General features: G+C 43.7%; 3 protein-coding genes, 3 long non-coding RNA genes, 2 other non-coding genes and 1 pseudogene across 15 annotated transcripts; 3 read left to right on the top strand and 6 right to left on the bottom strand.

Annotated features, from left to right (window-relative positions):
* Nucleotides 1–17,187: 17,187 nt before the first annotated feature.
* On the top strand, nt 17,188–17,260 carry TRNAG-CCC (transfer RNA glycine (anticodon CCC)). Its single transcript has one exon. It is a non-coding gene; the product is annotated as a tRNA-Gly (tRNA).
* Nucleotides 17,261–55,789: 38,529 nt separating this feature from the next.
* Nucleotides 55,790–119,767, bottom strand: GPD1L (glycerol-3-phosphate dehydrogenase 1 like). The gene is made up of 8 exons (XM_061395739.1): nt 119,539–119,767; nt 103,041–103,218; nt 86,115–86,255; nt 84,503–84,641; nt 75,654–75,766; nt 66,311–66,544; nt 65,824–65,930; nt 55,790–58,724 (listed from the first exon to the last, which is right to left on the bottom strand). Exons 1-8 carry the CDS (start codon nt 119,583–119,585, stop codon nt 58,628–58,630), a joined length of 1,056 nt encoding a protein of 351 aa, XP_061251723.1. The 5' UTR covers nt 119,586–119,767; the 3' UTR covers nt 55,790–58,627.
* A 95,743-nt stretch (nt 119,768–215,510) lies between these two features.
* Nucleotides 215,511–577,647, top strand: OSBPL10 (oxysterol binding protein like 10). Of its 7 annotated transcripts, XR_009732395.1 has the most exons (13): nt 216,267–217,012; nt 318,364–318,539; nt 324,670–324,749; nt 377,061–377,252; nt 472,968–473,178; nt 486,567–486,733; nt 521,219–521,368; nt 534,278–534,755; nt 549,417–549,603; nt 551,579–551,761; nt 555,050–555,203; nt 557,417–571,000; nt 576,206–577,647. XR_009732395.1 is itself a non-coding variant. In XM_061395738.1 (12 exons), exons 2-12 carry the CDS (start codon nt 318,494–318,496, stop codon nt 557,459–557,461), a joined length of 1,893 nt encoding a protein of 630 aa, XP_061251722.1. In that variant the 5' UTR covers nt 215,511–216,254; nt 318,364–318,493; the 3' UTR covers nt 557,462–577,647. The 7 variants fall into 7 exon arrangements, 6 of the variants coding, with proteins under 6 accessions (XP_061251722.1, XP_061251717.1, XP_061251721.1 ...); XM_061395738.1 differs by lacking the exon at nt 216,267–217,012 and adding an exon at nt 215,511–216,254 and having other exon boundaries at nt 557,417–577,647; XM_061395733.1 differs by having other exon boundaries at nt 557,417–577,647.
* LOC133235006 (uncharacterized) lies at nt 493,343–499,459 on the bottom strand. 2 transcript variants are annotated; one of them, XR_009732397.1, is made up of 4 exons: nt 498,489–499,459; nt 497,965–498,093; nt 497,275–497,487; nt 493,343–496,410 (listed from the first exon to the last, which is right to left on the bottom strand). It is a non-coding gene; the product is annotated as an uncharacterized LOC133235006 (long non-coding RNA). The 2 variants fall into 2 exon arrangements; XR_009732396.1 differs by lacking the exon at nt 497,965–498,093 and having other exon boundaries at nt 498,489–499,442.
* STT3B (STT3 oligosaccharyltransferase complex catalytic subunit B) lies at nt 577,273–680,475 on the bottom strand. Its single transcript, XM_061395730.1, has 16 exons — nt 679,693–680,475; nt 623,923–624,031; nt 620,115–620,402; nt 609,141–609,206; nt 607,419–607,518; nt 599,692–599,790; nt 598,558–598,704; nt 597,414–597,462; nt 593,222–593,376; nt 589,666–589,877; nt 587,880–588,067; nt 587,100–587,271; nt 586,054–586,227; nt 583,433–583,546; nt 581,168–581,380; nt 577,273–578,927 (listed from the first exon to the last, which is right to left on the bottom strand). The coding sequence occupies exons 1-16, from the start codon at nt 679,992–679,994 to the stop codon at nt 578,847–578,849; spliced, it is 2,469 nt and encodes an 822-aa protein (XP_061251714.1). The 5' UTR covers nt 679,995–680,475; the 3' UTR covers nt 577,273–578,846.
* A 26,790-nt stretch (nt 680,476–707,265) lies between these two features.
* On the bottom strand, nt 707,266–710,266 carry LOC133235002 (uncharacterized). Its single transcript, XR_009732394.1, has 2 exons — nt 709,444–710,266; nt 707,266–707,420 (listed from the first exon to the last, which is right to left on the bottom strand). It is a non-coding gene; the product is annotated as an uncharacterized LOC133235002 (long non-coding RNA).
* A 125,401-nt stretch (nt 710,267–835,667) lies between these two features.
* LOC133235001 (uncharacterized) lies at nt 835,668–851,332 on the bottom strand. The gene is made up of 2 exons (XR_009732393.1): nt 851,120–851,332; nt 835,668–836,962 (listed from the first exon to the last, which is right to left on the bottom strand). It is a non-coding gene; the product is annotated as an uncharacterized LOC133235001 (long non-coding RNA).
* Nucleotides 851,333–922,591: 71,259 nt separating this feature from the next.
* On the bottom strand, nt 922,592–922,697 carry LOC133235811 (U6 spliceosomal RNA). The gene has a single exon (XR_009732673.1). It is a non-coding gene; the product is annotated as a U6 spliceosomal RNA (small nuclear RNA).
* Nucleotides 922,698–939,906: 17,209 nt separating this feature from the next.
* On the top strand, nt 939,907–944,196 carry LOC133235000 (annexin A2-like; annotated as a pseudogene).
* Nucleotides 944,197–1,011,827: the final 67,631 nt, after the last annotated feature.

Raw genomic sequence — 1,011,827 nt, 5'->3', positions numbered from 1 at the left:
AACTAAAAGTATCCCCCGCTTTCTGCAACTGGAGAAAGCCGAGTGCAGCGACGAAGACCCACCACAGTCAAAAAATTAAATAAATCGGTTTGTTTTTTTTTTTTAAATAGGCAAAAGCTGCTAATAGATATTTCACTTCTAGGAAGATACACGGATGGCAAATAAGTGGCTCCCTAGCTTCCCTGTGGTCGAGGTGGTGACAAGGGTGTGTGAACATGTTTGTTTGTTTGTTAAAAAAAAAAAAAGGCATTGCAAAGATGATGATATTTAGAGCAATTCCATCTCTGAGCATTTGCTCAGCATCTCTGGCTGGTGGGTAAATATAACAAAAAAATATAGCCCTTTCCCCTTGAGCAGTGGTTCTCAAAGTGTGGTGCCTAGACCAACAGCATCAGTATCACCCAGGAGCTCTCAGAAAGGGAAGTTCTCAAGCCCTACCCTAGATTCACTGAATCAGAAACTCTGAGGGCAAGGACCAGGAGGCTGTGTTTGAACTAGCCTTCCAGCAGACTCTGATATGCACTGAAGTTTGAGAGCTAGTGGATTAGAGAAACCGATCTTGCAGCTGCAGAAATAAAAGATACACATGGAATGGCTTGAGAAGTAGTTTGTGGCATCATGCAGGACATTATCAAAGGCAGGAAGGGAGGAAGGAAGTCAAGACAGCTCTATTTTTGTATTACAAAGGACAAGCCCATCTCAGAAAACCTCTGAGCCCAAATGGACTTCAAAACTCAGACCTTTAATTTAGGAAGGTAAAAGGTACATATGCCATACACTATATAACACCTTTGGTGTGGTGGAATGGCCCTTGAATCAAGTATACTCCTTTGGGGCAACGAAAACACATCAATGAAATAAGCGTGTGTTTGGCTTTTCTACTGCCATGTGATAAATGCTTCCAAACATTAGTGGCTTAAAATAACAACCATCTTGCTCATGAATCTATGGGTCAGGAATTTGGGTGGGACTTGGCGGCAGATTCTTTGGCTCCTCATGCTTACTGGAGTCATTCACTCAGCTGATTTCAATTGGGGCAGGGCAGGCCTGGAAAGTCTGAAAAGCCTTCATTCACATTCTCTTCACTTCCTTTCTGAAGCACTTCAGTGCTCCACTACCTGGCCCCTCTCTCTCTCCCTCCATGAAGCTTGGGCTTCCTCACAGTATGGTGGGTTCAGAGTAGATGGACTTCTACACAGAAGTTGGCATCCAGAGGGGAAAAAATGAGCAGAAGTTGCAGATCTCTTAAGGTCCAGCCTTGAAAATCACAGAGCCTCATTTCTGCCTCATTCTGTTGGTCAAAGCCAGTAACCAGGGCAGCCTGATTCAGACAGCAGGGAAACAGACACCACCTCCGGATGAGAGGAGCAGAAAACGATTGTGGCCATGTTTTCGTCCATGAAGTGAAACAAATAAAGACAATGACTAACTTCCTCCCAGGTTAAATTGGATGTTTCTCCAGATACATTTTCTGCCAGCTTGAGAGGAAACTTTTGGGTTTCAGCGTCTTAGATTTCAGAATTACAAAAAAATTACATTGGTTGTTGACAAATGTCCTCTTCTTCCCAACTGCTGCCTAAACCCATGTGCTCATCTTCTGCCTGCAAGCCTCCCAGTGGGATGCCTATTCCTCCAATGATGTATTTTTTCAATCCACCCTTCATTTTGCTGCAAGAAGTATTGTCCCGAAACGCCAGGCTCGGAGCGGGGCTAACGTCTCTGTGCACAGTGTAAAAGCCACCAGGAGGGGGTACACCCCACACTTCCAGCCCCTTCCCAACTGCTCTAGGACGCTTCCCATTCCAACCTCAAATATATTTCCACATGTCTCTGTAGGTATGACCGCTTTATACCCATAACCAGCTCTTCTCCACCTAGAAAGCCGCCTACTTCATCCACAGCTCCAATCTGCACCCTTCAGGCCCATTTCAAAAGTCACCTTTCTGTGATTTCCTCCAGAGTTTCATAAAGCTTGCTCTTGTTTTCTTTCCTTTACAATTCATTAATTTTATGCACCCCTCCTTACCTCTTCTTGAGGGACTTGAATTACCCTTTTTTATCTCCCTCCCTGCCAGAGGAAGTGTTCAATGAATGCAGAAACCCAAACTTTATTCTTTCTTTGGCTCTGTCGGGTCTTTGTTGCAGCATGTAAGGTCTTTCATTGTGGCACACGGACTCTAGTTGGGGAGTACAGACTCAATAGTTGGGGTGCCCAGCTTTACTTGCTCTGAGTCATGTGGGATCTTAGTTTTCTGACCAGGGATCGAACCCGTGTCCCCTGAATTGCAAGGTGGGTTCATAACCACTAGACCACCAAGGACCTCCCCTAAACTGTACTCTTAAACCCAGAAAAGTATCACAGCAAGAAAAGGTAGGCCCTGCCCTCCTGTGAAAGACTTCATGCAGAACAGAGCTTTGAGCTGAGACTTGTGGGAGGTATATAATTTTTTAAACTGAAGAGAAGGTGGACAGGTAAGTATGACATCACCCCAGCCTATAGGAGCAGGCCAGGTGACACCACAAGTCCCCCATGAGTAGGCCAGGTACAGATACAGAGAATCTAAGGAGATCTGTTTGTGTGGAAGAAAGGACTTGTGTGGGGTGTGTTGAGGGTTTATACAGAGTCAAATTATGGTTTCCACTAGGTCATAATACCCAACAAGCAAGCTATGAGACATAGCACTGCCAAGAGTCTGCGGAGCCCAGGCCACTCCACAGAGATGCAGGGCTCATTAATAATCCAGTGAAAAGGTGGGCACCTTGTGATTTCCACCTGCTATGTAAAAGAGGATCAAGGGACATTTTCATTTATAGAGAATTTTTTAGAGATACGCTTAACGCATGTGTCTCTTCATTATTATTCTAGTTTAAAACTAATTATGGCTGTTTCAGGCAATCATCATCAATGGATATTAGAATTAGTGGATGAAAGTATGATGAGAATGAAAAGAATATTTGCATCATCTCAGAGTATGTCCCCAGAAGATACAGTTTTCCCTTTGAATACTTATGAATTTATAAGTAACTTTACAGGGGAGGAGACCTGTGAGACACCACCAGACGTCAAAGTCACTGTCACCGACAGCATTGTAACTCCCGATGTGAGGCATCGAGAAAGAGATAATGTCACTTCCATGGGCTTCTTATCAGAATGAATAACCCAGCTTCAATCACGAGGAAGAAACAGATAGACCAAACTCAAGGGACATTTTACTAAGTATCAAGGTCAGGAAAGAGAAACACTGAGAAATTGTTCCACACTTGAGAGCCAAGTGCAAAGTGAAATTGCTAGAGGACTCTGAAAAAAACCTCAGTATGATGGCGGGGGAAATCTGAATAAAATTCTGTACATTAGATAGATAACTGCATTGTATCCATGTAAATTCCACAATTCACATCTTATGTAAAATGTTAACATTTGTGGGGTCTGGATGGTACTTCACAGGAAATCTTTTTTTTTTTTTTGCAACTTTTTGGTTAGCTTGAAATTACTTCCCAAAGTTAAGAAAATCAAAATAGTGATTTATGGTTGATCACAAATAGAGTTCTCCAATTCCAACTGTAGTTCAGATCCTTCCAGCACAATTGACTAGGTGATTTATCCACCCCAGAACTTCCTGTTTCCCATCCGCTTATTATTAAGGTCTTGTAGGGAAACCAGGAGCTTGGCTGAGAAGTGAGGATGTTCTTTCCACTCAGCCCTGAAAGCTATCAGTCAGTCTGGTCTATTCCTCAATTTGAGAACAGGCAGACACTGGGCCCAGATCCATTCACCAGTGTCTGGGTGTAGATAGGGTCTGTTTGAGTTGCAAGATACTCTATCGATTTGACCAGAGGCCTTAAATCCTCTGGGGTTTAGGCGGATACGGTCAAACAAGTAGATGCATCAGTCGGGTTTGTTTCAGAATGGCTTCTTGAATTATGGTCTTCTAACCAGATACCCTGGGGCTTAAATATTAACTTTGTAGACAGTTCTTCCCTCACACAAAGGAGTCAGTTCACTCCCTTTTCTCTTGAAGTACATGCTATCCTGGGTCACACTGTATTTTGGTGCTTTAAACACAGGGACCAGAAATGTTTCATTTTGTTCTTAACATAAAGCCACATTTGGGAATCTGAGAATGTAATGAAATCAGCCCAACACACAAACTCAGTTGTGGGGGATGTAACAGAGTGGTGGGGACTGTGGTGAACAGGAGCAGGCATGCTTTAGGGGAGCCAGCTGGGTTTCGGCTCCACCTGACTGCTACCTTGCAAAACTTTGGGCCTACTATGGCTAGAAATCCCAGTATTTTATTTTACTTTTTTCACACCATGCAGCTTTCAGGAGCTCAGTCCCAAAACTTGGGGCCTAGTGTTGCTAGAAATCCCAGTTTTTATTTATTTGGATTTACTGTTGGGCTGCACCTCTTGGCTTGTGGGAACTCAGTTCCCTGACCAGGGATTGAACCGTGGGTCATGGCAGTGAAAGCCTGTAATCCTAAGCACTGGGACACCAGGGAGCTCCTGATTTTAAAAGTACCCCAATTTTTAAATACTGGTAACTAACATTCATCATTTTAAAAAGACTGTATGTGTCACCTGTGCAGGCTGAACAGTGTATCCGAGACTCCATCAGTTGGCTTCAGCTAATTGAGACAAAGGGAGCAGGCCCTTCTTCTCCCCCTCCCTCCCTCTGGGAGGCCCTCTAGAAACCTGAGGTGGGAGTGTTCACTCTGAGCCAGGAGGGGACATGAAGGACCTACTGAGGAGAGAGCTGCGTGCCTACTAGGATTTTCTGGGCCCAAGGAAGGTTAAGATTGGGAAAAATATAGGGGGGTTAAGAATCAGCTGATTGGGTGATATGATTTGAGAGAACAGCATTGAAACATGTATGTTACCATATATGAAATAGATCACCAGTCCAAGTTCAATGCATAAAACAGGGCACTCAAAGCCAGTGCACTGGGACCACCCTGAGGGATGGGATGGGGAGGGAGGCAGGATGGGGGACACATGTACACCTGTGGCTGAGTCATGTCAGTGTATGGCAAAAACCACCACAATATTGTAAAGCAATTAGCCTTCAATTAAAATTAAAAAAAAAAAAAGAATCAGCTGATTTAGGGAATTCCCTGGCGGAAGCTTCGATTCTGAGCTTCCACCCAGGGGGCATCAGTTTTATTCCTGGCCAGGGGAACTAAGATCCCACACATGGTGTGGTTAAAAAAAAAAAAATCAGCTGATTTAGAAGTAGGTATTAATATTTGGAAGGTGTAAAAATAATAATAAGTAGTAACTAATTTATTATCGGTCTCTTTTGGGTCAAGCACTGCCTTAACTTGAATTCTACTAGATTTTTTAAAAACCTTCTTGGGAATTCCCAGGTGGTCCAATGGTTAAGACTCAGTGCTTTCACTGTAGAGGGCCTGGGTTAGATCCCTGGTCAGGGAACTAAGATTCCACAAGCTGCGCTGTACTAAAATGAAACTAAAATAACATTAAAAATAAAAATTAGAGATCTTCTTATGGGTCTTGATCTCAATGAAAGAGATGGATCTCCCAGAGTTCTTGGCTGCAGCCACTGATTTAAGAAACACTGATCTAATATCCACAAGGTCCATGCACGATTGGGCTACACAGCTCGGTACGACTGTCCCTTCCTTTATTGACTATGATATCAGGAGCGGGGAGAGAGCAGTGAGTGAGTGATGGGGGGATCTCTGCCAGGCCCGGGGAGGGCCCACGTCAGCCTGCACGGGGAAAGGTGGCATGGTCAGCCTGGGGACCAGGGTTCTTTTCTTCCAGAAGCAGACATTTAAGTGTTTTCAAGGGCCGTTATTCAAAGTTAGCTAAGCAAAGAATCAGGGACTAGAAGAGGAAATTCCAGAGGAAGGACACAATTCCCCTTCAGGAAGCACTGGATCTGTTTGTGTGCTGAGAGATGTGCCGAGAGGGGGTTTCAGCCCTCCTGACTGTCCAGGGTGAAAAACAACCCGCCCTCCCCGCCCGCCTCCATCTGCTCCATAAACAGTGATCACACTGTGCTTGGCAGAGGGGGAGATAGGGAGAAATTCCATCAGTGACACTGATAAAGCTCATGATCGTGCCGGACCCTGAGAGGTACAGGGGTGTGCCTGGGTGTATAATGCGTAGATCATCTTCTTAGAGAACTGAACAAAGTCAAGGTCAGGTATTTGAGACTTTCTTGGTCTGTAGGTTTTTTACTTTCTCTGCAATTACTTTACAAGCCGGTAGAAAATTAAATGGGCGATACATGTAACATCCCTACCAAACCAAAGATCAAGAAAAGGACTGGGAGGTGGGGGGTGTGTACCAGGTCACTCCCCCCAGAAGGGCGGGTTAGTTGACCACCCACCACCGCCGCCGCCCGCCCCCCCCCCCGAGACCCCCGCCCCACACACCAGGTCTGAGAGTGGAAAATGACTGAGGTTTCTAGAAGGAAGGGCAAATTGTCCTGCAATATCTTGCAGGGACCCATTTATCACATTCAAACAAAACAGACAACATTGCTCACAAATGAATGGAAACCCTTGAATGTGTCTGAGAATGACACCCACGTGGCTGGGTGCTGGATTTAGAGAGGAGATCCGCTGAGTTTGGAGGAGCCACCCTACAAAGTTCCAAAAGTGATGGAAAATCAGAACAAGTGGCAGCTAGAATACCCTGTGCTTGTGAACAGTGCCTCGTGGAGGCTCTGTGGGCTAAATCTATAGGCTTTTGTAGGACTGAAAAAAAAAGTTATAGGCTCTTACAACAATTTGAAACAGAGGTGAATCAGGTTCCTGTTGCCAACACCTTTCAATGAATAAAAGGTAATTAATGCTAATGAATAGTGTTAATTAGGCGCCCACATACAAATTCCTCTGCCCCAGTTACTGGATGAGCAAAGACCTGTCCCCACATAGCTGACTACACCTAAGAAGCTCCAGGAATCTTCCCAAATGAGATCAGAAGCACACCCCAAAACTGGACAGCAGAGATGAAAAAGCAGGATAATTATATCCATCATGGTTCTCTCCAGAAGGCTCTCTGAGAGGAGCGTATTAAGCAAGCGATTTAGGGAGTGGGTGTTTGCTTACCAAGTACATTTGCTTCAGAAAGAATTAATTGGCGGGTTTGTTTCTAGATGGTTAACTATTTGACTAAAGAGAGAGGATGGAGCTGAGAAATTTAAGGGTGGCTAGGATCTTTAGCCAAAGAGTCCAAGAAGCACTAATGAAACACCCCATTTGAGTGCTCTTGGCTAGAGAATCCCAGGGATAGAGGAGCCTGGTGGGCTACAGTCCACAGGGCCACAAAGAGTTGGACACGAGTGAAGCAACTTAGCAGGCAGGCAGGCATGCAAAATGAAAAGCATGCATTTGTACAAAAAGATACACTGAAATGCATTCTTAAAGAGTTGCTGGCAAATAAAAGGTAGAAGGCATTATGCGGCTCTAGAAATTCTACTGACTGTAAATAATAGGGTTTCCCGGTGGCTCAGATGGTAAAGAATCTCCCTGCAATGTGGGAGACCCGGGTTTGATCCCTGAGTCAGGAAGATCCCCTGGAGAAGGAACTGGCAACCCACTCCAGTATTCTTGCCTGGAGAATTCCATGGACAGAGGAACCTAGCAGGCTGCAGTTCATGGGGTCGCAAAGAGTCAGACATTACTGAAGCGACTTAGCACGCAGCCCGTTAATAATGCCAAGAATCACCTCTGTTTATTTGTCTTGGAATTCCCACATTCACATCCCCTGTGTTCACAGGTAAGGTACTGTTCCTTTTAGCACACGCCTTGGACGGTAGGAGAGAGGCTCTGAGCCTGGGTCACACGGCCTGGGCATGAGGTTTATTAAGGCATGGATGACAAACTGCACTTGGGCTTCTCCCCTCCCTTGGCCTGGTGAATCTGCAACCAGAAAAGCCAGTTAGGTGTCCTGCACAGTCAGGGGTGGGGGCTAATGGAGAAGAAGCAGGTAGACTGGCTTTGTGGGGTGCTGTTCAGAGTGGGGGATCCTCTGAGAGCTTCAGGTGTTAGTCCCTCAGTTGTGTCTGACTCTTTGTGACCGCCCCCCCATGGACTGTAGCCCACCAGGGTCCTCTGTCCATGGGATTCTCCAGGCAAGAATACTGGAGTGGGTAGCCATTCTCTTCTCCAGGGGATCTTCCTGACCCAGGGATTGAACCCCGGTCTCTAGCATTGCAGGCAGATTCTTTACCATCTGAGTCATCAGGGAAGGACCCCCTCACCGTCGCCTGAGAGCTTCAAAATGTACTGTAATTTTGAGAATGAAATTCATCACAGACTCCCACCCTGGTGCCTGCAAGGTGATAAGCACACAGGATCTGGGGAGGGAACCGGGTGAACAGAAATACTTTTCATAAAACCAGAGGATTGTGGGATCTCTAAACAGGCTGTCACAGACAATTGAGACAGTGCTCAACACAGAGGCTCACGTGTTATTCTTATTTTGATTATTGTCCCATGTCTAGGAATGGATCACGTCAACCCCATCACACAAAGAGCAGTTGACATAGGTATTTTAGGCCCAGATTGGAGATTGCAATCACTCGCCACCAACAGTACTTTCATAAAAGTTATTTTAGCAACTCTTACATGAGAGACCCTAATTGTCTTCCGATGTCCTCTGTCCCCTCCTTCCTTTAATAATAGAACCCTTGAGTTTTAGCTGGACACACAGTCGTCTAATTAAGGACATTTCCCAACCTCCTTCAAAGTGAGGTGTGGCCGTGTTGCTAAACAAACAACAACAACAATAATAGTATATCTTACAGTCTAGTATATGTTAGGTAACTATTCTAAGTGCTTTACATGTACTAACCTATTTAAATTTCATAATAACCCCATAAGGATTAGGAAACAGAGGTGCAAAGACATTGCAAGTCTGACTTGGCCATGACTACAGATGGTAAGTGGGAGAACTGGGGATTTTTTTAACCCAAAAAGTGGGGCCTCAGAGATTGCCTTCTAGCTCACATTCAGCCCAACGGAATGTGAGTAGACTTTCTACGTCATGCCCTCAAAGGGGAGAGGTTCGCTCCCCATCTCTCCATCTCTCCTTCCTGCCAGCGGGAAATCACCATCTTAAACTACAAGCTGGAAGCCGCCTGGGCTTCCCTGGTGGTTCCGTGGTAAAGAATCCACTTGCCAGTGGAGGAGACATGGGTTCAATCCCCGGTCTGGGAAGAATCCACATGTCGCGGAGCAACTAAAGGCCGCGCGCCGTAAGTACTGAGCCAGAGCGCTAGATCCTGGGAGCAACTGCTGAAGACCGCATGCCCTGGAGTCAGCGCTCGGCAGCAAGAGAAACCCACTGCAGTGAGAAGCCTGCATACCGCAAACAGAAAGTAGCCCTTACTCTCAGCAGCTGGAGACAGCCTGCGCAGCAACGAAGACCTGGTGCCGCCAAAAATAAATCCATCTTGAAAAAAAAAAAAAAAAGGAAGCTGCTCGTTGAAGATGGTGGGATAATAAGATGAAAGGCTGGGTACCCAACACCATATAACCTATTTGCCTAGATGCCTTTATGAATCTTCCCTGGTGGCTCAGACGGTAAAGCATCTGCCTACAATATGGGAGACCCTGGTTCAATCCCTGGGTCGGGAAGATCTCCTGGAGAAGGAAATGGCAACCCACTCCAGTATTCTTGCCTGGAAAATCCCATGGACGGTGGAACCTGGTAGGCTACAGTCCATGGGGTCTCAAAGAGTCGGACACGACTGAACGACTTCACTTTCTTTACGATCAGCTTGTTATAGGAGAGAGAGAGAAATCTTCATCCAGTTTTAACCATTGCTGTTTGGGGAGAGAAAAGTAGTCTTCCTTATAGTAAAACTGTAAGAACATAACCTAATGAATCCACCTTAGGTCAAGAGTGAGGTTGTGGAAGGAAGTTCATGTCTTTGAGCATCTACTGTATACCCAGTGTCTTCACACATCATCTTATTTACTCCCCACAGAAGTTCTGCAAATAGTCATGGTTATCCTGTATCTGGAATGAGGAATCTGAGGCTCAGAGTAGTTAAGTAATTTGCCTAAGATCACACAATTTGTAGGTGGATGGGCTGAGATTTCAACAGCCCTTTTTCAAAGGCCTCTTTCCCACTATTCCCAGTGATGCTCTGGGGAAAGGTGACTCATTTACGAGAAGCATTTCTACACCATCTGTATCGTGATCCATAACCCTATTATGAGTTGCTCCAAAAAGCCATCTGATCAGATTGGTACTCTTAATTCCATGTTGTAGATGAGAAAACAGACAAGACAAGCAATTACACCCCCAACATCCACAGAAGGTCTAGATTTAGAAGTCGCAGCTGCAGAAATTCAAGGCTGATGATTGTTCTATAAAGAGAACCAATTTGAGAACCGCAAAGTCCTTATTGTTGAAACTTATGAAGTGTCTTCTCATTTTTTGAGAATTTTAATGGTGGGGGATAGAAGCGGAGATCAGTTGCTGATGATATGGAAGTGTTGTGTTTAATTTGAGTTTTAGAGATTTTTCCTATTTGACTATTCAAGTTTTGTCGGTCACATCAGAACTTCTGAGTCACAGGGGACAGTTACATAAAGACCCCCAACCTGGAAGCTGGCCCTCCTATAGAGACAGAGGTGGTGGTCACTGACAAAAAATAACCAGGGGAGTAGTACCAAAGATGCCACATCTATTAGGGTGGTGAATTCCAAGAAAGCAATTATCTTATTTGTGCTGTTTGCTTTAGGCTTAAGGATGGTAAACAGTTCCAGGAAAAAATACAGTCCTAAAGATTCGACTTGAACTTTTACAAGAATTGGTTTGGCCTGTCTGATTCTCCACCCCTTCCCTCTCCAGAGCCGCACCCCTAGGTGTCAGCCTGGAGTTCTTGCCAAGCCACTGCTTGAGGACAGGGGCTGCTGCTGCTGCCATCCCGTTGCTAAGTCATGTCTGACCCTGTGACCCCATGTACTGTAGCCTGCCAGGCTCCTCTGTCCATGGGATTTCCTAGACAAGAATACTGGAGTGGGTTGTCATTTCCTCCTCCAGGGGATCTTCTCCATCCAGTGATTGAACCTGTGGCTCCTGCTTGGCAGGCAGATTCTTTACCACTGAGCCACCTGGGAAGGGAGAATAAATATTAGGCTTCCAGACACTCACCTCTGTGTCCACAGCACCGGACTTCATTGTTGTTTTTTAAATTGATTTGACGTCTCAACTCAGGGAAATTTTCCATTTTGCTTTGAACCTTAGGCTTCTGGGCAACTCGGTTTATGCTTTGCCCCTTCTCTGAGCAGTTAAACTGAAAAGTACTCCAGAGTCCATCAACCAGGGCAGATAGCATCAGAGGGAAATAATCGAAAACCATGGCAGAACAACTGTCCTTTTATACAAGGTGACCTTCACTGGGGGAGGGGACTTCTTTGATTTATTATTCTCTAAGTTAACCTCATAGGAAAGGGTCTGTGCTCTTCCCTGAATGCCCATCACCCCAGTCCTGGGCTTTTCTGTGTCACTTTTCAATTTCACCAGCTCCTTCCTTTTTCTTTTCTTGGGAAAGAATCATGTTTCCTAAAATGGGTTGAAGCAGATGCTGAAACTCAAAACCAGAGACCTTAAATCTGTAGGAACTCAGCAGCCTTAGTGAATGATGAAACACCCACAGAGTAGAGAAAAACTGGATGAACTGAGAGGTGGGTCATCTTACCATAACTGGCTCCAAGAAGCAGCCCTCTGGAAGTGTGAAAACAAGACACTGTTCCTTAGATTTTCCTGAACCAGGTCTTGAAGTCAAAGGGTAATCTCCTGTGTGACAGGGTGGGTTTGGTGGACTTTCAGGTTGCCTGTCCCAACAGTCGATCATACCCCTCCATCACTGCAGAGTGAGGATGATGGGAGAATAAGTTTGATCTGTTCCTTAGCCCCATGGCTGGTCCCTGATTGGTTCAAAGCAGTAGGGGTAATCCTATTTCTGCATCCTGATTGGTTGGATCAAACCTCGGTCTCCTGCATTGCAGGCAGATTCTTTATCATCTGAGCAACTAGGGAAGCCCCGATTGGTTGGAAGAGAAGCCTATTTGGTGAAGGGGAACAGGACTGAGGACAAAACCTAATCAGGGAGGAAGACTGAGCAGAAAAGCAGAGGTGCAGCCCTCAACGTGGCCTGGAGGAGTCAGCGCATACACAGCCCAGCACGTCCTCAGCCCTGGGCCAGAGAAATCTGTGTGTGTGTTCCATCCCACTTCTGAGAGCTTCTCAAGGGACCAAGCTTAGGTGCCCAGAGCCTGTAACTAACTTAACAATGCCCCCTTTATTGGCCGTCTTCCCTTCCCTTTATCTCTTCCCAGCTCTTTTCTCCTGCTCTCTTCAGATTCCAAAATAAACTACGTATGCTAAAATCCTCCTCTCACGTCTGTTTCTGGGGGAAATCTAAGCTACGGCAGTTTTGTTCAAGTCGAACTTTTAGAGCAAATGGGTAGCTTTCTCTTCATGGATGCTGTTGCGCTTTTTCGGTCCTCTGCTTGGATTGCCCGTTGTCCCTGGTCTCTACTAGACAAACTCCTACTTATCCTTCAAGATCCAATTTCAGCCTGTCCTTCTGTGTTAGTTCTTCCTAGAAGTCTTAGTCATGGCCTCCCTCAGGCCATCACTGGACTGTGAACAACAGTCCACTGTTGGAATGACCTTATTAGAGACGGACATTTACCTGGCAGCTTTTCTTCTGGACTGAGTACCTTGAGTTCAGGCACCTTTTCCCCAGACACGTGTACAGAACATGGCACACAGCTGTCACTCAAGTATGTATTGAGTCAGTGTATGAATCCACGTCCTGATAGCAAGGTGGTTGTCTTACGTCATGTTGTGGATGGTTTGCTACATAGCAGCAGCCAACCAGAACAGCCACCAATAACTTCTCACCTTGTGCAAGCTACTTGGGTCTCCCTGGTGACTCAGATGGTAAAGAATTGACTTGCAATGCAGGAAACCCAAGTTCGATCCCTGGGTCAGGAAGATCCCCTGAAGAAGGGAACGGCAACCCACTCCAGTAGTCTTGCTTGGAGAATCCCATGGACAGAGAAGCCTGGCGGGATACAGTCCATGGGGTCGCAATGAGTCACACACGACGTAGCAACTAACACTTTCACTTTCATACTACTTAAACTTTCAGATCCTCATCAGAAAAATGGGGATAAGATATTACCTGCTGTCTAACTGGGCTTTTGTGAATCTAAGTTAAGAGATTCGTGCCTAACATGAAGTAAATGCCCAAGGAATACCTTCCTTGGGGCTCTCATTCGCAGGGCCAGGCGCTGAACTCATGATCCTGCTGCTGCTACTGCTAAGTCGCTTCAGTCGTGTCCGACTTTGTGCGATCCCATAGACAGCAGCCCACCAGGCTCCTCTGTCCCTGAGATTCTCCAGGCAAGAACACTGGAGTGGGTTGCCATTTCCTTCTCCAATGCATGAAAGCGAAAAGTGAAAGTGAAGTCGCTCAGTCATGTCCGACTCTTTGCGACCCCATGGACTGCAGCCTACCAGGCTCCTCCATCCATGGGATTTTCCAGGCAAGAGTACTGGAGTGGGGTGCCATCGCCTTCTCCGCAGAGATGTTTAATGACCAACACAGCTGGCTTTCCAATGTCATCCTTTTCAGCAGCTTCAGTTCTGAGACTAATTCCTCTCCCCAAAGTTTAGGTGTTCACCTGTCACAGGTGGTGTTTATTGGGCTGTAGGAGGCAGGGGCTTGTGGCAGATGGACATTTCTCCAGTTTCCCTGGCCCCACCCAAGGCCCAGAGGGCTCACTTGAACTGCTGGTAGAGGAAACAGACTTCCAAATCTCCTTAATCTCTGATTTTCACAACACCCTGCTGCCACTGTACGGAAGCTGAAGCAGCCAGCCTGTGACAGCCTGGCAAAGGCCTCATCTCCCCTCTCTCCAATCACCTGCTGAGGCTGCCAAGTGGTTCAAGAGGGCAGACTCCAGGGCAGTCTGGTACCAAACAGGATGGGAAAGGGTAGAAGAAGAAGAGAAGTCGCTCAGTCGTGTCCGACTCTGCGACCCCATGGACTGTAGGCCACCAGGCTCCTTGGTCCATGGGATTTTCCAGGCATGAATACTGGAGTGGGTTGCCATTTCCTTCTCCAGGGGATCTTCCTGACCCAGGGATAGAACCCGGGTCTCCCGCATTGTAGGCAGACGCTTTACCGTCCAAGCTACCAAGGAAGCCCAGGGAAAGAGTAGAGGGGAGAGCAAAGCGGGGCAGAGCAGAAGTCCTCCAGCCCAGCGTCAGTGTCCTGATTGAATTTTCAGGGGGAAAATCGGAAAGGCTCAAAAAAGATGAAAGCACTCACCCAAGGATATAAGGAAATAGATAATGCTCCCCGGAGGGATGGCCCAGTCATTCTCCTTACAAATAGGTCTTTGAAAGCAAGTTCCTGGATGTTATCAGAGCAAGATTTTTTAAACCCTTTTGGTGGTAGTGGAGGAAATGGGACACAAGCTAAATACATTTGAATTTTCTTTTAAGTTATATTTATGTCAAGTGGTCTCTCCCTCTCTCTCTCTTTTTTGGTTGCAACTCAAGGCTCGTGGGATGTTAGTTTCCCAACCAAGGACTGAAACCCCCCAACTCCCGCCTACCAGTCCCAGCAGTGAAAGTGCAGAACCCTAAACACTGGACTACCAGGTGATTCTCCAATGTCAAGTAATCCTGTTGGGAAAATGTTTCTCTCACCAGCTGGGCCTGGGGCTGGGCTGAAAGTAGGGAGACACTGATTAGGGTCACCCCCCCAGAAACAGAGCAGACCCTGTGGTCCTTGCCCCCTCCCACACCATGTCCTTTGCCTGCCTTTTGTCTGTGGAAAACTTTAGTCAAATAATAAGTTTAATCAGAGAAGTGAGAAATGCAGAAACAAAGGAAAACAGTCAAAGGAGACCAAATAATAATGCAGTGATTAAGCTAAGTCAAGGACCTTTACTTCTTTCTCCAGGGCTATAGATAATACTCTGAGCCATATCCTGTGAGCTGTCTTATAGATACCAAAACACCAGGTGGAGAAGTTAACTATATGATGACCAGACTGTACCCAGGACATGAGCTGCCACAATTCTGAGAATTGGCCTCAAAGAAATGGGAACAAATGGCCCTGGAACTGAAGATTAACTGTACCTAAAACAAGATGACGCTGGTCAGACCATCGATGACCATTTTCAAGATGACTGTCAGAGATGACTGTGCTGTTTCTGCATGGAGCCACCACCCCTGCACTCTGGGTATAAAAACCCTTGCCCCACAGGTTGCCTGGGGATCGAGGGATGAAGGAGAGAGTCGGCCTTTGGACAGATGTCCACCCTCCCTGCTTCCCCAGTTGCCAGCATCTGAAATAAAGCAAACTTTGTGGCTCAGCTGATAAAGAATCTGCCTGCAATGCGGGAGACCTGGGTTCAATCCCTGGATAGGGAAGATCTCCTGGAGAAGGGAAAGGCTACCCACTTTAGTATTCTTGGGCTTCCCCAGTGGCTCAGCTGGTAAAGAATCCGCCTGCAATGTGGGAGACCAGGGTTTCAATCCCTGGATAGGGAAGATCCCCTGGAGAAGGGAAAGGCTACCCACTCCAGTATCCTGGCCTGGAGAATTCCATGGACTGTATAGTCTATGGGGTCGCAAAGAGTCGGACACGACTGAGCAACTTTCACTTCTTTTCTTTCCTTTCCACCAACCTGGTCTGTTCATTGGCTTTTGAGCAGCAAGCAGCTGGACCCCGCACACCTTTCAGTGACACCTTTGAACCCTGAAAGTCACTGGTTTTGAAAGGAAAGACATTCAACCTTTTTGCCATTTTTTCAAGTAGGTTGACAGAATGATTTCAACTCAATTCTTCCTTTCTTTATATGTTTCAACTAAGTCTGGGTTTTAATAGAGACTAAACAGACATGTTTGTTCCTGTTGCTAGTGAGTAGTCAATATTTGCAGTATCTGAGGACTGCATACTGCAAGCAAATGCCAGAGGTTTGGACCTACTTCGGACATGAATAAAAGCCGGCCCATTTTAACTATTGCTGGCCCCTTGATCTCCCGGAGCCTTATCTGAGAGGCAGGAGTGCCTCTATGTCAGAAGCACAGATTCTGAAGCCAGAACACCTGGCTTTGCATCCCAGATCTGCCATTTCTAGCTGTGTGACTTTTGGCAACTAACTTAAACTCTCTGTGCCCTGGATTCCTTGTACACACACACACACACACACACACACACACGTATGTATAACTAAGGGCTTCCCAGGTAACGCCAGTGGTAAAGAACCCACCTGCCGATGCAGGGAGACGTAAGACACGCAGGTTCGATCCCTGGGTCGGGAAGATCCCAGAAGAAAGGCACACCAACCCACTCCAGTGTTCTTGCCTGGAGAATCCCATGGATAGAGGAGCCTGGCAGACTATAGTCCATGGGGTCACAAAGAGTTGGACGTGACTGAAGCGATTTAGCATGCATGCTTGTATAATTGAATCACTTTACTGTTACTTTGAAATACTGTAAATTGACTATAATAAAGAAAAAAGAAATCCCTGACCTCTGGAGCTGACATTCTAATGCTCTTGGCTGTAGACTCAGACTTACCATGAAGGTCACGGCCACAAGCTCCTCTATTGCACTGCTGCTGCTGCTGCTGCTGCTGCTAAGTCGCTTCAGTCATGTCCGACTCTGTGCAACCCCATAGACGGCAGCCCACTGGGCTCCCCCGTCCCTGGGATTCTCCAGGCAAGAACACTGGAGTGGGTTGCCATTTCCTTCTCCAATGCATGAAAGTGAAAAGCGAAAGTGAAGTCGCTCAGTTGTGTCCGACTCTTAGCGACCCCATGGACTGCAGCCTACCAGGCTCCTCCGTCCATGGGATTTTCCAGGCAAGAGTACTGGAGTAGGGTGCCATTGCCTTCTCCAATGCATGAAAGTGAAGTTGCTCGGTCATGTCCAGCTCTTCTCGACCCCATGGACTGCAGCCCAGTAGGCTCCTCTGTCCATGGGATTTTCCAGGCAAGAGTACTGGAGTGGGGTGCCATTGCCTTCTCCCCTCTATTGCACAGGCCCTTCCAGAAGCTCAGTGAGGGTCCCTACCAATGCCTTTACATTTCTTGCCTAATTTTGTATTCATAATTGTATGTTTTCTTTCTTCAAGAGGACCCTCAAAACTGCAAAAGCCTGGGACTTCCCTGGTGGTCCAATGGTTAAGATTCTGTGCTCCCAATGCAGGGGGCCCAGGTTCAATCCCTGGTCAGGGAACTAAATCTCCCACACAGCCCAACTTAGAGTTCTCAAGCCACAAGGAAAGATCCCGCACTCCCCAGCAAAGGTTGAATATCCTGCAGGCCGCAACTGAGACCCTGTGCAGCCAAAAATAAATAAACATGAACAAAGATTAGGACCTGAACCTAATATTCTTCTCTACAGTGGCCTGGATCCAGCGTCCAAGCCAGAGCCAACCCATATTTGTCAAAATATCATGTAACAAGTGTTCAGATTTTTTTTTCCTCTCACAATGTACCTACTACTCAGGTATCTGCAATACACATGCAAATATAATTTCTAACCTGCCCCCATGGAGTGGCCTGTTTGGACGGCAAACAAGACTTTGCTCTGTCTAAATGCCTCTGTACACAGAGCATGCGCAGCCCACCTCACCCCCACCCCCCACAGCTGATTTGGGAAAACACGAATTTGTCAATAGGCACAGCCATTAAAGACCCACGCAGAAAATTTACTTTATAGGTTCTAAGTCCCTCTCGAAAAATGTTTGCTTTTTCAACTGGGAATATATAAGCAAGTAGATTTTATTTTAAATGTGGACCATTTTTTTTTTTTTGAAAGAAGAATAAAGTTTATTAGATCGGGGTGGGGGTGGGGAATGACTGAGAGTACAGCAAGCTGGCTTCCTGATAATGGGGTAGAGGAACTCTGGATGGCGGTCTTTGGTCTGCTTTAATAGCTGGGGGACAAAGCAATGGGACAGGGTCTTGCGAGTCATTTGCTGATTGGATGAGGCACATAAACATTCTGTATATGAGTCAGGAGAAGAGTAGGACAAATACCTTTCCTCTCGTAGGATAGGAGGGGGACAGGCCTCCATAGTACCACAATGGTTACAGCAGGCAGAAAGGTCCCTAAGAGTCTTGTTTTTTTCTGTTGCTGAATTTCCAGACCCTTCATGTTTATCTTGTTCTTTTCTCTTCAAGGCACCACAAGAGCCACTGTAATCAGGACTGCCCCCAGGATGTGGGCCGTTTTTAAAGTCTTCATTGATTTTGCAATATTGCTTCTGTTTTATATTTTGGCTTTTTGGCCCTGAGGCATGTAGGATCTTAGCTCCCCAACCGGGGATCCAACCCGCAGTTCCTGCAGTAGAAGGCGAAGTCTTAACCACTGGACCACCAGGGAAGTCACCTAAGCAGGTAGATTTTAAATAGTTGGTTTCATATCAGTTATCTTGTGCTATTTATTGCCATTATGAAAAAAAAAGTATAAAACAGAATTCTCTGTCATATAGATTTCTGGGGGGAATTACATGCAAAATTAATTTACTCTTTAAGCCAGACAGCATATATAATTACCTGCTGTTGTTAGGACTGCAGTTTTAAAAACTTCTGGGAATAGCAATGCGTGAAAAAGGAAAGATTTCAAATAATGACTCCATTGGCTTTGGTTTATTAACTCTGATATTAAACTACTCTATAGATAGCATACTTGTTCCAGGAATTAATTATATTTAACCTTCTCCATGTATCCAAATGCCCACAAAACTTTCAAAAATTGTGCTGGGCAATCTTGCTTTTAAACATGCCTTTCAAGTGTTGGGGGTAAGGAGAGATTGCAAGCTTGGGACTGACATGCACACATTGCTATATTTAAAATAGATAACCAACGAGGATCTATTCTATGACACAGGGATTCTTCTTAATACTCTGTAATAACCTAAATGGGAAAAGAATAGATGCATGTATATGTTTAACTCAATCATTCTGCTATACACCTGAAACTAACAAAGCATTGTTAATCGACCTGGTCACCCTAACTCTACCGCAGGTCACGCTGGGTCTAGCTGTCTCCCTGTAGAGACAGGTGTTTACTGAAGGATTAACTACCAGTCACCAACGGACCAATATTTCCTATTGAGTTAGATTGACTAAGCCCATTGCCAAGGATTTCATTCTATTCACTGAATCATGCTGGAGCTCATTAGCTAATCAGCAACTGGCCATTAGTGTGCTGGGGAAGAAATAAATGAGAGTTATAACCATATCCCAAGCAGAGGAAAACAAAGGACATGAACGTGCCCAAAAGCCAGGGAGTGTTTCAAGCACAGGCGTGATCCCACATTTTTAACGTTGGCTGCACTGGCTCATCATTGCCCCCTTGGGCTTCTCTAGTTGCAGCACCCAGGCTTAGTGGTCCTGACTGGGGATCAAACCCGTGTCCCCTGTGTTGGAAGGTGGACTCTTAACCACTGGACCACGAGGCAAGTCCTTGTTTTTTTTCTTAATTGAAGTATAGTTGATTTACAATGTGGTGTTAGTTTCTGGTGTATAGCAAAGTGATTTAGATATACATGGAATTCCCTGGTGGCCCAGATGGGAAAGCGTCTGCCTGCAATGCGGGAGACCAGGGTTCAATCCCCAGGTCGGGAAGATACCCTGGAGAAGGAAATGGCAGCCCACTCCAGTACTCTTGCCTATAAAATTCCATGGATGGAGGAGCCTGGTGGGCTACAGTCCATGGGGTCGCTAAGAGTCGGACATGACTGAGCAAATTCAGTTTCAGATATACATACATATTTGTACATCTGTACATATAAAAGGAATGTATGTATAAGATACATATATATTCTTTTCCATCACAGTTTATTACAGAATACTGAATATAGTTCCCTGTGCTATACAGTGCTACCTTGTCATCTCAGAATCTCTTTATTTAACATCTGCTACTGGGACTTCTCTGGCAGTCCAGTGGTTAACACTCTGCGATTCTACTTCAGGGGGTGTGGGTTTGATCACTGACTGGGGAACTAAGGTCCCACATGCCAAGTGGTGCTGCCAAATAAATAAATAAGTTAAGTATACCTGGTGGCTCAGACAGTAAAGAATCTGCCTGCGATGTAGGAGACCTGGGTTCGATCCCTGGGTTAGGAAGACTCCCTGGAGAAGGGAATAGCTACCCACTCTAGTATTCTTGCTTGGAGAATTCCATGGACAGAGGAGCCTGGTGAATTACAATTCATGGGGTCGAAAACACTTGGACACAACTGACTGACTAACACACTCACACACAAGCATATCTGGATGTTAAAAAAATCCAACAACCAAAGTTTGGAAGAAATGCAATCTACCCTACAGTCAAAAATTATTAAGCTCTTTCAATATTTTCAGTAATATCACAGCTGGAAACATAAAATTATTTATAGTGTATGAGAGCTGTGACTGTAGAATGATATATTTTGATCTTGAAAAAATAAAAATGATGCTTTATGAAATTTTAATAACTATTTAATCCTTTATGAAAAAATGTAGACTGCTTGGGGAAAAGCATGTGAAGATTCAGTTTTAATTCAGTAGTTTGCTTTTATTTATCAGAGTAGTAGAAATAGTTTTGATGTATAAATTTATTCCCATGCTGAAGTTATTCCCAAAACATAAATTTGAGGGCCACTAAAAATGGACTAAGGTTTCCCTCTGATAATGAGGAATACTCAGGAACATTTTCACTGGGTAATTTGAGTCTTAGAGCTGTTCAAGAAAAGTCTGTTTCCTTCCCCAAATTATTACAGCAATAAAAATTTATTATATAATATTCTATCAATTAAAGAAATGACAGAAATGAAAATTAGTTCTTCCTTATTCTGCTCTCCAGAAGTAACTATCATTTTCACTTTCAAGTTAAGTGGGATTTTTTTAAAGTGAGATTTTTAAAAAACAAATCTTTAAAGCTTAAAGCATTATGCTTTGTGCACAAAAATGAAAAAAATTAGTAACAGCAATGCAGAGATACTTCTTCCAAGGGGCAATTTCTCTTTTTCTTCTTGATGGCATAAAAATCAATTTCCAATCAGAAAGTTAAGATATAGTGATCCAAAAAAAATCACTTCTTTTTTTAAATTTTTATTTTGAAATGATTATAGTCTTGTTATGGACTAAATATTTGCCTCACCAAAATTCATATATCGAAGCCATAATACCCAATGTGATAGCTTTAGAAGGTAAGTTAGGTCATGAGACTGGAACCTTCATAGAGGGGATTAGTGGCCTAAGAGGCCAGACAGCTAGTTGGCTTGCGGCCTATCTGCTCCATAAGGATACAACCCAAGGGAGGCCTCTCACAGACCCAGATCATGCCAGCCCTCTGATTTCAGAGTTCCAGCCTCCCGAGCTGTAAGAAATAAATTTCTGCTAAACACAAGCCACCTGAACTAAGAAAAGTCTCAAAAGAAGTTGCAAAAATAGGAGCGAGAGGAACTCCCTTGGTGGTCCAGTGGTTAAGAATCTGCCTGCCAGCATGGACACGAGTTCAATCCCTGGTTTGGAAAGATCCCACATGCCTCAGAGCGATTAAACCGGTAAGCCTGTGCTCTAGAGCCCGAGCTCCACAAGAGAAGCCGCTGCAGTGAGAAGTCCACGCACCGCAAGTAGAGAGCAGCCCCCGTTCACTGCAGCTAGAGACAGCCTGCACGGCAGTGAAGACCCAGCACAGCCAAAAGTAAATAAATAATTTAAAAAGCAGTACAGAAGTACCAGGTACCCTTCACCAAGCTGCCCCTCAAAGGTATATCTGACATAACTATCGTGTACTATCCAAACCAGGAAATTGACTAGATCATTTCTTTTTGAAACACCACGTATTTTGGGGGAAATCCTGCCATAAATATGATGAGGCCTATTGGATTTTTTATATTCAAATAACATTATTCTACAAGGTATCTATACAGTAGAAGGACCTAGTAGCCACCATCACTATTATATGTAACCCGACATCAAGTCACTGTCCTAGATAGATGTCAACACAGAATATTTCAAGGGCTTTGATGGACAATGTATTGGTTTAAATATCATGTTTAAATAAGCTGAGGACTTCCCCTGCAGTCCAGTGGTTAAGACTCCGCTTTCCAATGCAGCGGGTGAGGATTCAATCCCTGGTCAGGGAACTAAGGTCCTATATGCTTCAAGGTGTGGCCAAAAATTAAAAAAAAATAAGTCGAATTTAAAGTAACAAAGGATACTGATGGAACAAATACATTTTATCCTTAGTGGTTATGAGACTGGAAATGTATTTTTCTTTAAAGTACTATTTAAATGCATCAAGTACACTTTGGAACGGCTTCAAATGGAAGTAAACGGCATACACAATCACAGAACTTACTGCACCAACATTTTAGCTATTAACAGAAAAGCCTGCCTCCCAGGCCACATTGGGCATTAGTTCCTCAAAAGCACCGTTTAAATTTACTTTGGAAACACCTACATTTGGTGCATCTTTTCCTTCATTCTTGAGGGTGCCTTTAGGAAAATCCAAGAACACAAATAATAAGGTAAGGTGGGTATTCCCAAGTACAGTTTTATAGTTAGTAAGCAGATGGTTTGGGGCTTGGAAAACATAATGACAGTATATTTTTATATGCCAGAACTACTGAATGGGAGAACACAGCAGGTCAAAGGAGATTTTAAGATTAAAAAAAATCAATTTATTTGTTCAAGAAATACTGATGATCATCTGGTAGGCAGGAACAGGCCTGGGCACTGGATACACGATGCTGGATCAATCTTTTTTTTTTTCAATCCACAAACTTTTCCATTGACTCTTCTGGTAGAATCTGAGAAAAGTGAAAGTATTAGTTGCTTAGTTGTGTCTGACTCTTTGTGACCACACCAACTGTAGCCCACCAGGCTCCTCTGTCTATGGAATTCGCCAGGCAAGAATACTTCTCCAGGGGTTCTTCCCAACCCAGGGATCTAGAAAGCACCAAAATCAAAACTTGCAAAATGGGTGTGAGGTCACTGGAAAAAAATATTCTAGATATAAAAGTGGAGTGCTTTCTAAAGAGATCCTGAATATATGATATTCTTCATGTCTTAGAGAGTAATATGTGGAAAAACATTCACACAAAGATTGTAGATGGACTGAAGAGTGGTTCAGAAGAATAAGACTGCTGCTGCTGCTGCTAAGTTGCATCAGTCGTGTCCGACTCTGTGCGACCCCATAGATGGCAACCCACCAGGCTCCCCCGTCCCTGGGATTCTCCAGGCAAGAACACTGGAGTGGGTTGCCATTTCCTTCTCCAATGCATGAAAGTGAAAAGTGAAAGTGAAGTCGTTCAGTCCTGTCCGACTCTTAGAGACCCCATGGACTGCAGCCTACCAGGCTCCTCCGTCCATGGGATTTTCCAGGCAAGAGTACTGGAGTGGGGTGCCATTGCCTTCTCTGGAGAATAAGACTACAAATGTAAATTTTATTACTCATATATATGTTTTATCTACATACATGGTATGTATATATGTGTAATATGTATCATATAGGCACGTGATATATATGCATGAATCAATAAATATATTTTCCTACATAAATGCAAGAGGGATATATGATAAAATCTATGTCTAAATAAGTTTATTAAAAAGGCCAAAGAAATCCAGAAAGAAAAGAACATCTTTTTCAACAAATGGTGTTGAAACAATGGATATCTATAAGAAAACAAAAATGAATCCCATCCCCTACTTCATACCACATACAAAAACTAATTGTATGGTTGAAAATTTTCAAAATAAATGATGGAAATAAAATATGTCTAAAACAGCTCTTGGAAGAAAAGTTATGACCAACCTAGACAGCATATTAAAAAGCAGAGACATTCCTTTGCCAACAAAGGTCCGTCTAGTCAAGGCTATGGTTTTTCCAGTAGTCATGTATGGGTGTGAGAGCTGGACTATAAAGAAAGCTGAGCACTGAAAAATTGATGCTTTTGAACTGTGGTGTTGGAGAAGACTCTTGAGAGTCCCTTGGACTGCAAGGAGATCCAACCAGTCAATCCTAAAGGAAATCAATCCTGAATATTCATTGGAAGGACTGATGCTGAAGCTGAAGCTCCAATCCTTTGGCCACCTGATGTGAAAAACTGAGGCATTTAAAAAGACCCTGATGCTGGGAAAGATTGAAGGCAAGAGGAGAAGGGGACGACAGAGGATGAGATGGTTGGATGGCATCACCGACTCAATGGACATGAGTTTGAGTAAACTCCGGGAGTTGGTGATGGACAGGGAGGCCTGGCATGCCGCAGTCCATGAGGTCTCAAAGAGTTGGACATGAGAGAGCAACTGAACTGAACTGAACTGAAAACAGCTCTATCAATCAATACAAAATAAAAAATACCAAGTGGTAAGGAGTCAGTGTCTCCTAGTTTCATTGACAGGACTTTTATTTTCTTTCTCAATTGTATATACGATAATAATGTATCTTACATTTCACAGAATTTCAGATTTGAAGAAATATAGTCATTTCTAGGGTGGAGGAAAATATACTCCTCTCTCCCTTGTGGGACGTGAATCTTAGAGTGTATGGTGTTAAGTGCTATAATGGTGGTGGGTTGTAGGAGTATACCCCTAAAGTAAGCCTGAGCTTTTCAAGCCTTACAGTCTGTATTGGGCATTCATATTATAGTTGCAATGAATTATAATTCATTGTAATTTCTTAACCGTCTTGCATGTAGGTCACACGATTAGCCCAATGTATATTAATGAATGAATGAAAAAATGAATGAACACAGAAAGTAGCTAGGGCCCACATCATTAAAAAGTCTACAAACAAGAAATGCTGGAGAGGGTGCGGAGAAAAGGGAGCCCTCCCTATACTGTTGGTTAGAATGTAAGTTGGAGCAGCCACTATGGAGAACAGTATGAAGGTTCCTCAAAAAACTACAACTATAACTACCATTTTATTCAGCAATACCACTCCTGGGCATATATTCAGACAAGACTATAATTCAAAGAGATACATGCACCCCTGTGTTCTTAGCAGTACTATTTACAATAGCCAAGACACAGAAGCAACCTAAGTGTCCATCGACAGACGAATAGATAGAGGTGTGGTACATATAGACAGTAGAATATTACTCGGCCATAAATAAAATAATGCCATTTGCAGCAACACGGATGAACCTAAAGATGATCATTTTAAGGGAAGTAAGTCAGATAAAGACAAATATTATATAATGTCACTTATATGTGGAATCTAAAATATAATACAAAATGACATACCTACAAAACAAAAACAGACACACAGATATAGAGAACAGACGTGGTTGCCAAGGTGGACGGGGGTAGGGCAGGGCAGGCTTGAGAGTCTGAGCTTAGCAGAGGCAAACTCTTGTATACAGGATAGATAATCAACAAGGTCCTACTGTACAGCAGGAACTACACTCAATACCCCGTGACAAGCCATAACGAAAAAGAATATGAAAAGATATATTTTCTGTACAGTCACTCTGCTGCACAGAAAAAAACTAAACACAACATTACAAATCAACTATACTTTGACAACATTTTAAAAAAAAGAAACCAGGACCCAGAAAAATTAAGTATCTTAACCTAAGATCATCCAGCGAGCAAAGGGCTCTAAGACTTGGTTCTTCTGACACCTCTTCCTCCTAAACCATTTATCTTTGACTGACTTCCCTAAAAGCAGAGCCGGAGCTGAGGATGTCCTGTGCATGTGATTTATTGAGGTTGTTATCTCAGGAAAAACCTGTAAGAGATGAAGGGAGGCAGGATAGGGCCAGGGACTGAAGGCCCATGAAGATGAGAGTTCAGCCAAAGTCCAGCCTCAGCCTGCTCACAGGAACCCTGGAGCAGCAGCATCCACCTGGGGCAGGGGAGCTGGGCTTGTTTATTTAAACTATATCAGCCTGTTCATGGCTTGTGGGGGTCACCCACCTTCTCATGCAGGGGGCAGGCATCTCTGAGCCAAAACTCAACTGCAGCTAGAGAACGGGGGTGCCAGCCAGGAAAGGGAATTTGGATAGGGCTACACAGCCTCCACCTACAGGTGGAAGGAACGTTCTCTTTAAGATTCAAAAGAACATACTGTGGTACAATGGAATACTGTGTGTGTGTTAGTTGCTCAGTCATGTCCGACTCTTTGCGACCCCATGGACTGCAGCCTGCCAGGCTCCTCTGTCCATGGAATTCTCCAGGCAAGAATACTGGAGTGGGTTACCATGCCCTTCGCCAACAATGGAATACTGCTGCTGCTGCTGCTAAGTCGCTTCAGTCGTGTCCGACTCTGTGCGACCCCATAGACGGTAGCCCGCCAGGCTCCCCCGTCCCTGGGATTCTCCAGGCAAGAACACTGGAGTGGGTTGCCATTTCCTTCTCCAATGCATGAAAGTGAAAAGTGAAAGTGAAGTCGCTCAGTCGTGTTCGACTCTAGCGACCCCATGGACTGCAGCCTACCAGGCTCCTCCGTCCATGGGATTTTCTAGGCAAAAGTACTGGAGTGGGGTGCCATTGCCTTCTCCAATGGAATACTACTCAGCCATAAAAAAGAACAAGATTTTGCCATTTGCAGCAACATGGATGAAACTAGAGATGATCGTACTAAGTGAAGTAAGTCAGATGCAGAAAGACAAATACTGTGTGATATCACTTACATGTGGAATCTAAAAAATACAACAACCTAGTGGATGTAACAAAAAAGAAGCAGAGTCACAGATACAGAGAACAAACATGGTTAGCAACGGCGGGAGGGGTAATAAAGGAGTTGGGGAGCAGGACATACAAACCTTGGGTTTAAGTTAGGCTCAAGGATGTATTGTACAACACGAGGAATGTAGCCAATATTTGTAATAACTGTAAATGGAGCGTGACCTTTAAACATGGAAGAAAAAAAAGACTCAAGGAGAGGAGGCCTGATTTAGCCCGCATGGGTTACCCTTGGCTTTGTACTTTGGTCATGAAGAGTTAAGACATGAGTTTGAGGGACTTTCTTGATGGTCCAGTGGTTAAGACTCTACACTTCCACTGCAGGGGTAAAGGTTCAACCTCTGGTCAGGGACCTATGATCCTGAGTGCCATGAGATGTGGCCAAAACGTTAAAAAAAAAAAGATAAAAAGTCTGAGCCTGGCCAGTTCTGCTTCTTCCTTTTAAGAATGACAGCTACACAGGACATCAGCACTCCCTAGACTGCCTGCTCCCGTCCTCCCACTTCGTTCTCCCCTCCTCCTCTTCCTCCTCCTCCCCTCCTCCCTACTTCCGTCTCCCCTCCCCCTCCTCTTCTTCTTCCTCTTCTCTGCCTTGTCTTTCTTATTTTTAAATTACCAAGTGACTAAGAGCCAAGCACAACAACTAAATGAGGTGCTAAGTACGAATATTATCCCCTAGTTGGTGCTGTCTCCCTTTTATAGCCCCTGGATTTCCTGACCACTTCCCGGCACACAAGCTCCCTAGGCTAATTCCCTTGGTGGCCTGTCCTCTGCCTGGGAGTGTACAAACCTTCCCCAGGAGCCCTTAATCCCTGAGGCCCTGACGCCACAGGACCAGGTCCGGGGACCTACTACCCCTGTGGGTTTCTTCCGGAAACACTTACGAATACATAACTTTCACATGAATCCTACTCTTTGGGTCTATTTATGAGAAATCCAACCTAAAACATTCCTACTTTACAGTCAGGGAAACTAAGAAGTTGTCCGAGCTATTAATTAAAAAAAAAAAAAGTGATAACACTGAGATTGAAACCTGGCCCTCTTCTGGTTCTCAAATCCACATACCAACCATTATATCCAGTGTGGCTTCGTGAATCCAGGTCCTCATTGACATCTAGATCTCTGCGGAGAAGGCCAGTTCTGGACAAAACGCTGCTAGGAAGGGGTCAGCCATGCCCAGCCAGTCACCTCTTTATCCACCATCCCAGGGTATGTTAAACTTAGTTCTTTAAAGTTAGTTTGTTAAAGTTAGTTGAATAGACCGTGCTATCTGTCCTCAACTCTGCTCCCTTTTGCCTGCAAAACCCAGAAAATTTTCCAATATCCAGCTACCAATGTCCAAATCCTGGCAATGATAAACTTTTCACTGTACCATAATGAAAGGAGAAAAAAAACGTCAGTGTGGCAGAAACCAACACAACATTGTAAAGCAATTATCCTTCATTTATAAATCAATACATCTAAAAAACAAAAAAAAAGTCAATGTGGTGAATTTTGCTTGATACCAATTATATTCATTTAAAAAAAGCTTTTTTTCTCAATTTTTGGCCATACCTTGAAGCATGTGGGATCTTAGTTCCCTGACCAGGGATGAAACCCCTGCCCCTTGCAGTGGAAGCGCAGTGTCTTAACCACTGAAGCACCAGGGAAGTCCCCAAATATATTCAATTTAAAAGACTCTACTCTGGGGTGATGTCTTTCCTTCATTCTGGGGTGTAGGAGGTGGGGAGGAGCCGCTGGACCTGTGAGATCTTAGTTCCCCAACCAGGGACTGAACCCAGGCCCTTGGCAGTGAGAGCACGGAATCCTAACCATTGGACTGCCAGGGAATTCTCTTCTGACATTTTTAATGTTCAAATATCTTCTTTTGTACAAGATAATAGTAAAAATAGATAGATGTTGATTTTTTAAAAAGTGGTCTAATGTAGCAAGATTAAAGTTTGCAACTATAACTATAGATTTTTTTTAAGGTGATGGTGAGTGGGTTAGGGGGCAGTTTTATTCATCTTGAAATCCAGTTGTCTAGAGGTTAGTTTCGTGGGGAATGTACCAGGACCCGCAGGTGTCAGGAAATTTTCTTATTTCAGCAGAACCCTTTCTTAATCATGACCACCAGTGTTAACCAGGATTCTGTTGATAGCAAGTGACAGAAACCCAATGATCTCAGATAAAAGGGGATTTTGCAAGGCTTCTCATTATTTCAAGAAGGTGCTGGTAGACTTCAGAGATGTTGGAACTAAGCACTCAAAAACCACTGTGACTAGGAGTTCGGGATTAACGGATACACATACTGTACTAAATACAAAACAGGTAAACAGCAAGGTCCTATTGTATAGCACAGGGAATGCTACTCAACATCTTGTAGGAACCTGTGACAGAAAATATACATACACACATACATCTGGATAACTGAATCCGTTTGCTGTGTACTTGAAACTAAACAGTACTGTACATTAACTATACTTCAATAAAAAGAAAAATCTGCTGTGACTCTCCATGTTCCCGAGTATAACAGCTGTTCAGTTCAGTTCAGTCGCTCAGTCGTGTCCGACTCTTTGCGACCCCATGAATCGCAGCACGCCAGGCCTCCCTGTCCATCACCAACTCCCGGAGTTAACTCAAACTCACATCCATTGAGTCGGTGATGCCATTCAGCCATCTCATCCTCTGTTGTCCCCTTCTCCTCCTGCCCCCAATCCCTCCCAGCATCAGAGTCTTTTCCAATAAATCAACTCTTCGCATGAGGTGGCCAAAGTACTGGAGTTTCAGCTTTAGCATCATTCCTTCCAAAGAAATCCCAGGGCTGATCTCCTTCAGAATGGACTGGTTGGATCTCCGTGCAGTCCAAGGGACTCTCAAGAGTCTTCTCCAGCTACACAGTTCAAAAGCATCAATTCTTCGGCGCTCAGCTTTCTTCACAGTCCAACTCTCACATCCATACATGACTACTGTGTACGATTACAAAGCAAACGACCTCAAAAATGAGTAGATTGAAACAATAACAGCAGGACTTCCTGGGTGGTCCAGTGGTTAAGACACTGCATCCCACTGCAGGGGGCAGGGGTTCTACCCTACGTTGGGGAACTAAGATCCCGAATGTCGTGGGGTGCTGTCAAAAAAACAGAAAAAAAAAAGATTAAAAATAAAACAACAACAGTCCCTTATTATACTCGTGAATCTGCATGAGATACAGTCTGGCAGAGAAAAGAAGGCTCCTTTCTGCTCCATGTGATGTCCAACTGGCGGCCTCAGCAAAGGGCTGGAACTCTGCTTCTAAGGCACGGCAACACGCTGCAAGCTGGTTCCATCAGCCGGGCCGAGGGCCCCAGGGACAGGTCTCTCCGTGTGGCTCCTCACAGCCTGAGAGCTGGATTCTGAGGGCAAGCCCAAGAGGGGGTGCTGGGGGGAGCTATGTTGTGTGTTGCCTCCTATGAGCTGGCCTCAGGGTCAGAGGGCACCCCTCCACCCTCCTCCATCAGGGAAGGCAGTGACAAAGGCTCACCCTGTTTCAAGGGTTGGAGATAGCTATAAACGTCTCCTTTTTTTTTCTTTTCTGGGGGCACCTTGAAGCTTGTGGGATCTCAGTTCCCTGACCAGGGATGGAATTCGTGTCCCCTGCATTGGCAGATGGATCCTGAACCACTGGACCGTGGGGAAGTCCATAAACTCCTCCTCTTGATGGGGCGTGGCCAGGCTCTGGAAAAGCGTGTCGCATGACCCATATGACCATGGCCACCTTCTGGAAACACGATTTGCCACACCCGGCACTGTCTTCACTGTGCAGTCAATTTCTCCCAGGCATGGAGGGTGTGGCCATCCGCGATGCTCAGGCTCTCATCTTCAGCTCCATCATCTGAGAGGGGTACACTCTTGCCTCTGGCCCAGTTTGGGGTGGATCTTGGTACCAATTATAGCAGGAAGAGATTGAATAATGTGATTGGCTTATTTGGGGTCAGTGACCTGCCAATGACTGTGGCCTACAGGATGAGATCTGAAACAACATGGACTTGCTTCCCTGGTAGCTCAGATGGTAAGAAATCTCCCTACAATGCAGGAGACCCAGGTTCAATCCCTGGGTTGGGAAGATCCCCTGGAGAAGGGAATAGTTACCCATTCCAGTGTTCTTACCTGGAGAATCCCATGGACAGAGGAGCCTGGCGGGCTGCAGTCCATGGGGTCACAAAGAGTCAGACACGACTAAGGGACTAACACTTTCACTTTTCAGGCATGGGACCAGAGGCAGGATGGGACAAGCCACAGAACCAGCAAAGGGGAGGAATGCTTTCCTGAGCAGACAGGTCCATAACTGTCCACTACAGGGCTTGCTCCTAAAGGCTCTCCCCCTCCCCCGTGGGATGACAAGGAATGCAACCAGGGCCCTAATGAACGGGCTATCTGGTTACAACCCCAAGAGAGGATTTGTATTACTTTATAGGTCCAATTCGGATAATACAACAGGTTTGGGTGGAAGTTGTGGAGATTGACACAAACCCAACAGGTTTGGCAATAAATGGGATTCATTTCCTTCTGGAAGTTTCTGCCCTGAAGAGGTGCAATGTTTCAAGCAATCTGATCCTGAGGGCTGAGAGCAACTCACAAGTGTTTCTCAAAACAGCTTCTTTGGTTGAACACCTCAGCTTTTGGATGCCAACTTTGCCCCTCAAAGTACAAAAAACCACTTGAGCTCATCTGAGTAAAATCGAGATGCAGGGATTATCAAGACCTTCCACCACCTGGCTCCAGCTGAAAATCACAAGCCTCCATTTCCACTTCCAACATAAACTAGAACAGGTAGAATTTAAAATAATCGTTTTGAGATTTCCCTGGTTGTCCAGTGGTTAGGACTCTACACTGGTGAGGGCCTGGGTTCCATCCCTGGCCGGGGAACTAAGATCCCATAAGAGGTGCAGTACGGCCAAAATAAAACAAAAACACCCCCATTTTTAAATGCTTTTCAAGGGACTTCCCCGGCTGTCCAGTGGTTAAGAATCTGCCCTTCCACCGCAGGGTGCACAGGTTTGGTCCCTGGCCAGGGAACTAAGATCCCACATGCCCCATGGTACAGCCAAAAAATAAATAAACAGAAATAAATTTAAGACTTCCCTGGTGGCGCAGTGGATAGGAATTGGCTTGCCAGTGCAGGGATCACAGGTTTGATCCCTGATCCGGGAAGATTCCACAGGCCTCAGGGTAACTAAGCCTGCACTCTGGAGCCTGAGAGCCACAACTGCTGAACCCATGAGCCAAGAGCCCATGCTCTGCAGCAAGAGAAGCCCGCACAGTGCAGCTGGAGAGTAGCCTCCGCTCGCTGCAACTAGAGACAGCCCATGCACAGCAATGAAGACCCACTGCAACCAAAATTAAATAAATTCATTCATTCATTCATTCAAAAATAACTATAAACACTTTCCAATAATTTTTCACCTGTGCCAGTTTCCTAGGTAGTGGATTAGGGACGTTTTTTGTTTTCTTCTTCATCTTTTTCCGTATTTGAGGAAACCTAAGAAACATCACTTTAGGGGAAACAAAATTCTTCCCTGGGTAGAGGAGTCCTCTCAAAGCTGCCAGGTGAGGCTGGAGCTGTGCCATGGGGGACTGCAGAGTCCCAGCAACCATAGCCAGCCAGCCATCCCTGTGAGAAGGTGATCACAGCAACCCGCAGCCTGCCTCTCCCCTGCCCGGGAGTGCAGGACCGGGCTCTGGAATAAGGTGCACAATCCTCCCTCACCTTCCCAGCACTGCCCTCTGGGTATCTGAAGATCCTTATCCAGGTCATCCCACACCTCAGCCTCAGCTCTGTCGCCAAGTTAAGCAGACTCAGAACAGTGGGTGGGAGTACCGCCCGCTGTCTGGTCAGGAATGCTGCCCGCCGTCAAGCCCTCTGCCACTGCGGCTCCCCCTGATGCTGCTATGCCCAATTCACCTTCATTCCCCCGTGCCAAAAAGAGCAACTTTAAAACATGTCTAATGTCAACCAAGGCATCTGCTAAACCATTTTGCTGGCCCCTTTGAAGGCCTGGGCGACTCAGGAAGAGTCTATTTTCGTGCTCATTGTTGAGGGGGGCAGGTATCAACAGGAAAGCGCGCCCTGTGGAGTGACATGACGTCATCGCAGACAATGGAGCGGGTGGCCACCACCGCAGAGCTTCTGGGTGAGCCTGAGAGCTAGGGTCTCCCCTCCCCCTACTGACGCGCTCCCCCGGCGCCTTAGAGGAGCCTCACAGAGCAGAGGTCAGAGGCACATCAAGGGGCCTGGGAACCCATCAGCCTCAGATTTGTGAGGGTAAAGGGTCAGTGAGGGGAGACAGGGAAAGAGAGGGTTTCTGCTTCTGCTGACCCAGGCCATGCCCTTGGTCTGGAGTGTGTGTGCTCTGTGTGTGTATGTGTACATGTCTGTCCGCGTGTATGTCTCTCTGTGTGTCTGGTGTATCTATGTGTATGTTTGTGTAACTCTGAGTGTGTGTCTGTGTACCTGTGTGTATGTCTGTGTATGCCTGTGTGTGTCTGTGTATACCTGTGTGTATGTCTGTGTATGCCTGTGTGTGTCTGTGTACGCTTGTGTGTGTGACTGCGTATCTGTGTGTGTGTCTGTGTATGTGTATGTTTATGTCCGTGTATCTGTTTGTGTGTGTATATATATATATTTATCTACAGATGATCATACTAAGTGAAATAAGTCAGACAGAGAAAGAGAAATATATGATATCACTTTTAGGTAGAATCTAAAAATTGATACACGTGAACTAATTTATAAAACAGAAGCAGACTTAGAAAACAAACTTACGGTTACCAAAGGGGGAAGGGGGTGGGGAGGGATAACTTAGAAGTTTGGGATTAGCAGATACAAACTATTAAATACGAATATATAAACAAAAAGGTCCTCCTGTACAGCATGTGTGCTAAGTTGCTCCAGTCGTGTCTGACTCTTTGCAACCCTATGGACTGTAGCCCGCCAGGCTCCTCTGTCCGTGGGATTCTGCAGGCAAGAATACCGGGGTGGGTTACCATGCCCTCCTCCATGAGGTCTTCCCACCCCAGGGATCAAAGCTGAATGTCTTATGTCTCCTGCATTGGCAGACGGGTTCTTTACCACTAGCGCCTACCTGAGAAGCCCCACTGTAAAGCACAGGTAACTATAATAAACATCCTATAGTAAACCATGATGGAAAAGGAACGAAACTGTATCATTTGCAGACACGTGGATGGACCTAGAGATTGTCATACAGAGTGAAGTAAGTCAGAAAGAGGGGCGTCCCTGGGGGTCCAGTGGCTAAGACTCCATGCTCCCACATGGAGCCTGGGTTTGATCCCAGGTCAGAGAACTAGATCCTGCATGCAGCAACTGAAGACCCTATGTGCCACAATTAAGACCTGGTGCAGCCAAATAAACACATATTTTAAAAAATAAAAATAAATAAAATTAAAATGAGCAAAGGATCTGAATACCAATTTCTCTAGGAGATATACAAATGGCCAATAAGCACATGAAAAAACGCTCAACATCATTAGTCATCAGGGAAATGCAAATCAAAACCACAATGAGATACTACCTCATGTCCACTAGGATGTCTGTAATCAAAAAGCAGAAAATAACAATTGCTGGCAAGGACGTGCGGGACTTGGAACCTTTGTATTCTACTGGTGGGCACTTAAAATGATACAGTTACTGTGAAAAACAGCATGGCAGTTCCTCAAAATGTTAAACATAAAAGTTCCATACGGCCCCGCAACTTCACTCCAAGGTGTATAGCCAAGAAGATTAAAAAACCTATGTCCACACAAGAAGCTGTACACGAGAGTTCATAGGAGCATTACTCAGAATAGACAAAGAGTGGAAACAATCCAAATGTCCATCAGCTGATGAATGTGGTATATCCATACAAGGGAATATTATCCAGCCACAGAAAGCAATAAAGCACTGATACCTGCTACACTATGAATAAACCTTAAAAACAATTATGCTAAATGAAATAAGCCAGATATAAAAGGCTACACATGGTACCACTCCACTTATATGGACTATTTTAGACTGGGCATATCCACAGACTTGGAGGGCTGCCCAGGTGGCATTAGCAGTAAAGAACCCAATGCAGGAGACATAAGAGATACAGGTTTGATCCCTGGGTGGGGAAGATCTGCTGGAGGAGGGCATGGTTACCCACTCCATTATTCCTGCCTAGAGAATCCCATGGACAGAGGAGCCTGGTGGGCTACAGTCCAGGGGGTTTCAAAGAGATGGACACAGCTGAAGCAGCTGATCATGCACACACAGACATGGAAGGTAGATACAAGTGGTTGCCAGAAGCTGGGAGCAGGGGGAAGGGGAGGAATTGCTAGTGGGTTTCCACAGAGGGTTTGTCTTCGACTGAGGGATTTCCATGGTAGGTCTCTCAGTGCTAAGCTTGGACGTTTCTAGACAAACCCTGAAATGGGGGTTTCCCTATTCCGTATCTATAAACGAATGTGTTAGGTTGTCACTAAGTTCCATTCTAGCTCACAAATTCTTTGAGATTTTATTTGTGAAACAAACAAGCAACAATACACATCAAAGCCTCAAACCAGAAAAGCCTGTTTTTCTTTCCCCCGTCTGGTAAATGATACGCCCTGGGGCCAGCTTGCTGTCCAGACCTGCTGGTCATTCCCAGGGTGTCATAGCTCCCCCTGAGTGTGGAAGAAGCAGCATGGGTACCCGGTTTTCTAAAAAAGACCCCTGCTTAGTCTCTAATCCCAAACGTGTGAAATCAGGACATCTGTGTGTGGGACCCAGGCTAAGAGGACTTTTGAAAGAGCTGAACAGGGGATTCAGGTGTGCAGCCAGGTGTGAAAGCCAGAGGCTGTGCCATCTGACACCTGCTCTGCTCCTCCCCCGCAGGCCCTCCCACGACTGGGCCAAGGGCTGCCGGGAAATAACAGATGAGTCGGTCAGGCTCTCTCAGGAAGCTGAACTAAGACACTTTGGGGGAAGCTTGAGCAAGGCAGGAGAGGCTGTAGTAGATCACAGGTGAGAGGGTGTGGGGCGGGGGTGGCTGGGATGACAGCAGAGGTCAAAGGAAATTGAGGAGGATCAAGAAAAACTAAGCACAGAGGGAGCCAAGTACGAGGTCACAGACTAGCGATTGCTGGTCCTGCTCGGCTTCCTTTCCAGGGTTTTCCTAACTCTGTTTTTTGTGTTGTTTTTTTTTTTCCAAATTTATTAAAAAATTTTTTTTTGGCCACATCACAAAGCATGAGGGATCTTAGTTCCCCGACCAGGGATCGAACCCTTGCCCCTTGCCCTGGATACTCAGTCTTAACAACTGGATCACCAAGGAAGTCCCTCTGCTAGCTTTTATAGTAAATCCTCTTCTCCTTAGTAGGAGGAGATATTGTATTTTCTAAAGATGGCTACAACAGTGTCTCCAGCCCACAATGCTCTCCTCAATGTGATCTCACCACTTCCCCATGGAAAGGCAGCAGGTAATTTCTGTCCCCTTGAATCTAGGGGTGACTTTACGTTCTAACCACCAAGACGCAACACAATATATGTGACTTCCAAGGCTAGGTCAGAAAAGCCACGGAGAGTCCATCCTCATCTCCAGGGACCTTCTCTCAGGGAGCCCTGAGCCACCAGCTAAGAAATCTGACTGCCCTAAGACCACCATCTGAACAGGTCATGCGTAGGCTCTCCAACCGACAGTCCCAGCTGAGCCCAGCCTTCCAGGCACCCCCACAGTAAGGCGCCATAGTGGATACCCCAGTCAAGTCCAGCCAGCGGCTAGCAGTACGGGGCAGTCTCAATCAACATCACAAGAATTGCTCAGTTTGAGCCCTGGCCACGTTCCTGACCCACAGCATCTATGTGATGCAGTAAAAAGGCTGTTCTTAAGCCACAAAATCTGGGGTAGTTTGTTACACAACAAAATTGAAACAGGTAGTCCAAGAAAATCTGTAATCCTTTTATCAGAACATGGTGGGCACACCAACCCCCTCCCGGGGTCTGTCACTGTTCCTAACTCATCTTTGGTTTAGTTTTTATCAGGCCTCCAAGCACCCACCTCCTACCACCCACAGGTGAAGCTTGCACGGTGCATAGGAATTGCTGATACTTTTCACAAATCAGAGTGGTTCCTAAAAGAACACAACACAATATAAAGTATTAAAAGAAAATCGTTGTTGTTGTTGCTGTTCCATTGCCAAGTTCAGCTCTTTGTGACCCCGTGGACTGCAGGACTCCAGGCTTCCCTGTCCTCCACTAGCTCCCGGAGTTGGCTCAAGTTCATATCCATTGAGTCACTGATGCTATCTAACCATCTCATCCTCTGCTGCCCTCTTCTCTGCTTGCCTTCAATCTTTCCCAACATCAGGATCTTTTCCAATGAGTTGGCAGTCGGCAAAAGAAAATGTAAGCAACATATTTTTTTAAAGTTGTAAAATATACTTGAAAGTCATGTCTGACTTGTTGCAACCCCATGGACTATACAGTCCATGGAATTCTCCAGGCCATAATACTGGAGTGGGTAGCCTTTCCCTTCTCCAGGGGATCTTCCCAACCCAGGGATCAAACCCAGGTCTCCCGGATTGCAGGCGGATTCTTTACCAGTTGAGCCACCAGGGAAGCCCTAAAATACACATAAAACCGTTTAAACCACTTCTAAGTGGCATTAAGTATATTCACATCGTTGTGCAATCACTACCACCATACATCTCCAGAACTTTTTAATCTTGCAAACCTGAACCCCACATCCACTAAATAACAACTTCCCATTTCCTTCTCCCCTCAGCCCTGGAAACCACCCTTCTACTTTCTGTCTATGAACTGGATTACTTGAGGTGTGCCTCATACCAGTGGAATTATACAGTATTTGTCCTTTCGCGTCTGGATTCTTTTACTTAGCATAATGTCTTCAAGTTTCATCCATGTTGTTGCAAATGGCAGAATTTCCTTCCTTTTTAGGTTCAGTAATATTCCACTGCATGTATATACAGAACTTCTTCTAGTCATTCATCCATTGATAGCCACTTGGGTTGCTCTCACCTTTTGGCTATTATAAATAATGTTGCTATGAATCTGGGTGTACACGTATCTGCTTTCAACTCCCTGAAGTGGAATTGCAGGATCATATGGTAATTCTTGTTTAGTTTTCAGAGGAACCCCTGCTATTATTTTCCATATCAACTGTACCACGTTTTCATTCCCAGCAGCAGAGCACAAAGTTTCCAATTTCTGCACATTCTCACCAATTCTTATTTTTCAGATATCCACGGGATAATGAATGGGAAGTTGTATCTCACTGGAATTTTGATTTGTATTTCTCTAATGACTAGTGACATTAAGCATCTATTCATGTTCTCTTCATGTGCTTATCTCCTTTGGAGAAATGTCTGTTCAAGCCCTTTGCCCACTTTTTAACTGTGATGTTTAGTCTTTCATCATTGAGATGTAGGAGTTTTAAAAAAATTCTGTATGTTTACCCCTTATCATTATTATTATTATTTTAATTTTATTTATTGATTTTTGGCCACACTGCTAGCTTTAATTTTCACTAGCTTGTAGGATCTTAATTCACCCACTAGGGATTGAACCCTGGCCTTGGCAATGAAAGCGCTGAGTCCTTACCATCGCACCACTGGGCAACTCCCTTGACCCCTTGTTATATAAATGATTTGTAAACATGTTTTCCCATTTCATAGATTGCCTGTAAGCAATATTAAAAGAGCTAGGATGAACACAACACTGTAAATCAACCATACTTCAATTAAAGGGGAAAAAAGAGGCTCTTCCCTTTGTGGTCCAGTGGTTAGGACTCTGTGCTTTCACTGCAGTGGACACAGGATTGATCTTTGGTTGGGGAACCAATAGCCCAAAGGCCACATGACCCAGCCAAAAAACAGACTGGAAAAAGAGAGAGCATGAGCGAGCTGGGAAACAGCTGGGTACTTCCTAAGCATGATACCAACGCAGAAATAATAAAGGAAACAGTCAGTGGACTTGTCTACATAAAACATATCTGTTGCCATGATTTAAAAACACCACAAACAAACATATCAAAAGTCAAGTGACGCAGAAAACAATTTTTGGCAATACGCCACAATGCGTTTTAAATATACAGCAAGTAAAATCCAGGAAGTGCAGTAAACAATAGCTAAACCCCAATAATATCAAACAGGGCAAAAGACACAACATACATTTACAAAAGAGAAATACACTATCCTTTCTACACATGAAAAGCCTTGTGGAAGCAAAGCCGACATCGTGCTTCCATGAAGCCTCAGGCTTAAGGAAAAACACACCTTCAGGCCTGTCAAATTCAGCCCCTTAAATCAATGGACTCCTGAGCGTTGCCTATAAGGTGCTGACTACTTAATGTGAACAACTCTATCCCTGACTTTTGCAGTGCTGCTGTCTGAAGTCTGGCCACAAGCTCCTAGAAATGATAACCCTGTAAATTGCTGGGTTTGGGTCCTGAACATCCCAACTATAAATTCAGTCACCTTGGTAATTTTGCAGTGCTTGGCTTTAATGACCTGTTGTGCTTTTTATTTGAATAGCAGGTCCTTTTGGGTGTCTCGTATTTCTTGCAGGTAAACTTCTTTTCTTACTGCTGCTTTCTGAGTCTTCAATTCGCCCAGAATCAATGAGATGCACAGTAAAATATCAAGGTACCATTTTCAGCTATTAATTGGGCAAAGTATTTTGCCGAGATATTGTTCAATGCCAGTTGGGTGGGCAGTAAGCTGGGCCCACCTACGTGACTGCTAACTTCTCAAATATACACTTTAAATCCTGTAATTCTAGTGCTTGCAATTCAACAATGGCTATCATTAAGCTGTACATCCTAAAATTAGAAAGAAACAAGCACTTAAAGATCATCAACTTACAGTCAAATACTTTTGCTAAGAATATATAATACTCTGGGGTAATGCTCTTGATTTAATGTAAAATGAAAAAAGTGGGATGAGGGTGAGATGAATTGGGTGATGGAGATTGACATATTAATATATATACTATTGATAATATGCATAAAATAGATAACTAATAATACTCTGGGGTAATGCTCTTGATTTAATGTAAAATGAAAAAAGTGGGATGAGGGTGGGATGAATTGGGTGATGGAGATTGACATATTAATATATATACTATTGATAATATGCATAAAATAGATAACTAATAATACTCTGGGGTAATGCTCTTGATTTAATGTAAAATGAAAAAAGTGGGATGAGGGTGAGATGAATTGGGTGATGGAGATTGACATATTAATATATATACTATTGATAATATGCATAAAATAGATAACTAATGAGAACCTAGTGCACAGCACAGGGAACTCTACTCAGTGCTCTGTGGTGACCTAAATGGAAAGGAAATCCAGAAAAGAGGGGATCTAAGTATAGCTGATTCACTCTGCTGTACAGCAGAAACTAACACAGCACTGGAAAGCAGCTATACCGCAAAAAAAATTCATTTAAAACAAAAGTGGAATCATACTGGATGATGGAAATTTGACACTAAAATATGATAAGAACGCATTTAAATTATCACCCTTTTCTTTAAGGAAAAAAAGAATTCATTTTAATCTGCTGCCATTTAATAACAGAACACACGAGAACTTCAATTAAGTTCTTAAGTTCAATTAAGGTGGAATTACATATAATGCTGTGTTTTAAGGTCAGTTAAGGTGGGTGGATGAGGGAAAGAATCAAGAAAAATGAGACCTGGCATGGTGTGGGGGGAGGGAAGAGACAGATCTAGAAACTTAGGCAGAACGATCCAATGAAATCAGTTCATGGACACTGCTTCATATCCTCTCTCTGTCTCTCTGTCTCTCTCACGCACACACACACTCCATGCTGTTGTTTCAGAAGGTTTTCTACCAGAAAGCAACGAAGAAAACAGCTATCTGAACCGCCAAGAACATAGGCCCTCCTGCAGGTAGGAGCAAGTGAAAAACGTTCACATCAAATCCCTGTCAGAAGAGCAGGGCCAGGACTTTGCAAAGGACCTCAGAGGTGGCTCAGAAGTTGTGGGGGGCTGTGCACACGCCCCCCTCCTCTGGGAGGCAGGGACTCAGGCTCAGCTTACTGAATTATTTATCAGAGCCCTAATTTACAACAAACCAGTTTAAACACATTAAAAGGGCTGGGTAGGGGAGTAAGCAAGCCCCGGCTGAAAGAAAAGAACAACTTGTTATTTACAAAGGACGCACACCCACAGGCACATACTTGTCATGTGATCAGAGAAGCAGTGTACCAGCAAATTAAGCAAACGTCTTCTGCAAAGATCAAAAACAGGAGTAATCGCCCACAGCCGGCCCCAGTGTGAGCCGCTGAGCAAGCGATCCTGGCTTCTGTTGAAACAGAACTGGCTCCGTTGAAAGAGCTTTGAAATGCTGGGTCAGGGACTTCCCTGGTGCTCCAGTGGTTAAAACTCCAAGTTTCCACTGCAGACGACATGAGTTCAATCCCTGGGCGGGGAACTAGATCCCACATGCCACACGATGCAGCCAAAAGGAAAAAAAAAAGAAAAGAAATCTGGGTCAGGCAAGGTCTGTCCTCTCTCAAAAGCAGACTCATATTTTGAATTGCCCAGGTTTGGGAACTCCTGACTGCATGAAGACCCTCCAAGGAGTCTGTTTTAAGTAATAGGGAGCATCTCAGAGCTGTAACTAGCAAAGTGTCACCAACACAAGAGATTTAGCACTGGCTGCCTGAAAAACAAAGCAGGGTTCCTTGGTGCAGTATGAGAGAAGCAGGTCAAGTTAGCAGCTTAGCAACTCAGTCACCCCTGGAGAGAACCCAAGAAGCAATCTGACACCCATGAGTGCCCTGCTGGGTGTATATTTCAGGGAGCTGGGGCCTTTGATTCTTGCATGGCCACGCCTTCCAATAAGTCAAAGCAGCCCAAGCTCTCAGGTGGCTGCAAATAATGTAACAGAAAGTTAAAAGGACCTCCCACAGGACTTGCCTGGAGGAACAGTGGTTAAGGCTCTGAGCTCCCAACACAGGGGACCTGGGTTTGATCCTTGGTCAGGGAACTAAGATCCCACATGTCACAGTGAGGATTCCTCAGGCCACAACTAAGACCTGGCACAGGCAAACAAATAAATATTTTCAAGGGGGAGGACCTTGCCCAAGTGGTGGTACATATATAAGTTGTGGTACCTACATTGAACTCAACCAAAAAAAGAACAAAATAATACCATTTGCAGCAACATGCATAAACACAAAGATGATACCACTAAGTGAAGCAAGTCAGAAAGAGAAAGACAAATTTCACATGATACCACTTACGTTGTTGTTGAGTCACTAAGTCGTGTTTGATCCATGAACTGTAATCCACCAGGCTCCGTCTGTCCATAGGATTTCCCAGACAAGAATACTGGCGTGGGACGCCATTTCCTTCTCCAAGGAATCTTCCCAACCCAGGGATTGAACCCGCATCTTCTGCATTGACAGACGGATTCTTTACCACTGAGCCCCCAGGGAAGCCCTCTTGATACATGGACATGTAGAATCTAAAATAGGACACTCATCTATGGAACAGAAACAGTCTCATGGACTGAGAACGGAATGGCGGTTGCCAAGAGGGAGGGGGTTGAGGGAGGGATGGAGTGGCGAGGTTGGCGTTAGCAGATGTAAGCTTTTCTATATAGAAAGGACAAGCAACAAGGCCCTACTGTATAGCACGGGGAACTATATTCAGTATACTGTGATAAACCATATGGGAAAGAATGTGTTGGTTTTTGTTTTCTGGCTGCACCCTGAACCATGCAGGATCTTAGTTCTCCAACCTGGGATCGAGCCCATGCCCCTGGAACTGGAAGGGCAAAGGCTTAGCCACTTGTCCACCAGGGAGTTCTCAGAAAAGAGCATTTTCAGAAAGAATGTGTATATATGACTTCCCTGCTGGTCCAGTGCTTAAGATGCCTCACTTCCAATGCAGGGGACTTGGTCAGGGAATTAAGATTCCCTACGCCACACGGTATAGCCAAAAAAAAAAAAAAAACACAGGAAAAAAAAAAAATGTGTGTGTGTGTGTAGGTGTGTGGTGGTGGTGGGCTTCCCTGGTGGCTCAGACAGTAAAAAATCCACCTGCAGTGTGGGAGACCTAGGTTTGATCCCTGGGTTTAGAAGATCCTCTGGAGGAGAGCATGGCAACCCACTCTAGTATTCTTGCCGGGAGAATCCCCATGGACAGAGGAGCCTGGGGGGCTACAGTCCCTGGGGCTTGCAAAGAGTTGGACACGACTGAGTGACTAAGCACACACACACACACACACACACACATTAATATAAAACTGAGTGACTTTGCCATACAGCAGAATTAACGCATTATAAATCAACTACTTCAATAAAAAAAATAAGAGGACCTCACACACACATCTGTGAGTTGGATAATGGCAGGATGCACAGGACAGAATTATCTTCCTTCCCCCTTCCCTCCTGTTTCCTTTAACTCAGAAAAGTGGCCCCAGCACCAGCACTGGGGTGCAGCTGTGACACTATCCGAGACAGATGTAGGGCAGGATTGCAAGTGACAAGGAGATGGAGACTACACCCTGGAAGGGGGTGAAACCTTTTACGGACATGTAAAGTAGAGCTGTACCGCCTGCCTGGATCCGTGAGCTACTCGGTCACCGTAGCCATGAGATCATAACAATATGACAGGGCACATAAGCAGGGCGCACAGGAAGCCTGGGCATGGAAGGAAATCACAGAGAGAAGAAGGCAGGGAAATAGATGTGACAGCTGGTTGCTGCCGGAGCTTCCTTAGCAAAGATCAGAATTGGATTTATTTTTAAAAGAGACAAATCCTGGTATCTACCCAAGATGTTTGTTCCTGTTGTCTTTAATCTGGTGGCAGGAGCAGGAAAGCAATCAGTCTGGGGGTAAATACTGCTTCAAGCAATAGCCGTTCCTTGTAGAGAGAGTTTGGACACTGGATGCTGAAAATGGACCAAGAAAAACCAGCACATCCTTGGCAGCACACCCAGCACAGGGGCTTCAGCTGTGTTTTCCCTCTCTCTCTCTCTCTCTTTTTTTTTTTTTTGGCTGCATCGTGCTGCAGGCAGGTACTTCGTTCTTCAAACGGGGATGGAAACTGCGCCCCATGCAGTGGAAGCGCGGATTCTTAACCACTGGACCGCCAGCGAAGTCCCGTCCGCTGTTTTCTTAGAAACACAGACCATCTTTGTCAGCAGAGCTTTGAAACCCACTAAGATGAGACCTCAGAGAGCAGGTGAAACTGGCCATCTCACTCCAATCCCTTAGAAAATGGACACGCAAGTCCCTCCCTGAGAGCTGTCCAGGTGGTCTTGGTAAACAGAACTGCAAACCCTTATGGTGTGTAGAACAGGGACTTCCGTGGTGCGTCAGCGGTTAAGAATCCGCCTGCCAATGCAGAGAACACGGGTTCCATCCCTGGTCCCAGAAGATCCCACAAGCCGAGGAGCAACTAAGCCCGTGTGCCATAACTCCTGAAGCACGTGTGCTCACGCTCTGCCAACAAGAGAAGCCACTGCAATAAGAAGCCTGCTCACCGCAAGCAGAGTAGCCCCTGCGCACCGCAAGCCGAAAAATCCGGGGCACAGCAAAGAAGATCCGGCACAGCCATAAACCTTAAAAAGAAAAAAGATAAGTAGAACAAATGTTCCTCAATTAAAGTAGTTTATAGAAAAAAGTTGAGATTGCTTTTAAAAGACATCTGTATCAGGGCTTCACAGGCTGGCAGTCACCAGAATCACCCCGGGAGTCTCGGACGTGCTGGAGACCAGTGACTCTGAATCTCTCAAAATCAATGTTTGACCCCTGGATCAGATATCCTCAATATGAGGATTAGGAGAATATGTTGCCTCACCAATGTAGGGACAATGCCCCTTGTCAGCTCCCAAGCAGTTATGGAACCAGAACGACGCCCCTTTTCCCTAGGCAACATAATTCTCCTAAAAGAAAAGGGGGGGGGGGATGAGAGAGTCATTTCCTAGGCAGGTTGATAAGGAGTCTAGGGGTCCCCAAGGAGAGAGGGGTCTGGAATTCTCAAGGAGGAAGAAAGGACAAACTTTTTTTTTCCTTCTCTACATTCCTTAGGATTATATAACAATAATGTATGCTGCCTGAGGACAGTCTCAAGATTAAACCTTCTGGCTAATTCTGTTATCTTAAAATGTAAATTATGGGAGTAGGTCTGGTGAGGTCTTTATAACCTCCAGACATTCTTTGGATTCATTGGAGAGTATATAACTTCATTGCTAACACTAGTAAGGGGGTACTCTTTCTGCCCCCTTCTGATGCCTATGTCAGAAGCTTTCTCTATCTCCTTTATACTTTAATAAAACTTTATTAAACACACACACACACACAAAATCAATGTTTGAAAAGCCTTCCAAGGTGGTTTTAGTATGGACGCAGGGAGAGAAACAGTGGTGTAGAGGGACTTACCTCCTGGTCCAGTGGCTAAGACTCCATGATTCTAATGCAGGGGGCCTGGGCTCAATCCCTGGCCTGGGAACTAGATGCCACATGCTACAAGGAAGATAGAAGATCCCAGGCACCAAAAGTAAAATCCGGCACAGCCAAATAAATAGTTATTAAAAAGAAAGAAAGAAATAGCGGAGAACCGTGATTTTCTAACTTCAGTGGGCATACACCTCACTGGGGATCTCCTGAGACCGGAGTTTCCTTCTGGCAGGTCTGGGAGGAATGAAAGCCTGCATGTCTAATGAGCTTCAGAGATGGGGACACTGTGAACCCCGGGCTACACATAGGATGCCAAGGGTCTCTAGAGCTACCTCGTCAATTATGGGCATTGAACTAAAACTTCTCATCAATAAAGTACAATTCAGAGCCAGGGATAAACCTTTGCAACATTCTGGGCAAAACCACTTTTCTTACCATGTGTGGGAGAAGACGGGTAAGCAATCAGATCAGACTGGGCAGAAATCAGAACAATTTTCCATATCAGTTGCATTTTTCAGTAAACATGACTTCAACTGATGAATCAGTAAACAAAATGTGGTATATCTTTACACTGGAATGTTATTTGGCTATAAAAAGGAACAAAATCTTGATACATACTACATGGATAACCCTTGAAAATATTATGCTGGGAATTCCCTGGTGGTCCAGTGGTTAGGACTTCATGCCTTCACAGCCCAGGGCACAGGTTCCATCCCTGGTCAGGAACTAGGATCCCAAAGCCACACAGTGCACCAAAAAAAAAAAAAAATGCTAGCAAAAGAAGTCAGTCACAAAAGGCCACATATTAAATATTCTATTTACATGAAATGCTCAAAATTGGCATATTTATAAAGACAGAAAACAAAATGAGTGGTGGCTTAGGGCTGGAGGATGGGGGAATGGAGAGCTAGTTGACGGGCATGGAGTTTCTTTATGAGGTCATGAAAATATTCTAAATATTTGTGAAATATTCTACAATTGACTACTAAAAAACCATTGATTTATACACTTTAAATGGGTGAGTTGTATGATGATATGTGAACTCTCTCTCTAAAGCTGTCAAGAAATTACTGAAAGATCTCTGCAGTGCATATAAGCAACCAAACATGCAAAAAGTATATTATTATATATGACATATTATTTTCTTCACATACAATCTTCATTATATAGATATATTCTATATAGAATATAAATACAAAGATGATATAAAGACTTACAGGAGCAAGTCTATTTTTTAAAAAAAAAGGCAAACAACAACAGGAAAACAGAGGATATGCACAGACAATTTACGTAACAGGGAACCAGAAGGTCAATATACACACGGAAGGAGGTTCAACTTTGGAAGTCAAGGAAATAAACACTAATATATCAACTAGATATCAATTCAGACCCACTGAGCTGGAAAAAGAACTGCAAAAATTAGTATGATGACACTCTTTGTGCATGCTAAGTCGCTTTAGGCATGTCCGACTCTGTGACCCTATAGACTGTAACCCATCAGGCTATATTCTTCCATTATTTTCCATATTAGTAAAAACCTTCAACAACTTATATGCCACCAATAGAGAAACAGATAACTTTATTGGGGTTTATTCATATCATGGAAAATTAGCACTTAAAAATAAATGAATTTGAGCTACCATATGTAATACAATATTTAAAATATGATTCACCACCGCAATGAGAAGCCCATGCACTGCATTAGAGAGTAGCCCCCACTCACCGCAACTAGAGAAAAGCCTGTGCAGCAACGAAGACCCAGCACTGCCAAAAATAAATGAATAAATAAAATTATTTTAAAAATAAATATGTTGATGTATGGCAGAAACCAACACAATACTGTGATTGTCCTTCAATTAAAAATAAATTAAGAAAAAAATAAAATAAAAAGTTCCTTCAAAAAAATAAAATATGATTCATGTTGTCTCCTAGAAATGTTTGAAAGAGAGCAAAGGTACAGGGGAAGGTTAAGCTGGCAATTCGTACGTGGCTTGGACCTGGCACTCCATCACTACTGCTGTTACCTTGGCCAAGCCCTGTCTGCAGGGGCTGGAAAATTGGCTCATGGCCAAGGAATCGCGGTCACAATGGAAAGAAAACAGAATGAAACATGGCGGACTCCCCTGGCGGTCCAGTGGTGAAGACTGTGTGCTTCCAATCTAGGGCACATGGCCTCAATCCCTGGTCAGGGAACTAAGATCCCACATGCCGCAGAGCCAAAACATTAAAAAAGAAAGAAAGAAACGTGGATTCTGTCCAGGTCTTATCCTGGGCATCTCAGTTTTATTTTGGGGTTATTTGTCCCTGAATCCCTTTTCTGCACACCTCACAGACCACCCTCGGGGGTACTCCAACCTCGTAAGGGCTCCCCCAGCACCTATCTTGTTTTCTTGTCTCCTGGACAACTCCAGGCAGAAGGCCCCAAGCAATTGAAACCAAGTATCGATTTCTCTTTTTCTCCCCAGGTTCTTTCCTTCTTGAAGTTCCCTAATGTGTTCAGGGAACTGTGAGAAGCAATTTATACATGTGATTTGATTTCTCAAGAAACTTGACACTATCTGCAGACAAAGAAATGGACGCCCGGAGAGATTAAGTAACTTGGCCAGAGACACGGAGAGCCAGAACTTAAATCTCTACCCAAACACGTTAAGTCTTGAAATGAGGTGTTGACTCCACTTAAGGGCCCAGAAGCTAATTTTTTTTAAGATTTTTTTTTTTTTGATGTGGTCCATTTTAAAAGTCTTTATTGAATCTGTTACAATATTACTTCTGTTTTGCTTTGGGTTTTTTTGGCCACCAGGCATGTGAGATCTAGCTACCTGACCAGGGATAGAACTTGTACCCCTGCATTGGAAAGAGAAGTCTTGACCACTGGACCATAAGGGAAGTCCCAGGGGCTAGCTTTTAGAACTTGGTGATTTCTGTTTAAGAAAAAGAATACAGGGGACTTCCCAGGTGGTGTAGTAGGTAAGGATCTGCCTGCAGTTCAGGGGACACGGGTTTGATCCCTGGTCCAGGACGATTCCACATGCCATGGAGCATCTAAGCCCATGCGCCACAACTACTGAGCCCTCAAGCCACAAGTACTGATGGCTGTGTGCCTAGAGGCTGTGCTCTGCACCAAGAGAAGCCATTAAAATGAGAACCCTTGAACCACAACGAAGAGGAGTCCCGGCTCACCAGCACTAGAGGAAGCCTGAGTAGCACTGAAGACCCAGTACAACCAAAAATAAATAATTTAAAAAAAAAAAAAAAGAATACATAGACTTCCCTGGTGGTCCAGTGGTTAGGGTGCTACACTTTTGCTGCCAAGGACCCAAGTTCGATCCCTGGTTGGGAAACTAAAATCCCACAAACCTTGCAGTGAGGCCAAAAAAAAAAAAAGAATACAAATTTAAGAAAACAAACTTAGGTAGAAGGCACTTGTACAAGTAAGGGTCTTGAAGCTTAAATTTTATTCACTTCTTGATAAAACAGCTTCTAAATGGAAATCACACAATCTCCAAAGATAATGAAGCAGCAAACCAAGGGGAAGATTAGAATGCAAAGAGATTTTTTTTTTCCCCTTCACTGTGTACCACCCTCCTTGTTAAAACTTCTCTAAAGCACGGAAGGTCCATCCTCCAGAAGTATTTCCGCAAAGATAGTCCTAGAGTTTTTCCTGAGAACAAAAACGCAGGTATTTCTGCTTTTGCTGGAATGTCAATGTCAGAATGAGATGGAGAAGAAATCAGACATTTAATGAAGACGGACTAAGTGGGAGCCCAATGTCAGGGAAGGGAAAGAAATCCAGAAGCAACAAAATCCAGTCAGGTGTTTAAGCGGATACTGAAGAGTCAAAAGTAAAACACACCAACTTACAGTCTGTTTTGAGTTACAACATCAGGATGAAACCTAGATACGGGACAATTGTGCAGCACAAACTCAGCTCAGCTCGTAAGAACAGCGTGACCTTCCCAACACTTGACCAAAGAGCCACTGGAACAATAATGCTATTTTTTTTTTTTAAAGGCTGCCAACTGCCTGGGGCAAACTCATTTCCAAAGAGTGACCTCTGGTGGACAGGAGGGTCATTGTTCACTGGAACCGGGAATTTCCTGACAAGCGTGGTAAACGCATTTCAACTTGCGTTTTACAAGAGTCTTCTGGGGTTTTGTTTAAACTTGTGATGTTTTAAATTTTTTTATTAATGTTTCTTGTTTCAATAATCCTCATAAACAGGTCACTCACAAGACATATTTTGTATGCTTATATAAACTTTCAGCACCACTATTACAACTGCTAGTAAACAGTTCTTTTAACAAAATTGTAGTTTGGAATAACAAAACTGGTAGGAGACACTTCTAAATTCTTTTTTTCTTTTTTGGCCACACCACGTGGCTTGTGGGATCTTAGTTCCCCCACCAGGGATTGAAATGGGGTCCCAGCAGTGGAAGCACAGAGTCCTAACCACCAGACTGCCAGAAATTCCCTAAATTCTTGATAAATACAACATTGTGCATTTCTCAGATTTATTGGTTCTATTTAATTCTCTATTATAAAAGAATCACAAATAGTGGTTATAAAAGTAATCAGGAAATGAAAATGAGGTCAGAACCATAAATTGCAGCCTTCCTTTTGAAGGCTAACTTGGCAGGGTCTATTAAAATACAAAAATCTAGGATGTTATTCTCTAGATTTACTTACATAAGTGAACAGAGATACATATGTGAGGACACTTACTGTGGCAATTATCATAATTAAAGAAAACAATCTAACTATTCATCTATAATAAATTATGGAATAGTCAGATAATTAAACATATGCAGATATTTAAAGGCTATGGGAAATCCATATTTTTTACTATTAAGACTTTTAAAGGAAACTTTAGAACAGTGTTATGTATTAAAATCCCATAAATGCATGAACAAGGGCTTCTTTCCCAGGTGGTGCTAGTGGTAAAGAACCTGCCTGCCAAAGCAGGAGATGCAGGAGACTCGGGTTCACTTCCTGGGTTGGGAAGATTCCCTGGAGTAGGAAGCGGCAAACCATTCTAGGTTTCTTGCCTGGAAGAGTCCATGGACAGAGGAGCCTGGCGGGCTACAGTTCACGGGGCCGCAAAGAGTCAGACACGACCAAGTGACTGAACACAGCACACACACATGCATGAACATAGTATATTTATGCACATTTGCAGAAATAATTATTGAGTGATTGCAGCTTTGCTCTTTCCAATCACTGATTTTGCTTCACTATGAACAGCCATTACTGAAAGGAGATGACATAACCTTAAAGTTAAGGACACAAACTCTGGGGATTTCTCTGCTGGTCCAGTGGGTTAAGACTCCACATTCTCAATGGAGGAGGCACAGGTTTGATCCCTGCTCAGGGAACTAAGATTACTTACCCCTTGAAGCAACAACAACAAAAAACACACACAGACTCTGAAGGCAACCTGCCTGAGTTCAAATCGTGGTTTTATCAACTACAGTCTATTAGTTAAGTTCTTTAGCCTCTTTGTGCCTTAGCTTTCCCATCTGTATATGGGCTGATAAATTCTGAGGATTAAATTAATTCATATATACAAAGCTCAGGCTTCCCAGGTGGCGCTAGAGGTAGAAAAATAAAATAAAATAAAATCCTTCTGCCAAAGCAGGAAACACAAGAGACCTGGGTTCAGTCCCTGGGTTGGGAAGATCCCCTGGGGTGGGAAATGGCAACCGACTCCAGTATTCTTGCCTGGAACATTCCATGGACAGAAGAGCCTGGTGGCTATAATCCATGGGGTTGCAAAGAGTCAGACACGACTGAGTGCACACACACAGTGCTCAAATACAAAGCACCAGAGTAGTAAAGCTAAAAGTACTCTACCACTAGCATTTTAACATACAATTTTTAAAATTAAGTGTTCATATATTCAGGGAAATTGGGTGGTCCTAAGAATTTTCTGTACTATCTTTGCAACTTCCTGTGAATCTATTGATACAATTATTTCAAAATAAAAGTTTTCAAAAAGTTGCTTAAAAAAAGCAACTGATGTAAAAGATGGTCAAGACATAATGTTAACTGAAAAAAAAAAAAAAAAAAAAAAACCAAGATGCATAGTAATCCCTATTTTGTGTAGAAAAATGGGAAGGGGAATAAGTATATATTTGCTTATGTAAAATGCAATTCTAGAATAGCACATTAGGGATAAATAGCAGTGGCTACTAAGGAAGTGGGCAAATGGACTTTAATTTGAAACGAAGTGACTGTTTCCCAAATATTATTTTAAAATAAGAGCAGTAACAATAAAGAATCACAAATAACACTTCCATCAAAGCATAAAAGCATTTCCATTTGTAACAAGTTGAATAACACCAACTTGACAAATTACAATGATGAAGTATTCTTCCAATGGGCTCATTTGCACTCAACATGTTAAAATTCAACGATTTTTTTTTCCTTAGTTTTTTGTTTGGTTTCAGGAGGTTTTTTTATTATTAATTTTTACTGGAGTGTAGTTGCTTTACAATGTTGTGTTAGTTTCTGCTGTACAGCAAAGTGAATCAGCTCTATGTTCGATCCCCTTTTTTGGATTGCCTTCCCATTTAGGTCACTACTGATGCATGAGTAGAGTTCCCTGAGCTATACAGTAGGTTCTCATTAGCTCTCTATTTTATACACAGTATCAATCATTCCTTACTTTTTGAAGGGAGTTGAAGTCACTCTTTCAGCTTCAGCTACACAAGGGTTTTGGAGTTGACAGCTGGCTTGTAGACTTAGTGAAAATCTTAATGACTGAGCAACTGAACTGAACTGAACTGAATGACACTTCTAATTGGAAGCTTTTGAATTGAAGAAGATAAGGAGACTCTAGCATAAGAAGCACATGTTAAAGACTTCCCTGGGTGGTCCAGTGGTTAGGACTTAGGCTTTCACTGCAAGGGGCCCAGGTTCAGTCCTTGGTCGGGGAACTAAGATCTTTCAAGCCACAGTTCAGTTCAGTTCAGCCACTCAGTCGTGTCCGACTCTTTGCGACCGCATGAACTGCAGTATGCCAGGCCTCCCTGTCCATCACCAACTCCCGGAGTCCACCCAAATGCATGTCCACTGAGTCAATGATGCCATCCAACCATCTCATCCTCTGTCGTCCCCTTCTTCTCCTGCCCTCAATCTTTCCCAGCATCCGGGTCTTTTCCAATGAGTCAGCTCTTCACATCGGGTGGCCAAAGGATTGGAGTTTAAGCTTCAACATCAGTCCTTCCAATGAACAGCCAGGACTGATCTCCTTTAGGATGGACTAGATGGATCTCCTTGCTGTCCAAGGGACTCTCAAGAGTCCTCTCCAACACCACAGTTCAAAAGCATCAATTCTTCAATGCTCAGCTTTCTTTATAGTCCAACTCTCACATCCGTACATGACCACTGGAAAAACCACCACCCATATTCCAACACAGCCTCTATATCCCAACAGGGGATGCCCAAATAGATAGCAGGATGCTGTAGGGACCAGTGAATAAATTCTCCAAAATTCTTGACATTGAATATCAATATCAATTCTTGATATTTCTCTAAGTTCCATCTCGTCTTAACTCCATAAATGTCTTTTTAGCAACTTAAGGAAAATTATGCTAGATGCTATGATAAATAACACTTACATCTCAGTGGCATAAAGATTTTTTTAACTATCACAGTTCAACGTGAACTGAAGGTTGGGGGAAACTTCTCCACATAGTCATGTAGGAATCCAAGCTCTTATTTTAAAACTTTTTATTTCTTTGGTTGCACAGGATCTTAATTGTGGCAAGCAGGATCTTCCATCTTTGTTGTGGCTTGCAGGATCTAGTTCCCCACCAGGAATTGAACTCAGGTCCCCTGCACTGGGAGTGCAATCTTTAACCACTGGACCACCAGGAAAGTCCCAGAATCCAGGCTTTAAGAGCCAACGTATGACTTCCAGGTCATTCTGGAAATTGACATCCAGTCAGCACACGGGAAACGAGTGGAGACTCAAACCGAATGTAACCCCGGCAAGGTTTTTTTTTTTTTTTTAGAAGTTGGGAGTTATGTTTATTTGGTGGAAATTTTAAGGGCTTTAAGCCAGGGAGACAGCATCTCAAGTCACCCTGAGAGAACTGCTCCAAAGAGGTGAGGGGAGGAGCCAGGTTATACAGAAGATTTTCGACAAAGGGCAGGTAGTCTTAACATTAAAAGGTAAGTAGGTTTAGTCACTCAGTCGTGTCTGACTTTTTGCAACCCCAAGGACTGTAGCCCACCAGGCTCCTCTGTCCATGGGATTTGCCAGGCAAGAATACTGGAGTGGGTTGCCATTTCCTCCTCCAAAGAGGTCTTTTTTTCTTCCCTATGTCACTGGCCAGAATTCAATCACCTAGCTGCAGGGGAGGCTGGGAAATGTAGTTTCACTGTACATCTCAGAAAAAATTTTTAAATAATTTAGTGAATATATATCATCGTCTCTGCATAAGCAGCTACTAGTATTATATTCTCCTCCTTTAAAGTTATCATTTCCTGTTTCTCACTGACCTTCACAGTAATCCTTGAGCTGCATGGATATTATTCCCAGTCAATGAGGAAAATGCACTTCAAAGAAGACTTGGCTGACCTAACTAGATGGATACTAAGGCAATGAAGCAGAATCCAAAACCCAAGTCTTCCCCACAGCGCTACACCTCCCATCCAAACCGAAGGAGACACAACTTGCTCCAGTACTCAGATCCGTCAGACCCTCAGTAAATTAGTAGCTTATGCTTATAGCTCTCCTACATAGTTTATTTCCAAAAAAGAAAAAAGTTCATCATCAACTTATTTTACCAGCAGTCGTAAAGTTATAAGGTCTACATGATAAAATTTTAATGGAGAAAAATTTGAATGGAAATATATTTGGGGGAATAACAAAATTGATTGTATACAATTAACTCTGGACACATTTCAGACATTATTTATTTCAAAAATCGCCTCTCCCTCTTCTCTCTTCTGGAACTCCAATCAGATATATATTGAATTTTATCCTATCCTCTATTTACCTCTTAAATTCTCAGGTATTTTCTTTGCTACTTTCGGTTACTATCTTCATATTTTCCACTTTGTTAATTCCATCTGCAGCTCTTGTCAAATCTACTCTTTAATCTGTCCAATGACATAATTTATGTTCATATCCAGATGTTCAAATAGGTTTGTTTACAAGACTCCTTTTTGATGGTTTAATCTTCCTTGTATGACCTTTTTTTTTTTTTTCTTTTGACATTTGAGTCATTTCCTGCTCATTTTGTGAAGAGGCCCCCGGCTGGTGAATGTGAGGTCTCTGTGCTCATTTGTCTTCACACCTGTCACTGAGTGAGCCTCCAGGAGAGTGGTGGAGCCCCTGGAAATTTGGGGACTCAATCCAGGAACCATTGCCCAGGCCAGTGGATCTACATGTACACTTCTTCCTAAAAGTACCTTTCAAAAGCATCTCTCATTTTGCTCAAATAAATATCTGGAACCTTGGGCATGTAATTCTTCTGTTTAAAAAAAAAATCTACTAACCTGCACTCATAATGAACTATTTTGTGATTATAATTTTAAAAGTACATACTCAATGGAGAATACTTATGGGAAGTGCATATTTACGGGAAGCCTTGCAGCCTGGATCGAGAGAGATTTCTGCAGATGTTGCTGATTTTTGTTTCTGTCAGTTACTGGCATTACTGGCCCAAGTTCCGATTTTTATGTTAACTTTTTGCTTGTGACTCCTGGAAGTAAAAATTCAAACCCAAAGCCTGTTTGTGGTGCTGGCATGATTACAAGTTTTCAGCAGAGACCTTTTCTCTACCTGGTGCTCAACTTTCTTGCTTGTGCCCACACATGTGCTTTCTTAGTCCATTTTTTTCCTGAACCATGTGGCCTTTGGAGGGCTGGAGCATAAGCTTTACAGCCTGGACCCCTAGGGATATGGTGAGCACTCCCACGCCCTCTCCCGCAATCACAGAGCCACCTCAAAGCCTAGCTGCTCTGGCCATCAGTGCCCCCATTTGTTTCAGGATTCTGGGCATTTCCCTTGAGAAAGTCAATAACTAGGCAGGTTGATAAGAAGTCCGGGAGTCCCCAAGGAGAGAGGGGTCTGGAATTTTTGAGGAGGAGGAAAGGACAAACGTTTTTTTTTTTTTTTCCGTCTACATTCCTTAGTATTATATAACAATAATGTATCCTGCTTGAGTACAGTTTTTGGAAAAAACCTTACAGCTAATGCTGTTATCTTGAAATTACGGGAGTGGGTCTAGTGAGGTCTTTACAACCTCCAGACATTCTTTTGATTCACTGTAATAAGTAATTAAAAAGTATATAACTCCATTGCTAACAGTAGCAAGGGGGCATTCTTTCTGCCCCTTCTGATGTCTGTGTCAGAAGCTTTCTCTAAACCCTATTACACAAAAGCTCTGAGCGATCAAGCCTCACTTCTGGCCCTGGATTGAATTCTTCTCCTCCAGAGGCCAAGAATCCCAGCATCTTCTATGGTTCAGCAACAACCTTTCACCCTCACATTTAATCCACCGAATGGGTGGAAGAAGAAGGCCTCCATCCTATGCTTGTAATTCCATAAAAATATCAGCAAGCAATGGAAAGGAACACCCATCGACAAATGGAAGCAGATGTGTTTTTGAGGAACGCATTAGAGATGAAGCCCTTCTTTTAAAATTTGCCTTTTTATTGTTGTCAAGGTAACACAATTTGGGGAGAGAAATAAAAGAGACTACCTAAACAAATAAAACCATCACATAAGCTGATTTAAAAAAAACAGGATCAGTAGCACAGGTGTGGGGGGATTCAATTTTTATTAAATCAAGCTTTTAAATCATATCCACCTACAGTCTGTAAACAAACGTAGTACATGTGTAGGTAAAAGGCTCTTAGATAAGAGCTAGTGGAAGAAACCGAAGATTCCTTGGTACAGAGGCATCTCACCACTCCCTGGGCCGATGCCATGGGGCCACATGATAGCTAAGACTTAAATAAAAACCAGAAGGAGTTTAGCTTAATTCCACCTGCTAGGATGGATATTGTTCCACATTATAGTAGGCTGAATTATCGCAAGGCAACAGTGTAGTTTTTACATTCACAGATTTGGCTGATACAGTATAAATTAAGCTTCTTTTCTAGATGTCTCCCTCCCAAATTACCATAATTAGTAGTAAGAAAGGTGAATTAAAATAAATGATGGACCACAGGTGGTTATAAAAATATATAACTCGTAGAGTAATAAATATCTACAGTTAGCAAAGCATAAACTTATATAAAATTTACCTTTTTCTATATGTGCAGAATATCATAAGTATGTTCAAAAGGTACAGTCAGAAGACTTGAGAAGGGTGAGAAGGCATTTTTAAAGAAAAAACACTCAAGTACAAAACCCAGAGTTGGAAGCTGAATGCAGATGAAGAACATACACAAGACAAAAATCCGAATCCTCACATCTGATGATGCTACTTGACGGACACCACGATTAGCTTACAGCCCTTTATGTATCTTAAAAAGTAACTTTGTTACTTATGTACAAACTTTTAAAAAGATTAATTATGAGACAAGCAAAAGTTGATTAACAGTGGCACTAAAATCGATGAAACATAGCATTTTGTGTGCTTTCGTATTCTTCTATGTATAGAAGTTTTTAAAATTCCCACCAAAAAAAAAAATCTAGTTTACAATCATCCCAGATATAGAAGGGGAAAAAAATCCCAAGCTGGAAAATAAAAAAGGTCAAGATCTCGAAGTGACTGAAAATCCATGAAAATGTAAAAGACATTCATACATTTCCTTAACACTCATTCACTACCATGTAAGGTAACCGCAGTGCTATCTTGAATCCAATCACATTTACAAAGATACAGTAATTTCCGTTCTAATTCTAGAATTAAAAGCACTTAGTCCACACAGTGTGCGTTTCAGCGAAGTTGACATCCACTTGGCTGTACCTGAAAGTGTCGCCTTAAAGCTTCAGCGAAGACTGTGGCAGACCTGAACTTTATATAAAGGTGCGAATGAACAATACCACAGGCAGTCATTCATTCTCATTTCTCGCAGACAGTGAATATACTTGCACTGTCCTGTGGTTGCCTCAGTCTGGAATAGTGTTCCTTGGAAACTTTGGTAAGTTTCCTTGCCAAAAAAAAAAAAAAAATCTGCGTAATCTGTCTGGGACTTGCCGGGTTAAATAAGCATGTTCTATGAACACAGTCTATCCCTTCAGGAGGGGTGTACAGACATGGCTTTTCCCAAACTCACTGGATCTTGCCAGGGAACACCAGGACCACTACTGGATCCTGGGACACTGGTTTCCTGTGGAACGTGGTTTGAGAAAGCCTAATCTAAATAATAAATTTTCTACAGTAGTGGTTCTCAGACAGTAGACAGCATTGAAACACACAGAAGGCATGTCAAGACAGAGATACTAGACCTCACTTCAGAGGCTGGGGTCGGGGAGGGACCTGGGAACCTATGTTTCCAAGAGACTCCAAGTGGAGCGAATGGAGTGAGGTCCACACGGAGTGAATCCTTCTAGACAAGGACCCATACAAGCCTCAACTGCAGAAAGCTGCCCACGCCCTCAAGAAAGCCTGGGGACAGCATCTGCTACGACCAATCAGCGGGAGTTCAAACCAGGCCAGTGACGGCTGAGCCTCTGGATCTGGCCCTTCTCGTCAGATGACCAGGCGCGGAGACTGTACCTTAGAAGAAGAGTAACAGCTGCCCCCTTTCAGGGGATCTGTGAGGCTTACAGGAAATGTGTGAACGAAAGTACAACCTGACAAGAAGCATCACACAACGGTAGCTAATCAGAACACAGCAGGAACATCCCAGGTGAGTTCTTGGCCTTCCGCCACTGCTGTGCCTTTACCCAAGTACATTCTGGTAGCTAACAAAGAGAAAAGAGGCTAAAAGTGCAGAAAACTGCAATGAGTGGAATATACAGATGAGTGGATTACCTAATCAAAATATGTAATTACTTTAAAAAAAAGATCAACCCACAATTGAAGTAGTTAATTATGCTGGCTCTGAGATAGTGTTTAAGTTACAGTATGTTGATCTTTGAACCCCCTTACTCATCTACTCTGCCATGTTAATAATGCTTGTTACATTTTAACCTTGAGAATGAGACAAAAAAATCCTTTGGTGAAACTCAAAACTTTTAGCTGCGATAGTTCCAATCTTGTATGCTACCTCGGTGGGAAAATTTCAAAAGTGATTTTTTAAAAAGGGCCTTTAATTTTGGTTCATAGAAACATCCATAGAATGAGAAAGGAACACACACTCACATGGTCACATATGTGCGTCTAGATGTTGCCCGGTAACATCTTAGCCAATGAACTTCATCTTGCAATTTAAAAGTGAACCTGGTAAAAATTCATACACATCCACGATGGGATGACAGTCAAGCATACATCTTTGTTGCCAAGTCCTGGTTTCCACCATTCTAAATGTCTGATACAAAAGGCAGGCCGTTTCCTGATAGGTTGCATGATTCACTCTATATATGCTCTGGATGGCTCTGGAGACAAGACAACATCTCTTGAACGGGCCGGCCTTCATAGCAGATCTGGTACACTGCAGTGAACAATGGAAACCTGATTGGAGGAAAGAGGATGGGAAGACAAGTTAAGCCATCTGGTCTACCTCACAGAACCAACCAGTCTTTCTGTCCTGCCTAACAGACTGCAGACTAGCATGCTACTATTGGAAAACAAAGCACCCTCCTTCACATCCCTTCCTTATGTGGTCTGCAGGGAGCCTCTACACTGTGGCTATAAGAACCTGGTACAACCTAAACCATCCTCTGGTTGCTTGGAGTGTGCTGTCTACAGACCCGTCCAGGGGTACTCTTTACAGGGTGATTTGTGGTCACCGACATCAAGAGTTGTGGCTCAGGCTCTTGACCAAATCTGGAATGGATTCAGGTTTATGTCACTAATTTTAAAAGGTTGGAGAATAAATTTTAAATTGTAGGGAGGTACTGCTCTCGCTTCTCTGAAACGAATCATCCAAGGATGAAGACGAAGCAGCCCACACAGCACCATAAACAATGGAGGCCTGGAACACTCCCACAAGAATCAACAAGGGGACTCACGATTAGCAAAATGCTGATCTCACGTGGGAAGCGGAATTTATCCTGCTGTTTCTTCTAAGATGCGAACACAGGTATAAATGACAGTTTGAAATGGATGAGGGAACGAAGGAGTGGGCTACTAATCCACTGTAAGAAAAGGTAACATTATCCCAGGGTACTGCTAGCTCACTCGGTAAGTATCTATTTTTTTAAATGCAGAAATCACTAAGGAAATAACTAAGTAATGTCAACAGGCTTTCAAACCCATACACACTGAATCACAAGAATCTTAAAAACCATTCTGAAAGTTATCTAGTTAAGCATTCTACAGTGATAACGTGATTTAAGAACAGGAAACAGTGCTGATAGGTTACATGTCTTTATGACAGTCTGTCACTGTGGGTTTTTTAAGGTGCAGAATGTTCTGGCATTTTTCAGTCAGCTAGACTTAATAAAATCTTTGATTTCACAGCCTATTAACTTTGGGCAAGTTTCACAACCCCTCTGTCCCTTTGCTCATCTGCAGAATGGGACTGGACACTCAGGATTGTTTTATTAAACAACACTTTACGTGTGAGGTGGAAAATACACCACCTGATACATGATGTGTGTAATAAACAGCAGCTTGTAAATGCAGCCACATCGCAACCAAGGGTTCTAGGCTATCCAAAAGGACAGGGCCTAAGCCTAGTTTTGCTCACCTCTGCATCAAAACGGCCTGGCCCAGTGCAGGCAAGAGGCAGGTGCTTAGTGAGTGTCTGTCGAATGAATTCTTGTGAATGGGAGTTAATGCCAGGAGATTTTAACTCCTTCCTTTGTCCTTCCATGACTTAACTTTCCTGTTCCTATGATGAGAACAACTTGCATGTTCCTCAAGCAGAGTGGCAGGTGATGAGTACCACCCAAAGCCATTCCCAACCCCTTCTCTCCTTACTGAGGTTGGGAATACCCTATCTCAGCCTTTCTTTCACACCAGAATTGGCCAAGGAAGAAAGTTCTAGCCAGCAAGACAGAATACATCTGGGAGGGTTTCTGGGGAAGATCTTTCTCTCCTTGAGAGGCACTGGACAAAAATATCTGCTAGACCACCCTTGCTCCACGCTGCTGAGTACAGTTGTGAGTATGTGATGCCTGGAGCTGCTGCAGCCACCTTGAGGCTTTAAGGAACGGCCAACAGGATCACTAAGATTCTAACCCAGAGACACTGAGACAACACCAATAACATCTACCTCTGGAATCTGTTATGTGAGAAAAATAACTGTATTGTTCAAGGTGTTTTAATTGGCTGTTGCTCGTGAAGCCAAAAGCACTCCCAATGTTCACAACTAGCATTTTCAAAATGTGTTCTGCAGATGAGATGATGACAAGTGATATGGAGCGGGGGGGCTACATTTCTATTGACAAGTAACTTGTTTAACCTCACAACCACACTATAAGGTAGATAATATTATCCCTATTCTATATATGAGGAAACTGAGGCACAGTTTCTGATTTTTCTAGCTAACACTAAACCACTAGGCTATAATGCCCATCTAAATGCTATTTTGTATCATTTAAAATGTTATGGGCTTTCCAGGTGGTCCAGTGGTTAGCAATCTACCTTGCAACGTAAGGGACACCAGTTCAATCCCTGGTCTGGAAGGATCCCACGTGCTGTGGAGCAACTAAGCCTGTGCACAACTACGGAGCCCTTGAGTGACGACTACTGAGCCCGAGTGGTACGACTGATGCCCGTGCACCTAAAGCCTGTGCTCTGCGACAAGAGACGCCGCCACGAGGACAAGCCCGAGGACCCCAACGAAGAGCAGCCCCTGTTTGCAACAACTAGGAAAAGCCTGCATGTAGCAGTGAAGCCCCGCTGCAGCTCAAAAGTAAAATCTTTTTTTTTAAAAAAGGACTTATTTCAGGACCACATGACATCCAAAAATAAAATAAAAGACTATAAAGCCAGTTAGATCAGTTTGAGGAACTCTCTAAAGAAGGTAAAAAGTGAAAGGAGGACATGGAAACCATTAACAGAACAAAGACAGCCTACCGGACAGGAGAACATATTTGCAAATGATACGACTAGCTCATACAACTCAACATCAGGAAACAACACGATTACAAAATGGGCCTAAGAACAGAATAGATATTCTTCCAAAGAGGAAATCCAGATGGCCAACAGGCACAGGAAAAGATGTTCAACATCACTAATCATCAGAGAAATGCAAGTCAAAAGGGACATAACCTCATGGTTGTCAGAATGGCCATCATGAAAAAGAACACAAATAACAAATGTTGGCACGAATGTGGAGAAAAGGGAACCTTACTACACCGTTAGTGGGGATTAAATCCTGTGTAGCCACTGTGGAAAACAGTAAGGAGGTTTCTCAAAACACTAAAAACACAATTGCCTTATGTCCCAGCAATCCCACTCCTGGGCATATATCTGAAAAAAACAAAAGCACTAATTTGAAAAGGTACGTGCACCCCAATATTCATAGCAGCATTATTTACAACTGCTAAAATATGGAAGCAAGCTAAACAGCCATCAACAGATGAATGGATAAAGAAGATTTGGTACACAGAAACAATGGAATACTACTCAGCCATTAAAAAGAATATTAATGAATATAACCAAAAAGATGCAGACTCACATATAGAGAAGAAATTAGTGGTTACCAGTGGGGAGAGGGAAGCAGGGAGGGGCAAGATAGAGGTAGAAGAATGGGGGGTGTACAAATTGTTAAGAATTCAATAAGTTACATGGATATATTTTGCAACATGAGAAATATAGCCAATATTTTATAATAACTGTAAATGGAGTATAAACTTTAAAAGTTGTTAATCACTATATTGTATACGGGATTGGGGGCAGAAGGAGAAGGGGATGACAGAGGATGAGATGGCTGGATAGCATCACTGACTCGATGGACGTGAGTCTGGGTGAACTCCGGGAGTTGGTGATGGACAGGGAGGCCTGGCGTGCTGCGATTCATGGGGTCGCAAAGAGTCAGACACGACTGAGCGACTGAACTGAACTGAACATACAATGTTGCACAGCAACTATACTTCCAAAAAATAAACTAGTTAAAAAAAAAAGTGAAGGTCTTCCCTAGTGGTCCAGTGGTTAAGACTCCACACTCCCAGTGGAGGGGGGCCTGGGTTCGAACCCTGGTCAGGTAACTAGATTCCACATGCTGCAACTAAAGATCCCTAAAGCTCCCACATGCTGCAACTGAGATCTGGCATAGCTAAACAAAAAAAAAAAAATTTTAAATAACAAAAAGGGAAAGGAAGACCAAAGACAATGTTTCATTAAAAAATGGACATAAACCTATCGATCAACTATCCCACTAATGGAGACTGAGGGCTTAGATGCTTCAGGCCTCAACAAGGCAGAGATGCACGTGTGTTAGTCGCTAGGCGTTTCTGACTCTTTGTGACCCCATGGACCGTCAGGCTCCTCTGACCACGGAATTCTCCAGGCAAAAATACTGGACCCGGTCGCCATTTACTTCTCCAGGGGATCTTCCAGACCCAGGGATCGAAGCTGGGTCTTCCACATTGCAGGCAGGTTCTTTACCATCTGAGACATCCTTGAGGCACAGAGATGTGTAGTATTATACATAAACGAGGCCCCAGCCCTTTACAGCACTGTTACCAGCTGACTGTACCCCAGCCCCCTCAATTCACCCAATGCCCCAGCACCTCAGAATGACTGTATTTAGAGATGGTGCACTTAAAGAGGAAATTAAGTGAACAGGGTTCATTAAGATGGGCCCTAAGCCAATATGGCTGGTACCCTTATAAGGAGACTGGGACAGACATCAGAAGACACGGGGGTAAGACGCCACCTACAGGTCGAAGAGAGACACTTCGGAGAGGTCAATCCTGCAGATAGATATCTGACTTCCGGCCTCCAGAACTGTGAGAAGACATTTCTGTTGTGTGAGCCACTCTGTCTGAGGCATTTTGCCTCTGGAGCCCGAGCAGACAAACGCCCGATACTCGCACGTGGCCGTAAAGACAGGCAGAAGGACACTGAAGAAAGCAAATTTCACGACAGCATTGAAACCCAGACAGCTTTAACATTTATCAAGGGGAGACTGGTTAATAAACAGAGGTTCTCCCACACTGTGGAATGTTCTGCAGACAGTAAATGAGACCTCTGGATGCAGATGTTGAACAATCTTTCAAGCATACCCTGAAGTGAAGAAAAGGGACAGAGCAGACTGTGGAGTCTGTCACGGTCACACAAATGCAAGCACCGTGTGGAAAGCTCAATGAACCCTGAGAAAGCGGCTTCTGTCTGTGGTGGGGATCAGGGCCCACTTTTCCTTGTGCGCCTTTTGGTATGATTGCAACGTTTTTTTCTCCCAGAAGCATGGTCCCCCTCCCAGACTTGAAAAATCAAAGTAAAATTGTAAGTTTAGCAGCAACACATTAGCAGCAATAGTGTCTACACCAGGGATGTGGCAGACCACGGCCAGAAGTACAAGTCTTGCCTGTGACCTGCTTTTGCCCCACCTGCAAGCTAAGAATTATTTTTACATTTTTAAAGGGCTATTAAAGGAAACAAAGACTATATAGGCAGAGGCCTGTGTGTGGTCTACAAAGGGGAAATTTTGTGATGTGATTCTCTGCACAAAAAGTTGGCTGACCGCTGCTCTAAAAAGTAATTTCAAAGTACGGGAAGTGATTTAAGTCCACAGGGTATGGAAAAGGTTCTCTAAGGATACACCCAGGCTGGCTCATGGGCCGTGATGGTTGAGATGCTCATGAAGGGGGTGTCCAGGTAGGTCAAACTGCCAGCAAAGACACACAGCAGTCTGAGAAAGAGGCGCTTGGGGCAAGAGAGCTCCACTTCCACTAAACAGGGCTCACAGGACGTGCTGTTAGAAGCCAAGTTGGTAACTGGACGGCAATGCCAATCTAAGGACTGTGAATCTCATTCTCAAAGAACAAGAGGTCTCTGAGTTAGAGGTAACCACGGCAGTCATCTGGTCTACCAGTTTGAGTTTGTAGATAAAAGGCACAGAACAGCTAAAAACATGACCTGCCCAAGACCACACAGCTGGCAAGCCATAAGGCGACTGGCCTCCCCCACAGCACTCTTTCTACAGCAGGGAAGGGAGTAGGAAATGAAGGAAGACCAGGGTGATGATGGCTGGAATGGCAGAGAAAGAAATCTGGGTAAGAGGTGGCGCCAAGTGATAATGGCAGGACTTAAGCTCCACCCGAACTACTGAGGGACTCGACATTCAGCCTGGGAGAAGGGCAGGGACCCCAACCCAACTGCGACCTCATTCAACACAGGCAGGACATGGTCCATTTCAGTTCAGTTCAGTCGCTCAGTCGTGTCTGACTCTTCATGACCCCATGAACCGCAGCACGCCAGGTCTCCCTGTCCATCACCAACTTCTAATCAGAAGGAAATGGGACATGACTACGGAGAAGCAGTTTCTCCTGCTTGGTTACATCTGCTTTTAAACAGGCAGGTACTGATCCCAGAACACCTGTTCCAGCCTGTATCGTCCTGCAGTTAGAGGGGCACACAGACTCACACCGGCCAACATGTCAATTCGGAATCCTATCAAAGGACTGGACCCTAGCCTGTCTGTGTGATGTCCTGGGATCCTAGGGTTCGATCTTGGCTGCACACAGATGGTACTTTTTCCTTTTAAAGCAGAGTATGGATGGGCACACCTGAAAGGCGAGGAGACTGCAAGGTTCCTCATCGCACCTTAACACAGGACGCCTCTGGTGCTAGAGTCCCAGGGGGGACTCGTCCTTCCTTTTTTTCTGAATTGCTTGACATTTCATTAACAAGAGTGATCTTTTTATTAAAAGGACAAAGTAACCTTTATTTAAAATTTTTAATTAAAAATATATGACACGTTTTAAGTCATGTTAAGTCATGCTTTAAGTCATGCCGACTCTTTTGAGACTCCATGGACTGTAGCTCGCCAGGCTTCTCTGTCCATTCTTTCCTGGCAAGAATAATGGAGCGGGTTGCCATTTCCTACTCCAGGGGATCTTTCCCACCCAGGGATCGAACCAGGTCTCCTGCTTGGCAGCCAGATTCTTTACCCCTGAATGACCTGGAAAACCCATGTGCTGCTGCTGCTGCTGCTGCTGCTGCTAAGTCGCTTCAGTTGTGTCTGACTCTGTGCGACCCATAGACGGCAGCCCACCAGGCTCCTCCGTCCATAGGATTTTCCAGGCAAGAGTACTGGAGTCGGATGCCATTACCTTCTCCGGGAAAACCCACGTAACTCTTACCAAATACCTGACAGGCAAGCCAGAATCTCAAACTCCTATTTTGTCTTGGGTTGGCCAAAATGTTAGCTTGGGATTTTCCGCTGATGGAAAAACCCGAGTGAACTTTTTGGCCAACCTGATACTGTGCCTAACAGCGCTCATTTCCCCTCCCTCATTTCGGACTTTGGGTAAATGCCTGTTTTCAGGGCAGGCAGACGTTTCCTGCCGTAGACCCTCACAACGCACAAAGGTCGGCACTGCTCTGCTAACTTCCTGTCCCTGCCTGGCAAATGCCTGAGTCAAGCACGGACTGTGCTCATCAGCGAGCAGAATGACAACTGATCCTCTGGCCTCACGGAAAACGGGGCACTTACTTGTCGAGCAGCCCCTTCTGTTTGAGGATGCGGTACACCTCGGCTGAAGTCTGAGGTCCTTGCAGCTTCTGTCCATTCAGCATCTCCTTCTCCAGTTCTTCGATGGTCTTAAAAACAATGAATGAACATAACCTCCTGTAACATCTAGAGCATCACTTAAAAAAAAATTTTTTTTGGCAGTGCCGCATGGCATGTGGGATCTTAGTTCCCCAACCCGTTCCTCCCCATGCCCGCTGCAGTGGAAGCTCCAGTCTTAACCACTGGAATGTCAGGGAAGTCCCTAAGGCATCACTTATTTTAAAAGCAGGGTAAGGGGAGGGGAGCAGCAGGCCAAGGAAAGGGAATAACACACAAGGTAGAGGGCGTAGCACTGAAGCACTTGTGAGTGAAGGCAGGTGGGGGTGGGCAGGACAAGCCCCGCACACACAGCCTCCGTGCCCTGGACAGCGGCTCTTCCCCAGCCCGGGATCCCCCAACCCCAGGTTACCTTGCCAGTCCTGGCGAAGGCCTCGGCCACCTTGCGGTTCCGGCCCCCGTAGCAGGTGGTGATGAGATCGGCCACGCCGCAGCTCTCCAGGAACGTGGCCGTGGACACCTGGCCTTTGCAGAAGATCCGGGCGAAGGCAATCATCTCCATGAGCCCCAGGCGGATGACGGCGGCTTTCGTGTTGTCGCCACAGAGGAGGCCGTCACAGAACCCGGCGCCTACGGCCACGATGTTCTGGGGAGGAGACAAGAAGCGGGGAGATGCTGTCATTCACACGCACACTGAGGGAGAGAGTGCGGGGGAGGTGGGGAGGAGCAGAGGCAGGGATGCCGGCCAGCTTCCCCGGGTTGCACAGGACCCAGGGTTCCACTCTTGTACTCTGAGAGAGAAGGAATGAGGGAGCCGCTCCCATTCACGGGGCAAACAGCCCAGCGCACTCTGGAGCCTGGACTCAGAAGGAAGCATCCGCCAGAGAAAGGGAATGGCGCAGAGGCATCTCCAGTTAAAGTACAGACTTTCTTTTTTTTTTTTTTTAAATAAATCAAAGGCTTTATCCAACTATAACACTGAAAGAAAAGTAGTCAAGTCATAAGCGCAGGGCTGGATGAAGTTTCACAAACGACACACTCATGTAACCAGCATCCTGATCAAGGAACAGAAGGTAACCGGTGCCCCAGAAAGCCCCCTTCAGCGCCCCCACCGAGTCACCCCAGCACCAAAGGTCACTGCTCTCCTGACTTCTAATGGCACACATTTACTTTCCCTGTCCTAACACTATGTGAGTAGAATCATACAGGATATAATCCTTTGTGTTTATCTTCTCTGTCTCAATCCCACATCACATTTGTGAGATTCAGGCGTATTTTAATGCGGGACACATTTATTTCCATTGTCGCACTGTATTCCACTGTGCAAAATCAATGCAATTCACCGCTTCAGGGGGTTGGCACTGGGGTAGTTTCCAGTTTGGAGCCACTGCAAATAGCCCTGCTATGACACTAGGTACGTGGCCTCTGGTGACCCCAGGCAGGCATTTTTGTTGTGAGCATCCTTGGGGTAGAAGTACTGGGTAACGACGGATGCCTATGTGTAGATCAAGTTTCCGCCTTTTGTTTCATTTGATAATCCCTAAATTAGCAATGGTGAAGCGCTGGCTTATTGTGTTGCTCTCTGCTGGACGCCAGGCAGCTTGGACACAGACCTGCCTCTTCAGAAGCTGATCGCCTAGTTCGAGGATCAGCCAATCAGGGCCAAATGACTGCTTTTGTAAGTCACACAGTACTGGAAACTCGGCACCCCTGTTCAGTAACGCATCGTCTGTGGTTGCCTTTGTGCTGTCAATGGATCTGAGTAGTCATGCAGAGACTCATACGGTCTGCAAGATCCACATTTTCTATGAGGCTCTTCTGGAAAAAGTTAACCACTCCCGACTTAACAGGGAAATAAAATGTGTGCACAAGTCACTGTGATGCTCAGCTGAAAGTGATGTTATTCCATAAGAGGCAATGAAGGCCAGGTGTCAGTTCAACTCACATGTACTGAGCAGGGGCTGTGGGAAGCCCCGCTGGGCCCTGGAGGGGCAGAGGCTGCCCTGGGGTGGGGGTAGGGTGGGGAAGCTGAAAAGACAGACGCAGAGCTTGCTCTCAAGGAGTTGACAGTATCATTGGGAAAAGACAGTAAAGCACATCAAGAGACAGAAGGATCAGAATATGTAGAGAAGCTTCATTACAAAGCAGGGAAGCCTGCACAGAGGAGGTAGCATCTGAGCTGGGTCTCAGATCCTATGTAAAACCAGACAGTCACATACGCCTGCGTGGTAGTGGGGGACACTCCTCTGGGACACCGGTCGAGCCCTCAGGTTTCTGGCCCTTTCTACATTACCAGCTTCCTCTTCAAAAACACTCAATGCAGGAAAAATGCAAGTATTCTGTCTCCATCTAATCACACAAGCATTTTTTTCCATAATGCCTGATGCCTGTATAGGGATTTGTGCCTTAAGAGATCTTAAAATATGAATCCAGTTAGTAACAAATGGGAAATAAGCTAAAAGAAAATAAGCCCATTTCTCCTCCGTTCACCTGTTTGGGCCCAGCCCTGGGTGTTCCGCAGCTTCTGGTCTCTGCCCAGTGTCCCCTCTAAAAGGTCCAGCTGTTCCATCTCAAGTCGGCGGCGCTGAGGAACATCTCCCAGTTTGCTATCAGCATCTCTGCCTCTCCTCTCACCTCTACACACAATGTTGCCAGATGCCAAGCACGCCCAGCCAGGGGTCAGCCTCCCCTCCCATGGCTGCACACGCAGCGGGTGCTTGGGGCTGAAAGTTGCCGCCAGGGAGCGGTTGTGACCCTCAGACTGCACTTCCTGTGCCACCCTTCCCGCCACGGCAGCCCAATGGAGGAAGCCACGGTGAGATGGGAGACGCACAGGCACGACTTCCAGAGGGCCTCCGGTCCTCAGTCTGCTTGGCTGCTGGGTGACCCTGGGATAATCACTCCACCTCTCTGAACCTTCTTGGCCTCGGTTGTTAAATTCGGGGCTTGGGTAAGATCTCTCAAGGCCCTTCTGGTGGTGGCATTCCTCCAGGGAAGCTGGCTCAACTGTGGCCCTGCCCTGGGACTGCTGACAGCAGGAAGGCCCTAGGGCAGCAGAGAAACCTAAGGACGTGCAGGGGGAATGACCACAGAGGCCACGAGGCCAGCTGTTGGAAGAGCCCACCAAATGGTTTTATGGAAGTTACCATGGCAATGTGCCCAGGCCTAGGTTCCAGGTGGTTAGACTGCTACAATGGCTCTCTGATGCTTCCTGGGCTGTGCCCCTGGTGTCCCCCCTTTCCTCATGACACAACCCATGGGAGTCACTGGACAAACCAGTTCCAGCCAACGTGTATGGACTGGAGGGGAGAGAGCAGGGACTTCCTTTCAGCAAAGGGTTCCTGTACTCAGAGGAGAGAAAGACTACTTACAAAGTGCCTACAGCAAGCCCACCAGGCCACCGCCCATGCAGTCTCATCTGAATTCTCACTGGAAACCCCAGCAAGTGTGTGTCTGTCCCCTTAGCTGGTTCAAATGGTAAAAGATCCATTTGCGATGCAGGAAAGATGAGTCTGACCCCTAGGTTGGGAAGATCCCCTGGAGAAGGGAATGGCAACCCACTCCAGTAGTCTTGCCTGGAGAACTCCAAGGACAGACGAGCCTGGTGGGCTGCAGTCCACAGGGTCGCAAAGAGTCAGACACAACTAAGAGACTAACACTACACTTTAGCTGGTTCCCAGGGTCAACGGCTTGCCAAGAACATCCCTCTGGTGACTGACATGGTCGGGACATGCCCCCAGGGCCTGGCTTCACAAGCCCACTGTTCCCCTGACTCTGCTCCTCCCACGGTGTGGCCACCGTGGCCTGGCCATTCCCACCAATCTTGGGGTCTGAGAGACCTTCCTGAGACACCCCTGCAACCAGATATCAAAGAGAACTGCCCCCTGGGAATTCTCTGATGGTCCAGTGGTTAGGACTTGGTGCTGTCACTGCTGGGGCCTGGGTTCAATTCCCGGTTGAAGAACCAAGATCTTGCATGCTGCGTGGCAGGATTGGAAAAAAAAAAGTATTAAAAAAAAAAAAAGGGCTGCCTCCCAGGCCTGCAGAGAGACTTGGGAGGTAAAAGGGGGAGGCCTGGGAGGACAAAAAATTTATGGGAAAGAATAGTAAAAACAACAGCTTCCCTTAATGAACTGTTTCTAAGTACTTCCTATATTATTAACTCATTTAATCTTCACAACACTTCTACAAGGCAGGTTCTGTTACTATGTATAATGTGAGGTGAGGACCCTTGGGCACCTGGGGTAAAGGAGCTCGCCCAAGGTCCCACAGTCAGGACCAGTCAGGAGCTGGGTTTCGAACCCTGACAGCCTGGCTCCGTCATCTCTCCTGGGAGCAGATCACACGAGGCTGCTCCAGCCAGCAAGTGGAACACACAGAGGGGCTAGGACAGCAAGATCTGAACTTTCTAATAGGAAGAGCTGACCCCAATCAACAGGAAATACTGAGGCGAAGGGGTGAGCTCTTGGTCACTGGAGGCATCCAAGGAGGAGCTGTATGGATGAGTCCTTAGCTGCCAAACAGTGCTTCTGACCTTCTGCTCAGAGAAAAGGCAGAGGAGAGTGTCCCCCCTCCGTGGTCTGGGGACACACAGGTAGGGACCACTTCCCAGTTTCCCCTGGACGTCTGACCTCCCCACCTCGGGGAGCAGAGGGCCACTGCAGAGTCAACCCCTCCCTCCTCAGGGGACCCAGGGCCAGTTTAATCACCTTAAGATGGATCTTGAAATCTTCCCTCTCTCCCCTACCACTTATCACTGTCAAAAGAAAAATAAACACACTGAGGCAGTCAGATTGTGTGTGAATAGCAGCCAAGCAGATGTACTCTGAGATCGCTCAGCTGTGAAATTTATCATTATCCGCTGTGCATTCAAATCTGCTTTAAAGTATTCTAGAGCTAAAAATACCGTGATTTTCAGAAGACAGACGTGCTGAAGCCCTTGCCCATTCCCCGGGGGGTGGCAACACTCAGAGGCACCCTTCCTGACCTGTTGTCTTTGCAATCCTGTATCACAGCAGGTCGACGGGGCTCACTGTCTTTTGTTTCCACCCAAACTGTAAAACTGGAGGAGCAGCCCACGCTACCTGCAGATTATGCAAACACTCCCACCACCTCAGAAGAACTGCCCCACTGAAACCCAAGTCAGAATTTTCTGAGTCCATCTGACTCTTCCCAAGGTCACCTCCAAGTGCATCTATCCTAGAGGAAACCTGCAGAGTGGAGGCTAACTAACTGCAGGCAAGGTATCACCTGTGGTTTGTAGGTCAAGCCCTGAGTAAGGTCACCCATCTGAGATGTCCAGGAGGTCCAAGGTCAAGTCCACACTCAGCCCCACAGGTTGGGCACCCTGACGAGAGGTACGTTTGATACCTGCTTGTCCAACAGAGTGGCCACTAGACCTTGAGACTCACGAGACTCATGTGACTACTGAGTCTGAAATGCTGCTACTGTGACTCTGAAACAGAATTTTGAATTTTTTAAAAAAGTTTTAATTTGCATGTAAATGAAAATAGCCACATATGCTACTAGGTGCTAGCTGGAGCCTTGGCTAGAGACTGGGAACCAGACTGACCCACAGCACATTCATCACAGCCAAAGGCCTGGAGGAAACCCACACACCCTACAGCTAGGGTGGTGAGCCTCAGTACAGACAGCCCTGCAGAGAACACTGCGCATCTGCGGCAGAGGTGATGGGTATCTCTCCCAAAATACTCTCCTCTTCTAGAGCTTGAGTCCCTGGTTTTCATGCAAGTGTATTTTTCCCAGGGGGGTGGAAAAATTCTCAACCTCCCTTGCAGCAGGGAGTACAATTAAGTACTGCTGCTGTTGCTACTGCTGCTGCTGCTAAGTCACTTCAGTCATGTCCGACTCTGTGCGACCCCATAGACGGCCGCCCACCAGGCTCCCCTGTCCCTGGGATTCTCCAGGCAAAAACACTGGAGTGGGTTGCCATTTCCTTCTCCAGTGCATGAAAGTGAAAAGTGAAAGGGAAATTGCTCAGTCGTGTCCGACTCTTAGCAACCCCATGGACTGCAGCCCACCAGGCTCCTCCATCCATGGGATTTTCCAGGCAAGAGTACTGGAGTGAGGTGCCATTGCCTTTTCCACAATTAAGTACTAACTGCCTATTAAGATGAAGCCAGGGACTTCCTTGGCAGTCAGTGGTTATTAAGACTCTGTCTTCCCTTGCAGGGGGTGTGGGTTCAATCCCTGGTTAGGGAGCTAAGATTCCACATGCCACAGGGTATGGCCAAAAAAATAAAAAATAAAGCCAAATGTTACACTGAAACTCCCCAGAATGCCTTAAAAGACAGATGTCCCGTGCCCTTTGTCTTTGTTTCTTTTTTCATCCTGTTGCCTAGAAGGCAGATGTGATGGTTGGAGCCCTGGTCACCATCTTAGAACATGAGGACAAGGGTCATCTCTCATGAGCTGGAGGGAGCCTGGGTCCCTGAGAATTTTGTGGAGTGGAATATTCATATGGAATTAGGATTTCTGCACAAGAAAGAAAGTTCTATCTTGTTCAGTCCCTATTATTTTGGGTCTCTGTTAATGAAACAATCTTGATAAACCATTTATTAAAAATAACAGGTTGAGCTAAATACTTATGATTTTTATACTTTTCTGTATGAAGAACATCTTAAAAGTTACATTAAAAAATACACCCCAACGGAAAGAAGCCAGACACAGAGGAGTACATACTGTATATGTGTATTATAAAAATTCTACAGTGAACAAAAGCAGATGGTGGCTGCTGGTTTGGGAGGGAGGAGTAAAGTATAAAGACACTTATGGAGTTGCCTGGGGTGATGGAAATGTATTTGAGTGATGAAGTTCAGGGTGTATATACCCAACTGTTAAAACCTATTGTATCATGTATTTAAATCAACACCGTTTAATGTACATGGATTTTGCTTAAATAAGTTCGGTTTAGTCACTCAGTCGTGTCTGAATCTTTCTGACCCCATGGACTGCAGCACGCCAGGCCTCCCTAAATAAAGGTGATATTTAAAAAAGAATACTCACTTACCAATAAAGAGATTAATGTAGCTAAGAGATGAAGGACGTTCTGAAGGGTGTAAGATGCACTGGTACAAAATGATTTTGTATAATTCCTTTGAATGTTCCTTTTCTTTCAACATTGTAGGGAGCTGTTATCTTTCTTTCTCTCCCCACCCCACCTCGCCCTTTTTTTCTTTTTTGGTACCTCAAACGCCCTCACGTTTTTGAGCATGAAAAAAGTGTACTTGAAAACTTTTTTAGAATAGACAACATGACTAAAGGTTGTTAATGTGAAAAAAGTAAAACATCCAAAAAAGAATGATTATATGTGTATAACTGACTCACTTTGCTGTTTAGCAGAAATAAACACAACACTGCAAACCAACTATAGTTCAAAAAACTTTTTTAAAAAGGTAAAACATAAACTACTTGAAAAGTAAGATGCACTTGTTTTAAAACAGGGGACATGGACATATTTGTGCTTACTAAAAAGACTGGAAGGGTAGATAACAATCATTAATAGCAATTATCTCAGGATGCAGAGATCATTAGTCATTTTCACTTTCTTCTCTACACCTCTCTGTAGTATGGAAGAATACTACAGAGAGGTATAATCAGGAAGAAAACAAAACTATTAATTATGTAATTAAGGAAAAATAGGCCCATGTGCCCTTGCTGGGCAGGCTCTAGCAAGAGAGGACTTCATTTCATTCAACCGCCTGGACACAAACGAGAAAAGTCAGGTCATCCAGAGTAACCACAGAACCCCGGACGGATTCTTCAAACCCACGTTCACGTTCTGACCGAGCTAGTATTTGCTACATTTGAGTCATTCACTCTTTGGCGCTCTGCCTCCTTATCGATCCGATGGGATGGTTAGCCTCAGTTACTGCCCAAGAACCTGCCTCTCAGTTTTTAAAGCTCCCAGCTCTGATGCAGGCTGGCAGGAATGATGGTAACCACTCCTGGTTGAAAGGAAAGCCAGGGGCAGGATGATAAATGGTTCTCAATCCCCATCTACCGCTGCCCCCAACGAACCACTCTGTCATGGTAGCAGGAGGCTTCTTGCCAACAGAACTGAAAAGCCGTGCAGTTCACAAGCAGGGCCAGCACATGGTTCCACCCGCAGAAGCTTCTCCAGGGCCCTCAATCTAGACTCTTTCTTCTCTCCCACCCTCTTCCTCTGCACCTTTGTTCTGGGTGGGTTTTCAGAGCTTCTCCATCCACCACCCAAAATAAAACCCAGTCACTTCATGACAGTTTTGGAGCACATGGGCCATGCTGAGCAGTGAGACCACCCATTAGTTTAATGAAGGTCTATTAAAAACGCATAAAAACCTCACCCAACAATAATAAAGAATGCAGCCAAAGCCAGCATCTTCAATGTATAACAGGCTGCGTGCAAAGTGAGAATTCCCTGACAGCATTTGGAAAGATGAACGCGGGCTGCCTGGGGGCCCAAGTCTTTCGTTGGCTTCAACTTTTAAAACTCTCATTGTATGGAGACGTGACTACACATACACACGCGACATTAAGTGGTTTTAAATTATTACTAGAAGAAAAGACGTACAATTTGCAGAGAGCCTGAGAAGGTGCCCTATGGACGGGTCTCCCTGCATTCTTTTGATCTTTGCAATTTTCACCTGACAAAGTAAGGCGAACGTCAGATTAATTTCCTTCCCTCGGTGCTCAAATTCTTGAAAAGTAGCTTCTGCTACAAAAGAAATGACTCAAAAGTGACTCAAAGGGGTTATTCATTCACAGGGAAGCTCTGTATTTTCCCTTGTTTTTGATATGGCAGCTCAGGCAGCTCCGCTTCCAAGGGGACAATGTACAGAAGTTACAGCCCTGTTGGCCACTGCCCACTGTCAGAACAGAGAGGAACCCCAATCATGACTTCCTTCTGAGATTTCTTTTTTCATGTGGACCATTTTTAACGTTTTTATTGCATCTGTTACAACATTGCTCCTGTGGTTTATTTTTGGTTTTTTGGCTGCAAAGCATGCGGGATCTTAGCTCTCCCACCAGGGAACGAACCTGTACCCTCTGCAGTAGAAGGAGAAGTCTTAACCACTGGACCACTAGGAAATGTGGTCCCACATTTTGGGGTCCATTGTGGTCAGGTCAAGTTCCCTGACCACAACTTTTAAAGGCAGAGGGTTACAAGTCAGGAGCCCAAGTCCAAACATGGAAATTTCCCTTGACTCTCTCAAGTCACTAGATGACACAGAAGCTGCCTCTTTAATCTGATCTTTTCCCTTTACAGGCAAAGATTAAGCTATTCTTAGAAAAACCTGCCTGCAGCAGATTGTTTTTTCTTCTTTAAAAACACCAACCAACCATACCATCAAACCAATAGATCATCCAGAGTGACCAAGTTCCTCTTCCTGCTCAAGATAACACATAGGAGAAATGTAGGAATTATAGAATACTTGGCTTCCAAGTAAGACTCTACAGTCAGAGTATGCCCCTGGCTTTCCAAATGTTCATGCCGTCTACTTCCCAGAGAACAAACTAGCACAGTGCTCCCAGATTTACAAACAGAAGCCTGCCATAACTGCGAGAGGAAATCTAACCACCCAGGAAAGGCTGGGGCCGAGCGGGAAGTGACAGACAAGGCTGCCAATTCACTATTCTCCCCAGAAGTACGAGCGCAGAACACAGAGCTCATTCTTAGCATGGGGTGCAATGACGCTGGCAGTGGCCCTGCGTGAGGACGCCTCCCGTAAGCAGAAACGACAGGGCTGCTTTACCTTCAGGGCACCACACAGCTCAACCGTGTCTGCATCATCCACCACCGTAATTCGAAAATTTGGGGTCTGTAGAAGTTCTTTGAAGAGAAGGCCGTTCTCCATTATCTTGCTGCCTATTGAAAGGTTAGAAAAAACAGGAAATTAATAATGGCCTCTCGTCTTAACTTTCGCATCTAACACAGTTTAAAATGAGTTTTGGACTTCCCTGGTGGTCCTGTGTTAAGACTCTGCGCACTCAATGCAGGGCGCACAGGTCCATTCCTGGTTGGGCAACTAAGATCCCCTCATGCCCTGGGGTGTGACCCAAAATTTAAAAAAAAAATTTTTTAAGCCAATAAAAAATCTTTTTAAAAATACCTTTTTCTCATTACAAAAGTGACATGTGTTCCTGATAGGAAATTTCATAGTCACAGGACTAGAAATAGAAAAATATTCCACAATCCCACCACAGATAAAATCAACAATTTGACATATATCTCTAACTTACCAAAATTGAAATATACATAGTTTTTCTCAATTGAGAACATAATGTGGATTTCACAATCAGCTTTCTCCTATTTACGGCAGGAATAATTTTCAGTGATATCCTATATTTTCTACATTATTTTATTAACAAATGGCTGCTTTGTATTTTATTGCATACATGCATAATATTTTATCTAAGTGTCTTTCTATTGTTTGAGATCTAAAATTGTTGCAACTGTTTCCTACCATAAACACTTAGAGGCTCCCTCCACAGGAAGTACCTCCCTTTCCACCAATGCTAGGACTAACCTCAGGATGTGCCTGGACTCAGTGGATGAGACAATTTCCCCACCCTTGGGGTCAGTCACATGACTGGCTTTGGTGAAAGTGAAAGTGTTAGTCGTGGACTTAGCCTGCCAGGCTCCTCTGTCCATGGGGTTCTCCAGGCAAGAATACTGGAGTGGGTAGCCATTCCCTTCTCCAGGGGATCTGCCTGACCCGGGGATCGAACCCGAGTCTTCTGCATTGTGGACGGATTCTTTACCACCTGAGCCAGTTACATGACTGGCTTTGGCTCATGGGACCAGACCTGACACAGCAGAATTTGAAGCCCATTTGTGCAGCATGGGCTTCACCATGCTGGTGAACCATGGGCTGGTTCCCATGTCCATCTGCCTTCACTGTGGGAACACACCCAGCTGGCCTGCTGGGCCCCACAAGAAGATAGGAAGGAGCACAGCACTGCCTCCCAGTGGACCCACAGATGTGTCAGCTCTGCTTATTCTGGATGCCACTAAGAATTCAGGATTATTTGTTACTTAGCATCACTATGGCAACAGAGAACTGATACAACATCAACAAACATGTTCAGTGACTCAATTGGTGGAGGATGGAAATGCATTCAAAGGCTCCTTATTTCTGCTCCCCATTGGGACCATGCCTGGAATGATGTGGAGGATCAGTACTTTTCACATGTTACTTTTCTATTTATAGAGACTCAGTTCAAAACAAAACTAAAACTTTACATATAGAGCCTGATGTGAGATCTGCTCTGGTTGGTGGGGTGAGGGATGGCGCTCAGCTCCGGAAATCAGGACGATAAAATTCGCCAGCTCGGTCCTGGCTCCCACGTCATGTTCTCCACGCAGAGCTGGCAGAAAGCTCCTCCAGGGACCACAGCACTTGGGCTCTTCCAGCCTTGAGTTTCCTGAGCTTGTCTCCCAAGCTTGTCTGCACATTACAATCACCGGGAGATCTTTAAAAACACCAAAGGCCAGCCACACCCCATCATCCATTAAATCACAAGCTCTGGGGTCAAGCAGGCATCACTAATTTCTGACACTCTCCTAGTGACTTCAATGGGCAGACAAGTTTGAAAACCTCTGATGTGATCTCTAACCTCATGAGTAAAACACTGTGGCACATTCAGCACTGTCATGAGGTTAAAGAAGAATGAGGTGTGCAAACTGCCTATTAGTTACAACAAGCACGCAAGGTCTATATAATCACAATGGGATAGTGATATTTACATGCCTATGATTGACTTGCCCCACTCACACACAGGAGGCCCCAAAGAGGTTTACTGAGTTGCCCTCGGTCACACAGCTAGTAAGAGGCAGAGCCCAAATTCTAACCCGGATGCTCTGGCTCCAGGACCTACATGACCTCTCTCTATGCTGTGCTCCACTCAGGGGCAGGAAGAGAGAAGCAACAAACACATTACAATTAGAGCCACAGTCTTCCACTGCAGGAAAAAAAAAAACCACAGGATATTCAACAAAATTACACTCAGAAGTAATATAGTATCAAAATGATCCAGGGGAGGCCTTCCCCAGTGGTCCAGTGGTTAAAATTTCACCTTTCCAATGGATGGGGTGTGGGTTTGATCCCTGGTCGGGGAACTAAGATCCTGCATGCCAAAAAATAAAATGAACAAACAAAGTTCAGAGAGGAGTAGAGAGAGAGAGGGTGGGAAACAGATGAATAAGGCCAGCCAGCAGTTAATCATTACTAAAGACGGGCAGTGTGGGGTCCTAATACAGTTCTCTCTACTTTTGTTTGGTTTAAGGACATTTTCCATCATAAAATGTTTAAGACAGCTACACCGGATACTCAGAAACATTTTCTATTCTACAGGCCACTGCTATGATGTCATTTAGCTGAATGCTCGTTCATCCAAATATTAGAAATATCCTCTGCTTGAGCAAACTGTCCTCTTCCTTTTATAAACAGCCCTCCAGACCAGCAGCGCTGTCTCATCACCTGGGTTGGGTAAAGCAGCCCCAGAGCCACACCATGATGCATTCATGGTCTTTCTTTTCTGTCCCTCACCACGGGCCACTGCCAGGTGCCTGCAACTCAAAGGGGGCTCACGAGCAGTACAGACAGGCCCCCACTCCCTCTAAGCTACTTGGATCGAGCCAGCAGCAGCTCCGAGTAACTGGACACACGGAGGGGAGCAGAGCATTCTCCATCTCCCACCGATACAAGGTGGCATCTGCTGGTGCCTCCATGCTGCAAATTATGCACGGGGTTCATTAGAGACGTGAGCTTGATTTACAGGAATCTCACATTCTCTCAAACGCGCTTTTTTTTTTATTTTATTCTCTTCCATTATGGTTTATTACAGGATACTGACTCTAGTTCCCCGTGCTATACAGTAGGACCTTATTGTTTACCAATTTTATGTAACAGTGTGTATATGCTGAACCCAACCTCCTAATTTATCCCTTCCCCACCCCTTTTCCCTTTGGTGACCATGGTTTTCTATGTCCGTGAGTCTGTTTCCATTTTATAAATAAGTTCACTTGTTTCATATGTTAGACTCTACCTGTAACTGATATCAAATGATATTTCTCTTTCTTGGTCCGACTTACTTCACTTAGTATGATCATCTCTCGGTCCAATCATGTTGCTGCAAATGGCATCACATGTTTACCCTTTAAATTTTTAAATCTTCTAAGTCATGGGAAAGCATTGACCGTATTATTATTACGATCAATGTCTTAGGCAGTGATGAGGCAAGAAGGGACCCAGGACATGTGATCCAGAACAGGGAATGCCCATCAGCCATGTGAGAGGGCTTGTCAAACTCAATATGAACCAAAAGACAGGAAAATCCCCCTTCTCTTCCACACAAAATTTTGGAGATAATCAACCTATTTAATAAGACTCCTTCACATCCCATCATGAGAAGCGCTGGACTGGAAGAAACACAAACTGGAATCAAGATTGCCGGGAGAAATATCAATAACCTCAGATAAGCAGATGACACCACCCTTATGGCAGAAAGTGAAGAGGAACTCAAAAGCCTCTTGATGAAAGTGAAAGTGGAGAGTGAAAAAGTTGGCTTAAAGCTCAATATTCAGAAAACGAAGATCATGGCATCCGGTCCCACCACTTCATGGGAAATAGACGGGGAAACAGTGGAAACAGTGTCAGACTTTATTTTTCTGGGCTCTAAAATCACTACAGATGGTGACTGCAGCCATGAAATTAAAAGACACTTACTCCTTGGAAGGAAAGTTATGACCAACCTAGAGAGCATATTCAAAAGCAGAGACATTACTTTGCCAACAAAGGTTCGTCTAGTCAAGGCTATGGTTTTTCCAGTGGTCATGTATGGGTGTGAGAGTTGAACTGTGAAGAAGGCTGAGCGCCGAAGAATTGATGCTTTTGAGCTGTGGTGTTGGAGAAGACTCTTGAGAGTCCCTTGGACTGCAAGGAGATCCAACCAGTCCATTCTGAAGGAGATCAGCCCTGGGATTTCTTTGGAAGGAATGATGCTAAAGCTGAAACTCCAGTACTTTGGCCACCTCATGGGAAGAGTTGACTCATTGGAAAAGACTCTGATGCTGGGAGGGATTGAGGGCAGGAGGAGAAGGGGATGACAGAGGATGAGATGGCTGGATGGCATCACTGACTCGATGGACGTGAGTCTGAGTGAACTCTGGGAGTTGGTGACGGACAGGGAGGCCTGGAGTACTGCAATTCATGGGGTCGCAAAGAGTTGGACACGACTGAGCGACTGATCTGATCTGATCACATCCCACATCTCAGTCCATAATTCTCTACTGTTTGTGTACTAAGAAGCTCCTTCCACAAAGAAGGGGCTTATGTATCCTTGACATTTAGCACCACAACTGATAGCTCAAACTCTGTGAAGTCATTCCCACAAAGGAGGCTCTCACCACCAGGGGGCACCATGGCTCACAGTGCCTGTTTGACCCACGTCCCCAGGTTGCTTTCACGGCAGCCGGGATCCAGCCCAGGATCCTGAACTGCACTTCGTGGCCAGGTCCCTCTAGACTTCTCCTTTAGACTTGCAATGTCTCCTACGACACTGACATTTTTCAAGAGTGTGGGCCAGTTGTGGGACTTCCCTGGTGGTCAGGTGGTTAAGACTCTGGGCTTCCAAATGCAGGGGGCGAGGGTTTGATCCTTGGCTGGGAAACTAAGATTTCATATGTGACAAGGTGCTGCCCCCCCAAAAAAACTGTGGGCCAGTTATTTTGTACCATGTCCCTTCCTTTGGCCTTGTTTAATATTTCCTGTTGATTAAATTCAGGTTATATAAGAAAATTTAGAAAATATCACTTTCCTGTTCTATCTCACTGAGTATTTTATCTAATTTAATTCAGATCACTCTTGCCAGTCATGGTCCAACCCACAGAAGGCAGCAGAAGCAATGTGTAAACAGAAGCCAGAGAAACAGATGTGACTTCCGTGCGTTTATCTGTCTTTACAAAGTAAATAAGTCTGATGCACCCACATGGGAGCTTTCCTATAACAAGGCTAAGAGGCAGGCAGAAATCCTAGCCAAAATCTATTAGTTTAAATTTGGAGATGAAGTCTGTCTCAACCCTACAGAATGACTGGGGTTAACTGGCCAATCCCAACCAAATAACTAGCAAATTGATTACTAGCAAATAGGACTAAGCTGGAAAAAGTAGCTAATAATTATTTTTGAAAAATTAAAGTCATTACATAACAGTTTCACAGGCTACATTAAAATCATAGATGAATAAAAGAACTAAAAGAATAAAGAAAAGAATAAAACCTAGCACAGCCTAGCATACATATGCATTTTTTTTTTATGGAAGGATACTTAGGAACTACCGACAATGATTTCCTTTGAGAAGAGGGAGTAGGTCTTAATTCTAATTTCATACCTTCTTGTACTGTTTGAATTTTCTTTAGTGCTTAGTTGCTTCAGTAGTGTCCAACTCTTTCATGACCCTGAAGACTGTAACCCACCAAGCACCTCTGTCCATGGGATTCTCCAGGCAAGAATACTGGAGTGGGTTGCCATTTCCTTCTCCACCTCTCCCACTCCAGTATTCTTGCCTGGAGAATCCCATAGACAGAGGAGCCTGGCAGGCTACAGTCCATGGGGTCGCAAGAGTCGGACACGACTTAGTGCACTGTCTCACCCCAGAGATTCTGCTACATATACCACAAAAACCAAACATCCCCCAATGACCTTGGCCCCACTGTTCCAATCACTTCCAGGTGGGAATTCAGGCACGTGTCCACAGAGGTCACAGACAACATACATACGGTTCTGTTATGTCCCATATATTACCCTTTCATGTCCCAAGGAAGATATTTTTTCTTAGAGATTTTCATTTAGTGTATCTTTAAAAAATCTTGTGTTAAACTTGCCTCCATCTTTTTCTTGGGTAAGGACAATCCAGAAATGGCCCTTTTGTGTCTGTGATGTTGCCATTCACAGCTTTCTTGATAGGCCTAGTACAATCTTGAGAACAGGGCTGCTGTATGCTGAGTGTCAGACGGTAGCTCTGAGCTCTGCCTGTCTTAGGGAGTTAGGCTGTGCATTTTTTATTGGTGTACCATGTATGATTTGTCCCTAATACCTTTGAAGTTTTTCTGAGAAATGAAATAATGCAACATGAACTTATTAAATTACATTTTAAGCCTTAAAAAAAAAAAAAAAGAATACTGGAGAGGGTTGCCATGCCCTCCTCCAGGGGACGTGCCTGGCCCAGGGCTGGAATCCATGTCTCCTGAGTCTCTGCGGGTAATTCACCACTAGTACCACCTGGGAAGCCCCTGAATTTTCTTAGCTGTGCTTATTGCTTTTATAAAGATCAACCTGGGTAGTGTTATTATGGGTCATTTTGTTTCCTTCCTTTTACCATTTGTGACACCTCTGCTCTCCAAAGTTATTATTTCTCTCACACACACACCCCCCTCCAAGTGCCCAGATATATGGGATTGTCAATGGAATGTTATGCAGCTATAAAGTTACATGCTGATCGAAGTAAATGGAGCAATTATCAAAAGAGTATATTAACAACTACAACCATAGTTCAGCACAAGTAGAAAAAAATAACGAAAATTAAATGAAACTTGAAATGGTTTTCCTAAATCAGAGAAAGACAAATATCATATGATTTCACTTATATGTGGAATCTAAAAAAAGAATACAAACAAACTTATTTACAAAACAGAAACAGAGTCACAGATATAGAAAACAAAGCAATGGTGTGGGGAGGCGGGGATAAGTTAGATGACTGAGTTGGGCCTAGACACACCGTTACACATATAATAGGTAACTGACAAGAACCTATCATATAGCATAAGGAACGCTATTAAATACTCTGTAATGACTTGTATGGGAAAAGAATCTAAAGAAGAGATGGAGATAAATAAGTGATTTACTCTGCTGAACAGCAGAAATTAACACAACATTGTAAATCAATTATACACAAATGAAAATTAATAATCAACATGCTGTGCTAAGTTAAGTTGCCTCAGTCGTGTCCGATTCTTTGTGACCCCCATGGACTGTAGCCTGCCAGGCTGCTCTGTCCATGGAATTCTCCAGGCAAGAATTCTGGAGTGGGTTGCCATGCCCTCCTCCAGGGGATCTTCCCAACCCAAGGATTGAACCCATTACACCGCCTGCATTGGCAGGTAGGTTCTTTACTAGTGTCACCTAGGAAACCCCTAAAATAATTAAGTTTTAAGAAACGGCTTTCTTTTGATTATCTCTATGTCCCATGGTAATCAGGTAATGTCTGTATAATTACAAATAAAAGAGAAAAAAAATTTTAAATGTCCTAACTTACATGCATGCATAAAAACATTTTCCCATCCATCTCATCTTACTCAAGAGAGCCTGATCTCTCCCAGAGTTTCCTTTCACGAAGCTGCCAAGGAGAAATAATTCCCATCACTGGTGCATTTGATAAGTGTGGAAGTAAGTCCTGGAGTGGTAGATAAACTTAAATACACCCTGCAAAGCATTCTATGAGCCCTATAACATGGTATGTGGGCACTTAGGAATTCTGAAGCCCTTTTTTAAAGAAATAGACACGTTCACAACACTGATGTGTAAGAACAGAAAGGGCTTTCTGTTTCAGGAAGCAGGAGACCCAAGTTCATGTCTGGGTTCTGTATTAGCTGTGTGATCTTGGGACAGGGAGCTTACTCTCTGAGCCTCGGCTTATTCCTTTGGAAAGCAGGGATCACTGCCATCAATTTCTAGATGTCTGAGGCATCCAGTGAGGCTCCAGATACTGGCATTTATGAGCAAAGAAAAGCTAGGTTTCTCTTGGACTGCACCAAACCAGTCAATCGTAAAGGAAATCAACCCTGAATATTCATTGGAAGGACTGATGCTGAAGCTCCAAAACTTTGGCCACCTGATCCAAAGAGCCGATTCACTGGAAAAGCTCCCGATGCTGGGAAAGACTGAAGGCAACAGGAGAAAGGGGCAGCACAGGAGGACATGGTTAGATAGCATCGCTGACTCAACGGACATGACTTTGAGCAGACGCTGGGAAATACTGCAGGATAGAGGAGCCTGGTGTGCTGCAGTCCAAGGAGTCGCAAAGTTGGACATGACTTGCTTTCCCTGACCCCCACACCCTTCATGCAAGGAGGCAGCTGTCTGCAAGCCAAGAAGAGAGCCCTCACCATAAAAGAAAAGTGTTGGCTCAACCCTGATCTTGGACTTTCTAGCCTTCAGAACTGTAAGAAATAAATTCCAGTTGTTTAAATAAAAAAAAAAAAAAAAGAAAAGCTGGGTTTCTCAGGCCTAGGGAGCTCCACCATGGACATAACCTTCTGCTTCCTGGGACAAGCAAGCACCCGTGCACGTCTGGGAATAACCTCGACGCTGCACTGCTGGGTCGTGGGGAGCCACGTGGTCTCCTTGGCTTTACTTTCAGTCCAGAGTCTGTAAAAACGCTTCACGCCCACAGAACAGCCTCCTAAGATAAAATTTCCACCCCACTGAATGTCCACCCCAGGAATGTTAAGGGAGCAGGGAAGAGTTCACTACAGAAAATTCCAGAAATGGAATATGTGCCTGTTAAGACACACAATGTCATGTCCCTTTCCCCAGTGGCCCTCACCGATGGTGGTCTCGCAGAACTTGCCGGCGGCCACCTCGTTGGCAATGTTAGCTCCCATCAGCACGCTGATGTCAATGCCCATCTTCTCTCGGATGATGTCAGAAATGAGCTTCAGCCCCTCAGGACCCTCGTCTATGCCCTGCAAGGACGTCAGTGGGTTAGAGGAAAAGAAACCCCCAAGGACAAGAGGCTGGAGACTGCTGCTTTATAAGTCATCTAGATTCAGACCGCCAATGGCATAGGCAGCTGAAAAATCTCGTTTCTAAGAGTAAACAGACATGGTGTGCATGTACCATTTAAAGAGTAACAATAAAGTGAGAATGAACAACGTCACCATCCAGGTAAAGAAAAAGAACACGAGGGACACCACCGCAGTCCCCTGGGTCTATTCCCAAGTTCGTGCTTCTCCTCACTAGTGTTTCCTGGCCCCCGCCAGGGTGACCCCTATCCTCAACGCCATCTATGCCCCGTTCCCTTGTTTTTCTTTTTCATTTTGTCACATGAAACCATCCCTAAACAGTATGTTATAGCATTATGCCTGTTTTTGAAAGGCTATAAATGAAACTGTGCCCCTCACCTGTGATGTGCTGCTTTGTGCTATATTATTATTTGGGAGATTCACCCATGTGGCCACATGAATATTCTAGTTCACTCCTGTGTAGTTTCCCATCATTCACTTGTCCATCCTATCGATGACTGACATTTGAAGTATACTTGCTTTCATAAACATTCACCTACAAACACAGTCTCTCAAGAGGGTTCTTAACCTTTTTTACAACACAGACCTGCCCCTGGCAGTCTGGTGAAGTTTATGGATTCATTCTCAGACTCCATATACATAAAGCAAAATACCAGATTACCCAGCAAGGCAATTATTTTGAAATACAGTTATGAAATGTTAAAAAAAAAACACCCTACATTTGTGACAAAGTAATATATGTATTTTCTTATTGCAATTATAAAAAGGTGCCATAGCAGGTCGAATTACTATAATTCCCAAGTAGTTGGGAATAAGTGGTATCTTGAGATATCTGAAGCCATTGTAAAGTAACATGAAAATACCTATAATTTGTATCTACCACAGGGTCAAGGTCCTGCTAACATATTGTCACTGAAACTCTGGCTTGTGGCCTACATTCATAAGTGAAGGAGATGCTCATTTCAGTTAGAGGTTAAAATAAATAAAAATGCAATTCCATCCCCATATTTAGGTCCAAACCTCTTGAATTCTGTATGTGGGCCTCTGGGGATGGTTTGTGGACTTCTGGTTAAAAAATGCCCTCTCCGGGGAATAAATCCAGGAGTGGGAAATTAAAGATGATTAACTTCCCAGCGAATGTAAACCACGTGAGATTTCCCAGGCAAGGGCGGAGCCCCGTGTGATAGACAGGAAGTTCTTTTCTTGCGGGAGCCCTCTCCAGATAGGAAGCAGCCCCTGGTAAACCTGAGTAAAGCAAGGCTCAGGAGGGGATGCATGGTTTTGATTCCCTTCCAGGCATCCTTAAAAAACAAACCCAAAGCAGCCATCCCCTCTGCTCAGCTCCTTTTCCCCAGCAGATGAAAGAGGTGCGGAAGTTCCCAGGAGCCCGCGTGCGGCGAGGGGCCGCCTCACCTTGATGAGGGTGATGCCCAGAGCATCCTTCGGCACCCTCCCCGTGATCTCGTCGCAGATCCGGTGGATGAACTGGTGGGGGATGACAAACACCAGCAGGTCTGCGTCCTGCACGGCCTCGCCGAGGTTCGCGACAGCAACCTGCCAGGGCAAGGGTGACACGGTTACTTGCGGCCTGAAACACACCTGTCCAAGCCACACACGCGCTGCCGGGCATCAGCTGCTGCCACCGCGCACAGGAACAGTCGGGTCAGTGCGGAGGTGTGCCACCTTCCCCACTCTGCAACCCAAGCTGGCAGTGCCCGCCCCTCTGTTCCAGCCCGGTTTCCCTTTCCTTAAAATGGGGCTGTAACCATCCTGCGCGGTGGTTCTCTATTGCTCCCCAACCCCCCACCCATTTCGGTCCTTCTCTGTTCCCGGGAGGCTGTGCTCTGGGCACTGTTTCCCGGGCACCCTCGCCCTCTGCCTTCCAGGTGGCCTCAGCCCAAGGCTGGCGCTGCCAGGAGCTCCAAGGTGAGAGGAGAGACAGGTCAGGGCGTGGACCTGCTCCTGGGGCCACCTGCCTGGCTCGCAGGGGTGCTGGCCTGGGCTCCCGTCCCGAGCCCCGCGTCCTGACCTGGTCTGCGTCAGCCCCCATTTCACACCTCTAAGCGCGGCTGGCGCACTGGGGCGGCACTGGTCTGTCCCCTTGCCCTTTCAGGGGTGGCCATGGCTTCCTCCCACTGCTAATCTCTGGCCACTTCCCCGAGCCTTCCCGGTTCCCTCAACTCTGCCTACACCTGTCAACACTAAGCGTTTCTACGTGAGTACTTTTGAGAGTACTGTTGTGAAGAATAAATGACACAGAACAGAGTCTGTCACTTGACAGGCACTGAATAAATGTCAGCTATTCTGATGATTATCCTTCAGAGAAGTACAAAGATGGGTTTTAAAATTTCACATGGGCAGGACTTCCCTGGCAGTCCAATGGTTAAGACTCTGTGCTCCCAATGCAGGGGACGAGGGCATGGGTTCGATCTCTGGTGGGGAAAATCCCATATGCAGTGTGGCAAAGCCCAGCTCACCCCCACTAGAAAAAGAAAATTAACATGGGCAGAGAAACACAGAGGCCGAGGTGAGGGCACCGATCGTGGACACAGGGGCATATGATCTCTAGCAGAGACTGCCCCTTGTTGCCCAATGTCCGTTTTCCCCTTCTTCCTCAGCAAGAGAACCCCAGTTTGGGGTAAGGCTCATACCTGCCAGGAAAGAAAGCTACACTTCAAGCTTCCCTTGCAGCTAGGTGCCTTGTGTGATAAAGCTCTGACCAATGGTGTAAATGTGCTTGTGGTTTCTGAGAGATATCTTTGAATTCCTCTTTTGGCCAGAAAAATGCTGAAGAGATGGCTGGAGTTTGGGCAGCCATCTTGGACTAAGGAGGAAACCAATGCTGAGATAGTGGAACAGAGCCCCTGTCACCTTGATGAATCGTTAATTATGATGAACGTCCTTTACATAAGAGAAAAAAAGTGCAAGTGTTTACTTTGCTTAGGTTACTGCTATCTTAAGTTTTCTGTCATATGCATTTGAACCTAACTGTAACTGACATAGTTTCGATTAAACATTCCTGGTTCCCCAGATGAAGGAAACTGGATGTGGGTTCTTCTCTGAGGAAGTGCTATCTGCCACAGGAACATCATTTAGAATGGATAAGCCTCCTAGGAAATCTAGTGTGGGAGTTGTGATGGAGGTGCCAACTCCTCGATAACATTTCTTCTCCCCTTTCTCCATAGCTACAGAGCTGCAAGCTGGTCACTGGTCACCGAGCATGCAGAACTGCATTTCCCAGCAGCCTTGCAGATACGCAAGGTCAAGGACCAAGTTTCCATCAGTGGAACGAGAGATGGAGCAGTGCGTACCACTCAAGATCCAGGGTCCTTCAAACAGGGGCTGCTCCCTCCACACTTTCCCTTCTCTGCTTTTGTGCTATTTGAAAACCCAAGTGGGACAAGAATAATGGTGTAAAGCAAAGCTGCTGGACGGCTGTTATGTGAGAGGGAAAGAATTCTTTGTTCTTTAAATTACATTATTGTGTTTTTTTACAGCTTAGTCTCTTAACTAATGCATGTGCAAGAGTTACTACCTCACTCAAAGAATTCCCCAAGAAAATCTACCTGGCATTATTTCACTCATCCCTCCCTTTGGCTGGTATGGAAGACCTGTAATTTACCACCTGGCCTCCATTCTCTTTCTGGCAAAAATGCCTCTAAATTTCATTTCAAAAGCTACTGCTTCACTGCTTTAACTATGCAGTTTGGGTGGAAATGCCCGCCCCACCCCCTCCATGAATGGTCTTTTAAGTTATTCAGGTCAATGGACAAATAAAACGATAGGAACCAATGTTTGCTGGGGTTTCTGAGAAACAGTTGCTTCTTTACTCTTCTGCACCAGCTTCTGTGTCTTTCCTTGATCAGTATGGAATGATGGTGCAAGGTCTGGAATAGTTGCAGCCATTTTACAAATGTGAGGGGCAGAACCTAGACCGCCAAGGGGTTCCAGTGTGAATAAAGGCAGAATAGAGAAACAGGAAAAAAAACAGGGCCTTGTTGATATTACTTAATCCACTGTTTTAGGCTGCACCTGAAACCGGCCCTACCTGAATTTTTAGTCACATGACCCAAAACATCAGCTTAAGCTGACTTGAATGGCAACGCAGAGAGTCGTCCCCACAGAATGACTAAGCTCATAACACGAAGCTTAGCATTTCTCTCTCTTTATTCACACACCCAAGGTGGAGGGAAACCTGCCTTCCTCTTCAGAGGGGCTTCTCCGGTTTGGTAGTCTAGGCTAGGTAGTAAGGATTTCCTTGGCATCTGGATATTTCGCCTCCTCCAAAAAAAGCAGTTTCTTATTCTAAGCCATCAGCCTTGATGCTGAACCACAACTGCTGTCTGCCTCTCGTTGACAAGGCTCATTATGCTCTTACACATTTGCCTGTGGTCCCAGTCTCCACCCCCTAGCCTTCATTAGAACTCGGACCCCCACCCCTCCCCCCCCCCAGGGTTACTGGCCTCACTTAAGCAGGGACTTCTGTTCTTGACCCCCTTCTCACACAGAGCCTAGCAGCCTGAATTTTAATGAAAACATTTCTTCTCTAGACCTATTGTTTCTCCACTTCCCCATCCACCTCCCTGCCCCACCAGCCCCCGGAAAACACACACCCTTTCTCTCTTCAGGGCATTTCCTGACCTAGTAAGATGTAAAAGACACCAAAACCAGAGAAAAGATGGAAAAGATGAACATTTGGGTCCCGTGTCAGCAACTGATCGGCTATGGGACCTGCACAGATGACTCCTGTTCACTAAGCACAGTCGCCCTGGCTACAGAACAGGATCACAATCACTATTCTGGGACTTTGCGGTGGTACAATGGTTAAGAATCCGCTTCCAGTGGGTCTGATCCCTGGTCAAGGAACTGAGATCCCACATGCTGTAGAGCAACTAAAGATCCTGCATGTCTAAACTAAGACCCAACACTGCCAAGTAAATACTTTGAAAAAAAAAAAAAATCACCTTTCCTGGGGTGAGACGGGGAGGGAGGTGGGAGGTAGGCACAAGAGGGATGGTTTATATGTACACCTATGGCTGATTCATGTTGCTGTATGGTAGAAACTGTAAAGCAATTATCTTCAATTAAAAATAAAGTTAATTATAAAAAAGAAACCATCACAATATTGTAATTATCCTCCAATTAAATATTTTTAAAAATCACCTTTCCTACCAGCTACTTCACAGAGCACTTTCAAAATAATACAGATAATAGCACTCTGCAGTGATGTGAAATAAGTGAGAGACATTACTCATCAGAAAAATCCACTGGCCTCCTACCAATTCTTAACCTTTAAGGCATCAGCCCACGCTATGTCCTCTGTGACAAAACACTCCCATGGAAGCTGCCAGCTGGCCCGGGATTTCTTCCCATCTTTTCCAATTCCTTTTTCAACAAATCAAAGAAGACTGCAGCTGGCTGGGTGTGTCGGGTCTCTGGGACAATATGCCTGGGGACTCCCTCAGCACATACAGACATCCTTCCATTGTCCTGTCCGAGCGCTAAGGGTTTAACCCACAGAAGCAACATGTGACCCGAGCTGCGTTTGTACGGTGCACACGGCCGTCATTCCTGCTACAGAGAATCAAAATAAGCTCTCCTCAACAAACACAATAAATTGAATATCCTCTTTCAGAATGACAGCTTTAGCTAAGCCTCTATCCTATCTTTTACTCTGAGCCAAATCAGGACACTGCTTTGGAAATGCTGACCTATTTCACGGGCCTCCTGCCAAAATCTTCCTGAGGCTGTCCACCACTAAAGGTTCCCGAAATGCTTTGAGAAAGACTATTCAGAGCAAACGGGCTTGTCTGGCATTGGCCAGGAGGACAGGAAACCCAATTAGAATGAAGGCATCACAGCTGGTCCATCTGATGCCCAGTCTTTCAGGAATCCAGGGCTCTTGGTTCACGTTAATAAAAATGTTTAAAAACTAATACTAAATAAAATAAAGTCATTTAAAACAGAGCCAATAACGGGTTCCCTAGTCTGGGGGTTAAGAATTTGCCTGCCAATGCAAGGGACGTGAGTTTGATTCTGGGTCCGGGAAGATCTACAGGTCACAGAGCAACTAAGCCTGTGCACCACAACTTCTGAGTCCACACTGTAGAGCCCCAGAGCCCCAATTACTGAAGCCCACATGCCTAGAGTCTAGAGCCTGTGCTCTGCAAGAGAAGCCCCTGCTCTCAGCAACTAGAGAAAGTCCGTGTGCAGCAACAAAGACCCAGCACGACCAAACATAAAAGTAAATATATAAACCTTTAAAACAGAGCCAATAAAGTCTATGGGCCAAGCCTGAAGGTTCTTCTTTTTCCCCCTGGGTTAGCTATCACTGTGCAGCCCGTGGGCTTCTTGACCCAGTTCCACCACCAGTTAAGTAACTGGGCACCTCAGGCAACCCACCTACATTGTTGAGGGGATGAGCATTTAAACACAACAGCATGACTATCGCAGACAGCAAAGTAGAGCTGCCACACAGCAGAGGCTCAAAAACACTGTGGTCTACTCCTGTTCTCCTAAGCTCAGCCTAGGCCAAGATGAAGCGAAGTTCACATCCTTGGCTCCCGAATGATGGCGCACCATCCTTGGCATCAGAAAAATGATCCTCAAGTACAGGCAACTTGAAATGAGGATTCTTTTTTGTTGTTGTTGTTGTTTGTTTAAAGATTTTTGATGTGGACCATTTTCCCACTATTGTTTTTGTTATAATATTGTTTCTGTTTTATAGTTTGGATTTTTGGCTGTGAGTCATGTGGGATCTTATCTCCCCAACCAGGGGTCAAACTTGGACCCTTTGCAATGGAAGGTGGAGTCTTATCCACTGGACCACCAGGGAAGCCCCTCTGCAGATTCTTATATAAACATACCACTTTAGTAAGTGAGGTTGCCTCCAGAAGAAAAAAATAAAAAGCTGCTTATTATGTAGATCAGCAGGGCCCAAGGTGTGGTTCCTGAAACCTCAGCATCCCCACCACCCAGCACCCGGAAACTTGTTAAAAATGCCAAATACCTGGACCTCCCCTGAGACCCAGTGACTCAGATACTATAGAGGTGGATCCAGTGATCCCTGGTAAACTCTCCAAGTAGTTCTAAGGAACACTTCAGTTTGAGAAACACCAATGAAGATGAATCCTCTAAGGAAAATAAAAAAGCTAAACCCAGGCAGCAAAGAGTTGATGCTGTTGCTCCTACTAAACTGATATTCTAATCTTCAGAAGCCTTAAAGCTAAAATTAATAGGCAAAATCACAACCGTATTACCCAAAAGTCAATGGTCATTTTTTAAAAAATTACCTTGGCTGAACCTTCTATGCCACGGGACACCACCTAAACCACTGAAACGAAACTCCCCAGTCTAGTTGGTTGTCCCAATCCACTTGCACTGTCCCTGGCACTCAATCAGACCACACATCATACCTGGCACTATTTCAGGAGCTGAAGACGTATCAGTGAATGCAGGCCTATGCGAGGAACAAACCCAGCAAGTTAGTAACAGAGAAAAGTATCTCAGTTGGATTTCAAAGCTTAAAATGTTTATGCTTCAAAGGATAGCATCAAGAAAGTGAAAACTCACAAGATGAGAATATACTTCTATACTATATACTTGAAAATGGATTTGTATCTAATAAATACTCCTTGCAACTCAATAATAAAAAGACAACTCAACTTTTCAAAATGGGACTTTTTAAAAAAAACACTTCCCCAAGGAAGATATAAAAACATCCAATAAGCACGTGAAAAGATGACTAATATCGTAAGCCATTAGGCAAATGAAAATCAAAACCACAATGAGATGCCACCTCAACCTAACCCTAACCCCAAAAGTTAGTTAGCTAAGGGGCTTCCCTGGTGGTCTAGTAACTAAGACTCTGCACTCTCAATGCAGGTGGCTCAGAGTTCAGTCCTTAGTCAGGAAACTAGATCCCACATGCCACAGCTAAAGATCCCACATGCTTCAGTTGAGACCCTGCAGAGCCAAATAAATAAAGTCTTAAAAAAATGTTAGATGATAACAAGAGTTGGTGAGGATGTGGAGAAATTGGAACCCTCATACAACGTACTGGTGCAACCACTTTGAAAAAGTCTGGCAAGAGTTCCTCAAAAAAGTTAAACAGTTTCTATATGACCCAGCAACTATACTCCTAGGTGTTAAGTTCAAAAGAACCAAAAACATGTTCACAAAAACAACAGCCAAAAAGTGGAGACAACCCAAATGTCCACCAACCAGCAAGTAAACAGGCAAAACACGGCACATCCCTCAGACGGAACGCTGGTCAGCCATAAACAGAGTGATTCGGGACACAACATGGATAACCCCGAAAACATTATGCTATGTGAAAGAAGGCAGGCACAGAAGGTGAGGTATTTATGGTGACATTTACATGAAAAGTCAGAACCGGCAAATGGCGAGACAGCAAGTAGGTTAGTGGTTGTTTAGGGCTGGGGAGAGGAGGAAGTAGGAGGTGACTGTTAAAGGATATGAGGTTTCTCTTTAAGGTGATGAAGTAGTCTAAAATCAATTGCAGTGCTGGTTGCCCGATTCTGTGAATATACATAGAAAGCACTGAATTGGAACATTCGTGTAGAGCGTTTTGTGTGAACATGTTTTCCCTTCTTCTGAGTATAAACCTAGAGGACAGTCACTGGGTCATATGATAGCTTTAACCTCTTAAATTGTACACTTTAAGGGGCAAACTGTGTGCCTGAGAATCACATTTCAGTAAAGCTGTTTTTGAAAAAGAACCGGCGAGGTTTAGAAGACAAAAGAGTAGAGCCGTGACAACTACAGCTCACAGAAGATGCAGCAATGACCAATCCCGGTGCTGCACTGAGGCTGGTGAAAGCTGAGCCGAGGCAGAAGAGCTCTATACACAGGCCCTGGAGAGAAGGCTGGAGCAAAGGACCAACGCTGCTCATCCTGCAGGACAGGAAGCAAGAAACGCTCCTCCATGCAACTCTCAGGAAATCACAAACCCAGTCGGCCCCAGCTTTTAGTGAGAAGTTGATGACCTGGTGAGGTCACTGCTACAGAAGGTTCCCCTGTGGAGGGGTCACGCGGTGAGCATGTGATGACCTGGAGAAGGGTCAGGTGGGCAGCAGTCTGGAGCCCCCAGCAAGGAAGATCCCCAGTCTCAATCAGCGCAAGTGTCAGACGTTATAAATAACACTGCCATCTGGATGATATGCAGCAAGTCTCTCCTGCTTGAATCCACAAGATAGAAGTGAGTAAAGCCGGCTTTTAGCTCTGGATGGACATTCATCGAGTCAATTAATCTTATGTCTGACTTTTTATCTGAAATAACAGTAACAACCATTGGTCTTGTCTAACACTAGTTTATGTTTTAAATGGCAGAATGAGGTATTTGAAAAACTCTGAAAAAAAAAACCGGTTTTAAAAAACCCAATAGAAACAAAGCCATAGTTTTGTAATAGATTCTCAACACTCAACAATTTATGTGGATCATCTCATTCACTCCTTACCAGGAGGAGCAGGGCTGCCCAGACTCATTCAGAGTCGGCCCTCAATTTCATCACTGCTCAACTTTTAAAATCACTTACAATGAGACATTTTGTGTGTGTGCATGCATGCTCTGTCGTGTCCAACTCTTTGGGACCCTACAGACTGTGTAGCCCACCAGGCTCCTCTGTCCATGGGATTCCCCAGGCAAGAATACTAGAGTGGGCTGCCATACCTTCCTCCAGGGAATCTTCCCCACCCGGGGATCGCGAACCCGAGTCTCCCACATCAATCACCTGCATTGGTAGGTGGATTCGTTACCACTGTGCCCCCTGGGAATCCCACATTATAAGAGATTTCATACATACAAACGCTAGAATCTAGAAAGCCTAAACAAGAGACAAAGAAGCAAATGCCAGTGTACCTTTGGCCAGCTTAAGAAATAAAACTTTTCAATACCCTGTGTCCTGCACCAAGGGCCAGCAAGGGTGTGGAAGGATGTGAGTTCTCAGACCCTGCTGGGGGCATGGAGATGGATACAGGGAGGAAGCAGGCAGGGCACAGCCTTAAAAGAAGGACAAAGCTATTAGGATACAACATAAACTGGTTAGGACTGACTAACACCGACCAGGTCCAAGATGACAGGAGATTCCACTTCTGGTAGACCTTAGCCTCATTATGCACTCATTATAACACATTAGCATATGCTAAATAACACGCCCACAGACACCCCATGGTCGTGATGACAGTCCTGACGTGCTCAGTTGTGCAGGCATGTCTGATCCTTAATGACCCCACAGACTGTGGCACGCTGCCAGACTTCTCTGTTCACAGGATTCTCCAGGCAAGAATACTGGAGTGGGTTTCCGTTTCCCCCGCCAGGGGGTCTTCCTGACGCACAGATGGAACCTGCATCTCCTGTAACTCCTGCATTGGCAGGGAGATTTTTTACCACCTGACAGTCCTGAGGCTGCCCATAAAAGGCCCCAAAGTGGGCAGTGCCCCAATTCCTGGGAATTCCAGCCCCATCTCTCCCAAAGTGCTAGAATAATCCTTCTACTCATTAGCCTATGAAATTACCCAGCCCATAAAAACTAACCACCCCCGTACTTCGGGGCCATTTGCCTTCTGAGAAGGTCCAGATGGCCCACACTCAGCATGTGGAGTGGGTGTCTCTCTAAATACATCCCCTTCTTACCTATCCCTTTATCTCTCACTGAGTTCTTTCTGTACCAAGACATAAAGAATCTGAACTTCAGTAAGTCCTGAGAGCAGGTATATGATCTTAATGAAAGGACAGAGGACTCAATCCCAATCTGGGTTTTGGCTGGGTTCAAGTCCTCATCTGAGTTGTATGGTTTCACACCCACGCTGGAAACCAAACTGGTGTGACCTGGAAGATTACAGGCTGCATTCCCTGAGACCTTGTGATACGCACCTCAGACGTGAATAAGGCCGTTCCCGGGAGCACTGTCTGCAACAGCAAAGCAAATGACCAGAGACCATACAAACATCCAGTCCGTGGACCAGATACACTCACTGTCATGAGGCTACAACCTTCTAGGACAGAGAGTTCCTCCCTTGTCCACACCTGGGCACACGGGCTAGGCTTTGGGGGATGTGGTTTTTGGCTCCCTCTCCACCTGCTGCCCCTCTGTTCTCCATGCAGACATGAACATCTAGCAGACTCATCTCCCTCTGTGTTTGCTGAGCACCTTGCTAGGAATCATGGGAAAGCGAAACCCCAGCAGGTCAGGTGCACACACCTGGGGCAGGTGGGGTACAGAGGGTGCAGAAGGAGCTGGCTCAGAGCGCAGTGGAAGAACCTGCTAAGGAAGCATGTGGTCTACAGAAGGGAAGAAGTGGTGGATCCCAACACGGATGAGAAGGGACACTTGGAGGACCAGTCTGCCCCAAGCAAGGTTAGACACGACCTCAGAGGTCTTCCAGGGCCGTGGGAACAGTGGCCCCTTTACTCTCACCATCAGATAGTTGGGCAACTTCACAGCTCAGCTCGGAACCCTTGCAAACTGCCCTCTCCCCACCCACAGCACCAGGAGTAACCCCAGGGAAATGCTCCTCGCGCAGTGACACAGAGAAATCATTAAGTCATCATTGTCTAGAAGCCATGACTCAGCAGGCGCAGGGCTGCCAGCCGACAGCCCTGTGACCTGTGGCAAGTTCATTAACCTCTCTGAGGTCCGGTTTCTTCCCCTGTAAAATCAGAAGCATCATCATAATAAGGAAACTAATAGCACCATCCTAAGAGGGTCACTGGGAATATTCAGTGAGACTATAAGGAGACAGCATAGGAGGTCCCCCTCAAAGGAAAACCAGGCATGGCTTTCTTGACAGAAGAGACTGGCCCAAGCCATTCTGGGACCTAAGCCTGGCTTGCCTTGAACAATAATAAAGGATCTTAAGGGAACAAAAAGACAAACTTACCAGAGGAGAGAATAACAATAGCAAAGATACCAAATCAGTTGCAATGACTCCCAGTTAGAATAGCCTAAAGCTCTATCTTGGGGACTTCCCTGGTGGCTCAGACGGTAAAGCGTCTGTCTACAATGCGGGATACCTGGGTTCAATCCCTGGGTTGGGAAGATCCCCTGGAGAAGGAAATGGCAATCCACTCCAGGACTACTGCCTGGAAAATCCCATGGACAGAGCAGCCTGGTAGGCTACAGTCCATGGGGTCGTAAAGAGACAGGACTGAGCGACTTCACTTTCACTTTCTTTCAAAACTCTATCTTAAGTGTTTTGAAGGATTTAAACCCATCTTGGGCACTCCACCTCCAGATCAACTAGACCCTAAGGAATGACCAAGTTGACCTTTTCTGACCTTCATGATTTCATTCCACTGAAGCTTGGACTCACTCTGTCTAACACCCAAGCCCCTGTGTGAATATGCATGTTCTCTTAGATTGTAACGTCCACAGTTTTGCTGTTGGGGAGGCTCTGCTTTGGGAAAGACCCCTGAGGTTCTCCTTACTTGATGCAAATAACAAATCCTTCCTTCTCCCTTGACACCTACCAAGAAGTGATCTCAGTTTTCAGGTAACCAATATGATAAATGTGAACTACTTCCCAGAGCACTTGATGCCAAGAACTCTATAGCCAAAGCCAATCAGCAATCTTCAGTGAGAAGGACTGCATCTCCAAACTTGCCGGCATTCATCAGCCTACAAATCTATTGGCATTCATCAGCCTACAAATCTATCTCCCCTGCCAGGAGTCAGCCAGCCATGTGGGCTGGTTTTCATTTTCTTTCTTTCTTTTTTGGGTCTGCAGCTTATGGCATCCAGGATCCTAGTTCCCCAACCAGGGATCGAACCCGTGCCCCCTGCAGCGCAAGTGCTGAGTCCTAACCACTGGATCACCAAGGAAGTCCCTGGGCTGGTTTTCTAATAGACTCTTCCAAAAAGCCACCCAGAGGTGAATCTGGAACAGAAGTTCATGAATTCTAGGCTCCTGGAGGTCCAGTAGTTAAGAATTCCCTTTGCAATGCAGGGGACACTGGCTCGATCCCTGGCCCAGGAAGATCCCACGTGCCACATGGCAGCTAAGCCCGTCCACCACAGCTACTGAAACCTGAGCACCTAGAGCCTGTGCTCCACAACAAGAAAAGCTACTGCAGCAAGAAGCCCACACACCGCAACGAAGACCCAGAGCAGCCAAAAAAAAAAAAAAAGTTCACGAACCCCACTCATACCAGTAGCCAGGTCACCATTTTCATTCTCATCTCATTTCTTCCTTCCTCCACAAGTCACTGGAATGAGGCCAGGCAATAACTCCTCCAATTCTCTTCAGTGATTTAGGTCTTAACCTTGATTTTAATTAAAGACCAGTCCATTAGCTGGCCTAGGGATGGACCAAAGTCCATCAACTCAGAAAGGGAATGTGAAATAAAACCCATGTTTTATGGCAAGATAAGAAAAATTTAAACAAAAAAAATATTTTTTTCTCTGTCCTTTGGTCTTTCTCCCCCCTCTACTGGGGACTTCCCAGGTGGCTCAGTGGTAAACAATCTGCCTGCCAATCTGGAGACATGGGTTTGATCCCTGGGTTGGAAAGATCTGCTAGAGAAGGAAATGGCAACCCACTCCAGCACCCTTGCCTGGGAAATCCCATGGACAGAGGAGCCTGGCGGGTTACAGCCATGCGGCTGCCAAGAGTCAGATTCGACTGAGTGACTAAACAGCTCCCCTCTATTGGGCACTGAGTATCTGCATTATACATGGACCATACCTTCCCCGAAGGTGGAAATACCTGCTCAACCATACAGTAACACTCTCCCAGCATCAAGGAAGCAATTCCTTAAAGATAACATTCTTTCTAGATCTTAGAGGGGATCACGGTGACCCACCACTGAAACCAAAGAGGACCCTGTGGGGCTTCTGGGCACCAAAATCTCTTTTTTGTCCCCTCTTTCTTGTAGGGAAAACTCCAGCCTCCATGATCTTCCCTGAGTTCCAAGGGCAGATTGCTCATCAAGGGAGAAGCAGCCAAGAAAACACCTGAGGCAAGATGAAAGGGACTAAAGCAGCTCAGCAAGATTAGGAGATGATCACCTGAGAAAATCTACGACAACCTAGACAGCATATTAAAAAGCAGAGACATTACTTTACTAATAAAGGTCCATCTAATCAAAGCTATGGCTTTTCCAATAGTCATGTATGGATGTGAGAGTTAGACCATAAAGAAGGCTGAGCACCGAAGAACTGATGCTTTTGAACTGTGGTATTGGAGAAGACTCTTGAGAGTCTCTTGGACTGCAAGGAGATCCAACCAGTCCATCCTGAAGGAGATCAGGCCTGGGTGTTCACTGGAAGGACTGATGCTGAAGCTGAAACTCCAATAATTTGGCCACCTGATGCGAAGAACTGACTCATTGAAAAAGACCCTGATGCTGGGAAAGATTGAGGGCAGGAGGAGAAAGGGATGACAGAGGATGAGACGGTTGGATGGCATCACCGAATTGATGGACACGACTCTAAGCAAGCTCCAGGAGCTGGTGATGGACAGGGAAGCCTGGTGTGCTGCAGTGGACAAGACTGAGTGACTGTACTGACCTGAGACCCAGCACACACCCTCATCTGGTCAGCAACCCCACTCTGGCAGTATGTTATGAAACTCCTCAGCAAGTTCACCCAGATTGGGAATCACAGTTTTCCAGGACAGGAACCCACTGTATCCCCCTTTGCCTGAGAAAGCAGTAAAGCTATTCTTTTCTACTTCACCCAAAACTCTGTCTCTGAGATTTGATTCAATACCGCTGTATAGAGAAGCCAAGCTTCCGGCATCACTGCTTTGTATCTACAGGTCTGGATTGGCACAACTGTCATTATCACATCATTTAATATACAGCTCCCTCAAAAACTTATATAACACTGCCTTGACTTCCAACACAAGAGTTCCTGGTGCTAAGATGCTGTTCCTGGCTTAAAATCCTTCATTTAGCTCAAATAAAATTTCCATTTCTTCCTTTTTGTTGTTGTTCAGTTGCTCAGTTCTGTCCGACTCCTGCGATCACATGGACTGCAGCACGTCAGGCTTCCCTGTCCTTCACTATCTCCTGGAGTTTGCACAAACTCAGTGTCCACTGAGTCGGTGATGCCATCCAACCATCTCACCCTCTGTCATCCCCTTCTCCTCCTGCCTTCAGTCTTTCCCAGCATCAGGGTCTTTTCCAATGAGTCAGCTCTTCCCATCAGGTGGCCACAGTAATGGAGCTTCAGCTTCAGCATCAGTCCTTCCAGTGAATACTCAGGGTTGATTTCCTTTAGGATGGACTAGTTTGATCTCCTTGCAATCCAAAGGACTCTCAAGAGTCTTCTCCAGCACCACAATTCAGAAGCATCAATTCTTCAGCACCTAGTCTTCTTTATGGTCCAACTCTCACATCCATACATGACTACTAGAAAAACCACAGCTTTGACTATATGGACCTTTGTTGGCAAAGTGATGTCTCTACTTTTTAAATGTGCTTTCTAAGTTTGTCATAGTTTTTCCTCCAAGGAGCAAGTGTCAGGTATCAACATGAAAAGCAAAATTCTTAGTTCCAGCTTTGATGTGATCAGCACCCTGAATGCCAAGAAGGTAGACTGAGATGGGCTGCAATGTGTCCATCCCGGCCCAAGATTCACATGTAGAAGTTCTAACTCTAGTCCCCCAGAATGTGACTGTATTTGGAGGCAGGGTCTTTATAAAGGGAATTACGTTAAAATGAGGTCACGGGGTGAGCCCAAACCCAATGTGACTGGTGTCTATACAGAGGTGATTAGGAGACATGGAGACACAGGAAGGAGAGGCCAGGAGAGGCCTCTGAAGAAGCCAACCCGGCCAACACCTTGCTCATGGGCTTTTTAGCAGAGAACATTTTGCCACCTTAAAACATGCCTCTTTGGCATGCTAGGGGAAACAAACTGAGTGAAACAACACACCCTGGCCAGGCACAGGCCATAATTTGTATGAGTTGTTTCCGACAGGAGGTCCTGGGAAGGAACAGGGACTAACAAGCCACCACCAACTGGAAGAGTTCAGGAAAGGTCAAAAGGAGACACCACGTGTCCAACCACCTCCCAGAATCCTTCTCGTTGGCATCTATCTTGGCTGATTAATGCGTGTGCCACCAGGAAGGACCCTTGAGTCAGAGTGACTGGCTAAAGACATCCCAGAAACTAATGCCATCACCATAAAACCTGAGACTGCAGAGCCACGTGGCAGAGCAATTCTCCTGGGTTCCTTTATCCTACTGTTCTCTGACAGGCATGCCTTCCCAGCAAAGTCTCTTGCTTTGCCAGTTTGTGTGTCTCCTGGGACAATTCATTTCTGAGTGTTAGACAAGAGCCCCCTTTCAGGCCCTGGAAGTTGTCCCCCTTCCTGCAGTGGGCATATTATTACTTATAAATTTACTTTATTTATGTATTTATTGGCTGCAGCCCACAGCTTGTGGGATCTTAGGTTTCCCAACCAAGGACCCTGCATCGGAAGTGTGGAGTTTTACCACTGGACTACCACGGAAGTTCACCGTATTAATTATTTTAAGGTGCGGGGAAAGGTCTAGGGAAGGAGGAAAAGGGGGTTGAGATGGCTGAACGGCATCACTGCCTCATTGAAAACCAAATAGGAGTTGCCCTTATGTAAAAACATTTACATTTATAAGGGAAATCTCCATTTGTAAGGGGGGGTCTCCCTCCAAGGGAAGAGGAAGGCCAGACCTCTAGAACTCTCAAAACTAGGAAGGTAAAGATTAAATCTGCATAACAACCTCTCCTTTGTTTCCTGTGCTTTCCTGCTCACCTCCCAAAACTGACTCTCCCCACCCTCCTTTTTCTCGCTTTTTGGCCATGCCCTGAGGCATGTGGGATGATCTTAGTTCACTGATGAGGGATCAAAGCCAAGTCCCCTGCATTGGAACCTCAGAGTCTTAACCACTGGACCACTGGGCAAGTTCCCCCCATCCCCTTTTTTTCTTTAGCTGAGGATTATCTAAGGTAAGGACTTCTATCTTTTGGGTTACAAAGTTTTCCTGGGTTTCCCCTATGCATTTTTTTTTTTAATTGCTCAGAGGTATCCAACTCTTTGCGACCCCATGGAGTGGAGCCTACCAGGCTCCTCTATCCAAGGAATTCTCCAGGCAAGAATCCAGGAGTGGACTGCCATTCCCTTCTCCAGGAGATCTTCCTGACCGTGGGATCAAACCCATTTCTCCTGCACTGGAGGTAGATTCTTTACTACATGTTATTCAGACTTGTGTCAACTTAATTGCTTAGGCCAGACAGTAGAACCTAGAAGGGGAGAGAAAAATTACTTCCTCCAGAAAACCTGAAGTCTCTTGAATTATGAGAAAATTCATTTCTATTGTTTAAGACACCCAGTCTATTTTACTTTGTCATGGCAGCCCTAGCAAGGACCAAAGCAAGGCCCACATTCACAATAAAGAAAGTGAAGTTGCTCAGTTGTGTCCGACTCTTTGCGACCCCATAGACTGTAGCTCGCCAGGCTCCTTCATCCATGGGATTTTCCAGGCAAGAGTGTTAGGGGAAGCACACTGATTGAAACTGCCCACCCTGGCCAGGCACCATAGTAACCATTTGCATGAGTTGTTTTATGACAGGAGATCCTGATAAGGAATACGGAACTAATAAGCCACCACCAACCGGAAGAGTTCGGGAAAGGTTAAAAGGAGACACCGCGTGTCCGTCCACTTCCCAGAATCCCTCTCACTAGCATCCATCTTGGCTGAGCCATGCGTGCGCCACCAGGAAAGACTCTGAATTAGAATTATTGGCCAAAGACCACCCGGAAACTAATCCCATCACCATAAAACCCGAGACTGCGAGCCACGCGGGAGAGCAGTTCTCCTGGGTTCCCTTACCCTACTGCTCTCCACCCGGTGCCCTTTCCCAATAAAATCTCTTGCTTTGTCAGCATGTGTGTCTCCTCAGACAATTCATTTCCGAGTGTTAGACAAGAGCCCAGTTTCAGACCTTAGAAGGGGTCCCTCTTCCTGCAACAAGAGTACTGGAATGGGTTGCTGTTTCCTTCTCCAGAGGATCTTCCCGACCCAGGGATCAAACCCAGGTCTCCCACATTATAGGCAGACACTTTACCATCTGAGCCACCAAGGAGGAAAACCAAAACAGATCAAGCAATGAACTTGGTGGTGGAAAGGAACATGAGACTGGGGAAGCAGTTTTCCCACCCCGCCAAGCCCTAGGTGCTAACTCAGTCAAGCCTAACTTTCAGAATGAACCAAATGAATTGGGTTGGCCAAAAGGTTCATTCTGGTTTTTCCATAAGATATAGTGGGAAAATCTGAGTGAATTTTTTTGTCAACTTTTTACTTTTTACCCAATACTTTTTACCCCCAAATCTTACCACATTTTCTGGCAGCTTGTGTCCAGGGAGATATTTCACATTTTCGTGGTCATTATTTATGATGTCTGTCAGTTTTCTCCCATTAACTGTTTCTTCAAAGACCCACATCTTGACCGTGGAGGCAAACTTCTGAAGTTTCTTGACATTATTACCAATTATTTTTGCAACAGCTGAACCCCTGCAAAAGAAACGATGGAAAAGAAAATGATTAAAAAATAATAAAATTTTTTTTAAAAGAAAGAGAATGATAAATTCCCTTGAGCAGAAGAGAAAAAGCACCAGATTATAATTCAGAAGACTTGAGTTCTTATTCAAGCACTGAGCTTAGAACTCAAGATATGATATTGCCTCAGCTGAAACTTGGTTGTTTTCACTTGGAAATACCACCCTGTGGTCAGGAAAGCCTCAGAATTTGGTACAAGGTCAAGAAGTACCTCCCTTTGAGACCAGAAGGCATCAATCTTTCTTGTAAGAGACTATCACAACTGGAAGAGAAATCCACCTGAAAGATGGCATAAAAATAACACTTCAGGGCTTCCCTGGTGGCTCAGTGATTAAGAATCCGGGTGGCAATGCAGGGGACCCAGGTTTAATCCCTGCTCCAGGAAGATCTCACATGCAGCGAGGCAACAAGGCCTGTGCAACTCACAGGCTCTAGAGCAACTACTGAAGCCCATGTGTCTTACAGCCTGGGCTTTGCAATAAGAAGCCAGACCACCGCAACTAGAGAGTAGCCCCCTGCTCACCTCAGCTAGGGAAAGCAACAGAGACCCAGTGTGGCCAAAAATAAAGAAATCTTGAAAACAAAAAAGCAAAAAACAAAAAAGCAAAAACAGTTCAAGGGTTCCCAAAGTCTCCAAGGCTATTAGGCTATATTTCAAATTCATCAGAAGAAGATTCATATGCAGTTGCTGTAGAATAAGCAGTGTTCTGGTGAACTCCACCAGGGCCCAAGTGGAGTCATAAAGGAAAGACAAGATCCAAGTGGATTCAAGAAAAAGAGCAGAGCAAGGGCTCCAGGTCTGGTCTCCCCAGCAGCCACCCAGTAGCCTCTAAAAGCTCCCTTTTTTCTGCATTGGAGAAGGCAATGGCACCCCACTCCAGTACTCTTGCCTGGAGAATCCCATGGACAGAGGAGCCTGGTAGGCTGCAGTCCACGGGGTCGTGAAGAGTCAGATATGACTTATCGACTTCACTTTCACTTTTTACTTTCATGCATTGGAGAAGGAAATGGCAACCCACTCCAGTGTTCTCGCCTGGAGAATCCGAGGGACGGGGAGCCTGGTGGGCTGCCGTCCATTGGGTCGCACAGAGTCGGACACGACTGAAATGACTTAGCAGCAGCATTCACTAAACATATCCTGGGAATGGATCAGTCACCCACAGCTTTCCCCCGAGGGAAGAGAAGATGCCAGTTCATGCTACTTGATGCCAGTCCTCTGCACAAGAACCATGGGTGTGCAGCTGGTCCCCACGGCAGAGATGTTGCTGGTCAGCTCGGTACCTGTGCCTATTTCAGGGATGTGCTGGGCACAGCAATTTGGGCCAGGGGTGGTACCTAATCCCAGCTAAGCCAATCCGTTTCCTTTTCAGGATTTTGAACGGAAAAACAGTTTGTTTCTTAGGCAACCTTCCTGGTGTGAGGAGTAAAGGAAAGACAGGCCCGGAGCACCTGGAGAATTCACATGTCAGGGCATTCATTATTTTTTCTAATGATTATTCTTAAGACAGTTTGGAAAATGAGTAAGGGGTAATGACAGAAAGGGGGCGGGACCAAACAGATACAGAAGAGATGGAGAGGGTTATCCTTGCGTTTATCTTTGGCTGCACAATAGACGATGTGCAACTGTGGCTCTCCCTGTGAAATCCTTCTTCTATGCCAGCAGGACAGTTTATTAGCTAAATATCCGTTAATCCAATTCTCCTCTGACACTTTATAGAAGAAAAGGCCAAGACTCTCCCCACCATCACGACCACCTTTATCCTAATGTTTATCCTGACAATTCACACAAGGTCAAAGAGACCAAGTGTGATTCTGATGAACTCAGCAAACCTAGAGGGGTGGGGATCTCTAAGACACTAGGAACCCAAGTCTAGTAGAGCCAGTGAGAAAATAAACTAGAGCCACAAGCGCCCTCCCCACGGTCCAGTCTCCCTGGAATACACCTGCTTCTCCCTTCACAGTCGCCTCCTGGAGAAGTTAAGCATTTGCAACCAGGGACAAACTGCTGTAGTATCTGCTGAAAAGTTAGTTAAGAAAACTTAAATCAATTGGAACTATTAGAAACTAAGCCCACAAGACAGACCCTGTTCTATGGTGCTCAAAGGGGCTTAGGACAGAAAACAATGAGAACTCCAGGTATACTGTTCACTCCTGTAAGCCTCGTTCTACCTGCTCCTTAGTTTCATCAATGCCTTCATTCAGTCTTTCATTCATGCACTGATCTCGGTTGCAAAAAAGGTCTTGAATACCTATTGTGTATAACACATTTGGCTGGAAGCTGGCATTACAAAGCAGTGCTCTCAGAAGCTTGCCAACCACTTTGGGACTTCACTGGGATCCAGTGGCTAAGACGCCACATTCCCAACACAGGGAGCCCAGGTTCAATCCCTAGTCAGGGAACTAGATTCCCACATACCACAACTAAGATTTGATATAGCCAAATTATATAAATGAGTATTTAAAGAAAAAAAAAAAGCACCCCACATGAGGCAGGAGGTAGAGGGCCTCCCAAAGTAAAGCAATTGGAGATTCAGTCCCTTTGGACCAAAACTCCAAGGTGAGAACAGCAGGACAATTAAAGGAGGAAGTTGGACCCTGCCCAGATGACATATTTCTCATTCTCGAAGTCAGGAGCTCTCTCTGACCACACATGTGCAGAGAGGCTCCTTGGAGGCTACAGGGGAGGGATGCCAAGGGATGTTCCCTACCCATGCGCCTTTTTGGTACAATCCATCTAGGCTTAAAGATGTACGCGCACACATCTGAGGATCCTGAGATATATCAAATATGGGCTGTGAATGCAAACCAAAATGATCAGCCAGAGGAAAACCATTAAGAAATGCCCCATAAAAGTAATTCAAACTGCCAGGAGAGTGTGACTCAGGACTCTCCCTCTGAGTCTGCCTGTGTGTATCCATACACACTGTACTCTTTTCCTCTTAATAAATACTTGCTTCACTACTTCCTGTCTTTGTGGAAGTTCTTTTCTGCAGAGCTGAAGGGCCAGGGCTCCTGTCACTGACCACTGCTCTAGTGGCTAGGATCTGGTTGACCTCGATCTGGACTCAGTCTCCAGCTGGGAACCCAGGCCCTGCCCCAAGCCCTTGCAGGTGGAGGCCACCCGAGATCGCACCCACTTAAGAGAGAACAAAGTAAAAGGAATTCATAGTCCTGTGTATGATAAGAGGTGAAGGGGAATGAGGGACACATGATTAGAAGGGTCAACTGCGAAGGACTTTCAACACAAAGGACTCAGATGCAACCCAGTTCATCCACGAAGTCTCGCACACCCAGCATTCAGCTGAGAGAAATGATGGACAGACCTGGCGGTGGGGGTGGGGGCCGTGGGGAGGGTGGTCCAGGGAAAAGACATGGGAACAGTCCCTACGTCTGCAGAGAAGTAAAGGGGCTTCACACCCTAGGGACGGGAAGAACAGGCAAAGCAGAGCTTCCAGCCAACAATGAGCCAGCCGCAGGCACGTGAGGAGTGGGGCCAAGCCAAGAACTAACCAGCTGATCCAGAGATGCATAAGCAACAACACGTGCATGTTATTTTCAGCACTGCGTTGGGGGAGAGTGGGCTATTTTGCAGCAGGAGCAAAGGGATGCATCAGATACGCAGCTAGAGGTAACTCCAGGTGATTCTGGGCCAAGCTGTTGGCTCTGTCATTCCTGGACGGGGTGGGAGATGCAAGTGGGGAAGAAATAAGAAATTCAATTCACTGAAGAATCTAGGGAGATGAACAAAAACAGTAATACATAAGGCCTAGTCTTGTTCTATCTAATAACAAGCTTTTTTTAGGTGGTTGGGGGGAGGGGTAAGCAGACGTTAGAAATGAAAACGCTTTATCTCTTTCAGTATAATCTCCATTTGAACCAAGTATTTTCTTTGCTGTCCACCATTTCTGCGTTGTTTATAAAACCTCAAAAGTATATAATTCACCTCAGCATAATAAAGGCGATAAATTCTGTATGACAAGAATATATATTTACCACCAAAACGGGGGGTAGGGGTCTGGAGGAAACTCTTGGAGGTGATGGATGTTTATCATCTTGATTGTAGTGACCATGTCACAGGTATATGTGTATCTCCAAACCCATCAAATATTTATGTCTCACCCAGTTTTCTGAGTCTCAAGTATACCTGAATAAAGCTGGGGCTTTTAAAGTATAATCCATACCCAAAAACTCTTCTGTGGCTCTGAAACGGTACTAAATATGTTTGGGAGTGGGGAGATGAATGGGGAAATTGGGATTGACGTACATACATTACTATATATAAAATAGATAACTAATGAGTACCTACTGTTAGCACAGAGAAGTCTACTCAGTGTTCTGTGGTGACTTGAAAAGGAAGAAAATCCAAAAAAAGAGAGGATATCTGTGTGTAGCTGATTCATGATGACGTAAAGCAGAAACTAACACAAGGTCGTAAAGCAACTATACGTACATGCTAAGTTGCTTCAGTTGTGTCTGACTGCTTGCAACCCTATGGACTGTAGCTCACCAGGCTCCTCTGTCCACGGGGTTCTCCAGGCAAGAATACTGGAGTGGGTGGCCACGCCCTCCTCCAGGAGATCTTCCTGACATAGGGATCAAACGTGAGTTGCATTGGCAGGTGGTTCTTTACCACTAGCGCCACATGGGAAGCCCTAAACTGTAATAAAAACTAATTTAAAATTTTTTATAAATTAAAAAGAGAAAATGTGTTTGTCACATTTGTGTAAGGAACGGGATCAAATAGCAAAGGGAGTGTTTTGCAGAAACCTGTGTTTTGAAAGGAACTGGGACCCACGTATAAGGGACAACCTTGTCCTAAAAATGTGTCTGGCCTACAGAGGACTAGTCCAAAAACATGCACGGATCCATCAGAACTGAGCTTAAAATTAAAATAGAAAAATACTGCCTACAGCCCAGTCCACGGAGGCGGGCGGTGCGTGGCGTGGCCGCAGTGGGAGTTGGGGTCCCACAGCCACGATGGTGGAGTCTGTGTGTTTCAGGTCTGCTCTGTCACTGCCCAAGCCCAGTCAGGTCACAAGCAGCCATCACTCCACACACCCACTCGCCTGCCTGCTGAGCGCCAGGTCTGTGATGGAGTGCGGTGCTTCGCAGCGTGAGGAATGGGGCCGGCGGTACTCCCATCAGCCGAGTGCCGCCCACACACACAGAGTGCCGGGCGGCACTGATGCACGCGTGTCCTTCTCCGCTCTCCTGGCGCCCCCGAGGAGCTGCAGCTGTCTCATGTGAGGGCCACCGCGTTTTCCACCTCCCCGGCGTCTGCGAATTTCCCTCCACAAAGGAGGAGGCTGCCTAGATGATCGTTTTGTTTCCATCCTACATGGGGCTGCTATCTTCTACTTGCAGCATTTGGAGTGCTGTTACAAAATTTTACTTTTCAGTCAACTTTTAAAGAGAGTGCAAGTGAATAAGCAGGGCAAAAGTGACTGGGCAGTTTAAAGGAGGTTTAAATTCCATCTCAACCTCCACGTGGCAGATTAAGACATGACCCAGGAGGCTCAGTCACTCTGACCTTGGGTCCCTGGACCAGGTAGTGGCAGCGGAATCATGAATCATCTTAAGTCTTGGGTTTCAAGATACAGACTAATTTCCAATCTCAGCAATGTTATGCTTACGAAACTGAAAAGGGGCTTGGGTGGGGGTACTTCCCCGGTGGTCCAGCGGTTAAGGCTTTGCCTTCCAATGCTGGGGATGATAGGGGTTTGACCCCCGGTCGGGGAGCTAAGATCGCACATGTCTGATGGCCCAAAACACAGAACATAAGCAGCAGAAGCAATACTGTAACAAATGCAATAAAGACTTTAAAAATTTCCAAAAAAAAAAGGCAACAATAAAGGGACACAGGTAGGAAAAGATGCTCCAGTGCCAGCTGGGTGCACATTGAGTATGTGACACAGAGCTCATCGCAGCCACATTATCCCCATTTTACAGATAAGGAAGTCGAAGCTCAGAGAGAGTAAGTTACCCGGTTGTGCTGTCCATCTGGAGCCAGCAGTTCTAAACCAGAACGGTTTCCAAAGCCCACACTTTCTACTGATTCCAGTTTGCTGAGGAGTAGAGTAGAATTGCGGAGAAGGCAATGGCAACCCACGCCAGCACTCTTGCCTGGAAAATCCCATGGACGGAGGAGCCTGGTAGGCTGCAGTCCATGGGGTCGCTAAGAGTTGGACACGACTGAGCGACTTCACTTTCCCTTTTCATTTTCATGCATTGGAGAAGGAAACGGCAACCCACTTCAGTGTTCTTGCCTGGAGAATCCCAGGGACAGGGGAGCCTGGTGGGCTGCCATCTATGGGGTCGCAGAGTCGGTCACAACGGAAGCGACTTAGCAGCAGCAGCAGACCTGTTTCAGGGTGGGGGGAGGTTAATGGGGGGGAAGGAGGTGGTACAGTAGGGGAGGGCAGGGGAGGTTGAGAAAGGAGCTGAGGAAAGGGGAAGAGGAGAGAGAGGCAGGTAGGGATGTGCTGACTACCAGGTGTCAGGCGCTGCTGTTTGCTTTGTTTTTTGATTGACACATAGTTGACAAATAACATTGCATAAACTCAAGGCATACACCATGTTGGTCTGATACATTTATATGCTGCAATCTGATTACCGCCAGAGCACTGTTTTCAATACCTCACCCACGTTATCTGTTTCAAGCCTCAGCAACCCTCTGAGGCAGGGACTATCATGATCCCCGTTTTTCAGTGAAGACACTGAACCCCAAGGATCAAACAGGCAGGTGGTCAGTGGAGGAGGAGAGATCTGCAACCTAGCCATGTCTTCACCGGGCTTCCCTAGTGGCTCAGCTGGTAAAGAATCTGCCTGCAATGAGGGAGACGTGAGTTCGATTCCTGGGTTGGGAAGATCCCCTGGAGAAGGGAAAGGCCACCCACGCCAGTATCCTTGGGTTTCCCTGGTGGCTCAGCTGGTAAAGAATCCGCCTGCAATGAGGGAGACCTGGGTTCAATTCCTGGGTTGAGAAGATCCCCTAGAGAAGGGAAAGGCCACCCACGCCAGTATTCTTGGGCTTCCCTGGTGGCTCAGCTGGTAAAGAATCTGTCTGCAATACAGGAGACCTGGGTTCAATCCCTGGGTTGGAAAAGATCCCCTGGAGAAGGCTATCCACTCCAGTATCCTGGCCTGGAGAATTCCATGGACTATATACCCCATGGGGTCACAAAGAGTGGCCACGACTGAGCAACTTTCACTTCACATGTCTTCACCACTCTGCTCTCTCTCCCTAGGTCCCAGATGGACAGACACTCACCTGCTGGAGGTCCTAACCTCCACTAGGCAACACCCCCAACCCCTTGGTGCTGGCTCCTCTCTTCCTCTCCAAAAGAAGTGATATTTTAATCAGCCAAGGGACAAGATATCTATCCAGGCAGGCTGACAATTCCCAGAACGGCACAGTGCAGAAGCTTTCTGGTCCAGAAAGGACCCCACAAGACCATCCCTCTTTAACCAAGGAGGAAACTCTCCAGGGAGAACAAATAAGGGTTCAGCTAGACTCTTCCCATCCTATGCCCAGAGCTAATCCAGCCTATGTATCCACCAGGCTCCTCTTTCCATGGGATTCTCCAGGCAAGAATACTGGAGTGGGTTGCCATTTCCTTTTCCACAATTTTGGTTTAAATAACATCTACTTTCTTATTCCTAAAAGCTATTCATGAAAGATGAAAAAAAACAATTATAAATAACTCACTACCAGAGAGAACCACTGTTAACATTGTGCGTAATTCTTTGCAGCTAAGGGCTTTCAGAGTACAATCAAATGCCAGAGTATTTAGATGCAAATGTGAAAAATAAAGTATTTTAAAAATAGATTCAATTTGGTGAATGCTTATTTGATCTCTGATAGGGAAGCTTCCTAAGTTTAAAATCAAAGCTAGCAACCACAGAGGTGTGAACAACTTCACACAGAAAAAGGAGAGGGAGAAGCAGATGAAAAAAAAGCCTGTCTATCAAAATCTAAACTGCAGGGGAAAAGCCTAAGATAGAATGCTACATTTAACAGAAAACAGGATGCAAAAGTGTACCTAACATATAATCATATGCAATTAACAAAATACATACTACCTCACACCTGTCAGGGTGGCTACTATATTAAAACAAAATGAAAAAACAAGTGTTAGTGAGAATGTGCAGACAATGGAACCCTTGTGCTCTGCTGGTGGGAATGTAAAATGGTAAAACTGCCATGAAAAACAATACAGAGGTTCCTCAAAAAACTAAAAATAGAATTACCAGCTGATCCAGCAATTCCCCTTCTGGGCAGACACCCAAAAGACTTGAAAGCAGAATCTTGAAGAGGTATCTGTACACCAATGTTCACAGCAGAATTATATACGAGAGCCAAAAGATAGAGGCAACCCAAGTGTCCACTGATGGACAAAGAGAAGGTGGTGTATATATTCAATCATACAGCCTTAAAAAGGAAGGAAATTTTGGTACATGCTACAAGGGAAACATGAGGACATTATACTAAATGAAATAAGCCAGTTATAAAAAAAAATCATTGTATAATTCCACGTATGTGAGGAATTCATATGAACTCTTTCTGGAAGTTGGAATCCAGTCACCATACAGAGGAGCCCAAGCTTCCTGCTGCAGACAGAGAAACATGTGGCTTGTCAGCTCCATCAGCCTGGCCAAAGCCCACCCGCTGTGAAAGGGGGTGTGGAGGACCGAAAGCCCCAGCCCACGCCCCACCCGACTGCTGCCTTACCAGTGAGCCCAGGAGAGACCAGCACAGACCCACCCAGCTTAGCCCAAACTGCCGAGCCCCAGAATCAGAAGCCAATCAGTGATGGCTGTTTGAAGTCAGGAAGTCTCAGGGGGAGATAGTTGGGCAGCAGCAGATAACTGATGAAGTCCTGGCACCCAACTGTGGAAGGCACTGAGCCCCAAAGTGCAGAAGGATGGCAAAGTGCCACCAGGAGAACCCCAGAGGAGCTGGAGGAACGTCAGGCTTAGTTCCTGATGTCATCAAGCCCTGGGAGTCAGGGATGAGGGGAAGAAGAAAGATCTGGAGGTGAGGTGCCTGACACAGCTTCCCACCAGTAACCACTGAGAAACCTGGAGACACTATACAGAGAAGAGCTGGTAGATACATGACTCTCTAAACAATGGGACATGTCTTCAAAAAGAGTGGGCTCACCTGGCCACTGCTCTGAGACGAATGGGTGGAAGTTGGCGGTGATGGATTTCCCTCTCAAATACAAGACTTTTCTAATGACTAATTTTCTAGATTAATTTTAAGATCAGGTACCTTATTAACGGGGCTTCCTTGGTGGCTCAGTGGTAAAGAATCCACCTGTGAGGCAGGAGATGCAGGAGATGTGGGCTGGATCCCTGGGTGGGGAAGATCCCCTGGAGGAGGGCATGGCAAGCCACTCCAGTATTCTTGCCTGGAGAATCCCATGGACAGAGGAGCCTGGCGTTGCAGCGTCAGACATGACTGAAGTGACTGAGCACACACATACCTTATGAACAATAAACTATGATCGTGTCATAACTGCAGGAGGAGGGATGCCTGCTGTGGAGGGAAGCTGAACAGGATCTTTTTTTTCCAAGACTTTTGCCACCAAGGAAGTCCCTTCAGGACGATTTTTAAGACCTCACTTCAATTTGATTTTTCTTAAATGGAATATTGTTTATACTAGACTTCTTTAGGGAGGGTACGATATTCAATTTTTGTGCAGATGGGATTTGTTCAGATAAAAGTATGCTTCTCAGTAAAAACGGTTAAGAATTAGGAACTTCTCTGGCAGTCCAGGGGTTAAGACTCCACATTTCCACGGCAGGGCACGTGGGTTCGATCCCTAGTCTGGGAACAAAGATCCCACATTCTGCTCGGTCATGGCCAAAAAATTAAATAAAAATGATAAGAATTTCTAGAAACACGCACACTGAAGTTAGAGGGATCTGCGTTTCAATTCTATTGTATTAACCACTGACCTTGAAAAGTTTCCCAATCTCAATCTCATCATCTAAAATAGGGATAATAATAGTACCACATAGGCTTATTATTAGATATACCTGCTGCTGCTGCTGCTGCTAAGTCGCTTCAGTTGTGTCTGACTCTGTTCGACCCCATAGACAGCAGCCCACCAGGCTCCTCTGTCCCTGGGATTCTCCAGGCAAAAATACTGGAGTAGGTTGTCATTTCCTTCTCCAATGCATGAAAGTGAAAAGTGAAAGTGAAGTCGCTCAGTCATGTCTGACTCTTAGCGACCCCATGAACTGGAGCCTACTAGGCTCCTCCGTCCATGGGATTTTCCAGGCAAGAGTACTGGAGTGGGCTGCCATTGCCTTCTCCGAGATATACCTGCCATAGCACATATCCCAGACACAGAAAATGCCCATAAGTGGTAACTGCTATAGTGATTATCCCCTTTAAAGATGAGGAGGAAATGAAGAATGATGAAAGAGGGCTCAGATAGGAAAACCGGACTCACCCCAAGAACAGCTGTGATGTTTTTACTGCACAGAAACAGAAATAGGTGTATCAGCCTGGAAGGTGTTTTCAGCCTGGCCGCTCGGGGAAATGGGTCTCCTCCCAGGTCACCCCTACCCATTGCCACCCACCCGCACTTCCAGAGCAGAGGCATGTCAGATAGGGAAAAGGCCATTTTTGGCCTCAGAGGAGCTCACACACCGATGCTCAAATCGGTTCAAGCTCTCCATGTCAGGATACAGCAAGAATCATCAGTGACACTGAGTAGCACAGACGAAAAAGGATGACAGGGGATGAGGAGCCATCCAGGCTATATTCAGACGCTTCCAGCAGGACAAAGAGTCACCCACATGTCCAGCTTCGGCCATCAGTGCAAAGTAGGCCAAAGGTCTCCCTGACCTTCAGTCCCAGGAGTCAGTCAAGCTGTGAGGTGACAGTGTAAACAAGAGCAAAAGATAACTTCTAGGAACACCTCCTGCTCTCTGATCTTTTCCCCTCCTCTGCCTCTGTTCCTTGGCATTTTGTGACTAGCACTGGCTCTCAGGTAGAAGTAAGCTTCTCACTGAAAATGATAAGAATTTATAGACATGGATATTGGAGTTAGAAGGATCTGCGTTCCCACTCCACCTTATTAAACACTGACCTTGAAAAGGTCCATTGCGTGACTTAATAACGGTGCTGGTCAAAGAGACCCAACTAACGAAAGTAACATTTTTTCATTAGCTGACATTTACTGAGTGCCAGTCTCTCTGCACTCTCCTGAAAAAGTGAAAGTCGCTCAGTCCTGTCCGACTCTTTGCGACCCCATGGACAATAAGTCAGTGGAATTCTCCAACCCAGAATACTGGAGTGGGGAGCCTTTCCCTTCTCCAGGGGATCTTCCCAACCCAGGGATTGAACCTAGGTCTCTCCTGGATCACCTCATTTCATCCTAACCATGATCCTAAACAGCAGGTACCAATGTCAGAACCTGACCCTTGGAGAGAAGCAGTTTGTTCAAGGACCTAGACTGCCAGGGTAAGAAACCAGGAGATCAGGGTGCTGCCTCCTGCCTCACTCGGCCTCCCAAGGAGGTCTGGGGCGTTTCTGGACTTAGCTCCCAGGCACAGAGGTGGGGCTGCAAATACAACTGAAACCGAGTGGGGCCCTGTGGGGCTCCCAGGCACAAAGGCCTTTCTGTGTACCGTTTCTGGTAGGCAAGACTCCAACCATTATACCTTTCCTGAGTTCCAAAGGGTGGGATTTGAACAGTTGGCTAAGCAACCAAGAAACCACCTAAGGCAAGATTAAAGGGACTAGAGCAGCTCATCAAGGTTAGAAGACCAACCACCTGAGATCCAGCATACTCCCTGATCTTGTCAGCAACCCCATCTTTGACCCACTGTTATAAAAACCCTCATCAAGTTCTCTGGAAGAGACACACAGCTTTTCCAGGCAGAAGCCTGATGTGTCCCCCTTTGCCTGGCCAGGTAATAAAGCTGTCCTTTTCTGCTTCACCCACAGCTCTGGTCTGCAGGGTTTGGTTCCGCATCAGTGCACAGAGAGGCTGAGCTCTCACTAACACAACCCTGAGGTTTTAGTTCTCAAACTGCATCTTAGCCCTGTATCTGGGTGGCCGTCCCAAGGAGAGATCTCCTGGAGATCTTTTTGCTGAAGGAACTTTGTTTCATCTTTGCAGGAACTTAGGAGGCTTTTGTTTTTTCCTTTCACTTGCTTTTATGAGTCATCGGGACCAGGCCCATGAAACATGGTGCCGGTTAGGAAGCACCTCCCTGCAACCCCGCAGTGGGCAGCCCAGTAGGGCTCAGTGAGGTGCCCCAGCCTCCACTCTCACCAGCTGTAAGTGCAGGAGGGCCGGACGGGGTCTGTCATTCTTCAGGTATCTGCATAGTTATAGATGATCACTTACATTGACGAACTTAATGTGAGCCACCTTATAGCTACAGATGTAACACCTTCATTTACCTAAGCATTCTGAGCAACTTCAAGTTCCCAAGTGTAAACACTGCTTAGGCAACTTCCTATTCCTGAGAATCTGGAAGAGTCTGTCTTTTGGTAATCTGTTTTAAAATTAGCGGAAGATTAGGTTCAGTGTTTGTGGAAAAGATTGTGGCTCAGTGTTTAAGACTCTGTGCTTCTAATGCAGGGGGTATGGGTTTGATCCCTGGACTGGGAACTGGAACTAAGATCCCACATGCCTTGTAGCAAGGCAAAAAAAAAAAAGTTAGCAGAAGGCTAAAGTCTTCCTTGGTGGCTCAGACGGTAAAGCGTCTGCCTACAATGTGGGAGACCTGGGTTCGATCCCTGGGTCGGGAGCCTGGTCGGAGGAGCCTGGTAGGCTACAGTCCATGGGGTCGCAAAGAGTCAGACACAGATTGAGCGACTTCACTTTCTTTCAAAGTCCCTGAAGGGAAAAAAATCTGCCCTGCCCTCAGGGAATGTGTTTCAGCAAGTTCAGATTCCTTGGTACTAATTCTGGTTTAAATAGTAAAGAATCTGCCTGCAATGCAGGAGATCTAGCTTCAATCCCTGGGTTGGGAAGACCCCCTGGAGAAGGAAATGGTAACCCACTCCAGTATTCTTGCTTGGAGAATTCTACGGATAGAGGAGCCTGGAGGGCTATAGTCCATGAGGTCACAAAGAGTCAGACATGACTGAGCAACCAACACACACACACACAATTCTGGTGCAAGTGGTCTTTGGACCATGTTTTAACAAACACTATTAAAAACACTGGATTCCACTTTGCTGTCAAAGGTCTGTATCGTCAAAGCCATGGTTTTCCCAATAGTCATGTATGGATTTGAGAGTTGGACCAAAAAGAAAGCTGAGCACCAATGAACTGATGTTTTCAAATTGTGGTGCTGAAGAAGACTCTTGAGAGTCCCTTGGACAGCAAGGAGATCAAACCAGTCAGTCCTAAAGGGAATCAACCCTGAATATTCATTGGAAGGGCTGATACTGAAGCTGAAGCTCCAATCCTTTGGCTACCTGATATGAAGAACCAACTCTTTGGAAAAGACTGTGATGCTGGGAAAGACTGAAGGCAGAAAGGGATGACAGAGGATGAGATGGTTGGATGGCATCACTGACTCAATGGATATGATTTGAACAAATTTTGAGACGGAGTGAAGGACAGGGAAGCCTGGCGTGCTGCAGTCCATGGGGCTGCAGAGTCAGACACGACTTAGCAACTGAACAATTAGCAACTGAACAATAACATTAAAAACACTATTTAAAACATCTAATCTTGGGACTTCCCAGGAAGTCCAGGGGTTAAGATTCCATGCTTCTACTGCAGGGGCATGGGTTTCATCCCTGGTCGGGGAAATAAGAACCCACAACCCACAGGAGGAAAATAAACCTAAAACGTCTAATCTGTGGCAGATATTTCATTCCACTTTGTATTTCTTTTGAACGTAATCTTCCAAGTCCTTATCTATCTGTGACCTGAAGGTGGAGACGGTGTCCATTGCATTCCTACCCCTGGAAAGGCTACTATATCTGCATGGAGCAGACAGGCAAATGTCTATGACCAGAGCTGAACACTCAGTGTGCCCCTGGGGAGCCTCTCTGCGTCATTTTCTGTTCCTAAGTTCCTGAATCTCTCTGCTGAGGTCGTGGAACCTCTCTCTAGGAGTGGCGTGGCTCTGTACCCGGGACAGAGTCTGGGAAGCCTATGACTGTTCCCATCTGATCCCTTCATTAATGGAGCCCGGCAGCCAGGCCAAACCATCGGCGCATTTCTCAATTGCTCTGCTCCAGTGTCACTAGCCAAGTTCCACTCCGTTTCCTTGATCCGGAGCAAGCCAAGAAAAACAGTCAAGTACATCAGAGTGAAGCTGCGGGAAGGCAGCCCGAGTCAGAGATGGGGGCAGGAGGGTCATTTCACGACTCTAGCTCCAGGCCCGAATGCCGCGTGGCCCAGCCAGCCTATTTCTCTTGCACCTTGCAAAAGAAGGAAAAGGTGCTGTTATCTGTGGTTCTGGGGCCTCTTTCGGAAGAGGAAACTAGTGTTAAAGAACAGGCGATGAATGGGCGTGTTTCCAGGCTCACAGTCCATGAGGCAGCCGACATTTCACTCAAGTGCCTGGGGATAAGAACTGGTAAACTCCAGCAGCAAGTCCAGATGAAGCTGTGCAGTGGATAGTTACCGACTCAATTAAATGTAGGACAGAACATTTTGTTGTGGTTGAAAACAGTTTACAGAAAAGTGCAAAATATCCTAGTATTTGCAGGGATGTGAGATAAAATACTACTTGTAAACATTCTCTTGCATCTGATGGAATTCTTCCGGAAAGAACAGAATAAACTGATAACACTGGTTTTCCTCCAGGAGGTACCTTAGGAGACAACTGTGGGTTGTCTTGAAACTTGGAAGATAATTTTTTTTTTTTTGGTGGGTTCTGGGGTACTTTTCAAACACTGTGAATTTTTGCCAAATCATATATAATTACATTTCTTCATTAAAAAATGAGTTTGGGGTGACTTCCCCAGTGGTCCAGTGGTCAAGTCTCCATGTTGCCAATAGACGGCAGGGGTTGGGGGGCAGGTCGCAGCGGCAGGGGGAGGGGAGGGTTGGATCCCTAACTGTGGAACTAAGATTCCACATGCAGCTCATTATGGCCCAAAGATTTTTTTTTTTAACTTAGTTTGTGTTTATTCATTTAGTATTTACCTAACTCTTGCTGTTCTTGCCTAGCTCTTGCTGTTCTCAAGAGCTGGAAGGGGAGGAGTGGAAACAGATAATCAAATAAGTCATCACCTGTGACAGATGTTTGCAACAGGGCACAGGGCTCCTGGCCTCGCTGGGATGGAAAAGTGGCGAATCAGAAAAGGTTTCCTCCAAAAAGTACTTTCTGGGCCAAGTCTTAAAGAGGAAGACCGAGTAACTAGTACCAATTTCTGTAAGACTGCTACAAGCATGAACTGTGATGAGTGTGCGGCCACAGGACTTAAAGGACACCACTCTTTTAACTATTCTTATACCAGTCCCTCGAATGTGGGAAAAATAGCGGGCAGCCATGGAAAAAGACTGAAAATACCAGATGCTATACCATATTCTGCCTCCTCGTCCCGAACTGTATTAAGTTTGAGAAAGGGAACTAAAAGGGCCAACGTTTAAAGTGCTTATGAGAACTCCTAGCACAGCGGAGACGCAAAGCTTCGCAAACACTCACCCCCTCCGCCCCGCCCCCCCAGGTAAGAATTCCCAAAGCCCTTGGGCTACTGGAGGAGCCCAGGCTGCAGGGAACTTGGATTTTCTTCCCGATATGTTACTAAGATACCAGACTTAGCAGAAGCCTGGAGCCGGACCTGCACTTGGAAGGGCAGAGCCGGCCCCGCCCTCGACCTGCATGGCAGGCACCCTTCATCCCCCTCTGCCTCGGTTTCCTTGACATGGAAACCCCAGGAAGAACGCTCGAGCCTCCTACAACTCCTCTACCCAGGCGATCTGCCCAGGAGAAAGGAGAACGTCCTGAGGATGTTGCGTAAACCCCCCGGGCGTGGCAAGCAGGTGGCCCCCGTGCGTCCGCTGACTGGTGCCGCGAGCGAAGACAGGTGCCCGCGGGCACGCCGTCCCCTCTCTCCGCGCCGCCTCCAGGAGCACGCGGGCTCTGGGCCTCCCCAGCTGCTACCTCGGCGCGGCCTCCCCGGGCGCGCGGTGCCCAGCCGGGCCGCGACGCTGCCCGCCCCGCCTCCCCACGCGCGGTGCCGGGTGTCCTCGCCGCGGCGGGGACGCGCGCCCTCGCTCGCCCTGGAGAGGGGCTTCCTGGAGGCGGAGTCCGCGCCGCCCGCCCGCTGCCGCTCACCAGTTCCCCGAGCCCACGATGCACACTTTCAGGGGCGCCGCTGCCATGGTTCAGGCCGAACGCTGCAGACCGGAGCGCGCCTCCCGGGTCGGCTGCCCGCCTCCACCCGCTCGGCATGAACCCGCTGCGGCGCACGGCGGCCCCGCCCCGCCGCCTCTCGGCCAATGGCCGCGACCACCCCCGCCCGGGCGCCCGGGGCCACAGCTGACAGCCCGGAGGGCCCGCCCCGCCACTCCCGAGAGTCAGTGCGCACGCCCGGCCTCGCGAGGCCCCGCCCAGCCCAGCGCGAGGCCTCTCGGGACTTGTAGTCCACCGCCCCAGACCGCCTCTCCCGCCGCGCCACGTGCAGCTCTAGCTGGTTGCGCCGTGACTCGCGCTCCGGGCGCAGGGGACGCACTGCCTTCCCTGCGGAGCGGGCGTACTCTGGTTCCTCCCGCTCCACCTGTCTCGGGAGGTGCTGCCAGGCTGCAATTTGAAACCAATAGAGGACTGTGGACTCAAAAGTCGACCCGGCTTGGGCAAGAGCCCCAAGAGGCCACTTTAGTTTCTTCAGACTCTGCCTCACCTGTGGAAACAAAAAACCGCCTGGCACCACCGAACTTCGCGGTGGCCGTGTATCTTCTGAGGCCTTTGAGAATTGACCGGAGAGTACCTGCCCTCCAGGGTGGGAACTTTCTAGAGTCAGGGCAGGTGGGGAGAGACCTGGGCACAGGGGCATCGCCCTCACCCACTGGCTTGGCAGGACTTGGCTCCTCAGTGGTCTTCGCTCCAGGGCACCGGAAGGGTTTGAGGTTCTGAGGCCTCGCTTCCCTCCTTCCTGATAAACTGAACGTTGTGTATCCATTCTGAGCATCTCTTTCCACCAGGCGCAGCGCAGGACCCTGGGGAGGAAATGAAGTGGTGTGAACCAGAGATTCTCAACTCCACTATAGCTCTGAGTCTCTGGAACTTCTCAAAACCTCCACGCAAAGGCATCACCTCAGACCGATTGCATCAGAATCTCCCGGAATGCGATACAGACATCCGAATTTTTTAATGTTCGGGGGGTGACTACAAAAGGACTCAAGATTGAGAACCAGAGAACTAAAATGTCAGAGACTGGCAGAGGAAACAAATACTCTAGTACCTGGAAAAATATTAGGCCTGTTAGTTTGATGCCCAGAGGATTAACTGTTTTACGTTAATGTAATTTTACGTTAATGTAATTAAATGTAATTACGTTATGTAATTACGTCTACATTATATAAAAATTTTACTTCTATTACTTATGGTACTAACTGAAGAAACTCCCTAGAGAGAGAGTGGGTGAGACAAAGCATGCTTTCCACTCCTCACTGGTGGCTTGCTCTCAATTCTTTGCCAGGAAAGATACCAAAGCAGGAATAACTCCAAAGGTGGACTATCTAAACTTTATTCATTTTTATCCCCTTGCATTTGGGTTTGCCTAACTCAATGATGAACTCGTACTTGAGGAGGCAGCATACATTGCCAAGATTTATGCCAAGTGATCAGTTCATGTTTAACTTTTGCCTAAAAGATTTATACCTCATGTGGACACTCGGTTTCCCTGATGTTGCAACTGCATCTGCTTGAAAATGAGTGATCTGGCTGTTCTGTGAACTCATCTTGCACAGCATCATCATAGAGGGTTTATCGGCCACCCAAGATACACATTGTGCCAGGATGGACATAGTGAGTAGCCATTTATTATATAGACCGGTTGCAAAGATCAAAACCAAAACCACAGAGGTGAAACCCATGGGTAGAACGTTGAGAGAATAAAGCAAACTGCAAGAGATTGCACACGGTAGAATTCTAGTTCTGTCAGTTCAGAAACAAGCAAAAGTACATGTATCACTGTAGATATACACATACATAGCATAACTGTAAAGGAAAAGAAGGGAAACAAACACAAAATGCAGGGTTGTGGTTATAGTGCAGAGGAGGGTTGGCTATTCTTTATATTAGTGTGTATATGTTAGAAACACTTTTGTATATCGACCTAACGAAGAGCATGGGGAAGAGGAGAAGGTTTAGCGCTGAGATCTCTGGTTCTCTGCCAGTCCCCTCCTGGTCTGCTAAGATGGCAGTGCTGCTAGTTGGCCTTCTGTGGGTCTGCTTCCCCAGGAGGATTGAACAACCCAGACGACAACACGCTAGCCAGTCTCATTGGACAGGCCGAGTCTTGAGGGACCTGGAGAAGTCCCAGGGTGTTTACGACTCAGTGCATGGTGCATGGAGACAGCGTGACTGGGTTATGCATGTATCTTGATGAAAACTCATCAGGCAGCTAGGAGAAGCCAGGAAGCCCTTTAGAAACAGCCCAGTGGTCTCCTTTACCAGGTCACTGAGTTCCTGAAGCACAGTTCTGACTTTCTACCTACAGGAGACAATGGCAACAGTATTGCCAAACTCTCCTCTGTAACTGGAGACTCCATTCCTTTCTTACGCCCCCACCTTCAGCCTTCTACCCTGTCTCTGACACGCTCCCTGGGGCTTTGGACACCTGCCTGCTGCCGGGTCCCAAAGCCAATGGTGCATGTCAGGCAGAAACACTCCACTTCCAGGGCTCAACAACCCCCTGGTTATTTCTTGTTGCTTAACAGAGCATCCCGAGGTTAGGTCTCCAGGCAACCACATTCATTTAGCTCTAGAATCAGAGGCAATGGCACCCCACTCCAGTACTCTTGCCTGGAAAATCCCATGGACGGAGGAGCCTGGAAGACTGCAGTCCATGGGGTGGCTGAGGGTCAGACACGACTTCACTTTCACTTTTCATTTTCATGCATTGGAGAAGGAAATGGCAACCCACTCCAGTGTTCTTGCCTGGAGAATCCCAGGGATGGGGGAGCCTGGTGGGCTGCCATCTATGGGGTCACACAGAGTCGGACACGACTGAAGTGACTTAGCAGCAGAATCAGAGGGGACAGCTCTCTCCATATGGGGTACATGATCAAAGAGAGTTGGAGGCTTCACTTCCAAGATGCTTCAATGGCTGCTAAGACCAGGTGTAGCCAAATAATTTTTTTTTTTTTTTTTTTAAGAAAAAAGGTGCAGTCAGCAAGGTGATGGGCTGGGAGGGGACCCAAAGGAGCTCTTCCAGGCAGGGGGACTAGCATTGGCTAAGATTCAGAGATTACAAACAGATGACATGTTCAGGAACTAAACGGAGCTCTGTAAGGATGGAAGGGAGAACAAATAAGGGGAAGAGTATTGAAAGAGTCAGTTCCTAGGCAGGTTGATAGGGAGTCTAGGGGTCCCCAAGGAGAGAGGGGTCTAGAATTCTCAAGGAGGAAGAAAGGACAAACTTTTTTCTTTCTCCACATTTCTTAGGATTATATAACAATAATGTATCCTGCCTAAGGACAGTCTTTGGATTCAACCTTCTGTTATCTTAAAATGTAAATTATGGGAGTAGACCTGGTCTTTACAATAATGTATATTGCCTAAGGACAGTCTTTGGATTAAACCTTCTGGCTAATTCTGTTATCTTAAAATGTAAATTATGGGAGGAGGTCTGATGAAGTCTTTACAACCTCCAGATATTCTTTGGATTCATTGGAGAGTATATAACCTCATTATTAACACTAGCAAGCAGGTACTCTTTCTGCCCCCTTCTGATGCCTATGTCAGAAGCTTTCTCTATCTCCTTTATACTTTAATAAAACTTTATTACACAAAAGCTCTGAGCAATCAAGCCTCGTCTCTGGCCCCGGATTGAATTCTCCTCCGGGGGCCAAGAATCCCGGTGTCTTGGAAAGGTTCAACAACAACCTTTCAGTATGAAGGGCAGGGGAAATGAAGAGAAATGAAAGTTGGGAGGTGGAGGAGGTGTCTGGTCATGATTGGCCTTGTAAACCATATCAGAGAATTAAAACTGAAATCCTAAGGGCAGAAGAAGCCATTGTAGACTTTCTGGAAGGAGCTTGACATCCTCAGGGCCAGGAGACAGAGGCCAGGTGGGAGCCTGTTTGTTTTTAATTAATGTTTATTGGAGTATAGTTGATTTACATTGTTGTGTTAGTTTCAGGTGTATAGCAAAGTGATTCAGTTGTACATGTGCATATTTTCATTCTTTTTTAGATTCCATTCCCATATAGATCATTACAGAGTACTGAGTAGAGTTCTCTGTACGATAATATTTTCATTCTTTTTTAGATCCCATTCCCATATAGATCATCACAGAGTATTGAGTAGAGTTCTTTGTACTATACAGTAGGTTCTTATTAGTTATTTTTTATTTTATTTATTTTATTTTTTTGCCATATCACGTGGCATGTGGCAACCTTAGTTTCCCAACTGGGGATTGAACCTGGGCCCTAGGCAGTGAAAGCACAGAATCTTGTGAAGTACAAACTGGCACTTGACATCTGCCTCTACAAGGATTAAATCTCTTGCTACTATAGCTGCTGACTTTCAACATCCACTGAAAGGAATTCAGGGTGGAAAGCAGAAATGCACTCTGTGCTTTGGGAAAAACTGGCAGAACAGGGCTTCAGATAGTTAAATATTTTCAGGAGCTGATTTTATGAGCCCAATTCTTGTATCTCCTCATTATCTAGAAAAGCACTAAAATCCTTCATGATGACCACTTCTCCTCGTGACTAGTAGAAACCTGCAAAAAACACATGCTTCACTTCATGTACCCCTCTTCATCAAAATCATGTATATACTGACCTTGTGTCCTACCTCTCTGAAGCAGGTTCTCAGAGCTGTCTCCCAGGCTACAGTGTATTTTATGCATCTGTGCTAAGTTGTGTCAGTCGTGTCCAACTCTTTGCGACCCTGTGGACTGTGCCCCACAGGCTCCTCTGTCCGTGGGATTCTCCAGGCAGGAATACTGGAGTGGGTTGCCAGGCCCTTCTCCAGGGGATTGTCCCAATCCAGGAATTGAACCTGCATCTCCGGTGTCTCCTGCATTGACAGGCGGGTTCTTTATCACTGGTGCCACCTGGGAAGCTCCCATAGTATTCCTCATTTTGCCCCAAATAAAACTTAACTCTCAACTTTCATGTTGTTCATTTTTCTTTTTAAGTTGGCAGTCCTCACCTCTGGACTGCCAGGGAAGACCCTAGTTATCTATTCTTTATATAGTAGTACGTATATATGTATATGTCAGTCCCAATCTTCCAGTTATCTTTCCCCCATCGTGTCCCTTGGTAACCATAAGTTTTTCTACATCTGTGATGCCATGTTTATTCTACATGGGAAGTGATGCTGGATACATAGGATGGAGGTCAGTGTGGTGGTGACAGCGATGGGGATATGTGGGTGAAACTGAGACATGCCTAGGAAGTAGAAAAATAAGACTTACTGCTTTTTAGGGGCAGAGAAATGAAAGAGTCTAGGATGTCTCCAGCTTTCAGGCTTGGGCAATTGAATGAGCATCATTTGCTAAAACAGGAAGAGTAATCGATATGAAGAGAGGGGTGATGAGCTCAGATCTGGAGAAGTTAAGTCTGAGGAGTCCATTTGGTTTCCACGTATAGATTTCAGGAAGGCAGTTAGGGAGACATGTTTGTAGATCATCAGTTTGAACTCAAGGGCTCAGTGCTTAGAACACTGCCAATCATAGAGTGGACACTCTGTAAGTGTTGAGTGAAAGGGATTGGGATCACTCACACAAATGAGTCAGGTAACAAAGGAAGACAAAGCAGGACAGGACTCTGAAATGGATTTAACATTTAAGAGCCCGGGAGAACGAGGAAGGAGCAGAAGGAATACAGAGTGTCGTGTTGTGGTCATCAAGGAAGACCACATTTCCAGCAGGAGGGATGGTCACGGGGGAATTTGAGGGTGGTCAGATAGGATGAGACCAGAGTACGCCTTTCAGGCTAGCAGAAGGCTGCTGGCAAAGTACGGTTGTGCAGGTAACACACTGCACAAGGCCAGTGGGCACCATGCCTATGTGTACATTGTAGATATGTGTCTTTGAGAGTACCTTTTTCTGACAGATGGAAGCAAGTGCCCTGACGGAGGGATACTTTTTTGGTACAGGTAGCCACCTCCCTGGTTGTTGGTGGGCCTGGTCAGAAGATTTCAGTTTTGGTTCTGGGCAGAGCTTGAAGTAGGTGGAGGCTTAAATGGAAAACAAAGAAATGGCACTTGAGAGAGTGTAGAAACTGTTTTCCAAAAGTTTGGCTGTCAGCAGAAGATGAGGGCTGGGGCCATGTGGGGAGGGACAACAAAACCCAGGGGAAAGGGAAGAATTTGAAGGGGTTTTTCCCCCTCTTTAAATCATGTGGAAAAGGCTAGAACATGCTGGTTTATTCCTAGGAAGGAACCAGTAGAGAGGGAGAGGGAGAAAACACAGGAGAATGAGAGGGAGAGGAGGAGAGGGAGAGAGAGGCTAGCCTTAAATTAGATGAGACAGAGAAGTACTCTGAGGAGAGACACCTCAGAGAATCAAAGGAGCCAACCCTCCAGGAAGGGGAAGTAGCCAGTGCAAAGGCCCTGTGGCAGAAAATAAATAGCCTCTGTGTTTAAGGAACAGAAAGAGCTATAGAATGGTGAACAAATGTGAGAGAGGGGAGAATTGTGGTCAGAGAGGCAGAATTTAGGCAGACTAAATTGTAGGGCCTTGTGCTCTATGGTTTAAAAGGAAAAAAGAAAAAAAGGATTTCCCAGTAGCCAAATCTGGGTCAACACAATTATTAAAGTAAATAATGATAAACAATGAGGATTTTACTCTATAGCACTGGGAACTACATTCAATATCTTATAATATCCTAAAAAGGGAAAAGAATCTGAAGAAGAATAAACATTTACGTGTGTAACTGGGCTTTCCAGTTGGCACAACTGGTAAAGAACCTGCCTGCCAGTGCAGGAGACACAAGAGATGAGGGTTCGATCCCTGGGTCGGGAAGATCCCCTGGAGAAGGAAATGGCAACCCACTGCCATATTCTTGCCTGGAGAATACCACGGGCAGAGGAGACTGACAGGCTACAGTCCATTGAGTTGCAAAGAGTTGAACATGGCTGAGCACGCAGACATGTGTAACTGAATCCGTTTGCTGTATAACTGAAACTAACAAAATGTTGTAAATCAGCATACTGTAACTAAAAAAAAGTAAGTAAATAATAAATAGCTTAAAAATAAAGTAAATAATGATAGTAACAGGCTTTGAATGAACTGAAAAGTCGTGGGTCCATGGTGATTTAGAGAAACAAGTAACCAAAGCAACAGAAGGGACAGTCTTGCTTACAATAGCATGCCAGCAAATAAACATTAAGTTCCACAGTCAACAGTGGTTGCCAAAATAGTGGGGGAAGTTTGATGAGGGACAGGATACTTGGCCTCAGAATCTCCACGTAAAAAAAAAAAAAAAAAGAATCTCCACGTAAAGTTCTTACAAGAGATAAAAGAGTAACCTCACAGTAGAGAAAACTGGCTGTCACCAACTTCCTGTTGGGCACCACAGACATTACCCGAGATGGGACACACGTGCCTTCTTTGGCTGGCGTGAGAAGGCATTTAGTTTATATAGGCTTGTCAGAAAAATATTTTGAAATAGTTCCTAGGTCTTGGGATTTTATAGATTAAACACATTTTTCTTGTCTGGTCATCTGATGTAGAATTAACTATTTTTTTTCCAAATAAGGACAGAAACCATTTGCCGTGTGTGCTCAGCTGCTCAGTCATGTCTGACTCTTTGCAACCCCGTGGACTGCAGCCTGCCAGGATCCTCTGTCCGTGGGATTCTCCAGGCAAGAATACTGGAGTGGGTCGCCATTTCCTTCTCCAGGGGATCTTCCCCACTCAGGGAACCAACCCTCATCTCCTGCACTGCAGGCAGATTCTTTACTGTTGAGTTATGGGGGAAGCCATGGAAAGGCTGTAGAATGAAATTCTCTCTCCCTCCCTTTTCTTTTTCTTTTTTTGATAGTTGACTATTTTTTCAGTCTTTATTGAATTTGTTAAACCATATTCCTTCTGTGTCATATTTTTGTTTTTTGGGGTCATGAGGCATGTAGGATCTTAGCTGCCCAACCACGGATGGAACCCGCACCCCTTGCATTGGAAGCCGGAGTCTTAACCACTGATCCACCAGGGAAGTTCCTCTCCCTCCTTTTTCCAGCCTCCATCTCCCTCTCTTGATGAAACCTTGTTACCAGTTTCTTGTGTGGACACCTTGTCCTGTTATTTGTGTCCCCACTTAATGTTATTTCATATCGCAAACATCAGTCATTCTCAAAAAAATGAATTCACATAATGAAAACTTAGAATGAAGAGTGAAAAGAATAAAGGACACTCCTTAGAAAACTTTCTCTCACAAAATCTTTCTTTTTCTCATTTCTCTGTGGCACTGAAAATATTTTCACAGGCTGATATTGGTTAAATTCATTCCTCTAATTCTAGGGAAGACATAAACTTGGGCCACGCTCAAGAAACATTTATCTACTCCGTCCCCCAGTACACGTGTCACCTCTCTGCTTCCTAATTACACGCCGTACAGCCCCCGGTGGTAACATTTATTCCTGGTACGACAAGCTTCAGATGAAATTGCCCATCTTCAATATTGCTACTGACAGTCTAATGAGAAAGTACAGATTTTTGGCTAAAGAAAACAATGCCTCATTCTGGAAACTTATATGGGCTTTTATCTCACTTCCTTGGGGAAAAGAAACAAGAGTAGATAAAAGGCAGATTTCACTGCTTGAAAGAACCAAATAGAGTTCCAGACACTTAACAGTAGCCACTGTCAATTGTAATCTGTTCATATTAAAGTTTATTAAATTATCAAGCAAGGTTTGTACATCAGGTTGTATCCACCAGCTGTACTTCAGCACCAGCCCCTTAGATTGGGGATCTGTTGGTTCTTCTAAAGATCACACTACTGAAAAAAAAAAAAAAATTAAAAAGTCACACTACTAAAACCTAGCTTTATTTAGAAACCAGCTCTTAGCCAAGCACTGGGTATTATTGTTGATTACATCTGGGTTGCAGCCACCTTGGATGACTTGGAGAACTTGGGAGTTTTAAAGATGAAATGATCAGATTCAGCATTGTACCCAACCTGAGAGAGGCAGAGAGATTTATTCAGTTTCTACTTGATTGAAAATCAAATGTTAACCTAGTCTTGGCTCTAGATGAGTCTTGTTCATCTCCTTATTCAACACTGGACTCCTGCCTTGTGCCAGTAACTGAGGATACAATGTTGAAAAATAGAGACAAAGTTTACAGTCTGGAAAGGAGGTCAAATAAAAACAAGTATCTTTCACAGAGGGGCTTCCCTGATGGCCCAGTGGGTAAAGAATCTACCTGCAATGCAGGACACCTGGGTTTGATCCCGAGGTCAGGAAGTTCCCCTGGAGGAGAAATTGGCAAAACACTCCAATATTAGCAACACATGTGAGTATTCTTGCCTGCAAAATCCAATGGACAGAGGAGCCTGGCGGGCCTGGCAGGTTACAGTCCATGGGATCGTAAGAGTCGCACCGTCTTCCATAGAGTCCAGCCTGATGTTGCTCTGATAGGAAACAGGTCAATCTGGGGACAGATGGGAGCAGTACCCAGGGGGCCAGGTAAGCCTTTCTGGTAGGAGGATGTCTGAACTGGAGGATGTCTGAACTGGAGGATGTGTAGGAATTAAATGGAAGAAGAGTGTTTGTGACAGAGAGAACAACCTGTCTGAAGGCTTGAAGGCAAAAGAGAAGTAGTCCTTGGTTCCTTTGAGATCTGGATCTCAAAGTTGAGCAAGTTGGAGGATTGATCAAGAGGTAAAGACGGATGAGGCAGACAGGTGGATGGGGACCAGACAACAGAGGGTTCTCTTGTAGCGGTTTGGTTTTATTTTGAAGGCAGAGGGGGAGTATTGAAGTATTTAGGCTGCTAAGTGATGTGCTCATATTTATCTTTTAGATAATCTCTCTGGCTGCATTTGAGGAGGGGAAAAGTTAAGGATGACTTGCAGATTTTTGACTTGGGCCACCAGTTGGGTGACTGGTGGATGGGAGAGTTGCTCCTAATAATTAATTGCCTTGGCTTTTTTGGCTCACGTGTTTTTTTTTTTTTTCCCTGCTGTTCCTTAAGGTTTTATCATTTGCTCTGTTGGATCAAGTGTATTCCTATCAGTAATTTTCCCCAAATGACCAAATGTGTTGACTCTTTTACTGATTCCATTTTTTTCCCTGGAGATTTGTTTCCCGCTGTCATTGGTCTCTTTCACCATCCTGACCTACTTGTTCTCCAAGCCTGCATCTTGGATCCCATGTCTTTCTTCTTGGACTACTCCTTAGTTAAGTACAGCACATCAATCAAGAAATTTGTTAACATTCTGTTTCTAGGTCTTTAATGGCTTTGTTCTGACCTCACCTTGATACTGGACTAATATGACATCCTAAGGTAAAGATCATTTTCTCTCAAATTATGGAGACATTATTCACTGGCCACTAGTATCCAGTGATGTGTGAAGTAATACAGTCCAGAGCTGATTCTTTTTGTCCTCCAGAATCCATTCTTCCTTTTTCTAGGAGATCACATTTGCTAGCCTTTCTTGTTGTGCACTCTGGACAGATGACTAAGCTCTGGCCAGAAGTTCCAGGTTGTAACCTGGAAGGAATCAGTGTCCAAAGTCCTTGCACTTTGCCCTTTTCCCTGAGGAGGGATGCAGACGTGATGGAGGGACCTAGGCTCATGCCCTAAACTAAGAACTAGCAGCTGGACTGTGAGGATTCCTGACATGGCCTTCCAGCTCTGGGCTCCTCCGCTGAGCTAAGGCAGGAGCTGGGAATAAATTTCTATTTTGATTACCATGCTCCATTTTCTGTATCTCTGTTTTAAAGCCGCCTAGTCTATTCGCTCGGAGAAGGCAATGGCACCCCCCTCCAGTGTTCTTGCCTGGAGAATCCCAGGGACGGTGGAGCCTGATGGGCTGCCGTCTATGGGGTTGCACAGAGTCGGACACGACTGAAGCGACTTAGCAGCAGCAGCAGCAGCAGCAGCAGTCTATTCCCTACTACACTGTTCCTTTCTATATGACCTGTTTTTCTTTCTTTGAAAGTTTTAGGATCCTCTTTTTATCCTCAGGGTCCGGAAATTTCATGATGATAGTCCTGTCCTGGGTCTGTCTAAATTCAGTGATGAACTTTCCATTGGTATTACTATGTTTTTCCATGCTGTGAAGATTTCTTGTCTCATTTCTTCAGGAACTAGCTCTTACCATTTTCTCTGGAGCTTCTGTCTGAAACTTTTATCATTTAGCACTTGTCGTCTTCTCCAAAGTCTTTTCTTTCCTCATTTCTGTTTGCCTGCGCCCATTCTACGCCCCACCCCCCAATTTTCTGGATCCTATATTTCAACTCTTTCTGTGCGTCTTTTATAAAAGGCTTTGTTAGTGGTTTCAGTTTCCAAGAGTTCTTTCTCATTAGTATTTTTTTTATCTCTTTGAATTTAATAAGTCTAGGTTTTCCCTGTTCGTTTTCTTTTGTTTTTGCATTATCCTGTGAGTGTTATCTGTCAGGGCAGAGGCTTTTTCAGATGTTTGGTCTTGTGAGCTGTTCATAGTTAAGAGTGAGGCACCACCAGGCACGTTGGGCAGGCTTGTCAACAGAGAGGGGCTGTGTGAGTAGCAGTAGGTCCCAAATGTCGTTATCCTAACCACTGTTCTCCAGAGCAGGTTAATTTCTCAAAGGGAGAGTTCTGTGGTTTCCTGGAGGGGTGAAGGCTGAATGCCTTACTGTCAAAGGTGAAGGGAGAAGAGATCACACGTATACTCCAAACTCACTTTCATATATAAAGGTATTATTGATTTTTTAAATTAATTTTTTTATTTGGCTGCATTGGGTCTTAGTTGCAGCACGCAGGCTCCACAATTCTTGGGCTCAGTAGTTGTGGGGGCCACGGAATCTTAGTTCCCTGACCAGGGATGTAATACACGTCCCCTGCATTGGAAGGTGGATTCTCAAACCGCGGGACTGCCGGGGAAGTTCCTGCTTTTTTTTTTGAATGATTTTTTTTTTTTTTTAATTGGGGGTGGGCTGGGCAGGGAACAGTTTTTTGTTTTTATTTTTGGGCTGTGTTGGGTCTTTACTGCTGTGTGTCTGTGTGAGGACTTCTCTTGTGGCACAGGCTCTAGAGGATGTGGGCTCAGTACTGAGGTGTGTGGGCCTCTCTAGTTGCCACATGTGGGATCTTTGTTCCCTGACCAGGGATCAAACCCACGTCCCCTGCATTGGAAGGCAGAACCCTAACCGGTGGACCACCAAAGAAGCCCCAAAGATATTATTGTTTCACTTTAGCGAGCCGGGGATGATTACACAGGCATGTTATAGCACGTGTGTTTATTCACTTAACAGATATTTGTAATGACTCCCTCCTCGGTGTGTGTGTTTATGGAACTGGGAAGGCAAAACTGAGAGAAACGCTGTCTCTGCTTTGGTTGGTAGCAGCTGTGATCAAAGTACATGTTCAGACAGTGACTGCTGTTTGAGGGTGGTGTATTTCGGCATATTTTTCACCTGTATTTTGTGGGGAAGCGTGGAGAGTGGGTGTAGGAGGGACTGTATTCCTTTCTGCGCATTTGATAGATATGGAGTTTCCCTTCCTGCTTGTCCTCTCTCCTGCCCCCTCCCCCACAAAAACCCGGGTCTACAAATTATGTCAGTCGCTCAGTCGTGTCCCTGCCGGGAAACCACAGAACTCTCCCTTTGAGAAATGAACCTGCTCTGGAAAACAGTCGTTAGGATAATGACATTTGGGAGTGCTTCATGTAAAGGAGAGCTGTGCCATCCAGTCCAAGTTCCCCTCTTGATGGATGTTGAGCCAAAAAACACAACTGAGCTAAAGATCCAGAGAAAGAAGGATTTACTATTTGTAGCAAGTAAGGAGAATACTCAGAGAAGGCCATGGCACCCCACTCCAGTACTCTTGCCTGGAAAATCCCATGGGCAGAGGAGCCTGGTAGGCTGCAGTCCATGGGGTTGTGAAGAGTCGGACATGACTGAAGTGACTTAGCAGCAGCAGCAGCAAGGAGAATTCTGGGAATCTTCCCCAAAGCTGTCTTCCGGAAAAGCAAAATGGGGAAGTTTTAAGCTAAGAGAACAGACATACTCATAAAGGGGCTTGAGCAGAGGAGTCGGCATAGAATGGGGGCAAAGGTTGACAGAGTCCGAGTTTCAGTTGATTGAAGCCACAGTGTCTGTCAGAAAAGGTCAACGTCATCATCCTTTTGGTTCCAGTTGACCAGTGGTTGAGTTCCCAGCGGAAGTTTAAATTCTGAGAAACAGTGCAAGAAATTTCTTCAGGCAAATCTTTACCCTGGGCTAGAACTGGGAGTTTATAACTAATTTGTTATCTTTGCTACTGTTACTTTTCTTTCTTTGACCATGCTGGGAGACAGGTGGGATTAGTTCCCCAACCAGGAATCAAACCTGCGCCCCCTGCACTGGAAGCACAGAGTCTTAACCCCTGAACCACCAAGGAAGTCCCTACTGTTACTTTTCTTGCCTGATGACAGTTGTTGGTTCTTTTGTTCCCTTAAGATACTGTTGAGACCCATTTAAGGGCAAGGATTGTGACCAGGCTTAGATAACAAAATTGTTGTTTTGTGGCTAAGTTGTTTCTGACTCTTTTGCAACCCCATGGACTTTAGCCCACCAGGCTCCTCTCTCCATGGGTTTTCCCAGGCAAGGATACTGAAGTGGGTTGCCATTTCCTTCTCCAGGGGATCTTCCTGACCTAGGGATCTAATCCAACAAGTCTCCTGCATTGGTAGGCAAATTCTTTACCACTGAGCCACCAGGGAAGCCCACTAGATGACAAATAGCTTAGGCCAAAAATGGCTTCTCTTCTCTCAAGAAAGACGTCAGAGGACCCCCTCACCTTATCTGGTTACAAGAGCAGAAATTGAAATGGCTAGATGGGACTTCCCTGGTGGTCCACTGGTTCCTTCCTCCATGCCTCCACTGCAGAAGGCACAGTTTCAATCCCAGGTCAGGGAACTAAGATCTCCCATGCTACGCTGCACCCCCCTCCCCACCCCCCACTCCCCCAAAAGAAAGAAAGAAAGGGCTGGATACAGAGCAAGAAGGGAAAAGGGAGCAAGTCAAAACCAGGCAGCCTTCAGAGCTCAGGTCTCACCGTTTGGCACAGGGAAGATTGTAAACTCTTCTTTGTAAACCGTCACTTTCCTTCCAAGTGTCCCATCAGTGAATCCGAGAAGCTTAAATTCAAACAGATTCAGGACAGAATTCAATAGACAGGATTGTCTGAAGATAATTGAAACTCAGCAAGGTGTTTTTGTGGTTTTGTTTTTTAAAAAAGAGACTAAGTGGTTCCATCACAGAGGGTGGAGTGAGCTTACAGGAAGCTTGGAGGCCTTCCAGGTGGGACACTCCTGGGGTAGCTTTAAGGGGTCTGAAAAGAAGAAGGAAGCCTTTGACAGTGTGGGAGGGATGTAGAGAGCATGCTTGTGTCTGTTTGGAAGGGGAACTTCTGCTTTAGCTGAGATCTTTGGGATTTCCCCCTTTCCTACTGCAAACCATCCCGGGTGGTCTTGGCTCCCCTCCATGCAGTACTGAGCAAGTTGAAAAGTTAATTACATCTAGCTGAATCGAAAGGAACTCCACCCAGTCCTCTGGGACGCGTTTATCCATTTAGAAACCCTCTTGCACTGTCCATGATCTCTTTATTTTGCCTTCTGTGACTTGAGTCTTTGTTCTCAGCTTTTCCTTTTTGATGTCTTTTCTCCCTACTTGCCCCTAGGTTTTAAAGGTTTTAATTCCCCCATGCTCCCGAGATCCACCTTTGTGGACATTTCCTGAGCTGTATACCTTCCTTTATTTCAACAGGATCCAGACCCTTCACCTCTCTTGCTGATTAAACTTCAGGAAATTGTATAAAATATGGAACAGATTAATGATATATAAAGAGCTCTTATAACTTACTAGAGAGAAAACTGAATATCCTAGTAGAAAAAATGAGCACAAGGCACGCAAAGAGAACGTGTAGCAGCAGAAACACAGATGACCAGTAAAAATATAAAAAGATTCAGGATCAGAGGTAATATTCAGATGATGAAGACAGCAGGTAACCTTTCTAAAATTTATCTATCTCTTCTAAATTGTCTATAACAGATATGCATTACCTCTATATGAAAGGACAACAATAAAATATTTTCAAAGCAACTGGGATTCAAGTCCTGCTTTGTTCGTCTTGGCTGAGAAGTTTGTAAAGGATAGAACAGGTTTTATGTATTCCCCATTCAAAAAACATTTACTGGGCTTCCCTGGTGGCTCAGCTGGTAAAGAACCCGTCTACAGTGCAGGAGACCTGGGTTCAATCCCTGGGTTGGGAAGCTCCATTAGGAGAAGGGAATGGCTACCTACTCCAGTATTCTGGCCTGGAGAATTCCATGGACTGTATAGTCCATAGGGTTGCAAAGAGTCCGACATGACTGAGCAGCTCTCACTTTCACTTCCTGATGGTCCAGTGGTTAGCACTCTGTGCTCTCACTGCTGAGGGTGTGGGCTCGATACCTGGTCAGAGATCGAAGATCCCACTTGCCATGTGACCCAAAAATAAATTTAAAAAAAATTTAAGGAATCTGCCTGCAATGCAGGAGACCCAGGTTCAGTCTCTGGGTGGGGAAGATCCCCTGGAGAAGGGAATGGTTACCCACTCCGGTATTCTTGCCTGGAGAATCCTATGGACAGAGGAGTCTGGTGAGCTACAGTCCATAAGGGTTGCAAAGAGTCAGACATGACTGAGTAACTAAACACTTTCACTTTTTATCTTTGAACAAAGTGCTGTGTCACTCAGTCGTGTCCGACTCCTTGAGACCCTGTGGACTGTAGCCCACCAGGCTCCTTGTCCATGGGGATTCTCCAGGCAAGAATACTGGAGTGGGTGGGTTGCCATGCCATCCTTCAGAGGATCTTCCCAACTCAGGAATTGAACCAGGGTCTCCTGCATTGCAGGCCCAGCTAAGCTACCAAGGAAGCCCCCTTCTCTGCATCCTGTACAGCTATTTCCATTCCCGGACAGACAAAACGGAGGGAATAATTATATTATCTTTTTTTCTGGTTTTGTCAGATACAGAATCTCTATTCCCAAATGGGAATGGTAGGAATTTCTGATCCTGCTTGAGAGAGGAGATAAGAGATTTTTGAGCAGGCTTCTAATATTTTAGATCCTGCTTTGAGGGGCAGCTGCCTTCAGAGGGAGCTGATAAGGACTCAGCACTGATGGTTTCCTTGTCAGTTGGTTCTTTGAAGAGAAGCCAGTCTTGGGGTGAATATGATTTGTGGGAGACATGGGGAGAGGACCAGGAAGAGACAGAGTAGGCCCCGTGGGAAGGGGGGCATCTTAGCACAGGGGTCTCAGATCAGAGCCCTGATGACTCTTCGGAGGAGAAGAAAATCTGCTAGCGGGGCCCATCCGTGGTGGACCAGGCGCCTTAAGGCTGCTTTTGTACTCTTGACTTTCTGTGACTCTATTTATCAATGCAACTGTGCCTAAAGACCCACTGAAAAGACCAAGTTGAGTTTATTGTGCCCACTTTTAAAAAAAAATGCACAATGTGAGAGTCTCAAGTTAAGCTTTATCAGGCACACATTGAGGATTGTAGCCCGGGAGACAGCACCTGAGATAGGTCTGCGAGACTGCTCCAAAGAGGCGGGGGAGGTGGGGGGAGATCAGTATAGATGTAATTTTGGTGAAGGGGGAGTACACGCAGTCAAGCACATACTTTTTTTTTTTTTTCCCCAAGTAAGAAAATAATTTTTTTTTAATCCCATTTGTAACAAAGCCAATACCATACAGTCTACATTATTGTGGCTACGTACAAGATCTTCATGTCAGGAAGGAATTCCTCCTACTTTATTCCTTTTTAAAATTGCTTTAGCTCTTCGAACTTTTTCCTTTCTTTTTCTTTTTTTAATTTTATTTAATTTTTAAACTTTACATAATTGTATTAGTTTTGCCAAATATCAAAATGAATCCACCACAGGTATACATGTGTTCCCCATCCTGAACCCTCCTCCCTCCCCATACCGTCCCTCTGGGTCGTCCCAGTGCACTAGCCCCAAGCGTCCAGTATCGTGCATCGAACCTGACTGGCATCTCGTTTCATACATGATATTTTACATGTTTCAATGCCATTCTCCCAAATCATCCCACCCTCTCCCTCTCCCACAGAGTCCATAAGACTGTTCTATACATCACTGTTTCTTTTGCTGTCTCATTCACAGGGTTATTGTTACCATCTTTCTAAATTCCATATATATGCGTTAGTATACTGTATTGGTGTTTTCCTTCTGGCTTACTTCACTCTGTATAATAGGCTCCAGTTTCATCCACCTCATTAGAACTGATTCAAATGTATTCTTTTTAATGGCTGAGTAATACTCCATTGTGTATATGTACCACAGCTTTCTTATCCATTCATCTGCTGATGGGCATCTAGGTTGCTTCCATGTCCTGGCTATTATAAACAGTGCTGCGATGAACATTGGGGTACACGTGTCTCTTTCCTTCTGGTTTCCTCAGTGTATGCCCAGCAGTGGGATTGCTGGGTCATAAGGCAGTTCTATTTCCAGTTTTTAAGGAATCTCCACACTGTTCTCCATAGTGGCTGTACTAGTTTGCATTCCCACCAACAGTGTAAGAGGGTTCCCTTTTCTCCACACCCTCTCCAGCATTTATTATTTGTAGACTTTTGATCAACCATTCTGACTGGTGTGAAATGGTACCTCATAGTGGTTTTGATTTGCATTTCTCTGATAATGAGTGATGTTGAGCATCTTTTCATGTGTTTGTTAGCCATCTGTATGTCTTCTTTGGAGAAATGTCTATTTAGTTCCTTGGCCCATTTTTGATTGGGTCATTTATTTTTCTGGAGTTGAGCTGTAGGAGTTGCTTGTATATTTTTGAGATTAGTTGTTTGTCAGTTGCTTCATTTGCTATTATTTTCTCCCATTCTGAAGGCTGTCTTTTCACCTTGCTAATAGTTTCCTTTGATGTGCAGAAGCTTTTAAGGTTAATTAGGTCCCATTTGTTTATTTTTGCTTTTATTTCCAATATTCTGGGAGGTCATAGAGATCCTGCTGTGATGTATGTCAGAGAGTGTTTTGCCTATGTTCTCCTCTAGGAGTTTTATAGTTTCTGGTCTTATGTTTAGATCTTTAATCCATTTTGAGTTTATTTTTGTGTATGGTGTTAGAAAGTGTTCTAGTTTCATTCTTTTACAAGTGGTTGACCAGATTTCCCAGCACCACTTGTTAAAGAGATTGTCTTTAATCCATTGTATATTCTTGCCTCCTTTGTCAAAGATAAGGTGTCCATATGTGCATGGATTTATCTCTGGGCTTTCTACTTTGTTCCATTGATCTATATTTCTGTCTTTGAAGCACATACTTTTTACAGAAGGTTTCTGCTAGTCACAAGGAGCGGTCGTCATCGTAAAGGATTTTAGTGCTTTTCTAGGTATGAGGACAGACAAGAATTGGGCTCATAAAGTTGGCTCCTGAAAGTATCTAACTACCCTAAGACCTGTTTTCCCCAGAGCACAGAGTGCCTCATTTCTTTCGGGGAGGGTGGGGGGGTTGGAAATCAGCAGCTGCAGCAGCACGTGATCTAGTCCTTGTCGAGGCAGATGCCGAGTGCCGATCTGTAGTTGACAGTCACTTGCTGCACACTGCCTGCATGGAGCCTGGGCAAGGCCCCAAGAAAGCAAGGTGGAAAGGGATTAGAATGGGGAGTTCAGTTTATGCCCTTCCTCAGAACTGGATAAGGATCAAGAGGCAACTATCCAGGACTAGCGAGGAATTTGAGGGATTTGAAGAATCTTAAGGGACAAAGTATCTGTTGATGGGTTCCACTGAAGGGCATGAATCTTTCAGGAAGTTCTTGTTCTGAACAATCTAGCCTTTTGCCTGGGCAGAATCTTTTGGAATGGCAAAGTCATGCTAATGAGGGCGGTGGAATTCTAAAGTGAAATCAACACAGCCTCTAAAGGAGATGTGGGGGTCAGGTGGCTTCAGTCCTCAGGGCCCCAGCTGGGTGTTGGGGGAAATGGTTTCTGTTCTCCTGTAATTCCCAGATGGTGCTAGTGGTAAAGAACCCACCTGCCAATGTAGGAGACATAGAGACGGTGGATTCGATCCCTGGGTCGGGGAGATCCCCTGGAGGAGGGCATGGCAACCTACTCCAGTATTCTTGCCTGGAGGATCCCATGGACAGAGGAGCCTGGCAGACCATAGTTCATGGAGTTGCAAAGAATCGGACATGACTGAAGTGACTTAGTACACACACACACACACATACACCCAATGTTGAATCTAACAGAAGAGTGTCCTTTTTGTACATTATTACTCACCTAGCTTTCCCAGGCTGGCTCCTTTACTGAGAAGAGGACACAGTAACTGTCAGTCAGTTCACTTGCATTTAGATTTCTTCTTCCGGGTGAGGCCTTGTACAAATCAGCCCCATTTTGTTCTGTGGCCCAAACTCTTTGTGTAAACCATTCAGTTCACGTGTCTTCTTTCAGTATTTACCATGAGGCAGGCTCTTTGTTAAGCATTTCACATTCATCCTTTGTGTATTTATTCATTCAACAGTTTTGCAGTGAGCACTTATTTGGAGTCAACCAGAGAACTAGGTGCCAAATACACAATTGTGACCAGCTTCTGTCTATCCTCTAGGAATCTCATCTCCAAAGCAGTTCTAAGGGAAACTGTGTTTATGTCCTTTATGGAGGAGGGTTTGGGGGTGCAGAGTGCTCACATGAGTTGTCCGTGTCTTCCGGGTAGCACATGGTGAGTGTGCTGGTTAATCTAACTCTGACCACCCCGCCCTTAACCTCTGGCATTGGTGTGCTTACCTGGGGCCTGGTCGCTGTGATGGTAAGGCCCAAAGATCCCAGGCTGTGGAGCTGTTAGGGAAACCCCACTGACTGGAACTGGCCAGGCACCACCGTAACCATTTTCATGAGTTACTTTAGGACAGGAGGTGCTGGTAAGGAACACAGAACTAACACGCCATCACCAACCGGAAGAGTTCAGGAAAGGTCAAAAGGAGATGCCACATGTCCTTCCACTTGCAAGAATCCTTCTTGCTGGCATCCATCTTGGCTGGGTGTCACCAGGAAGGACCCAGAGTCAGAATGGTTAGCCAAAGACAACCTGGAAACTAATCCCATCACCATAAAACCTGAGACTGTGAACCAAGTGGCAGAGCAGTTCTCCTGGTTCCCTTACTCTCCTGCTCTCCGCCAGGGCTCCCTTTTCCAATGAAGTCTCTTGCTTTGTCAGCTTGTGTGTCTCCTTGCATAATTCATTTCTGAGTGTTAGACAAGAGTCCCTTCTCGGGCCCTGGAAGGGGTCCCCCTTCCTGCAACAGAGCTGAGACCCTAAACTTCTCCTTGGGTCCTTGTCTTCACATGGCTCTAAACCCTTTGCTGCCTCAGCAGCCTCCAGCCCACTACAAGATTAAATGGGGAACTAACTGGTCACTCTGGTGCTAAAAATAGTCAGCAGCCACCTCATGAGAGATATTTCAGATCAATATCACGCCTCACTTCCTCCAGAGGGAATGCAGTCCTCTGCTGTTCTACCCTTGAAACCTACCCAAGTTGACTCAGCAACCAAGAAACAGAATTGAACTAGAAATGGGGACTTCCCTGGCAGTCCAGTGTGCTAGGCCCTTTCACTGCTGAGGGTCAGGCTCCCTCCCTGGTTGGGAAACTAAGATTCCCATAAGCCACATGACATGGCCAAAAAATAAGAAAAGAAAGAAACCTAGAAATGATTTAGGGCTACAGTCCAAGTTTATGACATCCCACTGCATGGTTTTTTGAAAGACTGCTATTGTGCCCATTAAGACTAGGGAATACATAAATATTTTTAGTACATTAACTGCTGTGAATCGAGGTTATCCAAGATCTGTGACTAACTTTAGGATCTGTGTTCTGGCAGGATATTCAAGGTAAGATATACTGGAAAAAGACAGACTTTATTTGAAATGCTGAAGAATCGATGCTTTTGAACTGTGGTGTTGGAGAAGACTCTTGAGAATCCCTTGGACTGCAAGATCAAACCAATCATTCCTAAAGGAAGTCAACCCTGAATATTCATTGGAAGGACTGATACTGAAGCTGAAGCTCCAATACTTTGGCCACCTGATACAAAGAGCCGACTCACTGGAAAAGACCCTGATGCTGGGAAAGATTGAGGGCAGGAGGAGAAGGGGAAGACAGAGGATGAGATGGTTGGATGGCATCACTGACTCAATTAACGTGAGTTTGAGCAAACTCCAGGCGATGGTGAAGAACAGGGAACCCTGGCATGCTGCCATCTATGGGGTCGCAAAGAGTCGGACGTGACTAAGTATGCAAGATGAAGCTCATCGTAGCAAGTCTTGGGACTTCCCTGGTGGTCCAGTGGTTAAGACTTCCACTGCAGGAGACATGGGTTCGATCCCTGGTCGGAGAACTAAGATCCCACATGCTATGTGGCAAACAACAAAATATAAGTAATAGCAAGTCTTTTGCTGTGTCAACTGGAAAAAACAAAAAAAACGCACAACCTAAAAGTTGAGAATTCTGTTTTATTTGGTGGATAAACCTGAGGACTAAGCTGAGGATACAGTTTCTCGGATGCTCTGAGGGACTGTTCTAAAGGGCCAAGGGAGCCAGGATATAGCGGGGTTTTCTTTTTTTCTTTGAAACAGAAACCAGGTAGGCAGAACATCAAAAGATTGCTGTTAACTAAAGAAAACCAGGCATCTCAAGTTAATAAATTTAGCAGTTTTCTCTGTGTGGAAAGATGCACAAATCTGAGATAACTGAAATCACCCCTTTGATATGCACCTTAGCTGTCTAGGACCAGGTTCCTGTTTTGGTCCGTCCTGAATCCCATCAGGGCCCACAGCAGGTGGTGACTTCAGTGGCAGCCCTCTGGTTCCACCGAGTTCCCTCAGGGTCCTTGGGGGAGGATGGAGGTGGCTGTCCGATATGGTGGCTGCAGCATCTTCTGTTTACTGATGCTGCGGGTGACATTGTTCATTCACAGCTGGGAGTTAAGTGCAGGTCCTTCAGGCAGCCCCTACCCCAGCCTTTCTCTCCCGTTTCCAGTCCTGCATCCTGGGACGAGTTTCCCTATCTGTACTCAAGAATGTTTGTCTGGGCCAACCTGAAAGAACTTTCTAGATCCTTCAGTCAGTTCAGTTCAGTCGCTCAGTCGTGTCCGACTCTTTGCAACCCCATGAATCACAGCACGCCAGGCCTCCCTGTCCATCACCATCTCCCGGAGTTCACTCAGACTCACGTCCATCGAGTCGGTGATGCCATCCAGCCATGTCATCCTCTGTCGTCCCCTTTTCCTCCTGCCCCCACTCCCTCCCAGCATCAGAGTCTTTTCCAATGAGTCAACTCTTCACATGAGGTGGCCAAAGTACTGGAGTTTCAGCTTTAGCATCATTCCTTCCAAAGAAAACCAGGGCTGATCTCCTTCAGAATGGACTGGTTGGATCTCCTTGAAGTCCAAGGGACTCTCAAGAGTCTTCTCCAACACCACAGTTCAAAAGCATCAATTCTTCGGCGCTCAGCCTTCTTCACAGTCCAACTCTCACATCCATACATGACCACAGGAAAAACCATAGCCTTGACTAGACGGACCTTTGTTGGCAAAGTAAGGTCTCTGCTTTTGAATATGCTGTCTAGGTTGGTCATAACTTTCCTTCCAAGGAGTAAGTGTCTTTTAATTTCATGGCTGCAGTCACCATCTGCAGTGATTTTGGAGCCCCAAAAATAAAGTCTGACACCGTTTCCACTGTTTCCCCATCTATTTCCCATGAAGTGATGGGACCGGATGCCATAATCTTTGTTTTCTGAATATTGAGCTTTAAGCCAACTTTTTCACTCTCCACTTTCACTTTCATCAAGAGGCTTTTGAGTTCCTCTTCACTTTCTGCCATAAGGGTGGTGTTGTTTGCATATCTGAGGTTATTGCTATTTCTCCCGGCAATCTTGATTCCAGCTTGTGTTTCTTCCAGTCCAGTGTTTCTCATGATGTACTCTGCATAGAAGTTAAATAAGCAGGGTGACAATATACAGCCTTGATGTACTCCTTTTCCTATTTGGGACCAGTCTGTTGTTCCATGTCCAGTTCTAACTGTTGCTTCCTGACCTGTATACAAATTTCTCAAGAGGCAGATCAGGTGGTCTGGTATTCCCATCTCTTTCAGAATTTTCCACAGTTTATTGTGATCCACACAGTCAAAGGCTTTGGCATAGTCAATAAAGCAGAAATAGATGTTTTTCTGGAACTCTCTTGCTTTTTCCATGATTCAGCGGATGTTGGGAATATGATCTCTGGTTCCTCTGCCTTTTCTAAAACCAGCTTGAACATCAGGAAGTTCACGGTTCACGTATTGCTGAAGCCTGGCTTGGAGAATTTTGAGCATTACTTTACTAGCGTGTGAGATGAGTGTAATTGTGCGGTAGTTAAAGACAATGTATATCCTACAAACATCAACTATTGTGATTGAAAACAGCTGAAGTCTTACAGAACAATTAGAACCAGATTAAAACATAGATTAGGTTAGAGAGCCTAGTAAGAAAATAAGTACTTAGCCAAAGTGAGCACTGTTACATGGATCTAGCCGAGATCCTTAAGGTTGTTGTCGTTCAGTTGCTCAGTCGTGTCCGACTCTGTGATCCCATGGACATTATTAGCACATCAGGCTTCCCTGGCCTTCACCATCTCCCAGAGTCTGCTCAAATTCATGTTCATTGAATCGGTGATGTCATCCAACCATCTCATCCTCTATCGTCCCCTTCTCTTCCTGCCTTCAATCTTTCCCAGCATCAGGGTCTTTTCCAATGAGTTGGCTCTTCACATCAGGTGACCGAAGTATTGGAGCTTCAGCTTCAGCATCAGTCCTTCCAGTGAATGTTCAGGGTTGATTTCCTTTAGTGTTGACTGGTTTGCTCTCCTTGCAGTCCAAGGGACTCTCCAGAGTCTTCTCTAACACCACAGTTCAAAAGCATCAATTCTTCGGCACTCAGCCTTCTTTACGGTCCAGCCCTCACATCCGTACATGATTATTGGAAAAATCATAGGTTTGACTATACAGATCTTTGTAGGTAAAGTAATTAATGTCTCTGCTTTTTTAACATACTGTTTAGGTTTATCATAGCTTTTCTTCCAAGGAGCAAGCATCTTTTGATTTCATGGCTGCAGTCATGGTCCACAGTGATTTTGGAGCACAAGAAAATAAAGTCTATTACTGTTTCCATTGTTTCCTCATCTATTTGCCATGAAGTGATGGGCCTGGATGCCATAATTTTAGTTTTTTGACTGTTGAGTTTTAAGCCAGCTTTTTCATTCTCCTTTCACCTTCATCAGGAGGCTCTTAAGTTCATTTTCACTCTCTGCCATAAGGGTGTTGTCATCTGCATATCTGAGGTTATTGATATTTCTCCCAGCAATCTTGATTCCAGCTTGTGCTTCATGCAGCCTGGCATTTCGCATGATGTACTCTGCATATAAGTTAAATAAGCGGGTGACAATATGCAGTCTTGATGTACTCCTTTCCCAATTTGGAACTAGTCCTTAAGGTGAAAAGGGTTTAATTTGTCCAAGTTCTTCTTTTGTTTTGTCTTTTGAGGAGAGTGTTGTCATTGAACATCGGCATTTACAAAAGTTCTGAACTATTAGTAAATGTTGTCTTTGTGAAACCATTCATTTGGTACGCAGGCAACCTGTGGCCCAGGGAGACTGGGTGGTCTGATGAAGGCTACACAGCAGGTTAGGGTCAAGCTGGTCAAAAATCAATGCCCCCAGCACAGCCAGTGATCCTTGTGTAGCTCCTTTGTCTGCATTGTCTCCCTCCTCATTTTTTAAAAAATATTTTGTTATAATTAATTAGTTTGTTTGCTGCATCCAGGTCTTAGTTTCCTCACATAGGTCTTGTGTTGAGGCACACAGACTCTCTAGCTGTGGCGTGAGGGCTCAGTATTGCAGCAGTCAGGCATAGTTGTTCCCTGACATGTGGGATCTTAGTTTCCTGACCAGGAATCGAACCCGAGCACCCTGTATTATAAGGCCGATTCTTAACACTGGATCACCAGGGAAGTCCCCCCTCCTTGCTTCTGGTTCGGGGTGTCAGGAGCACCCCAGATTTCTGCTCTGGTTTCCTTTGGTGATGCATTTCCTCCAGGGTCACTCCTGCTCACGCCCCCTGTTCCTTCCCAAGCTCTGTTCTCTGGCGCCCAGCCAGACTGAATCTCACTTATTGAATCTGAAGCCTCAGACCAGCTGCCTCCTTTCTCCCTAAGTAGGCTTAGTTGCTCTCCAGCTGTACAAGTCCAGCAACTCGTACAAGACCTGCCCCCTCTATTGGCCTGGGACGAGATCTGAGACTGGGTGAAGGGAGAATGGATTCCTGAAAGGGTTTTAGTCTGTGAGGACCTCAGGTTTTCCCCTCCCAAGTGACTTTGCCTCAGATAGTGATAGCTAAGTCCGTTTAATTTTTCTGCGGTTATTTAAAGAGCATTTCTTCAGTACTCATTTATGATTTCAGTTACCTAACAAATATTTACAGACTCCTACTCTGTGCCAGGCCTGGGGCTAAGTCCTGGAAATAGAGTGGTTCAGGAGCAGACACCATCGTTGTGCTCACAGTACGTATAGTTTGTCTGGAAAAGAGATACTAAACACACACTCGGGACTTCCCTGACGATTCAGTGGTTAGGACCCAGCACCCACTACTGTGGCTGCGTGCGTGCTCAGCTGTGTCTCGCTGTTTTCAACCCCGTGGACTGTAGCCCATGGGATTCTCCAGGCGAGAATACCGGAGTGGGTTGCCATGCCCTCCTCCAGGGGATCTTCCCGACCCAGGGATGGAACCAGCATCTCCTGCACTGGAGGCAGGTTCTTTACCACTAGTGCCGCCTCATGGGCCTTCTCCCACTATGCTCGCTTCTAGAACCTTAGATTAATTTTACCTGTTTTTAAAATTTGTGTAAATGGAATCATACAGCATATCATCTTTTGTGTTGCCTTATCTTTTTAAATGACTGTTTTATTCCATGTATCATGGAGTGGATGTATGTATCCATGTATTTGGATATATCATAATTTATTTAACCAGTTGCCTTCAAATGGTACTTCAGTCAGTTCAGTTCAGTTCAGTTGATCAGTCGTGTCCAACTCTTTGCGACCCCATGAATTGCAGCACGCCAGGCCTCCCTGTCCATCATCAACTCCCGGAGTTCACTCAGACTCACGTCCATCGAGTCAGTGATGCCATCCAGCCATCTCATCCTCTTTTGTCCCCTTTTCCTCCTTCCCCCAATACCTCCCAGCATCGGAGTCTTTTCCAATGAGTCAACTCTTGGCGTGAGGTGGCCAAAGTACTGGAGTTTCAGCTTTAGCATCATTCCTTCCAAAGAAAACCAGGGCTGATCTCCTTCAGAATGGACTGGTTGGATCTCCTTGAAGTCCAAGGGACTCTCAAGAGTCTTCTCCAACACCACAGTTCAAAAGCATCAATTCTTCGGCGCTCAGCTTTCTTCACAGTCCAACTCTCACATCCATACATGACCACTGGAAAAACCATAGCCTTGACTGGACGGACCTTTGTTGGCAAAGTAATGTCTCTGCTTTTGAATATGCTATCTAGGTTGGTCATAACTTTTCTTCCAAGGAGTAAGCATCTTTTAATTTCACGGCTACAGTCACCATCTGCGGTGATTTTGGAGCCCCCAAAAAGATAAAGTCTGAAACTGTTTCCACTGTTTCCCCATCTATTTCCCATGAAGTGGTGGGACCGGATGCCATGATCTTCATTTTCTGAATGTTGAGCTTTAAGCCAACTTTTTCACTCTCCTCTTTCACTCTCATCAAGAGGCTTTTTAGTTCCACTTCACTTTCTGCCGTAAGGGTGGTGTCGTCTGCATATCTGAGGTTATTGATATTTCTCCCAGCAATCTTGATTCCAGCTTGTGCTTCTTCCAGCCCAGCGTTTCTCATTATGTACTCTGCATATAAGTTAATAAGCAGGGTGACAATATACAGCCTTGACGTACTCCTTTTCCTATTTGGGACCAGTCTGTTGTTCCATGTCCAGTTCTAACTGTTGCTTCCCGACCTGCATATAGGTTTCTCAAGAGGCAGGTCAGGTGGTCTGGTATTCCCATCTCTTGAAGAATTTTCCACAGTTTATTGTGATCCACACAGTCAAAGGCTTTGGCATAGTCAATAAAGCAGAAATAGATGTTTTTCTGGAACTCTCTTGCTTTTTCCATGATCCAGCGGATGTTGGCAATTTGATCTCTGGTTCCTCTGCCTTTTCTAAAACCAGCTTGAACATCAGGAAGTTCACGGTTCACGTATTGCTAAAGCCTGGCTTGGAGAATTTTGAGCATTAGTACATACTTATCCAGTTAACCATCATCAATTTATTTGATTTTTAATGCATTTCAAAGTTGTAAACAGTGGGACAATTCCATGCATATCATTAATTAGAGTTCAAGGTTTGTTTACAGATTTTTTTGAGGTAAAATTTATGTGCAGTGAAATGCACAGATCTTGAGAGTACTATTAGATAACTTTTGAATGTCAGTGGTTTCCTGAAAACACCGTGGATTATCAATCCTTTGAATGATTCCTATCATCATACCCACACAAGTGAAAGTGAAAGTCGCTCAGTCGTATCCGACTCTTTGCAATCCCATGGACTATAGTCCTTGGAATTCTCTAGGCCAGAATACTGGAGTGGGTAGCCTTTCGTTTCTCCAGGGGGATTCTTCCCAAACCAGGGATCGACCCAAGGTCTCCAGCATTGCAGGTGGATTCTTTACCAGCTAAGCCACAAGGGAAGCCCAAAACCTGGAGTAATGGCATTTATTCTTAGACTTTATCTGCTCACTCCTAGTTGATACTCTTACAAGTCCTGTCTGAGATTTTGTTTCATGCTGCTGAGTCAGCCCCATGGGGGAGGGACAGAGGAGGATGCTGAATCACCGCCACCCCCACCCACCCCCCCAGTTTCACTGTGGGAAGACGGTGTGGGAAATCTGAGAGACTGATGGAGTTTTCAATGTGCAGAGCCAATACCACCTTAAAAATACTTGTCAGGACTTCCCTGGTGGTTCAGATGCTAAGACTGTGCTCCCCAAGCAGAGGGCCAGGGTTTGATCCCCAGTCAGCAAACTAGATCCCACATACAGCAATTAAGACCCAGCTCAGCAGGGGAAAAAAAAAAGCTTGTCTCCTCTGACTGCAAGCTAAATGCTGTCAGTTTTCGACATCTGCCCCACCCCGCCTCCTCTAGGTGGAAAGCCAAGCTGGCAGCCCTTCCCTTGTTGACCTTGCCTCCATTGCCAAAGGACTCTGCTGTGTACACAGAGCTTCACCTTCTGCACCCTCACTCAGGCTCTTTCACAGCTGTCTCTGCTGGCTCTTTGCAGATGGATCTGTTAGCATTAACTCAATTATCAGTTCACTCTTATCGCAGTCACCACAACAGCTCTTACTGAAATTTACTTTTATGATAGACATAAATGGAATCTGGCTCCTAAGTGACTCACAAGTGTTTCCCTGCCTCCTGGAAAAAGCCCAGCTGAGGCTGTGCGCAGGGGGAGTTGGAATGTTCACTGGCAGAAACCACACTCTGAAATGCCTTTAGGAAACCACTCAGGACTCCACCTAGACTTTCTTACTCACGTGAGCTCCAGGCTCCTACCCTGTGTCATCTCAAAAGGCAAGGCCTCTTTTATTTTGTAAACTTGTAACGATGATCAAAAAAAAAAGGCAGATTAAGGGAAATTAAATACTGTAGGTTATCTCAGACTGCAAATTAATTAATTAATTATTTTTTAGATTGGAGATTAATTGCTTTACAATGTTGTGTTGGTCTCGTACAACAATGTGAATCAGTCATAATTATATATATATCCCATCTCTCAAGAGCCTCTCTCCCCTCCCCTACCCCTCTAGGTCATCACAGAGCAACCGAGCTGAGCTCCCTCCTGCTATACAGCAGCTTCCCACTAGCTGTCTATTTTACACATGGTACTGCTTACATATGGGCTTCCCTGGTCATTCAGCTGGTAAACAATCTGCCTGCAAGGCAGGAGACCCCGGTTCAATTCCTGGATTGCTAAGATCTCCTGAAGAAGGGATAGGCTACCCACTCCAGTATTCTTGGACTTCCCTCGTGGCTCAGTCAGTAAAGAATCCGCCTACGGGGCAAGAGACCTGGGTTCGATCCCTGGGTTGGGAAGATCCCCTGGAGGAAGGCGTGGCAACCCACTTCACTGTGCTTGCCTGGAGAATCCCACGGACAGAGGAGCCTGGCAGGCTACAGCCCATGAAGTTGAAAAGAGTCAGACATGACTGAGTGACTAACAACGACAACCATGTTCCAGTTACGACTGCTGTACAATCAGCTGCCCTAAAAGTTAGTAGCCAAAAACGATCATTTTGCTACGCTCATGGACACTCTGTATCAGGAATTCAATAAGAGTGCAACGGATTCCCTAGGTAGAAACGCTTTAAGGCTGCCGGGGACCCCACTGCTGGGGCTGGAAGTATCTGGAAGCGTCTTCACTCCCATGTCCAGCGGTTGGTGTTGGCTACTGGATGTGACCTTTGTGGGGGTTGTCAGCAGGATACCTGATCTAGGCTTCTGTGTGCTGGGGTCTTCCTCACAGCATGGCGGCTGGACTCAGGATGTGAAGCTGATAGGTGTGTCTCCAGGACTCCAAAGAACTCTGGTGCTGTGATCCTTTATGTCTCAGAGCAGAAAGGAGTTCAGTGAGAGGCCCTGAGACAGATCAGAAGTGATTTACTAGAATAGGATGCTTGTGCCCTCAAGTGCTCAGTGGGTTACACTTTTATGCTCAAAGAAAGAAGGGGAGGGTAAGAGGATCTTTTTAGTCTTTCTTGAGTAGACATCACGTTTCCAGCATCAGTTCCTCTCCCAGGTTGGGCAGGGAGGTTTTCTTGTCCCTGTGTGGTCAGGCCAGGACTGCCGTAGCACTTTGTGAAAGTGTTTTCAGGTCTCAGTACAGTGAAGGTCTTTCATTTTGAAAAATCGCCTTTCCATAAATGATTGTTTTTTTGTGTGTGCACACAGCATGTTTTGGGGGTCATTAACTTGATGACACTGCTGGGCAGGTTGTAGGCCTTATTCTCTACTGTTGTTTTATCGTTTGGGGGCACTGTGCAAAGAACATGTCTTAAGGGCCAAAGAGCGTGATTTGAGAGTTATTAACTCACTGAGCTCACTGGGCAGGATGTAGGTCTTATGACACCATTATTTTATTGTTTGGGGGCATGTCTTGTAGTTCTGTTGCGTGGTTTTGTTGCTAAGCAGGCTAGCTTGATTTCATTGTTAAGCCAGCCAATTCGGCTTTGATGCTTAATGACTTGTTTTTGCTTTGTGAGTCAAGCAAGCCCACATTGTTTCAGAATTTTTCCATTACTTTCTTGAGGGATCATTAGTCTTATTGTGGTCTCCCAAAGCCCCCATGAAGTTTCTTGTCTATCTATAATTTCCTAATAGGGTTTCTAAGCTAATAATTTGATTATCCTGCTCTATCCCTGTCAGATGTTCCTAACTTGGTGGCTCAGGGCTTCAAAATAAGTGCTTCTGGAGAACCAGGCAGAAGCCGCATGGAGTTTTCCAACCTAGCTTTGAAAGTCACAGGGTATCGCTTCCATTTCATCCTGTGGGTTACAGAAGAGCCACGAAGGTGTAAAAGCCATAGACCCTCGCCCCTTTGTGGGAGGCATATGGCCGTTTAAATACTTGTTACCAGTGAGCTGAGGAAGTAGGAGGGCTTGTAGAATGATCTATGTGCTAGAGTTTCTGGTGTGGAGCAGAAACAGGCAGGAAATGGGGCTGTGGATGTGGACGGGGGCCCTGGTGTGAATACCCTTTACAGCCTCTGTGACAGGCACCGTCTCTGAAGCTGTGTATTGCAGGAGAAAGAGAACTTCGTTTTTCTGTGAGTCAGTCTGCTGCTTCTTTTGAGAAATTCCATCAGGGCGTGGAGACTTAATCTTGGTTCTGGAAGATCTCCGCTGCTCTGGATCACTGCAGCTCAGTCCCCCTCCTCCCTTCTCTGGGGCATATGCAGTGTGGAGGGAGCCGGGTCAGCGTGAACTTTGGTCCCACTTGGCATCTGCCCAGATGTGAATGCCCCACTTTGTCCAGGAAAGTGATTCACCGTGTTGTCCCTTCCTGCTGCTCTTCGGCTTTTGGATATTTATTTCTTTATTACTTTTGCCTGCACTGAGCCTTACTTGCTGCGTGTGGCTTTCCTCTAGTTGTGGCAAGTAGGGGCTACTCTCTAGTTTCAGTGCATGGACTTCTCATTGGGGTGGCTTCTCTTGTTGTAGAGCCTGGGCTCTAGAATGCACAGACTGAGTTACCCCTCAGCATGTGGAATCTTCTGGGACCAGGGCTCGAGTCTTCTGTATTGGCACGTGGATTCTTAACCACTGGACCACCAGAGAGGCCCTGCTGTGCTTCTTGAGATCGATTCTAGTTCACCTAGAACCGCTTGTTCACTGGACATGGGGGTGGGGGTGGTAGAAAGGGGATTTGGCTGCTCTCCTGCACCACCCTGGGGCTGCAGGGAACTCTGGAGGTGCTTTGCTATCTTCTTCTCTGTCTCTGACTGCCATTCACTCCTGTGCCAGGCCAGTTGCACAGAGACACAGAGGTGACAATCAGGCTCCTTCCTTGCTGTTGTTCAGTTGCTCAGTTGTGTCTGATTCTGCTACCTCATGAACTGTAGTGTGCCAGGCTTCCCTGTCCTTCACCGTCTCCCAGAGTTTGCTCAGACTCATGTCATTGAATCGGTGATGCCATCCAACCATCTCATCCTCTGTCATCCCTTTCTCCTCCTGCCCTCAATCTTTCCCAGCATCAGGGTCTTTTCCAATGAGTTGGCTCTTCACATCAGGTGACCGAAGTATTGGAGCTTCAGCTTCAGCATCAGTCTTTCCAGTGAATGTTCAGGATTGATTTCCTTTAGGATTGACTGGTTTGGTATCCTTGCTGTCCAAGGGACTCTCAAGAGTCTTCTCCAGCACCACAGTTCGAAAGCATCAATTCTTCAGCACTCAGCCTTCTTTATGGCCAGCTCTCACATCCTTACATGACTACTGGAAAAACCATAGCTTTGACTAGACGATCTTTGTTGGCAAAGTGATGTCTCTGCTTTTTAATATGCTGTCTAGGTTTGTCATAGCTTTTCTTCCAAGGAGCAGGCGTCTTTTAATTTCATGGCTGCAGTCACCATCCACAGTGATTTTGGAGCCCAAGAAAATAAAGTCTGTCACTGTTTCTATTGTTTCCCCCATCTATTTGCCATGAGGTGATGAAACCAGATGCCATGATCTTCATTTCTTGGATGTTGAGTTTTAAGCCAGCTATAGAAGCCAGACTTCCCCTCTAGACCCTCCAAATCTATCTGGCATCTCTCCCTCACTCCCTTGCCTCTCAAAAATCCAAGTTCCCTCCCCTGCCAGTTTCAAGTAGAAGCTGCATTGAATTGCTATTTCAAATAAAATTGAGAGAGATCATTCTTTGAGTAAATAATTTTACCATTTTCCCTTATCTTTTTTCCACCCCAAGCAAGGATTCCTTAAATTCTAACCCAACGTTAAACCCCTGAGGCTGGAAATTTGACCACATCCTTCCAAAATCTTTTCTATTTATGCCCAGAGGATCTCACTTTTCCAAACTCAAATGTAAAGATAGGACTCAGGTCCTGGAGTCACCCCGTCCCTGAGGCAGGGCAGAGGGAAGGACAGCTTCTCCTGAAAGAGAAGGTCCAGGGAGTGGGAGTGAAGAGAGAGAGCGGTGATCATCTCATAAAAAAACTCCCATGACTAACCTGGCGAGGAAGACACAGAGGCCCCACTCAGAGCCCTTCAAGGAAGGACTGGCCACCCAGCTCTGCAAAGTATATTTGTCTGGCAGCTTCCAGCTTCTACAGGATCTGCCTCAGCTTTTTTTTAAATTGTGGTAAAATATACATAACATAAAATTTACCATCAGTATATTTAGTACATTCACAATATTATGCAGCCATCACCCCTAACTGGGCCCAGAACATCTCTGCCCCCAAGGCAACCCCAAATGCATTGAGGCAATCAGTCTTTTGCTCCCTCCCCCAAGCTCCGGTCAACTTCTGATCTCCTCCTTTCTGTCTCTGTGGATTTGTCTTTTCTGGACATTTCATATACATGGAAGATAAGGCCTTTGTAGCTGGTTTCCTTCACCTAACACATTTATAGGGTTCCTCCATTGGCCATTGTGAGCAATACTGCTGTGAGTATTTGTGGGTAAGGTTTCATTTGAACACCTGTTTGAGTTATTTTGGGTATGTTAACTTAGGAATGGCACTTCAGGGTCATATGGTAGTTTTATGTTTAACTAACTGAGGAACCACCAAACTGTCTTCCACACTGGCTACACCGTTTTACATTTCTATCAGCAATATTTAAGGCTTCCAATATTTTCACATCCTCATCTAAACTTGTTCTGTTGTTTTGATCATAGCCATCTTAGTGGATGGGCAGTGGTATCTCATTGTGTGTGTTCTTAAAGAAAAAAAAAAGTATTTATTTGGCTGAGTCATGGCACACGGGACCTTTCGTTGTGGCACATGGATTCTCTCGTTGTGGTGCTCAGGCTCAGAAGTTCCGGTGCGAGGACTTCCTTACTCCATCGTGTATGGGATCCCAGTTCTCCTACCAGGGATCTAACCTACGTACCTTGCCTTGCAAGGTGGATTCTTAACCACTGGACCACTAGGGAAGTCCCGCATTGTGGTTTTGATTTGCATGTCTCCAATGATTAATAACAGTGAAGACCTTTTCATTTGTCCTTTAGCCATTTGTGTATCTTTGGGAAAATGTCTATTCAAATTCTTTGCCCTTTTTTTTTTTTTAGATTTTTTTGGGGGGATGGTGGTGAGAGGGGCCACACCTGGTGGCTGGTGGGATCTTAGTTCTTCCACCAGGGATTGAACCCTGGGCCCTGGCAGTGCAAGTGCTGAGTCCTAACCACTGGACCACCAGGAAATTCCCGTTGTTTTCTTTAAATTGAAGTATAGTTGATTTGCAGTGTTGTGTTAGTTTCAAGTGTACAGCAAAGTGATTAAGTTTTGTATATGTGTATATATATTCTTTTTCAGATTTTTTTCCTTTATAGGTTATTACAAAATAGTGAACGTCATTCACTCCCTGTCCTATACGCTAGGTCCTTGCTGGTTATTAAGAGACCTTGTTTCTTCTTAAAGCAATCTGGGTAATTTTTCTGGGAGGAGCCACACACCACAGCTTGAGAAATTTCCCCAACCAGGGATCTAACCCAATCCCCCTTCAGTGGAAGCTTGGAGTCTTAACCACTGGACCACCTGTAAAGTCCTGGGTAATTTATATTTTCTGCAAGTTCACCAATTTCACTTAAATTTTCAAATTCATTACTTATAAACATGCTCACAGATAATCGAATTTTATAATCAAAATTGTGTCGTATAGGAAATTTAGAAAAGAAAAGAGAAAATAAAAACCACTTATAATTAATTTAAAGAGAGAATATCACTCTTAACATTTAGGGGTATTTCCTCTGTTTTCTTTTAAGTTAAAAACAAATCCTACATCTTCATTTTTATACCTCTGTTAAAATACAATGTAACAGGGCCAAAATGGAATCAGTTATGCTACACCTCATAAATACCAAAGAGTCTTAATTACAATTTCATCCTCTCCCAGAAATGGAATCCACATTTTTTGTTTTTTTTAAGCTGCACTGTGTGGCTTGTGGGATCTTTGTTCTCTGACCAGGGATTGAACCCCAGTCCCTCCACAGTGCAAGGGCAGAGTCCTGACCATTGGACTACCAGGGAACTCCAGGAATCTTAAACCAGTCAATCTGAAAGGACCTGAAACACTGTCAGGCAATCTGCCTGATAGACCACTGTAGTCCCCTAAAGGAAAGAGACTTTACAATCACCAACCCACTTTTTTGCCTAGTACAGCTTCCTTATTCCTGCTTCCCTCTGGCTACAAAAATCTTTCATTTTATCGCTCTGCCGTAATAAAGAATGGAATCTTGCTATTTGAAACAACATGGATGGCATTGTGCAAAGTGAAATAAGTCAGATAAAGACAAATACTGTATGATTTCACTTATAGGTAGAATCTAAAAATCAAAGCAAATGAACAAAGATAATAAAACAGAAGAATATTCATAGATACAGAAAACAAACTGGTGATTGCCAAGGGAAGGCTTGAGGGATGCGTGAAGTAAGTGAGGGAGATTAAGAAATACAAGCTTCCAGTTATAAAATAAGCAAGTCACAGGTATGTAATGTATAGAATGGGGAATATTGTCAATAATATGGTAATTATATTGCAAATGTATGGGTAACAGATGGTAGCTGGACTTATCTTGGTGATCATTTTATAGGGTATAAAAATATTGAATGACTGTGTTATACATCTAAAACTAATATTGTAATTCAATTGTTCTTCATTAAAAAAAAAAGTCTTCCATTCTGTGTAGCACCTTAGAGCTCCTTTCCATCTGCTAGGTTAGATGCTGCCTGGTTTGAATACATTTTTGCTCAAGCTCAAAAATTTCAATAAGCCTCAGTTTATTTTTATACATCTCCTTTGGAATTTCTATTTTCTTTTTTAAAATAAATTTTTAATGAAAGCTCTTTTTATTAATTCTTTAATAGCTCCTAAAATTTTTATATTAATCTTATTCTTTTCTAGTTAGTTAATTAATAATCATTTTATTTTAATTTACCTTTGTAGTTTACTTGGAGTAGTCTTTCAGTTTATCTTCACTTCTAGATAAGACTTTTTGTCCATTTATTTTATTCTTCTGGTCTAGGGTGTGGTTTTGTTTTGTTTTGTTTTGTTTTTAACAGCTTTGTGTGTGTGTGTGTGAGTATGCATAGTTGCTCAGTTGTGGTTAACTCTTTGTGACTCCGTGGACTGTAGCGTGCCAGGCTCCTCTGTCCATGAGAGTTCCCAGGCAAGAATCCTGAAGTGGATTGTCATTTTTTAATTCCAGGGAATCTTCACAACCCGTATCTCCTGCATTGACAGGTGAATTCTTTACCACTGTGCCATCTGGGAATCTTGAACAGCTTTATTGAATTATGAATTTAAGTATCATAAAATTCATCCATGGTTAGGTGGACAATTCAGTGATTTTTAGTAAAGGTACTGAGTTGTGCAGCCATCACCACAATCTACTTTAACACATTTCTATCATGCCGTCTCATACCTCATGGCTGCTTTTTGTTTCTAATATTTATTTGGCTGCATGGGGTCTTAGTTGCGGCACATGGGATCTTCACCGCGTCATGTGGGATCTTTTCGTCAGGGTGCATGGGCTCTCTCATTGTGGCACGAGGACTCCAGGCTACCCAGGCTTAGTAGTTGTGGCATATGGGGTCTTCAGCCAGGGATCAAACTTGTGTTCCCTGCATTGGTGGGTGGATTCTCAACCACTGGAGCACCAGGGATGTCCCAGTAACTCATAGCTGTTTGCAGTCAGCCCTCCTCCCCACCTCCAGCCCCAGGCAACCCTCCATCTGCTCTCTGTGTCTGTAGCTTTGCTCTTTCTGGACACGTCATGGAATGGAATCATATAATATTCCGTCTTTCCCGCCTGGCTTCTTTCACTAACCATAATGTTTCTGAGGCCCACCCATGGATCAGTTGTGGCACTTGATCCCAGGTGGCACTTGAGGTAAGAACCTGCCTGCTAACACAGGAGACATAAGAGATGTGGGTTTGATCCCTGGGCCTGGAAGGTCATCCTCTGGAGAAGGAAATGGCAACCCACTCCAGTATTCTTGCCTAGAAAATCCCATGGACAGAGGAGCCTGGCAGTCTACAGTCCATGGGGTTTCAAAGAGTCAGACACGACTGAAGGGACTTAGCACATTACATGTATCAGTACTTCTGATATTTTAGGTTTGTTCACCTGCTCTTTTCTGGTGGTTTTCCCCTAGATTCAGGCAGAAATCAGCACTTTGCCAAGGTCTCCAGAGGACCTTTTGCAACTCCCTGACTCCTGGTTCATTACTCCAGAATTTTTTTGGAATAATTTTATTTATTCATTTATTTATGACCGTGCTGGGTCTTCATTGCTGTGTGGGCTTTTCTCTAGTTGCTGCAAGGAGGAACTATTCTCTAGTCTCGGTGAGCAGGCTTCTCACGGCAGTGGCTTCTCTTGTGGAGCACTGCTTCTCCACAACAAGAGCTGCAGTTCCCCGGCTCTCCCTCCACAGTAGTTGTGGTACATGGGCTTATTTGCTCTGCTGCTCCCCTCCATGTGGATCTTCCTGGGCCAGGGATTGAACCTTCGTCTCCTGCACTGGCAGGCGGCTTCCTAACCATGGAACCACCAGGGAAGCCCCAGATTCTTCAGCTATTTTATAAACTGTTTTGCTCTTAAATTTTGGCAACAGTGTGTTTTTTTCCCCCCAGAGTCCTCAGAACGATCCTCTTTTTCCTTTAAAAGCTGCAAAATCTCTTCTAGGATGTACAGATTCTGCCCTCTGTGAAGGAGGAGATGGTCAGCAGGCAGGTGACTGGACTCTCCTTACCCCCTTCACTGAGGCAGGTGTCAGATTTCTGATGGAGAACCGAACTGCACTGTCTTCCAAAACAGTTTCTGGGGCCTATGCAGCTTTCTTCTGGCAGAAGGAAAACTTTTCCGGCTGCTGAACCAGTCCAGGAAGCTGCCCACAGTGCAGGGAGAAGGCTGTCTGCCTCCTGCTTGCTGGGCCCAGCCCTCCTAGTGAGCCGGGAGGCACAGTCCCTGTTGGCTGGGGTGCGCGGGGAGCCCTTTCCTCCAGCACTTACTGTTGGGGGTGCTGCCTGAGACGATGCTCACTGCCCGAGATGCAGTGGGTGCATCAGTAATGGTAGTTGTTGTCATTGAATGGGGGCGGCCCCCAAAGTGAGGCCCAACTGTGGTTTAGACTAGCTTAGATCAAACTAGCTTGCCAAAACTAGTCAGACTTCCACACAACTTTGGTCAGAATGGGGATACAGTCGCTTACTTTTTGGCTCTCCACGGTGCCGAAAGCCGAGCAGATACTGCTACGGGTATGTTTTACAATCAAAGGCTGCATTTAGCAGAAAGGTCTCTTATTAGGCTTTGCTGTGTGACCTCTGTGTTTTTCTTGTCTCTCTGTGTCTTTCTGAGGAGCAGCATCTTAGCAAGTTGGGAAGCCGGTGGTTCACCCTCTGTTAGCCTTGAGGCAGTCTAAGGATTTTGTATTTGATTGTATGCGTACACTCACTCAGTCGTGTCCAACTCTTTGTGACCCCAGGAGACCCCATGGACTGCAACCCTCCAGGTTTCTTTATCCATGGAATTTTCCAGGCGAGAATACTGGAGTGGGTTGCCATTTCCTCCTACTAGGGATCTTCCTGGCCCAAGAATTGAACCTGTATCTCCTGCGTCCCCTGCATTGGCAGGCAGATTCTTTACTACTGAGCCACCTGCCCATTTGATTGTGTGGAAATTAATTTGAAAATCCTTGACAGTTTCAGAATGGAAACGGAGAGGTGAGTGGGTCCCAGGTCAGATTCATGACAGGGATGCAGACTAGTCATGGAGTTCCTGCTATTATCTACATAAGACAAGACTTTGGCCTGGCCAGGACAGGGCAATTGATATGGAAAGGAGGGGAAAGCTTCTTATATTTTCCTTAAAACTTTTGTTTTTATTGTGGTAAAATATGTGTAACATAATGAGGTACGTAGAGTAGTCGGATATGTAGACAGAAAGTAGAATGATGGTTAGTTAGCAGAGGTGTGGGGAGGGAGAATGAGAAAGTGTTTAATGGGCGCAGAGTTTCAGTTTTACAAGATGAGGAACCTCCCTGGCAGTCCAGTGCTAACACTCCAAGCTTCCGATACAGGGAGCCCCAGATCCATCCCTGGTCAGGAAACTAGATCCCACACACTGCAGCTAAAAGTTCACATGCCACCATGAAGATCGAAGACCCCCAAACTAATTATCCCAGCACAGCCAAAGAAATAAGTAATAAATTAAAAAATCTTTGCAACCTCAGGGACTGGAGCCACCAGGCTCCTCTGTCCATGGAATTCTTCAGGCAAAAATACTGGAGTGGGTAACTGTTCCCTTCTCCAGGGTAACTTCTCAACCCAGGGATTGAACCCAGGTCTCTTGCATTATGGGCAGATTCTTTACCATCTGAGCCACCAGGGGAGCCTAATAAATAAAATAAATATTAAATGAAAAAGTTACAAGGTGAAGAGTTCTGGAGATGGATGGTGGCGAGGGCTACACAGCACTGTGAACGTACTTGACGCCACTGGACTGTATGCTTAGAAAGGCTCGAGGTGGTACATTTTATAACACAGGCTTTCATCCTCTGTTTTCTGTCTATGGATTTGCCTCTTTTTTGTTGTTGTTGTTTTTGTTAAATCTGAGAACATAGCTTTAGTTCTTTTCCTGCTAGAAGGTTGAGGAATGAATGGATATTCTCTTACGGGCTCTTACAAGCATTCTTTCTCTCAATATTTTTATTCATTAAAAAAGAACATCAGTATCTGTTCCTTTTATATAGATGACGCATCTGTTGTGAGTTTTTGTTGTACCGTATTTTTTCCTTTTCTTAAATTGATCTATAATTAATTTACATGGGCTTCCCAGGTGGTGCCGTGGTAAAGAGTCCGCCTGCCAATGCAGGAGATGCAAGAGATACAGGTTTGATCCCTGGGTCAGGAAGATCCCCTGGAGGAGGGCATGAAAACCCACATCAGTGTTCTTGCCTAGAGAATCCCATGGACAGAGGAGCCTGGAGGGCTGTGGTCCATGGGGTTGCAAAGAGTCAGACACGACTGAGCCACTCAACACATATACATACAAACTTGATTTACGATACTGTGTTAATTTCAGGTATTCAGCTGAAAGTGATTCAGATACACACACACACACATATAAATATAACATCTTTTTCAGATTCTTTACCATTATAAGTTATTACAAGATACTGAATGGAGTTCCCTGTGCTGTATACTAGGTTCTTGTTGTTAATCTAGTTCATGTATAATGGTTTGTATCTGTTAGTCCCACATTCCTAATTTATCTCTCCCCTTCTCGCCCCTTTGGTAACCATATGTTTGTTTTCTATGACTGTGGGTCTATTCCTGTTTTGTTTATAGACTTATTTATATTATTTTTTATATCCCACATATAAGTGATATCATATAATACTTGTTTTTAACTTACTTCACTTAGTATGATACTTAACATATTTTTTCTATAAAATAGCCTCCATGGTATATCCTGCCTCCTCATTTTCCATCTCAAGGTTCTCTCTAGGTGGGGGGATGGGGTGGGGGGCCGTGATTGTGTACTTGGTGCAACTGAGTGTAGACACTGCTGTTTCTGTAAAACAACCTCAGTGATAGGAGGGGACCTGTCGGTCATGTATTAAAATACTTCACAGGACTTCCCTGATGGTCCAGTGGCCAAGACTCTGTGTTCCCAAAGCAGGGGCCCCAGGTTTGAGCCCCGGCCAGGGAGCTAGATATCACTCGCCACGACTAAGACCTGGTGCAGCCAAATAAATAAATATTAAAAAAAATACTTCATATTTACCAGCATCATCACTCTGTAAGTTTATATATATATGTATATGTCGGCTTCTTTTTCTTAGACTGTGGAATAGTTGTATGCACTATACTTATTTTGATGTGTTTTATGGATTTTTGTAGTTTGAAATTGACTTACCATGCATTGATGAATACTGATTCTCATAACACCTGTCTGATGTAGTATGAATAGATGTGAGCTCGAGGACACTGAAGCCATGGACTGAGCCTGGAATTGTTGCCTCTTGGCAAGCAGTGTCTTGACCAAGGTTGAATGCATGCAGCATAGTAGGTGTTGCCCTGAAGACCAATGCAAGTCTCCCACTCTGTGGACTAGGAGCAGTACAGGTATTTGTTTTCCCTGAAATAACTACAATAAGCTCCATAGTTGTGTTTTTTTTTTTTTTTTAATTATTTATTTGGCTGTGCCAGGTCTTAGTTGCGGCACTCAGGCTCTTCCATCTTCATTGCGGCATGTGGGATCTTTAGTTGAGGGATGTGAGATCTTTAGTTGAGGCATGTGGGATCTTTAGTTGAGGGATGTGAGATCTTTAGTTGAGGCATGTGGGATCTTTAGTTGAGGCATGTGGGATCTTTAGTTGAGGGATGTGAGATCTTTAGTTGAGGCATGTGGGATCTTTAGTTGAGGGATGTGAGATCTTTAGTTGAGGCATGTGGGATCTTTAGTTGAGGCATGTGGGATCTTTAGTTGAGGCATGTGGGATCTTTAGTTGAGGCATGTGGGATCTTTAGTTGAGGCATGTGAGATCTTTAGTTGAGGCATGTGGGATCTTTAGTTGAGGCATGTGGGATCTTTAGTTGAGGCATGTGGGATCTAGTTCCCTGACCAAGGATCGAACTTGGGACCCCTTGATTGGGAGTGCAGAGTCTTAGCCTCTGGACCACCAGGGAAGTCCCAAGCTTTGTTTTCTTTACTGAGGGGAATCTTGGTGTTGAATTTTCATCAGTCTCAGAGCTTGTGATTGACTGGACTCTTAACTTGATTAGTTTTCTTTGAGGAAGCCTCAGAGCTTTTGGAGAGGAGGACATTTGTGTTTGATATGAAGCCTTATTTCTCACCTTGCTGCTCCTCTTTCTTGGCGCTAGAGACAGAGTAAGAAAGTCTTATAATAACAAGGGCTCTTATTGCCTTCCCATCTTGAGGGCAGCTCATCTCACTCTGGTCTAAATGCCCTGTAACCCCCATCATAAAGGGTATGAGTAACTTTACTGGAATCTTGTCTGTTTTTGTTTTTTTTTTTGGCCTTCTGTGGAAGTTGATGTCACTTGTAGCTGACAATGAAATGTGAATCTGAAGATTCTTAGGTATTTTCTTCTACAGCATTCTTCTGCTGCAGTTCAGACCTTGTCACGCTTTGACCAGCAGGGAGGTATTCCTTGGCCTCATTCACTGCATCTACAGACATGCCTTGAGTGCCTTTCAGATGCTAGGCATTTTATAATCAGGCTTCCCTGCTGGCTCAGTGGTAAAGAACCCTCCTGCGAAGCAGGAGACGTGGGTTGGATCCCTGTGTTGGGAAGATCCCCTAGAGAAGGAAATGGCAACTCACTCCAGTATTCTTGCCTGGGAAATCCCATGGACTGAAGAACCTGGAGAGCCACAGACCATGGGATTGAAAAGAGTTGGATATGACTTAGCAACCAAGCACATTTTATCATTAAATTTCTAGCCTGAGGACAGGTGTTCATGGTTTGCCAGATTTTAAATTCTACTGGATAACTAGGTTTCAAGTTAATTAACTCTAGCTAAAAAATAAGAATTCCTATTAAGATGAAAATTAATCGTATAAGATTAATACAGATAATTGAAAGCCTTCCTATATCTGAAACAGCTCTTAAGATCCTCAAATTTTGACAAGTTGAGCCAAAATTATTCTACCAAAAGAAACAAACAAAACCCCAACCAACTCCTATGAGCTTTAATACACATTGCAAATTGTTTTATGGTATTGGAAATTACAGATGTGTTCACACAACTTGTAAAATCTAAGTGCACTTTTTAGGAAATCCATCAAATTGTAGTTTGACAAGCCCTTAAATATTACTACCGACTACAGGCATTAATAATTCAGAAGACTGATTTTTTTTTTCATGTTATCACTAGAAGTAAATGGGATATTCTTGAGTAAAGACATGAATTTTTATTCAATGAAACTCCACAAACAACAAATCTTATTTTTTGCAATTCTGTGCTAATGGTGAGTTCATTTGGGACTGTGCCAGAGGTTAACTTTTCCTATTGTTTTTCCTGGGCTTCCCTGATAGCTCAGTTGGTAAAGAATCCGCCTGCAATGCAGGAGACTCTGGTTCGATTCCTGGGTTGGGAAGATCCCCTGGAGAAGGGATAGGCTACCCACTCCAGTATTCTTGGGCTTCCTTGTGGCTCAGCTTGTAAAGAATCTGCCTGCAATGTGGGAGAACTGGGTTTGATCCCTGGGTTGGGAAGATTCCCTGGAGAAGGGAAAGGCTACCCACTGCAGTATTCTGGCCTGGAGAATTCCATGGATTGTTTCTCCTGTTCTAATTAACAGGAATCTGAAACATAGTTCCATTGGGTTGAAGGTTAGCATGCAATTCTATGTGGCACTGGATTCTGAAATACGCTAAGATTTCCAGCTCACTTTCCCATTGTATTCCTATTTCCTATTTTTCATTGTTTGCTTTTACATATATGCTTTTCCTATATCAGTTTTTTTCTCTCTTGAGTCCATCTCCAAATAGTCATTTAAGAGTCATTTAAATATCATTAAATCAGCTATACTTCAATTAAAAAATTTTTTTTAAATAATTAAATTAATAAACAATTTGTAAAAGCTACTAACATTAGAATTTTATGGATTCTTTCAGTGTATTCAAAGCTCTTCGGATTAAATAATGGAAGACAATCTAAAAAACTTGTTTATTTCAAGAAGTTAGCTTCTGGTCCAAATCACATCTTTTAAAAAAGTTATGTTCATAAGCCTATTCTATACATCAGTGTCTCTTTGCTGTCTCGTATACAGGGTTATCGTTACCATCTTTCTAAATTCCATATATATGCGTTAGTATACTGTATTGGTGTTTGTCCTTCTGGCTTATGGACTCTGTGGGAGAGGGAGTGGGTGGCAAGATTTGGGAGAATGGCATTGAAACATGTGAAATGTCATGTATGAAACGAAATGCCAGTCCAGGTTCAATGCACGATGCTGGATGCTTGGGACTGGTGCACTGCTGGATGCTTGGGACTGGTGCACTGGGACGACCCAGAGGGATGGTATGGGGAGGGAGGAGGGTGGAGGGTTCAGGATGGATTTTCTTTTAAAAATAATAAAAAAGAAAAATAAATAAATAAATAAATAAATGGTTTGCCTTGGAAACAAAAAAAAAATAAAAATAAAAAAGTTATGTTCATTATATGAAAAATTAAAAGTTCTAAATACCAATGACCTTGGCTTCATCTGTGAGCTTATGGTATATTCAGACAGGACAAACCTTGCTGCTCTCCCTGAAATTCTATAATTGTGAAGTGTTTGTTATTTTTTGGTAGGTGAAGTTCACTTTAGTTCTCCTTGATTATTTTCAATCTTTCCCTTGTTAAAATATTTCATATTATCTTATCACCCCCTTGAGATAAAGAAGTACTTTTGGACAAAATGTGATTCCAGCCAGAGAATATTTTATGTAACTTAAGGGTTAGTAAAATTTTATTACTTGCTTCCTCAAGAAAATCTAGATACTATCAATTTAGCCTCTAACCTTCTTTGACATAATCCTCACTCTCACTTTATGACAGTCTGTTCTGTTTTATTTAATGGTTTAATAGAATCATGTTTGGAACTGGCTGGAAAGCAATTGCAAGAAATGGTTTACAGGCTACTTTTAATGGGCAGTGCTAGAGGATTTATGGCTCTCAGCTCTAACGTCATTATTGTTATTAAAAATTATTTGTTGATTGCTGGTGGTTGTGCTTGGAGTCACATGAGACATAAAGAAGCTGTAATCATCGCCCTATGCTCCATTATCCAGCAAATAAAAGCGATGTGTCTCCATATGGTCTCTCTGACTCTATCTGAGCTATATCCCCGGTAGGGAATGGATATTGCTTAGTGTGAGATGATGTCTTTTCACCTTATTTTCACTGACCTTCTTCCCACAAGTATTAGATTCCATGGCAGTCCAGTTGAACTCCCTAAGAGAAAGCACTGCAGTGTCAAGGTGTACCAGTGACCTCTGCCTGCAGATCACGTTGCTTCCTGATGCCAAGATGAGCCTTATGCTGCCTTGCCCATGTCAGCGAGTGAGTGTTGGAGATAACCATAGAGGTCAGAGTCACTCAAAACTGACTGGAAGAGACATTTCCCCACAGGGATGAGATAAAGGGATTTCTTCCCTCACATTGGCAAGGACACTTGACAAACTCTGCTTGTGCCCAGGTTGATAAGAGTTGTCTCTCTTATTTTATTTTTTAAATTTTTTGGCCATGCCACACAGCGTGTGGGATCTTAGTTCCTGGACCAGGGACTGAACCTTCTCCTGTTACGCTGGAAGAGTGGAGTCTTGACCACGGCATCACCTGGGAGGTCCCACTGTCTCTCTTAGGCTTGTTTGTGCTTGCTGTACACTTTATTTTCTGCAGGCCCATTTACTGGACAGACAAGGGCAGGTGCCATGGAGGGGCTGCTCTTGGCACCAAGGGCCCTGCCCCTTCTGATTCCAGCTGAAAACGGAGTTTCTAAAGCACAGTTTTCCAGCTCGCTAAGGAAGAAAGGAAGAAGGAAAGGAGAAAGGGACAGAAGCATAGAAAGAAGGAAGGACCAGAGGAAGGAAGGAAGGCAGTTAGAATTAGGCAGTCACTCATGGAGAAGGCGATGGCACCCCACTCCAGTACTCTTGCCTGGAAAATCCCATGGACGGAGGAGCCTGCTAGGCTGCGGTCCATGGGGTCGCTGAGAGTTGGACACGACTGAGCGACTTCACTTTCACTTTTCACTTTCATGCATTGGAGAAAGAAATGGCAACCCACTCCAGTGTTCCTGCCTGGAGAATCCCAGGGACAGAGAACCTGGTGGGCTTCCGTCTGTGGGGTCGCACAGAGTCAGACACGACTGACACGACTTAGCAGCAGCAGTAGCAGCAAAAAGATTTATTGTTTATTTAGCAAAGGAGAAAAGGAAAGATATAAGCATCTGAATGCAAAGTTCCAAAGAATAGCAAGAAGAGATAAGAAAGCCTTCTTCAGCGATCAATGCAAAGAAATAGAGGAAAACAACAGAATGGGAAAGACTAGAGATCTCTTCAAGAAAATTAGAGATACCAAGGGAACATTTCATGCAAAGACAGGCTCGATAAAGGACAGAAATGGTATGGACCTAACAGAAGCAGAAGATATTATGAAGAGATGGCAAGAATACACAGAAGAACTGTACAAAAAAGATCTTCACGACCCAGATAATCATGATGGTGTGCTCACTGACCTAGAGCCAGACATCCTGGAATGTGAAGTCAAGTGGGCCTTAGAAAGCATCACTACGAACAAAGCTAGTGGAGGTGATGGAATTCCAGTTGAGTTCTTTCAAATCCTGAAAGATGATGCTGTGAAAGTGCTACACTCAATATGCCAGCAAATTTGGAAAACTCAGCAGTGGCCACAGGACTGGAAAAGGTCAGTTTTCATTCCAATCCCAAAGAAAGGCAATGCCAAAGAATGCTCAAACTACCGCACAATTGCACTCATCTCTCATGATAGTAAAGTAATGCTCAAAATTCTCCAAGCCAGGCTTCAGCAATATGTGAACTGTGAACTTGCTGATGTTCAAGCTGGTTTTAGAAAAGGCAGAGGAACCAGAGATCAAATTGCCAACATCCGCTGGATCATGGAAAAAGCAAGAGAGTTCCAGAAAAACATCTATTTCTGCTTTATTGACTATGCCAAAGCCTTTGACTGCATGGATCACAATAAACTGTGGAAAATTCTGAAAGAGATGGGAATACCAGACCACCTGATCTGCCTCTTGAGAAATTTGTATACAGGTCAGGAAGCAACAGTTAGAACTGGACATGGAACAACAGACTGGTTCCAAATAGGAAAAGGAGTTCGTCAAGGCTGTATATTGTCACCCTGTTTATTTAACTTCTATGCAGAGTACATCATGAGAAACACTGGACTGGAAGAAACACAAGCTGGAATCAAGATTGCCGGGAGAAATATCAATAACCTCGGATATGCAGATGACACCACCCTTATGGCAGAAAGTGAAGAGGAACTCAAAGCCTCTTGATGAAAGTGAAAGTGGAGAGTGAAAAAGTTGGCTTAAAGCTCAACTTAATTCAGAAAACGAAGATCATGGCATCCGGTCCCATCACTTCATGGGAAATAGATGGGGAAACAGTAGAAACAGTGTCAGATTTTATTTTTGGGGGCTCCAAAATCACTGCAGATGGTGACTGCAGCCATGAAATTAAAAGACGCCTACTCCTTGGTAGGAAAGTTATGACCAACCTAGATAGCATATTAAAAAGCAGAGACCTTACTTTGCCAACAAAGGTTCGTCCAGTCAAGGCTATGGTTTTTCCAGTGGTCATGTATGGATGTGAGAGTTGGACTGTGAAGAAAGCTGAGAGCCGAAGAATTGATGCTTTTGAACTGTGGTGTTGGAGAAGACCCTTGAGAGTCCCTTGGACTTCAAGGAGATCCAACCAGTCCATTCTGAAGGAGATCAGCCCTGGGATTTCTTTGGAAGGAATGATGCTAAAGCTGAAACTCCAGTACTTTGGCCACTTCATGTGAAGAGTTGACTCATTGGAAAAGACTCTGATGCTGGGAGGGATTGGGGGCAGGAGGAGAAGGGGACGACAGAGGATGAGATGTGGCTGGATGGCATCACCGACTCGATGAACATGAGTCTGAGTGAACTCTGGGAGTTGGTGATGGACAGGGAAGCCTGGCGTGCTGCGATTCATGGGGTCACAAAGAGTCGGACACTACTGAGCAACTGAACTGAACTGACTAATAGTTGATTTACAATGCTGTGTTAATTTCTACTGTATAGCAAATGATTCAGTTATACGTACATACATATACATTTTTAAATATTTTTTTCCATTATGATTTATCATAGGACATTGACTATATGGTTCCCTGTGCTATACAGTAGGACCTTGTTGGTTATCCATTCTGTATATAGGCGCTTACATCTGCTAACCCTAAATTCCCACTCCATCTCTCCCCCAACCTACTCCCCCTTGGCAACCACTAGTCAGTTCTCTATGTCCATGATTCTATTTCTGTTTCATAGACAGGTTTATTTTTCATTTTGTGTCATATTTTAGATTCCATATATAAGTGAAAGCATATGGTATTTGTCTTTCTCTTTCTGACTTACTTCACTTAATATGGTAATCTCTAATTGCATCCATGTTTCTGTCAGTGACTTTATTTCACTTTTTATGGCTGAGTAATATTCCGTTATCTGTATGTACCACATCTTCTTTATCCAGTCATCTGTCCATGGGCATTGAAGTTGCTTCCACGTCTTGGCTAATGTAAGTAGTGATGCCATGAACATAGGGGTGCGTGTATCTTTTTGACTTACAGTTTCATCAGGGTATATTGCAGGACCACATGGCAACTTTATTTTTAGTTTTCTAAGGAACTCCATATCTCCACAGCAGCTGCACCAACTTACATTTCCACCAAACGGTGTCGGAGAGTTCCCTAGGCTCTCTGGTGGCGAGGCAGGGTTGGGGGGAAAACAGGTAAAATATAGAAGGAACCTTCCCCAACCAGAGTATAGATAATTAGAGAGGATAAAACATGTGTTCCATACGCACAGCACAAGGTCAAAAGCGGGAAGTGGCACAGAGGGTCTAGGTGGAGTGCTGGGGAATCCAGAGGACGGAGGAGACTTCTAGCTGGTCTTCACACTATCAACAGGGACACAGCAGCCTACAGATGCATCGTTGCTGTTGTTTGGTCGCTAAGTCGTGTCCAATTCTTTGCCACCCTATGGACTGTAGCCTGCCAGACTCTTCTGTCCATGGAATTCTCCAGGCAAGAATACTGGAGTGGGTTGCCATTCCCTTCTCCAGGGGATCTTCCAGACCCAGGATTGAACCTGAGTCTCCTGCACTGGCGGGCGGATTCTTTGCCACTGAGCCACCAGGGAAGCCCACAAACACACGCTATTCTCCTCAGTCTCTCTTTGCTCCTACTTTCCATCAGTTCTTTCTTACAAAAAGAGCATATTTCTTAGCAGTGGAAAAGGAAAGGCAACAGATGAAGAGGATACCAAACATTTAGCAATACAAAAGAGGAGAGGAGGCATCTCGGAGCGCTGGATATTTGCTTCCAACCACCTTAAAGAGGATTAAAATATAAAAACTGCATCTTTGTAACAGTCCTTCCTTTTCAAGAGAAAGGAAGAAACACATTTTATATTGCAGTGCAGTGTGCATATTATGTGTGTGGACGTGCATGTCTGTGTCCAAAACACAAGTTTTACAAACCGGTACTTGCAGTGCAAATATTACGTATCATCTATTCTGTAGCCGGTGGCTGGCATGTAGAGGGTAAGAGAAGACAGCCCCCTGGTCTTTGGATGAAGCACTTGGATTGGATGCTGGTATCATTTACCAAGATGGAGACAGTCAGAGAGGGAGTTTTTCAGACATTTAGAGAGAAGAAAATGAATGAGAGGAAGATTTCTGACTTGGTCACATGATGTTTGCGTTGCTTAGGATAGCAGCACTCACACATTTTGGCTGTGACCCACAGTTAGACAGATATTTGAAGTCAAGACCAAGCTGACCCCCCACATCTACCTGTGTGAGCGTGTGTGCATGTGAGAGGCCGTCTGTATTTCCCCCTTCCTGAGCAGGACCATGTGAGCTCTAGGCTGAGAGGTGGGTTGAGAGATACTAGCTAAAGAGATGACTGGGTGAAGCAGTGGGGCCGTCATGAACAGGGAGGAAGATTCTTAAGTGTTTTCCCTCATCCCAGGCTGAGCCTGCATCCACATTCAGGACCCACTTCCAGAACCCAGTGACTAGGTATTTTCTGACGGCCAAGGTGGCTGAAGGATGGAAGATGGCTCTCCATTCTTCCCTTTGCTACACCGGGAGCAGAATAGGAAGGACGAAACTCTAGGTCTTGTCTTGCTGTGTTATTGCTGTTGTTCAGGCGCTCAGTTGTGTCTGACTCTTTGTGACCCCATGGACTGCAGCATTCCAGGCTTCCCTGTCCTTCACCATCTCCCAGAGCTTGCTCAAACGCATGTCTGTTGAGTCGGTGATGCCATCCAACCATCTCGTCCTCTGTTGTCCCCTTCTCCTCCTGCCTTCTATCTTTCCCAGCATCAGGTGGCCAAAGGATTGAGCTTCAGCTTCAGCATCAGTCCTTCCAGTGAATATTCAGGGTTGATTTCCATTTGGATTGACTGGTTTGACCTCCTTGCAGTCCAAGGGACTCTCAAGAGTCTTCTCCAGCACCACAGTTTGAAAGCATCAATTCTTCAGCGCTCAGCCTTCTTAATGGTTCAGCTCTTACATCCATACATGAGTACTGGAGTCTTGCTGTGAGAAGAAAATAAATTATGATGCCTGAAGGAGCGTTTCCATTTTTTGCAGGATTCTGCACAACATCCTCTTGGTTAAAATCTGAACACATTCCAAAAAGAGCTTAAAAAAAGGAGGGAGGGGTGGGAATCCCCTGGAGGTCCAGTGGTTAGGACTTCAGGGTTTCACTGCCTTGGGCCCAGGTTTGATCCCTGATGGTACAGCCAAAAAAAAAAAAAACAAAACCAAAAACCAAAAACCAAAATCTGAACACATTCAATTTTCTATTAGTTTTTTGAGCTAAGCGTATTGAAAAATGTAGAGAAAAATTTAGCAAATATTCCCATTTACAACACCAAGTTGTTGGTTGGTTGGTTGGTTGCTTTTTTGACCTTGAAGCCCGGCTTGCAGGATTTTAGTTCACTAATTCAGGCTCTCATCAGTGAGAGAGCTGAGTCCCAACCACTGGACCACCAGGGAAGTTCCCCAGCATCAGGAATTAATAACTTACCTGTTTTGTCTGATATGCATATCATCTTCTTATTAACAAATATGAAGCATTATAGATGAAGCTGGAGTCCCACCCCTATTCCTCTCCTCTGTTTGCCCTGACTTCAGTCAGCCCTGATGAGTTTCATCTGTGTTTTCCAATCCATATTTTATAATTTTCATACATAATAGCCAGTGTAGGGTATTAATTCACATACTGTTTTATTAATGAAGTATGGCTCCGCAAGCCATGGCTATTCTCACTCAAGTTTGTGTCCTAGAACTCCAGAGTTTGTCCTCTCTGGGCATGACAGTAGCCTGTCTGGGGTCTGAGGCAGATCTGTGGATGCAGTTGCAGTGTCTCTGGCCCAGGAGTGAGGGTGTCACTGAGGAAGTGAGGGGGACCTCTGGGGAATTTCAGTCCTGCCTGCTTCCTCCGCTTAGCACGCTTGGCTAAATATAGCAGAAGCTGAGCACCACCTGCGAAGTTCAGCTGTGAGGGCTCCTATTTGGAAAGGAGAGAACGTTAGCAGCATCGCTGGCCATTTTCCAAGAACAATCTTTTGTTCAAGATGCCAAACGTGCTGCAGATACCAGTTGATGCAGGGTTTTCTTTAATGACCAGTGCCGTGTGTGGTAGGAAGCCCCCGGGGGTAATAGTCATTAAGGGACCTTTGAGACACACACACTTCCTTCAGCTGTCCCTTTAGGCATTCCTATAATCACATTCTTCACTTAAAAAGAATGCAAAACGTGAGAGTTGTGAGTTAAGCTTTACTGGGGGCAAAATGAGGACTGCAGCCCGGGAGACAGCACCTCAGGTCGCTCTGAGAGGCTGCTCCAAAGAGGTGGGGGGTGAGAAGAAAGTCGATGTATGTATGATTTGGTGAAGGGGGAGTTCATGCAACAAATATTTATCTTTGCAAAAGTCTTCTGCTAGTCAGGAGGAGCTGATGTCATCATGCAGGGATTAACTGCTTTTCTAGATATGAGGAGATACAAGAACTGGGCTGATAAAATCAGCTCCTGAAAATATCTAACTGTCTAAAGACCTGTTCTCTCAGTTTTTCCCAGAGCACAAAGTGCCTCATTCCTTCTCTCCAGCCTCACCTACTATGGGGCGGGGGGAGGGAGGGGGCTGAAAATCAGCAACTGCTGCATTACCTGACTTAATCTTTGTAGAGGTACATGGTGAGTGCCCGTGACAAGTACCAATTTGTAGCTGACAACATCAATCTGGGTTCTACGTTGAAGTTATGTTAAGCAGAATAGAAACCCCTTACGGACTTCACTGGTGATCCAGTGGCTATGACTCCAGCCTATCAGTGCGGGAGGCATGGGTTCTATTCCTGGTCGGGAAACTAGATCTTGCATGCCGCAACAAAGACTTGGTGCATCCAAGTAAATAAATAAAAATAAATATTAAAAAAGAAAAAGAATTCCTTAAAGACTATTAAAGTTCTTACAGAATCTTAGTGAGGACCAACTCCTTGAGCTTAAAGGCCATGGAGCCAGGAACAATGCCCGACTCCCAGCATTTCTTCCAACACAAAGCTTGTTTCTGTGACTCTCAGCTTGTTTGTGACTATGTTTCCTTATGATACAAGCATTTTTATAAAATAAAAGTATGTGCATGTGCGTGTGTATAGGAATACTTACTTGTACATGGTACAAAATTCAAAAGGTATGAAAGGATAAACAGGAAAAAGAAGTCTCCTTTTTCTTGATGAAAGTGAAAAAGGAGAGTGAAAAAGTTGACTTAAAGCTCAACATTCAGAAAATGAAGATCATGGCATCCGGTCCCATCATTTCATGGCAAATAGATGGGGAAACAGTGGACACAGTGGCTGACTTTGTTTTTCTGGGCTCCAAAATCACTGCAGATGGTGACTGCAGCCATGAAATTAAAAGACACTTGCTCCTTGGAAGGAAAGTTATGACCAACCTAGACAGCGTATTAAAAAGCAGCAACATTATTTTGCCAACAAAGGTCTGTCTAGTCAAGGCTATGGTTTTTCCTGTGGTCATGTATGGATGTGAGAGTTGGACTGTGAAGAAGGCTGAGCAGTGAAGAATTGATGCTTTTGAAATGTGGTGTTGGAGAAGACTCTTGAGAGTCCCTTGAACTGCAAGGAGACCCAACCAGTCCATCCTGGAGGAGATCAGTCCTGGGTGTTCATTGGAGGGACTGATGTTGAAGCTGAAACTCCAATACTTTGGCCACCTGATGAGAAGAGCTGACTCATTTGAAAAGACCCTGATGCTGGGAAAGATTGAGGGCAGGAAGAGAAGGAGATGACAGAGGATGAGATGGCTGGATGGCATCACTGACTCGATGGACATGGGTTTGGGTGGACTTTGGGAGTTGGTGATGGACAGGGAGGCCTGGTGTGCTGTGGTTCATGGGATCGCAAAGAGTCGGACACGACTGATCGACTGAACTGAACTGAACTGAATGCCAGATATATACACTGAGAACAACAAAATATTGCTGAGGGAAATGAAAGAAGATTTAAATAAATACACATCAAAGTTCATGGGCTGGAAGACTTGTTATTGTTAAGATGGCAATTTCCCCAAAACTGACTTAATTCAATACAATTCTTATCAAAATCTCAACAGACTATTTTTTGTAGAAATTGATAAGCTGATCAGAAAATGTATATGGAAATACAAATAACCTTGCAGAACCAAACAGTTTTGAAAAGGAAAATCAAAATTGGAGGATTTATGTTGTTCAATCTCAAAACTTATTAAAGCTCCAATATGCAAAAGGTATTATTATGCCAGTTAGGATACCAGTATCCTGAGATGTGCTACAGAATTGATGAATCTTGACAACATTATGCTAGGTGAAAAAAGCCAAATGCAAGAAACTATACATAGCATGATTCCATTTATATAAAGTGTTGAGAAAAGGCAAACTTGGGACATATGGTACCTATGGCTGATTCATGTGGATGTATGTCAGAAACCAACATGATATTGTAAAGCAATTATCCTTTGATTAAAAATAAAAAAAAAAAAAAGTAGATCAGTGGCTGCCTGGGGCCAGATATGGATAATGGGATTGTCTGCAAAAGGGCTCTAGGGAATTGGCTGAAGGGGTGTTCTAAAAATCAAATGTTAAGACTCTACACTTTCAATGCAGGAAGTGTGGTTTGGGGAAATAAGGTTCCATATGCCACTCATAAGTAAATAAAGTGAGTAAGAAACACTCTTAAAAAAAAAAAAATTTGAATGTGATGATCATTCAACTTTGTAAGTCTACTGGAAATCATTGGGTGAATGAATTTACAATGGGTGAATTTTGTGATATATAAATTGTACATCAATAACGGAGAAGGCAATGGCAACCCACTCCAGCACTCTTGCCTGGAAAATCCCATGGACGGAGGAGCCTGGTAGGCTGAAGTCCATTGGGTCGCAAAGAGTCGGGAACGACTGAGTGACTTCACTTTCACTTTTCACTTTCATGCATTGGAGAAGGAAATGGCAACCCATTCCAGTGTTCTTGCCTGGAGAATCCCAGGGACAGGGGAGCCTGGTGGGTTGCTGTCTATGGGGTCACACAGAGTCGGACACGACGGAAGCGACTTAGCAGCAGCAGCAGCAGCATATATTTATCTGGGTGCTCCAGCTTTTTGTTCCAGCACATGGAGTCTCCCATCTTTGAATCTTTTATCTTCATTGCGGCATGTGGGATCTTTATTTTATTTTTACTGGAATATAATTGCTTTACAATGTTGCGGTAGTTTTTTCTGTACAACATCATGAATTAACCATATGTATGCATGTATCCCCTCCCTCTGCAGCCTCCTTCACACCCTCCTACTCCACCTGTCTAGGTTATCACAGAGCACCAAGCTGAGCTCCCTGTGCTATAGTTGTGGCATGTGGGATCTAGTTCCCTGACCAGGAATCGACCCCAGGCCCCCTGCCTTGATAGCGCAGAGTCTTAGCCACTGGACCACCAGAGAAGTCCCTGAATAATTTTGTATAACTCACTTCTATTCAGTTATTAACATATGGGGCTGATCCCCATTAAGTGGTCTGTAGATACTCAATGTACGAAAACATCAAGATAAGAAAATGCTTTCTATTCCTACTATATAATCAAAGCTTGCATGATCTTTGTCATCAGTGTTTCTTTGCAAGTGTTTTCCTTTCTTACAACTTTTCCTCCTACCACACATATCTGCTTATTTTGAATTTTCGCCTCTTCTTAAAGACCTAACTCAAATACTACTCCATAGCTTATTTCATCCTAGAGCTATGATTATTTGTGTAAATAGATGATCAAGCATGCTTGTGCACAAAGAAGGGTGCCTTACTGGTCCTGCCTCTGACGCTGCTGCTGCTGCTAAGTCGCTTCAGTCGTGTCCAACTCTGTGCGACCCCGTAGACGGCAGCCCACCAGGCTCCCCGGTCCCTGGGATTCTCCAGGCAAGAACACTGGAGTGGGTTGCCATTTCCTAGGGCACCTCTAAGTGCTTGTTGCATTGAATGGAATGTACCACCCCCTAGTGGCCAAATAGAAAAACAACCTCAACTTTTCAGAAGGATGGCCCATTTCTTCCAACTCCTGTGGACTTCAGAGGGCTCAAAATTTGTGGGAATCAATTCAAGAGTTTTGAGGGCGATGTTCTAAAATTGGAATGTGGTGATGTTTGCATGACCCCCTCAAATCAAGAGCGGCTTGGACTCTTTCTTGGTGGAAATGACCTTTTTTGCATTTCTCCCCCGCTCGCTACTCCTTCTGTCACTTTTCCCTTTTCTCCCTTATGGACGTTCCCCCACCCTTGTCACCAATTTTGATGTCTTGCACCCTTCACTTCTTGTTATCAACATTTCACTACTCAGTTATTTGAAATTGTGATTTCCTTTTGATTTCTGCCTATTTATTATATTCAGCTGTTCCCAATGTGAACACACAGGAAGCATTATTTTCTTTTCGTTTTGTTTAAAGGACTTCCCAGGTGGCGCTAGTGGTAAAGAAGTCGCCCGCCAATGCAGGAGACATAAGAGATATTGGTTTGATCCCTGGGTCGGGATGATCCCCTGGAGGAGGGCGTGGCAACCCACTCCAGTATTCTTGCCTGAAGAATCTCATGGACAGAGGAGCCTGGCGGGCTGTGGCCCACAGGGTCGTGCACTGAAGTGACTTAGCACGCAGAGGACACAGTGGGGACTTCCCTGGAGGTACAGTGGACGAGAATCCACCTGCTAGTGCAGGGCACACGAGCTTGATCCCTGGTCCTAGAGGATAATTGCTTTACAATATTGTGTTGGTTTCTGCCGTATATCAACGTGAATTGGTCATAGGTATGCATATGGCCCTCTCTCTTGAACTCCCCCGCTCGACCTCCCTCCCCATCCCACCGCTTCCAGGTTGTCACAGAGCACCAGATCTGAGCTCCCTGCATCATACAGAAACTCTCCACTGACTATTTAATTTTACATGTGTAATAAACGTATGTTTCCATGCTACTCAGGCTTTGTGATGATAGCTGTTCTGACTGGTGTGAGAATAGTCACACTGAGAACTGCCTTATTGTCATTCTGATCTGCATTTCTCTAATAATTAGCGATGTTGAGCATCTTTTCATATGCGCGTCGTCCATCTGTATGTTATCTATGGAGAAATGTCTGTTCAGGTCTTCTGCCCATTTTTTTTTGATTGGGTTTTTTTTTTCTTTAATATTGAGCCTCAGTCTGATCTTTGTTCCCACTGCCCATCTACCGGTGCACAAACCCATGTAAAAAGCTGATTTCCAAAGTGCCGGGATCAAACTTCTTTATCATAAAGTTTTAACAACTCTTTTAAGAGTCTGTAATCACTTATTTCTTTAAGTTTGGAGATACAGTTAATGTAATTGCTCAGAATTCCCCTGACATAATAGAATGTTAAAGACAAGAGCATTAGAGGTGGTCAGATGATTTAAAATCTTTATTAACAGGGACTTCGCTGGTGGTCCGGTCGATGAGAATAGTGGCACCTACAGGGGTCGGGGATGACAGTGAGGGATGGGATGAAGGGGCTGCTTTTTCTTGATCTGGTTGTGCATGAAAGTGAAAGTTGCTCAGTCGTGTCCGATTGTTTGTGACCCCATGGGCTATACAGTCCATGGAATTCTCCAGGCCAGAATACTGGAGTGGGTAGCCTTCCCCTTCTCCAGCGGATCTTCCCAACCCAGGGATCGAACCCAGGTGTCCCGCATCGCAGGCAGGTTCTTTACCGTCTGAGCCACCAGGGAAGTGCGATTTCATTCTTTTGCCTGTGGATTCCGTTTTCTCAACACCGTCTGTTGGAGAGACCGTCCTTTTCCCATTGTGTATTTGGTACCCTTATTCTTGGACTCTTTATTCAATAGGAATTGGTAAGAGACCAGAGGGGAGTTTAGGCAAGGCTTTATGGGACTCATGCTGTAGCAGGAGGGAGCAAAAACAAGTAAGTGGTGCCCTTGCTTGCTCCCCAAGGCGGGGTGAGCTGGTTCCTTACATGGGGTGAGGGTGGGAGCAGCTTGGTAGATCAAGCGGGAGGGGTGGCTGAGGAGGTCTGCCCACCCCCCTGGTGGTACTGCGTGTCAGGATCATGCACAAGACCCTGCTTTTCCTTCTGGCTCTTCAGAAGCGGCAGCTGGGTTTTTGGTCTTCTTGTATCTTGTTCATAATTTACCCTAAAGGTGCATGCACACAGTTATTTTTAATCCCTTATGGTTTCCCAGAGAAACCATATTCTGTTGCTCGAGGAGACATTTGTCCAGGTGTAAGCACTGCAGTGAAGCGTCCCAGGTCCCAGCCCATCTGGGCCTTCTATTCTGTCCCTTGGTCAATATGTTTGTTTTTCTGTCAGTACCATACTTTTAACTTCTGTAGATTTGTATTATATTTTGAAATCAGAAAATGTGATACCTCCAGCTTCGTTCTTCTTTCTTGCTATTGCTTTGGCTATTTGGGATCTTTTGTGGTTCCACATGAATTTTAGGATTATGTTTAATATTTCCCTTAAAAATGTCATTGGGGATAATATTGAATCTATAGATAGTTTTGGATAGTATGGACATTTTAACAGAATTAAAATTTTATTTTATTTATTTATTTTATTTTAATTGGAGGCTAATTACTTTACAATATTGTATTGGTTTTGCCACACATCAACATGAATCCACCACGGGTGTACATGTGTTCCCCATCCTGAACCCCCCTCCCACTACCCTCCCCATACCATCCCTCTGGGTCATCCCAGTGCACCAGCTCCAAGCATCCTGTATCCTGCATTGAACCTGGACTGGTGATTTGTTTCTTATATGATATTATACATGTTTCAATGCCATTCTCCCCAAATCATCCCACCCTCTCCCTCTCCCTCTCCCACAGAGTCCAAAAGACTGTTCTATACATCTGTGTCTCTCTTGCTGTCTCGCATATAGGGTTATCGTTACCATCTTTCTAAATTCCATATATATGCGTTAGTATACTGTATTGGTGTTTTTCTTTCTGGCTTACTTCACTCTGTATAATCAGCTCCAGTTTCATCCACCTCATTAGAACTGATTCAAATGTATTCTTTTTAATGGCTGAGTAATACTCCATTGTGTATATGTACCACAGCTTACAAGCCATGAGCATGGGCTGTCTTTCCATTTATTTGTGTCTTCTTTAATTTCTTTCATCAATGTTTTGTAGTTTTCAGTAGGCCAGTCTTTCATCTCCTTCATTAAATGTATCTCTAAGCATTATAATTGGGAGTGTTTTCTTAATTTCTCTTTTGGATACAGTAATGAAATGAAATGAAATGAAAACACAAGTAATTTTTGTATACTGATTTGGTGTTTTGTCACTTTATTAAATTCCTTTATTAGTTCTAAGAGTATTTGGTGGAATTTTGGGGATTTTCTATATATAAGATTATGTCATGTGTGACAGAGGTCATTTTACTTCTTCCTTTCTGATTTGAATGACTCACATTTCCTTTTCTTGCTTAATTGCTCTGATGAGCACTTCCAATACTATGTTGAATAGAAGTGATGAGACTGGGCATCTTTGCCTTGTTCTTGATGTTAGAGGACAAGCTTTCAGTCTTTCAGTGTTGAGTATGATGTTAGCTATGGGCTTTTTATATCTGGTCTTTGTTAGGTTAAGGTAAATGCTTTCTATAATTAGTTTTTGAGTTTTCAGTCATGAAAGATTTATGTGTGTGGCAGGGGGTGGGGAGAATGAGGGCTGGGACTCCGGTTCCATCATCTTACTGATGCCGCTCCTCTTCATCTTCTTATAAGAACACCAATCCTATTGCATTCAGGCCCCACCCTTTTGGCCTCATTTAACTTTAATTACCTCTTCACAGGCCATGTCACCAAATATAATCACTTCACGGGGGTCAGGACTTCAATGTATGAAAATTTGGGGAGAGGGGGACAATTCAGCTTATTTAAAAAATCCCAATTTTTATCCTTAAAGTAATAAGAGTGTTTTCTATAAATACTTGCAGAAACACTTTGACAAGCACAGTCATGAATTTTGTGTCCAAGTCTGCAAAATCATAGAATGTGAGTGCCAGAGGGGACCTTACAGATCATACTTTGGTGCCTTCAGTTTTTAGTTGATGAAACTTGGAGCCCGGGTGGGGATGAGTCTTGTGTGTAGGTCACACAGCTGGGACTCACTGGCGCCCATACTGGAACCCCGAATTCCCATGTGGAATTGGGCTCACTCGATTGCAGTGCACCAGGCTATTTCAAATCTGATTTTGTATGTGGTATTGTTCTTGCTGTTTAGTTTACCACGTTGAATTTCACCAACGCTTTCTTTATGCCTAGGCAGATAGCAACTTGCTCCTGCCAAGCATTTTACTTGGAAATATAGTGTCTCATTTAGTCTTCTCCGTAGATAGACCATAACATTTCCTCATTTTATAGATAAGGATGTCCGAAAGATTAAGTCCCTTGCTCAAGGTTCTCCAGCAAATAAAAGACATAGCCTGAGGTGGATGTGGAGTTCAAGGTTTATGTGCTGGTGAACTGAATAGCTTATGTGTTTGCCAGCTCTGAAAGCTGAGTCACCAGCTTCTTTCTCCGATCCTATTTGACTTATCTCTTCAGGTTCAACAACAGGCAGCGAAAGAGGGCAACTGCAGACCTTCACAGGGCACTGGAAAATGATTATTTTGTTTTGCTTCTCATGTAGAAAAGGATTGAGGGGGGAAAACAAATAATTTCTGCATGACAGGGCCAGGGCCCAATAAGCTGATGGGCTACAGAATACTTTGTAACCAAAACTACAGTGATGGTAAAAATAACCTGTCCATGATTTTTAAAAATCCAAACAATGTAGAAAAGTATAAAGGAAGAATGCATTTTCTCATCTTCCTGTTCCATCCTCAGCTGCATTCTCCGGAGGTGATTATTACTACTTTCATGCATGTAGTCAGAAATATATTTTAAGCACACATAAGCAGATATCTAATATATGTAAATTATAGTGTAGGAGAAGACTATAATTGTTCAGTAATATACTTTTTTAATCCTTAACAGTACATCTTTGACATCATTTCATATTAATATATGTAGTTTCATTTCATTCTTCTTAGTAATGGCAAAATATTTCACTGTAGGTATATACCATGATTTATTTAATTATTCCTGTAATAGACTGAGGGCTTTCCAGGTGGCGCAGTGGTAAAGAATCTGCCTGCTATTGCAGGAGATGGGGATTTGATCCCTGGCTCAGGAAGATCCCCTGGAGAAGGAAATGACAACCTACTCCAGTATTACTGCCTGGGAAATCCCATGGACAGAGGAGCCTGGTGGGCTACAGGCCATGGGGTCACAAAAGGGTCAGACACGACTGAGCAACTAAACAACAATAATAGACTGAACAGTGTCTCCCCTCAGTGTCCGTATCCTAATCCGTGGAACCTGTAAACATTACCTTATTTGGGAAAAAAAAAAAAAGTCTTTGCAGATGTGATTCAGTTAAGCATCTTGAGATGGGGAGATTATCCTGAAAGATATGGGTGTGCCCTACGTGAATCACAAGTGTCCTTTTAAAAGAGAGGCAAACAGGGACTCGCTGGTGGTCCAGGAGTTAAGACTCTGCACGTCCATGGCAGGGGTCGCAGGTTCGATCCCTAGTCAGGGAACTAAGATCCTGTATGCCACGTGGTGCAGCCAAAGGAAGGAGCAAAAGGCAGACAGAGATTTGACTCACAGAGAAGAGGGTGATGTGAAGACAGAGGCAGAAATTAGAGTGTTGCGGCCACAACCAAGGAATGCCAGCAGTGAGCCCACCAGTCCTGCCAAACCTAGAAAACAAAACACAACCCTTTCCCGCTCCCTTGCTGCTGGAGTTCTGGGTGTGGCAGCCGCACTTGAATAAAAGGTGGATGTGCCGACCATGGAGCATGCTTCCCAACGCTCTTACTGCCGCCTTCCTCATTGGAGCAGCGTTGTGGAGCCCAGCCACAGGCTGGGAGTGCTCTTTTTTTAATATTTATTTACTTGTGTCAGGTCTTGGTTTCCGCACTCGGGATGGTTGCCTCACGCTCTCTAGTTGAAGTGAGCAGGCTTAGTTGCTCGGCGGCATGTGGGATCTTACTGTAGTTCCCCAACCAGGGACTGAACCCCCATGCCCTTCATTGCAGACAGATTCTTAACCGCTGGACCATCAGGGAAGTCCCTGGCTGTGAGTGCTGAGAAACCACTTGGGAAGCATGAGGGCCTGGCGTTTGCATTTTTGGGTCCCATCACTAGCTCTGGGGTGTAAGAGGCAGTTCTGGTGACAGTGCGGCAGCCCCCTGCTCTGTGGGTCATGGCTCCGGGTGGGTGCTGCCAGCTGCTTCTCCGTGGCAGCTCTCAGTTCTTCCTCTGCAACTGAGACCGTGAAAACAGTGCCCCAGGTCTGCTCTGAGAGGCATCCCTGCAGACCCACCCTAGCGCCTGCTTCTCCATCCCTTTTATGATTTTGTTGTTGCTGTTCAGTCACCTCGTCAAGTCCGACTCTTTGAGACCCCATGGACTGTAGCACACCAGGCCTCCCTGTCCGTCACTGTCTCCCAGAGTTTGCCCAAGTTCATGTCCATTACATCAGTGAAACCATCCAGCCATCTTATCCTCTGTCGCCCTTTTCTCCTTCTGCCATCAATCTTTCCCAGCATCAGGGTCTTTTCCAATGAGTCAGCTGTTTATGACTTTATAAGCACCCAATTCCCTATATTTATTTAGTTATTTTATTTTTTAAATGTTTTAAAAAATGTATTTATTTATTTGGCTGCGCTGGGTCTTAGTTGCAGCATGTGGGATCTAGTTCCCCGATCCAGGGATTGAACCTGGGCCCCCTGCATTAGGGGCATGGAGTCTTAGCCACTGGACAACCAGGGAAGTCTTCCCAATTGCCTGTATTTAAATACTTCCTGCTTGTGTGACCTCGTTGTTGTTGTTGTTGTTGTTTAGTCACTAAGTCGTGTCTGACTCTTTGTGACCCCGTGGACTGCAGCCCGCCAGGCTCCTCTGTCCATGGGATTTCCCAGGCAAGAATACTGGAGCAGGCTGCCATTTCCTTCTCCAGGGGATCTTCCCGACCCAGGGACTGAACCCACGTCTCTTGCACTGGCAGGCAGATTCTTTAGCACTGGGCCACCAGGGAAGCCCTCTGTGACCTGTCGTAAGCAATTAAACCCTGACTAGTTTCAAGTCTACCTCACAACTACAGATACAAAAATTCTGAATTAAATATTAGTTAAACCTACTGGTAATTATACATAGATATGGATGTGTGTATTATACACACACTTACACAGACGTATACATACATAATGCAAGGACCTTAGAAAATCTCTATGCAACTGACCCTGCTAATAGATTAAAGGAGTAAAATCACAAAATTATCATAATATAGAAAAAGCATTTAATCAAATTAAACAATTCATGATAAAAACTCAGAAACTTAGGAATAGACTGTGGTCATTTTGTTTTCTTGATAAAGGCTATTACATTAGGGTACAGTGACCTGCTAAAACAAAAAGGTGTGAACAGTGGCTCAAACAAACACGTTATTTCTTTCTCACTTAACCCTCTCACTGTGAGCAGTCCTGGTCTAGGGGATGGATGGCCCTCTTCATGTCATCGTTCAAGATTCCAAGTTTCTCCTGTGTCGTAGTTCCAGCATCCCCTGGGCGTGTCATTGTCTCTAGTGAAAGATAGGTGGCTGCCATGACCAGGTTCCAGCTGTGAAAAGACATCACGAAGGAGGCATGCCCAGTGTCTTAAGTTCCAGACGCAGAATGACCCATATCATTTTACATTCCAATAATGACAGTTTAGACACATGGCCTCGTCAGGCTGCAGACACGTCTAGGAAGCATGCCAGGGTCTAGCTCTGCCGCCTTGTGTACACAGCTCTGGCTTTGCGTGGCTGTGCCTACCTTTAGTCGTTTGCGAGGGTGCCCCTGGTGGCAGCTCATGCCATTCCTGGGACCTTAGAGACCTAGAGGTCGGGGGAGAAGACCTGAGTGGGTCATCATGAGTCACCATCTGGTGTTTCTAGAATGCATACATGGTGGCAGCACTGCTTCCACGGTCCAGGGAGTCCCTCCCTGCAACACCCAGAATGGACCTGCGGAGGCTCTAATCATCTCGAAGCTATCAACGGGGATGAGGGATGAATCCAAACATGAAGGAGGTTAAAGCTGTGAGGGGCTGACATCCAGCCCTGGGAGACAGGGCAGGCAGGATCCAGCAGAAACCATTCTCCCTTTACCACCTCCTCAGACGGTTCTATGACTCAGTCATCTCACGCAGCCTCGCTGGAGCCATACTGCAAGGTCCTGGCATCACTGTGTGATGCTCTTGCCAGCCTGGGAACATACTCCCTGTTTGCTTCCCCCCGATTTCCTGCTTTACTTCCATGACTTTGCTTCCTTGGGTTTGCTCTTTTCCCCAGTAGAGTGTCATCACATAAACTTTTACCTTAGAGTCCATTTTCTAGGGAAGCTGGGCTGATACGTCAATGAGGAAAGGAAGGATGGATTACGGTAAACAGCCAGAGTCTTTACATCTAAGATCCATAGAAAACATCTTACTCTAAGGAAGAATTTTAGATGCATTCCATTAATATTAGAAATAAGGGAGAGATAGGACTTCCCTGGTGGTCCAGGGGTTAAGACTCCATGCTGCCAATGCAGGGGGCCTGGGTTTGATCCCTGGTTGGGGAACTAAACCAAGAAGGGAATGGCAAACCCCTTCAGTATTCTTGCCTTGAGAACCCCATGAACAGTATGAAAAGGCAAAAAGATGACACTGAAAGATGAACTCCCCAGGTCGGTAGGTGCCCAATATGCTACTGGAGATCAGTGGAGGAAAAACTCCAGAAAGAATGAAAAGATGGAGCCAAAACAAAAACAACACTCATTTGTGGATGTGACTGGTGATGGAAGCAAAGTCCGATGCTGTGAAGAGAAACATTGCATGGGAACCTAGAATGCTAGGTCCGTGAATCAAGGCAAATTGTAAGTGGTCAAACAGGAGATGGCAAGATTGAACGTCAACATTTTAGGAATCAATGAACTAAAATGGACTGGAATGGGTGGATTTAACTCAGATGACCATTGTATCTACTACTGTGGGCAAGAATCCCTCAGAAGGAATGGAGTAGCCATTATAGTCAACAAAAGAGTCCAAAATGCAGTGCTGCTGCTGCTGCTAAGTCGCTTCAGTCGTGTCCGACTCTGTGTGACCCCACGGACTGCAGCCCACCAGGCCTCTCCGTCCATGGGATTCTCCAGGCAAGAACACTGGAGTGCGTTGCCATTTCCTTCTCCAAAATGCAGTACTTGGATGCAATCTCAAAAATGACAGAATGATCTCTGTTCATATCCAAGGCAAACCAGTCAGTATCACAGTAATCCAAATCTATGCCCTGACCAGTAACGCTGAAGAAGGTGAAGTTCAATGGTTCTATGAAGACCTACAAGACCTTCTAAAACTAACACCAGCAAAAGATGTCCTTTTCATTATAGGGGACTGGAATGCAAAAGTAGGAATTCAAGAAACACCTGGAGTAACAGGCGAATTTGGCCTTGGAGTACAGAATGAAGCAGGACAGAGGCTAATTGAGTTTTGCCTAGAGAACAGACTGGTCATAGCAAACACCCTCTTCCAACAACACAAGAGAAGACTCTATACATGGACATCACCAGATGGTCGACACTGAAATCAGATTGATTATATTCTTTGTGGCCAAAGATGGAGAAGCTCTATATAGTCAGCAAAAACAAGACCGGGAGCTGACTGTGGCTCAGATCATGAATTTCTTATTGCCAAATTCAGACTTAAATTGAAGAAAGTGGAGAATACCACTAGACCATTCAGGTATGAGCTAAATCAAATCCCTTATGATTACACAGTAGAAGTGAGAAATAGATTTAAGTGACTAGATCTGATAGAAAGAGTTCATCCTGATGAACTATGGATGGAGGTTTGTGACATTGTACAGGAGACAGGGATCAAGACCATCCCCATGAAAAATAAATGCAAAAAGCAAAATGGCTGTCTGAGGAGGCCTTATAAATAGCTGTGAAAAGAAGAGACGCAAAAAGCAAAGGAAAAAAGGAAAGATATACCCATTTGAATGCAGAGTTCCAAAGAATAGCAAGGAGAGATAGGGAAGCCTTCCTCAGTGATCATTGTGAAGAAATAAAGGAAAACCATAGAATTGGAAAGACTAGAGATCTCTTCAAGAAAATTAGAGCTACCAAGGGAACATTTCATGCAAAGATGGTCTCAATAGAGGACAGAAATGGTATGGACCTAACAGAAGCAGAAGATATTAAGAAGATGTGGCAAGAATACACAGAAGAACTGTACAAAAGAGATCTTCATGACCCAGGTAATCATGATGGTGTGATCACTGACCTAGAGCCAGACATCCTGGAATGTGAAGTCAAGTGGGCCTTAGAAAGCATCACTACGAACAAAGCTAGTGGAGGTGATGGAATTCCAGTTGAGCTATTTCAAATCCTAAAAGATGATGCTGTGAAAGTGCTGCACTCAATATGCCAGCAAATTTGGAAAACTCAGCAGAGGCCACAGGACTGGAAAAGGTCAGTTTTCATTCCAATCCCAAAGAAAGGCAATGTCAAAGAATGCTCAAACTACCGCACAATTGCACTCATCTCACACGCTAGTAAAGTAACGTTTAAAATCCTCCAAGTGAGGCTTCAACAGTACATGAACTGTGAACTTCCAGATGTTCAAGCTGGATTTAGAAAAGGCAGAGGAACCAGAGATCAAATTGCCAACATCCGCTGGATCATCAAAAAAGCAAGAGAGTTCCAGAAAAACGTATATTTCTGCTTTATTGACTATGCCAAAGCCTAGTTTGTTTGTGGATCACAACAAACTGTGGAAAATTCTGAAAGAGATGGGAGTACCAGATCACCTGACCTGCCTCTTGAGAAATCTGTATGCAGGTCAAGAAGGAACAGTTAGAACTGGACATGGAACAACAGACTGGTTCCAAATAGGAAAAGGAGTTCGTCAAGGCTGTATATTGTCACCCTGCTTATTTAACTTCTATGCAGGGTACATCATGAGAAACACTGGGCTGGATGAAGCACAAGCTGGAATCAAGATTGCTGGGAGAAATATCAATAACCTCAGATATACAGATGACACCACCCTTATGGCAGAAAGTGAAGAGGAACTAAAGAGACCCTTGATGAAAGTAAAACAAGAGAGTGAAAAAGTTGGCTTAAAGCTCAACATTCAGAAAACTAAGATCATGGCATGGCAAATAGATGGGGAAACAGTGGAAACAATGTCAGACTTTATTTTTTGGGGCTCTAAAATCACTGCAAATGGTGACTACAGCCATGAAATTAAAAGACGCTTGCTCCTTGGAAGGCTTCCCTGGTGGCTCAGAGGATAAAGCATCTGCCTGCAGTGCAGAAGACCCGGGTTCAATCCCTGGGTTGGGAAGATCCCCTGGAGAAGGAAATGGCAACCCACTCCAGTATTCTTACCTGGAGAATCCCATGGCAGAGGAGCCTGGTGGGCTACAGTCCCTGGGGTTGCAAAGAGTTGGATATGACTGAGCAACTTCACATACATACATACATACATATACCTTGAAAGGAAAGCTATGATCAACCTAGACAGCATATTAAAAAGCAGAGACATTACTTTGGCAACAAAGGTCCATCTAGTCAAGGCTATGGTTTTTCCAGTAGTCGTGTATGGATGTGAGAGTTGGACTATAAAGAAAGCTGAGCACCAAAAAATTGGTGCTTTTTAACTGTGGTGTTGGAGAAGACTCTTGAAAGTCTTTTGGACTGCAAGGAGATCCAACCAGTCCATCCTAAAAGAGATCAGTTCTGAGTGTTCATTGGAAGGACTGATGTTGAGGCTGAAACTCCAATACTTTGGCCACCTGATGGGAAGAGCTGATTCATTGGAGAAGACCCTGATGCTGGAAAAGATTGAAAGTGGGAGGAGAAGGGGACGACAGAGGATGAGATGGTTGGATGGCATCACTGACTCAATGGATATGAGTTTGGGTAAACTCTGGGAGTTGGTGATGGACAGGGAGGCCTGGTGCGCTGCAGTCCATGGGGTCACAAAGAGTCGGACATGACTGAGCTACTGAGTTCACGTATTGAAATGAACTGAACTGGGGAACTAAGATCCAGCATGTCACATGGCTTCACCAAAATCAATCAATCAATCAATAAAAATTTTTTAAAAAGAAAAAAGAAATAAGGTAGAGATACTTGATATCACCTCTACTGTTCAACACAGTACTGCTAGCTCTAGTCAATGCAAAAAGACATAAAAAAGAACTAAAGGTAAAAAGATAACAAGGGAAGAGGTAAAATTGTCATTACTTGCTCAACTTTAGAAAACCTAACAATCAATAACAAAAACCATAAAAATATAAGGGTTTAACAAGGTCTCTGCAAAAGTGACTACCTTACAAGACTCAATTGCATTCATTTCTTATACCAGCAATAAACATGTATAAGATATAACAGAAAGCATATTTTTCATACGAAAAAAAAAAGAAAGTATCTAGGAAGTAAGATATCAAGAAGGTATTCAAAACCTCTTTGGAGAAAATTTGAAAAACTTAAAAAAAAAAGAAATAGAAAATGATCTGAATCAATGAAGAGACAGTCCACAAATAATGGACTAGATGATTTAATATTATAGAGATAAAATTCCCTTCTGATTAGTAGTCTATATATTCAATGCAGTCCACACAATATTTCAGTTGGATTGTTTTTTAAAAAGAAATCAGATCTTCCTTTAAAGTGTCTAAGGAAAGATACACGTCAATAAGTTGCTAAGTTTATTTTGAAATAGAAAAATCAAGAATGAAGAGGTATCTTCCCAGATATTAAGACACACTACAAAGCCACTGTAACAAAAACAGTATGGTAATTGTGGATGAACATGCTAGCCCAATAGAACAGAACCGAGAGCTCAGAAACAAACCTTTGAGTATAGGAGAACTTGAAAGATGATGAAGTTGGCACAAATCAATAGAGAAAGGAAATAGTGCCTTCTGCTGCTACGTCGCTTCAGTCGTGTCCGACTCTGTGCGACCCTATAGATGGCAGGCCACCAGGCTCCCCCGTCCCTGGGATTCTCCAGGCAAGAACACTGGGGTGGGTTGCCATTTCCTTCTCCAATGCGTGAAAGTGAAGTCGCTCAGTCGTGTTTGACCCTTAGCGACTCTGTGGACTGCAGCCTACCAGGCTCCTCCATCCATGGGAGTTTCCAGGCAAGAGTACCGGAGTGGGGTGCCATTGCCTTAGCACTGGAGAAAAATTAAATTGGGTCCTTACCTCACTTCATTTATAAAGTTGGACTACAGATGAACTAAGGTGCCCTGGAAAGATGAAAGTATAAAGTTACAGGAAAAAAATGTAGGAGACTGACTTTGTCATGTGAGTAGGGTTGAAGGATTTCATAAGCAAGACACAGAATGCAGACTCCAAAAGGTGAAAAAGTTAAAAGTGGGTAATAGAGGTGTTAACAGGTACATAACAATTACGAATTTATTTTAGGGACTTCCCTCGAGGTCCAGTGGCTAAGCCTCCATGCTCCCAATGCACGGGTCCTTGGTTCCATCCCTGGTCAGGGAACTAGATCCCATATGCCATAAGTACGACCCTGTACAGCCAAATAAATAAATAGAATTTATTTAAAATATGATACAAGTGACAAAGTTGACAGGTGGCTCACAGGGAGATTTTTACACCCTCAAAAAGTCACACACAAACACTATCTAGATTATAAAGCAAATCTAATGAAAAATGTTTACAGGGACTATCCAAATGGCCCGCAGTGCTCAACGTGGTTAGGTAACCGAGAAATGCAAAACAGGATGGGGTATCACTTTATAGCTTCTGGGGTAGCACACATTAGAGTCAGACAATTCCAAGTGTGGGCCTCTGGAGAGCAGTGTGCCCACACTTAAGGATGCCACGTATATGCCAGGATCTAGCCATCATGCTTGTGGCTAAGCATTCAAGAGAAAACTTGCTCATAGCCCACGAATGGGTGGGTTCATGGGTGTTCATCTCAGCATTCTTGAGGTATTGAGTAGGTGGAAGCAACCAGAATTTAACAAGAGGGTGATGGAGTAGGGCTATGGGATAGATCTGCCTATGGGGTGCTTTTCAGCAGTTAGGTGATATAAACTCGATATGCAAGTGCATCCTGGGCAGATCTTATTTATTTACTTATTTAAACCAAAGTGTGAAGCTGAAACGCCAATACTTTGGCCACCTCATGCAAAGAGTTGACTCATTGGAAAAGACTCTGATGCTGGGAGGGATTGTGGGCAGGAGGAGAAGGGGACGACAGAGGATGAGATGGCTGGATGGCATCACTGACTCGATAGACATGAGTTTGGGTGAACTCTGGGAGTTGATGATGGACAGGGAGGCCTGGCATGCTGCGATTCATGGGGTCGCAAAGAGTCGGACAGGACTGAGCGACTGAACTGAACTGATAGTTATTTACAATGTTATTTAGTTTTAGGTGTATGGCAGAGTGATTCACTTATATACACATATGTATGTATTTTTTTCCAGATTTTTTTCTCTTACAGGTTGTTAAAAAAATCGAGTAGAGTTCCCTGTGCTGTACAGTAGGTCCTTGTTGATTATCTATTTTATATATATTAGTGTGTATATATTAAGCCCAACCCTCTAATTCGTCTCTCCCCACTTTACCTTTCCCCTTTGGTAACCATAAGTTTGTTTTCTAAGTCTGTGAGTCCGTCTCTGTTTTGTGTATAAGTTCATTTGTATCACTTTAAAAAGATCACTTTTTAAAGTGATACAAATGAACTTATAACTTTTTCCACCTATAAGTGATATCATATGATATTTGTCTTTCTCTGTCTTACTTCACTTAGTATAATAATTTTTAGGTCTATCCATGTTGCTGAAAATAATATTATTTCATTCTTTTTTAAGGCTTAGTAGCATTTCTTTGTATATTGTTTAGTGGCTCAGTCATGTCCGACTCTTTGCAGCCCCATGGACTGCAGCACTTCAGGCTGCTTCCCTGTCCTCCCTTGTATATACATACCGTATTTTCTTTATCCGTGTGTCTGTTGATGGACATTTAGATTGCTTCCATGTCTCAGCTATCGTGCTGGGCAGATCTTAAAATCAGAGTGTTGACTGAAAGAACCAGATCCAGATATCTGGCATGATATGACTCCTGTATATTTTAACATATTTTAACCAACATATGCAAGAATACTTACCAAGTCCATTAAATCCCAGGAGGAGGGGAGGGAATAGGGGTGGGAACTGAAGGGAGAAAATAAAATAGGAGACTGATGTAGATGCTATGAGCTGAGGAGTATGATTAACTCAATTTCTGCATCTGTTTTAAAAAAACAATTAAAAATTGTAGCTCTCCTTTTTTTTTTTTTTTTTGATGTTGTTTTGTCTACAACATGCCCTGCATTGCTCTCAGGCCTTGGCACAGTTTGAAGCAGTGGTTCCTGCATATGTCGCTGCTCAAAGCTGGGAGGGTCTGGGGAGCTCCCGTGTCAGTCACCCTCTGCCATTCTCTGGGTAGCCGGCACAAGCTGGTGATAAATAGTTTTGTTGACTGAAAACTCAGAACACTCTGGAAACCAGCTTATAGATCCCTCAAAAGCTTAGAAACATAGTCAAACCAAAGAATGTGGCGCTTTGAACTAAGCTTTTCTAAATCTCCTCCCGCATATTTTCAAGACTCAGGGCTGAGAAGCAGGTCCTCGCCTCCATCCCTGTGTCTTGTCTCCCTGACTGGCTTCCCCCTGCTCCTCTGGGTCCCCACCTCTCTCCAGCCGTGCTCTCTCTCTCTAGGTGGGAAAGTCAGCTGATGGTGGCATTGTTGTCCGTCCTTCCTGGTGATGGAAGCTAGGAGGCAGAAGTTTGTCTATCTCGGCGATCATCCAGCCAAGGTGGGCCAGGGAACTGTGCTCTCCTGCTTCCCACCCCGACCCCTTCGTTGGCCTTCCAGGGACCCACTCTGTCCTGGGGGTAAAGTCTCTACCTGACATTCAAGTCCTTCCAGATCTGCTCAGCCATCCGGGCCTCAGCTTTTGCTACTTGAACTGGTATGATTTGCTTCTTTAACCAAGGGTGCAGCTGTGATCAGTCTTTTATTTATTTATTGGGCTGTGCTGGGTGTTTATTGCTGCTCTGGCTTTTCTCTAGCTGCGGTGAGCAGGCTTCTTACTGCCACGGCTTCTCTTGTTGTGGGCTCTAGAGCATTCAGGCTTCAGTAATTGCGGCAGGTGGGCTCCGTGGTTGCAGCCCCCAGACTCTAGGGTGAAGGCTCAGGAGCTGTGGCGCATGGGCTTAATTGCGATTGTGACTTGTGGGATCTTCCCTGATCGGTGGTGAGTCCATACCTCCTGCATTGGCAGGCATATTGTTTACCAGTGAGCCTCCAGGGAAGACCATGGTCACTCTTTTTTAGATTTTAAAATTCAATAATAAGTGACTTTAAATAAAACAGTTACAATTAAAACTAAATAAACTTTTCTTGGGCCTGGTGCTTGAGGAGGCAGTTGATTGCTCCACCGACCTTGGGTCTGCCCCTCTTTGCTCTGCAGTAAGTAACAACTCACTTATCTTACTTTCTCAAACTCAGCTGTTTGGCAGGGTCAGCAGGTTAGAAAAGCCCTTTCAGCATTAACCCCTGCACTAGGAGTTCCCACCACGTCTCTCCAGACCCATGATTCTCCCTTCTCCACCCTCTCTGGGCCCTGGGAGGCCCACCTCTGCAGACAGCCTCCACAGGCCCTTCACTTCCGCAGTGAAGAGACCAGCAGGAGGACTGGCCTGTTTCAGGGGGCAGTCTGTGCCCTCTAGGAATGATGCCACCCACAGCGAAACCCAGGACTCTCCTGCAGGCCGCCCTACTCCCTGTATCACTTCGTCTGCAGTCTCATTGTGCTCCCCTACAACTCAGCACTGGTTGAAGGCCAGCCCGGCTCCCCCGTTACTGAATCCAGGCTGGCTGTGCTTACCATGCCGATAATCGGGAGACGAGGTGTTGAGGCAAGGAATAGCGGCTTTATTCGGAAAGCCATATAGGGGACTAAAGTCCTTCAGTGCCATCTTGTTGGGTCTGGATGCCCGTTTCTTTAACAGATCAGAGATGGGGAGGAGGGGAGGAAGTAAAGTAAAATGGCTGTAAGTCTTGCAAAACATCTCCTGGTTTGGCCGGCCTCGGTTAGAGGATGTGGGGATGTGTTCATTTCTTCCTTCCCGTGGCCATTCACAGGTGGGCAGGGTCAGGAGGTCTCCCTGTGAGCTGAACAAAGACACTTTAGTTTAACCTTCAGGCAGAGGGGCAGGGTTCCCTGAGGCAGGCCACTGTGCACGCTTACAGCTACAGACAGCAACCTTTTAGAGAGTGTGGTAGCAAAAGCAACGGCGAGCAAAGGTCAGAGTGAAAGAAACAGACCCGACATGGAGTCAGGTTTTGCTCTTCCCTCTTATACCTTGAATGTTCTCAGGAAGTAGGATAGGATGCTTCAAGGCCAAGTCAACAAAAAGGCTTTACTTGCTCTGCAAGGATGAGCTGTGCCCCTAACCAGGGGCCTCAGGAAAGGGCAGCCTGAGGGGTCCCCTCAGCAGCCCCATGAGGGCCCCCTGCCCTTCACTTGTGCATTCATAGGAAGACCATGCGAAGAACTCCTCTCTGAACCAAGAACACACAACTCCAAGGTGACTGCGCCTTCCACCTCTCAAAGGCAAGAGTCGGGTGTAAATTTTAATGAACTGTGTTATATGCCGCCTGCCTCCTTCCTCCCCCCATACTAGGTGTACTCTGTGTGTGTGTGTTTGTGTGTGTGTGTGTGTGTTTTGGCTGCACCATGTGGCCTGTGGAACTTCCCCGACCAGGGATCAAACCCACATCACCCGCAGTGGAAGCATGAAGTCCTAACCCCTGGATCGCCAGGGAACTCCCTTGGTGTATCGTTGATTCACCTCCTCCAGCTGGCCACCCTCTCTCTCTTAGGCCTTTGGCCAAGTCCTGACCCTCTTTCCCACCTTTGTTTGGCCAACTCCGACTTTCCCCAGATGGAAGTCTACCTCCTGCAGGCATTCTTCCTTAACCTACGTATAAATGAAACCCCTTACTAGAGCACCTTTCTGCACTGTGCTGTGATGACCCAATTGTCTGTGGCCCTCAGCAAGACATGAGAAAGTAAAAGTTAGCACAGACTTTTAAAATCTGCCCGGCCACTCATCAGGCCAGGGTAAAAGACACAGATAAAACCCATTCCAGAGTTAACAAAAATTAATATTTCTCTCAAGGACACTGTAGCTATCAGTTTGCCATACATAAATGTATCAGAGCAACACACTGTGTACCTTAAACTTACACAATGTTACATATTAGTTATAAAGAAAGATGTTTAAAAAAGTGAAACATCCCACTGGGGTGTGTGTCTAAGTCATGACAGAGAGGAGAGTCTCAATACAAACCAGGTATACAGTTTACAACCCAGGTGCTGAGCTTCAGATAAGAGGTTTTTGGACATGACATTCCAAGGCTATCATAACTTTGTTTTTTTATTTTTTATTTAATTTATTTATTTGGCCACACCAGATCTTTGTGGCGGCATGGGGGTATTTGGTCATTATTGCTACATATCGGAGAGTGAAAAAGTTGGCTTAAAGCTCAACATTCAGAAAACGAAGATCACGGCATCTGGTCCCACCACTTCATGGGAAATAGATGGGGAAACAGTGGAAACAGTGTCAGACTTTATTTTTCTGGGCTCCAAAATCACTACAGATGGTGACTGCAGCCATGAAATTAAAAAACGCTTACTCCTTGGAAGGAAAGTTATGACCAACCTAGATAGCATATTCAAAAGCAGAGACATTACTTTGCCAACAAAGGTCCGTCTAGTCAAGGCTATGGTTTTTCCTGTGGTCATGTATGGATGTGAGAGTTGGACTGTGAAGAAGGCTGAGCGTCGAAGAATTGATGCTTTTGAACTGTGTTGTTGGAGAAGACTCTTGAGAGTCCCTTGGACTGCAAGGAGATCCAACCAGTCCATTCTAAAGGAGATCAGCCCTGGGATTTCTTTGGAAGGAATGATGCTAAAGCTGAAACTCCAGTACTTTGGCCACCTCATGGGAAGAGTTGACTCATTGGAAAAGACTCTGATGCTGGGAGGGATTGGGGGCAGGAGGAGAAGGGGACGACAGAGGATGAGATGGCTGGATGGCATCACCGACTCGATGGACGTGAGTTTGAGTGAACTCCTGGAGTTGGTGATGGACAGGGAGGCCTGGCATGCTGCAATTCATGGGGTCGCAAAGCGTCGGACACAACTGAGTGACTGATCTGATCTGATAGGATCTTTAGTTATGGCATGTAGGATCTAGTTCCCTGACCAAGGATTGCACCTGGGCCCCCTACATTGGGAGCATGGAGTCCTAGCCACTGGCCCACCAGCGAAGTTTTTATGTATTTTATGTATAGTAATGTATATATGTTGATCCCAACCTCCTAATTGGAAGGGATAATTCTCCTGGGACACATCCTGGCCGGATGGTTAGGCTTGCCCCTTATCTTGGGTGCTCCTTGGTTTCAAGCACAGAATCCCACGTGGAATGACCTGGGTAGCTCATGCCTGGAAGCATGAGAAGGAGAGCCAGGCTTCAGGAAGAACAGACACCTACTTGGATCTGAAGGTGTCTGTACTCAAGGGCCCCAGTGCTACAAGATGCCTTCTCCCTGCCCTTCAACTCTTCCTGTTTGTTGCCTTGATTCTCTGTTCCTGCCACTGGCCTTGTCCACACCGTCAGCACCATAGTTGCCAAGACTCCCCTCCCCAAGGCCACCCCCCAGGAAAGAAGGATGGTCTGTCCGCAATCTCAGTTCCAAGGATTTCCAGGGATGACTTTGAGTGGTCTGCTTTAGGAAGTTGTCCACCTCAGAGTATTCATGTGTGACCGTGTAAGAAAAGGGTCTTTGTCATGTAAACCCCTTGGCTGGAGTCGGGAAGGGAGCAGTTCTAGGAAGAAGGGAGAGATGCTGAGCAGAGAAGCAGAATGTTGGAAACTGAAGTGTAACCTACCTGGCAGTGATCAGACTGCATGACCCATTGAGTAGAGTTCCCTGAGCTATATAATTGGTTCTCATTAGTTATCTCTTTTATACATAGTATCAATAGTGCCAACAAAGGTCCATCTAGTCACAGCTATGGGTTTTCCAGTAGTCATGTTTGGATGTGAGAGTTGGACTATGAAGAAAGCTGAGCGCTGAAGAATTGATGCTTTAGAACTGTGGTGTTGGAGAAGACTCTTGAGAGTCCCTTGCACAGCAAGGAGATCCAACCAGTCCATTCTGAAGGAAATCAGTCCTGAATATTCACTGGAAGGACTGATGCTGAACCTGAAACTCCAATCCTTTGGCCACCTGGTGCAAAGAACTGACTCATTTGAAAAAACCTTGATGCTGGGAAAGATTGAAGGCAGGAGTAGGGGATGACTGAGGATGAGATGGTTGGATGGCATCACTGACTCAATGGACATGAGTTTGAATAAGCTCCAGGAGTTGGTGAAGGACAGGGAGGCCTGGCATGTTGCAGTCCATGAGGTCACAAAGGGTCGGACACGACTGAGTGACTGAACTGAACTGAACAGATCAGTAGTGTATATATGTCAATCCCAGTCTCTCAATGCATCCCAACCCCGCCTGCCCCCTTGTGGCCATATGTTTGTTCTTTACGTCTGCATCTCTCTTTCTGCTTTGCAAATAGGTTCATCTGTACCATTTTTCTAGATTCCACATAATGCATTAATATACAATATTTGTTTAACTTACTTCACTCTATATGACAGTGTCTAGGTCCATCCATGCCTCTGAAAATGGCACAATTTCATTCCTTTTTATGATGAGTAACATTCCGTTGTATATATGTACCACATTTTCTTTATCCGTTCTTCCGTTGATGGGCATTTAGGTTGCTTCCATGTCCTGGCTATCGTAAATAGTTCTGCAATGAGCATTGGGGTGCATATGTCTTTTCGAATTATGGTTTTCTCTGGTTATATGCTCAGGAATAGTACTGCTGGATCATATGGAGTTCTATTTAGTCTTTTAAGGAACCGCCATACTGTTCTCCATAGTGGCTGTATTAATTTACATTCCCACCAACAGTGTAAGAGGATTTTCTTTTCTCACACCCTCTCTAGCATTTATTGTGTGCAGATTTCTTCATGATGGCCATTCTGACCAGTGTGAGGTGATACCTCATTGTAGTTTTGATTTGCATTTCTCGAATAATTAGTGATGTTGAGCATCTTTTCTTGTGCTTCTAGGCCATCTGTATGTCTTCTTTGGAGAAATGTGTGTTTAGGTCTTCTGCCCATTTTTTGATGGGGTTGTTTGTTTTGATGATTTTAAGCCTCATGTGAAAGTGAAAGTGCTCAGTCGTGGCCTACTCTTTGTGACCCCATGGACTATACAGTCCATGGAATTCACCAGGCCAGAATACTGGAGTAGGTAGCCTTTCCCTTCTTCAGGGGATCTTCCCAACCCAAGAATTGAACCCAGGTCTCCCGCATTGCAGGTGGATTCTTTACCAGCTGAGCCACAAGGGAAGCCCAAGAATACTGGAGTGGGTAGTCTACCCCTTCTCCAGCAGATCTTCCTGACCCAAGAATTGAACTGGGGTCTTCTGCACTGCAGGCAGATTCTCTATCAACTGAGCTATCAGGGAAGCCCTGAGCCTTGTGAGCTATTTGCAAATTTGGGGGCTTAATCCCTTGTCGGTCACATCATTTGCAAATATTTCTCTCAATATGTGGGTTATCTTTTTGTTTTTGTTTATTGTTTTTCCTTTGTTATGCAAAAGCTTTTGAGTTTAAGTAGTCCTATTTGTTTATTTTTGTTATTTTCATTACTCCAGGAGATGGGTCAAAAAAGATCTTGGTGTGATTTATGTCAAGGAGTGTTCTGTGTTTTCCTCTGAGAATTTTATAGTGTCTGGCCTTACATTTATATTAAAGAATCCATTTTGAGTTTATTTTTGTGTATGCTGTTAGGATGTGTTCTGATTTCATTCTTTTACATGTAGTTTCCCATCACCACTTATTGAAGAGACTGTCTTTTCTCCATTGTGTATCCTTTCCTCCTTTGTCATAGATCAGGTGACTGCAGGCGCCCTGGGTTTTCTCTGGGTTTTCTATCCTGCTCTGTTGATCTATAGTTCTGTTTTTGTGCCATACTGTCTTGATGACTATAGCTTTGTAGTATAGCTTGAAGTCCATAGCCTGATTCTTCCAGCTGTTTTTCTTTCTCAAGATTGCTTTGGCTATTTGGGGTCTTTTGTGTTTCCACATAAATTATAAAATTTCTTGTTCTAATTCTGTGAAAAATGCCATTGGTAATTTGATAAGGATTGCATTGAATCTGTGGATCGCTTTGGGTAGTATAATTATTTTCACAATATTGATTCTTCTGATCCAAGAACATGGTATATCTCTGCATCTGTTTGTGTCATCTTTGATTTCTTTCATCAGTATCTTATAGTTTTCCGAGTACAGGTCTTTTGCCTCTTTAGGTACATTCATTCCTAGTTACTTTATTCTTTTTGTTGCGATGGTAAATGGGGTTGTTTCCTTAATTTCTCTTTCTAATCTTTCATTGTTAGTATATAGGAATGCAACAGATTTCTCTGTGTTACTTTTGTATCCTGCAACTTTGCCAAAATCATTGATTAGTTCTAGTAGTTTTCTCGGTCATCTTTAGGATTATCTATGTATTGTATCATGACCTTTGGTTTTGTAAGCACATTTTATAATGGAAGTTTGTAAATAACTCTGATCTTAATTTTCCTCCTGTATCTTGAGTGATAAGTCATCTGACCAGAACGACCATGGCACAGTGAAAAGGGAGAGGGTGGAGAGGGAGGCCGATGCTTGAATAAGACCCAGGAAAATGAACACCACTCACCAGGAACAGGAAGAAAGCCTCAAATAGAATAACGTGGTACAATTAGGGAAGGCAGAATGAAGGCTGAAATTTCTGATAGGGACATAATCTCTCCCACAAAGATAATCATTAGACCATGTGACTCAGACCTTGAGAAACAGCTGAGGCCACAGCTTATCTGTTTAAAGGGAAAGAGAATTAGTCTTGAAGAGGCCTCTCAAGAGTATTTCAGCACTGATCTCCAGTGAGGGAATCGAACGATCCCTTTGATGCCCTGTCTTTAGGGCCAGCCTTTGTGACAGCAGTAAAATTAAAGAGTCAAATTGGCGAGTTCCCTTATAAAATAGCCTGCTGTGTGGGTCTTATTTCCCTGGCAAGTGGGTGTGCCCTGGGAAGTGCAAAGCTGTCAGGGTAGTGAACCTATTCCTGACACTGGGACATAGTTGAGAAAGCCGGGTTTTCTGAAACCCACAGCAAGATAGATGAATGGCTTATGATTTTTAAAAAGGATTTTGTACCCTTTTTTGGGGGAAAAAAACCAAAAAACCGCTTAGAGCATACATAGATAATCACATTTATTGAAGAGAAAGAAAACAGTGGGGGTCACGTCATCACCATTGATGTGGAACGCAGTGGGGGGAGGCCAGCAAGGCAGAGAAAAGGAGACTTTTGCCAGGTGCCACACCCAGGTAGCTACTGAGGCCTAGACACAGAGTGTTGCTGGAGTTAAAATAATGTCATCCAGAGAATAGAGGAGAGAGAGGTGATCAAGGCTGTAAGACCCAGAGCAACACTGAGAGCAGAGCAGAGACTAAATGAAAAGTAAAAATTAGACCTTCTCCAGGAGATTATCATCCACATCTGACTGATTTGAATTTTGCAAATTATGCCCTATTTTCTCTTTCATGCACCTTCCTCGACCTTGCGTTTTCTTATAAATGCAAAGGAGCTACATAGACATTAAAAGTTCATTTATACTAAAGTGCGAATGACTATCCAAAGCTGATAGGTACCCTCATTTGGAAAAATAAATTTTATTTTTTTTTCCCCCCAAAGGGGGAAGAACTCTAAGAGCAGAAAAAATGAGAGAGTTGGGTCATTAAAGAACAATCAGAGAAAGGAGACTAGAGCCAGAGAGGGAACAGGCAGAGTTCCCAATATGGACTGAATTAATGGGTAGCCAATTAGAAATAACAGCTGTAAAACAGGAAATCCAAATAACCACATTTGTCATTTCTGTATCAAAATTCTTGGAAAATACCCAGTGAATCAGATAAGGTGACTGAAAATTGCCATGGGCTCTTTTAAAAAATACCTATTTATGTATTTGGCTGTGCAGGGTTTGTTGTGCACACGGGGTCTTGGATCTTTGTTGTGGCATGCGGGTCTTTTGTTGCAGCATGTGAGATCTAGTTCCCTGACCAGGATCAAACCCTGGCCCTGTGCATGGCGAGCACAGAGTCTTAGCCCCTGGGCCACCAGGGAAGTCCCAGACTCCTTATGGGTTCTGCTGGTGAGAATGAAGTATCTCAATGCATGCAATCCCAAATTCATATACTTGTGGAGTTCTCTTTCTGAGTTGTAAACAGACAACTCTGCTCCGGTTCTGACCATTAACCGTTCTCTCTTGGCAGCAAGTCATCAACTGCCTCAGCACTCATGTGGAATATTTTGTGAGTAGTTTTCATTCGCTGGGCTGAACCACCAGTGGAGAGGTGTGCTGTTGGGGGTGTCACTTGATTCCATCTTCCTTTTCATTGCGGGGGAGATGCTGAAAGGAAAACAAAAACCCAAACATGTCCTCTTATTTTTTTCAATACTCTACAGTTCACAAAGCATAACATAAAATACCTTATTTGAACCTTAAAACAGCATCCATATTTTTCCAATGAAAACACTGGGGCTCCGAGAGAGAGGGTTGGTTCCCTCTGTGGCAAGGAAGAGGCAAAGCTGCACGTACACGCAAGTCCTCTGGACCCCAGGTGCCAATAAGCCACAGCCCTTTGAGCTCCCATCCCAAGATGTTTGTCCAATGAATCTGTTATAAGCAGGCTATTTGATATGGGAAGCAAAATACAGAATTCTCCTTCTGTCTGACATCTGCCAATTCACTAACTCCTGTCTCTAAAAATGAGTGATGTTCATAAGTGATTATGAAGAGACTATTAGGACTTAAACACTGTCTATTGCCACTGTAATAGTCATACTTATGGGGCTGTGCTAGGCACATAAATCAGGCTTGCTTTTATAGCCAGAAATAATTTACTGCATAATGTCTGCCAGTAAATTCGAGCATATGATGATCCTAAATGTGTCTCATCAGGAAGTAAACCATTCAGCTGTAGAAAGGGCATGATATCTATAAATAACAGCACCTGCCTTTGCATCAAGATGACTCTCCATGATCACTTCTTTGCTTTGGGCTCCTGTCCCATTGTAAATGGTGAGTCTTGTGCAGAGAAGGGAAGAAGCCCTTGGTTTTGCTTCAGTTCTCCAAGATTCACAAGTTCACGGTTATCTGGAATGAAGTTTTCACAATGAGCTTTCTACCTGTCCAGAGATACTTGTCAAGTTTCTGTTTGTCGTTGTTTTAGCATGTTGAATGTAACTCCCTGTGCCGTACAGTCGGAATTTGCCATTTATCCATCCTGTATGTATTCGTTTACATCTGCTAATCGCCGACTCCCTCTGCCACCCCCACCCCAGAACCACAGTTCTGTTCTCTATTTCTGTGGGTCTGTTTCTGTTTTCCAGGTAGGTTCACTGGTGTCATATTTTAGATTCCACATGTAACTGGTATCTTACAGTGTTTGTCTTTCTCCTGATTGACTTAGCTTAGTGTGGTAATCTCTAGGTTCATGTTTGTTGGTTTTTATTTTCAGAGTTCTGCACCCTCTGGAGTGGCGTGCGGGGGTTTCTGTTTACTGCTTTTTGGTGTTCTGCTTCAGGCACATTTGTGTTCTTTCTTCGGTAGTTTTAACCTACTGAGATCCACTCGAATGTTAAGATTAATCCAAAAAGAAACGTCAGTACGTGGCAGTACTTCCTGTCTAGAATGCCTCTCTTTCCCATGACTGGGGAGTACAAAGATACATTACAGATTTCCTGGACAGTGGTCTTCTTTCTTTCTGAAACTTTGTGGAAACCAATCCTTAGATTTGTGGATAAAAGCTTTAATGTCCACCGACCCCCTTTATTCCTCAGAAATTTGTATCTTGAAAAAATTCTTCAGATCAGAACATAGGTTGGCTTATATTTAGAGGCAGAGAAGGGCTCAAGTTAGGAGGTTGAGAAACTCTCCAAGTATTAATAAAATAGCCCACAATCGTGTCATTGTTCTCTTACATGGGAGCGCAGAGAGAAACCACATCCTCCCGGACAGATTGTAGCAAAAAGAAAGTCACAATTTTCAGTTAGAAGGTTTCCTGGGATAGATGTTTTCTTTATACGAATGCTACATTGTTTGATCTTATTTTACATCTCTGGCATATTTTGCCTGTTTCAGTGATCTGCCAGTCTGGTTATAAAGGCTCAGCCACTGGGAAGTTGGATTTTGCATACCACTTATTAATAAAACTGAATTGAAATGACTCCAGTGAAGAACATTCAGCAGGAGACTGGGGCTCCGATTCTATCACCATCTCACAGTGTGAGCCTGGGAAAGTCTCCTCCTCTTTCTGGGTTTCATTTTCCTTTTCAAGAAAATGCTAAGATGGGCTTCATCCTCTGTTTCCAAGGCTCCATAGAGCATTTTGTCAGGTGGCAGGTTGAAGGGGATGTCGTGGATTGTCGTTAATGGTGGCTTTCTACTGCAGGTGCCTTCAGCATTCATCGCACCCCCTTCATATCACTGCATCTTTCTATGGATTTTTAAAAATTTTATTTTATTTTTAAACTTTACAATATTGTATTGGTTTTGCCAAATATCAAAATGAATCCGCCACAGGTATACATGTGTTCCCCATCCTGAACCATCCTCCCTCCTCCCTCCCCATACCATCCCTCTGGGTCGTCCCAGTGCACTAGCCCCAAGCATCCAGTATTGTACATCGAACCTGGACTGGCGACTCGTTCCATATATGATATTATACGTATTTCAATGCCATTCTCCCAAATCATCCCACCCTCTCCCTCTCCCACAGAGTCCAAAAGACTGTTCTATACATCAGTGTCTCTTTTGCTGTCTCGTATACAGGGTTATTGTTACCGTCTTTCTAAATTCGATATATATATGCGTTAGTATACTGTATTGGTGTTTTTCTTTCTGGCTTACTTCACTCTGTATAATCGGCTCCAGTTTCATCCACTTCATTAGAACTGATTCAAATGTATTCTTTTTAATGGCTGAGTAATACTCCATTGTGTATATGTACCACAGCTTTCTTATCCATTCATCTGCTGATGGACATCTAGGTTGCTTCCATGTCCTGGCTATTATAAACAGTGCTGCGATGAACATTGGGGTACATGTGTCTCTTTCAATTCTGGTTTCCTCAGTATGTATGCCCAGTAGTGGGATTGCTGGGTCATAAGGCAGTTCTATTTCCAGTTTTTTGAGGAATCTCCACACTGTTCTCCATAGTGGCTGTACTAGTTTGCATTCCCACCAACAGTGTAAGAGGGTTCCCTTTTCTGCACACCCTCTCCAGCATTTATTGCTTGTAGACTTTTGGATCGCAGCCATTCTGACGGGCATGAAATGGTACCTCATAGTGGTTTTGATTTGCATTTCTCTGATAATGAGTGATGTTGAGCATCTTTTCATGTGTTTGTTAGCCATCTGTATGTCTTCTTTGGAGAAATGTCTATTTAGTTCTTTGGCCCATTTTTTGATTGGGTCATTTATTTTTCTGGAATTGAGCTGTAGGAGTTGCTTGTATATTTTTGAGATTAGTTGTTTGTCAGTTGCTTCATTTGCTATTATTTTCTCCCATTCTGAAGGCTGTCTTTTCACCTTGCTTAGAGTTTCCTTTGTTGTGCAGAAGCTTTTAAGGTTAATTAGGTCCCATTTGTTTATTTTTGCTTTTATTTCCAATATTCTGGGAGGTGGGTCATAGAGGATCCTGCTGTGATGTATGTCAGAGAGTGTTTTGCCTATGTTCTCCTCTAGGAGTTTTATAGTTTCTGGTCTTACGTTTAGATCTTTAATCCATTTTGAGTTTATTTTTGTGTATGGTCTATGGATTTTTTAACCTGGGGTATTTGTTTCGTGGCCCTTCAGGAGCCTCAATATTGTTGCAGAAAAAATGAATATCTAGATTGTTTCTTTCTCTAGCAGTAACACAGCAGGCATTTGTATTGAAATTTCAATTTATAAAGGATTTTCACATTTGGTATCTCATTTATCCTCAGACACTCACTGTACTGTAAACTGAGGATAGTGTGTAGAAAAGACACTGGCCCTCCTTCCTAAAAGGCCTGGGAAACCTAACAATTTGAGCAGTGAATAAATATGCCCGTAGATAGACATCCATCCATCCATCCACCCATCCTTCCTTCCTTCATTTCATCCATCCATCATCTGTCCTTCCTTCCATCCATTTGTCCTTCTATTCTCTGACATAGGGAACATATTCCCCGACATGAGGGTGACCCTTGACCTCATATATCTTTTTTTCCTTCTTTTAAAAAATTTGCTTAAAACTTTTACATTGAATAAAATTCACTCTTTTTTGGTGGACAGTCTATGAGCTTTGACAAGTGCATAGAGTTCTTGTATCCACCACCAATCCTCATAAAGAGCAGTCCCATCACCCCACCTCCCTCAAGAAAATTTCTCTCCAGCTACCTCTTTGTAGCCAGGCCCTGGCTCCACCCCTACCTCTTGGCAACCACTGATCTGTTTCTTGTCCCTATAATTTAGACTTTTCCAGAATGTCCTACAAATGGGATCACAGTATGTGAGTCTGGTTTCTTTCTCTTAGCAGAATGCATTTGAGATTCACTTGTGCGGTTGCAGGGATCAATAATTGCTCTCCCTTATTGCTGAGTAGTTAGTTGTTCCTTGTATGAAAGAATCAGTTTTGTTTTGAGTTCATTCCCCAGTTGAGGGACAGTTGGGTTGTTTCCATGTTTTGATGTTTATGAATCAAGCAGCAGTAAACATTCATCTAGAGGTTTTATTGTGAACATAGAGTTTTGTTACACCGAAATAAATATCCGAAGTGGGATAACTAGGTTGTATGTTGTTTTTGTTGTTCTTTTACTTGCTTATTTATGTATGTGTTTATTTTTTAAATAACATCAATTTATAATATTATATGTTTCATGTGGGCAACGTTGTATTTCTACTTCTGAATGCCCCACAATGTGCTCCCCACCAAAAATTTGGTTTCCATCCTGTTTACCCATTTCACTCTCCCTTCCAGCCTCCGCTTCCCACCATGGTAGCCATCACTCTGTTCTCTGTATGCATTTGTTTGTTTTTGTTTGGTTTGATTTATTCATGTATTTTGTTTTGTTAGTTTTTTAAACCAATTCTTTTATTGAAGTGTAGTTGATTTAAAGAGTTGTGTTAATTTCTGCTGTATAGCAAAGTGATTCAGTTATACATAGATATGCATTCTTTTTAAAAAGATTCTTTTCTATTATGGTTTATCATAGGATATTGAATATAGTTTTCTGTGCTGTATAGTAGAACCCTGCTGTTTGTTAGGTTTTGTTTTTTTTTTTTAATATTACACATGTTGTTGACAGTAACCAATAAACAATCTGTAATAGGAATAGAAAAGAGTTTTATTTAGCCAAACTGAGGACTATAGCCCAGAAAACAGACTCTGAGGTAACTCTGAGAAACTTCTCTGGAGAAGCTGGGTTTTCAGCACAGTTTTATATCTTGTCAGAACGAAGAACATCAAACAAGTCAAGGATACATTCCTTCAAGGTTCCAGAACAACAGGTCAGCATGCGCACAGGGAGTCAGCATGGCCTTGGTGCCTGGGAAACGAGTCTTATCACCAAAGGAGAACCAGCATTTGCGTCCAAGCAAAGCGGGCATTTAATCTTTATTTTTAACATGGACATTCTTTACTTCTAGTCTATGTGCCCTTTCCTTTAGTAATTAAAGAAAATGTACAATGTATGTTTAGTATTCCAAAACAGGTTATTTCAGTCAGCATGACATTTAAGTGAACTCATGTTTTATTTTTATGTTCGCATGACATCCCTATAACTCAATATGTGAAAATTTCTTTTATTATACACACGAGTGAAACCATACAGTCTTTGTCTTTCTCTGTCTTATTTCACTTGATAAGTGTAACTTTAGAAAAAACTGCCAAAATATTTTCCAAAGTGGCGGTCCTATTCTTACCAGCAATGTACAAGCATTCCAATTACTCTAATTCTTCACTAGCACTTGGAATCATTAGTTTTTTTGTGGTGTGAGTGTGTATGCGTGTGTGTGCCATGCTAATAGGCATGTAGTATATCACTGTAGTTTTAATTTGCATTCCCTAATGACTAATGGGCTTCCCTGGTGGTTCAGACAGTAAAGAATCTGCCTGCAGTGGAGGAGACTGGGATTTGATCCTTGGGTCGGGAAGATCCTCTGGAGAAGGAAATGGCTACCCACTCCAGTATTCTTGCCTGAAGAATTCCATGGACAGGGAAGAGTTGGGCGTTACTGAGCAACTAATGATGACTAATGATGTTGAGCATCTCTTAATGTGCTTATTTGCTATCTGTGTGCCTTATTTGATGATTATTAAAATCTTTCACCATTTAAAAAATAAGGCTGTTTATTTTCTTAGTTCTATATTTTGAGAATTCTTTACATATTCTGGAGACAAGTCCTTTCGTGGATATGTGACTTGCAAATATTTTTCCCGGCCTGTGGCTTGTCCTTTGATTCTCTTAGTAGTGCCTTTTTAAAAATGTGTTTATTTATTTGGCTGTGCCAGGTCTTAGTTGCCGCATGGGGGATCTTTTAGTTGCAGCACGCAAACTCCTAGTTGCGGCATTTGGGATCTAGTTCCCTGACCAGGGATCGAACCTGTGTCCCCTGCATTGGGAGTGAGGAGTCTTAGCCACTGGGCCACCAGGGAAGTTCCCTTATCAGTGTCTTTGCAGAGCAGACTTTTTTCTGATAAAGTCAAGTTTTCAATTTTTAACTACAGATCGTGCTTTCAATGTGGTGTCTAAGAACTATTTTCCTAATCCAGGTTCACAAAGATTTCTCCTATATTTTCTTTCTAAAGTTTAAAAGTTTAACCTTCCACACTTTGGTTTATGATCCATGTTGAGTTAACTTTTGTATAAGATGTAGGTAAGTTTCATATATATTGTTTTGCATATGAATGTTCAGTTGTTCCAACAAATGTTTCAATCATTTGTTGAAAAGATCACCCAGGTAGGCTCAGTTTAATCACAAGGATGCTTCTAAGAGGGACGCAGGAGAGTCAGAATCAGAAGGAAGTGAGATGCTGGAGGCAGAGGTTGGTGTGAGGCCATTGCTGGAAGGGGCCACGAGCCAAGGAATACAGGGACCCCTAGAAGCTGGAGAAGGCAGGGAACTGATTCTCTCCTGGAGCCTTCATAAAAAAACATGCTCCTGTCTGCCAACACCTTAATTATAGCCAGTGAGACCCATTTTTTGATTTCTGATTGCCATAATAATTTTGTGTTGTTTTAAAGCCACTAAGTTTGTGGTGATATTTTATGGCAGAAACAGGAGACTAATACAGAAGGCACCACTGAATTGTGCTTGCACTTCTATCAAAAGTCAATTGGCTATTCTGTAGTATTATTTCTAGATTTTCTATTTGGTTGCATTTTTCTATGTGTCTATGCCTTTGCCACGGATATATCTTTTTATTTTCTTTTAGTCTGCCCTGAATTCTGTTATTTTCCCTGCTTCATAGCTTCAGAATATGGAAAATTTGGTCAACAGTAGCAAGAAGGAAACAGAGATAAACATCAGAAAATGACAAGTTTCAAGGTATCCATCTGTCTTAGTTATCTACTGCTGGGTAACAAATTATTCCAAATTTAGTGGCTTAAAGTAAAAAGTCTTATTGTCTTTCAGTGTCTGAAGGTCAGGAATCTGGAAGTGGCTTAGCTGGGTAGTTCTGGCTCAGGGTCTCTCATGAGGTTGCCGCCAAGCTGCCTGTCAGGGCTATACTCGTCCTGAGGCTTGGCCAGGGAGGACCTACTTCCAAGGTCACTCATGTGGCGGTCAGCTGGCCTCCAAAGACTTGCTTCCAAGATGACTCACATAGTGGCTGGCATGCTTTAATTCCTCTCTGTAGGCTTCCTGGGTGTCCTTATGACATGGCAGCTGGCTTCTCTAGTGTGAGTGATGAGAGAGACAGAGAGAACATTCACCTAAGACAAGAACCACTGCCTTTTTATAACATAACCTTGGGTTTGATGGCTCATCACTTCTGCCAATGTTTTCTGCACTAGAAGTGGGTCACTAAGTCCATTCCACACCCAAGGGGAGAGGAATTAAGCTCCACCTCTTGAGAGAATTAAAAAAAAAATGTTATTTAGCTGTGCTGGGTCTTAGTTGTGGCATGTGGGATCTAGTTCCATGACCAGGGATTGAACCTGGGCCCCATGTATTGGGAGTGGCAGAGTCTTAGCCACTGGACCACCAGGAAGTCCTATTGTTACAGAATTTGTAGACGTATCTTTGAAACCACTATAGTCTGGCCACAAGTTATTTATATTCCTCCCACATGCAGAATACACTCATCCACTCAAGGACCTCCAAGACTCTCCTCCCATTGCTGCACCGGCTTGAAGTCCAGAATCGTGTCCTCTGAGTTGGGTCTAGGAAAGGAGAGGGTGATTAGGGTAGCTCCCTAATAAGATGAGCTCCTTGAGTTCATTCCTGCAACCTGTGCACCTGGAGAAAGGTTGTCTGCCCTCTCCCTCCTCCACAGCGGTCAAAAGACACCAGACACAGGATAACTCCCCTGATACTCCTGTTCAAAAACGGCGAATGGGAGGCAGGAAGGAACCAGTGGTCCACGGCGATTCTAGAATCCAGTCAGCAAGTTGTAAGCCCATTTCAAGTTCCTTGATTGCTTCTCTAGACCTGGGAATAATCTTCTTTGGTCCCCGACTCCTCCTCCAAACCCTTGGTTCTGCCTCCCCATAGACCTTCACTCTTCATAAAAGGTAACGCGACTTTCTTTGTTCTGTTTTCCTAACCCCAGTTCATAAAGATTTCTTCTATACTTTTCCTTTTTAAAAATTCTATTTATTTGCTTTTGGCTGCACTGGGTCTTCATGGTGTTGCGTGGGCTTTCTCTAGTTGCCCCGAGCTACTCTTCATTGCGATGTGCTGGCTTCTCGCTGCAGTGGCTTCTCTTGGGGAGCACCAGCTTCTCTTGGGGAGCACCAGCTCTAGGTGCCTGGGCTTCCGCAGTTGTGGTGTGTGGGCTCAGTGGTTGCGCTGCATGTAGCTGCTCTCCAGCATGTGGAATCATCTCAGACGAGGGATTGAACCCAAGTCTCCTGCATTAACAGCTGGATTGTTACCCACTGGACTGCCAGGGAAGTCCATCCTATGATTTCTTTTAAAAGTTAACATTTTTATGTTTCACCTTTTAGTTTTTGATTACTTTTGAGGTCATTTTTGAATAAAGTGTGAAGTATGGGTTTCTTGATTTTTTTGGCATCAGATCAGATCAGTCGCTCAGTCGTGTCCGACTCTTTGCGACCCCATGAATCGCAGCACGCCAGGCATCCCTGTCCATCACCAACTCCCGGAGTTTCACTCAGACTCACGTCCATCGAGTCACTGATGCCATCCAGCCATCTCATCCTCTGTCATCCCCTTCTCCTCCTGCCCCCAATCCCTCCCAGCATCAGAGTCTTTTCCAATGAGTCAACTCTTCCCATGAGGTGGCCAAAGTACTGGAGTTTCAGCTTTAGCATCATTCCTTCCAAAGAACACCCAGGGCTGATCTCTTTTAGAATGGACTGGTTGGATCTCCTTGCAGTCCAAGGGACTCTCAAGAGTCTTCTCCAACAACACAGTTCAAAAGCATCAATTCTTCGACGCTCAGCCTTCTTCACAGTCCAACTCTCACATCCATACATGACCACAGGAAAAACCATAGCCTTGACTAGACGGACCTTTGTTGGCAAAGTAATGTCTCTGCTTTTGAATATGCTATCTAGGTTGGTCATAACTTTCCTTCCAAGGAGTAAGCGTCTTTTAATTTCATGGCTGCAGTCACCATCTGTAGTGATTTTGGAGCCCAGAAAAATAAAGTCTGACACTATTTCCACTGTTTCCCCATCTATTTCCCATGAAGTGGTGGGACCGGATGCCATGATCTTCGTTTTCTGAATGCTGAGCTTTAAGCCAACTTTTTCACTCTCCACTTTCACTTTCATCAAGAGGCTTGAGTTCCTCTTCACTTTCTGCCATAAGGGTGGTGTCATCTGTATATCTGAGATTATTGATATTTCTCCCAGCAATCTTGTTTCCAGCTTGTGTTTCTTCCAGTCCAGCGTTTCTCATGATACTCTGTATATAAGTTAAATAAGCAGGGTGACAATATACAGCCTTGATGTACTCTTTTTCCTATTTGGAACCAGTCTGTTGTTCCATGTCCAGTTCTGACTTTTTGGCATACAAATGTCCAATTGTTCAGCACTGTTTTTTGTTTTTAAAGAAACTGTTTATTTTCCATGGACCTTTTTTTATTTTCTAAGAGTCTGAGGAAGAACAGCTTTCTTTGGGTTCCTGTTACAAGGAATATGAAGATATCTTCCTCTTTTACTTGTAGGACCTGAAGGGATGTGGACAAGGTGGAAGTTTTCCTTTAAGTTACCATGGGAACCTGGAACATTGCCATGTGGACCCCTCCCTGGATGTCTCGGAAAGTCAGCTCCTTTGTGGAAATTCGACAGAAGTGACCCTGTGCCAGTCCCCAGACCAGGCTTCCAGAGGCTCTGCACGCTTCCTGTCTCTGGAACCCTCTCCGTACCCCGAGAACAAGCCCAGGTGAGGTTCCCAGGGAATGAAAGACCCTGGTGAAGACAGAGAAGCCAGCTGTCCCAGCCACGGCCAACCTAGACCATTCAGCCATTGCTCAAACACTCGAGGAGATCCAGACATGAGCAGCAGAATGAAAACTGATTCAGACTTTCTGGGAGAATTTTGTCATACATGAGCCATGTTTATAATAGGCAGTTTGACCCAGTCATTACAATTCCAGTATCTTACTCTAAGGAAATAATTTAACTAATGTACAAGGTTATTTTAGGAACTTTTTTTTTTATAATAGCAAAAGTTTGAAACACTACAGAGTGCCTCACTAATGGGATGATTAAATGAGGGTGCACATATACAGAATAATACTCTGAAACTTTTACAAATATACAGCTGATATGTAGATGATACATATAGATGATAGAGCTCTAACAGGACCTCTCTATATCATATACTTTAGTCAACGAAGCACGTTAGAAAGCATGTATTTTACAGCATGAGTCTTTATTTATTTATTTGGCCACACTGTGTGGCTTGCAAGATCTTAGTTCCCCAACCAGGGATTGAACCCAGTTCCCCTGCAGTGGAAGCTCAGAGTCCTAACCATCAGACCGCCGGGGAATTCCCAGTATGACCGTGTTTTTGAGTAAGACAGTCTGTAGCTATATTTCTGCATAGAAAAGTGTCTGGAAGAATATACATATAAATTATTAACAGTGGTTTCCTCTGGGAAGGTGTTACAGGTATATTTCACTTTCCACAATGTCTCTTTGTGTATATGAATCTTTACAAATGAACGTCCATTTTAATAAATCAATCATCAAAACGACATAATTTCCATTTGGGAAGAATGTCCATAAAATGACATGCTAAGCTGCATGTGACCCTTGTAGTGATCTGATTTTCCTGGATGTAACCCTCAGGGTGGTCCTCAGGGAGCTGCTGATTTACAGGGTGGCGGGCTGTCCCTGCTCTCACTGGGGTGTTTTCATCTTCCCACCAGATGGTAATGTTGTGTGGACACGCCAGAGCTGAAGCCCAGGCAGCAGGCTGTATTTGCAAGAACAGTGGACTTGGCGTCAGAAGACCTGGGTTCAGGGTTAGTACTGGCTCCTCCTTTTCTGTTTTGGTTGTGCCCTGCAGCTCGTGCCATCTTAGCTCCCCACAGGATCGAACCTGTGCCCCTGCAGCACGCCAGGCCTGTCTCCACCCCTGCACTGCCAGGCAAGTCCCTTGGCTCCTCCTTTTTGTTTCTTCCGCAGTAAAATCAGGCTGCATTCATCAAACAATATGCATTTATTGAGGATTACTGCATGCAGGCCTTGTGGCTAGGTGCTAGGGGCCCAAGCTCCTGCCCTGCTTTTCTTCCCAGTGGTGACAGGAGAGGCAATTCCTACATGAACAAAAGTACATAACAGGAAATGGAATTCCAGGCACTGAGCTGTGCTTTCAGTGGCTTCATTAAGCAGAAGAAGGGAGACTGGATCCATTATGAAGCAAGCGGAACAGTTCAGTGGTAAAGAACTCAGGCTCACTAGCCAAACAGTCTGGGCTCAAATTCTGGCTCCAGCAAAGTGGAGGGAAGCTTTTTATTTTTTTAAAGTGGTTTAATCCAGATATTGTAAACATATTTTAGTAACATTTTAAGTTTGTTCCTATGTATCTTTCTTATTTTTTAATAGCCTTATTTATTCATTTTTGGCCACACTGGGTCTTAGTTGCAGCAATCAGGACCTGCGTTGTGGTGAGAAGCCTTAGTTGTGGTGCAGGGCTTAGTTGCTCCTGGGCAAGTGGGAGCTTAGTTTCTGGGCCAGGGATTGAATCCATGTCCCCTACATTGGAAGGTGAATTCTTAACCACCGGACCACCAGGTAAGTCCCTAAGTTTTTTGTTAAAATTTTTAATTGAAATATATTAATAGTTGACTTACACTGTTGTGTTACTTTCAGGCGTACAGCAAAACGACCAAGTTTTACTATGTATGCATTATATATATTATTAGATTCTTTTCCATTATAGGGGGGTGTTGCTTAACATTTCTTTGATTCAGTTTTTCTCCACCTGTAACACAGGAGCAGTAACTGTATGCAACTCTTGTGGTTGTTGTAAAGATTAAACAAGTTACTGTGTATTACACATTTGGCACAGTGCCTGACACATACTAACTGCTCAATAAATAGTAGCTGTTACTGTTATTACTCGGTACAGAGAACACATTAGATCAGTTGCTGCTAACACAAATGTGAGCAAGTTGAAACAGAGGGTTATCTGGTTACAACAAATTTCTCTCCATTTGTGGCTTCATTTATGTCATCTGACCGACTACGTCAGTGACCACCTACTCTTTATTTTTTCAAATTTATTTTATTGAAGTATAGTTGATTTCCAGTGTTGTGTTAACTTCTAGTGACTACCTACTCTTGCTGGTCCATGAACATTCTCCCAAGACTTTATGTGCCACTGGCAAGAATGGTAGTCCCAGCTAGAGGAGGGGCTCTGAAAACAACTACTGGAAACTCCAGACCAGCTCGTTGGGTCCATGTGGAGAAGCTAGAGTAGTCGGTTCCCTCCTGGTGGTGACTGTTTCTGCTTGTTATTTGAAGAGGTGTGGTGTTTGTCTTTTTGTTCCCATCATGTATGGCTTTCATTCCCAAATTCTTCACATGGCCCAAGATGGCTGTTAGATTTCCAGATGTTCTATTTACATTTGTATTTTTCTTAATGATTTATGCAGTCTGGGTAAGTTAAGGAAATAAATTCCTTGTTTTGGGTATGTAAGCTTTACAGATATGTTTGCCAATTTATTGTCTTTTGTTCTCAAGCTGTTTTTCTCATGTGAAAAGAATTCTGCAGGTATCTTTTCTCAATTTGTTATACTATAGTGGGTCAAGAAAACTTTCTGGAAGAAGTGACTTTTTGTTTAAAACTCCAATGATCCAAGAATCCTACTCCTGGGCACATATCTGAAGAAAACTCTAATTTGAAAAGTTACATGTACTCGAATGTTAATAGCAGCACTATTCACAATAGCCAAGACATGGAAGCAACTTAAATGTCCATCAACAGGTGAATGGAGAAAAAGGCATGGTATATATATATACATACATACATACACACACATACACAATAGAATATTACTCAGCCATAAGTGTACTCTTGCCTGGAAAATCCCATGGATGGAGGAGCCTGGTGGGCTACAGTCCATGGGGTCGCAAAGAATCGGACACGACTGAGCGACTTCCCTTTCACTTTTCACTTTCATGCATTGGAGAAGGAAATGGAAACCCATGCCAGTGTTCTTGCCTGGAGAATCCCAGGGACGGGGTAGCCTGGTGGGCTGCCATCTATGGGGTCTCATGGAATCGGACACGACTGAAGCGACTTAGCAGCAGCAGCAGCAGCCATAAATGAAACAATGCCATTTGCAGCAACATCGATTGACCTAGAGGTGATCATACTCAGTGAAATAAGTCAGACAAAGACAAATATCATATGATATCACTTATATGTGGAATCTAAATATGATACAAATGAACCTATCTATGAAATAGAAACAGATTCAAAGACATAAAACATTTATGGTAACCAAAGGGAAAACGGGGTGGGAAAGGAATAAATTAGGAGTTCAGGGTTAGTGGATACAAACTACTATATATAAAATAGACAAACATCCTGTACAGAGGAAACTAACACAACATTATAAAGCAACCACATGCCAATAAAAATTAATACAATAATAAATTAAAAAATTTATTAATAAATAACAAAAATCAATAAAATAGATAAACAGCTAGGCCCTACTGTGTAGCACAGGGAACAATATTCAATATACTGTAATAAACCATAATGGAAAGGATGCAAAAAAGAATATGTATATATATGTAAAACTGAATCACCTGAAACTAACCCAGCGTTGTACATCGACTATGGTGGTTTAGTCGCTAAGTTGTGTCCGACTCTTGCGATCCCATGGACTGTAGCCCGCCAGGCCTCTCTGTCCATGGGGTTTTCCAGGCAAGAATACTGGAGTGGTTTGCCATTTCCTTCACCAATGGATCTTCCCAACCCAGGGATCGAACCCGGGTCTCCTGCACTGCAGGCAGATTCTTTACTGACTGAGCTACCAGGGAAGCCCTCCAAATAGACTATACTTCAGTTAAAAAAAAACAATAATAACAAAACCCCCAATTCCATGGGCGAGAAGCTCAAGCCTGGTGAAGAGGCAGAGAGGAGTGGGGACATGTGTGCTCCCATCTTGGTCACGGCCTTGCTTCTTCTTGCAGCACATCTGTTCCATTCACCTCTTGCCACTAACTTACCTCCTTGGCCATGTCTGATCCCACACAGCTGGCCTGCTCTCGGTGCATCCTGGTTGCTATGGTCTGATATCTGTGTCCCCTCAAATGCCTAGGCTGAAATCCCAATGCCCAATGTGATGATATGAGGAGGTGGGGCCTTTGGGGGGGTGGTGCTTAGTTCATGAGGGTGGGGTCAGCGCTCTTATAAAAGAGAGCACAGACCTCCCCAGCCCCGTCTGCCACTTGAGGACACAATGAGAAATCTGAAGCCTGCAAGAGGGTTCTCAGCAGAACCTGACTATGCTAGCTCTTTGATCTTGGACTTCCAGACTCCACAACTGTTAGAGATACATTTCCGTCGTTTCTAAGCTCCCAGTCTGTAGTATTCTGTTCTAGCAGCCTGCACAGACTAGGACACAGGCCTGGACTACTTCTTTCAGCAGTAGCTCCTCTCTCCTGCAACTGGGCTGTCTCAAGGGTCTTCATTTTTTAGTCTAAAGTGAAACTTGGCTGCAATGGCTCATCCAGTCACAGGTGGACTGGGTAGGATGAAGTGGTAGTGGCTGAGGTTCAGTGATATGAAATAAGATGATGGCACCTCCCTGCTGTAGCCTGCATGTGGCAGGCCCCCATGAGGGGTGCTGTTTAGGGGTGTAATGACTGACATGTGGCTCAGTATGTGCCCACTTCCCTGTCCTCATATCAATGAAGGGCTTCACACACACTCATACACAGACCAGCTGGCTCAGGCAATGTTATGCTGTGGTAACAAAATGGTTCCTGAAATCTCAGCAGCTGATAGCAAAGATTTTGTGCATGTGGCCAGCTCTGTCACACATTTCCTTAATCCAGGACCCAATTTGAAGGACAGCCTTGAACTGAGACACACTGCTCCCCTAGTAGGAGGGGGAGAAAGATGGTGGAACCACACGATGGCTCTTAGACTTATGTTTGGATGTAGCATCTATTACATCTGTTCCGTCCACTGGCCAAAAGAATTCCGTGGCCAAGCCTGAGGTTCATATGGAGGGAACATATTCCTCCCATGGGAAGAGATGATATTTTGAACCAAATAAACATTCTCATCCCAGCCACTAGTAACATTAGTTCCATTTTTGCAGGTGAGAAGACTAAGGCTTAAAGAGGTCACTTGATCAAGGTCATAGATTTGAATTCAGCCCAGTCTGGCTTCAAAGTTTGGTCCTTTCTACCATGCAGTCTCATGGCGGGTGGGGCGCGGCTATCTCTTTTTATACTGTGTGGACACTTGGGATTGTAATTTATTTGGGGGCACAACCATGTCTCACCAGTTCCAGAAGCTTCTCCATGAAAATTTCTAGAACTGAACCACCTTTGAAAGCTTCCTGGAAGGATATGGGGCTAGAAAAGGGTCAGGCTTGGAGAACTGGCCCCATGAGAGCTGACTCTATTCCATTTAGTAATTTTTTAACTGTTGAATTATTTACCTGTGTTATGAGTTCCTAGATAGGGACCACCTATCAATCTTTTTGTTTTCGTGTGTGTGTGTTTGTGTGTGTGTGTGTGTGTGTGTGTGTGTGTTGGGGGAGGGTAAGATCCTCAAAGCTCTTTTCTAGGTAATTTTTAGAAACTTCCAGATTGCACTGGATATTTATATGCACAAAAATGATGAGTGCAGTGGAGAGTGTAACCCATCTAATTTTGCAGAAGAGCATCAACTCAACTTTAGATTTAGAAACCCAGCTGCAGCTCCGTGTGCCTCCATTGCGGGTGGGGGCAGAAGTTACAGTCAATACACAGAATACTTTGCTCTGTTTGTAGGTATCTGTGATCTCTCCTGCTTTCCGTGCAGTCTTACCCATTTCGGAGCCTCTGATTCCCAAGTGCATCGTGCTGTCTTGATAACACCAGATATGGTTGGATTGGCTAGGTTGACGTGTGTCCATCAGTGTAGGGATTAGGGTGAGACCAGAGCTGCGTCCAGGACACTCAACTGAAGGAGGCGCTTGCAGGAATCCGAGTACTCTTGCCCCACTCAAATCCTGGCCCGGGTGTCCACTGTGCATTTGTCATAACTCCAATGGGTGAAAACGCCCCGGGCGAGTTTACCTGGCTTCTCCCCTCCCCTCCCAGACGCGCAGGAGAGCCCGGAGGACCTCCTAGCCCTGTTCCTCCTCTCGGCCAGCGAGGTCGATGTCCAGGTGACCGTGTACGTGTGTCCGGCCCAGGCTCGGTGCGGAAGACGGAGAGGAGTTGCGTGTGACCGGTGTTAGGCCGGGCGGGTCCATATCCGGGTGGACCCAGTGGGTGGGGCCGCTCCTCCCGCCAGGTCCCGAGGTGGGTGCGGGGGTGGGGAGTAACGCGCGGAGATTCCCTTTCGCACCTTCCCATCGAGAGGGGGCGGCAGGGTGTGGATTCCGGGCGTGCCCACCCTGCGGATCGGCTTCAAGAGCGCCCCGAGCCCCGGGCCTGAGCGGCCCCGGGGACTGGAAAGCAGAGAAGGAAGACCTGGAGGAGGGCTGGCCGAACCGGCCACCCGCTCCGAACTTGCCAGGCAAACTAGTGCGGAGGGAGGGGCCGGGGCCGCGACGGGGGAGGGGCGGCCGCAGCTGCATCCAGCCCCTTTGGCTTCCTTCCCAGCGCTCCTCGCCTCCTCCTCCTCTTCCTCCTGTATGAGTCAGGCGTTTCCCGGGGATTTGGAGCAGCCACGCGCGGCCCGGGCTCCCGGAGCTGTAGCCGCCGCCGCCGCGCCAGGAGCCCCAGCGCCGGGGCCGCCACCGCGGCGGGCCCCCGCGTCCCGGGCGCGCACGGACCATGGAGAGGGCAGCCCAGGGCGCGGAAAGCGGCGGGGGCAGCAACAGCAGCAGCCGCAGCAGCAGCCGCGCCACCTCGGCGGGCTCCTCACCCTCCTGCTCTCTGGCTGGCCGGGGGGTCTCCGGCAGGTCGGCGGCCGCCGGGCTCGGAGGCGGGGGCAGCCGCAGCAGCCCGGGCTCGGTAGCCGCTAGCCCGTGCGGGGGCAGCGGCCGGCGGAGGGAGCCGGCGCTCGAGGGCGTGCTCAGCAAATACACCAACCTCCTCCAGGGCTGGCAGAACAGGTAACGCGCCCGCCGTCCGCCCCTCCCTGCGCGCTGCTCTGTGTGAGTGTGCGCGCGCGATCGCGCCGCCGGCAAGCTGGGGCGGCCTCGGCACCCGGGCCCACCACGCGTCCCCGCTACCCTAGGTGCGCCGCGACCCCAGCCCGGGCCCACATCGCAGTAGTGGGGAAGGAAGGAGAGCCTTGGCACCTGCAGGGACTGGAGCGACAGGCGAGCGCGCTGGTCCCCGGGCCCTGCAGGCTAGCGGCTTCCGGCACCCTTGGAGAAGGACTGAGAGTAGGGGGCAGAGGGGCGTGCGCGATGCCTGTACGTAAGAGCTGGCCCCATCACAGCAATTCTGTCTACATCCTAGTTCATTTAAAACTTTATTGTTTAAAGACGCCACCACCCCCATAAATCAGCCAGTTATCCTCGGCAGTTTCCGGGGCGCGCGCTAGCCCCCCGCCCAGTTGGTGGCCGAGAGACACTGCGACGGAAGTTTAGTGTGGTTTTTTCTTTGACACTCTCTCCCCTTTCGAAATGGGCAGTTCGCTGTTTAAGTTATTTTCTCCCTTAAGGTGTTTCCTGAAGTTGCCTGCTCACTCTACTCTCCCAGTTGGGACACGTGGAAGGAGGGGTGCCAGGGCAAGGGGTCGCGGTGTGTGTGGACCGAGGTAGTAAGGAACACTTGAAAGGAGCAGACGGGGCACAGCATTTATGTGTAGGTGTGTGTGTGTGTGTGTGTGTGTGTGTATAGTTTTTTAAAAACAAGTCAAAAATACCAATATTCATGCAAGGAGAATGGGACTTTTTGGAGAGTTTGTTGATGAGATCTGTGTCAGGTCCTTAATAGCCCTTGAATATGAGGTCTTGTGGTTCTTAAGGATGCTTGCGAGATTTTCATCACATCCCGGGAGCTATTGCTTATCTCTGCTAGTTACTAGAGTACTTGGCGGTCTCTCCCTGTGTAAGTTTCAGATTGTTTCCAGCTGAAACTGCAGGCAGTTATTTACGTGAAGCTCTACTAGGAGAAAGTGTTAGTGGATCAGTTTTGTTTGGACTCTTTGCTACCCCACGGACTGTAGCCCGCCACGCTTCTCTTTCCATGAACTTCTTCAGACAAGAATACTGGAGTGGGTAGCCATTTCCTTCTCCAGAGGATCTTCCCGACCCAGGGGTTGCACCAGGGTCTCCTGCGTTGCAGGTGGAGAAGGGTGACTTCCTAAGTAAGGAAACTGAGTTGATATTTTAGGCAGAGAACTTTCCCCAGAGTTTCCTTGGGGATCTACTACTGTGTTAGTGGAAGCTGCACCTTAACTTTTGAATCCTTTTATTTCCCAAAATAGCCCCAGTGTCAATTCTTGAAAGCTGAAAAGGGAATAGGTAGAGTGCCAAAGAGGAGACAGATGAGAGGACTGAATCTGATTTCAGGTCCTGGTAATTGCCTTGTTAATGGTACCTGGCTGTGCCTTGCTTGTGTAGCATTTGGTTTGTGTGTTGGACAATCACCTTTAATTCCGTTTTTTTCCCCCCTGAAGTGATTTATGAGGCCAACAGAGCTTTTACCCTGGATTAGTTACTTCACTTGGGGATGGCATTTTACCTGCAATGTATATTAAAGGATTTGTTCTTTGGAGTGGATTTAGGGGAAATTGGAGTAACTCATGCTTTTGTGTAATTAAATCCTCTGGAGTATTTAGGTTGAAGGCCAGATTGCGAAGAGGCAAAATTTATAACAATAATAATACTAATAACAGCACCAACAACACATACTTGATTGCAGGCTACACAGGTGAAATGTACTGTGTATACTGCTGAAGTCTCATCTTTATCGAATTTGTTTACTGTGGGTTATAGCTGGCTGCCACTGTTTGTTCTTACCACAGTAGACGCATTGGTCTCAAAGCCTACCATTGCCTTCAAAAGCATCGTCTCTTCCTAGTGGTCAGGGTCTCAGCGTTGGGGTTTGTTTCCAGCTGTGGCTGAGGGTGCATCAGTGATCCGGAGAACGTCTGTGATGGCTGTGCCTGCATGCTTCTCCCTCCTCAAGGGGTCTTAGAAAGGAGGATCTGGACCAGTGAAAAGGAACAGGGAAGAGAACAAAGATGGAAACTTTGAAAAATATTCACTTATCAGTCATTTATTCAGGAACTATTTTATGGAGGCCCTACTATGTGCCAGGCATTGGGTCAGCTACTTTGGAGCTCCTGCTGTGTGCAAAACACATAGGCATCTTTTCATCACATAGTGGAGGGGGACACAGGATTCAAAAGTGGAAGGAAATCTTACCACCCACCCCCCAGGGGAAACGCCTTGGTGTGAGTAGTTGGGCTGAGTCAAGCTCCCTGCATTTGGGGGCCTCATGGCATGTTCCTTTGCGCTTTTTTTTTTCCAAATTGTCTGCAGCTAGTGATGGATCTCCAGCCATGAAGTCCTTGGTGAGGCTGCTGTCTGTTGATAACACACCAGCCACCCACCAACAGTTTTTACTCTGGTGTCTGCTTGCACATCCCCAAGTAAAGCTTATATTTTAACATTCAGTATCATATTCTGCCTTAATTTATTTGTAGTGCTCTTACCCTCATCTGCACGTCCCGAGGAAGGCATTGTGGCCAGAACACAAGACCGGTGACATAAAGAGGGATGGCAGGAGGGAAAGCTACATGTGTGGGACTCGCCTAGGAGCGCACGTCCAGGACACTTGGTGCTCTCATTGGCTGAGAGGGTGCCACGTAATCGGAGTGGGGTGGGGAATCCTCAGGAAGGAGTTTCTTTTTTTTAAATTTAAATTTATTTACTTTATTTATTTATTTTAATTAATTTATTTTAATTGGAGGCTAATTACTTTACAATATTGTATTGATTCTACCACACATCAACATGGATCCGCCACGGGCATACACGTGTTCCCCATTCTGAACCGCCCCCCACCTCCCTCCCCGGACCATCCTTCTGAGTCATCCCAGTGCACCAGCCCCAAGCATCCTGGCGATTCGTTTCTTATATGATGTTATACATGTTTCAATGCCATTCCTCCAAATCATCCCACCCTCTCCCTCTCCCACAGAGTCCAAAAGACTGTTCTATACATCTGTGTCTCTTTTGCTGTCTCACATACAGGGTTATCGTTACCGCCTTTCTAAATTCCATATATGTTAGTATACTGTATTGGTGTTTTTCTTTCTGGCTTACTTCACTCTGTATAATTGGCTCCAGTTTTGTCCACCTCATTAGAACTCATTCAAATGTATTCTTTTTAATGGCTGAGTAATACTCCATTGTGTATATGTACCACAGCTTTCTTATCCATTCATCTGCTGATGGACATCTAGGTTAGTTCCATGTCCTGGCTATTATAAACAGTGCTGCAATGAACATTGGGGTACACGTGTCTCTTTCCCTTCTGGTTTCCTCAGTGTGTATGCCCAGCAGTGGGATTGCTGGGTCATATGGCAGTTCTATTTCCAGTTCTTTTGAGGAATCTCCACACTGTTCTCCATAGTGGCTGTACTAGTTTGCATTCCCACCAACAGTATAAGAAGGTTCCCTTTTCTGCACACCCTCTTCAGCATTTATTGTTTGTAGGCTTTTTGATAGCAGCCATTCTGACTGGCATGAAATGGTACCTCTTTGTGGTTTTGATTTGCATTTCTCTGATAATGAGTGATGTTGAGCGTCTTTTCATGTGTTTGTTAGCCATCTGTATGTCTTCTTTGGAGAAATGTCTGTTTAGTATTGAAAGCATTTCCCCTAAAGTCAGGAACAAGACAAGGGTGCCCACTTTCACCACTACTATTCAACATAGTTTTGGAAGTTTTGGCCACAGCAATCAGAGCAGAAAAAGAAATAAAAGGAATCCGCATTGGAAAAGAAGAAGTAAAACTCTCACTGTTTGCAGATGACATGATCCTCTACATAGAAAACCCTAAAGACTCCACCAGAAAATTACTAGAGCTAATCAAGGAACGTAGTAAAGTTGAAGGATATAAAATCAACACACAGAAATCCCTTGCATTCCTATACACTAATAATGAAAAAATAGAGAAATTAAGGAAACAATTCCATTCACCATTGCAACGAGAAGAATAAAATACTTAGGAATATATCTAGCTAAAGAAACTAAAGACCTATATATAGAAAACTATAAAACACTGGTGAAAGAAATCAAAGAGGACATTAATAGATGGAGAAATATACCATGTTCATGGATTGGAAGAATAAATATAGTGAAAATTAGTATATTACCCAAAGCAATCTATAGATTCAATGCAATCCCTATCAAGCTACCAACAGTATTTTTCACAGAGCTAGAACAAATAATTTCACAATTTGTATGGAAATACACAAAACCTCGAATAGCCAAAGCAATCTTGAGAAAGAAGAATGGAACTGGAGGAATCAACCTGCCTGACTTTAGGCTCTACTACAAAGCCACAGTCATTAAGACAGTATGGTACTGGCACAAAGACAGAAATATAGATCAATGGAACAAAATAGAAAGCCCAGAGATAAATCCATGCACGTATGGACACCTTATCTTTGACAAAGGAGGAAAGAATATACAATGGAGAAAAGACAATCTCTTTAACAAGTGCTGCTTGGAAAACTGGTCAACCACTTGTAAAAGAATGAAACTAGAACACTTTCTAACACCATACACAAAAATAAACTCAAAATGGATTAAGGATCTAAACGTAAGACCAGAAACTGTAAAACTCTTAGAGGAGAACATAGGCAAAACACTCTCCAACATAAATCACAGCAGGATTCTCTACGACTCACCTCCCAGAATATTGGAAATAAAAACAAAAATAAACAAATGGGACCTAATTAAAATTAAAAGCTTTTGCACAACAAAGGAAACTCTAAGCAAGATGAAAAGACAGCCTTCAGAATGGGAGAAAATAATAACAAATGAAGCAACTGACAAAGAACTAACCTCAAAAATACACAAGCAACTCCTGCAGCTCAGTTCCAGAAAAATAAACGACCCAATCAAAAAATGGGCCAAAGGAAGGAGTTTCTATAATGCATTAGTATAGTTCTTTGAAGAAAATATTTCAGACATTATAGCATGGTAGAGATTTGTAGGATGGCATTAAAAAGTGCATGTATCCTAACTTGCTTCAGTCATGTCCGACTCTGTGCAACCCTATGGACTGTAGCCCCACTAGGCTCCTCTGTCCATGGGATTCTCCAGGCAAGAATACTGGAGTGGGTTGCCATGCCCTGCTCCAGGGGATCTTCCTGACTTAGAGATCAAATCCTTGTCTCACACTGCCTGCATCGCAGGTGGGTTCCTTACCATGAGCACCACCTGGGAAGCCCCATTAAAGTGTAAATACCTCTAACAAATGAACATAGTTTCAGAAGGAGGTAGGTGCTCATAGATTAAAAATATATTTAGGGAATTTGCCGGTGGTCCAGTGGTTTGGATTCCATGCTTCCACTGCTGTGGGCCTGGGTTCGATTCCGGTTTGGGAAATTAGGATCCCACGAGCAACAGGGCATGGCACATATACATTTATGAAAGTGTGAAAGTGTTCGTCATATCCAACTCTTTGTGATCCCACGCGCCCCTTTGCCTGCCAGGCTTCTCTGTCCATGGGATTTCCCAGGCAAGAATACTGCAGTGGGTTGCCATTTCCTTCTCACATATATATGATACATATATCATATATATATATACATATATATATATATAAAAAAGATGGTGAAATAAAGGCATGTATTTGTGGAAATTTGTGTGGCTCTAATGTCTTTGCTGATATTCACATTTTAATCTAGTGCACAATCTTTTCACCCACTTTTTGAGTTTCATATGGAATGAGTGTACCACGGGGAGAGTAAACCCCAGGGACTGGGGAGAGTCAGGCAGATGCCATATCATACGTGGCCTTGTAGGCAGGGGAAAGATCGAAGACTGTTACAGTTTGACAGAAGGATTTTAGGCAGGGAGGTGACCCGGTCTGCAACTTTCAAGAGCTCACTCTGGCTCCTGTGTGGAGATGAGATTTTCAGGAGCAGGTCAGGAAGCAGACAGGAGCGCAGCATGGCGGTCCAGGCAAGAGATGCTGGGGGCTTGGACGTTGGGGACAAGGGAAATGCAGAAAGGGACACATTTGGAGTGGGGAGGAGGGACATTGCTGAGGGGTTGGATGCTGAGATGAGAAGGCAAGAGGGGCCAAGGATAGCTTAAACTTTTTTAAAATTGAAATATAGTTGATTTACAGTGTTGTGTTAGTTTCAGGTGTACAGCAAAGTGGTTCAGTTTTACTTTTTTTTTTTTTAATGTTCTCTTCTTGAGTATGTAGGCTGGGAGGCTGAGGCATCCTTTATGGATCCCAGGGTCACAGGGGACGCACCTGCCTGTGGGTAGGATAGGGGACACTCAGGAGTTCTGTTTGCTTGTGTTCAGTTTGAGAAGGGTAGATCTAGCAAGGATATAGTATGGACTCTCATTTGCCCTAAGGCTGAGTTTAGTCTTTGGCCAGAACGGAACTGCTCTGGGGTTGGTTTTAGCTTCTAGTGTTTTAGGGGAAATAATTTCTCATTAGATCTGGGAAGTGATGTTTAAATATTTGAGGGCTTTCATCGCCATTCAGTTTTTGATATTTGGAGGAAAAAAGACTGCAAATGTGGCGTCAGCCTCTAATTCTTTCTTGGGTGATTGGTGAGGTTGTAAGAACTCAGGAAAACACTGAAAGGCAAATCTTGAATAGGATGAAGCGGACGAGTGCGGGCATATGAAAACCTCAGGCCAGTGGACATGCATTTGGACAGTTAGAGCAGTGCGGACTCTGGGTCAAGTCCTGACCTCAGTACTGAGCACACCTGTTGCCTTGGGCCAGTTCCGTAATTGCCCTGGGCTTCCGCTTTCCTGCTTGCTTAAATGTTGAAGATGGTGTAACCTCTGCTCTTTTCCTTAGTTCAGTGTGGGGATTAAATGAAGACCTGATGTGTAAGGGGCTGAGAATAGTTCAGGATCTCAAGAAGGAGCTGTTTTTGGATCTTCAGTTTGCCCCTACTTTAGCGGACCCTTTCCGGTCCATAAAACTCTTGGTCTCTTTTTTGAATGCTGTGATGGCTCTGGGGTCCCATTCGCATAATTATCACAGAGTTCTTTGCAGAGAAGATGATGGGTTCTTTGAGGGGCAAGAGGTCATTTAAAACTTGGAACCAGGCATTTACGTTTCTGTCGGAAGTGACTTCCTTCCTCCTCCAGCCTCTAAACCCCATCTCCCTTTCATGCTTTTTCTCCTCCTCAACCCTTACCACCAGCTGACATGCTCTGTATTTTACTCTTTTGTCTTTCTGCACTTGGTATTAACTCCCTGAGGACAGAGAGTAATTTTGCCTGTCTTGTTCACTGCTGTATCCCTAGAGTCTAGAATAGGACGTGGCATATAATAAGGGTTCAGTAAGTATTACCAAATGAGTTAGCAAGTAAATGAATGACAGAAAAGACAAGCCAGGATTTAGTTCTATTTTGGCCAGCGTTTACCACTGTTCTTGCAATTCTTAATGCTCTACCAGCTTAAAGCCTCGTCCTTGAGTTAGTATGTTTATCGTTTGCCCTCTTCTCTGCAACATGTCATCAGCAGACATGCCCATCCTGACCTCAGACCCATGACCACCCACCCAAGGTGGACCTTTAGGAACCAGATATCCAGGGCTTGCTTTTCACTCGATCTGTATTAACAGACTTTGAGAAGACAGTGTGTAGCCTCTGGCATGATTTCCCAGGGTTTTGGGGTCACTTGGTCCATTTAGCAAAGTCAGTAGGGGCATATATTGACCTCAAAAGTAATACTGCATTAAAATGAATGCTTTTCGAGAATTCCAGTAGTTTTAGAGACAGTTGGTGGTGATACCAGGGTTGAAAATCACTGTTCTGGTTTAATGGTCTCGTCTCCTTGTGCTCCGAAGGATTTGCACGTCTTGCTGTCTGGGTTGTCAGATTGTTCTGAGGCCCCACTCACATTGTTTAGGGACCTTAGATGGCTTCATTGACAATAATTATAAAAGATGATTGCTCAGATCACAAAGCTGCTGATTATATCTATGTATTATATTGTAATATATACAACTATATATGTATAAAATATATAATAATATATGCATAGCATATTATCCTATATAATGTATACAAGGGGAAGAGGGCATGAGAGGATGAGATGGCTGGATGGCATCACTAATGTAGTAGACATGAACTTGGGCAAACTCCACGAGATGGTGAGGGACAGGGAGGCCTGGCATGCTGCAGTCCATGGGGCTGCAAAGAGTCCGACACGACTGGTGATGACAACATTATATTGTATATGATTTGTACTATACACATACATGTATATAATACATTATATATGATATATGTAATGTATGCCATATGTTAATCACCCTCTGTGGGATTGGCTGTCCTCTCACCCCTGCCTTATTTAAAGTGAACATGTATTTGATATTTATACCCAGTGGGCTTCCCTGGTGGCTCAGATGGTAAATAATTTGCCTGCAGTGCAGGAGACCCAGGTTCGATCTCTGGCTCAGAAAGAGCCCCTGGAGGAAGATGTGGCAGCCCACTCCAGTATTCTTGCCTGAAAAATTCCATGGCAAGAGGAGCCTGGCATAGCTACAGTCTATGGGGTCGCAGAGTTGAACACAACTGAGTGACTAACACACACACACATGGACATGCGTGTGCATGCTTGCACACACACCCTGAATGGTGAGCATGATTTTCCTTCTCTTTCTTCCCATTATCTTTTCCCCCTAAGGTGAACGTGCATCCATTTTGCAGTTTGAAAATATTATCGAGAAAAGGAAAGCTGCCCATACCTTTCCACATAATCTCTGAATAACTGAATTTTTGAGGGTAAATTTGAAGTCTTATATATTCGTTCAGAAAAATACACAACTCATAAAAATACGTAGTTCAGTGAATTTTCACACACAACCAGATCAAGAAAAAGCAGCCCCTTTATCCCATCCCTTACTGTCATCCCCGGCCCCTGTAGGTGCCACTATTCTGACTCCCAATACCATATATTATTAGGCCTATTTTTTAATTTCATATTGTAATGTGATCTTTTATGTCTGGCTTCTTAGCCCCATTCATGTTGTGGTCTCTTTATTTCCACTGCTGTTTGGTATTCTGTTGTATGAATGTACAGAATATATTTGTACCTATTATAGATTGACATTTGAGTTCCTCCCAGTTTTGGGGCTCATATGAATAGTTTTGGGAAATACACGCATACCTGTCTGTGGGTGGGTACCTAGGTGTGGAGGTGTTACAGATGTCCCACTCACGAGAGGCATCCAGAGAGTTTTCCAGAGTGGTTGTGTCTGTTAGTATGCCACCAGAAATGTGAGCGAGTTCTAGGTGCTCCACAGACTCGTCCATACTTGACATTGTCTGTTCTCGTCGTAGCCAATCTGGTGGGTGTGTGGCGGTATCTCCTTGTGGTTTTAATTTGCCCTTTCTGATGGCTAACGAAGTTATTAGCTTTCTAATATCTGCTTTTTTTCTTATTGTGGAATTTCCTGTGTACTCTGGGTCTGAGTTCACTGATAGGTTTCTGCACACGTGGGCACAGGTGTTCTATATACAGAAAAAGCAGCTTCTTTCATGCTGTGGTTTGCGAGTTCTTCTCTTACTAGTGTCTTGATAAACACAAATTCTAAATTTTAACATAGTCACATTGTCAATGTTTTCCCTTTTTGTTGGGTTCTTTTTGAGCCCTGTTAAGGAAATCTTTACCTGTCCCATGGTCATGAGATGGTCTGTGATGTTTTCCTTTTTTAAAATATTTATTTTTATCTGTGTATTTGGCAGTGCTGGGTCTCAGTTGCAGCACGTGGGGTCTTCTGTCTTCGCTGTGGCGTGCAGATCTCTAGTTGCTGCGTGTAAACTCTTCAGTGGCAGCTTGCAGGGTCTAGTTCCCTGGCCAGGGGTTGAACCCCAGCCCCCCTGTGTTGGGAGCATGGAGTCTTATCCACTGGACCACTAGGGAAGTCTCTATGACGTTTTGTCTTAAGAAACAAGCTTTCATTAATTTTAAAATAATAAATTAATTTCTCAGACATTGGAGTTGATACTGGGGGAATGTGGACTGCTGGCAGAAGCAATATGACTTTAAGGCTTCCAGTCTGTGTTAGTTTTCTTATGGCTCTTATAAAAAATGACCACAAACTTGGTGACTTGAAACAATAGAAATGTATTTTTTTCATGGTTCTGGAGGCCAGAAGTCTGAGATTAGTTTCACTGGATGTAAGTCAGGGTGTTGGCAAGGCCGTGCTCCCGCCGGATACTCTCAGGGAAAGTTCTTCTTGCTTCTTCCAGCTTCTGGTGACTGCCAGCATTCCTTGGCTCGTAACTGCATCACTCCCATTTCTGCCTCTGTCTTCGTGTTTCCTTCTCATCTCTGTGTGTCACATCTCCCTCTGCCTCCCTGTTAGAAGGACTCCTATGAATGTGTTTGGGGTCTGCTTAAAGAATCCCTTCATCTCAAGATCCTTAAGTTAATCAGTCTGCCATTAGGATTTCCCAGGTGGCTCTAGTGGGAAAGAACCTGCCTGCCAGTGCAGGAGACATAAGAGACAAGGGTTTGATCCCTGGGTCAGAAAGATCCCCTGGAGGAGTGCATGGCAACCTACTCCAGTATTCTTGCCTGGAGAATCCCATGGACAGAGGAGCCTTCCAGGCTAGGGTCGTTAGGGTTGCAAAGAGTCAGACACGACTGAAGCGAGTTAGCCTGTGCCAAAAACTTTGCCATATAAATTAACAGTCACAGGTTCCAGGAATTAGGATGTGAACATCTTGGGGGTGGGGAATGGCATTCCCGCAGTCATGAGTCCAAAGTGGTTCTTAAGCTCTTTGGCTCCCTTCTCTGTCCACCGTGCCTACCTTCCACTGGTTGCCATAGAGACAGCCATCTCTTTCAGGGAAAGACACAGGCTGCTGTCATGAGTGTAAGTGGGCTTGTTAGGCCAGATTGGTGGGCTCATTCATCTCTGTCTGCCTGGACAGAGCTCTCGGGCAAGTATTAAGTAGGTAATATTGTGTGGAAAATTGTTTCTAATACCCATGAGTAAACCTAATTTCCTTTGACGGGCCAATCAGAGTTTCTTTGGGGTTTCTTTAAGTACTAATTGAGCAGTTAGTTTTGGAAGAATACAGGTAATAATCTGTGCTTTCCATTTTATCATCAGAATGACTCATTAGTCCAAAGGCTTCTTTTTCAAGTCCTAATAAACATACAATACGATTATCTTAGATGTTCCATTTGAATTTTGATACTTGTTTATAGCATATGACCACTGCTTCAAAAGGTACAGAACATTTCCATCCCCTCAGGAAGGTTCCTTGTGCTTCTTTCCAGTCCATTCCCCTTCCCTTGCAATCTATTTCTGATTTTTATCACCATGAATTCGTTTTGTCTCTTTGGGCTTTATGTATCAGTGGGTGGAACCATTAGAGCTTATCCTTTTCAGAGTCTGGTCTGTTTAACTCAGAAAGATCTGAGTTTGGTCCTCTTTGCCGCCGTATCAGTCATTTATACTGGATTTCTTTCTGTTGTTGAGTCGTAGTGTACTTGTGAATATACCACAGTTTGCTTATCTGTGTACTCATAGGTGGATGTTTGGGTGGTTTCCAGTTTTTGGCTGTTACAAACCAAGCTGCTGTTCGTGTACAAGTCTGTGTGTGGACGTGAGCTTCATTTCTCTTGGGTCAGTATTGGGATTGGAATCGCAGGATCCTAGGAGAGGTACGTGTAGAAACTTAGAATGGCTGGACCGTTCTCCACCCCCACTATCAGTGTATAAGTGAGTGGGTCACTCCCCGTCCCGGACACCTTCTGTGATGCCTCTTGGGAACTTTTGGAACCTGAGACTGCCTCCTTCTCCTGGAGTCACCTTGCTTCTGAGGGGACAGCCTGCAGGACCACAGGCTGGTGACATGCTTAGACCCCCTTGCCAGTCCAGCTTTTCCTCGTTTTTGCTGCATGACCTTGGCAATTCGCTTACCTCTGTGGAGCCTGGTTTCCTCCTCTGTGCGTGATGCCAGCCTTGTAGCGTTGCTGTGAGCTCCTGCAGGCATCGGGCCCAGCATCAGGCCTGGCATACAATAGTTTATTTTCTAGGAGTCCAGTATTGTAGGGGGCTTCCCTGGTGGCTCAGAGAGTAAAGAATCTGCCTGCAACATGGGAGAGCCAGGTTCAATCTCTGGGTTGGGAAGATTCCCTGAAGAAGGGAATGGTTACCCACTCCAGTATCCTTGTCTGGGAAATTCCATGGACAGAGGAGCCTGATGGGCTACAGTCCATGGGATCGCAAAGAGTCAGACATGACTGAATGACTAACACACACACATACATACACATACACACACATACACACGCACACACACACAGGAGCCTGGTGGGCTATAGTCCATGGGATTGCAAAGAGTTGAACACAACTGAACGACTTAACAGACATACGTGCTTTAGACCAGTGGGTGACTTGGTGGAACCTGGGGCTGAGTTGGTGGCCACTTTAGACCCAGTATACAGGTATTTCTCAGACCTTCCTCCCCCTGCGCTGGGGCAGGTGACAAGCGGTTTTATCTGTGTAGTGGATGCTGGTCTCCACTGGCTGTCCATCACATGGCTTGGCAGGGTGTGTCCCATCAGACAGCAGTTTGAGAACCCTGGGAGGAGAGGAGAGACGGCCTTTGTGTCCTGAAAGCAGGATTGAGATGGTTGTGCTGGAAACATGGGAGGCTCTCTGCATGTTTCCTCTTGGTGGCTCCTGATGAGTTTCGGGGCTGGCCAAGACAGAATTAGAAAGAAAGCCGTCCAGAATTTGCTGGTTGATAACCCAGACTTGATGGGATTTGGTCACAACCCAATGCTGTATTTGTGCCTTGTACAATGATACCAAGAACAGCACTGCAATCAGGAAATGTGCACGATTCTGTTCTTTGAAGGCATTTGAGTCATGAATAACTTGTTCACGTTGGGCGGTAGTTTTCAGAGGAATGTGTTTGTATGTGGTTTGGTCCCTTTCTAGAAATCTTTTGATGAAAATATAACAAGTTGAAAGGCCCCGACATCAGTTTTTTTTTTTTTTTTCGGCTGCACTGGGTCTTCGTTGCTGTGCACAGGTCTCCTCTAGATTCAGTAAGTGGGGGCTACTCTCTAGCTGTGGTACGTGAGCTTCTCTTTGTGGTGGCTTCTCTTGTTGGCGGAGCACAGGCTCTAGGGCGTGTGGGCTTCAATAGTCAGGGCACCTGGGCTCAGTAGTTGTGGCTTGCAGGCTCTAGAGCGCAGGGGCACAGGCTTAGTTGCCCTGAGGCAGGTGGAGTCTTTTTAGAGCAGGAGTCAATCCTATGTCCCCTGCGTTGGCAGGCAGCTTCTTGACTGCTGAACCGCCAGGGAAGTCCCCAGCATCGGTTTTTAGTACCTCTTTCCCAGGATGTGTTAAGTGTTTAGGCAGTGCTGGTCACGTGGCCGGTGAACCACGAGCAGGGACTGGGAACCGCCCAGGACGCCATGGGATTCAGGTTCTCCCAAGTGCAGGTGGGACTCGGTGCTCTGTGTGAGTCCCTTGTTCCAGAGGAGTTAGGTGGATTAGGTGATAGGTGCATCCCGGTGATGGTCACGTCATCAGAACCGTGGTGGGCTGTGAACCGTGCAGGGAATGCCACCACGAAGGTTTTCCTGGGCCCTTTGTTGCTAACTAGAGTCTAGACAGAAGTGGGAGACTTTCCAAGTCCTGCGTGAGCTGGGGGCTGCAGCCCCCAGACATGCACACACCTCTCTGTGTGTAGTTAGGCCTGACGGAAGGTTCACACCCACGTACTTACTGAGGGCCTTGTGTGTATATGCCAAATGCCGTGCAGTATAGCCAGAGAAAACTCTAATTCAAAAAGATGCGTGCACCCCACTGCTCATGGCAGCACTGTTCAGAAGAGCCAAGACATGGAAACAACCTAAATGTCTGTCAGCAGTTGAATGGATAAAGATTTGGTACATATACATGATGGAATCTTTGCCATAAAACAGAATGAAATAATGCCATTCGCAACAACAGGGATGGACCTCAAGATGAAGTCAGTCAGACAGGGAAAGACAAATACCGTATGATACCCTTATATGTGGCATCTAAAATATGACACAAATGGACAAATTTACAAAACCGAAACAGGAAAAAAAAAAAACAAAACAGGTTCACAGACATGGACTTGTGGTTGCCAGCGGGAGACGAGGGGAGCGACTGGGAGCCTGGGATCAGCAGATGCAAACTCTTACATGCAGGATGGGTGCACAACAAGGTCCTACTGGATAGCACAGGGAACTAGATTCAGTATCCTGCAATAAACCATAATGCAAAAGACCATGCAAAAGAATATATGTATGTTTAACTGAATCACTTTACTGTACGCAGAAATGAACACGCATTGTACATTAACCATGCTTCAGTTAAAAAAATATAAATAAATGCCATGTGAGATGTGAGAGACGAAAGAAAACAGCACAGGTCCTGCCTTACAGGGCTGGCAGCCTGTATCAGGGGTGGCAGACTTTTCCCGTAAAGGGTCAGACAGTTAATATCTGGCTTTGTGGGCTCCACAGTCTCCATGGCAACTCCTCTACTCTTCCATTGTAAACAAGCGGGTGTGTCTATGTTCCAATAAAACTTTGTTTACAAAAACAGGTGGTGGGCTGGATTTAGCCTATAGGCTGTGGTTTGACCATCCTTGGTCTGAGATGACGTGCGGACCCCTTACTCAGGTAGTCGGGGCGGCTGAGTGTGGTGGCTAAGGGTAAGGATTCTGCGGTCCAGCAGCCTGGGCTTGCGTCCCAACCTTGCTGTTGACTGTTAATACCTGTGTGGCCTTGACCAGCTATTTAACCTCTCTGTGCCTTGATTTCTTCATCTGTAAAATGGGGATGTTACAGTTGAGTGTGTCATAGGGTTGTTGGGATCAGCGGCCAAACTTCATGTAAAGGGCTTAGAATAGGGCATGGCACATGGAAAAGGAATGGCTACCCACTCCAGTACTCTTGCCTGGAGAATCTCATGGACAGAGGAGCCTGGTGGGCTACAGTTCATGGGCTTGCTAAGAGTTGGACATGACTGAGCAACTAACACTTTTTTATGATATGGGGTGGTGGGTGGTGGTGATGCTACCCGAGAAGAAGCTCCAGGGGAGAGCCCCATCTCCACCTGGGGATAGCAGACAAGCAGGTGAGGGGAGACCTAGGATATTGAACAGAGGGGTTCATTGTGCAGCCTGGGGCTTGGGGAGGGCTTCCCTGGTAGAAGCTCTGTGGGTACAAAGGTTGGGAAGTGTGGAGTGAGGGAGATGGTTTGGTACGGCTGGAACTCAGGTGGTATGTAGGCTGTGGCCAAAGACCAAATGGTAAAAGTAGATTGTGTTGGAAAAACCTGCTTCCTGAAGGACTCTCAAGCCACCGACACCACAGGTCATAAAATGTCAGTGCTACCAGAATCAGAAGGGATACCTTTGTGGGCCCAGGGGCCCTTGGATGCTTTAGATTTACAATTTAATCCTTAACATGAGATAAGAGGTGCTACAGATCTATCCGGCCTTCCCTTCTATAGTCATAGATCCCTAGTTTTTAGCTGTATACGTGCTTTATCCTTGAGAAAACTATCTTTGCACCGCACAGTCCCCCTTACAGGGGAACAGAGTTGTCACATAATAGTTTCCTGGAACTTCCTTTTGTACCTTTCCCCCTTTTTCCCCTTTCTTCTTAAAATAAAGACATGTGGCCAAAACTGGAATATAGACGTGATGTCTGGAATTGCAGCAGTCATCTTGAGTCTTTAGGCAACTTGAATGAAGGCCATAAAGACAGAAGACACCTCTGAGGACTTTGTTGATCAGAAAAGTGAAAGTGTTGGTTGATCAGTTGTGTCTGACTCTGTGCGACCCTATGGACTGTAGCCTGCCAGGCTTCTCTGTCCATGGAATTCTCTAGGCAAGAATACCGGAGTGGGTTGCCATTCCCTTCTCCAGGGGATCTTCCTGACCCGGGGATTGAACCAAGGTCTCCTGCGTTGCAGGCAGATTCTTTACCATCTGAGTCACCTGGGAAGCCTCAGTTGATCACCTCGCAAATCCTGGGCTACTATCTTCTGGAATTTTTTATGATGGGCATAATAAGCCTCATTTTTAAGCCACTGTTCACAGCCAAATCTATCCCTGACTGTTGCAGGTGGGATCTCTATTTTGCAGGTGTAGAAACTGAGGCACAGAGTGACCTACATGGCCTTGCTGGTAAGTTGGGGAGTCAGGATTGGTCTGACTCTGGGGCTTGCTTTCTTTTCACCGCCCTGGAAGGAACTTGGAGACCTTCTCCCCCCTCATTTTATAGATGAGATCACTGAGGGCTTTGCCTCAGGGTAAAGCAGCCACGCATTCCACTGCAAGGCAGTCATTGCTCAGCATTATTCCTGTTCGCTCTCTCTAGCCCTGGCCTTCCCTGGGAAGGGCCCCTGTGCTGTCGTTAGCGATTTTCTCGCCCAGCGTTGGGTGGCATCTCTTTCTGTGAGTAGATGATGTTTGGTGGGTTTTTCCCGGTCAGAAGCAGGCACTTTTTCGGGCTGTGTGTTCAGAGCTCTCACAGCCTCGTCTCTTGCCTCCTGCAGTCCTTCGGAAGATCTTTCCATGTCTGTCCTGTCCTGTCTTCATTCGGGCTCCCAGGACAGGCTGAGGGGGCTCTTGGACCCTGTGAGTCTTAGGAAGCTCTGGCCCGAGTCTTAATTGCCAGGGAGGCCTCCCAAATCCACACTCCCAAATCAGAGTGTGGACTTTGGGTGAAGTGGGATCACATGTTTTGAATGCATTTTGCTTCTGGGATTCTTATGTAGCTGAGTTCCACCCTATTACTAATACCTTAAAAATGGGCCTCCCGACCCCTTTGGTGAACTTGGGCGAACTTTACAGAGCTTTACTGTGTACATGTTCCAGCTGACTCATTTCATGGATTGAGCCCTAAAAAATGGAGCAGAACGAAAGCCAGTGTGTGCTGAGAATGCTGTTGGGAGAGTATTGTTGCACACTTATTTATCTGTATCTGTATCATATTGCGTTTTGTCACTTTTTACACTAGCAGTTTTGTCACTTTTTATACTAGCAATATTCTTGTGGTCATTTTTATTCTCCCAGCTAATCTGCGCCTTTTTCCTTTTTGTGAGAAGTCTGCCCTTGAAACCTTGGCCCAAAGTGCATTGTAACACTGTTTTAGTCATTTAATTAATTTGGAGTTTCCTGTAACTGAACTTTTTGTTAAACATCAGTTTCTGTGATACCCTTGGAGTGAGCTGAAATTCAGGAAAAGAGTATTGAAAGCCAAAACTCTACATTTTTTTTTTCTCACATTTTTCTCACAAGATAGGATTGACATAAAAGTGCTTTAGAAAATCTCTGTGTCAGAGAAACAGGACTAAACTTATGGAGTCAAGCTTAAGCCTGGGGGGAGTCATCTTTTGGAACATAAGCAAAGCATAACCTATCTAGAAAGAGACTAAATCGCAGTTGCTTATGTCATGAAACTGAATTTCTGCTTATCTAGAACTGGCTTCCTTTTCCTTTCCAGCAATGTAGCAGTTATTGGTATTCTTAGTGTTTTTTGTTTTGTTTCCATCTTTAGTTTTGCTTTTTTAGTTTGAAGCTGTAAATTGCTTTTGAAAACTACAAAGTGTACATTTTGTACTAACTAAATATAACTTGTGATCTGATTCTTTGTGTGTGTGTAAATGACATTATTATGACAGAAAATTTGTGTGCAGTCTATAGCTAACAGTACAGTATCCATGTTAATTGTTTGATTTTAATATTTGTACCCTGAAGGATTTAGGGGTCAAAGGGCATTATTTTGGCAACTTCCTCTCATGTGGTTCTGGAAAAATATATTTTTAGAGAGAAAAGATAACCTTGTGTCATTGTTGGAACTGTGTTAAAAAGTTAGCAAGCCTTTGTTTGGCCCGTTTCCACTTCTTTGGGCTGCACTGGGTCTTCCCTGCTGTGGTCAGGCTTTCTCCGCTTGCAGCATGTGGAGGCGGCTCCAGTTGCAGAGCGTGGGTTCTAGACTGCGTGCGCTCAGCGGTTGCCCTGCGTGGACTGTGTTTCTGTGGCATGTGGGATGTTAGTTCCCTGAACCAGGCATCAGTCTGCATCCCAGGCAGTACAAGGCAGATTCTTAACCACTGGACCACCAGGGAGGTTCCTGGCCTATGTTTAAAAAAAGACTATGGGGCATGCAGCATATACTTCTTGGGTGAATGTAGCATGCAGCTAATAAAAATTACCCAGTTTGCCTTAACTTTAATCTTCTCAAGTGGCCACTCAGGCAGCCATTCTGTGGTCTTCATCCACTACTTTTGGAAGCTGCTTCAGGTGTGGTAAGATAGACAGTTCCAGATGTTAACCGGTGGAAATTGTTCCTGCCTGTGAGCAGCTGTCCATGAAGCTAGGTAAAGCTGCAGTATTTGCAGCTTATGGAAAGAACGTTCAACCAAAGGCTTGGACAATTTGTGTTTTTATCCCTTTCCTGTTTAGTTGTTAATTTTCTTTGAATGTCAACCAATTTGTTTTCCATCCGTAAACAAGACAAAGTGGGAGATATATTGCTTGTTCCCTCTGTGACATAGAAAGAATGAATGATCATTTATAACCACTTTAAACCTACAACTTTATTTAAGAAATACATTCTATTACCTAGAGTTATGGTGATCTTTGTTGTAAAATTACCTGTAAGCATTGACTAAAGAGGACAAAGGCAGTGTGTCCCGGGAGTTTTGTGTGATGATGCACTTGCTTCTGGGAGCAGCAGCTCTGGGCTCGTTGATGGCCGTGACTCCGGGGCTGTAGATGGAGGCTTTGGGACTGGGCGTGGGCTCAGAGCGTCTCTCCTCTTGCGCTGGTTACCTTTCCACGCTGTTGATTGTGTCCTTTGAGGCCCGAGAGTTTTAAAGTTGGCTGTCGTCCCGTTTGTCAGTTTTTGCTTTTGCTGCCTTCGCTTTTGGTGTCATAGTCAAGAAATCATTGCCAAGTCCCATGTCATGAAGCTTTTCTACTGTGTTTTCTTTTGGTGTTTTATAGTTTTAGGTCTTATATTTAGATATTTAATCTGTTTTGAGTTAATTTTTGCATACAGTGTAAAATAAGGGCCCAGCTTCATTCTTTTGCATGTGGATATCCAGTTTTCCCAATACCACTTGTTGAAGAGACTCTCTTTTTCCTGCTGAGTATTTTTCAGAGATCTTATGACCACATAGAGAACCACATGCTGTATGGGCTCTCTATTCTATTTCACTGGCCCACTTGTCTGTCTTTATGTCAGCACCACAGTAAGGTGATCACTGTAGCTTTGTAATGTGTTTTGATATTAGAACTGTGACTCCTTCAGCCTTCTTCTTTTTTAAAATTATTTTGGTTCTTCAGGGTCCCTTGAGATTCTGTATGAATTTTAGAATTAATTTTCTATTTCTGCAAAAAAAAAAAGTGTCACTGGGATTTTGCTAGGGTTTGCACTGAATCTGTAGATCACTTTGGCTGGTATGAACCTCTTTAAGATGTTGTCTTAAAAAAATATTAAGTCTTTCAATCCAAGACATGTGGGTTAGCTTTCCATATATTTATATCTTCTCTAATTTCTTTCAGAAATGTATTGTAGTTTTTAGTGCATAAGGTTCTCACCTTTTTGGTTAGGTTTATTCTTCTAAAATTTTTTTTTGAAGTTTAGTTGATTTACAATATTGTGTTAGTTTCAGGTGTACAGCAAAGTAATTCAGTTATATATATATGTGTGTGTGTGTATATATATGTGTGTGTGTGTGTGTGTGTGTATGTATGTATGTATTTTCAGCTTTTCCATTATAGGTTGTTGAGTGAAAGGTACTGAATATAATAGTTTAGATTTATTATTAAGTATTCGTTTTGATGCTATTGTAAACAAAAACTGGTTTTTTTCTGTTGATTTTTTAAAAAATTATTTATATATTTTTCCTCCCTTCCCCCTAAAATTTATTTTTAATTAGAGTATATTGTTTTGCAGTGCTTTGTTGATTTTTGCCATACATCAGCATGAATCAGCCGTAAGTATATACACGTCCCCTTCTTCCTGAGCCTCCCTCCTGCCTCCCTTGCTCTGTTGATTTTTTTATCTTGCAACTTTGTTGAATTCTTTTATTACTTCTGACAGGTTTTTAAAATTGTTGTGGAGTCTTTAGTAGTTTTTATACATGACATTTGCAAAGCTAGTTTTACTTCTTCCTTTCTGGTTTGGATTTCTTTTTCCTGTCTAGTTACTCTGGCCAGAACTTCCTATATTCTGTTGAATAGAGATGGTGAGAGTGGGTGTCCTTGCCTTGTTCCTGATATTAGAGGAAAGAGTTTCAGTCTTTTGCCATCGATTATGATGTTAGCTGTGGAGTTTTCATAAATGGCCTTTATTATGCTGAGGTAGCTTCCTTCTATTCCTAGTTTGTTGAGTGTCTTTATTATGGAAGGGTCTGCCCCCTGCTTTTGTAAAGTGCTGCTGAAACACACTCATGCCCACTTGTTTGCACATTGCCCGTGTCTGTTTTCACTCTACAATGACAAAGTTAAGTAGTTGCAGCAGAGACTTTGAGGCCAGCACAAACTGAAATGGTTACTGTCCGGCCCTTTTCTAATCGCTGCTTTCAGCTATTAATGTGGTAAATTACATCGGCTGCTTTTTGAATTTTGAACCAGCCTTGCTATTCTGGGATAAACCTCACTTGGTTATGGTGTGTTATACTTTTTTATGTTGCTGGATGCAATCTGCTAATATTTTGTTAAGGACTTCTGCATCTTTGTTTATGAAAAGTATTTGTTTGCAGTTTTCTTATACTGTCTTTGGTTTTGGTATCAGGGTAATGTTGGCCTTAAAATGAGTTGGGAAGTATCCTTCTTGTTATATTTTCTGGAAGAAATTGTGTAGAGTTGGTGTTATTTCTTCCTTAAATATTTGGTAGAAATCACCAGGGAAACCATCTGGCCTGAAGATTTCTTATTTTGGAAGGGTTTTAACTACAGATTCGTTTTAAAAATAGTCATAAAGCTATTCAGATTATCTGTTTCATCTTGGGTGTGTTTTGGTAGTAAATGCTTTTTGAGGAATTGGTGCATTTCTTATAAATTGTTGAATTTATAGGATGTATAAAGTTACTTCTATTATTCCCAGTTATCCTTTCAATATCTTTGAAGCCTATAGTGATATTCCCTTTTTCCTTTTCCTGATATTGATAATTTTATGTCTTTGACAGTCTTGCTAGCGATTTATTTATTGATCTTACTAAGAACCAGCTTTTTGTTTCATTGGTAGTTTTTATTATTTTATTTTTTAAAAAATATTTATTTATTTGTCTGAGCTTGTCTTAGTTGCAGCACACAGGATCTCAATGTTTGTTGTGGCATGGGATGGGGGAGCCTGGTGGGCTGCCATCTATGGGGTCACACAGAGTCGGACACGACTGAAGTGACTTAGCAGCAGTGGAATCTTCAGTTGCAGCCTGTGGGATCTAATTCCCTGACCGAGAATCGAAGCCAGGCTCCCTGCATGGGGAGAATGGAGTCTTAGCCACTGGACCCCCTAGGAAATTCCTATTGTTTTCTATTTTTAAGTTTTTTACTCCTGTGCTAATCTTTTAAATTCCTTCCTTCTGCGATTTATGTTTAGTTTCTTCTTTTCCTAGTTTCTTAAAGCAGAAGCTTACAGTATTGAATTCTTTCATCTTTTCTAGTGTAAATATTTAATGCTCTAAGTTTCCCTCAAACACGGCTTTAGTTGCCTTCACATGTTCTAGTATGTCGAATCTTCATTTTAGTTTGGTTCAAAGTATTTTCTCGTTTCCCTTGAGTCTTTCTCTTTGACTCATGAATTATTTAGAAATGTGTTAATTTCCAAGTGTTTGAAGATTTTTCTGTTATCTTTCTGTTACTCATTAATTTCATTATGGTCAGAGAACATACTTTGAATTAATTCAGTTGTTTAATGTTTATATGGGTTGTTTTATGACCTTGGTTATGTTCTATCTTGGTGAATATTCCATGTATACTTGAAAGTAATAGGCATTCTTTCGTCATTGGGAGAATTGTTCTGTAAATGTCAATTAGATCCAGTTCATTGTTATTTTTTCAGTTCTTCTATGTCCTGATTGACTTTAAAAAAAGTCTTTATTTTATGATTTTAGAGCTGTGGTCTAGAAAGAAAGCATAACTCCTGCTTGAATATTGACATTGAATATTGACATTGAAATATGACAATATTGAATATTGACATTGAATACAATGTCATATGTATTCAAAATTTCCCCTTAATTTATGTTCCTTCACAGACTGCCTTATTTGTATATTTAATTTTCTTGAATATAAGCTGCATAAAGTCATAGGAGCTTGATATTTGTCCATTTTTGGGGAAAGCACATAAAACATTATGGGGCAGGGTGTTCTTCACTTTATTTTATGAGGTCTTCTCCCTGACTGTCTGGCACCTGCCGTTATTTTAGGTAAATTCCTGAAAAAACAGTTTTAGAGCTACTTGGAAATGTTTTTGGACAGTTTAGCTCAGTCCAATTGGGAATTAATGTAAATATATTGGTTACCAACCGCAGATTGATATACAGAATTATGCATTGGTTCTGGGAATTCCCTGGCAGTCGTGGTTAGCGTTTGGTGCTCTCACTGCTATGGGCTCGGCTTCCATTCTGTAAGCTGTGTGGCACAGCCAGAAGACAAAATATGTGTGTTGATTCTACTGAGTGGGTGAATGGCCACTGAAGATATTCTCAGACCAGAACTCCCCCGTTAAGAGTGCCAAGTAGACTGAGTCCTGGGGAGACATCTGTGCAAGGAGCCTTTAGATAAGCCAGGCTCATCCATCCCCCCTTAACAAGGGGGCATTTACCTGTATCCGCTAAGGCTTCGACTCCAGCTTGGAATATGCAAAATCTTCAAAATATTTTGAGCCTCTTTTGGGGCCGAGGTGAACCTCAGACCACATCTGTAGAAAAGGGGTCATTAGACCTCTGAGCCTTCCGTTAGACCCCCCATCTGAGGACCCTAGGCTGGACTGGGGTCTGGTCTCACACGGGCAACACCTTGATCTCTCTCCTTTTCTCCCCATCCCAGCTTGTGAATGATGTCAGACCATGCATTCTAAATGGGGGTGATAGAAAATGGTTCCTGGGGTGATGGTAGTAAAAATGTGTTAGTTTTTAATGTATAAAATGCAGATATAGATAAGAGTTCATAAATAGATGTACAGTCTATCTTTTGTATTAATTTCATTGCAGGGGGAGAATACTGAAGGAAATTTGTCTGAAAAGGTGCCCTAGGAAACTGACGATGATAACAGAGGTTGAGAAATATTGCTTTAAATTGAAGATGCTGAGAGAGGCACTGAGCAGAAGGGCTACTGGGATTTGAACAATTTCTAATTGAGCGGGGTGGAGAGTGATGCTTCAGAATTTTATTACAAGAAATATTTTTATCCAGAGACTTTCAGCGACTGAAACAAAAGGAAAATAGGCCTAAGTTACATCATGAATTCAGGTTAAATGTGAGGTGATTGTTAAGAGCTTTATTAAATAACACAAGGAGAATTTCCTTCTGCCTGGAGTCCTTTAGGAAAGGTCCTATGGGAAGTAAACCAGGTCTCCTGGGAGGCTGTTAGTCCACTGGGTGGCTGAGGAAGGAGCCTTCAAATCAGTATTTTAAGACCCGGTATCCGTATTTTACCACCCATTCTCCCAGCGGTTCAGACGATTGGCAACATTAGAGTATGGAGTGTGTATTAGGTAGTTCTATTGAATCACTGTTAACTGTCAGAAATTAATAATTGCACTGTGGTTATATAAGAGAATGTTCTTAGGAAATACATAATAAAGTATTTCAGAATAAAAGGCGATGTCTGTGCTTCACAGTGGTTCCAGAAAACCAGTCTGTAAGGAGAGAGGGAGAGGGAAGGGGAGGAGGGAGGAGCTGGTTAGCTGTGGATGGAGGGGCAGAAAGGCAGGGGCAGGGGAGGAGAGGAGAGGGAGAGAGCCAGAATTAGGCAAAAGCAGGTGCCAGAGCATCAGTGACTGTTGAATATGGGTGAAGATGTTGGGCTATGCAGGTGGCGCTCATGGTAAAGAACCCACCTGCCAGTGCTGGAGACGTGGACTGGATCCCTGGGTCACGAAGATCCCCTGGAGGAGTGCTTGGCAACCCACTCCAGCATTCTCGCCTGGAGAATCCCTTGGACAGAGGAGCTTGGCGGCCTACAGTCCTTGGGGTTGCAAAGAGTTGACACAAATGAGCGACTTGGCACACACCCAGTACACAGTAGTTCTCTGTAAAGTTTTTCAACTCTCTGTAAGTTTGAATCGTTTCAGAGTACAGAGAAAAAAAGTTGAAAAGTAAACAAGAATGCACTTGCCTTCTTTGAGAAACATGAGTCACATGTGTCCTGTGATGTTATTTAATTTGATGGTTTACTGATTTATATTTTTTAATTGAATATAGTTGATTTACAATGTAGTGTTAATTTCTGGTGTGCAGCAAAATTATTGTTATATGTGTATATTCTTTCTCGTATGTTTTTTCATTATGGTTTACCATAAAATATGGAGTATAGTTTCCTGTGCTATATATAGTAGGACCTCGTTGTTTATCCATTCATATGTAATAGTTGACATCTGCTCATCCCAAACTCCCAGTCCATTCCCCCCGCCCCATAATATTATTTGAAATTGTCAAGTCAATGAGTAGTTTGAGTAAAATGTCACTATATCGCATGATCCTGGGGAGCAGATGTTGCTCCAAGTCCTGGCACAACGCAGGGCTGTAGTGGGCTCTCAGTAAGTATTTGTTAGGATGAATGGAGTCACAGCAGCAATGGCATGATTTTGGAGTTCGCCTTGCCCTGGTTTGCACGTGTTTCCCTGGACACACCTCTCCGTGCCTCTGTGAATTCTGTGAAAATCACCAAATGGACAGGCTTTGTCTCAGGAACGTTGCATTGCAGCGAGTGATACGGAAGAGACTGAAACCCTAATTTTAGGCTTCTTGCTGGGAGAGGCACCCAAGGCACCTGGCAGAGCGCTTGTGACATTCCTGCCGTATTGGTTCCCATTACAGTGTGACGTCTCCAAAAAACTGTTTAGGGAGAAGCTGGAGTTACTTTTTTATGGTAAAATATATATGACATAAACTGTACCATTAAAAAAAGTATTTGTTTTGTTGTTCATTTTTGACTGTCCCGGGTCTTGGCTGCTGCGTGCAGGCTCTCTCGAGGTGCGGGGCACGGGCTTCTCGTTGCGGGGGCTTCTCTTGTTGCAGAGCACGGGCCTACAGCGTGGGCTCAGTGGTGTGGCACACGGGCTTAGTTGCCCTGCAGCATGTGTAACCTTCCCAGACAGGGGACTGAAACTGTGTCCCCTGCATTGGCAGGCAGATTCTTAACCACTGGACCACCAGGGAAGTCCCCATTTTAACCTTTTTTAAATGGACAGTTCAGTCGCATTAAGGACACTCAAACTGTTGTGAAACTATGGCCATTCTTTATCTCTAGAAGGTTTCCATCCCCCTAAACTGAAACTCTGTATTCATTACACAATAACTTATTATTTGCTTAACAAGCCATTTATTCTCCAGAATTATAATTGTTAGTGATGGTAGGCTCCAGGACCCCAAGTCTCAAATTGATGGCACCGAGACTAGAGAATTTACTTTAATTAATTATCTTGCAGGAAGACACTAACAAGTTTAACAGGAACATCTACTGCTGGTTTACAGAAATTAACTTTCCCTGAAGATTATAACATACATGGGAGGAGGGGCAAGAGAGGGTAGGGAATTAAGAAGTACAAACTATTATGTAGAAAATATGCCACAAACTAACACAACACTGTAAAGCAACTATATTCCACTAAAATTATTTTTAAAATAGCTACAAGAATATATTTAAATTAAAAGATGCTTATTCCTTAGAAGGAAAGTTATGACCAACCTAGACAGCATATTAAAAATCAGAGACATTACTTTGCCAACAAAGGTCCATCTAGTTAAGGCTATGGTTTTTCTAGTAGTTGTGTATGGATGTGAGAGTTGGACTATGAAGAAAGCTGAGTGCAGAAGACTTGATGCTTTTGAACTGTGATGCTTTTGGAGAAGACTCTTGAGAGTCCCTTGGACTGCAAGGAGATCCAACCAGTCCATCCTAAAGGAAATCAGTCCTGAGTGTTCATTGGAAGGACTGATGGTGAAGCTGAAACTCCAATCCTTTGGCCACTGGATACAAAGAACTGACTCATTTGAAAAGACCCTGATGCTGGGAAAGATTGAAGGCTGGAGGAGAAGGGGGTAACAGAGGATTAGATGGTTGGGTGGCATCACCGACTCAATGGACATGAGTTTGAGTAAACTGTGCGAGTTGGTGATGGACTGGGAGGCCTGGTGTACTGCGGTCCATGGGATCTCAAAAAGTCGGACACGACTGAGCGACTGAACTGAACTGAACAAGAATATATTTTCAGCACAGAGAATGCAGCCAGTATTTTATAATAACTAAATGGAATATAACCATTACAAATCATGAATCACTATACTGTACACCTGTAACTTATGTAATAATATACATCAACTATACGTCAATAAAAATTTTAAAAAGATTATAACATACACTATAATATATACTGTTTAAAGTGAAACATAAGAGCTCTAAGGCTTTTTAAAATACTTCTTAAAATTAACCTAATGGAGGCATAATTAGCAGACAGATGTACCTGTTTTCAGTGTATAGTTTGATGACTTTTGTGTCTTTTTTGTTTTCTTAATACAGATACTATTGCATCCTGGTTTTTTGGCAGTGCTGAGGTCTTAGTTCCCTTACCAGGGATTGAACCTGGGCTCTTGGCAGAGAAAATGCTGAGTCCTGACCACTGGACTACCAGGGAATTCCCTCATTCTCTACTTTAATGACTTTTCTGTCCAGTTATAAAAGTATTATTTCATGTTCTTTATACAAAACTTAGAAAATTCAGAAAAGAGTAAAGAGGAAATTCAAGACCATCAAGAATGATCTCCTCTCTTTCTTTAAAAATAAGCTCTTTTTTTAAAAGCAGCTTTAGGTTATCATGCAAAATTGAGTGGAACTGCAGAGTTCCCGTATACTCTCTGCACGTCCCCCCAGCCTCTCTTATTACATTTTAAATTATAAAGAGACATCTGCCTGCTAAGATACAGTTCAGAGCTACCAGCCTCCCAAGCTTCCTGCGGGTGGGGGGGTCCACTTTTCTCCCAGAGCCTTGCTGGCACTTGGGTTCTTCCTTACCTTTTGGTGGTTCGTGACAATGTCCTGCCAGGAAGGCAGCCACGGGGTTTGTGTTTGCCTGGTTTGTATTTGATGGTTGAGCCAACAGGTGATTGGAACAGCTTGAGAATTCTGTTTGTTATAGATTTGCTTAGAAGTATTCTTTTTGCACTGAGTTCTACATGGAGACTTTTAAGACAGCTCTGGACAATAAAAAAATAAAGCTCTGGTTTCCTGATGAAAGATTAACCAAGAGAGGCACCTGGGTATTTTTGAGCTATGAGGTGGTTTATGCTAATTTTCAAACAGCTTTTGTGTACAAGCAGGTTGTGTTCCAACTCTTTGTGGGTGAGTTTTTTTTTGGACTTTGGAGTGTATTTTCCTTTCAAAATGAGGAAGAAGGATTAAAGAGGATGGTTTGTGGTTAATTTCTCCCAAGTGGTGAGCAACATTGTGTGTGTGTATGTGTGTGTGTGTGTGTGAGTGAATGTGGGTTATACCCTTGAGAGGGAGAGAGGTGGTCACACAGTCTCTTGTAGCTGTTTCCAGAAGTCAGGAAGGTTCAGAGACACTTGGTTTCTGAGCCAATGAAGGGGAAACAGAGCGGCAAAACTCCCAGTCTTACTGGGAACTGAATAGTTACAAGCTGCGGGGTAGGGGAGGCAGTGCTATATTTTGTAAACTAACTTGCAACCTTCTGGTGTCCATTGTAGCCTTGCTTTCTCATTTAGGTCAATTGGATCTGAGTTAGAAATTTGGCCAGACAACAGAATATTTAAACTGTTTTCCCCTATTGCATCTCATTTCCATAGTCTGTTTAGGATCCTAATTGATGCAAATGCTCTTGTTATCCTGAATGTGAATTGAATGCAGGGTTCTAATTTAATTTTATATCATGTTAATAGACCCACAGACATAGAAAACAAACTTATGGCTACCAAAGAGGATAGGGTAGGGAGGGACAAATTAGGAGTTTGGGATTAACAGATACACACTAGTATATATAAAAGAGATAACCAACAAGGACCTACTATATAGCACAGGGAACTATATTCAGTATCTTGTAATAACCTATAATGAAAAAGAATCTGAAAAAGAATATATATATGTATATAGTTGCATACCTGAAACTAACACTACATTATAAATTTTACTGTATTAAAAGTGGAAAAAAATTTTACATCATGTTGTTAAACTTGATTAGGGTATTTGAGGGTCTGAATGACCAGTAGGGTGTGGCTGGTGCCAGCCTTACTTTATGTGGTACCTCTGACATCCTGAGCGACATGAGGAGGGTGTTTTATTTATTTATTTAAAATATTTGCTTATTTATTTGACTGTGCCAGATCTTGGTTGTGGCCCATGGGATCTTTAGTTGTGGCATGTGAGATCTAATTCCCTGACCAGGGATTGAACCTGGATCCCCTGCATCAAGAGCACAGAGTCTTAGCCACTGGATCACCAGGGAAGTTCCAGGGAGAGAGCGCTTGGTTAGGTTGATGAAACCCAAAAGCAAGCTCAGGAAGGAATCTCCAAGGCTCCCGATTTGCAGGATCACTGGATCTTGATCTGTTTGTTGCTCATGGAAGCTTTTTGTGTAATTTAAAAAATTTTCAGCTGGACACTAAGATGGTCCCCTCTGTGCCAGGGAGTTTGGAAGAACTGTTTTTACAGTGGAATACATCTGATCCCCAGGAGGGGAGAGTTTTGGTCTTTTTAACTGATATGCAACTTTTTCATTCTCTGCATTTAAGAGAACCTGATTGTAAGTAACTCTGTGACCACATGTTACAACTCAGAAACAATCCTGACGTTTTACCACTGTCTTTTTCTGGAAGCATTTTCCAAAATAAATAAACAATAAAAGGCAGGCGGAGGCTGACATTTTCCTTCTCAGGGCATCATTCCAGGACCCTGAAGATCCTCAAATGAACTTGCCCTCATCTCACAGGTAAGGAAGCAGCCCCAAAGAGATGACATTTAGTTCAAAGTTATACTCTGGCTTTGTGACGGATAGAATAAGAAACTGGCTCTCTGCTCCTCAGACAATTTTGGAAAAACTCTAGAAAAGTGATGCTAAAAAGGATCTTTCTGCCCTGTGGTTTTTGTTATACAGCAAAGAATACCCACTGGTTTCTCATTATCTGGCTGATGCCCTGAAATTCATTCAGTGTTCTGGTTTATTTATTAGCTGTTTTGAGTGATGGAGAACGATTTCAAAATGTGAAGACAGCTATTCTTGAACCCTGTGTTCCCGGGGTATTAAAAGATTGTGTTGGGATATCTTATCTCTGAACCTGATGTTAATTTCCTCTAATATATTGCAAAGAATAAGTCACTTTTTTTTTTTTCTTTTGGGCTTGCACCTTACAGGATTTTAGTTCCCTGATCAGGGATGAACCTGGGCCCTCAGCAGTGAAAGTGCTAAGTGCTAACCCCTGAACTTCCAGGGAGTTCCTTATATTGCAAAGAGAACTGGGCTTAATAGTTGCTTTTGTTTTTCCAAATTATGAATAAACCAGATTTTAAAGCTGCTTCAAATCTATCTGTAGATAGATGCACTCTTTCTGGTGATGTTAAAATAGAAGATGCACTTCTGAATTCTGAAAGGTGCCTAGCTAAATCTGATTATGTTGCATTACACATTTGAGACTTTTCCCTGGGGACTGGTGTTTCCTCCCAGGTCTTTAGGACAGAATATTCTTTGGTCATTTGGCAGTGGTTCTACCCTGACCTTGATGTGCTGGCGAATGTGACATGTTTGTTTCTATTGTACACCCCTCCACTCTTTTTTAAACAAACTTTATTTATATTTTGGCTGCATTGAGTCTTTGTTGCGATGCATGGCTATCTTTAGTTGTGGCTTGCAGGCTTAGCTGTTCTGAGGCATGTTGCTCTCAGTTCCTAGGCCAGGAATTGAACAAGTGCCCCCTACAGTAGAAGGCAGATAGTTAACCTCTGCACCACCAGGAAAGTCCCACACTCCTCCACTCTTGAAGAATGGTGTCTTGGCTCCCCATGATGGTATTTGACCTTTGGGGAACATTTCTCGTGGTGCACTAATGAGCTCTCATGTAGGACAGTGGCTCTTACTCTGGTTTATTGTGGGGGTTGGCAGACTCTGTTAAGGGCCAGATAGTAAGTAATTTCAACTGTGCTATTGTAGCATGAAAGCAACCATGGACAGTACGTTAACAAACAGGCGTGGCTGTGTTCCAATAAAACTTTATTTACAAAAAACAAATGGTGGGCCAGATTTGGCCTATGGGTCATTTTTTTTGCTGATCTCTGGCTTAGTGGTGTTCTAGAAAACAAGATTTGAAGTCCCATTGGCTTCTATGGGTGATGGAGAAGAGAGAGAATCCAGTCCTCAGGACATAAACATCTCAGTTGAGATTTAGCATCCATGGTTGGAAAGATGCTTTTGTATCATTTTTCAATAACTTCTCAGTTATTATAACCATGTGGCTTTTTTTTGGAAAAAAATCTCCCCGAATCTCACTGCTCTTGGGATCATACCACTGGATTTTCATTTTTGTACATTTCTTTTGAGTCCTGTCATTTTGTGCTTTTACTTTTGCAAAGCCTCGATGTATATGCAGATCAGTTGGTTTTATTCAAGAGCAAGATGCACCCACATATCTGACAGGTACAAGTACATTGAGATCTAGTAAACTAACCCTAAAAGATATAAGTGAGGTTTGGCAGAGAAGAGTTTTTTTTAATTTATTTATTTTAATTGGAGGCTAATTACTTTACAATATTGTATTGGTTTTGCCATACATCAACATGAATCCGCCACGGGTGTACACGTGTTCCCAACTCTGAACCCCACTCCCACCTCCCTCCCCATACCATCCCTCTGGGTCATCCCAGTGCACCAGCCCCAAGCATCCTGTATCCTGTGTTGAACCTGGACTGGTGATTCATTTCTTATATGATATTATACATGTTTCAATGCCATTCCCCCAAATCATCCCACCCTCTCCCTCTCCCACAGAGTCCAAAAGACTGTTCTATACATCTGTGTCTCTTTTGCTGTCTCGCATACAGGGTTACCGTTACCATCTTTCTAAATTCCATATATATGCGTTAGTATACTATATTGGTGTTTTTCTTTCTGGCTTACTTCACTCTGTATAATCGGCTCCAGTTTTGTCCACCTCATTAGAACTGATTCAAATGTTTTCTTTTTAATGGCTGAGTGATACTCCATTGTGTATATGTACCACAGCTTTCTTATCCATTCATCTGCTGATGGACATCTAGGTTGCTTCCATGTCCTGGCTATTATAAACAGTGCTACGATGAACATTGGGGTACACGTGTCCCTTTCAATTCTGGTTTCCTCGGTGTGTATGCCCAGCAGTGGGATTGCTGGGTCATAAGGCAGTTCTATTTCCAGTTTTTTAAGGAATCTCCACACTGTTCTCCATGGTGGCTGTACTAGTTTGCATTCCCACCAACAGTGTAAGAGGGTTCCCTTTTCTCCACACCCTCCCCAGCATTTATTGCTTGTAGACTTTTGGATCGCAGCCATTCTGACTGGTGTGAAATAGTACCTCATTGTGGTTTTGATTTGCATTTCTCTGATAATGAGTGATGTTGAGCATCTTTTCATATGTTTGTTAGCCATCTGTATGTCTTCTTTGGAGAAATGTCTGTTTAGTTCTTTGGCCCATTTTTTGAATGGATCATTTATTTTTCTGGAATTGAGCTGCCGGAGTTGCTTGTATATTTTTGAGATTAGTTCTTTGTCAGTGGCTTCATTTGCTATTATTTTCTTCCATTCTGGAGGCTGTCTTTTCACCTTGCTTATAGTTTCTTTTGGTGTGCAGAAGCTTTTAATTTTAAGTAGGTCCCATTTGTTTATTTTTGCTTTTATTTCCAGTATTCTGGGAGGTGGGTCATAGAGGATCCTGCTGTGATTTATGTCAGAGAGTGTTTTGCCTATGTTCTCCTCTAAGAGTTTTATAGTTTCTGGTCTTACATTTAGATCTTTAATCCATTTTGAGTTTATTTTTGTGTATGGTGTTAGAAAGTGTTCTGGTTTCATTCTTTTACAAGTGGTTGACCAGTTTTCCCAGCACCACTTGTTAAAGAGATTGTCTTTTCTCCATTGTATATTCTCGTCTCCTTTGTCAAAGATAAGGTGTCCATAGGTGTGTGGATTTATCTCTGGCTTTCTATTTTGTTCCATTGATCTTTATTTCTGTCTTTGTGCCAGTACCATTCTGCCTTGATAACTGTGGCTTTGTAGTAGAGCCTGAAGTCAGGCAGGTTGATTCCTCCAGTTCCATTCTTCTTTCTCAAGATTGCTTTGGCTATTCATGCTTTTTTTGTATTTCCATACAAATTGTGAAATTATTTGTGCTAGCTCTGTGAAAAATACCGTTGGTAGCTTGATAGGGATTGCATTGAATCTATAGATTACTTTGGGTAGTATACTCATTTTCACTATATTGATTCTTCTGATCCATGAACCATGTATATTTCTCCATCTATTAGTGTCCTCTTTGATTTCTTTCACCAGTGTTTTATAGTTTTCTATATATAGGTCTTTAGTTTCTTTAGGTAGATATATTCCTAAGTATTTTATTCTTTTCATTGTGATGGTGATGGAATTGTTTCCTTAATTTCTCTTTCTATTTTCTCATTATTAGTGTATAGGAATATTACACTATACACTATATAGGAATATATTGTATTGTATATATTGTATATATATTGTATATATCTTACAATTTCTATATTCCTACAATATAGGAATTCTGTGTGTTGATTTTGTATCCTGCAACTTTACTATATTCCTTGATTAGCTCTAGTAATTTTCTGGTGGCGTCTTTAGGGTTTTCTATGTAGAGGATCATGTCATCTGCAAACAGTGAGAGTTTTACTTCTTTTCCAATTTGGATTCCTTTTATTTCTTTTTCTGCTCTGATTGCTGTGGCCAAAACTTCCAGAACTATGTTGAATAGTAGTGGTGAAAGTGGGCACCCTTGTCTTGTTCCTGACTTTAGGGGAAATGCTTTCAATTTTTCACCATTGAGGATAATGTTTGCTGTGGGTTTTTCATATATAGCTTTTATTATGTTGAGGTATGTTCCTTCTATTCCTACTTTCTGGAGAGTTTTTATCATAAATGGATGTTGAATTTTGTCAAAGGCTTTCTCTGCATCTATTGAGATAATCATATGGCTTTTATTTTTCAATTTGTTAATGTGGTGTATTACATTGATTGATTTGCAGATATTGAAGAATCCTTGCATCCCTGGAATAAAGCCCACTTGGTCATGGTGTATGATCTTTTTAATGTGTTGTTGGATTCTGGTTGCTAGAATTTTGTTAAGGATTTTTGCATCTATGTTCATCAGTGATATTGGCCTGTAGTTTTCTTTTTTTGTGGCATCTTTGTCAGGTTTTGGTAGTAGGGTGATGGTGACCTCATAGAACGAGTTTGGAAGTTTACCTTCCTCTGCAGTTTTCTGGAAGAGTTTGAGTAGGATGGGTGTTAGCTCTTCTCTAAATTTTTGGTAGAATTCAGCTGTGAAGCCGTCTGGACCTGGGTTTTTGTTTTCTGGAAGATTTCTGACTACAGTTTCAATTTCCGTGCTTGTGATGGGTCTGTTAAGATTTTCTATTTCTTCCTGGTTCAGTTTCAGAAAGTTGTACTTTTCTAAGAATTTGTCCATTTCTTCCACGTTATCCATTTTATTGGCATATAATTGCTGATAGTAGTCTCTTATGATCCTTTGTATTTCTGTGTTGTCTGTTGTGATCTCTCCATTTTCATTTCTAATTTTATTGATTTGATTTTTCTCCGTTTGTTTCTTGATGAGTCTGGCTAATGGTTTGTCAATTTTATTTACCCTTTCAAAGAACCAGCTTTTGGCTTTGTTGATTTTTGCTGTGGTCTCTTTTGTTTCTTTTGCATTTATTTCTGCCCTAATTTTTAAGATTTCTTTCCTTCTACTAACCCTGGGGGTCTTCATTTCTTCCTTTTCTAGTTGCTTTAGGTGTAGAGTTAGGTTATTTATTTGACTTTTTTCTTGTTTCTTGAGGTATGCCTGTATTGCTATGAACTTCCCCCTTAGCACTGCTTTTACAGTGTCCCACAGGTTTTGGGTTGTTGTGTTTTCATTTTCATTCATTTCTATGCATATTTTGATTTCTTTTTTGATTTCTTCTGTGATTTGTTGGTTATTCAGAAGCGTGTTGTTTAGCCTCCATATATTGGAATTTTTAATAGTTTTTCTCCTGTAATTGAGATCTAATCTTACTGCATTATGGTCAGAAAAGATGCTTGGAGTGATTTCAATTTTTTTGAATTTACCAAGGCTAGATTTATGGCCCAGGATGTGATCTATCCTGGAGAATGTTCCATGTGCACTTGAGAAAAAGGTGAAATTCATTGTTTTGGGGTGAAATATCCTATAGATCAGAGAAGGCGATGGCATCCCACTTCAGTACTCATGCCTAGAAAATCCCATGGATGGAGGAGCCTGATAGGCTGCAGTCCATGGGGTCGCTGAGAGTCGGACACGACTGAGCGAGTTTACTTTCACTTCTCACTTTCATGCACTGGAGAAGGAAATGGCAACCCACTCCAGTGTTCTTGCCTGGAGGATCCCAGGGATGGAGGAGCCTGGTGGGCTGCCGTCTATGGGGTCGCACAGAGTCAGACACGACTGAAGCGACTTAGCAGCAGCAGCAGCAGTCCCATAGATATCAATTAGGCCTAACTGGTCTATTGTATCATTTAAAGTTTGTGTTTCTTTGTTAATTTTCTGTTTAGTTGATCTATCCATAGGTGTGAGTGGGGTATTAAAGTCTCCCACTATTATTGTGTTATTGTTAATTTCCCCTTTCATACTTGTTAGCATTTGTCTTACATATTGTGGTGCTCCTATGTTGGGTGCATATATATTTATAATTGTTATATCTTCTTCTTGGATTGATCCTTTGATCATTATGTAGTGTCCTTCTTTGTCTCTTTTCACAGCCTTTGTTTTAAAGTCTATTTTATCTGATATGAATATTGCTACTCCTGCTTTCTTTTGGTCTCTATTTGCATGGAAAATCTTTTTCCAGTCCTTCACTTTCAGTCTGTATGTGTCCCTTGTTTTGAGGTGGGTCTCTTGTAGACAACATATATAGGGATCTTGTTTTTGTATCCATTCAGCCAGTTTTTGTCTTTTGGTTGGGGCAGTAAATCCATTTATGTTTAAGGTAATTATTGATAAGTTTGATCCCGTTGCCATTTACTTTATTGTTTTGGGTTTGAGTTTATACACCCTTTTTGTGTTTCCTGTCTGCTAAGTCACTTCAGTCGTGTCCGATTCTGTGCGACCCCATAGACGGCAGCCCACCAGGCTCCCCCATCCCTGGGATTCTCCAGGCAAGAACACTGGAGTGGGTTGCCATTTCCTTCTCCAATGCACGAAAGTGAAAAGTGAAAGTGAAGTCACTCAGTGGTGTCCGACCCTCAGCGACCCCATGGACTGCAGCCTATCAGGCTCCTCCATCCATGGGATTTTCCAGGCAAGAGGACTGGAGTGGGATGCCATTGCCTTCTCTGGTTTCCTGTCTAGAGAATTTCCTTTAGCATTTGTTGGAGAGCTGGTTTGGTGGTGCTGAATTCTCTCAGCTTTTGCTTGTCTGTGAAGCTTTTGATTTCTCCTTCATATTTGAATGATATCCTTGCTGGGTACAGTAATCTGGGCTGTAGGTTATTTTCTTTCATCACTTTAAGTATGTCTTGCCATTCCCTCCTGGCCTGAAGAGTTTCTATTGAAAGATCAGCTGTTATCCTTATTGGAATCCCCTTGTGTGTTATTTGTTGTTTTTCCCTTGTTGCTTTTAATATTTGTTCTTTGTGTTTGACCTTTGTTAATTTGATTAATATGTGTCTTGGGGTGTTTCGCCTTGGGTTTATCCTGTTTGGGACTCTCTGGGTTTTTTGGACTTGGGTGATTATTTCCTTCCCCATTTTAGGGAAGTTTTCAACTATTATCTCCTCAAGTATTTTCTCATGGTCTTTCTTTTTGTCTTTTGGGACTCCTATGATTTGAATGTTGGAGCATTGGATATTGTCCTGGAGGTCTCTGAGATTGTCCTCATTTCTTTTAATTTGTTTTTCTTTTTTTCTCTCTGATTCATTTATTTCTACCATTCTATCTTCTACTTCACTAATCCTATCTTCTGCCTCCGTTACTCTACTATTTGTTGTCTCCAGAGTGTTTTTGATCTCATTTATTGCATTACTCATTATATATTGACTCTTTTTTATTTCTTCTAGGTCCTTGTTAAACCTTTCTTGCATCTTCTCAATCCTTGTCTCCAGGCTATTTATTTGTGAATCTATTTTTATTTCAAGATGTTGGATCATTTTCACTATCATTATTCGGAATTCTTTATTAGGTAGATTCCCTATCTCTTCCTCTTTTGTTTGGTTTGGTGGGCATGTATCCTGTTCCTTTACCTGCTGAGTTTTCCTCTGTCTCTTCATCTTGTTTATATTGCTGCGTTTGGGGTGGCCTTTCTGTATTCTTGCAATTTGTGGAGTTCTCTTTATTGTGGAGTTTCCTTGCTTTGGGTGGGGTTGTATCGGTGGTTTGTCAAGGTTTCTTGGTTAGGGAAGCTTGTGTCGGTGTTCTGGTAGATGGAGCTGGATTTCTTCTCTCTGGAGTGCAATGAAGTGTCCAGTAATGAGTTATGAGATGTCAGTGGTTTTGGAGTAACTTTGGGCAGCCTGTATATTGAAGCTCAGGGCTGTGTTCCTCTGTTGCTGGAGAATTTGCCTGGTATGTCTTGCTCTGGAACTTGCTGGCCCTTGGGTGGTGCTTGGTTTCAGTGTAGGTATGGAGGCGTTTGATGAGCTTCTATCGATTAATGTTCCCTGGAGTCAGGAGTTCTCTGATGTTCTCAGGATTTGGACTTAAGCCTCCTGCTTCTGGTTTTCAGTCTTATTTTTACAGTAGTCTCAAGACTTCTCCTTCTATACAGCACCGTTGATAAAACATCTAGGTTAAAGATGAAAAGTTTCTCCACAGTGAGGGACACCCAGAGAGGTTCACAGAGTTACTTGGAGAAGAGAAGAGGGAGGAGGGAGTTAGAGGTGACCCGCATAAGATGAGGTGGAATCAAAAGAGGAGAGAGCAAGCTAGCCAGTAATCACTTCCGTATGTGCACTCCACAGTCTGGACTGCTCAGAGATGTTCATGGAGTTATACAGAGAAGAGAAGAGGGAGAAAGTAGACAGAGGTGGCCAGGAGGATAAAAGGGGGGAATGTAAAGGAGAGAGACACATCCAGCCAGTAATCAGTTCCCTAGGTGTTCTCCACCGTCTGGAACACACAGAGATTCACAGAGTTGGGTAGAGAAGAGAAAGGGGAGGGAGGAGACAGAGGCGACCTGGTGGAGAAAAAGGAGAGTCCAAAGGAGGAGAGAGCAGTCAAGCCAGTAATCTCATTCCTAAGTAAAAATGGGTACTGAAGATTGGGTTCTTAAAGGTAAAAAATTGAGAACAAATACCAAAAAGCAAAGATTTAAAAATCTAGAGTAGAGGTTGAATTTTCAAAAATACAATATTAAAGAAAAGAAGAAAAAAAAACAACAAAGTCACAAAAATTATTAAAAAAATATATAGGAAGTTTGCTTTAAAAAATAGGGTCTTTTTTTTTTTTTTGGAAAAGTAATAGTAGGTTATAAAAATTAAAATTAAAGAAGTAAGAGAGGACTTAAAAATTTAAAAAAGTTAAAAAAAAGAAGAAGAAGAAAAAAAGAATGATCGTAAAAATAGTAAAAATATATCTAGGACTTTCTCTGGTGGTGGTGTGGGCAGTGTGGGGTCAGTTCATTTTCGGAAAGTTCCTTGATCCAGCTTATATTTCTTAAGATCTATAGGCCCCTTCCTATGTAGTCGGTACTAACTATAGGGTTTTAACCTATTGCATCTGTCACTTCCAAGGCAGTTCCCTCTGTTTTAGCTTCTTCTGTTAGCTGGTGTCTTCAGTGTCTGATTTCCACCCTGACACAAGGGGGGCGGTGGTGGACACTTTTTTAGGCTCACTTGTTCAGTCGCGCTGTGGGGAGGGAGGAATGCTGCAGACAAATAACACTAGCGTGTGCTCACAGTGTCTCAGCCACACTGGGCCTGCCCCCGCGCACGGCGTGTGTGCCCTCCCTGCCCACACTGCTCAGGCTCTAGGTTGCTCTGCTGGGAACCATCCAAGGCCGGCCCTGGGCTGCATGCACCTCCCAGGTCTAATCCCCTCAGGTTCAGGCACTCGGGTAGTCCTCAGAGGTGCAGACTCCTTTGGGCCTGCGTTTTGTGCCCTTCCCAGCTCCGAGCAGCTTGGGTGATGAGGTGTTTGGTGAGCGCGGTTGCTGTGACTTATCACCTCTCCCGTCCCTGCTTCTCGGTTTTCTGGGTGTACAACCCGTGCACCTTCTCAGGCGGATGATGACTGTCCAGAACCCCAAGAAGTCTTAGCAAAGAAGCCTGCTTGCAGTTTGGTAGATAATGTCTCTCTGGGGCTGCAATTGCCCCCTTCTGGCTCTGGCTGCCTGTCACCAGAGGGGGATGGTTTGCAGCCGGCTAGTTCTGTTCAGCCCTTTGTTCTGTGCATGGGCCTGATGGTGTCTTAGGGCTTTTCACGTGGTAGCTATCCCACAGTCTGGTTTGCTAGCCCAAGTCAGTTCGCTCTGATTACCCTCAGGCCATTCAGGCCCGATCCTTACTCTAAGCAATGCAGCCCACGCCTCCCTGCCCAGCCCCTGCTTGTTAGTGGCGGATGCAGACGTCTGCGCTGCTTCTCCGCTGGGGGAGTTACCGTTGGGCTCGTAATCTGTGGGCTTTAATTATTTGTTTACTTTTCCTCCCTGTTATGTTGCTCTCTGTGCTTCCAAGGCTCACCACAGACTGGGCCGTGAGAGTGTTTCCTGGTGTTTGGAAACTTCTCTCTTTTTAAGACTCCCTTCCCGGGACGGAACTCCATCCCTACCTCTTTTGTCTCTTTTTTTGTGTTTTATATTTTTTCCTACCTCTTTTCGAAGACAATGGGCTGCTTTTCTGGGTGCCTGATGTCCTCTGCCAGCATTCAGAAGTTGTTTTGTGGAATTTACTCAGCGTTTAAATGTTCTTTTGATGAATTTGTGGGGGAGAAAGTGGTCTCCCCGTCCTGTTCCTCCACCATCTTAGGACCGCCTCCCCAGAGAAGATTTTTCAAGGGTATGTGAGGAGCAGTATCATTTTCTTTGTTTTTGATTTTTTCAATAAAAGAGTTATAATTCACTCTTTACTTAAGCCATGCAAAAGAGCAGTAGTAACAGGGCCAACTATTGGAAGAAATTAAGCCAGGATCACAGTGACTCAGGTACAGGGCCGTTCAATGCCAAGTCACCCTGTGGCTCTAAGTCACTTTTGTGGTCCCCAGGTTTCAGAGTGGCGTGAGCCTGCCTGCACCCTTGCCAACAGTTCCAGAAGCTAGACTGTAGCAGGTTTTTTTTTTTTTTCCTTCTTGGTGCACACAAAAGAAACCAAGAAACAATGACCACAGTTCAGTTTCCCTCTATACGATGTGACTCTAAAGATGTATTTTCCTAAACATGAATTCTCAAATATGTATATGCGAGAATGGCAGGAGTCCTTTTTACAACAGTGCTGCCATTGCTCAAATTATTTTGAAAGCTCCTTTTCACTCCTAGAATTGCCTTCAGAACCAGTGACAAGCCGCCACAGAAAAGAATTCTGTCTGCTTTGTGGTCTTACCTCATTTTTGACTAAAAATGGCCCTGATTTGGTTTCAGCTATTTCCCAGTCTTGTAACCATGCTTGGAGCAGATGGATTTGTCTCAACAGAGCTAAAGGTTTTGGGTAATGGCAATAAACCAGGAGCCCCTGAGGGTATTTCTTTGGAGGGGAAAAAACAATTTACATCTGTGTAAACTGTGACTGTTAAAAAAAATCTCATGCCTTTGTAGATCATTAGACTATCCTCAAATCACCATGCCAACATGGCTTTTGAATGAGATCATCCTTACCCATTGAAGTGGCCTCCAAGAATGACCTGCTTTATTCCAGATCCCAGTCCAGGGTCCTTGAAAGGCCTTCATTTTGTGTGTGCTCTCTTGTCCCTGGGATATTTGAAAGTCTCTTCTAGGTTTGCTTTTCTGGGAGTTTGTGCATGTATTCCTAGAAGCTGACAGACTTCTATTCATTCCTTTTGTCCTCTCCTACTGTCCCTCCAACATGGAAAGTGGGAAGCTAACATCCTGTTCTTGGGGGTTTTCTTGCCTGGCAGGCAGTGGTGTAGGCTTGTAACTTGGGAGGCTGCTCACAGCTCTCAGAGCTGCTCACAGGCAAGGTTAGGATCTTTGTCACAGATGGTAGCTTCCTTCTAAGTCATTTAAGCAATAGGTGATTTATTGGACAGTTTTAAAGTATCTCTGGGAGAACCAGGCTTTGATGCTTCAGGTTCAGCAATGACACAGCTTAGGTCCAGATTGCAACTGTAACATGATTCTAACTCACTTCTGCCCCAGTACCTGTGACACTAGAGGCAGAACACTAAACCCTCTGCGCAGCTGCTCCAAGGCATCAGACACCCCTCCCACTGTCTTGCAGGAAGTCCTGACCTAACCTGTAGCTGCTGTCTCCTGTCATTCCCCTCTGCCTTTTAAATCTTGTATGGCTGTCCGGTGGCTAAGACTTCACCTTCTAATGCACGGAGTTCAGGTTTGATTCCTGGTTATGGAGCTAAGACCCCATATGCCTTGTGACCAAAAAATCAAAACATAAAAAAGAACAGAAGCAATATTGTAACAAAATTCAATAAAGACTTTTAAAATGATCCACATTCCCGCCTCCCCTCCTCCCCCCCAAAAAAATCTTGCATAAGTGTGTTTCCTTGGAAGAATCTAGCTGCAAGGGAGTCAGTGAAGGGAGTGTCTAACTTTCTAACCTCTGTAGAGTAGGAAGGTGGGTGGGCTGGAAAGCTGTTGGATGGTGCTGAACGTTGCAATATTTGTGACCCAGGGTGTATGCACAGAGGTGATGGCTAAACTTCTGGTGGGTAGATAGATTCTCGCAGTACAAAGAACAGAAGGAGAGTTGAGTGTGGGAGGCTCATGGGGACTGTTGGGAGGATTCAGTGACTGGAACTCAGGGCAGCTGTCAGCGCTGTTACCCCACTGTGTGGCAGGTGGCACCGCTGGCTAGGAGTGGCCGTTGGCCATGTCTGTGCCCTTGGTGTGGTCCTGACCTTGGAAAGAGGGAAGAGATGCCGAGTTCATGTTGCTTTTTCCTCTGTAGCCTTGGAGTTTTGAGGCTGGCAGAGCCAGTTCCAGTTTCCAGCCTCATAACCACAGGTATGTTATTACTCCACTCTGAGTTTCAATCTGCTTTGCTATAAAATGATAATATGCTTACCTTGCAGGGAGATGGTGATGGCAAAATCAGCAGACTGTCTAACACACACTTCTAATGTATGGTGGTTGCCCAGTGAATGACTGCTCTTGTGCTCAGCATTGCCCTGTTTCTCTTTTTCATTTGCCTGAGCAGCTCACAGCTGCCTTAAACCCCAATAAGTACAGTAGCTTCTGTGCTTTTTCTTAGTTTACCTTTTTCACCTCCTGTATGTCTAACTTTCCCCTTGCTCCCTGAACATTTTATTATGAAAAATTGCAAACATACAGGGAATTTTATAGAGTTGTACAGGGAACACACATATAGTGATCATTTGAATTCTATAATGAACATTTTTAAAATTTTAATTTTCTTCAGAGTTTTTTTTTTTTCTTGATGTGGACCATTTTTAAAGCCTTTATTGAATTTGTTACAATATTGCTTTTGTTTTGTGTTCTAGTTTTATGGCTTCCAGACATGTGGGATCTTAGGTCTCTGACCAGGGATCAAATCCTCATCCCTTGCACTGGAAAACAAGGTCTTAACCACTGGACCATGAGGGAAATCCCTACAAGGAACGTTTGATTATACCTGCTTTAGCACATAGCTTCCCATGTATCCATTCATCAATCCATCTTCTTTATCTTTCTTTCTTTGTCTTTTTTTCCACTGTGGTGTGCAGCTTACAAGATCTTTGTTCCCTGACCAAGGATTGAACCTGCACCCTGGCAGTGAAAGCACAGAGCCCTAAACACTGAACCACAAAGGAAATCCCCTTTTTATCTATTTATACATTTCCAAGTAAATTTCCAATGTCAGTACACTGCCCTGTAAATATTTTAACATGCCTATCATGAACAAATATCGTTAATGATCTTTGTTTGCTGTTTTTTTTTTCTTGATGTAAAACCTCACAGTGAAATGCATGAATCTTGAGTGTACATTTGCTGAGTTTTGACAGCTGCCTACACCTATTACTGGAAGGCCTCAAGGTACAGAACATCACCACCTGCCCAGAAAGTTCTGGTGCCCCAGCCCCTCTCATCACGGGCAGCCACCAGTCTGTTTTCTCCCACTGGAGATGAGTTTTGCCTAGTTTAATATTTCGTATAAATGGAACCAGACAGTGAGTACAGTCGCTACTGCCTGGCTTCCTCTAGTCAGCGTAACATGTTGGGGCTCGTCTGTGTAGTTGTGTCTTATCGGGCACTGATTGCTTCTCATCGTTGAGTCAGCAGCTTTAAAATCATTGCTGCAAAGCAATGATGAGCCTTCCTCGTGGAATTTGGAGGTCTTTCTTATTTCTCATTTCCAGCCAGGTGGCATCAATGCACAAAGGCTCTTTGTAGCCAGTTAGATTTAAAGGGGCTCAGAGGCCTTTGGGCCCACTCTCTTTAAGAGTCTCAGCATCTTGGCCAGGGCATCCTCTCTCTGGATCCATTTCCCTACCATCTTGAGACTACTGTCAGTGGGGGTTTATGTGCAGGAGGAATGAGAGGGCTGGTGGATGGGCACCTTTGACATTTGACTGTCTTAGGCTTAAAAGAAGGATGAGACTTCCTTGGTGGTTTAGCAGTTAAGATGCCATGCTTCCAAAGCAGGAGGCGTGGGTTTGATCCCTGGTCAGGAAACTTAAAGATCCCACATGCCACACTGCCCCCCAAAAAAATCTGAATGATTTTTGTTGTTGAGGATTTCGTTATGTTAAGTACGTGCTAGAAATAGAAGACCAGTTGGGTGCAACAGCTGGAGTTGAAAACAAATTCCTGTTTAGCTTTTCTGTTAATGAATTAACCAGAACCTGAAGTTGCTAAATTCTCTGATAGAAAAAAGAGTCACTTTCTTGCTTCCTGTCCCTAAGTTTTTGCTCTGTCTCTCCCTTCCATCCTTCCTTCCTCCTTTCTCCTCCTCCATCTCTCTGTCTCTGTCACACGCACGCGCACACACACACACACACACACACACTCTCACGTTTGTATATTTACATATACTGACTTATCTGAAAATTCAGGCAGATCTTTTTTCAAGGTCATTGAGATGTTTGAGGGGCAGAAGGAAGAGGGTGGGGAAAGCTTGGTGTGACTTGATGATAAGGAGCCAGTGCCCACTCTTTGGGGCCAGGTTATTAACTGATGTGGATGAGTTTTGGATACAGCAAGGGTACGTGCTGGCACCTGCCTCATTCTCTCCTTCACAGGGGTTCTGGAACCTGCCTATACAGGAGACGTGTTGGGTAAGATGTTACCAAATCCTTCCTGTCCTGGACCAGTTGAAGCAGGATGTGACCCCAACCCCACCACCACATGCTTGTGCTAAGTCGCTTCAGTCATGTCCTACTCTTTGCAACCCCATAGACTGTGGCCTGCCAGGCTCCTCTGTCCATAGAATTCTCCAGGCAAGAAGACTGGAGTGGGCTGCCATTCCCTCCAGGGGATCTTCCTGACCCAGGGATCAAACCTGCATCTCCTGCATTGCAGGTGGATTCTTTACCTGCTGAGCCATCGGGGAAGCCCCCCACTCCCCACCCCCATTATTAAATGGGAAGCCGCAGCTTAAAATCACATGGGGACCCATTTTCACATACATTATCGCTGCTAATCCTAATAATCACCAAAGGCAGGCAGGTTTTAGTAAGATCTTCTTATTTGAGCTGAGCCAGCTGATCTCAAAATGGACATTGGAGCAGGGGGCAGTCTGACTGCAGTGGCCACGCTCTTCCCGTTACCACCCTCCCTTTCTGTGGATGGGTGTCATGGCAGGATGGTTGTTCGTTCCTTGTTCACCATCTGCCACATGTGACTTGGAGGTGTTTGGGGGGGTCCCTCCCTTGGGGAGCAGTGGACTGGGAAAGAGACCCTGGACGTGGCGTGGAGTCCTGGGGCACAGAGGGAGCAGGGTGGAGGGGAGCTCTGGATGTGGTAGGCAAAGAATTCTTTCTGGAGGGAGCACATCTGCTTAGACTGTGGAGGTGTGAGAGAGAGCTCAAAAGCTGAGAGCCAGCCAGGAAAGAAGACCCAGGACCTGATTACTTTATCACCTTTTTCATAGAATGATTTCTCAGCCCAACCATCAGTGCACTATGGCATGGCTTCTCACCTGTACCAGGGTCCTCTCTGCGTTTGAACTAAATGAAGATGCTTTATCATAGGTGTTCTTTCAATTGCAAATTTCCTTGAATTTTAAAGGATTTTTTTCTGCTATTTTTTAAGAAAGATTTTGTTCAGTATAACCACATGTTAAGAAGATGTTAAAAAAACCCCCGAAACTGTGACTGTAGAGCTGAGATTACGTCCCACCACTCCAGGAAGGCACAGGTGTTCTGTGAGAAGAGTTGAGTCTTATGAATTGTCTGTAATTTTTTTTTCTTCCTGGTGGAAACCTTGTAGTCTAGCATAGTGTTAGAAGTCTGGGCATTGATTAAAAGCCCAGCTTTGTTACTTTCATTTACCTGCTTGCTTGGAAGTGATCCTACCTTTCTAAACCTCAGTTTCCTCATCAGTAGAATGAGATTGGTAATACTGCATATAATCCAAAAAATCATTTATGCGCTGTTTGTTTCCACTTTGCAGTTTTATACTGTCATAGAATGAATAGGCACCCCACTCCAGTACTCTTGCCTGGAAAATCCCATGGACGGAGGAGCCTGGTGGGCTGCAGTCCATGGGGTCGCGAGGAGTCGGACACGACTGAGCGTCTTCACTTTCACTTTTCACTTTCATGCATTGGAGAAGGAAATGGCAACCCACTCCAGTGTTCTTGCCTGGAGAATCCCAGGGATGGGAGAGCCTGGTGGACTGCCGTCTATGGGGTTGCACAGAGTCGGACACGACTGAAGTGACTTAGCAGCAGCAGCAGAATGAATAGGTGATTATTTTTCTTGTCTTTTTAAAAAATTGAGGTATAACAATGCTGTTTTAGTGTCGAATGTATAGCACAGTGATTCAGTTATATATACATGTACATATATATATATACATATACATATATAAAGTATATGTATATACTTTTTCAGATTCTTTTTCATTATGGGTTGTTACAGAATACTGAGTATAGTTCCCTGTGCTATACAGTAGGACCTTTTTATGTATCTATATGTAGTAGTGTGTTTATGTCAATTCCAAACTCCTGATTTATGCCCCACTCCCTCTCCCTTTCCTGTTTGGTAACCATGCATTTGTTCTTTATGTCTGTGATTAGACTTCTTAATTTTGCTAAGCTACTGGGTATAAATAGTAGCTCCTTGATGTTTTAATTTGTGTATACGTGGTTCTCAGAAAGAGAGTAGCTTTTCATTTGTTCAAGAATCATTTTTTTTCCTCTTTTGTGAAATTCCAGCTTGTGTCTTTTTGCTCAGTTATCTGGTAGGTTATTTATGTTTTTCACGTTGGTTTATGACTTCTGTTTTTGTTTTTTAAAATTTATTTATTTGACTGTGCCAGGTCTTAGTTGTGGTATGTGGGATCTTGTTCCCTGACCTGGGATTGAACCTGGGCCCCTGCACTGGGGGCATGAAGTCTTAGCCTCTGGACTACCAGGGAAGTCCAGTTTATGAGTTCTTTATATATTCTGAATACTTATCCTTTGTTGAATGTATGTGCTACAGATATCTTTTCTTAGTTGGTAGCTTGTCTTTTAACTTTATTTGTGATGCATTTGGAAAACAAATTCTTATTATTTTTGTATTATCTTTATTATGCTTCCCCATGCTGACAGCTGCTCCCTTCACTGACAGAAACAGCCATTACTTCTGGCAGGCTCATCTCAGACGCCTGGGATACAAACACAAACAAACATAAGTAGAATTTCCTGCAGAGACCTACTTTTTAAAAACTGCTGATTCTCAGATCACTGCATCAACCCAGAGCACAACTGACAACTCAGATTTTTCCCTAAGAGTAACTCCCAGCTCCAATCTAAACACAGTCAATCCACAGATGGCAACCTCAGGTCAAAAGGTGCTTAATTTTACTGTGACAGGATTTCTGTATTTTCTTTCCTGGTTAGAAATACACTCTTTTAAAAGACTGGAGTATAGTTGATTTATAATGTTGTGTTAATTTCTCCTGTACAGCAGGGTGACTTAGTTATATAAATATTCTTTTTCATATTCTTTTCTGTTATAATGTATCCCAGGGTATTGGATATAATTCCCTGTGCTATACAGTAGGACTTTGTTGTTTACCCATCCTATATATAATAGTTTGCATCTGCTAATCCCAAATTCTCAATCCAACCCTCCCCTGCACCCCCTCCGCAAGTCCGTTCTCTGGGTCTATGAGTCTGTTTCTGTTTCATATATACGTTCATTTTAAATATGCATCATATTTTAGGTTCCACATGTAAGTGATACCATATGGTATTTGTCTCTTGTCGCTTGCCTGACTTACTTCGCTTTGTATGATCATCTCCAGGTCCATCTGTGTAGTGGCAAATAGCATTATTTCTCGTTTTGGTGGCTGAGTGCTATTCTGTTGTGTATATGTACCATTTCTTCTTTATCCATTCATCTGTTGATGGACATTTAGGTTGCTTCCCTGTCTTGGCTGCTGTAAATAGTGCTTCTGTGAACACAAGGGTGCATGTATCTTTTTGAATTATAGTTTTGTCTGGATATATGCCCAGGAGTGGGATTGTTGGATCATACAGTAGCTCTGTGTTTAGTTTTTTGAGGAACCTCCACACTACTAGTGTAAGAGGGTTCCCCTTAGAAGGATATTCTTTATTTTCTGCTGAAAGTTCCAGATGTTTACCTTTCTGAATTAAGTCCGTAGTCTTTCTGGACTTTTGTGTGTGTGGTGTGAGGTAGGGACTCAATATCCTTTAGTGTTTCCTGCACTGTGGTCCCAAGCATGAGGAGGAATGTAAACACTCCAGCTCCTTACACAGTTCTGGGCACATGCAAGGTGTTCTGTAAGGGTAGGTTATTGCTGTTATAACCTTCAGTCACCTGGTTTTTCTGTTGATGAGTGCATTTCTTCATGAAGTCATTAATGCGTGTATTTTAGGAAACAGATTTGTGTTGGTTAAGAAACCAACCTGTCCTCCACAAAACTCTGACCTAGTATTGTCAGAAAGTTGATCTGTGAGTTTAGTCAAAGGGTAAATCATAATTAATGAATTAGTTGATTTGAGCATCTATTTCCTTTTGGATGTGGTTGGTGATTCAGAATTTCTCTGGCATCTTACAGAGTACCTTCTACCTCTGCCCTCGGATAATCAGATAGTCTTTTTTTTATAAGGTTCATCTCATTCCTTTGGAATTTGCTTGTTCAGCTTTGTATTGCCAGAGATGTACCCTCTAAATACATGAAGTCAGGGGCTGGGGCTTCAGCCAGGGTGCTGGAAGCTCTCCTGAAGTTCATTCCTGCTTGAATATCTTGGAGCAAATTGTTCAGGTTGCCCGGAAATCTTGCTTTGGGGGCCTTTTCCAATTTCTCAGCTGTGCTGTAGTGGAAAGGAGAGGCAGAGAAGTACTTCTTGGAAAATTAAAACTTCTTGGCTGTACTCCTGGGACACATTGAGTGCACACAATGAAATCTGGAGAGTAAAACATGAAACTTTATAAGGTGAGCATAAAAAGCACTGTAAAAATTGGAGGAATGTTGTCAGTTATATGGCTGAGGATGGCTGCCCGTTTATTGCTTGGGTGTGGTCAGGGAAAACCACTCTGAGGCTGGAGGGCTCCTGGGCAGAAGGCAGGTGGAACCACGGGCTGCTGTTTGTACCAGGGAACAGACACCCCAGTGCCCAGGAGAGCAGCCTTCAGCCCAGGTTGCAAAGTTGCACTGCATGCTCAAGGCTTTTCAGAGGTGCTCAAGCATCTTGTGGAGATAAATTTGTTAACCTCCTGCCAATTTCCAGGGAGGTTGGAAAGATGGAAAGATTTATGATCAAGAAGGATCTTTCCCTCTTCTCCCTCGGCGGTGTTCTCATGGACTTCTGGAGTGTATTCTGTAGCAGATGTTGTTGGTACTCTGCCTGGATCCCCTCTCCTGGCCCTGTGTGCCCCTCGCTTGGCTGCAGCAGGGCCAGTTGCTAACACCTCATGGAAGGATCCTTCACTGCCTTGCTGGAGAGCAGCTCCGTACCCTGGAGACGACTGGAAAGAAACATCTCATTCCCTACCTTGGGGTGCCCTGTACTGAGCGGTTGACATCAGTGACTGATGTCAGTGATTGGGAAATAAAACCCAGCCCTTAGCGTCCGGGCAGCACAAAGTCTACAGTCCAGGTAACTCCGGAGCTCCCTGCCAGATCAGACCGCAGCTGGCCTGCTGTCAGCCCTCACCTTTCCCTGTCCATGCAACTTCCCTCACTTTGCTACAAGTTTCTCTTCAGAGCCCTTTCTCCAGCACCCACTGGTGCAAGAGTTGCCACATCAGGCTCTTCTTCTAGGGAGCACGACCCAAGACACACTCGTCTGTCTCTCCTCTCTGGCCATCACACTCGGCTCCATCCGTGGAATGTTTACATTGAGTCTCTTCTGCCCCATGAGGTTGTTCGGAGGGCTGATTTCGTGTCTTGCCCATCTTTAGATTTCCACTATCCTCCTAGCTCCAAGCCCTGTTCACCCTCACTCCTTAATCATTGTACTCATATTTCTTGTCTTGGCTTCATGGCAATGACATCTGCTGAATTGCTGAAGCCAGAAATTTTGTGACTCTGTCTCATTCTCTGTCCAATACTTAAACAGCCACCTGAGCCCTCCCTGCCTCTCTACCCTTCTTCCTGCCCTTTACCTTGGTTTAGATGCTCCTCACCCTGGCCTGGACACTCATGGTCATCTTTTTTTTAATATAAATTTATTTATTTTAATTGGAGGCTAATTACTTTACAATATTGTGTTGGTTTTGCCATACATCAACATGAATCTGCCACAGTGTACACGTGTTCCCCATCCTGAACCCCCTCCCACCTCTCTCCCTATACCATCCCTCTGGGTCATCCCAGCGCACCAGCCCGGAGCATCCTGTATCATGCATCGAACCTGGACTGGCAATTCGTTTCACATATGGTATTACTGGCCTCCCTGAACCCAAGCTTGTATTCTTCAGCACCATCTCCATGGGGACCGTCCCAAAGCCAATGGAATCCTTAAAGCTTTTAGCAACTTTCCATGATCTCCAATCAAATACATGCTCTAGTACAGTGGTACCCAATACTCAGCCCCAATGTCCCACCCCCATCTCGCTTCCTGTCTGACCCCCCGCCCTTCCAGCCTGGCAGGTGCTGTGTGTGTGTGTGTGTGTGTGTGTGTGTGTGTGTGTGTGTGTGTTTTGGCTGTGCTGTGTAGCTTGTGGGATCTTAGTTCCCTTGGCAGTAGAGGCATGGAATCCCAACCATGGACCCCCAGGGACGTCCCAGGCGCTCTGTCCTTTGATAAGGGCTCATGTGCTACACACAGGCAGGAGGTGTTACCACCTTGTCCCCCTCTGTGGTGGTACTTTTCACATGGCAGGTCTGTCCATCTGCCTATGATGCTGAAGCCATGTCTTACTTATTATTGTGTCCATAATAGGAAGCCCCATATTTTGTGCATAGGAGGCAGGAAGTAAAAAAAAATAAAAATAAAAAAATTTAGTTTGAATATAAAAAAAGAATGTATGTGTATAACTGAGTCACTTTGCTGTACAGTGGAGATTGGCACCGGAGAAGGCAATGGCACCCCACTCCAGTACTCTTGCTTGGAAAGTCCCATGGATGGAGGAGCCTGGTGGGCTGCAGTCCATGGGGCCGCTAAGAGTCGGACACGACTGAGCGACTTCCCTTTCACTTTTCACTTTCATGCATTGGAGAAGGAAATGGCAACCCACTCCAGTGCTCTTGCCTGGAGAATCCCAGGGACGGGGGAGCCTGGTGGGCTGCCGTCTCTGGGGTCACACAGAGTCGGACACGACTGAAGCGACTTAGCAGCAGCAGCAGCAGCAGCAGCAGCAGCAGCAGAGATTGGCACAACACCGCAAATCAGCTCTACTTCAATTAAAAATAAATTTATTCAAGTATAGTTGATTTTTAAATGATTATGATTTTTTAAAATGATTTTAAAATGATTTTTAAAAAATCACTTACCTTTGACTGTGCTAGGTCTTCATTAAGGTGTGTGGGCTTCTCACTGTGGTGGCTTCTCTTGTTGAGGCGTATGGGCTTAGCTGCCCTGTGACGTGGGATCTTCCTGGACCAGGGATTGAACCTGTGTCCCCTGTATTGGCAGGCGGATTCTCATCCACTCGACTACCAGGGATGTCCTACAGACTTTATAATTGAGTGGTCTCTAATCTTTTATTAGTTATTAGTAAAATAAAAATTTTGAGTTCCTCCTCCCTACTTAACACTTGATAGTGTCTGCTGTTTCAGGAGATACCTCACAGCACGAGGTAGTCTGAATTCAGTTATGCATTTCAGTAATTTGGATTTTATTAGTTGCCGTGGGATCCGCAGACTTGTGAAAAATAACCATGTATCAGATCAGATCAGTTGCTCAGTCGTGTCTGACTCTTTGCGACCCCATGAATCGCAGCAAGCCAGGCCTCCCTGTCCATCACCAACTCCCAGAGTTCACTGAGACTCACTTCCATCGAGTCAGTGATGCCATCCAGCCATCTCATCCTCTGTCGTCCCCTTCTCCTCCTGCCCCTAGTCCCTCCCAGCATCAGAGTCTTTTCCAATGAGTCAACTCTTTGCATGAGGTGGCCAAAGTACTGGAGTTTCAGCTTCAGCATCATTCCTTCCAAAGAAATCCCACCATGTATAATAACACATTATTCCCATCAGACAAGGGTCATAAGAGCAAACGTTTTGCAGAGCTCAGGCCCTCCAGCTCCAGGTCAAGGGTGGTGGTCTTGGGGTCCTGAGTGGTCAGGAAGACAGGCTGTGGGTCCACACCCCACATCGGACAGGGGAGCCGCTGCTCAGCTCTGGCCTCTCACTGCCACGGCTTCAGTGTGGGCCTAAGGTTGACGTCCTCGGGTATTTTAAGAGGAACCAGGTGTGGATTTTTGTGAGAAGCTCTTATTTTTTAAAGATAGGCATCTGGTTCAAAATTCAAAAACAAACCAAAAGAGGATGAAAAACCCAAAATAAAACAAAACGCTGTTTTTCCGGCCAAAACCAAGAGCAGTAGCGGACTTGAGTTCCAGATCCTGTGTCGCCCGCTGCCTGTCATTGGAAGCTCTGGTCTGCATGGTCCCCAGAGCACGTCTGTGGGGGCTCTGGGCCCCCTGGGCACTGGTGCTGCCAGTGGGACCGTAGCGTAGGCCCGAGTCCCTGGTGGGGTTTCAACCCCTCGCTGGCTGATGTGGAAGGGCAGTTTAGGGAACCACCTTCTGCGTAGTGACTCCCAAGTCCGCTCTGTGGGTGTGGCTTGTCCCCTGTTCATGTGAAGCCCCCACCCTGGCCAGGATGGGGCTTGTCTCTAAGTGACAAGTGGGTGTCACTCATGGGATTTATTTTAAAATCCCCATTTGGTTTCTTGATGTTTGTTGGTGAAGAGGTGAAGGGTGGACCTGCCCTTTCTACTAAAACCCAAGCTCTGGATTTTTTCTAGGTAAATATGTTGTAGGCATTAGAGTTGCCTTTAAATCTATCCATGGTTGGGTGAAAATGACAGGGGAACTTTGGGAAGTGAGGGCCGCTATAAGGAAGAAGGTGGTTTTATGCAAATCTTTCTCTCCATGTGTCTCTATGTGAATATATTGCTGCTTTAGCAGGTCTGTTAATTCAGAATAGGGCTTTCCATTTGAAAACTTATTTTGATAGAAGCTCACCTCTCAGGTCGTCCAGTCTGATCACTTTCTTTTTTTAAATTTCTTGTAGTTGGAGGGTAATTGCTTCTCAGCGTTGTGTTGGTTTCTGCCGTACAGCAGTGCCGCAAGTGTGTTATGTCCCCTCCGTCTGAGCCTCCCTCCTGTGCCGCCCCCTAGGCTGTCACAGAGCAGTGGGGTGAGCTCCCTGTGCTCTACATACACTTCCCGCCGCTGTCTGCCTTACACTGTGATGGGCGTGCTTCATGCTGCTCTCTGAACCACTGTCCCCTTCCCCCAGTGTCTGCATTCCTGCAAAAAAAGTTGTTACCCCACACAGTGTAAAAAAGGGTTCTACTCTTCTGTTCACTTTTAATTTTGCTAATATTTTATTATAATTTTTACCATTTTTAATTTTAATAATTTATGTTCTTTTTACATTAAAACATGACATTTAGCATTCCTGGCGGGAATGCAGATTGATATGACACTGAGGGAAGACAGATGTACAGTCTTTTTTAAAAAAACATTCATTTGTTCATTTGACCGTGCTGGGCCTCAGTTGCCGAAGACCCTTAGCATGCAGCATCTTTGATCTTCGTTGCAGCCTGTGAGATCTTTAGTTGTGGCATATGAATTCTTAGTTGCAGCATGTGGGATCTAGTTCCCCGACCAGGAATTGAACCTGGGTCCCCTGCATTGATTGGGAGTGCAGAGTCTTAGCCACTGGACCATGAGGGAAGTCCCAGACGTACAGTCTTTATCAACCTTAAGAATGTTCCTGTAGCTTGACCCAGTGATTCTAATATATCATCTGATGGCAATCAGAGAAGTCCACCAGAATATTAATAATGCATGGAGATGTTCATTGATGTTATTTATAACCATGAAAAATGGGGAAAAGCCTAAATAGGGGAATAGTTAAGAAAATTATGCTCCACCTGATGAAATACCATTTGGATATTAAATGATGCTTCTGAAGAACTTTTAATGACAGCAGAGTTTATGCTCCTAAAATAATGTTAAGGAGGAAAAAGCTGGTGTGAGTGAAAATATCCATCTGTGTCTAACTAGACAGTAAAATTTTAATGGCATATTCCAAAACATTAGCAGTGGTTTTCTTTGGGTGGTATAATTATTCTTCAGAGTTTCCTCAATGAATGCCTATTGCTTTTATAATCAGTAAAAAATTAATTTTTTCTTTTTAAACTATTAAAAAACTATCTGTTGTGTGACCCAGCAGTTCCACGTCAAGGTGTATACCCGTAAGAATTGGCAGCAGGCACTTAAACAGATGCTTGCGTGACAGTGTTCACTGCACACTGGTCACAAGAGCCAAAAAGTAGAAACAGCCCGTGTCCCACCGATGACTGGATGAGCACAATGTGGTCCCTCCATGCAATGGGCCGTGACTCACCACAGGCTGGTACGGTTCTGATGCACAGGACAAGGTGGATAAAGCTTGAGTACCCTGTGCTAAGTCAGGTCAGCCAGGCACACAAGGGCAAATGCGATAGGACTCCACTTATGTGAGATTCCTAGAGACAGAGGCCACCAGGGGCTTGGGAATGGGGATGGGGAGTTATTGCTAAATGGGTACAGAGTTTCCATTTGGGGTGATGAAATTTTGGAGGACTTTCCTGGTGGTCCTGTGGTTAAGACTCCGCTGACAGTGAAGGGGACATAGGTTCTATTCCTGGTTGGGGGAACTAAGATCCTGTATGCCCTGAAGCACAGCCACAAGATTGAAAACAGAAAAGTGTTGGGAATAGATAGTAGTGATGGTTACACAAGATTTTGAACATAACTAATGCCATATAATTATACACCTACAAACTGTTAAATAGAAAATTTTATAATATGAATTGTTGTTGTTCAGCTGCTAAGTAGTGTCTGACTCTTTGAGACCCCATGGACTGCAGCACACCAGGCTTCCCTGTCCTTTACTCTCTCCTGGAGTTTGCTCAGATTCATGTCCTTTGAATAAGTGATGATATCTAACCCATCTCAATAGAAATATTCAGAAAAGACAAAACTGTGTTGGCTGATTGGACCATGTATTTGCTTTGATTGACAGTGGCTGTCAATCATGGTTCATTTATCTCCATTTTTGTGCTTCACTTTGACGCCACAAATATCCCTGTGCTGTAAATGTGTTGTTTTGAAGGTTTCGGGTGCCAGGCTCAGGTCTAGATAATGGAGCAGGGGGTTCATGCGGCATCTAGGAGGGTTTAAGAGATTTATAAAGGGAAAGGTGTTACTCTTCATCTCGGGCCATATATTGAGTTTTTACCAGGGAGGAGAAGGAAGAAAGGAAAGGTTTGGTGATAACTGGCAGCCCATAACAGTTCTGGAATATTCAAAAGTATTCTGGCAAATCAGACAGCCCTTGAAGAAATACAGCCAGTGCGATTTTGCTTCGGAAATTCATTTGGCAGCAAGAAGTGCTGAAGGAAGAGCTTTACTTATATTCTCTGCTTCCTGATATTTAAGGAATTCATTTCACTTGCAGCTTCACATGAGTGTGTTTTCTCTCCCTTGTGAAGGGGAGGCGGCGCCCTGCCGAGACACGAGAGAAGGTGGGTGGCAGAGGCTGCTTCTCCTAAAGGTGACTTCTTAGCCATCCATCTAAAAATGCTTATGGAAAGGAAGAAGTTGGGGTCAGCCGGGACCTTCAGCAGGCAAGCAGCCAGATCCCTCTCAGGGGAGTTTGACATGTCTAGACATGATGCTTTTGAACTCTGGGTACATTTCCAGATCATTGTTCAGCTCTTCGCTGCTTCTGTTGGAATTTACACAGTTCGCAGAGGTCTGTTGGACGAACGCTCGGCTCCCTTAAGTCAACTGAACAAGTGACCACTTTTCTGTTCATCAAAGCGTCTTGTGTCTTCAGTATGCCTTCCCTGAGATTTATTTATTTACCTAAGATGACTCTCATTTTCTTTCTCTCCTAGCTTTCGGGTAAGAGCTGGCTGGGTCTGTGTGTGTTACTGTTCTGTTTTGTTTGCAGCAGACCCTGATATAATACAGTCTTCTGTGTCCAAGTGGTTATTGACGTGTTCAATATAAAATATTTATTTTTTGGTTTTGGAGTTATTTTTCCTTCAGTATTGATATTGTGAGTTCCCATCTCTCCATATTTAGCTTGAGGAGAAAACATGCTTTGAGTATTTCACTTTCTCATTGAACAAACATTGAAGATTTGCCCTCCTCAGTTCTCAGCCCATCCAGCAGTGACAGGCTTTCAGGCTCTGTCCTCAGGGAGTTTATGTCCTGGGGAAGCAGATGGACAGGTGCATTTCAGAGTCAAAGGGGTTGTGCTATCAATAAGCACAGGGTGTAATAGGAGCCCAAGAAAGGTGTCTAATTTAATGTTGAGCGATTGGGAGGACTTCCTGGAGGAAGTGACATCCACAGAGTCCTTTTTTAAGTATTTTTTTTTCCTTGATGTGGACTGCTTTTAAAGTCTTTGTTGAATTTGTTACAGTATTGCTTCTTCTTTTTTTTGTTTTTTTGGTTACAACACATGTGGGATCTTAGCCCTCAACCAGGGATCGAATCCACACCTGCTGCATTAGAAGGCAAAATCTTAATCAGTAGACCAGCAGGAAAGTCCCCCATATTGAGTCTTGAAAGATAATAGGAGTCAGCCACATCAAGGGTTGTGGGGTTGCGCAAAGTGGAGGAGGCCAGAGGTGAAAGGGGACATTATTCACTTGGGAAGATTTAAGAACTTCAGTGTGAGAGTAGCATAGCCCATAAGGGAGGGTCAGGGAAGAAGGGTTAAGAGTGAATATTGGAGAGGTGGGTAGGTACGACCTTCTGAAGGTCACAGGACTTTCAGAAAAAATGTAAGCAGAGAAATAATTTGATCAGATTTTAATTTTTTTTCCCCACTCTGTGCGGTCCTGTGGGATCTTAGTTTCCTGACCAGGTAGCGAACCCATGCCCCCTGCAGTTGAAGCATGGAGTCCTAACCACTGGACTGCCAGGGAGTTCCGATTTTAATTCCAGATTTTAATTTTAGCAAACTTACTCTAGCTGGAGACACACATAAATAAATAAATACATATGTGTGTGTGTGTGTGTCTGTGTGTGTGTGTGTGTGTGTTAATATAATTATGTAAGTAAAATGGCCAGATTTTAGTCATTGGCCAGTTTGGTTGATGAGTTTTGACAATCATATACACTCATGTTACCACCACCCCAAACCAGATATGGAACATCTCCATTCTTTCAGAAAGTTCCTCCATGTCCCTTTCCATTCAGTCACCCAACTTCCCCCCCACCCCCACCCTGGCCACTTTCTGACTTTCATCTCCAGTTATGTCTTTCTTAGAGTTCCCATAAATGATGTCACATGGTAGAGGCTCTGTTGTGTCTGATGTTTTTTCAGTCAACATAATTTGAAAGTCATCCACATCATTGCATTTGTAAGTAGAAGCTCCTTTTTATTGCTGAATTAGTTATTGCTCAGTTGGTTACTGCTGATTCCATTGTATGGATGAACCACAGTTAGTTCATCCAGTCTTCAGTTGGACATTTGGGTTGCTTTTAGTTACTGGTTTTGATAAATAAAGGTGCTATAAATGTTCTTATGCAAGTCCTTTTTTGGGAGAATTTTATTTTATTTGTCTCGGGTAAATAACAGTGGGATTTCTAGGTCTGCTTATCTTCTAAAGAATATATTATGAGTTGAAGGGCAACAGGGAGGCTATGGTGTATGGTCCAACTGAGAGATGGAAGTGTCCAGAAATAAATCCTGGAGGCCGAGCATGGTGAATAAAATCCCTGTACTGAGGAAGTTGAATAAACAGGAGGAGGTGATGAACAAGATGGAGACGAGAGGAGAGGCTCACTGGCTGTGGGAATGACAGTGTTTTCTCTGAGCCAGTGAAGGAATGCAGCAGGGGCAGAGTCGGGGCGGGGCAACAGGTTTCATTTGGGACAGTTAAGTTTGAGATACTTGGCAGAGGAGAGGGGGCCGAGAGGCCATGGGCTCTGTGAATCTGGAGGCCGGAAGAGCGACCTGGCAGCAGGGGAGGAGCAGACGGTGGTCACCATGGGGACGGTAGCAGAGGCCATGGGAGTAGAGGAGATGACTGGGTATGGGAGAAAGACCCACCCAAGACGGGGAGAAGATATGGTAACATATCACCAAGGGTGCAGCACTTGGTTTCCGAGTATATGAAAGAACTGCTTAATATCAATAAGACAAAGATAACAGTCTAATAGAAAATGGATAAATGGTGTGTGTGTACTCTGTGCAGATGTGTGACAGATCCACTTGGATTTGTGCTCAGGAGCAGAATTACTGACCTTCTAGAGAGGATGTTCATTATTATAGAGAGGATGAACCATTCATTCATTCTGTAGTAGGGCCCACCAACTACAGAATGAATGAATGGTGGTGTAGAACAGGATGCACGAATCCCACAAACATAAGGGGACAAAAGCAAGTTGCAGAAGAACATGTAGAACATTTTAAACTTGAGTGATGTATTATATATTGCTTAAGGATTCACATCCAAACACAGTAAAATTGCGGGGGAAATGTTAAATTGGAGTTGTGGTTTCCTCCAGGAGTCTGGGAGGGGTGCGTTCGCAGTTCCCCGCTCTTATCTGGTCGATGATGCTTTGTTTTCTTGATGGGTGCTGAGTCCTTGAGTGGTTATTGTGTGTGTCTTTGCCTTTTTTGCATTGCTGGGTGATTTTGAAAGGGTGGGAACCCAGGACAGAACCTTGGGAGCACCCACATGTACAGCACTGGAATTTAAAGTGTTCATTTTTTTTTTTTTTTTTGGCTGTGACGCAGAGCTTGTGGAACCTTAGTTTCCAGATCAGGGATTGAAACCTGGGCCCTCAGCAGTGGAAGTGCAGAGTCCTAACCGCAGGACCACCAGGGAATTCCCAATTTAAAGTGTTCTGACTCTGACTTACAGAAAGAAATATTTTCTGTTCCACATGTACACATGTAGACAAGTTCCAACAAGATGCAGAGACCAATGTTTAATGAAAGGTCTTTATTCTTTCTTAGGAGATATATCGTAGTAGTTTCTATTTTATTTCATTTTCTTAAAAACAAAAACAAAAACAAAAAAACCTGGGTTGCAACTCCCTATGCTAGTGGTTCTCAAATGGGAGTGATGCTGGTTTGATGATGTCTAGAGACATATTTGCTCTGTGTGACTGGCATCTGGTGCGTAGATACTTCGGATGCTGCTAAACAGCTTCTAAGGTACAGGGTGGCCCCCACAACAAAGAACCATGTGGCTAAAATGTAAGTAACACCAGTGAGAAACTCTGCTCTGAGTTGATTTTTTGAAGGTTGAAGACTTACAGTTTGAAAAGCAGTGATGGAGGCAGGGGAAAAAGATGGGTCCGCCAGATACAAGGACAAGCAGGAGTGTGTGTGGGACTAGGAAGTGGAGAGAGGAATAAGGGAGGTCGGTCTGAAATGTGCTGGTGGAGTTTGGCAGCTAAGACCAGGCTGGTGTGAGTTTTGCCGGAGGTGCGGGGAGGGAGGCCAGAGTTAGCAGAGGGGAGAGAAGATGGCAGAAACATCTCTAGAAGCTTGGCTGTGAAGAAGAGAATGATAATTAGAGCAGATTGTAGGTTGGAAGCAGGATGTTTTTCCCAAGATGGTAGTCTTGGCACATTCAAGTGATGACGGAGGGGAGGATGGTAGAGCAGTTTGAGGGCATGAGGGCAAGCGCATGCCTGGGAAGTCAGGAGTGGGTGGAGTCCCAGGCAGGCTAGGAGGGAGGGAAAAGGGCACAGAAGGAGAGGAGCGTGTGGTGTGGAGCAGGAAATTGAAGCCATTCTTGCTTCATTTCTCTGCGAAGCAGGAAGTGAGGCCGTTTTCTGAAGGTGGAGAGGGAAAAGGCAGAAGTGGTGGGTTCCATGGTTTGTGTAAGGTGGAGGAGGTTTGAAAAGACCCTTTGAAGGGTCTAGGAGAAATACTGAGCAGGTGTTCTGGCAGCTCTGAGGGTCTCTTGAGAATGAAGACCCATGAACCTGTTACACCATCAGCTTTAGCAAATCTGTGGTTTTCTCCTTGGTGTTGAATGTCCTGGGTTTGGGCACAGAGGAGGTGATGGGATTTGGCTGGGTGAGTGTATATGGAGCAGAACATAATTGAGATCCTTGGCCAATCAGTGGTCAATGGAAAATGGAGGAGGAAAGAAATAGAGACAAAGGACTCAAGAGAAGTGGGAAACAGAGGGACCAGCAGATTGGAGCATCAGGTTAAATGGGGGCATTGGTGTAGTCAGTGAAGCTCTGAGAGAGAGGTCTGAAGGGAAAGGAGTTTATAGAGGATGAAAAGAGGTGGAGTGAGGTGTTTGGAGGTCTAGCCAGAGGTGGAGCAGTTCTAAGTGGTGAGGAGAAGGTCCAGGATGGATCTTTGGGAGGAAAGCAGTAATGCAGAGAAGAAGCTTACAGAATGAGGACAAGGAGTCAACTAGGCAGAATGCTTGGGGACTTCTAAGGTCACTCAGAAAGAATGACAGCTGGACTTGGTGTCTCAAAGAAGATGAGCCAGGTGACAAGGTCTTCAACTGATGGGAGAGAAGGACTGTTAGAGGTAGAAGGAAGTGTCACCCAAGGGTGGAAGCTCTTCGTTTGGCTTTGTGGAGGAAGAAGACGGTATGGTGTGCTGCCATCAAAAGTGGCCATTTCAGCCAATATAGGAGGAGAGGTTGGGATAAGAGGTGGTTCTAAGGGGTATGGGAACAGGAATTGAGATGGGAATCAGGATGGGGATATGGGTCTAAGATTGTGGGAAAGGATGGCTGGGGGCAGGAAGGAGCTTCAGCTTGGTGTGGGGCAGAGAGGCATGATGGGAGCAAGTAGCCATATGGTTCTCTAGCTCCCCTGGTGGTTGGGAGGATCATGTCTCCTCTCTGGAAGCAATTTGGGAAGTGTTCTTCTGGACCTAAAGTGATACTGTCCTAATTTCTGACCTGGAGCGAGTTGGCTATGCCTTCTCTTTTGTGAGTGCTGCTGCTGCTAAGCCGCTTCAGTCGTATCTGACTCTGTGTGACCCCATAGACGGCAGCCCACCAGGCTCCTCTGTCCCTGGGATTCTCCAGGCAAGAATACTGGAGTGGGTTGCCATTGCCTTCTGCAACGCATGCATGCATGCTAAGTCGCTTCAGTTGTGTCTGACTCTGTGCAACTCCATAGACAGCAGCCCACCAGGCTCCTCTGTCCATGGGATTCTCCAGGCAAGAATACTGGAGTGGGTTGCCATTGCCTTCTGCAACGCATGCATGCATGCTAAGTCGCTTCAGTTGTGTCTGACTCTGTGCAACTCCATAGACAGCAGCCCACCAGGCTCCTCTGTCCATGGGATTCTCCAGGCAAGAATACTGGAGTGGGTGGCCATGTCCTTCTCCCTTTTGTGAGTGATGAGCCTCTAAAGAGGATGGAGAATCCATATGGCCAGGACTTGGCACTCAAAGGTCTTTGATGGCATCTGAATGTTTTATGGTCCTTTGACTTTCTAGAGGCCTGTCTACTGGAGATGTGAATATTCCCAACTGCTTTTTTTTTTTTAACTTGGTTTCTAGAAAATAGGAGCACAGGAAGACCAGCTCAGTTCAGTTGGTTTAAGGGTTCAGTTCCATTCAGAGTCTCTGTAAAGTGGTGTTCTTGCAGGAAGGGGGCCCCTTCCAGGGCCTGAGAGTGGGCTCTTATCTAACACTTGGAAATGAATTGTCCAAGGAGACATATGAGCTGACAAAGCAAAAGCTTTTATTGGAAAGGTGCCTGGGAGGAGAGTGATAGGGTAGGAGAACCCAGGAGAACTGCTCTGCCACATGGCTCACAGTCTTGGGTTTTATTTTGATTGGATTAATTTCCAGGTTGTCTTTGGCCAATCATTCTGACAGAGTCCGTCCTGGCGGCGCATGCATTACTCAGCCAAGATGGATGGCAGTGAGAAGGATTCTGGGAGGTGGTCAGACACATGATGTCTCCTTTTGACCTTTCCAGAACTCTTCTGATTGGTGGTGGCTTACTAGTTTCGTGTTCCTTACTAGGACCTCCTGTCATGGAGAAGGCAATGGCAGCCCACTCCAGTACTCTTGTCTGGAAAATCCCATGGACAGAGGAGCCTGGTAGGCTGAAGTCCATGGGGTCGCTGGGAGTCAGACTCGACTGAGCGACTTCACTTTCACTTTTCACTTTCATGCATTGGAGAAGGAAATGGCAACCCACTCCAGTGTTCTTGCCTGGAGAATCCCAGGGATGGGGGAGCCTGGTGGGCAGCCGTCTATGGGGTCGCACAGAGTCGGACATGACTGAAGCGACTTAGCAGCAGCAGCAGCAGCAGCCTGTCATAAAATAACTCATGCAAATGGTTACTGTGGTGTCTGGCCTGGGTGGGCAGTTTCAGACAGTGTGCTTCTCCTAACAGTGTGTGAGCCATGTCTGGTTCTCTCAGCAGTGAATAGACCTTTCCTGTTATAGAGAATGGAGTTCCACTGGGGAGTTGCAACACATTTTCCTTTAATGGCTTAAATGAAGTGTTGCCTTTTTCCATGAAAGTTTTATATATTTGACCTATTTAATTTTTTTCTTTCAGGAAGTAAAAGATGGCATTTTCTTACCTCTCTTCCAGAAAAGAGAAACATTGGATTTTTTGGCAAGGAAATATGATGGGTTCTGTGGAAAATTGATGGGCTTTGAAAAATGAGAAAAATGTAGTCTTTCCCCCTTTTTTTTAAAAAAAATCAAAGTGAATTAAAAGAAATGATTATTTTAATGGAACTAGGTATGACTGAGTGGCTTTCTTTCAAAAGCTATAGTATCAGGATGAAAGATTATGCTTTGAATGCTTCTCCTGTGTTTTTCTTAAAAATATGAACATTTCTTCTTGGAAACAGCACTGGCATCTGCAACAGCATTTAATTAACAGCAACCTCCGTCGGTTATCAAAGAATGGTGTTACTGAGTCCAAGCTCTTGTCTGCTCACTGCATGACAGGCCAGTAATCGGGAGATAGGTGTTGAGGCAAAGAATAGCAACTTTATTTGGAAAGCTGGGCATCCGAGACGATGGAGGAGTAGAGTCCTAGAGTACATCTTATCAGGGTCTGGATGCCAGTTTCTTTTATGGAACAGAGGAGGGGAGATGTAGGTGGTGAGGAAGTAAAGTTAAATGGCCGTAAGTCTTGCAAAATATCTCCTGGCGTGGCCAGCCTCGGGGAGGGGATGTGGGGATGTGTTCATTTCTTCCTTCTGGCAGCCATTCACAGGTGGGCAGGGTCAGAATGTCTCCCTGTGAGCTGAACAAAGGCAGTTTAGTTGAACATTCTGGCAGAGGGGCAGGGTTCCCCACACAGGCCACTGTGCATGCTTATAGCTACAGACAGTGTCCGTTTAGTGGTTGTAGTAACAAAAGCAACAGAAAGCAAAGGTTGAAGGAAACAGATCCAACATGGAGTCAGGTTTTGTTCTTCCCTGTTACAATGGTGGTTGAAAAAATTGAGTAAAAATTGTATAGAAGGGCTTCAGTGGTGGCTCAGTGGCAAAGAGTCTGCCTCCCAATGCAGGAGACATGGATTCGACCCCTGATCCAGGAAGATCCCACGTGTCATGGAGCAACTAAGCCTGTGCACCACAACTCTTGAGCCTGTGCTCTGGAGGCTGGAAGCTGCAGCTACTGAAGCCTGCGTGCCCTCGAGCCTGTGCTGCACAGCAGGAGAAGCCACTGCCGTGAGAGGCCTGTGCACCACCGCTAGAGAGTAGCCTCACCTGCTGCAACCAGAGACGAGCTGATGCAGCAACAAAGCCCCAGGACAGCCAGAAATAGATAAATATACATTAAAAAAATTATACAGGAAGAGCTCACTCAGTGCGAAACCTCAAATTGATTTGTTAGTGTAAGAAAATGGCAGAAGAAAGAAAAGTAATTAAAGCATGAGAAACGGAACCAAAGGAGAAGTGAGATCTTGGAGAAACTCCAGAATGGGCTTTTAAAGGCCAGGTTGAAATGTTCAGATGGGGGAAGTTACAGAATTAAAAAAAAAAAGTTTTGGAGTTGAGAAGGGATGGTAGAAAGGAGATGTCTTTGAAGGCATAAAGGGAAAAGAGATTTTTTTCTCACCAGAATTGTGACTTCACATAAAAAATGAAAACACGTCAGCTCCTGATTGTAGAATTCTGTCACTTCATTTTTTATTTCCAGAGTGCTTTGTTTTAATGCAGCATATTTTCTCTACCTTAAGTATGAAAACAGACTCTTTCTTACAAGTATTTTTTCTTCTTTTTGTTTCCAAAGCAGTGTGTTCCAAGATCCGTTGCACCGAATGGTGTTTCAACAGGCTGTTTAAGGAAATAAGGAACTTTGTGTTCAAATAAGTTTGAGAAGTGCTGTGTTAAAACAAGTTAAACAGGTTTATTTACAGCACAATTTCTCAGCGACTTTCATATCAAACATGCATCTTTGAATTTCTAAGATGTATGGGGTGAATCTTTTAAATTTCTAAATAACCATTCAATCTCTTGTTTCTTTCTGGTACTCTGGTTTTGCTGTAGGTAGCAATGTACCTAGTTAGAAATTTTCACCTCCCTGGACTCCTTTGCCATTAAAAGTGACCCAGTGTTGGCCAAAATAAGATGTCAGTCAAGTGTCTGCAGGGCGTGTCTTCCAAGGAAAGCCATTGCTTTCTCGATAAACAAGGTACCAGGACACTGACACACGCCTGTGCCATGGTCTTTCCTGCTGGAATGAACTCTAGCCAACTTGTACCAGGAGAACAGCCGCCATGTGCTAGGAGTGGCCTATCAGGAAGCTGGAAGCAGTTCTTGATGGCTTCCTGAAGCTACTCCACGGGCCTTAGACATTCCATCTTGGACGAATTGTTCTGGTCGAAAAATAAAGCCCTATTTGTTAAACCATTGTAGTTGAGTTTTTATGATGTGGTGTTGTTTGGTTGCTAAGTTGTGTCCAACTCTTTGTGACCCCACGGACTGCCGCAAGCCAGGCTTCCCTATCCTTCACTATCTCCCGAAATTCGCTCAAACTCACGTCCATTGAGTCGGTGATGCCATCCAACCATCTCATGCTCTGTCTCCCCCTTCTCCTCCTGCCCTTAGTCTTTCCCAGCATCAGGTCTTTTCCAACGAGTCAGCTCTTTGCATCAGGTGGCAAAAGTATTGGAGCTTCAGCTTCAGCATCAGGCCTTCCAGTGAATATCCAGGGTTGATTTCCTTCAGGATTGACTGATTTGATCTCTTTGCGCTCGGAGAGACTCACAAGATGTAGCTGAATGCAATCCTAATGCATATGAGGGTGACGTAGGAAGCAGTCTTTGAACTTGTTTAGAGTGTGGGGACTTATTTTGTTTTTGAAACTGTATGGAAGACCCTTTGGGAAATGCTGCCTTCAAGAAGAGAGGTGGGGAGGGTGAATTAGGAGTTTGGGATTGAGATGTACACACTGCTGTGTATAAGACAGAAAAACACAGAGATCTGCTGTATGGTGCAGGGAATTACATCCAGTATCTTATAATAACCTATAATGGAGAAGAATCTGGAGAAGAATACATTCACATGTATGTATCACTTTGTTATATGCCTGAAACTAACACAACATGGTAAATCAACTATGCGTGTTTTAATTTAAAAAATAAAGGAACAAAAGAATATGAATACAAAGGTAGTCATAGATATTTAGCCCTTTTTCTACAGGTATGAATTTTCTGATGTTCTTTGTGGAATGTATGTTTTGAATTTTGTTTTTTTTTTTCTTATGTCTGATCAGATGGTACCAGTATTCCATAAACACAGACCTGATAATGGATTGACTTTTGAACAATAGTTCTTATATTTCTGTCTTCTCCTTTCAGCATCCTTTGGTACCTTCAAGTTAAACTTCCAGTCTTGATGGAGTTATGTGGGTGTGAATGTGTATTCTGGGCTTTGTTGTGCAAGTCTGAGGTAGATGCCAGGGCATGTGTCATCTAAGTCAAGAGCAGAGTACTGGGGTGTGGGGAGGGGTGGTTCACACAATAATTATTGGCTGGCAGCATGCAGATAAACTTTAAAAAGTCACCTTAATATATGTATGAGTCATTCCTGAAACTCTCAATTAGTGGTTTTTCCGCAACCCCCTCCCCGCCCCAGGCAGGTTAAGATAGATGCCAAATGAACAGGATGCTTTGGTTATGTGTTGCCTGTTTTTTTTTTTTTTTTAAATCAGTACCTCTGAATCAAAGTTTTGTAAGGACCTGAGTGCTCATTTTTCTGTAGGGTTTTCAATAACGTCTGCAAGTCTGTTATTTTTCTTAAAGATTTTGCGCTTTAGGATAGAGGTGATGTTATAAATGTAACTAACGTGATCTCATCCCTCAGGGGTTTCATGACCTTATTTTACTGGTTGTGGCTCATGTTTAATTTATTCTCTCTCTTTGTTCTTCATTTTGATTATGAAGCATAGCCCTTTGGGGCTTTTAAAACTTTTCGCCCCTCACCTGTGTGGCTTTCTCCCAGTTCTTGAACAAGGGTTAGGGGTTGTGGTGAATGAGAGGAACTCCAAGGCATGAACATACAAAGATATGAGAATTCACAGGTGCAAATCTCTGCTTCAGTACAGCAAGTGCCCTACATACAAACCTTCAAGTTGCAAACTCTCAAAGGTGCAAAGGTCAGGTGTGAGTGAAACTGCAGCGTGCCCTCGGTCTCCTGTTGCTGATGATCCTTCAGCTCTACCCTCTCCCGCCTCCTCTCCCGCCTCCGGTCAGTAACTCTTCTTGCCTGTTCACTTGGTGCCAGCCCCTGTAGGCAAGCCGCTGGACTGTCCTTCTGTACTGTAGGTATTGTACTCTAAGATTAAAAATGTTTTCTTTATTTTTTTGTATTTGTTTTTATGTATTATTTGTGTGAAAAGTATTATAAACCTATTGCAGTACAGTGCTATAAAGCTGATTGTCTTAATTGGATACTTATGCTAACTTTCGGAGAAGGCAATGGCAACCCACTCCAGTACTCTTGCCTGGAAAATCCCATGGACGGAGGGGCCTAGTAGGCTGCAGTCCATGGGGTTGCTAGGAGTCGGACACGACTGAGCAACTTCACTTTCACTTTTCACTTTCATGCATTGGAGAAGGAAATGGCAACCTACTCCAGTGTTCTTGCCTGGAGAATCCCAGGGACGGAGAGCCTGGTGGGCTGCTGTCTCTGGGGTCACACAGAGTCAGATACGACTGAAGCGACTTAGCAGCAGCAGCAGCTAACTTTGTTGGTGCGAGTGTGCTCAGTCATGTCCAACTCTTTGTGACCCCATAGACTGTGGCCCACCAGGCTCCTCTATGGAATTTTCCAGGCGAGAATACTGGAGTGGGTTGCTATTTCCTACTCCAAGGGAATCTTCCTGACCCAAGGATCGAACCCATGTCTGCTTATCTTCTGCTTTGGTAGTTGGATTCTTTACTGCTGTGCCACCTGGAAAGCCCTCAACTTTCTTGAATTTATGAATAAATTGGACTTTCAGAAGCATTCTATAAAGAAACTTGTTCGTATGTTAGGGACTTAATTAGTGGAAGAATTCCTCCATCATCCATTCACTCAGACTCTTATCCAGATAGGTGTTTCTGGTTAATTGCTTCATACAAAATTTCCAGAAGAGATGAATTAGAAAAGGCTGGAGATGAAGGGGCAGGCAGGTATACCGACTGCAGCAGGAATGATGGTTACAGCTTAGTGGGTGACCCTGGAATGATCACAGGAGAAAATCAGCCATCAGGGGCCGTTTCATGAAGTGCTGGTCTTCTGTCCCTTCTAAACAGGCTGAGGGAGTTATATTAGTACAATAATAAAGTAGTTAAGGTGACTCTGGGCAATCAGGAGAAGCAAATTTGACATAGTTTGTTCAGTTTATGAAGGCAGAAAGGTATGTAGGGTGTTTTAGACTCAGTTATTGGGAAATTTTACCAAACAAGGATTCAGTTTTTATTTATCTGGCTGCAGCCGGTCTTAGTTGCAGCACGCAGAATCTTTGGTTGTAGCACGTGGGGTCTCGTTCCCTGACTAGGGATCGAACCCAGGCCCCCCGCACTGGGAGCACAGTCTTAGCCACTGGACCACCAGGGAAGTCCTCAAGCAAGGATTGGAGAGTGCAGATTCCTGTGAATAAGGAAGCATAAAAGATTTGTTTTAAGGGAAGCAGTTAAGTAGTTGGTGGCCAAGTTTTTCTTTAGGAATTAAAAAGATTCTGTGGTTGAAAATATCTTTTAAATATTCTGGAGTTTCTCTTACATATAAATGGCCTTGGTTCTGATGATAGTTGAAGAAGTTTTAGGTTCAACTTCTGTAAAGAATACAGTGTTAATCTACTTTATTATTATTATTTTCATTCTTTAAAAATTTTTTTTATTGAAGTTGATTTACAATGTTGTGTTAGTTTCAGGTATACCACAAAATGAATCGTTTGTGGCTCAGCTGGTAAAGAATCTGCCTGCAATGTGGGAGACTTGGGTTCGATCCCTGCATTGGAAAGATCCCCTGGAGAAGGGAAAGGCTACCCACTCCAGTATTCTGGCCTGGAGAATTCCATGGAGTCCATGGGGTCTCAAAGAGTGGCCACGACTAAATGACTTTCACTTTCATACATATTTATATATCCACTTTTTTTTTTAAGATTCTTTAGTCTCCCCCCTTACCCACCCCTGAGGCATTTTATTTTTATGTATTACATCGCTGGAAAAAGAATCCCAGGATTTTCCTCCTCTGTGTTTTAGTCCTGCTTCTTCAGGGTCCATGATGCCAGCTGAGGTTGTCAGTACAGGAAAACCAAACTGACGGAATGGGAGCAGATTGTTCTGCCATTTTTCTAGATCCTTGAATTGTACATCAAACCTGGGGCTGCTCACTCCACACTTGTTTAGCTTGCCTGTGAGGTTCACAACAATTATCCCAGTCCATGATCATCAATGATTTCAAATTCACCAGTGTAACCATGCTTCATCATCACAGTTAGAAACCTGATGATGGCTTTGGAGCACGGCCTAATAAGTACCTGGTGTCTGCCTCTCTTTTTGGCATTGTTGATATTCTTGAAATATCAACAGTGGACATTCATGTGCACCATTCTGGCGTCACCGAAAGATGACAGAAAGAGATTCTTTAGTTTTAATCTACTACAGATATCCAATGTCAGTGACTCAGGAATGGTCCAGAATTTGTGGCTTTTATTTCATCTTTGGTTTTGTATACAGTTGAGATTATTCCTTATTTCTCCTGCTGTCTACTTTGGTACTGTTCATACGTTGGATTAATAACTTCTGCTTGAGAGTCACATTCAGCGTGCTCTGTGGAACACTGTATCCATACTGCTCTTCAAGCCAATTCATGAATCTTTATAGTATGCCTGTGTATTTTTCCTTGTTTTACATTATCCTGACTCCTTGGGTGTGTTGGCTTTCTGAATATGTTTATGGCAAATGGGCTGAAAATTTTCATGACCTCTTACTTCTGTCATCCAGAATTTGTAGTAACTTTATGAGGAAGTGAGCTGAAGTTTTAAATTTATTCCAGAGCTTCTCAACCTTAGCACGATTGGCATTTGGGGCTGGGTAAGTCTTTGTTGTGGGGGGTGTGATGTGTGTGTTGTAGGATGTTTAGGAGCATCTCTCCACACACTGGATGCCAGTAGTCTCTGCCCTAAGTTATGACAACCAAAATGTTTCCAGACATTGCAAATATCCCCTGAGAAGCCAAAGTATCGGAGCTGAGAACCACTGGTTTATGATAGACAAAGAATGGCTTTTTGTTATTGTAAGAAAATGAACAAGCAGTTGGAGACTGCTAACTGTAGGAGAATTCCAGCATAAAGCCAAGTGTACAGAGGAAACATTCTTCAAAGAAAACATATAGGTGAAAAAGTAAATATAATACTATGTGATAAAGGCTATCATAGATAAAAAAATGAGGGAGTGGTTACCTCTGCAAGAAAGAGGTCAGCAGAAGCATGAAAATGGCGGAGAGGAATGAGTTGGCAATGGTTTTCACAAGAGAAGTTCATCATGAATGAAGGTTCAATGACTCTATCACAGTCTGCCTTACTGTGCTTCTTGTCCCAGCAATGCTATTAATAGCATTCCTCTTACTCTCAGAAATGCTCTGTTTTGAACAACACATGGTCACTCTGATAAGAGCTTGGAGACTTGAACACTCATGGACAAGTGATGTATTTGAGGTGTAATGCGTCCTCTGATTTGTCAGAGTATAGTTTGGGGGTGGAAGGAGATGTAAAGAATGGCTGGAGATGAAGTTGAGACCAGATGCAGAGGGCCCTGGGAGATCTTGTATGCCATATTATGGAGATTGGATTTGCTCCATACATTCTAGGAACCATGTCAAAGCTTCCACATGAGGCAGAGTGTTAGGAAGACAGCCGCAGGGAAGATAAGCTTTCTGAGCCCTTGAGACATTTCAGTGTGATCCAGATGGGCTGTGCATCTCCCAAACACTTCCTCTTAGAGAAAATAGTTACCCCGAGAAGTGATTCTTGGCCACGTTTTGCTTGGTTGCAGCCAGGTACTGTTCCTGAGTCCAAGCTCATAGTGCTCACTGCATGATAGGCCAGTAAATCGAGAGACAGGGTGTTAGGGCAAGGAATAGCGACCTTATGCAGAAACTCAGCAGCCTGAGAAGGTGGTAGACTCATGTCCCAAAGAACCGTCTTAGCCGAGTTAGAATTCAGACTGAAAGGAGAGGGAGTGGCAGGTAGTTGCAACTTCCTGGTGCAGGAATCCTGCTACGCAGGTAGGTCTGGTCACAGTGTTCCTGTAAACCAGCACCAAGACAAATGTTACTCTCTATTCTGTAACTTTTCATCTCTGTATGAATGGAAGAGTGTTAATACCTTTAAAAGGTCAAGTCTAGGAGGCAGAGCCTTGAAAAAGGGTTGGCCTGTGTATTTCAGGTGGTAGGCAACATTCTTTTACAAAAGGTGCAGACTAAGCACAGAGAACGGAGTGCAAGGGTTAGAGCTAAGGGAACAGGTCCCATATGGAGTCACATTTGTTACCTGTTACAGGACTGTTTACAGTTATGTGACTTTCAACCGAGTTTCTTTAAGAAATAAGGAGACTTACAGCAGATTCATGTAGATTTTTCTTCCTGACTTATGAACAAAAACGTTTCATTCTGTTACTGAAATTTGAATGGATGGCAACTATTTGAGAGAGAGAGAGAGAGAATGAGAATGAGTTGTCTAATTCAGGAGTTGGCAGAGTACACCCTGTGTGTCAAATCTAGCCTGCTGCTTGTTGTCAGTAAAGTTGTCTTGGAACAGAGCCGTGGTCATTCATTCACTATTGTCTACGGCTGTTGAGTGCTACAGAGGCAGTGAGTAGTTGTCCCAGATGCCCTACAGCCTGCAGTGCCTGAAATTACCATCTGGCCCTTAAGAGAAACAGTTTGATCCAACTGAATAAGGTTAACTGTTCTTGTCAAATCACCAAATCACTCAAGTATTTTTCACATCTTCACTCTGTCGAAGATAATTTCCAAATAGACTAAATTAGGCTGTTTTTGGTACTTGTGTTTGTTCCAAGTGAGGCTTGTGTTTGCAGTCTTACAGTAGAAATGGTATTATCCAGGATTTTACCTGAGAGAGCCATAATGCTCTAGAGCTTGGCGTTGCTGTCTTCAGGAAGTTTCGAATGCACTCGCCCTTCCTGCTACTGAGCCCATGCTGATGGACGCGTGCCTGCCGGGGCTGTGCGCATACCAGGGCTCTCTCCATCCTGGAGGTCTCTAACACTCCTGCCCCATTGGCTTTGGCGCGTGTCTGGCAGCATTTCTTTTTAAACTCCAGAGTTAAAGCCATAAAGGACCAGTATATTTCACACTTTCAAGTTTTTTTTTTCTTAAAAGTGTTATTTTACATGAATTTGTGTGATAGAGAATATTTTTGGCTTTTAAAAATACAAAAGAAAAATATATAGTATTTGAGGGCCTCATGCCTTTCCTCCTCACAATCTTCCGGTCTCCCCTCATTTTAATGGCCATGTTTATTTGTTTACTGCCTTTCAAAGTGACACTTGCACTCTGATTCATAACAGGTTACACAGTGGTGTTGGCTAGAAAGAGGACTTCTGAAGGGACAGCCAGGGACAGCTAGCTGTTAGCCAGAGACAATGTTAATTAAGCAAAACTGGTGGCCTCCTGCTCCCTTTCCAGACTGGATAGCTTAGTTTTTTTGTGGGATTTGGCTGCTTGCCTGCAAGGATTCGCCAATAAAAGGAGAGTGATTACCCAAGGAAAGCAGTTCAGATAAACGCAAAATGCTTATTCAGTCCTTTGTGGACTTTGCCCCTTGTTCTTTCTCTGGGAAGTGTTCACATGAGGGTTTCCTTCATCTCACACTTGCTCCTTTAAAGTTCCAAGTGATTTTTATACCCTGTGAACCCCTCACATTAACTGCTTGAGATTTTTCTGGAAATTCCTGGTGTCGCTAAAAATAGCTTCTGTTCTGCGCTCCTAGAAGTTCTTGCTGCTGATGCCTGGTAGCTGTATCTTCAAGGTAAGGAGTTTTGGCCAGATATGGGTGCGTTTGTGAGATGAAGAATTCCACCTCAAAGGAACTCCCTGGCAGTCCAGTAGTTAGGACTCAGTGCTGTCACTGCCGAGGACACGGGTTCGATCCTTGGTGGGGGACCTGTGATCCCTCAAACCACACGGCATAGCATGTGTGTGCTCAGGCATGTCCAACTCTTTGAGACCCCATGGACTGTAGCTCGCCAGGCTCCTCAACCGTGGGATTTTCCAGGCAAGAATTCTAGAGTGGGCTGCCATTACCTACTCCAGATGGCAAGGCCAAAAATTAAACAAAACAAAAAACACTCAGTCGCACAGAAAAAAGCATTCCACCCCAGCAAGACGGAGCTACACGTGAAGCCAGCTGGACTGGGGACTAGGTCACTGTAACACTCCGAACGCTGATAGCCCAGGTCCTCGTCTGCCTTTCTTCCCTTTCCTCCCACTTTTAAACAATTAATGGAATTTTTAAAGAGCACTTTTGGGTTGACAGAAATGCAGCTGGCACAGAGAGTTCCTGTATACTCCCCACGCCACCCCCACAATTTCTCTATAATTAGCATCTTATTTAATGTGGTACATTTGTTACAACTAGTGAACCAGTATTGATACCTTATTTATATATTTATTTTTTGGCTCTGCCATGTAGCATGTGACATCTTAGTTCCCCGACCAAGGGTTGAACCCTTGTTCCCTGCAGTAGATGCATGGAGTCCTAATCGCTGGCACCAGGAAAGTCCCGTCGACACCCCATTATTAACTGAAGTATATAGTTAGTTCAGATTTCTTTAGTTTGGTTTTTTTTTTTTTTTTACTTCCTGTCCTTTTTCTGCTCCAGAATCCCATTCTAGAGACCACGTTTCATTTACTAGTCTTGTCTTGATTGTGACAGTTTCGTCAACTTGGTTTTTGATGACTTTGACAAGTTTGAAGAGTGCTGTCAGATACATTGTACAATGTCCCATGCTGGAATTTGTTTGATGTTTTCCTCCTGGTTAGACTGGGGTGGTGGGTTTTGAGAGGAAGAGCACAGAGGTGAAGAGCCATTTTCATCCCATCATATCGAGGGGGTCCATGTATGAACGTGATTTGTGACTGTTGCTGTTAACTTTGATTGCCAGGCTAGGAAGTAGTGACTGTCAGTTTTCTCTGCTGTAAAGCTTCTCTCTTTCCACCCTCTCATCCTGTGCTCTTTAGAAGAAGTCACCGTGTGCAGCCTACACTTAAGTAGAGAGTTACGCTCTACTTCCTCAAGGGAAGTGTATCTACATAAAAAATTTAAAATTATTTTGCATGGGTGATTTATCTGATCTCCATTTAATCATGTATTCATATCAGTGTGGAATCCTGGGTTTTTACTTTTAGCTTTGGGTTATGGTCCAGTATTACTTTATTTTGCTGCTAAAATGGTTCCAATGTTGACCTCTTTCGGTTGGCTTCTTTGTCATCTTAAAGCGCCCCCCATCCTGGGGACTTTTCTGTTTGTTTTGGAGCATTTCCTTCCTTTCTGGCACTACAAGACCCTCCAGGCTCCTCTTGTGTATTTCCTGCTCCCATCCTAGAATCAGCCGTTTCTCTGAGGAGCCCGGGTTTCTTTTATTGGAGAATTTATGGCGTTAGAAACCAAGATCCAGGTGCTAGGTGTGCTTGTTGCTAATGGGCTGTCATTTCTTTTAGGACTTCTCAGCTGACAGAAGAAAAAATTATTTGTGTGTGCTAAGCTGTATATGTGTGTGTGTGTATACATATATATTTCTGTAACCATCTGTATCTGTACATGAGTTTGAACCTGGTTTAACATTACTGATATCTCCAACTCTATAATCACCATATGGATCACTCTAGACTCATCCTCTTGTTTATCTGTAAATCCCTAGTTTAACAGTGAGAAACTTGGATTTTACCTTCTGACATTCGTGTACTTAATTATTCATTTCCATTGTACATGTACAGCGGTATCAGAATTGTTAACGAATAGCTCTATGGGAAACAACTTTATCAAGCAGAATACAGTGCTCAGGTGTGTTTCCTTTGTCTTTAGTCTTACAGATGTCACTCGTTTCCAAAGTTACTTAGGTAGAGCGCCTCTTCCCACTCCCTTCAGTGAGGCTGTTTGATTCATTTGTAGTATAGTTAGATTCTCTTGTCACGGTCTGGCTTCTTTCCTGAAATCCCCTGACATCCTGAATGATTTTCTTTCTTAATTTGCACACACCAAGCTACCTTGTTTGTGTTGCATGTTCCTTGGGTTTTGACAAATGCCTGTTGTATCCACTATTATGGTGCACAGAACGCCTTCGCTACCTGAAATGCCCTGTGCTCCATCCATTGCTTTCTTCCCTTTTCCTCCCAAACTATTGGCAACCACTGATCTGTTTGCTTTCTCCATAGTTCTACCTTTTCCTCCTTCTGTTATAAAAACTCTACCTGAGCGTTCCCTGGTAGTCCCATGGTTAGAACTCTGTGCTTTCACTGCTAAGGACTGGGTTCAGTTCCTAGTTGGAGAACCAAAGCTCCACAAGCCACATGACATGACCAAAAAACCTAAACAAATGAGCAAAATAAAAAAAAGCCTGTTACATTTACATCTCTGTTGGGGGATGGAAGAATAAATTGGGAATGTGGGATCACACTACTGTATATAAAATGGATTAAAAACACAAGGACCGACTATATAACATGCTGCTGCTGCTGCTGCTAAGTCGCTTCAGTCGTGTCCGACTCTATGCGACCCCACAGACGGCAGCTCACCAGGCTCCCCCGTCCCTGGGATTCTCCAGGCAAGAAGACTGGAGCGGGTTGCCATTTCCTTCTCCAATGCATGATGCATACCAAGCCGCTTCAGTCGTGTCCGACTCTTTGCGACCCTATGGACAGCAGCCCACCAGGCTCCTCTGTCCACAGGATTCTCTAGGCAAGAATACAGGAGTGGGTTGCCATTTCCTTCTCTGACTATATAACATAGGGGGAACTGTATTCAATACCTTGTAATAACCTAAAATGGAAGAGAATCTGAAAAAGAACACATATATGTGTATATATAAATATACACACAAATATAACTGAATCATCTTGCTGTTCACCTGAAATATTGTAAATCAACTGTATTTTAATTGACAAAAAAGAAACCACCACCACCAACAACAAAAAAAGCGTGTTTGATGAGACTTTCTGTGTGGCTTCGTCTGGGGGGCAGTCCTGCCTTGCCTGTATCTCCAGCCTTGTTTTCCAGCCCAGGATAGGAATCCCCACTGGAGACACATTCTGGAAGCCATTCCTCCTGCTTTGAGGACTGTCTCCCATGCCCTTGTTTATTCCCCTCTCTTGGAAATTTTAAGTTGGAGAGACAGGCGACCAAGGTGGCTTCTTGGTGGAATTCTACAAGATGCCACCCTGGGAGCTGTAACAGTTATGTTTATCTCTGGAGAAGCAGACATTAGAATCAGAGAGAGACCGCATCCTTTCTGTTGGCTGGGTTTCCGGTTCTTGGCTCCTGGGGCCTTCTGAGGCCTGGCCACCTCCCTCGTCTTCTGTGAGATGTCTTGAACCCATCAGTCAGTCACCCCTGGTTTCGCTCAAGGAAGTTCAGATTGGCATGTTATTTGCAGTGAAGGAGCGCTGATGGAGCCGTCTGTGTTTCAGTTTGGTCTTCTTCTCTGCCAGGCGCTGTGCTGAGTGTGTTTGATGTGTCAGACTTACATGGATAGTAAGGTGTTATTTACTAGTCTGTGGAAGAGTCAGAGGGCCAGCGCATAACTCAGGACAGAGGTGGGTCTGTCTGGTGGGCGGGGCAGGGTGTTCCGCATGGACGGTGCGGTGGGAGCCGAGGTGCAGACTCAGGGAGTGGAGTGATCTCAGCAGTGTGGGGCGTTTGGCCTCCTTTGGCGCTGGTGGGGGCTGACGGGCAGGTGGGAGCAGGGCTCTGAGAGTTTCATGCTGTGGACTTTGCCCTGGCGACCAGGAGTCACGAGCAGGCTCCTGGTGTGGAGGCGGTCTCTATGTTTTGTCTTGCTCGTGCAGATATTTTTAGACGTTCAGTTGCCACGATTTAAAAGTCAAATGCTTTCACTCAAAAATCTGGATATATAAAGCGTAACTATTCAAAACTTTCTGAAGAATCAGGTGATCTAGCAGTAGTAGGTCTGCCTCTCCCCTGGCCTTACAGAACAGAGTGTGCGCGCCCCTGTTGCCCTTTCTTAACTGATCTGCTCCATCCCCTGACTCATCTCCGTCCTTACAGGTTCGGCCGCCCAGCCGGAGGCCTTGAGACCAGAATGGCTGCCTTGCTCCTTGTTGTTTTCTGTTTAGCTGGCAGGGCTGCCAATAATGACCACCTTACCATCTCATTAACCTTTTTCCTTTCTGAGGTTATTTTTAATTCCAAACATTAAAAAAATGTATTTGGCTGTGCCAGGTTAGTTGCAGTGTGTGGGATCTTCCGTCTTAGTTGCAGCATGCGAGATCTAGTTCCCTGACCTGGGATTGAACCCAGGTCCCCTGCATTGGGAGCATGGAGTCTTAGCCACTGGACCACCAGGGAAGTCCTGACAAGGATTTTAGATCAAGGACATCTCCAGCATGTGCCTCTTAAGAGGGCTCATGTAATTTTCCAGGAGACTTGTCTTGGTGTCTTTTTACATTGTCATTATTACTATTTTTAAAAAAACCCAGAAAGAAGGTTTAAAATCATAACATAATGGCTAAGTGAATTGACAGTGTGTTTTTAGTAACAGAGGATGTCTTTTATACTTGGAAAGAAACACTGACAGTCAATTGGAATTTATCTTTTTCAATGATTATTCAGTTTATTAAAATTGTAAAATTTTACATCTAGTAAACCCAAGATCAATTTGTGGAGATCATTTTATTTATAAACTAGTAACTTTTATGTTAAAAATTGTTTCACTTCTTTATTACCGTTCACTTTACTTCTAAATGTAACATTACATTTCTTAGGACTTTTAGCACTTTACAGGCTTAATTTGGAATCCTTTAATACTTTAAACTGTAATCACACATTTAAATAATCTGCTTCTTAGACTCACAGACAAATAGACTGGTGGGTGCCAAGGGGGAGGGAAGGTGAGAGAGGGGTGGGTTGAGAGTTTGGGATTACCAGATGCAAGCTGGTATATAGAGAATGGATGAACAGCAAGGGCCTACTGGATAGCACAGGGAACTATATTCAGTATCCTGTGATAAGTCATAATGGAAAAGAATATGAAAAAGAATTTAAAAAGTATTAAGCTGAAGAGTTAAAGATACAGAAGGAGAGATAAGTGGTCATTTTCAGGGAAGGGACAGGTCGATGAATCAACGCAGTTGGGTTCTTCAGCATGAATATGAAAACCCACTGATTTTGGTTTAGTTAATTGAAAAGAGGAAGGGAGATTAACAGGTGCCTGAGAAGTAATTAATCACAGATTTGTAGAGCTTTTATGTTGGGGGGAAAGGTGATTGTGAAAATATCCACTTTAGTCTTTTAAGAGTATTGAGTGGAACAAACATTTGCATTTTTATTGCATGGATTAACGTAATCCATGGTGAGCGGTGGATTCTGGGAAATGATCATTTTGGGCCATGGTGGTAAAAAATTGACTTTGAGTCAGTTTAGAGGGAGGCTGGTGTCTGAAGAAGGTGTAGGGTCACGAGAACAAAGGCAGCGTAATGTCTAAGAATCCTGTCACATCTGACCCCTGATTTTAGAGGCAGGGGAATGGCCACTCTCTAAAACTTGCCAGATCCACCCAACCAGAAAGAAAAACCAGGAAGGAACATTTTATGGCTGCTCTACCATTGAGGAAATATGTGGGTAAGAAGTTGTATAAAATCTGTACACTGCTTTTTGCATTTTGACTAATTCTCTGGTGTTCTAGGATGGAGGCCCTCTGAGAAAAATTTAGTATCTATCAATGTGGGTTTTAGACTTTTTGATAGAATTTGAACCATGTCAGAGTAAATGGGCTTCTCAGATGGTGCTAGTAGTAAAGAACCCACCTGCCAATGCAGGAGACGCAGGAGACACAGGTTTGATCCCTGGGTTGGGAAGATCCCCTGGAGAAGAACATGGCAATCCATTCCAGTATTCTTGCCTGGAAAATTCCACGGACGGGGGAGCCTTGTGGGCTATAGTCCGTGGGGCCACAAAGAATCAGACATGACTGAGCTTCTAAGTGCACTCATGCGCACGCACGCACACACACACACACACACACAGTACATAAAAACTTATTGTGCATTAATTATTGACTTACTGGAGACAGTGCTGGATCCATGTTGAAGAGATTTTCACCTAGCTTTATGAGATGTAATTGACATACCTGTATGTCAATGTATAACTTTCAGGTGTAAGAAGTGATGATTTGATACATGAATATATTGCAAAATCATTGCCAGAATAAGGTTAGTCAATACATCCATCACTTCATATAATTACTGTGTGTGGTAAGAGCGGTTAAGATTTACTTCCTTAGCAACTTTCAAGTATGTGATATAGTATTGTTAACTATAGTTGCCATGTTGTACATTAGATCCTCAGAACTTACTCATCTTACAACTGGAAGTTTGTGTTTGAGGTATAAACATGTACCTGGGGGGTTTGACCAGCATTCCCATCTTCCACCCCTTCAGCCTTGGTGACCACCAGTCTACTCTCTCTTTCTGTGAGTTTGCTTTTTCTTAGGTTCCACACAGAAGTGACATCGTACAGATTTCTCTTTCCCAGACCTAGTTCACTTAGCATAATGCCCTCAAGGTCCCTCTGTGCTGAGGGGATGCTGCAAGACAAGAGCTGGGAGGGCAGAGGGTGTGGAGACAGTAACGGCAGAGCAGGGCAAGTCTCATTCGTGATAATTTTTACCCTGTTCTCATTCAACAACTATTTATTAAATGCTGTGTTCACAGTACTGTACTGGGGGCTTCCCTGGTGGCTCAGTGGTAAAGAATCCAGGAGACATGACTTCGGTCCCTTGTTGGGAAGACCCCACATGCTATGGAGCAGCTCAGCCTTTGCACCACGACTGTTGAACCTGTGCTCTAAAGGTGGGGAGCTGCGACTACCGAGCCCATGCACCCTGGAGCCCATGCTTTAGTTCTTTAAAAAGATTTTGTCCACACTCTGCGGCACGTGGAATCTTCGTTCCCCAACCAGGGATTGAACCTGAACCCCTGCTTTGGAAAGCAGAGTCTTCCTGGAATGCTGAGGAAGTTCCTGTCTAGTCAGTTTTCTAAGCTTGTGATCTAAGATAGCCTAAATTAATACGTGCATAGAAATGTTGAACAGTTTGATTTTGCTTTTCTGTTTGTGTTTATAAATTAGTACCACTCATGTGACCATTTCTGCTGTCTGCCTTGGTTTACAGAGGACTCCTGGCTTTTGTTTATGCTCCCTGATCTGCTTTGTTGTAAATTAAAAGCAGAGAGTCTAGGATATCTCAGTCCATGTGGTGGTAACAAAATTGTGGTTGGATTGTAGTATATACATCAGTTGTCACTATTTTTTTACTTACTTTTTATTGAAGCATAGTTGATTTATAAGTGTTAGTTTCTGGTGTACAGCAAAGTGATTGAGCTGTTTATATATACACACATCTCTTTGTACCTATATTCCTTTTCATATTCCATCCTGGTTTACCACAGGATATTGAATATAGTTCCTGTGCTCTACAGTCGGACCTTGCTCTTTATCCATCCTGGACATACTGGTTTGCATCTGCTGATCCCAAATTCCCAATCCAACCCTCCCCTGCTTCCCCTCCCTCTTGGCAACCACAAGTCTGGTTTCCATGTCTGTGAGTCTGTTTTCTGTTCCGTAAATTAGTTCATTTGTATTGGTTGTAGATTCCACCTGTAAGTGATACTATGATATTTGTATTTCTCTAATTTAATTCACTTAGTATGATCATTTCTATTCCATCCATGTTGCTGCAAATGACATTATTTCATTCTTTTTTATGGCTGAGTAATATTCCATTATATATATGTGCACCACATTTTCTTTATCCATTCCTCTGTCGATGGACATTTAGGTTGCATCCAGGTCTCGGCTGTTGTAAATAGTGCTGCAGCGAACATTTGGGTGCATGTATCTTTTCAAGGTATGGTTTTCTCCAGACATATGCCCAGGCATGGGATTGCTGGATCAGATGGTAACTCTCAGAGAAGGCAATGGCACCCCACTCCAGTACTCTTGCCTGGAAAGTCCCATGGGCGGAGGAGCCTGGTAGGCTGCAGTCCATGGGGTTGCGAAGAGTCGGACACGACTGAGCAACTTCACTTTCACTTTTCACTTTCATGCATTGAAGAAGGAAATGGCGACCCACTCCAGTGTTCTTGCCTGGAGAATCCCAGGGACGGGGAGCCTGGTGGGCTGCTGTCTATGGGGTCACACAGAGTCGGACACGACTGAAGCGACTTAGCAGCAGCAGCATGGTAACTCTATTTTTGTTTTTTTAAGGACCATCAATACTGTTCTCCTGAGTGGCTGCATCAATTTACATTCGTCTACAGGTACTCAGCGAACTAAGTAGTCAAGGCAGAGACCCTGTGGCCCACTGAGCTTAAAATACTTACTTTGGGGACCTTCCCAGAAAAAGTTTGCGACTCCTTTTCTAGGGCCTCTGCCATTGGCCCTGAGGTCAGCCGTGAGTGTCTGTATAGCTCTAAAGGCTGTAAGGGGCAGGGGCAGTGGGGTGCTGGCCAGGCTCCACGCTGCATTTAATAGGAACCTTCCTTTGGTGTCCTGAAAGGCCGTGCCATTGTGATACCAAAATCAAAGTAATAGCCCAAGTGTGGCAGACCTTGAAACCATGTTCTTTGATTAAGGAGAACATTTTATTCTGGTCTGTGTTTGAAATGAGAGCCTGCTGGCTTACAGAATGATTGGGAGAAAGGAAAGAGAGGGCCTTTAATTCATGAAGTGGATTAAATTGAAGTAGAAGGCAATTGAAGCATGCTATAAATATTGGTAAGTCTTGGGAGACTTAGGCTTGCTGTTGAAGGAAGTGACATTTTGCAGTGGAAGACCAAGCTGTATTTCAACAGTACTGCCTCTGATCTGGGCCACTCTGTGTTTGCCAAAAACAGCAGATTGGGGCGCATCTCTGGAGTCCTGGCCTCCCTCTGAATTCTGTAGTTGCCTTGTCCCTGCCGGAAGCCCATGTCCCTGTGTTGAAAGGCCAGAGGACGAGGATGCTACCGGTGGTCCTCATCTCTCCAGGGCAGCGATCACTTGCTTTGCTCAGGCTTTGCTTTTCAGTGCCTCTAACTTATCAGATTTTCTTCTTGTTTAAGTGGATGTTACGTGGTTGGTTTCAAGGCTGCTGCTCGGAGTGGCGGCAGTTCAGGGAGATGGATGTGAGGTCCACGAGTAGCCTGTGTCTCACTTGGGATGTGGAGAACAGCTGGGGAACAAGAGCTGATGGGGACACTGAGGGTCTGTGGAATCGCAGTGCTTGTTGGACCGGAAATTGCCGGGCACCAGAGTCTCTGCTGAGTCAGTCAGTCACTGTAGGAATGCAATTTGTGTTTTTTTGCTAATGAAATAATTTGCTGAGAGGAGGCTATTTAGTAAGCCATTCCCCACTCCCCGCTCCCCCCCCCCTTTTTTTTTTTAACCTTGAGCGGCACCAGGCATAGCTTTCATCAGCCACAAGAGTCATCAAGTTAATGGAATCTTTTATTTTCCATTATGTATGTTCTTTTCCCCAGGACTAATTTCCAGGTGCCTCAAAAACAGCTTCACAAACAGAGCACAAGACCAGAAACCAAATTGAGAGGTGTTCTGGCTGAATGCCAGTGCATTTCCTTTGGGTGGAGAACACTGGTTAGGAACGGGAGGTCATGGTGTTAAGAGGATGTAGGCCGTTAGTATGAAGGAGAGTGGGTGTGGAAAGGAAGCCGTGAGAGGCCGCTGGAGGCCAGGCCCTGCTGCTGGAGGAGGCCATTGAGCCTCAGGTTACTTTCTTCACTGGCCTCGAACAAGGGTTCCTTAGGTCAGCCTATAGAGAGGAAAATTAACATCACTAAGAAGCAGAAGCATTCTCACTCAGTCGTGTCCGGCTCTTTGCAACCCCATGGACTGTAGCCCTCCCGGCTCCTCGGTCCATGGGATTCTCTAGGCAGGAATACTGGAGTGGGGTGCCATGCCCTTCTCCAGGGGATCTTCCTGACCCAGGTCCAACTCATGTCTCCTGCATTGCAGGCAGGTTCTTTTCCGTCTGAACCACCAGGGAAGCCCAGTGTCACTAAGAGTCCTGATGTTATTGTTGGAGGGTGGAGGGTATGAAGAGAGCCCACTGAACTGAGGAGGTGTCTGCAGGTGGAGAAACGAGGCAGGCAGCTCTGTATAATCCAGGGACCAGGTTATTACGGGGAACTTACAGAGTGGGGTGGAGACCCCACAGACAGCGATCTAGAAGCATTCCTAGAATGCTAGAAGCACTCTGTACCTCCAAGGGAATGTTAGGACGGTTTTAGATAACTTGGGGATGGGGTAGATGCTCAGAAACAGCACATGCCTTCCTGAATCGAGTTTATGAAGGGTAACTGTTTGCATGGGCGCCAGGAATATGTCAACCAAGGTCTCTTATCATTGTTTGGGGACTAACAGAGCGTGGAGGCCACCTGGTCCTAGTGATTATTAAACTATACCTCTTGACCACAAAGGCCCTAACGACAGACATGGGATTTATCGCTCAGTACAGTCCTGGGTGGGGTCAGCAGGAGGGCAGGAAGAGCTGCCTGGGTCCAAGATGGTGTCAGTTATGCTCACAGCCATACAGTTGTATGCTTAGGTTTTTTTTTTTACTTATTTATTTGGCTGTGCTGGGTCTCAGTTGCAGCACACAGGATCTTTGGTGAGGCATGTGGGATCTAGTTCCTTGACCAGGGGTTGAACCCTGCATTGGGAGTGCAGAGTCTTAGCCAATGGACCACCAGGTAAGTCCCAAGGTTACATTAAGAGACCTCATTCTATGCTGAGACTTTTTTCCAGCGACCTAAAGTCAGTGTTATTGGATGGCTCTTGACGCAGTTGAAGAGGTGACCCCCGGTTTCTTGTCGGTTACAGATCGCGAGTTAGGTGAGAGCCAAGCTGTGTGCAGTGCCCGAGGGGAGCTGCTGCCCATCCTCGATTCCGTTTCTTTGTCCCCAGTACCTCTGTCACCTACTTGAGATCAATATCTTCTGGTTCTTAAAATACATCCTGGCCTATGGGAACAGAGTATCGAATCAGAGAACTGATGGCTGCAATCCAGAGAATCACAGACTGTGGAGAGTCAAGCAAACATCTTAAAATAATAGAAACCAAAGTCAGTGCCGGTCCTTTCCTTAACCTCATCCTCACTGTGGACCATGGCCAGTACAAGTAGGCCGCTGACACAGTGGAAATGCCTGGCACCCGTATCCCGGGCTGGACACCCTGTCTCTGAGTCAGCTAATAGATGAACAAGTTATCAGGACGCAGGTAGAGGAGAAAGGGTTGTTTTTTAAGTTGTGCTGGAAAATTCTACGTGGCTTATGTATACATGTTACATGTGGTCCGTTGGGGTACATCTCTGCCTGGACTTTGGCAGTTAGCTCCTAATGGACCTCCCAGCTTCTCCAGTCACCCGCTTAAGCATTGTTCTGGAGTGACCCTCTAGTGTCAGTGCCCTCTGGAGGCCTCCCGTCTTCCTGGGAGTAAAATCTGGGGTCCTTAGCACAGCCTGCAAGGCCCTCTGGCTTCTGGCCCCCTCACTCACCTGCTCCTGTCATGTCTGCGTTTCTCCTGCTTTTTTCCAGCGTGCCCAGCCTGCTCCCGCCTCCGATGTCGTACTTCCTGACTGGAACACAGTTTTCCCTTCAGCTGACACACACCTCCCGTTTCCTTCTGGTCTCCGCTCAAGTCCTCCATATAAACAGACCTTCCCTGACCTGGGGAAATTAGACTGCGCCAAATGGCAGCCTGGTTTTCACTTTCTGACACTGTATTTTTACATATTATAGGTCTGTAATTTCTCTCCTCCCACTGAAATGTCAGCTCGGTGAGGCAGGAATTATCTGTTTTGTTCACTTCTCTGTCCCCAGCATCTAGAAGAATGCCTGGCAGTGAATGTAAACATGAGTTGGGGCAACCTCATGACTGAATGAAACAAGCAGTGGACCAAAAGTTCTAATAGCTGGTCCTGGTCCTGGTCCCTCTATCAACTAGCTGGAAATCGGGGAAATTTACCAGCCTTAGGTTTCATATTGGTAAAATAGAGTGAAGAGTACCCCACCTACTTTAGGAGATGATGAAATGAGGTCACCAGACGAGTGTGTTGATGCTGAGTGCTGGTCAGGTTCGGGGCTATAAGATCCTTGAAAGGTAGATTCTCGGGGACCACTGTCTCCATGTTGCTTGCCCCCGCTCCCCGCAGGGAGAGACCCTGGAGTAGGTACCTGGCATTGCATAGGGGGTGTGATCTATGACCTAGCAGAGACCTTTCAATAAATTATGACATCAGTAATTCAGAAGCAGGCTGGGCAGTTTCCCTGCTTCTCCAGAGGGTTGGGGAAATGTTTAGCTTCCCACAGCTGTGAGCATTCTCTCAACATAAAATCTTCTACACAAGTGGGTTTGGCAGGCAAGCTGTCTTCAATGAGTGATGGTCTTCAGAATCAAGTTTGACGTGAGGGAGTTCTCCATTAGCCATGGATGATGGCCTGACACCACGATCGTCGTCATCAGGTGCAGCCGCTCTTATTCCTGAAACTCGAATCCGATCTGCTCGTAGTCGGGGGACTAGGGGCTCAGGGTGGTCCCCGGATGAACTAGGTCTTCAATGGTTGGGGATTGATTATTCTGCTGACTGGTTGGTCTTTAATCAGGGATAAGTACACTGGGGAAGAGGCAGAGTCAATGATGTTAACTTTCCGATCCTCGTGTGGCATCTTAGGCATATTCATAGACCTAAAAATGTCCTTGATGATGGAGAATGGTACTGATGTTAGAGAGTTTTATATTATGGTTGTGATGGTGGTGACAATAGATAAATGAGGACAGGGAATGATAATGAAGGGACACTTTCTTGTTTACTGACCGTCACCCTGGCCCAACAGGGGACATGTATTAGAGTCCTCAATATATGAGATTCTGTGCTGAGCCCAGAGGGATTCTCCCATCAAGTGATGTGGCCCTGAAGGAGTTTCCAGGTTAGGTGTCAGAGACAGTCATGGAACCCGATGATGGTGATGATGGTAATAATAATAGTAACAGTTAATAGGAAGCCAAACGGTTTCCCACTTTTTCAGGCCCATCGGTCTGCTGCGGGGTGGGGGTAGGAGGTTGATGAAAGAGATTCGTTCTGGTTGGGAGTGGTAGGAGCAGGTGGGTCATATATCTTTTATGAAAAACAGTTTAAGAGGTGGTTGAGGGAGGGTATAAAAAGCTCGAAGAATGCAGTGAACAGAGATTGGCTTTTCGTGAAGTGGACTGTTTCGTTTGCTCTTGCTGGGCACACTGAAGTGGCAGGTAATGGACGGGGTGAGAGAAGGAGCTGGCGTGCTGCTGCCTGACCTTGGTCCTTCCATCCGTCTTCTGTGTGTTTGTGAAATCTCACACAGCTTAGCAGGGCCACCCCCAAACTCATGCTGTCTCCACAGGAGAGGAGATAAATAAGGTTGAACAGTGGCCACTGGTGGTCAAAATTCAGGCTGGACCAGTAGGTGGAGAATACACGTCTTGTTTCCCCCTCTTTGGGGGATGGGAGGGGTCAGAAGAGGAAATCAAGTGGCAGTTTCTTGGCAAGGAAGCCTAGGCTGTCTTGCTGAGAAGGCTTCGGTGTTTGCCGGGGTCCAGCCCCGGTGGATCCAGGGAATTCGAAGCAGGGTCGGTGTCGACGAGGATCAGGAAACAATTGCTTAATTAAATGTTAATTAAGGATATAAAGAGTGGTTAAATAAGGATAGCTCAGTGAGGAAATTCAGTGGAGAAAAGAGGCTGAATAATTCAGCCAGAAGGTGAGATAAAGAACGACATGGGGAGACCAAGTTTTGGTGAACAAGGCCCACACTTTATTTTCCAAAGTAGTTTTTATACCTTAAGTTATGCATAGAGGATAATGGGGGAAGGGTAGAGTCATGCAGTAAGCCAGGCTTTCTTCCTGCAAACTTATCATATGCAAAAGTTTAGGTGATTTGCATCATCTTCTGGCCCTGAGGCCTGTTAACATTTTAAGACCCTTTCTTCAGAAAACTTGTTTTTCTCTAAAGGTGATTAGTCAGGCGCCACCCTCCAAAAGCATTATATAAAGTTGAATTCCTACAGGGCAAAGGTGTGGTGGGCTATAACAAGAAAAAGAATTAACTCAAGGGTCCAAGATTACAAACATTAAAGCTACTACTTACACCAATTATATTAATCAATACACTGCCAGGGACACAGCAGGTAAGGGATATGGAGACTTAGCAGCAAACATTGGCCCAACAAGTGAAAAACCAATACAATTTCTAATCAATCTTTTAACTGCTCAAAGGAATCTGTATTTAGACCGTTTAGAACATCTCATGCCTCTCACAGTTGGGAGGCTCTGAACAATCACATGTGGCCCGAAAAACCTACTCAGGCAGGCTAGAGGACTTCCAAAGGAGTTAGTAGGTTGAAACACTATCACACCCAGGAACTTTATTAACTGGAGCTGTAAGTTAACTCTTTTTTTCAGAGAGGTAGTGGGGGACAGCCCCCCGTGAAGTCAGAGGTGTAGGTGAGCACAAAGCAGAAAGTAGGCAGACTCTGGTTTTGGGGGTAGATACTCGAGAATTTCCAGGGGGACTCCTGAGGCTCCATCCCGCCTTTGCGTATGCCAAGCCGCCTTCCTCATGACCTTTGCCATGGGCGGAGCTTCTCACGCCGGCTCCCGGCAGGTGTTTATCTTGGAGATGGTGTAGTGGTGATTTCAAAGTAGATTCAGAAAATATCATTGACGTTTGGGATTTGGTTGATGTTTACTAGTCTCCATCGGAGAAGGCAATGGCACCCCACTCCAGCACTCTTGCCTGGAAAATCCCATGGATGGAGGAGCCTGGTGGGCTGCAGTCCATGGGGTCTCGAAGAGTCAGACATGACTGAGCAACTTCACTTTCACTTTTCACTTTTCATGCATTGGAGAAGGAAATGGCAACCCACTCCAGTGTTCTTGCCTGGAGAATCCCAGGGACGGGGAGCCTGGTGGGCTGCCATCTCTGGGGTCGCACTGAGTCGGACACGACTGAAGAGACACAACAGCAGCAGCAGCAGTCTCCATGCTCCCCTCTCATTAGGCCTTAATCTCACTATTGAGATGAGCAGCCAGGAGGCTTTGGGATGGGTGCTCTTTATGGGATGCCGTGTGCTCTGACACGGCCGGGTTTGCTGTCGTCACGTGACTTGTGTGTATCCAGTACGAGATCACAGGATTCTCCGTGTAAGAATACTGGAGTGGGTTGCCATTTCCTTCCCAGGGGATCTTCCCTTCCCAGGGATCGAACCCGCGTCTCTGATGTCTCCTGTATTGGCAGGCAGATTCTTTACCACTGTGCCACCTGGGAATGCTTCTTTTTAGATAGAATAGAAATAATATCTACGTCACAGAGCTGTTAGCAAATAGAACAGAGTAAATTAAATTCCATAACCTGCTGTTTCTGACAACAAAAACAATAAAAGCTCTTTCCTTAATTGTAAAATGAAAAAAATAAGACCACACTTTTTTAAGGTAATTGCTAAGTATTGCCTTAATATATTATTTGAGAAATAATTGTATGTATATGTAATTTCTATATGTAATATATATGTTGCTAGCTATGTGTCAGACACTGTTCTCAGCATTTTACAGAAAATAACTTAATTCTTAGAAAAGCCCTGCGAGATAAAAACTTCTCTAACCTGGTTCTTTTGTCCATGTATGTTTGATTTTTGGCCACTGTAGACATGTTGGTAGTGGCCGCTAGAAAAATTCTTTAAAGAAAAACTTCAAACTGGGAATTCTGTCCGCTCACTCTGATGGCTCAGCGAGTTAAAAAAACTGCCTGTAATGCAGGAGACGTGGGTTTGATTCCTGGGTTGGGAAGATCCCCTGGAGAAGGAAACAGCAACCCACTCACCGTATTCTTGCCTGGAGTCGGGTGGGTTATAGTCCATGGGGTCACAAGGAGTCAGACACGACTGAGCATTCATGTTGACTGGCTGTTGGCACCGACACTGCCTCTTCCCCAGAAAATCGGGGAGGTCCCATGAACACCGGTGACTTCCCCAGGCGCAGATCTTGACAAGGTCAGACCAGGTGGGAAATGATACTGACTCAGGCTCCCTGAGAGAGCGCGTGTGGAGAGTGGGCATGTGTGGACACTTGGGCCTCTGTGTCCCCTGCTTGGGACTGTGTCCCCAGAGAGCGTCCTGGGCTCACAACTCGCAGGAGGACCTGGTGACCTCTCGGCTTTATTGTGGCCTTGATGTTGTGCTCATGGTGACTTATGTTGCTGGGAGGCCTTGGAGCATGTGTTGGAGAAGCAGCTGAGACTTTAATCGTGTTTGGGTATGTCGGACCCTTTCACGTTAGCTTAATGACATGCCAGGTAGAGCTAGCCAGCGTGCAATTTCCCTTTGGGAATGTGTGTTTTTCCAGGGCCCTTGGCGGCAGCCGGATCTGATCTGCCCGTTGGTCACGTGAGCCTCTTTTTGCATGAGTGCCTGAGACTAGTTGCCAGGCTGGTCCTGTCCTTCCCTGGCCCTGAGATCTGCAGGCGACTACTATGCTCCTGCTGAGTGTTCGGTTTCCTGCAGGGCTGGGAGCCTTGGGATCTCATGCTGGGGAAGGTAAGCTGGGTGTAAGCAGGATCACAGCAGGTGTGGAGGACCCAGGGAGAGAGTGGGCGGGGTGGCTGCCCACTGCGGTTGGAAGAAGCAGGAGGCGTGATCTCTCCGGGGTGACACCCATCAGCCTGGTGAGAATTCTTTGGACCATCCCATTTAGATTTTACCACTTTCATCTTCTCTCCTTCCCATCTCCTAGGTGTTAGCTGCCTGCATAATCCTGTGAGGAGAACTGGACCCCAGGCAGCTCCCTGGTTTGAGTAGACCTCCCATCTTTGGCTGCACTGGTCTCTGTTGCTGCGCGTGGGCCTTCTCTAGTTGCGGCAGGAGGGGGCTACGCTCCAGGTGCAGTGCTCAGGCTTTTCGTCCCAGTGGCTTCTCTGGTTGTGGAGCGTGGGCTGTTGGTGCTCGGGCTCCAGTCATTGTAGCTCATGGGCTTAGTTGCTCCATGGCATGTGGGGATATTCCCAGACCAGGAATCGAACCCGTGTCCCCTGCATTACAAGGTACATTCATAACCAGTGGACCACCAGGGAAGCCGGACATCCCACCTTTGACGTGAAGTCTGAATGGTCAACACTTCCTGAGCAGCATGTCCCTCCTAGCCCACACCTCTGCTTAGAAGGTGCTGGAAGGCTGAGGCACCCTGTCCTGAGGTGGGGGGTGTAGTGTGCTGGTAGCTTTCTGAGACAGGCAGGGTAGTGCAGGGGTTAGGGGAATACTGCCTGGGCTCACATCGTCTCTGCTGATGGGCTGTGTGACTGGTTGAGAGAGAGACCCTCTCTGTTTCCTGTGGTTAGTAAGGGGTAGTAATGGTACCTACCTCAGAGGGTAGGCGGGTGTTTTTGTTTTTGTTAACCTTAAGCTCCTTCTTGTTTAGTCTTTATTTATCTATCTTACTGAAGTGTAGTTGATTTACAATGCTATGTTAGTTTCAGGTGTACAGCAGTGATTAAGTTATACATACATCTGTATCTATTATTTTTCATTCTTTCCCATATGAGTTATTGCAAAATATTGAATACAGTTCCCTGTGCTATTATACAGTAGGTCCTTGTCGATTATATTTTATCTATGGTAGTGTGTATCTGTTAATCCCCAATTCCTAATTTATCCTTTCCCCTCCACCTTTTCCCTCTGGTAACCTTAAATTTGTTTTCTGTGTCTGTAGTTCTGTTTCTGTTTTGTAAATAAGTTCATTTGTATCTTTTTTGAGATCCCACAGTAGAAGTGATATCATGTGATTTGTCTTTCTCTGACTGATTTACTGCTCTTAGTTTGATCATGTTGCTGCAAATGGCATTATTTTATTCTTTTTTTATGGCTGAATAATATTCCATTGTACATACATGATTTTTTTTGCTTAATTATTTCAGGGTTGGTGTGGGGGTTCCACAGATTTCAGAGGCTTGTGTTCCTTTTAACTTTCTCCTTCACCATCCCTAGGGTGTGGCCATGTCCTCAAAGTTCAAAAAGAGTGTTGGAATTCCAGCCACTGTGTCTACCTTCCAACAAAGCAAGTAGAGGAAGGGAAGGAGTCCAATCCGTCACTATTCTTCATGAGCTAGAACTTAGATGGCCACATCTAGCTTAAAGGAAGATTGGGAAATGTATTCTGGCATTGTGTATCGGCTCAGATAACAATTGGAGTTCTCTTGATTTGAGGGAGAAAATGATTATTTTATAGGTAGGATAGATAGTCAGCTGTCACCGCTACATCTGGTTTCAGACCACAAGCTAATTGAGCCAGAGCTGAGGTTGTAACCCTTGGTTTCAACCCAGAGATCTGTCTTTCCACTGATCCCAGTAAAAATGGAACATGAGTGTTGGGAAGCAGCTGGTGGACTTAGACAATACATGTTTGGAGGAAAAGAGAAGTTCTTTTCCTGTCTCCCTTGGGCTTGCATACCAACATGAACTGATTTGCTTTATGGTAAAGTCAGGGTCATGGGAATCCTTGAGTCTTGAAATATACAAACAGATCTGTGTATGGTCACAGAGAAGACATGTTTCAGTTCTTATCTTACTGACATCTTGTTAGCACTTGGCACAGCTGATCACTCCTGCCTTCGTGAATGTTCTCTTTCTGGGGTTCTGGTTTTCCTCCCGTCTCTCCATCTTGTTCTCTTCATCTCTTTTTCCTGTTTAATGTTAAGAGTTCCTCACGTCTTGATGCTGGGCCTTCTCTTTCCTGTCTTCTCTTTCTGTGCAGTCTCAGTTGTGCCTTTAGCTCTCTTGGCTACTTATTGTCAGATTATTCATCTTTAATTCCCGGCTCAGATCCTATCTGGACTCCAGATCCATTCATCCAATTGCCAATCAACACCTCCTGGAAGTTGTAAAGGCTTCTGAAGTGTAACAGCCCACAAATGAAATTCCCAGTCCATTATCAGGTCTTGTCAATTGTACCCTGGCAGTAATTCTGACACCTCTACCCTGGTCTAGGATATTGCCAGGATTGCTGAAGTTTTTAAAACACTTTTATTAAAGTATAATTTGAACAGTATAAAATTTACCCATTGCAAGCATACAATTCAATAATATTTAGCTAATTTATAGTGTGCAACTATCATCAAAATCCAGTTTGAGAACATTCCTATCACCAAAATAATTCCTTCTAGCCAGTGTATAGTTAATATACAGTGTACAGTGTATAGTTAATATACAGTGTACAGTGTATAGTTAATATACAGTGTACAGTGTATAGTTAATACACTGTTCTCATCCTCAGCTCCAAACAGTCACTTGTCTGCTTGCTTGTTTCTTGGTTTATTTTTAGCATGTGGGGTCTTAGTTTTCCAACCAGGGATGAACCTGTGCCCCCTGCAGTGGAAACATGGATCCCTAAACACTGGACCACCAGAGGAGTTCTTTCTCTGCTTTTGTCTCTATAAATTTCCCTTCTCTGGACACTTCGTATACATGAAATCATACAACATGTAATCTTCTTGCATCTGGTTTCTTTCACTTAGCATGTTATTTCTGAGGTTCACCCATATAGCACATGTCCATGTTGTGTTCTTTTTATTGCTAGATAGTATTCCGTGGTGTGGCTCTATCACACAATTTGTTTATCCATTCACCAGTTCATGGACATTTTGTGTTGGGAAATCTCTATCTAGGTCACATTCTACTTTCTTCTTAACACGAGACTCTCAGCGCAGCTAAAGCTGTGTGTTCATTTTTGTAAATACCTTATTGTTTCTTGGCACATTTTCCGTAACCCTATCAAATCAGAGACCTTGTCCCCCACCTCCTATGGATTACATTAAAAAATTTTTTTTTCATTTTATTTGCTTTTATTTATTTCTGGCTGCGCTGGGTCATCTTCCTTGCTGCCCCTGGGCCTCTTCTCGTGCTGGCTTCCCTTGTTGCAGAGCCTGGGTTCTAAGCATGTGGGCTTCAGTAGTTGGGGCACACGGGGGCTTAGTTGCCCCACAGCACGTGAGATCTTCTGGGCCCAGGGATCGAACCTGTGTCCCCCACGTTGGCAGCAGATTCTTAACCACTGGACCACTAGGGAAGTCCCCTCCTATGTATTTTTAGCGTTTAGCATATAGTGCCTAGCAAGTTTGGTACTCATTAAAAAATATATATATATATATGTATTTTTAAAGAAATGAGTGAATTCTTAGAAACAAGACTTAGTTTTGGAACCAAAGCCAAATTCTTTAAAATTTAGCTGAGTTTATGTAAATTCTCTTTTCTTTAACCATAGAATGAGTAAACGTATCCACAGTGCTTTATCCATATCACAGAATGTGGTCCAGCTGACCACATCTGAGAACCTTGCCAAATCGTATTGCCACAGCACCTCCAAGAAAAGAGCCAACACTGGCTCTTGTTTTAAGTTCTATCTTGTTGGCTTTGTTGCCAATTAATTAAACCGCTGATATAGTGTAATATGAGCATGGGATCCAATTCACTGTCTGCATTTGGAAAAGTGATGTGGACGCTGGGAAGTTCTTGTTTTATACCCACTCGGACCTTGAGGCGCAGCGATGGTGGAACAGCAGTTCAGAAGAGAACGAGCCAGCTTTCTGGCTTTGCAGATGCAGGACTCAGGGCTCTGAGTGGATGAGTGCCGTGGCCAAGGTCACAGAGTGAGGACCAGTAGCTCTCAAAGCGTGGTCCCACCTGCGGCATCAACATCACCTGGGAACTCGCTGGAATTCTCTGGTTCCACCCAGACCTCCCAAATCTGTGGGAGGGGCCCAGGAGCTTGTGTTTTTAACAAACTTGCAGGTTATGCCGATGTAGCAAATGTTTGAAAACCACAGGTCGAACCAGCCATCTTCCTGCCAGATCACACCTCTTTCCTCTCTGCCATGTAGCCTGTAGGGAAAAGTCAAGGGTGCTTTGATCCAGGGACAGTGGAGTTTAGGGTGTGATTTCACTGGATTTGTGTTGTTTAGTTGCTAAGTTGTGTCTGACTCCTGTGACCCCATGGACTGTAGCCCGCCAGGTTCCTCTGCCCATGGGATTTCCCAGGCAAGAATTCTGGAGTGGGGTGCCTTGCCTTCTCCAGGCTGATTCAGTTGGATATTTAGGGGCAGAAAACCTGAGCCTAGGGGCCTGCTTCTGATCCTAATTGCTTCCCTGGTCTCCACAGGCTAGCTTTCCATCTCTCTTCATCCTGGTGGGCAGTAGGCTGCCCACACACTTTTGCCCCCGGGCTTTAGCCAGTATTCTCTTCAGTGTGATTTGATGTGTGTGTTCAGGGTTTTAGTGTAAAGCAAAGACTTGATTCAAGACTCCGCCCATCTCAAGGATTCCCAGGTAAGTTCCTTGTGTTGTCGATGGCAAGAATGAAAATGAACCGTGAGCATTAAGATGGGTCTTGACATTTTACAGTTTAAAGTAGTAGTAGTTGAAGTTCTTAGCCAATGGCCTTGGAAACTTGAGTGAATAGGAGTTCAGAAGTGCCTGTATTAACCCTTGTTAGAAAGGTCTCAGTTCTTGCTCCCGGTATGTAATGATCTGGTCTTCAAAGGCAGATGGAATCTCATCATACATGAAATCCAAGTGCAGTGCATCCAGTCTTGTGTTAAAAGTTCGCTTTGACTTAACGCTCATGCTTTGTCAGGTGAGGTGGTTCATGAGGCAGCAGCCGTTCGGCCTGGTCTCTGGGGCCGCTGTGCCCAGGTGAACCTACATGATGCTAGCTGATGATCCAGTTATGCAGAAACAACATTCCCAGTGACATAATTTTTCGTTAAATCTTTCTCAAAAATACTCCCGCAGTGACAGAGCCGAGATACCTACTGCCTGAGCTGTTGTGATTTAGGAGCAGGGCTTCAGCTCTTTCACACAATGATAAAATAAGGTCAGCTCATATTTAAACAATACGTTCCACTTTGTTGGATGGGCCCATAGTGCTCAGATGTTTGCTGAATGAATGATTAGGAGGAAAAGCTTGAAAGGGTAGGGGGGACAAAAAAGGGGTGTGAATAACACGCTTAAGGTTTTTATTCTGACTCAATTTTGCACTGGTTTTTTCTGCTTATCTAGGGCTTCCTTGGTGGCTAAGACGGTAAAGAATTCACCTGCAATGCAGGAGACTTGGGTTTGATCCCCTGGGTGGGGAAGATCCCCTGGAGAAGGGAATGGCTACCCACTCCAGTATTCTTGCCTGGAGAATTCCACAGACAGAGGAGCCTGGAGGGCTGTAGTCCATGGAGTCCCAAAGAGTTGGATACAACTGGGAGATTAACACACACTAGGGAAATTTTGAAATTCATATTCCTGATTTCCTGATCTGAGCCACAAAGATTCCGATTCTCTTTGGGATGGCAGTCTGGAATCCACATTTTAAACTACTTCTCTGCTGATTCAGAAGCAGGAAACAGCTGACCCAAACTGTAAGAACATTCTTTTTACAAGAAGACAGTTAAAAATACTCTTTTTTAAAACTCTGCTTTATTGGTTGTCTTTTGTTTTATTTATGGCTTATTTTTAACTGGAGATTGCTTAAAATTTATAAATATGTGTAAATTTATGGTTTTGCCTCTCCTGTTTTGGTGCCTTCCCCATGCTAACTGTTTAAAAATACCCACCCATATTTTTCCTAATATGAATATATTAAGTTATATGATATATATATATATATAATGTATTATTAAAACAAATACTACTAGTTTTTTTAAAGTCTCTAACATGTCAGATGTTATTGTGAGGTCTAAAGATTGGCCCTATAAAATTTTTACCTTTTGATGCTGTTTTTAGCCAACATTTTGCAAAATGTTCCATGCACATTTAAAAAGTTTATATTAAAAAGTTTGTGTGTGTGTATTTTTCATTTGGGTATGTAATTATTTGTAACATTTAAAATAAAACTTGGGAATATATTGTTTTGAATCTGTATGTCCCCATTCATTTTCTACATATCTGTCCAACTCTGGGCAAAAGGATTCTAAAAGTCTCCTAATCGGATTGTGTTTTATTTTTTTCTTATATTTCTGTCAGTTTCGACCCTGTGTTTTGCATCTTTGCAGTGAAAACGGTACTTTAATCAACACACACTGTCTGCATGGTTTTGAGCCTTGGGCCTTACGGCTAGATGGCCTGATTAAAATCTACACCTTAGTTTCCTCTCTATAAGATCGGGGGTGTGCTGTTGACCTTTCCGCACTTGCCTCTTGTACAGATGAAAATTTCAAGTAGTCACTCAATCCAGAGAAGGGTGTTTAGCTGGAGACAAGGCCGCCGTTGCCATGGTCAGAACAAGGCACAGGTGGGCTCCAGGAGTCTGAGCAGGAGCTTCTCAGAAGACAGAGGGCCTGGAGTATGCAGATTTCTACAGACACTATGATTCTGTGGAAGGTTTCCAGGACACGCCTTTCAGAGTACAAAGTGATTTTGGAATATAAAGAATTTGTCTGGGTGAGGTCCATGGGAGTTTGTCACTGAGCTGTGTTCCCGAACCATGACGTGTGAATATTTGGGCTGGAGACTAGCTTTTCTTGATCAATAATTAGTGTGGGGTTGGAGGTAGAAACAAAACGGAGGGCCTGGGAAGGTGAGGCAGATCCCAGCAGGTGGGACACCAGCGCTAGCTGGGTCCTGAGCCCCGGTGGGCGAGGCCTCAAGCCTGGCGTGGAAGGAAGTGGGAGCCCCACACGGAATGGGAGGGGTCCTTACTCCCTTCTAGAACTAGCTCAGGTGTCAAGAGCTGGGCAATCAACCTCCCTTCTCAAGCCCTTTCCTCTTGTTTTAATTTTCACTTTTAAGTTTAGATGAAATGTCTTAACTTTTTGTCAGTAGCAGCCTGTCTGGCGAAGTTCCTCTTCAAAAGAGCTTTTTTCACTGCAATTTTCCTCTTTGTAATTTTCTTGTAGTTTGCTTGTGATTTCTGCCTCTTGGCATTAATGAGCTGCTTCCCACCCTGTTCCCACCACCCCCACCCCAATCCTTTCCCTTTATTTTTCTGCTGCTAACTGGATGCTGATGGCAATTGGCGTGTCTATCCCCTCCCAAAGTAAAAATGTCAGATTTTCAGTTTTCAGATCCTGAAGTTGAACCTTCATGAAAGTCTGTAACGCAGGTGAGGGTGGGAATTAAAGGCTACAGGTGTTGACAGATGACTCCGTTATGCCAGGATTGGAAAGCAGTTAAGCCTAATGGCAGCTGCTTTGGATGTACGCATGCGCAAGTGAGTGTGACTGTGTGCGTACAGATGAATGTGCGTGTGTGTGCACGCAGGTATGTATGTACAAGCACATGCTCACGTGTTGTTTCCGAAGCAGTGGCTTGTTCTCAGCCCTTGTGAAGTGGGCCTGCCGCTCCCCGCGGGTCCCAGCTTTGGAACAGAGCGAGGTTGCCACTCGGAGGCTGGCCTGATGAGGACTGATGGCATGTCTCCTGGGTTGGTTTGACGCCTCTGTTTTTTCTCTCTTCTCTACCCCGCACCCTCCCTGGTTTGTTAACATAGCCCCTAAAGTATGTTCCCTTCATATACAGTTAGGTTCACTTGCTCCTCAGTCAAGATGCAAACTGAAGCTCGAGATGCTAATTAGAATTGAACCCACTCTAGGAATTTGGTTCGTCTTACTCATTTCTCCAGAATGAAAGGCCTTTAGGAAAGTTTCAGGAGTTTATCTGGCGTTTGCACTTAATTTGGTGAAGCCTTGTCCCTAAATGCGTTTAACTTTTCCATTTAGGATGAAAGCCGTAAATTTCTGATGCCGCAATGTCTGACAGAGCCCTGACCCTGCAGGAAACCAAATGTAATTTCCTTCCTCCCAGGGGATGTGACCCCCACGGCAATGAGTTTCATAATGCTGGGTGGGCAGCTCCTACCTACACGTGACAGCTGCTAACTCAACTTTCAAAGGCAGTCCTGGAAGAACACTTTATGTTTAATCTGTTGCAATTTTTAATCGGATATTCTCCCATCATTTCCTTCCAAATAGGATCGAACTTTTAACTGTCTTTAGAAAAAAAGCAAATTATTGATAACCTTCTTTAGTGCACCTGATTCAAACCTGTATTTTCACTGAAACTATTTTAGGAAGCAGTGGAAAGGTGTGTTTTGTTTTTTGTCTGAGGCAGGGGGTTAGAATTAAGATGTCATTTTGAAATAGGTAATGTGAAAAATCATTCATGTGTTCCCATAGCCTGCATGATTTCTGCTCATTGGGTTATTCTGTCATCCTGATTAAGGGGGGAAAAAACCAGAATTCAATTCATTTTTTGGTACCAGTTTCTTAGTAATGTCCTTTGCAAATGTATGGTTGGTATGAATGAGATGAATTTGTGAAGCTGCATCTGGGAGCTGGAAAGGCTGATGGGCCTGGGTGATGAGCGGACGGAGCAGAAAGGGAAGAGGTGTTGAGTCTTTCTCCGTTGCAACAAGGGCACAGGGTGGATGGGGAGGGTCAGGGTGTGGGCGGCAACTTGGCTTACGCCTTTTCCTTGAAGCCTGTTGAGGTTGTACGCTACCTTTTCTGCTTTCCTCTCTGTAAAGGGGGCGTGTTTATAGATGGGGAACAGTGCACTTCTGCCAGGGTGGTTTGGCGGGGGGATGCAGGGGCTGGAGACACACAATGCTGTAGTTGGAGACGAGGCTCCTTCCCTACACTGTACAGATTAGTGCTCTCAATGCTCTGACCTGCCGGGAGCTGTCTGCATACCGGCAGTCACCGTGACAGGAAATCCAGGCCACGTTGAAACCAGGACTCCTAAAGAGAAGGCAGGGTCAGCACTTGAATAACGTGACCCCTGGTGGCTCAGAAATCACCGCAACTCCTCTCTCATGGATAGAATTTGGTTTTCACATCTGTAGGGTAAGGGAGTTAGAGAAGGCGAGGTTTGAAAAGACTGGCAGTTTACAGGAACAGATCACCTTTAATGAGGCGAGACGGGGCAGCAGTCAGATTAGTGAGCTGCTGCGCTGACCCGAGAAAAGAGGAAGTATATATAGGCATGTATGTGGAAAGCTACTGTCTTAAGGGGCCTGTTCTTCTCCAAGGTTGTTCAGAGTAGTTATCTCTTAAACGGCTGGGGCAAGGAATTCTGGAGCTCGGCCAGAGGCTGGACCGGCTGGGAGCTGGGTGTAATCAACCTTAATGTCCGTTTTTTTTTTCCTTCTGGTGAGAGTTCTTTGTTTTGCATAGAATGGTGGGGAGGACCCAGAGGGGAGCTTTAACTCCAGGTTATTTTGATCTGTGTAACTTTCCTTGCAACATCCCAGAGAGGAGGAGTAGAAGGACATGAAAATAGACATTTTGAAAAGATTTTTGGTGAATTTGCCAGGCTGACTGCCATCACAGATCTGAAGCATAAGATAAGCAGAAGCCTCTTTCTCATCCTTGTAGAAATAAGGGTGTTTTTTAGCAGGTGGCTGTCCTCCAGGTGGTGATTCGGGGGCCCAGGCTCCTCTCTCTGGGGGTCCTTGGCACACTCGTTGTGGATCCCCAGTGGCCCCACAGGATGTCTCCATTCCAACCTGTGTGAGTGTGTGTTGTGTGCCTGTCCTGCGTTTTACTTCTGCTCACATTCTGTTGCCACAGCTCACATGGCCACACATCCCGACAAAGAAAACTGGGAGATATATTCTGTCCTTTCATCTCATGTCTCTTGGAAGAAGTGGGCAGGGATTTGGTGATGCGCTGTTAGTTTAGACTAAGTGCTTCTCAAACTTGAGCTGCATCAGAGTCATCTGGAAGCCTCCTTGACCCCTTCCCCAGTGTTTCTGATCCAGCCGGCCTTGGATGGGGCCCAAGGATTTACATTTCAAACAAACTCCCAGGTGAGCTTGATACTACTGCTGGGCCCGGGACCACACTTTGAAGAGTCCTGGCCCACAAAGGCATCTTTGTATCTTGATTTATCCATGGTAGTGGTGGAGACCAGAAGTATAGCCTTATTATTATGACCCAAAAGAGATCGGGGCGGGGGGGGAGGACAGAGGTAAAAATGATAGTCTTGTCCAGGACATTTGGAATGTTACAAATAATTAAAAGTGGAAGATTTCTTGGAGGAACTGGCATTCTGGAGGGTTGAGACCTGCCCTGTGGGCTGGGGATGCAGTGGCGCCTCTGTGGGCAGGCAGGAGGACTTTCAGCTGCGCTCGCTCTCTCGGAGCAGGAAGGTTTGGAGAATGAAGCACCTAAGTGGGTAAGGAGAGGTGACCTGGAGCAGGTGGTGAAGGAGGACTTGTGGGAGACTCGAGAGAGAGTTTGCGAGCTGGACTGAACCAGGTGTGGATGTGGACACAGACAAGCAGGACTTGGATTTGGAGTTTCTTTGAGTCCCAGCCCCTGAAAACTGAGGGATAATGATGGCTGTCTGTCGGATACTGTGAGAATCAGGGTGGCAGTTTGTACACTTTCTTAGTTTGTGGTGCTTAGAAGTTAAGATAATGCCCCGAGGTTTCATTGATTAAAGCAGTCATCTGCAAACAGCTTCATGTACATTTATGTTCTAACAACTCAGTAGCCATTTGAAAAAGTAATCACCATAAAAGCACAATATGCTTCTGTGTTAAGAACCGCAGGTACATGTTGATGGACTGCGTGTGCCTGCAGATTCCAAACTGGCTGGATTGTCTGCGTGCTTGGTGTCTGACTTGCAAGCATCACTGTGTAACCCTCAAATATGGGACGTATTTTCAAGTGCCTGTGCGAGTTCCCAGTGGCGACCCAGCTGCTTGGGTGCATGGATTGAAAACTGGAATCTGGTAGGAATCTGGTAGTTTTCCCCCTTCATTGATTCACTGAATAAATATACTATCAGTGAGGTGTCAGGCACTGTCTGTCTCTGGATAGGGTAGAGTCTCGGGGGAGGGGGCCGAAACCAGACATTAAATTGGATAATCCTGTAAATGTAGATTCCCATGGGGGCCAAAGCCATGAGGGGCAAGTTCCAGGTGAGAACTTGTGGGAGGATTTGACCTGGTCAGGAGAAGCTTTCTCAAGTTGGTGGCACTTGAGTTGTTCCTGAAGTTACCGTGCAGTATAAATAGGGGAAGGAACCATGTTCTAGACACAGGAATGGCAAGTATTTTCAAGCTAATGAAGGACTGACTTTTTTCCCTCCTTAATTGCACCGTGATTTGATTTGAGACTGGTTCTGTGGCTTGGGTGTGGCTGTGGGTCAGATAGCCTCTGGACTTTTCTTTAATCAGAGAAACCCACTGATGGTGCAGTGGGATGCTGATGTGAAACCCAGCTGCACAGATAGTTTCAGTGTTGTTTTGAATAACTGCTCCAGGTGGGGAAACAGCATGAGCAAAAGCCCTGTGGTGGGAGGCAGCTGGGGGAGCTGGCGTGGGTGGAGCAGACAGTGGGAGGCGGGGAAAGCAGGCAGGGGCTATGCTGAGCCTCTGGGCTCCAGGAGGAGTGTGGGTCTCCGATGAAGACGGCTTGTGGAGAAGCGCAAGTTGTCTGGACTACTTTCTGCTGATAGATTGTGAGTGTCGATAGGCCAGGTACTCAGCTCCCAAGATTTGTTTGAGCCATTCAGACAACTAGCGGTTCCTCTGTTTTTCCCCTGGTTATAGACTCCAGTGGCATTGTGGCCTCCCAGAGCGGAGGGAATTCTTGCCCTGTTGTGTGAAAAGTGTTCTGTGGAAGGACCCGCTGGAGGTTAGAGAGCTTTGTGAGCACCTCTAGTTCCTGGTTGGCCCAGCCCTGGGGCTCAGATACAGTGCCCAGGCTGCCCCAGAGTCCAGCCCAGCTTGCTACTTCCGGGGTGTGAATTTCAGGTGTTCCCGTGAAGTCACGTTGAACCTGTTACCAGATTCTGTATCCCAGCGCCTTGCTCTTCTTGACCATCCTGAGGCTCACGTGTATCTGTGGGCATCACACCATATCCCGAATGGGCCTGGCCTTTGTTCAGGAGCCACGACGAGCTCCATTCTGACTTAAGAATTGGACTCTCTTTCGCTACCCAGGTCTGGCTTGTGTGGGTGTCTGGCAGGGACTTTTAGCTCCCAGCATCCTGGATTGGGACCCTTGATGTCAACATAAGGATTCGGTTCTTCTTCTCCTTTGCTTGGAGAGAAAACTGACAGACACCCTGTGATCTCTCTGCCCAGGTACTTCGTGCTGGATTTCGAGGCTGGCATCCTGCAGTATTTTGTGAACGAGCAGAGCAAGCACCAGAAGCCTCGAGGAGCCCTGTCTCTTTCCGGTGCCATCGTGTCCCTGAGCGACGAAGCACCCCACATGCTGGTCGTGTACGCTGCCAATGGGGAGATGTACAAACTGAGAGGTATGTTCACCTCCCGGGAGGCTTGCAGATGGGCCTCTTGGGTTCACAGTTAACATGGTGATGGCGCTCTGGTTTTTCAGTTTTTTAAAAATCACCTTTAACAGTTTGCCGTATTTGAGGACTCTGGTGACAGACACTGCCTCTCCTCCTTTTGAGGTGGGGAGAGGAGCTGAGATTAGGAAGTATTTGTCTTCATTAACCAAGGAATTAAGGAAAATGCAAGGTGAGTGATCGCAAAGCTGGCTGAACCTTAGGACTTCAGCGGATTTTTCATATTAGCTCAGTATATATTTGCTTGTACCTTATATAGTCACTCTTCAGTGCCCATGAGGCTGTGCTCTAAAGATAAAATAAACCTTTCCCCCCCTTCCTTTCTACTTTTTTTGTGTGGCTGCACTGCATGACATGTGGGATCTTCCAGGACCAAGGATGGAACCCGTGGAAGCATGGTGGCTTAACAAGGGAATAACCAGTAAAGTCCAAACAAGTCTTTTAGGGATCATGGTGGGGACCTTCCTCGTGGTCCAGTGGCTAAGACTTTGCCTTGCAATGCAGGTGGTGCGGTTTTGATCTCTGGCTGGGGAAGCTGGGATTCCTCAGGCCTTGCAGCCAAAAAGCCAAAACATGAAACACAAGCAGTATGGTAACACATTCAATAAAGACTTTAAAAATGGTCCACATCAAAAAAAAAAAAAAAAAAAAAAATTGAAAAAAATAAAAAGCAAAATAACAAATCTTTTATTTATTTTTTTTTAGAAAAGGGTCATGGTGCCCTCCTCTCAGAGTTTCTCTAGAACCAGCTGTTAGTAAAGGCCCCCTTCACTTGTACTTTATTTTGGGGGCTGCATCAAGCAACTCGTGGGATGTTAGTTCCCCGACCAGGGATTGAACCCAGGCCCTCAGCAGTGGTAACGCTGGGTCATAACCACTGGACCGCCAGAGAATTTCCCCTACTTGTACTTTATTTAACCCTCTGTGGCCCTAGAGCCTGGTGAAAAGACAACTGGTGTTATTTCCTGTTGTCTACTGTCTCCCCTTCTCTTTGCTTCTTGAAAGCTAGGAGCCCAGCATTTGGCCACAACTGGAGCTTGTGGGCCAAGCTTCCCCAGTGGCTCAGCAGTAAAGAATTTGCCTGCAGTGCAAGAGATGCAGGAGGCATGGGTTTGATTCCTGGGTTGGAAAGATTCCCTGGAGGAGGGTTTGGCAACCCACTCCAGTACTCTTGCCTGGAGAATCCCATGGACAGAGGAGCCTGGTGGGCTACAGTCCATAGGGTCACAAAGAGTCAGACACAACTGAAGCGACTGAATGACACACACACACACACATGGAAGAACTAGCCACCACCTGCACCAAGGCATATGCACTGCACAGGTTTTCAGATGGGGCACACTTGTCTGCAGTGACGTGATTTGATTGCTAGACCATTCTACCAGCATTCTGTCATAGGTGCATTGCTGGAAAAATAGTCGTCTTCTCATAGAATAACAAAACTGACCCCCAGATGCACATTTGGTCACATGTGCGCGCACACATACAGTCAGTGTTGTTAAGGTCTGAGGAAAGAAGTGTGTATTACGTGCTGGGAGGTCGTTGGTAATCTCACCTCTTGTGTGCGCTCAGCCATTCAGTCATGTCTGACTTTTTTGCAACCTCATGGACTATATAGCCCACTAGGATCCCCTGCCTATAGAATTTCCTAGGCAAGGAAACTGGAGTGGGTTGGCATTTCTTCCTCCAGGGGATCTTCCTGACCCAGGGATCAAACCCACATCTCCTGCATTGCAGGTAGATGCTTAACCGCAGAGCCATTGGGGAAACCCATGCCTTTTAACGTATTTATTTAAGGGAAGGCTGAGTACAAAGAAAGGGCCCCTCATTCTTTGTGCTTGACCTGGGGGCTGATAGTGGTGGGTTGGCCTTTGCAAAACCAGACTGAGGGCTTTGATTCCCCAGCTCAGAGGCCAGTGTTTGCTGACTTTCCTCCAGGCTTTGCTACCAAGGGGTAGGCTTAGCTGCGGTTCCTTTATTATATTTGTACTTTATTTACTTTTGACTGGAGAAGGCTCTTGGGTAGCAGGGAGATCACACCAGTCAATCCTAAAGGAAATCAGTCCTGAATATTCGTTGGAAGGACTGATGCTGAAGCTCCAATCCTTTGGCCACCTGATGCTAAGAGCCTGACTCATTGGAAAAGACCCTGATGCTGGGAAAGATTGAGAGCAGGAGGAGAGGTGGGTGACAGAGGATGAGATGATTAGATAGTATGACTGACTCGATGGATGTGAATTTGAGCAAACTCCGGGATATAGTGAAGGACAGGGAAGTCTGGTGTGCTGCAGTCTGTGAGTTGCTGCAATGAGTCGGACATGACTTAGCAACTGAACGATAACTTTTGATCAAGCCGCAAGGCTTGTATGGTATTAGTTCCCTGACTAGGAATTGAACCCAAGTCCTTGGGTGTGAAAGCTCAGAGTCCTAATTACTGGACCACCAGAGAATTCCCTGAGGTTCCTTTATTATCTGTATACCAGTCGTATCTCAGGATCTATAAAACAATCCCCAAAACTTGTGAAATAAAAATGCCTTTAGTTGAAAGTTTTTGAGTTTGGGGGAACCATGAGAAGAGTCATGTTTTCTTTGGAGATTCATGCAGTGCATGTCCCGCATGTATATGGTCCTTGGTTTCGCTTTGCTGTTTATTGCTTAATAAATTGTCAAAGCAGAAATAATAGCAGCTGAAAAACTTAATGGCATTCCCTCCCCCTACCCCAGGGCTGTCAGGGTTTATACAAATGACACAGCTCCATACAGAAGAACAGTCTAACCAGTTTGCCAGTGGAGACATCATTTTGCCTTTTAGTTGTTGTTCTCTAGATTATCAAGCCCCAAACTTTTTTTTTTAGGGTAGTTTTAGTAGCAAACATAAAAGTTTTATTATCTGCATGAACTAATCATAAGGGCTAAATTTAGCTTAAAGTTATCCACTACAGCAAATGCAGGATACATTTCCGCTGCTTTCTGGCTGGTCCTTCGTCCATCCCCCAAGGATCTGGGGATCGATTTTCCCGTTTCACATCTTGCTACACGTAGAGATGAATCTTGATGTTAATAGATGCACAGCTTTGAGGAATGTTTTTGGGGCAGAGCCTTTGGGTACTGCCACAAACCAGCAATGTTTCTGAGGAAAATGACTCTAGTTTTTGCAAAAATCCTTTTTTCTTTGGAGTTGAGGTTCACCGGGTCTACACTTCCAGATTTTTTTACCTGAAGCTGTGTTTTACTGACAAATGACACTGAGGTTCATTTTTGTAAAAAGTACAGACTTATAGGGGAATCATTCTGTTTTCTGCATAGAAAATGTTTTCAACATTTATGCAGTGTTCTTTTAAAATATGTATGCAGTGAGTTATGCAATTAAATTAATTTGGATTTTATGATACCCTGTTATGTATCCATAGTCTTAAGAAAATGAGTTTGTATATTTTGAGAGATGGGGCTGTAGATGGAAGATTGTGACAATGCAGTTGACTTGTCCTTAGAAGTCTCTTTAGGGGACAATTGAGGGTCTCAGAGGCAGCATTTGGTACCTTGTTCTGTCCAATCATAGTAACCCTTGAGAACACATATTAAAATGATAATTCAGCTGAAAGCTTATTTTGTAAAGGCTGATAGCTCCATAGTACAACTTCAGTAGATAACAGAGGGGCCCTGAAACACTGTTCTCTGATCTTCCTATTAGCCACGTGTGGTGGCAGCATTAAAAACAATCATGTTTGGTCCTCTCTGCTGCTTTTTAAAGAAGTAGAAAATACTTTTGCACAGTAGGTTAAAAACTGGCCATTGTTCTTAAGCATTTCAGAATACATTATTAACATGGTTTAAGAGGGAATTTGGGGGTTACTTCTTCAGGGAAGCCTTCCTTAAGCACTTGTCGTAGGACTATATTAGGTACCCCACTATATAATGAAGCAAGGTGTTTTGTGTGTGTGTGTGTGGGGAGGTTGTCTTTTCATTTTTGGGCTTCCCAAGTGGCTCAGTGGTAAATCCACCTGCCAGTGTAGGAGGCACAAGAGAAGCAGGTTCAATTCCTGAGTCAGAAAGATCTCCTGGAGTAGGAAATGGCAACCCACTCCAGTATTCTTGCCTGGAAAATCCCACAGACAGAGGAGGCTGGTGGGCTACAGTCCATGGGTCGAAAAGAGACATGACTGGTTTACTGAGCACTCACACATATCTACTTTTCATTTTGATTATTGTTTCCTTTACTGTGCAAAACCTTTTGAGTTTAAGTCCCATTTATTTTTGTTTTTGTTTCCATTATTCTGGGAGGAAAAAGTTCTTGCTGCGATTTGTATCCGAGAGTGTTCTGCTTACGTTTTCCTCTAGAAGTTTTCTCGTCTCCAGTCTCCCATTTAGGTCTTTAATCCATTTTGAGCTTATTTTTGTGTATGGTGTTAAAAGAATGGTCTAATTTCATTTTTTTACATGTAATTATCCAGTTTTCCCAGCACCATTTGTTGAAGAAACTCTTTTCAACTTTAATGTAGACTTGCCTTCTTTGTCATAGATTATTTGACCATAGATGTGTGGGTTAAGGTATTTTTTTTTTATTTGGCTGTGCCAGGTCTTAGCTGTGGCATGTGGGGTCTAGTCCCCTGACCCGGGGATTGAATTCGGGGCCCCTGCATTGCGAGCACAGAGTCTTGGCCACTGGACCACCCAGGAAGTCCTAGGTTAAGATGTCTTAACAGGGCATCTTTGCAGCCACTTAGACATGCCCCACCAAAAAGCAAATTCCACCTCTTACCCTCTGCTAATGACAAGAAATCTTACTCATTTTTATTTCTGCTTGAAATTTCTGAGTTTGGTGCTTATTAGTTGAAAAGAGACATTTAAAAAAATGTGTTAGGGTAATAGAAATGCTACAGTGTGGATGAACCTCAAAAAATGTTAAGCTAAGTAAAATAAGGCAGTCACGAAAAACCACATATGCATGATGCCATTCGTATGGAATGTCTAGAATAGGCAGATCTCTGAGACAGAAAGCAGATTAGCAGTTTCCTAGGGATGGAGAGGGGGTGAGAGGAGAGAAATGGGAAGAGACTGATGATGGGAACAGGATTCTTTGAGGGATCCTGAAAATATTTTAAACCAAGATTATGGTCATAGTTGTACTATTCTGTGCTGCTGCTACTGCTGCTAAGTCGCTTCAGTTGTGTCCGACTCTGTGCCACCCCAGAGACGGCAGCCCACCAGGCTCCCTGGTCCCTGGGATTCTCCAGGCAAGAACACTGGAGTGGGTTGCCATTTCCTTCTCCAGTGCATGAAAGTGAAAAGTGAAAGTTAAGTCGCTCAGTTGTGTCCGACTCTTAGCGACCCCATGGACTGCAGCCTACTAGGCTCCTCCATCCATGGGATTTTCCAGGCAAGAGTACTGGAGTGGGTTGCCACTATATTTACTATTCTGTAAATATATTAATACTCAAAATCACTCCATACTAAAAACAGGTGAATTTTACATATGTAAATTCTACCTCAGTAAAGCTGTTTAAAAAATCTGTTAGAAATTTAAAAATATCTATTTGTTTATTTAACTGTGTTGGGTCTTAGTTGTGGCATGGGGGATCTAGTTCCCTGAGCAACAATCGAACCCCAGCCCCCTGCATTGGGAGCCTGGAGTCTTAGCCACTGGACCACCTTAGGAATTTTTGTAAAAATGATATAGGTGTACTGATTCAACTCACTTCAATTGCTCAGTTGTGTCTGACTGTTAGAGGCCCCATGGACTGCAGCACGCCAGGCTTCCGTGTCCATCATCAACTCCCAGAGTAATGTAATGATTCCTTTTGGAGAAATTGACCTGTATAGATAGGCGCAGTGAATTCCATCCAGGAAAATGAAATTCTGAAAATGCCTTTAAGTTTCTCAATAGAACTGTAGAAAGTTTCTTTAAAAAGAGAGGGGGAGATTTTTGGTTAAGACTTGGTGTCTGCTGTTTTTTGGCGTGAGTACAATCTGTGTTTGCTTGCCTTCCTTCATCTCCAGGCCCCAAGCCCTCAGGTGTGTGTAGAAACAGGTTGGATGTGTTTTGGCTCAATTGCTACAAGCCTTTGTTTCTCTGTTTCAGCTGCTGATGCAAAAGAGAAACAGTTCTGGGTGACTCAGCTTCGAGCTTGTGCCAAATACCACATGGAGACGAATTCGAAGGTAAGTAACTGCAGAAATGGGGGGTACCGGGGGCAGGTTGCCCCAGCTAGGATGGCCCCCCTTCAGCCCAGGATCGGCTTCTTTGGGGAGCTGTTTTCCATATTATCTTTAAAGTTCACCACCATTAGGAATTCATACATGTCCCATGACATTTACATTTAAAGCCGAGAGACAAGTGGGAGGATTTGCTTATACGGAGAGTGAGGGGGCAGGCATACACTTGATGGGAGCTGATTCTGGAAAGACACTTGTAGAGCTTTCTGTGTTGTCCGTTTAGGCAGCCGGTCATTGGTCTGCAGAGAACTTGAGCCAGGTGGTTTCATGGTGGCAGCAGAGGGGTCTGGTTTACTGTTCACGAAGACTCGTTGTCTCAGATCCTTAAATAAGATGAGACCCCAGATTGTTGAGGCGCTTCTGCCTCTAAGTGTGTCTGCTTGGTCTCGGGTACTTTGGCATCCCAGTAGGGCTTAGTTTCTCTTCAGGATTCAGTCTGAGATCTTGGGTCAGATGTGCAGGGTATAGGAGGTAGGAGGTAGGCATTCCCACGGATTATTCAGAAGATCTCCTATCATTAAATACAGAAAATAAGTCAGAGAAAGTAAACCATCTGATACTGTTTATGTGTGCGTGCTGTCACTTCAGTCTTGTCTGACTCTTTGTGACCCCAGGGACTATAGCCCGCCAGGCTCCTCTGTCCATGGGATTCTCCAGGCAAGAATACTGGAGTGGGTTGCCATGGTGCCCTCCACGGGGTCTTCCCTGACCCAGGGATCAAACCAACATTTCTTAGGTCTCCTGCATTGGCAGGCGGGTTCTTTGCCGCTCGTACCACCTGGGAAGCCGGATATTGCTTATATGTAGAATCTAAGAAATAACACAAATGAATATATGTATAAAACAGAAACAAACGGACTTGGAAGACAAACTTGGGGTTACCGAAGGACAGAGGGGAAGGGATATATTAGAAGTATGGTAAGGAAAACTTATTGACTAGTAAAATAAAATGGGAAATAAAAAGTAAAAAAAACAGAAGTATGGGATTAAGAGATATCAGATCAGATCAGATCAATCGCTCAGTCATGTCCGACTCTTTGCGACCCCATGAATTGCAGCACACCAGGCCTCCCTGTCCATCACCAACTCCCGGAGTTCACTGAGACTCACGTCCATCAAGTCAGTGATGCCATCCAGCCATCTCATCCTCTGTCGTCCCCTTCTCCTCTTGCCCCCAATCCCTCCCAGCATCAGAGTCTTTTCCAATGAGTCAACTCTTCGCATGAGGTGGCCAAAGTACTGGAGTTTCAGCTTTAGCATCATTCCTTCCAAAGAAATCCCAGGGCTGATCTCCTTCAGAATGGACTGGTTGGATCTCCTTGCAGTCCAAGGGACTCTCAAGAGTATAAACATACGCATAAAGCAGATGAGCAACAAGGATTTACTGTGTAGCACAGGGAATTCAGTGTCTTGTCATAACCTAAATGGAATATAATCTGAAAAAAAAGTCACTTTGCTGTACACCTGAAATGAACACAATATTGTAAATCAACTATATTTCAATTAAAATGTATAAAAAATAATTGCCCGATGAATTTATTCAGGGCAGGAAATATTTGTTAAAATTACTATTCAAAGGGCTACCCCTTTTATATCATTAGTTCAAGCTTAGTTACGATATTCAGTTGCAGTCTTTTTCTGTATTCCATGCTTCTGATAGGAAGACCCATGCTTAAAACATCTTAGGATTCTGTTGCTTGTAACCTGTCTGCTCGTGGAAATGTCTTGTATAGGTATACCTCTCTGTTCTGCCTCCAAATACAACCTGAAATGATTTCTTCATTTTTTTCTTTCTTCTTAACTTGCTTACTACAATTGCATTCACTGTAATGCCTTTAGACGTGCCCCCACTGGCGTCTGGGTAACCATAAGGAGGGCCTCTTCTCTTTTAAAAAATGTATTTTATTGAAGGATAGTTGATTTACAATGTGGTGTTAATTTCTGCTCTGCAGCAAAGTGATTTAATTATATATGCATTCTTTTTCATATTCTTTCCCATTCTGGTTTATCACAGGATATTGAATATAGTTCCCTGTGCTATACTGTAGGACAGTTTTCGTTTAGCCATCCTATATGTAATAGTTCTCATCTGCTAATCTCAAACTCCCCGTCCTTCCCTCTCCCACTCCCTACCCCTTGGCAACCGCAAGGGCAGTCTCTTATGTCAGTGAGTCTGTTTCTGTTTGGTAGATAAATGCATTTATGTCATATTTCACATTTCACCTCTGTGATAACATATGGTATTTGTCTTTGTCCGCCTTACTTCACTTGGTATGATCATCTCTGGTTCCACCCATGCTGCTGCCAATGGCATCGTTCCATTCTTTTTTATGACTGAGTCATATTCCTGTGTGTGTGTGTGCGTGAATGCGCACACACACATATTCTTCATCCATTCATCTGTTTACGGACACTTGCGTTGCTTCCGTATCTTGGCTGTTGTCAATAGTACTGCTGTGAACACTGGGGTGCATGTGTCTTTTTGAATTATGGTTTTGTCTGGATATATGGTAGGGCCCCACTTTTAAAGCTTTTCTCCCTCTGGCCTCCTTTATTCTCTGGCAATCACAGTAGGCGTTCTGGGCATGTCATCAATATTTTATAAATACCTAGGCAGGGCAGTATAAAGTTATTTTCTTTTTCTATGTATTGTTTTACTTTCTGTAAAATAGAACACAAGGGGATAAGATACAAAGGATGTGCCTTTACCTGTTGCTCATTGGGGGTGACTGTTCTTTGGTGAATCAGTCTAGTAAATTTAGGTGTGTGTTAGTATGTGTGTGTCTGGATCTGTAGTTCTCAGATGTTAAAAACCTCAGATGTTTTTTATACAAATGGATCCCGTCATGCACACTGTTCTACATTTTGTTCTTTTCATTTACTAACATATCTTGGAGACTTTCCCCTGCTGGATATCTGCATCTACCACACTCTTGTTAGGATGGCAAGATGCTGTTGTGAGGGGTGGATGTCAGAGCTTTAAGCCCATCACTGATGGATGCTTAATTTGATTGTGGGTGTTGTACATGAAGCTGTAATAAACATCTTTGGACACTCATCTTCTAGTGCCTCTAGGGTGTGTGTCTATGAATTTATATCAGTGGAAGTACTGGGTCATGGAGAATATGTCTCCTAAATGTTCATAGTCATTGCTAAATTGTCTTCTTCAAAAGTTGTCCTGATTTGCACTTCCATCCGTTCTGTGTGTAAGGACGTTTATTCCCCCTTTCACTAACTGTAGCTCTCACGAACACTGAGTTTTTGGTAGTCTCACAGATAAAAAAATGGACCCTTGTGATTTTCATTTTCACTTCTAAAATCATGACTGGAGCTTGAGTGTATTTTCAGGTGTTTACTGGCCACTTGTGTTTCTTTTATGTAAATTGCCTATTTATATCCTTCCCCCATTTTTCTGTTGAATTTGTCTTGTCTTCTTGATTTGCAGTAGCTGTATGTGTGTTAAGTCTATTTGTCCTTTGCTTGTCATTTGTACTAGGTATTTTCCCCTAGTAGGTAATTTGTATTTTGACTTTGAATATATTCTTTTGCCATGTAGAACATTTTTGTAGTCAAGTTTACAAACATTTGCATTTTGGGGTTTTGGATTTGCATTGTGTTTTGAAAGAGCTTCTCTGTTCCAAAATTAAGAAAACATTCTTCAGTTTTCTCCCAGTGAATTTATAGTTTAATTATCATGTGTAAACAATGGATTCATTTGGCATTTATTCTGGGTGTAAGAATTGAGGTGGGAAAACCAGTTTTAAGTGTGTTGATGTTTTGAGAGATCACTGCAGACCCAGTGTTAGTAGAAATAGGAGAAGCTGAAGATTTTCTGAAGGAGTAGCTTTAAGAATCTGGATTGATCTGTTAACTTAAAACCCAAATAAATAATAAATTAGAAGTTAGGGCCTGTAGGATTCCTGACTTGAGAACTGGAGAGAAGATAAGCCATCACTGCTCATTTAGAGCATAGCAACTGGGATCAATTAGGGAAGAATCATTTTTAAATTGTGAACAGACCTTGTAATGCAGCAGAAGTATGATCAAGTCCAAGTCTGCTCAAGCAGAAGTAGTGAAAATTAAGTTAGGCTTGAAGTGAATATCAATTTGATAACCAGTTCACTGAAGGATGGCTATTGAATTTGTGCTGTGCTTGCTGGGAACGCAAGTTAAGCCTTCCCTTCCCTGGGTTCCTCTCATCCTCTCCGAGAACACTCTCCATACAGCTGCTTGGAATTTTACCTTTAAAAACAAATACTGTGGGACTTCCCTGGTGGTCCAGTGGGTGAGACTTTGCCTTCCAGTGTAGGGGGTGTGGGTTTGATCCCTGGTTCAGGAAGCTAAGATCCCACATGCCAGGGACATAAAACAGAACATAAAAAAGAAACCAGAGCATAAAACAGAAACAATATTGTAACAGACTCAATAAAGGCTTTAAAAATGGTCTACATGAAAAGAAAACCCACTTAAAAACACTTCACCTGATATCATATATTAATGCATATATATGGGATCTAGAAAAATGGTTTAGATAATCTCATTTGCAAAGCAGAAACAGGGACATAACATAGAGGACAAGAGGACAAAGGTGTGGACACCAAGGGGTGGGAGGAAGTGGGAGAGTGGGATTGACATATATACATTATTGATACTATGTATAAAATAGATAACTAATGAGAACCTAGTGCACAGCACAGGGAACTCTACTCAGTGCTCTGTGGTGACCTACATGGGAAGGAAATCCAAAAACAGAGGGGATATATGTATATGTGAGGCTGATTCACTTTGCTGTAGAGCAGAAAGTAACATAACATTGTAAAGCAACTATACTCTAATAAAAATTTTTAAAAGCTTTTTTGATTTAGAATCAACTGTTGCCTGGAATAAATGTTTAGGCAGATGAAGTGGGGTTAACATTCAGACTCAACCTGGTGAGAGTGTCGAGAGAAATCGGATTTATTTGGGACTGCACAGGGCTTTAAGGATGACCAATCCAGCCCTAGGCACTTGGACAAGCTCCTCAGGGACAGCAGGTGTGTTTCTGATGCATTTCGGGGTGTGTACCTGCTTTCCCATAGGCTGTGTTTTTTTTCAGAATGTCACACAGAGAACTTAGGGTCCTTCAAAATCAACAGAAGCAGATATTGGAGAATGTGGCGTGTTAGAGGAACTTATGAATAATACAGATTCCAGGTTACTTTGCCCTGTGTGGGAAGTGGGGTGATGAGACAATAGCCAAGCCATTGAAAAGTGTTTAAAGGAAATTCAGATTTTGAAGGTTGTAGTTTTACTAGCTTTCATTCTGGCCAGGTAAAGGAATTTTCAGAGGCTCAACTTGGTGGAAACTTAAGGTATTTTTTAATACTTCTTTGGCTTTTCTCATCCAGACATGGAAGGTGTATTTGCTTGTGAGGGTGACACATAGACTAAGTTCATGAGTCTCCTCTGATGCTAACTGGACGTTAGTACCGGGGGCGCTGGTGGTAAAGAACCTGCCAATACAGGAGACTCAAGGGATACGGGTTCGATCCCTGGGTTGAGAAGATCGTCTGGAAAAGGGAATGACAACATACTGTAGTATTCTTGTCTGGAGAATTCCCTGAGCAGAAGAGCCTGGCAGGCTACAGTCCAAAGGCTTGCAAAGAATCGGACGTGACTGAACCGACTGAGCACACACACCAGCTCCCTTACCTTTCGGCTCCAAAAGGATGAACACTTGACAGGAGGTGATGGTTCTCGCTGCCTCTGGAGTCGAATCTCCAACCACCCCCACCACAGGGAGAGAGAGGGGGTGTGGGGTTCAAACTCTGGGGGTGCCCAGGGCTCCCTTGATGCTCAGCTGCCTCCTTTCTGACCAGCGCCCCCATCCCCACCAGAAACATACTCCTGTTACAAGTTCAACGCTGACAGCTTGTGAAAGCATCTTTCCAACCCTGTACTGGAAGTAGCATTTTTTAAAAAATTTGTGAATGTTTTCTATACACAATGCCAAACATTCAGAAGATAGGAAAGTATAAGGAAGGAAAAAAATCACCCCCAATCCCAGCTGCAGACCTAATCTCTGATGATACTGTGTGGGTGAGTATCCTTCCAGACCCTTTTCTCTTCAGGGACATAGACAGGTCGCGTGGCTCCATGTGTGGGGCCGTCCTTCCAGTCTTTTCCACACATGCCTGTGCACACAAAGCACACGCTTCTGCCCGTGAGGTGCCCACCTCTCCTGGGGAGGGGCTCTGAGACCAGGCTTCGTCCACGGGTCTGTCCTCTGTGTTTGGGCTGGTTTGTCTTTACAGTGACTGTGCAAGGTTGTGATCTTGACCTGGGTCTCAGAGCATTTCCAGGTTCTTCCTTTTATCGTCCTGTTGTCATCCTTTGTTTTCCTGCTGTTGTTTAGATCCAGATGGAAACGAGGAAACAAGGGAAGTCTTTTTTTTTTTAATATTTGCAGAGTATGTATCTTTTTTATTAATTTGGCTGCGTTGAGTCTTTGTTGTGACACTTGGGAGATGTTTTGCGTCCTGTGGGATCTTTCGTGGAGTTGTGTGGACTCCAGAGTTGCCTGGGCTCAGGAGTTGCGGTGCACAGGCTTAGTTGCCCGCATGGCACGTGGGATCTTAAGTTTCCCAACCAGGGATCGAGCCTGCATCCTCTGCATTAGACGGCGGATTCCTTTTATTTTTTTTAAGATTTGTTTATTTTGGGCTGTGCTGGGTCTTTGTTGCTGCGTGAGCTTTTCCTAGTAGTGGCGAGCATCTGCTCTCTAGGTGGGGTGCTTGGGCTCCTCACTGCAGTGGCTTCTTTTGTTGCAGAGCACTGGTTCAATTGTTGTGGCACATGGGCTTAGCTGTTCCATGGCATGTGGAATCTTCCCGGACTAGAAATCAGGCCCATATCTCCTGCCTTGGCAAGTGGAATCTTAACCACTGAGCCACCAGTGAAGGCCCAAAAAGGGAAATCTTGCCTGAGATGGATCCATCTAAAAAATATGGAAAATGTAACTTAAAAAATCTATGGGGATATTAAGTAGGGAAAAGTAGATATTCAGGGGCATTTGAAGTAGTTCATAATATTGTATTTGAAGCCCTTTCTTTGGGTCACAAGACCCAGTTCTGGCTCCATCCTCAAATTACTATTTATGGCTCCAGTGATCTGGTTCCCAGGCTGACTTCCACGAGCAGATCCCAGCCAACACATCCACTCAGGAATGCAGTAGGTCCTAGGAAATTTTATCTGGTAGCGTTTGAAGACACTGTGGTTAGATCAGATAGGTATATGGTTAGGCCTCCTCATCCTTGCTAGAGAATTCTAAATTTAAACACAAATTTGGGGGTAGAGGATTATGCTGATTTAGAAATGGAGGAATGTGATTGTCTAATATAGGATTTTAAATTAATTATAAATCTTGGGAAGCCTTGAATGAGCTGGAAAGCTGCTGAGTTTCAGAGAGTGTTTATATAAATATTCATGGTGGAAGCTGCCCGATTCACAAGTATCTTTCTTTTTCCTTTGTTTTTTTTTTTTTCCTTCCCCCGGAATGATCGTTGATGTACAATTCATGTGAGACTTCTTGGTTTAAGAGCACCATCTCCTCCATGGGATGGGGAGTGGCTGGGGTCTGGTGACCCCAGGACTGGGCAGGACTTCTCTTCTCTCCTGGAAGCTAGTGTCCAGTAAGGACCTACCCATCTTACATAACCCCCCTGTGATAGTGGGCACTGGTGGTACAATTCCTGACTCTCACCCTTGCTTTTGTCAGGACATCTGGTCTACCTCCCCTGTCTCAGTGATGTAGGGCTTCCATCAGGGCAAGATGGGAGGGTTATTGGACAGGAGAAAGGAGGCTGAAGAATGATGGGATGGCACGCTGGCTCACACTGGTCACCTCCATGTCCCCTCTGGCTCAGGAAAGCATGCTCTGTGAATACCTTCTATCCTAAAAGCACAGGAATAGGTGGGCTGGTGACCTCGCCCCTGGCAGCCATGTTTCCAGGTGCAGGGAATCCCGTTGCGGGGGGCTTTTGGAGATTTTATCTGGGGAGGCGTGGGGGATGTGTGGACTATTTCTGGGGGAGGCTTATCTGTTCTGGAGAGGTGTGGGTGGGTAATTGGATCGGACTGTGTGAATTCCACAGCCTCGGGTGAAGTATGAGGAGATGTGAAGCTCTATTTAATAGGTTCTCCCAGGAAACCTGGTTTCTGTTGACGAATGACTGCAACTCTCCCGACTGTCTGCTGCCGTGGGGTGTGAGCCAGAGGGCTTGGGGAGGTGCTTAGCTGTCTTGGCTGGGGACCCCACTACAGGAAGCACCTGCTGCCTGAACTAGACCAGCGGCATCTGTAGACTCTGAGACCACGTGCTTGTGAGGGACTTAAGATGTCATCCGGTCCTGGCCCCACCTTATCCCGCCATCTGCACAGAAACAAACACCAGAGTATTTATGGTAATCATGAAGACTTGCGAGCTGGTCCTCTCAAAACAGCCCCCGGTTCTGTTCACCTAGAGGGGCCACTGCTGCTGGCTCATTGAGAGAATGCCAAGAGGTGGGGGAGTAATATGACAAAGGACAGGACATCAAACACTTCTCTTTTATGAGTAAACAAATTTGAGATTCCTCTGAACTGTTTGAACAGCTCAAAAGTAATAGAATGATTAAAAAGTGGGAAAGGAACCCAAACTCCTTCTGTTCCCCATGTCTAGAGTGGCTGTAAGGAATAGGACAAGCGTGCGTGTGTGCGTTGGAGAAGGCAATGGCACCCCGCTCCAGTACTCTTGCCTGGAAAATCCCATGGGCGGAGGAGCCTGGTAGGCTGCAGTCCATGGGGTCGCTAAGAGTTGGACACAACTGAGGGACTTCACTTTCACTTTTCCCTTTCATGCACTGGAGAAGGGAATGGCAACCCACTCCAGTGTTCTTGCCTGGAGAATCCCAGGGACGGGGAGCCTGGTGGGCTGCCGTCTCTGGGGTCGCACAGAGTCGGACACGACTGAAGCGACTTAGCAGCAGCAGCGTGTGTGCGTGCTCAGACAAGACATAGGTCCTCAATCTGTGCGGTCCAGCACGGAGGCCTCAGGCCAGGTGAGGCTGTTTAAATGGAAATGATTTGAAATTAAATCTGAAATCCAGTTTCTCAGTCTCGGCCACTTTGCAGGGGCTCAGGAACCACGCTTGGCTGATGGCTGCAGTACTATACGGCACAAGGACAGAATGTTTTCCATCATCACAGAAGGTTCTGTAGGGCAGAGCTGATGAAGCTCCAGTTACGGCTTTATGGTTTCCAAGGAGGAGCTTACCAGTGTCCAGTATAATCTGTTCTTGTGCCATAGACAGTGTTTTGTTTTCTTTAAATCTGAAAATGTTGATCGGCACTCCCCAACCTTTTTGTCCTTCCTTTAGGGCTTCTCCTGCACCCTCCTGGTCGGGAGTTCTCGTCTACCCCCCGGCCTTGGCACTGAACATCCTATTCACTCTCAGTTCTCCCATGGCCTTGTCTGTGCAACAGGGACCCTGACCTTGTGTGAAGGCAGGAACTGGTGTTCTCAAGTGCTCAGATTCCTCTCCATACTCTCCGCACTCCAGCTGTTCACCAGGAAAACTAGTTTTAGGTGCTTTTTGTAACTTTTATTTGCCTTTATCTTTTTGCAGAATTTATTCCCAGGCCGTAAGTTTTTGCTTCTTCAGTTTCTCCTGGAATATCCTTTTTCTTCTGTACAACCTCCTCTCCTCGTTTAGGGCCAGTTTGCTCTTTTTCAGTCAAAATCATCTCAGTGTGACCAGGAGAGCTCATGTATGGGTTGATCGGACTGTGAGCTCTGAAAGTCCTGCGCCCCATCTTGGGGGCTTTGTTCACCTGGCTGTGCTCGTTGTTCAGGGGATCTACATCTAGACCCTAAAGTTCAGCATTACTGTCTGTGTTTTTTTTTTTTTTTTTTTCGACTGAGCCCTGTGGCATGTTGCATGTTCCCTGATGAGGGATTAAACGCACACACCCTGCATTGGAAAGGTGGAGTCTTAACCACTGGACCACCAGGGAAGTCCTACTCTGCGTTTTTGAACATGTGCAGGAAAAACTCAGCACTCGTGTGGGGCCATCCACCCTGCATCCAGTCCGCTGTTGGACTTGGGCACACCTACCAGCTCTTTCACTGCATCAACAGAGTGGGATCCATCACTTCTGTAAATTTAGGGACATCCTTCACATACTTGGTGGCTTTTTGAACATGCGTATCCTTTACCGCCTGGGTAACTTCACAAGTGTTCTTAAACGGAGCATGAAGGTCTTGATTTGCATGGTTTTGTGAGGTTTTTCTGGGTCAGGTGAATAGCAAGCCGTTTTCAGTGGTTACCTCGAGGCTGTGTACTGGGAAAGCTAGTCTGCACTTTTGCGAGGCACAGAGGAGCAAGGGCAGGGTGCCCGTGGGGCTGCCCACTGGGGCGCACGACCTTTACTGCCCCCTTGTCCTAAGATGCAGTCCAGAGCAGCCCCTCCCAGGTCAGGTCTGCTTTCTCCCCCCACCGACAGGCACATGCTCTTTCAGACTCTCACCCCTGCCCCCCACACCTGGGCACACCCCATCCTTCCTGCTTCTGTGCGTCTGCTGTGCTAGGAACCGCCTCTGCCTCTCCTTCCTGGGTGAATAACCATGTGGTCGTCAGGTTCAGAGTTCTCTGATGCCCTCGTGACCTGCCTGCTCAGAGTGGATCTGCTCTCCCAGTGCTCCTGTGTGTACCAGGACACACCTGTATGACCGTGCTTCTCACGGTAAGGGTGTGTGTATGCACGTGCACACACCCACACACATCAGCTGTGTCCTTAACACCTAGGACTGTGGGGAAATCAGGGCTGCCGCCTCCGTATCTACCACTGTCACGACAAGTCGTGATGGAGATAAAGCACTTAGTGCTTTTGAAGCTCTTAATAATCATGTCGGCTCTGCTTCCTCTTCCTCACTCCTCCTGGCATGTGTGTGAGTCACAGGAGTGTTAGTAGGGTAGTGGTGCTGGATTTGGGTTTCCTAAATTATATTCAAGTTATCATAGTCTAACTTTTCTTGAATATTACAGTATTTTATATTAAGTATTTGAGGATTCTTTTTTTAAGAATACAGTTGTTTTACAATGTCGTGTGTGTTTCTGCTGTACAAGGAGGTGAATCAGCTATATGCATCCATATATCCCCTCCCTCCTGAGTCTCCTTCCCACCCATCCCGCCATCCCACCCCTTGAGGCCATCTGAGCATGGAGCTGAGTTCCCTGTGCTATTCAGCAGCTTCCCACTAGCTATCTATTTCACACATGGTAGTGGAAGGTTTTTATTTTTTTGGATGTAGAAAGAGCTCTGGGCTTCCTGTAGCCAAAAATCATTCAAGAGTAACAATATGTATCCTGACTTTTTTTTTTTTTTTTTAAAGAAAAGAGAATAGCAATCAAAAGGAGCACATTTTGGGGAAAAGGAAATAATAGTAAATGGACTCGATCAGCATTATTTCTATGTGGCAGATACTAAGGGAGGGGCTTTTCTTGGGTGATCTTTGGTATTTCTCCCAGTAGCCCTGCAAGGCAGGTACAACTAATTTATTACCACATTTTATAGGTCAGGACAGAAAGGATGACAATATGCCTGCCCATGCTGAATAGCTAGCAAGGACTGCCATCTTTTAAAAAAGATTTGAGATATAATTCACATACTGTAAAATTGACTCTTTAAAAGTGTAAATTTAGTATATTTGCAGAGTTGTGCAGCCACAGCACTCTATCAGCCCAGAATCTTTGATCACCCTCAAAGGAAAACCCCCTGTGCCCATCAGCAGTCAAGCGTCCTCCTCCACCTGCCTCCTCTCCCAGCCCCTGCTAATCCGAAACCACTGTCTCTATAGAGTTGCCTGTTCTGGACATTTCATGTGAACAGGGTCATTATCTCTGTGGCCTTTTGTGTCTGGCTGATTTCACTTAGCATAATGTTTCTAAGCTTCTTCCATGTTGTAGCATGAATCAGGACTTCATTCTTTTTTAAAAAAAGATTTTTATTTATTTTAAATTGGCATTTAATTGCTTTACAATGTTGTGTTAGTATCTGCTGGACAATAACATGAATCAGCGGAAAGCATACGTAGATCCCCATTCCTTTCTATGACTGGATAATATCCCGTTGTTTGGATATGCCACATTTTTTACTCGTCGGTTGATGGATATTCGGCTGACCTTCACCTTTTTGTTGTTATGAATGGTGTTGCTGTGAACGTCTGTGCACAAGTTTTTGTGTGGATGTATTTTTTCCCCAGGTATATGCCTAAAAGTGGAATTGCTGAGTTGCGTGGTAACTCTGATTAATTCTTGGAGGAGCTGCCATACTGTTTTCCAAAGCTGGCCCAGTTTACATCCCCGTGAACTAGGGCTCCAATTTCACCACCTCTTGTCAACTCTTGATTTTGTCAGTTTTTGATTATAGCCATCCTAGTGGGAGTGAAGTTGTATGTCATTGTGGTTTTGATTTGCATTTCCCTAATGACTGATGTCAGTACTTTGCAAACAAAGGTCCGTCTATTCAAGGCTATGGTTTTTCCAGTGGTCATGTATGGCTGTAAGAGTTGGACTGTGAAGAAAGCTGAGCGCCAAAGAATTGATGCTTTTGAACTGTGGTGTTGGAGAAGACTCTTGAGAGTCCCTTGGACTGCAAGGAGATCCAACCAGTCCATCCTAAAGGAGATCAGTCCTGGGTGTTCTTTGGAGGGAATAATGCTAAAGCTGAAACTCCGGTACTTTGGCCACGTCTTGCGAAGAGTTGACTCATTGGAAAAGACTCTAATGCTGGGAAGGATTAGGGGCAGGAGGAGAAGGGGACGACAGAGGATAAGATGGCTGGATGGCATCACTGACTTGATGGACATGAGTTTGAGTGAACTCCGGGAGTTGGTGATGGACAGGGAGGCCTGGTGTGCTGAGATTCACGGGGTCGCAAAGAGTCGGACACGACTGAGCAACTGAACTGAGTGACTGATGATATTGGGCATCTTATCACATGCTTATCAGCCATTCATGTATCTTCTTTGGAAAAATGTCTACTTAAATCCTTTGTTATTACTTATTTTTAGTTGTTGAATTGTGAGGTTCTTGATATATTCTGGTTACTTAGACTCATCAGATACATAATTTGCAGATGTTTTCTCCTGTTCTGTTGCTTGTTTCTTCACTTTTCTCATCTTTTTTGACATAAGTAAAATTTTTGAAAACAAATGGGACATCGATATAGTGGAGTAGGGATTAGGGTCAAAGGACTTGGTTTTTGTCTATGCCTGGACCACTCGCAGCAACTAACCAGACTTGTTGTTTAGAGTAACTTAATCTCTCTCTCTCTTTTTTTTTTTTCAATTAAAATAATTTTTTTTTTTTGGCTGTGCCACACAGCATGTGAAATCTTAGTTCCCTGACCAGGGTTTGAACCTGGGCCCATGGCAGTGAAAGTGCTGAGTCCTAACCACTGGCTCACCAAGGAAGTCCCAGAAGAGAAATTTTTACCTATTTTAATAGCCAACATTAAAATGGATGGAAAGTTGAAGAAAAACACTTTGGTTCCACAATGGTACACCTTCCTCCAATCAACCAGTCAAATACCAAGGACTTCCGTGTGGCCTATAAACAGGAATCCACCTGTCAGTGCAGGGGACACAGGTTCTGTCCCTGGCCCAGAGAGATCCCACATGCTGAGGGGCAGCTAAACCCATGCTCTGCAACTACTGGAGCCCAAGCACCCTAGAGCCTGGCTCTGCAACAGCAGAAGCTGCTGCAGTGAGCAGCCCACACACCGCAGCAGAGGAGTCCCCGCTCTCTGCACCCAGAGAAAGCCTGCGTGCAGCAGCGAAGACCCAGTACAGCCAAAGATAGATAAAATTATTAAATAAAAAAGAAACACCTGCCGAAAAAGCCAGAGCAAGCAGAAATACACAACGTACGGTCTTTGGAAGGACACGTGAGGGCCTGTAGCAGCAGTTGCCTCTGGGAGAGAAGAGGGAAAACTGGAGATTTAGAGTTGAAAGAAAGGATTTTATTACTATTTGAAATTTTCATGTTGTTAGTTGGCATATATAAGTGTAAGTTACTCAGATGGTTAAAGTTTATTTTCATGAAAGTTTCCTTTTTAAAGAGTGTTGCTGAGGCTGTGTGGTTAAGTGCTGTGGCTCTCGGGCCACGGTCACGTTGGCTCTTTGTCTGCAGACAGAACTCTCCCAGGCAGCCGGTGGTTCACCTGGTTCTCTTTATAGTCTGCCCTTGAAAGTCTTAAAAACCAAATGTTCTTGAAGATATTCGATAATTCCAGATTCCTGCCAATTCACATGAGGCTTCTATTTTTGTTTCTCTGAATTGATTATACTTGCTGTGGTTTGAGGTGTTTAAAGTTTAATGCTGTTTGGGAGAAGAATTCCTTTCCCCCACCCCTGTGTTTGAATTTATCAGTGATGAGGGGTGAGCATGCCTGCCCTCTTTGGCTGAAACCTCTGGTGCTGGGGCAGTTGGCAGAGGAGTAGGGGGCCCCCAGGTGGGTTCAGAGTTCTGCAAACAGAGCTTCTCCACTGGAGGTTGAAGGGAGTTCATGCTGATTAGCTGATAACATTTTTAGAAATCCCATGTATTTAAAAAAAAAAATTCAACCCATTCATCTTACTCTGTAAATATACTAGCTTGATTTAATATTTAAACATGTTTTCTTTCTTTCCCCAAATTGTTGGGTAAGAAGCGAGATGACTGTCATCTTCCTTTGAGACCCTCAGGTAGAAACGGCCCCAGGTTGAGAAGCAGAGCATCCTGAGGTTCTGTGTGTGTTTCTCAGTAGCAGGTCTGTATGGGGAAGCATCCAATACGGTGGGTTTGAGTTAGATAAACTTCAGGAAGTAAAGCTGGACAAGCCCACCGGAGGATTTACTCTTCTTGGCTCCATCTTCCTGTTTCCTGTTGTTGGGCAATTTTACTTTCATGTTCTGTTAAGTGCAGTGCTATTTTTCTTTTAGAATTTTTCACAGATAATTACCCTTCATGTACTTAAAACTAAGTGTAAAAGCATCACCCTCCGAAACACACCATCAAATTAAGTAAATAAAACACAGTTTAAGAACAGCTTTTATTAAAACGATAAAGTTTGGGGAGTTTTTATTGTCTTAATAAAGTGCAACAATTTTGCATACCTTCTTGAGCATAATTTTAAAATTAAGCTGCCTGCCTTGCCCAAAAGGGAAGTGTTAGTGTTACCAAGGAGGGTGATCTTAGGCCCAGGAGGGAAGAGGGTTTTGTAAGGAATAGATCTTACATGTAAGGAATAGATCTTTCGTGTGTTAATGTAGGAGAGTGAAAGTATTTGGAAAATGAATGGAGCAGTTTGGCCTTGGTGTCAGTGGAGTTGGTTCTGGGCTGGAGCATCCATCTAACCCACCCACCCACTGGGCTTGGGTCCTCAGGGGGACTGTGTAACCCCTCTTTGTAGTTTTCTTGGTTCTGCCAGCCAGCTACACCCCCAGCTTCTCTTGCCCGTGGTACAGATTTGATGATCCTAGTTCTCTACCACAAATTTTACCCCAGCATCATCTACTCTTAGCTGCTTTCAGAGTCCCCCACAGACTCTTTGGCACCCAGCTGGAGAGGTTATGAGGCTAGCCCTTTGGAGTCAGAACACAGGGACATTTCCGGTGACCCCTGAGTTCCATTAGTAGGGTGGCATTCACCTTCAGGATCTTTCTTCCCTCGGAACCCCCTTTAGCCAGGTTGGCAATTGGAAAAGTTTGCTGATGCTGAAACCTGCATTTAAGATATATCTTTTTCATTCACCTACTTGGCAGCTTCACTCTCTCATTCTTTAAAGAATATTTATTTATTTGGCTGTGTTGGGTCTTAGTTGCAGCACTTGGGATCTTCTTCATGTTGTGTAGGATATTTCATTGGGGCGCATGGTCTCTCTAGGTATGGCGTGCAGAGCTTCAGTACTTATGGCGCATGGGCTTAGTTGCTCCTTGGCATGTGGGATCTTAGTTCCCTGACCCAGCATCGAACCCTCATCCCCTGCATTGCAAGGTGGATCCTCAACCCCTAAACCACCAGGGAGATCCCTCGGCAGCTTCTCTTAATGGCATCATCTTTTTATCCCCCTCAGCCCTGCTACTTGGCAGACCCTCAGACCTCTTTAAATTCAAAAGCTGTTTCCTCTGTTCCCTGGATGGCAGGCATTTATTGAGCTCCTACTGTGTGCAGTACACTTTCCCTGGCACGCTCTCCTTTACAGCTTATAGGGTAGCTCCAAGTTCTTAGATCTGCATCATGTATTATAGTAAAAAAAAAAAAAAGGCAAGAACGACAACAGGAAACTATTTTTGTTCCATGGAAATGGTTTGTTTAGATGCCGAAAAAGAACATGTTCTTATGATCATAGTGATAAGTGGTGTCCCGAAATTCCTAAATTCCTTTTACACAAATCACCTGCGGCCAGGGCTCCTCAGCATCTGCACTGCCACCATCTTTGGCTGCACCATTCTTTGTTGTGAGGAGCATCCTGAGTGCTGTTAGACACTCTGCAGTATCCTAGGCCTCCACCCACTAGATGCTAGTAACACCCCCAACACGAGCTGACACCCAGAACAGTCTCCAGATTGCAGATGCTTATTGCAGATGCTTCTTGCTGGGGAGGGGGCTTGGGGGAGGAAATCCCCCCTAGTTGAGAACAGCTGCCTCGTATAATTCTCCCAACAGTCCTAGGAGGTAGGTGTCACCCGACCTCACTAGGACTTCACCGAAGAGGAAACTGAGGCTCAGGAAGGTCCAGTGGCCCCAGGGCTAGGCCACATCACAGGTGAGACCTGAAGCCACGCCCACACGGTTGCCTCTTCCCCTGAGACTCTTCTGGGCCTGAGGCTGCTGGAAAGCTGCTTTAGTGCATGGGGCGTAGCCAGGCCAGAGCCTCTGCTCTTGGGAGAGCCCGTGTTCTCTTGCTAGGCATGAGACAGCCCATCCATCACATCTCGAGACTCCTGGGCCGCTCCCACCACGAGGGATGCAGTGAAGAACTAAGAGAGCTTAATAGTGGAGCACAGGTGCACTGGCAGTCCCGCTCCACCAAGCCATCTTGGGTTGGGGGGGTTCCCCAGGCCCAGCCATGGAGTGAAGGGGACCCCACACTCTGCAGCCTTGTACCCTAGCCAGGATTCTGCTCAAAAAACCTGAGAAGAGCTGGTGGCACCCTGGCACGTGTTTCTGAAGTGGAGTCTCCCCGACGTGTAGTGCTGCACTGGTGGGTGGAGAAGCGGAGAGATTGTTTGCTGGAGAATGAGGCTTGGCAGCCTGTGTGTGATCCGGGCTGGGCTCTGGGCGGGGGCTCTGGGCCTCCCCGTGGGCTGCTGTCACTCGGCCACTGTCAGGACCCCCGGCAGCATGTCCTCCTGCCTCATCCCACTGTGGGTGGGGGTGGAGGGAGTTTCCTGCCCACCCCTCACCCCTGCTCATCGAAGGTAAATGCGGTCCTGAGAACTGGGGAGGGGTTTGAAGGGCACATTTACTTATCAACTCCCCTTCATGTCTACCTTGGAAAACATGGTCTAGGCTCCCAGGGCCCCAGGATTTCTGCACATTTGAACCCCTGCCCTTTGCAGTGGAACTGCAGCGTCTTAGCCACTGGACCACCAGGGAATTCTCTCTGCACATTTGAAGCTTAAATATTCTTTCCGCTAGTGTGATGCACACAGTCCAGGATAACTGAACTTGAGGTGTTTCTTTAGAATCTGATTTTTGAAATGAAAGAGTCCTAGAGTTGGTTGACCTTGGAAATAAGAAAAAAAAATCCTGTCTTCTCTCTTGTGAAGACTTGCTGCTTGCTTCAGCTACTGACCTCAGGTGGCTGCTTAGATTTGCAGGCTTTCGAAGCCAGCATGAGTCGTCATGTTAGTTGCCCCTGCTCATCTCAAAATACGGGATGATGTGCACACAGCACGTGAGTTGGGACAGCTGAGCTCCGAGAGCCAGGAAATGGGGGTGTTCTGGTGGTGCCACCCTGGGCCTTGACCTTGAGCCGTTTGCTTTCTTTTATACTATAGGGTCTTACTCTGTAACAGAGGTGGAGCCCGCCTGCCTCGTGTTTTGTAGAGATACTGCAAGAATAGTAAATGAGTACTTTTAGAGAGGCTGAATGAGAGTAGCTATTCATATTGTAATTATGATGACGAATAGTTTAATTGTCAGCTTTGTGTGTTCAGGGTGCCCACGAGGGTGATTTGGGGTGGGGGTGTGCTACAGACCTCTGTATTTCTGTCGGAAAAGAAGAAAGCATGTTTCTTTTGCACTTAATTTTCAGTTGGGAGTGGACAGAAAGTGGAGTTTGGATTTGCTTTTTTACATGTTGGAAGCTTTCTGCTTGCTTTCGGCCCTTCTGTTCAGTTCCCATCCTGAAAGTCAACTTCTTACAAGACAGGGAAAAGAAGCCCTCTTTTATGAACTGTTTTGAATTTTACAGAGTTGCTTTTCTATTTGTCACATGATAGTCCTGGAAATCTTTCCATGCCAGTATATGAATCTGTCTTTAAAAAAAAATCAGCTGCATGGAATGGAATGCATGTGTCATAATTCTCTTCATAAATCTCCTGGTGAGCATTTTCTGGGTACATAATAGACCCTTGAATGTAGAGAAAGGCCTGCTTTATGTGTGTTATGAAGTGATAAGGCTTGTGAGTCCTAGAACAAGGGGATCTCCCAGTCTTTCTTGCCTCTGTGTGCCTGGAGTTTGTGGTTCAGCTTCTCTGGGCCTCAGTTTTCCTTTGTTCTTTTTAAAATTAATTTTTATTGGAGTATAGTTTTATGATATTTTTTTACTGTCTCCTTCGTTTTTCCTTTTAGAGATTTGGACTGGAAGGTGTTCTCAGATCCTATCCAGCTTTCAGTGTTACCAGTTCATCCTGAGATCTCATGTGCTAGGTACCTCCTTCTGTGTAACAAACAGCAGACGTCCTAAAACAGAGTGCCTTGAAACCACCACCGTTTTGTTCAGCTTGCAGCCGTGCTGAGCCTCTCGTCTTGCCTGAGCTGAGCCCAGTGGCTCTCGTGCGGTCTGCTTGCGTGTCTAGTCAGATGGCAGGTGGGTTGGGCCTGGTGTTCGTAGATGGCCTTACTCACAATACTGGCTGCTGGCTGGCAGTTAGGATGGGAGTCGAAGAGTGTTTCTCAGCCCCTGGCAGGCCACCCTGGTTCTGGTCACAGGTGGCTGGCCAGGGTTCCCAAAGGAGCAAGAACAGAAACTGAAAGGCCTCTTGAAGCCTTGGAGTGGAACGGACCTAGTGTCACTTCCAGCTAGACACCAACCCTCTCCCCCTGCCATGGGAGGAACTGCCAAGGATCGTGGACATGTTTATAGTTTTTTTTTTTTTTTTTTTTAATTTATATATTTGGCCGCACCGAGTCTTAGTTGGGGCATGCGAACTCTTGCCTGGAGAATCCCAGGGAGGGCGGAGCCTGGTGGGCTGCCGTCTGTGGGGTCGCACAGAGTCGGACACAACCGAAGCACCTTAGCAGCAGCAGTGAACTCTTAGTTGCTGCAGCTTGTGGGATCTAGTTCCCTGACCAGGAATCGAACCTGGGCCCTCTGCGCTGGGAGTGTGGAGTCTTAGCCCCTGAACCACCAGGGAAGTCCTCCATGTTTATAGTTTAGCATACCCTATTAACTGAGCCGTAGAATAACAATGAAAGATGGTAGAAAAAGGAAGAAGAAGCAAGCAGAAGCCGGCCACCGAGATTTTAAGGACTTCCTGTGAGGGGTAAATGCCCTTTATATTTAAAAAAAAAAAAAAAAGCAAACAAAAAGCCCTTCTTTGGACTTCTACTGTGTATATGCTAGGTACGTTTCCAAGCACCAGGGTATGAGAACAGATTCCATGTGGCTGCTGCATTGAGACTGTTCAGTGTGGAATTTGATGGCTAAACAATAAGTTATAATCTAGAACAAATGTTTCTGGTTGAAATAAAAACCCAGTGCTGTGCAGTCCCAAAGGAAGGGCCCCTCTGTTCTATCTGGAGGGTGAGAGCAGTTTTAGGGGGATCTGATTCAACCAGCATGAGTGAGCTGGTATTTACAGCAGAGAGAAGGGCTGGAGTGGGCTTGGGAAGAGGCTGGCAGATAAAAGACACAGTGTGAATGGAGGTTGTGTGTCCTGGAAGGACAGAAGGATTCAGGATCAGGAGATGGTGGGGTTGGTAAGGTCTGAATTTAGGGAGCAGATGTGGCGAGTGTCATAGACATGATGCAGTGACATCATGCTCATCTCATCTCTGAGAAAGATGGAGCCAGACAGGCTTGTGAGCTCTTTTTACTTTTTTTGAGATGGTGAAAATGAACTGGAAGTTTAACATTTCCACTGAATTTGTCCTTGTGTGTTTTGGAAGACAAGATAACATATTTGTTTTTCCGTGTCTTCATGTCTGAGGCACTTGTTGAGTCTATTACATGTATGTCATATACCAAATCTGTTACAATGAAGGAATAAGATTTATCTCTTATTTAGCTGCTTCAGTTCAGTCATGTCTGACTCTTCGTGACCCCATAGACTTGAACTTGCCAGGTTTCTCTGTCCATGAAATTTTCCAGGCAAGAATACTAGAGTGGGTTGCCATTTCCTTCTCCAGGGGATCTTTCCGACCCAGGGATCAAACACGTGTCTCTTAAGTCTCCTGCATTGGCAGGTGGGTTCTTTACTACTAGCGCCACCTGTGAAGCTTCCTAGATGACTTTGAGGTAAATGAGAATAGCTGCAAAAGCCCAATGAAGAGAATTTTGGCATCTTACTGTGTACTCAAAGTGTGTTCTTTCTTTCAAGCAGCCTAAATACATGATTCTGGGGAGAATGATCTCTGCCTGGGATCATAGATGTTTAGTGCTAGCCTGATAGCCATTCCTTCTTTTTTCTTGCCACTGGAACCCTGATTTGCTCCACAGCCAGTGGTCTCAGGCCCAGCGATGAATTGTGCTTGGTCTGAGCCCCACATGGCCAATACTCACCCACCAGCCCCTCCTGTAGCTGGGGATGGTCACAAGACCCATTTTGAGCAGTGGGGTGTGAGGAGGAGGCTGCTGTGGGCAGCAGGGGGATTTTTTTTATTCTGGTTGGTAAAAGAAGAAAGCTGCAGAAGGAGGAAGTCCCTTAGTCTCATCTCCCTTCCTTCCTACTCTGGATATTCACATGTGATGACTTGGAACCTGGAGCAATGGCAGCCAGTGTGTCACCATGAGGGATTGTGCTTTGGGCCAAAGCCACTACACATAGGGTGGCTGAGCAGACGGGTGGGAAGAATCACCAAATGGACTCTGGGTCCACTCAACTCTGAATTTCTTGCTATTGAAAGGACCCTAAATTTCAGGCCCATATAAATTTTGTTACCTGCAGCTTTTCCTAAATGATAGGAGAATGTCATGATCAAGAATATGATTAAATAAGAAGAGTAGCAGGTTGTTTGTACTCTTTATCCAACTCCACTTTAATGTGTGGGAAGGCAGTGTTACAGACCATTTTGCCATGCTTTTAGATGGCCTGGCATCCTTAGCTTTTGGCTAGAAATGCTCCCAACTATTCTGTGTTAAACCTACAACATGGGCAGAGAGGTGACAGCAAGGAGTGGGCATGTGGGGGGCAGGCATTGCTCCCACTGATTCTGGGGTAAAAGCACCATTAAGAGAATGGGCTCTGGCAGGGGACCTAGTTGTTCTTCATAAAGTAGGCTTCTTTTTGTTTTAAACACAGCAGGTGAGTTGAGAGTGGTAGAGCATGAGTTGTTTTTGTTTTTTTTTAAAGAACCGAGGAAAAAAGTCCCTGGGTGGAGTTAAAACCAGCCTGATGGAAGCTGGGATCTTCACCTTTGGAAGGAGAGTTGTACCAAGGAGAGTTTTTAGCTATGACCTTGTGCCTGCCATATAGCCATTACTTGAACAAGGGGTTGGGGGAATGGGTATTTCTTGCAGGGAGAACAAATAGTGACAGCATAAGAGAAAACAGTGTGTCCCTGGGAAAGGGTGGGTGGTTCAGCAAGAGGTAAGGTGGAGGGTCAGAGACCTGGAGAAAAGATGACAGAGACTTTTACGCCAGTCTCTATAACCACCCCACCCTCAGGACCTAACAAGCAAACACCAGACATTTATGGCAGGTGTCCTGGCATGTAAAACGATTGTGAATAACCTCACAGGGCACAGATTTGCCTGTTTGGCTTTTTGTCAGGAAGGCCTTTAAGGGATGCCTTGCTCTGGGTTCCAGCCAATTCAGCCTGTGGAGTGGAAGCTGGGTGGGCCACGGCGCTGGGGAAAGAGGGTGGGCGTGGCTGTCCATGTCCTGCCTCCAGAGGTGGGCGTGGCCCCGCTCAGTGTCTGGGCAAGGAGGATGGGCGTGGCTGTCCATGTCCTGCCTCCAGAGGTGGGCGTGGCCCCGCTCAGTGTCTGGGCAAGGAGGATGGGCGTGGCTGTCCATGTCCTGCCTCCAGAGGTGGGCGTGGCCCCGCTCAGTGCCTGCCTATGGCGTCCAGCCCTCTCTGGATGCTGCTCCCAACCTTCTCGCTAGGATCCCTCCAACCCTAAAGGCAACCTAGAGGTTGCGCGAACCTCCAGGATGCTTCACCCTTCTCTGGTGGTTCTTTCTGGTCTTCCGTTCTCTATTTAACCAGTTTTCCCAGTTAAATTCCCCATGAGAAATCTCCAGTTTCCTGATTGGGCTCAATTTTGTATCTCCCAATATGCACGCTTCTGTGGGGAGGAGGCCCAGTTCCGACCACCTGTTTGGAGGACTTCCTTGGGTCAGCACAGATGTGGACTGGGGTGGTGGCGGAGAGTGGGACAGGAATGGAGAACTCTGAACAGGGAAAACTAGACATGAATAGTGAGAACTAGAGTGGGGAGGATTTAGGATGACCTGTGAATGGCGTCCGGAGAAGGCAATGGCACCCCACTCCGCGTACTCTTGCCTGGAAAATCCCATGGACGGAAGAGCCTGGTAGGCTGCAGTCCATGGGTCTCTCAGAGTCAAACACAGCTGAGCGACTTCACTTTCACTTTTCACTTTCCTGCATTGGAGAAGGAAATGGCAACCCACTCCAGTGTTCTTGCCTGGAGAATCCCAGGGACAGGGGAGCCTGGTGGGCTGCCATCTCAGGGGTCGCACAGAGTCGGACACGACTGAAGTGACTTAGCAGAAGCAGTGAATGGCGTCTGGGCCAGGAGAAGCCAGCCTGTGATGGATGATGTAAGAAATGGATGGATTATGATGTAAGAAAGGGGGAAACAGGGCAGAGAGAAGGGTCCTTTAAGTGAAGGCATTTTTTTGGAATTAATTTTTATTGGAGTATAGTTGATTTTTAATGTACATTATGTAATGTACATTTATACAATGTAATGTACATTGTATATGCATTTATACACAAAAGCGCTGTACACTTTTCTGCTGCATAGGCAAAGTGGCTCCGTTATACATGTGTCCACTGTTTTTTAAATTCTATTCCCATATAGGTCATTACAGACTATTGAGTAGAGTTTCCTGTGCTATACAGCAGGCCTTTTTTAGTTACCTATTTTATATGTAGCACTGTGTATATGTCAGTCTCAGTCTCCCACTAATCCCCCCTTTCTCCCTTGGAAACCCTCTTTGTTTTCTGTCTCTGTTACTCTTATTTCTGTTTTGTAAATAAATTCAAGTGAAGGCATCTTATAGATGATTGGAAATCTGGAGTTCGTTTGAGGGCTGACATTGGGTATTTGTAATTCCTCCGAGTAAAGGCAACAGTTGAAGACACAGATAGAAAGTGTCCTTTGTAGAGAAAGGTGTCTGCATGCTAAGTCACTTCAGTCACGTCCAACTCTTTGCGACCCCACGGACGTAGCCCGTCAGGCTCCTCTGTCCGTGGGGATTCTCCAGGCAGTAATACTGGAGTGGGTTGCCATGTCTTCCTCCAGGGGATCTTCCTGACCCAGGGATTAAAACGTACATGCAAAGAATTGTGGACTGGCCCTCAGTGTTCACCCACAGCTGCTGGTCAAGGATGACTAGAAGACTTCATGAGAAAAAGGCTGTGTGTGCAGATGCAGGAGGTATCTGGAGAGGGTGTATCATCTGGTAAACTTTGAAAGGCCGGGAATGCTGGGTGGCCTCAGAGGCTGCAGAGGAGAAGGGTGACTGGGGAAAAGCCTTCTGATTTGCCCCAGAGGAAGGTCGAGAGAGCAGGATATTTATATTTAGCCACCAGCGTCAGAGGAATTGTTTCAAGTAGGGTTTTAAAAATAGCCGTTTCTTACTGTATCACTGTTTAGCTGCCCCAGAGTTGCCCTCCGCGAGGCAACCCATCACATTTTCTGTAGGCCCTGACCCACTCAGAGGCGCGGGATCCTTCTCAGGTCATGAAGGGATGCTCACATTAGCAGGAAACTGTCAGTGGGGCAATGCTGGGACCAAGGGAACCTGCCTGGGGCGCCCACGGAGGCGTGGGGATCTCTGACGAGAGTCGGTTGGCCCACACCTCCCTCTCTCTGGGGTACCTGGACTTGGGTGAGAGTGTCTCTTCACCCTTGCTGATTGGAACCTGTGCCTGGCAGCATCACGGGCTGAAATCTGCACTGTCTCCTCCTGAGTTTCTGTGCTATGTGTAATACAGTCGGCATCAGGGGAAATTCCAGGACAATAGAATTAATTTAAGTTCTTCGGTTATGAAAGTAGTATAATGGGATATAAGAAAGCTTGGGAACTAGAGGAAAGAATGACACAGTTTTGCCAATGTAGAACTCCCACTGTTAGCAATTTGTGATCGTTTGTGCAAATAGTTTTTATTCTTGTGTTGGTTTTACTACGAGAACTTGAGCTGAGGTTTGTAAATGCCTTCCAGTTTTTATTCCTGGGTTTACAGTTCTGCCTGCATGAAGGGGAAGTAAGATCAGCCTTAAAATAAGTTCCATAAAAACTTATGGCCCTACCTTTTGGCTCTTGTAAATAGCACTACTGTGAATATTTGTGGATGTGTATGTGTATTTGTGTGAGAACTTGTTTTCACTTCTGGTTGAGGCTTTCATCTTGCTCCTCACACCCTAGGTTGTAAAGTAAAATCATAGATTGAGGAAGACCACTTAGATCCTGGGAGCTCTCTGTGGGAACCCACACATATTGCTGCCTGCAAAGCATTTCTCTGCTTCATATTGATTTTGGTCACCATCCCAAAGTTGGAGAGTCTTTTGCCCAATTGAGAGTGATTGGTACTTTGTTCCAGGAATCCTAGTTCAGCATCTTCTATGTGTGATGGAAAATAGAAGACAGAGTCTCATTGGTCTTGTAACAGCTGCTCACCGAGTCCTTTACTGCTCTGCCTGTCAGCAGATCTTAGTCCCACAGCCCCAGGTCCCACAGTCCCTGCCATTGCTTCAGAGAGGGTCTGCCTTTTAAAGAAATATATATATATATATAATTTATTTGACTGCACTGGGTCTTAGTAACAGCATGAGGGATCTAGTTCCCTGACCAGGGATCGAACCCAGGCCCCCTGCACTGGGAGTCTGGAGTCTTAGCCACTGGACTACTGGGGAAGTTCTGAGAGGCTACCTTGTTTTTTTTGACTCACACCTGAGGGTCCAGGGCTGTTGGCAACTGTGGGACCATTAAATGTGTGGCTCCCCATGTCCTGGAAGTATCCTACCATGAACTTTTTAATTAGTTATATTCTATTGACAGTCTCTAGATTGGGCCCTTGTCTGGAAATTTAACTCTGTATTCCTCAATATAGTTCTTTAAAGATGGAAGGAGGAAATGAAATGTGATGTCATGCTGATGTCAGCCTAGGAGAGTAAATCTGGGTGGGAAAGAGAAGAAGAGGGTCAGCAAATACCAGGTTTGATGACATTAAAGCCAGCATCCGCTTTTCCCATGTAACTGCTACTGCTAAGTCACTTCAGTCGTGTCCGACTCTGTGCGACACCTGAGATGGCAGCCCACCAGGCTCCCCTGTCCCTGGGATTCTCCAGGCAAGAACACTGGAGTGGGTTGCCATTTCCTTCTCCAGTGCATGAAAGTGAAAAGTGAAAGGGAAGTCGCTCAGTCATGTCCGACTCTTCGAGACCCCATGGACTGCAGTCCACCAGACTCCTCCGTCCATGGGATTTTCCAGGCAAGAGTACTGGAGTGGGGTGCCATCGCCTTCTCCGTCCCATGTAACAGAGCATAGCTATTGTTTTTGGTTGTTGTTGTTCTGTTGCTAAGTCGTGTCCAACTCTCTGCGCCCCCATGAACTACAGCACACCAGGCTTCCCTGTCCTTCACTACCTTCTGGAGTTTGCTTAGTTAGTTTTTGGTAGGTTCTCCCACAGGGCAGAGCCTGAGAGATGAAGGCTTGCGTGCAGGATTGTGGAGTTAGGGAGACCGGCAGGAGGGAGATATGGAAATTGACAGAGGCAGCCAAAAACCAGGTTATTGTGCTGGTTACCCCTGAGGGCGATGAAACCAGAATCACCATTCACCGGTGTAGGAATGTGCTTCAGAATTCTCCACCCCAGGTTTATTTTATTTTTTTTAATTTTATTTTATTTTTAAACTTTACGTAATTGTATTAGTTTTGCCAAACATCAAAATGAATCCATCACAGGTATACATGTGCTCCCCATCCTGAACCCTCCTCCCTCCTCCCTCCCCATACCATCCCTCCAGGTCGTCCCAGTGCACCAGCCCCAAGCATCCAGTATCGTGCATTGAACCTGGACTGGCATCTCTTTTCATACGTGATATTTTACATGTTTCAATGCCATTCTCCCAAATCTTCCCACCCTCTCCCTCTCCCACAGAGTCCATAAGACTGTTCCATACATCAGCGTCACTTTTGCTGTCTCGTACACAGGGTTATTGTTATCATCTTTCTAAATTCCATATATATGCGTTAGTATACTGTATTGGTGTTTTCCTTCTGGCTTACTTCACTCTGTATAATAGGCTCCAGTTTCATCCACCTCATTAGAACTGATTCAAATGTATTCTTTTTAATGGCTGAGTAATACTCCATTGTGTATATGTACCACAGCTTTCTTATCCATTCATCTGCTGATGGACATCTAGGTTGCTTCCATGTCCTGGCTATTATAAACAGTGCTACGATGAACATTGGGGTACACGTGTCTCTTTCCCTTCTGGTTTCCTCAGTGTGTATGCCCAGCAGTGGGATTGCTGGATCATAAGGCAGTTCTATTTCCAGTTTTTTAAGGAATCTCCACACTGTTCTCCATAGTGGCTGTACTAGTTTGCATTCCCACCAACAGTGTAAGAGGGTTCCCTTTCCTCCACACCCTCTCCAACATTTATTATTTGTAGACTTTTGGATCGCAGCCATTCTGACTGGTGTGAAATGGTACCTCATAGTGGTCTTGATTTGCATTTCTCTGATAATGAGTGATGTTGAGCATCTTTTAACACCATACACAAAAATAAACTCAAAATGGATTAAAGATCTAAACGTAAGACCAGAAACTATAAAACTCCTAGAGGAGAACATAGGCAAAACACTCTCTGACATACATAACAGCAGGATCTTCTATGACCCACCTCCCAGAATATCGGAAATAAAAGCAAAAATAAACAAATGGGACCTAATTAACCTTAAAAGCTTCTGCACATCAAAGGAAACTATCAGCAAGGTGAAAAGACAGCCTTCAGAATGGGAGAAAATAATAGCAAATGAAGCAATTGACAAACAACTAATCTCAAAAATATACAAGCAACTCCTCCAGCTCAACTCCAGAAAAATAAATGACCCAATCAAAAAATGGGCCAAAGAACTAAATAGACATTTCTCCAAAGAAGACATACAGATGGCTAACAAACACATGAAAAGATGCTCAACTCCACCCCAGGTTTAGAGGATGGGATCATTTATCCACTGGCTCCCAAAACCCAGTGATCAAGAATTTTCTCTTGCACTTTAAAAAAATTATTTATTCATTTTTGCTGCGATGGGCTTTCTCTAGGTGTCGCGAGCAGGGCCTCCTCTGGTTGTGGTGTGTGGGCTTCTCACTGGGGGCTTCTCTTCTTGCAGAGCACAGGCTGAGGGCTTCAGCAGTTGTGGAGCATGGGCCTAGTTGCCCCCTGGCATGTGGGATCCTCCTGTACCAAGGATCGAACCTGTGTCCCCTGCATTGACATGTACATTCTTAACCACTGGACCACCAGAAAGTTTCTTCACTTTTTTTAGCTGCACTGCATGGCATGTGGTATCTTGGTTCCCTGACCAGGGATTGAACCTGCATCCCCTGCAGTGGAAGTGTGGAGTCTTAACCACTGGACAGCCAGAAAGGTCCCTCTCCTGCAGTTCTAAGTTTGCTCTTGAAACCTGCCTTGTACCTCTTAAAAGTTGATTCCTATCGACTTTTTGAATTGGCTCCCATAGAGTAGCCCCAGGTCAGAAAGTAGTTTTAAAATTTTAATTAATTAATTTGACCGCAGTGGGTCTTTGTTTTAGCATGTGAGCTCTTTATTTGTGGCATGTGAGCTCTTAGTTGCAGCACGTGGGATGTAGGTCCCTAACCAGGGATCGAACCTGGGCCCCCTGCATTGGGTGTGCTTAACCATTTTACCGCCAAGGAAGTCTTGAGTAGGAGGTTTTAAATGGCTCAGCCAAGGCTGGTACTAGCATCTGGGCACTGCTGGATGCCTCAGAAACTGTTGGAATGAAAAAGTGGGCTGGGAGGATGGAAGGAAGGCAGGACATATGTGGGTCTGGCACATGTCATTTCTACATCCCCCATCTCGCGTTTGGTGCCCACTGCTGCTTTGTCTCTCAGAGCTTGAGGAATACCAAGAAAGGCTAGTATCTGCTCACAGAGGATTTTCTCAGTCAGGTTCCGTGAAGGTCGTGTACTTGTCCCAGTGCTTTCCTGTCTTTTTTCTCCTGTTACTCATTTTGATGGAATTAAGTCGCTTAATCTCTTCAAGTTACTAAGTGTTAAAACAGCAGGAAGCCAATTAGCCAGTTTTAATACAAGACAAAACCCTCTTGTTAAAAATGACTGCTCTGAACTTTTCAGCAGGTAGTGGGGTCTCTAGAGACAGTGAGGAATGAGGAGGAAAATCTCTCGTGTACCATCCTGTGGGGAGCAGTCAGAGTTGAACTCTCCCCTTCGTGTGCTCTCGAGTCTGTTGTAACAGGGAGACATTAGCCCAGAAGCAGTTTGAGTCCTAGAAGGACCTGTTGTGTCTGTAACACCCAACAACTTTGCATCCACGTTGCCCACGAGGGTCAGGCTGCCCTCCGCCCTGTCCCCTGAGTGTTAACGTGTAGCCGACCTGCCCAGGTGTAGACGCACCTGGAGCCTGTTCTGCCTCCCCTGTGATGCACCAGGAGCTCTTGGCTGAGCCAGTGTTGGCTCCAGTGGGTTCATGCTCGCTCACTGGAGAGCAGGGTTTAACCCCAGGGCTGACACTCCAGGAGAAGTTCTCTCAGCTGATGACTTGGAGGTGCTGTCTCTGAGTGAACAGCAATTGGCTAAATATGGAGAACAGTATGGAGGCTGTAAAAGACTAAAAATAGTTACCATAAGATCCACTAAACCCACTCCTGGGCCTGCATCTGGAGAAAGCTGTCGTTTGAAAAGATACACGCACCCCAGTGTTCATTGCAGCACTGTATACAATAGCCCAGACAAGGAAGCAACCTAAATGTCCATCGATGGAGGAATGGATAAAGATGTGGTGCATGTACACAGTGAAATATTGCTCAGCCGTCAAAGGAATGAAATAGTGCCATTTGCAGCAACATGGATGGCCCTAGAGATGACCGTACTAAATAAAATAAGCCAGACAGAGGAAGAAAACATCGCATGGTATTGTTTATACGTGGGATCTAAACAAGTGGCACAAATGAACTTGTTTTGCAAACAGAAATAGGCTCACAGATTTAGAAAGCAAACCTACGATTACCAGAGGGCAAAGGATGGGGGGATAAATTAGGGGTTTGGTATTATCATGTACACGTTAATATACATAAAATAATCAACAGGTACCTACTGTATAGCACAGGGAACTGTACTCAGTATTTTATAATAATCTGTAAGGAAAAGAATTTGAAAAAGAATATATACACACATATATAGTGTATGTATAACTGAATCACTTTGCTGTGCACCTAAAACTTAACATTGTAAATCAGCAATACTTCAATTTAAAGAAAAGGAAACCTTCAATTTACAATATTAAAAAAGCCCCAGATGAACAAGTGGCTAAAAGCTAGGAATCTAACCTTAAACATGTATTCCATTTTAACTTAAAATCCCAATCTTCCGATGTAGTTCCAAGGCCCTTTCACCAAGCCTGTGTTTATTGGCAGAAGCCTGCTTCTTCTCTTCTGTAGAAAGCATGTCTATAATGTAGTCACCTGTAATCTGTTTTGGTTTCTTTAAAGAACAGAGCAAACTAATTACAGAATCTTCCTAGATTTTTTGAAATGGTTTCTAATATTTTACAGCTACCACGAGCACATCTAATTCAACAGCAGTTTCTAGCAACTTCGCTCTGTTGACATTTTTCAACTTATCCAGCTTGGTTTCATAAGGACTTTGATTTTGTAAGGAGTTCATTATATGTCTGAATTATTTTTCATCTTTATATTTTGTCAGTTTACTATGTAAATTATTCTGTTAAAATAATACATGTACCAACCTCAACAGAGTAGGGACTACATCCAGTTGGCTCTTTGTCGCCCTCCCAGCTCACCTGGCGGGTAGAAGCGTGCAGACATCACTGGGCCGGGGGTGGGTGATATGAGCTGGGAGCTGTTAGCACCTGCTGGGCTGGAGGGTGGATGGGAGGAATGAAAAGGGTGAGAAATTCAATTACTTGGTTAAATTGAGAACATCAACTGGAGCTTTTCTGACTCTGCTACCTGATATGCTGAGATTGGGCATTGCAAAAATCCTCACGTATAATCTTGCCTAAACCTTTCTCTGGGTTGCCTCTAATGACTCCATCCACAGCCTCTCTGCATGGAAATTACTGGTGCCCACTGGGAGTCCTTCTGGCTCTTCAGCTTTGCCAGATACTTATTTGCTGGACCAGGTCCTGCAGATTTCACTGATTGGAATGATGGGGCCAAGTGCTTAAACCACTTATACTTCTAATGACACCCTGTCTCAGATTCTTTGAGAAAAATGGAGAGACCCGAGAGTGAGTCTGGTTCTTTCCTTTGTGGTACAGAAATCAGTTGCAAGGGAAAATAATCTTTTGGGCTCTGTATACTTGTCAAGTCTTGTGTCTGGCTTCTTAAAAATTCTAGACACAGAGTTGAAATTCCTTTGTGTTTTAAATCTTATTTGCAGAGCAGATATAGAGACACAGACATAGAGATCAAACATATGGGTACCAAGGGGGAAAGGGCAGGGGTGGAATGAACTAGGAGATTGGGACTGACATATATACATTATTGATACTATGTGTAAAACAGATATTAACTAATGAGAACCTACTGTATACAGGGAACTCAGTGCTCTATAGTGACCTAGACGGGAAGGAAATCCCCAAAAGAGGGGATATATGTTAACATATAACTGATTCACATTGCTTTACATCAGAAACTAACACAACATTGTAAAGCAACTCTACTCCAATAAAAATTAATAATAAAAATAATAAAAAGCCTAGCTTAGTTTTAGCATAAGCTTGTGAACTTTCCTCCCACCTTGATGGCTCAGATGGTAAAGCATTTGCCTGTAGTGAGGGAGACCCAGGTTCAATCCCTGGGTCCGGAAGATCCCCTGGAGAAGGAAATGGCAGCCACTCCAGTACTCTTGCCTTGAAAATTGCATGGACTGAGGAGCCTGGTAGGCTACAGTCCGTGGGGTCGCAGAGAGTCAGACACGACAGGGCGACTTCACTTTGTGAACTTACAGTTTGTTTCTCTTTGGTAAGAAGTGCTTTTCAGAAAATTAGGGAGGAGGAATGATGGCTCAGTGGTAAAGAGTGTTTCCGCAATGTGAGAGACACAGGTTTGATCCCAGGATTGGGAAGATCCCAGGCTTGGAAAGATCTCCTGGAGAAGGAAATGGCAACCCATTCCAGCATTCTAGACTTGGAAATCCCATGGAGTCAGGAGCCTGCCAGGCAACGGTCCATGGGGTTGCAGAGTCAGACATGACTGAAGCAACTAAGCACTTCACTTAGGTGCAGGATATTGACATGTGTCTGTTACATGCATATAATAAGTCCATCGGCAAGGATAGGGCCAGATACCAATAGCTTCAAAGTTTCTGATCAGATACAGCGTTTTCAGGAAAACTAGCTTCCTGTGGGTTGCGTGCATGCATGCTAAATCCCTTCAGTCATGTCTGGACTCTTTGCAACCCTGTGGCCTATAGCCCACTAGTCTCCTCTGTCCATGGGATTCAGTATCCAGTACTCTCCAGGCAAGAATACTGGAGTGGGTTGCCGTGCCCTCCTCCAGGGGCTCTTCCGGACCCAGGGATTGAACCCACATCTCTTATGTCTCCTGGATTGGCAGGGAGGTTCTTTACCACTAGCGCCACCTGGGAAGCCCCGCTGTGGAGTTAGTCAGGTGCTGTTTACCCAACTTCCCTGAGCTATTAGCAAATCTTGCATTTCCATATTAACTTCAATGGTGATACTGAACTTGAAATACATAATCAGTGGGATTTGTTTCATGAATCCTGTAGAATTCTGCATGCAGCTGAGGCATGTTGACAATGGTGTGATTGAATGTTTTTCTACAGGAAGGATTTTGAAACCCAAGTAAGAGTGCCCTTTTGAGCTTCATGCTTTTGTCCCTGAGCATTTGGGGAGGAGGTCATGATCTCTAAGTAGATAGGAGTGCGTCTGTCAAGAGATTAGTTATTGACTGTAGGAAAAAAAATCACATTTGCTTCTTGAAATGTTCTGTCTTAGAATTGCACTGGACTTTTTAATCCCCATTGCTGGCTTGACCTGCTGTAAATGACAGAAGTTGAAACATAAAATAAGAGCTGCTTTCCCCACATGTTATGGGGTGATCATTTATAGAATCTCTTGGCCTGCAGTCTCCTTTTGTTCCATGATTCATTTCTGGTATAAAACACCTTCTGGGTCGATGATATTGAGAGGTGGGAAGAAATAGGGAAGGGAATAAATCATGAAGTGCCCATCTGCAGGGCAGTAGTAATACAATTTTACTATGAAAATGATCCAATAGATGTGATCTGTGCTGTATAGACATATGCAAATTCTATGCAAATGACCACGTAATGCCTGAATGTGGCCCTGAGGAAGAGAGCTTAATGGAACCCAGGGTTCTTTTGGCTCATCACTCTGAGTGTCTGAATCAGCCCAGGCGACACCAGGTACTGTGGCTTGCCTGGCATTGTCTGCGGTGTCTCGTACAGGAGCTCATTTTCCCAGTCGTTCCCCTCTCTGGCCTCACCTCCTGCCGCTCTGGGCCTTGCTCACTTCACCCCAGACACGCTGTCCGCCTTTCTAAAACATGCCAGGTAGACTCCTGCCCCAGGACCTTCCACCTGTCGAATTTCTGCCTAGAACGCTGTTCCCCAGTTGTCATCGTGGCTCACTCCTTTGCTTCACTCAGCTCTTTAAATCAAATGTCACCCTCTCTCTAGGCCTTCCCTGGCCACGTGTCTAAAATTGGAGAGCCCTCCTATCTTTGTCTGGGCTTCCCTGATGGCTCAGTGGTAAAGAATCTGCCTTTCAGTGAAGGAGATGCAAGTTTGATCCCTGGGTTGGGAAGATCCCCTGGAGAAGGGAATGGCAACCCACTCCAGTATTCTTGCCTGGGGAATCCCATGGACAGAGGAGCATGGAGGATACAGTCCATAGGGTCACAAAGAGTCAGACGTGACTTAGCTAAACAACAACTGTGTATTGCTTTGTTATTCCTGTTTTAGGTTATTCTGTAATATCTATAACACTTCCTTTTATGACTGTCTCTTTGTCTCCCCCAAAAGGCTGCTTCCATAAGGGCAGAGATGTTCATCTATTTAGTTTATTGTTGTGTCTTTGTTGCTCAGAGCAGTGCCTGGCACATAATAAAGTGAAAGTTTTAGTCGCTCAGTCGTGTCTGACTCTTTGTGACCCCATGGACCTGCCAGGCCCCTCTGTCCATGGGATTTCCCAGGCAAGAGTGCTGGGTTGCCATTCCCTTCTCTAGGGGATCTTCCTTACCCAGGGATCAAACCCTGGTCTCTGGCATTGCAGGCAGATTCTTTACTGTCTGAGCCACCAGGGAAGCCTGCCTGGCACATAGTAGGCACTCAATACATACCTGTTGAATCTCTCAATGATGTGTGTTGGTTGCTGCTGTACGCGGTTACGTTTTGAACATTTTGGGTCTTGTGTATAGTTAAGCAGGAGTGGTATCTTTTCCAGACTCTGCTGGCTCTTGGAAAAGGAGAGGAGATATTCAGTGAGTCGTTGATATTTTTAAAATTAGGTTTTTGGGCAGGGAGCAGTGGTGTAATCCGTGGTGAAAATTGGGCTTGAGGGATTCATTGCTCTCATTTACTGCATTCGTAGTTCTCCCGAGATGAGGCCTGTATCAGATTCCACGGGGTGCACAGTGGCTGGTGAGACACCGTCCTGGGCCTGGGAGAGGTCACGGTCTTGGGAGGACAGTGGGGCCTGGACAGACTGCCTCTGGGGAAAACACACTAAGTGCTGTGAAGAATGTGAGCTGCGTTTTATCCTTGACATCTCTAGACATACCACACTGCCTCCATTATTATGGGTAATTGATTGAACATGATTAAATTAGTGTGTTTTGGCCTTAAGGAGCTTATTATTTAAATATTTGAGTATTTAAGTATTGGAGAATGGGCACGCTGTATAGGGCTTTGATATTAAAAAGAAGTTTCCCCCCAAATGCTAACTAAGCTATTAGTTATGGTTACAAAGAGGGGTGGTGACTTTTTCAGACCTCAGTTGAAGAGAATGATGAATCACTCTAGCTAGTACAATGGGCTGCAGAAGCTGCTCATGTGAACTTGAGTCTCAGCTCCATTGTTTCTGAGCTGTGTGACCGGAGGAAAACTGCTGCGTTTCTCTGTGCCTCATTCCTGAAATGGAAACCATAGTACCTACCTCGTGGTGTTATAAAGATGGACTGTAAACCTTTAACGATTTACATTATTTGAAGATTTATTAAGTCCTTTATTATAAATCATAAAGTGATATAAGGTGTATATTACTTAAAACAGTTTATGGTGTGTAGTGGGTATCATATGTTGTTCAGTCGCTCAGTCGTGTCTGACTCTTTGCGACCCCATGGACTGCATGCAGCATGCCAGGCCTCCCTGTCCATCACCAACTCCCAGAACTTGCTCAAACTCATGTCCATTGAGTTGGTGATGGCATCCAACCATCTCATCCTCTGCTGTCCCCTTCTCCTCTCACCTTCAATCATTCCCAGCATCAGGGTCTTTTTCAATCTTTCCTTTGCATCAGATGGCCAAAGTATTAGAGCTTCAGCATCAGTCCTTCCAATGAATATTCAGGACTGATTTCCTTTAGAATTTATTGGTTTGATCTCCTTGCTGTCCAAGGGACTCTCAAGAGTCTTCTCTAACACCACAGTTCGAAGGTATCAATTTTTCCACATTCAGCCTTTTTTATTGTCCAGCTCTCACATCCATACATGACTACTGGAAAAACTGCAGCTTTGACTAGACAGATCTTTGTCGGCAAAGTAATATCTCTGCTTTTTAATATGCTGTCTAGGTTGGCCATAACTTTTCCTCCAAGGAGCAAGCATCTTTTAATTTCATGGCTGTAGTCACCATCTGCAGTGATTTTGAAGTTCAAGAAAATAAAGTCTCTCACTGTTTCCACTGTTTCCCCATCTATTTGCCATGAAGTGATGGGACTGGATGCCATGATCTCCGTTTTTTGAATGTTGAGTTTTAAGCCAGCTTTTTCACTCTCCTCTTTCAGCTTCATCAAGAGGCTCTTTAGTTCCTCTTCGCTTTCTACCATAAGGGTGGTGTCATCTGCATATCTGGGGTTATTGATATTTCTTCTCAAAAATCTTAATTCTACCTTGTGATTCTTCCAGCCTGGCATTTCACATGATGTACTCTTCGTATAAGTTAAATAAGCAGGGTGACAATATACAACCTTGACATACTCCTTTCCCAAGTTTGAACCAGTCTGTTCCATGTCTGGTTCTAACTGTTGCTTCTTGACCTGCATACAGGTTTTTTAGGAGGCAGGTAAGATGGTCTTGTATTCCCATCTCTTTAAGAATTTTTCACAGTTTGTTGTGATCTACACAGTTAAAGGCTTTAGCATAGTCAATAAAGCAGAAATAGATGTTTTTCTGGAATTCTCTTGCTTTTTCTATGATTCAACTGATGTTGGCAATTTGATCTCTGGTTCCTCTGCCTTTTCTAAATCTGGAAGTTCTCTGTTGACATACTGTTGAAGCCTAGCTTGAAGGATTTTGAGCATTATCTTGCTAGCATGTGAAGTGAGTGCAGTTGTATGGTAGTTTGAGCATTCTTTGGCGTTGCCCTTCTTTGGGATTAGAATTGAAAACTGATCTTTTCCAGTTTGTGGCCACTGCTGAGTTTTCCAAATTTGCTGGCATATAGAGTGTAGCACTTTCATAGCATCATCTTTTAGGATTTAAAATAGCTCAGCAGGAATTTCATCACCTCCATTAGCTTTGTTCGTAGTAAAGCTTCCTAAGGCCCACTTGACTTCACACTCTAGCATGTCTGGGTCTAGGTGAGGGATCACACCATCATGGTTATCTGGGTCATGAAGATCTTTTTTGTATAGTTCTTCTGTGTATTCTTGCCACCTCTTCTTAATATCTTCTGCTTCTGTTAAGTCCATACTGTTTCTGGGTGTCATGTAAGTGTTAGCTATTATAAATATACTTGTAAATAAAGTTAAAACCATCATTACTGGGTCATGGAAAGCTCATCAGTCCAAACAAGTCTTCTCTTAAAAAATTTTTTTAAGGCAACTCTTATAATTATTTTCTTTTTTCCTCCACTTTCATTCCCCTCATCCCTGTCGGTACCAATTCCTAGGATATACCCAGGTCTTTGTTTGCCTTGTGTCTGTGTTTTGAACTTAACGTGAGTAGTATTATCCTTACTGTTGTCTTACAGTTTTCTAACTCAAAAGTATGTTTTAAATTTTACTGATGTTGCTCTGTGTACCTCAAAGTCATGTCTTCTAACTGTTGCATGTATATTATTGTGTGAGGTCTGTTATTTATAGGTTCTTACTGCTGTACACCTACATTGGCTCAAACTCTCCACCCTTTGTATGTATCCCTGTATATACCCTGTATGTATGTAACGCCTTTGTATGTATCCCTGTATCTACCCTGACTGGGAGCATGTTCGTTGGGTGCCTGCCCAGAACGTTTGAGGATCGTAAGGAACATATATCTCTATTTTCACAAAATTCTGCTGCATTGCTACCAGAATGGCTGTACCAGTCTGTCCTCCCACTAGCATTGCAGGGGTCCAGTTTCTTCCTTTCTTTTCCATTATTTGGGAATGTTTGGGCAAATCTGGTGGATGTAGAATCTCCTGGTTATTTTAACGTGTATTTCTCTGATTATCTTGATACATTGTTAGCCACTCAGGAGTCTCCTTCTGTATAATGCCTGGTCTTATCATATGCACCTCTTCTACAGTATATTCTGACTTCTTTTTCTAGGAGTACCTTTTATATTCTAATATTAATCTGTCTTCTCCCAGTCTCTGCACACTTGTGATCTTTCCAGTTTCCTCATGGAACCAAAACTCATTCACCGTGTAGTCAAGTCCATCAAATTGTTCTGCTTGTGACTTGAGCTTTTGGTCTTGATTCAGAAATGCTTATCTACAAATTACAGAGTTGTGCTCCTACCCTGTCTTTTGTTAGCTTGTGTTTCTGCTTTTTTACATTTAGATTTTTGCCTCTGTATATACCCTGTAAGGCAGCAAACCAACCATATTTTTGCTTTTCCCAGTAACATTTGTGCTGTCCTACTGATTTATGGTAGGGGGTTCCCTGGTGGCTCTGTGGTAAAGAACCCGTCTACCAATGTAAGAGACACAGGTTCGATCCCTGGGTCAGAAAAATCCCCTGGAGAAGGAAATGGCAACTGACTCTAGTATTCTTGCCTGGAGAATCCCATGGACAGAGAAGCCTGGTGGGCTACAGTCCGTGGGGTCACAAAAGAGTTGGATTCAACTTGGCAACTAAACCACCACCATCACTGATTTATGATGCTGTATTGGTAATATACCAGATTCTCATGTATACATAAACATATCTCACACCCTCTTTTCTAGTTTTCAATGCAGTTGCTAGTTCCTGCACGAATACCACATATAATCACTGTGGTTTTGCTATTTTTAGTATTTGCATCTGTTGGGAGGGTGATCCCCTCTTATTTTTCTGAGAAAAATTTACTTGACCCTTCATAAACCTTTATTCTTCTACCACACTCCAGTACTCTTGCCTGGAAAATCCTATGGACGGAGGAGCCTGGAAGGCTGCAGTCCATGGGGTCTATGAAGGTCGGACATGACTGAGCGACTTTACTTTCACTTTTTCCTTTCCTGCATTGGAGAAGGACATGGCAACCCACTCCAGTGTTCTTGCCTGGAGAATCCCAGGGATGGGGGAGCCTGGTGGGCTACCGTCCATGGGGTCGCACAGAGTTGGACACGACTGAAGCGACTTAGCAGCAGCAGCACGTATTATACTGAATTTGTTGAGTTGCTCAAGAAATCCCACTGGAATTTTTATTAGAAAAATGATATAATTATTTGGGAGATGTGACATCTATAAAATGAAGTGAAGTCGCTCAGTCATGTCTGACTCTTTACAACCCTGTGGACTGTAACCCGCCAGGCTCCTCTGTCCATGGGATTCTCCAGGCAAGAATACTGGAGTGGGCTGCCATTTCCTTCTTCAGGGGATCTTCCCGACCCAGGGATCGAACCTGGGTCTCCGGCACTGCAGGCAGATGCTTTATCCTCTGAGCCACCAGGTCAACTATAAACACTATAAAGGTGTTGCTCCATTCATTCACCTGGCCTGTGTGTCTTCATTTTCTTAATCCTTCATGAATTTTTTTCCACAGGATTAAAAGAATTTCTGAATGAAAGTTTCATGTACTCCTGATTGGATTAATACCTGTACATCAGAGTTTTTATTGTTATTATGAATATCTTATTTTCTACTATATTTTCTGGTTATTGTCGATACAGAGGAACGCTGTTGACTTTTCTAAGTTTATCGTATATCTGGCAACTTTGGGCTCACTAATTTTTGTTTTCTGTAAAATGGTCACATGTACAATCAGTGACTGTTTTTGTTCCTTCTTACTCTTCTGCCTCTTTTTTTTGTTGTTTCTATTTTGTTGGCTCATGCCTCTAGTACTGTTAAACAGTAATGATGATATTGGAATCCTTATCTTGTTTGTAAGACTAAAAGCAATGAAACTAAACTTTTTATATTAAGTGTGGGGTTTACTCTGGGTTTTATGCGGTGGCTCTAACATAATTAAGTTAAAGAAACTTGGTTCTTGTTTTCAGAGTTATTTTTCTGTTAAAAAGAAAGTCTTTGTTAAAGACTTAATGAAGCCTTAAAAGCCTTAGAAAGTGTTTCATGTTATTTACAAACATATATTAAATAAGATGATTTTCTTGGATCTGCAGTTCTAAGAGAATATAGTACACAGTTATTTCGCTTTCAAAGGAGTGTGGCGTGTGTATTTTTATAACAGGTGAATGTGCAAGAGGAAAGGTGAAAATGGATAATGGATATCAGCTTTCATCCTTTATATCAAATATTTTAATGTCAACCTTGTGTCAGACACTGTTTTTTTTTAATTTAAATTTTTATTGAAGCATAGTTGATTAGTTTTATGGGGTCGCAAGGAGTTGGACACGACTGAGTGACTGAACTGAACTGATTAGTTTCTGTTGTACAGTGAAATGTCAGTTATAGACATAGCCACTCTTTTTTAGATTCTTTTCCCATATAGGTAGTTTTATAGAGTACTGAGTTGAGTTCCCTGTGCTATACAGTAGGTCCTTATTGTTGTTGTCCAGTTGCTCAGTCATGTCCAACTCTTTGCCACGCCATGAACTGCAGCATGCCAGGCTTCCCTGTCCTTCGCTATCTCTTAGGGTTTGCCCAGACTCTCTGTCTGTTGAGTCAGTGATGCCATCCAACCATCTCATCCTCTGCTGCCCTCTTCTACTCTTGCCTTCAATCTTTCCCAGCATCAGGGTCTTTTCCAATGAGATGGTTCTTTGCATCAAGTGGCCAAAGTATCGGAGCTTCAGCATCAGTCCTTCCAATGAGTATTCAGGTCCTTATTAATTATCTGTTTCATATGTAGTCGTGTATGTATGTCAGTCCCAGTCTCTCGATTTATCCCACCCCTCTGCCAGACTCTGTTTTAATGATTAAGCCCTCGTTTAATTGAGAAGGACCAGCTGGATGGGCTGAGTCTCAGGCTGCTGCTGCTACTGCTGCTGCTGCTAAGTCTCTTCAGTCGTGTCCGACTCTGTGCGACCCCATAGACGGCAGCCCACCAGGCTCCCCCATCCCTGGGATTCTCCAGGCAAGGACACTGGAGTGGGTTGCCATTTCCTTCTCCAACGCATGAAAGTGAAAAGTGAAAGTGAAGTCACTCAGTCATGTCCGAGTCTTTTCGACCCCGTGGACTGCAGCCTACCAGGCTTCTCCATCCATGGGATTTTCTAGGCAAGAGTACTGGAGTGGGGTGCCATCGCCTTCTCCAGAGTCTCAGGCTCTTTGGGTTAAATGTTGAACGAGACTTGTACTCTGGCTCCTCCTTTGGTATGTTTCATTCTGCCTCGTTGAGGCTGTAGTTTTTAGGTCTATAAAGTGGGAGGTATAGACCTGAAGTCTCTTCTAGCTCTGAAATTCTGTGATTTCACATGAGGAGGAATGGAGAGAATGGGACTTGGACAGTAGGAGGGAATCCTCCTGCTCTTAGAACAAAGCACTGAACCAGGAGTCTTGGGACCTGGAATCGAAAGGTCCCAAGCACAGGGTATGTATGGGTGAAAGAAGCAAGAGCTGAGAGGGTAGATGTATGGATGGTTTTAAAATTGTGCATAGGTACTTCCCCGGTGGTCCACTGGTTAAGTGGAGACGGCAATGGCACCCTGCTCCAGTACTCTTGCCTGGAAAATCCCGTGGATGGAGGAGCCTGGTAGGCTACAGTCCATGGGGTCGCAAAGAGTCAGACACCACTGAGCGACTTCACTTTCCCTTTTCACTTTCATGCATTGGAGAAGGAAATAGCAACCCACTCCAGTGCTCTTGCCTGGAGCATCCCAGGGACAGGGGAGCCTGGTGTGCTGCCGTCTGTGGGGTCACACAGAGTCGGACAGGACTGAAACAACTTAGCAGCAGCAGCCACCGGTTAAGAATTTGCCTTCCAACACAGGGGATGTGAGTTCGATCTCTGGTGTTAGAACTAAGCTTCCACATGCTGTGGGGCAACTAAGCCTGTGCTGCAACTAAAACCCATGCAGCCAAATAAATAAATAAATATTTAAAAAGTAAGATCGCATATAATCATTTTCTAGGTGGATCTGGAGAATGGCAGAAGGTGAGGAAGTGGGGAAAAAGGATTTTGTGTGACAAGGGTGCCAAGTGCATGAGACCAATGCTTGCAGCCCATTTGGGACCCTCAACTTGATCTAGATGGAGGTTTGGGTCAAGAGTATGGGTTAGGGATTCTGAAACAGTTGGGTTAGCTGTGAGAGAAGAGTCAGCAGAATTTATTTGGGGGCTGAAAATGTTGAGAGACAGAAGGCAAGCTGGAAATGTCAAGTTTTCTTTCCCTTTATCTGCAAGAACTAGAAATACTGCACTTGCGTGTCCTGATTTTTCAGAGATCCAACATTTGCATGTATAATCAGGGTGATATGTTTAGAAACAGGAGAGCACTCTCCTTTCAGGGGAAAACCATGACTTTTCCTTTGCACACATGTTTGCATGCGTTTTTATGTGTGTATTTTTAAGAGAATCTTAGTGGAACATCTCTAAGATGTGTGAAGGATTCACAGAGGACAATGGAAGAAATTTCCAAAGCTTGGTAACTTAAAGTTGAAACTCCTATTTCTTTAAGAGGGCAGGAGTTTGAAAAAGTAGAGAGAGCTGAGTATAATTTTGAATCATTAATCTTGGGAATGAACTTTTTAAAACATTTAAAACATTTAAAACAAAAAATGAACAGTTTAAAACATTTTATTTCTACTCTAGGTTTTAAGCTCAAGTGACAGAATATTAAAAAAAAAAAAACAAAAATAAAAAGGGCAAATGAAACTGTCTCTAAGAAGCTATTAAGCAAAATATTTAGTAGAATAGATTCATTTAAAAATATTCCACATTTATTCAGATGCTGACTGCCAGGAAATCAAAATTCTGAATAATTTTAAGGCCCTGAATGTAATATTTTAAAAACTTTAGGCTTTTTCTCTTTTGGTTGACTTTGAGGTATGTGTACTTTTGGAAGAAAAGAAATAAGCCATAGTTTTAATGCTTAGTTTTCACTTTGGGCTTCCCTAGTGGCTCAGACAGTGAAGAATCTGCCTGCAGTGCAGAAGACCCAGGTTCGATCCCTGGATCAGGAAGATCCCCTGGAGAAGGAACTGGCAACCCACTCCAGTATTCTTGCCTGGAGAATTCCAAGGACAGAGGAGCCTGGAGGGCTACAGTCCATGGGCTTGCAAAGTCAGACAGGACTGGGCAACTAACACACATATTTAGAAATGGCACATTATTCTTTTCTTTTTTTTTTTTTAAGAGGAAGAGGGAAAGAATGTGATGAAATGATTTGAGTTGGTTGAATTTATTTTTCAAAATTGTAACCAGGCTGGTTTGATTTCTCTGCCTTCCTGGGGCTATGTGACTGAAATCTAGTGTCTTTTTTTTTCCCTTTGCTGTGGAAGAATTCAAGGAAGTGAGGAAGATGGGCACCAAAATTAAACGGCATTTGAAGGCTGTTATAATTTTCTCTCTGAAGTTTTTCCCATCAGAAAAATTTTCTACAGAAGCAGTTGCCACGGATGTATATTTAAGATAACCACCTCCCTTACTCCTTTTTAGCTTTTTAATTTCATCTCTGGGAAGCCTAGTTATAAATTTTTGATACACGTTTTATGGCATTTTTAGGACCAGCTGATGATCTTTTCAATTTGGGGCTTTGTTTATTCCAAAATCCTAATGGGAAACAGCCCATTACTTATTTATACTAATTCTTTGCCGTCAGTACCCGTGTAGCACCGGAGCAGTCTACAGGCACTTTGTGTTCAACAGCAGATGGATTTTCACAAACGTGCAATCGTAGTAGATGTGCTTTGTACTTTTTTGTCCGGAGCAAACTGTTTTTCAGTTATTAGGATGATTATTCTTAACTTACCCTTTTTTTTTTAAGTTAAGGCAGTTAAGGTAAGGCTATGTCTGCACAAAGTACTCAGATGAAAACCACCTTTAAATCCTTAATTTGATTCTGGGACCACTTAATCTTTCATTTTCACAATGCCTCACAGTACTTGGATGCAATCTCAAAAACGACAGAATGATCTCTGTTCGTTTCCAAGGCAAACCATTCAATATCACAGTAATCCAAGTCTATGCCGCAACCAGTAACGCTGAGGAACCTGAAGTTGAACAGTTCTATGAAGACCTACAAGACCTTTTAGAACTAACACCCAAAAAAGATGTCCTTTTCACTATAGGGGACTGGAATGCAAAAGTAGGAAGTCAAGAAACACCTGGAGTAACAGGCAAATTTGGCCTTGGAATACGGAATGAAGCAGGGCAAAGAAAATTTTGCCAAGAAAATGCACTGGTCATAACAAACACCCTCTTCCAACAACACAAGAGAAGACTCTATACATGGACATCACCAGATGGTCAACACCAAAATCAGATTGATTATATTCTTTGCAGCCAAAGATGGAGAAGCTCTATGCAGTCAGCAAAAACAAGACCAGGAGCTGACTATGGCTCAGACCATGAACTCCTTATTGCCAAATTCAGACTTAAATTGAAGAAAGTAGGGAAAACCACTAGACCATTCAGGTATGACCTAAATCAAATCCCTTATGATTATACAGTGGAAGTGAGAAATGGATTTAAGGGCCTGGATCTGATAGATAGAGTGCCTGATGAACTATGGATGGAGGTTCGTGACACTGTACAGGAGACAGGGATCAAGACCATCCCCATGGAAAAGAAATGCAAAAAAGCAAAATGGCTGTCTGGGGAGGCCTTACAAATAGCTGTGAAAAGAAGAGAAGTGAAAAGCAAAGGAGAAAAGGAAAGATATAAACATCTGAATGCAGAGTTCCAAAGAATAGCAAGAAGAGATAAGAAAGCCTTCTTCAGCGATCAATGCAAAGAAATAGAGGAAAACAACAGAATGGGAAAGACTAGGGATCTCTTCAAGAAAATCAGAGATACCAAAGGAACATTTCATGCAAAGATGAGCTCGATAAAGGACAGAAATTGTATGTACCTAACACAAGCAAAAGATATTAAGAAGAGATGGCAAGAATACACAGAAGAACTGTACAAAAAGATCTTCACGACCCAGATAATCACGATGGTGTGATCACTGACCTAGAGCCAGACATCCTGGAATGTGAAGTCAGGTGGGCCTTAGAAAGCATCACTACGAACAAAGCTAGTGGAGGTGATGGAATTCCAGTTGAGCTTTTCCAAATCCTGAAAGATGATGCTGTGAAAGTGCTGCACTCAATATGCCAGCAAATTTGGAAAACTCAGCAGTGGCCACAGGACTGGAAAAGGTCAGTTTTCATTCCAATTCCAAAGAAAGGCAATGCCAAAGAATGCTCAAACTACCGCACAATTGCACTCATCTCACACGCTAGTAAAGTATTGCTCAAAATTCTCCAAGCCAGGCTTCAGCAATATGTGAACCGTGAACTTCCAGATGTTCAAGCTGGTTTTAGAAAAGGCAGAGGAACCCGAGATCAAATTGCCAACATCCGCTGGATCATGGAAAAAGCAAGAGAGTTCCAGAAAAACATCTATTTCTGCTTTATTGACTATGCCAAAGCCTTTGACTGCATGGATCACAGTAAACTGTGGAAAATTCTGAAAGAGATGGGAATACCAGACCACCTGATCTGCCTTTTGATAGATTTGTATGCAGGTCAGGAAGCAACAGTTAGAACTGGACATGGAACAACAGACTGGTTCCAAATAGGAAAAGGAGTTCGTCAAGGCTGTATATCGTCACCCTGCTTATTTAACTTCTATGCAGAGTACATCGTGAGAAACGCTGGACTAGAAGAAACACAAGCTGGAATCAAGATTGCTGGGAGAAATATCAATAATCTCAGATATGCAGATGACACCACCCTTATGGCAGAAAGTGAAGAGGAACTCAAAAGCCTCTTGATGAAAGTGAAAGAGGAGAGTGAAAAAGTTGGCTTAAAGCTCAACATTCAGAAAACGAAGATCATGGCATCTGGTCCCATCACTTCATGGGAAATAGATGGGGAAACAGTGGAAACAGTGTCAGACTATTTTTCTGGGCTGCAAAATCACTGCAGATGGTGACTGCAGCCATGAAATTAAAAGACGCTTACTCCTTGGAAGGAAAGTTATGACCAACCTAGATAGCATATTCAAAAACAGAGACATTACTTTGCCAACAAAGGTTCGTCTAGTCAAGGCTATGGTTTTTCCTGTGGTCATGTATGGATGTGAGAGTTGAACTATGAAGAAGGCTGAGCGCCAAAGAATTGATGCTTTTGAACTGTGGTGTTGGAGAAGACTCTTGAGAGTCCCTTGGACTGCAAGGAGATCCAACCAGTCCATTCTGAAGGAGATCAGCCCTGGGATTTCTTTGGAAGGAATGATGCTAAAGCTGAGACTCCAGTACTTTGGCCACCTCATGCGAAGAGTTGACTCATTGGAAAAGACTCTGATGCTGGGAGGGATTGAGGGCAGAAGGAGAAGGTGACAACAGAGGTTGAGATGGCTGGATGGCATCACTGACTCGATGGATGTGAGTCTGAGTGAACTCCGGGAGTTGGTGATGGACAGGGAGGCCTGGCATGCTGCTATTCATGGGGTTGCAAAGAGTCGGACACGACTGAGCGACTGATCTGATCTGATCTGATGAATGGTAATGGTGACGCTTATTGCATGCTTTCTACATGACGTGCTTCACCTGTGTCTTTCCATGTTATTCCCCAACAGCCCCATGAGGTAGGTAATATAATTTTAGAAAGTAAAACGCTAGGTGAGTTTACTATGTCTCATAACTTATGAGTGGCAGGGCACAGATTTGAAACCAGGCCACTGACTTGAGAAAATGCGGTCTTGACCACCCCGCACCCTGCTGGCTGTCCTGTGGTATCCAGTTCCCCTGCTGCTCTTCTGGGTGGTGCAGCAATGGCGGGAAGCTTCAGGCGGTCCCTGATTCTCTTATGAGCTCCTCAGACTAGACTCTGTCTGGCTTATTGCTTGGTTTCCCTGGCTGGAAGCACTCTTTCCAGGGCTGCTTCTCCGTTTGCAATCACATCTCTCCTTCATGCCCGTGTTGGCCAGTAAATACACAGAGAATGTCTGTGTGTCCCTTCCACCAATGCTTGGGAGCCCAGGGATCCAAGGAAGAAAGCTGGGAAAACCAGGAGGTTGGTGGATTTCAGAAAACCTGAGTACGTGTGCAGTCTTGGCCACGGTCTGAATATCTTTGTGTTCGCGGTCTGAACGCACATTCTCTGCTACCTGTTCCCTCTTTGGCCTCACCCCCATTTTTCATGCAGGCACCCCACTGACCTGGTGCTACTGGCTAAGAGAGGGGACACGTGGGGTGACTCTTCCTAGGTTAGGGTGAGTCGTATTCCCAGGTAGAAGTGGTGACTCTTGCCTCAGAATTTTCTGCAGATGGCACACTCAGCATTTCTCATCAGCCCCGCTGAAGTCAGTATTCGGAGCAAAACCCTGACATGTGGTACCTCAGGCTTTGAAAATATTTTATTTTAAATTTGTAGCAGGGAGGGGTGTGTATGCCACCTAAATGTGATTCTTTTTTAAAGAAATTTGGCCGTGCCACACGCTTTACAGGATCTTAGTTCCCGAGCTCGGGATCCAGCCCACATCCTTAGCGGGAAAGCATGGAGTCCTCACCGCTGGGCGGCCAGGGAGTTCCCTAAGTGTAATTTTCAAACACAACCTGAACATTTTCAAGAGGCCACTTAAAAAAATTTTTTTTTTAATTTTATATTAGAGTTTTGCCAAGTCACAATGTTGTGTGATAGTTTCAGGTGGACAAAAAGGGGCTCAACCACATATATACACGTATCCATTCTCCACCACGGAGAAGGCAATGGCACCCCACTCCAGTACTCTTGCCTGGAAAATCCCATGGACGGAGGAGCCTGTTAGGCTGCAGTCCATGGGGTCGCTAAGAGTCGGACACGACTGAGCAACTTCACTTTCACTTTTCACTTTCATGCATTGGAGAAGGAAATGGCAACCCACTCCAGTGTTCTTGCCTGGAGAATCCCAGGGATGGAGGTGCCAGGTGGGCTGCCGTCTATGGGGTCGCACAGAGTCAGAAACGACTGAAGTGACTTAGCATTCTCCCCCAAACTCCCCTCCCAGCTAGGCTGCCACTTGACATTGAGCCGAGCTCCAGTAGGCTGGCCTGTCGTAAAGGGCCCGCTTGTTTGTAGGGGTGGCAGTTGTTGCTTCTTCTTCTGCCTTTTCCTCCCAGTTCCGGATGCCCTATGGGATTTACCAGGAGACTTTTTTTTTGGCTCCTGTTTGCCCACAGGAGGAGGCATGGGTATAAATTAAACCGTGAGAAACACACAGTGAATGGGAAATTAAAGGTTTTTCGCCTCAAATTTACTGCTTGTGAATTCAGATGACAGCCATTAGATAATAAATATAGGGTTGGCCATCCACAGCAGAATTCCTTGGCTCCCGGGTGACTTTCCTGATTTATTGCTGTCTATGGGACAGTCTTTCAGGCAGCGAGAGGCCTTCCTTTCTGATTTCTGATGGATTCTCATTCTACTCAGAATCTAGAAGTATGGTTCTCCTTACAGTCTTGCTGACCATATAGATTCTCCAGTAAGTATTTAATTACATCTTGGACTTCATCACGACTTTGATCCTAAAGAAAATAAGGAGCAGGTCAATGACTGCTTACAATTTTGTGCTAAGCGACTTCTTAACATTTTAAAAATTGATAATGCCACCATCGATCAACTCTTAAGGGCTGTAAGGAAAGAAATGAACTGTGGCCACACGGCTCCTGCACGGCAACCCCTGTGCTAAGCGTTTTTTGTACCTGAGCTAATTCAACTTTCATGATGGCTCTTAAGGGTCAATATTATGATGCCTTTTTTAAAGATTAGGAAATTGTTGCTTAATAAGAAAACTCGAATAACTCACCTGAGGTCACACAGCTTGAAGCTGGTAGTGCTAGGATTGGAGGTGGGGGTGAAACCTGGCTGTCTGGCTTCAAAGCCTGTTGAAAAATCTGCCTTTTCTTGGGTTGGAATAAGGCTCCCAAACAATCAAAATGTATTTCAGTGGATTAGGCAAATTTGCTGCTGTTGAAGGATTGAAGAGGGTGTTCCCTGGCGGTCCAGTGGTTAAAACTCTGTGCTTCCATTGCAGGGGCACAGGTTCTATCCCTGGTCAGGGAACTAAAATCCCACATACTGTGCAGGACACACACACACACACACACGCATACAAACATATATTATATACAAACAAAAAAAGTGTTAAAGACATAGCTTCTTTCTTCCTCTTCACTCCAAGGGAAAAGATTGAAGTTGAAAGTAGATGACTATTGAATTTCAGTATAATCAAAGTATATTTAATTCTCAGACCAGAGATTTCTCCAGTTACCTGTTTATAAGGTAACTTGAAAGCAATACAGTGCTTCCCAAGTTTATCTGTCTTACTAATTCTGTCCAAGCTCAAATCCAGAGAAATGCGTGTGCTACCATGGTACTGCATGCTGACATAGAATTCTAGTTTCTACCCTGGCTCCTACACAGCTCCCCACCCTCTTGGAGATTTGTAAAATGATGAATCATCAACTTTGGGGGAGGGGTAGCTGCCTTACAGAGTTAGTTTCTGGTGTACAGTGAAGTGAATCCGCTGTATGTATACATGTATCCCCTCCTTGAGCATCCCTCCCACCCCACTCCCCTCTGGGTCATCACAGAGCTGAGCTGAGCTGCCCATGCTGTAGAGCAGCTTCCCTCTAGCTGCCTATTTTACACATGGTAGTGTGTGTATGTCAATCCCAGTTCATCCCACAGCCTACCAGTCTGCTCTCTACATCTGCATTTCTATTCCTGCCCTGTACATAGGTTCATTTGTACCATTTTTCTAGATATATATATATATATATATATATATATATATATGTGTTAATATGCAACGTTTGTTTTTCTATTTCTCACGTCATTCTGTATGACAGACTCTAGGTCCATCCATGTCTCTGCAAATGACTCAAGTTTGTTCCTTTTTATGGCTGAGAAATATTCCATTGTGTATGTATGTATCGCATCTTCTCAAGTCATCTCTTGATGGACATCTAGGTTGCTGTCATGTTCTAGCTACTGTGAATAGTGCTGCAGTGGCCGTTGGAGTACCTGTGTTTGTTTGTTTGTTTTTTAAGCCCTGGGACTGTTACCCAAGGCTGCAGACTTTGAACTTCCTGTCTGGATTGCTTTGTACACCACACGTGTCTCTCTGTCTCTCCCAATTCTACTCAAGCTTCAAGTCCTTTGCCCTCAGAACAGCCTCCTGTGATGAAGTCAGTTCACCTTGATCATGCTTTTTCTCACTCTGGCATTTTCTGGTTGTATTGCCAAATTAGCACTTTGTCATGTCTTCCTTTCTGTGTGTGTGTGTCTGTCTGTCTTGCTGTCTCTGGGTCTTTGCTCCTCTATCCCCCGTAACAGTATAAGCATCTGTGCTGAAAAACGGCCTCGTCCATCTTATGTTTTCCTCCACATCACATTTCAGATATTTTCCTTGGTGCACAGTAGGTATTCAGTAAATATTTGGTAATTGAAATAGAGAAAATGGCACAAATCTGCCAGTTTTTCTCGAGCTGCCTTTTTTCCTCGAGCTGAAATGAAGTACAGAAACATCTAGAATACAGATTTTTTAATGTAGAATTTAGAAAATCCATTCACTATAATCCATTCACATGGCTCAGAATGAAAGAATCTCTCTCCCTCTCTGTTCACACTCTTATTCACATCTCCTCCGTGGAATAAGCAGCCACTTGGAGTTCAGCGTGTATCCTTCTAGATGATTTTTGTGTTTTAAACAATGATAAAAATACTCATTTTCCACATTTTAACACAGAACTTTGCATACTATAGCACAGTTAGGCACCTTGCCTTTTTCACTTAACTACACACCTTAGAGGGTTCTTTTCCCAAACCAGTTCACGAAGGCCTTTCTTCTAATCCTCTTAGCCTCCTGGTAGTGTTCCGTCATGGAGGTGTGCCGTGTCTCGTTAACCTATCGCATATGGAGGGACCTTTAGGTGGCTTCCGATCCTTTCCATTAAACACTCGGCTTTGGTGCCATTATGCCTGGGTGCAGGTGTGTGGAAGAGACGTTCTCCAATAGGATGTTGCTGGGTCACGGGGAAGCGCCCCTGTAACTGGGGCAGGGCCTGTTGGATTGCTCTCCTCAGGGTGTCTGTCACTTGACAGTCCTGCATCACTGTCTCTCCGTGGTCTGTCAGCAGACTGCATACTGATTCTTTCGGGTTTTTACAATCTGATGGGTAAAAGATGGTATATCTAAATGTGGTTTGAATTTACATTTATCATATGAATACAGTTGAACACCTTTTCATATGGCTTAAGGGCCATTTATGGGTTTTTTGTGTGTGAACTATCTATTCATATCTTGCCCTATTAGAATACTGTGCTCAGTCACATCAATTCCTAGAAATTCTTCACCTACTTACAAATTAGAATGATGAACCATTTGTGAAGCTAGTTGAAAATATTTTTTCTGGTTTATCGGTTGACTCTGTTGGTGGCAGGAGTGGGTTTTTGAAATTTGTTTCCTGTGCAGAGGGCTTCCCTGGTAGCTCAGCTGGTAAAGAATCCACCTGCAATGCAGGAGACCCTGGTTCAATTCCTGGGTTGGGAAGATCTGCTGGAGAAGGGATAGGCTATGCACTCTAGTATTCTTGAACTTGCCTGGTGGCTCAGCTGGTAAAGAATCTGCCTGCAATGTGGGAGATCCAGGTTCAATCCCTGGATTGGGAAGATCCCCTGGAGAAGGGGAAGGCTACCCACTCCAGTACTGTGGCCTGGAGATTCCTTGGACTGTATAGTCCATGGGGTTCACAAAGATCAGACACAACTGAGTGACTTTTACTTTTCCCCGTGTATAAGTTTTCAATTTTTAGGTCATTAAATTTATTGAGTTTTTCTGTTATGACCTTTGGATTTGTTTTCTTTCTTTCTTTTTTCTTAGTCTTTGATCTGTTTGGGGTCTGTGATCTGAGAGATAAATCTGTTTTTCAGTTGGCTGCCCAGTTAGCCCAACACATTATTGAAAAATGTATTGCCACTGAGTTGAGATGCTGTCCTTATACCCAGTTACTGTTTGTATGATATGTCACAATAGGATGAAATACCAGCAGTGCACGGACAAATGAGGATTAATTGGTGGATAACTTAGTTCATTCTTAGTACTCATGCAGCAAACATGTGTTAAGTACTTAATGAATTAAACAATCATGATGTGCCAGGTCTTGGGGGTACAAAGATGAGTTTGAAAGAATCTCATATAGTTTAGCTGGATAATAAACATAGCCTCAGTGTAGTAGAATAGGAGGGTGGAGAGGCTGAGACAGACAGGGAATGCTTCACAGAACACTGAGCACTCAGCTGGCTTTACCACAGGAGGGGAGGGTATTAGGAAGAGGAACACAGACCCCTGAGAGCCTGTGGTGTCTGAAGGCCTTGGAGTAGCTCTCCATAGCCATAGTTTGAGGCAGGAGACCCTGCTAGAAGGGAGACCAGAAGCATAGTTAATGGGGATGGCCTCTCCGGCCTGAGAGAGTGTAAGATGAAAGCATGCACCCCCAGGCCCTCATCTCCTTTGAAGATGAAGGGGAAAGCCCGAGAGGCCCAGCTTGGATGGAAGGCAATGCCTGGCTGTGTTCTGCAGGCCGGTTGTTGAGTTTTGACACGTGTTGCTTCTTCTAGACGACTCCAAGCTCCCGAAGCCGAAGTCTCACTTTGCTCCCCCATGGAACGTCCAATTCTGCATCTCCCTCTAGCCAGAGACACCTCAGCGCGGGAGCCCCTGGCGTCGTCACAATCACGCATCACAAGTCGCCTGCCGCCGCCCGAAGAGCCAAGAGTCAGTATTCCGGCCAACTTCACGAAGTCAGAGAGGTAGGCCTCATTCTCCCTGTAGGTGGAGTTGTCTGTGGAAGGTGAGGGCTGCGATGTCGCTCCCCAGCCCCTTTTCTTTAGCGCCGTCTTGATGGATGGAGAGAGAGGACCAGAAGCAAACCTCCCAGAGATAGCCATCATGATTCCTCCTGGTTTAAAAAAAAAAAAATTATTTCTGTTTCATGGGTTAAGTGAGTTGTCAGGAGACCTCTGCTACCCAAGCTCAAAAAGCAGGGGACACAAGCCCATAGAAACTTGAGGGAGGTGGAAGGGCTGTCCAGGGAAGTCTCCAGGCTCATAACAAAGGGAAAGAACATAAAGTGGATCATCAGGAAATAATTGAGGGCATTTTGAAATTCAGAAAACGTGGGACCTAAAGCTGATTCCCCCTTTTCTCCTTCACTTTATGAGGTGCTTATCCTCTCACACACTTCGAGGGGGTGTGAGCCAGTGAAAAGAATTCTGTCCTTGGAGGCAGAAGACTGTTGCCTTAAAGCTTGGAACCCACATTTCTGCATCTGCAAAATGGAAATGGCACAGGCCCTCCCAGCCTCTCAAGGGATCACATGTGATAATGTACATGAAAGCCCTTCTGCTGACAGTCCCTTAGGGGTTATGTTTTGTTTTTACTTTTGATTGGCTGGAAGTCATCAGTTTGGGGCTCCGAGGGTCTTTAGTGTTCATGTCATCCTCTGCAACTATTACCGAGAACTGACAGTATAAAATAAATGATCATGGTCTTGGTTTTCTTTTTCTTTATTTTTAAAATTTTCATTTATTTATTTGGCTGCCCCGGATCCCAGTTGTGGTGTGTGGGATCTTCTTTAGTTTCGGCATGCAGCGTCTAGTTCTCTCACTAGGGATTGGACCCTGGGCCCCTGCGTCGGGAGCACAGAGTCTTAGCTACTGGGCCAGCAGGGAAGCCCTGTGGTCTCGCCTATCTAACTTGTGTTGAGTACTGAGGCTTTTTGCCCTGCAGCTATCTCATGTGGAGACCAGCTGGTCCTTTTTGAGAAGCAGCCGAGTCCTCACTGTGTCAAGCAGGAGAATGGGGCTCCCAGAATAGGTCTGGGTGCTGTCTGAATTAGCATGCCTCTTGCTTTATTTTTTAAGTGTCATAAGCCAAGGAGTGCTATGTCAGCTGGCTGTCTTGTTCTAATTCTGACCCAGAACACAAAATCTGAAATCTTCTGACTCAAGTCTATAGGTGCATATGAAAGACATTTTTGGATAGATTTACACATGCATATACTTTTTATCAGAGAAGGCAATGGCAACCCACTCCAGTACTCTTGCCTGGAAAATCCCATGGATGGAGGAGCCTGGTAGGCTGCAGTCCATGGGGTCGCTAAGAGTCAGACACGACTGAGCAACTTCACTTTCACTTTTCACTTTCATGCATTGGAGAAGGAAATGGCAACCCACTCCAGTGTTCTTGCCTGGAGAATCCCAGGGACGGAGAGCCTGGTGGGCTGCCATCTCTGGGGTTCCATAGAGTTGGACACGACTGAAGCGACTTAGCAGCAGCAGCAGTAGCATACTTTTTATTGCCTAATAAGGAGAAGGTACAGAGTCAGATGCACCCTTTGAAACAGTCACCCTGATGTGGGGGAAAAGAAGTATCTATGAGCTTAACTTTGCTACCTTGGATGAAATAAGGAATCATTTGCTGCACTTGTGTATATGGCTCTTCATTTACAGCACATTTTCAAAAAGCTCTATTAGGGAAAACCTTGTATGTACATGAAGCAGAATAGAATAATGGTCCCCACCACCCAACTCAAATAATTTCAATCCTCTTTTGTTCTTGTTTGATCTCTTTCCCTCAACACTATTTTTGGCTTGAGTATTTTAAGGGAATTTTAAATATTTTATTACTGCCAATAAATGTTTCAATATTTATCCAGTGGGTAAGGACTTAAAAAGAAACTATAACCACAATACCATCAGGTTGCTTTTATGTAAACCTCATTGAAGCTGTTTTTTGCAAGTAATTTAGAGACTTGAACCCTAAGAAGAAAAGAAAAAGCAAGTTTGTAGTATCTTGAGAATTCTTTTAAATGTGCAGTAATGAATCTTGGATAGACTTATTGATAGGAGTCCTGGTACATATGAAAAAAGGGAGGTGCTTGTGTTTAGTGGCCACAGGACTGGAAAAGGTCAGTTTTCATTCCAATCCCAAAGAAAGGCAATGCCAAAGAATGCTCAAAGTATCGCACAATTGCACTCATCTCACACGCTAGTGAAGTAATGCTCAAATTTCTCCAAGCCAGGCTTCAGCAATACATGAACTGTGAACTTCCTGATAGTCAAGCTGGTTTTAGGAAAGGCAGAGGAACCAGAGATCAAATTGCCAACATCCGCTGGATCATGGAAAAGGCAAGAGAGTTCCAGAAAGACATCTATTTCTGCTTTATTGACTATGCCAAAGCCTTTGACTGTGTGGATCACGATAAACTGTGGAAAATTCTGAAAGAGATGGGAATACCAGACCACCTGATCTGCCTCTTGAGAAATCTATATGCAGGTCAGGAAGCAACAGTTAGAACTGGACATGGAACAACAGACTGGTTTCAAATAGGAAAAGTAGTACATCAAGGCTGTATATTGTCACCCTGCTTATTTTAACTTCTATGCAGAGTACATGATGAGAAACGCTGGACTGGAAGAAACACAAACTGGAATCAAGATTGCCGGGAGAAATATCAATAACCTCAGATATTCAGATGACACCACCCTTATGGCAGAAAGTGAAGAGGAACTAAAAAGCCTCTTGATGAAAGTGAAAGTGGAGAGTGAAAAAGCTGGCTTAAAACTCAGCATTCAGAAAATGAAGATCATGGCATCCGGTCCCATCACTTCATAGATTGGGAAATAGATTGGGAAACAGTGGAAACAGTGTCAGACTTTATTTTTTTGGGCTCCAAAATCACTGCAGATGGTGATTGCAGCCGTGAAATTAAAAGACTCTTACTCCTTGGAAGGAAAGTTATGACCAACCTAGATAGCATATTCAAAAGCAGAGACATTACTTTGCCAACAAAGGTCCATCTAGTCAAGGCTATGGTTTTTCCAGTGGTCATGTATGGATGTGAGAGTTGGACTGTGAAGAAGGCTGAGTGCTGAAGAATTGATGCTTTTGAACTGTGGTGTTGGAGAAGACTCTTGAGAGTCCCTTGGACTGCAAGGAGATCCAACTAGTCCATTCTGAAGGAGATCAGCCCTGGGATTTCTTTGGAAGGAATGATGCTAAAGCTGAAACTCCAGTACTTTGGCCACCTCATGTGAAGAGTTGAGTCATTGGAAAAGACTCTGATGCTGGGAGGGATTGGGGGCAGGAGGAGAAGGTGACGACAGAGGATGAGATGGCTGGATGGCATCACTGACTCAATGGATGTGAGTCTGAGTGAACTCCGGGAGTTGGTGATGGACAGGGAGGCCTGGCGTGCTGTGATTCATGGGGTCGCAAAGAGTCGGACACGACTGAGCGACTGAACTGAACTGAACTGAGCCAAAATAAAAGTTAGGGTATTTGGCTTAATTACTAGTAGCATTTGCTTCAGTATAATGCCAAAATCTTCTCTACATCCATTTTTAGAAATTCAAGCTTTTAAAAGGATAAAAGTATGTGCTTTGGCTATGTGTGTATAGAAATATTTAATCGTATGAAGTATATAATGCAAAAGAAATCTAAAGATCAGAATAACTCATAATCCTACCTCCCTTCACATAAGCACTGTTAATCTTTCAATGAATTTATTCCTTTTTTTAAAACACTTTATTTTGTGAGATTCCAAAGTCGGCCATACCCATTTTCTTTTCTTAGCTTTTATTTTACTTTATTTTTTAAATTGAAGTAGTTTCAGGTGAATTTACTTCTTTTTTAATATATAAGCTAAATATGTGTTAGTCATTCAGTTGTGTCCAAGATACAAATTCTAAAGTATAAAATTCTAAGTAAAAATTCTGAAGTATAACCTCAACTTTGTAAATGACTATATATATATATATATATATATATGCTGCTTTTTCAATGGAGGGAAATTATTGAAATTTACTAGGGAGTTTCATTATATGGAAGATAGTTAAGTGACATGCCTCCATAGCTGTTTTGATTTGGTGGTTGTACTTCTGGGCGACAACCAGGTATCTTCTCCAGGTGATTGCTTTTACATCTGTGATGACCTTTCTTGCTGAATATTCATTCTGAGCCAGCTTGTTGAGACTGGCAATAAAACACTGGCAATTGAGGGTTAGAGGGTGGCAGACACCTAAAAGGAGGTGGAAGTTTTGATTCTCAGATTTCATGCCCAGCTTTCCTCCTGATTGGAGACGGGTAACTGTCGTGTGACATCTGTCCTTTCATGATATGGGCCAGTCCACCTTGGGAACTGAGAACATTTCACTCTGACCAGAAAGTTCTGCAGTTTTAAAAGTCTGTTAATCTCAAAGTATAAAGGTGCCTCGGCTTTTGGATTCCACTGTATTTATTCATAAAATAACTAGAAGAAAATGGAATTGAATTTTTAACCCAGCTGTACCAGGAAGATAAACTTATAGCCACTGAGGCAAGCCAGAAAATCATCGTCCACAAGACAGATGGGCCCGAATAGCTAAAGAACAAAAGAAAAATAGCCCAGCCACAAGCAACAGAAAAAGTATTAAATGGAATGCCACAACATGGGTAAAAATAAAGGGACAGTGTAAAAGATTAAATGGTTATCATCCAAAATACTGAGATCCCAAAGGTCAGTACACAAAGTTCTCTCTGGAAGTGGTGAGGAGAGATGAAGATAGAAAATCCGAGACATGACATCATTGTGGAGAACAGGGATATCCTCCTCAGCAGTTCAGCAAATGGAAATCCAGTTTATTTTGTCTGCGAGATTACTCGAAATAATTATAGGTTACGGTGGTAAGAAATATTGGTAGTATTGCATATTTTCTTTTTTGCTACAGTTTGGTGATAAATAAGAACAACTAAGCACAAAGAAGCTGTTTGTTGCTACTGACCCATAAATTCCCTGCTGGGAACTGTATTCTGAGGAAATAACTCATAGAACTGGGGGTAGAAGAGGAAAGTTAATTTGGGTTAAGCTGTTGATACTAGTAAAGTGATAGATGCAACACACAGCATTCCAGGAATGACTGAAGAAACAATAATACACTTAACACTCTGAATTGCTATATAGCAATTTAAGATAAAAGTCACATAAGTATCATTTCCACTTGGACATGTGTATATAAAATGAGACAATCAGGATAGACAATAATGTATAGACATGGCCCCTAGGTTCATCTTTTTATGGCGGGGGGGGCTGCTCCCTGTGGCATGTGGGATCTTAGTTCCCTGACCACGGATCCAACCCGTGCCACTGCATTGGAAGCATCAAACCTTAACCACTGAACCGCCAGGAACTGTGAACTTGCTTATTCAGTTCATGCCTCCACTCATTCTTCAGGGATTAACTGGGCATCTCTTATGTTGGAGAAGAAAATGGCAGCCCACTCTGGTACTCATGCTTGGAAAATCCCATGGATGGAGGAGCCTGGCAGGCTACAGTCCATGGGGTCGCAAAGAGTTGGACACAGCTGAGCGACTTCATTTCATTTTCATTTCATTTATGTGCCTCGCATTGGATTTTTAAGCTGAAAGCCATGTCTTATTCATCTTTGCATCTTCTAGCCCTAGCAGAAATAGGTGGGTGTGTCAGTTGGACACATTGATTTAAGGACCCATTTTCTAACAGAAGGCTTTAGAAATGGTATTGCGTAGGCATCGGGGGTTGCTTGGGTCACCGTACGAGGTGGTTGGTGATTGGTGGAGGGTTGAGTCAGGTGTTGACATGGTCTTCTCTGACTCTGAGGGCACTGCGGGGGGTACCTGGGGAACCATGCGACCGAGGGAAGAGCAGTGAGAGGGTGAGCCTCTGGATGTGCCGCTGGAGTCTATTAAATAGACTCTAATATGTTCTTAAAGATCCATTTGCGCCTCTCGCTGTGTAAGCATTTTATGATTGACCTGTGTGGTATTCATTTGTATTCTACCTTTTATACTTTTAGTGCCTTTATAACAGGTTTTAAGGTGGTTCACATTTGTTTAAATGGGCACAAGTTCAGTTGGTACAAGTGCAGGGTGACTTTTATAAAATGCCTGTGTGCTAGACGCTGTCTGAGAGAACACATCTCTCATGCCTGTTTTAGTTACTTTTTTGGCTGCATTGGGTCTTTGTTGCTGCAGGGGCTATTCTCTAGTTGTGGATCGTGGGTTTCTCATTACGGTGGCTTCTCTTGTGGAGCACGGGCTCCAGGTGTGAGGGCTTCAGTGGTTGCAGCCCATGGACTTAGTTGCTCCGTGGCGTGTAGGATCTTCCTGGACCAGGGATTGAACCCTTGTCCCCTGCATTGGCAGGCGGATTCTTAACTACTGGACCACCAGGAAAGCCCCTCATACGTGTTTATACGTGTGTGTGTGTGTGTGTGTGTGTGTGTGTACACACCTGCATATGTGAATTGAAGAACAAGAAGTAGGAAAATCAGAGGTTTCTCCCTTTCCTAATTCTTCATTGCTGTTTCCCAGGAGTGGCTACTGAGGAAATGATCTGAATATCTGCACACATGAGAGCATGTGTGTGTTTGTGTCTCTGCTCAGAACTGTGTGTGTGTGTGGGCTGTTTGTGATCTCCAGCAGGTTTTATTTTCTTCCTTGACTTAGAGTTAAGAACATTCTCTAAAGAGAGTCCTTACTAAAATTTTTCTTTTAAGTCCAAATGTGGTAATCGGCCCAGACATAACAAATATTTGAGCAACAGAATAAGCTTTGTAGAGCCTGGTTTTTGTGGTTTTGACCAAATAATTTTTTTTTGTTGTGACATTTGAGACTTAAATACACCTAATTCAATAGATAGACTTTGGATTCTGTAGCTTGGTGAGAGAAAAACTCATGCTATGAAATTGTAGTGGATGTATGTGAGGCGTAAATTTAGATTTAATTAAGCCTTCAGTGATAATTTATTGACCAATAGAAATTATCTTTGTCTTACACTTTTTTTTATTGTTAAATAGCTTGCTTCCAGCCACATACCCTTTTTATGAGAAGGCTTTGTGCTGCCCTGGTGTTTAATGGGTAGATAAACTGTATTGAAGTTGTGTCCTTTAATGTGGCCTTAAATATTAGTAAACCTTTCACAGAATATAATATGTGGAGCAGAGTGTGTTTATGTGGTTCCAGTGGTGTGTATTCATATATATATAGACACACATATTTCTTCATGTAATTGCACTATGTTTACTTAAAACATAAAAGGAAAAATGCTTTAATGAAGTGCCATCTTTACAAATGGTACTTTTGCAGCAAAACCAAAAATGAATAAACAGCCTTTGGCACATACCAGCCAAACAGGTCTGCAAGAGTTAAACAATCTTGGTTATTCTTTAGCTGTTACTGCTGACAAACACTTGTAGCTAGACTTGTTCTTCATAAAGCTAAACAAAGTTAATTACTTCTGACTTCATCTGAGTTATCCTCTGCATCTGGCGTTCCTCTCCTCCTGTACTCTTTTGTAGCAGTCTATGTTTTAAATGAACGTCAGGGGCACATAACTTTGGGGACACCTGACCCAGTTACTGAGTTGCCTGAGGCCAGGTATGGCCGTTTTGAAACTTTGCAAAAGAAAAAAATGGAAGACCTTCATGAGGACATAAACCCTCTCCCTATTCCTGAGAGAGGGCTTCCCTGGCGGCTCAGTGGCAAAGAATCCACCTGCAATGCAGGAGTCATGGGTTCGATCGCTGGATTGGGAAGATCCCCTGGAGGAGAACATGGCAACCCACTCGAGTACTCTTGCCTGGAGAATCCCAGGGACGGAGGAGCCTGGTGGGCTACAGTCCATGGGGTCACAAAGAGTCGGACACGACTGAGCGACTGAACACCTACAAAAATTCCTGAGAGGAGTGAGCACAGTTGTTGAGGAACTAGCCTGCTGTGTTTCCTCTTTGTCTAGCAAAAGGGATAAAGCTATTCTTCTCCGTTTCCTCCAGACTCTATTTCTGTTTGGGATCAATGGACAAGGAGCCAAGATTTTGGCAACAGTGCTGACTCAGTATTCTCTCTTCAGGATGGTTCGGTTTGATTCAGGTGTACACAGTTATAGTGAATGCCTGCTTAGAAACCTTGATTGATTTGGAGGAATCTGGAAGCAGGAGCTGTCAGCACCCCGAAGTATGTTATTAGTCAGTCCGTGTTAAGGTAGCACTCAGTGCTGGCAGCATTGAACACAGCCCGTCGCATCACCAGGGAAACCACATTTAGAGTTGTAAGTGCATTTTTCCTTTGTATGAATAGGATGATGATTTTTTTTTTAAATCCCAAATTAATTCTCCTGTGTACTTTTTGAATCAGTGACAGCCAGTAACTCTTGCATGATTGGAGTGGTGATTTGCAACCTCTCAAAGTAAGTCAGCCCCAGACTTCAGTTTTCAAAAAATGGTAACGTGGACTTCCTTAATAGCAGTGATCCTCAAATATTTTTAAAGTAGCAGAATATTATTTTCAAGAAAAATAGTATAGATCCCCACTACATAAAAACAGTGCTTTATTAGTGCAGATTTACTAGAGAAGGTGGCACCGACATTCATTACAAAGCCTTGGAATCGTGAGTATTTATGACCACCACTGCAGTCTCTTTTTATCAGCTTCTGTATCTGTGCAGTTTGAAACAAACATTGGTGTGGTCCGTGGAACCCCTCGGACATCCTCTAAGAAACCAGTTTGAGAGATTTGGGCACTAGCAGCGTTTCAGGTGAATAATGACAAAAGCAAAGTAGTGAGGGACCATCCCCTGTCAACCCTTGACTTGCTGTCTCCCAAGCTGCTCCCCTGAGGGCAGGAATCTCTGCCCACTCAGGGCACCACTGGGGACAAATGGAAGGAGGGTGGCGGGGATTGGGGGAGGAATTGGAGGAGGGGGCTGAGGGCAGAACTAACCACAGAAGGACTAACCACCTGGACTCCCAGCAAGCTCAGGGTGTGCACAGTTTTGCTCTTCACCTTAGGAATCCTGCACCCAACTGAAGGATAGGTTCTGGTCTTGCTGGTTACAGTTCTAATCCCTCTTTTCCCGCTTCTATCCCAACTTCTCCCAGAGTTCCTTCTTTGCCCTCAGTTGATTCTCTTGCTATGCTTTATCTTTCTTTCACTATTCTATTCTGTTCAGTTGCTTAGTTGTGTCCAACTCTTTTGTGACCCCATGGACTGCAGCATGCCAGGCTTCCCTGTCCATCACCAACTCCCGGAGCTTGCTCAAACTCATGTCCGTCAGGTTGGTGATACCACCCAACTATCTCATCCTCCATCATCCCCTTCTCCTCCTGCCTTCAATCTTTCCCAGCATCAGGCTTTTTTCCAATGGGTTAGTTCTCCGCATCAGGTGGTCAAAGGATTAGAGTTTCAGCTTCAGCATCGGTCCTTCCAATGAACACCCAGGACTGATTTCATTTAGGATGGACTGGTTGGATCTCCTTGCAGTCCAAGGGACTCTCAAGAGTCTTCTCCAACACCACAGTTCAAAAGCATCAATTCTTCGGACTGTAACTTTCCTTATAGTCCAACTCTCACATCCATGCACGACTACTGGAAAAACTATAGTTTTGACTAGACGGACTTTTGTCAGCAAAGTAATGTCTCTGCTTTTTAGCATGCTGTCTAGCTTGGTCATAGCTTCTCTTCCAAGGAGCCAGTGTCTTTGAATTTCATGGCTGCAGTCACCACCTGCAGTGATTTTGGAGCCCAAGAAAATAAAGTCTGTCACTATTTCCGTTGTTTCCCATCTATTTGCCATGAAGTGGTGGGACTGGTTGCCATGATCTTGGTTTTCTGAATGTTGAGTTTTAAGCCAGCTTTCTCACTCTTCTCTTTCACTTTCATCAAGAGGCTCTTTAGTTCCTCTTCACTTCTCCCATAAGGGTGGTGTCATCTGCATATCTGAGGTTATTGATATTTCTTCGGCAATCTTGATTCCAGCTTGTGTTTCTTCCAATCTGGCATTTCTCATGATGTACTCTGCATATAAGTTAAATAAGCAGGGTGACAATATACAGCCTTGACATACTCCTTTCCTGATTTGGAACCAGTCTGTTGTTCCATGTCTGGTTCTAACTGTTGCTTCTTGACCTGCCTAGAGATTTCTCAGGAGGCAGGTAAGGTGGTCTGGTATTCCCATCTTTTGAAGAATTTTCCAGTTTGTTGTAATCTACTCAGTCAATGGCTTTGGTGTAATCAATAAAGCAGAAGTAGATGTTTTTCTGGAATTGTCTTGCTTTTTTATATGATCCAACAGATGTTGACAATTTGATCTCTGATTCCTCTTCCTTTTCTAAATCCAGCTTGAACATTTGGAAGTTCTTGGTTCATGTACTGTTGAAGTCTGGCTTGGAGAATTTTGAGCATTACTTTGCTAGTGTGTGCTGCTGGTGCTAAGTTGCTTCAGTCATATCCAACTCTGTGCGACTCCACAGACAGCAGCCCACCAGGCTCCACCATCCCTGGGATTCTCCAGGCAAGAATACTGGAGTGGGTTGCCATTTCCTTCTCCAATGCATGAAAGTGAAAAGGGAAAGTGAACTCGCTCAGTCATGTCCGACTCTTAGCGACCCCATGGACTGCAGCCTACCAGGCTCCTTTGTCCATGGGATTTTCCAGGCAAGAGTACTGGAGTGGGGTGCCATTGTCTTCTCTGTGCTAGCATGTAAGATGAGTGCAATTGTGTCGTAGTTTGAGCATTCATTGGCATTGCCCTTCTTTGGGATTGGAATGAAAACTGATGTTTTCCAGTCCTGTGGCCATTGCCAAGTTCTCCAAATTTGCTGGCATATTGAGTGCAGCACTTGAGCAGTGTCATCTTTTAGGATTTGAAATAGTTCAACTGGAATTCCATCACCTCCACTAGCTGTATTTTTAGTGATGCTTCCTAAGGCCCACTTGACTTCGCATTCCAGGATGTCTGGCTCTAGGTAGTGATCATGCCATCCTGGTTATCTGGGTCATGAAGATCTTTTTGTATGGTTCTTCTGTGTATTCTTGCCACCTCTTCTTAATATCTTCTGCTTCTGTTAGGTCCATACCATTTCTGTCCTTTATTGTGCCCATATTTGCATGAAATCTTTCCTTGGTATCTCTAATTTTCTTGAGAAATTAGCCACTGACTTAATTATTTATTTATTGTCTGACTCCTTTTATGCATCTAGAGGGTTTTTTTCTTTTAAAGTGTGTTTTCCCCAGTTAAAGTTATTAACATGATGAGTTTTTAACGGTTGTGTTCTTTCTTTTTTATAACTTATTTTGACTTTGTTGGGTTTTCCCATTATGGCACGTGAGCTTAGTTTTCCATGCAGGATCTAGTTCCTCAGCCAGGGATTGAACCCTGAGCCCTGTGTTGGGAGCATGGAGTCTTATTCACTGGACCACCAGGGAAGCACCTGGAGGTTTACTTTTTTTTAAACCTCTTTATTCCTCAACCCTGAGCACAATACCTGGCACATAGTAGGTGGTCAGTAAAAATTGGAGTGACTGATTTTTCATAAAGGGAATCATAGCTGTTGGGTAACACTCCTCTGCAGACTTGGTTAAAAGCTTTTGGTGAGAAAGGAGTTTCTGGCCCTGTTGTTGCATATTTTGAGGAGAGTTATGGTTCCAAACAGAAGCAGTGGAGCTGTATTTACCATGGGCTGCTTTCTACTATGCCCCAGACATGCATAGGTCTTTCTTTCCTTAGTTCCCGGTGCAGTTTATATCTGGCTATATTTTTAGCAAATTGTCTTTATGTTGTAATGGTCTTTAAAAGTCTCCCCACTTGTGTATAAACTTCTTCCCCAAAGGCATGGGTTCATTAATAACATAGTGACTGTTGCATGAACAATACTATTTCATACTCATTGTAGTCTTACTCTGGGCCACATACTGTGCTCAGCTTCACCTGTGTGATCCTCAGGTCAGCCCTGCGAAGTAGATATTGTTGTCTGTCTTATAGATGAAAAACGGAGGCATTGAGAGGTCAAGGCAAAGACAAGGGGTATTCGTTAGCCAGGGTTCCACCAGCGAAACAGATCCAGTAGAAAATACACGTGAAGGGATCTTTGCAAAGAATTGGCTTCTGTGCAGTTGTGGGCCTGGTTCTCAGGCATTGGCTCAAGTAGTTCTCTACTCACAACACTGTTTTTTCAGAGAAGCCTCAGCTCTGCCCTTAAGGCCTCTTAGTGGAAGCAGGCCCACCCAGATTATCTAGGTAATCTCTCTCACTTCAAGTCAACTGATTGTGAAGAGTCATCACCCTTACAGAAGACCTCACAGAAACATTTAGATGAGCAGTTGACTCACTGCCAAGTTGAGACACCACAAAGGCCACCACAAGAGGTCACACAGGTAATGAGTGGTTGGTTCTGACCCAGGTGTCACTTCCTAAGTCGATAGTTGTGCAAAATGTGGGATTCCTGATTCATCAGTCGGTCCACATGGGAGACACTCACATTCTATACCTGTATGAATAGTATATTGATTTCTCTGAGCAACCTCCACCCTTGTCACTGGTGATTTTGAAATAAAAACAGGAGGTGGTTTGAGTGATGAATGATGACTAGCCTATTGAGTTTCATGCCATGTGACTACCATTCTGAACAAAGCTGTTAGACCAGCTGTCACTGGCTTGTCCTCTAGCCTGGCCATGGGACTTGCAGGCAGTCTTCAGTGGGAACAGAGATCAGATGCCCCTTTAGAGAGCGAATGGGAAGCCCAGAGATGCCGAGTGGTGGAGAAGTAGTAGTTAGTGGAGAAACAAACTGCCGTCAGCAGAGTGGACGCAGCTAAAGCAGAAGCTGGTAGACTCCCAGAGGTTGCCATTGTTTTAGAGTTCTCCAGGGAAACACAGCCAGTGGGGTGTGGGTGATGATGGGGGTGCAGGAGAAGGAAGGAGGTTTATTTTAAAGAAGTGGTTCTTGTGAGTGTGGACACTGGCATGTCCAAAATCTTCAAGGTGGGCTGGCAGATCAGAGACCCAGGGTAGAGCCAGGGCCATGGCTCAAGTCTGAAGGCTGTGTACCGGCAGAATCTCCTCTTGATCGGGAAGGATCAGTCTTTAGCACTATTCAGGCCATTGACTGATTGGATGAGACCTACCCACATTGTGGAGGGCAGTCTGCTCTGCTCAGAGTCAACCAACTTAAATGTTTATCTCATCCAAGTCCCTCACAGAAAAATCCAGAGTGTGTTTGCCCAAATATCTGGGCACTGTGGCTCAGCTGAGTTGACACATGAAATGAACTGTCGCAAGGGCCCTAGACTGTCATACTCCCGCTGAAGTTTTCCTATGCTTGTCTGTGCTAAGGTCCCGGAGCCCATTTCTGGGAAGCTCACAGAACTTGACTGTCACCAGTCAGATCAGGCTCAGTTATTGCACTGACCGTGGGTCCAGCCGCTGGCCTCTGATGTGAGTGTGGAATGATGTATCAGCCCCGGTTCTTGTCCAGGGCCAAGATAGTCTAGGTGGTTGGCTAAACTAGTATGAAAATTATTAATTTAATCGTATTAAAAAGCAGAGACATTACTTTGTCAACAAAGGTCTGTCTAGTCAAGGCTATGGCTTTTCCAGTGGTCATGTATGGATGTGAGAGTTGGACTATAAAGAAAGCTGAGCGCCGAAGAATTGATGCTTTTGAACTGTGGTGTTGGAAAAGACTCTTGAGAGTCCATTGAACTGCAAGGAGATCCAACCAGTTCTTCCTAAAGGAGATCAGTCCTGGGTGTTCATTGGAAGGACTGATGTTGAGGCTGAAACTCCAATACTTTGGCCACCTGATGTGAAGAGCTGACTCATTTGAAAAGACCCTGATGCTGGGAAAGATTGAGGGCATGAGGAGAAGGGGACGACAGAGGATGAGATGGTTGGATGGCATCACTGACTCAATGAACATGAGTTTGGATGGACTCCTGGAGTTGGTGATGGACAAGGGAGGCCTGGTGTGCTGCGGTTCATGGGGTCCCAAAGAGTCGGGCATGACTGAGCGACTGAACTGAACTGAACTGAATGGCAGTAAGAATTCACCATAAGGTGAAGCCAGTGGAGGCTGGCCCCCCTCCACATGGACCTTCAACCTCTGGGCTCTGCACATCACCGGTACCCCTGGAAAAGTTACCCTAGATCATTAGATTGTTGCTGAGAAAAATTATATGGGTGGTGAGGGACCCTCTGTCTGTCTCTGATTCTCTGGCACACAGAAAATGCGTGGATCAGACATCTTTGAAGTGTTGCCCTCAGAAGGAAGCAGAATGGCTGATTATTTTATGTCGAAGCTCTGTGACAGAAAAGACTTGTGCCTGTTTTTACCCCAGGTGGCAATTTAATACAAGGAGCCTTCCTATGAGTGCCTCCAGCCCGCAAGATAATAACGTATTTTGGATATTGACAAAGAGGGAAGTTAGCCAAGTTCGCCCTTTGACTCTCAGACCATCCTTGAAACTTGTGCTTTACAGTCTGATTCTTTTATGAAGGATGTTATTTTTCCCCTAGTGGCTCATAGTAGCGTTTCGGTATAAGACAGGGCTCCTTCGTCATTTAAAAGCCGGTCATCTCATTCTGTGAGCAGAGGAGCTGTGGTCACGCCTGTCTCCCACCCTCACTGGGTGCTTGGTCACTACAGACCTGCATGTAAATGACAAGATTCCCTTAAGTACTCACCTTCCTTAGCTGCCTCCCTGCAAGAACCATGATCATTTTCCATGCTTTGATCCAAGTTCTGTCTGGTTCATTTTGTTTTTATTTGAATGTTTTTAACTTTGGCTGCACTGGGTGCTTTTGGTGCAGGAGCTTCTCTTGTTGCCTGGCAAGGCCTTGCTAGTTGTGGCACTCGGGCTCTGGAGCGCATTGCGCCATGGCATGTGGGATCTCAGTTCCTGGACCAGGGATCAAGCCCGCATCCCATGTTGGAAGGCGGATTCTTAACTTCTGGATGATCAGGGAAGTCCCTCTAGTTCATTTTAAAGGTGTAATATCTTTTGCTTCCACTTTCACAGTAGAGATGGAGCAATCTCTCTTTCGTATTAGGGATTGAAAAATCAAAGCTCCAAAGGACTTCGATTCCTTTTTCTACCGGGGCAAGCAGTTTGCAAATGGCTGTGAACAGGCACAGTCAGGAGAGTAGAAAAAAATTTTTTAAAACTTTCCTAAAAGGGTTAGAAGACAGTTCACAAGTTTCCTAAGAGGCTACAAAGGAAACCAGTAGAGAAGCAGTTTTTTTTTTCCAGTTAAAAATCAAAGGATACTACATGGTACCACAGAGCTCCTGTTTCCTTTTAACTGCAATCTGTTGCTTACTTTCTTTTCTATTTTGGCTGTGCTGGGTCTTTGTGATGGTGTGCAGACATTCTCCCTGTAATAGTCTGGCTTTTGGGCTTAGTTGCCCTGTGGCGTGTGAAATCTTTTCCCCTGACCAGGGATTGACTCTGTGTCGCCTGCATTGGAAACATGGAGACTTGACCCCTGGAGCACCACAGAAGTCCCTGAACTTAACATTTTGAGCAGCACTGTTGAACCCAGTACAGATCCCCGTGAACTTAGGTTCTGTTTGGTCCCAGCACTTGAATGCTCTTCTTCTGTTTTTCACTGTGTGATGGTGATTTAGTACAAAGCCCATTTAGTCCACGTGGGCTCCAAGCTCTTGGGTTTGTTTTTCAACATGGCAGGCCTGGCGTTGCAAACCCAGCTCTCCTGACCTCAAGGGCGGGCTCCCTGGGATAGCTCTGGGCCAGGTGGAGTTTGTCAGGCATGGGGGGAAAGTTGTCTTGCCCCTGGGGTTGCCTGTGCTGAGAGGTGAGCGAGGCTTTGAGGGTAGCATGGCTGATGGGACCAGCTCTGTTGGAGATTCTGAGTGTTGTTTATTGAAGCCTTGGGCGGTGGCAAGGCCCAGCCTGTGGTGCTTAGGGTGTTCTTCCTCTGTCTTGATTCCTCACATGGGCCCTGGTTTTCAGTACGTACACCCATCCCTTCTTGGAGGGAGCTCCCACCTATCAGAAGCTGACATGTATGTCCTGGGTCCTTGCCCTGTCAAGTGGGTTTCATCCCCGCAGTACTGGTGAGGACACGAGGCCTCGGGGACTGAGCCGTGTGCTCAGCTCCTGCAGAGAAGCAGCTGGGCCCAAATTTGAGCCCACGGAAGCCCCACCCTGGAGCCATCTCTCAGCCAGGCTTAGAGTCATCCATACAGGCTCCTTGTGACCACTCCAGCCTCAGAATCGTACCTGCGTTTCCACATAGTGAATAGGGCAGGAATAGTGCTCCTTGCCAGTGGTAAAGAACCCGCCTGCCAGCACAGGAGACATAGGAGACATGGGTTCAATCCCTGGGTCAGGAAGATCCCCTGGAGGAAGGCATGGTAACCCACTTCAGTATTCTTGCCTGGAGAATCCCATGCAGAGGAGCCTGGCGGACTACTGTCCGTACGGTTGCACAGAATCTGATATGACTGGAGTGACTTAGCATGCACGCACAGTGCTCTTGGCTCCTAGCTTTGCTTAGGCTCAGATACTCTCTTTTTTTTTCCCTTTTAAAATATTTTTACTTGTTTATTTAGCTGTACCCAGTCTTAGTTGCAGCATGTGGGCTCTTAGTTCTCTGACCAAGAATTGAACCCAGGACGCCTGCATCGGGAGTCTTAGCTGCTGGATCACCAGAGAAGTCCCTCAGGTACCTTCTTATGCATGTTATTCCCAGCTTACAGTTGGTACTAAAGGCAGTGATAGGAAGTGTGGGTTTTTATAGCTTTGCTGTGTTGATATATTAACACTTTGTCTCATATGTCATTTCACAGAGGAAAAATCCTGCCTGTGTAGATAATGAGTTCATGGCAGAGGCTGTGGGGCTGGGGGATACCTATGTGAAGTTGTGGGTCTGCGTTCTGAGTCTGTGACCTGCTCTGTGACCCTTGGGGGAGTCATCTGAGTTTGGCCGCCACCTGTGAAAATGAGGGCATCAAACTGGGTCACCAGCTCAAAGATGCTCCGGTCGTTTGTAAACCAGAACTCAGTGTCACAGCGAAAAGGACACGATAGGGTTTCTTTCTGAAGGTTCTTCATCCCTCTGTTTACTTTCGTTCTTTGAGGATTACTCTTTCTTGTGCAAGAATATAGTCTTTTCAGAAAATGTGTATTTCAGCCACATGGTACTTTATTTATTTTTGGCTTCTCTGGGTCTTCACTGCTTTTGCTTGAGCTGTAGCAAGTGGGGGGCTAATCTCTAGTTGTGGGGTGTAGCCTCTCGTTGCGGTGGCTTCTCTTGTTGCAGAGCATGGGCTCTAGGCATGCAGGCTTCAGCAGTTGTGGCTCGTGGGCTTTGTTGCTGCACAGCATGTGGGATCGTCCCAGACCAGGGATTGAACCTGGGTCTCCTGCATTAGCAGACGGATTCTTAACCACTGCAACACCAGGAATATAGTCTTAAAATAGATCTGTGAAGAAACATTTCTGTATTTTTATTTACAGAGAGATTCTTCACAGAATGTATGTTTCCTTCCTCATATTGGAGAGGTTCCAATGGAAAACATATGCTATTTACACTGGTTGTCCAGTGTTGAAATAAGAATTCTAAGGGCCTTCCCTGGTGGTCCAGTGGTTAGGACTCCACACGCCCAAGGCAGGCAATATCCCTGGTCAGGGATCTAAATCCCACATACTGCACGGTGTAGGGAAAAAAAAGAAAACTAAGTACCCTAAAAGTAAACAAAAACTTCTGCCCTATATTGGGGGAGAAAAATAGAATTTATGTCATTTTACTACAAATTTTTATCTCCAACATAAAAATAATTGTCCTTCTGACATGCTGTTGAGTAAATCTTGGTGTGTTTTTTTTTTTTTTTTTGCCTGTTGTCAAGCTGTTCTAAGCATACCTCCAGAATAAACATCTATCAGCTTAGCACTCGGGAGATGAGAAGGTAAGGTGAAGATTTCTCACCGGCAGAGAAATTATCACAGGACGGTGTGTTACTTAGAATTTACTAACATCGGGGCATAGAAATCACAGCCGTAATACTTCATAATCACACAGCACCTTTCACTTGAGATTCTGAAGAGTGTTATAGACCAGGCTGGGAGCTGTGACAGTCGTATTAAACCCTGTGCTTGGAAGGCACTGACAGATGAGGTTCGAGAACGAGAGTCTGGACACTGGGGAAGGTGTCCATTCCTAATATTTTTCCTGGTCTATTCTTAATGTTTTTCCCCTTATGGTTGATCACAGGATATTGAGTATAGTTCCCTGTGCTAACAGTAGGCTCTTGCTGTTTATCCATCCAGTACATCCGAGTCTGCATCTGCCAACCCTAAACTCCCAGTCCGTCCCTCCCAACCTCCCCTCCGCCTTGGCACCTGCCAGCGTGTCCCTGGCGGTTGTGTCCCTGATTGTGTTTCATAGGTAAGTTCATCTGTGTCCTATTTTAGACTCCACATGTAAGTGGTATCACATGGTATTTTTTTCCTCTTTCTGACTGCACTTAATGTAAACTCTAGTTTCATTCATGTTGCTGCAAATGGCATGATTCCACTCTTTTTATGGGTGCATAGTATTCCACTATATATATGTAGCACATCTTCTTTATCATTCATTTGTTTGATAGACATTGAGGTTGTTTCCATCATTTGGCTGTTGTGAATAGCGGTGTGTGTATCTTTTTGAATTAGAGTTTTATCTGGATATACGCCCAGGAGTGGGATTTCTGGATCATATGGCGACTCTATTTTTAGTTTTTTGAGGAACCTCCACACTATTCTGCATGCTGGCTGCACCGACTTACCTCCTACCAACAGCATAGGAGGGTTTCATTTTCCCCTTTCTGTCTCCTTTCTCTCTCAGCCTTCTACCTTGGCCAAAGGCAACAACTGTTACTAGCTTCATGTGTGTTCTGTATATATGTTGGCACATACATTTGTATATACCCATATCTTTATGTATATTCTTTAAAAAAATAGTCTTGTTTTAAAAAACTCCAACTATATTGTACATATTGGTATGGACTTATTACATCTTGTTATGAACTTTGCTTCTTTCATTTGGAAATGGCTCCTTATTGATCATGTAAGAACTCTTTCTATATGACATCGAGAGAGTGTTCTGGATAAGCCCTGGCACTTGAAGACGCCTCCTTTTCAGGAGTCTGCTTTTCAGACTTTGCAGGAGTCTGGAATCCCACGTGTGATGTCTTGGCTCTAGCACTGCAATTACACGGGCTTTACCTGGTGGGCCTCGTCAGGGGAGCTGCCCTCCCAGAACCAGCCTGGATGTGGAGCCTGGAGGGAGTTAGAGTCCGTGCTCTTGCACGCGTCTGCATTGCTAGTCCCCGCGCCTTCACCCCAGGCCTCCTTACCCACGGGCCCTGGCCACGACCCTCCCCAGGCACCTCTGCGGATACCTCCTTGTGAAAGGAGGGGCTTGAAGACACTCTACTCTGACTCATCCTTGGGACTTCTCCATTGGTAACCATTTTCCCCAACCCCTTGGCAGTGAGAGGACCATCTCTTCCTGCCACCTACACAGATGTGACCTTCCCTCGCCTTGTGCTATTCCATAGGGAAAAGTGTCCCTGTTTCCCCTGTTCTGCCTCTGGCTTATACAGTATTCCCCTCTGTATCAGTGGGGGATTGGGTCCAGGACCTGCTGTGGATACCAAAACCCGTGGGTGCTCAAGGCCCACAGTGGATCCTGCTATTCGCAGGTTGCACATCCATGGCTTCAGCCAGCCATGCACTGAGTACTATTTGTTGTTGTTGTTCAGTCGCTAAGTCAGGTCTGACTCTTTGTGTACCCCAGGCTCCTCTGTCCATGGAATTTCCCAGGTAAGAATACTGGAGTGGGTTGCCGTTTCCTTCTCCAGGGGATCTTCTTGACCCAGAGATCGAATCTGAATCTCCTGCATTGGCAGGTGGATTCTTTACCACTGAGCCACCAGGAAGTGCTGAGTGCTATTTATCATCTGCCATTGGTTGAACTTGTGGATGCTGAAGGCAGAATGTACTGTCACAGTAAGTCAATAAACTCTCAATTGTTATTTTCAGTTTGGCTTCTTCTCCTAATTGACCTCCTTGTCACCGGATAGCTCAGCTCTTTATACTCTTAATGAGCAATTTTGTTGCTGTTCAGTTGCTCAGTCCGGTCTGACTCTTTGTGACTCCATGGACTATAGCATGCTAGGCTTCCCTGTCCTTCACTATCTCCCAGAGCTTGCTCAAACTCATGTCCATTGAGTCGGTGTTGCCATCCAACTTTCTTATCCTCTGTTGTCCTCTTCTCCTGCCTTCAGTCTCCCAGCATCAGGGTCTTTTCTAATGAGTTGGATCTTCATCAGTTCAGTAGCTCAGTCATGTCCGACTCCTTGAGACCCCATGGACTGCAGCACACTAGGCCTCCCTGTCCATCACCAACTCCCGGAGTTGACACAAACTCATGTCCATTGATTTGGCGATGCCATCCAACCATCTCATCCTCTGTCGTCTCCTTCTCCTCCTGCCCTCAATTTTTCCCAGCATCAGGATCTTCTCACATGAGTCAGTTCTTCACATCAGGTGGCCAAAGTATTGCAGTTTCAACTTCAACATCAGTCCTTCCAGTGAATATTCAGGACTGATTTCCTTTAGGATGGACTGGTTGGATCTCCTTGCAGTCCAAGGGACTCTCAAGAGTCTTCTCCAACACTACAGTTCAAAAGCATCAATTCTTTGGTGCTCAGTTTTCTTTACAGTCCAACTGTCACGTCCATACATGACCACTGGAAAAACCATAGCCTTGACTAGACGGACCATTGTTGGCAAAGTAATGTCTTTCCTTTCTAGTATGCTGTCCAGGTTGGTCATAGCTTCTCTTGAAGGAGCAAGTGTCTTAATTTTATGGCTGCAGTCACCAATGGCAGTGATTTTGGAGCCCAAGAAAATAAAGTCTGTCACTGTTTCTGCTATTTCCCCGTCTATTTGCCGTGAAGTAATGTATTTGGATGCCATGATCTTCGGTTTTTTAAATGTTGAGTTTTAAGCCAGCTTCTTCACTCTCCTCTTTCATCTTCATCAAGAGACTCTTTAGTTCTTCTTCACTTTCTGCCATAAGGGTGATGTCATCTGCATATCTGAGGTTATTGATATTTCTTCGGCAGTCTTGATTCCAGCTTGTGCTTCATCCAGTCCCACGTTTTGCATCATGTACTCTGCACAGAAGTTAAATAAGCAGGGTGGCAATATACAGCCTTGACGTACTCCTTTCCCAGTTTGGAACCAGTCTGTTCTTCCATCTCCAGTTCTAACTGTTGCCTCTTGACCTACATTTCTCAGGAGGCAGGTAAAGTGTTCTGGTATTCCCATCTCTTGAAGAATTTTCCACAATTTGTTGTGATCTACACAGTCAAAGGCTTTAGTGTAGTCAATGAAGCAGATGTTTTTCTGGAATTCTCTTGCTTTTTCTTTGATCCAGTTGATGTTGTCAATTTGATCTCTGGTTCCTCTGCCTTTTTTAAATCCAGCTTGAACATCTGGAAGTTCATGGTTCACGTACTGTTGAAGCCTGGCTTGGAGAATTTTGAGCATTACATTACTGGCCAGCAAATATGGAAAACTCAGCAGTGGCCACAGGACTGGAAAAGGTCACTTTTCATTCCAATCCCAAAGAAAGGCAATGCCAAAGAATGCTCAAACTACCACACAATTGCACTCATCTCACACGCTAGTAAAGTAATGCTCAAAATTCTCCAAGCCAGGCTTCAGCAATATGTGAACCATGAAATTCCAGATGTTCAAGCTGGTTTTAGAAAAGGCAGAGGAACCCGAGATCAAATTGCCAACATCCGCTGGATCATCGAAAAAGCAAGAGAGTCCAGAAAAACATCTATTTCTGCTTTATTGACTATGCCAAAGCCTTTGACTGTGTGGATCACAGTAAACTGTAGAAAATTCTGAAAGAGATGGGAATACCAGACCACCTGACCTGCCTCTTGAGAAACCTGTATGCAGGTCAGGAAGCAACAGTTAGAACTGGACATGGAGCAACAGCCTGGTTCCAAATAGGAAAAGGCGTACGCCAAGGCTGTATATTGTCACCCTGCTTATTTAACTTATATGCAGAGTACGTCGTGAGAAACGCTGGGCTGGAGGAAGCACAAGCTGGAATCAAGATTGCCGGGAGAAATATCAATAACCTCAGATATGCAGATGACACCACCCTTATGGCAGAAAGTGAAGAGGAACTAAAAGGCCTCTTGATGAAAGTGAAAGAGGAGAGTGAAAAAGTTGGCTTAAAGCTCAACATTCAGAAAACGAAGATCATGGCATCTGGTCCCATCACTTCATGGGAAATGGATGGGGAAACAGTGGAAACAGTGTCAGACTTTAGTTTTTGGGGGCTCCAAAATCACTGCAGATGGTGACTGTGGCAATGAAGTTAAAAGATGCTTACTCCTTGGAAGGAAAGTTATGACTAACCTAGACAGCATATTGAAAAGCAGAGACATTACTTTACCAACAAAGGTCCGTCTAGTCAAGGCTATGGTTTTCCCAGTGGTCATGTATGGATGTCAGAGTTGGACTATAAAGAAAGCTGAGCGCCAAAGAATTGATGCTTTTGAACTGTGGTGTTGGAGAAGACTCTTGAGAGTCCCTTGGACTTCAAGGAGATGCAGCCAGTCCATCCTAAAGATCAGTCCTGGGTGTTCATTGGAAGGAACTCATGTTGAAGCTGAAACTCCAATACTTTGGCCACCTGATGGGAAGAGCTGCCTCATTGGAAAAGACCCTGCTGCTGGGAAAGATTGAGGGCAGGAGAAGGGGACGACAGGATGAGATGGTTGGTGGCATCACCGACTCGATGGACATGGGTTTGGGTGGACTCCCAGAGTTGGTAGATGGACAGGGAGGCCTGGCGTGCTGTGGTACATGGGGTTGCAAAGAGTTGGGCATGACTGAGCGACTGAACTGACTGACTTACTAGCGTGTGAGATGAGGGCAATTGTTCAGTAGTTTGAGCATTCTTTGGCAATGCCTTTCTTTGGGATTGGAATGAAAACTGACCTTTTCCAGTCCTGTGGCCACTGCTCGGTTTTCAAAATTTTTGGCATATGGAGTGCAATATGAGAAATTTAGGGTATTTCTAATGTCTTGCGCTTATGAACAACACTATAGGAACTGTCTGTGCCCTGTGCTGTTTAATGAAGATAAAGATCATGAGTGGAGAGTTGCTTGATAGAACCATTTATACCACTCCCACGATGTTTGTGAGAGGAGGTTTCTTTATGCTTTTATGGACTCCTTGCTTTTTTCAAGCTTTTGCATTTGCCAGATACTTGAAGAAAACAGTATCTCAGAATTTTAATGTTATTTTAAGTGAGGCTAAGCATCATTTCATATTCATAAAAATAGTTCATTTTTTGGCCTGTTTTGTTTAGTAGGTGTTATTGATTTCTAGGAGTTGTTTATATATTAAGGAGATTTGCCTTTCATAATTAGTCAGTTGTTCTTTATTTATGATGTTTTTTTCTGGTTGAAATTTTTCATTTTTATGTGGAAATTTTTTATTTTTATTCACGGACATGTGTAACCATTGCCATAGTCAGCTCTAGAACATTTTTATCAAAAGAAACTCCATACCTTTTAATTGTCACCCTTTCAATTTCCCATTCTTTTCTCCCAGGTCTGGGTAACACCAATCTATTTTCTGTCTCTATAGATTTCTCCTAGTCTCAACATTTCACATGGATGGAATAATATAATGGATATTTTGTGACTGGTTTCTTTCAATTCAGTTCAGTTCAGTCGCTCAGTCATGTCCCACTCTTTGCGACCCCATGAACCACATCACACCAGGCCTCCCTGTCCATCACCAACTCCCAGAGTTACCCAAACCCATGTCCATCGAGTCGGTGATGCCATCCAACCATCTCATCCTCTGTCGTCCCCTTCTCCTCCTGCCCTCAGTCTTTCTCAGCATCAGGGTCTTTTCCAGTGAGGCAGCTCTTCACATCAGGTGGCCAAAGTATTGGAGTTTCAGCTTCAGCATCAGTCCTTCCAATGAACACCCAGGACTGATCTCCTTTAGGATGGACTGGTTGGATCTCCTTGCAGTCCCAGGGACTCTCAAGAGTCTTCTCCAGCACCACAGTTCAAAAGCATCAATTCTTCTGTGCTCAGCTTTCTTCATAGTCCAACTCTCACATCCATACATGACCACTGGAAAAACCATAGCCTTGACTAGATGGACCTTTGTTGGCAAAGTAATGTCTCTGCTTTTGAATATGCTATCTAGGTTGGTCATAACTTTCCTTCCAAGGAGTAAGCGTCTTTTAATTTCATTGTTGCAGTCATCATCTACAGTGATTTTGGAGCCCAGAAAAATAAAGTCATAGCATAATGTTTTAAGGATTCATCCATGTTATATCATGTATTAGTACTTCCTTTTTATGGTTGTATTATAATATTACATCAAACATTGAACATTTTGTTGTTATATTCATCAGCTTATGGACATTTGTGTTGTTTCCATGTTTTGGTTATTATTAATAATGCCACTCTAAACATGGGTGTACAGGCTTTTCTGTGGACATATTGTTTCTCTTGAGTATATATCTAGGAGTGGAATTGTAGGGTCATAAACTTTTGAGTCATTTAAGTTTACAGTTCAGTGACGTTTAACGAATTTTTATGCGTGGCCACCATCCTGCTTCAGAGCACTTCCATCACTGTTTTGTTTTTATGTTTTAAACATTTCAAAAATTTATTCTATTTGAATTTTGGAATTTTTGTTTGATCTGGAATTTGGTGCAAACAGTGAGAACAGCATCCATCCACATTTTAACATTTGTACTTATTCATTTTCCAACACCGTTTCTGGAATAGTCTTTTTCCTACTGATAAGGCAGTGCCACTTAAACTGCGTCCTAAATTCGGCATGTGGGTCCATCTGTGGTCTTCCTTTTCTTTCTCATTGATTTGTCAGCCTGTTAATATGCCAGAATTATATTTTATGTACTGCCACTTTAGAGTGTGCTTCAGTGTCTTATGAGGCCAGTGCACCTTAGCTATGCTTCATTTCAGCTATTCCTGGGTGATTGTTTCTGTAAGAACTTCAGAATCAGCTTGTTTAATTCTTAAAAACTCCATGGCCATGATCACCTCTTGGGTTTTTTTTTTTTTTGAACTAGGCTTGCAGTAAATTTATACATTCCTTGAGAACTGACGTCTAAATGATGTCCTTTTTAAGAATCAAAGCATAGCTATTTATCTTTCAACTCACTTCAGCATTCTTTTGTGTCCCTCAGGAGAATTAAAGTAACATGTTGCTACATCTTCCCTCTTTGGGGGAGCTGCTGTATAGCTTATGAGATCTTAGTTCCCTGACCAGGGATTGAACCTGGGCCCTCCACAGTGAACGCTCTGAGTCCTAGCCTACATGGTACTTTTAATTGCTGAGTATTTTATCCCTTTTATTGCTGTTGCAAATGACAGTTTCCCCCTTTATATTTTTTTGCTTTACAAGGCATCTTGACTGGGTGGCTTGTAAATATCAAGACTGTTGTTTTCTGTGGGTGGAATTTATTCCCAGAAATCTAAATACCTTGTATTATTTTGTTTGTCGTAGCTTCTCTGTTGATCTCAGGTTTTGCAGGTATACAATCTTATCTGTTATAGATAGTGATCATTCACCTTCTTCTTGATTTTTATCAGGTTTCTTTTAATAATTATGCTGGCTAGTGTATCTGTTTTGTTTTTTTTTTTTCCTAAATTGAAGTATAGTTGATTTACAATAGCATGTTAGTTTCAGGTATACAGCACAGTGATTCATATATATTCTTTTTCAGAGTTTTCCCTTTATAAAGAAAGAAAGTGAAGTCACTCAGTCATGTCCGACTCTTTGCGACCCCATGGACGATAGCCTGCACCAGGCTCCTTTGTCCATGGGATTTTCTAGGCAAGAGTACTCAAGTGGGTTGCCATTTCCTTCTCCAGGAAATCTTCCTGATCCAGGGATCGAACCCAGGTCTCCCGCATTGTAGACAGACACTTTACCATCTGAGCCACCAGGGATTTCCCTTTATAGGTTATTACAAAATAATGGACTGTTGTTCCCTTTGCTATATGGTAGGTCCTTACTGGTTATCTGTTTAATGTATAGTGTATAAATCTTAATCTTAGCCTCCTAACTTATCCCCAAACAAACTTAAATCATAGTGGTTATGGTGATCATTTGTGCCTTAGTCCTAATTTTGTTAAAAATGCTTCTAGTTTCCCCAATAAACATAAAATACATATATATGTATTATAGAAAATATACATATTATATAATGTATATGTAAGATGTATAAAATATATGTGCATCACTTTATTAAGAGCTTTTTAAAAATCTAGGAGAGATACTAATTTCCTCATTTGATAAACGTTATGTTATTACAGGTCTATGGTGTTTTAGGCAGGATTCTAGTTCTGAGGACACAGTGGGAAATGAAACAAAGCCTTTGCTGTCAAGAAGCTGAAAGTCTAGTGGAACGGACAGGAGAGAAATCAAATAATTAATAAATGTCAGGTTCTATAAGTCAAGTGAGGAGAGAGATAGGGAATAATGTGGTGAATGTAGTTATGACGCTCAGAAAGAGATTTAGAATTTTTCAGGTGTCTTTTCATTAGCTTTATCTTTTTCTTTTTATTTAATTTGAAACCCTGGGTACACTTGCCCCCATCCCAGAGTCCGGCATTTTCACCAGGGCTGTAGGGACCTCAGGGCAAACCCGACGCATGATATGCTGTCTTAGTCCACTGGCTGGTATTTGCTTGCTCTCATCTTATTTCCAGGATGCCGATTGTTTAAGAAATGAACTGAATGTGTAAGCGAGCAGGGTAATTTATCACTGTGGATGGAGAGAGTGTTGCTAAGGCAACCGGCTACATCCCGAGATCGCCGGCTGCAGACTCCCCACCTGACAGGACCTTGGGGGTCCTGAAGCTTCCCTGGCCACCAGCTCTCCTGCATCGCTCTGGCTGCTCCCAGGTGGCTTCTGTGTTTTGTCTTCACTTCCTGGTGGTTGCTCTTCTCAGGGACCCCCCAGGCTGCCGGTGGCCAATCCTGGGTGACATGAGGGTTATCATAGCTAGTTGCTCATTTGACAAAATCAGGATAGACCTGTGCACCTTGGAATCGTCTTCATGCTACATAATTCCCCCCTCCCCCTTTTTAATTGAGATACAATGGACTTATTATATTAGTTCCAAGTGTATAATTCCATATTTGTGTAAACTGTGAAATCACCATAGATCTGGCTAACATCTGTTATCATACATAGTTATTTTCTTATGATGAGAACTTGTAGGATTCAGTCTTTCAGCAGCTTTCTAATATGCAGACATTATGAGCTATAGTCACCTGCTGTACCTTACATCTCCATGACTTATTTATATAATTGGAAGTTTCTTCCATTTGACCCCCTTCCTCCATCTCCCCCACTGTCTTTGCTGCTGCTGAGTCACTTCAGTCACATCTGACTCTGTGCGACCCCATAGACGGCAGCCCACCAGGCTCCCCGTCCCTGGGATTCTCCAGGCAAGAGTACTGGAGTGGGGTGCCATTGCCTTCTCCGCCCACTGTCTTTAGCAATCACCAATTGCTGTTCTCTGTATTTATGAGTGCTGGAGGATGGAGGGAACCACAAGTGCCCACTGAACTGAGAAGGCATCTTGAGAGAGAAAAGCAAGGCAGGCCGGTCTGTATAATCAATGGACCAAGTTATTACAGGGTAACTTGCAGGGTAGGGTCTGGATCAGGTGGATGGTGACCCAGAAGCATTCACAGCTATACTCCACACCTCCAAAGGGATATTGGGACGGTTTTGTAGTTAATCTAGGGTGTGGGGTGGGTGCTTGAAACAGGATGTGCCTTCCTAAGTTAAGTTTGTGAATGGGTAACTGGTCTCACCTGGCGTGCTCCAGTCCTTAGGGTCGCAGAGTCAGACACGACTTAGCAACTGAACTGAGCTGGTCTCATGGATGCCGGTATTCATCATTGTTGGTGGCCTAATAGCACTTGCAGGCTACCTGCTCCTAATGATTATTAAACAGTATCTCTTAATTACAAAGGCCCTAATGACAGAGAGGGCTTCCCTGATAGCTCAGTTGGTAAAGAATCCACCTGTAGTACAGAAGACCCTGGTTTGATTCCTGGGTTGGGAATATCCGCTGAAGAAGGGATAGGCTACCCATTCCAGTATTTTTGGGCTTCCCTAATGACTCAGCTGGTAAAGAATCTGCCTGCAGTGTGGGTGACCTGGGTTTGATCCCTGGGTTGGGAAGATCCCCTGGAGAAGGAAAAAGCAACCCACTCCAGTGTTCTGGTCTAGAGAATTCCATGGACTGTATAGTCACGGGGGTCACAAAAAGTCGGACATGACTGAGCGACTTATTGACTGCCCTGTACAGTCCTGGGTGGGGTCAACGGGAGAACAGGAGGAGCTGCATGGGCCCAGGATGGCTCAGTTATGCTCACAGCCATACAGTGAACTTGGTGTGTGAGTTCTTTTTTCCCTTTTTAGAGTCGACCTAAAAATGAGGTCATGGTATTTGTTTTTCTTTGTCTAGTCTGTTTCACTTAACATAATACCCTGTGTAGTGGTCTTCATACAAAAAGACAAGGTTATTAATGCATCATCATATCATGGCCAAGCATCTGTATTCTCATCGTTAAGTATTTTCTAATTCTTAGAGCATCTCTTGTGTCCTTAGTGCCTCTGTCCTCAAGGAGTTTGGTTCTAAATTTGGCCAAACCACGTCTCATCACCTCTGCCATCGTTGCCCTGGTCCAGGCCGCTGTCGTCCTTAACTCCCCCCTCTCCTGCTGTTGGTGCCCACCCTGTATTTTCCACAGTGGCTGGACTGAATCTTTCTCATGGCCACATCAGATGAGGAAACTGTTAGGAAGCTGTGGTGGATTTCCGCTACACCTACAATCATTCCCCCCCAATCTGATCTGTGGCCCCAGGCTCTGTGGGCCCAGGTCCCTGGCTGTGTCTCTGACCTCATTTCTCAGACCATTTGCACCTTCCCTTTTCTTGGGTGTGAGATACCTGGCCACTTGCTGCTTCCACACTCACCCAGGCACCCCATTTCAGGGCTGAAAGCACATAGGACTGAGAACGAGGCATGTGAGGCAAGTTACAGTTAGGTTGATTAATTGTCTTTCAGCTTAGAAGAAAAGTCAGTTCTGTGTTTAGTTAGCATTGTGGTCTTCAGGAAGGGTACCCAAGACGAGGGACCGGTGGACGTAGCCAGGTTTAGTGGGTTCCCTGGTACCCATAGACTGCAGTCATTTCCTTGTGTGTGGAGACATTGAATGAGTTCCCAGAAAGGGTTAACATCTGTAGTACCTTGGCTGACTGGGGATTTTGTTTGAAAGTTCACCTGAAAGGAAGAGCCTAAAATACCTTGCCGAAATCACATGCATAATTCATTTTTAAAGAAAATAGAAGCCCATGCTGATTCATTTAAAGCATCAGTGAAAGATAAGTCTTGAAACTGAGAATGAGTTGGCAGACCCTGCACACATTTTCGGAGAAGGCAATGGCAAGCCACTCCAATACTCTTGCCTAGAAAATCCCATGGATGGAGCAGCCTGGTGGGCTACAGTCCATGGGGTCGCTACGAGTCGGTCACGACTGAGCGACTTCACTTTCACACAATAGAGAAGGAAGTGGCAACCCACTCCAGTGTTCTTGCCTGGAGATTCCCAGGGACGGGGAGCCTGGCGGGCTGCCGTCTATGGGGTTGCACAGAGTCGGACACGACTGAAGCGACTTAGCAGCAGCAGCAGCACACATTTTAGATTAAACAATAATAATTATTATGAATTTTATTGGTGATGTAGAAAACCAGAAGGAAAGTTGGGCATGATGCTGAAGATGTAAGCGTCATCAAGCAGTAAGATGCATCCCCAGGGGTAGTTCTCTTGTTGAATTTAAAATCTGAAACATTCCCACTGAGCAGACATGCACAGTGAGAACCTTGGTCAGTTAAACAGTCCCAGTAAATTGCAGACCACAGCAGATCAGGTGGCTGGGAAAGTGAAGGCTTATTGAAGTTGAATAACCTCTGAAACAGCTTCATTTTTAAGCTTCATTTAGATCACTAATGTGGCTGTTCATTGCTTTGGCAATCAGCACTTAAGTGTGTGGGTGGAATTGCCCTAAGTCCTCACAAAGCGCCTTCGATGGCTTCTGTCCACTGTGGGGGTAGGGTGCTGGCTGGGAAGATGGCAACTAATTTGGGGAAAGTAATTCTACTTGTTAAGATGAACTTCCCTGGTGGTCCAGTGGCTAAGACTCCGACTCCCAATTCAGAGGGCACAAGTTTGATCCCTGGCTGGGGAGCTAAGGTCTGGCTTGCTGCTCGGCACAGCCAAAAAAAAAAAAAAAAAAAACCAAATGCAAGGCTTAAGGTGTTTTTTTCTTTTTTCCAGCTCTTCTGTCCTAAAGTGTGCTTTATAGTTCTACTGGCTTTGTATCTAGTCCCCTGACTAGCTGAGCGACCTTAGGCAAGGACTTTAACCACATCCTGCCTCATTTTCCTAATCTGTACAATGGAGATAATACCAGAATTATCAAGATCAAAGATTTATTATGTTGAGAGTATTGGGTTACAACCCTTAGAATAAAAGTGTCCACAATCTGGGCTGTGTTAACAAATAATTGAACAAAAAAGCCAATGGGAAAGAAGGAACAACTCTTCATTATAGTAGAAGTCCCATTAGTAAGTGTAGAAAGGATGAGAAATAGAAGATCACTACCAGGCCAGATACATAATAATCATTGTTGCAGGCAAGAACTGTCAGAGGATACCAAAATTAGTGAGTGAAAGTATGATGAGAAACAGGATATTTGCATAATTTCAAAGTATCTCCTCATAAGAGATATATAATTACAAAGAGAAGATAGTACTTGATAGCAGACTTATGCAGAAGACACCCTGGTGACTGAGCAATCAAGGTTAATATCACCAGTAATCAGATGTTGTGTTACCATGTACTCCCAAATATGACGCATCAGTCAGAAACACAATGGCACATAACACCAAATATATGTATCATAACCTCATTGTCATTGTTAGAAATGAGAGGGCCATTTTGAAGCTAACTGGCCTGGACTTTTCAAAAGTATCACAGGTTAGAGGAGGTGAAGAGACCTGATGGCTAAATGTGAAATGGGATCCTGGATGCTGAAAAAAGAGCTGAGTGGGACAGCTGGTGAGATGCACACAGGTGTGATGGGTCAGGAGCTTGCTGTGTATCGGTGCATTTCCTGGTGTTGCTAAAGGTGCTGCTTTTTTTTTTTAATATAAATTTATTTCTTTTAATTGGAGGCTAATTACTTTACAATACTGTATTGGTTTTGCCACACATCAACATGAATCCACCACAGGTATACACGTGTTCCCCATCCTGAACCCCCCCTCCCACCTCCTTCCCCATACCATACCTCTGGGTCATCCCAGTGCACCAGCCCAGAGCATCCTGTATCCTGCATTGAACCTGGACTGGTGATTTGTTTCATATATTATATTATACATGTTTTAATGCCATTCTCCCAGATCATCCCCCCAATTCCCTCTCCCACAGAGTCCAAAAGACTGTTCTTTACATCTGTGTCTCTTTTGCTGTCTCGTATACAGGGTTATCATTACCATCCTTCTAAATTCCATATATATGCGTTAGTATACTGTATTGGTGTTTTTCTTTCTGGCTTACTTCACTCTATATAATAGGTTCCAGTTTCATCCACCTCATTAGAACTGATTCAAATGTATTCTTTTTAATGGCTGAGTAATACTCCATTGTGTATATGTACCACAGCTTTCTTATCCATTCATCTGCTGATGGACATATAGGTTGCTTCCATGTCGTGTCTATTATAAACAGTGCTGCGATGAACATTGGGGTACACGTGTCTCTTTCAATTCTGGTTTCCTCAGTGTGTATGCCCAGCAGTGGGATTTCTGGGTCATAAGGCAGTTCTATTTCCAGTTTTTTAAGGAATCTCCACACTGTTCTCCATAGTGGCTGTACTAGTTTGCATTCCCACCAACTCTCACTGTTTGCAGATGACATGATCCTCTACACAGAAAACCCTAAAGACTCCACCAGAAAATTACTAGAGCGAATCAATGAATATAGTAAAGTTGCAGGATATAAAATCAACACACAGAAATCCCTTGCATTCCTATACACTAATAATAAGAAAATAGAAAGAAAAAATTAAGGAAAAAATTCCATTCACCATTGCAACGAGAAGAATAAAATACTTAGGAATATATCTACCTAAAGAAACTAAAGACCTATATATAGAAAACTATAAAACACTGGTGAAAGAAATCAAAGAGGGCACTAATAGATGGAGAAATACACCATGTTCATGGATCGGAAGAATCAATATAGTGAAAATGAGTATTCTACCCAAAGCAATCTATAGATTCAATGCAATCCCTATCAAGCTACCAACGGTATTTTTCACAGGGCTAGAACAAATAATTTCACAATTTGTATGGAAATACAAAAAACCTCGAATAGCCAAAGCCATCTTGAGAAAGAAGAATGGAACTGGAGGAATCAACCTGCCTGACTTCAGGCTCTACTACAAAGCCACAGTCATCAAGACAGTACAGTACTGGCACAGAGACAGAAATATAGATCAGTGGAACAAAATAGAAAGCCCAGAGATAAATCCACACACCTGTGGACACCTTATCTTTGACAAAGGAGGCAAGAATATACAATGGATTAAAGACAATCCCTTTAACAAGTGGTTCTGGGAAAACTGGTCAACCACTTGTAAAAGAATGAAACTAGAACACTTTCTAACACCATACACAAAAATAAAGGTGCTGCTTTTATGTAAACCAGAAGGGAAGCTTGGTAAAAGGGGTTCCGGAAACACTATGTACAATTGTAGTAGTTTTTCTGCAAGCCTAGAATTATTTGAAAGTAGCGTGTTTTCCAAAACCTGTGACGCACTGGACAGAGTGCCTGCATACAGTCTGTGCTCAGAAACCTGATGGAGGCATTTGCCACTGCTCTTGGTTTGAAAGAAGGTGGTTACAGATGTTGCTGGTTCTGCCGGGAGCTCAACATGGCTCTGTGACATGGAGAGGGTGCCCTTCTGTTTGTCATCGGGTTATAGCCATGATCCCCAACCTTTTTGGCACCAGGGACTGGTTTCCTGGAAGGCAGTATTTTTTCACAGACCAGGGGTGGGGGATGGTTTCAGGATGATTCAAACACATTACATCTTTAAAAATTATTATTTTTTTATGGCTGTGCTGGGGTCTTTGTTGCTACTTGAGGGCTTTCTCTGGTTGCAGCAAGTGGGAGCTCTTTTCTAGTTGCAGTGCATGGGCTTCTCATTGCTGTGGCTTCTCTTGTTGCAGAGCAGGGGCTCTGGGGCGTGGGCTTCAGTAGCTGTGGTGTACGGGCTCAGTTGTCCCATGGCATGTGGAATCTTCCCAGACCAGGGATCTAGCCCGTGTCCCTGGCATTGGCAGGCAGACTCTTAACCCCTGGGCTACTAGGGAAGTCCCAAGCACGTTACATGTATTGTGCACTTTATGTCTATTATCGTTACATCACCTCCACCTCGGCTCAGCAGGTATCAAATCCTGGAGGCTGGGGACCTCTGGGTTACAGGTGTGGCAGTGGGATCCCTTGATGGTTGGCTGTCACTGACTCTCCCTGGGAAAGCTCAGGCCCCCAGGTTGACCTTAGGCCGGAGCTCCTCTGGGAGAAGCAGAGCTGTAGCTGGTCACGGGCCCAGTGGAGCTTTGCTTGGAAGCTGGCATTGGGAGCACCACAACCTGCTTGCTTGTTGCCATCTTCTGACAGCATCATGTCCAAGTGGCAGCTGATGTTTATAGATGATGCTCATTGGTTCAGGAAAAATCATTTGAGGGGGTGCTCATGGAGTCATGTGAGATTTTTAGGAAATCCATTTTGTTAATTGAAAGAGTGTATTAGTCGAGCTCAGAGACTGTAACAAAGAGACCCCAAATACCATTGTCTAAATAAGGTCCAAGTTGGTTCTTTTATTATTGAAGTATAGTTGCTTTACAATGTTGTGTTGGTTTCTGCTGTACAACAACGTGAATCAGCCGTATGTGTACATACATCACTCCCTCTTGAGCCTCCCTCCCACCTACCCCATCCCACCGCTCTGGGTCATCACAGAGCACCGAGCTGAACTCCCTGTACAGCAGCTTCCCACTAGCTGTCTATTTTGCATATGATAGCATATACATGTCAGTGGTACTCTCCCAAGCCACCCCACCCTCTCCTCCTTGTTCTCCCTTAGAGGGTCCAAGAGATTCCCACCTGGAGCTGGCCAGGTGGCTCTTTGGTCATCAGCTGGCTTCCATCCTCGTCACACCAGGCTCTCTGGTTAGCACCTTCCCCAGCTGTTGGGAAGAAGGGAAAGAGAGGCCCGGGCTCTGAGCTGAGTTTGTAGTGAGATGGAGAATGTAGACCTCTGGTCTCTGCTCAGGAACCACGTGCATGAACCTGACCTCACGGTCACGCCTTTTGTGCAAGTGAGGCTGGCAACACAGTCCCCAGCTGGGTGGCCGAATGCCCTGCTGACGCCCGGGGAGGGTGATGGATGAAGCGGGATGGATACTGGGGGGTGGTAGCATTGCCGCCTGAGAGCCCCTTCTGCATTCGTGGTCTAGTTCAGAGAGGTCTGTGCAGAGCAGCTGGATTAGTGTTCCCCACGCCCGCAGCCCTGCCTGGTTTTACCTGTGAGCAGGTAAGGTCTAGGCTCTTACAAGCAGAGAGCATGGTAGTCTGTCGGATCATAACCCCGTGATGTCAGAAAATGATGCAGATTTCCTCGCGTAACACACTGTTGAGGACATTCGTGGCTCTTGGGTGTCTAATGGCACCTAAGGTGTTTGGTGGTAGGAGGCTAGAATTCACTCTCTCAGATGAGGCCAAGGTTGCCATTCCGCATCTGGTCAGTCTTTCCATGTGCCTGGTGCTAAGAGCACGACATTTCACTGTAGGAAATGTCGGAGACTCGGGGAGCACTGCAGTTCCATCACTGCACTGCGGAGATGCCATGCTGTCTCAAGTGGACTGATTTAGTTCTACTAGAGAGAGAGTCCTCATCCCATGCCCTGTGAGGTCACTCATCCTCACGCCTGACCCCCAACACCCAGGGACCTGTAATAAGGTTGGGGTGGCAGGACCCTAATCCCCTAACTCCTGCCCCCTTGGAGGCAGCCAGGCTCTGCAAATATCAGCAGCCTTATCTTTATCTTGGAAGACAAGAACATTTGAAAGGTTCACTTTTTCTTTTGACAGAGGAACAGTAAAGCATTATTTTGTTGCTGAATGAAGACGTAAGAAAATATGAAGTGCAGTTCCTGTGTTAGGCATATTTCAGAAAAACTTCAGAGAGAAAGCCAAAGGACATTATAAACTGAGTAATCCTGGTAATGCTTTTTTTTTTTCTTGGGGATGCATATAATTTCCCTGTCTCATTCACTGTTATCAGCACAGTTTTCATTTTAAAATTAAAATGTGTACTGTAAGTTTTTATAGCGTCTTGAATTTCATGGTATAGCTATGAATTTTAACTTGCCCCCAAATATGGCCCATTAAACGCCTTTTTTTGCTGTATCCCTGAATGGTTTTATGCTGATTATTTATCCCCATAAGCAGTGGTGGTCTTTTTTGGCTGTGCTGGGACTTGGTTGTGGCCTGTGGGCTTCTCTGGTTGAAGTGGCCTGGCTTCAGTAGTCGCAGCACATGGGCTCAGTTGCTCTGCAGCATGTGGGATATTAGTTCCCTGAGGAGGGATCGAACCTTTGATTTCTGTATTGGAAGGTGGGCTCTTAACCACTGGACCATGAAGGAATTGTCAAATAGTGGCTGTTTTGCCTGCTCATTGGCTTTCAGTGCAGGAAGGTGGTTGGAAGAAGGGAGAAGGAAAGTATCTTTTAGGGACAGGGATTAGCAGGGCTGTCAGTCTGTGGGCTGAAGCTCTCTTTGTTGGGGCATCCAGAAGGGCCTGGAAGACACACACTTCGATGACTGCATCAGCCCCTGCAAGTAGGCTGGTATCGGCAGTGTGCTCAGTGGTTTACTGAGGCTTGTCATGAAAACTTCTCTCCTCTCCTCGAGAACTCCATGGACAGACCATGGGGTTGCAAAGAGCTGGACACACCAGAGCGACTGACACTTTCACTGTCTCCTCCCCAAGAGGAGTCCCCCCTGTTACCCGAGCGTGATGGGCACAGCAAGATGTGAACGTCCTGAAATCTTGCTGCCTGCCTGTGGTGGGCCAGAACAAATTCATTGACCTGGACGGTTATTGAGGATTTTTAATTTTTTAAAAATTTTATTGGGGTATAGTTATTTTACACTGTTGTGTTAGTTTCTGCTGTGTAGCAGAGTCCTTCAGATATACATATATCCATCCCTTTTCAGATTTTTTTCTCATAATATTGAGTAGAGTTCCCTGTGCTATACAATAGGTCCTTGTTGGTTATCTATCTTACATAGAGTAGCATGTAATAGTATGCCAATCCCAAGCCCCTCATTTATCCCTCCCTGCACCATGTTTTTCCTTTGGTAACCATAAGTTTGTTTTCTGAGTCTGTGGATCTGTTTCTGTTTTGTGAACAAATTCATCTATATAATTTTTTAAAAAAAATTAGATTCCACGTATGGGTGATATCATATGATATTTGTCTTTGTCTCATTTACTTCACTTACCATGATAATCTCTGGCTCCATCCATGTTGTTGCAAATGGCATTATTTTGTGTTTTTATGGCTGAGTAGTATTCATGTCCACCGACTTGATGGACATGAGTAAGCTCTTGGAGTTGATGATGGACAGAGAAGCCTGGTGTGCTGCAGTCCATGGGGTCACAAAGAGTTGGACACGACTGAGCGACTGAACTGAGTATTCCATTGTATGTATGTAATAAGTCTTTTTTATCCTCTCCTCTGTTAATGGACATTTAAAATGTACAGCAGAGAATGTGGGGAGATGTTCCATTTTAGAAACATCCATAGTTTCTACACAAGAGTGTGCAGCCCCTAGAGCCAGGTCATCAGTGTGATTCAAGTTCACGTGAGAAGTTGGACAGTTCCTAAGATCATTTTCTGCTCAGAACTTCTTGCCCTTTTACCCTTTGGCCGAATTGAACCCAGACAGTGAGTATTAAAGGGCTTCCCAGGTGGCACTAGTGGTAAAGAAACTGCAGGAGATACAAGAGACACGGATTCAATCCCTGGGTCAGGAAGATCCCCTGGAGAAGGGAATGGCAACCCACTCCAGTATTCTTGCCTGGAGAATCCCATGGACTGAGAAGCGTGGCAGGCTACAGTCCATGGGGTCGCAGAGAGTCAGAGACGACTGAAGCGACTGAGCACGCACGCACAATAAGTATTAAATATGCATCTTTCGCTTGTTTAATAAGTTTCTGGAGGTGTTGCCTCAGATTCATGGGATTCAGAGCAGGCAGCTTCTGTTCTGGACCCCTCATCTTCTTATCTGTTAATGGAGTTTGATTGTTGGTTTCATCCACCATTTCTGAAATGTCAGCCAGGCACCAGGTGCTGTGCTGAATACTCATTCATCTTCACCAACGGCTCTGCGAGCTCTGCCCCATTACGGGCCATCATCTTACAGATGAGGTGCTGTAGGCACAGCGGTCAGATAGATAAAAAACGTGGGATTGAAATCCACACTGGCCTCTGGACTCCCCATTCTCTGTATCGTGCATACGCTTTCATCCTCCGCTTGCTCTCGGCACATCTGAAAATCAGATCCAGAGAGTGACAGTGCCTGTCAGACAGACGCCCCCGTGAAGCACCAGAAAGGGCATCGGGTGTAAAAGACCAGCTGACATCCGCCTTAGAGTGACAGTTTTCTACACTCCAGACTCAAACTGTACAGAGGACTAGAAGAAACCCATTTTCTACCAATAAGTAAAAACTGACTTAGTTGCCTTTGAGTATGGCCTTCGGAGTGGGGTCGGTTAGCTTAGCATGAAAAGTGAAAATGATAGTCGCTCAGTGGTGTCCGACTCTTTGCAACCCCATGAACTGCAGCCCACCAGCCTCTGTCCATTTGCCACAGTCCGATAGAAATATAATGGAAGACACATGATGTAATTCAGGTATTTCTCTAGCCATGTTAAAGGTAATAAGAAACAGGTCAAATTAATTTTGATGATATATTTTATTTAATCAATACATTTAAAGTAGTATGATCGCAACATATGATCAATATTCAAACATAGTAAGATGCCGCACGTCTTTTCTCCATATCAGGTTTTTGCAGCTCTGTGTGTGTTCTGCACACACTGCACACACGTCCCAACCAGGACTGGCTGTGTTTCATGTGCCTATAGCCACATGTGGCTAGGGGCTGTCACCTGCATTGGTAGATAAATGTATTACGTTAAGACTCCCTTGCATGCAGCTTCTTGGGCCTGGACCCAGAATCTGAAACAAGTTGTGCAAAAGCAATCTTTATTGTTCTGTTTTATACCGTAGCCTGTGAATGTATATGGAGTCTGGTTGAGAGCATCAGGTAAAACCGTTGCTGTCTCTTTGTTATGGGTCCAAGCTTGTACTGCTCACCGCATGACAGGTCAGTAAGTTGAGAGACCAGGTGTTAGGGCAAGGAAGAGAGACTTTATTTGGAAAGCCAGCAGACTGAGAAGATGGTGGACGACGACTGTCCCAGAGAACCGTCTTCCCAGAGTTAGAATGAAATCTTCTTTTATGAAAGAGGGAGGGGTGTGATTGGTTGTTGCAAACTTCTTGGAGGCCTTTGTTAGCACAGTGTCCGTGTAGGGCAAGTCACGTGGTCAAACCTTCAACCAGACAGATGTTATTCTCTGTTGTGCAACTTTTTATCTGGATATGAATGGGCAAATGTTATACCTTTAAAGGTCAGAGCTTTGAGAATGACTACTTGTATATTTCAGGCTATAGGCAACATTCTTACTGCCAAAGCAATAGGATAAAAAGGTTAAAGTAAAAGAAACAGATCCAACATGGAGTCAGGACTCTATTGCAGTTTTGTCCTTTTTGTCTAACATAGACTTACCTCTCTCTCCATTTTACAGATGAAGGTATAAGCGAGGAAAAACTTACCTCCACCCTTCTGAGTTCTTGGGTGGAGATCCCTGTTAAAAAAAAGGATTAATGGGAGAAAAACAAACAGAAGTCTATCAACAAGTACACCCCATGTAAACATGAGAGCTACCCAGAGTTTAAGAAGTGGCTTAGAATTCTGGTTTATTTAGCATCTTCAAAAAAGGTCAGTAAATCTGTGGAGAAATGACAGGACAAAAGAAGTCACTTCTGGGGTTTCCTGGGCGGAGATGAAGGCTGGGGAGTAAAGTTGGTTTTGTAGGTTCCTCCGGGGTCACCAGGTAGATAGGGTCTGAAGCTGCCTCGGGGGGTTAACCTTTGTCCTTGGTGGAGGGGGAGGAGGAACACTTGTCAACTTAAGGCTTTCTTGGAAAATGGGAGAGCAGACAGTTTTTCTTATATCTGCTTCTTCCCAGTTACCTTCAGCTCATAATAATTCTTACACCAAAGTGGCATCTTTTGGAGTGACATGATCTGCTACCCTTCAGAGAGACACAGCTGCTGAGGAAGCTGTCTGGGGTCACACAGAGTTGCTGGCTTTGCTGGGACCCGAACCCAGTTGATCTTTCTGGTGTATTGTGGAAAAGGCGAAAGGGACCGTGGCTCCCTTCCCTGTGTGTATGTGTTTGGATTTGATTTGCTTACTTTGAGTTTTATTCATTTAGCTGTGGCTGCGCTGGGTCTCCGTTGCTGTACAGGCTTTCCCTGGTTGCGCTGGGCGTGGTCTCCTCTGCATCGCAGCGTGCGGGCTCCTCGCTGCTGTGGCTTCTCTTTTGCTGCGGAGCGCGGGCTCTAGGCGCATGGGCTTCAGTACTTGTGGTACACGGACTTGGTTCCCTCGCGGCATGTGAAATCTTCCCGAACTGGTGATCGAACCTGTGTCCCCTGCATTGCTAGGCAGATTCTTAATCACTGGACAACCAAGGAAGCTCTATATGTGTGTGTGATGTGCCCTCTTATGTGAGAAAATAGCTGAGACCCTTTGCAGGATTCATACTGTAAAGAATCTGCCTGCAGTGCAGGAGACCTGAGTTCAATCCCTGGATGGGGAAGACCGCCTGGAGAAGGGAATGGCACCCCACTCCAGTATCCTTGCCTGGGAAATCTCATGGACAGAGGAGCCTGGAGGGCTACAGTCCATGGGGTCGCAAAGTGTCAGGCATGCCTGAGGGACACAAAAGAGAAACGATAGATGGAGAACTCGCAACGTTCCCTGAGATCACCTGGTCCAACTCCATTTTCTTTCCTGGGCCCAAGGGTCAGGGAGGCTAAGTTGTGTGTGTGGGGTTAGCGAGGTGGGCCTCTTGTCTTGTAGCTGTCGTTTTGCTTTCACCCTTGGGAGACCTTAGGTGTTACAGGCACCCGTAACTTTAACACGGAGCAGAGTGAGGAAAGTCCATTTCAGTGCTAAGGATCTTATGAGCATTCAGCTCGCGTTTCCCTGTTGCCCTGATGTTGCTGGTGAGATTTGTCTCTCTGGAAGGAGCTGGTATGAGGATGGGAGGAAGTGCTTCCGTCCTGGAGAAGGGGGGTCAGTGACTGCTGGCAGAGATCAGGAATGAGGCGGACACCTCCTAAGTTGGGACCCTGGGCAGCCTTCCTTGGCCAGGAAAGGATCAGCTATGAGCCGTCATTTGCAGCAGGGGTTGTCAGCCCCAGGGCGCTTGATGCTGTCTGGACACATTTGCTGACTGGCGTCTCAGGGGCAGAGGCCGGGGTTACGCCACTAAACATCCTCTAATACACAGGTCAGTCCTGTACAGTCAGCTGGGCTCAAATGTCAAGAGTTTTGAGGCTGCGAAGCCCTGACTTTAAAGAGACTGGGGCAAAACCTGGAGATGCCCGAACTCTGTATTCTCTTTAAAACGTCTGAACACTGTTGTTTTGTAAGAGTTTGAATTTAATTACAGTGACTTTTTCGCTTGGAAAGCTTATTAGGAAGTCTTCATGATTCTGTGGTATTTTTCATAAACCAGAGGAGCTTTTTAAGAAGGAGAAAGAGACAACCAACAAGGACTTGCTGTGTAGTATAGGGAACTCTGCTCAGTATTCTGCAATAACCTAAATGGGAAAAGAATTTGAAAGAGATGAGATACATGTATATATGTGACTGAATCACTTTGCTATACATCTGAAATGAACACAACATTGTTAATCAACTGTTACTCAAGAACAAAAACAACGAAATACTATCAATAAAAGAACATTAAAAACTATGCTCCAGTATGAAGTAAAATTTTTTAAAAAGAGATACAGTCATGTTTGTGAGATTATCTGATTTCAAGAAGGGGAACATGTATTTGGGACTGGATTTGGAGATTTCTTAGCATAATTCCGACATGCTACCCCCTTCCTTAAACCCACATAATGCTGCAGAGTAACAGCACTATAAAGATGCTGATATCATCTATATTATCAGGCATTTATTGCTAATTAGATTACGTCTAAATTTAGAAATGAAAGAAAAAACACCTCTCTGTATGTTTTAATTTTCTGCATAATTTCTGCATAAATTATGTGTGTTGCGGGGATCCTACAAACGGGTCCTTGATCTTGGTGCTGAAAACTTCAGTGAAGCGGAGGAAGTGCAGTGTCTGGCTGCTTCTGCTGGCGTAGCTATTTTAGGCAGACAGACAGTGACAGGCGTGCTCCCAGTCTGGCTGGGAGTTCACGGGAGGTACAGATGCCGTTGGCAGGAGGAGGAGGCAGGGCCAGAAAGTGATGCAGGGATTAGGAAGGTGTTTCCGCCACCTTTGGTTCTGGGGGGAAATTGGGGAGCTGGTGAAATGGGCTCAATCGAAATACATTTTCTCTTTGCCCTTCACGGCTACAACAAAGGGAATCTAAAACTTGTTTCATGCTTAGCTTCCAGGAGATCCAAATTGTGTGAGTTCCTGGGGACAGAGGCAGTCTCTGATACTTTGTGGAACAGCCAGTGTGTCTAGATAGCTGAGAGTTTGAATCACATGGACACAATATACTGTAAGTCCACTACATACAAATGAGTTCTGTTCTGAGAGTGCATTCATCAGTCCAGTTTGTTCTTAAGTCCAACAAAGTTAGCCTTGGCACCCGATTAACATAACTGGCTATGTAGCACTGCTTTTACACTTGCTCCCAGACATCCTTGGCTTGAAATACACTGTTCTGCTGCACAGTCTGTAGAGTACACAAAAGCACAGCCGCTTGGAGGATGCACACATCTGACAGTGTACAGCAGACGTGAGCTAACACGTGGAGAGGTGAATACATGTTTGCCTCTTTGCAAGTTTGCAACTTAAATGTTTGTATGTAGGGAACTTACTGTCTACATACATGCACACATACAAAAACAAAACAAAGCTGCTGCAGTGGTCTCTCATTTTTAGGTAACTATAAGCCTTTCAACGGAGAAGGCAATGGCACCCCACTCCAGTACTCTTACCTGGAAAATCCCAAGGGCGGAGGAGCCTGGTAGGCTGCAGTCCATGGGGTCACTACAGTCGGACACGACTGAGCGACTTCACTTTCACTTTTCACTTTCATGCATTGGAGAAGGAAATGGCAACCCACTCCAGTGTTCTTGCCTGGAGAATCCCAGGGACGGGGAAGCCTGGTGGGCTACCGTCTATGGGGTCGCACAGAGTCGGACACGACTGAAGCGACTTAGCAGCAGCAGCAAGCCTTTCTAACATCTCATATGCTGACTAAGGGGGAGAGGAACTTCTTTGTACTTTGCTCAAACTGGGATGTTTGAAAGCTACCCCCTTGGCTTTCTCAAACACTTGCAAAAACTTCATTGAAATGATTAATCCTACAACTTGATAATGATTCTTTCCCCTTCCTGAATGTTTGCTGAAAGTAATGCATAAGGTTTGATTGCTTGGAAGCTCCTGTAATGTTTCCAGGTGATAATACATATTGCTTGTATTTGTTAAAATGTATTTATCTGGGGCTGTGCTGGGTCTCTGTGCTTGGGCTTTCTCTGGTTGTGGAGAGTGGGAGTTACCCTAGTTGCTGTGCCTGGGCTTCTCTCTGTGGTGGCTGCTCTTATTGCGGACCACAGGCTCTGGAGTGTGGGCTTCAGTAGCTGTGGCACACAGCTTAGTTGCCCCAAGGGGTGTGGGATCTTCCTGAACCAGGGATTGAACTGGTATCCCCTGCATTGGCAGGGGGATTCCTAAAACCACTGGAACCAGGAAAGTTCCTAGCTCGTGTTTTAATCCCTCACAACACCTATACCCGCCATGTACATGTTGGATGCTCAGTCAGTGTTGAATTGGACTGGAGTGTGCTGGCTTCTCCTTTTTCCTTCTCATAAATGCTAGCCTTTGAAATGCAACTTTTCATTTAAGCACTGGGTGCTTTTAAGATCATAATTAATCACAGAATGATCTGTTTTTCTCAGTTGGTGGTAACTAGCTCTGTTACTTAAGCTTCATACAGCTGAGCTCAGCAAAGCTTTATGAAGTCAAAGGAACTAGTCTCCTTGCTTCTATGAACCAGTACGGACTCACATTTTCCCTGGGCTAAAGCTCTAAGATCAATGCACATTAGAACATAACTAAACCCATTCCGGGGTGTAAGATTGAGTTTTTCCTGCTGTGCAGCTAGTACAAACAATGCAAGGCCATCAGAAAAATGTCAGAACCTCAGGGCAAGTGCATCTGTATTTTTATTTGCTGTTAATCCTGCTTTTATAACTCTGTCCTCAAGACTCCCACCAGCTTCAGAAATGTACTAAATACCACTGCTGACTGGCCTTTACTGAAAGGGAGTTTTTAGCCCAAGAACGCGTCCTGTGCATCGTTTCTTCCTCTCAAAGCCACTGTGCGTGTAATCCCAGTCTCCGAGGTTTGCAAAGATGCATTATGATTTTCAAACAACAAGATTTTTCAGCTTGCTTGAAGAGCCAGATCTTTAGAAGAGCAGGCTGTTCCAGTGTGAAAAATGAAACTTCTATTTTAAAACAAAAAATGCTTCGTTTCGCACAAAGGTCACACAGGTGTTTTGTTCCAGGACATTCATTTTCATGAGCCAAGTGGACCAGACCCGAGCCTCTCCATCCCTCCCTCCCTCTGCACTTCGGTAACTTGTTTATGAGTCTTAAATGCCCGATTCCATATGCCAGCCAGCCAGGGGACCCTCAACCATCTGGGGATAACACGCAGATGAATTCCAACAAGCAGATCTGTGTTTTCTGCACCATCTGGCCTTCAGACACATATGTGGTAGATCTTCCCTGTCTGGGCCGGGGATCTGCTCTGGATGATGTAAGCCTATTACCGGGAAGGACGGTTGTGTAGGGCACATCACGTGGGTCAGTGTGTCTTGTTTACTGCAAGGTTCACCCAGGGGGCAGTCCTGTGCCAAAGCTTTTGACTGTGTGGATCACAGTAAACTGTGGAAAATTCTGAAAGAGATGGGAATACCAGACCACCTGACCTGCCTCTTGAGTGGGTGCTTGGGGCTTTCAGATCTTCAAATTCAAGCTTTGGGGTCAGACCCCAGGGACTAATCCCTGTTCTGAGGACCCTCTCAGCTCTGCAAGCATCTCATGGCATCTCTGCCTGCAGGTGGCTGGGAGAATGCCGTCACATGGCCCCTTAATCTTTATCCCGCATCAGTATTTAGTGCTCGGCAGATGGCCGCTGCTAACATCTGGGATTCAGAGACGTAAGAATTTGATACATGTGATGTGTAGACCAGCCCCTGACTGTTTGAGGGTAATTCAGGACACGTTCCTCATTGAGCACACACTCAATGGTTTGCCAGTCCTGCCGCACACAAATGGTCTTTGAAAGGCTCCGGGAACGTATTGCCAGATGGCCCAGAGAAAAGTCATACTAATTTACAGCCTTGGCCAGCCGTCGATGTGAGTGCCCGCTTTCCTGAAGGCTTGCCAACACTGGCTTTTATTATATTTAAAATTTCTTGCAACTTGTTCAGCTGATAGTAAAAGCATCTGATTGTCTTCTCATTTGAGTTTCTTTAATTACTTAGAGATGGAAAATGAGATTGAAAAATGTCATTTTATCAATCATGTTGTAATTTTGGTAATCATGTAACAGTTTTTTTTAAAATTTATTTTATTGAAGCAGAGTTAATTTATAATTTTTTGGGATAATCGTTGCTTACAGTTTTAGCACACTCATTTCCACTCAACTAAAGTAGGAATACCCACGTGGTGGGATACCAGATAGCCCTTTAGATTATGTTTTTAAAAGTATTTAATACTACAGTGAAATTTTCATAATTTATTAAGTGAAAAAAAATCAGTAGTAAAAATGTCTCATACTTCTAGCTTAATAAAACATTAATGAAATATATGACTATAGCACACATATTTAGGAGTCACAAATTTATATGCCCTACAACTCAGATTACAAGGAAAAAATGTTGTGTTTATTTTTGGTGACTGGTCCAGTCATTTCAGGAGCCTCCATCCTGGGAGGGAGGAGAGAATTTTCCAGAGTGTCCTCATCACTTGTAGTTTGTACTCTTGATTCAGCCAGGGCCCATGGTCCTCCTGCAACACGACCCGGCCTCAATTTCCTATGATACAGTCAGCCTCTGACCCCCAGTCACATCCGCCTCTATCAGAGTGGGCCCTGGTCCTGGGAGCATCCTTCCTGAAGCAGGATCCCTCCTGGAGATGCTGCTGGCTCTCAACTTGGCCCCACGCCACCTTTCTTGGCAGGTGCTAGGCTCTCGGTCCTCTTGCCCTGAAGAGCAGCAGCATCCCTGACCGCCCCCCTGCTCCCCAGCTCTGGTCCTCTCTGCCCTGTAGCCTGTGGGAAGGTCTGCAGTTCAGACTTCCAAGGTGTGTTAAGAAGTTTCAGAATCGATCTCTCTTCAGCAATGCTTGACTTCACCACTGTCTTTTGTGAATGAGATAAGACCTGAAGAATGACCCCTTGATGGTGTCTATCCTTCACCCCCATCACTCCCCCATTCCATTGAATCCATGGATGGGGCCTTTCAGGCCACACAATTTATGGGAAATGAAAGAACATCTGACAATATTTCATTTAAAAATATATTAAAAAAATACTGGAAGGAAGTACACCAACATGATTTTTCTTTGGATTAATGGGTGTAAATGTTAATTTTATTTTCTTCTTCATGCTTTTCTGTATTTTCCAAATTTTCTACCATGTCTATATTATGTTCTTATAATTCTCTAAAGCCATTTAAAAATGAGGTGTTTTTTTCTTTTTTACTTCCTTAAATGTTAGAGAAAAGGGGCTGAGGAGTGATGAGCTGTAGAATGCTATTTGGATTATGGGGTTTTTAGTATCTCAGGTTCCTTTTTCTTTCAGCTCCCTTCCTCCCCCCTCACCCCAAGTTTGCAAAATTAGATCAAGAGTTATGTATGCACACTGGTCACCAGCAGATGGAACCAGGCAAAGGCTAAGTGGAAATAAGAATCGAGGAAAACCACTCTTCTGTCATTTTTTAAAATTTTTAAAATAATTTAAAAAAATTAAAGTTGGTTTACAATGTTGTGTTAGTTTCTGGTGTGCAGCAAAGTGATTCAGTTATATATGTATATACTTTATATTCTTTTCCATTATGGCTTATCACAGTATATTAAATATAATTCCCTGTGCTCTACGGTTAGGACCTTGTTGTTTATCTATTCTGTATATAATAGCTTACATCTGCTAACCCTAACTTCTGTTCCATCTCCCACCCCGCCGCCTTGGTAACCACAAGCCTGTTCTCGGTCCCTGAGTCCGTTTTTGTTTTGAGATAGGTTTGTTTCCTATTTTAGATTCCACATATAAGTGATACCACGTGATATTTGTTTTTCCTTGTCTGAAATGCTTCACTTAGTGTGATAGTCTCTAGTTGTGTCCATGTTGCTGCACGTGGCATTCTCTTGTTCTTTTTAACGGCTGAGTAATGCTCCATTCCATATGTACACCACGTCTTTATCCATTCACCTGTCAGTGGATGTTGAGGTTGTTTCTGTGTCTTGGCTATTGTGACTAGCGCTGCTATGAACACTGGGCTGCAAGTATTCTTTCAGATTAGAGTTTTATGCAGATCCATGCCCAGTAGTGGGGTTGGTGGGTGTTATGGTAATTCTGTTTTTAGTTTTCTGAGGACCCTCCGTACCGTTTTCCACAGTGGCTGTACCAACTTACATTCCTACTAACAGTGTGTGTGAGGGGGTGTCCTTTTCTCCATACCCTCTCCAGCATGTATTGTTTGTAGACTTTTTGACTGGTGTGAGGTGATACCTCATTGTTGTTTTGATTTACATTTACATTCTAATAATCAGTGATGCTGAGCATCTTTTCATGTGCCTGTCGGCCATTTGTATGTCTTCTTTGGAGAAGTATCTGTTTAGGTTTTCTGCCCATTTTTCAGTAGAGTTGCTTGTTTTGTGCTATTGAGCTGTATGAGTTATTTGTATATTTTAGAAATTAAGCCCTTGGCAGGTGCATCATTTGCAAATATTTTCTCCCAGTCTGTAGGTGGTCTTTTCATGTTTTGAATGGTTTCCTTTGCTGTGCAAAAGCTTGTAAGTTTGATTAGGCCCCATTTGTTTATTTTTGTTTTATTTCTGTTGCCTTGGGAGATTCACCTAAGAAAACGTTGGTACTATTTGTCAGAGAATGTTTTGCCCGTGCTCTGTTCTAGGAGTTTTATAGTGTTGTGTCTTATGTTTAAGTCTTTAAACCGTTTTGAGTGTCTTCTATCATTTCTTTGATGCCTCTTTTGACATTTATTTCCCATGGATAAAAGTTATCTTCTATTAAGTAACATTGTGGTGAGTGACCCCTTTATAGGATAAAACTTGGTGCAATGTTCTTTCATTTTTTTTTGGTGCACATTGATGATCTAAAAAAATAATTTCTGTAACCTTGCCAGAGTTAGATTACTGAGAACTCTGAAATCTAGACATAGGCTGATCCCTAGAAAACCTTGAAATTTATTCCAGAATCATCTTTTTCTTGGGGAGAAAAACTTATAATAGTGAGAAAGAAAATTAAAAGAAAAGAACCCCATTTTAATGGTTTTATAACATTTTCTCATCTTTGCATAGATAGTGTTCATACATTTATTATGCTTGTGTTTGGCAGGAAAATGTATAGTCTTTTCCACTTAATACGTATCTTTCCATTTGTGTTTTAAAATAAACTATGTATATTTATTTAAAAATACCAAAATTCCCTTATAACTTATTTCAATGAATCATTCTATTGTTGGGTATGTATTCTGCTTGCCATTTTTACATCTTTGTTTTGGAGATTATTCTAAAACTGTGTATACACAGCATGTAGATCTCAAATTATTTCCAAATGCACTGTGCAAGGTACATAGTCCGTGAGTGCATTTGGAGTGAGTGGTCTGGCTCTGATCTGTCATCTTCTTGATCCACAGGATTGATGAGCTGACCTCCTTGGCTTCCAATGGTCCTGCAATATTAATATATTACTATCTTTCAAATCTACTATATACACAGTTAAAGAGACTGCACTTACTGTTGTTAAATCAATCCGCAACTAGCCCTGAGGCCTAATTTTAACCGTGATCAAATCCCTCCTCTTCTTTTCACAGTTAAAAACAAAGAAAATTGACAAATTTCATTCTCTGTGATATTTCCATGTCCTTTGATAAGCTGTAAATTACTAAAAAAAAAAAAAAAAAAAGGCAAACAGATTAAGGAAAATGAAGAACTAAAAAGGAGGCAACCAGTCGTGTCTTGACCACCTATTTTGTGGTGGGCATTGTGCAGAGTGCTTCTCCACAGTTGTCTCATTTAATCTCAGAAAAACCTGGTAGACAGTTAGAGTCATCTCTACTTGATTGAGGAGGAAATTGAGAACTGGATAGGTTTAAATAGTTTGCCTCCCATCTCTGGTAGTCAGGAAGTGAACTGGCTCAGATCTGAATCTGCTTCAGTCTCACAAACTTCTGTTGGTTTGGCCCAAGTTCATACCTGGGATACTACGGTTTGAAGTAACTGGTGGTAACCTGAGAGGTATGCCAGGATGCATTTTTCCTTTCTTTTATTATTTTATTTTACTGTTTAGAATGTATTTTATTGAAGTATAGTTGATTAATTTTGTGTTAACTTCTGCTGTATAGCTGAGTGACTTAGTTATACATATATGCATTCTTTTTCATTTTCTTTTCCGTTATGGTTTATCCCAGGATATTGTGTGTAGTTCCCTGTGCTCCACAGGAAGACTTTATTGTTTATCCATCCTGTATATAATAGCTTGCTGCTGCTGCTGCTGCTAAGTCGCTTCAGTTGTGTCCGACTCTGTGCGACCCCATAGACGGCAGCCCATCAGGCTCCCCCGTCCCTGGGAGTCTCCAGGCAAGAACACTGGAGTGGGTTGCCATTTCCCTCTCCAATGCATGAAAGTGAAAAGTGAAAGTGAAGTCACTCAGTCGTGTCTGACTCCTAGTGACCCCATGGACTGCAGCCTACCAGCCTCCTCTGTCCATGGGATTTTCCAAGCAAGAGTACTAGAGTAGGGTGCCTTTGCCTTCTCCAATATAATAGCTTACATCTGCTAATACCAGGCTTCCAATCTGTCCCTTCCCTACCCGCTGCCCCCTTGGCAGTCGCAAGCCTGTTTTCTGTATCTGTGAGTCTGTTTCTGTTTCATAGTAAATTCATCTGTGTCACGTTTCAGATTCCACGTATAAGTGACGTGTGCTAAGTCTGTCAGTTGCATCCGACTCTTTGTGACCCTATGGACTATAGCCCACCAGCCTCCTCTGTCCAAGGGATTCTCCAAGAAAGAGTGCTGGAGTGGGTTGCCTTGTCCTCCTCCAGGGGATCTTCCTGATCCAAGGATTGAACCTGAGTCTCTTATGTCTTCTGCATTGGCAAGTGTTTTTTTTTTTTTTTTTTTAATACCACTAGCACCGCCTAGGAGAAGGCAATGGCACCCCCACTCCAGCACTCTTGCCTGGCAAATCCTATGGACGGAGGAGCCTGGTAGGCTGCAGTCCATGGGGTCCTGGAGAGTCGGACATGACTGAGTGACTTCACTTTCACTTTTCACTTTCATGCATTGGAGAAGGAAATGGCAACCCACTCCAGTGTTCTTGCCTGGAGACTCCCAGGGATGGGGGAGCCCGATGGGCTGCCGTCTATGGGGTCGCACAGAGTCGGACACGACTGAAGTGACTTAACAGTAGCAGTAGCAGCACCACCTAGGAAGCCCAATGTAAGTGATACCATATGGTAACTGTCTTTCTCATTTTGACTAACTTTGCTTAATATGATCATTTCTGGGTCTGTCCTTGTTGCTGCAAATGGCATTATTTCATTATTTTTTTTGTGGCTGAGTAGTATTTGATTATGTGTGTGTGTGTGTGTGTACACATACCATATCTTCTTTACAGGATGAATTTTAAGTGGAGCCAAGACTTAGGTATTAAAAAAGAAAAAAGAAACTAAAGTGCTTAAACCACATAAGAATTGCTTTTGGCCTCTGAATGGGGAAGGCCTTTTAACATGACTTAAAAAATCTTAAGCCAAATCCAAAAAGAGATTCAAGAATTTGACTTCTTAAGAATAAAAAGACTTTCTTGTGGCCTAAAATATATTATAGGCAAAGTCAATTTGGGGAAGGAATACAACTCTTAACCTAGATAAAGGCCAATTCCTCAGTTGCGTAAGGAGCTCCTAGAAATGATGAAGAAAAGCCAACGACCCAGTGGGGAAGTAGGGAAAGATTACGAGGATACTGTTCACTGAAAAGGAGAGAAGAATGACTTCCCGGGTCTTTGCCTGCATCCACATCTGGTTCTCATCAGGCTTTTGCACTAACGAGCATTATGGGAGTGATTCAGAAGTCAGGTTAAGACCCTTCAAGGAAACACAAACTTTAAACGATACAATAGACCAGTTAGACCTAATTGATATCTATAGGACATTTCATCCCAAAACAATGAATTTCACCTTTTTCTCAAGTGCACACGGAACCTTCTGCAGGATAGATCACATCCTGGGCCATAAATCTAGCCTTGGTAAATTCAGAAAAATTGAAATCATTCCAAGCATCTTTTCTGACCACAATGCAGTAAGATTAGATCTCAATTACAGGAGAAAAACTATTAAAAATTCCAACATACGGAGGCTGAACAACACGCTGCTGAATAACCAACAAATCACAGAAGAAATAAAAAAAGAAATCAAAATTTGCATAGAAACGAATGAAAATGAAAACACAGCAACCCATAAACCTGTGGGACACTGTAAAAGCAGTCCTAAGGGGAAAGTTCATAGCAATATAGGCATACCTCAAGAAACAAGAAAAAAGTCAAATAAATAATCTAACTCTACACCTAAAGCAACTAGAAAAGGAAGAAATGAAGACCCCCAGGGTTAGTAGAAGGAAAGAAATCTTAAAAATTAGGGCAGAAATAAATGCAAAAGAAACAAAAGAGACCACAGCAAAAACCAACAAAGCCAAAAGCTGGTTCTTTGAAAGGATAAATAAAATTGACAAACCATTAGCCAGACTCATCAAGAAACAAACGGAGAAAAATCAAATCAATAAAATTAGAAATGAAAATGGAGAGATCACAACAGACAACATAGAAATACAAAGGATCATAAGAGACTACTATCAGCAATTATATGGCAATAAAATGGACAACGTGGAAGAAATGGACAAATTCTTAGAAAAGTACAACTTTCTAAAACTGGACCAGGAAGAAATAGAAAATCTTAACAGACCCATCACAAGCACGGAAATTGAAACTGTAATCAGAAATCTTCCAGCAAACAAAAGCCCAGGTCCAGACAGCTTCACAGCTGAATTCTACCAAAAATTTAGAGAAGAGCTAACACCTATCCTACTCAAACTTTTGCAGAAAATTGCAGAGGAAGGTAAACTTCCAAACTCATTGTATGAGGCCACCATCACCCTAATCCCAAAACCTGACAAAGATGCCACAAAAAAAGAAAACTACAGGCCAATATCACCGATGAACATAGATGCAAAAATCCTTAACACAATTCTAGCAACCAGAATCCAACAACACATTAAAAAGATCATACACCATGGTCAAGTGGGTTTTATTCCAGGGATGCAAGGATTCTTCAATATCCGCAAATCAATCAATGTAATACACCACATTAACAAATTGAAAAATAAAAGCCATATGATTATCTCAATAGATGCAGAGAAAGCCTTTGACAAAATTCAACATCCATTTATGATAAAAACTCTCCAGAAACCAGGAATAGAAGGAACATACCTCAACATAATAAAAGCTATATATGACAAACCCACAGCAAACATTATCCTCAATGGTGAAAAATTGAAAGCATTTCCTCTAAAGTCAGGAACAAGACAAGGGTGCCCACTTTCACCATTACTATTCAACATAGTTTTGGAAGTTTTGGCCACAGCACTCAGAGCAGAAAAAGAAATAAAAGGAATCCAAATTGGAAAAGAAGAAGTAAAACTCTCACTGTTTGCAGATGACATGATCCTTTACATAGAAAACCCTAAAGACTCCACCAGAAAATTACTAGAGCTAATCAAGGAATATAGTAAAGTTGCAGGATACAATATCAACACACAGAAATCCCTTGCATTCCTATACACTAATAATGAGAAAATAGAAAGAGAAATTAAGGAAACAATTCCATTCACCATTGCAACAAAAAGAATAAAATACTTAGGAATATATCTACCTAAAGAAACTAAAGACCTATATATAGAAAACTATAAAACACTGGTGAAAGAAATCAAAGAGGACACTAATAGATGGAGAAATATACCATGTTCATGGATTGGAAGAATCAATATAGTGAAAATGAGTATACTACCCAAAGCAATTTATAGATTCACTGCAATCCCTATCAAGCTACCAACAGTATTCTTCACAGAGCTAGAACAAATAATTTCACAATTTGTATGGAAATACAAAAAACCTTGAATAGCCAAAACCATCTTGAGAAAGAATGGAACGGGAGGAATCAACCTGCCTGACTTTAGGCTCTACTACAAAGCCACAGTCATCAAGACAGTATAGTACTGGCACAGAGACAGAAATACAGATCAGTGGAACAAAATACAAAGCCCAGAGATAAATCCATGCACTTATGGACACCTTATCTTTGACAAAGGAGGCAAGAATATACAATGGATTAAAGACAATCTCTTTAACAAGTGCTGCTTGGAAAACTGGTCAACCACTTGTAAAAGAATGAAACTAGAACACTTTCTAACACCATACACAAAAATAAACTCAAAATGGATTAAAGATCTCAACGTAAGACCAGAAACTATAAAACTCCTAGAGGAGAACATAGGCAAAACACTCTCCGACATACATCACAGCAGGATCCTCTATGACCCACCTCCCAGAATATTGGAAATAAAAGCAAAAATAAACAAATGGGACCTAATTAAACTTAAAGGCTTCTACACAACAAAGGAAACTCTAAGCAAGGTGAAAAGACAGCCTTCAGAATGGGAGAAAATAATAACAAATGAAGCAACTGACAAACAACTAATCTCAAAAATATACAAGCAACTCCTACAGCTCAACTCCAGAAAAATAAATGACCCAATCAAAAAATGAGCCAAAGCACTAAATAGACATTTCTCCAAAGAAGACATACAGATGGCTAACAAACACATGAAAAGATGCTCAACATCACTCATTATCAGAGAAATGCAAATCAAACCACTATGAGGTACCATTTCACGCCAGTCAGAATGGCTGCGATCCAAAAGTCTACAAGCAATAAATGCTGGAGAGGGTGTGGAGAAAAGGGAACCGTCTTACACTGTTGGTGGGAATGCAAACTAGTACAGCCACTATGGAGAACAGTGTGGAGATTCCTTAAAAAACTGAAAATAGAACTGCCTTATGATCCAGCAATCCCACTGCTGGGCATATACACCGGGGAAACCAGAATTGAAAGAGACACATGTACCCCAATGTTCATCGCAGCACTGTTTATAATAGCCAGGACATGGAAGCAACCTAGATGTCCATCAGCAGATGAATGGATAAGAAAGCTGTGGTACATATACACTATGGAGTATTACTCAGCCATTAAAAAGAATACATTTAAATCCGTTCTAATGAGGTGGATGAAACTGGAGCCGATTATACAGAGTGAAGTAAGCCAGAAAGAAAAACATCAATACAGTATACTAACGCATATATATGGAATTTAGAAAGATGGTAACAATAACCGTGTATACGAGATAGCAAAAGAGACACTGATGTATAGAACAGTCTTTTGGACTCTGTGGGAGAGGGAGAGGGTGGGATGATTTGGGAGAATGGCATTGAAACATGTATGGTATCATATAGGAAGTGAGTCGCCAGTCCAGGTTCGATGCACGATACTGAATGCTTGGGGCTGGTGCACTGGGACGACCCAGAGGGATGGTATGGGGAGGGAGGAGGGTTCAGGATGGGGAACACATGTATACCTGTGGCAGATTCACTTTGATATATGGCAAAACCAATACAATATTGCAAAGTTAAATAAAATAAAATTAAAAAAAAAATACCCTTCAACAGAGCACACTGCCGGCACCTACAGTGATGAGCGGTGTGGATGGGACCCTTCAGAGTCACGGGGAATCATAACTGTATTTTGTCCAGAAATTTCAGTCATTAGTGTCTCAAAGCCACGCTAGGAGCAGAATGTAGTTCTCTGAAGCTCAGAAGACAGTTTATTGAGGGAAGGACAGCACTTTTGCCTGTGATGGTTGTCTGTCATTGAACAGGAATGGTCCAGCTTCTTCCAGTTCTTAGAGAACATGCCTTGCAGAAAAAATCCCAGAATGGATCTTTGTTAGAACTGAGAGCCATGTTGGAGTCTGTCTGGTTCAATGAGAAAGCCCAGCTCAGAGAGGTTGGTGATGTGTTTGAAGTCACATACAATTATTCATAGTTGAGTTGAATCTCTTTACTATGAGTCTAGGGCTCCGTCCTCTGCTGTGGGCTTATAAGTGGGACTTGGGGGCCAAAGAAACAGCTTTAAGACAGATGCAGGCAAGTCTGGAAATTCTTCACTGAGAACTATTTCTTCTGCAATTACCTGACCAGACCTGAGGTTTTTTCCCTTTCTCTGTTTTTCCTTGGAGTAGGAAATGGCAACCCACTCCTGTATTCTTACCTGGAGAATCCCATGGAACAGAGGCCTGGTAGGCTACAGTCCATGGGGTTGCAAAGAATTGGGTATGACTGAAGTGACTTAGCGTGCATAGCATGTTTTGGCTATGCTGTGTAGCATGTGGGAACTTAGTTCCCTGGTCAAGAATTGAACCCGTGCCCCTACAGTGGAAGCTTGAAGTCTTAAGCACTGGACCCAGGGAAGTCCCCAAACCTGAGTTTCATCTTGACTCCTTCCCTGTCTCCCTTTCTCCCTCCCACAAAGACCAATCACACACCTACAACGTGCCCTTCTCTGTGACAGAGAAAAGACCATAACTCCTCTTGTGTTACCAACTGACTTGAGTCACATTCTCATTAGTGAACCACCAGGCTACTGGGACAGTTGTAGGGCACTCACTTGTCTCACAGAGGGGAACATGTACTAATTTAAATTAGCTACTATGTTCTAATAACTAATTGGAAAGTGTCACTATTATTCAACATTCCTTGGATCCAGAAGCAATGAGTAGATGAGCCACAAGTGTGGACGGATGTGTCGGGAGAGTCCTCGCACAGTTTGCTTTTTAGCTGTGGGTTTTAGAAGGCTTTGGGTGTGGAGAGAGCCTAGTGCCCAGTCTAGTGACAGCCTGCTCCTAAATCTTGGTATTCCTTGTTCTTCATGAATTTAAACATTAAATACCTTTTTTAACATTTGTTTTTAGTGCAGGATTACTGATACTCTGATCTTGAGATGGGTGAATTAATGCTTAAATTTTTTCTCTAAAGTATTTTTTTTATTAAGTGAATTACCATAACATTAAATTGACCATTTTAAAAAGAACAATTCAATGACTTTTAGTATATTGATAATGTTGTGCAACTACCAGCTCTGTCTAGTTCCAGAACTTTCTCATCACCCCAAGAAGAAATCCCACACCCATCAAGCAGCCGGTCCCCATTCCCCCATCCTCCTAGCTCCTGGCAGTCTCTAATCTCAGTTCCCTGGATTTGCCTATTCTGAATATTTCATGTACATGGAATCATACAGTATGTGACCTTAGGTGACCTTTGCATCTGGCTTCTTTCACGTAGATAATGTTATTAAGGTTAATCCACATTGTAGCACGTTTTAGCACTTCATTCCTTTTCATGGCTAAATAATATTCCATTGTATGGATCTACCACCTTTTGTGAACCCATTCATCTGCTGGTGTGCATTTGAGTTGTTTCTGCTTCTGGCCATTGCGAGTAGTGCTGCTATGAACATGCATGTACATGTACTTTTTAAAAAATCAGTTTCAGTAACTTGGGGTCTCTGTCTGGCAGTGGGATTTCTGGGTCCTACGGTAATTCTACGTTAAACTTTTTGAGGAGATGCCAAACTGTTTTCTGCCATGACTATATGATTTTACTGTCTCACAAGCAATGGATGAGGGTTCTAATTTCCATATATCCTCACCAAAACTTGTTCTTTTCCGCTTTTGTGACTGTAGCCAGCCCAGTGGGTTTGAAGTGGTGTCTCACTCTGGTTTTGATTTGCCCTTTCCTCATGACTAATGATAACGAGCATCTTACGGTGTGCTTCTTATTCTTAGATAATTACTTAACTTTTATGTATATTAATAATTCATCTCGACTTTAAGTCCTGGCACTTGCTTGAGACTGTAGACTCTAGTATCACACCCATGAACCCAGAAGGTGACAGTCATCACAGGACTCTGGGACTCCAGACCATCCCGGCCTGGCACCTCCTGTGACTCTGCGCATCTCCCCCTCACTCTGCTCCTCAGCTCCTGGAACCCTTCCATTGTGCTTCTTGGAGTTCGTGGTCCATCATCAAACTTAAGCCCCTGAATCCTCAGCCTGTTCTCTAAACAATCTCTTAACCTTCTCTACCTTAACCTTGTTCTCCCTGGTAACCCTCCCATGTGGCCATGGCTGTCTCTTTCCCTCCTACCAGGACATGGAGATGGAAAAGCGGCCTGTTTGTTTCTCTTTGCCACTGCAGGATCATTTTGCTCCCTCTTCCTTAAAGAACCTACTTTTGAATCTCATGCCATCATTATATTAATACCACATCTCCACTGTCCTTCCTTCGTCCCTTGATGGTTTGAGCTCCTGAATTACTGTTACTCCCTCCAGCCATTTCCTCATTAACCTGTTTAAATTTTCTGACTTCTCTCTGTGTCAAGCCCTTTCACCCTCCCTTAGGTCTCTTTACCTTTCTCCCTTGGCTCTACTCGCCTGGCAAAAATCCTCAAACCCACAGCACTGGAGTATGGAAAAATGGTACAGATGAACCTATTTCCAGGGCAAGAACAGAGACGTAGATGTTGAGAATGGATATGTGGGCGTGGGGGTGGGTAGAAGGGGAGGGTGGGGTGAGTGGGGAGAGAGGGATTGACTTATATGCACTACCACGTGTAAGATAGCTAGCTAGTGGGCAGCCGCTGTGTAGCACAGGGAGCTCAGCTTGGTGCCCTGTGATGACCTAGAGAGGTGGAATGGGGCAGTGGGAGGGAGGTTCGGAAGGGAGGGGGCATCTGTACACATGTAGCTGATTCACTTTGTTGTACAGCAGAAACTAATGATGGCGTCGTAAAGTAATGATACTCCAATTTTTTAAGAAAACCCAGAAACCCCCCCACCCAAACCTGCAGTACTTTCTTTCCCATCTTTGCTCTTAGGTGATGACCTTACTTCTGTTTCTCTAGAAGATAAAAGCCCCCAGCAGAGAACTTACACCAGTCTCTTTCCTCCACTGCTGCCCCGAAACCTGCCTCTGTTGCAGACACTCTGCCTTCCCTAGTTTTGGCTGGTCCCAGCACTCACGTGCTCACTGTTGCCCTCTCTCTCCGCTGTAGACCTAGTTCTAGAAATTTCCCCTCCTATAATGTCAGTCTATGGGATTATTCCAGTAAGAGAGGAGAAGCTTAACTTTTTTATTCCCCCTCCTAAATTTGTCAGGACAAAAGACAGACTAACAAGGGAAAAACAAAAGTTTGGATCTTAAAGCCCGTACCTTGCATACACAGAGGAGTGCTCACAACTGGGAACTCTTAAGGATTGATTAGAACTCAGCTTTGCAAAGTAACTTAGGAAAAATAATGTTTTTTGTGAAGTGACAGGCAAAGGAAAAGAACTGCTTCTAAGGGCTTCACGTTGTCAAGAGGTCAAAGTATATGAAGGAAACTGATGGATAAGTAGGGATGGTTGTTGCGGTTTGCTGTGTAAATTCCTCTATGCCTTCTAAGGCTGGTGAGAGTCTAGAGTGTCTAGAATTAAGAATCCTCTCGCCCTTCCTGGAGGAAAGGAAGAGGGCATAGAATATCTTGTTTGAGCCTAACTGCTTTCTTATGCCAGAGGGGCATGATTTACGGTGGCATATTCTGCTGTGTTCTCATCAGTGTACAAATCAGCTGTAACTTTTTCCATCTTAAAACCCTTCTCTTGATCCCACACTCTCTCCAACTGTGGTTCACTTTTCTGCTCCCTTTAACCTCGTTTCCAGTCTTTCTTAAGCCCTTTGCTACTAAGGCCTTTTTCCTCCACAATTTCCACTGAAACAGCTCTCTTTGAACTCACCAGGGATCTCCAGCTTGGTAGACTTCGGGGTCGCTCCCAGGCCTCATCCCACTGACCAGTCAGTGGTTCTGGATCCAGCGGGTCCCTTCCTCCTTGAAACACTGTCCCTCCCCACCGCCACACCCTCCCGCCGCCGGAGCATTCACAATACCACACTATCCTGCTTTTCATCCTGTTGCACACGTCGCTCACTCTTCTTTGTTTCTCTTGCTGGTTTCATTTTACATACTTGTCTCTAAAATGCTGTAGTTTCTCCCCTGTCTTCGATTGCCCTTTGGTGATCTTTTCTAGAACCATCCATGTGCCGACAGCCCCTGTGCTTGTCACATGTCCAGATGCCTCGTTACATCTCCACTTGGATGTCTAATCTCTGTGTCACAGTCACTGTGTTCATGTAGCTAAAACTGAGTTTTTGAACATCTTCCATGTCTTTTCCCCATGCTCCACAAACAGCAATAACAGTAACTTGCTCCTCTCTGTTCCTCTGTTTTTTTAAACATGCATATTCTATTTTGTATTTTTTCCATTATAGTTTATTATAAGATACTGCAATATAGTCTCTATGTTATACAGCACGTCCTTGTTGTTTATCTGTTTTATATATAGCAGTATGTATATGTCAATCCCAAACTCCTAATTTATTTCCCACTTTCTCCTTTGGTGTCCGTAAGATTGTTTTCTAAATCTGTGAATCTGTTTTGTAAATAAGTTCATTTGTATCATATTTTAAATTGCACATATAAGTGATACCATATTTGTCTTGTGTGACTTAATTCACTTAGTATGATCATCTCTCGGTCTGTCCATGTTGCTGCAAATGGCACTGTTTCATTCTTTTTTATGGCTAATACTCCACTGTATATATGTACCACATCTTCTTTATCCACTTATGTGTTGATGAGCGTTTGGGCTGCTTCAGGGTCTTGGCTGCTATAAATTGTGCTTCTGTAAACATTGGGGTGCATGTGTCTTTTCAGACTAGAATTGTTTCTTTTCTGGATATATACCCAAGAGTGGCACCTCTGGATCATATGGTAGCTCTGTTTTTAGTGTCTTAAGGGCCCTCCACAACATTCTCCATAGTGCGTGCGTGCTGAGTCACTTCAGTTGTTTCCAACTGTTTGTGACCTTATGCACCATGGCCCGCCAGGCTCCTCTGTCCATGGGATTCTCCAGGCCAGAATACTGGAGTGGGTTGCCATTCCCTTCTCCAGGGCATCTTCCCAACTCAGAGATTGAACCCATGTCTCTTACATCTTCAGCATTGGCACGCAGATTCTTTACCTGTAGCATCACCTGAGAAGCCCATAGTTCTCCAGTGGCTATTACCAATTTACATTCCCACCAACCGTGTAGGTGGGTTTCCTTTTCTCCACACCCTCTCCCACATTTATTGTTCATAGATTTTTTAAGTATGGCCATTCTGACCAGTGTGAGGTGATACCTTATTGTAGTTTTGATTTGTGTTTCTCTAATAATTAACTAGATCATGAACTCCTTATTGCCAAATTCAGACTTAAATTGAAGAAAGTAGGGAAAACCACTAGACCATTCAGGTAGGATCTAAGTCAAATCCCTTATGATTATACAGTGGAAGTGAGAAATAGGTTTAAGGGACTAGATCTGATGGAGTGCCTGATGAACTATGGAATGAGTTTCATGACATTGTACAGGAGACAGGGATTAAGACCATCCCAATGGAAAAGAAAGGCAAAAAAGCAAAATGGCTGTCTGGGGAGGCCTTACAGATAGCTGTGAAAAGAAGAGATGTGAAAAGCAAAGGAGAAAAGGAAAGATATAAGCATCTGAATGCAGAGTTCCAAAGAATAGCAAGGAGAGATAAGAAAGCCTTCCTCAGCGATCAATGCAAAGAAATAGAGGAAAACAACAGAATGGGAAAGACTAGAGATCTCTTCAAGAAAATTAGAGATACCAAGGGAACATTTCATGCAAAGATGGGCTCGATAAAGGACAGAAATGGTATGGACCTAACAGAAGCAGAAGATATTAAGAAGAGGTGGCAAGAATACATAGAAGAACTGTACAAAAAGATCTTCTCGACCCAGATAATCACGATGGTGTGATCACTGACCTAGAGCCAGACATCCTGGAATGTGAAGTCAAGTGGGCCTTAGGAAGCATCACTATGAACAAAGCTAGTGGAGGTGATGGAATTCCAGTGGAGCTCTTTCAAATCCTGAAAGATGATGCTGTGAAAGTGCTGCACTCAATATGCCAGCAATGGCAACCCACTCCAGAGTTCTTGCCTGGAGAATCCCAGGGACGGGGGAGCCTGGTGGGCTGCCATCTATGGGGTCACACAGAGTCGGACACGACTGAAGCGACACAGCAGCAGCAGCAGCATGGAAAACTCAGCAGTGGCCACAGGACTGGAAAAGGTCAGTTTTCATTCCAATCCCAAAGAAAGGCAATGCCAAAGAATGCTCAAACTACCGCACATTTGCACTCATCTCACATGCTAGTAAAGTAATGCTCAAAATTCTCCAAGCCAGGCTTCAGCAATATGTGAACCGTGAACTTCCTGATGTTCAAGCTGGTTTTAGAAAAGGCAGAGGAACCCGAGATCAAACTGCCAACATCTGCTGGATCATGAAAAAAGCAAGAGAGTTCCAGAAAAACATCTATTTCTGCTTTATTGACTATGCCAAAGCCTTTGACTGTGTGGATCACAATAAACTGTGGAAAATTCTGAAAGAGATGGGAATACCAGACCACCTGACCTGCCTCTTGAGAAACCTGTGTGCAGGTCAGGAAGCAACAGTTAGAACTGGACATGGAACAACAGACTGGTTCCAAATAGGAAAAGGAGTACATCAAGGCTGTATATTGTCACCCTGCTTATTTAACTTATATGCAGAGTACATCATGAGAAACGCTGGGCTGGAGGAAGCACAAGCTGGAATCAAGATTGCTGGGAGAAATATCAATCACCTCAGATATGCAGATGGCACCACCCTTATGGCAGAAAGTGAAGAGGAACCAAAAAGCCTCTTGATGAGAGTGAAAGTGGAGAGTGAAAAAGTTGGCTTAAAGCTCAACATTCAGAAAATGAAGATCATGGCATCCGGTCCCATCACTTAATGGGAAATAGGCGGGAAACAGTGGAAACAGTGTCAGACTTTATTTTTTGGGCTCCAAAATCACTGCAGATGGTGATTGCAGCCATGAAATTAAAAGACACTTACTCCTTGGAAGGAAAGTTATGACCAACCTAGATAGCATATTCAAAAGCAGAGACATTACTTTGCCAACAAAGGTCCGTCTAGTCAAGGCTGTGGTTTTTCCTGTGGTCATATATGGATGTGAGAGTTGGACTGTGAAGAAGGCTGAGCGCCGAAGAATTGATGCTTTTGAACTGTGGTGTTGGAGAGGACTCTTGAGAGTCCCTTGGACTGCAAGGAGATCCAACCAGTCCATTCTGAAGGAGATCAGCCCTGGGATTTCTTTGGAAGGAATGATGCTAAAGCTGAAACTCCAGTACTTTGGCCACCTCATGAGAAGAGTTGACTCATTGGAAAAGACTCTGATGCTGGGAGGGATTGGGGGCAGGAGGAGAAGGGGACGACAGAGGATGAGATGGCTGGACAGCATCACTGACTCGATGGACTTGAGTCTGGGTGAACTCTGGGAGTTGGTAATGGACAGGGAGGCCTGGCGTGCTGCGATTCATGGGGTCACAGATTCGGACATGACTGAGCGACTGAACTGAACTGAATAATTAGTAGTGTTGAGCAGTTTTTCGTGTGCCTGTTGGCTGTCTGTATATCTCTTTTTCTGTTCCCACGTTTATAATTGGAAACTCCATCCTTTCAGTGGCTCAGACTCCAAACCTGGAGGTCATACTCCAAACCTTGTCACTTATTCTGTTTTTTTTTTTTTTTTTAATTATTATTCCTCATCAGAATTGTAAGAATACTCCATTGCCTCATCCATCAAAGTATCACCTATGGCCCTCTTATGAGCTTCTCACCTGGACACCAGTGAGAGGAACCTGGTTACTAGTCTCCTTGCTTCATTTGACTTTCCTCATAGCACCATTCTCAATCCAGCAGCTGGAGGGATCCTTGAAAAAGTCTGATAATGTCTCTATCTTTTTTTTATTCAAAATCTGCCAACTCTGAAATGACTGATTCAGTCTGGAATAGGGAAAGTATAAAATAAGCCTGGGACATCATATGGTACCTGAACGGAAGTGCTCAAAGCCCATGGGTAAGTGTCAAAAAGATGCTTTTTGGTGGTGATTTGAAACATTCAAATAGAAAAGGCAACCCACAAGTCAGTAGTGGGAGCAAAATGAAAAGTGGCAGGTGGCGGGGAGAGAGGATGTCAACCAATATACGTAGAAAGCAAAGAGACTTAGAAAATCATCACTTTGGCATTCCAGAGAAATAATAGACGTAGGCAAAGACCGTTAGAGGCTGCCTAAACCGTTAGGTGAAGGGTGTCGGGGAACGAGGTATTCATAAGGCGTCCTTGTGGGATTTTTGTGTTGCTTATAAGATGCCAAAGAGCACTTGCTAATTACAAAAGCGAAAGTTTAACATCCAGGGAGGTAGCGGGCAGTCCCCGCCTTGTTTGTTCACCCCTGGCGTCACTTAGTGTCCATCAGTGGACAGATAGACCCAGTGTGCCCGCTGATGGGCTGTCGTGTGACATTTCTCAGTGACAGATACAAGATATTCCCCAGGCTGAACCTAATCGAGCCTTTAGACCCGCTTACCAGCTTGCAGAAAGTTCAAGGGATAAAGAAGCGCTTAAACAGCACGAGGAAGGCACAGGTGGACAAAGTCAGGAGGTGGGACTTCCTAGGAGACCCACAGGTCCTGAATCTTAAGAAATAGAAAAATAAAAGGAGCCCTTGTAGTTTTAAGGAGACTCCTGAGACATAGCAACCAAATTCTCCACATGGACCTTGATGTTTTGGACAGTCCGGGCTTGGATTATTGGCTTTTAGAAAATATATATTTCATTTATTTATTTGACTGCACTAGGCCTAGTGGCAGCACGTGGGATTTTTAGTTGTGGCATTCGGGCTGTAGTTCCCTGACCAGGGATTGAACCTGGGCCCCCGGCACTGAAAGTGTGGTCTTAGCCACTGGACCATCAGTGAAGGCCTAGGACTATGTATTAGTTAATTTACTGGGGATGATTTTTAGTTTTATAGATTGAGATGGCGGAAATGTGGGCAAGTAGGTGAATGTCCTGGCTTCTAGGAGACACATGCTGAAATATTTAGGAGTGAAGTGTAACTTGCCTGTAACTTAACTGCAAACATTTCAGGAAGAACAGGTATGTGAGAGAGGTGTGCATACCTTCTTACACACAGACAAACCAAATATGGCAACGTGAGCAGTTGCTGGATCTTGCTTCTGGGTATGTGGGTTTCCATTCTTCTTTTTTTAAAAAATATCCTTATTTATTAATTATTTTGCCACATCATATGGCTTTTGGGCTCTTACTCCCCTGACCAGGCACTGAACCTGGGCTCTCTACAGTGAGAGTGCAGAGTCTCAACCACCAGTCCGCTGGGGAATTCCCTGGGTTTCCATTTTTTTTTTTTAATTTATGAATATTTAAATTTTAAGAGAGAATTTAAAAAACTCACTTAGGGACTTCCCTGGTAGTCCAGTGGCTGAAACTCCACACTCCCAATGCAGGGGGTCCAGGTTCCATCTCTGGTCAGGGAACTAGATCCCACATGCTGTAACAAAGAGTTCACATGTCCCAGCTTAAGATGCTGTGTGCTACAGTGAAGACCCAGCTCAGCCAAACAAGTTAAAAACAGTTTAAAATCCACTTAAAATGTGCCCCTTCTCACATGAAGTGGTATCTGAACCTCACAGCCAGTCCAAACAGCCCCACATGTGCCAGCCCCTCCTGGCCTCTTGGAGACCCTCTCCACCCCTCTCCCTCCCGGACTCGAGTCCTGTCGGCCTTCTTGTTTGTTGGCTGCCCCCACCTCGGGGCCCTCGCACTTCCACCTCTCCTTCCTTCCTGGGACAGCCTGCCTTTGGATCTGTGCGCGGCTTCCTCTTGTTGCCTTGAGGTGTTTACTCAAAGATTGTTTAGTGAGGCCTTCCTAGGTTACCCACCTGTTTAACTCACTACTGATCAGGGTTTTTTGCAGAAACTAACACCCATGGCCCGTGATTTTTCTTTTGGCTGGCCAAAAATTAACTCTGTTTTTTCACTAGCTCTTTGTGGATTATTGCCTTCAGTAGTTACACCTCCCACACCTGTAAAGTCTTGTGATTTTTGTGAAATGTCTTCAGTCCACCCTTCTGTAGAAGCAAAGGAGTGTTCTCCAACACCACGAGTTTCGTGTTTGCTTTCCACATCAGAATCAATCACTGAGGCTTTTGTCTTTTTGTTGGTCTGATATTCACATTGTCTGAATCAGAACTATATTCTAGAACTATAATTTTCTGAAACACTAGTGTATATGTCGCTCAGACAGAGAAGGTATCTGCATAAAATTCACCGAGAAATTCTAATTTACTCAAAATTTCATGACACATCATTTTTGAAAATTTTCTGTTTAAAATATACATAAGGTTGGAACAAAAACCTAATGGGGCAAAATGTGAATGATAACAGCAGTCATAAGCTGGGTGATGAGCCTTTAATCAGCTTTAAGCTCTAACAACTTCACACGTTGTTGTTAATTGTATCACTCTCTGAAAATGTATTGGTGCATCAGTAGTGTTTGGGTAACAAAAGACGTATTGATGCATCTGTGGTCAGTAAAGTGTTCTTAATATTGCCGCCCCGGGCCCCCATCTCCTGCTCTTTTCCCTGCCTCAGTTTTCTTATCCACAGCGCTCATCACACCTGGCACGCCGCACATTTGCGTGTTTACTTACTGGCCGTCTTCCTCCCCTGGAGCGGATCATGTGGGCACAGATTTCAGTGCTTCATTCCTGGCTGTACCCCCTTGCCTCGGAGAGTGCCAAGTTAAGCCTGCCAATGTCAAAGAGGATGTTTTCCCAGGTTTTCTACCCAGAAACTTTAAATAGCCTTAAAAACACCTCGCCTTTGTGAACTGTGAAGAAAATGACAGCCCTGAGAGGTAACAGAGAGGGATCCATAGGTGAACATCATTTAGGAGCTAAAATGATGATCTGGACTATGAAATCCAATAAAATCTGTTGTGTAAGGGCTGCCCAAGAATGATTTACCAAAAAAAAAAAAAAAAGTATTTGAGAAGCTTTATTCTACATCAGATCAATACCTTTAAAGCTGAAGGGGCGTGTCTGGGAGCATAATTTTCTGAACTTGGATAACTGCAACAGTCATGATTGTTCCAATTTATTATTCATCACAGAACTTTAAAATAATTGAGTCAACTTGAGCCACCTGTTTTGAAGTGGAGATAGCACTGAATAATAAGCATCTTTTCTCCGTAATCAGCCACCTACATTTGCCTGAAAAGTGAATGGCTCACAGTGGTTTCATGAAATCACACACACACACACATGTGCTCACACACAGCACAATATGTCCTTTTTTCTCTTTTTTAAAAGCTAAGTTTTATTAGAGCTTAGTTGATTTACAATGTTGTTAGTTTCTACTGTACAGCCAAGTAAATATATATTCCTTTTTTATTTTATTTCTGTTAATTTGATACCTCCAGGATTTCAGAATGTACTAATATTTTAAAAACATATAATTTGTTGGTGGGAATGTACACCCACTATGGAGAACAGTGTGGAGATTCCTTAAAAAACTGGAAATAGAACTGCCATATGACCCAGCATTCCTACTGCTGGGCATGCACACCAAGGAAACCAGAATTGAAAGAGACACATACCCCAAAGTTCATTTTAGTATTGTTTACAATAGCTAGGACATGGAAGCAACCTAGATGTCCAAAGACAGATGAATGGATAAGGAAGTTGTGGTACATATACACAATGGAATATTACTCAGCTATAAAAAAGAATGCATTTGAGTCAGTTCTAATGAAGTGGATGAAACTGGAGCCTATTATACAGAGTGAAGTAAGTCAGAAAGAGAAACACCAATACAGTATACTAACGCATATATATGGAAGTTAGAAAGATGGTAACAATGACCCTATATGCGAGACAGCAAAAGAGACACAGATGTAAAGAACTGACTTTTGGACTTTGTGGGAGAAGGCGAGGGTGGGATGATTTGAGAGAATAGCATTGAAACATGTATATTACCATATGTAAAATAGATGGCCAGTGCAAGTTTGATGCATGAAGCAGGGCACTCAGCGCTGGTGCTCTGGGACAACCCAGGGGGATGGGGTAGAGAGGGAAGTGGGAGTGGGGTTCAGGATGGGGGGACACATGTATACCCATGGCTGATTCATGTCGATGTATAACAAAAACCACCACAATATTGTAATTAGCCTTAAATTTAAAAAGTTAATTTTAAAAAAACATATAATTGAGGGACTTCCCTGGCAGTCCAGTGGTTAAGACCCTGCCATTCCATTGCGGGGGGGCGTGGGTTTGATCCCTGGTCAGGGAGCTAGGATCATGCATGCCATGCGGCATGGCCAAAACATCAAGACCAAAGGAACGTATAGTTGAGCCCCATTGTTTATAGGTTCTGTATCTGCAAATTTGTCTGCTTGCTGAAATGCATCTGTAACCCAAGAATCGATACTTGGGATGCTTTCCTGGTCATTCACAGAGACACTGCAAAAGATTCTGAGTCCTGAACTTGCCTGGAGTTCTAGTGGTTAAGACTGTGCTTCCCCTTCATGGGGCACAGGTTCAATCCCTGGTCAGGGAACTAAGATCCCGCATGCTGCACTGCAGAGCCCCCGCCCCCCTAAAAAAAATCTGAGTTCCTTGACCAACAGGTCCCAGCTGAGGTTGAACAAGGCGACCTTCGGCCTTCTCGTCTGGGCTCTCCCTTATAAGCAAGTGTGCCTCTCACAGTCTGTTTAGTGCCACAGTTTGGGCATGTTTATGCTTTTGTTGGTGATTTTTCTGTGTTAACTGGCCCCCAGGTGTTAGTGCTGAAGTCCTGTAGGTTGCCAAGTGCGAGAAGGCCGTGATGTGCCCGACGGAGAAAATCCATATTTGGTGAGCTTCATTCAGGTGTGAGTTATAGCGCTGTTGGCTGGGAGTTCAGTGTTCATGGAACAAAATATGGTATATCCAAAAAAAGGAAGAAGAAACCTGATGATCTGTATGTGAGGCCACTCTGGAAAATGCAAAAATAACATCTAGAGTGTGTGATAAAACTATGGAAAAAATGGAAAAGCGGCTAAATTGGTGAGTTTGTGAGATGGCAGCTGATTGTTAAAAAGCGTAGTGGGCAGCTTCGACATGGGACCGAAAGCCAAAGATTGTTGGTCTTGTTCCCCAGGGTCGGAAAAGTGGTAACCCTTCCTTGTCTACTGCTGGCTGACTCACGAATCTCAAACGGTGATACAGTGTGAAAATGTTAAATGTTTATTGGTTGAACAAATTCTAATGATCAAGAGACTGAGGAAGAATTTGAAAAATAGTCTATCTTATAGGCTTTCAAAAAAAAAACGTATTTGATCCTCGTTACTGATGTATTCTGTATTTATGAATTCTCCCACTGGCTAAAATGGAGATGAAACACCAAAGTGGACGCTCGTGGTGCTTTTGCAGTCACTGGCAGGCACGCAGGGAGAGTGTCCCGCAGCGCACACATTCCCGGCTCAGGCTACTGAGCCCTCTGCGAGCTCAGTGTATAGGCGACCTGGGGATGGAGACAGAGGGGCGATTCCTGCTGGAGCCTCCACATTTGGGGTCAGTTGCATGGGAGTTGATCCCAGCTCTGGCTTGGGTTATTGGGGCAGCCCTAGGTGACTTAACACCTCTGAACCTCGTTTTCTTTTTTGTAAACAGAGAAAATAGAATCTACCAGACTAAGATATGTTCAGCATTTGAGATTATAACCTATGTGATACACACACACACACACACACATATATATGTGCATATACACACGTATCCTAAAAATAACAGCTCAGCATTTGGTAATTGACTGTTTTCATGGTGACTATAGAACATAATTACTGTGAATAATGAGAATCGACTATACCTGCTCAAGAAAAGGATGCTACAAGAAAAGGATTATATGGAAAAGCTGGATTTCGATGCTAATGAAACTAGCATGTTTTACAAGGACCTTGGCAGACAAGCCTAGAAGTGGACCAGAATGTCACAGCAGGCTCACAGGACTCTCACAATGTACGTCCCTTAGCAGCGATGGTCCATCCAGTATTCTCTAATTAAGCATTTGCAGCAGCTTTGTAGATGTAACTACTGCAAATAATGAGACTCGACTGAAACCAGTTTGGTGAATTAATTTTAAAAATACAGAAGGCAGCACTGATAGGAAAGGAAATGGGTCTGTGGAGATGTGCGATGTGTCTGATGTCGACGCCATTGCTTCTGAAATAAGTCTCATGGTGTCTGGCGAAAGCCGTAGGGTGGAAATTCTGTATCTGCGTTTATTCTCCACTGGCGCTCACCATCGCGTGGCTGCTGACCTGTGTTCAGTGTTTCCTGTTTTCCCATTCAGCTCGTTGTATGTGAGCTCCTTAAACCTGCGGAGTAACAGTCGTGGGGGTCATGGAAGGTGTGGGCGCAGCAGCTGCTGCAGATGCTTTGTGGGACGCTTGCTGTGTCTTAGGACCATCTGTCAGCGGTTCACAGTTATAGACTGATTCACCCCTCAAAGGTGCCTCTGCCGGGAGAACTAGGAGCCCCATTTTACAGATGAGGAAACTGAGGCCCCCAAACGAGTATACTGCATGGCCAAGGTCACACTTAATAAGTGGCTCTGAGTCTGTTCTGTTCAGATCCTAATTAATTCTGCTGCTTCCCAGAGTAGGGGTTTAGGGGATGTGCTTCCTCCACCAATAAACCAATTCCCTGGGTAGGAACTGGAATGTGCTCTCCACACAGAATCTTCAGTCTTCATTGTGGTATACAAATTCTTAGTTGTGGCTTGTGGGATCTAGTTCCCTGATCAGGGATTGAACCTGGGCCCTCTGTTTTGGGAGCATGCCGTCTTAGCCACTAGACCACCAGAGAAGTCCCTCACTTTTTATTTATATATTATTAACTTGGCATGCCTTGAACTCAGATTAGCACTGGTGGGCTGTTCAGCTGATTGGTTTCTATAGGTTGTAACTTAAATGTCAGGTGATAAACTCCTGTTTCTCAAACTAGACTTGTAAACAGAGGCTGACCTGTTTGCCAAGGAGAACTTCACTACATGAGATCAATGATTGAGAGTTATGGTCTGCTGTGGTCTTTAAACTTTGTTGGTTGAAAAAAGTGCACGGGGTGAGAATTGTGAGCTAAGTTTTGTTTGGGGCACGTGAGGACTGTAGCCTGGGAGACAGCATTTCAGATACCTCATAGAAGCTACTCCAAAAAGGTGTGTGGTGGGAGTGGCGGGGGGTGGTGGAGAAGATTAGTGTTATGTATGATTTTAGGGAAGGTGGGTATGTGCAGTCAACCGGAAGGCAGAAGGTTACTACTAGTCACGAGGAGCAGGTATCAATGTTAATGATTTTTAGTGCTTTTCTAGATGTGAGGATATGCAAGAATTGGGCTTATAAAATCTTTTGAAAATGTTTATCTCAGTTTTCCCCAGTGCACAGAGTGCCTCACTCCTGATCTCCACCCTAAACTCCTTTCAGGAGATGCTGGAGGTCAGAGGCTGCAGTGACTAAGGACCCAATCCTTATAGAGGAAAATGGCAAGTGTCAGTTTTTAGTTGGCAGATTGTTTTTGCTTTTAAAAATTGGAGTATAGTTGCTATATGCCACTGTGTCAGTTTCTGCTGGGAAGCAAAGTGAATCAGCCATAGGTATACATGTATCTCTTCTTTTTGGATTTCCTTCTCATTTGCTGTCATTGTTCAGTTGCTAAGTTGTGTCCAACTCTTTGTGACCACATGAACTGCAGCACACCAGGCTTCCCTTCCTCACTCTCTCCCTGAGTTTGCTCAAACTTGCATGTAGGTCTCCACAGAGCATTGGGGAGAGCTCCCTGTGCTATGCAGTAGCTTCTCATGAGTTAACTGTTTTATACAGAGAAGTGTGTATGCACTCTCCCTTTTCTCCCTTGGTACCCATACATTTGTTCTCTGTCTGTGTCTCTTTTTGCTTTGCATATAAGATCATCTATACCATTTTTCTAAATTCCACATATATGCATTAACATGAAATTTTAATTTTTCTGATTTACTTTGTATGGTAGCCTCCATCCACATCTCTGCAAATAACCCAGTTCCATTCCTTTTAATGGCTGAGTAATATTCTACTGTATATATGTACCACATCTTCATCTGTTCCTGTTGTTGGACACCTAGGTTGCTCCCATATCCTGGCTATTGTAAATAGTGCTGCAATGAGCATTGGGGTTCATGTGTCTTTTTGAATTATGGTTTTCTCTGGGTATATGCCCAGGAGTGGGATTGCTGGGTCATATGGTAGCTCTGTTTTAGTTTTTTTAAGGACCCTCCACACTGTTTTCCATAGTGGCTATACTAATTTACATTCCCACCAACAGTGTAAGAGGGTTCCCTTTCCTCCACACCCTCTCCGACATTTATTGTTTGTAGACTTTTTGGTGGTGGCCATTCTGACTGGTTTGAGATGATACTTCATTGTGGTTTTGATTTGCATTTCTCTAGTAATTAGTGACGCTGAGCATCTTTTCATGTGTTTGTTGGCTATCTGTATGTCATCTTTGGAGAAATGTTGATTTTGGTTTCTGTCCATTTTTTGCCTGGGTTGGTGGGTTTTGTTTTGTTTTTTTTAATTGAACTGCATGAGCTGTTGATGTATATTGGAGATTATTCCTTTGTCCATTGCTTTGTTTGCAAATATTTTCTCCCAGTCTGAGGGTTGTCTTTTCATCTTGTTTATGGTTTTCTTTGCTATATAAAGGCTTTTAAGTAGGTCCCATTTGTTTGTTTTTGTTTTTATTTCCATTACTCTAGGAGGTGGGTCATAGATGGATCTTGCTGTGATTTACGTCAGAGTGTTCTGCCTGTATTTTCCTCTAAGAGCTTTATAGTGTCTGTCCTTACATTTAGGTCTTTAATCCATTTTGAGTTTATTTTTGTGTATGGTATTAGGGAGTGTTCTAATTTCATTCTTTTACATGTAGCTGTCCAGTTTTCCCAGCACCACTTATTGAAGAGACTGTCTTTTCTCCTTTGTAAGTTCTTGCCTCCTTTGTTATAAATCCGGTGACCACAGGTGCCTGGGTTTATCTCTGAACTTTCTATCCAGTTGCATGGATCTGTATTTCTGTGTTTGTGCCAGTACCATGCTGTCGTAATGACTGTAGCTTTGTAGTATAGCCTGACGTCACAGGGCCTGATTCCTCCAGCTCCACTTTTCTTTCTCATGATTGTGTTGGCTGTTTGGGCTCTTCTGTGTTTCCATAAAATTGTAAAATTTTATGTCACTGGTAATTTGATGAGGATTGTATTGAATCTATAGATTGCTTTGGGTAGTATAATCATTTTCACAATATTGATTCTTCCAATCCAAGAACATGGTATATCTCTCCATCTGTTTGTGCCATCTTTGATTTCTTTCATCAGTACCTTGTAGTTTTCTGCATACAGGTCTTTTGCTTCCTTAGGTGGGTACATTCCTAGGTATTTTATTCTTTTTGTTGCAGTGGTAAATGGGATAGTGTCCTTAATTTCTCTTTCTGATCTTTCCTTGTTAGTGTATAGGAATGTGAGATTTTTCTGTGTATTAGTTTTGTGTCTCACAGCTTCACTAAATTCACTGATTAGCTCTAGTGGTTTTCTGGTAGATCGTAAGGATTTCCTATGTATAGTATCGTGTCATCTGCAAATAGTGACAGTTTTACTTCTTTTCCAGTTTGGATCCATTTAAATTCTTTTTCCTCTTTGATTGCTGTTACTAGGACTTCCAAAACTATGTTGAATAATAGTGGTGAGAGTGGATGCCCTTATCTTGTTCCTGATATTAGAGGAAATGCTTTTAGTTTTTCACCACTGAGAATGTTTACTGTGGGTTTATCATATATGACTTTTATTATGTTGAGGTAGGTTCCCTCATTGCCCACTTCGTGGAGAGAATTTTGTCAAAAGCTTTTTCTGCATCTATTGAGAAGATCATATGCTTTTTATTCTTCAATTTGTTAATATGGTGTATCACTGATTGATTTGCATATATTGAATCCTTGCATCTCTGGATAAATCCCACTTGATCATCATGTATGATTCCTTTAATGTATTGCTGGATTCATTTTATGACCTAAATCAAATCCCTTATGACTATACAGTGGAAGTGACAAATAGATTCAAGGGATTAGATCCGATAGACAAGAGAGCCTGAAGAACTATGGATGGAGGTTTGTAACATTGTACAGGAGGCAGTGATCAAGACCATCCCTAAGAAAAATAAAGGCAAAAAGGCAAAATGGTTGTCTGAGGAGGCCTTACAAACAGCTATGAAAAGGAGAGAAGTGAAAGACAAAGGAGAAAAGGAAAGATACACCCAACTGAATGCAGAGTTCCAAAGAATAGCAAGGAGAGATAGGAAAGCCTTCCTCTGTGATCAATGCAAAGAAATAGAGGAAAATAATAGAATGGGAAAGACTAGAGATCTCTTCAAGAAAATTAGAGATACCAAGGGAACTTTTCATGCAAAGATGGACTCAATAAAGGACAGAAATGGTATGGACCTAACAGAAGCAGAAGATATTAAGAAGACGTGGCAAGAATACACAGAGGAACTGTACAAAAAGATCTTCATGACCCAGATAATCATGATGCTGTGATTACTCACCTAGAACCAGATATCCTGGAATGCGAAATCAAGTGGGCCTTAGGAAGCATCACTATGAACAAAGCTAGGGGAGGTGATGAAATTCCAGTTGAGCTATTTCAAATCCTGAAAGATGATGCTGTGAAAGTGCTGCACTCAATATGCCAGCCAATTTGGAAAACTCAGCAGTGGCCAGAAGACTGGAAAAGGTCAGTTTTCATTCCAATCCCAAAGAAAGGCAATGCCAAAGAATGCTCAAACTACTACACAATTGCACTCTGCTCACATGCTAGCAAAGTAATGCTCAAAATTCTCCAAGCCAGGCTTCAACAGTACATGAACCATGAACTTCAGATGCTCAAGCTGGATTTAGAAAAGGCAGAGGAACCAGAGATCAAATTGCCTACATTAGTTGGCTCATCAAAAAAGCAAGAGAATTCCAGAAAAACATCTACTTCTGTTTTATTGACTATACCAAAGCCTTTGAGTCTGTGGATCACAACAAACTGTGGAAAATTCTTCAAGAGATGGAATACCAGACCACCTGCCTCCTAAGAAATCTGTATGCAGGTCAGGAAGCAACAGTTAGAACTGGACATGGAACAACAGACTAGTTCCAAATCGGGAAAACAGTGTGTCAAGGCTGTATGTTGTCACCCTGCTTATTTAACTTATATGCAGAGTATATCATGAGAAACACGGATGGATGAAGCACAAGCTGGAATCAAGATTGCAGGAGAAATATCAATAACCTCAGATATGCAGATGACACCACCCTTGTGGCAGAAAGTGAAGAAGAACTAAAGAGCCTCTTGATGAAAGTGAAAGAAGATAGTGAAAAAGTTGACTTAAATAACTCAACATTCAGGAAACGAAGATCATGGCATCTGGTCCTATCACTTCATGGCAAATGGATGGGAAACAGTGGGAACAGTGATAGACTTTATTTTTTTGGGATCCAGAATCACTGCAGATGGTGACTGCAGCCATAAAATTAAAAGACACTTGCTCCTTGGAAGAAAAGTTATGACGAACCTAGACAGCTTATTAAAAAGCAGAGACATTACCTTCCCAACAAAGGTCCGTCTAGTCAAAGCTATGGTTTTTCCAGTGGTCATGTATGGATGTGAGAGTTGGACTGTAAAGAAAGCTGAGCGCCGAAGAATTGATGGCCTTGGACTGTGGTGTTAGAGAAGACTCTTGAGAGTCCTTTAGAAAGCAAGGAGATCCAACCTGTCCATCCTAAAGGAAATCAGTCCTGAATATTCATTGGAAGGACTGATGCTGAAGCTGAAACTCCAATATTTTGGCCACCTGATGCGAAGAACTGACTCTTCTGAAAAGACCCTGATGCTGGGAAAGATTGAAGGCAGGAGGAGAAGGGGATGACAGCAGATGAGATGGCTGGATGGCATCACTGACTCAATGGACAGGAGTTTGAGTAAGCTCTGGGAGTTGGTAATGGACAGGGAAGCCTGGCATGCTGCAGTCCATGGGATCACAAAGAGTCGGACACGACTGAGCGACTGAACTGAACTGATTGTTGGGTTCAGTTTCTTGTATTTTGTTGAGGATTTTTGTGTCTGTGTTCATCAGTGATATTGACCTGTGATTTTCTTAGTTGGCAAATTGTTGAAGGGAAGTGATATATGGGATATTAAGGTTCGGTGGAGTTAGTATGGAAAGGAAAAATAGATTTTTTTTTTGAGGAAAACGAAGCCAAATATACATTTCCTTTTTATTTCTATTTAAAATAAATATATATATATATATTTTTTTTCTTTAATTGAATCTGAATGGAAACCTCTCAGGATAGAAACAGGAGGGCATGGCATCTCCCTAGCAAGTGCGCTCTGCACCCTTCAGCTCATCTGTCCTGGGGATTCCTAGCCTGACATTGTCAGCCTGCAGAGTTCAGTTTTGCTTGCTTGCCAATTGATTTACAGTGGCCACAAGCGCCTTTGAGAATCTCATGGAAGCAAAGGACTCTTTTCTTGGGAGTAAAATGCTTGCAGGCATAAATAACTCTGTCACTGAATCCATTTTGTGGGCACCAGGCCTCCTCAGGAGCCCAGTGAGAAGGCCTCTTAGAGTTCATGGATTCCAGAACCTTCTGTCTTGCAGGATTCTGTGAGCTATTTTTACCATTCAGTTTCATCAAAAAAAAAAAAAAAAAGTTTATTGATTTGACTGCACTCCCTCTTCATTGCCACACGTGGAATTCTCCGTATGCTGTGGCATGTGAGCTCTTACTTGTGGCAGGTAGGATTTAGTTCCCCAAGCAGGGATCCAACCCAGGGCCCCTGCATCTGGAGTGTGGAGTCTTAGCCACTGGACCACCAGGGGAGTCCCTCTTTTTACCACTTTAAAACCCCTAACTGAAGCCGAGCAATTGTCTATGTTTCTTTGCTCTTGGCTGGGCTTAGATGAGCATTTGCTGGGTGCTCTGGCTTTCTTACATGGACACGCCGGTGACAGCAAGGAATCCATGCTGAGCAAGGTGGGGTTCCTTAGCATGAAAGCTTGAGAACCACTAGCCTGAGTGCCTCCTTTGTCTTCAGTGGCCTCATCTCACCCTTTTCAGAATCTTGTTTGTCTGGACAGCCCTGACTCCATTACTCAACAGTATGGTTTTATCTATTATGATGGTTCTGTATGAACATGTTGTATCTTCTCTGTTCATTCTTAGAATCCTTAGGGAGCTGTGTCTCTTGCCCCTTTCGTCTCCTCCATGGGACTTGGCACCCTCTAGGCCAGTGGGCTTATTATTAATATTTTTTTGGTTATCAGTGTTTTTTCTTTAATTGAAGTACAGTTGGTTTACAGTGTTAATCTCTGCTGTACAGCAAAGTGGCTCAGTTATATATTAACATGTTCTTCCACGCTCTTTTCTGTTATCGTTTATCATAGGATATTGAATATAGTTCCCTTGTTGTTTATCCATCCTGTCCATAATAGCACGTATCTGCGAATCCCAAACTCCCCCTGCATCCCTCCTCCCACCCCTGCCCGCCCGGGCAACCACCGCTCTGTTCTCTGAGTCTGTGAGCCTGTTTTCTAGATATGTTTGCTTGTGCCCTGTTCTAGATTCCACATGAGAGGGTTAGTGGGCTTACTCTGTCGCAGCCACCGTTTTCTCTAGGGTGGGGGCAGGAGGGGTGTGTCTGGCCAAAGTGTCCATGCTTTGTCAGCAGGGGGCAGCATTGGAGAGGGTAAAAATGGTCAGAGCTCTTCAGCTTCACCAGTGTCAAAGCTGGGGAAGTTGTTAATAAATGCAGCTCTGTTAGAATCTAGCCTGTACTGAAGTTTGAAGCAATACTTTAACTTTTCTTGTACTAGAGGAAATGGCGTCTTTTAGATAAATAGTTTTATTTGTTTCTTTTGTTGGTCCATGCCACGTGGTGTGAGATCTCAGTTCCCTGACCCGGGATGGAACCTTTGTCCCCTGCAGCGTGAAGTCTTAACCACTGGACCACCAGGGAAGTCTCACTTTTTTGTTTCTTGTTGCTTTGGAGTAGGGTGGAGGGTAACATATACAGTCAGAAGCATGAGTATCTCTTCATGCCAAGGGCTACCTTTGCTCCTACTATTGCTACTACATGTACACGAAAAGTGAAAATCGCTCGGTCATATCTGACTCTTTGTGATCCCATGGACTATACAGTCCATGGAATTCTCCAGGCCAGAATACTGGAGTGGGTAGCCATTCCCTTCTCCAGGGGATCTTCCCAACCCAGGGCTCGAATCCAGGTCTCCCACATCACAGGCGGATTCTTTACCAGCTGAGCTACCAGGGAAGCCCATGAAAGTAAAGTCAGTTGATCCCTAGGATGAAATATGTGTTTACATTGAAGCTGTGGAAAGAATTACAGCCTGTTTATTTTACAGTTGGGAAACTGGAGGTAAAATATGAAGAGTCGCTAATACTGTACAATTTCTAAAAGATGAGATTAAAGCTGTTAAATTAACAGTACACAGGTAGGCCTAGAGGGAGATAGTTATCTCAAACTATCTGAACTGAAGAAAAAAATGCATTTTTCCTTCTGTAAATGCCCAGTTTTGCCTAAATTAGGCAGCCCCAGCTACTGACACAAACACAGCGGAGGCAGAGCATTTTCACTGTGAAAGCACAAGTCTGGAAACTGAAGCGGTGGCGCAAACCTGGGGATGCATTTAGCCAGAGCACCATCGAAAACTAGCTAGGTGCTGAGGACACACGGCCGTGGGGCTGCCCCCTTGACCTCAAGAACTTAAAGGAACGTCCCTGGTGGTCCAGTGGCTAAAACTCTGAGCTCCCAGTGCAGGGGATCTGGGTTCGATCCCTGGTCAGGAAACTAGATCCCACATGCTGCAGTGAAGATCAAAGATCCTGTGTGCTGCAGCTGAAACCTGACACAGCTAAATAAATAAATATTTTAAAATAAAGAAATAGATAAACCCCCTTTAACCTGGGGGGTCCTATTGACCTTGCATTATGAGATGGTGTCACAGATAAGAGAGAGCTTGGGGGTGAGGTCTGCGCTCAGTTGGAGATGGGTTTTTATCATACGCCTTTGAAGGAGTTAGTAAACGTCTAGAACCCTCCAGGAATCTGTGCAGGTGAGACAGTCAGGTCGCGCATGCATTAAGTGTAGGGCAGCACCTCAGCATTGAATTAAGTGTTTTGGATGAAAGCGTTGACTGCTGTTCCAGTTGAGATGTACATTTTCCTGTGAAGTGAGTTTTTAGGGGATTTGTAAATAGTGTACATCCTTGTATCATGCATATCAGAATCTTATACCACAATCAGGGAGAAGTGAGTCCAGGGGAGAGCCCGTTCTGAAGGGGAGGTCCATGCGTGCAGGGCTGTGGCGTCACATGGCATCATTCTTTACATCCCCCGCATCTGCTGATTGGACGAGGATGGTCATCTGGTCCACGGCCAGATTCACTTTCTCTTGAATCTGAATGAGGAGAGACGAGAAGCCAGCCATGTGAGATGGGGTCAGTGTGACTCCAGGGGCTCTCCTGGGATGAGTCCAAGTGCGGGAAGTTTTCAGCTGAGCAGGAGGAGTGAGAGAAGGTGCAGACCTCAGAGCCCAGGGCGACCGGAGGGATACAGAAGGGAAACTGTGATGTTGCCGCAGAGGATGGTCCTTTCTGGTAGATACTGGGCACCTCTACCCTGTATCCAACCAGTGGGTTCCCTTCTCCTTGAACTAATATGGGTGCATTTCTGCTCTTTGCTACTAAAGGCTCTCTATGACCATGCTCGCCAGACCTGAGAGGCACGTGAGCAGAGGGTGAAACCTTGTCCCTTGACCACTGCAGTTCTCCGACATGATGTTGTCGGAAAACAGTTCACCCGCTCCTGTTTGTCCCCAGAACTGGCATGGTGCCTCCTTCCCGTGTCCATTCTGAAGGCTCATGGCTGTCACTCAGAAGGTGTTTAGACCTTTTCTTCATGTAGATGCGTCTCAAATCCTCACCTTCTGTTGTGCCTGTGGGGGGAGAACGCTACTCTCAGGAGATGCTTGGGTGCTCCCCTTCATCTCTTCATTCACTCATTCTTTCCACTAGTATTTTTTTTTGCCTGAGGTTTGCCAGAACTTTCCTAGATGTTAGAGAAACAGCAGTGAACAAAAGAGCCAAGGTCCTCATCCTTATGGAGATCAGAGCTCCCTAAGAGCCAGAGAGAGGAGTCAACTAATAACAGCACCTTACTTAGATACAACCATGATGTGTTCTATGGCGATGACCACTGTGAGCTTTCTGGAGATGGTGGAAGGCTACCTGGTGAAACCAACCTCTAAGATGAGGTCATAAGAAAGAGAATCTCCCACCAGGAGTCACACTGTTGGTGAGAAGATAAATTGGTGCAGCCACTATGGAGAACACGATGGAGTTTCCTTAAAAAAAAAAAAAAAGTAAAAATAAAGCTACCATATGATCCTGAAATCCTCCTCTTGGACATATATCTGGAGAAAGCCATAATTTGAAAATACACACGCACCCAATGTTCATAGCAGCACTGTTTACAACAGCCAGGACATGGAAGCAACCTAGATGTCCATCACCAAATAAATGGATAAGATATGGTACAATGAAATACTACTCAGCCATAAAAAAGAATGAAATAATGCCTTTTGCAGCAACACAGATGAATCTTGAGGTAATCATTCTGAGTGAAGTAAGTCAGGCAGAGAAAGACAAATACTATATGATATTACTTATATGTGCAATCTTAAAGAAAATGATACGAGTGAACTAATTCACAAAACAAATAGACTCACAGACATAGAAAACAAACTATGGTTACCAAAGGGGAAATGTGAGGGGGAGGGATAAATTATGAATTTGGAATGAACAGATACACACTATTATATAAAATAAAGAACACTGTAGCACAGGGAACTACATTCAGTGTCTTGCAATGACCTTATAATGGAAAAGAATCTGAAAAAGTATATAAATACATATAACCAAATCATTTTTCTGTACACCTGAAGCATTGTAAATCAACTATACCTCAAAAAAAAAAAAAAAAAAAAGACAATCGGGAAACCAACATTTTGTGGTGGAGGCTAGAGCCCCCTCAGGTAGGGCTTTGTTTTTCCCAGGGACGTGCAGATTAATTTAGAGGCTGTAAGAAACGTGGGGCAGTCGTGTGCCTGGAGATAGATGCCTCATGTGCAGTTAAAGCGTCCTGCTTCCCCTGTCCTCCAGGCTGTAGCTCCAACATTGCAGGATGCAGAGGGCAATGACCGTTATCCTTCAGGCAGAAGGAGCAGCTCCAGATGAGGGTCGCTTGAGGGGAGTTCTCAGATTTGCTGGAGGGCCTTGCCAGTGGGTCCGCACTTTCTGAACCCGTGTCACTGTGTCCTTCCTTCCCGCCCTGTTCTCTCAATTCCCCTTCTCCCCTCTCCTCCTGCCTTTTCTCCTCCCTCCCTCCTTCCTCCTGTCACTGCCCTCTTCCTTCCTTCTCTTCCTTTCCCCCATCCATCCTTCCACCATCCCGCCCTTCCTTTCCTCCCTCCCTCCCTCCTTCCCATCCATTCATCCATCTGTCCGTCCATCGGCATTCGTCAGGTATCTCCTGTGAATGGAGTCCTCTGATGAATGAGATGCCGTATGGTCACGGATTAAGTGATCAATCTCATTGGTACGCTCGGAATCTCAAGATGGGCAGGTATGGAAATGATTGCAAGTTTGCCTTTGTGTGTTTATTCCTGTTAAGAGTGGCCACGGACTACACACTCTTCCACTTCCTTAAAAAGTGGGTGCCAGAGTCGTGATGAAGAGCGGGGAAGGAGTAAAAATGGATCCAGGCCCGTTCATCTCCATGACATGAAAGCCATTTCCAGGCAGGCACCTGTGAGGGGTGTCGGCTCTTTAGTAAAGCATAGTGTATGTTGTCATATTCTGGTTCGTATTTTAGCACTTTGGGGATTACATTGTAAGCTGTTGTGTGCAGGAATTGTGTCCTCTCTTTAGAATGGTGGCTGCAATGTCACTTACCCAGTGGGGATACAATTAATACTAATTACTGGTGGCTCATCCCTTACCATAATTTCTCTTCCAGAAAATGAAAGCAGACTCCTGATAAATGCATTTCTCTCTCCAGAGTTTCATATGTCAGGGCTCAGATGCTATAAAGGATTTGCCTGGAGGCGTGAAGTTCTTGTCCAATTTTTCCCCCTCTTTCAAGTGCCCTTTGGAGAAACATTTCTTTCCTGAAAGTTGTTGGCAATAGTGAAATTAATTTTAGCTAGAAAAGAGCTGTGTTGTCATGTTCTTGTCTGCTGGTTTGGGTAGATGATTGAACTAAAAACAACTATTAAGTTTTAAAAAAAGAAGCAGGCTTTTTAGTAGGTAGAGCGGTGGCCCAGTCTGAGATAAGTATATGCTACCATCCTGAAGTCTGATATAGATATCTGTTGGCTTCCCCCCCACCCCCAGGAATTCTTAGAACAACCTTCTCTCCCCCACATAAAAGGATTTCCCCAAATGAAGACTGAATACTTCAGAAACTTAGAGGTTCTTTGAGATAGGTTGAGCATGGATATGGAATATGAGTGTAAACAAAGGTAGAGCAGACTCCATTAATTTCATACTCATTGATGTTTGGTTGTAAGGTTTCATTCTGCAAGAGATAGAAACCTGATTCACCAGCCAGCAACGGCTGAGAAATGGTGGGTCAACTGGAAGGCTGACGGTGTGGATCTGTAAAGTGGCATTTTAGGTTTTGGTTTTTACATGGGTGTGGGTGTGGGTGTGTGTATGTGTATCTTTAAACATGATGTATATTTAAGTTTCTGATGAGAGGACTTCTGCGTGCAACTTCACACCACTTGCAGGATACATGCTTACGCTTTGTTGTTGAGGCTTTGTTTATGAATCACGATTTCTTTTCTGGGGGTTTTACCCAGGAAGAGTATGTGGTCTAACTTGTTCTACTTCAATTCAGTGGAGTTGCATCTAATTTCTTTCAGGCAGAAGGCCACGCCATGAGAGTGTGTGTGTGTGTCTGTACACGTGTGTGCATGTGCTGTGATCATGAGATGTCTAGAGCATTGCCATTCTGTGCGCCTCCTGGGAGTGAGGCAGACAGGCAGAGAATTTTGGCTTCGGGACAGGGGACTTCAGTGCTCACATCTCCAGCGGCGTGGGTCATGACTTGGGTCCCAGGGTGGCGTACCACAACGACCAGCCTGCCTGGTGAGCAAGGCAGAGGCAGAGGTGAGAGGCGATGAGTGTAGGAGCACTTTGTACACTGTTCACCTTCCCCTTGACCTGGAGGTGAAATGACCCTGGGCCTATTTCATGTTACTGCCTGTGACCAGCGTGGCTTCTGTACTGCAAGTAGGTGGAGAGGTTGAGAAAGAACAGTGTGGGAAAGCCAGGAGCTGCTTTCTGCTTTCCTCTTCAGCTCAGAGGCTGGATCCACATCAGATGCAGGGCCTCGGCGAGCTTGGCAAAGGTGCACAGTCCTTCCCTTATCTGGTGGGTCCTGGGAGCAGAGCAGGCAGCTGGACAGGGTTTAGGGTCAGGCATTATTTCCTATTGTTTCCTTATCCTTGACTTTTTAGAAGAGAACTATAGCTGCTTCATGAGCTTTCTTTACGAGTTTTTTAAAAAATTTATTTTTGGCTGTGCTGGGTCTTCATCGCTGTGAGAGGGCTTTCTCTAGTTGCGGTGAGCGGGGGCTGCTCTCTTGCGGAGGGGCTCGGGCTTCTCATCGTGATGCCTCTCTTGTGTGGGCTGTAGTCACACGGCCCTAGTTGCCCTGGGTCATGTGGAATCTTCCCGGACAAGGATCGAACCTGTGTCGCCTGCACTGTCAGGCAGACTCTCAACCACTGGACCACCAGGAGGTCCCTCTTCTGAGTTTTCTGAATCCCTGGATTCTCCTGGTCATCCTTCCCCTCCCTTCCCAGGGCTGTGTGTAACTTTCCATCCATTGCTGGGACCATCTTGTCTTCCGCCCTACTGGAGTGCCCACCCAGCATCCACATGGCTGATTCCACTCTCACCAAGGAAACGTGCTCCCTGGACTCCCTTTCATCTTATTTTGCTTGAATTTTCTTGACTGGATGTGGAAACTGCTTTTCTGTTCAAAATATTTGACATATGTGTATATGTCATGGTGTAAATTTAAAATGCATCTCCTGTTAATTTGATACATGTGTATGGGGTAATAGCATTGCCATTGTAGCAATATTTAGCACCTCTGTCATGTTACATAATTACCCTTTCTTTTTAGTGCTTGAAATAATTAAGTTCTAGTCACTTAGCAAGGTTGATTATGGTACAATATTATTGTCTATATTCATTATACTGTACATTAGGTCTCTTGGGCTTATTTACTATTCATTGCTGGATGTGGAAATTCCTTAACGTTTTTTGAAACCCTAGATTATTCAGGAACATGGGCAGTGGATTAAAGCAAAAAAAGAAAACCCAAAACACTGGTTTTAGCTTCGGGGGGTTCTTTTTTTTTTGGTCTACGGAAGGCAATGGCAGCCCACTCCAGTACTCTTGCCTGGAAAATCCCATGGACGGAGGAGCCTGGTGGGCTGCAGTCCATGGGGTCGCTAGGAGTTGGACACAACTGAGCGACTTCACTTTCACTTTTCACTTTCACGTATTGGAGAAGGAAATGGCAACCCACTCCAGTGTTCTTGCCTGGAGAATCCCAGGGACGGGGGAGCCTGGTGGGCTGCCGTCTCTGGGGTTGCACAGAGTCAGACACAACTGAAGCGACTTAGCAGCAGCAGCAATTGGTTATGAGAAAAAGGAGATTTTTAGAGACTGTCGAGGAAGAAGACAGCTCATACACTGCTGAGAATACACAGGGTTTTTGGCTGCACTGGATCTTCACTGGTGTGTGGGCTTCATAACTCCACAGCATGTAGGATCTTAGTTCCCTGACCAGGGACTGAACTTCATCCCCTGCACTGCTAGGAGGATTCTAGCTAGGTGGGAGCCTGATGGGCTGCCGTCTATGGGGTCGCACAGAGTTGGACACGACTGAAGCGACTTAGCAGAGCAGCAGAGCAGATGGAATTTAAAAAGCAGTATTATTATTATTTTTTAAATATAAATGTATTTATTTTAATTGGAGGCTGATTACTTTACAGTACGGTAGTGGTTCTGCCGTACACTGACATGAATCCGCCACGGGTGCACATGTGCTCCCCGTCCTGAGGCCCCGCCCCCTCCCCCTGGGTCCGCCCAGTGCACCGGCACTGCTCTGTGTGTCAGCTTACTGATCTGTCCTCTGAATCATCCAATCTCTTGACTCATCTGCTGTATTTTTCATGTCAGTTATTGTATTCCTCCATTATAATCAGTTCTTTTTTATACTTATTGCCTGTTTGTGGAGTTCTCACTCTGTTCTTTTTTGTTGTTGTTGTTGTTTAATTTTATTTTATTTTTAAACTTTACATAATTGTATTAGTTTTGCCAAATATCAAAATGAATCCACCACAGGTATACATGTGTTCCCCATCCTGAACCCTCCTCCCTCCTCCCTCCCCATACCATCCCTCTGGGTCGTCCCAGTGCACTAGCCCCAAGCATCCAGTATCGTGCATCGAACCTGGACTGGCATCTCAAAAAAAAAAAAAAAAAAAAAGGCAGTATTATGGTATGCAACCCCTTTTGTAAAAAGTCAAAGAACACATTTGTACATCAAAATGTTGTAAGTATATTTGCCTAAATTTTAAAGTTTATTTCTCTATGTGTTATGGGTAAATGTTTTTCCTGGATAAGTATGGCTTTTGTTAAAAAAAAAAAAAAGATATTTATAAGAAAAGCAGTGGGTGGATCTCCCACCAGAGCCCCGTCTTGGCCTTTGTGCCGGGGAGGCCAGCCTTGTACGCCTTCACTGCACCTAGCACCCTGTCGGGGCCGTGTCTGTGCGAGGGAGGCAGGAGCTGTCAAGCAATGAGGGATGAATGAGACAATTATTTCCTGACCCCTTACCTTCTACTCACAGTCCTGTTGGCCTGTTTCTTTGACAGCAAGAGATGATTCCTTTTATACCTGGCACCCCTCATTGTCAACTTGGTAACATTCAGTGCAAACACATAGAATTCAAAAAAGTAATGCTTTTAACCTGTGTATCACCATCTTCCGTTACCTTTTTTAAAAAGTTGGAGTATAATTGCTTCACATAATGTGTTAGTTTCTGCTGTACAGTGAAATGTATCAGCTGTATGTATGCATATATTCCCTCCCTCTTGAACATCCTCCACTCCACCCCCACCCACGCCATCCCTCTAGGTCATCACAGCACCAGGCTGAGCTCCCGGTGCTAGACAGCAGCTTCCCACCAGCTCTCCTTTCTATACACGGTAGCGTATGTGTCAGTGATGCTCCCCCAGTTCAGCCCACCCTCTCCTACCTCTGCACGTCTGTTCTCGGCTTCTGCCTTCCTGCCCTGCTAATAGGTCTATTCGTACCATTTTTCTAGATTCCTCATTCTGAAAATGCATTCTCGATCTCACGTTTCCTTTAGTAAAAATCCCTTGAGAAAACACGAGGGTAACATTGCATGCAAGGAGCCTCTGCTCCAGAGCCAGGGTTGACGTTGCCTTTGGAATGAAAAGCTCTTCCACGGGGTAGCCACTAAATTAAGACATCTGTGATGTATCAGCTTCCTGGGGTTGCAGTAACAAAGTACCACAAACTGGCTGCTTTGTCTCCTGCTGCTGGTCCAGGCATTGGCAGGTTGGTGCCTCGGAGGGTCTGATCCAGGTCTCCCATGGCTTCTCTCATTCACCCTCTGTGTGTGTCTTTGTCATAATTTACCTGTTTTATAAGGACACTATATTGGACTAGAACCCACTGTAATGACTGGATTTTAACCTGATGACCTCTGTAAAAAAAAAAAAAGAGACTTTTTCACTGCTATGAATTATTGCAGCAAGGATTGAAACTCCTGGGTAACATCCAATCATATTAATAATTTCCTTCCTGAGAAAAATGTGATCGGAATCACGCACATGTGGAAGCAAGCTGGAGCCCTTCCTGGCAGGCCCTGGACGGGGCTCCTCAGGCTTTTGCTGCTGCTGCCGCTGCGGTTCAGTCACTAAGTCACGTCCGACTTTTTGCGACCCCATGAACTGCCGCAGAACTGCCGCTGAGTGTCCCCTAATCTCAGCCTTGCTCTTGGCCTTTCCGAGAGTTGGTTGTTCAACACCTTTAATCTTCAAGAAACTCCTGTATTTTTCTAATACATGTTTTATTGAGGTATAGTTAATTTACAATGTTATATTAGTTTCAGGTGTACAGCACAGCAATTCAGTCTTTTTATAGATTATAATTCAAAGTTTTTACTAAATAAAGGCTATACTTCCCCTTGCAGAAATGTTACATTTATGCTATGAGAGTTATGATGGCAACATACTAAGTTGGGAGAGACACAGTTCAACCCATAACAATGTATTTTCCTCCTATTGAAAAAAATCTCATTAGTTTGAAATTTTTCAAACATAAAAATATTAGGGACGGCAATATTAAACCTCCATGTCACTATCAACAGCTTTAGCATCTCCCAACCCAGTATCATTTCATACTGTCTCTGCCTTCAACCCCCAGTGGCGTATTTTGAAGTAACTGTCAGCTGTAAGAAATGATGCATTCCACGTGGTAAAATTAGATCTAAAGATCCTGATAGATAAATTAACATTGCATGTGTGTGTGTGTAAATTGGGAGAGTCAGAGCAATACCAGAATGTTAGGGTCTATGTCTGGGAAGTAGGATTTCAGGTAATGTTTACTTCCCTTTTTAGAACTATATTTACTGTGTAATTTTGTTGGGACAGTGGTTGAGGGAGTAAGTCAGCCTTTTTTTAATGAGAAAAACAGATACTAGGTGTCTCCAGGTGGTGAGAAGGCTGGGCTGAGTCACTGTAGTTGTTTTCTGAGGCAAAAGGGCTATTTTGCTTTCAGAATATGAGAAGGAAAGAGGAGGAAGTACATCAGCTTGTGCCTCGTAATGAAGAGGCCCCTGAGGAGGAGAGTGAGGGCTGCCACTCCAGATGAAGCTGTGTGACCTCAGCACAGATCCCCAGCCTCTCTGAACCCAGGTTTCCTGCCTGAAAAATGGTTTTGATTTTGAATCTACAGTCATAGATTCCTTTGGCCATGAATACTATGATCTCGTAGGTCTTTTTTTAAAATTGAAGTATAGTTGATTTACAATGCTGTGTTAATTTCCTCTGTACAGCATGGTGACTCAGTTATGCATGTGTATACACATTCTTTTTTATACTCTTTTGCATTATGGTTTATCTGAGGGTATTAGGTACAGTTTTCTGTACAGTAGGACCTTGTTTATCCACCCTATAGATAACAGTTTGCACCTGCTAACCCCAGACTCACAGTCCCTCCTGTGCCCTTTGGCAAGCACAGGTCTGTTCTCTATGCCCGTGATTCTGTGTCTGTTTCATTTGTAGGTTCATTCGTGTCATATTTTAGATTCTACGTACAAATGATAGCATGCGGTGTTTGTCTTTCTGACTTACTTCACTTAGTTACGATCGTCTCTGGTTGCATCCATGTGGCTACAGATGGCATGATTTGGTTCTTGTATGTGGCTGAGAAGTAGTCCATTGTATATATGTGCCACATCGTTTTTATTTATCTGTCATGGATATTGAGGTGGTTTCTATGTTTTGGCCATTGTGAATAGTGCTGTTGTGAGGGCAGGGGTGCAGGTATTTTTTTGAATTAGAGTTTTGTCCAAATACGTGCCCCAGGATGGGATTGCTGTATCCTTTGGTGATTCTGTTTTCACTTTTCTGAAGAGCTTCCACACTGTCCTCCACAGTGGCTGCACCAACTCACATTCCTGCCGATGCTGTAGCAGGGCTCCCTTTTCTCCACACCTTCTCTACCACAGGTTCTTTTGTAGACTTTTAAATGATGGGCATTCTAACTGCTGTGAGGTGGTACCTTACTGAAGTTTTGATTTCCATTTCTCTAATAACTAGTGATGTGGGGCATCTTCCCATGTGCCTATTGGCCATCTGTATGTCTTCTTTGGAGAAATGTTTTCTCCCATTTGGAGAAACCTTTGGAGAAAGGTTTTCTGCCCATTTTTTGATTGCTTTTTTTTTTTGTTTATGATGTTATAGTTCTGGAACATTATGGGTTTGTCTTATTTATTTTTGACAGTGCTGGTTCTTCGTTGTTGTGCGGGCTTTTCTCTGGTTGTGGTGGGTGGGGGAGACTCTGTAGTTGCGTTGCACGGGCTTCTCATTGGGGAGCTTCTCTTGTTGTGGAGCACGGGCTCTAGATTCCTGGGGGCTCCAGCAGTCACGGTGCGCGGGCTCAGTAGTTGTGTATGTGGACTCTGTTGCGTAGGCTCAGTAGTTCTGGTACATGGGCTTTGTTGTTCCGTGGATGTGGGATCCTCTTGGATTAGGGATCGAACCCACGTCTCCTTATGCCCAAAGGCATAAAAGTGATTTCAGGCCTGAGGCTCCCCTCCCTGACCCAGAGCCCAGGGCAAGGGGGATCCTGCCAAAACAGGCACCTGTCCTCTGTCCGGAAGGCCTGGGCTCTCAGGCCAACCAGCAGGGACCAGTGGAGGCCTTGGACAAGAGGCAAACCAAGCAGATCAAAGTAGCAGCATTAAGGCTTTGAAATTAGATCGCCATTGAAGCCACAGGCCATAAAAGTAGGCAAGGGCTTGTGTGCTCAATCCATGCATATGACTGCCTCCTAAAAAATTCACACTGGACCTGGAGTCTCCTACCATGATAGCCAAGATGTCCGAGATTGGCTCGAAAATCACCTCTCTCTCCAAGAGCCAACAAAAGTATACCTTGAATGAAAAGAGAATTATCTGACATCTAAACCGAGATGTTAAATGCTGAGCACAGCCTCAGCCATCTGTTTACACTTGGACCCTGCCTGCCTTCAAGCTGCAGGGGCCGAGCTAAGCACAGAGACCCCGTGGTCTACAAAACCTTTAATATTTATTCTCTGACCTTTTATAGAAGTTTGCCGACATGTGCAGTCGGGCATGAGACACCTAATGGTCCATTTGGGGGAGATCTTTCCTTCTTTTTCCCATTTTTTAATTTCCCTTGGTTTGTAATATAGAATAATATGGTCTTTACCTTGGTTTCTCCTTTCTCTACCTACGTTTTGTCGTTTTGCTCTTCCTCATCATCGTCACCTCATCTGTGTAGCCGGCAGCCTCGCCCCATTGGAGAGGGACCTGATTTCCTCCTGCTCATCTTTGTTCCTTACTGTCACCATCACCCTCCTGCCCCTACCGAGCAGTGAGGGTCTGAAGATCTGCCTCCGTGGAGTTTTCTTTGTCTGCTCACCTGATGAGCCTTGAGGGAGAGCTGGGAGTCCATAAGATGTTTAGGACTAGCCTACGTGGGGTCATGCCTGGGACCATGGAGAGCCGTGCAAGGGGACCCGGAACCCTGCCTCAAGGAGGCTCTCGGCTGGTTAGCATTCCAGTAGATGTATCAAGAGCCAGAAGGACAGATGAGTACAGGAGGCCGGTTGAGAGGGAAGTGAGTCAGCAAGAAGGAGAAAATTGTTCAGGTGAGCCCAGGAGTGACTGTGTTCCCAACTCTGCACCTGGGAGAAAGGCTGGAGAGGGGGGAATGTCACTGTCCAGGCGTCACTGCTGCCCTCTGGTGGCAAAGCAAAGGGGCTTTATGGTTCACACTGTGGGGGAAACAAACCTCCAGGGGGCGGTGTCTCCCGGCCGCGGGGAGAGGGCGGAGGGTGGGGGGGGGACGGTGCCTCCCGGCCGCGGGGGCGGTGTCAGAGCTAAGGGGGATGGGATGAACTGGGACATGCGGACTGATTCGCATACACTACTGACACTTGTGTAGAATAGATAACTAATGAGAACGTACTGTACACCACGGGGAGCTCTGCTCAGTGCTCCATGGTGACCTACATGGGAAGGAAATCTAAAAAAAAAAAGAGGGCTATATGTATGCATACAGCTGATTCATTTTGCTGTACAGCAGGAACTAACACAGCATTGTAAAGCAACTATACTCCAATGAAATTTTTTTTAAAAATCTGGGAATTAGAAATTTGGTTGACAAAACAGAGACTTGACAGGGATCAAGGAACAGTGGCTCAGGACTGGCAGAAACAGCAAGGTGAGGATGTTGAGGCAAGGCAGGCAGTGAGTTTTAGGGTCATGCTGTATGTTGCTGGATATTTTAGGAAACTTCTGTAATGAGCTGTGGAGTCATGTCTGGGTGGGGAGTCTGAAATACTAAAGTAATGCTACTGAAGGTAGTTGAATAGTAAATCCATGTTAATGGAGATGGCAAGCTAGTTAGTAGGTTAGTTAGTTTGGGTTCTAAGGTCTTTGGAGCCTGGCTTGTAAGCCTGGGTGATGATTTTGGCCAAGTGAAAAAAATTGCCCTAAGGTGGTCAAGGACTGATCCGTGACCCAGACATAAGACTTAGCAGGGGCTCTGGGGTTCCATCAGGCTGAGGAGAAATGCCAAAGCAAGGCCACCTCGAGGTTGACATCGAATTGTTTGGTCTCCTCCCAAGCAGGACAGATTGAATTGCTGAAGGCCCCGGGTTGTCTGGGAGCCCAGGAGGTTCTGCCAACAAGGCTGGCAGCTCTGGTGACATTAGGTTAAGAAAGCCATGCGTGAGGCTGATGCTTTTGTTACCGATGGATGGATGAGTGACGAGCTGGTGTTTGTTGATGTCTGACCTGTCAGGACGGGACCATTCTGGCTCCCCTCCAAACCTACACCAAGCTTTGCAGGTCAGAACAGTCTAAAGTGATCGAGGCTAGTGTAGCCAGTGCTTCTCCGGTCCTCCTTTAGCTAGATCTCATCTTGTTGAGCTGATGTCATTGGGGTTTGGTCTTTGCCTTTAGCTTTGGTTTCAGCTTCACTGAAAGAGAACAATACAATCTGCGGCTACTGACTTTCTTTGCATTAACCTACACTTTGATTTTGCAGAGCATATGCCATTATTTGCACCATGAGGAATGGATCATAGAATTTCCGCTTCCCTATGAAATTGGACTTGACCTACGGTTAATCTATTTTAGAACCTCGGAGTTGATGTGTTCAGGGAGTAGATCTCTGAAATTTGACGAGGGTCCTGTTTGCACCCATGTTACGAGGTGTGATGCCCCTGACTGTAGAAATGAAATGCCAGCAAGAAATGAAACCTGTGCCTTTTGTTCGCCCTGGTCTTTAAACACCACGCATGGTTCATATTGCGCTTCAGAAGAAGTGTTTAGGGACCTCCTGGTTGATCCAGTGACTTAAGGCTGCACTTCCAATGCAGGGGCGCTGGCTTGATACCTGGGGAACTAAGATCCTGCATGCCTCATGGAGCAGCCAAAGAATAAAATAAAGAAGCATTCAGAAACCTGATTTGAAATACATGTAATTCGTGGTTCAGGCTGTTCCAAGGCTGGTGGCCGTCACTGACCACGCTTCGTTCTTGTGTTGAGGTTGTGGGAACCTGCGGGTCAGAGTGAGCCGCTTAGAGACTTGGTGTCGCATATACAGCTTTGTGACATCTTCTCAAATGTGCCCTTCATTAAAATCAGATATGAGAAGGGTTAAAACTTGTTCTTCCCAAGTCTGATGGGAGGTTCTTCTCAGGACCTCCCAATCTGAGGAATGTTTGGGCAGCAATAACCATGATACATCAGCGTGAGGCTGGCAGTCCTGCGTTGCTTGCAGAGTTCATTCAGTTCCTTTTGGAGCCTGATGATGCTAATAGAAAGTGAAGGTTGGCATCAGTTGTGTCTGTGAAGACTAAAGTTCTGTTTCACATCACATGGAAAAGGGAGAGAAAATGAATCACTAGGCATCTACTTAACATGTCGAGCACTGTGCTGGGATCATTTTACTTTCAGTGCTCCGTTTACCAGAAGGATGCTGAAGTCCATCCAGTGCCTGGTCACTGGCATGTCTTTAGCGCAGGGTGACTCAGGGGGGTGCTACTGGCATTTTTGAGCAGGAAAGTTCTTGAGTGGGCTGTGGCCTGACTTGTGGGGCATGTGGCACCCCCGCCCCCTCCCACTCAGCACCAGCTGTTCTGCAGTCACTGTAACTGACAAATCCACCCACCGCCAGTCCTGGCGTCCCCTCCAGGTGGCCATCCTGTCTCTAACACTGGCAATAGGCTCTCAGTAAACACTGTCAGATATTTTCCAGAGAGTAGGTATGTGCTGCCCATCTCTGGGTGCGTGCCTCTCTTGTAATAGCGTAGGAGATGCGGGGAGTCAGCTTTGTGTTTATTGACTTTTAGCTGTGCTGGGTTTTCATTGCTGCACATGGGCTTTCTCTAGTTGCAGCGAGAGGGATACTCTCTAGCTGTGGTATGCAGGCTTCTCATTGCAGTGGTTTCTCTTGTTGCAGAGCACGAGCTTGAGATGCTCAGGCTCAGTAGCTGTGGCTCAAAGGGTCTAGAGTGAGCGCTCAGTAGCTGTGGTGCTTGAGCTTAGCAGCTCCACAGCCTGTAGGATCTTAGTCCTGTCTGACAAGGGATTGAACCAGTGTCCCCTGAACTTGCAATTGGATTCTTAACCACTGAACCACCAGGGGGTGGGGTCCACAATTTTGTGTCTTTTTTACCTGAGATTTGCATCATATTTTATGCTTGTGAAATAATTATTTATCCTATGCTATATAATTGGAATATAGTTCTTTTTGTTGATTAAAAATGAGTATATTCCAACTACTATATAGAAAATAGATAATCCCCAAGGACCTACTGTATAGCACAGGGAACCCTGTTCAGTGTTCTGTGGTGACCTATATGGGAAAAGAATCTGAAAAAGAATGGATATATGTGTAGATTCATAAGTGAATCATTCTGCAGTACACCTAAAACTACCACAATACTGTGAATCAGTTATAGTCCAAGACAAAATAAAAGTTAAAAAATGAGTGGATTCCATAGTTAATAGCTTCATTTTACTTACCTTTTCTCTTAAGCATTATGACATCCTCTGTAATAGTCAAGAACATATGATTTACATTCTGGTGTTATATTTTCTTCTTCTCTTTCAACACATCACTTTTTGAGACAAGTTTTTATGGTAGGAATTTACAGAAATGCTGACTACGACAAGTAGCTCGACGTCAACTTCTCCCTAAATGTTAGCAGTTCTCCATAGAGTTGACTGTCAATGAGTATGTAAACATTTTATCTTTTTGAGGTTAAATTTAACCATTTTCTTGGCAAACTTAAACTGTTAGCAGAGTTATTATTTTTCCTGAATCTTCAGCTGTGTTGTCCTAATTGACTGAGATGATTCCTGCAGACTCTGTGTCATAAATGGATTCTTTTGCACCTCAGTGAAACGAAAGGGACCCTGGGGGTTCATTCATTCATTCAACAGATAGTTGCTTGGGATCCATCAGTGAATCACACAGATAGAATGATTCCTGCTTTCATGCTAGTACCGATGATTTTAAATTATGTGGTGCAGGAAGCTTTCCCAAGAAGGCAGCTCTTCAGCAAAGACCTGAAGAAGGAACGAATTCTTACTGAGCCCCTATTATGCCTCAGGTACTGTTTGAGGCGCCAGAATGGCTAGCTATAACCTCTGTAATCAGCAGAAAATAACTTACATGGCCAGAGGATGAGCATGTAATATGTTTAATGTCACTATTTAAAAAAATCTTTTTGAAGTAACAGCACCAATTTTGGTTAAGTAGGATTGCAATGGGCAAACTATGTGTTTTTAAGGCGATGACTACACTGATAGGAAATAGGAGATATTGTCTTCAAAAGAAAATAGAAAGAGAAGCCCAAGTATGGGATGGGTTTTGTGTCCAGGTTCAGCGGTCCTTGCAGAGGTATGGCTTCTCCCCGGGTGGTGGCATCATGATCTCAAGGTCTCAAGGATCCTCCTGGGGATGATGGTGACGAAGCAGGAGCAACTGCTTTAGAGTAAGGATGGCTTTTGTGGGAGCTGCTTGAAGAACAGTGAGAGTCCAGGGAGCAGGAGTTGGTCCCTGCCTTGAATGCTGACCTGTGACCTCGGGCGGGCTGCCTTTGCTCCTCCACACATCAGCTCGACTGCTTATTTGCTGGCCATGCAATTTATGCTCATCATCTTGTTTAGCAAGATAAGGTATAAAACAGGAGGAGGATGCACTTCACAAGATCACCAGTCAAGTCCTTTTCTAGTTCTCAAATTCCTTTCTCCTTGCTTTGTCCAAGGAAACACTGCTTGTCTGTAGCTTTTGAATTGAAGCCAGGCCACTATGGGGTTAACTGGTTTGTCACAGCGTTAGCTGTGGAGCAGGGCTGGCTCTTGAACTCCTGGTTTTTCTCCTCCTCTTGGCTCCCTGCACACATGGTGTTAAGGAAGTTGACGGCTCTCCTAGCATTTTAGGGGCAGAGTGGGTTGGCACTGGTTTTGCTGTGTGTGTGGTCTCACCCCCACAAATGCTAGCCCCAGATTTCACTTTTATTTCCTGAACTTCAAGGAGGACCACCAAGGAGTTAGGGATGGACAGGGGATGGAAGCAAAGCAAGGAATTAACCTTGCTCTGAGACAAAGCCAGGGGTGCCCATTGTCTCGGATAACCTTCCTGTGGTCCAAGGACCTTAAAGTTGATCACAAGACTTCTACTTTTAGGATATTTATTTTTACCTTCCAAAGATCTGTAAAAGATACACCTGGATGGCCTGGTGGTCCCCTTCAGGTCTAAAGTTCTAAAGTTCTCTTGTGTGCAGAGCTGCAGAGGCCAAGTACCTTTGGGTAGATGGACCTGAATGGATTTTATCCCAGGCCTGCGGCATCCCAGGACAGATGTGCGCCAAGCATCCTCACACTGCATCTTCATGCCACCGTAGTCTGGGTGGTGATGCCGTCTTGCACCACACTTTTTTTTCTTTTAATTAATTTATTTATTTTAATTGGAGGCTAATTACTTTACAGTATTGTAGTGGTTTTTGCCATACATTGACATGAATCAGCCATGGTTGTACATGTGTTCCCCATCCCATCCCATCCCTTAGGGTCATCCCAGTGCTCCTAAGCACCCTGTCTCATGCATCAAACCTGGACTGGTGGTCTATTTCACATATGGTAATATACATGTTTCAATGCTATTCTTTCAAATCATCCCACCCTTGCCTCCTCCCACAGAGTCCAAAAGACTGTTCTTGACATCTGTGTCTCTTTTGCTGTCTCACATATAGGGTCATCATTACCATCTTTCTAAATCCCATATATATGCATTAGTATACTGTATTGGTGTTTTTCTTTCTGACTGACTTCACTCTGTATAATAGGCTCCGGTTTCATCCACCTCATTAGAACTGATTCAAATGTATTCTTTTTAATAGCTGAGTAATACTCCATTGTGTATATGTACCACAGCTTTCTTCTCCATTCATCTGCTGATGGCATCTAGGTTGCTTCCATGTCCTGGCTATTGTAAACAGCTGCACCACACTTTGATCCACTCCCATGGCTTAAGCGCTGGCTCCCGGACGGTGGAAGTGAGGCCTTCCGACTCTCACCTCTGGCTGTCTCCCTTTTCCGCAGATGATGACCCAGGTGGAGGGGCAGCAGAAGAACCTGGTGCACGCCATCGAGTCTCTCCCGGGGTCTGGTCCCCTCACTGCCTTGGACCAGGACCTACTGCTCCTGAAAGCTACCTCCGCTGCCACCCTCAGCTGCCTTGGGGAGTGCCTGAGCCTGCTCCAGCAGAGCCTGCACCACGCCGGCCAGTCCAGCCACAGGCCAGGGGCCTCGGGTAAGACCTCCCCGGCGGCGGCGCGCCCGGGTCTGCGAGTGCGCGTGGTCTGGTGTGCGCATGTGCTTGTCTGTCCGCCGTGACCTTCTTCCTTTAAATCGCTCCATCTCGCCTTTTATCCAAGTGCTTCTCCGTTTACCCCTTCTCCACCTCACTTGGGCTGTCTATATTTTTTTCATTTTGCCCGTTAGCAGTGTGCCATCCTGTCAACAATTTAACGTTTTCATGAATACTGTAGAACTCCTTTGAAACTTGCTAGCACTCAATTCTCCGTTGCCTTCTGTTTGTGAATTTTGCACTCAGTGCTATGTTTGCAAGATCCGTTGCTCTGCAGCGTCTGGTCTGCTCTTTCTAACTGTGCCTGTGGGGCGTGTCCTCCACACTCTCCCATGATGAGCAGCCGCCTTGCCTCCTGCTCTCTGCCCCGGGCCACCATGCCCTCCTCTTTCCTGTCTCCTCAGGGCCTGGTGTGAGATTTTCTCTGGGATACATAACAGAAGCATTTCTAGTTGTTTATCAAGAAGTTCAAGATAATAATAAACTCCCTGAAGAGGCGCCAGTCCTTTTGAGGGGAGGTTTCATCGATAAGCAGATAAAAAGATATTAGGGAAGATTAAATTAAATGATAAAGGTGAAAATGGCTTGAGATGGGTCATGTCATAGAGAATTATAAAGTATTAGAAGAGATGCACTGAAGCCTCACTGAGTTTTGTTGCCCAGGATTCAGTTAATTAACGAAGAATGAGGCAATTCAGGTGATGGGAAGCCAAGCCAGGTTATGATGAATGGTCTATATTTCACATTTCCTCCAGGTCCCCACTGCTCTCCTCTGTCACCAAGATTAAGGGGTGATGTTGGTTTCTCAGAGGCAGCTGTGGTGGTGGGGGGGGTGAGTTTCTTCTGTAGTACCCGCCATCATTTACTAAGCTCTGATTCTATCAGTGTCTACCTTTTGCTACACATTTTATGAAATCTTCACAAAGTGTGTATCGTTATGCCCATCATGTGGGTGAGCTGAGGCTCAGAGCAGTTAAATGACCTGCCCGAAGCCACCCTGGTACCGCAAAGTCCAGGGGTGGGCTCTGCCCACTGTGGCAGGTGCCTGGGGTCCTTTGTTCAAACCAGAACGGACCATCCAGTAGACTCTGGATTCCCCAAACTGGAACTGGGGACACTGTCCTGCTCACATCTTCATTTTCTTAGGGCAGGTATTTGTAGTTTTTCTTTATTGTTTGGGAAATAGTTTGAGACTTCTAAAAAAGTTACAAGAATAGTATGAAAAATTCTCATCAATCTCCAAATTCTCCAAATGCTATTACAATGTTTGCCCCATATTCTCTGTATGTATAAGCCTATTATAATATTCTAGCCACTAAAGAGTAAGTTGCTGACAATATGTATCTTTACTTTCCTATACCTCAGTGTGAATTTCCTTAAAAAAAGGGGTACTCTTCTCTGTAATAACAGTACAATGGTCCAAATCGAGAAATTAACATAAATACAGTCCTCTTCCTAATTTGCAGACCTTACTAAATTTTTTTAAAATTGTATTTGTTTATATTTTTGCCTGCACTGGGTCTTCGTTGCTACGTGTGGGTTTTTTCTAGTTGTGATGAGCAGGGGTTACTCTCTAGTTGCGGTGCCTGCGCTTCTCGTTGCGGGGGCTTCTCTCGTTGTGGAGAACTGGCTCTAGGGCACACGGGCTTCGGTAGTTGTAGCTCTTGAACTCTGTAGAGTGTGGGCTCAGTAGATGTGTTGCATGGACTTAGTTGCCTTGTGGCATTGTCACCTTCCCTGACCAAGGACTGAACCCATGTCCCTTGTGTTGGCAGGCAGATTCTTAATCACTGATCACCAGGGAAGTCCCGACTTTACAGAAGTTTCCCTTTGGCTCTACCCGTGTCTTCTGTAACGAAAGAAAAAACATTCAGGTGCCAGATCTGGGCTTGGGAGAGGCGTGTGTGTCCAGGTGTAGAGTGAAGGCACTCCCTGTGCTTCTTCTCCTTGCTTTTTCCTTCTCTACTTGAAAATTGAGACTTCCTGACTTTCCCTGGTCTGGTTTGAGCCTCAGTGACTGCTTTAGGCATTGGGCACACCTCAGCATTCGACTGGGTGCTTCTCAAAGTTCCTAGAATTCTTCTTGCACCAGAACCTGCGTCTAGGCTCTGCGAACAAATGGGCTCATTCCAATAAGGGGTGGCTAAGAAACTTGAACCATTTTCTTGTGCCTGAAATTCATGCCTTACCTTTTTCTTCAGGGTGACTTTCTAGTAAATTTCGAATTTTCGTTCCAGATTTTCATTCTTTCTCTGGGGTTTTTAAGGGCTGGAAGGACAAAGCTTGAGGTCGAATTTCAGATGTGGTGAGAGGTTGAAATGGGGACTGTCTGTGGGGGACGCAGGACACCATGCAATGTCGTGGACACTGCCCCACCCACCCTGCTGCCTCCTGGGGGGAGTGGTCGTCCTATCCCTTCCGGGACCTGACTCCGTTGTCCATCTACCCTTCCTTTTAGCCATTTTTACTGGGGAACTTGGCTGAAGGTTGGAGAGTAGACCATGAAGCATCATAAAGGTTATTCTGTTTCTTTGTCTTCCTAACCCTTTCCAAAGTTACATTCCATATAACACAGCCCTTTGCATTTTAAAACATTTCTGCACATGTCTTTTAAATCTATGCCAGCACATTTAGGGGAAAAAAGGTGGAATTACATCCTCATCCAAAGCATCATAGTTGCCTGCAGTTAAAACAGAATTCCAGGATCTCAAGCTAATGGAATGGAAGAACCTGGCGACCCCAGGAGTGTCATCTCAAAATGCATTTGTTAAGAACCTCAGGGTTCTTTGGGTTGATAGGGACTGTAGCAGCCTGACTCCTGCTGATAAAAACTTAATGGTTATATCCAAGGAGTGCCAGACTGGGTGATGGAAATAAAAATCTCATTAAAGCGAACCTCTATCAGGCTTTCCTCCAGAGCAGCGGTCCCCAGCCTTTTGGGCACCAGGAACCGGCTTTGTGAAAGACACTTTTTCCATGGACCGGAAGTTGGGGGATGGTTTCCGGATGATTCAAGCAAATTCATTTATTGTTCACTTTATTTCTAATCTAATGCCACGACTGATCTGACAGGAGGTACCAGTCTGTGGCCCAGAGGTTGGGGACCCCTGCTCTAGAGTTTCAAGGGGTGAGGGGTGGGGCGCAGATCGTGCGGCACAGCCGATATCTGTAGGCACTGTTCATGAAATCTCTTTGCTTTCTGATCCCTTCTGCACTGATTTTTTTTTTTTTTCTTTCTGCCCCTCTTTGGAATCAAAACCAATCTGTGATCTCTCAGCATCTTCTGTAGCTTCTCGTTCCATCTTCTGGGGAACCTGGCGGCTCTAGAGCCTTTGTCTGCAGATGTTGCTCCCTGACCTCAATTTCATTTCAAACAGAGTGACTGGACCAAGGTGGAGAATTACTTGAGCTCTCCTCTGTGCCCACCTACACATTTCAGGCTCGGGTCCTGTCTCCGATGTTACCTCTGAGATAATTCAGGGCTGAAATGCTTCATCTAACTTCTGTTTATGGAGAGGTTTGTAGCTAAAATTTATAAAGGAACGTGGCTTCTTGGTCAGGCTTATGTTCCCCAGTTCTCCTCTGTCCTGGTGACTGAATCTTCTCCAGCATTTTGATAGAGGCAGATGTGTGATGGGATGGGGCAGGTGGGCATCTGGTTTCCCGAGTCCAGATATGTGCCTCTGATTTTCCATGATGTGACAAGTCAGGGCTGCACCAGAGCTGGAGATGGCTGGGCTGCTTGGGAGTTTGTGCTGGAGGGTGATTCCAGACCTTAAAGTAGTCTAGGGGGGCAGAGCAGTCTGCTGCCTGTGCTTCTGGGGAGTTCCTTATCTGATCAGGGAACATGATTCAAAGGTAGCACAGACACCTGTGATCAGACCAGCATGTTCCTGTGCACTGTGAGAGCTGGCTACCACCTTATGGTGGGTGCAGGACATGCTGGGAGAGAACGCTGGGGTTAGAGCTGCTGGAGTGGGGTGGCAGAGGAATCCGCATGGATAATGCTCATGCCCTTGGATATGAATCAGGGCTAGATACCAAGACACATGTAATTGAAGAGAGGGGAACCAGAGCAGAATTTAATATGCACTTCTTAACTTGCCCTTCCAGTAACTTTTTCATTCTCTTTTAAGATTTATAAGGATTTTTGGTTAATAAGCCAGTTGCATTGGTTCCTGCTATTTGGAGGTCAAATAGATGAGACTTTTTTCTTTTGGCCGTACCACACAGCATGTGGGATCCAGTTCCCTCATCAGGGGTTGAACTCAGGCCTCCTGTGTTGGAAGTGTGGAGTCTTAACCACTGTGCTGGGGTCCAGCCCCGGCTGATCCAGGGTATTCGAAGGAGAGACGGCATAGGCGACCTATTTATTTAAATATTTATCAAAAATATAAAGAGTAATAGAATGAGGATAGCTCAGTGAGGAAATTCAGTGGAGAAAAGAGGCTGAGTAGCTTGGTTTACGCGGGAGACCAATAAAACTTCAAGACAAGAAGTTTGCACCACTTACGTAGGCCGCAGGCGTCCTTCCATTCTCCGGAAGGAGAGGAGACACTGAGGCCTCCCCAGTCGGATCTTAGAAGCCCAGGCATAATTAGTAAGCATGGTGGGTTCCACGCTCCAGATGGAGACTCAGCCAGAGTGAGAGAGAAAGCGACATGGGGAGACCAAGTTTCGGTGAACAAGGCCCGCACTTTATTTTCCAAAGTAGTTTTTATACCTTAAGTTATGCATAGAGGATAATGGGGGAAGGGGTGGAGTCATGCAAGGACAGCAGTTCCTGGTTCTAATCGAAGCCAGGCTTTCAAACTTATCATATGCAAAAGTTCAGGTGATTTACATCATCTTCTGGCCAGGAGGCCTGTAAACATTTTAAGAAACTTATTTTTCTCTAAAGGTGATTATTCTAAAGTCAGGCACCAGCCTCCAAAAAGCATTGGACAAAACTGCATTCCCACAGGGCAAAGGTGAGGTGGGCTCAATCAAGAAAAGACTTAACTCAAGGGTCCAAGGTTACAAACATTGAGGCTACTACTTACATTTCTATACACCCATTATATCAATCAATACACTGCCAAGGACACAATAGGTAAGGAGTATGGAGACTTAGCAGCAAACATTGGCTCAATAAGCGAAAAACCCTTCACCAATACAATTTCTAACCAATCTTTTAACTACTCAAAGGAATCTGTGTTTAGATAGTTTAGAACATCTCCTGCCTCTCACAGTTGGGAGGCTCTGAGCCAACATGTGGCCGGAAAAGCCTATTCAGGCAGGCTAGAGGACTTCCAAAGGAGTTTGTAGGTTGAAACACTGTCACACCCAGGAATTATTAACTGGAGCTGTAAGCTAACTTTTTTCAGAGAGAAGTAGTCGGGGACAGCCCCCCTGTGAAGTCAGAGGTGTAGGTGAGAGCACAAAGCAGAAAGTAGGCAGACTCTGGTTTGGGGGTAGATGCTCGAGAATTTCCAGGGGGACTCCTGAGGCTCCATCCCGCCTTTGCGTATGCCGAGCCTCCTTCCTCATGACCTTTGTCATGGGCGGAGTTCCTCACGCTGGCTCCCGGCAGTGATAGAATTCCAGTTGAGCTATTCCCTATCCTGAAAGATGATGCTGTGGAAAGTGCTGCACTCAATATGCAATATGCAATATGCACTCAATATGCAATATGCCGGCCCCCGGCACCACTGGACCATCAGGAAAGTCCTGGTGAGACTGTTGTAGGGGCCTTTCTGGGCTTTTCCCACTTGTTGACTTCTTCCTTCTGTTCTGCTTCACTTTTTCCCAGAAACAACTTCAGATTCTCAACTTTCATCCCTTTTCCCCACTCAGACCCCTTTTTTCCCTCTGCCCCTACAATGTCTATCTTTTCTCTTTCTCTATCCATCTTTCTCTCCTGACACCCAATGCTTCTGGTGGCAGTGTGTCCCATTTAAGTCACCTTCCCTTATTTTGTGATTAAAAGTCAAGATAAAAATGTGATGATCCCTTCAGTAAGCAGCATATTTGGAAATACTACCATTGCAGAATATTTCAGATGGGTAGTTTTATTTATTTTTTTACAGCGGTCAAAACAGATTGATTGGCACTTCCTCCATAAAGAAAGCCGTCAGATCCTACCATACCAGCTCTTCATCGTAAATACACCCTATGTTTTCCCCCACGCTTGTAAATGTCAGTCTTACTTGGGGAAAGCCCTCTCAGATTGACTGCACCCCAGAGGCGGGAGTTCACTGTGTTACAGGAACAGTGGGGGGCCTTCCAGTGCCTCCCCTGTCACTGGCCTCTGTCTGGGCAGAGGTATCACAGCGCTGGTGTGGGTACTGCAGCCTCCAGCGCTCCAGCAAGGGGTAAGCTGAGGCCAAGCGCAGAGTCAGACAGTCCCACAGTCAAAGCTTTAAGCCCGTGGTTAAATCTTCTGTAGCTTTCTTTCTGCTTCTGGTTGGTTAAGAGAACCAGAAAGTCCCCCCTTCCTCTTTTTTCTTGGGTTTCTTGTGTCTACTAAGGCGTGTTGTGTGAGGAGCTGCAGGCATACGTCAAAACCTGGGGTAAGCACTGGTTTGCACATTGGTGAACACCTGACCCATTGCCTTGCTCCTCTCTCCCACTGGGTCATCTCTGATGGTCTGCCACTCAGGAGCTTTAAGGTGGACTGGAAAGTGAAAGGTAATTGACATACACCCAGTAGGCTACGGTCAGCAGCCACGTGGTAATGTTAGATCCTGGTTTTCTTTGCATTTGTACTTGCTGGTATGTCTGTGATCATCTTTCTGTCATAGACCTTCTGAGTCACTTTCTGTAGGTTTTCTCACTTGTCCAACACATCTGTAGTAAAACACACCTTGAGCCTCTGTGCCACTAAGAAAAAGGTGCCAGTTAATCTATGACACATCGTTGAGCATAAGATGGACTCTGATTTCAGAGATGTTAAAATGTGAAAATTGGTGTGTCTTTGGATTAATGAAATCTGGTTTAGACTTGTGTTTTGTTTTATGACACAACCTTGAGAATTTATCTTTCAAACACATCATACAGCCAGTTATTTTTTTTCCTTACACTGATGCTTGTTTTTCTGTTAGTCTCCGTTACGCTTTTTGTTTCTGTGTTCCTATGCTGCTTTTCTTGTTTCCTTTCATTTTGCTACACAGGTTGTACTTCCTTTTCTTTAGCGTTTTTGGGGGAAATATGTATATAAATTATAGTAGTGGTTACACTGCAGACTTCGAAAAGATTCATTGACTTGTATTATTGTAATTGTCAAAATCAAGAATGACACATTGTGTAGAGTGATGAAGACTCAGCATACTTTAATTTCCTTTTTTTCTCAGTAGACTTCCCGATTTTTGATTAAAATATAATGTGGGAGATATTATCAATATTTTAATATTAATTTAATACTTAATAATGTGTAATAATGATTCAGATCAGATCAGTCGCTCAGTCATGTCCGATTCTTTGCGACCCCATGAATCGCAGCACGCCAGGCCTCCCTGTCCATCACCAACTCCCGGAGTTCACTCAGACTCATGTCCATCGAGTCATTGATGCCGTCCAGCCACCTCATCCTCTGTTGTCACCTTCTCCTCTTGCCCCCAATCCCTCCCAGCATCAGAGTCTTTTCCAATGAGTCAACTCTTCCCATGAGGTGGCCAAAGTACTGGAGTTTCAGCTTTAGCATTATTCCTTCCAAAGAAATCCCAGGGCTGATCTGCTTCAGAATGGACTGGTTGGATCTCCTTGCAGTCCAAGGGACTCTCAAGAGTCTTCTCCAACACCACAGTTCAAAAGCATCAATTCTTCGGCACTCAGCCTTCCTCACAGTCCAACTCTCACATCCATACATGACCACTGGAAAAACCATAGCCTTGACTAGATGGACCTTTGTTGGCAAAGTAATGTCTCTGCTTTTCAATATGCTATCTAGGTTGGTCATAACTTTCCTTCCAAGGAGTAAGTGTCTTTTAATTTCATGGCTGCAGTCACCATCTGTAGTGATTTTGGAGCCCCCCAAAATAAAGCCTGACACTGTTTCCACTGTTTCCCCATCTATTTCCCATGAAGTGATGGGACCGGATGCCATGATCTTCGTTTTCTGAATATTGAGCTTTAAGCCAACTTTTTCACTCTCCTCTTTCACCTTCATCAAGAGGCTTTTTAATTCCTCTTCACTTCTGCCATAAGGGTGGTGTCATCTGCATATCTGAGGCTATTGATGTTTCTCCCGGCAATCTTGATTCCAGCTTGTGTTTCTTCCAGTCCAGCGTTTCTCATGATGTACTCTGCATATAAGTTAAATAAGCAGGGTGACAATATACAGCCTTGACGTACTCCTTTTCCTATTTGGAACCAGTCTGTTGTTCCATGTCCAGTTCTAACTGTTGCTTCCTGACAAATCTCTTTAAAAGAATTTTGACTTAATCGTCAGTGGTGTTTCATGTTTTCAAGAAGTATTTAAATTCAGTTCCAGGGCTAGGATGGGGTGTGATGAGTGGAACAACTATTGTGAGCACAAATTTAACGGTACCAAAGTCATTGAGATAAATTATGTTTTAATGCAATATCTTTAAACCAAAATTAATGCAAAAAAATCCAGGATGAACAAAATATCAAAATCTTAAAGTCAGGACTTGACTGGGAGAGGCAACTGAGTCCTTTAAGACATTTTTTTGTTTTGACACTAATTTTGATTTAAATAATATTGCATGAACGTGACATTTATCTTGATGACTGAGTGTCTTGATGCCTGTTTAAATTTTACCCAGAGGCAAGTGCCTTTTCCCTCCCGAGCCCCAGCCCTGCTTAGCCTTGAGTTCAGCTGGGTTCATCGCTCACTGCCGCTCCTTTCATGCAGCTTCTCCGGTCTTGAGTTCTTTATCCTGGTGCTTTTCTTCATGTCTTGGGATATGTCCTCAAGTCAGTTTTTCCCCGGAAAGTGGGATATTTTCTGAGTCCCTGCAGTGGTACTCAGAAGGCATAGAGGGTAGAGTTTGAGAGTCTGGGTTCTAGGCACAGGTGGCCTGGGTGTTCATCTGCCATTTACCCCTGACACTTACTGGCTCTGCGTGCCTTTTTGTTTATCTGTCAAGAGGTAGGTCCTAGGACTTACCTTATGGGTCGTCATTAGATGAGTTAACACACAAAAATTCCACATGATAGGGACTTGCCTGGTGGTCCAGTGGTTAAGACTCTGCTCCCAGTGTGGGGGCCCAGGTTTGATCCCTGATTGGGGAACTAGATTCAGTATGCTGCAACTGGGAGTTTGCAAGCCACAACTAAAGATGCTGCAAATAAAAAAGGAAGAAGATCCTGCATGCCACAAATAAGACCTGGCCCAGCCAAATAAATAAATATTAAATAATAATTTTAAAAAGAAATTTTTTTGCATAGTAGTCCTTGGCACCTAGCAAGAGCTCAACAAGTGCTGACTGTTTTCAGCGGAGGAAAGATAATTTGTCCGAAGACAAGCATTATCTTTCCAGCCTCGCACCCACCCAGAAATATGTAGATATTCATTTACATTCTTCTCTTCACCTGTCAACTTTTGGCATTTAGCGTTGTGGCAAAAGCCAAGACTAGCTTGATTTTTTTTCCCCCTTTAAGGCAAGTCTAACTGTTCTGCCTAAATGAATGGAAAATTTTTCCTCTTGATTTTTTAATTAAAAAGTGTTGCCAAACTTCATGAGCCAGGCATTCATTAAACTCTTCTATTTTTGTGTGTGTTTGACATTTCAGTAAGAAAAAAACCTAAGAAAATATTGGAAGCTGTGTGTAGATATGAGTGTTTTCTGATTGGTTTTGCTGGACTGTGGTGGGCTGTTTTCACAGGACCCATAACCCACTCTTTAGCTCCGGCTGTGTGTTTCTTCTGTTATTGTTTATTGTTTTTTTCCATTTGTCTCAGTGATCTCTTTCAACTTAAAGGTCTCTGCTGTGTACCTTCTGTCTTTAAACAATTTTTATTATTTATTTTTGTCTGCACTGGTCTTCGTCGCTGTGCACGGGCTTTCTCTAGTTGCGGTGAGTGGGGCCGGTCTCTAGCTGTGGTTTGCGGGCTTCTCACGGTGGCGGCGTCTCCTGTTGCAGAGCATGGGCTCTAGAGCACTGGCTCAGTAGTTGCGGTGCGTGGTCTTAGTTGCTCCGTGGCATGTGGAATCTTCCTGGACTAGGGGTCGAACACATGACCCCTACATTGGTAGATGGCTTCTTAATCTCTGGACCACCAGGGAAGCCCTGAATCTTCTGTCTTATTGCTGACCCTTGTGCCCTTGGCAGCTGCTCACTAGTAGAACTTCATCTTGACACACTACTTACTTGACTTTCTACAGTGTTGATTCAGTTTTAACCTTGTTTCAATACTGAAACCTTGTTTCAGTATTAACCTTAATTCTGCTAATTAAGCCCACAGTATGGCTTCATTTCCTCATAATAATTCCTTCCTGCCTCCATCTCTTTCTTCACCTCAGCCTGTTTTCTTCTCCTGGCTCTGTGTTCTTGTTTCATAGTGGTTACTTTATTTTGTATTGTTTCAAGGAGACACCTCTCCTGATGTTTTCTCTGACACCTTACCATTAGAGTGAATTTCAGAGATATATTGTTCCTCTCAGTCTTCTGAGTATCCTTCTCAGGATACTGTTTCTTTTCTCAAGCACTGTAGAGTCCTTTAAAAACAAACAAACAACAAAAAAAAAAACAGTGGAAACTTTAGAATTAGCCAGCTGCACTCAGTTTAGATGATCCCAATTTTATTGGCAGCATCCAAAGCATCATAGTCAGGAGCCAATTGGACATATGCCTTCTTCCCTCCCTCAGGCCTGATGAGGGTGTTGACCTTGGCCATGTTGATGTCATAGAACGTCTTCACAGCCTGTTTACTCTGGTCCTGGTTGACCTTGACATCCACAGTGAACACCAGTTGTGTTGTGTCTTCTGTTATCTTCGTGGCTGACTTGCTGGTTGAAGGGGAACTTGATGGCATAGTGGTCTGTGTTTCCCCCAGGAGCACTCTTCTGGGGATATGTGGGCTCCCTCCTGAGCCACAGTGTTTCGGGCCACTGGAAGATGAGTAATGTATGGATCTTCTTTTTTCATTTTATGGCCGTGGATGCCTTTCAACGCTGCTTCCTTGGCCTTCAAGGCCTTTGCTTTGGCTTCGGCTTTGGGAAGGGTTGGGGCTGAGAGGAAGGAAAATGAGGTGCAGCAGCCCCCACTACCCATCTTCAGTGCAGAATTGATCAATTTATACAGCCTTTATCATTCACTCTGTTAGAATTTCCCCCCTGTATCCTCACACAATGTAGGCCTATCCAGACTCCCAAACCAGTGACTGGGGATCAGAGCAGCTGGACTGGTTGGTCTGAGGTGGGCTTCTCTCCTGTCCTCACCCACTGGGCTTTAATGCTCGGAATCTGTAGAATGTACAAAAAACTACATTTCCCAGCATGCGTTGCCACCTCCCTTCCTGTCCTGGTCTTTGCTGAGTTTTTAGGGAGAAGAGGAAGGCAGACAGTAAACGAATGAACAGAGTGAGTTCAGTTCAGTCGCTCGGATGTGTCCAACTCTTTGTGACCCCATGGACTGCAGCATGCCCGGCCACTGCCTGGAGCTTGCTCAAACTCATGTCCATTGAGTTGGTGATGCCATCCAACCATCTCATCCTCTCTTGTCTCCTTCTCCTACCTTTAATCTTTCCCAGCATCAGGGTCTTTTCCAGAGCCGGAAGACAGTAAAACAACTATCGGGATGGAGGGGAGCCTGCGGCGTGCTGCCTTGGCCGCCATGGTCCTGGGCAGGGGGCCTCTCTGAGTGAGTGATGGTTGAGTCGATCCCTGGATTTATGTGGGAGACCTCCTCCACCAGGTAGATGAATGGAGGATGTCAGTCTTAGCAGGGAAATAGTGCCCACCAAGACTCTCATTACTTTGAAGAGCTTGAAAAAACATAGCCTTGCTTGGGCATTGTGAACAGCAGCGGGAGAAGAGCAGATGGCGGGCAGTGTCTGAGCACTGAAGGGCGACTGAGTTCTCATTCATGTGAGGCAGTTGAGCCAACCTTCCCTTACTCACTCCTGCTCTCAGGCTGAGGACGGAATCCCCAGGTTCAGCTGAGTGTGAGGCCAGTTCTTTTTCTAACGGCAGGACTGCGGTGGGGTGTAGAAATCTGCCTCCGGTTACTTCCTGTCCCCTTAGGAAGCATATACAACTATTCTACAGTAACCCATGACTCTTAGAAAGGTCGGCGATGCCTCGGTGGCTCAGTGCTTAAGGAACCCGCCTGCTAGTGCAGGAGCCACAGGAAACCCGAGTTCCATCCCTGGGTCAGGAAAACCCCCTGGAGGAGGGCATGGCAACCCACTCCAATACTCTTGCCTGGAGAATCCCAGGGACAGAGGAGCCTGGCAGTCTACAGTCCGTGGGGTCGCAAAGAGGCCCAACTGAGCATACATGCTTACAAAGGTTAGTATTAGAGTTAGAAAGGTTTTCTTGTTGTTCTCAAGGATCTAGGGAAGATTAGAAAAATGCTTTATGGGGAGTTCCCTGGCAGTCCAGTGGTTAGGACTCTTGATTCTGCTGCTGGAGGCCTGGGTTCAATCCCTGATAATGGCACTAAGATCCTGCAAGCCACGTGGCATGGCCAAATAAAGAGAGAAAGAAAATAAACATTTTATAAACACCAATCTGGTAACCCCAAAAGTGTTTTTTGCTATAATGGCATGACCACATCTGTCTTCAGTGATGTGGCTTCTTGACTTCTGCCACGCTGGCTGCATCTAATGGCTGTGGGCTTGTGACGTCATCACACTGCAGATGTCTTTTCTCAGCTCTGGTCATCAGATTGCACTCAAACTGCATTTTGAGCAGCCTGTGTCTGATAAAATTCTACGTTGTTTTTATTTTTTGCCCACGTCGTGCGGGATCTTTCCTGACCAGGGATTGAACTTATGCCCCCTGCTTTGGGAACTACGGGACCACCAGGGGAGTCCTCGACTTTTGGTTTTTTATTGTAAATATTTTAAAGTATTTTTAAACAGATTTAAAAAAAATTTTATATTTAATAAAAACACCCTTAAGGAAATGTGGCAGACTTGTTTTTGTCCAAGAATAGAGAGAGACACAGCCTATGGTGATTCTGATATGGCCATTATGCAGAGACCCGTTTATGAATAGATGATCTGAATCTACACTTCAGTCTACTGAATCAACTGAAATCCACCACTGTCCACTTAAAGCTGGGCCCACTTCATGTTGGGCTTCTTATCTAGTGTGATTCCTCTTGACCTCTAAATGTTGGATTTGGAAAATGCTTGGCATCATCCTCGGTCTTTATTTCAGAAAGCATCCTGGGATGGCACGGGCCCAAGTCGCACTCCACAGAGCAGCTGAAAAATGGGACACTTGGCTCCTTGCCATCAGCCAGCGCCAGCATCACCTGGGCCATTTTACCCAACTCCACGGAGGACGAGCAAGCCTTCCCACCAGAGCCAGAGCCAGAGCCGGAGGTGAGCCGCCTGTCCTCTCTAGCACCGCATATGGCTTGTCTTAGTGCTTGCTGGGAAAGAGAGTAATTATATTTGTAACTTGCTCATCTCAGGATTTTAAGAGGAGACCAATGATAAAATGGAAGCATCCCTAGGGGAGACAAAATCACCCCCGAGCATGCCTGTTCTCCTGCCTGGCAGCTGCCGTGGGCGAATTATGATGCAACCTATGGGGAATCTCCTATTTTCATTGAAATGGAAGTTATTTTCATATTGAGCAGGAGAGATTCTAATGCACCCACTGACGTGACGCCTGTTGACACGATGGGAGCAGTTACAATATATTATATCACTCCCCTGAAATAGCGGCTTCTTTGTATTGGTTGTGCTAATACCGTGAGCACCTGCCTCCCACTCTCACTCCTTGCATGCTACAGAACCGGGCGAGCCCACGGGCAGTGGCTGGGGCTCTTCCAGGTGCTGCACTGCAGCTCAGGTCCAGGGACGAGCAGCTCTGTCGACCTTAGCGGCCAGCCAGACCCCCACAGGCTCCCCGGGGCCTGTGATCTGCCTGCACGATGCTCCTTGACTGACGGCGCCTCTGAGTGGCAGCTGGAGAGAAGCCAATGCAGCCTGCCTTTGGTTCATTTCTCCCGTGTCACGAGTGAATTTCTGTTTCCCTGTTTCTTTGCATGCACGTTTCCTGTTGACGTGATCTCGTGAACTGGGCTGGGACCTACTGTAACCACATGTTAGAGGTGGTTCTTCGTTTTAGTTGAAATCACTTCGGCTACAGAATTATAGAACAAGATCTATTTTGTAAGGGTGCAAGCCCCAAAGCAGCGTCTTGGATCAGATGGTGTTGGTTCTCCATTGGCATTTTCCTCCCAGCTTCACGTGGTTCTTTTCTCCGAGGGTGACCTACCGGGCCTAGGTCTTCCAGAGGCAGGGTTAGCCTGCCCACAAAGCATTTCATCAGCATCTGTAAGGTGACTTCACAGAGTATGAAATGATAGGGGTGTGAGGTTTTGAAAGGCCTCTGCCTCTAGCCATGCACCAAGTTTCAGGTGGGGAACACTTGCAGCTGACATGTAGTTGCCTTGCAAGGTAAGTTGGCAACCGAGAAGTTGATTGGAGCTTGGTGTTGGGTAGCTCTTTTGAGAGCCTTGGGTGGGGTCACGTTTGAGGAGGGGTACTTCGCTGCTAAGGGGCTGAGAACTCCAGTCCCTTCCATTCCATTGGGAAAGAAGCTTTGGGACTTCACACCATAATACACATACTTAAAACTTGCTCTAGAAAGAAGTGAAAAGAGAAATTCTTAGATCTTCAGAAATAATTGTTTAAATCCTGTGCACAGCAGCATCACGGAAATCCTAGCAGAGACTGTCATCTAATAGGCTTTAAAAAAATTTATTTATTGAAGTCTAGTTGATTTATACTGTGTTAATTTGTGCTGTACAGCAAAGTGATTCCGTTATACATAATTCTTTTTTAAAATATTCTTTTCCATTATGGTTTATCACAGGCTGTTGAATATATCAGTAGACCCTTGTGCCATACAGTAGGATCTTGCTGGCTATCCATTCCATAAAAGAGTTTGCATCTGCTAACCTCAACCTCCCAATCTCTCAGTCCCCAGTCCCCCCCGCCTTGCCACCTACAAGTCTGTTCTCTGTGTCCATGAGTCTGTTTGTGATAGGTTCATTTGTATCATATTTTAGATTCCACAGGTAGGTGATATCGTATGGTATTTATCTTTCTCCTTCTGACTTACTTCACTAAATGTAATAATCTCTAGTTGTGTGTATATATGTATAATTATAATTATATACATAATGGAATACTAGTCAGCCTTAACGAATGAGCAACCTGGATGCAGCTAGAGATTATTACACACACACACACACACACACACACACGTGTGTGTGTGTGTCTGTGGTGTGTGTATTCTTTCTGCATTCATCTGTCAATGGGTATTTAGGCTGTTTGCAAGAACACTGGGGTGCAGGTATTTGAATTAGAGCCGTGTCTGGATATACGCCCAGGAGTGAGATGGCTGGATCGTGTGGTGATTCTGTTTAGTTTTTTCTGAGGCACCTCTGTAGTGTTTTCCACTGTCACTGCACCAGCGTACATTCCAAACAACAGTGTAGGAGGGTGCCCTTTTCTCTACATCTTCTCTAGCATTTGTTACTTGTAGACTTTTTAAAGATAGCCATTCTGACCAGTGTGAGGTAGTACTTTGTGGCAGTTTTGATTTGCATTTCTTTAATCATTAGCTTACTCCTTGGAAGGAAAGTTATGACCAACCTAGACAGCATATTAAAAAGCAGAGACATTACTTTGTCAATAAAGGTCCGTCTCGTCAAGGCTATGGTTTTTCCAGTGGTCATGTATGGATGTGGGAGTTGGACTATAAAGAAAGCTGAGCACCAAAGAATTGATGCTTTTGAACTGTGGTATTGGAAAAGACTCTTGAGAATCCCTTGGACTGCAAGGAGATCCAACCACTCCATCCTAAAGGAGATCAGTCCTGGGTGTTCATTGGAAGGACTGATGCTGAAGCTGAAGCTCCAATACTTTGGCCACCTCATGCGAAGAGTTGACTCATCTGAAAAGAGCCTGATGCTGGGAAAGATTGAGGGCAGGAGGAGAAGGGGCTGACAGAGGATTAGATGGTTGGGTGGCATCACCGACTCAGTGGACATGAGTTTGGGTGAACTCCATGAGTTGATGATTTACAGGGAGGCCTGGCGTCCATGGGGTCGACAAGAGTCAGACACGACTGAGTGACTGAACTGAATAATTAGTGGCCTTGAGCATCTTTTCTTGTTCCTGTTGGCCATCTCTGTGTTCTAGGAGAAATGTCTGTTTAGTAACCTAATAAGCTGACTATCAGGGCTGCTGGTATTCCGCATTCTGAGTTCTTCCCTGCATCTGTGCTGCTTTCCCATGGGTGCTTCCTGTAACCCCAAAGTTTGAGAGATCTGGGTTTTTTTTTTAAAGTTATTGCCCACTTTGCTTTCTGGTCAGTAGCACAGGCAGACGATAGTATATCATTATCCATATGAAATAACTAGCTCCGAAGTTCAACTTAAATAGACCTTGAAGGAGAAACACTAAGGAGAGCTTTTCCCCCTGAAGTTAGGGACAGTCATTAATTTCTTGTCATTTTTGCCCTTATTCCTTTTGTGGGCCCAGTAGGAGATCCTGTCTGGTAATCCCTTACGGCAGGCAAGACTTACGGCTTGTGATGTGGGTGTGATGGTTTTCTGAGAAGGAAGGATTAAGAGTTCTTTTGCAAAGCCTTCCCTCATTTTTTCCAGTGACACCGCTAGCAGATGATTTTTGCAACCCAAACAGCTAGTGTTGGTTGGACGCTATTTTTATTTTAGGCCATTGTGCTTTGTCTTTTTTGTTGTTCTTGTTGTAAGAATTGAAGAAGCTAGCATCAGCCACCCAATAGTTTTCTTGTCAGAAAAAGGAGAGTGTTTTCATTGTCTCCCTTTTGTATAATTTTGGAGAAATAACCCCAGAAGAAGTGAGGTGAAATTCCTGAAGGCTAAAAAGTTCCTTATGAGAATGTTCCTTATCCCTTATGATATTGAGAATATAGTTACTAAGTGGGTGGTCATTGGGAGACTAGGAATTGTAGCTATTGTGATGGTTTAGACAAATACGTTCTTCTGGCTTATTGTTGTGATCATGTTAGGTCTTTAGGAGCGTAAATTAGGATATAAACACTCTGATGTATATTTATGGTGTTTGTTTTATTATTTTTTGGCCATGTTGTATGGCACTCGGGATCTTTATTCCCCCACTAGGGATTGAACCCATGCCCTCTGCAGTGGCAGTGCGGGATCTCTGGACCTCCACGAAAGTCCCTGTTTGTGTCTTTTTATGGCATCAAGCAATTAACTCATCAATCCAATTCCCATCAGACACAGACTGGGCATCCTCCAAGTCAACTCAGTTCTGACGCTGTCCACCTGGAGGGGGCGCCAGATCGCACAGGGGAAGGGCTCAGACTGCAGGACGAGCCCCGCCTTCGGCCAGATGCCAGTCACAAGCCCAGGTTGTCATCTGTGCTTCTGACCAACTGGCTATGGATTGGAGAGGCCCGCCCTTCTCTCAGGTGTGATTGATTTGCTAGAGGGGCTCACAGAACTCAGAAACATTTAACAGTTTCCTACAGAAGGATGTCATTCAGAAATGGAAGGAAGAAAAGCTCAGGGCAAGGTCTGTAGGGAGGAGCTTGGAGCTTTGCTGCCCTCTCTGAGTGTACCTCCGCCTCCCTGCACCCCATCTATTCACCAACCAGGATGTTCTCTGAACCCTGTTCTTTAGGGGTTTTATGGAGGTCTCATTGCATAGGCAAGAGTAAAGAAATTCTTGGCCACTGATGATTCTCCAGTGATTAAAGCACCTCCAGCTCCTCTCCCCTCCCCGGAGACAAGGGAGTGGGACTGAAAACTCCAAGCCTCTCATCACAGGGCGTCAGCCCCACGGACCACCATCTCCCATCCTTAGGCGACCAGGGGCTTACAAAAGTCACTCACTAACATAACAAATGACACATTTAAAGCTCTCATTTCTTAGGAAATTCTGAGGGTTTGAGGAACTCTGTGCCAGAAATAGAGACAAAAAGCAAATGTACATTTCTTACCCTAAATCACAATTTCACACTCCCCTCCCCTGGTTCTGGCTTACCATAAAACAACTTACACATATCTAGAAAATGAATGCATTTTCAAGCTCAGTCTGTTTCATTCTCAACAGAACAGAACTCAGAAAGCAGTGTGTATTTAATAATGTGAGTTACAAGAAAGTCGCGGTTGGCCTTGTTATCAAATCTCAAAATTTTATTCTGCTGGGGCTGGAACTAACTAAATGTGAAAATGAAATACTCTCACATAATGAAGCGAGTTAGGATCTTGGTTTCCCCTGTTAGTAGAACGATAATTCAACTCTCCTAACGTGTTTGAAATGTTAAGTTTAGACAGAAAAAGGTTTTGGTTGCGCTTTCTTTGTTGAAGCACAGCTTGTTTTAGGACAGGAGAAGGGGAGATGTTGGGCCTGGTGCTCTTGACTTTTATCCATCCTCTGGACTGAAAACCCACCAACTCAAATCCAGGTCCCCAGGTCCTTTGCTTTTGCACAGTAAGGTCTCTAAACACATGACGGTTTCCCCAGAGCGTTTGTGTGGGAGCTAGAAGCTGAGATGGGGCCCATATTCCTTCTGCTGCTGTAACTGGTGGACAGGGTCATGAAGGGATGTGTTCAGAGGCAGGTGCAGTGGCAGAGCTCTGTTCAGTCCCCCTGCTGCACTGGCGGGAGAGGCTGCTGAAGCCGCAGCAGCAGCAGCAGCCAGATGCTGGGGTCAGGGCTGCCTGCAGTGCTGGCTCTTGAGTTAAAAAGCCTAAGAGGGATTTATGTTCCTCCAGACCAGTGATACTGTACATGCCCAATTCCCGTATCACATCCCTTCCTGGTCAAAACACCTGAAGTGGTTTCCATTCCCAGCACTGGATCTGGACTGGTCGGGCTGTTGTTGAAATAAGGAAGCAGAGGATGGCATGGGGGCAATCCTGGATGTTGACCCATCTTTCTAGAGCAGGGGTCCCCAGCCTCTAGGATCTAGTGCCTGATGATCTGAGGTGGAGCTGATGTAATAACAATAAATGTAGTGCTCTGGAATCATCCTGAAACCATCTCCCACCTCCACCCCAAGCCCCGGTCCATGGAAAAATTGTCTTTCATGGATCTGGCCCCTGGTGCCAAAAAGATTGGGGACCACTGTTCTAGACAATATATCTGAGGGGTAAAACCCCTCATTTGTCCTAAAAGTCAGGTTTATAGAGGTATAATTCATAAATAATAAAACTCAGCCCTTTAAAAATGCAGTTTTATCACTTCTGTCCTTTGATTTGTTAGAGCAGTTCCATCACTTTCCAGGATTCCCTTGGGTTCCTGTATGTTTAACTTGTCCTCTGGTCCCTGGTGAGCACTCACCTGTCTTCTTTCCATGTAGTTTTTCCTTTTTCAGAACACCCATCTAAATGGAGTCATGCAGTCTGTATTCATGAGTCTGGCTTCCTTTGTTGGGCATAACGTGTGTTGTGTTAATCACTGGAGGTGTTTATTTGGTGCCCAGACACCTACCCCTGGCCTGGAGAGAAACTGGGGAGTCTTCTCGTTAATCCCTCCCCTTTGGCTTCCCAGGTACTGCTGGTGGTAAAGAACCCACCTGCCAATGCAGGAGACATAAAAGACTTGGGTCCAGTCTCTGGGTCAGGAAGATCCCCTGGAGGAGGGCATGGGAACCCATGCCAGTATTCTTCCCTAGGGAATCCCACGGACAGAGGAGCCTGGCGGGCTACAGTCCACAGGGTCACAGAGTTGGACACGACTGAAGCGACTTAGCACGCATGCATGGGTACCTTCAGCAGAAAGTCCTGATGCCATGTCTCAGGAACACGCTGTCAGCTCCTGTCAACCCTGGGTTGACTGTTTCATTAGAACACTTTGCTTGGTGAATCATCTGCATCGAAGTGTCAGCACTGCCATCAAGAGACCATATGCCCTGCATCCTCCAAGTCTAGCAGGTTCAGAAAGACTTCTCCTAATGTCCCTACTACGGACTGGATCAGCATATAAATTAGCTAAGTGGGCTTTGGTTAGAAAATGGCAGAATTGAATTTTCAAGTGCTTATGTCATAATCCCTCCTTCTCCAGTGGAGGGGATTGTCTTACCAATGAGGGGAGGAGACAGATATAAAAGATGTAGCTGAATGTTGCCTCAAGAAGAATTTTCATGCCCTTGGTTGACCTGTCATTTTTAGCCCAGAACTTTTGAACCACTCACTCAACATAGAAGGCTGTCAGTTTTGAAATACTCTGAAATTCAAGTTGAAGCCTGGCCAGTCTAATCTCAAGCCATTTTGGTGGTGTTTCATGCCTCACCTCCACAACGCATCAGTGTATAGGTGTGTGTAGATTTGAGCATAAGGATAAGGCATGGGACGGTGATAGATTTTTCAAGGTAAGGTGGTATGCTATTTTGATCATTTGGATGATTTTTTGTAACTAAGCTATTATTGGTGGCTGTGCTGGCTCTTTGTTGCTGTCCCGGGCTTTCTCTAGTTGTGGTAACTGGGGACTGCTCTCCGATGCAGGGGGGTGTGTGGGCTTCTCATCGCAGGGGCTTCTCGTTGCAGAGCGTGGGCTCTAGAGTGCAGGCTTCAGTGGTTTCAGCTCATGGGCTCAGTTGCCTCGTGGCGTGTGGGATGTTCCCAGACCAAGATCAAACTTGTGTCCCCTGCACTAGTACACAGATTCTTAACCACCGGACCATCAGGGAAGTCCTGGTTAATTCTTTTAGCATACGTTTTCAACCTTGAAGATTTGCTCAAAATATTTGACACACATTTGTTTGTTAGCAACTGTTTGACCAGGGAGTGAGACAGCTAACCCATCATTATAATGGTGGAAAATTGCTTTTGTGATTTCTGTGATAGGTCCACAAAGTTTAATGGTTGCTCTGTAGGAAATGTTGTCGATCATGTCCAGACTTTGTAACAAGAAAGTTCACGGGTGACATGATTACCTGTTTTCTACCCCACTCTCCTTCCTTAGTCAGAGAGTTTAATTGCATCAAACTTTGCAGATCCTGTAGAACACTTTTTTCCTCTGTGAACCATGCCTTTGAATCCCTAAATCTTAAAATAGTCTTTAGGGGTCCAGTGGCTACTCCCCAGACTGGAGGGAATGACTGGCTTGTGAAGAGTCACAGGACTGGTGAGCAGTGAAGGCAAGGTAGAAGTCTGGACTCCTTTATCCCCAGCCAATGCCCTTTCCTATAGACTACACCATTTCCTGTGTCCAGAAGGAATCTTCAACTGCAAATAACAGAGAACCCAGTTAGAAGCTCAAGCAGTAACACTGTTTAATTTTCTCCCACAATTGGACTTCTGCCGATAGCGGTCATGGGTTTGTTGCAGTCAGTCCTGATGCCCTTGAAGATACGGGCTGTTAGAAAATGGTATGCAGGTTCCTCAGAAACAAAAAACTAAAACCGAACTACTGCCTGATCCAGCAGTCCTGCTGTGTATCTTTATCCAGAGGCATTGCCATCTGGATCTTGAGATGTTTACACTCCAGTGTTCGTTTATTTCAGCTTTGTTCCTGAATAGCCACACAAGGTGGGAAGAGCCTAAGTGGATGAATGAACAAAGACTGTGGTGTATGATACGATGGGTTGTTAGTCAGTCTTAAAAAAGGGGCGAGCCTTCAGGACATTACGCTGAGTGAAATACGCCAGTCACAGAAGCACAAATACATGATTCCACTCATAGGAAGCATCTGAAGTTATCAGATGCATAGAAACAGGAAGTAGGATGATGGTGCCGGGGTAGAGGGGGATGAAGAGTGTTCTCCAGTGAGTGGAGAGTTCCCGTTGTACGAGATGAAGGGTTTGGAGGGCTGCTGTGCAGCCGTGTGCGTGTAACTAACACCGACCGTACTGTACACTTCAGCATTTGTTATGAGAGTAGATCTTGTGAGTCCTTTATGATGCAAAACATCAGTTACCTCTATTTAAAAAAAAATAAAATAAAAACAGGTTTCTTCCATTATTCTTGAGTTGGTTTTTCGTCCCCACGCTTGTCATGGTGGCGGTGTGCCAGCTGCAGTCCCAAGCATCAGAAACCCATGGCATTCCTTTAGAATGTGGGACGAGATGAAGGCTTTCCCAGGATGCTCCATGTGGGAAGGGAAGGCCCCAGCACACTTCTCCTGTATGTCCCAACCAGAACTAGATCCCCGGGGCCCCACCCAGGACCTATAACTCGAGCCTGGCAACTGGGTTTCCATGACTGCTTTACAGTGATCAGTCACCCTCCCTGGCTGTGGAGGAGGGTGCTGAATCACAGTGAATCTTGAGTCCTAGGTGGCCCCACACTGGGTCCCCATTAGCAGGGGAGAAGTGGGGATAGCCTTGGGGTATGGAGATGGTGTGACTGGACCCCCCAAACCTGCCCCAAGCGGGTTTTCTTCCTACAGCACTCATCTGCAGCTTCCACAAGACTTTTCCAGCCCTACCATTTCATCTCATAGGCCCAGTGCTTTGATGAGTGAATGTGAGTGAAAGGTCCGTCTGCACTGTTCATGTGCTGAGGGCGTCTCTCCCTGTCCTCATCTCTGTCCCTTGCTCTCTTTAGGAGTCTGGATGCCCCAATAGAAGTAAGTCTAGGGACTTCCCTGGCGGTCCAGCGGTTGAGACTTTGTGCTCCCAATGCAGGAGGCATGGGTTCCATCCCTGGCCATGAAACTGAGATCTCACATGCCATGCAGCATGGCCAAAAACCTAAAAAAAAAGTAAGTCTAACCTGCAGAGTGGCACGTGAGTTATGAATGCTGCTGTAATAAGAAATTCATTAATGACCAGTGTCCTGGCCTCCCTAAACAGAAGGCTCGCCTACTCATTAGTCCATTTCTCATGATGGGCCTTGACCTGTCCAACACATACTAGATGATGGTGGTGATATGTGGAACTCTTATTATGACCTTTTCAGAAGATCCATGCAGGGCATTCCAATTTAGGTCCTGACATTATAGGAATGAGCAGTGGGTTTTAATCATCTGGATTTTTTCTTCTCCTCTTCTGGCTGTAGGTCTGCAGAGACAGCAGTCCATCCACTCTGCAAATGTAGAAGATACGCCTCCTAGTTACCAGACCCTCAGGACTTAGAAATCAGAAGGATCCAGATTGTTGATTGTGTTGAAAAAAGATCCTTCCCTCATAAGTTTGCTCTGTGTCCCAATAGAGTAAGATAGTAATTATTCATCTTCTTGGTTATTTGTTTGTTCATCAAACACTAATTGAGCTACTATGTGGTGGACGTTGAATGGAAGACTCCTTACTTTAGCAGATTTCATAGCTCAGTACTGTGAGCTAAGTCATACCCAGGTGGCCAATGCAAGAGACTTAAGAGGTGCAGGTTTGATCCCTGGGTTGGGAAGATCCCCTGGAGGAAGGCATGGCAACCCACTCCAGTATTCTTGCCTGGACAATCCCGCGGACAGAGGAGCCTGGTGTGCTACGATCCATAGGGTTGCAAAGAGTTGGACATGACTGAAGTAACTTAGTACGCATGAGCTAAATCATATACCAACCCTCCCTACAAGTTCATATGTTGAAGACCTACCCCTAGTAGGACTGTATCTGAGAGTTACAGACTGTATCTGAGAGTCCTTAGGAAGCAGTTAAGGTTAAGTGAGGTCATGTGGGTGGAGCCCTAACCCAAGAGGACTCTCTCTGACTCCACCCTGGGAGGACGCAGCGGAAGGCAGCCGTCTGCAAACCAAGAAGAGAGCCTTCTTCAGAACCCAGCCGTGCTGGCCCCCTCATCTTGGACTTCCAGCCTCTAGAACTGTGAGAAAATAAACTCCTATTGTTTAACCCAACCCAGTCTATGGACTTTTGTTTGCCCAAGCTAAGACACTCAGCTTATTAACTCCATGCTTTTCTCACAATAGTCACAATTATTTTTCTCTCTTTATACCTTGAGATTAGAAGCAGGAGAGATGGTTTTTAGCTCAGTGATGTTTCCAGGTTAGTTTGCCAACACTGTGAAGGTTCTGGGGTCTGGGGCTGTGGTCTGCCTGTGGCCCGTGGCAGTTAAAATGACCATGTGTGAGCCGCATGGCATTTGGTGGTGCCCTCATAGGATCCGATTGCTGTTCCTCCCGTGGCTGTTCCTCCCGAGAGCTCCTGTCTGTAAAAAAAAAAAAAAAAGAAAAAGTTTTTCTGTCCTCTTAACAATCAACAGCAAACATAACCATCACACACAACCTAAGCTCTGTGTGCGTATTCCAAGGGCTGCTTGAGCCTGGACTCTGGCTGCACTGATGAGCTCTCAGAGGCTACCAGATGCAGCAGTGTCATTTCCTGAGCAGCTTTGGGGGAATTTTTTGTTACTTTTTCAAGGATTTGTTCCTCCCTTCATTCCTTTTCCTTTTTTCTCCTCTCCCTTCTAGTGGGTGATAATACAGTTTTGTTTTCTTGGCTGGTGTTGCTTTCATGAGAGCAGGTGGAATACACTAGGAGGTCCCCAGCCACACCTCCTCAGGGGTTGCTAGGGTGTGTCTGGGGCTTGAAGCAGCGGGTGCAGCCCTGGAACGAGCTGGTCTGTGGCCGGCCTCCCCCCTCCCCTCCCCCCAGTCCACTGTGGCTTTGTGACATAAACACCCACTGGAGTACTGGGGATGCAGCCGCCGTGCATTTGCCAGTTGTGAGCTGGAGCTGTATGAAAAAAATCAGCACCAAGTGGTATAATCTCTTCCGTCCTGCAGCAGCCCCCAAAGGATTAAGCGCTTTGAAACTGGTGAATGAAAAGGGCTTAGAATTATGCAGTGTTTCGTGTGGGTTTCCCTCCTTCTCCCCTCCCGCTTCTCCCTCTCTCCACCCCTCCTCTCCTCCTCTCCACTGCCCCCTCCTCATCCCCCGCTTCTCCCCTCCCTCCTCCTCCTCTTTGCCTTCCTGCCAGTCCTGTGGCCACAAAGAGGGAAAGCCTGACCTGAACCAGACGTGAAGAGTGGAAGCGAGTGTATGCAGGTGGTATGCTTATTTTTAGTGTCCTGTTGTTTCGGGTTTATTTATTCTCTTCCTAGCCAGGTGGCCCCAAATTTCACAACTCCCTCCGCTTTCCCCCTGGCCCGCCTTGCCCTGTGAAGTGCTCCCAGCAGAAAGAAGCTCTCCACCATCTGCCCGGCTTACATTTTTATTTGCCCACGATGAATAACTCTTCCCAGGGTGATTTATGTGCCCCCTCTGATGCTGTTCACTTTCCGGAGATGGGAAGTCGATGCTCAGAGATTTATGATCTTGGGAAAACAATGTTATGGAAAAAACGAGGAAAGTCTTTTCTCACATCCACTTTGGGCTCTGCCTGAATTAATCAATGAGTTCTTGGATCCCTTTTGCGATGTGAAATTGAGTTTTGTAGATAGATTATGGGGCCATGTGGCACAGGGAGTGCCTCTGTGCTGTATTGTAATTCTAAATTCTAAATTTTTTGGTAATGATGAAAGATGAGCAGCTCACCAGAGCAGAGATGATGTGTATGTATGTGAATGAAATTGTCTAAGTCCTGGTAGATTTCTCTCCCTGCGGATATAGGACTCAAACGACCGCCACTCTGACACTTGATCCTACTTTACCCTCAGCTGTTTGGCTGTCTGTCCTGTTCCCAAAGCTCTCCTTGTCCCTGCAGATATTAGAGCAGCAGGGGTCAAGCAGGTGGGCTTTGTGAGGTGACAGGTGCAGTCAGGTGTCACGTGACACCTGGCCACCACCATCTTCTTTCTCCTCTGGGAACAATTTGTAGTCATCGCTTACCCAAAACCCTGACCCCACTTCTCTGCCATTCTCCATCTGCAGCTGGCTCATTAGACACTGGACTGTCCTCCATCACATGTGGCTCTCTCTGTTGGCTACAGTAATCCCAGCCCGTGACCTCATCACTAATAAGTATAAGAGGGGCAGACACACAGCCATTTGCAGGAAAAAGAAACCATAACTTTTTTGGAAATGAAGTTAAATCTGAGTGAGAATGCTGTATCAGTTGTTAAAGCCTTAGAACTGTCCTTCAGATTGCCCCCAAATCTGTTTTCCTCGATCTTATCAGAATTGCTTTCCTTGAAAGAGAATTAGCCATGTATGGAACTTGATTGCCTTTAAGTAATGCTGCAAGGCATCAGATCTTACAGCAGATGTATAGTATTTAATCCACACTCTGAGTTTGAAAGAGTTTTGTGGGTCATTCTGGAAATGGACCCCACCATGAATGACATTCTTTTTTGGAAAATGTGTTTCAGACACCAAATATCTTCTTTTCACTGGCTTGTGGACTAAAATGCAGGGCCAGCTTGTAGTTTTGTTTTAAAAAATTATATGACTGGGGGAAAAAATAACCCCTTTGGGGAACATAAGGTTTTCTTATAGTGACTGAAACCAGTTTCCTGTACTGAAGTGAGAAAAGAAATGCAAGCAAGAGAAAGGGACTGCTCTTAGGGTTACCTGCCTTTTTGTTTCATTATGGTGCATTTTTAGAGCTAAAACCTTTATTTAGAAGGAAATCTTATGTAGAAATTCCCAGAATGAGAAAATACCCACCCATGTTAGATGCTGTTTTGTGAAATAAGTGGGTCTTCACCAGAAGAGGGGAGAAGTGAGGTTAGATGTCATAATGGCTTCTTCCTGAGCCTTAACAGAAGCCCTTTATAAAGCAGCAGCGTGCCCATCTCACAGAAGCAGGATCTTTGTTTATAAATTTTTTAGAATGCAGATTCCTGGAAGAAACAATCGGTAGAATGTAAGAGCCAGAACATTAACTTGAGAAGGGGAGAGCCTCTTTTTGACAGTCTGGCTGTGGAGATGAATAAAAAGTGTCTCAGAGCTGTGGGAGTGTTTTGGAGAGGCGAGGTTAGATGTTTGCCTGCCTAGATCATAGGACCGAAGCTGGCACTCTGTCTTCTCTTAGGCATTCTGGTCTAGGGTTGATGTCAGGTTGAGCCATCCCTTGATGCGGAGGGGCGGGTGTTAGCACGATGTGTCTTTAGGGTCCCCTCTGTGGAGGCTGGCAGAGTTGATTGAACCCCAGTCCGTTTATTAACTGTTTTTGAGAATGTGGGCGTGTCAGTGATCAATGGTAATGATCGTAGTAATTTCCTGGTGGAAACGTCATGAGAACCAGTTGAGACCGTGCCTTGTCAGTGTTCAGCTCTGTCCCTTGCACTTAGTAGGTACTCATTAGTCTAAGTCAGTCCCTGTTCAGATCGTCTTTGACCTGCCTCTCTTATCCCTGGCTGTAGATACAAGTTGAGAAACCCCTCCGAGCATTTGTTGTTAAGCGAGTTTGAGTTCTTCACACGAGATTCATTTCTCTTATGTCATTTTCCTAAAGAATAGTCTGGGTGTAAGTGATGACAGATGTATCTGTTTATCTGGTGGCCCCGATTTACAAAGGTCCTCCACTTATTCAAATATGGCTTGTCCAGCTGATTGAAGAAATTGTGAAGGCACTTTTGTTGCAAGGCAGGCATCTTGCCAGGCTCCTCACTGAGGAAGTCCTGAAACCATCCATCCAGCTGCAGAGTGGGCCCAGCTCCCTGGGCATCTGGAAGATGTGCTGACTTTCACACCCCAGCCTTGCTCAGCAGAGGAAGTCGGGAGTGTAGAGAAATAAAGGAAATATTACGTGGACTGTATTAGTTTTGTATTGCTGCTGTAACACATGGCCACAAACTTAACAGCTTGTAAAGCACAAATATATCATCTTCGAGTTCTGTAGGTTAGAAGTCTTATACAGGTCTTGGTGGAGTAAAATCCAGGTGTCAGCAGGATGGCATTCCTTTCTGGAGAGAGGCTCTGGGGGTGAATCTGTTCCCTTGGCTTTTCCAGTTGCTAGAGGCCACCTGCCTGCCTTGGCTTGTGGCCTCTTTCTCCCATCTTTTTTAAAAATGATTTTTTTCTTTGGCTGCACAGATTTTTCTCTCGTGGTGGCAAGCGGGGACCACTGTCTAGTCGTGCTGTGTGGTCTCAGCAGTTGTGGCACTCGGGTTTTGTTGCCCAGTGGCGTGTGGAATCTCCCAGACCAGAGATGGAACTCATTTTCCCTGTATTGGCAGGTGGATTCTTATCCACTGTACCGCCAGGGAAGTCCCCCTTCCTCTGTCTTCAGGGCCAGGGACCTTACATCTCTTTGACTCTGCTTCCATACTCCTCTCTCTCGTCCACTTTTAAGGATCCTTGTGGTTACACTGGACCCACCCAGATAACGTAGGAGAATCTCCCTACTTTAAGATCAGCTGATGAGCACTCTTTAATTCCCCACTGCCTAACATTAATAACCTAGCATAGTTAATAACTTAACACAGTCGAGTCCTGATTATTAGAACAGAACATCTTTGAGCCATTATTCAGTCTACACAGCAGGCAAGTTGGTTGGCAGTCACCAAATACATTAGACAAACCAAGGAAATGAAATTGGGATCGACCTCTGGCTTGAGGTAGAGACAGTGGTTAAATTGCTCCCTTTAAGGAAAGCAGTCAGCTCAGCTGGATGCATTATCAGGAGAAAAGTGACTGGCTTTGCTTTTTGTACACAGTGAAACTTTTCCAAAGTGGCTTTTTCCCAGCCTGTCCCTGCTCCCCTCCCCCAACTCCCACTGCTCCCAGGAGCCTCAGACTTAAGTCAGATGTGACCCATGAGGTCATCTTTGACAGTTCACACAGTTCAGAGCTTGTCAGTGGGAGGAGGAGGAGGAGGACTTGAAAAATTACTGTGAAACAACATAATTGTTCCATAAATACAGCATAGGATTTGTAGGAAGTTGGAAATGCCCACTGTTCTTCCAACGCGACCACCTACAAGGAGCTGCTGTCTCTCTCCCGGGGATTCTGTTTGCAGAGCAAACATACATGCTTTAAACAGTTTTTACAGCAGTGGAATCACACTATAGATAACATGGCTCTTTCATTTTTAACAATAGACCATAGGTATATTGTTTGCATTCCTTTTAACAGCCGCAAAGCATTCAAGTCTCTGTCTCATAAGTCATGGAATCACATACTGTAATTTATCAATATTGAACCACTAATTTCTTTAACCGGACTCCACGAGAGACTTTCAGATTGTCCAGTTTCTTTTACAAATAGTGCTTGACACATATTTGGCACATAATGCACAGATGTCTTATATAGGGAAACTGTCGAGTAGTGAAATTTAAGCAGAATTCATATGTGGGAATTCCCAGCATATGTGGGAATTGAAAATGTTGCAAAGTGTTACCAAATTGCTCCCCAAGACTCTCCACCAAATTTACCCTCTCGGCACTGTGTGAGGGCCGCTACTGTCCTTTTCTTTTGCCATTAGGGAGGAGTAGCAAGGTCTTGTTTTCTTACCGGTGCTTTTTAAGAAGAAAAATGGTTTCTTGTTTAATTTCTGTTTTTATAATTACGAATGAAGTTAAGGATATGCATCGCGTATTTATTAGCCCTTTGTATTTCTCTTGCTTTTAATGTTTTAGTCATAGCCTTTGTATTTTCTTTCAGTTCAGTCGGACTTCTATAAGAATCCTTTTTGTATTAAGCCAATCAATCCTTCATTGTGTGGGAAAAATGTTTTGCACTCCTCTTGGGTGTACTTTGAGCGCTAAGACATGACGATCACAGTCATCGTTACAGTAGCCAGCATAAAACTTCACCCCGTGGAGGACCCCTTCCTTGAGTCAGTTTGAGAGTCAGATTCCCTTTACATCCTTTCATAAGTCAGCGCTCGTTTCAGAAGACTGTTGCGTATTGGTATCTAGGGTCGCCCACTGGGATGAGCTGCTGTGTTGCAGTGTGTGTGGTGGCAGTATTATAGGGAGTTCGACATTGTGGGAATGTACTTGAGCTGCTGTGTATACCCCTCCTTCCGGGAAACACCATCTGCAAGAATCAAGCATCCTGCCATGGAGAGCATTGGTCCTCCTGCCTGCGACCTTCTCCCCGGGCCCCCTGCGTACTCAGAGGCAGAAGTCAAAATGCGTAGCCATCATTCTGCAAGTGGTCCTGGCTTTGACCCTTCATCTCCAGCCACAGTTGATTGTTGCTGGCTTTAAGGCAGTTTCTTTAAGGGTCTTTTTTCAGAAATGTATTTATTTGGCTGTACCAGATCTTCATTGTGGCGCTCAGGATCTTTAGCTGCTGCATTTTGAACTCTTAGCTGCGGTATGTGGGATCTAGTTCCCTGACCCCTTGCATAGGAAGCACAGGGTCTTAGTCACTTGAACCACCAAAGAAGCCCCTTAAGACAGTTTTATGCAGGATACTTATCAAGTTGAAAAAAAAAAAAACCCAATAGTTTTATTTCTCAGAAAATGAAGCACATAATGTCAGAAGTTAAACATTTTTTTCTTTTTTTTTTAGTTCTAAAGACATTGGATGGTAGCATGGTAAAATATTCAGTTAAATATCAATTTCAAATAAGGTATCATCTACCACAGGGTATTTTTAAACTCACATGAAGGATGTGTTTCATGATCATGCTTTATGAATGGGATGAAGATTTATCGTTCAGGAATAGAGCATTTATCAAACGTCTACCCAAGTGACAGGAAGCCTAGCTTTGAGAGTCATCGCAGGGCTCTGTTATGCTGGAGAAATGGAAATTCTGTGCCTCAGAATGGTCTTAAAAAGAATTAGTGTTTAAAAGAGTGTAGGTCCTACCTGAGACATTCATACCTTAAAATTCATTGTGGTCTTTTTGTGCTAAATATCATCCAGTTTTTTAAAAATGGTATTTTAGTGAAGTGTAGTTGATTTACAATGTGTTAACTTCTGCTCTACAGCAAAGGGATTCAGTTACACTTACGTGTGTTATTTCTCATATTCTTCCCTTTGTGGCTTATCGCAGGATATTAAATATAGTTCCCTGGGCTGTGCAGAAAGACCTTGTTTACACTTCCTGTATAGACTAGTTTGCATCTGCTAACCCCATACTCCCGACCCTTCCTACTCTCCCTCCCCTTTGGCAGCCACGAGTCTGGTTTTGTGTCTTGGGAGTCTGTTTCCATTTCACAGGTACATTCATTTGTGTGCCGTATTTTAAGTTCCACGTGTAAGTGATATCATATGGTATTTTGTCTTCCACTGTCTGATTTACTTGATCATCTCCAGGTCCTTCCATGTTGCTGCGAATGGCATTATTTCATTCTTTTCTGTGGCTGAGTAATATTCCATTATATATAATACGCAGCATCTTCTGTATCCATCTTCTGGACAGAGGTTGTTTCCATGTCTTGGCTGTTGTAAATAGTGCTTCTGTGAACTCTGGGATGCATGTATCTTTTTGAAATCTGGTTTTAAACCCACAGTTCTGATCATGAATAGCTGTAACCATGCAGTTTTCTCATTCCTCTGGGATGGTTACAACTGTCTCACACGTTTCCCCTTGAAGTTTCCACTGAATGAAGCATTTGAAAGTGGGACAAGGCAGAGTATGATACTGTGATGGTTTTCAAAGTAGAAGATGTAGTAAGCCTCATTGGGATTTTATGGCAGTGGAATAATCTGAAAAAATGCACTGTTGCAATTACCCTCTTGGATCCCGAGTATCGGTTCCCATTCAGATAAAAATACAGGGAAACCTTCTTTAATAATATCTGCTATCACTGTGACTAGAAAAATAGTCTTACAAAATGCAAATTAAAAAGCAGAGAAAATGCCAGCTGTTTGAGCCAAAGTGTATTGAGTGGGATTTAGAGATTGGAGCATCACTGGAGGCTTATTGGTGCTTCCTCACTGTGGAGTTAAGAGCTGTGGTGGTTTTGTTTCTGGTTTATTCTTTTTCTCCCCCACCCCCCACCGAAACCCTAGATAGAGCCTATTTTCTCCCGGATGCTTTTCCCTAAGTTTATTAGTTTTTATAGAGATCAGGACATGATAGATGTACACCGGGGGCTTCTTTAAAAATGGATGGCTTTTATTTATTTGGCCTCGCTGTGCAGCATGTGGGCTCCTAGTTCCCCAACCAGGGATCGAAGCTGTGCCCCCTGCACTGGACGCGTGGAGTCTCAACCCCTGGACCTCCAGGGAAGCCCCCTAGAGACTTTTAAGAGAAGTAGAGTCTAAAATTGCCCAAGCTTCAGATCGTTTCTAAAATTTCTAGCTCGCCCACGAATGGTGTCATCCCTGATGGCCTGGACAGAGTGTTATCTTCAGAACAGTTTAATGGACTTTGACTTTGCCATTCATGATGCGATCCCATTTTACCTACAAAGGACAATAAATACCTCTTGCTTCGAATGACTCAGAAGCAAGTCAAAGCTATTCTGTAGTTTGTGGGACCACCAGTTATCTCCTTTGGCTTATCATCCCCTCCCCAAATTTTCACTGTGTGTGCTGTGTGCTCAGTCACTTAATCATGTCTGACTCTTTGTGACCCCATGGACTGTAGCCCACCAGGCTCCTCTGTCCACCAGCTTTCCCAGGCAAGAATACTGGAGTGGGTTGCCATTTCCTCCTCCAGGGGATCTTCCCGACCCAGGGATCGAACCTAGTCTACTCCATTGCAGGCAGATTCTTTACCCACTGAGCCACCTGGGAAATTTCCCTGGAGAGAACCAATTGGGAATTTTCAAGTGAGAGACAGAAATGATGAAATTGGACAGATACAGTCCTGAGTCAGAATGAAATGAACACGTGCTGTAGCTGCTGATGCTCTTCCAGTCCAAGCTTATAACTTTCTCACCCAGCTTTTGGGTCCTTGAGAAAAATTTCCAGGACCTGGTCTAATGTTGAGAAATATAATTTCCTTCTTTAACTTGTGCCTACCTGAGATTTGGGGCAAAGTTGTCCGTGTGTCCATGATTGGATCCTGTGTCCACACTGAGCTCTCAGGATTAAGTTTGGAAAGGCGTTAGAGACCGTGACACACTTCCTGCTACCGGCTTTCCTGGGGCCCAGCCCTCCAACACGCCTGCTGCTTTTCTGGGCTGGTCCTTGGAGTCCCTCTGGCCTTTCTTCATAGGAGCAGTGCTTTCCTCAAGTGCTAACGTGTGTCCAAATCACTTGGGGGCTCGGTAACCCTCAGGCTCTGCAGGGGGAGGGGTGGAAGCAAGGAGTGTTCAGGGGGTATAGAGCTTCAGTTTCACAAGACGAAAAAGTTCCAGAAATTTATTGCCCAGTAACATGAATAGAATTGATACAGCTGAACTGTACACTTAATAACAGTTAAGATGTTAAACCAGTAGTCGGATGTGTAAAGTGATTTGTCATAACTATGCAGTAAGGCCTGTACATTGCATCGTATGTAAATTCTGCTTCGATTCAAAAATAGCATCAGAACGCAAACAGAACACAAGCTCTGGGCGCCTGTCCCCAGAGTTCCGGGTTCTGAAAGTCTGGGATAGGACCCAGACTTTGCATTTCTTTCTTTCTTTCTTTTATTAAGCATTTTTGGGGGAAGGGGGCTGCGCTGGATCTCCTTTGCTACGTGTGGGCTTTCTCTAGTTGCAGCAAGCAGGGGCTGCTCCCTGGTTGCCGTGTGTGGCGTCTCATCGCCAAGCACAGACCCTAGGAGCTCAGGCCTCAGCAGTTGTGGCACGCAGCTTACGTAGTTGCCCCGAGGCACGCGGGATCTCCCCGAACCAGGAACTGAACCTGCGCCCCCTGCACTGGCAGGTGGGTTCTTAACAATTGGACCACCAGGGAAGTCCCAGGCCTGGCATTTCCATCAAGTTCTGGTGATGCTGGGGCTGCAGGTTGGAGACAGTGGGTTAGGCAGGCCAGATCCCGAGCTCCCCGCCCCCCCCCTCCCCCCCGGTCCATCCTGCAGCCTCTCCTAGCTTTGTGTCTTTTTTCTACATCCCTGCCTTAGAGGCTGAGCCCATGGCTGTGCATAATTTGCAGGAAAAGCTAGGTGATCCATCAGTTAGCAGCATTAAGGGTAGAGTCTGAAACAGCCACTCTGGGGGCGCCATCGAGTCTAGTCTCCTGTGTTCACTTTCTGAATAGAAGTGCTTAACCTTGGCCGAATCAGAAGTTCATCATACAGCACAGAGCTCAAGTCAATAACTGTGGATACAGAAAGTCAGAGTTCTGTCCTCGATGTGCATCTGTGGTTGTGACAGAGGCAAATCAGAGAGAGTAGAACTCCTTGAAATCTGTAGTTACAGAATCATTTTCTATCGCCGCCCCCCCGCCCAAAACGCCATACATCATTCCATCACCTTTTCGTTTTGGCGGTGAAGGCCCTTGTAAAATTGTTCTTCTGTGCTTCAGTCAGCATTTTAGATTTTTTAAACGATCTGTTCTCACTGAGCTTTTTGTTGTGAAAATGTTAAGAAAAGACAGGCACGGCGGCGGTAACCTGTGAATGACCCTGGGGAGGCTTCCATGCGGGAGAGGGAAGGAGAGGAGAGAGGGACTCCTTCAGCCCCGGGATCATCAGCACCTTTGCCAGGATGCGCGTGGTCTTGCCGCAGAGAAATAACAAATGCTGGAGCCCTGGAAATGAGTTGGGAGGACGGTCACTGTAAAGCCTGCTGCAGTGACGAACATGTTTTCTTTGCACACTGACCAGTAGGGAAGCCCAAGTACTCCCAGTGAGGCTCGGTAAAGTGTGTTTCGTTCGAATTAATTCCCGTATCTGCTTAGTGCTGGTGGCTGCCACGTCAAGCAGGGCAAGTCTAGGCTGGAGGAGGGTCAGGTGAGCAGCAGGAGGGGATATGAGTAAGGGGGTCTGGGGGAGGAAGGCCCCAGATGCTGGGCTGAGCGAGTAGATCATTGTCTCTGGGCAGTGGGAGACTTTAAATGGAGAAGCGGGTGTTCAGGGAAGAACCTTCTGGTGGTGCCAGACGAGTGTGAGAGGAGGGGTCTGGAGCAGATGAGAGTCTGGGAAGAGCTGGGATTCTGTGAGATGTGCCCAAATAGGCCCTGAGTGTGATGGCAGAGGTGGGGGAGGCAGGGGGGTGTATAAGCAGGTGGTTGTTGGGGTGCTGGGGAGGTGTCCGTGAGCCTGCAGGCTCAGCCTGGGTGACGGGGAGGATGGTGAGTGAAGCAGGAAAGGTGGGGGGCCCTTGAGTTGCGTGTGGGCCTGAGAGGGGAGAAGAAATGCTAACGGCTCTTTCCCAATTGAGTGATGCCATGTCTGAGTTCTTAAGTGCTCCTCTGCCGTCCCTGGTTGACTAAAATAATGCCACCTGCAGGCACTGGGACCAGAGTGGCCGCCGGTTCCATCTGCTGCCTCCAGGGCCCGCTGCTTCCTTCCTTCCGAACTGCCTGCCGCTGCCTTACTGCTCCCCACGGCTCCGGCAAGAGCTCCTGTTGACCCCACAGCTGGGAACGCAGCCCAGCCCCGGTCCACGCAGGTCCAGGGGAGCCCAGGCCATGTCCTGTGCCTCCCACGGAGCCTGACGGGTCTGTCTGGATAAGGGAAGGGGCGGGGCATCCTCCTGCACCCCCACTGCTCTCCACGCTCCCTCACGCTGGGCCGCGGCTGCAGGAAGCTTCTAGAGTGGTTCTCAGTGCCCATCGGCCCTGTGACAGTCACACTGCTGCTTGAACAGGCCATCTCCCCGGGGCCTGGGGTGTGTTCATCAGCCTCTTAGAGATCTTCAGTAGTTGCTCACCTCCAAAGGGGCCAAGCCAAGTGTATCTATTCCTTCAAGGAGTATGTCAGCGTCAGTGTGTGTGTCCTGACTTTGTTGATAGTGTGAATAAAACACAGCCTGGTTCCCGAGAGCGGGCCTTCTCTGCAGGGAGATGTGATCTGTCAGTATGGGATGTGATCTGTGCTGGAAGTTGGAGCAGAGCTTGGGGGAGGGGGAGGCGGAGAGGACCACGAGGCTGTCACTCAGGTCAGGTGATGCTCGAGTGAGTCCTGAGGGAAGGGAGGGAGGGAGTCAGGCAGGAATCGGGGCGGGGTGGGAGGTCGGTAACAGCAGGTGCAAAGGCCCTGAGGTAGGTGTGCACTGCACGTGCCCAAGGAGCAGGAGGTGGATGGTGGGGCCCAAGGAGGGTGCAGGAGGGGCATGCTGGGAAGGAAGGGGAGGGAAGCAGGGGGGCCTCGTGGGCTTCAGGGAGGATTTTAATGTGGAAGGAAGCGGGGAGGGTTTTGAGCACTGGAGTCAGAGGATCTGCCTTATGACAGAAGATGCCTTCTGGCTGCCGAGAGGAGACAGAGCCATGAGGGCGGGGGCCCCAGAGACTGGCTGGAACGGGAGTGCAGTAAGTAAGTGATGGTTCACGGTGGCCGGTGGCAGGGCGTGGAGGCTGTAAGAGCAGTCAGCACCGAGATGCAGCTTGTAGGGTTTGCTGGGGCGAGCGGTGTCGGGGGAACATGAGTAAGCGTGGGCTCGGGGGTGCTGCCGAGGCTTTCGGCTGAGAGCCTGGGAAAGCAAAGTTGCCACGTTCTGAGCCACAGAGGGGCACAGTTTGGAGGTGGGAGCTGAAAGGTGTGTTTTGGACGTGATACGTTGAGATCCTGTTAGTATGCTCGTTCTCTATTGCTGCTGTAACAAACTGGCACAGACTCATTGGTTTAAAACAATGTAAACGGGTCACCTTGTAGTTCCATAGGTCAGAAGTCCCAGACAGGTCTCACGGAGCTAAAACCAAGGATTTTTTCTGACAGTTGTAGGGGAAACTCAGTTTCTTTCTTTGGCCATATTGCTTTCAGGATCTTAGTTCCCCCTTCGAGGACTGGACGTGGGCTGTGCAGTAAGAGCACCGAGTCCTGACCACTGGAAAGTCAAAGTGTTAGTCACTCAGTGTCCAACTCTTTGCGACCCCATGGATTGCAGCCCACCAGGCTCCTCTGTCCGTGGGATTCTCCAGGCAAGAATACTGGAGTGGGTTGCTGTGTCCTCCTCCAGGGGGTCTTCCCGACCCAGGGATTGAACCCGGGTCTCCTGCATAGCGGGAAGACTCTACCATCTGAGCCACCAGGGGAGCCACACCCTAACTACTGGGCCACCGGGGAGTTCCAGAGACTCGGTCCCCTCGGCCCTTCCAGCTGTGAGAGGCTGCCTGTTTCCCTTGGCTCGTGGCCCCGCTCCCCCATCCACAGAGCCACCAGTGGTGTTTCTCTCTGACCAGTTCTCCTGGGGACACCTCCTTCTGACCACAGCCAGTTGAAAGAGTCTTGCATTTTAGGGATAATACGATTCTGTTGGATCCATCTGGATATCCCAGGACCAGCACCCTGATTCCAGGCTTTCATCGCATTTGTAAAGCCTCTTTCTCATGTGAAGTACCATATTCACAGGTTCCAGGGTGAGGGCTTGGACGAGTCTAAAAGTCCATGGTTTTGCCTAATTGCTCAGGCGGGTATGGACAGGCCTTTGGACACACGAGGCTGGAGGTCAGGGGAGAAGGCTGATCTGAGATGTATGTTTAGAAGCCATCAGTGTACAAATGGTTTTAAAGCCAGTCAGTCACATGGGCTCTCCCAGTCGAGGTGTAAGGTCAAAGCCATGGATCATCTGGGTTCAGCCAGACCTCCCTAACCGCTGTGTCTCTCCTGTTGGAAGGGCCCCTTCTTTCTCTGCTGCCCTAAGCATTGCTTCTTGGCAAGACTCGGCCCAGAGTCTGGCAGCGCACAAGTCACCTTCCTCCTGGCCTTGTCTGACTTGGCATCACGTGTCTTTTATTTTTTTAATTGTCATTTTAAAATGACACCTTTATTGAGATCATTCACAGGCCAGGTCAGCCCACCCATTTCAAGTGTGTTTCAGGATGCTCCCAGCACCACAGTCAGCATTAGGATATTGTCATCACCTCATAAAGGACCTTAGCTCCTAGCTGTCACCCCCAGATCCCCCCAGCCCCCACCATCCACTAATCTACTTCCTGTCCCTATAGACTGACCCGTTCTGGGCATCTCACATGAGCGAGATTGTAGCATTGGTAATCTTCTTTGATTGGCTGGCCTTTTCAATTTAAATCTGGATTTTGTCCGTGCAGGCTCTACTTTTTTCTGATTTTTCTTTAGTTTTCTTCATTCAGTGCTTACAGGTTGTTTTTTTGTGTGTTTTTTTTTAACTGAGCACTTGTTACAAAACCAGCCTCTGTGCTGCGATTCTAGAATTGGAAACCCAAGGTACACAGTCTCCTGTCCTCAGGGAGCTCTGAGCTGGGTGTGCTGACAGCCTCAGTCTCCCCTCCTGAACTCCCAGCTGACTTTGCTGATGGATCAGGGCCTTCATCCTCCTGCAACCTGGAAGAGGCTTCGAATTCACATTGACCCAGAGCCCTAAGCAGCCAGCCCGATTCATCAGTATTCCTTGTACCAAAAGAGTCCTGGCAGTCCTGCTCTGACGGGAAAGCAGATAGATGTGCTGTTGCATAAACATGGTAGGCAAAGGGACTTCCCGGGCGGTCCAGTGGTTAAGACTCCACGCTCCCAATGGAGGATGTGAGTTCGAGCCCTGGTGAGGGAACTAAGATCCCACATGTCCCAAGGCACGGCCAAGAGATAAATAAACTTTCTGATAACAAACTATTAATATATATCATCCTTTTTTAAAAAAAAAAGCACACTTAGCAATCAAGCTTCCCATGGTACTTAGAAATTATGGTGCTCATAAGTATTTAAAAAAAAAATGCAATTGGGTAAGTGCCAAATTGGGCACAGACAGGGTGCTCATGGAGTCCTGATTAGGATAGAGGCACTGCCTCCACCCCCATGAAGCGCAGCTGAACTAAGGTCTCGAATGATGCGTTGAAACTTGCCACTCCCACCCAGGGCTGGAGGAGAAGGGTCTCCCGCAGACCCCACTTGTAGGATGCAGGGCCTGTACCTCGAACATCCTTCTGTCTTCAGTATCTCAGGTGATGATCATGCGCATTTGAGGAGACTGGTGTGGTGGTAACTCATTCAAGTCTGGTACCTGCTTATCCCTCAGCACTCCCTAAGGGTGGGAGGTCTTTTTTGTCTTAAACCACCACTTTTCTCTTTTACCAGAGTCCAGAAAGGCTAGGATGGAACTCAGGGAGTTTCTTCCCCACCTTTTCTGAGTAGCGTTGGACAGCAGCCGCCCTCTCCCATCACTCCCCACAGACCACAGCCGGACCCTGGGGCCTGGGATGGCCTTCGCGTTGAGTCTCTGTCCTGGCTGCTGTGCTGTTTGTCCCGTGCGATGCCCGGATCTTCCCGGGATCCTCGGCTGAGATTTGCGAGGGGGATTCCTATGCATCCCTTCCTGCTGCAGCCCCAGGTCTGGGAACTGATGCTGCCTCTGGTGGTTCAGGGGGCCTGGATCTTTGTGGCCCCCGAGTCCTCAGCTGGGGAGGGCCTGGGACAGAATGTGGGTGGCATCCTGCAGCTTCCAGAAGGGTGCTGCTAGGATGGGAATGAGCCCAAGTGGGGGTGGCGGGCGCTTCAGCTGTGGCTTCCAGGTCCCTGCACCAAGGGCCCCCACGTGCCCAGCGAGGGTGCCTCGACCTCAGGAGAGCAGCGGGCTTTTGCTCAGCGTTCCCTCTGCACCGATGCCCCATCTTCCCTGAGCCTCTCCGCGGCGTCCCCCTCCCCAGGGATGGGTGGTACCATCTCCGTCTCACAGGTGAGGAGACGGCCTGCCAGGTGGAGGGCGGCAGGTTCAGGATTTACATCCAGGGCGTGTCTGCAGCCACCGCTCAGAGTTCTCCCTGGATGCCTGGCTGCCCCACAGAGCTGCGATGATGTGTCCTCTTTCTTGCCTTCTCGTGACCTTCATCCCATCTTCAGGGGCTTCCTGTGAGTTGGGAAGCGTGACCTGTGCTGCCAGCACCGTCCGAGGACCAGGGCGTGGTAGGCATGCCCTCACCCCGCAGAACTTCGTGGAGCCCTCGCCCAGCTGTGAATTCAGGCTGGAAAGGGCTGGACTTTTGCAGAAAAGGTCACAAAGCCCTGGACACAGCCCTGGCCCTTAGCCTGACACACTGCGTTTGCGCCCTCATCTCGCTTCCGGGTGCCTGCATGCCTGGGCCGGGCCGCTGACCTGCTTCCCAAGCCTCAACCGCAGCACAGTCATTCCCGCTTCATTCGCTGCTGCCGCTTCCCCTGCTGCCCTTTCTCCAAGTTTCCTTTGCTCCTTCGCAATTCCTTTCTTTTAAGATGGTTTCCAAGCAGACACGCAGACATGGAAAAGGGCTTGGCCATGCTCCTCCCTCGAATGCCTCCCCCGTGTGTCTTGAAAGGAATGCCTTTACAGTCCTCCCGGTGTGCTGTTCCTGATGAGGAATGCCCGCCCCGCCTCTCTAGCTCCCTCTCCCCAGCAGCAATCTCCTCTTATCTTCCGGGGTGTGTTTGATGTACAATTAACCTTTCTGCAGGTCGGCCCCTTTGCTCACGACGAGCATCTGTCCTTCCAGTCTATGAGAGCCAAGTGTGGGAAGTGTGTGTGTATGTGTGGGTAGCGCCAGAGAGCCATCGCGGCCGCTGGGAGGCAGCAGAGAAGGATTGTGACATCAGCGGCACCCAGCTCAGCCTCCCCCAGGCGTGGACATGCTTGTACTTGCACCTGTCCAAGCTAGGAGCCGACTCCTCCATCAGGTCTTCCCTGATCGTGGCCTCGTCGTACAGACCTCCAAATGGCCAGATAAGGTCCTCCAGCTGCAGGGGCGGCCTCTGAGGCACAGTTGGTCGCCTGAGGCCACCGCGGCTCCGAACAGAGGACGGTACGTGTGAGGAGCCTCTGGCAGCCACCCTGCGTCTGGGCCGAGGGGCATCAGCCGGACCTGACACCACCCAAAGACCTGCGCCTGTCAGCAGCCCTCTGTCATGACTTCTGACCGGAGACGAGCATCCATCCTTCGAGCGAGAACCCTCCCACCCAGCCAGGATGGCCTCCTTTTGGGGAATTAGAGACAGGCGCAAGAGAGAGTCTTCTGGAGGAGAAACCCCGCATGCACTGAGCGTGGGGAGAACAGTAGGTCCCCGCGGTTGCCACCGCGTGTTCAGAGGACAAGCATCACATCCATGTCTGTCCTCGGGGAGTAATTGTTCTGGGCGTGTGGTAGCGAGGGCTGTGCCCTCGATTGTCCCACGGTACATGGTTACCACTGGGGAGTGAGGGCGGACGTGGCCAGTGGAATTCGCTGCACAGCCGGCCGGCCATGGGGGCCCCGGGCTCTGCCAGTGCTGCTGATTGGATCCCCAAGTTGGACTGGGACTTTGGATCCCTCTGTGCCAATCCTCGTGACCTCGGGCTGTTAGATGGGGCTTCTTAGGGTGCCAGATGACACTGATGTGTTGATGCGCTCTGAGGATAGAGTACTGATTGTGACCACTTGGTTACATACACTGTAAATACCAAGATGGAGAAAAAATGACCAGAGACTGAAGAGGCGGTAACACCATCATCAGTAGAACCAAAACAGAGTTGGTTTGGTGGTTGTTCCCTGGGCACTTGTACCTCTTAGACACTCGGATCCTCTTGCTCTTCTGGAATTCGCCGTGCTCCCTGTTTTGTTCCCTTCGTCTGTCTCCATTCACCTGCCCTCCCAGTCTGGGAGGCCCTCAGCGCTGGCCCCCCTCAGCGCTCTCCATGTTTCAGCTTCACGTTCCTGTTTTTTCTAAAACCTCTCATTTTGGGAAGACCACCTTCTCTTGACTTGTATCGCTTAGTGAGCAAAAGCCGGCTCGCCCTGGTGGCTGTGATCGCATGCCGTTGCATGTTCTGTGTAGCTGTGACCTTGAGAAGCACGTGGCATATGAGGCCACATCATTTCCCAGTTACTCCTCTGCCCGCTACCGTGCTCATGACATGGAGGGCATCTGAGGGTAGTGACGCTTGGGGTCCTCTTCCCTGCCACCCACCTCTTGGTGGCCCTCAGAATACCAGACAGTGTTCTTGGCACGGCTAGGTCCCCCCTTTTCCTGTAAAGACAATATCTGGGCTACGTCTAGCTCTCGCATTCAGTGTCAAGGTTTTTGGGTTGACTCAGCCCACCCATACCTCCATGCCGAGATACCAGCACGCAGGGAGAGATGCCAGACTTTTAAAAAACGATTGAGCTGCAGCATGTTCGCTGCTGGAAGAGAAGTTGACGTTCATTTTCTTGCTGGCTTTCTGTCTTGATCAGGTAGACTTTTGGGGAAAGTTGCAGCTCAGTAGAGCTCAGTGGGTTCTGTCGTTCTGTTGAAAATGTAGTCCAGTTAAAAATACCTCTTGTCAGGATGCTTGTTTTTCTGGCAAAAGTTGGCTGCCGGCATCCATCTGATCCTTACTGGAGGAAACCCTTTAGACCTGCATGGCTGTATTTCCAGGCTCCACGGGGACCTGCTCCCTGCCCAGCAGTGAAACGACTTCTTGGAAGGCTGGGTAGGGCACAGGCCTCTCTCTAAGGCCTTGAGGTGAAGATTCAGCCTTTTGATTTAAGTCACTGGGTTAAAGCGGACATTAGTAGTAGATCCAGCTGCTTGTATTGGCCCCAGGCCTCAGTCCAGACAGCAGGGGAGATCACCGTGAAGAAAGAGGAGGGGAAGATAGAAATGAGGCTGGGAAGAGGGTGGGTTTGGGGGGCGTGACGCGGAGTGAGGCCTCCAATAGGGAACTGCATGGACTCTGAAGATAAATGTCTGTTTCCTGGTTGGTTTTTTCCCTGGAACTGACTCCAACTGTAATTACATCACACATGTGTATTGAATAAAAGAGATTGGAATTTCAGTCTTGCTTGGGATTTGCATTTGTATGAAGGAGTGGAGATTTTTGTGAAAAGGATGAGACACCAGCCAAGTTCAATGTGTCCGAGACACCGGTGCTCCCCTTGACAGGGCAGCGGGACCCACATGGATCTAACACGAATTGCGATGTTGCTTCTGGCTTTGGATCCCAAAGCGGGGATGAGCTTCTCCCTCTCAGATGAGGCGTAGAGATCGGTAATGAGGCAGGGGCGTGTCTGGTGCTCGGACCGTCTCCTGTTCAACCACTTCTCAGCCTGAGAGCCCAGCTCACTTCCATGACCCTTCAGACCTTGAGAGGCCTGAGGTCAGTCTAGGCAGACCCACTCTATAAAATGCCGTCCCTCCCCAGTTTGAGTGTGAAATGTCAAAGGTGACAGATTTTTTTTTTAACATTTTTGTTTTGTATGTGGACCGTTTTTAAAGTCTTTATTCAATTTGTTATAACGCTGCTTCTATTTTATGTTTTGTTTTGTTTTGTTTTTTGGCTGCAAGATCTTAGCTCCCCAACCAGGGATCGAACCCTCGCCCCCTGCATTGGAAGAGGGAGTCTAAATCACTGGACAGCCAGGAAAGTCCCACAGCAGTAGATACCTCATTGAATGTCCTTGGCACCCAGGTTAAGAGCCCTTGCCCTGGGGGCCGGGTCACTGCTGAGCCACCAGGGGGCGCCAGCTGCCTGTCGGCCTTTTCCTGGCCCTCCGCTTGTCCGTCCTCCCTTTTGCTAGCAACGCAGGAGTCACTGGCTTGTTGTAGCACCACACTCTGCGGTGCTCATGTGGTAGAAATCCTGAGTCATAATTTTTGTTTTTACTAAAAGCTTCATTTTCCCAAAGTCTGCTTTTCTTTACAGCATATCCTAATTCCATTATATCTTCAAGTTTGCAGACCTTTTTACTGCCCAGCTGGCTCATTTGCAGAGCTCTCCAGGGGATGGGGGAGGGGGATTTGAAGATGCTTCTTGATCAGGTCTTAGGAATTTTCTCAGTGTTATAAAGCCGTTTTTTTTCCTTTAGTTTTCTTCTGAGGTGGAGAAACACTGTTCAGCCACCTCTGATCCCCTGGGGAGAGGAGCAGACCTCGATGAGTGGGCGGGGGAGGATGCGACCAGCACGTGGGCCTGACTGTGGAAACGAGATTGGATCCACTGACCGTTACCGCTGTTGTGGATTTCATGTTAGAGCAGGAGAATCTGCAAGCCCTTGACCTTGAAAAGGGAGCTTTTCTGCCTTTAAAACTCCATCAAAGCTGGTTCTTCGAATTCTCCATTTTTCAGAGACCCTGCTAACTGTGGGTGCTTTGCAGGTGCCCACAAATTGGTGTTCACACGGCCAGTTGACCTTCAGGCTGATGTGCCCTGTTGGAGACGTCTACCCTCCATCCACGCATGCCTGTATTGTTTTATTTTTCTAATAATTGCTACTTTTTAATTTACTTTTATTTATTTTTGGCTGTTCTGGGTCTTTGTGGCTGTGAGTGGGCTTTCTCTAGTTGCAGCAAACCGAGGCGGTGCACAGGCCTCTCATTGCTGGGGCTTCCCTTGTGGTAGAGCGCAGGCTCTAGACATGCAGGCTTCAGTAGTTGCAACATGTGGGCTTAGCTGCCTTGATGCATGTGGGATCTTCCTGGACCAGGGATTGAACCCATGTCCCCTGTATTGGCAGGCAAATTCTTATCCACCGGACCACGGGGGAAGTCCCACACATCCCCATTTTGAGACCCACACAAAAAGTGGTCTCACTTTCTGCATACGAATTGAGTTCCAGTTTGGGTGGAATTGGAGGAGGGGTGGTTCTCTAATATGTTCACTGACAAAGTGATGAATGAAACCAGCTTATAAAAATAAAAAAAAAACTTGATTATTTATTCAAGGTTTGGTAGGAGACTCTTCTGCAGTTTCTCAGAAGCTGGAAGAAACAGGAATATTACTGGATCCTTGTTTAAGCTCAGGGCACAGTTTGCTAAGGATCTGTGCCAGTGAGGGGATGTGTGTCAGACTCCCCGCGGCCTTTCTTCCCTTGACAGGACTTCAGGGCCCCCAGGAGTTCTGGCCACCAGTCACCCTGGAGTGAGTCAGCTTCTGGGCCTGTGCACTGGCCTGCTTTCTCTTTGCTGGAGCCAGTGTCCCTGGTGGTATCATGAGACACGGGAAATGTGACGTTGATTGGAGTGGGACGAGCTGGAGAGGCTTGCATGCACAGTAATGTCTGTTTGCTGTGGCAGGATCTCGCAGAAGGCTTCTTGGCTCCTTGGAAATCAGGGACCGGCTGGGTTTAGTTTTCAAGGGAGGCAGACAGCAGGAGACGTGTGGTCTGGGTGGTCTGTAAGCACCTCCCTGAGAGTGGCTACGGATGGGAGGGGTGGAGAGTTCCCCATGCACTGGCCTATAGGCAGATGGAAAAAATCACAGTTTCAGAAAAAAGGAGCCTTCTTCACTTCGCAAAGCTGACTTGAGCTATTGATTTGTTTACCTCACACTCAGTACTTTGCGAGAGCAACTCATTTCAGGAGGAACAGTTAGTTGCACTCCAAATGGAGCTCCCTTTCTTTTTGAATTTCTGTTTTGGAGAACAGTTGATGAGCGATGCTGTGTTCCTTTCGGGTGCCCAGGAGTGATGCAGTTGCACACCTACAGGTATCTGTTCTTCTTCAGGGTCTTTTCCCATGGCGCTCCCTTTCTTGCTGAGATGTGCAGGGACCTTGAAAGCCACGCCTGCCTTCTCCAGTGCAGGCTGGTAACCTGATTTGCTTTCTGTTTTAACAAGTTATTTAAATGTTCTTGGTCGTGCCAGGTCTTCGTTGTGTGAGGTCTGTACTTGTGGCACCTGGGCTCTCAGTTGCAGGGTGTGGGCTGAACCTGGGCCCCCTGCATGGGGATTGCAGAGAATAGCCACTGGACGACCAGGAAAGTCCCACAATTGCTTTCGATTGTGCTTTCTCCTCCTGACACACATGCCAGGTGTTGCCCTCTCCTGCCCCCCCTGCCCCGGGTGGAGGGCAGTCTGCTAATCCTTCCTGCCTGTCAGATCGCTGCAGAGGAGGCAGCAGCTGCGTCACCGAGGCACAGGCTTTGCTGGTGGCTCAGAGGTAAAAGAATCTGCCTGCCAGGGCAGGAGATGCGGATTCAGTCCCGGGGTTGGGAAGATCCCCTGGAGAAGGGAATGGCTACCCACTCCAGTCTTCTTGCCTGGAGAACCGCATGGACAGAGGAGTCTGGCAGGCTCTACAGTCTGTGGGGTTGCAAAGAGTCAGACACGACTGAGAGACTAACACTTTTCGCCTTCGCACTGAAGGGTGGGTATCTGAGCTTTCTGGCTTCAGTGGCACCTGATTGGAGATGCAAACTCACAGAGCACAGAGGCAGCCACCCTTTAAAATTCCCCTAAAATGCTGAGGAGAGGAACGAGGAGAGTGAGGAGGACAGGTGCGTGGGAGGGTGGCCCTGACTTAGCCCATCGGGCGCAGAAGCGCAGCGGCCTTGATCTCCACGGGCACTGCGGCGGAGGAGCTGAAGCTGGAGGAGAGACATGGCCACCGGGCGCTGGGCTCCTGTCCGCCTGCCCCTGGTTTCCCAGCACGGCCCCAGACTCCGCTCAGGTCCGTCCGCTGGATCACGATGGGGGGACAGAGGCCCTCAGTTGTTTCAGTATATCCAGCAAAGCACCTTTCCGGTGATGGTCACATAAGACACGTGGCGTGAGTCTGGGGAACCAGGCAGACGATGGAAACGCGAGTCTTGGCTGGAGGACAGCCCCGTGGACTTGGGAATAATTTGAGAAATATGTCTAAGGAAAACGTCTATTTCAATTGAAGTCTTCCTCTTACTTTTTTTTTTTTTAATTTTATTTTATTTTTAAACTTTACATAATTGTATTAGTTTTGCAAATATCAAAATGAATCCATCACAGGTATACATGTGCTCTGTGTGTATTTGGCTGCATCATCGAGATGTTTGTGGCCCACGCCCTCTCCAGCTGTGGCCTGGGCTTCAGCAGTTGTGGCACACGGACTTAGTTGCTCCACGGCACGTGGGATCTTAGTTCCCCCACCAGGGATTGAACCCGAGACTCACTCTGTTGCAAGGTGGGTTCATAACCACTGGACCATCAGGGAAGTCCCTCAACTGAAATTTTAAAAACTGCTACCCTGGTGGGAAAAATACCTTATTTCCTCTGGCGCGTTGGGGAGGAACGGCCAGCATGTGTGTGTGAAGCCCGATGATTATCAACACCGTGATAGCGAAGTAACTTGTGTGTATCGGAAACAGATGTGATGGTTCTGTCTCCTGAGGTTGAAAATCGTTAGTTTTTGTGTGGATATTTGGACAAGTCTGTATCCTTTTATATGAAAACGTTCAAGCTCCTGTGTTTCTGTATTTTAAGTTCATTGTGTCTGACCTGTCAACAGAAATTAGAAACAATTACGACGTGTTTTGTGTGGAGTGCTTTTGCTGATAGAGAAACAAGTACTTTGAGAACATAAATGAGGAATGGTGAATAAAATGGTGGTTTCTTTCAAGAGAAGAGTTCTTTGGCACTTAGGTATCAGAAAATTTTGCTCTTAGCTACTCCCCTGGCACATTGTATTAACTTGCCTGCTTTCTGTGTAATTTGGAAAATGGGAATCAAGCAACTGAATGAATAAAACTTGCATCAAGGAAAGCATAGGGTCTGTTGGTGGATTGAAGCTTAGCATTGTTGTTCCATTTCAGGCTTTTTCTTTACGTTTTCATTTTTGTTTCCCTGCCTAAATGAATGCCAACAACTGAGCCTTTTTTGGTCACACTTGCCATCTTGATATTAACTAATGGGAGTAGAAATAATTTCAGAGTAAATTTTCACATAAATAAGGGTAATGTCAATTTCAGAGGCGTCTGATGTTTGCTGATAAACAGAAATTTGCATTACTTATAGTGTAAATTTACATTAGCTGTAGTGAGTTGTACAAGTTAACAGGAGAACATCATTTGCGAATAGTGGAGATGAATGGATGCATGCTGGTATGTTACAGTTATTAATAGTTTCTTGGGGGCCAGGAAGCTTTTTGTCAGGGGAGGTGCTTAGGTCAGAATGTTCACTTACTGATGAGGGGGGGAAGATGAGCGAGTTCCTGCAGCGCTTGCAGGCGGGACCTGCACCCCAAAGATCGTCTTCACCCCACAGCCAGGAGCACCAGCTGGTGAAGTTCTTTCTGGGCGAGCCTGGGCTCTCTGCCCTTTTGCCAAAGAACATGGGTGCGGTGCTGTGCCTCCCTTCTCGGGACCAGCTGGTGATTTTTATTGATGATCTTGTTTTAGCCAAATTCAGGCCCTGAATTGGTTTTGTCCGAAGATGAGAAAAGCGACACTGAAGATCAGGAAGAGACAGAACTGGGCGTCATGGAGGACCAGCGCAGTGTGATCCTGCACCTCATTTCTCAGCTCAAACTTGGGATGGATCTGACCAAGGTAGGAGGGCGTGTCCCCAGGGACTTGTGGCTGGTCGTCTGGGCGCTGTGTTTCCCTCCCAGGCTTCCCTGTCAAGCATGGATGCCCCAGGGATGATTGGAAAGGCTTTTTTTGTTTGTTTGTTTGACTGTGTCACACAGCATGTGGGATCTTAGTTCCCTCATCAGGGGTTGAACCTAAGCCCCTGCAATGGAAGCATGGAGCTTAACCACTGGGTCACCCGGAAAGTCCCTGGAAAGGATATTTCATGCGGACACCCATCCCAAGGGTGAGAGCCTGGCCTTTGCATCTCTGGAGGAGCTGAGATGCTCCAAGGGTGGGGAGAGCACACGAGATGATGAGGACAGTTCCAGATGGGATTTGTCTCCCACTGTGTCCTCGAGAGGATGAAAGGTGACCTAGAGAGATGCACGTGGCACATTAGCCACAGAAAACAGGAGGAAGGAGACGGTGGGGGTGGGAGTGAGCCTGGCCCCTGGCACCTCCTCCCGGGCACCTGGCCACCTGCTGCTGCCGCCTGTTGCTGGCCTTCACCCTGCTGGTGACCAGACCTCAGTGCCCACGTGGAGAGCTGTGTGCTGCTGGTTGGTGGACATGCAGAAACTCCCGCTGGTGTGCACTCATCCTGGGAAACTGTTGACAGGACTCAGCATCCTCACGGTGATGCCCAGGAGAGGGCCCATGTGGAGGCTCCCCCCACTCTGGGCAGTGTCTTTGTTCTGGAGGCAAGAGGAAAGGCCGCCATGCTTGCCGCTGAGAGGTGAGGGCGGGCATCAGTGGCCTTGTGGGTTGTGCGAGGTGCCTGGACTTGACTGCCTAACCTGCCTTGGGTTCCCTTGCCTTGTCCTGATTCTGATGCTGGAAGCTCAGCCTCTGTGCACCAGGGCCAAAAGGAATCTCAGAGACAGAGTTTTGGGTGACGTAGAGAAGAACAGCTTTATTGCTTTGTCAGGCAAAGGGGGACACAGCAGTCTAATGCCCTCCAGTCTGTGTGCCCCAACCCAGGAGGATTTGGTGAGGAGCTGTAGAGCAGTGGTTCAAGGGTAGAGCTGCTGCTGAGGCTCAGGGTGCGGCAGGGCCTGTACTCCTTTAGTCTGGCCCAGGTGATCTCCTCTCGAATGGGTTTGATCCATCTTACATTTGTCTATCCATCTTGTATATAACATTGTTTATCCACCTTATGTATAATAGTTTGCATCTGCTAATCCCAAACTGCAACAACAACCCAGATTAGGACTTGAACCCAAGGTCTTTTAATTGAGATCGCACACCTGGTCTCAGGGTTTAATGAAACTCAGGTTCTTGATATCTTATCACAGAAAGAATTCAGTGAGAGACAAAGTGATAGGTAAGAAGTGGATTAATTTAGAGAGAAGTACACCCTACTGACAGAGTGTGGGTCCTCTCAGAAGGCGAGAGAGGCCCCAAATATGGCATCTTTAGTTTTTATAGGCTAGGTAATCTTACAGGCTAATGAGCAGGAGAATCACTACAGCTGTTTTGAGGGAGGGGCGGGAATTCCCAGGCCTTGGGCCACTGCCCGCTGTTTGCTGTTTGACGGGCAGCCTCGGAACTGCCCTGCGCTGGTGGCGGTGCCGTTTCTTTCGCTGCGTTGCGCCGAGCCTGTGCTGAGGCGCGCGGGCTGGCGGAAGTCCTCTCGCCCGCCATCTTGAACTAGCTTGTTCTAGCCAGTTGTTGTCGCGTCCTGTGGCGGTGTCCTTCTTTCAAAGGTTCTGCCTCCCCCTTCCCTTTTGTTTCAGACCTCACCCTCTGTCCCTTCCCCATCCTCCCCTTCCCTTGGCAACCACACTTCTGTTCTCTGTGTCTCTGATTCTGGTTTTGTTTCGTTGATGTGCTCACTTGTGCCGTAATTTAGATTCCGCCTGTGTGTGATATCGCATGGTACTTGTCTGTCTCTGACTGCCTCACTTCGCTGAGTGTGGTCATCTCTGTGTCCACCCATGTTCCTGCAGATGGCATTGTTCTTTATTAGTGGCTGAGTAATATTCCATTTTATGTATGCACCTCATTTCTTTATCCACTCATCTGTTGATGGGCATTTAGGTTGCTTCCATGTCCTGGCTGCTGTCACTAGCACTGCAGTGAACACTGGGGTGCGTGTATCTTTTCACATTATGGTTTTATCTGGGTATATGCCCAGTACTGGGATTCCTGGATCATATGGTAGTTCTGTTGTTAGTTTTTTTTTTTTTTTTTTTTTTGAGGAATCTCCATTTTGGTTTTCACAGTAGCTACAAATTTGCATCACTGACTCCATGGACCTGAGTCTGGGTGAACTCCAGGAGTTGATGGACAGGGAGGCCTGGCGTGCTGTGATTCATGGGGTCGCAAAGAGTCGGACACGACGGAGCGACTGAACTGAACTGACATCAAATTATATTCCCACCATCAGTGTATGAGGGTTCCCTTTTCTCCACACCCTGTCCAGCATCTATTGTTTGTAGATCAAATCGTTCCTGTTGTCTCTTTGCCTCTTCTCAGCTCTTGACTGTGTTATTCAGTGACGCTTGTGCTAAACTGGCTGTGGATGAACTTGGCCTGAATGGCACTTGGTCCAGGGAGCAGGCACCCTGGAGAGGGAAGATTCCTCCATTCAAGAATGAAGCTCTGGTCTCTCCATAAAATAAGTGCATGGCTCTGTCTTTGCAGAGATGGCCAGTGCTGCCACATTCACAGGTCAGCTGCCTCACCAGGCCTTTAGGGCTGCATTTTGCAGTTTCCTGGACATGTGACTGGTGGGGTTGTACAGCACCCCATGCTCAGAAGCACCCCAGGCTTGGTTACTACTCTGCTGTTGCTGACTTGACTTGCATTTTCATTTTTCACTGGGCCCTTTCACTGGTCCTGCTTTGAAAAGCACCTTTGTCTGCCCTCCTTTCTCGGTTGTGGTTCCAGAAGCCCAAGTTTCTGGTAAATTCCTCCGCTGAATAATCTGCTGTACTTCCACAAACTGTGGGTAGCCCAGGAAGGAAAATACAGGAAAAGAAGGGGCCGTAGAAGATGGAGGTCACAGAAGGGCACTTTGACAAAGGGACATGTAGGTGGAGCCAGAAGAACAAGTGGACAGGAGTGGGAGGAACGAGAGGAAGGGTGTTCTGGCGGAGGGAACAGCATGGGAAAAGCCAGAGAGTTCTGTACGGTGGTGGGGTGTGCGAGGAGTGCGTACTAGTGGGCCCGGAGGAGCCTCGAGTTTGGAGGGGTCAGATCTGCAGAGCCCTGTGGGCTGCTGAAGGAGGGTAGATTTGATCCTGAGGGACGTAGGAAACCTCTGGAGCGCTTGGAGCAGCTGGGAAACGTGTTCAGAGCCACTGTCCTGCCAAATCATGGGCTCCAGGGAGGCGGGCCCCAGGGTGCAAGGTTGAGCTTGGTTTATGATTATTTTTCCCTTGTTTCCAGGGCTGTGAAAGGCAGCCTTTACTGATGCATGTGCTCTCTCATCTGGTATGTGTATGTTGGGCTCCACACCTGCCATGCTGGGAGTTCCACCTTTCAGAATCCACGCCCTCGTGGAGCCTGTGCGGTGGTGGAAGGAGACAGACAAGAAACAAGAGAGTGAAAAGGATGCAGGGACTAGAAACGCGATGCAGAGACACAGAGCACGGTGGGCCCGGGTTAAGGTGACGGCAGGAGGGCGGGCCTCCTCCATCAGCTGCTCCGAGCAGGGTTCCCCGGGTGTCGCTGGAGTGCAGACCCCAGATGGAGATACAGAAGTCAGGCAGGGGACCTCGCAGTGGAAGGGCATTCAGGCCAGAGGGGACGGTGGGTGGACAAGGCCCAGGGTGGATCTTGCTTGGTGTTTGAGGATGACCACTGTGCCAGGATGAGAGTGACTTGTATGGGTTGGCAGGAAATTAAGTTGGCAGGAAGGCAGGGGCTGGATCAGAGAACCTAGTCAGACATTGTGAGGACTTGGGTATTATTCTGGGTAATGTGGGTCCCACTGGAGAGCTTTGAGCGGAGTCATGCAGGGCCTTCCTCGTATTGTTTTAATATTTATTTTTGTGTTTGGTGACTCGGGTCTTAGTGGCGGCACACAGGATCTTCTGTCACAGTGCATGGACTCTGGTTGAGGCACCAGGCTCCAGAGCGCACAGGCTTCAGGAGTTTCGATATGTGGCTTAGTTGCTCTGTGACATGTGGGATCTTAGTTCCCCAACCGGGGATCAACCCACATCCCTTGCATTGCAAGGTGGATTCTTAACCCCTGGACCACCAGGGAAATTCCCTCCCTTATATTTGTAAAGGTTTATCTTGACTCTTGTGTGGAAAGTGGACTGAGAAAAGGCAAGCGGGGTGCAGGCAGCAAGGTCATGGTGGAAACGGAAGTGACAGTCAGTGGTAAGGGTGGTGGCAGATTCTAGGTGTACGCAGAAGGGGTGCCAGCGGGCTGCGACTGTCCTGTTTGCATATAGATTGGATGTAGGATATGAGCTAAAGAGGAATAAAGAATGACTGTAACCCAGGCTACTGGGATAATAAAAATTAGAACTGCTGTTTGTTTCAGAGATCTCTTACTGAGGAATTGACGACCCTAAACAAACTGACCGAAAGTGACCCTTTTACCTCTGCACAGTCAGGCAGTCTAGGCTGGGCTCAGCTGAGCAGTCCCCCTGCTGGTCTTGCTTGTGGCCACTGCCTGTGTGCCTGTCTTCAGCTGTTGGGCTGACTGTGGGCTGGACTTGGTTGGAACAGCTGGGCCTTTCTCTCACCATGAAGTTCCAGGACCTTCTCTCTCCGTGAATCCTTCCTTCGCAGTCTGTCCAGTGGGGTAGCCAGCTCAAAACTCCCAGGATGGCAAAAGTGAACACTGATAAACCTTAGGCCCCAAACTGACACCATGTCAGTTCTACTCTGTTGATGAATGTATGACAAGGGGACTGTGTAGGAGTGTGATCTCCAGGGGCTCAGGTTCGCTGAGGGCCACAGTGGAGCTGACCACCACCCCTGCTTAGCAAGGGAAAGAAGGTATAGAATGGGGAGGTCAGGGGGATACCCCAGGTTCAACCTTGAGTCTCTTGGGTCTGAGAGATCCATTCACACCTAAAAGGGAGTGAATAGAGGCATAGGAGGAAATGCCAGAGAATCTCCAATATGTCGAGTCTGGAGAGATGCTGCTGCTGCTGCTGCTAAGATGCTTCAGTCCTGTCCAACTCTGTGCGACCCCATAGACGGCAGCCCACCAGGCTCCCCCATCCCTGGGATTCTCCAGGCAAGAACACTGGAGTGGGTCGCCATTTCCTTCTCCAATGCGTGAAAATGAAAAGTGAAAGTGAAGTTGCTCAGTCGTGTCCGACTCTTCGCGACCCCATGGACTGCAGCCCACCAGGCTCCTCCGTCCATGGGATTTTCCAGGCGAGAGTACTGGAGTGGGGTGCCATTGCCTTCTCTGGGAGAGATGGAGAGTCAGTGGAGAGAGAGGACAGGAAGCAGAGGAGCATGGTAGCATGAGGTCACACAGTGTTTCAAAGAGAAGGGAGTCTCCACTGCATGGCATTCCAGCGGAGGGCGGAGAAAAAGCATGCTTGCAGAGGGACCATTGCCTTTGTTTTGGTCAAGGTATGATTGGGTGGCTTCAAGGGAGGATGGGGAGAAAAAGTGGAGACAGGCAGTAAAGTTTCAAGGAGTTTTGATGCCACGGGGACCAGAAAATTAGAAGGAAGGTCTGCAATTGACAAGTGTAGTTTCTGCAGATGTTTGAATGCTGCTGGGAACAGTCGGGAGAGAGGGTGCAGGTGCCTGCAGGAACTTGAGAGGGGAGGGGCTGGGATCCCGTGAAGGGGCAGAGGGCTTGCCCATATCCAGAACCATTCATCGTTGGAGCAGGAGGCAGGCAGCAGAGAAGTGTGCAGACGCCAGGGACTCGCAGGAGAGCCCTCTGTTCATGCCCGTGGCTCTGAGCCTGGATGCCTCCCAACTGAGTCACCTTGCCTCTGAGTGTTTCTGTTTCCTTCTCTGTAAATTCGGGATAGTTGTGCTCAGAACTAGTGCAAGGCAAAGAGTGGGTTGAGCTCTCCTTGGGCGTCCCATGCATATCCCGTCCATCAAGGATGCTAGCCAAGATTCTGTACATTGAGAGGGAAACTCGCTGAGATCATTATGAAGTTTCTCTAATTCTTTTTTTTTTTAATTTCTTAAATTTTTTTTTTATTCTTGTTTCTTTGTCTTAATTTTTTCTGATTCTTAAAGAATTGTTTAAATTGTTTCAGTATTGCTGTTTGTAAAACCAAGAGGAGATTTAGTTTGTGGCTGTGGTTCGTGGACCCCCTGGATAGAGAATCGCATTAGGACAGATACCTGCATGTCTGCATGAAAACTTTCTCATGGCCTGCATTCCTGTTCACGGATGGATAACTTCCCAGCAGACCGTTGTGTTGTCTTGCATGACCTCCTCAAGTGGCTACTTGGTATTATACAGTGGACATCCTAAATGCACAGCTTTTTCCTTTGATCACATAATTTATTAGGCCACATTCCAGGCGCAGTCACAACATGCACAGATTAACAACACTGCTGTGCTTACGCTCCTCCTTCTCAGGGGAGAGTTTGCCCAGGTCCTCATGGCTGCCGCAGCCAAGAGGTGAACCTCGACCTACAGCCTCTGACTCTCCTATGAGCCGAGGTCTGGAACCCTGAGGCTACGTGGGACCTGATTCCAACAAATGCACCTCTCTATGTGTAGTAAATATCTTCTCAGAAAAAGTAAAATTTTATTTGAAACTCATTTCATCCAATAACAGTTTTAATGAATGCCTTTTGTGATGTCCCAAGCACCATGAAATAGGCATGAAGGGAGCAGGCCCTTTAAGGGAACTCAGGGGAGAATCCTGTCGGCTGAGTAGAGAAACCCCTGGGCAGTGCGGCTCCTCTCCTGCTTGCTTTGTAAGGCTGGGCTTGTGTGTAGTGTGTGGCTTGTGTGTATGTCCTCTGGCTGCCTTAAAGGATTGCATAGATCCGTCTCGGGGGCTGATCTTGGTCTCCTTTCCTTGCTGTTTGCTCCAGGTGGATTTGCCAGTTTTAATGGCAGAGCATCAGGTAGATGGCTCTCCCGGTTACCAAATGAACTGATGTTTCTTTGGAGAGGTGGCTCCCGCCCAGCCCTTCCTTATAGGAGGCCCACTGTACTCTTAGAGGAGGCCCACTCTTTCTGGGGACCCTTTGACTTTCTCAATGGGCAGTCAATTGTTTCCAGGTTCTGGGAGCCCAACCCAAAGGGTAGTTCGTTACTTCTAGACTGCTGCGACCTTAGCTGTAATTCAGTTTTCTCTGATTCCCAAGTGCAGATCTTTTTTCCTTTTCCCCAAAGTAGTTCAAGGTCTTAATTATGTTGGTGGCGGCAAAGGCAGCCCTGGCGGATGGCTTGATGAACCTGCAGCAGTGCTTTCGGGGCTTTGGCTGCCGTCATCCTGAGCAGCTGGGCCGTCGCTCACCTCTCTGCTGGAGACAGACGGCCCAATTAGTCCTCCCCACTTCTTGGCTCTCGTGTCTACAGTGTCCACCGCCCAAGACACAGATGATTAAGTGACTGACTTGCAAAGGGACCAAAAAAAGGAATGTCAGGGAGGGACCACAGGCGAGAGAGAATCTACTTTAGAGGGAAGGGTGACGTCTTTGCCCAGGATGGTCACGGTGCTGGGTGGAAAGACGTGGGTTGGATATGCTGCACAAACACCAGCAAGAGATAAACGGGGAGACAGTCACCCCATGACTGCCCCATTCTCCTCCGTCTCTCCAGGAGTTCTACTTTTCCCAGAGCTGACAGAGCCACAGCATCACATGCCTAGCGGGTGCCTAGTGGGTGGGACCTGCGGTTGGCTATGAGGCCACATTCCCTGCGTCTTTCATTTCAGGAGCATTGTCTGGGACAACTAGTAAATTCCCAGGCGTTGCATCCCTAGCAGAGCCTTTTTTTCTTTCCTTTCAGCTCTTTATTTTGCCCATGTTCCCGTCTACGGTAGAGCTGCAGGAAGAGAACAGTGAATTCGCACATTCTTCACCTGTATCGGCCAGTTGTTCACATGTTGCCATTTTGCACTTTTCTCTCTTCTTCCTCCTCTCCCGCTTCTCTCTGTCCCTCACAAGAACACATGGACGTGTATGTATGTGTTAGTTTCCTGATGAGCTGTTTCAGAGTAGGTCGCAGACACGGCACTCCTCCCTGACGTCCCTCAGTGAGTGGAGCTGGGCAGATCATCAGTTACCTGACGGGGACATTCTCCTGCACGACTCATTCGTCACCCTGGTCAAGTTTAACCTCGATGCCGTTCTGTTTCTCACACACCTGTTGCAGGAAGGGGAGCCCCTTCCAGGGCCCGAGCGTGGGCTCTTGTCTACCACTCGGAAATGAATCTTCCGAGGAGACACACGTGCTGACAAAGCGAGAGACTTCACTGGGAAGGGGCGCCAGGCGGAGAGCAGCAGGGTGTGGGGCCCCAGGAGAACTGCCCTGCCACGTGGCTCCGCAGCCTCGGGTTTCTCGGTGATGGGATCAGTTTCCAGGCTGTCTCCCGTGGGGCATGCATTGCTCAGCCAAGATGGATGCCAGCGAGAAGGAGGTGGGAGGTGGAAGGACACATGGTGTCTCCTTTTGACCTTTCCCGAACTCCTCCGGTTGGTGGTGGCTTAGTTCCTTACCAGGACTTCCTGTCGTAAAATAACTCACACAGATGGTTACTCTGGTGCCTAGCCAGAGTCGTGGTTTCAGTCAGTGTGCGTCCCCTAGCACACCCATAGTAAAATTTCCCCCAGTTGTTCCAATAAGGCTCTGTTTAGCATTGATCAAAGCAAGAGAGCCCTGGAGATGCTACAATGGGGGTGTCTGATGGTTACAGTCAAGGAGCTGGTGGGTGGGTTCGCCGGGAAGCGGGGGCTGTGAGGAACGATCTCCTAGAGGAGGTTATCCTTGAGCTGTTTCTCATTTAGACAAGGCAGGAGGGAGGGCAGGCAAAAGAGACAAGACTGAACGTGTGTGTGTGTGTGTGTGTGTGTGTGTGTGTGTGCATGCACATTTGTGAGGGGAAGGCTGGAGGCAGAAAATGAGGGATAATGTGAGACTGGAGAAGGTGAGGGACACCCTGGCCTTTGTCTCTTGCAGAGAGTTTAGAAAGACGAGTCCAGCTGTGGCGTGGATAAGAAGTGGGCGTGACAGCTGGAAAGGAGGGTGGGTTAGGGAGGGTCAGCTGTGCTTTTCCAGAAACGGGGCACCGGAAGTGTCCGTTCTTAGTCACCAACGGCTCCCTCCCCTCTGCATGTTAATGCCAGGTTTGGTTTTGTTCTTCCGGCTGTGCTGGGTCTCTGTTGAGGTGTGTGGGCTCCTCTAGTTATGGCTCATGGGTTCAGTTGCTCCGCAGAAGATGGGCTCTTTGTTCCTAGACCAGGGGTTGAACCCAAGTCCCCTGTGTTGGAAGGCAGATGCTCAAACACTGGAGCACCAGGGAAGTCCCCCGTCTGCATATTGATGACAGTTTGGGGCTGCTGGATTGCCTTGTCATCCTGGAAAGAGTAAAATGGACTGGAAGGTGGGGCTCTCATCCCACCCTTTCCCCTGGGCCGCTTCCTGACCCCCTCGGCCGTAATCAGGGACAGGAGAAGGGGTGGCCCAGCCATCCATTCTGACGTCCAGTGAACGCTCACCTCGTTTGTCACTGAGGGAAAGAAGATGCTCTCATTGGGCAGAAGCAGCGAATTGTGGTGTCGGGGTGATGGACCCAACTTGGGGAGCAGTCGGGGGCCCTGCGGTTCCCTCCACACACCTTCCCTGCCTCCTCCCCTGTCTGTCCCTCACTTGTGAGAGCAGACGGCTGACCACAGCATCCCGAGGAGGCTTTTGGGCTTTAATGATCTGCAGCTGGGGATTCTGAGTGGCGTTCTTTTCTCCATTTATTTCATTTTTTAAAAAAACATTTGTTTACGTATGTGTTTATTTGGCTGTACCCGGTCTCAGTTGTGGCACAGCGGGTCTTTAGTTGTGCATGTGGGATCTAGTTCCCCCTGCATTGGGAGTGTAGAGTCTTGGCCACTGGACCACCAGGCAAGTCCCGATTTAATTTGTCTTAATCCTTCAGCTTCTGAGTTCAGAAATGCTAGCTTGGAGGAAATGTCTTAAACTCTAGCCCTTTTCCCAGGAGAGCAGAAACATCTGCATGATTCTTTGCCTTCATGTTCAGTCTTGGGTCCCAGAGGTGGAATGGTTGATGGAGACACCTCGTCCCATGGGGGGCGGGGAAGAGGAGCCAGGCCGGGGGACCCCCTTCATGTGCAGCTCCGTCCATTGGGCTGGAGGCCTCAGTGTGGCTCAGCGCCCAACAGCCGTCCCCAGCAGAGAACCCCTTGCCTGGGTGGGAGAACAGGAGTGGAGAGGTGTGGGAGGGTCTGGAGATGGGGACCCTGGAAGCTTCTTTTCTTTTTGAAAATGTTTATGTATTTAGCTGTGCCGGCTCTTAGTTGCAGCACTCAGAATCTTTAGTTATGCATGTGGGATCTAGTTCCCTGACCAGGGATCACCCCAACCCCCCTGCATTGGGAGTGCAGAGTCTTAACCACTGGACCACCAGGGAAGTCCCTTTCTTTACTTTTTAAATTAATTTAACTTTATTGGCTGGAAGGAGGGGGAGTTCAAAGGCTGTTTAAATCCACAGCTCCCAACCTGCACAGCCTGTGTGGGAGGCGTTCCTGCGGGGACCTCGAGTGGCTCTGTTGGGGGAGGACATAAGAGACATAGTCGGGCCCCCACAGAGTGTGGGGAAGGGGGCTGAACTTGACCTCCTCCCACCCAGAGCCGTAGGAGGTGAGATCAGTGGGGTCTGAAGGCCACTCTGAGCCGGAATGTGTTTTTCCTGGTCAGCTCGAGTCCTCGGGGACCAAGCTGCTCAAATCTGTCAGGCTGTGGCTCAGAAGAAAATGAGATCTCCGTTAGTTTGTAGGGTTGTGGTTTAGATGTTTCTTCTTGCAGTTTATTAGAAAAAGGAAGCAGAAAGATACTCATAAGAAATGTAAAGACACTTCTGTCGCCAAGAGAGACGTGTTGAACATGGGGTCTTTCTGTGGCCTGTGGGCTGAGTCATGTGTTCATTCTGCGTCTGGCTCCTTTGACTTGTCACAGCTGCGCTGTCCTCTCGTTTTCAAGAGAAAGATAGAAAAACATTAAGAAGGATACCGGCCTCTCCTTCCCGGTGGGCTGGCCTTTCCCTAGCTTATTCTGAGGTATCTGTGCTTTGCTGTTCTCGAGGCTGGCTGGCTCGTGTCCGCCTGGCTGTCTCGTGTCCGCCTGTCTCTCTCGTGTCCACCTGTCTCTCTCGTGTCTGCCTGTCTCTCTCATGTCCGCCTGTCTCTCTCGTGTCCGCCTGTCTCTCTCGTGTCCGCCTGTCTCTCTTGTGTCCGCCTGTCTGTCTCGTGCCTGCCTGGCTGTCTTGTACCTGCCTGGCTGTCTCGTGTCCGCCTGGCTGTCTCATGTCCACCTGTCTGTCTCATGTCTGCCTGTCTCTCTTGTGTCTGCCTTGCCTGTCTCTCTTGTGTCCACCTGGCTGTCTCATGTCTGCCTGTCTCTCTCGTGTCCGCCTGTCTCTCAGGATACCTCGCTTCCACTGTGTCTCCATCTTTCTAGAGGAACGGTCCCAGTGAGGGCCGAGCTGGGGACCCAGTCACAGGGCTGTGTGTGATATTCCCAGTTGGTGACGCTTTCGAATGGCCTGGCGCCACGGATGTGGCAGAAGGACAGACTCAGCCACACAGGGAGAAGCAGAAGCCAGCGTGCAACCTTGGCCAGCCCCTCCCCTCACCTGGGCAGTTCAGGGGTCAGGACTGGTCTTCTGGCTTCAAAACCTGGTGACCCTAGGAGAGGAGGAGCCGAGTGAGATGGCGTTCCACGTCAGCACAGGCTTGTCTTGCAGCCAAGCGGGTGTGGTTACTGGCCCACAGCCGCCTTGTAGTGAGCTCACTGAGGGGTGCTAGCAGGTCGGCGTGGTGAGGGGCTACCTGTGTCCCAGAAAGTCCCTCAGCTGCTTTAGGTGGCCTAATCCCTGGGTTCTGGGCGTTCGGGTGATGGCACACGAGGGAGCACTCAGATCCAACGAGGAGTGCCGTAGCCCCTGGTGGACGCTCCAGGCTCCTCCCTGTCCTCAGTCATGGGCCAGTGACACAGCGAGGGGACGGCCCCTCTGCCAGGCAGTTTACCAGAAGCTTTTGCTGTCAGCCCAGTCTGTTTCTTCATAGCTCATTTCTCCTGACCCAGCCCACGGAGCAGCCTCCAGCTGTGGCCCTCCTGTGCGTGGTAGCCCTGTGAACACTGCTGCTAGCTGGCCTTGCCTCCAGAGACATGGGCCAAGGCCCTTTCTGTACTCATTTTCTGTCCCAATCCTGGTAGGGTTTCTGTACTGCTCTTACTATAGCCATTTCCAAACAGATTCTCTCCGTGGGTGGTGGTCTATCTGGACCCCCTCTGACGTGGCAGCCCTGAGCCCCGGGATCCGGGTTTGTGGGGACACACCGAGCATTGCCCTTGGCAGTGCCCGATGGCAGGAAGAATACAAAAGAGCCCTTTGGAGCTGTTTTCTTCACGTCTCTAAATGTGGAGAGCTGGGTGTGGACCAAGGGCCGCGTGTCAGCAAGGCGCTGGCCGTGGAGGGAGACACAGAGGCTGTGGTTTCAGCCCAGGTGAGCAGAGTGGAAGACAGCTCAGCACGGTCTCGCCCACGAAGCTGGGTGGGCATCATGGGCGCTACTGCAGCCGTTTCCAGTTCCTCAGACATTCTGCCGTCTGATGTGTCACGCGTGCGCACATCCAAGGAACTGGCCTTGGCGCCGGCCCTGGGGACTGTGCCTAGGGGGTGGCAGCCCCAGCTTTCGCCGGTAACTGCAGGGCTCACTGTCTGACCTTGCCTCCTCCGGGCGCAGGTGGTGCTCCCCACGTTCATTCTGGAGAAGCGGTCCTTGCTGGAGATGTACGCGGACTTCCTGGCGCACCCTGACCTGCTGCTGGCCGTCGCGGCGGGGGCCACGCCCCAGGACCGGGTCATTGGCTTCGTGGAGTATTACCTCACCGCCTTCCATGAGGGCCGCAAGGGCGCCCTGGCCAAGAAGCCCTACAACCCCATCATTGGCGAGACGTTCCACTGCTCCTGGGAGGTTCCCAAGGACAAGGTCAAGGCCCGGAGGACTGCCCCCCCCGCCCCCGCGGGCCATGAACACCCGATGGCCGACGACTCTTCCAAGAACTACAAGCTGCGGTTTGTGGCCGAGCAGGTGTCTCACCATCCACCCATCTCCTGCTTCTACTGTGAGTGCAAGGAGAAGAGACTGTGTGTCAACACTCACGTGTGGACCAAAAGCAAGTTCATGGGCATGTCCGTGGGGGTCTCGATGATCGGGGAAGGTAAGCCGTGCTGAGGGGTGGAGCTGGGCTCTGATGGAGGGACATTTGTGTACATGATGGGTGCTTGAGGGTGTGCGTGTGGACTCCTTTCTTTTCACTTCATCACAGAGCTGGGGTAAGTGGACGGGCAGGAACTAGGGATGGGGCTTGCCCTTGGGGACCAGGTCCTGGCCCTTTGCCGGTGGGGCCGAGGTGATGCAGGAAGCAGGATGCTGCTCTTTGCCTGTTAGGCTGGCTTCTTCACCTTCTCCTCATGTGCGGGCCACCAAACAGATCCTTTTATTTCCAGCTCCGTATGAATATTAGAGTTGGCTTCAAATCTATGAAAACACATCTTTACTCATGCTCATCGGTGTTCTGTCTCACAAACAACGTAGTTGCTCAGTCGTGTACGACTCTTTGTGACCCCCGTGGACTGTAGCCCACCAGGCTCCTCTATCCATTAAATTCTTCAGGCAAGAATACTGGAATGGGTTGCCATTCCTTTCTCCGGAGGATCTTCCCGACCCAGGGATCGAAACCAGGTCTCCTGCATGGCAGGCAGATTGTTTACCTTCTGAGCCATCAGCGATGCCCTGAGCATCATAGAGCTGCCTGTTCATTATCTGCTCATAAATGATTCTCAAGACAAATCTCTGGATGCTGGGCTTGCAATTCTGAATCAAGAACCCAGTGTAATCAGACCATGCATGGATCACACATTCCCCTCTTAGTGGATAGCTATTAATGCAGTTTATTGTTGGAGGAAAACTTTAATAATCCTTGTTAAATTAAGGTGTCTATGTAAGTGTTTCTTCAACTCCCTTTTAGTCATCAGTCCCTTTGAGATTCTGGTCACAGACTCTCAGAAAAGAGAAAAAAAATCCAACACAAAATTTGGCTTTTGGGTTCAGGGTATACATGGCTCCTCAGAAGCCCTTCCAGATTTCCAGGAGATTAGAGTACCTCCCATTGACTTAACAGGCTTTTATTGAGCACCTAATATATGCCAGCCATTGTCTTGGGAGCCATGAATACTTGAGTGAACAAAACACTCGGAAGAAAACGTGTCCTCATGAAGCTCTCTTCTGCTGGGGAAATACAGTGGTGGGTGCTTTAGAAGGTGTTAAGTGCTAGAGAGAAAAATAAAGCAGGGAAGGTGGACCTGGGAATGGGGGGGACCGGGTGGTGGAGCTAGAGGATGGGCTGGAGTGGCAGCTGGATAGACCTCACTAAGAAGGAGGCAACTGGGCGAAGACCCCAGGGGGTGGTGAGGGACCCCAGGGGTGGTGAAGGACCCCAGGGGGTGGTGAAGGACCCCAGGGGGTGGTGAAGGACCCCAGGGGTGGTGAAGGACCCCAGGGGTGGTGAAGGACCCCAGGGGGTGGTGAAGGACCCCAGGGGGTGGTGAAGGACCCCAGGGGGTGGTGAAGGACCCCAGGGGGTGGTGAAGGACCTCAGGGGGTGGTGAAGGACCCTAGGGGGTGGTGAAGGACCCCAGGGGTGGTGAAGGACCCCAGGGGGTGGTGAAGGACCTCAGGGGGTGGTGAAGGACCCTAGGGGGTGGTGAAGGACCCCAGGGGTGGTGAAGGACCCCAGGGGTGGTGAAGGACCCCAGGGGTGGTGAAGGACCCCAGGGATGATGAAGAACAGGCCTTGTAAATGGCCTGCTAAGTGTGTCTGACAAAGAAAGAGGCCCTGGGGACCAGGGGCAGGGGGTCCCTGCATGCTGGACTGAGATGGGAAGTCATGTGCCTGGAGAAGGGAGGGAGAGGGGGGGAGAAGATAAGGTCAGAGAGGTAACTGTGGCCAGGGAATGTGGGAGCCTGGGGGCCATCCCCTGGGGTATTCGCTGTCACTGATGCTAAGTGAGCTGCGAAGATGTGGGCTTTGAGTAGAAGATTCCGTGAACTGACTTGCATTTTAGCAAGATTGTTCCAGCTGCTTGTTGCCGCTAGGCCATAAGAGGAGAAAGGGGCACAAGGAGACCAGTCAGGAGACTATGATGAGAATCCAGGCAGGAGATGGTGGTGGCTTGGGCCAGGGCAGAGATGGTGGGGTGGTGACATGGGGCGGGAACCTGGGTGAATAAGTGGAGCGATCAGACGTGGGGTGTGAGCAGAAGGCGATGCCGAGCCTTTTTGCTTTGTTTCTGTGCGTGCTCAGTCATGCAGTCGTGTCCGACTCTTTGTGACCCCACGGACTGTAGCCCACCAGGCTCCTCTGTCCATGACGTTTTCCAGGCGAGAATACTGGAGGGGGTTGCCACGCCCTCCTCCAGGGGATCTTCCCGCCCCAGGGATCGAACCCGTGTCTCTCGTGTCTCCTGGGATTCCTCAACCCTAGTGCCACCTAAAATGCTGCATGATTGTCGATGCTCTTCCCAGCACTCTACACTTCATACCCGTGACTCATTCATTTATTTTTCAGCTGCAAGTCGGTCCCTCCTGATCTCCCCCATCTATTTCTTTCCTCCCCTCTGGCAGCCGCCTGTTTGTTCTCTGAATCTGTGTTTCTGCTGTGTTATGTTTGTTCATTCGCTTTGTTCATTTTGTTTTTTTAGATTCCACGTATAAGTATATCATACAGTGTTTATTTTTCTCTGTCTGACTTATTTCATGTAGTATAATACCGTCTAGGTCTATCCCTTTAGTCACAAACGGCAAAATTTCATTGGTTTTCATCATTACTGTTTTATTTATTTATTTATTTATTTATACCACAGTTTCTTGATCCGTTTGTCCGTTGGTGGGCACTTACGTTGCTTCCATACCTTGGTTATTGTAGATGCTGCTGCTTATGAGCACAGGGGTGTGTATCTCTTCCAATCGGTGTTTTCGTTTTCTTTGGGTAAATGCCTGGAAGTGTGATTGCCGGATCGTGCGGTGGTGCTCTCCTTAGCTTTGGGGGAGCCTCTATACTGTTCTCCATGGTGGCTGCACCAGGTGATGTTCCCAGCACCAGTGAACAGGGTTCCCTTTTCTCCACACCCCCACCGGCATTTCTTATCTCTCATCTTTTTCACGATGGCCGTCCTGACAGGTGTGAGGTGACGTCTCACTGTGGTTTTGATCTGCCTCTCCCTGTTGATTTGAGACACGGAGCATCTGCTCATGCGCCTCTTGGCCGTTAAGCGGCCGTGCGGACTGCTGTGTGTCTCTTCAGATCCTCTACCTCGTTGTCAGTTGTTTGGCTTTTTAATGTCGAGATGTGTGAGTTCTTTGTCTGTTTGGAACATTAACCCCTCATCAGATGCATCTGGGGCTCAGATGTGAGCTGTGAGAGGCAGATGACACCAGGCTTTTGGCCTGAGCAGCTTAGAAGGATGGAAGAGCCCTTTGCTGAGGTGAGGAAGACTGGAAGGGGTGCTGGTTTGGAAGGAGGGGGTCCAGGTGGGTTCTGTTAGGGTTTAGATATTCGAGGGACGACTTGAGCAGACGGTGACTCTGCATGCTGGCGTTCTGTGGGGAGGTCCCAGATGAGGTTAAAACGTGTCACTTAGGACCTGGAGACTCACGTCTGCTGAGTGTAGGGTCGGCCTCTGACTTTCAGGGTCTGGGCTCCCCTGTTCCTTAACGGGCAGCTGGTAGGGGCAGCGGCCTTCATTCACCTTGCACACCCGGGACAAAGCTCTTAATGATGTGTGCTGGAAATCGTGTCACGCCCTTGCTGTAGCATCTCGAGCAGAGCTGGGATTTTCTGCTCTCGGTTTTCCTCTGTGCATGAAAATTCTCCTTCAGACATCTCAGTGGAGTGCTAAAAGCGAAGGAAGAGTCTGGAGAGACTCTGTGAGGCCCCCTGGGGACCCCACCCCATGTACTCCTGCCTGGACAGGCCCGGGAGGCTTGCCTCTCATTCTTGTGGGGCTTTCAGTCTGTCTCAGTCCTTTCAGTAGCTCCATCTCCCTTTCTTTCATATTAATTAAGGGTGGGCTCTGTAACCCACCGTTTTTCTTGACTTTTCACAGAAAATGCTTCTCAGTTCAGTTCAGTCGCTCAGTTGTGTCCGACTCTTTGAGACCCCGTGAATCGCAGCACGCCAGGCCTCCCTGTCCATCACCAACTCCCGGAGTTTACTCAAACTCATGTCCATCCAGTCGGTGATGCCATCCAGCCATCTCATCCTCTGTCGTCCCCTTCTCCTTCCACCTTCAATCTTTCCCAGCAGCACGGTCTTTTCCAATGAGTCAGTTCTTTGCATCAGGTGGCCAAAGTATTGGAGTTTCAGCTTCAGCATCAGTCCTTCCAATGAATATTCAGGACTGATTTCCTTTAGGATGGACTGGTTGGATCTCCTTGCAGTCCAAGGGACTCTCAAGAGTCTTCTCCAACACCACAGTTCAAAAGTATCAATTCTTTGGCGTTCTGCTTTCTTTATAGTCCAACTCTCACATCCATACATGACTACTGGAAAAACCATAGCTTTGACTAGATGGACCTTTGTTGGCAAGGTAATGTCTCTGCTTTTTAATAAGCTGTTTAAGTTGCTTATAATTTTTCTTCCAAGGAGCAAGTGTCTTTGAATTTCATGGCTGCAGTCACCATCTGCAGTGATTTTGGAGCCCAAAAAGACCAATGTCTGTCACTGTTTCCACTGTTTCCCCATCTATTTGCCATGAAATGATGGGACTGGATGCCATGATCTTAGTTTTCTGAATGTTGAGTTTTAAGCCAACTTTTTCACTCTCCTGTTTGCCTTTCATCAAGAGGCTCTTTAGTTTTTCACTTTCTGCCATAAGCGTAGTATCATCTGCATATCTAAGGTTTTTGATATTTCTCCCGGCAATCTTGATTCCAGCTTGTGGTTCCTCAAGTCCAGCATTTCTCATGATGTACTTGCATGTAAGTTAATAATCAGGGTGACAATATACACCCTTGACATACTCCTTTCCCAATTCATAACCAGTCTGTTGTTCCGTGTCCAGTTTTAACTGTTGTTTCTTGATCTGCATACAGATTTCTCAGGAGGCAGGTCAGGTGGTCTGGTATTCCCTTCTCCTTCAGAATTTTCCACAGTTTGTTGTGATCCACACAGTCAAAGGCTTTGGCATAGTCAATAAAGCAGAAGTAGATGTTTTTCTGGAACTCTCTTGCTTTTTCGATGATCCAATGGATGTTGACAATTTGTTCTCGGTTCCTCTGCCTTTTCTAAAACCAGCTTGAACATCTGGAAGTTCACGGTTCACATATTGCTGAAGCCTCGCTTGGAGAATTTTAAGCATTACTTTACTAGCATGTGAGATGAGTGCAATTGTGTGGTAGTTTGAGCATTCTTTGGCATTGCCTTTCTTTGGGATTGGAATGAAAACTGACCTTTTCCAGTCCTGTGGCCACTGCTGAGTTTTCCAAATTTCCTGGCATATTGAGTGCCACACTTTCACAGCAGCATCTTTTAGGATTTGAAATAGCTCAACTGGAATTCCATCACCTCCACTAGCTTTGTTCGTAGTGATGCTTCCTAAGGCCCACTTGACTTCACATTCCAGGATGTCTGGCTCTAGGTGAGTGATCACACCATCATGATTATCTGGGTCATGAAGATCTTTTTTATACAGTTCTTCTGTGTATTCTTGCCACCTCTTCTTAATATCTTCTGCTTCTGTTAGGTCCATACCATTTCTGTCCTTTATTGTGCCCATCTTTGCATGAAAAGTTCCCTTGGTGTGTCTAGTTTTCTTGAAGAGATCTCTAGTCTTTCCCATTCTATTGTTTTCCTCTATTTCTTTGCATTGATCAGAGGAAGGCTCTCTTATCTCTCCTTGCTATTCTTTGGAACTCTGCATTCAGTTGGGTATATCTTTCCTTTTCTCCTTTGCTTTTCACTTCTCTTCTTTTCACAGCTATTTGTAAGGCCTCCTCAGACAGCCATTTTACTTTTTTGCATTTCTTTTTCATGGGGATGGTCTTGATCACTGCCTCCTGTACAATGTCATGAACCTCAATCCATAGTTCTTCAGGCACTGTGTCTATCAGATCTAATCCCTTGAATTTATTTGTCATTTCCACTGTATAATCATAAGGGATTTAATTTAGGTCATACCTGAATGGTCTAGTGGTTTTCCCTACTTCCTTCAATTTAAGTCTGAATTTGGCAATAAGGAGTTCATGATCTGAGCCACAGCCAGCTCCCGGTCTTGTTTTTGCTGACTATATAGAGCTTCTCCATCTTTGGCTGCAAAGAATACAATCAGTCTGATTTTGGTGTTGGCCATCTGGTGATGTCCATGTGTAGCGTCTTCTCTTGTGTTGTTGGAAGAGGGTGTTTGCTATGACCAGTGTGTTCTCCTGGCAAAACTCTGTTAGCCTTTGCCCTGCTTTATTCCGTATTCCAAGGCCAAATTTGCCTGTTGCTCCAGGCGTTTCTTGACTTCCTACTTTTGCATTCCAGTCCCCTATAATGAAAAGGACATCTTTTTTGGGTGTTAGTTCTAGAAGGTCTTGTAGGTCTTCATAGAACCATTCAGCTTCAGCTTCTTCAGCATTACTGGTTGGGACATAGACTTGGATTACTGTGATGTTGAATGGTTTGCCTTGGAAACGAACAGAGATCATTCTGTCGTTTTTGAGATTGCATCCAAGAACTGCATTTCAGACTCGTTATTGACCATGATGGCTACTCCATTTCCTCTAAGGGATTCCTGCCCACAGTAGTATATATAGTTGTCATCTGAGTTAAATTCACCCATTCCAGTCCATCTTCATTCGCTGATTCCTAGAATATCGATGTTCACTCTTGCCATCTCCTGTTTCACCACTTCCAATTTGCCTTGATTCATGGATGCAACATTCCAGGTTCCTACGCAATATTGATCTTTACAGCATCGGACTTTACTTCCATCACCAGTCACATCCACAACTGGGTGTTGTTTTTGCTTTGGCTCCATCCCTTCATTCTTTCTGGAGTTATTTCTCCACTGATCTCCAGTAGCATGTTGGGCACCTACCAACCTGGGGAGTTCCTCTTTCAGTATCCTATCATTTTGCCTTTTCATACTGTTCTTGGGGTTCTCAAGGCAAGAATACTGAAGTGGTTTGCCATTCCCTTCTCCAGTGGACCACGTTTTGTCAGACCTCTCCACCATGACCTGTACCCAGGACTGGGGAAACAGACTCTTGGAGGGCACAAACAGAAAGAACCCTGTGCCCACCAGGACCCAGGAGAAAGGAGCAGCGACCCCACAGGAGACTGACCCAGACTTGCCTGTGAGTGTCCAGGAGTCTCTGGTGGAGGCATGGGTCAGCAGTGGCCTGCTGCAGGATCAGGGTCACTGAGTGTGGCAGTGCACACTGGACCTTTTGAAGGAGGTCGCCATTATCTTCATTACCTCCACCATAGTGGCCTCAGGGCGAATAACAGGGAGGGAACGCAGCCCCTTCCATCAACAGAAAATTGGATTAAAGATTGACTGAGCTTGACCCTGCCCATCAGAACAAGACCCAGTTTCCCCCTTAGTCAGTCTCACCCATCAGGAAAATGCTTCTAAGAATACCAAACTTCCAAGATTCTGGTTATTGTGCTCAAGGCTCCTTTGGGGGGTGGGTTGTGGGTGGGTGGTGCTGGGGGAGGTGGGTTGTTTCTCTTTGCCTCACTGCCTTCTTTGCACTGATCTGGAACATTCTGTGAATGTGTTGGTTGGGCTTGAAGTGACATTTTTCAGCCCTTCATTCTAAAAATTAGATGGGTCGACTTGAAATTTTGTACTTAACTACCTGCGCTAATCTTATTTTTTTAAATTTATTTTGCTGTGTTGGATCTTTGTTGCAGCATGTGGGATCTAGTTCCCTGACCAGGGATCGAACCCGGGCCCCCTGCACTGGCAGCATGGAGTCCTAGCCACTGGCCCAGTAGGGAAGCCCCAGGGAAGCATTAAATGGTTGCCTTAGGCGGCGGCGTGTTTGGCTGTGATAAAATGCCATTTTCAAGGGCTTCATCGTGCCTTGCCTTTCCTAGTTGCTCCTCAGAGACCTCCCTGAATGGTCCCTCAGCGCTGACACTGTTCAGCTCCCCGAGGTGACATCGCTCTGTGAAGAAGGGCACAGGTCCCTCTGCTTGGCACCCAGCAGATTGCTGGGGACACAGCTCATCCAGCCAGTCTGGAAACCCCTGCCCCCCAGAACTCCAGACCAGTGCCCAGTACACAGGTCCGTGGGGACAGGCCGGGACAGGTTTGCCCATGAAGGCTGGCAGCACAGAGCCTGCAGACTAGTCCCCTGGAGTCACTGTCCATGCTTCTGTGCTTTCTTTCCAGCATCAACGTCCTGTTGGAATATTTTGGTTCTTCAAAATTATTTTAGATATGTCAGTTTCAAAGTCTTCACTATTGGCCTTATATTTATTGATAAATCAATTGGTGGGATTTAAAGCAGAAACCTCCCAGCTTGAGGACCAGCCATGGCCCGGAAGGCTGGATTATTCGCTGTTTTTCAGCTTCTGTCAGCTCTTAGGCCAATTAAAGAAGAGCTTTCATTTGTGAGCCCGTTTGCAAGTCTAGTTTTAATATAGTCTTTTATTCATTATTAAGGACAGATTTTTGTACGCAGTCTTGAAAACAGAGTGTTGAGAAGGCATAATTGCTGGTGATTTAATGAATGAGAACACATTTATGGGTTTTCAGAAAAGAGCCCAGGAAGGTGGTCTCAGCAGTGCAGTAAGTCAGCCTTGCTCTGGGGCTCGCTCCTCTGATTTCAGTGGACTTGAGGGAAATTTCACCTTGGTTTGGGCGGGTGGAGGCTGCCTCCCACCTGGCTCCCTTCCCCCATGAGCATCACCCATCACCCATCACCTGACTTTTTGAGTTCCTCTTCATTCCCGAGTAGAAGAATCACTGCTAAGAATTCACCTGTCCAGAGAGTGGGGAGTGATCAGGATCCTGGCGGCGTAGCTGTGTGCTCTTAGCTGAATTTCAGGGGTCACCTTTTCACATCCCGGTGAGGCGTGGGTGCCGTTACCCCTGCATCAGCTGAGGGGCAGAGGAGTTAAGGTCACCAGGCTGGTGAAGGACGGAGGACTTGGAATGATGCAGGGGTCCCCAGCCTCCAGGATCTAACGCCTGATAACCTGCGATGGAGATGATATGACGATAGAAATGAGGTGCTTGGTAAATGCAGTGTGCTTGAAGCATCCCCAGACCACCACCCCAGCCCCCCGTCCGTGGAAGAGTTTCTTCCACGAAACTGGTCCCTGGTGCGGCCAAAAATGTTGGGGATTGCTGACCTCAGGTCTCATCTGTGCTCGGTCATGCTCGATTCTTTCCGACCCCATGGCCTCCGACCGCAGGCTCATCGTCCGTGGGATTCTCCAGGCAAGAATACTGCGGCAGGTTGCCATTTCCTACTCTAGAGGATCTTTCTGACCCAGGGATTGAACCCATGTCTCCTGCATTGCAGGCAGATTCTTTACCCCCTGAGCCACCTGGGAAGGTCTCATCTAAGACTTTTTTTAAAAAACGGTGACATATGTTGTTGTTGTTTAGTTGCTTCTGACTCTTTGTGACCCCACGGACTGCACCCCAGGGAAGCACGCCAGGCTTCCCTGTCCTTCCCTATCTCTCCAAGTTTGCCCAAGTTCATGTCCATTGAATTGGTGATGCTATCTAACCATCTCCAGGCATATGTTCCAGGTAAATGCATTCTAAAGAAACAGTCACTTGTCTGACCTTAGCTCACCAAGTTTACACTCGTGAAGACCAGGAAGACCCAGCACGCGGCGCTCACGGCTGCCGCACGCTCCTGCTCTGCAGAGGCCACCGCGGGATGTGCTAGTGGGCTGGGAGGGCTGACCACAGAGGAGGCCAGTGTGGACGGCAGGGGTGGGGTGGTGCTCTCGGGGACACCTGAGCCTCTGGGAGGATTGGACTGCCACGTAGTCCGTCAGTGAGGAGGGCAGGGATGGGGGATAGAGAGCCGCCTTCTCTGGGCCCTTGAAGGCAGGTGACAGAGGCACCTACAGCTTCCTCCTCCTGGTCTCGGGGCCCCTCCTCACTGCCGTAGGCCCTGAGACCTCGGGGCTTCTGAGCAGAACTTGGGCACGGGGGAGTCAGCGGGGGCCTCATTCTCCCCAGCTTCCACTTCCGGTCCCTCTTGATGTTGGTGTCAGATCTGTTCAGCATGAGCTGAAACTTGCCGCCTGCCTCTCTATCTTTAGCAGCTTAATTCTAGGAAGGACTCAAGTAGCCTTGAAAGTGAAAGCAACTCAGGCGTGCCCGTACTTCCACAGGGTCCTGAGCAGGAGCCGTGAGAAGAGACAAGGGTCAGGTCCATCCTCGCCTGCATCTCAGGACAGGGCCCCAGGGGTCACCTGGGGCATCTCGGCTGTGGGAGGAGGGACAGTGAGGAGAGAGAGGCCTGAGGCTTGGCTTTGGGGAAGATGCTGTACTTAAGATGGTGCAGAGATCAGTGTGCTCTGGATTTCGGTGTGTCTGGTGGAGTGGAGCCGTGTTGCCTGGGCATTTATGTTACAGGGATTCAAGTAACATAAGAGAGCAAGAGGGAGAGATTTCCATGTTGCTGCAACCTCTGCCCCTCAGTCCTGCCCCTGTGATCCTGAGTGACCCATGAGCCTGCTTTTCTCAGGGATCTTCACTTCTCCAGGTGCCTGCACGTGAGCATCCTGCCCCACTGGGAGAGACTGTGACCCCTTCCACCCACACACGCAGCTGTTCCCTGGGCTACACAGCCTGCTGACTGCCTGTGTAGGCAGGTCTGACTTGGCAGGACTTCACCCAGGGTGAGGGTGAGGGTTCTGGACAAGCCTGGTTTGTTCCATCAACTGTGGCTCACGGGCAATTCAGGGAGTTTTCAAGAGTAAATTGAGTGACTCCTCCAGGACATCTTTATGTGGGCTTTGGAAACTCAGCACTCGTGACCCCTCTGTATCTTCAGACTCTCCTGGCGAGCTCCCCGGGGCTGAAAGGGACACAGACACACCCACAGTGTCTCTCTGCTGGGCAGACTCTAGCGTGATTGGTTGGTTGATGTTTTTATTTTAATTTGTTGGCTGTACGGCAAAGTGACTCAGTTACATATATGCATACCCACACATTCTTTTTCATATTCTCTTCCATTACGGTTCATCACAGGATGCTGGATATAGTTGCCTGTGCTCTACAGTAGGACCTGCTGTTTATCCATCCTGTATATAATAGTTTGCATCCACTAACCCCAGCCTCCCAATCCACCCCTCCCTTAGCTTCCTCTCCCTTGGCGACCACAATTCTGTTCTCCACATCTGTGAGTCTTCTTATGTCTTGCTGCTGTTGCTGTTGTTCAGTCACTAAGTTCTGTCCAATTCTTTGGGATCCCATGGACTGCAGCACACCAGGCTTCCCTATCCTTCACCATCTCCTGGAGTTTGCTCAAATTCACGTCCAATGAGTCGGTGATGCCATCCAACCATCTCATCCTCTGTCGTCCCCTTCTCCTCTTGCCTTCAATCTTTCCCAGCATCAGGGTCTTTTCCAATGAGTCAGCTCTTCTCATCAGGTGGCCAAAGTATTGGATCTTCAACTTCAGCATCAGTCCTTCCAATGAATATTCAGGGTTGATTTCCTTTAGGATGGACTGGTTTGATCTCCTTGAAGTCCAAGGGGCTCTTGAGAGTCTTTTCCAGCACCACAATTCAAAAGCATCAGTTTTTCAGCACTCAAACTTCTTTATGGTCCAACTCTCACATCTGTACATGACTACTGGAAAAATCATCAGATCAGATCAGATCAGTCGCTCAGTCGTGTCTGACTCTTTGCGACCCCATGAATCGCAGCACGCCAGGCCTCCCTGTCCATCACCAACTCCCGAAGTTCACTCAGACTCACGTCCATCGAGTCAGTGATGCCATCCAGCCATCTCATCCTCTGTCGTCCCCTTCTCCTCCTGCCCCCAATCCCTCCCAGCATCACAGTCTTTTCCAATGAGTCAACTCTTCGAATGAGGTGGCCAAAGTACTGGAGTTTCAGTTTTAGCATCATTCCTTCCAAAGAAATCCCAGGGCTTATCTCCTTCAGAATGGACTGGTTGGATCTCCTTGCAGTCCAAGGGACTCTCAAGAGTCTTCTCCAACACCACAGTTCAAAAGCATCAATTCTTCGGCACTCAGCCTTCTTCACAGTCCAACTCTCACATCCATACATGACCACAGGAAAAACCATAGCCTTGACTAGACGAACCTTTGTTGGCAAAGTAATGTCTCTGCTTTTGAATATGCTATCTAGGTTGGTCATAACTTTCCTTCCAAGGAGTAAGCGTCTTTTAATTTCATGGCTGCAGTCACCATCTGCAGTGATTTTGGAGCCCAGAAAAATAAAGTCTGACACTGTTTCCACTGTTTCCCCATCTATTTCCCATGAAGTGATGGGACCGGATGCCATGATCTTAGTTTTCTGAATGTTGAGCTTTAAGCCAACTTTTTCACTCTCCTCTTTCACCCTCATCAAGAGGCTCTTTAGTTCCTCTTTGCTTTCTGCCTTTAGAGTGGTGTCATCTGAGATTGTTGATATTTCTCCCGGAAATCTTGATTCCAGCTTGTGGTCCATCCAGTCTGGCGTTTCGCACGATGTATTCTGCATGTAAGGTAAATAGCAGAGTGTTTCGTAGATAAGCTCATCTGTGTCGTGTTTTAGACCCACATGTAAGTGGTACATTGTGGCATTTGTCTCTGCTTGACCTACTTCACATAGTGTACTCATCTCTAGTTTTATCCATGTTGCTGAAAATGTGACTTTATTCTTTTCATGGCTGAGTGGCACCTAGGCCTGTTGATTTAGATGCTTATCTAGCCTCAGAGGGAAGTGCCAGCTGAGTTTTCATTTCTTCACTCTCACTGAGGAATGCTCAGAGAGTAGCTGTGAAGGCCCTGGAGCCGGGCAGGGACCCCAGGGCACATTGAGCCTCCTTATTCTTCCCGGTAGAGGAACCAGAGGCCCAGGGAGGGGACATCACTGATGCTTCTGGTCGCATGGATCCGGCTGAAGCACACACTGGCTTTCCTGAGGCTCTTGGTGCCCTTGCCCAGTGCCAGGCCAGCATGGACAGGAGTGGAGCCAGGAGGGCATTTCTACAGAAAGCAGAGCCCCAGGGTGGGGTGGAAGGCCGGGAAGGCTCTCACACAGAGCGAACCTCAGGGAGCCCATCTTGCTGGTTCCCAGGCCTCTGCCGGGCAGGGAGGTGCTGGCCCTCGGTGGGGGTGCCCAGCAGGCAGGAGCTGGACGCTGACGCACCTGCCGTCTAGCAGCCCCGGGGAGATGGTGCGTGCAGCGGTGCTCACAGTGGCCTTTGAGAGCTTGGTCCAAACTATCATTCTTTTCCCCAGAAAAAGAGAGAACCCTGTATCGTTTGCAGTGTCCCAAGAGGATCAGCGCTCTCCAAGTCTGGTGCTCGGCTTCCAGGGCAGACTCCCCTGGGCCGTGACAGTGGCAGCGGCTCTGATTTCTAACTTCCTGAGAACCTTTGAGCTTGTCTCTGTTGCCCTCAGGACAAAGGCAGAACTCGTCAACAGGCTTTTAGAAGTTTAAAGGTGCAGTCTGGCTCCTGTAGACCGAGCAGCCTCCACACCTCTGCCCACCGCCTCCCTTTCTCCCCCAGGGGCCTTTTCTCAGCCCCCTTCTCCCCCCAACCCCGTGCTCACCTGGCTGCTTCCCACCACAGGGCCTTTGCACATGCCTTCCTCAACCTGATACTCTCCCCTGGCCTCCTCCCCAGCTCAGCCCTTAGCCCAGCTCCTGCGTCCCTTCCCCAGGGGAGTCTCTCCTGCCAGGTCAGCTCCTCCCCGTCCCTCCTCATCACAGTTGTGGCTTTGCTGGCACCTCAGTCTCACCCACCTTTCTCTTCACCTTCTTGAGGGCAGAGAGTGAGTCTGTCTTGTTCACGTGTGTTCCTGGTGCCTGGCGTGCAGTAGAGGCAGGGCACACACAGGGCTGGCAGGTAGGCAGCTGACCTCGGAAGAGGCGGAGGCGTGACGTCCTTGGCGGGAGCAGGCTTGGTTTCTCATCTTTGCACCTTCTGGTCCTGGTGATGCTGCAAGCTCAGCTTCTATGCCCTGGTGCCAAGTCAAATCAGAGGCCAAGTTTTGGGTGAAGTAGAAGAGAACAGCTTTATTGCTTTTCGAGGACACGGTGGGCTCCTGGCCTCCAAACTGTGTGTCCCAACCCGGCAGGATGGGGTGAGGAGTTCAGTAGTTCAGGGGTGGGGCTGCTGACAAGGAGGCTGTGTGCAGCTCCACACGTCTACTCTGTACGTCAGTGTCTCTCTTCCTGCCCTGGAGCTAGGTCCGTCTGCGCTGTTTCCAGATTCCGTGTATACGTGTTAATATGTGGTATTTGTTTTTCTCTTTCTGACTGACTTCACTGTGTACGACAGACTAGGTCTGTCCACATCTCTATGAATGGCTCGGTTTCACTCTTTTTCTGGCTGATATTCCCCTGGGTGCCTGGGCCGCATCTCCGCAGTCCATTCCTCCGTCGGTGGGCGCACAGGTTCCCAGGTCCCGGCTGCAGTCAGCAGCAGCGCTGCCCCTGTCTTGGTTAGCAGCTGTGCGGGTTTGCCCTTCGGACCTCCGGGGAGGTCAGGGAGGCTGGAGTCTTGCCGATGAGCAACTGGGGGGCGGGGGGGGCACGAAATCCCGCAGGGTCGCGCTGGGTTTCGCCAGCCGCCCTTCCGTGGTGGGCGAGCCCGACGCGCCGTCTTCCCCCAGGCGTGCTGCGGCTCCTGGAGCACGGGGAGGAGTACGTGTTCACCCTGCCCAGCGCCTACGCCCGGTCCATCCTCACCCTCCCGTGGGTGGAGCTCGGAGGGAAAGTCAGCATCACCTGCGCCAAGACCGGCTACTCGGCCACCGTCATCTTCCACACGAAGCCTTTCTACGGGGGCAAGGTCCACAGGTAGGCGGCCGCCGGGGCCGGGCCCGTGTCCATCTGATCACGAGGCCCCAGGCCTCTTCTCTCCATCAGAAGCCTGGGTTCCAGCCAGAAGATGCATTGATAATCAAAATCCAGTTAAGGGATCTTTTTCAGATGACAGGTCTCCTGGGGCAGTTCTGAACCCTTCCCAGTCTGGTGAGGTGCTGGCGGAACACAGAGCAGAGATCAGAGGGCTTCTGGGGTCACTGTCACCCCTCGCTCCCCAGGCCTCCGCCTGACCTGTTCCGATACAGTTGGTCCATGGGCTCCATGCAACATCCTGAATCCTGTGTCTTTGAGAGCAGCACTGTTTCTCTCCTTTGGGAAGCTAGGAAGCATGCCTTAAGAAGAGGAAGGAGAGGGCTTGGAGCGGAGCTTCACCTCGTTTCCATGGTTCTGGTTATAAGGTTCTCCCCCTTTGGAGCAGATCACTGGATAAGCAAAGGAGACTTTCTTATACCTTTCTCTTGGAAAGTTGTCCTGGGTGGTGTTCACCTAGGGGTGTTGGACTGTCCCCCAGGAAGTGGATGCCCTCCTGGCCATTTTGGAGCTGGACACACTGGCTCCTAAGAGCCAATTGTGTGCGTTTCTCCCCAGCTCTGCGGGCCCTCATCCTGCCTGATGGCTTGAGAATCCACCAAGGTTGGGGCAGGGAAGAAACTCACAGAAGGGCTGCAAACTGGGTGTTTCCCTCGTGGTGAGCCCGCTGTTAAAGCGTTACCAGCACAGCACAGACACCCTTCCCACAGGATCCACCAGAGGATTCTGGGTGCGCCCTGGGCCCCCAGCTGTGTCCAGGTTCAGGGGGAACGCTTCCAGGCCTGTGTTCAGAAACTCCACATTCATCCGGAGTGTGGATGAAAAGAGGAAAAGAGGGTCCTCCACCTCCCATTCCTGCTGTGTTATTCTGCCTGCAGCAGGCTCCTAGGGAGAGGGAGTGGGCCCTGCCTTGGCCAAGAGCTGAGCCCAAGTCCCCGGGCTGGGTGGGTGAGGCGAGAGGCCACACACCTCCACCTAGACCCTCATAAACCAGGCCGCAGGGAGTCGCCCTCGTTTAGTGATTGAAAAGTTCTCCTGAGGCTCTTATGTTCTTTTGGTGGTTGAAATGTACACTATTATTACTAAAAAAAATTTTTGGCCGCACCCCACAGCATGCAGGATCTAGTTCCCTGACTGGCGACCCTAGTTCCACCAGGGTCGAACCCACCACCCTGCAGTGGGAGTGTGGAATTTTAACCACTGGACCGCCAGAGAGGCCCCCAAATGTACACCGTTAGACGCTATTTGAGGAAGAGGGGTGATTTCCACCCCAATAATAACATCTTGTAAAACCTTTGCGTGTTTATAAAAACTAAGAAATCGATGGGAGTCAACTAAACAACTCACAATAAAGAGCAATAAAGCACGTATAATTTTAAGCTGCCTAATTTATTTTCAAAAATCAGTAAAACAATATTAATTGAAAACAAACTGGGAAAACTGAGGAGGGGATAAATTAGGACTTTGGGATTAACAGATACATACCTTATATAAAACAGGTAAACCACAAGGCCCTCCTGTATAGCACAGGGAGCTCTACTCAGTACCTTATTTTAAACCTGTAAGTGAAAAGAATCTGAAAAAATACCGTGTTCATATATGTGTGTGTAACTATATGAATCACTGTTTCCTTGAAACTAATACACATTGTAAATTAAGTAGCCTTCAATTAAAAAAAAAACCTAAGCAGTTAACATTGCTGCATCCTTAGACTTTATTCAGATCTACCTGTTTGCCCATTGATGTTTTCCTTATCTGCTCAAGGATGTTAGATCACACTTTAAGAGCTAGTCTTTGAGCAAAAGAGCAGCCCCATAAAAAAAAAAAAAAGTGTCTCCATGCGAGCACACCTTTTGAAGTCAGTCTGTATTCTGATAATCTCACAGAAGTGTGTGCACTGCCCTCTTCATTCATTCAGGGTCACAGCGGAAGTGAAGCACAACCCCACCAACACCATCGTGTGCAAAGCCCACGGGGAGTGGAACGGGACCCTGGAGTTCACCTACAACAACGGGGAGACCAAGGTCATCGACACAACCACACTGCCCGTGTACCCCAAGAAGATCCGCCCCCTGGAGAAGCAGGGCCCCATGGAGTCCAGGTGGGGCCCAAGCTTAGCTGTCCTCAGCACATGACCCAAGGGGCAGAGAGGATGTCTCAGGGGACGGGGCCAGAATCATGTTCTGATTCCTTTAGAAACTTGAGTTATCCTCTGGCTGTCACTTAGGAATAGACCTGTTGTCACTTTCAGTTTATTGTTCTGCAGTCCTGGGGTAGAATGTGAAGACAGCCCACCCGGACTTTACTGCCTGTCTTACGAGAATTTGTCAGCTCTGCTGGTCTGTTACTTAATCACTAAGTTAAGTACGGAGAGATGCTAGTAATCAAAAAACCATGCAATTAAGCAATGAGATACTTTTTTTTTTCTTAACAGATTAGCAACATAATTTAAAAAAATTCTGTGCTGGCGAAACTGTGATAAAGTTGACACTGTGACTTGTGCAGGAAGGTGCCAGGTTCGCTGCAGGGACCAGTAGTTTTACATTCGTGACTTTTCCTTTATCTTGTAGTCTGCTTCTGGGAATCTCATCTAAGGGAGACTCCTTCAATTCACAAAAGGTTTTAAAAATGAAATTTGGGCTTTTTTTTTTTTAATTAAACAACAAACAAACTGTCTAACAGTTCAGTGATTTGGAGAATGGTTAAGTGAGTAAAGGAGAATCCACTCTGTCATGTGAATATTCTGCAGCCACTTAACGTGATGCTTATGCAAGTATAGAAGCAGAATCTTCTGGAAATATGCCATTAAAATTTTTAAATCCAGGAGTTCAGCCAAGTTTGTCCAGCAAGCCAGATCGCACCTTGTAAATGATTTTTGTACAATTTTGTGGGAACACCGCCGTGTTCATCTGTTTGCGGCCACCGTCTTGCGACAATTCTAGTGAAACAGTGGTGACCAAGACCACATGGCCTGCAAAGCCTGAAATGTTGGCTCGCTGGCCGTCACAGGAGAACGTTTGCTGGCCCCTGCTCTTATCGAAAAGCACGCTGCTCTATAGAAAGATGAGGTGGGATTAAAATGAAATCACAGATGATCCTGTGAAAGGGTTTGCCATGACCAGAAAAGTTTGCCGCCAAATTGGAAAAGTGCTTATTATGTGGAAATGAGCCAGGGGTCCCAGTGTGTGTAAATCATACGTTGTCACCGAGCTTACTAGAAAGAGGGCTGCGGTGTCCTGGAAATCTGGCTTTGAGCTGGGAGTCGTCCCCTGGTGCTCGTTGATGAGAGTGTGGTCTCTGGGTCGGAAGGGAGGGCGTGAACCCAGCCCAGTGAGCTGTGATGGGACACGTACCCTGTCCACATGGCCTCCGACGACGCCGCCCCCCGTCAGGAGCCCTGCGGTTCCTATCACAGCCCCCCTTGTTTCTGGCGTGGCTGTTGAGCACTAAACTCTGATTCCCTGAGCTGAGCTCCCAAGGACGTCCGTGGCTTAGCTGGTCCTTAGGAAGCCTCTTCAAGCGGGGAGCTCAGGCCCCTGCCTGGAGCAGAGCGGATGGGGGATGGAGTGTGGAACGGGAGAGGGCGGGGGTTGACGCTTCTTGTCTCACACACGTGGACTCCCTGGCACCTGGAGCTGGGCCGTCGGCAAACCCAGCCGCCCACCTTGTTTCTCGTGGTGGGAATGGCCCAGAGGTGTGGCACCTGCTGTTCGGAGCACCTGAGCCCGCTTACATGCCCGCCAGCCAGGCCCCACCTGCCGGAGGCCAAGTGAAGGACTGCCCGGTTGCCTTGGCTCCATAGGGGCCCGGCCCCCACCTTCCCCATGGAAGGGAACCCCTACCCCATTGTGGGAAGAGAAGCTGCTTTTCATCAGCCACCACCGTCAGCGTGCTCACGATGCCCCGAGCCTGGCCTGCATGCTGCTGCTGACCACCCCCGGCCTCCAGGACCTCCCTGCTCTCCGTGAGGGCTCTATGGGCCTCCTTTTTGCTTTTCACGCTCACCTTCTCCTACCCTCCCAGCCCTGGAGGCTTTCCCGCCCTGTGTTTTGGCCTGAAGTTCAGTGCCTTCCCCAGCGAGCCCTGGCCTTGCGCCTCCAAGGGGCTCTGGGTGGAGCCTGTGAATGGATGGGCAGAGCCCTTGACGTGGGGCTGCTCCTTGCTCACCACCCCGTCTCCAGCCACGGGGGCTCTCTGCCCTCTAGTTTTGAGGCCACTATCCTATGATGGGACTTGTCAGGGGAAGTCCTGCCCTGGGAGCACCCCCACCGTAGATGTCCAGGCACCTGGTCATTGCCTCTGCACGAGATGTGCGTTGAAGGTGGGGGCAATGGAAAAGCGAGTTTGAGGCAGCAACCAGCCTGACCTGTCTGCTTCCCCACCCTCCTTTCCTCTTTGAGCCCACCTCTTCTTCCCCTCTAAGCTCTCAGGGTGCGGTAGAAAGAGCAAGGGCTGGGAGCCTGGTTGGACCTGGCTTCCTGCCCCGCTCCAGAGCTTTCTCCTGTGTACGTTGGGAGCCGGGACGCCACTGTCCCTGGTGCTTTGTGGGGTGGGCACTGATCGGGGCAGAAGCAGGCAGTCTGGCCTCTGCAGCCTGAGCCCAGCTCCTGTCCTGGACTTGGATTCCCCAGGAGGCTGCTGTCTCAGACGGCTTGGCCGCTCCACTGCTGACTCCCTGGCCTAGGAGCTAACAGGGCACCTGTGCTCAGCCTGCTGCAGAGGCATCTGTGTCCCCCAAGCCAGGGAGGGGTGCTCGCTGTGGAGAAGTCTGCTGTTTGCTTTGTGCGGAATCTGGGCGGGTCCTGATATGAGAAAGTGAGGAAGTGACCCTTCACCTAAATGCGGATCCCACCCCGCCAACTCAGCTCCAGCACAGAGTGGGACTAGCAGGGAGGTGTTTCCTGAGGAGGGAAGCTGATGGCTTCTCCAGTAAAGGAATGAATGAATGAGTCTGACTTTGCATGTAGACACGGGCAGGTGGTGGATCCCGGTGTCTCAAACTCCTAGTATGGGCTTCCCCTGCGGGAGCGGCCGCTGTTTGCATCCATCAACTTGCTGACCTCGGGCAGGTGGCTGCCCTGGGTGTGAGTCGTCTTTTCTCTGCTTTAGGGTGGGGTCCTAACATCGCGTCTGTGTCACTGGGGTGCTGTGGTGAGCAGGTAATGTAAACTCTTATAAACGAGGTACCCGCGCGTGGAAGGGTCTGCGTGGATTCTGTCTGTAGGAGCAGCAGGATTCCTCCCGTCATCCCTAGACTGGCCCCCGGCACTCAGAGCCCGCCTGGGAGGGGAGAGGGGATTCAGGGTAGGGTGCAGATGGGGCCCAGGGACCGCAGCCTCGGGCCGCTGGCCCTGCCTGACTGCTAACTGTGCCCCCCGTGTTCCCCCAGGAACCTCTGGCGGGAGGTGACCCGGTGCCTGCGCCTAGGGGACATGGAGGCGGCCACCGAGCAGAAGCGGCGGCTGGAGGAGAAGCAGCGGGCGGAGGAGCGGAAGCGAGAGAACCTCCGCGCGCCCTGGCGGCCCAAGTACTTCATCCAGGAGGTGACCCGGCGGCGGGGTGGGCGGGCTGGCCCGTCTCCGCCGTGGGACTGGCAGGGAGGGCGGCGGAGGGCTGGGCTTGGCGGGCGCGGCGGGGGCCCTGAGTGCCGGCGCTCTCAGGTTTCCGTTAGAGGCGCGCCCTTGCCGGTGGGGAGGCGCGCACGGGCCGCGGCCCTGGGCACGTAGCGCTTCACAGAGGTCGCAGACTGCTGCTGTCTTCCATAGCGAGTTAAGGGCAAAGGCCTGCCCAGCCCATCTCCTCCCCTGGGGAGGTTGGAACCTTCCTATGACAAGCACCTTTTTAGAGCTTTGCCTCTCGTGGGGCCAATGGACTGGACTTGGAGGGAGGCCGGTGGCGGGTGGGGAGGGTTGTCCCAGGTCACCAGGAATCCTGGGGAAACCACCCCAGCCTGCTGGCCCACCTGCTGGTCAGAGCGCCACGTGCCCAGCTGTTTGTGGCGCAGCTGGGCAGCGTCCTGAGAACAGAACTGGAAACAACAGAAGCGCAGGAGGCGCAGTTTTTCAGGCAGGTGGTCAGGAGTCGGAGACAGGCGATGAGAGAAACAGGCCGGTGGGGACCAGACAGACCCCAGTCTGTACCCGAAGTGGTGGATGCTACTCACCTCCAGGCCATCACAGGCCGATTCCCCAGTTCTCACGAGAAGCCAGAAATCAGAATTTCTATTAGAGATCAGATACTCAGCTGGTGTCGAGGAATCTGTAAGTTTAGACATTGAGAGCCAGTGGCAGTCTGTCTGGACTTTCCGTGTCTGGGCGCTGGCGGCGTCTGCCTTGCACTCCGTGGAAGGATGGCCCCAAGTAGCCGGAAGGCTGCAGGGAGAGAGGGTGACCATGAGGTGGGCTGGGCCCAGCTCCCAGAGGCTGGAGCCAGGGCTGTGGGCTGAGGGTCGGCGTCACGGTTGGCCGATCCTTTAGACAGGAAGCCTGCTGGGGGACACTGAGAGCGGGTCCCTGTCTGGAGGGCTTGCCCAGGGCAGGCGACTCTCTATTAGTCAGGGTTCCCCAGAGAAACAGCACAGAACCAACAGGGGATAGGAGCTCATGTAGATCTATGATGAGATGGTGGGGGCTGCAAAGCCATGAGATCTGTGGGTTGCAAGCTGGAACTGCAGGGGAGCCAGTGGTTTATTCAATCCTAAGCCTGAGACCCGGGGAGCTGATGGTGTGAACCTCAGCTCAAGAGCAGAAGTCCAGATGAGTGAGGCAAGACAGAGAAGGTCGATCCTCACCTCCTCCCGCTCCGGTTCTACTCCGGCGGGGGGAGATGGGGCTATCCCCTCCCCCGCACGGGGGCAGGGTGTCCACCGCACCCCACCCACCAACCCACATGCCACCCTCCTCCAGAAACACCCTTACTCTCAGGCTCAGAAACAAACAACTCGGGGCCGGTCACGTCGACACGTCAAAGTAGCCATCACGGGATCCCGCAGGATCTAGCGTGAGCTAGATCTAGTCTCCCAGAGACAACTCCTCGGCTTGGCTCCTGTGGCTGCTGCACGTGAAGAAGTAAAATGACAGCCAGCCCCATTCTTTCTCCCGCTAGAGGGTGTATAAAAGCCAGTCCGTCTCTAACAGGCTTGAGGACACCTAAAGGGTACAGACCAGCCCAGCCTGGTTACCGTGCGGCGCGCTCCTCTAGGCTGGCGCCGGGCCCACGCCGCCAGGAGTCTCGGCTTTTCCTCACTGGTACCGCGTGTGACTGGTGTCGTTTCCTGGGGCTGCTGGCGTGTATGGGGCTGCCGCCTGCTGTGTGCCTTTAGCTGGTTGTAAAGTCATTGCTTTGGGCAGGTTCCTCCTACTCAGGCCCTTGTTTTCTCTCTTCCCTGTCGTTTCATCCAAATACCTTCCTTTTTGCCTCCTGTCCTGCCGTTTCAAGGTGCTTTTTCTTTTGGGGCTAATTAATCTTTCTTGACGGAACCACACAGGCCGTCCGCCTCCTCTTTGTTGTTTTGGTCATTTCATGGGGTTTCCTCCTGAAGCGGCAGATGTGCAGGCCCCGTGAGCTCTGGGAGGGGTGGTGAGACCAGCAGCGTGGCTGGGCTGTGCGCCTTGAGGAGCGAGGCAGGGGCACAGGCTGGTGGGAGCCAGCACTGCCCCGCAGGGTCCTAGGGGCTGGGTGGGGAGGACCCCTTCGCTTCTGCCCTCGCCTCGCCGACAGGTCTCCACGTATTGATGAGTCCTCCTGTCTCTTGCAGGGTGACGGCTGGGTGTACTTCAACCCCCTGTGGAAGGCACACTGATGGGTGGAGATGCAGAGCTTTCAGAAATAGCCCTGATTTTGTAGGAATTAAAGTGGTACGGTATCAAGGTTCTGCTGGTCTTCCCTGAGGCCGCCTGAGAGCACTCAAGACACGGCACCCAAGAGAGATTCTGTTGTGAACAGTGCGCCCCCAGACTCTGCTGGGATTGAGCTTATTCAAGAGCCTTTGGGCTTGTGTGTGCACGTGTCTGTGTGCAGAGCTCCCCGCACACCGTCTGTTCACACGCACGCGCTCCGTCTGCTGGGTATCACTACACATGGAAATACTGCACTTAGCAGCGACGTGGGTGATTATGAGCTCCTTTTTATCAATAAGGTTTCAAGTTTTCTAGTTTTCACTTTTGCCAAAAAATGTTTTGCACTCACAAAGTATTCTCCAGTTGACAAGTCCCGTCCAGACGAAGGTGAACGGGTGTGGCCGTCTGGTGGAAGGCGGCCGCCACTTCCCATTATGGCTGGGATTCCCACTCTGCCCCCAACTCTGTTGTCCGTTTGTCCATGCTCAAGACAGATCATCTGCATCTCCTGCGGGACGGGGAGCAGGCAGGAAGCTGTTCCAGGCGCAGGCTGGCGCCTTCCCGGATGGAGCGCCCCTCGGGGGGAGCCCACAGCCAGGCCTGCCTTGGGATGGTCCTCCCACATCCTTGCCCCAGAAGCTCTCTGATGATTTCTTATGCTCAAAGCGCCAGTCATACAGTTTTCAGAAGCTGCTGCTTTCATGGTAGAAAACAAGTCCTATGGAGACTTCACTCCTTTTATCTTTGGAAAAAGGGCTTTAGAAGTGAGTTATACGCATGCACATACAGACACGCACTACCACAGCCTTGTATTTCGTTTGGGGAAAGAGAAAAGAATACCCAGTGAATTTTTTTTTTTTTAAGCGCATCTCCCTCTCTTGTTTGACCCAAACTCTGCAAGGAAACCACTGTGATTAAAACATCCATACAGCCTGCCTAAGTGTTCCATGGTTTCAGTTCAGTTTCAGTCTTCAGCCTTTACAAATGAGGTCGAGACATGACCAGAATATAAAGCAAGGAGAAAATGAAGTATTTGATCTTTGCTCAATGCTTAATTTATTTTTTACTGTGCCACTCTGAGAATATTTATACAGCCCAGTAGCGTGAATGCTTCTCTGTAGTAATACTAATTCTGTGCCTTTCGTCTGCTTTCTTAAGACCAATTGTTCACACTTTGTAGACATTAGACAAATATATTTCGATTAAATACTATACTTATCTGAGTGTCTGTGCTTGATTTTCAGGGATTCCAAAGTTCTGTTGGAATCGGTGGCTCTGCATGAACTCATATTTTATTGATTAGTGTTCATTTGATGTGAACAGCCATTATATTTCCATCAAAACAGGGTTTTAAACACATTAAACATCATATATGGATATTTTCTGATAAGGTCATAAGAAAATTTAACTTATATCCAGGGAATGGTCTTGTTTTGAGAAGCGACTTACCAGGCAAAATGCTAAGGTAAGCCTGTTCTGGTTCACTGTCTTAAGACATCTGGGAGAAGAAAGTGGAATCATTTTATTTCTGAGAGGGAAAGCAGGTTAGATGTATTTTGAGAGGGAAATCTTTAATGAGGAGACTGCAAAGGAATCACTGTGGTGTTTTTCGATGTTCCAGTCTTATACCAGAGCATAAACCGCCTGGGGGGTAAATGGAGATCCATCACTTTTTTTTTTGGTCGTGGCGGGGAGTTCATTTGGCCTTTTAAAATACTGTGAAACATCATATAAAGAACTACATAAAACGCATTACAGTTTCAGGAATGATTATAAACACCCGTGTACCCACTGCCTCGGGAAAGAAACCTGTTTGTCCACACCTTGAAAGCCACCTTTGTGCCTCTGCTGAATTGTGTTGTTTTTACAATCATCCTAATGGGTGTGAACAGTTATCTCATTGTGGGTTTGACTTGCATTTCCCTAATGATTTTTAGTGATGTTGACATCTTTCCCATGTATTTATTGACCATCTGTATATCTTCTGGAGAAATGTCTGTTAAAGTGCTTTGCACAGTTTCTAATTGCATTCTTTTATACATTGTTAATATACATGATTTGCAAATATCCCCTCCCATTCTGCGGGTTGCCTTTTCATTCTGCTGATACCTGTCCTTTGATGTACAGAAGTATTTACCTTTAATGAAGCCCAGTTTTTCCCTGGGCCTCCCAGGTGGCTCATCTCGTGCTTTGGATATCATATCCGAGTAATTATTGCCAAATCTCATTTCATGGAGCTTTCCCCTTATGTTGTCTTCTAAGAGTTTCATAGTTTTAGCTCTTATGTTTTACATTTTTGATCCAGTTCAAGTGAACTTTTGTATACGGTGTTAGGTAAGTGTCCAGTTTTATGACTCTGCATATCGATATCCTGTTTTCCTGGAACCATTTGTTGGAAACACTCTTTTCCCCATTGAATGGTTGTCTTATCGAAAATCATTTGATCATCTGTGAAGGGTTTATTCCTGGACTCCCTAGTCTGTTCCATTGGTATATGTCTGTGATTTTATGCCAGTACCAGTTTTGAAATCTGGAAGTGAGACTTTATTTTCTTTCAGTTCAGTTGCTCAGTCATGTCCGACTCTTTCTGACTCCATGGACTGCAGCAAGTCAGGCTTCCCTGTCCGTCATCAACTCCTGGAGCTTGCTCAAACTCATGTCCATCGAGTCGGTGATGCCATCCAGCCATGTCACCCTCTGTCATCCCCTTCTGCCCCTGCCTTCAGTCTTTCCCAGCATCAGGGTCTTTTCCAATGAGTCAGCTCTTTGCATCAGGTGGTCAAAGAATTGGAGTTTCAGCTTCAGCATCAGTCCTTCCAGTGAACATTCAGGACTGATTTCTTTTAGGATGGACTGGTTTGATCTCCTTGCAATCCAGGGGACTCTCAAGAGTCTTCTCTAGCACCACAGTTCAAAAGCATCATCAGTTCTTTGGCGCTCAGCTTTCTTTATAATCCAGCTCTCACATCCATACATGACTACTGGAAAAACCATAGCTTTGACTAGACAGACCTTTGTTGGCAAAATAGTGTCTCTGCTTTTCAATATGCTATCTAGGTTGGCCATAGCTTTTCTTCCAAGGAGTAAGCATCTTTAAATGTCATGGCTGCAGTCACCATCTGCAGTGATTTTGAAGCCCAAGAAAACAAAGTCTGTCACTGTTTCCATTGTTTCCCCATCTATTTGCCATGAAGTGATGGGACCAGATGCCATGATCTTAGTTTTCTGCATGTTGAGTTTTAAGCCAACTTTTTCACTGTCCTCTTTCACTTTCATCAAGAGGCTCTTCAGTTCTTCTCTTTCTGCCACAAGGGTGGTGTCATCTGCATATCTGACGTTATTGATATTTCTCCTGGAAATCTTGATTCCAGCTTGTGCTTCCTCCAGCCCAGTGTTTCTCATGGTGTACTCTGCATATAATTAAATAAGCAGGATGACAATATACAGCCTTGATGTACTCCTTTCCCAATTTGGAACCAGTCTGTTGTTCCATGTCCAGTTCAAACTGTTGTTCCTGACCTGCATATAGGTTTCTCAAGAGGCAGATCAGGTGGTCTGGTATTCCCATCTCTTTCAGAATTTTCCACAGTTTATTGTGATCCACACAGTCAAAGGCTTTGGTATAGTCAATAAAACAGAAATAGATGTTTTTCTGGAACTCTCTTGCTTTTTCAATGCTCCAATCAATGTTGACAATTTGATCTCTGGTTCCTCTGGCTTTTCTAAATCCAGCTTGAACATCTGGAAGTTCATGGTTCAAGTACTGTTGAAGCCTGGCTTGGAGAACTTTGAGCATTACTTTACTAGTATGTGAGATGTCAATAACCTGAGATATGCAGATGACACCACCCTTATGGCAGAAAGTGAAGAGGAACTAAAGAGCCTCTTGATGAGGGTGAAAGAGGAGAGTGAAGAAGTTGGCCTAAAGCTCAACATTCAGAAAACGAAGATCATGGCATCTGGTCCCATCACGTCATGGCAAATAGATGGGGAAACAGTGGAAATAATGTCAGACTTTATTTTTTGGGGCTCCAAAATCACTGCAGATGGTGATTGCAGCCATGAAATTAAAAGACGCTTACTCCTTGGAAGAAAAGTTATGACCAACCTAGACAGCACATTAAAAAACAGAGATATTACTTTGCCAGCAAAGGTCCATCTAGTCAAGGCTATGGTTTTCCAGTGGTCATGTATAGATGTGAGAGTTGGATTATAAAGAAAGCTGAGTGCCAAAGAATTGATGCTTTTGAACTGTGGTGTTGGAGAAGACTCTTGAGAGTCCTTTGGACTGCAAGGAGATCCAACCAGTCCATCCTAAAGGAGACCAGTCCTGGGTGTTGATTGGAAGGACTGATGCTGAGGCTGAAACTCCAATACTTTGGCCACCTCATGCAAAGAGTTGACTCATTGGAAAAGACCCTGATGCTGGGAGGGATTGGGGGCAGGAAGAGAAGGGGACGACAGAGGATGAGATGGCTGGATGGCGTCACTGACTCGATGCACATGAGTTTGAGTGAACTCCAGGAGTTGGTGATGGAGAGGGAGGCCTGGTGTGCTGCGATTCATGGGGTCGCAAAGAGTCGGACACAACTGAGTGACTGAACTGAACTGAGATGAGTGCAATTGTGCAACAGTTTGAGCATTCTTTGGCAATGCCTTTCTTTGGGATTGGAATGAAAACTGACCTTTTCCAGTCCTGTGGTCACTGCTGAGTTTTCCAAATTTGCTGGCATATTGAGTGCAGCACTTTCACAGCATCATCTCTCAGGATTTGAAAGAGCTCAACTGGAATTCCATCACCTCCACTAGCTTTGTTCGTAGTGATGCTTCCTAAGGCCCACTTGACTTTGGACTCCAGGATGTCTGACTCTAGGTGAGTGATCACACCATCATGGTTATCTGGGTCATGAAGGTCTTTTTTGTACAGTTCTGTGTATTCTTGCCTCCTGTTCTTAGTATCTTCAGCTTCTGTTAGGTCCACACCATTTCTGTCCTTTATTGTGCTCACCTTTGCATGAAATATATTGTTTACTTTTGTGCTAGTCTTTTATTATTTCCTTCTGTTAGCTATGGGTTTAGTTTTATTTAGCTTGTTTCTTAGGGTTCAAAGTTACTGATCTCAGAGCTTTACAAACTCAAGTGTTTATAGCTATATATTTTCCCATTAACACCATTTTTCCAGCATCCCATACATTTTGGTATGTGTTTTTATTTTCATTAGTCTTGAGATAAAGTTCTGATTTCCCTTGTGATTTCTTCTTTGAGCCATTGGTTAAGAGTATGTTGTTGAGTTTCCACATACGTGTGGATTTCTCAGTTTTCCTTCTACTATTGATTTCTAGTTTAATTGCACTGTGATTGGAAAAGATACTTTGATTTCAGTCTTAAAATTTATTGACTTGTTTTGTGGGCTGACATTCAGTCTATCCAGGGGGATGTCCCACACACACTTGAGAAAAATGTGTATTCTGCTATTTGATGGGGCCATCAGTACGTGTATAAGTCCAGTTGGACTACGGTGATGCTTGTCTTTTCTTACTGATTCTGTCTTGGTTGTTTTTAATCCATTATCAACAGTGGGGTGTGGAAATCTCCTGTTATTTCACAGCTGTGTATTTCCTCCTCAAGTCTATAAATGTTTTTAATCCATTAAATGTTTTTAATCCATTATCAATAGTGGGGTGTTGAGATCTCCTATTATTTCACAGCTGTGTATTTCCTCCTCAAGTTTATAAATGTTTTTAATCCATTAAATGTTTTTAATCCATTATCAATGGTGGGGTGTTGAAATCTCCTATTATTTTCCAGCTGTGTATTTCCTCCTCAAGTCTATAAATGTTTTTAATCCATTATCAATGGTGGGGTGTTGAGATCTCCTATTATTTCACAGCTGTGTATTTCCTCCTCAAGTCTATAAATGTTTGCCTTGGACATTTTGGAGCTTTGATGTTTGGTGGATGTGTGGCTCTAACAGTTATACCTTCTTAGTGAACTGATTCTTTTATCAGTATATAATGTCCCTGTGTCTGCTAAGTTTTTGACCTGAGAGTTTAATTTGCCTGCTACCAGTATAACCATCCTTGCCTTGGCTACTGTTTGCATGAAATTTTCCTTCATCCTTTTACTTAGAATGTACACGTTTTCTTAGCTCTAAAGTGATTCTCTTACAGACAGCATATAGTTGAACGTTGTTTTAAAGTCCATTCTGGGACTTCCCCCTGGTAATCCAGTGCTTAAGAACCTACCTGCCAGTGCAGGGGACATGGGTTTGATCCCTGGTCCAGGAAGATCCCACCTGCCATACAACTACCAAACCCACACACCACAGCTGCTGAAGCCTGCATGCCTAGGGCCTGTGCTCCGCCAAGAAGCCCCCGAAACGAGAAGCCCTGGCACTGCAATGAAGAATACAGCCCCTGTGCACCACCGGTAGAGAAAGCCCTCACGCAGCAGTGGAGTCCGAGCACAGCCAAAAATAAAAAAAAAAAAAGAAAATCCATTCTGCCTGTTTATGTCTTCTGATTGAGGAATTTCATCTATTTACATTTAAAGTAATTACTGATAATGACGCACTGCTGCCATTTTGTTTGTTTTCTGGGTGTCTTACAGCATCACTGTCCTGCATTTTCTCCATTATTGTCTTCCTTGGGGTTTAGCTGATTTTTTTTTTTTTGAAGTGATAAATTGATTCCTCTGTCATTTTTGTCTGTATTCTATAATTATTTCACTTGTGGTTATTAGAGAGATTACATATACCATCCTAAAGTTATAACAGTCTATTTTAAAATAATACCAATTTTAGTCATGTAAAGCTCTTAATCCTTTACAGCTTCATCCTTTTTTTATTGATGTCACAAATCATATTTTTATATATTGTGTACCAATTAACAGGTTTATGCTTATTTCTGTGTGCCTGCCTTTTAAAGCATGAATAATGTTATATTCAAAATTATAGTAATTGGTTTTCATATTTCTCCGTGTGTGTACATTTTTTTTTTTGTTAGCTTTTGTTCATCTGGAAAGATCTTGAAAGGTATAGAATTCTTGGTTTAGAGTTTTTTTCTTTCAGCATTTTAAATGTACATTCCTACTGCATCATGGCCTTCAAAGTTTCTGAGAAACCTGCTGATAATCTTATTGAGGATGGCTTTTAAGTGACAACTTAACTTTCCCCTTACTGCTTTCAAGATTTTCTTAGCTTTGGGCTTTCAGTAGTTTAACTATAATGTGTCTCAGTTTGTGGTCCTTTGGGTTCAGTTTGTGGTCAGTATGGGTTCCTTTGGGTGTAACGTACTTGACATTCATTAAGTTTCTTCAATTTATAGATTCATGTCTTTTCTCAAATTTGGGAAGTTTTCTGCCATTATTTCTTCAAATCTCATGGCCCCTTCCTCTCTCCCTTCTTGGACTCCTGTAATGTAATATTGGTCCATTTAATGGTGCCCTTTGCGCTCTTTCCACTGTTTTTTTAACACAAGAAAAGACTCTACACATGGACATCACAAGATGGTCAACACTGAAATCAGACTGATTATATTCTTTGCAGCCAAAGATGGAGAAACTCTATACAGTCAGCAAAAACAAGACCAGGAGCTGACTGTGGCTCAGATCATGAACTCCTTACTGCCAGATTCAGACTTAAATTGAAGAAAGTGGGGAAAACCACTGGACCATTCAGGTGACCTAAATCAAATCCCTTACGATTATACAGTGGAGGTGAGAAATAGATTTAAGGGACTAGATCCGATAGACAGAGTGCTTGATGAACTATGGACGGAGGTTCGTAACATTGTACAGGAGGCAGGAATAAAGACCATCCCCATGGAAAGGAAATGCAAAAAAGCAAAATGGCTGTCTGAGGAGGCCTTACAAATAGCTGTGAAAAGAAGGGAAGCGAAAAGCAAAGGAGAAAAGGAAAGATATAAGCATCTGAATGCAGAGTTCCAAAGAATAGCGAGGAGAGATAAGAAAGACTTCCTCAGTGATCAATGCAAAGACATAGAGGAAAACAATAGAATGGGAAAGACTAGAGATCTCTTCAAGAAAATTAGAGATACCAAGGGAACATTTCATGCAATGATGTGCTCAATAAAGGACAGAAATGGTATGGACCTAACAGAAGCAGAAGATATTATGAAGAGGTGGCAAGAATACACAGAAGAACTGTACAAAAAAGGTCTTCATGACCCAGATGATCACGATGGTGTGATCACTCACCTAGAGCCAGACATCCTGGAATGTGAAGTCAGGTGGGCCTTAGGAAGCATCACTACGAACAAAGCTAGTGGAGGTGATGGAATTCCAGTTGAGCTATTTCAAATCCTAAAAGAAGATGCTGTGAAAGTGCTGGACTCAATATGCCAGCAAATTTGGAAACCTCAGCAGTGGCCACAGGACTGGAAAAGGTCAGTTTTCATTCCAATCTCAAAGAAAGGCAATGCCAAAGAATGCGCAAACTACTACAGAATTGCACTCATCTCACACGCTAGCAAAGTAATGCTCAAATATCTCCAAGCCAGGCGTCAGCAATACGTGAACTGTGAAATTCCAGATGTTCAAGCTGGTTTTAGAAAAGGCAGAGGAACCAGAGATCAAATTGCCAACATCTGCTGGATCATCAAAAAAGCAAGAGAGTCCAGAAAAACATCTATTTCTGTTTTATTGACTATGTCAAAGCTTTTGACTGTGTGGATCACAATAAACTGTGGAAAATTCTGAAGGAGATGGGAATACCAGACCACTTGACCTGCCTCTTGAGAAACCTGTATGCAGGTCAGGAAGCAACAGTTAGAACTGGATATGGAACAACAGACTGGTTCCAAATAGGAAAAGGAGTTCATCAAGACTGTATATTGTCACCCTGCTTATTTAACTCATATGCAGAGTACATCATAAGAAACGCTGGGCTGGAAGAAGCACAAGCTGGAATTAAGATTGGTGGGAGAAATATCAACCTCACCTATACAGATGACACCACCCTTATGGCAGAAAAGGAAGAACTAAAGAGCCTCTTGATGAAAGTGAAAGAGGACAGTGAAAAAGTTGGCTTAAAACTCAACATGCAAAAAACTAAGATCATGGCATCTGGTCCCATCACTTCATGGCAAATAGATGGGGAAACAGTGGAAACAGTGTCAGACTTTATTTTTTTGGGCTCCAAAATCACTGCAGATGGTGACTGCAGCCATGAAATTAAAAGACGCTTACTCCTTGGAAGGAAAAGTTATGACTAACCTAGACAGCCTATTGAAAAGCAGACATTACTTTGTCAACAAAAGTCCGTCTAGTCAAGGCTATGGTTTTCCCAGTGGTCATGTATGGATGTGAGAGTTGGACTGTGAAGAAAGCTGAGCGCCGAAGAATTGATGCTTTTTAACTGTGGTGTTGGAGAAGACTGTTGAGAGCCCCCTGGATTGCAAGAGATCCAACCGGTCCTTCCTAAAGGAGATCAGTCCTGGGTGTTCATTGGAAGGACTGATGTTGAAGCTGAAACTCTATAATAGTTTGGCCACCTGATGCAAAGAGCTGACTCATTGAAAAAGTCACTGATGCTGGGAAAGATTGGGGGCAGGAGGAGAAGGGACGACAGAGGATAAGATGGTTGGATGGCATCACCGACTCAATGGACGTGGGTTTGGGTAGACTCCGGGAGTTGGTGAAGGACAGGGAGGCCTGTTGTGCTGTGGTTCATGGGTTCACAGAGTCCAACACGACTGAGCAGCTGAACTGACATAATAACTTCAATTGACCTCTCCAAGATTGATTCTTTTTTCCTGTTAAAACACTCTACTCAACTTTTTCTTTTCAGCTCCAGAATTTGATTTTTTCCTAAGAGGATAATTTCTTAGTTGATACTCTCTATTTTCTTGAATTACTTTAGTTCGTTGTTTTATTTCTATGAGCTTATTTCAGACAGTTGGCTTTAAGTCTTTGTCTAATAGATGATTGCTGTTATTTTCTTCCTCTATCATATAGGCCATGTTTTTTTCTGTTTCTTTGTATCTCTTGCGGTATTTTGTTGAATGTTGGGCATTTGAAAAAAATAACCATCTCTCCGTGTTTTCACTGCTGCACACCAGGGAAGACCTTCGCTGATGTGTAAGGCATCTGAGCCTTGGGATCAGCCTGAGGTGGAAATTTGTCTCAGGTGTTTTTCTGAGCACATGTCCTGTCTAGGGCTGTGTACCATTGAGTCCACCTTATATGTGACTGTTTTTACATCTTGATTTTTCAGACTTTCCCTTTAGCTTCTTCTCAGGACCTTAGATACTCGTTCTACCCGTTAATTTCTTGCCCAGGCATCTCCATGTCTGTAGTCTCACTATAGCCATTCTGTTGTTTTTAAAATACTGGAGTAGAGCTGGAGTAACGTGTTTCAGGTGTACAGAAAAGTGATTTGATTTTATATATACACACACACATCTATTCCTTTTCAAATTCTTTTCCTGTCTAGATTGCTACAGAACATCTAGCGGAGTTACCTGTGCTATACAGTACGTCTTTGTTGATTATCTTATATATATATTAGTGTGTATATTCCAATCCCCAAAACCCCTCTCCACCTTTATCCCACCCCACCTTCCCCCTTTCATAACCATAAACTAATTTTTAAGTCTGTGAGTCTGTTTTGTAAGTTTATGTCAGTTTTTAGATTCCACTTAAGTACTGTCATATGGTGTTTCTCTTGTTTAACTTACTAGTATGATAATCTCCAGGCACATCCATGTTTCTGCAAATGGCATTATTTGATTCTAATGGTTGAGTAATATTCCATTGTGTATATATACCCATCTTTATCCACTCGTTTGTTGGACATCTAGATTGCTTCCATGTCTTGGCTATTGTAGTCAGCACTGCAGTGAACATTGGGGTGCATGTGTCCTGTTGAATTATGGTTTCCTCTGGATATATGCCCAGGAGTAGGACTTCTGGATCATATGGTAACTGTTTTCAGTTTTCTAAGGAACTTCATACTGTTCTCCATAGTGGCTGTACCAATTTACATTCCCTCCAACAGTGTAGAAGAGTTCCCTTTTCTCCACGCCCTCTCCAGCATTTATTGTTGTAGACTTTTTGATGGTCTCTCACTGTAATTTTGAGTATGTTTCCATGGACATCCTGGAAAAATGTCTAGTTCTTCTGCCCATTTTTTTGACAGGGTTTTGTTTGTTTTTTATATTGAGCTGCATGGGCTGTTTGTAGATTTTGTAGATTAATCCCTTGTTGGTCGTATCATTTGCAAATATTTTTTTTCCCATTCTGTGGACTGTCTTTTCACTTTGTTTATGGCTTCCTTCACTGTGCAAAAGCTTTTGAGTTTACCTAAGTCCTATTTATTTCCATTACTCTAGGGGACAGCTTGAAAAAGATACTGTTATAATTTATGTGAGTGTTCTTCCCCATGTTTCCCTGTTTTATAGTATTATGTTCTTACATTTAAATCTTTATTTTTGTGTATAATGTTAAAGAATGTCCTAATTTGTTTTACATGTAAGCTGTCTAGTTTTCTCAGCACCATTTAATGAAGAGACTACCTTTCTTCCACGGTATAGTCTTCCCTCCTTTATCATATAGCTCAACCGTAGTTGTGTGGGTCATTTCTGGGCTTTCTACCCTGATGATCTACATTTGTTTTTGTGCCAGTACCACACTATATGACTGTAGCTATGTAATACAGTTTAAGTCAGGGCACCTGATTCCTCCAGGTCTGTTTTTCTTTCTCAAGCTTTGGGTGTTCAGGGTATTTTGTGTTTCTATAAAAACAAACAGCATTTTTGTTCTAGTTTTATGAGCAGTGTCTGCCTTTTTGCAGCTTTCCCAGCCTGCGATCTGAGCCATACCACTTTTCTCTGACAAGTTATAGAGTGAAAAGATTTTTTTCTTCAGGTAGCCCTAGATACATCAGACTGGTGCAGGTAAGTTCTTTTATTTTCCCTCCTATTTGAGAGGGGACGCTCAAGTATATGCCCAGTAGTGGGATTGCTGGGTCATGGGGTAGTTCTATTTTTAGTATTTTACAAAACCTCCAGACTGTTCCCCATAGTGGCTGTATCAATTTACATTCCCACTAACAGTGCAAGGGTTCCCTTTTTCCCACAGCCTTTATTTTTTGATAATGGCCATTTCTGATGTGTCTGCATTTTTGTAATAGTTGATGTTGAGCATCTTTTTCATGTGCCTCTTGGAGAAATGTCTATTTAGATCTGTCCATTTTCGATTGAGTTGTTTATATATTCTGGAGGTGAACCCTTTGTTCATTGCTTCATTTGCAGCTATTTTCCCCCATTCGGAGGGCTGTCTTTTTGTCTTATGGTTTCCTTTGCTGTGCAAAGCTTTCAATTAGGTCCCTTTTTTTTTTCCTTTAAAAAATTTTCATTACTCTTAAAGGTGGGTCAAAAACTACAAAGCTACAGTAATTAAGACAGTATGGTTTTGATATAAAAACAGAAATATGAATCAGTGGTATAGGACAGGAAGTCCAGAGCTAAACTCATGCACTTACGGTCACCTCATGAGTGACATAGGTGGCAAAAATACATAGTGAAGAAAAGACAGCCTCTTCAATAAATGGTGCTGGGAAAACGGGACAGTTCCATGTAAAAGGATGAAATCAGAACACTTCCAAACATAGCACTATTTTTAGTGTGACTTTTCCATGATTGGGCATATGTTCAGTGCTGTAGACCAATGACCATTTTCCAGAACCCCTATAAAGTTATTTTAGCCAGGTTCTCGTTTGCTGTTACTTTAAATGTCTTCATGAAGCATCAAGGGCCTGGAGCTTCCAGTCTGCAACCTTGGTCTTGTGTGTGCTAAAATCAAGTGCACAGTGTAAAGGAGAAGCAGACACATGTAATCACAATCCAACTCAACTGGAACATGCTATCACTCCAGAGCCTTTTTCTATAATCAAAGTCCCCATTATTGTCCCCCAACTCTCCTCCCCCAGAGTTGACCTATAATCCAACTTTGTGAGTAAACCACATCCTGGTTTGCTTTATAGCTTTAATACTATGCACACATTCCTAAATGATACATAGTTTGCCTGCTTTTGATATATAAATGGAATCATATAATCTCTTGGCTTGTAAACTCAAAACTTTTTATGATCATCAATGTTATTCCTTATCAATGTAGTGCACTTTTTCCTTCTATGCTGTTCCTTTATATGAATATATTACTATCAGTTTATCTTAGCCACTTCTGACAGACTTTAGAATTGCAGGGATATATATCTTTAGCGTGCGTCAGCTAACTCCTGAGTCATCTTAAAGTTCCCATCAGCAATGCATATGTTTGTATTTTGGCTAACCTGATGGGTATGTTTATTTCCCATTTGGATTTCTTCTGTTAAGGACTAATCAAAAATCAGCATCTGTTTTTTCCCTAAGTATTCTTCACAGAGTCTGGACATTGATCTTACATCTGCTGCAGGTTGGGTGACAACACGTCCTCGTTTAGCCCTGCGGTCTCGGCAAATATTTAAAGGTCACTGAACAAAGGTATAGAACTCATATTACCCAAGTTCAAGATTTACTGAAAAGATGTAGTTATCGGTGTATCAAGAGGATACACAAAGATTGATGAAACAGATTAAGAATGTTGGTCAGTTTTCAAGTCTTTTCAACAAACGATGTTGGCTCAACTGAAAAAACTCACACAAGTCATATACAAAAACTAATTCAACAGATTACAGATCTAAAAGTTAATTCTATGTTGGCCAAAAAGGTACGAAATGGGAGGTTTGTTTTTCTATTCCTGTACAAAGTGGGCTAAGAGAAACTTATCCACCTTCTACACTATCTGTTGCCTCAAATAGCTAGAGCCATAAAAACATTAAAAAAAAATAGATCATATTTATCAAAAGACAAAGAGGATTATATATTATTTCCTTCAGCAGGATACAGGCCTGAGCTCTGATTCATGTTAATCTAAGTTTGTCAAAGAACAGATCTTGCTTTATCTATCTGGCCTGTTTGTTTGAATAATTACGACAGTGTGCTGAGGTTAAGAGAATGCACTGTTGTCACAGTCAGTCTGGCTGCCATTGACCTTGAGTTTTCTTTCATTCAATCTTGTATCTCCAGCTTTTATTGAAACCCCATTCAACAAAAGCAGACAGTTGGTACTCTAATCAAAATGCCTCCAAGATCTTAGAAATAAGACCACTCACCAAGAATATTCCATATTCTCCAAGTAAAATATTAAGAGCTAGACGATCTGAATTTTGTGGCTCCCAGAGATGGTCACAATGTCTAGCTATTATACACCAAGATGGAGGTGAACATGTTCAGAAACATATGCTGTTTGGGGATTGAAAGGACCATCAGTCGTTTTGTTCCTAATATTCTGCTTCTGACAGTAGTGAACTGGGGGAGTTTGGACCAACTCTTTAGCTAAAGCCAAGTAGTAAAGCCGGACAAGGGAAAGTCGCTTAGTCGTGTCCAACTCTTTGCAACCCCATGGACTATATATACAGTCCATGGAATTCTCCAGGTCAGAATACTGGAGTGGGTAGCCTTTCTCTTCTCCAGGTGACTCATCCCAACCCAGGGATCGAACCCAGATCTCCCGTATTGCAGGTGGATTCTTTACCAGCTGAGCCACCAGGTAAGTGGCCAAGAAATACCACCTGTTTTAAGACTTCACAGAACCAAGAGTGCATCACCACACAGAATCCAGAAAATGGAAATTCTGAGAGAGAAGGCCTGGCATTTGAGGCCATTTCCCCCTGGAAACTGGCAGAGACTGAACTGCAATTTCAGTGACTTTGTAGAACTAAAAGGACAAAGGCTGGTATTAAAACCTGCGTGGATGAGGTCCTTGCAGGATTTCAGTCTGGGAATCATAAACTAGCCCTCAAAGAGATGGCAGTCTAGCTCTGTGATCACACAACATCCCTTGAACTGGATGAATCTGATTACGGCTTGCTATGAAATCATGAGGTACCTGGCAGAAACAAAATCTTCTATAAAGGAAAATCTCTTAGACCTAAAGTTACTTGTACAATTTCCTATGTATGTTCGGGGCACACCATCTGCCCCCTCTCCTCCACACATTAAGAGGAAACACACCAGAAACAAGACCCACAAGAACTCGAGTGAATTAATGGGCGAATCAGACACACTTTATGTTCACTAGATCAAAGACTGTCAGTAGTAGGCTATAAACCATAAAAAGAAACAGTAGATGTGGCATGGGGAAAAATTCTAAAATTGAAAATAATAACTCAATGGACGGCTAGCCTTAACATCAGATTAGTTATAACTGACGAGAGAAGTGAATCAAGAGAAAATACACAGAATGGAGAGGGGAAAGGAGACAGCCAACAGAGAAGGCTTAATTATAGCCTTCTTATAGAAGGAGTCTTGGAAAGCAAAGAGAATGGGGCAGAAGCAATATTCCAAGTGATGACTGGGAACTTAAAAAACCCAACAAGCTACAAAGCTACATGCTGAACAAATCCAGAGTAGGATACATTCAAGGATGAAAAACATACATCATGCGGTCATCTGAAGAAAGCTGATAAAACAATCAGACAAAACAGACTTTAACAAAAGGCATTACTGAAAATAAATCCTGGTAGTCCCTAAAAACTGAAGGTTCAATTTACCAATAAAAGTTGTAAATGTATATACACCTAATAATCTGGGTCCAAACATAAAAAAGGTTCAGAGAGGAACAAGCAAACCTGGAACAGCATACAGTGTCAATACACCCTTCTCAGCAAACATAACAAGCTTCAGGGAGATTTTATACACACAATTGGACCACAGAGCAAATTTCAAACATCTTCAAAGGAGTAAAATTTAGAGTATCTGATTACAGTGCAGTTAAGGTAGAAACTGATAATAAAAGGATAACTAGAAAACCACTACATCTAAAAAATCAAGAAATGTACATCTAAATAAATAAACAACCCAAGGTTCAAAGAAGAAAGTACACAAGTATGCATTAAACTCAATGACAGTTCACATCATAACTCTGAGAATGAAAGACTATGCTTGGAATAAATTTAGAACTTTAAAATCATGTATCACACTAAGATGAAAAGAATACCTCTCCTTTAAGCAAACAATTAACACAAATTAATGAAATAAAAACATACTGTAGAAAATGTCAACAAAGCCATAAATAAGTTGGTCTTTGATAAAAACTGAAGGGTAACGAGGGAGAGAGGAGACAAACAGGGAGAAGAAAGAAAACCAACCTCAGAAATGACAAGGACATCACTATAGAATCTGTGGACAGTAACATAACTGTTAAAGTGATATTAGCAACAATTTTACATTCACCTATTTGAAAATTTAGACAAAAATGGACAAATTCCTTGAAAAATTTACCAAATCTGACAAAAAAATTTAAAAATCCAACTGTGTAATAAAATTATTACATCTATTCAATTCAGAATACCAGAGTGGGTAGCCATTCCCTCCCATATTTAATTTTATATTCAAAGAGAAATATATGCCTAAATGATTGCACCAGCAAATTCGATGAAACACTGATCATTATCCCAGGAAGGCAAATTTAACAATGTAAACAAAAAATCTCTATAATTCACTGTGTTAACAGAATAAAGGAGAAAAACCAAAATCATCTCAATAAACCAAAAAACAATTCCTTCACATGTAATAAACTCAGCAAACTGGGAAAAATATGTACTCAATCCAATCAAAGATACCAATACAAAGTCTACAGTAAACATACTTAAGGGCTTCCCTGATGGCTTAGATGGTAAAGAATCCGCCTGCAATGTGAGAGACCAGAGTTCGATCCCTGCATTGGGAAGATCCCTTGGAGAAGGGAATGGCTACCCACTCTGGCATTCTGGCCAGGAGAATCCCCATGAACAGAGGAGCCTGGTGGGCTACAGTGCATGGGGGCACGGAGTTGGACATGACTGAGCAACTAACACTTTCAAACATATTTAAAGAAGAAACACTGATGACTTCCTGAGACAGGAACAAGATAAAGGTGTTACCTGTTCTATGCAGTACTAGACTCGCTGTCCTGACCAGTGCAGCGAAAACAAAGTCAAATGTATAACCACTACAAGAGGAGAGAGAAAACTGCCACTGTTTCCTAATTACAATGGCATATGTTTATAGTAACAATCTAAACTTATTACAATGGTTTTAACAGGTTGTTTAGTATGATTTTAACACATAAAACCACACATTTTATATCCTGACAGTTGGAAAATAAATTTTTAGGACAGTATTGCAATACAACTTATGAAAATGAGTAACACCTATTTAAAAACAATACAGAAATTAAAGATGACCCAGACTTCTATAAAAGGATATGCCATATTCACATACAGAAGACTCAAAGGTGCTAATTTTTCCTATAGTTTCAATGCTCAATACCCAGTCAAAAGCTCAACAAGTTTTTTCTTTCTTTTCTGGTATCACTTTATAAACTGGTTTTAAAATCTACATGGAGAAACAAAGGCCCGGAAATAGCCAAGCTAGGTCTAAGAAGATGCAGTAGGACTTATATCACCATCTGAAATATGTTAAAGCACATTAAGTCAATACAGAAAACTAAGAACCCTATGGAATATAACACAGTTCAGACAGATTCATGTATGGATTTCCTGCAAAAGGAGAACTGCAGAGCTGCAGGAAAAGGATAGTTCTTTCAATAAATGCAAAAATTAGACTCACATATGGAGAAAAAACAAAAACATAACCAACCCAAAACAAAACCCAAACTATTCACACTGCACTCAACTGAATTCCAGGCAGACTGCAAAGCTAAGTATAAAAGATAAAACAATAAACTTCCCAGAAAAGACCACAAGAAACTATCTTCACAGGTAAGGAAAAGATTACTAAATGGCACAGAAAGCTACAGGCAGATAGAAGACTGAAAATACAACATCAGAATACTAACTAGGTGGTTTGTAACACAATGATGAAGAGCTTATACACAGGATATATTAAGAACCCCTACTAATACAATGAAAAAATATAAATCAACAGAACACCCAAAACCTTGTAAAAAGGGGATTTCCAAATGACCAACCTCACTAGTAACCTAGAAGTGGCAACTAAACAACAAAAAGCCATCATTCACCTACTAGAAAGAAAATTATAAAGCTTGACAAGGGCTGATTAGGATGTGGGAGTAAACAAGAACCTTTATACCTTTCCCAGTAATTCTACTTTATTAGGTAAATACAAAAATGTGTGCATATAGTCTCTGAGAGAGAGAGAATAGAAACTGCTATAGCCTTATCTATAATATCCTCAAGCTGGAAATGCAAATATCCATCAATGATAGAATGGTATGTGAGACAAAGAATACTATGCATCAATGAAAATAAACCTATAGCTGCATGCAACATTCTGAATTTCATGAAAATTAAGCTGAAGTAGCTAGATACAAAAAAATATCTATTTTGATCGCATTTTGTGTTCAAAGAATAGGTACAATGAAATATGTTAACAAAGAGTAATTACTGTAAAAGCTAGGAGACCGATTACCTTCTGGACGGGCAAGGGGACAGGCCAGTGACTGGGTGGGGGCAGGAGGAAACTTCCCAGGCCCCAGCAGTGCTGTGGTCTTGATCTGAATTGTGGTTACAGAGTTGCTCGTCTGGTGGTACCTTGCTAAGGCGGACATTTGTCTTCTCTATGTTACACTTCACACTAAAAAAGACTTACCTTTTCATTTCAGACACCTGCCATTTCTTACAGGTTGCTGTTTCTACGTTCACTCACGACTCCACCTACCTGGGTAACAAAGCAGAGGTCTGACAGTCCCCACTTCAACAGCGGCTGTTCCAGCAAGAGGAAGAGCTTCTGGAGAGGGTCGCACAAGAACGTGAACGCGCTCAACACGACTCGACTAATTGTACAGTGGTTAGGATGTTAAATATTCTCTTTTATATTTTACCACCATTAAAAAACATGTGTAGTAGCTCCAGATTTCATAATCATATGACCCCTGAGCTATAGAAACAGTAATACTCTATAGGATGCTTTTATACTCTTCAGTCCTCTGGCCTTTTGGTCATGGCCTGGGGACTAAAAGTACAATTCTACACATGCACTCTCCAGTAGGTAACAATGTGAGTTTGCAAAATGAATTTTATCTTTGGACTTGCAGCCTAATGTTTTTTTTACTACAAAGCACTCAGTTTGCTCAATTCTAAGATGTGGAATAAAACAAAAGCTATTTAATATGTTGATAATTTTACTTTTCTGTTATAATAAAACCTCAAGTGTCATTACAATATAGTTTTTACTGAGATAATCCCCTGAACCAGAACTGGAGGTGAGAGGTCATTCCTACTCTTAATGAGAAAATTAAATAAGACTTCAGTGATGTTTAACTAGAACTTTACAGAGAAGAGCTTTTGTTAAGAGTTTTGCCCTCATTTATATGGAGATAAAAATTCCTTTTCGGTTAGGTGTCTTCCCCTCACTTACCTATAAAAAGTCAAAATGAAATTTTCACTCTGGGCGGGGTGGGTGGGGAGGAAGGCATAACAAAATAGTAGGTCTCAGTTGAATTAGTTTGGGGGAACCTCATTTTGGTTCCATGAACTGCGTCAGTAAAAGCTATATTGTAATGACACTTGAGGTCTTAATGTAGCAGAAAAGTGAAATTAGAGATATATAAAAGTGAAATTATAGTAACTGCCTTTGTTTTTATTGTTTTTGATTCTCCACATGGGTTCTCTCAAACCTTTGTCAATGCGAACAAGAAGGAAGCGTGTGCTCAAGACTCTGTAAAGAAAAGACTTGTAAAAAGACAACACTTAACACAAAATTTGAATTAACTTTATTTTCCCTACAGTCAACAACTTTTCTGCATTGAATTTTAAAGCAACAAAGATAAAGATAAAATCCCCCAAATGACAAGGTATCAGAAATCCAGATTCAGTTACACTTCATTTGTGAAAATGTTGGACCATTTTATTTGTCTGTAAAAGAACCATCATCTGGGTCAAAAATGAATTCTATAAATCAAAGAATATTCTACACTTTGGAAAAAGAAAATTGGCAGTAACATTCTCACTGTATATTGTAAATTACACTTTTCTTCATAAAAGGTACATACTATTCTGCACTTTTCCACCAAAAACAGTGGTGTAAGTTATGCTTGTTTATATCAAAAAAAAAAAAAAAGGAAAGATATCCTGTGGCAGGAAAAACCCTTTCTCTTTTACTTTCACTAAACAGGAGAAAAATTTCAAGTCTATATAAAGTTGCCTATGAGCTGGAAAGTGAACATGTTCAATCTCCATTGACATTTTAGTGCATTTTTTGACAACTGTCACATTTTTAATAAAAGAAAATGCACATAGCATTAAAGAGTGTTTCATCAAATGCTTAAGGGATTAACAAATATGGAGCAAAGGACAAAAGTCATTGTGATGGATGAAACTTGTAAAAATGAGAGAAAGCCAGAATTTTACAAATCCTTTGTCATTTTGAAGAGTCACACAAAACGAACTCTGGATACCTGTCCACTTTAAGGGTTTCTTCCTTAACCTTTTGTATGTAAACACAGTGCTCACCTCAGGAGTAGGACACCGAACCCCAGCCTGCTAACAAGCAACATTGTGTGTGTTGCCATGATTGCCAAAGGATATAAATTTAGCCCTTGAATGAACCATGTATGGTATCTGCTCTGTAAGTACCTGGTGAAAACAACTGCTAACAGCAGCAATAATGTTTCAACATTAAAAAACAAAACAAAACGACAACTACTTGAATCAATGAGTTAGAGGTCCATCTTTAAAACAGCAGCTTCTTCTCAGAGCAAACAGTAAGCAATAGAAAATGCACATTTGATGAAACATTCTTTGCACTGGAGAAACATGAAAATAAATATAGTTCAAGGAAGTACTCTTCTCATACCTCTTTCTCAGACCTGTACTAGTTTTACTGGTTCAAGAAGCTTGCATCACATTTTGTCATTTGTATTTTACATATTGCTATCTGGGTCATTCAAATAAAATGCAGGTCTTGTAAAAGAATAAAAAAACCTTGACAAGTATGCATGTGCCAGGGACCAAATTAGAGGGTTCTTTGGTGCGAATTGTCCAAATTTTCAGATTTGAAGGATAATATGTACCAATAAAAAAAAAAATCTGCTGTTAAGACATTTACAGCAGTGCTCTGTCTTGCTTCACATTACAAATCGAAAACAGCTGTTCTCAATAAGCCAATTTTATTTTTTAAATCAGGTGTTGCCAGAGTTTTGGATGTTAACCTGGACCAGTGATGGTTCTGTACCCTCCGCTGCTGTGAAACACGACATGAGCTAAAGGCAAAGACCGGTTCTCACAAAGACATCTGCTTCAAGTTAGGAACCAGAACAGTGTTTTTAAAGAGTCTTCTTAGATATTTTCTTGCCTTTCTTAAAAACTAGCTTATTTTTAATGTAGCCACGCTTCCTTTTCGCAGTCTAAAAAGAAAACAGAATACCTGGTGTTAGTGCAGGTTTCTTTTGGATTAAAAATACGGATACACACATGGTCTACTGCAGAGTGGTGAAGACTGTCTTAATAAGCACTCAGCTCTTCCTGGGTCCGGTCTCCCTGAACTGTCAACAAGCACTCCCCATTGCTCTACACCGAGGATGTGGAGGTCCAGGATGAGCTGGACAAGGTCCTCAGCTTTATGAGGAAAGACCACCACAGTGCTCCTCCAAAGCCTGTCATATGTCTTTGTCATCAAGTGAATGGACCCCGACCTGCCTTCTCAACCACGAAATGCTTAGCTATAATGACTCACATTTCTAAGCATGCTAGAGTATGCCTAGACTAAGGATTCAGCAACTGTTTCTGGTGCTCCTGATTTAGGCTCCAAGAATTAGCTATGTCAGAAATCCTAATTAACTTGGTAACTTCTGGAGCCCAATTCTCTTATCTGTAAAAGGATGACCTATACCTATCCACAAAAATAAAAGAGAATAAAGTTACCTGGCACATTCTCCAGCACTTAAATATTCAAAATGAAACAAAAGGCAAACACCAAGGGGAAAAAAAACAAAACTGTAACATCCTTTGAGTTTCATACATCTTTAAAAAAAATACTGTCAAACTGATGTCTGTGGTGTAAGAAACAAATTACTGCAAAAATGTTTGCTATCTTAGAGTCTCACAAGATAAATCATATAAGACATGTGTCTGACAAATCTGACATTTTCATAGACACTGAAAAAAGGCAACACTTTTTATCATAATTCAATTCAACAAGTAATTCAATGCATCATCAAAGTACTGGGTTAGCAGTAGGTGAAGACTCAAGAGACTGATCCCTCAATTCAATTCTCATATTTAAATATAACTATGGAGGTAGTTTCAGAAACTTTGGTAGCTCAGATGGTAAAGAATCCGCCTGCAATGTGGGAGACCCGGGTTCAATCCCTGGCTCAGGAAGATCCCCTGGAGAAGGGAATGACAACCTACTCCAGTTTCTTGCCTGGAAAATCCCCTGGACAGGAAAGCCTGGCAAACTTTAGTCCATGGGGTCACAAAAGAGTCGGACACAAGTGAGCGACTAACACTTTAATAGTCATTTAAAGTTTCCATTTACATATCATTCAGTTAATAGTTAGCACTTTTATAGGGTAAACTGAATTGGTATTCTGAGCATATTTGAAGTATATTTTAAGTAATACAAAGTGAAAGTGTTAGTTGTTCAGTCATGTCCGACTCTTTGCGACTGCCATTTCCTTCTCCAGGGGATCTTCCTGGCCCAGGGATCGGACCCTGGTCTCCTGCATTGGAGGCAGATCCTTTACCGACTAAGACACCAGGGAAGCCCCTTCAATGATTTAAAATAACTGATCTGGACAATGTAAACACAAGCATCTTTCAAAATTTAAGACTGAAATCAGTCTAACAACAACTAGTATTATTAAGGGTTGTACTTTAAAATACAATCTTCGTATTTCATCTGACTGTTCATTATTTTCCATCTCCCACAGAGGGCAAACCATATAAATACTCATTTTCAATAGTTTTTATAGCAAAGATTAGACCTATTTGGTTTAAGTGAGCTATAATGACTTCTAATAAAAGGCTTCATGTCTTATTAAGTATTACAAAAAGACTGCAATGGTCTCATCATCATAATTCTGCCTACAAGCTTTTTCGTGCCAATTATACTTAATAATTATCTAAAGATAAATTTTTTGAGGATTCAGGACTCAATTCAACTTGAGCTTTTTTTTAATTCAATGAATAATATAGTAACATTGTACTGAGACTGGAACGTGAAAATGCTATATAAATTTGCTTTAACCAAATGATCATGAATGAATCACAACTGCTACTGAGTGTTTGGCATTTTTACTTTCACAAAGGTTCAGAAACTGATGGCCACAGACACATCTTACTTTACAAACTAGTCTTTGTAATGGGAGTGGCACAAATTAAAGCCAGAATGTCTCTGAAAAATCTTGGCTCAGTTCACTGATAACCACTCTTTGCATGAAGAACTCTCCAGAAACAGCTGCTTCCTGCGGTAAGCTTAAGTGCTTAGTTTGTAAGGTTGGCACTTGATATCTACTTTGTATTTAAGCCTTGGTCTTTACAAATCTGGCAAATGAAAACCTATTAGCAATTTTCAGTAATTTTTCAGACAAACCGACCGATCTTGAGTTACTCTTTTATAGACCTGACTTCATTTGGTACCCACCTTCTTTGACAAATACTTCTGTTTGGGGAAAATGTTGGTTACTCGAGGTTTGTGGTCTAGTGTCTCCCTGTTATCAGGGGCTTTCACTTTATATATCCTTACAAGCCAGTGCTCTGATGTGAAGGCCTCCTCCAAATGCTTGAATTTAATGTCCTTGTTTCCAATCTCAGCATTACGTGTCCGATCAAAACCTGGAGGTGTACGGAAATCCAGCTGCAAAAGTGACATGAGTGGTGGATGTTAAACATACTGGGAAACATTCAGTATTAGAAGGGAGTGTTATCACCAGAGCACAACTCTCTCTTTTTAAACTAGGGAAACAGAATCAGAGTGATATACTGTTAACCAGTCCTCGTATGCTGCTAACCAGACAAGAAGAAATCAGCAAGAGAGAAACTCAATGCATAAGAATTAGAATGGACGAGGGGCCTGCAGGCACAAAAAACCCAAAACAGCAAAATGAAATCCATGAAAACCCTTCTTATAGGTTTTCAGAGCAAACACAGAAGGGCCTCCCTACCTGGACCTTGCACTACCAGGTTACTTTGCCAGCCTCAAAGTTCTTCATCTGGCAATTCTGCATGACTGGCTCCTTTCTATTCTCTGGTCTCAGCCCAAACACCATCACTTCAGGGAAATCTTTTCTTTAGATTGATGACTGAGAAGTCTCCTCCACTGATTCTTTTATTCTATAGTGTTTGTTGCTAAAATTTTTATTTTCAAAATTATCCGCATCCTCCACTAGGAGGTAAGGTGCACGACGACTTTACCTTATTCAGTGTGGCTCTCTCTCACCAGTGCTACTTGTGAAATCAGAGCACAAGTAAGCCTGATGCTAAACATCCTGAAAGTGGCAACTACAAAGGACGTTAAACCAAACCAAGGGAAGATTAACCAGGACGAGGAGAGACAAAAATGGAGGCAAGGGAGAAGATTTTAAGAAATTCTCGGAGTAGGTTTATGCTGTCACATAGAACCTAAGTGAATTCAATTTAAAAATAAGACCAGAAAACAAATCTCGTCCAATGAGGGAATAACTTATTACATATCTTACAACAGGAAAGTTATTATACTTCATGTCTTGAACATATTCTTGAGTAGGGAAACGCATCAAAATGAATGCATGCTAGATGCATGGCTTAGAACTCTCGATCAGACAGGAAAAACAAAGGTCCTTTAATGCTATTATTAGTGAATAGAGAAACTAATCTTTCACCAATTTTCTGGGGCAGCTAATTATTGTGCCCTTAGTGCTTATCTCTTAGCATAACATGAGTTTAGAGACCAGGCAGTTTGCCTTCAAAAGAAATCAAAACACTAACAAAAACTTAAACCTAGTAGTAAAATTATTATTTTTTAAAGCTACTTGTTTTAAAAAATTCCAAATGAATAATGCAGAAGCGTTATCTTGATCCGTGGTTTTTTCCTCTGCCTTCTAGTATCAACCAGAAAGCAGCATGGAACCAGAAAGTTTTCAATATAACCTTAGTATGAAGGTGTAACTTGGTATGACAGTCATGGAATATAAAAGTTAGGAAGAACAGTAGAGGCTACCAGGAGCCCCATTATATACAGATAAGGAAAAAACCAAGCCCAGGGAGAATGTGACTCATCCAAGGATTACATGATATGATAGAGCCCGATCTGGACCCCAGCTTGTGACAGTTGCTGTTCGTTCCTTTTGCCACAATGCTTCCCTGTCCATTCATTCCCTTCATTGACTAAATCTTTTGTAGCACATCATTCTAATTTTCTGGGAAACGCTGACCTAGAGAGTCCCAGCTATTTGAGGTAATGGAGAACAGGGAGAGAATAAATGTGTGAAGTGACTAAATAATCCAACCCTTTAATTTCCAGCTTTCCCTCACCAGGCAGTAGAGTAAGCTACTTAAGATCACACTGCTGCCCAACTGGAAGACCCCTCGCTGGGAGAGCAACGTTTTCCAAAAACATGAAGTCAAAAACAAAAGCAGAATGGCAGGCAAGGGTTGGATTTAAGCCTCTATTAATTAACATTTTGGAAAGAAACCTCTGCTCTAAAAAATATTTCCTCATTTTTCACACAGAAGTTTCAGAAAGTAAATAGAGTAGAAAAAATTTTAGATGAGCACATTTTTCTTTAGAGCACAACCAAAATATTATCCTGCTTTTTACAGTCAAACAAGACTATTGTTAAAATATTCCTGTGAATAAAGATTACAGAAAAAGTCTAGAATAAAGCTTATAAAATAAAGATTATAGAAAAAAACAAAGATTATAACTAACCTGCATTTCTCCAAATCTGTAGTATGACATTTTATACATAAGGCAATTCAACAAAGTAGGGGATCCTGCTTTGTCTACACGGAATTCTCCTTGTGAGGTGAAATAGTCACTTTCCTACAGGAAAGAATCCAGAAGTTTCTGTGTCAGTTTAATATAACATATTCACAACTACAGGTTCCCCTTTTCATTTCCCCGTAAGAGCTAGCTTTTGAGGTTATCTTCATAAAGCCGTATTTAGTTAAATCTCAAAAAAACACAGTATCAGAAGACAAATTTATAAACTTAATATGATCTCTTAAAAACCCACAAAACTATCATGGGTGTTTAATACTCAGTCCAGAAATTATTTATTAAAAGAAAAAAGTATCCAAGAAAACATACAGAGAACAATAGTTTGCTGGATGAAGGAGAGCAATTAATTCTACCAGATTTTAAACCATGTTATAATAAAACCTCAATAATTATTAAAAAAAAAAAAAAAAAAAGTACCAACACCATGAATTAATACTAGGTATGCTGACTCTCTCCAACTGTGTCCCCTTCCCCAGCCATTCATTATTCCTTTTCAGAGTTTTCCTAAATTTGTTTTATTTTTCCATATGAATGCCAAAACAATTTTTTTAGTTGGGAGGGGAACATTTAGAAAACTCTTACAGCAATTTTTATTGTAAGCACATCAAGTTTATAAATTAACCTCTGAGAGGGCCAATCTGATACTATTGACAGAAATTTCTTTTCTAGGAATTTATCCTACAGAGATACTAAAATGTGGGCAAAATGATGAGTGTAGAAAGTTACTTATTGCACCACCGTTTCAGATTAAAAAACTTGTAAAATCTTAATATCCATTAACAGGGACAGGTTAAATAAATCATAGTGCACACATGCAATGGAACACACTATACAGATGTAAAAAAACAGAAATGAAGAAGGATCCCCATATTTTAATATGTGAAGATCTCCATAGAATATTGTGAAGTAAAAAAATACAAGAACAATGTATATATTCTTTATTTTATTTTAAAACTTTACATAATTGTATTAGTTTTGATATATTTTCCTACTAGTTATCTGCTTCAATTAGAATAAGAAAATAACAAGAGATTACCATGGACTTTTTTCTTTTTCTTGGGGGGGGGGATACACTTTTACTGTATGTCCCTATATATATTCATTTTGTGAACCATGTGAATGTGTAAATTACTTCCTCACAAAGCACAGAAAATTAGGATTTTTCTCTACACAAATGTTCAAAACATATCTCAATCTATCATGTCAAAATTTTAACACTGCTAAAAGCAAATCCACAAGTGAAAACTCACATACTTGGAAGATTAAGACCAATGTAAATACAAGGAAATACTATTAATGGTAGTTAAGAGATAATGTCGGGTAGTTAAGCATTTATGTTTAAACAGGAAATCTGGGGTTTTACTCAACTTTACCCCTGTCACACATAACACATTCCCATGTTTTCCCAAAAGGTCCTTTTATTCCGGATCAGCAGTGAATCCTACTCTCCTCTTTTATGCCTTCATCATGTAACCTCACTGCTGGGTGCCCATCCTCTCTGAGTGGGAGGATACAACACAGTCTACCTACAAAACAGGCTGGACATGACCTGATGAATAGAGACATGGATGTACCTACCACAGAAGGACCTCTGCCAAGAGGACAGAACTATTGTAGGGAAGGTACCCCAAGAAGAAAAGATTATAACATGAATGTCAGATGAGCCAAGGAAAGAAAACACAAACCAAGTTTCATGGGCTAGGGGAGAGTGACAGAGTGGAAAACGTTGCTAGCAGGACAAGAAGCCAGCAAAGGGAAGTATTAAGGGGTTGCATTCTGAGCTAAGTGGTTTTGATTTTGTACCAATGCTTTCCTATTTCAATCATCATTCTGATTATTCTAAACCAGTCATGAGGCTGAGGGTTCATCTATGTTACCAGAAAATCTCATAACAGTACTACAAGTGAATTATTCCTGGCATCTCTATTAGTTATCAACTGAAATGGCCCTAATCACCACTGTTAACACTAGAACCTAGAACAAGACCTACCACTCGAACCATATAATGCTGACTGGTCGAAAAACAACTTGCCCAAAGCACCAAGCTGACAGCGGCAGGGTTTAGTTGCAACTCTTATCTGTCTGCTTTTTTTTTTCCGAGGCTCCTTTCCTTAAACTAATGGAGGCTTAAAAAAAAAAAAAAAAAGCTGTAAAGTAACATGATCAATGTCATGTTAAAATTGGGAGAGGAAACAGACAAAGGCAAAGACAGCAATTTGAAGGCTACTGTCCTATTTCAGGTTTATGAGCACTGGGTCAATACCAGAGTGGAAGCAACAAAAATGGAAGGAAAGGGCAAATGTGAGAGGCTGTAGGAGTAAAAGCAAGAATCTTGAGAAGAAATTGTTTCCTAGAGGAGAATGGGAGTACCAGATTTCAAAAGTTTTAAACCTGGGAAAATGCTTATGCTGGCTTTAGTAAACAGTACAGTGAGGGACTGCTCTGGAGACAGGATGATGATAACAAATACAACGCAGTCAGAAAGGGAAGAGGGTTACCTGCACTCTGGGAATGGTCCTTCACACACCAACAAGAACCTAGTTTCTTACCCGAATATCTTTTGGATGTTCCCCTTCAGCTATCCTAACCATCCAGAGAAACTTGTTGATGTCATCACCAGAATAGCCAATAACCCCTCCAAAAATAATCAAAACATAATCTACGTCCAGACTCCTCATGATTTTATAGGCTGCTGTTTCATTTGAAGACATAGCTTTTCCCACCTAAAGAATAAAAAAGTGAGAATATGTGTTCTTAGTCCCAAAATAACACTAAAAATAAACATGAATGCACATTTTTACCTTAAAATAGAATGCATCTCAAAAGTTTGATTTACATGGAATTCCTTTTATAGAAACAATCTGCTATAAATTCAACAAATTCATGAGATTTATAAGCACCTCCCTTACTATAACCAACTACAGCATGTCAAAATCAGGATATGTGCTCATATTTTCCTAGTAATTTGGTCCCATTAAATTAACATTTTAATATGAAAGCAAACAAAAAAAGCTTAAAAGAAGTAGAATTTCTCAAAATCCCATGCTGGGGATGACCATCCATCTAGCTACAACAAATATATCCTTTTCTTCAGTCTACCAAACACCTAATGATTAGCTGCAACACTAAATACAAACAAAATTCATTTGGCTAACACCTAGCTATCTATTTAAAATCTTTAGAGAACAGAAAGGTGATTAATTAATGTAAATTAGTTATGTAATAGCTAGAGTAAACATAATGTGCATGTTCATAAAACACACTGCACTTGCTTTACACATCTGCAAATAATTTTCTTAACTTACGAAAAGGAAAATATAAGACAAATACAGTAAATTTCAGATTTTGCCTCATTCTCCAGCATATAGCCTCTGATTCTGAATGATATATAAACAAATTCTAGTCTTAAAAACCAAATAAGCAAGCATACATTGAATCACTTTACTGAACAAATATGTAGAGAAGTATGTTGAAAATTCAGCAAACAAAAAGCACTTTCCCCCACAGTTTTCCTACTTAATCACAAGTGAAGTCTGATGTCTAAGTAATGAATAACGGTTTGTAACTTTTGACCTTCTGTTGGTCAAGTTCTTACCAGTGCTATGTGGCTGTTATTCCAGGTGTTGTTATCCACCAGAGTGGTTCTATTAGCCATCCCAGCAATCTGATAGCCGTAATCCCACCAAGACATCACTCGGGCATGTTCATCTGTATTCTGCCTTAGCCAAAAGTAAGCTTCTCTGAAATCATCTAAAATATTCCTGGTTCTGAAAAGAATCACAATATTAACTTAAATAAGACCTTATAAATGTGAAGATGGTTTCTTAAAATCTTGGGGTGCCAGGCCACTAAATAATTTCATATTTTAAGGATAGTAGTTAAAAAGCCTCAAGGGTAGGAAGAAGAAAGAAAAAAAAAAGAGCTAGACTAGTGCTTCTTTGACTTAATAGGCATACAAACCACCAGGCTATCATGTAAAAAAGCAAATTCTGATATAGTAGTTCTGAAATGGAGCCTGCACAAGTCTGAAGAGTATCCACATGAAGCAGAAGCTGGGGTGGGAATGTAGGGGCAGAACAGAGACCACCTGTTGTTAAATTTCAGCTGCATCAGAATCCCTGGGGCACTCCTTAAAACACAGATTCCTGAGTCTCACCCCCCCGTTCTAACTCTACATGCTTAGGTGGGGTCAAGAACACGCATGTCTAATGGGCTTCCTGGTAATGATGATGCTGTGTCCAAGCATGACACTTTGAGAAAGACTAATGTGTATGTTATATATGCAAAGATATTCAGATAGACCTCTGAATTCTATTTTTTGAGGCAAGAGAAAGAGCAGGTGTGGAACCCTTTCGTAGTCAAACCATCTTCTTACCCATCATGGTTGTAAGAGGCCAGGACCACGCTTGGGCTGGAGTACGCATTGCTTGTGACCCAGGTGCAGTGGACTGCAAACATCATCAACAGCATCAGCATCAGCATCGTGACAATGCTTTTTATATTAGGACCTAATCCCTCTTCTGTTTTTTCCTGCTCAGTTACATGCTTCCTCACTTTGCCTGCCTGAAAATACAGAAAACTGATGAGACAAATTCATCATCTCATTTGCTTTCATTAAGACATTAAATGGAGAAGCTGGGAGAATGTCATCTATCAATTTAATTCTTTCAAGAGGAGAATGTATAACCATCAGGAATTCTTGCGTGGGTCATACAATGTTTTCTAAAAATTATCAAGGTAGATTCTCAAGTCAACTGTCAAAAAGAAGACTTCCTGGAACTAAACCCAATCCAGGAACTGGTTGCAGAGCAAAATATCTCCAGTAAGAAGTTGCTTTGGAACTCAATTGACCTTATGTTTACATAAATACAAAGGGGAGAACCAAATGGTCTCATCCTGGCAACCTTTCTTTATAAAAAAAATGAATTCCTCATCCTAAAAAAAGCAATGTTCAGTTATAATCCAGGACTTTGTAGGACTTTAGTACAGGAAAAAGAACACATTATCAGAATGAGTTTTCCAATTTCCAAACCCTAAATCAATAAGCTTGTTAAAATCAAGATTGTATTTTTGACGGCCCGGAGGGAGGGTGTGGAGTGGGGGGAGGAGGGAGGAGGGTTCAGGATGGGGAGCATAGGTATGCCTGTGGCGGATTCATTTTGATGTTTGGCGGAACTAATACAATGTTGTGAAGTTTAAAGGTGAAATAAAATTAAAAAAAAATAAATAAAAAAAAAACAATAAACCTCATCAAAAACCAGGAGAGAACAGGACAGAGTCAGAGGTTCTAAACTGCAAGGTTAATTATTAAGAAACCACAAAACAAAAATAAACAAAAAAGCAGGCATGTGCTTTAATAGCACTAATCTGTATGAATGATATTGGACCTATCATAGTAAGGAAAGAAAAGTTTTAAACTGCTACTTAAAAACCTAGTTAATATAGTAAAGTTTAATTTGTTGTTCAAGATAAGTGCTCTAAGTCTTTCCACACTTCCACCAAATCTAATTCTGCTGTGTTTCCTGAGATCTTAAAAGTAAATTACATTATATGGGCCCAGCACCTAGTATTAACGAACTGGAGACTTTTTAAAAAAAAAAAAAAAAAAGGCATTTAATACCCTTCATATGGGATTTCCTAGGTGGTGCAGTGGGTAAAGAATCCACCTGCCAATACAGGAGACATGGGAAGATCCCATGAAGAAGGAAATGGTGACCCACTCCAGTATTCTTGCCTGAAAGATCCCATGGACAGAGGACCTAGTCGATGGGGTCGCAAAGTGTCAGACAAAACAGCATACACAATATCCCTCATTTACTGTTCAGTCTACCAGATATTTAAAACGTTTACACTGAATATGGACTTCAAGGATAAACCCTTGTGCACATGGTTTCAGAAAGATTTATAGTGTTAAATTTTATGTAATTTAGTAAGAACATCAGCTTTTTGCTCTCAAAATTGGGTTTTAGTTTATAAAACCTGACCCAAAAGGTGATTATATACTCTGGTGACATTCTGTTTTCTTATTCTGAGTGAAAAGACGAACTTTCTCTAGATTCTTGTTTAACCACACTTCTTAATATGTATGGTTCTTACTATGATGGAAAAACAAAACAAAGGAACACATAAAACTTTTAAAGGCCTTACTTTAGATTTCCCACCTTATCATACAAATTTCCTGGGTTTCTCTTGTCATCCTCATCACTGCTGTCCTCCACAGGCGGGTTTTCCCTTTTCATGTCGTCCCCCAAATAGTGCTCAAAAACGTTTGAGAAGGCAATTGCAGACAGCATGCAGACGACTGGAGTCAAGGTCAACATCAGCCGGACCATCACGCCCGCAAAGTAGACGGCACTGATGGCGTACAGTGCAACTGCAAAGACAGGTTCTCTTACAATACTTCAGGAAAGAAAGGGTCCCAGGAAGACCCACTGAAAATTCAATACTACTTCAAAGGACAATCGAAACACAGACAAACATCTCATAAAAGGGCTGTTTCTAAACTGATAATCTGAACCAATTTCAAAGTCATATTTAGAGATTATAACTAGTATTGACCAAATAAACACTACATATCAATAGTTGAGAGAAATGTATCAGGATTCAAATTAATTATAGCTATTATGGGGAATGAGACAATTTGTTATTTGTCAACAGCATCACATATTAGGAAAATCCATAACAGAGGAAAATGTGTTTGGTGAATTATAGGCACAGTAAGTTTAGAGAATCAAATAGTCTATGAAAAGATCATGCCAATATTTGGCATAAAGCCTGCTTTAAAGTAAGAATAGGATAAGAAGAAAATAATTTATTAACCAAAGGAGGAACTTATGAAGCTATTGCCGAGAAACTTAAAAAGTTTGCAAGTACTTTCCAACAATCAAACTGTTCCAGATAACGTGCTCACCACGGGGAAAGTCTCTATTCATTTCTGGCTAGAGGCTGTGACTTCACAAAGTTACTGAGTCATCTGAGTGCCCATCTCACTTGAAACAAATTCATATTTTTTTCCTGACTAAAAAATACATTTACTATACAATATTGTTTATCTCAGTGAATTTTTATATGCACACACCTATGTAATTGCCACCCATATCAAAATACAGAACATCTGTATCCCTCCTCAGGAGAAGCCCTCATGCCTCTTCCTAATCAATAACCACTACGCTCTCCCATAAAACAGGTAATCACTATTTGAACTTTTAAAGCAATAATTTAACTTTCCTTATTCTCAGTTCAGTTCAGTCGCTCAGTTGTGTCTGAATCTTTGTGACCTCATGGACTGCAGAAAGCCAGGCTTCCCTATCCATCACCAACTCCCACAGCTTGCTGAAACTGCTATCCATCAAGTCAGTGACGCCATCCAACCATCTCGTCCTCTGTCATCTCCTTCTCCTCCTGCCTTCAATCTTTCCCAGTATCAGGGTCTTTTCCAGTGAGTCAGTCCTTCACATCATATGCCCAAACTACTGGAGCTTCAGCTTCAGCATCAGTCCTTCCAGTGAATATTCAAGATTGATTTCCTTTAAGGATTAACTGGTTTGATCTCCTTGCAGTCCAGAGGACTTTCAGGAGTCTTCTCCAACACCACAGCTTGAAAGCATCAATTCTTCAATGCTCAGCTTTCTTTATGGCCCAACTCTCACATCCATACATGACTATTGGAAGAACCATAGCTTTGACTAGATGAGCCTTTGCCAGCAAAGGAATGTCTCTGCTTTTTAATATGCTGTCTAGGTTTGAAATGGCTTTCCTTCCAAGGAGCAAGTGCCTTTTACTTTCATGGCTGAAGTCACCATCTGCAGAGATTTTGAAGCCCACTCTTTCCCCATCTATTTGACATGAAGTGATGGGACTGGATGCCATGACCTTTGTTTTCTGAATGTTGAGCTTTAAGCCAACTTTTTCACTCTCCTCTTTCACTTTCATTAAAGGCTTTTTAGTTCCTCTTCACTTTCTGCCATAAGGGTGGTGTCATCTGCCTCTCTGAGGTTATTGATATTTCACCCAGCAATCTTGATTCCAGCTTGTGCTTTATCCAGTCTGGCATTTCTCATTATGTACTCTGTATGTAAGTTAAATAAGCAAGGTGACAATATATGTCCTGGACGTATTCCTTTCCTAATTTGGAACCAGTCCATTGTTCCACATCTGGTTCTAACTGTTGCTTCTTGACCTGCATACAGATTTCTCAAGAGGCAGGTCAGGTGGTCTGGTATTCCCATCTCTTGAAAAATTTTCCACAGTTTGTTATAATCCACACAGTCAAAGGCTTGAGTGAAGTCAATGAAGAAGATATTTTTCTGGGATTCTCTTGCTTTTTCTATGATCCAACAGATGTTGGCAATTTGATCTCTGGTTGTGCCTTTTCTAAATTCAGCTTGAACATCTGTAAATTCTCAGTTCATGTACTGCTGAAGCCTATCTTGGAGAATTTTGTGCATGACTTTGCCAGCGTGTGAGATGAGTGCAACTGTGTGGTAGTCTGAGTATTCTTTGGCATTGCCTTTCTTTGGGATTGGAATGAAAACTGACCTTTTCCAGTCCTGTGGCCATTGCTGGGTTTTCCAAATTTGCTGGCATACTGAGTGTGGCACTTTAACAGCATCATCTTTTAGGGCTTGAAATAGCTCAGCTAGAATTCCATCACCTCTACAAGCTTTGTTCGTAGTGATGCTTCCTTATTCTTAAACTTCATAGAAATAAAATTATATAAAATGTTCTCTTTTGTACTGACTTCTTTTGTTTACCCATGCTATTCTTATATTAATTGTTGTGCTGTATTCCACTCTAAAATGCATAAGAATCTCTTTTTTCTACTGCTAACCTTTGGAATGTTTCTAACTAGGGACTATTATGGATAAAGTTGCCATGTACATTCTTAGACATGTCCTTTGTTAGACACACACACTCCCTTCTCTTGGTATCTAGGATTGGGACTGCTAAATCATGAATGGGCAATTTGTTAAACTAATTCTTCTTGAGTGATGTAGTATTAACATGGCTTTCTCCAAAGTCCACTGACCTATATAAAGCAGAAAAGAATGAGTGCCATTCTTTGGTTAGCACCTACGTAGATGCTATTTTCTCTCTCCTGACTTCACTCTGAAACTCTAACTTGTGAGTGTCATGCATGGTCCAGGCCATGTACTTGTACAAGATATATGCTTGTGTGACCCTGTGCATATTACAAAGCATTTTCAGTTTCAGGTCTTACCTTAAACAATGGCTTTAAAATAGTTTGTAATTCTAAGTCTTGTTGGTTGAAAATTACACTAATCTATCAGCCAAGAGGATATTTACTTACAGGTGATTCTTATTCTATTACAAAATGTACTTTCCCACTGAAACTTTTTGGATCATGGATGCCCCTGCAAAAGTCTTCCTACTTAGAATTAACTGAGAAAACATACTCAAGTCTATTCTGTCAACAAAGTTATAATTTCCAATTCTCAGCCACAGACTATCATTACATTAACCTCTCAGAAAACAATAAATTGAAGGAAAAGCTTACATACTAGTCCAAAAGTTAAACAGTTAATAATTAAGAGTATATATAATGCAAACTCACTTAATTTTTTTTGGTTAAGCACTTATGCAAAGTAAGAGAGGAAAGTTTATCTTTATGCAAAGTTGAGCAAAGACAAAACTTCATGGTGGAATGATAATCTCAATAACAAAAATAAACTGAAGTATTTATTAAAAACCTCTTACCAAATACTCTTTCATCGTTGATATTTTTAATGCAGAACCACAGGCCTGCTGGGAAGGTACACACAAGAATATGTAGATCAAAGAAGAAAGATACCCAAGTCGTAGGTTGATGCTCAGACACTGATGCAATAATTGGAATGTGTATTTTTGCATACCTGGTATTAAAGAAGTTTACGTTATTTAAAATTAAATGATAAAACAGAAGTTCCTTTTAGGTGAATAAACTTTCTTTGATTGTACTAATAGATATGGTTCCCATCTCTCCCTCTTCTGGCTTAAAAGTACATTCCAATGTTACCTGCTATAGTGGATATAAATCTGACACATATTGGTAAAACCAAAATCAACATACTTCCCCCTAAAATTAGAATTATCTAAGGCCAGTTATAAAAGGCCACACACATATTCTTCTGTGTGATTTCTAACACAAAAATGCTTGCTCAAATAGGAATTTCTTTTGCACTTGTTCTGATGCTGTAAAGAGTAATATTGCATAGGAACCTGGAATGTTAGGTCCATGAATCAAAACAAATTGCAAGTGGTCAAACAGGTGATGGCAAGAGTGAACATCAACATTTTTGGAATCAGTGAACTAAAATGGAATGGAATGGAATGGGTGAATTTAACTCAGATGACCATTATATATACTACTGTCGGCAAGAATCCCTAAGAAGAAATGGTGTAGCCATCATAGTCAACAAAAGAGTCCAAAAATGCCGTACTTGGATGCAATCTCAAAAACGACAGAATGTTTGTTTGTTTCCAAGGCAACATTCAACATCACATTCAACATTACCATTCAACATCACAGTAATCCAAGTCTATGCCCTGACCAGTAATGCTGAAAAAGCTGAAGTTGAATAGTTCTATGAAGACCTACAAAACCTTCTAGAACTAACAGCAAACAACGACGTCCTTTTCATTATAGGGGACTGGAATGCAAAAGTAGGAAGTCAGGAAATACCTGGAGTAACAAGCAAATTTGGCCTCAGAGTATAGAATGAAGCAGGGCAAAGGCTAATAGAGCTTTGCCAAGAGAATGCACTGGTCATCGCAAACACCCTCTTCCAACAACACAAGAGAAGACTACACATGGACATCAGCAGATGGTCAACACTGAAATCAGATTGATTATACTCTTTGCAGCCAAAGATGGAGAAGCTCTATACAGTCAGCAAAAACAAGACCAAGATGACCTGTGGCTCAGATCATGAACTCCTTATTGCCAAATTCAAACTTAAATTGAAGAAAATAGGGAAAATCACTAGACCATTCGGGTATGATCTAAATCAAATCCCTTCATGATTATACACTGGAAGTGACAAATAGATTCAAGGGATTAGATCTGATAGACAAGTGTGCCTGAAGAACTATGGACGGAGGTTCATGACATTGCAAAGGAGGCAGTGATCAAGATCATCCCCAAGAAAAAGAAATGCAAAATGGTTATCTGAGGAGGACTTACAAAGAGCTATGAAAAGAAGAGAAGTGAAAGGCAAAGGAGAAAATAAAAGATACACCCTTTTGAATTCAGAGTTCCAAAAAATAGCAGGGAGAGATAAGAAAGCCTTCCTCAGTATCAATGCAAAGAAATAGAGGAAAACAATACAATGGGAAGGACTAGAAATCTCTTCAAGAAAATCAGAGACACTAAGGGAACTTTTCATGCAAAGATGGGCGCAATAAAGGACAGAAACGGTATGGACCTAACAGAAGCAGAAGATATTATGAAGAGGTGGCAAGAATACACAGAAGAACTATACAAAAGAGATCTTCATGACCCAGGTAATCATGATGGTGTGATCACTCACCTAGAGCCAGACATCCTGGAATGCAAAGTCAAGTGGGCCTTAGGAAGCATCACTACGAACAAAGCTAGTGGAGGTGATGGAATTCCAGTTGAGCTATTTCAAATCCTAGAAGAAGATGCTGTGAAAGTGCTGGACTCAATATGCCAGCAAATTTGGAAAACTCAGCAGTGGCCACAGGACTGGAAAATTCCAATCCCAAAGAAAGGCAATGCCAAAGAATGCTCAAACTATCACAAAACTGTACTCATCTCACACGCTAGCTAAGTAATGCTCAAATTTCTCCAAGCCAGGCCTCAACAGTATGTGAACCATGAACTTCCAGATGTTCAAGCTAGATTTAGAAAAGGCAGAGGAACCAGAGATCAGATTGCCAACATCCGCTGGATCATCGAAAAAGCAAGAGTTCCAAATCGGGAAAGGAGTACGTCAAGGCTCTATATTGTCACCCTGCTTATTTAACTTATACGCAGAGTACATCATGAGAAATGCTGGGCTGGAGGAAGCACAAGCTGGAATCAAGACTGCCAGGAGAAATATCATTAACCTCAGATATGCAGATGACACCACCCTAATGACAAAAAGTAAAGAACTAGAGAGCCTCTTGATAAAAGTGAAAGAGGAGTGTGAAAAAGTTGACTTAAAACTCAACATCCATAAAACTAAGATCATGGCATCTGGTCTCATCATTTCATGGCAAACAGATGGGGAAACAGTAGAAACAGAGACTTTAGGGGCTCCAAGATCACTGCAGATGGTGACTGCAGCCATGAAATTAAAAGACACTTGCTCCTTGGATGAAAAGTTATGACCAACTTAGCACATTAAAAAAGCAGAGACATTATTTTGCCAACTAAGGTCCATCTAGTCAAAGCTATGGTTTTTCCAGTAGTCTTGTATAGATGTGAGAATTGGATTATAAAGAAAGCTGAGCAACAAAGAACTGATGCTTTTGAACTGTGGTGTTAGAGAAAAGTATTGAGTGTTCCCTGGAGTGCAAGGAGATCCAACCAGTTCTTCCAAAAGGAAATCAGTCATGAATATTCATTGGAAGGACTGATGCTAAAGCTGAAACTGCAATACTTTAGCCACCTGATGTGAACAGCTGACTCATCTGAAAAGACCCTGATGCTGGGTAAGATTGAATGCAGGTGGAGAAGGGGACGACAGATGATGAGATGGTTGCATGGCATCACCGACTCAATGGACTTGAGTTTGAGTAAACTCTGGGGGTTGGTGATGGATAGGGAATCCTGACATGCTGAAGTCCATAGAGTCACAAAGATTTGGACACAACTGAGGGACTGAACTGAACAAGCACTTCCTAAGTTTGCACCAATGAGTTCGACTACCTTTTGGATATGTGACTAGCAGAATAACTCATCGAATAAGATATCCTATTGTGACAATACCTTTCTTAACACGGAGATGGCACAGAGGTGGTTGGTCAGAGACATGGAAAGGACAAGACAGATTTTCTCTGAAATGTCCTAAGATTCCAAAGTGGGCAAGTAAAGTTTGAAAACAAGAATAAGTATGACTAGTAAAATTTTAACCTAGTCAGAATTAATTAACTTCTACAACTGGGGTTTTTCCTTCAAACTCTCTGGTGATGCAAAGGCTGATCTCTGGGAGTATGTGTCTGTTAGCTTCAGCCACCCATACATCATTTGCTTATGCCCTTTAATTAGGCCTGGCTAGGGGCCTTTTTGGTATTATATCAAAGGGCAGGCCTGTTCAATAAAATGTGGTAGGTTTTTTATCGGGCCACATGGGGTAACAGAATAGCAGAATCAAGGGAGAGAGGTCAATTATCACCAAGAGATATTTTCTTATCCTTAGGAAAACATTTTTAGAGTTAAAAAAAGTATTGAGCTAATGTAAAAAAATTTTTTTTATTAACTCATCTCGTAAAAGCACTCTTAAAAAATGCAACAAATATCCTCTAGCATATATGATGGTTAAAAAACACCAGGAAACTTAAATAAAATTAAATTTTTTCTCATATCTATAGCATATGGATTTATAACATAGTATCTATCCTTAAGGGTTAAAAATTAAATATTACTAACAGATGGAAACTTTGAATACATTGGTAAAAACAAACAAACAAAAAAATCAATCATTAAAATGGCACGTATTACCTGAAATGTTTTAATAAACAAAAATAAGGAGTTGCCCATGAAGAACAGAAATATGACTTACATATCAAACTACAGGTGAATTCCAAACGGATATTATAACAAAGACAAAATACAACATTTACTAAACTGGTATATGCTAAATATTTTAGAATGTTGCCAGGTATTGACAGAGATATTAACAATAAAGAAGACAAAAGAATATTTAAATAACATGAGGGCAAATAACTTATCTGCACTTACCCAGTGTCCCACAATGAGTAAAACCTGCCACTCCACGGTGCAATGTAACCTTGGAAGGAAAAATGCAAAGGAAATTCATTGGCCATTTCATTGTTTTTATTGGTTTTATGTTTACGGATTATTTGGACTAATTTTAAGCTAATGTTAAAAGAACTGCCCTAAAAAAAAAAGGTTATACTGTATTTCACACAGCTGGTCATCAGATAAAATACAGTAGTAGTAGTGTTAAGTCACTCAGTCATGTCCAACTCTTTGTGATCCTACGGATCCTTTGTGATCCTCTGTCCATGGAATTCTCAGGCAAGAATACTGGAGTGGGTTGCCATTTCCTTCTCCAGGGGGTCTTTCTGACCCAGGGATCGAACCCAGGTCTTCTGCATTGCTGGCAGATTCTTTACTGTCTGAGCCTTAGGGATCAAATTAAAAAAATACCCATGGACATTACATTTCCAAAGAAACACAACAAGCTAATGACACCAACACTGTAGAAAGCTTTCTGATTCTTTTAAACCTCTAATTGACTAGTAGAGATATTAAGATAGCACTGGATAATTTTAAAAAGTGAGAGGTGTCCAGTACGCCAAATTTAGATCAATTATAAAGGTGATTTTAAACATTTGTGCCTTTTACTCCTGTCAATGAATTCTTCATGATTTTATGAGCTAAGCTGGTACATTAATTTGACATATCTTCAGAAAGAATTTGATTTGTTTCCAGTGACTGGTAAAGTCAGGACAAGAAAGTAACTTAGAATCCAGAAGCTGACTGAAAGCTGATCTGGTTGGCTGTTTAGAAGCAGGAGACAGAGTATATAACACACTAGGGAGGGTAAACCTATGCCATTAACACCAGAAACTTTGGATTTTATACATTTTGGGCCTAATCATCTATCAAGAGAAGGATGCTTGAATGTGGATTTAGCAAAACCTGAAGCAACAAATATATTGTTTAAAAAAAGAAAGAAATTTTTTCTTTTTGTAGTGCTGTTCAGATTTTAGAACCTTTGACTTATTTTCATACCGTTTCTAAGGAAACAATAGCTGACCTACTACGATAAATGGAACATGTACAAAATTTGCAAAAGAATTTACCTTTTGCAATGACCTAGAGACAATATTCACATCCGACAGGTGATGACACCTACCTGTGTAAGTCAAATAGATGACACTAAGGAACACAGCACCTGCAGCTAGCGACACACCCAAAAAGAACAGGGTCTGGAACTCTTGTTTTGTTAACCGGTCTCGCAGATACTGCAAGAAAGCGTAAGCTTGCAGCAATGCAAAGACACCTAATTAAAGAGAAGGTGCATATAAGTAATCAACAAAGCATTTTTCTAAGAACATTGAGAAACATTAATTTGGAAGACTTAGAATACCTTGTACAATTCAGTGATCTGACATTTCCTTTGTCAAATGACAGGTAACCAATTAATACATCCAAAAAATTCTGTTACATTTTTTTTTCTAATACATGAACAGAGAAGCCTGGTGTGCTGCGGTCCGTGGGGACATGACTTAACGACTGAACAACAATATATGGTTACTGTTCATAGCTGGGGTGGGTGTGTGTGGTTCGAGATTCTCACTGAAAAATCTGATGATAAAAGCTATGGACCATCATCATCTCAAAGTTAAATATACCGATATTTATAAAATGCTATGAACAAAATGACTACCCACGGATTTTCCATGGGTCATGGACCTTGTGTGGAATCTCTGATAAAAAGTTTTATTCACAGATTTTTCATTATATCTTGTTATCTGTGACCCAGATTAATGATGGCAAAATGCTCTGCTTTAGGGAGAATTATGTGACTTTATAATCAATATAAAAGCTCTTTTAATTCTAGTTAGTAGGGATGGATAAAATATTTTAGTGAGATGTAAAGAATATAAAAATGAAATGTTTCATTCCATCTAAATTTGGTAAAATGACAACTCGGTATAATAACTCAGTATACAGATATATTACTATTTAATGTTTGTTTATACAAAGCAAATGTTTAATATTTGTTTATACAAAGCAAATTAGTGTTGGCAAAAAAGGATGTTTTACCTTCTCAAAACAGTCATACCTGGGAAGACAGGCACTTTCAGAAGCCCAATATCAGAAAGTCTCAATAAATTCTGTCATATTTTACAGTGGTGATGTTTCAGAACTAATACAATGAAAATTAGAAACAACAACAAAACCCCAAAAGAACCCTTCATTCCACTGAAGACCAGTCACACATTCATGGATTCTTTAGAAGAAAGAACATAGATATTTTTCCTACCTGCAGCTGCCATGTGTTCACTTGTTCTGATTGGCTGGAATCCCACAAAAGGTATCTGCATGGATAATATTAGGCCCACAATATAGAAAGTGCTATATGCTATAAAGACAAAATAGGAAACAAGGACAATTCACTATTACCATTAAGTACTTCAAACATAAATATATACATGATTCATATATTTTTTTAGCAAAGTTTTAACAACTTATTTTAATAGAATTTTGAAGTGACTATTCTATTTGATACATATTTGATGATTAATCAACCATACATTATAAAACATACAATTCTTTTCTGCCATTTAAGAAAAGTATTATTTTAAGGAGACTGGTGCTGTTTCCTTCTTCTGAAAATGGAATCAAATTTTTTCAACCTATCATTAACAATTGTTGACATGACCCAATAAGCATGTAAACACCATTCCTATTAGCATTAACACAAAGTATGCATTACCAAATGAAAGCTTATCATTATCCTATATGAGTAGCTTGCAGTCTGAAAAGCTTGTAAGTATTTCACAACCTTTTTATAATCTCCTAATATTTTTGTACAGTAATGTAACCAGTTTAAAGAAACTTTATGTCCATCTACTAGGTTTTCTATTATTAAAGAATAAAAGAACTAAGTGCACAGAGGTCAAGTCATAAAACAGACTAGTTACAAATTTATTAGGATCTAATAAAGGAAACTTATTTGCTTTCTGCACTGAATATACTATGTAGTATTCTTGGCTTATATGAACCTAAGTGTATAGGCAAATTGGGAAGTGGTTACGGCTTGTATGAAGGACTTGTTTTTGCATTAAGGTGTTCACAGATCATTACAGCGAAAATATCCGGAATAGTCATAATTAAAACTTACTTTGAAAAAAAGTTAAAACTCTTCTGAAATAAGTAAATGTGAAAAATATTCCATTTAAAAAGCTTATTATACACATCACTTTATGAAGGATAGTCAATATTTAGTGCTTGGCAAATAAAGTACTCTACTAGGGAAAAAAAGACTGCAAGAGAACGGCTCAGCAGACGCATCTGTATGCTACACACTGTACAGCACAGCATACACTTCTCTTTATCCCAGCTGAGAAAGCATGCTTATTGAGGTAAATTATGGGTTAATATTTCAAATGTTAAGTTGCCTTCCAAGCTGTCTGATCAGAGATGACTACAGTATTAGGAAAAGGCTAAGAAGCTTAAGTAAATGTAATAGGAAGGACCAATGTATAAAGTTTCTGATGACCTCAAGCTAACAGAGAACTGGTTGTCAAGAGGATCCTGCAGAACAAACTCATCCAACAATGTACTTTCCAGACACATTCAGTTCAGTTCAGCCGCTCAGTTGTGTCCAACTCTTTGCGACCCCATGAATCGCAGCACGCCAGGCCTCCCTGTCCATCACCAACTCCCAGAGTTCACTCAGACTCACGTCCATCGAGTCAGTGATGCCATCCAGCCATCTCATCCTCTGTCATCCCTTTTTCCTCCTGCCCCCAGTCCCTCCCAGCATCAGAGTCTTTTCCAATGAGTCAATTCTTCGCATGAGGTGGCCAGAGTACTGGAGTTTCAGCTTTAGCATCATTCCTTCCAAAGAAAACCCAGGACTGATCTCCTTCAGAATGGACTGGTTGGATCTCCTTGCAGTCCAAGGGACTCTCAAGAGTCTTCTCCAACATCACATTTCAAAAGTATCAATTCTTCGGTGCTCAGCTTTCTTCACAGACACATTAGTGTTGGACTAGAACTACTCTCAATGAGATATGTGAACGCAAATGCAATAAAGTAAATATGAACAAGAAATTCTATGTCACATATATTTGAACTGCCAACCATTGTGGTTGACGGTGTTCAAATACCAGTATGTTTCTCTTACAAATCAGTCTGTGTAGACGCACAAAGAGTAAGCAGGCCGAATTAGGAAAAAAAAAATGGGAACATGGTCATTTTGTGACCTTGAAGAACTGCTGTTATTCAGTCAATAAGTCCTGTCCAACTCTTTGTGACTCCATGGACTACAATGTGCCAGGCTTCCCTGTTCTTCACTATCTCCTGAAGTTTGCTCAAATTCATGTCCATTGAGTTGGTGAAGCTATTCAACTATCTCACCCTCTGCTGCCCTCTTCTCCTTTTGCCTTCAATCTTCCCAGCATCAGGGTCTTTTCAAATGAGTTGGCTCTTCACATCAAGTGGCAAAATTACTGAAGCTTCAGCTTCAATATCAGTCCCTCCAATGAATATTCAGGATTGATTTTCTTTTAGGATTGACTGTTTGCTCTCCTTGCAGTCCAAGGGACTCTCAAGAGTCTTCTCCAACACCACAACTCAAAAGCATCAATTCTTCGGTGCTCAGCTTTCTTTATGGTCCAACTCTCACATCCACACATGACTACTGGAAAAACCATAGCTTTGACCAGACAGACTTTTGTCAGCAAAGTGATATCTCTGCTTTTTAATATACTGTCTAGGTTTGTCATAGCTTTCCTTCCAAACAAGTGTCTTTCATTTCATGGCTGCAGTCACTATCCACAGTGATTTTGAAGCCCAAGAAAATCTGTTAACTGTTTCTACTTTTCCAGGTATATTCAAAAAGAGACTAAATCTGCTAATATTCTCATTTCAGTGGTTTCATGAAGCTACACAGGCATTCACTGCCATTAGGTAAAGAAAACTCTTTATAAAGAAGTGGTACACTAGAGTTCAAGTTAATAAAAAAAGTGATGGAGATGGGTTTAAGAAAAAGAAACTCAATCTCAAGAAACATAAAAAAAAGGCCAGGTGGGACTTTAACTTGCAAACACATTACTTTGTAAATATGAGTTAGTGTCAAACAAATCTCAACTAATAGAAACAGACATGTTCTCAACAATATTTTACCTATAAATATTCCTCTACCCAAACTAACCTCATTTATACCTACTTACATACACTGATGATTCAAAGCTAATAAACGTGATACATGCGATAATCCGAAGATAACCATCTTCTTTTAAAAGAACTTGATTCATGTCTTCCCTATTTTTATCTTTTTTGGATCAGTGATACTGAGATGTTTACATAGAGGGATGTATGTTCTACTTCATAGTACTCTTTAACACACAAATATTTCCATTGTTAAAGGCCCCAGATGGAGTCAGTAGTGCTGAAATTCAAGACTCAATACCCAATCCTAACTGTAGTCACAACCTTCCCCAGGAATACTATTCTACTAGGTCAGCATGGAATGTTCTGTCAGCACAAATGAGGTAATTCTTTCTAACCCCCACTGCCCAAAGAAAGAGGAGGGAATCTGCCACAAAGACCCTTTCCCTCCCCCACAAGTAGGTTACCTAAGCCTGAAAGGCTTTTTTGGTTATGAATTCCTTGTCTTGCCTATAAAAAATCTTTCCCTTACAGTGGTTCTTTGGAGCTCCTTTCTAGTTGGCTAGAATAGTGATGCTGCCCAACTTATGAATCATTAATAAAGCCAATTAGATACTTAAAATGCACTCAGCTGAATTTTGTTTAAAAAAAAAAATTTCAAGTTTATCTTGCTTAATACTGCCCTTCTTCTTGAACCTGTAAAATTAGATATACATCACCATACCTCAATTTAAATCCCATTTACAAACCCATGTTTTAAAACAGAAAATACATATTAAGAAACAGTGAAACTAGAAGAAATAGTGAAGTAAACCCTCAATTCTTAAACCATTCTCCAATGCAAAATGAAAATGTGTTTTTCTCGAGTCTTTGTACCATATGTTTTAAAATTATCTTTTTAGTTCATTCAAATATTAAGTTATATTCTATTATGGTCAAGACATTCTAAAAATACAATCCGACCTTCTAAGAATCAGATATCCAATTTGGAAAATCAAAGATGTACACAAATTACCTCAATACAATGGAGCAAGTACATGCAACGTTGGTGGAAAAAACCCTGGCTCTGTAAGAACTTAAAGGAGGGCGAGAGCTCTGCTTCTTGACCTGGACATTGAAGACGCACATAACACCACCTGCACCATTCTCTGACATTCTCAGAACCCTCAACAGCACACGCACAGAGCAACTGTTCTCCACCAGACTCTGAAACTTGACCAAACTATGGTCTACATCTTCACAACCTTCTATCCATCTATCTTAACCTACTTTTTTTTACCCTTTAAACCAGAAGAATAAAGCTTTCTTTCCATCAAAGTAGTGAGTTCTAAGGAAACAAACAAGACCAATAGTGTGGTAAATCATTCATTACATCATGACAATGTTACCACACTGCCATCCTGTGGAAGTATAGTTACCAGCAATTTTCTCCTGCAGATCAAACTTCCAATGTGTTAGAATTCCCCTCAAATTATCATTAGGAAGATATATACAAAGTCTGTTAGCTTATTTGTAAGCAAAGAAAATCTCTTTGATTTGGGACAAATAGTAATCTTCTAAAACAGAACCTAAACATCTTTTCACTTTTACAGTACTTTTTTTCCCCAAGGGTATTGGGTGGGACTAGATTGATACAGAAAAGAAACAAACCACTGTTCTTAGCTTAAGGTGCACATATGAGTTGGTCTGTAAAATAAAAGGCACCAAAAGGCCTGATTCAAGTACCAAAGAAATGCCCAGTTTTCAAGAAGCTCTTGCTGTTCCCCAAAGTAATCTTTAAGTATTTTCTTTCTCCCTGACAAAGTATCGCAACTTAAGTTGACAGCACCCTTCATGCTTTTAAAATACTACTGTACGTCCCTTTATGTAAATAAAGTTAGAAAAGGTTTTGTGAATATTATATTCTAGTTAACTCTAATCTACCATGAAATCACCTTAGCATTCGCTCTATCTCCTGGGTGATATTTAATAGAAAGGGCTGGCAAAATACTTCTCTCTCAACCACAACAGCACTAACCAAAAGAAACAGAAAATACTTCCAAACTCAACCAGTTTTGCTTTATTATTAATAAATATGATTAAAGGCTTACAAGACTGTTGAAATCTTTGATTAATAAAGATATTTTACTGTTTGATTACTGTGAATGCTGATAAATAAAGGGAGTGAAAGATGGGAAGAAACGTACATGAAATTATAGCTTACAAGATCCCCCCCAACAAAAAACAAACAAACAAACAAACAAAAACCCTCCATGGATTCTTCTTGACCAGCAGAAAGAAATATAATGACTAACAGATACACGAGAAAAAATAATTTTTCTTTCTCAAGGATGTGGTTCATTATAAACTGTATTGAATGAATCTTTTAAACTACTATTTTATAAGCTCTATTTGTAAAAGCAGGAAGAAGTGACTTGTGCAAAACATCTGAATGGAGACACAATGACAATTTTTTAAAATAGCAAATATACCTACTATTGATGCTTAAAATGAAATCAAGCATAGGATAGCAGAAAGAACGAAGAAATATAATTTAAAAGTGTAAGATGATGCTCTTTGGTAACTTCTAGAGCTAAATAGAAATGAGGAGGGTAGGGAAGTTAGACTTTGCTAATCTAACTTCACTTTCTTTAGCTCTTCTTCCTCTTCCTGATTCAGGGGCATTTCACAAAGGTCTATCCCTCAATCTTCTCCCTAACTCTGTTCTCCTGACCATTACATTTTTAGGGCCCTACATTTTTAAAATTAAACAAAGAAACTCTTAGTTCTTCCCCATAAGCATTTAATTTAAAAACATTTTTTCCTCATACCGTTTCAAAACAAAAAGTTCGGAGTTACTGTTTAATCCATGGTCGTCTTTTCTGGATTCCAATGCTGGCTAACAGTGTTTTCAGGGTAACGAAATATATAATCACATGTTGATATATTTCTACAGTAAGGTATTTATTCATATGGTAGGCAATACAGTCAGTGATTTTTTTGCATCATGGGTATCAAGCCAAAATATCTACATTTAGGCTTCAGCTCCATTACTAGCTACATGATCCTGAGCAAATTGTCTTCTCTTGTTTAACAGGACCTATCCTCAAGGTGAGGTTATCAAGAGTAAATGAGTTCAATACACGCAAAGAACTTAGGACAATTCATTGTGCATAAGAACTACCTGATATATATATATGTACTATTTCAGTGGTGATTGTTATAAAGTATGCTGAAGTGGGTATAAACCTAATCAGCAGATTATAACTTTTTTAAAAAACTGATATAACACATACTAAAAAAACCCCGCCCTTTTAAAATGTACCACTGAGTGGTTATTATAGTGGTTATTATAGTGGTTATGTGTGTGACTAAAGTTGTGTGACTATCACCACTATTTCATTCTAGAACAATTCCACCACCCCCTCCCCCCACCCCCCGCCAGAAGAAACCCGTATCTATAAGCTGTCACTCTAGTCCCCAAACCCTTGGCAACCTCTAAACCAACTTTCTGTCTCTAACCTGCTTGCTGTCTTTATGGATTTGCCACCTCTGGACATTTTATACAGAAAGAATCCCACAGTTACATGGCCTTTTGTACCCGGTTTATTTTACTCAGCACAATGTTTTCAAGGTTCACGATGTAGCATGTATCACCTTTATTCCTTTTCACTGCCGAACAACACTCCACTGTACGGATACACCACACTTTATCCATTCATTAGTTAATGGACATTGGGTTGTCTTCAGTTTTTGGCTATTATGAATAACGAATGCTGCTATGAACATTACAAGTTTCTGTGTAAGTATATAATTTTCAATTCTCTTGGGTATATACCAAGGAGTGGATTTGTGGGTCACAGTAACTTTATCATTAAGTTTTTGATAAACTGCCAAACTGTTATGTTTTTTAATCAAGCAAACAGCTTTATTATTTTTGTTAATGTTTTCCAACATTATTATAATAGAATTGTATTACTTTATTATAAAGACACTGGTTTCAGATGACAACTTCTCTGTGATTAATACAACCTGTAAAAGTTCTGTCTCTATCATAGAAAGTGAGTTCTAAGATTCAAGACACCATCTATTACTAAGCATCTTATTCTAAAGATGTGTTCTAAAACCTGTAGAGCAAATTAAAATCTTGCAAAGAAAATACTCAGTCTACTCTCTGGTCTGAATGTTTATAAACCCAATACCCGAGGAAAGGGTGTTAGGAGGCAGCCTTTGGGAAGTGATTAAATAATGAGGTCACCGGGGAACAAGTACCCTTTTAAATTGAGGCCCCAGAGAGCTGGCTTGTTCCTTCTACTATGTGGAGACAGAGATGGTATCAAGCTAACAGGAAAATAGCCCTCAGAAGAATGTGAGCATTCTGGTGCCTTGATTTTAGACTTTCTAGCTTCCAAATTGAGAAATAAATTTCTCTTGTTTATAAACTACCCAGTCTGTGGCATTTTTGTTACAGCAGCTTGAATGGATTAAGACACTGTGCTGTATATTATTCAGAAAGGGCTTTCAAAAGCTTATTAAACTGTTAAGGATGCTCAGTCTCTTACAGTGAGTAAGGTGAATTAGAATAGTGTGTATATATAGTGTAATAGTATGCTTATAGTGTGTATATATCATTTCCCCAAATTAAAAAAAAAAAGGCTGATAAATATTAAATCAAGACTTATTTCTGCAAAAACAAAACAAACTCATTAAGGAAAAGTTAATACACACTTCGGTAAAAATGCCTAACCCTCCTTATGAATACAAAAAAGCAAAACACTGTAAAGTTAGGTTTATTACTCATGGGTAATACCAAAACAGAAATGTCTGACAATGAAAGAATGTATACAAAACACCTCTTAGAAGTTGACAGATATCAGAAGTCAAATCACTTACCTATGTAGACTCTTTTGCTGTATCTCTGCATCAGTAACAACACAAATACATGCAGTGGAATAAGGTTGATAATAAACACATAACCACCCCAAGCAGAGACCTATGAGTAAAGAAATGCTAAGTTAAATAATTTACATATTTGCTTCTTAAAGTAGATAAATTCTGCCACAAAAGTCTAAACATAAACACTAGGATTTTCAGCAATTTTGAGATGCTTCAAAATAACCTATTTTTTCTGTAACATACAAATAACCTACTTTTTTTTATTGATAATTAAAACAACACAATCCCATAAATCCAATACACTTTTTTATATCCACTAGAGGAATGGTCAAATTAAACTTATTAAGAACATTGAGAACAGTTTGTGAATTGGCAATAAAAAGACTGTCACAGAGATACAGACTTTAGGATACATACCATAAACTTTTAAAGGCAAAAAACCCTTTGCTCTCCCCCATTTTTTATGGTAAATACATTGCAAGAGACTTCACAGAAAGTAAGAACAATGGATGTTAACATCAGTCAACACCTCAACTAAAAGGAATACTCTGATGATCTGGATATGCTTTGTGATCCTCAAGATAAAAGGTGCTACCTTGGGTATAAATTTCTTCCTACTAATGGATACAAACCAGGATCCCAGTTTAATGTTTAGCCTGTATCACAAAGCTAGAAAAATTCTATTTATCAGACAGTTGAGTATGTTCTGGTCTAAATTAATAAAGATCCTAATGATTATGCTTTAGGATTAAAGTATTATTATTTATTATTTTTTAAGAACATTCAATTCAGTAACAATAATAAGGTCTGTCAAGATCAAGTTCTTACATATGCTCTAATAATGAAAAGCTTGATAGAACCATTTGAATCAACAGTCACCTTAGGAGACTATATATTAACATACATTCTAACAATGCTATCTATCCCTGTCTAAAATATTTCAGAACTACTTATATAAGAAATTGCTTTTTGTTTACAATTCATATAACAACATCAGTTTACTGCTTCAGTCATGTGCTATTTTTTCACAAAAAACAACATTCCTCTGGTTGAGCTCCAGTTCTACCTGAAGGACTCCTGGTTATTTCTAAAATTTAAGTCTAAACTCAAAAGAGAGTAAGTTTGCTATTACTGAGCACAACGTGCCTAGGACACATTAATTAGGCACATAATATGTCCTAACCTTTAACCACTTAAAAAGGGGCATGGATAACTTGGAAACAAATTCCATGACATTTGTTTAACAACCAAAAAAAAGTTACCTAAGATTATCATTAATTTTCAGCATAAGAAAACCATATAGGCTGTGGTGTGAAAAGAAAGGCAGGAGATTAAAGAGGTGATACTGAACTCCAATCTTAAGTAACCTGTTGAAAAAATTAGACAAGTAGTTCACAGGTTAACCCAGAGAATGTGATCATTATTTACAAAAAGTTGTACATCTGAAAGAAAATTTTTGTGTTCATCACTTGCTGCAAATTTTGTTTGAGAGGTTAAGTATTAGTCCTCCATCACCTGTAAAGTAGAAGTCCATACAAGACCCTGAAGACAGGAGTAGGGAAGAAAGTGGTAGTAAGGAAAGAAAATGCATGAAATAAAAGATCCTAAAGACTTCAGGAGAAAGGAAGTGGAGAACTACCCTGACTGAGAAGAGAAGGCACTGGTCTAGTTGCCAAAGACTCAGACCTCATGTATTCAGTTTCAAGTATGAAATCTTACCATATAGAAATACGACAAGCAGCAGCACATCGTCCAAAAAACTGACCCAGTTTTTACAGATTTTACCTGAAAAACAAACAAGCAACTGATATAAAAATGTTTATAAATGTTCCTGTTGATTGAAAAAAGGTTAAGTGTTTAGTAAACTTGTATTATAAAAAGTGAAAATTATTCTTTAAAATGGGTAATGAGATTACACAGATACTTAGATCCACTTACTAACACTGGACAGTAGTCAGACATTTTAGGAGTAGCTTCGATTTTTTTTTTTTAAGTTATGTAGTTTTTAGTTAAAAGAGTATCAAAAGGAACAATGTATATTTCTCCATTTGTTCTATTTTCTATCTTAAAATGATTAATATCAACAAATTAAGATTTTTAACTAAAAAATAAATTTGTTTAGTAACTCTACATTTTTATATGGCAGGTTTGCTTAGACCTAACACCTTAATCTGTGGTTTTTCTTCATCTGAATGTGATCATCTATATATCAATATTAATTATGAACATTCATTTTTGAAAACAAATTAAACTAGAAATTTTAAGACACCACAATCAACATCTTCATTAAGTTTATATTCTTAAATTTCTAGAAGACCTAATGTCAGTAAGATTCTCAATTACTCTCAACTGGAAAGACAACGGTCTGTAAACAAAGGTTTAAAAAGTTGACAAATGTCTATGATCTACAAAGAAACTAATCAAAGAGTTTATATGTTCATCTGAAAGAGCAAAACACATCAGCACCTTCAGAAACAGAATTTAAAAATTTAAAAGCATAAGCTCTGAATACTTATGCCAAGAGCAATGGGTCATCTTTAAGATGAATCAAGTGAGGGTCCTAAAGAAATGATAGACATAAGGCCCATTATAAGCAATCCTGTATTAAGAGCTATCTTTATGTCCTGATATGATAGGAAGTTCAACTTAACAGTATTATACAGAGCTTATTTCAAGGAATTCTTTATTTTCAAAATGGTCTTCTATTAGTACATTAAACAAACCACAGGTGACATCAACCTTTGGGGAAATTGCAACAAAAAAGGAAGGGAAAGAGGAAGAAAAGAGAAAACATTCCCAATTCACAGCACTTCGAGCTGCCTGAGACTTCTAATAGACTACGAAACACTGCTCAGAATTCAGAATTCAGTGTTCCGAAACACTGCTCGGAATACAGTGCACATGTATGCCAAAATATACTCTGATCTCCTCCCCCAAACCATGCCAACTTTGAAAAGGTTTCCCTTTGGGCAGGGTAAGATAACATGGGTCCTATTCTGAAATATGAATGGGGAGGGGATATATTAAAATATTAAAAATTTTTAAAGCAAGAAAATTATAATCTGGAAGTTTGATTTATAACTCTATTCATATACTGAAAGCCACTGAACTGTATACTTTGAAAGACTGAATTTTATAGTATGTAAATTATTTCTCAAAGAAAGTTTGTGCAGTGAAGTTAAAATAGTGCATAAAGGGAAACTGCTTATATTAGAAGTGTATGAGTGCTCAACTGTGTCTGACTCTTTGCAGCCCTATGGACTGTGTTGCCATTTCCACTTCCTAACTCAGGGATCAAACCCGCATCTCCTGAGTCTCCTGCACTGGCAGATAGATTCTTTACCACTGAGCCACCACCTGGGAAGATTCCTTACATTAGAAGAGATGATCTCAAATGACTAATATAATGATCTAGAAAAGTTAAAGCAAAAACTGAGAAATAAAATAATAAAAAGAGATACCATGTTCTTAGATGACTCTCAGAAGTATTATGCTGTATGAAGTCAGACATAAAGGGCCACCCCAAACTGTCTGTTTCTATAACATGGCATTCCAGAAAAGAAATAATTCCAAGAGATAATACAGACAGAAATCAGATCTGTGATTGCAAGTAATACAGTTTCAGGACAAGGCTGATTACCAAGGCACAGGACTATAGGCTGCAATATGGTGAGAAGTACTGTTCTAAGTACTATTCTATCCACATTAGCTCTATTTTTGGTGATAGTAACAATGGAAACAAACATTGACTCATCCCTTTCTGTGTTCCTACAATGTTCTGTACCTTTACATGAATTAGCTTATTTAAACCATATGAGGTAATTTTTTTTTTTTTACTTTGTAACAGGATTTTATTTTTGCTTCTTATCCATTACAGTGTTTGAAACCTAAATAAATAATTTTTTTTCCTCAAATTTGGGTGTGTAGTTAAGTATCACTTGTCTTTCATTTTATAACTGATGAAATAGACATGGAGGAGGTTTAAACAACTCCAATGATAGAACTGGAATTCAAACAAAGAGGAAGAAGATCCAAGAAAAACAAACAGTGAAACAAACTATATTTGAGACTATAATCAAAGACAGCTTTCCAGAAATAAAAATTAACAATAAATATACTGTGTTGCAAGGGTTTACCATTACCAAGAGTTATCAACTCTGGTACATATCTTAGAATCTATTAGATTTCAATGCTATATAGGTAAAAAAAACCCAAAAAATAAAAAACTCATTATTTATTTCTTCAGGAAAAAAAAAAAAAAGACATTTCTTATGAAACACATAAAATTAGGTTAACAGTAAGAAGCAAAATGATGATAGTACAACAATTTCAAAAATTTCAAGTAAAGAACAAATGACCTAGACCTTTCTATCTAGCCGAACTCTCACATATGAGACTAGCGATACCATGTATAAAAATGTGTAAATGACATTAAAATACAGAATACTATATATTAGTATATAAAATATATTACATACTTAATAATATGTAATACATAACAAAAGCCATATATGAAAACTACAGTGAATATATTCAAAAGTGAAAGACTGAAATTTTTCCTCTATGACCAGGAAGAAGACAAGGATGCCTCCTTTCACCACCTCTATTCAACACAGTACTTAAGTCCTACCCAGAGCAATTAGACAAGAAAAATAAATAAAAGGAATCCAAATTGGTTGGAAAGAAGTAAAATCACCCTTGTTCACAGATATGATCTCATATGGAAAAAGCCCTCCCCCCAAAACAAAACCTGCTAGAGCTAATAAATGAACTCAGCAAAACAGCAAGATACAAGTCAACACAGGAAAAATAAATAAATAAACCCCACTGCATTTCTATACACTAACCAATAGCAATGCAAGAAGGATATTACAAAAAATTTCCAATAGCATCAAAAAGAATACAATTAAACTAATGAATTAAAAGACTTGCATGATGAAAACTGTAAAACACTGTTTAAACAGAAATGGAAACACTCCATGATTATTCATGGACTGGAAGATGACAATACTACCCAAAGTAATCTAGAGTCAATGCAATCCATATCAAAATCCAATGATTTTTTCTTTGCAGAAGTAAAAACCCACCCTAAATTCAAATGGAATCTCAAGGGACCCCTAGTAGCCAAAGGAATCCCGAAAAAGAACAAAGAGGACAAACACCTCCTGATTTTAAAACTTACTCCACAGCTAAAGTAATCAGTGTGGTGTCGGCATGAAGACACATACATACTGAGAGGTCAATGGAACAAAACAAAAAACTCACAGACTTTTGTATATATGGTCAAATGATTTTCAATAAAGGCGCCAAGTCTTTTCAATGGGGAACCACAGTCCCTTCAGTACACAGTGCTGAGCAAACTGGACATCAATGTGCAAAATAATGAAGTTGGATCCTTACCAGCATATACAAAACTAACTCAAATAGACCTACTGCTAGTAGGAATGTATAATAGTACAGTTGCTACAGAAAACAATATGGTGGCTTCTCAAAAAATCACAATAGAACTAACACGTGACCCGGCAGTTTCACTTCTGGGTATATACCCAAAAGAACTGAAAGCAAGGTAGAGAGAGATTTGTATACCCATGTTAGCTAAAACATGGAAGCAACCAAAGTGTCCACCGACAAATGAATCGATAAACAAAAGGTGGTATATAGATACAATAGAATATTATTTTCAGCCATAAAAAAGGAAATTCTGACACATGCCACAGCATGGATGAATCTTGAGGACATAACACTAAGTGAAATAAGCCAGTCACAAAGAGACAAAAATGTATGATTACACTTATATGAAATACTTAAGAGCTGTCAAAATCACAGAGACAGAAAGTAGAATAGTGGTGGGTCAGGGGCTGGAGAAGGTTAAAATGGGCAGTTATGGAAAACGATGGCGATGGATGGTGGTGACGACTGTATAACATTATAAATCTACTGAATGTTAAACACTACTGAACTCTAATAGTTAAGATGGCATATTTTATGTTACATATATTTTACCACAATTTTAAAAAACACACAAAAAACCCAAAGCAACAACCATGAGATACCATTTCATACCAATAGTCAAGTAAAACAAATGAAAAAAACTGGGTGAGTGGGGGGAAGTTTTGGTGAGGATCAGGAGAAATTAAAATTCTCATACACTACCAGTGGAAATGTAAAAGGGGGAAACCACTGCAGGAAATAGTCTGGCAAATCCCCCAATTTCACTCTTACATATATATGGAAGAGAAATGAAAATATATATATGTTCACACAAAAACGAGTACCCAAATGTGCACCGGCAGTATTACCCCTAATAGTTAATACTTGAAAACTACTCAATGTCCATCCACTAATGGATTTTAAACATGTGGTATATATACAATGGGTTGCAAGGGAAAGTGTTACTCGCTCAATCGTGTCCAACTCTTTTGAGACCCCATGGACTGTAGCCCACCAGGCTCCTCTGTCCATGGAATTCTCCAGGCAAGAATTGTGGTGTGGGTTGCCATTCCCTTCTCCAAAGGATCTTCCCAACCTGGGGATCAAACCCAGGTCTCCTGTGTTGGAGGCAGATTCTTTACCATCTGAGCCATCAGGGAAGCCATACAATATAATACAATGCAATTCAATGGGTTATTCAGCCACAAAAAAGAAATACTGATACATGTCAAAAATACCAAAGATTATGCTAAGTGAATGCATTTTTTAATGTGGATTTTACCTACATGAAATGTCCAGAATAATAAGTCTTCAAACAGAAACTAAAAAATAAGGAAGGGGGAGGTTCAAGATTTCCTTAGGGGGTATAAAATGTTCTGCAAGTAAACAGAAGATACTAAAAGCCACTGAACTGTACGCTTTAGAATGGCTGAAAGTAAATTTATGTCATGAATTTTGTCTCAATTTCTTAAATTTTTAAATGATGAAAGGTAATTAACATGCCAGTTAAGGCACTACTGCAATGGTTGACTCATGCTATTTTTAAAAGAATAAAAAAACTATTTAAACAGTAACACTTTTGCATTTCATAAAAGCATGAAAAAATTTTAAACTATGACAAAATGCAAATGACAGTAATACCCAGGTGATGGTTTCTTTATATTAATTTTCTATGTTTTTAAATTCCCGACAGATAGAATATATTATTTTAAAGATTTATCACAAAAGGTTTCAAACATATAGAAGAGCAGAGAAAAATAGCCATCCAGACTTCCAAATGCAAATAAAACATATTTGCTCTGGATGATTTTATTAAAAAAAAGTTTTTAACATAGTTGAACCTCCCCCTTCACACTTCCTTCCTCAGTATCACTCACCCATACTCAAGAGTAACCACTATCATAAAGTTGGTATATATGATGGATAAATGCCATATTTTTATACTTTCATTATAAATAAGTATAAACTGACAATATACTCTGTACTACTTAAAATTACTGTGTGTATTCTACCTCAATTTATTTTTCCACTTGGCATTATACTATCAAGATTCAGTCATACATATTGTCAAAATATATACTTATATATGTTAAACACTACGTATTAGTTAAAAGACCTCAAAAGATATAGCATACATGTAATGAGAGTACCAGGAGAGGAGAGAAAGAATAGAATATTTGACACAATAACAACTGATCATTTCCCCTAAATAAAGTCAGAAACCAAACTACAGATTCAGAAAGCTCAAATGTTAAGCAATAAATGCCAAAAGAACCAACCACACCTAGGCATATCTTTTTCAAACTACAGAAAATCAACAATAATGAAAAAACCCTAAAAGAAGCCAGAGGTAAAGACACCTTACTTCTAGAAGGACAAGGATAACGATCACATGACCTCTATTCAAAAATCATGCAAGCAAGATGAGATTAGAGTGAAATATGTAAGAACTGAGAAAGGAAAGAAAGAAAAAAACAATCTAGAAATTTGGGCCTGGTGAAATTATGCTTCAAGACTTTCTCAGATAAATGAAAATTGAGGAAATCTGTTGACAGCAGACTTGTCCTGCAATAAAAGCTAGAAGTTTTTTAAGAAGGAAAATAACCTAGATCTGCATCTAAAGAAAGGAATAGCATCAAAGAATAAGTGAAGGGAAATTAAAAACTTTTAGTTTTCTTATTCTTAATTGATTCAACAGATAAGTTTATTGAAAATAATAATACCAACAATGTAATCTATTATGTATGTATTACATATGAATGTCATGACAGTAATGATACAGGGATTATTTTGTTACTATAAAGTACTCACACTGCCTATAAAGTGGCACACGCAGAGTTCAGATATATTGCAGGTTTAGTTCCAGACCACTACAATAAACTGAATATTGTAGTAAAGCCACTCACACAAATTTGCTTCCCAAGGCATATAAAAGATATGTTTACACTAAGCTGGAGTCGATTATGAGTTGTTTAGTTGCTAAGTCACGTTTCTTTTGCTATCCCCATGGACTGTAGCCCACCAGGCTCTTCTGTCCATGGGATTTCCCACACAAGAATACTGGAGTGGGTTGCCATTTCCTTCTCCAGGGGATCTTCCCGACCCAAGGGTCGAACCTGCAACTCCTGCACTGGCAGGTCGATTCTTTAGCACTGAGCCACCTGGAAAGTCCTCAATATTAAGAGTACATTATGTTTAATAAAATAACACATAATACTTTATAAAGAATACTTTATTGCGAAAAAATGCTAACAATCACCTGAACCTTTAGGGAGTTATAATCGTTTTGCCAGGGTAACATAAAAAATCTGATTACAGATCACTGTAACAAATATAATAATGAAAAAGTTTGAAATATTGTGAGAAAAGCCAAAATATGACAGGCATGAAGAGAGCAAATGTCTAGTGCTGACAGACTCACTTGATGCAGGGTTGTCACAAGCCTTCAATTTGTAAAAATGCAGTATTTGTGAAATGCATTAAAACGAGGTATGCCTGTATAGTATTCTTTGAAAGTGAACTTGAATCAGCTGTGTATGTCTGCTGCAAACTCTATGGCAACCACTATAAACAGTTTAAAAAAGCATAACTGATGTGCCAGAAAGAGAGAAAGCAGAACACAAGAAATGCACGGTTCAAACCACAAAAGGCAGAAAAAGAATAGAGAACAGAGTACCAAACAGAAAACAGTAACATGTGGGGTAAATATTAAACCAACTACAGTTAAGAATCACTTTGAATGTCAATGGTCTAAATGCACAAATTAAAAAACAAATTGTCAGGGTGCATCAAAAACCAAGACCCAACTATATGTTGTCTACAAGAAACCCACTTTGAATATAAAGATACAGGGCCTCACCTGGTTGTCCAGTGGTTAAAAATTCACCTGTCAATGCAGGGGACATAGGTTCGACCCCTGGTTTGGGAACTAAGATCCCACTGAACCCAAGTGCCACAACTACTGAAGCCTGCCCATCCTAGATCTCGTGCTCTGCAAGAAGGCCACATACCACAACTAAAGAAAACTCACATGCAGCAATGAAGAGTACTGTGTGCCACAATGGAGATCCAGTGCAGCCAGAAATAAATAATTTTTTTAAAGATTTAAAAAATTTTGAAGTATATATAAAGATACTTATATACAGAGCACGTCATTCAAAATGTTGGGGTGAATGAAGCACAAGTTGGAATCAAGATTGCCAGGAGAAATATCACTAACCTCAGATATGCAGATGACACCACCCTTATGGCAGAAAGCAAAGAACTAAAGAGCCTCTTGATGACAGGGAAAAAGGAGAGTGAAAAAGCTGGCTTAAAACTCAACATTCAAAAAACGAAGATCATGGCATCCAGTCCGATCACCTCATGGCAAATAGATGGGAAAACAATGGAAATAGTGACAGACTTTATTTTCTTGGGTTCCAAAATCACTGCAGACAGTGACTGTAGCCATGAAATTAAGATACTTGCTCCATCAGACAGCATATCAAAAAGCAGAGACATTACTTTGCTGACAAAGGTCCATCTAGTCAAAGCTATGGTTTTTCCAGTAGTCATTATGGATGTGAGAGTTGGACTATAAAGAAAGCTGAGCACCAAAGAATTGATGCTTTTGAACTGTGGTGTTGGAGAAGATTCTTGAGGGTCCATTGGACTGCAAGGAGATCAAACCAGTCCATCCTAAAGGAAATCAGTCCTAAACATTCATTGGAAAAAATGATGCTGAAGCTCCAATCCTTTGGCCACTTGATGCAAAGAACTGACTCATTAGAAAAAACCCTGATGCTAGGAAAGACTGAACGCAGGAGGAGATGGGGACGGCAGAGGACGAGATGGTTGGATGGCATCACCAACTCGATGGACATGAATTTGAGCAAGCTCTGGGAGTTGGTGATGGACAGGGAAGCCTGGTGTACTGCAGTCCACAGGGTTGCAAAGAGTTGGTCATGACTGAGTGAAATGAACTGATAAAGATACATATAATAAAGCCTACCTCAAAGCAAGGAAAGCTATCAGAGATCAAGAAGTACATTATATAATGATAAAGGGGTTAATTCTCAAAGACAGCAAAACAATTCTTCAAGTGTGCATGTCAAACAACAGGTTTATCAAACTACATGAGGAAAAACTGACAGAGCCACAAGTATAATTGGATAAATCCACTATCATAATTGGAGACTTAAAACCCTTCTCTCAGACAGACGGATAGAGCTAAAACTCAACACCACCACCAATGAACTGGATACTGGCTATGGTGGGCATCTAAAGATAAATTCATCCAGTAATGGAAGAATACATATTCTTCTCAAGTCAGCATGGAATATTCACCAAGATAAACAACATGTGGGCCATAAAACACATCCTAACAAATTTAATAGAATAAAAGTCATATAATATAAATTCTCAGCCCACAATGAAATCAAACAAAAAATCACTAATAGAAAAATAACTAGAAAGTCTCAAAATACATGGAAGTTAAACAACATACCTTTAAATAAGCACGTTCAAAAGTCAAAAACCTCAAGAGAAATTTCAAAATAGTGCTAAATAAAAATGAAAACACAACTGATCAAAATTTATGGGATGCAGCAAAAAGCAATGCTAGTATGGACATTTATAGCACTGAATGTAAACAGTAGAAAAGATAGATCTAAGACGATTATCTAAGTTTCCACCTTAGGAACCTAGAAAAAGAAGGGTAATTTAAATCCAAAGAAAGCAGAATTAAGAACCAGGGCAGAAATCAATGAAATTGAAAACAGGAAATTTATAAAGAAAATCAATAAAGCCAAAAACTGGTTCTTTGAAAGCTGAACAAAAATCAATAAACCTCTAGGCCAGGTTAATAACAAAAAAAGAAGACACAAATACTAATACTGGAAATGGAAGAAGGAACATCACTACAGATCCCCTGGACATTCATTGAAAGGATAATAAAGAAATACAATGAACAACTCTTTGTCCAAAAACTTGATAACCTAAACGAAATGAACCAATTTCTTGAAAGGCAAAATCTGCTAATACTCAAACAAAAAGAAATAGAAAATCTGGTTAGATCTCTATTAAAGAAATGGAATAAATAAATAATAACATTCCAAAACAGAAAGCACCAGGCCAAGGGGCAGGTCACTCGTAAATTCTACCAAATGATTAAAAAAGAATAAATAAAAATAATAATTTTCTACGATCTCTTTCTGGAAATAGAAGCAGAGGAAATACTTCCTAACTCGTTCTACAAGGCTAGAACCAATACTAAAACCAAAGACACTATAAGAAAAAAAAAAACTACAGACCATTATCTCTCTCATTAGAAACAAAATCCTCAACAAGATATTAGGAAATCAAGTCTAACAAGATATTTTAAGAATTATATAGCATGACCAAGTGAGATTTATCCCAGGTATGAAACACTGGTTCAACATTTGAAAATAATGTATTCATGACATCAAAAGGTCAAAGAATTTACATATAGTTACAACTATATGTAACTATAATTGACCCTTGAACAAGGCAGAGGTTGTAGCAGTGACTACCTCCTTGGCATAAGAAAATCCACATATAACTTTATAGTAGGGACCTTACATAATCCTTGGGTCCAGATCTATGGATTCAACCAAATTGTGAAGTACTGTAGTATGTATTTAATAGAAAACAATATATATGTATAAATGGATCTGCACAGTTCAAACCTGTGTTGTTCATCAATCAATCACGTATCAGTAGAGAAAAAGCATTTGACAAAATCCAACATCCACTCATGATAAACTCAACAAACTAAAGTGGATCTTCAACTTGATAAATAAGATCAAAAAAACATATAACCAACATGTTTAATAGTGAGAAACTCAAAGATTTCCCACTAAGAAAAGGAACCAGGTGAGGATCATCTTACTACACCTCTTCAACATCATATTGGAAGTACTAGTTAATAAAGCAAGACAAGAAAAAGAAACAGAAGGTATACAGATAGGGAAAGAAGAAATAACTTGGCAACAGTAAAATAATGCAAATTTCACACACAGAATTCAACATCCTAAGCCACTGAACCCCACTTCAGCTTTCTTAAGTATTTTTGACCTCTCTCTCCACTAGTAAAGAAACAACAACAAAAAAATCAACAGCTTATTTTCCAATAGCCTCTTTTATTGGAGCTGTGACTTATTTGTCATGAACAGTAACAGTTTTCCGCATGCAACTATAATAACAACTTTCAGTAGAAAGTTCATGGGTATTAATGATAACAAAACATCAAGTGTTACTTACCCACAAGTAATATGTGAACTGAAGTGCAAAAATAGCGATGCCTTCATTATCAAAGGACCCAGCTACTGAGCGAGAAATGTAGCCTGGCACAATGGCAATGAAGCAAGCGGCTAACAGCCCTGCTCCTTGGTTCCACAGTTCTCTGGTAAGCAGGAAAGTAGATATAGACGTAAGGCCGCTGAAAGTTGGTGCAAGGAACACACATACATCTCTGATGTGAACTGTTATGTTCAACGTATTTAAAATCCAATGGATAAGGCCAGCTGTTATCATCAACCCTGGGTAAACCTATGAAAAAAAAAAAGGAAAATGTAATTACAAATATAAGGAGGTAGCTGAAAACACTAAGCTCTTTATTATTACGTAATTAGGTTGAGAATAAGCTCTCACAACAGTTTGCCTTCTTTACATACTACAAAATTAAATGTTCTTTTTCAACTGGACACAAAAAATTCTCATATGCAGAGATATATATTTAAGCAAAAGAAGAAAGATCAGACTGAATGAAGTATTAAAAGTGAAGATGTTTAATGATGGAACACTGAGTAACTTTATAATTGTCCCCACTAACTCTTTCTCTGTAAACAGGGTTCTATCTAACACATCCTTATGTATGGGGTTTTAACAATTTTGCCCATACTTGTGTTTAAGGGATTGAGAAACAAACAGAAGATGAAAAAAATTTATGTGCAGTTATTATTTAAGTGATATTTATAAATAATTTCTTCCTCCCTTCAAAGTCAAGATCTGGAAAGTGAACAATTCTAGCTAGGAAAAGGAGGACTAGTTAGTGAATTCAAATATAATATTTTGGAACTCCTCGAAGGTTGACATTTTTACACTTCTTAAAATACTTAACAATGGAAAGCAAATCAACTAGAATAGGCCTAGTTAACAGCTGTACTCTTCAACCTCTCCCCAAAGGAGGAACATGAAACATTTAAGATTCAATGAACAATAAACAGGACATTAATTCTGAGCTATTTGTGATTAAAATGTGTATTTACACTTTCATCCTTAGCTACATCCTAAAAGATTTTTTCTTTCTCCATCACTGAAACTACAAAGAATGTTATAAATTTATTTTCTGAGCCATACTATTTGCAAACTGCCCATGGTCTTTAAACCAACTCCTTTGCTTTTTCTCCAGAGCACTTATCACCATTTCACATAGTATTTATTTTACTTATTTACTTACAATCTATTAAGTAAATACCCTTGGGGACTTTCCTGGTGATCCAGTGGTTAAGAGTTCGCACTTCCAATGCAGGGAGCATGGGTTCAATCCCTGGTTGGGCAACTAAGATCCCACATGCTGCACAGCATGTCCAAAAATAAATAAATAAATGAACACTCTCACAGAATACAAGCTCCAGAATAACATGAACAATTTCCCCAGCATCCAAATAACAATGATAGGCATAAAATAGATGCACAATATCTACTGAACGCATGGAAGGAGAGTGGGATAAGGAAAGGGGAAAAAGTATGGCAATCATCACCATTCTTAAAAATTAAAATTTTGTTCCATTACATATACAATACCAGGTCCCAAATGAATAGTTTTCCTGGCAATATTTTTTTTTAATGGAAATAAATCTGAAAATATCTAAATATGGTAGACTGAACTGACATACAAAATAACACATAGAAGTATTAGATGAAAAGATCAAGGTATTCTAGACAAACAAAACCACTCAACAACAAAATAGGCATGTTTAACCTTAAAAGAAAGAGAACCTGGAAGGGAATCCTTCAGGTTCCAAACATAAAGAAGCATTTCAAACTAGGCACTGGTATTTCAGAAGTCTTTAAAAAAAAAAAAAAACGAAAACACTTGAGGCCCTAATATATACTTTAGGTACTTGAGGTGGTTGGGGGATAGTTATTGCTCACCACTGAGATTAAAGAAAAGGCCTAATTCCCAGCACAAACCCAGGGCCCGTTTATGAAACTAGATGAATTCTACCCACCCATCAAATGAAACAGTAAGCAACTTCTGCCTTACGTCCAAATCTTTAAGTAGAAACAAAACAAGAAATAACTCATTCACCACATGGGTGAGTATGGGTCCCACATTTACACATGCAAGCTCAGTCACTAAGTCATGTCCGACTCTTTGCAACCCCATGGACTGTAGCCCACCAGGCTCCTCTGTCCATGGGATTCTCCAGGCAAGAATACTGGAGTGGGTTCCCATTTGCTTCTCCAGGGGACCTTCCCAACCCAGGGATCCAACCTATTATCTCCTACACTGGCAGGAGGGTTCTTTACCACTGAGTTACCAGGGAAGCCCTCTCCACATTTATAACAACTTCACATATAAGAAACTTAGACTGAGAAACAACCTGCAAAAACAGTCCTAAACTTCTGAGGGCTCCAGAAAAAGGAAGTGAAAAAGATTATTGTAAGGATGGTTCCAAATACCAGGACACCAGGAATCTCAGAAAACCAGCCTTAACTGAGGGTGAATTCAAGATAAAAAGTTATAAACATAGCAGGAAACAAACTACAGTAATCAAAGATTAGTACAATAAAATATATGACAGCATTCACACCACAAGCAGTACAGATAATAGTCATCTACCACATCTTTCACCATTCAATACGTTTCTAATAAGCCTCAGAGGCTATCATGACTATTCTTCTGTATCATTATCCCTATTTACAAAGATAAAAAGATGTGCCAGATTTTATAAATATAACATCTCACTATCATGGAGAACATATTCCTTCCAAACAAAGAGGGAACATTTATAAAATTTGGCTATATCCTGGGGCCACAAATCATGTTTCAATAAATTTCAAAGGATTAAAATTATAGAATTTGTTTTCTAACATTAATATATTTGAAGTAAAAAGCAAAATAAGATGAGGAGGAAATTCTCTAATGTTTAAAAGTTAAATACAGTCCTAAGTAACTCATGAATAAGAGAAAATTATAACAGAAGTTAAAATACATTTTGACTTGAATGACAATGAAAACACTGCATATCAAAACTTAAGCAATGTGGCTAAAACAGTGATCATGAGGCAATTTGGAGCTTCAAAACAAATACATTAGTAACAAAGAAGTTGAAAATTATTGAGCAAACTACATCAGGAAACTAGATAAAAACATCAAACTCAAGAAAGTAGGAGGAAGGAAACAAACGGAAGGTAACACACAAATATTCAATAATCAACAAAGTTTAATGGGTTAAAGAATCTACTAAAATTGATAAACCTCTGACAAAAGTGATCAAGAAAAAAATATTAAATGTATATGTTTCTCCAGTAGGTGCCTTGTCTTTCATTTTCTCTCAAACCATTCTCCTTACATCCCAAATCCTAAAAACATTTTCCTTTCTATCATCTTCTGGACATTCTGATTTCCCATAAATTATGAACAATACCTGGAGTAATCTGAGACAGATTTAGGACCAGGAAAATTAGAATTATCTGATTGTTCTACATTTTTATTTCCTTCCAAAATGTTTTTTTCAATAAAGCTTCTATAGAACAAAACAAAAACACAAGTAACCTGAACTTAAGAGTGTGACAAGAGCTTCTCCTCCTAATCTCCACCACTTGTCAGAAATAATGGCTAGTATGAGATAACCCCAAAACAGCCTGGGGGGTGGGGGTATGTGAAGAAGAGTATTAAGAAAAGAGATTTAACAAATTAAATAACAGATAATTAGCCAGAGAAAACGTATCATTTAACTATATAAAACTTTTAAGAATTGCCATCACCTTAGTGATGAATGATTTACTCAAATCACTGAAAAAATTTAAGATTAACATGAGTAACTGCATATATACTTACAGTACCACCTACTATTCTTCCTAGTGGATACCATGCTCTTTCATCAAACCAATTTAAAAATTCATAAAACCCATGAGACGCAAGATGATGTGTTGATCTATAGTTAAACCTAGAGAAAATAGGAAAAAAAGAAATGTTATAAAACTTGGTTTACTAGAAAGAAATAGCTCTAGCTTTCTAATACTATACTTTATATTTAACTCTTTATACATAAATCTATGGCTATATAAATATATCTTTCATAACAATTTCCCTCAAACCTGAACAATAGATTATTTTCTAAGAAATTGGCTTATACCTCTAAAAATAACTAAAAAAAAAAAAAAAAAAAGCCCATTCTCCCCCGAAAAACAAGTCTACAAAACTAGTAATGATCAAATTAACATTTGGCCATTGCTTGGGGTACAGATGGTACACAGCTATGCATCTGAACAAAAAATGTGATGGTACATAAAATTTACCAAATCTTCAAAGATGTCAATGACTCTCAAAAGACTAAAAACCATTAACAGAATACAGCACCAAAATGAAGCTTGTACATTCAATATAATTGCTTTCAATTCCTGCTTATTTATCTTATATGCAGAATACAGCATGCAAAATGCTTCGCTGGATGAATCGTAAGCTGGAATCAAGATTGCCAGGAGAAGTATCAACAACTTCAGATATGCAGGTAACACCACTCTAATGGAAGAAAGAGGAACTAAAAAGTCTCTTGATGAGGGTGAAAGAGGAGAGGGGAAAAAGCCGGCTTAAAACTCTACATTCAAAAAACTAACATCATGGCACATGGCCCCATGGCAAACAAAAGGGGGAAAAAGTGATTACAGTGACGGATTTTATTTTCTTGGGCTCCAAAATAACTGTAGATGGTGACTGCAGTCACAAAATTAAAAGATGCAAGCCTGTTCCTTGGAAGGAAAGCTATGACAAATCCAGACAGGTATTAAAAAAAGCAGAGACAGTACTTTATCGACAAAGGTCTGTATGGTCAAAGCTATGGTTTTTCCAGGTAGTCAGGTAACGAATGTATATGAGAACTGAATCATAAAGAAGGCTGAGCACCAAGGAATTGGTGCTTTTAATTTGTGGTGCTGGAGAAGACTCTTGAGAGTCCCTTGGGATCAAATCAGTCAATACTAAAGAAAATTAACCCTGAATATGTATTGGAAGAACAGACGTTGAAGCTCCAATTCCTTGGCCACCTGATGTGAAGAACTGACTCATTGGAAGAGACCTTGCTGCTGGGAAAGATTGAAAGCAAAAGGAGAAAGGTGGCAGAGGATGAGATGGTTACATAGCATCACCAGCTCAATGCACATGTATGTGAGTAAATTCCAGGAGACAGTGAAGGACAGGGAAGCCTGGCGTGCTGCAGTTCATAGGGTTGCAAAGAGCTGGACACAAGTTAGCGACTGAACAACTATAACTCTAAAAATCACAGAAATAAAGAGTTAAGTTATAAATAACCAGAGATGAACCGTAACTGTACTGTAAAATAAGAACATGACCTTAACGAATGAGAATTTTGATCAATGAAAGACAAAATAACAACAACAAGAAATGAGATGGAAGAAACCACAGTCCAAACTGCAACCTGAAGTAACTGCAAACTATGGTGTGTGTGTTGTGTACATGTGTGCACGCTTGGGTGTTGGAAGGGGGAAGAGTTGAAGAGGCAATATTCAGGATGGTTCATGTTTAATATAAAGTTGTTGAGGGCGGGAGAGAAGCAAGAGAAAATCCTGCATCAACCTCAGGGTAATGAGCAATAGGAACTGCTAGGCAGGTGGATCCCCTTAGACGACCACTGCCAAACAAGGAAGTGGGCCTCAGGGGTATTTCCAACACACACAGCCAAGTAATTCAAAGAGTGGAACAATGCTTCCCAGATGAATAGGAAAACCTCATATCCAAAGTCAGCTTGATATATCCTTCCCAACAGCAACTCATGACTTTCCAACACACGATCACTAGAAACAAAATACTGTAATATTTTAAGACAGACTTGATCTAATATAAAATAAGCACACATCCAAAAATCAAACATGAGAAAAATAAGCAATATGAAAACTAAGCATCAAAATCAACCAATGGAAGAACTAATACCAACAGACATAAGAATAACTTCAGAAGTAAGATAAGCCACACAGCCTGAAAGGGAGGTTTATAGTACAAATGTTAGAATCATACTGCCTAAGTTTGGATATCCTGTTTCCACACTTACTAGCTATGTGACCTTGGCTAGACCATTCTCTGTGGTCCAGTTTCTTCCTCTGTAAAAAAGGAATAACAACTGTACCCATGTCAATAAGGCGGCTTTGATAAATAAACAATATAATGTCCCTAAAGCACCCAGAGGCTACTGTTACTATTACTGTGAAATAAAGTATGGTAAAAGCACTATTTGAGTTTTTGAATGTCAAATTAAAAATAAGCTAAATATTTAAAAAGTTAAAGATGCAAAGGAAATTAGTAACAAGACAAAAAGTATCTTGAGAGGTGGCTTTGAAAAGATGGCACAGTAGGTGACAGCAGCCTTCATACCCCCAATAAAAAATAACAGACAGCTATCCACAAAGGAAAATATTTACGGGAAGCTCAAGTAGAACTGAGATCCTACAGCAGCACAATGAAGCAAAGGATGGAGAGCAACCACACAGACGGAAGAAGGATCACTGGGGTGACAGGCTTAGCTGAGGCATCTGGAGACAACAGGATCAGCCACGTGGCAGGTACCCCTGCAGTCCCCATGGTCTGCTCTGTGGTGGACCGAGGCAGGCTTTTTGACTGAGGACAACAATATCCATGAGAGGTTTCACAAAGGAGGACCCTGTAAGTATTCATCAGAGCAGACTCCAGTGGCCTGCTCTACAGAGGACAACAGCTTTCAGCAAAAGTCATCACTGCCACAGGGCTCCTGGAGGAGACGCTGTTATGCCCTCAACAAGAAAGACTTGCTGCTGCACTGCCCCAGGACTAGGGCTACCACGGTCCCACAAATATTCTTGAACCCCAGAACCACTGTTAAGTGCTTACACTTCAGATTCCAGCTCTGCAGACTCCTGAGCTCCAGATCCCAGCTCCATGGTTGGCTTGACAAGTGCCTCTGGGCCCCAGATCTGCAGCTGAGCCACCATTGCCTGCGCTCTAGCTCACAGCTCTGTAGTGACTCCATGGGCATTAGCCAGTAACACCACAATGAGGACGACACCGGTGAGCTGGGCCGGGTGCCAAGAAAGATTTCCTTGGCCACAACTCCTCGCCATGGGAGAAAAAAAGATCAGAAGGTTCCCCGTAGCCCTTACAAGCCCCATGGACACTTGCAGCCTCGGCCATTGAGAACCTCCGCAGTGTGCAGTCTCCACTTAAACTCAGCTGTTAGAAATGCACGAAGACTACACCCCCGGATCTTACCCGGGGTAAGAACTGCCAGTCTATCCAGCTGTCACTCTAGCACTTACCCACAGGTAAAGGTCTTTCCCCACCAAAATTATTCCATAAAATGGGCAGACATAAAGGTAGCTCAGATGGTAAAGAATATGCCTGCAATACAGGAGATGCAGGTTCAATCCCTGGGTTGGGAAGATCCCCTGGAGAAGTGAATGGCAATCCAGTCTAGTATTCTTGCCTGGAGAATCCTGTGGACAGAGGAGCCTGGTAGGCTACAGTCCATGGGGTCAAAAAGAGTTGGACATGACTGAGTGACTAACACACTATACAAAATAAGGCTACAAGAAATGTTAAAAAAAAAAAAATCAAGAAAACTTGACAATGCCAAAGGAACACAATTGTTTTTCAGTAACTGACCACAGAGAAATAAATCTATTTCTCAATGAAGACTTCATAGTAATTGTTTTAAGGAAGCTCAGCAAGCTACAAGAGAAGCCAGACAGACAACTCAACAAATCAGGAAATACCACATGAACAGAATAAGAAGTTCAACAGAGACAGAAAGTATACTAAAAGAAAAAAAAAACACCAAAGAGAAATACTGGAGCTAATTAAATTAATAAAATGAAAAAAGAAAATGCAGTGGAGAACATTAGTAGTAGACTTGAACTAGCAGAAGAATCTGAAAACCAGAAGAAAGGTTACTTGAAATTATCAAAGCAAAGGAAAAGAAAAGTGAAAAATAGCCTACACCAACTATAGGCCATCATCAAGGGTAATGATTGCATTATAGGAGTTCTAGTAGGAGAGATGGGGGTAGGAAGGTTATTTAAAGAAATAATGGCTAAAACCTTCCCAAATCTGGGGAGAGAAATTGAGTCATCCTGGCATGTGGTGTTCACATGCCCCAATACATATTCAATTCACACAGGATTTCACTGAGAGATAATCTAATAAAACTATCAAAAATCAAAGACAAAGAGAGAACTCAGTAAGAGGAAAGAAACTCATACATGAGACCCCACATAAGGTTATCAGATTTCTCAGTGGAAACCCTGCACCAGAATAAGGTATATAGATTCAAAGTGCTAGAAGAAAAAAACTGCCAACTAAGAATACTCAGCAAAGCTAACCATCAGAAAAAAACATTCCCAAACTAAAAAAAGAGAGTGAGAAAGAAAATTTGTAGGAGTTCATCACTACCAGACCTGCTTTATAAGAAATGTTAAAGGGAGTTCTACAAGCTGAAATGAAAGGACAGTGATTAGCAACTTAAAAACATATACAGTATAAACTCACTGGTAAGATATGGACATAAGCAAATTCAGAATATTCTAGTAGTGTAATGGTGTGTAAATCACTTAACTAGTATAAAGGTTGAAAGACAAAAATTAAAATATCTGCATTCAATAATTTGTTAAATACAAAACATAAAAAAACTGACATAATGGCTTAAAGTTGACTGTTATAAAATGTTTTATTTAAACCTCAGGGTAGTCACAAAGCAAAAGCTTATAGTAGATACAGAAAGAAAGACTACCACGAAGGAAAACTATCAAATCACAGAGGAAGATAGCAAGAGAAGAGAGGAACAAAAGAACTACAAAACAATCATAAACAATTAACAAGATGGCAGTAGTTAAATCTTTCAGTCAGTCAGTTCAGTTGCGTCTGACTCTTTGCAACCCCACGGACAGCAGCACGCCAGGTTTCCCTGTTTATCACCAACTCCCAGAGCCTACTCAAACTTATGTCAATTGCATCGGTAACACCATCCAAACATCTCTACCTATCAATAATTACTTTCGATGTAAACATATTAAATTCACTAATCATCAGTTCAGTTCAGTTCAGTCGCTGAGTCGTGTCCGACTCTTTGCGACCCCATGAACTGCAGCACGCCAGGCCTCCCTGTCCATCACCAACTCCCGGAGTTCACTCAGACTCATGTCCATCGAGTCAGTGATGCCAACCAACCATCTCATCCTCTGTCGTCCCCTTCTCCTCCTGCCCCAATCCCTCCCAGCATCAGAGTCTTTTCCAATGAGTCAACTCTTCGCATGAGGTGGCCAAAGTACTGGAGTTTCAGCTTTAGCATCATTCCTTCCAAAGAACACCCAGGACTGATCTCCTTTAGAATGGACTGGTTGGATCTCCTTGCAGTCCAAGGGACTCTCGAGAGTCTTCTCCAACACCACAGTTCAAAAGCATCAATTCCTCAGCACTCAACTTTGTTCACAGTCCAACTCTCACATCCATACATGACCACTGGAAAAACCATAGCCTTGACTAGACGGACCTTTGTTGGCAAAGTAATGTCTCTGCTTTTGAACATGCTATCTAGGTTGGTCATAACTTTCCTTCCAAGGAGTAAGCATCTTTTAATTTCATGGCTGCAGTCACCATCTGCAGTGATTTTGGAGCCCCCAAAAATAAAGTCTGACACTGTTTCCACTCTTTCCCCATCTATTTGCCATGAAGTGATGGGACCAGATGCCATGATCTTCGTTTTCTGAATGCTGAGCTTTAAGCCAACTTTTTCACTCTCCTCTTTCACTTTCATCAAGAGGTTTTTTAGTTCCTCTTTCTGCCATAAGGGTGGTGTCATCTGTATAGGTGAGGTTGATATTTCTCCCGCCAATCTTAATTCCAGCTTGTGCTTCTTCCAGCCCAGCATTTCTCATGATGTACTCTGCATATAAGTTAAATAAACAGGGTGACAATATACATCTTTGACGTACTCCTTTTCCTATTTGGAACCAGTCTGTTGTTCCATGTCCAGTTCTAACTGTTGCTTCCTGACCTGCATACAAATTTCTCAAGAGGCAGATCAGGTGGTCTGGTATTCCCATCTCTTGAAGAATTTTCCACAGTTTATTGTGACCCACACAGTCAAAGGCTTTGGCATAGTCAATAAAGCAGAAATAGATGTTTTCTGGAACTCTCTTGCTTTTTCGATGATCCAGTGGATGTTGGCAATTTGGTCTCTGGTTCCTCTGCCTTTTCTAAAACCAGCTTGAACATCAGGAAGTTCACGATTCACATATTGCCGAAGCCTGGCTTGGAGAATTTTAAGCATTACTTTACTAGCGTGTGAGATGATCATAGAGATAATCATAGAGTAAATAAATATATTAAAAATGCAATACCCAAATATATGCTAACAGAAACTCACTTCAGCTTTAAGGACACACACAGCCTGATTTAAAGTGAAGAGATGGAAAAAGATATTCTATACAAACGGAAAGCAGAAGAGACCAAGATTGGCTACACTTTTATCAGACCAAAAAAGAAAGAACCCCAAAATTGTAACAGAGATAAAAGGTCATTCATTATATAAAGATAAAGGAATCAATTCATCAAGATACAACAAATGAAACAGATAGCAATGCAATAATAGTAGTGGGCTTTAATACCCTACTTTCAAAGAACAGATGAGAAGGAGAATATAAAGAAGGAAATAGTGGACTTGAACTACACTTTAGACCAAATGAATCTAACAGAAAACACTCCATTTAACAATGGAACATACAGTCCTCTCAAGTGCACAGAGAACATTCTCCAGGATACTTCATATCAGTTCAGTTCAGTTGCTCAGTCGTGTCTGACTCTTTGCAACCCCATGGACTGCAACACACCAGGCCTCCCTGCCCATCGCCAACTCCTAGAGTTTACTCAAACTCATGTCCATTGAGTCGATGATGCCATCCAACCATCTCATCCTCTGTCATCCCCTTCTCCTCCTGCCTTCAATCTTTCCAAGCATCAGGGTCTTTACAAATGAGTCAGCTCTTTACATCATGTGGCCAAAGGATTGGAGTTTCAGCTTCAGCATCAGTCCTTCCAATGAATATTCAGGACTGATTTCCTTCAGGATGGACTGGTTGGATCTCCTTGCAGTCCAATGGACTCTCAAGAGTCTTTTCCAACACAATTCAAAAGCATCAATTCTTCGGCACTCAGCTTTATACTCCAACTCTCACATCCATACTTTATACGTAAGGTTACAAAACAGGTCTTGACAAATTTAAGACTGAAATTATATTGAGTGTCTTTTCTGAGCACAACGGTATGAAATTAGTGATAATAAGAAGGCTAGGAAATACACTAATATGTGGAAACTGAACAATATTTTCCTTAATCAATGTGTCCAAAAAAAAAGAGACACCCCCAAATGGAAACACAGCAAAATGCAGCAAAAGCAATCTGAGAAGTTTATAGCAATAAATATCAACATTAGTAGAAAACAGATCTCAAATAAACAGTCTAACTTTATACCTCAAGGAACCAGAAAAAGAATAAATTATGCCCAAAGAGCAGATATAAAGAAATAAAGATCAGAGCATAAATGAATGCAATAGACTTAAAAAAAAAAAAAAGAGGAAAAAAGTTTTATTCTACTTTTTAAGATAAGCAAAATTGACAAACTTTTGGCTAGACAAAGAAAAAAGAAGACAAAATCAGAAATGAAAGAGGAGAGGACTTACCCAGTGGTCCAGTTCTTAAGACTCTGAGCTTCCAATACAGGGGGCACAAGATTGATCCTTGGCTGGGGAACTAAGATCCCACATGCCACATGTTAAGGCAAAAAAATTTATATAAAAAAAAAAACTAACAGGAGAGATTATAACTACTACCACAAATACACAAAGGATCATAAAAGATTATTATTAACAATTATATACCAACAAATTCGATAACCCAGAAGAAATGGACAGATTCTTAGAAACAACGTATATCAAAGACTGAACCAGGAAGAAATTTTAAAAATCTGAACAGACCAATAACAAGAAAGGTGACTGTTGGGGGCTTTTGATTACTAATTCGAAGAAAAGTCTAGGACCAGATGGCTTCACTGGCAAATTCTACCAAACAGTTAAAGAATTAATGCCAATCCATCTCAAACTCTTTCAAAAAAATTAAAGAAAAAGCACTTCCCAAATCATTTTACAAGGCCATTATTACCCTGACAACCAAGTCAGACAACACAACAAGAAAACTACAGGCTAGTGCCCCTGATGAACAAAGATACAAAAATCCTTAAGAAAATACTAGCAAATTGAAATCAACAGCACATTAAGAGGATCATGCACCATTATTAGGGACTGCCATTTAAAATGGATTTAAAATGGTGCTAGTGGTAAAGAACCTGCCTGCCAATGCAGGAGACCTAAGAGATGCAGGTTCAATCCCTGAGTTAGGAGGGCATGTCAACCCACTCAAGTATTCCTGCCTGGAGAATTGCATGGACAGAGGAGCCTGGCAGGCTACAGGTCACAGGGTTACAAAGAGTCAGACACAACTGAAGCGACTTAGCACTCAGCACACCACAATTAACTGGAATTTATCCCTGGGAGTCAGGAATGTTTCAACATACGAGAATTAATAAATGTGATCCCATATTAACAGAATGAAGGATTAAAATCATATAATCATCTCAACAGATGCAAAAAAGGCATTTGATAAAATTCAACATTCTTTCGCAACTAAAAAAGTAGGTATAGAAGAAATTTACCTCAACATAATCAATGCCATATATGACAAGTCCATAGCTAGCATCATACTCAATGGTGAAATGGTGAAAGCCTTTTAAGATCAAGAACAAAACAAGAACGCTCACTCTCACCTGCACAGTACTAAAGTCCTAGCTTTAGCAATTAGATAAGAAAAAGGAATAAAGGGCTTCCAAATTGGGAAGGAAGAATTTAAATTGTTTGCAAATGACATGATCTTATATACAGAAAACTCTAAAAACTTTACCAAGGATTCAAGAAAAACATTAAAAAAGCAGTTGCATTTCTATAAACTAAATATGAATTATCTGAAAATAATTAAGAAAGCAATACCATTTACAGTAGTATGTTTAAAAAAAAAGTCAGTAAAATACTTAGGAATACATTTAACCCAGGAGGTGAAAGACCTGTACACTGAAAAGTATAGGACACTGATAAATGAAGACAAAAGCAAATGGAAAGATACTCCATGCTCATGGATTAGAAAAATCAGTATTGTTAAAATGTCCATATATACAACATTGTAAATCAGCCATACGCCAAGAAAAAAAAAATTTTGAAGTCCATATTGCCCAGAGCAATCTACACATTCAATGCAATACCTATAAAAATTCCAATACTATTTTTCACACAATCAGAAAAATAACCCAAAATTTTCATGGAATCCCCAGACCTTGAATAGCTAAAGCAAACTTGAGAAAGAACAAAACTGGAAGCATCAAAGTCCCTGATTCCAAACCATGTTACAGAACTACAGTAACCAAAACAGTATGTTACCAGCAAAAAAAAAAAAAGAGAGAGAGAGAGAACACTGGAACAGAATACAGAGCCCAGAAAAAAACTATTTTTACAGTCAACTAACCTTTGGCAAGGGCATCAAGGACAAACAATGATGGAAGACTAGTCTCTTCAACAAATGGTGTTAGAAAACTGGATATTACATGAATGAAACTGGACCCTTATCTTACACCATACAAAAAAACTAACTCAAAATAGATTACTGACGTCAATGTATAATGTGAAACCATAAAACTTCTAGAGGAAAGCATAGAGGAAAAAAAAAAGCTCCCTGACATTGGCATTGGCAATGGTCTTCTCAGATATGATGCCAAAAACACAGGCAAAAAAAGTAAAGAGTAAATGAGCAGGACTATATATGAGAAGGCTTGTGTACAACAAAGGAAAGAATACACAATGTGAAAAGGTAACCTATGGAATTAAAGAAAATGTTCGCAAACCATATATCTAACAAGGGGTTATTATCTATAATATATAAGGAACTCATACCACTCAAAAGCAAACAAAAAATCCAAAAACTCATACAAAATATGACTTAAAAAAAGGTTCAAAGAACCTGAAAAGGTATTTTCCCAGAGACACACAAATGGCCAATAGGAAAAAGAAAAGGTGTTCAACATCACTATTTGGAGAAACGCAACTCAAAACCACAATGAGATATACCCTTCACATCTATGAGGATGGCTATTATCAAAAGGACGAGGTAAAAAATGCTGTCACCCTTGGTTTACTACTGGTGGGAATGTAAATTCATAAGCCATTATGGAAAATAGTGTGGAGATTCCTTTTGAAATATTCAAATAGAACTAGTATGTGATCCAGAGATCCTATTTCTGGGTACACTGTAGACCTGTGAACAATATGCGGGTTAGGGGCATCAAGGTTCTGCAGCTGAAAAATAAGTCAGCCCTCCAAGATACTTGGTTCCTCCACATCTGCAGTTCCTCTGCATCTGTTCCAGCTGCACCTGATTCAACCAGCTGCAGACTGTATTTATCAATGAAAAAAAATTTGTGTATGAGTACACTTGGGCAATTCAAACCTGCATTGTTCAAGGGTCTACTGTATATCCACAGGAGACAAAATTAGTATACAGAAGATGTATCAGCACTTACTTCCATGTTCACTGGAACATTATTTCTAATATCCAAGATATGTAAACAACCTAAGGGTCTGTTATATGAATGGATAATGAAAATGTAGTTATATTATAATGTAAATAATAACATGTATACACACACACATTTTATAATTATGCATTTATATAATGAAACATTTGGCCACAAACAGAAGAAACCTTGCCACTGGTGATTTGTGACCCATGTACAAACTTGAAAGGCATTTATGCTAAGTGAAATAAGCCAGGCAGAAAAAGAAAAATCTGAATAGTATCACTTACATATGAACTAAAAAAAAAGTTTAACTCAGAAAGAGAGTAGAATGGTGAATGTCAGAGGATGGGGGATGGAACAAATGGGAAGACACAGGTCAAAGGTTACAAACTTCAATTAAAACATGAATAAGTTCTAAGGCTCTAATGTACAGCAAGATGACTATATTTAGTAATACTGTATTATGTACTTGAAATTTGCTAAAAGAAGATGGAATCTTAAAAGTTCTCACACACACACACAAAAAAAACCAACTATGTGAGGTGACAGATGTGCTATGATTGTGATAATCATTTCACAATGTGTATGTATATCTCAGGAGAAGGCAATGGCACCCCACTCCAGTACTCTTGCCTGGAAAATCCCATGGACGGAGGAGTCTGGTGGGCTGCAGTCCATGGGGTCGAGAGGAGTCGGACATGACTGAGTGACTTCACTTTCACTTTTCACTTTCATGCATTGGAGAAGGAAATGGCAACCCACTCCAGTGTTCTTGCCTATATCCCAAATCATTCTCAAATCATTATGTACATTAAATACACACAACTTTGTCAACTGTATCTCAATAAAGCTGGAAAAAAATATTAAGGAAAAATTTAAGAAATCACAAAAAGTAAATCCAGTTTTTACATTTAATCATAAAAAAAAAGAATCACTATGTTTCACAGATGATTATGAAAAAACACAAATTTCAAAACACTAATGATAAGGAGATCAAACCAGTCAATCCTAAAGGAAATCAGTCCTGAATATTCACTGGAAGGACTGATGCTGAAGCTGAAGCTACAATACACTTTGGCCACCTGATGTGAAGAGTTGAAACGACCCTGATGCTGGAAAGACTGAAGGCAGGAGGAAAAGGGGTGAGATGGTTGGATGACATCACCAACTGGAAGGACATAAGTTCGAGCAAGCTCCAGGAGATGGTGAAGGACAGGGAAGCCTGGCAATGCTGTAGTCCATGGGGTCACAGAGTAGGACATGACTGAGAGACTGAACAACAAGCATAAAGTCTAACTTAAAATCATCCACAGAAAATAAACATTTTCTCTGAAGGAGTATCAACTAATTGCCATTATTGAATGCTACAAAGGCAATGAAATTTCTGACTATAGGAAAAGAATTTTAAAATCAGAACTTAAAGTAAAACAACATTTATTTTCCAGCAACAATTCTGGAAATCTAAGCTAGTGCTAGAAATGCTACACATGCTCCAAAGAAAGTATGGGAGGTAATTTTAAAAGAGAAATCCCCCAATACTAGAAACAAAATATTTATTGTACTTAAAGGTGGGACCCTGGAGAGACTACCACTTTAGAGATGAAAAAAAACGTAGCCACCAGAATAGAAATGGCTAAATCTTTCTCTTTTCAAGGGAAGAAAGACTCCCATAAAAAAGGTAAACTCTTAACCTTCCTACCATGCATGACAGTCTATATTTACCAGGAATCTCCAAATCAAGAAATTAACACTGAAACCAAGGTCCAAAAACTTAGATTAACAGTTTAAGCAAAAACCAAAAATAACTTTAGAAAAAATGAGCTCATAAACAACAGTAACAAACTATAGGCGGTAGAGAACCACCATTAGAAACTACACAAGTAACAGCCCCCAAACTGGTCAAAGTATTTCAGTGACAGAAGGCCTAGTATTTTAGCAAGAATCAGGGCTTTAAATTTTAAATACAATTTTTCAGATTAAAAAAAAAAAAAAGGACTCCCAAGGGATAATAAACATGTTTTGAAAACTGAGAAACATGGGGCTCCAGCTCTATAAAGTTGTTCTGCGTGATATTTTAAACTTTTCATTTTACATAATTCTTGACCTCTCCTCCCTCTTTGCTGAATCATTCTCTTTCTTTGGCTTTTAAAACTACAACAGTCTCCTAATTTTTACCCTATATTTCCAGTCCTCTTCTCTGCTTTCTGTACAGGCAGACTCCTCTACCCAAGATCCTCTTACCAACTCTTAACTCTTCCCCAAGGGATGTCAGTCATACCTGGGTATGACTGTATGCCAGTATGCTCACAATCTGCCAATGTTATCTCCCTATCTACATGTTTTTCCCCCCTTGAATGTCACAAAGGCATCTCAAAGTCAACATTCAACTAGACTTATGATTGGACACCACCCCTCTAACTTCAAAACCAGCACATACACTGTCTGCTTTTAGTGTTTCCTATCTACCACCTAAATTGAAAAATCCAAAAATCTAGGTGTCATCCCAGAGTGATCCTTCTATTTAAATACCATTGAAATTTGTCTAATCTTTTCCTACTCTGATACTAGTACTGAAATCTAAGCTATCATTTTTAAACTACACTACTTACTGCAACAGCCCCTAACTCAACCCCCTACATCCATTTTGCCCATCTCATTCCCAATTCGTAAATACTGTTTCTCAACAAAGAATGTTTCAAAATACAAATGTAATTACATTGCAATCTTCTGCTGAACTATTCAAGGGCTTCATCTCTTAAAATTAAATGGAAGGAACCCTAATATAAAGCCACACGTACTTTAGCTCTTACGTAACTCTAGTCTTGTCTCACGTTTTACCATCTCCCTACTTTCCATATACCTATCTTTCAGTCCTCCAGACTCACCCTGTCCCCTCCTCAGCATCTTCAGACTGCCAGTTCCCTACCTCTGTATCACTGCTATCTCCCCTCTTAGCCTAAATAATTCATCCTTCAAACTTCAGCACAATTCTAGGGGATGCTGTTCTGAGGGGGGAAAAGAAAAAGGTTCAGTGTACTTTTTTCTCCCTAGCACTTGCCACAGATGCAATTTCACATCAGTTTACTTGATTAATATTTACCGCACTAGATAAATACTTCCACAAGGAAACCACATATCTCCAACACCTAGCATAGCACCTGGTACATAGTAGCCCTAAAATATTCGTTGAATAAATAACTGATTTCATAAATGTGTTTTAAATAGATGAAATACAATCTAGATAGCTTCCCAGAGAGCTACCTAGTGTCAACTTTAAGTGGTATCCCCAAAGTTAAAGACCAGTTTAACTATACCTCTTGAGATCCAAACCTGAAGGCAGAATTACAGAGTTCAAACAAACAAGCAAGTTCATTAAGATTCTACTGAAAACCTACTCAAAGAATAAAAAAACTAAACATGAATGAAGAATGCTTTTTGCCCTGTTTTATCCCCAGGGTCAAGTCAATCCTGATACGCAAGGCTCCCAAAACTCCCTTAACTCTCTAGTATATACCCATTTTTATTTGACTTTCAGTTCACTTCCTCCATCTGATTTGCCATTCATTTTTCTATCCTATTTTCTGGCCCAGTTTCTAACCCACCACTATGAATAGTTTACTGAATGTGCTTATGGGTTTCCCCTCTTATCTACTGTAAAGCACAGCACTCTCTTATTTCACTGAGCACTTTCAAGTAATAGCAGTCACTTTTCTTTTTTCGGGCACATAATACATTACTGCCCGTGTGTGTTAGTCGTTCAGTCGTGTCCAACTCTTTGCACCCCATGGACTGTAGCCCGCCAGGCTCCTCTGTCCATGGAATTCTCCAGGCAAGAATATTGGAGTGGGTCGCCATTTTCTCCTCCAGAGGATCTTCCTGATCCAAGGATCGAATCTAGGTCTCCTGCACTGTAGATAGATTCTTTGCCACCTGAACCACCATGGAGCCCTATCTTCCCCCATACAACACACCACTACCACTAACCAGTCCTGTCAGCTAAATAAACTTAACTACAGAGATATATAAATGGTGGACACATTACCTAAGAGTTCTTGCTGCTTAGTAACATTACCAACATTTAGGACTCCCAAAGGCTTTTTGCCAACAAAAGTAACTGAATTTCCATGATGCCTTCTGATGTTGAACACTTTTCATATATTTATTGGTCTTTAACCTTCCTCTTAAGTGTGTGCTGAAGTACTTTGAACATTTTCTCTAATTAATTTGATAAAGTTCTTTATACTGTTCTTTTGTCAGTTATATGACTTTATAAACTACTGTCATTCCATAGCTTCTTTTCACTCATAATGGTACTTTTTAAATAGAAATTCTTGACATAAACCTAATTCATCAATTCTTTGCTATGGGTTAGTGCAGTTTTTCTAGTTAAAAAACATCTTTCAGTGCCCCAAGGTCATAAAGGTATTATATTCTTCTTCATGACAATTAACAGCTTAAACTTTTAATTATTTAGGTACGTAATACACCTGGAATCAATTATCTTATATAATGAGAAATAAGGGTTCAACTTGATTGCCTCTGTATTAATATAAATAATTGTTTCCCTGCCATTTACTGAAACAACTAGTTTTCAACTAGCTTTCCTTTCTCCACTGCTGTACAGTTCCACCTCTACCATAAACTAAGGATTCATTAGTGCAGATCTGTTTCTGGACTCTATTCTGCTTGAGTAATCTTTATGTCCTCCCATAATATGCAAACTTTATAAGTAGAGCTTCAAATAAAATCTTGAGTTCAAAGAACATTCTAAAACTGTGCGTTTTATAATTTGCCCTTCTGCATATTCACATAAATTTTAAAATAAGCTTGCCAATTCCACCAAGAAAATCATGTTGGGTTTTGACTGAAAGTCCATTAATTCCACACATTAATTCGGGATAATTAATATCTTTAGAATACTGACCCATCCAATCCATAAATACACTTTAACTCTTTCATTTAGATCTTCTTTAATGTCTCTCCAGAAAATATATAATTTCACCTGAGAGGTCTTACACTGTTTGCTTAGATCCATTCCCATTTTTAATAGAATCATTTATTTTTAAAAAATTCTGCTTGACATAGTGACAGGCACCTCGTGATATTTTACATTGATTTTATAACTAGAAACGTGTCACTACATTCCTTCAGGCTTTAAATCTGAAAATCAATAAACACCCCAATGACTATGTTAAAAAGAGAGAGATGTCTCAGACTACTACTTGACAAGTTTCAAGTTTTTAAAACCCTGTTATAAGAGGTAATATTGTCTTCCCAAATCACTTCATTCTTTCTTATAGCTACCAGTCTTTTCAATTAGCAGAAAATACAGATAAACATTAATTTCACTCAAGTAAAGATATTTAATTGAAATAGTTAAGATATGTAATATGAAATTTCAAAATGGAATAAGCTACTACATTCTCAAACTATAAAGGTCTTGAACCTTTATTCAAATAAAATTTTTAAAATAAAGGAAAAATAAAAGTAGTCTTTAAAATAGAAATTTAAGCCTAAATTTAAAATGTTTATTAATAAGTCAATCATTAAAAACAATTAGGTTCTTTCAGAAACAGAATCTTAAACTTGAGCTTATATATCATAGTTGCAAAGATGCTAACCATCTCATCAAATGTGTTATTTTCTTTTGGTCACAAAACTAAAAAAATTTGACTCAGATGTACCTGTCAAACAGTAATCATTTTTTAAAAAGTATTCCTTGCTGTTAAAGATACCGTTCAATTAAATGATATGAAAGTTTAGAGCCTAATAGAAAACTTCAGTTCAAGATTAAGTAACTATTATGTAACAATGCTTGTATTTCTCATTATATGTATACACACACACATACAAATTATAGAGAGTAAAGCAGAAGTACCCAAATTTTAATTTGTAACACTGTGTTACAGATTCAGTTGTTACTACAAGTAGAGTCTGGTTATTTCCTTCTATGTGAATTCCCAGGGAACCCAATCCAAACTGATTAGACATTCTTCCAAAGAAAACATACAAATACTAACAGTTAGATGAAAAGGTGTTAAATATCCTAATCACCAGGGAAATGCAAATCAAAACCACAAGAGATACCACTACACACCTGTCAGAAAGCCTATTACCAAAAAGACAAGAAATGTATGTTGGTGAGAGTATGAAAAAAAGGGAACCCATGCACACTGAGCGGGGACGTAAATCGATGCAGCCGCTATGGAAAACAGTATGGAGATGCTTCAAAAAATAAAAACAGTACAATCACATGACCCAGCAATTACACTCCTGGGCATTAATCCAAATTACTATCCTTAATAGGTATCCGTACTCCCATGTTTGCTGTAGCAAAGGCAAAGTATGGAAACAAGCCAAGTATTCACTAACAAATAAACAGATAAAAGAAAATGCGGTGTACACACGTACGAGTACACACCCACAAAGGAATATAATTCAATCATAAAAGGATAAGGAATCGGACATGACAGAGCACATACACACACATGCATAAAAAAGAAGGAATCCTGTCATTTGAAACAATAAGGAGAGACCTTGAGGGTATTATGCTAAGTGAAATAAGTAAGTCAGAGAGAAAGACATAAACGAGATCTCATTTATGTGGAATATAACCTTCTCTCCCAAACAAAACAAACAAAAAACTCCAAAGCACTCAGATACAGAGAACAGACTGCTAGCTGTCAGAGGTGGAGTGGGGGAAATGGATGAAGGTAGTCCAAAGGTTCAAATTTACGGTTTTAACAATACTGTACTATATATTTGAAAGTTACTTAGATCTTAAAAGTTCTCATCACAAGGAAAAAACTCTGTAACTAGCTGTGATAATTAATATTCAGTAAACTTATTGTGGTACTCATTTCACAACATATACATATATGAACTCATTATGATGTATACTACATTGTTATATAGTAGTCATACCTCAATTGGAAAAAAAAGAATCTGGGTGGGAGGGTTAATAATGGGGGAAAAAATTTCAAAACAGATATAAAAGGCATTTGGATTAATCGTACAACTACTGTTTTCAATTACAGTAAATAACCAAAAAAAGAATATACCTATCACTCATTTGTTTTGCCTTCTTATGGAGCAATTTTAGCGTGATCTTTTTTAGCTCTTTTTTCCATCCACAGCCATGCATTTTATTCCCCTTTCTTCATGCAAGTCTCCTCAAATCTGAAATTCATGCCTGAAGAAGCATTTTCTAATACTGTATCCTCCCTTTCCCAATCCACTTGAATTTGTGCTTTGAAAGCATCAAGTTGGAACCTTTACTCTAGTTCACCTGGCAATGGAATATTTTTTTCTTAGTGACTTTTGTATCCTTGGAGGCATCATATAGTTCCTGGCACTTCGCTTACAAGGGTCAGTTAATTCTCCTTTCTAGCATACTAGGCGTGAGTGTTAACACTGACTTCAATCTTAGCTATTTTCTTCTTCATTAAATGCAAGCTATCACGTGCACAAAAGTAGTCTTCAATTTTAGTATGTCCAATTTACATATTAAAAAAACATTTGAATAGCTGGGGAGGGTGTTATAAGGTGAAAAAAGATGGACCATAAATTGGAAACTGTTGAAGCTGGGTGATATATGGAGGTTCATTACAGTTTTAGCTCTTTTGTTTATGTCTGAAATTTTCCACGATATTGTGCATGTGTATATGTGTTTGTGTATATATAAAACATACATTATATATGCAATTATAATACAACTTATATATGCATAGATACATGGTCTACATAATCATATATGTGAGTAATGTAACACATATTGTTAAAAATTAATAAACTCCGATTAAATAGAGTAGGAAGATCAGAAAAGGGAGCTCTCATGCCCTGCAAGGAGAGCAGAGCCCAAGAGGAAAAAGGTTCCTCTTCTTCCCTGGCGAGGGCTCAGTAGCCAGTGAAAAGCCATGGATCCTGTTTACTTCAGCCGCTCTAACTCCCTTTTCCTCTCTATAAAATGGCCTGCTGGGACTTGCACAGGGCCTGCTATGTGTTGCAGACCCTGAAGGAAATGGCAACCCACTCCTGTGTTCTTGCCTGGAGAATCCCAGGGATGGCGGAGCCTGATGGGCTGCCATCTATGGGGTCGCACAGAGTCAGACACAACTGAAGCAACTTAGCAGCAGCAGCAGCTAATCCCGAATAATTCACTTTTGCTGAAGGAATATCTGGCAGTCAACTTGTTTCAAGTCAATTGTCAGAAAACTTCACACACAAATACACACATATGCCATACATATAACTTAGTTTCCCACAAGTAAAACTAGGTGAATTGACTGAGAAATGATGTATTAAAAGTTAGGAGACATCAAAATAAAACTGAAATAAGAGAAAGATAAGTGGTAAAATAATATCTACCTTAAAATAGTCTGAGTAAACCACCACATTTTACATACATTTTTATCAATATTGTAAGAGCAATGTTCAGTATTTTAAGTTCAATAAAATAATGTGTTTTGAAACAACTGTGACAAAAAGATAATTACTGAATACAGATAGTAGATGTATGTGGTTCATTACAGTCTCTACTTACGTTCATTTGACACTCTCATAAAAGTTCTTTTAAAAAATAAATGAATGCCTTCCCCCAAATTCTCTTAATCCAATCTCTAGAGTCACCCTGAAATTCCAATAAAGTGTGGGATAATGACTTATTAAGACAGACAAAATTATTCTCACATTAACTTTTTCATTCTGAAAGGGGCATATAAATAATTTGTCTACTTCTGAGTAACAAACTATTTTATAAGAAGAAACTGGGTATGAAAATGAAATATGAGTTTTAAATTTGATAAAAGAGAAATGGCCACATGACAAACTAAAAGAGGTCTTAGAGACCCATCTTCACAAAGCTAAGATATATAAATTTTATTTCCTTCTTCAACATATTCCTAAAAGACCTAAGGTGTCCTTTGGCTATTCAAAGACACCACATTTTATAATGGCCTTTCCCTCTATCTATAGGGAATAAATGCCAAGAAAGAAGATAGGAATAAAAAACTTGCTTCTGAAAGCCACATACTCATTTTAAATCTTTGTGAATGCCATACTATTAATTCTTCATCCCAAGAAATTCTTCAAAAGCTAAGAAAAGTTTGTGCTTAAAAACTACAGTAGTTAAGATGAAATTAAATTATGGAAGCCCATTTATGGAAAAATGGGTTATACTTCTTGGATTCTAGTAGAGATTAGTCTAGTACTTATATTCAAAACATAGCTTAAATAGAATTTCAGAAACCGATTTAAGGCTTATCAACATATACCATATTGTTTCCTGAGGAGAACACTCAGTACCAATCCATTCAGAAACTGGGGCTGCCCTTAGGAACAACCACATTTTCCTCTATAGATCTAGTTGATGACCTAACCACTTGATACATTTCATCTTAGGTTTGTTATTCATTTTATGCTATTTTGAACCACTAACATACATTCAGAACCAAACACAGAATCTCATGATTATGTACTAAAACAAAATACCACAATATACCCTTAATCCTGAAGGTTAAAAATATATATACCTTAGTCCTAATATTAATCAAAGGTTTCTCTATCTTCAAGAGGAAACTTCGGAGGTGGCAAAGGGTTTTGTATGTTTAACATTTCCAGTCCTCTATAAAAACATGACACTGTATCATACATATATACACAAAACTAATATAATTGGAAAATGTCTAAGAATAAGCAGAACAGTGTATTCTTAGCCTTCAAGTTGTGACCAACCTGAAGTTGTCTATGACTCCCGTGACTAGCTTTTATAACAGAATATACAGTATATGTAGAACTTGAGCTAGGCAAGCTGAGAAATAAAGGCCTCAATGTATAGCTATGGACGTAAAAGACAGAAAAGGTTCTAGGCCAAAGAAATGGGCTATAGGCAGTGCTATGAAAGGAAAACACAAGCCAAGTTTCCCAAGGGCCAGTTCTGTCCTCCTTTTCCCTAAACCATTACTTCTCTAAAACTATCTACCAAATGCATATAAATATAATTAAACCCTTAACTACAGTTTGCTACTTGACATTTTCCAGGGGCTATGTCACTGCTTTTTTGCAAGACTGGCATCGAAATGATTGTCTCAAAATAAGTGCCTCCTGTAATAACCCCTACTCTTTTCACGTCTGTATTAGATTCTTGTATAGATCCAAGATTAACACACTTTTAGAGGAACAAAGTAAAAACCTCAGAAGTGCAAAAACCAGGCCTTACAGAAACAGATGCAAATTAGGAAATAACTAAGAAACAACAGAAAAAGAACGGTTTTGGCAATGAAACAAGATAAACTCAGAGAGGATGAAGACAAACACGTCCCACACCCCACAAATGGTCAGCGCGTGAATCTGACTTCCATAAAACAACGCAAGTCTAGTTTAGCTTAGCCTCTGCAAGTAAAACCTAAACAACAGAAGAACCAACCGGAAACAGTGGAGGAAACAAAGGCAAGGCAAGCAGCTCTGCTCCATGATGATGAAGAACACCAAGTGAAAGCAGCGAAGGGAATGGGAGGAAGGAGATGTGACAGAAGGGAAGGGGGCGCAGAGCTCGCACCAGGCACCGGCACCAACGGTCCCCTCTCCAAGGCCACAGTCTGCACTCACGCCGCTATTTTCATCTGCTTTGCACTGAAAGCCCAGGTCAACCACACTTTAGTTTCTACCAAAAATAAGGATACATGGACTCCAACTGAGGGCTCAAGAGCTGTCTATGGCTCCTATGTCATCTTGACAGCACGTTTTTCTAAGTCTTCCTCAAAGTTTCTTTTAAAATTAATTTTACTCTGGCTGACAGAGATCCCAATAATATTATTAAGAAAATAAATTAAAAGTAACACTCCTTTTAGAGAGTACATGAAGCAACACAAGTTCAGTCACTTTGGTGAAACTAATCCAATTATGGCATTTAGAAGATTTACTTGCATAATTCCACTGCTGCTGCTGCCAAGTCACTTCAGTCGTGTCCGACTCTGTGCGACCCCACAGACGGCAGCCCACCAGGCTCCCCCGTCCCTGGGATTCTCCAGGCAAGAACACTGGAGTGGGTTGCCATTTCCTTCTCCAGTGCGTGAAAGTGAAAAGTGAAAGTGAAGTCACTCAGTCATGTCCGACTGCTAGCGACCCCATGGACTGCAGCCTTCCAGGCTCCTCCGTCCGTGGGATTTTCCAGGCAAGAGTACTGGAGTGGGGTGCCATTGCCTTCTCTGCATAATTCCACTAGTTTTATATTTATAAATTTTATAATTTATCATGTACACCCTTTTTTCTTTACTTATGCACTTAAGTGTGATTATCTTTTTTATTTTTTAATATTTATTTTTAATTAAGGATTGGCTTACAATATTGGTTTGATTTCTGCCATACATCAACATGAATAACTCCCCCCAATTTTTGTCTGTCAAGATATTATAATATGTGCCTCTAAGGACTGCCATTCTACATTGAACATTAGTGTGGTTTTCATTTTTTAAAAGTAATAATCATTTATTATTATTATTTTTTAAAATTCTAAGCAACGAATGTGTCACAGATATCTGTTCAGCACTGGAACAGAGCAGTGAAAAAGAGGCAGTATCTCTCTCCTGGAGCTTTAGTACAATAAACACAAACCAGATAATTATAGGTTGAAACAAGAGCTTTGGAAGATACTAAAGGGACAGGATAAAAGAGTGAAATGGGAAGAAGGGTAAAGGTGCCTTTAAGTGGGTATAAATGCAGTCTTCTAATATCTGTGAGACCTTAATGATGGGAGAGTAGGGGAGAACAATCTCCAATGCATAGACCTTGAGATGGGAGAGGTTAGTGTATTTAAGGACAGAAAAGAATCCAAGAGGAGTGGTGGTAAAGAAATGCATTTTCAGCACTGTTTATTTACAATCAGCGCTTCCCTGGTGGCTCAGACAGTAAAGAATATTCTGCAATGCGGAAAACCTGGGTTTGATCCCTGGGTTGGGAAGATCCCTGGAGAAGGGCATGGAAACCCACTCCAGTATTCTTGCCTGGAGAGTCCCCATGGACAAAGGAGCCTGGCAGGCTACAGCCTAAAGGGTCGCAAAGAGTGGGACATGACTGAGAGACTAAGCACATTTTTTAAAAACCATCAATAACTGTCAGGTACTGTGGTAAGAACAGCTTTCTTCACAAAAAACACAAACCACTGAGGTTAAGGATACTATGCCCAATCTATCAGAGACACTAAATTACTTACCCAAAGTCATATAGCCATTAACTGGTCAAGATGGAATGTGAACTAAGCAGCTCGGATTCCAGAGCCCACATTCTTGAGCATGAAAAGTGAAAGTGAAGTCGCTCAGTCGTGTCTGACTCTTAGCAACCCCATGGACTGCAGCCTACCAGGCTCCTCCACCCATGGGATTTTCCAGGCAAGAGTACTGGAGTGGGGTGCCATTGCCTTCTCCAATGATTCCAAAAAGTAAGAGTAATAAATCCAAATAATAATTTGCATCACCTTCCAGGCACTGTGAATCTTAAAAGTGAATTTTAAATAGTTCCCCGTACATCAGATTCCAAAGAACCCCTACCACTCTAATAGGAGTGGGGTACACATTTTGAAGCAAATGGAATATAGTTTTCAAGGGAATAGGGAACCATCACATTTTAATCATACTTATCTGGTTATATATTAATTAGGCTCTTGTATAAACTCTCATTTAAAGTAAGGGTTCAAGAGCTAAAAACAAGTGTCTGAAAAACACTGGCATATATTTAAAATTATATAGGCAAAATCATTAGCAAAGTTCTCTTAAGATTAAGATGCAACTTTGAACCATGAAGCTTTTGCTCTTAAGTAACTTTGGAAACAAACAGATGGAGAAGCCCACTATATCTTTTTTTTAAATTTTTTTTTTTTTACAATTGTATTCTTTTTTTTTTTTTTTTAATTTTATTTAACTGTATCATTTCAGGTTTTACCTCTCTGGTACAGATACTACCTTTTAAACTATCATGGCCTGAACAGCCACTACCTTGAACGTTGCAATCATTCTGCCTGACAGACAGAACTTTGGAGGCTCAGGCACAACAAATTTTCAGGTTGGAAGGAAACACACATCATTTACAATCTTGATTCACCACTAGTACTAATCACATGGCCCAACTCATGTGCTGAGAAAAGAGGGAAACCAGATACTGGTGAAAAGCACAAGAGATACTGTATGTGTGCACACGCTCAGTCATGTCTGATTCTTTGCAACTCCATGGACTGTAGCCCACCAGGCTCCTCTGTTCATGGGATTTTTCAGGCAAGAATACTGGAGTCGGTTGCCATTTCCATATGTCATGCTATTTTCTTCCCTGGTGGCTCAGATGGTAAAGAATCTGCCTGCAATGCAGGAGATTCGGGTTCAATCCCTGGGTCAGGAATATCTCTTAGAAAAGGAAATAGCAACCCACTACAGTATTCTTGCCTGGGAAGTCCTACAGACAGAGGAGCCTGGCAGACTGCAGTACATGGGGTCGCAAGAGCCGGACATGACTTAGCTACTACTAAGCTGCCACCACCACCACCATTAACAAGTCTGTCCTGCATGAGAACTGACAGTTTTCTATCAGATAAGTTTTTCACCTCTGTATAATAGAAATATTACAAAAGTAAACTGGCCTTTTTAGATGAAATAGGAATCCTCCAATAAGTAAAGTTGTTTCTCCTCTTTTAATGAATTTAAAAATCACAGTTTACTCATCCCATTTTACCCATATATCTGTAAATAGTCTTGTTACTGACAAGTGAGAAAATTATTCATATAACCCATTTCAGAAATGAAGTCTGAGACTTATTTAGTCTGTCTTTAAAAGTCATTCTCCCTCTCTTTCCAAGGAAAAATGTCAAAAATGTGCAAGAGTGGGCAATTTTAGCTCCCTTTGACTTGCACTCTTTTCAAGTAAAATATTACACTACCAAAAAGGAGAGTCTCTACCCTAAACGAAACAAGGGAAAATCACCTTCTCCATTGTTGTTGCCATTGTTTAGTCTCAGTCATTTCTGACTCATTTGCAACCCCACGGACTATAGTCTGCCAGGTTCCTCTGTATATGTGATTTCCCAAGCAAGAATACTGGAGTGGGTAGCCATTTCCTTCTCTAGGGGATCTTCCCAACCAAGGGACTGAACCAGGTCTCCTGAATTGGCAGGCAGATTCATTACCACTAAGCCATCAGGGAAGCCCCACCTTTTCCTTTATATACTTCTAATATTTAACTATTTCAATTAGTGTCTTTTCTTGCTTGCATTACTCTAGTTATTTTGTAAAAGAAAAGGAACTTTCCTATTTCTTCAACTATAGCAGTAAAAACTATCATGAAAACACAAGAAGAAAAAGTACTGTCTTCTAAAAAAGACTGGTTTTATGGAAAAGAACTAGTTTTCTAATTTCAGAGTTCTAAATTGCTTCCTAAAGAACCCTGTTTAATCATCATCAGCTTTGTTAGAGTAAGAAAATCTATGCTAAGCTCTATCAAAGCTAGATCTGTCCTGAGAGAGACCATCTGTATATCGAAATTCCAAATGAGACATCCCTCACCAAATGCAAGAAGCATCTCAAGGTTTATACTGTGATTTTTGTCTGTAAAACTGACCTCTGTCCATTTTTTTTCTCATTTAATACTGATTTTTCTGCTCTATTTCATGCTTTAAAATTAGTAGGATAGTCAATGTTTTTTAGACTTACTCTCACAAATATCTCAGGATACATATTAGCTTTTTAAAATTAAATTTGATACATTCAATCTGTTTCAATTACGATCTGGCAAACAAATTTCCAAAAACTCAACAGGCATTTTAAAAAATGTATTATTTATTTATTTTCGTGGCAAGTGGGATCTAGCTCCCTGAACAGGGATCAAACCCAGCCCCCCTGCATTGGGAGTGTGGAGTCTTGGCCCATGTACCACAGGGAAGTCCCTGTAACAGAGATCTTACTAGCTTTCTTTGAGAGAACGGAGAGTTCTCCACACCAACAGACAACTGTATTGTGCCTTCATCTGGAACCCTCTGAGATTTTTATAGCTCAGGGCAACATACAGGGACACATGAGTGGGATGCTTTCCTTTTGGAAAATGAGAGATGAGTAACTGTGCAATGGGAGATGGGGAATGAGAATTCCCATGTGGCCTGGACCTCAGTTTTAAGAAAAAGTACATAAAGAAGCAGCGCTTCCCTGGTGGCTTAGCAGTGAAGAATCCACCTGCCAATGCAAGAAACATGAGTTCAATACTTGGGTCAGGAAGATTCCCCTGGAGGAAGAAATGCCAATCCACCCCAGTATTCTTGCCTGGGAAATCCCATGGATGGACTGGGGGGCTACAGTCCACCAGGGCACAAAGGAGTCAGACATGACTCAGAGACAAACAACAACATAAAGAAGAACCTGAAAAGTCTCTTCCAAGTGCCCCTTCCCCTGAGTCCCTTAGATGAAAAACAATTTTGTGCATCATGTACACAAATTTTCTTAGTCACTATGCTTCAAAGATTGATGTAAAGAGTCTGACTGATGCCAGACTCTCTTCACTGCTACCTCTCCTCTTTCCTTGTCCATTTGACTACCATGGATGATTCCTAAGAATTCCTCTGCCTAAATTCTCAATCCTCATATAGAGCAGCCCACCAGAACAGCTGCTGAGACAGTTTCACATTGGAAATGATGGCACATTATACTCAACGTACTTAAAACTGAACTCATACTTACTCTGCTCTCCACTAGTTAAAAAGGCTACCATTATTACAGAGGTATCGGGATCATCTTATACTCATTTCCTAAATCCAGCTCTTAAAATCCCCCAATAAAAAGTCCTCTTCAGGGACTTCCCTGGCTATCTAGTGGTTAAGATTCTGTGCTCCCAATGCAGCTGGCACAGGTTCAACCCCTGGTCAGGGAAAGAAGACCCATCATGCCTCAAGGAGAGGCCAAAAAAAAAAAAAAACAACTCTTCGTATTCTATTTCACGTGCCTCTTTATTAACTTCCTGCCTCCCAATTCATCCTGCACAAATTCTCTCTTAAATGAAATACACTAGTCCTTCACTATTTCCCCAAATCTACAGGACAAAGTCCTAATGTTTTTAGACTCCCTTCCCTATCCCCACCCTGAAATGGCTCCTTACTACCTCTTTCTTACCTCATGGATCCAAACTTGTTCTTCCCTAAACATATACTGTTCATGCTTTCTCATACGTCTATACCTTTGCACAAGCTGTTCTTGTTTCCTGAAGAGCAAATCCTCCTCCAAATTCTCCCACACTTAACTTTCAAGACCTAACTCAAAAGACACCTGCTACTAAGTCATAACTCTCCTTTTCAGCTAAGGAGTGGAAACCCTCCTTTATGCCTCTAGTGGATCTTGTACTCTGCATTTTACTCTTTCCAACCAACATACTAAACTGCATAGATTTACCTATTAGCTTGCATCGTAAGTTAATTGGTTGGTTGGTCAGTCACCAAGTCGTGTCCGACTCTCTGTGACCCCATGGACTGCAGCCTGCCAGGCTCCTCTGTCCATGTAATTTTCCAGGCAAGAATACTGGAGTGGGCTGCCATTTCCTTCTCCTGGAGATCCCTGAACCAAGGATCAAACCTGTGTCTCCTGCATTAGCAGGCGGATTCTTTACCACTGAGCCACTTGGAAAGCCCCTGTAAGTGAACAGTAATAAAATTAACAAATAGTGAACATTAATGAGTGCCTTTTATGAATTATATACTATTTTAAGTACTTTTATTCGTATGAGTACATTCCATCTTTATGGTAATTCACTGAGATGGGTACTATTGTCAATCCCAATTTTTAAAATTAATTAATTTATTTTAATTGGAGGCTAATTACTTTACAACATTGTAGTGGTTTTTGCCAAACATTGACATGAATCAGCCATGTCAATCCCAATTTACAGATGAGAAATGAAATGCAAATAGTTAGCTTGGCTCAAGGTCACTTAAAAAACAGCAAAGCCAGGAGTCACACGATTTGGTGTACAAAGATGAATGACTTGATCTTACTATCCCCCTTATCACCAAGCACCCTGAATATAGTAATTTCAATAAATGTTAAAGCACCTCTGAACACTTTATATATGATCCAATTTTTACATATTTTCCACAGATGTCCCCTGAGTAAGGTTATTTAATGCTAATGTGAGTTATGAGTTGTGTAACATTTTAACTCCCACTCTAAGGTAAACTACTCTTCTATAGAAATAGAATTCAGGTAGGAGGCAATAAAAATACTGTAACTGGTTTAATCAAATTTCCACTGTGTAAGAGACTCACAAACTTAGAGAATGAACTTATGGTTATCAGGGGAGAAGAATGGGGAGAAGGGATAGTTAGGGACTTCGGGATGGACATGTACACACTGCTATATTTAAAACAGATAACCAAGGAACTACTGTATAGCACATAACTCTGCTCAATGTTATGTGGCAACTTGGATGGGAGAGGGAGTTTGGGGGAGAATGGATCCATGTATATGTATGGCTGAGTCCCTTTGCTGTACACCTGAAACCATCACAACATTGTTAGTCAGCTATACCCCAATACAAAATAAAAAGTTTTAAAAGGTCTTTAAAAAATTTCCATTGTGCTGAAGATGAAACGCCAATACTTTGGCCACCTGATGCGAAGAACTGATTCATTGGAAAAGACCCTGATGCTGGGAAAGACTAAAGGCAGGAGACGAAGGCATGACAGAGGATGAGATGTTTGGATGGCATCACCAACTTGATGGACATGAGTGTGAGCAAGCTCTGGGAGTTGGTGATGGACAGGGAAGCCTGGCGTGCTACAGTCCATGGGGTCACAAAGAGTTGGACACGACTGAGCAACTGAACTGAACACTCCATACGGTCAGTGCTATTTGGTTACCTCTTCAGGTTCTGGCCTCTGAAGTCTTTCATCCATCCTGTGTGTCACCCACAACCACTCAGTATTATACCCAGAAATGAAAAACATCTGTTACAGTCAAATTAATTTCTGTTCCACTTATTTTTTCAAACTAGTCTGCATTCAGAGTTTAACCTCCACAATCCTCTATCTCTTATCCTATCCCCATTCACAGTATATCCTTTCTCACTATATCCTGGCCACAGGGGCCTTATCTTCCTTCAGCATGCTAAATTTGTTCCTGCTTGCAGAGATAGCCTTTAACCCAGATCTTCATAGAGCTAGCTAACTCCTTGTCATCTTCACAGGCTAGCTAACATCTTAGGTCAAACACCGCCTCAAAAGGGCTGCATTCGCTTCCTTCTCTATAGTGGTAGCCCCACAGCAACATCCCAGACACTAGCTAGCATATTATTTTTTCACAGCTTTTATCATTAACTAAAATGATCTAGGTCTTTTGTTTATATTTTCCTTGCCAGAAAATAAGGTCCATTACAACAGAGACCCCATATATATTCCAAACACTCAGCACAGCACCTGGCACATGATTACTGTTGTTTAGTCGCTACGTCATGCTGACTCTTCGCGCCCCCATGGGCTGCAGTCTACCAGGTTTCTCTGTCCATGGGATCCTCCAGGCAAGAATACTGAAGTGGGAATGGAGTCCATTTCCTTCTCCAGGGGATCTTCCTGACCCAGGGACTGAACCTGCATCTTCTGCACTGGCAGGCAGATTCTTTACTGCTGAGCCACTAGGCAAGCCACACAGTAAATATGTGTTATGTGACTTGAATGTTAAAGGTAAATTAGTACGAAAAGCATTTGCTCTACAATAGTTCAGATATGCAATCAAGGCCTGTGGGGGGAGGAGAGAAATCAATGCTTTTCCAAATTCTAAATTCTATCAGCTGTCTTATTATTACCTTCTGGTTCCACAATAATATCTAATAAAAGATAAACAATAAGAGAAATATACATATACAAAAATTCAAGACTAGGTAAAAGCACACCAAATAAGTCAAAAGAGCCTATGATTTTAACTTTAAATCTGACTTCATTTCCCAGCAATCAAGGCAAAACAGGAGAGGCATGAGTAACATAACTCTCAACAGAAAGGACAAAAAATGTCATTTCCACAATTAAATTTTGATTGAACGTATCTCAATATGACAATGTCTTTTAAACTCAAATAGAATACGGATATCAAAATGCAGCAACTCTAATATGAGTTTTCTTAAAATATGAAGCTTATCCTAATTAGTTTTTTGCTAAGAATCATGCTATTTTACCTTTTTATAGGTTATTACAGCTAGGTACCACGTACCACCTCAAGGAAAAGAGTGGCAAGATTAGAAATAGGACAGAACAAACCAACAAATGACAGAATACACATGTAGCCACAGTCTCAGACTTTGACATTTCTCAACATCTTGCCAGACAGTGGTATTTTCCTGCAAAAAAACTGGTATCATAATTGAGAACAAGCATTTCTGACCAGAGATTCCCTAACAAAAATCAGGTTTACTTACGGAAGTATTTTTCCACCATTCTTACACCTATGTCTGTAATGGTTTGGAATGCAGGAGCAAAGGGAACAGCCTGTGGAACTCAGTAATTAGGATTTAGCTGTGCAACCCAAAAGGTCAGAAAAACAGTGAAAAAAACAATGAAGAAATATACAGAACCAACTGAAACAAACACTACACTTTCAAACTGTTCAGTACAGGTGAACACAGTACAGAGTAATTTCCTGCCTACTGAGAGCTGGTTATGTTTCTGAAAAGTTGGCAACCCATCAGCTGGCAATAAAAAAATCCTATGAGAAAAAAGGAGGGACAGGCGGGATTTTTAATCTTTCTAGATGATGGCCTTTGGGAGTCTGATGAACATATGAATTCTCTTATCAGAAGAATATGCAAAAAAAATCTGCAGAATTTCGAATTTATTTTTAAAGACCCCCAACATATAAGTCACAATAGAAAGGCATTTTTTTCTGGCACTGAAAAACCTATTCTGAGTTATCTTTTTCAACAGTTCAGAAACACTACACCTGTGATCTACCACTTCCAGAGTATACTTATTTTTCAAGTTTGTGGCCCAGCCATTAAATCATTTAAATTTTACTGTCAAGGGATAGCACCAGTTAGGCAAAGTACTATGGAGCCATCTTGTTCTTTTTCAAATCACTGTGGTACTTAAGGGCTTTTTGTATCAAAACTGTAAAACAGGAGTGTCTCCATTCTTTGCTCCCCATCAAAAAATTAGAGATGACAGAAAGAGGAGCAATATCTAGTTTTCATTTAAGAGGAATATAATAAACTTCACATTTAAAAAAAAATCTGATTTTTAAGTTTTGGTATATAAATATAGCACGGTGTTATCTCAAACTGGCTGGCAAAGATGAAACTGGAGCAAGATTACCAACACTTAAACAGAAGCGACATAAAGAAACACTGATTACAAAATTCTGAAATAATACAAATATTTTTCTTGAAACACACAACCATGAAATATGGCTATCAACTTACGAGTAAGTTATAGTTGACAAATAACTTTTCCCTCAGAAGAAATAAGCCTGGGCATTATACATACAAGCACACAAGTCTAACTAACAACCAGAGGCAAACTCAGTCCCTGACCTCATGAAGCTCACAATCTTGGACAATCTTACAGGAGGGATAGTCAACAAGAAAATACAATCAGAGAAAAGAATCCACTGCTGCTGCTAAGTCGCTTCAGTCGTGTCCGACTCTGTGCAACCCCATAGACGGCAGCCCACCAGGCTCCCCCATCCCTGGGATTCTCCAGGCAAGAACACTGGAGTGGGTTGCCATTTCCTCCTCCAATGCGTGAAAGTGAAAATTGAAAGTGAAGTCGCCCAGTCATGTCTGACTCTTAGGGACCCCATGGACTGCAGCCTACCAGGCTCCTCCATCCATGGGATTTTCCAGGCAAGAGTACTGGAGTGGGGTGCCATTGCCTTCTCTGAAAGAATCCACTAAAGGATACTAAATCCACTAAAAGATACTAAAGGATATCTAACTTTATTTTTAAATTTTGAAGTATAATTTACATGCATTAAAACACACTGATGTTTTATGTTTGATTCCATGAATTTTGACAATTTTATACATATCATCAATCATAACTATCACCCAAAACCATCACTAAAGAAAGTTCCCACATCACCTTTTCAGTCATTTCCCCCTCCCATTTTCTGAGTTCTTTCATCATAGATTGATTTTGTTTGTTCTCAGATGTCCTATAAATGGATCATAGATTTTACTTTCTGTTGGTGTCTGGCTTTTTTCACTCAACATACTGTTTTTGAGATTGATTCATGTAGCAGCAGTTTGTTCCTTTTTTCTTGCTGAGTAGTATTCCATTTACAAACACTACAGTTCATTCTCTTATTGAGGAATAATTAATTTGAGGCAATAATAAGGCTGTAATATGGTTTTCATAATGCTAATAGAAAATAAAGCTAGATCAAGTTTTGTGATGTTAGAATATACTGCCAGTAGTAAAGAGAGAGAGAGACAGTGGTGGGGTGGGGGTCGGGGGAGGAGACCTAGGAAGAGTATTTTTAAAAGTAGAGTAAGTCCTAAAGAGACAGTCATGTTTCAGTAAGTCTATTACATGCTCTTGTGGTATGACCTTCACACCATTTGTCATTCTTAATTGTTTCAAGTCTATCTCCCCGACTAGACTAGAATTAAATCTGTCTGGGTTCACACCACTGGATCCAAATACCTGGTAAATACATAATATTCAGAGATGGGAAAGGTTTATCAAGGGTATTTGTATTCGTTTTCTATGGCTGTGTAACAAATTACAACAAGCTCAACTGGCTTAGAACAACATATATTCATTATCTCACGGTTTCAGGGATCAGGAATCCAGGCCCAGCTTAATTGCACCCCTGTATGGTCTCACAAGGCTGCAATCAAGGTGTGACCAGGGCTGGGCTGTCATTGGGACTCAATTAGGGAAAGAATTTACTTCCAAGCTCATTTAGATTACTGGGAGAATTCATTTCCTTGAGGACCATGGTTTCTTGCTGGCAGTTCTTTGGAGCCTGACAAGAGGCCACTGCAGTTCCTTGCCACATGGACTTCTCCAAAATGGCCACTTAGTACTTCATAATGTCAGCAAGGGGAGTTGCTGGTGTGAGTCCAATAGTAAGACAGAATCTCACATAATGTTAAGATGGAAGCTACGTGCCACCACCCTAGCCTCTATCCACCACTCCATTCTCTAAAGACTATCAACAGACAAGCTCTGTCAAAAATAATTCATTCTGTGAAAAGATTCACAGTCAATTATAACTCAGAGGTTTTTTTTTTTTTTTTTTTTTTTACAAAGTATAGAGCAAGATCTTACAAAATTCGGCTGGGTTAATCCCAAAGAAAGGCAATGCCAAAGAATGCTCAAACTACTGCACGATTGCACTCATCTCACACGCTAGTAAAGTAATGCTCAAAATTCTCCAAGCCAGGCTTCAGCAATATGTGAACCGTGAACTTCCTGATGTTCAAGCTGGTTTTAGAAAAGGCAGAGGAACCAGAGATCAAATTGCCAACATCCGCTGGATCATGGAAAAAGCAAGAGAGTTCCAGAAAAACATCTATTTCTGCTTTATTGACTATGCCAAAGCCTTTGACTGTGTGGGTCACAATAAACTGTGGAAACTTCTGAAAGAGATGGGAATACCAGACCACCTGATCTGCCTCTTGAGAAATTTGTGTGCAGGTCAGGAAGCAACAGTTAGAACTGGACATGGAACAACAGACTGGTTCCAAATAGGAAAAGGAGCTGGTCAAGGCTGTATATTGTCACCCTGTTTATTTAACTTATATGCAGAGTACATCATGAGAAACACTGGGCTGGAAGAAACACAAGCTGGAATCAAGATTGCCAGGAGAAATATCAATAACCTCAGATATGCAGATGACACCACCCTTATGGCAGAATGTGAAGAGGAACTCAAAAGCCTCTTGATGAAAGTGAAAGTGGAGAGTGAAAAAGTTGGCTTAAAGCTCAACATTCAGAAAATGAAGATCATGGCATCTGGTTCCATCACTTCATGGGAAATAGATGGGGAAACAGTGGAAACAGTGTCAGACTTTATTTTCCTGGGCTCCAAAATCACTACAGATGGTGACTGCAGCCATGAAATTAAAAGACGCTTACTCCTTGGAAGGAAAGTTATGACCAACCTAGATAGCATATTCAAAAGCAGAGACATTACTTTGCCAACAAAGGTTCGTCTAGTCAAGGCTATGGTTTTTCCAGTGGTCATGTATGGATGTGAGAGTTGGACTGTGAAGAAGGCTGAGCGCCGAAGAATTGATGCTTTTGAACTGTGGTGTTGGAGAAGACTCTTGAGAGTCCCTTGGACTGCAAGGAGACCCAACCAGTCCATTCTGAAGGAGATCAGCCCTGGGATTTCTTTGGAAGGAATGATGCTAAAACTGAAACTCCAGTACTTTGGCCACCTCATGCGAAGAGTTGATTCATTGGAAAAGACTCTGATGCTGGGAGGGATTGGGGGCAGGAAGAGAAGAGGACAACAGAGGATGAGATGGCTGGATGGCATCACTGACTCGATGGACGTGCGTTTGAGTGAACTCCGGGAGTTGGTGATGGACAGGGAGGCCTGGCGTGCTGCGATTCATGGGGTCGCAAAGAGTCAGACACGACTGAGCAACTGATCTGATCTGAATATGTATTCATCTGCTAGATGAGAAGGCAACTAGTTATCACCAACAAAAATGACCAACTACAGATACCAATGTAAACGTAAGAGAATCAATAAAATAAAGGAACGGAACGGAATTTCACAGAGATAATCAAAGTGAAACCCAAAGTGTTAGAACACCAGTGATTACATCCAGGATTGAATGTTTTTTGTTTCCCACTGTTCTCTTTTACCTTGTCTTGGAATGAAGAGACTATGCAAGGTACCAGATCTATATATGTAAGTATTTACAAGACTATATATATATATATATGTACAGCCCAAATTCAGCACTCATGGAAATAGAAAACAACCAGGCCAGGGCAAAGTATTAATACAAAGCAGCTAAGGCTACCAGTTTGTATCAGCATTTCAATATACCTTTTTTATTCTTGCAATCTAGTGGCAGTATCAAAAACAAAAGTATGCCACACTGAAACGCTAAGAGAGGAAAAAAAATCCTCAATTTACTAAAACTACTAAAAGGGACAATCTAATCCTAACATGTTGTACATATGAACACTTTAGCCAACTGGAAACTATGGAAATTTGTATGCAGAGATATATTAAAGCCTAACACGATTATAGAGAGTCATACCAATATTAAAGTGACAACAGCAAAAAAATAAAATTTCAAAGGATTACTAATGGTACAGAATAAAGAAGTCTTTTTTTTTTTTTAACCTGTTTTATTAGGTCAATCTTGAAGTTTGAAAAGACCCATAAATGCAGACTGACCGCTAGCATACCATCAATGACAACTCTTTTAAGGAAAAGTAACTGCTACTGGGTCTAAGACTACTCTTAATAACCTCTCTGGTTCTTACCCATGACGTGTGTGGGTCATTCTGCCTCAAGATCTTCTGTAAGCAGAAAGCATGCTGTATGTTTCACATGGACAAATAGTCTGCTTCTCTACTCCTGAGCAACCCATAGGGGAAAAACAAGGACCGTTCAAAAGCTGGGGATGCCCTACAGAGCTTCTCTGTGCCATCGCACAAAGGCAGAATGCATTAAATACAAAAAATATTAGATCTCACAAGAACACAGGGCAAAAATATTATTACTGCTCTCTCAACTTTTGCCTTAACTTAACAATGACAGCTATCAATTTTCCTAAGTAACCATTTGAAAAAGGAGTATGTTCTGCTTTATAAAGGACACTTTAAAAACTGAAAAAAGGAAATGACGATAGACAAGCACCAAAAACTTCTACCAAAATAAGTGTCTTAATGCCATTTTAAAAAATCTAAAAAAATTCTAGGGTCATACATAAAATAGTGTATTTGATACATTAAAAGTATACATAATGATACTTTTTGCTCAGTTAAATGCAATACAGACTGAAGTCTTAAAAAACCTACATAAGAGACAGTTACACACACTTGCATGTATTCTTTCTTCCTACAAAGCACACACATGTACGTGTCATACACATTTTAGTCAGGCACACATCCATACATAAAAGCAACAAGATTTCCAATAAATGTTACACACAAAAACATGCTGTGCATTCTAAGTCACTTCAGTCATGTCCAACTCTATGCAACCTCATGGACTGTACAGCCCACCAGGCTCCTCTGTCCATGGGATTTTTCCAGGCAAGAATATGGGAGTGGGTTGCCATTTCCGTCTCCAGGGAATCTTCCCAACCCAGGGATTGAATCCAGGTCTCTTGCATCTGCTGCATTGGGAGGCAGATTCTTTACCACTAGCACCTGGGAAGCCCATTTATCTAACACTGCCATTACATAATTATATGCACTATACTGTAATATACAATATAATTAATTTCCAACTAACAAGCATTTGATATATAAATATGTATTATAATACATATATTTAACCCAAGACATGTTATATACTACAGAAATAAGATTTCCAACTAAGAAGGTGGTTAGATGGTAAAGAATCTGCCTGCAATGCAGGAGACTCAGGTTTAATCCCTGGGTTGGGAAGATCCTCTGGAGAAGGGAATGGCAACCCCTTTCAATAATATTCCTGCCTGGAGAATCCCATGAACAAAGGAGCCTGACGGACTACAGTCCATGGGGTTGCAAAGAGCTGGACAAGACTGAGTGACTAAGCATGCACACACATGTACAGTATTAATATCCCCTGATCCACAATTTGCTGAGATTAAAGAACCAAAGTGGGTAATTCAAAAGCGAAGTGAACAACATTCAGGGGGAAAGCAATATCGAGAAAGAAACTGAAACAGCCACTTAAATAAGCAATGTATATAGGCCCTCATATTCATAAGCCAGAGCGCAATGTTAAAATCTGACAAATTACCAAGTACTGCTGCTGCTGCTGCTAAGTCACTTCAGTCGTGTCCGACTCTGTGTGACCCCATAGACAGCAGCCCACCAGGCTCCCCCGTCCCTGGGATTCTCCAGGCAAGAACACACTGGAGTGGGTTGCCATGCAAGTACTGAAGAGTGTCAAAACACCCAACTTAGTCACCAAGACGAATGGGGTGATGGTATAAGCGAGTAGACACCTGTTTCATTATGAAATAACATACATGTTCCCATTATAAGGTAGATACACTTGATGTTCACAATGTAGTAATTCAAACTAAAAAATAAAGATGGAAAGATTTCAAACCTGCAAGGCTGTCAGTCCTAGCTGTAGCTCTATGAAGTCACTTAGTATCATCAAGCCTCAGATTCCTCATCTATCAAATAAAGCATCCAGATCAGTCTTTCCCAAACTGCATTGCACAGAAAATGAAAAAAAAAAAAAAAAGCTACAGAGATTCTCTAATATGTAGACACTAATACTAAATAAAATCAATACTATGGTCAAAAATGCCTCAGCCTTTAACATGCTAATATGTACTGTAATAAAGAGCACAGGGTATTCAGTTTTTTCCAAATTTAAATTGTAATAGTTTTTTTTTTTTTTGAATTGGAGAAGGAAATGGCAACCCACTCCAGTGTTCTTGCCTGGAGAATCCCAGGGACGGGGGAGCCTGGTGGGCTGCCGTCTATGGGGTTGCACAGAGTCGGACACGACTGAAGTGACTTAGCAGTAAGCAGGTTATTTTTTAGTTTTGAACTACAATTCCTGTGATATGTGTTCTGCACAACATTTTGCTAAGCACTCCAACAAATAATGACCTTCCCAGGTGGCTGAGTGTTAAAGAACCCGACTGCCAATGCAGGAGACCTGGGTTCGATCCCTGGGAAGGGAAGATCCCCTGGAGGAGGAAATGGCAACCCCCGCCAGTATTCTTGCCTGGAGAATCCCATGTACACAGGAGCCTGGTATGCTACAGTCCACAGGGTCGCAAAGAGTCAGACAAGACTGAGCACATATGAATGCTAACAAATAATTGCTATGTTCTCTTCCAGGTATGAAGTTCATTCTACATTCCAGGGCTCGGGGGAAAGTGATCCAGTTTACCTAGTTTTAATCACCCCATTTTCAAAGTATCAGCAAATATACTCAAAGAGTAACGAAAGAGTAAAAGGAGAATGATTCCATTTTCTCTTCCCTTTTGACCCACATTTCAGGCTGGAGGAAAAGCTGACAGGAAACAGTGAATTATAAGAAAGCTTTGGTGTCCTTCACATAGCAAAGGTAATTTTGTTAATTTCTATAAACTAATAACATGTATTAAATGCCTCAGAGATTCAGAGAATAGCATATTTTTGGTATACTCTATTTTAAAATGTGTTTATTCTAAGAATTACAAATGTTAAGTGCATTTATTGAATTTTTAAATGAATGAAGTAAAAAAATCATTAATTTTCCTCTTTAAAAAAAAAAACAAATAGTATTGTTCTATACTCACTTGGGGTATCTAGTGTTAAGCTTTTTGCCAAGTGACCTGACAGCTATACTTTATCATGGAAACAGTATAGCAAATGTGTTCTATCTCAGTTTACTTCCTGAGGAAGGGTAACTAATCTTCATATGCAGGACAATGGAATGGAAGAATATGGGGCTGGGAAAAATAAAAATGAATGAGAGGCTCAGTCCTGCAATGGCTGTTATTGCTGGGAAAAACACTCCTAAGTCAAAGCCCAAAGATATTCTGAATTTCACTATCCGTCAAAAATTCCTCCAGTAAGTACAATTACTATTATCACCTTTGTTTCTGCCTTTGAATCTTGGACCCAAGAAATCTGAAGTGACATGAAAGTAAGTCATGCTGCCTGAAGCAGCGCTTTTACACTGGAGAATTGTACTGAGGTGTCTGAATTCAACATATATTAATAGAATTGTAATGATCAGAAACTATACTTACACAAAGAACGATTTTCCTAAATTTGAGGGTTGGGAAGTGTCTACACACTCATTTCTATATACTCTGAATTTGCTCAGGCATGAGAGAAAGCTGCTTCATTTTAAAGTCTTGCTCCGTGGCATTTTCAGTTTTAAAGCAACTCAGCTGAGCTTGATGCAAGCCTACAGTGTTCTTTTTAAAGTACATACATATGGCGGATACTTGAATATCAGTTGTGAATCTCTAGGCTTACTAGAATTCTTATAAAACATTCTGACCACAACACTTATGCATCTTAATTTCCAATATACAGTCTGTAAGCAGGGTTAGTCAAGGAAATCTCCAATATCAGCCAATTCCTTTACACTGTGTTCTGAGAACTACAGCAAATCCTCAAAGTGGGAGGCTGAGAGCAGAACTAGTTTGGCTATCAAAATCACAAGTGTCTTGAAATGTACTAGCAAATCCTGCTGATGATCCAACTGAAGAATTTAGAGGAAAAAAAGTGAGGATGGGGGGAAGGCAAGAAGACTACAGAGAACTTGGACCTGAGTGTACTGGTTCCAGCTCTGTCACTCTGGCATCACCAAGCCTCAGTTTACTAACGAAAGCCACACTTCACCTAAAACATTGAAACTGACCATAAATGAATAAAGAGAAACTTGTAAACTTTTTCAAGCTTTAATCTTTTGGTGCGGGATAGTGGCAGTGGTGTAGCAGGCAGATTGATGGAAGCATGCCATTTGGTAATTGTTCATGTTTACATATGCTATTCTTTATACCAAAAATATCCCGAGGCTGGCTGACTTTTAAGACCTACTTTAACATAATAAGCAGCACTGATTTTACCTGTAAAATGAATGTAATAAAATATCTGTCTCACAGGACTGCTTTTAAGGACCAATATGCCAAAATATGCAGTAAAATTTGCAACAAATTTAACCTAGACTTAGTATCAGCGCCACCATCCCCCCTCCACATACACACACACACCAAAATACAAAACAACCCAACTAAAAAAACTGACCAAAAACTTAACAGTTATTTCACAGAGGAGATAAAAGTGACACACTGTGGCAGTCAAGTCTCCAAAGATGCCCCAAACAATTCTGTCCCTATCGGTATATGCATCTTCTCCCTTAACTCCAAGACTAGCCTGGCAACTTCCTCTCTCTTGGGAGGCTCTTTCTCAGAACCCAGCCACCATGCTGTGAGGCAGTCCTTGCAGCCCACGTGAAGGAGCCAAAAAAAAAGACCCTGGCTGAGCTCCCAATCAAGAATCCAGATGACTCTGAGCTGTCCACATCGCAGCCATTCTAGCCCCTGCAGACTGCAGCCTGTTGACTATAATCATCCCAGCACCACAGCTGATACCATGAAGCCAAAGAACCTCCCACTCAAGACACAGATTGCAAAATAATGAAATGCTGTTTTGTCACTTAGAGTGGTGATTTGTTTTTACAAACAATCAAAACACATGACAAAATTCCCAGGTATACACTCTAGCAAACATGTACACATATGCATCAGAAAATATAGCTTTTAATGTTCATAGTAGCATTACTCATAAAAAATGAGGAAACCCAAATGTTCAACTGATATATATATATATATATATAAAAATCCAAGTCAGAGACCCTTTATATAATAGGGTATTTTTTAAAGCTCCAAACTAAGCAAAATTAGCAATATACTGTCTAGAAATACATACATGAGCTTTTTTTTCTCAGTATTTCAAAGGAAATGTTAAACAGAATTCAGGACAGTGGTTTCCTAGCGTGAAAAGGCAAACAAGGAGGATAGGCTAGGGAAGGAACACAGATAATGTGCAGTTGGTAATGTTCCAGTTCTCTAGTTGTGTAGGAGTTTCACAGGTGTTTATCATGTTCCTAACTATATATAAGGGTTTATACATTCTTTTATATGCAAGTTGCATTCTCAATATAGTTTGACTTACAAAAATTTTATGTAGAACATTATGAGGCAATTCACAACCAACAATTATGACCTCCAACACTAATTACACAAATGCTTATTAAAAGTCCAAAACGATTCTTATTTCAGAAGGAAAATCTTTTTTGTTGCTTTAAATTGTTTATATCAGACACTTCATTTAAATGCAGCAAATTATTTTAACAATCAAAATAAGTACCTTAAACAGGAGAAAAGATCTCCCTTTCTAAGTGACTAACTCATTTTTAACCATCTTCCAAAAAAAAAAAAAACTCATATTTAAAAAGATTTTAGTCATTCCTCAAACTCATTCTTCTACTTTGAACAAATGACTGGACTTGACAGTTTTAAGATTACAGTTCATCTGCTGCACATTGTTTCATTATCCTGTTCCTTCAAATGCCAGGAAGCTGCTTAGTATATTAAAACAAAATTCTTTTTTAGCTAACTAGAATAAAAATATTATTAGGACTAAAATTAAACTTCCATGAAGCAAGTTCATTAAGTTTTTAAATTTAAGAACATATTCAATGTCTTAATTGTCAATATATTCATCAAACCTTACTCACTATAACAATTTTTTTAAAGGCACCCTCATGTATGAAGGTTACAAAAAAAATCAGTTTTAAGCAAAAATGTCACTATAGCACATCAGGTTTAGGACTCATAGGAATGTTGTTATTATTACATGAATAATAGTATAATTAAAGAGCAGATCAATCATTTTGTTAGAGTCCAACACACAGTAAAAGAAGATAAAGAGTTTATATCTTGGTTTACTTTACTCTTAAGATCTACAATATTCAATGATTCTCCCAGTGATTAGACATAGACAAACTATTTCCACTGTGGACACTTTAAAGGAGACAAACAACTTTTTTCATTCCTAATGAGTATTTTTATTTAGTATCCTTTAACCTTTTATGGTAAAACTTAAAAATTTCGATCAGACAGAGCTGGAATGCTTCCTAAAGTGTTGCTTAATTTCCATATTAATTACCTGTTACCATAAAGCTAAGTCAAGAACAGAGAAACCAAAGGGATCATTAATCTAACCACATCCAAACTTATTTTTGTGAATTTAGCATATTCTAACTAGTACCTGTGTATATAATGATCATTCCTATTTTCCCACACCAAGATATTATTTCTCAAGTTCAAATAAAATGCCAGCTTGTGAATTTTACTCTTCTATAGCTGATATCTTTTTTCATTTATCATCTCAAAAGAACACAGCACTTAAACTGTATCATTCATATGATTTTTAGATATTAACTTACCTGTCTTTTCTTATTCAATGTTCCTTAACTAGTGAGACAAAACTTTTACTTAAGAGTTGCTGGTATTTCGAAGAAATATTTACTCATGTAACTAAAATCTCCCTCCCTTAAAATTATTCCTAAGGCATCCATCCATCCAACTAGCCATCTCTCAATTGCTGATGGCAATTCCTGATGCTCAGGTAGATTACATCTACAAACATTATCACCTACTTTCTTCAACTCTTTCTTTCTTAACATTAAAATGACATCTTTATTGAGAGTAAGATCTTGATGTTCACTATAAGCAGTTCACCACAGCATTCCAGTGTGTGTGATGGGGGCAGGGAATGGGGGTGTTTCCCCACACCACCAAGAAATTTTCCAACACCAGCTGCGTGTCCTACAACTCAACTGACATTATCTACCTGGAGACAGCATCAGATCCCACAGGTGAAGGGCTCACACCTCCAAGACTAAGCACCTCATCAACTTCAGATGCCAATCACAAGTCCAGGTCACCTGTGCTTCTAACCAACCATGTCCCCTTGAGCTGGATTAATAAACTAGCTCACAGAACTCAAATATCTCATTAAGTAGATCACTGGTTTAATATAAAAGGAGAGAACTCAGGAACAGCCAGGTGAAGAGCTGGTGTGCCCGATGGGGCACGGAGCTTCCACGCTCTCTCTGAACCCATCGCTCAGTCTCTACAAGGTCCTAGAAGTTCTCCAAACTCTGACTGTTTTGGTTTTTATGGAGACTGTTACACAGGAACAACTGATTCAATTATTGGCCACTGGTGATTCTCCAGTGATTAGATCACTCCAGCTCCTCTCCCTTCCCTGGAGGTCAGGGGGTGGAACTGAAAGTCAGACCACTGGCAACCACCTCCCATCCTCAGGTGAGCCAGGGGCTTCCAAACTTCACTCATTAACATACAAACGACACATTCAAAGGTCTCAACATTTAGGAAACTGCAAGGGGATTTAAGGTTTGCGAGGTGGCACTGGCAAGAATCCGGTTGCCAATGCAGGAGACACAGGAGACACGGGTTCAATCCCTGGGTTGGGAAGATCACTTGGAGGAGGAAATGGCAACCCACTTCAGTGGCTGGAAAATTTCATGGGCAGAGGAGCATGGCAGGTCGCAAAGAATCAGACATGACTAAGTACACAAAGAAGACAATTTAGACCAAATATGACTTATTACCACTTTATCCCAACTACACATGATTTTCCTGACAGCACAGTCAAAGCCAAAGTTTATCAAAGTTTATTACACAATAAACACTTCTTGTTCCATCACTGTCATGACCAAAACATAAAATGTGGTTATCATTGTTGAACATTCACTACGCTCCCAATACAATGTAGATATTCTAGGAAGATGATGTTCTTAAGGATCTTCCTTTGTCTTTGTGTAGTAATAACAATAAATTATAAATTATAATTATTCATTAGAGGGGGAAATGAGCACCATAACACCACAACAATATCTCAATAATAATTTAGGCAAAGAAGGAATAACAACTTAAGTCTCCTTAAGTGTTTTTACATTACAGGTGTTAAAATCTTGTTCAAAATGGCTCTGGCCTATTTAGTTAAATGAACAATCATAAACAAAATTTAACTGAAGTCTGCTTTATACTGGGATTAATAAAACTTGTACCTAAATCTCTCACATAAAACAGATAAACTATATTGGATTGTTATTTCTGAAAGAAGTATGCTGGGCATTTCCTACTTCCCTGAAGAATTCACATGAGAAACCCTGAAAGTGTTAAAATAGCTTAAATCTTTAAGTTGGACCATTATACAAATAGAGCCTAATTCAAAGTTTCTCTCTGGCATGCATTACATGGGATTTGGAGAAGAAAGGATAATAAATACATCTTCCTTATGAATACTGGTTAGCTCAATTTGAAGTTTGAAGAAAGACAGTCCGAGATTTATATTCTCCTTCAACTATTAATGAATTAACTATACAGTCTTTTTTGTTCACAGAAGAAACCAACTGTTATCCATTGAAGTAGCATGGGTTCCATACTAAAGCACAGCAGAAAAATACCACTAAATTTCATCAAAATCATTCTGGCCAATAAATAGAAATGCATTAGAAGCATTCATATGTTTGTTTCACTTAAGAACTGCTAATTAGAAGCTCATAATCTGGAATAACGTTTCCAATAGTATCTTTAAATCACTTCCTAATACATGACAAATTCTCACACCCCAATAAATACTAAGTTCCTACATAAAAATCAACAACCTCTTCTTTACCTCTCTGAAAAAAATTTTTTATCCCAAGAAGCTTTTGAAAGGATTCTACCATCACCCCTCTCACATTCTTCTTGAAGACCAAGATAACTACTAAATCAATAAAAGAAAAAAGATATTGAAACTGGCTGGGACCTGGGACCGTTTCCTACAGCACTTGTACATGGACAAACATCTCCCTGAGCAACAGAATACAAAGAAACTATAAGGGACTAAAAATAACTGTGCATGTGCAGGTTGGGGCAAATTATGAAAAACACCATACAAAAAGGCCAAAAAACCACTACTTCTGAGGTGCCAGGACCAAAAGCAAGTTGCACATTATCCCTGCACACAGCATCAACAGGGTAGAAAGACTACCTTAAGCCACCCACCTGACCCAACCCTCCAATCCTACCATCACCCCTAAGGGACCAGCTCACCCCTCTGCAAGATGCAAGCAAGGGATCCCGTTACTTATTTCTGTTACCTCCTGCTGCAGGAGTCCTTTTATCGAAATCTATTGATTAAAGAGGCCTCTTATCAATTTCTATTGACTGAAGAACCCAGAGTCAAAGTCGATCAGTCGTGTCTGACTCTTTGCAACCCCATGGACTATACAGTCCATGGAATTATCCAGGCCAGAATACTGGAGTGGGTAGCCTTTCCCTTCTCTAGGCGATCTTCCCAACCCAGGGATTGAACCTGGGTCTCCCTCGTTGCAGATTCTTTACCAGCTGGGCCACAAGGGAAGCCCGAAGAACCCAGGTGGGTAACAATATGGGAAAACAATAAAAATGGTGGCCATGGAAGACTGGAAGAAAGCAACATGAAAACAACACTCAGACAAAAGAAAGCTGTTCAAGAGCCCATAATATCTACACAAAATCACAAACAACCTGGAGTCAACGATCCTCTACAAAAATATTAATACATTAAACAGTTCAGTCTTAGGGTTTTCCTAAATTCCTATATTTCAGCTCCCCTTTCAACATTCTCTTTCAAGAACTACAGCAACTTTTCCTTATGTAAATTTTAGTGTATATACTTTAAAAAGAACAGTTGGCAAAAGCTACAGTTTAAAAAGCCAATAATTTTGCATTTATCTGATTATCATTTGTCTCCTCAAAGTGATGTCTCCTCCTCCAACCTCTTTGTAGTCTTACTGTCTGAAAAGATTAAATCACTCCATACCTTAAAAAAAACTTGTCTTACAGATACTTCTGATGCAAAAGAGCAGGCAACCTCCTCAGGTGGTTGAAAAGTATGGTGAATCAAATTATTGTCAAACCTTATTTCCGACATACTCTCAACACCCTTCGAGCACTGAAGATTAATCTTACAGTGATGAACAACAAAAAAGCAAGACACAAAAGCCACAAGTTCATTTTTCTAAAGTTCTAAGATAGGCAAAACTATATTATTTAGGAATGCACTCAGAATTATACCACCTAGGAGAAAAAGCAGAATGTAACTACTATCACGTGTGTGGTGGGGAGGGGGATGGATTGAGAAAGCACACAACAAGAATTCTGAGGAGGCAGAAATTTTTTTTTTCCTAAAAAAATATTTATTTATTTGGCTGCACTGGGCCTTAGTCACAGCACACGGGATCTAGTTTCCTGATCAGGGATCAAACCCATGCCCCCTGCATTACAAGTTCTGAGTCTTAGGCAGTGGACCACCAGGGGATGTCCCGGTGGTGGCAATTCTTTTGATGATGGAGGTGATGGTCACGTTGGTATTTATTTTATAATCAGTCACTACACTGCACATTAGGTTTATATACTTTTCAGTATGTGTTTCACTGTAAGGGAAATATTTTTAACAGACTGAAGCTGAATATCTTCTCACTGACAGAATATGATTCTTTTATGTAAATATTTAAGACATTTTCAGAATATCTCAAAAACTAAAAGAATGCCACCTTCCAGAAATTCTGTACTCCATTATTTTTTCTATGAATTACACAGGTAAGATGGTCTCAGATTAGATCAGATCAGTCACTCAGTCGTCTCTGACTCTTTGCGACCCCATGAATCGCAGCACGCCAGGCCTCCCTGTCCATCACCAACTCCCGGAGTTCACTCAAACGCACGTCCATCGAGTCAGTGATGCCATCCAGCCATCTCATCCTCTGTCGTCCCCTTCTCCGCCTGCCCCCAATCCCTCCCAGCAACGGAGTCTTTTCCAATGAGTCAACTCTTCGCATGAGGTGGCCAAAGTACTGGAGTTTCAGCTTTAGCATCATTCCTTCCAAAGAAATCCCAGGGCTGATCTCCTTCAGAATGGACTGGTTGGATCTCCTTGCAGTCCAAGGGACTCTCAAGAATTCTTTTCCAACACCACAGTTCAAAAGCATCAATTCTTCGGCGCTCAGCCTTCTTTACAGTCCAACTCTCACATCCATACATGACCACTGGAAAAACCATAGCTTTGACCAGACGAACCTTTGTTGGCAAAGTAATGTCTCTGCTTTTGAATATGCTATCTAGGTTGGTCATAACTTTCCTTCCAAGGAGTAAGCGTCTTTTAATTTCATGGCTGCAGTCACCATCTGCAGTGATTTTGGAGCCCAGAAAAATAAAGTCTGACACTGTTTCCACTCTTTCCCCATCTATTTCCCATGAAGTGATGGGACCGGATGCCATGATCTTCGTTTTTTGAATGTTGAGCTTTAAGCCAACTTTTTCACTCTCCTCTTTCACTTTCATCAAGAGGCTTTTGAGTTCCTCTTCACATTCTGCCATAAGGGTGGTGTCATCTGCATATCTGAGGTTATTGATGTTTCTCCCGGCAATCTTGATTCCAGCATGTGTTTCTTCCAGTCCAGCGTTTCTCATGATGTACTCTGCATATAAGTTAAATAAACAGGGTGACAATATACGGCCTTGACGCACTCCTTTTCCTATTTGGAACCAGTCTGTTGTTTCATGTCCTAATAACTAGTTTAATAATAAAAACTACTTTAAAAGGTTACATTCTACTTAACAGGAGTTACTGGTGTTTTAAGAATAAGCATGAATTGCTAAGAGAGTAGATCTAAAAAGTTCTCATCCCAGTAAAAAAGGGGGGAGGGTAACTATACAAGGTGATTGATAGATGTTAACTAGAGTTCCCCTGGTCATCATTTCAAAATGTATACAAATATTAAATCATATGTTGTATTTCTGAAACTAATGTTATATGTCCATTTTACTTCAATTAAAAAAATTAAAAAGGCATGATAGTAACAAGTGAGTTTCCAGGTTTTGGCCAGGAGCACATTTAAGGTATGCATATACTAGCATTTTAGAAATTAATTACGAATTACTACATTTTAATTTTTAAAACAGTATGAAAAACAGTATATGCTGTAATATTATCTATCCATCTATCTAAAAAAACAGAATCCAATAATTTAAATTTTAAAACCAAATTCAGTCCAAGTCATCTGTAGGATGGAGAGACTGCGAGGTATCACTAAAGAAAAAAACATCCACAGTATGAAGAAAAATCCTTGAGAATAGCTAGTAAACCTGTAAGGCATGAGAAAGAAATTAAAAGGAAATTCCAAAAGAAACCTTACCAACTTGGTTATCAGCAAATTGCTAGTACTTTACTAACAAAAACATAGAATTTCTTTGTTTTTCTGTGGTAATATTTCCCTTGAGATAAGAATAAAAAAAAAATCAAAAACAGAAGTTTGAAAGTTGAACTACGGAAACTAGTAACTTACAGAAATTACAGATAACTGATGGAGTTTTGAAAATCCCTAGTTCTAAAACAGTCAAACTTCACACAAAAGCCATTTCCACAGCTAAACTTGAACTGCGAAGATCTCCCAGACAGATTTAAGTGAGGGTAGACACTAGCTTCCCCTCATCTTTTGAAGTAACAATCTCCAAACAACTTCTCAAAAAACTTCTAATGCAAACACAGATGCAATGAAAATACAAAAGAATTTGGCCAACCCACAACTATACTACCTTAGAAAGAGTACTCCAGTCCTCTGGCAGTCAGCATCTTTGTCCTGAAAACAAGACAAGCTGACCAACATTAACTCTCTAAATAGTCCTTTAGACTATAGAATTCCAAGAGCAAAGAGTCAGACACTACTTAGCCACTGAACAGTAACAACCATAATTCCCTTAACTGGAATGGCGTAATACTTCCAAATTCATTTCTCTCAACTTTTTATAGGCAAATCTAAATGAAAACATTCAACTGGATTCAATCATTTTTCCCTCTCATTCAGCTATTCCCTTAAAAGCCCCTCTCTGAAAATTGCCTAGTCATTCGGGTATAACAACTTTAAGCCACCATCAACTCTTCTCTCTTCCTTACATCAAAACAAACAAAGTAATTAGCCATCATCCAACTAGTGAGTGTGTAGTTTGCTAGAACAGGAACTGTGTGTGCCCAGGCATTTTGATAGGCCAACGTGTTAAGATTTAAATCAGGGCGACTGATTAAAAAACATAAATTAAATGGAGGATGCTGTCATTTAATCCTGCCTTGGAGGCAAAAGATGTAATAAAAAGGACAGATTCTGGAGAACAGGCAGACCTGTATTATACAATCTTTGAGAGTAATATTGCATTGAAATATTTTTTATCTACTGAAATAAAAGATGTTACCTGACCTCTTCAATTCTAAGATCTAAAATCAAGTTATAAGACCATGTAAAAACTAAGCATTTACCACTTTTTAGAACACACATTCAAGTTACCCTGCAATATTAAGTTCCAAAGAAAGAAAAGTCACTGATGACATGGTCAGCTTAGTATGCCAGTCACAATTTCCTAGAAATTTGCTTTTCTAAAAATAGTACAAACCTGAACAACATAAAGATATTTACCAACTTAAATACAGGTTATATTCCAAAATGTTTAAATGTCTTTCATTTAAAACTATGAAAGTCCTTTTCCGAAGAAATAAGGCTCCAAACAGTAGTTCAGTTTCCTGGCAAGTCTATAAATGCCAGTTAACCTACATTTACCTAAGATACGAGAGCCTTGAGTAGTTGCTCCTGTTTCTTCCAGCCCCGCTGCTGCTGCCGCCGCTAAGTTACATCAGTCATGTCCGACTCTGTGCGACCCCACAGATGGCAGCCCACCAGGCTCCTCTGTCCCTGGGATTCTCCAGGCAAGAATACTGGAGTGGGTTGCCATTTCCTTCTCCACTTCCAGTCCTGACCCTCCCCTAACAGATTTTTCTTTTAATCTTATAGTACTGCCTGGTAGCTCAACTGGTGAAAAATCCACCTGCAATTAAGGAGACCCTGGTTCAATTGCTGGGTCTCCCTGGGTCAGGAAGATCCCCTGGAGAAAGGATAGGTTACCCCCTCCAGTATTCTTGGGCTTCCCTGGTGGCTCAGATTGTAATGCAATGCTGGAGGACCTAGGTTTGATCCCTAGGTTGTGAAGATCCCCTGGAGGAAGGCATGGCAGTCCACTCCACTTTCCCTGACTGAAGAATCCCCATAGACAGAGGAGCCTGCTGGGGTCCATGGGGTTGCAAAGAGTCAGACACAACTGAGTGACTAAGCACACATTTTCTATCAATTTCTAAATTCCTGGAAATTATTTGTTTATATAAGAAGATAAAGTAAGGTCATAGAAACCCTCTCAGAAAAAGAGCCAGAGGTTTAAAAACAAAAAAGCCACCAGAATCAAGTTAAGCAAATGAAGGAGTAAAAATGGAATAGCAGGTTAACCATTTATATATTTTCCCCTTTCAAAAGTATTAATTTTGCCCATGTGTTAACAACTGTGGGTCCTACATTGTTTGAACATGTTTTCCTTTCTTCCCGTTTATTGCAGGGACTGAGAGAAGCCACTTTTGGAATCATACATAATACTCAATTACACATTCCATGTGGATAAAACATGGCAAAAAAAAAAAAAAAAGCACGAATAAGATTCATCAGAAGGCTCCTTGGTGTTCCAGTGGTTAGGAAGCCACCGATCAATGCAGGAGCTGCTGCTACTGCTAAGTCACTTCAGTCGTGTCCGACTCTGTGTGACCCCATGGATGGCAGCCCACCAGGCTCCCCCGTCCCTGGGATTCTCCAGGCAAGAACACTGGGGTGGGTTGCCATTTCCTTCTCCAATGCATGAAAGTGAAAAGTGAAAGTGAAGTCGCTCAGTCATGTCTGACTCTTAGGGACCCCATGGACTGCAGCCCACCAGGCTCCTCCGTCCATGGGATTTTCCAGGCAAGAGTACTGGAGTGCTTTAATCCAAAAGCAGTAGTGGTGATGTCTCAAAAAAGTCATGGATGCGTGACTAGACCTTTACACTAGCAGTAGAATTAAAATCCAGTTTATGTGTGTAGTATTGCCATTATTTAAGTTTTGCCATTATTTAAGTCTCGAAAACAATGCAGGAGACAGGGGTTCAATCTCTGGTTCAGGAAGATTCCATGGGCCAAGGAGCAACTAAGCCCATGTACAACTACTGAGCCCTTGCGCCCTAGAGGCTGTGCTCTACAAGTCACCACAATGAGAATCCCATGCAGCGCAACTAGACAAAGTCTGCGCACAGCAATGGAGAACAGCCAAAACGCTTAAAAAAAAAAAAAAAAGAGAAGAAAAAAAGAACTCATAATAAGCACAGGCTCACCAATAAAAGGCTTCTAATAATTCAAACGAGTTTAGGAGTTCCACAAAAACTAAATCTAATAAAACCTTCAGAATTTCTCCTGAGACATAGGATTCAACTTTGGAGAAGGGAATGGCAACCCACTCCAGGACTCTTGTCTGGAAAAAAACGGACGGAGAAGCCTGGTAGGCTACAGTCCATGGAGTCACAAAGAGTCAGACACAACTGAGCGACTTCACTTTCTTTTCACTTTCAAGTCATTTAACAGACTTGGCCTAAAAGCACTGACTTATAATGTACTCAGGTGAGTTAGTAACCAAAACCCAGAATGACTGAATCTGATTCTAACCTGCAGTTCAATTTGAAGATGATATATAAACTGTATTTATGCTCATTATATTCAAGTATTATAGAAAATAAATGCTACCCAGAGATAAGAGCTCCTCTTTATCACAGAGTTGAGGAACAAAGATAACATTCTTCACATTACAGTGTACTATTAGTATCCTACAAGCAGGATTTAAAAGCAGTAACGGACAGATAGAAAGACATGATAAAGCAAATTAAGTAAATACTAACTGGCGAAGGAAATGGCAACCCATTCCACTATTCTTGCCTGGAAAATCCCACAGAGAGAAGCCTGGTGGGCTACAGGCCATGGGGTCACAAGAGAGTCGGACACGACCTAGCAACTAAACAACAAAGTGCAGAACCTACATGTTCAGTATGAGCGCTCACTGTAAAACTCTTTCAACTTTTCTGTATGCTTGAAAATTTTCATAATATGACAATCAAGCAATATACTGAGCTGCTGAACTGTACAGTGCTTTATAATACAGGTTAACTGCAGTATTGTCTTTCCCTAACAGCATTAAGTTTTCAAAGTAAACAAAATGAGGGAAAAAAATGTTTCAGTCACTGGAGAATATCAATCATTCCATTATTTCTGAGAGCATGTATGCACTGATTCATAATAAGATACTACAATGAAGACAACTTTTAACACTTTCTCATACCACACAAAGCACCCAAAACTTACTGATAGCATAAAAATCAGAGAAGACAAAGCATGGGCAGGCTAGTAAGTCTGCCCATATTCATAATAACTGGGTCAGAACCTAGAACTCAATTCCTTAATCAAAGTTTCTCAGACCAACATTGTGCAAACTGCTTATGGCAGTAAGGGGTGTGTGCAGTCTTATTCAAGTTGGCCCTCAATACATGAATAAGGACAGAAAAAAGTTCCAGAGTGGTTGCTGACAGAGCCTAACTTCCCCAGCACCTATGAGACGCCTCAGGAAACCCGTGATTACTACCTAGAGGAGCCACCATACTCAGCCAGTGGGAGCAGGTCCAATCCCCTCATCCAACCCAGGAGCTCACACACTTCTGCGCCTCCTCCCTAAGTGTTCTTACAAGTGGAAAGATCTCCAGAGCTCAAGGCTTAAGGAGTTTTCAATTACAATGAAATCAGTGACAGTACACCTATTCTGAAGGGCCTCTGGGTTGCTGCTACTAACGATTCCGTAAAGAGACTTAAGATTTTGTGACACTTCTGTTCTAAAATTGGTTTTGTTACCCATTTTGTCATCTTCAGAACTGAGGTCGACAGCCTCTGTCATCTGTCAAGTGAAGAAAAACATGGAGACCTCAAAGTACAGGAAGTAGTCCCCAACTTACAGCTTATGTTCCAAAGGTTTATCACTCCTCTGAAAACATGTTGGTACTAATTAACCTATTTATACCAAAGTTTCTATGGAAAATTGCCTCCCAAGTTTCAACTCCATAAACTGCAGCTTTCTGCCCTGCTACCCTTTTACAGTTAACTGCAGTCAAAACTCAAGGCTGAGAGAATTCTCCTTCCAGGCTCCAGGGAGAACCCCTTTCCAACCTTGCGGGCAGGGGAAAAGAGCAACTCCTCTTTTATAGGGAGCTTTTCCACTGCATCTGTGGGAAAAGCTACCACAATTTAACAAGATAATGGTTATGGGAAAAGCATTTGGTTAATATAAAAGTATTAACAGCTACAACAAAAATAAGTAGAAACTACATTCTGCACCAGATAAAAAGATAAAATTAGGTGCTGTTAAACAAGTTGGTCAACCTAATGTTTGCCAAGTACAAACAACAAATTCTCAAACTGTGTCCTCATGTATGATCAACTCAACTGATAAGGGGGAAAATTACTAAAGTGAAGTGGGGAACAGATCATTACCCAAAATGCAGTGAAGTTCTAAAAAAGTGCAGTGTACTTTAAAATTCAATAAATATTAATGAACATCACATACCACACCTTCTAACAACTGGTAAGCTTTATAAAATAACTTGAATGACAAACTTTTTAAAAAACAAGTATAACTTTGTGACAATGAGTCACCTTTGGCAGCTAACTAGAGTCTTACACAATATAAGTACTACTGTTAAAATTTATAGAAATAACTTACAATCAAACAGAGGAAGTAAACTTTTCACTAAAAAGACCTCAGAAGTGAAGCCAGTGTACAGAGACATGGGAAAAAAAAAAAAACAAAAGGATCAGGGAAGGTCAGAGAAAAATTGGTTTGCGGGTACAGAACTTGAGAGGAACATTCAAATATTATTAAAGGTTCATGTCACTACTACATATTAAAACAGTAATCTGAGAGACTCCCAAGACAGTATAATACTTGAGTGTCTGAGAATCAAAGTGCTGGTACTATTAGTAGCTTTGAAGAAAAACTACTTTTAAAATTTTAATTTTTCAATAAGAATGGATTTTAAGAATAAGATACCTGAATTCTTTGAAAGACATGACAGAAAAAACGTAAGTGAGCAAACAAGGAATTTTTTTTTTTTTTGACTGAAAATTCTAAGTCATCTGAATTATATTTAAGATTTATACTGGCAAATCTCCATTCACAATAAAAGATAGGAAAAATTCCTTTATTATAAAAGGCTATTTACTCTTAGTCAGAATTATCTAACAGTATGAACATAAATGTTTAACCAAGAATATAACAAAACAAAAATATTAAAACTATCAGTAAGCTGAACAGCTACATCAAATAGATTTTTAAGACTTCTGAGGTTTATATACTTTTAGAGTATATGAATCAAAGTCAAACGTTATATATTCTACTAAAGGATGCTTCTAAAATGTGTCTTATACATAGAAAAAGGGACACAAAACAAATTTTTATGTGAGTGAAAAAGGATTTTGTTCTCCAAAAACCCTTGGAGTATGTTTTCGAAACTAGAGAAGAAATCAACTTTTAATTTTTTGCCATATTAAAAAAAAACTTATCTGTGAAGCAATCCAGTAAGACTTTTCATGAATAATATTCAATTTTAGTAAAAACTCTTTGGCTGGCTTGATGCACAGGTCTAACCTTCCTTCAAAATAAGGAAAAATACCAATCGTCTCATTATGTAGCTGTTAATTTCTCTGCAATCTTTAATTTAAGCCTCAATGTTACTAATAAAAATTCTGCTTTTAAAAATTATACTCTCCAGAAACAGAATTTCCAATTTTTGTTACCCGAAACGTTTGGTCAACCATGCACTTCTGCTCCCGTAATTTGAAAAAACAGAACTTTCTCTTTTCACATTGTTCAGCAACATATTAGCAGTTTTCATTTTCTGGTTCCAATTTCATTTTTAATCTCACTTGCTTATGTGTTTAAAAGCTAGGACTAAAAATACTCTGGTTCATAAGGCTTCAGAGGAATTTATTTTCTTCTGTGATTCCAAGTAACACAAAAGTTATTTTAAAAAAGAAAAAAAAAAAAAAACACCTCTAAAATGCTTTTGAAAACGTTTCAGGGAAGCATGTCACAGCTGTTAATTGTCTATGTAAATTGAATTCTCCAGGAGTGGACCCCTCTGCTGTTCAACAGACGATGCACTACCAATTTTTCTATCTGTGACAGAACTTCAGTTGGTATTTTAACATCACTCCCCCAAATATTTATTAGTCATATATTTAGTAACTCTCAAGAAGATTTTCTCTCTAATCCCAGCGATAAATACCAGTTTAGTCGGGTCTGATTATAAGGAAGTAAGATTAACTCAACGGTGATGGGTCAAGATGAATTAAGTTAGTTAAAAGGCATAGACTCAGACTAAAATAAAACCCACAGGAAACTTAGGCTGGGCAAGTTGCAAAAAATATTAAAGCACTCTTCCTATCACAGACCAATGAATAAAATTAGATAAATTAGCCAGTGCTCTTAATGGGGTAACTTCCTAAAACCTGAGGTCAGTCCCTGATGCCATGTGCAACTTCAGTATTAAAATCCAGGGCTCCCATCCACTATGCTACTGTTTGTTCTCTAATCCACAAACCTTCTTACAGAGACCAATAAAGGAACTAATGTAACGCTTTCGGATATTGTGCATAACATACTGAGGGTGACAGTTTGGCTAAGTGTCATGAGCCAAGGTAACTGTGGAACCGGTGAGGTGCGGAATGCACTTAAGGGCCATGAAAAAAAAAAAAGCCACTCTTGACAATATCTCACGTTAAATAAATTAGCGTCCCTAGCTTTCAGATCACTTTCAGGGATATTATTTCCTTTGCTCCAACACCTCGCTTTTTCCCTTCCCGTCTGAGAGCCCAGAGAGACAACGTAAAAGCGTGCAACTGCGAGTCTGAGCAGACGAGGCTCCGGCACATCGGGACTCACCTCCAACTGCAACGGGGCACCCCCCTGGGCGATCCCACCCCAGCCAGCCGGAAAGGCGCCCGAGAAGCTGAGAGCCCCGGGCAGTGGGGAGGCGGGGAGTCCGCCGCCCGGCACCCCGCGAGGCGGGTTGGGCTCCGGGGGCCGAGCCGGCCTCGAAGAGCCACGTTCGCCCTCCAGGGAGTCGACAGGCTCGCCCGGCCCGGGGTCAAGGTCCCGCTCGGGCCCCGGCGCCCCGCCTCGAGCCGCGCGGGGAAACTTCGCCCGCGGACGGGGGCGCGCCCGAGCTCGGGACCCACGGCCGGTCCGGGCAGAGCGGGCGGTGGGGGGGGGGGGGGTAGCGGCGGCGGGGGAGGGGCGGCGGGCACTCACCACGGGTCGAACTCGTGGATGATGCTTTCGAAGCGGATGACCGCGAAGAGGCGCGAGCTGAAGCCGGCGAGCCAGGCCAGGAAGAGAATGGTGAAGGAAAGCAGAGACTGCCAGCCGGCCGGCTGCGACAGCCCCCCGGACAGCCCCGCGGGGGCCGGCTTAGGCGCCGCGCCGCCCGCCGCCTTGTGCGCACACTGGGCCCCGGGCCCGTGCCGGCTGTTCCCCAGGGCCATGAGGCCGCTCCACGGGGACGAGTTGAGGGACGACTTGTGCTTGCTCTCCGGGGCCGAGGGCTCCGCCATGTTGTGCCCCGGCGGCGGGTCTCGCTCCGCGCCGCCGCCGCCGCCTGGTGCGAGGGGTGCTGGGCGGGGACCCAGAGGAGGAGGAGGAGGAGGAAGAATGAGGAGAGGGAGGAGGGAAGAGCGCGGCGCGCGCCCGCCCTCAGCGCCGCGAGGCCAGAAAACTGGGGGTGGAGGCGGCGGCGGGGAGTCTCCGCCTCAGCAGTGGCCGCGACCGCCGCTCTCTCAACTCGGATGGCCCTTGCGCCCCTCTAGCCATCCGTCTCCTCAGTGCAGCTGCGGCAACGGCGGAAACTGACGGGACGAGGGCGCCAGAGAAAGAGCAGGAGCAGTCGGAGGCGGCACCACCGCTCGGAGCAGCAGTGACATTCCCCTCACAACCGCCGCCCGCCGCGCCGTGAGGAACAGGAGGAGGAGCCCCCGGGCGTCCGGGCGGAGCTCAGGCTACCTTTGGCTCCGCCCCCGACCCAACAGGAACTGGCCCCTCCGCCTGTCACAATGCGACAGGTCCGTAAGGGGGCGGGCCCAGAGCCCTGGTGCCGGCCAATAAGAGTGCGAGCTGGGGCGGGGCTCGGCCCAACCGTTCTCCTCTCCCCTCCCCCTCCCCCTCCCGGCCTCGCGCCCGTTGGCCCGCAGCGGCCGTGCTGCGCGGCTACGGCTTCATTGTCAGTTGAAAGAGGCGGTTTCACGCGCTTATGTAGGCGGCGAGGAAGTGTGCTGGCGTTGCGTGGAGCTGAGCCGGGCCGAGAGGGCGGGAAGTGATAAAGGAGAGCCGGACGACCTCCCTTAGAACCGGGTTAGGGGACTCGAGGAGCGCCGCGCGGACCGGCGAGGCTCTCACGGGCTCTCCGCGGTCGTCACTTTTAACCCGCTTTGCGCGGAGCGCCCAGCACGTGACTGGGCGCGCAGGCGCTCTGCCCTAGTGCCCGGCGCGTAGGTCGGGCGCGCAGAGCTCTGCCGCCCCTAGGCGCCCGCTCTTGGCGCGTCAAGTGAACCGCCGCGGCCGCGCTCAGATTCCGTTCTGCGAGCTGCGACCCGCAGCCTGCCTCAGAGGTCGCGCGCGAGGACGCGTTTGCCGGCGCTGAAAATTCGTTGGAGCTGGCGGAGAAGCCCCTAGCTCGGGAAGGACCACGTGGGGCAAGTGAAGTGCGACTTTCTCCGGCGTTTTTCACTTCTTGTATTTTCCTGAATGCAGAGATAACGTTGATTCTCTGGAAATGAGGGCAAATGTAGGAAATCGTTGTTAACAGTTGCGTATACTCCATCAGTCGAGTGAAACTTTCTGTGGACTTTCAGCTATTACCCAATCCTGTTTTTAGCAGGTGATAGCGAATTCCTGTATACGAATTTTTGCACGTCTAGGTTGTATTTTTACATCTTTCTCCCCGTTTACCCACGCCCCTGCCCCCCAAAAGAAAGTGGTACCGGGTAGACTAAACTCAAAGCAAAATAAGTTTAAATATAAGTGGGGTAACCAAGTTTTATTGAAACTATATTTCAATAAAAATTAACGTGTATAAAGACTAGAAGTGCTCTGATGTGAGCTAAATGAACAAGTATCGTTAGAGGCTGCTCTTTATTTTTTTTTAGAGGCTGCTCTTTAAAACAACTGGATCCAGCTATGTAATCTTAGCCCACTAAGTGATTAACTTTTCTCTCCTTTCCTTACAATAATAAATAAATAAATAGTCTCATTAAAGAAAGAACGAAAAGGTTTCCAGAAATAAACTTTCCCACTAACGACTTAATAGCCGACATTTATTAAACATCCAAATTTTAACGAAAATTATGATAGAATATTAACTGAGTCCTGTTGTACCAGAATTCTAGGTGACATGCTCTTTATCAGAGCTCTAACCTTGTATGCGAACATGCCAGCAGTTAGAGAACTTGCACCTACAATGAACCAAGGTTCTATCAGCCTAAAATAAATTGTTTTTATTTTAATTGACTTGGATAATCTCTATTTATTGCCTTTTGTGTAGATGCTGCCTGTTCAATTGTGCATTTTCTTCTTTTGCTTCCTTTTTGTTGTTTACTGCCCAGAGCCCTGGTCTGAAAAGTAACAAGTCTTGGTTCTGGTCCCACTTTGTTGCTTACTAGCCATGTAACACTGGACAAGTCATCTGCAACTGGTTGCCCTTTCTACTCTTCAAGTCAATTGTTAATATCAAATTAGACCACTTATCTGGAAGTATTTTGAAAATTTACTAAGGTACATACACAAATACAGAGTATCCGTGAGGGTGAAAGCAGCAGGGAAAACTGTTATTCTTGATCTTCACTCACTCACAGACTCCCTTATTCATTGAATGAGTCTGTGACACTCTTTGTCAAAGCCCAAACCTTCTATGCTAACTGGTTGTTCAGTCTCTAAGTGGTGTTCAAACCTTTGCAACCCCATGAACTGAAGCACACCAGGCTTCCCTGTCCTTCACTATCTCCCTGAGTTTTCTCAAACTCATATCCATTGAGTCAGTGATGCCATCCTACCATCTCATCCTCTGTCGCTCCCTTCTCCTGTTGCCCTTCCAGCATTAGGGTCTTTTCCAATGGCTCAGCTCTTCGCGTCAGGTGGCCAAAGTATTGGAGCTTCAGCGCCAGTCCTTCCAATGAATATTCAGGGTTGATTTCTTTCAGGTTGATTGACTGGTTGATATCCTTACTTTCTGAGGGATTCTCAAGAGTCTTCTCCAGCACCACTGTTCAAAAGCATCAATTCTTTGGTGTTCAGCCTTCTTTATTATCCGATTTTAACATCTGTATGTGACTACTGAAAAAACCATAGCTTTGATTATATGGACCTTTTGTCAACAGTGATGTCTCTGCTTTTTAATACACTGTTTAGGTTTGTCATAGCTGTTCTTCCAAGGAGCAAGCATCTTTTAATTTCTTCGCTGCACTTACCATCCACATTGACTTTGGAGCCCAAGAAACCAATTTTACATAAATCTTAATTTATGTGAAAAATTAATCAAGTGTTTACTTACTGACTGTTGATTATACTGAAAGCTCCGTGCCCTTCCTGGGGCTTATATCAGAACACCTTTAATGCCAAGCTTTATGTGGACCATGGGATGCAGGAGGGAACATGAGGGATGTGGTTCTAGCCCTAGGGACGTGGACATTGACTAAACCATCACATTACTAAGTACCAAAAATGGAGTGTGACAAACACAGTGGAAGGGAGATACAGGGGGGATTTGATCCACACAAGATGAAAACCTTGCCCTGAGGAGCCAGCACTAGAGCTGAGGTCTGGAAGTAAGAGTGAATGAACCAGGGGAAGAAGGATGGAAAGAATTATCCAGAGAAGCACAGGCAGAGAAGCCCTCAGTGGGGCTAGGGAGACAAGTACAAGGAGCCCAGAAAAGGACCAGAATGGCCACAACACAGATAGTAAATAGGAGCTGAAGAAAAGGCCAGATGGTGTGGATCATGGTAAGAGGTGTTTTGTTTTGTTTTCTTTTGTTGTAGCCAAAGAGTAATAGCAAGCCATGAAGAGCTTTAAGTAGGATGTGGTATGTATGAGATGGGGTGAGAAAGATGATCAGGTGTGTGTTTGAAATGATTACTGGTATGCAATGTGGAAAGAACTTTGGAAGGGGGAACCAGTGAGAAATCTCATCAAGCTACATGTGCCAACATCTGATATTTCAGAGGTTAATTCTGAGAGGAATGCATTACTGAAGAACCACAAAGGAACCCATAGAAATAAATTGCAATAAGGTTAATTCTCAGTTTCCAGCTCACCAACATAGAAGAATCGTTTCCAGTTTGTGCGTGAAGCTTGGGTGTATTGTTTTATCTCTCTGCACTTCTTGATCTCACTAAGTGCTTATGATGTCCTCACTGAGTTCAAATCTCTGAGGAATTAAGACAGTCAATTGTAAGCCACGCAGTGTAAGTAGTGGGGTGGTGATACATCAGGAGAAGAGAGTACCCAGTTCCACCTCAGGGCTTCTGAGGAGAGCAAATGTTTGAGATGAAACTTGAGTAAAACTTCACTAGACACACCAGGAAGAGGGATGGGGGAGGGCAGGATTTCAAACAGGAACAAGGAAGTCCTTGGAATACTCTAAGCTCAGTGTTAACGAACGTGTGTTGGAAGATGAGGCTGCAAAGGAAATAAGAGCCATATTATCAAGGATTTGTCTGCCTTGTTGAGTTGAGGTGTTAACTTTTAAGCAGCTGGGAGTCATCAAAGCATTTAGGACAACAGTAAAACCATCAGACTTGGTTAATGCAAAAAAAAAAAAGGTTTGATGTGAAGAATATACTGGAAAGGATGAGAGTTGAGGGTGGGTTCCAAAGAGGAAGAACTAGATTGGAGAGGTGTCAAGAGAGCGGAATCCAGAAACTGATGGTGGAGGTCAGAGTTAAGGTGAGTCTGAGGTGGAGGCAGTGTCACAGAAATGGGGAGCACAAGAGATAAGGCACAGATTTGGAGATCAGCTTTGGACATGTTATCAGACTCTTGAGGACATCCCAAACGTAGACAAAGAGATCCATCCAGGCACATACATAAAGAGATCTGGGGACTTCCCTGGTGGTCCAGTGGCTAAGACTCCCTGCTCCTAATGCAGGGGGGCCAGGTTCAATCCCTGGTCAGGGACTAGATCCTGCATGCCACAACTAAAGATCCTGTGTGCCACAGCTAAGACCCAGCACAGGACTTCCCTGGTTGTCTGGTGGTTGAGAATTCGCTGCCAAGGCATGGTACATGGGTTCAATCCCTGTTCTGGGAAGATTCCACACGCTGGGGGGCAAGTAAGCCCATTGGACACCCTAGAGCCTGTGTTTTCAACAAGAGAAGACGTATCAGTGAGAAGCCAGTACTTAACCACAACCAGAGAGTAGCCCGCACTTACCACAGCTGGAGAAAGCCCATGTGCACCAAAGACCCAGCACAGCCAAAAAATAATAATATATTAAAAAAAAAAAACAAAAAAAACCAGCACAACCAAATAAATATTTTTTAAAAGAAGAGGAAGAGGTTATCTAGGGATAAAGGTTGGGCCACTGATGAAATGTTGGTGGGACCAAATTTAGAAAGAATGAGAAAGGGATTGAGGACAGAACCCTAAGGAACTCCCAAATTAAGATGAAAAGTGAGCCTGCAAGGGAGGTGAGACAGGAGCCAAGGAGACGGAAGAATGAGCAGAGAGGGTGATGTCCCAGCAGCTCAGCGGAGAAAGAGGAACAGAGCGGGGCCGGCACTGGCACAGAGGGTAGAGCAGTGCAGTGTGGCCCCACGGGAAAGTGTGCCGTGTTTGGTGACCAGGAGTTGGTCAGTTACCTTTCACAAGGCTGGTGTGAGGGGTGAGGAGCAGAAACCAGATGGCAGTGGGCGAAGTGGGGAGGGAAGCAAAGGGTACAGGGCAGGGCCTGTAAACTACCCTTTTCTAGAAGTCTGGCTTAGAAAGTACATGGAGAATCAAGTCAGGCCAAGAAAAGACAAAGTGACTGATCCTCAGCGCCTGGCACTTCCACTGTGGGCAAGATTTGAGTGATGATTCTGTGTCTCATGAGAGGCCCAGGTCTCAGAGAAGGTTTCCTCCTTTCTAGAGGAACGGAAACAGCATGACCGACACTCCTCTTCTGAACACGCCACAGGCGGGGGCAGCCAGAGTCTGGCAATGAATTGGCATTTATAAACCTTTGTTGGCTGAGGAACTCTTGACTCTGACATCATCCCATGTTGATAAGTATCAGTCAGAGGACCTGAAGGTGACCTGTAGCCCCAGAGAGGAGAGGGAAGCAGAGAGGGAGAGACGTGGGAGAAAAGTGATGAGTTTGTGAACTCCCAGAAGCAGAGTTAGCTGGTGGTATAGAGCACAGGCTCTGGAGACAGCCTGCTGGAGATCAAACCCCAGCTCGACTTCTGAGTCATGTGGCTTTTGGTCCATTTCTTCACCTCTGTGTGCCTTGGTCTCCTCATCTTCAAAGCATGGATAAGGGTTAGCACCTTCCACTTAGAGTCCTGTGCTGTGTGCTTACTCGCTCAGTCATGTCCCAACTCTGCAGCCTCATAGATTGTAGCCTGCCAGGCTCCTCTGTCATGGGATTCTCCAGGCAAGAATAATGGAGTACATTGCCATTTCCTTCTCCAGGGGATCTTCCCAACCCAAGGATTGAACCCAGGTCTCCTGCATTGCAGGCAGACTCTTTACTGACTGAGCTACGAGGGAAGCCCCCACTTAGGGTCCTAGTGAGGAATAAAGGAAACAATCCAGGACAACTTGGACCAACACCTAGCACTATGGAAGCATACAATCCACGTTGGTTTTTGACACTATTACCGGAACTACTTCTGTGTCTAGAATGATGACAGCTGGACTGTGAGACTTACTTCTGTGGATCTCCTGAAAAGAATCCCTGATGACCTGAGTCCATCTGAACACTTCTCCATTTCTTTAAACTAGAAAGTGCCTGCCTCAAATCAACCACCACCTAGGAATGCTGTTTCACCGAAATATCTCCTGGATAAACTAGTGGGCAGCAAGGTGGCAAGAAATCTCAGAGACTGGGTGTGGCAGGCAACTTCTAGTGATCCTTGATGTCTGGTGTTCATACCCTGTGATCCCCTCCACTAGGTGTGGGCTGGATCGAGTGACTCACTTCTAAGGAACAGAATACAGCAAAAGTAATGGGTTGTCACTTCCAAAACTAGGTTATAGGACTTCCCTGGTGGCCCAGTGATTAAGAATCCGCCTGCCAATGCAGGGGACGTGGTCCAGGAAGATCTCACATACAACTAAATCCGCACGCCACAATTATTAAACCTGTGCACCAGGAGGTTTCCTTGGTGGCTCAGACAGTAAAGAATCTGCCACAATGTGGGAGACCTCGGTTTGATCCCTGGGTTGGGAAGATCCCCTGGAGAAGGGAATGGCTACCTACTCTAGTATTCTTGCCTGGAGAATTCCGTGGACAGAGGAGCCTGGCAAGATACAGTCCATGGGATCACAAAGAGTCAGACTGAGCGACTAACACTGGAGCCCAGGAGCCATGACTGTTGAAGCCCGAGAGCCCTAGAGCCCATGCTTGGAACAAGAGAAGCCACCGCAACGAGAAGCCCGTGAACCTCAACTAGAGAGTAGCCCCCACCTGCCGTTAACTAGAGAAAAGCCCACGCAGTAATGAAGACCCAGCACAGCCAAAAATAAATAGACATTATTTTTAAAAATCAGTCCAGGTTCGATGCAGGATACCGGATGCTTGGGGCTGGTGCATCCAGCCCCAAAGACTGGGATGACCCAGAGGGATGGTATGGGTAGGGAGGTAGGAGGGGGGTTCAGGATGGGGAACACGTGTATACCCGTGGCAGATTCATGTTGATGTATGGCAAATCCAATACAATATTGTAATTAGCCTCCAATTAAAAAAAATAAATTTAAATTAAAAAAAATCAGGTTATAAATAACTAGTCTCATCTCCTTCCCCTCCTCCCTTCCCCTCTTCCTCTCTTCCCCTCCTCCTCCCTTCCCCCTCCTCTCTCCTCTCTGCCTCCCCCCTTTTCTCCTCCTTTTCCATCTCCTTCTTCTTCTCTCCCCTCCCAGGAAAGCGAACAATGATATTATGAGGAGTCTTGTAAAAGGGCCCCATGTAGCATGGAACTATTTTCTCTGGCCAGCAGCCTGTGAGGACCTGAGGCTGCCAACAGCCACAAGAGTTTGCTTAGCAGCAGATACCTTCACAGCCCAGGCCTGAGATGACTGCAGCCTATGGAGGCATCCTGAGCCAGAGGACACGGCTGAGCTGCACCCAGATTCCTGATTCACAGAAACTGTGAGATAATAAATGTATATTGTTTTAAGCCTTGTGTAACTTGCTACACAGTTATGGATAAACTAACGCAGAGGAAATAAAGAGTGACAAGGTTATCAGGATTTTTCTCATAAGTTTTCTAACAATGTACCTGAATAAACTGCAAATATGAAAAGAAACCACTTAATCACCCAAACAATTTCCAAGGCACACTTACCCCGTAAGATTCTTTGGGAGAAAACAAAAAAGATTTCCTGGTCAAAAAAATAGACATGGGGACTTCCCTGGTGGCCCAGTGGTTAGGAATCCACCTGCCAGTGCAGGGGAACCGGTTCGATCCATCCCTGGTCTGGGAAGATCCCATGTGCTGCAAAGAGTAACTAAGCCCGTGTGCTGCAACAAGAGAAGCCACGGCAATGGGAAGCCCATGCACCGCAATGAAGAGCAGTCCTCACTTGCTGCAAGTAGAGAAAGCCTGCGAGCAGCAACAAAGACCAGTGCAGCACCCCCACCCCCCAGAAAAAAACAACATCGTTTATTTTCCCCTTGGGAATTTGTGATCAGTACTGCCATACTCGATGCTCTGGAAAATTTTGCAATAACTTGATTTTACCCTGCACTGCCTAAGCCTATTTGACCCTAGGACCTCTTTTCCTCATAATACCCATTAAGAGGCTGTGAAACACCTAGTCCTCAGACATAGTTTGGGAAACACAGCATGAGATTAAAGTTGACATTTCAACTTCGGCTCTAGAACTTGAAGAGCCTTTCATGTGGAAGAGCCCTGGACGGGCAGCTGAGAGTTGCATCCTGGATCAGGTCTTGACCGTAAGTCAAGTGACCTTAGGCAGCTCCCTGAAGCTGCCCACAGTTCAGTTCAGTCGCTCAGTCATGTCCAACTCTTTGCGACCCCATGAACCACAGTACACCAGGCCTCCCTGTCCACCAATTCCTGGAGTTCACCCAAACCCATGTCCATTGAGTCAGTGATGCCATCCAACCATCTCATCCTCTGTCGTCCCCTTCTCCTGCTGCCTTCAGTCTTTCCCAGCATCAGGGTCTTTTCCAATGAGTCAGCTCTTCACATCAGGTGGCCAAAATATTGGAGTTTCAACTTCAACATCAGTCCTTCCGATGAACACCCAGGACTGATTTCCTTTAGGATGGACTGGTTGGATCTCCTTGCAGTCCAAGGGACTCTTCAGAGTCTTATCCAGCACCACAGTTCAAAAGCATCAATTCTTTGGCACTCAGCTTTCTTTATAAACCAACTCTCACATCCATACATGACTACTGGAAAAACCATAGCCTTGACTAGATGGACCTTTGTTGGCAAAGTAATGTCTCTACTTTTCAATATGCTGTCTAGGTTGGTCAAAACTTTCCTTCCAAGGAGTAAGCGTCTTTTAATTTAATGGCTGCAGTCACCATCTGCAGTGATTTTGGAGCCCAGAAAAATAAAGTCAGCCACTGTTTCCACTGTTTCCCCATCTATTTGCCATGAAGTGATGGGACCGGATGCCATGATCTTATTTTTCTGAATGTTGAGCTTTAAGCCAACTTTTCACTCTCCACTTTCACTTTCATCAAGAGGCTCTTTAGTTCCTCTTCACTTTCTGCCATAAGGGTGGTGTCATCTGCATATCTGAGGTTATTGATATTTCTCCCGGCAGTCTTGATTCCAGCTTGTGCTTCCTCCAGCCCAGAGTTTCTCATGATGTACTCTGCATATAAGTTAAATAAACAGGGTGACAATATACAGCCTTGACCTACTCCTTTTCCTACTTGGAACCAGTCTGTTGTTCCATGTCCAGTTCTAATTGTTGCTTCCTGACCTGCACGCAGGTTTCTCAAGAGGCAGGTCAGCTGCCCACAGGAACCTGTCAAATAACTAGAGCAGCAGAGTTTTTAACTCTCCACAGTCCTGCAAGGTTGGCTTTCATCCTCTTGACTGCTGCTCCACATTGTAAAATAGCTGCTGAAGCTCCAGACATCATGTCAGCATTGGAAGCAGAATGTTAGGGGAACAGGAAGTGTCAATCATGTATGTCTCCCCTTTTTAAAGAAAACTAAGTTCTCCCAGATATTATCTTAACTTACCTTCTCTTAGGTCATTGGCAAGAACCCACTACCCGCCCCTGCCACCCCACTGTGATCACCTTGACTTTCTGTTGCCCCAGGGCCGCAGTGCCACTTCTTCAGGCATATCTGGCCTTGTGGATAGTTCAAGCAAAAATCCTAAAATTGGGTTTTAGTGAGTCTGATTAGCCTGTCTTTGATCAAGTGCCAATTCCTGACCAAATACCTTGGCTAAGAGGATAAGAAATACTCTGTGATATAGACCAGTGAGGTGGCTGTGTTCCAATAAAACAATTTATCAGAGGCTGTTGGGTCAGATTTGGCCTGCATGTTGTCATTTGCCATCTCCTGAACTATAGTATTCCTCATCCCCGAAATGATGGACACTGGAGAGACTGATTTATTACTACTACTATTATTATTACTATTGTTACTATTACTGAACACTTTACAGAGGTAATAGAGTTATGTGAAGACTCTGCCTCCCTTCCTTTGTCCTGAAGCCAAATACCTTCACTGTTCTCCCTGTAGGTAATCATTTTTATTATTTCCTTTTGTATTCTTTCAGCATTCTTTATGAAAAGGCAAGCACATATGTTTTCTTATTTTTCCATCCTTTTTACATGCTTGACACACTTTTTTCTATCTTAATTATTTTTTCTAAATATTTATCTTCAAGATCTTTCCACATCAGTTCATAGAGAAAATTTTCATTCCTTTTTACAGCTGCATGATATTCCATAGAATGGATGTAGCATATTAATTTAATCAGTAACTCACTGGTGGCTGTTTGAGTTGCTTTCAATTTTATGCCACTACAAACAAGGACAAAATGAATAGATTATAAAGAAGTAATTTTCCCCAAGTATGTTGATTGGATAAACTTACGGAAATTTGTAATATTTATAATTTCAGTAGATAAATTGTCCATGGCTCAAATCAATTGCCTTACCAGAGTGTGAGAGACCCACCTTCCAGGGCTCATCAACAGTGTACATTGAGAAAGGGTTGGCTTGGGGACTTCCCTGGTGGTCCAGTGGCTAAGACTGCACGCTCCCAATGCAGGGGACCTGAATTTGATCCCTGGTTGGGGAACTAGATCCTGAGTGCTGCAAATAAAGATCCTGCATGCCACAACTGAGACTCAGCACAACCAAATAAATAAATAAATAAATAAACGGTTGTCTTTTTGCCAACCAGTGAGATGCAAACTCATGGTTTTAATTTGTATTTCCCTTACGCATAAAGCTTAAGGGTACCTGATTTTATGTTTAAGGCAATCTTTTCACATCCTCAATGAGGCAGAGTTGCCAGCATTGATTGTGTATCTTTAAGCATACTTATCAGGGTAGTAGCTCCAATATTATGGAAACCATTAACATGTATAGTTTTATTTGCTGGTTGCTCAGAAAATGAGGTCATATACATTGAATTCATGCAAATCTGTTCCTAAAAAAATTCCCCAAACTCTTTTACTGTTTAATTTAGCATATCCTGTAGGTTATCTACTCTAGATCATGTACTTTATGAAAGCACCTTTGAAGTAATGAAGGGATTTTTTATGGTGCATTAAGAAATTCAGGTAGAATATTTCTAAAGATAAAGTAACTGCTAGAAAATGCCTCTTCTGATAGAAAGGTGGTTGTTTCATTTTATTTTAATGTCAGGAAGTTTTGTGCTTTTCTGATATGTAGCTAAATTGTGCACCTCTTCCTGAGAGCCTTATAGGAGCAGATAAGTAAATAGGTTACTTTCAGTTCAGTTCAGTTCAGTTCAGACGCTCAGTCGTGTCTGACTCTTTGCAACCCCATGGACTGCAGCATGCCAGGCCTCCCTGTCCATCTCCAACTCCCGGAGTTTACTCAAACTCATATCCATTGAGTTGGTGATGCCATCCAACCACCTCATCCTCTGTCGTCCCCTTCTCTGCCTGCCTTCAATCTTTCCCAGCATCAGAGTCTTTTCAAATGAGTCAGTTCTTTGCATTAGGTGGCCAAAGGATTGGAGTTTCAGCTTCAGCATCAGTCCTTCCGATGAATATTCAGAACTCATTTTCTTTAGGATGGACTGGTTGGATCTCCTTGCAGTCCAAGGGACTCTCAAGAGTCTTCAAAACCACAGTTCAAAAGCATCAATTCTTTGGTGCTCACCTTTATAGTCCAGCTCTCACACCCATACATGACCACTGGAAAAACCATAGCCTTGACTAGACGGACCTTTGTTGGCAAAGTAATGTCTCTGCTTTTGAATATGCTGTCTAGGTTAGTAAATAATATTTTTAAAATATATTTCAGTTACAGTCATAGTGATCTAATGTACTGCAATCACCCATTCCTATACACTGGGGATTTTTTAATATAAATTGTAAAGTGATCACAGAATCAATAACTGCATTATTTGTAAAAGATTGTGTTAAATTATATTCTAATGTAAAATAAGTTGGGGCTTCCCAAGTGGTGCAGTGGTAAAGAATCTGTCTGCCAATCAGGAGAGGTGGGTCCAACCCCTGGGTTGGGAAGATCCCCTAGAGGAAGAAGTGGCAATGCATTCCAGTATTCTTGCCTAGGAAATTCCACGGACAGAGGAGCCTGGCAGGCTACAATCCATGGGGTCACCAAAGAGTCGGACACGGCGGAATGACTGAACACCACAAACACACACTCACACACACACACATGCATAAAATAAGTCAGAGTGAAGTTCAAAATTTATATAATATGAAGATACTGTTCATTTCATCCTATAGGTGTCCAGAAAACAGGAAAACCTGACATAAGGGCTTTTTTCTTGCGGAACCAGAGAATTTAATACATACTGAGCTTCAGAATTTATGTATTCATTTTTTAAAATCTCCCCCCTTCTTTCCACTGTAAATTGTTCATGTCTCAAATATTTAAGTTTAAAGTTAGATACAGTAACTATTTTGCTGAAGAAATATCTTCCCCTCAATAACTATACAAAACAAACTCATTTACTAAGAAATTAGAGAAGATTTTGTTGGTTATTAAATTAGTGACATAATGAAGAATGGAAGGCACAGTAGCCAGAAGTTATAAAATTGAAAACTATGTTATAATTTGGATAATAAAAATAAAAGGAGCTGAAGGGATATATTAATTGTAAAAATATTCTGAATGCCTAAAGCATTATACATGCATGTACGATTGGGGTGTTCATTTTATTTCTGGTAGTGTGGATTTCTTAGCCTCTTTCAGTTTTCAAAGAACAGATGTATTTGGGTTCTGGGTAATGGAATTTATTGAAAGGAAGCACAGAGGAGGAAAAGAGAGAGAGGAAGACCCCTCTACAGCTGCACAGCCAGACCACAAAGAAAACAATACGTTATTTTGGGATGCACAGCAATTCTGGTGTCTCAACAAAACTCCGCTGGGCCAGTTGCGTGACTTGTCATCTTCCTTGCACCCTGTCCATACGCTGACGCCATATGCTGTCTTGGTTCTCATTGTAACGGCTTTCCTGTCTTCACCCTTTAACACACTCACTGTTCTTGTCCTCAAAGACTCTTCTCAGGCTTCCTTATGGCTCCCGTTCCTCTGGGGCTTAGTGCCCTCTCTCTCTCTAATTAATTTATTTTTTAATTGAAGGATAATTGCTTCACAGAATTGTGTTGGTTTCTGCCATACATCAACAGGAATCAGCCATAAACATATACATACGTCCCCTCCCTCTTGAACCTCCCTCCTGCCTCCCACCCCATCCCACCCCTCTAGGTTGTTACAGAGCCCCAGTTTGAGCTCCCCGAGTCATACAGCAAATTCCCATTGCAGTGCCCTCTCTTGAACATCTTTCTGCTTTTCATGAAATCTTTGCACATCCATTTTAGATCCGTTTTCCCCCAAAGAATCTCCTGAGATGGGCTTGTGTGTGACTTACTGAGGAAGTGCCCTCAGGAGAAATTGTCAAGGGAGGGAGAGGTCAAGGAAAGGGAAGAACCCCAATAAGGATGCAGCTAGGATTAAAAAAAAAAAAGACCTGAATGCACAGGCAGCAGCCAAGCAAAGCTGTAAGCTAAAGGTGAAGGACTGGTGGGAAGATGTCACCAAGAGACTGACGGTCAGCAACTGTGTTCCAGGCAGAGTGAGTGTGTGTTTGATGAAACACCAAGAACTTCAGCACTTTATCCTTGGGCCATGTGGTAGGGCCAGGAATGCTGCCTTTGATGTAGGATAACCTGAACATGTCCATGGAGTTTTGAAGTACGACTTTTGATCCAAATAAGAATGCAGGAATTGGATGGGAACAAAGTGCTGTCATGGGCTTCCCTGGTGGCTCAGCAGTAAAGAATCTGCCTGCCAATGCAGGAGATGCGGGTTTGATCCCTGGTTCGGTAAGATCCCCTGGATAAGGAAATGGCAATCCACTCCAGTATTCTTGCCTGGAGAATCCCATGACAGAGGAGCCTCTCGGGCTACAATCTATGGGGTCACAGAGTTGGACACGACTGAGCGACTAAGCACACAGCACAGGACTCTAAGTGGAAGGTGCTAACCCTTATCCACGCTTTGAAGATGAGACCAAGGCACACAGAGGTGAGGAAATGGGCCAAAGGCCACATGACTCAGAAGTCGAGCCGGGGTTTGAGCTCCAGCAGGCTGTCTCCAGTCCATCCTAGAGGAAATCAGTCCTGAATATTCACTGGAAGGACTGATGCTGAAGCTGAAACTCCAGACCTTGGGCCACCTGATGTGAAGAATTGACTCATTTGAAAATTCAGACCCTGATGCTGGGAAAGATTGAAGGCAGGAGGAGAAGGGGACGACAGAGGATGAGATGGTTGGATGGCATCACCGACTCAATGGACATGAGTTTGAGTAAACTCCAGGAGTTGGTGACGGACAGGGAGGCCTGGCGTGCTGCAGTCTATGGGGTCGCAAGAGTCGGACACAACTGAGCGACTGAACTGAACTGAACTGATGGTCTGTAAGACATTCGTCTATAGAAAACAGCTTAGACACTCCAGTAGGCAGAAAAGTCTGACCCTAACCTTGCATATTTGAAGACACAGCCTGTGTTCTTCCTGCTGAGTCCCTGTGTCACTGCACGTGTTGTTACAGACTGAACTGTGTCGCCTCAATTCACACGTTGAAGCCCTCATCCCCAGTACGACTGTGTCTGCAGACAGGGCCTTCAAGGAGGTGCTTAAGATTACATGACAGCACAAAGGTAGGACTTTACTCCAGTATGACCAGTGGCCTTATAAGAAGGGGGAGAGACACCAGTACTGTCTCTCTCTCTCTCTGTCCTTTGCGTTCAGAGGAAAGGCCATGTGAGGACGCAGAGAGAAAGCAGCATTCTGCCACCCTAGGAGAGCGATCTCACCAAAACCAGCCCCTCTGTCACCTTGATCTTAGATTTCCAGTCTCCAGAACCGTGAGAAAATAAACGGAAGTTGTTTTTTTAGCTACCCAGTTCGTGGTACTCTACTTGGGAAGCCAGAGTTGATCACAACCTAGCTGATCAATAAATTTTTCCTTAAGTGACTTTCTCTCCTCTAACATATTCACACAAAAAACCTGAAATTACAGGATCTTAAACTTAGAACACAACTAAGGTTTATTCCTCACTCATAGTTCACAGCCTAGTGGGTTCATGGGGGGTCGTGCGATTACTCATAGATGGGCTAACTGAGGCTTTACTGACCTTTAGCAACAGCATCCGGAGAAGGCAATGGCACCCCACTCCAGTACTCTTGCCTGGAAAATCCCATGGATGGAGGAGCCTGGTGGACTGCAGTCCATGGGGTCGCTAAGAGTCAGACATGACTGAGCGACTTCACTTTCACTTTTTACTTTCCTGCATTGGAAAAGGAAATGGCAACCCACTCCAGTGTTCTTGCCTGGAGAATCCCAGGGACGGGGGAGCCTGGTGGGCTGCCGTCTATGGGGTCGCACAGAGTCAGACATGACTGAAGTGACTTAGCAGCAGCAGCAGCAGCAGCAGCAGCAGCATCTAGACCACAGTGGTTTTCTCCATCACCATGGAGGTGAACAGAGACCCAAAGGACCACCATAGGACGGAAGAATTAAAATTTTCCACCCAGAGGTAGCCTGCATCACTTGCACTTTCGGCCTATGCCAGAACTAACCACATGGCTTTAAATGTTACCAGGGGCTTAGAACATTCAGGGGAACCCTTGGTTATCCAGTGAGCAGCAAACTTCATGACTAGAGAAAATCAAAACTCTTCCTGAGTATAAAATAGGTAATCTGTCCATTAGACCCTAATGTTTTGGGGGTCTGGGGAGATGCTTTGTCTTGATATCTTATTTCACTGTTTTTTGTTTGTTTCTTATTTTTCTTTAATTGCCAATTCCTTTTTATTTAAATTTCCTTTTTGTTTACTTATTTGGCTGGGCCTGGTCTTAGCTGTGGCGTGCAGGATCTTTAGCTGTGACATGTGAACTCTTCTTTGCAGCATGGGAGATCTAGTTCCCTGATCAGGGATCAAATCCAGGCCCCCTGCATTGGGAGCTCAGAGTCTTAGCCACTGGACCACCAAAGTAGTCCCTTGCCAATTCTTTATTTCATGCCATGGGTCTTGTGCAATTTAGTTCCCCAGCTAGGGATTGAACCTGAGCCCTCGGCAGTGAGAATGCAGAGTCCTAACTGCCGGACCACAGGGAATCCCCTTATTTGACTGTTTTAATGTACCAGTTGCAAATGGTTTCTCTTCTAGTAATGGAGTGATTAAGAGTGGGGGCCTTAGAACCAGACTTCCTGAGTTCGTATCCTGGCTCTTTTTATGGGCTGTGTACCCTTGAGTGAATTACTCAGCCTCTGTGTATCGGTTTTGTCCATTTATTAAAGGGAATAATAATGGTATTAATAATAGGGTCTATATAACAAGGTTGTCAAGATTAAATGAGTTTGTTGAAGTGAGGCCTGAGGACTGAGCTTCATACACTGGGTGCTCAATAAACCTTGTCATTATTTTTACTGAACCACTTTGCTTTTCACTGAAGAAAACTGTTCTTCAGCTGCAACATCTAACTTCAGCCCGAGCTTGTGGACACGTGCACTGGGTCACAAAGGGAAACCACAGAAGAGGGGATGACAGCGCAGACCTCAAGCCACTCTTGGAAAAACAGCTCAAAGGTCATGTTCAGTTGAAAGTGGTTAGGCTGTATGGTCTTCAGCAGCAAAAGCAAGGGTGTGTGCGTGCAAAGTACAAAATGTCAAGCAGAGAGATATTGGACAAACCACACATGAAATTCAGTCTGGAGAGTCCATTCTCATATAGCCTTTACATAACATAATGTGCTCAGACAGGGTCTTGTTATTTAAAAAAAATTTTTATATCTGTATTTTGCAGTATAGTTGATTTACAATCTTGTGTTAGTTTCTGCTGTACAGCAAAGTGATTTAATTATACATAAATATATACATTCTTTTTAATATTCTTTCCAATTATGATTTATCACAGGATGCTGAAGATAGTTCCCTGTGCTATACAGTAGGACCTTGTTGTTCATCCATTCAAATATAATGGTTTGCATCTGTTAATCCCAAACTACCCATCCATCCCTTCGCCCTCTGTGGGCCTGTTTCTGGTTTGTACAGAAGTTCACTTGTCATATTTTAGATTCCACAGAGAAGTGATATCACATGGTATTTGGCTTACTTCACTTGGTATGATCATCTCTAGCTCCATCTATATTGCTGCTAGGCAACATTTCATTCTTTTTCATGGCAGGGTAATATTTCATAAATAATGCTATTATGGCATTGGGGTGCATGTATCATTTTGAATTATAGTTTTAAACAGAGTCTTACATATATATGAATCAAGAATTAAAAATAGACTAAAAATACAGATTTCATTTAACTTACTCTCATTTCACACACACACATGAAATCTATTCAATCTCTCCTTGGCTACTGAGACTAGATAACATTCCAGAAAACCCCAGTACTTCTTGAACTTTTATTTCTTCTTTTCTGGACAGTCTCTGTGAGGAATGTGATTTCCCAGGGGCTCTGTTCAGGATTCCACCACGATTGCATCTTCCAGCCCTCACCAGGGACATGAGACTAAAATCCGGCTCCCAGGAGTTTGCCTGACCTGCCAGTACAGCCTTCTCTCATCTGCCAGCGTCTCCTGGATGCACTCAACTCCCTTTCATTTCACCACTGAGAACCCAGACATGTGTGAGAATGAAATCTTATTCAGGTATACCAACAAATCTGAAGCCTTAACTTTAAAACTAAATTGATTTCTGTTTGAATTCACGTTTTTCTTTCCCTAACTCAAGAGCACTCATTAAGTGTCTACACAGTTACTGTGTCACATAGATAAGGAAAACACTCAAGACTGTTAAGTGCACTTAAAAATTTACTTTCAAAAAGTAAGCAGTTTTGAAAGAAGACATTTAAGTCTCCTTCACTGTACATTATTTAACAAAAATCATGAACTGCTATTAGTAACTTCTATGAGTATACTGAGGGTGTTAATTTAGTTCTTTCCTGTTTCCCCCTATTCATCTTTGTGCGCTTTGAATAAAAGACATTTACTTTATACTCTACATATAATTACGGTTTTGTGCCCTTGCATTAGTAGTAGGAATGCCTTGTTCCACCTCAACTTCAAAAGAAGAGGTTTTATAGTTTTAGAGAAATAAATAAGCATCTTAAAGGCAGAGCACGTCAGCCCAGCTCACACAGTAAACAGTGACCAGGTTTTGTTGAGATTAAGATCTACACAGGATAGAGAGTGAAGTAAGTCAGAAAGAGAAAAAACAAATATCATATGCTAACACATATGAATGAAATCTGGAAAAGTGGTATAGATGATCTGTGCAAAGCAGACATAGAGACACTGACACAGAGAACAAATGTATGAAGACCAAGGGGGAAAGAGGCTGGGAAGAACTGGGAGGTTGAGACTGACATGTATACACTATTGATGCTGTGTATAAAATAGATAACTAATGAGAGCCTACGGATAGCACAGGGCACTCTACTCAAGCTCTGTGGTGACCTCAATGGGGAAGGAATCCAAAACGGAAGGGCATATGTATATGTGTAGCTGATTCACTTTGATAAACAATAGAAACCAACACAACATTGTAAAACAACTACAAGCCAATAAAAGTTAATTAAAAAAAAGACCTACACGGGAATTCAGGACACTCAGAGAAAGTAGCAAGGAATAGCCCTGAGATGTCTCAATAAGTTTAAGAGGTTTTTAACTTTGCAGACCAAGATAAATGTAAGGAACATATTCAATGAATATTTATGCTCCTCTCCACCAGGTACAAGACATTTCCACCAAGTCAATGGCACATTTATTATTCTTGTTTTGTTTGGGTTCAGGTTGAGCTATTTATTTTCCAAACAATAGGCTGTAAGACTGAATTCTGTTCTCTCTTTCTTTCTTCTGTTTTTTAATAACTGTTTCTGGTTCTCCACATTAATTCCCTTTGCCAAATGTATACATGATCTATATTTTAAAAAGTGACTTGCTTTCTGAAAAACACAAAAACACTAATTCAAAAAGATACATGCATCCCAATGTTCATTGCAGCACCATTTACAATAGCCATGATATGGAAGCAACCTAAGTGTCCACCAACAGATGAAGGGATAAGAAATATGTGGTATATATCTACAATGGAATATTAGCCTTAAAAAGAATGAAATTTTGCCATTTGTAGCAACACGGATGGACCTGGAGAGCATTATGCTAAGTGAATGAAGTCAGATAAAGACAAATACTGTATGATATTTTGCACTTGTGTGCAGAATCTAAAAAATACAACACAGTGAATATAATAAAACAGAAGCAGACTCATAGATACAGAGTGCAAATTAGTGGTTACCAGTGGGAAGGGAGGAGAGATAATACAGGGGTGGGGAAATGGGAGGCGCAAACTATTGGGTGTAGCATAAGCCCAAGGATGTATTGCACAACATGGGGAATGTGGCCAATATTTTGTAATAACTATAAATGGAAAGTAACCTTTAAAAATTGTATGCGTGAGTGCTCTCTCTTAAGTCGTGTCCAACTCTGTGCGACCCCTTGGACTGTAGCGCACCAGGCTCCTCTGTCCATGGCACTCTCCAGGCCTCCTCCAGGGGATCTTCCCAACTCAGGGATCAAACCAGCATCTCTTACATCTCCTGGACTGACAGGCAGATTCTTTACCACTAAAGCCACCAAAAAAAATTACTAAAAAATTTAAATGATTTCCTCTGAAGTAATAAAACATGCTGCAAGGAGATCCAACCAATCCATTCTGAAGGAGATCGGCCCTGGGATTTCTTTGGAAGGAACAATGCTGAAGCTGAAACCAGTACTTTGGCCACCTCATGCGAAGAGTTGACTCATTGGAAAAGACTCTGATGCTGGGAGGGATTGGGGGCAGGAGGAGAAGAGGACGACAGAGGATGAGATGGCTGGATGGCATCACCGACTCGCTGGACGTGAGTCTGAATGAACTCCGGGAGTTGGTGATGGACAGGGAGGCATGGCGTGCTGCGATTCATGGGGTCGCAAAGAGTCAGACACGACTGAGCGACTGAACTGAATTGAACTGAGGTCAAGGAAGTAAAACATCTTGGGCACATTTTACCCTAGGCTGAGATGCCACTGTACAGATTTAAGTAGAGGGCAGTGATGAATTCTGGATTGACTCTGAGCACTGTACAACTAAAAAAGAAGTGGAGGTAGGTTTTGTGTTTAAAATATAATAACACATCAGGTACCTTTGTTTCTCTTGTCTTGGTAGTTCCTGTTCAACCTTCCTTAGAAATTTCAAACCGTGTGAGAAAGAGATGTGAAGAGAGAGCAAAGAGGTGAAGAAAGGAAAGAAGTGATGTAGTTATGGAGAGACAGAAGTGAGAGAGGCTTCTCAGGAGCAGGGAGAGTGGGGGAAGGATCTCATATAAATGTTGTTTTCAAATAATTGTAGTAACTAAGAATAAAACCACAGCTAACTCTAGCTGTGATACATCAATTGACTGCAAGTAAGAAATCTGCACGCTGAGGGAAGCAAAGCAGCTCAGCTGTTGACACAGCCCACAAGCCTGTGCAGCAGGGGAAGCTGAGCATCAGATGGGGAACTGCTGTATCCCATTGTCCATAGCTTTCTTTTCCACCTTGGTCGACATTTTGTTATTTTTCCACTACTGCTAATAGGCAGAATCAAAGCTTGTTTTTCACAAATGGGCACAATAAAGAACAGAAACGATATGAAGCTAACAGAAGCAGAAGATATTAAGAAGAGGTGGCAAGAATACACAGAATAACTGTATAAAAATGATCTTCACGACCCAGATAATCACAATGGTGTGATCACTCACCTAGAACCAGACATCCTGGAATGCAAAGTCAAATGGGCCTTAGGAAGCATCACTACGAACAAAGCTAGTGGATGTGATGGAATTCCAGTTGAGCTATTTCAAATCCTAAAAGAAGATGCTGTGAAAGTGCCGCACTCAATATGCCAGCAAATTTGGAAAACTCAACAGTGGCCCCAGGACTGGAAAAGGTCGGTTTTCATTCCAATCCCAATGAAAGGCAATGCCAAACAATGTTCAAACTACCAAATGATTGCACTGATCTCAGACGCTAGCAAAGCTCAAAATTCTTTAAGCCAGGCTTCAACAGTATGTGAACTGTGAACTTCCAGATGTTCAAGCTGGATTTAGAAAAGGTAGAGGAACCAGAGATCAAATTGCCTACATCCATTGGATCATTGAAAAAGCAAGACAGTTCCAGAAAAACATCTACTTCTGTTTTGTTGACTATGCCAAAGCCTTTGACTGTGTGGGTCACAACAAACTCTGGAAAATTCTTCAAGAGATGGGAATAACAGACTACCTGACCTGCCTCTTGAGAAATCTATATGCAGGTCAGGAACAACAGTTAGAACTGGACATGGAACAACAGACTGGTTCCAAACAGGGAAAGGAGTACGTCAAGGCTGTATATTGTCACCCTGCTTATTTAACTTATATGCAGAGTACATCATGAGAAACGCTAGGCTGGAAGAAGCACAAGCTGGAATCAAGATTGCTGGGAGAAATATCAATAACCTGATATGCAGATAACACAACCCTATGGCAGAAAGCGAAGAAGACCTAAAGAGCCTCTTGATGAAAGTGAATGAGGAAAGTGAAAAAGTTGGCTTAAAACTCAACATTCAGAAAACAAAGATCATGGCATCTGGTGCCATCACTTCATGGCAAATAGATGGGGAAACAGTGGTACACTTTAGTTTTTTGGGCTCCAAAATCACTGCAGATGGTGACTGCAGCCGTGAAATTAAAAGACGCTTACTCCTTGGAAGAAAAGCTATGACCAACCTAGACAGCATATTAAAAAGCAGAGACATTACTTTGTCAACAAAGGTCCGTCTAGTCAAGGCTATGGTTTTTCCAGTGGTCATGTATGGATGTGAGAGTTGGACTATAAAGAAAGCTGAGCACCAAAGAATTGATGCTTTTGAACTGTGGTGTTGGAAAAGACTCTTGAGAGTCCCTTGGACTGCAAGGAGACCGAACCATTCCATCCTAAAGGAAATCAGTCCTGAATCTTCATCGGAAGGACTGATGCTGAAGCTGAAACTCCAGTCCTTTGGCCACCCGATGTGAAGAGCTGACTCATTTGAAAAGACCCTGATGCTGGGAAAGATTGAAGGCAGCAGGAGAAGGGGATGACAGAAGATGAGATGGTTGGATGGCATCACCAACTCAACAGACATGAGTTTGAGTAAATTCCGGGATTTGGAGATGGACAGGGAGGCCTGGCATGCTGCAGTCCATGGGTCGCAATGAGTAGGACATGGCTGAGCAACTGAACTGATTAGTGTACTTCTAAATTTATTTGTATGTATTTATTTCAAATTAAAGTATAGTTGACTGACAATGTCATGTTAGTTTCAGTATACAGCCAAGTGTTTCAGTTATACACACATACACAGCTATTCATTTTCAGATTCTTTTCCCTTATAGGTTATTAGAGAATATTGAGTATAGTTACCTGTGTATTTGTATTTATTTTTAAATTTTTTACCTGGAGATTCCAGAACTGTACCAAACGGAGTTCCTATATGCTCTTTACTCAGCTTCCCCTATTGCTAGCATCTTACATAATCATAGTACAATGATTAAAACTGAGAAATAAACTCATTTGTACCATTTTTAAAGATTTCACATATAAGTGATATCATATGATATTTGTTTTTCTCTGACTTACTTCACTAAGTAAGACAATCTCTAGGTACATCCATGTTGCTGCAAATGATATTATTTTTTCTTTTTTATGGCTGAGTGGTATTTTCTTATGGAGAAGGAAATGGCAACCCACACCAGTATTCTTGCAGGAGAATCCTATGGACAGAGGAGCCTGTTGGGCTGCTGTCCATAGGGTCGCACAGAGTTGGACACGACTAAAGCGACTTGGCATGCATGTATGTATTGGAGAAGGAAATGGCAGCCCACCCCAGTCTTGTTGTCTGGAGAATCCCAGGGACCGAGGAGCCTGGTGGGCTGCCATCTGTGGGGTCACACGTGACTGAAGCACCTTAGCAGCAGCAGCAGGATTCTCTTATATATACATTTACCTGCTGTATAGCACAGGGAACTCCTCTCTCAGTACTCTGTAGTGACCTATATGGGAAAAGAATTTTTTGAAAGAACAGATATATGTATACCTACAACTGATTCACTTTGATGTACAGCAGAAATTAACATTTTAAATCAACTGTAGTCCAATAAAAGTTAAAAAAAAAAAAAAGAACAACATTGGTGCTTGATTATTACTGCTGCTGCTAAGGCACTTCAGTTGTGTCCGACTCTTTGCGACCCCATGGACTGCAGCCCACCAGGCTCCTCCATCCATGGGATTTTCCAGGCAAGAGTACTGGAGACTTTGAATTTCACCAGTTTTTCTCTTACTGTTCTTTGTCTGTTTTAGAGTCCTGTGTTGCATTTAGTTGTTGTATTAGTCAGTGTTGTGTACTGAATATGTCTCCTCACTCCAAATCCATATATTGAAAATTGACTATGCCAAAGCCTTTGACTGTGTGGATCACAATAAACTGGAAAATTCTGAAAGAGATGGGAATACCAGACCACCTGATCTGCCTCTTGAGAAATTTGTATGTAGGTCAGGAAGCAACAGTTAGAACTGGACATGGAACAACAGACTGGTTCCAAATAGGAAAAGGAGTACGTCAAGGCTGTATATTGTCACCCTGCTTATTTAACTTATATGCAGGGTACATCATGAGAAACGCTGGACTGGAAGAAACACAAGCTGGAATCAAGATTGTCGGGAGAAATATCAATAACCTCAGATATGCAGATGACACCACCCTTATGGCAGAAAGTGAAGAGGAACTCAAAAGCCTCTTGATGAAAGTGAAAGTGGAGAGTGAAAAAGTTGGCTTAAAGCTCAACATTCAGAAAACGAAGATCATGGCATCTGGTCCCATCACTTCATGGCAAATAGATGGGGAAAGAGTGGAAACAGTGTCAGATTTTATTTTTCTGTGCTCCAAAATCACTGCAGATGGTGACTGCAGCCATGAAATTAAAAGACACTTACTCCTTGGAAGGAAAGTTATGACCAACCTAGACGGCATATTCAAAAGCAGAGACATTACTCCGCCAACAAAGGTTCGTCTAGTCAAGGCTATGGTTTTTCCTGTGGTCATGTATGGATGTGAGAGTTGGACTGTGAAGAAAGCTGAGCACTGAAGAATTGATGCTTTTGAACTGTGGTGTTGGAGAAGACTCTTGAGAGTCACTTGGACTGCGAGGAGATCCAACCAGTCCATTTTGAAGGAGATCAGCCCTGGGATTTCTTTGGAAGGAATGATGCTAAAGCTGAAACTCCAGTACTTTGGCCACCTCATGCGAAGAGTTGACTCAGTGGAAAAGACTCTGATGTTGGGAGGGATTGGGGGCAAGGGGAGAAGGGGATGACAGAGGATGAGATGGCTGGATGGCATCACTGACTCGATGGACCTGAGTCTGAGTGAACTCTGGGAGTTGGTGATGGACAGGGAGGCCTGGCGTGCTGCGATTCATGGGGTCGCAAAGAGTCAGACACGACTGAGCGACTGAACTGAACTGAATCCCCATTATGATGGAATTTGGAGATGGGGCCTTTGGGATGTGCTTAGATCATGGTGGGTAGAGCCCGAGGTAGGATTATGTAAGAAGAGACGAGGGAGTAAGCTTTCCTTCTACATGAGAGAATGTGGTGAGAAGTTAGCCGTCTGCCACATGAGGCTTCTCACTAGAATCCGACCATGATGGCACTGTGATCTGGGACTTCCAGCCCCGACAACTGTGAGAAATAAATTTCTGTTGTTAATAAGTTGCCCAGTTATGGTATTTTGTTATTGCAGCTTGAGCCGATTAAGATAGCTATCTAATGTGGCAGAACAAATTGCCATAAACTCAGCAGCTAAAAACAATACATTAATTATTTCATAGTTTTTGTGGATTATGGTTTCAGGCATAGATTCCTTGGGTTCTCTGCAAAGGGTCTCACAAAGCTGTGATCCAGGTCTCAGCTGGGCTGACGTTTGAAGGCTAGAATGGGAAGAATCTGCTTCCGAGCTCACTCAGGTGTTGGCAGAATTCATTTCCCTGAGACTGTAGGATTGGGGGCCCTGGCTTCTTGCTGGCTGACGGCTACTCTCAGCCTGTGGGTGAGTCTCCCAAATGGCCACTTGCTTCTCCAAAGGTGGCTGGAAGAACTGTCTCGAGCAAGTCTGCCAGCAACATGGAGCCTTATCTAACATGACACCATCACAGGGACGATGACATCCATCGCCACTGCCAGATTCTGTTGTCAGAAACAGTCAAGGTGGAGGGTGGGGTGGTGCCACAGTTACCACCGGGGGGTGGGGACCTCCATGGTGGTCACAGATAAGAGGTGGTCACACCTCTTATCTGTGTCAATTACACAGTCCTTTTGTCCTTCATAACCTTGGCACTTTAGAATACTGAGCCGCTTTTATTGATGTGTGTACTTTTGACCATTGTGGTTTTTTGTTTTTTTTTTACTTTTTATTAAAATTTATTTATTTTAATTGGAGGCTAATTACTTTACAATATTGTAGTGGTTTTTGCCATACATTGACATGAATCAGCCAAGATGGTAAAGATGACCCTATAGGTGAGACCATTGTGTTTTTAACAATTACTGAAATATTTTTCTCAGATAATAGGGGACACATGCATGTCATTTACCCTCCCTGCAAACTTCAGCCTATGAATCATCACGTGTCCCTTGTCTCTGCCCCTGTTTTCATTTCCTGAGAGATGCTGGAGAAGAGACATAGCAAACATAAGAGACCATCTCAAGAAGTCATGGGCAGAGAAAGACAAGTATCGTATGATCTTGCTTTTATGTGGAATCTAAAAAAATGGTACAAATGAACTTATGAGCTTAATTACAAAACAGAAATGAGTCACAGATGTAGAAAACAAATTTATGGCAGGGGGGATAAATTGGAAGATTGGGATCGACACATACACGGTGCTACATGTATATAAACCAGATAACTAAAAAGGACCTACTATATAGCACAGGAAACTCTGTTCAATATTCTGTAATAACCTAATGGGAAAAGAATCTAAAAAAGCAATGTATATGTGTATATGGATAACGATGCACCTAGCTGTACACCTGAAACTAACATGATGTTGTAAATCAACTATAATCCAAAAAAATAAAAATAAATAATGAAAACTTAAAAAAAATAATGGGGAGGGATAAATTAGGAGTTTGGGATTAACATATACACACTACTATATATAAAATAGATAATTAATAAGTATCTACTGTATAGCACAGGGAACTCTACTCAATGTTCCATAATAACCTATAAGGGGAAAGAATCTGAATAAAAAGATAAATATGTAAGTATAAGTGAATCACTTTGTTGTATACCTGAAACTAACACAACATTGTAGATCAACTATATTTCAATTTAAATTAAAAAAGAGGTAACAGATTAGCTATAAAAGGTTGTGAACCTAGAGGAATGATCACATCTTTGATAGAAATCAGAAAATTAAGGGGAAGATTCTGGTTTGGGAAGCATACTGAACATTTATTGCTTGCCCTCTGGAAACCTTGATGAATCTCAGCCAGAGTGATACAGGTGGAGAGAATGGCACCCCAACTCTAGTGGCGGGTGTGGCTGCGAAACCTTTCAGAGCCCTGGGTCTCAGTGATCAGCTTAGGAATTGGCCCATCCTGACCAAAGCCATGTAGATGCTCAGTTGCATCTTCTTAGAGCTTTTGAGGAAGAGGCAGTATCCTGCAGAGTATCCTGCAGAGCTTTACCTCACGGGAGATAAGCCTGGAACTGTGGTAAGCATTCTGCCATGCGTGTTAATTAATATTAGGTTTTGCTCAGAGACAGAAACCTTTACAATAATTTAAATAAGATACAGGTGTATTTTTTCTTATATGAATGCAGTAAGCAATTCAGGGAGGCTGTGTGGTGGCTCCATGGTCAGCAGAACATGGTTTCTCTCTTGCTCTTGTTCTTGACTACACGGATGGTTCCAGACAGATGCTTGAGTTTTCAGGCTGTAGGGAAAAGGGAGATGGTGAAGAGGGATCCTTCAAGGACAACTTTCTGCAAATTGCTCATGACGCTTCTGCCACTTGTGTGCCACTGGCCACACTACCATGCTTAACTGCAACAGAGGCATGGACATGTAGTCTTTACCTCAGGAGGCTGTTCCCAGCCGCAGGTGAGAGGTTTTATGATAAAGGAAGCAAAGGGGAAACGGCTGTGGGTGGACAATGAGCTTTCTCTGCTGCTCCCTGCCAACGGAGAGCCTGACTATAAATAGAGTCTGCTCTGAAGGAGCAGAGTTGAAAGATGAGACTAAATCAATCCTGTCCCAGTGATAGCTTTGAACCTCTGGATCAAGCTGTACCTGAAGCCAAAATACCCCTGCTACTTAAGCCAGTAACTCTCCCTTCTTTCCTTATTCCCTCCCTTCTTCATTCCTTCATTTCTGTTTTTCTTCTTCTTTGTCATTCTCCTTTTTAACTGAAAAAAATCTCGACTGGTACAGAAAGGAGGATTTCCCCCAAACAGCATATAAGATCACCTTTATTTCTTTGTTCTCTCAAGCTCTCCGTTCCTCTCACAATTACTCAGAAAGGCAACTGAATTTTCCCTTGTATCTCCTAAGGGTCAAATTATGCATCTCCATGCTCTATTTCCTTTCAGCCTAAAGGAGAGGGAGCTGCTGATGTTTCTTAGAACTTGCCTTTTTGGGGATTGGATTAAAAATTTAAAAATATGTTGGCTTGTAAATCTCTACTAAAACTCATAAGCTGTAAATCTCAGCTCAACCTATTCTAGGTATTTTTACTTATTTTTAGCAAATGCTCCTTGGAATTCTTTCCCTATTTAGTAAAAACTCCTCTGTCCAATATCTTGGCTGCATACCCACGTCCTCTTCCTCAATTCTGACTTTTATTAACATTAATAGCATTTGTGAGAATTAGAGCTTAATGGATTGCTGTTGATCTGAGAACCCTGCCATAATAGATCTTGTTTTAAAAGATTCCAAACAGTTAGTTGGTCAGCAATCCAGCCTTTTTTTTTTCTTAAAGTAACTTTGCTAGTAGAATGAATTTGCCCAGCCTGTTCCCTTGGCATCTCTTTTTCTGGGTCTTTCCTTTGAAGCAGACAATCCAAAACATTAGGTTTGGAGGGGTTTTTTTCCTTCAGATTCTGAAAGCACGGTTTTCACTTAAATTATTATGCGTCTCTGTCCTTACTTATATCAGTAAAGTGATTAGGAGTGTCTACCAACTGCAATTCTCAGGCTATGAAATCTGGATTTTTGAATTTAAATTATACCACAGCACCATATGGCTGAAGAGAGAGGAGTGCTCAATTTCTTATCTAACTGAGAGTTCCTCTCAAGCAAGGGAAATTGCCGTCACAGTCCAAGTTTTCCCCGGCTCTCCGAGGTTTAGTATTACTGCTGCCTCCCAAAGCGCATGCGCGTAGGATTTTCTGAAGCGGCTCAGAGAAAAGTTGCTACAAAACACAGCGACGAGGAGAGCTCCCTCGAGTCCGCCGTTGCCCGTCTTCTCATTGATGCTGACGAGGCCACGAGGCCAAGTTCCGGAAATGGGAGCACTCTGGGTGTCCTTCACTTACGAGCATTAAAAAATGTATTCAACTTGAGACGTATTCAGAACTTCATTCCTTTCCCCGAGGGCATGGTGAGCAGGGGCTACCGGGCTAATGCAATTATGTGTGGGAGCACCACGGAGACCCCTAAAGCTTCTGAAGTACAAGGTCAAATGCTCCGAAAGTCTAGGTGTGTCGGGGGATGCGGCTGATTTATGATTATGAGGACTCTTCTCTCTGAATCTGTCATGAATTAATGGGACTCGGGAGCTACACATCCTCTTTAGGATTATAAATGGCATCCTGACGTTTTAGACTCGGCCACCTTTCTCTCATGCCCGATATTAGGGGACACTTGACTGCCTACTGAGACGGTGACCTTGTACTTCCTTCCCTCAAGTCAGCGTCAGGACTATTGCAGACAACTCAGGGGTGATCTCTCTTATTTACCTGGCACAGGAACCAAGCCGGGTCCTTGGCATTGGATACCTCCTCCCGTCCTCCGAACCCGTGCTCCCCACGTGCCCTTTGCTCCTGGTGGCCGACCTGGCTGGCTGACATCCCCGTGGCTCCTGCGCTCTGCCTTCTAGCTGGGGTTGTCCATCGGTGAGTGCAGGCAGGGAGGTTAGGGTGTCTGTTTCTCTGGCCTCCTTTCTGTGGCATCAGCAGTGCTTACACACCTACACAGCTCCTGCCACGTGGCCTTCTCCCCTCTGACCTCTGGTAACCTCTCTTACTCCCTGCCCCTCTGGGTTCCCTGCCGTCGCTGGCCCTGAATATTACACCACCCAATGGTGTTTTCCCTTTACCTGCCCACACTTATGTAAATAATATATTTCTTAAACTCTCCACATTTCTGCTTCAATGTGCTCTGGGTTTCTTGCTGGAAGCCTGTGTGTTAAAACAGCATTGTCTTTTTTTTTTTTTTTTTAAACAGCATTGTCTTGATTTGTCTGATCTCCCTTCTGCCTCTTCCACCTGCTCTGACTCAGTCTTTCCTCTTGCTGCTGCTGCTGCTAAGTCGCTTCAGTGGTGTCCGACTCTATGCGACCCCATAGACGGCAGCCCACCAGGCTCCCCTGTCCCTGGGATTCTCCAGGTAAGAACACTGGAGTGGGTTGCCATTTCCTTCTCCAATGTGTGAAAGTGAAAAGTGAAAGTGAAGTCGCTCAGTGGTGTCTGACTCTTAGCGACCCCATGGACTGCAGCCCACCAGGCTCCTCCGTCCATGGGATTTTCCAGGCAAGAGTACTGGAGGGGGGTGCCATTGCCTTCTCTGAGTCTTTCCTCTTAAGTGTCTGTAAAAGGCCACCGTCTATGTTTGCTTGTGCTTATTTGCTTAATGCACTTGCTTCAGCTCATTTTCAGAAGGATGTGATGATATGCATGTTGGTTGGTCATGCCCCCGGGCTGACTTGCCTCTGCCTACTTAAAATGCACTATCTTTAGGTCACCCACACAACCTTTTTAAGAAATCGGGGGGAACCTGCAATCTGGCTTTTCCCTGACATGAAGACAACCTCTAAAGATATATCTTATTGAAGTCAGTCCTTTAAAATAGAATTTAACTGAACTTTTTTGGCATGACTATAACCTCAGAAATATAATATGTACTTGCCTGGTGACACTGAAGTGTCTACTATTTTGGTTAGTACAGATTTCACTTTGATTCTTTTGAGATAATTGTCTTTTTAAGATGGAAATTTCTTTTTTTCTCTCTCTCTTTTTTTAAAAATATTTATTTGTTTGGCTGCATCGGGTCTTGGTTGCAGCACACAGGCTCTTCACTGTGGTGAGGGGCTCTTCATCGTGGTATGGGGGGCTTCTCTCCCTAGTTTTGGCACGCATGCTCCAGGGTGCACAGGTTCAGTAGTTGCCCCATGGGGGCACTCTTAGTTCCCCGACCAGGGGATGTGGGATCTTAGTTCCCTGACCAGGGATGGAACCTGGGTCCCCTGCATTGCAAGGCAGCTTCTTAACCACTGGACCACCAGGGATGTCTCTAAGGTGAAAATTTCCTAGGTGGCCATTGCCCTATTGAAAAAAAATGCCAGCAAGAAAAATGCCAATGTACCACACTTGTGCTAAAAAAAATAATCCAGCTATGAGAACTAATTTTTAGGCTATTCAACATTGGGAAAGGTTATTCAGGACTCAAGTAGATACAGCATAATTTTTAGTACAAGAAAAGTATAGGGTGCCTTCAGATAATGTTAGAATGTCTTGAATCCTTGGTATTCTGATGATGGCTTTGGTCCTGAACTAACTTTTACCCAAATGAGCAAAGGAGATGTGGCAGTTGTCATAAACGGCCCACTCACTTCCCCGTCCCCCCGCCCCTTCCCCTCCCACAGAGGTGGTCTGCCGCTCCCGTGGAGAACCCCTCTACTCGCACACAGTTCCCCCTTGCCTGCATCTCTCTGCCAGTGGCATGTGTGGGGCCTGGTGAGGAGGGTGCCCCGATAGCAACCTTCACCCACACAGGGACAGGAGCTGGAGGATGAATGTCCACATCTCTTTATCCCTTTGGGAGAAGGGACAGTTCTGAGATGTGTGCTATGCAGGCACCAGTGGTTCCCCAGAAGGACTGAAACTCAGTAACAGCAGTAACATCCTTGTGAGCAGACCCTTTATTGGCTTTCCTCCTGTTACTGTCTCACTTCCCACCTCTTTCTGTGCTTCTGTGATTGCCTCCTGAATAAATGGCTTGTACCCAAAATCTTGTCTCAGGCACTGACTTTTGGGAGCATACATTTAGGACAGGATGCTCCAGAAGGACAACGAGAGATGAGACCCACAGAAGAAGAGACCAGGCCATTCCTAGCTTCAAGAGAATTTTGTCTTTTCCATTCTTCTGAATTCTCTCTTATGAACTATTCAGAACACTGGCTGTTTCTAATCAACTCTATTAATCTCTACTATCTACGCATGCAGGGAGGGAAGACTTGATAAATATTTGATAATAATGACAGTTCTGAGATTATGCTATTTATGGTAACCATTACCCTAGTGAAGGGATATAATTATTGCAAAAGAGCAAATCAAGTTCTGCATTTTGTGAAAGGTAAGTGCCATCAGTCCTCTCTGAGTCATCTCTAAAAGCTAAAAAAAACAGCGTCTTCCTCAGATGAGCATTGTTAGGGGGTTGTAAGGTTATGCAATTGTGTTCAAAGCAAACTGAATTTCTTCTCAGGCGACTTGGCAGTTTTTCACATTCCTCCGCTCATGTTGAGGGCCTAAGTGGATTGATTGTAACATCTCTGTGTATTTCCAGAGACAACAAGACTGTCTCACCAAATGTACGCTGAAGGTCTATCTTTGCATGTACAGCTCAGTCTTAGCATTTTAAAAAATATTTATTCTTTTTTTAAATTTAGCTTTGCCAGGTCTCAGTTGTGGCATGCAGGATCTTTAGTTGCAGCATGAGGGATCTAGTTCCTGGGCCAGGGATCCACCCCAGGCCCCCTGCATTGGGAGCTCAGAGTCCTAGGCACTGGACCGCCAGGGAAGTTCCCAGACTTAGCCTTTAAAACTGGCTGCAGACCTTTCTAAACCTTATTGGAAGGAGTCCAAACCAAACATAAATGGTGGAGAATTCAGTGGAGAAAACAATGATGAAACAAAAAGTATGTGCGTTATTTTGCTCTTAGCAACCTTCCAAATTCTGGCCTTTATTCTTTGACTTATCATCTGCCCACTCTTTGGTGAGATGAATAGTTTTCTGCATATTATTTTAGGAATTTTTTTTCACCCATGAATTACTCACTAGCATTCATCATATAGTAGAAGAGTGAAAAGTCACACCCAGGATAATATCAGACAATTTCTTCGTCTAGCTAATATTAATGAAATTGAATAGGCTTGCTCCAAAATTCATTGGGAATCATCATTCACTGTCCTGTGATGCATTTAATCAGATCCAGTTGTGCAAAGATTATGTTACACATCTCCACAGGAGGAAAGTTATGGTAGAAAGACAATCTTCCAGGCTGTACACAATAGGACAAAATATGTGATAAGGGCTCTTGGAAACCCAAGCAGGTTGGCTTCATTTAAAAACGTTAAGCTTCATTTAAAAACATCAGGTTCGAATGTAGCCCATCTTTGCAAAATATGGTAAAGTGCTCTTTCCAATGATCACACATTTCATCCTTCAAAATATATTTTTTGGTACATTCTTTTTCATATTCTTTCCATTGTGGTTTATCCTAGGATATTGAATATAGTTCCCTGTGCTATACAGTAGGGCTTTGTTGTCTGTGCATGCTAAATGTCAGTTTGTGTCTACCAACCCCAAACTCCCAGCCCATCCCTCTCCTTCCCCCAAAATGTATTCTTGATTTATTTGCAAAACCATCATCCTAAGCATATTTAGTTAGGCATCACTTGCAAATAAGCTAATGGGGTAGCGGCACAAAATGCAGAGACAACTACAATTATCTCTTAATTACACACAGCAGGCTCCCAATGTGTGTCACCCTTCCAAGGATACTTAACAAGAAACAAAGAAAGTCAAGCTAACCAGTTAGAGAGCCCACACAGGCTGCCTGATGACAGGTTTCCTCTGAGACGCTGTGGGGCAGGGACGCAGCCACAGCAACTGCCACCAGGAAGAGCTTGCCCAGATCAAGAAAATAACCCGACCGAATCTGATGATTCTATTCACACGGATGGACGTGAGGAACTAGGAGACGATGATGAGATAATCCCATCAGCAAATCAATGGTTTTCCCAGGAGCTCTAGCTCTCTACATATGAATAAGGGAATTTCAGACAACCCACCTCGGGTTGTGTCAGTCAGCGTGGTGTTATATCTTCCTTGAGCAAGAATCAATATCTCCTTGTTACCAGGAGAGCCTATATTCAGGAGGGGAAATGGTCTAAGACCAGAAATATGTCAAACAGTCCATTTCATCTCCAGGGGAGATTGATGAAATGGGGAAAAGCCTATCCATGAATTAGTCAATGAAAGCTTATGGCATGACTATTAGTTGCTGGCACTGTCCACAGTAAGCTTAAGGGACTTCCTTGGTGGTCCAGTGGTTAAGAACCCACCTGCCAATGCAGGGAACTCACATTCAGTCCCTGGCTGGGAACCTTCTAAGATGCCACGTGCTCCGGGGCAACCCGTGCGCTGCGGCTACTGAGCCCGCACTGCAAGGAAGAGCCCACGGCAACTACTGAGACCTGAAGCAGCCCCAAATAAGACAACAACAAAGCACCAAAGGGAGGTTAATCCAAAGCTCACGTGTACTGTCTGCTTTTTCACACATTCTGAAACAAAGCTGCGGTGGGGAGTAGCACCCAGCCTCCGTGGATGTGCACATGTGAGGTGGGTAGACCCACAGGGTGGTAATAATTATTCGCAGTGTCTACACCTCTTGCCAGACAACAAAGGATGCTCATAAGCTTTCTTTGCTTTGATTCGTACCGCAACTCATGAAATGAATTGGAAAACACATTCACCCCTTTCTGCAAATGAGAAAGCCTCTTGCTCCATGATCTAGAAATTTCTAATTGCTCTGGGAAAGGAAGTACCCAATGCACACCCTTTATGACACTGACTGCAGGGGGAGGTTACTGGAGTGGATAAGCAGAGGTTTCTAAAGCTGGGCCTGAGGACAGTCGTCTTACCCTCAGACTCAGCTCCGTTTGGGAAATTTCAATTAGCCACCAATTAGCCCCACTTGAACCCTCCGGTCCTGCTACATCCTCTGTTTTCACAGAACATCCTTGCATCTTGAATTCAGCCAATCACATCACACCTCTCTCTTTGTTCATTCTCTCTTCTACTACCCCAGTGGGCCTAGGCCTGGTTTTATAGCAGAGTCACCTGCTGAGTTTATTATCAATTCAATTCCTTGGGCTCCATCCACTACAGACCGTTGAATCAAAGATTCCTCCTACAGTCCATGACTAGAACTGCTTTTGCTGTTTGGAAATGCTGACTAGACTCTGTGCTCCTCTGGGGCTTTGCTTTGTCTTTTTCATTTTTATGATTCAGTCTGATATTTTTCACTTTCACTGATATTGTCTAGGTAATATTGTAATCAAGAGTTGGAATGTTGGAGGGAGTTCCCTGGTGGTCCAGTGGTTAGGACTCTGAGCTTCCACTGCTGGGTGCTCGGGTTCTATCCCTGGTCAGGGAACTAAAATCCTGCACGCCACATGGTGCAGTCAAAGGAAAAGAAAAATAAAAAAGAATTGGAATATTGGAACAAAGTTAACAGGTCAACCTAAAGGGAGAGTACACTTAGGTCTGCGTTTGATTATCCTTGTGACTTCTCTATGTTTGGCATTTTCAACACAAAACGCTAGAGGAGAAAAGATATGATTAGCTAAATAATTACTGACAAATTTGATGCAATTAACTGAAAACAGTTTTAAAAAACAAGGTGAATTGGGCTTCAATACTAAATTAACTGTATAGCACATGGAACTATACTCAGTACTTTGTGATAACCTGTAAGGATGAAGAATCTAAATATATATATATATATATATATATATATATATATATATATCTGAATCACTTTGCTGTACACTTAAAACTAATGCAACTATACTTCAAGGAAAATACTAAATTAATTAATTAGTTTGTTAATTGAATAAAGGAATGAATGATCTGATCTCTGACCTTTTATTTTTTATTCAGAAGAAAACACTGAAAGTGAGAACTCTCAGATGGCGAATTTGTTACCACAAAGACCTTTGAAAAAATGGAGGCGTTGGAAACTAAAAACTAGTTTTTCTTCTTAGTTGCATCATTGAAACTTGCAACCAATTAATTTCCTCCAAATATGCCCATTCTATAATATCCTCTAATTAGAAACCTGTTTCTGTTTTCATTTTCAGTGAACACACCATTGTCTGTGCAGTAGACAGAAAGCAACGCTGTGGACCAATAAAAGCAGCGAGGTGACAGACCATGAAAGGTGCTGGCTGGTTATGCTGTTCCCTTCTGGTTACCCTCAGAGCCCACCGTCCTTTTCTGCAGAGGCCTTCACTCATGAGATGCCATCCTTTGTATCATGCACCCCCACCATCTAGGCCACATCGGATTGGACTTTTGATGGGGTCCAGGTTCAAAGATGGCCAAAAGTTAGCAATCTTCCAGGTGGCCTGGATCTGTCGTGGTTCATGACTGGCTAGTCTGAGGATGTTAAAGGACGGGACACCTAGTGACGTTCAGCAAGAGGAGGGTAGCATGGAACCAGGGATATAATAAAGAGATGCCTCTAAGTGCAGATGCTGTCACAGGAAGAGAAGGGAGTCAGCTGACAATGGTTGCAGCAGTAGAAGCAAAAGCAGAAAATTATTGATCAAATTCTTGGTCTCAGGGGACAGGAACCCTTCCTGAACTTGCTTAGGCAAAAAGGAGAAATTTATTGGCTGACAGAGCCATGAATATTGGGGATGTGGTTAGGTAGAATGAGAAGCAAGAATTGATCCCAACCAGAAATTTTTCTTTTTGTCTTGTAAGCTTGTTTCCATTGTGTTTAGTGTGTTTCATTTTCTCTATTTTTCAATGGGCATCATCATTGTAGGGAGAGGGGACATGGTAGTAGCTCTACCACGAAAACATTTTAGGGAGAGGCTAAAACCATCACTGGACAAATCAGTGTGGCTAGAGGGGCTGTGTATTGTGGTTGACAGTCTTCATGTTTTCCACAAGAGAAAAAACAGACCTTCAAGAGAAAGAGGGTAAATTTCCCCAAAGAAGGGAGAGAAACTGGGTAGAGTCATTCATTGATACCCACCGTAGTAGCCATAATGGCAGACTGTTAGAGAAGGAATCACTGGACACCTACTTCTGAGCACAAAGGCCCTAGGATTCAGTTATGTCATCAGAGCAGCTGCTGATCTCCTAGTGAGACAGGCCTGGGCCTGGGACCCTTTGCTGCAGTGCTTGTACCTGGACACACCTCTCCTCCAGCAACAAAATACAAAGAAGCTGTACGGGACTAAAAATAACTGTGTGCATGTGCCCTTGGGGCAAATTCATTGGAGCAAATTCTGGACACAAGGATACAAAGAGACCAAAAACCTCAGCCTCCATTTTTGAGGAGCCTAGGACAAAAACAGGGCTTTGGGGAGCAAAACAAGAGGACTATGCATGCCCCCTGCACACACCGGGGTGGGCAGACCACCTAAGCCGTCCCTCCAGCTCAACCCCTGAGCACACACCTACCCTCACCCTATGTAAGGAACAAGATTGCTCCACCTTGGGGAGTGAGAGAGCAATTTCTATTGATAAAGAAGGCCAAAAACCCTGGTTGGTGACACAAAGAGATTTTTATGTGTATTAGCCAGCTATTACCATAATAAGCTGCATAACAAGCATTCCAAAGATCTCAGTGGCTTACAACAAACATTTATTTCTCATTCATGAACTGGGGTTTAGCAGGGATGACTGCTTTATACTTGGATCCTGGTCTGCTCTGAGCATCTCCCCGTCCTGGGATAAGTGCTATCTGGCACATGTTCTTTTCATGATGAAAGTCAAAAGCCCAAGAGATCAAGCCAAACTCGGCACTAATATTTTTACATGCCTCTGCCCCTACTTGTATCATGTCTGTCAACATTCCTTCATCCACGCCCATCATCAGGACCAGAGGAGCTCCACAGAGGTGAGGAAGAGAAAGTGGATACTTGGCGGGAAAAGAAGAAAATCTACCATTATTCTGAATGGCATTGAATGACATTCTAGGAGGTCTGATGAAATTGTTTCTGAAGTTTTCTTGTTTTTCTATATATTTATTTAGTGGATGTATATCTCAGTTCAGAAATCCAAATGTTGAAATAAATTATATTTTCTCTAATGTGACTTCATTCTATTTGGAGCCTCCATTCAAGAGGCTGAAACTTGACCTCCTTGAATTCAGAATTATCTGTCTCTATCTTTTTCACAATCAAATTTAGATCCTGGGGTGGGGGTGTTATGTAAATGCTATCAAAACAGCATCTGGAGAGCATCTGGTCTTTGAGCTATCTTTCTGTACAGACTCCCACTGAAATGTTCGTCTGTCTCTGATGTCAGTCCCTGCCAGTGACTACCAGGAGGTCACATCTATGGCTTGCTTCGCATGAGAATCGTTCAGCTGCTTCTGTGCCACAGTGGGCTTCGTAAGGACAGGAGAACCCAAGTGCACAAGACTCTCCCCAGGTGTCTGTAGATAGATTGTGCCGCTACGGCTCTGGGCCGCTCCAGTCACACGGTCAGCAGAGACCACGTAGCCGCCCCTTGGTCCTTCAAATCTACCTTAAGTTTGCTGCCCATTGGGGGCCCTGGAAAAAGCATACAAAGCCACAATCTTGAAGATGTGCCATTTTCCAAATACTTAGTCCCTGAATTTCTTCCTTTCAGCCTATCAAACAGTCTGTTCCAACTCTGAAGAAACTTTAGTCTACTCAGCAACCTCCCCTCAACTCAGTTCTATTCTCACCCATGGAATTTCTCTGTCTCCTCTGAGGGTGGGCTCTCTGTCCTCTCCTGCCACATAACAAGGCCAAGGACTTTGGAAACCCAAGCCAGGAAAAGGCCACTTCAGCTGCCCACCAGGGTGTGTCTCTGCCTAGAGGCAGGGAGTTCAAAACAGCCTAACTGCCTAAAGAGGAAGGGACTTAGGGAAAAGACAATAACTGGGGGAAAATATCTTAAAAATATGACCTTTACTACATTTAAAACCTGAGATCCTCTGATCATGCATCAGTTCTTAGGAATTTGAAGGGAATATTGATAAAAATCCAACAGTACACTTTCATAAGTCATATATGTTAGCCTTTAAGTGGATTTTGGTACTTCTATTAAGATAAGGATTTGTTCGACACAGTAAGAAATCACAACATTTCTAACTAAAAAGCAAACGTATTTACATTATGAAAATAAGGTTCGGGACTTCCTTGGTGCTCCACTGGGTCCAGACTCCACACTCCCAAAGCAGGGAGCCTGGGTTCAATCCCTGATCAGGGAACTAGATCCCTCCAGCCTCAGCTAAGAGCCCACATGCCACAACCAAGACTCGGCGCAGCCAAATAAATAAATAATAAATAAACATTTTTTTAAAGTTTTGAAGTAATAATAAAAAAGAAAATAAGGGTTAAGAGGAACTGGAAAGTTGTCCAAAATCCATGTTACTTTCCCTGTGACAAGCTGGAAATGGTGGTCATTCTCTTGCAGAATATGAAACAATGGCCTAAAGAATTCCTCATTATCCACCCCAACTGCCAAACTTGCTATCACACACCTTCTATGGAATCACAGAGTGTTTAAATATTTTGGTATAAATATATGGTAGTTTAGTCACTAAATCTTGTCTGACTCTCGAGACCCCATGGACTGTAGCCCACCAGGCTCCTCTGTCCATGGGATTTCCCAGGCAAGAGTACTGGAGTGAGTTCCCACTTCCTTCTCCAGGGGAATCTTCCCAACCCAGGGATTAAACCTGGGTCTCCTGCATTGCAGGCAGATTCTTTGCCAACTGAGCCATCAGGGAAGATGCTGTTCTTTGATGGACTCTTCTGGGGATATTTGATCAGCTAATGAGACAACAACTCCCCATTTTCCCAGGAACAACTCCCATCTTAACAGCCGGTTCTCCAGCCACCATAGTCTTTCTGTGTAAGTTCATCTCTGGCTGTGCTATCTGAACCAGCGCCACATACCAGCTCTACACTTGTCAGTCTTCTGGGCATCTGGGGCTGAAATTGAAAGATGAGTCTGTTTCTTGGCTGAACCTTCAGGTTCCAGGAAGCAGATGAAGCTGCTTTGGGGAGAGAACGTGGAAGATATCTTTACTGAATGTGTCCTCCTATTTTGTCATCGCCAAGTCCTTTCTCTCCTGAGGCTGTGTGTCCAGCAGTCTCCAGGCCTTTGAGACTCTGCACTGTCTCAAAGCCCCCTCCTCTGTGAACTTGAGCTCATCTAATTTTATTTCTCTTGTTTGCAACCAAAGAACTTTAACAAACACACTTTTTCTTTTGCTGAGCTCAGTTAAACCAGAACCTTATTTATATCAACACAGGACTTAATTAAGCTGAATGGATAACAGCATCAAGAAGAACTTGGATAACCAGGAATAGCTGTTCATAGTTCCTTTAAAGGAAACGAGAACATAGCAGTGGCTACGTGTTGAGTCACAAAGCCCCAGTCTATAATTCTGTGCACATCAAACCGCCAGTAGCCCCATTTGTTTATATGAGAGCAGGATCCAAAACATTTACGCCCCTGGTTAATGAACATTGTGAACAAAGGAGAACTTTTACAGCCTGCAAGGAGCCGCTGAGAGAATACACAAGAGCAAAGTTTTCACTTCAAACATCAGAAATTTTTGTCATGCTTATTATTTTAGGCTATCAGACTGCCTGCTTTCATGTATTGATATATTGACTTTACAAAAATAAAATCATTTAAAAAAAGTTTGATCACATGTTTCTAGCCATCTGCTTTCTGGTGACTAAGTTGAGGGTTGCAGAAAGCCAAGAAGGGATATACTATCTTTTGTCAACCAAGGCAAAAATAAAATTCACAGATCAAAAATCGGAACCTGGAGGAGGAAGCATCCGGATTTCTCAAATGAGTCAAGAAATATGCAAACTGTAGACCTCTCTCCAACTCTGGAAAAATCTAACTTTGGGAGGGTGAGTTTTGCCTGTTTTGGTAGAAAATTGGGTTGGTGGATGTGAGTGCTATAGAAAGTGACTGGAGTTTGAGGGCTCAGATCCAAACTCTCTCTCTCTCTCATCGTTCAAGAGAATTTCCTCTTCCTCTGGATCACCTCTTCTAGAGGATAAAAATAAAATTAAGTCTTTTTGAGAACCCTTGAAATTTTACCTGATTTTATTTGTTGAGTATTCCATTTAAAGGCCTCAGTTCCCTGGTGAAAGGGAAAACACTTGCATTGAAAAAAGCCATATTCCACGATCACATCTCACAGGATCGGCCGACAAGAGCGTCTGGCAGTTAGCTTTTTATAGAGTGGGGAAACAATCTCTCTTTTGAACCATATTTCTGGCTCTCCAATTAATGGGACGTCTTTTTCTTGAGGACGTTCTTGGAGTGTAGCAGCAGGGCATTTACTCCTCATTCTCCAACTGCAGAACTTATTTAATTTCTAGTTCCACTAAGTCTGCCCTCGGCCCTTGACCTCCCTTCTCGATATTAAATTGAGCCCTCAAGTGATCGCTGTGGACAAATGACTTTAGACAAAACTGGAAGGAGGTCACATTTGTTGCCGGCTCCCTTTCACCTCCCCCATTAGCACGATCCCCTTTCTACCTCCCATCCACAGCAAGCCACTTATGTTGCCTGGGTGATCCATCTTAAATAGACCCAATTTCCTCTGTACTGCCCAGAAATCCTACTTCTGTACTTAATTATGAGCAAAACTGTATTTACTTACTTATTTTTGTTAACTTAAAATATATGGTAATTGAACATACATTGTGTCATGCGTGTAAATGCCATGGGTCCCCGTTTTCAAAAAGTAATGATCTGGGCAAGATAGATGCATACAGGACTCCCCTGGTGGTCCAGTGGCTAAGATGCAGTGCTCCCAATGCAGGGGCCTGGGTTCCATCTCTGCTCAGGGCACTAGATCCCATATGCTGCAACTAAGAGTTCACATGCCACAACTAAAATATCCCACAAGCCACAGCTAAGACCCAGCACAGCCAAATAAGGAAGCAAACAGATAAGGAAATGAGTAGTGAACATATAAAAAGATTCTTGTTGTTTTAGTTGCTGTCATGTCTAACTCTTTTGCAACCCCATGGACTGTAGCCCACCGGGCTCCTCGGTCTGTTGGATTTCCCAGGCAAGAGTACTGGAGTGGGTTGCCATTTCCTTCTCCAATGGATCTCCCCAACCCAGGGACTGAATTTGAGTCTGTTGCACTGGCACGTGGTTTCTTTACCATTGAGCCACCTAGGGAAGCCATATATAAAAGACTGCTACTGCTAAGTCACTTCAGTCGTGTCCAACTCTGTGCGACCCCATAGACGGCAGCCCACCAGGCTCCGCCATCCCTGGGATTCTCCAGGCAAGAACACTGGAGTGGGTTGCCATTTCCTTCTTCAATGCAGGAAAGTGAAAAGTAAAAGTGAATTCGCTTAGTCATGTCCGACTCTTCGCAACCCCATGGACGGCAGCCCACCAGGCTCCTCCGCCCATGGGATTTTCCAGGCAAGAGTACTGGAGTAGGTTGCCATTGCCTTCTCCATATAAAAGACAGATGCATATAAATGTACATGTATGTGCAATAGTGGGCTTCCCTGGTGGCTCAGATGGTAAAGAATCTGCCTGCCATGCAGGAGACCTAGATTTGATTCCTAGATTTTGTGAGATCCCCTGGAGGAGGGCATGGCAACCCACTCTAGTATTCTTGCCTGGAGAATTCCATGGAGAGAGGAGCCTGGAGGGCTACAGTCCACGGGGTTGCACAGAGTCGGACATGACTGAGCGACTAACACCTACACGTGAAATAGCAAAGCAAGCAACTATTGCAATAATAAACAATCATATAATCATCTATGGTAATATATTAGATTCTGATAATATTATCATCGCAGTAATATTAACATAATAAATAATCCTTAGGTAGATAATAGAAATGTGACATAATAGAAATGGATGTACGTCCTTAGGGATTAGAAGGAAAAGCAGAACTGGGAGTGAGGGAAGATTTGAGAAGGATTCAGGTTAATTGACTTCCCTGGTGGCTAAGAGGATAAAGCGTCTGCCTGCAATGCAGCAGACCCGGGTTCGATCCCTGGGTTGGGAAGACCCCCTGGAGAAGGAAATGGCAACCCACTCCAGTATTCTTGCCTGGAGAATCCCATGGACAGAGGAGCCTGGCAGGCTACAGTCCATGCGGTCACAAAGAGTCGGACACGACTGAGCAACTTCACACACTCACACATTCAGGTTAATTGAATCAAATCTTTTCCAATGGGACTTCCCTGGTGGTTCAGTAGTTGAGAATCCGCCTTCCAATGCAGGGGACGTGGGTTGGGGAACTAAGATCCCACATGTCATGGGGCAACTAAGCCCCATGCACATACTGCAACTACTAAGCCTGTACAGTACTTGTGGTGTGTGGGCTTAGTTGCCTACGTGCCGCAAGTACAGAGAAGTCCACGTGCCATAACTAAGACCCAGGGCAGCCAATAAATAAATGAGAAAAGGGCAGTTCATTTCTGGGTAGCCTATTAAAAAAATGTATTCCAGCTAAAGTATGGGATAGTAAATTTTCAGATTGAAGGAGCCAGTATTTCCTTATGTTAAAAGGGAAAAATATGAATGCATTCTCAGACACAGGGTGAACCACAGCCCAGGACTGAAAGATGACAACTGAAAAGCATTTGAAATCAGGTTGACCCTGGAAGATCTATGTTACATGGACACTGTATCCGTATTTCTTCAGAGATTAGGAGATTGGATGATAACCTAAAATGTAAAAAGTTGATCATTCTTGTAAAAATAGCGTGCAATAAGACGGAAATTGATTTTGAAGTTAGAACCAGAGAAAACTGGAATTAAGACGAACCACATGGCATATTTATTGATCTATTTTGGCTCAGTGGCTTATCCTTTACAATGTGGGTTTTCATAAAGAAGGAGAGGAATATGATAGGTTTCTTCAAAAGTCTATTATGAAAATAGAAAATGACATTGTCTTCCTGGGTAGATTTAGCCTGATCCTGCCAGATTTGTCTGGATGTTGCTTTGTGTACTGTCCTTATTGAAATGCTTGATGGATGCCATTATGGGGTTGGTGGGTAATGGAGAGGGGATGGGGTTGAGCTTAGAGAAATACTGGAGGGAAAAGCAGTGAACATTTATATGCAAATATGCCATCAAGGAGAGACACTCAGAAAAATGTGAACTCTCCTAAATTGTGGTATTTAAATACTGTCTTTATACTAGTCATTTTTTCCCCAAAGAAGTGCAAATGGCCAATAGGCGTATGAATAGATGCTCCATATTGCTAATTATTAGAGAAATGCAAGTCAAAACTACAATGAGGTACCACCACACACTGGCCAGAATGGCCATCATGAAAAACTCTGTAAGTGACAAGTGCTGGGGAGGATGTGGAGAAAAGGGAACCCTCCTATGCTGTTGGTGGGAATGTAAGTTGGTGCGGCTATTATGGAGAACAGTATAGAGGTTCCTTACAAAACTAAAAACAGAGCCCACTGTGTCATCCAGCAATCCCATTCCTGAGTGTATATCTGAAGAAAATTGTAATTCAAAAAGATATTCGCACCCCAGTGTTCATTACAGCATTATTCACAATAGCCAAGACATGGAAGCAACCTAATGTCCACTGACAGATGAATGGATAAAGAAGATGTGGTACCTATATACAATGGAATATTACTCAGCCATAAAAAGAAGGAAATAATGCCATTTGCAGCAACATGGATGGACCTCAAAATGATCATACTAGAGTGAAATAAGTCAGAATGAGAAAGATAAATACTGTACGATATCACTTACGTGTGGCATCTAAAGCATGACACAAGTGAATCTCTCTAACCTTCTGTGTCTGGGGCAACTGCTCAAGGGGCAAGGAGGGCCATGGCCCAAGGTCTGCAAGACCTGCGGTCTTCCAGCTCTGCATTTCTAGGCAGCTGAATCATGCACATACTTTCCATGTGCGTTCACAGTTGTGCCTTTTATTTAACGATTGTACTCCAGCCTGGAAGGACATGCAAACTTTCTTCCTTTTCCATATGCTGGGAGCCTGGGTTAGCTGCTGGGTGCTTGGGCTCGTCTGAGTGTATCTGATGACCTGTGAGTGCTATCAGAGAGGTGTTTGCATTTGGCAGTTTGCCTGAAGGGAGAGAGCTTATGACCAGGAAGAAAATATTCATCTGGAGCCAGACTAGTAGACCCAGTCTCTGGGAATGTGTTTCTTAGTCTTGCAAAGATAAGGGTAGCAGCAATGAGGTGGTTCTCTAAGCGTGAACTCTGAGATACCTGGTGAAAGTCATTGAAAAACAAACATCTGTAGAGATCAAACTTGTGGTTGCCAAGAGGGAGGGGTTGGGGAGGGATGGAGAGGAAGGTTGAGGTTAACAGATGTAAGCCATTATACCTAGGATGGATAAGCAACAAGGTCCTATTGTCTAGCACAGGGAATTATATTCAATATCCTGTGATAAACCATAATGGAAAAGAACATGAAAAGAAAAAAGAATGTAAAAAAGACCCCAGAAAACATAGAAGTCTGGGTTCCACTTCAGTTCAGTTCAGTTCAGTCACTTAGTCATGTCTGACTCTTTGCGACCCCATGAATCGCAGCATGCCAGGCCTCCCTGTCCATCACCAACTCCCAGAGTCTACCCAAATCCATGTCCATCGAGTCAATGATGCCATCCAACCATCTCATTCTCTGTTGTCCCCTTCTCCTCCTGCCCTCAATCTTTCCCAGCATCAGAGTCTTTTCCAATGAGTCAACTCTTCGCATGAGGTGGCCAAAGTACTGGAGTTTCAGCTTTAGCATCATTCCTTCCAAAGAACACCCAGGACTGATCTCCTTTAGGATGGACTGGTTGGATCTCCTTGCAGTCCAAGGGACTCTCAAGAGTCTTCTCCAATGCCTTATCTGAGTCAAAATGTCAACAGTGCCTAGACTGAGAAACTTGGAATTGTATCCCAAAGATGGATTTACAAAAAACCAGTATTCCCCATCAACTTGACAGCTGTTTTTGGTGATATTTAAAGATTCACCACACAAGGTTAAGCTAGCGAAATGGGAACCCTTTTGGTTGGCAATTGAGTTGACTACAGCATCATTTCAAATTGACTGACTCTTTTGTCGAGTTCCTTTGCAGATATTGAAGTTAAACTGATCAATCTCAAAGAGCCAGGGGAGTCTTCTGACCTCTTAAACTACTGGGCACTGTATCTATCCTGTCTCCTCATTCTTTTTCTCTTCAGTCCTATTAGTTCTGAAAAATAATGACCAGTGACTCAGCAGTAAGGCGACCCATTCCTGCCGAGTGTTGAGAATCGTGTTATAGGACCTAGCACTTGGAATACTTCCCTTTTATCACACACTCGACCTTCAGGCTAGAGAAGAGGAGAAAGTGATTTCCCATCACATGCTGGCAGCCAGGGCTTGCTCTTCATATTTGATTAATTCTGAGCTTTATATATATATATATATATATATAAATTACATTTTTGGAGTAACCAGTTATTAGGTTTTTGCTTCTGTTCTCAGCAGGCCATATGGAGAACTCACACAAGAAAGGAGAAAAGTGAGCCTAGGAAGTCAACTTTCTGGGCTGGGAAAAGAAAACACTTTCTAGGGAAGACTATCTGTTGTTGTTTAGTCACTCAGTTGTGTCCGACTCTTTTGTGACCCCATGTACCCCACCAGGCTCTTCTGTCCATGGGATTTTCCAGGGAAGAATACTGGAGTGGGTTGCCACTTCCCTCTCCAGGAGACCTTCCCAATCCAGGGAGGAACCCATCGGGTTCCTGCATTGACAGGCAGATTCTTTACTACTGAGCTACCTGGGAAACACAGGGAGGACTATATACCTTAGTAAAAATCAACCAAGAGATATCTTAAGGGAAAATGAAATCAGTTTTATTCATTTTATGGAAAGAGGAATATAAAGTTTAAATAAGAGACACGCTACAAGTAAAAGATAGCTGGAGTTTGGATCAGACAGATTTTGGTGTGAATCCCGGTTCTTCAGCATTCTAGCTGGTGACTGCGGGCTTGTTTCTCGTTCTGTCTCCACTTTTGTTAGAAAGGGATATTGCTATTTACTTCATAGGATTGTGCATTGGTTAGCTACTGCTGTGTAACGAAAGTCACAAAACCTCAGTGGCAGGAATGCAAATCTTTGTTTATGTCATGTGAGGTCAGCTGGGAGTTGGCTAATGTAGGTTGGAGAGGTTTTTTAAAATAATTCTTTTTCTGAAGTATAGTTGATTTACAAAGCTGTGTTAATTTCAGGTGTACAGCAAAAATGATTCATATATATATATATTCTTTTTCAGATTCTTTTCTATTATAGGTTATTATCTTATATGCTATACAGTAGGTACTTGCTGCTTGTCTATTTTACGTATAATTCTGTGTGCCTGTTAATCCCAAACTCCTAATTTATCCCTCCCCATCTTTTCCCTTTGGTAACATTAGTTTGTTTGCTAAGTCTATGAGTCTGTTTCTGTTTTGTAAATTAGTTCATTGGCATTTGTCTTTCTTTTTCTGACTTACTTCACTTAGTATGATCATCTCTAGGTACACCCACGTTGCTGCAAATAGCATTATATTTCATCCCTTTTACTGGCTGAGTAATATTTCACTGTATAGATAGACAGACAGGTAGATAGTTGGGTTGGCTAAAAAATTCATTCAAATTTTTTCAAATTTTATGGAAAAACCTAAAAGAAATTTTTAGCTATACACACACACACACACACACACACACACACACATATGTACATATACATGCATATATATATAATACACACTTTTGTATCCATTCATCTGTTGATGGACAGTTAGGCTGTTTCCATGTCATGCTGTTGCAAATAGCACTGCTGGTTTGCAGTGGTTTTGTTCTCTGAGAGTCTCATTTCCTGCTAGAGACCAGAAGGCTGCCTGAGAATGTGTTGCCCTGTTTCAAGTCTCTGCTTGGATCCCATCTACTAACACCCTATTGGGCAAAGCTGTTCATGTGACTGATGCCAAAGCCAAGGGAAGGGGAAGTACAATCTACCTCATAGAAGCGAAAGCAAGTCGCATAGGCAAATTCAACATCCTTGGAGCAGAAACTCTATGCTTCCCGGGAACATGGGGAGGGAAGGAGGGAGTGAAGATTTCTGAATAATAATCATCTACCACCAACTGCTTAAGTGATTATGTCCTCAGAGCACCTTGCATAATGTCTGGCACTAAAGTGTTTAATAAATGTTAGTTCCTTTCTCCTCCTCCAAAATCTGACTTTACAGTGAAGAATGGCAAACGTAAACTTAATTTCAGAGATACAATAACTATTTCAAAATACACTTGAAATCTGTATTATGATCAGCCGTGAGAGAAGGGGTAAAAGGAAAGGAAGAGGTATTAAGAAAATTAGGAAACGGCTTCCCTGGGGGTCCAGGGCTAAGAATACACCTGCCAGTGCAGAGGACGTGGGTTCCATCCCCCGTCAGGGAAGATCCCACACATGCCGTGGGCAGCTAAGCCCGTGCCCCACAGCTGCTGAGCCCCTATGTGCTAGAGCCTGCCCGCCACAACTAAGAGTAGCCCCAGCTCGCCACAACTAGAGAAAGCCTGCATGCAGCAATGTGGACCCAGTGCAGCCAGAAATACACAAATAGGTATTTTTTTAAAAGTCGTAGAAATACAGCCACAGAACAGGGGAACAATGAAGAAGAGGAAGGAAAAAATGACTGAACAAGAGAATCACCACGAAATCCAGGGAGCTTTATGGAAACATACATAACTTTCTCTCCTTCCCTCTCCCCCAAATTGTGAACAGCATATTTTTCATATAGAATATGCTAGGAAAGGGAGAGGAATATACATTATTTTATTGTCTCTTTCAAGGTTTTATGAAAGAGTGATTGGCATTTTGGGCTTCCCATGGGGCTCAGTGGTAAAGCATCTGCTTGCCAATACAGGATACTTGGGTTTGATCCCTGGGTCAGGAAGATCCCCTGGAGGAGGAGATGAAAAGCCACTCCAGTATTCTTACCTGGGAAATCCCATGGACAGAGGACCTGCACTCCATGGGATTGCAAAAGAGTCAGAAAAGACTTATGGACTAAAACTGGCATTTTAACCACTGTTTACAATGTCATTGAGCGTACTCTATCCTGATACTTCAGAAGCTCTAGTCTGAACGTGGCTATTATTTCGACCTGCCAGATGAGCAATCATTTATTTCTTGGGAAGGTGGTGTGAGGAAGAGAAATGATATTGTAGGGATTGAGTGAAATTGACTTGAGTTTTTTGACTCTTACAATGTGGTCCATCCAGAGCAAAGAATATTCTCAGCACAACCCGTCTGATCATAAAGTATGTCACATCGCCTCACTGCTCACTGTTTCATGGTAGGAAAAGATGTTCAGGAATTATTTTGTAGAGGATAATAGAGCCTTCAATATAATACTCCGCCTACAAATACCTTCTAAAAGAAGAGAAAAAATGCTTTGGTCAAATTGGACTTGGTTGATAAGGACTAGCAGGAACCTCTGTTAGATGAAAAGTGTTAATATTTAACCAGGCTGTCTTTGTAAAGAGCAATTGCGAATGGTTTTTGCTACTTCACATGCTTAGGGAAACAAAGACATACAAATTCAACCATCTTACTTTTCCATAGCGAAACTCTTGTTAGCTTTTTGCATGAGCCGTCTTGCTTTATGGTAACACTGCCAATAGCCCACACAGAGAAGATGCTTAGAAACTGGGGTAAGGTCAGGAAAAAGCCATTTAAAAAATTATATTTAGCAAAAATCTGATTCATCGTGGACAGCTATGGGCAGATGGATGGGTAATCCCTCCTCATTCATGTTTCTTTTAAAAAAAAGGAAAATGTATACGCTTGAAGAAATGAGAATGCTTAAAAAAAAAAATCCAGCATTCCATACCAAAAAGATAGATTTGGAATATAAAGATGCTAACAACAACAAAAACAAAACCAGTATCCTGAGTGGTGCTGTGAGCTGGTATCCTGACATAAGAAGTGACTTATGGAAATGGAAACAACCAACCAAAACAAAATGCTGATTTTTAACTGAAGGGCTTCATAGAACCTAGAGAGAGCTGCTCACACATCAGGCCCTCATGGAGGCCTGTCCCAGCCATCTTCCCTAAAGTGGCTCTAGTCCCCTCTGTCCTCGAACTTGGCATTGAACTTCTTCTTATCATTTCCTACTACCTGACATTGCATTATACACCTACTTTGCTATGTTTTTCTTCTCTTTCTTTTTTATTGGAACATAGTTGCTTTATAATGTTGTGTTAGTTTCTGCTATACAGCAAAGTAAATGAGCTGTATGTATACATATATCACCCTTTCTTGGATTTCCTTCCCGCTTAGGTCACCATGGAGCATTGAGTAGAGTTCCCTGTGCTGAACAGTAGGTTCTCATTATTCAGCTGTTTTGCATGTGGTATCGATAGTGTATATATGTCAATCCCAGTCTCCCAATTCATCCCACCCTCTCTTTCCTCATTTGGTGTCCATACGGTTGTTCGCTGTATGTATCTCTACTTTGGCTTTGCAAATAGGTTCATCAAAGCATTGCTAGTCTGTTTGTCTGTCGTCACTAGAGTGTTAGCTGCCCGAGGCCAGGGTCTTCTTGGTCCTCACTACTATACCTGTAGGGTCCAGAGCAGCGCCTGTGTTGGGCACACAGCAGGCTTTTCGGTATATTCTGCTCAGTGAATGAATGCCTGTAGCGAGGAAAGGGCATCATTTTGGACTATGCATCACAGTTCTACAGTTGAAAATATCCTTAATGTGAAGAAGGGCAATCCTTTGGCTACCATGGCTTTGTAAAAAATTCCCTTGGACATATACATTCATTCCTCAAATAGCCGGTTGGACCTACCAGGTGTAGAGGGCCTTGTTGTGGTGCTATAGGCAGAACTGATGCAAAAAAGGCAGGTCCATATGTCCGTTCTCTACATCTGCGTCGCTATTTATGCTTTGCAAGTAAGATCATCTGTACCACTTTTCACAGTCAGAACTGGACATGGAGCAACAGACTGGTTCAAAATTGGGAAAGGAGTACCTCAAGGCTGTATGTTGTCACCTTGTTTATTCAACTTACATGTAGAAAGTACATCATGTGAAATGCCAGACTGGATGAAGCAGAAGCTGGAATCAAGATTGATGGGAGAAATATCAACGACCTCACAGAGGCAGATGACACCACCCTTGTGGCAGAAAGGGAAGAGGGACTAAAGAGCCTCTTGATGAAAGTGAAAGAGGAGAGTGAAAAGGCTGGCTTAAAACTCAACATTCAGAAAACTAAGATCATGGCATCCGGTCCCATCACTCCATGGGAAATAGATGGGGAAACAGTGGAAACAGTGACAGCACTTTATTTTCTTGGGCTCCAAAATCACTGCAGATGGTGACTGCAGCATGAAATTAAAAGACGCTTACTCCTTGGAAGGAAAGTTATGACCAACTTAGACAGCATATTCAAAAGCAGAGACATTACTTTGCCAACAAAGGTCCATCTAGTCAAGGCTATGATTTTTCCAGTGGTCATGAATGGATGTGAGAGTTGAACTATAAAGAAAGCTGAGTGCCAAAGAATTGATGCTTTTGAACTGTGGTGTTGGAGAAGACTCTTGAGAGTCCCTTGGACTGCAAGGAGATCCAACCAGTCCATCCTTAAGGAGAGCAGTCCTGAATATTCATTGGAAGGAAGTTGAAGCTCCAATACTTTGGCCACCTGATGCAAAGAACTGACTCATTGGAAAAGACCCTGATATTGGAAAAGATTGAAGGCAGGAGAAGGAGACGACAGAGGCTGAGATGGTTGAATGGCATCACTGTCTCGATGGGCATGAGTTTGAGAAAGCTCTGGGAGTTGGTGATGGATGGGGAAGCCTGGCGTGCTGCAGTCCATGGGGTCGCAGAGTTGGACATGGCTGAGTGACTGAACTGTACAGTATCATTTTTCTAGATTCCATATATGTGTGTTAATAGGCAACTGATGAGAACGTACTATACACAGGGAACTATACTCAAAGGTCTGCGGTGACCCAAATGGGAAGGAAATCCAAAAAAGGGGATTTTATATATATATAATGGCTTCCCTTGTGGCTCAGTTGGTAAAGAATCTGCCTGCAATGCAGAAGACTCAGGTTCGATTCCTGGGCCAGGGAATCCCTGGGAAGACCCCCTGGAGAAGGAAGTGGCAACCCACTCCAGTATTCTTGCCTGGAGAATCCCATGGACAGAGGAGCCTCTCGGGCTACAGTCCATGGGGTCACAAAGAGCTGGACACGACTTAGCAACTAAACCATCATCATCTGTCTATATCTATCTGATTCACTTTGCTAGGCAGCAGAACTAGCTTAACATTGTAAAGCAATTATACTCCAATAACAGTTAATAAAAAAAGACCCCAAAATTCCTGCCTTCAAGGAATGATCATCTAGAGGTGGTGTTGGGTCTTCCTGGATCATGGCTGGGGGTGCCATTCACACAGACATGACATAAATCACACCTTCCTCAAGCAATGAGGCAACCAACCTGTCCAGCTGAATACAACAAGCCTGGGACACAGCATTTCTTTTTCCTTCAGCCAATGTGATGCTTTCTAATGATCCAGACACCACAGGATTTTCATTGATTCATTCCACTAGCATTTATCATATACGTACTTCATATATGGTTTCCCTCGAGGCTCAGACAGTAGAGAATCCGTCTGTAATGCAGGAGACCTGGGTTCAATCCTTGGGTCAGGAAGATCCTGACGATGCAGGAAATTTAAGAGATTTGGGTTTGATCCCTGGGTTGGGAAGATCCCCTAGAGGAGGGCATGGCAACCCACTCCAGTATTCTTGCCTGAAGAATTTCATGGACAGAGGAGGCTGGAGGGTTACCATCCATAGAGTTGCAAAGAGTTGGACACAACTGAAGCGACTTAGCACACACACACACATGAGGAATTTATACAACGCTTTGTGCTTTAGGGTGACTAGTAACAAAACAAATCAAATGAAATTTCTCTGTTTTCATGCACTCTACATAAATATATCCTCTGAATCATTTCCATAGTTGATGCAGAAAAGAGTGACTTGAATAGAATACAAAACATGGGGAAAAGTTCACTTGAATTTTTTTTTTATACCCCACCTAAATAAATGAGTATTTCTCATTCTTGTGCCTTTCCAGGTCTTGTAGGAAAACCTACGAAGGTTTCCATCTCTGTCATCAGTGTTGATACGATTTTCTGGTCAGGCCATCTTGGATTCAAGGCTTTTGCTTGTCACTTCTGAGCTTGGAGGGTGTGCTGCCGGGAACACCTGCGCGCCTTCAGTCTGAGATGCCGTCAGCACCAGACGCTGGATTTCATGACAGGATCTCAGTGAAGTGGCTTAAGGGGGGTGTGCAGGGGAGGGGTGTGCAGGGGAGGGGGGTGCAGGGGAGGGGGGTGCAGGGGAGGGGTGTGCAGGGGAGGGGTGTGCAGGGGAGGGGGGTGCAGGGGAGGGCAGCCAGCTGGGTTAGCGTAGCGTAGTTGTGTGAGAGCATCCTGTCAGCTCCCAAGCACTGAGCCAAAACTGTGCTTGTGGCAGGAGTAAAGGCAAAGAGAAGGTTAACATTAAAGCAGTTGCAATCTTGCTCCTCCACAGAGGAGGAAGGATTCTTGCTTATCTGGTCATTCTAGAGTCTACCCTTCTTATTTTCTGGAATTGGGAAAACTGAACACATATAGGAAAATGAAAAGCAAGCAAAACGAATTAAAAAAAATCCTCTTAACCAGAGAACTATAGAATGAAGACCTAATGTGAAGGAAATACAAGAGTCACCATAAAACGGACTAGTTATCTTGCAGGCATCACAGCAACATTAAAGTGGCTCAACGCTGCTAACTGCGCCATACAGGCTTTCCGAAACAGACAGCCTCTGTGTGTGTGCACATGCACACGTGAGTTTATTGTAGGTTTTATTCTGTCATGCGCAATTTACAGATAATAAAATACCTAATATTCTTTATTATAAATTCTTTACAAACAATTGATCCCCACAGAATGCTTTCACTGATTTTTGCTGAACTCTTAGAGCTATTGCAACTGATAAATGAATATAGTCCTAACCTAAAATTGGTTCATATTTTCATTTAGGTTAAGTTAGACACAAGAAAGTGAAACAAAAAAGAGTATGTTTAATTTTACACATTCATCAATGATGTCAGTGACTCCTTTGCTGAAATGGGTAATAGTTTTTGAACTATTTCTTAATTTTTTATCCTGTTCACAGTGTAAAAGAAAGTGAAAGTGTTAGTCACTCAGTTGCATCTGATTCTTTGCGACCCCATGGACTGGAAGCCCTCCAGGCTCCTCTGTCCATGAAATTCTCCAGGCAAGGATACTGGAGTGGGTTGCCATTTCCTTCTCTAGCAATCTTCCCCACCCAGGGATCGAACCCAGGCCTCCTGCATTGCAGGCAGCTTCTTTACCATCTCAGCCACCAGGGAAGGATGTTCACAATGTGAGGCATAACACAATTTTCACTTGTATTACTATTAATAACATTTTTCCCATGACAGTCTTAAGTCCTGACAGCCAAGGAAACAAAAATACCAAGCCATAGTTTGGAGTATTTGCTGATTTCCATGGTGTAAACACCCCCACAAGGGCCAGTTTCAGGCTCCCACCATGCGGTCACTGAAAATGGAATTGGGAGAAGAGACCAGAAGCACCACTGTACAGTATTTCCCCATTACGGATACAGATGTAAAAAACCTTAAGGGTGTATAGATAGGACCCTCCCCGGTGGTCCAGTGGCTAAGACTCTGTGCTCCCAATGAGGGGGGCCTGGGTTTGATCCCTGGTGGGGGAACTAGATCTCACATGCAGCAAGTAACACCTGATGCAGCCAAATGAAAAAAAAAGGGAAGAAAAAGAGTATATATAGTCAAATAGTTAGAGTGATGGATTTTGAGTGTTTGTTACAGCATTCTTGAGGTATGATTGACATGCAGTAAACTGCACATACACAAATTTGATAGTTTGACATATATATCCTGCTGCTGCTGCTGCTAAGTCGCTTCATTTGTGTCCGACTCTGTGCGACCCCATAGACGGCAGCCCACCAGGCTCCCCCGTCCCTGGGATTCTCCAGGCAAGAACACTGGAGTGGGTTGCCACTTCCTTCTCCAATGCGTGAAAGTGAAAAGTGAAAGTGATATATATACATACACCTGTGAAAATACCACCACAATATGTTGAATACCCCTGAATCCCCTCATGTCTCTTTATAAGCTGTCCCTTCCCCTGCCTCCCAGCCCCACCCTCAGATGACCACTCATCTGGCTTTCTGTCACTACAAGGGTGATTTTTTCTATACATGGAATCATTCTGTCTGCACTGTTCCTTTGCCTGGCTTCGGCGTAACTATTTTGAGATTCACTCATGTTGTTCCATGTTCATTCCTTTCTTCCTCTGAGTATTGCATATTTATCACTTTGGTGTATAATTTATTGTTGTAAGTGTCTGTAATTTAATTTTTAATAATGGCCGCATTGAACAACTGACTGGCAAAATTCCTGAAAATTGAGCAACTGGCTCTTTCAAGCTGAGGCAAGCCAGCTCTGGTGTACCTCTGGTAGGCTGTGTGCAAGTGTGTGCATGTGTGTGTGTCTTGCTTTAGAGAGAAGGCTGAGAGTCTTTGGGACAGCAGCAGGGTTTGGGGAATAATTGGAAATGAAAGAAAAGGAAAAGAGAATTTCTAACAAGTTCTTCTGTATTTTCTCTTTGGTGTTCTTTGAGAGAAACTGCAGTAAAATGCTAATTAAAAATTACTTTTTGGTTGCTGGCTTGTTTTAATGGATGCATGACTGCACCACAATATAGCTGGGTTTTGGAGCTTTTGGGCTTCTCTTGTGGCTCAGCTGCAAAGAATCCGCCTGCAATGCGGGAGACCTGGGTTCGATCCCTGGGTTGGGAAGGTCCCCTGGAGAAGGGGAAGGCTACCCACTCCAGTATTTATTGTGGCCTGGAGAATTCCGTGGACAGTCCATGGGGTCGCAAAGAGTCGGACACGACTGAGCGGCTTTCACTTTAGGGCTTTCACAAGAGTGACTTTTAAGCCTGAGGGTTCCAAAGAGAGAACTCCAAATGCCAGAGTCAGTTTGCTTGTGGATCCTGGGGGAAAACTGGTGGAGAAGGATCTGGAGCTGATTCTTGGGCACCAGGATGCTGGGAGCTGGCTACTCATAGACCACTCTGCCTCTCCCCAAATGCACTGGACAAGCAGGTGTGTGGGAGAGGGCTTGGGCTCCATCCTGTGTCACTGGCACATTGTTATCAGGGAGATGCAATTTGGAAGGTGACACTCACCGTGTATGGCCCTGAATATATGCTCAGGTAGAGGCCGAGGAGTTTTCCCTGGTGTCTCAGTGGTAAAGAATCCAGCTGCCAAGGCAGGAAACGCAGGTTTGATCCCTGGATCATAAAGATGTCCTGGAGAAGGGAATGGCTACCCACTGCAGTTTTCTTGCCTGGTAAATCCCTTGGACAGAGGAGCCTGGCAGGCTACAGTCCATGGGGTCACAAAGGCTCAGACTCGATTTGGCAACTAAACAACAAAAACAAAGAGGGTGAGGGGTGGGAGGCTGTTCATGCTTCTTCTGTGCGGTAACAAAATAAAAAAAGCCAGTAGAGAGAGCTGCAATAATGACAGTACCTGTGTACTGAGCGTTTACTGCATGCAAGACTCTCAGCCAAGGCTATCTAGCTGATATAATGATCAGAATCACCTGAGATGAGTCATTGGATGGTACCCATTTTACAGGGAAGTTAAGTCCTTTGCCAGAATTCACAGGAAGCAGTGGTGGAGACAGGATTGGGACTTAGATCTTTGTGATTCTTCTGGCCTTAATCCCTACCCTGGATAGCCTTCTGGTTGGCTGAGCTGTAGGAAACTCAAGAGTACAAGGCCTTGAATCAAGAGTGACAGGCCTGGTTGGCAAAGGGCCCTTTCCCGACTCAACGAGAGCATCTGTGGCTGCCTGGAGAGCATGCCTGGAGGTGGCACTGGAGCCCAGTCATCTGGGGCCTTTTAAACGTCTTTTTGAAACTTGGATTCACTCCTAAGAGCAACCAGGGTGCCACTGAGTATGGAGTGTGGGCTCAAAAATGCATTAGAGGGACTTCTCTGTTGGTCCAGTGGTTAAGATTCCATGGTCCCAATGCAGGGAGCACAGTTCGATCCCTGGTTAGGGAACTAGATCCCACATGCCCAACCAAAAAAAGATCTGTAGGCCAAACTAAGACCTGGCGCAGCCATATATTACATATATATATAATATAATATATATATTATATAATATATATATATATATATATATAAAAGAGAACTTAAAAAGGAGATTTAAATTTCTTTTCTCATTAGAGAAAAGTAGGTTGGAATGTGGCTGTATAAGATACAGGCTAAAGACACCCAAAAATACAATGTAGATGTACCTGTACTCTCTCCTTTTGACAAATCCTTCCAACTACTATCTTGCAGACTAGATTCTGAGAAGGTAAGAAGCTTGCCCAAGGCCATACTGCTCCTCAGAGGCTGTGGTAGGATTTAAGGCTGTACTTTAGGCAGTGAAGGAAGGACACAGCCCTTGAAACCCAAAGAAGAATGAAAGGTATGTGAAAATAAGGAGAGGGTGTGGATAAGGAGAGGAAAGATCCTGGAACAAAGACAAATAAACTATAATGGCTTAAGTAAATAGGCTTATGTATCTCCCAAGAGCAGTCTAGAATGAGCTCACTTTTGCGGGTAGGGTGGTTTTGCTCTACAAAGACATTCAGAGACCTTGATGCCTTCTATCTCATTGCCCTGTAATCTCCTTGAATGTCCTTACGGCTGATGCTGGCTTTCTTCCACCTTCAGGATCTAGCCTGGGGCAGGGAAGAAAGAGTGTCTGGGTCAGTCTTTTAGAAGACCTGGAAGTTGTCTACATCCCATTGGTCTAAGCAAGCCACAAGGCAGTCTGGGAAATGTAGTTTCTTCTCAGGTGACTAGATTTCTAGCTAAAACCTAGATTTCTATCGAAACGCTTTTCTGCCACTAAAAGGAAGGAGAACATGGATACTATACGCTCTAAGTCTTTTACTAGCCTTTCACTAGAATTGCTCCTAGGCAAGTCATGTGGCAAAACCACAAAGTCTGTCTGAATAATAGACACTTAGACAAGACAGTTAATGAAAACAATATCCTGTGACAATTTCACAAATGTGTCCTGTGGCAAACGGTATTTCTAATAGACTGGGAGAATACATCTAGTGTCTGGTATCTGCGCCATCACTCTGTGGCTCTCCTAGCAGGTCGGCATCTTTTGGAAATGATGGCCTTGTCAGAGTGTGTCTTTCAGAGATAAGTCAACAACTGGTCATAATATTCTGCCTGTTTTTACGAGATGGGAGTCAGTGGATATTTAAGCCAAAAGGAAATGAGTGACGTTGGCTGATGGGGACAGTGGTGGCCTGGAGAGAGTGGGCCCTGGGCAACTACTCCTCAGTTTTAGCTACTGATGCCAGGAGGGAATGTGGCCAGGGTTTTTGGAAATTTGAGTCTTAATAGAACTCAGCAATCTGGGTTTTAGCATGTCATCCAATCTTTCAATGTTGGCTCAAATGTTTTAATACCACTCTGTGGGCCAAAAAGAACATCCCTGTGAGCTGAGAGCAGGCTCTGGTCTTTGACCAGAGTGTCTCAGAACTTCATTTTCCCATCTGCCAACTGGAAGTGAGGCACACCTCAAAACCTTATAGGCAGGATGGAAGGCAATAGGGTATGCCTGCGCAGATAGTCATTACCATAATCTGATTGTTTTCACAATGAATCTGCCTCAGAACTGGGAGATTCTCATATACCATCCTAGTGGATGGGAAGTTAATGATGGCTATTCTGAAGAAGCTAAGAGAGTAAAGTCTGTAAGACTGGCTGGAATTGGCTGTTTTGATTTACAGCTATCCCAATGAACATCTCCTAACATTGCCTTTTGGAAGTGTCAAGGGCAAGAGCTGGGTTGCACCAAGCAGCTTGAAGTAGAGAGGAAGATGAGTCCATCCTATCCTCACCCTTTGCTACCTGTGTGACTTGGGCTCAGTTACTTCATATCCCTAAGCCTTAGTTTTCTTATTTTAAAGACGAGAATAATAATAACTGCATAGAATAATTGTTAGGATTCAATGAGATGACAAACCCTTAGTGTCTATTGCTGAGTATATAGGAAGTATATACATATATATACATACATATATATTAATTGTAATTACATATTATGTCTTACCCAGGTAGAAGATAATAAAACAGGTTGCGTGTTATTTTGATTCCTGATAAAATTTGTATTTTCAGGGACTTCCCTGGTGGTCCAGTGGTTAAGACTTCACCTTTCAATGCCGAGGGTGTGTGTTTGATTCCACATGCCTCATGGCCCAAAACATCAAAACATAAAAAACAGAAGCAATTTTGTAACAAATTCAATAAAGAGTTTAAAAATGGTCCACATTTTAAAAAATCTTAAAAAAAATTTGATTTTCAGGAAAATCATTTTGGTCAACATCTTGTTTTATTTTTCCCTAGGAGAATTGTGATATATAATAGATAAAATCTTAGGAAATATTGCTTAAATCATCCTTTGTGCAATTCCCTACAGCAAGAGGATAGTGTCAGGTATAAAGTGTTCGAAAATGACAAAGTGACCTTTGAAGAAAAGCAATTTATTCTTAAAGTAAATCACTAAAGAAAGAGGGGAAAGTTCTTGAACATTGCTAGTATCAGACCTCTGAACTGCCATCTTGTTTTGCATCGTTTGGGTTGGTTACCTGCTGACGGATCCTGTGAAAAAGGAATATTGAAGTTTACTACAGTAAGGAATATGTGATCTGTCCTACAAAAATCCCCACAGGCCAAAACAGTGGAGGAAGTGAAGTGAAGTGCAAGTCACTCAGTCGTGTCCGACTTTGCGACCCCATGGACTATACAGTCCATGGAATTCTCCAGGCCAGAATATTGGAGTGGGTAGGTAGCCTTTCCCTTCTCTAGGGGATCTTCCCAACGCAGGGATCGAACCCAGGTCTCCCACATTGCAGGCGGATTCTTTACCAGCTGAGACACAAGGGAAGCAGTGGAGGCAGGGTGCAAATGGTGAACGGTTCCTTCCAGAAAGTTATCAACCTGCAATTAAGCTCTTTAAAAAAAAAAAAAATAGATAAACTTCCACAGGATTGTTAGACCTATTGATCATCTTTACCATAATAATAATAATTATTATTATTATTACCAGTAGCGGCAATAATAATTACTGATGTTTATTGACTTTTCCAATGGACCACCCATTGGGTAAACTGCATGCCTTATCTCTATGAATTCTCTCAAGAATTCTATGAGTGAGGGGCTATTATTATTCACATTTTTCAGATGAGGAAATTGATGCTTAGAGATGTTAACCTGCCTAGCTTCATTTCTTTGTCAGGGGCCTGCTTAGCTTCTTTTCCTTTATTTCTGGCTGCGCTGGGTCTTTGTTGCTTTTGCGCGGGCTCTTCTCTAGTTGCAGTGAGCAGGGTCTACCCTTGGTTGTGTCGTGCGGGTTTCTTGTTGTGGTGGCTTCTCTTGTTGCAGAGCACAAGCTCTGGGCACGTGGACTTCGGTAGCTGTGGCACACAGGCTCAGTAGTTGCCCCAGGGCACGTGGAATCTTTGTTTGATTCCATTTCCCCTGCATTGGCAGGCGGATTCTTATCCACTGGGCCACCAGGGAAGTCCCATGGCTTGGCTTCTGACTTAGCACTGCCTGGCCCTGGTGCTCATGATTCTGTGAGGGAATGGAAGTTTGGGTGAGTAAGATGGGAAGAAAAAACCTTTAATTTGAATTTTAAGCCCTTTCAAAGAGAGAGCATCCAAAGCCAGAGCCTCATGGTGGAGCTTAGGGGAAACAGAGGAAGTTCAGGAGGGGAGGCAAAGGAGCAGTGGGGACTTGGAAGACCAATCCTGTGTGCTTTGTAATTTCGGCAGCTGTGCTGATATCTCATGCTCATTCTTTGATAACTTGATCTCTTTGTTCTGACTGGGAATGGCTTTTATTATCTACATTGCTGATCACCATTCTGGAATTCCTGTGATGTCTTTCAAATACCCTGTTCTACTGTCCCCATAAATACATCAGACTAACTTGGGGAATCATGGTCTTACAATGATGGGCATGGTTTCCGGAGCCCCTCAGCTCCAGTTCACTAATTCCAGTTGGCAAGGTGGCCCCTCTCTCCGGGTGTAGTCAGCCTCTGTCAGAAGACAAGTACATTCTCTTGACAACTCTGACAATCTGCCACTCTCCCGTGTGGAGAGGAACTGTTTACCACCCTGATTGTTGGTTATTTTCTTTACAGTGTCATCATACTTTCTTCTACTTGTTAAATACTAATTAACATATATCCTCACATCACCTTTAAACACAATTGGCAGCTTGGATGAATTCATCTATAATTACAGAACGTTGTCCTTGACTATGTTAGGGGAAATTTTTGATAAAGAAACTCCTTCAATTATGAAGTAGTTGACCTTGAATTGGATAAGATACAAACTAGACATACACCTGTAGAAATAAGAGGGAAGAACATTTTGGCGTGTAATAGGCTGGGGAAACATTCCAAAGAATCTTGTCCAGGTAAAAGCTAAATAATGTTTTCATTTTTTGTTGTTCTTGGCTTTGGAGCCAGCATCCAAATAACAGCAGCCCCATCCTGCTGGCTAGAGCTACGGACAGAGCCCTGCACGGTAGGACGGCTGGGCTCTACTGCTGGCTTTGTCACTGTGTGGTCCAGAACTCACTGGCTTCTACTTTGCAGAAAGAATAACACAAAATCACTTGAGCAGGTTTTCCCTGGTGGTCCAGTGGTTAAGAATCTGCCTGCCAATGCAGGGGACACTGGTTCAATTCTTGGTCCAGGAAGATTTCACAGGCCAAGGGGCAACTAAGCCCATGAGCCGCAATTACTGAGCCTGTACCTAGAGCCTGTGCTCTGCAACAGAGAAGCCACTGCAGTGAGAAGCCTGCAACTGTGACAGAGAAACCCTGTGCAGCCAAAAGTGAATCCATCAATCACAAATAGCATTTTAAAAGTCACCTAAGCAAAAAGAGAGCTTATTGCTGAAGTAACTACATGTTTGGGGGTAAATCTGGCTTCAAGTAGCTCAGAGCTATTAATGATATCATGAAGGCTTCTTTTCCTTCCATTCCTCAACTCCACCCCTGCTTCTTTCTCAGACTCCACATGGCAGGTCATCTCAGCTCTGGTCTCATCTTCTCCCAGGCTCTAGACCAGCATGAAAGTGCAGGAAACTTTCCCAGTGGTCCTAAGGGGACTACTCTGTGCTCTGAATGGACAGGCCCGAGATCCATGTTATCCCCAGACCAATCACTGTGCTGTTTTAATTGACCATGTCTGGATAGAGCCTCAACCAGACCTCATAAGAGTGGGGAAGGTAGATACCCAGAACAAAAATGGGGGCCGTTACTAGGAGAACAGGAGTATCAATACTGCTCACCAATCATGTGACCTTAAAAGGATAACTAAACCTATTGTGAAAAATAGAGTTAATAATGTGTACTAAAAATGATTACAAATTGTTTGTAGACCAAGTAACAAATGCTGGAGAGGGTGTGGAGAAAAGAGAATCCTCCTGCATTATTGGTGAGAATGTAAGTTGGTATAACCATTATCGAAGACAGTATGGAGGTTCCTCATAAAACTGAAAATAGAATTACCAAAAATAGCAATCCCACTCCTGGGTAGATATCGAGATAAAACTATAATTCAAAAAGACACATGCACCCCAATGTTCAGAGCAGCACTATTCGCAATAGCCATGATACAGAAATAACCTAAATGTCCATCAGCTGATAAATGGATAAAGAAGATGTAGTACATGTATACAATGGAATACTACTCAGCCACAAAAAAGAATAAAATAATGCCATTTGTAGCAACACGGATGCAATTAGCGATTATAATACTAAGTGAAGTAAGCAGAAAGAGAAAGACAAATATCATGGGCAATCCCTCCTATGTGGAATCTAAAACATGGCACAAATGACCCTATCTACAAAAGAGAAAGAGACTCACAGACATAGAGGAAAAGACTTGTGCTTGCCAAGGGGGAAGGGTGTGAGAAAGAGATGGACTGAGAATTTGGGTTTAGCAGATGAGAAGTATTACATATAGAATGGATAAGCAACAAGGTCCTACAGTATAGCAAAGGGAACTCTATTCAGTATCCTAGGATAAACCATAAGAGAACAGAACATAAAAAAGAATGTATATATGTATATACCGGAGTCATGTTGCTGTATAACAGATATTAACAATTTCATACAGGCTTCCCTGGTAGCTCAGATGGTAAATAATCTGCTGTTTGGTAAATTGGATGGTTAAAATTATGAGCTTGTATTCATCCAATGACAGGCTAAACAAAGTGAAAGGGCAAGCCACGAATTGGGAATAAGAATCTGCAACAGGTAACCAACAAAGTACTGCTGCTACAGCTGCTGCTGCTGCTAAGTCACTTCAGTTGTGTCCAACTCTGTGCGACCCCATAGATGGCAGCCCACCAGGCTCCCCTGTCCCTGGGATTCTCCAGGCAAAACACTGGAGTGGGTTGCCATTTCGTTCTCCAATGCGTGAAAGTGAAAAGTGAAAGTGAAAAGTTAAATTGAAGTCGCTCAGTCGTATCCGACTCTTAGCGACCCCATGGACTGCAACCTACCAGGCTGCTCCATCCATGGGATTTTCCAGGCAAGAGTACTGGAGTGGGGTGCCATTGGCTTCTCCGAACAAAGTACTAGTATTCTGAATATAAAAAGACCTCTCTGTGAATGGTTGAGAAAGCAAAAAAAAAAAAAAAAAGAAAAGACATACACAATTGTTCAATAAGTAAAAAATGTGGACAAGTACAACTCTAAATATAGCCAACAAATATAATGTGGTCAATAAATACTAAAAACATGGTCTTTGTAAATTATCAGGAAAATGTATATTATAATGAGATACACATTGGGTTGGAAAATAAAGTCTAGTAGCTAAAATAACTAAAAAGTCTTGAAACAATGTAGATCAATAGGAACTCTATTCTATACTCAGTAGAAAACAACTTGGCCTTCCTTGGAGAGGCTGAAGATGTACACAATCTGTGTACAACTCATCTGGTTCACTCCTATGTATCGGTCCCAGTTAAACTTCTAAAGATCATAACAGGAAATTGTATGAAAGTAAAAGTGTTAGTTGCTTAGTTGTGTCCCATTCTTTGAGATTCCATGGACTATAGCCTGCTCCTCTGTTCTTGGAATTCTCTAGGCAAGAATCCTGGAGTGAGTTGCCATTCCCTTCTCCAGGGGATCTTCCTGACCCAGGGATTGAACCCGGGTCTTCTGCATTGCCAGCAGATTCTTTACCATCTGAGCCACCAGGGAAGCCTGTATGAAACTGTATAGCACTTCATAGTTTACCAAGCACTGCTCTTGGTATATATAGTCTATGAACAACTTTTTTAATGAAGTATAGTTGATTTACCACGTGTTAGTATCTGTTGTACAGCAACATGAATATAGGTGGGTCATAAAGATATTCTTTTCTAAAAGTTGGAGGGTTTTGCCTTCTATATTTGAATCCTTAATTTACTGGGAGTTTATTGTATATGTTGTAAAGCAGCTGCTCAGTTTCAAATTCTCCACATGGACACTCGACTGTCCTGGCACCATTTAGTTGAAGATTGTCTTTTTCTATTGCTGTAGAATGCCACTTCCATTACACACCAAGTGTCTTTCTAGGCATACACCTGTTTTAGCTTCTCTGTCCTATTCCTTTGGCCTATTTGTCCATCTCTCTGTTTTTTTATTCTTTATTTATTTTATTTTAAAAAGTTCTTGGCCATACCCTGCAGCATGTGGGACCTTAGTTCTCCGATCGGGGATCAAACCCACACCTCTGGCACGGGAAGGCAGCGTCTTAACCACTGGACTGCTGGGGAAGTCCTGTCTGCTTCTCTGAATGTAGGACTTACACATGCTTGCGATGGCTGTGAGCAGAGTATGGTCTAGAGAATTGGGTTTGCACCCTGTGGACTCTTCCTGTGCCTCCTCATATATCCCAACAGTATTTTGCTGATCTGGTTTGAAGTTGTATTGAATTCTACCTACTAGCGTTTGTGTGTGCAGTCACTTCAGTCAGGTCTGACTCTTTGCGACCCTGTGGACTATAGCCCGCCAGGCTCCTTTGTCCATGGGATTCTTCAGGCAAGAATACTGGAGTGGGTTGTCATGCCTTTTGCCAGGGGATCTTCCCGACCCAGGGATCGAACCTGCATCTCCTGTGTCTCCTGCATTGCAGGTGGGCTCTTTATCCACTGAGCCACCTGGGAAGCCCTCTATTTACAGGTATCACTGCTAGTCTCTGTCCTTGTTCACCCATTTGTAACAACAGCACTGTTGATTTTTTTTTTTTTTAATCACTTGTGGTATTAGAATTAAATTAAATTGAGTTTACAAATCTGAGATTGGGGAAAGTTATGAATTTCTTTTTACCTATAGAAAACCTGGAGGGTGAGAAATATGTTTTGGAGAGAGGACCTGAAAAGCCAATTATTTCCGAATACAAGGTAAATGATGAGTAAGGCTGGGGAAGAGAAGAGGGAAGAGGCTGCTCAGAGTTGGGGTTTCAGGAGAGAAGACAGCAAAGGATAAGAACAGACAGCAAAGGATAAGAACCCTTATGGCTCTTTTGGCCTATGGCACATTATTGCTACCTTAAGAACAATAATGGAAATAAGATAAAGGCAGATAAAAGCCAAATAGGACGTAGATAAAAAGAATATAACTTTTGCGAATATGGCTTTTTAGCCTACAAAAATATTTTTTCTCTATCTTATTATAAGTACTATCTCAATGTGGTTTTATATTAACAATACAAAAATAACACAATTCTTGTCTCCATGCTTTAATTTTCTGGCCCTTCTCCAGTGGTGGTGAGTTGTTCTTGAAAGAAATTTCTTTGCCTGCAGCTCTCTCAAAGCACAGGCTGGAGCAAAATTCATGGAGAGGGGAATTCAAAAAGTCTAGTTGCTTTAAATCAGCTAACTCTATTAGAAAACAAGCAGGAGAGTAAGACCCTAGAACTCTATGTTTAAAAGAGAAACTAAGCTGTTGAGCTCAGAGATCATGTCTTTCCAGGCTGTCATGTCTGGTACACTGTGTGTGCATGTGCTGGTTATTGATAGTAATTATAAGGATGAATCGAAGAATGTGCAGAAAAGCAGCTGTCCTTAAGATGAATTGGACCCAAGCCACAGAGCACAGTGTCTGATGAATTAAAAGCCCTGGTCCTTGTTCAAGTTACCATCTATTCAATAGAAGCCAGCCAGGGAAATACACAGCAAGGTTAAAGCTTGCAGGTGCAACTCAGACATCAGCTGTGCTCTTGGCCTCTGACTTCTGCACTAAACGTGCTGACCAGCAGCTGACTTGGATGCAAAAGTCAGTCCTCGTCCATTTCTACAGTGAGAATCCCCTCCCGCAGAAGCATTATCAAGCAGAGAAGAATTGGTGGAAACACTTTGCAGGGAAGGAGGAGAACTAAGGTTTTTACTACACATCCCATAACAAACTAGTTTAAATGTCCCCTTAAGTATTTCCCAGTCTTTTTTTTTCCCTCCCTTTGGCCATGTCTTACGGCATCTTGGTTCCCCGAAGAGGGATTGAACCCATGCCCCCTGCAGTGGAAGCATGGAGTCTTCACTACTGGACCACCAGAGAAGTCTGATTTCCCCAGGCTGCTGAACCCATCTCCAAGGGAAGAACTTTCTCTCTGGCTCCCCTCCCCAGGTTCCTCCTAGCTATGCTGGGCCCTTCTCTGTATACCTTGCCTTTGTTTTTCTTTTCCTCATTCTTTGCTGCTGCTGCTGCTGCTAAGTAGTTTCAGTCGTGTCCGACTCTGTGTGACCCCATAGACGGCAGCCCACCAGGCTCTCCCGTCCCTGGGATTCTCCAGGCAACAGTACTGGAGTGGGTTGCCATTTCCTTCTCCAATTCATGAAAGTGAAAAGTGAAAGTGAAGTCCCTCAGTCGTGTCTGACTCTTCGCGGCCCCATGGACTGCAGCCTACCAGGCCCCTCTGCCCATGGGATTTTCCAGGCAAGAGTACTCTTTAGAGCATCTTAAGTTCTCCCCACTATCTTAAGCCTGCCCGGTTAGCTACCATGTTTCAACATTTGTTCACCTCCCAAATGGAGGCTCTTATATCTGCACTAAGGGTCTTACTCATTCATTCAAGTGTTTATCAGGTGTTTACTATGTGATAAGACCTGTTTTAGGCCCTGGGGGTTCGGCAGTGAGCAAAACAGAAACTCTTACCATTAAGGAGCTTATATTGTAATAGCAGGAGCCCTACAAAAATAAATAAAATAAAATATAATTAAAATGCATAACATGTCAGGTAGCGGTAAGACCTCTGTGCAAAAATAAAGCAAAGAAGAGTTAAGGGATTCTAGAGATGGGGATTGAAATTTTGAATAGTGTGGTCCCAGAAGATTTTTCTGGCAAGGTAACACGCAGCACATTCCTGAAGGAGGTCAGGGAGTCAATCTTGGATATACCGGAGAAAAGAGTATTCCAGATAAAAGGAACAGCAAGAGCATAGCCCCCAAGGCAGAAGTGTGCCTGGCTTGTTTCTGGAACAGCAGGGAAGCTGTTGATGCTGAAGCTGAGTGAATGAGGGCAAGAGTAACTGGAGACAAGGTTGGAAAGATAATTGGGCAAGATCCTGAAGGGCTTATCTTATGAAAACTTTGGTTTTTATGCCGAGTGAGATGGGGAGACACTGGGGAATTGAGGGCCGACAAATGACGTGATCTGACATCTATGTTTAAACCTCCCTCTGGCTACAGGTTTGAGAGCAGACCATAGGAGGTATAGGGAAACTGGTTAGAAAACTTGTACCATAACCCAGACTAGAAATTAATTGTGGCTTGGAGGACAGTGACTGAACTGGTGATCGTGAGACGTGTTGGATTCTGTTTACAATTTAAAAGGAGTGTTTCTAGTCTTTTGCCAATATGTTGGATGAGAAGTAGGGGAAACAAGAGGGAGAGTAAAAGATGTCTCTAAGGTTTTTGACTTGAGTCCCTGAAAGATGGGTTTTCATTTTTAGAGATGAGGGAGACTGGGGAACGGGGGTGGTGGGGGGAAAACCAGGAATCTGATTTGGGACAGAGTAAGTTTGAGACAGCTATTAGTTATTCCAGGGGAGAAGCTGACTAAGCCCTTGGGTATAAGATGCTGACGTTCAGGAGCAACATCTAGACTGGAAAGACAAATCTGGGGGTTGTAAACATAAGTAATATCTAAAGGAGTGAGGGAGACTTCCCTGGTGGTCCAGTGGCTAAGACCTCACACTCCCAATACCAAGGGCCCGGGTTCAATCCCTGGTCATGGAACTAGATCCCACATACCACAACCAAGAGTTCACTTGCCAACTAAAGATCCCGCAAGCTGCAACTAAGACTCGGTACAGCACACACATATTTTTAAAATAATAAATAAAAAGTAAAGGAACACTTTTTGAGAACATTAAGATATCTGGCATAATCTGATATGAGATTCAAACCTTACCAGGATATTCCATCTGAACAAAGAAGCTCCCCTAAGGGGATGTCTCTGCATGTGATGCTGGCAGAGTAGAGACACATAAACCCTGTGTGATCTGACCCCGCGTTTCTCCACTCTGCCCACCTCCGACCCCTCCTGCCCTCGTTTATTCTGCTCTCACCACACTGGCTTCAGAGCTGTCCCTTGAACTTGCTGCACACACTCTCATCTCATGGCTTGGATCATTGCTCTTCCTTCCTCCTGAAAGGCTTCATCTTGCTTCTTTCCTTCGGGACACTCACCTTAGGTATTACTTATCTTTTGCTGCATGACAAATTACTTCAAAACTTTATCATCTCACCTTTTCTGTGGATTAGAAAGTCAGGGCCGGAACGGCTGTGTGGCTCTGGCTAAGGGTTTCCCATGAGACTGGAGTACAGCTTTGAGCTGGGGCTACAGTCATCTGAAGGCTTGACTGGGGCTGGAGGTTCCTCTCCCGTGGTGGTTTATTCACACATCTGACAGATCAGAGCCTGGAGGGAGTTCTGAATTCCTCTCCACATGGTCCTCTCCCAAGGCTGCTTCAGTGTCCTCCTGACTTGAAGCGTGGCTTGCCCCAGAGTGAGTCACCCAAAAAACCAAAATGTGTGGGTTTCCTGTTGCTCCAGGTTTTTTAAAATCTCAGCTGTTAGCATGGTCATGCTTCCAAGCAAACTCAGTTTGAGATTGATGGGGCACCTGTGTTACTGCAGAGGGAGAGAAAACAGTGGCATTAATAATAACGATGATGAGGGTAACAGCTTTTATTACGGGCCAAGGGGCCATCTACACAAGGCTGTAGACACCAGGGGGGTGAGGCTCACCAACGGCCGTCTTGAAAGCTGGCTGCCCCATCTTATCAGAGATGCCTTCTCAGACTATTCTATACATGATGGACTGAATGCATGTGTATCCCCACCCGGATGCACCCTCCTCCCCAAATCATATGCTGAAGCCCTAACCCTCCAGTGTGACTGTTTGGAGAAAGGAAGTAATTAAGGTTAAATGAAGTCACACAGGTGGGGCCCTGATCATATCGGATTAGCGTCCTTTTAAGAGAAAACGGGGGGCTTCCCAGGTAGCTCAAGTGGTAAAGACTCAGCCTGCCAATGCAGGAGATGCAGGAGACATGGGTTCCATCCTTGAGTCAGGAAGATGCTCTGGAGTAGGAATTGGCAACCCACTCCAGTATTCTTGTCTAGAGAAAGAATCCCATGGGCAGAGGAGCCTGGTGGGCTACAGCCTATGGGGTTGCAAAGAATCAGACATGCCTGAGCACACACATGCACGCAAGAGATAGCAGAGAGCCGAGCTCTTTCCCCCACTTCCCCACTCTTTGTGCACATGCTGAGGACAGAAACAAGGGGGCAGTCTGCAGGCCGGGAAGAGCTCCCACTGTAACCAAACGGGGGGCAGTCTTGATCTCGAATATCCAGCCTCTGGAACTGCAAGAGAATAATGGCTGTTGTTTAAGCCACTTAGTGTGTGGTATGCTGTTATGCAGCCTGAGCAGAATAATATACTGCATTAAGGAGGAACCTCCTACCTCAGCACTTTCCATTCCTTATGTTCTGCTTTATTGTTCTACACAGTTCTTTCTCACAGCTTGACATTTTCTCAGTTCATTTGTTTATTGTCCGTCTCCCTTCCTGGAGTGGAAGCCCTCTGAGGACAGGGACTGTTTGGGGTACTGTTGTATCTCACATTTGAAACCAGTGCCTGGCCCATGAAAGGTGCTCTGGATAATTTTTTAAAACATTTATTTATTTGGTCACACTGGGTCTTAGTTGTGGCATGTGGGATCTAGAGCCATGACTGGAGACTGAACCTGGGTTCCCTGCATTGGGAGCACAGAGTCTTAGCCTCTGGACCACCATGGAAGTCCCTGATTTACTTATTGAATAATAAATGATTGGATGAATATCTGACCTTATTGTATGTCACCTCCTCATTCTGTCGGTGGCCAGGATTACTCAGACTTTAAGTGAACTTGGTGTTCATCATGTCCCAGCACCATTTCTGAAAGCAGGCATGAAGCAGAATATTTAAAAAATCTCAAGAAGTTCATCAAGGCTGTATATTGTCACCCTGCTTATTTAACTTATATGCAGAGTACATCATGAGAAACACTGGGCTGGAAGAAACACAAGCTGGAATCAAGATTGCCGGGAGAAATATCAATAACCTCAGATATGCAGATGACACCACCCTTATGGCAGAAAGTGAAGAGGAACTCAAAAGCCTCTTGATGAAAGTGAAAGTGGAGAGTGAAAAAGTTGGCTTAAAGCTCAACATTCAGAAAACGAAAATCATGGCATCCAGTCCCATCACTTCATGGGAAATAGATGGAGAAACAGTGGAAACAGTGTCAGACTTTATTTTTCTGGGCTCCAGAATCACTGCAGATGATGACTGCAGCCATGAAATTAAAAGACGCTTACTCCTTGGAAGGAAAGTTATGACCAACCTAGATAGCATATTCAAAAGCAGAGACATTACTTTGCCAACAAAGGTTCATCTAGTCAAGGCTATGGTTTTTCCAGTGGTCATGTATGGATGTGAGAGTTGGACTGTGAAGAAGGCTGAGTGCCGAAGAATTGATGCTTTTGAACTGTGGTGTTGGAGAAGACTCTTGAGAGTCCCTTGGACTGCGAGGAGATCCAACCAGTCCATTCTGAAGGAGATCAGCTCTGGGATTCTTTGGAAGGAATGATGCTACAGCTGAAACTCCAGTACTTTGGCCACCTCATGCGAAGAGTTGACTCACTGGAAAAGACTCTGATGCTGGGAGGGATTGGGGGCAGGAGGAGAAGGGGATGACAGAGGATGAGATGGCTGGATGGCATCACTGACTCAATGGACGTGCGTTTGAGTGAACTCCGGGAGTTGGTGATGGACAGGGAGCCCTGGCGTGCTGCGATTCATGGGGTCGCAAAGAGTCGGACATGACTGAGCGACTGATCTGATCTGGATTATTAATTATAACGGGTTATTTGAAAATTAACCCAGTGAAATACAAGCCCATCTGAAGTAATTTCAAGGTTGTCCTCGCCTAAGCTATAAACCATGGGAAACCTTCCAGTTCTTGGGGCTGTTTTTCCTGCCTGACGGTGAGAATTCTGCACTTTGTCAAGCCCATGCAGTGACTAATCCTGATGAAATGTGAACTGTGTTTTTTGCATGCATGTAATGATAAAAGAATGAGCCTGAAAAGAAATGCAAAATCCATTTCTGTATATTCCAATTTTCCCATCACGCTTATGTACTTACTTCTGTAGTTAGAAATGAAAAAGTTATAAATGATGAAACAGAAAGAACAATAATCTTGAAGTAGGAGAAATCCATTTGTATCTGTGCTCTGTGTCCTACTGATGGGGTGAGTAACTTAATCTCCCTGAGTTTTGGCTTCTGGCTCTGCAGATAGGAAATGATACTAGTATGGAACTCTAGCTTTGACTTACGTAGAAAAAAATCTGAATGTTGGAGTGTGTTGGCTCATTCTTGTAGCTTTCGGCTGAGTCCTGAGAGAGTGGGACAAGGTTTGGTCCAAGATGGCTCTTAGAAGAGGAAACAGGATATAACCTTGCTACGAAAAGTCTTATCTGTTTGCAAAACCATGCGCGGCCAGATTGGCTGACCAAGGACATCGCTTCACTGCCAAGGACTGGAGTGCCTGCCAGTCTTCTCTGGCTGGATAGAGCGTGCTCAGGACTGGATGTCCTGGGTGACTCTCTTTGCTTTTATCCAAAAAGGAGTCATCTGTGGTTACCTTATTTGTTTTTTCAACCATTGTTTGTTGAAATATTTAAATTGATCATTCCTGGGCTCTGAGAAATCATACGTGGAGCTGACTCAGAGGAAGGCACATTTCCCCAGAGATTCTGGGCTTGGAGCTAGATGGAGTAATAGGGTGAGACTTCTGGTCGCCTCTCCTATAAAGCCCCTTGGCCCATAATAGAAGCTGCTACCCTCGTCATCATTATTATTAATCTCTCTCTTTTCTCTCCTTCTGCAGTAACGCAGACGCCCCCATTAATCTCACTTCCATCTGGGCTTGCTTAACCCTGTGGGTCTGAGCTTGCATGGAAGCATGGCCAGGCTGACAGTTGAGATTTTAAAAAGCTAGAGCAACAGGAAGCCTGAACACTTTCAGTCAAGAGGGTGACGGGAGGATCTCAGTCAGTAAGGATAAATGAGTTATAATGTGGATATTGATGGACGCGGCAATTCTAATGAAACTAGAGTGGAAACACAGGGGATTCAGGAAGGCAGATCGATAAACAAGAAAACCCACTGGAAAAGACTACCTTATAATGATTGGACCTCCTGTCTCTGACCTCCTCCGCATCCTTCCGGGGCGGGGAGGGGGACAGCCTTGCTGTGGGCCTCTCCTTTCACTGTTCCGGTCTGGGCTCCGCTCTGGCTGTCTTCCTGGGTCTGCCCAGCTGTGGCCTTTAGAGCTTTCTCCCACTTAAGTTTTCCTCTGCACACTCTCATCCCTCACTTTTGTATGGGTCTGACAATTTCTTATAGCTTTTAAAATCTGTTAATTGGTATATACTGCCAAGGGAAATTGGTTTCAGACTTAACTGACTGCTATGGTCTGAATGTTCATGTTCCTTCCAAAGTCACAGGTTGAAATCCTAACCACTAAAGAATGAAATAATGCCATTTGCAGCAACATGGATGAACCTTGAGATTGTCATTCTGAGTGAAGTCAGACAGAGAAGGAGAAGTACTGTAAGAAATCCCTTATATGTGGAATCTAAAAAGAATTGATACAAATGAATTTATTTACAAAACTGAAGTAGACTCAAAGCTTAGAGGACAAATTCATGGTTGCTGGGGTGGGGGGAAGATAAGGGGAAGGGATAATTACGGAGTTTGGGATGAACAGGTACACATTGTTATATTCAAAATGGATAACCAAAAAGGACCTACTGTGAGGCACAGGGAACTCTGCTCAATTTTGTGGGGCAGCCTGGATGGACGGGAGTCTGGGAGAGAATGGATACAGGCATATGAATGACTGAATCCCTTCACTATTCACCTGAAACTATCACAACATTGTTAATTGGCTTTACCCCAACGCAAAATAAAAACTTAAAAACAAATAAAAAGTCCTAGCAACTCCCCCCATACCGCCCCCACCCAGAGGGAGGTCACTGGCTGTGAACCAGGAAAAAAGTCCTCAGAGAACATGACCGTGCTGGCAGCTCGATCTGAGACTTCCCGCGTGCAGAACTGTGAGAAATTTGTTTTGTTTTTGTTGTTTTAAATTTATTTTTTGGCCACACCATGTGCATATGGGATCTTAGTTTCCTGACCAGGGACTGAACTCCCAACCCATGCATTGGAAGCACAGATTCTGAAACCACTGGACCACCAGGGTCCTACGTTGCTGTTGTTTCTAAGTTATCCAGTCTGCAGTAGTTTTATTTATTTATTTTTACTTATTATTTTTTTAATAGTAGCCCAAATGGTCTAGGGCTTCCCTGGTGGCTTAGTGGTAAAGAATCTGCCTGCAATACAGGAACCACAGGAGACTTGGGTTCAATCCCTGGGTCAGGAAGATTCCCTGGAGGAGGGCATGGCAACCCATTTTGGTATTCTTGCCTGGAGAATCCCATGGACAGAATGAGCCTGGCGGACCACAGTCCATGGGGTCACAAAGAGTTGGACATGACTGAGGTGACTGAGCACACATGCACGCAAATGGACACTAGTTTTACCAATACCATACCATTATTAAATACAATGATGGCTTGAGGAGAAAAAATGATAAAAGTCTTAGACTGTCAAATCCTGCTTAGCCTGAACTTAGGTGAGTAGCAAGTTCCTGGTGGAAACAAACATCCTCTTTAAAATTCAGTTCAGTTCAGTTTAGTCACTCTGTCATGTCTGACTCTTTGCAACCCCATGGACTGCAGCATGCCAGGCCTCCCTGTCCATCACCAACTCCTGGAGCTTGCTCAAACTCCTGTCCATCAAGTAGGTGATCCCATCCAACCATCTTATCCTCTGTCGTCCCCTTCTCCTCCTGCCTTCAATCTTTCCCAGTATCAGGGTCTTTTCCAATGAGTCAGTTCTTCACATCAAGTGACCAAAGGATTGGAGTTTCAGCTTCAACATCAGTCCTTCCAATGAACACCTAGGACTGATCTCCTTTAGGATGGACTGGTTGGATCTCCTTGCAGTTCAAGGGACTCTCAAGAGTCTTCTTCAATGTCACAGTTCAAAAGCATCAATTCTTCAGTGCTCGGCTTTTAGTCCAGGCTCAGCTGGTAAAGAATCCTCCTGCAATGTGGGAGACCTGGGTTCGATCCCTGGGTTGGGAAGTTTCCCTGGAGAAGGGAAAGGCTACCCACTCCAGTATTTTGGCCTGGAGAATTCCATGGACTGTATAGTCCATGGGGTTTCAAAGAGTTGGACATGACTGAGCAACTTGCACTTTTAAAACTTTTCAAACTCACATCCATACATGACTCCTGGAAAAATCATAGCTTTGAGTAGACGAGCTTTTGTCGGCAAAGTAACGTCTCTGCTACCAATTTATAGTTGATTTTATCTGGCTCATATTATGTTGTTAAAAGATTTGCATTAGTTGCTTGCTTTAAACAAGATTTTTTTTTTTTAATTTCTGAATTCTCTTGAAGAACTCAGAAGATCTGGCAACCTTGGGCCCGCATTTCTGCCAGCCAACAGCAACTGTAGCTGAATGAGGGCTTCTGTCGAGGTGGGCAGGAGCCCTTTGGTTCCATGGACAGCTTCGTGAATTCATGGTATCTACCTGGCTCCTACAGGGATTTCCAGGTTTGACCTCACTGTCAGTGCCTCGTGGTTTCTTTTTGAACCCTGTCATTTTCAGAACAGAGCTGTGCCCAGCGATCTGTGACAAGTGTATTAACTATGATGAAAGAGCTAAGGTCAATTTTTCAAAGGTTCATTCATTTCTTTATTTACTCATTCATTCCAATTACCCTACTATCATGGCCTATTGCTTTAATCTTTAATGTTTTTAATTAGGCACCATTAAAATGCAAACGGTACAAAAATGTGTACATAAAAAGTAGTGTCTCTCACTCAGATCTCCCAATCCTCCTTCCCAGAGTCTCCCTTTTTCACTAGATTTTTGTGTACTCCTTCCCAAGAAAGCCTACACATGTATCCAGGTTAATATATATCCCCCTTCACATTATACCAAATGGTAGCAACCAGGAGAGGGTTCTTCGTCTTCCTTTTTTCCCTTAATGATACACCTTGCAAATTATTCCACATCAGTATGGATTTGCCTCATTCTTTTTAAACCCTGCAGAGCATTTCATTTTATTCATGTCCAATGATTTTTTTTAAAGCTCATTGGTGGGCCTGTAGCTTGTTTTTAGTCTTTTATGAATACAAACAACACACAGTGAACATCCCTGTAAATGTCTGGGGTGGGGAGAATGTGCCAGCCTACCTGCAAGATGTATTTTGAGAAGTGGAATCGCTTGGCCCAAGGCTACGAGAGTAAACTGACGTTTACTTAGTTTACACACGCCCATGAGGACCAGGCCAAATGCATCCTTTCCCAGCCCCACAGTCAATGACGTCACACTGGTAACTTGACTTGGCCACAGTGAGAGTATTTACATCATGGAAACCTGCAGTCATTACACAAGAGGGCTTCACTTATCCCTCCTGGAGAGCTGGTTGTTAAACACCGCAGTACTATGATTAAATTCCAGCACTACCTGGAGTCAGTGCAGACTTCACGTGTTAAGGGCACAGCCCCCCAAAAAGGCTGGCCTCACCTCAGATACCAGCTGCAAGTCTGGGGGTTCCCAGATCACCCACACTCTGGCTAACTGGTTACAGACTTAGAGGTTCCCATGACCTGTTCTGACTTCCTAGGTGGCGCTAGTGGTAAAGAACCCTCCTGTCAATGCAGCAGACATAAGAGACGTAGGTTCAATCCCTGGGTCAGGAAGAGCCCCTGGAGGAGGAGGTGGCAACCCACTCCGGTATTCCTGCCTGAAAAATCTCATGGACAGAGGAGCTTGGCAGGCTACAGCCCAAAGGGCTGTAAAGAGTGGGACATGACTGAGTGACTAAGCACACATCCCATCAACCAGGGACAAAGACCATTCGCTTCTCCATCATATCAATACAACAAACACTGAGCACATCACTGGGTATAAACATCTGAAGTGTTGACATGCCTCTCCAAATTGTCCTCCAAAGAGGCTGGACCAAATATGCAGTCCCACTAGCTTATGAGAATATTTCTACAGGGAAAATTCTGACCATGATGATTCATAGTGGATCACTAGACTATGCCAGTTATTTCTTAGAGACCAAGCACGTGGAGCTCAAGGTTATGTCTCTGGGAGGACACCTTTCTCCTCTTGCCGAGTCTTCAATGAAACCCAACATTGCGAACCTTTCTTATGGCTTTATGTTCCTGCTACTTCAGCAAATAGTCATGGGTGAAATTTGCCAGCTATTGATGGAAATAAGACAACTTTGCCTCTTACTTGGTCTTTAACTTTTCTATAATCACTATTAGAAAAGTTCCCTAAAGACTGCCTTGTAAGAGTAAGTTCCATTTATGATGTGTGTGTGTGTGTGTGTGTGTGTGTGTGTGTGTGCTCAGTCTTGTCCGACTCTTTGTGACCACATGGACTGTAGCCCACCAGGCTCCTCTGTCCGTGGGGTTTTCCAGGCCAGAACACTGGAACAGGTTGCCATTTCCTTCTCCAGGGGATCTTCCTGACCCAGGGAGAGAACCCACCTCTCTTGTGCCTCCTGCATTGGTAGGCAGATTCTTTACTACTAAGTCACCTGGGAAGTCATCCATGGATGAGAAAACCTCACAAATTTGGGGAAAGGTCATTCTGAAATAGTAACATGTGGAAATATGAAAGTTCTGAAAATAACATTGTTTTCTTACCATTGTCTTAAATTATCATTCTGTTTTTTTCACACATGATGATGTTGATTTGTTCCAAAGTATTGTCAGATCCTATTGGGTAATGCTTTGGTAGAATACAAAGAAACTAAGAAATACATGATCACTAAATAAAGTGACTTATAGTCATTGAAATTTAATGAATGGTATTCATATAAATTCTAAGTGATTGACACATTAACTCCTCTCAAAAACCATATAATAGTGTTATAGAGTATACTTGGAGAAGGAAATGGCAACCCACTTCATTATTCTTGCCTAGAGAATCCTGTGGACAGAGGAGCCTGGTGGGCTGCTGTCCATAGGGTCGCACAGAGTCGGACATGACTGAAGCGACTTAGCATGCATGCATGCATTGGAGAAGGAAATGGCAACCCACTCCAGTGTTCTTGCCTGGAGAATCCCAGGGACGGAGAAGCCTGGTGGGCTGCTGTCTATAGGGTCGCACAGAGTCAGACACGACTGAAGCAGTGTAGCAGCAGCAGAGTAATACTATCCTACTTGATATGAGGAAAAAAATTGGGGCATAGAGATTGAATAACTTGGTCAAAGTGGAACAGCTGGGAAATGGTGGACCTGGTCCTTGAACCCAGAAATCTAACTTCTGAGACTATGTTTTTTTGCTGCAACACCACACTGCCTTTACATTTATATGCAGAGGATCAAAGTCATCAGTGACGGTGTCTAATTCCCATGAGCACTGAGAATCAACATGAAAGTCTCAAGAAAGCTGGGGATGGGGTTGCCGGGGTATGTAGGCCAGCACTGGAGCCGTGTGGAGAGGTGTGGAGTTGGCCTGGCACCTTCTATGGCCATGCTGCTGCTTGGAACATTTTTTTTTTTTATGATTTATTTTGGCTGTGTTAGGTCTTAGAGGGGCAGAAAGGATCTTTCATTGCGGCATGCAGGCAATCTAGTCATGGAACTTGGTCTCAGTAGTTGCAAACCTCGGGCTTAGTTACCCTGAGGCAGGTGGGATCTTAGTTCCCTGACCAGGATCAAACCCATGTCCCCTGCATTGCAAGGTCAAGTCTTAACTTGCCTTGGACCACCAGGGAAGTCCCTGCTGCCTAGGGACTTGCCTCCCCACCTGTGGAGCATTTCTTTCCATGTGATGGAGCATGGCATGGAGGTCACACAGAACTGTGTCAAACAGTTCTTCCTGCTACAGTGGACCAGTTTCCTGTGTGTATTCTAGTGACAGGAGGCCCACCCATCACCTGGGTTTGGTGATATTTATTAAAACAGCTAGGCTGGATGTCCGGCCTGTTCTGTCATTAACATGGTTCAGCTGAGAACTACCTTTCCTAGAATCCCTCTCCCACTATGATGCTGGGTTTGAGTTGGCCAAAGAGAAATTTGCATAAAACTGGGGAGGCAGACGGAGAATGCAATGGCACCCCACTCCAGTACTCTTGCCTGGAATATCCCATGGATGGAGGAGCCTGGTGGGCTGCAGTCCATGGGGTCGCTAAGAGTTGGACACGACTGAGCGACTTCACTTTCACTCTTCACTTTCATGTATTGGAGAAGGAAATGGCAAGCCACTCCAGTGTTCTTGCCTGGAGAATCCCAGGGACGGGAGAGCCTGGTGGGCTGCCATCTATGGGGTTGCACAGAGTTGGACACGACTGAAGCGACTTAGCAGCAGCAGCAGCAGGGGAGGCAGAAGTGAAGGACTGGCAGTCCCTTTTTGAAAGCCTTTTCACAGTCAGATACAGTATGAGTTGTAATCAGAAGGGCTCCGTCAATGCCCTGGCCAGATCCCCCAGGTCCCCAAGGTTTTCTGTGTGTTTTTGCTCCAAAGGCTCACATCTGCAGCTTTTCTTCAGAAGCCTGTTACCAGACTATTTGTTGTTGTTCAGTTGCTCAGTCGTGTCCAACTCTGCAACCGCATGGACTGCAGCATGCCATGCTGCTCTGCTCTCCACTGTCTCCCAGAGCTTGCTCACACTCGTGTCCATTGGGCCGGTGAGGCCATCCAACCATCTCATCCTCTGTCCCCCACTTTCCTCCTCTCCTCAATCGTTCCCAGCATCAGGGTCTTTTCCAATGAGTCGACTGGCCTCGATGCAAAGTCAACTTTGCCAAAGTCGACTGGCCAAAGTACTGGAGCTTCAGCACCAGTCCTTCCAATGAATATTCAGGGTTGATTTCCTTTAGGATGGACTGGTTTGATCTCTTTGCTATCCAAGGCACTCTCAAGGGTCAGTCAATATCACCTGGGAGTTTATGGCCCCTGAGGCTGGTCCTCGGAGGTGAGTGATGGCTACGATCACTCCAAAAGCTCTAAGGTGGCTCACTTGCCAGAGCTCTCCTGAGGATCAGCCTGGAGTGACCCTCTGAGGCCTGGGTGCCTCCCGCCCACTGCACCCATGATAAGTCACTAACACAGGACCCTCACCTCAGGTAGTTTTTCTGGATACACTAACCTAAGACCAAGAGTATCTCAGAAAAACATTGACTTCCAACCTGGTTTGTTCGATGCACATCACCAAACTCAAGCCGCCTCCTCTTTCGGGGTAAGTCCGTACTTTGAGTCTTTTGATCCCAATACAGTGGAATCCAAAAACCCAAGATACTGAAGCCAGTTTAAGGATTTCACTCACATTGGTCCTTGTCAAGGCAAATGAAAGATTTGGGTTCTCCTCATCGAATCAGGAAAGCAAATGGTGTAGATTGTGAAATAGGGAGTTTGTTGGGAGGTGTTAGAAGAGCTGGGGGCAGGTGGGAGGATGTGCTTTCCCGAAGATCAGTCGCTGTAGGAAGTGGCTGCCACCTCCAGATCAGGAAAGAGCAAAGGGAATAAAACATGCTGCTCCTTGCACTCAGGGTGCTGTCATCAGGGCTGAGTCGGCAGACACCCAGGAGCCTGTCCTTGCCCTTGGCACCCCTGCCTCCTCTGCCATGACTGCCCTGACTCTGCAGAAGCAAAACCAGGTCCACGGGGAAAAAAAAAAGGCTTCTTCCAAACTCTGGCCAGGGCCAGGGAGCCAAGTGGAAAGTCAGGCTGGAAAGTGTAGTTTGCAGGCTCTGGGCTGGGCAGTGGAGAAGCAGCTTAGAATAGGGGGTTGTAGGGTTAAGACTGGCTTCCCTGGTGGCTCAGCTGGAAAGAATCTGCCTGCAATGTGGGAGACCTGGGTTCAATCCCTAGGTTGGGAAGATCCCCTGGAGAAGGGAAAGGCTACCCACTCCAGGACTGAAAGAGAAGATAGCATCTGGCACCTCACCCCAAAGTCCTCATCCTCTTCCTGGTGCAGAAATTCATCCCAAGGTGCCCAAGGCTTCAGAACTGGTGTAGGATGAGCTTATCGGGATGCAGGAGCTGGGGAGAGGGAAGAGGGCCAGGGGTAGGACATTGAATAGACAGAAAAAGGCAGCACTGCCCTTTAAGAGGCTTGGGAGGCCTCCAGGGTGGGATGGCTTAGCTCCCTTCGCTCATGTTGAACACAGATTACGGGACACACTTCCTTTCGTCATCTTTGGGACACTGCTGGATAAACTTTCATCTGAACTCTTAGGGGACTTCCCTGGTGGTCCAGTGGCTAAGACTCCAAGTTCCCAATACAGGGGGCCCGGGTTTGATCCCTGGTCAAGGAACTAGATCTCACATTCTATAACTAAAGATCCCACATGCTGCAATCAAGATCCAGCGTGTCTCAGCTAAGACCTGGTGCAGCCAAATAAATAAATAAAAATAAATGTTAAAATACAAAGACTCTCACAGAAACTTCAGCCCTTCCCAGGAAGAAGCAAGAAAGCATGCTTACAGCCACAAGTGAGTTTGAAGAGGAGAGACCTGCAAACCCGTGGGTGCTTCCATTTGGTTGTGGAACTACAGCTGATTTAGATGGAGCCCAGAGACCTTGGCATTTGTTACTTAAGAATCAAAGTCACAGTCGATTAATCCCATCTGCTTCTGAGAAATAGGGACAGTCAGTGTCCCGGTTCTCAGTCTCCCTGTAAGGCCTGCTGGCCCAGGCCTCCCGAGGCCCACTATGTGTTCAGAGAATGTTAAGCTCTCTAGTGAGATGGATAAGTTAAAACCCCACTCTATTAACGTTCTATTGCTGCTGCAGCAAATTATCACCACCATAGCAGTTTAAACAGCACATCGGTATTACCTATGGTCCCAGATGGTAGTGCTGGTCTAAAATCAAGGTGTTAGGGGACTTCCCTGGTGGTCCAGTAGCTAAGACTCCATGCTCCCAATGCAGGGGGCCTGAGCTCAATCCCTGGTCAGGGAACTAGATCCTGCATACCACAATTAAGAGTTCCCATGCCTCAGCTAAGACCCCAAGAGCTGCAACTAACACCCAGAGCAGCCTATATCTATCTATCTATCTATATATATATACACATACATACACCCAATTGCTTCAGTAGTGTTCAACTCTTTGCAACCCCATGGACTGTAACCCATCAGACTCCTCTGTCCGTGGATTTTTTCAGGCAAGAGAACTGGAATGGGTTGCCAAGTCCTCCTCCAGGGGATCTTCCCAACCCAAGGTTTGAATCTGCGTCTCTTATGTCTCCCGTATTGCAGGCAGATTCTTTACCCTGCTGAGCCATCAGGGAAGCCATATATATGTAATAAAAGCAAGGTGTCCATACACTTGCGTCCCTTCTAGAGACTGTAGGGGAGAATCTATTTCTTTGCCTTTTTTAGCATCTAGAGCCACCTGTTTTCCTTCCTCCATCTTCGAAGCCAGCAGCCCAGCACTTTTCTCTTCCCTGACCTCTGCTTCTATCTTTTCTCTCTGACTCTGAGCTGCCCACACCCCTTTTATAAGGCTAATCAGATTACATTGGGTCCAGTTGGGCAACCTAGGCTCCGCTCTGCTTAATGTATTAACGTGTTTTTAGAGAGTGATTTAATTAACTTCACTGTGCAAAGTTGTTAGAGCTTAGGATTGAATAAGAGTTCTTCATACAACTTATATTGTCCTTATCACTTACATTTTGCTCTGTTGGGTTTTTGTTCCAACCTTGTGTACCTTATAGACATACAATTTTTGAATATGACACATCAGGAAATTTTGAGTGAAAATAAACTTTTTGGTGAGTTTTATGCAGATACTTTCCTTGACTGTCCCAGCAACATATATACTGGTGTCTCAGAAGATGATAGTTCTTCAGAATATAGTTCCAGTTCAGACAATGTCAATATTAGACCAACAAAAAGACAACAAACCTTAGTGATTGATTCTGATATGGAAAGTCAACATGAAACTTACAGTGCTGGAGAAGACTTTACAAATATGTCAGGTATAACTCAGAGAAGGTGATGGCACCCCACTCCAGTACTCTGGAGAAGCCATGGCACCCCACTCCAGTACTCTTGCCTGGAAAATCCCATGGACTGCAGCCTACCAGGCTCCTCCGTCCATGGGGTTGCCAAGAATTGGACACAACTGAGCGACTTCACTTTCACTCTTCACTTTCATGCATTGGAGAAGGAAATGGCAACCCACTCCAGTGTTCTTGCCTGGAAAATCCCAGGGATGGGGGAGCCTGGTGGGCTGCCGTCTACGGGGCCACACAGAGCCAGACACGACTGAAGCGACTTAGCAGCAGCAGCAGCAGCTGCAGGTATAACTACTGAATGTAATAAGCCACAAAACATTAATTAAATAACAGAATTAATTTTTGGCTGGCCAAAATAAAAAATCCCTGGCCATATAGGTGTTACTTTCTGCGGAAATCTCCCAGTCAGTAATGAATTCGTCATACCTGCAAAGTCCCTTTCATCTTGCGAGATAACATATTCACAGCTTCAGGGATTAGGACATGGACGTCTTTGAGGGCCATTGTCCAGTCCACCAGGCCCACTGTCTGGAACATGCATTAAATGCAGAGGAGGCAGAGACCCTGTCCTGAGTGTTAAGTTGGGCTAGAATCGTGACATGTATTGGAAATACACATGGGTGTTTTGGAAAAGGCAGCTTCCATGTGGCCGTTGAAATGAAAATTATGCAGCAAATAAATCAATGTTAATGAACCCAAATTTCCTTGCCCCCTTACTATTTGAAGTAAACCAGTTTAGGCCAGTTCCTTTTTACTGAAGAAGCATTTTTTAGAACAATTGCTACATTAAGGTCCTATTGTACAGTACAGGAAACTCTACTCAATACTCTGTAATGACCTATGTGGGAAAAGAATCTTAAAAAAAAGTAGATTTGATACCACCCTAATGGCAGAAAGTGAAGAGGAACTGAAAAGTCTCTTGATGAGGGTGAAACAGGGGAAAAGCTGACTTAAAATCCAGCATTCAAAAGGCTATCATGGCATCTGGTCCCATCGCTTCACGGCAAATAGACAGGAAAAAAATCGAAACAGTGGCAGATTTTATTTTCTTGGGCTCCAAATCACTGCAGATGGTGAGTGAAGATATGAAATTAAAGAAAAGCTATGATAAACCTAGACAGCATATTAAAAAGCAGAGACATCACTTTGCCAACAAAGGTCCATATTGTCAAAGCTATGGTTTTTCCAGTAGTCATGTACGGATGTGAGATCTGGGCAATAAAGAAGGCTGAATGCTGAAGACTTGATGCTTTTGAACTGTGATGCTGGAGAAGACTCTTGAGAGTCCCTTGGACAGCAGGGAGATCAAACCAGTCAATCCTAAAGGAAATCAACGCTGAATATTCATTGGAAGGACTGATGCTGAAGCTCCAATACTTTGGGCAGTTGGTGCCAAGAGCCAACTCATTGGAAATGACCTTGATGCTGGGAAAGACTGAGGGCAGGAGGAGAAGAGGGAGATAGAGATGAGATGGTTGGATGGCATCACCGACTCAATGGACATGAATTTGAGCAAACTCCAGGAGACGGTGAAGGACGGGGAAGCCTGGTGTGCTGCAGTTCATGGGGTTGCAAAGAGTCAGCCATGACTGAGTGGCTGAACAACAACAATAGATGATTCACTTTGCTGTACACCTGAAACTAACACAACATTGTAAATCAACTATACTCCAATAAAAATTTTAAAAATAACCGTTGCCACATATTCCCTGGATCTGGAGAGTCACATGGAGGACAGACAATGGTTCACGGGGAAAACAGCTGATGTGAAGAGATACAAGTTTCCCAGGTGGTTCGGTGGTAAAGAAGCTGCCTACAGTGCAGGAGTCGCAAAAGAGTTGGGTTTGATCCCTGGGTCAAGAACATCCCCTGGAGGAGGCCATGGCCACCCACTCCAGTATTCTTGCCTAGAGAACCCCATGGACAGAGGAGCCTGCTGGGCTACAGTCCATAGGGTTGTGAAAAGTTGGACATGACTAAAGTGACTTAGCATGCACACACATGTGAAGAGACATGGATTTGAGTTGTGCCCAGGGATCAGTGTGAGCCCCCAGCCAGGTAACTCCAGGCAGATGGGGGGCTAGAGAAATCTCACCATTAAAGGACCAGAGCACATACATGGAGCACTGGTGTTTTCACACCACTAGGGCAGTGGTCAACCATGATGTGCATTCAAACCACCCACAGAGCCTGTCAATCACACAGCTGGCCTCCCGAACCCAACCACCCACGCCCCTAGAGTTCCTGAACTGGAAAGTCTGGGGTGAGGCCCTGGGATGAATATGTGTAACAAATGCCAAAGATGATTCTCATTAAAGTTTGAGAATTATTGCTCTTCTGTCTTGGAGCTCTTGCTAGCATCAGAAACCCAAGGACAGTTTCTGTGAAATAAAGAAGCAAGTCATAGAAACCCAACTAAATGCCAGCTGGGCAACTGCAGTATTTATTACTGCAAAGCTACACGTTCATGTTTAGAATGAATCTCTTATAGGGCTCATTCTAAACGTGGTCAATATGCCCCCAAATGCAATAGATGAGAGTGGTTACGTACAGATAATGAGTTGCAAATAGCACTCGATTTTTGGGTGTAGCTGTTGGCTTCTGGAATTGTCCAAAAGGGACTACATCATAGAGGAAATTCCGTTTTTGTCTTTGCTTTCAAACACCTGCATTTAATATAAAGTCTATTCAATTCTCTCCGGCTGAGTTGATGTGGATTGCCGTATTTCATCTAGACTCAGATATTACCAGTTTAAAGAAATGCCATTACTGTATGTACTGCTATGAAAGAAAAAAGATTATCATTGTGATTACAATGATAATCACAAGACATACTTTCATTACATGTCTATTAGAATTTGTGTGTGTGTGTGTGAGGAAGTACATTGTTAAAATTCGGTATTTCAGGATTCCTGCTTCCTGTGAAATAGGCTATGATTTCTTGGATGAGATTTAGTTTCCCTTGAACCTGGGGCATATTAGCTTCTCCACACTTGGCATCCATGCACAGGAAAGCAAAATCTAGCTCTGTGTTAGCACACATTTTGTATGACATTGATCTCTATCGTACTAATTTAAAAACTGTGTTTTAGAGACTAGAACCCAATAATTAGAGGAACTAAATTGAGAATTAGGATTAAAGTTTAATAAGAAAATATAATAACAGAAAGTTATAACACTGTCTCCTTTGTATCACTTAAAGATGAACAGGTTCAGCAAAAAGAAAATGAGAAACCCTATTTATTGCAGAATTACCAAGAAAAGGGTCTTCTCTGAAATATCCTTCTAGACTATGGATGTTTAATAGAAGATTTCACCCTTGAAGCTTAATAAATGGCAGGGGAAGACAGGTTTCCATGCCCCACCAACCCCTCCCGTCAACTCAGGCACTGATATAATCAAGACTTTTTTTGTTCCTCACGAAGAGAAAGCTAGGTCTTAGCATGTCTATAAAACACTAGTGGGAGTTAGGAATCACATTCTCAGTGTTGTATGCCATAAGGCAAACAGTACATGGTAACTGGAATTTGCTTTTCTAAATATCTAAGAGAGTATATATTTGTGACTCTTATTCAGCCAAGAAGAGAAGCCACTCCACTCCTAGATTTGAAACAGAGCAATCAAATTTGGAAACCAGATTTGCAACCCATGTTATTTGGTAGCAGTGACAAGATTTTGTCCCCAAGGCAAGAGGTGATTTGGTTAAATTGTGTTTTTTCTCTTTTTCCCGTTTCACAGGACACCTGTCTTTGGGCTGTTGAGTAGTCACAGATAACTGAAGTATGGGACAGTTTTTTATACAACAATAGATTCCTGAATTTGGGGTAGACTGTGATGCAGCAATAGATCACGGAAACAGAAACAGACCCAGCAGGAGTAAGATTTCAAGCCAAATTCTATAGAGGGCATCTCCAGCTTGATCCTGTTGAGGGAATTATGTGTCAGTTATCTTAACCTCAGGTGTTCATGTTCCTGCTTATTGGGTAAGGACCACCTTGTGGGGCAGAGATGGTGGCGTGAACTCCACAGCTCTTCTGGCTTTCTGCAGAGTGTGGGTGTGTCAGTCACCCTTCAGAGTGTAGCTGGCCTGTGGTTGGCACCATCCGATCCGTTAGTAGTAACTGAGTGAGTAGCACCATGGTGTAGTAGTAACTCACCTCTTATTATCTGCCAATATTTAACAGACTCCACAACTCAAGCAAGAAAGCCTTGCAAGAATCCCAGACTGTAGCTTGTTTGTTTGATCAAGCACTTTAACACCACACCGTGGGAGGAATCTTTGTAAGAAGAGGAATAAGGAGGTGCACTTTCTTTTTTGCAAGGTAGGAAAAATACGCCCTGAGAAATGCTGCAGGTGAAAGGTGCTTGCGTAGCAATGCACAGGGAAGCAGTTTTGTGACAGTGCTGGATGTTTCTGCTGCTCAGAGAAGCGTGAGCTGGGGGATGCTAGGTCGTTGGCAGGTGTGCCAGACAGTGGTGTGGGCACGACTAACCTCCTCATTCCTGACCCCAGTGAGGAAATGTCTTGTAGTCTTTTTTGTTGGGTTTAATTAGAACACAAATGTGATTTTTTTTAAAGTAGAAATTGGTTAGAATTCAATGACTTTTTTTTAATAGAGAGAACTAATTTTCAACAATTTGTCCTATAAAACCTTGTCCTGGTCATTTGGGGAGGAAGATCTCATTTTCTAAAGGCAAATTTTGGCTACCTCTGTCCTCTCCCTACTACCTCAACACTTTAAAAAAAAAGCAGAAATAGCCTTTAAAAAATCTACAATGTAAAACAGTAAGTTTTGTGATATTCTTTCCTAGATTTATCTTATTTTGTGCTTAGTTGCTCAGTCATATCCGACTCTTTGCGACCTCATGGACTGTAGCCCATCAGCCTCCTCTGTCCACGGGATTCTCCAGGCGAGAATACTGGAGTGGGTTGCCATGCCCTCCTCCAAGGGATCTTTCCAACCCAGGGATCAAACCTGGGTCTCCTGAATTGCAGGTAGATTCTTTACTATCTGAACCACCAGGGAAGCCTAGATTTATGTTATAACAGAAAACAGTTTTTCACTTGGCTCTTTTTTTTAACATGCACTTGTTCAGAATGAATGACTGACTTTCACAAGCCATAGTTAAGAACTGATCTATTCCACTTGTAATATACAATCTGGACCCTCTGCTGGGCACTGGCACTTCTGTTGGGGTTTTTGCTGGGTGAGATGGCAGCTTCTAGCAGTGCCAAGAAAACTTAAGTGCTGGGGTTAAACTAAGAGCTCTGGGTAAATGTTGCCTCAAAACAGCTGCTGGTACCAAAGCCAAATAAGCAGAGGAATCAATTACCCTCTGATGCTGGCACTGTCAGATGACTAGAGCCATCATCACTGGAACTGCTGGGAGAGAAAGCTCTGGTTAAGCCAGGCATCTGATGACGCTAAGAACAGAATACTCATCTATTTCCCAGGTAATTGTTTTCTCTTCCGTAAGCTCCAGCTGAGGGACGCAGCCAGCATCAGTCCGCCCCAAGTAGCAGCTCTTCCAACACCTGGGCACCATTTCTTCCTTCGTTCAGATATCTTATCAGGAAACAGCGAAGTTTTAATGAGAGACAATGAGACCTAACCCCTGGGCTTCCAAGTGCCAGCTGGTGGGGAGAGGGCTTCTGGGGTGACAGACACAATCACTGCTTCCATTAGACCACACTGATCGCTCACTGCTGGGAGCGATGGGGATTTGCAACTTGATTAAAACTGGAGATTTAGTGGCTGGAGTAGAATTTCTCAGATAATTGCTGGAAATGGGCCAATTCCTTCACTGGACTGAGTTCCATGTGGCAGATTATATGCTCTCTGACTGAAACCAGATCCACGTCTAAGACAGAGACGCTTCTTAAAGATGCACTTTTCAGGACTTCCCTGGTGGTCCAGGGGTTATAAATCCGTTTGCCAATGCAAGAGACATGGGCTTGATTCCTGTTCTGGGAAAATCTCACATGACTCAGAGCAACTAAGCCCCTGTGCCACAAATACTGAGCCCATGCCCTAGAGCCTGTGCTCGGCAACAAGAGAAGCCCTTGCAGTGAGACTCCTGTGCCCTGCACCTAGGGACTGGCCCCTCTGCTGAGACTAGAGAAAGCCCAGCCACGAAGACACAGCACAACGAAGAGCAACCAACCAACCAACCAACCAACAAAAAACATGCGCTTGGCTGTGTGATGAGCAGAGCAAGGGATGACGGGATGGGATACTCCTGTATTTCTTTGCTCTCCAGTGTTCACCAAAGGAGTGTCAGAGCCTATTCGGGATTTTTAAATTGCCATTTGACACCACAGCCTTTAAGTTATAAATGGACTTCTTGAACTTGGGGTCATTGTCTTTAGAAAACAAAATCAAAGTGAAGATGACTCTATTTCCCTCTAGAAACAATTTCAAAGGGCATCCTATTTCTTTCTTCACTTGAATCTTTTCTTTTGTAATTGAAAAAATCTTTCGTGATTTTTTTCTTGCACAAGACCATGTCTGATCCTCCTAGTCAGTCAGGATGTGATTAAAACTGTGAGCCTGTGTCCCCAAACCGAAACCCCATACAACTTTGTGCTGCACCAAAGAGAAAATGTTTTAAATAATGTGCCTGAAAGACTTAAAAGTTATACCACCCACAATTGGTGAGGGGACCTGGATACCTCCATACCCTGCTGCCTTTCCCAGAAAAGAGTCTGATGATTTTCATCAATGGTCTTAAAAATGTGCATGTCCTTTGACCCAGTATTTCTTCTAGAACTTAGTCGTTAGAAAATAATCAGGGACATGAGGAAAGCTTGGCTTCTCTTAATGTTTGCAGCTGCCTGTCTAGCAAAATCTTGTCCAGCAAACCCTTGGCAATAGTGTTTGTCTTTGAAGGATTAGAATAGAATGCATTCTGTAACAACAAAGGTGGAAATGTTAATAGTGGTTGTCTCCTCAGCGTAGAATTACAATTCTATTTTGTGTGTCTGTATTTTCTAATTTTTCTTCAATGAATCAGTTCAGTTCAGTTCAGTGGCTCAGTCGTGTCTGACTCTGTGACCCCATGGACTGTGGCACGCCAGGCTTCCCTGTCCAACACCAGCTCCCGGGACTTAATCAAACTCATGTCCATTGAGTCAGTGATGTCATCCAACCATCTCATCCTCTGTCATCCCCTTCTCCTCCTGTCTTCAATCTTTCCCAGCATCAGGGTCTTTTCCAATGAGTCAGTTCTTCACATCAGATAGCCAAAGGGCTGGAGTTTCAGCTTCAACATCAGTCCTTCCAATGAATATTCAGGACTGATCTCCTTTAGGATGGACTGGTTGGATCTCCTTGCAGTCCAACAGACTCTCAAGAGTCTTCTCCAACACTACAGTTCAAAAGCATCAATTCTTCGGTGCTCAGCTTTCTGTACAGTCCAACTCTCACATCCATACATGACTACTGGAAAAAACCATAGCTTTGACTGCTGCTGCTGCTAAGTCACTTCAGTCGTGTCTGACTCTGTGCGACCCCATAGACGGCAGCCCACCAGGCTCACCCGTCCCCGAGATTCTCCAGGCAATAACACTGGAATGGGTTGCCATTTCCTTCTCCAATGCATGAAAGTGAAAAGTGAAAGTGAAGTCACTCAGTCGTGTCCGACCCTCAGCGACCCCATGGACTGCAGCCTACCAGGCTCCTCCATCCATGGAATTTTCCAGGCAAGAGTACTGGAGTGGGATGCCATAGCTTTGACTAGATGAACCTTTGCTGGCAAAGTAATGTCTCTACTTTTTAATATGCTGTCTAGGTTGGTCATAACCCTTTTCTTCCAAGGAGCAAGAGTCTTTTCATTTCATGGCTGCAGTCACCATCTGCAGTGATTTTGGAGCCCCCCAAAATAAAGTTTCTCACTGTTTCCACTGTTTCCCCATCTATTTGCCATGAAGTGATGGGACCACATGCCATGATCTTAGTTTTCTGAATGTTGAGTTTGAAGCCAACTTTTTCACTCTCCTCTTTCACTTTTGTCAAGAGGCTCTTTAGTCCTTCTTCACTTTCTGCCATAAGGGTGGTGTCATCTGCGTATCTGAGGTTATTGATATTTCTCCCAGGAATCTTGATTCCAGCTTGTGCTTCATCCAGCCCAGCATTTCACATGATGTACTCTGCATATAAGTTAAATAAGCAGAGTGACAATATACAGCCTTGACCTACTCCTTTCCCGATTTGGAACCAGTCTGTTGTTCCCTTTACAGTTCTAACGGTTGCTTCCTGACCTGCATACAGATATCCCAGGAGGCAGGTCAGGTGGTTTGGTATTCCCATCTCTTTAAAAATTTTCCACAATTTGCTGTGATCCACACAGTCAAAGGTTTTGACATAGTCAATAAAACAGAAGTAAATGTTTTTCTGGAACTCTCTTGCTTTTTTGATGATCCAACGGATATAGGCAATTTGATTTCTGGTTCCTCTGCCTTTCTAAATCCAGCTTGAACATCTGGAAGTTCATGGTTCATGTACTGTTGAAACCTGCCTTGGAGAATTTTGAGCATTATTTTACTAGCATGTGAGATGAGTGCAATTGTGTGGTAGAGTGAACATTTTTTTGGCTTTACCTTTCTTTGGGATTAAACTCAAAACTGACCTTTTCCAGTCCTGTGGCCACTGCTGAGTTTTCCAAATTTGCTGGCATATTGAGTGCAGCACTTTCACACCATCATCTTTTAGGATTTGAAATAGCTCAACTGGAATTCTATCCCCTCCACTAGCTTTGTTCATAGTGATGCTTCCTAAGGCCCACTTGACTTTGCATTCCAGGATGTCTGGCTCTAGGTAAGTGATCACACCATTGTGGTTATCTGGGTCATGAATATCTTTTTTGTATAGTTCTTCTGTGTATTCTTGCCACCTCTTCTTAATATCTTCTACTTCTGTTAGGTCTGTACCATTTCTGTCCTTTATTGTGCCCATCTTTGCATGAAATGTTCCCTTGGTATTGCTAATTTTCTTGAAGAGATCTCTAGTCTTTCCCATTCTGTTTTCCTCTATTTCTTTGCAATGATCACCAAGGCTTTCTTATCTCTCCTTGCTATTCTTTGGAACTCTGCATTCAAATGGGTATATCTTTCCTTTTCTCTTTTGCCTTTAGCTTCTCTTTAAGGCCTCCTCAGACAACCATTTTGCCTTTCTGCATTTCTTATCTTGAGGATAGTCTTGATCACTGTCTCTTGTATGGCGTCTTGAACCTCCAGCCATAGTTCTTCAGGCACTCTGTCTATCAGATCTAGTCCCTTGAATCTGTTAGTCACTTCCAGTGTATAATCATAAGGGATTTGATTTAGGTCATATCTGAATGGTCTAATGGTTTTCCCTACTTTCTTCAATTTAAGTCTGAATTTGGCAATAAGGAGTTCATGATCTGAACCACAGTCAGCTCCCAGTCTTGTTTTTGCTGACTGTATAGAGCTTCTCCATCTTTGACTTCAGTGAGTATGTTACTCATTTAAAAATATTAAACATTTTTAGAACTGTAAAAGAGTTTCATTGTAGAAGCTTGTTTACTGACATGACAACAATGTTCCTAAAGCTAACAATTGTAAATAAAAGGTGTTAACCTACAGGTGGAATGATTCTACTTTTTAAAAAAGGGAACCCAGGGCTTCCCTGGCCTGGTGGTCTAATGGTTAGGGATCCGCCTGCCAATGCAGGAGAACAGGTTTAATCCCTGGTCAAGGAAGATCTCACATGACCCGGAGCAACTAAAGCCTGTGCTCCACAGCTGGAGAAACTGCAATGAGAAGCCTGCGCACTGCAACTGGAGAAGAGCCCCAGCTCTCCACAACCAGAGAAAGGCCTCTCACAGCAACAAAGACCCAGGGCGGCCAAAAATAACATAAATAAATTTTCTTTTTTTTTTAATAGAGAAATCTATTTCTTCTCTGTCTTTGCCCCTTTCTTCCTGGCTTGCACAACACAGACACATGTTCACACACACACATCTGTTAGCACACACACCAGTGGATTGCAGTGGTTCTCTTTTGTGAGAGAAAGAGAACAATTTCTTCTCTTTGCTCATCTGTATAACTTTTACTCTTTTTTTTCCAACAAACATGTGATACTTGTACAGTTGGAAAAAAAAAAAAAAACAGATCTTAATTTCACAAGCAATAGACAGGATGCCTGAGGTATACATATGCAGGGAGTTGTCAAGGGTCCCATTCTCGGCCCTCCACCTGCTTCTGCTTCCTGAGTGCTGATGGAGGTTTGGGATTCCCTTTTGTCATAGGTAAAATAGAGCTTCCTGTTTGCTCAGAAGTGGTCTAGGGCAGGAAGCACCAGACAACCATTAGGCAGCATCTCAGAGGCCTTTGGGGTAAGATAAGAATTTAGAAGCAGGCACAGGGGTTGGGCAGAAAGCAAAGGAGAACTAAAGAGCCTTTTGATGAAAGGCAAAGAGGAGAGCGAAAAAGTTGGCTTCAAACTCAACATTCAGAGCACTAAGATCATGGCATCTGGTCCCATCACTTCACGGCAAATAGATGGGGAAACAATGGAAACAGTGAGAGACTATTTTTTTGGGCTCCAAATTCACTGCAGATGGTGACTGCAGCCATGAAATGAAAAGACTCTTGCTCCTTGGAAGAAAAGTTATGACCAACCTAGATAGCATATTAAAAAGCAGAGACATTACTTTGCCAACAAAGGTCCGTCTAGTCAAAGCTATGGTTTTTTCCAGTAGTCATGTATGGATGTGAGAGTTGGACTATAAAGAAAGCTGAGGACAGAAGAATTGATGCATTTGAACTGTGTTGTTGGAGAAGACCCTTGAGAGTCCCTTGGACTGCAAGGAGATCCAACCAGTCCATCCTAAAGGAGATCAGTCCTGAATATTCATTGGAAGGACTGATGCTGAAGCTGAAACTCCAATCCTTTGGCCATGTGATGTGAAGAACTGACTCATTGGAAAAGACCCTGATGCTGGGAAAGATTGCAGGAGGGAGGAGAAGGAGACGACAGAGGATGAGACTGTTGGATGGCATCACCGACTCAACGAACATGAGTCTTGGTAGGCTCCAGGAATTGGTGATGGACAGGGAGGCCTGGAGTGCTGCAGTCTGTGGGGTTGCAAAGAGTCAGACACAACTGAGCTACTGAATTGAACTGAACAAGGGTTGGGGGAGGATTTGTGGCCTGCCACCTGTAAAAATTGCAACCGCACAGAGGAGCCAGCTGGGCTACTGTCCATTGGGGTTGCAAAGAGTCAGACATGACTGAGCGACTGAGCATGCAGGCACATCCGGCCCAGCCCACAGGCTCTGGGGGTGGCTCTCGGCTCTCTCCTACTTGGGATGGGCAGGAGGAAAATGATTGTCAGGAGTGCTGATCTATTAGAACCAGAAAGCTTTCTCTGGCGCTCATAAAACATAATTGCACTTAAAGTCACTTCCCTCAGCCATTTACTCCCCTAGAGAAATCCATGCTAGAGGGTGAGGTGAAGGACAGAGCTCTCACAGCTAGGGACTTACAGGCAGTGCCGTCTAGTGGCTAGAAGCAGGCTCTGGTGTGCCAGCTACCTCTGTGTGTGCAAGACTGTGCCACACGCTAGCTGTGTGACCTCAGGCCAACACTTAACCCCTCTGGGCCTTAGTTTTCTATTTGTAAAATTTAGATGACAATGTTGTGATGACTGAATTAGGGAATATATAGATGGTACTTTGAACAGAGCCAGATGTTTGTCAAGTACTCAGCAGATATACAACTTCCACAAATATTACCATATTGTTATTCCACATGTTTTCTCTATTATTTTAATTATTTTTTGAATAGATGGCACACACAGATGATAACTTCAAAATGTAATGAAAATCATGCAGTGATGTGGTAGCTCAAATAATGCCTCTTCCACACCCGTAGAAAGATATCCACACCTGTATCCTTGGAGCCAATGAATACGTTACATGGCAAAAGGGACTTTCAGATGTAATTCAGTTTATGAACTTTAAGATAGGGAGATTATCCTGGATTATCTAGGTAGGCCCAATTGAAACAAGTGAGTCCTTAAAAACAGAGACGTTTCTTGGCTAGCAACAGAGAGGTGTGGCAGATAAGGAAGGGAGAGGGTCTGAGGGTGAGTGAGATGCACCAGCTGGTGCCCCAGGTACCACGTCAGATGCAGGTCACCATCAGGCTCCAAGACCAGCCCTGACTGACAGCCAGCAAGCACACTGGGACCTCAGTCCTACAGCCACAAGCAACCGACTTCAGCCCATACCCTAAATGAGCCCCAAAGCAGATTTTCCCCTGGGAACTTCCAATGAGGAACAAACCTTGCTGGTACCTTGGTTACAGCCTCATGGAACTCGGAAGAGAGAAACCAGTCAATCAACCCAGACTTTTGACAGTGAGATAACAAGTTTGTATTATCTTAAGCTGTGAATGTTTTTATAATCACTAGTAAAAAGTAAGTTTCATTCTTACCCTTGATTCCCAGTCCCCATTTTCCCTTTCCTGGAGAAAATCTCCCATTGTTTAGATGGAAAAATCAGAAAATGGAAGGAAATAGGTCTCTTATTTGGAATATTTTAAACTGAGAGATTTTTGTTTAAGAAAGTCAAAGTCAAAGAATGCTAGTTCTTAGATGTTTTCATAGGGAGATTTTTGATTTTGCGTGGTACCAAGTGTGATAGTGTCCACATAGAAATGATGAATGAAACAGTAAATTTGAGATATTCGTGGATATTTACTTTTTTGTGAATCTTTATAGAAAAGAGAACCACAACAATATAGTAGTGTGAATAACTGTGAACATAATGGTCATCTTAAAAGATGTGAATGGATCATAATGGGAAACACCTTCTGAAAATATGAGGTTTTCTCTTTAGAGCCATTAAAAAACTTCTGAACAGTTCAGACCTGTTCCTCCTAGAAGCCAAATCCCCTAGAGAATGGGGAGAGAGAGTGAAAGAGAGAAAAAGAAGAGACCATTAGTCAATTTGAAGAAGAGAATTACATGAACAGAAAAGAACTGTAAATATTCCAAGTGGAATCTGAGCTTGAATCACTTCAATCAGGTCTACGACCAGATAGACAAAAGATGATCCTGTAGATAGACTGGAGTCATTTTGTACGTCCCTGCTCCCATCAATAATCAATCTGAAGCCTTTTATTTCTCCTGCTGACATTTGGAAAGCTGACACTCTATCAACTAATATTTATATTTTAAACCTGACTTTGCAGGATTTTTTTTTCTGGTGTTGGTGGAAGAGAGGTCAAGAGAGAAGGACAGTAAGTCATCCAATGGATGTGCTGGTATACTCTTTCGGAAGAATCACTGAACCTGACTTAACATGTTGAAAATTCATTGCGTTTTAGTTTATCCAAATGATTCATAATTAAGAAATCAAGTTTAAAATGCTTTATGAATATTTAGAAGAAATAAAGTATATTGACTAGTTTGATGAACATTAGCCCCAGTGGAAATATTGTAACCATTCCTATATTGTATAGATGGTAGAAACAATAATTGCTCAAGTCACATTACAAATAAGGCAAAATGTAGCTTTCTTATGACAAAAATTGAATATATATTGGTGCTATCTGAATAACTGGTTTTTATTTTTAAACAGAAAAAAGCTAAAAATCCTATTGCTTTGCTAGAATTTTCTCATGAGATTTAATCCCAAGAAGAATGAGATGTAATTCATAGACTTTTATTCCCACCCAAAAAATGTATCACCATGTGTGTGATCACCCAGGAGTTCATTTCTAGACTTGAGTATCCCAAGACACCCAGTTAGAGTTACACTCATTTCAAAGAAAGAACAGACATATTTTTTCCTGAAGTTTTTCTGTTATGACACAGTGCAGAGCCACAGGAAAAGGCTCAACCCTGGCCCCCTTTCCCAACAAAGAGTCCTTACCTTCCAGTTAAGACTCTGCAATCCCTCTGCTCTTGGCTGAATAAGAAAGATGTCTCAGCTAAGGTGCTTCTGATCAGTAGTATGGCTTCAAGGTCAGCAACGAGGACCTGATTTAATTTGTTTGGGTAGAGGAATGCGGCCAGTGGTACATATCAAGAGGAAAAGGAAAAAGGTAGCTGGAAGTCTTTGTGGTTCCAATACCAAGGTCATATATTTGGGCATGAGATTAGATTTCTCATGGCCCTCTTGGTCTATTCCATTCTCTTTTAAAATAAAAAAAAAAAATTTTTTTTTCCAAAGGGGAAAGGTAGGGGAGGGAGGAATAAATTAGGAGGTTAGGATTAACATATATACACTGCTGCTGCTGCTGCTCAGTTGCTTCAGTCGTGTCTGACTCTGTGCGACCCCATAGACCTCAGCCTACCAGGCTCCCCTGTCCCTGGGATTCTCCGGGCAAGAACACTGGAGTGGGTTGCCATTTCCTTCTCCAATGCATGAAAGTGAAAAGTGAAAGTGAAGTTGCTCAGTCGTGTCTGACTCTTAGCAACCCCATGGACCGCAGCCCACCAGGCTCCTCCGTCCATGGGATTTTCCAGGCAAGAGTACTGGAGTGGGGTGCCATTGCCTTCTCCGAACATATATACACTACTATGTATGAAATCAGATCAGATCAGTCACTCAGTCGTGTCCGACTCTTTGCGACCCCATGAATCGCAGCACGCCAGGCCTCCCTGTCCATCACCAACTCCCGGACTTCACTCAGACTCACGTCCATCGAGTCAGTGATGCCGTCCAGCCATCTCATCCTCTGCCGTCCCCTTCTCCTCCTGCCCCCAATCCCTCCCAGCATCAGAGTCTTTTCCAATGAGTCAACTCTTCGCATAAGGTGGCCAAAGTACTGGAGTTTCAGCTTTAGCATCATTCCTTCCAAAGAAATCCCAGGGCTGATCTTCAGAATGGACTGGTTGGATCTCCTTGCAGTCCAAGGGACTCTCAAGAGTCTTCTCCAACACCACAGTTCAAAAGCATCAATTCTTCAGCGCTTAACTCTCACATCCATACATGACCACAGGAAAAACCATAGCCTTGACTAGACGAACCTTTGTTGGCAAAGTAATGTCTCTGCTTTTGAACATGCTATCTAGGTTGGTCATAATCTAATATTCAGATCAGATCAGTCGATGATCAACAAAAACCTGCTGTATATAGATACTATATATGTGCTATATGTATACAGCACAGGGAACTCTACTCAACACTCTGTAATAACCTATATGGGAAAAGGATACAAAAAACAACACATCTATGTTTGCATATAACTGAATCAAGTTGCCGTACACCTGAAACTAACACAATGTTATAATTCAACTATACTCCAATATAAAATACAAATTAAATAATGTTAAAAATGAATTTTTATTTTTTATGGAATTCTTAGAGGTTACTTTCCATTTACAGTTATGACAACATTGGCTATATTCTCCATGTTGCACAATACATCCTTGAGTATATCTTGTACCTCCCGCCCCCACATACCCATTGGTCAGCCACCAGTCTGTTCTTCATATCTGTAAGTCTGCTTTTCTGCTACAGTCACTACTTTGTTGTGTTGTGGGGGCTTCCACATATAAATGATATCATACAATATTTCCCCCTCATTGCCTGGCTTGTTTCTCTTAGCGTAATGCCCCTCAAGCCCAACCATGTTGTTGAAATTGGCAAAATGTTCTTCCTTTTTAAATGGCTGAGTGGTATTCCTTTGTGTACAGGTACCGCATCTTCTTTATCTGTTCACCTGTTGGTGGACGTTTAGCTGCTTCCAAACCTTGGCTATTGTGCACAGTGCTGCAGTGAGCACTGGCATTCTGTTCTCTTCCTGTGGCTAGTGAAGAAGACACTGTATATGGTTAAAACAACCCCCAGAAGAAACTGCCATTTTAATTATCAGAGTCATGTCAAAGAGCATTTTTATTCGCTATGATCACACCTGTTCAACAGAAAAATTATTAATACTCATGCGGTTTTGCTTGTGATCAATTTGCTAAGATTTCCACATCCAGCCGTGCCATTTGGCTCAAACTGCATTCATCTGATGGCCAAATGGGTGACTGTTGGTTGAAGAGAGTAGTTGCTTGTTGATGAAAAATACAAGATCACATACTCTGGTTCTGATGAGAGTACGACATTTTAGCAAAGTGATGTGTATTATCCGTAATTCTAAGAATGATACTGACTGTTGACAATACTCACGTTGTCTTTCTGTGTCCATCTTGAGCGCAAGTTTTCAAATACATGTGCCAAAGAAGAAGTTCCTTCTTCTTCCATTTATAAAGCCACAGTTCAGATCACATTATCTTTTAGAGACTGTCTCAGAGAAAGTGGGGTCACCATTCTTGACTGTGAGAAGGTACAGTTACCATGACCTTGGCAAGAGTTTATGACTATCTGTTTTACAGGATAAAAATTAGCTCATTTCTGTGATGACCCATCTAATAAACTATGGGTTTCTCCATTTGAAGTTTTTTGAGCTGAAGTCATCCTTAACCTATTTCCCCATGGATCTGTCTTCTCATTTGTCTACTGGAAGGTGGGAGGTTGCTGCTGAGGTTTGATACCGGGATGTGCCTCACAGGAGCTTCCTGAATGGGAAAGTGAGGAGCAGACAACAGTGTGAATCTCCATGGGCAACGACAGGAGCTGCCATGTGTTCCTACTAATATTCCACAAACTCTTAGATCTCAACCTCTAAGCCACTTCCTCAAGTAAGCCTCTTCTGACTTCCTCAGAGTAAATGTTTTCTGTTCTGTAATCCACAGCTCCGTGCACTTCTCCTTTCAAACTAGTCATCAAATTTCCAAATATTTACCTTCTTTCTCCATAGACTGCAGGCTCCGTGTGGAATGGGAATGGAGTCCATCTTGCTCGTGTCTATATCTCTAGCACTTACCTTTCAACCATGGAGGACTGGCTATATGTCCACCACTCTTTCTTTTCTGATTGTAGCATTTACCTCTTTGAAGGTGTTCATTTTTGCATCATAGAAGGCCATCTTTATGGTGTGGCTTTTGGAAAATTTTACGTATTACCCCTAGGCTTTGCTATCAGGGTTCTTCCAGGTTTCTTTGTGAATAAGCGCAAGCAGATGAAAATGCACATCTTCTCATGTTTATGGGAGGGATTTGTCTAAGAGTCCGTGGGAGCTTGTTTATTTGACCAAGTTGTCCTGTATCTGTCTGCTCAGAAGTGGATGGGAGGTGCTTCATTGCCTGGTGGGTGAGTTAACTTCTGCACTGGTTATTCTACAGCCCAGGATGCTTGATGAATACTTGCTGAGTTTGGAAAGCAGTGGTAAAGGAAGTGGTCATGTGGGGCAAGAAGCTTACATCTGGGAAAGCACATTTACTCTCCCACATTCAAGTCTTGACAGAGGGCTCTCAGATCTGTGGTAACAGTATTTCTTATTTTTAATCATGTTTTCCCAAGCAATTAACATTTTGTGGTCTACAGCAGAATAATTTGGGGGAACTTCAGTTTCTGTCTCTTTGGGGCTAAAAGCAAGTGAATGAAAATAAATGGGAGCTCACGGATGGTTTGTAGATAGATCCTCTGGATTCCTTCAACCTCCTCACCCCTGTTGGGATGAAATGTCTTCCACTCTGGGAATGAGAGCATTCCCTTGCTCCCTGCAAGGGTCTGCATCCTACCCCAGGCCTTTAGAATCACACAGCTTCCTGTTCTTTTTGACAATTTCTACTGGTGAATTTTTGGAGAGTGGACTTAGCATGGTGGCAAGTAATTATAGATTTTTTTGATTCCCAGTCTTTATCTAAAGAACTAATTCCTTTCTGATGATGAAGACTGTAAACATGTATGTGCTCTTGGAAACTGTGGAGGAAATTTGGGCTCTACAGATGACACTGAGCACCCCCCCCCCCCCCCACCCCAGGGAACTCCCGGAAGACAACTGCAGAGGAAGATGATTTGGGGCACTTAAAGGGCATTTGTTCAACATTTGCATTTCCCAGAATTTCAGGTAAGCTGAGTGGATTTCATTTCAGACATTAAGTAATGAAATCCAGGGCTAATTTTAGAAGTTATTATTCATCAATCAATTAAGTCAGGAAGTTATTTAATATCCTCCCAAAACAATTTTCTGGGCTTCCTGTTTTAGTCACTTAGCCATAATGAGCAGGCAGGGAAACTTCACCCTGGAAAGCGGGTTGAGGTACCCGGTGTGAGCATCTCTCTGCTTTGTGGGGAAATGCGGCTGGGGCTGCAGGAGCGAGGAGCACAGGATGGAGCTGCCTTGGGTTCCCATTTTCTTCCTTCAATATACTATTTGGCTTTTTCACTGCAGACTCAATTTTTTTTGCTCTTCTGGGTCTTGGTTTTGGCACATGGGTTCTTTCTTGTGGCTCACAGGCTTCTCTAGTTGTGCTGTGCAGGCTTAGTTCCCCCACCGCATGTGGGATCTTCGTTCCCCAAGTAGGGATCAAACCCACATCCTCTGTATTGCAAGGCAGGTTCTTAACCACTGGAAATCCCATAGAGACTGTCATTTTTTGATGAAGATGATTTTAATGCCAAACTCTTTATTTTGGTCTCAAGGGACCAAATGACATGCATGGTAATGCTCTTTGTGGTCGACCATATTATTGTTCACAATATCAAACATCTCTCCGTGTGATCCCCTTCCTGCTGGACGGAAGATTGTACCTCCTTGCCCTGGAGAACTCAAGTGTGGCCATGAGGCTTGCTTTAGCCAGAGAACCATGAGGTGAGACCCCAAGCAGATCTCAGGGCTACCATTCAGCTCTCTTCCTGCTACCAGCTGGCCTGGGTGCCAGGGGCTGTGCCACCAACTGGCAGAGCACTGTGGCCAATCCAAGACAGCTAGCAGCAGGAACGAGAAATAAGCCACTGCATCTTGGGGCAGTCTATCCTGAACAACACCGGTAATCAGTGAAAATGATTTTTGCCCAGCTGTCTCCTTCTTTCCACCTTTTCATATGATTCATGGGGCTCTCATGGCAAGAATACTGGAGTGGTTTGTCATTCCCTCTTCCAGTAGACCACATTTTGCCAGAACTCTCCACTATGATCTGTCCGTCCCACGTGGCCCTACATGGCATGGCTCATAGCTTCATTGAATTATGCAAGCCCCTTCGCCAGGACAAGGCAGTGATCTATGAAGCTTCAATACTTTGGCCACCTGATGTGGAGAGCCAACTTATTGGAAAAGACCCTGATGCTGGGAAAGATTGAAGGCAGGAGGAGAAGGGGATGACAGAGGATGAGACGGTTGGATGGCATCACCAACTCAATGGGCATGAACTTGGGAGAACTCCAGGAGATAGTAAGGGAGAGGGAAGCCTGGCGTGCTACAGTCCATGGGGTCACAGAGTTGGACATGACTGAGAAACTGAACAACTTCTTGGGCTTTTGCTCATAGAAAGTAATCCCTGTTACTATTTGCAAGGATACTTTCATGGGCCAGTGAGTAAGGCTCAGGAGTAAGCTGTGAAACTGCTCACCAAAAAATGAGGTTTTCCCATGGTAATATACTGTAGGAAGTTTCTGGAAAAGAGTTGGACAGAGTGGTTGCTCCATGGGGGCCAAGCTCATGCCTGCCTTGTTCCGTCTCTGGTGCCTTGCCTGTAAGTGCTCAATTATTTCTTGCTGGATGCATGCTGAGTGATTGAATATATAAGAAATCAAGCATCTCCACATTTATAGGGGGCAGAGAGCACTTTGGAGTTAAAAAATTACAGCCACACCTTGGAGATAATACAGTCTTGGTTCCAGATATCACAATAAAACTAACATCACATAAAGCAAGTCACACGAATTCTTTGGTTTCCCAGTTCATACAAGTTATGTTATATTGTACAGTAGCGGTTAAGTGTGCAACAGCATTATGTAAAAAAAAAAAAAAAAAAAATACACATACCGTGATTAAAATATACCTACTGCTAGGGACTTCCCTGGTGGTCTGGTGGTTAAGACGCTGTGCTCCCAATGCAGAGGCAGAGGTTTGGTCCCTGGTCAGCACATTAAGATCCCACATGCTGCACAGTGTGGCCTTAAAAAAAAAAAGCACTTACTGCTCAAAAAATGTTAACCATTATTTGTGCCTTCAGGGAGTCATAGTTGTTTTGCAATAGTAGCATCAAAGATCACAGATCACCATAACAAAGATGAAAATAATAATGTAAAAGCTTGAAATATTGTGAGAGTTACAAAAATGTGACACTGAGACATTAAGCAAGCAGAGGCTGCTGGAAAAGTTGTGTCAATAACTTTGCTGGATTCAGGGTTGCCACGAACTTTCAGTTTGTTTAAAAAAAAAAAAGAAGGAAAAATAACGCAGAATCTATGAAGTATAATAAAACAAAGTGCAATAAAATGAGGTCGGCCTATAGGTTTCGGGTTTGAAAAGGCAGTTAAAGCAAATAAGGAACCGAGAGGTTAAGGTGGGTCTAAAGGAGTCGCCTGGGGTCAAACCAGGTCTCAAAATCCCACATGTCACTCGGGACTGTGCACAAAGCATAAACAAGCGAGCCCAGCTGGGTCATTTCAGCCCAGAAACAGGCTCCCGGCCCTTCTTCTTGAAACATGTGGTTCTCTTGGTCTGCCTCTAATTTCCCTACTTTTTCAAACAAAGTATTTATTTATTTGGCTGCACCAGGTCTTAGCTGTGGCACACGGGATCTTTACTTGCAGCATGTGGGATCCAGTTCCCTGACCAGGGACTGAACTGCCCCTTGCCTTGGGAGCACGAAGTCTTAGCCACTCAACCACCAGGGAAGTCGCTTCCCCATGTTTTGATAGAGAAATATTTTTCTAACTCGACTATAAGCAAAACAAAAGCATGATCAGAAATACAGTCAGTCACTCACGGTCAGCCCCAGTTTCCGGGGGACAAAACCCTGGGGGCCTGAAGAGCCTGTGTCCTGCAAAGGAGTCAGTCATTTCCCGGCTCCCTCTGAGTGCTGCCACATTGGAATATGGGTGCAGTTTTCCTAGAGTAACCTAAGTTTTAGGAGAAGTTGGCAATCTGGATGTGGGTTTTGAATTTTACGCTTCTTATATGTTGCCACCTAAAAAAACAAAATGAAGTTCAGCATAGGTCCTGCGATTCACTGTGGCAAGGCCGGCTTGACTTTATGGCCAGGTTGCAACTTTGACTGTGGTCTGTTTTTTACAAGTATGGCTTCTGGCTCTGGACTTTAAGCTTATATTTGCATAGACGTGTGTGTTTTCAAGAAGACACCTGGAGGGAGGGCTGATACCAGTTTCTGTTGACCCCAAACCCCATACTGGTAACTCCTTGTCCAGGCTGCTGTGAGGGTGGCAGAAGGCTGCTAAATGACCTTTTGGGGTCTCCCCTCCATTCAGGCCAACATCCTTTAACACTGAATTGAGTATTTCTAAGATTATATTGGAGACTTGTGTACTAAATTACACATTCAGGGGGTCCTTGCTGAAATGAAGTTTTTTCTTTTTTTCCTTTCTTTTGTTACAGGCATGTTTGTCTTTTGTTTCTTTTTCTCAGATGACAGTAGAAGTGTCCGACTTCCCTCAAGGGAAAATGAAGGCTTGATTGAAGAGACAGACGATTTGGAGTTGCAGGATAAGGATGTTCTGGAAGAGGAGATAGAGTCCTGTGTATGAGGAGGTCCTTGTTGTCTTCAGCTTCTGTGAGGTTGGAGATTGTGGTCTGCAGCAGTGGCTTCTGTGTGGAGGTGTCTATGATCCTTGGGGAGGTACCCAGATGATGGGAGTTTAAATTGTTATTTTTGTGTGTCCACCCAGCATCATGGGGACAACTTTCTTCTATTTTGGAAATTTCCCTCATTCACAAATCCTACTTCATGAATGTAGGAGGCAGGTCTCACACACTCAGCCCTCACCTTCCTAGACTTACAGCTGGTGTCTAGGCCAGTGACCTAGGCTCAGGGTGATGGGTCTCTTTCATTTGGTTCTCCGGATCTGCTTTCTGCCCTTCTCTACATGCTCCGTCCCCCAGGAGGCTGACCTGCATGGACTTACATGGTTTCCTTGTCTCTGGTTGACTTTAGCCAATAGCTAAAGACTGGAGAGTGGAAGGAGGGAGCAGTGGGATCCAGACTCCCTCATCTCCATCTGTTCCGTAAAGTGTGCTCACTGTCCTTCCTGTACCAAGAACACAGTAGGGGTGAGAGAGCGTCAGAGAGATCACTGATGACCTTGCCAACCTGGTGGAGAACACAGACGAGAAACACAGATGAGAAACTTCGCACTGAAACCAGGTGTGTGAACATGATGGATAGAAAGTCACCATCTTGTGGGATGACTGGTGACTGTTATTGCTGCTTGTGGCTACTGCGGCCACTGCAGTCTGGCCTTCCAACTCGTTCCCATGAGAAAGCCACCAGCCGCAACACCTGCTAGTGACGGAGAAAAGCTCAGCATCCTTTTGGTGCCTGAAAGCTTCTCTCGGTAAATTTCCCCCAAACACTGAGACAAAAAAACACAACAACTCACAGAATGAGAGAAAATATTTGCAAATGAAGCAACCGACAAGGGATGAATCTCCAAAATATACAAACAACTCATGCAGTGCTATGTCAAAAAAAAAAATCTAATCAGAAAAGGGGCAGAAGATCTAAATAGACATTTCTCCAAAGAAGACATACAGGTGACCAGAAGACACATGAAATGATGCTCAACATCATTAATTATCAGAGAAATGCAAATCAAAACCTCATACCAGTCAGGATGACCATCATCAAAAAGTCTACAGACAATAAATGCTGGAGAGGGTGTGGAGAAAAAGGAACCCTCCTACGCTGTTGGTGGAAATGTAAGTTGGTACAGCCACTGTGGAGAACAGTATGGAGCTTCCTTAAAAATTAAAAATAGAACTACCATATATAGCAATCCCACTCCTGAGCATATATCCGGAGGAAACCATAATTAGAAAAGATACATGTACCCTTCATTACAGCAGGATTTACAATAGGCAAGACACAGAGACAACCTAAATGTCCATCAGCAGAGGAATGGGTAAATATGATGTGGCATACATACACAATGGGATATTACTCAGCCACAAAAAGAAAGAAAGAATGCCATTTGCAGCAACATGGATGGATCTAGAAATGACCATACTAAGCGAAGTGAGTCATTCAGAGAAAGACAAATATCATGTGATATCACTTGTATGTAGAATCTAACTTTAAAAAATGATACAAATGAATATACTTACTGAACAGAAACAGACTTACAGTTGGTGAAAAGAAACTTATGGTTACTAAAGGGGAAATGCTGTGGGGAGGAATAACTCAGGAGCTTAGGATTAACACACACACACTACTATATATAAGATGGATAACCAACAAGGACCTCCTGTATAGTACAGGGAATTCTACTCAATATTTTGTTATAACCTATATGGGAAAAGAATCTGAAAAAATGAATATATATATATACACAAGAACCAGTTTGCTGTATACCTGAAACAAACACAACATTGTAAATCAACTATAATCTGATAAAATGTAAAACAAAACCAGATGAAACTACTGACGACCGGCATGATCTCAGCTGACCTGCAGGAATGGCTCGCCCCCCTCGGCTCCAGCTCCAGGTGTGGTAGTGGCTCCCCCTCTGCTAGCCCTTTGAGTCTGTCGCCATCCATGCCCACATCACTGTAAACAGTCCTCTTAATAAACATTCTGCAATTATCCTTCTCTGTGTGCCATCTCTTTCCTGCCTGGGCTCCTGCTGGTTCACTCTGCAAATCAAACATGTCTTTGCCAAACTTTGACTCCAAAAGCTGCTGACAGCAGAGGGCTGGGCAGGTGTGATGGTTAATTTTTATGTGTCAACTAGGTGGGTCCACGGTACCCAAATATTTGGTCAAAGATTATTCTCCAGTTTCTGTGAGGGTGTGTTTGGATGAAATTAAGATTTAAATCAATGGACTGAATAAAGCAGATTTCCCTCCCCAATGTGGGTGTGTGCTAAATTGCTTTATTTGTGTCCAACTCTTTGAGACCCTATGGACTGTAGCCCACCAGGCTCTTCTGTCCATGGGGATTCTCCAGGCAAGAATGCTGGAGTTGGGTTGCCATACCCTCTTCCAGCGGGTCTTGCTGCCCCAGGGATCGAACCTGTGTCTCCTGTGGCTCCTGTATTGCAGACAAATTCTTTACCGCTGAGCCACTGGGGAAGCCCAAATGTGGGTGAGCCTCATCCAATTACTTGAAGGCCTGAATAGAACTGACCTCTTTCTAGCAAGAGGGAATTTTACTAGCAGACTGCCTCTGGACTTGAACTACAACTCTGCCTTACCAGCTTACTCAATCAGACTGTGGACCTAACCAAGATTCCATAACCACATGAGCCAATTTCTTAAAATAAATCTCTCTTTTGTGTATATAGTTGACCCTGAACACGCTGGAAGTTAGGGGCACCAACCCCCTGTTCAGTCAAAAATCCATGAACAACAACAACAGATCATGTAGTCCTGCAGTGTTTATTTGCTGGAAAAAAAAAATCTGCATAGAAACGTACCCATGCAGTTCAAACCTGTGTTGTTCAACAGTCAACTGTATGTAGCTCCTATTGGTTCATTTTCTCTGGAGAACCAGCGAAGTAATACAGATGGTGGACTTGCTCTCTTTCTTTGGAGGTTAAGGCTGTGAGGCAGAATTGCTGGCATGGATACAGCAGTGGTTCAAACTGCATAATTACTGCCTACTGGCAGTGGTGCTGGTAACTGTTTTCTAGTCAGACTATTTCTGCAGTGTGGATTTGAGAACTGTTTCTGGGAGCTCATGTTTAACCTGGGTCTCCAGTCCTCCAAAGGATTTGTGACGTCCTTTGAATATTCTTGTTTCTTATTCAACCCGAGTCCAGCTTCTGTGGCTTACCCCTGTTAACTGTGACAGAAGCATGGGCCAAGCACAGTTGGAGAAAGGTCAGATGGTAAAAACAAAAAAAGTTTTGTTTAACGGTATTAAAGCAATTCATTTTTCTTGTAATAATAAATATACTGTCATTCAGCTGTACTATTATCTCTTCCTTTGGAGTGTAATGTACTTTTCGAGACTGGCACAGATAAGAAGCCATTCGAGCATGTTGCTACCATTCCCTCATTTAGTTTCACTTCTGAATGTTCCTGTGATCTTGCTTTAGCATGAAGCAAATGTGGTTGTGTTTGCAAGCGTACATTCCAAGACATGTGCATGTTGGTCTAGGACCCCTTTTCTCCTCCTCTTTACAGAAACATGAAGTTAGGCTTGCAGTTTCTGTGATGTTTCTGGAAGGATTAATTTCTACAAAACAGAAGATTTTAAAAACCTGCCTAAGGAATAGTTCTAGTTCCTGTATAATGCAACCAATGTTTTTTTATTTCTGATCTAATAACGTTTTAACATTTTGGTTTTCATAGGAATGTAGGAAAGGAGGAAATTGTAAGAAAGTTTGTTTTCTTCTTGTTACATGGATTATAAGCCAATGTCTCTATCACTAAATTAAGTATATTTTGTACAATATTCTTCTAAGTGTAATTATTGTGTTTGTGTATGTGTATATACACCCTCCCAGGTGGCTCGTGGTAAAGAATCCGCCTGTCAAGCAGTAGACGCAAGTTCGATCCCTGGGTCGGGATGATCCCCTGGAGAAGGAAATGGCAACCCACTTCAGTATTCTTGCCTGGAGAATGCCACGGTAAAAGGATCCTGGCAGGCTACAGCCCATGGGGTTGCAAAAGAGTCAGACACGACTGAGTGACTAAACAGCAGCAGCAGTGTGTACATATACAGTTAATTTTTTCTCAAGAGCAGTTTTAGGTTCACAGCAAAACTTCAGTGGACAGCACCGAGTTCCCATATACCCCCACCCCCACCACTGTTGACATTCTGCGCAAGAGTGGTCCTCTGCTACAACTGATCAGCTATCACTGACACATCTCTACTGCTGAAGACTCTGTTTATATTAGGGTTTTCTCTTTGTGTTGGATGTTCTATGGGTTTTGAGAAATGTAAAATATATCCACTATCATAATATTATACTGAATAATTTCCCTGTCCTAAAAATTCTCTGTTCTCTGCCTAGCCATCTCTCCTTCCCTCCACACCTCTAGCAACTACTAATCTAGTTACTCTCTACAGGGTTTTGCCTTTTTTAAAATGCCATGGAGTTGGATCCTACGGTATGTTGCCTTTTCAGATTGGCTTCGTTCACTTAGTTTTTATGTTTCTTCCATGCCTTTTCATGGTGTGACAGCTCATTTCTTTTTAGTGCTGGATAATATTACATTGTACAGATGTACCACAGTTTATCCATTCATCTATTTAAAAACATCAATTTAAAACAATTTTTATAAGATGGCACAAAATCCACATTTAATTTTAACAGTGGGGTATATCATGTTAAGGCAAACAGGAGTTAAGAGCAGGATAAGAACACAAATAAATTTATGAATTAAAATTTTTGTCTCCTTTTCTCATTTGTAGTCCATGACAACCTTTATGTCTTTGCTGCTCCCCAAGGCACATACTTCCGAATAGACTCTGCTATAATTGTATTACTGAGAACTCTCTGGCTGTCCATGCGTGGCACCCCAGAAACCTCATATGAGAGCCTATTCCATCCATTCTGCCATTGTTGTGCTCACTTGCTCAGTCATGTCTGACTCTTTGTGGCCCCATGGACTGTAACCCACCAGGCTTCTCTCTCCATAGGATTTCCCAGGCAAGAATACTGGACTGGGTTGCTATTTCCTTTCTCCAGGGGATCTTTCTGACCCAGGGATCAAACCCATGTCTTCTGCAACTCCTGCATTGCAGGTGGATTCTTTTCTACTGTGCCACCTGGCTATTTTAGTCAATGTCTAATATGATCTTTCAAAATATTCCAACCAGAGATAGATTTAATATATAGAATTGGTTGTAAGAACTTTAGAATGGCTGGAGAAGCAACAGAAGGAAGATGGTGCTGCTTAGAAATCAGGAAGCTGCTCCCAACCCCCCAGCCCTCCCAAAAAACACTGGAGATTCAGAGAAGACATCCGTGCCATATTCAGAGACAGCAGAAATTTCGGAATTATCACACCAGAAGTTTATAATAGCAACAATAAATATGCTAACAACACTAGTGGGAAAAGTACAACATACAAGCTTGGGTGGATAATGTAAGCAGAGAAAAAGAAATGCTAAGAAAGTATCAAAACAAAATGCTAGAAATAAAAACAATGATAACAGAAATGACGAATACTTTCAATGGGCTTGTCAGCAAACTGGATATGGGCAAGGAAAAAAAATCAGTGAGCTTGGAGACATGGCAATAGAAACTTCCAAAAATGGAAAGTAAGGAGAATGAAGAAGGAAAAAAGTGGAGCAGAATATCCACTTATCATGGGACAATTACAAAAGGTTTAGCATATGTGAAATGAGAATATCAGAAGGAAAACAGAAAAATTTGAATAGAAGAAATATTTGAAATAACAGTGACTGAATTTCTCCCAATTAATGTTGGTCATCGCACCACAATCCAGGGGGCTTACAGAACCAGCAGAATAAATGCATGAAAAATGACACCTAAGCACATTATTGTCAAATTACAGAGAACCAGGATAAATAATGACTGAGAATGTTCCAAAATTAATGAAAGACATGAATCACAGATCTAGAAAGCTTGGAGAACATTAACAAGAATAAATACTAAATAATCTACCTAAGCATATCATTGTCAAACTGCAGAAAATCTAAGACAAAGGGAAAATCTTGCAAGAAACCAAGAAAACTCATCTGTAGAGGAACTAGCGTAAGAGTTACATCAGACATTTATTTGGAAACAACGCAAGCAAAAGAAAGTGGAGTGAAATATTTAAGGTACTTAAAGGAAAAAAGAACTCTCCACCTATAATTTTGTATCCAGTGAAATTATCATTGAACAGTCTAAGAGAAATAATGAGTTTTCAGACAAAGAAAAGCTGAAGGAACTGGTCATCGGTAGATCTGCATTGCAAGAAATGTCAAAAGGAGCTCCTGATTTTTAAACATTTATTTTTACTTGGAGGATAAATGCTTTACAATATGGTGTTGTTTCTGCTGTACATCAGCATGAATCAGCCACAGATATGTATACATCTCCTCCCTCTTGGGCTTCCCTGGTGGCTCAGATGGTAAAGGATCCACTTGCAATGCAGGAGACACAGGTTCGATCTCTGTGTCAGGAAGATCCCCTAGAGAAGGGACTGGCTACTCACTCCAGTATTCTTGCCTGGGGAATTCCCTGGACAGAGGAGCCTGGCAGACTATAGTCCATGGGATCCCAAAGAGCTGGACACAACTGAGTGACTAGCACTTTCACTTTCCCCCTTCCTCTTGAAGCTTCCTCCCACCTCTCACCCCATCCCATCCCTCTAGGTTGTCACAGAGCACCTGATTTGAGCTTCCTGTGTCATACAGCAAATTTCCACTGGCTGTCTACTTTACATACAGTAATGCATGTGTTTCCATGCTACTCTCTCAATTCAGCCCACCCTCTAAAAGGAGGTCTTCAGACAGAAGAAACTGATGTAAGTCAGAAACGCAGCTCCACATAAAGAAAGAGTGTTAGAGAAGAAATTATGAAGATAAAGTAAAACCTTTTATTTTTCTTATTCTTAATTAATCTAGTAGGTAATCATTTGTTCAAAATACTAGTAGCAACAATATACTGAATTATTATGGTTATGACTCAGTGAAATGCATGGCAGCACTGTTAGGAGGGAGGGGTTAGGAATATGCCAGTGTATTAATAAGATACTTGCACTATCTGTAAAGCAATACAGTGCTATTTGAAAGTGAACTTGGATTGGTTGTAAATGTATATTGCAAAATTGAAGTCAGTCACAAAAATTTTTTTAAAAGAAATATGATTGACATCCTAAGAGAGGAGAGAAAACAGAATCATGCAAAATGCTCAGTTAAAACCAGTGAAGGCAAAAAAAAAGAAGAGGGAAACACAAAAGAAAAACAAACAGAAACAAGTAACAAATTCAGTAACAAATTAATGTGTGACAAAGTTACAAAATGGTAGCTATGAATCCAAGTATTTTAATAATCATTTAAACTGTATACGGTCTAAAGAAATACACCAATTAAAAGACAGAGACTGTCAGATTGAATTAGAAAAAAACAAGACCAAACTGTAATTTATCTATAAGTTAATTCTATGTTGTCTATAAGAAGTCACTTTAAATATAAAGACACAGATAAATTGAAAATTGAGAGAGAGAAAGCTATACCACGGTAATGCTAAAGAAAGCTGGAGTAGCTACACTAATTCAGACAAAGCAGACTTCAGACTAGTATAGTTATCATGGAAAACACAATGGTAAAGGGGTCAATTCTCCAACACAAAAGTCCTTGATGTGTATGTGCCTAAGGACGGTACGGGTAGGTAAGAGAGGCAAACACTGATAGAACTGCAAGGAGAAACAGACAACCCCAATTATAGCTGGAGACTTCAACACTCCTCACTCACTAACTGAATGAAAAGAAAGGTAAACAGTAAATCAGAAAGGGTAAAGAAAGTCAAAGTGTTAGTCACTCAGTCGTGTCCAACTCTTGCGACCCCATGGACTGCGGCCCACCAGGGTCCTCTGTCCCTGGTAAAGAAGACTTAAACAATACCATCCACCAGGCTTGTCCAACTGACATTTATAAAGACCCAATAGTAGCAAATTACTCATTCATTTTGCATGTGGAGCATTCATCATGATAGACCACAAAAACAAACAAAAAACAAAAAAACAATCTTTAGCAAATTTTAAAGAATTAAAATCATTCCAAGTATATGACCTTACTGGAATTAAACTAGAAATCACTAACAAAAAATATTTGAAATATCTCCCGATATTTAACAATTATCATAAGCATATACTTTCTGCAGACACTGAAGCACAAGCACCTAGAGCCCATGCTCTGCAAAAATAGAAGACACTGCAATGAGAAGCCTGAGCACTTCAGTGAAGAGTAGCCCCTGCTGGTTGCGACTAGAGAAAGCCCTTGTGCAAAAAAGAGCATCCAGTGCAGCTGAAAATAAATAAATGAATAAATAAAATTTAAGAATAAATAAATAAATAATTTTTAAAAATCTATGGGCTAAAAAGAAAGAACAAGATAAATTAGAAAATATTTTGCATATTCAATGAAAATAAAAATATATGGAGAAGGAAAAGGCAACCCACTCCAGTATTCTTGCCTAGAGAATCCTATGAACAGAGGAGCCTAGTGGGCTACACAGGGTTGCAAAGAGTTGGACTTGACTTAGCGACTAAACAACTCAGACTCTTCAGGTAATTTCATTGTTAGTAACCCAATATTAGAATGTTTTCTATATTACTCATTTTTTTCTTTTGTTCCCAGTTGAGACAGAATCTTGTCAAATCCTGACATCTCTCCTTGGGAGAGAATGTCACAGGCCAAGGGGATGGGCAGGGCTTGAGGAAAGAGCAGTTATTAAACAGAAACTCTGTGTTCGTTCTTATTGTATCGAAGTTAAGAGGCAAGATGATTGGCAGTGGGATTCCTTCTCAGGATCACGTTTGCTGCCACATTAGTTATATCAGAGCACTTTAGTCTGAAGGATGATACTGTAACTTGATTGAACTAATTCACTTTTAATTATCAATAGCTGTTTTATTTAATACCCTCCTACATACAGTACCGGGAACCACTGTAAACCTCTCAGACGACTCCATATTTTTGTAGTGCTACGAGATTTATTTATATCCCTATAAAGAAAACTGGATGTGGCTTGAACTCTGAAGATACACGTATTTATCTGTTATGCAATGCTCTTTACTTGATGTCAGTGTACTTGGACTGTGGTAACCCTCATACATTGGGTGGCAGGGGCGCTGAGTGGTTTCTCCCGGGAATAGCTCATGTGGAGACCCAAGTTCTTCCCAAGAGCTTCTCGTTTTGGGAGATCTGCTGCTAGGACCTTGAGGATGGGACCTGGTCCGTGTTTGAGAGGGTCATCGGGTAGGGGAGCGAATTCCTCTGCTCTGAGATGCCACTCGAGAACTCTGGAGAATGAAGGACAATCAACTTCAAGAGTGTCCGGTTTCTACCAACTGCTGGAAAAAAATTCCATGGGGAGCATTCCTGCACCTCGAGGATGATTGTTAATACCTATCCTTGAGGACTCCAGTGTGAGGGAGATCTTAGCTGGGAAAGCTGGAGCCAGCTCTGAGCTGTTCACAGGGGCAGGTGGACTGGAGGGCTGGAGCTCCTGCAGCCAACATGGGTCTGAGGGCTTACACAGAGCTGTCTGCACCAGGAGAGTCTGGTTTAGCCTCTGGCTGCTGAGAATGCTTACTGAACTGATGGGCCCTGGGAGGAGGCCATGCCCTGCAGAAGCAGGAGCAGCTCTTTCTTGTCCCTGCCTGGCTGCCCCCTCAGAAGACCAGTCAGTACTTCAGGGAAGCATCCAGTGAAATACCAAATACCTTGTGATGAACTTCCACTGGAGGTCAGCATCTGGAAAAAAATGTCAGTCCTTTGCCAAGTTACTTCATATCATTCCTGTTGTTGGGCTTTCACAGATGTCCTGCCCACATCTTTTATTTTCTGTGGGTCAGCCTCCCCATGTAGTGGAATGGAGGAGCAAGAAAGTCTGCCCTTTGCCACACGAACAACCATTGACATGGAGTGGGGGGTGTGTGGGCAGTGAGTGGCACATGTCTGTGGTTTCCAGCTCTGCTGGTGGCAGGGGCTCAGAAGGGCACAGAGGGAGGAGAGTCCACGACCCTCAGCCACGTGCCTGACTGAACACCAGAGGCAACTTCATGTTAAATTAGGCATGATCTTTCCTCCCCCATGCCCCTTCTCTTTCAGACCTATTCACTGATGAATGGTCCCTCAAGGCTGAAGGATCTGTTGCCTTACTGGGCTGGAGAGCTTAACCTCCAGTTTCGACACCATCTACCCTGTGGTTTTCTCAGTATCTGTTGTGTGAGTTACTGATGTGACCTCTTCCTTGCTCTGACTGAAAGCTCACCCAGCATTTCTGGATTATAGAATTCTTATCTCCTGCCTTGTTACTTTGGGAATTTTGAATTTCTGTGCTTTTGTTTTTAAAAAGTAACCTAAAATTTCCTACAATACTAAACAAAATGGTACTGGTACTAGCTTTCAAAAAATAAAATAAAATAAAAATGTAATATTGAATTGGTCAAAAGTTCTTTTGGGGTTTTCTGTAACATCTTGCGGAAAAACCTGAACATACTTTTTGGCCCACCCAATTTTGGGCTCCAGAATCACTGTGGACAGTGACTGCAGCCATGAAATTAAAAGACACACACTCCTTGGAAGAAAAGCTATGAAAAACAGCATATTAAAAAGCAGAGACATCACTTTGCTGACAAAGGTCTGTATAGTTAAAGCTATGGTTTTTCCAGTAGTCATGTACAGATGTAAGAGTTGGACCATAAAGAAAGCTGAGTGCCAAATTGATGCTTTTGAACTGTGGTGTTGGAAGAGACTCTTGAGAGTCCCTTAGACTGCAAGGAAATCAAACCAGTCAAGCCTACAGGAAGTCAACCCTGAATATTCATCAGAAGGACTGATGCTGAAGCTGAAGCTCCAATACTTTGGCCACCTGGTGTGAAGAGCCAATTCATTAGAAAAGACCCTGATGCTGGGAAAGATTGAGGGCAGGAGAAGAAGGAGGCAATAGACGATGAGATGGTTGGATGGCATCACTGACTCAATGGACATGAGTTTGAGCAAACTCTGGGAGATAAGGAAGGATAGGGAAGCCTGGAATGCTGCAGTCCATGGGATTGCAAAGACTCAGACATGACTTAGTGACTGAACAACAACAGCATTTAGAGAAAATTGTGTTATTAAATGCAAACACTAAAAAGGAAGAAAACCCTCAAATATATAATCTAAACTTTCACTTTACACAACTAGTAAAATAAATTCAAAACAAGCAGAATGAAGGAAATAGTAATGACAAAAGCAGAAATCAATGAAATAAAATCAGAAAGACAAAAAAATCAATGAAACAAAAAGATGATTCTTTGAAAAGATCAACAAAATTTGTATACCTACAGCCATACCTTGAAGAAAAAAAGAGAGAAGACTCAAATTACCAGTATCAGAAGTAACACAGGGGAGATATCGCTATAGACTCTGCATGATTTAAAAAGATAATAAAGAGAAAACTATGAACATAAATTCAATAACAGAAATAGCATGGCCCAATTTCTTGAAAGTAAAAAAAAATTACCAAAATTTATTCAAGAAAAAATAGACCATCTGACCAGCCTTATATCTAGCAAAGAAACATAATTTATATTTAGAAACTTGCAAAAAAAGACAACTCCAGGTCTAGAAGGCTCCACTGGAAAATTCTGCCAAACGTTTAATGAAGACATAGCATAATTTCTACAAAATCTCTACCAGAAAAAACACAAGAAGGGAATACTTATGAACTCATTTATGAGTCTAGCATTCCTTTGATAGAAAAACCAAAGACAGTAAAAGAAAGAAAAAGACCATGTGTGGCAGAGACCAACACAAGATTGTAGAGCACTTGTACTCCAATAATTGTATTTTGTTCTATACTTCTCAATATTATACAATTATAATCTTTGTTAATTATTAGTTATTCAGAAAAAGAATGTATAGTTTCAAAGAAAGAAAAAGACCAAAAACCAATAATAGACCAATAACCTTCACGATCCAACAGATGACCCAACAGATCATCAATAACCTCAGATATGCAGATGACACCATACTCATGGAAGAAAGTGAAGAAGAACTAAAGAGCCTCTTGAAGAAAGTGAAAGAAGACAGTGAAAAAGTTGGCTTCAAACTCAATATTCAGAAAACTATGATCATGGCATCTGGTCCCATCACTTATTGGCAAATAGATGGGGAGACAATGGAAACAGTGACAGACTTTATATTTTTGGGCTCCAAAATCACTGCAAATGGTGACTGCAGCATGAAATTAAAAGATGCTTGCTCCTTAGAAGGAAAGTTATGACCAACCTAGACAGCATATTAAAAAGAAGAGACATTACTTTGTCAACAAAGGTCCGTCTAGTCAAGGCTATGGTTTTTCCAGTAGTCATGTATGGATGTGTGAGTTGGACTATAAAGAAAGCTGAGTGTCAAAAAACTGATGCTTTTGAACTGTGGTGTTGGAGTCTTTAGGGTTTTCTATGTAGAGGATCATGTCATCTGCAAATAGTGAGAGTTTTACTTCTTCTTTTCCAATTTGGATTCCTTTTATTTCTTTTTCTGCTCTGATTGCTGTGGCCAAAACTTCCAAAACTATGTTGAATAGTAATGGTGAAAGTGGGCACCCTTGTCTTGTTCCTGACTTTAGAGGAAATGCTTTCAATTTTTCACCATTGAGGATAATGTTTGCTGTGGGTTTATCATATACAGCTTTTATTATGTTGAGGTATGTTCCTTCTATTCCTCCTTTCTGGAGAGTTTTTATCATAAATGGGTGTTGAATTTTGTCAAAGGCTTTCTCTGCATCTATTGAGATAATCATATGGTTTTTATTTTTCAATTTGTTAATGTGGTGTATTACATTGATTGATTTGCGGATATTGAAGAATCCTTGCATCCCTGGGATAAAGCCCACTTGGTCATGATGTATGATCTTTTTACTGTGTTGCTGGATTCTGGTTGCTAGAATTTTGTTAAGGATTTTTGCATCTATGTTCATCAGTGATATTGGCCTGTAGTTTTCTTTTTTTGTGGGATCTTTGTCAGGTTTTGGTATTAGGGTGATGGTGGCCTCATAGAATGAGTTTGGAAGTTTACCTTCCTCTGCAATTTTCTGGAAGAGTTTGAGCAGGATAGGTGTTAGCTCTTCTCTAAATTTTTGGTAGAATTCAGCTGTGAAGCCATCTGGACCTGGGCTTTTGTTTGCTGGAAGATTTTTGATTACAGTTTCAATTTCCGTACTTGTGATGGGTCTGTTAAGATTTTCTATTTCTTCCTGGTCCAGTTTTGGAAAGTTGTACTTCTCTAAGAATTTGTCCATTTCTTTCACGTTGTCCATTTTATTGGCATATAATTGTTGATAGTAGTCTTTTATGATCCTTTGTATTTCTGTGTTGTCTGTTGTGATCTCTCCATTTTCATTTCTAATTTTATTGATTTGATTTTTCTCCCTTTGTTTCTTGATGAGTCTGGCTAATGGTTTGTCAATTTTATTTATCCTTTCAAAGAACCAGCTTTTGGTTTTGTTGATTTTTGCTATGGTCTCTTTTGTTTCTTTTGCATTTATTTCTGCTCTAATTTTTAAGATTTCTTTCCTTCTACTAACCCTGGGGTTCTTCATTTCTTCCTTTTCTAGTTGCTTTAGGTGTAGAGTTAGGTTATTTATTTGACTTTTTTCTTGTTTCTTGAGGTGTGCCTGTATTGCTATGAACTTTCCCCTTAGGACTGCTTTTACCATGTCCCACAGGTTTGGGGTTGTTGTGTTTTCATTTTCATTCGTTTCTATGCAAATTTTGATTTCTTTTTTGATTTCTTCTGTGATTTGTTGGTTATTCAGCAGTGTGTTGTTCAGCCTCCATATGTTGGAATTTTTAATCGTTTTTCTCCTGTAATTGAGATCTAATCTTATTGCATTGTGGTCAGAAAAGATGCTTGGAATGATTTCTATTTTTTTGAATTTACCAAGGCTAGCTTTATGGCCCATGATGTGATCTATCCTGGAGAAGGTTCCATGTGCGCTTGAGAAAAAGGTGAAATTCATTGTTTTGGGATGAAATGTCCTATAGATATCAATTAGGTCTAACTGGTCTATTGTATCATTTAAAGTTTGTGTTTCCTTGTTAATTTTCTGTTTAGTTGATCTATCCATAGGTGTGAGTGGGGTATTAAAGTCTCCCACTATTATTGTGTTATTGTTAATTTCTCCTTTCATACTTGTTAGCATTTGTCTTACATATTGTGGTGCTCCCGTGTTGGGTGCATATATATTTATAATTGTTATATCTTCTTCTTGGATTGATCCTTTGATCATTATGTAGTGACCTTCTTTGTCTCTCTTCACAGCCTTTGTTTTAAAGTCTATTTTATCTGATATGAGTATTGCTACTCCTGCTTTCTTTTGGTCCCTATTTGCATGGAAAATCTTTTTCCAGCCCTTCACTTTCAGTCTGTATGTGTCCCCTGTTTTGAGGTGGGTCTCTTGTAGACAACATATGTAGGGGTCTTGTTTTTGTATCCATTCAGCCAGTCTTTGTCTTTTGGTTGGGGCATTCAACCCATTTACGTTTAAGGTAATTACTGATAAGTATGATCCCGTTGCCATTTACTTTATTGTTTTGGGTTCGAACTTATACACCTTTTTTGTGTTTCCTGTCTAGAGAATATCCTTTAGTATTTGTTGGAGAGCTGGTTTGGTGGTGCAGAATTCTCTCAGCTTTTGCTTGTCTGAGAAGCTTTTGATTTCTCCTTCATACTTGAATGAAATCCTTGCTGGGTACAATAATCTGGACTGTAGGTTATTTTCTTTAATCATTTTAAGTATGTCTTGCCATTCCCTCCTGGCTTGAAGAGTTTCTATTGAAAGATCAGCTGTTATCCTTATGGGAATTCCTTTGTGTGTTATTTGTTGTTTTTCCCTTGCTGCTTTTAATATTTGTTCTTTGTGTTTGATCTTTGTTAATTTGATTAATATGTGTCTTGGGGTGTTTCGCCTTGGGTTTATCCTGTTTGGGACTCTCTGGGTTTCTTGGACTTGGGTGATTATTTCCTTCCCCATTTTAGGGAAGTTTTCAACTATTATCTCCTCAAGTATTTTCTCATGGTCTTTCTTTTTGTCTTCTTCTTCTGGGACCCCTATGATTCGAATGTTGTAGCGTTTAATATTGTACTGGAGGTCTCTGAGATTGTCCTCATTTCTTTTAATTCGTTTTTCTTTTATCCTCTCTGATTCATTTATTTCTACCATTCTATCTTCTAATTCACTAATCCTATCTTCTGCTTAACTGTGGTGTTGGAGAAGATTCTTGAGAGTCCTTTGGACTGCAAGGAGATCAAACCAGTCTATCTTAAAGGAGATCAGTCTTGAATATTCCTTGGAAGGACTGATGCTGAAGCTGAAACTACAGTATTTTGACCACCTGATGTGAAGAACTGACTCATTTGAAAAGACCCTGATGCTGGGCAAGATTGAGGGCGGGAGGAGAAGGGGACGAAAGAAGATGAGATGGTTGGATGGCATCACCGACTCAATGGATATGAGTTTGGGTAAACTCTGGGAGTCGGTGATGGACAGGGAAACCCAGTGTGCTGCAGTCCATGGGGTCACAGAGAGTTGGACAAGACTGAGCGACTGAACTGAACTGAACCTTCATGATACAGATGCAAAAATCTTCAGCAAAATATTAGCAACTTGAATTCTGCAATATGATAAAGGAATAATACATCACAACCAAGTGGGGTTTATCCTGAGAATAGCAAGGCTGATTCAATATTCAAAAATCGATTGATATAATACACCATATTGGCACACCAAAGAAGAAAGACCCTTAGAGTCGGGTAGAACGTTTCTCCAGCCTGGGTTGAGCTCACTCCCCAGTGTTTATGATTAGCTGGGGTTGGACGAGCAGCTCTGCTGATCTTCTGTGCTTTGAGGATCAGCTGCTGCTCAAGGGTTTAGAATAACTTTGGCTAAAAGACTGTTCTCTTCCGAGTGAGCTCTCCCATTCCCCAACAGGCTTCTTTTTGTGATAGTAGCAAGGATACAAAAATTGTGCATCCTTTGAGACCCAGACTTGAAATGAGCACACTTGTCACTTCCACTGCATTGAACTGTCAAAGGAGCTGACAACACGAGCCCAGACACAGGAGGTATGGACATGGATGTATAAACGGTTCCTTCTTACCCACAGTTTTGCTCTCTGTGGTTTCAGTTACCTGTGATTAACTGGGATCTGAAAAGATGAAATGAAAAATGCCAGAAATAAGTAAATGTATATCGTAAATCATGCTATTCTGAGAAGTGTGATGAGATCTTGCACTGTCCTGCTCCGTCCTGCCCTGGACTTGAATCTCCACGTTACCCGGCACCTCCCACCTGTTAGTAACTTAGCAGACTGTCTCAGTGATCAGATTGATTGTCTTGGTATCCACAGTGCTTGAGTTCAAATAACCCTTGTTTTACTGAACCAGGATGCCAAAGAGCAAGATTAGGGGCGCTGGCAATTTGAATACTGTCTTACTGTGCCTAATTTGTAAAGTGAAATTTATCATAGGTATAGAAGCATAGGAATAAACAGTTAAAAAAAAAAAGGTTTGGGGCTACCTGTGGCTTCAGACATCCACTGATGGGGGTTTCTTGGCATGTATCCACCATGGATAAAGAGGAATTCCTGTACTCTTTGATGGAAAGACCAACAAAATTGCGTTGCAAAGGGGCATGGAGACAGGGAGAGGTAGAGAAATTGGCCCATTTTTGGGCAACCAATGTACACACAGATATTCACTTAGGTATACAAGGAGGCGTGCACATTTCTACATATAGTAGCTTAGGACTAGACCTAGCTAATCTTAGGTACTCTCTCTTTCTTGCTAATTGTGTGAATTTCTTTTTCTGTCACATCTGTCTAGGCCTCCAGGACTAATTTTTGAGTGAGAATCTCATGGGTCTGCTCCATCACGAACCACCCACCAAACTGTGGACTGATGGATGAGTCCCACGCATGTCCCTTATCACTCACCATTCCAGTAATTATCAACCCGGTGCTGCTCTCAGTATTAGCAGTTCTCTGCCTACGGGCTTCCTCTTAACCCTAGCTTGTGGGGCAGTCTGGCAGTGCTGAGGAACTGTCCTAAATCAGCAGCACATGGGAATTGGTGGGTATGCAGAGTGCTTGCTTTGATAGCACCAGTCCTTTGACCCTCTCTTTCTTTTCTCTGTTGGCTGTGCCATGTGGCATGCGTGATCCTAGCTCCCTGACCAGGGGTCAAACTTGTGCCCCTTGTGTTGGGAGTGCAGTCTTAACTGCTGGACTGCCAGGGACATCCCCTTTGATCATCTCTTAGTCCATCCTGTTTTCCCTGGAAGTGCTAGCTGCTCAGACATGTCCGACTCCTTGCAACCCCATGGACTGTAGCCCGCCAGGCTCCTGTGTCCATGGAATTCTCCAGGCAAGAATACTGGAGTGGGTTGCCATTTCTTTCTCTAGGGGATCTTTCCAACACAGGGACTGAATCCAGGTCTCCTACACTGCAGGCAGAGTCCTTCCTGCCTGAGCCACCAGCTCCTTGCTCTATGACTTCATGATCTCTCTCACTAAAGAGATGGCATCCAGTTCCCTATCACTTGAATGTAGGTTTTGTGTGTTGTCACTGGTCTTAGGATGTTAGCAGACTTGTTACAAACAGAGGCTTGAGAAATCCATTGTGCATTTCTGCTTTCTCCCCTATTCCTCTGTGATTGCCATGAGAGGATAGCCAGGCTAGTCAGCCAGAGGATGAGACATACGGGTCAGCGAGGCCTTTGCAGAACAGCTGAGAGTCTGGTGACCCCTGGGAACATACGAGAGAGTCCAACTAAGATCAGCAGAGCCAAGCAGCCAATCCAGAGCTGGGCCGCAGGTGCATGAGTGAGCTTAGCTGAGATCAGACGAACCTGCCCAGCTGACCTGCAGGCACATGAGCAGACTAAAGGGTTGTTATTTTAAGCCACTCAATTCTCCTTGAACTACCAGTCTGGAGGCTTGGTGGTTCGGGCAGGAAAGGTTAGGTTCTTGACTTCTTTGGTAAGCAGTAGTCTTGGGCATTAGACAGTTAAGATGGGGGATTTTCCTAAGCTCCTTTAGTTCTTTTTGTAGTATAGCAAATGCTAGTCTTCCTAGAGTTTCTCTTATCGAGTAAGGAAGGAAATATTTATCCCCATTTTGACTTGGCCTTGAGGCTGGGGTTGGAAGGAAGAATATGACACAGGAGAAAACCTGTCTACTCTGGTGAGATGTTTAGGGCAAAGGGGAGTCAGACCGAAAAAGGCACAGGCAGAAAAGGGTACTTGTAGGACACGTGGGTCTTGCTAGTCTCTCTTGTGAATAAGATGCTCATCATTAGAGGAGACTGTGTAGATCTGAGAACACCATTGTCATTGCCATGAAGACTCTTGAGTCCCTACTCTTTATATCTGAATGCTATTTTGAAAAGGAATGTTTGAACATAGGTGTGTTGCACATCTGTGGGGTTGGGGAATACCATGAATAAGAGAGACTGAGCAGGATATTGGTTACTTCCAGGGAAAGAGAAGGGGTTGTGATCAGGAAGGGACACATGAAGGATCTCTGGGGTAGTGGCAGTTTTCAATTTCTTCACTGGGTGGTTATCATAAAGGGAATTCATGACCATCTTTAACACACTCTCATGGTTGCAAAGTGGCTACTGAAGCTCATGGAACATGTCTCTGCTCCACACAGGGTAAAGCTGAATCTTTTAAAGGGCTTTCCTGAGCAACCCAATAGAAAAATGGGCAGAAGACTTCAACAGATGTGTCTCCAAAGACGTACAGAAGGCCAGTAGGCACGTGAAAAAATGCTCAAAATTGCTACTTATTAGAGAAATGCAAATCAAAACTATAATGAGGTGTCACTTCACACTGGTCAGAATGGCCATCATTTAAAAGACTACAAATAATGAATGCTACACTGTTGCTGGAAATGTAAATTGATACAGCCACTGTGGAGAACAGTGTGGAGGGTCTCATAAAATTAAAAATGGAATTACCCCATGACCCAGCAATCTCACTACTGGCATACGTCTGGAAAAAACTATAATTCAAAACTATACAGGCACCCCTGTGTTCCCAGCAGCACTATTCACAATAGCCAAGACACGGAAACCACCTCAATGTCCACTAACAGATGAACGGATAAAAAAGATGTGGTACATACACACCGACTCTATGGACATGAGTTTGAGCAAACTCTGGGAGATGGTGAAGGACAGGGAAGCCTGGCGTGCTGCAGTCCAAGGAGGAGCAAACAGTCAGACACGACTGAGCTACTGAACGACAACAAGAACATATACATGATGGAATATTAGTTATAAAAAAGAATGAAATAATGCCATTTGCAGCAACATGGAGGCAACAAGAGATCATACTAAGTGAAGTAAATCAGAGAAAGATGAATACCATGTGACATAATTTATATGTGGAATCTAAACTATGGTACAAATGAACCTATCTATGAAATGGAAACAGAATCATGGGAATAGAGAACACACTTATGGCTACCATGGTGGGGTGGGGGGCATAGGCTGGATGGGAGTTTGGAGTTAATAGATACAAACTATTACATATAGAATGGATAAACAACAAGGTCTTACTGTATAGCTCAGGAAACTATATACAATCTCCTGGAATAAACCATAATGGAAAATAATATAAAAAATAATGTATATATGTATATAAATGAGTCACTTATCTATACAGCAGAAATTAACATAACATTGTAAATCAACTAGACTTCAATAAAAAATAAATTAAAAAGTGCTTTCCTGGCCTTCTCGGGTGGTGCTAGTGGTAAAGAATCTGTCTGCAATGCAGGAGATGCAAGAGATAATGGTTTGATCTCTGGGTTGGGAAGTTCCCCTGGAATAGGAAATGGTAACCCGCTCCAGTATTCTCACTTGGAAAAGTCCATGGACAGAATGAGCCTGGCAGGCTATAGTCCATGGAGCTGCAGAGCTGGACATGCCTGAGCACCTGAACACAAAGTGTTTTCCAGATCATAGCTGGCAAATTCCTTTTATATATATCTCATTGACCAGGACTGAATCATGTAGCCATATCTATTAATAGTTGCAAGGGAATATTTGTTGTTGTTCAGTCACTCAGTCATGTCTGACTCTTTGCGACCCCATGGACTGCAGCACGCCAGGCTTCCCTGTCCATCACCATCTCTTGGAGCTTGCTCAAATTTATGACCATTGAGTCAGTGATGCCATCCAGCCATCTTGTCCTCTGTCAACCCCTCTCCTCCTGCCTTCAATCTTTCCCAGCATCAGGGTCTTTTCCAATGAGTTGGCTCTTCACATCAGGTGGCCAAAGTGTTGCAGCTGAAGCTTCAGCATCAGTCCTTCCAATGAATATTTAGGATTGATTTCCTTTAGGATTGACTGGTTTGATCTCCTTGCTGTCCAAGGGACTCTCAAGAGTCTTCTCCAATACCACAGTTCAAAAGCATCAATTCTTTGGCACTCAGCCTTCTTTATGGTCCAATTCTCACATCCATACATGACCACTGGAAAAACCATTGCTTTGACTAGACGGACCTTTGTCAGCAAAGTAATGTCTCTGCTTTTTAATATGCTGTCTAGGTTGGTCAACTTTTCTTTCAAGGAGCAAGTGTCTTTTAATTTCATGGCTGCAGTCACCCTGCAGTGATTTTTTGAGCTCTAGAAAATAAAGTCTGTCACTGTTTCCATTGTTTTCCCATCTATTTGCCATGAAGTGATGGGACCAGATGCCATGATCTTAGTTTTTTGAATGTTGAGTTTTAAGCCAGCTTTTCCACTCTCTTCTTTCATCTTCATCAAAAGGCTCTTTAGTTTCTCTTCACTTTCTGCCATAAGGGTGGTGTCATCTGCATATCTGACGTTATTGATATTTCTCCTGGCAGTCTTGATTCCAGCCTGTGCTTCCTCCAGCCCAGCATTTTGCGTGGTGTACTCTGCATATAAGTTATACAAGCAGGGTGACAATATACAGCCTTGACGTACTCCTTCTCCCATTTGGAACCAGTCTGTTGTTCCATGTCTCGTTCTCACTGTTGCTTGTTGACCTGCATAAAGGTTTCTCAGAAGGAGGCAGGTAAGGTGGTCTGATATTCCCATCTCTTTAAGAATTCTCCACAGTTTGTTGTGATCCACACAGTCAAATGCTTTAGCATAGTCAATGAAGCAGAAGTAGGTGTTTTTGTATATTATAACCTCTCTATATTCTGCAAAGGACTATAGAGAAGTTATAGAAAGCAAGAATGAACAGATTTGGGGTGCCTGTACAAGTCAGGGCTTCTCTGGTGGTTCAGACAGTAAAGAATCCCCCTGCAACGTGGGACACCAGGGTTTAATTCCTGGGTTGGGAAGATCCCCTGGAGGAGGGCATGAAAACCCACTCCAGTATTCTTGACTGGAGAATCCCCATGGACAAACACAGTCCATGGGGTCACAAAGAGTTGGACACAACTGAGCGACTAAGCACACACATACAAGTTAGGGTGATTGCTAGCTGCTTTAACAAGGAAATTCCAAAATTTCAATGGCTTAACACTACAGAATTTTATTTATAGGTCACTAAAAGTCTAGTGTGGGTTTTCCTGGTCAATGGGCAGCATTCCATTCTGTTGATCAGTTATGCTATAGGGCACTAGGATCCTCATTTATCAGGCGGATGAGAAGAGAGAGTAGAGAAAGTACACAATGACTTGACCACTAGGCCTAGAAATGACACATCACCCCTGTTCACATTCAGTTGGTGAGAATGAGTCACATGGCTCCATCTAGAAACAAGTGGTTCTGGGGAATGTAGTCTCTGCGTTTGCCATCTGCTTCTACTAAATACACTTACCTGGAAAAGAACACACTTTTCCACAGTGTATTCTTTTTATTTGCCTATACTGTGTAGACTGGATAATTGTTCTTATTTATTTTTTAATTAATTTTATTTTTTTTGGCCATGCCACATGGCTTGTGGATCTTAGTTCCCTGACCAGGGATTGAACCCAGGCCCCTGGCAGTGGAAGTGTGAGGTCCTAGCCACTGGACTGCCAGAGAATTCCCTGGATAATTGTTTTTTAGGTACTTTTTACTGTAGTACACCATTAGAAAAGTGCATGTATTGTATAGTCCAGTGCGTTTTCTTCTTTTTCTTTGTATTTGTTAAAAGTATAACTGACATATAGAACTATACAAGTTTAAGGTGCACAACATAATGATTTGACTTATGTACATAATGAAATGATCACCACAATAAGTTTAGTGAACATCTATCATGTAATACAGATACACTATCCAAGAAATAAAATGTTTTTTCCTCATCATGAGAACTCCTAGGATTTCCTCTCTTATGTTTCTTTCATACGTAATATAAAAGAGTGTTGATCATATTTATTATGTTGTACATTGTATCCTTAGTACTTATTTATCTTATAACTGGAAGTTTGTGCCTTTTGACTGCTTTCATCCAATTCCCCTGCCCTCTACCTGCTGATTCTGGGAACCAAAAACCTGATCTTTTTCTCTATAAGTCTGTTTGTTTTGACCTATAATTGATCTACAGTGTTATGCTAGCTCCTGGAACACAATATAGTGATTCAATATTTCTGTACATCTCAAAATGCTCACTATGATGGGTCTAGTTACCATCACTCCAATGCATTTTCACAAACTTGATACACTTGTCTGACCGGCTCCAGATTTAGAAGCAGAGCATAACCAGCACTGCAGAAGTCCCTTTGGGGAGGACATATTTTTGATGCATAGTTAGCTGTTGCCATAGTAGACTATCAGGGGTCTCTGCTACAGTCATAAACAGCAGGAAATTTATATTTTCAATTTAACTATGTTGCTTACTAAATGCCAAATCCATTACCAGTGCAGTTCGGTTGCTGGGTTCTGATAGGAGTTTATGCAAACAGAACCACATGTGGCTGGTCACCGGTTCCTGATTGAATGAATTTCTGGTGGTCTGTTGATATTCACATGGGCACAGGCAATGGAAACCACCTTTGCAGATAAGCAGTGCTGTGAATCTTTTCAGCTTTGCCTACATGAGAGTGTATTTGGTTTCTAGGGAACTACTGGAGATATTCAGTTGAATGGCTTCTACAAATGAAATGCCTGAAACAAAACATTTCTCTTTAAATTATAGCTGAAATTGTGGGTACCTTTGTATTGTGTACAGTTTATATAAATGTGAATGAGGTCGGCTAGTATACAGGAACTATTCAAGTGCTTCACATGCTTGTGTTAGTCTGGTAGGGTGTTTATTATAGTAGCTCAGCTGGTTAAGAATCCTCCTGCAAAGCAGGAGACCCTGGTTCAATTCTTGGGTCAGGAAGGTCCTTTGGAGAATGGATAGGCTACCCACTATAGTACTTATTTCTCTTGTAACAGGAAGTTTGTGCCTTTTGACTGCTTTCATCCAATTCCCTTGGGCTTCCCTTTCTAGTATTCTTGGCTTAGCTGGTAAAGAATCTGCCTGCAATGTTGGAGACCTGGGTTTGACCCCTGGGTTGGGAAGATACCTTGGGGAAGGGAACAGCTACCCACTCCAGTATTCTGGCCTGGATAATTCCATCGACTGTGTAGCCCATGGGGTCACAAAGAGTTGGACATGACTGAGTGACTTTCAGTTTTATTTATTTGGCTGCCTTGGGTCTTAGTTGCAGACGTGGGGTCTTCTGTTGCAGTGCATGGACTCTCTGGTTGTGGTGCATGGGCTCAGTAGTTGTGGCTCATGAGCTTAGTTGCTCCACAGCATGTGGGATCTTAGTTCCCTGACCAGAGACTGAAGCTCCACCCCCTGCATTGTGAGAGTTTGTAACCATTGGACCACCAGGGAAGTCCCTATGGTTTAGTTTTAAGGCATAGTTTTAACAAGATTCTCCCACTTGCAGTGCTGCATGGGCACCAGTCTTTGCTTCTGCTAGAGTAGCCTTTGAGCACATTTATGCAGACACCATGCCCAGTGCTCTGACAGCTGCATGAGGTGGGCACAGAGCGGTGGTGATGAACACCAGCTTTGGCATCAGAAAGATCTAGATCAAACAATGGGCTCGGTCATTTTTTAAACTATTTTTACTTGAAGAAACGACCTGATCACTCCTAGCTTCCTTTCCTCCCCTAGAATTGGGGTGAGACTCATCTGAGATAGTGCATATTATATTCAACCGATTAGGTGTTCATTGAAATGATTCTGTAGCTCAGACAGAGGTTGGAGTCCCACTTGGCACTGCTCTTTATTGGTTGGATGTGACAGTTCTGGACTCTGTTCAGTGGTGAGTGGAGAGCCCAGTGCTGCATCTTACAGACTCTGGCCCTTCCAAGCCACCCCATGTATGTGCTCTCTTTCTCTCTCTCTATCTGTGTATGTAGATATATATTTTTAATAGAGATATATATTTATTTATTTGGATTCTATGGGTATTAATTGTGGCAGGTGGGATCTTTAGCTGTGACATGTGAACTCTTGGTCACAGCATGTGGGGTCTAGTTTCCTGACCAGGGATCCAACCCAGTCCCCCTGCGTTGAGAACTTGGAGTCTCAGCCACTGAACCACTGGGGAGTCCCCATGCACTCTACATAGGCCTTCCAATGCTCTTCACTCTAAAGCTTTTCATTTCATTAATAGACACTGAAATTGAATATTAGAAATACTTAGGGCTTCCTTGGTGGTCCAGGGGTTAAGAATGTGCCTGACAAATGCAAGCAACACAGGGTCGATCCCTGGTCCAGGAAGAATCCACATGCTGAGGGGCAACGAAGCCCATGTGACAAACCACAAAGCCCACACTCTAAAGCCCGTGCTCTGAAATAAGAGAAGCCACCGCAATGAGAAGCCTGAAACTAGAGAAAGCCCCTGAGCAGCAATGAAGACCCAGCACAGTGATAAACAAATAAACATTAAATTAAAAAAAAGAATCCTTGTACTTAGAAAAGGCTTTGCCCATTTCCATACTTCAGGTTCCAGCTGCTTTCAAAATTGCTTGGCCAGGCCGCTTGTCTGGTTGTGTGGTTGGTGCGCTGCTTGAAAGAATCTGGCCAAGGGAGGTGAGAGAGCGTAAAATCCAGCATGTGATCCGCTTGTCAAGCCGTGAGTCTTACTGAAGGGCTGTGTTTACTCCTTTTCTCTAATAATCCACCCAAATGGGACACTCACCGATAGGTCACACGAGCACCGTGTTGTCTGGCCATTTTACTTTCTTCTATCCCCCTTCTCCTTCCTGATGTTTATATCAAAGAACTAAAACAAATTCTATGAGTTTATCTTCCTTTTTGCCTACACCCTTGGGGCCACACATTTGTTTTTCAAATTCTGATCCTTTCAGAGTAAGAAAGGTCCACATATTCTGTATTATGTAATAGCTCCAGCAGGGTCTGGGAAAGCACTTGTAATTAAACACATTAATATTTCCTGGCAAAATGCATGAATATTCATGTTAAGTGTGATGGATAAAGACTATAAATAGTTGAGTCTTGCCACCAAGTGAGTTCAAGTCAGGTCAGATTTTGTCACCACTGAGTTTGGAAAAAACTTTAAGCTTTTCTGAGTCTTTGGGATTTCAGAATAAGGGATTATGGACCTGTATTTTCCTATGCAGAGTCGATGGGATCTCTCTAGTAACCATGTCCAAAGCCAGAACAAAGCCATCTTCTGTCTGTCCAATGAAGTGTCGCAGATTTAAAATGAACTCTTGGTGTAGTCGACTGGCTAGATTAGGTCTTCAGATCTGTGGGTATAAACTTTGCTGAACTGCTCATTAGAATCATCTAAGGAGCTTTAAAAAATTCTGGTGCCCTGTTTGTGCCCCAGAGCAATTACATCAGAATGGCTAGGGGTGGGAGCCACTTTCTAAAATTTCTAGATGGTATAGGCCTGTGATTGCCAAGGAGAAGGGAAGGTGGGGGAGGGTTGGATTGGGAGTTTGAGAATAGCAAACTATTATGGATAGAATGGATAAACAAGGTCCCACTGTATAGCACAGGGAATTATGTTCAATATCCTATAATCAAAGATAATGAAAAAGAATATATAAATATGTATTTAACTGAATCACTTTGCTGTACACCAGGAACTAACACAACATTGTAAATCAACTATACTTCAATGAAAGAAAGATCTCTAGATGATTCCAACATGAAGCAAAGTCTAGGAATCTCTGGCTTTGGTGAAAAGGGAAATCATTAGGAGAGATGTAGTAGGGGTCTGTTTGCCAATCACAGGGAAGGCTAAGCTGAGGCTGAAACAGGAGCTCCAAAGCCACTTCCCATAACTGCTGTGCAGTCTGGGGGGTGAGTGAGGTATTGGAGGGGCCATGTCCAGCCTGCTACCCTGGGGCGGTAGGTCACAGTCACAAATTTGGCCTGGGACAATCCAAATTAAGACTGATGGGCAATTTTCTGCTGGTTCAGTGGTTAGGACTCTGTGCTTTCACTGCACTGGGCCTGGGTTTAATCCCTGATTGGGGAACTAAGATCCCACAAGCAGGGAAAAAGACCGATGGCCAAGAGGGAACCATCTAGAAGAACCTGTTGAATCTCCTTGCCTCTCTGATCTGCAGCCTATCAATTCAACTTCTGACTGTTGTGGCTCATCTGATTTTTGTTTTTCTAGTAAAAAAATACTTTTAAAGACCCAATTTTATTTATTTATATTAAATTTTTTGACTGCATGACATGGGAGATCTTTGTTCCCCAGTCAGGGATCTACTTCAGGCCCTCTGCACTGGAAGGGCAGAGTGTTAACCACTGGACCGCCAGGGAAGTCCTGTGGCTCATCTGTTAATATCTTCTGTGCTAGGATCCTCTGACCTGTAAATGGGCTTCCCCATGTTACTCATGTCACCATAATAGCACGGCTTCTATTCATCCTCATTCCACTTAGGATTCCTTATATTCTTCACCCTACTTGATCCAGTTTTGGTGTTAGAAAGCAGGGAGTATATGAGTGGTTAAAATCATCTAGTTGCTGAAAGCCAGACAAGAAGTTGTGTGGGAGGGTGTCTTAAAATGTGTAGCAGGAGAAGCAGGGCAAGAAATGTATGATATGGTTTAACCTACTCAGTGGATATTCGTTCGTTCACCTGGCCCTCACTTTCCACCGTGTTGAGGATGGGCTTGGCTGTGTAACATTTTGGGCCTGTAGCATATGAACAGTGGGCTTACCAGGTACCTCAGCAGTAAAGAATTCACCTGCCAATGCAGGGGACTCAGATTCAATCCCTGGGTCGGGAAGATCTCCTGGAGAAGGAAATGGCAACCCACTCCAGTATTCTTGTCTGGAGAATTTCATGGACAGAGGAGCCTGGCGGGCTACAGTCCATGGGGTTGCAAACAGTCAGACACGACTGAGCAACTAAACAACAGCATATGGGCAAGTAGGGTGTGACAGAGACCTTAAGTGGATGGTGTTACTGGGCTCTCTTCTGCTCCCAGATCTGCTGTGAGGTAAGGATACATGGCTTCTGCTGCCTCCTTAGCCTGCAGCCTGAGGTAGAGATGTGGGGAACAGACTGCAGCCCAACACACAGCTTGGGGCTTGGCTAGCCAACCAGGCGCCAAAAGGAGCCATCCCCAAGAACTGAGGGCAACAAAAATATGTGTTTACTGTTGTAGCTGCTGAGTTTGGGGTACTTTGATATGTGGCATCATTGTGACAGTAGCTGGTTAATACTGAAAGGAACCAGGGGTGCATTCAAAGCAAGGACACAGGGCCCATCCTAGCTTGTGGCAGATCTGGAGCTGGCGGGTGAAAGCAGCCACTCCACGTTGCTAATAAGTCAGTCAGCCCTGCGTGGGGCTGGGAGGAGGGAAGAGGACTCATCTTGATGGTTTCATATTCAAAATCTGTTTTAAATGATAATGAATCTGGGTAAGCAACAACTCAGTGGCTCCTTTTTACAAAAGACTTAAGCATCTTGCCCCCAACTATAGCAAGCACACACACTGGACTGGAAACCAATCAAAATCAGTCACTTCTCCAAAAATTGTGAATCATTACATTGTACACTTGTAACTTATATAACCAGGAAAGCCCCCAAAACACTGGAGTGGGTTTCCATTCCCTTCTCCAGGGGATCTTTACAACCCAGGGATCGAACTCTGGTGTCCTTCATTGCAGGCAGATTCTTTACCATCTGAGCCACCAGGGAAGCCAAACTTATGTAATATTGTACATCAACTACACACCATAACAAAACCACTCTAAAAGGGTATTACTATACCACAGTAATACAATGTACTATAGAATACAATCAATAATATCATAGAAGACTTGCTATAAACGGTACTAACTTAACTGGGGTATTTTTTCAAATTTTTCAAGTCAATAAAAGATCTGATGGCAAAAAACAAAAACCCCAGTCACTTCTCAGAAATACTTTCCCCATGATCTATCCCCACTCTTTCTAGAGCTGTTTCAGTGTCAGAGGATGATCCAAAGCGTGGGTGTGCCTTTTATGTCTGTCTAGTGAGAAAAGCAAGTCTGACCTTGGCCTCAGACACAAGAATAATAAATAAAGATTTAAATCAAACAGAACCTCAGAGACTCTCCAATCCTGTTCCCTTTTTTCCCCGCTTATTAAAAAAAAAATACTTGTCTTAGTCTAGATTATTGGAAAAGAAATGCAGTTTTGTTTGACATTACTTAATAAGCAAATGAAAAATTTCCTAGTTAAATTCTAGCATTAACAGTGTGGTGAAGGATAACTTGGACTGTATGAGATATAGGTATCAGTGAAGAGAAGGAACCTCATGACCCAAGACATCAGGGAAATGTTGGGTTAAACAACACTGAACAGCTCTCTTTACTGAAGGAATTCTCAGAGCCTTTGCTAGCCCAGTGGATATATTAAGTTTTTAAGAATAAAACTTTTCCCAAGTTTGGAAGAAAATGAGGCTCCCCTCCCCCACTCCCCATTCACCTCTCAGAAATAGTATGGAAGATGCTTCAGGAGATGTTGTATTAGGTATATTTCTGAGCTTGCAGTAATCAGTGACCATGGGGGGTACCCTCCTGGAGGGTAGATCTTGCTAAACCCAAGGTCATCCCTCCATCAAGGCCATGTTTCTCTCCTCTTTCTTTCCTGGACAACTCTTTAGAATGCATGGAAGGAAACTGACAAGCTTGTTAATGTCTATTTATAAATATGTAAATATTTCATCACTGCTGCCTTCCTCTGTACATGCAGGTTCCCTTGTGAAGGTATCTGTGCTGACAGAGCGCAAACCCACAGGCACCCCCACATCTGTCACTGTCATTCTCCTGGAATCTAATTGGCAAGAGACACTCGTGGGACTGTATTTGCTAGCATTCGAGGCGGGACTCCTTCTCCAAGGGCTCAGAGTCCCAGTGTCTGATTATTCTGTTCCTGTTGTTGACGAGAGGGGCTTCCAAGTTGAAGCCCCTTGTCCAGGGCTTACCGTGTCCCCACATCTCACCCTAGTTGTGTTTTACGATTCTGGTTGGTTCTTGTACATAGCAGTGCATCAAAGGCTAAATGTGTTCAATCACAGCCTCTCACATCAATGCTTCTTTCATCACCAGAGCAGTGTTTTTCCTTCTGTTCCAAAGATAAGGGCCTCCCTTGGTGGTCCAGTGGCTAAGACTCCCACTCCCAATGCAGGAGGCCTGGGTTCCATCCTTGGTCAGCAAACTAGATTCCGCATGTTGCAACGAAATATCCTGTGCACCACGACAAAGACCTTGTGAAGCCAAATAAATAAATATTGAAATAAAAAAAGACTATTGCTCACTGAAAAAAAAAAGCAAAGATAGGAAGGCTTGCTGTGTCTATGACCAAGGGCTTATTGGAGGGCAAGATAAAGAGAAAAGTGGTAGGAAAAGCATTTTCTCAGCAAAGCTGGATATTTTTCAAGGTAAAGGAAACACTTTTTTGTTGTTTGTCTCTGTATCTTTCATTCGTAGCCATGTGGAGTCAAGCTTGATAATTTCATTACTGAGCACTTTTCAGCGCATGTCCTGGTGGGCTACAGTCTGTGGGGTTGCAAAGAGTCGGACACGACTGAGCACACAGGCATGCAGAATCCAGAGCTTAGACGCGAGAATTCCAAGCAGTTTTTCAAGAATATGATGAAGAGTAAAAGATCGCTTACGTAAAAGGGAGAGCGTTCTAAAGAGCATGCCTATGATGTCAGATTTCTTTGCTGTGGATTAGAGCGCTCCATGGTTTGGGTTCACGTCATCTGTGTTCATGCAAACCCAATCTCTGCACCACCTTTTTGCCTTCCGCTCCCTTTGCTTTAAATTTGCAGATCGTTGTGCAGAGTTTGGTTTTTGAACTTTGGTTTTGCTAAAACTTCCATTGCATCTCTTAAGACTGGACTAATAGAAGGGAAATTACCAGGTGACTTGGAATCCTACGACAGGTGCTCACAAACAGCCCCACTTCGGTTAATATTCCTTGTTAGAAACGGGTCTCCTCCCAGCAGCTTGGGCTCCTTTAATCGATGCCAGAGACCCATTTTCTGCCTGTCACCATGTTTAATTGTAGCAGGTAGCTTCCTCCCCAGTGTTCTGAATAACCATTGAACTTCGCTTTGATTTGCATTGTCCTCATTTTTCCATTTATTAGCAAGCATATTGGCTCTGCCAGAGTCATGCAATTATCTTTGTGTCTGCCAGATTAGGGCATATGGTGTATTATTTTGGGAAGGCAGATAATGCTCCCATTTGGAGCAGTATCCAGGCAGTATGAACATGCCTTCGAAAAGGTTTCTGTATAAATTAATTTCCCCTCTCAACTGTGTAATGACAGTATATTAATTTTTTGCTCTTTGAGGCATGCAGACTTAACTTGGAGAGGGTTTTATAATGGCTTCCCATGATACCATTGGCTCAGCGATTTGAATGTCTTACCCTGGACAATTTTTTTTTTTTTTAAAGAAAGCAAGCTGACAATCTGGTGTGCTTCTTAGAAAAACAGCCAGTGAATCAACAACATTGAGCCCAAACAGAAATACAAGGGTTGTCAAATGCTTTCCACCACTCTGACCATTGAGTGCTGTGTCTGAGAACAGGAGACGGTCCATGAGAGGTGAAGACTTCAGAGCATCATCTAGCTCCAGCTGGACCTCTCCTGCAGAGTCTAATCAGACTCCTGCTGCTAAATCCCTGGAGAGCATTCTGAAAACTTAGAGATAAGACCTGAGGATACCTCAACCTGGAAAAAGTGGTTACAGATTATATTTTTAAGGGAAAAAATGGAGTTTTTTTCTTTTTCTTCATTCACTGAGGTGCTATGATAAAAGAACCTGATTTCTCTAAAAGTAACAAGGTGGCACAGTGGTAAAGAATTCTCTTGCCAATGCAGGAGATGCAAGAGATGTGGGTTCAATCCCTGGGTCAGAAAGATCCCCTGGAGGAGGAAATGGTAACCTACTCCAGTATTCTCGCCTAGAGAATCCCATGGACAGAAGAGCCTGGCAGGCTATAGTCCATGGGGTCACAAAGCGCCAGACATGACTGAGCACTACAACAACAAAAGTAACTAGCCTGCAAAGTTGACTGCCTGTGCAAATTTTCTTGTTAAGGTTTAAGAAACCCTCAGTTCACCTAGAGGAGATGACTTTGAGGATGCCCCAGCCTCAGACTTCCTGCTCCCTGACTTCCACCATCATGGCTCCTCAGAGTGATGGAGCAGTGATTCTCATATGCTGACTTACATCAGAATGACCCAGAAGACTTGTTCAGAGACAGCGCTTGGTCCCAGCCCCAGAGCTTCTGATTCTGTGGCCTGGACTGGGGTCAAGAATTAGCTCTTCTTCCAAATTCACACATGACGTTGATGTTTCCGGGCCGGTGGCTGTCTTTTGAGAACAGCTAGTGTGGGTGGACACTAAGTATGCAGACTCTGAAGCTGAGTTGCTTGAGTTCATGTATTGTTGCTCTTCAGTCGCTAAGTTGTGTGACCCCATGAACTGCAGCACGCCAGGCTTCCCTGTCCTTCAATATCTCCCGGAGTTTGCTCAAACTCATGTCCATTGAGTTGGTGATGCCATCTAGCCATCTTATCCTCTGTCATCCCCTTCTCCTCCTGCCCTCAATCTTTCTCAGCATCAGGGTCTTTTCCAACGTGCCATCTCTTTGCATTAGGAGGCCAAAGTATTGGAGCTTCAGCATCAGTCCTTCTAGTGAATATTTAGGGTTGATTTCCTTCAGGATGGACTGGTTTGATCTCCTTGTTGTCCAAGGGACTCTAAAGAGTCTTCTCCAGCACCACCATTAGAAAGCATCAATTCTTCGGTTGCTTTGCCTTCTTTATGGTCCAACTCTCACATCCATACATGACTACTGGAAAAACCACAGCTTTGACTACAGGCAGTCATTAATTTTCCAAATACTGTGTTAACAGAATTGCATACACATCAGACCTGTGCCCTTGGTATTCTGTACCATGAAGACTGCGTGGGACCTTAACCCTCTGTGCTTCAGTTTCCTCATGGAGAATGGAAATATTGACCCAATACAGTTCTTGGGGGTTACAGGAAACAATACTTGAAAAACACACAGAACAGTGCCTGACACACAGTAAATACAACCAGTGAGTAACTACTATTACACTATTATTGTTATTTGAGCAATGCACTTAGAGTGATAATGTTTTAAACCCTAGGGACCTTAAAGATAAGGTATTCTAACTTTTCACCTCATCCTTTTTAAATGTAAATATTTATTTATTTATTTTGGCTGACCTGGGTCTTAGCTGTGTCATGTGTGATCTACTTCCCTGACCAGGGATTGAACCGCCTGCATCAGGAGCCTGGAGTCTTAGTCACTGGACCAGCATGGAAGTCCCTCATACTCTTTTTTAAGGAAAGGTAACAGAGTCACCTGGGCTTCCCTGGTGGCTCAGTTGGTAAAGAATCCACCTGACAATGCAGCAGACCCAGGTTCGATCCCTGGGTCAGGAAGATCCCCTGATAAGGAAATGGCAACCCACTCCCGTATTCTTGCCTGGGAAATCCCAAGGACAGAGGAACTTGGTGGACCTCAGTCCATGGGGTTGCAAAGAGTCAGACATGACTGAGCAACTAAACCACCACCATAACAGAGCCACAGAGAAGTGGAGCAATCCACCTAAAGCTCTACGAAGAGCTAACCAGTGCAGCTGTTAATTCTTAATTCAGCTCTTTTTCCAAGATATCATATGGATTACTCTGCTTTTGAGATTTGTTCACCAACGATTATTCAGTCTATATTAAGGATGTTTTGATCTTGTTCAGCTAATTTTAAGATCAGAGAGACCTGGGAAATACAGGAACAATGTTGTAATAATTTAATTAGGTGTCTAGCTTGAGAACCAGCTCTTTGTACTCAATCTGTCCCATGTCACAGGGGCTCCAGGATGAGTGCGTTGGGTAGGAAGGATCTGCAGTTCCTTCTTACAAGTTATCATTCCAAAGGCTTTTCCCTCAGTCTGCTTAGATACGGTTATTTTATTTTTGTTTTACAAAGTGCCTGAGCTTGTGTGAGGGAAAGTCACTACTCATAAAGAAAAATAGGGAAGGATAAGTGATTCCTCCTTTGATACATAGAAAGTAGATTCTTCAGAAGAGTTTTTTCGTTTGCGTCTCCTCTAGGTATCTGCGCCGGTATTCAGGGAAAGCCTTGATGTGTCCACTTACTCATTCAACAAGTAGTTATTAAGCAACTGCTGTAAGCCAGCTACTGTTGGATGATGGGAAGCACTTTGAACTTTTGCATGCAGGCAGTTCTGGGCTTGATTTATTGCATTCTTGGCTCCCCTCACTTATCTTCTTTTCTGTTCATCTAGAGGCCACCTGGCATTAGGCAACAGCTAGGGGTCACCAGGTCATGGTAGAGGCTCAATAAATAATTGCTGAAAGAATGTACGAAAGATGGAAAATAAATGCAAGACAGAGGCTGAATTCCCATCCTTGGCTCAGTCTCTGGTCTCAGTGTCCTGATTTTGACGCCTTAGGGAGAGATTGGAGGTTATTCATAATCTCTATTCCCACCTCACTACCACTGAAAAACTGGCTTCGGTTTATTTTCAGTGATTGACCCCAAGGACTGCCCTGACCACTTAGGAACGACTGGGTTATTTGCCAGTGGACCTTTTCCATGTATGGTTTATAACATGTATTTATTCATTTTAAAGGCTGAGCAAATCACTAGGGCCAGCCAGGATGCTGCACTCACAAACATCAGCTTTGAGTCTGTGTTGGATGTTCAAACTGTTATCATAATAGCCAGTAAAGATAGACCTGTGTTTGGGGCCTGGGTGATAGTGACAATGGAAAGCTTATCAGGCTCCGTGTATTTGAATCGGGGCTGGGACAGTGGCTGTACTGCTTCATGAGTTATTGTCATGCACCTCAAAGCCTTGGACTGTGGAGGACATCGACCTGGTCATGACTCCTTAAAAGAATGAAAGAGGAAGTTCCTTGGGGGTCCAGTGGTTAGGACTCTGTGCTCTCACTGCTGAGGGCTCAGATTCAATCCCTGGTCAGAGAACCAAGATCAACTTGTCTAGTGTGGCCAAAAATAAAAAGAACCAAAGAGTCTCTCTTCAGATAACCATCGGTTGCCTATTAGATATTGCTGATTGGTTAGTCTAATTGGCTGCATATTTCTCTGTAGATAGATTCCTGAAATAACTCTGGTTGTTACTTTTTTTTTTTTTTAATAAATGTTTTGTGTGTAAAATAGCTAGCTAGTGGGAAGCTGCTGTATAGTACAGGGAGCTCTGCTCTGTTATGACTAGAGGGTGGGATAGGAAGAAGGCCACAGAGGTAAACTGCTCTTCTCGCCATATGAGTTCAAGTGTCCATATTTACAAAATGACTTATCACGGATGATGTCCATGTTGGTCACCTGGCCAATGCAGCACTGCCAGGCTTCTCCTTGGTGGAGCAACTTTTTCCTCCCTTTACACACTTGTCTCATTGGCAGGAAGTCACTGAAGGCAGTCCAAGCCCAGTAAGTGGGGAATTAAGTTCTAGCTCCTTCAAGAGGAGTATCTACACAAAGTATTTTGGCTTTATCAAGTTTTGTAAAATATGTATTTATTTATTTGGCCGCACTGGGTCTTAGTTGTGGCACTTGGGATCTTTAGTTGCGGCATGTGAGCTCTTAGTTGCAGCCTGTGGGATCTAGTTCCCTGACCAAGAACTGAACCTGGGTCCCCTGCATTGGGAACACAGTCTTAGCTACTGGATGACCAGGAAGTCCCTACACAAAGTATTTGGAACTTTCTGTATGGGAGATCGTCTTTTCTGCTCCATTTGTTTATTTATTCAGTACTTTATATCAGTATGGTCTCATGGATAACCACTTTGGATTTTAATTCAATCCTACATTATTCTTTCTCTTTCTCAAACTGTCCCAGTTTTGGCCCTTGGCAGCTCTTTCAGCTCAGCTCTTGTGTCCCTTTGATATATCTTCATTATTATGATTCTGGGGGAATACTTTCTTACTTTCCAGGACCACAAGATGCTCCACGATCATCTTATATATTTCCTGCCCCAGTCCTAGAATGAACTATATCTCGAAGGAATTCTGGCTTATTTTATAGGAAAAATATTAGAAACCAAGACTTTTGGGGACTTCCCTGGTGGTCCAGTGGTTAGGACTCCAAGCTTTCACTGCAGGGGTTGTGAGTTTGATCCCTGGTTGGGGAACTAAGATCTTGCATGCCGTGTGGCACAGCCAAAACAAAACAAAACACAATAAACACTTCATTAAGATGGACGACATATTAAAAAATAAAAAAGAAAGAAACCAAGATTTTTTGCACTGGGTGACTTGATGGTGCTTTTAATAGAACCTCAGTTAGGGAACAACGAGGTGATCATCTGTGAGTTAATTAACAGTCCTACACGGCTGTTCCAAGATTTGACAAAGCCAGCAAAAATAACTTTAAAGCATCCAAGAAATGGCTTTCCTTTAAGAGGAAGCTTTTGGGGTATTAGGGTGAGGGGTAGTTACTTGTTTGGCATAATAGAAAAAGCCTTTCAATAAGCAATATTTTTAAAGGAATGATGCTGAGAGTCCCTTGGACTGCAAGGAGATCAAACCAGTCAGTCCTAAAGGAAATCAGTCCTGAATATTCATTGGAAAGACTGATGCTGAAACTGAAGCTCCAATATCTTGGCCACCTAATGTGAAGAACTGACTCATTGGAGAAGACCCTGATGTTGGGAAAGATTGAAGGTGGGAGAAGGGGACAACAGAGGATGAGATGGTTGGATGGCATCACTGACTCGATGGACATGAGTTTGAGCAAGCTCTGGGAGCTGGTGATGGACAGGGAAGCCTGTCCATGGGGTCGCAAAGAGTCGGACATGACTGAGCAACTGAACTAAACTGTTATTATTTTTTTCATGTTCTAGTCCTCAAAATCTTCACATTTTTTTAAATCAAAATATAGTTGATTTATAGTTAGCATTAATTTCTGATGTATAGCAAAGTGATTCAGTTACACACATGCGCGCACACACACACACACATTCTTTTTCATATTCCTTCCCATTTTGGTTTATCATGTGCTGTGCAGTAGGACATTGCTGTTTACCCATTCTACATGTAATAGTTTGCATCTGCTAATCCTGAACTCCCCGGTCCTTTCTCCCCCATTCCCTCCTCCCCTCTTGGCAATCACAAGTCTGTTCTCTTTGTGAGTCTGTTTGTTTTTCATAGATAGGTTCATTTGTGTCGTATTTTAGATCCCACATATAACTGACATCATACGGCATTTGTTATTGTCTGTCTGACTTCATTAATACGATAATCTCTAGGTCCATCCATACTGCTGCAAATGGCATCACGTCATTCTTTTTCATGGCTGAGTAGTATTCCAGTGTGTGTATGTACCACATCTTTCTCCATTTGTCTGTTAATGGGCGCTCAGTTGCTTCCACGTCTTGGCTGTTGTAAACAGTGCTGCAGCGAACACTGAGGTGCATGTATCTTTTTGAATCATAGCTTTCTCTGGGTATATGCACTGGCATGGAATTGCTAGATCAATGGCAACTCTATTTTAGTGTTTTGAGGAGCCTCCACACTGTTTTACATAGTCAGTCTTAAAATCTTGACTGCAGTCGTCAGGATGGTGATATCACCATCATGCCTATGTCACCCTGCTGTCTCTTTATGCCAGCACCTGGTGGACATCTTTATCTTGGGACTGGGAACAAATTACAGAAGGATTAGTTTTCAGTGACTCAAGACTTAGATGATTGAAGACTTTAATGACCACACCTTTCTCTCTTCCTCGTGTACTTCCCCGTTACTAACTTCCATCTCCTGAAGTTATATGTCTCACCCTGAAGGAGTCTAAGATAAACTAGAGCAAAGATCAACTTTTTAAATAATTTGGAGAAAATGAATACATTATTTAAAACATTTTTCTATTAAGGCCAACATAGACATGTGTAACACTGGAATGAATTAAAAGATACATAAAGAATTTAAAGATACATATTGAGGCATCAAATAGTTTTTTTTCAAACTTGCTAAACAGTAAAAGGGGCTATGGGTCTGCTTTTGGACACATGCAGTGGTGAGCAGTAGCTTACAGTAAGCAGCAGCTGCAGCGAACAGTAGCTGAAAGCAAGACTTTAGTTCTCTGCCCAGGAGTCCTAACTGCTAGACCACAGAGGCTAACGGCTAGGGCCTGAGTCCCCAGTCCTTGCCTGCCTTGACCAGAATGAACTCTGATGAGGAAGCGGAAGGTAAAGGCAAAAGTAAAGTGGTTATTGGAAAAGCAGAGTACACGCGGGAAGACGCGCGGGCAAATTCTGCGAGAGTCTTGAGAGTTGTGTCTTTGTGGGGTTTATTATTGGAGACAGCACAAGTCGGAGAGTGCACGAAGGATCAGTTTGCTTAGTTAAAGTGGGAGCGAGGCAGAGATGCACGCCCAGAGAGGAAGGGTGGAGGTGATGTCTAATGAGGAGAACTGCAGGAGAGGTGGTTAAATCATTTATACAGGGCAGTTCTTCTGGGCTTTTGTTGACCTTTGCCCAATTATCTGGTTTCTTTTTCCACACCTGACTTGCCCTAGGACCCCCACCCCCCCCAACATGTGTGCACAATTTTTTCCAAGATGGATTCCAGCCCATAGACCTATGGGGGAGCCTTGGCATCACAAATCGTGGGGTGGTGTCCTCTCCTTTTGACCCCCAAGGAGCCTTTCTGAACATGGGCAATATCTTCCTTGCTCCAAGGATGGGAAATATATGACCTCTTGATCTTTTACTCAAACAGGTTTTAGCGTCTCTCTGTTTCTGCCATGACTATTATCTTAAAGTGACAAAGCCTGGCTGTGTACACTGTTTCTGTTCCTTCCATTTCAGAGAGCAAACAGGAGGCTGACTGTAAATGCTTAACCTGAAGCCCACCAATCTCTTGTCTCAGGAAATGCAAGCAGGAGGCTAGTTCTAAGTGTCTGGCCTGAAGTCCACTTGTTTCCTGCCCCATGAAATGTAAACAGGAGGCCAGTTATAAACGTCTAGGCTGGAGCCCACCTAAAGCCTGCCTCAACTCCATGTGATGGACAATGCAGCAGTCAAAGAATCAAGGCTACAGGCTACAGTGGGGCTTCCCCGGGGGCTCAAATGGTAAAGAATCTGCCTGCAATGCGGGAGATCTGGTTTGATCCCTGGGTCGGAAAGAGTATGGATACTTCTCAAAGATTATACTCAGTGAAAAAAGCCAGATGAAAAAGGCCACATATTCCATGATTGCAGTGACATAAAATGTCTATAGTCAGCAAATCTGTAGAGACAGGGGTTGGTGATGGAAATGGGGATTAACTGTAAATAGACATGAAGGGTCTTACTGAGGTAACAGGGATGTTCTAAAACTAGATTATGGTGATAGCTGTAAAACTCCGTGAATTTAGTGAATTTATTAAAAATCAGTGAATTACATATTTAACAGATCAATCTTATTACATCTCAGTAGAGTTGTTCACCAAAAAGTAAAGGGAAGATAGGGAAGAAAGAAAAAAGGGTATGGTTCCCAGAATCTCTGGGGGTGTGCGCTCAGCTATTGGGGTGTTTGGTGGAAAAGTTTTAAGAATGTGGCTGTAAATTAACTTGGGTGTGCCTAGTCTCTGCAACTTGAAAGAACCTAGCAAGCTACGTGTTGTTTTACTTAGGTTAAAGTTGACTAAAACCGCCCACCCTGGCCAGGCATGATTGTAACCATGTGCCTGAGCTATTTTATGACAGGAGGTCCTATTAAGGAACAGGAAACTAACAAACCCTCATCAACTGGAAGAATTCAGAAAAGTTCAAAAGGAGATGCCACACATCCTACCACCTCCCAGAATCCTCACTGGAAGTCATCTTGGCTGAGCGATGTGCGTGCCACCAGGAAGGACCCTGAGTCAGAGTGATTGGCCAAGACAACCAGGAAAACAACCCCATCATCATAAAACCCCAGACTGCGAGTCACGTGGCAGAACAGTTCTCCTGAGTTCCCTTATCCTTCTGCTTTCCACCCAGGTGCCCTTTCCTGATAAAGTCTCTTGCTTGGTCAGCACCAGTGACTCCTTGGACAATTCACTTTTGAGTGTTGGAAAAAGTCCACCCTCAGGTCCTAGATGGGGTGGTCCTTCCTGTAACACTTACTACAAAAAACAGCATAATTTATTTAAAATACTGATGAATTCTAAGCAACAGCTTTTGATATCCATTTCAGTACATTCTCAAGAAGGAATCTGTGATCAATCTGAACCAGGTAGGACTGATCTGTCTTCTGAAAGGGACTAGAGTAATGCTTTTCAAATTTTTATACTCATAGCATCACCTGTATGTGCATGTGTGCTAAGTTGCTTCAGTCGTGTCTCTGTTTAACCCTATGGATTGTAGCCTGCCAGGCCCCCCTGTCACGGGATTCTCCAGGCAAGAATACTGGAGTGGGTAGCCATGCCCTCCTCCAGGGGATCTTCCTGACCCAGCGGCTGAACCTGAGTCCCTTATGTCTCTTGCACTGGCAGGCGGATTCTTTACCACTAGCACCACCAAATGTACATTCAGATTCAGCAGGTCTGGGGGTGCCGCCTGAGATTCTGCATTTTAACAAGCTCCAGAGGGTTGCTCGTGCTACTGCTGGTCCATGGAGCACACTTTGAGCAGCACGGGACTACAGCACAGTGCTCAACGGCTAAGGATTTGCAAACAGATGAAGATGGATTCGCATCTGGACCCTGTTACTCAGCTGCAGTGTGCTTTTGTGTAAATAGCTTGAGGTCTGCATGCTTCCGTTTCATCAAGTGCACAGTGGGATGAATAATAGTCCTAGCTCACAAGGCTGTTGTGAGGACCAAATGCATATAAAACACTTGGAAATAGTCCTGAGTGCAAAGGGGCTGTTCAAGGTAGTTGTCAACGTTATTCTTATTATGCTATGTCTGGTCATAATCCTTTTTTGGTTTCTTTTGACACTCTGCTCACTGGGGACTCATGGCTCTGTCTTTGTTTGGTATTGGATTATTTTATTTCTTCTTTCTTTCTTCTCTCTCTCTTTGGTATCAAAACATTTATTTTTATTTTATTAAAAAATTTTTTTTGGCTGCACTGGGTCTTTGTTGCAGCACACAGGCTTAGCTGCCCTGTGGCATGTGGGATCTTATCTCCCCAACCAAGGATTGAACCTACACCCCTGTGCTGGAAGGCAGATTCTTAACCACTGGACTGCCAGGGAAGTCCCACACTTATTTATTAAAGTTTATGGAAAGTTGTCCAAGTTTGTTTACATGCTTTCAGAGGTTTCACTTAAGTACCCACTCTTGACTTAAGAGATCTGTTTCCTCCTGTATTATCTGCAGAGTGTCTGGTCCTAAATTATTCCTTACCCAGAAATGGCTATTATCTGGTTGGAGCTGAGACTCTTCCGGTCTCTCTGTCCTGTTTGTATTTTCTGGGGCGTGGAGTAGTGAAGAGTTTTTCAGCTGTTCTCCTCGCCCCCCATACACATCTTTTTTTTTTTTTTTGGAAGAATAATTTCCTGATTAGAGTTTGAGCTGAAAATGGAATTTTCCCTTTGTTGAGTAGAAAAATCCTGGAAGCCAAGACAATTCCTGTAAAACAACACTAAACATGTCCCCAACCCCACCCCACTACCCCACATGTACTAGTTCAGAGGATATCCCTGTTTAACGATTCCATTTTTAATTTTGCTTCACACGCAAGCATTTGTGTAGAGATGGAATGCTTTTGTCTTGATGGAATTGCTCCACCAAGCACCATCTTGCTTGAGTCTCCAGGTCACATAAAGAGTTCACTAGTAAACAATTTCCGCCCCCCCCCCCCTTTTTTTCTTTCTTTTGGCCATGCTGTGTGGTTTGTGGGATCTTAGTTCTCTGATCAGGAATTGAACCCGGGGCCACTGCAGTGACAGTGCCAAGTCTTAACCACTGGACTGCCAGGGAATTCCCTGTAAGATATTTAGATGAACTATATTGCACCACCTCTATGGTGTCTGCGTGTGTGCTATTTAGAGGTACCCACAAGAGATGAGGCCACCACGAGAAACTAAAGGAGGCACAGTTTTTATTAAGATTCATTTATTTATTATAATAAATCTTATTATAAATTATTTATTTGGTTGCACCAGGTCTTAGTTGAGGCACGTGGGGTCTAGTTTCCTGACTAGGGATCCAACCCGAGACCCTGCATTGGGAGCGCAGAGTCTTAGCCACTGGACCAGCAGGGAAGTCTCCCAACAGAGGCACGTCTTCACCCCAGTGCCAGAACCTGGGGAAATGCAAACTCGAGACGCAACATCCTGGACTGGTGAAATCCCTGTCGTGTTCTTTTAGATTAGAGAATGATTAACTCATGCTTTTGTAAAAGTACTGCCAGGGGATATTTTTCAGAAATCCATTTCATTGAGGCGTCATTAATATATCATTAAATGCAGGCATTCAATGTGTAGAATTCATGAACCTTGACAAACGTGTGTACTCACACAATCACCACTGCAGTCAAGGTGTCAAACATTTCCACCACTCCTGGGGGATTCTTAATCCCTATAAATTCCCCTGGTAAGGGGAGGGGGAGGTCACGCCTCTGGGTAGAAAGTGCGCTCTGCTAAAAGGGGGACGGAAGTCATATTCTGAAGGACTGAGGAACATGGTTTCATCACCAGAGGAGGATATGATGGTGGTGGACACAGGAGAAGGAAGCCATCTGGGAACTAGTTTTCCCTGAGAAGGTCCCAGGTGAAATCTCTTCCACCTTTTTTTCTACTTCTATTTTCTCTAAGTCATATTTAGTATTCTGTGCTGTTGTTGTTGCGCTTCAGTCGCTAATTCATGTTCAACTCTTTACAACCCCATGGACTGCAGCACGCCAGGCTTCCCTGTCCTTCACTATCTCTTGGAGTTTGCTCAAACTCATGTCCATTGAGTCGGTGATGCATCCAACCATCTCATCCTCTGTTATCCCCTTCTCCTCCTGCCTTCAATCTTTCACAGCATCAGGGTCTTTTCCAATGAGTTGGCTCTTCACATCAGGTGGCCAAACTATTAGAGCTTCAGCATCAGTCCTTCCAATGAATATTCTGGGTTGATTTCCTTTAGGATTGACTGGTTTGATCTCCTTGCTGTTCAAGGGACCCTCTAGAATCTTCTCCAGCACCACAATTTGAAAGCATCATTTTTTTTTGGCACTCAGCCTTCTTTATGGTCCAACTCTCACATCTGTACATGACTATTGGAAAGACCATAGCTTTGATTATAAGGACCTTTGTAGGCAAAAGTCTGTGTTAAGCGTCACCAAATCTTTTACAAACACACAGACTCTGTTAGTGGTGTATGGCAGGTGTCAAGGGGAAGAGAGCAAAGGGAATTGCCACTAGCTGAGGCCAGCAAGGCAGAGACTGCACCACTTTAGGATGAACAAGGGCTTGGGAGGTCCTGGAATGACCAGGCAGAGAATGATGGCTTTACATGGACTGAAAACAGCAGCTGCAGCTTAGACTGACTCAGAGACAGATATGAGATGAGTTCAACAGAGGAAATCCTTAAAATAGGGTTGTCGTATTTAGCAAATAAAAATTAGGATGCCCATTTAAATTTGAATTTCAGATAAACAATGAATTATTTTAGGGTAAGTATGTCTCATGCAGTATTTGAAAAACATTATTCTAAAAAAATTTGTGCTTTATCTGAAATTCCAGTTTAACTGATCATCTTGTATTTTATCTGAAAACTCTAACTTATAAGAACGAAACTCTAGTAACTTGATTGCAATGTTAACCACTTAATCAAAATAATTAAAAGTGAAGAATGAAAAATAAGAATCCACATCTTATGGAGGTTTGAATAAAGGATGATATGTATCAGATCAGATCAGATCAGTCGCTCAGTCGTGTCCGACTCTTTGCGACCCCATGAATTGTAGCATGCCAGGCCTCCCTGTGTGTGTGTGTGTGTGTGTGTGTGTGTATGTGTGTGTGTGTGTGTGTGTGTATGTATATATACATACACATTAAAATGATTAAAGAGAATTAAAACTGAAAGACCAATATATATATTTGGACTTCAACATAAAGTGAACTTGATATTTTATTTACTTGACTTGAATCTGTTTTCTAGGGAGCTAAGTTTTTTATTTTTAGTTCCAAACTGGCTTAGTCTTGTCTGAGTAGGTATGGTTTCCTTAGAGACTTTTGATCTGGGCACCATTTCAACAAGAACAATTTTCTACCTGTGGGCATTTGTTGCTAGAGATTGGATCACAGAAGCCTTTGACCTTTTTTCTTTATTTTTTCCGTATTGGTTTATTTGTTTAATCTGTTCCCTAATTTACTTTTATTGAAGTAAAGTTGCATTATAATATTAGTTTCAGCTGTACAGTGTAGTGATTCAATATTTCAACAGATTATACTCCATTAAAAGTTAGAAGATAACAGCTATAATTTCCTGCACTGTACAATATAATCTCATTTCTCTATTTTATACATAGTAGTTTGTATCTCTTAATCCCACACCCTTATTTTGCTTTTCATCATTGAGTGTGATGTTAGCTACGGGACTGTCATAAACGGTCTCTATTATGTTGAGACATGTTATTTCTTTACCAAGTTTGATGAGATTTTCTATCACTAATGGATACTGAATTTTGTCAAATGCTCTTTCTGCATTTTTTGAGATGATTGTTTGATTTTTATCCTCCTTCTGTTAATGTGGTGTATCACTTTGATTTATTTGCAGATATGGAAGCATCCTTGGGTCCATGGAATAAAATCCAACTTAAGTATAAGTGTATGATCCTTTTTTTATATTGTTGGATTTCATTGGCAAATGATCCTTTCTCACAGTTAAAAAATTATTTATATGGAAGTTTCATATGTAAAAAGTTCAAGTAGTGTCAAAATACTTATCAGAAAAATAAATGACCCTTTGTTCAAAACATTTTCACTCCATACCTCCAATCCCCAGTAATAACTACTTTCAATCCTTTTTAGAGATTATGTCTGATCTGTAATTCCACATGTTAAATAATATTCTTATGTTAAATAATCTCTTCAGATTATTTTTTTATTTCCTGCTAGATAGTTGAGAATTTCTCTGTCTTATACTATTCTCTGCAATTCTCTTTCCAATTCTCTCTGCCATCTACCCAATCTTTCACAATTTTTAGTTCAATTAAGGATTGTTTACATCATTTCAGTTTATAAAAGTCATTCACTGCTGAGAAATGTAATATATTGTGGTTGCATTTTAACACAATTTTTGTTTGAGTTAATATTTGCCTCTGCATTTTAGAAAAAAAACACACTCTATTTATTCATTTTTGGCTGCCCTGGGTCTTTGTTACTTCATACAGGCTTTCTCTAGTTGTGGTGAGAAGTGGCTACTCTTTATTGCAGTGCACAGGCTTCTCGTTGCAGTGGCTTCTCTTGTTGCAGAGCACGGGCTCCAGAGTGTGGGCTCAGTAACTGTGGCGCACAGGCTTAGCTGCTCCAAGGCATGTGGAGTCTTCCCCAACCCGGGACTGAACCCTTGTCTCCTACATTGGTAGGCGGATTCTTAACCACTGGACCACCGGGGAAGTCCCTTCCTTGGCTTTTTTAATTTTTTGGTCTTTTAAATTGAGGTCTAATTGACACAGAACATTTTATTAGTTTTGGATATACAACACAGTGGTTTGATGTTTGTATATACTGTGAAATGATCACCATAAGTCTAATTAACATATGTCCTCATACATGTTACAAAATATTTTTCTTATGATAAGAACCCTTAACATTTACTCTCTTAGCAACTAACTTTTAAATATGTCATACAGAGACTTCCGTGGTGGTCCAATGGTCAAGAATTTGCCTTTTAGTGCAGGGTATGTGGGTTCGCTCCCTGGTTGGGGAACTGAGACCCTACATGTCATGGAGCAACTAAGCTACTGAGCCGTCCCCCTCTGGAGTCTGTGGGCCACAACTAGAGAAGTCCACATGCTGACACAAGATCTGACACATTTTTTATGCCATATAATGCTAAACCATGGTCACCATGCTGTATATTACATCGCCATGATTATTTTATAACTCCAAGTGTGACCCTTTAGACCCCTTTCACAAATTTCGTTCACCTCCTGCCCCACCTCTTACATCCACAGTTGCCTGTTTTCACTTTTGATTAGTTTTCTACGGACTTCTATTTTTTCCCCAAATGCTCTCATTGATCTGTTAATGGTAGCAATATATATACATATATTTTCCAAATGATCAAAAGACTCTTATGCTGGGAAAGATTGAAGGCAGGAGGAGAGGGGGATGACAGAGGATGAGATAGTTGGATGGCATCGTTCACTCAATGGAGATGAGTTTGAGCAAACCCCGGGAGACAGCGAAGGACAGGTAAGCCTGGTGTGCTGCAGTTCATGGGGACAGAGTTCAACACAACTTAGTGACTGAACAACAACAAAACACATTAAATAATCTGGTTCTTTTTTTCCACCCTATTCAGAAGCTCTCCCTACAATCGTCCATTGGGTTGGCCAAAAAGTTCATTCAGATTTTCTGTAAGATATTGAGGAAAAACCCAAACAAACTTTTTGGCTAACCCAGTATCTTCCTGTTGCATCTGGAATGGTTGATCTCAGGGCCTCCACTCTGCTATCAACTTGAGTCTTCCCTTCACAATCTGCTTGTGACTTCCCTTCACTATCTCCTTTGGTTGAAGAAGAAAGGATATGTACTAAAACTTGTATCTTCTTCTTTCTTTTACTGAAGCATATATTTTTAAAATAGTTTCCCATCAAAAGGGTGCATTAGAGATTTGCTTATTTGAGGATTTTCTGCTTGAAAATGCATTTTCTCCTTGCACTTGATCTATCGTCAGACTTTGTATGGAATTTTAGATTAATAATGACCCTCAAGGACTTGCCTGGGAGTCCAGTGATTAAGAATCTACCTTCCAATGCAGAGGGCATGGTTTTGATCCCTGGTTGGGGAACTAAGATCCCTCGTGCCTTGGAGCAACTAAACCCACGCACTACACGTAGAGAGCCTGTGTGCCACAACTGGAGAAGCCTGAGAGCGGCAACTGCTGAGCCTGCTCACATGGAAGCCTGTGCTCCACAGCCAGGGAAGCCCAGAGACCACAGCTAGAGAAAGCCTGCATGCAGCAACAAAGAATCTTGATGTCACAATGAAGAACCTGCACAGACAAAAAAAAAAATAACAACTCTCAGAAATTTGGAGGCACCTAGGTGGTCATCATACTTGCTTTCAATATTTGTGTGTGACATATTTTCTCACTGTAAAAGCATTTAGTCTTCATTTATCCCAGGTGCTCTGATTTTTCATGAGGATGTGACTTTGGCTGAGACACTAATAATTCATTGTATTTGTCACTTATGGAACTAGAGACACATGTCTTTAGCCATAGACTATCTTCTTGTGACTTCAATAATTCTATCCACTCTCTTCTATTATTTCTTGAATTCATTAATTAGACATTGAACTTCCTGGATTGATGATCTAATTTTGTTTCATTTCCCCTCCCATTTCTGTCTTCAGAAAATTGTTCTACTTTCTTGGTAAGTTCCCTTCTTCAAAGTTCCTCAAATTTATCATCTAGCCTTTCCATCAAAAATTTAATTTCAGTTAAATTTTACATAGGGTTTCCCAGGTGGTGCAATGGTAAAGAACTTGCCTGCCAACGCAGGAGACACGAGAGCAGCAGGCTGCTCCTCGTACTTTGGTACTTTTTACTAGCTTCTTAGTCTTGTTTCACAAATACAAATATCTTTTCTTAGCATTCTAAAAATACACACTGTAGGTTTTCAAACTTCATGCACTGTCTCTGTTTCCCTCAGATCCTCCTTTTCTGATTGTTTTGATGTCTTTCATGCCAGAAATCTACTCTTGTAACTGGTCATCTTTGGTTTTCCATGTATAATTGAGGGGAAAATAGAGAAAGCAGACTGGAATCTGTGTGTTGTGGGAAGGGAACATTTTCACCAGTGGGCTTCATCTGAAGATGATGAGGTAATGATGGGGTATTTTTATTGGGGAACTTTACCTGTCTCAAAAGATCTTATATTTGTGTTTAGTTTCTCTATGGAGGAGCATCCAGCTTGCAGATGGAGTTAGATGAAAGGAAAGTAAATTGCCTGGCTGCTGTTATTTTGGGACAGGAAGAAGAAGAGAGAAGAGGTTCTTGTAGTTCAGAATGTGGGTTAACTGCTCTGTTTCTAGTCCCGCCTCTAACTTCATTCCTTTGCTAGCTCCTCTACCCATCTACTTGTCCTCTTGGGTTAACACATTTTTTTTTTTTTTTTAATTAATTTGCTGGAATTTCAGTGGAGTCTGGCTGGAAAGGGAGAAAACCACAGAGGATTATCCATCTTACTTAGAAGTTTAAGACAACTACTCTTCACAAACAATCTTTATCAATTGAGTCCCCTTGATTTCCATATAAATAGACTGTGTTGACTTTAAAGAATGGTATGTATTACTCTCCTTTCCAACCAGACTCTGAGCTGAGTGATATCTTGCCACTGATATGGGTCCTATACGGGACCCTGGGGTTTTGAATTTCTGTATCTTAGATCACCCTTTCCTTGTTGCGGGCTTGTTGTAATGGATAGAAAGACACAGGCAGACCTGGAAGCAGCTCAAAATGTAGGTGCTGGGAAGTGGGCTGATGAAAGACATGAGAATATGATTAAAGGTTCAAAGTCCCATTGAGTGCTAACTAGAGATTCTTTGACATTGGGTCCTTTAATCAAGTTACAAAAATTCTGCTGAAGTGAACATGTGCCTTTATTATTAGGAAGCAGGAGAGCATTTGAAGTGCAATTGTAGAAGCAGTGAAATACATCCAAGAATCCATGAAGCAGACAGGAGTCTATTATCACTCATAATGGACCTGAATATAAAGAGTTTGATTGAAGTCTTTTGCATCTGTGACTTCTGAATCTATTTCTGATAGCTAATGACAGTCCTTGGTTATCATTAAGAATATTCCTAGTCCCCCCCAGGGGTAAGAGAGATTCTTAAGGATGCCTTGATGTATAATTAGGTGGGAATGCAGTCATATTTCTCTTTGAAAGTTCTGAGGATAATCCCTTAGCTTGCCAACTGGCCTTATTATAAAGCTATTACGCTTATGGAAACTGGTGGAGCTTTTATGATCTCATATGAGTGTGGAGAAGGCAATGAATGGGAAAATATTCCATTAGATTGCTGCGGAAATTTTGGAATGCCTGACTAGGTGAAAAAAATTTTTGTTGTGTCTACTATATGCTAGGCATTGTGCTAGAATTTAAATGCATTATCATTATTTAAGTCTTTGGGATAACCCCATAAGGTGGGGGCTATGATTATATACATTCTAAAGAGCAGAGGTCCCCAACGTTTTTGGCACTAGGGACCAGTTTCATGGAAGACAATTTTTCCATGGATCAGGGGTGGGGGATGATTTCAAGATGATTCACACACATTACTTTTACTGTGCACTTATTTCTATTTTATTATATCAGCTCCACCTCAGATCATCAGGCATTAGATTCTAGAGTTTGGGGACCCCTGCTGCAGAGCAGAAGACTGAGATCACAGAGGTAGTAAGTGGGGGCAAACTTATTTTGAAACTAAGTATTTTAGTTCGTCTGTGTTGTGGATGATATAGGAACTCTTCTAGTCCTCGAGGATCTGATTTTGCTGTGTGTGTGTGTGTGTGTGTGTGAATGTTTATGTATGCTTTTGCTTGAGCTGTTTATCACCTGCAGCTCTTTCTTGGAGATCCACACTCAGGACAATGGAGCCTACTTTTCCTGGAGTGGTCTTTAACCAATACCTGCCAGATATGAGACTATGAAAGGTCAGGTTTCTCATGGTAACTTGGCACAGCTGTGAAGTGTTGTGACACAGTCTTCCCTTAGAGTCGCCTTCAAGGATCAGGCGGAAGCTCCCATCCTTGAAACTCTGCATTCCTCCCCCACTCTTCCTTACTGGCTTCTTCAGGGCGTACTTCCTTATTAAGTCCCTTGACATGAGTCCTTGTCTCGGGGTCTATGTCTAGCAAATTTCACCTAGGACAATAATTTGTTTGCACTGACTAGCTGTGAGCCTGCGCTTACCCAGCTCATGCACAGTAGGGCTGGAGAGACATGGGGAGACCACTGAGGCCAGCTCTCCTCACTCTGACTTATGATGACCACCCTCTACGTGCATGGAGAAATTCACACTTTTTAACCTGGTCTTTAAGACCCCACGTGATCCAGTGGGGAGCAGTGACTTACTGCTCCAGTTTCCTCTCAGCATCATCCTCCTCACTTTCACAGGCACCTGACCCTCTTTCTGCTCCTTGAAGGCACCAGGCTCATGACTTCCCCAGGGTCTTTGGACGTATTCATTCTCATCATTTAGGTCTCAGTTCAAATGATGTGACCTTAGAAAAATCTCACCTACTGCTCTATGTAAAGTAACAGCCAACCCCCATGTCAGTTAAAAAAAAAAAATCACCTTTTCTGTTCTTTTAAGATTTTTTTCACCTTATTTTATTTTCTTTCTTTAAGGTGTTCTTTTTTTTTTTTTTTTTGATGTTGAGCATTTTAAAGTCTTTATTGAATTTGTTACAATATTGCTTCTGCTTTGTGCATGCTAAGCCACACAGTCGTGTCTGACTCCTTGCAACCCTGTGGACTATAGACTGCTAAGGCTCCTCTATCCATGGGATTTCCCTGGCAAGAATACTGGAGTGGGTTGCCATTTCCTCCTCCAGGGGAATCTTCCAGACCCAGGGACTGAACCTGAGTCTCCTGTGGCTCCTGCATTGGCAGGGGAGTTCTTTACCACCAAGCCACCTGGGAAGTTTCCTGTTTTGGTTTTCTTGGCTCCCTGACCAGAGGTGAGCCTGCACCCCCTGCACTGAAGGTGGAGTCTTAAGCACTGGACTGCCAGGGGAGTCCCCTGTCTCACTTTTCTTCCCACACTCATGATCTCATGCTAGTGCCTCTTTCACCTGTTCATTTACTTCCTTGTTGTCTGTTCTTCTCCATTAAAATGTTGCTTCCTTGAGATCAGGGACCAGGCCATGCCGTGCGCACCATCACCTCTCGTGTCTCGTGTTCTGCTCTGGTGATATGTGCAGGACGCTGAGCAGGCTGTCTGCATCGAAAGGGTAAAGTGAGATCCTTTCCTTCTATGCCTTTCATAGGCTCTCCTCTCCATGACATTGTTTGTCAAGAACACCAGATGACTGGCCGTGGAAACAGAAATCTATGTCTCGGAAGCACACAGCAAGAGACAGGCTAGAGACAGGATGTTACAGGATAAAGCAACCTGGATAGCTTCCTCGTGTGCTAATGACAGCAGATTTGTGTTCAAAACAAGTCTATACTGGCCTTTCGGGGGCTTGATTCTAGAATTCCTGATGTAAAACTTTCCTGCCAACCAGGAATGTCTTCTTCTTCTCCCTTCCTGAAACGGTTCATTTTTTTTTTTTTTTTTTTTATTCATGGCATCCCTCTGCAAGACAGAAAGTCTGACTCTCATTCCCACATTCTCACCCTAGGCCTTGACTTCCAAAAGGAGCTTCAATAACATTTTTATATTTCCAAGTAGATATTTTGATTTGAACAGGACAAGCCTCCACTTGGACACATTAATTGCCTAAATATGGACAGCTGATTTGTTCTTTTCATAGTTCATAATTTCTGAGAGCAACTGGTTGACCACATAACTATGCATGTAAAGATGAATACTACTGATGGCTATATGACTGCTTCATTAGTATTTTATTTTGCTTCTATTTTTATTTATATTTTGTTAGTTTACATTTTATCTTCTCTATTTAATTTTATATATTTTTTAATCTTATTTTATTTTTGGTGGCTTAAAATAACAGAACTTTATTCTCTCACTGTAGAGAATTCATCAGAAGGCCAGAGGCCAGAAGTCTGAAGTCAGGTGCTGGCAGGGCCATGCAGGCAGTAGGGAGATCCCTTCCTTGTCTGCTCCTAGTTGGTGGCAGTTGTCAGCAACCCCTAGTGTTCCCTGCTGTGTTGATACATTACTCCAATCTCTGCTTGCATCCTCAGCATGGTATTTTTTCGGTGTGTCTCACCGTTGCTATGTCTTCATATGGTCTTCTTTTTTCTCTATTTCTTAAAACAATTTGTAAGAAAATTTTAAGGGTTACACTCCAGTTACAGTTATTACAAAATATTCCCTTATTCCCTGCATTGTACATCAGTGTAGCTTATTTTATACAGAATAGTTGTACCTCACACTCCTGCATCCCTACATTGCCCCTCCCGACTTCCCCACTGATAACCACTGGTTTGTTCTCTATCTCTGTGAGTCTGCTTCTTTTTGGTTCTTCTTATGTTCACTAGAATGCTGCATTTTTAGATTCCATATATAAGTGATATCACACAGTATTTGTCTTTGCCTGACTTACTTGGCTTAGGATAGTGCCCTCCAACAAAATGAGAAACAACAAACCCATAAAACAATTCTTGGCTGAACCTACACAGGTCTGTGTGCCCATGTTTCTAATATTTTGTAACAACATCCAGTTACTTTCTTTCTGCTTGTCAGTGTCATTGTTTCGCGGTCAGTGTGTTTATGCCAGAGGTTTTTTTCTTTCTAGAAAATTTGTTGGGGATCAGCATGAGACCTGAATAGTCACAGGTCAAACAGGATACAGGACAGTGTAAGTCACAGGGCCTTGCCTGCAAACAGAGGGGAAGGAAAGAGGAAGTGGAGCCGTAAACACAGGTACACAGAGCCCAGTTGTCAAGCCAACGATTGGGCCACAAGGAAACAAAGCTTGTTGTGAAGCTAAGACTGGGATATGACACTGGTCCACATGAAGATCAGAAAAACAACAATAAAGAGGGAAATGTCCTGCTGAGGACTTTGGAAAATGGGCTGCACATCATGCTTTTTATTCTTCAATTTGTCCAACCTTGCATTCATTGAGCAATCAGGTGTTTACTGAGCACTTACTTTGTTTCATCTTGATGCTTAGGTCTTAAACTCTTCGGTGTTAAACTCTTTGTATATAATTCAGTGACTTTCCCAAAAGGTGCTGGCAGTTGAACCATTTTGCAACCTCGAAAGTTTCTCTAATAGATAGCCTTCTTAGCCTTCTAACTTTCTTTGCTGCTTTAGATCCTTAGTTGTGGAGCTTGAGCAGAAGAGAAAAGGGGAGAAGAGGGAACATGGTGTTGGGGTTACAGTGCAGTTGGGATGAATGGACCGGACACTGCCTGGGGATGGGGAAGGGGGTGTGTCTGTGTGGGTTAATTCTACCATGAACTCAGGCGAGTCTTGGATAAGGAAGTTAACATCCTGTGGTCCCAAGAGCTTCTCCGATAGGTTTAGCAACAGGTACTCTTTGATAGCAGGGATGTCCAAAGGCAAGGTTGTTTTAAGAGCTTTCAGTGGCTTTTGCCTACTATTTCTTCCTGCTTTCCATATTCTGGGCATAAAGTAGAATTAAACCTCCTGGTCCCCTGTGGTTGTGGGGACCATATGGCTTATCTCTGTCCAACGAACTGAGATGAAAGTCTCCTGAGTTGCAGCATTTAGCAGTAGGTGTGAGACCTTCCTAAGCACTGTTTTCCCTCTGCCACTGGTATCCAGCGATGATGAAATTGGTGGTTGCTCTGTCAGCCTGGATCCTGGGGTAAAGAGATTTGGGAGCGGCCCCTGCACCGTTCCCTTCCCACCCCTACCATCTGACCCCTGATATACAGGGAATGTGAATGAGAAAAAACTTTGTTGTTAAGTAGGTACTAAGATTTTGGATTGTTTGTTACCAAGCTGCATCTAGCCCATACATTCTTAAGAGGAACTATATCACTTCCATGGAGGTAAAAACTGGCTCTTGGGATGAGTGAAAATATAGTCCATGCATACTGTAAATAAACAAATATATAAAGTATCTGTGGTAATGAAATTTCATGGGGGGATTTAAGAAAAAAAAAGTCTGAAAAAGACTCCCTGGGGAGGCGATAATGAACAATAGTTTGAGAAAACTGATTTGGCTTATCCTGAGTGATATAGTTATGAAGAACATAGTCTTTAAAAAAAAATTGAAGTATAGTTAATTTACAATATTGGGTTAGTTTCAGGTGTACAGTAAAGTGATTCAATTATATATATTTTTCCATTATAGGTTATTACAAGATACTTGAATATAGTTTCCTGTGCTATATAGTAAATCCTTGTTGTTTACCTACTTTATGTATAGTAGTTTGTATTTAATTCTATACTAACTTAACTCCCTCTTTCCTCTTTGAAGGTGAAGGTGAAGTCACTCAGTGGTGTCCGACTCTCTGCGACCCCGTGGACTGTAACCTACAAGGCTTCTCCGTCCATGGGATTCTCAAGGCACGAGTACTGGAGTGGTTTACCATTTCCTTCTCCAGGGGATCTTCCCGACCCAGGGATCGAACCCGGGTCTCCCGCATTAGAGGCAGATGCTTTAACCTCTGAGCCACCAGGGAAGCCCCCTTTCCTCTTTGGTAGCTATAAATTTGTTTTCTAGGTCTGTAAATCTGTTTCTGCTTTGTATATAGATTCATTTGTATTATTTTTCAGATTCCACAAAAAGTAATATCACATAGTATTTGTCTTTCTCTGACTTACTTCATTAAGTATAATGTTCTCTAGGTTCATCCATGATGCTGCAATGGCAATATTTCATTCTCTTTTATTCCACTGTGTGTGTGTGTGTGTGTATGTATATAGACATACATATACACACATCACATCTTAGTCAATCATCTGTTGGACACTTGGGTGATCCCCATGTCTTGGCTACTGTAAACAGATGGAATGCACAGTCTCTGTTTCTGTTCCTTTCTGCATCCTTTCTGCCCTTCTATGTCAGCTCTAGAACACTTTTGGTTACCAGTGCCAGGACGAATATATGTTTGAAACTTTTTTAGGACAAGCCGATTCTTAAATTTTTTTCTTTGTCCCCAAAAGTACTTTTGAATATCCAGGCACATTCTTAATTTTTGGCTTGAAAAAAATGTTTGATTTACCCCAGGGCCTTCATGGTCACTTGACTTATCTTGACTAGAAAGGTTCTTAAAATTTTCTTAATGTTCTTTTATGGGAGATGAGAAAGGGACAGTCAGGGTCAGTTTGTGTCTGGGGAGTTTCCAGAGTTCTTCTTGCCTTGAGGAATAGTGAAGGAAGAAGCACATTTAATTTTTTGGTTAAGACACTGAGAATGTTTGGGCTTAGGGTAGAAAAGGAAACAGATACAGCTTTTTCCGTCCTTGCATGCATGTATGCACAGTAGCTTCAGTCATGTCCTACTGTTTGTGACTTTAGGGACTGTAGCCCACCAGGCTCCTCTGTCCATGGGATTCTCCAGGCAAGAATACTTGAGTGGGTTGCCATGGCCTTCTTCAGGGGATCTTCTCGACTCAGAGACTGAACTACATCACGGCAGATTCTTTACTGCTGAGCCACCGGGGAAACTCTTTTCTCTCCTTAAGACCTGACTAAAAAAGGCTTCTCAGTTGAGCGGGGAGATGCTGAGTACTAGCTCTGTGAGTAGACAGAGGAGCCAGATACCCATGGGGGCATTTCTGGACAGACTATCTCCCCAACCCGAGAACATGGGCTTCTGCAAGATAAAGTAAAGAAACCAATATAAATGAGCGCCTATGACTCAAAGCTATTAAACCAGCAGTCCCCAACCTTTTTGGCACCAGGGACTGGTTTCGTGGAAGACAGTTTTTCCACAGATGTGGGTGGGGCTGGGGGGGATGGTTTCAGCATGATTCAAGCACATTATATTTCTCGTGCACTTGATTTCTGTTACTGTCACATCAGCTCCAATTCAGATCATCAGGCAGATCCTGAAGGTCGGGGATCTCTGTATTAAACAACTCAATGAGAAGTAAGACTTCTTCTGGGGAGAAGTTCAACAGAACAGTCAGCACCCAGACAGGAGTGACAGGGACCCAGTCAGAGCGTGACACCATGACGGTGAGCTTCTGCTTCTCTGACTGATCTCGTGAGACTCCAGGTGACCCCTGGCATATACTCAGTGCTTAGTAAAGCTGTTTTTTAATGAATGCACACATGAGGGAGTAGCTGTCATCAACCACAATGATTCCCAGGGAAAATAGCTGGGCTGTGACGACATCCTTCCCTGGAAGCAAGGGTGGAGCATTCCTTGAGGGAACCGCCCCTTGTGCCCCCTTCTTTTTTCCTCTCTTTGTCTAGTATTTCCAGTAAATAGGCATATTTTCTCTTTTAACCTCCCCATCATTGGGTGCCTAATTTGAACAGTCCTCCTGGATATCAACTTCTTTAGCTAAATTTGGGAGGTCTTCTAACAGTTCCTCTGTTCTTTATCCTGTTATTTGACACATCCTTGCTACTCTAAGTGTGGTTTTTGGACCAGCAGAATCAGCCTTACCTGAAAGCCAGTTTGAAATGCAGAATCTCAGGCCTGACCCAAGACCCACTGAATCAGAATCTATGTTTTATGAAGATCCCCAGGGGGTTCATCTGACAATCAAAGTTTGAGAGGCTCTGCTGAAAATGATTATCAGTTCAGTTCAGTCGCTCAGTCGTGTCTGACTCTTTGCAACCCCATGAATTGCAGCATGCCAGGCCTCCCTGTCTATCACCAACTCCTGGAGTTCACTCAAACTCACATCCATCCAGCCATCTCAGCCTCTGTCGTCCCCTTCTCCTCTTGCCTCCAATTCCTCCCAGCATCAGAGTCTTTTCCAATGAGTCAACTCTTTGCATGAGGTGGCCAAAGTACTGGAGTTTCAGCTTCAGCGTCAGTCCCTCCAATGAACACCCAGGACTGATCTCCTTTAGAATGGACTGGTTGGATCTCCTTGCAGACCAAGAGACTCTCAAGAGTCTTCTCCAACACCACAGTTCAAAAGCATCAATTCTTCGGTGCTCAGCTTTCTTCACAGTCCAACTCTCACATCCATACATGACCACTGGAAAAATCATAGCCTTGACTAGATGGACCTTTGTTGGCAAAGTAATGTCTCTGCTTTTGAATATGCTATCAAGGTTGGTTATAACTTTCCTTCCAAGGAGTAAGCGTCTTTTAATTTCATGCCTGCAGTCACCATCTGCAGTGATTTTGGAGCCCCCCAAAATAAAGTCTGATACTGTTTCCACTGTTTCCCCATCTATTTGCCATGAAGTGATGGGACCAGATGCCATGATCTTCATTTTCTGAATGTTCAACTTTAAGCCAACTTTTTCACTCTCCTCTTTCACTTTCATCAAGAGGCTTTTTAGTTCCTCTTTACTTTCTGCCATAAAGGTGGTGTCATCTGCACATCTGAGGTTATTGATATTTCTCCCGGCAATCCTGATTCCAGCTTGTGCTTCCTCCAGCCCAGCGTTTCTCATGATGTACTCTGCATATAAATTAAATAAGCAGGGTGACAATATACAGCCTTGACGTACTCCTTTTCCTATTTGGTACCAGTCTGTTGTTCCATGTTCAGTTCTAACTGTTGCTTCCTGACCTGTATACAGGTTTCTCAAGAGGCAGGTCAGGTGGTCTGGTATTCCCATCTCTTTCAGAATTTTCCACAGTTTATTGTGATCCACACAGTCAAAGGCTTTGGCACAGTCAATAAGGCAGAAATAGATGTTTTTCTGGAACTCTCTTGCTTTTTCCACGACCCAGCGGATGTTGGCAATTTGATCTCTGGTTCCTCTGCCTTTCCTAAAACCAGCTTGAACATCTGGAAGTTCACGGTTCACGTATTGCTGAAGCCTGGCTTGGAGAATTTTGAGCATTACTTTACTAGTGTGTGAGATGAATGGATTTGTGTGGTAGTTTGAGCATTCTTTGGCATTGCCTTTCTTTGGGATTGGAATGAAAACTGACCTTTTCCAGTCCTGTGGCCACTGCTGAGTTTTCCAAATTTGCTGGCATATTGGGTGCAGCACTTTCACAGCATCATCTTTCAGGATTTGAAATAGCTCAACTGGAATTCCATCACCTCCACTAGCTTTGTTCATAGTGATGCTTTCTAAGGCCCACTTCACTTCACTTTCCAGGATGTCTGGCTCTAGGTGAGTGATCACACCATCTTGATTATCTTGGTAGTGAAGTTTTTTTTGTACAGTTCTTATGTGTATTCTTGCCACCTCTTCTTAAAGACTGTGTATTATGTCGTATAATTAATATAACCATAGGAGAAAGGAAAGACTGTGTAAATAAGTAATTATTCACATCTATGAGGTAGAAAAAGAAAGCATTGTGTGAAGGGATGCCCCCACAGACTCCTACAACCTACATCTAGTGAATCAGCCACGGACCCCTCAACCTTGGAGGCGAGATGTCCCCACTGGATATGTCGTTCATGATACTGACTGCTTTAGAAACGGAGCTGGTCCATGTCTTTGTGTGACCATCTAGTAAGAAGGGGATTTGCCCTTTTCTTCCTTTTAAATCCACTGCTCCAAAACCACTGGTTTTGAAAAGGTTAATGACAAATCAGATAGAACCTTTCTTAAGAGTTAGACTCCTTAATATAAGGGATACATATTTTATTTGGAATCCATTTTATGATCAGAACATTTTCTTAATGGAATAGTTTATTGTCCACCTGAGTGCAAGAACTCCTCAGGGACCAGGTGTCATCTTGTAGGAATTTATAAATGTTCATCACAGACCTGTGAATGTGATACTTTACAGCATGGCGGCTCTCAAACTTGGATGTGTATCAGAATCTCCTGCAGAGCTCTTTAAAATACAGGCTTCCTGCTCCATCCCCAGTTTCTGACTCAGAAAGTCCAGTGCGGTCCAACACTTTGCATGCCTAGCAGTTCCCAGGTGATGCTGGGAACTTCTAGGCATGCAAAGTGTTGTTTGGCCCAGCCACTCTGCAAACCAATGTGATGGAGAAACTTCAAAAATACTGGGACTCGCTCATTAAAGTGGTTGATCTCTGTCTGGCTCAAGAGAAAGCTTCAAGCCTTTGGCTTGATTTCACATACATCATCACATTTTGCTTGTTATTGCAACTTCAGTCCAGGAATTCATATTTCTCTGAGGGGAGAGTCTGAGAGAGGCTGTAAGTTATTCCCTGAACTCTCTCTTCTCTTTGCCTATAGTAGTAGAAGCCCTGCTATTTAGCTGGGCATCTGGCTTCCCAGAAAAGTGACTACATTTCCGTGCCTTCCTACACCTAGACATGACCATGTGACTAAGCTGTAGTCAGTTATACATGGGCAGGAGTGATGTGTGTAATCTGGGTCATGCCTTAAAGGGAAAGGACAATTTTTAAAAACGCAAGTTAACTTTACTTTGCTTTTAATTTTGTGGCTGTGCCACACACATGTGGGTGGGGTCTTAGCCACTAGATCACCATGGAAGTCCCAAAAGGACATCTCTCATTCTCCTTTCTCCATCTTGCTGCCTGAATGTGGGTATGATAGGTGCCATTTTGGACCAAGAGGAAAATCCAACCAGATATGCTAGAGGAAAAAGAAAACTGGGTGCCTGACAAAATGAAGCTACCATACCATCCTGGACTGCTAGTGTCTGAATTGTTAGGCTGGAAATAATCATCTTTTTTATAAAAGCCATTGTTATTTTGAGTCTATGACACAGAAGCCCAACTAATATTCTCACTAGTGTCAGAGAATAGTGTGACAGTTCTATTTACTGGAAAGACTCTATTTACTTTTGAAGATTTTTCAGGATGTGGAACCATGAAAGAGTTTGGAAGAATAGCACAGAGACCTTATTGTTTGTTTTGTTGGCTTTTTTATCTTTATGTGTTCAGAAGGGAAAAAAAATACCTGCCCACTTAAAAAAATCATTATGAAAAAGAGAAAGATGAAGCTTATGGAGAAAAAGGTCTTAAGAGGCTTAATGTTAATCCAGATCAAATATCACAGAAACAGGATATGAACACAACCCATCTATTATCTTCATTCTTTCCAGGCCAAGAGCAGTGGTTAAAGAGTAAATCTATAGGACTGTCAAAGGAGGGAAATATCATAGTCTCAGTATACTGTGACTTGAGGGGAAAATTGGAATAAAATCGTTCATGATACCCTCATGGATGAAATTTAAAAAATTAGCATTGGAGTTCACTGTGGTTAGACAGAATTGTGTCTGTTTGATCAACTATACTTTTAATATTGATTCATGTTGGCATTTTAACTAAAGGTATGATTCAAGCCATGTTTGACTGTAAAGCACAGAAAACCTAACTAATAGTGGTTTAAGGAACATCCCAGGTAGTCCAGAGGCTAAGACTCCAGGCTTCCAATGTAGGCGGCCCAAGTTGGATCCCTGGTCAGGGAACTAGATCCCACATTCTGCAACTAAGAGTTCGCATGCTGCAACTAAAGATCCCACATGCCTCAATGAAGACTGAGGATCCTGTGTGCTTCAATGAAGATCTAATGAAGCCAAATAAATAAATATTTTAAAAATTACTGGCTTAAGCAATAAAGACAGTTATTTCTCATAATGAGAACTCTAGCTATAGCCACAATAGTCCAAAGTTTCTCCATCTTAATATTGCTTCTGCCTTTAGTTTGTCAGCTCATGGTCACAAGACAGCTGCTATGGCTCCAGGCATCAAAATCACATTCAAAGGTAGAAATAATGGAATAATCAGTGTTAAGAGAGGACGCCTTAGACTGACTTTGCTTTTTTTAAGAAAATGGGAGCAGAATATTTCCCGATGCTCCTTCCTCCTTGTTGATGTCTCTTTATGCCTCACTAGCCACAACTAGCTATACAAAAGTTGGCATAGTGGGTTTGTGGCTTTTCTCAGCCTCTATAATTAAAAGAGAGCAAGGAATAAGAAAGTTTGGAGAAATGGCTATTGGATGAGCTGACCAGTTATGTCTGACACACTGAGAAAGAGGACTGTAGAGTATTTGTAGGGTTTTCTGGGGGCTAACATGGACAGACCATTTATTAACAAGTTGAAAAAAGGCACTGATAGTCATAATCACAGTATTTTCAAATGACACCTGGTGAGGTCAGTTAATACCTTGGATGACAGAATTTGGTTTAAAAATTGTATTTTTCTCCAAAGTTAAGAACTATATGTGCAGATGAAACACAATTACCTCAGCACAGTGGCACACCTAACTCAACATCAGTTAATAACTGGAAAAAGCCACTGGGGTTTATGCTGATCATGGATTTCAATATGAGTCACCGAGGAAGAGCATCTGTTTACAGGAATAAAAATACACAAATTTTAACTTAGTTCCAGAAAAATGTTCTCCTTTCTTGTAACTTTATCTCTGCTTCTACTATTCACTTTTTCATTCATTCAGGACAGTTTCATCGAATGTGCAGGATACAGTGCCAAGCACTAGACATACAACAATGCAAAAACAGGAAACAAGCAACTATTCAGAGTGGGTTAATTAGAAAGCATGACAAATCCTACAGAACTAGAGTCAAGGAGACTATGAAACTGGACAAGTGCAGGTTCTGACCTGGCCTTGGGGATGCAGGATAGTTGCTGTGAGAAAGTGGTAATTCTGCTGACTCTAGGAGGATGAGAGAAATTGGCCCAGCAGATTCACCAGGAGAAAGCAGAGAAAATGAGCTGCAGAGAAAAATGAGCCCTTCTGAAGGTGCTGGGGGAGGAGCAGGGTGAGACAGGGGAGGGGGCCTAGGAATAAAACCACACCTCAAACTGGACTTAAGCCCACAATAATTCAACTGAAACTGTACAACTTATCTTAGGACTTAAAGAAGCTCAGTTTCTAAGTGTCTTGGTGCAGAAGAAATTAAGTGAGAGGAAAAATGATGGGTGAGAACTAAATTTATTAAACCAAGGCAAAGTGGAGAAGAAAAGACAACCCTCCTCCTCTTCCTTTGTAAAGATGTTACAAAAAATGAGGTGCAAGAGAATGGTCATGTTGCAGTCTCCAGTGGGTTCCTGGGACAGGCCACCAAGTGAGGGTCCTGGACTTCAGGCAGGAAAAATTCAAGGGTGAGTGGTAGTAGAGAGAAAGCAGAGACGCATATTCCATGGGGAGAATGTGGTCCATCTCAGGGGAGAGGTGGCCTCAGGGCATGGGGTCCCCTTGGAAACTGACAGCAGCCCTAGGCATGGGGATGGTTAGTTTTCACAGGCTGGCTAATTCCATAAGCTAACAAGTGGGAGGAGTTTTCTATCTTGGAGAAGCAGTGGGGACTGCCAGGAACTGGGGCACCACCCACTTCTGTGCCTTTTCTGGGTGGCCTTGGAACTGTTATGGTGCCTGTGGGTGTGTCATTTAGCATGATAATGTAATGAGTACATAATGAGGCTTAAGGTCTACCAGTAGACAAATCTTCCACCATCTTGGGCCTGCTAGGTTCTAACCAGTGTATGTCACATCCTGCATGGCTTTGTCCTACTTTTAAAAGTTGTACCCCGCCCTCTTCCCTTCAGTTTCAAAGTCAAACCTCTTTGACTTGACCTTGGGGATGCAGGATGGTTAGTATGAGGTGAGGAAGCGGTAATTCTGCTAATACTGAAAGGATGAAGGAAATTGACTCAGCAGATTCACTGGGAGAAAGCAGGCGCTTGCAGAGAAAATGAGCCCTTCTGAAGGTGTTGACATGAGGAGCTGGGCGAGCTGGAGGAAACGCAAGTTCTGTGTGGTTTTCGGAGTACACCTAGGGGGCGGGAGGCATCTAGAGATGAGGCCGCAGAGGTGGGCTGTGTGGGCCATGATAGGATGGCAGTCTTTATCCTAAACGCATTAGAAGGCATTGCTTTGTCTTGCAGAGACCTACCCTGGCTAGTGCATACAGAATGAACTGGAGGGGTCAAAAATGGGTTCGGAGAAACTGGATAATAACATAGTGCCATTTTGGACAGAGAGATGCTGGCAGCTGGAACTTTAGGGGCAGAAGAAGGCAGAAGTATTTTGGATTTGAAGATGCAGTAGACAGGAAGTGAGGACAGGGAGGTTTCAAAACTGACTCCTCATGTTCTGATTTTTGAAATGGAGTAGATGGACCTACACTCACTGAAAAAGTTTTACTGAAAGTGGGGTCCAGCTCCTCACTGCTTTAAGCCAGTGGAAAGGAAAGTCTGATAAGGAAAGTTGAGGCCAGCAACTGGGGAGGAGGGTAAAATATGTCCTGTCCAAAGGCTAATTCCCCACCTCTGACAATCAGTGGGCAAGAGCTTTTATAGGAGGAGTCATCTTTCTTCAAAAAAAATTTTACTGAAATATACTTAATTTTTAATGCACTAATTCCTGCTATACAGCAAAGTGACTCAGTTTTACCCATGGTGCTAGTGGTAAAGAACCCACCTGCCAATGCAGAAGATGTAAGAGACATGGGCTCGATCCCTGGGTTGGGAAAAATAGGCATGGCAACCCACTCAAGTATTCGGAGAATCCCATGGATGGAGGAGCCTGGTGGGCTATAGTCCATGGGGTCACAAAGAGTTGGACATGACTGAAGTGACTAAGCACATACACATATACACACATATATATTCTTTTTTATATTCTTTTCCATTGTGGTTTATCACAGAATATGGAATATAGTTCCTTGTGCTATATAGTAGGACCTGTTTATCCATTCTATATATAATAGTTTGCCCCTGCTAATCCCAAATTCCCAATCCTTCCCTCCTCTACCCTCCAACCTTGGCAACCACAAGCCTGTTCTCTGTATCTGTGAGTCTGTTTTTGTTTCATAGATATGTTGATTTGTGTCGTATTTTAGATTCCACATCTAAGTGATATCACATGGTATTTGTTTCTCTTTCTGACCTACTTCTACTTTATTTAGTACGATCATCTCTAGGTCCATCCATGTTACTGCAAATGGCATTCTTTCTTTTCCTTTTATGCCTAAATAGTAGTCTATGGTATACATGTACCACATCTTTGTCATCCATTCATCTGTTGATAGATATTTAGGTTTTTCCATGTCTTGGCTATTGTGAATAGTGCTGCTATGAATATTGGGGGGCATGTATCTTTTTGAATGACAGCTTTGACAGTATTTTGAAATTGGTCATGTAGTGGTCTGATTGGCATCATCTTGATTATTTTAAATACAGTTAATATTTAGTTCCAGGGTTGTTCTCATTTCTTAGAGGCCAGTTCTCAGAATTGTGGCAGCTTATGTCATGGCTACCATCTGGTCACTATGTAGTTAGCTTTTTCTACCTGGTGGGGGTTGGTTTCAGTATCTATAAGACAGCTCAAAGGATATGGCTCAGAATATTACCTATGGCCCTTGAGGAGGAACTAAAAGTCCCTGATTTTATTAAATGACTATACTATTTTGTCCTGTTTGACTGCTTTCCTTTGCTTCTGCATTTCCCCCCACTTCTCTGATTAAACTTGAGCGAGGGTGTCAAAGTCGCTCAGTCATGTCCAGCTCTCTGCGACCCCAAGGACTACACAGTCCATGGAATTCTCCAGGTGAGAATACTGGAGTGGGTAGCCTTTCCCTTCTCCAAGAGATCTTCCCAACCCAGGGATCAAACCCAGGTTTCCCGCATTGCTGGAGAATTCTTTACCAGCTGAGCCACAAGGGAAGCCCCTGATAAAACTTATCTTTTGGTTAAAGTTTTTCCACAGACAAAAGGCAGGCCAAAGACATGGGAGGTAAAGACCATAAGGTCCTGCTCCATTTCAATTCCCCCTTTTCTTGAAATCTCCTCAATTTTGAGGAGGAATGGGTATTGAACAAGAAACAGAATCAAGCTTTTGATAGAGAAGTTAATCCTAAACTTGGCAGAGGAACTCGATTTTAGTTCCATTTCTGTTTCAATATTCCCCAAGTCGTTGAGGGTGTTGACTGCTCTGGTTACTTTCTGCTGAAATGGGATGCAGTCCTACCTAATTTGGGGAACGGACACAGAATTGGAAATAATTTCAAGTTCCAAGTTTAGCATCCATATTTTGTATTGTGAAAACATTACCTCTGTTTGGTTACCTTGTCACAGCACTTAGACAAATGCTTGAAAATTAGTAGACATATTACAATGAGGATAACAACCAAAATGCATCTTTGAATTATTCTCTGAAGTTATTTTTCCCTAATGGTTGAAGCAGATGTACAATGTATGTATGTGAGTGTTGCTTATTATTGTTTTTCAATTTTTGATTTACAGTGTTACAATGTGTGTTTAATAGGCCACCAGGAGGCTGTTTGGTTAGCCTAAACTTCAATTTAAATCATGTATAGACCAGAATGACTTTCCCATACCTCAATATGTGAAATTTCCCTTCATCATTTTCCCCTTTTATTAATAAGGGCAAATCCTTCCACAGAAAACATTGATAAACAACATATTTTTTCATCGTTGCCAGAGTGACTCAGTTTCCTGCTCTGGGGCCATCATAGCCCTTGGTGCTAGGCCAACTTTTTGTTTAAATATTGGCCTAGTTATCCATGTCGGGAGAAAACTAATCACATTTAACAAACAAATACAGAGAAATATGTTGACAGGGAAACATTTCAGAGGCATACATTTTATCACTTATGTACAATGTATTGTGCATTTGTACACAAACAATGTATGTGAGCTTTTAGCAGTGAACTTAGAGCCAGAAGTGATACGTATCATAAGTAATTATACTCTGTGATAACTTCACGAGACAATTTTCACATCCTGAACACTGGAGTCAAAAATATATTCTGAAGCAAAACAATAGCTTTCTATTAGAATTCTTTAACTTTCTTACCCAGTTCAGCAGTATGGTCTGAAAGTTATCAAATGTGTTCCAAATAATTTAACATACCAAAAATCCTAGGCACTTTAATATTTCTTCTTATTAATAGCTACCTTGGGGCCCTTTGGAATACTCAAAATTAGCTAGAGAAAGAAACTTACAATCTGTTATCAAAAGTAGCTCAATATTCCAGGAAAATTTTGTTCTAATGGGAAGAAAGAAAACCAAATTCCAGTCTCAAACCAGCTTACTATTAATAATTAAGTTCATTTACATAATTAAATCTGATCTTAATTACTCCTGACGACATACAAATTTATTTTCTCAAAGTTCTTTTTTTTTTTTAACAAACCTTATACCACTTTTTGTATCCATATGGTTTTTCCATTATTTTTCCCTATCCAGAAGCAACTGGCTCTATGACAAAATTATCATCATTTTTCTGCAACAAAAACATCTCCATTCTTTATACCTTCTCTCACTTGCAACACATATTCTAGTTGCTTTACACACTGAAATGCTCCCCTTGTCATTTCTAGTAGCTTTAATTACATATTATAATTTTTAGTCCTTAAAAGTCTTAACAAAACCAAGAATCAAGTAATTGAACTATTATACCAGCATTTACTGATTGGTAAACTTAAGAACACATTGCATAACCTCTAAAAACATACATTTTTCCCCCACATAGCATACGTTCTCTTTAATGTAGAACATGATGTGTGTTTAGTAAACCTAATCATCTTTAGTGATTTTTTAATCTCCAAAGAAGGGTTTCCCAGGCAGCACTAGCAGTAAAGAACGCACTTGCCAATGCTGGAGACATGAGACATGGGTTCGATCACTGGATGGGGATGATCCCCTGGAGGAGGGCATGGCAACGCACTCCAGTATTCTTGCCTGGAGAGTCCGTGGACAGAAGAGCCTGGCGGGCTACAGTCCGTATGGATCTGAAATGACTGAAGAGACTTAAACACCCAAGAAGGCAAAAGTAGGCAAACTTACATTTGTTCAGCAAAGTTTCAGTATTTTATCTTAAAAATTATTTAGATATTCAATTAGTTTTCATAGTTTAACTTAAAAAAAACTGTAAGGTTTTAAGTCACCAAAAATCTTGAAAAGCTGTTTTTAGGTAGACATTCCTGAAACATAATTATTTTCAAAGAGTTTATCCGAACGCTTTTGATTTCATTTTGGACAATGTTACATATAGATGTATAATATTCAGACAGAGATCTCAAATCAGATATTTCAATAGAGAAGTTATCAGTTTATAAATAATAGTTGGAATAAACTGAATTTACTCACTTGGGTTTACAAGGCTTCTCCCCCCACCTTTTTTCCGCTTTTCTTGAAGTTCTACCAATTAACCTAAAGCTAAATTCTTAGGAGTGGACTGTGTTTGTATTAACATTTCAAGGACATGATTTAAGAGTTAACTTCAAGCTTTCTCCTAGGCATATTTTTGTTCTCTTTGCAGTCAAAATTCTGAAAACAGCATTTCATCTAGCCAGTGTTCTCTAAGTGTACTTCCCAATACAAATGGGCCTCCACATCAGAAACACGTCAGAACCAACTGGCAAAACATTCACATAGCACTTCGAGCTCAAAAGAGAAGTTGCCAGGCGCACATTGCTGAACTTACTGGGTCTGGGAGCTCGTCAGCTTGTCCAGAGGTGTCTTCTCATTCCACCAAGGAAAAGCACATATGGGCAGCCAGTGCTGAGCAGAGGAGAAGCAGGAAGGACCCCCGAAACCAATGCTTTAGGCAGCTGCTAGGAATATCCTCCCCAAACCTCTTCCTGGGGCCAGTGAGGCTCCTCACAGCCTTCCTAGCAAGTCGTCACGGCAGCAGCACCAATGGAGAAACCCCCAGGAGCCAGATATCGCGAGAGCACAGCCTCACGTTGGCGCCAAATCTGTTAGCGAAAGTGAGCCCAGCTGCTTCCCGCTGGAAAGCCAATAAAGAGGTAAGATTAGTGGAAAGAAAAGTTTGCTTTATTTTGGAGGCTGGCAGCCAAGGGCAGGGGGCTCATATCCAAAGGCCGACTCCTCCCTAACCCAATCAGTGGGCAAGAACTTTTATAGGCAGAGGGAGCACGCTCCATGTATAAACAGCACAGTCAGCTCTGACGGTCGCCTTGAAACTGGTCGTCGGTAGTCTAACCAGTGTCATCTCGATTGTCTTTATATAGTTAATATTCTGTTCCAGGGTCGGTTTATTCCCATTTCCTTGAGGCCAGTTCTTGGGACTGTGACAGCTTACATCATGGCTACAGTCTGGTCATCATGTAGTTATTAATAACTTCTTCCACCTGGTGGGGTTTCAGTATCTATAAGACAGCTCACAGGATATGCCTCAGAATGTTAGCCCTTGAGAAGGAACTAAAGGTCCTTGACTTTGCTTAATGACTAAACTATTATTTTTAATTTTTTGTCCTGTTTGACTGCTTTGTTTCTGCATTTTCTCACTTCTCTGATTAAACTTATTCTTTGACTAAAGGTTTTCCACAGACAAAAGATAGGCTGAGGACATGGCGGGGAAGGACTATAGGATCCTGCTCCACTTCAACAAGATATTGACTGTTCTATACAGTAGGACCTTGTTGTTTATCCTTTCTGTATATAATAGCTTACATCTGCTAATCCCATCCTCCACTCTGTCCCCCTTCCTCCTTGACAACCCAAATCTGTTTTATTTTATGTTAGAAAATTTTTTACTTTGCATCTTTATTTTAATTGATGAAACTTTTCCAAAATTCTTTTGACATTCTTTTTTTTATTATTATTCTTTTCCAGTATGGTTTATCACAGGATATTGAATAGAGTTCCCTGTGCCATACAGTGGGACCCTGTTTATCCATCTTATATAGGCTAGTTTGCATCTGCTAACGTCAAACTTCCAACTGGGCCTGGAGCTTAAAAAAAAAAAAAGAAAAAGAATTAGACATGGAGAGGAATCAGGGCAAGAAAAGGGGCAGTCCAGGTAGAAGGCACGTGAGAAGAATCAAAGCAGACTTAGGACCAAGTCATGAGCAAACAACTTCCAGGTCTGAGACGGGGAGGTGTATGCTAAGTCACTTCAGTTGTATCAGCCTCTTTGCAACCCTATGGACTGTAGCCTGATAGGCTCCTCTGTCCATGGGATTCTCCAGGCAAGAATACTGGAGTGGGTTGCCATGCCCTTCTGCAAATGACTCAGAGGAGGAGAATTTAGGAAGGGGGACAAAAGTAAGATTTTGGCATCTCAGAAGCCAGAAGAGGTTAGCGTTGCCTGGAGGACACGTTGCCTTAGGCTAGTTTTGATATGGACCCATCTGTTGGACCTGCGTGAAATTTAGTGAAGGTATAAACACCAACCCCCGGCCCCCTTACCTGCTCTGCATCTGAAACTGAACTGCCTTTGCCCGCACTTAATCATGTTGAATATTCCCTCTTCTCAATATTTAAATAGTGTAAGTTAACCCTTTGATTCATCTCACTTTGTAAACCAGTCAACCTAAATTACTTTTAGGTGATTATCCCTGCCTCGCTGCCCCCCCCCACCCCGCCTGCTCCCCGTTTATGTCACAGTGGCCCTGAATAGAAGACAACTTTCCAACCCTCAGCTCTGGAGGTTTGCATTTCAAAGACCCAGTAGGTGTGCAATCAGTCTGTTTTTTCACTTCCTCCCCCAGAAGAGCAGCCAGGCAGCTCACAGAAAGAGGATAACGATGAGGTGTTGGATGAGGTGTTGACCTCGAGTTGGCCCCGACACACCGTGCATTTCAAAGCAGACTAGGAGACACTTTGAACAAGCCCTCGCTGCTTGTCTCTGTCCTTCCCAGCGCCTCAGGTGGAACTGGAGATGAGCTCCATGAATTGTTAATGCTGATCCGAAATGGGGCTTTCAATAATTCCTGCCCCATTCTCCTCTGGGTGCATATCACACCCCAAAGTAGGACAAAAGGCAGTCCTCAAGAGGAACCCCACAAATGGTCATTGACAAATTAGGAGAGATGAGAAATTGAGGGGCAAAATTCAAGTTTTTAATTTTGAAAAATAACCACATCGTTAATTTTTGTAAACTCACTACTTTTTCATTATAAGTAAGAGTATGTAAATCTTGCCTGATGCTTTTTACCCTTTCTGGCAGTTGGGGATGATTTCTTATGGAGCATTTGGTGTGGAATCATTAATATTTTTAGTTGCTATGGCCAAATAACAGCTTTGCTTGGATGGTGTAGGATTTTGTGTCCTAAAGCATTTTTTTTTTTTTCAGTTGACAGTATCTTCAAAGTTGCAGAAGTAACTATCTCTGTCTTTTTTCTTTTACTTTAATTTTTTACTGATGTATAGTTGTGTTGCAGGAAGGGGGACCCCTTCCAGGGCCCGAAAGTGGGCTCTTGTCTAACACTCAGAAATGAATTGTCCAAGGAGACACACGTGCTGACAAAGCAAGAGATTTTATTAGGAAGAGGCGCCCCGGTGGAGAGCAGCAGGGTAAGGGAAACGAGGAGAACTGCTCTGACACGTGGCTCACAGTCTTGGGTTTTATGGTGATGGGATTAGTTTCTGGGTTGTCCCATCATTTGATTCAGAATCCTTCCTGGTGGCGCGTGCATTGCTCAGCTAAGATGGACGCCAGCGAGAAAGACTCTGGGAGGTGGTTGGATGTCACCTTTTGACCTTTCCTGAACTCTTCCAGTTGGTGGTGGCTTGTTCGTGTTTCTTACCAGGACCTCCTGTTGTAAAAACAACTCAGGCAAATGGCAACTATGGTGCCTGTCCAGGGTGAGCGGGTTTCAGTCAGTGTGCTTCCCCTAACAGTTGGGCTTCCCTGGTGACTCAGATGGTAAAGAATCCACCTGCAATGTGAGATACCTGGGTTCCATCCCTAGGTTGGGAAGATCCCCTGAAGGAGGGCATGGCAACTTCTTGCCAGGAGAATCCTCATGGACAAAGGAGTCTGGTGGGCTAGAGTTCATGGGGTTGCAGAGTCAGACACGACTGAGTGACTAAGCACACTTAGTTGGTTTACAAGTTTCTGGTGTACAGCAAAGTGATTCAACTACACACTCGCACACGTGCGCACGCTTACATGTGCACGTGCACGCGCTCATACACACACACACACACACATATATATATACTTTTTCAGATTCTTTTCCATTATAGGAAAAGAATTTTTTAGATTCTTTTCCATTCTTTTCCATATAATATTGAATATAGTTCCCTCTGCTATATAGCTGGTCCTTGTTGCTTATCTACTATATATGTGTACATTCAGTCCCTTCAGACTCTTTGTGACCCCATGGACTATAGCCCACCAGGCTCCTCTGTCCATAGGATTCTCCAGGCAAGAATACTGGAGTGGGTTGCCATGCCCTTCTCTAGGGGGTCTTCTGACCTAGGGATTGAACCTGTGTCTCCTGCATTGCAGGTGAATTCTTTACCAATTGAGCTAGCAGGGAAGCCCATTATAATATATATAACCGTTTGTATCCACTAATACCAAACTCTTAATTTATCCCTCCCTCCTCTTTCGCCTTTGGTAACCGTAAGTTTGTTTTCTATGTCTGTGAATCTGTTTTTGTTTTATAACAAAGTTCATTTCTGTCATTTTTTAGATTCCACATATAAGTGATATCATATTTGTCTTCCTCTGTCTGACCTATTTAGTATGATCATCTCTAGGGTCATCCATGTTGCTGCAAGTGTCAACCTTTCATTCTAAAACACTTTAAATGTACACACACACACAAATGCAGAACTACGGCTTACTAACCTTTTTATTTTCAATTTTAGGTTCTTGCTTTGTGTCTGTCACTGACTTTCCACAAATTCTGCCCACCTCCCCTCTTCCTGCTAGGCCCGCCCCCTAACTTCTTGGATGTGTTGTTTCTCCCCTCTGCTACCCACTGTCCTAGCCCTTTCCTTGCTAAATGAATTCTCTCTGGGCACAGTGGCACCTCGCAGAGAAAGAAGAAATAATCAACTGCAGCTGAGAAATATTCCCTAGTGATATTTGCAAGCCTGAAATTTCAGCCTCGTGTCAGGGAGAGAAATGAACGGATTGCTTGTAGGAAGTTTCCCTTTCTAATCCGAAAAAAATGTAAACAGAGAGTACACAGTAAAGGATTAAGAAAAAAAGATCATAAGATTTTCTTAATGTTATCAGCACAGGAATCCAGAGTCATAGGGTTTAAAGGACTTTTAGGGGTCATTTAGTTCAATGGAACCTGAATTATTGAAAACAGGTGGTTGTCTATATCTGATTTTAAATGGCCTCCAGGGAAAAATTCCACAGCTTCCCTTGGTAACCAGTTCCAGTCCATAATAACAGTGATGGAAATGAGGCTGGTTAACTCTGAGGTGTCTCACGGCATTGCTGTCAATTAATGAAGAACTGATGGGCAGAACCGCATTGTTTGCATCTGAGTTTTTCTAAGTTTATTCTTCTCTAACCCTCTGATGTCATCCTTCGGTTTACAACCTTGACAGTCCAAAGGCTCTTTCATCCTTGCTTCCTAACCCAGTCCTCTTGCTGTATTTTAAACTAGTTTGTTTTTGTTTGGGCCTTAGGGGAGAAGAGGCTAGCTGGCTCCTTTCTGCTCTGGGTTATCTTTCCTAGACTAAGAAATTGTTATTATTTCAGATCTGTCTACAGTTTGTTCTTTACTGCATACTCAGTGTGATTAGCATTTGTTAGTGGAAGTCACAACAAAGCATGAAGGCAAAGCTGCTCTGGATCTTGCCACACTGATGGCTCACACATTTCACTTGTAGGAACTTCTTTCTAGTACTTGTCCATACATACTGTGTGTGTGTGTCCATATGTGTACTGTGCTAGTTGCTCAGTCATGTCCGACTCTTTGCAACCCCACGGACTGTAGCCTGCCAGGCTCCTCTGTCCATGGGATTTCCCAGGCAAGAATACTGGAGTGTGTTGCTATTTCCTTCTCCCGGGGAACTTCCCAACCCAGGGATAGAACTTGTGTCTCCTGAGTCTCTTGCATTGGCAGATGGATTCTTTACTACCACTGTGCCACGTAGGAAGCCTTGTCCATATGTATACATAATTTTTAATATAACTTTTATTACTTTAATATTCTGTTTTTAAAAATTTAACGTTATATGTGAAGCATTTGTCTTTTCCTCAGAGCTCTTTTATAAATCAGTGCATACAATTAATTCAGTATTAGTTTTTCATGATGTACACAACTATTCTCCTCCTTTTGGGCATTTAAGTAATTTCCAGTTTTTAAAGACAAAGACGTTGGTGCCAAAGCAAATAGTGTTCCTAGCACTCCCCAAAGTTGACATCTGGACACAGAGATGCAAAAAGAGGTCTCTAGAGTCTCACTGAGGCTCAGACTCCAAGTTCTGTTGAAGGTAATGCCCAAAATTTTCCCCAAAGCAGGTGAACCAAATCTCACTAAATGAGCTGCCAACAAGGCCCAAACTCAGTTCAACTCTAGATTCGATACACTCACTGCTGTGCCCTCTCTCCCAGTAGCCCCACCTGCCAGGCTACCCACACATTAGCAGCTGACAGAGCTCTGGGGTTTTTCTGGGGTTAAGTCTTATCAACTTCAGGCTTTATTATTTCCTTGCACACAATTTTGGGCATATAATAAAAATAGCAAGTCATGAGACAAACTAGGAAAATGTGATCAATAAACCAGAAAGAAAAGAGTTGAAAGAATTGATTGACATATAGCACAGAGGTTGGAATTAGCAGATGCAGACTTTTTTGGGGGGGTATGTATGGTTGAATTTATTGAATAACACAGCATAACAAGTAACTAATCTCTAATGATCGTATACAAAAAGCAATAGCTAGTTTAGCACCAGATATAGAAATAGCCATTCATGTGAATCAGGCATCTTCATTAGCCCTTAACTACTAATAATTAAGCTTAATTTTACTTTGATTAAAAAAAACCATTTTTTATTGTAGTGGAATTGCTTTAACACTGTTGTGTTGGTTTCTGCTGTACAATGAAGTGAATCAGCTATATGTATACATATATCTGCCCCCCTTTCCCCGGACCTCCCTCCGCTGCCCACCCTCCCATCCCACCCCTCTGGGTCATCACAGGGACGGAGCTGAGCTCCCTGTGCTGCAGCAGCTTCCCGCTAGCTGTCTGTTTTACACAAGGTGATGTATGTATGATGCTGGTGTATATGTCAGTGCTGCTCTCCCAACTCGTCCCGCTCTCCGCTCCCCCGCACCACATCCACTTGTCCACTCTCTATAGCAGGTGTGGGCTTTTGAATAGACACTATAAATACATCAAAGGATCTAGTGGAAAAGATGAATAACACATGTAAACAGAGGTAGAATTTCAGCATAAAAAAGGGAAATGTTGAAAGTAATCAAATGGAAATGCTAAAAAATGTCTATCAGAATTGACTTTTTAAATTGAATTGGTACACCTAGCAGCAGGGAAGGATCAGTGGACATGGAGACAGGTTAATAGAGATTACACACACTGAAAACAAAGAAAGGAGAATGCCAAACCAAAAGGGACCGCTGAGACCTATGATCTAATATAGATATAATGGAGTCCTGAAGTGAGAGGAGAGACGGAGCAGGGCAGAAAAAATATTTGAAGAAATATGGCCACATATTCCCCAAGTTGATGAAATATAATTACCCACAGGTCCAAGAATTTCAGTGAATTCCAAGCAAGACAATTCAAAGTAAACCATAGTCAAAGAGAGTCAACTTCCAAAAAACAGAGATACAGATGAAATTGTGAAATTAGCTGAGAGAAAAGATTTATTACTTACAGCATAAGGGCAGATCTCTCACCAGAAACATGTATGTGTGTATATGTATATATATATATATATATCTGTTCACACATATATACATTCTTTAAAAGATTATTGGTTATTTAAAAGAGTAATAAAGATGTGTTGTGGGATTATAACGTATGTAGAAGTAATCTATGAACAACTACATTCTACGGAGCCCCCTCTAGTCTGTTGGCGCCAGTAGGGCCCTGACAATCTGAGGTTGTTTGGTGGCAGCCACTAGTGCCACCAGGGAGCTGGTGATGGCTACCAAGCTTCAGCCTAGGCCACCCCAAAAATGCTGTGTGGGGCTGAGGGTGAGGTGTGGGGACTGGTCCAGACCTTGGTGGTGCTACCCATTACCTGAGATATGGTGGTACAGGCTTTCCTGTAGACAACAGCCAACTTTTAAATGCAGGGAGAAAGAGTTCGGCATAACGTTTTCTGCCCTTGATAAACAATAAGTAAAGTCTCCAAGCTCAGGAATATTAAGAGAGATTATGAAGCCCTGGAGTCCTTTTGGAAGGAGGCTAGCCTTGAGACCAAGTCATAAAATGCTCAGAAAGGCTGAGCCTGGAGGCAAATGATAAAATACAAAAAACAAACAAACAAACAAAACCCATCAGGTTTCATTCTTGAGGTTAACACAGAATTGCCAGTAAATGAATGAAGGGAAGAGACTCCTGCAAGTCCAGGATGAGTGCTGGGGAGGGCTCCTCACAGGATGCCCCGTCACTGGAAGGTGCTTGTCAGGAGCCATTGAGCTCCAAGTGCCTTGCAGTCCCATTAGGGAAGCGAGACCAGCTATATACTCAACGGCACCAAGGAAAGGTGTGGGCCATCTCCAGGAAAGTGTAATGCTACCTCAATAAGAGCTAAAGGGCACAAAGAGGGGAGAACTCCATAAACTTGATGAACAGAAAGAACAAAAATTTGATGACTTGAAAGCAACAGCTTTCAAGGTTTTTGATGTCAGGACCCTTTTGCTTTCTTAAAAATTATTGAGGATCCTCAAGGGCTTTGGGTTTCCCTTGTGGCTAAGCTGGTAAAGAATCCGTCTGCAGTGCAGGAGACCTGGGTTCAATCCCTGAGTTGGGAAGATCCCCTGGAGAAGGGAAAGGCTACCCACTCCAGTATTCTGGCCTGGAGAATTCCATGGACTGTATAGTCTGTGGGGTCACAAAGAGTCAGACACGACTGAGCAACTTTCAGTCAAGGGCTTTTGGCCATGTGGCCTATATCCATTGGTTTTTATTATATCAGAAATTAAAATAGGAACATTTTGAGAATAGTATTTATTCATTATTTTATTATCATAATAAATTATGCAATGATTTGTTATTTATTTTTAATTATAAACCCCTAATATTTAAAATAATGCATTTAATGAAAAATTGCCAATTTTCCTCCCCCAAACAACAAAAATTACTGAGAAGACTGGCATTATTTTACAGATTTGTAAATTTTTAAAAAGATGTCTGACTTAATAGAAGGTAACTGGATTCTTATATCTGCTTCTGCATTCAATATGTTGCAGTGTATTGCTGTAATTTGGATATATGAAAAAAATTCTTTCTTACACAAATACGTAATTGGAAAACAGAGGAATATGCTAACAGTTTTTTTTAGGTAATGGTGGGTATTCTTTGTTACTGTATTAAAACTTGACAGTTGTTTATTAAAGGGTAGTTGTGATGTGGAATCTGACATCATATCAGTGAAATTTCCATGCTCTGCTACATTAAAATTCATCGGTCTATCTTGTATTTTAAATAACTCTTTTCCCTTTTTATGATTTTATAATATCATGCATTGTCTCTTGAAAAATACTGATTTACTGAGTTATTTAAATCCTCCAAATGTTGATGTATTTCATTATAAAAAATAACACCACTGATTAACCAGAAAAGGCTTTTAGTATTGGGATACTGTCAAACTCATGATGACTGATACAATTTTTTCCCCCAAAATTCTTATGTTCACTTGAAAACTTGAATTTTATCTTGGGCAAAAATACTATCAACTGTTTTCCTTGAAATGACAGGCTTGCTTTGTTTATTTGCAATAACTTGTCTGCCAAATCCCTAAATCTATGTGGTTTGTCAGATTTTCTTTCAAATGAAAATAGTGTTCTATGAAAAAGTGGCTAGTTCAGCTTGCAACTTAGTCAATTACACACATGCTTTCCGTCCAGATAATCATCAGACTCAGTGTGAAGCAGAAGCTGCTTTTTATTTAATTTATTTATTTTTTAAGCCAAGATTGTAAGATGGTGAAGAATACAATGACTACCAGTAGTTTGGTGCTTCTGCTGTGATTCATACTAAAATGTTAGCAGCTTTACTCATCATTGTTTCTTTCACTGTCAGTGTAAATGTCAACTGTGAAAAAGGAAATGGTATCTTGTTATTATTCTGAGAATACTTTTGACCTCACAGATCTGCCAAAAGAATCTTAGGGATACCCTGGCTCCCAAAGACTACAGTTTGAGAATTACTGCTCTAAAGCATGGATGGAAAAAGTTCTACATGAGAAGCAACATCAGATCAAAACTGACTAAATGTCTCCTGAAGACAGCAGATTGGCTGCGGTCCTTGAAAAAGATAACACCAGGAAAAGGACATAAAGAGACAATGAAAATTGGAACCACTTAGATGATAAGTCAATATGACCTTTGAGGAAACTGATCAATGCTATCAAGTTAAATGCTTTCTTACAAACCCTTGAAGTAGGAAGCAACCAAATATATATTGAACTAAGTAGAGAAGATAAAAATCTCTGACGGAACTAGACTGATTTATTTGTCCTTTGAAAAGCCAGCTGAATGCTCTTGGTTACAGAAAATGCACATGGAAGACTGAAATCAATGCAGACGATATAACACTTGAGATTTTAGAAAAGGATCCACAAGATACCGATGATTCAAATAGAGCATTAGGCTGAAGCCCAGGAGAACCAGGAAATCATTTGGATATCAGATCCTCAAGAGAGGAGGTTTGTCTTATCACACGAAGGCAGTTCAGAGATGCGGGGTTCAGTGTTGCCCTGCTTCACCAGACATTGTGTCCACGGCTTCCAGAGCCAGGATGACAGAGTGTACACCAGCTTGTCTGTATCCTGGTCCAGCTTTCTTTGCATGTACAAGACAGACTCTCCCTTTTTGCTCCAGATATTGGTCCTCTTTCTGCACCAACAAGACTTGTAAGTTCTAATGAGCTGCTTTTGAGAGAGCAATTAGTCCACATTTTAAAAAATGACATCTGGTGGGACTCATCTGAGGAAGTTTTTGATAATTTAGGTCCTCCTGACCCATTTCTGTGAAGAAAGCTGAGTGCCGAAGAATTGATGTTTTGAACTGTGGTGCTGGAGAAGACTCTTGAGAGTCCCTTGGACTGCAAGGAGATCCAACCGGTGCATTCTAAAGGAGATCAGCCCTGGGATTTCTTTCGAAGGAATGATGCTAAAGCTGAAGCTCTAGTACTTTGGCCTCCTCATGCGAAGAGTTGACTCACTGGAAAAGACTCTGATGCTGGGAGGGATTGGGGGCAGGAGGAAAAGGGGACGACAGAGGATGAGATGGCTGGATGGCATCACCAACTCGATGCACATGAGTCTGAGTGAACTCCAGGAGTTGGTGATGGACAGGGAGGCCTGGCGTGCTGCGATTCATGGGGTCGCAAAGAGTCGGACATGACTGAGCGACTGAACTGAACTGAATTGAACTGACCCATTTGTGTCACTGGAATGTGAAGTAGCTGCGGGCACTTTTCTTCAACCCCATCATCCAGGTGATGGGTCCATGCTGGGAAGGGACCTGTTCATGAGAAAGGACCTCATCAATAAACCTATATGAGGCCCCAAATTACTTCCTGCAGGGAATTTTCCTGGCTTTTCATCCCCTAGTAGCACAGAGGAATATCCACCCACCAGGGGAGTGTCCTTGTATTTTTGCCCAAGAGTGACTTCTGAGGTGTGAGTTTTCTATGGCTGAGTTAGCCTTCCAGAGAGTCCTTGTGAAAGTTCACGCCAGGGCAATTGTGTTAATAATGTTTCTATCACTCTTCTAAAGACATTTTAAATTCTTTTTTCCTTTTAACAGCTGTTGTTTAAGTAGTTGTACATTTGTTCAAATTGAAACTTGATGGAATTATACCTCTTAGGGTAGTATTTTGTAAGTAGTGGAATGGTTTTATAAATTAGAATCTTATGAATGAGTTATTTCCATCTTATTGTTCTCTGTAGGTAGTGGAAGATTTGATTTTGATTTGATTAACCAGTCCACCAGAACATCAGCTAGAGTAGGCACTTTGCATGAGCAGCTATGCACATTTAAAATCTCAAAGCCTGTTTTTCTCTGCTAAGAACTCAGTTTTTAGTATAGCATTGAGAAAAATTGGAGGGTTGTTTGAAGTTGACTAAAATTTTCATTCGGGTTAAAAAGGAATAAAGAATGAATAAAGTGGTGGCACAGAATGCCTTTTTGTTTTAGGGATGGAGCTGGGGTGAAAGAGGGTTAAGCGCTCATGCATCCAAAGAGAGGGACCATTTGGTTACTTCCATGTCCTGGCTACTGTAAATAGTGCTGCAATGAACATTGGGGTGCATGCATCTTTTTGAATTGTGGTTTTCTCTGGATATATGCCCAGGAGTGGGACTGCTGGATCATATGGTAGTTGTATTTTTAGCTTTTTAAGGAACCTCCAAGAATAGCAAGGACAGATAAGAAAGCCTTCCTCAGCGATCAATGCAAAGAAATAGAGGAAAACAACAGAATGGGAAAGACTAGAGATCTCTTCAAGAAAATTAGAGATACCAAGGGAATATTTCATACAAAGATGAGCTCGATACAGGACAGAAATGGTGTGGACCTAACAGAAGAAGAAGATATTAAGAAGAGGTGGCAAGAATACACAGAAGAACTGTACAAAAAGGACCTTCATGACCCAGATAATCACGATGCTGTGATCACTCACCTAGAGCCAGACATCCTGGAATATGAAGTAGGGTGGGCCTTAGAAAGCATCACTATGAACAAAGCTAGTGGAGGTGATGGAATTCCAGTGGAGCTATTTCAAATCCTGAAAGGTGATGCTGTGAAAGTGCTACACTCAATATGCCAACAAATTTGGAAAACTCAGCAGTGGCCACAGGACTGGAAAAGGTCAGTTTTCATTCCAATCCCAAAGAAAGGCAATGCCAAAGAATACACAAACTACCACACAATTGCACTCATCTCACATGCTAGTAAAGTAAGGCTCAAAATTCTCCAAGCCAGGCCTCAGCAATACATGAACCGTGAACTTTCAGATGTTCAAGCTGGTTTTAGGAAAGGCAGAGGAACCAGAGATCAAATTGCCAACATCCGCTGGATCATGGAAAAAGCAAGAGAGTTCCAGAAAAACATCAATTTCTGCTTTGTTGACTATGCCAAAGCCTTTGACTGTGTGGATCACAATAAACTGTGGGAAATTCTGAAAGAGATGGGAATACCAGACCACCTGACCTGCCTCTTGAGAAACCTATATGCAGGTCAGGAAGCAACAGTTAGAACTGGATATGGAACAACAAACTGATTCCAAATAGGAAAAGGAGTACGTCAAGGATGTATATTGTCACCCTGCTTATTCAACTTCTATGCAGAGTACATCATGAGAAACGTTGGGCTGGAGGAAGCACAAGCTGGAATTAAGATTGCCGGGAGAAATATCAATCACCTCAGATATGCAGATGACACCACCCTTATGGCAGAAAGTGAAGAGGAACCAAAAAGCCTCTTGATGAAAGTGAAAGAGGAGAGTGAAAAAGTTGGCTTAAAGCTCAACATTCAGAAAACAAAGATCATGGCATCTGGTCCTATCACTTCATGGGAAATAGATGGGGAAACAGTGTCAGACTTTATTTTTTGGGCTCCAAAATCACTGCAGATGGTGATTGCAGCCATGAAATTAAAAGACTCTTACTCCTTGGAAGGAAAGTTATGACCAACCTAGATAGCATATTAAAAAGCAGAGACATTACTTTGCCAACAAAGATCTGTCTAATCAAGGCTATGATTTTTCCAGTGGTCATGTATGGATGTGAGAGTTGCACTGTGAAGAAAGCTGAGCACCAAAGAATTGATGCTTTTGAACTGTGGTGTTGGAGAAGACTCTTGAGAGTCCCTTGACCTGCAAGGAGATCCAAGCAGTCCATTCTAAAGGAGGTCAGTCCTGGGTGTTCATTGGAGGGAATGATGCTGAAGGTGAAACTCCAGTACTTTGGCCACCTCATGCGAAGAGTTGACTCATTGGAAAAGACTCTGATGCTGGGAGGGATTGGGAGCAGGAGGAGAAGGGGACAACAGCGGATGAGATGGCTGGATGGCATCACCGACTTGATGGACGTGAGTCTGAGTGAACTCCGGGATTTGGTGATGGACAGGGAGGCCTGGCGTGCTGCAATTCATGGGGTCACAAAGAGTTGGACACGACTGAGCGACTGAACTGAACTGAACTAAACTGATACTATGTATAAAGTAGGTAACTCACGAGAACCTACTGTACAGCACAGGGAACTCCACTCGGTGCTCTGTGGTGATGTAAATGGTGAAGAGATCTATAAAGGAGGGGATATATGTAAGCATATAGCTGATTTGCTTTGCTGTAGAGCGGAAAGGAACACAGCGTTGTAGAACAACTATACTATAATAAAAATTATTTTTAAAAAAACAGAGGGGCCAGACCACCCATGCCATCCTTCCTGAAGTGAGTTCCAAAGAACAAATTTCACTCCACGTAGCCCATCACTCACTTCTCTTCTATATGCATCGGAGGGTGGAGGAATTAGTGGGTCTTACTAGGGTTCTCTGGGGAGAGTTGAAGGGGTGCTGTGTTTCTCCCTGTTCACACCTGCTGTGTGTTCATGTGTGCTAAGTTGCTTCAGTCATGTTTAACTCTTTGCAACCCCATGGACTATAGCCTGCCAGGCTCCTCTGTCCATGGGATTCTCCTGGCATAAGTACTTGAGTGGATAGCCATTACCTTCTCCAGGGGATTTTTCTGACCCAGAGATCAAACCCACATCTCTTATGTCTCCTGCATTGGCATGTGGGTTCTTTACCACTAGTACCACCTGGGAAACCCATTCACATCTCCTACATGAGGCCAAGTAAGGGAATTCTCAATAACTCCTAGAGGCGTGTCCTGTGTTGGAGGGTACAGCAGCTGGGGTCAGGTTCACACCTAGAAAGAGGCTGGTTACAGCTTTCTTTGAGGTCAGGACACTGAGAGGACAAGGACAGGAGCAAGGAGCGCTTTCAGCTGTCTTTGGAACAATGGTGGTCTTTGGAAGGCAACTGGGCTTGTGGGTAATTTAAAGCATCTGCCCAGGAGATATCCCTGGTGGTCCAGTGGTTAAGACTTCGCCTTCTAATGCACAGGGTAGGGGTTCAATCCCTGGTTGAGGAGCCAAGATCTCACATGCCTTGTGGCCAGAAAAACCAAAACATGAAACAGAAACAACATTGTAACAAATTCAATCAAGACTTTAAAAATGGCTCACATTTAAAAAATTATGTAAAAATATATAAATAAAGCACCTGCTTGGGGGATCAGCCTGTGCCAAAATGGCAACCCAGAAGCAAGAGTCTGTGCTTTACTGGAACAATGGGGGACCCCCTCAAGTGAGGAATCTGCCCCCAAGAAAGACTAAAGAGAAGGGGCTACAAAGAGAAAGAGCTGCTGTGTGTGAGTGCTAAATCACTTCAGTCGTGTTTGACTCTTTGTGACCCCATGGACTGTAACCCACCAGGCTCCTCTGTCCATGGGATTCTCCAGGCAAGAATACTGGAGTGTGTTGCCATACTCTCTTCCAGGGTATCTTCCTGACCCAGGGATCAAACCCCCGTCTCTTCCATCTCCAGGATTAGCAGGTGGGTTCTTTACCACTAGCACCACCTGGGAAGCCCAAGAGCTACTAGAATTGAAAGGTTGTTGTTGAACCACAAAAGACGCCGGGATTCTTGGCCTCCAGAGGAAAGAATTCAATCCAGGGCCAGAGACGAGGATTGATCACTCAGAGCGTTTGTGTAATAAAGTTTTATTAAAGTATAAAAGAGATAGAGAAAGTTTCTGACATAGACATCAGAAGGGGGCTGAAAGAGTGCCCCCTTGCTAGTCTTTAGCCGGATGTTATATAGGTACTAGCGGTCTGCTAATTAGAGAAAAGAAATGTCTAAAAACTCAGAGAATGGCACCAGGCCCCTCACCCACAACACGCATTGAGATAATACTGGCATCAGGTGAGTCGTTCCAGGCCATAAAATGATGGACATGAATCTTGAAGAAAGGCAGATTTCCAAACAAATATGTAGTTTCATTAACAAAGGTTAGGAGAACAATGTATGAGTATAACGTACTGGTTTGTCAAGTCGGTTCTGAGCCTTTAAGCGGAAACTTTAGGAGCCTTTAGGCAACAGACCTGAAGACAGTCTAGGATAAATAGCTTAAGTACAGAGTTAAATAGTTAAGTACATTAACTTCAGTTCAGTTCAGTTCAGTCACTCAGTCCTGTCCGACTCTTTGCGACCCCATGAATCGCAGCATGCCAGGCCTCCCTGTCCGTCACCAACTCCCGGAGTTTACTTAAACTCATGTCCATCAAGTTGGTAATGCCATCCAGCCATCTCATCTGCTGTCGTCCCCTTCTCCTGCCCCCAATCCCTCCCAGCATCATGGTCTTTTCCAGTGAGTCAACTCTTCGCATGAGGTGGCCAAAGTATTGGAGTTTCAGCTTCAGCATCAGTCCCTCCAATGAACACCCAGGACTGATCTCCTTTAGAATGGACTGGTTGGATCTCCTTACGGTCCAAGGGACTCTCAAGAGTCTTCAACACCACAGTTCAAAAGCATCAGTTCTTCGGCACTCAGCTTTTTTCACAGTCCAACTCTGACATCCATACATGACCACTGGAAAAAACCGTAGCCTTGACTAGATGGACCTTTGTTGGCAAATTAATGTCTCTGCTTTTTAATATACTATCTAGGTTGGTCACAACTTTCCTTCCAAGGAGTAAGCGTCTTTTAATTTCATGGCTGCAATCACCATCTGCACTGATTTTGGAGCCCAAAAAAACTAAGTCTTACACTGTTTCCACTGTTTCCCCATCTATTTGCCATGAAGTGATGGGACGAGATGCCATGATCTTTGTTTTCTAAATGTTGAGCTTTAAGCCAACTTTTTCACTCTCCTCTTTCACTTTCATCAAGAGGCTTTTTGGTTCCTCTTCATTTTCCGCCATAAGGGTGGTGTCATCTGCATATCTGAGGTTATTGATATTTCTCCCGGCAATCTTGATTCCAGCTTGTGCTTCTTCCAGCCCAGCGTTTCTCATGATGTACTCTGCATATAAGTTGAATAAGCAGGGTGATAATATACATCCTTGATGTACTCCTTTTCCTATTTGGAACCAGTCTGTTGTTCCATGTCCAGTTCTAACTGTTGCTTCCTGACCTGCATATAGGTTTCTCTTGAAGAATTTTCCACAGTTTATTGTGATCCACACAGTCAAAGGCTTTGGCATAGTCAACAAAGCAGAAATACATGTTTTTCTGGAACTCTCTTGCTTTTTCCATGATCCAGCGGATGTTGGCAATTTGATCTCTGGTTCCTCTGCCTTTTCTAAAACCAGCTTGAACATGTGGAAGTTCACGGTTCATGTATTGCTGAAGCCTGGCTTGAGGAATTTTGAGCATTACTTTACTAGCGTGTGAGGTGAGTGCAGTTGTGTGGTAGTTTGAGCATTCTTTGGCATTGCCTTTCTTTGGGATTGGAATGAAAACTGATCTTTTCCAGTCCTGTGGCCCCTGCTGAGTTTTCTAAATTTGCTGGCATATTGAGTGCAGCACTTTCACAGCATCATCTTTCAGGATTTGAAATAGCTCCTCTGGAATTCTATCACCTCCACTAGCTTTGTTCGTAGTGATGCTTTCTAAGGCCCACCCTACTTCATATTCCAGGATGTCTGGCTCTAGGTGAGTGATCACAGCATCGTGATTACCTGGGTCGTGAAGATCCTTTTTGTACAGTTCTTCTGTGTATTCTTGCCACCTCTTCTTAATATCTTCTACTTCTGTTATGTCCATACCATTTCTGTCCTTTATCGAGCCCATCTTTGCATGAAATGTTCTCTTGGTATCTCTAATTTTCTTGAAGAGATCTCTAGTCTTTCCCATTCTGTTGTTTTCCTCTATTTCTTTGCATTGATTGCCGAGGAAGGCTTTCTTATCTCTCGTTGCTATTCTTTGGAACTCTGCATTCAGATGCTTGTATCTTTCCTTTTCTCCTTTGCTTTTCGCTTCTCTTCTTTTCACAGCTATTTTTAAGGCCTCCTCAGACAGCCATTTTGCTTTTTTGCATTTCTTTTCCATGGGGATGGTCTTGATCCCTGTCTCATATACATTGTCACGAACCTCCATCCATAGTTCATCAGGCACTCTATCAGATCTAGTCCCTTAAATCTATTTCTCACTTCCACTGTATAATCATAAGGGATTTGATTTAGGTCATACCTGAATGGTCTAGTGCTTTTAGCTTAAGACAAACATTTCCATAAGAAAAATGCATTGGTTAGCTCAAGGTTTAAGAAAAGTTACATTCTGGTGGAACCAGGTGTGATTATGGCAACACAGAATTTTAAGAGAAACCTCTTTTTAAATTTGTATAGAGAAGGGGAAAAAAACATAACTCTGGTTTGTTTCCTCCTGCTGCTTAAGAGAGGAAGAAAAAATGTCTGACACTTGCAGCGTATTTCCTCCGTTTGGAGACCCCTGGCCTTCCTGCCTGTTACCCTCTCAGTATTTGGGTATCTGGTCCCCAGAAAGGGCTCTGACCCCAGGTTAATATCAGTCAAGGAAGGCTTTTTACACACCACACTCCGTTTACCTTTCCGCTTTCTCGTGCTCCCATCCTGAGCAGGGAAGGAAGTGGGGAAGGAATAAAAAGTATAAACATCTCCCTTCACCTCCACTGCCTCCCAATCCACATCGCAGGTTTCTAAACTCAGATTACATCAAGAGTTTTAAATTAAATGGGACTGAAGTTTTAATTCAGATTTTATTAAACATTTTAATACCCCCAAAATGAGACAGTTATTTATTGTTAATACTTTAAAGTGATTGAAAGGGCTATAGGATTGGCTTCAAATATCATCTAGTTGAGAAACAAAAATGTTAAGGAAAATACTATTTCAATATTTTACTCCCGCTTGGTTTGGATTGTTAAATACACTTATTATGGTAGTAATGAACATCTTTGGGCATGGACCTTGATTCTTCTTTGAAGCAATTTCCTTAAGATAAATGCCCAGATGTGGGGTAATTGGTCAAAGGTTATGAACATCATTATGGCTTCAGGTAAGCAATACTAAACTGATAACCCATAAGTTTACCGAAATAAACTGCTACTGGCAATGTAGGAAAACATACATTTTATGCCAAAGTTCACTGTACCATTGTCACCCTTATGAGATGAGGTCCCAAGTCAGGGTCACAGTAATAGAGTGGACAAAGTAGAACAGCACTCAGAACTCAGTTTCTCTTTGCACCTATGACCATATATATAGGGGGAAATTGCAAATATTTATACAGATTTTGTTTTGCAAAAGCAAAAATGTGATTATATAGTACATATTTATATTCACTTCATTGTTAGTATTTTCCCATATCAATATACAAAGTTCTGTCTGATTCTGTTGATGGATATCCCGATTTCTTTTAACAAAACAATAATATATGTTAAAAAGACTAATTGATTACAAACATTACAGTTTTTTTTTGTTGCTGCTTCTTTTCTTTATTGTTGCATTCTATAATATACATTATTTTCAAGGTGCTGTGTTGTACACTGTAGCATTCACTCATTTAATATACATATACTGTATATACAGTCACGAATGAAACAAACATAGCATCTGCCTTCTGGAGGAGTTTCCAACCTAATGGAAACTTTCAGTTTCTACTTTGCCTTCTAAGAATAAGCTTAATACTTAAACCCCAAATGCATATTATATCCCATATAGTTTGCTAGAACTTTGGCTACAAATTAATAGTGATCTTCCTAGTAGCTAACACAAAGTGAGACATTTAAGCGATAATTATAACATAAATTACAACTGCTGAGGAGATGCAACTCTATGCACAGTTTGGGGGATCAGTTCAGTTCAGTCATTCAATCGACTCTTTGCGACTGCATGGACTGCAGCCTGCCAGGCTTCCCTGTCCATCACCAACTCCCGGAGACTACTCAAACTCATATCCATAGCGTCTGTGATCCCATCCAGCCATCTCATCCTCTGTCGTCCCCTTCTCCTCCCACCTTCAATCTTTCCCAGCATCGCCCTTTCCAATGTCAGTTTTTCACATCAGGTGGCCAAAGTATGGAGCTTCAGCTTGACATCAGTCCTTCCAATGAATATTCAGGAGTGATTTCCTTTAGGATGGACTGGTTGGATCTCCTTGCGTCCAAGGGACTCTCAAGAGTCTTCTCCAACACCACAGTTCAAAAGCATCAGTTCTTCAGTGCTCAGCTTTCTTTATAGTCCAACTCTCACATCCATACATGACTACTGGAAAAACCATAGCTTTGACTAGATGGACCTTTGTCGGCAAAGTCATGTCTCTGCTTTTTAATATGGTATCTAGGTTGGTCATAGCTTTTCTTCCAAGGAGCAAGCATCTTTTAATTTCATGGCTGCAGTCACCATCTGCAGTGATTTTGGAGCCCCCTAAAATAAAGTCTCTCACTGTTTCTGTTATTTCCCCATCTATTTGCCAAGAAGTGATGGGACCAGATGCCGGATCTTAGTTTTTTGAATGTTGAGTTTTAAGCCAATTTTTTTACTCCTCTTTCACTTTCTTCAAGAGGCTCTTTAGTTCTTCTTCACTTTCTTCCATAAGTATGGTGTCATCTGCATATCTGAGGTTATTGGTATTTCTCCTGGCAATCTTGATTCCAGCTTGTGCTTCATCCAGCCCAGCATTTCACATGATGTTTTCTGCATATAAGTTAAGTAGAGTGACAGTATTCAACCTTGATGTACTCCTTTCCTGATTTGGAGTACTGTTCCATGTCCAGTTCTAACTGTTGCTTTTTGACCTGCATACACATTTCTCAGGATGCAGGTCAACTGGTCTGATAGTCCCGTCTCTTGAAGAATTTTCCACAGTTTGTTTTGATCCACACAGTCCAAGGCTTTGGTGTAGTCAATATAGCAGAAATAGATGTTTTTCTGGAACTCTATCACTTTTTCAGTGATCCAACAGATGTTGGCAATTTGATCTCTGGTTCCTCTGCCTTTTCTAAATCCAGCTTGCACATCTGGAACTTCATTGTTCACATACCATTTAAGCCTGGCTTGGAAAATTTTGAGCATTACTTTACTAGCGTGTGAGATGAGTGCAATTGTGTAGTAGTTTGAAATTCTTTGGCCTTGCCTTTCTTTGGGGTTGGAATGAAAACAGACCTTTTCCAGTCCTGTGGCTACTGCTGAGTTTTCCAAATTTGCTGGCATATTGAGTGCAGCACTTTCACAGCATCATCTTTTAGGATTTGAAATAGCTCAACTATTTCAAATAGTTGCATAAAGGAGATGCAACTCTACGCACAGTTTGGGGGATGGAGAGCATTTTTCCTGTAAGTTCTCATTAAAGAAATACTTCATAATTTAGAGAACTATGTTCTCAACATTATATCATTAGTCAGCACAAACTGAATTTTAAAGCACTGTTTTCTATCATGTATTTCAATATAAGTAATGATGTAATGCCAAATACAATTCAGGAAAATAAGTTCTCTAAGGAGAACAGAGCTCATGGTCAAGGCATACAGCTTTCTGACTTGACCCATTGCCATAATTTAGAGGGTCTGAGTCTACACTCCAGAATGTATGTGTATACACACACACACACACACACACACACACACACATATGTATATATTATATATATATATATATTCAGTTCAGTTCAGTCGCTCAGTCGTGTCCGACTCTTTGCGACCCCATGAATCGCAGCACGCCAGGCCTCCCTGTCCATCACCAAATCCCAGAGTTCACTCAGACTCACATCCATGGAGTCGGTGATGCCATCCAGCCATCTCATCCTCTGTCTTCCCCTTCTCCTCCTGCCCCCAATCCCTCCCAGCATCAGAGTCTTTTCCAATGAGTCAACTCTTCGCATGAGGTGGCCAAAGTACTAGAGCTTCAGCTTTAGCATCATTCCTTCCAAAGAAATCCCAGGGCTGATCTCCTTCAGAATGGACTGGTTAGATCTCCTTGCAGTCCAAGGGACTCTCAAGAGTCTTTTCCAACACCACAGTTCAAAAGCATCAATTCTTCGGCGTTCAGCCTTCTTCACAGTCCAACTCTCACATCCATACATGACCACAGGAAAAACCATATCCTTGACTAGATGGACCTTTGTTGGCAAAGTAATGTCTCTGCTTTTGAATATGCTATCTAGGTTGGACATACCTTTCCTTCCAAGGAGTAAGCGTCTTTTTTTTTTTTTTTTTTACAGCATACAGTTCATGGTTTTTATTTTTTATTTTATTTTTTTTCCAACTACAATTTTATTTTATTTTTAAACTTTATAAAATTGTATTAGTTTTGCCAAATATCAAAATGAATCTGCCACAGGTATACATGTGTTCCCCATCCTGAACCCTCCTCCCTCCTCCCTCCCCATACCATCCCTCTGGGTCGTCCCAGTACACCAGCCCCAAGCATCCAGTATCGTGCATTGAACCTGGACTGGCAACTTGTTTCATACATGATATTTTACATGTTTCAATGCCATTCTCCCAAATCTTCCCACCCTCTCCCTCTCCCACAGAGTCCATAAGACTGTTCTATACATCAGTGTCTCTTTTGCTGTCTCGTACACAGGGTTATTGTTACCATCTTTCTAAATTCCATATATATGCGTTAGTATACTGTATTGGTGTTTTTCTTTCTGGCTTACTTTACTCTGTATAATAGGCTCCAGTTTCATCCACCTCATTAGAACTGATTCAAATGTATTCTTTTTAATGGCTGAGTAATACTCCATTGTGTATATGTACCACAGCTTTCTTATCCATTCATCTGCTGATGGACATCTAGGTTGCTTCCATGTCCTAGCTATTATAAACAGTGCTGCGATGAACATTGGGATACACGTGTCTCTTTCTCTTCTGGTTTCCTCAGTGTGTATGCCCAGCAGTGGGATTGCTGGGTCATAAGGCAGTTCTATTTCCAGTTTTTTAAGGAATCTCCACACTGTTCTCCATAGTGGCTGTACTAGTTTGCATTCCCACCAACAGTGTAAGAGGGTTCCCTTTTCTCCACACCCTCTCCAGCATTTATTACTTGTAGACTTTTGGATCACAGCCGTTCTGACTGGTGTGTAATGGTACCTCATAGTGGTTTTGATTTGCATTTCTCTGATAATGAGTGATGTTGAGCATCTTTTCATGTGTTTGTTAGCCATCTGTATGTCTTCTTTGGAGAAATGTCTATTTAGTTCTTTGGCCCATTTTTTGATTGGGTCATTTATTTTTCTGGAGTTGAGCTGTAGGAGTTGCTTGTATATTTTTGAGATTAGTTGTTTGTCGGTTGCTTCATTTACTATTATTTTCTCCCATTCTGAAGGCTGTCTTTTCACCTTGCTAATAGTTTCCTTTGATGTGCAGAAGCTTTTAAGGTTAATTAGGTCCCATTTGTTTATTTTTGTTTTTATTTCCAATATTCTGGGAGGTGGGTCATAGAGGATCCTGCTGTGATGTATGTCAGAGAGTGTTTTGCCTATGTTCTCCTCTAGGAGTTTTATAGTTTCTGGTCTTATGTTGAGATCTTTAATCCATTTTGAGTTTATTTTTGTGTATGGTGTTAGAAAGTGTTCTAGTTTCATTCTTTTACAAGTGGTTGACCAGATTTCCCAGCACCACTTGTTAAAGAGATTGTCTTTAATCCATTGTATATTCTTGCCTCCTTTGTCAAAGATCAGGTGTCCATATGTGCGTGGATTTATCTCTGGGCTTTCTATTTTGTTCCATTGATCTATATTTCTGTCTTTGTGCCAGTACCATACTGTCTTGATAACTGTGGCTTTGTAGTAGAGCCTGAAATCAGGTAGGTTGATTCCTCCAGTTCCATTCTTCTTTCTCAAGATCGCTTTGGCTATTTGAGGTTTTTTGTATTTCCATACAAATTGTGAAATTATTTGTTCTAGCTCTGTGAAGAATACTGTTGGTAGCTTGATAGGGATTGCATTCAATCTATAAATTGCTTTGGGTAGTATACTCATTTTCACTATATTGATTCTTCCAATCCATGAACATGGTATATTTCTCCATCCATTAGTGTCCTCTTTGATTTCTTTCACCAGTGTTTTATAGTTTTCTATATATAGGTCTTTAGTTTCTTTAGGTAGATATATTCCTAAGTATTTTATTCTTTCCGTTGCAATGGTGAATGGAATTGTTCCCTTAATTTCTCTTTCTGTTTTCTCATTATTAGTGTATAGGAATGCAAGGGATTTCTGTGTGTTGATTTTATATCCTGCAACTTTACTATAGTCATTGATTAGTTCTAGTAATTTTCTGGTGGAGTCTTTAGGGTTTTCTATGTAGAGGATCATGTCATCTGCAAATAGTGAGAGTTTTACTTCTTCTTTTCCATTTTGGATTCCTTTTATTTCTTTTTCTGCTCTGATTGCTGTGGCCAAAACTTCCAAAACTATGTTGAATAGTAATGGTGAAAGTGGGCACCCTTGTCTTGTTCCTGACTTTAGAGGAAATGCTTTCAATTTTTCACCATTGGGGATAATGTTTGCTGTGGGTTTGTCATATATAGCTTTTATTATGTTGAGGTATGTTCCTTCTATTCCTGCTTTCTGGAGAGTTTTTATCATAAATGGATGTTGAATTTTGTCAAAGGCTTTCTCTGCATCTATTGAGATAATCATATGGTTTTTATCTTTCAATTTGTTAATGTGGTGTACTACATTGATTGATTTGCGGATGTTGAAGAATCCTTGCATCCCTGGGATAAAGCCCACTTGGTCATGGTGTATGATCTTTTTAATGTGTTGTTGGATTCTGATTGCTAGAATTTTGTTAAGGATTTTTGCATCTATGTTCATCAGTGATATTGGCCTGTAGTTTTCTTTTTTTGTGGGATCTTTGTCAGGTTTTGGTATTAGGGTGATGGTGGCCTCATAGAATGAGTTTGGAAGTTTACCTTCCTCTGCAATTTTCTGGAAGAGTTTGAGCAGGATAGGTGTTAGCTCTTCTCTAAATTTTTGGTAGAATTCAGCTGTGAAGCCATCTGGACCTGGGCTTTTGTTTGCTGGAAGATTTTTGATTACAGTTTCAATTTCCGTGCTTGTAATGGGTCTGTTAAGATTTTCTATTTCTTCCTGGTCCCGTTTTGGAAAGTTGTGCTTTTCTAAGAATTTGTCCATTTCTTCCACGTTGTCCATTTTATTGGCATATAATTGTTGATAGTAGTCTCTTATGATCCTTTGTATTTCTGTGTTGTCTGTTGTGATCTCTCCATTTTCATTTCTAATTTTATTGATTTGATTTTTCTCCCTTTGTTTCTTGATGAGTCTGGCTAATGGTTTGTCAATTTTATTTATCTTTTCAAAGAACCAGCTTTTGGCTTTGTTGATTTTTGCTATGGTCTCTTTTGTTTCTTTTTCATTTATTTCTGCCCTAATTTTTAAGATTTCTTTCCTTCTACTAACCCTGGGGTTCTTCATTTCTTCCTTTTCTAGTTGCTTTAGGTGTAGAGTTAGGTTATTTATTTGACTTTTTTCTTGTTTCTTGAGGTATGCCTGTATTGCTATGAACTTTCCCCATAGGACTGAGTAAGCATCTTTCAATTTCATGGCTGCAGTTGCCATCTGCAGTGATTTTGGAGCCCCCCAAAATAAAGTCTGACACTGTTTCCACTCTTTTCCCAACTATTTCCCATGAAGTGATGGGACCAAATGCCATGATCTTCATTTTCTGAATGTTGAGCTTTAAGCCAGCTTTTTCACTCTCCACTTTCACTTTCATCAAGAGGCTTTTTAGTTCCTCTTCACTTTCTGCCATAAGGGTGGTATCATCTGCATATCTGAGGTTACTGATATTTCTCCCAGCAATCTTGATTCCAGCTTGTGTTTCTTCCAGTCCAGCGTTTCTCATGATGTACTCTGCATACATGTTAAATAAGCAGGGTATTTACAATATACAACCTTGATGTACTCCTTTTCCTATTTGGAAGCAGTCTGTTATTCCATGTCCAGTTCTAACTGTTGCTTCCTGACCTGCATACAGATTTCTCAAAAGGCAGGTCAGGTGGTCTGATATTCCCATCTCTTGAAGAATTTCCCACAGTTTATTGTGATCCACACACTCAAAGGCTTTGGCATATTCAATAAAGCAGAAATTGATGTTTTTCTGGAACTCTCTTGCTTTTTCCGTGATGCAGCAGATGTTGGCAATTTGATCTCTGGTTCCTCTGCCTTTTCTAAAACCAGCTTGAACATCAGGAAGTTCACGGTTCACATATTGCTGAAGCCTGTCTTGGAGAATTTTGAGCATTACTTTACTATATTACCATTATGGTTTATCCCAGGAGATTGGATATAGTTCCCTGTGCTGTACAGTAGGACCTTGTTGTTTAATCCATCCTGTATACAACAGTTTGCACCCACTGATCCCTAACTCCCACCCTGTCCCTCCACCTCCTCTCCCCCTTGCAACCACAAGTCTGTTGTCTATGTTTGTGAGTCTATTTATGTTTCATAGATAAGTTCACTTGTATCATATTTTTTAAATTTTTATTTATTTATTTTTGGCTGCTGCTGGGTCTTGTTGCTTTGCACAGGCTTTCTCTAGTTGCAGCAAACAGGGGCTACTCTTCTTTATGGTGTGTGGGCTTCTCACTGCGGCGGCTTCTCCTGTTGGGGAGTGCAAGCTCTAGGTGTGTGGGCTTCAGGAGTTGTGGCACACGGGCTTAGTTGTGCCACAGCATGTGGAGTCTTCCTGGACCAGGGATCCAACTCACATCCTCTGCATTGGCAGGTGGATTCTTATCCACTGTGCCACCAGGGAAGACCTGTGTAGTATTTTATGTCCCACATATAAGCAATATCACGATGTTTGTCTTTGTTTGACTTACTCACTTAGTATGATCATCTCTAGGTCTATGCATGTTGCTGCAAATGAGATGTGTATTATTAATATTCTTATTTTTAGGTGAGGAAACTGAGTTAGGGAAGGTAAGTCACTTCAAACAGTGAATTAGTAGCAGGGCTTGGATTGGATCCAGGGGTAAAGTCTAATCTAAAATTTGTATTTTTAACCACAATATTAAAGGATTTAGTGACAGGCTGAGAAATCTCAGGATACAGACTCTTTTGGTTTCACAAATAACAAGTACCTAGGAAACCATCACAGAATCCAGTGTCCAAACTCAAAGCTATGTCTATGAACTTCTTCCCTTCTCTTTATGGGGTTTCTCTGATTTCTATCAGGGCTTTCCTGATAGCTAAGTTGGTAAGGAATCCACCTGTAATGCAGGAGACCCTGGTTAGATTCTGAGATCGGGAAGATCCACTGGAGAAAGGATACGCTACCCACTCCAGTATTCTTAGGCTTCCCTTGTGGCTCAGCTGGTAAAGAATCCACCTACAATGTGGGAGACCTGGGCCCTGGGTTGCAAAGATTCCCTGAATATGGGAAAGGCTACGCACTCCAGTATTCTTGCACGGAGAATTCCATGTGACTAGGGTCACAAAGAGTTGGACATGACTGAGAAACTTTCACTTTTTTTGGGGTTTCCCTTAAAGAGTCTGTAGCTCACTTGGTAAAGGATACACCTGCAATGCAGAAGACCCTGGTTTGATTCCTGGGTCAGGAAGATCCACTGGAGAAGGGATAGGCTACCCACTCCGGTATTCTTGGACTTACCTGGTAGCTCAGCTGGTAAAGAATCCACTTGCAATGCAGGAGACCTGGATTCGATCCCTGGGTTGGGAAGATCCCCTGGAGAAAGGAATGGTTATGCACTCCAGTATTCTGGCCTGGAGAATTCCATGGACTGTATAGTCCATGGGGTTGCAAAGAGTCAGACTCGACCGAGTGATTTTCACTTTTTTTCTTATTTCTAGGATGTAAGGATTAAGGACACGGTGGGCTGTTTTCCAGCCTCCTAGGCCCTCCGATGGGCTCTGTTTTCCCAGGTTCCTGCATTTGAATGCCTCCCACCCCTGGTTTCCCTGGTGGTCCGGCAGTGGTAACTCCCCCGCTGGTTCCCCTCCCTGGTGGTCCGGCATGGTAACTCCCACACCTGCTTTCTCTAGTTCCTGTTCTGATTCACTGAAGTACAGATACTGTTTTCAGATCTCTTGTTTAGTTTCTTTCATTCACAACCTTTCCTCCATGACCTGATTTTCCTATTTTCCTTTTTCCCATTGGTCAGTTTCTGACATTTTGAACATTTATATTTACACTATCCACATCTATGTTGAATTTACATGAAATGACCCTCGTCATCTACACTTGAAGAAGTGGACTATTTGTCAACATACCACTTGCTAAGGTTTTGTTTTTCCTACAATTGCCTTCTCTTGATGGGACATTTATGGGCTTCTTTTCAAACACTGAGATCTGAAGACTTGCCTGAATTTTCTCCAAAATTGTGTTTCCCAGCATCATCTGGAGTTTTATGTATCCTTTGGTTGTTTGGTTCTACACAGGCAGAATTTGGGCACCAAAAAGGATGCTTTTTCTTATACATTAAGCTAATAAGTTTTTTTCCAACCACATTTGCTCACAGAATTGAAACTATTCTCAAAATGCATTAGCTGAGTGCTGAGATCCCTGATGACTTAAACTTTGATGGAGTGAGAAATTAATCAATTTCTGCCTGGAAGGTTTCTGTTAGTGCTACCAGATTAAGGAGCCTCACCAGAGCTTCTGCTTGATATACAGCAGGAATGGGCAGCCAGACAAAGCCATCTCTGGTGGGGACTCTGGGCCATCAGAGGGCATGAGGGCTTGTGGGGTTGGTGTTGGCCCTCTTCCCCCCTTTCAGGAAAGGACATGCTTACAACATTTCTAGGTGTCTGTCTAAGGGTGGGGTCCCTGAGACAGAGATTTGAATGACTTATGAGGGAGTGCTCTTTGGAAATAACCTGCCGGGGAGCAGGGGAAGGGGATGGGAAGGGGAATGAGTGGAACACGTCAGTGGAAACAGTCTCACTTGCCATTGGTCCATGGTGCTCTGGAGCGTACACAGTGCCCTGGGACTGCCGCACCTTGAAGGAAGGGGCTGGGCTTTTTAAAAATTAGTTAATTTATTCATCTTTGGCCGCACTGGGTCTTGGTTGCTTCGAGAGGGCTTTCTCTCTCTGTGGTGCACAGCCTTCTCACTGTGGTAGTTTCTCTTGTGGAGCACAGACTCTAGAAAGGCTCGGTAGTTGTGGCACAAGAGTTTAGTTGCCCCATGGTAAGTGGGCTCTTCCTGGACCAGGGATCAAAACCGTGTCCCCTGCATAGCAGGCAGATTCTTAACCACTAGACCACCAGGGATGTTCTGGACTTTTTTTTTTTTTTTTGAAACTCCTTATCAGTTACCTGCCCCTGCCCCCCTCCTCTATCTATCAACTTCTAAGCATCCTCTGCCTACCTGATGATCTTCAGCCAAGTATTAATATAATCCCTGGCAAAGCGGCTTAGGTGAGCCGTTATCTGCTATACTTGCAGCCACTGGGGCCTGCACACATCAGCTGGTCAAGGGTGTTGGCTGTTATGGGGACCCACTTCCTGGGTTGATGATGATTTCCAGCCATGTCCTCACATGGTGGAGAGAGAGGTCCTGCCCTCATGACCTGTCTAACCTAATTACCTCCCAAAGTCCTTACTCCCTGATAATGTCACATCAAGGTTCAGTGCTTCAGTGTATGAACTGGGTGAGGGACACAAACATTCAGTCCAAAACAGCAGGAAGTTGGAAGAACGGATAGAGTCAGCCCCAGTGGATGCCTGCTCTTAGCTCACCAGGTATAACTGTGTCATGTGGCCACACTGAGCTACAAGAGTGGCTGAGAAAACGAGATTTTGGCATTTCTGGTCTCAGCAATAGGGGTAGGGAGGGGACCATGAGGCTGACATTGGAGGCTGGGCCAGATCCCTAGCAGTATCTCTGTGGAGCCTTTACTTGTTGACATTGTTTTCTGAGGAGCTGCTTATTGATGACTGAATCTGGGCAACATTGCTAGTTTCCTTAAAAAGGAACGAGAGATGCTAATGAGCTTTGGGGAACTTGCTGTCCAGGGAGGGCAGTCGATCAGTAGTCAAAACCTCTATTCAGTGTGACAAAGGCTATGAGAAAGGCCTGGCTCTCCACACTGTCCCACAGAACAGGAGGCCCAGAAGATGGACTCGGCCAGTTGGCTTGAGAGAGGCAGTTGGTTCATCACATGTTGGAACAATATTCTTGGTGTCTAATGTGACTGGGGTGAGGAATATGTGGGAATTGGCGGGGATCCGTCACCTTGCAGACTTGGAGAATGGATGGTGGTTAGATCAAGTTTATTGCGGCGTGTGGAGTCCAAGTGCTGTTACGGAACAGTTGACAGGAGCTGGCCAGCAGGCAGCTAGAAAACCAATGGCTAACGTCAACTCGGCTCTCACTCTAGGTCAAGTTCTGGGAGTCAAGCTCTTCACATTGATGAGCTCTCCTAACTCTCACAGCACGACTGGTCCCTAGTACATCCTCCCCATTTTACAGAGGAAAAAACTGAGGCTTAGGAAGAGTAACTCATCTCAGGTTACACAGCCCTCAGTGATGGCACTCAGTGTGTGAGCCTGTGTGCTAACAGTCATGTCCGACTCTGCAGTCCTATGGACTGTAGTCCAGCAGGCTCCTCTGTCCATGGGATTCTCCAGGCAGGAATACTAGAGAGGGTTGCCATGCCCTCCTCCAGGGGATCTTCCTGACCCAGGATCCAGCCCACATCTCTGGAGTCCCCTGCAGTGGCAGGTGGATTCTTTACCACTAGCACCACCTGGGAAGCCCGATGACACCCAGATCTGAGCCCAGATAGTCCAATTCCAGTGTCTGCTCTTAACTCTTGATTAATTCAGCAGACATCTCCTGAGCATCAGTGATGTGACAGACGCTGTTCTAGGTGCAGGGGATACAGTGCATAAGACAGACAAAATTGTGGTCCTTATGGAGCTTCTCTTTTAGTGTAAGTAGCAAATACAATAGTGTATAATGAATGAATCTTGTTATAACATAATTAATAAATAAAGATATTTATTTTAAAATAAACCACAATTTTATAAACCACGTGTAGTGATAATGTAACTATGTTGTAAGAAGGCTTCACTTTAGTGGTACTGCTGCTGCCACTGTAGCAGCCTGCCTCCTGGCAGAACTGGGGCCCAGCGTGGAGTCTGGGAAGCACAGGATGGGTCCTGGGGCCAACACAGGGATGGAGCTGACGCTTCTGTGCTGGTACTACAGCATGAAAACTTGGGATGCCTGTTTCCAGAAGAGAAATCCTGGGTTGGCTGGTGCTTCCTTTTTTTCTGTTTTTTTTAGCCACATCACACAGCTTATGAGATCTTAGTTCCCCACCAGGTGTTGAACCCAGGCCCTCAACAGTGAGAATGCAGAGTCTTAACCACTGGACCACCAGGGAATTCCCCCCATGAATGGTGCTGGTTTTGATGAGAGCTTTGTCCTAGGAGGATCAGAGATAAGCGTACATAAGACAACCAAGCCAAGGAGTACAGCAGGACAGGTCAAGACTGAACTCAAGCTCAGACATTGCAGTGGCAGCTCTGGGGCAAAACTCAGGTGTTTTATCAGAAATCTATCATGCAGCTAAAGATACGCAGCGTGGGTCTGAGTCTGAAACCATCTGCCTCTTTCTGTTTTCTTTCCAACCTCAGGGTCATGATCAGAGATAGGCCTTTAAATGGCAAGTTCTGTTTTGTTAATTCCATGAGGTTGGTTCTCATTTTGGACTTTAGAGAGCCAAGCTGTAGAATCATACCATAAATCTTACTACAGAGGGATGGGACAGCTTTTAGTTGAAGAAAAGAAATTGTAAACTACTGTACAGCCAAGGAAAATAACATAGCTACAAAGCTCTATGCCCATAACACTTTGTGTTTAGGGGTCAGGTTTGTTCAGGAAATTAAGGGAATTATTTAAGTCATCCTCTGAGTTTGCTATCAAATAGGAGCGAGTAGAAGAATTAAAGCAGGAAAAAAGGGAAAACAGCTGACTAAAGTGAAAAGGAGAGAAATTCATTGAGCAGAGTGACTGAGATCTTAGAGTGTAGTCTGGACAGATATGAAATGAAAAATGAGATCTTGTTCCTCTTTTTTATCTTTGTGCAAAAACTGGAAAACTGTTACTGGCTTTGTGTTGAGGTTTCACCCGTTTTGCTGCTTTTGGGACACTGCTTTGCTTAAACACTTGGTCGTGGCTGCATTGTTTTTTTCCCCCCTGTGGTGTTCAAAAGAATAAACATTTTCTTACAGATTAAAGAAAACTTCCTTCTTTCTAGAAAAAATAAAATAGTAATTTTTAAAAAAGAAAATGAGATCTTAGAGGCTGGATGAGACAGATCTAAGAATGGACAGGAGAAGCACATTCATCCAACCCCCTTCCTAATGAAGAGGTTGCTGTGCATCTGCTCTAAGATCAGAGAAGGTCACTCATCTCCGCGAGGAGGTGGGACTAATGTTTCCCCGGCAGTCCTTGACTTTAGAAAACGATTGAGGGGTGTCTCTGTAAAACTGCAGGTTGTTCCCCCCGAATAAGAACAACTGGGTAAGCTCCCTTGAGGACTGAGACAACTGCACAATATTTGGATAGATGTGAATGACAAGGCCTGAGAAGATAAAATTCTCAAGGCGTTGAGTCATGACTTGGAAACTGGTTCTGTTATCAGTTCTCACAGGTGGGAAAGCAGGAATTGCCTGTGCCAGGTGGGAACTTCCTAGGGAAATTTATGGAATTGTGGTTTCCCTACAGGGAGAGGCACAGGGCATATAAGACATCCTCCAGAGGAGCCAGGCAAGATAAAAATAAACCAGGTCAGTCCTGAGTCCATTATTGATCTGAGGAGTGCATCCCTCCTGAGTGGGTTTGAATAACTCGGGAAAGTGAAGCTAGATAAGATTTGTTTGAAAATTGTATGCTTGGAAAACGATTGACTCCCTGACTTGGTATCAGGTACTCTGAGGGACCCAGAGAGACAAACCCAAGAGGAGGAAGTTAGAAAGTCAAGTGCCTGGGTCAGAAAAGCAGTATGAAAGCCAACAGAAAGAGAGTGCCAGGCCAGCAGAAAGGTGTGGTCCTACTCCCCATAGCGAAGGTGAGGGACCCTGTAAGAAGCAGGTGAAGCTGCTATCATCTCAGTTGTAGCTTCTGAGGGGAACAGAGGGGTGCAGACACCAGAGGCCTGTCACACTCAAGCAGAAAACAGATGGAAGAGAAGGAAATGTTACAGGCCAAGAAATTTCAAAAGCAGAAAAAAGGGTCTTGAGGAGCATACCATAGCAGATACTCTTACTGGACCCTTGGACACAGGCCACCCCTGAGCAGTATCCTGGGGATGCTCAGAGTGAAACTGGCCAGACTCATTGAGGTTGTGAAAATAAACCAGAGACCACCCAAACGAGAACAAACAGAGGCTGTTTCCAGAGTCTGCTATAGCAAGGGGATCGCCCATCATCACCTGTGTTTGCCAAAAACTCAGGGAGGCAGGGGATGGGGGAGCTTTACAGTGAAAAATAGGGAAGATGTCAAGAAGGAAGGAGGAGAAGGGGATGACAGAGGATGAGGTGGTTGGATGGCATCACCGACTCGATGGACATGAGTTTGAGCAAGCTCTGGGAGTTGGTGATGGACAGGGAAGTCTGGCGTGCTACAGTCCATGGGGTGCAAAGAGTTGGACACGACTGAGAGACTGAACTGAACATGAGTGCTCTGATTGGAGGCTGTAGGCACAGGGAATCTGGAAGCGGGCTAACCAGAAGTGAAGCATTTTATGTTGCTAACCTGGGGAACAGAGTGGGCTTCTCTGGTCAGTCATGAGTTGGAACTGGGGGCAAACATTTGGGAAGCTGGTGGTCGTTGACCAAGTCTTGGTTGTCTGGGATGATTGCTGCAGAGGTTTTGTCTTCCTAGACTAATTGCTGCAGAAGTTATGGGTCAGAGTTCTATTTTCATCTATTGTCTGGCCATTTGTCTGTTGGTCTCTTAAGAGTAAAACTGTTCTAGAGAGCAGATTGTATGGACCTGCACATTTCCACAGTAGGAACCCCATGACTTGGATAGTAAGTAAATGGCTGACCATAAAAAATGTAGAGGTGATTTCCTGGTTTTCAGCATTTTTCTGGCCTTGTACATGGCACTGGGCATGTACAGAAACCTGTACATGTGCGTGATCATCTGGACTTACAGAGATGTTTTTTTCAGAGATCTTTACAAACTTTGCTTTTCCTTTTAAGTTTCTTTTCAGCTTGTTGTCTGTCCCAACTGTTATTGCCACCTCAGGCAAGTGCAATATTAAACAATTGCTGCTGATAGTTTTTGATAAATACCCCTGAGGAAAAGGTTGCTCACTCAGAGTAAGCTCTGAGTCAAGTCCCATAAAGACTTGCTTAATGACAGTGTCCAGGGAACTGCAAGAGAGGTCAAATAATAACAGTTCTCTGGAGTGGTGATTTGGGGAGGTCAAAGCCTGTCTGGTTCCTCCAGTGGCTGCTAGTTTTCACTTTGATTGTGGAACTGTGGTTTTCAAGGCTACTGTGAAGCTGGAGAGGGGAAGGGATCAGAAGAGAGCAAATTAAAATGCCACAATCCTGCCTATTCTTACCAAGATGTGGTTCTTTTCCTTGGGTTGTTGCAAACCTTTTGTTAATTTCCAGAGTTTTGGAAAAGTTGACTTTCACAATTTTGCTGGTTCATTGCTTTTCTGGAGAAGCAGATTTTCAGAGGTCCTTACTCTCACATGCAATAGCTTTGGTTCTGCTTCCACTGAAATGCATATACTTGCCTTCCTTCCTCAAACCTGTAGTTATCCGTGTTCTAGGCTTCCCTCACCCCTACCCCTTTCCAGACTATCTGGGTAAACCATTAGACATTGCCCAAGAATCAAGATTGATCCATCCCTTCACCATCTCTTTGTCCAGGCAAAGTGGATAATGAGATATACTACTTCAAGTTTTGCCCAGGTAGGGATTCCTCAACATTTTTTTCACAGATGCTTTAGAGTGAATCAGTAATATTTCTGTCTGACTTGTGCCACCATATTTTGTAGACCATCTGTAAACCAGACTCGAGTATTGTCTTCCTCAAATGATCACAGGAAAGTTCCACGAGGCTGTAGGAATAGATGAAGAGAGAGAGGGCAATGCAACAAGAGGGATCGCTAAGGGAGTCTCAGCCAGTGCCATGCACAAGTGCTTTCAGGGCCTGGTCAAGCTCAGTTTTGGGTAAGCCATTGTCATCTGATGATGGATTAATGCTACGTATACCCACCTTCATGGTTGGTGGGTCAGATGATGATGGAAATTTAGTGATGGGAAGCTGAGACAACATGGTCACTTGATACCCCCTGGTTAGGTGTTCAGCCTCTACTTGGGCATAGTAGTAAGCCAACAACTATTTCTCAAAACTAGGATAAGTATAGGCAGAAGAAGACATGGCATTACTCTGAATTCTATATGTATCTGCCCTTGAACTCGCCAACTAGGGTTTACCAGATGTCCCATTGTTGTTGTTTAGTTGCAAAGTCGTGTTTGACCCTTTTGTGATCTTATGGACTATAGCCTGCCAGTCTCCTCTGTCCATGAGATTTCCCAGGCAAGAATACTAGAGTGGGTTGCCATTTCCTTCTCGAGGGGATCTTCCTGACCCAGGGATCAAACCCGTGTCTCCTACATTGACAGGTGGATTGTTTACCACTGGGCCACCTGGGAAGGCTAGGTGTCCCATTAAGCATCCCTATTTGCCACTGCATCTCAGGTACCGGGTGAAATGTTTGCAGAATGTTGGACCCTTAAGGCAAGTAGCAAGCGGTGGTCCAGTGGTTAAGACTTCACCTTCCAGTCCAAGGGCTGCAGGTTTGATCCCTGGTCAGAGAGCTAAGATCCCATATGCCTCAGGGCCGAAAAACGAAAGCATAAAGCAAAAGCAATATTGTAAGAAATTCAATAAAGACTTTAAAAAAGAATGGTCCACATTAAACTTTAAAAAGATAAATCAAGTAGCTAGGTGTCTTTTGTTAACCCTTGTAGAGACCAACCCACGTAATCAACACCTTGGGTTGGCAAACTGTGGCCTACAAGCCCAATCTGGTCACATCCATTTGTTTAAATATCTTCTATGACTATTTTTATGCTACACACCTGGAGGTTTGAGTGTTTGTGACAAAGACCAGGTGGCCCACATAGCCTAAGCTATTATGACTCTTTACAGGACTTGTTTGCTGGCCCTAGCCTCTACCACTGGCTCCTTTGCCCTCTGAATTCTGTGTAGGTTCAGTCCTGGGAGCATGGCAGAGGCTGAAGGGAAGGAGGAGAGGGAGCTGGGGGTTTCATTCCTTTAGTTTCCTCTCTTTGCTGCCTCAAGTTCAGGACTAAAAGTCTCAGGTCGTCTTGGGGCCCCCCTCCAATCAGCCATTTCTGCTCTGGGTTCTGGTAATGTCAGCCCGTCCTGCCCCTTCTGGCCCAAGGATGACACCTGCTCCCTGCTGCCCTATCCCTGGGGCCCTGTGCTGTCCTCATGGTTTCTGAACCTTTGCTTGTCCTTATGCAACGGCCCTTTGTTAAGCTGTCCTTAATTTAAGGATACCTTCTGCTCCTGGAACTCTGACTGACGCAGCAGATTTACAGTACTCCCTTTATAGACAAATATGTAACTCTGCCATCCTAATTTTATAGAAGAAAGAAGATACTGAAAATAATTTTACAAAGATGGTACCAGTAGGTATCTGTGCTTTGTGAAATTATCAAAGATTTTTATTATATTCTTTTTGCTTTTCCTTGACTTTATATGGTGATGACAGATTACTTTTGTGCTAAGGAAAATGTTAAATAATATAATCAAGAGAGAAAAAACAAAACAAAACCCTAAGCTCTTTGGCTTGGACCAAACCCCACTGTGTCCTAAAGCTCAGTGATCTGTGATGTCTTTTCCGGGAGGTTGTGTAGAGGATGGGGCGGCCGCCGCCTTTAGAATCTGCAGCTCACCCTGCGCTCAGCCTGCAGTCACAGAGACTGAAGGGAGACGCACAGATACAATCCTGTGTGAAGGAAAGCTGCATGGCGCAAAACAGCCTGGAGCTAAAACTCCCCTCCAGGTCCTCCCCACCATTCTATACAGAATAAAGAGCTTTCTCCCCTGAAGAAAGGAAGGGACATGAAGACTGATTACGTTCAGCTCCCAGCCGATCCCAGTCTCCGGCTAGTATCAGGAATTCCTTACCCCAGTTGTTGAAAGCTAACTAATCAAAAATAATCATGAGGAAAAGAGACCCCCTCAAAATGATGCACCTCCGCATATATATGTTTTCTATATATACCTACTCTCTTCTTAGTCCATTAATCGGACTGCTGCCCCTTCTCGTCCCATTAAAGGTGATCTGTTCCTGTAAAATGCCGGTCTCATTATTTTTTCTTGAACCTCACCTTCTCTAACTCCCTTACCTTACAATGTGGGTGTGCATGGCACATATGCACACATACACCAGGTGCATGCACACCCCCACATACATCACCACACACTCCAGATACACAATATATACATATATACCCCACACACTGTATATGCATACATACCACATACACAGACACACACATACTATACACACACACACCGACACACCACATGTATACCACAGCACAAACAGTATATGCACGCACACCCCACATACATAGTATATATACACACCACACACACACACTATATAACACACACCCCACATACACACACACACACACACTTAAAGATACACCTCTCCCACACACACCACATACACACCACCAACACACACACCCCACATACAAACCCCACAAACACACGCACCATGTACACACACACCACACTGTCACAGCCACCACTTTCACACACAAAGGACAGTCGCGTCGGCCCAGTGTACCTTCACTTCAGGGGCTGCCACGTGTCCTGTCCCATCTGACTAGTGTCTGCCACGCCTGCAGCTGATGGTCCTGGCTTCGTGTTAAGCCGAAGAAGCAGGATAATACTCTATTTGCAGAGTCCTTTCTCTGTGTAGCTTCCTCTTAAAGTATTCCACACTGAAAATTCTGTCTCCACCTCCCTAAACTCTGACATTTGTCTCCTCAACTCAGAGAGCTTGCCTGGTTCCATTTCAGCTCTCCATCCCTACACTGTGGTTTGGAAATTGCCTCAGGGCAGAAAGATGGGGCGATCCTCGGTTACGCCTCCTTTGTTTCTTCTAGAGATCACAGTCCTGGACTGCCTGTTGTCCGACATATGAAAATACGTATGTCCTATGTCTCCTTCTCCTCCCAAGGTTTCTAGTTGTTTATTACAGGAGGGTCATTCTGGACTTTGTCACTCCCTTACCCTGACTGGCACACACAAGTTTTGAATACCTGCCTGCCTGAACGAATGAATAGCATACAGAGAAGTCGACTACGGCTCATAAGCGGGATCAAAAGATCTTCACCTTGGGGTGTGACTAAGGCCAGCAGACTTGGAATCTTGGGCAGAAGGTGAATTGTGAGACGGCTTAAAGAAAGGCATCTGCTCCTCCAGAAAAGAGAGGTGGCCCAACATAGTCTTTCTTAAAAATATTTCCTTTATTTATTTTTTGGCTGTGCCAGGTCTTAGTTGCACCAAATGGGATCTAGTTCCCTGACCAAGGAGTGAGCGTGGGCCTTCTGCATTGGGAGTTGCAGAGTCATAGCCACTGGACCACCAGGGAAATCCCAACCCTACATGGTCTTAACTGTGGTTTTGTGTTGCAGAAAATGTTTCTGAATTGGGCCCCGAGGGACCTGCATTCTACTCTTAACTTTCCTACAAGCCAGCACTTTGAATGGCACATGGAGCTGTGTGATCTGCTTTAACCAATGAAATGTTAGTGAAACCCACGAGTCACTTCCAGGTGGCATCTTTAAAGGCCATGTGACATCTGTCACATTCTTCTTTTTTACTATATAATCATGTATCTAGAAGCTAGTGAACCAAGTTGGACATGAAGCATGAATAATAAATTAATTTTTTGATGGGTTGAATTCTGGGAATTGTTTATCAGCCAAGCATAGCCAGTCACATCTGGACTCATGTAAACACTGTCCATGCATTGTTTAATTATGATTACAATTAAATACTTCCTACAATCTCTGAGTCGTAATCATTTTTGTGGATGAGGAGACCAAGACACAAGGGATTATGTAACTTTTCTCAATTCACAGCATTGGTAAGTGGAGGAGGTGAGTCAAGAATTCAACTCCAGGAGTGGTCTCCGACACTCACTGCTCAACAGTACAGTCAACAAGGGTGAGGCAGAGGGAGAAAGGTACCCAGGACCTGGTGATGGTGGGGGCCCTGAGGAGCAGTGTCGTGCAGGGTGGTTTTTTACAATCTGTTGCAGTGTTTGGTTTCATCTAATTGCTTTATCTTTTCCCTTACAAGCTTAGAGTCTGGACATGTCCCTGAATCTGCTTTTGACATTTTGTATTTCATGCCCATGAAGTTGTGGGGATTTTTAATTGTTGGTTGCTTTTTCAGAATAAATGAAGAAATTATATTCAAAGGGATTCCTGCATGCCACATGGAAAGCCTTTGATGATGTCTTGGCATTTGAGGAAATGAGCTTCTAAATGAATAAATAGCTATTGTATGTGATTGGACAGAATTTAAATGGCAACAAGGAAGGACCAAGAATAGCTATTCAGGTCTCTCCTGGCTCTCTTGTAATCCTTTGAATACTTAATTGGATTTTCCTTCAAGTGCCTATTCCCCCCGCCTCTTTTTCTTCTTTTTTTCTTTATTGGAGTATAGTTGATTTACAACGTTGTGTTCATTTCTGGTGTACAGCAAAGTGATTCTATTATACATCTCTCTCTCTCTCTCTATATATATATATATATACACATATATATTTTCAGATTCTTTTCCATTATGGTTTATCACAGGATATTGAATATAGTCCCCTGTGCTATACAGTAGGTCCTTGTTGTTTATCTCTTATGTATAAAGTACTGTGTATCTGTCAGATGTCTTTCAGTATCTCCAGTAGTTTGAATGGAGCAAGCTCAAGTCTAGTCATGAATCATGATGTCAGTAGAGGGCATGGAGTCAGCTGAGGAGAAGGACCCGGGGAAGCCCTGGGAGCAGAGGGGGAAGGAAGTGGAAGCCATCGGTGTCACTGGCCTCAGGGATGCCGCTCCTCTGAGCCCTGCTGGCACCCAGGTCTGCGCCGGTCATCCTGTATCAAAGCCACACTAAGTGCTCACGTCCGCTAGCCTCTCAGTCCTTTCTCGGTCTCTTAGGTTAACCCACAGCCCCGTATGGACATGTTCTATATGTATCTTTGATACATTTCCTAAGGTAGAACCCAATATGTGGAAAACAATTACTGTTTATTAATTATGGTTAACCAGGAAATGGGGATTTATTGAGAAGGAGGGTAGGAAATGCTTTATCCATCTCTTTTTGGAGGACAAACTTGCCAGCCATCATCACCCCAAAGAAAGCCCTAGAAAAGCCTATTGGTCAAACAAAGCTGTATGTTAGACATACTCCAGCCTTGATAGCATCTTAATAGTACCTCAGAGGGGACCTCAGGGAGGATACTTATTGCACTTTGGATCTGGGTTCAATGATTTTAAGGAGAGTCTTACAAGGCAGAGAACTAATTGGTATTAGACAGAACTTATGACATAGTGCTTAATGGAATATAGAGGTGAAGGTTTGGAGGTGCATATATTGGTGCATAAACTGGTAGGTTTTTTTTATGTTTGTTTTTAAAATTATTTATTTATTTGTTTGTTTTTGGCTGTGCTGTGTCTTTGTTGCTGCACAGGCTTTTTCTAGTTGCAGTGAGAGGGCTTCCCACTGTAGTGGCTTCTCTTGCTGCGGAGCACAGGCTCTGGGGTGCATCGGCTTCGGTGGCTGTGGCATGTGGGCTTAGTTGCCCACAGCATGTGGGATCTTCCCGGATCAGGGATCGAACCCATGTCTCCTGCAGCGGCAGATGGATTCTTTACCACTGAGCCACCAGGGAAGCCCAAAGCAAGTAGTTTTAAAAGTAAAGTGTCTCATTGCTTTAGAGACTTATCTTCGAAGTGTAAGTATTAGATTAAGTAGCCAAATGTTTTTCTGCCTGATCCCAGTGTTGTTAAGCACTGAGGAAAAAAAAAAAAGTATGTTTGTACATAAATATTCCACAGTGAAGTTGTTAAGGAAGAGTGCTCAGTCCCAGAACTGTTTAGCACAAAACCTGGAAAGTTGGTTGGTTTTGGTTCTTGGGATAGAACCAAAAGAACCTGGCCAGTATTTTGGAGACTCGAAACCTCAGCTGTTAGCAAACAGCTGGTGTCTTTTCTCTAACCTTTCTCAAGTGAGGATTTGCACCCTTCACATGGTACCAATCATCAAAGTTTGACCTGAATTATTTAAATCCACTGGGGTTGAGGTAAGGTGATACTAGAATCCTCTGGCAAAGAAGACTTACATTTCTGCTTTTCATAATTACTGAGGTTTTCACAGTGTCAATGAGTGGAGTATCTTTCAATGGGTGAGGTATTCTATTTTGTTTCTAGTCCATCAGAAATAAGTTGACATTTGCATTCGTGGTAGTTCCTTTTAAAAACGGATTGACCCTGCATGGTTGTATAAATGGTTCATACCAACACGGTGGTATGTCCCAAAGGAGTTATGTGATTGCACCTTCATCCTGAGTAAATTAGTTTCTGCTCCCTACATGTGGAGAAAAAAGACTGCTTTCCTGGAGAATACAGTGAGGATAGTGGATTATTTTGCTTTTTTAACCTATTGGCCATGGCATTGTAGCCCAAAGATGGCATGAAATGAAGCTGAAAATCATCTGCTTGAATGCTAATAATTTTATGCACTAGGGATTTGTGAAATGCAGGAACAATAAGAAAACATTCCTGAGCCTATAGAAAGATAAATTATGCAGTCAGCATCTGGAATTTAAATGATATGTTTTCCTCTTTGGATGCAAATAACAGTTAATGGTGACAAGGGTATCGCAATCCTAATGTAATTTCTCCTCTGGAAATATGTCTTGAAAATTATGAAGCTATTTTCAGTTCAAAAGATAAAACTTAAAAGAATTAAGTTAAAGGATAACCAAACCCAAAACAAAACAAACTGAGAGAGAATTGTTTTCTTTGAAAAAGCCACATCTTGTTCCCTTCCCTATTTTTTCTTCAGTTTTCTTAGAAATATCAGTGTTTTCTCTGCATAATAATTGAAATCATCATCATCATTATGTCACCTGTTGAGTGAATACCATGAGATGGGCACGACGCTAGACTCTTTAATTTCATGTCAAAAACTCTATGAGGCAGGTATTATTACCCCATTTTACAGGTGATAAATTTGAAGGTTAGAGAGATGGTGTCATTTTCACAACACATTGTCTCCCTCAAAGACTCATGAGTCTTTCAATGTTAGAGACAGGATGCATCTCAGAAACCATCCTTGGTTTACAGACAAGGACACCAAGGCATAGAGAGGGGAAATGACCCGAAGTAGAATCTTACTGTGGGTTGTACATCGTGGGGACCTTGTGATTGGATGTTCAGCATCCACTCTAGCTTAACATTGGTAATTCCTCCCCCCTCATCCATTATTGCAGAGAAGGCAGTGGCAACCCACTCCAGTACTCTTGCCTGGAAAATCCCATGGACGACGTAACCTGGTGGCTGGCATCTATTGGGTCACACAGAGTTGGACACGACTGAAGTGACTTAGCAGCAGCAGCACCCATTATTGATTCAGGAATGGATGTTTATGGCCAGTGAAGTGTGAGGGTAAGTGTGCTGGAGGGCTTTCAGGAAGAATTTCATCAGTCCCTAAAGAACTCTGAGGAGAGAAGGTAGTCATCTTTCCATTAGCCCAAGAATGATGCCAACCCCAGGCTGGTAGAGCAGAGCAGTGGCAGGCCCTTGTACTCCTGATGACCTTGATGGACCTCTGATTCAGTTAGATTTGAAGTTCATCCAACCTCTAGACTCTATAGTTATTTTAAAGGTCTAGGGACTTCCCTGGTGGTCCAGTGGTTAACACTGCATTCTCAGTGTAGAGAGCCCGAGTTTGATCCCGGGTCAGGGAACTAGATCCCACATGTTGCAACTAAGACCTGGGACAGTTAAATCAATCAACCAGTCAATCAAATAAAGGTCTATATGGTTGTATAGTTATAATAAGTATATAATAATAATAAATTCCCTTGTTACTTAATTCAGTTTGAGTCAGAATTTCTACTTGCAGCCAAAAGGATATAAACATTCAACTTGCAGTTACCCAGCTTCCTCTTTAGCTCTGCAATCTCTGTTTTATACACACACCAAGTTCAGTGAATTCAATGAGGAGAAAAGCAAATTATTTTACATGTAAGTTATAACAAAGAATTGGGGAAATGAAGAAGCACAAAGAGATACAGAATAAGATGTACATTGATCCTGAGGCCATGGGTAAAGTAGATGAAGTTTCAGATTGGGAGATTGCTTGGAGATGGTTTATCAGATATCTTTTTTTTTTTTTTAATTCAAGTATAGGTGATTTGGTGGCTCAGACCATAAAGATCTGCCTGTGATGCAGGAGAGTGAGGTTCGATCCCTGGGTCAGGAAGATCCCTTGGAGAAGGCAATGGCAACACGCTCCAGTATTCTTGCCTGGAGAATCCCGTGGACAGAGGAGCCTGGCAGGCTACAGTCCATGGGGTTGCAAAAAATCAGACATGATTGAGTGATCAACACTATAGATGATCTACAGTGTTGTGTTAATTTCTGCTGTATGGCGTATTGACTGAGTTATGTACATATATACATTCTTTTTTTAATATTCTTCTTCAGTTCTGTTCAGTTCAGTCACTCAGTTGTGTCCGACTCTTTGTGACCCCATGGACTGCAGCACGCCAGGCCTCTCTGTCCATCACCAACTCCCAGAGTCCACCCAAACTCATGTCCTTTGAGTTGGTGATGCCGTCCAACCATCTCATCCTCTGTCGTCCCCTTCTCCTGCCTTCAATCTTTCCCAACATTAGGGACTACATTATGGTTTATCCCAGGAGGTTAGACATAGTGCTAATCTAATTTCCTGTGCTCTGCAGTCGGGCCTTGTTGTTTATCCATCCTATATATAGTGGTTTGCATCTATGAACCCCAAATTCCCAGTCCCCTCATCCTCCCCCCCCGACCTTGGCAGCCACAAGTCTGCTTTCTGTGTCTGTGACTCTGTTTCTATTCTGCAGGTAAGTGACTTTGTGTCATATTTTAGATTCCACATGTAAGCGACAGCATATGGCATTTGTCTTTCTCTTTCTGACTCACTTCACTTGGTATGATAACCTGTAGTTGCATCTATGTTGCTGCAGATGGCATTCTTTCTTTCTTCTTTATGGCTGAGTAGTATTCCATTGTATACATGTACCACATCTTTTACATTCGTTCATCTCAAATACTAATTTTGAACAGAATCTCGAACATGTGAGTTGATCTGTATCAACTAGATATAGTTGTACTAGTGAACTACTCTAGTACACTAGAATTTTAAAATGAAAACTAAGCTTCTAGAGCCATAATCATTTTGTACTTTGACTCCAATAAGTGAATAACAAAGGTATATATATTTGTGCATCTGCGGGCAAGATATTATTGAGGTATTTAGACTTGACCTGGAACTTCCCTGGTGGTCCAGTGGTTAAGAATCCCAGTGCAGGGGGCCTGGGTTCAATCCCTAGTCAGAGAACTAGACCCCTCACACCACGACAAAGACCCTGCATGCCTCAACTAAGACCCAGCACAGCTAACTAGAAAAATAAATATTAATAAATAAAAATAAATATTAGACTTGACCCACTCACTTATATTTTAGAGGTTTGAGACCTGTAGAGACATAAATATTCATTTGCTTCTTTTTGTCTCTACAAACATGGCATTTTCACACCAAAATAAAGCATTTGAGTTTTGTCTGAGAAATATTGAATTCTTCTCCCATATGTGCCTCACTTTTACCTGCTTCCCGAGAGGTCAGAAGTTTCCAGCTAGAACAAGTGTACCCACCCACTCACCTCCACCTGATTAGGAATCCAGGAGCAAGTGAGATTAGGGCTGGGGTCACCCTTTGGTGGCCACTTAGCAGTGTTTTCTTGCATTGCCCAGTCTGGCTTTCCATGTTCTTGAGACCATGGACTCAAGAACAAAGCGACTGCGCAGGCTGTATTTAAGTTCAAACACATCAGTGCCCCTTTTTTCAGGAGGGGCAGACTTCCTAGTCTGCTGGACTCCAGCACACCTAAACGGCTTGCTCTGGCCAGGAGAATATGAGTAGAAGTGACACGTGTCACTTCTGAGCAGAAGCTTTAAGGGCCAGTGTGTCAGCTGCCATGTTTACGTTCCCTTGCCTCCAAGATTATGGAAATTGCGATGGGGCCTCATCAGCCTGGGTTCCTGAGCAATTATGGTGAACAAAACTGTAGCCAGCCCACTTTTAATAGGCTGGATGAGTGGGAAAGGAACTTTGTTGTTTTAAGCCACAGAAATTTTTGACCTTATCTGTTACTGCAGCAAACCTAGCAAATCCTGACTGATGTGGTGACAGGCAGCAGGGTGCGTAGTTACGCAGCGTGGTTGTTATCACTCACTGGAAATGATTAACTTCAGGTGGCCCTTACCCTGAATATGACCAATTTTTTAAAACAAATCATTCTTTTTTAAAAAGGATAAATAGTGATTTATTTGGCCATGCCAGGTCTTCATTGTGGCATGCGGGATCTTCAGTTGCAGCAGGCAAGAGCTTTTAGCTGTGGCACGTGAACTCCCAGTTGTGTTGTGTGAGACCTAATTCCCCGACTAAGGGTTGAACCCAGGTCCCCTGCATTGGGGCACAGAGTCTTAGCCGCTGGGCCACCAGGAAAGTCCCAATACAGCCAATTTTTAGATATTGTTTGCAATTTTGAAAGGCAAGATAAAAGAAAAGATGTGAAAAAGATGTTAGCCCTGAGAAAAAGACCCGAAAGACTGATGAAATGGGAACATAGTCCGGTCACAGAAAAAATTAAGTTATAATTTGTGTACATCTTGGTTCATGAATTTTAAACCTTTTACCTACAGCATTTATTGGTGAAAAGTTTCTAAAGAGGCAGAGGTTCTGAACTCTCTGTTGGTCCACAGAAAACCAACATGCAAAGAAAAGATCTTGGTATCTATTCTCTTTAATTTATCTTAGGAGATTCCTGTTTTATTTCTAGCCTCTTTTCCCCCTTGTGGTGGTGGTGGTTTAGTCCCTAAGTCGTGTCTGACTCTTTGTGACCCCGTGGACTGTACCCCGCCAGGCTCCTCTGTCCTTGGGGTTCTCCAGGAAAGAATACTGGAATGGGTTGCCATTTTCTTTTCCAGGGTCCCCCTTGTAGGGGGACTTTGGTACTAAATATATGTACTCTGTACATATGCAAATATTGTGTTCATGTGTCCCAATGCTGATTCTTACATAAAGGGTTTGATTCAATCCTCAGTATTTGGGGTGAATAATTTAAAAAACCCGACCCTCATTCTTAGAGCATCTTCTATAGATTAGAGGCTTCTATAGACTATGATTTATTTTCTAGTAAGTGATTTCACTTTAAGACTCCAGTTCCTTATAGGCAAAATGGGAATCCTATTAACTGTCCCATCACATTATAGTTTTGTTATAGTGCTTTATAAATGGTAAATTCTACATGCATGATTATTATTTTCCATTGACTACCCTGTACGTCATGGCTATTGTTACCACCTGTATAATGAATGCTATTTGCAAAGCTAATTAATCCATGTTATTTATTAAATTTTCTCAGCAAAATACATTTCCTATAGTTAAGGGTAGAGATGTGGGGAGAGTAATTGCAACTCTCCTCTGCTTTTCTCTCTTCCTTTTCCCTATCCCCTCTTATAAGGAGGTCTGTGCTTCTCTCGTGATCAGGAGCAATGGAATTTGAAACCAGATCAAATTTCTTTAAGTGGGAAAGGATGAGATTGGGAGGGGTAGCCTGAGAAGATGAGGAACAGCAGGAGTAGGGAGAGTCGAGAGGGGGAGCTTGAGAAAGAGAGGAGGAAAAGAGGAGGAGAAATAGGTGCCATGATAGGCAGCTTTGGAGAGAGATGAAAAACAATTATTTTCCAGAAGTTCTACTGTGCTGTGCTGTGTAAATCCCTTGTCTCTGGCTTCTCAAGACACATTTCAACAGTTTGTCTGGTTCTAAGAAAATATGCTGTTGGTATTTTTATTCTCATTGCGTTCCATTACATTACATACAGAGATTAGCTTTGGGAGAACTGACAGTCCTTCCATACAAAAACAGCACATGCATATTCATGTCTTCAACTTTTCTTTTTCATACTTATCTCAGTTTAAGTTTCCTTCAACACAGTTTGCCTATTTCTTGTTAATTTGAATCAATTCTGTTGAAATTTATTTCTATTTATTTTATATTTTTGTTGCTTTTGCAAAGGGTATCTTTTATTCTACAATATTTTCTAACAGCTTGCTGTTTTTCTATTGGTCTATTTTTTGAGTTGTTATTATACACTCAACCACTATTATTGAAATCATTATTTGGTTGATTCTTTTAGACTTTTCAGATATATAATCATATTATCTGCAATAATGGTAATTTTATTGCCTCCTAATTTTTTAAATACATTTAATTTTGTTCTCTTAGACAACTGCTTTGGTTAGGACCTCTGTAACAATGTTAAATAACGTGGAATTAGTGTAGGTCATCGACCTGTTCCCTACTTTATTGAAAATAGTTTGTAGTGTTTCTCTAATTTTACTTCTTGGATTGAGATGTATATCATGTTTATCTCTATTGTTAAGTATGAATCTGTCTGTTTCTATGGAAATTAGCATAACTAACTTGTCCTTCTTGTCTGGCTCTTTCTTGGTTTTAGCATTGATAGTACAATGTCTTGGGAAGCTCTTTGTTTATAGACAAATCATGATTTAGTTCATGACTTGAACTAAAATAAAGAATGAATGTGAATCTTATCTGATCATTTTCAGCATCTATGTGGATACCTTTTAATTTTTCAAGTGGACTGATTAATGTAACTGATTGATTGTATTTATATGTTTTTACAGCATAGAGCTGACTTTTTCCTCTTGGTGTGAACTCCAGCAACTACTCTTATGCTCGTTCTCTAGCCGATTGCTGGATTCTCTTCGGTAATATTTTATGTTAGCTGTTTTTGTCAATAGTCATAAGCGAGATCAGTCAGCCTGTGGTTGTATGTTTTATCTGTGTTGGATTTAGGTACTGATGTTGTGGTGATTTCATAAAAAGAATTTAGAATCCTCATTTCCTTTTCTAGATTCTGCAACAATTTAAATAGCATTGGCTTTTCTGTCCCTTAAAGTTTTGGTAGGTTTTCCTCGTGAAGCCATCTGGACTTGGTGTTTTTGTGATGGGTAGCTATTTTTTCTAGTTCCTCTCCAACCAACAGTAATTGGTCTGTTTAAACTATCTATTGCTTTGGGGTTCAATTTTAGTAACATGTTTCATTGGACAGTCCTCCATTGAGGTTTTCAAATTATTTCATAGTCAGGTTTTAAAAATATCTGAATAGAATCGATAAAAATAGTTTCTTATGATTTTTTTAGTTTATACTATATATCTGCATATTTTTCCATTTTCTTTTTTTATGCTTCATACCCTTATCTTTTAACTTAGCTTGTGGTTTTCAATTTGGAGGTTTTTTCCTCCCCCCCGCAACAACTGTCTGTCTTTCTCTTTCCCTCATTTGTATGTCTCTCTGTGTACTTTTTATATTTTTCTATTATATAATTAGTTGAATTCTGTTTTTATTTATTGATGATTTCCTTCTGCTTTATTTAGTTTTAGTTTTTGCTATTTTTTAGCTCCTTGAGAATATGTGTGTAATTTATTTTTCTCATCCATTCTTATTTATAATTTAAGTGCTTAAGGTTATGAATTTTGGGGACTTCCTTGGCAGTCCAATGGTTAAGACTTCACCTGCCAAGGCAAGGGGTGTGGGTTTGATCCCTGGTCAGGGAGCTAAGTTCCTACATGCCTTGTGGCCAAAATACCAAAACATAAAACAGAAACAATATTGTAACATAATCAATAAAGACTTTAAAAATAGTCTGCATCAAAAAAATCTTTAAAAAAGATTAATGAAATTTCTTTGGGAATTCTTTAGCTGTTGCCCATAGATTCTGTCATGTAGTATTTTCAAAGCCTTTTTAAAGTCACTCATCTCTAGTGTAATCTCATCGTAATCAAAGAATGTTATCCATATGATTTCCACTTTAGGGTCTTGGCACTGTTACTTGCATTCCTGTGCAGAATCCAGGCAGCTTCCCAGGCAGCTCACATACCCAATCCCTGATCCAAGGAAATGACTGTTCACTTTGTCCCTCAGGCTTCACCACTCCGTGCTTTCAGCATCTCCCAGAGGTCTGTTAAATTTTCTCTGCATTTAGTAACTCTTCCTCATATAGAGTGATTCTGTCAGAAGTGGAGTTTGCATTGGGTCTTTCATTATCCTTGTTGTTTCCAAGGTCAAAGGGTTGAGCAACTTCTTTATTTTTCTGCCATCTTACAAATGGCATGTTGTTCTAGATGTTCAGCGGAGGACAGAGTCATCTGGGGAAGTCACGTGTGTGCCCCCAGCAGCCCATCAACTAGACTCTGAGGTCTCTGCCGAGCCTTGTAGACAGACTCTTTCAATGTGTGTTCACTCTGAGCTCAGAGAAACCAGGCTCTACTCTCTCTGTTTCTCCAAACTAGCTGCTTTCTATTCCTTTCCTGACATTTCTTCTCACTCCTCAGCTTCTGGGGAGGGAGTAATTGAGGTGAATCCTGTGAGAACATTCTAGAAAAGGAGGAAAATATGCAAAGGGCTGGAGATGAGAGAGAGCCGGGATGTTTGGGGAATTGAAGATGGCTAGAGTGACTAGCTCATAGAGGGTAAGGAGCCTAAGAGGGAAGGGTGGCTAGAAATGCAGGGGCTTATAAGCCGTGGTAGGAAGTTGGGATTTTTTAAATTAGTTTTTATTGGAGTACAGTTGTTTTACAATGTTATGTTAGTTTCTGCTGTACAGCAAAATGAATCAGCTATATGTATAACTATATCCCCTCTTTTTTTGGATTTCCTTCCCATTTAGGTCACCACAGAGCATTGAGTAAAGCTCCCTGTGCTATATATAATAGGTTCTCATTAGTTATCTATTTTATACATGGTAGAGTGTACATGTTCATCTCAATCTCCCAATTCATCCCTCTCTTCCTTTCCCCCTTGGTGTCCATGCCTTTGTTCTCTATGTCTGTATCTCTGTTTCTACTTTGCAAATAAGAACATCTGTGAATTTTTTCTAGATTCCACATACATGTGTTAATATATGATATTTGTTTTTCTCTTTCTGACTTACTTCACTCTGTATGAAAGCCTCCAGGTCTGTCCACGTATCTGCAAATGACCCAGTTACTTTCCTTTTCATGGCCGAGTAATATTCCGTTATATATGTATACCACACCTTCTTTATCCATTCATCTGCTGATGGACATTTAGGTTGCTTCCATGTTCTAGCTATTGTAAATAATGTTGCAAAGAACACTGGGGTACATGTGTCTTTTTTGAATTATGATTTTCTCAGGGTATATGCCCAGGAGCAGGATTGCTGATCATATTTTAGTTTTACTTTTATCTTTTTAAGGAACCTCCATACTGTTCTCTATAGTGACTGGCTCAATGTGCATTCCTACCAACAGTGTAGGAGGATTCACTTTTCTCCACACTGTCTTCAGGAAGTCAAGATTTTATTCTTTTGTTTTAAGTTGAAGTAAAGCTGAGCGCCGAAGAATTGATGCTTTTGAACTGTGGTGTTGAAGACTCTTGAGAGTCCCTTGGACTGCAAGGAGATCCAACCAGTCCATCCTAAGTGAGACCAGTCCTGGGTGTTCATTGGAAGGACTGGTGCTGAGGCTGAGACTCCGGTACTTTGGCCACCTCATGTGAAGAGTTGACTCATTGGAAAAGACCCTGATTCTGGGAGGGACTGGGGGCAGGAGGAGAAGGGGACGACAGAGGATGAGATGGCTGGATGGCATCACCGACTCCATGGACATGAGTTTGGGTGAACTCCGGGAGTTGGTGATGGACAGGGAGGCCTGGCGTGCTGTGATTCATGGGGTCGCAAAGAGTCGGACACGACTGAGTGACTGGACTGAACTGAACTGAACTGATAGGTGATAAGTTACATGTGTACAATATAGTGATTTACAATTTTTAGAGCTCATGCTCCTTTATTATTTATTTTATTATTTTTAAGTTACTCATCCTGATTATCTGTACCTGCTATACACCAGGGTCTTCAGTAACTTTATAAAGAACTGGCCCACCAGGGGAATTTAAAAATCCCATAGCAGAGAATGTTTTAGGGTTGGGGGAGTGAGCACCTCTTGAGATCACAAGAAGTGGATATTATTCCAAAGTGTGGTCCTGCCTGGGCATACCCGTCTTTACCCACAGACCAAGGGATGCACACTCTTCTTAAGTAAGCCTGGTGTTCAGGCGTATGGGCTAGTGGGGACCCATGTGCTGTCAGGGAGCCTTCTCCTGCCGTTCCTGGTGCCCAGCAGGCGTGGTAATGAGTGTCATGTTCAGATTACACACCCCATGTAGGGGCAACTAGCTTCTGAGGGTGACATGCACTCACTGGCTTCTCCTTTCCCCTTCTGCTTATTAACACCTTTCAATTAGTAAATGTCATGAACATAGAAACACATATTAGCTGCTTGTCACCAGTTCCCTACAACGTAATGGTGGCCTACCCCAGCGTGCCAGGGGTTAGCCTCTAGTCTAAGGGCTTATCTTTCCCTGTTTTCACCCCACAGACCCCACAGCAGCAGCTGGTCCTATGAGGCGCATCCTCTGACGACTCTACCCCTTTGATGCCTCCACCAGCCTCTGCACTCGCCTGACTCCTACCCCTTCATTGATGTACCATCTCTGTCCGCCTCTCATATGTTTCTCCTTGGCGGGCCTCTGTCCTCTGCTCTCTTGCTTCTCAGGCTCCACATTCTGCCTGGGTGGCCTGTCCTTGTCCATGGGAGGACACCCCCCCGGGTTCTGAGGATGTCTGTGTCTGTTCTGCCCCCTCAGCCCTTTTTTGGGCAGCCGCCGCAGTCACCCCCCACCCCCAGCAGTTCCCAGTCAACAGGCCGAGAGTAGAACACATTTGCCACCCGCATCAGCTCCTCAGCATCTGCCTGCAATGCAGGAGACCCAGGTTTGATCTCTGGATCAGGAAGATCCCCGGGAGAAGGAAATGGCAACCCACTCCAGTATTCTTGCCTAGAGAATTCCATGGATTGGGGAGCCTGGTAGGCTACAGTCCATGGGGTTGCAAAGAGTTGGACACGACTGAGCAACTTCACTTCACTTGGCTTCGCTTCAGCTCCACGTGCAGCCACAGGATCGCCCAAAACCTAGGGCTGTCCTCAACACCACCCTCTCCTGGACCTCACACCTCTTCAGCCCCAAATGCCATCAATGCCCCCCGCCCAAACTCCTCTCCATTCCCTTCCATCGCCCTTCTCCTGCAGTCACCCCCCAACTGACCAAACATATCAGGCTTCCCTGGACTCATAAAACCCCTATGAGCTCATCTTCTACTGCAGTCTTTGTCTGCCCTCCCCTACTCTGTCTTCCAGCCACTGTTGGGTTATCCTTCAGAAATGGCCTCTTGCCCCCGCTATCACCCCTGCCCCACCATAAATTAAAGGCTGCCCAGACGAGCAGAGGGATGCCGTGCAGCCACGGGGATTGGATGGTGACCAGAGGCCTCTGTTTTCCCTCTTTGACTGTGTGTGCATACTCAGTCGCTTCAGTCGTGTCCAATTCTTTGTGACCCCATGGACTGTAGCCTGCCAGGCTCCTTTGTCCATGGGGATTCTCCAGGCAAGAATACTGGAGGGGGTTGCCATGCCCTCCTCCAGGGGATCTTCCCGACCTAGGGATTGAACCCGCATCACCTCTGTCATTGGCAGGCAGATTCTTTATTTCTAGCACCACCTGGGAAGCCCTCTGACTGTGTTAACTTCTGGCAGAGACCCAGCTCTAGGAAGCGCAGAGCAGAACAAACCCAGGTCAATCCTTTTTCTGACACTGGGGCAGAATGAGAGCCAGAAGCATGACCTTGAGTTACAAAAGCAAGCATGATAAACCTAGCACACCCGAGATCCCAAGGGCAGCACTGGTTCTTGTCGCATCTTTGTCTTCACTAGATGGGGATACCCTCCAAGTCCGTATCTATGTGGCCCTTGGGCCCAGCTCAGGGTCTGGACCATCCTAGGTGGTCAGTGCATTTTACAGAATTTTAATGCATGCCTCAGACCTCACTGCTCACGTGTCAGTGAGAGAATCTCTGAGAAAAACCTACTCTTTCAGAGAAATTTGGGTTAATACCGACAGAGACAGCCAAGAACAAAAGCAGGAGAGGGAGGGGTGTGATGGTGGGGCAGAGAAAGAGAGAGATAATATGTATGCGCTGGGCTTCTCTGGCTTAAGACCTGTGGGGTATTATTCAAGCAGCTCAGCCGGGAGCAGAGCCGGGACACTTCTCAGTGGGTTGGCTCTGAAGTTGGCAGGCAAGAATTTGGCCGAGGCCAAGCAGGCTCACTCACACTGTTTATTCCTCTGCATTGTGTGGGGAGGAAGTCACCCTTGGCTGTGAACTGCAGCAGCAGCCCCGGCTGATCCTTATGTGCCTGAGCGTCACCCAGGGTGGCCTTGCCAGCTGCCAGGGGGCTCCCTGGGCTTGGCAGCCCCCTCCCACCTGATCCAGCGAGGACAGCTGGCCCCCGCCTTCCTCAGGACCTCACCCTTCCTGCCTTCTAGGCAGTGGCGGGAGGCAGGAGGGCTGGATGACTTGTGTTCATTCTCAGAGAGCCTTCCTGGGTGGCTTCTGGGTTTCCCAGGAGTCATCGTTTTTTGCTCATAATCCAGAGATTAATACAGAGAGCCTTGCCCCATAGCTTAATTTTTGTCTTTGTAAGCTGGTGGATTTATTTAAAAGTATGTCACCTTCCCAAACCTGAAAGCAGCATCACTGGCCTTTCCCATGATTTGTTCTATTTGTTCTTTGGCTGACTTTTAACTACAGTGTAGAAGGTTTGCAACATGTAAGGAACATACTTTTAAAATATCAGGTTCCAGGGACTTTCCTGGCCGTCCAATGGTTAAGACTCTGTGCGTCCAGTACAGGGGACAAGGTTTGATCCCTGGTCAGAGAACTAAGATCCCATATGCTTCACAGTGTGGCAAAAAAAGGAAAAAAGCTAAAAAAGGAAAAAAAGATAGATTCCTATCTGTGGCAAGGTTCTAGAAGAACACGTGGGACCTGAAATATGACTATGGTCTTTTTCAGAAAAGGTGACCTGTCTCACTCGTCTTCAGTTTCCCACCCAGATGAATAAACTCCATACACACTGCTTTTTGAACTCTGTTACATGTCTTTTGAAGGCATGTGCTATGGTCCGAGGGTCTGTGTCCACCCCCACCCCCAAGTCATGTGTTGAAAACCTGATGCCCAAGGTGAGGGTTTGGAGTTGGGTCTTTGGGCAGCAAAGCCCTCGTGAACGGGATTAGTGACCTTATGACAGAGACCTCAGAGTAATCCCTGGCCTCTTCCTTTAGGGGTGGACACAGCAAGAAGGCTGTGACTCAGAAGAGGCACCTCAGCAGATCAGGCTGGCACCCTGGTCCCAGATATCCAGCTTCCAGAACTGTGGAAATGCGTTTCCATTGCTTTCATGTTAGGCTGGGAGTTTCTCGGCTGTGGAATCTAGTTTATACCATTCTGAATGGACTGTCAGTGTCTGTAGCCACACAACAATCCTGTAGGTTAGGGCTCACAATCCCCACTGAGAGGCCTGGTAAGTGGCAGGACCAGGATTTCAGAGCATATTCTTCTTTCCCATCACTGCTCCCAATGTGCTGGTTCAAATCTCACTTCCCCTTTTAGAACTGATGTCCTGAACAGATTCCAAAACTTCACAACCAACAACTGTTAGTAACACGATGGTTATTCTGTTTCAGCATCTGCAACCCAGCCTTTGTTGCTGTTGTTCAGTCACTCAGTCGTGTCTGACTCTCTGTGACCCCAAGGACTGCAGCATGCCAGGCTTCCCTGTCCTCCACTATTTCCCGGAGTTTGTTCAAACTCATGTCCGTTGAGTCGATGAAGCCATCCAACCATCTCATCCTCTGCCGTCTCCTTCTCCTCCTGCCTTCATTCATTCGCAGCATCAGGGTCTTTTGCAATGAGACTCAGTTCTTCACATCAGGTGGCCAAAGTATTGGAGTTTCAGCTTCAACATCAGTCCTTCCAATGAATATTCAGGACTGATTTCCCTTAGAATCGATTCGTTTGATCTCCTTGCAGTCCAAGGGACTCTCAAGAGTCTTCTCCAACACCATAGTTTGAAAGCACCAATTTTTCGGTGCTAAGCTTTCTTCACAGTCCAACTCTCACATCCATACATGACTGCTGGAAAAACCATAGTCTTGACTAGATGGACCTTTGTTGACAAAGTAATGTCTCTGCTTTTTAATATGCTGTCTAGGTTGGTCATAACTTTCCTTCCAAGGAGTAAGCGTCTTTTAATTTCATGGCTGCAGTCACCGTCTGCAGTGATTTTGGAGCCCCCCAAAATAAAATCTGTCACTGTTTCCACTGTTTCCCTATCTATTTCCCATGAAGTGATGGGACCAGATGTCATGATCTTAGTTTTTTGAATGTTGAGTTTTAAACCAGCTTTTTCATTCTCCTCTTTCACTTTCATCAAGAAGCTCTATGGTTCCTCTTTGCTTTCTGCCATAAGGGTGGTGTCATCTGCATATCTGAGGTTATTGATATTTCTCCCCACAATCTTGATTCCCACTTGTGCTTCATCCAGCCTGGCATTTTGCATCATGTACTCTGCATATAAGTTAAATAAGCAGAGTGACAATATACAGCCTTGTGTATTGACGTATTCCTTTCCCGATTTGGAACCAGTGTGTTGTTCCATGTCCAGTTCTAACTGTTGCTTCTTGACCTGCACACAGATTTCTCAGGAAGCAGGTAAGGTGGTCTGGTATTCCCATCTCTTGAGAATTTTCCCTTTTGTTGTGATCCACATAGCCAAATGCTTTGGCGTAGTTAATAAAGCAAAGGTAGATGTTTTTCTGGAATTCTCTTGCTTTTTGATGATCCAGCTGATATTGGCAATTTGATCTCTGGCTCATCTGCCTTTTCTATATCCAGCTTGAACATCCAGAAGTTCTCAGTTCACGTACTGTTGAAGCCTGGCTTGGAGAATTTTGAGCATTACTTTGCTATTGTGTGAGATGAGTGCAATTGTGCGGTAGTTTGAACATTCTTTGGCCTTGCCTTTCTTTAGGATTGGGATAAAACAGAACTTTTCCAGTCCTGTGGCCATTGCCAAGTTCTCCAAATTTGCTGGCATATTGAGTGCAGCACTTTCACAGCATCTTCTTTCAGGATTTGAAAAAGCTCAGCTGGAATTCTATCACCTCCACTATCTTTGTTCGTAGTAATGCTTCCTAAGGCCCACCTGACTTTGGACTCCAGGATATCTGGTTCTAGGAGAGTGATCACACCATCGTGATTATCTGGGTCATGAAGATCTTTTTTGTGCACTTCTTCTGTGTATTCTTGCCACCTCATCTTAATACCTTCTGCTTCTATTTGGTCCATACCATTTCTGTCCTTTATCGAGCCCATCTTTGCATAAAATGTTCCCTTGGTATCTCTGATTTTCTTGAAGAGATCTTTAGTCTTTCCCATTCTGTTGTTTCCCTCTATTTCTTTGCACTGACCACTGAGGAAGGCTTTCTTATCTCTCCTTGCTATTCTTTGGAACTCTGCATTCAGATGGGTATATCTTTCCTTTTCTCCTTTGCCTTTAGCTTCTAAGGAAGCCCTTAAATGAAATATAATTGCTTTACAATGCTGTGTTAGTTTCTGCTGTACAATAGCATGAATCAGCTCTATGCATACATGTATCCCCTCCGTCTTGAGTCTTCCACCCTGCCCTCATCCCACCTCTCTAGGTCACCACAGAGCACCGAGCTTAGCTCCCTATGCTATACATTAGCTTTCCACTAGTTATCTCTTTCACACATGGTAGCTGCTGCTTCTGCTAAGTCACTTCAGTCGTGTCCGACTCTGTGTGACCCCATAGACGGCAGCCCACCAGGCTCCCCCATCCCTGGGATTCTCTAGGCAAGAACACTGGAGTGGGTTGCCATTTCCTTCTCCAATGTGTGAAAGTGAAAAGTGAAAGTGAAGTCACTCAGTCATGTCCGACTCTTCGAGACCCCATGGACGGCAGCCTACCAGGCTCCTCCGCCCATGGGACTTTCCAGGCAAGAGTACCGGAGTGGGCTGCCATTGCCTTCTCCACATGGTAGCATATATACGTCAATCCCAGTCTTCCGATACATCCCACCCTCCCCTTCCCCCACTGTGTCCACATATCTGTTCCCTACGTCTCTCTCTTTCTATTCCTCACCTGAATGACTGGGCTGTGTGCTCCCAGAGGCAGTGTGCATTAAGACCTAAGACTTTACTGAAAAACCCTCTTTCTGCTCTGTCTTTGCTATAAGACTGTGAGCTCATTGAGGGCAGGGGCTGTTTGGTCCACTGCTGTAAATATTCCCATGCCTCCCTTCGAGCCTGGCGCATGGCAGGGGTCTCAGTGAAGGTTCAGTGAGCTGAATTCAAATAACAGGGAGCAGAGCTTGGAGCACCAGCCATTTAGGGTCTGCTGTCCTCAGAGATGAATGGGCTCCATTTGTATGCACAGGCAGGGTCTACTTTTCAACCTGCCACATTTGTCTTCTTTATTTGCTCTTTCCTAATGGACCCCTCGGAAAAGGCAATGGCACCCCACTCTAGTACTCCTGCCTTGGAAATCCCATGGATGGAGGAGCCTGGTAGGCTACAGTCCATGAAGCTGCTAAGAGTCGGACACGACTGAGCTACTTCACTTTCACTTTTCACTTTCATGCATTGGAGAAGGAAATGGCAACCCACTCCAGTGTTCTTGCCTGGGGAATCCCAGGGACGGTGGAGCCTGGTGGGCTGCCATCTATGGGGTCACACAGAGTCGGACACAACTGACGTGACTTAGCAGCAGCAATGGACCCTTAGGCTTTCCATCTCACCTTCTTGGTCATTTATTCTACAGTCTTTGGTCTGTGTGATGGTTTCTACCTGCGTGGGTGGAGCATTGCCCGGGTCTGCCTGAGGATGGTTAGCTCCATAACATCTGTTTCCAGGAATGTACTGCATTTTAATTGCATCTTAAAAGCAGAGGCATCCTGTACCCGGTTACCTTTGGGGGACACAGTGTGTAGTACTATTGATTTATTTATAATTCATAGCCTAATCCCTTCTGGAAAAATAAAAACAGCAACTTGAAGCTGTTGATGAATGATGAGACAGAATTCTAGAGAAGAAACTGTTCTGGTCCTGGATTTTCATTCTGGTTGTCTCTGATTTGCTGTGTGACCTTGGGCAACTCATTTGACCTCCGTGGGCCTCGGTTTTTCTCATCTGTGGAGTGGAATACTGAGTGTGTGGGAATGGGGGGCGGTGTGAGTGGATAGATATTTATGACGTGGAGACCGAGGTGCCCTCTTGAACCACATTCTGTGATCCTGCGAGTGTGGACATGTCAGAAACCTTGTGTGATGTGCACAATTATGGGACTGTAAACTATAGAAACTGACTGTGGAAACGCTGTTGGAGAGCTTGCTTGTGAAAAGTCATCTTTTTAGCTCTTCTGCACTGTGGCATGTGTGTGCTGATTGACGGCATGCTTCAGGAGCCCGCTAAATGCGGTCATTAATCGTATTGCCAGCACATGTCGGGCTGGGAACCCCTTGAACACGATTCAACTTGTATTATTTTCCTCTCTGCTTTTGTTTTTAATAATGATGACACACCCCAGACAGATAAAGACATTTTAAGAACTCTCTTTAGCAAAAAGAGAGTGTTCTGGCACCTGCGTCAGTGCTGAGAGCCGAGAGCATCCGTACCATTTCAGAGATCATGCAGAGAGAAAGTGACTTAGCTTCTAAAGCAAAGTTATGACTATAATTTCCCTCAATTACAGTCTCGTCTCATGTGATTTGTGCTCAAGGGTACTTCAATTGAATTGATTTCCACCAGTTGGAATATCTTACTACAGCTGGAAGCCCGAAATGGAACATACTTCACTGATTCTATTAGAAACCAAATGTATTTGGTATCCAGAGGAACCAGGGAGTCTGTCTCCAGATTTGAGGAGACTCAGGGGACAGAGTGGGTGAACCCCAACCTGAAATTGTAAGACTGTTACCCCAGCACAAGAAATCTCCAGACACATCCCCAGCTCTTCTCTTTGGCCAAAAATTCACAGCCTTCCCACGCATGATTTTTTATTTTCTTCTGACTGGGAAACCACCAGTGACCATTTTGACGAGCAAAAAGCTGACATGAGCATTTGTCTGTAAGAAATCCCTATAATTAGGTTTGTTAATTAGTCAGCGTTCCGCCTTGTTTCTATTTTTATCTGAAGACCAGCCTCCTCACAAACATCTCTTCCAGAAATTTCTGTGTGCTCTTTCTTGTCAAAAGTTTGCAAAGTCGATCTTAATCCATGATTAAATCAAAGGGAATCCCCCACATGGTTCCCAAGCCCCTTGCACCCCTAGTAAGTGAAGAAGGTTAGACCTCAAATCCAGACATGCCCTTAGTACCAGGCCTCTAGCACCGGTCAGCAAGGAAGCCGGTGACCAAACGAGCTGCTCTAAACCAGCATCTGCTAGGTGCTTCCCTTTCCCTCTTTTTATTTTATAATCGAGGAAACAGATGCCAAAATGGATTCGTATTTATGAATCTTTTGTCAGGGTGTCAGAATTATTTTCCTATTCATTGGAAGTTGTGTAAATTCAGCCAGAACAAGAAATTCTTAAATGTAGTTGTATTCCCTTGAATCCACTGTAAAGGATTTGCAAAAGAGGGGAAAAAAGGAGGCTTATGGTACATAATGGGGAACGATCGATGAAAACAAAGAGCCACATAGGGTATGTGTTTTAAGAAAAGGTTTCCAAAGAGGAATCCAGCAGGGCAGTGCTGTTAAGTGAGAACTCTATCACCAAAGTTCAGACTGTAAATCAAGATACCTATTCTTTTCTCCAGGGACTTCCCTGGTGGTCTGGTGGTTGCCAGTGCAGGGGGTGTGGGTTCGATCTCTGATCAGGGAGCTGAGATCCACATGCCTTTATCTGTGTGTGCTCGCCCGTGTCTGACTCTCTGTGACTCCACGGACTATAACCCACCAGTCTCCTCTGTCCGTGGAGTTTTCCAGGCAAGAATACTAGAGTGAGTTGCCATTTCCTACTCCAGGGGATCTTCCTGACCCAGGGATTGAACCTGTGTCTCCTGTGACTCCCAAATCGGCAGGTGGAGTCTTTATCAATAGCACCACCTGGGAAGCCCTCTCACATGCCTTGTGTCCAAAAAACCAAAACATAAAACAGAAGCAATATTTTAACAAATTCAGTAGAGACTTTAAAAATGATCCACATCAAAAAAGTCTTTAAAAAATTTAGATTCTGGATATAAAATCATAAGCATTTTTCTTAATATTGCTAGCTGATGAGAAAACTGACAATACAAATTAACAAACATTAAAGTATCCAACTTTTTGCCTGTGGCAATGGGAGAAAGGCAGATGGAGAAAACTAATAATTTCTCTAATCCTACATTAGGATCATCTGGCTTTTTTATATGGATGGAGAAAAGGGCCAGTAGAGGTGCCTGAAGTTGTGTATTCGTCTGTGTGGGTAGGTTATGCTGTGGTAACTAAGCACATAGCATCTCAACGACTTACAACAACCAAGATTTCTTTCTTGTTTGCACTGCGTGACCATGGTCGACTGTGGCTCTGTGCCTTGTCATCCTTGACTCAGGACTCAGGTTGATGAAGTAGCTTCTATCTGGGACTCTGTGGTTTGTTGAGAAAGAAGACAAAAAGGAGATGGTGAACCCTATGCTGGCGCTTAAAGCTGCTCTCTGGAAGTGATACTGGAGAAGGAAACAGCATCCCACTCCAGTACTCTTGTCTGGAAAATCCCATGGACAGAAGGGCCTGGTGGGCTATAGTCCATGGGGTCACAAAGAGTTGGACAAAACTTAGTGACTAAAACACACACAGGAGTGATACATTTCACTTCTGTTCACATTCCATTGGCCAAAGCAAATCATTTGGCCAGCCCAGAGATAGTAAGATATGTGGTCCTCCAGCAGAGAGCATCCCTAACAGGGGGACAATTATATAGTCCATGAGTGGCCGAGTGGGGCATTTAATTGCTGTTGCACTTTGAAATCTGGCTTGCGTTTGTGCCAAGGCCATACTTCCTCTGTGCTGCTCCCACCAAAGACTTGTGTAGTGAGGACCTAGTCCAGGAGGCAGGGGAATCCTTTGCTATCAACATGGCTCAAGGACACCCACAGAGCTTTGCCAAACCTTCCTCCAGCTGCACAGGGATCCCGAATGCCTCCACGAAAGCTCCTCTTCTCCTCCTTTCCTTGGGGTCACACTTGTGCCATCATCTGTTGACTCTCCCAGCTGGCTCCAGCTCACTCCCTATTTCCTTTCACACACACTTTTGCCTGTCAAGTCCTTGGATGTTCAGGCCTCTCTTGGCAGAGTCCATCACAAAGTGTTCTATGGCAAGAAGGAATTCAGGAGGAAGCAGAAACAAAGCTGTGTGGCTGAGTCTCTGGAGGTGTTTGAGTAACTTGTACTTATAATGCACGTGGGCATCTGAAACGGTGTGTATGTCCTAGCTGGCGGGCTGTGGGGTGTACCATCAGAATGCCTAGATATAGACACAGATACTCAGGCTCTGTCCTGAACTGGTTGGTCAGAGTACCTGTCCTGCTCAGAGTCCTCCTAAGGAAGACGGTCCCACTCATGGCCTTATACAAGGGAGGCAGCTCTTACAGCCATGCAATATACCATGTGGTTGTTTAGACCCAAGACCCGAACCCAAGAGCAGCCAGTAATAACTGGTCTGGGCAGTGATGGGTGAAGAGCTCTGTCTCAATACAATTCTCTTGGGATTTGAACCGGGACCTTTTTTAAAGTGTAGGTTCTTCCAGGAGAAGATTCTGAGAGGATAACGTGGGTGTAGGAAGTTTATTTGGGAAGTGTGATGGTTAACTTTATGTATCAACTTGACTGGCCTAAGAGATGCCCAAATAGCTGGTAAAGCCTTATTTCTAGGCATGTCTGTGAGGGTGTTTCTGGATCAAACACCCTGATCAAATTAGCATGTGATTCGGTTGACTCAGTACAGAGATGCCGGGTCTAGGAGTGCAGGCTTCAGTGGTTGCAGCACAGGAGCTCGGTAGTTGGGGTGTATGTCTTAGTTGCTCCGTGGCATGCGGGATTTTCCTGGACCAGGGATCAAACCTGTGTCCCCTGCATTCACAGGTGGATTCTTAACCTCTGGACCACCAGGGAAATCCAAATTTTCTCTCTCTCCTGTCTCTTTTCTCCTTCCCTTTGAGATCAGAGCTCCTAGTTCTCAGGCCTTTGGACTCTGAGGTTTACACTTGTGGGCCTCTGGTTCTCAGGCCTTTGTGATCTGATTGAATTACACCCTGGCTTTGTTAACTCACCAGCTTGTAGATGGCCAACTGTGGGATTTCTTGGCCTCCATAACTGACTGAACCAATTCTATAATAAATTTCCTATCAACCCATCTATCTATCCATCCTATTGGTTCTTTCTCTCTGGAGAACTAACATCAGAGGTGATTCCAGGAATTATAAATATAGAGACTATGATAGGAAAATGGGATGCATAGGAGGAAAAAACTATGGAGTGAGTGAGTGGTTATTCTGGGCAACTGGAGCTTGCCTCTATTGGGGACCCTTTTAGAAACTGTGTGGACTCATACGGATTTGTCCCTCTAGAGGATGGGTGAGCAAGACACTGGCTCACTCATTCATGGAGGGCCCATCCCAATAAATAATACAATGAGCAATAAGAACTCTACCAGTTGAGGGCTATTACTTCTAGGGAGTTAATTCATTTACTTTTCTGGACTGTACTTGCTGCAGCTGAGCAAGTACCCATGGGACCTCTGGTGAAGTCAAAAGGGCAGCTCAACCTGCTGGAAACTCTACCACAGCTGAGGTGGCCTTAGGGGCAGGCAAAGAGGCCTTGAAAGTATCTGCAGAAACTTACAAGGAGAGAAACAGGAGTAGGAATTGAGAAGACATGGAAGAACAGTAAGCAGAAAATATTAAGATACTGTGAGTAAGCAGAAGCTGAGAGGTAGAAGGAGAGATGAAGGAAGAAAACACATACATTGAGTAGCTGGTTTGGTCATGGGAAAATTTAATGGATGATAGGGACAGGTGAATTCTGCTGGGACACTGGCACTTCTTTCCTTTTCCATCCCCCACCTTGCAAGGCAAGCATGTAATGGACATAAACGTATGTGCTTGCTTTTTAGTGAGTAACATTTCTCTATGGCTCTTGTACTGCACTGATTAGAGATTAAGTCCTCAGTTTCAGGGACGAGATTGAAACTAGAAGTGGGTTTTTGCCCCTAAATGAATGGATGTTCATGAAGATCTTTAGGACACTTGGAAAACACAAGCAAGCATTGAGACTGCCTTCTGGGGTTCTGAGACACAGCGGGGGAAGAAAAAGGAAGGCTCTGGCTCAAGAAGGGGTTGGGAGGGTCCAGGTTCTCCGTGGGCCTGCTCCACTGCTGCAGCGTGCGGCTCGCAGGTGCCCAGGTGGGGGCTCTTGCACAACTGGGGTCCTGCCTTCGCTAAGAGTGGGGAGCAGCCTTTCCTCCACGGGTCTCAGCAGGTGCAGGGGTAGCCCGTGTGTCCTACTGCTTGGCTGCCCCAAGAGCCGACTGTCGGGTCCTTGCTATCTCTGGGGTCAGGTGGATGTAGGTCTCACTCTTATCAAGGATGACCGGGTGTTCAGGACACAAACATCCCAGGCGCACTTAAGTCACTGATCATCCTTAACAAAAATGCCTATTAAAATCCAGCCACATCCCTACAGTGTAAATGTATCAATAGAATTAGTCTCTAAATGTGAAGCATCACATTTATCTTCAACTTTATATTTAACATCTACAAATTTCAATCAGTTTAGGGCAAAGTTTGGGATCTAAAGAAAGTCTTGTTCCAAAGTGATATTTGTTTGGCAGACGTGGGAGTTACTCAGGACCCCTAAAGGGATTGCCCTGAAAATTAATGCAGTGACAGCATCTTACAAGCTTTGTCAACTGTTCTACCCTTTCTTGGCCACTAAGGCAACATAACACCATGAAAACAGCCCAGGCTTGTCCTATCCATTCTCTGCCTCCATTAAAGCATGCCTGTGCAGGGCTCCACTCCCATCTCATTTAAGGTGTGCATGGCTGGGTGGGGCTTATTGTGCCCCATGATACTGGCCTTTTCGTAGAGAACCTCTGAGGATACTGCTCATCACAGGTTGGGCTCTCAGGGAAGCAGATGCTGAGATGAATTCAGGAGGGTAAAATACTTACTGGGGAGTTACACACGGGGAATCAAAAGAGTATGGAGCAGGACTGCACAGTGGGAGCTATCAGACCAGGGTGCACACTAAACGGAGCCTCGGCCAGCTCCAGGGAGAGCCTCAGAGCAAGACAGTCCTTTACTGGGTCCTGTGCTGGGTGGTGATGGTTTGATCCTCTATCACTGCTCTGCTCAGTCATTGGCTGGAAACCTCTTGAGAAGAGCATGAACTTGACTTGAAAGTGGAGGTTGTTGGATGTTCATACTCCTTTTCTTTTGGTTGCACGGCGCATCAGATCTTAGTTCCCTGGCCAGGGATTGGACCTGCACCTCCTGCATTGGAAGCACAGAGTCTTAACCACTGGACCACCAGGGAAGTCCCTTCCCATGCTCCTTGAGTTCTTTCTTAGAGAGCCATCTGAGTGGTACATCTCTGTGTCCACGTCCACTTAACCCAAGGAAAGACCATGTAACATGGAATTGTTAAGGCCATATTATTGAGCTGAGGCGTGTTTATAAATGTGTGTTCAGGGACTACTTTGTGCTGGATATGTTCACAAAGCATGTATGTTCTGACATTTTGAGCAAAAGGAGAAAAAAGGAAAAAGAGCTTTTTTTGTTACTCCCTTCCCCACTTCATATTGTCTTTTGTTTGGCTGTCTTGCTTGGCAGAATATTTAAGTCCTACTTATCTTTCAAGGCTCAGGTCAGGATTATCATGGTGTCAAAATATTTAAATTGGAACTCTCCCAGAAAATCAAGGATGTGTTTGAAATCCTGTGCCTTCAAATCACCAGTGCTGGCCAGCTTTGCGGATTTTCTGTCAGAGGGAGACCTGGTTTTGTTTTTATTTTTGTTGACCTTGATCTGTTGTATGTTTCCGGATACACTGACTGCTTGACCCTCATCAAGTCCTTAGCTCACTGGGACGAGGAGTGTTCTCAGGGCCCCCATGGGACCGCTGTAAGTTTCTGTCCTGGACTGAGTGTGCTGAGAGGTCAATCTGCTCTCTCCTATTTGGCTTGAGTCGCCACAAGCCTCTTATCACATGTACCTCTTGCTACATTGAGTGTGTTTTTGGTGTTTAAAGGTGTGTGTCATTTCTTACAACATGATCTTTAACACAAGCCAGATGCTTCATCTGGCACTTATTTGAAGATACAGTCATGGGTCCCATTGCTGGGAAAAAACCTGCTTGTGATGAGCTCAGGGAGAGGTAACAGTGTGTTGCTGTGTTGGCTTCTGATCTGGAGCATATAGATATGGCTGCAGCAAGTTTAACTGTCAAGATGTAAGTAACAGAGACTTTCCTGGCGGTCCAGTGGTTAAGACTCTGCACTTCCAATGCAGGGGGCGCTAGTTCCATTCTTGGTCAGGAACTAAGAACCCACATGTAGGAAGGCATGGTCCAACAAATAAATAAATAATTTTTTTAAAGACGCATGGGCCATTTGACAGATTTTCAGGGGTAATGTTGACTTTGTGAATTTCACCATATGCACAGAATAACTACGGCCAAACCGTTGGTCTGCTGTAGTCCAGCGGGCCTTTCACTGCATGCTTATTGAGCCTTTGTGATGTGCTGGTCTCGGTAGGTCTCCTCCTCACCCAGTTCCCACTTGGCAGACCCTATGGCTCTTCCTGCTGCCGGCGGGAGCATCCCCAACCGCATCACCTGCTCAGTTATGTCTGTGCTTGGCATCCCTTTTCTTCACAACTTTTCCTTAATTCAGACTCAGCATCTCCTGTCTCCCTCACTCCGAACCCTACTCCCTTCCTGCTGCATGACTGCTGGTCATCTTGATGAAGAATTAGCCCTTGGATGCTAATCCATGAATCTCTACAGAAGGCCTTGTGTTGAAAGCACATGGCCTGGATGGTCAGAATGTCCTCTTCCAAGAAAAGACTTTGAGGGCACAGATGAGGTTGGACAGCTCTCACGATGGTCTCCAAACCCCCCTGGGAGGAGGTAATAGGGATCATACAGCTGGGTCTTTCTGGTGATGGCTGCTTGGTGCATGTATGCAGTAAAGTTAAGGTCTTATTGGCAATTCCACTTTGTTACTAAAGAAACTCTCTAACGTTGGTCTTCTCGTGTTTTCCTTGAACTTTCTGCCAATTTTCCCTCAGAATGTAGCTTTGTAGACAGGAATTGCCTTGGAAAAAGATCCTTCACCTTTTAATGATATTTATTTTCAAAGGCACTAAAACAATAATTTGTGGTGTCTTTATAATAGAGTTTAAATGAATGCATAAATTTAGCTTTTATGTTATTATGAAGTTTTTATTTTCAGCTGTAAAGTAGGATTTTTATAGTTCTGTGGACTTAGGCAAGAAGAGATGTGTATCAAAGCTAATATAGATTTCAGCTTTTATGTGTTAAAATGTATAGTATATTCATCAATGCAGGAAATTAATATTGTGCCTTTTTCCTTATAAAAATTGAAAATCAGTCATGATACTTTTTAATAGAGATTAAATGAATAAAATCACCTTTTAACATAACAATCCGACGTTCTCATTGTATCTTCCCAAGTGTAGTGCGTGGCATGATGGTAAAACATGAACTTTGGTTAGTTATTAACTCTGACTGTGAGAACTTTTGTTTCCCCCTAGAGTCTGTGTGCTCCAGGTCAGCTCTTGGTCTCTACAGTCTTGGCACCTAGCACATAGTAGGCCTACAGTATATATATATAGGAGCCAACACATAATTTTGAGTTTGTCAGGCCCCAAGAGCTGTGATTTGTGGAAATAAAAAGACCTGGTGATAAGACTCTGTGAGCTTCCCAGGTGGCGCTTGTGGTAAAGGACCCGCCTGCCAATGCAGGAGATGTAGGTTTGACCCCTGGGTCAGGAAATTCCTCTGGAGGAGGGCATGGCAACCCACTCCAGTGTTCTTGCCTGCAGAATCGCATGAACAAAGGAGCCTAGCAGACTATAGTCTGTGGGGTTGCGAACAGTCAGACACAACTGAAGTGACTTAGCACATAAGCATGGTATGATCTTGTAAATCTGTGTGCAAGGGCAAAGGAGGGGCTGATGTCTGGTGAGTGCCTGTTATGTGCTGGGCATCCTGATTGTCCTACCACGCTGCATCTATGGCACTAGCTTCAGTTCTATGGAATTATCTGTATGGATAGTGCACCCTTAGCCCTTTAAGGGAGAAGGCAGTGGCACCCCACTCCAGTACTCTTGCCTGGAGAATCCCATGGATGGAGAAGCCTGGTAGGCTGCAGTCCATGGAATCGCTGAGAGTCAGACATGACTGAGCAAATTCACTTTCACTTTTCACTTTCATGCATTGGAGAGGGAAATGGCAACCCACTCCAGGGTTCTTGCCTGGAGAATCCCAGGGACAGGGGAGCCTAGTGGGCTGCCGTCTATGGGGTCGCACAGAGTCAGGACACGACTGAAGTGACTTAGCAGCAGCAGCAGCAGCAGCAACCCTTTAAGAACAGGGGACAGACCCAATCCTATCATAGCCAAGCCTCTTGCCAGGAGAAATCATGAAGTGTTCCAGGTCCTTGTTGGCAGTTCCCTGATTTCAAGAACTTTCAAGGGCAGGGAATGACCTTGCATTGTTCCCAGGGTCCATTCTGATGGGATTAGCCTTGGAAGAGTTTCTCGGTCTTTGCCCAAGTCTTCCTGGTGCATTTCAGAGTCACTGTGTGCCCAGATGAGGTGAGGAAATGCTTCATCCCAGAAGTGCCAGTCAGGGTCATGAACCCACTTCTTTCTAATTATGTTCCAGGGTCATGGGGAGAAAACTACTATCAAATCCAGCGTGAGCAACCCTAGACAGCTTACCTCATCTCTCCATGCAAATGAAAATTCTCACATCTGCCTTGCAGGCTAAGAATGAGATGAGTTTATTGATGTGCAACCTGCTGGCAGGCTATACCAGTTATCTGTTGTCCCAGGGATTTCTGGTAACAGATGACCACAAAACCACAGGGGCGTATAACAATAAGTGTTTATTGTTCTTGTGTTTGGTTCTACTGGGGGTTGGCTAGATGGTTCTGCAGATCTGGGCTGGGCTTGCTCATATGTCTGTGTCTTGTCTACCTGTCAGCGGGCTGATCTAGGCTGAGACAAACCACACACCTCTCATTCTTTGTCAGGGTAGCCTGGGCAGAGGCTCAAGAGAACTTATGTATAAACATAGCTGATTCACTTTGCTGTACAGCAGAAACTAAGACAACAGTGTAAAGCAACTGTGTTCACTGCTCCCCGCCCTTCTCCACCCCACCTCCCGCCAAAGAAAAGAGACACTCTGTTCCCCTAATCCTTAGAGCAGGCTTGTCCTGTGACTTGCTTTGGTCAATCAGGTGATGGTGTTGCCAGTTCTGAGCCTCAAGAGACATCCCGGGCCTTTGTAATTCCTCTGCTCCTCTGCCATTGCCATGTGGGTGTGCCTGGTCTGGACGTGTGGGCAGAGCCGGGTCACCCCAGGCGACGCCGGCCTAGAACAGCTAGTAGCAGCCAAGCTGGAGTCTCATGAGGGGTCCAGTCAAGACTCCAAAGCTGCCTCCTAGCCTCTGAGTGACCCAAACACACAAGCAACAAACACTTGTCATCTCTCACCATGTGTTTGTCGCTGTTGATTAGACAGCATTATTGCAGAAACAGCTAATGGATAGTTGTGTCCGCTGCCAGACAGTGTGCTGGGATTTAGTGTGGTCCTGGATGTCCAGCATCTCTTTGCTCCTGTTCATTTTCAGAGCCTGGTCCTCCCGAATTCTTGGCAATTAACACAAGTGATCCAGTATCTTTTCAGCAAATGCCCTTTGTGCTTACATCAGCCAGAGCCAATTTCTATTTCCCACACTGAAGAATTCTGTCTAGTACTATGCAAAGATCATGCTGACTCTTATTATTATTCTTCCATTTCTGCCTCTGTTTGAACTGGCACTTATCTTCTTGAACTTGTTTCCTTCCTGAATGATACAGCGTCTGACACACTGTCTTCCCCAGGAAACCTCCCCTGACTAATTGGGAGGTGCCAGTCTGTCCTTGTGTCTTCTCTTCTTTGAGAGCTAGCATCTTCTCAGCCTCGCTTGTCACTGTCCCCCACTATGCTCAAAGCAACCGTGAAGAAACTGCCATTGTTCTCAGAGAAGTGATTCATCTGTTGGATGTTTACAGAATTATCATTGTTTGTTCATGTCATCATTGCCCATTACAGACAGTAACTGTGCAGTGGACACAGATGGTGTTGATTTAACCAATTGTTTGTACACCATGTAGATATTCTCTTGATTCAGGTGAGTGGATCAGCCCTTTGGTGATGATGAATAATCAAATACTAGACAGAGACAGGAAGCTGATGGCCAGACTAATTTGCTTCCAAGGAGGCTGCCTTAACTGAGTTGTGACATTAGAATTGAAGAAGTGGATTGGGACCTTTGGCATATTGAAAAGAGTGAGGACCTTGGCACCAAAATGCTGAGTTTGCATCCTGGTTGTATGCCTTAGAAAAATGATTCAACCATTCCAGAAACCAGTTTCCTGAACTTTAAAATGGGGGCCAAACCAATCCTCTCCCCGTGCATTGGTCAAAGTTGTTGTGACAGTCAAAAGACATACAGCTCACAAATGTGCTTTGTAAAAAAAAAAAAACAAAAACTGCCGAAGAGCGAACGAATAGTGATGAGTGCTAACTGTTGGGCTCCCTTGACCCCAGGTTCACTTCTCTAGAGAGGCCACAAGGAGATGAGAAGTCAGACAGGCCAGGAGTCTGCCGTCAGTGTCCTGGTAGTTACTGGTAAATTCCTAGTCCTGGTATGGAACCAGGAGCCGCAGACCTGACCATGCTAGGCTGGCAGACAGGAATGAGGAGGTTTCATTATGGCATGTGTCAGGGCACAGGGCAGGGTAACACCAGCTAGCATGGTGCTCTGATTCTTCTTAAGCAAGAAGACTGGGAGAGAGTGAGTCCTCTAAGTTTAGTAGGGGAGTGAGCATTAGAGGGCTTGTGTCAGAGAAGAATCAGTTTTGATCATGACTAGTAGGGACCTAGAATGTAGTGGCTAACACCATTATTCAAGATTTTATTTTCTCACCTAAAGAGAAGTCCTAATGTGGGCAATTGAGGACAGATGTAGTAGCTCCATGAACAGACTCAGACTTCTAGAAATCTACTCTCTTCTTATGGTGTGATCCCTCTTTTTGCATTTTATTTATTATTTAAACTTAAAAAATTGAAGTATAGTTGATTTACAACATTGTATTGGTTTCTAGTGCACAGCAAAGTGATGTGTACACACACAGTTGTATGTATATATATATATATATTATTTTTCAGATTATTTTTCATTATAATTTATTACAAGGCATTTAATATAGTTCCCTGTGCTATACAGTATGTTCTTGTTGTTTATCTGTTTTATGTGTATTCATGTGTATAGGTTAATCCCAAACTACTCATTTATCCCTCCCCCACCTTTCCCATTTGGTGACCATGAATTTATTTTCTATGTCTGTGAGTCTCTTTTGGTTTTGTAACTAAGTTCATTTGCATATATTTTTAAAGATTCTTCTTATAACTTATATGATTTTTGTCTTTCTCCTTCTGACTTACCTCACTTAGTATGATAATCTCTAGGTCCATCCCTGTTGCTGCAAATGGCGTGATTTCATTATTATTTATGGCTGAGTAGTGTAGTGTGATCCTTTTCTTCATAACCACTCAAAGTAGCTGCCAAGGCACCAGCCATTATGTCTGTATCTCAGGCAGGAGAGGGTATTCCCCTTTAAAGACTTTCTCAGAAAATACTTTCTAGAGACTTCTGCTTGCATCTCATTGCTTAATGGAGGGGGCTAAAACTGCCTTTCTACCTGAGCATATTGTCACCCCAAACAGAATTGGGGTCCTATTAGTAGGAAAGGATGGAGGCAAATTTGCTGTCTCTTCCACAGATTCTTATGCTCTAACATGCCAACATCATGATGCACAGTCCTCAGAGGGAAATGTGATGTTTGGAAATAGTATAACATTGGAAACTCAGGCTGAGTCTGAATTTGGAGGACAGATCATCCTGGTTTCAAATTATACCATTTATACCATTGGTACATTTATACCAATGAATGGCACTTAAATAAAATGAAATGCAGCATACCCAGACTCACAGAATGGAGAAAATGAGAGTCATCATTTCTAGCTCTGATTTAAAGAACCCTATAATTCATTGATTCATCCATCCATTTATGTACATTATTAAAGTATATTAATTTACTTTGGGGAGAGATTCACTTTCCTCCCTGTCCACCCCCCTTCCAGTTTTATTGAGATACAATTGACATTATGTAAGTTTAATGTGTACACTGTGCTGCTTTAATGCACGTATATGTGGAGAAATGATCACCTTACCTATTACTTGTTGGTGTGTTGAGAACTCTTAAGATCTACTTTCTAAAATTATGGTGCGCCTGGGGAATTTGTGTATCATCCTGGCGCAGGGTCCGTGCTGTCTTCTCCGCGTTGTTCTAGTTTTAGTACACGTGGCAGCGAAACAAGCGCTTTCTAGTGTTCCTTGGGAATCTGTCATGTACCAGGTACCATGTTAGTTTCTGACGAAGCTTGGTGGGCTCACATTCTAATGAGAGAAGGGGGCCAAGGGTAGAGGCGAGTTAATGATTAATTATAGCAAAAGTCAAACGCTTCCTGACACACTGTTGGTAAAGCCACACACCATCTATTGTTGGTGAGAACTGAAATTAGGGGAGGACATTTGGCAAGTTTTATCAAAATTGTGGGGCTTCCCTGGTGGCTCTATGGTAAAGAGTCCGCCTGACAATGCAGGAGACTTAGGTTTGATCCCTGGGTAGGGAAGATCCCCTGGAGAAGAGAATGGCAACCCACTGCAGAATTCTTGCCTGGAGAATCCTGTGGACAGAGGAGCCTGGCGGACTACAGTTCATGGAGTCACAAAGAATTGGACACGACTGAGTGACTGAACAACAAAAACAATCAAAATTGCAAATGTACATACCTGTGGACCCAGTGATTACACTTCAGGGAGTCTCTCTGAAGGAAATAATGGTAGAAAATATCAGAAGCAGGAGATTATTTATTGTAGCATAATTTATAAAACAAAAGATTGGAGGCAACCATAATGTTCCTAGATTATGGCCCCTCCATGTAATGAAATGTCACAGAACTCTCTACAAGAATGAAGCTTGAAACAGAAAAATCTCCAGAATAAAGTATAAATGCAGACCAGTGTGAAAAGATTTGTGTAAAAAGGAGGGAAGAAAATGACATAGTTCAGTGTATAGACATAGAATATCTCAGGAAGGACACTGAAAGCATTGTTGTTACTTGCCTCTATGGAGGAGAACTAGGTGTCTGTAGGGTTAGGGTTTTTAATTCTTTTACCTTTCAAATGACCAATTGTGTGAACGTATTACTTTTCAAAAAGTAAAGTTTAAACTTTTAAAAAAGAACTATTTACATTGAATGAGCAAAGTATGAACGAAGTGTGTATTGTATAAAGTGCTATTGGAGTGCTAAGTAGATTTGTGTATTCTAATTATCAGTTCAGTCAATCATAGGGAGAATTGGTGTCAGAATAGGTAACGTTTACTTATGTGTTTATTTTTGGCTGCGCAGGGTCTCCGTTGGTACGTGCGGGCTTTCTCTAGCCGCAGTCAGTGGGGGCTCCTCTCTAGTCCCCGCACTTGGGCTTCTCATTGCTGTGGCTTCTCTTGTTGCGGAGCACAGGCTCTGGAGCATGTGGGCTTCAGTGGTTGCCCCAAGGCATGTAGGATCTTCCTAGAGCAGGGCTCCAACCTGTATCCTTTCCCTTGACGGGCGGATTCTTAACCACTGGATTACCAGGGAAGTCCAGAATAGGTAACTTTTAATATCCATAGAATCTTGTGCTTCTGTGACAATTAGAGGTGACATTAGAAGATGTCTGAATTCCTTTCAAATGCCAGAGCTGTGTGATTCAATGGTTTTAAGAAATCGAAGGAGCAGAGGTTTGCATCTATGTGAGTGGGGGAGGGAGACCTTTAATAATTAAATGCTAGGAGCACTCCCAGGAACCATCCCATCAACAGGGAAAGACAGTTAATTTATGCACGTCTTCTTTGTGCTGCAGAGGGAGGCAGGCTGCTTCCTCTGCTGATGGGCGTGGCATTGCCTGCTTGCTGCTCAGGTACATACAGCTCTGCATCTTTAAATCAAACCCCGGCGAGTAAATTTAGTACCAGAAGTGGGAGGCTTCTGAATAATTAAAGATTTTCCCTTTGTTTTCTTCATCTATACATTTTTCTGAGCACACCAGCTATTTTGTTAGCCTCCCACTGCGGGAAAGATGCAACTTTGTGACTTTGGCAATTGTCGAGGAGGTTTGGGGAAAAAAAAAAGGCTTAGCCAAGATTTATTAGGTGATTTATCTCAGTTCTTAATAAACCAGGGAAGAAATGTTAGGAGCCAAGGAGAGGCACTGGGAAAAACAAGCCAAGGCCAGAGACAAAAATAACAGAGAAAAAAGATGCTTGCCTGCAGCAAAACAGGATGCTAGTGTGACCGCCAGCCCAGACTTTCAGGAGGCCCAGCCTCCCCCAGCAGAAGCTCCCAAACTGTCTAGGAAGTCTCCCGTCTTGCACGAGACCAGACTCGGGGCAGACCCAGTGGATGTGCAAAGAACACGCTGACCTAATTTACCCCAGCTGCAGCGGGGCTTCTGGGTACCACAGTCTCTTCCAGTTTCTTGTACAGTTTTGTGACCTCCATGTGGTCAGATTTGCTAGGGTTTTCATCCCAATCTGAAAGTCAGAGCTTATACACAAGTCACCCTTCACACCTTTCCATTTTAATCCGTCAGCCTTCCCAGAGAGGCCTAAGGAAGGGGAGGGCAGTCCCATTCACTGCCAGACCCCTGGGCTGCCTCCTGGGCGAGCAGGAATCAGGAATGTCGGCTGTACATTTGAGATGATTCCCAGTGAAGGATTCCACCTCCCCTCAGCCGGTGGAAAGACCCCAGGTTCCCAAGTTCAGATGCTATTGAGAGGGCATTTCCTGGAGAGGCCTAGTGGTCCAGCTGCCCCTGCCCCCGACTCTGCCCTCTGCCCCTGAATTTCAGAGGAACAGTGAATCTGCTTCTTACCAGACTAGGTCTTCCACACAAAACTAAACTAACCTCAGCCCGATGCCCTGAACGTTTTTTATCATGAATATATATGTAACGAACCATTTAAACCACTTTTAAATATATAGTCCATTAAGTGCATTGACATAATTGCATAACCATCACCACCATCCAGAGCTTTTCATCTTCCAAACCGAAGTTCCGTATCCATAAAGCAGTTAACTCCCCACCCCCACCCCTAGCCCTTGGAAACCACATTCTATTTGCTGCCTCTGTGAACTTGGCTTCCCTGGGTACCTCTTATGAGTGGGGCCGCACAGACGATTCCTTCGGCACTGGCTCACGTCACTTTTCAAGGCTCACCCATGCTGTCCTGGCTCCTGTCTGCCTTTAGTTTCTGTCCCCTTCCCCAAAGGCTCTGTGCTGCCTTCTCCCCTCACCGCTGCCTCACTCCCCCGTGTCCTAGTCCCTGTTTTCTCTGGGGCCCCCCTTCTGATCCTTCAACTAGTCACAGAATAGGGCCTCCATCTTCCACCAGGCACTCCACCTACAGTGGGGCCCCAGATCACATTCTGTAAAAGTGGTGCGGTTGCTGCAGAGAAAAGGGAGCCCTCTCACACTGTTGGTGGGAATGTGAATTGGTACAGTCTCTATGTGTGATATGGAGGTTCCTCAGAGAACTAACAGTTTTGAGGTTCCTCAAAAATAGCATGTAAATTCCTCAGAAAACTAAAAGTAGAATGGCCATATGCTCCAGTGATCTCACTGTAGGGCATATATCTGGAGAAAAGTATAATTTGAAATGACACACGCACCCCCCGCCATGCTCAAAGCAGCACTATTTACAATAGCCGAGACATGGAGGCAACCTAAATGTCCATTAACAGATGAATGGATAAAGAAGATATGATATATGTATATACAATAAAATATGACTCAGCCATCAAAAGGGAATAAGACCATGCCATTTGCAGAAATATGAATGGACCTAGAGGTTATTTTACTAAGTGAAGTAAGTCAGACCGAGAGAGACAAATGTCATATGATATCACTCATATGTGGAATCTAATTTTAAAAAATGATACAAGTGAATATATTTGTAAAACAGAAATAGATTCATAGGTATAAAAAGCAAACTTATGGTTATCAAAGAGGAAAGGCAGGGGTGCATAAATTAAGTAATTAGGGATTAATAGATACACACTACTATATATAAAATAGGTAACCAACAAGGAAACTATATTCGGTATTTTGTAATAACATAACGGAAAGAATCTGAAAAAGAATGTATGTGTGTGTGTATATGTAACTGAGTCAGTTTGCTGTTTACCTGAAACTAACACAATAGTGTAAGCCAACTATACTTCAATAAAACATAAATAAATGAAATAAAAGTGATATCTTAGTGAGAATTTATTTTAAGGTCACCTCCTGACAGGAGTTATGATAAGATTATCGAGAAAGAACCAAGGAAGCAATGAAAGAAGAGGCCAGGGGATGGGAGGATATGTTCACAGCGTGTCCCGTGACTTACAGGCAGCCGGAGGCCATGGGCAATGCCCCTTGTCTACCATCTTCAGACGGGGAGGGGAAGGAGAGTGAGGGCGGGGCGGCCCCCTCCTCGGACTGTTCCTTGCCCAGCTTTGGAGGATTGTCCTGGGTCCCACATCATGGAACAGCAGAACCAGAGCGGGGCGGTGGCAGGGGCTCTACAGATACGAGTGCACTTCCTGACATCTTTACGTGATAACAGCGCGAGGGCTGGGACAGCAGCAGAAGCTGGCTGGAAGGAATGCGTTATAAAACCCTATTAAAAATAGTGCCTCTTTAATCTCTTAATTTCCTTCCTGTCGGTCAGGTGAGGGCTGATAAATCTGGAAACCCATTGGTGAAAACCTCACAGCTTGTTAATCAGGTGAGCTGGCTGGGAGCTATCTATTAACCCAGGCCCACTCTGGTGCGGGGTGACCCAGTTTTAATGGGAGAGTCGGACTCTGATTTTTCTGTTACTGTACTTAAGGCGACTGGCCGTTATTTCTAAGAAAAGCGAACTGCCGGCAGCCTCCGTGTCGGATTTCTCTGGCAGGGCCGCTGCCGCTTTCATTCAGCCCTTTCGTCAGGTCATTCATGATGCGTTGGATCGGACACGGACAGACAGATAAGTTCTTTCCCACTTGATTCAGCAAATGGCCTCGTGCTGGCTGTTGTTTTTTATTGGTACTCGTAGTGTTAGCTACTGAGTAAGAGATACTGTGACTGTAGCTGAAAGAGCTGAGTTCTGTGCCAGTGTTTACAGGGCTCCCCTGTTCTGTTGTCTTTTGGTGGGGGTAAGTGGGAGGCTAGTTTCCCCTTCACTGACCTCCCAGAGGAAGGATGCACAAGAGCAGAACCCAGGGTAGTCTGGGAAGGTGAGGAAATCCAGGTAGGTAAGGTAGTCACTAAGTTGTGTCCGACTCTGTGATCCTGTGGACTGTAGCCTGCCAGGCTCCTCTGTCCATGGAATTCTCCAGGCAAGAATACTGGAGTGGTTGCCATCATCAGGATGGAATTGGGCCTTGGTATCTGACCAAACCTCTGCTGCTTGGCACATTCTGAAAACAGCCTCCAGAAAGGGAGGTAGGGGACTTCGCTGGTGGTCTAGTGGTTAAGACTTTGCCTTCCAATGCAGGGGTGCTGATTCGATCCCTGGTTGGGGAACTAAGGCCTCACATGCCTACCAGCCAAAAAACTGAAATATAAAACAAAAGCAATACTGTAACAAGCCTGGTAAAGACTTTAAAGATGGTTCACATTAAAAAAAAAAAAAAAAAAACAAAAAAAAACAACCAACAACCATCTACAGAAAAGGAGGTAGAAAAAAGAACCTGATGGAGGAATTGCTGAATTCTAGGGTGTCCTGTGAAGCCATCTCGTCCATCTGTACCTCGCTCCCTGCTTGACCTGCTTCAACACTCTGCCTCTGGAAAAGGGATCTGCCCTCTGCTTAGGAGTCTCTTTCTAAAAAAAAAGGTCCTTGTAATCTGGAAATGTCCCCTTTGGCTTCGCCCATTTCCCTTGATGCTGTGTGCAAGGCCTACTCTTTACTGCTTCTATACAAGGCGGAGAAAAGCCAGTTGCCACCCTCAGTGGATCCTTAGCCACCATCAACCTAGGAGATGAACACAATTGTGTCTCCCTTTCTTCACGTCTTCTCCAAGCCGATCAAAAAGTCAGTTTCTTTACTGAAGGCTGGCACTCTTTGCCCACACCTGTCTATGGAATCTAATTGGTTAAATGCACAGACTTTGTGTTTGCGAAACCTCCCAGAGGAGGGCATGTTGTGTAAGTAATCTTTTAACTCAGGTACGTGGAGAGAGGTTGTTGTGAAGATATAGGGGTGGGACAGGTTAGGGGTCCGAGTGTATGGGGAGTGAAGTGCTAAAGAGTGCAGGGTCTAAAGCTGGACTGCCTGGTAGGAACTCCAATTCTGCCACATGTGGGCTGAGTCTGATTCTTTCCTATGAAATAGGATTGTAACAGAACCTCCTTTATGGAGCTTTGTAATAGAATTACAGATTATACCATGTAAATGGCTTACACAGCACCTGGATATGGGCCACTTAATTTCGTCTCTCACCATGATCATTGTCATCGTCATCACCATTGTCATGATCATGGTTGCTCATTTGCTAGACTGTGAGCTGCTTGAGGACAGGGACTGGATTTACCTGTGCGTAGGAAGACTCAGCCAGAGAAGGCAATGGCACCCCATTCTAGTACTCTTGCCTGGAAAACCCATGAATGGAGGAACCTGGTAGGCGGGAGTCCATGGGGTCGCTAAGAGTCGGACACAACTGAACGACTTCACTTTCACTTTTTACTTTCATGCACTGGAGAAGGAAATGGCAACACTCTAGTGTTCTTGCCTGGAGAATCCCAGGGACAGGGAAGCCTGGTGGGCTGCCGTCTATGGGGTCGCACAGAGTCAGACATGACTGAAGTGACTTAGCAGCAGCAGCAGCAGGAGGAGGACTCAGCAAGTGTTTGCTGAATGAGTGAACAAAGGTTACTTAGTGTCAGGCTTGGGCTTCCTTGGTGGCTCAGATGGTCAGGAATCTGCCTGCAATGCAGGAGATTGCAGATTTGATCCCTGGGTTGGGATGATCCCCTATAGAAGGAAATGGCAACCCACTCCAGTGTTCTTGCCTGGAGAATTTCGTGGACAGAGGAGCCTGGCAGCCTACACAGTTCATGGAGTTGCAGAGTTGGCCATGACTGAGCGACTAACACTTTCACATTTTTCAGTGTCAGTCTTTCTTTTCAAATTATTCCTTTTTAAAAAAATTTGTTTGCATTTGTTTATTTATTTTTAAATTAAAAAAATTGAAGTATGGTTGATTTACAATGTTGAGGTGTATAGCAAAGTGATTCAGTTATATACATATGTTACATTACATTATATATTCTTTTTCAGATTTTTTCCTGAAAGGTTATTCTTTTCTTTACTATAGATTGTTCTTTTCTACTTAGGTTATTACAAGATATTGAATAGTTTCCTGTGCTATACAGTAGGTCCTTGTTGTTTTATCTATTTTATAGGTAGTAGTGTGTATCTTAGAGAAGGAAATGGCAACCCACTCCAATGTTCTTGCCTGAAGAATCCCAGGGACGGGGAGCCTGGTGGGCTGTCATCTCTGGGGTCACACAGAGTCGGACACAACTGAAGCGACTTAGCAGCAGCGGCGGCAGCAGGGTGTATCTGCTAATCCCCAGCTTGTTTTTTTAGGACTGATTCTTGAGGTTTCCTTTTGTTTTGTTTTTCTCTTTCAATCTCAAAGACAATATAGTAAGTGTTATTTTGGGAAGAAAGGAAGACAAAAATACCCTCAATCTCACCAAATTATCATACCTCTCTTTTTTTTTTTTTTTTTTCTATTTATATCTGGTCCTTCAAGAGCACGTCCCCGCTCACCTCCACTCCCACGGGGAGAAGTATGCTTGGCCCTGTGACTTACACTGGTCTTGTGGGGTGTGAAGTGTACTTTCTTATCCCCGTATTTTGCTCAGGCATGTGATTTACTTTGCTTTCGTTTTGGCTGTGCCATGTGAGATCTTAGTTCCCTAACTAGAGACCAGACTCCTGCTCCCTCCAGTGGTTGCGTGGAGTCTTAACCACTGGACTTCCAGAGAAGTCCCTGATTTGCTTTGACAATGGGATGATGTGAGCAGAGGCTTAGAGTATACTTGTGCTGCTGGACTTGCCCTCTTGTACCACTGTCATTGCCATGGAAAAAGCTCCTTCAACCTGGGCCCCACGACAGACATGTGTGGAGCAGACCTGAGTTCAACCTACTTCAGGGGCAAAAACCCAGCTGAACCACAGCAAAGTCACCAGCAGACATAGGGGGAATAAGTACTTGTTGTTTGTTATGCAGCAATAACTGACTGATGCACTTATACAATGTGAATGTAATTTGTACATAGGCACAACCAGAACTGTATTTTGCTTTAATTCATTATGTATATGATAGCTGGGTTTCTCTATGTTGTCATGAAGTTTTGATAGTTTTCAACTAGTAACAGAATGCTTAATCAGATTTATTTAGGAAATAATAGCATAGTAATATTTTTTCATATCTTGGGGACTTTGTGTGTCAGGTAGAGTGTCTTGTGTACATTTAGTCCTTTCAACAGTCCTGGGAGGTGAATCTGATTCACCATTCCATCATCTCAGACCTAGAGGTGTCATGACATACACTGAAGACTATGGACACTGGAGCCAGGCTGCAGGGTTCAAATCCTGGTTCTGCCACTTCTGAGCTGTGACCTTGGAAAAATCACTGAAAAGCTTTTGACTCAGTTTCCTCACCTGTAAGGATGATCATAATAATAGGATCTACCTTATAGAGTTGCAGCTATGAAATTATAATAAGTTAATATACCTAAACATTTAGACTAGTGTCTGGCCTATAGAATTGATGTTAGATATCATAGTAGTTGAGGAAACTGAATTTCAGGGAGGGTAATAAATTATAGTAAACCAACTATGATACCTTGCTGTATGCAGGTCAGGAAGCAACAGTTAGAACTGGACATGGAACAACAGACTGGTTCCAAATAGGAAAAGGATTACGTCAAGGATGTATATTGTCACCCTGCTTATTTAACTTATATGCAGAGTACATCATGAGAAACACTGGGCTGGAAGAAGCACAAGCTGGAATCAAGATTGCCGGAAGAAATATCAACAACCTCAGATATTCAGATGACACCACCCTTTATGGCAGAAAGTGAAGAAGAACTAAAGAGCCTCTTGATGAAAGTGAAAGTGGAGAGTGAAAAAGTTGGCTTAAAGCTCAACATTCAGAAAACGAAGATCATGGCATCCGGTCCCATCACTTCATGGCAGATAGATGGGGAAACAGTGGAAACAGTGACTGACTTTATTTTTCTGGGCTCCAAGATTGCTGCAGATGGTGATTTCATCCATGAAATTGAAAGACGCTTACTCCTTGGAAGGAAAGTTATGACCAACCTAGATAGCATATTCAAAAGCAGAGACATTACTTTGCCAACAAAGGTCTGTCTAGTCAAGGCTATGGTTTTTCCAGTGGTCATGAATGGATGTGAGAGTTGGACTATAAAGAAAGCTGAGCACCGAAGAAGTGATGCTTTTGAACTGTGGTGTTGGAGAAGACTCTTGAGAGTCCCTTGGACTGCAAGGAGATCCAACCAGGAGATCAGTCCTGGGTGTTCATTGGAAGGACTGATGTTGAAGCTGAAACTCCAGTCTTTTGGCCACCTGATGTGAAGAGCTGACTCATTTGAAAAGACCCTGATGCTGGGAAAGATTGAGGGCAGGAGGAGAAGGGGATGACAGAGGATGAGATGGTTGGATGGCATCATTGACTCGATGGACGTGGATTTGGGTAGACTCTGGGAGTTGGTGATGGACAGGGAGGCCTGGCGTGCTGCGATTCATGGGGTCGCAAAGAGTCGGACACGACTGAGCGACTGAAATGAACTGAACTGAACTGAACTGACCTTGCTAGGATACTTTAATGATTCCCACATATTGAGAAAGTATTTGGATTTTCAGGGTTTTTGTTTTTTTCCCCTGGAAATCATAAAATCATCATGATGCACAGCAAAATAAGCTGCCTTGGCAAATGTTGATGGTGAACTGTTCAGCACTGCTCAAGGATGCACGGACTCTTGGTTAACAGACATTGGGTATTAAGGTTCCACTGTCAAGTCCAACAGAGAAGGCAATGGCACCCCACTCCAGTACTCTTGCCTGGAAAATCCCATGGATGGAGGAGCCTGGTAGGCTGCAGTCCTTGGTGTTGCTAAGAGTCGGGGACGACTGAGCAACTTCATTTTCACTTTTCACTTTCATGCATTGGAGAAGGAAATGGCAACCCACTCCAGTATTCTTGCCTGGAGAATCCTAGGGACAGAGGAGCCTAGTGGGCTGCCATCTATAGGATTGTACAGAGTCGGACACGACTGAAGTGATTTAGCAGCAGTCAGGTCCAAACTTAGGCAGAGACAGAAAGGCTTCAGGGAGCCTAATACTTGTCTGAGAGTCACAAGGTGGTAAGAGGGAGGGGTAGAACAACTTGGATTTCATGACTCCAACCCCAGGGGTTTTTCACGGCACCACGCTGTTTCTCTAGAAACAATAATTGTTCATTTAAAGACAGAGGGAATGATCCATTGAAGATTAATTTTGCTGTTTAGCAGGGTGACCCACTTAAAACCTAGCTTGGATTTTACTTTTTACCGCAAAACACATTGAATGTTTCCCTGGCTTATGTTTGGGTTAGAGAATAAAAGGTGAGGAAGGGAAATTATTCCTCCTCCATCACGAATAAAATGTCCTCTTTCTTGCCCGGCCTCTTGGTGGGGGTCTGGTCTCCCTTTCGATGTTACTATTTCCTATTGTTTTGAAAGCAGAAAGCCAGCAATGCTATCTAGGGTCAACGTGGTGAAGCTGCCTGGGGGGGCTCACTGTTTTGAGGGTCTGAATCCTTCCATCACTGCCCCAGTGTCCTACTGACCAGAAAGGGGGATAAAGGAGCTCTTTAATACATACAGTGCTGAAAAGGGAGGTGACAATGCCAGGTGTATGGCTGTGGATCCACATAAGAGGAAAATGGGATAAATAGTGGTTCTGCTTGGCAAGACCTGGGTTCCTGAACCCATTTCTGATCTGATTCCCCTGGCTGAAGTCCCAGTAGAAATAGCTCTTCTAGGAGGGACAGGACCAGGAGCATCAGGCCCTGGATACTAAGTGAGAGGCACCTGGAGCTGGCCTTGCAGTACAAAGAGTGGAGATATCCTGTCTCCCAGCACAGTGGCTGCCATGTACGGAGCTGGACCGAGCCTGGGGTTGGCATCACCACCGATGACCCAGAAACATCATTGGCCCTAGAGCACCAAAAGGCCATGAACAGAGCAAAGACAGCAGTGGTACTAGAAGGCAGGGTAGATTCCAGTGGTCTCCTAGTTGATGGGGAAGTTGGGCTGACTTTTTCCTCCAAAGAGTTGTGATTTTGAGGTTTGCATTTTGTATAATAGTTCCTGGGGAGGCAGGTTCCCCAGGGGGAAGATAACTGGTATCACTTCCAATATGGCAGCAGGTGGGGAGGAAACAGGAAGGGGGGCAAGAGCCTGGGCCTCTTCTGACTTGACCTGAGGATGTAAGGGAGAGGGAACATCTTTGCACAAGAGTGTCGTCAAGCTCTCCAAAGCAGGTAGTCAAAGCCCCTAGGAGTTAAGAGAACATTAGCAATGTCCTCATTTTTCAGAAGGAAAAAAAAAAAACCTAGCATGCCTTCTTCTGAGTGACCCACAGTATTTCCTCAACAGCCCCAGGAAAGCAACGGCCTGAGCAAAGGAGATGAAATTTTTAAGTGTGAATTGCTTTTATATTCAGATGAAAACTACTAAACCCGGTTCGTGTTGTAAAATATAATAAAACATACAGAATATCTAATGACATGGAAAGATGTTCCCCACATAGGGCCTCATGAAAAAGCAAGTTCATTCCTGGATTTTCAGTGTGATCTCCTTTCATAGCTCTAGGTAGATAGATCTCTGCCGAGGGAAAAGTCAGAAAGATGTATTCCAACATGCTCCCTGTGCTTACTCTTTGGTGCAATAATGGGTGCTTTTTATTTCTCCATTCTGTTTGTCTGCACTGTTTGAATATTTTTATGATAAACAGGTATTGCTTTTGTAGTAAGGAACAAGTGCAACATAGGTTTTTATTTTTAAAAACCAAGAGCAAATCTAAACAACAACAAGAAGCCCTGCCGCCTTTGTGTTCAGGACGGCGGAGATGGTGGAGCTCTTTCATCTTTTGGGGGTGTGGATGTCAGGGCTGGAGGACAATGACTCAAAGGCGGTGGGAACGCAGCCTGCGGAACAAGTTTCAAACAGGAAAGCTCTTGTGGGTGACCCCTGAGGTCAGCTGCAGAGCTTACTGCAGATTCCACAAAGAGAGAAAGAGGATCCAAAAAGGCATGGGGTGGGGTCGGTTGGGCAGGCGTGGCCCAGTTTAAACAAAACAGCTTTGATGTGGGTCCCAGTGGGCTGGAACGGGAAAGAGGGGGCCTGCTTTCTCCCCCAGCCATCAGGGAGTCATAAACATCTATCTCCAGAGGGAAGATCCATCAGCTTTGCATCAACCACAAAGGAAAGATTTACAGGTAATTTTCCCTTCCCAGTACAGAAATATGATTAAGCATGTGCTTGGAAGGTTTCTGTTTTTCTCTTTCTCACACTGTAAATAGAGATGCTTTGTTTTTCTCTCATTCCTGGTGATGTTTATAATGAGTTTTACAGACACAGACTGATGTTTGGTGCTGACAATGTGCTTTCCTTACATCCATCAGGAGGGTGAGGCATATGGACTCTGCTGTTCCCCGCTCTTGAGATGATGGGGAGCAGCTGAGGTACAGGGTTCTGGGTGTGCTGGAGATCTATCTGCTGGCCCAAAATTCCTACAGAGCACACAGTCTGTCCTTCTAGGCCCAGGCAACACGACCTCAGGGAGGTGTGGCTCATGGGGGTGGGAGGCGGGAGAAATACACCTGGCCCCATATTGTGGATCAGTTACCTAAAGGAATACCTTGGGAGGTGATGGGGTTCATTTTAAGGCCAAACCTCTTGAAAGCCCTTTCATTAAGCAGTGGAGCACCAAGACCTTGACGTGGAGACAAACATTTGTTGGTTCAGATCCATGCTCTGCTGTAGACTGGTTGTGTGATCTTAGAAAGTGTAAGAAGTTTCTTGGAAACTTTAAAAAAAATTGATCTACAATAGATTTATAGTGTTGTGTTAGTTGTAAAATCTCAGAAATGTATCTCGGGGGAATCCAGTTGTTTATGTCTCATCAGACCAAGAGGCAAGTGATAGATAAGAAGTGATTTATTAGAATAGGATGCTTGTGAGGCTTACAAGCAGGTGGCACAGAAGTACCTTGCCAAGAACTTAGTGGGCTACACTTCTGTAATCAAAGGAAATGGGGAGGGGAAGAAGACACCTTCTTCCTCCTTCTTGCGTAGATGTCACGCTTCCATCATCAACTCCTCCTCCATGGCAGGTGGTCAAGTTGGGATTGTCACGGTGCAATGGAAACAACCCAAAGGGCAGTAATGTATACTAAAGTATGGTAAAGCACCTCAGGTTTTAGTATAATGTCACTTTTGCTTATATTTTTGTCTTTAGTGTGCATAGAGGAGCATGTCCTAGGAATCAGTAACTTACTGACATCAGTGGGCAGGATGTAGCACTGTCTCGGGGGCATGTCTCATGTTTCCATTGCATGGGTTTGTTGCTAAGTAAGCCCGCTTGGTTTTGTGGTTAAGCAAACTTGCTTTGAGTGATGTTTAACTTAGAGGGCTCTCCCATACTTTTTTCTCTACTTACAATTCCCTAGTGAAATTAGCTATTTAATCACCTACTTTGTGTCTTTACTCTGTCCCTATCAGTTTCAAGTGTTCAGGTGTAGAGCAATGTAACACACACACACACACACACACATGTGTATATGCATATATGTGTGTATATATGTATATGTGTATATATATATATATATACTCTTTTTCAGATTCTTTTCCATTCTAGGTTATTACAAGATCTTGAATATAGTTCCCTGTGCTACAGAATAGGCCCTGTCATTTATCTATTTTATATATAGTTAGTGTGTATCTGCTGATCCCAAACTCCTAATTTATCTCCCCTTACCCTTTCCCCTTTGATAACCATAAGCTTGTCTTCTAAGTCTGTGAATCTCTTTTTGTTTTGTAAGTAAGTTCATCTGTATCATTTGTTCTAGATTCCGTATATAAACGATGTCATATGATGTTTGTCTTTCTCCCTCTGACTTACTTCCCTTACTGCAGTATGATAATCTCTAGGTCCATCCTCGTTACTAAAAATGGCAGCATCTCATTCCTTTTCACGGCTGAGTAACACTCCATTTTGTAAATGTACCACAGCTTCTTTATCCATTCATCTACCAAAGACTTAACTTTCGACCTCTGTGTGCCAGGGATGCAGCCTTCTTGCACCGGGGGTGGTACAGAGTGTGCAAGCGAGAAGTCCTGGCAGCGCTTCAGCGGAGGTGGTGCTGGTGGCTCCGGCACCCCAGAGTGAGGCGCCAGTAAGGCCACCTAAGCAGGACTTGCAAGGGGGTACAAACCCCACCTGAGCACCTACTCAGGAGAGAGTGCTGAGGTGTCTGTGCACCTCCCTCAGAACCTCATGGGTGAAAACATACAGGTCAGAGGCCATTACATATATATTTTTAATACTGTTTGCTAATGTGACAGGCAGAAAATGAAATCTTGTCATTTGAGTTGCATTAGCAACTTTGATTATTGTAAAATGTAACATTTATTAGCATGTTTATTGACCATTGATATTTCTCCCTTGCTCTTGACCTCTTCATGGTCTCCAATTTTTCCATTAGCCTCTCAGGCCAGTTAAATTTAACTGTGTGTTTTAATGTTCCCCAGGCTTCAAAAGAAGAGACACAGTTCAGAATAGCACTGACTTCCAGCTCAGTAGAAAAGCAACCTGGGGAGCCCCACACTTCCCCTTCCCACAGGGAAATCAGAGCCTGTGTTCATTCCTTTCCCTCTAGACTCTTTTCAGGTTTAACAAAACAACAGGAGGTAGAAGAAATCAATAGTCAAGGACAAAAAATGCTGAAGAAAAAAGGCAAAACCACCACAGATCTTCAAGAAGGGAAAATGAGTTGCGTGGAAGATGGGCCCATCTTGTTGCCATGTGGCTCCCGGAGAAGAAAGGGATGGATTCCTGTCATTCTGCAGAAAGGGTAGGACCCCAGAGACAATTTCTTCCACCTTTTAAGTGTAAGCTATTTGTACCCCTCGCCCCCAGCAAGGCATCAAGGAGTTTCCCTGGTGGCTTAAATGGTAAAGAATCTGCCTGCAATGCAGAAGACCTGGGTTCAATCCCTGGGTTGGGAAGATCCCCTGGAGAAGGAAAGCAACCCACTCAGTGTTCTTGCCTGGAGACTCCCCATGGACAGAGGAGCCTGGCGGGCTACAGGCCACGGGGTCGCAGAGTCAGACACGACTGAGCGACTAAGCTCACACAGCACACAACACAAGGCGTCAGGAAACAACTCCAGCACAGTCAACAGCATTCTCAGGGCCCGACTCAACATTTTTAGAGAAAGGTCTTAAATTATTTTGTCATCAAAGCAAACTCAGTTCCGGCTCTCAACAGAGGATAGAAGAGCTATGTGGCTACAGAGCTTTACCAAGGAGACCTCGGGTTTGAAGAATCCTGTAAAACAAAATGTCTGTTCCTCTCACCATTTCTTACCTTCAGAGAATTTCTGAGGCTTATGTAATGGAAGGTCAAGGGAATAAAAACTCACTCACTGTCTTCCCTTGGTTCGGTCAATATGATATGAGGGGTGGGTAGGAGAAGCCTCACCATTGTTCTTATTTTGCCTTTTGTCCCACAAAGTCTTTGAAATTCCCAAATCTTTCAAAATTCTCCCAACCCAACATAGATGATCACTTTGGTGAACACTAGTGAAGTGGAAGTGAAGTGGAAGTGTTAGTCACTCAGTCAGGTACAACTCTGCGATCCCATGGGCTGTAGCCTGCCAGGCTTCTCTGTCCATGGAATTCTCCAGGCAGTAGTACTCTCTAATAAATTAAGGTTGCAAGAAAGAAACCAGAATCCTTGGCTATTTTAGAAGCTTTCTGAAGCCTGTTTCCATGAGCTCTTGCTCCAGAAAATAATTAGCAGCAAATGGAAGTACTGCAGGAAAACCTGGGGAACACTGGGCAGTGTCCATGGACCATTAACGAGGAACAGTTTCTTGGAAAAATGGAGCCAGCATCTTGTACCAGGTACATTTTTCTGCTTGATTTCTGGTTGGGTGCTTGGAAGAGATAAAATTAAAATTTGGCTTTCCTAGAGCAGGAGAGTCCCTATCACTTAAGGAAGAAGGAATAGGATATTTCTGTGATCTTCTCTCTGCAGTCATGCCTGTTCAGCTGCTCCCCAAGCCACACTGTGTTGGGTCAAACAGTTTAGTGAATGTCTTTGTTGATTGTGGCTGCCATAACAAACAATGGGAATTGTGGCTTAAACAATGGGAATTTATTTTCTCACTATTATGGAGGCTAGAAGTCCAAGGTCAGAGTGCCAGCATGGTTGGGTTCCCATGAGAGCCCCCTTTTGGGTTTGATAGCCATCTTCTCACCGTGCCCCCACTTGGAAGTGAGAGGTCGAGGGGAGAGACGGAGGAAGAGAGGGAGGTGGGGAGAGAGAGACAGAGAGAGAGCAGGAGAGTGGGGAGGGGAGGGAGAGAGAGAGAGACAGAGATAGAGGGAGGGAGGGAGGAAGAGAAGGAGTGAGAGAGAGGAGGGAAGAAAGGAGACAGGGAGGGAGAGAGAGATACAGAGACAGAGAGAGAGGGAGAGGGGGAGGGGAGGGAGACAGAGAGAGGGAGAGGGAGGAGGGAGGGCTTGATGTGTCTCTTCTTTAAGGGCACTAATCCCATCATGAGGCCCCACCCTCATGATCTCATTTAACCTAATTACCTCCCTAAGGCCCCACCTCCAAATACTAACACACTGGGGGTTAGGGCTTCAGCACGAATTCAACATGAAATTTTTTCAGGGATGGGACACAATTTCACAGTCCACAGCAGTGAAGTTGATGAAAACAGCGTTGAAGTCCTGCTGTATCAATCATTCTCCTTTGGGGGCCTTGCTCCTCCTCCTGTCCTGTCTCTATGCCCACCATGTCTTGGCTCCCCACATGCAGGGTATGCCCTGAGGGGGAAATACTCTTCGGTACCCTGCCAGCTGAGACAAGCAGCTGCAGTGGTGGCAGATCTCCTCATCATAAAAGCAATGTTGGCTCTAATTTTGTAAGTTGTCACTGTTTCTTTAGCATGCCTCATGGCCCACCATGGTTCTGTGCCTTGAACCAAGCCAATCTCTCTGGTGAACAAGATGACCAGGTCCTCCAGCCCATCTTAGGAACCACTGGACCAGAAGAGAACAATTTTTTTTTCTTGGCAAATGATCAAGTAATACATATTAAACATTTTGTGTGCATATGTGCATGCTAAGTCACTTCAGTCATGTCTGGCTCTGCAATCCTATAGACTGTAGCCTACCAGGCTCCTCTGTCCATGGGATTCTCCAGGCACGAATATTGGAATAGGTTGCCATGCACTCCTTCAGGGGATCTTGCCGACCCAGGGATCGAACCCATGTCTCTTGAGTCTCTGGCATTGGCAGGTGGGTTCTTTACCACTTTGGCACCACCTGGGTGCCAAAAGGTTTTGTGGATCATAACTAATCAGTTCTGTCTTTGCACCATGATAGCAGCCATAGACAATATGTAAATGATTACAGTATGGCTGTTTTCCAATAAAACATTATTTACAAAAAAAAAAATAGGCTTGGGCCAATCTGGCCCAAGGCTCCTAGTCTCCAACCTTGACTCCCTCTTACCCTCTGTCCTGCTCCCTCTCTGCTCCCTCCTTTCCAACACTGAACGGTTAAGTATTTGTTTGATTGTCTTCATCTCTGTTCTCATGACTAGTGTCTTTGTCTCTGCCTTTAGATCTTTACATGTCTTCAGGTGGGAGTAGTTTGGATGGCCCCATATCTGAGTGAACCCATGATGGGATGGGAGCTGGCCCCCTTGTCTGTGTGAGACAAAGGCCAGTCAGATAGAACAGGGCAACGACTGCGTGGTTTTCTCTCTGCTTTGGACTATTTCAGGAACTTGGATGCCCTTTTCAGTGCATTCCATCCCTGGGAAGAATCTGGAACCCATAGATCAATGGCCATCAGTCTAGTCCTGGTTGCCAGGCACCTGTAGCTATGGTAATCTGCCAGATATCTCAATTTAGATCTTGATTTAAGAATCTCTGGGAGAGGAAGAAGATGACAGGTTTCTAACAAGCTAATTTACTCACTGAGCAAGATTAACCGTGGTGGCTGGACACCCCAGTCTCAGAAAGACATAGAGCCTTGCTCCACATGTCAGCTGAGCTCCTGAGGGGTCTGTTGAGTGATGAGCAATCTGACAGGTGTTACTTCTCCCATAAGGAACTTCACTCCTGGAGGTCCATCCATCACTGCTTCTAAGGTCCTAGGCACCATGGCCTTTGTACCTAGATGGCTCTCCCTGATCCCACCTCTGCCCTCCATGTCCACCATATTTCATCTCAATCAAGCAGAGAATGTGATCCTTTGAAACCAAAATGAAGCTTGATCTTTGCTCAAGATCCTGAGGCAGTCCCCCAGAGTAAAAGCCAAAGTCTTGACAAATACCTATAAGGTCCAGATGATCTGACAGCTTCTTCAACTCATTCCTCATTTTTGATTTTTAAATTTTACTTTATTTTTACAATATTGTGTTAGTTTCAGTTATACAGCAAAGTGATTCAGGTGAGATTTTTTTTTTCAGATTTTTTCCATTATAGATTATTACAAGATATTGAGTATAGTTCTCTGTGCTGTACAGTAGGTTACCTATTTTATATATAGTAGTGTGTATATGTTAATCCCAAGTTCCTAATTTATTCCCCCCACCTTTTCCCTTTGTGTGTTAATCACTCATTCGGGTCCGACTCTTTGAGACCCAAGGACTATAGACCACTAGGCTCTTCTGTCCATGGGATTCTGGAGTGGGTAACCATTCCCTTCTACAAGGGATCTACCTGACCCAGAGGTCAAACCCTGGTCTCTTGCATTGCAGGCAGACTCTTTACCACCTGAGCCATAAGGGAAGCCCTCCTTTTCCCTGTGGTAACCATAAATTTGTTTTCTAAGTCTGTGACGCTCTTTCTGTTTTGTAAATAAGTTCATTTGTATCATTTTTTTTAGAGTCTGCATATAAGTGATAGCATATGATATTTGTCTTCCTCTGTCTGACTTTGCCCGGTGTGATCGCCCCTAGGTCCATCCGTATTGCTGCAGATCCACCCACTGCTCTCGCAGCTTCATCACTCTCCTCGCCGAGGGCTCCACGGAGGCCACATTCTACCACACAGTACTCACACTCATCAGTCAAGGCCTTTCCACCCTCTACAAGATTCGGCCTTTGCTGCTTTCAGGTCTGTTCAAATATCACCTTGTCAGTGAAGCCTTCCCAACTCCTTTACTTAAAACAACACCCTCCCCTACTACTCTGTCACTCTCTGAGCCTCTCATCCTGATGTATTTTTCCCCAGTGCACTTATACTAACATACTGTATATTTCCTTATTTATCCATGTATTATCGCACTTGTCCACTAGAATGTAAAACTCCAGGAGGGCAAGGAAGTAATCTACTTGATTTAAAATTTTATCTCCAGGACCTACAACATTTAATTTAAGATTAAATTAGAACATTAAATTTAAAATTTTATCTCCAAGACCTGTTATTTGATACGTAACGAGTCCATATACACATATATACATATGGGTGTCTATGTATATATATCTACATATATCTATAATAAACATAGGGTTGGACAGAAAGTTCATTTGGGATTTTCCATATTATCTTACAGAAAAACGTGAATGAGCTTTTTGGCTAACTCAATATGTGTGTGTGTGTGCACATGTGTATATTTCGGTGAATGAGTGGGTGAATTCATGACTGATCAAAATAACCTGTGAATTTTCTCTATGTCCCATAAGTTTTTCTCTTAATAAATGTTTCACGTGCATGGAGGCATCCTTTTTTAGGTAGATAGAAAGTCATTGGGACCATAAAAAACTATAGGATCATTAGTTCTGGTGAGAGAGGCAGAATAAATGACTTCCTATCCAAACAGGATCTAGTTTTTATTTTTATTTTTTTCAGGATCTAGCTTTGTTTGGAGATTGTAAATCCTGGATAAGGTTCTTTCATATAACTGTGCTTTTTTACACTGCACTATATTTTACCTTAATTCTTTGCTCACAGACATGAATAAAATACTTATTTTACAGCAATAGGGAGTGAGCTGGGTTAACCTTCCCCCAAGTATGCTTCATGGAACATTAAATCTAGAGAGTGCGCTCTGCATCTGGGGACACCGAGTGCATTGCACCTAGCCCAGTTTCTTTCAAAATGTCTACCATTCTTGAAATTCTGCCCAAGCTCACCTTATAGGGTGATCACTTCACACCTCCAAGTGCACATGGGTTAGTCAAAGCATACACCAACTTTCATGCTGAGTGGGATGCTCTGAACATTGAGACAACCATCAAGACCAAAGGTGTGGATGAGGTCACCATTGTCAACATCCTGACCGACCGCAGCAATGAACAGAGCCAGGATATCACCTTCGCCTGCCAGCGAAGGACCAAGAAAGAACTTGCATCAGCACTGAAGTCAGCCTTGTCTCTGCCACCTGGAGGCGGTGATTTTGGGCCTATTGAAAATACCTGCTCTGTATGCTGCTCCTGAGCTGAATGCATCCATGAAGGGACTGGGGGTTGATGAGGACTCTCTCATTGAGATCATCTGCTCAAGGACCAACCAGGAGCTGCAGGAAATCAACAGAGTCTACATGGAAGTGTACAAGATCGGTCTGGAGAGGGACATCGTTTCTAACACATCTGGCGACTTCCACAAGCTGACGGTTGCCCTCACAAAGGGTGGAAGAGCAGAGAATGGCTCTGTTGTTGATTATGAACTGACTGACCAGGACTCCCGCTATCTCTATGATGCTGGTGTGAAGAGGAAAGAAACTAATGTTCCCTAGTGTATCAGCATCATGATTGAGTGGAGCAGGTGTCACTTCCTGAAAGTATTTGAAAGGTACCAGAGCTACAGCCCTGATGACATGCTGGAGAGCATCAAGAAGGAGGTCAAAGGTGACCTGGAAAATGTTTTCCTGAATCTGGTCCAGTGCATTCAGAACAAGCCCCTGTATTTTGCTGACAGACTGTACGTCTCCATGAATGGCTAGGGCACTCATGGTAAAGTCCTGATTAGAATCCCCCACAGTGGCATGGACATGTTGAAAATAAGATCTGATTTCAAGTAAAGTTCGGCAAGTCCCTGTACTACTACATTCAGCAAGACACCAAGGGCGACTACTAGAAAGCGCTGCTGAACCTGCGTGGTGGGGGTGACTGAACCCCACAACAGCCTGAGCATCCAGGGTGGCTGCTCCGTGCTCCAGCTAACAGTTCCACACAGTCGGCTTGGGCTAACAGCCCCTGTGCCCATCCTTGGGAGGGTGACGTTAGTGCTGCCCGCCCCACCCACTCTTTTGTTAGTTTAGGTGCCTCCACATCACCTGACTTTCCCATCTAGTCCCTCTTTATAGCCAAAGAAATGAACATGCCAAGGATTTGGAAGTGAAATCTATGATGTGAACACTGTGTCTCTTGAGTACTGTGTCATAAACAGATGAATAAACTGAATTTTTTTTTAATTTATTTATTTTTTAGTTGACGGATAATTGCTTTACAGAATTTTGTTGTTTTCTGTCAAACCTGAGCATGAGTCAGCCACAGGGACACATATCTCCCCTTCCTTCTGAACCTCCCTCCCATCTCCCTTCCCATCCCACCCCTCTAGATTGATACAGAGCCCCTGTTTGAGTTTCCCGAGACATACAGCAAATTCCTCTTGGTTATCTGTTTTATGTGTGGTAAGTTTCCATGTTACTGTCTCCATACTTCTCACCCTGTCCTCCCCTCTCCCCATGTCCATAAGTCTATTCTCTATGTCTGTTTCTCCATTGCTGCCCCGCAGATAAAGTCTTCAGTACCATTTTTCTAGATTCTGTATATATGCATTAGTATATGATATTTATCTTTCTCTTTATGACTTACTTCACTGTATAATAGGCTCTATGTTCATCCACCTCATTGGAACTTACTCAAATGCATTCCTTTTTATGGCTGAGTAGTATTCCATTGTGTATATATACCACAACTTCTCCATCCATTCATCTGTCGCTGGACATCTAGGTCGCTTCCATGTTCTAGCTGTTGTAAATAGTGCTGCAATGAACAATGGGATTGCATGTGTCTTTTTCATTTTTTGTGTCCTCAGGGTATATGCCTAGGAGTGGGATTGCTGGGTCATAGGGTTGTTTTATTCCTAATTTTTTAAGGCATCTCCATACCGTCATCCATAGTGGCTGTATGTATTTACATTCCCACCAACAGTGCACGAGTGTTCCCTTTTCTCCACACCCTCTCCAGCATTTATTGTTTGTAGGCTTTTTGATGAAGGCCATTCTGACTGGTGTGAGGTGAAATCTCATTGTAGTTTTGATTTCCATTTCTCTAATAATGAGCGATTTTGAGCATCTTTTCATGTGTTTGTTAGCCATCTGTATGTCTTCTTTGGAGAAATGTCTGTTTAGGTCTTTTTCTCACTTTTTGATTGGGTTGTTTGTTTTTCTGGTATTGAGTTGTATGAGTTGCTTATATATTTTGGAAATTAATCCTTTGTCAGTTGTTTCATTTGCTATTATTTTCCCCCATTCTGAGGGTTGTCTTTTCACCTTGCTTATAGTTTCCTTTGCTGTGCAAAAGTTTTTAAGTTTAATCAGGTCCTACTTGTGAATAAACTGAATTTTTACTTAAGAAAAAAAAAATCCAGAGAGCTGTTCTGTGGGAAAAGGGTACTCTTAACATGTATGTTTAGAAAGCCTCAAATTTGTCATAGATAATAATTATAAAAGCTAACATGGATTGTTGTTAAATTACCTGCAGATTACAAACTGCTCTCTTTGATCCTGTTCACTCTACCCATTAGCATATTAAAGGCTCTGAGAAGTCCTGCATGAAAGAAACCTGCTTTTTTCAGCCCAGATCAGATCAGATCAGTCGCTCAGTCGTGTCCGACTCTTTGCGACCCCATGAATCGCAGCATGCCAGGCCTCCCTGTCCCTCACCAACTCCCGGAGTTCACTCAGACTCACGTCCATCGAGTCGGTGATGCCATCCAGCCATCTCATCCTCTGTCGTCCCCTTGTCCTCCTGCCCCCAATCCCTCCCAGCATCAGAGTCTTTTCCAATGAGTCAGCTTTTGCCAAATGTATTTGCTTATACAACCATTTATTTTTCATCAGGGATACTTATAAACACCTCATGGATCTCTTTTCTGAAAAACTAGAGTTGGAAAATGCTGCTCTAGATAAGGGAATTAAATAGAAAAGCAAAATTATGGCAAAATAGATTATTGCAAGGAACTAAATAAGCATTGACCTTTAGGGTTTTTTAAATTAAGATAGCAATCGGCTGGATGCCAGGAGATAAGAAGTGATAGCATCTTCTTATACCCAGTGGTATAATCTCCCTTTAATTGTCCAAGAAAATAAAATTGTGTTTCTAAGGATCAATATGTACCCAAGGAGAACTTCTGCATGCTCATGGGATAGATTCATGGTTTCCTAATCTAAACTCTATCCATTTAAAAAATGTTGGTTTCAGTAATTAGGAAGAAATTTTTAACACTTTTAGGTTGGATACAAATTTTGTCACTTTCAAATGTAAACGACATCATCTGAAAGTGAGCTGAAGAAATGTTTGTGTGTGTGCATCTGTGTGTGTTTGTGCATGTGTTTGTATGTTGTTAGAGCTTTTTCTGGTCAGCAAAGTGATATCTCTGCTTTTTAATATACCATCTGGGTTTGTCATAGCTTTTCTTCCAAGGAGTAAGCATCTTTTAATTTCATGGCTGCAGTCAACTGTCCAGAGTTGTTTTGAGTCCAGAAGGACTCCTAATTCAGTCCCGTGACCAGTGGACATTTGTACTGGGGACACTGGTACTGCTGGAGAGTGGAATGAGGTGGACCACCGTTTTCCATCTTCATCAGGTGAAAGTCTTTTCTTGGGAGTCAAATGTTGAACGCAGGCAGGGAGCTGAGAATAGAGACTGAAACGAGAATTGTTCACTAAAGGAGAAAAAACCTTGTGAATGGGTGTTTCTGTCTTATCTGTTAGAAAAGGCAGTCTCTTGTTTGCAAATCTGCATTTCTGTTTAAGTCTCTGTTTCCCAAATGAAGTTTCCCTTAATGGACTTCTATACTGAGACTTAATGATTCTTGCAATGATAATCTGTCAGGAGGATTCTTATGGTGATAATATGTTATTTGAGTTTCCTTGAGAAACACCTATGTTCTTGCTCTGGCTGAGATGTGAGGCAGTCAAAGGGAAGGGGAAAAAAAGTAAGAAAAGAATAGGTACAAATCAGGAACCTAACACCACTTAACTCTTTCGAAAAACCAGTGAAGTGGGAAAATGATTCTGTGCTACTGTTTCCTCAGATCACCTTGTGTGTACTTTAAAAAGGAAATAAAGTGACTTACGGATCGCTGGGGGGAAGTCTGAGCAGAAGTATCAAGTCTGAAGCCATAGGGACCTCATTCATCATTATGTGTGACAGTGCAGACCCCATAGAGCCTTGAGCCTTGTGGGGACTTAATTTCGTGGGGACATCAAGCGAGGGAATAGCGGGATGAGTAAATGGCCAATTGTTCAGAGTATGTGCTTCTATTTCTGAGAAACTGGTGTGTTGTACAAAAGAGTTCAGGATGGAAGTGAGGAACAGGGTTTAAAATAGGAAACACTTATAGAGACCCTCCTGTGTGCCAGGCACCCTCCTAAAGGCTTTATATATTTTGACTCATTTGATCCTCACAACAACCCTAGGGGAACGCTTTATCCTTATCTTTGTTTTGCAGAGGAGGACACAGAAGCAAAGCTAACCGATGACTCGCCCAGGATCACACAGCTGGTGGTGGAGCCAGGCTGAGTCCTGTGCACGCAGACTCCTGAGTCTGTGCTCTTAACCACTGAAGTGTGCTGGCTCAGAAATAAGGCAAGGGCAAGCACAAGGGCAAATTGTAGAGGCTGGCCCAGCTGTCCCATCTGTTTAACCTCACTGAGCCTTGGTTTTCCCGTTTAGAGGATGGGCACATTCAGTGTTCCTACCTCATAGGGCCACTGTGATTATTCATTTCATTAAATAAGCTCCCAATAGCCCTACGTATCTTTAGCTGTAAACATCTTTAAAAAGGTCTTCCCAGGTGGCGCTAGTGGTAAAGAACCCTCCTGCCCATGCAGGAGACATAAGGGACTTGGGTTCTATCCCTGAGTCAGGAAGATCCCCTGGAGGAGGACACAGCAACCCACTGCAGTATTATTCTGGGCTGGAGACTCCCATGGACAGAGGAGCCTGGTGGGCTATAATCCATAGGGTTGCAAAGAGTCAGACATGACTGAAGGGACTTAGCATGCATGCATCTTTTAAAATGTGAGCCTGGGGACTTCCCTGGTGGTCTGGTGGGTAACAGTCTGCCTGCCAGTGCAGGGGACATGGGTTTGAACCTTGGTCCAGGAGTAAGATCCCACACGCCACAGGGCAGCTGGGCCTGCTGAAGGCCGCACACCCTAGAGCCTGCGCTCTGCAACACAACAGTAGCTCCTGCTCTGCATAACCAGAGAAAGCCCACACACAGCAAGGAGGACACAGCGCAGCAACAAATAAATAAATACACTTTAGAAAAGAAACTTTTATAAAAGAAATGGGAGCCTCGGAAGAAGTCTGGATCACTTTTATCTAGTGCTCTTAACAGGAAAAGATCCAGTATTCAGAGCAGTGCTGTCCAATTGAGCACTGTGACGACAGAAATGTCCTCTACCAACACCGTACAATATGGTACCACACGTGGCCACCGAATGCTTGACACATGACTAGTGCTCCAGGAGAAGTGACTTTTAATTTTATTTCATTGTAATTCATTTAAATAGCCAAACAGTGGTTGCCTTGGGATGGGAATGGGGGTGGAGGAGTGGGTAACGGGAAGGGCAGAGAGGGACGAGAGAGGGTTACAAAGGGATGAGGCAACCCTGGGTGTGACGGCTGTATTTATTCTCTAAGTGTGGTGCTAGTTGCATAGGTGTGTGCTTATCCAGTTGTCCTGATGTGCTGCTGCTGAGTCACTTCAGTCGTGTCCGACTCTGTGCGACCCCATAGATGGCATCCCACGAGGCTCCCCCATCCCTGGGATTCTCCAGGCAAGAACACTGGAGTGGGTTGCCATTTCCTTCTCCAATGCATGAAAGTGAAAAGTGAAAGTGAAGTTGCTCAGTCGTGTCCGACCCTCAGCGACCCCATGGACTGCAGCCTTCCAGGCTCCTCCATCCATGGGATTTTCCAGGCAAGAGTGCTGGAGTGGGGTGCCATTGCCTTCTCCATTTGTCGTATTGCATTCATATTTCAGTAAAGCTGTTAAAGAACAAAACAGATCCATCCAGGATTAATCCAGCTTATGCATGGCTTCCAACAGTGGTTTTTAAACTGAGTGTTGAGGGGAGCCTGGGGTCACTGGGGCTTCTGGGACTGGAGGTTGAGGTGAGGGTAGAGGGGTACATGTCAGTTAAGCACACCCTCCAGCTCTGCTTGGAGATGAGCTGCTTGCTGAGCTGCATGTTCAGTTTTCTGGCTTGCCCTCTCTCCTGAACTCATGGGCTACATGAGATCAGGGAGTTTGCAGTCTCCATTTCTGTCTCCTTGGTGAGTGCTCAAGAGATGCTTGTTCAGCTGAGATTCTGAAAATAGCACTCCTACGCTCTGTTTAGCCAACACTTGTAAGGTACTCACTTTCAGCCAGGGACTGTTCCTACACCTTGAAAACAGTAACTTCTTTAATTATTGTTTTAAAATATTTTTAGAGTATAGTTGCTTTACAATGTTGTGTTACTTTCTGCTATACAGCAAAGTGAATCAGTTATATGTATACCTATATCCTCTTTTTTTGGATTTCCTCCCCATTTAGGTCACCACAGAGCACTGAATAGAATTCCCTGTGTTATACAGTCGGTTCTCATTAGTTATCTATTTTATACAGAGTATCAATAGTGTGTATATGTCTATCTCAATCTCCCAATTCATTCCATTCCCCCCTCCTTTAATTCTTTGACATCCTTTTTTGAATTACTTGCTCTCAGGGCACAGGAAGGGTAAACACTTTCCTGGGATCTTACACCTCGTAGGAGGGAGGATTCAGATCGACGCTGTCAGCTCAGAATCCATCCTAAGAATATGTCCCCACCACCATTGGGGGAGGGGGCTTCCCAGGGGGTGCAGTAGTAAAGAATCCACCTGCCAATGTGGAAGATGCGGGAGATGTGGGTTCAATCCCTGGGTCAGGAAGATCCCCTGGAGAAGGGAGTAGCTATCTACCCACTCCAGTATTCTTTCCTGGAGAATCCCATGGGCAGAGGAGCCTCGCAGGCTATAGTCCTTGGGGTTGCAAAGAGTCAGACAAAACTGAGCAACTGAGTCACACGCACGCACCATTGGGTAGAGGCCCCTCCTGGTAGAACCTTCCTTCCAAATCAAGGATTTTTTTTTTTGTCTGTGCCACAGGGCATATGGAATCTTAGTTCCCTGACCAGGAATCAAAACCACGCCCTCTTCAGTGGAAGCTCAGAATCATAACCACTGAACTGCCAGGGAAGTCCTGAAATCTGGGATTCTTACATTACCACGTGCCTCTAGAATTCTGGGGATGTCTATGAACTTTTTCCTGGAATAATATTTTTTGTTTGCTTGTTTGTTTTCTGGAATAATACTTCCAATTGCACATGAAAAAAATTGCATAGGACTACAAAAAAAAAAAACAATTTTACTGAAATATGGCTACTGCAATATTAAAAATATCCTAGGGTGTTCATTTGTGTTATGATAAAGTATGTGGCTCTTTATTAGCATATGAAACAATAAGAGCTAGCGGTGGGCCTAATCTCTACTGTAATTCCCAAACAGTCATCAGTGGTATTTGGAGAGATCATAAAGGGAAATTTGGAGCGATGGAGGGATATTGAAGAGACCTGAGGTTTCTATTTGGGACAAAATTACAGGTGCTCCTCCTACGGGTAGTTGTCATCTACGTTCATAATAGAAGGGAGTGATACGTTTCTCTTTTTTCGGTTGTGCCACACAGGCACAGGAGCTTAGTTTGGTTGTGCAGGCTCTTAGTTCCCCAACCAGAGATCCCACCCACACCCAATGCAGTGGAAGCTCAGAGTCTTAAACACTGGACCACCAGGGAAGTCCCAGGATTGGTAAGTTCAGAAGATAGTAAAAACGCAGATGTACATATTTTTTATCATCCAAATTCACTGACTCCATGAGTTGAAGAATTCTATGTGGACCCAGGTCAGGGACCCCGGTTCGGGGTGCTCTTGATGTGGACCGGCAGCACTGGCATCACAGCATCAACAGCATCCAGGATCTCAACCCCACACCAGACCCACGTATCCAAATCCACATTTCAACAGAAATCTTTGAGCTATCTGTGTGCACACAGAAATTTGACAAGCCATGCAAAACAGATGTTCAGTGAGGTCAAAGCAACAGAGAACTGTGTTCTTGAACAGGACTGAAAAGGTCTGGCTGCAAATTTGTTTTTGTCCATCTCTCTGCCTTTTATAACCTCCTTCCTGCGATGGAGGACAGTTGAACCAGGTGGTGACGTTGGGACCATGGCTGCCGCTGACATCGTCTCCGTGCGCCCTTGGGGCCCACCCTCAGGGCAAGGGCAAGGGTGTTCTCATCCTCTCCAGGTCGTGGGTGGTCCAGGCAGGTTCTGCTCCTTGGGGAGGGGGAGTCAGCATTTGTCCACAACTATATCTGGGACAGTGGACCCTGGTCAATATGCTTCAGGGGGAAGACTATTTGGACCTCAGACCCAAATCCAGTTTTCCAATCCAGGTATTCCAGCATGAAAACAGCAATAATGCTTTGTCTCAGCTCTATTTGTTTAATTAGCTCTGAATCTTCTAAAGAAGGATCTGATTAATTAGTGCCCTCAAATTCCAACAATATTGGCTGTTAGAAAACTCAAGAGCCGGGACTTCCCTGGTGGTCCAGTAGTTAAGAATTCACCTGCTAACGCAGGGGATACGGGTTCAATCCCTGGTCCAGGAATCTCACATGCTAAGGGGCAACTAAGCCTGTGTGCCAGAACCACTGAGCCCTCCCTCTAGAGCCCGTGAGCTGCAGCTACTGAAGACTGCCTGTGCTAAAGCCGGTGTCCTGTAACCAGAGAAGCCACTGCAACCAGAGAGTAGCCCCTGCTCTTTGCGACTTGAGAAAGCCTGTGAACAGCAATGAAAGCACTCATGCCCCACATCCAAGACCCAGTGCAGCCAAAAATAAATAAGTAGATAAATTTTTAAAAAAATGATTAAGAAAAAGAAAGCTCAGCAGCAAATGTACAGAGCTCTAAGAATGCATTTTTGTAATAATCTCATTCCTGAATCATTTCTATGGCCCTCGTCTAGTTCTTCCTTTTATTTTCCTCCTTGTTTGAATTTATGTCCTCTTTCTGTAATCTTGTTCTATTTTCTCTATCCTTATAAGCCTCTTTAAATCATTTTTAGAATAAGGTAGGCACATAGACTCGTAAATAAAGATGCAGATATTAAGACAAGTAGATACCCAAGTCTTAGAGACAGATGCTGTATCTAGGCAGGGTGGTCACATCACCCAACCACAGGGGCTTCTACCCTCGTTGTTTGTGGAGATCGTGGTCTTTGAGCACAATGATAGACCAGAAGGGGAGACGGAATCAGGCCACTGGGATCAGTGATCCAGGGCTCCCGACACACATAGTCTCTGCGGATCAGTTGGCGATGTGTTTCTGGAAAAGAGAAAGTTTCTGGTAACCAAGGGCATTTGGGGGTAGGCTTTTCATTTGTAAAACTGTCCTCAAAAACATTCTAAAAATAGTCTTTGCTCTTGGGATACATGGGTGAGTGCAGGTGGCCTCCCTGCTCATTTAGTTGGAATCAGTGATTTGAAAGCCGGGACCTGAAGCACGGCGGGCAGGCGGGGCTGGGCGTCTCTGCTGAATGGGTCCAAATGCTTCCCACTGAGCGAGAACTCACTGGTCTCAGGTGCTGTGAGAGCCAGCTTCCCCTGCCGGTTATACCTGCCTCCCTGGGGGGGTGCTCCTCTGTGCTGTGATACAGGGATGGTGCTGGTTACATAGGCTGTACTTATCCAGTTGTCCACTTCATGTGCGGTTTATTGTATTTTCCAAAGAACAGGTGAGGACAGAGGAGACGAAGGCAAATGGTCAAATAATACATGTTAAAGGTTTTCCAGGCTCTCAGACTGACCCTGGATTCCTTGAACAGTCCACACTCCTTCCATCCTCAAGGGTCTCTGCTCATTCTTTCCCCTTTGCCTGGAATCCTTTCCCTGCTTCCTTTCCCAGGCCAGGGCCCATAATTATCCTGTGGGACTTGACCCAAATGTTATTCCCTGTAGAAGCCTTTGCTGATGTTTAACTCCATCAGGTCAAATCCCCCAGAACACCCTTCACTGCCCTTATTGTGGTTTTAGTGAATAACTGTTCGTGTCATCATTTCTTTAGTGTCATTTTCCCTACTGGGCCACAGGCTCCTTGGAACACAGGCTACCCTCATCTTGGTTATGACCATTTTGTTGCCAGTTAGGCTGGCAGTTGCCTGACACAGAGCAGGGCTCATTGAATAATTTGCTGGATGAATGAATGGAAAAGTGGGAAACAGATTTACAGACACAGCTAAAGCATTGGAAACGTGAAAAGAAGTATATTCATATCATTTAAAAAAAGATGAAAAAAAATTTTTTAATGGAGGAAAATGAGTTCCTCTCATTTTTCAGGCATCTGGAAAGGCCACTGTATTTGAGGTGGACCAGCCATGGGGCTCACTGTGGGAAATGGGCAGCTCTCCTCCTATTTTCAAGAAATCCCTGGCCACAGAGAATAGGTTAAAACTGTAGCAACAGAAGAAAGTGTAGATATCAAGAAATTTCTGAATCTCAGGGAAAATGATATTTGAACCAAAAAGACAATATATCCTAGTGATGAGGAGCCAGACCCTGGGTTCAATTCTGACTTTACTACTTATTAGCTCTGTGTCCTTGGGAAAACTACCAAACTTATCTGTGTGTTGCTAAAACAAACAAACAAAAGATGAGAATGATGTGACCCACTTCATGGGCAGGATGGCTATGCAATTTACCCATTAAACCCAGGCACTTTGGGTAGTAAAAGAGGGGGTGGGGTGCTGTTAATCATTTTGTTTGGGTGACAGGAATAACCTGGGCCCCGACCCAGAATCTAGAGAAGTGTGGTCATTGTACTCATAAAGCATTACAAGAGTTAAAGAAATTGTTGTTCAGTTGCTAATTCGTGTCCAACTCTGAAACCCCGTGGACTGCAGCATGCCAGGCTCCTCTGTGCTCCACTATCGCCTGGAGTTTGCTCAAATTCACGTCCACTGAGTTGGATGCTATCTAACCATCTCATCTTCTGCCACCACATTCATGTGTCATCCCCTTCTCCTCCTGCCTTCGTCTTTCCCAGCACCAGGGTCTTTTCCAATAAGTCAGTTCTTTGCAACAGGTGGCCAAAGTATTGGAGCTTCAGCTTCAGCATCAGTCCTTCCGATGAATACTGAAGAAGTGAATGCATGTAACTCCCCGAGAGGCATGCTGACACAGTCAGTGCTCAGTGATGGCCAGCTATTCCTGAGAAGACACAAGCTTTCTGAAGACTCTGAGAAAAGATGGACAGTTGATTATATAGGATGGAGGTTATAACTTGGGGTGCACCAGGATTTAATGGCCTGATTTTTTTTACACTTCTTTCCTTTTTAACCTTTAAAAAAATTGACATATAACATTCTTAGAAAAACAGACATATAACCAGTGTATAGGGCTTCGCTGGTGGCTCAGCAGTAAAGAATCCACCTGCAATGCAGGGGCCACAGGAGAGGCAGGTTCAATCCCTGGGTCAGGAAGATCCCTTGGAGGAGGAAATGGCAACCCACTCCAGTATTGTTGCTTGGAGAATCCCATGGACAGAGGAGCCTGGTGGGCTACAGTTCATGGTGTTGCAAAGAGTTGGACACAGTTGAAGTAACTTAGCTCACATGCACGCATGCAACTGGTGTATAGCTTATTGAATTATCATGAAGTGAACACACCCAGAGACCACCTAGGAATCACCACCCAGAGCAAGAAATGGAATTTTCCAGAACTCCAGAGATGTCTGGCCTGCCCATTCCCATCACCAACCCATTGTGTCAGCCCCAGGAGTGACAACTTTCCTGACTCCTAACCTCCAAGTGAGTTTTGTCTATTTTCTTGAAAGACACGCATAAGTGGACACTGGAGATGTGCCCCTTCATGTGTGCGCTTCTTTAGCTCCACCCTTGGCTAAGGTGGTTCATTAATGTTGCTGAGTCAAATCAGAATCTATTTAACCTCACAACTGGGCAATAGTCCATTGTGGGTATACACCACTATGTATCTATCTGTTCTGCAGATGCTGCATATGTGGGTAATTTCCAGTTTCTGGCTGCTATGAAAGATGCTACAATGGCCATCTTATCTCTCAGGACGCGTACTTTCTGTTGTGTTGGGTGTGTAGACACTTAGGGATGGAAGTGCTGCGTTCTACCCTTGGTAGATTCTGGTGACCAGCTTCCCAGGGTCATGGGACCACTTCACCCTCCCACCAGGTCATATAACAGTCCTGGATCCTCCCCATCCTTCCTGCCCTTTGACGTTGCTGATCATTTCTGGAGGTTATCTCATTCTGGCTTTTAAAACAATTGCTTGTGAATTCTACCCACCTCTAAAATCAATGAACACAGAGTATCTAGTAAGTGCCAGACCCTGAGTCAGGTAGAGAATACTTCAATCAGTCCATAAATGAGCCCTTGGGTCCAGGCATGTCCTCACCGCTCTGGGGAAGACCAGAGAGACTGGGTGTGGTGGAGGCTGCAGAGGGAAGTCCTCAGTGGCGAGACCCTGGTCGCCTCGGATCCATTCAGTGTGATGCCAGATGCAAGTGCTCATTTCCCTGCCCTGTGGTACTGACCCCGCAGGGTCAGGATGAAGTAGGGAAGTGGGATCCTGAGCAGAACAGGAGGGTGTTCTGAATCCAGCTGTGCCCTTAGGGCAGCCTCTAGGGGATGGGGGTGTCTGCTGTCTCCCCATGCAGGACTGTGTGTACCTCCCTCCCCCAGCCATATGGCTCCAGGGTTCTGAGCCAGAGAGCTGAAACGGACACCCTGTCCCAGCCGCAAAGGAAGATCAGATGGGGTGGATCTCGTCTCCTGCTTCCTTTTGGAAAGAGGACCAGCCGTGGGTTGGGGAGGTACCCCTGGGTCATGCTGAAGTGGGGAGAGGGGGCAGGGGCTGAGTTCTCCCGTGGGTCAGAATTCCCTGCCCCTGAGCACAGGGCCCCATCGTTGTCACCTGAGCTTTGGGAGGCTGTGATGCGGGCTCGGACAGACCCATTTTCCCTGGGTCTCCTTAGGCTCCCCACGGGCCCCTCCCTCCTCTGTCACGAGTCTGGGCCTCTTTATAGCCCCACCCCTGCCTCAGTGCCTTTCTGAGAACCATGCGCACCTGTGACTGGGGCGTGGCCAGGCCCCCCAGGCTTGCCCTCACCTCCCCTGCACCCACATTCCATCCTGAGGCCCCAAGAAGGGAGACACATCTTTAATTCAGGTGCCTGTCACCTTTCACACTGTAAAATAAACATAAACACGAAAACTACCAAACAGCCTAATAAGGACAAACACCCCTGCCCAGGAAAACCAACAGGACACGCTGACCATCCCAGAGGCTCCCACGTCCCCTCATCCATCACTACCCCTCGTGCCACCAAAGTGTCCTCTCTCCCCCTTGTATGCATCACGTCCTTGAGTGACTTTATGTGGATTTGTCACCAAAGGGGGTGTCCCTGGGCTGGTAACAGATTTCCCTTTTGGAGGATGGTGTTGGGATTTATCCAGACCCCCAGTGGATATATCCTGCAGCCCTGCCTCCTTTCTCTGTCCTCACCTGCCCTTGCCTGGCCTCTTTTTATGCTTCTGCTTTCGTGCTCTATGCTGCCCTATGATTCCCTTCTCCCACAGCCTCCTGGCTGGCGTTCTCTGCATTCCCATTCCTGACTGCCTGGTTCCTTCTAGGGAGCAGCCCTTGGACATTCTGGTGAGTCAATTTCTCCACCTCCTTCCCCTGTACACACCTGGAGTAACTTGTTTCTTCTTTGATTTCTGGAAAATTCATTGCCTCCTTTAAGACCTAAGTCCAAGGTCACTTTTTTTTTTAACATTTACTTTTATTAATCTGGCTGTACCAAGCCTCAGTTTTGGCATGTGGGATCTTCAGTCTTCATTACAGCACACAGGCTCTTTACTTGTGACATGTGGGATCTAGTTCCCTGACCAGGGATTGAACCCAGGCCCCCTGCATTGGGAGAACAGAGTCTTAGCCCCTGGGCCACCAGGAAAGTCCCAGAGGTCACTTCTATTTGCCCTTCCCTGCCTCTCTCCACAGACTCACTTTCCTTTCTTCTCTGTCCTCTAAGAATATCTTAGCTGATTAATTTAGCTGAGCTTATCTTAGCTTACCTCTGTGTTCTCCTGATGCCATGGTAGCACTTTGCTCAAGGGTCAGACTTCTTGGCTGGCAGGGTCACAGTTGCTCAGCATACAGAAGGTGGCCAGTAAGTGTCTCTTGAGTTAACAAGGACTGTAAAGCCCTACGCTAAGTCTTCATAATGAGAGATTGTATGCAGTGAGAGCTCACAAAAATAATAAATTGGGAGTGGGCAGAAGCAAGCATATTTTTAGCTGTAATTGTCAAGTAACAAACCCACAGGATACATGAAAAATATAGTTAGAGAAAAGGGGGTGAGAGGACTGTGGGTAGAAAGAAGATAAAATAATGCTTTAATGGGGGCACACATTCTGAACAAGGAGAATAATTTTTTCTTTTTGTTTAATTAAATGGTATTTGATAGTTCAGGAAAATCCTTAAAAATATGTCAACCACTTCTCTTTTTTCAGACAATGACAGTAATAAATGCATAATGGTTAACAAGTATTGAAACAGCAAAAAAGGGTATGAAATGAAAAAGGTTTTCTGTTCCACTTTGCCCTTACACAACTTGCCTAGTTTTCTAGCATCTTTTAAAGAAAATTCCCAAGTACTTTCTTAGAACGTTATAAAGTACTTCAAATATTTACCTTCCAGTAGGGAGAGGGTGGTTCAGAGAGTTCTTTGGCATCAGTCAGATCTGGGCTCTAACCCACTGCTTATTCCCTGTTTGACCCCACCAGAGGCAAATTTCCTCTAAAATCTTGAGCTAAACTTTGGTTTCACTTCTTCGGAATCTTGAGGATGAAAATAGTTCCCCTTCTTTTCCTCGGGCTCATTCTTCTTAATGTTGTTGATGTTTAATCTCTTGGATCATTGGATTGAAAGTCAGAAAAGTGGGTCTTATCCTTTTCAGTCATGAAGCGTTTCTGTGATCTTGGGCGGAACCTCCAACCTCTTCTCTGTGTGACCTCGGGCAGCCCCAGGCCCCTCGGGTCTGAGCTCCTTCATCTCTAGTGCTCACTCCAGCAGCACATATACTGAAACTGGAACAATAGGGATTAGTATGGCCCCTGAGCAGGGTTGAGTGTAGTTGTTTCTATTAGATGCTCCTTCGGGCTCCAAAGTCTCCTGGCTCCGTAGGTCAGTGATGATGGATTTTAGGAAGCCAATCTCCGTCTGTGTTTTTTTTTTCTGCTTGTTTGTTTTTCCTCTAGAACCTGGAACATACATACACCCAGACCCTAAAATCCTTCTCAAAACCTGGGAGAGCAAATTTTTCCTTACCTCGGAAGGTGCTGGGGAGTGAATGAATTAAGCTAGAACCTCTTTGAACTCTCCACTGTGGGAGAAAGGTGATATGAAAGAGAAACCACGGCTTATTATTTTTAAAAATAGCCTAAAGGGAGATCAGACAGCACCGTCTGCAGACGGCCTGCAGCAATCTACTGCAGCCAGAGCTTTCTTCTCTCAGCCACCCTGCCCCTTGATTTCACCTCTAGGGAGCACTCAGGAAGGAATGGTTCTGTGGCCGAGGGTGACAGCAGAAGAGAAGATGAGTGGCCCTTCTGGAAGCTTTATGTCACTTTATGTTCCCTGGAGTGTGCAGAGGGCATGTTGCAAAAAGACATGTTTAAATCAATACCTGGGTTATCTTTTGCAGGCCTCACAGTGATTTAGGTTTTTTAAATATATGTAATGCCGTATTTCTAGCATGCTGGGAGACAGAGCGTGTGCTGGGCTCTTCCTGACGAAATACGGTAAATCACAGAGCCGTAATAGAGATGTGAAATGGGCACCGAGCAGAAAACAAGCAGGCAGAGATGAACACTTCCAAAGTGTCATCATCTCTTTCAGTTTTCTAAATGAAATTGGGTTTTCCCATTGAGCTTAAAATAGAGTTTCCCATCTCTAGCTAACACAAGCTCTCCATGGTGGGTGGGTGGGGAGGGGGAGCAAGTGTGGAGGAGAAAGAGGGGGGGACTGGAGAGAGGGGAAGGGCTGGAGAGAAGAAAGTGTCTTTTAGTAAATCTTTTTTTTTTTAACATTAGATTTTAAAACATTATTCATGCATTTATCTGACTGCAGCATGTAGATCTTTGGTCTTCAGTGTAGCTTGCAAACTCTTAATTGTTGTATGTAGGCTGTAGTTCCCTGACTGAGAGCAAACCTGAGCCCCTTGCATTGGGAGCGTGGAGTCTTAGCCACTGGACCATCAGGGAAGCCTTCCTTTTTGTAACTCTTATGCAGTGTGCAGTTGGAAATCGAGTTGTCCCGTCACAAGCTGCATCAAACTCATTTCCAAAAACTCCTGCAAGCACTACACAAGAAAGGAACTCCAAATAAACAATGAGATTATGAAAAGGTGCCTACCATAATTAAAGGTGCCTACCACTGGGAAATGGAAATTTAAATGACAAAAGCTACTCTTTCATCCCTATTGTTGCTGTTTGGATGCTGAGTTATATCCAACTCTTGTGTGACCCCATGGACTACAGCCCACCAGGTTCCTCTGTCCATGGGATTTCTCTGGCAAGAACACTGCAGTGGTTGCCATTTCCTTCCCCTTTAGCATGGCTAAAATGAAGAGGACTAACCGTGCCAAATGTGGGTGAGGATGTGGAGCCATGGGAACTCTCCTTCAGAGTTGAGAGGAGTCCACACTGGTTAAAAGTGACTTTGCACAGATTTTCTTGGAATATCGCCTTTAGGTATATTAAAGTTAAACACAGGCTTAGCCTATGGCCTAAGCAATTCCACTAAAGGCATGTGTAAGGCTGTTCATATCATCTTTATTCTTAACAGCCCGAACAGGAAATAACCCAAATGCCCATTCACAGTATAAATGTTCAATGAATTGCAATACATTTACACACCACATAACGATAGGAAAAAACAAAGCACTGCCATATGCAACAGTATGGACGACCCTGTCAAATGGAATGTTGAGTAAAGCCGGCCAGATTCAGGAGAGCTTGTATTGTGCGACTTCATTATACGAAGTTCAGAAATAAGCAAAGTGAATCTGTGCTGCTAGAAATAAGGCCTGTGGTTGCTTTGGGAGAATGGTACTGATTCGGAGAGGCATGAGGGAGCCTTTTGGGATGTTGGAAAGGATCTGCATCTCAACTGAAGTGGTGGTTACACATGGGTAAGCATATGTAAGAGTTATTAAGTTTTATACTTTACGTTTGTGCTTACTGTCAATCAAAAAGAAAAAAAAAAACCCATCTGGCTTTAGATGACTGCAAATTGAGTCTATTGGTGTTTTCTGGGAAAAGGAGACTTCCCCGTGTGGTCCCATAGTGCTATGAGCATTTGAGGCTGGGAGTATTAAATTTCATGTCTGAATCCTCAATATCTTAACATGTGATGTGCCCACTGAAGCCCTTGGCTAAATATTTAGCCCTGACTTCTGCTCTTGTTGGGTACCTGGGCTGAAGAGAAGTTGACTTTTGCCATGTTCCTTCTTTTTAGAAAATGAATAGTTTTATTTCTCAAATTGTGTTCTTCTTACAGCATCAAGAAAAGGATGGGGCTGCCCAAAATGCTCTTGGTCTGATCATGTATAAAATAAGATGGAGGGTGAAACCCCCCGCCCCTTTCACTGAAGGCAGTGTTTTACATTAGAGGAATGTGGACTTCCAGAATTGCACAGTTTAGAGATGGCAATCTGCCACTCCCAGCTTCGTAGCTCAGGCCATTGTTTTGCCTCTGGGTCTAAGTGAGGTCAGTGATATTTACTTTGTTGTCTTGTGACATGGATTAAACTTCTAATGTTGGAGAGGCAGTTGGCATATGAGCCTAGTATCCAGTAGGTGTACAGTCAGTGCAGATTCTCTCGCCTATTTTGTTTCCACAATCAGCATCAACATGCTTGGTGACATGACTGAATTTCCAGGAAGTGGCGCTCCCCTGCAGCTTCATAGGCCACCACCCAATTGTATGGACACTTCCACTCTGAAATCAGGCTCATTATCTTGCCTGTGTAATGCAGAAAACAACTCCCAGCTGCTTTCTGAGAATTACCAACATTCGTCATGAAGGATAAAGAATCCTTTCAAGATTATGATGAGAGGAGAGAAATCTGAAGGCAAAATTCTATCTTTCCATACCTCTGCACGCACTTCTTCAGCGATGTTTTATCTGTCCACCTTATGTCGCCCCAAATCATTTATTGGACACTTTGGGGGGCGTCCACTCCAGTATCCTTGCCTGGAGACGCCCAGGGACGGGAGCCTGGTGGGCTGCCGTCTATGGGGTTGCACAGAGTTGGACACGACTGACGTGACTTAGCGGCAGCAGCAGCCATGAACTGAAATCGCATGCATAAAACATGCCCCCAGGGCTTCCCGGGTGGCTTAGTGGTAAAGAAACCGCCTGCTATTGCAGGAGACACGGGTTCGATCCCTGATCTAGGAAGATTCCACAAACTGCAGAGCAACCAAACCCGTGAGCCACAACTCTTGAGCCTGTGCTGTAGAGACTGGGAACCACAACCAATGAGCCCACAAGCCTCAACTACCGAAGTCCACGCGCCCTAGAGCCCGTCCTCTGCAATAAGAGACGCCAACACAGTGAGAAGCAACTGGAGAGTAGACCACATTCCCTGCAACTAGAGAAATGTCAATGCAGCAACGAAGACCTAGCTTAGCCAAAAATAAATAGATTAATTAAAATTATATATGTTAAAAAAAACCTGCCCCCAAACCACCATGATGAACAGATTTAAATCTACACTTCTGCCAACTGAGCTTCAAAATCCTTTCCCCATGATTTCCTCGGACCTCCCCAAAGATCAATAGGAAGTTGTTAAAATGAAATTAGGTAGAAGAAATGGCCTGCTACTTTAATTTGAGGGGAAACGGAAACATTAAGCCACGTGTAATCACAAGGTCAATCATCCTGAGTTTGAATGCTTTTCATTCTAATGAAGGTCAAGGAAGTAAAGTCACAGACATGGAAGGAAATGGGAATTTCATGTTAATGGCTGTTGAGGATGATGCAGGTCCTCTCAGGCCCGAAGGTGGAAGAATAAAGTAAGGTAACGATTTGTGAAGGTTATTGAACAGTGAAATGTTTCAACTTTCATTTTCTCAACTCCCTCCAAACTTTTTTCTTAGCCCATAACTGTGTATAGACAAACATTTCCCAAATTTTTCCTTATAGAAAACATGCTCTGCTATGTGTTCAGTGAAACAAACATCTCATGGACAAGGACATTTGGTCATCCTAGCCTACTTTGCCTCTTTCTTGGAGAGTAAGAAATTCCCTGTGTTGTTAAACTAGTCTTTCTTCAAATGGTTTTGAATCCTGGAGTCTATTTTAAGAGGAAAGGTCCATGAAGTACAATTTGGGAAATGTTGGTGTAGATATATGGTATCAGTGACTAAAATTTAACACTGAAAGTGTCTTTTCCCACAAATGTCACTCTCATATAGTACTTGGATTTCTAGAGCATTGATGAAACCTATTCCATTAAAATTAGGAACTGGTTCAATTTCTATGCAATTATATTATCTCTACAACATGAAGTCTATTGTCAATTCCATATGAAATCTACCATTTCCTCTCTCTATTCACTTTGATTAATTCTAATATTCAAAATTCAGTTATGTAAACAAAAAGAGGTGGTATTTGCCAATGTTGTTTCCCTTTGGAAGTATCTTCATTATGAACACAGGCTCTTATGCCTTTTGCACATGTTATATCCATGTCAGTATACACATATCTGCTCCAGAATGTTTACTTTTCATCTGGATTTCTTTTTTAAAATTTATTGTTAATTGGAGAATAATTGCTTTCCAATATTGTGTTGGCTTCTGCCATACAATGCTGTGAATCAGCCACAAGGTCACGTACATCCCCTCCCTCTTGAACCTCTCTCCCACCCCCTACCCCATCCCACCCTTCTAGGTCATCACAGAACACCAGGTTGAACTCCCCATGCCCACTGAGATTTCTGCTGTGGATTCCTGACATAGTAATAGGCTTATGGCTTTACAGTCAGAGTAATAGGGGTTTGAATTTAAGCTCTGACCCAAGTTATCCTAATTCTTAGTATCAGCTTTCCCATCTTTACAGTCTGGATATGAAAACTTACCTTACACAGTCTCTGTAAGAATTCCATGAGATTCTCTCCATCAGACAGTTTGACATCATCCTCCAGGGCACATATGTAACTGCTTTATAAATGGTTTCACTGCGCTTTCCATAGTTGGAGTTGATGACCTTTGAAAATGCATCCCTCTCATCCTAATTATCTAATATCTAACTCACACTTTGAATCGAGGTTGTTTTCTGTGCAAACAGCCATGACTGAGTACATTCCACCATGGTATGTAACTGACAAAGGGTAGCTTAGGTTTGGGAATTCCCTGGCAGTCCAGTGGTTAGGACTCCGTACTGCTGTGGGTGAGGGTTCAGTCTCTGGTTGGGAAACTAAGATGCCACAAGCTGCGAGGCCAAAAAAAAAAAAAAAAAGGTAGCTTAGATTTGTTTCCTGCTCTTAATGTTTTTTACCACTCTGTGGGTATGCTTTTTAGAAGTGATCTTGGCCCTAAGTCATAGGTCAATATTGTTTTTTTAATGCTGCTGGTTCTGTTTATTTATTTTCATTTCATTTATTTATTTATTTTGGCTGTGCTGGATCTTTGATGCTGCATGTGGATATTCTCTAGTTACAGTGAGCAGGAGCTATTCTTTGTTGTGGTGCATGGGCTTCTCAATAAGGTGGCTTCTCTTGTTGCAAAGCACAGGTTCTAGTCTCCAGGGCTTCGGCAGTTGCAACACATGGGCTCAGTAGTTGCCACTCACAGGCTTACTTGCCCTGAGTCATGTGGGATCATCCTGGACTAGGAATCGAACCCATGTCCCCTAACCACTAGACCACCAGGGAAGTCTCCATGGGTGAATACTGACTGTCATGTTTATCTGCGGCAGGATGCCAGGTCCCTTTCATCTGCAGCCTTTGCTTCTTCCATCTCAATGCTGAAGGTGCAGCTGACAAACATTGGTTTCAGTTTTCTGATGGAAAAATGCAAATCTGAAGGAAGTAAAAGAACACAGACTTCACACTTCAAATTGTAACCTGCTGCCTGAAGGAACAATCCTGATGCTTATCAGAGGTTTATTCCATCCACTCATCTTTTCAGGGCAGAGCTCTAAACTGTAACAGTGGCTTGGTTACCAAGTCAATTGGCTTGAAATAGGTTTTCAATAGTGAATTTGAATTGAACTGGGTTTCTTGCTGCCTCTTTAACTTAGGGAAGACTGAAAATATATCTGTTCTGTAGAATGTTTGACTCAAAAACTTTAAAGACTGGAAATGCACGTGGACTGTGCATGTGTGTGTGCCTGCGGGTGTCTCTAAGTGTGGTTGAGATGGGGAGGGATGTTTGTAGGTGTGAATGAATATTTGTGCACTTTGAGAAAGGCAGGCACACTTATTTTGGGTGGAGATTGAGTTTACTGGTTTGACTGAAAGATTATTGTACCACAAAAAGGCTTTCAACTTTCCTGATTCTCCCAGTTAGAACTGTCTTTCAGAAGGCTAGGAAAGGCCATATTTCTTTCCTTTTTGTCAGAATTGGAAAGGTAGGAATTTGTCGATACATGACATTTTCTTGAAGAAAAAGTGCTGTCCGCTGACCAAGAAACCCGGTATCCAAGTACTATGATTAATCTGTGGAAAGATTATCAATAGAGTTTTCTGAAAGTTCTTTGAGTTCTCTTTGTAATTATTTTTCCTTGAAGGATGAAGGAAGGAGAACAAAGGTTGTCTTCACGAGAACCATTAGAACTATTACATGAAATCTACCTCAAAGAGGTCACCCTTGACTCGAAACCAAAAATGTTTCAGCCAATGTAGGAGAAAGTCTCAGTGGTTGAGAAAACTACATATTATAAGAAAGGGACAAGATGTCCCTTGTCTACTATAAATTTGAACTTGACCTTATTCTTTTGTGTCAGCCTCAGAACAGTGGCAGTAGGGCGCTCACCCATTGGCAACTGTAAAACTCTGCTGTTGTTCAGTCTCTAAGTCATTTCCAACTCTTTGTGACCCCGTGTTCATGGGGTTCTTGAGCCAAGAATACCGGAGTGGTTTGCCATTCCCTCCTCCTGTGGACCACGTGTTGTCAGAATTCTCCACTATGACCCGCCCATCTTGGGTGGCCCTGCCTGGCTCATAGCTCCACTGAGTTACATAAACCCCTTGGCCATGACAAGACTGTGATCCACGAAGGGGCTAGAACTCTTACACCTTCCAAAAGATCTTGTTCTTTTGGATTTTTTTTTTTTTTTTGGATTTTGATTACATGTCTCAGATCAGAGTTTCTCAGCCTCCACACTACTGACATTTGAGGCCAAGTGTCCATTGGTGGGGAGTGGTCCTGGTATTGTATGATGTTTACAGCATCCTTGACCTCACCCCTCAAGATGCCAGCAGCCCCCTGTCACCCGCTCACTTCCTCCTCGCTCCCACCCCCCAAATCTGCTCCCACTTAGCTGTGACAACCACACATGTGTCCAGACAATACCATTATATCCCTTGGCAGGAAACTCAGCCCTGGCTAAAAGTCACTGTCTTAGCATATAGTGTGTGGTGCTCTGTGATGGAGAAGTGGGGTGAAATGGAAGATTGGGATTGACATATATACACTACAATGTGTAAAACATAGTTAGTGGGAAGACAGAAGAAGCAAGAACTACAATTCCACAGCCTCCAGAATGAAAACCACAGTCACAGAAAGCTAGTTAAAGTGATAACATGGATCACAGTCTTGTGTAACTCCGTGAAGCTATGAGCCACGCCATTCAAGAACCACCCAGGATGGACAGATTATAGTGGAGAGTTCTGACAAAACGTGGTCCACTGGAGAAGGGAATGGCAAACCACTACGGTATTCTTGCCCCAAGAACCCCATGAACAGTATGAAAGGCAAAAAGATAGGACACCAGAAGATGAGCTCCCGAAGTTGGTAGCTAGTGAGAACTTGCTGTATAACACAGGGAGCTCAGCTCAGTGCTCTGTGATGACCTGGGCAGAGGGGGATGGGAGTGGGTGGGAAGGAGGTCCAAGATGGGGGGGATATGCTTCCCTGGTGGCTTAGACAGCAAAGAATCCACCTGCAATGTGGGAGACTTGGGTTCCATCCTTGGGTTGGGAAGATCCCCTGGAGAAGGGAATGGCTATCTCCTCCAGTATTCTTGCCTGGAGAATCCCATGGACAGAGGAGCCTGGTGGGCTACAGTCCATGGGGGTTGCAAAGAGTCAGACACGACTGAGCGACTTTCACTTTAAGTGGCTGATTCACTTTGTTGTACACCAGAAACTAACAACATTGTAAACAACTATACCCCTGTTTTTTTTTAACATAGTATTTGGAGGATTAATTCAGATAGATACATATAGCAGTTTATTCTTTCTAATTATTGAGTAATATTTTCTTATATGAAAACACCACAATTTGCTATTCCATTTTCTTATTGATGGATAGTGTTTTTGGTTTTTGGCTGTCATAAATAAAACTGCTGTGGACATGCTTATTCAAGTCTTGTTGTGAGCCTGGTTTTATTTTCTTGGCTAAATAATTAGGAGTGTGAATTTCCGAGTTACATTGTGCGTGTGGGTTTAACTCTATGAGAAATCCCAACTAAATTTCCAAAATGGGGGAAATATATTTTCAACATCACCAACAATCTCAGTCAATATTTCATAGTGATAGGGCAATGAAAATAGTTGGCTGTTAAGTCGAGACTTAAAGAAACTCTCACTTTGGGAGAGGACTCCTAACCTCAGAAATGAAAAGCATGGGTGTAAGTTTCCCATAAGTGAAAATGGGGAAAATGTATCTGGCCTGATCATCAGAGGACTGCCAGACAGGATATGTTCTGGCTAAAAGCCACCAGGTTATCAATCCCACACTTGCTTTCTAAGCTTATTTGAGATGGAGCTCATTTCTTTCTGGGTCCGGTAAAATCATGAAAACTCTAGGAAACTTTTGAAATGGAATCTGTTAGGATTACTGAAGCCCTAGGAAGCTATGGAATTTGAAACCCCTGAAAAGGATAGTATATGCAAGGGGAAAAAAAGATTAAATTCATGAGTTTTGCACTTGGGAGCTTCTTTTTGATGAAAGAGTTTTAAATAGTTTTGAAATCATTGTACTTTGTTTTGTCTGTTCTTCAACGCATTAAAAGCTTTTAGAAGAATCATCCATACAACATTGGTAATTGCAGTTTAAACTGTATGAGGGAATTAAATTCTTCAAACTTGTAATCAATGAGTAAATGCTTAAGAATAAAAGGCTTTCAAAATGTCCTTCATTAGGTATATGAGTTTAATGAATTGAGCATTAAACAAAACACAAATACAGTGCCTTTTCCTTCCTATACACAAAAGCCCCATGGACATCAAAGAGAGAGGCTGATACTCTTTTCATTCCTGGAGTTATTACACTGTGTCTCCCTGAATAAGATAAGGCAGTTTGGTGCTGCTGCTGCTAAGTTGCCTCAGTCATGTCTGACCCTGTGCAACTCCATAGACGGCAGCCCACCAGGCTCCCCCGTCCCTGGGATTCTCCAGGCAAGAACACTGGAGTGGGTTGCCATTTCCTTCTCCAATGCATGAAAGTGAAAAGTGAAAGTGAAGTCGCTCAGTTGTGTCCAACTCTTAGAGACCTCATGGACTGCAGCCTACAAGGCTTCTCCGTCCATGGGATTCTCCAGGCAAGAGTACTGGAGTAAGGCAGTTGAGCCAGTAGTAATTAGGCATCTACTTCCATAGAGTGGGTCTTAGGAGCTAATTAGTCAATGAGAAATAAGTCTTTCATTCTGGTACAACAGCCTTTGGGGAAGTGGACCAGTGTGAGCTTTTGTGAACCATGAGTTGCTAGAATAACCTCCTAAGGGGGCCAACACAATGGTCGTTGCCCAAGATGCTTCATTAAATGTATCTCCAAGGTCCACTACCTTGGACCCAAATGGTGAGATCCTCTCCCATGTGGCCAGGAGTGCAAATGAGAGATGGATAAGGGTGAGCAGTTTTAGTTCTTTCTCCCTTGTTCTCTGCATCCAGTGAACACGACTCACGCCTTTCATAGAGGGCTGGGGCCCAGAAGGTGGCGTTCGCGTCCCTGGTTGCAGGATTAAGGCTAACCAGGTAAGTTGTTTCCCATGCCCTGAATGTCTCTGGCTAACTTCGAAGCCATCTGCATCACACATTCCCAGCAGACCAGGAAAAGTGACCCTCCATGAAATAAATAAGTAACATTAAAAAATCTTGGAGGAGTTATCCAGCTCTAAAAGTAATTCAGGACACTACTTGCAAAACTTTTTGCTGAGAAGTTCTGGGGATGTTTCGATTGAGCCGAGGTGGTGGCTGATAATTCCTCTTTAGGAAGCAGGGCTAGACTGGGACTGTACTTAAGGGAGCTCAAGCAGGGTCATGTGTCTTGTCCTTCTTAAGAAGCAAACAGTCCCAGGAAGAGGGTTAGTGTGAGCCTCTCAGCCCCTCCTGCTTCCCTATCAAGTGGCGCCTTTCAGACTTGCAAACAGAGCAAGTTGGGGTTTTTTAAAGGAGGTATTTTCACTTCAGGAATCCCCAGATGCTTCTGGTTATCCTTCACTTCTCCCCGCACTCTCCATCCAAGTGAATAGTATTCTTTGCTTTAGGAGGACGGCTGGATACAGGATAGAACAAAGAGATCATTGTTATTTCTGACTTTTAAGGGTTTTGCGAGTCCACGCCTGCAACAATAGTCCGAAAGCCTAGTTGATTTTGATTGCTGTGAACCAGGCACTTGAGATAAAAAGGACTTTTATTCTGTGTCTCCAAAAAGGCACAGCTTGAAATACGCTTAGTTTGAGCCAGAGGACTCAGATCTGAGAATTAACACTGGAGTATGAAAGGATACGGGGTAGGGCATCAGAGAATCTTGCCTTCGTGAAATGAGATCCAAATGCTGGCTCTTGGTAGGGAGGAGGAGACGGGGAGGGGAGCATGAAGGGAGGGTGCAGGCAGAGTTTCTCACGGGGTGTCGGAGCCCTGAGAGCAAGGCTGGTGCGATGACCAACCCCACCTAGCTGATGCTGGTCTCCGAGAACCGCAGCGCCACACTTGGGCTTGCCAGCCCGCCAGCACCTCTGTAAACAGCTCCTTCATTTAAAGTCCCTCACCCAGGTGTTGAACAGCGTTTCCCACCCCAGGTCTGATGGCTGCAAGGTGTAACTAGAACTCTGGGGAGAAACTAAATCCAAGAGCATAAATGGAAGGCTGCTGCACATGACGCGCAGAGTGGACACTGCACACATCTAGGTCCGCGGAAGTGTCTGTGAGCGTGGTGTCTCCCCGGCAGTCTCTGAAACGGTACAGGGGCCAGCCTGCATAATCGTCCATAGCAGCCTTGGCTAGGAGAAGTCATGGTTGAGGAGAGCCTTTAAGATCGATGCTGGAAAGGAGTCCTAACAGACTGATTTTTCTCCAACGTGCAAATCTGACCATGTCACCCCTACCCCTTAAATATCACAATATGTCCTAGTGTTACTTGGGGTAAAGATGTTCCAAGGGGCTCTGCTTGCTCTGACCCTGTGTGACTCCCCTATTTCACATTGCATCCTGTCTCTAGTAGCCCCACGTGCCTTCCTGGAGGCCTTTGAACTTATCATGTACTTTCCCATGTCAGGACCTTTGCATCATCTATTGTCTCAAGGCCTTTCCTCCCCTCTCTGTGCTCACCATTTTCCGCTCTTCCTTCGGATCTTAGCTTACAGGTCACTTTCTCCAGACAGTCTACTCTGATGTCCCTGAGCAGCTTACCTCCCCTGGCAGACACCCTCCTAGCATGGTGTAGAACCACTTAGAATTTTACCTTTGCTTCTATGATGCCTTGATAAACCTCTGTCCTTATAGACAACAATAAGAACAATCACAATGACAGCTGACATATATTAGACACTTTCTTTGTGCCGGGCCCTCTTTTAAGGCCAAATTAACTCATTTGATCATCTCAGGGACTGGGTGCGATGGATATAATTGTCCTCTGCCCCTGTTTTACAGATGAGGAAGTGGAGGTGCAGAAAGAGGTTATGGGGACCATGTCTATTTTGCTTGCCCTTGAATACTCTCTAGTCGAACACCTAATATAGCAAACGATCGCTGTTTCTTGGTTACTTGAATAAAAGATGTTTGAGGTGAATCTCAGAGTGAATCACAATGCTGGCATTAGTGCCCTAGGGGTAGGAGCTTTGGGAGCAGGAGGAGGTTGAGAGGCTGATTGGGAAGAACAGGACAGAGGAATCCAGAGAGAGGCTGTGGATAAAGCAAGGCAGAACACAGTCCTCTTGTTGGCCTTAAAGCAGGTGGCAGGCCTGTGCATTTCAAGGTGAAGGACTAAGCTCCACGGAACACAAGACAGATGCTAGAAGAGAGGGTGGAGGTGGTGACTGGTAGGGTTACCGGGAAGTAGACCCCAGAAAGATACCATAACCTCCACTCTCGTGGAAGAGCCCACTGGGGAAAAAGTTTGGGGTCACAGATGGCCCTCATTTCTTCCAGTTCAGTTTGATATTTCTTCAACAAATAATACTTCACCAGAGTATATCATTGTACCCTTGCTGCCCATGAGCATATTTCTTGAGGAAGGAGCTATGGAAGGTCTGTACGTTCACCTTCACTCCAGGGGAGAGGGAAGGCTGAAGGGAATGTAATTAAGATGAATTTTGCTGCGCAACCGGAAGCCAGAACCAAATAATCAGTCACAGGAAAGCAGCCTCTCTTTGGGATCACCCAGGTGTCTATGAAGTCTTGGTCTTTCCTGGAGCTCGGAGTTCCTTGCATGGATTCAGGTTGTGAGTGTGAGTGGGGTGGGGATGGGAGATCAGACTCAGTAACACACGTCGTTTTCTGTGAGTGTCCAAGGGAAGGAAGGCATCGGCTGAGGGGTCCTAGGACCCACTGTTGCCTTTAATCTTCCCTGTGATCTTGCTGGAGGTTTTCACGTCTCCGGACCCCGGTGCCCACATTTGAAAGGGGAAGAGCTAGAGTGACTGCCCCACTGTAAATTTTCCATGTATTGATGGTGGTTACACTGTGGGTGGAGGGGAAGGAGGGAGGGGAGGGGCTGCTGAGGGTTTAGAGCCTGCAGGATCCTCAGAAGATCTTAACATTCAGTGGCTCTGAGGGTCTGTAAATGGAGACAGTAATAGCAGGGAGCATAATGGTTTAATCCGTAAACTACGAAGTGCATTTTAGCTCCTTGGCAAATTCAGCAATTCTCCTGGGAGGCTTGGCTGTCACTTCTGGCTGCCGTTCCTGCCTGGGAAATTATGAACAGTAGCAGGCAAGCAGTCCCTCTTCATAAACCCATTTGCTGATCAGCGCCTGATACCAGGAGGGAGAAATGACCTGAAAACCCAGTTCTGTGATAATCCGCAGCCGGCAGCACTTTAGAGGGAGGCTTTCTCATTGTGGAGAAGATGCGCCATCAGAAAGGTGCAGATTACCTGCCATTGTGAGAGCATTTTCCTCTCAAAGAGAGCTCCTGTCACACAAAGTTCTGTCTCGGATCTGCTCCCATCCCTCCAGGGAGAGAGGGAGGGAGAGAATAAATTCCCCCCCTTTCACAGACAGAACTAAATCAGGAGCTATGACTTTGTCCAAGGTCATATTACTAACTGGCACCAAGGGTGGCTCTCAAAGTCTAGTTCTTTCTGTCATCATCTTTAAGATACTATGTTAAAAATAAGTTTCGTTTGCTCTTCAATTTATTCCCTTTTCATAGCTCTGTCTCTGGACCGAGCTGCTTATTGAGTTGTGCCAGAGTTTCTTTGTTGAAGCCAAGGTCAGCAATGGTATATCTTGATTCAACAGCACCAATGATAATAGCTAAGGATTATTAGATGCCTTTCCTTGGGATTCTCTTCTTGGTAGTGATTCTTCCTGTTTTTCCCATCAAATTTATCCACTCTTCCAACTTTCCAATTTTTAAAAAAATGTACAAAAATTTTTTTGCCACACTGTGTGGCATGTGGGATCTTAGCTTCCAATCAGGGCTCGAACCCTCCCCCTCTGCATTGGAAGCACAGAGTCTTAACCACTGGATTGTCAAGGAAGTCCTAATTTTTATCTTCTCTAATTTGATCACTCACCTTCAGCCTCAATGATGAATAAAATGGGAAATGGAGCATGGTGGTCAAAGTTGCATTGTACTTTTCTTCTATCTGCTACTTATTGCTTTCAATCCCTGTATTTACCTCTTGGTCTTTATATATCCATTTCAACGCTGACTAAACACTTTCAACCTTGAGTACTGTGTGCCTGGCCCTCTGCTAAGTTTATTTCATGTACTGTTCAAATTTACAGACAAACTGAAGCTCAGGGAAGTGAAGCAACTTGGCCAAAGTCACGCAGTTCTAAGATGATAGGTCTGGTCCACTCTGTAGCCCATGTTCTTAACCCTTACACATTCCTATCTTCCGAGATTGGTGATGTGGTTAAATATTGGGTAGTGTCTCAGGGTGAGATGGGTTAGAAGAGAAAGAAGCATGCTTTCCAAACTTAAACCCTGCTTTTCACATTTTCAGCCTTGTCTTGCACATGTCACCAATTTGGGGGCTACACAGGGAAAAGCCAGGGCAGAAAACTTAAGCACATACTTGCTTGTGAACAAACACACAGTCCCGTCAGCTCCTATGACTGGTTCAAATCTGTCTGCTGTGTCCTAGAATTGTGATTTTAGGAAAATATTCATTTCCCAGGGCTGCTACAACAAATTACCATAAACTTGGTAGCTTAAAATAACAGAATTGATTCTCTCACAATTTTGGAGACCAGAATCTAGTTGTCAGCAGGGCCCTGCTCCTTCCAGGGTTCTCTGGGGAGAATCCTTCCTGGCCTCTTCTGGCTTCTGGTGGCTCCTTCATCCCTTGGCTTGTGGCAGCACATCTCCAGTCTCTGCCTCTATCTTCCCACGACTTTCTTCCGGAGTGTTTCTCGGTCAATCTCCCTTTCCCTTCTCATCTAAGAGCTTGTCATTGGATTTAGTGCCCTCTCGAATCCAAGGCAGTCTGGTCTTGAAATTCTTACCTGAATTCCATTGGCAAAGACCTTATTCCTAATGAGGACACGTGGGAGGTTCGGGTGGAGGTACGTTTTGGAGGTCACCATTCAACACACTTCCTAAGCTTATGGCGCTAGGCAGGAATTGCAGTTCACAACCCTCAGTTTCTACATTGGGGTGATGCTCCACTTGCTACTTGCTCTTTCGCACATGTTTTATAAGGATGAGGTGAGTCACCGGGAGGCTGTGTGCTTCTGGAAGCCCAAACAGTCAGATGGTGCTAAGCTGCCTTCGTTCCTTCAGCAATAGCCATCTGTAAGTAAATAAACATCTAGACGCTTTACAGAACTAACATGTCTTTCAAAGATCTCACTCTCAGAGAGAAACTTGAAAAATGGGAAAACTAGGCTCAGTATGTGTGAAAGAACTATGTGTCTTCAGGGAAAAACCAGTGCATACGTTTCAGAGAGTAGTAGTATTATAGAAAGACACGAACACGTGGGGATAAAGTGAAAAATAAATTCTGCTGATATGCCCATCTGGGGACTTGCTCCATTCCCCAGTTTCATGAAAAACCCTCCCTCTGAATTGCCTGAAAGGAATTGATGTCAGCTGGATAAATCATCAGGGCTACACCTGCACCAATAGGCTAGGAGGACCTTCTGGAGAAGTGGCCATCAAGCCTCATGAACGCTTCCAAGGGTTTGTTCATCTTTTCCTTAACACCTGCAATTCCTGCTTCATTGGACAAATGAGTCCTGAAGTCTCTGTCCTCTGGTCAGACTGAAAGCTGGTCAATTATATGTGAATATGTGCTTAGTTGTGTCTGACTCTTTGCCACCCCATGGTCTGTAGCTTGCCAGGCTGTTCTGTCCATGGGATTTCCCAGGCAAGAATACTAGATTGGGTTGCCATTTTTTTTCTCCAGGGGATCTTCCCAACCCCAGGATCGAACAGGGTCTCCTGCTTTGCCAAGTGGATTCTTTACCACTGAGCCATTGGGGAAGCCCTTAACAACTACGGTCAATTAGAATCAATTACATTTTCTCTTTCCCGGGGAATGGCTTAGACGTCTATTTGCCCAGCATCTGTCTTTTGACAATTCAGTGCATTCAGTTGAGCTCTGCAAATATGTCCTCACTGACAGCTCAGCATGTGGCACTGCGTCTGTACTGAGCAGAGGGTGGTCCTGCCTCCCAGGACCATGATCCAGAGACAGCCCACTCAGCAGACAATCAGAGGTGAGCTGGGCATCCGCTCATAGAGGTGCAGAGCTCCATGGCAACACACCTGGGCGACAATTAATCCTTCCTTATTGAAAAAATTATGTTTCTGGTAAAAATAAAATAGAGATAGGAAAAAAGAAAAATAAAGACAGTGTATAACTCCACAACACAGAGGTAACCATTCTTAACATTCGGTCTGTGTCCACATCTATGAGTATCTTTGTACCTGACTCCACCTATGTCTACACCTTTATGTGAACCTGGGTTCATATTATGCTCATGTCTATCGGTATTTTAATAACAATATCATCCCCTGATATGCCCATACATCTTGTTTTACAGTCCACTTGTATATTCCATAGTGTCCTGAAAACCTATTTCAATGTTATTTAGTTCATTATTTTTAATAGCTATATATTATTCTATTGTAAGGGTGGAACTTAATTATTTAACCAGCCTCTCGTTACTATGAATTTAATAATTTTATAAATAAACCCATGCTACTGCTGCTGTTAAGTTGCTTCAGTCATGTCCGACTCTATGCGACCCTATGGGCTGTAACCTGCCAAGATCCTCTGTCCATGGGATTCTCCAGGCAAGAAGACTGGAGTGAGTTGCCATGCCCTCCTCCAGGGATGTTCCCCAACCCAAGGGTCGAGCCTGAGTCTCTCATGTCTCCTGCACTGGCAGTTGGGTTCTTTACCACTAGTGCCACCTGGGAAGCCCCAAACCCAGGCACAACTCCATAGTTTTGTTCTTAGAAATAATCTCTGGTGCTGAGACCCACCCAGGTGGAGCCCTCCGCTCTGCAGAGAGTCACTCAGAGGGGCCAAGACCAAGCAGTGGACTGCTTGTGATGCTGTGAGAAATAGTGGGTGAACCCGGGCACCCTGGAGGCAGGGGCAGGGAGCAAAAAGGAGGGGTGTCTGGTCTGCAGGCATTTTGTTTATGACAAAAACACTGTTTTCTTCTCCAGGGCTGTTACCCATCCAGGGACTGAATCCATGTCTCTTGCATCTCCTGCACTGGCAAATAAGCCAAATAGTTGCTAGCAAATTTGTGAGCAAATAAGCAAAATATTTGCTTATTTTGTTTTCCATTTTAGGCTACAGTTTTCTTTTTTGGCTTTTCTTTCCCCCAATCATGTGGAAGGTAAATATTCTGCTTTTGTTCACACTGTAAGTAGTTTTCATTAAGTTTAGCAACAATCTTTGGCATGTATATTTCTCCAAACAACAACAACAAAAAGAACTGCTGAGTTTTGACTTCTTTAAAATGAAAAAGGTCATACATTTTAACTCCTTCCCACCCTCTATTTTTTCCTTCTTGACTTTTGCTAATATGAGGTTTTCTATTCTTATATTTATTATGAATAGGTCCTTGTTATATTGCTTATATGTCTCATTTGGTAATTGTTTTTGATATTGTGGAAGCACATTTATAACATGTATTTGGAGAGAGCTCGGTGTTCTATTCTTCAGTGCTTACTATTGGTGCTTTTATATCAAAGCTTTTTTTCTGTATTGAGTTATTTTGATCACCTCCTGGGATGAATGGTGAAAGCATTAAGTCCAATGATAACTGGTTGTGTGTGTGTGATATAAGAAGAAAAGGCACCGTGACCTCCCTGACCCAGCCAGCATCAGAGGGGACTTCAGTGCCCTCCTGTTGGTCGTAGATGACTGTGTAGATCAGTATCAGCCCCGGCTGCTCAGCGACTGTGATAGCTCATGACAAACGAGACCACTGCATGACCATGTCTGAATGCTGACCAAACGTGGCCACTGTCCAAACTACAGTGACTGAGCATCTGCATACCGTGGCTAATATGAATGACCCCTGCTTTTCAAAAAACTTAATTTTATTGTTGTCGAGTGGATTTACAATGTTGTGTTAGTTTCAGGTGTGCAGCAGAGTGATTCAGTCATACTTATGTGTATATCTGGGGCTTCCCCGGTGGTGCTAGTGATAAAGGATCCACCTGCCGATGCAGGAGACGCAAGACACATGGGTTCAATCCCTGGATGGGTAAGATCCCTGGAGAAGAAAATGGCAGCCCACCCCAGTATTCTTGCCTAGGAAATTCCATGAGCAGAGGAGTGTCATGGGCTACAGTCCAGGGGCCACAAAGAGTCAGACACAACTGAGCAACTGAGCACACGTGCATATATCTCTTCTTTTTCAGATTCTTTTTCCATAAAGATCATCACAGAATGCTGAGTAGAGTTCCCTGTGCTATGCTGTAGGTCCTTATTGATTATCTATCTTAAATGTAGCAGTGTGTGTGTCAGGGACAGCGTTAGCCTTTGTCTAGTCTTCCCTCCTTCTAGATAAGATGTATTAAGATGCCCAAGCTTAGCATTACCTCTGCTTTCTGGGAGCATTAATTCCAAGCAAAGCCCTGTATCCCCAGATCACTAAGACGAGCTCAAATCCTATCACAACCCCTTTCTGATACTCCTTTACTAAGATGCCTCAAGGGTTTCCAGGCTGGGCTCATCCTCATCGAAATGGGTAATAAACCCAACTTGTTCCGTTGTATTCCTGGTGCTCTGTGGCTGGAAGGTGTTGACCAGAATGGTCACACGATGGCTTCACTAACTGGCCTCCTGTGTCCACCTTTCTTGCCCAGTAACTGGAAGGTCCTCTCCCTCTGGGCTCTGGCTCAGTCATGTGAATTGTGTTGATCCATGCGACAGTGGCAAACTCGATGCCAGCACAGGCTGGCAAGCGCACATGTGTCCACTCTCTCTTTCAAACCCAGCTATCACCAATAGATAGAGCTTGCACGATGGACGGTGAACTCTGTGGAGATCGGTCAGGTGGACCCAGCCGCAGACACAGGAGGCAGCCTAGCTCAGATCAGAACTGCACTCATCATCTTGGTATTTTTTTTTATTAATTTTTATTGGCATACAGTTGCTTTACAATGTAGTGTTAGTTTCTGGTGATGGTGGTTTAGTCACTCAGTTGTGTCTGACTCTTTGTGACTCCATGGGTTTTAGCCCACCAGGCTCCTCTGTTCATGGGATTCTCCAGGCAAGAATACTGGAGTGAGTCGCCATTTTCTTCTCCAGGGGATCTTCCTGACCCAGGGATCGAACCTAGGTCTCCTATATTGGCAGGCAGATTTTTTACCACTGAGCCACCTGTTTCTACTATACAGCAGAGTGAATCAGCTATATGCATACTTACATGCCCTCGTGTTTGGATTTCCTTTCCATGTAGGTCACCACAGAGCACTGAGTGGACCTCCCTGTGCTGCACACTAGGTTCTCACTAGTTAGCTATTTTACACATAGCAGTGTGTATGTGTCAGTCCCAGGCTCCCAGTTCACCCCTCTCCTCCTTTTCCCCACTTGGTGTCCATATGTTTGTTCTCTATATCTGCATCTTGTCTCAATTTCTGTTTTGCAAATAAAATCAACTTACACCGTTTTTCTAGATTCCACATATATGTATTAATACACGATATTTGTTTTTCTCTTTCTGACCTACTTCATTCTGTATGACAGTCTCTAGGTCCATCCACGTCTCTATAAGTGATCCATTTCATTCCTGACTCATAATCTTGTAATGGTCAGGTGGAATTTATTTCAGGAATGCAAGGATGGTAACTTTGTGATTTTTTTTTTTTCAAAAAGATCAGAGCAAATGAGGGTTTCTGATAGTCTTTCTCCTCAGTCTATTTTTTAATGTTTGAAATCATGCTATGTCATTGCATAATTATTAGATGACATTCCATCCTCATTTTAGATAAATGTTATAAGAAATTTCCTTGTGATTCTTAAGCTAATAAAGGTGGTTTTTAAACTATTTTATCATTACTGATATTAAATATTACTTTTGCTATTATTCATCACATAGAAAAGCAGCATTGCATATGTCACTGTGACCAGAAAGGAAACTGGAACTGTCCAGGCAGCATCTGTTTGCCCACACAGGGATGAGCTGGTGTGTCTGGAACAAGGGTAACAGTTTCTTATTGGAGCAGCCAGCTGGATAGAAGGTAATGTTCAGCCGAATATTTGCTTTCAGCCAGTCTGTTTGACCATATTGCAAAGAGTACATTTGCTATTAATGGTGGAAGATGATAGGAACTGCAGAGTAACTTTCCTGGGAACCAGGCAGAAGGCTTTGTATTCCAACTTTGCAACTCACTTAGCTGTGTGATAGCTGAGCAAGTTCCTTCTCCTCTGAGAGCCTCCTTTCCTTTTTTTAAATGCGAGGCTGATGAATTTCCATCCAACAGGGATACTGGAAGGGTGATGTGAGATGTTATGGCAATTGACCAAAGACACAGTCAGGCATAGATGCTGGGTTCCACTGTCCAGGTGGGGCTGCCTGGGAAGTCAGTCCCCAGTAGTCCAACTGTATCTTTAGGTGACAGTTGGAGTCACTTACCGCAGTTGAAATATTTTCTAGTTACATCTTTTACTTCTTTGTTTGTACATTTATGTATGTTGTTGTTCTAGTCACTAAGTTGTATCCGACTCTTTTGCAGCCCCATGGACTGTAGCCCATCAGGCTTCTCTGTCTATGGGATTTCCCAGGCAAGAATACTGGAGTGAGTGGCCATTTTCTTATCCAGGGGTTCTTTATGACCTAGGAATTGAATCTCCTACACATCTCTCCTGCGTTGCAGGCATATTCTTAACCACTGAGCCACCAAAGAAGCCCTAATCTATTTATAGATTCTTTTTTTTTTTTTTTTGATCATTCATTCATTCAAACATTTGTTGGTTGTTGGTCAGGTTCTCTTGGAGCAGACACTGAGCTGGAGTTTGAGCAGCAAAGTATTTATTAGGAACCAATATTTATTGGATAGAGGGAGGAGTCACACCATGACATGGACAAACCAGAAGTCTCTGGGGGGACTTGGAGCAGATGATGTCTGTTGGGGTTGTCCTGTGGGCACATTTGGTCAGAATGGCTGTGCCTCTGTCTCCTTGCCTTGCTCATCCATGGAATGAAGGCTGTCCTGGGAAGACCATGACCTCAGGCAAGAGAAGGCACAGCTGAAGCAATTTCTGAAGGTGTCAATGACTGAAGGCTGTGTGCAGAGGACAGCAGGTTCTTCCTTGAAGGGGGTCTGGGTGACATGTCCTTCTCTCCACTGCTGGTGGCTGCCATGGGCAGACCCTGCACCCAGACCTGGGCTTGCCAAATAGGAAAGACAAGACCCCCTCACCCAACTTAGCTTACAGCATAGGCTGCTTTTGAGAATTTTTAGTTGTCTCCATATTTCAAGGAAACCATCTTCTTTAGATAGATTGTCCATGAAGCTGGAAGAAGAGTCTAATGTTCCTAGGAAGAAAGCAACAGAAGTCTCTAATTATCGTAACACAGACTCTGGGCTACTGGAATCCTTTTCCATTAGTTTTCTGCTGATTTTAACAGTTCCACGAATACTGACTTTCTGTCCTGTGCCAGGCACAGTGTCAGGTGTTAGGGGTACAGTGGTGAACAGTATACAGTCTTGTAGGAGAGACAGACAGGTGAAGATAACCTCAACATAAAATAAGAAGTTACAGGGACTTACCTGGTGGTCCAGTGGTCAAGAATCCACCTTCTAATGAACAGGACACGAGTTTGATCCCTGGTCCGAGAACTAAGATTCCACACACCTCAGGGCAGCTAAGCCCATGTGCCACAACTCTAGTGCCCAGGCGCCTCGGTGAAAGATTCCGCATCATGCAACTAAGACCCAATGCAGCCAAATAAGTAAATATTTTTAGCAAATAGTAATAAATTAAAAAAAACAAGAAGTTATAAGGTAGTGATGTGAGGACACTGCAAAAGGCATTCAGAAGTAAGACAACTTCCTCCAGCCAGGTGGAAGGGTGGGTGTGTGTCAAGAGAAGCTTCTCCAAGGATAAAATACTTGAGCTGAGACTACAAGAAAGAATATGAGTCAGCCAGATAAATAAGTTCTCGGCTCTTAAGTAATTTTCCTCTATTTCATGGAAAAAGAGGACACATTAGGAGTCTTAAACATTTATAGAAAGTAATCATGCCAAGAGAACCAGAGATATTTAATGGGACAAATGAACTTTGATGGTCTCTCTCAAGAATGTTTCCTTCATTTTAAGCTTTGAAAGCTTAAGATTTTCCTGGGGGGCCAGAAAACTGAACATTGGATGGTGCTGGTTCTTTGTAATTGATTTCACTCTTTGTGTTAACGGCCATCACGCCTCTAAGAGGCCATCTAAAAAAGAGAAAATCTGTGCATTCTTAAATGTTGTGTGATGCAGTCATTTGGTTTAATTGGAGTTCTCTCTAGGTTCTCCTGACTGATAGCTCTGTGGAATCCTGAAAGGGGCTGGAGGGAGTCATTAATACGTGCACATGTGTGAGCCTCAAGCTCACACCTCCAGGCTCCCCCTAAGCCCACAATCTTCTTCAATCCCTTGACTCTTGGGTCACACATATTAGGATTCTGAAAATTGGGGGTTTTAATACAATCGTGTTAGATAGAGGCCATGTTTTTCCTTTTATATTTTAGAAATGCTCTTCAAGACCCATGAGCTGAGGCTTCTTTATTAACGTAAAAGCTGGAAATCCTCTAAGGCAAAAGTCTGTTTGCAAACCTGGTGGGTATCAGACTGCCACTTGGCTTCTCTGAAATTTCCCCATTGTTGGTGGGGTTTCCACTCCGAAGGCTCCACCATGGGGGAAGAGGAGATATGTGGTTGGGGTTGAGATGCCAGGCTGTCAGGGCTAATAATAATCTCACCATGTACTGAATGTGCACTCTGAAACCAGCTGAGTTCACCTTTGCTCTGAGACTCTGGAGAAAATAGACCCCCATCCTTATTTCTCATGGGTTGGAAGGGGGTCCCCAACTCCTGGGCCACAAACTGGTGCTGTTTTGTGGCCTCTAGGAACTGGACCGCACAGTAGGAGATGAGTGGAGGGCACATGAGTGAAGCTTCATCTGTATTGACAGCTGCTCCCCATGGCTGGCATTACCACCCAAGCTCCACCTCCTGTCAGAACAGCAGCAGCATTAGATTCTCACAGGAGCCCGAACCCGACTGTGAACGGTGTGTGCAAGGGATCTAGGTTGCATGCTCCTTATAGGAATCGAATGCCTGATGATTTGAGGTGGAGCTGAAGTGCTGATGCTAGCGTGGGGAGTGGCTGCAAATACCGATTATGATTAACATAATAAATGCCATGCTTTTGGATCATCCCCAAACCACCCCCCTCCCACCATCCATGGAAAAATTCTTCCACCAAACTGGTCCCTGGTGCCAAAAAGACTGGGGACTGCTGGTTCAGGAAGTCCGTGTTCTCCCCACGATTTCTACCATTTCCAACAGCTTTGCGTTTTCCCCGGTCATCTCTGATTTTGATTTCTGGCTTTTACCGAATCTTTATTCTCTGCTTATATTCTTTTTCTATATCAGTATCCACCCAAATGAGAGTTGATGGCTCTTTCTCTTTGAGTGTCTTTCTCTCTGTTATTTCCCTAGATATCCCCCATATGAACTGTGCGATTGCTTTAAGCAGAGATTTGTCGTGGGATAGACAACACCAATAATACTGGATTTCTGTATTCTTGAATAAGATGCCTAATCATTTCTGCTGCTTGAGCTTCAGATATTCTACCACAGCGTAAGGTGCTTCTTTCTCTCTCATCAGGCTCCAGATCTATTTTCTTTCTCTCCTGCGAATCTGCTTTTGCCACTCAAGATTATATATTGCATGGTAGTGGTTTAGTCACTTAGTCGTGTCCAATTCTTGCGACCCCATGGACTGTAGTCCACCAGGCTCCTCTATTCATGGAATTTTCCAGGCAGGAATACTGGAGTGGATTTCCATTTCCTTCTCCAAGGGATCTTCCCAACCCAGGAATCAAACCCAGGTCTCCGGCATTGCAGGCATCCACAGGCAGATTCTTTATGGACTGAGCTACGAGGAAAGCCCCATATATTGCATATGGGGCCAAAAAACACACAGAGGCTGTGTAACTTGGCTAAGATCATATGATTAGTAAGAGCAGAGCTACAGTGCAAATCTAGGTGCACTATGCAAACCCAAATGAGTATAAAAATCACCTGGGAATCTTACCGCAATGCAGATTCAGAGTCTGCTGCTTTGGGTGAGGGACTGGAGAGCTTGCATCTGTGACAAGCTCCCAGGTTGACGCCCACACCACACTATGGTCCATACTCTCAGTAACAGAACCTAGAGAGTGCTGCTTATGTTTCTGTTTTTCCTATTCAAACCAGTGAGGCTTTGCCTTGTGGTTCAATGTCTCACACAATCTCTGAATTTTTCTTCTTGAGCCAAATGGGCTGGGGGTAAGGGGGCCCTTCCCTTCAAAGATCCAGGACTCCTACCAGGTCAGAGATTCCACCTCACATTAATGAAATTAATTAATTGAAAAGCTACCATTACTCAGATCTAAGAAATAAGGTTCCCTTCAGAACAGGCAGGAAAGATTGATGTAGGCAAGGTGATTTAGTGTTGAAAAGTAGGACGTTTGATGTTGAACGGTGACAGTGGATGTTTTAAATTCTGCCCTTCTGTCCCTTCTGTAGTCAACTTGGTGAGAAATCGACTTTGCCCATCCTCAAGCTTCTGTGAAATGCAAACTGCTAGGGGAGCTTGAAAGAGCTTCCAACAGTTACACATCGTTCCACAGATGTTCTCTTACTGAAGGCAGTTTCTTCCATGATGCTTTTTATTTTTTAAATTTTTAAAAAAATTGCTGTTCTTCACTTTGATGTTCAAATTTGTGGAGGCCCTGTGACTGAAGCAAAGGGTGATTAGTGCCTGGGAAAGCCACTTGTCACTGAAGCCTGCTGCTGCTGGGGAAGAGGGCAGTGGCAGAGTCGGGCAGGGTGGGTGCGTGTGTTTCCCTAGCCATGGCAATGCTCTCAATACAAGAATGGCCAGAGTTGTGATCGCCTCATGAAAGCAACCAGTATTGAGTGCATCATACACTGCCATGGAATACTTAATTACAGAGGAAAGTTATGGGTTCCAGTTGACAGAACCATCTAATCAATATGGCTTACTCCAGACTCTAATTTACTTGTCTTACAACTCATTAAATTTGAAATATTATTGATTTTCAAGTAGATGGCTTAGAGGATAAATAAGTACATTTTATCTTGGGGACCTTCATTTGAGTTTGATCCGTGGACCTACAGGAGAGAAAGCTCAAACGCCTTCATTAGGCAGTATCTGTAAAATCATCACCCCAGACATACTCCACTGATGCAGGTAATTTGCCAGGACCCCATATTTTCCAACAGCTGGTGGGGGATGAGCTACTGCCCTGTGTCTGAGGGGGTCCCTTGACAGCAGGGTCCAGTGCATTGTATGTCTTGGAGACACCCTTCTTAGGAGCGTGGACGTCTCTGAAATGTAATTTCTCTGGATTCTACAAATCAAAGGATGCTGTGAATCTTCTTTTTCTTTTGCACTAGAAACCATCTTCTTGCTTTTCAGCAACCTATTTTGCCTTTTAACCTCAACACTCTGGAGCAGATTCTGTTCCCATTCATCCTCCAATGAAAAGTCTCAGAGGCAGGCTTCTGCATACCCTGGACTATTTTTCTAAAAAACATCTATTTGTTTATTTTGCTGCGCCAGGTCTTAGCTGATGCACATACGGTGTTCGTTCTTCATTGTGGCATTCTGGATGGTTTAGCTGTGGCATGAAACTCTTAACTGTGGCATGTGGGATCTAGTTCCCTGACCAGGGATTGAACCCTGGCCCCTGCACTGGGAGGGAGAAGTCTTGGCTCCTGGACCACCAGGGAGTCACTGCCTGGAATCTGACAAGCCCGCAGGCACTGTTTACTGGTGTGCTTTGTCCACGTGCTGAGGGTGACGGGTGGGTTGGTGAGAAGGCAGAGACCGTCAAATGAGTCTTTTGTCTGCTGAATTTCACTCTCTGGGGTGGCCTTTAATAAAGTAGCTGTTTGAATAGATGCCTATTGACATGACTAACAAACTTAACATAAAAAGGCACCCAGTGAACAATATTCAGCCCCCGTTTTGTTTTCATATTTGCCCCCCTCCCCTCCCAACAGGAAACTACTGGTTTTAGTTTCTCTTGTTTCCTTCTGGAGTTTCCTTATGTGTATGGAAGCAAGAACAAATACAGATTCTTATTTTTTCCCTACTACTATGCTGCTGCTGCTGCTGCTAAGTTGCTTCAGTCGTGTCCGACTCTGTGCGACCCCATAGACGGCAGCCCACCAGGCTCCCTTGTCTCTGGGATTCTCCAGGCAAGAACACTGAATTGGGTTGCCATTTCCATCTCCAATGCATGAAGGTGAAAAGTGAAAGTGAAGTAGCTCAGTCCTGTCCAACTCTTCGCGACCCCATGGACTGAAGCCTACCAGGCTCCTCTGTCCATGGGATTTTCCAGGCAAGAGTACTGGAGTGGGGTGCCATCGCCTTCTCCACCCTACTACTATAAAAGATATCATATTATATACACTGTTATGAATCTTTTTTAACTTACTGGCTTATTGGGGGGATTCTTCATATCAACACATAAAAAATATCCCATTAAAAAAAGAGCTGGGCAGCTTTCCATCCTATGTATATACCATAATTTATCTAATCAGTCTGCTGGAAATGGACCTTTAGATCCTTTCAAATATTTTGCTATTACAAATGCTACTACAGTGACTAATCTTGCTCACAGGTATACAAGTGCAAAACAACTTCGTAAGTAGCTTTGCAATTGTGTAAGTATTCATGCGGACTCCCCACTGGTTCAGTGGATAAAGAATCTGCCTGCAATGCCGGAGACACAGAAGATGCAGGTTCAATTCCTGAGTTGGGAAGATCCTCTGGAGGAGGAAATGACAACTCACTCCAGTATTCTTGCCTGAAAAATTCCATGAACGCGACTAAGCATGCGCACACACACGTTGGATAAATTCTCGAAGGTGGAGAGCTGGGTCAAGGAATTCATGACAGCTTTGCCAGGTTGCCCTCCCTGGTATTATTGCCTGTTTGTCCTTCCACCAGCAATGAATGGGATCTGCAGCTGGCAGTTTTCATACCCTTGGCAAGCGCTTACATTTCCAGGTGAAAAACTATAGCCAGGGTTTCAAATAACAGAAAGAGGGTCCAGTTAACTTGAGGCAGGAAAGTCTATTGGAATTGATTGGAAAACTGGAGCACAGGCTTTGGGAAGATAAGGGAGGTGAAAAACCACCCCGCTGCACCACCGGGCACCTCTGCGGAGTCAGGGCCCCCAGCCCCCAGCTTTGCTCTCCCAGTACCACACAGTGGCTCTAATTAAGCTTCTTTTGGGCTTCCCAGGTATGAGTAATAGTACAGAACCCTCCTGCCAACACAGGAGACAGACGTAAGAGACCCCTGCTCGATCCCTGGGTTGGGACGATCTCCTGAAGGAGGGCATGGCAACCCACTCCAGTGTTCTTACCTGGAGAATCCCATGGATGGAGGAGCCTGGTGGGTTACAGTCCATAGGGTTGCAAAGAACCTGACAAGACTGAGGTGACAGCCTGTACACACTGGGGTATGGTAGCCTGGGGAGGTGGGGAAAGGAAGGGAGCCCTGCCAACCTCTCTTCGCCTCTGGACGAGAAGCTATTCAGATGCTAGGCAGTCAAAACAACATCCACTCTAAGACACACCTACCTCTTTGTATTCCAAAGGAAGCAGTGCATCCAAAGGTATTTTCTTGGACTATTCAGGTTTTAGGATCTGTGTTTAAAAGCTCTCCCAGCTTTGGGATCTAAATTGAACCTAGCATCTGCCACTGCATGTGGGAGGGGGTTCATGAGTCATTTTAGAGCGCAGTCAGTAAGTCTCCTTCATTTACTGATCAGCTCACTGTGGAAGCACACACTTGGCCAAGGACTTGGAGTCAGGAACTCTTCCGTCTAATGCTGCATCAGCTCTTCTGATGGATGACTTAGCCTTGGGCGAGCCATTCTTTTGAAGCCTGCTTTCTCATCCACAAAGCAGGGATAATAATATTGCCCTACTTTCCAGGTTGTTGCCGGGGCTCATTAATTGATAGCTGTAAAGAACTCTGAAAATATCAGTCCTTGAGACCCCTGGCCCCCTGTACCTTTATCCCCTTCAGCTCTGCAGCTGTGCAGTTTGGGAACAGATGACGGACTGGGAGACAGACCTGACTTGTTTGACATATTAAGAGACGGTGAGACTGAGCCAATGCGAAAGGAAGTTCGTTAGCAGTTAGCAGACTCTGTGAAGGTTTCTGCAGCACCACGGCTTCAGCTCCAGCCATCAGGATCCCCAAAGGGCAGATGCCCAAGTCCTAATTGCTTTCCCTGGTTGTCATCCTCAGATGTAAATAAATTAGCAGCCGAGTCCTCGACACGGATGGTCTGAATGGCTCACCCCAAGCAGCTGTTACAGACTCTGACATTAATCACACGGTCCCCCTCATGGCATTGCCCTTAACATGAGATGCCTCCTTTGCTCCTAGCAGGGCGCATTTGTGCCCCTGATGACAAGGGAGAAGGTTGGATCTTTATCATGAATATCATCACCACAACAACATTTTTATATGCATTGGGATTCACAGAGCATCCTTACATCTGGGAACTCCGTGGAGTCTTGGCAGTATTTTGAGCTGGGAAAACATGATGATCTCTATTAATGATAGAAAAACCTGAATTTGGAGAGGGTCCTAGACCTAAGATTATACAGCAGGGAAATGAAATCTTTTGCCTGGCCAGCCTAGCACTCTCTCTATTACATTACTCTGTGTCCTTAAATGATAAATAACTGTCTCTGGTTCTCCACTTTGATAGTGAATTGAAACAACTCAAAAATACACTCTGCCCTTCCATCCTTGATGAAACGCTCCCTACACGTAGCATACTGTGCTGGGTGAGGGCAGGTAGGATAACATCTCATCCTCACTTTGCTCTACTGGGCAGGCATCTTTGTCCTCCTCATGAGATGAAACAAACCGAGGTCCAGAGAAGTGAATAACTTGCCCAAGGACACAGAGAAGGTCTAGGCACTCCACTGCAGTTCTCCACTGCCAAACACCGAGAGCCCAGTGACAGACCTGCCTGGGGCAGAGGGCTGGCTTTTCACGGGTGGAATAGAGAAAACGAGATGCTGCCTCTGGCCTCTTGCATCACGGGCGGTTCCACTCCAGTTTACCTCATCCATCAACCGAGAATTTGTTTCTCTCATTGCAGTGGGAGAGCTGTGAGCTCCAGGTTGGGGAGGCGGCCCGGGATGGGTGGAAAGTTTTGCAGGTGTTCGGTGGGACACACAGGGTGTGGGCACTCAGTCGCTTGTCTGGGTCCTGCTGATTGCTGTCTGAAGTGTCCCCTCCCACCTCCTGTGCCCTGGAAGGCAGGCACACCTGGGACCTGGACTCACATCCTCATGGCATCACCTGGGATTTTATTGTGATAAGATAGCTGTGACCAGACAGCTCAGAACCTGCTTTCTGTTCACTTCTGCCCACGGAATCTGCATTCACCCATGTCTTCTGTCTTCTGTCTGTGCTCTCCACCCCCGGGCTCCGCTGGGGTTGCAACCATGGCTGAGGGCACCCAGCCGGCCCACATACAGGGAGCAGGGGCAGGTTTCTCCCTCCCTCGAAGAGGAAAAGTTAAAATTTTACATAACCTCCTGCTCTTTCTGCCTCTGTAACTCAGCTTGCTCCCTGGCAAAGTCTGGATCATGTAGGTCACATAGTCTCCAAAAGCGGGCACTTACAATACTAGGAACTGGAGCTTATCTCACTCACCCTTGTCCTGCTCTTTGCAACTGCCCAGCCCCTGCAAACCTGCTTAATCATGCCTGTTTGTGTAAAGATCAGGCACCCCCCTCCCCATCTTGAGTGCTGTTCCCGTGTGCGTGAAACCCCTTAGTTTAAACCAGCCTATTAACAGTTAGTGTTACCCACTACAGTCTGTCTATGAAAACTCTGTAACCCCTTTGTTCGGGGCTCAGAGCTTGGAGTGTTAACTCCTCTGGGCCTGCCGGCATAATAAATCTGAGTTCTCCAACTCTCTGAGTGTGGTGCTTGGTTTCTCGATTACTGGTTTCTGCAACATCCTTCCCATGGGAGCTCCTCTGGAAGGATTCTCCAGAAATTCTGTGTACTCGAGCCTTGCTGTCCGCAGCCAATTAGAAACTTTTTTTTTTTTTTTTTGCTTCTATCTCTTTTCCCATACAAGCCTCCTCTGTTCCTGGGGATCACCTTAGAAAGAAACCGCCTGCACCCACCTTCCTGTCTTAGGTTATATCTTTGGGAAGAACCCATACTAGGAAAATCTATTCCCTTTCTAACAGCCTTGAGGGCATTATTCACCTATTTTTTTTCTTCCAAAATCATCCCTTGATGTCGAGGAGCCTTCACCAAGGTCCTCTCAGCTTTGTCCACCTTGGTCTCCCTGTGTACACAGCAAGGCTAAGAAGACTGCCTACCTCCTCAGTTGTAAGAGTTAATAATTGTGGGAGAGCCAGGTGCGTAACAATCCGTGTTCAGTGAACTAGAGCCGGATTGTTGAATCCTCCTGGTCAGCAAGTGGGTTTATTGACATCACCCTCTGGATTCTTTTGATCCCTCCGGGACACTCTCTCGTGGGAGAACCGTGCATGTCCCTGGCCTCTCTCCCAAGGCTTCATCCTTCTTGTGCGTGCTATGTGGCTTCAGTCGTGTCCAACTCTTTGAGACTCTATAGACTGTAGCTCACCAGGCTCCTGTCCATGGAATTCTCTAGGCAAGAATACTGGAGTGGGTTGCCATGCTCTCCTCCAGGAGACCTTCCCAACCCAGGGATGGAGCCTGGGTCTCTTACATCTCCTGCATTAGCAGGTGGTTCTTTACCACTAGTGCTACCTGGGAAGCCCAGGTATGTTCTTCTTAGAAGCTTAAAAGGATTCATTCCTCCTGAATCATCTGCTAGTGAACCATCACATTCAGGTGAGGTCATCAGAGAGGGTCCCTGGTAAGAGAAGAACTTCAGGAAGCAAACTGGTTCAGCCTCCTCAATGGACAGGGAAAGCGTGGCCCCCAAGCTCAGCAGATGTTCACTGCAGACTGTCCCCTGGAAACTGAAACAGCAGGAGGAGAGCTTTCAGGAGGCAGGAAGAGGAGCTCAGTGAAAGCAGCTTTTCTTGGAGAGAGTCACGGGGTTGAATGGCGGAAGCTTTATCCAGCAGTTTTGGTGAAAGTCAGATGCTCCTTCTAGGAGGCTCTTCTTGGCGGTGGGACTGTCAGTCTAGCCATGGCTTTCCCTGGAAATGATTTGGGGCCTGCTGGGGAGCAGGATGGGGGCCTCCCTGTGGCACCTGGGTAGGGGATCATCCTGGCTTGTCCTTCTTTCCCTTTAACTCTATGTGTCCCTATATCCTCAACATCCAGTGAGGATGAGCATGCCCGGCAGAGAAGGGCTGTGGGGGTGACCATTGCTGGACAAAGAGAGGAGGGAGGTCTGCAGAAGACTGCAGGCATCTCCTCAGGGCTGGTGGGGGAGCTGGCTGCTTCACTTGGAAGACCTTCCGGAGGCAGAGATGCATACTCAGCCTGTGCACCTTTTCATCCCCGTCTCTGATGTGTCAGGTGGCAAAACTTTCCCTATTGGCAACAAACACACTTTGTCTTGTTACACCCACCGTTGATCTCACTGGCTGGCATTTTCAAAGAGGAAGCTTGTTAAACTAAGCTGTTATGCTTGTGGTTTCAGAGGTTGGCAATGGTAGACAGTTCTAGGGAAGGAAGATGTGCGCATGAATGGATAGAAAAGCATTTCTACTAACAGCATATACACTTCTAGGGAAAAAAAAAGTCCCCACTAGCACTAAGTCTCTCTGAGTACATTCTGCAATAGCAAACTCCTGGTCTTGCCAGTGCTCTGGCTGGCAATGGAAGGTTTGAAATGATTTCATTGCCTGGGAGAAGGGGGTTTTGGTGCGGGTTCTTGGCTCATCTCCATGGTGTATTCGGGACCCCCAGATGTGGTCTAATTTCATCCTATTCCCCACAATTTTGGGGTAAGTCAAGTCAATTATGGTCCTATTTCCTGTCTACACCTGCATACTCAGCTTGGATAACCGAAGACAGGAATCCAAGTGTAAAAGAAAAGTTAAAAATAGTAATAATGAGGATAATACTAGCTATGCTGAAGCTGAAGCTACAATACTTTGGCCACCTGATGCGAAGATCTGACTCACTGGAAAAGACCCCGATGCTGAGAAGGATTGAGGGTGAGAGGAGAAGGGGACGACAGAGGATGAGATGGTTGACAGCATCACTGACTCAATGGACATGAGTTTGAGCAAACTCTGGGAGATGGTGGAGGACAGGGAAGCCTGGCATGCTGCAGTCCACAGGATCGCGAAGAGTCGGCCAAGACCGAGTGAGCAGCAACAACAACCAGGCATATGACATCCTCAGCTCGTATGGCTATTCCGCAGGCCGGGTGCCACGCTCACTTTCCAGGGGAGCTGCTCCTGTGCCTTTTAGCTCTCATACCCACATCCTGAACTTTCCTTCTCTTCCTTGGCTTTTAGGGAACTACATTTCCCAAGACCCTTAGTCAAAAGCCCTCCAGGTGGCTTTAGATGGTGGAAGGTACTGTTGTGAAACGACAAGTAGAATCCAGGTCTTCTGCCTCACCCTCTGCCCTACCTTGGGCAGCACCCTTGGCACAGCTGTGTCCCCTTGGGCCCCTCGGGATGCCTCCAGCTCCCAGCTCCGATCCGTCACATCCCTCCTCCCTGGCCCCTCCCCCTGCAGGGCATGGCCGCTTCTGGCTGCTGGGAATCTCTGCATTGCCCTCAGCTCTTACAGCTTCTTGAACAACCATCTCTCTGCATTAATCCCCCTTCACCTACACCTCCCCCATCATTTGAATGGCCTAGACTAGTTTCTGATTTCCTGGCTGGCAGAAACTAGCAACTTTTTCTATAAAGGGCCAGATAGCAACTATTTTAGGGCTTGTGAGACAAGAGACAAAAATCAAGGTACTTGTATGTAGGTATTTATGTAATAACAAAAACCAAATTTCTGCAGATGATTGCCATACAAAAGCAGGTGCTGGGTGGATTCAGCCAGAGACAAATAGGTTCCCAGCCCTGCAGTGTGGCGAGGAGATGGAAACGTATTTTAAGTGATGTGGAAAACCACTGAGCCGTTCTCAGGAAGAGAGTGACAAGATGGGATAACTTTTAAGAAAATTACTCTGGGACCTCCCTGATGGTCCAGTAGTTAAGAATCTGCCTGCCAATGCAAGGGACATGGGTTCAATCTCTGGTCAGGGAACTGGATCCCACACGCTGCAGCGCAGCTCAGCTTGTGCACCACAGCTACTGCGCCCGCCCACCCTAAAGCCTGTGCTCAGCAAGAAGAGAAGCCCCTGCAATGAGAAGCCTGTGCACCACAGCTGGAGAGGAGCCCTTGCTCACCACAACCTGAGAAAGCCCTAGTGCATCAGTGAAGACCCAGAGCAGCCAAAAAATAAGAAAGAAAGAAAACACTCGGGCTACTGCGCTGAGAATAACAGCTGGGAGGGAACAAGAAAAGATGGAGCAGGTGGTGGCCTGGGCGAGGGTGGTGGCTGTGGCAAGAGTACAGCAGGTGGATGGAAGTGCTGGTCTCAGTTCTGAAGGCCAAGTTACTGCCCCGAAATACCAATCTGATCACATCACAGAGAGAAGCCGGGCCAAAGCCACAGGTTGTCCACAGTTCAACTGGTGAGCTCCATGGACTTAGTGACCATCTCTTTCCGACCCCTAAATGGGGACATTGCTAGAAAGCTCAGGAAATGAAGGCAGAAAGCCGTGTGCTCTGGGTTTCTGTGTGGCATCCGGGAAAGGGGGAATGACCATTCGTTTGGATGGATTTGGGGATGGCAGGAGTTGTTGTCACTATCTGATGCCTTTCCTGTCACTTCATTCCAGATAGGGCTAGGGTCTGGGGGATTTTTATAGGACATTTAAATTAGAAGGTGAATGCATGCTTTCTTATAGCACTCACAGTGACTGGAGAGGGTCATGGTCATTTCAAATTCCCACTTACAGCAGAAGTTCTTAACCTAAGGCACATGGAGAGAATGCAGCGATTTATTAACTTGGGTGAAAAAAACATTTATTTTCACTAACATAGAAATGAAGCTTTGCTCTTCTTTTGGTGATAAATGTAGGTCGGAAAACCACAGTAGAATTAACCGTTCCGCTAGATAGTACATTTTCATATCATCTAGATATTGTTGTAGACATCTTAAAATATTCATTACTTCCATAACTCTAAGTTCTCACACCCACCACTGGATCTTATTTAATGTTTAATAAAGATGAACAACTGTTACTACTCTGTCACCAATTTGTTTTTTTTTAAAATATGTTGGTAATGGTATTTCAGCATAAGTGGCTTCTTCTGTAATCCTGCATATTTATTTTGTGCCCTTAAAAACATTCTTTGGAGAAGGGGTTGTAAGTTTCAGCAGCCTTCCCAAGCCAAAAGCAGAGCCCTGCCTGCCCAGTCGGGACTTCTGCTCACAAGCAGCATGAATGGATGGTGCTGGTCCTGGTTTGGGGTCAGGTACAGAGCAGACTTCCTGAAGCTTCTCTTTTCTTCTGCACTTTTATACTTAACAGCGAGCCGCCGCCTGCCTTCCCAGGCTTCTCCACACTTCTAGAAGCACTTAGCTAATTGTGCTGAACTCGGGGCCAGACATCAGAGGGGGAAGAAGCAGCCTGTCTGGTCCCTAATGGCAGTCACTTATTCCCCGAAGTAGGAAGATTGATGGCTTCTACACGTTGATGCAGCTAATAATACTGCCGATGCTGTTTTCCGAAGCACATTCCAAAGCACGTAGCCATCCCCAGTCTTCCTTTTTAGCCTCTTTGCCTCAAATGGGGGTTAGAGCTCCTGGAGGCAAAGCAAAGATGCCTTAAGGAGGTGATTTGAACCCTCATGCATCCTGTCCGTTTCCACAGCTCATCTGCTTTCTGGCCACTAATTTGCATTTCCTCTCATCCTCTTATTACCTTTCTCACATTTCCTTTTTGGGTCACACATATAATCTCCTTCCCTGCATGTTCTTTATATTTTATTTTTAATGGGACTATAATTGCTTTACAATGTTGTGTTAATTTCTTTTGTACAACAATGTGAATCAGCTGTATGTATATATATATTTCATCCCTCTTGAGTCTCCATCTCCCTGCATGTTCTGAAATGACCTTTTCTCCGACCCAAACCCCTTGAAATACCTTGTCCTTCTCAGGACCTCAGCAGTGTTTGATGGGGTTGGAGAGAATGAAGACCTGGGGCTCTGAGGAATGAGTTGGGAGTGGGAACACAGGAGCTGTTGACTGTCAATCCCCCTGGGAGTTGTTCAGAGACCCTGCATCAAATCCAGGGCCCTGGGAATACATTTTTAAAAATTTACATTTTTCCCATGAGGACTTTCCTGGTGGCTTGGATGGTAAAGCATCTACCTACAATGCAGGAGACCCAGGTTCAATCCCTGGGTTGGGAAGATCCTCTGGAGAAGGAAATGGCAACCCACTCCAGTACTCTTGCCTGGAAAATCCCATGGACAGAGGAGCATGGCTGGCTATAGTCCATGGGGTCACAAAGAGTCGGACACTTTCTCCCATGACATTGCCAATAACTCATTCCTGAGACTGCAACCAGTTTCCACCCCCACCTGAAAGCTCAGGAGTTGAAATAACAGTTTCTACTGGCTTATCTTATGATTAAAAATGTTGAACTCTCAGGATTTCCCTGATGGTCCAGTGGTCAAACTTCCCTTGTAACTCAGTTGGTAAAGAATCTGGCTGGAATGCAGGAGACCTGGGTTTGATTCTTGGGTCAAAAAGATCCCCTGGAGAAGGAAATGACAATGCACTCCAGTATTCTTGCCTGGAGAATCCCTTGGACAGAGGACCTACAGCCCATGGGGTCGCAAGAGTCGGATACAACTGAGCAACTGAACCACCACCAGGGGTTAAGTGTCATGGAGCCACTAAGCCTGTGTGCCACAACTGCTGAGCCCCTCATGCTCTGGAGCCTGTGCAATACAACTAGAGTCTGTGTGCCGGAATGAAGACCCTATGTGACACAATAAAGGATTCTGCGTGCTGCAACTAAGAGCAGATGCAGCCAAATACAAATACATTAAAAATAAATAAAGTGTTGAAATTTCCCACCATGGTTGCTGAGAGTGGAGTTGCCTTCCCTTCGCTCATCACTGACTTATTCCCTGCTTCTGCCTTCAGTACCTTCAGGATCTGCCCTCCCATCATGGATCAGAGAGTACTGCCAACAAGTGGCCCTACTGGAAGTTTCCCTCTGAGGTCATGCCAAGGTCTGGGGACACTGAAAGACCCACAAAACCATGTGGGTAGTTTTGCTTTTGTCTCTGTTTCAAGCACAGAAAACCCGGAGAGAGTAGGTATGATTTTTGACTCTTTCTGGGCACAGCATTCTATTATTCAAGCATTTTTCATGGTTACACTGTTGTGGGGACAGACTCTGACATTGACCATACTTGAGAGCTTCAACAGCTCATGACTGTTGTGAGTAAAGCTGCAATGGGCATGGCAGTATAAGCATACCTGAAAGACCCTATTTTGAATTAGATTTGTACCAGGAGTGGGATTGCTGGATCATACAATAGTTGCATGTTTAATTTTAGGAGAAAGCGCCATACTGTTTTCCACAGAAGCTTTGCACCATTTTACATTCCTGCCAACAGTGAACATGGATTCCAGTTTTTCTGCATCCTCAACATCACTTGTTATTTTCCACTTTTTTCCTTGATAATGGCCATCCCAATGGGTATGAGGTGATATCTCACTGTGGTTTTGACTTACATCTCTATTGAGTCATGTTTACTGAGCATCTTTTCATATACTTGCTGGCTTATCTTTGGAGAAATGTCGGTTCAAGTCCTTTGCCTGTTTTCCCGGGGAAGGAAGGGTTTCACTGTTTCATTTTACTTAATTCTTAATATAAAGGAAAATCAGCCAACATTCGGGTCAGAACTCTACCCTTTTGGCAATGGAACAGGGGTGGGTGGGCTGGGGTGGTAAGCAACTTCCTCGCCAAATGGGATAGAAATCAAGCGTTTATCTGTGGTATGACTTTGTGACACTACCGTGATACCATGATCAAAATCCATACTGAATTTTGAAAGGCGTGTACCAAGGGTACAGCTGCATGAAATTTATGATGAACAGTTGTGAGCCGTGGTCCCTACACACACATCATTGGGGGGGGGGGCTAAGCCAGGTCTGGGGTACCTGCGGAACTTGGTTCGGGCAGGGCGGGAACAGATAGCGGGGAGTCACCATTCCCAGGACCGCCGCCAGGGCGTGCGCCCCGAAGCTTCACGCCCAGTCCGGCTGGGCTGGGGGCGATGGTGTTGAGTTTCTGGGGAGAAAAGGCCTCGCCTCAGCCCGGCTTCCTTTACTGCCCCGCTCCACCCCCCACCCCTTTATGAAACCGAGTTGTCTTCTTGTTTGGGGCTTATGTATTCTGGCCGTGAACCTCTTGTCAGAGAGACGACTTGCAAATATTCTCTTATTCCATCGATCGGCTTTTCACTTTGTTGATTTTTCGAGGACAGTTAACAGATTTGGTCTAACTTTTCCAACCCTGAGAATCATTGGGCTTTTGTTCAAAAATACATATATTCCCAAGCCCTTACTGAAAATTCTGATTCAGGAGATAAAAATCAGGAACCATGAATCTGTTTTGGTTTTGTTTTTGCCTTGTGGTGCTTGCTTGCGGGGTCTTAGTTCCCCTACCAGGGAGGGAACCCCCTCCCGCTTACAGTGGAAGCTCAGTCTTAACCACTGGACCGCCGGGGAAGTCCCCAAATCTGTATTTTTACTAGGAACCTCGGGGGATTCTCGAATCTAGAAAGTTTGGAACATTCTAGATTCTGCTCTAATAGTGTTTTTGAGCTGGAGCTGAACAGGAGAATCAGACCTTTAGCAAGACTAAGGCCTCCTTCCTATTTGCAGAGTTTTGGAATTAATTGGCAATAATTAGTTCTCAATAGAGACCTGCTGGGATTTTAAGTATCTCCAGGAGACACTGATGCCGAGCCCTGGGAGGACCTCGTCCATCTGCACCTGGCCCAGGGACCCCAGCTCCTGGCACAGTCTGGCTCAGGGTGGGTCTCCTGTAGCCTCACTGCCTTGTTTGATGCTTCCATTTCTGATATTGGACAGTGGTTCTGTTCCAGGGAGGTCGAGAGCTTTACAGAGAAACCTGACATTTGGGGTCAGAATTCCCCGTGATGGCATGGGAAAGTTGGAAAAAAATGGATTGTAGGTTTACTTCAGAGGGGATCCAGTCAAGGTCTGCCTTTGGTGGCCAGCTCTGAATGCTTCCTTCTGCAGAGAAAAGTGGCATCGCAGATGGGAGTATTTGCTGCCAGAATTGCTCCAAAGAATGAGACTTTATCACTGTGTGGTCTTTCTACAGTGGTCCTAACACAGCCGCACTTGCCATCGCCCTGGGCCCTGGGAAGCAGACTCTCTATTCAGAAGGAATTTTCTCAAAGGTCATTAAACCGTTATTTACGTATTTATTTATTTTTATCCTCACTGGGTGGCTTGCGGGGTCTTAGTTCCCCAACCAGAAATTGAACCTGAGCTCCGACAGTGAAAGGGCCGAGTCCTAACCACTGGACCACCGGGGAATTCCCTGGACACGGTTATTGTTAAGCTCTTTCTACAGTACCTTGTTTGTGATTTGGATGTGTGTGCTTGTCGGTCTGAAAGCCAATACGGGGCAAGAAAAGCCAACTGGAGAATTTATAAATTAGTTTCCATTTATCCCTCAAACAAGCTAATAGAGGGAAGCTGATAAGAGACAAGAGTGTGAGGTTAAGAGTTCAGATCTGATTCTATCGCTTATTATTCATGGGCTTCTTGGGCATGACATCTAACCTGTCTGGGTCTCAGTTGGCTTATCTGTGAAATGGAGTTAATGGTATCCACTCAGGCTGTAAGAAGGTCAAATGAGGTAAGACAGAAAAGCTGTTTGGTAACCTTGGTATGCGAATAAATGTTAGCCTTTAAGAAGTGGTCGTTACTACTTTTACTGTTGTGGTTATGAGCTGTTGTGTGTATCAGTGGGCGTTGGTACTTCAGAGCAGCAAACTTTTTGCCTTCGCCATGCCTGCCAAAGGGCAGGAGAGCAGACAGCCGTAAGGATGTGGAATATTTTTGTGGACACTTTCCATCCATATGTATTACCTAAATTATTCCAAAACACCAGCAGCCTCTCACTGGGTGCTTATTGGGCTCCACAGTTGTTTTTTTTTGTTTTTCCTTTAGGTCTTTCAGTTGACTTAGTACCTTCCAGTTTCTCACCAGCTATACCCAAACCAAACAGAGACCTTACCATCATCATTTGTGTGTAACTAGAAATTATTCACGCTAAGGTGCTGACACTCTTGCTCCTAGCTAAATTTTAAACCTGTCTATTTCTATGAATGATCTCAAAGCCAATTTTCCCGATTACTTTGGTAGTATTCTTTCAGTAAATAGGAAGTCTTTGGGGGAATTTTAGTGTGAAACCATGTGACTTGGAGATTGAAGGCAGGTGCTTCGGGGAATGGGATCCGAGGTAGAGAAAATAAGTCATGGGGAGAAGATTGAGAACCTCTGACATTATTGGACGTGGCAGTCATGTGGATATAAGAGACAGGAAGACTTCATCGAGTGCCTACTGCATATTAAGACTGTGCTAGAAGTTTCTTTCAGTTTCTCATTTGATGCTCATATCCATCCTGCGGGAGGGGCCTCATTTTCATCTTATACAAGAGTCCAGAGACATAAGGTGCCTTTATCAAGGTCACACAGCCTGCGTGACTCGTTTGGTTCCAAAGCCCACATGAGTTCTCTTCTGTCAGTTAGGCTTAGTGGAAAAAATACAGTGACACCAAGTAGAGCTGGGATATTGGAAAACTATTAAAGAGAGAAGAAAAACACAAAAGTTATTGTTTAATAAAATGGTGCTATCAAGAGTCATTCATGTCCCATCTATGCCTAATTATCACATAGCACGATAATGATTATGATTAGATGTCTAACAGCTGAAGTTGGCTGTCCATTTTATTCGATCAGAACAGAAAGCATAACACATATAGGTTTCCTCTTCATTGTTTCTTGCCCACGCAGCATGTCGCTTGTTCATGACTTCAGTAAATCACAAGTGACGTTGACCAGCAGTTTTAGACCAGCCCTGTATCCCAGACGTAAGAACAAAGAGAGCCATATCCAGCCTTTGCATCAGTCTCAACAAAGAACAGCCCGTTAATTCGCTAATTATTTCTCCCTGCCATGTACAGGTAGCATTAGGAAAAATAAACACACTGAAACTTCAGTGACTCAAAGTTCCTGCTTTTGTTGTTGAATTTGCTTAGTATTTTTTTTTTTTTTTTTACATTTTATGATTATGATGGGTGCCTTTGTCCACAGTGAATGAGAAAATTAACTTATTGTTCTTGGGGAGGGAGGAGAGATTACTTAACTGCAAAGAGGATTGGGTTGGAGGGATGCAGCTGGAGGAAGAAGAGGGCAGTGAAGTAGGATTCAGGGAATCTCACTCTGTCAGGGCCTGCTGTGTACCTCTAACCTTTGTGTGTTTTCTCATCCTTAAAATGAGGATAATAATAATATTGGCCTTATATGGGATGTCTGAGACACCAAAGGCAAACGTGGAGACAGGAATTCTAAGTGCAGGTCATTGAATTTGGAGGTGATCTACGGGAGCACAGCGAGGGAGTTGGTAAGTAGGTTACAGCTGTGGGTATTGGGGTCGATGCCACTAGGACTGCTGGGTAACAAATTACTCCGCAATTTAATGGCTTAAGCAAGAACTATTTATTATACTTACATTTCCTGTAGCTGAGGGATTCAGAACTGGCTTATCTGGGCAGCTCTGGCTCAAGACCTCTGGTAAGATTATAGTCAAGGTGGTGGTCGGAGCAGCAGCATCTGAAGGCTGGAAGGGGTGCAGGATCCGTCTCCAAGGTGGCTCCACCACGCGGCTGGTGCGCGGGCGCTGGTTGTTGGTGCGACGCCTCGTCCCTTGCTGTGCGGGCCTCCCCGAGAGCTGCCTGTGTTCTCACGACATGGCTCTGGCTTTCCCTAGAGGCCGCGTTTTCACCGCCTCAGCTTGGAAGTCTCATCATGTTCTAGTCATTAGAAGTGTCACTTAATGTCGCTTGCATTTGAGGGCAGGGGAATTGGGCTTCACCTTTTTAAAGACTGAAGTTCAATGAATTTGTTGACATATTTTAGGACTGCCACTTACTCCGTGTGACTCTTATGGAATACACTTTAGAATTTTCCTTTTACCTGAGAATGGAAGAAGCTGGGCTGTTTATCTTCCGACTCCCACCCCTATGGGTTGAAGATCTGGTTGGTGATCTGAGGGCAGGAATGGGTGAGAGTAGGGAGGAAGGTAGTTCTCCTGTTCTGAATGGTGCTTAATAGACATTCCCTGGGGCTCCAGGGGGTGCTGAGGGGTACCACTGACAGGATGTACCACCCCAGACTGAGTGCTGCCCCCAGGCAGAGCCCCTGGGGCCCCCTCAGCACGGGCCAGTGCAGGGCCCTGAGCTCAGTGTAAAGCTCAGTCAGAACCTAGCTCTTACCTGATTATTTCCACTTATCATGACTAGAAAAACCTGCCTTTTTTGCCATCATCTTTTTCAGCTGAAAACGAGACTGAGGCGCTTATTCTTTTTCTTAAGCTGCGCTTGCTTGGACTAGCAAAGGATTTCCAAATACCGCGTATATTGGAGATTTGTTGTAAAATATGCACACACACTTGCATCCGTAGAGACAAATAGCACCTCTCTCTGCTCTGCCATTTCTAGCACTAACCTTCATTTATGATGCCATATTTATGTAATTACAATGCTGCAGTGGTAGATCATGATTTCAAAACACAATCCTAATCACCATCGGAAGAAATGGGGAAGAGGGAAAACATACACAAAGCAATTAAAAAGTCCTTGTGAATGAATTTTCCCAGTGCCTCCTGTTCTCGGGTCATGGGATGCTCCACCTCCAGATGCATATGTGTGTATGTGTATATGTTTACATTTCTGCTCTTAGTATATACCTGGGCCAGGGTATATATACCCAGTGAAATGACTTATTCCTTGGAGATTGCCATCCATCTGCTTGATTAGGTTTTTCTGTTCATTTATCTGTGGTCTTTAAAAAAAAAAATATTTGGCTGTGCCAGGTCTTAGTTGTGGCTTGTGAGATCTAGTTCCTTGACCAGGGATCGAACCCTGGCCCCCTGCATTGGGAGTGTGATGTCTTAGCCAGTGGGCCACCAGAGACATCCCAGTCATCTGTGGTCTTAATGGTCAGGGGATCTTGGCCACAGTGTATTTTTTATGACACATGTATCCCTGCTTCCCCAGTGGCTCAGTGGTAAAGAATCTGCCTGCCAATGCAGGAGACACGGGTTTGATCCTTGGGTCAGGAAGATCCTCTGGAGAAGGAAATGGCAGTATTCTTGCCTGAGGAATCCCATGGACAGAGGAGCCTGGCGGACTACAGTCCATAGGGTTGCAAAGAGTTGGACACAACTGAGCAATTAAACAACAACAATCCCTGCTTTATACTCCTTCCTGCTGACGACACTTTATACATTCAGTTCGGTTCAGTTCAGTTGCTCAGTTGTGTTCGACTCTTTGCAACCCCTTTGACTGCAGCACGCTAGGCTTCCCTGTCCATCACTAACTCCTAGAGCTTGCTCAGACTCATGTCCATCAAGTCGGTGATGCCCTTCAACCATCTCATACATTAATTCCTTAGTAATATTTTAAAGTTGTTTCTCTATGCTTGAAAAATAATTTCCCACTTCCAGAATCCACGTGTCCCTCTATGCCTGTTTTCCCAGTCCCCCTCCCCACTTTATCCTTCTGCAACACCCCTCCATCCCCATCGGTGCTGCTGCTGCTAAGTTGCTTCAGTCGTGTCCGATTCTGTGCGACCGCATAGACGGCAGCCCACCAGGCTCTGCCATCCCTGGGATTCTCCAGGCAAGAACACTGGCGTGGGTTGCCATTTCCTTCTCCAATGTGTGAAAGTGAAGTTGCTCAGTCATGTCTGACTCTTTGAGACCCTATGGACTGCAGCCTACCAGGTTCCTCCGTCCATGGGATTCTCCAGGCAAGAGTACTGGAGTGGGGTGCCATTGCCTTCTCCAGGCCCCATTGGTGAGATGCCAGCTAATTGAAAAGCATCCTATTTTCTCTGCGGGGTCCCCTTGCCAGCTGGAAGCTCAGGGCTCTGTGTTGCTTTGTGTTGAGGACACTGCCTGTCCGGCTTGCTGTGTTCTGTGAACCTACTGAAACACTAGGCAAGTCCTTTTGCAGTGCCTGCTGCTACTGCTGCTAAGTCACTTCAGTCGTGTCCGACTCTGTGCGACCCCATAGACGGCAGGCCACCAGGCTCCGCCGTCACTGGGACTCTCCAGGCAAGAACACTGGAGTGGGTTGCCATTTCCTTCTCCAACGCATGAAAGTGAAAAGTGAAAGTGAAGTCTCTCAGTCCTGTCCGACTCTTAGCGACCCCATGGACTGCAGCCCACCAGGCTCCTCCGTCCATGGGATTTTCCAGGCAAGAGTACTGGAGTGGGGTGCCATTGCCTTCTCTGTTGCAGTGCCTAGAAAACCCAATTCTTTTCTCTGCCATTTCTGGCTTATGTGCAGCGAAAGCACAGTATGCTCTGCCAAATCTTAAAACCTTAAAGCAGTTTATATATCCCATTAGGAGACTGCCTTTTTCTTCCAGAAAGTTCCCTGTGGCTATATCACACGAAATCTCACCCTGAATCACGTATTTGGACGCATAAATGAAAGTATTCCTTTAGTACGTTACAACTTGCGGGATTGGAGAAGACGACTTTGGGGGAAAGTGACTATTTAAATTATTATTAATTTTTTATGGCTGGGACTTCAAACAGTAGTTACTCTTTACTTTGAATCAAAAGCTCTCACTGAGTCTATAAGATGAAGTGTTTTTTCCATCTGTCTACCATCAACACTCCCAGCCTGTTTGTCCCTGACGATTGTGAGGGGCAAAGAGGAGACTTTAGGAAGGAGTGGTGGTGGGGGAGTGAGCCTGTGTGTCCAGTCCTTTCTATTTCTTCATTAAAGTGCTGCTGCGCAAGTCCACAGGCATCGCAACAGAGGTGTCTCCTACAGCCAGCACTTCCTTTGGGTCAGCACGGAGGGACGAGGGTATGTCACCTTTAGCCAGCTTTCATTCTGCCAGCTTTAACATTTCATTCTTGATAGCTACTGTATAGCTCTAGGGTGCCTTTTAATGGTCGCTGGAGGGAGATCTGTTGTTTAAAAGATGGGTTGGGAGAGGGAGTGTCTGGGTGTACCTTTTGGTCTGTGTCATTCATGACTGACTTCAAACCCAGAAAACAAATTAATTCTAGGAAATTAATTCAGTCTCTTAATTGAAGCAATAGCCTATTTTCAAGTAATTTAAAAAATGAGATATGGATTTCTTTATGTAGATGGCTTTTACTGACCTAAGGCAAGGAGACCTGCTTTCCTAGGAATTCCTTTCCTCCTGCTGTACCTTCGTTGGCTTCTGAAACCTTACTCTTGTTTAACTGCTGGCTGACGATCTTCTGTCTCCTGTTTCTTCCATCACTGATAGAATTTTCTCTCATCTGTGATGCCTGCGCACACTCTAATAAATTAAGTACCTGGGATTGCTGTGTTAAAGGTATGGGGGTGGGATCCAGCGAAGTGTAGCAAATTATTTTTATCTCCTGCTCCCTGTTGAGCAGCAGTTGTTACTCTATTATCTATGTTTTGAATCTAGTTCTTTGATCCTCAAAGCCTAAAAGTAGCTTCTGTGCACAGTTTTATGGTCTTGGGGGTGCCAGCGACAGCTATAAATTCTTTGGTTGAGCCATATCTACTTTCCACATCCTGAAAATACGTTCAGCTCTGTTTCCCCCCCACACACATATATATCGTGGCCAACAGTGACATTACTTCCACATCCTTTTCTGTTTCCCTTCTTCACAAACCCACTACGGAACTGACAGCCTGAATGAACAGCAAAGGAAGCATTGCCTCGCGCCCACACTGTGCCGACCTTCTTTCTTCTTTAGCTGGTGATGGCTGAGTGTTGGCATCCTGGGAGGTTTGCAAGACCCAGGCTCTCTTCCTCTGAGGCTAGAGATAGATTCTACAGTGGGGAGAGTGCCATGGTGGAAAACTTAAGTGTTCAGGTGTTCTGTCTGGGTATTTTGAGACCACAAGGAAAGGTCTTGGTGTCATTATGCCTGCATGTGACGAGATGGTCAGCATGTCTTTATGATCTCGTTCTGGAGTGGGAGAAACCAGGGAATTGGAACCATGCATTTCCATCAGCCATAAAGGCAGCTGTAACCATTGCACTTTGGTGTGTTTATGTGCAGAAGGGAGGAGATGGGAGGAGGAAGAGAGAATTGGAGGAGGTAGGTGAAGGTGTGGCTTGTGCTCAGAACAGATGGGCAAATATGAAGCAACTGATTTTCTTCTGTCTGCTTCCTTCTCCTACTGTTGGCTTGGTTTCTCCTCATTCTGGTTTGGTCATGATTCCTCAGGGCCTCTAGAGCTATCTCATGCCCTACCTTGACCTACACTTTCTGCATTGTCCTACCCACATCCCATTTCAAACTCCCAAGGAAGAGAGCCCAATGGGTCTAGCTTGTCTTTTTGCCCGTGTCCACCCCAGAGGCTGGGATTTGGCTGCTTTGGTGTTCGGTCTGCAGCCTTGGCCATGGCTGGAATGGGAGGGCCACATGCTGGAGGACAGACTCATGTTCTACATAGGCTGTGGTTAGGCACCTCCTGTGGAAATGGGCTAGAGGCCTTCCACATGGCAGGCACACCCTACTCATGTCTGTGACGGATTGTGTACCCTGCAAAGTATGTGACCAAAGAGCCCACAGACAAAGGATTGTAGCACATGGCCATCAAAGGGTGCTGGTTTTCCATACTTTTGGTTCAAAAGAAGAAGGCTTCCATGTGAAAGTCTGCATGCAGCAGGAAACCACCACACCCACTACAAACAAAAAGGCCTGGAGAGTGATTTTTATATGGAAACATGTATCAGTTCAGTTCGGTTGCTCAGTCGTGTCCAACTCTTTGCAACCCCACAGAGTGTGAATGCCAGGCCTCCCTGTCCATCACCAACTCCTGGAGTTTACCCAAACTCATGTCCGTTGAGTTGGTGATGCCATCCAACCATGTCATCCTCTGTCATCCCCTTCTCCTCCTGCCTTCAATCTTTCCCAGCATCAGGGTCTTTTCCAATGAGTTAGTTCTTCATATCAGGTGGACAAAGGATTGGAGTTTCAGCTTCAACATCAGTCCTTCCAATGAACACCCAGGACTGATCTTCTTTAGGATGGACTGGTTGGATCTCCTTGCAGACCAAGGGACTCTCAAGAGTCTTTTCCAACACCACAGTTCAAATGCATCAGTTCTTCTGTGCTCAGCTTTCTTTATAGTCCAACTCTCACATCCATACATGACCACTGGAAAAAACCATAGCCTTGACTAGATGGACCTTTGTTGACAAAGTAATGTCTCTGATTTTTAATATGCTGTCTAGTTTGGTCATAGCTTTTCTTCCAAGGAGCAAGTGTCTTTTAATTTCATGGCTGCAGTCACCACCTGCAATGATTCTGCAGCCCCCCAAAATAAAGTGTGCTACTGTTTCCACTGTTTCCCCATCTATTTGCCATGAAGTTATGGGACCAGATGCCATGATCTTCGTTTTCTGAATGTTGAGCTTTAAGCCAACTTTTTCACTTTCCTCTTTTACTTTCATCAAGAGGCTCTTTAGTTCTTCTTCACTTTCTGCCATAAAGGGTGGTGTCATCTGCATATCTGAGGTTATTGATATTTCTCCTGGCAATCTTGATTCCAGTTTGTGCTTCATCCAGCCCAGCGTTTCTCATGATGTATTCTGCATATAAGTTAAATAAGCAGGGAGACAATATACATCCTTGATGTACTCCTTTTCCTATTTGGAACCAGTCTGTTGTTCCATGTCCAGTTCTAACTGTTGCTTCCTGACCTGCATACAGATTTCTCAGGAGGCAGGTCAGGTGTTCTGGTATTTCCATCTCTTTCAGAATTTTCCACAGTTTATTGTGATCCACACAGTCAAAGGCTTTGGCATAGTCAATAAAACAGAAATAGATGTTTTTCTGGAACTCTCTTGCTTTTTTGATGATCCAGCGGATGTTGGCAATTTGATCTCTGGTTCCTCTGCCTTTTCTAAAACCAGCTTGAATATCTGGCAGTCCATGGGTTCATGTATTGCTGAAGCCTGGCTTGGAGAATTTTGAGCCTTACTTTACTAGCGTGTGAGATGAGTGCAGTTGTGCAGGAATTTGAGCATTCTTTGGCATTGCCTTTCTTTGGGACTGGAATGAAAACTGACCTTTTCCAGTCCTGTGGCCACTGCTGAATTTTCCAAATTTGCCGGCATATTGAGTGCCACACTTTCACAGCATCATCTTTTAGGATTTGAAATAGCTCAACTGGAACTCCATCACCTCCACTAGCTTTGTTCATCGTGATGCTTTCTAAGGCCCACTTGACTTCACATTCCAGGATGTCTGGCTCAAGGTGAGTGATCACACCATCGTGATCATCTGGGTTGTGAAGATCTTTTTTGTATAGTTCTTCTGTGTATTCTTGCCACCTCTTCTTAATATCTTCTGCTTCTATTAGGTCCATACCGTTTCTGTCCTTTATTAGGGTCCATCTTTGCATGAAATGTTCCCTTGGTATCTCTAATTTTCTTGAAGAGATCTCTAGTCTTTCCCATTCTATTGTTTTCTTTTATTTCTTTACACTGATCATTGTGGAAGGCTTTCTTATCTCTTCTTGCTATTCTTTGGAACTCTGCATTCAAATGGGTATATCTTTCCTTTTCTCCTTTGTTTTTTTGCTTCTCTTCTTTTCACAGCTATTTGTAAGGCCTCCTCAGAGAGCCGTTTTGCTTTTTTGCATTTCTTTTCCATGGGGATGGTCTTGATCCCTGTCTCCTGTACATTGTCACGAACCTCCGTCCATAGATCTTCAGGCACTCTATCAGATCTAGTCCCTTAAATCTATTTCTCACTTCCACTGTATAATCATAAGGGATTTGATTTAGGTCATACCTGAATGGTCTAGTGGTTTTCCCTACTTTCTTCAATTTAAGTCTGAATTTGGCAATAAGGAGTTCATGATCTGAGCCACAGTCAGCTCCTGGTCTCGTTTTTGTTGACTGTATAGAGCTTCTCCATCTTTGGCTGCAAAGAATATAATCAATCTGATTTTGGTGTTGACCATCTGGTGATGTCCATGTGTAGAGTCTTCTCTTATGTTGTTGGAAGAGGGTGTTTGCTCTGATCAGTATGTTCTCTTGGCAAAATTCTGAGTCTTTGCCCTGTTTCATTCTGTACTCCAAGGCCAAATTTGCCTGTTACTTCAGGTGTTTCTTGACTTCTTACTTTTGCGTTCCAGTCCCCTATAATGAAAAGAATATCTTTTTTGAGTGTTCTAAAAGGTCTTGTAGGTCTTCATAGAACTATTCAACTTCAGCTTATTCAGCATTACTGGTTGGGGCATAGACTTGGATTACTATGATATTGAATGATTTGCCTTGGAAACGAACAGAGATCATTCTGTCATTTTTGAGATTGCATCCAAATACTGCATTTTGGACTCTTTTGTTGACTATGATGGCTATTCATAGTATAATTTTTGTATGGAAACATTTATAAACAGTCATTTGTGCCCTTAGAGAATGGATGGAAGATCAAAGATGGAATAAAGGCACAAAGAACCTTTCTTTTCCTTTTTCTGCTTGAGAAAACTCACCCAAGGGCTAGGGATTTTAGTTTTCTGTTGTTCTGATATGAAGGCCAATGTAGGTAATCCAGAAGGTGCAGGAGGCTTGCTTGCCCCTGGAGGTCCCTGTGTGTTTGTTTTTAGCCCCTAAATTCCATGGTGCATGGAGCTTGAAATTGCGTCATAGGGTGGGGATCCAAGTGGGATGGGTTTTCTTTGCTACTTGGGTTCTCATTCCTTGCAACTTCCATTGTGCTGTAGGGTGCCCACTGGAACATGAAACTGCCCTTTGGGGAGGGTCTCCAGGGGGTGCATGGGATGGGTGTCATCATAAAGCATGATGTCATTGCCATTGCCACCTCTTGGGCCTTCCTCCCTTTCTCCCTGCCCTGCTCCTCACCGCTCCCTCCCAGATTTCTTCAAATGACAGGAGGTCTTCCATTTCTCTTTTTTTCTGTCTTGCAGAATAACTCAACAGTCTGTCAGGATTTCCTCTCTCTGGTTTGTTGCCTCAATCTTATTTTAAAAATTGAAACAAAATTGAGGGATCTCCGGTGGTCTCTGCTTATAAAAAAGGCAGTTGGGGTTATAACTATCATACAGGTAACAAATAAGGTATGTTGTACTTTGTAATTTAAAAAACCCCACTGAAGTGTGAGATTAGAACCATTATCTCTTTTTTGTCAATGAGAAAATTTGAGCACTGAGGTTAAGAGACTTGAGTTCACTATACAATCAGCTTGGCAGCTTCAATTCCAACATGAGGGCTGTAAATCCAGTAGATTCATGAAATGTCCTAGGCTTCACACACGTGCATTTCAGCAAGACTGTCTATTTGTTAACACATCCTTGGTGGAGCAGGTGGACCTATATTCCTGCACAACTGGGTGGATCTCTTTCTGGATGAATGGTCATTGCCAGACACCGCTAATTAGTGAATCATGATCAAATGAAAAAAATTAGCATACACTTTTGACACTTGGTGGTATATAAGTGCTCACATCCCCTCCCAAGAGCATGTGACTCCATCTGGGACACAGCCTGCACAGCCTGCCCTCCACTGTGAGCAGCTTCAGTGGAATCTTTCTGTCACAGATGCTGAAGGGGCTTATCAGCCAGATCCTTCCTCCTACTTTCTGGTCCAACCAGGAGCCAGTCACAGTGCCTGAGCTCAGCCAAAAGGACCTTTCATTAGTTCTTCACATCTTGAGTAGAGTGACATAGATAAAGAAATGGTGGTTAGAGCCACAAGACGGCCATGTTCCTGATTTTGGCACTGCTGGCTTCCATTGCTCCCAGACATGATTCTTTGATTTCCTTTTAATCCATGGTGGTGATGGTTGAGTCACCAAGTTGTGTCTGACTCTTGTGACCCCATGGACTATATAGCCCATTCGGGCTCCTCTGTCCATAGTTTTTCCCTGGAATACTGGAGTGGATTGCCATTTCCTTCTCCAGGTTGTCTTCCCAACTCAGGGATTGAACCCAGGTCTCCTGCATTGCAGGTGGTCTCTTTACAAACTGAGCCACCAGGGAACCTATTTTAAAATCCATCTCTTTTGCCTAATTTCCAAGAATGTCTTTCTGTTCACTGAGCCAAAGGACCTACAGCAGAACAGATTTCTCTAGTGTGCGTCACATTCTGTCCATGTCTCTTTGCCTTCTTTTTATTATTTTTCAATGACTAGGATAAAAATACAGATAATACTAGGGTCCAGAATGATCACAACAAATAGAAATGACAAAGTAATAGGTGAAGTTTTACTAATAAGGTTGCTTGCAGTTTGGCATTTTAGATACTAAAATCTAGTTACACACCAGCTTAGGTAAGTGGGTGGCTCATGTGTTAGAGAGATAATAAGAGTCTCTTTTCAAGACCTAGCTATTGAGATGCTCCAAGGCAGGTATTGTTATCCCATAGCGAAGGAAATCAAGGCTGTGGTTCCTCAGCTGACATGTGATGGCTGTAGAATTCAAGTTCAAATTCTGGCTTTTCCTGTAGTGTTACAGTTAGTAGCCATAGCTGTAATCAGAGGGGATTGTGCCAGAGACCAGGACCAGGGAGGGCAGCTCTGGGTCCAAAGGCTGTGGTAGTTTCAGCAGATGTGGGCCCCAGGGATGTTTTAACCCAGGAGCTGAGGCAAAGAATCCCGTAGGGGACAATTAAAATCAAGGTTGTGTTCATGCATTGCAAGATTCAACACAGCAAAGATGTCAGTTTTCCCAGAATTGATTTATAGGTTGAATGCAAATCTTATCAAAATCCCAGCATGGTTTTTAATAGACACAGACAGACTTATTTAAAAATTTACATGAAAATGCACAGGACTTAGAATAACTAAAATATTTTGGAAAAAAAGAATACAGCGGGAAAAGTCATGCTACCCCCTTTCATGTATCATGGCCTTGTCATGGTGAAGGGGCTTGTGTAACTCAATGAAGTTATGAGCCATGCTGTGCAGGCCCACCCAAGATGGATGGGTCTTAGTGAAGAGTTCTGACAAAATGTGGTCCACTAGAGGAGGAAATGGCAACCCACTGCAGTATCCTTACCTTGAGACCCCCATGAACAGTATGAAAAGGCGAAAAGATATGATACCAGAAGATGAGCCCCCCTCCCCCGCCCCATGTCGGAAGGTGTCCGGTATGGTAGTGGGGAAGAGCAGAGGGCAATTACTAATAGCTCCAGAAAGTGACTGGGTCAAAGCAGAAATGATGCTCAGTTGTGGATGTGACTGGTGGTGAAAGTAACGTCTGATGCTGTAAAGAACCATATTGCATAGGAACCTGGAATGTTAGGTCCATAAACCAAGATAAATTGGAAGTGGTCAAGCAGGAGATGGCAAGAGTGAAGGTCAGTATCTTAGGAGTCAGTGAACTAAAATGGACAGGATAGGGCAAATTTAATTGAGATGACTATTATATCTACCACTGAGGGCAAGAATCCCTTAGAAGAGATGGAGTAGCCATCATAGTCAACAAGAGTCCAAAATACAGTACTTGGGTGCAACCTCCAAAACAACAGAATGATCTCAGTTTCTGTCCAAGGCAAACCACACAACATCACAGTAATCCAAGTCTGTGTACCAACCACTAATGCCAAAGAAGATGATGTTGAATGGTTCTATGAAGACCTACAACACCTTTTTACTAACGCCAAAAAAAGATATCCTTTTCATCATGGGGGGTTGAAATGCAAAATTAGGAAGTCAACAGGCAAGATTGGCCTTGGAGTACAAAATAAAGCAGCACAAAGCCTAGCAGAGTTTTGTCAAGCAAACACATTGGTCACAGCAAACACCCTTTTCCAACATTGCAAGAGATGACTTTACATATGAATATCACCAAATAGTCAGTACAGAAATCAGATTGATTATATTCTTTGTACTCGAAGATGGAGAATCTCTGTACAGACAGCAAAAACAAGACTGGGAGCTGACTGTGGCTCAGATCATCAGCTCCTTATTGCCAAATTCAGACTTAAATTGAAGAAAGTGGGGAAAACCACTAGGCCATTCAGGTATGACCTAAATCAAATCCCTTATGATTATTCAGTGGAGGTGATGGATAGATTCAAGGGATTAGATCTGGTAGACAAATTGCCTGAAGAACTATGGACAGAGATTTGTACCATTGTACAAAAGGCAGTGACCAAAACCATCTTAAATGAAAAGGAAACACAAGAAGTCAAAGTGCTTGAATGAGCAGGTGTTATAAATAGCTGAGGAAAGAAGAGAAGCAACAGGCAAAGGAAAAAGGCAGAAATACCCACTTAATGCAGAGTTCCAGAGAACAGCAAGGAGAGATAAGGCCTTCTTAAATGAACAATGCAAAGAAATAGAGGGAAATAATAGGATGGGAAAGACTAGAAATCTCTTTAAGAAAACTGGAGATATCAAGGGAGCATTTCATGCAAGGAAGGGCACGGGCACGATAAAGGACAGACAGTCAGGACCTAATAGAAACAGAAGATATTAAGAAGTGGCAAGAATACACAGAAGAACTATACAAAAAAAGATCTTCATGACCCAGATAATTAGGATGGTGTGATCACTCACCTAGAGCCAAACATTCTGGAATGCGAAGTCAAGTGAGCCTTAGGAAGCATTACTGTGAACAAAGCTAGTGGAGGTGATGGAATTCCAGTTGCGCTATTTCGAATCCTAAAAGATGATGCTGTGAAAGTGCTGTACTCAATATGTTAGCAAATTTGGAAAACTCAGCAGTGGCCACAGGACTGGAAAAGGTCAATTCTAATCCCAAAGAAGGACAATGCCAAAGAATGTTCAAACTACTGTACATTTGCACTCATTTCACACACTAGCAAGGGTGTCCTCAAAATTCTTTAAGCTAGGCTTCAGCACTATGTGAACTGTGAACTTCAGATTTACAAGCTGGGTTTTGAAGAGGCAGAGGAACCAGGGATCAAATTGCCAACTGCCGGGGTCCAGCCCCAGATGATCCAGGGTGTTCAAAGCGGGGACGGCGTTGTCGAGGAT

This window comes from Bos javanicus, chromosome 22, assembly GCF_032452875.1.
Source record: "Bos javanicus breed banteng chromosome 22, ARS-OSU_banteng_1.0, whole genome shotgun sequence".
Taxonomy (NCBI): domain Eukaryota; kingdom Metazoa; phylum Chordata; class Mammalia; order Artiodactyla; family Bovidae; genus Bos; species Bos javanicus.
Note: the sequence above shows the minus strand (reverse complement) of the source record. Positions and strands in the feature narration are given on the sequence as shown.

Excerpts from the sequence above, each read along its gene's own strand:
- STT3B (XM_061395730.1), bottom strand. The coding sequence starts at position 679,994 with ATGGCGGAGCCCTCGGCCCCGGAGAGCAAGCACAAGTCGTCCCTCAAC. Across the intron at positions 598,705-599,691 it reads TGAACACATGGCAGCTGCAG|GTGTCTTTGCATTGCTGCAA; the intron begins GTAGGAAAAATA and ends CTCTTTAATTAG. Across the intron at positions 587,272-587,879 it reads GCCTCTTACAACCATGATGG|AACCAGGAATATTTTAGATG; the intron begins GTAAGAAGATGG and ends GATTCTTTTCAG.
- OSBPL10 (XM_061395733.1), top strand. The coding sequence starts at position 216,732 with ATGGAGAGGGCAGCCCAGGGCGCGGAAAGCGGCGGGGGCAGCAACAGC. Across the intron at positions 318,540-324,669 it reads GGAGATGTACAAACTGAGAG|CTGCTGATGCAAAAGAGAAA; the intron begins GTATGTTCACCT and ends TCTCTGTTTCAG. Across the intron at positions 377,253-472,967 it reads AACTTCACGAAGTCAGAGAG|ATGATGACCCAGGTGGAGGG; the intron begins GTAGGCCTCATT and ends CCTTTTCCGCAG.
- GPD1L (XM_061395739.1), bottom strand. The coding sequence starts at position 119,585 with ATGGCAGCGGCGCCCCTGAAAGTGTGCATCGTGGGCTCGGGGAACTG. Across the intron at positions 103,219-119,538 it reads ATCGTGGGCTCGGGGAACTG|GGGTTCAGCTGTTGCAAAAA; the intron begins GTGAGCGGCAGC and ends TTTCTTTTGCAG. Across the intron at positions 86,256-103,040 it reads ACAAGCTGCCAGAAAATGTG|GTTGCTGTCGCGAACCTCGG; the intron begins GTAAGATTTGGG and ends TTGCCCTGGCAG.